General features: G+C 35.5%; 1 protein-coding gene across 1 annotated transcript; it reads left to right on the top strand.

Moving 5' to 3' along the window:
- The first annotated feature begins 38,959 nt into the window (after positions 1-38,959).
- Positions 38,960-988,598, top strand: NEGR1 (neuronal growth regulator 1). The gene is made up of 7 exons (XM_032640366.1): positions 38,960-39,254; positions 430,108-430,340; positions 589,488-589,613; positions 661,486-661,617; positions 765,143-765,263; positions 782,019-782,170; positions 988,005-988,598. The coding sequence occupies exons 1-7, from the start codon at positions 39,079-39,081 to the stop codon at positions 988,127-988,129; spliced, it is 1,065 nt and encodes a 354-aa protein (XP_032496257.1). The 5' UTR covers positions 38,960-39,078; the 3' UTR covers positions 988,130-988,598.
- Positions 988,599-1,008,524: the final 19,926 nt, after the last annotated feature.

Here is a 1,008,524-nt window from a genome sequence, read left to right as displayed (position 1 = left end):
TTCCTCATTCCACTATAATCTCTGTTGCCTTATTTACTACTTTACAATCTCTCATACTCATAACACACAATTCTTTATTCAAAATACTTACCTTCAGGTGTTTTAAATTTTCAGAAAAGTAAAATATAGACAAGGACTGCAGGTTTCTATTCACCATCTGAGCAATGGTGCATGAACAAAGTCAGCAATATTTATTCCAAGATGTTTTATGATGAAACTTTTGTGTTCTACATTTGTTTTTACTCAGTCCTTGATTTCTAATGAAAAATCTCAAAACATTCTGCAAAATGGTTTCAATATAACTCATTTAGTCATTTGTTTATCAGTATTTTATGCTTCACATCAGCATTTATAAACCTATCTCCTATGGTGTTTCCTGTGCATTAAACCATGATAGAGATTACCATATCCGATGGTTTCAGCAACAGTTTATTAAGCTCTTTAGTAAACATAACTCAGTATGTTTAAGGTTTTTGAGCTGTTATTAAAAGGGGTGCTTTAGAATCACTAGTTAATTTTTGAATTATTTATTAATATTATGTTAATAATACAATATAAAAATATAATAATTATTGTAACTGTATTTAGTATTTTGTTGAATTTGAATTTCAAAGACAAATTAAGAATCTGAATCACTTTATTTGTAAAGACAGCTTTGTCCCAATATTACTTAGGGTCGATCTGAAAACAAAAGTTAAATATGTCTCAAATTTCTTTATTTCCCCACTAACACCATCACTCCCTATATCTTACACAAACAGAAACAGCACACACATGCACACACACATACACACACTTCACAAACATCACCAAAATCCTCATGGCAATAACTAAGAAAACGATGGAAGATGGCTCAGGAAGTAGAAAGTACAAAATATTTAATTCTGTTTCATGGACAAAATGTGTAGTACCTTGCATATTATTTTATAAACCTGAGCAATCTGATAGGCCTCACAGGTAGATAGTAAACCAAGTTAGTGAATTCTTTGGGAAATTCAGAGATGACTATTGTCCCCAAACCTGCTCTACGAGGGAGTTCATTGATCAAAATCTTTAATTCTCATTTGGGTTTATTTTCATATATAATGTTAATGCCAGGAGGATATATTTTCCATCCCAGGTTTACAAACCTACAACCAGGATGAGGATCCTGTTGTCCATTCATTATATTTTGGGGGACCTCTCCACCATTCCTCTTTACCCTCTGGATCTACTGCCTTGGCAGATTTTGTTGTTGTTGTTCAGTATTGCAGACTTTTTTTTTTCTTGGAACATGTCTTCAGCCACCTAAACTTAACATTTTGAGCTAACATTTTTCTCCGCAATAATCTCATAGAGTTTACATAAGTGATAAGAAATACACACAAAGATGTTCAACATCACTAATTATTAGAGAAATGCATATCAAAATTACAATGAGGTATCACCTCACAACAGTCAGAATGGCCATCAACAAAAAATCTACAAACAATAAATGCTGGAGAGGATGTGGAGAAAAGGGAACCCTCCTACACTGTTGGTGGGAATATTAATTGGTACAACCATTCTGGAGAACAGTATAGAGGTTCCTTAAAAAACTAAAATTAGAGCTACCATATGATCCTGTAATCCCACTCCTGGGCATATATCCATAGAAAAACATAATTCAAAAAGATACATGCACCTCAATGTTCACTGCAGCACTATTTACAATAGCCAGGACATGGAAGCAACCTAAATGTTCATCAATAGACAAAGACAATAGATAAAGAAGATGCAGTACATACATACAATGGAATACTACTCAGCCATAAAAAATGAACAAAATAATGTCATCTGCAGCAACATGGATGGACCTAGAGATTGTCATACTGAGTGAAGTAAGTCAGGCAGAGAAAGACAAATATGACATACTATCGCTTATATGTGGAATCTAAAAAAGTGGTACAAATGAACTTATTTACAAAACAGAAATAGAGTTACAGATATAGAAAACAAACTTACAGTTACCAGGGGGTAAGGGGTAGGGATAAACTTGGAGATTGGGATTGACATATACACACTAGAATATATAAAATTAGGTAACTAATAGCACAGGGAACTCTTCTCAGTACTCTGTAATAACCTATATGGGAAAAGAATCTAAAATAAGAGTGGATATATGTATAACTGATTCACTTTGCTGTACAGCAGAAAGTAACACAACATTTTAAATCAACTATACTTTAAAAAAAAAGAAGAAATACACATACACACACAAAATCTACATGCATACATGAGTATGTATATGTGATGTAATTTACAATAAGAAATATATATTTGGTCTGTGTTGCTTTTCTGGCACAGAGCTCCTAAAACTCTTGGTATTTCCTAAGTGGTAACTGCTATAAAGGTGTCTTGCTATTCACAACAAGCTCCTTTCAACCACGCCTAAATATTTGTTAATAAGGTGACTTTTGAATTGTACCTTATGATGGCAACTGTTGGCTGCTAAGGGAACCAACAAATTGATTAGAGGGTTGGAATTTCAGTCCCATCCAAATGAGGAGAGGGTACTGGAAGTTTAATGAATCTCCTAACATAATGTTTAAGTCAATCATGCCTATGAAATGAAGGCTCAAAAAAAAAAAAAAAGAGAAAACTACAACCAAAGGACTGGGTTCAGACAGCCTCTGGGTTTTTGAACACATGGAGTTCTGGGGAGAGTGCTTCACCCAGAGAGCACAGAAGCTCCTTAAACCTTCCCACATAACTTGCCCTATACCTCTCTTTCATCTGGCTGTCTCTGAGTTACATCCTTTTATAATAAACAGGTACTCTAGTAAGTAAAATGTTTCTCTGAGTTCTGTAAGCCATTCTAGTAAATTAATCCAGCCCAAGGAGGGGGTCATAGGAACCTCCAATCTATAGCAGGGTGGTCAGAAGCACAGGTGATAACATGGACTTGAGATTGATATCTGAAGGGTGTGGGGGGAAGTTTTGTAGGACTGGACCCTTAACATGTGGGAACAAATGATAGAGTATTACATAGACAGTGTCATAAATGAGTTGAACTGTAGGATACCCAGCTGTCATCGGGATTACTTGGTGATATGGAAAAAACACACAAGTTGGAGTACAGTAACTAACAAATAACTGTTGCACATTATGATTTTCACATTAAACAATCTAGCCTCGCCATCAATAATTTGGTACAGTTTTTCAATGTGAGGTGAATTGATTAGAGAATGTTGTGGGTAGAAAATCTGTGGAGGTAGGGAGGCCTCCACAAGGGAAGGATTCTTCCCTTCACTTTCTTACCCTGTCTCTTCTCTCTATCAAACAGAAAAAAAATAGTTATTTATAAAACTAGGCATTTTTTTTCATTTAAATTATCCCATTTTAGTATAACCACTTTCGGAATTTTATTATGAAAATTTTGCAGATGAGGAAGTTGAGTATCAGTGAGCTATTATAACACGACCAAAGATTTTAAGGCAGCAACAGGATTCTGTATGTACCTGTCTGACTTTAAAAAGTACGATATATCAATAGTCAAACGTTGGGAGATATTATTTTTACAACATATTTTCATGCAATATTTCCCAAGGAGAGTCTTAATTTTTATTGTCTTCCTAAACTAACAAATAAAAGAAAAAGTGAAGTCATGCCCCAGAGGTTGAGAACGGGTAAGGCAGAAAAGTGTATTATTCCAAAGATTCTGGATATCTTTCATTTGATTAAAACAATATGCCAGTATTCTTGGCTTCATATTTTCATGAATGAAAAATGTTTTCATATTTCATTTCGTATTAGAATAAGTTCTGGTTCTAGACTCAGACAGTCTGAGTTTCTGCCATGATTCCTCACATACTAGCTGTGTGACCTGAGACTAGTTACTTTAAAAGCCTCTAATCTCAGTTATTCCATATAAGTAAAATGGGACTAGGAGTTGTCTTCACTGAGTTGCCAAGAGAATTAAACGAGATGATGCATGTGAATTGCTGGCATAGTGCTTCTCTCCAAGTAAATACTCAATAAAATGATATTTTTTTGCATATTAAAATCATTATTATTTTATTAATATATCATTATTTTTACTAAAGCAAGTGAGAGAACATTTTAATGACTGCTGTGAGCATTCTATGCTAGTCATACACTTTGCTTCACATAGGGTCCTGGTAAACCCCTCTATCTGATCTAGTCCTTTCTGAGTTTCTGATTTAGACATTTAGACTGAATTATCTCTTGCAGTTCTTGAATCTTGCCTTATGCTTTTAGTGTGAAGAATTTTGTATGATTCCTAGTATCTTAATCTCTCATAAATGGGTAATTGTTTCCATATATCAGCATATTTTTTACAGGTTATCCATAGAGTAATATATGTGATAGAGAAAATTTTTAGATTCTTTGTTTTGTTTTCGTTAACTTAAAGAAACTTTTATATCCCGCCTACATACTAATTATTGTAAAAATTGCAAAATTAAATATAAAGATATGAGGCAAAAGAAAGCCTGTATTCATACCATTCAGAGATAAATATTATTAGCATTTGGTTTTATTTTCTTCTAGAGTTATTATTTTATATTTTATACAATTAAGTATTGTGATAAACATAAAATATGCACATGCTGCTTTCTTTTAAAAATTTATCTAGTATTTACTGTATGCAAAGTTCTAAATGCTTAAATATATTACCCTCACTGAGTACCTAATTTATTATTTTAACAATTTTTATTATAACATAGAGAAAAGTGCATAAAACACATATGCATAGTTTAAACAAAGATTATAAATTCAACATCCATTTAACTACTACCCATGTAGTAGTTAAGCAGAATATTGTCCACATTCCAGAAACCCCACTGAGTACCTCTCTCTAATCAAATCTTCCTTGCTTTTCTCTCCCAGAGATAACTATAATCTTGAGTTTTGTGCTAGCCACTTCCTTGATTTTTCCCAATATTTTAATTTCCTTATGGATATGCAATAAGGACAGTAACAAAAATGGAAAATGAACTGAAATTTTCTCTTAATTGCAAGTCAACAAGTTAGCGTACCACAGTTTCATGGATGTTAGCAAAAGAAACGGCTTCTGTGTCAGAGACAAAGTATAGTTGTCTAACCGCAGCATTAGCAGTAGCCAGAGAATTAGCATGTGTACAAGTTTTCCAATTCCTCTTTCCCAAAAGGAAATTTGAAGAGGGCCAGATAACACCCACACATGCAGTGGGGTACATTACAGGAGAGGACTCTGAGCTTAAAGAACGTATCTGTGTTATAATGGGAAGCAAGTATTCTTCGGTTTAGCCCCAGAAGACATTACATTTAATATACGGGACAGTAAAGAAACTTGCTCTTTGTTGCGGGGTAAGGGTGTGGTGGAGATAGTATCGCTAACTTTCAAGTCTGTTTGCTATACAAAACTCCTTGAAAAGAGTCTAAACCAAAGGCAGTTGGTGCCTCTGCTCAAAAGACATACAGAAAAACATGAGAGACCTAGAGAGAATTGTCATCCAATAGTCAGCAACATTTGTTGAAAAGTCAGTCCTTTCTTTAATTACTTGCAAATGTATGTCTTTGCCATATATCAAGCATCCATATATATTTGCTTATCTTTCTGGATCACTTTTGTCTTACTGTTTTATTTATCTACTCCAAAGCATTACCACACTATCTTGACTATTATTATTGTCTTTAAAAAAAAAATACTCTTTAATTTTTAGGACAATTTTGTTTTTAAGGAGTTGTTTGTTGTATATTACAAGATAACATTTATTTTAAAATTCTTACATTTAATTTTTTAAAGATTTCATTATTTTAGAACAGTTTTAGGTTCAAAACAAAGTTGAGAGGAAGGTAAAGAGATTTCCCTTACACCCTCTGCCTACACACGGGCATAGCCTTCCCCATTATCAATATCAGTTACCAGAGTGGTACATTTGTTACCACGAATGAACCTACATTGACACATCCTAATCACTCAAAGTCCATAGTTTATCTTAAGGTTCACTCTTAGTGCTGTATATTCTATGGGTTTGCACAAATGTATAATGACATACAGTTGTCATTATAATAACATACAGATTATTTTTACTGCCCTAAAAATCCTCTGTGCTTTGCTTATTTATCTTCCCTTCCTCCATCTCTGGCAAACACTGATCTTTTTATTGTCTCCATAGCTTTGCCAGAATGTCATATAGTTGGAATCGTACACTTCTATATATTATGTAGCCTCTTCAGATTGGCTTTTATTGCTTAGTAATATGCATTTAAGGATCCTCCACGTCTTTTCATAGCTTAGTAGCTCATTTACTTTTAGCACTATTATGTCTTTCAATAAAATTTTTCTACATCAAAGCATTATCACATTATGTTAATTATCATATTTTATTAAGTCTCTATATATGTTATGGCTGATACAGCTTTTTGTTATCCTTCTAGAGTTACTGGGCTGCTATTGAGTTGGAACATCTATAATTTTCTGCATGGAAGTCTTGCATAATTATAAAAATTATTCATAGGTATATCATATTTTGATGCTATTATAAATAGTGCTTTTAATTTTTTGTTTGTATCTAGTTGATAGAAATAAGATGTATATTATATACGTAAATATATGCATATATTATTTTGTTTCCAGCAAGTTTGTGACTCTTTTATTAATTTAAATTTTTATGCTTAGATCCTTTTAGATTATATATATCATTAAAAATTAGTGTAATTCAGCTATAGCATTTTTAACTTTATTTTTTTCTTGTCTTACTATTTTGGCTAGAAGCTTGAGTAAAATGTTAAATAGAAATTGTAATAGACAATATTCTTACTTTATTCTTGAATTCAGTAGGAATTATATCAATATTTGACAATTAAGTGAGATGTTCACTGCGGAATTTTTGTAATTATTATTAGGTTATGTAAACTACCTTCTGTTTGCTTGCTTTTTAAGCCTTTTTAAAATCACTAACGGATATTGAATTTTATAAATGCCTTTGCTACCTCTATAGAGATGATTATAAATGAGTATATAGCTTTATATTTTTAATAGTTAATATGGTGAATTAATTATCTAATGTCTAAAGAATTTTGCATTCCTGATATAAATAAAATGTGGTCATGAGATATCATTTTCCTTATTTGGGAGTTTCAGTTTCTAATATATTGAATAATATATTTGTATATTCATGAGTGTGGTTGGGCTCCGTTGTCCTTGAAATAATATCCTTTTGGATTATGTATCAAAATTATACTGGGTTAACAATACAGATTGAAGAGTATTCTTTCTTCCAATTATCTAGAAAAACTTGCATAAAATTAGAAATATCTATTCCCTTAATTATTTGTAGCACCAACCAAAGAAGAAATCTAATATTAGAATTTCATTTGTGTGTTTGTTTTTTAAATATTGCTTCAATTATTTTATTGCTATTAGGATAAGTCAGATTTTCTGCTTCTTTTTGTGTCAGTTTGGTAATTTTTTGTTTGTTTAGTAGTTTGTGGAGTAATTTGGTGGTTAAGAGGACAGTCACTAGTTCTACATTTCCTCGTTTAAATCCCAGCTCTGGCATTTACTGGCTATGATGTTGGTCAAATTACTTAATTTTCTATAACTCAGTTACTTGATATTTAAAATATGTTCTTTTTTACATTTTTAGTAGCAATGTACATTGGTACAAACCTCTTTGGAAACTCTCTTATAGGTCTTTTAACATTCAAATAAAGTTTTTGTTTTGGAGATTGATCTATCTATCAGAACATGTAAAACATGTAGAAGAATGTACTCGCAGCTTTATTCATAATAGTCTAATACTGTAAGCATAACAAATGTCCCCACCCTAGATGGCAAAAAATATATTATATATGAATATTTATAAACTTCAACACAACACAGTAATAGAAAACACCATACTACTGCTATATACAGAATGCATGCATCTCAACCACAGTGAGAGAGAGAAGCTAGATACAAAAAATTACAAATTATTACTTTATCTATATTACTTCAAAACAAGCCAAAATATAATGCTAAATGTCAGGATAGTGATTACTCTTCAAAGGGGATACTAACTAAAAAGGGGAACAAGGAAACCTTCTGAAATAATGAAAGTATTCTAAATCTTGATCTGGGTAGTGTTTATATGGATTTTGACATATGTAAAAAAATTATTTAGCTGTACACTTTAGATTTGTGCATATGTTATATGTAAAATTTTCCTCAAAAAATTAGAGAATTGATAGGAGGCAGGTAATTAGAGAAAGCCTGGATAGAGGATCTTTTGAAAATCAAATGATTTAATCAATAAGTTTACAATGCCCCTAATTAATTTCTATTCTGTGCTGTCTAAAATGTAGCTACTAGCTATGTGTAGCTATTTAAATTTAGCTAAAATTATATGAAAGTAAAAGTTTAGTTTTCCAGTTGCTCTAGCCACATTTTGAGTGTACAGTGATCACTTGTGGCTAATGGACAGCCATTATAGCAACATAGATTTTAAAAATATTTTTATCATTGCAGAACATCATATATTTGTCTGCAGCCTTTGCTATCCTTGATATGCTGGAGAGAATACAATAACTATATGAATATCTATGCATTTATGTGCATATGTGACATATGTATTGAAATAAATTAATGAAAATAGATTCTTAGTTGTTTGTACTCACAAAAAACACAATTCAGTTAATATTTTTATAACTACATCATTTTATTCGGTGTTCTGGAAGAGTATTTCCAATTTGTTCTCCATGTCACTGATTCATTTAGGCTTTATCAGTTTTAATCTATAATGTTTTAAATTCAAATTTTACCACTTTCTTTTTTTTTTTTGCGGTATGCAGGCCTCTCACTGTTGTGGCCTCTCCCATTGCGGAGCACAGGCTCCGGACACGCAGGCTCAGCTGCCATGGCTCACGGCCTAGCCGCTCCACTGCATGTGGGATCTTCCCGGACCCGGGCGCAAACCCGTGTCCCCTGTATCAGCAGGCGGACTCTCAACCACTGCGCCACCAGGGAAGCCCTACTTTCTTTTTTATTCCCCTGCAATCCTTTAGGGTAATTCTCTTTCATCTCCCTTTTCATCTAGTTCAGCTTTGTTTTGTCTATTTTCATCTCATTGGATTCTTTCCGCAGAGAATTTGGATTCTACTTTATATAAGTATGGATTTCTCCCATTTTATTGAGGAAAACATAAAATATTAAACTTTTCTTCTTTTGGATCCAGTAGCAGTTTTGTTGTTGTTCGTTTGTTTGTTTAAATTCATGTTCTTTCATTAAGCTTTCAAGTTTAGAACTGCTGCTATCAAGTCTCCTTAGATTTACAGATCAAGTGTTGATATTTAAGGACAACTACCAATCCAATTCCAATTTCTTCCTGACATTCACCTAATGTCACTTTGATGTACCAAAGCATCTCAATGCTTATTTTCTGAGCTCACAACGTACAATAAAATTACATTTCCTGTAAAGCATTTCTATAATATTATTCTTTCTGTGAATATCACTTCAAAATCAAACCTCTACCTTGGGAGACTATAAGAATATATGGCTAGTAATTCATAAGTTTCTACTCAGTCTTCTCTCATCCTCCCTCCTACCCGCCCCTCCCCTTGAGCCTAGAGATTACTATCTTATAATGGTTATAGAATTTGTGATTGATTGGAGGAGGCAGGGATTCTATTGGGGAGAAAGAGAGTATTTTTCGGTCTCTCATAAAAAATAACACCATAGGATTCTAACATTCTAAAAGGACTTCATAAAATTAGGCAAGTATGTTTTAGATATGAAAGAGTAACAATGGAGTATCAGCCCCACTAACCATCAGAAAGTTTAACAAAGGCATAACTATAAAAACCATTATAAAAACCATAGTATTAAAACAATGTTAAAAAGGAAGACACAGACACCTTTGGGGTATAAAAATTAGCACTTGATAAATAGGAATTTACAGATCAGAGTATGAAGCAAAAACAAAAGGATTAATTGCTTCATTAACTCATATACCAAAAAAACCCTTCATAAATTTACATATTAACAGTTCCAAAATCAAACCATATAAATATAAACTATAACATAAATTACTAGTAATACATCACTGCATGAACCAAAGACAGACAAAGGCATTATTTTTATACTCAGTATTCATGGACTGGAGGAGGCATTATTGTTAAGATGACAGCTCTATCAAAATTAACCTATATATTCAATGAGATTGCAATCAAATCTCGGCAAGCTATTTTATACGTATTTCCAAACTTATTTTCAAGTTTATATGGGAACTAAAGACACAGAAAAGTCAACACAATACTGAAGAAATAGAACAAAGCTGGAGGACTCACACTACCTGACTTCATGACTTACTATAAAGCTGCAGTTAACAAGACAAGGTGGTACTGGTGAAAAAAAAGGACACATAGATAAATGAAACAGAATAGAGATCCCAGAAATAAACCCATAGAAATACAGTCAACCGATCTTTGACAACTGGGCAAAGACAATTCAATGAAGAAAGAAAATCTTTTCCATAAATGCTGCTGAACAATCAGACCTCATATGTATAGAAAGAAGGAAGGAAGGAAGGAAGGAAGAAAGGAAGAAAGAAAGAAAGAAAGAAAGAAAGAAACCTTATATCTGTCATAAAAATGAATTCAAAATGGATCATAGGCCTAAATGGAAAATGGAAAAATATAAAAATTCTAATAGAGAACATAGAAAATCTAGTTGGCCATGGGTTTGGTGATGAGTTTTCAGATACAAAACCAAAAGATGATCCATTTTCTGTTCTGAAAAATACACTGTAAAGAGAATGAAAATACAAGCCACAAAATGGGAGAAGATATTTGTGAAACACATGCATGATAAACGTGTTGTATCCAAATAAAACAAAAATCACTTAACACTCAACAGTAATAAAACAAACAAACCAAATCAAAATGGGCAAAATGGTCTGAACAGACAGCCCACCAAAGAGGATAAACACATAACAAATAAAGACATGAAAATATGCTCAACACGATTTGTAATTAGGGAATTGGAAATTTAAATAGCAACGAGATAGCACTTCATACCTATTAGATGGCTAAAACTCCAAAACCTTAATAATACTGTATGCTGGCAAGGATGCAGAACCAAAATAACTCTAATTTGTTGCTGATGGAAATGCAAAATGGTACACCAACTTCAGAAGACAGTTCAGCAGTTTCTCATAAATCTGCACACAGTCTTACACTAAAAACCAGCAATCATGCTCCTAGGTCTTCATCCCAATGAATTGAAACTTTATGTCCACATAAAAACCTGCACACAAATGTTTATAACAGTTTTATTCAAAATCACTTAGAAGCAACTAAGATGTCCTTTAACAGGTGAATGGATAAACAAACTATGGTGCATCCATATAAAGAAATGAGCTATTTAGCCACAATAAGACACATATGAACCCTCAAAGTACATTGCTACATGAAAGAAGCAATGTGAGTAGGCTCCATACTATATGATTCCAGTTACGTAACATTTTGGAAATTGGAAAACATAGAGACAGTAAACAGATCAGTGATTGCCAGAGGTTTGGAAGTGGATTAAATAGTTGAATTACAAAGGAATTTTGAGGACAGTAAAACTATTTTGTATGATAATGCAATGGTGGATATATGATATTACACATTGGCCAAAACCTATAGAACTTTATAGCACAAAATGTGAAAGTTAATGTATGCAAATTTAAAAAAAACCTCATTTAAGAAGTCCAGGGATCCCAGGATGGAAAAAGACAAAAAACAAAAGAATTTGCTATTTCAAAGGTATGAAACAACCTCACTGAAGAGGGTAGGAGGAAAAGGTGTTGCCCTAAGTAACTTTGGAAATGAATGGAATTATAAAACTAAAGTCAAGAGAAGTGCACATAAGCCCTGCATTCTAGTTAATAAAGCAGTTCCCATGGATGAATGGACTAACAATTCTGACATTTTTATACATATATACAGAGATTGAACAATTAAGTAACTGAATGGCAGACAGTAGGAGTTAGGTTTCTCACTATTTGGAGTGAGAATTACTAGATAATTAAGAGGAAAAGGTTAAAATGATCCATATGTTAATGAATTGGAGTTGGAGATATCAGTAGGAACTCATGTTTAGTTAAAATATATATATGTATATACATATATATACTGTCAAAAATAGAAATATTTATACATATGGTAAATAAACTATCATAGACACATACATTTATTTGCTCCATCAGCTGATTAGCCCTAGAAACAAAATCCTGGTAGAAATAAGGATACCTAGTACCCATATCCTGGTTTCTCATACCATTCTTCAACTATAAAAGAAAAAACAAAAAACAGAAAAAAACCCAACTAAACAAACCAAAAAAGAGTTTCTATGGAGAACTCCTGCCTCTTGTATTGATGCAGGAAATATACAAAATGAACCTAGAGGTCTGGAACCTCTAATACTGCCAAAATATAAAAAAAAAATTCAGAAAACACAAAAACAAAACACCTTGATTGACAGAAGTAAATCAAAGGATCCATGAAAAGAGCTCCCAATGGCCAAAGCTCAAATAATTTGAGCAATAAATAAAGTAATAATCTAAAGTATAAAACACATATCTATGTGCCCATAATAATATATATATTGATGATTGAATAAGTAAGTAAATAAATAAGTGAGATGAATCAAATCTCCCATGCAGAAGGATTAGAAATGTTTTATGTAGATATTCTATCCTCAATGAAAGGAGCATAATTTCTCATTCTTTCCATGTGAACTATACAAAGTAAAAAATAAATAAATAAAAAGAGAATCTTTATAGTGGAGAAATCTGACAAACATCACTTATGCCAGATAACCAAGGTCAACATCAACAGTGAAAAATCGTTTTGATAATATGTATCCTTGACATGGTGTGATGAAAATGGCACTTTGCCTCTGAAGTCTTTTTATTAAAAACCTATAACTGTAGTCTAACCATAAAAAAAGACATCAGACAAATTCCAATGGAAGAGCATTCTACAAGATACCCAATCACTACTCATTAAAGCTGGCCAGGTAATCAAAAACAACGAAAATCTGAGAAATTGTCACATCAAAGAGGAAGATTAGGAGATATGACAACTAAAGGTAATGTGGTATCCTAAATGGGATCCTGTAGCAGAAAAAGGATGTTAGGTAAAAACCAAGGAAACCTGGACTTTAACTAATGATAATCCATCAACAGTGGCTCATTAATTGTAACAAATGTATCCTACTAATGTAAGGTGTTAATATAAGAAAAACTATATCTTCTCAATTTTTCTGTAAGTCTAAAATTGTTCTAACAAGAAGTTTACTAAAAAACAAGATTTATACTTTTAATGATTCTAAGAATTCATTAAAAACAGTGAAACAGAAAACTTTAGAATGATCTATATATATGTATATCTATGCATATTTGCATATGAATGTATATATGCATTTCCCAAAATATGAATCACCAATGAGCTTATGAATAAATTTCAGCAGAATTAGTAATCAAAGAAATAATAATTTAAAATTAAGACTATTCATTGATTATTAAATCAGAAAAAATACAGATAACCCACAATTCTCTGGTTATAGGAAAATAAATAAAAACAAAATTTTTGAGAATAATTTTCCAATTATCCAAAACTTATTCAGGTTTGTGCCACTGTACCCAGAGACTCTAATTCTAGTAATGCATTTTGAGAATACATTTTAATTTATTTCTGTGTAAAGATTTAGCACTATTTTCTCATTGGTTGTTTTAAAATGGCAAACAATTAAACATCCTAAATGTTACAATAATAGGAGATATGTTAAATAATTATAACGGGCTTCCCTGGTGGAGCAGTGGTTGAGAGTCCGCCTACCGATGCAGGGGACACGGGTTCGTGCCCCAGTCCGGGAAGATCCCACATGCCACAGAGTGGCTAGGCCGCTGAGCCTGTGCGTCCGGAGCCTGTGCTCTGCAACGGGAGAAGCCACAACAGTGAGAGGCCTGTGTACCACAAAAAAAAAAAGAAAAAAAAATTATAACTACACAATTGCCCACAGCTACACAATGAACTAGCAAACAATTAAACATCCTAAATGTTACAATAATAGGAGATATGTTAAATAATTATAACGGGCTTCCCTGGTGGAGCAGTGGTTGAGAGTCCGCCTACCGATGCAGGGGACACGGGTTCGTGCCCCAGTCCGGGAAGATCCCACATGCCACAGAGTGGCTAGGCCGCTGAGCCTGTGCGTCCGGAGCCTGTGCTCTGCAACGGGAGAAGCCACAACAGTGAGAGGCCTGTGTACCACAAAAAAAAAAGAAAAAAAAAATTATAACTACACAATTGCCCACAGCTACACAATGAACTATTATTCTAGAATTAAACATAACATTTAAAAGTATATTAACGGGGCTTCCCTGGTGGCGCAGTGGTTGAGAGTCCGCCTGCCGATGCAGGGGACACGGGTTCGTGCCCCGGTCCGGGAAGATCCCACGTGCCGCGGAGCGGCTGGGCCCGTGAGCCATGGCTGCTGAGCCTGCACGTCCGGAGCCTGTGCTCCACAACGGGAGAGGCCACAACAGTGAGAGGCCCGCATACCGCAAAAAAAATAAATAAATAAAAATAAAAATAAAAGTATATATTAACGACTTTAAAAGTTGAATACATTAAAAGATTTTAATATATTAAAATATTTATAAAATGATCTTAATTTTATAAATTCAAATAAACATATGTAGTTACCAGCCTCCAGGATGGCTCTCAGAGTGATCTTGCCTCCTGATATTCAAGGAGTTCCCTCCCACACTGAATCACAGATAGACTGTATAGCCATTTGTGTATGACAGAATTATGGTGCTAGCTCATAAAGGCATCCCGTCTTGGTCTCTTGGATTGCTTGCTCAGGGAGAAGCTCAGAGAGAAGCACATGATATGGATAGATAGATGATGATAATGATGATGATGATAAATGATAAATGAAAATATTTATAATTTCCCTTTACTTCTAAGAAAGATGGCTCAGTACATCCAAAGTTTCCTTTGATTTCTGAATGGTAATGGTAATGGTATATATATGTGTGTTCTGAGAGAACTTTGATCCACATAAGAAAGGGTATGCCAATGCAGTAAATTCCCATAAAGAGAACTACTGGACTCCCATAGGTCAGCCTAGGTCAAAACTGTGACAGCTACCAAAGGCACACTGAACAGGAACTGGAGTGGGAACTTGGTCCATCCAGAGTCATTCTCAAGGGCAATGATTGTTTATGTCTAGTTCTTCTTTGTATGTCTGGGGCTCTTCCTCTGGAAGTGAAAATATGCCCATTTTACATGTGGAAAAATCTGTGCCTAGCAACTAACAACTAAAATTTGTTTACATGTTACTTTATGTAGGGGTGTGTGTGTGTGTGTGTGTTTGAGCTCTGTGAAAATAGGTCTTCATCTTATTTCTAGAGACACATAGAGTGCTTAGGCATATTACAGGTTGAATATTTAAGTGCACTCATTCTCTAATTCTTTCAACAGATATTTCTTGAGCCTCTTCTACATGTAAGATATTATGATAGACTCTGGGGTTACAAAAGAAGACAGAGACCTAATGGAGCATGGACTGTTAAGGACCGAATTGTGCCTTCCTCCATTCATATGCTGAAGCCCTAGCCTCTAATATGATTGTATTTGGAATGGAGACAGGGCTTTTAAGGAAATTAAGGTAAAATGAGGTCATAAGGGTGGGGCCCTAATCCAATATGACTGGTGTCATTATAAGAAACAGAAGAGATAGCAGGGATGTATGCACACAGAGGAAAGGGTCGTGAGAGGACACCATAAGAAGGCATCCATCCATCTAAAAGCCAAGAGAGAGCATGCCAAAGACAGAGGCCTCAGGAGAAATCAGCCTTACTGGTACCTTGATCTTGGATTTCCAGCCTCCATAACTGAGAAAATAAACTTCTGTTGTTTAAGCCATCCAGTCTGTGCTATTTTGTTATGACAGTCCTACCAACTAATAGACCATGATGGAGAAGTTGGTGAAGAAGAGAAGAATCATACCCTGTAGCCTGCAGACTGTGATACGGATTTGGTATTTCTCCCAATAAAAGGTGAAGCCATAGAAACGCTTAAGAAAAGAGGTAACATGATAATTTTTGTGTTCAATAAGAAATACTCTGAAATATTAGATTGTAGGTAAGCAAAAAGTAATGTTAGAGACCAGTTAGATTATTAAGGCAAGAGAGAATCATCATTTTATGTGGAACGGAGATGAAGATTTTTCAATTAATTTTTGTTGGTAAATGGCAAATAGCAGATAAAACTCTAAGTATTTATTCTTTTTTTTAATTAGGGCTTGCTATAGACTAAAATAATTTTGAAAAATATTTAGACTTAGAATATTAATTCTGAGATATTATAAAGGTCTTAATGATGAAAAATCCAATAATGACAAATTTATTATACTTAACTAAAATAAAAAGAATAATAGGTTTCAGAATGATGTTGAAACAAAGACAATTTTGTTGATTAAATTGTTTTATAACTTAATGCTTTACATTATATCTATGATTAACAAATATTTTAAAATAAATGTACGTTACTTCTGTTTTTAACATGTAGTTTGTTTTCCAAACTAAAATGTACGTAATATATAAATATATCCAATAATAATATATAAAATGAGTTAATAAAAAAAACTTACCACATTTGGCACATAAATCCTCAGTGAATGTTCCTGGTGGGTTTTAAATTATGTTTTTTCATACATTGTACCTGTTTTGCCTTAAATCCTCTTGACTTGGCCTCTGTATGTAGTCCCTTTAATCTCTTCTTAAAGTTGAGTGTGATAATAGTGTCCCAGGTCACAAGATAATTTGGAGAAATCACTAATCATCTAGAACACAAATGTTTTTGAAATAAATACATTTGTGAGGTGGAATCAAGACAAATAAATAGCAATTATTTGAGAAATAATTATAATAGATATTAATCCATCACCACCTCCTTGCTGCCACCTCCATTCTGCAATAAAAATTGTGTGGAACATTAGAACATCAGTCATAGTGAAATAAAGCTTGTTTCAGTCTCCAAAAGCCTTATGATCCTGCACCAAAAAATAACACACTCATTATATATGAATAATCCAGATAAATGAGTCATTTGAGAATGCCAAAATTGGATTCTGAATGGTAATATGGCCAACAGAAAAAGCATTTGGAAAAAGATGAGCTAATCATACTGTAAGAAATTTTGCTATTGTCTGTCCACAACCCTTCTTTCCTTTCTTAGAGGAGTCAGGACTAAATATCATTAAGAGTTCCTGATAGCATCAGGATTTGCTTTCTGGGTAATGGAAAATTTGATTATCCATAAGCGACAACAGATACATCCAGTTAAAACTGACTGATGTAAGTGTAAGAGTAGCCCCTGGATTATAATTATGGAAATAGAGCATAATTTTATTTGTTCTAAGACCTGATCATTTACATGCCTCATGTAGAGATTGTGAGGGGTGGGTAAATATCATTTAGACTGCAAACTTGTCTCAGTTATAAAAATATTTGCATGAATTCCATTAAACTGCTCTTTAAACCAACACCAGTCTCTTAAATATCTTGCATTATTAATAATGTGGGTGTGTGGGTACCCATGCATTATTGCATGTGCATGCCAGGAAAGAATAGGTACCAGGATAAAAGGAAAACATTTGCTTTCCTACCAAAATTACATGTCTGTAGAAATTCTAATTCTTTAAATCCTGTAAAACCAGCTTTGACTCTCTATTACTCATAATCTATCCATGTGTACAAATCCCCATGTCATAGTCTAAATAAATTTCTCCCTTATACTCCAAGAAAAAAAAATGACCTTACATGTCACTTAGATTGAATGATGTATTCTTTCTAACTATAACATTTAAATAATAATAATAAAACAGAAACTAATTGCCTGGACAACTCATGTCCAGTCATCATATCCAGAGGGATTGAGAGATGGAGAGTAAGCACCGAGGGCACAAGAAGAACTGAGATGACTTGTGATCAAGTAGCATTAACCTACACTATTTAATCTGTAAGCATACATAGTTCATCCGATTATTCTGCATTTTTTTTGGCCATGCCCTGTGGCTTGCGTGATCTTAGTTCCCTGACTGGGATCAAACCTGTGCCCTCTTCAGTGGAAACGCGGAGTCCTAACCACTGGACCACCAGGGAATTCCCCATCAGGTTATTCTGAAAGAAACCTTAAAGATGACACATTATTCCAGTCCCCCTACCATGCAAGAGCTGGAATGGAGTCCAAGGAAAGAGATCTGTCTTTGTTCCTTCACCATTTAGTGGCTAAAACTTGACAAGAATTGAGGTCTTCTATCCTCTCTTTCAGTTTTCATTCAAGTTATAATGATCATTTAACTTAAAAATACTGATGTAAAATTAACTACATCCAGGACAAATTTGATTTTTTCTTCATTTCTAACCATGAGGTTTTTCCATTATATGTAGCCATTTTCTATTTTACTTATATTGCCACAAAGTTTCATGGACAATCAGCAATAGTGACAAAAACACAAAAATATAGATTGATAGAAACAGAGATTACTAGAAAAAATAAATTTATAATGAAAAAAAAGTTAATAGGGTTATGCATCAGGAAAGATGGATTAGATGTACTTTTCCCTATTCTTCCCACTAAGCACACTAAAAGCACTGACATTATATATAAAACAAACAAGATAATTCTGTAAGGTGGGGAAAAGAAGGCAGAATGGTTATGAAGCTGAGGACCTGAGGAGCCACATGGCTGTTGTTCCCTGGGTTTTCCTTTTGCTTCATGTATCATGCCAGACTGGGTGCAAGAGAAGCTGGCAACTCAGAAATGCCAATAAGCAATGACAAATACAAAGGCCAAACAAAAGTCTGCTCTCTCTAGCCAAAGTACCAGAAAAGGGGCAGCCTGGCAAGAAGAAAGCTTTCAGACAATAATTGTTCTAATCTGGCCAAATACTACCAAAATACAATAATCACCACCCCATCCCACTTTTGCCAGCCCAGGCCCATGAGGAGACTAAACTTCTAATCTCACCAGGCTGCAACAAAGCTTCTGAAACCTCCTTCCTTGCCTGGGTGGGGAGGGGAAAGTGGTGATATTAAAAAAAAGTTGAGTTGAGGAGCCAGGATTCTCATCCCCACCAGGCAGTAGTGACATATCCTGTCCCTCCCTGCTATGGTGGTGTCAGAGGAGACCTAATGGATGGTAAAAAAATTCACTACTACTCCCTGCACTCTTGTGTCCATGGAAGCCATGTGGAGAGTAGTAACAAGGTACGGCTCCCCTTCCAGCCAGTGTAATCAGTGAGGCCTAGTGGAGACCTGAAATTTCATACCAGACCTCCTTTCTGTGTGGGAACAAAGACTTCTACCCTCATCTGGCACTAAAGAGGTGGTATCCCTTTCCCCAGTGGAAAGGTGACAGAAGAAGGCCACTAAAACATGGTTTAAATAATTTCCAGAGTCTCATAATACTGAAAAAATCAATTTTCAATTAAAAAAATCATTCATCATACATACCATGAACCAGAAAAACTTCAACTTGAATGAGAAAAAGAAATCAATAGATATCAGCACCAAGATGACACAGATGTCAGAATTATCTGAAAAGGATTTTACAGCAGTTATCATAAAAATGCTCCAATGAACAATGAAGAACATGCTGGAAATAAATGGAAAAAAAAAAGTCTCAACAAAGAAACAGAGTCTTAGCGAAGAAATAGAAAATACAAAGAAGAACAAAAATTTTATTTATTTTTAATTAAATTTTTTAATTTTCTCTTTTTTGGCCATGCCATGTGTTCAGCTTGCGGGATCTTAGTTCTTTGACCTGGGATTGAACCCACATCCTCATCAGGGAACATGTGGAGTCCTAACCACTGGACTGCCAGGGAATTCCCTAAAATGAAATTTTGGAACAAAAAAATGCAATAACCTAAATTGAAAACTCAAAGAATGGGCTCAACAGAAGAATGGAGAGGATGGAGTAAAGACTCAATAAACTCAAATGTAGAATATAAATTACCTAGTCTGTTCAACAGAGAGAAAATACACTGGAAAAATAAAACAAAAATATAAAACATATCCTTAAGGACTTGTGGGATTTTAACAAAAGATCTAACATTTATATCATGGAGGGTCTCAGAAACACAGGATAAAGACAGTGGTACTAAAAAAAAATATTTGAAGAAATAATGACTGATAATGTCCGAAATTTGGCATAAGACATAAATCTACAGGTTCAAGAGACTTAGCAAACTCCAAAAGGGTCAAGCCCCACAAAACTCATAGAAGACAAACCACAGTAGAACTTTCGAAAACTAAAACAAAATAAATTATTTTTTAAATAGCACATGAAAAATAACACTTTGCCTGTAGGAGAAAAACAATTTGACTGAAAGTGGATCTCTCATCAGAAACCATGGAGTCCAGAAAGAAGTGGCACATTTTTCAAGTGCTAAAATCAAGACATTCTCCGAGGAAAAAAAAAAAAAAAAGATAATTTATTGCCATCAGGAAGGAACAAAGAACAGCACAAAGAACAAATACATGGGTAAAAATAATAAACTTTCTTTCTCATCTTGTGTTGTCTAAATTATTTTGATGGTTGAAGCAAAACATAATATCATCTGATGTTGATCTCAATGTATGTAGAAAAAATACTTAAGGCAGTTATACTATAAATGGGGAAGGTGAATGGATTTAAAGAGAGGTAAGTTTTCTACACTTAGCTTATAATGGTAAGATGTTGAAATCAGTAGACTGTGACAAATTTGGTATCTAAATATAATAATTTGAATAATCACTAAAATGGTATACAAAGAAATAAACTAAAAAATATTATACTAAATCAAAATGCTATTCTAGAAAGTGAAAGATAACCCACTGGAAGGCAGGCAAAAGTAAACAGAAACAATAAAACAGAGGAATCAAACAGAAAACAAACAAAAAAATAAAGTAGAAGAATTTATCCTGACTTGTAAATAAGTAAATTAAATGTAAATGGTCTAAATGCATCAATAAACAATGTAGATCAATAGTGTGGATTAAAAAAAATGAACCAACTATATATTTTCTGTAAGAAAGTCACTTTGAATGTAATAAAATAGGTTGGTTGAATGTAAAAGAAAGAGAAAAATATGCCATACAAACATGAATCAGACAAAAGCAGAAGGGGCTCTATTCACATCAAATAAAGTAGACATCAGAGCAAAGAAAATCACCAAAGACAGAGAGGCAGAGAGAAACATTACTTAAGGAGAAAAGTACCAATCCATTAAAAAAATGCAGCAATTCCAACAACAGAGTTCTAAAATGTATTAACCAAAAACTGATAGAACTAAAAGGATAAATAGAAAAATCTAAAATTATAGTTGGAAACCATAACATCCATCTAACATTTTATAGAACAATAGAAAAATGGCTTGGTCAATATTCAAAAATCAGTCAATGTAATCCTCCATATAAATAGACTACAAAAAAAATCTCAATACAGCAATTGATACAGAAAAAGCATTCAACAAAATTGAACAGCAATTTGTGATATTTCACAAAACTAAGAATAGAGTAGAACTTCCTCAACTTGATACAGAATATTTACCAAAAAGACCCTACAGCAAATATCATACTTAATGGTGAAAGACTGAATGCTTTCACCCAAAGATTGGGAACAAGGGAAGGATGTTCACACTCACTACTGCAACTTATCATAGTACTGAAAGTCCTCATCATCAAAATAAGGCAAAATAAATAAACGAAAGATATACAGATTGGATAGAAAGAAATAAAGCTGAAAATCATCCTTATTTGTAGATAAAATAATGGTCTACATAGAAAATCCCAAGAAATGTAAAAAATAAATTTCATAGAATAAGTGAGTTCAGTCACAGCATACAAGGTTAAAATTTTTAAAAATCAATTGTATTTCCATATACTAACAATGGATATGTGGAAACTGAAATTAAATATGCAATGTCACATTAAATTGTTTAAAATGAAAGTAAAATACTTGGATATAAATCTAATTAAACAAAGAAGCTGTGTTCTGAAAACTAGCCAATGTTGTTGCAAGAACTCAAAGAAGGTCTAAGAAAATGGAGAGATATGCCACGTTCACGGACTGGAAGTCTCTGTACAGTAAAAAGATCAATTCCCCCCAAATTGATATATAGTTTTGACAAAATTTTTATCAAAATACTAAAAATTTTTTGTACATATATGCAAGATTTTTCCAAAATGTATATAAGAAGGCAAAGGAACTAGAACAGTTAAAATAATTTTGATAAAAAGGAATAAAGTGAGAGAAATCACTGTGCTTCATTTGAAGACTTAAACAGCTATAATAATGGTGGAGGGGTAGATACATAGATCAATTGAACAGAATAGAGAACCCAGAAATAGACCCCAGAACTGATTTTTTTTAAAGGTACAAAAAGAATTCAGTGCGGGAAGTATAGCCTTTTAACAAATGGTGTTGCAGTAATTTACTATCAATAAGCAGATTTTTTAAAAAAAAGAATTTTACTCAAACTTAAACCTCACACCTTGTATAAAAATGGACTCAAATCATAGATTTAGACAGAAAACCAAAAAACGTTTAAAAGGAAACATAGTAGAAAATATTTAGGACCTAGTGCTTGGTAAGAATTCTTAGATATAATACCAAAAGTAGGATCCATACATTACAAAATAATAATAAACTAAACTTCATTAAAATAAAAAAAAACCTTTTGCTTTATGAAAATCTTTATTAAGAAGATGAAAAGTACAGAGCGATGGAAGCATCATGTTGGCTTGAGATGAACCCTTTGTCTATCCCCTTCAATCTACAACCAGTAAAACATCCATAACTCAACAAAAGTACCTCTGCACCAAACAACAGGACACCAGAGAATTGCACACAGCTGAACATGTAAGGGTGGGTGGATTGGAACATATAATGGAGGGGAATACATGGGAACAGTGGAGGTGGTGTCTGTGAGACCCTCTGCCACAGAGGTTGAGCCCACACTCCCAGAGAACCTAGGAGCATCGGGGGAGACAGGGCACATGTCACTGGCCTCCTGACCATGGAGAATCAGATAGCAGTGGCAGTGGGGTCTATGACCCTGTCCCTCCAGTTGTGGAGGTGTCTGTGGCTCTTCCCCCACCACCCACAGTGGTGGCACACAAAAATTAGACAACCCTGGTCACAGAAGACATACTTGCAACCCCAGGCTTCACCCTGCCCTTTCCCCTGTGGCAGTGGAGCCTGCCATCCAGGAGACCCCAGACACGGTGGAGGCACCCACCAACCAAGTTCCCAGAAGATGTTGTCAGTTGTGCCAGCAACACCAAGGTACCAATAATTCCAAAGGCACAAGCAGTGACAACAAGGGCATCACGTGACACCTCTGACAGATGCATGGAGGGTGGAAAGTGCCTCCTTTCAAATATAACCTGAGAAAGCTCAGGTAGAAGAAACTAAAAGCTTGTGCTATAGTGGCATCTACTGGAAAAAGAAGAAAGGCTTCTAATTACTAACCTGTTAAATCTTTAGAATAAAGTTTAAAAAATTTTTGAAAAAAGAAAGAAAGAAAGAAAAGAAAAGCTTGCTTCAAGAAGAAAGGTGCTCACTATTTCCAATGCACCAGCAAAGGAACATCTCATCAAGCACCATGAAGAAGCACAGTAGCACAGCACCACAAAGAAAACTGTAAATCACCAGCAAACTGAATTTCAAGTCACTGAATATTGTGATCCACAGATAGAGAATTCAAATAGCTATCATGAAAAAACTCAATGAGCTACAAGAAAACAGAAAGATCAATAAACTTAGGAATAAACTGAATAAACAAAAGGAATACTTCATCAGAGAGATAAAAACTCTAAAAAGAACAAAGAAGAAATTCTGTAGCTGAAGAACTCAATAAACAAAATGAAGAATGAATTAGAAAGCACTGAAAATAGGGCAGACCATGTGGAAGAGAGAATTAGTGAGCTTGAATACAGAAATCTAGAAATGGTACAGCTAGGTGAGAGAGAATTAATATCTAAAAAAAGGATGACGGGCTTCCCTGGTGGTGCAGTGGTTGAGAGTCTGCCTGCTGATGCAGGGGACGCGGGTTCATGCCCCAGTCCGGGAGGATCCCATGTGCCATGGAGCAGCTGGGTCCATGAGCCGTGGCTGCTGGGCCTGCGTGTCTGGAGCCTGTGCTCCACGGAGGGAGGGGCCACAGAGGTGAGATGCCCACATACTGCAAAAAAAAAAAAAAAAAAAAAAATTAAATAAATAAAAAAAGGAAGACATACAAAATATTATGTATAAAATAAGTCACAAAGCTATATTGTACAAAACAGGGAATATATCCAATAATTTATAATAACTATAAAGAGAATATAATCTTGAAAAACTTTTAAAAAATTTAAAAAAGGATGAAATTCTATGAGAAAATCCTGACTCTATTAGGAAGGCAACAATTAGAGCATTGAGCTTCCAGAAAGGAGAAGAGAGGGAGAAAGAAGCAGAGAGTTATTTAGAGAGATAATAGCTGAGAACTTCCCAAACCTGGAGAAGGAACAGGATACACAAGTTCATGAAGCTAAGAGAACTCCTAATTAGCTCAGTGCAAAAATAATTGCTCCAAGATACATTATGTTAAAAATGTCAAACATTAATGACAAAGAAAGAATTTTAAAGGCAGCCAAAGAATGGTAACCTACAAAGGAACCCCCATTAAGCTATCAGCAGATTTCTCAGCAGAAACTCTACAGACCAGAAGAGAGTGAATTGACATACTCAATATATTGAAAGATAACAACTGTCAGGACAAAAATACTTATAGAGTGAAGATATCATTTAGATATAAAGGAGAAACACATTCTAGGCAAGTGCACATGGAACATTCTCAAGGATAGACCATATGCTGGGACACAAACAAGTCTCAATAAATTTAAGATTGAAATCATTTCACAGATCTTTTCAGATCACAGTGGTATGAAACTAGATATCAACTACAAGAAGAAAGCTGGAAAATCACAAATATGTGTATACTAAATAGCACGCTACTGAAAACTATTGGATCAATGAAAAAATCAAAGGAGAAATCAAAAGTTGAAGAGGAAGGAACACTTCCTAACTCATTTTATGAGGCCAACATTACCTTGATACCAAAACCAGACAAAGACAACTGAAAAAAAAAAAGAAAATTATAGGCCAATATTTCTGATGAATGCAGATGCAAAAATCCTCAGCAAAATATGAGCAAACTAAAAACAACAATATATTAAAAAGATCATACACTATGAACAGGTGGGATTTATTCCAGGGATGCAAGGATGGTTCAACACCTGCAAGTCAATCAACATGATACACCACACTAACAAAATGAAGGATAGAAGTCATATAATTATCTCAATAGATGCAGAAAATGCATTTGATAAGATTCAACACCCATTTAAAATAAAATCTCTGAATAAAATGGGTATAGAAGGAACATAATTCAATATAATAAAGGCCAGATATGATAAAACCACAGTTAACACCATACTCAATGGTGAAAAAGTGAAAGATATTCCTTTAATATCAGCATTGAGACAAGGATGCCCACTCTTACCAACCTTATTCAACATTGTATTGGAAGTCCTAGCCAGAAGAATTATGCAAGAAAAAGAAATAAAATGTACTCAGATTAGAAAGATGGAAGTAAAACTTTCACTGTTAGTGGATGACATGACTTTATATATAGAAAACTCTACACTCTCTACCAAAAACTATTAGAAATATAGTAAACAAACAAAGTTGCAGGGAAGAAAATCAACACATAAAAATCCACTGTGTTTCTATACACTAACAATGAACAAGCAGAAAAAGAAATTAAGAAAACAATCTCATTTACAATCATAACAAAAAGAATAAAATATCTGGGAATAAATTTCATCAAGGAGGTGAAAGATGTATACACTGAAAACTATAAAATATTGTTGAAAGAAACTGAAGAAGACACAAAGAAATGGAAAGATATTCTGTGCTTATGGATTGGAAGAATTAACATTGTTAAAATGTCCATATTACCTAAAGTAAAATACAGATTCAATACAATCGCTATCAAAATCCCAATAACAATTTTCATAGAAATAGAACCAAAAAAAATCCTATAATTTATATGGAACCACAAAAAACCCTGAATAGCCAAAGCATTCCTGAGAATAAAGCACAAAGCTGGAGGTATCACACTCACTAATTTCAAAATATATGACAAATCTATAGTAATTAAAACAACATTTTATTGGCAGAAAAACAGACACAGAAATCAATGAAACAGGGCTGAGAGCCCAGAAATAAACCCACACATATATGGACAATTAATTTATGATAAAGGAACAAAGAAAATACAAGGGACAGAGAATAGTCCTTCAATAAATGGGGCTGGGAAAACTGGATAACCACATGCAAAAAAATTGAAACTAGACCACTATCTCACACCATACATAAATATCAACTCAAAATTGGTTAAAAACTTGATTATAAAACCTGAAACCAGAAAACTTCTAGAAGAAAACATAGGCAGTATACTCTCTTACCTCAATCTTAAAAGTATCTTTCTGGATGTTTCTCCTCAAACAAGGGAAAGAAAAGCAAAAATAAACAAGTGGGACTACAACAAATTGAAAAGCTTCTATAAAACAAAGGAAACAATCAACAAAACAAAAAGACAACCTACTGAATGCGAGAAGATATTTGCAAATCATATGTTTGATAGAGGTTAATATCCAAAATATGTAAAGAACTCACACAACTAAACAACAAAAAACAACCTGATTAAAAAAATGGGAGGAGGAACTGAATACAAATTTCTACAAAGAAGACATACAGATGGCAAAGAGGCACATGCAAAGATGTTCAACACCACTAATTATTAGAGAAATGCAAATCAAAACCATGAGATATCACCTCACACAACAAATGTTGGAGAAGATGTGGAGAAAAGGGAACCCTCATATACCATTGGTGGGAATGTGAATTAGTGTAGTCACTATGGAAAACAGTATGGAGATTCCTCAAAAACTTATTACCCAGTTATTTCACTTCTTGGTATTTACCCAAAGAAAACAAAACAACAACAAAAAAACTAACTCAAAAAGATACATGCACCTCTATATCCACTGCAGTATGATTTACAATAGCCAAGATATGGAAACATTAAGTGCCCATCTACTAATGAATGGATAAAAATGATGTGACATATATATATATATATACATATAAAATGAAATTCTACTCAGTCATACAGTCATAACATAGATGAAATGTTGCCGTTTGCAACAACATGGATGGACCTAGAGGGTACTATGCTAAGTGAAATAGGTCAGACAAAGACAAACACCACATGGTTTCAGTCATATGTAGAATATAAACAAAAAATAAAATAAACAAATCCAACCAAATAAAAACAAACACATTGATACAGAGAACACAGTAGTGGTTACCAGAAGGGAAGAGATGTGGCAGGAGAGCAAAATGTTTCACTGGGGTCAACTGTATGGTGATGGATGGAAATTAAACCTTTGATGTTGGGCACACTGTAGTGTACACAGAAGTCATAATATTATATACATAAAATATATAATGTTATAAACCAATTTTTTTAAAAGCAGGAACAAAAAGAAAGGAAAGTAGATTCTGGGAGAAAATATTTGCAAACCACATATCTGGTAAAGAATTCATATCCAGAATGTATTTTAAAAAATTCAAACCTAACAGTAAGAAAAACAAACAATTCAATTAGAAAATGGGCAAAAGACATGAAGATACATTTCACTGAAGAGATTACAAGGATGGTAAATAAGTACATGAAAAGATATCCAACATTATTAGTCATTAGGAAAATGCAAATGAAAACCACAATGAATGAAACGTGAAATGAAAATCACAAGAAATGAAATATGAAATGAAAATCACAGTGAATTAAACATCACTATAATCCTGTTAGAAGAGGTAAAACAGTGACAATACAAAATGCTGTGAGGATGTGTAGAAAGTGGATCTCTCACACACTGCTGTTGGAATGTAAAACAGTAGAGCCACTCTGCAATACAGTTTGGAAGTTTTTTCAACAAACAAACAAAACTAAACAGACATTTCCCACATGACCTCACAATCACATTTCTGATTATTTATTCCATAGAAATGAAAATAAGTCCCCACAAAAGCCTGGACATGATTATTCATAGTGGCTTTATTTGTAATAGTCCCAAGTTGGCAATAACTGAAATGTCCTAAAATAGGTGAATGGTTAAACAAATTGTGATACATACATTCCATGACTACTCAACACTAAATGGAGGAAACTACTGATACAGAAATAATTTGGATCCATCTCAAGGGCCTTAAGCTGCATAAATAAAAGTCATCTTCAAAAGGACACATCCTATATGATTCCATTATATAACATCTTCAAATTGACAAAAATAATAGCAATGGAGAACAACTTAGTGGTGGTTCAAATTCTAGAGGTGACTGAGAGACTAGTGTGGATAAGATAATAAGGCCGACTGAAAGATAAAGCTGATCTTAGTAAACTTGCTGGGCAAGAGAATGCTCTGTTTGGAAATACAGTCTTTCAGAAAAATGCATGAGTATTACACTCAATTCATAGGATTTGATTGGCCCTAACAGAAGTGGGTCTATTAGTTCAAAGTAGTGGTGCTTCAGCATTCTGATTTGTTCCCTTCTAAGTTGGTTTGCCTGCTATTACAATTTTGATACAGTGTCAAACAGCAAAGTTTTTAAAGGTCTGTGATTAAAATAAATACAGATAACATTATCAACAACAACAACAAAATAAGTTTTTTTCTGATATCCTTCATTTAATACAGTTTAAGGAAAAGGAAGTTTTCTTAATCTCATATATTTGATTCTAAGCACCAAGAGAATTTATAGTTAAGACTCACTTGAAAATTTGTCAGTTTCAAAAGATTGGGGTGAGAAAAAAGAGTATGGGACAGCTAAGGGTTGGTATCTTAATAAAACCTCTTACTTTACGCTGAGATGAGGAAGCAGTTAACCCACCAACATAGCAGTTAACTGGAAGTAAACCAGTGTGATGGCTGATTTTATGTGTGTGATGGTCAAATTGAAAAGGCTATAGAACCCAGATATTTGTTAAAATACCACTCTGGATGTTATTGTGAAGTTATTCTTTCGATGAGATTAACATTTAAATCAGTGGACTTTGAGTAAAGCAGATAACCCTCCATAATGTGGGTTGGACTCATTCAGTTGAAGGCCTTAAGCCAAACAGGCCGAGGTTCCTTGAAGCAGAAGGAATTCTGTCTTTAGACTGTCTACAGATGCAAGCTGCAACATCAAACCTTCCCTGGGTCTCCAGCCTGCCTGCCTAGCCTGCAGATTTTGAACTTGCCAGTTTCACGATAAGTCAATTCCTTAAAATGTCTCTGTCTCTGTCTCTCTCTCTCTCTGGTTCCCAACAATCTTGCAGGCCAGTTTTATACAATCTGGGGGAAGTTTTCAGCACTGATGTCCAAAAATGTTCATGCCATCATTCTCTATAATAGACAAGTAATGTAAAACATAATGTCTGTTAACAATATAATGAATGAATATATAATTGTATATTTATACTATACAAAGCTACACAGATACAAAAATGAAGGGCAAACAGTTGCACAACAGCACAGAGGAATCTTAAAATATGATATTCAGCAGAAGAGTTCAGATACAGAAAAGGATATACTGTATAATTACATATTGTATGACTGATATGACTTTGTATGAGTATGTAGAAAAGCAAGTCATTGTTTCAGAAGAATGCAAAACTAAGTAGTAAAAATATAAAGAAAATGAGGAAAGGAGGACCTCATAGTGGTTACTTTTAGGGGAGAAAATTGGGGTTGTCATTGAGAAAGGGCTTCCAAGGAGGTTTCTGGGATACTGGCAATATTCTGTTTCTTAATCTGGGTGGAATCAAGTAGATGTTAACTTTAATACTTGTCTAAGCTGCACTTTCATATTTTATGCACTTTCTGAAGGTTTATTGTGAAAAGTGCGCTGTTTGTCAGAACAAAAACAAAAAATATCCTGAATACATGTGGCTTTTATAAATTTGGAAAGGTATTTCGTACAGTCCTTTAAAGTTATTCCACTTTAAACCTGTCTGGTTTTCTCTAATATTAGGAAAAAACAATGATTTACTTCACTATGAATATTATAATTTACTACAAGAGCAATAAAAATCCCAGTAGTTACTAGGAGTGGTCATGGAATGAAACAGTAATAGCTAATTTCTTTCTGCTTAGGACCAGATTTTTTTTTTTAATTTAAGTATAGTTGATTTACAATGTTGTGTTAATTTCTACTGTACAGCAAAGTGATTCATATATATATATATATATATATATATTCTTTTTGTTATGAAAAGTATATTAGTAGTACAAATTCATCAAAATAAAAAATTACGAATTCCAGTAAAGATGGTTTCATAAATTAATACAATGAGGTACCTCCCCTGTTATTTTTATATTATATGATAGATAATATTTACACATTATCAATTATAGGAAAATATGATAAAAGGGTAAAATTCACAAGTCTTAATAGAGTTTGAAAATACATCGATGACTATACAATTTACAACCATTAACTCAAAAAAAGGTCATAGACCTAAGTGTAACACTATAAAACTCCTCAAAGATAACATAGGAGAAAACCTAGATGAACTTGGGTATTGTGATGTCTTTTTAGACACAACACAAAGGACACAATCCATGAAACAAATAATTGATAAGCTGTACTTCATTAAAATTAAAAACTTCCACTCTGCGAAAGACAATGTCAAGACAATGAGAAGACAAGTCACAAACTGGGAGAAAATATTTGCAAAAGACACACCTGATAGGGATTCCCTGGTGGCGCAGTGGTTGAGAGTCCACCTGCCGATGCAGGGGTCACAGGTTCATGCCCTGGTCCGGGAAGATCCCACATGCCGCGGAGCGGCTGGGCCCGTGAGCCATGGCCGCTGAGCCTGCACGTCCGGAGCCTGTGCTCCGACACGGGAGAGGCCACAACAGTGAAAGGCCCACATACCGAAAAAAAAAAAAAAACACACCTGATAAAGCACCATTACCCAAAACATACAAAGAACTCTCAAAACTCAACAATAAAAAGAAAAACTGATTAAAAATGAGCCAAAGACCTTAACAGACACTTCATCAAAGAAGATATACAGATGGCAAATAAGTATATGAAAAGATACAGCACATCATATATCACCAGGGAAATGCAAATTAAAGCAACAATGAGACACCACCACACACCTACAAGAGTGGCCAAAATCTGGAACTCTGACAATACCAAATGCTTGTGAGGTTATGTGGCAACAAGACCTCTTGTTCATTTACTGGTGGGAATGTATACCCAATGGTACAGTCACTTTGGAGGAAATTTGGGGTTTTTCTTAAAAACCAAACATACTCTTACCATATGGTGCAGCAATCATGCTCCTTGGTATTCACCTAAAGAGCTGAAAACTTACGTCCACACAAAAACTTGCATATGGATGTTTATAGCAGTTTTATTTATAATGCCAAAACTTGGAAACAACCAAGATGTCCCCCAGTGGGAGAATAAATAGACTGTGTATATCCAGACAATGGAATATTATTTAGCACTGAAAAGAAATGAGCAACCAAGTCATGACAAGACATGAAGGAATCTTAAATGCATGTTACTAGGTAAAAGAAGCCAATCTGAAAAAAGGCTACATTCTGCATTATTCCAAGCATATGACATTCTGGGAAAGGCAAAACTACGGAGACAATTAAAAAAAAAATTAGAGGTTGCTAGGGGAGAACTAACTAGTCAGAGCACAGAGGATTTTTACCATACGATATTAAAATGATAGCTACATGTCATTATATATTTGCCTAAACTCATAAAATGTATAACACCAAGAGTGAGCCATAAGGAAAACTATGGACTTGGGGTGATTATGATGTGCCAATGTAGGTTTATCCTTGCTGAAAAAAAAAAAGTGCCATGCTGGTGAGTGATGTAGTTGCTGGGGGAGGCTATACATGTTTGAGGGCAGGGTATATATGGGAAATCTTTATACCCTCCTCTAAATTTTGTTGTAATCCTACAACTGCTCTAAAAAAAGTAAAGTCTTTAAAAATATATACAGTTTGCCCTTGAATAATGTGGTGGGTAAAGGGCACCGACCCCTGCGTTGTGGAAAATCCATTTACAGCTTTATAGTCAGTCCTCCATTTCTGAGGTTCCACATCCAGGAACTCAGCCACTACACTATAGTGTGGTACTATAGCAGTTATTGAAAACAATCTGCATACAAGTGGACCCACACAGTTCAAACCCGTGTTGTTGAAGGGTCAAATGTATACAGGTAAAAATCTCTGCAGTCAGAATCAGAAACTTTTAGGAAATAACACGAAATAGCATAAAAAATAAAAAATGAATACTAGTTTCAGAGTGTAATATTTTACATTTCTGATAGTCAAATAGAAAATATTAAATTTGACATTTACTTTTACGTACATGTACTTGAGGTTCCTAAAGTCCTTTTGGAAGTAAAACTCTTAAATAAATCTTAAATGAATAAGGATAGAGGTATTTATTAGTTTCTCCAGAACCCGTGCAAATATATAAGGGTATGTAGTTGATATGCACTCACTACCTTACAAGTGAAAAAAATAAAAAAATTCAGTACTTCAAAAATAATTTCCATCCACACTTATCCTAAGACTTCTCATTCTGGTTTAAGCACTTAGGTGAAAATTTCAGGGCCAGACTATGGGAATAGTTTGAAGAGCTTTGAAAGTATCCTTGAAACATCCCTCCAGCCCACAGTTCTTACCTCTTTACTTACCATCAAGGCTGGTATTTTAATAGATAAGATAATAAAAATGGTAAATGAGTGAATATATGATTTTTGCATAGAGTTATCTAAAAGGGAAATTACTTTGTTCTTCCTCTCCTTTATTCAATAGTCACTTCCCGAGTGCATACCCTGTAGCTGTCACTATGTAAAGAATACAAAGATTTAAGTTAGTTCTTGCCCAAAAGAAGCTCACCATTGACTCATACTGTTATTTAAACCACCACAAAATGACAATTTCTTTTAAAAATGAGAAATATCCATTCAGCTCTGACTTAAATAAAAGAGCTCCAATGGGAACATCATGAAAAGATATTTATGTTCAGCCATTCAATTAATTACACCCCCACTAACCTGGGCTACTCAATCACATAGCAGGTAAATGCAGATACTGAATAGATGAGGAGGAGAAGCTACTTTGCAGCTATAGAATTCAAATAAAATACTTTTGTTTTGACCACAATCTGCTTTATTATTTTGTTTGAAAAGCACAAGATGGTATATATTTGAAAAAAGTTAACCTATAATGGAGAGTTTCTCAACCTAGGGTAATTTTTGCCACCCCTCTACACTGGTCCACACAGCATTTAGCAATGTCTGAAGAAATTTTGGTTATCACAGCTACTGGCATCTACTGGTGCTACTGACATCTAGTAACTAGAGACCTGGGATGCTGCTAAACATTTTCCTATGCACAGGGCAGTCTCCACAACAAAGAATTACCTGGCCCAAATTATTTAAAATGCCTAGGTTAAAGACGACATACAGATAACCAAGAGGCACATGAAAAGCTGCTCAAGATCACTAATTATTAGACAAAATGCAAATCAAAACTACAATGAGGTATCACCTCACCCTGGTTAGAATGGGCATCATCAGAAAATCTACAAACAACAAATGCTGGAGAGGGTATAGAGAAAAGGGAACCCTCTTGCACTGTTAGTGGGAATGTAAATTGATACAGCCACTAAGGAGAACAGTATGGACGTTCCTTAAAAAACTAAAAGTAGGGGCTTCCCTGGTGGCGCAGTGGTTGAGAGTCCACCTGCCGATGCTAGGGGACACGGGTTCGTGCCCTGGTCTGGGAAGATCCCACATGCCGTGGAGCGGCTGGGCCTGTAAGCCATGGCCGCTGAGCCTGCGCGTCCGGAGCCTGTGCTCCACAACGGGAGAGGCCACAACAGTGAGAGGCCCGTGTACCACAAACAAACAAACAAAAACAACTAAAAACAGAACTACCATATGACCCAGCATCCCACTACTGGGCATATACCCTGAGAAAACCATAATTCAAAAAGACACACGCACCCCAATGTTCACTGCAGCACTATTTACAATAGCCAGGTCATGGAACCAACCTAAATACCCACCAACAGATGAATGGGTAAGGAAGATGTGGTACATATATACAGTGGAATATTACTCAGCCATAAAAATGAATGAAATTGGGTCATTTGTAGAGATGTGGATGGACCTAGGGACTGTCATACAGAGTGAAGTAAGTCAGAAAGAGAAAAACAAATATCATATATTAATGCATATATGTGGAATCTAGAAAAATGGTACATGTGAACCGGTTTGCAAGGCAGAAATAGAGACACAGATGTAGAGAACAAATGTATGGACACCAAGGGAGGAAAGTGTGTGTGTGGGGTGGTGGTGGTGGGATGAAATGGGAGATTAGGATTGACATGTATACACTAATATGTATAAAACAGACAACTAATAAGAACCTGCTGTATAATAAATAAATAAATAAATAAAATTTAGGAAGTAAAAAAAAAAAAGAAATTACCCAGCCCATAAAAACCAACCACCCCATACCCTGGGGCCTCCTGACTTCTGAGATGGCCCACACTCTGCCTGTGGAATGTGTCCTAGGTGGTTGAATATATATATATATATATATATATATACAGATATATATATATAATATATATCTGAATCACTTTGTTGCATACCTGATATTTAATACAATAATGTAAATCAACTATAATTCCATAAAAAGTGCCTAGGTTGAGAAACCTTTCTATAAAGAAATATTCTCCCCCCCCAACAAATATCCCAAGCTTTGTAGTTCTCATAACGACCTGCAAATCACCACTATAGGCCAGTTTAAGTTGGCAAGGTTCTCCAAGCTTAAACTAGTTTAATTCAAATAGAGACTCAATTATGGCCCAAGTTTAAGAGCTATTATTCATATGTCCTGTTTAAAAGGGCTTCCTGACGGACTCTTTCAGGGATTACAAAGTACTCTCATTAGATCTAATTAGGTCCTGGGACATGTCTTGCCTAAAATTTCTCATGCCTACACAGTAATAGAATGAAAGATGTATCTGGGTTTACTTGCTATCAGAAAATAAACCTGAATTTATATTCAATTTTTTTCCAAAATAATCTCATTTACACTGTCGATTAAAAATCAAGTTTATTAAACAAAAGAAGCATAAGAATCTTCCTTACAACATTACCCTTCCAAGCCCCCTGGGGTCAGAGGACATGAAAAACAGGGGATGTAAACCAGTCTAGTTAAAGGCATAATCAATTATTAAAGTCAGGCTCCACCTTTCTCCTTCAATATTCGTCACCACATTTCTTCAAATATTTGAAGTTGAGCTCTGAAGACAAAGTAAGAGCACATGATTCAAGAGGAAGTAGTAGTAGTAGTAATTCATTCCAATGTCAATTCCTAAAAACTCTGACCAAGGGATTATCGTACTATACCCACTCCAACCCTCATTATTTAAAATGTTCCAACAATGCTGCTACCTATTCTCAATACTTATTAAAAAACAACCAAATAAAAATTCTACTAAGGAACAATGTGCTATCTGAGCTGGGAGGTGTTCTTTCTTTCATTTCATTGTTCTTTGTTTTTGTTCTGGTTTTCTCTCAGGAGACAAGACTTATAGGATTTAAGTCTCTGCTTGAAAGAAATCTAGGACCTCAAAAGCAAATACTAGAAACCCTGTAAAATCCTCTCAGATATATGCCCATAGAAAGGTTGAGGAGAAAAGAAAGTAATAAAAGCTTTGAAAATAATTTCCCTTCCCAGTCAGAAGGACAGTGAAAGTACATGCAGTAATAAGGCTACCCCACTCAGCATTCTTGCACTCACTTTAAATAATAGTGATGCACATGTAAATAAGCTTTCCAATTGTCCATGCATCTATAAACTAGGTTCAATTATTGCTTCCTCTGGATGGGTTTTGTGAGATTTAAGTGTTTTGTGATCAGTGAATGGAAGTTGAGATAAAAACTAGAAATAAAGAAAATAAACTCTTTGCCTTTAAAGAGAAGTGGTCCCAGTTTCCTTTCACAAGCCTGAAGGGTTGTTGTACATATTAAAACTGCTGCGTAGCTCCATCCCTGGTCACAGATTCCCCCCTCCTTCCCCCCCTCCTCACTGAAGATGTCAGATCTCTGAGAAACAGCGGTTACAAAAGGATGTTTTTCACAGCTTGTACTAGAAAATGCTGCCACCCCATCCCTGCATAAAACAGCACTAAACTGAGTCACAATGCTGGAAGCTGTGCCTTCTGCTTCTCTTCAATGGAATCTAGATAATTTCTAGTGAAAATACTAAATAATACTGCTGAGTTTGGCCTATGTATACGACATGTCGATTCTTCTAATTCCCCGTTTGCCCTAGATAATTTTAAGCTTTATCCATTAGTGTACCACGCAAGAGAGAAAAACGCAGTTAACAAGACAACAGTGTTACCTAGGTATCTGGCTTCAGCGTTAGCAAGAGTCTGTCATTTGACAATTATTTCCCTAGCATACCAGACGGTAAAGAAAATGTTTCCATTCATCCGCAAATGACTAACATTTTATTGATGTTTCAAAACGCGGTTGAATACTGTTGCACTCTCAATTTCCGAGCCGGATTTGAGAGTTAAGTTTGAATACTAGTAACATCAGCAACTCCTGCTGCAAACGGCTCGGGCCTTGGAGTGTCACTTGTCACTTCAGCAGAGAGGTGATGCTGGTTAGGGGCTCTTCGATCAGTCAGTCTGGGTGGTCACAGGTGATGGGAACCTTTCCCTTTCCCCATATATCCTCATGCACTGCGATAAAAATCACTCTGAGCACCGCTACCGCCAAGCAAAACGACTCCCTGCCTGCCTCGTAAAGAGCTCAGTCTGGGGAGGCAGCCGGGGGCTGACCCCTGCAGAGATTATTGCTTCTGCGCTATGCCAAAGGACCCTGCTAGCATTATGGAAAACGAGTTAGGGATGTGCGAGGTTTTGCTGTATTTATTTCCTCCAAGGGATGAAGGACTGGGATCAGCCGAAGAAAATCTTCCAAGACTGCTTAAGGGGGATAGGGTTGGAGGAAGGGGAGGGGTGAGCATATTTTTTAATTACTTGTTTCTCTCCTTCACCTCCCCACTCTGCTTCCCAAACTCCTCACTGAGCAAGATTGATCGGCGTAACTGCTATCGACTCTAGCCTCGGTTCTCGCATTGATCTGCGAATGGACTGGAATAGCTAAAGGATCCTGAATCTGGAAAGGAGTTCAAGAAGGGAAGAAGTAAAAAAGGGTAGGCGGCGGCCCCATGCCCAGCACCTCACTCTGCCTTGGGCCAGGACAGCGGCTCGCAGCGTAGGGGCGAGCTGCTACGTGGATGCGGCGGCGTAAGAAGAGAGGGTAGCCGCTCTGCGCCGCGGAGTAGGAAGCCTATCCAAACGGGTTTGGAGGCTGTTAAAAAATATAAACCTGTGACTCGTTAAACCCGGTAACTTTGCCCTGCCTAGATTTGAACGCGCTGATCATTCCGCCTGCTAGGCTCAAACGGGTTAAACTGCCTCTTACATAACAAGACTGCCTGGCTGCACACAATTAAAACGCTTGATTGCAGTCTCTTCCCGACTCCATCCCTTCACGACCCTCCCTGCCCCTCCCTGTGCGCCTGCGTGCCGCGCGCGTACAGGCCCCGCGAGCTTGACTCGCGCGCATACACGGGCGCGCGCTTACTACACACTCACACGTCCACGCGCTCTCCACTTTGACTATACCTCTCACACACACACACACACACACAATTTAGTGTCAACATGCACGAGGTGCGGGATGTAGGGGGACCACCGTCCAATCCTTAGCGACTGACCCATTAGACGCGCCAGCTGCTCTACCGCCAGGCCTTGCAAGCACCCCCATCTTGTCCCCTCAAAAAGCAGCCCCTCCCCCCCCGTCACCGTCCCTACCTATATCCGAAAAGAGGTAAAGAGTGAACTAGTTGGCCGCTTGTCAACTGTAGCGCGGCCGCCCCGGCGAGATTGGAAAGAAAAGAAACAACACCACCTCACAGTCCCTGGCGTCATGATGGCGCCGACCACAACTTGGAGGACTTAAAAGTTACGGTGCCTCAAGAGGTAAAACGCACCGAAGAGGGAAAGCAAAGCGCCCCTCTGCTCTGTTCACCTCAGCCCCGACAAGGAGACTTTTCTAGCAAAGCATCACTCTAGTGCTTATGACAGGAAGGGAAGCGTTCTGTCCCCGATGCATCTCTTTTTTCCTCTCAGTTTGCATAATTGTGATATACCTCTTCCTGAATTTTTTTTTTTCGTTTTCTTTTTTTTCTTCCCGCCACCCCCCGCCCCCCGCCCCAATTCGTTTCCCCCCTCCCTGCTGCATCCCCAGTCTCCGGGCGGGGTTGCTAAGGAAACGGCCGCTTGGCAACGCGCGCGAGCCTGGGGCCGCCGGCCGCCGCTGCGCCCCGCGCTGCTTCTGCTGAGGGTGCAGCCGCGATTACAGCCGCCGCCGCTGCCGCCGCCGCTCGTCCAGCCTCCGCCGCCGCCGCTCCTCCTCCCTCACTCGCCGGCGCGCTCGCCTTCTCGCTAGATAGTGCGCGAGCCGCCCGAGAATTAGCCATACTCCGGACTCGGCCAAAAGCTACCGAGAGGAGGTGTAGTGTGGTGCTAGGGGGTGGGAGGGGAGGGAGGGAGGGAAAGCAAAGACGAGGAGGAGGGGAGGCAAAAAAGAGAGAAACAACACCCAACAACTAGAGGGGGGTGGGGGGGAAGAAAGAAAAGAAACCCACCCATCCACCAAATTAAAAAAAAAAAAAAATAGAAAAAAAAAATCCTGTGGCGCGCTGCCTGGTTCCCGGGAAGACTAGCCAGCACCAGGGGGTGGGGGAGTGCGAGCTGAAAGCTGCTGGAGAGTGAGCAGCCCTAGCAGGGATGGACATGATGCTGTTGGTGCAGGGTGCTTGTTGCTCGAACCAGTGGCTGGCGGCGGTGCTCCTCAGCCTGTGCTGCCTGCTACCCTCCTGCCTCCCGGCTGGACAGAGTGTGGACTTCCCCTGGGCTGCTGTGGACAACATGATGGTCAGAAAAGGGGACACGGCGGTGCTTAGGTAGGAAGAACGTCGTGCTTTTTCGTACTTGTCTCAGTCTGTCTTTCTGTCTCTCCACCTTTCTTGCCTTCTTTTTAAACCAAGTAATGATGCTGGTGGTGATCACTATCAAAAGACTACATTTCAGGAAATTCAGTTGCTGATTCTGCGTGGAGCCATGGCCCCTTAACCCCGGGGCAGGTAGCAAGCCGGACTGGTGATGCTAAAGCACTTTGCCGGAACGACAGGTAGCCCGGGGATGAGTGAAGTGTGAGGTTTAAGAGGGGCAGGTGCCACTTGGAAACTAAATTCACAAGGTCTCTGTTTTATTGTCATGGGGTACTCTTGGAGAGTCTGACAAGTTTACCAGGTTGTTTCTATTTTACTGCAGCCTAAGCGACTTTTTCAAACTGATGGCTGGCTCCCTGCTCCTATGTATTTTCCCTCTCACTTGGACACTTAGGCTCAATTTCTCCCTTTTCAGTTTTCTTTCTTTCCTCTTACCGCTTCCTCCCTTTTCTTTTTCTCCCTTCGTTTTCTTTTCTTTTTTCCATCTCCCCCCTTCTTCCTTTGCCTCTTTTCATTCCTTTTTCCTCCCTTTTTTCTCCTCATATTTTCTTTTTTTTATCTCCACCACTCTAATTTCTCACCTCTTATTTAACCCACTTTTCTCCACTCTTTACCTTTCTCCATTCCCCATTTTTCTTCTTCATTAATATCCCCGTTCTGTGATCTCTCTCTCTCTCTCTCTCTCTCTCTCTCTCTCTCTCTCTCTCTCTCTCTCTCTGTCTCCCTCTGTCTCTCTCTCTTTCTCTTTTTGACTCACATTTCCCATCTCTTTCCTCATATCGGTTCCCATCCCTGTCAGACACACGTATGTTCCCTCTAACCCCTTCCAGTACCATTTTCTCACCCTCACAAATCTCTCTTTCTTAACCACACTCCCTCACATACTCTGTTTCACATTCTCACACATGCTGGCACTTCCATACTCTCCCTAACAACCACTTTCACGTTCAGATTCTCTTCTACTGTCTAAAAGGCACACGCTACTTCACTGTTCCACACATTGTCACTCACACATGTGTACACACAGTCTCTCTCTTTCCTCTCTCTATCCCCTCATCTTTCCCTTTTCCTCTCTTTTCCCATTTTAAGTTTTGCTTTTGCTCACTCTCCCTTCTTCCCTTCTTTTCCCCAAGCTTGAGCATCAAAATGTTTTGTCATTAATGAACATCCATAGACTAATTTTATCTTTAAACAACACTGCAGATAAGCTTCTAGAAACATTTTTTCTCCTGTGAAAATATAAATTGATAATCAGCGGTGCTTAGATCTAAACAAGGCTAAATGCCCTTATTCCTTCATTTCCCATTGCCCTCCCTTCACCCCATGACACTTCCACCTGACATATATCTCAAATCTCCCTGAAAGATCTTCTTTCTCTCCACTGGGTGGTAGTTGGCTTGTAAGTGCAGGTTGCACAAAGTCAGTATATGTGGCATGTCTAAGGTGAAACCGAGTGGGCTATGTTTTATTTGAGTCATGCAATATATTTTAAATTTAATGATCTGGGATCTGGGTGTGGTAAATGATTTACACCTTCTAAAACATGCTTATGAGTCCAAATTCATCTGGAATACTATTGTAGTTTCTAATATACATTAATAACGTGCTTTTATAATATATGCTATCTCTACTGTAAATGCAAAATGCCACTGGATGTATACAAAAGTAACAAATGATTTGTTATAACTTAGTAAAATACCTTTCATTGTTGGTAAAAGAGATGAACTTTTGGTCACACACAGGATATAAATTAAATTCTTGTTTATGTTCTTTATATTAAGTTTGTTTTGGAAGTTTAAACAACAGTAAGGATGAAGTGCTATCTTTAGAGGTTGCAAACACTTATCATTGGAGCTGCGATCTATATGTTTGTAGCAGCATATTGCCTATTTGTAATGAGCATTAACACTTTCAATCTAAAGGATTTGATAGACTGCTTGTCTTTTAATGGTATATCTTAGGTGTTTTGTTTCTATTAAAATAACTGAACCCATGTTCTGCCTCTAGGAGACCTATGTTTAGTTCAGTCATTGCTTCCAATAGTGAAGCTTCTCTAACTAGTGGCACCAATATCCTTCCTGGTTTGTTGTTTTGGTGCAGTCCTCATTTACTTGTGTGCACTGTACCTCATCCATTTATATGCCATAGTCCTGAGTTTTGTCATATCTTAGTTTAGGGAACTTTTGACTTTTAAACTTTTAAAAGAGAATACAACCTCTGTCTCTTCTGAATAATGTTTCTAACCAATTACAATGTTTTTTAAAATAAACAGAATCTTTATTTTGTGTCATATGAAACAAATCCAATCTGCATTACTTTTTACTCAGAGTAATTTGCTTTCAGTAATTCTAGAATTCTCTAGGGAGTATCCTATTTTTTATCTTTTTTACATTGCCCACAGGTTTTAAACACTTTTAACGTGTATATTTATAAGAAATCCTCTTTCTCTTAAAAAAAGTGTTAAATTGTGTCAGTTATTTTTCTTGACTCATCTGCAACTGGTATTTGCTCTCTTCATAGACCAGTACAGAAGAGCTTAAGGACTAATTGAGTGTAAGTCAGGTGACATACTTTTCATCAAAAGTAATGACACAGAGTTATAGTTTATGTTTTCACTTTGGATACTTGGAATTGTGTTTGATCTAATTATCTAATTCATTAGAAAACAAAACAAACAAAACAAAATCTTCCCTAATACATACACACCCTCACGTCAAAGTACAGAAAGCTAGTACTCAAGAGAACACTTTACTGAATTACATGAATTCATTTATTAAGCTTTACACAGTATACTCTATTTTTAATGTAACACATTCCTCAAAGTATCTCTAATAAAAAGCAAATAGTGGCATAAAAGTTATCAAATAACTAAGTGCTAAAGGCCTGAAAGTGCAAACGTGTCAGTCAGTGACTCTGTTGCTTGTGGTTACGTTAATGAAACAGAAGTTTAAAGGTCAAATCATACGTTGTTATCTCCTAAATGCCAGAATGTCTGTTTTAGAGAAAAGAATCAAGAAAAGCAAAACTTCCCTTAAGTGGTGTTATCGTACAAAAGCGAATTCATTCTGTGATCCACAAACTGTATCTATCATTTTGTAAATCACCTTCTCTATTTGGCTTAAATAGAGGACTTATAATGAAGTTCCATTTAGTTATTTCAACATTCTTATCATTTTAACTTTGCCTCTTAAGGTTAGTGAAGCAATATATTAAATGTCAAAATGTCCATTATTTCTAATAATGATATTCACTGATAAATCTCTGAAGGATTCATGTGAGGTATTTGGACATTCTTGATAAAGTATTTAATGATGCATCTATTCAATACAATAACTTTGGTACTTCCCTTACCTAAACTTTAAATGAATGCATGGATGTCTAGAATACATTGTAATTTGCTACCAATACAAATTAATATTTTCATTAACTTATGAGATACTAGATATTAGATTGCTACCACATTTAATACTTATTGCTATTTTATGCTTAACAGAGCTTGTTAATTTGTGTATGGAGAAATTAACTTCTTCTCTAGTCTTCAAATTGCATTTTAAAGTACATGGAAGATCTGAGTTAATGCTTCATGAGGTGACATAGCAAAGAACAGGAGATGCTAGAACCACATTGGTCATGCTTCAGGACCCAGTGTTTCTAGACCTAGAAAATCAAGGGGAACATAATTCTGATCTGGCTCAATACATTAATTTCTGATGACTTTTTTTTTTTGTAGTTTTGAAGCTACTTTAATGTGAATCAGTCACTTTATTCTTACCTTATTAACAAATACAGTTATGTTAACATGTCCAAAAACATTTAATATTCTTTGGAGATAATGTAAGGAATAGCCTCATTTATATCATCCCAGTTTTTAAAAAGACATGTCATTTTTAAGCTAGTTCTTTCATCTGTTTCTACTTCAACTCATCTATGAATTTTGTATATTTTAAGCTGCCATCCTGATATGAATTCAAAATATCCTATTCTCTGTTTGTCATGCTTTAATCGAAGGAAGGAAGGAAGGTTCTTTTCTTAAATGTGATATCTTCTTTAGCAAAGTTGAACACAACTTTGTCATTTTAATGCAATAGATTTGAATGGAAGTTATATGAGATCCTAATAATGATATTGTAATAAGACAGAAGACTTTTGCTTCAAGCATACAGTATAGAGCACATTTATGCAGAAGATATTTCCATTGGAAGTCACAAAACTTTTACAAGTAGATTTATAAATGGATATGACAAGCATTTATTACTTCTCAGCCTATTTGTCCAATACATTTGCCTTTTGATTACGTTAATTAGTTTTGGTTTAAAATGTATGCTATTGGATACAAGAAAGTAAATGATTTATGTATGAGAATGCAGAATTACCAATAACAATAGAGTCGATTATACTGTACTTTTGGAATATCATTGAAGAGTCTCTTCAGTGAGACTCTTCAAACTCATCTGTTAAGTCATCCCTACACATTGATGCATCACATATTCCAAATGTACTGTTCAACTATATAGGCATTTTCAGTTTAGAACATTAAGGCACTATTTAAAAACCTACATCCTTATTAAATAGTGTCATTGAACAAATATTTTTAAAATTCTGAGGTTTTTTTTCCTTCTTTAAAGGAGAAGTGGTAATAGTCATGCTGAGTCATTTTGGAAAAATGCACTCCAAAATATGGAATAAAATGCTACAGTGTTACCTGTAGTGATTTGCAGAGCTGTTCTATTAGCATGACACATTACTTGATACATTAATACACAATCATTCATTATATTAAAGAACAACATAGTATTTTTAAATTTTTTAGATACATTTATTTTTGTCCAATTTTTTTTAGTTTAGAAGATCTGATAAGCCCATGTGGTTATATGTCTTTGAGCACAAGCATATGTTAATGAACTACTTATTTTAAATAGATTGGATTTACAATTAAATAGCTCCATGAGATAAGTTAATTCTGAAATACCTGACTTTCAGAATGTTTGGAGAAATGTTCACATCCTGTATGTGACAGTTCTAGGCCTGATTAACCAGATCCAACCTTCATCCTTCTCCTATGCTGTGCTATTGGAGATAGATGATGAAGCTAATCCCCAGGCTGCATTTCCCAGTTGTCCATGTCAGCTGTCTTCAGGCTGTGGTTGTCCAATGGAAGGTAGTTTTAGGAGAAGGGAGGATATGATGAGTGAGAGGCCAAGGTGTTTCTCCCATCCTTCATTGCTTTGGGCAGTGTTCAGCAGTGTCTCCATCTCCCACTGGATAAACGGCTCTTGGGCTTCTGTATACTGCCTCACCCATTTGTTCTTCCATCCTAAAAGTAGCAATGGCTTCCTGCTGTTCTAACTGTTGGACTGTCTTATCATCATGTGTTCTTCTTTTCAACTTTTCCATCCTCTTTGCAATCAATTCCCTGCATTAAATTTCCTCTGTTTTAAATATTCAGAATGGTTTACATTTTGCTGGTAGAACCCTGATTGATACATGGTGAAAAGTAATAGTTTTAGTGATTTTAAATATATTGGGTTGAATTACTGTTTTGCTCATGGTAACATAAATGTTGCTTCCTAGAACTGGATATAATAGTTGTTTAAGGAGGTAGACATAGAACTATAACAACACTGAGGCATATTATGAAGAAGAAAAATGGATATTTGGGGTATTGTCCACACCCAGATTATGGTGAGCACAATAAACCAATTGTATAAATATTTAGTTAAATATATGATTGAATAATTAATTTCAGAAGAAAAATATAAAGATGCTATGCATGGGAAAATAAAGTAGTTGAAGAATATAAATTGGCAAGAATCAATAATACCTTTTTTTTTTTCCCCCCATTGAGCAAAAGAGAACCAGGGCTAAACTCTGTTTGTGGATATGTGGTCAAAATGCTGAACTAATTCCTACAGTGTTGACTATTGAAATCAATAGGAATTAAAGGCCTTTCTTTTATGTAGCTTAATACCTGAAGAGCAAATCAAAGTTTCCAGTTTCTTATGAAGTATATGATCATAACAGTACACATAGCCACTGTAGAAATTAGTCTCTCAAGCCATTTGAAACTTTTTGTTAGAAATCAGGTCACTTTTCTACCATATCCTATTCAAAATGTCATACACTAAGACATTGTAGACATCACATCACTAACATGGAAGAGCTAAGGGAAGCTTTATTAGTCGGTATTTGTTTTTACTCTCCCGCTTAACTGAGTATTAGATGATGTGGTGACCTTCCCCTTACATTCTTCAAAATTCTTTCTAAAAGATATTTTGTAGGTGTCTGGCTCCAATATAAACAAGCAGTCACCATAAAGTCCTACTTTTGGTGACTTTCCCCACATTTTTGCAGGAAAGATGGTAATTTAAAACCATAATTAATGCAATGACCATCTCTAAAGAATGCTCAAGAGAGGATTCCTGAGTTGGGAAGGAAGTCATGCTTAACTCATTCTTCTCAAAGTTTTGCTGATCCATTATAGATTGTCATGGACATTTTCTGTGTATACGAAAAAATAAAATGTATTGCTCCGTTTTTCCTTGGAACATCATATTACCTGCCTTTTGGCTTTTTTAGAGGAAACTTTAAATTGGACCACAGGCTATTTTGTCAGGTATTTTATGTGTTTCAAGTTCACCGATGGAAACAAACTTCCCAAACTACTAGAGAGTAAAATCTAGGATTTTTCTACATGGGCATTATCATTATCAAATTGGATTTTAATTAGTCCACTGTATCTAAAAATACAACGATTTACAAGATGTTGGAGAAATTTAATAGTAGTAAGAAGTTTTTTGACATTTTGTTAAAGTACTTTCTGTTTTTTACTGTATTAATTTTGGTTGTCAAAACACAAGGGTTTGTAAGCTCTGTGACTGTTGTTCATCTATTTCTAGGGCTTTAACGTTGAACCTTGCATATATCAGGCCAACATCCACTATATTTTAAATTAATGAATTTTTTGGAAGGATAAGCGAAGGATTAAATGTATTTGTTCCTTGGTTTATTAATTGTTTCAAATTTAATCATATTGTAATATCTTTAATACTATGATAGATCTGTGTGTTCATAGTGATTAAGTATTTTTTATCGAATCCATTTATCAGTGGTCTCTACCTTAAGTAATTCCTGCAGAAGTCCTAGTGGGTTGAGACACACACATTGGAATCATTCAGTGTCTTTAAATTCAGGACACAATCTACTAGTGGGTCTTGAAGAAAATGTACTGGATACTAAAACTATTTAAAAAAAATAAAATATACTAAAATAGGGTAGAAAGCATTTTACATAATAAAGATAAGTATCATTTAATTAAACTTTTATTTTGTGTGTTTGTGTGTGTGTACTGTGTCAAGATTATATATATATATATATATTTTATATATATATATATATATTTTACTGTGGGTTTCAGCAGAAAATGTTTGGAATGCAATGATACAGTTGTAAGATTATTGAGATGTACTTATAGTTTTAAGAAGATCTAAGATTTTAAATTATATAGGTAGGTTTTTGCTCTTTGCAATTATAATCAGCAGATAACAGGAACAGTTCGAAATTGCAAAATATCTGTTGTAACCTTCTGACATTTTTTCTGTTTCTACCTCAACTCATGGCGCCTCCTCTTCCTTTCTTCTAAGGCTTCAATTAAATAAAATCAATAAAGATACAGAGGTAGAGAGAATTGGCTATTTGCTTTGAATGAATAACTCTCAATTGTGAAAAGTAGTTACACTCCCCAAGCCAGAGCATAACTTTTGTATCATTCTGTCTCTCAGAGGTAGGTCAACATTACTTTATAAACCACAGAGTATTGATACCAACTGATAGAATTTTAATGTGGTCATGTGGCTTTGATTTATAATGTTGAGGAGGTTATCTATTAGCATTGTAGTTTCTAAGCCATATCAAGTTCTGAATCCTGACAGAGGACCTTTGATGCTCTTAAGCACCCAGCTGGCATGGAACTTGTTCTTTTAATCACTTTCTTTAGGAAAAGGGGAATATAGGAAAGGAGGAATTTGGCAGTGTTGCCAGCATTAAGTGTTGCTCTTTTGAACAGAAGCCAATACATTATACTTTCCAGATAGCTGATATTTGTTCAATTTAAGGAAGATGTTTATAACCCTTTTTGGTCCAGAAATAAATTGCTCTTCACTGAATTTCACTAAGTTGTTTGGACACAGGTCCAGTGCCCATGCAGAAGCTATAAGATAGGGCTTATTTAAAACTATAACTACTGCCATAAAGTATCGAAAGATTTTGGACGATTTAAAGGGCAATGGGAAAAAATGTGTTCTGTTGTCTTCGGAAACCGCTTTACTCTCATGCAACTAAAGTAAATTTAGAGATATTAAAAGGATTTAAGAGATATTATGAACATAAGAGTTATAATCAGAAGGCAGAGAGTATTGTTTGTATATTCTCTCCAATAACATCACATACTCTTGTATCAGAATATTACATGAATAAATCGAAGGGATCATAAAGTTTCCCTAATGTTATAGATATAATATTTCTTATAGAAGATCATACTTAGATATATCTGATTTGTAAATAACCTATTTTCAAATTAATGTCTTGGTACTTGATCAGCTAAATAGAAAATGGTATCTCTACTACTTAACATATTGCTGGCACATTGTTAGTGCTCAAAATCTGTTTTTATTCCTGTCCTGCCCCTAGGGGATATATGTATATGTATAGCTGATTCATTTTGTTATAAAGCAGAAACTAACACACCATTGTAAAGCAATTATATTACAATAAAGCTGTTAAAAAAATCTGAATGTTGAATGAAGGAATTGAAGGAAAGAGGGAGAAAAGGAGAGAGGAAGAAAGGGTGGGAAGAAAGTATGTTGCGATATATGAGTGACTTCTAATCAAAATCTAAAACTTTGGATCACTGGGATACATAAAATTCAGCCCATATTGTACTACATGGAATAATTATAATAGAAAGGAATGAATCTTATTTCATGTAATTCATTAAATAATTGGAATAATCTTAAGCCTACATCCTTCCCATGAGGAAGTGATATACATCGTACACACTGAAGTTCTGAAAAAGTATTTTACACTCAAGTATGTCTTCCTTCCATGTTACTAGTACATTTGTGTTTATTTTAAAAGATAGATAGTAGCATTTTATCTTGGCCTGTAGTTGGATCGGGGGCGAATTTGGGGGAATATGTTCACAAAAAGAAATTATATATGTCTTTGTGTAACTGCTCCCCTGTCTTCTTGAGCATATGTCACTGAACATTTTTCTTGCTCACACATCACTTATATGAAATAAGAGTTACTTTTGCTTATGCACAGGGTTTATCTTCTGTTGTAATTGTTTAGTTGCACTGAAACCTGTCATGCTTTGAGGTGTCTAGGATGGGAGTGAAGAGAGTGTGAATACCTACTGCTCTACTTACTGGCTATGTGACCTTGAATGAATGCCTTACCTTCTTCACTTCGTACCTCCCTGGCAGAATGACATGGATTATGTGAGATAATGCATGTAAAATGCTAACATATTATCTGCTATTTACTAAGCACTACATTTATATTAGCTAATAATTTTATCTGCTTTTCTTCTGCTAGTCTCAGTCTGAAATTCATTACTTACTGATATGGGTATATTTCTCCCCATGTAAATCATTTTACCAATCATTTGTGAACCCACTGTATAATATTCATTGAACATATATTTTTGTTGTGATGTTGTTAAAATAACACTTAAATAAAACCTTGTAATATCAAATGGTGAGCTGAACCTTGGTTCAACAGAAGACTGCAGGGAAAATTGAAATAGAGAAGTTTATTTCTCACAGGGCTTGGAGGAAGTACACGGCATACCTCCAGGGGTTGCATGGAGAGGTCAAGGCAGGTTGCCTGCAGAGAGAGTGGCAGGACCTGGGGCACATGACTTTATTAGGGTTCCTGGATGGGGTGCTTTTGGGTTCCCTGGCTAAGGCCAGACTGGTCCATTCAAACCAAAAAGAGTAGGGATCTAAGGGATGCACAAGGGGAAGGCACACGTGAGACAGAGGAGAATGTTGCTCACAGGGGCTGCTGGGGAAGTGATGTTGGGAGCTTACATTTGCTTGTTAGTCTTCTCACCTTATCTAGGACATGCACTGGCCGGAGGGGCTAGTGTCAGTTCAAGGTCCCTTTGGCCCACTTGGTGCCCACTTGGTCACACAAAGTGGATGCCCAGGCAGGAATAGCATAGAGTAGTTTAGCTAAATTTTGACATTTTATATTTTAAAGATTCTATTTAATGGGCATACTTGTATTTGTTGTTGTTGTTGTTGAGCCCAACAAGCAAGTGAGAGGACTCCAAATCTGGAAGTAGAAACACACCAAAAAGAGGGTTTATCTAATAGGGTGCAGACCCAGAGAACTCAGTAGCAGTGAAACCTCAAATTTTATTCTCAACAAACTGATGGTAATTTGATTCACTTACCAGAAGTAAGAGATCATTGTAATTGGATGTTCACATGAAACATCAAAGAGAAGAAAAAAATGAAAAGAGACAGAAGAGAAGAAATTAGAGGGATTAGAAAGTACAATGAGATGGCAGTGGAGGAGTTAGATTAACATTTGTGACAGAGTTTAGAATGGCAGAGGTGATAACTGGTGACAACATTGGACTTGTCGATAAGAAGGTTAAAATTTTAAAAAATGGCTATATAAGGCTTCCCTGGTGGCGCAGTGGTTGAGAGTCCGCCTGCTGATGCAGGGGATATGGGTTCGTGCCCCGGTCCCGGAAGATCCCACATGCCGTGGAGCGGCTGGGCCTGTGAGCCATAGCCGTTGAGCCTGCGCGTCCGGAGCCTGTGCTCCACAACGGGAGAGGCCACAACAGTGACAGGCCCATGTACCGCAAAAAAAAAAAAAAAAAAAAAAAAAAGAAAAAGGCTATATATTCTGGATAAGGTAGCAAATAATTATTCAGGGTTAGAGATGCCCTTATGGTTTCTTAAGGCATCTATATGTTATGCTGAAGGCAGTGCAGTTCAGAAGTAGTCTGTATGGGCAAGAACTTTCTGTCTATATTGCTATTTTTATCTACAGACAATATATTCAGTAGAAGCTCAGAAAATATGAATGCTTGCTCTAATACTGAACATTTGCCAAATGCACAGCAGAATGATTTAAGTTTATAATCATGATGGAGCCATCAACATCATGATTCAGATTCAACTAACACATATTAAGTACCAACTATATATGACATACTTTCACAACAATATGCAATGAGGTATTGCTTTTCCAGTTTTATAGCCAAGTAAGTTCAAACTTGAAAAAGTAATGTAACTTGCCCCCAGTGGAATAGGTAGTGGCTGAGCTGGAATTCCAATCTAGGTACTTTTATTCCAAGCTCCGTGACTTTATTATCTTGCATCTCTCCCTAAGAAAAGATCAAAATAATTGATAAATTTATTGCTTACTACACTATTGAACATTATTAAGCACAAGCTGCATTTTAGTTACTAAGTTGATAATGATTAAAAAAGTCAAGAAGATATGTCATGGATTTGATGAAAAATATGAAATTATTTTAAATGAGAGTAAGTACTTAGAATATATTACATAGTCATAAGTATTTACTAGTTGGAAAATAGTGAATTCTTAAAACTATAAATATTCTAGAAAAAAAAGAAACTCTCTCATCTCAAAATGATTTTATCCCTAATGATTACAAGCTACTGATAATACGAGAAAAGAAAATGAACAGCTTTTGAATGCCCTTTATAGTTAGGCATTATACATTGGTTACTTCCTCAAAACCTTGAAACAACCTACAGTTTTTCTCCTTTGTAAGTGGAGAAACAAACTCATAGAAGATGAAGATGAATATCTTTCTGAGCCTTAATACAGCTTGTTAATGGCATAACCAGGGGTTGATTCTAAGCCTATGAGTCTCCAAAGCCCTTGCTCATTTTTTTTTTTTTAAGCCATAATATTTCTTGGAGCTTTTTGTATACTGTAGTCCTTAACAGAAAGGAAAGGAGCCATTACTTGCTATTATATTCCAAGTCCCCAAATTAATCTTTTGAATGCTAATTCTGATGTAACTGAACAGCTGAATCAAGTTGAATTAGAACCCCCCACTTTGAAAAGGGTTAGGCAGCCTACAGTGTTGAGCACTGTTATTTCCCAAAATAGATGGGAAGATCAAAAAAAAAAAAATTCAGGGACCTATAAAAGATGCTTTTATTCCAATTTCATTAAACATGTCAGTAATATGTTAAGAGTCTTATGTTTAATTTCAGTTAATCAATAAAATGAAACGTTAGAATTAGATAGTTTTCCTTTTTCTGATAGCTGGTAGGAGTATGTAGATTTTTAGAGCATAATTGAACGAAAACTTGTTTTTATCTGATCCTGTGTAATTTAAGAATTTTCTTAAATGTGTTACATATCCACTTTCAGTAGATTTTATGTGTGCACCCAAGAGGAGAGTATACTTCATGACGACTTGTTCTTTGGTTACCCAAAGCTTTCCCAATATAAAGTCCTGTTTTTGTCTCGTATCATTCAAGAACATTTTCAACCCTCTGTAACCCAATTCTAACTCTTCCCTCTCTGAATTCCTACACCTATCCATTTTATTTTGTTTATTTTATCAATTTCACATTACAGTATATTGTTATCTATTTTGACTTTGCAAAAGACTGTAACAGCCATTGTCTTATATAATAGTCACTCACTTCTATTGTTGCAAATTCTTCAAGAACTTCGTATTTGTATAGAATATGTTTACTAAATTCTGAGATACTTGAATTGATTTTTTATTTTCCTTTCGTATTTCAGGAATTTGTTTTATATTTTTCCCATTCATTGTGTAGTTCTTTTTCTGTAGAAACGTTCTTTCAGACATTCATTCACCAATTTTTCAACATTATTTATTTATTTTACAATTTATTTATTTATTTAATTTTATTTATTTTTGGCTGCATTGGGTCTTCGTTGCTGCACGCAGGCTTTTCTCTAGCTGTGGCTTTTCTCTAGAGTGGAGGCTACTACTCTTCGTTGTGGTGCGCGGGCTTATTGCTGTGGCTTTTGTTGCAGCACAGGGTTCAGTAGTTATGGCATGTGGGCTCAGTAGCTGTGGCTCATGGGCTCTAGAACATGGGCTCAGTAGTTGTGGTGCACGGACTTAGTTGCTCGGCAGCATGTGGGATCTCCCCAGACCAGGGCTCAAACCCGTGTCCCCTGTGTTGGCAGGCAGATTCTTAACCACTGAGCCACCAGGGAAGCCCAACATGTTTATTGAGTGCCTGTCATATGCTAGACACTTTCTATGAGTTTGAGATACAGTGATATAAGAGATAAGGTCTTGTCTATTGAATTTATGTTCTAGTTCAACCTGTGTCTTTAAACAGTGTTGTGTAGAAAACTTATATTTGACTTTTTACTTCACCAGCTATTAGTTCTGTGGTCACAGGCAAGTTATGTGGGTTTTATGAGACTCAGTTTTCTTGTCTATAAAATAGAAATACTTATAGCTACTCCTATACTTTTCTAAATCCTACTAATAATGCATGTGAATGTATTCACAGTATTCAGTATTCAGCACATAGTTGGTGCTCAATGTCAGTGTCTTTTCTTTCTCTCTTTCCCACGCTTGCTTTAATATTATAGATGTAATTTACAGCCAGGACTATCTAGTTAAAGGAATTGTTACATGTTATATTGTGCTTCCTGTGTTTCTGTTTGTTACCTAATATCTTCTGAGGCTCACCTACTTTTAGTGCAAGGCAGCTCTGTGGTACCTTGAAAAAGTAGAGTTAATCTGAACATATGATGACATTATTCATCTTATTTCTATTTCTTGGAATCATTTTTTTCTTCATCTGAGTTGCTTTGCCTTTGTACTCTCCTCTCTTTTCTACTTTTGTACATGGATTTTCCCCTAAATTTATTGTTAGTTTTTGACATATTCTGAATGTCCATGAAGAATGTATTTTCTTCCTGACAGTTGCTTCTGTTTGAATCTAAACCTTCTTGTCATCATTATATGTTTCTTCTAAAATCCCACACTTTTCTCAATGTACTTACATTATCATTTTTCTTGGTTGGAAGGGTAATTTATAAGGAACACTTTGTAATTATCACCTGTTCCTCTGTTTGATCAACAGAGCAAACAGTATTTGAAATTATTCTGCCAATAATTCTTCATTGAAATAGTACTTCCCTGCTTTAGCCACTTCATTTTATGAATTAATTTGACCTTCTACTCCCAATAGAAAGTATAACACTTCTCTCTAATTTCAATAATTGATGAGCTGATTTTCTGACTTCCTGGGCATTCTAAAAAAATCTCATCATATTTGACATGTATAATCCCTGATTTCTGGCAGACAATTTTTAAACTATTCTATATCACCTAGCTTCAAGTAGCATACAATTTGCATGATTTTATATGGGGAAATCACTAAAATGTAAATTATTGTTAATTTTCTTCATTTACATTAAAATCTCTATTCACCTCTCTTCTCCTATACAAGAATACTGTGCTTTTTCAAATTCCTTCTAAACCTTTCAATATCTTCATCATTTTTCTACTTCCAGCTACCTATACATAGGCTTTTAGGTTGGGCTCTTTTTAAAAAAGCATCATATTTCTTTGAATCATTAAAAAAACTTGGATCAGGAAACTGATTAAGATTAGTTACCTCTCTATAAAGTGGGTTAATGATAATATCCAACCTATAGGTTATGAGAATTAAATGAGATAAGGTTTGCATATGGTACAAAATAAACAATAAATTTTAGCTATAATGATTTTTATAAATATCATTAACAATAGACCTTCATTAATAATTTAGGGGATTAGCTGACAGCAGCCAAAATCAAGATCCTCTGGTAATATGTTTACTTCTATACACTGCAGGATACTTTAGGGACTTATTTCATTAATTATTCTTTATTTTAGATAGGTCTTCTTTCTATTGCCCTATCTTTTGTGGGACTTTCTTCTCCTTAACAGGTGATTTTCCAAAATGGCTTTTCAGTAATTTCCAAGTTCTATTCATTTTCTAAATGTAGCTCAATGCTAATTGTTTTCATGGAATCTTTATTAATTGCTAAGAATTTAAGAGATGAAAGAAAAATGTAAACACATGGGGGTATATATATCCCCAAATTTATATACACAAATATATACATACATGTACATATTTAAAAATTTATTTATTTCACACTTTTGTAAGCCCAGATAATTACCTTGCATTATTGCTGGACTGAACAAAATATGTTTGGTGAACATAAGCAGCTCCTTTCTTGTATTTTAGTTATTTATATACATGTTTTATAGGATACCTCTACCCGACTCTAGGCCTTGAGAAGGAAGAATTGTTCCCTTAATTGCCCTTGTATCCCCTGGGGCCTTGGACATCTTGGTGAGTAGAAAAATATTCGTGGAAATAAGTAAATGAATCTACAAAAAAACAGTTTCTCACAATAGAGTTTTGCATGTTTGGTTTATGAAGTATCTATTTATGAGATACAGATATTTTTAATTTGTTAATTTATTATAGTTTGCTGTTAATTAACATTTTATACACAAGTCCCTCTTGGAGTAGAGGTTGAGGTGAATATATATCCACATCTCCATTCCTTAGTGTTCATTTTAGTGTTATATAGATCACTTGCCAGAAATTTTATGAGACAGGGGGACATGTTTGCCTTGTAAATATTACTGCCGTACTCCAGAAAATATTAATATCAATAACATTATAATGATACAATAACATGGATGGGAAATAGTCGCACCAAAGATCATTTAAGGAATTAATCAGTGTGTTGTTATTATTTTTGTAAGTAACATTACCTAAAAATAAGAATTTTTGGTATTTGGTTAAACAATATCACTTGAATTCTAGAAATGGTGCTGTGGTGTTTTCCCCCCTAATTTTTTTGTGTAGAAGATCATAAATAGGTTATCGCAAGTTAGGAGGAAGAATTAAGTTACAACTTAAAAGTAAAGGGGCCAGTCAAATACATTTCAGAGTGGTAGCATTGTGATGAATATTGTGTTATGATAGTGAAGATAATACCTATGATTGCTGTAGCCTAATAAGAAAATAATTTTTAAATTCATAAAATTAGGCAGGCAGCTCATTGGAGGCTTTTCAAATGTCTAATAAGTTCCTAATAGGTATACATAATATTTCATGCCTTAGGGATTTAAGAAATAGAGCCCTGTTTTTTTTTTTTTTTTAATCTTTATTGGAGTATAATTGCTTCACAGTACCACATTAGTTTCTGTTGTACACCAAAGTGAATCAGCCATGTGCATACATATACCCCCATATCCCCTCCCTCTTGAGCCTCCCTCCCATCCTCCCTCTCCCACCCCTCTAGGTCATCGCAAAGCGCCAAGCTGATCTCCCTGTGCTATGCTGCTGCTTCCCACTAGCTAAATATTTTACATCTGGTGGAGTATATATGTTGGTGCTACTCTTACAGTGCCCCAGCTTCTCCCTCCCACCCCGTGTCCTCAGGTCCATTCTCTGTGTCTACATCTTTATTACTGCCCTGCAACTAGGTTCATCAGTACAATTTTTTTTTTATTCCATATATATGTGTTAGCACATGGTATTTGTCTTTCTCTTTCTGACTTACTTCACTCTGTATGACAGACTCTAGGTCCATCCACCTCAATACAAATAAGTCAATTTCATTTCCTTTTATGGCTGACTAATATTCCATTGTATATATATGCCACATCTTCTTTATCCATTCATCTGTTGATGGACATTTAGGTTGGTTCCATGTCCTGGCAGTTGTAAATAGTGCTGCAATGAACATTGTGGTACATGTCTCTTTTTGAATTATGGTTTTCTCAGGGTATATGCCCAGTACTGGAATTGCTGGGTCATATGGTATTTCTATTTTTAGTTTTTTAAGGAGCCTCCATACTGTTTTCCATAGTGATTGTATCAGTTTACATTCCCACGAACAGTGCAGGAGGGTTCCCTTTTCACCACACCCTTTCCAGCATTTACTGTTTCTAGATATTTTGATGATGGCCATTCTGACTGGTGTGAGATGATATCTCATTGTAGTTTTGATTTGCATTTCTCTAATGATTAATGAAGTTGAGAATTCTTTCATGTGTTTGTTGGCAGTCTGTGTATCTTCTTTGGAGAAATGTCTATTTAGATCTTCTGCACATTTTTGGATTGGGTTGTTTGTTTTTTTGTTATTGAGCTGCATGAGCTGCTTGTAAATTTTGGAGATTAATCCTTTGTCAGTTGCTTCATTTGCAAATATTTTCTCCCATTCTGAGGGTTATGGCCATTCTGACCTGTGTAAGGTGATACCTCATTGTAGTTTTGATTTGCATTTCTCTAATAATTAGTGATGTTGAGCATCTTTTCATGTGCTTCTTGGCCATCTGTATATCTTCCTTGGTGAAATGTCTATTTAGGTCTTCCAACCATTTTTTAACTGGATTGTTTGTTTTTTTGATATTCAGTTCCATTAGCTGTTTGTATATTTTGGAGGTTAATCATTTGTCTGTTGTTTCATTTTATCCCATTCTGAGGGTTGTCTTTTTGTCTTGTTTATGTTTTCCTTTGCTGTGCTAAAGGTTTTAAGTTTAATTAGGTCCCATTTGTTTATTTTTGTTTTTATTTTCATTATCCTAAGAAATGGGTCAACAAAGATCTTTGTGCGATTTATGTCCAAGAGTGTTATGCCTAACTTTTCCTCTAAGAGTTTTATAGTGTCTGATCTTACATTTAGGTCTTTAATCCATTTTGAGTTTATTTTTGTGTATGGTGTTAGGGAGTGTTCTAATTTTATTCTTTTACATGCAGCTGTCCAGTTTTCCCAGCACCACTTATTGAAGAGGCTGTCTTTTCTCCATTGTATGTTCTTGCCTCCTTTGTTGTAAATTAGGGGACCATAGGTACTTGGGTTTATCTCTGGGCATTCTATCCCATACCATTGGGCATTCTATCCCATACCATTGATCTATATTTCTGTTTTTGTGCCACTACCATACTGCCTTGATTACTGTAGGTTTGTGGGATAGTTTAAAGTTGGGGAGCCTGATTCCTCCAACTCCATTTTTCTTTCTCAAGATTGCTTTGGCTCTTCAGGGTCTTTTGTGTTTCCATACAAACTGTAAAATTTTTGTTCTAATTCTGTGAAGAATGCCATAGTTTGAAAGGGATTGCATTGAATCTGTAGATTGCTTTGGGTAGTATAGTCATTTTCACAATATTGATTCTTCCAATCCAAGAACATGGTATATTTCTCCATCTGTTTATGTCATCTTTGATTTCTTTCATCAGTGTTTTATAGTTTTCTGAGTACAAGTCTTTTGCTTCCTTAGGCAGGTTTATTCCTAGGTATTTTATTATTTTTGTTGCGATGGTAAATGGGATTGTTCCCTTAATTTCTCTTTCTGATTTTTGCTGTTGGTGTATAGTATTGTCAGAGATTTCTATGCATTAATTTTGTATCCTGCAACCTCACCAAATTCATTGATTACTTCTAGTGGTTTTCGGATGGCATCTTTAGGACTTTCTATGTATAGTATCATGTCATCTGCAAACAGTGACAGCTTTACTTCTTCTTTTCCAATTTGTATTCCTTTTATTTCTTTTTCTTCTCTGATTGCTGTGGCTAAGAATTTGTCCATTTCTACGTGGTTGTCCATTTTATTGGCATATAGTTGTTTGTAGTAGTCTCTTATAATCTTTTGTATTTCTGTGGTGTCAGTTGTGGTTTCTCCTTTTTCATTTCTAATTTTATTGATTTGTGTCCTCTCCCTTTTTTTTTTTGATGAGCCTAGCTAAGCATTTATCAATTTTGTTTATCTTCTCAAAGAACCAGCGTTTAGTTTTATTGATCTTTGCTATTGTTTTCTTCATTTCTATTTCATTTATTTCTGCTCTGATCTTTATGATTTCTTTCCTTCTACTGACTTTGGGTATTCTTTGTTCTTCTTTCTCTAGGTGTTTTAAATGTAGGGTTAGATTATTTATTTGAGATTTTTCTTGTTTCTTGAGGCGAGATTGAATTGCTATAAACTTCCCTCTTAGAAATGTTTTTGCTGCATCCCATAGGTTTTGGGTCATCCTGTTTTTGTTGTCATTTGCTTCTATGTATTTTTTGATTTCTTCAGTGATCTCTTGGTTATTTAATAGTGCACTGTTGGGCTTCCCTGGTGGCGCAGTGGTTGAGAGTCCACCTGCCGATGCAGGGGACACGGGTTCGTGCCCCGGTCTGGGAGGATCCCACATGCCGCGGAGCCGCCGGGCCCGTGAGCCATGGCCGCTGAGCCTGCGCATCCGGAGCCTGTGCTTCGCAATGGGAGAGGCCACAGCAGTGAGAGGCCCGCGTACCGCAAAACAAACAAACAAACAAAAAAAAAAAAAAATAGTGCACTGTTTAGCCTTCATGTATTTGTGTTTTTTACATTTTTTTTTTTCCTGTAATTGCTTTCCAGTCTCATAGCGTTGTGGTCAGAAAAGATGCTTGATACGATTTCAATTTTCTTAAATTTTCCGAGGCTTGATTTGTGACCCGAGATGTGATCTCTTCTGGAGAATGTTCCATGTACACTTGAGAAGAAAGTGTATTCTGCCACTTCTGGGTGGAATGTTCTATGAATATCAATTAAATGTATCTGATTTATTGTGTTGTTTAAAGCTTGTGTTTCCTTATTTATCGTCTGTTTGGATGATCTGTCCTTTGGTGTAAGTGGGGTGTTAAAGTCCCCTACTTTTATTGTGTTACTGTCAATTTCTTCTTTCATGGTTGTTAGCATTTGCCTTATGTATTAAGGTGCTCCTATGTTGGGTGCGTGAACAATTATAATTGTTATATCTTTTTTTGTTATATCTTTTTCTTGGATTGATCGCTTGATCATTATGTAGTGTCCTTCCTTATCTCATAACAGTCTTTATTTTAAAGTCTATTTTGTCTGATACAAGTATTGCTACTCCAGTTTTATTTTAATTTCCATTTGCATGGAATATCTTTTTCCATCCCTTCACTTTCAGTCTGTATGTGTCCCTAGGTCTGAAGTAGGTCTCTTCTAGACAGCATATATATGGGTATTGTTTTTGTATCCATTCAGCCAGTCTATGCCTTTTGGTTGGAGCATTTAATCCATTTACATCCAACGTTATTATCTATATATATGTTCCTATTACCATTTTCTTAATTGTTTTGGGTTTGTTTTTGTGGGTCTTTTTCTTCCCTTGTGTTTCCCACCTTGAGAAGTTTCTTTAGCATTTGTTGTAAAGCTGATTTGGTGGTGCTGAATTCTCCTAGCTTTTGCTTGTCTGTAAAGGTTTTAATTTTTCTGTCGAATCTGAATGAGATTCTTGCTGGCTAGAGTAATCTTGGTTGTAGGTGTTTGCCTTTCATCACTTTAGGTATATCCTGCCACTCCCTTCTGACCTGAAGAGTTTCTGCTGAAAAATCAGCTGATAACCTTATGGGGATTCCTTTGTATGTTTTTTTTTTTTTTTCTCTCTTTCTGCTTTTAATATTTTTCTTCTTTGGATTTAATTTTTGTTAGTTTGATTAATGTTTGTCTTGGTGTGTTTTTCCTAGGGTTTATCTGGTATGGGACTCTATGTTCTTCCAGGACTTGGATGACTATTTCCTTTCCCATGTTAGGGAAGTTTTTGACTATAATCTCTTTAAATATTTTCTCAGACCCTTTCTTTTTCTCTTCTTCTTCTGGGACCCCTGTAATTCAAATGTTGGTGCATTTAATGTTGTCCCAGAGGTAACTGAAATTGTCTTTAGTTCTTTTCATTCTTTTTTCTTTATTCTGCTCCTCAGCAGTTATTTCCACCATTTTGTATTCCAGCTCACTTATCCGTTCTTCTGCCTCAGTTATTCTGTTATTGATTCCTTCTAGTGTATTTTTCATTTCAGTTGTGTTGTTCATCTCTGTTTGTTCTCCAAGATCTTTGTTAAACATTTCTTATATATTCTTAATCCATCCCTCTATTCGTTTTCTGAGATTCTGGATCATCTTTACTATCATTACTCTGAATTCTTTTTCAGGTAGTTTGCCTATTTCTTCCCTGTTCATTTATTTTGTCTTGTAGGTTTTTACCTTGCTCCTTCATCTGTGACATATGTTTTGCACTCTCTCTTTTTTTTTTTTTAAAGTGGGATTGTGTTCCTGTCTTACTGGTTGTTTGGCCTGAAGCTTCCAACACTGGAGTTTGTAGGCTGTTGGGTAGAGCTGGGTCTTGGTGCTGAGATGAGGACCTATCTGAGACCTCACTCGGATGAATATTCCCTGGGGTCTGATGTTCTTTGTTATTCCAGTGGTTTGGACTTGGAGCTCCCACCACAGGAGCTTTGGCCCGACCCCAGGCTCATGAACCAAGATCCCACTAGCCATGTGGAGTGGCAAAAAATAAAAGGGGAGAACAATAACAAAGTAAAAAATAAAATTAGACTAGGAAACTAATAGATATGTTAGAAAGAATATAAAAATAAAAATATAGATGAATCAACAACCACTGGAAGGTACAACAGTACCATGATAGTAAAAAAGAGGAGGAGGGAAAAGAAAAAAAAAAGAAAAAAGTGGGTGAAGGCCTTGGCTGTGGAGGGCAGGGCTTAAGCAAGCGTGAGGTTTGAGTGGTGGGCGAGGCCTATGCTTAAGACCCAGACAGCTGGAAAAGGCCCTGGGGGCTGTGTGGGCTGGGGCTTAGGCTCAATGGAACAGGAGGGGCCCTGGCATGCCCCCCACCCCTGGTCTCAGAGGTCGGGGGACCTCACCTGGGAGCCCAGCAGGCTTCCTGGGCTCAAATGGACAGGGCAAACACCCTCCTCTCCTCTCCTGCTCCTCTGGTTCTGGAGGGCCCCTCCCATCTGTCTCTCCTAATCTTACTGTCCTCTGGGGTGTTGATCCTGTCTGGCCTCCACTTCTACTCCCACCCTCAGTCCCCCCACATCCTACTGGTTCACTTGGGGGTTCCTTCTGTCTCTTTGGGCATCAGGGTTCCCCACCAGTGGCCGGCAGCTGCCGTAGTTGGGAGACACTAACTCTCCGTCATCCCACACTGCCATCTTGACTCCACCCCCCATCCCTTAGTTTGGTTTTAAAGGTAAAGAACTTTTGGTTTTTGATGCCTTTCTCATTTAGTAATTAAATGTTACCAAACACTTAGTGAAACACTCAATAAATAGTTTATCAATTGATTGTTTTACATTTCCTTGAACTACTCTTAAACACTGACTTGTTATTCCTAGTAACTTAGGAATACTTTAATTTAAAAATTAATTCTTAATAGCTAAATTAAATTGTGGCATTTGCATCTCAGTTATTTTTCTTAGAGAAAATTCAAAAGAGGAGGTTTGATATACTCTAAGATTAAATGGAAATATTGAAATTGATTGACTTTAGAACCACAAAGCTAATAAAATTAAAGACTAACAAAAACTATCTCCTCAATAGAAGTCAATTTATTATCTATTTTAAATTATTTTCATTTAGTGTTACCAGATAGGCTGGTAGTCAGAAAGGCAGACAGTTGTCATTAGTCATGCATAATTAAAGCAAAATTTTGTCCAGGAGTTTAGAGTTAATGTAGCATAGAGAAAAAAATCTGACATATAATGTATACATAAATTAGTACTAATGGTATAGTTATACAACTTTGATTAAAAGTAGAATAGTATATTATGTAGAGCTATTGAACTATTCTATGAAGAAATGAAAATTGAATACTTAAAATTTACTTGGCATAGTAGTTTATATAATGAACTATAAATGCATTAATTTAATGTAAATACTCTTAAAACCAATATATAAAATAAATTCTTGTTACTGTTTTACATATATAGAAAAACTAGACCTTGGTACAGTTTTTCAATTTTTTTTTAATGTTCAAGAAGAGAGTTTTCTAAGAAGAAATAAAATAGTGGCATTTCGAATGATGAATTTTGCCAATAACAAAAAGCCTATATATTATTAAACATTTTATGGGTGTCAGTAGGGGCTATATTTTCTGTTATTAAAAATAATTTCTCAATTTATATATAAAATATAATTTATATTATAAAAAACTTAAAGTTTGAGGAATTTTAAATATTACTATAAAATTATTTAGTATCCGTATATTATTTTACTTTGAATAGGAAACAGTAAAAGAAAAGACATTCTAGGATAATGGATTTCTAAAAACAAAAATGTCATTATTGTTAAAATATATTTAATTATTTTTAGTATTCGTTTCTCTACATTCAAAAGCCTTCAATTTAGAGTCTCTAGTTATTTAAAAATTAAATAATTCCATTAAAGTAGAAATCAAATATGATTATAAATATATATTATAAATTGTGAATTAAAATTTAGACTTTTTATTTCATACTTGCAAAATAATAATTGTGTATTAAAATATTGCTTATATGTTTTCTTATTTAAATATCATAACATACTTATGAGGGAAGCAGGACAAGTTTTAAAATTTCAATTTTACAAATGAATAAACTCAGGCTTAGATGCTTAATGACTTCTTATTGGTTATGAATAATAATTATGTCTTGATAATATTAAAGCTTGGAAAGGAACTCAGTCTGAATTCTTGTTTAATATACTTTCTTCATATTACTGATTGCATAGACATAAACTAGTCAGTGGTATAGAGTTTAATTTAAAGGGACTCTAGAACATTTCATTTTGGTCTCCATATTGAATATACCTGTGATAACTAAGTGATACCTCTAACTTCCAGGGGCCACTTTTTCCTATTTTGATCTATTCTCCATCACATTTTACCCATTCCCACTGAAAAAATACGTGTTGAGTAAATAATGGAAACTTCTAAGAAGAAATGAAATCACATGAAGAAAAGAAAATTAGGGAAAAATAATGAAGTGAACATGACAATCTTTTCCTACTATTACAGTATTGCCATTCTCTTTTGTCATTGTCATTTTTTTTCTTTTTTGCTTTGATGCCTTCTTCCTTCACTCTGCACCCCAAAAGAAGAAAGTACCTGGAGATGATGAATAACTCTAAATGCTGATTCTTTAGCCAGTTGCACAATGGAGAAATAATCTTAACCACCTCACTTAATTTGGGGTTAGGAGGTCAGAGGGAGATAATTCTTTACAGAAAGTAGTGCCTACATAGCAGTAGTCTGAGAGAGATAGAACAGACTATTCAAGTAAAGAGAACTTTAAATTCTACAGGAACTGTTTTTCATCTTTTTATTTTGTTTTGTTTTGACTAGATATTTTACATTCATCACAAGTTAAAAAATATATATTATTTAAGGTGGTTTTTATTAAGCATATATTTAACTTTAACAACAGATTTTCCTTACCTTATTAGTTAAAAAATCAAAAACAAACTACTTAAATGTAAAAAAGAAATGAAACATTCCTTTTGGAGAAATAAAACATCCAATTTGTATAGGTAATTTCCAATAATAAAATAAAGGACTTTGATCACTCTTTATCGGAACTTCCTCCAATGGTGTTATGGGGAAAGCTAATCTATACAATATTACTACAAAATAAGCTCTTTCAGGTGACCTGAAATCAACACTCTTATTTGTTCTAAAAAATTCTAACTGGTGCCCTCAGCAGGCAGTAAATTTCTCTTTAATATGTACATGGAAGTTTCTTCCTGTGAGTTGAATTCTGAGGTTAGCAGAGTCAGTTAAAATATGAAATATCTTTTGAAAATACTTGATAAAGACTATTGTTAAAAATAATTATGTTTGAATAGATGTAGATGGAGTAATATTTGTATTTTGTAATATTTGTAATATTTGTAGTAAAATAATTAAAATCTAGATGCATTCTACATTTAGAATGCTTCACAAATGTCTTTAAGTTTTCATTCCACTTTGAAGAACAAGAAACTGAAAGTCTGATCATCTTAATTTGAGCACTATGGGGTACAAGAAAGACAGTGTGGAACTTTAATCAGAAGTGATATCTGCTGGTTTGTTGACAGAAAAATTAATTTTTAGGAGATTTTTTAAATTGCAGGACTTCTCAATATTTAACATGATGCTGTTAAATATTCATTTTACCAAATATGTAGCTTTATCAAAACCATTTTATCTTGGATTCTTTTTTTCTAAGACGTACCTTCAAATCAGTGTTCTGTGTAACTTACACATACATTAGAAGGTTTGCGTATTAGATTTTATTATAAAAAGTGATGAAACAGAATATCTTTAACACATGTTAGGTGCCAAAATCACAAAACTATCTCCACACTGGTTATCAACTTAAATGACAAAAAATCTGTAAAATGGTAGTAAAAATTTATGTTTCCATAGCTGTTTATTTACGTCCTAGTTGTGGTGTATTCAGGCAGTTCACTTAACATTTCAAAGCCATGTTATCTATAAAGTGGGGATTAATCTATACTTCACAGAATTTCTATAAGGATAAAAGAGGAAATTTACATAAAGCACTTCATGGCAGTGAAGGATAGTAAGCCATTGATAAGTTTTTGTTATTATTGCTAGTATTATTATTGTTTTAACTTTACAGTTAGCTAATTATTTCAGAAAATAGTCTTAAATGAAAAACGAAACAAATCTAAAAACACAAAAGACACAACGTAAAAATCCAAAGAATTACTACGAAAAACTGAAGAGTAAGAACAATGAAAGAGATGAGCTCTGAGAAAACGTAAACGTTACCTGCTTTGCAATTTTGCCTAAGGTCAAGAATAATTTTATTTGTATCTTATTATTGTCAATGAACATTTATTAGGCTTACCTATGTTCATGCTCTTGTAAGGGTTCATTACATAGACACAATACTTACCCTTTAGAAGAATGTAATGAGATGTATTCTTTCTATATATAACCTTCCTTTCTATACTAAGTTTGTATGTTGGAAAACTGTTCTGTGTTGCTGTGGAATATTATAAAATAGTAAAAATTTCAACTCTCATTACAGATGAGATAAAACTCTCCCTCTGGCTTTGAGAAATAGCCCTTAAGTACTAGAATCCTCTACCATGATTTAGTTGATTCCTTGATGAGCCATAAAGCATATCTTCAGTTACACAAGCAGTCACAATTTGACTGAGTGTATAAAGGGAAAAATGGATTTGCCGAGCTAATAATATATGTCAATGTATAAAAGGAAAAGAGGAGAGAAAATAGTAGTATGGAGAGAACTCTTAGGTGCTATCTAAATTCATACCTACTTTATTCTCATCTGTTAATGATCTCTTTAGGAAGCTGACTGTTTCCCTATTGTATTCTCAGCACCTAGCACAATGCCTTAATTAAGTTTACTGCATTGAATTAAATTGAATTGAACTGATTACTATTCATTGCTTTTTGTCTTTAATATAACTTTCCAATGCTGATCTTACATACTTGGTAAATGTTGACATATCCTACACTGCAAACTTTGGCTTGCTTAGGCCTAGTCATAAACCATTTACATATGTGGTGTTGTCATGGTTCGGATCACATGATTTAAAACAGGAAAAAACAATTTAAAAAAGTATAACAGTAAAGAGCTTGGAAGTCAGCAGAAAAACATTTTCATATTTTATATTGAGATACACTTTTTAAAGAACTTGCATAATTTATTCTTTCTTGTGATCTTCAGAAAGGCTCAATGTGGGGAGAATTGTAAAAGAAATAAAATAACCAAGGTCATGTAGCTATAAAGTAAACAACCTAAAATGGAGATATCCTGTCTCCTAATCTATTGTTTTTATGAAACTAAAAAAGTGAAGGTTTTATTTTAACGCACAAAAATGTTAGTACTTTTAGAATTTAATATGTTAGATTATTTTCCAGTTATAGGCTATTTTCTCCATACTCATTATTCTCTTTTTTTTTCCTTAAGATAGAGTTCCAAAATAACTAAGTACTTACATTCTATATATTTGTATCACATTCATTACAAACTTATAGTACATATATTAATTTTGTCATAATACCCTGTGGGCTTCAGGGTAATAACTAATTTTATTTCATAAATGCCTACAGCTTATTTATGTATAATGAATCTCTTTTTTCTTTTGGGGCTATACTTCTTCCTGATAATCTTCATGAAAACAAAGGTCCTGGGGGCGGGGGTCAGCAAATGTTCAAACATACCCGCATGGCCATCATATACCTCTGAAAGCCCACTTGAATTGTGCAGTCTTAGCACTGTTGGTGTTTTGGGCTGGTTAATTCTTTGTAGTGGGAGCTGTACTGCATGTTGAAGATGTTTAGCAGTATCCTAGACCTCTATCCACTCGGTACCAGTAGCACCCAACCTCCTGAGTTATAGCAACCAAAAAGGTCCCCACATACTGTCAAATGTCCCTGGTGAGCAAAATAACTCTAGAATGTAGTTAACTGCTTCATCACATAGATTTTATATGCATGTTCCAGTTTTGTTTTATTTATCCTTTAATATAGATTCAAATTTCATAGTTAAGCTGTATTATTTCTCTAATCAAATAAATAAAATTTGATTAAAACAGTAAATAAAACTAAAACTTTTGTTTACACACAGAATATATATTCTAGTTTTTACATGCATTTTGGCTCACTGAATTTCTTTTCTTTCTGTGAACTGCAATAATGAAATAGATGTTAGGAAACAAATTATGTTTGATATGTATAAAGTATTGAAGTTACATCATTAGAGTAACTGTAATTCATAATTCAGTTTTAGCTTTAAATGTGCACTTTCTATCTCCTCATGCATTTAAACTAGACACATTGCATAAACAAACAAAAGGCACATTCTTGTTCTCCACTGTTGAGGGTGGGGTAAAGGAAAAGGGTCTGGCCAGCTGGTGCAGAGTTAAAATTTACAGTAAATGGCAGTAAAAACAGACGTGTTTGGAATCTTCAGCTGGATGAGCATTGTGTCACACTTTTCTGATATTTCTTGATGATATCATGTTAGTCTGAAGAGCCCTTAGCAGATACTAATTATCATCTGGTGAACACTCTTCAGTGGGAAAGATGAAAATCTATACAGTATGTGCAATGCATGCTCAATTGTTAACCTAAACTACAAGCTACTAAGCCTTAATGTTTTGGTGATAGTTTAGGTGTAATCAAGACAGATGCTGTACATTGTTTTATAAAATTTATGTTTCCCAGTGATAGCATTCCAATTTCTATTATTTGTTTAAGAGTGGGTCAAATAGTTTAACTCTGTTTATTGCAGTTCATGTTATTGTGCGATTACCATATAAAATTCAACATACAGACTTCCAGATTGCTCTTCATATAATTTTAAGCTATTATTTAATTTTCAGAAAAAATAATATTCACTAGATTTCCATGAAAGTTTAATGTTTTAAAATTAATGTGTATTTTTGATAAATTAGAGTAGACATTCTTAAATGAGCAAATTTTAAGCACCGTATGTGAAATAGAGTACACTAATACCCAGAGTAAGTTAAGTTAGTGTCCTGATGTTTTAATTGTATTATGGACATCTGTTCATTTATTTATTCATTCAATAAATAAATATTTCTTCAACACCTAATATATGCCAGCTGTTTAACTATCATTTCATTTTGCTGCAAATGAATAAAATAACTAGTTTTCATGAATTCGATCTGAATTACACTCATACTATCTATTATCTTATTCTAATCATGTAAGTGAAATCAGTTACTCCAACAGTAAATGAAATTATGTTAATAATGGTGTGCATGTTAAACTTGTACACAAGGGGAGTATTTAACTTATCTAGTAAAAAAATGCACCTGATCATAGATTTATTTTTCATAAGACTTCAGCTTCACTTGAAGGCATACTAACTGTGATGAACTGTAAGTAGAATTGACAGACTGCCATAATGAAAGACCACCTGAGCATTTGAGAAAACCAAAAAACTAAAGTAGATAATGAGGGGAAAAAACACGAAAAACATAAAAATATATCAAAATGTAAATAGGAAGAAATATATGCATTTTAACTACACTTACAGACTTAGATATATAAGTCTTCTAAGGGATTATCTGAAAAAAATAAGAATGGCTATGAAGTTTCTGGGAAAATTCACTAGAAGTAAAATGAGAGAGGTAAGTTTTTAAAGAAGGAGAAAATATAGTTCAATATAAAGAAAAAGATAAAGTACTTTATATAATATGTATCAGCATTTTACTGGCTATTGTAACATGTTTAACCGTATGTTGCATAAAATGCTGTTTCTTGGTGTATACCTGAGTGGAGGCTGAAGTATCATTTTTTTTTTCGTAGTATTATTTTTGAAAACACAGAAGCTGTCAGGACTTTAACTTGATGGCTTGAAAGGCAGCAGTGTTCCTCCTTCATTCATTTCATCCAGGCTGCAAGCATTCTTTGAGTGCCTCCTAAATACATACAATTCTACTAGGTCTTGAGCGAAAGTTGTAAAGATGTTGTCCAGTAGAATAGTATTTGATTTGTAACAGTAAGAAACACACCCATGGAAGAGTTATCAGTGCAGTACATACCAAGTGCATAATAAAGACAATACAGATACTTAAATTGAGAGGAGAGGGAGTACATGTGATATAGAAACTTAGAAGCAAAGTAAGATTTGAGGTGGACCCTGGGGTATGTGTAGAATTTGGGTAATGACAGAATATAAATTAGTCTTGGTTCCGTTAGATAATGTTATCTAACTTTGCCTTGGGAAATTCATTTCTTTGGCTGTGGGAAAAGCATTTATAACTACTTCAGGTTTCAATTTTTCACCTGTAAAATGATGGAATTTTTTTTTTTTTTTTTTGTGGTACGCGGGTCTCTCACTATTGTGGCCTCTCCCCTTGTGGAGCACAGGCTCTGGACGCGCAGGCTCAGCGGCCATGGCTCACAGGCCCAGCCGCTCCGCGGCATGTGGGATCTTCCCAGACCAGAGCACAAACCCGTGTCCCCTGCATCTGCAGGCGGACTCTCAACCACTGCGCCACCAGGGAAGCCCTAAAATGATGGAATTAAAAAAATTCTATGTTTCAAGGTTTTCATGTTGAATTAATCTTGCATTTCAGCTTCAGCTAAGTTTCTCTTTGCTGATTACTGTTTCTTCCAACAAAATATCCAAGACAAGTCCCAATTTCGTGAAATTTTCATTTCAGTATCATGGACTTGGTACACATTCATTATGCTTTTTTTAGGGATTATTATTGACTCTGTTGACAATATCCTGATATCCAAATAATATTTCTATAGATTTCAATTAAAGACATATGTATTGGCTTAAACTTTTCCTGTACCTTTTCCTTATCTCTATTTAATTAGGAATGACTTTGAAATCTGTTATGATTCCTCATTTTCATTACTGGCAACACAGTGTTCTAGTATTTATCTCCTCCTATATGAACAGTTACTTATTCCTGTATGAGCACTTCCTATATACACCTATTCCTGGCATTTTTCTATGTCTCCATGCTCTCTTCTTAGTTGAAGAGAAAAGTAGTTGATTGGAAAAGATTCATTCTTGGCTGTGTCCCAAGATATGGCAGAAAGAATTATGTATGGAAGTGAAGATGAGTGTTGATTTATTATTTAATCCCTCTTCAGGCTTATTGTCAGTCCATAAAAGTATTCTGATTCTGTGACTTGATCTGAAATTCATTGTATTACTTCATGCTTAAACTTCTGGGCACCTAGCCTAATGAAATGGAAGCATTTCCTAGAGAGTACCCAAAGCATCCTAACATGAACTTTTCAATTCTTCAAGAATTTTCGAAAGAGAGAGAATGATATGTTACTATTAGAGATGCTTTGTCAACAATAAGAGATGATGGATGAACTATAGCCCTATATCTTAAACAGAAAACACTATCTAATGAATTCAAGCAGTTACATAATCAGATAATTTGAAAAATCTCCACATCTTTGGACCTATATGAGCCAATGCACCCAACTACGTAAAACCTCTATAGTAAATATTTATACTCGTCAATAAAACAACCTCCAAATGTGTATCCCTTTTCAGTAGGCATCACCAATTCATTGTCCCTTAGTAGTTTAATTACATTCTAATCTTAGAAAATGCCACCTTGCCTTAAATATGACCATTTATAATCAGAAGTCTGAACTGGATTGTGTGAGGTTATAGCATATACTGTTAGATCTATAAATCTGTATGCTGTAGAGTATAGATCATATACTACTTTTAGGGAGCTGTATCTGTAGACCCTCAAATGAGCACTCAGCCTGATTAATTTGGAGCACCTAAAGAAACACTGTATTAAAACTGTCCTCTTTCTCTCTCTCTGTCTCTCTGTCTCTCTCTGTCACACACACACACACACACACACGGACACACACACACAGAAACATGCCTCCTCTCTGAAAAAAATTTTAAAGATAAATTAATATATAAACTATAGAGTCCACTCTACACTCTACCACTCTACATAGGAATTGTAAAGTAACAGAACTTAGTTATGGAAGAAAAGAAATCAACAAATATGTTACAAACATAAGCATTCTAGAATTGCTAAATGAGAGAGGAGTTTATCAAATCCAAGTCATGGTGGTAGGGCTTGGTACACTAATGTTTGAAGTGGTGTTTGAGACCTGAGACGACCTTGACATAAGACCACAGTGGTAACAGAATTTTTTAATAAATTCACTGGCAACCCCCTAAGAGGTTAGATTGTATGCATTTTTATGTAAAAATTCAGAAATGGACGCTATGGGAAGATTAAAATAAAATATGGCTAATGTGAAAATGTGCTTTTATATAGTCAAATGTTTGTAGCCAAAATATCATGATATCTGCAAAAATACAAAATAATGTGTAAAATTTTTCTAAATAAAGCTCTCTTTTCTGATCAATCATCTTTTTGAGGAAGAAATTTACTAAGGTTGTCTGGACTGTATCCTTTAGCACAAAGGAAAATTGTTTTGAAGAAATATTATGAGAAAATTGTTTCATTGTATGACTATAATTAAATTATTCAAACAAAATAGTGTGTGTTTTTGTTTGTCTTTAATTTTGTGTTGTTTTTGAAAATATATTTTTGTAAAGTAAATATTTTGCAATTATTATCTATTAACAGATTGTTAATCTAATTTTTATTTTTTAAACAAATTTATTTTTTTTTTCTTCTTTGTGGTACGCGGGCCTCTCACTGTTGTGGCCTCTCCCGTTGCAGAGCACAGGCTCCAGACGCGCAGGCTCAGCGGCCATGGCCCACGGGCCCAGCCACTCCGCGGCACGCAGGGTCCTCCTGGACCGGGGCACGAACCCGCGTCCCCTGCATCGGCAGGCGGACTCTCAACCACTGCACCACCAGGGAAGCCCTAATCTAATTTTTATGACATGTAATTAATAGGAAGAATAAGATCTGAATAATGCATAAAGTCTCTTTTGTTTAAGATAATCCCTTGCTTAAAAAATCAATGTGAGGGCTTCCCTGGTGGCGCACTGGTTGAGAGTCCGCCTGCCGATGCAGGGGACGCGGGTTCGTGCCCCGGTCCAGGAGGATCCTGCGTGCCGCGGAGTGGCTGGGCCCGTGGGCCATGGCCGCTGAGCCTGCGCGTCTGGAGCCTGTGCTCTGCAACGGGAGAGGCCACAACAGTGAGAGGCCCGCGTACCACAAAAAAAAAAAAAAAAAAAAAAAAATGTGAAACTGATAAACAAAAGATATAGTGGTCAGCAATACATAATATGCCCCTTTTAAGATACAATATGACCTTGCAAGGTATAATATAGTCCTAGGCTACTCCTTCTTGTATACATTCACAAGAGAATTTCTAGTAAATAGGAGTCGATTTTAACGTCTCATTACTCTTTACACACTTTTTTCTGTTTTGCTAAAGGATCTTCACATAGGCATAAGAAATTCTCTGGTGAATTCTGCTGGGGTTCCCTACAAGAAAATAATTCATGAGTTCATCAGTCTTTCAGTCCCTTAAATTTATCTGGAGAGTTATGGATAGCATGCTGGGTAGCAGTACATGGAACAGATCATCTTGAAAAATAATGCCATCTCCATAATGGGGAGGTTGCTATTTCCCAGTGGGAGTGACCAGTTTAGTCTGTATAGATACGGCCCTATTTGGGATTGCTGCTGGCAGAGAAAAATCACATTCTTCTTGGTTTCCATATTACTTTAAATGTATTTCAGTGGCTGAGACTTTAATTATGTCAAAAAGAGTACATATAATCACTATAAAAGTTCTAATAAAAATGGACAAAAAAAGAAATTTCACAGTTAAATGTATCATTCTCTTATTAAAGCTCTCTAATGTATGAAGGTATTACAGGATTCTAAGATTATTAAATAATATTTTATGCTGTATATGCTGTGTCTTTAGGCACAATGGCAAATAAGAAAGTAGATAGTCTTCATTGGCTTGTTTTGCATATTTTTTTAGATATGATTATTTATTACCTGAAAGTAGGGATTTGTATTTCATTGTCCCAAATTAAACAAAATAACAGTTAAATTACCAAACACTTATTTATTTTAACAACTATCATTTCTCTTTTTCTGAATGTCAAAATATGCATGTATATATTAAGGCTTAAAATCATTTTCTTCTTACTAATTAGAAAAGTAATTAGTTACAATTCAAGGATAGTGTATTAGTCTGAGTTCTCTGGAGAAATGGAATCAATGGGATATATGTATAGATCCTGTATATGTGTGTATATTCTGTGTGAGTGTATCTATCTATCTATTGATCTATCTACCCACCAATGTTGCAGTCTTGAAGGAGAATTCTTTCTTTGGGAAACCTCAGTCTTTGTTCTGAATGCTTTCAACTGATTGGATGAGGTCCACCCACTTTATAGAGAGTAATCTGCTTTACTCAGTCTACTGTTTTAAATGTTAATTACACTTGAAAAGTACTTTCACAGCAAAATCTAGACTGGCTTTGGCCAAAAAACTGGGTGCCATAGCCCAGCCAAGTTGACACATAAGATTAACAGACTCAAGTAGTAAAAAGGAAGTTTTGTCATCTCTGATATCAATGTACATCTCCCAAGTATTGAATGGATTATTTGGGGCATTTGTAAGAAAAAGGAATCAGATATCAAAATGAATCTGACTTCTTTCTAGGAAACATGGTGTATTATTTCTTTTTCTTTTCTTTTCTTCTTTTTATTTAACCTATGCTTCTTTGCCTGACCTACATTTCTCCTCTCTCTTTTTCCCTATTTAAACTCAATCCAATTTAAACTTCAGTATAAATATTAAGTATTGTTTACTATTCCATGCTCACATTCATCTGTCAATAATGTTCAAAGGTAACTACTTAGTAATCTATAAAAGTAATATGTTAATGCAAAAATGCATTAAATATATACTAAATAGAAATTACATTGTGGTTCTTTTTGTCCTAATATTATTTATTTGTTAAGACAAAATTAGCATATTCTTTGTGCTTCCCTGGTGGTGCAGTGGTTGAGAATCTGCCTGCTAATGCAGGGGACACGGGTGCGAGCCCCGGTCTGGGAGGATCCCACATGCTCCGGAGCAACTAGGCCCGTGAGCCACAATTACTGAGCCTGCGCGTCTGGAGCCTGTGCTCCGCAACAAGAGAGGCCGCAATAGTGAGAGGCCTGTGCACCGCGATGAAGAATGGCCCTCACTTGCCACAGCTAGAGAAAGCCCTCACACAGAAACGAAGACCCAACACAGCCAAAATAAATAAATAAATCAAATAATTTGCAACAACTTTCAGATTGTTACCTTATTAAAAAAAAAAATTAGTATTCTTTAAAGAGAAAAATAAGAATTCCTTCCTGTGAGATTATTTGTCATGTTCATACATTTATCTCTTCAATAAATGGCCAAAAGAGTAAAATTACAACACATTAAGGGAGTTATTATATGTTTGGTAAGTATATGTGTTTAAAATATGATTCTATTCAATCAAATTCACTAATCTATGAATTTTTATTACCCTATGAGTTTAAATGCTAGACCAATCATTAATTTATGTAACAAATTTATTTTTTTCCCTAGAAGTTTTAACAGAAATTATCAGGAATATTTTTAGAAAAGCTCATTAAATGTTTTATGAGTGCATAGATACCTTAAAAATTATTTAAAGTCACTAAATTTTCATATTGCTATATAAACAAGCTCATATGCTTTCCTTGGGGAGATGAACATTTCTGAGATACTTATCAGGAACTTTTATTTATTCAGTTTGTGTGTGTGTGTGTTAGAACAGATTCAGAATGATAGAACATCTCCAAGCTCTTTGATCCTCTTTGATCATTATTTAAAATACTTCATTCCATCCATGAAGCACTAAAGTTATAGACTAGTACTCTATAACGTATTCAGTGTGTGTTACTAATATTATCATTAATTGTATTTCCTTGTTTTCTTCTCACAAGACATTCTGTGTGTTTTCAATTATATTTACTAAATTTTAAAGTATATAGTTATTTGTGTGAATATTTATCTAATGCCAGTCTCACTCATTAGACTTCTACAGAGCAAGGGCCAGAGTTTACCCATATCCACTCAACACCTATCACAGGGCCTAACACATAATAAGCTTTCAATTAAATTTATTTTAATTAAATTTAAGAATGGATTATACATGTTTAATAGTTTTAGGGAGCAAAGACAAAGGAGTACATTAATTTATTGACATCATAGAACTAGGAAGTGGAAGAGATTGGTTTTCTGCATGTGTTTGGCTGCAGAGTTTATAATTTTTTGCACCATGTCTTGCTGACTCTCTTTTTGTCAGTCCATAGCCAAATATTTTATTAATAAATAAATACATGGGATGAAAAGTTTTATCATTTATCATAGGGCAAAGTATTCTGAAGATATGCCTTATTTGGAAGAGCAGCAAAAGACTTATGCTTGTTAATTAAATAGAAGAACAAGAGAAAAGCATTTATTGCTATTTTTGTGTAGAATGTATGTGACAAAAGCTTTCAGCAGTTGTCTACATCTGCCTAAAACCTGCAATATCTGCTACCTCACTACTCTCCCTGCTAAGCTTTTCTACCGGGACCCTCCAACAATCATTTCTCAACACTGTAGCAAAATGTTGAACAATCCTTTCTTAATGCGTAAGTCAGAAAATGTCAATCCTCTGCTCAGACTCTTCTAATTACTTTCCTGCTCATCAGATGTAAGATCCAAAGACTTCAAAATGCCTAAGAAGGCTCTGTATAATCTGCCGGCAATTTATTTGATTTCATTTCCTACTGCTCTGCCTCTGATTTTTGCCATCCTAGCTAACCATGCTCTTGCCTCAAGACCTTTGCACATGTTACTCTTGAAACATTGTTTCCCTAATCATCTCCATGGCTTGCTTCCTTCCTTCTGGTTTCTAATCAAGGGTCACTTTGTCAAATTACACTTTTCTGACCAGTGCTTATCACCACTTGACATATTATATTTGTATATGTTTATTTGTTTACTTTTGGATATAGTATATAAGCTCATAAGGGGAGGGATTTTGTTTGATTTGTTTGCTGCTGTATCCCTGGCAGTTAAAAAAGCATCTGATACGAAGTGTGCAGTAAACATTTGTTGAATGAATGAATGGATATTTGAGAGAAGGTTTAATAGGTATGTTCTCTATTCATAGTTCTAGATACATTAAACTTATTCCTCACAGTAAGTTATAACATCAGAACTAAAGAATTTGGGTAATTTTAGGTTAATTACCTACAGAAATAAAAATAGTTACTGAAACTCAGTTTAATGTGTAAATTTTATACTCAATAAGTCATCATGTCTTGGAAGCATCTAAATTTCCACGCTGGCAAATTTGTTTACTGTTTGACAATGAGCAAATTACCTAAATTTGCTCTCTTTTCTCAAAAATAAAATACTGAAACTATGTTAAAACCCTCTCTTTTATTCATTTAGTCAACAAATAGTATTGATTAAAATAATACTACATGTCCGTGTAGTAAAATACTGTTTTACAGAATTGTTTTATAGAATAATATGTAAAGTATTTGGTTCAGAATAAGATCTCAATAATCAAAAATTATTTGTATTTGCAATGATTCAAAGAAATTGTAGACTGTAATTTAATGGCCAAGTCTAACTGTCCTTTTATAGCAAGGGTCTAGTGACATCTACTGCATCTTTCTTTCACCTGAACCAGAGAGAGTATCTAGTGATTAAGAGCATGAGCTCTGGAGTGGAAGTACTGAATTTGATTCTGGCTCTTGCACCCACTGGCTGTGTAATTTGGGGCAAGTGTTTTGTTTTATTTATTTTTAACTTATTTGTCTTCATTTTAATTTGTCTGTAGTGATAATAGAGAAACTAGCATCTATGTAACTTCATGTCATGAAGATTAAATGAATCAATATAACTAAAGTACTTAGAAGAGTGCCCAGCTGATAAAAGCATTCTTTGTTAGCTGTTATGTGCCCTATATTTTCTTGCATTTAATTTCTACTCTTACACAATACTTCAAGGATTTTGAAAGTAGATGGTATTTAAATCTGAGACAAAAATAAATCTAAGGTCATTTAGTGATATTTATGAACTTCCCGTCAAGTGCTTAATATTTTTAATCCTTTTAATGTGGCTTTTGCTAATATCTATAATGAAAATATTTCCCCATATTCTGTTATTACTGATGAATATTGAGTGGAGAATTATCACACTACTGTTGTGTTTTGTATTAAAACAAATTAACAGTGAATATGGAGTGGAAAAAGGGTCTTTTTAATTTCATTTTGTCATTCAGTACACATTTATTGATCACCTACATTGTGATGAGCACTGTGCTAATATTTGGGTTACAAAATAAATAACACAAAATAAAGAATATTAATAAATAATGACACTCTAAATCTTTTGGAAGCTTACTTCTATTTGATAAAGGACTGACAAATGGATATGAAAAGTTCTAAAGTGAAAAATGATCAACCTGTTTCGCAAAGCAAATAGGCAAAGCTTCATAGAGAAGGCAATGATGGAGCTGATTTTTAAATAAGTAAGAGTTCTTAACGCAGGCTAAAGGGAAAGAGATTCTAAGATAGAGATGTAAGGAATGGAGATATAAAACAATAGCATGATTTGGGGTCAAAGTTATATTATTATTAGGGTGTAATGTGTGGAGGAGTCATGGCAAGAAGTGAGGCTTGAAAACTAGACAAGGACACTATCATAAAGGGATCTTTAAGACTGGTGATTATTTGGGTTTTAATTTGCTGTCTGTGAATTGTTCCAAGCATCAGAATGATCTGGTTAGGATTATATTTTAGAAGAGTAACTGCTGGAAAGAAACAGCAAAAGACTGGAAGTTGGATTATTAGTTTAAGTTATTGTAAACAGTCAATGGGCAGACAAAATCAATTTTATTTTGTTGAATGGGATAAAATGCTTTCTATGATAAGATAACTGTAATTCATCTCATTGTAAAAATGGAATTTAAATATGTTAAGGACACAAGCACTTTATGACAAATACTGAGAAGAATTTTAGTAGGGTAGAAAATAATATTTTGATTTCTTACTTTAAAACTTATATTTCATTTGTATAACCTATTAATTTACTTTTATTTGTGATTTTGTTTTTTATAACGTATAGTTTTTTGTCAATAACTTGTTGAAACTTAGTTTAGAGAGTGTTGGGTTATAAAACTTAGTCTAGAAACAGAAGTATAGAATTTAGAGTTTCTTTTGATTAATGGAATATTTACTTAGCAATTTTATTAAAATGAAATGTTACTATCATATTTCATCACTGGATATGAAGAGAATTTTTGGCCAAGATAAAATATTTCTCTCATCTAAATGTATTTCTCCTATATTTAAAATTAATGTTTGGATCTTCTAAATGAATAGCAATTTTATTTTCTTATAGCCAATAGAATTCTTCTACATTATTTTGAAATAATATGATTTAGTAGTTGATGCATATTTGAATACTGTATTTGCACAATCCAATTTATTAAAACATAAATTGATGCCGTATTACATTAAAATGTGCTGCCATCTTTTAGGAATTATTAGTGGTGGCATGACCGTACCATTAACTCAGAAGCTTAGTAGAACTTGTGATGTGGAAGAATACTTTCTGCTGTAGCTCATACTGTTCCAGTAGAAATAGCATCATAAGCCTTTTACTCCTATACATTTCTTTAACAAATTTTAGGTCATTTACTAAATACATTATTGAAAATCTATTCTAATCACTTCTCAACCAATTAGAAAGCTTTATTGGGCTGGATGACCAGCATGGAAATTCAGACAATATACAGTTGATCCTTATTATTTTATCTGCAAATAATATCCCATATTTGAAAATTCTCTTTATTTGTATCCCCCAAATCAATACTCAGGGCACTTAACAGTCATTTGTAGACAAATGCAGAGCAGCGAAAATTTGAGTCAATCATTGTGCACGTTCCCAGGTGAGGTCAAACAAGGTGATTCTCTGTCTTTTTTCAGCTCTCATACTGTAAACAAGTGTCGTTTTTGCAGTCTGTTTACAGTCTCTTTTTTTTCATCGTTTTTGTTCATGATTTCACTGTTTAAAATGCTCCCAAGCATAGTGCTGAAGTGCTGTAAAGTGTTCCTCAGTGCAGAAGGCTGTGATGTATCTTATGCAGAAAATACGTGTCTTAGGTAAGTTTCATTCAGGAATGAATTATAGTGCTGTTCGCCGTGAGATCAATGAGTTAATGAGGCCTCAACTCATGTTAAGGCTGTGAGTTTTAATGCCTTAAAATCTTAAGGGTTCTTTAGACAAAAATCGACACACAAATATTATATGTTGATCAGGTGATGAAAATATTGGGACCAGAGGCCCCCAGGAACCTAATTTTGTATTTCCCCCTCAGGCAATGGTTCACTATTTGCTAACTCATTGGTTGCAGCAACTTAATAAAACATAAACCACCATGAATAATGAGAATTAACTGTATTTACAATTTCCAGCTAGTAACTTTGGCTATGTGAGGTAGAAGACACATAAGAGATGTTTTGCTTTCATACATAATATATTAAGCAAAGTTGAAAATGTGTATGAATTCATACTGTGGGGTAGAAAATTCCTGAATCATATATCATATATCATCCTATGTAAAGTAGAAAAAAACAGATTGACAAAACCTAACATCTAAAATTTCTTACTCTCTTACCTTAAAATAAGATAGGTGATGTCAGAGATTGAAAGTTATAAAAAGGTATACGTCTCAAAATTAATAACTGAAAAGCTAAGGCGTTTGTAGCAGCCTAGATGCAGTAATCCCCCCTTGCATCCTGGAATATATATTTTGAATGTGAACAATAAGGAACTCACATGTACATGGAAAAATTTTTTTCTACCACGTTTTTACCGAAACAAAACAAAACAAGAATACTGAATAAAATAAATTATTAATGAGACACATAGAATTAACTTGGGATCAGGGACTAAATGTGGTGTACTGCAAAATCAGATTAAGATGCTATACTTAGGTAGATCTGAAAGGATAAATCTAGCTTTCCCTATAAATCTCCTATTAACCTAAAACAAAGATAATTTAATGTCCAATTCAAATTTAAATTAAAAACCTTGATCAAGTATATACTAATAACAAAAATGTATTTATCCAGGTATCACATAATACAGAAATTAACATACTTCTTTTTAGAAATAATGTGAAGTGGCATAAAGTAGTACTTATAAGTGATGTAATATTTGAGATTTTTAATGCATATAATTAGATACTGATAATTATAGTAGGTATAGAGAGGACCTTCAAGATGGTGGAGGAGTAAGATGTGGAGATCAGCTTCCTCCCCGCAAATACATCAGAAATATATATACATGTGGAACAACTCCTACAGAACACCTATTGAACGCTGACAGAAGACTTCAGACTTCCCAAAAGGATCTTGGTGCTCTGGCCGGGTGTCAGGCCTGAGCCTCTGAGGTGGGAGAGCCGAGTTCAGGACATTGGACCAACAGAGACCTCCTGGTTCCATGTAATATCAATCAGCAAGAGCTCTCCCAGAGACCTCCATCTCAATGCTAAGACCCAGCTCCACTCAATGACCAGCAAGCTCCAGTGCTAGACACCCCATGCCAAACAACTAGCAAGACAGGAACACGACCCCACCCATTAGCAGATAGGCTACCTAAAATCACAATAACTTCACAGAAACACCAAAACATACCACTGGATATGGTCCTGCCCACCAGAAAGAAAAAATGCAGCCTCATCCACCAGAACACAGGCACCAGTCCCTTCCACCAGGAAGGCTACACAACCCACTGAACCAACCTTACCCACTGGGAGCAGACACCAAAAGCAACCGGAAATACGAACTTGCAGCCTGAGAAAAGGAGACCCCAAACACAGTAAGTTAAGCAAAATGAGAAGACAGAGAAATACACAGCAGATGAAGGAGAAAAGTAAAAACCCACCAGACCAAACAAATGAAGAGGAAATAGGCAGTCTACCAGAAAAATAATTCAGAGTAATGACAGTAAAGTTGATACAAAATCTTGGAAATAGATTGGAGAAAATACAAAACACATTTAACAAGGACCTAGAAGAACTAAAGAGCAAACAAATGATGAACAACACAATAAATGAAATTAAATTTCTCTAGAGGGAATCAATAGCAGAATAACTGAGGCAGAAGAATGGATAAGTGACCTGGAAGATAAAATAGTGGAAATAACTACCACAGAGCAGAATAAAGAAAGAGAATGAAAATAATTGAGGACAGTTTCAGAGACCTCTGGGACAACATTAAATGCACCAACATTGGAATTATAGGAGTCCCAGAAGAAGAAGAGAAAAAGAAAGGGACTGAGAAAATATTTAAAGAGATTATAGTTAAAAACTTCCCTAATATGGGAAAGGAAATAAGTGCAGGAAGTGCAGAGAGTCCCATATAGGATAAATACAAGAAGAAACACGCCAAGACACATATTAATAAAACTATCAAAAATTAAATACAAAGAAAAAATATTGAAAGCAGCAAGGGAAAAACAACAAATAACATACAAGGGAATCCCCATCAAGTTAACAGCTGATCTTTCAGCAGAACCTCTGCAAGCCAGAAGGGAGTGGCAGAACATATTTAAAGTGATGAAGGGGGAAAACCTAAAACCAAGATTACTCTACCCAGCAAGGATCTCATTCAGATTTGACAGAGAAATTGAAACCTTTACAGACAAGCAAAAGCTAAGAGAATTCAGCACCACCAAACCAGCTTTACAACAAATGCTAAAGGAACTTCTCTAGGCAGGAATCATAAGAGAAGGAAAAGACCTACAGTAACAAACCCAAAACAGTTAAGAAAATGGTAATAGGAACATACATATCGATAACTACCTTAAATGTAAATGGATTAAATGTTCCAACCAAAAGACATAGACTGGCTGAATGGATACAAAAACAAGACCCATATATATGCTGTCTACAAGAGACCCACTTCAGACCTAGGAACACATACAGACTGAAAGTGAGGGGATGGAGAAAGATATTGCATGCAAATGAAAATCAAAAGAAAGCTGGAGTAACAATTCTCATATCAGACAAAGCATACTTTAAAATAAAGACTATTACAAGAGACAAAGAAAGACACTACATAATGATCAAGGACTCAATCCAAGAAGAAGACATAACAATTGTAAATATTTATGCACCCAACATAGCAGCACCTCAGTACATAAGGAAAATGCTAACAGATATAAAAGGGGAAATCAACAGTAACACAATAATACTAGGTGACTTTAACACCCCACATCACCAATAGAAAGATCATCCAAAATGAAAATGAATAAGGAAACACAAGCTTTAAATGACACTTTCAATGAGATGGACTTAATTGATATTTATAGAACAAAAACAACAGAATACACTTTCTTCTCAAGGGCTCATATGGAATATTGTCCAGTATAGATCATATCTTGGATCACAAATCAAACCTTGGTTAATTTAAGAAAATTGAAATCGTATCAGTTATCTTTTCCAACCACAGCGCTATGAGACTAGACATCAGTTATAGAAACAAAACTGTAAAAAATACAAACACATTGGGGCTAAACAATATGCTAGTAAAATACCAAGAGAACACTGAAGAAATCAAAGAAGAAATCAAAAAATACCTAGAAACAAATGACAGTGAAAACACGAGGACGCAAAACCTATGGGATGCACCAAAAGCAGTTCTAAGAGGGAAGTTTATAGCAATACAATCCTACCTCAAGAAACAAGAAAAATCTCAAGTAAACAACCTAACCTTACACCTAAAGCAATTGGAGTAAGAAGGACAAAAAAAAAAAAAAAAAAGTTAGCAGAAGGAAAGAAATCATAAAGACCAGATCAGAAATAAATGAAAAAGAAATGAAAGAAACAATAGCAAAGATCAATGAAACAAAGCTGGTTCTTTGAGAAGATAAACAAAATTGATAAACCATTAGCCAGACTCATCAAGGAAAAAAGGGAAAAGACTCAATTAAACAGAATTAGAAATGAAAAAGGAGAAGTAACAACTGACACTGCAGAAATACAAAGGATCATGAGAAGTTACTACAAGCAACTGTATGCCAATAAAATGGACAACCTGGAAGAAATGGACAAATTCTTAGAAAAGCACAACCTTCCGATACTGAACCAGGAAGAAGTAGAAAATATAAATAGACCAATCACAAGCACTGAAATTGAAACTGTGATTAAAATCTTCCAACAAACAAAAGCCCAGGACCAGGTGGCTTCACAGGCGAATTCTATCAGACATTTACAGAAGAGCTAACACCTATCCTTCTCAAACTCTTCCAAAATATAGCAGAGGGAGGAATATTCAACTCATTCTATGAGGCCACTATCACCCTGATACCAAAACCAGACAAAGCTGTCAGAAGAAAAGAAAACTACAGGCTAGTATCAGTGATGAACATAGATGCAAAATTCCTCAACAAAATCCTAGCAGACAGAATCCGACAGCACATTAAAAGGATTATACACCATGATCAAGTGGGGTTTATCCCAAGAATGCAAGGATTCTTCAATATACGTAAATCAATCAATGTGATACACCATATTAACAAATTGAAGGGTAAAAACCATATGATTTTTCTAACATCTTTATTGGAGTACAGCTGCTTTACAATGATGTGTTAATTTCTGCTTTACAACAAAGTGAATCACTTATACATACACATATGTTCCCATATCTCTTCCCTCTTGCGTCTCCCTCCCTCCCACCCTCCCTATCCCACTGCTCTAGGTAATCACAAACCACCTAGCTGATTTCCCTGTTCCATGCAGATGCTTCCCATTAGCTATACACCGTACGTTTGGTAGTGTATATATGTCCAAAAAAACCCGTATGATTATCTCAATAGATGCAGAAAAGGCTTTCAACAAAATTCAACACCCATTTATGATAAAAAAACTCTCCAGAAAGTAGGCATAGAGGGAACTTATCTCAACATAATAAAGGCCATATATGACAAACCCACAGCCAACATCCTTCTCAATGGTGAAAAACTGAAACCATTTCCACTAAGACCAGGAACAAGACAGGGTTGTGACTCTCACCACTGTTATTCAACATGGTTTTGGAAGTTTTAGCCACAGCAATCAGAGACAAAAAAGAAATAAAAGGAATCCAAATTGGAAAAGAACAAGTAAAACTCTCACTGTTTTCAGATGACATGATACTATACACAGAGAATCCTAAAAATGCAACCAGAAAACTACTAGAGCTAATCAATGAATTTGGTAAAGTAGCAGGATACAAAATTAATGCACAGAAATCTCTTGCATTCCTATATACTAATAATGAAAAATCTGAAAGAGAAGGAAACACTTCCATTTACCATTGCAACAAAAAGAATACAATACCTAGTAATAAACCTACCTAAGAAGACAAAAGACCTGTAAGCAGAAAATTATGACACTGATGAAAGAAATTAAAGATTATACAAACAGATGGAGAGATATACTATGTTCTTGGATTGGAAGAATCAACATTGTGAACAAGACTGTACTACCCAATGCAATCTGCAGATTCAGTGCAATCCCTCTCAAACTACCACTGGCATTTTCCATAGAACTAGAACAAAAAATTTCACAATTTGTATGGAAACACAAAAGACCCTGAATAGCCAAAGCAATCTTGAGAAAGAAAAATGGAGCTGGAGGAATCAGGCTCCCTGACTTCAGACTAAACTGCAAAGCTACAGTAATCAAGACAGTATGGTACTGCCACAAAAACAGAAATATAGATCAATGGAACAGGATAGAAACCCCAGAGATATATCCACACACATATGGTCCCCTTATCTTTGATAAAGGAGGCAATAATATACAATGGAGAAAAGACAACCTCTTCTATAAATGGTGCTGGGAAAACTGGACAGCTAAATGTGATGGAATGAAATTAGAACACTCCCTAACACCATACACAAAAGTAAACTCAAAATGTATTAAAGACCTAAATGTAAGGCCAGACACTCTAAAACTCTTAGAGGAAAACATAGGCAGAAACTCTATGACATAAATCACGGCAGATCCTTTTTGACCCACCTCCTAGAGAAATGGAAATAAAAACAAAAATGAACAAATGGGACCTAATGAAACTTCAAAGCTTTTGCACAGCAAAGGAAACCATAAACAAGAACAAAAGACAACCCTCAGAGTTAGAGAAAATATTTGCAAATGATGCAACTGACAAAGGATTAATCTCCAAAATATACAAGCAGCTCATCCAGGTCAATATCAAAAAAAAACCAAACAACCCAATCCAAAAATGGGTAAATAACTAAATAGACATTTCTCCAAAGAAGATATACAGATTGCCAACAAATATATGAAAGGATGCTCAACATCACTAATCATTAGAGAAATGCAAATGAAAACTACAGTGCAATATCACCTCACACTGATCAGAATGGCGATCATCAAAAAATCTACAAATGATAACTGCTGGAGAGGGTGTGGAGAAAATGGAACCCTCTTGCACTCTTGATGGTAATATAAATTGATACAGTCACTATGGAGAATAGTATACATGTTCCTTAAAAAACTAAAAATAGAATTACTGTATGACCCAGCAGTCCCACTACTGGGCATATACCCTGAGAAAATCATAATTCAGAAAGTGTCATATACCACAATGTTCATTGCAGCACTATTTACAACAGCCAGGACATGGAAGCCACCTAAGTGTCCATCATCAGATGAATGGATAAAGAAGATGTGGCACGTATATGCACTGGAATATTAGCCCTAAAAAGAAACGAAATTGAATTATTTGTAGTGAGGTGGATGAACCTAGAGTCTGTCATACAGAGTGCAGTAAGTCAGAAAGAGAATAACAAATACCATATGCTAGCACATGTATATGGAATCTAAAAAAAAAGAAATGGTTCTGAAGAATCTAGGGGCAGGACAGGAATAAAGATGCAGACATAGAGAATGGACTTGAGGACACGGGGTGGGGAAAGGGTAAGCTGGGACGAAGTGAGAGAGTGGCGTTAACATATATACACTACCAAATGTAAAACTGATAGCTAGTGGGAAGCAGCCACATAGCACAGGAAGATCAGCTAGGTGCTTTGTGACCACCTAGAGGGCTGGGATAGGGAGATTGGGAGGGAGACGCAATAGGGAGGAGAAATGGGGATATATGTATATGTATAGCTGATTCACTTTGTTATACAGCAGAAAGTAACACAACATTGTAAAGCAATGATACTCCAATAAAGATGTTAAAAAAATTATATTAGGTATAATCCAATAAACTTATACACATAACAGATCCCATTTTTCTACACTGTTATAATTGTTGTTATGCTTTTGTTTTTGTATTATTTATTGGAAAAATAAATTAGTAGTAGCATCGGGCTTCCCTGGTGGCGCAGTGGTTGAGAGTCCCCCTGCCGATGCAGGCGACCTGGATTTGTGCCCCAGTCCAGGAGGATCCCACGTGCCGCAGAGCGGTGGGGCCCGTGAGCCATGGCCGCTGGGCCTGCACGTCCAGAGCCACTGCTCCTCAACGGGAGAGGCATCAGCGGTGAGAGGCCCGCGTATCGCAAAAAAAAAAAAAAGAAAAAAAAAATTAGTAGTAGCATCAAAAGTGCTTGGATAGTAAGACAGAAATGTGACTATGACAGACTTTTCCAAAGTCTGATAGTGAAAACAGACACAAAAACCATTCTTAAAATTCAAGATTATTTCGTATTTAACCCTCAAAATAACCATATGAGATAAATACTATTTTTTCCCCAGTAAATTAAAGTTATTCATCCACTTACCTAAGACTTATTCCTTTAAAGAATCGAAGTAACCCTTGTAAGTTTAGTGTTTGTAAGGACATGTTTCGTAAATTTAATTGAGGCAAGAATTATACCTTTATGGTGTGCAAATAATTTGATACAATTTATATGACCTATCTTCATTAAAGCAACTAAATAACTCTATGTCATTCTAAATATTATGAGTCATACTTAAAGAGATATAGAACATGTTATTGAAAATTATTTTAAGATACATAAGTAATGAAAAAATAAGAGCACATTTTATTTATTATTCATTTTTAATCTTAATTTATAGCTAATACATTTATCTGTTATAATAGCATGATGAATATGAGTATAATTAACATTACTTTCACTAAGAATATTACATAATGGTTTTCAAATACCATATTAATGTAAACCAACCTTTTGTCTTTCTATAAATATATCATCTTACTTTATAGAAGCATAACATTGTACCCTGGGGACTTAATAACAATATGCTATAGGAATATTTACAGTTAAAGATTTTAATTTGCCTCCAGGCAGAGCTCGTGCCCTCTTTCTCTGTAGCTCTAACTCTTTGCAGTTGTGTAAGGCAGACCTGGAATGGGAGTTTGAATCTTAGTTGTATAGTAACTTTGGGCAATACAATTAACCTATCTGTGCTTTGATTTTTCTCATCAGACAAATGGAAATAAAGTATTTCATAGCTTTGTGGTAGGGATTAAATTAAAGAATATGTTTGATCTAGTAAAACAGTCTAGGATATATGTTCCTGGTAAGTGTTAGCAATTATTATTACCATAAGCATATTTTATATAAAATGTCATGAGTAAATTACTAGCTCAAGGTATTAGAGATTAATGAACCCATCAGAGATCCAATAAAGAGCTACTGAATGAATGAATGAAAGCTCTTACTAATCATACGGACCTAAAATAAGTTGAGAGATATTTATTGGATAACTGTGTGCCGCTGAGCCCTGGAGATAGCATAAAGAACAAGACAGATCTGATCTTTGACATCATGGTATTTAAAATCTAATAGTGAAAATAAAATGAAATATATACATATGTGTATATATTTATATATAATATATTACATTTTTGACATATGACTATTTACCAGTGCTTTGCAGCTTAATTTTTTTCCATCACAAATTATATTTTTAGCACCTCAATTCATTTTATTGCAACTAGAAATATAGAAATTGCTTATTTTTAAATAAATGATATCAAGAGGATAATTATTCAATTTGTAATTTACTTTGAATAATAAATGTGTGACATATAAAGAATAATAAGTTATATAGCATCAAGTATATTCCACAGTGATGACAACATGATAAGTTCACCGTTATTTTATTTCTCATATACATTATATGCATTGTACACATTATAAACATTATACATTGTATACATTATAACCCACATCATTATCCCTCCCATCCACCTTTAACTTTTGGAAGGAAGTAAAAAATAAAAATAATAATAAAAAGAAGCCATAACTATAAGAGCTCACTGCAGACAAAAATGTTTTCTTCTTTAAGTAATAATTAATGTATCAACACTAATGCTTAGTATATTCTGAGTGTTGTTTTGAGGGTTTTCCAGATATATCATCTTAAATCCTCACAATAACTCTCTTAAGTAGGTATTATAATTACACACATTAACAGATAAAGAAATGGAAATAAAATGAGGCTAAGTAATGTGTCCTCATTCACAATCTGGTGATAGAGGTAGAACTCAAATCTGGCTCCAGAATTTGTATTGTTACCACCTCTATGCCACACTGTCTCTATAACGGAATTGTTTTATTTTGGATAATCTGAATATAGAGGATATTAGGATTCACTAAGTTTGGATTTAACTCTCCTTTGTTACTTTTTTCATTATTTTATTTAAAGGCCTAAAAATATGTAGAAGAGTAACACGTAATGACAACATATTTCCAACTGTAAAATATGGTAAAGACCCATTTCAAAGATTGTTTAATAATATGCATTAGATGGATTTATCTTGCAAGTTTAAGGCTTATTATACTTATTAGTCATTAGTTGTTCAATAGCTCTATACAAGTATTAAAGTAAAATCGAAAGTAAAATTAGATCTGTGCTGTCATTTTATAAATTTCATTTTATGATGAAGGCGATTTTTAGTTTGAATGATTTCTGGGTAAAGTAACAGCTCAAGAAAAAATAGTTCAAGGATTTAAACTATCTAGAACATGTAATATCACTCTAATGCATGTGATTGTGCAGGTACTGCCTACTGATTATAACCAAGGCACAGCTTCAGACTCTTAACACATCTTGGCAGCCTCTAAACATTGGTCAGAGTTAGTGTGTAAGAGGAAAAGTATTTGTGGGCTCTGTTTCATGAATTTTGTAGAAGACAAGAAGTTGTTCCACATTCTCAGAGTTCGAAAGAAAAAAAAATATATTCATTCTAAAGTTCTCACATAGAATTAATTAATTAATGCTGAATTAGCCTACTTATAACTGTGGTGGAGAAGGAAAATGGGTATCTGGAGACCTGGGTTCTGGCCCTATTTGTGACTTGAATTTAAGTAATTCACTTAATCTCTAGGACTCTGTATTTTCTTCTGTTAAAACAAACAAGGGAAGTCCTCATTTCTAGAGTTATATGATGATATGTTCATCATGATATGATGATATAGTTCATGATGATTCTACAAGTATAGCAACGAATACTATTTAATTTCCAAATCAAAATACCATGTTTTAGATTTTTTCTTGTACTAAAAAAGCAAATGTTTTTTATAAAATTACCATGGTTCTGTTTCCATTTCCATTCTTTCCATGTGGCATTATGTAGATTATGGAGGGAAGGAGTCAGACTTTTCTCATTAGATTTTTTTTTTTTTTACTGAATACAGTAAGAAAATGTCAGTCAGTTTAAAGTCAGTTCTAACTTTTTTTTATTATTATTGTTTTGATAATCCCTTCTAGCACAAAATGATGGAAGACTGTAGGAGTATTTTTAGGTAAATTCTATTCCTAATTTTAATATTTCCTCCTTTAATATATTTTTGTTATTATATTTGAGGAACTTTGCAGTTTTGTTGGATGAAATTTTATAGCTTCAGTTCAGATTGCCTTTTCAGATTTTAACTTCAGAATAGTATTTGGCTGCTCAAAACAATAGAAATTTATGTGAACAACAAAATTAAGTAGCATAAAAAGAAAATAATAAATCACTGTGTTGAAATACTTAAAAGGTTTATCTCTAAAGCTTTTTCTAAATTCAAACAAAAGTACAAACAAAATAATCATATTAAAATATTCTGTCTTATTTTCCTGAATGCAGAGAGTTGACTGCTTTCATTTGCACTTTGATATATTTTGGGATAAAACTTTTTTGATCCTGGAAAAGGAACAAAGATCAGGAGTATATTCTCCTCATGTCAGAATTAAGTTTTCATACCAAAGAATGCTTGGCTGACGTTGCCATCTTTCAATTTGTTCTTTGCCTTTTTTCTTAGTTGAGAAAATAAGATTTCTCCCAGTGGTTTGGAAGACTTTATAATGTGGAAGTGAGGCTCATGAACAATATTTGGAAGGAGAATGCAGTGCAAACCTTTTAGGAAAAGTATCTTACTGTGAAGTGTCTTTTTTTTTCTATAACTCATTGTGAAGTGCTTACTAGGCTCTGTAATATGAAGTACACTGAATAGTTCTTCTGCTCCACAGGTTTTATTCTGTCCAATTTCAGTACTTTATATTCCTCTTATTCACTCTTTACATTTTGTGTACGTTTGGGGAAGACAGGTACCTTGCTGGTTTGTACCAGCATGAGGCTCTTTATGAAGAGTGGAAGGAGGGAACACTGAAGCCTATGAATGATTATTACAGATGAAATGCAGTAGGATTGCATCATCAAAGAAGTGAGGACTGTAGGATACAAAAGTCTCTATCCTAAATCACACTGCTACATCTCCAGTGACAGATGGAAGGTGACATCAGTGTCTCAGGATCACTGTACTGACATTCCTGAGTCATGTACTTCTCGACTTTCATTATGGTCCCCGAAACTTCATGTCCTTGTAGAGACTGTTTTTTTTTTCTTTTCTTTTTTTAAAATTTTATCAGCCTAGCACATAGCAAGGTAATAAGTAAATATTTGATTTATCAATTTTATATGGATATTTTACATGGTTTATAGAGTACGCTGTAAAACTTAGGGATGGTTTAAACTTTGCATGTATTTAAATGATCGTTTATTCAATTATATTTTAATTGTTTGTTTGCATGTCTGTCTCTTTTACTAGAGGCTGAGGTTCTTAAGGGCAGGGACCATATGCTATCCTTCTTAGTGTTGTTAACATTTACCACAGTGCCGAGGAAATGACTGTTGTATGATGAAGGAGGAAAGAGGAAGTTATGAGGGATTCCTTATAGGTCCCTTACTGAATGGGTTGCATAAAAGTGATGATTTGACATCTGTGAGAGCAATTGAAGGAAATTAACCAGCTGTAGAGTTTTAGACATTTAAATCACAAATATAACTAATTTTAGGTAGGAAACAAAAAATGAAATATGGTCTTCAAGGTGGGAGAGAGAAGGAAGTAAGGAAAACAATTATTGAGCACCTACTGTGTACTGGAACTTTACTAAATTATCTCATTTAATGCTTACAGCAACCCCACATAAGGAAGTTATTAACTCCTCTGCACATATGTATTATTTGTATGTAACTTGCCTAAGGCCATGTGACTAGTATACATCAAAACCAAAAAGACAGCACACATCTCTAGGCCTTCCAAATTTCTCTACACCACGAGTCTCCCTAATAAAGTACTCTGGAAAGAAGGGGTTTAGTATAAGAAAGTTGCAGATATTTCTCTTTCACACTTTTAATAATTGGAAACTGAGTAACAATGCCTCTCATTTTATAATATTCTGAATATGTGCAAATCAAAAATTTTAGTCTGATTTATATCTAATTGGTATTGATTTTAAATTCTCTGGTTTAAGAATCCTCATCAGGTCACTGCTAACCTGTAAACAAACCTTCACATGTAATAGAGTAACTCCCTATTTAGAGGAAGCTTGAATCCCATGGTAAACTATAGAATCACGCTTGCTTTAAAGATTTGTAATTCTGGAATTTACTTTGGTTTTTCATATGCAAGTTTAATCTATGAAAAATTAAGATGTATGTTATAACTTTTTAAAAACGTTCACGTATGTCTCACATTCAAAAATACTTAACGCTACTAGTGTGGCGTAGGACTCAGAAAGATCTATATGTTGATATGACCATTCCCAATTTTAACCTTCATAATTTGTGAAAACACTTAGAAAAATTCATGTAAGATGATACATTAAATAAGAAATAAAATGTGAAGAGTAAAGGTTGTAATTTTACATTTTCTAATTAAAGCCAGAAATGTATGTTTTATTAGGAAAATCGGCATAGTATAGAAAACATTTGTTTACTGTCCTGAGCAAACAGAAACTAGAATTAGAAGAATAGAATTTAACCTTGGGTTAGAATCCTCAGCTGCATAGCACACACTATCACTTGAATCTTAATAGCTCTTTCTTCATAACAGAAATCTCTGTAGATTATTTTGTACATCTAAACAAAAATTGTACTCTGAAATATTAGAAAATTGAATCTTATCACATTAGAAAAGGCCTAGACAAACAGAAAGTGACTTGTTCAGACTTTCAAGGATGCCAGTGGAAAGAGAACCCAAAGATAAACTAGTTAATACCCTTTTTTCCTCTCATTCCTCTGTTATAGCACAGAGAGCACCTTTTCATAGAGAAATAGCCCATAATCAAAGTTAATATTGAAATGATAAAATCATAATATGATCCAATACACAAAAGAGAACCAATTATTGATTATTTCAAGTTTGGGACTAGATATTAGCATAGGTATGTTAAAACTGTGTTTGTTCAAAGCCTTCACATTTGGTTTTTCAATCTCTATGATCTCACTTTAAAAGGTTCACCTTCATAAATATGTTTTGCTTAAGATTATTCCTGGTTCTTAGTTGTCTCAACACATAATTAATCATGTAACTTTGTGCACAGGACCTAGAGTGGCTTCCTCTTACCAATGAAATTAGTAGGGGACTCCTCAGAACTCACCTTATTCAACTCTCTCATTATTGTTTATTTTCTATGCTCAAGAAGTAATTCTCTTTACTATTTAAGGTACCATATTCCTGCCTACAGGCCTTACTCATTTTCTGTTCCTTCCTCCTGAAAAATAATAATTCTATTTTACTCATGCTTTCTATTTCATAATTTAAAAACTGCTTTTACAAATATGATTGTATTTTTGTATCTTCTTGCTATCCTCCCATTCTTTCTTTCAAGATAGACCAGCCTTCACAGACACTCAGTATTCTACCACACTATACGTTGATATACTCCAAGAACGGTTATGCTTTCCCATTTCTGTGCCTTAGCTCACAGTTTTCTGCTGAAATGTACAATGATATCTTTCTCCTTTTATCCTCTCCCTATTCTCTTCATATTCAGTGCATTTTCTAGGCCAGAAAGAAATACAACTTCCTGTGTAAAAGTTTTCCTGGTAAGGGCAGCCATGACAGATTGCTACTCCTTCCTCAAGACTACCTTAGCTTTTATGCTTTGCTTTTAACAGGGACCTGTATGCGTCAACATCTCTTTGTAAATTTCTAATTCCTTGAGGATGGAAGCTATATTATATTTCTCTACAGTTCAGTATATCTACATTATTCTGTATGTAGTCAGATTATAAATGCTTGTTAAAATTTGGTGAAAACAAACATGTGACAGAAATATCTTTACCCTGTAACTATCTGTATTGAGAAATGAGAACCTGGCTGCACAGCCAGCTGGCTATTTTTCAAGACGTTACTGTGCATGCCTTTTAATTCACTTTCATTTTCCTACCTTTCAGGTGTCTCATGTCTGTCTGTTGTTTTCATTAGAGGGCAGAAAAAAGAGACGCTGAACAGGTTAGGTAACTCCATACTTGTGTGGTAACAGGATGAAATTAGTGGAAATAGAAGCATGGGTAATGCTCTATAGTGTTTTAGTCATCTATTTTCCCCTTGCTTCTGTCCTGTCCAGCTCCACAGAGTGGAGTGTATATTATTTATCCTTAGAGATATACAAAATAAATTTGATAAAAGTTAAAACACCACCATCAAAAAAGAGGAAAGAGAAGAAAAAAAGCAGAAAAACAGGGCCCTATAACACAATTGAAATTATCTTCTATTACGTTAAGGGAAAGTGTTACTCAAAAATATATCCCAGATCACGGTTTTATAGACATTGTTTTTCAAGGCCAGGCTATAACACAGTTATGACCATGGTAATGGTTGGTAACACAGCTCATTCAGTTACCTAAGGAGATTTTTCTGTCTCACCTTCTCTCAAAGGAAGCTGAATGTCCTTACCTGAATGGATTAAAATGTAGCATAGATATGGTTTATGTGCCTGACTGTGCATTAGAATTACCTTGAAAGCTTGTTAAAATATAGACTCTAAGGCCACTCTAAGAGATGCATGTCCTGTTTGTAGTTTTTAAAATACCCATCTGCCATATGATCCAGATGCAGGCAATTTATGAACCAGCATTAAGTACTAGATTCCTTCTGCATCTGTATGCATCTCCCTCTGTATGAGGGAGATTGTGTATTAGTGAATCATCTGAGGACCTTGCCAAATTTATGCTACAAAGCAAAACCAAAACCTTTCTTCCTTCACAAAGCTCTATTTATTCCTTCATTCCTTTTATTTCCCATTCTTCCTAAAAGTAAAGTTAATTAAATAAGGACCATCTATGTTCAGAAGATCATGTGATTAATGTAACATGGCTCCTGCTGTCTAGTTGTTCACAGTATACAGGAACCACACAAATTAAAAAATCAAAATTATTACAAAGTCATATGTTCTGGAATAGGTAGGTACAAAGTCATTTGGAAGAAACATGATAAAGTAATAAATTCTGTCAAGGTGAACAAGCTCTCACATAACATCAATATTATAAAAAGAATAATAATAGCAAACACTCAAGTAGTACTATAGTTGTGAGTTCTTTTATATAATAACTCATTTAATCTTCAGAACAATCCTGAGATAGGTATTACCATTATCCCCATGTTAAATGTGAGGAATGAAATGCAAAATGAGGTCAATTACTTGTTGCAGGTCTCAGTCTTGAATGAGGGAGCAAGGACTCATATCCAAGCAATCTTGATTCAGAACTTGTTCTCTTAATCAAAAAGTATTTACAAAGGAGGCACTATTTTAGCAGATAGTAAAGGGAAGGAAAAATCATTTCACTAAAAGAAAAGAAAGAAAGGGAAATGTGAAAAGAAGCTATGGAAATTGTTGGCAGGGCAGTCTTCAAGAGTTTGTCTGAAGGAATGGATATGTAATGGATATAAATACAGTGACAGTCTATCTCTTTTGTCCCTACTCTCCTTGCTTCGTTCTCTAGCCAACAAGTTGCATGCATTTGTTCGTCATGAGCTCACTTTGTTTTTCTTAGTTTGTTTGTTTTTTAAATTTATTTATTTTAAATAATTTATTATTTTTGGCTGTGTTGGGTCTTCATTGTGGTGCATGGGCTTCTCATACTGGTGGCTTCTCTTGCTGTGGAGCACAGGCTCTAGAGTGTGGGGGCTTCAGTGATGGCAGTGCATGGTCTCGGTAGTTGTGGCTCTTGGGCTCTAGAGCACAGGCTCAGTAGCTGTGGCGCACGGGCTTAGTTGCTCTGCAGCATGTGGGATCTTCTCGGACCAGGGCTTGAACCCTTCTCCCCTGCATTGGCAGGCGGATTCTTAACCACTGCGTCACCAGGGAAGCCCAAACTCACTTTGTTATTCTGAACAGGGTATGAATCACTGATGTAGACCCTCCTGGACACCTTTGGAATTCTACCATGACTGTTAGAGATTACAACAAAATCTTTTAGAAATACTAATGATTATTAGCAAAGTGAACATCTTATTAGGATAATTTAATAATGTATATTTGTGAACAACTTAATGTTGACCCAAAAGGCTATATTGAATCTTAGATAGCAGGATGTAGTTCCAGGATCAGTATTATTTCATAAAATTCACTATTTGGGAGGCTAAAGCAAGAGTCTGCTTATTACGTTTTGGATGACAGGAATTTGAATACAGTTGATGGAATCTTGGATACCACGAAATTAGAATTGAAATGATTTTGACAAGTTAAAGAATGGGACCAATTCAGTAGTTTGGATTTATAAGATAAACAAAAATATGGAGAGTGACTAGCTAACAGAAGTATTTTAGAAAGAAATCTGAGATTCAAGGACTAGCTAAAGGCCATTTTTGCTTTGTTTATATTAATTCAACAGGTTTATATTTTTGTTTGTATGAAGAGCACCATAATTTGATTATCTTTTTGATGACCTGTGAAATGCATTTGAAATGTGTCTGGGATTACCTTATATCAGCAAATCAGTTTCTAGAAATAAAGTTATACAGATAACTTCATAAGTGTCATTTGTAGCAATCAGCACTACATTTTTTTTTTAAAGTTAGGTATTAGGTATAAATAATTTTTGAAATCAATTATATCATTATGCTAAAGAGAATTTGTGAGGGATACAGGTAATTCCATTCTTAAAGAGCAGATTTTAACTTTTAATTTGAACTTTGGACTGCTTGCTTTGCTAGAATTAGTTTGCTTCATGTGCTATCAAATGATTCATGTGATATTTCCAGCAGTGAAATCTACAACGTATCCTACCCAATGTGGTTACTTAAATAGTTAAGTCCTCTGCAATCAAAGAACTCCCACTGAACTAGTGATTATCTGTACGATATATTCTAATGTAGTGAGCAAAATGTGTAAAGATCATGTGGATTGATTGTTCATTTTACTTACTTCTTAAAGGGAATGAGTAGAAAAATTACATAGTGTACAATTCATTGTATAAAATCTGCTTTTTGATAAAAACAGAATGTCTTAGAAGATTGTGGAATTTAGAAATGTAATTTGCATTACATTTTGGAACAGATTTTCTTATTTGGGAAAACATCTTTGAAATCAGAGGCTGAATCTAATTCTCTAAACAAATTTTCATTTACAGGCACTTTAGAATACATTAAAAACTGTGATCATTACATCTCTTTAAAAATCAACTAAAAAAACAAGGGAATAAAACAATATATTGATTAACATGAATGTAACACTAAAGGACTTAAAAATTAGTTTAAGTATATCTTCCAGATCGTAATTTTACTTGTCTCAGACTTGAGCACTGCTTTTGTAATAAAGATTACAAACTCTCAATAGATAAATGTTACCTTTGTGGAAATTTAGATCACTTATTTTGGAAAAATATGAAATTTATTATATAATTCTGGCCTAGTTAAAAATATTAGGTGATAGAGTTGACTCTTGATAACTAAACAGTCATTTACAATCATGATATTGATTCATATATGTTCATATCTCTCTGTATAATTATCTGACTATAAAAATATCAATGAGAGCTAATACTATAGATTCCAGGATCACCTTGCTTAAGCATTACTGTTGCATGGGTGATACTGTTCATGCCAAAACGCTATGGGCTTTTCTACTAGTGGAGTTGAGAAAACAATTTTGGTAATGGTTTTAAAAAATATAAAATTGATGATTTAATGACCTGCATATATGGAAATGTAAACCTCAACATTTATTCTTTGAGAAGAGAGAGGTGGAACAGGTTAGATTAAAGCTGACTAGTACTCAGATCCTTCTTTGAATTTTTTTTTTTTTTGAAATAGACATTTAAACAATATGGTGACAGCAGTATAGTCAGCAATGTGAATTTTGGTGATAATTCCCTTTTTCTGTTTCTGTCCCCCTAATTATAACCTCCATCTTAAGAAGCAAAATAGTGAGAAGCAAAACTTTATTGAAATGCCACAGGATTAGACTATTTGAGTTTCATTTTCCTCAAAGAAATACAGCTAAATGAAGACATGGGCACTTTACTATTCAAATGTCTCTGATCACCTTCAGTCCATAGGTGTATCAAGACTTCCTTTTTGAGACCTTTAAGATTTTTATGCCACTCACTATATTTTACATCACAATAATACCTAGTGATAGAAGATCAGCTGAATTTTTCCCAGTAATAGCAGTAAGTCTATATTTAAAGTTCTTTGTATGTGTCAGGCATTGTTTTAAAAACATTACATGTATTAACTCTTGTAACACCTACATTATTATCAATCAGGCACTGTTATAATTACAATGAAGAAAATGAGACACAGAGAGATTAAGTAACTTGCCCAAGGACATACAGTAGTAGGAGAAGCCAGTATTCTAAGTTGGAAAGTATGACTCCCTTGTCTGGAATCTTACTCACTGTGCTCTCTGGCTAAAATTATGGGTACACATCCTATGAAATCAGAGCTTTCTCCAATACTTTGTGAATTCACAGTAATTATTTTTAATGCTCACTTCTGCTCGTTTGCAAATATGCAATTGCTTATCCATACCACATCAACCAGTGTCTCTTACCTGATTTCCATAAGGGAAAAGACCCTGTTTATAACAAAAGATTTGTTATGGTAAAGGAAGGGTCTAAACTTAGCAAAGCCAAACACTACAAATGTAACATAAACATTCATATTCTCAGAATTTTTTTCTTTTTATCTCCTTCACTCCAACACAATGTCCAGTGCCTGTTTCCCTCTACAGTCTCCAGCTTTGTAATATCAATCCTGGTTTTCTTGATCCTTCCCTATTGGGAGCACAATGATCCTTCTTGTCTCATGCAAAGCACTCTCTTCCCAAGCTGTTTCCTTAATGGCCTCTGTTGTTGCCTCACCATCAGATGGCATCTTCTACCTCAATCTATCTAACTTGGTGGTATTTTCCCAGCAAGCACTTCACACCTTTAGAGAACTCTGGGAATAGCAATCAGGATGATTCAGTTTAAACAACTTTCTTTACCACTCATTAGGTGCTCATTATTTATGAGGCACTGTGTTTTATAACATTGCTTCTCACTCTATTTTTCCCATGAGGTAGGCTTTTATCATTCTCATTTTAGAGATGGAAATTAAGTTCCAAGAAGATTAATTCACTTTTCCAAGGTTTCAAAGAAATCAAGTGCAACAGTGCATGTCCCAGCTCTGATTCCAAAGTTCAGACTCTTTCCAATGGTGTCTTCTCATTTAGATCATGATTATTTTTAAATTTGTTATTCAACCATAGTATTTTGTAATCAAATGCTTTGCATGCATACAGGTCCTCTTTTCCTCTGAAGGAGATCAACTTGGTAGCTGTTCATTGAAAATGGAATGGATGGCCAATTTGCCTGCTAAATTATAATTATAATTGAGCCCTTGTAGTTCTTAGTACCATTTTTAAAGTTATAGAAGTGTAACAGAAAGGATGTTTTGTTTTGTTTTGTTAGAAATATAGAGCTCAGAAATATAAAAGTACATATAGAGCTCAGAAATATAAAAGTAAATATACATGAAAAAGATAATTTAGTTTCTGAATCACTTCCTTTTCTGAATTTCAAAAGGCATTATGAATGGGAATACCATCATTTTACCAAGAAATAAACATTGGAACAATATATTGTGAACATAAATATTTATTTTTAATAGCTATATGTAAGTGATAAATATAGTTGGTTGTGACCAAAGGTCAAATCAATCTAATGTAACTGAAGAATTTCTGAATATATGAATTTATGGTTGCAGTCAAATGTAAACTCTCCCTAGATAATTAGGAATTGAAGGTTATAACATTTGCCATTGAGAAAATCATTATTCTCTAGATATTCAATAAAGTCTGTGATACTGTGATACTGATGATTCAGAAACCAGGTATATGTCCACTGTGAAGTATTGATTTTGAACACAAAGAGGGCACATGTGTCATTTGTAATCTTTACTAAGTTACTTCTCTGTTCCTCAGTTCACTTATCTGTAAATAATAATAGATATTTCCACAAGGCAATTGTGGGAATTATATGAGGAAGTATATACATGGCACATGACAATTATAATACTGAATCTGTAATTTTAACATAATTTTTTAAGATATTTTAAGATTGTCTTAATCAAAGCCCAGATATTTTCTTTTTAAATCATTTTTATGAATACTTTCTAACATGTATTACCAATTTGTTTACTTGGTAAGCAAAATATGTTAAAATATTAAAAATTGGGCTTCCCTGGTGGCATAGTGGTTGAGAGTCCGCCTGCCGATGCAGGGGACATGGGTTGTGCCCCGGTCCGGGAAGATCCCACATGCCGCGGAGCGGCTGGGCCTGTGAGCCATGGCCGCTGAGCCTGCGTGTCCGGAGACTGTGCTCCGCAACGGGAGAGGCCACAACAGTGAGAGGCCCGCGTACCGAAAAAAATAATAATAAAATAAAATAAAAATAAAAAATTTTCTTGACAGAATCATTACCAAGAATATTGATTCTTATTTTTTGTGCTCATATGCAGTAACAGAATAGAGAATTCTTAAAAAGAATGAATAATGTCCTTTTTGTTTTAATTACAAGCAGTGCTTTTTTTTTTTTTTTTTTTTGACTATATGATGTAGATTCTAGTCTGAAAGCCTCAGCTAATACCCCCAGCATGTGTTTAAAAGCATGGACATTCACTTAGTCAATGCACATCTGTTAGATTTCTGCTGTCTGTTGGAGAAACACAGGGTGATAAGATTCAGCTTCGTAATCAGATCTTTCCTTGATGTTCAGATGTCTTCATTCACTCCCTTATTGAAAACTATTAGGAAAACTACTGGAAAACATTCCAAAATAAATTGAAATGAATAGTTTTTAAAGCCATTGGGAAAATTATAGTCTGTAATATAAATCATGGTGTTAATTATAATTAATAGTTATAATAATCATTCATGCCTTTGCATAATGTTGTTTACTTAACTCATCTTTGATATATTATGTTAAACCTAGAAATAGAATGTCTCTAGATGAAAATTAATTAACAAGTATATTTCAGATGTACTCTAGTTTTTATCTCTCTCTCTGTATTTCTCCATATCTCTGTCTCTGTCCCTTTTTCTGCCTCTATTTCAAGTATTAGAGGAAGCATCATTTTGCAGTTGATAGAATGAGCTTTGTAAAAAGAAACATCTTTTACTTAAGATTGTTATATAGTGCAAGTTACTTAGTTGTGTAAGCTTGGATTTATTCATACAGGAATAAGAATAATCTTAATAGGACCTACCTCATGGGGAAGTTATGAGAATTATATAAAATATTACATGTAAAGAGCACATAATTCAGTGTATTTGTTTTTCTGTATCTCCTGCATGGAACTCTTCTTGCAGATACTCAAGGCACTTTATCAGAGAGAATTTCCTTAACCCCGTTTTAAATAGCATCCTCCACTTTCCCGCCTACCTTCATTACCTCTCAAATAACCTGGCCATACATTAGGAAAAGAGGTCAATGAATTTGACATCTTTCCTAACCAATTTTCTTTACAGGGTTATTCCTACTGACATAGTTCTCAAGATAAATGTTATTAAAGAGGAACCTCCTTTTCAAAACTTAGACAGAAATGTTGAATGCATACATCAGTGAAACCCTCAGTTCCTGGGAACAGAAACTTCAGTAGTCAATTTGGAACTTAAGCATGCAATAGTCCTCTAATCTTTGTAAAAAAATATTTTTAATTAAAGCAATTGTCATGCCATAATGTTGTCATTTATCAGCATAATGAATTTAAACTGAAGGCCACTCTTACTGTGAGAATGAACTGATTAACTAGACAGTCTGCACTGATAATAATTAGTCAGAAAAGTGCAGAAGTGCAAATCAATATCTTGGTGCTGAGACTTTCCTTGGGGAATGTAAACCATAACAAGGCTGTCAAGCTGCTGATAGATGGGGCTGTTTGCTGATTTGTGTTGCTAATTTACTATCTGATAGTTTTAACTAATATACTGAATATATAAGAAATGAAAAAAGATATTTCACTTAATAAACTGTATTGAAGCCTTAATTGGTAAACTAATCACAACATTTTTTTGAGGAGTGGGAGAGGAGTATCAGAATTATTGTAATTTTTTTGTTAATGTTTAACAAATAAGCATCACTTGCTATTTAGTGTTATAATTTCTATGGAAGTAGTTTTATTTCAAATTTTTGCATTTTAAGGGAAGATAATATTACAAAATAGGCAGGACCTGTATTTGACTAACAGAATTATAGTCATTCATATGGACACTCATACACCATGTTTCAGGAATAAATTACGTAGAAGAAAACTATCACTTATTATAATCCTTCCAAGTTTGATAACTTATTATTGAAAGAGTTCATTGCTGGTAGAATTTTCAGAACTCTCCTTCCTGAATTGTATTCTAAGTTTTTCAGGAAACCAGTCACAGAACTTTGTGCAAAGCACAATTTTTGGACCTCAGTTTGTTTATCTATAATACTTAAGAGGTTTCAGTTATCTATTGCTCATGACAAATTACTCCAAACTTTGTGGAGAGGATAGAAATGCTTATAGAATATGTAGGTCATGAATTTGGAAAAGATAAAGCAGGATGACTTGTCTTCGCTCCATAATCTCTGGGGAGTCAGCAGAGGGTGATTGCAAATGGCGGGGGGCTAGAATTACCTGCCCACTGTCCAATAGAGTAGCCACTATTTGTATTTAAATTTACATTAACTAAATATAATTAATAATTTAGTGCTTCAGTCACACTAGCCATATTTCAAATGTTCAATAGCCGCATGTGGCTAGTGACGACCCTGTTGGCCAGTGCATACATATAAAACATTTCCATCATCACAGAATGTTCTCTTGCAAAGAACTAATGTAGAAGCATCTTCACTCATATGTCTAACATGTAGCCTGGGATGACTCAAAGGTTGGGAACAGCTGAGATTATTGACTAAAGTGTATAGATGAAAAGTTTCTATTTAGGGTTCTTAGAGCATGGAAGCTGAGATCTGAGAGGGAGCGTCTCAAGTGCATGCATTTGTACCAGACTGAAGCTGCATGGCCTTTTGGGACTTAACATCATAAGTCACATAGGTCATCATGCCTTACTTCACTGGACAAATAATAAGCCCACCAGTAACAAGCCACTAGACTCAAGGTATGGGGAGACTTCTAAATGGGAGGTGTGTTGGATACTCTGAGGTCATGGTTTAGAACCATCACAGACTAAATCTTTGTATCACAAATGGTGCTTTGGAAAACTAGATATTTATAGACATGATGGGAAAGGTCTCAGTGATCAAATAAAGAAGATTTCATTTAAACAAAATTCAGCACTTAGGATTTTTATGGTATTTAGTGTGCTAGTGTTCAAAGTTAATTTCTAAGGTGGCATTGTATGCTGTGGTTACCAACTGCATTTTATCAAGGCATATTTTATTTTTTAATATAAATTTATTTTATCTTTGGCTGCATTGGGTCTTCATTGCTTCACGCGAACTTTCTCTAGTTGTGAGTTGTGGCAAGCGGGGGCTACTTTTCATTGTGGTGCGCAGGCTTCTCATTGCGGTGGCCTCTCGTTGCGGAGCAAGGGCTCTAGGCGTGCAGGCTTCAGTAGTTGTGGCTCGTGGGCTCTAGGGTGCGGGCTCAGTAGTTGTGGCGTACGGTCTTAGTTGTTCCACAGGGATGTGGGATCTTCCCAGACCAGGGCTCAAACCTGTGTCCCCTGCATTGGCAGGTGGATTCTAAATCACTGAGACACCAGGGAAGCCCAAGGCGTATGTTAGTAAATCAGTACTTATTCACATCTGGTAACAAAGTTCTACAAAGGAAAATCTGGAAAATGCTGGGCTGAGTTTTCTTCAATTTTTTAAATCCTGTGATTTTATTATATTGCCCTTATTTCCTGAAAAAGCCTATCTTATACATAAACTTTTGTTATTTGAATCCTATGTTATTAGACTGGATAGAGTAGTGAATTTCTTCTTCTCTTAAGAAAATTATTTTTGCCAAAAGTAAAATTATTTCATTTTTTTCTGAGATCTAATAGGAATTACAAGTAACTATTGAGAGCTGTTACATGTTTTAATTTAAAAGTGTGAGTTTATTAGTAAAATCACACTGTAGACAGTTAAAATGACAATATTAACATGGGAATTGTACTAAATATAAAGCTATGTAGACAGAATGGCTTCAGTAAGAATATAGTCAAAGGAATTTTGGGCTTAAAGCAATAGGTAAGTGGTTATTGCATGAAGAACTCATAAAAGCAGTTTGTCTTTAGAGCAAGGGAATGTAGGTAACTAACATCAATGTCATTTCTATTTGTACAACCAAAAGAAATAATTTGTTACAAATTAAACACACAATAGACTGATGATGAACTCTTCACTATCTCCAAAATGATTGTTCTGCTAGTTTTTAAACTTTAAAATTGAAGATCATTTGTTAGGTTCATGCACTATTTGTCAGCATTACTGTAGTTATAACAAAGTCAAGTTTGGGGTTGATAGTATCATAGCCATATGCAAGATCCTTTTCATATAAACATGTCTATTCTTATATACCTATGGTGTCCAGAGGTAAGACTGACATGTAATAAGTCATGTATTAGATATAAACAGATAACTTTCTCTTTTTTTTCACACACACACACTGTATTTTATTTTTACAAGAGATAAACTGACACCAAGCATTGTAAATGGATGACCACAACAAAATCAAGAATGATTGCAATTACCAAACATGAAACACACTCATACTATGTCATAATATTGACATTCAGTACAGTAATCCTCCACTGTAACAGCTCCTTTACTTTGCAGTGAAAATTGATTTGTATATTTTTTACCTCTGAGTCCTCGTGGGATTTTTTTTTTATTCAAACAGAAAGTCACAAAAATTATAATCGTCCTCGTCAGTTCACTCAGTCCCATGTAAGTAATTTTATTTTCATCTTGATCTTTTGTTAGCACTTTTATAAATTCATCAGTTTTCCATTAGAGTACTGAAAATGCTTATTCATTTTGTTCAGCAGTATAGTCAGTTACCAGAAACCTGTACTTGTCAGAGTCTTTTCCATGAATTCCTTGAAGATGAAACCCTTTTATAGGAACATTTTTGCAAAAGCATCAAAGTACACCCAGAACTGTCTGTAAACAACAAGACTTTAAAATGGCCATGGTTAAAGATTTGATGAAAGTTCATAATAATGCAATTGACAAGGAAATTTAGTTATTTCTGAGATATGCATTATAAAGTAATAACTAGAATTATGACATCTAACATTATAAAAGAGCATATAAGATTTTTAGAAATTTCATGTAATGTCTGAAACATTTATATTAACATATTTCCATACAAATAACCCAAAGAAAGTTTAGTATTAGTTGTTTTTTGTTTGTTGTTTTATACTGCACGTTCTTATTAGTCATCAATTTTATACACATCAGTGTATACATGTCAATCACAATCGCCCAATTCAGCACACCATCATCCCCACCCCACTGCGGTTTCCCCCCCTTGGTGTCCATACGTTTGTTCTCTATATCTGTGTCTCAATTTCTGCCCTGCAAACCGGTTCATCTGTACCATTTTTCTAGGTTCCACATACATGCGTTAATATACGATATTTGTTTTTCTCTTTCTGACTTACTTCACTCTGTGTGACAGTCTTTAGATCCAACCACGTCTCAACAAATGACTCAATTTTGTTCCTTTTTATGGCTGAGTACTATTCCATTGTATATATGTACAAAAACTTCTTTATCCATTGTCTGCCGATGGGCATTTAGGTTGCTTCCATGACCTGGCTATTGTAAATAGTGCTGCAATGAACATTGGGGTGCATGTGTCTTTTTGAATTATGGTTTTCTCTGGGTATATGCCCAGCAGTGGGATTGCTGGATCATATGGTAATTCTATATCTAGTTTTTTTAAGGAACGTCAATACTGTTGTCCATAGTGGCTGTATCAGTTTACATTCCCACCAACAGTGCAAGAGGGTGCCCTTTTCTCCACACCCTCTCCAGCATTTGTTGTTTGTAGATTTTCTGATGATGCCCATTCTAACTGGTGTAAGGTGATACCTCTTTGTAGTTTTGATTTGCATTTCTCTAACAGTTAGTGACGTTGAGCAGCTTTTCATGTGCTTCTTGGCTATCTGTATGTCTTCTTTGGAGAAATGTCTATTCAGGTCTTCTGCCCATTTTTGGATAGGTTGTTTGTTTCTTTAATATTGAGGTGCATGAGCTGTTTATATATTTTTGAGATTAATCATTTGTCCATTGATTCATTTGCAAATATTTTCTCCCATTCTGAGAGTTGTCTTTTTGTCTTGTTTATGGTTTCCTTTGCTGTGCAAACGCTTTTAAGTTTCATTAGGTACCATTTGTTTATTTTTGTTTTTATTTCCATTACTCTAGGAGGTGGATCAAAAAAGATCTTGCTGTGATTTATGTCAGAGTGTTCTACCTATGTTTTCCTCTAAGAGTTTTAGAGTGTCCAGTCTTACATTTAGGTCTTGAATCCATTTTGAGTTTATTTTTGTGTATGGTGTTAGGGAGTGTTCTAATTTCATTCTTTTACATGTTAGCTGTCCAGTTTTCCCAGCACCACCTATTGAAGAGACTGTCTTTTCTTCACTGTATATCTTTGCCTCCTTCATCATAGATTAGTTGATGATAGGTGTATGGGTTTAACTCTGGGTTTTCTATCTTGTTCCACTGATCTATGTTTCTGTTTTTGTGCCAGTACCATATTGTCTTGATTACTGTAGCTTTGTAGTATAGTCTGAAGTCAGGGAGACTGATTGCTCCAGCTCCATTTTTTTCCTTCAAGACTGCTTTGGCTATTTGCAGTCTTTTGTGTCTCCATACAAATTTTAAGATGATTTGTTCTAGCTCTGTAAAAAATGCCATTGGTAATTTGAAAGGGATTGCATTGAATCTGTAGATTGTTTTGGGTAGTATAGTCATTTTCACAATATTGATTCTTCCAATCCAAGAACATGGTATATTTCTCCATCTGTTGGTATCATCTTTAATTCCTTTCATCAGTGTCTTATAGTTTTCTGCATACAGGTCTTTTGTCTCCCTAGGTAGGTTTATTCCTAGGTATTTTATTCTTTTTGTTGCAATGGTGAATGGGAGTGTTTCCATAATTTCTCTTTCAGATTTTTCATCATTAGTGTATAGGAATGCAAGAGATTTCTGTGTATTAATTTTGCATCCTGCAACTTTACCAAATTTATTGATTAGCTCTAGTAGTTTTCTGGTGGCATTTTTAGGATTCTCTATGTATAGTATCATGTCATCTGCAAACAGTGAGAGTTTTACTTCTTTTCCAATTTGTATTCCTTTTATTTCTTTTTCTTCTCTGATTGCCGTGGCTAGGACTTCCAAAACTATGTTGAATAATAGTGGTGAGAGTGGACATCCTTGTCTTTTTCCTGATCTTAGAGGAAATGCTTTCACGTTTTCACCATTGAGAATGAGGTTTGCTGTGGGTTTGTCATATATGGCCTTTATTATGTTGAGGTAGATTCCCTCTATGACCACTTTCTGGATAGTTTTTTATCATAAATGGGTGTTGAATTTTATCAAAATCTTTTTCTGCATCTATTGAGATGATCATATGGTTTTTATTCTTCAATTTGTCAATATGTTCTATCACATTGATTGATTTGCGTATATTGAAGAATCCTTGCACCCCTGGGATAAATCCAACTTTATCATGGTGTATGATCCTTTTAATGTGTTGTCGGATTCTTTTTTTTTTTTTAACATCTTTATTGGAGTATAATTGCTTTACAATGGTGTGTTAGTTTCTGCTTTATAACAAAGTGAATCAGTTATACATATACATATGTTCCCATATCTCTTCCTTCTTGTGTCTCCCTCCCTCCCACCCTGCCTATCTCACCCCTCTAGGTGGTCACAAACCACCGAGCTGATCTGATCTCCCTGTGCTATACAGCTGCTTCCCACTAGCTATCTGTTGTACGATTGGTAATGTATATATGTCCATGACACTCTCTCACTTTGTCACAGCCCACCCTTCCTCCTCCCCATATGCTCAAGTCCATGTTCTAGTATGTATATGTCTTTATTCCCATCTTACCCCTAGGTTCTTCATGACATTTTTTTTTTCTTAGATTCCATATATATGTGTTAGCATACGGCATTTGTTTTTCTCCTTCTGACTTACTTCACTCTGTATAACAGACTCTAGGTCTATCCACCTCACTACAAATAACTCAATTTCATTTCTTTTAATGGCTGAGTAATATTCCATTGTATATATGTGCCACATCTTTACCCATTCATCTGTTGATGGACACTTAGGTTGCTTCCATGTCCTGGCTATTGTAAATAGAGCTGCAATGAACATTTTGGTACATGACTCCCTTTGAATTATGATTTTCTCAGGGTATATGCCCAGTAGTGAGATTACTAGGTCATATGGTAGTTCTATGTGTAGTTTTTTAAGGAACTTCCATACTGTTCTCCATAGTGGCTGTATCAATTTACATTCCCATAAAGAGTGCAAGAGTGTTCCCTTTTCTACACACCCTCTCCAGCATTTATTCTTTCTAGATTTTTTGATGATGGTCATTCTGACCAGTGTGAGATGATATCTCATTGTAGTTTTGGTTTGCATTTCTCTAATGCTTAATGATGTTGAGCATTCTTTCATGTGTTTGTTGGCAATCTGCATAACTTCTTTGGAGAAATGTCTATTTAGGTCTTATGCCCATTTTTGGATTGGGTAGTTTGTTTTTTTGATATTGAGCTGTGTGAGCTGCTTGTAAATATTGGAGATTAATCCTTTGTCAGTTGCTTCATTTGCAAATATTTTCTCCCATTCTGTGGGTTGTCTTTTGGTCTTGTTTGTGGTTTCCTTTGCTGTGCAAAAGCTTTGAAGTTTCATTAGCTCCCATTTGTTTATTTTTGTTTTTATTTCCATTTCTCTAGGAGGTGGGTCAAAAAGGATCTTGCTGTGATTTATGTAATAGAGTGTTCTGCCTATGTTTCCCTCTAAGAGTTTTAGAGTGTCTGGCCTTACATTTAGGTCTTTATTCCATTTTGAGTTTATTTTTGTGTATGGTGTTAGGGAGTGTTCTAATATCATTCTTTTACATGTACCTGCCCAGTTTCCCAGCACCACTTATTGAAGAGGCTGTCTTTTCTCCACTGTATATTCTTGCCTCCTTTATCAAAGATAAGGTGACCATATGTACGTGGGTTTATCTCTGGGCTTTCTATCCTGTTCCATTGACCTATATTTCTGTTTTTGTGCCAGTACCATACTGTCTTGATGACTGTAGCTTTGTAGTGTAGTCTGAAGTCAGGTAGCCTGATTCCTCCAGCTCCATTTTTCTTTTATTTCTTTCTTTCTTTTTTTTTTTTTTTTTGTGGTATGCAGGCCTATCACTGTCACGGCCTCTCCCGTTGCGGAGCACAGGCTCCGGATGCACAGGGTCAGCAGCCATGGCTCATGGGACCAGCCACTCTGTGGCATGTGGGATCTTCCCAGATCAGGACACAAACCCGTGTCCCCTGCATCAGCATGCAGACTCTCGACCACTGCGCCACCCGGGAAGCCCCCTCCAGCTCCATTTTTCGTTCTCAAGATTCCTTTGGCTATCGGGGTCTTTTGTGTTTCCATACAAATTGTGAAATTTTTAGTTCTGGTTCTGTGAAAAATGCCATTGGTAGTTTGATAGGGATTGCATTGAATCTGTAGATTGCTTTGGGTAGTAGAGTCATTTTCACAGTGTTGATTCTTCCAGTCCAAGAGCATGTTATATCTCTCCATCTATTTGTATCATCTTTAATTTCTTTCATCACTGTCTTATAATTTTCTGCATACAGGTCTTTTGTCTCCTTAGGTAGGTTTATTCCTAGATATTTTATTTTTTTGTTTTGCAGTGGTAAATGGGAGTGTTTTCTTAATTTCACTTTCAGATTTTTCATCATTAGTGTATAAAAATGCCAGAGATTTATGTGCATTAATTTTGTATCCTGCTACTTTACCAAATTCATTGATAATCTCTAGTTGTTTTCTGGTAGCATCTTTAGGATTCTCTGTGTATAGTATCATGTCATCTTCAATGTTTTGTTGGATTCTGTTTTCTAGTATTATGTTGAGGATTTTTGCATTTATATTCATCAGTGATATTGGTCTGTAATTTTCTTTTTTTGTAGTATCTTTGTCTGGTTTTGGTGTCAGGGTGATAGTGGCCTCATAGAATGAGTTTGGGAGTGTTCCTTCCTCTTCAATTTTTTGGAAGAGTTTGAGAAGGATGGGTGTTAGCTCTTCTCTAAATGTTTGATAGAATTCACCTGGGAAGCCATCTGGTCCTGGACTTCTGTTTGTTTGAAGATTTTTAATCACAGTTGCAATTTCATTACTTGTGATTGGTCTGTTCATATTTTCTGTTTCTTCCTGGTTCAGTCTTGGAAGGTTATACCTTTCTAAGAATTTGTCCACTTCTTCCATGTTGTCCATTTTATTGGCATACAGTTGTTTGTAGTAGTCTCTTATGATGCTTTGTATTTCTGCAGTGTCTGTTGTGACTTCTCCTTTTTCATTTGTAATTTTATTGATTTGAGTCTCCTCCCTCTTTTCTTGATGAGTCTGGCTAATGGTTTATCAATTTTGTTTATCTTCACAAAGAACGAGCTTTTAGTTTTATTGATCTTTGCTATTGTTTTCTTTGTGTCTATTTCATTTATTTCTGCTCTGATCTTTATGATTTCTTTCCTTCTGCTAACTTTGGGTTTTGTTTGTTCTTCTTCCTCTAGTTCCTTTAGGTGTAAGGTTAGATTGTTTACTTGAGATTTTTCTTGTTTCTTGAGTTAGGCTTGTATAGCTATAATCTTTCCTCTTAGAACTGCTTTTGCTGCATCCCATAGGTTTTGGATTGTCGTGTTTTCATTGTAATTTGTCTCTAGGTATATTTTGATTTCCTCTTTGATTTCTTTAGTGATCTCTTGGTTATTTAGTAATGTATTGTTTAATATCTATGTGTTTGTGTGTTTTTTTCATGTTTTTTCCCTGTAATTCATTTCTAATCTCATAGCGTTGTGGTCAGAAAAAATGCTTGATATGATTTCAATTTTCTTAAATTTACTGAGGCTTGATTTGTGACCCATGATATGATCTATTCTGGAGAATTTTCCATTCACACTTGAGAAGAAAGTGTAATCTTCTGTTTTGGGATAGAATGTCCTATAAATATCAATTAAATCTATCTGGTCTGTTGTGTCATTTAAAGCTTCTGTTTCCTTATTTATTTTCATCTTGGATGATCTGTCAATTGGTGTAAATGAGGTGTTGAAGTCCCCCACTATTATTGTGTTATTGTTGAGTTCCTCTTTTATAGCTTTTAGCAGTTGCCTTATGTATTGAGGTGCTGCTATGTTGGGTGCATATATATTTATAATTGTTATATCTTCTTCTTGGATTGATCCCTTGATCATTATGTAGTCTCTATCCTTGTCTCTTGTAACATTCTTTATTTTAAAGTCTATTTTATCTCATATGAGTATAGCTACTCCAGCTTTCTTTTGATTTCCATTTGCATGGAATATCTTTTTCCATCCCCTCACTTTCAGTCTGTATGTGTCCCTACGTCTGAAGTGGGTCTCTTGTAGACAGCATATATATGGGTCTTGTTTTTGTATCCCTTCAGCAAGCCTGTGTCTTTTGGTTGGAGCATTTAGTCCATTCACGTTTAAGGTAATTATCGATATGTATGTTCCTGTGACCATTTTCTTAATTGTTTTGGGTTTGTTTTTGTAGGTCCTTTTCTTCTCTTGTGTTTTCCACTTAGAAAAGTTCCTTTAGCATTTGTTGTAGAGCTGGTTTGGTGGTGCTGAATTCTCTTAGCTTTTGCTTGTCAGTAAATCTTTTGATTTCTCCATCAAATCTGAATGAGATCCTTGCTGGGTAGAGTAGTCTTGGTACTAGGTTCTTCCCTTTTATCACTTTAAGTATATCATGCCACTCCCTTCTGGCTTGTTGAGTTTCTGCTGAGAAATCAGCTGTTAACCTTATGGGAGTTCCCTTGTATGTTATTTGTCATTTTTCCCTTGCTGGTTTCAATAATTTTTCTTTGTCTTTAATTTTTGCCAGTTTGATTTCTCTGTGTCTCGGCATGTTTCTCCTTGGGTTTATCCTGTATGGGACTTGCTGAGCTTCCTGGACTTAGGTGGCTATTTCCTTTCCCATGTTAGGGAAGTTTTCGACTATAATCTCTTCAAATATTTTCTCAAGTCCTTTCTCTCTCACTTCTCCTTCTGGGACCCTTATAATGTGAATGTTGTTGTGTTTCATGTTGTCCCAGAGGTCTCTTAGGTTGTCTTCATTTCTTTTCATTCTTTTTTCTTTATTCTGTTGAGCAGCAGTGAATTCCACCATTCTGTCTTCCAGGTCACTTATCTCTTCTTCTGCTATTGATTCCTTCTAGTGTAGTTTTCATTTCAGTTATTGTATCGTTCATCTCTGTTTGATTGTTCTTTAATTCTTCTAGGTCTTTGTTAAACATTTCTTGCATCTTCTTGAACATTGCCTCCATTGTTTTACCGAGGTCCTGGATCATCTTCACTATCATTAATCTGAATTCTTTTTCTGGAAGGGTGCCTATCTCCACTTCATTTAGTTGTTTTTCTGGGGGGTTATCTTGTTCCTTCATCTGGTATATAGCCCTCTGTCTTTTCATCTTTTCTGTCTTTCTGTGAATATGGTTTTTGTCCCACACACTGCAGGATTGTAGTTCTTGCTTCTTCTCATTGGTTTCTAAATAGTTTAGTTTACCTGAATATAAAGTATCAACTAGTATTTTCTTCCCATAGAATCCATATATAACTCAGAATAGGATTGCTTAAATTAATTTCAATTTATAAAAAAAGTATTTACAAAATGCCAAGATTGTCTTGGTACTATAAGTAAATTCACTATATAACACTATTGTTATAAATGAGAAATTAGATATAAAACATTGTATAATGTGGCAATTATAATTAGTATTAATTTTTAAGAACATAGAAAATATTAAAAGCATGCCCATAAATGTTTATTATTTATGTCAAGAAGTCCAAGCTATACAAATTCTGTTTGCTTGGAGATGATGTTTTGTAATTATTTTATGGCCCTGGCAACAGTGGTTACTCATACATTCAATAAAAAGTTGTTGAAAACCTACTGCCAAATGCAGATCTGAATGTCACCCTAATAGTGTGAGAAAATACATAGTTGGGCAACTTCAATCCAGTGTGATGAGGGCTGTATTAGAGGTAAGCAGGAGTGCTGTGTGAGTATGAGGAAGGAGGACCTCATGTGTGGAGAAGACAAGGCTTTTCTGAAGAGAGAGTGCCATCTCCAGTCCTGACATTTGTGTTTATGTGCATTTGTGAATTCAGGTGGTCATTATGACTGGATTCCTTCTCTGTAATGTCAGGCATAGTTTCTTTATGTGGTAGATTTGTGGAACTACAAGTTATTTACAATTTTGTATTATTAGGAAATAATTATCTACTGAGAAGATTTATAATATAAGATTAAAACATATTTTAAAAAATGTCACCAAAGTTTGCCATTATATGAGCAATATACTTAATTTCTGAATTAACCACATTTATTGGTTCCTGGAATATTTCATTTTCAATCTACCATTGCTCCCTGTAATATAATATACCTGGATTCTTTCTCACAGGAAGGTGATTTAATAGTTCATACTAACTAGAGATGTGATTATGAGTAGAAGTATTTTTTTGTGAATTAAGTCCATGAGCGTCTTCATAATTCCTAACATGAAACTTTTAGTTAAGGATTTTTTTACACTGCCTAATTTATCACCATGCCAGATCCATGTGTATTTTTTTGTTGTAAGAACAAAAACAACAACAAAATGATCTAATCATATGGAAAGACTGAGTCAGTTTTGCAAACGTTTTATAAAAATCAACAGGACAAAAATGTATCTGGCTCCATAAATACTGAATTTGTCTTCATTGATTCTTGTGAATCACACCTTGGTTCTACAATATGCCCACCCTGTCTTCTGCTCCCCAATTAAATTACCAGAAAAGAATCTGAACATTTGACTGCAATTAATAGCTTTAGAATTTTTATACATCATTGACTTTTTCCAGTGTGATCAGAAAGATGCAAGGTTTATTCCTCTCCATCAGAATTATTCTTATTTCCATGCCTTAGGCTATGCCTATTCACCATGAATTCCCTCCAACCCTTCCTTCTACCCACCACTCCACTGCCTTCCTGATTGACTACCTCAATTGGCTTGTCTTATATAGTCTTCTCTGTCTGTTCCATGATAGTACTGAGTCTCCATCATATACCTGACATATAGCATGGCCTATCTTTTAAAGGCTCTTTCCTTTGTACTTTTTTTTTTTTTTTTTTTTTTTTTGGTGGTACGCGGGCCTCTCACTGCTGTGGCCTCTCCCGTTGCGGAGCACAGGCTCCGGACGCGCAGGCTCAGCGGCCATGGCCCACGGGCCCAGCCGCTCCGCGGCATGTGGGATCCTCCCGGACCGGGGCACGAACCCGCGTCCCCTGCATCGGCAGGCGGACTCCCAACCACTGCGCCACCAGGGAAGCCCTGTACTTTTTTTTTCTATGGTGACTTCCTAAGTCTTACTCACATTAAAATGTTTTACATTTCAGGAAGTGGGGATATTTTATGTTTCTTTTTATCTAACTCATGGCCAGTCATCTTTCTCTATCTTATATTCATTGATATTTTATATTCATTGATATCTTATATTCATTGTTGTGTGAATGGAAAGATTTAAAAACTCTTATTTGATCTTTCCTAATTTTATATTTATCACATTCCATACAGTTTTCATGTGAACACTGACTCTTTTGATTATCACCTTCTTTTTTTTTTCTATTTGCTTAGATAGAAAAGTTTATGAACAATTAAGTGCTCATAATTTAAGTGATAATGAAAGGTGAATGTTAAGTAGTGATCTGGATTATAAGAATCTCTTCAGAAATTGAACATTTGTATCTTTAGAGCTTAATCTTCGCTTCAATTGTTGTTAGATTTTTGATAAATTTGGTGTCCAGCTGCCCACCACCAAGCTTGGCTTCCTGAGATAAGTTCCAGCCAAATGTGTTAATTTGGTCTTGTCCATTTTAGGCACCTAACCTATGAGCCATCTGCCACCCTGGGTATAAGTACTGAGAAGAAGATTATTTCAAAGCACAACATGACAAAAGGCGAATATGGCTTAGGAATTATTTGGGCAAAAAAATGTTAATTTAATAAAGTAAAAAATATTGTTTGAAAAAAAAAATACTCTGTGACCCTGCTGCAAAAGTCAAACATGAAGTTATTGTTTGTTGTATACAAGCCAAACCCGCTAAATATTAATACTATATAAAAGCATATTATTATAATGTTATATATATACATATATATTGTTTTAATGAGATGAGTGGCTCTCTCTTACACTTTTAATGCTTTTAATAACTCTTTAATATCTGCCTTAGTAGAAGACAGATGGATTCTCATTTTGATTCTGCATTTAGTCTGTAACAATATTATATTTGGTTGAATATAGAAAGAAAATCTTGCCTTATCAAATATAGAGTTGAAAAAGAATGAGTACATTAATAGTGTTTTCAGAAAATTTTGATATTCTTCTTTTATATTCCATCAAAACTCAACAAAGTGGTATTTTTGAAATGATTAATTACAATATGAAATCTCAAATCATATCAGTGAACTTTTTCTGCTCTATTACATAAAAATTCATTGTTTTATCCTGCACTTTGAATACACCTTTACCCATGCTTGAATTTGTAAGGTCATGTATTGGTCAATTAGAAAATATTGGTTCACTGAGTTATGCACTTATTCCACAATTACATTAGAAAATATCAGAAAAATAATTATATTTGTGACTATTGCCACTAATATGATCTGAACAATACTATATGAACTAGAAAGCTCTCAAGATTATGATAGCAGAATCAAGATGTCAGAAATTTTAATTTTTGCTGGTTTTCATCTTTATAACAAAAACTGTTGTAAAAGACAGTGCTTTATCTCCAACCGAATGCCTGCCAAAAGCCTTACTCTTTATAACCATGATTTGTCCATCAGTTATGCCTTTAAGTAAAAATGATGCTTCGTGAAAAATGTGACTAATTCAGCTTGATTCTCAATCACCCACGTACTTTTTTTTGAGACAATCACTGTAATTTGAAATTCAACAAAAGTATAATACTGTATGCATACCTCCCATTTCATCTTCTAGAATCTTAATAATGTTTACTTAAGGTTTTAGTATTCTTTTCAACCCAGTGGCACATACCATGGCTCTGAGTTGATTATTGCTAAAATTTCAGGGGTTTTACCCACTATTGCTTTTGCAAGATATTTGCAAATGTCAGCAGAGTGAAAAAGGCAAACAATGTCTCATTATTATTATGAAACTACTTTTTACTGATGGAGTAAGTGAGACTTGGGGACTCCCAGGGGTCTGTAGACCACAGTTTGAGAACTGCTGCACTAAAGAATAAAAATTAAACTTTGCTGTTACTGTTGGAATGTATTCCAGAGTCTAGTTCATTCCTTCATCACCTAAACTTTATTATATAAAAGTGAATCATGGACCTAAAAGACCAAATGCAATTCAGTGAGTATTATATTTCTGTGGTCTGATTAGTACAAGGAAATGTGCTAACATAATAATTGTTATTATTATATTCATGGCTACCATTTACTGAGTGTACAGTATGTGTCTGACACATAGATCTTGGTACTATAAAGTACATTGATTCCTTACAATAATCTATCAAGTCAGTACTACCATTGTCCTTCTTTTATAGATAAGGAAACTGAGACAAAAATTAAGACTTTGCCTTTAACTTCAATCTATACTTTCAATATTTACTTAGAAAAGTGATAGGAGAAAAAGGAGTCAAATAAGAAGAAAAAGATTCATAAATCTCTGTTGGTATTGAAGAGGTATATCTCTTCAAACTAGCCAGAAAATAAAAATGCCCAGTTACTGTGAAATAAGTGCATCTTTTTTTTTTTCCCATTTGATTTTACATCTTCACAAAATAAATGGAAAGGTAAAGTTTTCAAAAACTTTAGAAATGACTGTATCAATAACTGTGTTGTGGAGGAAGAGGTGACAAGCACTTAACTGGTTTGGGGGGGTTTTTTTGGTTTGTTTTTGCTAATGGATATTTTTAACTGGTGAATCACCCATTGTTTTTAAAATTCTGGCAATATACTTTATCAAAGTAAGGCGGAACTTGACTGCTTAATTTTGTGTCTTGTAATCATACATATCAAATTATTTTCTAGTGGCATTGAATATAAAATAGCTAGCACTTTGTTAGAACATATAAACATTTAAAATAGCCTAACTAAAGAAGCACTTTAAATCATTCCATAATTGACAAAAGAAAATAATGATATGTTTCTCTTTGAAACTAGATTGCCTCAGGAGACTGGTATAGACTGTAATGAAAAAATGTTTTCTCATTACTTAATTAAGCCATGTTTTTATAGGTGATGCTCTTTAACTAATTATAATCTACTTTATTGTAATATCCCTACCATTGAAAAGATACCAGTACTTATCTTTCTAAAAGAGCCTTATTAGGAATTCTGTTCTAGATATTCAAGTCTTTCTACATAAAAATTATATAGGAAGAAAAAAATATCTGCAGATTTCTGTGGAGAGCTGAAAATATGTAACTCTAGTTCATCATTTGAGTGAATAAATTTAATGTAAAATAAAACAAAATTTCATTTCTATTCAGAGAGTTAATAACAAAATCTTATCACAATGTAGCAGAAATATGTTGACATAAAACTAAAGGTAGGGGCTTCCCTAGTGGTACAGTGGTTAAGAATCTGCCTGCCAATGCAGGAGACAATGGTTTGAGCCCTGGTCTGGGAAGATCCCACATGCCTCAGAGCAGCTAAGCCCCTGCGCCACAATGACTGAGCCTGTGTTGTAGAGCCCACGAGCCACAACTACTGAGCCCGCGTGCCTAGAGCCCGTGCTCTGCAACAAGAGAAGCCACTGCAATGAGAAGTGGTGGAAGAGTAGCCCCCACAACTAAAGAAAGCCTGTGCGCAGCAACGGAGATGCAAGGCAGCCAAAAATAAACAAAACAAAACAAAACAAAAAAACCCTAAAGGTATACTTGTTCTGGTTTATTTGTATTTTTACATCTAAAATTACATGAACTAATATTTGACATTTATATCAGTATTTCATAGTTTGCCAAGTTCTCTATGTGTATAATTATCTCCATTCCATTCTATTACTGCTAAATATACTACATTCTTTAGTGTAGAATATATTCCCAGGTGACAGGATCTCTAATTTACAGATGAAAAACAGTAGAGATATAAACTTTTTCCCAGATCATGCAAAATTAGTCTTACAATCAAATGGAATTATGTCCAGTTCCTTATAGTTCTCTTTTTTGACTGTATTGAATCTCCACATTTATTCAACAGTATCAATAAAATTATTGAAAAGTATTTTTATAAGGGGGATTGTTCAATTTGCTCCCTTAAGTATATTAAATCATTAGGATAAATATTTTTCTGAAATATATGCATATGTAAATTATTGGTTAAAAAGTTATTAGCTATGTTTTCCAATAAATTGTTTTTTTTTAATCCAAGAGATTTAATTGACAGTCATTCAATAAATATTTTTTAAGAGATGCCCATAGACAGACACTGAGCAGGACAGCATATCCAATCCATTATATATCAACATTTTCTCAACAATCAACTTTCCCAAAGTATAAAATTAATATTTTGTTGAACTTGGACTCCAGATATTTGGAAAATATTGTTAAAGTGCTATACGTAGTATATCAGTTTAATATAAATGGATTCTTAATAAGCATAGTTTACCAATAATTTGGTTTTATGAAAATGTGTTTACTGTTTCTGATTGTTTTATCCACAAAAGCTCTTCTAAATCTTAAATCACCAGCTTATCTGTTCTCAATTTTTTCTGTCTCAAAAAATGACTTCAATTTTTGTTTTAATTAGAAGATCAAAGACCTCCCTGTGAGAGCACATACAATACCCTCAGCCTCTTTACTATATGTTCTATCTCTGTCCTAGCCCCCACTTTTTTTGAATTATCTCATCCCAAATAGTTCATAGGCACAGTATATGTCCATTTTTACACCTATCTAATTCATATCTCCTTAAGTACTTTGAAATGGCTGAGGGCATCATACATAATCAGGAAAAAGGGCTAATAAGATACATCTTTTTGAGATCTTGAAGCAATTAAAAGGCAAACTCAGAACCATTTTTTTAAAGTTTTTTGCACTGAGAACAAAATAAAGATAAGTCACTTTAAAACACCAGCTATAGTATTATGCCCTCGTGAATGAAAATGAAAATGAGATATAATGTCATAAAATGTAACATGAATGATTCTCCTCTTCTTTTTTAATGATGGTCTCAACTGTGAGGATTCAGTGTCTTTGGTCTCTAACTCATTGCTCATACCTGTGTACTAAAAAAAAAATCAACTTGTAGAGTGAGAACAAAATAAAATGTTAAGGTTAGTTCATTGGAAGACATGATCATTAAATAAGGTCAAGATTGTAAATGTAGAAAGATAGCAAGTCATATAAATAGCAGCATCAAATTATGAGGCACTTTAACACCCCATACAGAATTAGTATCATGGGGTACTTGTGTGCAATGAAGTTTAGGACACTGCTATTTCTTGAATAGTCAGTGTTCCTATTGGTTCAAATAGAAACCAACATTTCATAAATGTTGAAATTATTTGTGTTTTCTTCTTACATTATGCCACATTTTTCAGAAATAGGTTTGTGCCAAAACTCAAGTATAATCATCTGGTAACAATGTGTATTTGATGTTTTTAAAAATAGCATTTCCCATACACACTCACAAAATTGCCTGACCTTCCTCCTCCACAGAATTAATCATGCCATCTGTGCTCACATTGTATTTAATCATACTTCTGGTCTAACATTTCTCACATCACATTGCATTAGAGTTAGCTGTATGTCTCTTTGTTTTTCCCATTAAACCATGTGCCCATGAGAATAGAGATATCTCATTTGTCTCTGTATCTCCACCAGCTCTGGCATCATGTCTAGCACATAGTAGACATTCAGTAGGATAGTATCTGCATTTTTTTTTTGAAAAGCAATCCAGTAAATGAATGGAACTATTTCTTTTTTAGTTAACAAAAGTCACCTGTTGCATATCACTCTTGAGGATGAAACTTTGTTTAAAAAAATAATAAAGGATTGTAAGTGTAAAGAAGATTAGAAGATTAACAAAATTCAAGTTCTGATGTCAGTTTAATAGAAATATAACTAGGCTTGAACCTGCACTTCTAATATTTGTCCAGTGTTATCTTCAAGGCAACATTTAAATAGATGAAGGTCAGAAAGTCAGTCCCTCATGCTTCTGGCTCTTAGAGTCTTGCTGTGTCAACCCAATCGGGTTTTCTGATACCTGGAAATTCAAGTAGGTAGTGACTTAGAGCGAGGAGACCTTCCAATATCAATATGTGGGTTGGGGGAGAATGAAGAAGACATAGAAAATTAGAAGAACCTGGTCACTGCAAATTGAGCCTCAGTATTTTAACTAAAAATCACTTTCAAATTACATATTAGGGCTTCCCTGGTGGCACAGTGGTTGGGAGTCCGCCTGCCGATGTGGGGGACGTGGGTTCATGCCCCGGTCCAGGAGGATGCCGCAGAGCGGCTGGGCCCATGGGCCATGGCCGCTGGGCCTGAGCGTCCGGAGCCTGTGCTCCGCGGTGGGGGAGACCACAACGGTGAGAGGCCCGCATACTGCAAAAAAAAAAAAAAAAAATTACATATTACATATATGTAATTACATATAACAGTGAAAGTTTGTGACCTTTATTTCCTAAAGAAAATTATTTATGTTTGTTGTCTTTCCAATTCTGATCCTGTGTCAGAAAAGTTCTGCATTTGCAATATAATAAAGTAAATCATACTTCAAGCACTTAGCTTTGACTGTCCTCAATATAGTTTCATATTTGCTTATTGTTTTATATTGCATTCTACGAGGGCATATAATTTTATTTTTAAACATTGTTATATGTCCCAGCAGTTCTGACAACTTGATTTAAATCTTCCATGACAAGTTGTAAAAAGGAGACCGAAAATATTTTGAGTGTTTCTCATAAATCAGAATTGATGGCTATAACCTAGTAACATCTTTAATCCCATAACATTTTATTCTCATTTTGAAAGTAAATGTAAGACTCTTAATTGTTATGTATAATAGCTTTGGAGTAGAAGTGAGAATCAATGTGTATGTATATGTACATCATATAGCTCATTTACACTACTTTGATTATTTTTACACAGATTTTTTTTTTGTCTTTTTAACACAAATTGGAACAATACTGGAAAGAAGTCAGACTAACTTCTGGAAAGAAGTTAGTCTGGATATATGAAAAACAGATTGTACTGTTTCATATGCTGTGAACTGTGAGCGAGCCACAGTGCTGTAAAAGATAGCAAGAATCAACAGTTTTTTCCACTTAAAATCTCAACATTCTTGACTTTTCACACATCACTGCTTAGGGAACTGAAAAACGCAAAGGTTCTACTGATATGATGACTATTGACTGAAATGGCTGGATTGGATAGCATTTATTGGCTTATGGTTTATCTCTCTAAAGATTCTTTTATTCTTAAAATCAATTTTGATATTTGGAGCTTGCGTGCTGAAGATGAAAAGAAAAGAAAATGGTGAGGAAGGAGGAAATGATGAATTTTTTTCTCATTAAATGGAGAGGTCAGAAAATCTAAAGACCTTTACAAGGAACCTACTGAATGATCTTTGTGATTATAGTCGAGAAAAACATTTTGCAGCCATTTACATAATTCAAGTTGTCATAAAGTCATCACAGTATAACTTTTATATGCAGTTTTAGCCTTCTAGCATTTTATTCTTATCCTGACATTTTACTGTGTGACTGTTTGGTAAAATTAAGCCAGTCATATTAAGGTTGGGGGATTTGGTGATCATGACCGTTCCAATTTTAATTTCTCATACTTTTCTATTAAAATTAGATGTTTCATTAAGGTGAATTTACTCAACCTTTAAGCATAAAATAACTACTTAGAAAATACATACACTGCATTTAACTGATTTTTAGACACTCCCCCCACCCTTCCCACATTTTAACATCTTTAAAATAATGATATGTCTTAAGATCCATGAATCTTACACTTGTGGTCAGTCAGGCAGTAGTCTTTGCATGTGCATGTACAAACTTCATCCAAGCTATGCTTATTTTTGTCACTTCATTCGAGTTATGTGCATTGTTAAGAGTACAAGGGTGAAGTTTAGTTACCATTTAAAATGTTTTCAAATATTGCACTAATGATGTTAAAGTAAATTTATGAGTATTCTGTTCCCAGAAGACATGAAAAAAGAACAAAAAGGTATAAATTTGATATTAGTGGAACAAATATTCAATATTAGAGGAATTAATATACTTTTAAAGCTATAAGCAAGTACTTTATAAGATCTAACAAAGGAAGATACAATTAATTGAAGATGTGTCATTGTTACTGAAATATTTTTAATATAATTGTATGACATTTCCACACAAATTAATGAAGGCAGTAGACATTGGCAGATCCTTTGGACTAAATGAAAAAAAATTCACAGTTTATAGAGCTGATATTAACCATTCGTATATCAAGTAGAACTTGTTAAGTCATTTTATAATAGCACATAGGGAGAATTTTCATCACTGGTAGTGCGTAAAGGCAGGGTCCATGTTACAATTACAGGAAACTAAGAATTACTGGAATATGTAAATGCTAAAATAAAATACACTCTATCTAAATGAATTCTTTATTGAAAAATTAAGATGAAAGATTATAACTCAAAATAATCTATCTTACATTATTGTCAAAATCCTCAGTTGCCTTAAATTCCAAATATTTGGGGTGCTATTTAATTTTGTATATATTGCAGTCCTATTTAAGTATAAGGTAACAATGTCATTCATCACCTCTTCTACATTTGCAGGCCAGCAATTTCTCCAAATTTATCAAATTGTTTTCCAAGCTGGTATGATCTATTTGAACTTTTCTAATTGTTCTTCTAGTCAAAGACAGCATAAAGTAGAAAAAGATAAAAGAAAATGATAAACCAGAAAACAATATTTTTAAGAAAAAACATATTGAGTATTCACTTCTATATCAGGAGTAGATTTGGCTACAAGTGATAGAAAACATTAAATGACAGTTGTTAAAACAAGATAGAAACGGATTTCTGTCACATATTAATTTTCAGAGGTAGGTGGTTCAGGTCTAGTGTGGTATTCCTGACTGTCACAGAACCAGACTCCTTCCACGTTGTTGTTAGGGTTTACATCTTCTTTATCCCCAAAGTGACCTCATGGCTTAATGTCTCTCCAGTGCCAATATCACAGCATCATTCCAACTACCGGGAAAGAGGACAGGAAAGTAGAAAGCCATACATTCTCCCATTTTGCCAGACAAATTGTGCTTTCCCTTTCCTCCACCTCCAATGCTTAGGCCAGAACTTAGTCATATGTGTGCCCCTGCCTGTGCAGAAGGCTGAGAAATGTGATCTTTATTATGGGTAGCCAACTAAAAAGTAGAGGTGCTTTTTCAGCTCAAGAAGGAGAGAACTGGTTGGGAAAGCCTCTGGCTCATCTTCCCGCCAATCATAGGAGATCTTTTGGCAATCAAGAGAGCAATGAAACATTATGGTTTCCATCAAGAGAAGATTTTTTGTCTTATTTTGCTTAAAGTGTTTGAGATAAATATAATATTAATTTGCCATCAGGGCTTATGTTATTCCTTAAGTGTCTTAATCCTCATTTAATAAATATTTATTCATTAATAATTCTGTGCTTGGTACTTAAGTTACCACTTTTTTGAACAGTTTCAGGATTACCATTCAAGTTGAATATCATATGAATGGTCCTCACAGAGCTGTGCAGTACAGTGGTCCTGACACTTTAAAATAAAAATTGCAAATCTAAATACTGAACTGAATTTTAACTAGTTTCATCAAAATCTGCTTTGGATATGAATCATTTAAATTGACCCTGTAGCAATGGAAAAGTCTTATTTTGTTTTTAGATCATAAACTCTTACCAAATGTAGATGTGTATTTTTCCACTGTTAAGCAAAACATTTTAATTTACTCCTTTGCTGTGGTCTTGTATTCTTAGATCTGTAAGTTGGGAATTTAAATGCTTTTCCTTGTTAAAATATCATGTAGAAGATGGTTTTTCTTATAAATGAAAGTAGAAAAAGTTTCAGCATTTAGAAGCTTATGTTGCCAAGTGTTGGGGTGTGGGCTGACACTGTGCTAGTGAATTAAGTGGCAGATTTATAACTATATATTGTTAACCAGTATATGAATACTTGCTTTTAAAAAGCTCATTTTAAAATATATAATCTTCAGTCTATAAGAATCTACTTCTTTTGTCAAAGAGATGGCTGAGTTAAGTGATTGATTAAAATAGTTATTATTGTAAAGTTCAATATGTAAAATATACTGTTTTGAAGTCTAAAAGTAAAATGGTGAAAGTAGAACTTCTGTTGATTAAGGTTTTATTTTCAACCATGCCACTTTGCAAAATAAGACTGAATAAATTAAGGTGTTTTATGCAATCTTCTGCTCTTGTTTTTTTTTAATACTAAAAAATAAGATTTTCTAATCTTTGGCTAGTATTTTTGTACTATAATGACTAAAATTAATTTGAGCACTTATTTCCTTTTATCTTGCCACCATATTTTGAGAGAAGGAGCAATAAAACATTGACTGTTGGTAGAACATAAAAGACCCATATTATATAGCTTTTTGCACTTTCTTCAATTTCTGTGACCCAGGTAATATCATTAAAATATTCAGAAAATTTTAACTACATAGTCTAAGAAGTGTCTTGTAATATTCTACTGAGATGGAAGTTTGATGCTATATTCTCTAATTAATTATCCCAAATTACACATTAAGTTGTTTCAAATCTACTTGCCACTGTTACATGGAACACAGGGAAAGGAGAAAAAGTTATTAAATTTTTAAGTTTAATCTCAATTATTAAAATGACTTCTTGTGAGACTATGTGTTATTATCTCAATTTGCTAGAAATCATTTTATTATAGTTAAATGTATGTCATTTTCTCTCCTTCAGTGATTATTTTGCAAGTACAAAATTGTATCTTCCCTGTAATTTTCACATAGATGCATATTGTAGTTAGTATTTCAGCATGTATTAAGACAAAAATAAATAAATGTGAAAATAAAGTTCAAACTTGAAACAAATAGACCATTACCAGGAATTTCCTGTGGTACTCTTAACCCCTTCCCCAAATGCTTCCTTCACTGGCATGACACAAATTTTTTAGATTGTATATTGCTCCTAGTAATACCCAGCTTAACTCATTTGGAGAGGGGAGAAGGCAGGGAGTGGGTGAACCTGAGGGAGGAAGAAGACTAGTTTCCTGAAAGCTGATAATGGAAATACCTTTGGGTTATGTCTGCATAACTGTTCTCGGTTTTCCTCCAACTTGAATTGCCACCATCACAACAACAATAAGAAAAATTGCCCTTGGTTTTAATTTTTAGGACACAGTGCATACCACCTTATAATTGTTGCCCACATAAGATATGCATTGTTTCTCAATCTGTAGATGAAAGGCTTCAGTCATTCCTAATTCTCTTTGTATTTCTAGGAATTTCACATTGGATATGATCCCTGAATATCATGATACAGTGGGAAAAAGCCTTGCCCCACCAAAAAGACAAAAAAAAGTACACTGACTATATCTTGTAGGCCTTTTCAGAAATACACAATCAAATATTTGGATTTCTTTTCATGTTTTTATAAAAATACCTCATTTTTATCTCCAAGATTTAAATCTTGCTTTTTTTTTTTTTTTGGTCAGGTTGCTAGTTTTAAAATTAACATATTTCATTGCATAACAAAAAAAATCTAAGTTATTACATCTTAGAAGAATAATTTTAGTTAAAATTAACATAGGTGTTTAAAAGAATTTATGCTTGGCAACTATAAATGTAGAAGCAGTTTAGATCTACCACCCCCTAGGAAAATAATTATCTGAACTGTGTACTGGAAGTTAGGAACGGGTCACTAGAATTACAGTGATAAAATTTTCAATTATTAGGAAATATTGAGTAAACACCAGGAGCAGTAACTCTTCACCCTCTAAACAATGTACTCACTTTTCTAAAGTACTTTGGTGGTGTTTCTTTAATTATGTCATGATCATGAGCCTCCTTCAATTAGGCCATTAGCCTATTGCAGTGGGTAAGTGTGGGTACTGAATAAACTGCTATGTGACTATCCTTGATATATCTCTGTGTCTCATTGTCATGATGGGACTGTGATATGATTGATGGAAAGATGCCAACAGATATGTGTATGAGAGAGGAGTCCTTTTAATTTTCAAGATACAATGTACTGTGCATGCATAGTGTGCCTATGGAAATCATGCCATATAGCAGATCATGTAGCAAGCATTTTCCTTATTTGGGACCCATCTGCCTGGCCTTCCAGGACATGGGAAGGAGCTGGGACCAATGACAACATCTGTAAAACATGAAGATCAAATTAGAAACTTTGAGAACCTCTTTTTTGACATTCATATGACATGTAGTCACAAGACCAGGATCTTCAGAAAAACAGAGAAACAAGAGAAATTTAAAAATTCCCTGTGTGAAAGGAGTCCCCAAATCCTGACCAGATCTTCATGTTTATCAGAAGTTTTCATGATACCAGAACCCTCCTGTGTGCGGAAGAAAACAGTCTTTACTGTGAAGTTGTGGAGATTCATCGTTAATTTCCCTGTTTACTATCCCCTTGGAAAGCCAAATGTATAAGCCTGCTTGCAGACTAGTTCAAAGTCATATAATTGATTTTCATGTTTTCGAGAGAACCAGCTTGGGAATCTTGGCAACTTCCCAGAACATGTTTGCTCTGTATTTTGACTCTAACAGGGATTACTTCCTGATAAAAATGTCCTTACTTTTGAGTCTCAAACTTAGATGTTACATGAGATATTTATTTATAACAGCATGCTACCACAAAGAATAAAAACTTCTCATTTGTTTCATCCTGTAGTTTAGTACTTTATACAAAATAAACGTATGAAAATATTAGCTCTCTTCCCTTTATCATTCTGATTTATGTATATATAAAGGAGAGCAAGATATTGTGGCCGTGTAACATTTATCTTCTTCTAGTAAAGAAATAGGCCCCTGTTTTCATACATACAGGAAAGTTGTGAAAGAGATAAACATTTGGACAAATATCAATGCCATTTATTGTGTTCAAATACTCTCTTCTGTAATTTCAAGTGATGGATTGAATTTCCTGGTGATTTTAATGGATTTTCCAGTCTTATACTCTTTTCAGATTTTCATAGTAATATTAAAATATTTACTTTATGTATTATTTTCTTTATGTTGCTTCTCACTGAATTAAAGTAATGAAATAATACCTTTGACCAATATCATCAGTACATTTTATATCATCCCTAGATTTTGTATTCCCTAAGAAGGACTTTATATTATGATGGTAAACCCTTGGAGTTGATGTATAGAGTTTAGTCCCAAAGAGTTAAAATGGTATAGTGTAGATATGTTTTCCGGGTTATAATTTGACATGGGATACATCTATAAGTGATTAAAAATGAACTGTTTTAACAAAATATGCATATAAGTTCCTATAATAAAGAATACCATATAATCTAGTAATAAAGGAATATATTACATGAAAACATCATGTCCCTGATACTAAGTTAGGAAGATAATTAAATGACATCTCTGGCCTTAAAATATATTTTTACTTTTTAAGGATTCTGTGTGTGCAATTCTTTGGTGCCAATAATCTCAGCAATATTATTGGTGCCAATAATCTCAGCGTTTAGAAGGAGTGACAGGATAATGTAGTTCCTAGATTTTCCATTTTGAGTCACAAAGATACCAACACTAAAGTGATATTAAGGAGTGTGTACCTGTTTGACTGATATTTTCTATTACATTATGTTTGGATTGATTATCAGATTTTTTTATGTACTGAACTTTCTTGATTATTCTGTATGAAATTATTACAAAGGTAGACAAAATGCCTTCTGTTTTTAAATTATAAAGCATCCTAATACTAGTGTTACCTTGGCGACACAGACAAAACAAAAACTATATGTATTCAATTACTGAAAAATCAGACAAAAATGAAAGTTCTGTTGTCTGATGGAGGTATTCCCTCCTTTTATTTTAGGCACAGAAAGATTAAGTAAGCATATACTTAGTGAGTGGTTCCATCACATACTAGTTCTATTACTTTAGAAAAAGTATTTGTCTCCTTCTTCATCAAGTTTAAAAACCATAGCCTAGAAATTAATGTTCTTTTACTTTAAAAATGTGTTAAATATTACTGATGTACTGAAAAGAAATAATAAACAAGAGAGATAATCAAGTCATCAATAACCTTATACATGGAAAAAAACTAAAAATCAGGAATTTAAACCAAGGGGAAACTATCCTACAATCCAATGCTAGAATCCCCAGCATTTGTAAAAAATATGGATGTGATAAACCCTATAACTCATAAACTATAACCTGGTGAGTCAAAGTAATAGCTAAAAAAAAAAAAACACCATTCTAATTTGGCATTACCTAATTTGATTTAATAGTGGTAATACGTAGAATATTTGAAACTTAATTAGTATTTTAGTTGCATAAGCGAAATATTATTCTTCTTACTGAATCATTGTTAAGAATATGTCTCATAAAGACATATGCATATGCCCTCCTAGACTGTAATTTACATTTTTAACATTTATAATTTGCAATTAACACTATCATTTGCCTTTTATTTAGGAAAGTATACTGAATCAGTACTCTTAAAATTTTAAGAAAAAAATCCATATTTTCTAATGTTCTTCCTAGAGTATATTATACTGTGATGCATTTTACTATCTGCCAAAACTGTTCTCTTTTACAGCAGAAGAAAAATTGTTCTTTATCTCTGAGCAGTGCCTTTTTACCGTAGCCAGTGGGATTCAATAGCACTGATTCTTTTTACAATCTTGGTTTAGAAAATTAAAGAAACTCAAGTAGCACTGCTGCAATCCATTCATGGCTAATACATCTTGTCTTGCATGACTGAGGACAAGTGCCCTCCAGATTAAATTTTGCTGCTCAGCACACTGCATTTTCATAAAATATAGTCCTTACATAGCTCCGTGAATATCCCAAGCATGTGGTTTAATTTAAACCAACATGCTTGAGTCACCCATTAAAATAAAATGTTTGTAATGTTCCAAAACTATTTTATAAATGAATCTTCTTAAAATAAAATAAGCAAACACTATAATTTCAAATGAGGTAAAACAATAACTATTCAGTGGTAAACAGAAAGATCTCCAGGGAGGATTACCTGAGTTACTAGGTGGGACTAGGCGTTTGTTTCTGAATATTCATTTGTGAAGAGGAAAGTGGCACTGCCAGCTGGTGCTGCAAGTCATTGTAAGTGCTGGACCGGCCCACTCTGCTTCCCTATGCCCCATAGCCAAAGCAGTGGAGATATAGTTGAGATGAATGGCCTAGCAAAAAGTTATCCTTTCCTGCAGTGCTCTATTTAGGCTACGTGCTGCCACATTTTCAATCATAGTTTAAAGGTGGTCTTAGATATGTACTTTGATAAAATGTATTCATAAAATGATAATATGTGTGTGAGTTCGGTAAGGGTAAATAAGAGAAAAAGGGATTCAAGAATGTGTAAAAACTTATTGTGATGTACACATATGCCAAATGGATGGTTTTTGCTATAAGAAATGTATGTCCTGAAGGCTAAGCATGCATGTTACTTTTATGTGCTTATTCAAACAAACCAATTGAAATAAGCTTTGATGCTACAAGTTTCTCTTCTGTGTGTGTGTATATGTGTGTGTGTGCTTCTGGTTTTATGTTAACATAATCAATCAGATAATGCCTCATAATCGTAAAAATTAACTTCACTTTAGAAATTATTCATGGAACTTTTGACCACATAGAAACAATGACAGGATCAAAATGAACCTATCATTTTAAAGAGAGAGGATCAGTTCACACTCTCATCATCATATGTGTACACATTTACCAATGTTCTGTAAATCAGTTGGAGGGACAGATTATTATTATTAGGAGAAAGTTAGTAGAATATTATGGATAAAGAACCCTGTGTGCATGTTGGAAGTTTTAGGGAATTGATAAATGATCAATTCACTAAAACAGATCAAATGATCTGTTTGTATAGGGATTGATAGTTACTGAGTTATCATGTAAAATTTTACTCTAAATAAACCTTTTACTAACATGGAAATATATAAAATTAATTGAGCCACTATTTATACATAGTTGACAGTATCAAAAGTCAGCAAAAAGACAACAAAATAGGTAGCAGAATCTGCATAACAAAAACTAAATGGTAAATGCAGAATAATTTAATGGAGAAATGATTTAATCATTGTCTATCATATGTATTATCATATATCAATATTTGAAATGAATTCTTATAAAATTTTAAAAATGATTAAGTAGTTATATTCCATCCAATGGGATTTCAGGTAATTTATTTCCAAAGAACCATTTAGTGACTCTGTTATATCATGCATCATTATTAGTTATTCAGTTATATTAGCAGATGTATACTTTCTTGCTTTGATGAAAAGTTAAACCAAAATGTTAATTTTATAGAGGTAACACTTGATTTTTGTTATATTGACATAATAGAACACAATCTGAAATTAATGTTTAGGAACACCATTTTTTGTTGGTAAGAAGTCAAAATATGTGATTATATCTCTGCATTATGGATTAAAAATCTATTTTTTCCAATTTCAATGGAAAAAATAATATTTGAATAAATATTCAAAGCCATATTTCTATTTATGTCTCTCAGTTAGTGGAAATTTATTAGTAATTATCAGCAAGCATTTTTCATATCTTTAGCATTTATGAAGTCATTTCATGTAAATTATATCCTATACTTTCACAAAACCTGTATAAAGTTGTTACATTAACTATTTTCTTTAGAAATAAACACACACAAACACACACATAGCTGAGGATTAGAGGATTTAAGTTAATATCCCTAAGAAAATATACGTGATATTTGGTGTAGTTACAACATGTATCCATTTATTCTGACTCTGCTTCTCATTAATAATATTTAATATAGTTGTAATTGACCAATGGGATTCAAAATTTCCATTCATGTATAATTTATATTGGCTAGTGTACTAATATTTCTCTTTATTAATAATATATTTAAACATTTTATTATACTGAGACAAAATTCTAAGGCAATGACTTCTTAATGCTATGTATTAAAGAAATAAATAAATGAGGATTGGGAAAAGAAGAGAGGAAAAGGAGAGAAGAAGTGAACAGACATGCATTTTACATTTCACCATCTCACATGAAAGACCAAGATAAGATGGTTAGATCAGACAGTCCTACCTTTGAACCCTTTCTCTACCTCTTCAAACTTATGTTCTTCAGCAAATGACATGAGGGATACAAACTTGTATCATGAGCAGCATAATGTCAATTGTTCTTATTATATGACTCCCATTACTATATTTATCTTCTTTGTAAAAAGAAAATGTGTAAAACATGGAAATAAATATCTTTCAAGCAGTGTAACCTTTACCTTCTTAGGCAGGTTATAATTTATGGCTTCACTAATCCAATCATCGAACAAACACCATTTCGTCAGAGTTTTGGACCTCCATAATACTAGTTGCTCAGGATATAGAGTTGAATAAAATGCATCCAAGCACTTAAGAGCTCATTGCAAGAGTGAAAGATGTATATACAGTGAGGGGAAATATAAAATGACATAATTCTGAGAGCCCAGAACAGAGGTACATACCATAGCATGAAGAAGACTTTAAAAAATCATATCCTTGAGCTGAGTTTTGAAAGATAAATTGGAATTTTCTGGATGCTGGGGGAAGGAGTATGAGATTAGTATGAATAAACCTAAGGAGGTGAGAAATAGTCTGAAATTTCAAGCACATCAGTTGTATTTTGTAGAAAATGAAGTGTAAGAGAAAGGTAAGGGGATTTGCTACATTCTACTGCTTTTGGGGGAGAACTTTCTGAGAATTAGTACATAGCTCAAAAACATAATATATGTTTAAAGAGAAGATACAGTAATAGATTTTATATGTGACAAAAAGTACAATTTATCATTTGAATAAAGACACTGTTTTCCTGGAACTAAAAGAAAAATGAGAGAGTGGGCATCAAGCTGCTGTTGGCAAACTATTGAAAGTGAACTTGAAAGTGTGTTATATTTATAAAATATCGTATTTTTGTGTTAGACTTTGAGGGGAAGATTTAATGGCTAATGAACATATATTTATGGATCTAGGAACAGATATTGAAGACATAATATATGTTAAGAATTAACTCATTTATTGTTTTGTTTTTAACTGCTGTCCAGAGCTGGCACTAAACCATTCAAAAATTAAATGCCAATTCTGACTTGATGGCCTATTGTTTAAGTAAACTCAAAAAAATCATTTAATTCTTATTAGAATAGTAGAAATGTAGAGCTCAGAAAATATCCAAATTTAATGTCACTATGAAGCAGAAGGGTGATAGCTAAGTTTCATATGAAAACAATTCTTTGAGATTTTTGTGAATCATGCAAATAATGTAAATTTTTCAAACATTTCCATGATAAGTAGTAATAACATATAGGACACAGAAGGCTACGGACAGTATCTCAGATATTCAGGAGAAATAGATACCATTGACTTTAAATAAAAAGTCACTAAAGAAACTCATTTTTTAGAAGTATAGGCACTAAAAGGAAGAATATGATTCATTTTCCTCCAATTAACAAACTGTTGCCAAGAATTAAACAACGTCAATTCCATAGGAGGTGTAACCTGCAGGCAGCTAAAGTATTAAATATAGAGCATGTGAAGATTTAAAAGGAGGTGTGACAGTGGTGGTCACACTGAAACAGAAATTTATGCCCATAGTTATTGAGAAAAATCCCAACCTTCTTGATTTCTATAAGTTCATAATTTACTGATAAAACTGAACCTTTTGAAAGGTTCATCTTTCTGAAATCGCTTGGCTTTGAAACTTAATTATGCCATTTTCAAGCAAAGACACAGCTAGAGAATAGCATAGGGTAGCTAGTGTGAGCCCCTTCATATTCATCTCATGAGAGTAAAGAGATCAGTATTTAACATCAATTTAACATTTCTTTGGCTCAAGGAACCAAAGCTGTCCTAAGGCTTAGAATGATTTAAATATTCTTGATAGTATTAAACTCTCCCTTATGCATTGATTAAATTGACCAGAGTGGAGTGGTTAGAAGGAACATTGCATGAAGCATTTATGTGAATAAGGAAGTGTATCATAGTAATTAAGATATTTTTACTACAGCCATACATGCCTAAATTTGAATAGTGGATCTACCGCCACTCAATTTCTTTGTCTTAGTTACCTGTTCTTCAAAATAGGAGTTAAAAAAGTAACTAACCAAACAGGGTTTTGGTGAAGATTAAATAAGATCATGCATGTGGAAAGCTCTTACCACTCTACCTGGCCTGTGGTTCAGTAAATATTTGTTGCTATTATTACACTCCTTTAAAATATACTAACTTTGATTGGGTCTTACATAACATGTTTATAAATTTGTAATTTTTTTTCTCCTGGGCACTTAATAAGAATAAAAAGTAAAAGAAGCTCAAAATATTATAGCCCAAACCCAGGAAAACATAGCAAAACCCAGACTAGGTTGTATTATCAGTTGTAAGCTGTTGTGTGCAGCATTTAAGAAATTCCTAAGGCCAACTCTTTGATTTAACTGATCAAATCAAATAAGTTGAGAATTAAGATTCAGCAAATGATCACTGAATACTTGACAGGATTGAATACTGTTTTAGTATCTCATCTATGTTATTTCAATAAGTATTTTCTAGAAAAAATGTCTAATACAAATTAAACATATATATGTCCCTCAGGTGACCAAAAATGGTAGAGCTTGCTGATAAACTTTTGAAGATTAAGAAATGTTATTATTAAAGGCTGAGTTCTATAGAACTCTCAACTGGCAAATTGTGATGGGTAGGGATAAACCTCAAATAAAGAAATCCTACCTAGCTAAAAAGAATGACACTGGGAACCAGAATACCATCTCTCTAGTAAAAGCAGAAAATCTATTTTCAGTGCATTGAAATTGGCCACCTAAAATGACAGCATCCTAAGTTCAGAGCATTAGACCACAACAGTGGTTGCCTTTGAAGCAGCAAAAGAAGAGAAAATTGACGCAGATTTTTTTTTCCTGTTTACGAGGAAAATTGGCAAGCATTTTACTTGAGAGAAAGAAAGAAACAACAAAAACAATAACAACAATAACTGATATGGGTATCACTTCCCTCTAGTGGCAAGTGAAGATCCCATAAAGGACACCAAGGAGTAGGCTATCAGAAGACTGATGACAGTCTTTTGCAGAACATTTATTTTATAAACATTTTCAAAAGGTTTCTAAATGTTTTATCTCATTGAGTTCTCAAAGGATCCTATGAGGTTTTATCTCTAAAGATGAAGAAGCAGATTCTTAAGACAGAATAGAGTGCAATTCTAAGAGTAATATATGGAGAGTTGGGAAGCCTCAAATTAAGACCATTTTTTCACATTAATTAGCTTTTTGAGTTTCTTGAGCTTATGTAAATGAGGTGGAATAGCCTCAGTAGTACCTTAAAACCCATTATAATGATTACATTATCTCAGCTTGTGTCATTTCTGTCTAATACGTAGCTAAACTGAGACTTTAGCATTGGAAGAGTATCATCTGGCCCAGTCCCTTTTTTTTCTGTTGCTGTCTCTCTGGAATGGTTTAGGATATACGTTACCTTAGTCAGGAATTAATGTGATATCCAAGATGAACCATTCTTGTGTGTGTGTGTGTGTTTTATTAATTTTTATTTATTTATTTATTTATTGGAGTATAGTTGCTTTAAAATGTTTGTGTTAGTTTCTACCGTACAGCAAAGTGAATCAGCTATGCGTATACATATATCCCCTCTTTTTCGGATTTCCTTCCCATTTAGGTCACCACAGAGCACTGAGTAGAGTTCCCTGTGCTATACGGTAGGTTCTCATTAGTTATCTATTTTATGCATAGTATCAGTAGTGTATATATGTCAATCCCTATCTCCCAGTTCATCCCACAACTCCCTTTCCCCTTGGTATCCATGTTTGTTCTCTGTGTCAGCATCTCTATTTCTGCTTTGCAAATAAGATCATAAGATGAACCATTCTTAACAATACAAATGCCCAATAAAAGCTACTTAGCTTGAGTTAAGGAGAACAGAATGAGTGGAAAACAGATGATGGATATTCAGGAATTACATGTTTTTGTGAGAAGCACCTAACACATAAATTTCTATGAATAAGGAAAAACTTGTGACAGAACTTGATTTTAGTTAACTTTTTGAAAATCATGTAGGAAGATGGCAAAATGGCACTTTGAACTTTAGCTAGCTTGGGGCACTCAAAGGTAGCAGAATGATCTAAACTTTGTTAGATGAGGTTCTCCAAGTTAGAAGTGGAAAGAGCAGCTCCTACCAGAGAGATGTTTTTTTCACTGGGTGGAGATAGATCTGTTCTGTCTCCTAAGACAGATTTCTGGGTTGACAAGTTACAGAATGGGTAATAGTTAATCACTTCTGATGATCCTGACGGTTGCAACTAGTGTTTAGTAAATTTAGTAAGCTTTTAAATCTAAAGCCTCACTCTATATGATCTTTTGTATTTCACATTACATCAGATCTAAAGAATGAAAACATAACAGTGCCAACATAGAGCATTTATTTTTTCCCCTGTTTGGGTGAATATAGTTCATGTGTGTGTAGCCTTTAAGTTAACCAGTGATAGAAGGGTTTTATGAATCATCTCCGTTGCTTTGGGTGCAGGAGGATTTATTATAAATATGGGTCTTTAGCATGTCTGCATTTATTATACAGCTGAGTGCAATATATTAAGAAACATCCAAATAGTAATTTAAGAATAATTCCCACCAGATACTGCTTTTCATTTCAGGTTTTGACCTAATAAAATATTAGGTTAGATTGTATTTATTTATTTTTTTTCATCTAATCTCCCCTCCTGTTGGTGACCTCATGTAGGAAACACCATGATAATGTTGGAAAGCCCTCTTTAACCCATGGAAACATCTCAATGAATTTCATTTCCATTTGCATAGTCTTTCTCCTACTTATCTCTCAGCCATTCTACAGCTCTCCTGGGAAGAGGCAGCTCTTACTGTTTCTAAGTTCGCAGACCCTGCACAAGAAATTGCTAAGTTTATTAGTCAGTCACAAAAGGTATATTCATATTTGATTGATTACTTTGGAAAGTTCAGCTCTTGGCTTATACTATATTTTGTTGAACTATTATTCAGTCTTCCTTGTGCTCATAGTTCTTTAAGGCAAAGGGAAATGCAACTGCAAAACTGCATAATGTAATTGTTTTTATTCTGAACATTCAAATTATCTTTTCCTTTAATAATTGGATAGGTATCCAGGTTTATCTAATCAGTGGCAAAATAAGAACAACGATATTAGTGATAATTAAGGGAGAGAATGAAGATTAAAAGAGAAGCAAAAGGAGGCAAGAGAAGTATGAATTAAAAGCCTGCCATGTGCCAGGAACTATGGGAATTGCTTTGTACTCATTGTCTTTAATCCTTACAACATTAAAAACTGGTGTTGTTATACTAAATTTAAAAATAAGGTATTTGAGGTTCAGAAAGGTTAAGTGACTTGCCATTATGACTGAGCTAAGCCCTTTTTCACGTGTTACTTCATTTAATTCTCAGAATAGCCCTGTGAAGTAAGTATTGATTTTATCCACTTGTACAGGTGAAGAAACTACAGAGAAGTTAAATAATTGACTGAATTGACAAACTAAGTAGAATTGCTTAGCAGGGATTCAGAACATAGTAACTAGTACAAGGACCACATGGTTCATAAAGATCAATCAGATATTGAGGATCCTGCTGGAGTTTGTTTGATACAAGTTTATAAAAGTATGATATAATTAATATGAGTGGCCGCTGAGCCTTCGCGTCTGGAACCTGTGCTCCACAATGGGAGAGGCCACAACAGTGAGAAGCCTGCGTACCGCAAAAAAAAAAAAAAAAAAAAAAAAAAAGAGTGAATTTTGTACAGCTAACATGAGGATTTAGCTTAAATCACACAAAGAGAAAATCAAAACTCTTAGCCAGGAAATCCAGTCCTGCTGGTCCAAGCCTGTTATGTGGCATCTCTAATGTTCTTTCCATCTTCTCCTTCTGTCATTTTTAGTGCATTGCATGAGGATCGCTTACTCCTCAATTATTCAGGACCCAACCATTGTTCTTTCTCTCATGTGCGATTTCCTTTCCAAAGCTTTGATTTGTCATGCTCTCTCTTTCAGTTCATAAAATTTATCCTTTCTTTAAATCTTTTTTCCTGTACTCTTTCCTCAGTTCTCTTGAACCATTGTCCCTTTTGATTTTGCCAGCTTTCTCTCTCCAGCTCTCTTACTTGGTATGTCCTTTGCTAAATGTCTTTTTGCTCACTTCTTGCAGATATCTTCTGTGTCCTGCAGTCTAAACAGCCTCTCTGTTGCCAGTGGTGTGGCTGTTGCTGCTACTGACCCAACTAAGCACAGAGATAAATCTTCATACTGAATGCACTCTCTTATAGCTTCTTTCATTCTTGCTCACAGCATGTGAAATTCTGACTTTTCCCTCAAAGCTTCTTCCAGTATTGGCACAAAAACTGCCCTCTGTGTAAAGCCTGAAGTTCTTTCCTGAAGTTCTTTTCTTAACCCAGGTCGATAGAGAGACGGAACATTTGTCTGCTAAGACAACTAAGAAAAAAGTTAAAAGAAAGTAAATCAATAAAATTTGCTCTTGGAAACACCTCATACATGTTTTTTTCATTATAGCTCAACTAAAAGTTAAAGTTGTTGGATATCCCTTTTAAACATGTCATGTACCTTCATATGGCTTTATCTATATTTCATGCTTATCCTGCTACTTGGAATGCTATCTTCCAACCTCTTTCCCCATCACTATTTTCCATTTAAGAAATATTATTCATCTTGAAGGCCAGTGTCAAATGTCAGCTCATTTGTGAAATCTTTTTATATCTTCTCCTCTGGCAGAATGAAATAACATCTCCTCAAGTTTTTATGCATTTTTGTAGACATTTGGGTTACAGGATTTAGCAAATTGTACTGAAGGTGATACAAATAACTGCCACTGATACTAAACTTTAAGCCCCGTAAGTTAAGACAGTTTTCCTTACTTATTGACCTGATATTCAGCATCTGGTATTAGACAGACAGAGTTGGTAATCAGCAGGTGGTGATTTATTTATTGTACAGTGTATCACTTTAGGTCCTCTTGAGAAGCAGTCATCAACCCAGGGTTGGATGTGCAATACCTATAAGAGGGAACACTTGAGTAAGGGTAAAGGGGATGAGGTAGAAGTAGATAGAGAGAGCCTTCTGACACTGACACAGGCCTGACACCTGTGGAAGGGGAGATGGATGGAAGAAGGACTGAGGAAGTAGAGTCTTAGGAATGCAAGGCAGTTCTGAGAGTTCTTGGCCTTACTGGTGTTAAGTCCCTGAGCAAAGGTCAGAGGAGACCCCCAACAGTGAGAAATGACTTAGTTCTAGTATCCCTGTGCTTTGTCATTAACTGGAAGAAGCTCAGAAAGCTTGGCCTTGGCATAAATACCATGGTGGATGTGAAGGTGCACAGCTGGGAATTGTCAATCAAGCATACTCTTTGTAGCAGAACCTCTTAAAGGAAGTTTGAGGTGCCCATCTCTCACCACCATGGCAGTGCTTTAATAGAATATTTCTCTTTGCATTCTCGCTAGGTTAATGTATTGGTGGAGAGGAAGCAGTTACCTTTAAAATCATTATGCAGTAATACCAAATTAGGAGGAGGAGACCTAGATTTTGGTCTTGCTTTTAATACGTAGTAGTATGAATTCTGCGTGTCACTATACCATGTGTGCTTGGGTTTTCTTCTATATAATATTATATAAAATGCTTTGTTTCCATTTTAAGGGAAATATAAAGCGCCACAAGCAGGACTATTTTTCCAGGCCGCAAAACAAGCCTTCCTATTGGCCCTTTCCCTTTTTTAACTATATATGGTTAATTAACTATATATATATTTATTTATAATAATGTAAAATTTGTATTTTAAAAATCATTCCAGTTCAGACCTCACGGAACCAGATTTTAGTTTTAAGGAATGTTTGTGCATTTGCACACTTGGGTATATATTCTTCCTTGGCAAGTTTCTTCATTAGGGGTGCATTCTTCATTAGAACATTGAAAATTGAAATAGAAATTACATCCTGATCTTTGACTGGAAAATAGAATAAAGTATCTAGCCCTTTATGCTAAACTAATTTTCAGAATTTTTTATCAATTTACTTTTATAAAATTTATTGCAGTTTCCTTATAAACACTGTTCTTGGTATTCTGGAAAAACCAATGCAAATAGCTAAATAATGCTTTAATATTTATTGAGCACATAATAGCACTGTTCTGAGCATTTCACTTCTAACTATCCTGTATTGGTTAGTTATTGTCATAAAAAATACAGTGTAGAAAATAAATACAGGAACTCAGTCATATTCAAGAATAAGTATATACTGAGGCTACAAATCTACAGAACAGTTTTTAATTTGTGGCTGAGGAGTTCGTTGATCTATTCAGAACCTTTGTTCTGGGACCAGGAGAGTAGCCCAGACGTGATCTTTTTTTTGTTGTTGTTATGTCAAAAGTGCTAATGAGTAAATAAAAACACTGAAGGCATTTTAAAGTCTAGAACTAGCCCATTGTCAACCTCATTAACACAAGCCCAAGTAGTCAAGACACAAAGAAGTAAGGCATGTCCACAGTAGAAATGTCCTGCAAAGTTCATGGCAAAGTGTATGACTGTAGGGAGAGATGAGTTATTGAGACCAATAATGCAATATAACACATACACTAAAAGGCAAGTAATTTTTTCTCATTCTCATTTTATAGATGAGGAACATAAGGCATCCAAAAAAAGTTAAAAACCTTCCCCAACTTTCAGGAGGCTTACGTCTTGTTGAAAATATGACAAAGGTATAACCTTAACATAAACAGAGCATGCAAGTAGTATATGATTTAGGAAAATAATAGAATTTTCAATAATTGCTATGGAAGCATAGAAAAAGTCAGTATTGTAGGATGAGGAACTTGAAGTAGACTGTGAAACATGGCTAGAATTTAAATAATCAGATAGAAGGAAAAATAGCATTTTACATAAGAAAATAATGGAATACAATCAGATATGGCCATATGTTTGGGGGACAATGGGTAGACCAGAACCAACGTAATGTTCAAAAAAAGACATAGGGTATCTGGTTGTAGAAACCGGGATTAGTGATAAGTCTGACACTTGGAGAGAATTGATTGTTGTGGGCTGTACGTAATGTTGAGAAACCAGCTGGGTGATTATTGTTTTGTATTGATATAATATTAAAAAGCCCAAACTTAGATGGTATAAGAAATGAAAGAACTGTTGTAGGGACACATTGGGAATGAAAAATAAATAGACTTGTTGACATATCCCATACTAGAGAAAATAGCTGGGAATAAATGAATTTAACCACAAGGGTTTGAGCTTGCGCATAAGGAAACTATGTGTTGAAACAGGAATACTAGGAAAAGGGTCTGGGTTCCTGGGAGAAAGATGCTGATTTTGGTTTTGGATATGTTGAGTTTTAGATAATAATAGAGTTATATCAGAGAATTAGAAATTAGGAGCTAGAGTTCATAAAGAGAGAAGGATGGAAGTTTTAAGCATCATTTACTGTGGAGTTTGAGTTAAAGCTACGAGATAAATATTGGAGGATTGATATGTAAGAAAAGCTGAGGATCAGGAATGAAACAAATCCTGCATTTGGAGAATGGGGATGATGAAAGGGGTGATCCTAAAAGGAGCAGAAATGTCATTATCAGGACACCAGAAGCAGGATGTATAGGGAGCAGACACTAAGAGCAGGTAAAATATTAAAATGTGTAATTGCCTCCAATACTACAAACACATCTACAAAAAATTATTGGGTTTGATTTTTTTAAGGGTATTTTTGACCTAAAAGGGTGCTGTTTCCAATAAATTCTAGATGTTTGACTTGAAAGAAAAGAATGAGTAGTTGGAGAGGATAAAAATGGAAATAAAATAGATCATTGAAAAGTTTAGAAATGAATAAAGGTAGCACAGTGGTTACCAGCATGGAGAATAGGGTCAGCAAGCAGTTGATAATGATAATAATAATAATACAATGCTAGAGCATTCCAGTCTATATCTAATGCATTTTGACAACATTCTTTGGTCTATTTCATCAGGTGGCTGAGTAAATTCTATACAGAATCTCAATATGTCATGTACGTGGCAGGATGATAAAAAAAATGTAACTAACACATCTAATCAGCAGATAATTGTTAGAGCTAGGGATTCTAACACATGGGAGAAAAAGAAGTGTTACAACATTGCTAGACACAGTGTAAGGACGAAGAGCTGTATGGGACCTCAAATCTCTGTGAGTCATTGGTGTCCTGATTTAGCCTACTTGTTCATGCCAGCTGTCAAGCAGAATCAGTAGAGGGCAAGGGAAGTGCTGTGACAGGGTGCCACTGAGAAGAGAACTAATTGAGATTCTCCAAGCCAATGGATATGTGAGGTTCAGAGGAGTGGATCAGCTAATGGAATATACTGTCTTTAGGGACTGACCATAAAATCCATGAAAAAAATTGGCTATTGATCACACATTCAACATCTGTGATTTTTTTTTTTTTTTGGCGGTACACGGGCCTCTCACTGTTGTGGCCTCTCCCGTTGCGGAGCACAGACTCCACAGACTCCGGACGCGCAGGCTCAGCAGCCATGGCTCACGGGCTCAGCTGGTCCGCGGCATGTGGGATCCTCCCGGACCAGGGCACGAACCCGTGACCCCTGCATCGGCAGGCGGACTCTCAACCACTGTGCCACCAGGGAAGCCCCAACATCTGTGAGTTTTTAATAAAATTAAGGACAGAGGATAAAAGAGTAAAGAGTGGTCATTATTTTGATTAAACTTGACAAATTGTTTCCTTGCGTCTAAACCCCTCCCACTAAAAAATGAACAAAAGCAAAATAGAAAAAAGAAAATATCTGTGCAATATCCTTGACTTCCAGTTTCACTGTATTAAATAAATTCTGTGTATGTCTTTGAAAAAACTCTCCTTTTAAAGACTTCTGAGAAATTGGTTAATACTGCTCTTTTTAATTTTTAAGATCCTGAGCTTCTAGAAAAGTGTGCATTTTTCAAAGGCCATAGTTAGAATCTAAAAAGCAGCAAGCTAAGCTTCTTCTCATTGTCATCATGCACTTCTCAACAAGAGACCTTATTGGCCCTCCTTGCACTGTATGTTGTAGGTGTCCTCTAGTGATTGTAAAAATAATCTGTGAAGGTACTGACATTTTTAGGAGGCTTGGAGAAAGAAAAGAAAAAAGGCTGTTTTCCACATTTAAATAGTGTTGTTGTTGTGTTGGGAAGAGGGGTTGTTTTTTATCCAGAAGGTCAGACTATTAATGCTTTAGGAAGAAAAAAATAGCCAATATGAGTAAACTTTTTGAAGAAATTATTACTTTCATAAACAGTTGGTATAAAGATTAAAAATACATGCATTTATTTCTATAAGAAGAAAATAATTCAAAACATGGAATTATATATGTATACAGATATCCAATGCAATATTACTTATAATAAAATATTGGAAATAAATATATGTCCAATAATAGGAAAATGGTTAAACTGTGATATGCACTAAAATGAGCTTCTCTCATCATTTCTTAACCTCAGTTGGAGGCACTGCATGCTAGTCAATTTAACTAGAAACTAGGCATTATCCTTGACCTGTTTTCTTACTCATCGCATCACATCACATGTGCCTGGTTTTGAATCTTCATTCTGCCAATTGCTAACTATGCACCATAAGTAAAGATCCATACCTTCTCCATGACTCAGTTTCTTCATTTGTGAAATAAGAATAACAGTAGTACCCAACTCATTAGGTTAAACAAGATATTATAGCTACAGCACTTCAGTCAGTGTCTGACAGATGGTAGCTCCTCAATGAAATATTACTTTTCACTATTATGAAGATGATGGTGTAATCATTTCTATAGTCATTCCATTTTATATGCAGAAAGTTCATTGAATTCATCTTGAAACTGACTTTTAACTGTTTCCAGACTTTGCCTTTTTGTCCACTTCAATCTAGCTCCTATTTTGTAACCAGTATATGAACTATCCAAGTTTGGCCATTTTATTTTCCTGCTTTAAACTTCTCGGCAATCCTCCCTGACTTATATGTCAGGGCACGTAGTCTTCCCACGATTGTCCCTGCTTACAACCTCAAGCCATTTCTCACCACTCTGTATTCTATTTCATGCTCAAGCCATCCTAAATTGTTTATCCTTTCTTTCATGGAATGCCAGGCTGTTTTTCTTAAGCCAAATGCATTTATCTATGTCTCCTTTGCCTGGGAATACTCATCCACACTTAACATTGACTGATTAACTTCTACTCACCCACCAACAGTTAGCTCTATGACTTTGACATCCTCCTGGAGCTTGGCTTAGTTAGGTGTCCCTTCTCTGGATTCTCATGATCCTGTGTAGCACTATCATCACATCTACTACCTTGTATTTTAATTATCTGGTGTCCTTCTTCCCAGTAGAGTTTGAGTACAGTGATATTAAATTCTTAGGATTATGTATCCCTTGTGCCTGGCACAGTGCTTAGAGCATAGTAGCTGTTCTAGAAATATTTTGAACAATGAATGTTGATTGGATATAATTGTTATGAATATTGTAAAGATAGTTATGAAAAGTTATATAGTCGTAGGAAATGTTTGTGACATCTTATGAGGTGAAAGAAAGCAAGGAACAAAATTCTATATAGCATTCTACATTCCACTGTTAGAACTCTGTAAAAAATCAGAGGTGAAAAATTGTTGATTTATGAATATCTTTATATAATTTTCCAATTAATTTCTAAGACAAATTATTTAATATATTTCAGTACTAGTGCAATGTATGTACCTTTCTTAGAAAATCTTCAAAGATTTAGTCATCTCCTGATTTTTAACTGTCTTCTAAAGGCCTACAAAATATCTTACAGTGTTCACAAATCTTCTCTTCTCTGCTGTTATATACATAAGGGCTACGTAGATACATTCAAAGCAATGGCATACAATAGTTGTATTCACAGTGCATTGCCTCAATGCAAGGTTAGTGTAAGATGTGAAGTGTATGGAATCTCAATTTAAAAAGCATAAAAAATCCATTTTGGAGAAAAATAGCTATAATCTCAAATTTAATTCTGTAATATTTCTATAATATTTGATTCTGTAATATTTCTAAAAATTGTAATCAATAATTTTCTTATAGATAGAGTATATCAGCACTTGTATTCACATATGACTCTTAAGTTTACCCCCAGTTTAAACACTTATTTGAAACTAACTCATAGTTTTAATCTCCAATATATTTTATCTCAGCACTTTTGAGTAATGGACTATTTCCTAGAGAACTCCAATCAATCATGATGCTATCACATTAGTAGCAATTTTAGACAGTTACAAAGAGGAAAAGTGAACATTCTGCCTTTTAGGTGGCTTTTGGAAACCACATTTGAAAGCTCAATTAGACTATTAAACTTATCATTGTCATAAATAGAGGAAAGGGAAGGATGGGGCAGAACATTGATTGGAATCAGGAGACCAGTGGTATCTTCTAGATACTATTTCTCTTTTCTATTGGTTAATTTTGGACAGTGACTAGCTTCTGACATTCTTTTGTGATCATTCAATTTATGAGCATTGCCTGAATCAACTCAGACTGTACTCATTCTTTATTGATGGGCAGTTGCATAAGCACATCTAATAATTATAGTGATCCATTATACTTAAAAGAACTTTATAATTTACAAAGTGATTTCAGATGCACCACATCTAGACCTAATCTACACAGTACTTAGTGATAGAAAATATTTTCCACACATCGCAGATCAAGTCTCAGAAAGTTGGAAGAATCTGCAAAAGCTTAGTGAACTCTTGCCTTCTAATTCTGTGCTTTTCTTTTTTTCAATACCCCACACTGCCTCCCTTGCATCATGGTAGTGCAATAAAATAGAGGATTAAAGTTGTGTAAAGATTTTCTTTTTCATCTTTTTAAGTTTTACGTAAAATAACATCCTGGCCTTTTGATCCATAAATATTTGGATGCAAACCTATAACATCATTTGGAAAGACTAATGTGGTTTAAAATAAAGGCACTGGGTGTCCCTGGTAGCACAGTGGTTGAGAGTCTGCCTGCCGATGCAGGGGTCACGGGTTTGTGCCCCGGTCCAGGAAGATCCCACATGCTGCAGAGCGGCTAGGCCCGTGAGCCATGGCCACTGAGCCTGCGCGTCCGGAGCCTGTGCTCCACAACGGGAGAGGCCACAACAGTGAGAGGCCCACGTACAGCAAAAAAATAAATAAATAAAAATAAAGGCACTTAAGTTAGTAGGATCAAAATATCTTTGTATTAATTGAGATCAAGACACTTGACTAGCTAGGTGGCTTGAGGAATAGCAGTGAACCTCTCAGGTCTCAGTTAACTCACTTGTAATGTAGGATTTTTAAAAAAGCCTAGTGTAGCAAAACTATGGAGACAGTAAAAAGATCAGTGTGTGTCAGGGGTAAGCAGAGATGGAGGGATGAATAGGCAGAGCACAGAGGGTTTTTAGAGCAGTGAAACTACTGTGTATAATACTATAATGGTCGGTATATGCCATTATACATTTGTCAAAACTCATAGAATGTACAACATCAAGATTGAACCCTAATGTAAATTATATACTTTGGATGATAATGATGGGTTAATATAGGCTCATCAGTTTCATCAAAGATACCACCTAAATTCACTGACATTCTGTAATCCTGGTGACTTCTCCATTCTGCCATCCAGTACCAATGCTCATTTCACAGTATCAGAATACTTTGTTTCAGTCCACCAGTTTTTCCCTTCAGTTTCCTCTTAAGACAACTTTACTTTAAAATTAATGGCTTGACAAATTGGTCTCCAGTCATCTCTCTAGAAGGACATTTTGACATTACAAAAGTTTAACTATAAAAAATACTGGGTTTACAAGCAGATCAATTCTGAATGACTGATATTTAGTTGTTGAAAGAAAAGTTTGATATTTTAATATGCATTTCACATAATTTTTGATATTTTCCTATAAAACTTCAGAAAACGTATTAATATTCCTATAACAGTTCTTGGAAATTTATTGATTTTTCTCTTTTTTAATTTGGAGTTCTGAAGTTGATTCTAAATAAAAGTTTGCCCACAGGGCTTCCCTGGTGGCACAGTGGTTAAGAATCTGCCTGCCAATGCAGGGACGGTGGTTCGAGCCCTGGTCTGGGAAGATCCCACATGCGCCACTAGGCCCGTGCACCACAACTACTGAGCCTGTGCTCTAGAGCCCGCGAGCCACAAGTACTGAGCCCACGCGCCACAACTACTGAAGCCCGCAAATCTAGAGCCCACGTTCCGCAACAAGAGAAGCCGCCTCAATGAGAAGCCCGTGCACTGCAACAAAGAGTAACCCTGCTCACCGCAACTAGAGAAAGCCCGTGTGCAGCAGCAAAGACCCAACGCAGCCAAAAATAAAATAAATTTTTTAAAAAAAGCACAACAGTTTGCCAACATTCAAGTATCAATGTTTTCATAAATAACTTACTTTTATCCTGTATAAGTAGGATATCAGTAGTATTTGTCAAGAGTAAATTACAACAATATCTATGGCAAAAAACCCAAAAAACAAAAAACAGTCCTTGGAGAGGAATCAGAAATTATTTAAAATAACAGCAGATAAAGAATTGGCAGCAAAAATTGACTTCATTAAGCTTCAGAAACCTAAGTTTAAGAATCACAGTCTGTTTCTCGTAGGCAAACATTTAACTAACAATGCTAATTTTACTTGTCAGCAGCTTCTAAACTTGACCTTACTCAGTGTTTCTTTGATAGAATCTCCAATAGATACCAGTAAGGACAAAGGGATACTTTTGTGTGTTCTTACACCCATGAACCACATGAGGATTTTTGATCTTCAGTATATACACCCAGATTTAGAGAAATAGAGCATTCTAATATCTTTATACTGAAATTCTTGTAAACAAAGTAATATATGTAGAAACTATTAGATTCTATTTCTTGAATGGGCACTTTTTCTTTTAATTTTTTTTTCTACATTAAATTAGTTTGGAGAAATATCCCCTCCTGCTTCTCACAGGAAGAGGGGGAAAGTAGCCATTTTTGAGACTCTGTTTTCTTTAACAAGGCCTTCCCTCAATGGAAAGTATTTTACCAGAGCCTACCTAACTTGGAGAAATGGAAATACCCAACTCCGGTCCCCTGTAGTCTTCCTATTTCATGTAAGGGTGGGTTGGGGGAACAGGGGAATTAAAAGTACTTGTTTAGGTCACAGCCAAGGGGCACAGTCTCATTAAAAGACTCAGACTTAATCACAGGAATGCAAAATGCTTCCTTCCCCACCACAACTCACCACCACATCAATAAGGTTCCTGTTTAATAAATAACGGGTGAATAGAACTGAAAGAACTGTGTACCTCAGATTTTATTCAATAAGAAGTCTCGGTGGAAACTCAAAGACCACAGGGGATACATAAACAAGGACACAGAGGAAATGTTAGCTTCTGATACCTACAACTATGGCAAGCAGTAAATATGGCAAATTAGCAAACTTGGGTTCTTAGATGTAAAATTGTAAACAAATGCATTTTTTCCATTGCTCATTGAAAATAAACATAGGGCTTGTAAAGATGCATATTTAAAAAAATAAGTATTTTCCTGGCTCGGCAACCCCTAAACGTTTTTGAGTTTTAAGAGTGATAAAATTTGCATTTATCTGTTCATTCCACATTGCATTTTGAACACCTACCATGGGCTAGGCACTCGTGTTACTGTAGAGATGACAACAGCCCAGTACCTTGTCCTCATGGAGCTTATATTCTAGCTGTGGGGAGACAGACAGTAGAGAAATAAATGAATTAAAACATATAGTGTTTTAGATGGTAATAAGTTCTATGAAATAAATCAGGGTAAAAATGAGTTTGAAATTTCAAATAGCATGGTCAAGAAAAATCTTGAAAAGGTTATATTTAAGGACAGGTCTGGAATATAGATTCATGTCAATTAAAAAGAAGCAAAGACGTAGTTGAAACATTCATTCCTTAATTCAAAAAAAATATTTGAGTGCTAGGAAGTATGAGACTCTGAATGCTTTGGAGTAGCACAGAACTACCTAAGGCAGGGGAAAGATTTCTAATCCCTGGAGGGCTTATATCCTATCAGGACATAGAATATCACAAAAGAGGTTTTAAAAGAGGTACAAATGAGGGAATTTTGTATGTGTCTAAATAAAACAATTTACATTATAGAAAATATAAGGAAATGTAGATTGGAATTCTCTGATTAATTATAAACTCCTGAAACCAGTATTAATGATCCTACACTTTTTTTTTTATTTTCCAATATGGTGGTCTCAAGCGATACCTCTTATTCCTCTTCTATTGAACATTTTTGTGTTAAATATTTCATTTGTCTTTCTGTTCACCTCTAATTTGTCAGTGAACCTTTAACTGACATTTGTTAAAGCTCACTAAATTTGGAAAAGATTCTCAAGGATTAAGAAGTGTCAGAAATAATTCTGTGTTAAAAACAAAGGGTCAGAAGTAAAACCTCATCAGTATAGATCCATTTAATGGAGAGCTTGGCATAAATTTTGCATCACATTAAAAAAACCTTGCATAAAAAAAGAACTATTTGCATAAAGATAACCATTGGAGAGTTTATACTTCATTAACCTGTTGAATCTTGTAAAAGGTCAGAAGCAGAAATAATATTTAAAACCATAAAGAAGAACTCAGTAGAGATAATATACTTAATTCCTAAGTTATAAGATTACACACTCAGTCCAGGCCTGAGGCAAAATATCTTAGAATAGATTATTTAGTTACAAATAGGAATTAAACTGCTATACAGCAATATATCTATTATGAAATTAATATATAAAATAATAAATTGTTTATCAAGGACAGTTGAAGTCATTTTAAAGTCCAGTAGGACAATATTTAATAGAATGTCCTGAAAGTTGCACCTTGCTGATGTTCAGGGAAAAAGTTGTTTAAAGCTGATTCAAAAATATATTATCTTTAAAGGTCTAATTTACATTTAACACTTTCCTAATATAGGCATTATAAGAATTTTTTTCAACAACACTTAATGAATTTTCTTTGTAATAACTGCTGAATATGTATAAATATCTGACTCCTTTCAACTTCCTACTAATTACCCTGATATATTATTGTGGAAAATTTTAATGTATTTTTCTTACCCCAGATTTTTTAAAAATTCAAAAACCATTGTTATATCCTCTTCTTTCTCTTTTGCATCCATTATTCTCAGTTTCACCCTAATTATCTCAGCTACTATGCATTAGATAAAGTTTCCAAACCCACCAAATGTGTAGTCACTTTCCCTGCCTCACAGTTTCTGAAGACTGAGGTCACCCCCATGGCTACTCCCTAGTAGAGCAGGGTGCTTTCCTGAAAAGAGAATCCCACTAATTCTACCTAAATCCGTATTACCTTCTTTTTCACAGCCACACTATTCAGGGTCAAAAGAAAATATTTTCATTTTCTTCTCTTCAAAATAGTTCATGTATGTATACTTTGTGTATTTAGACAGAGAGAAAAGGAAAAGAGAAAGCGGGCAAGAAACAAGAGACTGATTTTTCTTTCACTTCATCAATTTCTCTCCAAGATTTAATGTAAATACCTTCTAAATAATGGCCATGCTTTTCTCTTTCTGGAATACGAGTTACTGCAAAACTTGTGAAAACCCTCAGTTGTAAATTTGCAACAATTAATGAGATGAATTTATATAAACCAATGAATACAGAGCGATGTATTCGTTTGAAGGAAAGCAGTTGATTCTAAAGTGAGAATACTATGTAATTCTTAAAATTTCATAGGATATTAAGTGAAAATCTTTCAAGGTTAATTTAAATTTCACTTTATAGACAGAGCTCAATTAAAATAAACTGTCTTGCGCAAACAAAAGTTTTTGTTGAAAAGATGCAAGAAACCTGAAATTAGAGGGTAGTTTTACAGTGCCAATAAGAAGCACTAGAAAGAGAAATATCATTTACATATTCCCCTTTTGCTTTAGATATATTGATTTGATCATTTTAATTTGTACAAATTCTCATATATTGTATACCACTCTATGTTGCATTTAAGAATTATTTATTTTATTTGGTTTACTAAAAATTTTTATTTACTTTGAAAATACTGTAATATTGTATGAAATTATTCAATTCTCAAGTACGTATTTACCCACAATTCAATAATTTAAAAATTATATTTCCTGATTTTTTTCTTTAACTTCTCTGTATTATAAAATAGCTGAGTGATTTTTTTAAATTTCTCTTTATTTTATGATATTTTCATATCACTTTATACTTTAAAGAGTGAAGCCTAAGGGAAACGTAGTCAAAGAAAAGACTAGGAGGCTTTGTTTGTGATACAGCTAACGTGGTAGTACATTGTAGTTTGGCCAGACAGAACTCCTTTCTCATTGTTGGGATAACATCTCCTTGTTTTGAGGAATTGCTTCCCACCTCAAGCTAGCAATATTGTCTGAGTGGTAATGGCCATGAGTTCATAAATCTCATCCCTGTATCCGCAGGGGGTTTCCAAGGCATTAGCGTCTAAGCTAAGGTTGGTCAATCATAGCACTTGATCATTTGTGACTATAAAAATTAATTCAGGAGACAGTCATTTGAACGAAACTTTTTTTTTTTTAATCTGGGATTTTATCTTTTCAACCTGATTCTTGGCAGTAAAAGTCCCTTTACTTTTTAGTGATAAAATGAAAGATGAGAGCCCAAATCTTCACTGGCTCCAAATTTGAAGAAAAATCACTATTTTGAGCTTTCTTGTTGAAGAGAACAAGGCATACAATGAAAAGGAGAGAAGGTAGAAAGAAAGCACCTGGTCTCTAATTTAGTCAACTCTGTACCATTTCCTTTCCTAATTATAACAACTCTTTCTTTCTAAAGTAGTTCAATTTGTATTCCTGATACTGGAAATTGAAAATGTTCTTAATAAGACAGTAAGCCAAGCAAAAATATCACTTATTCATTCATATCTAATCAAAAGCTGATGTGCTAGTTGATATCAGTGAGACACACATTTAGAAATTATCCATAGTCTTCCTTTCCCTCTTGCTACCTGTCTCCCAAAGTAGCAACACCTAAAGACTGAAAATAGTGGGGAGGATACTTTCCAAATCAAGGGATATATTTTATTCAACAAACATAGTACTACTGCCAATTTTATAAATATTTAGATGCTGAAGATGGACATTATGCCTTGCTACAAAATCTATTTCAAGCTTTCAAGAAGTCAGACTTGGTAAAGAGGAGGCAATTGCTTAAAAAATATGAAAGAGGTAGAAGGAAGGAGAGTTGCCTAGAGAAGAGTATGGCAATGAAAGAGGACAGAGTAGGAAGTTCTTCTTTTCCTGTCACAGGTACACCAAAGACGGCACCTAAAGGAAATTTGCAATGTTCCATCCTCTCCGGAATTCCCTGGGTGTGCTGTTGGATTAATAATCTAGGAAACCTGGTGTTGTAGCTACAGTAGAATCATTGGTTCTAAAAATGCTGATGGAAATCTGTATATACAGATATCCTCACTTTCTCACTTGTTTTCATGAATTCATATTTTATTAATTAATATATTTAATATTTTGTTTGACCCACTGTTTTCCTCTACGTAAACAATATATCTTCTGTATACCAAAATATGCTTCACCACAAAACTCTTTTCTCGGGCTTCCCTGGTGGCGCAGTGGTTGGGAGTCCGCCTGTGGATGCAGGGGACGCGGGTTCGTGCCCCGGTCCGGGAAGATCCCACATGCCGCGGAGCGGCTGGGCCCGTGAGCCGTGGCCGCTGAGCTTGTGCGTCCGGAGCCTGTACTCCGCAACGGAAGAGGCCACAACAGTGAGAGGCCCGCGTACAGACAAAAAAAAAAAAAAAAAAAAAAAAAAAAAAATCTAATGAAAACTCTTTTCTCAACAAGAGGGACCTTGCTAATTAAAATTTCTAATGCTACATTCCATGTAATAGTTGGAGACAACTGTTGTTGATGTTTTGCTATTCCTTTTTTCAGTACTTTTAGTTGTTAATGGTAATTTCCCAGCAGGTATTGTTCTGATAAATCATAATTGTTTAATATAATAGCAATAATGATAAATCTAATATCATGAACTATGTTAAAACTCATGCCGTCTGCTCCAACAATTCCACAAAAGAGCAAATGGTTATATTAATTAACGTGAGAAAAAATTAGAGTGTCAGATTTTAAAGGGTGTTTGTAAAAATAGAGAAAAAAACATTTTATTTACCTTGGACTGGGGAGTTATTTACAGTAATCTGTACTATAAGCAAATGATATTTTAATTTAAAAAGCTTCTTCGTGTCTGTCAGATTTTCAGTGTTATACCAATTAGTCTAACTATTGCATTAGTTTAAAATCCCAAATAGGTGCACTTAATTTGGTTCCTCCTACCTTAATTTTCCTTCTGTTATGGTAAAAGAAGTGAGAAAAAATGGGGGAGATAGCAAAACAAGAATAGAGAGCTGTAAATGTAAATATTTGAGACCCTGATGATCTAGACAATTATAAGCATTAGGTACTCTACAGAAAAAGTGTAAATTCTAAAAGCACGGAAAATATTTAAATTGCACAGATATTTCATGAGATTTTCAGTTGGATCTTAAAGTATTTGTGTGAGTAAAATGATAAACATTTGGAAGCTGAAAAAGGATTGGATATCATTTGAAGTGGGCTCACAAAGTACAAAGTGGAATATTGGGGAAATATCAGAGCTGGTTTCAGATGCTTGTGAGACAGCCCTTGAGAAAGTTGGTCTTTAGAGTGAAGACAGCAGGTAGAGGCAATGAGTAGGGATGATAAATGGCAGTCATACCTGGGTTTAGGCCACTCAAGAATATTCCTGCTTTTGTCACACATGCAAAAAGAAAACAGTTTTCAGGTCAACGAGTTACATTCTGAATGTAAGCTACATTCTTTTAGAAATGCATTAGGTCCTCTAAAGGGTCATTTAGGCTGTCAGGGCAGCAGTTCAACACAAGATAAGCTGTAGCTTAAAGGAAATAATAGGCTCCATGCCAGGCTCAAGGGACACTTAATTCAGTGGCCTGCACACTTGCTGAACTTGATGGAAGCCTAGCTTCACATTCACCCTATGATATTTAAAATTTTTAAATGGTATTATCTTTACTTAAAATTAAATATATATATATGCACTTGTCTGAAGATTTATGTAAGTTATAATTGTTTTATAGTCCTTGTATCCTGGGGGTATTTACTCCTGTGGTATCTCTGAATGCCATACATGAAACTGTACTTACAAGAAAATGCTCACTGCCTATGATGCTGTTCTTATTCTGTTTTTGCAATTGTTCATTTTCCATTTCATAGTCAAAAACATGACCCATGATGCAATAATCAAATAACACACTTTATTTCTACTTTCTTATGTTAAGAATTGAAAACAAAAAGGAAAACAAAAAGTATATGTACATATATGGTCCAAGGAGAATAGTGTATCATTTTTCTTGACATTGTTTCAGAGAAGGACAAAATTCATGTTTCAAAGTTTCGAATTGGCTTTTGTAGTTGAAATGACACCTTCATATAGCTTAATAAATCAGATAAGTGGGTCAACTCTACTCAAGCCTAGCTTAGCAACTAAATTGTTCTAATACAACATTCTCATAAAACTCCATTTGGTTTATATGTTGTTCAAATTTCCAGCTTGACTATTTTCAGTAGCTAATGCTTTCTAATCACATTTGTGTGTTTATGGTTTAGGGCATGGTAGAAAGAAAGCAAATAAAAGAAAAATAAGCATAAAATAATAGCAAGAATGCTTTTAAAACATATGGTTATTAACCAAAGGCTTTACTGCAAATACTTAACTTCCTGTCACAGGTTAGCAGTATAGGCTCTGGAGGCAAGGTTAGGATCTGGGCCTCATTGCTTAACAAAAAGATGACCTTAGGGAGGTCATATATGCTGTTTCCTTATATAGAAAGCAAGAACAATGTTGGTATCTGTTATAAGGATTAACTGACAATTTAATGATTGTTCAATATGTGTAATCATCTTCATATACTTACTGTAAAATAAATATAATCCAGAAAACTAGTAACATGCTTAAATTTGGGATGGCACCATTTTAGAATACTGATGAATTAGTGCATTACAACATTTTTGGTGACTCACAATATTTTTCTAATCTTTTTCCCAAGAAAAACTGGCTTTTATAAAATTCTATTGTATGGTTTTATTTCAGGAATGCAAAATAAATGAGAGATAATATAAATCTGTATTTTCTAAACACCAGCAATCTGTAACATTACTGGAAAAATTGTCTAAGACATAGCATTCCTATCTTATCAGAAAACTATATCTTTCTCAAAAATATGAAATTATCAGTAATGATATTTTAATTAATTATGATTTACTTAGGTGTACATTATTGCAATTGCTTTTTAATGTTGCCATTAAGAGAGCAGTCGTTTTTCCTTTTTACACTGTATTCCTAGGGCTCAGGCAGTGTTTATTATATTATAGATGTAGATTTTTAAGAATTTGTTTTTGAATGAAGTATCACTTAAATGGTTCTAGCTTTTGCTGCCTGTATGAGGTCACATAATGAGATCATGATGACTTAATGCCCAAATTATTAGTATTTAGGCTCCCGTTTCAACCTGTCTCCTGGTAATTTTTGGCATGTCCTGGAGATGTGCTTCTAAGAACAAATCTTATTTATACTCTGGCCTCCCATTGTCTTGAATATACTGCTATGTTTGCTGCCCATGTTACATAAGATGTCGTTGCTGGGCACAGTAGTTTTCATTGATGGTAGTCATTCTTGACTTGGGGCAGTGGGGCAATGGCTTTGTTTTTCTGTCTTTTCCTTGTGCACTCAATGAATATATACTTTAATTTAACTGAATTAAATAACCTAAAGCTGGCTGTGGTTATTACCTTTTCCATAATTCCCGACAGCACAACTAAGCCTAAACTGTAACTTTAACACTAGTTGAATGAATAATTAAGGACATACAGGAAAATTATAAAACACAGAGAAGCATCATTCTTGGCCTTCATGTAGGGCTGGGTTTCACAACAGCTGTAATATGAACATTTTTGACTAGATATTCTTTTCTTTTTTTTTTTTTTTTGTTTTTAGATATTCTTTTAATAGGTAGCTGCCCTATGCCTTGTAGGACATTTGGTAGCTTCCATCACCTAGATGCCAGTAGCATCCTTCCCAGCCATAGCAATCACAAATGTCTCCAGACATTGCTAAATGCCTCTGGGGAGCAAAACTCATGATTGAGATCCATTAATTTGGGGATAAGGAAAAGCTTACGTCTATCCCTAGAAATACTTCAAGCCATCACATACCTAAGAATTCACACCCAAACTTCCACAATGGTTGTTAGAGGCTCCTTCTCAAACCAGTCTAAGGGCCACCACCTGGTATCTTCTTTGCTGCCCCAGAAATGGCCTCTTCCCAAAGCATGGAGCCTTGTGCCCCGCAAGTCCATCTCTTTTCAAAATCTGTCCCAGATTATGGCGAAAAAACTCTCAGGGCTTCACGTCCCTTTAGTAGTAAATTCTTTTCATTCAAACTCTGGAGTTCCTGAAACAACTGCACAAAGTAGCAGCTTATGACTCAGTAAGTACATAATAAAAAGTCTCCACATAACTGAACAGTGCTAAGCACAGCAATTCTCTGCTTCTTTCACAGAATTCAATCCGCCATGAAACATGGATAGATTTTTGCTGTGGAGATACTTAAATAATAGTTTCAGTGTGGTGTTTTTATCTGTATTTCCCTAAGTACAAAAGGCCTGACAACAAATATAAAAATCCAACTCTTAGCCTTACTTCACATTTTTATATAGCATTGTTCTACCTTCATAGAGTCTTAAATTCTAGCCTCAGAAAGAATGTTTTGTTAATAAAATGGCACTTTTTAACATTCTGAGAATGCTCTATTTATATAAAAGGTTTTCTAATGACCTTTCTGGAAAAACAACACAAGAGAAACCTCTTTTGTTAGTATTTTCAGTGACATGACATTGTCATGATAGAATCTATGTATATATTATTGGAAACTGAGTTTATTTTAAAGTTCCAAATTTGGATTTTAATGTTCGGACTATTTGACTTATTTCAGCTGCTTCTCTGGTATCTCTACTATTGAAATAGACTTTTTTATTTAAAAATATCTTCATATAGAGTCATATAAACTATAAAATCCCTGAAATATAATTTCCTTTTTAAAGTTATAATTTGTATAATTGCATATTGGATTGATAAGGAGAACTAATGAAACTATTGAGATATTTTTAGACTTTTTAAAGTTTAATTTGCCTTTTCACCTGGGCGCTTAGGGGAATTTAAAAGTATTTTGATATAATATTTCAGGGAGAAAAGTCACCACCAAACGATCTGTTCTTTTTAGTGCTAATATTGTTCACGCATCAACACCTGCTTCTTCCAAGATGGTAGCAGCTGTTTGAGTTGGAAAAAGGAATGAAACCTTGATACTTTCACACTCAGTACTGCTGTATAATGAGCTCAGCCAGCTTCTGAAAATCCAACTTATCTTTCGGAAGAAAGTGAGATATTGCTTGCAGAAACTTTGGTTATTCATTCAAAAATGAATAGTTATAAAGAAGAAACACTTTCAAAAATATATATGTAATGAACAAATTGTATAAAATCTATTTAATTTACCCAAGATTACACATTATCATAGTGTCAAAGAGGCAGGAAATGCTTTTGGAAGTTACAATACATCTTAATTTTATGTTCATTTATAATATGCATAGTTTGTGAATTTATGTTTCTATTCAAAAGCTAAATTAATTTAAATATATAAAATGTAAAGCCTAAAATGTTCTTCTATCCATAAGATTTGTGCATGTGCCCATTTGTGTCTTTCTGACAGTCTAACAGTATCCATTTAAATATGAATCATAATGTCCCCTCAAAATATTCAAAAGTGCTTAGAAAATAATCATAGCATCTAATAACATATTATTATATTCAAATAAAATGTGTGGCATCAGACACAAGGAATATTGAAATACATAATGCCTAAGCAAATCTCTGCATTCCTTTGTGTTCTTTAAATTCATTGAGACTGAAGAATTTCATTTGTGGAGAATGGGTATGTGACACTGCTTGCAGTATTTAATGTTTGAAGTTAACCAGGAATTGTCCTCCTTACTGAAGTCCTGTAATACTTTAAACTTGGAGCTGTCCTTGAAGACCATTGGGAGGTTTTGTATTGTGCAGAATTCAGTGACCCATTTACTTTACGAATGTGAACCCAATATCGCACCTGTGCTCTGCAGTGCCTGTTTTACTTCTGAGTGATATTCAAGGTGTTGTGTTTAATCAACCAAGACCTATATGTTTTGGCCTATCGTTTTCTTAGAGATAAGAGTTTCTTCTCTCACTTATGAAGGATAGAGGTTACAGAAAAGTGAGATTATTGGAAAGACTCCTCCTAATCTTAAATACTCTGATTCTCTGCTGGAAATAAAAGTTTACAGCTGAGAGTATAACCTAAGTGGATTTTGAAACCAAAGTATAAAAATTGGAATGGCAATAGACATCTACAAGCACAGAGGAAAATGCTCATGTCCAAGCTTTAGTAGACCTATAGGATCTACTATACTAATTTCACATTATCTAGCCAAAGTACTCCCCACCTGCAGCCTCAGCAGATGTATTATTCAGCCACATAAGGACCTTACACCTGTGTTTGATTTCATTTCAAGTTCGGTTTAACATGTTGAATTAGATCTTAGTTATCCTCATTATCAACTGAATCCTTGGACAGTTCATGCCACAGCGTATTTATGAAAAAACACACACAAACACGCACACACACACAGAGCAATATCTTCATTTCAATTCTGGTCATTATATTTTTAAACTCAACCAAAGTAATGATTATGGGAAACTTGATCAACTAATATATACTGTAGATTACAGTTTTTATTATTCATTTTCATATGATAGCTCAGTTTACTGCAAAAATGGCCTTCCAATCTGGAATGCAGTGACCTAGAAAAAAGTCTTCATTTTTATTTCCATAGAGACAGCTCTATTTCAGTTCTATCTGATTTAAAATTGAATCCAAAATTTTAGAAGTGAATGCATCATGCAGCGGCAAAGAGAGAAAGGGGGAAGAGAAGAAGCGAGGATCATTGAGTATGCTATACAGAAGCTGGTGAGGGAGTGGAGCCACCGTGCTGTATAAAAGGTAGTAAAGTATCCTTAGGCACTAGCCCTTCCTACGCCAGTAGGAAAGTGGGCCTGCTGCCTGGCCTGCCCATAGAGCAGCTGGGCAAGTACTACACCAGCACTTGAGAGCTCCACTAAAGGGTACAATTTTCACAGAATATCCTGTTTCCTGTACTACATCATCTAAGACACTTTACATCCTGCCAATGTTACAGAATATTATATTCATAGAATATTTCCTCAGGATGTCTTTTAACCTTGAGCCAACACTTCAAAGACTTTAAGTGCCCATATTTCACAGATGACAGCATACACTCTCTCTCAGGTGGCAAAGAATGCATGGCTTTAGTGTAGAGCTTTTCATATGTGCTACCGAAGAGCCATTCCGAATTTCTAATCCCTTCCATGGCTAATCTCCACATGCTTTTTTCTGTATAGGCCTATACTCTGGTTTGGGGAGCCTTTACTCTATCTTCCAGGACTTCCATGGATCATATAGTGAAAATGCAGGAGATTTACTCAAGCAAATAATGCCAGATGTTCGTTCTGACAGCAGCTATTTTCTGTACTCTTGGACAGGGTATCGTGTGTAGCTCTGTTCTTAAGTAGGTATGCGGCACTGATCACTTTGTCTATCAGGTTGGCTTCTGCTCTTCGCCTGTATGGGGAATGGAAAAGTCTTCAAAGGGCATCAAATAGCACGTGTGTCAGTATTGATGAATGGCCGTCTTGGTACTTAGTCCCACATGAAGGGGTGGTGTGGCCTTGGATTCATAGCAAGCAGTGGCTGTGATAGGACTCCACTAAGTTCCTTTTGTCAGTGTCTTCATTATGGTAGTTCAGCTGACGTGTTCACATTACATAGAATGTTCAACTTAGCCTTCCTCAAATTTAACAAATACCATCTTCATAATAAGCACACTGCTTTTACAATTGTGCAGCAACCTGTAAGTGTAAAGAGCTCCCCAGTTAAACTTACATATGTATCTGTGTATAAGAAATATACTCAGGGTCACAATATGCAGAATCTGTACCTCACTGTTATAAAAGTAAGTGTTCCAAATGCTGAAATTAGGGATTGAATTTATATTAAATATCTTTATCATAATGTTTATCACTGATGTATCAATGAAAATGTCTTTATATTTTGGAAGTGTGAAGCATTTCTACTAATCTCCAATATAACATTAAACAAAAGAAAGAAACCATGTGAGCTCTGTATTATTTGGAGTAGAACAAGAAATCTGAAAGAGTAGGAAATTTTACATCAAATATAGTACAGGTAATTTCTTTGTTGTCAAAAAATTGAAAAAGCAGGCAATATAAAACAAAATTTTTATGTTCAGAAAAAGAAAATATTTGTCATTGTTTATTCATTTGTGTGAAACTTTATTCTCTTCCACTTGTTCTAGTCTAGTAATGCTGCTAACTGGTTTATATTGGACAGAATTTATGAAATGGAAGGAGGACCATCCCAGAAACACTGTAGTGCCTTAGTTAAAATAAATAAATAAGTAAAAGACTACAGTAATAACAGCAATGATTAAAAAACAGCAATAAAAATTTGACTTTTTCATTGATTAAAGAAATAGTCTCTGTGTGTGGAATCTGCCATAGACAAGCTACAATGCTATCAAGAAAAGTCAATTTCTCACTTTAGAAAAGGAAGAATATTTTGCTTATTAGCAAAGTACATTCAAAAGATAAAACAATTTATTTACAATAGATGGTGATTTTTTCTACTACTTTCAAAAATAGGGTTTTACTTCTTGTTCAAGACCTATGTTGAATAATTCCTTTAAAACCTTAAAAAAACGGTACTAGATACCCTTCTTGACTCTTAAACCCCAAAACAGTGTTAAGTGCTAAAGAGTGATTTTTATATAAATTGAAGATTTGCAACAGGATCTGATATTATTGTATTGTTATATAATAAATATTATTATATTATATAAATTGTATATATTATTCTGATATTATATTCTCAGAATATAATGTATAAAGCATAATAAAAGATGATTGAAACAAGTGGACTTGGAATACATCTGTGAAAGTTTCTAAAATCTTTACTCCTATATTAATACATCCATTTATTATAGAATATCCTCCTCCCAGGAGAGTCATGTTAACTTCTTAAAGGGGTAGCAGTTCTTTTCAGATGTTATAGTTCAGATAATTTTCTTATATGTGAAACTCCTTTATAAACAGGACCACCCTTATGCCTAAACCTAGAGAGCATCCTGCAAAGGCCTTTTGTTTGTTTCTTTTTCTTTACTTTGATTTGCTTAGTTTGGCTTGGCTTGATTTGGTTATCTTGGTTTATTTTTGGGAGGATGCAAAAATGACCTCGTAGGAATAAAATATAACAAAAGTTATAAGATCCATAGAGGCAAGGACTATGTATGTGTCAATGACAATTAGCACTGCAGGCTTGGCACGAAGCAGGTATTTGCAATATATTTGTAAATGAGTGTTAGTTCCTGTATCCCTATTCAGTCTTTTTTTTTTTTTTTGTACCTATGAACACTTTTTAGTTAAGGCAAGGTATGTCAGAATGACCAGGCATAGCTAGAAGACCCAAAAAGTGAAATGGAGAAGTATCTAATTTTGCTGCAGGCCTCCCTATTTCTTGGATAAATCAAATGTGGCACTTCATTCATATCTGCTTCCTCACTTTTTCTACATCTTGTCTGTCAATTTAATGTTTGATGTTTCCTGTTAATAGCTTATTCACTATTGAACATTTTCTGTGTATCAGGCACCAATGTTACATTACTTTCGTGATCTCATATAGTGTCTATGAAGTACTTGTTAATATCTTCATTTTGCATATGAGAAAACTGAAGCTTAGATTAAATAGTCTGTCCAAGTTCTGTGCTCTTACTTCAACACATCATGATGCCTGTAAAGAGCTTGAAAGCCTAAACTGGCTCTGTGAATAGTAGAATAGATTATTCCTGGCTTAGCAAATATATTCAAAAGTATTTTATATAAAAGGACAATGAAGACAAATATTTTATTTTCAATTTATAATCTTAGTAGGTGAAAATATCCAGATATTTTATGAATCACAATGGGGTTAATATGATTTTTGAAAAATTTGAATTATGATAAAACGACAAGCTATAAAGATATACTATCCTACATAAAATGTTAAATATTTCAAAATGGAAATCTAATTGTTCTTAGGATAATTGACTAGGTCACTAGGTTACATGATTTGTCCGTTCATGACATTTCTTCCCTTAAATTGTGATTTGGAAATATTATGAAGGATGGGCTTCTTTCACAGAAGTTGATAGTTAATTTTTCAGTGTCCCTTAACTGCTAACATTTGAAGTGAACATTTTTATTACTAAAGAGAGATGCTCTGGCAACCACTACTGGATAAGAGTCATAGTGGTTTTAGCAGTGATGAAAAGGTTAGAACAATTAGAAAGTACTCATGGCATAATTGAGATGTATGAATTTCTGGTACATTATGAAACAGTTTTAAATGATTGGAGAAAAAGTAGAATTAAAATAATAAAAGAACACATTAATTTTAAATCACAAACTTCATTTAAGTATTGTTTTTTCTGTCATGTATTTTTTTTCCCCCTAGGGGACACATTTGCAGAATTATTCTCTAATATTTACCATTGTATATATTATGTTTTGTTTATTATTATATCCAAACAATAGAGCTATTCATAACCATTCCTCTAATAATAGGCTCATCTTTCATCTATCCTGTTAAAATATGGCATGCTGACATCCATTCTGAAGGATAATTTATTAATGTATTAATATACTCTGACCTGTAGACATATAATAACTGCTAAAACAGTAGGGCTCAGATTTGCCCTGTGAGTCATATGTAAAAAATACTGACCTAAATTTATGTACCATCTTAGGATGTGACTCTAAGATGTCATTATGGCACACTCATATTCTCAGTGAAGTAAACGTTTTCATGACGTTTACAATCTCTAACATTTTGTTGATGTTTGAAGCAACTCAAAAAATTTTCAAATTTTGTTTGTGGTTACTTCATTTGGACCTTCCTGGGATCTTTCCCAGTAGGAGGGTATTTGTTATGCTTCTGCTCTTGAAATTTAAATAATCCCATTGTGACCTTAAGGAAACAGAGCTTTCTGAGTTACCTTGATGACAGAAATGAATTCTATAAGAAGTCTGGAAGGACTGACTTTAACAACAATGAGCCAATCGTGGACTCGAGGTCAGGAAAAATTATTTGGGTCCTGATTTGAGTGTCAGTGAATTCGGTTGAAACAAATTCCTGGATTCCCAGAGACCACACCTCATCCCTTAAAATGTTCACTCCTGTGTCTTAAACCTTTCCCTTTTTATTGCTTCATACTTGTTGGTATATATACGTGCTCACCTCTTGCCAAAATTTGAAAACAACCAAATTCACACACCAATCTTCCCTCATCCCAAATCTATCCCAGGTACTACATTACCTCTTTCCACACATCTGGGAAGCTTTTTACACTTTTCCAGATCATCCTATGGCATCATTGATCTGCTCTATTGTGTATTTGTTCCCAATTTCATTATTTTTTGCTTCACAGCTTCACTTTGCCAATTCTTCTATTTTCCTTATTTAGACAATTCTGTTTTCCCACTTATTAAGTTGGATACTAGCTTATTTATGTCTGCCTTTCTTCTTTTCTAATATATTTATTTATTTAAACCTGTGAATGTCCCTTTAAGTACATTTTTCACTGAATTCCTCAACAACTGAGATGTAGTATTTTTGTTATCATTTGATTCTAAGTCTTTGAAAAATCCCATTATGATTTATGCTTTGATGATACATTATGTGTATTTTAATTAATGTATAATTTAAATATTTTTTGTTATTTATTTTTAAAAAGTTAATTGGATTATGGTCACAGAACATAATTCTTTGCCATTTCTTTAGATCAGTTCTATACTTAAGTACTAGTATGTGGACATTTTTGTAATTGCCTTATATAAGTTGAGAAAGATGAGTATTCTTTATATACTCCATATATATCCATTAAATATATGTTATTAATTGTGTTCTTTAGATATTTTATATCTATACAATATTTTTTTCCAACACGACCTATCAATATTGAGAGAAACACATTGATATCTCGTGCTTTGGTAATTACTATACAAATTTTCTTCTGGTACTATCAATTCTTGTGTATAAAACTTTTGCTTTTTTTTATTAAGTATATGCATTGTGGGGATTATTATATCTTCTGAATGAATTGACCTTTTTATCATTATATAATGGCACTCTTGTGCAGTAGTAATATTCATAAAATTATGATTTGCCTGATTTTTGTCTTATTAAATAAATCAACTCTTTTTCTGAGGTCATAGAAATATTTTCTATATTGTCTGAGATGTTGGCAATACTGTTAATTTTTTAAATAATTATTATATCTTCCCTTTGTTTCTCTTGTCTTATGGTATTGACTGCAACTTAAGTACACTTTGCATAGTAATAATGATAGTAAGTGTCCTTACTCTTTTAAGGTGTTTAACTCTATGGAATGTTTTTAATAGTTTACCATCAAGGATTATGCATATGTGAGTATGTATGTATGTGTATGAGTACATATAATTTTATATACTATTGTATTGTCATTTCCTATTTATCTGTCCAACAACCTTTTGAGTTGTAAATTTCTTCATGGGAATATCCTTTTTTTAAAACAATTATATATTCACTGGCTAGCATAATACCTAATATATGATACATATTAATTGAGTATTCATTAAATAAATGAGTAAATGAAGAAATATATGCCATCAGAAGCAAGTGTTTATGTGATAAATAATAGATAATGGGAGAATCATTGTACAAACTTTTGATTATTTTGGGAGTTGTTTTAGTTTTCATTTCAACAAGTTATTTCTCTGAATTTGTTAAAATAGTGTTTTCTGAAAGAGGAGTTTGTTTAGTTGGCTGGTTTTCGTTGTTGTTGTTGTTGTTTTATTTTTGTCTTTTTAAAATAATACTTGCCGAAGAGTCATAAGTGTTATTGATGGACCAAGGTATAAACCAAGCAACAAAAAAGCAAGTGAGTCAGGAAGATGGTGATTATGTAAGCTTTGTGTTATTATTATGTTTTTGTTGTTCAAGTTGCAGAGTGGCATTGTGAAAGTTATGTGAAAATAATTAAAATTACCATTTTGGGTTTGCACAACTTTTAGAGTCTCATTTTATAGTGTAAGCGTTAATGTGCATATTTTAAAAACCTAAAAATCATCAAAAACTCTTAACGTGTTACAGTTTCTGGCCAGTTAGGGCTGCAGAAGTCCAGGCTTTTCCACAAACTCTAATCAACCATGTTACAAAACCATTCATTTTACAAAGTGACTGCTAGCCAAATACCACCAAAAATACCTCAGTTCCAAAATTTGAGATTTGAAATAGACATAATAAAATTTGATATATTGTCTTTGACATTTGCTAAGGTGCTAGGTAAACTCATTTAGTTTTGTTTGGCAATCATCAAATAGTTATTAGAAATATTAACCTTTTCAAATGTATTTCAGTTCATTTTTGTAATAGTTACATTTATTCATTGTAGAAGCAAAAATTCCTATCACAGTCTCCTAAACTTCACACTCTTAAGAGGAAATTCAGCCAGTTTGCCTCCTTTATTATACATTCTTTTTTAAAAGGAGCAGTGAGTGGCTTTTTTTCTCAAATCAATATGTGTCAGTTATAAATTCATAGTACCTTTGTAGCTTGAAAGACTTGTGCTTCATGACAGGTGTCAAGACTGGTGATGATTCAAATTAATAGTAAAGAATAATAAATGAGAGGTAGAAGAATTCTGCAGAATCTTCTCCAATATACTCAGCTTTGGGACTTTAATGTCCATAAAAATGAATTGCTACTAGGCAAATTATGAGAGGATCCAGAGTAGTGATACATGAAGAGAACAACACAAAGATATGTGTGACAGGCTTTTTGGATGTAAGTCTGACATTCAAGTTATAAGCTGGTCTTATAGGTATTATATAAGGATATTAGTAATTGGTAGATTTAAAATACTAACTTTTTAGGTAAGGTTAATTGGTATGTGTTTCACTTTTTCTGAACAAGGTTATATGTTAAGGCATATTATTTCTCAATGTTTATTTTAAATTTAGTATATAAATAGCATATGGTATAGAACTCCTAAAGATTTTAGGAAATTTCTGTATTTGTTTTAGAAAATTTCATAAATAATTTAGGAAATATATCAATGAAGATTCTTTTTTATGTACTTTTATATTTCTAACTATGCAATTTTAAAATAAAATAATGCATTATGCTCACAAATACAAACATATACATAAAATACACACACACACATTGTGCTGTTTCTAATAGTAAGTGAGATTAGCTAAGCCATCCATAACCAAAGTGAATTAATTAGAAGTATAGGTCAATGAAGAGTATAATGAGTCCCTGTGGATTTGAAAGAAATTACACACCATCATATAGTAGGAAATCCCTCTTTTCCCCGAATCTGCAATACATTCTACTTATAAATGCAGTCTTTGAATTCTGTGAATGCACACAAATGACATCTGCTATGTTCACTTATGCCACCTACCCACTAGTGTTAAAATGGCAAATTAAAACAGCTTTACAGTATAGCATTGCTATTGACATAGTGCAAGAATTTGCTGTGCCATGAATTAAAATGTACTTTTGTGAAGACATCTCACCCCACTTCCTACCACCACAGTAAACAGAAAAAAGAAATGATAAAATCACACAGCATCTAGAAAAAATAGAAACTCTGAGAATTCTGAATAAAGTCCTTCAATTTTCAAAGAAAGATGAAAGTAATTCCATTCCAGAATGATAATGCAAGCCATAGCAGAAAAAACTCTTCATATGTGAGTAGAAAATAAAATTAGGTATGAAAAGTGGGTGGAATTAGTAAAAAGAAGGCCCAATTGAAGTGACAATTACCAAGGAAAAAATACTTTAAAAGAAGAAACAGTGATATTTAGGAGTGTTGTTTTATGATAATATTGAATAAGGGAAAAAATGGAAAATAACGAAGGGGAGAATAAATATTGGAAGGGAATCACACAGAAAAACACAAAGTTAAAACAAAATTATTCTAGGATATTGATGTCTTGTGAGATGGGCCTTGTACCACCAAATGCCCACTTATCTATGGAGAGGGAAAAAAGCAATTTTTATCAGCCTAGCCCAGCAAAACTTAATACCAAAATACCCTACTTCACAGAGCATGCCAAAACAACATATATTTTAGAAAAGCATGATGTATGTATGCTCACCTGTCAACTTCAGGTTTGCACATAGCTGCTTCAGTGACCAGAAAAAAACTATTTTTTTTTCTCTGTTTCACACCACCTTGAAAATTCTATCTTCTACTATTATGTTTAGTGTTCACAGCTAACAAAAATGCTGTTCAACAACTCGATTCACTTTAAATGAACTCTCAATGATTTCTGTAGCTGGAATAAAAATAAAACTACATAGGCGTACCTTAACGAAGTCAGAGGAACACACACAATATAAATTTTAAGAAGTTGACTCTGAGGATACCTTTTTTTGAATATGTCTTTCTACTTACTCTTCAGAACACTTGAGAAATATTAGTATTATCTTATCCCACATAAACAGACATTTTTTACTCACTCTCTATAAAACTCCAGATTCACTATTGTGAATTACAATGTCTTCCATATAGTTTTTTGGTAAAACTGACAACTGCATGACTCTGACATGCTTTTATCAAGAGTTCATTTTAAAAGCATATAAATTACATATACAAATTATAGTAGGACAGTCAAAGCGAGGGTGTTGAACTGCATATCTAGATTTGAATGAAGGACCAGGATCAAGTCTTGCCTTGGAATTTTCTAAGGTAATAAAAATTATAAAGAATTCAGATGGTATTGGTTCTGAGGGGTATAGGGGTGAAGTCAGAGAAACAGAAGATATTTCAAAAAAAGGCAGATGCATCCCTTCTAAAGTGTAGAGATCAACAAACCCCTCTTCAATGATCTTCTCATCTCTGAAATGTGTATATTATCAGAATTGAGAAACTGTTTGTGGAAAGGTGTTCAAGTTTGTGCCGTTCGTTTATAAATAGTGGACTAATAAGTAGTACCAACTTTGTTTAGACTCTAAAATGTTTTTGCTTTGCTTCTTTCACATGTGAAATATGTGGATATCTGATTATAAAAGTGTATGCTCCATGTACATGTAAATTCTGTGTACTGAATTTCCAATTCCTATACCATAGTTTAGTTTATATGCATATATATGATTCATTACTCACCTATTTTTAAAAAGATTTCTTATAGTTTTGTGATTATATTCTCTCTACATTAGTACTAAATATGTCAAATGCAAATAATATTAAAAATATAAGATAATATTAACTAATTATGTCATTTCACTCACCATTGTATCCCTATATGGAGCCCCATAGTCTAGCACATTACTAGCTATTCAATCATATATTTTTAAGAAAAATGAATGAATGAATGAGATAGAATTTGGATTGCATGCAAGTCATATAAGGTTTGCATAATTTAGAGTGAGTAGAAAGTTCATGTATGTTTGGAACATTCAACTCAGGATTGATTATGCGCTATTTTTCTGAATCCTGTTCACTTTAAGCAGTGATTTTCCTTTAAAACACAATTCTATGCCAAAACCTGAGGGATACAACACTTCTCCATCAAAAGAGGAAAGGGCATCGAGAAAGTCCCAAGTCATTCTGACAGGTCCTTCCCCAATGAAAAGTACTAAATTAATGAATATGTACATTTAAAACCATTTTCTTTGTTGTCAGTACATTTTCTTGAAATAAAACCAGAGTGACTTCAATTCACAATATAATTGAATACTAAAACACTATCAATATTAAATAAAATGTATACCTAGAACAAGATTTTTCTATTGCTTTTCATAATTATTTTAAATATTTTCACTATTGGGTAGAAAAATGACTGCCTTAAAGGATATTCTTTTGTAAATCAGAAAAAGTAGCTATTTAATCATGAGATGGAAATCCTACAGAAAGTTAATCAGAAAAACAATAAGCTAGAGTTGCCCCTTAAACTACAGACGTTTGAACTGTGCAGATTCACCTATATGTGGATTTTTTCCATAGTAATACCACCATGCTATACATTAGCAGTTGGTTGAATCCACTGCCGATGGCCATTCTGACTGGTGTGAGGTGATACCTCATTTTTATTTCAGTTTGCATTTCTCTAACAATTAGCGATGCAGAGCATCTTTTCTTGTGCCTGTTGGCATCCGTATGGCTTCTTGGAAAAATGTCTATTTAGATCTGCCCATTTCTCGATTAGGTTGTTTGTTTTTTTGGTATTGAGTTGTATGAGCTGTTTGTATATTTTGCTAGTATTTTGTTGAGGATTTTTACATTTATGTTCATCAGAGATTTGGGCCTGTAGTTTTCTTCTTTTGTGGTGTCCTTGTTGTCTTTGACTGGCTTTGGTGTCAGGGTAATTCTGGCTTGTAAAATGAGTTATGAAGTGTTCCCTACTTTTCCATTTTGGGGGAGATTTTGAGTATTAGTGTTAATTCTTTAAGTGTTTGATATAGTTCACCAGTTATACCATCTGATTTTGGGCTTCCTTGTTGGGAAGTAGGTCTTAATATTAAACAAAACAAAGCAGAGAGAAGGAAGCTTTTATTTCAGTATTTTAATCAGAACATTTTTGCCCCCAATATTTAGAAGATTGACTTTGATGGGATTTGTACAGCTTTTCACATTTCCATCAAACTTTTCTAAAAGTTCCTTCTTTGGTTTCAAGGGGAAAAAAATGTATATATATTCCATCTAGCTGTCTGAATGCTCATCACTAGATTAATATAGTTAAATGTAGTTTACCTTTATTTACTTCTTGATTTTACACATCACCAAGCCACTACCCCTTTATCATAAAGAGTAATGGCATGACAACATATATTCTCATTGTATTATTGTCTAGCAGAGCTGATAGAAAGTCTTGCAAAGAATATTCAACAAATCCTCACAGAATACCTTCTGTATTACAGGCATATGATAAGCTTTCTATACATATCTACTGAATTAATGAATGAGTAAACTTAAACACATTTTTAAAACTATGAAGTTTTATGGACATTTACATATGAGATGAAGATAATTCATTTCATTAATAAACCTAAGAGTCAAGACAATAGAAGCTGCTGCAGCTGTTTTTGTTTTTTTTTTTTTAATTTTCACTTTTGTTTCAAAATTATTAAATACTATGTTATCTTCTATCTTGATGTTTGTGTTTTACTGAATTTGAGCATGGGAAATATCCAGGGTGTCTATTGGGAAGTGCGTGAGGGCATGTGGCCTCCAGGAAACTTGGCCATGGTTTCCACTGGGCTTAGGAGAGGAGCACCTTGGGGAAAAAACTGTACCCATGAAATAAGGAAAACAACAAGTGCACATGAGGAACCGTGAGGACCTCTGGCTAACAGCTCCTGCTGCTGGTTCAGATCAGAGAAAACCCAAAAAAAGAACAGAGCTGGAAGGGGACTGGATGGAAAGTCCAGTCCAAACATTCTCTTGGGAAAGGAATGAGCTGAATTTGAGTGTGGGGGCTGTTTAGGCTAAAATCTACATGTCACTAAAAATTTCCAAAAATCAGAAGAATGTAGTAAGATTGACAGCAATGTTGATCCATAATGAGCTTTATATTTTTTGTTAATTAATTTCAATTGTTTAAAGCTTATTGCTTGCCACTTGAAGATTAATAGCTCCACAAGTGGAACTCTGTATACTTTGAAATTTTTGGATATATGTTACCTTATCTTTTATGTAGTGTGACTAAGCATTTATTTATTTGGCTGAACATAAATCCTGCATAATAATAATTTAATCATCACTATATCCTATAAGATCAACACTATTATAATCACATTGTACACTAGAGAAAGGTAGGCACATAGAAATTAATAAATTTTCACACATTACCCAACAAGTTTTGGAGGTGGGTTATGAATCCACACAATGTGGCTCTGGAGTCTGTGATCTTAACCAATTGGAATACTGTCTCTCTGAAAAGACTTTTATAAATAAATGGTCATGATCATGGGTGAATGATGATTTCCACCATTTTATTTCTCAGTCAATATGTGGTTCCCTCTGCCATTACCTAATAGATGATGAGGAAGTATTTATTTCCAGATGAGAGGTATTTTAATATTTCATCACGCATGTTATTCAGATTGTGTTTGTTCATGTACTTTTTACTATCTCATTCACTAACTACCTCCTACGTGTTAGTTTCCTGAGTTTGATTACCTGAAGAGTGAGGAAGAGCTAAGGTACATAAAGAGAATTAGTTATTTATTATTAAAGGCTAAACAAAATCAAAACAAAACACAATGTCATATGTGAAGTCTCATTCCATATGGTGCAGGAAGAGCAAAATTTGTGAAATTTGTTTAATGTGGTGACCTTCATTATGATTCTCTATCAATCATGAAACGTATTTATGAAACACTCACTCTCCAGTCACTGTACCAGATGCAGAAATAAAACAACACAACAAATGACAAACATAATCCCTGTCTCCACTGAGTCTAACCCCACCAGCCGTCTCCATCACTTGTCACCCATTCATTCTCCACTTGCCAGTGCTCTCTGACATCCCTCAGTTACTGTTTTTGCTTGCTTGCAACACAGACAGAGTTGCACGCACATTCAAAGATTATGAATCACTCATCAGATAATGCAATTAATTGAAAAGTGCTAATGAGAAATGTTCTAAAAGCAGATCTTGGATCTTCTCCTTCTTTCTAGGTATCATGCATTTTAGCTAAAGCGATATGGTTTCACATAAAGATGATTGGACCAGGAACTAAAAAAGAAAACACATTTAAGCCAGATTTAGTATTTGAATTACTGTCACAGTTAGAATTAAATGAGACTGTGTATTTAAGGTTCCCTGGAAAATAATAGATATTCAACAACTTGATTATTTTTTTTAAATGAGACAAAACATATGAAAGTATTTTAAACATAAAGTGATATGTACTCTTTCAATTTCTCTTTCTCTCTCTCTCTAGCTCCCCAATCTATCTCTATCAATCAATTAATCAGATTATTGTGATTAGTAATTGGCCTATCTTATTGCCCGACTAAAGTGGCTCTGGTAGTGGGAAACTCTGTCTTTTATGTTGAATCATCCACATCATAGCATACTGTGGGCCAAATGTTTGGTAGCATGAACTTCATTGTGTCCTAAAATTATATTCAATAGATGAAAATTGGGTTACTTATGTTGAAGATCAGTCTTATATTTTTCATATCCATGAATCTCTATTTCCACGTGTCTCTGATAATGGTTTAGAATTACCTTTCGCTTAGTAGGAAATTGTTTATTTATTTATTTATTTATTTGCGGTACGCGGGCCTCTCACTCTTGTGGCCTCTCCAGTTGCGGAGCACAGGCTCCGCACGCGCAGGCTCAGAAGCTTGACAGAGGGGAACCTCCCTAACAAAGCATTAAATTATAAAACCTAAGTATCAATTACCACCGTGGTCAGGAGGGCATGGAGTTGGAGTTTGGTGAAATAGAATGAATGATGAACTATGGTTCCTTTGCAGTTTCTGCTGTTTGATTCTCTGATACGGACTTGCTTTGTTAAAGGGATGGTTACACTATCAATTTAATTATTTTGATTGCATGGGTACAGTGTTCATGCAGTTACTTCATTCCTTTTCTTTATAAGCTTCTGACTTTTTTATTATCATGCTTTTTCTTTTTGCTATAAATTGTTAATTGTTACCTTGATAGCACTGAGTAAAACTTCTATTAAGTGTCATTATTTGACTAGCTGTTATGGAGATTTACTTTTGCTAAACCCGTACCATGCTAGACAGCCATAAACCAACGGACAAAGTGCATTTAAGAAAAGCCCTTCTTTTGTGGCAATTCAGCCCAAGGGAATGTGTATGTTTCCAGGTTTATTTTTCAAAAACTGTTTATTGAGAGCCTGTAGATTTTGTCAAAGAGGTGTAGTTATCATCATTTAAACAGAGTTCCACTAATCAAATCCTAGAAAAATATATTGTTTTAATTAAGCTGTCACCCTTTGCCCAATATTGTCATTGATTTGTTAAAATAAAGTTTAATAAAGGCTCCCAATAAATTTAGTATCAATTTCATTGATTGAAGAGTATTTTAATAAGAATAAATTATTCAAATTTTAGTAACCAACTTCCAAATAAGTTCAAGATAATACATACAGTAAGGATGAATGGATAATCCTATTTACTAAATGTATGATATTTTTTATATTTTTTAATCTAATGCGCTGGTGTAAATTCATGTCATGTCAATACTAGAAAATCTGGATAAAATGTATCATTTATATTTTTATAATTCCTTGGAAATGACATTTACAGAAACTTGTTTATTTCATAACTAAGCCCATCTCCTTGGATTGGTCCATGTGTTTCCAGTTCTATCTTTGGTATTCACGTCATGTGTTTCTATACTACTGAGCTAGTTTCCTGAATCCACCATATGCATCACATATGAATTACACACATGAGTCTTATTCCTTGGAGTGTCTCTCTCCTTACCCTTTCTAACATACTATTTTTAAGTTAATATGCTCCCAAACACTTAGTGCATACTTCTGTTAGGACTTAGTATATTACATGGCATTCATATAATTTTGCTGTATATAATTGTTGGGTCTACATCTTTAATCTTTATATCCATATAAAACAGAAAATTATCTGGCACATGTTAGGTGTTCAAGATAACTTTATTGAAAAAAATAATAACTGTAACTTCCATTCAAATATAAATATATCTCTTATAAAATTATATAGAATGAATGACAAAGTGAACATTTTCTTCCTATTCTAACTATATTAGTTATTAATAATATGTCATGTCTAATTGATGATGCCCCAGAATTAATTGGTTATTATATTGTATCTATTGCGTTGCATACAGAGAACTGACTGCATTATTTCTTTACAAAAATTTAACAGAATTAATTTTAGTTTACGTTAAAGAACATTTATAATTTATATGGAAAACAACTGTCTAAGGAAAAGCAGTTTTTATATTGCTCCTATTACTTGGTATAAAACTAAATTCCCTGTAGTAAATATACATGTATTATAGACTGTCTCTAAAAATAAATTACTAAAAATGTAAATGTCTTTTTGGAAGCAAAGTAGAGCTTTGCCCCAAAATGTAAGTCTTTGCCCAATTCCAACTCATTTCTTGTATTATCTTACTATTGAACTCATTCCTTTTACTACAGATTAGATGTGAATTTCATGAAAACAAAATTAACAATTCCAACCATCTATCACTTAAACAAGAGGAAATTTATTATTTTTTAGTAAAAATATACTTTTAAAATAAAATGTGGGGGGACTTCCCTGGTGGTCCAGTGGCTAAGACTCTGTGCTTCCAGTGCAGGGAGCCCGGGTTCTATCCCTGGTCAGGAAACTCACATGCCACAACTCACATGCCACAACTAAGAGTTCACACGTGGCAACGAAAGATCCCACATGCCGCAACTAAGGCCCAGTGAAGCCAAATAAATAAATATTTAAAATAAAATAAAATAAAATATGGGAAATTTTTCAGTAAATGAAAAATTTTTAGTATCTCAATAAAGACAATAAACGTGTTTCTCAATGATTCTCTTTTTTTTTTTTTCTCCCGCAAATATGCAGTTGTCTTAAGTCATTTGAAGCTCAGAGTACAGCCAAAAAAAGAAACCGAGGCTGGGGAATTGATAGGATGACATGGATTCAGAAATCAAATCCTTCCTTCATAACCAGTTTCTCTATGTGGTTCAGTTTTTCACAACTAGAGGTCACTCTCAAAATTATTTGACCATTTAATCTTTGATTATTGGATACAGTTTAATAATGTGATCCTTCTAGAGACAAGCAAGCAACAATGAGGTGGTAAACCTAGCTATTGGCTGCACTCCAAGAACAAACGAAAATGTAAGATCAGCTGTAGTTACCAGCACTAAACATCCAAAAGAAGTTAGGGAAAATTTTAGTCCAAACCTAGTTATTGTCAAAAGAGGTATGGGAAACAGAAAAGAGGTAATTTAATTGAGATTACTTGCAATATATAACAGAGATATGGTCTAAGGAAATAAATATTCCTGTTTTATAACTTCTTCTATGATTAATTTTGAAACTTTTGTAACGTTTAAGCTCTACTGCCTCAGTTTAAAATATTTTTATGATTAAAAATAAATGAAGGGCTTCCCTGGTGGCGCAGTGGTTGAGAGTCCGCCTGCTGATGCAGGGGATACGTGTTCGTGCTCCGGTACAGGAAGATCCCACATGCCGTGGAGAGGCTGGGCCCGTGAGCCATGGCCATTGAGCCTGCGCGGCCGGAGCCTGTGCTCCTCAATGGGAGAGGCCACAACAGTGAGAGGCCCACATACCACAAAAAAATAAAAATAAAAATAAAAAAATAAACAAATGAAGAATAAAGAAAAGTATAAAGAATAATGTAACACTGTACCCACCAAATAGATTTAACAACTGCTGACACTTTGCAATACTTATTTTGTATCCTTTGTTTTTATAGGAATAACATATTATTACAGCAAGAAAACTATAAAGAATAAAATATTATAAATAAACTAGGAATCTTTCCCTCCATCTAATTTCCTTTTCTCCTAACCTTGAGTTATTTCATAAGCAACCTGAAGTTGGCATGCATCTGTGCCTCCTATGTTTTTATATTATATATAATAATAACTATTTAATGTACTTTTAAAAAATACATAAATTGTACCATACATTAGCTGTATTTTGACCATTTGCTTTTTTTCCACTAACATGCCGTTTTGGTGACTTATTCATGTTTAAAATAATGCTCTAGTTCTTTCATGTTATCTGCTTTATAGTATGGTATGAATATATTTTCCAGGATATTTTTCATTATTCCTTCCTTTCTCCCTCCCTTCATTTCTTCCTTCCTTTTTTAGAATTTTTGTTGTTGTTCTGCCTTCAGTCTAATGATTCCTTTTCCCATGATACCACTTTTAAATTGTGCATATTTCTGGTCTTATTTTAACAAATATTTTCAACTTGACAATATACAAAAGTTTTTAGTAGCTTTACCCTGCACCTAAACATAACAGGATTCAGAATGCTTGAATACTGATTTGCCTCACATGAAACCTTTGATGTTATTCTACTTTGTCTTAATTCTATGTAGTTTTAATCTACTATGGAAAGTATTGCTGTGCATATTGAGATTTACCAAGAACGTATTAATTTCTATGATTACTGTTGATTTTTTCACACTACTCCCTTCACCTAAATTATGTTTATTCCTTCCTTTTCCATCCTTTGCACATTCAGCAAGACTATACAAAGAACTTCTATTTTATCAGAAAACGTCTTCATTTTTCCCAGACTCTTCAGGGTTAGTTCAGATGGGTCTAAAATTCAAAGGTCATAGATATTTTCCTTAAGCAACTTGCAAATTGAATCATATTATATTGTTTATTAATGTTGTTGGTTAAAAATCACCTGCTAATCTAATTGTTGTTCCTCTGTATGTATTCTGATTTTTCTGTCTTTGGTGCTCTGCTATTTTTGGAGTAGATACTTTTTTTTTTCTTTTTTACATCTTTATTGGAGTATAATTGCTTTACAATGGTGTGTTAGTTTCTGCTTTATAACAAAGTGAATCAGTGATACATATACACATGTTCCCATATCTCTTCCCTCTTGCATCCCCCTCCCTCCCACCCTCCCTATCCCACCCCTCCAGGTGGTCACAAAGCACTGAGCTGATCTCCCTGTGTTATGCAGCTGCTTCCCACTAGCTATCTACCTTAGATTTGGTAGTGTATATATATCCATGCCTCTCTCTCGCTTTGTCACAGTTTACCCTTCTCCCTCCCCATATCCTCAAGTCCATTCTCTAATAGGTCTGTGTCTTTATTCCTGTCTTACCCCTAGGTTTTTCATGACATTTATTTTTCTTAAATTCCATGTATATGTGTGTGCATACAGTATGTGTTAGCATACGGTATTTGTCTTTCTCTTTCTGACTTACTTCACTCTGTATGACAGACTCTAGGTCCATCCACTTCATTACAAATAGCTCAATTTCGTACCTTTTTATGGCTGAGTAATATTCCATTGTATATATGTGCCACATCTTCTTTATCCATTCATCTGATGATGGACACTTAGGTTGTTTCTGTCTCCTGGCTATTGTAAATAGAGCTGCAAAGAACATTTTGGTACATGACTCTTTTTGAATTATGGTTTTCTCAGGGTATATGCCCAGTAGTGGGATTGCTGGGTCATATGGTAGTTCTATTTGTAGTTTTTTAAGGAACCTCCATACTGTTCTCCATAGTGGCTGTACCAATTCACATTCCCACCAGCAGTGCGAGTGTTCCCTTTTCTCCACACCCTCTCCAGCATTTATTGTGTCTAGATTTTTTTGATGATGGCCATTCTGACCGGTGTGAGATGATATCTCATTGTAGTTTTGATTTGCATTTCTCTAATGATTAGTGATGTTGAGCATTCTTTCATGTGTTTGTTAGCAGTCTGTATATTTTTTTAAAACTAGTTTTTATTGGAGTATACTTGCTTTACAATATTGTATTTCTACTGTAAAACAAAATGAATCACCTATACATATACATATATCCACTCTTTTTTTGGATTTCCTTCCCAATTAGGCCACCACAGTACATTAAGTAGAGGTCTCTGTGCTATACAGTATGGTCTCATTAGTTGTCTATTTTATACATAGTATCAACAGTGTATATGGTCAATCACAAGCTCCCAATTCCTCCCACCCCTCCTTTCCTCCTTGGTATCCGTACATTTGTTCTTTATTTCTGTGTCTCTATTTCTGCTTTACAAATAATATCATCTTTACCATTTTTCTAGATTCTACGTATATGTATTAGTGTAGGATATTTTTTTTTCTCTTTCTGACTTACTTTGCTCTGTATGACATTTCTAGGTCCACATATCTCTACAAATTACCCACATTCGTTCCTTTTAATGGCTGAGTAATATTCCATTGCATATCTGTACCACATCTTCTTTATCCATTCATCTGTTGATCGACAATTAGGTTGCTTCCATGTTCTTGCTATTGTAAATAGAGCTGCAATGAACATTGTGGTACATGACTCTTTTAGAATTATGGTTTTCTCAGGGTACATACCAAGTAGTGGGATTGCTGGGCCATATGGTAGTTCTATTTTTAGATTTTTAAGGAACCTCTCTACTGTTCTCCGTAGTGACTGTATCAGTTTACATTCCCACCAACAGTGCAAGAGGGTTCTCTTTTCTACACACCGTCTCCAACATTTATTGTTTGTAGATTTGTTGAAGATGGCCATTCTGACTGGTGTGATGTGATACCTCATTGTAGTCTTGATTTGCATTTCTCTAATGATTAGTGATGGTGAGCATCCCTTCATGTGTTTGTTGGCAATCTGTATATCTTCTTTGGAGAAATGTCTATTTAGGTCTTCTGCCCATTTTTGGAGAGGGTTGTTTGTTTTTTTGATAATGAGCTGCATGAGCTGCTTGTATATTTTGGAGATTAATCCTTTGTAACTTGCTTCATTTGCAAATATTTTCTCCCATTCTGGGGGTTGTCTTTTCATCTTGTTTATGGTTTCCTTTGCTGTGCAAAAACTTTTAAATTTAATTAAGTCCCATTTGTCTATTTTTGTTTTTATTTTCATTACTCTAGGAGGTGGGTCAAAAAAGATCTTGCTGTGCTTTTCATCTAAGAATTTTATAGTATCTGGCCTTACATTTATGTCTTTAATCCATTTTGAGTTATTTTTGTGTATGGTGTTAAGGAGTGTTCTAATTCCATTCTTTTACATGTAGCGGTACAGTTTTCACATCACTACTTCTTGAGGTGTCTGTCTTTCCATTGTATATTCTTGCCTCTTTAACATAGGTTAGGTGACCATAGGTATGTGGGTTTATCTCTGGGCTTTCTATCCTTTTCCATTGACCTATATTTCTATTTTTGTGCCAGTACTATACTGTCTTGATTACTGTAGCTTTGTAGTACAGTCTGAAGTCAGGGAACCTGATTCCTTGAGCTCCATTTTTCTTACTCAAGATTGCTTTGGCTATTTGGGGTCTTCTGTGTTTCCATACAAATTATAAATTATTTTGTTCTAGTTCCGTGAAAAATGCCCTTGGTAATTTGATAGGGATTGCCTTGAATCTGTGGATTGCTTTGGGTAGTGTAATCATTTTCACAGTATTGATTCTTCCAATCCAAGAACCTGGTATATCTCTCCATCTGTTTGTGTCATCTTTGATTTCTTTCATCAATATCTTATAGTTTTCTGCATACAGATCTTTTGCTTCCTTAGGCAGGTTTATTCCTAGGTATTTTATTCTTTTTGTTGCAATGGTAAATGGGATTGTTTCCTTAATTTCTCTTTCTGATCTCTTATTGTTAGTATATCAGAGTGCAAGAATTTTTGCATATTACTTTTGTATCCTGCAACTTTACTAAATTCATTGATTAACTCTTACTAAATTCATTGATTAACTCTAGTAATTTTCTAGTAGCTACTTTAGGATTTCCTATGTATAATATCATGTCATCTGCAAGCAGTGACAGTTTTACTTCTTCTTTTCCAATTTGGATTCCTTTTATTACTTTTTCTTCCCTGATTGCCATGGCTAGGACTTCCAAAACCATGTTGAATAATAGTAGCAAGATTGGACACCCTTGTTTTGTTCCTGATCTTAGAGGAACTGCTTTCAGTTTGTCACCATTGAGAATAATCTTTGCTGTGGGTTTGTCATATATGTCCTTTATTACGTTGAGGTAGCTTCCCTCTATGCACATTTTCTTGAGAGTTATTAATCACAAATATGTGTTGAATTTTGTCAAAAGCATTTTCTGTATCTATTGAGGTGATCATCTGGTTTTTCTCCTTCAATTTGTTAATATGGTGTATCACAGTGATTGATTTGCATATATTGAAGAATCCTTGCATCCCTGGGATAAATCCCACTTAATCATAGTGTATGCTCCTTTTAATATGTTGTTAGATTCAGTTTGCTAGTATTTTGTTGAGGGAACACAACAACCCAAAACCTATGGGATGCAGCAAAAGCAGTTCTAAGAGGGAAGTTTATAGCAATACAATCCTACCTCAAGAAACAAGAAAAATCTCAAATAAACAACCTAACCTTACACCTATAGCAACTAGAGAAAGAAGAACAAACAAAACCCAAAGATAGTAGAAGGAAAGAAATATCAGAGCAGAAATGAAGGAAATAGAAACAAAGAAAACTGAAAGCTTCCTCTTTGAGAAGATAAACAAAGTTGATAAACCTTTAGCCAGACTCATCAAGAAAAAAAGGGAGAGGACTGAAATCAATAAAATTAGAAATTAAAAGGGAGAATTTACAACTGACACCACAGATATACAAAGAATCAAAAGAGACTACTACAAGCAACTATATGCCAATAAAATGGACAACCTGGAAGAAATGGACAAATTCTTAGAAACGTACAACCTTCCAAGACTGAACCAGGAGGAAATAGAAAGCATGAATCGACCAATCATAAGCTATGAAATTGAAACTGTGATTAACAGTCTTCTAACAAACAAAAGTCCAGGACCAGATGGCTTCACAGGTGAATTCTATCAAGCATTTAGTGAAGAGCTAACACCTATCCTTCTCAAACTCTTCCAAAAAATTGCAGAGGGTGGAACACTTGCAAACTCATTCTACAAAGCCACAATCACCCTGACACCAAAACCAGACAAAGATATCACACACAAAAAATTTACAGGCCAATATTACTGGAGAAAATAGAGGCAAAAAACCTCAACAAAATACTGGCATGTATTTTTTTAAATATAGATTTTAATTGGCTATACTTCTTCAATCTGAAGGTTTAATTGTTAATTTTAGATGATTCACATCCATTAGCATTTCAATATTGTCTTCCCTTATTCTATCCTCACATTCTGGAATATGTAATATACATGAATTGAGACATCTCGTCCTATCCTTTATGTTTCTTAACTATCTCTTCATTTTTCAGTTTCTTTATATCTATTTGCTTTAGGTAACATGGGTGATCTCAGATAATTTCCATTTACTAATCTTCCAGATTACTAACATTGAACTACTGTTCAGTCTTTTCATTCAGTTTTTTTTTGAATTTTTGTGTTTTATTTTATTTATTTTTTATATAGCACATTCTTATTAGTTATCTATTTTATACATATTAGTGTATATATGTCAATCCCAATCTCCCAATTCATCCCCCCCCCACCCTTATCCCCACCACGTTCCCCCCTTGGTGTCCATACGTTTGTTCTCTACATCTGTGTCTCTATTTCTGCTCTGCAAATTGATTCATCTATACCATTTTTCTTGGTTCCACATATATACATTAATGTACGATATTTGTTTTTCACTTTCTGACTTAACTTCACTCTGTATGACAGTCTCTAGGTCCATCCATGTCTCTACAAATTACCCAATTCCGTTCCTTTTTATGGCTGAGTAATATTCCATTGTATATATGTACCACATGTTCTTTATCCGTTCATCTGTTGATGGGCATTTAGGTTGCTACCATGATCTGGCTATTGTAAATAGTGCTGCAGTGAACATTGGGGTACATGTGTCTTTTTGAATTATGGTTTTCTCTGGGTATATGCCCAGTAGTGGGATTGCTGGGTCATACAGTAATTCTATTCTATTCCATTCAGTTTTAATGTAGTGAATACATTTTTCCTTTCTATGTTTTTTTTTCAGTGCTTTCTGTTATTTGTTTTTTTGCTGTATGCAGGCCTCTCACTGTTGTGGCCTCTCCCATTGTGGAGCACAGGCTCTGGACGCGCAGGCTCAGTGTCCATGGCTCACGGACCTAGCCGCTCTGTGGTATGTGGGATCTTCCCGGACCAGGGCACGAACCCGTGTCCCCTGCATCGGCAGGCAGACTTTCAACCACTGCGCCACCAGGGAAGCCCACTTTCTGTTATTTTGACAGATTTTGTGGTTTTGGTTTATAACTAGGTTGATGTCTTCATTATCTACTTAATTATTTTAAATATGATTCCTATCAGATTGTTCTTTGTTTTAGACTCAAGGTGCAAATTATTATATTTGCTGTATCTGTTGTCTCTTCCTTGTGCTAATTCATTGCTGCATCTGATTTGTAATTTTACATTGTAAGTGAATATCCACCAGTGTTTTGTTTTGTTTCCATTAGCTTATTTGTTTCTTTGTGAGGACCATACATCATGGACTTTTGATGTATATTTCAGAGAAGTTTACAGTGAAATCTTCTTCACACAGAGCCTAAGTGGTAAGAAACTCATAGACCCTTCTGTGGATAGGTGGAAAGAGCTTCCCTTGTTGCTTTTCTTCAATAAAGGCATAGTATTTTAGGGTGTCTCCATTCTAGCCCCACATCCTCTGCCAACTGAAGTCCTGTCTTCCATCCCAATATAGTAGTTACAACTCCAGTGTTGTTAGAGTCTTAGAGTCTATATAGGGGTCCAATACTCCCTCAACCTCTGAAGTTAACCACTATTTAAAAAAATTGACTCTAGGGAGATACATCAAGATGGAGAGTAGGGGAATGTGAAACTCACCTCTCACCATGAACATATCAAAAATACATGTACGTGTGGAACATTTCTCACTGAAAACTAAATGGAAACTGGCAGAAAGGCTGTACAAATGCTCTAAGAAAGACCCACACAGAATCTGGTAGGAAGGGTTGAGAAGAGATCAAGTTGGGTTGTGTGCCTGGGAGGGGACCTGGAGAAAAAAGGAGATTACACAGGCAGAGATTTACCCTGAGGTGTGAGCAGTTCAAGCCACATAGTGAGTGCCCCAGTCCTGGGGTCTGACTCAGGGAAGACGAACCCCCTTTGGTTGGCTGGGGGCTGCTGGGACTAAGAGGAGGGCAGTGGTAAGCCTGGACTCTGCTTGTGAGGAGTCCATGTGCACTGGCTTCCTCCTGATGCAGGGCAGAGAGAGCAAATTAAGGACTACTTGAGTGGATACTCAGTTTCCTCTGACCACCACAGCACACATCCCAGCCTGAGCCAAGTGAACATTTCATCCCTGCTTATTTCACATCACAGGTCTGCACAGGAATGCAGGGTGCTGTGACTGGAAAGAGAACTTGGCTCTGGGATACAGAGGTGACTTGGCGCCAGGGTAGCATCTGATCCAGCTGGGAGCAGCTACTGCTGGTGCTTACCAAGGCAGCACATCACAGGTGGTCCCAATCTCTGACAGAGGCCTGATTGCCACAGCCCACACCCAATACAAGCCAAGAGCCCAAATGGGCCCCACTTGCCCTTCTGTGCTCCGCCACAACAGGGTGGGGGCAGCAGAGACTTGGGGTCGGTGGTGATCAGCTCTGAGGGACAAAGGAGACTCAGACCTAAAGCTGTGTCTAGACAGGGTGAAGGCAGCTATTGCTGGTTGCATAGGAGACACATTGGAGGCAGCCCAGACCTCTGTCTTTGGCAGACCCACTATAGCCTGTGCCTGGTCACAAACCAAGAGCCTGCACAGACTCCTCTTGCTGTGGCACTTTTCCCCTGTGGGGCAGAGGTGCTGGTGATGGGAGAGGGGAAAGGGAACAAAACTAGCTCAGAACCAACCTTCAGGGCTTCTGCTCCAGCATCCTGGGATCCACCCCTTCCCTTCCCTAATAGGGTGGTAAAGGACACTGAACAGAGGGGAAGCCCCACCTCACACCTGGCTCCTGCCCTATCTCCTCCATCTCCAACCCCACCTCCCACCATAGTGATAGCTGCCAGCACACCATGAAGAAAGACCTGACTTGTGTTCACATCAAATCCAGCTCTCCCACCAAAAGCACTGGGCACATGCAGACTGCATAGGGATACTCCCACATAAGGATATCACTTCAAGAGTGCAATAAGTAACTGTTTCACCTAAATTCATAGAGACAGAGAAAGTTAAAAAAATGAGAAGGTGGAGAAACTGGTCTCAGTTGAAAGAACAAGAGAGAATCCCTGAAAAAAAAAAAAAAGAAACATATATAAACAATTTACCAGATAAATAATTCAAAGCATTAGTAATAAGAATGATAACTGAATTTGGGAAGAGAATAAATGAATGCAGTGATAATTTTATCAAGGAACTAGAAAATACAAAAAAGAATAAGTTAGAACTGAAGAATACAATAATTGAAATTAAAAACACACTAGAAGGAATTAATAGCAGACTAAGTGATATGGAAGAATTCATAAGTGATTTGGAAGATAGAATAATGGAAATCACCCAATCAGAACAGCAAAAAGAAAAAAAAAATTTTAATGGGCACAGTTTAGGAGAGCTCAGGGATAACATCAAGCATACCAGCATTTGCATTACAAGGGGTCCCAGAAAGAGAAGAGAGAGAGAAAAGAGTCAAAACATGTATTTAATTAAATTATGGCTGAAAAGTTCCCAAACCAGAAGAAGGAAACAGATATACATGTACAGGAAGCACAGTGGGTCCCAAACAAGATGAATCCAAACAGACCCACACCAAAACATATCATAATTAAAATGTCAAAACTAAAAGACAAATAGAGAATTCTAAAAGTAGCAAGAGGAAAACAAAGAATCATATACAAGGGAATCTCCATAAGGCTATCAGCTGATTTTTCTGCAGGAACTGCAGGCTAGAAGAGAGTGACATGGATATATTCAAAGTGTTCAAAGGGAAAAACCTGAAACCTTGGATACTGTGCCCAGCAAGATTATCATTCAGAATTGAAGGAGAGATAAAGCACTTCTAAGACAAACAGTAACTAAAAGAGTTTAACATTACTAAACCTACTGTAAAAGAAATGTTAAAAGAGTCTTCTCTAAGTGAAAAAGAAAAGGCTACAAGAAGTAAGAATCTGTAGGAAAGGAAAGATCCCATTAGGAAATGCAAATATTATATATAGTAAGGGATGAGGATCAACCACTTAAATAATCTAGAACAAAGATTAAAAGACAACTATTGTAGTTTTAGTTGAAAGAGAAACTATAACTACAATAAATAGTGATAGGATAACATGAAGATGTAAAATATGACATCAAAAATACAAAATATGGGGGAGGGAAATAAAGATGTAGATCTTTTAGAATGTGTTTGAACTTAAAAGACTACCAACTTTAAGCAAGTAGATATAGTTATAGGTCAACATATATGAACCCTATGGTAACCACAAATCAAAAACCTACAGATACAAAAAAATAAGAAAGAAAGGAACAGAAGCATACCACTAAAGAAAACCATCAAACCAGAAGAAGGGAAGAAACAAAAAGAAGAAGAAATGATCAGGGAAGAACTACAAAAATAACTGGAAAACAAGTACTAAAATGGCAATAAGTACATACCTATCAATAAGGTCAATGTACTAAATGCTTCAGTCAAAAGACAGAGGGTGACTGATTGGATAAAACAAACAAACAGAAAAAGCAAGACCCATCTATATGCTGCTTACAAGGGACTTACTTCAAAACTAAAGACACATAGACTGAAAGTGAGGGGTTGGAAAAAGATATTTCATGCAAATGGAAACAACAAGATGGGGTTAGCAATACCCATATCAAACAAAATAGACTTTAAAACAAAGGCTATAACAAAAGACACAAAAAGAGAGCATCATATAATGATAAAGGGATTGATACAAGAAGAGGATATTACTCTCATTACATATATGCACCTAATAAAGGAGTACCTAAATATATAAAGCAAATATATAGCAAATTTATAAAGCAAATACATAAAGACATAAAGGGAGAAATTGACAATAATATAATAATAGTAGGGGATTCTAACACCCCATTTACATAAATGGACAGATCATCCAGACAGAAAATCAGTAAGGCAACAGTGGTCTTAAATGACACAATAGACCAGTTGGATTTAATAGATATCTACAGGACATTCCATTCAAAAACAGCAGAGTACACATTCTTTGCAGGTGCACATGAAACAGTCTCGAGGACAGATTACATGCTTGGCCCCCAAACGACTCTCAACAAATTTAAGGTGACAGAACTTATTTCAAGCATTTTTTCCTACCACAGCAGTATGAAACTAGAAATCAATTTCAGAAATAAAAATGGAAAAGACACAAACACGTGGAAACTAAAAAAAAAAAAAAAAAATTGCTAATAAAAAGCCAATGGGGCAATGAAGAAATCAAAGGGGAATCAGAAAATACCTCAAGATAAATGAAAATGGAAAACACAACAAAATCTAAGGGATGCAGGAAAAGCAGTTCCATGAAGGAAGTTTATAGTGATACAGGCCTTCCTCAAGAAAGAAAAATCTCAAAAATATCTAACCTGTCTAGAGCAGTGATTCCCAACCTTTATGGCAACAGGGACTGGTTTCATGGAAGACAATTTTTTCCATGGACTGGGGGTGGGAGGAATGGTTCAGGCTGTAATGCAAGCAATGGAGAGTGGCAGGTGAAGCTTCACTCACTTGCTTGCTGTGCTGTTCATCTCCTGTTGTGTGACCTGATTCCTAATAGGCTACAGACTGGGGGTTGGGGACCCCTCGTCCGGAGGAATCAGAGACAGAACAAACAAAGTCCAAATCAGCAGAAGAACAGAAATAATAAACATCAGAGAGGAAATTCTAAAAATAGAGACCAAATAAACAATAGAAAATATCAATAAAACCAAGAGTTGTTTTATTGAAAAGATAAACAAAATTATCCAGGCTCACCACGAAGAAAAGAGAGGACCCAAATAAACAAAATAACAAATGAACAGGGAGAAATAACAACTAATAGAACAGAAATACAAAAAATATTACTATAGTTATATGCCAACAAATTGGACAACCTAGAAGAAATGGACAAATTTCTAGAAATATACAACCTGCCAAGACTGAATCAGGAAGTAACAGACAATCTGAACAGACTGATCACTAGTAGTGAAATTGAATTTGTAATTGAAAAGAAAAAAAAAAAAGAAAAGAAAACTCCCAGCAAAGGAAAATCTAGAACCAAAGAGATTCACAGGGGAATTCTACCAAACATAAAGAAGAGCTAACACTTATCATTCTCAAACTATTCCAAAAAAATTGAAGAGGACAGAACACTCCCAAATTCATTTTATGAGGCCATCAATATCCTGTTACCAAAACCAGACAAAAACACCACAAAAAAAGAAAATTACAGGCCAATATCTTTGATGAATATAGATACAAAAATTCTACACAAAATATTAGCAAACCGAATCCAACCATACAGAAAAAGGATCACACACCATGATCAAAGATGGTTCAATATTCACAAATCAGTCAGTGTGATACACCACATTCACAAAATGAGGGATAAAAATCATATGATCAGAAAATATCCATTGACAGATGAATGGATAAAGAAGATGTGGTACATTTATACAATGGAATATTACTCAGCCATAAAAAAGAATGAAATAATGTCATTTGCAGCAACATGGATGGACCTAGAGATTATCATACTAAGTGAAGTAAGCCAAAGACAAATATATGGTATCGCTTGTATGTGGAATTGTTTTAAAAAAGATACAAATGAACTTATAAATGAACCAGAAATGGACGCAAAGACATAGAAAACAAACTTATGGGTACCAAACGGGAAAGTGGGGTAAGGATAAATTAGGAGTTTGGTATTAACATATACATACTACTACACATAAAATAGATAACCAACAAGGACCTACTATATAGCACAGGGAACTATACTCAATATTTTGTAATAACCGATAAGAAAAAAATCTGAAAAATATAGATATACATGTATGTATAACCGAATCACTTTGATGTACACCTGAAACTAACACAATATTGTAAATCAACTATACTTCAATAAAAAATCAATCAAGCAATTACATGATTATCTCAATAGATGCAGAAAAAGCATTTGACAAAATTCAACATCCAATTTGTGATTAAAAAAACTCTCATCAAAGTTGGTGTAGAGGGAACATATCTCAACATAATAAATGCCATTTATGGCAAACCCACAGCTAACATGATACTCAGTGGTGACAAACTAAAACCCTTTCCTCTAAAGTAAGGAACAAGGCAAGCATGCCCAATCTCACAAGATAGGGGTGTGGGAGTGAGAGATACAAACTACTATGTATAAAATAGATAAGCAACAGGATATATTATACAGCACAGGGAAGTATAGATATTATTTTGTAGTAACTTTAAATGAAGTATAATCTATAAAAATATTGAATCATATGATGTATCCTGAAGTTAATGTCAACTGGACTTCAGTTTAAGAAATGGGCTCTAAATTCTGTTTCTGGCATCAGATAATTTTCTCATTTGTGTCTAATTTTTGGAACTTCAAAAACATGAACATTTCTAAGTTGCTTTATAAAATATATAATTTAGTATTTTATATTTTTGTAATATGAAATGACTCCACAGCAGCTAAGGCTGCTTTGTTGTCAGATGTGCTTCACCACATACTTAAGTCTTAGAATTACGTAAACATCACTAACTAAAATTCTTGTTACTATGGCAAGGGACATGGTGTGTGTGCCATCTGAAGCCTTAAGAATTGTTTATGTCACACTTTATGTGTGCATGGATGTTTGTGTGTTTGTGTGTGTATGTGGTGTGTATGTTTAGGATGATAAGTTTTGAGTATTCTTTTTTGCCAATACATATTTAAACAAATTTTAAATTTAGGTCACTTGTTAAATAAATTATCAACATCAAAACTTTATGACCAGAAATAAGCTGTTAAAAAATTTCCCAAAATACTCAATTACAATGAAATAAGAATTTGAAAAATAAAGACAGGGGAGCATACTTCTATTTTCTTTAATGTGTTTTATTACGTATTAATAATCTGAATTGCCTTGTGTAATATTTACAGTAAAAGGTTATGTCTTATTTTCTCTTCTTTTTAAGTTTCTTAAGGGGAAGGCTGAAGTCACTGGATTGAGACCTGTTTTACTTCTAATGTAGGCCTGTAGTGCTATAAAATTCCCCTAAATACTGCTCAAAAACATGCCATAAATTTATTTTCCTTTTTTTTTGTTTTTGTTTTTACTCATGAGTTATTTAGAAGTACGTTATCTAGTTTCCAATTCGGGGAAATTTCCAGATAACTTTCTTTTTCTGAATTATAATTTAATTTCACTGTGGAAAGAGAAAATACTTTCTATGACTTGAATTTTTAAAAATCTATTGAGACATTTTTTATGACCCAGAATGTGGCCTATCTTCATAAATGTTTCATGTGCACTTGAAAAGAATGTATATTGTGCTGCTGTCTGGTAGAGTATTCTATAAATGTAAAATTACGTCAAGTTCATTGATAGTGTTAAAGTGTTTCATATCCTCGATGATATTTTTTCTACTTATTCTATTATTATTGAGAAATAGGTATTTAAATCTCTAACTATAATTGTGGATTTGTCATTCATTCTTTCAGTTTTAGCAATGTGGTTCCATGTATTTCGAGCCTGTGTTATTAGGTGAAAATAGTTTAGGGTTATGTTCTCTTGATTTATTTACCTCATAATTATAAAATCACCTTCTTTATCTGTGGTACATTCTTTGCTATGAAGTAAGTTTTTTTCCGTTATTAATATAATCATTCCAACTTTCTTTTGATTAGTGTTGTACAGAGTATGTTTGCCTATCCTTTGACTTTTAACCTATTTATGTCTTTGTATTTATGGTGTATTTCTTCCTGGCAATATAGAATAGGTCCTTGCTTTTTATCCAGTTTGACAATCTCTGCCTTTTAACTGGGATGTTGAGAATGCTTTCTATTTAGTGTGATTATTGATATAGTTACATTTAGGTCTGTGATCTTGCTTTGTTTTTCATTTGTGTTATTTGTTCCTTATTCCCCCTTTGCTCATTTTTTTTTTTTCCTTTTGGCATCTTAAATGTTCTCACCACAAAAACAGAAATGGTAGATATAAGATGTGGTAGAGATAGAGGTGTTAGCTAACTCTATGGTGGTGATCATTTTGATTTATATAACTGTATCAAATCAACACAGAGTACCCCTTAAACTTACACAGTGTTATGTGACAATTATATCTCAATAAAGCTGGAAAAAATAGTATTTTACTATGCAGTACAAAACATTTTTACATTGTTTTCTCTCATTAGCTTACCTCTGTGAAAGAAGAATTTTTATATAAAACAAACATTTCTGGGCTTCCCTGGTGGCTCAGTGGTTGAGAGTCCGCATGCCAATGCAGGGGACACGGGTTCGTGCCCCGGTCCAGGAAGATCCCACATGCTGCAGAGCGGATAGGCCCATGAGCCATGGCCGCTGGGCCTGTGTGTCTGGAGCCTGTGGTCCGCAACAGGAGAGGCCACATCAGTGAGAGGCCCACATACCGCAAAAAAAAAAAAAAAAAATTCCCATTGCATTATTATTCTCACTGTTAAATGTACAATTTAACATCAAAAAGTACATTTTTCAGATATGAAAGTAATTTTGTATTTATCAATTCATATCAAAAGATTTTGCTTTGAATCAGTAATTTAGGCTGTAGGAGCATATATTTAAAGCTAAACACATTTATGGTGGATTTTTTTCCTACATATCTACCTAAGTGGCAAACCAGATAATTTAAAGGTATGGATTGATTAGTAACTCTGGTTATGAGTCTTTATTCATAAATGAATATAGTCATGACAAACTAATTTTTGAATTTTAAAGGAATGGTATGTACGTATTTTTACAGCCATTAAAAAGTCTTGTAATTTTTCAAGAAAAGAAATCTGAGAAATTAGCTGAACAGATATCTTTTCTTCCAATAAATAAAATCTCAAAAACAGCTTGAAGAATCCTTCATGACTGTTTGGTAAGAAAAGAAAAATGATTAGCTCTGCTCCACTCTTTGCTAGTTTTTACTTCACTAATAGATCTTTGTAATCCTCTGGCCCTTGCACTATACACTTTAGATTCTATTTTAAATCTTAAAATAATCATCTTTTAATTTTACAGTATAAATTACTTATATAGAAGGTGGCAACTGTCTTTTGGAACATAATATGTATGTTATTTTTGTTCTTTACTATAAAATCAGTTGAGAGTAGGTGATTTCTCGTCTGTTCACTTACTGGAGTTAAAAGTTGCCCTATGTTAATAGTAAAGTGCATGAATAGTGGTATCATATTAATTAAAGAAGTGTCATTTCAAAAATGGACTACATATCTTCACCTCCCAATTCTCTGTCCAAAGCATTGTTATTCTCCAAGCGGTTTGTAGGCTTAGTTGGAAGAACTCCATAAAGATCCTATTCTTAACCTTTTTAGCTTACAAACTTTTCCCCCCAAGGCTCAGGCTCCTGTCATGTTATAGAATATCCTTGTCTCCTCTCTATTTTTAAGTCCTCAGGTTTGCTCTCTTCTTTACTGGGCTACTTCATGACACTCCAGGCAAAGTAATCTATGAAATCAAATTCACTTCTCTATAAAGAGAATAAATAAATATGAATTTCTACCTCCATAATAGCATAAGTAGTGAGGAGATCTCATTAGTTCACCATTCCATTTGTGTCTAATTTGTGTTCATCGACACTGGGAGTCAAATGGCTCTAAAGGTCACTTAGGCTATTATAAAGTGGGTTCAGTAATGTAGACATAAGCAGTGTAAAGCATGTGTCATATATTCCTAAGTTTATCACTTAAATGCATTAATAATATAATGGATTGGATATATATATGGGATATGATATAATACTGTAATGTTAAAGATTGTCTTAAATATCAATCTATTAGATGTGTTTTTCTCTTTGATTTAAACAATTGTATCTGGGAAAAATGGGCTACTAAAAATTCCCATGATACCTCTTTCTGACTTTATAAAAATGAAGTTGTTCTATTTCTATAATTATTCTTAGCTTTCAACTTACCCCCAAATATATAAGTACTTTATTTGAGAATAAAATATTTATGTTAATATTAAACCCTGGGCCATCTTTGCTTAAAAAACCTTATTCCCACCCAGTTGGAATTTATTTCTTCTGTATCTTAATTTTTATGCTTTATCTTGTATTCTGCCTTCATGCATGTGTGCATGTCTTGCTCCTCAATTATACTAGAAGATCCCAGGGATAGTATTTTTTGTTTCTTCTTGGTTTATTTCTATTAACATCAGGGTACCTGACACAACATAATAAATATATAATGCATATTTGTTGAATGTGTATTATCAGATATATTAAAAGATAAGTGTACACAGCAGGTGATTTCTAGATGTTAAAGTATACAAAGTTAATCTTATCAAGGATCTTGATCAAATTAAGGGAGCTATTTTAAAAAGTTAATTAAGAGGTTCAGGAGACAGACTTTACAATGTAAAAGTGTTTGCCAGTTAGATGTATACAAACATGACCTAACATGTGGTGCAGCAGAAAATTTGTTTTATAAAAAATAGATCCTTACAGACAGATGTTTCTCTATGGAGCAATTTCCCTACCTATTTCTCTGTCTTTCCTTCCTTTCTTTTATTCCCTATTCATCCATCCATCCATTCATCTAGCCTGCCAGCCAACAAATATTTATTAAGAATGTACTTGTTAGGAAGTATTATATGTGCTAGAGATGGAGCTTAGATAAGTATTCCTGCCCTAATGGAGCTTCTATTCTGTTGGGGTGTGAAGAAGGGTTTAGGGGTCATTTAGCCACCACTGAGGAGGTCAGAATGGCTGAATTAAGCAAGAAGTTAATAGGAGATGAGACCTCAGAGGCAATGGGGATGGGGGAGCACAGGTTATATGTCCCCCCATTGTAAGGATGTGGCTTTGACTCAAAATGAGGTGGGAAGCATTGGAGAGTTTGAGTAGAGAACTTCCAATAGCGGAACTACATTGTTAACAAGACCATTCTGGAAACAGGATTAAGAAGAGACTCTAGGGGTGAAACTATCAAAGCAAGGTACCAAATTTCGGACTAGTGTTGTAATCCAGGCAAGAGGTAATGGTGAATTGGTCCAGGGAACTAACAGCTCAGATGGTGAAAGGGGTTATATTCTAAATATATTTTGAAGGCAGAGTTAGCAGTATTTTCTGATAAATTTTATATGAAGTATGAGAGCAAAAGGAGCAATGAAAGATGAATCTAAGCTATTTCTTTTGAACAATTATAAGTGGAATAGACGTCATTAACTGAGAGAGTAGTCAACACTGTTTACTTCCATTCACTTCATTCATTCTCTTAAACTTTGCAGTTTGATTCTACTCCAAACACCGAAAATAAATTGGAACTCCAGATATCTTCCTGCTTGCCTACCCTCCAGCATTTTATTACTTTGATCTCTTAGTAAACTCTTTTCCCCATTAACTTCCAGATCACTTATTATTTTTGCTTGGCCCAAAGTCTTTGCTCTGCATTTCTTTCTCAGTCACTATTTGTGATTCACTTTCACTGATTTTGGTATAGGATATTATAACTTAGATATTAACTGAATGTGATTTATTCTTTTTTGCTCTAGGATGTATTGCTGTTAGCATGATTAAATATAGAAAAGCAAATGCATTTTTGTCAAGTGACTAAATTACATATCGATCAAACAATATAAATATGCCTTTAGAAATTCTTAGCCTTATTCAAGAAATTTAACAATATCATTTAAAAGGGCCGAGCATACTGAAATCATAGCAAATTAATAGAAAATATTTATCACATTTTGTAAAATAATTTTATTTAAAAATATATAGAATTTCCAAAACTATTTCAAATTTAGCGTGAATGGTCACTTTTAAGTGACTGCCATATGTATTCATATCTCTGAAAATCTTGTTTCACACAATTTATGAATATTTTTTATAATTGTTTCAACTTCAAATTATTACTATTAGTTATGTGTATTTTGTGGCACCTTTGTTTTTATACTTCACACTCAGGGCAGCAATTCATCTTTTAGATATGCAAATTTCATGATTTATTGGTGCACTTTAATATTTTCTGTCTTGATTGCCCAAATGTTCCACACCTGTTCATGTGAATATGTGTTACTCTTAAAGAGATTTAACACCATTGCAAACCCTTAATCTAATGCTTTATCATGATCCAATGTGATTATATTGTTTAATGCAATCTTAGCTTATGTTTTTACACTCTTTGAACTTTTAACAACCTATATCCTGTAGCTAATGAGAAATATTTCATGCTTTACTTAGTGTGGTCATCAAAGGAACATAAGATTTTTATCCAGATAATTTAAAGTTTAGATTTAATAGTTCTTTTTTTTTTTTTTTTTTTTGGTTGAACGCGGGCCTCTCACTGTTGTGGCCTCTCCCATTGTGGAGCACAGGCTCTGGATGCGCAGGCTCAGCAGCCATGGCTCACAGGACCAGCCGCTCTGCGGCATGTGGGATCTTCCCGGACCGGGGCAGGAACCCGTGTCCCCTGCATCAGCAGGCGGACTCTCAACCGCTGTGCCACTAGTGAAGCCCTTAATAGTTCTTTAAGATTCTCTAAGCCTGTGTAAGGTCACTATTTTTAAAGGAAATTATTGATATTCATATGACTGATAGAAATATATATTCTCATACATTTACTTTCTTCTTAAAATACTTTTCTAATTAATGTTTATCAGTGATTTTGTTTTTTGTTTTGTTTTCCTTTAACCAGTTAGAGACAATATTGTTTACTTCCATTTTCTCATTTAGACTTTGGAAAGTATGGTATAGTATAGTAAATATTTGTCTGTATTTCAAGTTATTTCCCTTTACTTTTAGAAATAGAAACACTGTGAGTCAGTTATTCCTTGATTGTGATGCACTATGTGTCTTCCAGAGGATGTTTTATCAGTGACTTAGGGACACTAAAGACAGTTGGCTGCTACATTGTTAACCTAATTTTTGCATATAAAATGCATGTGTGTAAAGTGTCAGGCTTTATTGAGAATTACTTAACAAATTAGACTATTATGCCAACTTAAGAAGCTTTTAATTTTCAGCATTTCATTATAAAAAAACTAATGTTTTTTTTAGAAAATTTCTGGTGGTGATAACTAATATCATATAACAAATTTCAATTTTTACATTTTTAAGGGCCATTATTCACATATATTGGCTCTCCAAGATGGTGTTATTACCTGTTGGGAGCCAATTCTCCATGGTGTTTCTACACATCTTGTGACAACTTTTGTCCTTGACTATCTTTTCAAGGATATTTCTGAAGCCCACTGGGAAGAAAGAGATAGTATCTCCCTCCAGGGCAAAATGCAGATTTGTTTGAGTCCACTATAATCAAGATAAGATCTCCCCTGGGGCAAATGTTGAATAGGCTTGTTGAAGCCCTCTTATAGAATTGGGGTGTTTTTAAATTCAGGAATCCTCCACTGTGACATAAGCCTACTTTGTAGCATCCACCTTGGTCATTCAGCATCCCTTCCTTGGTTCTTGGGGTGGAAGGGAATTGATGAGAATCTGAAGCTTATGGAATGAGTAATAAAGTTCTTTGTCTTTGATCCAAGAGTCTCATGTCTACTGTCAGTCTTAAGTATGGAAGGCTGACATATTAACTTTCAAGTAGGATAAAATCTCTGACCTTTGACAGTTCTTGACATTACCATCATTTTGTAGAAGAAATAACAGGCTCAGGCAAGGTAAAAAACTAGCCCAAGTCCCTGGAAGTCATTAATGACAGACAAACTAGTTCTAGGCTTATGCCATTACATGATGTTGAACCTGATCTCTAGTTCTAGGCTTATGCCATTACATGATGTTGCTTCTAGTGGGGTGGGCTTTTAGCTCACAATGTTAAATTTAGATATCATGGAAAGTGACTGAAACTAAACACAGTCAGGACTCTTTCTGGCAGTTAATTTTAGTAGTGAAGACTTAGTCATTAATAAAACAATATGTATTCATTAAGATTCAGTTATATCTTCAATAGAGCTAACATAGAAGGAACATTTAAAAAATATTGTAATTATTGTTTTGGATTTTTGTAGCTTCAGTTTTAAAATTGTAGTTTGCTTTTAAAAATTATGTTCCTAGAATTTATAAAGATCAATAAATAAATAATATGGAGAGTATAACACAAAACTCTCATTTCCATCAGTACCTTTTTTTCTCCCCAAATGCTTCTCTCTCTCTCTCTCTCTCTTTCTCTAATAAATACACACACAAATGCATTTTCTGATGACTTTCAGGAGGAAATCACATCACCTAGTAGACTATCATTAATAGTTCTACTAGTTTTTGATAAGGATTTAGTATTCTTACTATCATAAGCCAAAATTATTTCAGTGTTGAGAAAGCTGTCTGTGAGGAACACCAAAATGTAATAAAAATTCCGAATCAAGAGTGGACATCATACTCTACTCTCACCTGTGTCACTAGCTGTATAACCATTGTCATATCACTTAACTTTGTTGCTTCTTTCATCTTTGCGCTGGGGGAAAAAAATATATTGATTACTTTCAGTAATTTTAAAGAACCCATCCAGTTCTAGCAGTTGAAGTTTGTTGATTTTGGGTGAGAAATATAAAACTTTCAAAAGTAACATAGGTCTCATTATTGCATTACACTACTTCATACATACTTTGAATACAGTAAGCATTAGCTGCTATATTTGGTTTATTTAATACACTATCTGTGCTCTACTTATATCCATAATAGCAATAATATTTCTTTGCTATTTTCATAAAATAAATGAATTTTTAATCTTAAAACTGAAATTTCATAATAATCTGATTTACAAATAACTTATAGATAGTAGGTATATGTAATTCATATACCTATAATATGTAGTTTGTGGACTGAATTTAAATTTTTTAATTACATATAAAATAAAGGACATTTTATATTGTCTTCTATAGCTTAGTGTATATCTTGGCAACCTATAGTAATGACAGTGCTATGAAAATTGTGTTATTCTTACTATTATTGCTATTTTAGAAGCCATGAACAAACTTTAAAATAAAATAAAAACTAACCTTAAAAAGGTGAAGGTAATTAAAATACACATGCCCCTGCTTATGTGCTCATGTAGACTTTTATTTGGGGCATTCAGTTGTTCATTATAAGAATGAAGGCTTTTTAAATAGCTTGCACAATAATATTTCTCTGTGTTTTTGTTAGGTCAATATAATAGGAAATTTGAATGAGATACTATCACAGAAGTATATTTAGCAATAGCAATTTTATACAGATATCACTTCTTTCATCCTAACAGTTTGTTTACTAAGGTTGTTACTGAGTAACATGTTATTGAGTGAAATATAAGAACTAATAAGTAAGTTAGAGTAACTTCTGACTCTTCATTTTCCCACTTCCTATCTATTTCCTTTCTTGCATGAATAGAAGAAAAAGTGGACTTGTGATATTAAAAACAGATTAGGAACCAGGATTATTTAAAAACTAGTTGCTTACATTTACCATCTATATTTGTGTCACGTGTACTACTAGAGAGCAATGATTTATTTTAATATTATTGAAAATTATTCCAATAAAGATGTTTAAGAAACACTTGAAATGTGTAGTATATATGAGCTTAATGTAGAAGATACAATAAGTTCCTTTTGGCAAGTCTCAATTACACAGAGCTATTTTCTTTTTTATTTTTTTTTAACATCTTTATTGGAGTATAATTGCTTAAAAATGGTGTGTTAGTTTCTGCTGTATAACAAAGTGAATCAGCTACATGTATACATATATACCGATATCCCCTCCCTCTAGCATCTCCCTCCCACCCTCCCTATCCCACCCCTCTAGGTGGTCAAAAGCCACCTAGCTGATCTCCCTGTGCTATGTGGCTGCTTCCCACTAGCTATCTATTTTACATCTCGTAGTGTATTTATGTCCACACCACTCTCTCACTTCGTCCCAGCTTACCCATCCCCCTCCCCATGTCCTCAAGTCCATTCTCTACATCTGCATCTTTATTCAGGTCCTGCCCCTAAGGTTCTTCAGAAACAGGTTTTTTTTTTAGATTCCATATATATATGTGTTAGCATACGGTATTTGTTTTTCTCTTTCTGACTTACTTCACTCTGTATGACAGACTCCAGGTCCATCGACCTCACTACAAATAACTCAGTTTCATTTCTTTTTATGGCTGAGTAATATTCGATTGTATATATGTGGCACATTTTTATCCATTCATCTGTTGATGGACACTTAGTTTGCTTCCATGTCCTGTCTATTGTAAATAGAGCTGCAATGAACATTTTGGTACATGACTGTTTTTGAATTATGGTTTCCTCAGGGTATATGCCCAGTAGTGGGATTGCTGGGTCGTATGGTAGTTCTATGTGTAGTTTTTTTAGGAACCTCCATACTGTTCTCCATAGTGGCTGTATCAATTTAAATTCCCACCAACAGTGCAGGAGGGTTCCCTTTTCTCCACACCCTCTCTAGCATTTATTGTTTGCAGATTTTTTGGTGATGCTCATTCTGACTGGTGTGAGGTGATACCTCATTGTAGTTTTGATTTACATTTCTCTAATGATTAGTGATGTTGAGCATCCTTTCATGTGTTTGTTGGCAATCTGTATATCTTCTTTGGAGAAATGTCTATTTAGGTCTTCTGCCAATTTTTGTATTGGGCTGTTTGTTTTTTGATACTGAGCTGCATGAGCTGCTTGTAAATATAGGAGATTAATCCTTTGTCAGTTGCTTCATTTGCAAATATTTTCTCCCATTCTGAGGGCTGTCTTTTCATCTTGTTTATGGTTTCCTTTGCTGTACAAAAGCTTTTAAGTTTTAGTAGGTCCCATTTGTTTGTTTTTTTTTTCTTTTAATCTCAATTTCTCTAGGAGGTGGGTCAAAAAGGATCTTGCTGTGATTTATGTCATAGAATGTTCTGCCTATGTTTTCCTCTAAGAGTTTTAGAGTGTCTGGCCTTACATTTAATCTTTAATCCATTTTGAGTTTAGTTTTGTGTATTGTGTTAGGGAGTGTTCTCATTTCATTCTTTTACATGTAGCTGTCCATTTTTCACAGCACCACATATTGAAGAGGCTGTCTTTTCTCCATTGTATATTCTTGCCTCCTTTATCAGACATAAGGTGACCATATGTGCGTGGGTTTGTCTCTGGGCTTTCTATCCTGTTCCACTGATCTATATTTCTGTTTTTGTGGCAGTACCATAGGTCTTGATTACTGTAGCTTTGTAGTATAGTCTGAAGTCCAGGAACCTGATACCTCCAGCTCCATTTTTCTTTCTCAAGATTGCTTTTGCTATTCAGGGTCTTTTTTTGTTTCCATACAAATTGTGAAATTTTTTGTTCTAGTTCTGTGAAAAATGCCAGTGGTAGTTTGATAGAGATTGCATTGAATCTGTAGGTTGCTTTGGGTAGTATAGTCATTTTCACAATGTGGATTCTTCCAATCCAAGAACATGGTATATCTCGACATCTGTTCATTAACATCTTATAGGTTTTTGCATACAGGTCTTTTGTCTCCTTAGGTAGGTTTATTCCTAGGTATTTTATTCTTTTTGTTGCAGTGGTAAATGGGAGTGTTTCCTTAATTTCTCTTTCAGATTTTTCATCATTAGTGTATAGGTATGCAGGAGATTTCTGTGCATTAATTTGTATCCTGCTACTTTACCAAATTCTTTGATTAGCTCTAGTAGTTTTCTGGTGGTATCATAAAGATTCTCTATGTATAGTATCATGTCGTCTGCAAACAGTGACAGCTTTACTTCTTTTCTGATTTGGACTCATTTTATTTATTTTTCTTCTCTGATTGCTGAGGCTAAAACTTCCAAAACTATGTTGAATAAGAGTGGTGAGAGTGGGCATCCTTGTCTTCTTCCTGTTCTTAGTGGAAATGGTTTCAATTTTTCACCATTGAGAACAATGTTGGCTGTTGGTTTGTCATATATGGCCTTTTTTATGTTGAGGTAAGTTCCCTCTATGCCCACTTTCTGGAGAGTTTTTATCGTACATGGGTGTTGAACTTTGTTGAAACCTTTTTCTGCATCTATTGAGCTGAGCATATGGCTTTTCTCCTTCAATTTTTTAATATGGTGTATCACATTGATTGATTTGCGTATATTAAGGAATCCTTGCATTCCTGGGATGAGCCCCACTTGCTCATGGTATAAGACCCTTTTAATGTGCTTTTGGATTCTGTTTCTTAGTATTTTGTTGAAGATATATTGCATCTATGTTAATCAGTGATATTGGCCTGTAGTTTTCTTTTTTTGTGACAGCTTTGTCTGGTTTTGGTATCAGCATGATGGTGGCCTCGTAGATAAGTTTGGGAGTGTTCCTCCCTCTGCTCTATTTTGGAATAGTTTGAGAAGGCTAGGTGTTAGCTCCTTTCTAAATGTTTGATAGAATTTGCCTGTGAAGCCATAGGGTCCTGGGCTTTTGTTTGTTGGAAGATTTTTAATCACAGTCTCAATTTCAGTACTTGTGATTGGTCTGTTTATATTTTCTATTTCTTCCTGGTTCAGTCTCGGAAGATTGTGCTTTTCTAAGAATTTGTTCATTTCTTCCAGTTTGTTCATTTTATTGGCATTTAGCTGCTTGTAGTAATCACTCATAATCCTTTGTATTTCTGCAGTGTCAGTTGTTACTTCTTCTTTTTCATTTCTAATTCTATTGATTTGAGTCTTCTCCAGTTTATTCTTGATGAGTCTGGATAATGGTTTATCAATTTGTTTATCTTCTCAAAGAATCAGCTTTTAGTTTTATTGATGTTTGCTATTGTTTTCTTCATTTCTTTTTCATTTATTTCTGATCTGATATTTATGATTTCTTTCCTTCTTCTAACTTTGGGGTTTCTTTGTTCTTCTTCCTCTAATTGCTTTAGGTGTAAGTTTAGGCCATTTATCTGAGATGTTTCTTATTTCTTGAGTTAGGATTGTATTGTTATAAACTTCCCTCTTAGAGCTGTTTTTGCTGCATTCCTTTGGTTTTGGGTTGTCATGTTTTCATTGTCATTTGTTTCTAGGTATTTTTTGATTTCCTCTTTGATTTCTAAAGTTATCTTTTGGTTATTTATTAGTGTATTGTTTAGCCTCCATGTGGTTGTGTTTTTTAAAAATTTTTTTCCTGCAGTTGGTATCTAGTCTTATAGCATTGTGTTCAGAAAAGATACTTGATACGATTTCAATTTTCTTAAATTTACCAAGGCTTGATTTGTGACCCAAAATATGATCTATCCTGGAGAATGCTCCATGAGCATTTGACAAGTGTATTCTGTTGTTTTTGGATAGAATATCCTATAAATATCAATTAAATTCATCATTTTTAATGTTTTTTTTAAAGCTGTGTTTCCTTTTTTATTTTCATTTTGGATGATCTGTCCATTGGTGAAAGTGGGGTGTTAAAGTCCCCTACTATTGTGTTATTGTCGATTTCCCCTTTTATGGCTGTTAGCATTTGCATTATATATTGAGGTGTTCCGATGTTGGGTGCATAAATATTTACAATTGTTATATCTTCTTCTTGGATTGACCCCTTCATCATTATGTCATGTCCTTCTTTGTCTCTTGTAATAGCCTTTATTTTAAGCTCTATTTTTCCTGATAGGAGAATTACTACTCCAGCTTTCTTTTTATTTCCATTTGCATGGAATATCTTTTTCCATCCCCTCACTTTCAGTCTGTATGTGTCCCTAGGTCTGAAGTGGGTGTCTTGTAAACAGCACATATATGGATCTTTTTATTATATCCATTCAGCCAGTCTGTGTCTTCTAGTTGGAGCATTTAATCCATTTACATTTAAGGTTGTTATTGATATGTATGTTCCTATGACCATCTTTTAAACTGTTTTGGGTTTGTTTTTGTAGGTGTTTTCCTTCCCTTGTGTTTCCTGCCTAGAGAATTTCCTTTATCCTTTGTTGTAAATCTAGTTTGGTGGTGCTGAATTCTCTTAGATTCTGCTTGTCTGTAAAGGTTTTAATTTCTCTGTCAAATCTGAATGAGATCCTTGCTTGGTAGAGTAATCTTGGTTGTAGGTTTTTCCCTTTCATCCATTAAATATGTCCTACCACAGCCATCTGGCTTGCAGATTTTCTGGTGAAAGATCAGCTGTTATCCTTATGGGGTTTCCTTTGTATGTTATTTGTTGCTTTTCCCTTGCTGCTTTTAATATTTTTCTTTGTATTTAATTTTTGATAGTTTGATTAATATGTGTCTAGGCGTGTTTCTTCTTGGATTTATCCTGTATGGGACTCTCTGTGCTTCCTGGACTTGATTGACTATTTCCTTTCCCATATTAGGGAAGTTTTCAACTATAATCTCTTCAAATATTTTCTCAGTCCCTTTCTTTTTCTCTTCTTCCTCTGGGACCCCTATAAATTGAATGTTGGTGTGTTTAATGCTGTCCCAGAGGTCTCTGAAACTGTCCTCAATTCTTTTCATTCTTTTTTCTTTATTCTGCTCTGTGGTTGTTATTACCACTATTTTATCTTCCAGGTCACCTATCCGTTCTTCTGCCTCAGTTATTCTGCTATTGATTCCTTCTAGAGAATTTCTAATTTCATTTATTGTGTTGTTCATTATTGTTTGTTTGCTCCTTAGTTCTCCTGTGTCCTTGTTAAACATGTCTTGCATTTTGTCTATTCTATTTCCAAGATTTTGGATCATCTTTCCTATCATTCCTCAGAATTATTTTTCAGGTAGATTGCCTATTTCATATTCATTTGTTTGGTCTGGTGGGTTTTTAATTTCCTCCTGCATCTGCATCTGTCTTCTCATTTGCTTAACTTACTGTGTTTAGTGTCTCCTTTTCACAGGCCGCAGGTTTGTAGTTCCAGTTGTTTTTGGTGTCTGACCTCAGTTGATAAGGTTGGTTCAGTGAGTTTTGTAGGCTTCCTTTTGGAGGGGACTGGTACCTGTGTTCTGGTGAATGAAGCTGGATCTTTTCTTTCTGGTGGGCAGGACCATGTCCGGTGGTGTGTTTTGGGGTGTCTGTGAACCTATTATAATCTTGGGCAGCCTGTCTGCTAGTGGGTGGGTGGGGGGGTGGGGTTTGTTCCTGCCTTGCTAGTTGTTTGGCATGTGGTGTCCAGCATTGGAGCTTGCTGGTCGCTGAGTGGAGCTGGGTCTTAGCATTGTGCTGGAGATCTCTGGGAGAGCTCTCACAAATTGATATTACATGGGGCTTGGAAGTCCTTGGCCGACCAGTGTCCTGAACTTGGCTCTCCTACCTCAGAGGCTCAGGCCTGACATGGCTGGAGCACTAAGACCTTGTCAGCCACACAGCTCAGAAGAAAAGGGAGAAATAAAAGAAAGAAAAAATAAATAAATGAATAAAATAATGTTATTAAAACAAAAAATAAAAGAAATATTATAAAAATTAAAAAAAATAAGAAGAGAGCAACCAAAACAATAAAGAAATCTTCCAATGTTAACAAGCACTAAACACTATACTAAAAAAATGGCCAGATTGAACCCTAGGACAAATGGTAAAAGCAAACCTATACAGAAAAAGTCACACAACGAAGCATACACATAAACACTGACAAAAAGAGAAAAAGGAAAAGAAAAATAATATACATCTATTAAAAAAAAAGGAAGAGAGCCACCAAATCAATAAACAAATCTCCCAATGATAATAAGCTCTAAATACTAAGCTAAGGTAAACATAAAACTAGAAACGAATTAGATGCAGAAAGCAAACCTCAAGTCTACCTTTGCTCTCAATGTCTACTGCCTCAATTTTGGGGTGATTCATTGTCTATTCAGGTATTCCACAGATGCAGGGTACATCAAGGTGTTTGTGGAGATTTAATCTACTGCTCCTGAGGCTGCACAGAGAGATTTCCCTTTCTCTTCTTTGTTCGCACGGCTCCTGGGGTTCAGCTTTACATTTGGCCCCACCTCTGCAAGTAGGTCACCCTCTGACATCCCGCCCATACAGGAGGGGTTAAAGGAGCAGCTGATTAGGGGGTCTGGCTCACTCAGGCCAGGGGGAAGGAGGGGTATGGAATGCGGGGCAAGCCTGTGACGGCAGAGGCCGGCGTGACATTACAATGAACTGAAGTGCACCATGTGTTCTCCCAGGGAAGTTGTCCCTGGATCACAGAGCCATGGCAGTGGTGGGATGCACAGTTTCCCAGGAGGGGAGGTGTGGATAGTGACCTGTGCCCGTACCCAGGATTCTTGGTGGCAGCAGCAGCAACGTTAGTGTTTCATGTCCATCTCTGGTGTCCGCGCTGATAGCCATGGCTCACGCCTGTCTCTGGAGCTCATTTAGGCAGTGCTCTGAATCCCCTCTCCTCGCACACCCCAAAACAATGGTCTCTTGCTTCTTATGCAGGTCCAGACTTTTTCCCGGACTCCCTCCTGGCTAGCTGCGGTGCACTAGCACCCTTCAGGCTGTGTTCATGCAGCCAACCCCAGTTCTTTCCCTGGGATCTGATCTCTGAATCCTGAGCCTCTGCTCCCAGCCCCCACCCCCCCGACCGGTGAGCAGACAAGCCTCTCAGGCTGGTGAGTGCTGGTCGGCACCGGTCCTCTGTGCGGGAATCTCTCTGCATTGCCCTCTGCACCCCTGTTGCTGTGCTGTCCTCTGTGGCTCTGAAACTTCCCCCCAACCCACCCCCTGTCTCCACCAGTTAAGAGGCTTCCTTCTGTGTGGAAACTTTTCCTCCTTCACAGCTCCCTTCCAGAGTTGCAGGTCCCGTCTGTATTCTTTTGTCTCTGTTTTTCCTTTTTTTCTTTTGCCCTACCCAGGTACAGATATTTGGGGAGTTTCTTGCCTTTTGGGAAGTCTGAGGTCTCCTGCCAGTGTTCAGTAGGTGTTCTGTAGGAGTTGTTTCACCTGTGGATGTATTTTTGATGTATTTGTGGGGAGGAAGGTGATCTCTGTGTCTTACTCCTCAGCCATCTTGAAGGTCCTCTTCCCTTTTTTCATAACTTCTGACTTTATTATAAATCTTAAACATTTTATCATCATTGGTAATTATTTTTGATAAGTGAAAAATTAGTAATTATTCTAAAATGTGACTTACATGTTATATAATAAGGAAATTATAATTCCTTAATTATTCAGGTGATTTTGTATTTTCAAATCAAATTATTTGTCCCAATATTTTGATCAGTGAAAATGTTAGCTTGAAATAAATTCTGTGTCATACCTCATATATTTGTCAGTGATTCTGTTGTAAAGTCCAGTCTAATTCTACAAGTGAAAAGTATTCAGTGTGAAAAATGAGCTAACATCTATCATTACTATCACGGGCTTACATAGAGACAGTTATTAATATAACATAGTAGAGACAATAGAATTAGGTTTCTTGTAAGCTTGTATGTCCCTACAGGCAATCAAATTCATTTTAGTTAAATTAATCCCAAATCTGTGAGCCATTTGCTCTTTACTTTCTGCTTAAATGTATTACTGGGTTTCCAGTTAATTTATCTGCCATATTGCTCAAAGTTTTGTTGTTGTTTTGCTTTTTTTTTGTTTTTTTTTTTTTATTTTGCGGTACGCGGGCCTGTCACTGTTGTGGCCTCTCCCGTTGCGGAGCACAGGCTCTGGACACGCAGTCTCAGTGGCCATGGCTCACAGGCCTAGCCGCTCCATGGCATGTGGGATCTTCCCAAACTGGGGCACGAACCCGTGTCCCCTGCATCGGCAGGCGGACTCTCAACCACTGTGCCACCAGGGAAGCCCTGCTATTTTGTTTTGTTTGTCTGTTTTTTATACCCCAATTCTAAAGGATTAGATTTTCCTCTGAGCTACCTTTTTTTTTTAGCTCTCTTTAACTGGACTCCCCAGAATTCTCTGGGGAGCAAGCAGGGAAATTAGAATGGCCATAACAAAAAGAGACAACTAGAGAATTTGAACTTGCAGTTAGCATGGAAGGCACACTGTTTTTACTTAATTTTACTTAAAATAAATTTTACTTAATTTATTTATTTAGGACTGAAGAGAGTCACAGAGATTATGGGAGAGCAGAAAAACCTCCTTGATTATGGCGTGGAAATTCTCTATTTTTTTACTTTTTTACTGTTAATCATCAACAAACCTCAAGGCAAGAGATTTGCAAGCCAGCAACTTCTGCAGTTGAAGAGAGAAATATGTTTTTATTCCTTTTCCAATTCCTCAAACATTACATCTCAGATTATATAAACTATATAAATGATAAATTTCTAGTTTCAAAAAAGATGATTTATACATAACTTTAAAAGAACATCTATTTCTTACAGTGGCTGAAACAGTACTAGTACTAACCAAGTCTAAATCATCCCCCTGGGCCAATGGTTGTCTTTAACCTCTGTAATTTTACATGTGTGGATCATACCAAATAAATTCATCTTCCCCTTCTGCTCTTATTGGTGTTCAAATGCTCACAACCCTAAATCTAGTCATTATAATAAGGAATTTAAAAAATTCTATCTTTTAAGTCAATTACATGAAAGAATATGTTACCTCCTCCTTTTAGGTAATGATTTTTTCACATTTAAGACTAATTTATTAGGCTGAGAATACAAAAGGGATACAGTTGCCTACATCATGTCCCTCTGAAGGATATCTATTGCTTGAAAGCTGTGAGAAGCTCTTTGTATTTTCTAAATTTTACCTTTCTTCATAAACTTTTAGAAATTTAATGTATTGTCTACTGCTGAATTCTTCACCCATGCCCAGAGCATTTACCTTTATCTCCACATGAATGACCAACCACCTATAGTTAGAATTTATGATTGCTGTGATCCTAGAGCATTTTTAAAGCACTTTACATTATGTGATATTAAGCAAAAGATATTTCTGGACCTGCTCACATGCTTCTAGGGGAGTTTTATCTTTCTACTTGTTATATATACCTACATGAGTTATACTAACATCATCTCAGGATTATATAGTATAAACTTAAAATGCTATCAGAATGACTTTATTCATGAGTTTTTTCGTTATGTGACCAAATTTTTTGCTTATATGACCAAAATTGACTTTTAAAATAAAACATTCTTTTATTATAGCTGAAGATGCCTGGAAATTAATAGTAAAAGATAGAAGCAATTAAAAAGATCTTTGGGTCCATGATTACAATTAAAGAGATGCATATCAGTTTAAGAAACTTTGCAAGGAGGTTGAATAGTGCTCCCAAATAAACTTCTGCCATGAAACATTGCATATCATGTACAACAATTAACAAATCTTTAGAAGAGTATTCTAGGAGGTATTACATGTTCTCAAAGTTTGTCTCACATTATTTAGACATACTCAGAATATGTCTACAAACTACTAGTTGTCATTATGAAATATAGAGTTGTTTTATTTTGTATTTTGGAAATAATGTGTTTTCGTCTAATCACAGTTTAACTGCTACTGGACCTCACTGCTTTCTCTTAAGGTGGTTATAGAAGTGCAGAGAAGGACTACACTCCAACATGTTAAGGGCTAGTGACATTTGCTACTGTGAATACTGTCTGATGTTCATAAGGATTTTTAAATATAAAGTCACCTAAAAATTGCTTCAATGGTAGTAGACCAACCTATCCAGTATAGTTTCATTCCATTTCATGTCATTCTTATATTTTTTGTAGTTAAAGAGCTCATTGCACAAGACCTAAGAACTGCTGTTAAATCATATATATGATACATATGTACATAGAATACAGTATTCATGTATGTATGCATACATAATGATATATAATGATATATAGTCATATATACACAATCATATATATACATAATCTGATATGTATGTACATATATATGTCACCATACATATATATGTATATATATATGGTCTTCATAAACATGTCCAAAGTCACAAGTTTGTGTATGGTTGTGCATGTAAAAAAGCATAAAGTTACTAAATGGATTGGGAATAAAATTCACAAGTTTTCTGCCAAGTATGACACTGCACGTTTGCCCATGTTCTTACAAAGGCCATTTCTTTACAAACAGGGTCCTGGGGGATTGTTAACTCTAGATGCAGCTTCCTGTTTATACACCCGCTCTGGGATTTCCCATTTGCCAACACTGCAAATGCATTGTATTATAAATGAGAACAGCTTGTTGAGGGCTGTGTTTTAGTGTTTTCTGGAAATAGATGAAGAGAACATGTTCTGATGTATTTGTAGCGAATCCAATTAGGAGCTTATTGAGGGAGGTTTTTTGGCTTTTGGGGTTTTTCTAAACAAGCATAGGAAATATGTTTGTGGTGGTATCATTGATAATTACAAATTCTTCCTAAAGAAAATAATTATGCATGCTTTAAAGTAAACCTCCTTTTAGGAAAACAATTGATATTCAGTTTTTTGTCTAGGTAAATAATATTTACAGAAAAGTACTAGAAAGTTATTTTTCATATAGACCTTAAAAATCCTCTGCATTTCCCTATAAAAAGAGGTTAAAGTAGTAATAAATTTTTGATTATTAGTATAGTATAGTAATGGTTTTTTTAATGATCATAGATCAATTGGTATACTCTCCTATTCCTACTTATTTATTTTAGTGGACTTGGAACAGATTTTTGGATAATAATTACTTTTCTGGAAAAAAAAGAGGGAGGATAAAATAAAGTCTACTTTACTTCACCTGCCAACCTATTTTGCTTTCCGTACCCTTACATTTTTGCCTATTTCAGTGGAAGTATACTTCCACTTCTTAAGAATTCTACGCAATTAATTTTTGAAAAATTTCAGCAATTTTTAAAAATAATAGAGGAAGTTTTGTTATTTGACAAAGTTGACCTTTGCTTTTTGATGTGTGTGGGTGTAGGTGTGGGTGTGTTGTGGGTAAGTGTGTGTATGTGTGTTTACAAATGTCAATGTAAAAGATGTATCACGATGTAATAGAATTTTGGATATATCAACAAGCCTAAATTTTTGCAATTTTAAGTGGGACAAAGAGTTGAAATCATAAATGGTAGCAGCTTATAATGAAAGTTGTTTATGTTAAAAGTACATAACAGAAATGTTAGAAAATGGCTAAGTGAAGTATGAAAGAAAAATTACTTGTTTGAATACCCCCAAATTTAAAGTTTAAATATAATCATGGTATATACGGATATGCAAAAATTTGTTCTATTCTTCCCCAGTGATTTATGTTTCATCAAGTGTAGTTACATTCATCACTGATCATTTTTTTAAAACAAGATTTTATATGATAACATTGTGCATTAAAGTGAACTGCAAAAATATTTTAAATCATACAGCTTCAGAATGATACATGGTTCACTGAAAATTGCAAAGGGTAAGGAAAAAATGGAATGAATTTCTAATAGACTTTAATTTCATCTTTAAAAAATAGCTTTTGTTAAATGAGCATCTTAAGAAGTGTTAAATTATGCACATATATGTAAAACATTAATAGGATATTTGTACTAGCTAGCCAATTTCGTCCTTAATTGCTGAGTTTATTTACAGGATACATGGTATCATTCCAGCTTCCTATCTTTTCAGTTATACTCTTGAGTTACTTACACATCTTTCCTAAAAGATTCAACTTCATCAGCAAATGAAGTTTGCTGTTCATAAAATATATTTTGCAGATTGACCTTTTCCTTTTTGCAGTGCAGTCAAAATACTTTTTGGATGTAAAGAAAACATGTTTAACCCTCCTTTCAAATATTCTTTTTACAACAATATATTTATGCACAGTATTTTCTTTTATTAAGGTTTAGCATCTTTTAAATTATGTCCAAAATAGGTATAATGAGATAGGAAAGTGTACAAATCTGAAGTGTACACCTCAATGATTTTTCACATATGAGTACCTTTGAGTAACCACGATCTTGATCAAGATACAAAACATTTCCATTACCTCAGAAAGTTCTTTCTTGCTACTCCAGCCACCCACCAGGGGTAATCACTCTTCTGATTTCTATCAACACCAGTTCATTTTGCTTGGAACATAATATCTGTGGGAGTCATCCTGTTGTTTTGTTTATCAGTTCAAATTGTTGTTTTGTTTTCCATTATAGGAATACACAATAGATTAGTACTCCATTCTCCTGATGATGGTCACTTGAGTTGCTTCTGGCTTTCTACTATAATGAATAAATTTGGTATGAATATTCCTGTTTATGTGCTTCATTTGGCATATACACTCATCTCTCTTGCCCATATACCTGCAGTACAATTGCTGAATCATAGCGTAGGTATATGTTTAGCTTTAACAGCTACAGTTTTAATAGTTTTCCAAAGTCACACTTCCACCAGTAATCATAGGAGAGTTCCAGTTATTCCACATCCTTCCCAATGCTTGGTATTTTCAGTCTTTTAAATTTTAGACTTTCTGGTAAATGTGTAATAGTATATTGTGATTTTAAGATGCATTTCCCTGATGAATAATTATATTGACCATCTTATCGATGCTTATTGGCCATCAGGTCATTATCTTTGATGTGCTATTTGTTCAAGCCATTTGACTATGCTTTATTTATTTATTTTTGGTCTTATTTGATTTCTGTGAGTTCTTTATACATCCTAGACATAACCCATTAGATAGATAGATAGATAGATAGATAGATAAATAGATAATGAAAGTATTATCCTATTGCCTCTTCACTCTCCTACTGATATATTTTTTAACATCTTTATTGGAGTATAATTGCTTTACAATGGTGTGTTAGTTTCTGCTTTATAACAAAGTGAATCAGTTATACATATACATATGTTCCCATAACTCTTCCCTCTTGCATCTCCCTCCCTCCCACCCTCCCTATCTCACCCCTCTAGGTGGTCACAAAGCACCAAGCTGATCTCCCTGTGCTATGCGGCTGCTTCCCTCTAGGTATCTCTTTTACGTTTGGTAGTGTATATAGGTCCATGCCACTCTCTCACTTTGTCACAGCTTACCCTTCCCCCTCCCCATATCCTCAAGTCCATTCTCTAATAGGTCTGTGTCTTTATTCCTGTCTCACCTCTAGTTTCTTCATGACATTTTTTTTCTTAAATTCCATATATATGTGTTAGCATAAAGTATTTGTCCTTCTCTTTCTGACTTACTTCACTCTGTATGACAGACTCTAGGTCCATCCACTTCATTACAAATAGCTCAATTTTGTACCTTTTTATGGCTGAGTAATATTCCATTGTATATATGTGCCACATCTTCTTTATCCATTCATCCGATAATGGACACTTAGGTTGTTTCCATCTCCTGGCTATTGTGAATAGAGCTGCAAAGAACATTTTGGTACATGATTCTTTTTGAATTATGCTTTTCTCGGGGTATATGCCCAGTAGTGGGATTACTGGGTCATATGGTAGTTCTATTTGTAGTTTTTTAAGGAACTTCCATACTGTTCTCCATAGTGGCTGTACCAATTCACATTCCCACCAGCAACGCAAGAGTGTTCCCTTTTCTCCACACCCTCTCCAGCATTTATTGTTTCTAGATTTTTTGATGATGGCCATTCTGACTGGTGTGAGATGATATCTCATTGTAGTTTTGATTTGTGTTTCCCTAATGATTAATGATGTTGAGCATTCTTTTATGTGTTTGTTGGCAGTCTGTTTATCTTCTTTGGAGAATTGTCTATTTAGATCTGTCCATTTTTGGATTGTGTTGTTTGTTTTTTTGATATTGAGCTGCATGAGCTGCTTGTAAATTTTGGAGATTAATCCTTTGTCAGTTCCTTCATTTGCAGATAATTTCTCCCAATTTGGGGGTTGTCTTTTAGTCTTGTTTATGGATTCCTTTGCTGTGCAAAAGCTTTGAAGTTTCATTAGGTCCCATTTGTTTATTTTTGGTTTTATTTCATTTCTCTAGGAGGTGGGTCAAAAAAAATCTTGCTGTGATTTATGTCAAAGAGTGTTCTGCCTATGTTTTCCTCTAAGAGTTTGATAGTTTCTGGCCTCATATTTAGGTCTTTAATCCATTTTGAGCTTTTTTTGTGTGTATGGTGTTAGGGAGTGATCTAATCTCATACATTTACATGTACCTGTCCAGTTTTCCCAGCACCACTTATTGAAGAGGCCGTCCTTTCTTCACTGTACATTCCTGCCTCCTTTATCAAAGATAAGGTGACCAGATGTGTGTGGGTTTATCTCTGAGCTTTCTGTCTTGTTACATTGATCTATATTTCTGTTTTTGTGCCAGTACCATACTGTCTTGATTACTGTAGCTTTGTAGTATAGTCTCAAGTCAGGGAGACTGATTCCTCCAGCTCAGTTTTCCTTTCTCAAGATTGCTTTGGCTATTCGGGGTCTTTGGTGTTTCCATACAAATTGTGAATTTTTTTTTTCTAGTTGTGTGAAAAATGCCAGTGGTGGTTTGATAAGGATTGCACTGAATCTGTAGATTGCTTTGGGTAGTAGAGTCATTTTCGCAATGTTGATTCTTCCAATCTAAGAACATGGTACATCTCTCCATCTATTTGTATCATCTTTAATTTCTTTCATCAGTGTCTTATAATTTTCTGCATACAGGTCTTTTGTCTACTTAGGTAGGTTTATTCCTAGATATTTTATTCCTTTTGTTGCAATGGTAAATGGGAGTGTTTCCTTGATTTCACTTTCAGATTTTTCATCATTAGTGTATAGGAATGTCAGAGATTTCTGTGCATTAATTTTGTATCCTGCTACTTTACCAAAATCATTGATTAGCTCTAGTAATTTTCTGTTAACATCTTTAGGATCCTCTATGTATAGTATCATGTCATCTGCAAACAGTGACAGCTTTACTTCTTCTTTTGTGATTTGGATTCCCTTTATTTCCTTTTCTTCTCTGATTGCTGTGGCTAAAACTTCAGAAACTATGTTGAATAAGCATGGTGAGAGTGGGCAACCCTGTCTTGTTCCTGATCTTAGTGGAAATGCTTTCAGTTTTTCACCATTGAGGATGATGTTGGCTCTGAGTTTGTCATACATGGCCTTTATTATGTTGAGGAAAGTTCCCTCTATGCCTACTTTCTGGAGGGTTTTTATCATAAATGGGTGTTGAATTTTGTCAAAAGCTTTCTCTGCATCTATTGAGATGACCATATATTTTCTCTCCTTCAATTTGTTAATATGGTGTATCACATTGATTGATTTGCATATATTGAAGAATCCTTGCATTCCTGAAATAAAGCCCACTTGATCATGGTGTTTGATCCTTTTAATGTGCTGTTGGATTCTGTTTGCTAGTATTTTGTTGAGGATTTTTGCATCTATGTTCATCAGTGATAGTGGCCTGTAGTTTTCTTTCTTTGTGACATCCTTGTCTGGTTTTGGTATCAAGGTGATGGTGGCCTCATAAAATGAGTTTGGGAGTGTTCCTACCTCTGGTATATTTTGGAAGAGTTTGTGAAGGATAGGTGTTAGTTCTTCTCTAAATGTTTGATAGAATTCGCCAGTGAAGTCATCTGGTCCTGGGCTTTTGTTTGTTGGAAGATTTTTAATCACAGTTTCAATTTCAGTTCTTGTGATTGGTCTGTTCATATTTTCTATTTCTTCCTGATTCAGTCTTGGCAGGTTGTGAATTTCTAAGAATTTGTTCATTCCTTCCAGGTTGTCCATTTTATTGGCATAGAGTTACTTGTAATAATCTCTCCTGATCTTTTGTATTTCTGCAGTGTCGGTTGTTACTTCTCCTTTTTCATTTCTAATTCTATTGATTTGAGTCTTCTCCATTTTTTTCTTGATGAGTCTGGATAATGGTTTATCAATTTTGTTTATCTTCTCAAAGAAGTAACTTTTAGTTTTATTGATCTCTGCTATCATTCCCTTCATTTCTTTTTCATTTATTTCTGATCTGATTTTTATGATTTCTTTCCTTCTGCTAACTTTAGGGTTTTTTTTTTTTTTTTTTTTTTTTGGTTCTTCTTCCTCTAATTGCTTTAGGTGCAAGGTTAGGTTGTTTATTCGAGATGTTTCCTGTTTCTTTATTTTTTTTATTTTTTTTTTATTTTTTAAACATCTTTATTGGGGTATAATTGCTTTACAATGGTGTGTTAGTTTCTGCTTTATAACGAAGTGAATCAGTTGTACATATACATATGTTCTCATATGTCTTCCCTCTTGCGTCTCCCTCCCTCCCACTCTCCCTATCCCACTCCTCCAGGCTGTCACAAAGCACCGAGCTAATATCCCTGTGCCTTGCGGCTGCTTCCCCTGTTTCCTGTTTCTTAAGGTAGGACTGTATTGCTATAAACTTCCCTCTTAGAACTGCTTTTGTGCATCCCATAGGTTTTGGGTCGTGTGTCTCCACTGTCATTTGTGTCTAGGTATTTATTGATTTCCTCAGTGATCACTTCGTTATTAAGTAGTGTATTGTTTAGCCTCCATGTGTTTGTATTTTTTTACAGATCTTTTCCTGTAATTGATATCTAGTCTCATAGCATTGTGGTCGGAAAAAATACTTGATATAATTTCAATTTTCTTAAATTTACCGAGGCTTGATTTGTGACCCAAGATATGATCTCTCCTGGAGAATGTTCCATGAGCACTGGACAAAAATGTGTATTCTGTTGTTTTTGGATGGAATGTCCTATAAATATCAATTAAGTCCACCTTGTTTAAAGCATCATTTAAAGCTTGTGTTTCCTTGTTTGTTTTCATTTTGGATGATCTGTCCATTGGTGAAAGTTGGGTGTTAAAGTTCCTACTATGAATGTGTTACTGTCGATTTCCCCTTTTATGGCTGTTAGTATTTGCCTTATGTATTGACGTGCTCCTATGTTGGGTGCATAAATATTTACAATTGTTATAGCTTCTTCTTGGATCGTCCCCTTGTTCATTATGTAGTGTCCTTCTTTGTCTCTTCTAATAGTCTTTATTTTAAAGTCTATTTTGTCTGATATGAGAATTGTTACTCCTTCTTTCTTTTGGTTTCCATTTGCATGGGATATCTTTTTTCCATGCCCTGACTTTCAGTCTGTATGTGTCTCTAGGTCTGAAGTTCGTCTCTTGTAGACAGCATATATATGGGTCTTGTTTTTATATCCATTCAGCCAATCTGTGTCTTTTGGTGGGAGCATTTAATCCATTTATATTTAAGGTAATTATCGATATGTATGTTCCTATTCCCATTTTCTTAATTGTTTTGGGTTTGTTATTGTAGGTCTTTTCCTCCTCTTGCATTTCTTGCCTAGAGTAGATCCTGTAGCATTTGTTGTAAAGCTGGTTTGGTGGTGCTGTACTCTCTCACCTTTTTCTTGTCTGTAAAGGTTTTCATTTCTCCATCAAATCTTAGTGAGTTCCTTGCTGGATAGAGTAATCTTAGTTGTAAGTTTTTCTCCTTCATCACTTTCAATATATCCTGCCAGTCCCTTCTGGCTTGCAGATTTTCTGCTGAAAGATCAGCTCTTAACCTTATGGGGATTCCCTTGTGTGTTATTTGTTGTTTTTCGCTTGCTGCTTTTAATATTTTTCTTTGTATTTAATTTTTGACAGTTTGATTAATATGTGTCTTGGTATGTTTCTCCTTGGATTTATCCTGTATGGGACTCTCTGTGCTTCCTGGACTTGGTTAACTATGTCCTTTCCCATATTAGGCAAGTTTTCAACTAAAATCTCTTCAAATATTTTCTCAGTCCATTTCTTTTTCTCTTCTTCTTCTGAAACCCCTATAATTCGAATGTTGGTGCATTTAATGTTGTCCAAGAGGTCTCTGAGATTGTCCTCAGTTCTTTTCATTCTTTTGTCTTTATTCTGCTCTGCAGTAGTTACTTCCACTATTTTATCTTCCAGGTCACTTATCCGTTCATCTGCCTCAGTTATTCTGCTATTGACCCCTACTAGAATATTTTTAATTTCATTTATTGTGTTGTTCATCATTGCTTGTTTCATCTTTGGTTCTTCTAGGTTCTTGTTAAACGTTTCTTGCATGTTCTCTATTCTATTTCCAAGATTTTGGATCATCTTTACTATCATTATTCTGAATTCTTTTTCAGGTAGACTGCCTATTTCCTCTTCATTTGTTAGGTCTGGTGGGTTTTTGTCTTGCTCCTTCATCTGCTGTGTGTTTTTCTGTCTTCTCATTTTGCTTATCTTACTGTATTTGGGGTCTCCTTTTTGCAGGCTGCAAGTTTGTAGTTCCCGTTGTTTTTGGTGTCTGTCCCCAGTGGCTAAAGTTAGTTCAGTGGGTTTTGTAGGCTTCCTGGTGGAGGGGACTAGTGCCTGTGATCTAGTGGATGAGGCTAGATCTTGTCTTTCTGGTGGGCAGGTCCACGTCTGGTGGTGTGTTTTAGGCTGTCTGTGGCCTTATTATGATTTTAGGCAGCCTCTCTGCTAATGGGTGGTATTGTGTTCCTATCTCGCTAGTTGTTTGGCATAGGGTTGTCCAGCACTGTAGCTTGCTGATCGTTGAGTGAAGCTGGGTGTTGATGTTGAGGTGGAGATCTCTGGGAGATTTTTGCTGTTTGATATTACATGGAGCTGGGAGGTCTCTTGTGGACCAGTGTCCTGAACTTGGCTCTCCCACCTCAGAGGCACAGCACTGACTCCTGGCTGCAACACCAAGAGACTTTCATCCACACGGCTCTTACTTTTTAGTGATCATTCATTACTCATGTATTCATCCAATTAGAGGTAACTGCCATGGTCCACAAGAAAGTCTATGGTGGTCTAATCTGACCGATATGAGGGTTTTGCTAGTAGGACTCTGGAATAGGAGGGAAGGTGATTCTAAGAAAATATTCTTGCAAAGGATACATAGTTCTTAATGATGCTCCATGTACTTTATTTATTTGGTCAGAAGATGAAAAGAAAGCTGTTTCCTTAGACGACTAGCGTCAAATGGAGGTTCTGCAACTAGAAAGAGAGCCCAGACTACACTAGCAGGGCTGCATTCTGAGGGTCGAGGTATTTTAGCCTCCTACTGATATTTTTAATAAACAAAAGTTCTTAATCTCAATGAAGTCCAATTATGTTTTTATTTTGTTTTGTTTTTTGTCTTTTGTACCCTGTTTAGGAAACTTTCCTTACTTCAAGGTCATGAAGATATTCTCCTATGTTGTATTCTAGAAGCTTGATTATCTTAATTTGACACTCATGAGTCATCTTTCATTAATTTTTATATATGGTGTAAGGTAGGAGTCAAGTTTGTGGGGTTCCCCCCCATATAGATATGCAAAAGTTCTAGCCTCATTTGTTGGAAATAAACCATAGTTTCTTCCACAGCTTTGCATTGGTACCTCAGAGAGAGAGTATTCAATATTTCACTATTAAATATTTTAGCTGTAGCTTTTTGGTTTTTGTTTTTGTCAATAGCTTTATTGAGATATAGCTGATATATGGCAATGTATTAGTTTAAGATGTACAACATAATAATTTGATTTATATATATGTATTACAAAATGATTGCCACAATAAGTTTAGTTAACATCCATCAGCTCACAGTTACAATGAATTTTTTCCGGCATTGATAACTTTTAAGATTTTCTTTATTAGTAACTTTCAAATATATAATACAGTCTCAGTATTTTCAAAGTTTCATATTTTCAAAAAAGTTGCCAACTTAGACTCTGTGTGTTTGTCATTAGCACTTCTCTGGAAGTAGGTTAGCTATGAGATAAGCTAAAGGTCTATTTGATTAAAACTACATATATCCCAAAAGTTTCTAATTTTTTCAGGTTATGGCTCAAGATTTCATATTCATTTGTCATTCTTTTTATTTAATCGTTTATACATGATTATTTTAAATTCACCATGAGACCCAAATAAGTTAAGCTCTTCCCCTCCAGTGTATCCAATCATTTTAGATGATGACCAAGTGAGACTATGGTCTGCAAATTCACTATGAAAACCCTGTTTGAAGATATCCCAATGTTTCTCAAATTTGGCCCTATTGACATTTTGGGCTGGATACCAAAAATGCCAGTTTTGTTGTGGGAGACTGTCCGGGGCATTGTAGGATATTTAGCAGTATCCAAGTCCTGTACCCATTACATACCAAGACCAATTCCCTGTTGTGACAATCCAGAATATCTCCAGATATTGCCAAATGTCCTTTATGAGGGGTTGGGGTGGTAGGGAGGATAAAATAATCTCTCATTGAAAACCACTGAGATATTTTGATATTCACAATACAAATACACAATACAAATAGTACTCAAATACTACTTTTGACCTATTTATCCCAATATGATAACCCGAGCAGTTTTTGTGTCACACAAGTAACATAGTTTTCTTCTACCTTAGATTGCTTTTATATCCTCATAATCATAAACACTCCACCCTGCTTTCTTTTAAACCAAGGTATTCAAGTCTTATTGATCTTTCCATATATATTACGCTTTGGGGGTAAAGGTATGACTTCACCATTTCTTAAAAGATAATCTTAAAAGATACTCATAAATTTTAATCTAAATACTTTTACTAATAAGCCTTTGTCATTTTTCACCTATTTAACAAATTGAGACCAGTTTTATCCTTACCAAAACAAAAAAAATAATGATTATTATAGTTTTATTTAGGGTACTTAAGACTTACTGAGAGCATTAAATTTATTTGATATTTATCTGTTTCCATTTATTTTGCCTTCATTGTACAGTGAAGTTATAGTTACAATGTCATTCTCTGTAAATTGACATTTATACTCATGGCTTCTTTCTTCATGTGTTAAACTCCTATTCATCCTTCAAGACCCAAGTTTTACCCATTCTGATGAAGACTTCCACAACTCATTTAATGGGAAAAAAAATCCTCCTCACCTATGCTCCTGGAACAATTTGTTCAAACATTTATAATTGCATTTACTACATCACATTGTAATGTATTGCTTACTATTAGCTTACTGTAACATATATTCTAGAATGAAGTAAATCCTAATCAACTTATTAATTATATTTCTGTTAATATAAATGAATATTTACTTTCCCAACTGAGGATTAAATATTGTCAAACTACAAATATCTAGCTTAATACTCAACACAGCAGTCATGTAAGAAATTTCAATGTCATATTTGAAGTATGAAACCTGATGGAAAGGATCACTAGATGAAATAAAATAAACTTTAAATTTTTTTTTTTACTTTAAGATTGGTTGAAAATCAAAATAGATTAAATATAATCATTTAAAAGATCCTAGTATATAACCTCTGAACTAAACATTTTCACCAAGATCCAGAAAAATTCAAGATTTTTATATAGATTACATAGGCTTGAATTTTGTGAAAGTTGCTTAAGGAATAAAATGTTTAATAATCACAACTATGTTTACTTAAAATTTGCTTAGAAATAGCTCCCAAAATAGAAATATAGATATATAAATGTTTATGTGTGTATATATATACAACATGTACAACATGTACTATATTATATGTAATTTATGCAAATTATGATTTAAATATATGTTAATAAAGATATATACATTTCTGTCAGGGTTTAGCTAAGGTAACAGAAACCCCTGTAGTCATTTTTAAACAAAAAGAGATTTAATTTAGGAAACTGGGAGCTTAAAATTGCCAGAAAGCCTGGAGAATCAGGCTCTAGGCTATACTTCCAGTGATGACTGCTAGAGCAATTGCAGGACTGCTGTTTTACCACAATTAGGAAGTAGGGAACTCCAGGAACACACCACTCTAGCTACTATCAGAATTGTTGTCACTTGAGCCACAAAATACCTGCTGGATCCTTACTATCAAAATGAACACAGTATGACCCACCACCTCCCTTTCCACTTCCTAATTCTGAGTGACAGAACCTAAGTCCCTGTTGGAATCTCACCTGCAAGGGAGTGTGGGAAATGTTTTGAACTCTACCTTCTTTGCCATACAAAATGGTACAAAAAGATTAGAAGAAAGACTGAAGAAACCAACTGTATTCATTACAGTTTATAAGTGGTAGAGTCAGGATTTGTCCACAAATAGAGTGATTCCAAGGCCAGAGTTTTATAGCTCAACTTACAAAGTGGGTTTACAAGACTGCTATATTCTCCTTAATGAAGTCCATCTGCTCTTCAGCACAAGCCACTGAGCTTAGTGCTGTAGGGACACAAGTCTTGGAGCACAGAGACTAATAAGTCTGTGCCCTCAAAAATTGTATCTAGTTTGAGAATTAGAAGGGGGAAAGTGGTTGTTGCCTGAAGAGAATTCTCAGCCATGCTCCATGGCTTCCTTTCCTTCCATCTCCAGCAAAGTGATGCAGGTGAATGTCTAGAGTTAGTAGCTTCAGTGTTTAGATAGTCCTGTATCATCACAGGATATCTTTGCCATACTTTATGCCACTTCTCTTAGATAACACTTGGCTGCAGTTTCTAGAGCAGGTGGCACTTGAAAATCAAAAATACCTTGAGGCAAGTGAACATCCCTCTACTTACAATCTGGCCTATACAAAGAATGCTAAAGTAGCAGGTGTCCACCCCCCGAAGCAGTCTGCCCACAAACCAAAAAGAGATATTTATTTTCCACTGGGGAATATATTTCAGTCTTTGAGGGATTGAGGAACAGAGAAATGTTCCTGAAATATTAGCACTGTAAGGAACATAGCATGTGCAAGTGGACAAGCTGTCCCAAATTCCACTGTCTGCAGAGATGGGATCTGTCCAGGCACCAGGGTATTTTCTTTTTTTTTTTTTTTGCTTACAGAGGACATGGTTAGACAGGTCTTTGTAAATGTTTTCTTTGTGCCTAGAATGCTGGCAGATTAAAGCACAGAAATCAGTGTCAGTCTTGCTAAATTCTTGTTTATGTTAAAACTGCGTTCTCACACTGCTAATATGAGTGACAAAAATAAACCCTAAGCCTTTTTCTTTTGGAGATCATTGAGGACAAAAAAGTAGCCAGGCATAAATATCTCTAGATCTAATAAAAATAGCTGATCTAATTAGACATAACTTTAAAAACCGTAAATAAAATATTCCAGGAAAATACAAAGAATGGGAATTCATTGTTCCACTGTATTTTTAATATCTGTTAGAAAAACTCATCAAGTAGAGATAAAGTTAAGAAGATAGAGGGAAGAAATAAATTAAATTCAGCATGGTTTAAAATACCATCACTTGTGTTTTGAGTCAAAGTATACAGAAAACTACATAAGCATTCACTTGAGTTTTCAAGAAAGTGGTAATAATCTCAAGTAAAATGCATTCTCAGGGGTATATGGCACTAACATGTGTATATCTGTATATATATATACATACATGACTCTGAGTGAACTATTTTACTATGCCACTTATTCAAACATTTCAATTAATATTTTTATTATCAAGATCAGTGGAAAAGCTTTATTAAAATTTCCTATGGTTGTGGATATTGTAGGATATTTTAGTATTAGCTGATTGTTCCTAAAGAAATATGTGGAAATAAATAACTAAAATAAATATTTTCACAAACTAATCATTTTAAGATTAAAATGTTAATCTCTATCCATTTATATAATTTAAATGTGTTTTTAAGTGTTAAGCTGTTATTTGAAAGTCAGTATAAATACTCTACTTGAAGCAAACTAATTAAAATAGCTTCTTATGGTTAATGCACTTCATTACTAAATAAGTGTATTTGTGTGTGTGTCTGTGTGTGTCTTTGCATGTGTGGTGCAAGGGTAGAATCATGTTGGGATATTTATTTTCATGAGGTAGGGATTAAATTAACTGTAATTAAAACTACTTCTGGCTATTTTTATTCAATGAATATCTATTGATTATCTTCTATATGTACAACAATGTGCTAATGATTGTCTAGCTAAATCATTTAGGCTGCATATAACTTTAAGAAATTCCAAACTGCTAAATCTGAAATTGTAAATTGGATGTTATCATTCACAATTCAAGGGGATCTATGCTTTGCAAAGCAATTCTTTTAAAATGCCATGACTAATTCATCTGCTGCTTTACAGATCATAGTTACTTTTCAAAGAGATTTGATGGATAGATAGATACATTTTAACTCAAAGTTGATGGCTTTACTTTCCTTCTAAATAATGTTTAATGTGCACAAAGTGAAAAAAGATTTTAAAGTGCAGAATGTTATATAAAAAATAAAATTCTAACACCAGCACCCCCCCTCCATTGCACTCCCCAGAATGGGCCTTTCATTACTGTATCTGTTTTGAGATTAGAAATATCTATTATCCCTCTACTGAATCTTCAAACTGAGAACCATATTATAATACTAACCAGGATTGTTTCCTTGCTGACTTAATAGGCTCCTTCTGTATTTAAGAGGCTGATCAAATTTTGCTTAATTTTAAATTTAGGCTATATATTAAAATAAAATATTTTTAGCATAAAAATATCTAAAGTTTAAATGTAATCCAGATTTTCTTAAGTGAAGTTCTATTACTAGTTGAACCCTTGCTCTCTTGATTTCATGGCTCTACATTTGTGTTATCAGAACTTCCTTACCACCCATCTCACCATTAGGATGGCATGGCAGAAGAGGTAAGACCTGCACTCTCAACACTCATAATCCATACTTGAAGTTTCCTTCCCTTTAGTGGGTAGCCCATACTTGTTTTTGGGTTAGTCAGTGTATTGTCACCTGGACTACTTCAGGTATATGGCAAGAATGATACCACCCCTAACACACCGATTAAATGCCTCCAGCCTTCTCAGCTAAGTTAGTTAAAACTACCACCCTTCCCTACTCCCCACATGTACACTTTTCAGGTATTGCTCCCATTTGAGACCCAGGTACTTAACTTCCTTTGTCAGACTGCAATCTGATCATGTCTGCTCTGTCCAGAAGCCATTGCTAGTACTAGATTTTGTGACACAAATAATATCCCCTGTGTCCCTGGTGCTACTGTCCCACTGTCCTTAACAAGATTAGAGACCCACATTGTTGAGGCCAGGCTGAAACTTTGAACAAAACTTTCCATACAATTGGAGGAATAGAAGAGAGCTATAATATGACTAAATTTAAAATTTGCTGTTAGATATCACTATGAAACCTAATACCAGCCACATTTTCTTGGGTCCATTCAGGATATCTCCATGTCTAACTTTTGATCTGTGAGTTATGGTAGGAATTCTTATTCTTTTCAGGGAAATATTCATCTCAGCCTAGGGCTGTGTAGCATTATTCTATATGCTTAATGGAGAAATCATATAAAAATATAAAAGACCAAAATCAATGCATTGATCACAGCTTCTCAAGGACTTACATTCCTGAGGATGTCCTTTTGCTTTTCACTGATATAACTAAAAGATTCACTCCAGAAAGTTTAACAAAGCAAAAATCTGAACCAAAGGTATGTCCAGGTCTCTATCTTTCACAAAACAAAAAGAGCTTCCAGGTCTGGAAAACCAGCTTTTTCAAGATTCTACTGATCCAATTTTGGCATCAAAAATGATAGTGACATATGTGATACTACATCTTCTTACAAGGCTCAACTTGGTCAAGAACTGAAACTTTTCATGAGTACATTAACTTCTTTTTACAAATAAAATGCACATTCGGTGAACTAAAAGTGTTACTCTTCTGTGTGATCAGTGTGCTCCAAAGGAATATGTGCTTCTGTACCTGAGGATGGTGGGAAATAGAATAAAGAATGCTTTCAAAAGTTTCTTGTTTTCTATCTTTAAAATCAAAAGAACAGTGTTTTCTAGAATGTTTTCTCACAATCTCAAATGTTACAAGGAAGTGAAAAACTTCCTTCCAAAGAAAAATCTATTTTTTTATGAAATAATTTATTTTTAAAATTGAAATATAGTTAATTTACAATGTTGCATTAATTTTAAGTGTACAGAAAAGTGATTCAGTTTTGTATGTATATATAATACATATATATGTATATATATATATATATATATATATATATTCTTCAGAGTCTTTGCAATGTTCAGTGTATTAGTCAGGGTTATCAAGGGAAATAAAACTAATAGGAGGCATAGCTATAGGTATATAGATAGATATAAATATGGATATGTATATATAAATATATCTTCTGGCCTGATTGGAGGTATAGAGGGTAGAACATTGCAGTTAAGCTTGAAGGACTGTGGGGTAAGGGGAAGCATGCTGAAGTCTAGGGTTGACTTCATCCTGGGTTTCCCTGTTTAGGTGTTCTCTTTGGCTATGGGCATGGGTCTCTGAGGGAGAATGGCTTGATGTATTGGGAGGCATAGAGCTCTGCTATGGGCTACATGACTCTTTTCTACTCCTATACTGTTTGAAGTAATGGGAACTGTGCCGTGTTGCAAATTAAAAGGCCTGGCAAGTCCCAGATCCACAGGATATACCCGGGGAAGAGTTGCAGTTTGAATTCAGAGGCAGTTTGCAGGCAGCATTCTTCTTGTTCTTTGTCCTATTAAGGCCTTCAGCTGGTTAGATGAAGCCCACCCACACTAGGGAGGGTAATCTGCTTTACTCAATGTCTATTGATTTAAATGTTAATCTTATCTAAAAAAAATTATTCACAGAAAATTCTAGAATATTATTTGCCCAAATATATGGGCACTGTGGCCCAGCCAAATTGATACATAAAATTAACCATCACCTTCAATAAGTTAATTCTGAAATCTTCTGCATAAAAGTACAACATACATTGTTTTATGATTAGTAGATGATAATATGATATTACATAAATGTTTGTACATTAAAAAAATAGAGGCCATAGCTCACAGAGCTATATGGTAAATGAATAAGCACAATACAATAGCAGTAGTGCCCTGATTGATAAGTCAGATTGTGTGGTGCTATCATATATAAGAGTTAACTTCAGTTTTAAGTATTGTGTGAGGTTTTCTTGGCTCAGAAACTGACAGCCTGACAATATTTGAAGAAAATGAAAGCCACCTAACTTTGAGAGGACAAATTCTACCTACTTGTCTACTTACTTTCTATTTTCTTTTACTCTGACATTGCTTCTCATACTCTTCCTTTTCTAAACACACACACACACACACACAACATATTTTCCTTATAAAGGCCTTTGCCATTCATAACTCCACTCACCAGGGATAGCAGCTATAAATCTTACTCCACCAACTCAGATGTGCAACAAATAAACTTTGTTTACTTTCTCCACTTTATTTGAATTTCTGACTTTGACATACCACTCAATTGGGTTTGCTATAAACCCAGTTTTTCTTCTGTCTTTCCTCACTTCCAAAGCTGAGTCACAGTTTCAGAGTCTCATGTAGTACCATGACTTAGGCCATTAGTCCACACTGTTTGCTAGTGATAATAAATCCTTATCTTGGTCATTATGAAACTCTTGGGTCTAGCTGCTCTCTGTACCTCTCTGTGCCAGGTTGACTCTGCCTCCCTGGGGTACAGTTTTCCTAGATGCATCATGTGGCAAGGCTGAGTATGCAATACTGACTTCCCAGGTTCCAAAGCACTAATGAAGTAGTTCAGAGACTAGTTCTGAGTCAGATATTGCCTCAGATAGCTTCATGCCAAAATGAAGGAAGGATTAAATAAAATTTTGGTAGGTGGCCACGGAGTTGATGCTAAAAGAAGGAACTTGAAGAGAAGGAAAATTAAAAAGGCAACACTAGAAAAAGTAGGAAGAGATAAATTTTGGAGAAACTCCAAATTCCTCATCAGAAACCTGTTTAAGAGGTGAGCCAAGAAGATGACAAACTATACCTTTGCCAAAGTGGTGGTGAGTGGTGGTGGTGGGATGATAAAAGGATTTTCAGTGGGGACCACATTAAAGGCTTAAAAAGAGAAACCAAGAGTATAAATATATTACCTATATCCACTAGAAGTACTCCCAAAAGCTGAGATCCAAAACCTTTGCATCATTTCCAATAACCACCCCTAGTTGAAGGGCTTTTTCAGGTAGAGAACAGAGAAAACAGGGGAGTGGAGGATGAAAGGAAGGCTGTGTAATCAGCAGCAAATTGAGAATGAGATATATTCTTTCACGTTTGGGACATTGCACACTGCCATTTCTTGCTCCTGGGAGGAGGGAGTAGATCAATTTTCTTTAGTAACCTGCACGCTACTCTCTCTTTATCTTCTCTCCACCCACCTCCAGTCTAGGGAAATTCTTTTTGGTTTTTTTTCCTGTGTTTTTCATCACTCAACATGTCACTTTATGTATGTCACTTCATGTATGGGGGTCATTCTTACTGAATTACTAACTAAGCAGTCCTCAAAAATCACCTCTGTCTATATATAGATTAGACTTTACAAAACCAGTGTTTTCTGGATGCTATTCTCTCTTCAACACCTTTTGCTCATTTAAATGACAAGATTAGACATTGCTTATAAGAAGGACAATATTTGATTCCCACCAATATAACCAAGGTGGTAGAGCCCTTGTTATTCAATATTCATGTACAGATATGTTGTTACTGTCTTTTATATCTACACCATTGTTTTTCCATCTCCTTTGCCATCACCCCAGTTCATGTTTTAAATTACTTAATGCAATAGTGTCTTCTTTTTTTTAATAGATTAAAATAGTGTCTTTTTCTTCAGGTTTATTGAGATATTATTTACATATAACGTATGTAAGTTTTAGGTGTATAATGCAATGATTTGATGTGTGTATATATTGCTAAATGATTACCACAAAAGGGTTAGTAAACTTTCCATCCCCTCACATAATTACTTTTTTTTTTGGTGGTGATTACATTTAAGATTTCTCTTGACAACTTTCAAATATATGATACGATATTGTTAATTATAGTCACCATGCTGTACATTAGAGCCCCAGAATTTATTAATCTTACAGCTGGAAATTTGGGGTAAATTATTTTCCAGTAAGGAAAAATTATCTCTCTTAATGTTTATGACCAAGACCCATGTTCCTTTGACTCAATGGGCATAGACTTATCTATTTGCCTCAATACAGGGAGAAAGAAACCAAATAGTTACTAATGTGTCATATTAGCCAAGCCATGCAAATAATATGTCAACTCAGAATCAGTTGATGATTAGAAAACTTGGTAGGAATTTGGAAGAAAAAATAGGGTATTAGAAAATAAAACATGAAAGCAGTGAACATATTATGGAAAAATATTGGTGAATTTTGGAAAATATATTGAAGATAAAAGCTATTATGAAGATATACTGAAGATAGGACTCTGATTAGCACTTTGAATTTTAAGATAATTATATGAGAAAAATAAGCTAAAGAGGTAGATAAGAAAAAGATAATATGACTCATATCCATCAATATTCCAAACATAAATAAAACTTGTAAAAAATTTAGTTCTATTTCACAAATGTTCAAGTTGGAAAATGAAAATGGAGAAATGAAATAGACTGCCATGTGTTATGGATATACCATGGAATTTACAATAAATCAGAAATGAATTAAAAATCTCACTCTACTACTTAGCCATTCTGTGGCCTTCTTCATATTAACAGCTCTGAATCCCATTTCATTGTCTGTAAAATAATTTCTCTTTGCAGAATTACTGTGACTTGATCATCACCAAAGTGAAAACAGCCTAGCACATAGTAGGTGCTCAGGAAAAATAGATTACCTTCTTATTACTTAGCTCTTTTAGGAAACACAAGGATGTATGTATATACATATTCATGACACAAACGTTTCAGGATATTGGACAATAATCCTTATCATTCTCTGCAATTCTTCTTTGCATGACTCTCAGAAGTTCCCTTGCAAAATCATTAATTCTTTTACTCATATCAATAAGGGGTTTTTATGAAACAAAAAGTTTTCATGACTTCAAGTTGTAAAAACTTCCACAATTTGGATTACAGAAGAAAATGTTTTTTTATATTTATCATTATTCATTTGTTATGTCCTTTATCTGTTTGTTCTTCATCTGTCAGTTACTGTTAGACTCCAGTGTCTTTGCACACCCATGTTATATATATCTTATTCATCTTTTCATACCATACTATGTCTGACGCTGTGCCTAATACTTACTAAATTGACAATAATGATACTTTATGCATGTTGGTTTAATTATATAAGTGAATCATTTTTCTTATGATACTAAATTTATATTCTGTGTTTTAAGAAAACAGAAAAGAAATGAAGCCAAATAGTTTTTATAAAACCTTGTATGAGAAGCCAAAATTAACCTAATGATTATAATTATAACAGCTAATATCCTTTAGTTCCAGCTACATGCTAGACACTGTGCTATCTGGTTTTCAAGGGTTACCTGACTTAATCCTCACAGCTCAGTGATATAGACACTATTGTTACCCTCATTGCACAGATGAGAAAACTAAAGCTTAGAAAAGTAAAATAAGAGCCCAGGATCATGCAGCTCATGTTCAGTATACATTGGAGCCTGAGAAATCTGCATGTTCTATAAAATTATCAGATTTGTGTCACTACCATTGGCTCCTATTCAATAAGTAAAAATGAAATCCAGAGAACACAATTATGTATGCAATAGGATAGAATAGTTAATTCATATATTCTGTTTCTATTTATTTTCCAAAGATAATACCTGTTATTACTAACTGTATATTGATTATAAAAATAGCTTTTTTATCTATAAATAATAAATTATTGGAATTAACATATGTATTGAAAATCATGAAATAATATTTGCAATATAAAGTGAAAACAGGACTGGGAAGTTGTGAACACCAGGTATTCAGGGGATCTTTACATTTTGTAAACACATCTTATTTCTAAGTATGATTTATTTATAGGTTTAACAGTACCCTTAAGTTTTGAAATTTTCTTTGAAGTAATTAAATGTTGATTTATATACCTTTTGATTGGGAGAAAAAAGCTGTTTTGGCTACAGTATTTTAAACATTGTGCATAAACTGAATTTTAAAAATAGTTCAGCATCAAAAAGTGACTAATGCTGGAAAATCACTTCCTCCCATAGAGTTCAGTAAATAACCATGGGTACTATAATAAATAAAAGGTAAACAACTTTGAGAAAGATTTTTTTCTTACTTTTTCATCCCTTTATTATTTGTTTGTACTTTAGACCTGTCAGTTTTATCAAGTGCATTCATTTTTGTGACTCTACATCTGTAATTAAACGAATCATTCCAAGTGTCACAAGGCAGGCATGTAGAATCTTTCTCACCATAGGAAACAAGGTTCTTATGCATTGTATATAATTTTATACACATGAATCTTAAAAAGTACTGGTGGAAATTATATATGTAAAATACCTCCTTTTTATCTTCACATGAAACTGAAAATTAATCTGTTAGTGTTTTATAGTTACATGTCTCACATGTTCTCCAGCCAGGGAATGGACAAGTTTTAGAAGTATTTATTTTTAAACCTTTGCATTCTTATCAGTTGAACAATAGGAAACTCCACATTGTGGATTCTAAGCAGTAACATTAGTATTTTCATTCTGCTATCTATGAGCTTGATAGGGGAAAAAAAAAGGTTTCTAATACATTTTAAGAATTTCTGATAAACATAAGCAGGCTTTTGCATACAGGCATAAACCACTTCAAATTTTCCCCATTGTCCTAATTGTCACATTTTCTTGATTAAAAACATGAAATAAATGTGTTCTTTCTCAATACAATCTTTGGGTTCATTGTTTAAGTCAGTTAGGAGATGACCACTGAAGTCAGTAAGTTTAATTTTCTCATAGTGGTTCCTGATCTTAGGGAGGAGTTAAAGACAATTCTCAAGTTGCTTCCTTTATACTAAGAACAGTCAAATTTCTGAAACAAACTAGAGAGATAGAGAAATAATAATACACATTTATAGTTTTTGGAAGATAAAAAGAATATGCAAGAGAAACAGTGATTACAATTTTTTTTTCTCAAAAAGACTCCATGGAATCAATTGAAGGTTAATAAGTGTGTGTAGCCACTTTTCAAGAATATTTTTTCATTAATAATACTCATCTCTTGTAAGTGTTAAAAGAGAAAAAAAGATAGCGTATGAGTCCATTGCTACTTAACACATGTTGAAAATTAGATGAAATATTTTTGTTTATGATTCTTCCTTCTTTTCCTCTGAACATTACCTCAATCTTCGTTGGAATAAAAGAAAGATTGAGGTAAAACATAGTGACATAATAGCATAGATTGTGAATTATTTTCTTTATCTTCTTGAAATTGTTTTTTAATATTTAAAACAATTTCAAATATTTCATATAATTACTACTTTTCTATAAGCTTGTTATTCTAAGCTTGCTGCTGTGATATTAAGAAATTTTTCCAATCAGGTTATTAGATCATTTTGTACTTTGTTGAATATGTGCTTACGTGAAGATGAGATTAAAGAAATAGAATGCCACCTGTTTTCTAGACATGATAACCTTGTCTAATAATGTCAGTTGCTTACCTGAGAAGTTATTGGTTCTCTGCAATCAGGAGAAGAAGCCTTTGCTTTTAGAATCTGTTAAGTAGAGTTGTGTTTTTGAGTGGGAGGGGAAAAACAAGGCCTAAAAAAATGTAGAAATGGCTGCTTAACTATTGCATGCATCAGATTGAAGTAAATACTTAACATAGCAGGCCCGAAGGTGGTTTAGGAAAGAGCAATTCACTAAGAATTAGGAGACTGAGTTTATCATCTCAGTTTCAGTATTACCTTTAGGGCTTTGGACATCTCTCTAAATTCCTAAGGAGGGTGAAATATTCTAAACTGTATTCTAGCTCTAATTCATCATAATTATGATTTCCTTGGCAAATAACTCTTCATATATTCTTGAATCACATAAAACATTTTCTCTAAATTATCATGTATTTCTTTTTATAAACTAGTCTCATCATTGAAATGGTATGAAATATTCCTTTTGCAAAAATTTTATACATAGAAATGAATCATATTGAGTTGTTTTGATATATCCTCAGACTCTAACCTTATGTTCTAAAATACAAATAGTGTATTATTTATCTAGTCCCAGAATGATTAATCATATTGCATATATGTTGTATTTGTCAGTGTAATGGTATACTTCTGAAAGTACTCAAACGACTCTGTGATAAAATGTGAAAAATAACAAAAGGGAGGAAGGTCTCACTGAGGCGGCCTCTAATGAACTTAGGAGAGAATGTTAACAGTTCAAGGTAATGAAATGTTCACGTAAAGAATGAACACAGTGATTAATTGTAAAATTGAGAAAAATATTTCTGAATCTGTTTGTCACAAGTATCTGATTTTATGGTTGCATGAGTGTATGAGCAGGAAACGCAAGATCACTTTAAAGAATATTCAGTTATTTTGCTTACTCATTAAGAAGTCTTAAAAATTGTTTGGCTGTAAATTTTATATTGTTCCTCAAAACCTTGACCTTTACTGGAAATTGTCCTTTTTTCTAGAAATCTCTCCTGCACACTAAAAAATTTTTAGACTTTAACATTAGACATGTTTAGCAGACTGAACCATAGATGTCATAAAAGAGATGAAATAGGAAAAGGGCTCAGCCCAATGTAGTCTAGATTTAAAGAAAAATGGCACATGTAGAATGAAATTGACTTATTAAATGTACCAAAATGAAATATATATATATATATATGTGTGTGTGTGTGTGTGTGTGTCTGTGTGTGAGTAATTGAAGATTTTGTTGATGCAATTATGTGTTTAAACAAATAAAGCAAAATAGCTTTAGAGAATAAAGACTAATTTTAGCGATGCTAGGAATAAGAAGACATTTTTTAAGTCCAAAGCACAATGAATATGACATCTTTTTGCCTAAAAACTGTTAAATTTAACTTTTCTTTGAAATGAGACTAGAAACCCAGCCAAAGGAAGCATGAAACTTGGGTTTAAGTAGGTAAAAGTGTTTAGCATATTTTAAAATTTAATGTAAAAAGTTTCTGAAAAATTACGTTTATGCATCTATCATACTTTTCCCGGACTATTTTTTTTCACATTGTTCAATACAATTTTTTTTTCCCCAATGTACGGCCTTGTTCTTTAGCAGTTAGATATGCTGAAATATATGTAGAACTTATGAAGTTTCTGGAATAGATTATTATATTTATAAGTATGGTTTTATAAATCTTTAGTGTGGTAATTTCACATAACAAAATTAATAATATTCTTAATATAAGTTAATTTTCTTCCTATGTTATTATTGCAAAGCAGTTCTGTAATCAGGTGATTCATTGTAACCTACTTATAAGAAGTGTGATTATTTCCCACCTTAATGATATTTCATTCAAATCACTGTATATAGACTTAATAAGAAGAGAAATTTTCTTATCTGAATAAATGGTTTCTTGAAGAAGCTGTATAAATCAACCTTGTACCTTTTGTAATTTGAATTTTCTTGGATTGTTACAGAGCAGCTGAATATCTCTTACTGATGCTATGACAGGAAAGAGGAAAATTTCATATATCTAAATCTGTATTTATCTATATTTAATGACACTTTTGATTTTGATAGAGAGGGAACACTGAAAATACTGAATCCTAATGATATTTCATTCACAGTTGTGTCTAAAGATTTATCCAGAATTAGAATCTCAAAGTAGTAAATTAATCTCTAAACTACCATGCTCTGGGTCATTCAATTCTTCTTTGTCAAAAAGTTTGATGAGTTTCTTATTCTAAATGCATTGCTGTTTTCCTTAGTCATAGTTTTTATTTTAGTTTTTCCACTCAAGGCAATGGGAATAAATTTATAACCTTTTCATTTTAGAGGCTAAATCCAGTCATCCTAGAAATCAAAACCTTATTATTCAAGTCCGTTTTATTTTCCTCTCCTAGCCTCCCCGTTTCATTGTCAGGATTGAGAACAGATATCTGAAATTTAATATAAGTAACTTAAACTAACATAGTTAGCAATATCAGCTGAACTTTTCCAACGTAATGAGGCATGCTGTGAACAAAGAACTTTGGGGAAGTGGACAGTGAAATTTTTCACATTTCATGTTCCTGGGTCACTGCTTCCTCAAATTGGAATTTGAGTGTTCAAGGCATCTCAGATTTCCAGCTACAGAATAAGAATAGCAGGAAAAGTTAACTGTTAAATTTCAAATCTACCACCGAGATCAAACTCCCTTGTTCCTTTTGTTTAGTAACTTTGATATGTTTACAAACAATAACAATAACATTGACTCTATGCTATTGTTACCTTTCTTAAATGTTCTTTAACTTTCCCACTGTTGTTTCCTTATAGCTTAAAGTCAATCTATCAGGCTTAGTATTTATCCTTTACAGTTCTTTACATTTTCTTCAACTGAATGCAGGTAACTTTAGAAAAGTTATGATCTAGTATTTTCTTCCTGCTCAAAAGATTAAATTTAGATTCTACTTTTTGAGGGTAAATTCATATTTATCTTGGTTTATCTAGGTTTTCACTGTCATCTGGTATCTCATAAATCTTCAATTTTGTTTTCTATTAAACACTTCCAAAAATCTTCTGCTCTTAGTAAACTTAACACTGCCCTTTCTTCTCATTTATGAAAGTAACTTTTTCTACTAAGGTAGTTAAAGATCTTTAATACGAACTTGCTCAACTTTTTCCCTTTCTTGGCTGTGAAACATGTACCTCCATCTTCCCTCCTTCTTTTTCCTATCCATACCCTTTATCCATCCCCTAATCCTCTTCTGCTATCATTATCTGTGCAATTATATATCTATTTCTCTATGTTTAAAAATTCTTCAAGTTTTCCCCATCCTAGGGAGACTTCAGCAAACCTTGCTGATACCTAAGTGTTAATTATTAATTTTTAGCTTTCTGTTGATTTTTCCTTCACTTCAAAACATTCTTGATAAAATAATCTATATATTCTGCCAAAGTTTTCTCATCACTCGTTCCTTGTAGTCAGATTCCTGTCTTTTTAAAATTGTTCTCTTAAGTTAATCAATGGTGACTTCAGAATCACCACATATGTTCTGTCTTCTTCCCAGCCATCATCTCCAAAATATTCAACACTGACTATCACTTTCTCCTGTTAAAAACTTTCTTCATCATTTACTTCTGTGACTCTTAATACCACACACTTTAGGACAAGCTAGATACAGTAACAGATACCACAAAATCCCATTAGTTTGACAAATCAAAGGTTTATATTTTTATTCACTCTATACTCAGATTGGCAAGACTCTGCTATCCACATTCACTAAGCTATCCAGGCTGATGGAAACTTCATAATTATATAGCTATACCACCGGGAACACAAGACAGTCTCAGTTTTTGTTTCAGGTGAAGAGACACTTCACTAGACACTGAAGAGACACTTCAGGGGAAGAGACTACTAGATTCTTAATGCTACAAACCAGGAAAATTACATGTCACTTCTTCCACAGCCCATTGACCAGAACTAGTCATGTGACCCTGTCTATCTACAGGAGACTGAGAAGTCTGGGGAGACAGATGGAATATTAGGAGAGTTCCCCTGTCTCTGCCACACCAGTCATGCTCAGTATTTTGCAGTGTGGTTACTCTTCCTTTAACTACTCCTTAAATGTACGCCTTCTCCAAGGTTATCCCACTGACTCTTATTCATATCTTTATATCCCACTTTACCTCTCTCTCCAATATTGCTTTCAACTTTATCATTTACCAGCTGGATGTTTATAACTGTCCTCATCATCAGTAAACTGTGATTAATGGAACCACTATTAAAAAACAAAATGATACTTGAATTTCACTTTTTTCTTGTTTTTTTTTAAATATTTTTCTGCAATAAATGTCTAATTTACTCTTTTTTTTTCTTTTGCATTTATACTGCCCCTAACATAATTCAAGACCTTATTACTACTCTGCTGAACTACTGAAATAACCCCAAATCTGCAATCATTACTTAAAAATCTCTCCTGACACCTTTTTGTCCTACAAAATATTGCCATTGCAATTGTTTTGAATTACATATAGAGTTCTGAGTTGCCTGGTTTTGAATGGGAAAGCCCAATTTTAAGCTATCTGTATGAAGTTAAGTCTTAGCGTTTTTATATTATAAAGTGACATGAGTGAATATTCTGCTCATCCTCTACACCTAGGGTATATATTTTTAAGTTAATTGCTTGATTGACTATGAGGGAACATAAAACTTTTTTGTTGTATCAATCCATTCAATCCTTAGTAGAGTTCCTTGGTTATACATCAACCATAAATCAAACAAAGAAACCAGCAAACAAAAAGTAAAACAAAACAAAGAAAGGCATAGCTGACAATAGTAACTCGTAAGACTATAATGGGAATTCAAATTGATAAAAAATATTTCAGGGCTCCAAAGTTAAATTTGCATTGTGGAAGAACTATTTATTAGTTCACATAGTCAACGTATTTATCTCAGGAACAGGGAATGTACACATAAGAGCTCTCAAATATCAGGATAGGTCTTTTTTGTTTTAGTCTTTACTTTTTAACAATTCAGTACATTATGTCCTAAGTGCTTTGAGTTTGGCTAATTATGCCATAAGGTGAAGTAAATCACCTCTGGACAGAAAGAGTTCTCCATCAGTTTTCCTTATGATATTGGGAATGTCTTGGCCATGGTATTTGTCTCCCTTGAGTGTACAACATATTTTGAAAAGTAAATATCTTTTAGGCAAATATACTACCACACCTAATTTTTAAAACTTGTTCAATAGTCTGTATTAAGTTCTGTGTAACTACAGATATATAATAAACATGCATTTTTATGGGTAATAAAATATTTAAATACTGATTCAGGGATAAATTAATGTTGTAAGTTTAAAAAGTACATTTTCCTGGACTTCCCTGGTGGTTCAGTGGTTAAGAATCCACCTGCCAATGCAGGGAACATGGGTTCGAGCCCTGGTCTGGGAAGATCCCACATGCCGTGAAGGAACTAAGCCCGTGTACCACAACTACTGAGCCTGCACTCTAGAGCCCATAAGCCACAACTACTGAGCCCGTGTGCCACAATTACTGAAGGCAACGTGCCTAGAGCCCGTGCTCCGCAACAAGAGAAGCCACCGCAATGAGAAACTGGCACACTGCAATGAAGTGTGGCCCCACTCGCCACAACGAGAGAAAGCCTGCATGCAGCAACAAAGACTCAATGCAGCCAATAAATAAATAAATAAATTTATTTATTTATTAAAAAAAAAATTTTCCTTGTCTGGAAACAAGAGGTAAGATGATTAAAATCAAATATACTACTATAGAGAAGCTGTATAACTTTAAAATATAAGCAGCTGTAATGTTGATTTTCATCAATAAACCTGCCTACCATGTATATTTATTACTTACAGGTTAACATATTTTAATGAAATTTGTCAAATATTTAGGTTAGACCCCTCTAACATATTCACATTCATGTATTTCTTGAAGAATATTGAGTGGTAGACACTTGGATAGGCCTGAGGAAAAATGTGAACAAAATGTAATCTCCAACCTCAAGAATTCACTGTCCCCTTGAACATGGGGGGGGGGGAAGGTCAGTGATACTGTGAAGTTAATGATAGGTATAGGATGAGTATAAGTCTTATGCTTGGTAACAGTTCTGATTCAACACGCCAGACTCGGCTCAAGTGTCTGCTCCTCCAAGATCTCTTTCCCTTGTGCAAGGGGCAACTGTGGCATAACAGAATGAGCACTGAAGGTACACAGAGAACACAGGGGCTGAACACTGCCATATATATATATATATATATATATATATATATATATATATATATATACAATATATATATGTATATATATAGAAAGAGAGAGAAGGAGAGAGATACAATTTTGTCCCTTATTATTATTCATTTATACTAAAAAGTCTTATTAAAAAAACTCCATTTAAACTATTCTTTGTACAAATGGGAGTCTGTCTTCATTTCTTTTTTAAAATATACTGAGTTCAAGGCTGAACAAAACCCCAGGCTAATAGGCTACTTTCTGTAATAAGTCTAGAATTTTTTCTTTCCACTTATTGAGTTATATGCTTACAAAGAGTTGTGTTTGTTTACCAATGACAATTTGTTTTGGTAATTAGAAAATTTATTACTCTGTTAAGCAATTTAGATACAAAGGCAAAAAAGAAAAAGTGTTTTCATTTTTATAAAATTAAATGGAATGATTTAAGAAACAGAAATTCAAGGCTCCTAAAAGATTATGTCAAGTGAGTTGCATATGCGAAAATTGCACAAGAGATTGGAAGAAAGAGATTATTAATATCCTTCTGTTGCTGTACCATATTACCACAAAAGTAGTAGCTTGAAACAACACGAATTTATTATTTTACAGTTTTAGAAGTCAGAAGTCCATAATAAGTCTCAGGGAGCTAAAATGAAGTTGTCTGCAAGGCTGTGTTCCTTCAGGAGGCTCAAGGGTAGGGTCTACTAGCATTTGCCTTTTCCACCTTCTACTGGTTACCCTTACACCTTGGGTTGTGGTCCTCTTCCACCTTCAAAGCCAGGGATGGTGTCACTCTGGCCTCTGCTTCCATGGTTACATCTCTTTCTTTGACTCTGACCTTCCTGCCTCCTTCTTATAAGGACCCTTTTAATTGTATTGGGAGCAATCATATGATACAAGATAATCTCCCGATCCCAAGATTCTTAACTTAATCAAGCCTGCAAAGTCACCTTTGCCACATGAGGTAACATATTCTTGGGTTCTGGAGTTTAGGACATAGACATCTTTGAGGGAGCCATTATTCAGCCTACCATGGGAATAAAAACAAAATTTATAATGACTCTGTATTCAAAAGTGTGTGTTCTCCCTGGAAGGAACCAAATCCAGAAAACCCAAAAGAGAGGCATATGGATGTGGTTTATAGAAAGGAAGGAAAGAAGAAAGGAAGCAAGGGAGAAGGGTGGGACCCAAATACCAATTCTTGGAACATAATTAGGAGTCTCAAAGTCTTTAGCCCTCTATGAAAACACACATACATTTGTAACCTAAAATCAAATGTATCTAACTAATAAAAACCTGCTGTATAAAAACATAAAATAAAATAAAATTCAAATATTTAAAAAAGGAAAAAAAAAACAAATGTATCACTTTTTAAAGATTCCTGATCTAACTTTTAACAAAGTCAACTTACAATTTCATCTTTATAGCACCATTCCCTGTTGACTTGTAATCATCTGCTAGATCTAGAGAGGGTAAACGAACTAAAAATATTCTCCTTCGAGTGCTCCTGTTTCATTATCACTCCTTTCCACACCCTGCCTCCCTACCAGGGCTAGGTCAGACAAAGGTTCTCAAGGGGTAGCAGGGAGAGCAGAGGAAGGAGGAAGACTATAAGCCTGAAAACTAGGGAGAAACTAACCACTCTCACCTGTCTCACTGCAGAAAGTCCAGCCCGAAGTAAGTCTGAGTCAAGGGAAGTGGTGACTCAACACTAAATCAAGTTGAAAGTCTTGATTAATATTTTGGACTTGACATTCTTAGCAAATTGAGATGGTGACCCAATGACTGCCTGTTATCTATGAATGAGCAGGAAAGTCATGAAGCATGCCGATATCTCCTCCATGAGCAGGGCAAGATTTCACCCTAAAGAAAGCATAAAGGGAAACAATATAAAACTGTATATTAACTAATGATTTTTTTAAGTAAGTAAATATGCTCCATCAGCATACTGTAATAGGAAAGAAGGGTTGGGCCCGAGGAGAAATGAAGGCTACATATCTCTAATTTTCTTCATTCATTGTCTTTACTCAGATTCAATGGGGCATAGCTCAGAATGAGAAACATGCTCATGGAGTTTTAACACTTTAACGGCCAAGTGTCCATGATCAACAGTGCTATTTTAGACAACTTCATTTCACTTTGTAGCAAATAAAAAAGACATGGTGTGATGTTGTATGTTTAAAGAAAAGGACTTTTATTAGGAAAACAAAATAGTATGTATTAAAATAAAAACAGAGTTGCAGGTAGTGGGGAACATTGCACAATAAGAACAAGAGTTAAAGGGTTGTTGCTTATGTTATGCACTTTTTTTCCCCTTATCCATTCACTTTGTTTTGATTGAAAGCAATTGTCATTTAACAAACATAGAAAAAAAATTCTTTTAAAAATGATTTCATATAGTAAGTCTGCTGCTGAAGTGGCTTGCCTCTTAAATATATCTGGTATTTATTGAGATGTGAATTCACTTGACTTTCTGTGTTATTGCTTCAGCAATAAAATGAGCAATAATCAGGTAAAATTACTATGTAAGTAAACATAAATATATTAATACTATTAAAAATTTAGATGTAAAATATACGTACATATGTATATGTATGTATTTTCATAACAATATTTTATTTCTTTGTTCTATAATGAGATGTGACACTTCAGTTTGCTTCAGTAAGGATTAAGCTAGCAAAAGCCTCACTTTAAAAGCTTTTCAGTTATAACCTCATTAGCAGAGGGTTATATAGCTACCATGTTTACAGACCTAGGCTGTTTTTAGTATCTTCCAAATGTGGAGTAGTTCATTGAACTTAAATGCTCTTTTCTCCCATTTTCTGGGTGCAGTCACAGTTATAGCATAGGATATTGCCTATAGCTGAGTTGCTTGTAAAATAGCAAGGCTGCAATATTTATGCAAATTGACACTTTTTTCAATTTAGCATTTTAATTTTGAAGGTCACACTCATAAAGACCATGGAGACCTCTTACCATAAGCCTTCTGAATTTTTTAGAGCATAATTGAATTGTCTGGATAGGAGAGAGATTCAAATACCAGCTATGTCATTTAACTCATCATATTACTTAATACACATTTTTTTTCATCATACTAATAAAACTTTTTATAAGTATGCTTCTTTCCTAAATCGGCTATTTGGTTCTTTGTAAGGAGCACTTCACTGAGAGTTGTTGAGAAACCTAAGTGTGTCTTTAGTTTTCTCTAGAGTAACTCATTTCTCCTGACTGCTGTCCTCTAGTGATCAAATTCTGCCTATTAGAGACACAAAGTCAGCACAGCAATTTAGGATTAGATAAGAGATTAAGGAATGGATGGATAGATGGGTAGATGGATATTGAAACATATGTGAAGATGTAACATATTTAAAATATCAACATTATGTTAAACCTCAATAAGTCAATTAATGCAAAAACAGAATGAAAACAAACTATAGAAATTGTAGCCATTTCTAATTTGACTTTAGGCATTTATTTTAATGTGCCTAAATTAGGAATGCCTTCAAACTCCTTACTTAAAAGTGCCGTAGTCAGCAGTGCCAGTTCTTTGATGTGTTTGAGGGAACATTTTTGCTGTTTCTGGAAGAATCTGAAACAAAGCTCTCAATGTGGTTCATCATTATGAATTAAGCATCTCACTTTCTCTTTGAACTTTAAAAGAAAAATTCTATATTTTCCTTTTCTTATTAGTTCCTGAAAATGAAAAATTCTCAAAATTGTCCTGAAATCTTGGCAAATTCAATCTCCCTAAGTTTATTTTATTTAGTTCAAATCTTCATCCTAATGTAGGAGTAGAGACTTAGTAATTTAGATTTTTAAAGAGCTAAACTTAATGTGATAGTTATTATATTCAAAATTTATCACTCAGCAATTAGTTAAAAAGTGTTTGTTTTCTTCTTGTTAAGTTTTTATGGTAAATGTTGAGAGAACTTTTACAGCTGGATAAATTTTTCCTGATGAAGAATTCTTCAGTATATATTTTGTTATGCAATAAATTTTCATTTTTATGAACCTTGGGTTTTTATTTTGTTTATTGTTTTTGTTGAAGCTCAACTACACAGATGCCTTCTACTGATTGTTATTCTTTAGGGTGTTTTGTAAGAGAGAAGAGAGAAAGGCAGATTCAACTGCATAAGTTGTGCTTGAGCATTGTGATGGAATGAACTGTGTCCAGCCCAAATCCGTATGTTGAGATGAGAACTTTGAGAGGAAGTTAGGATTGGATGAGATTATGAGATCTTGTGAGATCTTCTGAGAGTGGAGCCTTGGTCTGATGATGTTGTTGTCCTTATTAAAAAGTGAGAGACGCCAGAGCTCTCTCTGCAGGTACATAAAGGAAAGGACATATGAGGGTACCGCAAGAAGGTGGCCAAGAAGAGAGTTCTCATCAGAAACTGAATTTGCTGGCACCTTGATCATGGACACTAGAACTGTGAGAAAATAAAATTCCGTTGTTGGAGCCACCTACTCTGTAGTATGCTGTTATGGCAGCCTGAGCTGACTAATAAAAGCATACAGTATGAATATAACTGCAGATATTTGTCCTTTAAGTCTTAGCTCATTTTGTCCTCAGTAGATGAAGTTTCATATCATGAAAGACTCACAAAATAATTTCTAAATAACAAATAATTTAAAACTCTTTATATGGGTATATGATGGAAAGCAGGGCATACTCCCACAACTGGAACATATCAATAAATTGCACTTAAAATGAATGTGGTTACAGTCAAGTTTAAATATATACAAAGAAAGTGCCAAAACTTTGAACTCTGCAGTATACTGAATGAATACATGGTTAACTGTATCTTGTGCTGCTCTTTTTTATGAGCAGATATATAATGAGTTAATGGTTTGGGATGATTATGATAATATGAAATAAAACAAGGACATCCATGTATGTGGTTTTCTCTGCAGGGACTAGTATGGAATATTTACGTTATATTTCTAAAACTTTCCTTGTGAATGTTTTAAAATTAAGTATTGATTTGGATTTAGTTACACTCTCGGGCTCTTGGTGACAACCACATTTCCAAGTTTTCCTCAGAAATAGAGAATCAATCAGAAAGAACATATAAGTGCATTTTAAAGAGTTATTTTAGTCCTTAGAAGACTGAAATTTAAATACTATAATGCCAAAAACAAAATAATTTGATTTTCTTCTGCGTTGGCAATGCCCAGAACACTATTGCTGCTTTATTCATATTTCAGTGGTCATTTAGTATTAAATATAAAAACATTTGCCACTTAAGATCTAATTCTATAAAGTGTTATACCTAAAGATATTTGAATTTTCACTTAAAGTTTATCAGTTGAAAATGTTTTATATTCTTTTTGTACATGACAAAAATAAATTTGTATGTATAATATTTAAAAGTAACATCTAAGTTTCATTTTATCAGATATAAAATAGTTTAGATGCTAATAGCTACATTAGCAAGAATTAAACTGGTGAGGAAATCAAAGTTACAATGTGTATGAAGGGTCAAATCACTGTGCAAAATAAGTAAAATATTAGACCTGTGAGGAGAAACGTTTTCACGGAGTTTACTTACAAGGCGCAGTGTGAATGAATAAGTCATTTACTGTGTATTGCTAAAAAAGAAAATTCATGAGTGTAAAAGAGTTTTATTTATTTTATGATGTTTTTATATCATCCAGCTAGGAAATCAGCAGGCCTAAGGATACTATCTGTTTACAAATATGTTTATTTCCTTGAAACAATTTCCCTTTTTTCCATTTTCTATTTAAGAAGAAAAAATCACAGTCACAAAAAATTTTACAATTCTTAGTGAACAGGACGTATTCTTTTCAACATCTCACCCATATTTAAATAATAAAATACACTAAATTATACAACTAATTTGTATAAGCTTAGGAAAAAAATTTTTTTTTGACACAAAATCCTCTTCACTTACCAAGGAATTTTGAAATCTGTCAGGGTGAGAAATGATAAGGAACAGAAAAATAGTATTAAATTCATTATTCAAAATAGCCCCAAATTCTTAAAAATTATCCTATAAACTTTACTGAAATGACTTACAAGAATTTGAAAGAACTGAGAATAATTATAAGATTTAAAATTCCAAATCTGGGCTTCCCTGGTGGCACAGTGAGAATCTGCCTGCCAGTGCAGGGGACCTGGGTTCCAGCCCTGGTCCGGGAAGATCCCACATGCCATGGAACAACTAAGCCCGTGCGCCACAACTACTGAGCCTGTGCTCTACAGTCTGTGAGCCACAAGTACTGAGCCCACGTGCTGCAACTACTGATGCCCATGCGCCTAGAACCTGTGCTCCACATCAAGAGAAGCCACAGCAATGAGAAGCCTGCACACCACAACAAAGAGTAGCCCCTGCTCTCCACAACTAGAGAAAGCCTGCACACAGCAATGAAGACCCAACACAGCCAAAAATAAATAAATAAATTTAAAATTCCAAATCTTACATTACTGCTAATTTCAAAGTGAAATATTAGTAAGTTTAATCAAAGTTAAAAGTTTTTATTTTACTTAGTTTTATTTATTTATTTTTTTTAAATTTTGTTTTGTTGCCTACTTTTAAGGGAAAAGGCCATTTCACCCACAGAAGCTGAATTTTAACAAAAATGTAAAGTTCTGTAAAAAATTTGTAGCCCTAAGCTTCCCTGGTGGCGCAGTGGTTGAGAATCTGCCTGCCAATGCAGGGACACGGGTTCAGGCCCTGGTCTGGGAAGATCCCACATGCCGCGGAGCAACTAAGTACGTGAGCCACAACTGCTGAGCCTGCGCGTCTGGAACTTGTTCTCTGCAACAAGAGAGGCCGCGACAGTGAGAGGCCCGTGCACCGCAATGAAGAGTGGCCCCCACTCAACGCAACTGGAGAAAGCCCTCGCACAGAAACGAAGACCCAACACAGCCAAAAGTAAAATAAATAAATAAATAAAAATGTAAAAATCTAAAAAAAATAATAATTTGTAGCCCTAAAAGAAGGTTACATGTTAGACTGACAGAGAAAAGATAACTAAATTATCCTGTGACTTGGAATATTTTTTGTCATAATGAGCCACAATCTGAATAGAACGTATGATGTAAGTCTGTTTACTTGCAATTTACCTGGTATTATTAGATATTATTTATTGTAGATTTCCCAAAAGCTACTAGAAAAACTTGCTGATCAAGCAAAGTTAAGGTCATTAGGTTTAGTTTAGTAAGTAGATTCTTAGTAGATACCCCAAATTGGAAAATCAGAAAGGGTATTTAAAGGTTTTAGGCTTGGTGATTTTAATACAGGTCTTGCAAAGTGAATGATTGATTGGAATTGGGTAGAGCTGCATCATTAGTAGCTTTGGATTGGTGGGCACAGAACTGTAAGTGTCTTGAAGTAATCCTTGGTGAACAAACTGTTTCATATCCAAGGAATAGGTATTTCTAGAGACAGCACTTTTATATATTTTTTAAAACTGATCACAGTATTTAGCAGAGGGACAGAAAAGTGGGCCTGGTTCCTGTATTGTTTAACATCAGGCCAGGAGAGGATGGCTGGTTCTAGTAGTGTTTCCTACAGGCACAGGGAGTTGTGTTGTTTCAGTTCTCTCTCCCTCACTTTGGTCATTCTTCAGCCTAAACTGGAAGATAAACCATTATGGTCTGGAGACATGATCAGTCCAGGTCTACACAGTTGTTTGATTTGTCATGGTCATAGGCTTTCTGAGGGTAGATGTTCTCCATTCCTGTTCTTATTAAAAGATCAATTATTCTACCATTTTGCAGGACGGTGGGTGTGCAGTAGCATTTGAAACTTGGGAGGTCACATTTGACCCTGCAATACAGACAGAAACCAAGAGAAGGACTATAATTAGAGTTTTTAATCCACGAGCCAAATTTTACTCCAAATGAAACTAAGAACAGATCCCATTTCTAACACAAAGAGCACACAGAAAGAGATATGGGGGTATTAAGCAAATTACTCACATTCTTAATTCCTTTGATCATTTTCAAGATCATCTTAATGATCTCAGAGATCTCTCTGCAAGCATGGGAGTATGATATTCATCCCCTAAGAATAAGTCAGCTCATTAAGCCAATATTATATGCAAAGTAGCTTGTTCAATTTCATAAACCTTTCAGGCAAGGCATTCTTGGGTCTTTGTGAAATTGTCTGATTCTCCTGGTATTCTCTGAACTGGAGCAGGTAAGATTCTTCCCACTTTCTAGGCCTTTTGTAAAGCATGACATAGGAAGGCTCAGGGTCCAAAGAAAACTTCAAAATTTCCCTTCAGTGGTAAAAATTTTGAACTCAAGTCAAGGCCCAGTTGACTTCCTTTTTCTGTTAAACCATTTAAGATCTCTTTGTCTAAAAGGGGAAACTGATGGGTGAAACTGGACTCTGGAAGCCCCAGAGACCTGTGCCATCGAATAAGATAAAGAATCAGGGTAGAAAAAGCCTGGTGATTTTTCCTTTAACAATCTACATTATCAAGTAATCTGGACAGTCTGATAATGAAAATTAACACTTATACTTTGTGTGGGCGTCAGACATATAAGCTGTTTCTTATATATTACTCAGTTAATCTTCACAATAACCCTAAAAGATAGGAACTGTTGTAATGCCCACCTTACTGAGACAGAGTGAGGTTAAATTACTTCCAAATATCTCTTAGCTAGTAGGTGGCAGTGGTGGTGATGGTTTCAAAGCCAGCCTTTGAAGTCCACTTTTAACCATTATAAAACACCACTTCTCAGGTAATGGATGCTTTAATTAACTCACTTGTAGGATTCCTTTCACAATGTATACATATTTCAAACCATCACATTGTACACTTTAAATTTATTACAATTTTATATGTCAATTATACCTCAATAAAGTTATAATAAAATAGAATAAAATAGAATAAAATAGCCACCTGTCAAAAGTCAGTAGGACTTTAAAAGGAAATAAAAATTAAAACCAAACAATCTTTGCAAGACTTTATAAAATTTTATTTTTCCTGAAAATTTAAAATAAAAAAGTCCTTAAAATATTTACTCAGTGTTATGGACTTCTTGGAGACATACTTAAAAGAAAATCTGAATTTTCTTTTTACACATGAATGTGTTATTTTTCTAAATGAATTAAACTGTGAAAATGTCAGAAAGAGTAATTAATAGGCTTTTCAGTGACTGTGTTTATGAGTTTCTGATCTATACAAAAAACTGTGTTTTAATATGGAATTTTATATCAGGCTACGTTTATTTTGACTTCATTTAATACGAAAATAAAACGCATTTGGACAAAGCTTGACAGCCAACTTTTAAATGAGTCTAACCAAATTTCACTGAATTGTCCAGTTAATCAACCAGTTATTCATATAGCTAAATTCTATGTTGAGGTTTTTTTATACAGAGCAAATAATTCTTTGCTTTATTATCTTATCTGCTCGCATGTCTGTTTTCTCAAGGTCTAGGGTCTTCATAAAACAAAAAATAAATGCACAAAATGAAGCATTTGCCTTTTTAGGAACATTTAAAATAAAATGAAGTTCAGGTTCACCTTGAAACATCAAACATCATTTCTAACTTTTTGGTGTTTTTTCAACCTTAATTGGAAAATTGATCATTTAAAACTTGTATTTGATGTGTAAAGAAATGTGATTCACAGAGAAAAGTCCTACAAACTGGGTTTGAAGACTTGTGAAAGTCTTAGTAAGATGCTTAGTCATACTTTAAGAATCATATACTTTGGATGAAAGCTTAAAGAAAAAGACATTTCTAATCTATTTTTTTGGTTATTAAAATTAAACGTGGGAGTGGAAGAGGCAGAGATAAGAGGTAGAGGGAGAATTGAAAAGACATACTTTCATGCCTAGCTTGGAAAGAAAAAAGAGCAGTCTGTTTTCCTTACAAATAAACCTTAATAGGCATTCATAGCCTGAAATTGGCTGGGGTTAAGGCTTGCTATCAAAATGGCAGCAGTTCTGGAGTTTGTGGATTCCAAAGTTTTACAAACTATTAAATACTTTTTTAAGAAAAATTGAAATATCAATGCATAAAATATCTAATAGTTTCTTTGTAAGTTCTAATAAAAAACAAAAACCTAACGTAAGACACACTGGGAAGGAGAGATGCCCTGACTTTGAGAAATGTAATCAGTATGCTAAACTGGCATTCACAAAAGAACAGAACTTGATCTAAACAGGGATTTTTATTACAAGGGGTAAGTAGGAGACAAGAGATTCATTAGTTAATATAAACACTAATCAATTAGCAAAAGTGTTCCTACATCTTGGTTCCTACAGTACAAGATATACACTCTTGCAAGTTGTATAATTTTGCTCAAAAATATACCAAGCAGGAACTCAGTGATAAAGTAAGAAAGATATGACTTTATTCTCTTAGGAGTGGATAAAAGATTTTCTTTTAGATTTTCAAAGTAATATTCGTGTTTGAGTGCAAAATAAACATGTTAATTATTATTTAAGTATTTGAAATGTAGTATTTTAATCCAAGTCCCCATTAATCTGTGTATGTATCCTAAAATGTGAATTTTAATGGAGATTTATATAGATAATACAAAAAGGCAAGCTAGAAAAATTAGATGTGTTATTTCATGTTCATGTTTGGATAACACAACTTTATTATTTTTAATTTGTACAGTTTAGTTTTCAGATGTCATCACAGGTACAATAATCTTTTTTTTTTGTATATTCTGGTGGTTTGGGGAATATTGCAACTTACTATATTAAAAAGGGAACTCACCAGATGAAGCTATATGACATTCATACATAACATTTGAGGAGTTATGATGCACTAGCTGTTTACATTTGTGAATTATGATATTTTAAGACATATAAATCCAATATTTTGCTATTTTATCAATTCACTTTTTTTTTTGGTCCACTCTATGTGATTATAAACATTTATATTTTCTGCTAACATTGATATTTTTCCTAACATTAGCTTTCTTAAAACATTGGTACCTTTCAAAGTTACTTTTGATGAGATAGGGATTTTTATGAAGACATTATTATTGAATAATTGGGCTTTACGATTTGTTTGGTTCCATTAATTTTTAATTGTTAAGGCATACTCAGAAAAGAAAAGAGAAATTCCAAAGTCTTTTTAGTAGCCCATTGTAGTTTGTAAAAATGTAAAATTCCTGAGAACCTGAGTAAAGTGAATTTGAATGACTTGAGCCATTCATGGAAACAGATTTGTGGTGAAAGTGGGGGAAAATTCTGTGAGTATTAGGAAGAATAGTTCCCGGAGTTAATTATTTAGTACAGTAGCTTAAACTGAACTAGTAGATATGTGTGTTATATGTGTGTGAAGGTGAGGGAAAACCTTTTCTGGTTTTGTTAAGACAAGAAGAAAAAGAGGGAAAGAGAGGTGCAGATAGCCATCCAAGAAACAGATGCTAAAATTAGCAAATGATTAAGTGTCTGGAGTGCATGCTAGGCACTTAACTGAAACCAGACAATCAAATGCTCATAGCATAGATAGATATTTTACAAGAAAGATGAGGATACAGCTAGGGGGAAGCATTGAGGTTGTTTTGGGAGGAGTCTTGTTTTCTATACTAGACTGCTGAGTTACCTGTGTCAGACGGAGTAGCTCCAAGATTGAGTGCCAAAGCTAAATAAATATATTTGTGTTAAAAAAAAAAAAACTTGGGTTATTAAAAATTATTCTCCACAGCAATGTTTTAATGGGGGAAATGGAATTAGAAAACAGCTAATGGCTTTCAGTTTCAATGGCAAACTATTTTTTCTGCAGGAATCTCTGAAATAAAGGTATTCCATAGCTAAAATGTATAGCTAGACAATTTAATTATCACTGAGAGAGTCTAACCTTTGATTATATTTGGCTTTTGGTCAAGTATCATGACCTTTCTTTCCTTCTCACCACCGAAGCAGCATCATATCGGCCCCTCTTTTCTTAAAATTCCTATTACCGATAAACAAACAACAAATCAACCACTTAGACAAAATAATTGTGATGCTAGCCTAATAAATTTTGTCTGGGGCTTTCAGTTGTTGTAGGTGAGGGTCACAACGTATTTTCATAATGAAAATCGAGCTCCATAATTCATCAGTCCAGTCACTGCCAATTTACATTGTGAAAGCTATATAAAGCATCTGTGCTCATTGAATATTTCACTGAGGTAGAAAGAGCAGGAACCTCAATTCTGACTTAGCTTGGGGCCTTTGCACAAGCTATTCCTTCTGCCTGGCATACTCTTCTTCACTCTTTCTCTGGTTAATGCCTGTTAGTCACTGGAATCTTAGACTTTTTCTGCACAATCTCCTACCAAACATAAATAAGTTTTCTGTCATTATTTTCTCTTATAATTGTCTGATACTTTCCTCCATAACCCTTTCCATAATTTGTAATGGATTCATTTTTGAGATTTTTTAAGTCAGTTTTTCCTTGTTTAAGTAGCAGCATATCAGATATACTATTTTAAACTATATGAGACTATGCTCTCTTATTTGAGTGATAAGTGACACAATTAATCATTAAATTGTAAGAAAAAGGGAAGAAATAAGTAAAAACTTTTATACCTTAATGCTTTATTGTTAGTGACTTGTAAGCAACAAAATTTGTTAAATTGTTCAATTCTTTATGAGATGAATTTATCACTTCTATGATTTCCTTTCTATTTTGAAGCTAGATGTTCATCTTCACAGAAAAGTTAAAATGTATGCTGGTTGAACACCAGCATGCTAATTGTCTAGCCTTTTCTATTGCAAAGAGCTCATTAGGAAATCAGAACACCAAACTGAGAATATTTACTGACAAGATTTATAAATTTGATGTAACCAAGCTGTGGTTTTAGTAAAATGCTAATTTATAAGTAATGGCCTTAATGAGCCTCAATATTTTACAAACATCTTTTTAGGTAGAAAACACATTACGGAATAGTGCAGTGTTAGAATGTTCTCATATCTCATTAGGTTTTGATATGTAAATATAGTTTGCATTTGGAAAAATAAATCCCTGACATCACAAATACATAATGGCCACAGAATAACTTGTCTTTACACATTTGTAACTGGTGAGTGTTAATATGACTTGCACATATTTTCTTCCCCAAAGCTCTAAAGCGTCAGAAGCCAGTTGCAAAAGTTTGCTAAGGGAAGAAAATATATAATGTGAAATTTTTACATTCATATTCCTAAAATGTTTTACTTTTTGATTTAACATTTGAGCCTCTCATTTTTAAGGAACTTTTGTAGTAGGTACAAGGTTTTCAAAATATACAAAGAAAAATTAAAGGTTCACCAGTAATAAGAATTTGTGGAAACTGTATATTTTATAGTACAACACAGAGAAAGAGCTCATCTCTAATGTGTTCATTATGGATTGGGAATGAGAAAAAGCATAACTGCATTTCACTTGTTGATTGTGTCCTTTGTATTAAGTAAAACTCTTCTAGGTAAATTAAAATTATATGACAACATAGATTTAGGCATGTTTCTTTCAGAAAAAAAAACCCTCAATATACAATAAATAGATATATTTCTGCTTCAACTAAAAATCTTCCCCATTTGAATCTGCACCTCACAGTGTGTTGTTAATAAGAAGTGGAGCACAAGTCAGAAATCTTTTCATTGAATGGTAGAGAGAGAATATGGACTAGCTAAAATTTTCTTGTAGCCATCCAAGGATCATAAAAGCTGTTTCATGCTTCATTTATGTGCAGGATGCCCTCTAACCTGCTGAGGAGGATATTTCAGGCTAGTCTCTACCCTTCCTGTTTTTTTTCTGACACTTCCAGACCTGTACCCTAGTTGTAGTGAACTGTGTGTATTGCCTGGGACATAGAACCCTCAACCTCCATCACTCACTTGGAATGATACAAAGTTCACCTTCTTCATTGGTGTTATGGATTGAATGTGTATGGCCTCCCAACATTCATATGTTGAGGCCATAATCTCCAATGTGACTATATTTGAATATGGGGCCTATAAGGAGGTAATTAAGGTTAAATGAGGTCATAAAGGTGGGGCCCTGATCCAATAGGATTAGTATCCTTATAATAAGAGACAGGAGAGAACCCCCACCCCCCACCTCTGCCTCCCTCTCTCTCCCCTGGCACACAAAAGGTCACAGGAGCACAGGACAAGAGCAGCTACTTAGAAGCCAAGAGAAGAGGCCTCAGCATAAAACCTACCTTGACAGCACAGTGATCTTGGATGTCCCAGCCTCTAGAACTGTGAGAAATTAAATTACTGCTGTTTAGGCTATCCAGTCTATGGTATTTTGTTATGGCAGCCCCAGCCAACTAATATAATCAGTCTGCTTTTTCTTTAGAACTAAGATAGTTAAACTGTGATAAAGCCTCTGGAGTCCTCCCTACTTTCTACCCAAGCAAAATCCATTTCTCCCTACTTTGTACTCCCATGAGACTTGCATACAACTGTAATATCCAAATGTATTGTCCATTACTATAATTATTTATTAATTTCTATTTTTTCCTGTGGAGTTGTATGTCCTTGAAGGTATCAAGTTCAGAGTCTTGCACAAAGGAAGGAAGGAAGGGAGGAAGGAAAGAAGGAAGGAAGGAAGGGAAGAGGGAGAAAAGGGAGGGAGGGAAGAAAGGACAGATGAGTAAGGAAAAAGGAAGCCAGAACCTGGTAAGTAGGAAATCTGTGGTATCATAATTATCCTCACCATCATCATGGATGTGTAATATGCATGACAATAGATGCCTTAGTATATCTGAGAGAATATAATTTTAAACATAGAAGTGTGGCATATTCTCTTACTGGGGCAGGCTGTATGTAGCTTTGTGCCTGTCCCTAAGTGAAAGTTCTCTAGATTTCTAGAAGGAAAAAAATTGTTTGAAACCATCTTTTACAATTTTCAGGGAAGAAAGATTGTCCAATAAATATTAAATATTTTCATGTATCACAGGCAGGTGATGATATATGTTTTTCCAGAAAGCTTCACAGTTGGGAATTGTATCTTTTTGGACACTGAAAGCTATTAAAATTATCTGCAAGAGAATCCCTAAAATGTTTTCAGGGATACTATAGCATTTCATGGAATATGATCTTGATGCACCTTAGAGATTAGCTCAGTCCCTTATTTTTTAGATGAGAAAACTAGGGCTGGTGTCTTAAACGACTTACCCAAAGTCCCACAGCTCTCTGGTTTACCCAGAGAGAAGGCAAGCAAGTGAGTGGGCCTATTGCCTGCTGAGAATGTGCTCATTTAATTTTCATGAATCTAAAGTTGTCATTAGGCAAGCTTAGCAAATGTGTTCAGTGATCAAACTTGCTTCCTGTTAAAAAAAAATTATCCACATTATCAGGTAGATGATTCTGGAGGTATTTTAATTAAAGGCAATGGAGAAAAAAATTAGGCACTTAGGTTTTTTGGACTCATAAAATTAGTTTCTTCTGTCAATATGTAGGTTAGAGGTAATTCCTGTAAATTTGAATGTAAATTAACTCTGTAAATTTCCATACATATTAATTACAAAATAAACCCTTACTATGTTATCCTTTATATCTATGGTAGAAGCTCTTATTTTTTAAAAGGAAAAAAAAAGAATACTTCTCTGAAGCTGGAATATTTTAGATTTCTTCCTCTTTTGTTCCTCTCTGACTCCAGACAACCAGGTATATAATTACTCTTTGATAAACTTTTGCCTTAGATTATTCCATTTATATAATGATGATTACATACCTAAGGAACTCTAAATGGCAACATCCTGAGGGAGTGAATAAATCTCTAGGGATTCCTGATTGTACATATATTTAAAGAAAGAAATACACTTCTATTCTCTTAATGTGAAAATGTGAGTTAGTTATTTGGAATAGTCAGGAATGATTTTAGAGTTTTATCCAATTTTTGATAGAGGTTAAAAATCTAATGGTAAACTGTTGGTCATCTGGCAAATCCCTAACTTCTGACTTTAATTTCCAGTTTGACCACTTACATGGTTAAAAGGCTTATAAAATATATTAGTAATCATTTTCTATTTAAGAAATTAGGAGACTCTTCAACCACAAATCCCTGAAGTTAAGTATGATTTAGGATTTCTTACCTCAACTAAATTTGAAATTAATCACTGGACTAATTAGATACATATATTTAATAGTCCATAATTCAATCTTCTGTCTTCAGGGCAAGAAATTATTTAAAGTGCCCCAAGTGGACATAGACTATAACTAATGAGATGGAATTAAAGAAAAGAAAGAAAAGACTATCGGGGAAAAAAGAAAGGCTTATGTAGAAGTTATTGAGATATCATTGATGGAGATGGACACAAGAACTAAAAATATGTAATTTGAGCTAAGGACTCAAACAGTATTTCATAAGGAATAAAACTTTATTATTCTACAAATTTAATAATTATTCATTCTTTTTTCTGTTGGATTTGCTGCTTCAAATGCAATATTTATATGTTACTTATATGAATTAATCACATGAAGTCATGCTTGAAAATGACATACATTTTGTAGTGACAGGTAATGTCTTGATCTAAATATTAAAAGCTAAAAATTATTATTAGCTTATTGTGTGTCAGACTAAGTATTTTATATATATTAAAAGATAAACATTGTTTTACTTAAAAGATAGGGGATATTCCTATCTGTATTTTACAGATGGGGCCCAAAATTTTTTTCTAACTTGCTTAAACCACACTGTTATAAATGGTAGCTGGTAGTTCCAATCTGACTCCTGAGTAGGCCATCTGCATTTCCATAAGCTTTCTACACAAGCACGGGCATCCTCTAGGAGCTTGTTAGAAATGCAGAATCTAGGCCTCACCCCAGGCCTAATGATTCAACATTTACATTTTAAAAGGTTTTCAGGTGATTCATTAAAGTTTGACAAGCATGACTGTAAATACTGTCTCTTCATAAAACACTTTTAGAGCTACATTATATATTGTTTTATATTCTTAAATGATAATTGTATGTTTCAGTTTTTTAAAAAGGAACTTTAAATTTCCTTGAGGTCAGCATATTTAAAACTGGAGTTAAACTCTAAGCTAAGATTTAGGGTGTTGAACCAACAATGTATTATTCTAATATTCTTGTTCTTATTTTTTAATGGGTGGAATGGCAGTAACACAACTGAACTCCTGTTTAAGGCAGATCTGGATTCACATGGTTCACTTCTTACCTGCTAATTAACCATAAATTACCTAAACTTTGTTTTCTAATCTATAAAATTGAGATTAATCAGGTCCAATGTACCTGAAATACACCATCTAAGTAGCTGCCTTCTTCATCATTCATAATGTTAGCTCACTGATAGCCTAAATCAGTAATTCTTAAAGTTTAGCATGTATTAGGATCACTGTAGGTCTTAGTGATTGTCACTTCACTCCCCCAGAGTTTCTGATTTCAGTAGGTCTGGGGTGAGATCTGAGAATTTGTGCTTCTAACAAGTTCACAGGTGATGTCCTTGCTGCTGGTCTACGGACCACACTAACAAGTCACTTTCCTGCTCCCTGATTTCATCTATGTTGATTACCAACAGTATTTCCCAAATTAATTTAATTAGCCGTTAAGGAAGGTTTCAGGCTACACTAATCTCATTCTACAGGAGAAAGCTGAGTCTACAAAGTCAGTGAAATGATTTTTCCAAACTGGGTGGACTTATAACCCACTTGACACAAACTTCTTAGGAACTTGAGGAACACCTAGTATTTTGAAGATAGATATTCACTATTTCTCTTCAGTCAGTCATTTTGTCTATTCTTCCATAGCAGGTATCACTTCCATATTAAGCAAAAATGCTCTTGTAGGTTTGTAATGGTTGTTTCTGCAAATGTGGTTCTGATGGATTAACATTCTAGTGTCATTTCTTAACAACATTCTAATTCTCATTAAATTTTTTGAATATAACACCTGCACTGTGCATATGACTTTTGATATACTAGGTGAAGACAAAATATTTTATCTGTAGAGTCATAGTATGTTGAGACCCTTAGGATCTATCCTAGCCATTCATTTCACAAATGAACGCTATCTAGTGAGTCTTATGAACAATCACAGAGCTAGTCATATAATTGAAATATAATGAAATAACTACAACCCATATTTCCTAAATCCTAACCATGTGTTTTTTATCACACTGTAATTTACTGTACTAAATGACATCTTGTTTGTGTTGTCACAAAATTTTTTAAACTATCTTTAAAAGGTGTTAAACATGCATCGAAGTAAAAGTTACAATGTTATTTTAGGTTGGATGGAAACAGAGCAGGACCCTGTGGGGCCCTCCTGCATACAAAAGCCTTTTTATGTCCCCAGTTTCTTGTTTGTAGGAAAAAGGGTTCAAGCCTTCTAGACCTTCCCTGAGTTCCAAAGAGCAGATTCAAACACTTTCTAATTAGGGAAGTAAGGGAATGCAGAAACAAAGAAGGAGCAGTCCAGAAACAATAGTGCAGCAATGAGGCAGGGTCCTGGTTCCTGCTAAAGGAATATACATAACAATCTGTCTTTGAGTTTTTCTACAGGAACTAAGGCCCCCACCCAGGTGGAAGATGGTAACTTCAGGCTGAACACAAGATTCCTGGAACACACTTACCTCATCACCAACCAGTCAGAAGAAAGTCACACACATGCAGCCCTCACCCCAAATTTTGCCTGTAAAAACTTCCCCCCAAACTCATTGGAGATCTTGGGATTTTTGTGCACAAGCCACCCATTTTGCTTAGTGCATGAACTTGTGTTCTGTAACAATTTTGGCAAGCCAGCCAGACAACAGGATGACTGATAAAGATTAGAAAAAAGAAGTTAAAAAAAATAAAAATGTGTTCATAATAAATATAATATCAAGCAACCTAAGTGTCCATCGACAGATGAATGGATAAAGAAGATGTGACACATATATACAATGGAATATTACTCAGCCATAAAAAGAAATGAAATTGAGTTATTTGTAGTGAGGTGGATGGACCTAGAGTCTGTTATACAGAGTGAAGTAAGTCAAAGAGAAAAACAAATACCGTATGCTAACACATATATTGAAGCTAAAACAAACAAACAAAAAAGGTTATGAAGAACCTAGGGGCAGGATGGGAATAAAGACACAGACCTACTAGAGAATGGACTTGAGGACGCGGGGAGGGGGAAGGGTAAGCTGGAACGAAGTGAGAGAGTGGTATGGGCATATATACACTACCAAATGTAAAACTGATAGCTAGTGGGAAGCAGCCACATAGCACAGGGAGATCAGCTCGGTGCTTTGTGACCACCTAGAGGGGTGGGATAGGGAGGGTGGGAGGGAGGGAGATGCAAGAGGGAAGAGATATGGGAACATATGTATATGTATAACTGATTCACTTTGTTATAAAGCAGAAACTAACACACCATTGTAAAACAATTATACTTTAATGAAGATGTTAAAAAAATTAACTCAAAATGGATCATATACCTAAAAATAAATAAATAAATAAATATAGTATCATCTTATACCAAAAATGGCTCACATAACTTGAAATAGGCCTGTCAACAAATTCAAGATTCAATAAATTATCAAATTGGCCTGAACAACACTAATTATAAAGGAAACCAAGTAGTCTGAAGTTACAGTGCTACCTGCTCAGTAAAACATTTTTGCAGCACAAGGAGTGATAGCAGCAAGTCTGACAGGTTATCTGAGTTCAGGTGGTAAACAAAATGTTTGTTCAAGTTATGAATAAAGTTGGACATTCAGTGTTCTACACAACAAGTATAATCTAGGAAAGAATTGCGGTCTCTTTTTCTCTCTCATTTTTAGTCTTGTATTTTTAGTCTTAATAGAAAGCTTCAGAAAACAAAGCAATAGCTAAACAACAAATATTGTAAAAAGCAAATGGAATGTCATCTATGCCCTTATAAATCCAGGAGAGGCTAGTCTAGTATAGGCTGTCTTGTGTTCATCCAAAGAAATCATATCATCTACCTCTTGGAGAGAGTGTGTTAATAGGTAGTGTTGGCAATAATTGTGTATGATTCAGTGACATAACTCGTAACTGGTCACTCAAATATTTCTATTTTAATATTAAAATGACCATAAATGTCATATAGATGAGAATTGCATACTGTTTTAGTACGTGCTTTATGAGACATGACTGCTGTTACTCTTGTAAGCATTCAGTGTTGGACGTGCAGGGCCCTGGTCTAAATTCTTATTTGTAGGAATCTAGTTTGTTGGGAAATATAAAATTTGAAGGAGCAATATTAGTATTTGTAGTTTCTTTTAGTTCCTGATTGTATTATTTGTAAAGCATTCAGTAGTGTTAGATAATAGGAAATATGAAAGAAAGCAAAAGGTGGTATAGCTCAGAAAATAATTGGTTAAGAGAACAGAGAAATGTGCAGCATAATACCTGGTCTGAAAACAGCAACTGAGGGTAATAAAAGAAAATTATTTAAAACTTCTTCAAAACTGAAACTACAAAGTAAGCAGTCTTTTAATAACTGGTTATGATAAGAAATATTCTACCACATACCTAGACCAAAGTTAATACTCAGGAAAATTGCTTAAAAGACTCTCAAGGTTGAAACTACAAATAATGCAGACTTTTTATATAAGATTAAATCTTCCCTGAAAATATTATAACAAATGCTAATCATTTTAATTGTCTACTGTCTATATATAAACATATGCATATATTTATAATTATGCATCAAATTCATTTTATTTAATGAAATGTATCATCTTTATTAAAGCAGTCTTGCTAATATAAAATAATCTAACATAATCTCTTGTTCTTTTTACCTCTTGGGACAAGCATCTTCCTAAATCCAACTTTATGAAAACCTGAACTCTGAAAATCTGCTCAACCCACAGGTGTCTTACTTTTTTGGGGGGAGGGGATATTGGTATTAATTTTAATGTCACTATTTATTTATTTATTTATTTAGTACTAATTTTTACTGGAGTATGGTTGCTTTACAATGTTGCATTAGCCTCCACTGCACAACAAAATGAATCAGCCATACACATACAGATATCCCCTCCCTATTGGACTTCTCTCCAATTTAGGTTACCAAAGTACATTAAGTAGAGTTCCCTATGCTATACAGTATATTCCCATCTGCTGTCTATTTTATACATAGTATCAATAATGTATATACGTCAATCCCAGTCTCCAAACTCCTCCCACCCCACCCCTTTCCCCCTTGGTATCCATACATTTGTTCTCTACATCTGTGTCTCTATTTCTGCTTTGCAAATAAGATCATCTATACCATTTTTCTAGATTCCACATATATGCATTAGTATACAATATTTGTTTTCCTCTTTCTGACTTCACTCTGTATGACGCTCTCTAGGTCCATCCTGTTTCTACAAATGACCCAATTTCATTCCTTTTTATGGCTGAGTAATATTCCGTTGTACATATGTACCACATTTTCTTTATCCATTCTTGTGTGGTGGACATTTAGATTGCTTTCATGTCCTGGCTATTGTAAATAGTGCTGCTATGAACATTGGGGTGCATGTGTTTTTTTGAATTATGGTTTTCTCTGGGTATATGCCCAGTAGTGAGATTGCTAGGTCATATGGTAGTTCTAGTTTTAGTTTTTTAAGGAAACTCCATACTGTTTTCCACAGTGGCTCTATCAATTTACATCCCACCAATAGTGCATGTGGGTTCCCTTTTCTCCACACCCTCTCCAGCATTTATTGTTCCTAGATTTTTTGATAATGGCCATTCTGATCAGTGTGAGGTGATACCTCATTGTAGTTGTGATCTGCATTTCTCTAATAATTAGTGATGTTGAGTATCTTTTCATGTGTTTGTTGGCCATCTGAATGTCTTCTTTGGAGAAATGTCTGTTTAGGTCTTCCACCCATTTTTGTATTGGGTTCTTTGTTTTTTTGATATTGAGCTGTATGAGCTGCTTGTATATTTTGGAGATTAATCCTTTGTCAGTTGCTTCGTTTGCAGATATTTTCTCTCATTCTGAGGGTTGTCTTTTCATCTTGTTTATGGTTTCCTTTGCTATGCAAAAGCTTTTAAGTTTAATTAGGTCCCATTTATTTATTTTTCTTCTAATTTTCATTACTATAGGAGGTGGGTCAAAAAAGATGTTGCTATGATTTATGTCAGAGAGTGCTCTGCCTATGTTTTTCTCTGAGTTTTATAGTGTCCAGTCTTACATTTAGGTCTTTAATCTATTTTGAGTTTATTATTTTGTATGGTGTTAGGGAGTGTTCTAATTCTATTCTTTCACATGTAGCGGTCCAGTTTTCCCAGCACCACTTCTTGAAGAGGCTGTCTTTTCTCCATTGTATATTTTTGCCTCCTTTGTCATAGATTAAGTGACCATAGGTGTGTGGGTTTATCTCTGGGATTTCTATACTGTTCCATTGATCTATATTTCTGTTTTTGTGCCAGTACCATACTATCTTGATAAATGTAGCTTTGTAGTATAGTCTGAAGTCAGGGAGCCTGATTCCTCCAGCTCCATTTTTCTTTCTCAAGTTTGCTTTGGCTATTTGGGGTCTTTTGGGTTTCCATACAAATTGCAAAATTTTTTGTTCTAGTTCTGTGAAAAATGCCATTGGTAATTTGATAGGGATTGCATTGAATCTGTAGATTGCTTTGGGTAGTATTTACTTTTTCATTTTGCCTGTAAATCTGTCTGAAAACTCCACCAAAGTTCTTGACCCTAAACCACTTGTATTGTTTTCACTAAATTTAATTCTTACTTTCATAATTGTTTCCCATCCTTTTTTTTAATACATCTTTATTGGAGTATAGTTGCTTTACAATGTTGTATTAGTTTCTGCTGTACAACAAAGTGATTCAGTTATATGTATACATATATCCTCATATCCCTTCCCTCTTGAGCCTCCCTCCCATCCTCCCTATCCCACCCCTCTAGGTCGTCACACAGCACAGAGCTGATCTCCCTGTGCTACGCAACAGTTTCCCACTAGCTACCTATTTTACATTTGGTAGTATATATATTTCAGTGATACTCTCTTACTTCATCCCAGTATAACATTTTATTTTTTTTTAATTTTTATTTTAATTTTTTTTTTTTTGCGGTACACGGGCCTCTCACTGTTGTGGACTCTCCCATTGTGGAGCACAGACTCTGGACACACAGGCTCAGTGGCCATGGCTCACGGGCCTAGCTGCTCCACGGCATGTGGGATCTTCCCGGACTGGGACACGAACCCGTGTCCCCTGTATCAGCAGGCAGACTCTCAACCACTGCGCCACCAGGGAAGCCCTATTTATTTATTTTTTAACATCTTTATTGGAGTATAACTGTTTTAAAATGGTGTGTTAGGTTCTGCTTTATAACAAAGTGCTTCACCTATACATATATCCCCATCCCATCATTTTAACATGGCTGTATTTTCACTTTATGATCCTATCAATATGTGAAGTTTTAACAGATATTTTAGCTAACACATGATCAGTTTTTTTTTTCTTTTCCTGTTCAAACAATTCAATATAAATTTCTTTCAATATATGCATAATTAATTGGTCATTAATTTAGAACGTGTTTTTAAACTGTGATGCCATCGAAAGTATTAGATTTGTTTTAAACATTTTTTTGTAAATATTTTATTCCTTTCATGAATACATCATTATTAAGCAAAAAATTCCAGGCAATAATATTGGATATAGGTATGACTAAACTAGACAAAAATCTTAGCCCTCATAGTACTCACTTTCCAGTATAGGAAAATAGACAAAAACTTAATATACATGTAAGACATATATTATCTTAATTCATGATAATTACAATGGAAAATGATTTAGAAAAGAGCTGAAGGGTTATGAAGAGTGGTTTTTACAGTTTTGGATGGAATGTCCAGAGAAAGTCTCAATAATAAGATAAGATTTAAGTGAAGCCCTGAGGAGGGAGCCATGTTGATAAATAGAAATGTGAATACCTGTGAATCTGTGGCTGGGGCATGTGATGGGCTCACTTGGCTTAAAACCTCAGGAGCCATCTTTTGCGCTGAAGGTAGAAGTCATTTCTTTCTACGCCCCAAGCTGAAAACTAGGATGGGTGAATTTCTGAATGGACAGTTAAAATAATGCTGAAAAGTCTACATAGTTTATGATTCCAGCTATATTACATTCTGGAAAAGGCAAAACTATGGAGATGGTGAAAAGATCAGTGGTTTCCAGGGACTGGGAGGAGGGAGGGATGAATAGACAGAACACAGAGCATTTTTAGGGAAACTATTCTGCATGATACTAAAATGGTAGATACATGTCATATACATGTGTCAAAACCCTTAGAATGTATAACACCAAGAGTGAACCTTAATGTAAATTATGAACTTTGGGCTATGCATGTGTAGGGACAGACTGTTAGGGAACTCCATAGTTTCCTCTCAATTTTTCTGTGAACCTAAAACTGCTCTAGAAAATAAAGTCTACTTAAAAAATATGTAAATCATTGAAAGATCCCCCTCCCCTTAAAAATAATTCTAATAAGAAGGGAGGGAACATTTGCTGGCAGACAAATCACAAATTCCCACTACTACTAAAATAAAATCAGAGAATATTTTTCTTTACCTAATCTGATTCTGATAGTTCCTTTTGGATATCTAATTTTTTTTTTGGCTGCAAAGAGTGGCACGTTGGATCTTAGTTCCCTGACCAGGGATTGAATCCATGCCCCTTGCATTGGAAGCATGGAGTCTTAACCACTGGACCACCAGGGAAGTCCCGGATATCTAATTTTTTTAATTTAGTTTTTAAAAACAAGCATAGACTCTATCACTTTATAAACTTTTCTTCCTTTATTATAAATTCATACTAAATATTTTAATTATAAGTAGATATCATTAGGAGAATTAGCATATTCAACTTTTCTCTATAATACAGAAATATTGATTTAAGATTTTAAAGTCATGGCCTATTGATAATTTAATTGATTTAAATTCACTTGTTAAAAAGAAATTCAGAGCATTTCTTTGTGTTTTGGAAAAATCAATTGCTATAATGAAGCAAATGATCATTTATACACCAATAGTTACACATACGGTCCATAATTCCATATTCTAATATTGAGGTGTACAGTTAAATCTTTAGATTATAGCTTGATTTTTGGATACTATTTCTATTGGCTTTGAATGAAGGAAATTACACTTGAAATGGATGCAAAAATTGCTTAAGAAAATATTTAATTAAGAGATATTTTTATATGACAATGTAGCAAGAAGGATCTAAAGAAGATTAAAATAGTCTTTGATATGATCCATTAGTTTTTCATTTTGTTTTTGTTTTGTAAGCATAAAATCTTGTTATGTACATTATTAGTGTTCTTTCCTTTCAATGAATAACCCAGGAAGAAGTATTGTTGAGAAAACAAAATACCTGCTTCTGTGTTGTGGTAGAAACACTAGGATAACAAACTGAAGGTTTTCTTTTTTGACATTTTTTCTTTTTGTGTGTCCTCAGATAATGCAGTGGTTTCTGTGTGCAAGACGGAATTGTGGTTGAAGAGAATAACAAGTATCTATAGATGGAATGTGGGTTCTTCTGTGGGCACAGAAATCATAAGTAACTTCTTGTTAAGTTAACATAATAAGTTAACATATTCATAAAAATGATTTTTGAGTTACAATAACATTATTATCCCTTCTTATTTTAATATCATTCTTTATTGTCATCTTCTTAAGAATTATCAAATAGTTACTGAACACTGTTCATGGTAAAAGCTGTCAGTTTCCAAGGGGAAGTATCTCTTTCCCTTCCCTTTTCCTGCTCCCCCTCTCTTCATTTCTATTCTAGTCCTTTTTGCTTAAAAACTCTTGCCCTGGAATAATGGAGAACGCATGCGGAATCTCATTCTTTAACATTTAGTTGGAAAATGAGCTCACATATTTTATTTCCATCATAACAAGGTGATAGCCTGAATGTAGTTCTAAGCAAAATTGTAAGATGGACCAAGCTGGTGTTTAATACTGTTTTTCACAATTTACACTACTATACCCTTTGCTAAAATCTCCAAATTCTAAACTTCTCTGAGTCTGTTTTAAGACAGACAAAACAGGTTGATACACTCATTCACTTTAAGGTTTCAGAGGCATGTAATATGGTCTTTTGAGGAAGTACTTGTCATTGCTAAAGACGTGTCAGGGAGAGGATATGATTAACTGGTGGCAATGTACTGAGAGTAGGAGAAAGCAGGAGAATAGTAGAGCTGCTTCTAGATCCAAATTCTGTCTGTGTTAACTAGGGCAAAGTACCAAAACAACTCCCTTGGGCTCAGTTTCCTGACTTGAAATACACTCATTGATTTGTTCAATCATTCAGTTAGTATCCACCTCCCATGTGCCTTGCACTGTATTTGTTTCTTGGGAAACAATGGTGAGAAAAAAAGAATGCAATACTTACTCTCATGATGCTCATATTCTAGTAGGGAGAGACAGATTAATCAGGTATTTATACAGATACATAAATTTAAAATGGGGTAAGTGCAATGAAGAGAAATTACAGAGAGCTGTAACAAAGTTTTATGCGGTTTGGGACTATATAGCTTCTGAGGCACCTTTCAGATTTAAAATTTTATAGAGTAATTATAGAATCTTGGATTCAATGGATGAGGTACTTGAATGGTGTGTAGAGGTGGGGAAACCTCATCAAGCTCCTCTTATTCTATTATAAAGACAACCTTATTTTCTGCCTTCAGGAAGGGCTAGGCTTGAGGAAGGCATGTTACAGTATTGTTTTGTTTTTTCCAGCATGTCCTAAATTTAAGACTCTGCCCTCTTTTTATGACTTCTAGGAGAGACCTCCAGGTCACTTCTAAACTGAGCCCAAGGCTTATATTTCTGAACAGTACTACTGGAAGTATTTGAATAGCTAGAACCTATTCATAGTGCATTGCATCTTTTCATTTATATGATATCACTGCCTCATGAAACTACTAATTTTCTTTGAACCTGCTCTTTTATATTTCTGCCCTTTTTGATCAACGCTATGAGATGGTTTCTCTTATTGGTATTCTCATTTCGCAAATGAGGAAATTGCAACCTATAGCTGGTACGTGGCCAGATCAGAAAATAACTCTTAGGGGTACAACTCTCGAATCTCAACTCTTAACCATCACATGGTCCTTCTTCATTTTCATAACACTTGATTTATTATCTCAGAGTAGTGCTTAACACTTAATTCATTGTACTTTAAAAGCATTTAAATATGTAGCCTCCATATTTAAAAATGAAATTGTTGTAAGCAGGCCACATATTAAGGTTTTTTTTTATTATCCACAGTACCTAGAAAAGTATGTTTTATAAATGCATACATTAATGAATCCTGTGTAGTATCTAAGAGTCTGAAAAAATGTTTAATCAATGCAATAACTTTTGAAGACATACTTCTAGATGAGTATCTCAATAAGAAACTATCTAGATGTTTGTACATAAATGGTTAATACATTCAAAATACTAAAATGTTATAGAAATAGATTACTTTCAGTGTATCATGATATTAAATATTTTATTTAAATTTAAAAAAAAACACCTAATGTAAACTCTAGAAGGGTATCAAAGGGATGTGTTTATAACATCGAATCTCAGTTACACAAGACCAGTAATAACAGCACCAACATATGAATGTAATAGATTGTATACATTATCAAAAAAGAAGCACTCAATAATAGACTGCTAAATAAATAGTTAGAGGGTTATTGACTCAAGTGAACTAACTTCTCTATTTGGGGAAAGAAGCCATAGTAATTGTTGGGATATATTTCTTCAAATAGGCAAATACAATCTTGTATAGTATTAAGACATCTAACAGGTGAAATGGAATTAAAAAACCTAAGTTTCTCATTGAATAATCTCCAATATTTTATTAGCTCAAAGTTTTAGATAGGTAGATGGATACAGATATATGAATAGATATAGAGAGGGATATAATTAAAATGAATAAAACAACTTCATTTTGAAACTTATCGTAGATCACTTTTTAATACATGGATATTCAAAACAGAGTTTGTGATTCTCTTTTATATAGATGGAAGATTGTAGAGGTTTATTTAGATCTTTATTTTGTTCCTTAATTGCTCTAAATCCAAAAGTAAATTAATTGGCCCAAATTTTGATTATTTAAATAATTCACACATTGCTCATCTTACCTATATTTGTATTGACTGAATACTGAATATGAAATATGTGAAAACACATAATGTATTATAATGGCTGGCATTATTTTAGTTATACAATTCTTAAGAAAAAATATAGACTTCTCTGTAGTTAATACTTTCTTTGCTCTTGTACTAAGATTTATAAGTAGGACTGATTTATCCCTAAATCTGATACTTCTTTTTATTTTAAAAATGCAAGAAAAAAATGATTACCAACTAGGGTAATATTTTCCTATGGCTTTTGATAACTGGGACAATGACTTAATTGGTATATTTCTTTTCCCACTGGTATACTAATTAGGTGAGATATACTGTAAATTTGAATTGATGTGATGTTTTAGAGTTGCTTATGAAAGTAAAAAAAGTAAAATCTGATTATCAAGCAACTACATCACTCAAAAATCACTTAGGAGATACATTCTTAAATTAACTTAATGAGTATTAATAATGCTGAAATTGTCATTTTTAACTTGAATTTATATTATTTTAGTCATAGACATGTGAATATTACATATGACACTAATTTAATTTGGGAATATATATATATACATATTATAAATATATATATGGTTAAAGATAACCTTTGACATATATCTATTAAATATGCTCATATGTTTGTGATCTAAGTAATTAGTATCATTTACTTATTCTAATTTTTTATGCATTACCATAGCCTTAGTTATGATTTGAACTAATGGTTTATTCAAAAACAAGAGTTCTGTCTTGAAAGGGAAATAAAATAAAATTAGTATTATTATATAAGTGCTTGAGTGCATGTGATAATAAATTATATAGATAACTATATACTTTTTATTTCAATTTATAGTGACAGTTGGTGAATTTTCACACTTAAAATAAGTACATATTCTTTCAACTGATATCAGTGGAACTTGTAAACACATATCCAAAGGCAAAATAGATCAGTAGAATATATAGTTTTCAAGGTTATGTTTTTATATGTGTGTGCGTGTGTATTTTTGTGTGCATGTGCTTTCTAAAGAACCATGTATAAATTTTAATGGGACTTTTAGCTCAAAGGTAAAAGGTTGAAAGAAATCAGTGATGTTCAGGTTATTTTCAGTCATTTTGTGGCCTTATGGCAAAGTGAACTCACTGAGATGTTGCAATGCTACAGATACCTTTTCTGGTTTTGATGTTTGCAAACCAATAAACTACCTTCAACATCTCTGCTACATCTGACTTTTGCTGTGACTTGGACAACTCTTTGGGTTAAATTAAGGAGTAATAAATTAGTACTCACAGTTGATCATGGATGAAAAGACAGGCTGTCTAATGGACAGGGATGTCAAAATTATACTCTTTTGAACCAAGACATTGTTAGTTCCAAGCTAATAAAGAAGGAATATGCATCTTTTCTGCAGAGTAGTCATTAGTTGTTCCACATACCCACTGTGTTGTGATTTCTAATTATTTACTACACTGTAATACAGAAAGTCGGCAGAAACAGAGAAATCAATAGATGATTTATTCTAATTTCTAGGGACTCTCCATTGTTTGTTTATAGTAATTTTACTTCCACTTTTTTGTGCTTGATTTGAAAAAGAACAGTTCTAAAAATAATTATTCAGTAAGGGAGATTTACCCTGAGGTGGCAAGGTTTGAATATATTTTTTCTAACGTTTTTAGTAGAGGCTTTTTTTTTTTTTTTTTTGCATTACGCGGGCCTCTCACTGTTGTGGCCTCTCCCATTGCGGAGCACAGACTCCGGACGTGCAGGCTCAGCGGCCATGGCTCACGGACCCAGCCGCTCTGCGACATGTGAGATCTTCCCAGACTGGGGCACGAACCCATGTCACTTGCATCAGCAAGCAGACTCTCAACCACTGAGCCACCAGGGAAGCCCTAGTAGAGGTTTTATGTGGAGAAAAGGAGTTTAAGTGTTGTGCTTCAAGTAACATTAGATTTGGCTGCAAGTGATAAAACCTGTTCCCCCGCCCATGCCACTCCCCCAAACAGTGGCTCATTCTGTGTTGGCCCACCTTCCTCAACACACTACTGATATCTCATTGACGATGTGGCTGCTCCAATTGCAGGCATCATATTCATGGTTCAGTAACAGAAAGGTGAAAAGGGTATGAAAAAAGCACACACTTCCCTTTATTCATAGTTTTTGGAAGTTTCTGAAAATTGAATACCAGTTCTGCTTACCTACCATTGGCCATGCTTTGTTATGACTACATTAAGAGGTTGCAAGGGATCCTAGGAAACGTAGATTATATTTCAAAGTTAAGAATTCAAAGTTCTTTATAGAAAAGGAGGAGACAGAACTTTGTTATAGTAATTTTACTTCCACTTCTTTGTGCTTGATTTGAAAAAGAACAGTTCTAAAACCAGTAGTTTCTTCCACAGGGTCAAATAAAAATCAAATTGAGACTTAGGCAAAGAGAGAATTTACTCAGGACTACTGCAAGAAGAGTGAAAGGCACTATTGCAATAGGGGGACAGGGACTTGTTTATACGCTCCAACCGTGAGCTCTGCAGGCATCTCAAAAGTTAATGATTCACTTTGTTGTAAAGCAGAAACTAACACACCATGGTAAAGCAATTATACCCCAATAAAGATGTTTAAAAAAAAAAAAAAAAAAAAAAGTTAATGACAAAAGGGCTTTTCTTTATTAGGAAGGAATCAACAAAGCTAGAAAGAAGCAGGTGTAGGGAAGTGGGATGAAGGAGGATGGTGTGACTGGACAGCAGATCAGTGAATGTTTTACCCTGGGGTCAGCCTGTTCTCTGGAGTTTTATGCTGACTAGGGTTGAGGGCAGGCCAAAGTCCAACTGTCTAGGGGAAAGTTTGGTTTTCAAGCATTTTATTCTGATTGATCAGTGGAGACAAAACAGTTCAGCTCATCATTTATGAGACAAAGAATGAGAGTTTGAGGTCTGTCTGGCCTTGCCATAGGCAACAAGGGAGCAGCCATGAGCCTTATCTAAGCCATGTAGGGAAGGATGTTTCTTTATGTTAAGCCCTTTTCCAAAACACAAAAGGGTGGGGGGATTTCTCTATCCTTCCCTGTTTACCAGGATTATAGGCTTGGGTAAAATACACATTGTCACTGGAATGAGAATAAAGGTAACTCTAAATTCTAAATTTATTGACTTAGAATAGGTTGGATAGTCACAATGACAATGTACAGTAACTGTGAATATGTTAGTTAAACCCATCCTACTGAAGCCACTGTTTCAGTCAGTGCTTATGAGCTACACTGGTATGGATTGTACCCTGAAGGGGGATGAATTTTTACTCATGAAGATGAGAGGATGAACCTCAGACAAACTAGATTTTCAAAGGCAGAACTCGGGAATAAGTGGAAACTGTTTTCTCTCTTTTGACCCACTCTTTTGAGTCTGGACATTCAGTTTAGACTTTAACCTTCAGTAAAATTTAAAGATAGTTTCTGACTATGAAGACAGGTGGGGATTTAGGCCAAGTGTGCTTGAATGAGCTTATTTTGAAACTAAATGATCCAGTGACATATTGCTTTCTCCATGTATATATATATATATATATATATATATATATATATATATATATATATATATTTTTTTTTTTTTTTGGTTACTTCCACACCTGGTAAAGCTTTTAAAATGTATAGATCATTTTTCACATTTAAGCTTTCACTGGTGTAATAAAGAGGCTACCATGGTGGCAATTGTAATAGTTTGGAAAGAATTTAGGTCATGATGTGAAGCTTCTCTTCTGAGCTGAAAGATACGTCTGCTTTGTCTTTATTGTTGATGTGATGGGTTACGGGTGAAGAGTCAGCTGCCTTTCTTGAGAATGATACTTTTTTTATTCATGGAGTTTTAGCAAAAACATACTGAGTATATGCCTGGGCCCAATAAATATGTTTTTAACCAATTGAAAAATGAAACAAACAAAAAAAACAAGGTAAAGGGAGTTCAAAATTACTAACATGATCTAGATTGAGAGACATAATTTAGTGTGAGTCAAATTAGGTTCGTTAATTCCTTACATGTTTGGAACATTATTCAGGGATTTGGATAGAGGAAGAGTAAGAAATGAAGCCAGCTATTCTCAGAAGCTTTAATAAATAAGATACACATAATTAAAAAAATGTGTACCAATGGCTGTTGTTCACCATCTAACTTACTCTTGTATATAATATAACTAGAAGGGTCCTGCCTTTGTATCACATGGTCCCTATACTCTGTTGTAGTTACCCTGCTTTCTCATACAAAGTGACGTGGTAGGATTATCTTGTACATTTTTTGAAATAGACCTCGGAATAAGCCATTCATCAAAGGAATCTTAGTTCTTTCTAGAAGGAAATTAAATTTAGAGACTACAACTGTATACTAGGGGTAGGCTTCATCTTATGACTTACTTTCTCCTAGTTCATATTAAGTATTTATGAATGAATGATTCTTATGGCTATTCTTATATTTTTCTTATACAGATTGCTTTTCTTTTAAATTGCATAACCATTTGAACAAACAAAATAGTTGTCCTAATATGCCAGACACGTAGTCCAAGATTTAACAAATGCTAGTATTTGTTTTACTTGCTTTATATCCTATAGATAAAGATATATACAAAAGTAACTATCTAGAAGTTGATGTGAATCATATATAAAACAGTATGTGTGGATGTGTTTGATGTTTAAAATGTAGAGAAACAGCATGATGAGGTATGCATATTTTCTCAACTTACTTTTTTAGTCAACTTGCTATTTTTGAGATTTGCCCATGTTAATATGGAAATGTATTTTGCTGTACAGTGTTACATTGAATGAATAAACAATAGGTTGTTTATTCTCTGACTGAAAGAATATTAGGGTTGTAGCATTTTACTCTTATTTACAATTCTGCAACAAGACATTCTGTCTCATGTCCCCTTGTACTCATGTGCAAGAATTTCCTCTAGGGAAGTTATCTACAAGTAAAATTGCTGCCTTGGATAATATGTACATGTTTCATGTTACTAAGTATTAATGGAATTTCCTCTCCAAATTGGTTGCACAAACTTACACTCTTACCATTATCAGTGTTTCCATCACCTCAAGTCCTTATTATTATTTGAAATTATAAGATATTAATATCTGTGGAGTAATAACTTTTTAGTTTGTATTTTCCTGATTACCAGTAAAATTCTTTTGCTTTTCAGAAGTCTGTTTGAGTTTCTTCATCATATTTATATTATTTGACCGTTATAGGGCTAGCCAAGTTTTCTTTTTTGTAAGTCAATTTTGATAACTTATTTTGTCTAGAATGTTGTCTAATTAATCTAAATTTTTATATTTATTTGCATAAGTTAGTTCTAACAGTTGTTTATTATTTTAAGTACAGTTTATTTTATGTATTTATGTTCTTCCTTTCACTGGACATTTATTTGGCCTTCTCTATTTTCTCTTTTCCCCCAGCTTTATTGAGATACAAATAACATATGATTTTATGTAAGTTTAAAGTATACAAAGTGATGATTTGATACACACACACACATATATTGTAAAATGATTACCACAATAAGGTTCATTAGCACATCCATCACTTCACATAATTACTTTTTTTTTTTTTTCTGGTGAGAATATTTAAGCTCTAATCTCTTAGTGACTTTCAGGTATATAATACAGTTGACCCTTGAACAACACAGGTTTGAACTGTGCGAGTCCATGCATATATGGATTATTTTTCAATAAATGTATACTACACAGTACTACACGGTCCTCAATTAGTTGAATCACAGATGCAGAACCTCAGACATGGAGGACCTACTATAAAGTGCTATTCAGATATTCTACTGCGTGGGAAGTCGGTGTTCCTAACCCCTGAGTTGTTCAAGGGTCAACTGTAAAGTATTGTCAACTATAGTTGCCACACTGCATTAGATCCTCAGAACATATTAATCTTCTAACTGGAAGTTTGTATATCCTTGAACAATATCTCTGAATTTCCTACACCCCCAGACCCTGGCAACTGCAATTCTACTCTGTTTCTATGAGTTTGGCTTTTTTTCCATTCCAGGTGTGAGTGAGATCATACAGATAGTCTTTCTTTAACTTATTTCACTTAGCATAATACCCTCAGTGACAATCCATGTTGCTGCAAACGGCAGGATTTCCTTCTTTTTATGGCTGAATAATATTCCCTTGTGTGTGTGTGTCTGTATGTATGTATGCTACATTTTATTCATTTATTCATCCATCAGTGGATACTTAAGTTGTTTCCATGTCTTTGCTATTGTAAGGAATGTTGCAGTGAACATGGGGGTAAATATATCTCTTTGAGAGAGTAATTTAATTTCCTTTAGATATATACCCAGAAGTAAGATTACTGGATCATGTGGTATTTCTATTTTTAACTTCTCAAGGAACCTCCATATTGTTTTCTATAGTGGCTGTACCAACAGTGCACAAGGACTCTTTTCTCCACATTCTCTCCAACACTTGTTATCTCCTGTCTTTATGATATTAGCCATTCTAACAGGTGTGAGGTGATACCTCAGTTTGGTTTGGATTTACATTTTCCAGAAGGTTAGTGATGCTCAGCATCTTTTCATGTATCTGTTGGCCATCTCTGTCTTCTTTGGAATCATGTCTATTCAGATCCTCTGCCTGTTCTGTTTTGTTTTCTTTTGTTTGCTATTGAGTTGTTTGAGTTCTTTATATATTTTGGATATTAACCCCTTATCTAATTTACAGTTTGAAAGTATTTTCTCCTGTTCTGTAGGTTGCCACTTCATTTTGCTGATCCTTTCTTTCTATTGTAGTTTTTCCTGTGATGTAATTTCACTTGTTGATTTTTGCTGTTGTTGCTTGTGCTTTTGTGTCATATCAAAAAAACAAACTTTGCCAAAACCAATGTCAAGGACATTTTCCCCTATGTTTTCTTCTAGGACTTTATGGTTTCAGGTTGGTCTTCTCCATTTCCTTGATCAGTCTTACAAATATTTTTCATTGTTATTAGTCTTTATAAACAAACAACTTTTGCTTTGTTTTCCTTATGTTCTTTGATTCAGTTTTTATAACAATTTGGTAACTATGTGTTAGTGTCTCTATTAAAGATGAACACCCTGGAGATCAAAGAGCTGGAGTTTACAGACACACACACACACACACACACACACACACACACAACAAACAAACAAAAAACAGGAAAAGTGTTAAATCCTGACTCAAATCCAAGTACTATACTCTGACTCCAATCTTAGTTTTTTTAACCTCATTACCAGTAATCAGGAACTGGCAATCTTGTTTATAAAGTTTATAGAAACATAAGTTAATACATAGAAGAGAAATTCTGTACAGAACATACTCAGGCACATTTCCACTTTCCAGTATGTTGACAAATAGACTTCCTAAGGATCAACCAAAATATATTTTTCCATAGCAGTAGACATAACTTTAGCTTCTGTTGAAAGGACCTGGGCAGTCATCTGTAGCATTCATTCATCCAGATGGTCAGCACTATAAACATTTGGGTGAAGATTAGGATATGCAGATGAGCTATAGATGCTTCACAGCTTGACACTGCTGAAATGATTTTTTTTTTAAAGTGGCTGAAAACTCAGAGTCTTTCTTATTTTGAAACAGAGAGAGGAGCCATTTTTTACATATTAATTGTTTTAATTCCAGTATACAATCTTCTGTAATCCTAATCATCACATTGTGTAATGTTTACAGGACAATTGTCTTAAGCTTTTTTTGTAAATTGGAATATAGAGTAAAAGTAGTCTCCCTCATCAAACTGGCCTGCCTATTTTCTGTAACACTATAGGTAAGCATGTTTTTCGATATAACACAGAAAAAGCAAACTTCCTTGAAAAATTCATCAAAGCTATACCACTACTTTGCTATCTAGATAATTTTTCTATTTTAATTATAATATGATGGGACTCTAATTTGCATGAAGAAAATGTTTGCTAAGCTTCTCTCTATGTATATTTGGTAGCTTGAAATATTGTGATGTTTCAAAAATATCTAAAATTGTTTAAAAGTAATTTACAGGGAAAAATGTTAACTCATTTCATTCCATGGTTCAAATGTCACATTTGTTGAGAATAAAATTAATTAAAGCTGCAATATTTTAAGTTCAATCATTGTCCATATTTATGTTCTTAAATTTGAATTTAGAAATGTCAGGTAAAGGCTTCCCTGGCGGCACAGTAGTTAAGAATCCGCCTGCCAAAGCAGGGGACACAGATTCATGCCCTGGTCCGGGAAGATCCCACATGCTGCGGAGCAACTAAGCCCGTGCACCACAGCTACTGAACCTGAAAGCCACAACTACTGAGCCCACGTGCTGCAACTACTGAAGCCCACGTGCCTAGAACCAGTGCTCCGCAACAAGAGAAGCCACCACAATGAGAAGCGCACACACTGCAACGAAGAGTAGCCCTCACTCACCAAAACTAGAGAAAACATGCACGCAGCAATGAAGACCCAACACAGCCAAAAATAAATAAATAAAATAAATTTATTAAAAAAACATGTCAGGTAAAATATGTACTATATGTGTCTGACTCTGAAAAGAATCCCCACCTATTTAAATTAGAAACATTAAGAAGAAGAAAAATAAGAATGTAAAAGAATAAAATTAGAACATTCTCTAAGACCATATCCAAAAATAAACTAAAAATGGATTAAAGACCTAAATGTAAGGTCAGATACTATAAAACTCCTAGAGGAAAACATAGGCAGAACACTCTTCAACATAAATTGCAGCAATACTTTTTTTGGATCTGTCTCCTAAAGTAAAGGAAATAAAAGCAAAAATAAACAAATGAGACCTGATTAAACTTAAAAGCTTTTGCACAGCAAAGGAAACCATTGACAAAATGAAAAGACAGCTCACTGAATGGGAGAAAGTATTTGCAAACGATATGGCCGATAAGGGATTAATATCCAACATATTTAAACAGCTCTTACAACTCAACATCAAAAAGACAAACAACCTGATTTTAAAATGGGCAGAAGAACTGCATAAACATTTTTCCAAAGAGGAAATGCAGATGGTCAACAGGCATGTGAAAAGATGCTCAACATTGCTAATCATCAGGAAAATGCAAATCAAAACCACAATGAGATATCACCTCACACCTGTCAGAATGGCTATTATCAAGAAGAACACAAATAACAAATGTTTGTGAGGATGTGGAGAAAAGGGAACCCTCTTGCACTGTTGGTGAGAATGTAAATTGGTGCAGCCATTGTGGAAAACAGTATGGAGGTTTCTCAAAAAACTAAAAGTAGAACTACCATATGACCCAGCAATTCCACTCCTGGGTATATATATCCAAAAACAACAAAAACACTAATTGGAAAAGATACATGCACCCCAGTGTTCACAGCAGCATCATTTACAATTGTCAGGATACGGAAGCAACCTAAGTGTCCATCAATAGATGAATGGATAAAGAAGCTGTGGAATACATATATGCAATGGAATACTCATCAGTCATAAAACAAGGACAAAATTTTGCATTTGCAAAAACACAGATGCACTTGGAGGGCATTATGCTAAGTGTAATAAGTCAGAGAAAGACAAATACTGTAAGATATCACTTTTATGTGGAATCTAAAAAATGCAACAAACTAGTGAATATAACAAAAAGAAGCAGACTCACAGATATAGAGAACAAACTAGTGGTTACAAGTGTGGGTGGGGAGGGGTAGTATAGGGGTGTGAGAGTGAGAATTCAGGAAAAAAAAGCAGATGAAAAGAGACTTGTTTGAAGTCATAAAGTCAATTCATAATAAAATATATTATAGAAAGTCCAGAAATGGAGAATGCATTATTTTTTGAGTTGTACAATATAAGAATGATACTGTATCTTTTGTAAATACCATGCAATAACAAAGACCTGTTTGAAAATATAGAGTGGAATAAAAATATATAACATCTATTCTTATTCACAATTTTGAATACGTATTATGGGAGTTCACCATACCATTCTCAAAAAATAAAAGCTGGTGCTCTTTCAGTACCATGGGGGTAAGAGAGTAGGAGATATTCCTTTTCACTGTCAAGACCCAGTGGGAAGAATGACAGAGAATGCCTTCTAGAACTGGAGCAGTAGTGGACGGAGACATACTTTTTTCCTTTCCTGACAATATATGTGATACATTTGCACATAAAATTGATGGTAAAGAATAATATTTATAGTAGTATAGTTAAACTATATAAATTTATCTAAGGCATCCTGAAAACCTAACAATTATTTCATAGCAATTCTTAGATGGTAAACTATACCTTGAGTTACAATCAGCTAACCAACAAATAAACTTTAGGGGTATAAAGCGTAGTCATTCATAAATTTATCAGATGTATTCAGTCTATTATTTTCACCTTTATCAATTTTGGAACTCATACCATATTTCATCAAATCTAAGATGTCCTCTATTATAAGAAATATTATTTTACATTTCCCTATGAAAGAAAAAAAATCCAATTAAGTGACCCTCTATTAATTCTAAACTCAATCCTGATTTCAGGGCTAATAAAATGTGAAAAAGAACATCTTAGGGGCTTCCCTGGTGGCGCAGTGGTTGAGAGTCTGCCTGCCGATGCAGGGGATACGGGTTCGTGCCCCGGTCTGGGAGAATCCCACATGCCGCGGAGCGGCTGGGCCCGTGAGCCATGGCCGCTGAGCCTGCGCATCCGGAGCCTGTTGCTCCGCAACGGGAGAGGCCACAACAGTGAGAGGCCCACGTACCGCAAAAAAAAAAAAAAAAAAAAAGAACATCTTAGAATTGAAGAAATGTGACATTTTCTTAATATGCTTCCTCTTGTGTCTAATCTTCCACATTTCAGCCTCATCATTTTAAAGTTCTATATTCCATTATCAAATTTGTCATTTTGTTGTGATATTAGTTTGTCTCTTTTGTGGTTCAGTATCATATAAAATCTATAGATAGCCTATGGGGTTCCATTTTGCTTTTTCATGTCACTTCTTATTTTGTAAAATGAAAAAGAAAATATTTTATTTTATTGCAGTGGCCCTTTAATGAAAATTAAGGACATCTCTTTCTGAGTTATTACATAGAAAAGCTTCAGTTTTTTTCACCCATTTTTTAAAAAACTTTGGCTATGAACCAATTTATTTTGTGGTAGTTTAAGAATGAAGGTATGTCTGTGGCACTGGACATGATATGAGTGTGCTGTTTGGTTAAAGATTTAAATATTATTTTAAATTAATGTATCACATTGTATCTCCCTTTATATAATTATAATTACAAATTCCTTGTACTATTGCTAATTTTTTAGTTTTAGACTTTTTCTTATCTCACCTTAATACATTAAGATAGATACATAGATAATAGAAAAATAGGTACAGAATGAAAACAAATAAAAATTTAGTAACTGTGGTTGATGTACCACCCAGATCATTTTCAGGAATGAAAGTTACTCCTCTAACTCTTGGAAATGCTGTGAAAATAAAAACAAAACAAAACAAAACAACAACAACAACAAAAAAAACCCTGCCTTGCTCAAGGTCATATATCTTTCTAAGGAAGTCTGCATCCAATGACTGATCATCACAGGGCATATAAAGGCCTGGTGCCCTTGACCCAAATGGGAATAACTATGAAGGCCTGTCATATCTTCAGAGTACCTCATAGAGTTGGCTGAAGTCTTTCTTTGGACTGTATCACTGCTCAGATTCTCCCTCTGCTCAGTCCTGCTTCCTACCCCTAAGTGTTTAATTCCAGGATCATCCCCTAATAAATGTCCTGCTTTCAAGTCTCCATCTAGAAGTCTGCTCCTTGGGAAACCTAGCCTGGACAGCAAGCTGACCAAAATTTACAAATGAAGTACATAAATGTTTTCTCTTCACCAAGGACTACAAAATACAAGGTGGACATATTTTGATTATTGTCTGCATGTGGAGGAAGAATTTAGGCATATTCCTCCACCAATTATTTAACGATATTTGAATAAGAGTGCACTGGCGAGTCATGCTGTTAGCAATAACAATATTGCTATTAATTAGCAATGATGAAAGGGAATTATCTTTTCCATAAACTAGGGGACAGATTCATGCATTTGAGAACAAGATGGATAAAGGAGTGTGAAGTGGAAAACACCAAGTGAAGACTCTCGGACCCAGAGGGCCCAAATCCGGGGCTTTTAGAGACTAGATTAAACCCATTACTTTTTCTTAGTTTTTATTCTGTGGGAAGGATTGGTTTTATTTCTGTAGCATTTTGTTTGTGAAATTGTTTTCCCAAGTGATTGATGCTGGTCTGTGTGCAAATAAACTTTATTTGTAAATTTCGTATTGTATCATTTTTAAACACTATTTTATTAGCATAAATATTTTAAGAGCTGTATGTTGGCATGAGAAACTGTTTCTTATTTAATCTTCCATGTTTTGGTCACTCTTCTAGGTATTGGAAATTAAGTATGATTAAGACTGCTCTGGTTCCCAAATATCCTGGTGTGGAGACAATTTATTCTACTTACAATGCAATATGTTAAAGGTATATTTGAGGGATATCCAAAAAAAAAAAAAATACAGTGTGATTCCAAAAGATATAATAAACTCAGACTGGCATGTTGGGGTGTCTTACACTATAAGGGGATTGTATTAGAGCTGGATTCTAGGAAAGAAATAGAAATTTGCTTATAAGGACAGAAGGAAGTCTATTTCAATGCTAAGTAAATGAAGTTAATGAAAGCAGAATATATTCATATAAAAAAGGGTTTTTCTCTAAATGTTCTTGGAAGGAACTGACAAGAATATAAGACAGGCTGAGGAGTTTGGACTTTATTCTAAAATACACAGGAGCCATCAAAAGTTTTGTAAACAAGAAAGCATGATATTTAAATTTATTTCAGAAAGCTTGTAGCACAGAGGAGGATTGGGAGAGTCAATTAAGGACTGAAGACATTGATGTCAAGGAGAACCTTTAAAACACTGGTTGTAGAGAGAACATTAAAGTTTCTAACTAGGGAAGTGATTGTGAAAATAGGAAAAAAAAACCTTTTGGAAAGATAATTCAGTGGTAGATTCAAAAGGAATAGGAGACTAATCAGACATAGTACAAAAGTGGTATGAGAGAGAGAGGAGAATCAAGAGGGCAGTAAGGTTTTGTCTTGAGTTGAGGAAGAAGAAGAATACTTTATCAGGAATCAGGAGGCATGTGTGTACAACATTCTCTAATGGAGATGTGGAGAAGTAGGCCAAAACAACTGCTAATGCAGTTTTTTTTTGTTTTTGCCTGGACTACATTCATTTATAGTCTTAGATTATTGACAGCTAAAATATGATTGCTGAAAGGAAAGTATATTATGTACTGAGTTAATTTGGACTAGTTGTTTCCAGTGGTATTGACATTAAAACTACTATGTTGTTGGATTGGAATATATATACAAGGACAGGTGTATCTATTTTTGATAGAAACTTTAGAAGAAAAGTTGTAGCATCATAAGGGAGTACTCTTTCTCTCTTATTCAAAGAACTTTGAAGTTCTGGGTCTCTCTAGTTGTTAACAAAAACAATGTTCTACTTACTGTTGTGAGGCTACATAAATGAAATGTCAAGCAGTAATTAGTTGGGTTTTGAGCTTCTGGTTCTTAGAAGTTCCTGGGTGTACAAGTTTATATAAAATGAAAGGAAGCATTTCACAAGTTGGAGATGTCATAAACTTTTACACTGTAGATCTTCATTGTAAGGAAATATAACTTGCTTTTTGAGAGATCTTAATTTTTAAGATTGCTTAATATCCTTAGTACATAACAAATAATAAAGTTAAGCAATTAAAAGTTTAGTTGGATGGGTCCTTGATTTTATAGTGAGGTCAGGGGTTACTAATACCAGTGTTCACATACATAGCATTAGTCTGAGCTTTTATGTTGTACTGCTGTAGAACTTAATATAAAATACTCATATTTTTATTATTTTTCTCTAAATATTTAGATGTTTTTATTACTTCATAAATGCAACTCTCTTTTTTTATTATGTCCAAAACTTCTGATAAACAAAGCAATAAAATTGAAACATAGGAAATTACAATATTAAACATGAAAACGTTCTTGAACAAGTTACCACTGATATCTAATATTGACATAACTTCAAATGAGAATCCTATGTCTCTTTTGGGAAAAAAGAGAACAAGTAAAAGAAACAGCCATTAGGAGAGAAATTTCAATTTTGCAAGTGTAAGAAAGAAGCATTAAGCTGTAATTTAAAAAGTTATTGGTGACCTCTGGAAAGCTGGAAGCAAATTTAATTAATGCAACCTATCTACTTTTCTTTGTACACTATAAAAAAAATTAGTAATTTGAGAACCAGCTTTGCAAAGTTTATGGAATTTTGCAACATATGTTTTAAAAGCTAAATAAATTTTAATATTCCATGGAATTAAAATAATCTTAAAATTATCCTGGGCTATAGATTATGATATGAATAAATCATCACATTACTAACAGGAGTCATATGTGGCCATATGAAAAATTAATACTATCTATTTTAATAGAACAAAAAAATAAAGATATATTTGATATTATCTTCTGAGTTTTGATATGCCATAATGAAGGAGAATTACATTGAGAGACTGCCAAGTAATATATCATGCAATTCTGAAAGGACTATATCATTGGCGTGCCACAGGTATTCTAGTAAGTAGTATCAGTGGAGTATTCAATGTCCTTTCTAGAGCAGTTTCAGTGTTCACACAATAGAACTCAATTATAGATACAAAACAAATTCATTTAAAAGGATACCATTCTTTTTGTACTAAAGAGTGTTATCTCGGTAGGAAGTACTTGGAAGGAGTATTGAATAAAGAGAGAAAAGAAAAGAAGACAGAAAGATAGTGTGTGTGGCGAGGTAGAGGTGGAGAGAGGAGGGTATTCATCTGGCAGGTAATAGAAGTAGACTTCTGACATGGATACACAATATGTTATAAATTATCTTAAGATACTTTCTTATAACAAACATGAATAGTTTAGACATATACATTGATTCAAAAGATATATAATAAAAGGAAATTATTTTAGCATATTTATTTAGTTGTTAATTGAAATCCAAAGATTCCTTTATTAGCCAAGATATTAATCATAAAACATGATGGTTTATCTAAGGAAAAGAATAATTTTTCTAGGTTTTAGTTGACTAATTAATATATTATTCATTTAATATCTCTTTAGATTTTCTTCCTATTAAGTTTATATAATATTGACAATAAACATGTTATGTTAAATTTAGTTAAGTATTTTGATACCAATATATGCTTGTATCTAACAGATTCCTCAAAGATAATACCAAGCTGGTATTTGGAGACAGGAATCATTTAATAAAATTATTGTGTAATTGCTAATGATAATTATCAATAGTTATTAACTCAGATAAAATATTTTCAGTCTGCTTACATAGGTACTCTTCTATTAAAATAGCTTCTGATTATATAAAGTGGTATTTACTTCAGGAAGTTGTGGTGTCTTATGCAACCTTTTTAAAGCATTAAAGTAGAAGTGCACATGCTAAACTTCATGAACTATCCATTTCTTCATTTTCTTACCCATCCATGTATCCATCGACATGATACAGTGTACTGAACAATAGTCAATGAAGGACTAATTGTATTTTGTGAGATTATTAAAAAGAGATGATCCTCTCTTGTAGTAGTTTTACTGAGCAGTATGGTGCTAAAGAAAAACTTGTCAGTAAACATTTCACAGCTTAATGCTAAAGCCTATGCATAAGATATAAAGGAACAATACTTTGTTACCTTACAGCTGGAAAGTGTCCATCAAATATTTTATAATGAATACAGTCTTCAATAACAATGGGCATTATACCCAGTTCAACCAAATTTAAAAATAGATATCAGCCATTTATTCCCATGCCTTAAGTAGGATAAATCTGTTAGACACTGTAATTCAAATACTATATTCTAAGATCAGTTGGGTTTTTTTCTTTCCCAGAATGTCATGTCTATTCAAATCCACAAACCTGATATTATTATGCATCACTGACTGTGTTTCTTGTTGGAGTGGGCAACAAAATTGACAAACTAGAGCATAGATTAGGAAAATCACTCAGTGTAAAGCTACAGTTCAAGCAGGATTTGGAGCAAGTAAATTGCCTGTAAATTATAGTACCTTATCTTCAAAATTTTATAAATTGAATAAGTTGTACTTCTTAAAATTAGAGTAGACATTTAGTCAGTTTTTTCCTGTAGTAAGAAATGGTTATGGTGTTAAAATATTCATTTTATCTTCAGTTTGGAGCTTGAGGTATGATGATGAATCTCATCTTTACATAAAATCAAAGTGCATTTCACACAGTGAACTTTTTACAAACCAGTTTGCGCAGAACAGTCATTAAGAGTAACGGAAATTGAACATGTACAGACACTGTTACAGCACAACAAAATTTAAACCTCTAATGTACAGAATATTACCAAGCATGAAAGATTCATGAGTTAAGTTGGGATCTTAAAATTAAAAGGTATATAATTTGGTTTACAAATCAAGTTGATCCTTCCCATGTTTGCAGAACTTGCTAATTTGTCACCAAATGTTGCTACAACTAGAAAGATAGTTCTTCACTGCTTTAACCAGGTGCAGTACATCTAGCATGAAATAAATGTAGGGTAAATGAATGCGTGTGTGATTATATAGGGAATTTATGGAAAATTTTCCAATGGGTGTCGAGGGCCTAAAATGTATTCTCTCCTGCTCTGGAAATGTTTCCCTAGCATTCTATCTTGTTTTAAAATTCTTTTTCAGACCTTCTCTCCCACACTGTTCTTTAGTTACCAAAATTTTTACTAGAGTTTGGTGAATGTCTTAGTCAGCTAGGGCTCCCATAAAAAAGACTGAAAAAAGACTGGGTATTTAAATGACGGAAACATATTTTCTCCCAGTTCCGGGAACTGGAAGTCCAAGATCAAGGTGCCAGCAGGAATCGTTTCTCCTGAGGCCTCTTCTCAGCTTACAGACAGACATCATCTCACTGTGTCCTCACATGCCTTTCTTTTGTGTATGCACATCCCTGATGTCTCTCTCTCTCTCTTCTTATAAGGCCACCAGTCCTATTGGATTAGGGTCCCCACCTATATAACCTCATTTAACCTTAATTACCTACTTAAAGTCCCTGTCTCCAAATACGGTCACATTGGGGATTAGGACTTCAACATACAAATTTTGAAGTGAGAAAACTTGATCCATACATTCAATCATTATTTGTTCTTTCTCTTGTTACACTAAAAGTTAAGATTTGATCTCATTTGCAAGCCTCTATGGGTATTGGACTAATTCCATATATTTAGACCTCACTTTACACAATTATTTTGCTGGTGGAAAATGTTTAAATTGAAATGAATGTTAATGAGAAGCAGTTTAGTAATTGAGTTTAGTAGTTAATCCCTTGGATCTAGGCCAGGCTGCCTGGATTTTGATCCCATCCCTACCACTCATTGTCTGAGAGGCCTTGAGAAAAGTTACCCCCTGTACCTAAGTCTTCTTATTTGTGAAGTTGGTATACGTAATGCTTTGAAAGCGATTCACAAAGTATTATAAAAATTTGTGGCAAATAGTAAATGCCTTATAAACATTAGCTATGTTTATTATTAAGGATATTTTTCTACATATTCTAACACTTAAAGGAATACTTTTAAGTGAAGGAGAATTTAAAAAAAAATGTTTCCAATTGCAAGTTAGTGAAATGTGTGGACTCTGGTGTCAGGCTGCCTTGGTTTGTATCCCGGTTCTACCACTTTTCAGCTTGGTGTCATTTGGGAAGTCGCTTAACCTCTCTAAGCCTAATTTTGCTTATGGGCAAAATGACAGAAATAGCACTTCATGGGGGTGCTGTGAATATTACGTGCAGTAATTTAGATAAAACAGAGCATTGCCAGGCACAAAATGAGAATTATTTCTCATGATTTTTCACTTATATAAATATTAAGATGAACATCCCTTGATTTAACCGTTTACTAAAAGTGTGCCTCATGCTCTGTTTTATTTATTTATTTATTATTTTATTTTATTTTTTTGCGGTATGTGGGCCTCTCAGTGTTGTGGCCTCTCCCGTGTGGAGCACAGGCTCCAGACCCGCAGGCTCAGTGGCCATGGCTCACAGCCCCAGCCGCTTCATGGCATGTGGGATCTTCCCAGACCTGGGCACGAACCCCTGTCCCCTTGCATCGGCGGGCGGACTCTCAACCACTGCGCCACCAAGGAAACCCTCTGTTTTATTTTTTAACTCAGCCAATCCTGAACCGTAATCAGAGTCTTCCTAACTTCCATTACTGCAATTCAACGTTTTTCTTCTACTTTGGGGGACAGTTCTGGGCAGGAAAATGAAGGAGACTCCCAAAGCAGTCTCTGCAGATTGATGTTGTTTGTCTGAAGTTTGGGTACATGATGAGCAGTGCCAGTGTGTCATGTCAAAATCTGTGGGAAAGAAATATTTAGGTAAGCCACCTTATTCTGATGAAACAAATCCAAGTCACCCCATTTATGGCCACTCACTAAATTATGGGTGCGGTAGAGGAATGATCTCCAAGAAAATATAAAATTTTAAGGAGGAACTGGGTGATTTAACTGGGTCGACAGGCTTAGTAGAGTCCTTACAACTTTGCCCTCTCTTTGACCCAGAAGTTACACGTCTTACAATTTATCCTGAGAAAGTAATAGAACAAGTGCACAAAATGTAAGTATGAAGTCCCATAAAAAAAGTGAAAAAATTGTTGGCAGCCTCTTATGATTATACTTATTTGTATGCTTGTTTTCACTGTGTATGATGTGAAAAAATATATAATACATATGTATATATGTACACCTATATCTTAGGATGCTTAGAATTTCTTTTCCTCGGGATGTTTGATATTTGATCTACAGTTATATACACAGTCTAATAATAATAACCATAATAATGATAACTAGGACCTGAAGTTAATGATAATGTAAAATTCAGATGCTGCAAGTAAATGTCATGACCCTAGACTGAGTAATGTGCACTTTCTGTTTCTTAGTTTGCTCATTTATTGAAAGGAAACAAGAAAAGAGACCTTCTCTATCTTATAAGATTATTGTAGGAATAATACAGGATGAAAAATATAAAAATACTTTGTAGGGTCAAAAGAACAATTAGGGTTAGTGACAATAATAAAAGTCATAATGATGATTCTCATCCCAGATGATTAAGGAATACAGTGTACATTTTGCTTTTTTTGTAAAGCATATCCTTTAGAAACACAGTTCCCAGTAAAAGCCCATTCTAGGCAGAAAGTTAAACTAAATGCATCATAAACTGACAGGAATGACTATATTTGGGCACTGCTAATGAAAGAATGGGGCCAGCATAATGGAAGCTGTGGTGCTCAGGGCCACTGTGCTCTGGTTTGATTCCAGCTGACCGAGCCACAGGAGCTTTTGCACAGACACTATCAACATATTGCTTGTTCAGTCAGAGTTTATCTTACTGCAGTTATTGGGGCACTAACAAAGCTGCATAGGTAAAGGAGCCTCAGCTCCTCTACATGGCTGGAGAGAGGATTAGAGGGTTTCTTTCCTTTAGGTAACTGTGTCTGGTTTCTGTTTTTGGAGGGCTTATTTTTAATAACTGAAGAGAAAAAGGCAAAGTGAAAATGTTCTTTCTGAGAGACTGGAAAGGCAATACAAGTTGTGCTAAAGGCCTCTTCTTTCTTCAAAATAAATGACACAGACTTAATTACCCATCATTTCTCTGTGGCTGACTTAAGCCTTGTCCTCCTGGATAGCACAATTTTGAGTAAAACAAATGCAAGAAAGAAGGAATTTTTTTCTTTTTACTTTTAGATATTTCTTTTTGCCCCAATACAGGAAAATTTATAAATGCACCTTTTGAATTGTTCTTTAAGCTGAAATTCAGGCTGTAAAGCCATCTTATCACTGAGCATTATTTTACAGGATGGTAGCTGTCAAAAACTACATTAAACCTAACACATGTCAGAATGAATCTTGGAGGGAGATTCTGTGGTCATAAGTCTTAGGAGAAGGATGTGGCCAAGTGTAATCAACACTGAAATCTTGGCTTTGTAGCTGGTTACTGCATTGAGGGCTAATAGTCACATTTCAGATGTGCACATATGTACATGGTGGGCTACCCCCTGGACGCTAATTTTAGGATGGCATGTCATATGGTTTTATGAGCTGCTGAAATATTTCATCTACATTTTTAAGTCTACATAGTTACATTTATAATAGAAACCACACCCTAGATTCATAGTCTGCTAGAAATAAAAGTAGTTTTAGAATATGTGAGACTCAGGTTTGGATTCAGCCTCTGTCATTTACCAAATATGACCTAAAACAAGTCAATATATATAGATGAAACACAGTGCCTATGAGCCAAGGAAATAATAGATTACTCAGAGAGAATATTTAGCTTCAAAACTTATAAATTTATCATATAAAATGTTTCTTTTAATGATCCAGATTCATGAATAATTTGGAACTCAATAGAGCTTATTTGTTTCAGAATAAATACTGCATCCTGATCTACTAAAGATTTCCAAAATAAATGTATCTTTAAAACTGCAACATATAGGAAGAGCTTCCTTCTATGCCTTTCTTCTCACTTTTTAGTGTCATTGATTTTGTTTCACTCAGCTTATGTACTAATGTGTGTCCTTATGAATAAAGAAAGAATAGAGTTGGAGATAAATTCTCTCTGAAAATGGCCACCCTTTTAAAATTGGTTAATAAGACTGCTGGGCAGACCCTGATTTCCTCTTCAATGCCAGCTATCTTGGTAAAACATACCCACTTGAGGTCTGACAGGCAGAGACCACCACGGTCAGCTCAGTTGACAAACTGGCTCCTGCCCCAGGTATTTAGAGGAGCACTTAGTCCGCATTTACTTTACATCAGAAAGCTATTTGCCACCATGAAAAAAATTAAATGATAGCTCAGGCTTCTGAACTTAAAAACAAAAAATACAAAATAATATCTAAGACACCAGGTGTGAGTTTAGGGAACCAACTCTACCGTAGGGATTGGCTCCAGTCAGGGGGCCAGGGCACACCCCCAAGGGCACAGCCAACAAGGCATTACTTCAGAGACACCACAGGCTTCCCCCAAACCCAGAGGCTTGGTGTAGACACCAGGCACTGTGCAAGGCTGAGAGTATAGGACCACATAGTCCCAGTGCCATGGGACTCACCTGTCGCTGGACTCGAGTCCTTTCAGGAGCTTTCTCTGTCTTTCTATGTTTTTAAGGCAACATTGCTGTCACTTTGTTTTGTCTACAAATATATTGAAAATCTGTCAAGAATACTATTTTGTTATTACTCTTTGTGAATTTTCTTGTCTATGTTGCCTGCTTGTTCTTTCAGATAAAATGATAAGTAAAATAACAATTATGGTAATAAAATGTTTTTATGAAAAAAACAGAACAAAACAAAACAAAAAGAAAGCTATTTTCCAGCACTGAGACATGTGCAGAGCTCTCCTTCTTTGACAATGACAACGAAAGACTATAAGATACTGCACATGTCTGCAGGGAGTTCATCAGTCTAGTCACTAGGCAAAGTGTGTGTGTCCCCAAAGTCCTTTGTAACCACTTTATTTCATGCTCTGTTTATATTTATTGAACTATTCTTCATCTTCACACTATTCTAGAAGCTAGGCATTTAAAGATGAATAAGGAGAGTTTTTTTCCTCTCAGAAGAGGGAGAAATATAAATGCATGTAGGACAAGTTAAAGCACCTAATAAATACTAATATTGAACGTGGTCAGTGCCGTCACAGAAATACATATTAAATAGTGTGGTATCACAGAATAGGGAGTGATTAATTCTGCCTGAAGAATTCTGGAAGTCTTCAAAGAATGGGTAATATTGGAGCTTGGTTTGACAATTGAATACAGCGAAGTGGAAACTGAGAAACATTTTGTAGGCAGAGGAAACAAAATAAACTAAGGCTGAGAGAAAGGTAAATTTGTAATTCTTAAGAATACACTTATATGCAAACAGTAAGTACATTTGGTTTGGAGTTGTGGTTCAAGAAGTTAAAGTTGGGACCCACTCAGGAAAGATCTTGAATGACATGCTGTGTAGCTTGAACTTTATTTCTGAAACAATGGTATGCTAGCTGTTTGAAAACTGTCATTAGGGAAAGGCAAGGATGACATCTTGTTGCAGAAAATTATCTCCAGTAGCAAAGTGGGAAATAGCCTGAGGTTAGGGATTTAGCTAAGTGTGGACTGCAGGCAAGGAGTCCATTGTAAGATTAGTGAAATAATCTGAGAAAGGAACACAGTGAAATAATCTGAGAAAGGAACACAATAGGATAGACATTGTCACAATTCAGTGGCAGAGTCATGTAGCTCTTCCTTATAGAATGTGATTTTATTGACTGTAAAACATTAAGAATCTCCATGAGGTAAGAAAATTTAGACCAATAATACAAATAATTTTAGATAAGTTACTTGGATGAGGCTGAAATTTCTCTGAACTTTTTATGAAAATTATGTTTGTAAGAGTTATTCTTCCATCTTGTTCTAGGCATATATTGGTGTGTGAGTAAAAGTCTGCTCATTCAATCATGTATTCAGTCTTCATTCAATAAATCTTTATGGATTGTCTTCATTTTCATGTGTTAGATACCATGCTAAGTGTAGGGTACTGAATTAGGCACAACCTCTGTCTATGGGCATCTCCCTGTGAATTAACTGAAAAAAAAATGACGCTATTTGTCAGAAGATATTATAATGATTCTATGTTTCAAAATTCTATGTGTGGTATTTCTGGAAAAATTTGCATTAAAAATACAAAATAAATCCATTTTAAATGTAATTTCAGGGCACAATTTCTCAATTACATTTTGAGGAAGTAATTGCACACTGCTGGTAACAAAACAGATGACATTGTGCTAGACCAACAATACAGTGAGAGATTAATCAGGTTAGTGTATTTGCATATTGTAGATAATTGTGGACCACAGAAAACAACTTTTACCTCTTTAGTTCAGTGTGGAAATGGAGGATGTTGATTTTCTTTTCCTTTTCTTTCTTTATTCTTTTTTATCTGACATAAATCCTTCTAACAAGATAAAACTAGAGTGCCCACAATAGTTATCAGACATTTCATTGGAGGTATGGAGTAGCTATGTCATAGATTCTAGCCCAGAGTGAGGAAATCCACAAGTGACCATTTACTTCCCATTTTAGGACAGGGTGAATTTAACCAACCAAAACCTTTGCTCAGCAGAAAATATAGTTTGGGTGTAGGTGAGCATTTGAGAATGTGCTACAGAAAATGTTAGGGTAAGTTGCAACAGTTTTGTTGCTGAAAAGGAAACAAATCACCTTTAAAGGACTATTTATCCATAAAGTAAATCAATTTTTCAAATTCAGTCTTGTCAAAATGGCCCTGCTTAATGGCCAGGAGTCTGGAGTTTACAGAATGGAACCTAATGGATGACACTAATGTATCCGTCTTATTTAATTACATGGAAACTTTTGGAACTTGTATTATGTTTATTGTTGATGTCCATCTCCTGCTGAGTGCTGTTGCAATTGAACCGTTGCAGAATTTTATTTATTCTCAATTTTAAAAGAGTGTTCTGCAATCTGGGAGCTTATTGTATTAACTCCTCCTCTAAACAAGGGCAGAGACGCAAATAAAGAGGTTATTAAAATCGGCTGTAAAAGACATAGATCTTTCATTAAAAGTTTCTAGACAAGCAGAAACACATAAGCTTAACTCAAGGAGATTAACATGGTTAGGTTAGAGGCTAATTGTGTTTTGCATCTGAAATATAATAAACATCTGTACCCTTCTGGGGGAATTACAGCTAAGGTTCATCAATTTTTACCATCTTTAATTCTGCAAACCCTAGAAAACTATTTCAGAGCAATAGTACAGCTAGTTAAAATGATAAGTCTCTAATTAAACAAGGAGCTATCTTCTTAAATGAATAATCTATATCTAGATCTCAGTGTGTCTCTGCGTATTTGTCTGTGTGGGGGAGAAAAATCAAAGTAGATTCATAATTTTCAAGGTAGAGAGCTTGAGTTATTTTGGAAATGCTATTGACATGAGTGTAAATTATTAATATTGTAATTTCCTAAAAGCAATTTTTGTCACTTCATGAATATGAACTCTATGAAAATTTTATTATAATTTTTCCAACCAATTACTTTGTCAGAGGACTGCAAGATGGATCCTTTAAAGCTTGAGTTTCTGTCTAAATCATGTTGAAGCCTGAAATGCTTCAGGCCCTGTCATGGAAGGGACACTGGTGTTATGTGTGAAACAAAGACTGCAGGTCAAGCAGGAATGTTTTCTTTTTTTTTCCAGATGTGACTTTTGCTATTTGTTTTATGTTTGTAAAATATCCATTAGTAAAAATATGATTAAGATTTAACATGCATGCATACAAATTTATTGGAAGTACTTGATTTCACAATTATTAAAACACGTTTGTTGAATGAATATTCATGGATAGTTCAATCTGCAATAGACTAAAGCTGAAAATTTAAAAGGGAGGAAATTACTCTGTTCCACTTTGTTGCTTGTATATATTATAACTCAAACTATATATTAAAAATTGTGTATGACTATCAGAAAAATTGTTGGCAAGATTGTCCATGTGCTTATAATTATATATTGGATAAAGTCAACAATACTAAAAAAGGAATAATTTTAAACTTAAAACAGTTATTATTTCTAAAGTGGAATGAGTAAATCAGATTTCATTTGAAAGAGTGTCTGGATCTAATAAGCAACAACTGGGCCAGTTGAGGCCAAAAACACTTTTACCCCCCTGCCTCCCAAAGAATGAATGGCCTGTGAGTCTACAGGAGAAGGGGTCTAAAAAAAGATGGAGGGTCTTCAGTGTTAGTGGTGATTAGACCATTTTTTGTGAACTTACATTATAGATAGAATTTAGTGACTTTAGATGCACAGAATCCTTACCCCCAGACTTAAAACTAGAAAATCAAGGACTCTAATAAAGCAGCCTCAAGTTGTATCTAGATGCTAGCCTCTCTGCAGCTGCTTTGTTGACACCTTGTCACATTAAATTCACTAGAAGTTTGAAGTAAGAGAAAAGCAACAAGAAAAAATGGGGGGAAAAAATCAACGTGTTCAGTAGGTCTGGGGACCAATCTGAAAGACAAGCTTCTAGTTGTATTTCCAATGTGCCTTTTTCATTTTGTGATGTTGTAAAAGTAAGGTCTTCATTAGATACCTCTGGTGTTTACAATCCCCACAACAGAAATAAAAAGGAAATGAGATGTTCCATTTTTAATATTCCACATACAATCATTTTAGAGCGTGGAGGTTAATTCCCCCCACAGAAGTGCATTAAAGGAATTAAAGGAAACAATTTGACATTTTAATTCTTTTCATGCATTTCAAGGAGAGGAATTAGGCACCAAAACACAAAACAGTTATATGTGTAATTTAAAATACATATAGATTTTTTCCAGGGCAATAGATAGGCAATGGCACTACAGTGTAAATCTTACCTTGCATAAATGAAATATTTGCCTACCTAACAACACAAAACTTAAAAGAACAGCTGTAGCAGATGCCTAGCTCACCAAGATAATATTGTAATAATAACATGAAGCATAGTATTTGTTATTTAAAAGCAACATATGGAACAAACTAGACATCCACAAAACTACTATTTAAATTTTCCTTCTAACTCCTTACTATATTACAAACTTTACTGCTATGCTTATTTAGAGACCACTTGAATTCTCAGAAACCTTTGACAGGATCAGCAGCCCGGAACGCTTCAACTTGCTGATAACCAGATAGCATGCCAGACATCATAGAATCTAATCGAAGCATGCTTTGAGTTCTAATGTTAGAGGTTATAAAGGAAGTCTTTCCCGTGGTACTCTTTGCCAAGTTCTTCTTTTGGCACTTTTTTTTTTTACATCTTTATTGGAGTATAATTGCTTTATAATGGTGTGTTAGTTTCTGCTTTATAACAAAGTGAATCAGTTATACATATACATATGTTCCCATATCTCTTCCCTCTTGCGTCTCCCTCCCTCCCACCCTCCCTCTCCCACCCTCCCTCTCCCACCCCTCCAGGCGGTCACAAAGCACCAAGCTGATCTCCCTGTGCTATGCGGCTGCTTCCCACTAACTATCTACCTTACGTTTGGTAGTGTATATGTGCAAAATTTGTGAGCTCCATTTGTGATGGTTCTGTCATTTCTTTGCAAATTACCAGACTGAGTCATATTACATGCAAAGATTCATCTTATATTGGGGATGGTGAAATGGCGTGTGAAGGGAATGCCCAGATCTGGAACCCCAAAGGTGAATGTATCCTGTGAAACTTAAATGTGTGTCTTGTTAGGTACAGTGTGTTCAGATGTGTCCAATTAAGTCAAGAACTATCAGGAAAAGAAATGTGGGAGAAAACCAAAGGGTGTGTGTGTGTGTGTGTGTGTGTGTGTGTGTGTGTGTGTGTGTTATAGACTGAACCGTGTCCCCCAAATTTTATGTTGAAGCCCCAAACCCCAATCCCCAACCCAAAGATCCCCAATATGACTGCATTTGGATGATAGGACCTTTAGGAGATAATTGAGGTTAAATGAGGATGTAAGAGAGAGGCCCTAATTCGATAGGGCTGGTGCCCTTATAAGAAGAGAAAGAGATACTAGAGCTCTCTGTCTCTGCCGTGTGAGGACACTGTAACAAGGCAACTATCTGTGACCCAAGGAGAGAGCCCTTACTAGATGCTGACCCAACTGGCACCTTGATCTTGGACTTCCAGTCTCCAGAACTGTGAGAAGATAAATTTCTGTTGTTTAAGCCACCTAGTCTATTTTTTGGTATTGTTATGGCACACCAAGCCGATTGATACAGTGAATGTTAGGGCAGTGTTTGGAGGGTGTCTTCTCTTGAGCTGTGCAGAGCTGAGGAAGATACCTCATGTTTCTTAGGTCCAGCAGGCTTTCAATCATACCTAGTGGCTAGGGAGTGAAGAATGGAAAAATCTTTCTTTTATCTTTGGCCAGATCCTTAGCTAAGTGAGTTGTGAAGCTGTTACTTGAAATTATGGCCTAAGGAAACTGTGAAACTATGATAGATGTGAGCATTTGAATGTTTCTGTAGAATCCAGTTACCTGGACTAGTACAGAGTGCTATCCATGCCAGTCTAAGGTGTAGAAAACATTTATTTAAAATGCTTAAAAAAATTAAAGCTGAATTTAGTTGTATTCCAATAAGGCACAATCTGAATATTATAGCCATGAATTTAACAAGGAATTCCTTTTTGCTAAAATTTAGACTATGGTAAGCAACTTTTGCAATTCATTATATTATCCATCTATTCATCCTTCATCTCCAGAATAATTTTATGTACCAGCAATAATACCGATACTTAGAATACTAATAAGGCAGTGCCGCCCCTTTCAGGAACTTTCAGCACTGGAGGTGTGTGTGGGAGGTTGGTGGCTTTAAAGAGGGTGAATACTGCTGTGGTAGAAACAGTGTATCAAGAGCTATGTGAGCAGGAAGCAGAGAGGACTGGCTCTGTCTCAAGAACAGGGAGTCTTGACAAAGTATGTAACTGAATGACCAGTATACATGGGAGGACTGTGTAATTTACCCGTGTGGAATCAGAACAACAGTTCAGAAACAGAGTAAATAGAAATTGGTGACTAATTCAACATATTGGCAAGCAAGTAGAGAAAATAGGGCTCAAAGAGACTTCAAAAGTTAACTTTTACATCCTATTAATTCTTATTTAAAGCACTGTTATGTGTAATGAAAAGGAACTAATTCAATAAAAATGAATTCATAGATACTGTTCTACATTTTAAATGTAATCAAAGGACATAGATCAGTGAAAATAGTATTTCTTAAAATAATAACAGTGAGAAGATAATGATATTCTTATCGCTTTGATAAACTTCTAAAGTTATATTTCCAGCAAGGACTCTAATTCCAGCAAGGACTTCACTTACTAGATAGATTATTCTAATTTCAATTTCCACCACAGAATCTGGAAAAACACTGACAATGCTAACACCAAGAGGTTTTTGAAGAAGAAAAACTGTTCTCATATTCTTATCCAGGCCCAGCCAAGAATCTCCCTTTGATCTTCTTTGTGGTCATTAACAAAGTAACGCTCCTTGAACTGCCAGAAAAAAATTCAATAAGTAAATAAATGAATAGTAAATAAATTTCTCATTCTGTCTCGGGCATGTGCAAAATTAAGATCTCTCTCTCTTCACTCAGCCTCTACCCTGAACCAAGCAAGACCCTCACAAAGAAAAAAAAGAAAGGTTTGATTAACTCCTTAAGAAGAGTAGATCATTAGCTAAAATCAGAACATCAAGAAGTATTACTGACCCATTATACATAATTTCTCCTTTGGGAACTCAAATCCCACATAATACATACTCATATCGCTCAAAGAGCTTACTGACTTACCAATGTGGTAAGAATAATAAATAGGAAATAAATTGAGAAGAAAAAAATACACATTCAAATCATAAAATCATGGGATTAACTCCAGAATTTTAGTAATGATGAAACTGGAAACCAGGAAAATTAATTTAATCATGATAACAGCTATTTTCAGAACTGGTATTAGAAGTCATATTTCTAGTTATAGAACTTTTTGTTTCTTATGCTTTCCATAGGGCTAAATAATTGGGTTGTACATATAGCATATATAATGTGTATTTTATTTTACAAAACTATTTTGACCAAATGATATTTTATATCTTCCTGAAACATCCTTATTGATTTTTTAAAACTGTTAACATTATTTGCTATAAGCATTTACTATACTTGAGAATAGAATAGCACCCTTTTTTCACATAAAATTGTCAACAAATAGCGTTTGATATTTCTAAATGTTGAAATCAAGGCATAATCTGTGTATCTGAATATTCAGGCATATTTCATTTTCCACCATTTTGTTAGTAAAGTTTAAAAAAGTTACATTTTTATCTCCAAAGAATCAAGGGAAAGACATTTAAACAGCAGAGAATTTAAACAGGGTCAACTGAGAATCACAGTGGAGAAGACAGAGATGCCAGTACAGGGTAAAGATTTAGCTGTGTTAATTGAAACTGTAAATGCCTTGTTCAAAAGGCCTGTACATCATTAAGGACAAAGATAACGTAAGCTTCATCTTTAACCTTCATTTACTATTCTTGTATTAGTGAACTTGAGCAGATATTTACAATGACTAGTAGAGATACAAAGTCGTGGTATTATGTATCTGCAATGAATGTGTACACTGTTTACCACAAAAAAATCATATTTTTTTTAAAAAAAGAAAAAAGTATGTGGTTCTCATGTCACCTATTCAATGTGTAATCTTGCAATTACTTAATATTCAGAAAAAGACTCTGAAGATGAGAAGTACCATATGTGTTAATATTATTACTTGAGTACTATAGCCTTCATAAATTGAATGTATTTGAAAATGAAGTACGATTTCTTTGATATCTAGGGGTAATTAGTGGTTTCTGCCCTCTTCTAACATTGAAAATCATAACTTCTCAAAGCTTACATTAGAACTCCAACCTACTAATGCAGAGAAAGAACTCTTTTTTAAAATATGGATATTAAGAAGAAAGTTTTTATTTGATGTACAAATAAGGAAAGATGATGTATTCAAAGGTGGTATTTTAATTGTATAGGTGGCATAGATGGAAAGTTAAACATTGGGTAAAACCCACAGCAAATTAACAATGGAATATTGTGTGTTTATGGTGAATACTAGCTTGACATGGCAAATACTAGAAGACTAACTTTACAAAATAAATCTATCATCAAAACAGTTAAATAGGTATTTACTGCTAAATAGGGTACCATGATATTTGTAGATATAAATTAGATGTGTTTGGGAGCAATTTTCAAAAATAAAATTCATTTTCAAAAATTAGTTGCTTTACAGCAGAAACTAACACAACACTGTAAAGCAATTATACTCCAATAAAGATGTTAAAAAAAAAAATTAGTTGCTTGAAATCATTCACCTTAGCTTGTAGAACTGAGCCAGGCTAGTTGAATAATAAACTGTTCCTAAGAATCTGTGGCCTAAGACTGAAAGTTCAGAAAAGGTTCAAAAAAGCCAAAATAAAAGAAAGAAAGAAAACACAAACAGATGCAAAATGCCATGAAATAGCTATAGATGTGAATATTCAGAGTCAAATGCATCATTCATTTGCTCAGCTGCAGAGAATTTCCTAAATAGCTTCCCTGCACACTGAAGGTTTTCTGGTTTAATATGAAAAAACTCTGATGACTTACTTTGCACTAGGTTAGAAAAGACATTTTCTTTACAATTTTATTTTTGCCACATGTCCTATTTTTTATGCAGGAGATATTTTGCTGTAATGTTCTTTAGCTAATGTTCCTATTATTTAAAAACTTATTCCCCAGAGCTAATTAACTTCAGCAGGTTTAGATTTTATCATCTTACCTTATGGCTTTATACTCTTCTAATTGCTCGAACAATGCTTTCTATCAGAAGAGATGGTTTCATTCTGAATATTTGGAGTATTAAATTAGGTTCAACAAACATTTAGTTGAGGTTCTAATATGCATACCATATAAGAAACCTTAAATAAAACTAAAATAGAAAAAAGTTCATGTTAAATTTTAGAGATAATTAAAATCTTCTGATACTGAAGTTCTATTGTAAATATAATAATGAAACTAGTATGTTATTAGATATGTAAGACAAGTCTCTAAAGGGCAAAAAGAGATTAGAAACAAGTGCAGTAATCTAAATAATTCAACATTTCTCATTTTTCTTTAAGTTGTATAATTTAGCTAATTAGAGAGAGGATTTTGCTGGTGATATGTGGCCTTTGCGTTTAATGTTAATTACCTTACTGTGGTTCCTGACAATTATGCTTAAAGAATGGATCAGGTGAATTATATCTAGAACCAAGCACAATTTATGGGATGAGAAAAATTGGAAGGTGATTTTTTTGAAATCTCCATGCTATATAGGTTTTTAATTTAATTGAAATGAGCTTACTATGTTTCCTATGTATAAGCTATTGATTCTTATTTTAATATACTGTAAAGTATATTGTTTTTTATAATTTACAGTTGACAGCTTACTTGGTATTAGGGAAAAAAATCCTAAACTATCACATCTAATTTGTTCATGTATGATTGGCCTTCACCAGTTACAGGTCAATTCCCTTTACTAACAATGAAGAAGAAGGACCTATTTTCCCACATATAACCATTCACAGTCTCGGGGCGGGGGGGGGGGGGGCGGAAATCAAATAAATAAAAGAAAAGAAAGAGTGTGTTTATTTGCATTCATTCACTCATGAAACATTTTGTCAGCACCTATCATTTGTAAGGCCATACTAATTAATGTGTGTACTGAATATATACTTCCTGTCCTGAATAATATCACAATCTAGTGAAATGAAATAAAACAAAAACTACAATAAAACTTGATCAGCACAAAGTAGGAACAGAGTGTAGTGGGAATACAGAGGGTGGCAATGTTGACTCGGTCTAGGAAAGTCAAAGCAAGCTCTGCCTATGAGGTGAAATGCATGGTTCTTAATTAGTGTGGTTACCAAATCCTTTGAGAATCTGATGAAATCTATGGAGGCCCCATACTGGAAAAATGCAGATATAACATAAATGCAAAATTGTTCATAAAGTTTATGTAGTGCATTAGCATGTATCTTATTCATATACCAAGTTAAGCTATTCACAAAAGTTAATGGGCCGGTTCTATAAATAAGAAAGAACAAGAAATAGAACTCATGCAAATTAAATAAACTTTAACTCTGTTCAAAATTAGTTTTCTTGATAAGACAACCGCTTGAATAAGAATTTGAATTTGTATATTTTGTGTGTGTGTATGAAACACAGTTATGTACATATTATCTTTGACATTAATTGAGGTTGTCCTCCTTTTGATTGGAAATGTTGCAAATCTCGCCAATGATACCAAAAAGAAACAGGGTCCCCATATTCAGCTCTGTTCATGAGGGGTTAGCTATTTTCTATAACACCAGAGTTTTCCAAAATCCTTCATTTGAATTCATGTGCACAAGTTTTTGGGGTCAGATTTGACCAGGACTGCTTCTTTTTTATTTCTTTTTTTTTTTTTTTTTTTTCGGTACGTGGCCTCTCACTGTTGTGGCCTCTCCCGTTGCAGAGCACAGGCTCTGGACGCGCAGGCTCAGCAGCCATGGCTCACGGACCCAGCCACTCTGCGGCATGTGGGATCTTCCCGGACCAGGGCACGAACCCGTGTCCCCTACACCGGCAGGCGGACTCTCAACCATTGCGCCACAAGGGAAGGCCCAGGACTGCTTCTTTAATGTTTTTTAAGTCAATATCAGAATTAATTTAGTCTGTGCTTAATTTTGAAGCCATTTCAGCAGAACCGATAAGAGTTCTGTTGTGATTCCAGAGGTCGAAAGATATTTTCCTGGAAGAATTTGGCAACGTTTTGTCACTATCAACCCTGAAGAAGTGCTTTTTATAGCATTTGGTTCATGTAGCTGTCAACCTCCAAATTTCTCTCCAAATTAGGAAGTTGAACAAAATAATTTGTAGTTTATCATTACTACCAAGAATGGCATCACAGGCCCATACACGAAAAAGTTTATTCATTCTTACAACCAGAAATACCTGCCAAGTAAGTCAAGCCACTAAGAAGCTCTATAAAATTGTTCTGAGGGCGAGCTTGCTTTCTCTTGAACTTTTTACTCAAAGTTCAAACAAGGGCTTTGGAACATGTGCTCTGAAAAGTTGGCAAATTTCTATGTAGTGGAAATGAACTTTGTATTCTCTTTTCATCTTCTTGGCAGATTTCTTAAAAAGGCAGTGATTCAAGACCCTGGCTCTGATAAAGTTGACAACTTTTAGGACAGTAGACAAAAATCCTCTCAGGCTTGCTGGCAGTGTTTTTACTGTCAGTATATGCCAACTTCGAAAGCAGTGAGTCCCACTGTGGTGTGGGGCTCCTTTCTTCACCAAGGCAGCAAAACCATGGATACTGCCAAGCCTCACAGGTGCTCCTTCTGTGCTCTGAGTTACCAAGACTTTTCTTCCAAGCTAAGTTTTCCTTGGAAAGAAACTTTTCACATTTCAAGCATGTCACTGGCCCTTGTTATTTTCAAAGGGGACCTAGAAAATAGGCAATGTTCTTCAGTGCTATAAAAAATAATACATCATGATAGAAATGTCAATAATTTTGTGGACATAGTCACTGACAATATTTTATTTTGCTCCAAACCATGAATGAGCTGGATTGTTTCCAGGGTTCATAGCATCATCATGTTCAGTCCAAAAGAAGTATTTCTTACTTTGCTTGAAATGTAATGCTTAAAACAAAGGTTTTTATATTGGAGAAATCCAGATTAAGTACAAATGTATCCCTTTCATATCAAGTTGTCCTCTCATGACAGGAATTTTGATTGTTCTGTATATTTTCATGATGGACAAATGTAAGATGCTTCATCAAAATTTGTGATATCAGACTTCCTTTCACTATTCTTGCTATACATTAAACACTAATTATGTGTTCTATAAAATTTAATGATGAATGAGTCACCATTAGCCATTCAGATAAGGGTTGGACTTAAAATGCATAAGGGGGCTTCCCTGGTGGCACAATGGTTAAGAATCTGTCTGCCAATGCAGGAGACACAGGTTCGAGCCCTGGTCTGGGAAGATCCCACATACCACGGAGCAACTAAGCCTGTGTGCCACAACTACTGAGCCTGCGCTTTAGAGCCTGTGAGCCACAACTACTGTGCCTGTGTGCTACAGCTACTGAAGCCTGTGTGCCTAGAGCCTGTGCTCTGCAACAAGAGAAGCCACCGCGATGAGAAGCCTGCGCACCGCAATGAAGAGTAGCCCCCACTCGCCACAACTAGAGAAAGCCTGTGCGCAGCAAAGAAGACCCAACACAGCCAAAAATAAAAATAAATTAATAATTTAAAAAAATGCATAGGGAATGTCACACACAAAGGCAAAAAGTGGAAAGTGCCTGTGAGATTTTAAGGATAGTGGATAGTTTAATAGGGTAGAAGCTTAGCCTATTCAGGGATTAGGGAGAGACCAACTCCAAAACATGAGATGAGAATCAGTGAGCAAGCTCCTCAGGTCTATGAGCCAGCTATCAAAAAAGAAAAGTAGATTTTTTCTATTTCCTTTTTTAACTAGGAAAAATAGTTTCATGTCAAATGAAGACAGTCTGTTTTTTCAATTTGAACAAATTTTAAATATCATAGGTTATAATTATTTAAAGTGAGATCTGAAGGCTTGATTTGACCGAAGGATCTGATTCCAAGATGGCTTACTTAGATGGCTGGTGAACTGGTAGAGACTTCTGTTCTTCACTATATGAGCCTCTTCATACTGCTCCTGGAGTGTCCTCATTACATTAGCTTAACCCAGAGTAAAGAATTCTGGAGAACACAAGATAGAAGCCAGAATGTCTTTTGTCTCCCAGCCTCCAAAGTCACATGTAGTTCTTTCTCTAATAGACAGTTGGTAACACAGCTTTATTCAGTGAGGGTAGGAGCTTTACAAGGACATGAATACCAAGATGCAGATTACTGAGAGCTCTTTTAGAGGCAGAATACCTCGTCTGATAATACACAATTGCTGTCATTGCACAAGTGGAATATCTGGAATAGTTACCCATGGATAAGAATAAAAAATCATTTTTTTTCCCAAGTCACTTAGAACTGAAGTGGACAAAACATTTTAGAGAGTAATCTAGTTCTTTAAGGAATTGGAGTAAGTCAGCTTATAGATCCAGCAACTTACTTTCAGTGAAATTTTCAGTCAGACCAAAAATAATATTCACACCTTTATTTGAAATGCTATGGGCCACACAATTTTGTGACAATTGTTGTTTCCAACCTGAGATTTAAAAACAATTTAATTTAAGCTTATTATTGATTTTTATTGTAGAAATACCTTTCAATATCAATGAGTGCATTATGTGTATCAACTAATTCACTTATAAAGCATTTAGTTTATTAAAGATTTAAATTTATTTTCCCAATATAATTTTAACATTATTATAACTAAATTTAACTTTACATAATATGTTAATTAATTTGGGAAACATTTATGATTTTCTTAGATATTTTGACCTTTCCCTTTTTAAAATAGAAAAATACTACTTTGTCCTAAAAAGAAGTGTCCTAAAAACAGAATCAAATATTATAATGTAAATGAAATTTATTTGTATCATAGATTGGCAGCCATTTTTTTTCTACAACAATGCAAAAATGCTCAACTATCTACAAATCAACAAAAAGCCTTTCTACCAAATATAGAAGCAAAACATGTAAGCACTTTCCTCCACATTAGCCAAAGGCTGATATATATATATATTGCTTTAGCCATTCAGACTTGCTCTTATGAAAGGTTCAACCATTCTGGACTTTAGCTTAATTTATGGAGTGCAATAAGGTGTAATGCAACAACATTTCAGTTTTTATTAATGCCCTGTAATATGCTAAGAATTGGAATACAAAGATGACTAAGAGATGGTTCTTACCCCAAAAAGTTCATCTTTTAGTAGGGAACTGACAAGTCCCTGTTTAGCCTGCTTCCTGGTTAAGGTGATACATGTTAGCCATGTGCACAATGATCATGGGAACAGAGAGGAATGAGCTTGAGGCTACCTGCTCTGTGCTGTGGTGCCCCACATCCACATCAAAACTGTATGCAGACAACTTTCTGTTCTACAACTTTACATGGTTGGTTCATTTCATTTTAAACCATGGAAAAATTCAGTTTCTGATCAATAATCTATGCTACCACTTGTGGTCATGTAAAAATATTTTTGCATTTACTATGGGTTGGCCAAAAAGTTTGTTCATATCTTTCCGTAACACCTTACAGAAACATCCGAACAAACTTTTTGGCCCAGCCATATTTCCTCAGCCTTGAATAAACGTCTTCACGTTCATCCTGAGGCTGGTTCACTTTCATATCCCATTCTCAGTTTAAATGTCAGATAAATCTTAACAACCACTCTATCTAAAGTGGGCCCCCAAATTATTTTCTATATCATTATCCTATATATTTCATCAATAAAATTGCACAACCTACCATTTTCTTGCTTATTTCTAATAATACACTATTAGAGTGAAAAAGAAGCCTATATGATTTTGGGCAGGTGGTATAAGGATTATACTGGGAGAATGGCTATTCTGATGTTCTTTTTTGTATATTTAAGGTTGTTTAGTTGTTTGATTTAATTTTTTATGATGGTTCAAGTGTATGGTAAAGGCAAAAGAACTAGCCTTCTGAATATATTTTTACTTTGAAGATGTAGAATTACCACTGCAGTTGGGGAAAAGCCTAAAAGCTTTTTTTTTTTTTTTTTGAGCTTTAGTGTATTACTGATCATTTATGAAATTTATTTTTACTGGTATCTGAATTGTGCAGGATATCAAGCTATCATTGTTTTATATTAAAATGTGTATATTTCTTTAATTATTTATCTATGTGTTATTTAAAAATCATGGATTAGCTACAATTTTAGCAAATAGGATCACCTAGCATAATTACTTATTAGAATTGAAGGACCTTTCCTTAGATTTTGACTCTATTTCTGCTCCTCGTTTTGATTTAGTTACAAGAGATACTTAGAGATAAATATTGAAATTGTTTTCTAGGGATTTAACTTTGGGTATCTCATTAATATTAAATCTTATTCTTCCTCTGTATGTTTGAAATGCTTGCTAAAATGATTGGTAGGTATTTGAAAGGCAAAGAACAGAATACTGGTATGGAAAAAAAATAGAAAACAACCAAACTATTTTTTTAAATGAACTTGGGCAGAGGCCAGGAGTACAAGAATGGTCAGATTAAAGTAATCTGAGCTTTTTTGTTGGTAAGTGTGGGAGAGCATTTAATCTTTTTAAACAATCTGTGTACCATTCTACCTATTTAAAAATGATAGATATCAGAAGGGGTTAGATGTTTATAGGTTATAGACCACATCCCAGCTAGTCTGTAACAGCATTCCAATATTTTTGCCTGTAATATTTTTCTTTGTTTCTCATTGTACACCTTCTGAGCATTTTATTAGGATTCATTTTTTATACCTCAAGTTTCTTTCTGGGAAATTTCCTTATTTTGAATTATGTCCTTTTTCTAATGTCTGTTATATTTAACTATGTTTATGCTGGTGAAATAAAGCATAATATACATAGAACTCCATAAAAGTTGTATAAAACTACTTTTACTTACCATTGGAAAAATGATTATATCCTATTCTCTTTTGATTTTTTTTTCTTTAATGCTCAAGTTTTAAGCAACTAAAGATTCTTTCATTTACTGATAACTAAATTGAATCATTTACCTGATTTAATCTATTCTAAAGTAGATTCCTGTTGCTTCAGGTCATTTATATGGCTATAATCTAGAACCTATAATTTATTTATTATTTTGAAGGATTGCAGTGATCTAAGCTCAATGTCTCTGAATTGAAGAATTATCTCTTTCTAAAGTCAGTTTCTTGTTCCTTATATATTTTTCCTTAAGAAAACTATCTTAAAATTATAAACTTATACACTTACTTTTCTCAGTTCTTTCTTTGTTCTCTTGGCTTTATTCCTCTTGATGCATCTTCAAAATATTTAATTTTCATTATTTTATTCTTTAAGTGTCAAATTAATTTTCCTACAGTTTCAATATTTATTCACTCTCAAACTTTACCCTTTGTTCATTATAGGACATTTATATTCCTTAGGTCTAGGTCTAGTAATTATATATGTGGGAATGAACTTTCTGGTGGATGACTTGTTTGACAATCAGAAATACAGGTTTTTTTTCATTAATCTTCCTCTTTTAAGACGCTTTTAATCTCTTTGCCCTTTTAGATTATTATATTTTCCATTGATGCTTTTCTTTCTTCTCATGCATCTTTTTTTAGATTTGAACAAGTTTCATTCATTTACCAAAGGAATTCACAACATCTGATAAAGTCATATTTCCTCTTACTCCTTCAAAATACATCTGGACTCATGTTGTCATTATAAGATACTATGTCATATAGTTATGTATATAGGTCTATGAAAATTACATATATTTCCTTCTAATCTCTCCTACACTATTATCTTCAAGATCTCCCATAGTGGATATTGAATTTGACCTGTCATTGGTAAGAGAGAAACTTATGAAATGTGGTGTATTTGGATGCCCTCCAAGTAAATATGAAGATAGACACTGACTTATCAAACTTGTTTGTTTTCTAGTTTTAAATAGATTATTTGATGTAATGTTAAAGATTTTCTCATATAATATTTTCATCTTTCTGCTACTAGGATGTACATTCAAGTGGTCATTAATATATCTTACTTTTGACCCCTTGAGACTTCGAATAATTTTCTTGCATCGATTATGAAAAGAGTAGGAGATTTTAAAGTTGCAGAAGTCTAATGCAAGTTATCTTTTGCTGAATAAGGTCAGAATAACATTGAAAAGGTAAAAATCCTCAAGTATCAGGTAATTGCAAATACCTAATAGCATGGTTCTTAGCAGTGTCAACACAACTATGCTACCTTTTTGCTATAGCATACAAATTTATTTTGGGGAATTCTGTATTCAACTTGACTTACCTTATTTTACATGAGTTAAATTGATATTTGACATTAATTCTCGTCATTTAAAATTATTTATGAATACTATATAAGAATACTTTGTACTTTTATTTCAACTTTATCCTCCAACATTTATATTTATATTAATATAGTCAAATATGATATGTAAGCGAGAGTTGTATGTCAGTCAGGGCCCAGTCAGGGAAGCTTAAAGCAATGTTAGTTATTTCAAACAGAGAAGATTTGATAAAAGAAATGATATACAAATGTATTGGAAAGGCCAGAAGAGGAAAAAGGGGAATATGAGATAATCCAGAGATTACTAATTACAGAAAAAAAAAAGTTGTAAAGAGAGTTCAGGAGTGAATTCAGGGCAGCTGTGCTCACCTGTAGACTGCAGACTAAGAACATTTGTGGCCTAAACAACATTAGGTAACGGAGTGGACTAGACAGTTGATACTGGTCGTAAGGGATATATGGTCTGATAGATTTCCCAAGAGAGAAATGAGTGCAGATTCATGTGTACATGACTGGGTATGCTTTGAAAATTGAAACTCTGCAGAGTGCAGCTTTTGGCTGCTTTGGGTCTTCGTTACTGCATCGGGCTTTCTCTAGCTGCAGCGAGCAGGGGCCACTCTTAGTTGCGGTGCGCGAGCTTCCCACTGCGGTGTCCTCTCTTGTTGCGGAGCATGGGCTCTAGGTGCCTGGACCTCAGTAATTGTGGCACATGTGCCCAGCCACTCTGTGGCATGTGGGATCCTCCCAGACCAGGGCTCGAATCCGTGTCCCCTGCATTGGCAGGCGGACTCTCAACCACTGTGCCACCAGGGAAGCCCCGAGTGCAGCTTTTAAAAGCAGTTTTATCTCCATCTGTGTTTCTCATGTTTGAATCTACTATACGGAGCAGGCATGTTGGGTAATACTTAGGCTAGATCCTTTGAATTCCCAAGATGATTTAAAGAAAAAAGTGTCCTGGTCACATTTAATCAGAAATCATATGTATGTTAGGAGTTCATATGTCTACTACTTCTAGGCAAATGTAATAGACAAAATTCCAAATCTTATTCCCTCAGCTTTGGCATGTCTTAAACTTATAGTCTGTTGTAGGAAGGAGAGTGTGAAGATTGTCAGGTGACTTTGATTTCTCTATTTCCTAATCTTGTGCTTATGTGATTTCTGAACATTCCAGAGTTGATGAGGGCAACGATGGGCTGAGAAGAGATATGAAGCAAAGAAATTGCTTTTTGACTTGTGCTATTGTGTTCTGATATCAGTGTTTTCTGTGCTTGGCAGATGTCCCCAACTAATACTTTCCTGAATATTTTCCTTGGACATATCTGCACTGAGGATATACAGGTACACTCCCTTTTATGCAGGATGTGCATTCTCTGGCTGAATAATTTTTTTTTTTTTTTTTTTTTTTTTTTTGCGGTACACAGGCCTCTCACTGTTGTGGCCTCTCCTGCTTGCGGAGCACAGGCTCCGGACGCGCAGGCTCAGCGGCCATGGCTCACGGGCCCAGCCGCTCCGCGGCACGTGGGATCCTCCCAGACCGGGGCACGAACCCGAGTCCCCTGCATCGGCAGGCGGACTCTCAACCACTGCGCCACCAGGGAAGCCCATGGCTGAATTCTTTTGACTTTACCCCTCATTCTATAGTTGCTCTTGGTTCACAATGACCCAAGAAACAGTTTCTTAAGGTAGAATGCCTCTAAGTCATCCCAGGCTGGCTTTCTCTCCATCATGGTCTAGTAATGGTCTAAGTGAAATACTCATGCCCCTTTGCTCTGACAACCTCAGGAAGTGTTAGAAATTCCTTACCTGGGTACCTCACTACCTCCTGCTATTTGAGGAACATGGTAGATGTAATACCTTTCCTCAAAGGCCCCATGCACTATGAGTGTTGAAGGTCCTTTTACCTGACATGAGTTGAAAAGATGTACCCCAGAGACCTGAGAGCATTTCTCAAAAAAAAAAAAAAAAAAAAAAAAAAATCCCCTCTCCCAGTCTTTTTAACATCAACCATTATTTGATTATTCTCTTGGAAGCAATAGCACATAGGTGATTTAGCATCTCAATTTGGAACATCAGGGTGCCTTGCTATCCATGTTTTAATCCTCAGTCTTTGAAAATTCAAATAATTAAAGAAGAAAAACATCCTGTTTTAATAGAGTGTACAACTTTGTAAGACAAAAAGAGAACTGCAGAAGAAATAGAAGACATGGGTTAGAAATCATGTAAAAGGAAGAAAGCATAAAATCCTCAATATTTGTAATTGACAACAAAATGCAACAGGTACATATTAACTGAGTATTAAATACATGAAGAAGCAATCTAAATCCCTGCAAAACATGCTGGAAGAGTATCTAAAGGGATATAAAAAGTAAATAAGGACAAATGATTGTGATTATAGGATTAGAATTCAACCTATTACAAGCAAGTGGTAGAATTTCTTGCTTGCCAGTCTACTACAAACAAGTAGAAAAAAAAGAATTGATGGCCAAAACTAAACTGATATACATATTGTTTATTTTCAATTATTTTATGCTTAATTTAACTTTTTGATTAAAAAAGTAGCTACTTTGTCTGTAAGGAAATTGGTATTCTCAGGCAAACGCCCCTTTTGAAACAAATTTCAGTTAGAACTCTGAAGTGCCATTGACTGCTTGAAACACATTGACCTGTGGAAGAACCTAAACAGAAACCAGATTATTAAACTGGTAACCAGAAAGGGGATAAGACTGCTTTGATTGGGTTTACCTTAAGGAATGTTGAAGATTCTGAAAATGATGTCCTGGAAATAGTTACAAGATGTTATTTGAGTTGGATTCAGTATTTAACCAAATTTAAGGTGCTGTTTTTCATAACTTCAATTGGAGTTTTCTTTTAAATTCATCATAATCTTCATGTACTTAGTCACATACTTCATTACAAGAATCTTGTAATAGTCATTAGTCTTCTTTCTTGCATGCGTATGCATGCACACTCTCTCTCTCTTTCTCTCTCTCTCTCACTCACACACACACACACACACACACACACACACACACATACACACACAATTTCTTCCCTTTTAAGAAGGTTCAGAGTTGACGGACTTGTTCTCTGATTTTTTTGTCAGTGCTCTTACTGCACTTACCAGTTTAACTGTGGAGGGTTAGCAGGCTAACAGATTCATAATAATCAGCATCTATTCCAGTTCCATTTTATACTCAAGGTCTATTGTTGCCAATTCATTCAAGAAGGTGTTTTTATGTAAGTGATGCTTAAGTGCTGGCTCAGTGCTCTGTGAATGCAGTCCTCCTAGGGAATGATTCTGTATAATGGTTCATTCTATGTAATTCTAGGCTACTGTAATGCTCTTGTATATTGCAGATTCACCTGAGAATTTTCTTCTCTCTAATGCAAAAAGTGTTTATCTGGCTTGCATTATTATCCTCCAGCACTTTATGAGCCACTATGCAGGATTCAGGGGAAGACTTTGACAAAGCCTTTGCCATCAAGGAGTTCCAAATATATTTTGGGATTGACAGTTATAACATGTAATAGAGAATCTACAGATAAATTGTTAAGTGTAAAAATATGTGGTTTAAGTAGTTAATTTTTCAGGAAATGAAATTATTGAAGATTTTGTATACATCTTAATATCTTATTCCTTAGCTGCTTATATGTCTAGCAATTATGTTTCACAGCTCTGTGTATTGGATACTTTTTTCTTTACCTAAGGATATATAGGAAATATGTTTCTGAGTTAAATGCTTACAACCAGCATTTTATTTCAGCAGATTCTCTTCTTAAATATTTTGCCAGAGTTACCAACAATTATTAGTATAAGTAAAAACTGAATAAGTCTTTAGATTCCTCTGATCGTAAAAGAATTCCATATTTCTGTGAATCTGAAGATCTCCTCTCCACATTCTTGACATGCTCTTGGTATTTTGTACTTAATACAGAAAGATAGTCCTTGAGTATTTATTCCTTGATATCATATTCATTCCTTTTATCAAGTTGCTGAGAGTTTCTTTAGTATGCTTTATATCCTTCAGGGATTCTGCATAGTAGAAAATCCAAAATCCATTTTGTCCTCTTGATCACAATATTGAACTGGTATCCAGGAAGACAAAGGATTCTTTTTTTTTCCCCTCAACATTCACGGGGTTCTTTCTGTTAAATGAAAAATAGATTAATGTTGGAAAATTAGATGCCTGAAGAAATGTAATACTTCATTTTATAGTTTTATAAATCTCTTAGTTTCTCTTGCTTATTTTCCCATTATTGCTAGCATGAAGTTGTGTCTGGATATCTACAATAGCCATTCCACATCCATTAATCCATCCTTTATCTTGCTTACATGTTGTTCTCTCTGAAATGAAGAAGGTACATGTCCCTTCCCTGATCAGAAGCCTGAATGACTTCTCCATATTTACAGGAAAGAAGTTATCCTCCTTAGCATAATATTCACGTTCCTTCAACATCAATCACTGTTATCATCTACATATACTAGACGTATCTTAGTTTAGTATCTTACACATACTAAACTATAATCACATTGCATAATGATGTTTTCTGAACTTTTCACAATCTATTCCACCTTCACGCCTTGACTCATTATGTTCTGTTTGCCTGGGATGGCCATTCCCTACATTGTTACCTGATAAGATCCTAATAATTTTTCAAGGTCTAGGTCAGATTCTACTGCCTTCATTCTTAGGGAAAATTTCCCTTTCATGTACTCCCGATTTATTTTGCCTATAGTCATATTAAAGAATGTGTCATGTTCTGACTCACCTGATAGTTAGATGTGAGTGTTCTCCTTATCCTCCACTCAAGGACCTGAGTGTTGCATCCCTCAAGAATCTAGCAGTGTCTGGTATTCAGTGCCTTCTCTTTGGTGTTACATTGGAATCTCTTTATTTTATTAAAATATGTTGACTCATGGAGTATCTATAATAACATCTTTCCTGTATTTTTCTAATGTTTCCTGGAACACAAAGATATTTGCAAGCTTTACTTTAATTATCATCAGTGCTCACTAATGAAGTGATTATTTTAAAAAGATTACAAGCTTTTGAAGACAGAGGTGATCTTTTTAATCTTTGTACCCCAATGTGTTTTGAACAGAAATCATTTTCAGATGGAGATATTATATGAGACATTTTAAAAAAAATTGATTGAGCTTGTATATTCACTGGCAGAAGGCAGAACACAATGCCACAGCTGAGTCTCCTAACATGCTGAATAGTTCTCTTGACCTTGAAAACTACTTTTTGTTGAAGCATCATGGTTTAGTGGAAGGAATATGAACTTCCCATGGGAATAGACCCAGCTCCAATCTCAGCTTAAGCATATTAATCTATAATTTGTTATTAAATAAATATAATCATGTTATTTATGTATATAATGTTTTGCAAACTGCTTTTTTTAAATCTTAATGCTGCATCATGGTTATTGATCTTTGTGTGTGTAGAACTAGCTTATCCTTATTTGCCACTGCAGAACGTTTGATGGTATGGATGTAACAGACTTATTTAAAGGTTTTTCTAAGAGGGAAGCCACTGTAGCATAGTGATTTACATACAGCTTCAGTTAGATTCATACTTTAAACCTTTTAAACCTTGATATACTACTTACCAGTTATGTGGCACCTTTGCTAAGGTCTGATGTGGGCAAACCTAGTATTTAGAAAATGGTAAAGAATTACTATGCTAGAAAATATGCTTAGCAAAAGAAACTTTAGCTCTTTTATAATAAGGGAATACCACCAGCAGGTGGCAACAACTTTGAGTGGTAATCAAACACCAAAACCATCACTTTGTTAATTATAGATGGTTCAGGAAGCAAATGAAAATAAATGACCTGGTAAATACTACAAACTAGAATTACACTTTGTGTTACATTGTTACATATTGCATAGTATTATATAAAAATTAAGTAATATGTGTGCCACACATGATGAAAATACGTTCAGGTAGTCTTAAACTATATTTTGAATTTCTATTAAATATCTATCCCTATGTTTCATTCAAATCTTTTGTACTCAAGTCAGTCTCATTGTTTGTTTCCTGGATTTTATGCTTATCAGAGGTGATAAAAAAAAAATCTATAGATTTGGGGCTTCCCTGGTGGCACAGTGGTTAAGAATCCATGCCTGCCAATGCAGGGGACAAGGGTTCAAGCCCTGGTCCGGGAAATTCCCACATGCCGCGGAGCAACAAAGCCCGTGAGCCACAACTACGGAAGCCCGCATGCCTAGGGCCCGTGCTCCTCAACAAGAGAAGCCAACTCAATGAGAAGCCTGCGCACCGCAACAAAGAGTAGCCTCCGCTCGCCGCAACTACACAAAGCACGCACACAGCAAGGAAGACCCAAACCAGCCCAAACAAAATAAATAAAATAAATAAGTAAATTTTTAAAAATCTATAGATTTAAAATAAATATCCAGATACAAATTCATGTTGGAGTGGCAAAACATTGTCATAGGCAAGAACACAAACTCCAAGGGTCACCGTCAGCTTTGCTCCATTAAGTGGATCAGATGTGTGTCTGAAAAAGTAGTGATTTTCCTGGTAAGTAAAAAAATACAAGGTTTACGTCGTCCATTTTAAAAAGCTCTGGTTTTACTCTACTTTGGTGCTGTAAGCTTTAAATTAATATGTACTTTATGATACTCTGCCTTTTTAATAAGCAAAAAAGAATTAATGTGTTGGTTATTTGCAATTATTTGGCCTTATTTACAATATCCTTAATTTTTATCTTCTTATAACTAGTTTTAAAGCTGAGAGAAACAGTTTAGAAATATATATATATTTTTTTGTTTGTTTGTTTTGAACATCCTAATATAATAGCATAATAGGACACAATTTTTAAATAAATGTAAATGTTTAATTTTCCATCTGTGAAATTTAATATAGCTTTTAATTGTGACTCAGTAGATGTACATAGTTTTTGCTACCATAGTCTTGGAGGACACAGAGCCATATGAATATTTGTGACATTCAGAAATGTTAAATGCTTATTGGGATGCTTCATACTTTTTTGTAGAGGTTTTGCATTTTAAGACTAAATTCATTTCTATATAAATAAATAATTTATATGGAATATCTAAGTAGTCAGACTAGGAAGACAAATTGCTGTAAACATTTCTCTTTTAACAGTATTCCATCAGGGCTCACTAAGTCAGTACAAGTACATTTTAGAATGGGGGGGGGGAACCGTTTTAGAAATTGTGAATTATTTTCATGGTATTTGAAAGAATCAAACATTTATAGTATCTGAGAGAACAACTTTTGAATCATTTACCTTAAAAATTTTCAACTATGATGCAGTTCCTTATATATAAAGTTACTCCTAAATCTGTCTACCTGTGATTTGTGAAACTATTGTAAAACAGTGAATGGGGCCGTAGGAAGAACTCTCCTGAGGGATAGGAGAAAGGTAAAGCTATCCTAATTCTACCAAGCAAGGACTACATGAGCTTTCACAAATTATTTTAACTTTCTGGTATCTGTTTCCTCATAAGTAAATAAGAGGTTGTAAAAGGACCTAAGCTTATATGGACTTTTTGTGAAGATTAATGAAATAATAATGTGTCAAGCACAGGGTCTGGTTCATAGACCTTCTCAATTATGGCAGCGATTTTCATTTTTATGGAATATGTCAACCCTTTAAATATTTTCTTTCTGAGTACGCATTCCCAATGGTGCCACTGGCTTCTTTACCCCACCCCCAGCCATGCTCACTTCTAAGTCATGGTGTTCAGAAATAACTCTAGACATAAGTTCTAAAAAATTGGCTTTTGTATCTGAATTCCATGATGTATTAGACACACAGTCAAGCTTCTTGAACCTTGTCTCTATCTATGAACAAGGGGAAATGCTGCTTAATCCAGTGAGATCATGGGGAAGATGTAATTCTCAGTCCTGGTAATATGAAAATCATTTACAGACTATCATCAATTCTCTATGATTTCTTACTGTCATTCCCACTATGGTCCAGAAAAAGCCTATTAATAGGCCTTGGACTCAGGGAGGTAGCAGCAATTGTCCACTAATATTCCAGTTCCTTATGGACAAGAAACACTTCTTACCTCCTTTATTTGATTCTGTTCAATAACATATCACAAAGTAAGGTTTTGTGGATGAGAAGGAAATGGAATATGTTTACCAGAAGAGAGAAACAGAGATATGTAAAGGTTTTGATTTTCCCAAAATGGACCACTGAGTTAATTAGTGACAAGCCAGGAAGTAAATACTCAAAAGCACTCTTCCCTTTCCTTTCCTGCTCATCTAAAAGGAGATACAATTTATACTCCACAGTAGGTGATCAAACCTACATGTACAATAGAACCCCTTCTGGTGTTTTCCAAGGGCCAAAAAAATAAAACAGTGATACAAGGAAGTAACGCACCTGAGTGCTTTTGTCTAGGAGTACCATATATTGTAACTGGCCAAATGTTTTCAAATAAGAGCATTCTGAAGCTAATTGTATATAAAAAGCAAAAAACAAAAAACAAAAAAATCCTGTTATTTCACTCTGTCTGTATTCAAGTCTGCCTCTGCTGCATGGCTGCTGTGCTATTTTCATTATATGAAAGGAAGAAAGAAAATAATATTTTTCAGTTTTTTTTTCCCACCTTCCTGAAACACATGCAGTAATTGGGATTTGCATTCTTCAACAAAAGGAGATTGCTTTGTTGCTTATCTTGTTTAAAGTAAAACTATGAAAATTAAGCAATAGATCATGGCAGGCCAGTGTTACTATGTGATTATAGCACACCTTAGGAGGTATTTTAAAGTCTGAGTCCAAGTGGTTTTATCCTCTTCAGGGACATGTGATAATCCCTCTGAAAAGCACTGCCTGGAGTATTATATTAATATTATGAAATATAATTTATTTATTTAAAAAGGAAATCGTGTAAATCTGTGCTTTTACTAGGTGATATACACATGGCAAAAGATGAGAAGAGTATAAAAAGGAAGGCAAAAACAGTCTTGTTCATAAACCCAGTTGGATGTCTTATACTGTTGATGTCTCAAAAATTTGCTGCATTTCCTAAAATCAATTAAATGATTAAAACTGGACAAATGAGCATAAGATGATTGCCTCTGTTAATGTGTTTAAAATTCAAGGTGTATGAATTTACTTGAAAGTGAAATAGTGTGAAAGTTGATGATTAATGTTTCATACGTTAAGAAATGGCATCATTTATGGTAATACATAGTATCAGAATAAAATTCTAACCTGTAAAAGTCTCCCTTTTGACAGTGCTTTAAAAAATCTTTCCATTATTGCAGGGTAATAGCTTGACTGTAATGTCTGCTGTTAAAGGAGCAAGTGCCTGTACAAATATTAATCTTACATTATTACTGCTAAATATTCAACTGATTTGAATATTAAAATAGCCCAAAGGCTCTTCAATAAAATACGTGATTACTGAAATAGTGCAGTCCCTTTTATTATGCCAGGCATATTCCATACATATATTAACAGATATCATAGTCGCTTAAGTTAAGTAAATATATTAATTGATAATAGTGGCAAAGCCTGAAGTTTAATTTTGGGCTTTTAGAAATGTTCTTCCCATTATTATTTGAACTTATCTAGGGCATTGCAAAAGAATTTTGATTCTGTGGGTAGAAATTTAACTGTTGAAACTTTATATTATATTTTTAGTTCTGGAAACTCAAATATGTCTTAAGAATATCTTTTTTAATTTTTTTTTTTTTTTTTTTAGTTTTTTGCCATACGCGGGCCTCTCACTGTTGTGGCCTCTCCCCTTGCGGAGCACAGGCTCCGGACGCGCAGGCTCAGCGGCCATGGCTCACGGGCCCAGCCGCTCTGCGGCATGTGGGATCTTCCCGGACCGGGGCACAAACCCGTGTCCCCTGCATCGGCAGGTGGACTCTCAACCACTGCGCCACCAGGGAAGCCCAAGAATATCTTTTTAAATAATAATAATAATAGCTAACATTTATATAGCAATTTCTATATCAGGCTCTGTTCTAAATACTTTAAGTTATTAAAGCTTTTAATACTTGTAACAAACCTATAAGGAAGGTTCTATTACTAGTCCCATTTTATAAATGATAAAATTGAGTCTGAGAGTGTTTAGGTGTACTATTCAAGACCACACAGTTGGGAAATGTTTAAGCCAAGACTCTAGTCCATGTGGCCAGTTTCATAGTTTCTGCTTTTGCTAAAATTTATTTAATGAAGATGAATATGAAATAATCAAGATGCTTTTTTAAAAGAAAATATACAGATGTTAAATATTACTATGTGAATAATAACATTTTGTGAAAACACTTTATGTGTGTGAAATGGCCTCTCCATTCTAAGTGTTAATGAAACTGAAGAAAACTGATGAAAGTCAACTATGAACTTGAGTCCTGGTGTCCTATTTTACAACATGTACCTTAGAGTCTAGAAATGACTCATTAATGCTAAGGGGAGTACAGAAAAGCTGAAGAATTACCTGAAGTGCTTTATTGCTAGCTTTCTCTCTGCCATTGCAAGGTCAGAGAAACTATAAGCAAGGACAGATCAAGTATAATTTCAAACTTGGCAAATGTTCCTTTCAGTTTCCCACTCTAGTCTGTGCACTAAGTTCTCTGTGGTTCCTGCTCTCTCCATTCCCAAGCTTCTAGTCTTCTTCATTTGCATCTCAATTATTTAGAATTGTTATGCTGGCTTGCCCCAGATTAGCCCATACCCACAGAATCTAGATGTTAGCCATTTTAGAGTTATCAAACCCAGCTATCTTAAAATAATTGAATCAGTTATAAAAACATATTTAAGAGATAATAGTCTTTTGCTCGTAGGACGCTTCTTGTTAATGTAGACACACAAGTGTTTTGTAGTCAGACAAACCTGAGTTTATTTTCCAGCTTTGCTACCGTTTTAGCTCTCTGAGTTTGGGTAAGTTACTTTATCAATTTGTCTGTTTTCTTATATGTAAAATTGGAGAAAATAGTATGTACCTCATTGAGCAAGGGGGTTGATTTTTTTTTCTTTTTTTTCAAGTACATGTAAAGTGCTTACCTCATGGTAGATACTTCATGAACAATGTTTCCCTTTCTCTAATTGAACATTCCAGTGGTGGAAAACATGACATTATGGGTCAGTTCATTCCATTGAATGTCCTTGTATTAGGCTCAGACCTTCTACATTCAGATCTTGTCTGCCCTTTCCTGGTTATTTCCGTACCCTGCAGGATCTCTGACTCATGTAACTTGGTATAAATCCCAGAACCTCTCTGGACCTCAGTGTTTCTCACCTAAATGAAAAGATTTCATAGGAGACATTTTTCAGCCCTTTCTATCTATAAAATTTGGCAATACTTTGTGACACTCTCATATTTAAGTCTTTCCCAGTTTGCTGCTCAGTAACTGTGAAGCTAGTGACAATATGAATATGTTTTCCTGCCCCCTAACTTGTCATTTGGGGGGGGGTCAATTTTAAGGAGGTAATTCTGATGACAATGTTTAAGGCAGAAATACATTTCATTTTTAAGCAAAATCTTAAGCTGAATTTCAATATCCAATACAATTACAAGTGGAATAGTTCCTGAATAAAGTAGGGTTAAATACAGAGGACACCTCTCTGCTTGGCCTTCTTGCTTTCTCGGCCTCAGATTTATCCTACTGCCACATCTTCCTTATAACCAATGGCTCTTAAAGTAACTCCACTGAGAGTTTGAATTTTATGAAACATAATTTAAAAACCACTGCTTTAAGTTGAGGGACGGTTCTCATGGTGGGTCTTTCAGTAACTATGGTAAACTAAAGTAAGCTACCTGTTCTGCTCAGGGGCTTAAAGCCCAGGAAAGGTCTAATTTCAAAGCAGCCTCAGGCTACTATTTTTCTCTCTCCTACTTCTCAAAGAGCTGATTATCCTAGTAATTAATAGGAAAACCTTTTAGGGTGGTGAAAGCTCCATGTAAACAACAGAGAAAACAAACATGCAATAGAAAAATTTAAGGCAATTTTGGTTGCCTTAAATTTTTAAGGCCAAAATATGGTTGTTTTAAGAGTACTATGTGAAGAGCCTCTTTCCTTCTGTTGGTTTTCTTCCTGTGTCAATGTCTTCTTTCCCAGGAAAGTGTGTAAAATTTTCAATCATTTTTGTATGATTCTTTTGAACGTTAAAATATTTGTCATCCTTTCCTAGGGTATGGGGTGTTAACCCCAATGACTTGACAATTTCAATGACTCTAACTACATTTGCTTTAGTTAGTGTTCTTATGTGGTTTCAGTTTTCTTCTTTGAACAAAAATTATCTTTAGTTTTTGTCAATACAGTATAATGATTACATTTAGGAAGAGCCCTGGTTGTTTTATCTTACTTATATAATTGATAGGATTACTCTATTACTCTATGAGTAAATATAACCACACATCATATACTATTATAATTTTTAAATTATAAAAGTATGTTTCTTCTAATGAGACTCATATACCAAGTATTAGTGTATGGTATTCTGTCTTAAAAATGCCTCCCCATAGACTTGTCTATGTTTCTTAAACCTTAAACAGATGATAGTAGTTCAGTAGTATCCCTAGTAGTGACCTTACATGTGAGAATTTTACAATCCAGATTTTCACTTGTGCCAAGTGAACAATAGAGAATGCTGATTTGACATATTTTGCAGCTATATGAGGACTGGCTTCATATTTTTTACCACCTGTTTGCAAAATCATAAGCATTTCTCTGCATTTCATCTCCTTTTTAACATTTCTTAACATTTAGAAATTTTAGAAGGGAGAAGGAAATCAGTAACCATTTTTATAGCAGGTTTACATTTTGTAATATGAATATAACTATATTTTATTCACATACTTTTTATCCATAAACCTACTTCAATTTCCAAATTACACAGGGCATAAAGACTGAATAGGGTTACTATATTTTGACTTTCTGACTTATTTCTCTTTAAGATATTATTCCCTTAATTAGATCATGCATAAGCATAAGTTTCTGCACATTATTGAGGATTTCTTGGAATATGTGTTGAGCCTTAGAATTATTCCATACTATTCAAATACTTCTTTTTCTTCCATTTTGTGGCGTATAACTTTTGAAGCACAGAGTATAAATTGTGATTTTCTTTTTAACTTGGCACATTGTTTTCTATTTAAAAACCCATATTTTCCAGTGAAATATGCTTATGTTCTATAAGAGATAGAATTACTTGTCAAAAAATACATAAAAATGACTCTGTTATAGGCACACAATACTTGATAGAGTGTTAATGATCCATTCTATGAGTGCCACAGACATAATGATCCAGAGCTTCCTGCTCACAGAGCCATTCCAGTTGCTAACTAGCCATGCCCCTTGCTTGCTTTTTCTTATATCTTGATCAGCATACAAAGCAGTACTGAAGTTGCTTCTGTTCCTTTCCCTTTTCTTCTTTCCATCTCTAAATAGATGTCTTTCCCATTTTGTTCCCTTTCTCCTTTACACTAGTCTATTCTACATTTTCAAATTGTGTTTGTGGACTTTAAGATTCAATCTTTGCATATCAAAATAATCGATATGCATATCTAAATAATTGATTGATCTTATATCTTCTTTAACCAGTCATTTAATTCAATTTTCTTTGCCCCTGAACATTTTAGAGGTGTTTATACTATTTAATATTCTTAACTTTTTATTTTTATGATTGCTCAATTCTTTTGCACCTTTCATGTTATTTAGTTCATTTATTAAACATTTTGTTGAGCATCAGGCTGTAAGTTAGGGATATAAGACATGGTTCTTGCCTGCAAAGAGTTCATGGTTTAATAAGGGAAATAAACATTGAAACTCTTGCAGTTTTCAAAGTGCTATGATAAAGAGAAGAGTAACATACAGTATAAAAAGCAGAAAGTGATAAAGTTTATCTGGAGAAGGTCAAATAATTGACAACGGCAGAAATATTTGAGCAGACTCTTGAAGATTGAGTAGGATATTTCCAATTTAAAAGGGTGGGAGAAGGCATTCTATGTAAAGGTATCAGTGTTTACAATGACTTAATGCTTCAGACTCAGGAAACGGTGATTTGTGGGTGAAGTGGTTGGAGAGATAGGTAGGTACCAGGAGACAGAGGGTTGTTTGATTTTTATCTGATGGGCAGAGAGGAATAAGTGCATAAATTGATTTAAATTCATTTATCAGATCTCCTGGTCAATAACATATATTTTCATGGGAATTTTATTTATTCCTATGTGAAAATAGATATCTTTTGTGTGAAAGCCTTTAATTAAGGGAGTGTAAATAAGATTTATGCTTTTGAAAAACAATTTCAATATAACGTGAAAGATATTAGAACAAGGATGACGGAATCAATTTGGAAGCTGTTGAGACAGCCAAGTTAAGGGATGATGAAGGTTGGAGGCTGGATTACTGCTATGCTGTGATAAAGAGAGGAAGAAAGATTTTGAGGACTATTTAAGCTGTTGATTAAATAGGATTAAATGATTGGATATGTAGGGTGAGGAAGTCACTGAGATAACTGGTTTGGATAGCTGAGGGGATTGGTGGAGCCAATTATTAGGATAGAAATTTCAGGAGAGTTAGTTGGGGGTAGGGCAGGGAGGGGATGTGAAATATATTGGAGGTAGTGTTTCATGAATGTGCAGTGTTGATGGAAAATCCAGATGGTACAATCTAGTGTAAAGTTTCTCAAAGCTTAATGTACATACAGATGAGCAGGGAGTCCTCTTCACATGCAGTTTCTGCATCCCTAAGTCTGGGTTGGGGCCTGAGATTCTACAGTCTGACAAGTCCCTGGGAGTTGGCCATGCTGTCTGTCCATGGACAATACTTTGCAGAGCAAGGATCTAAGAGATAGTTGGATTTAATACTCAACAAAGAGATATGAGCTGGACACATAAATTCACAGGTTCTCAGCATATTGGTGCAGCTGAAACCAGGCTAGTGATTGTTGATGCAGACTAACAATTTAAAAAATCTTTAATATAAAGCCAAAATTTGAGACATTAATAAAAATTGCTAATTATGCTATTCGTTTTTTACAGTTGTGATTAGCGTTATTTTATTTTATTATTTTTTAATATTCTCAATTTCCTCTCTTTATTACTCAAAAAGCATACTTTTCACATGGTTCCATATCATGTATTTTTCACTTAACAGCATTTTTAAAAATATCTTTATTGGAGTATAATTGCTTTACAATGGTGTGTTAGTTTCTGCTGTATAACAAAGTGAATCAGCTATACATATACATATATCCCCATATCTCCTCCCTCTTGTGTCTCCCTCCCACCTCCCTATCCCACCCCTCTAGGTCTTCACAGAACATCAAGCTGATCTCCCTGTGCTATGCAGCAGCTTCCCACTAGCTATCTATTTTACATTTGGTAGTGTATATATGTCAATGCCACTCTCTCACTCCATCCCAGCTTCCCCTCATCCCCCACCCCATGTCCTTAAGTCTGTTCTCTATGTCTGCGTCTTTATTCCTGCCCTGCCACTAGGTTCATCAGTACCATTTTTTTAGATTCCATATATGTGTGTTAGCATATGGTATTTGTTTTTCTCTTTCTTACTTCACTCTTTTTTAATTTTCTTTTAAACTTTTTATTTTATATTGCAATATAGCCAATTAACAATGTTGTGATAGTTTCAGGTGCACAACAGAGTGACTCAGCCATATGTATATGTGTATCCATTCTCCCCCATACTCCCCTCCCATCCAGGCTGCCACATAACATTAAGCAGAGTTCCCTGTGCTATACAGTAGATCCTTGCTGGTTATCCATTTTAAATAGGGAGTTTGGGATTGACATGTACACATTGCTATATTTAAAATGGATAACCAAAAAATAAAATAAAACAAAAATAAAACAGATAACCAAATTATGCTTTTCTTGACAGACTTAAGATTTTGTTTAAAGTGTATTTTTTTATTCAATTCTGCCTTTTGTTCATTTAGCCTATCAACCAGAGAAGCTCATATTTGCAGTTTATATAGGAAGAAACTTATATATATATATTTAACATGGACTCTGATGAACTAATGGATTGAAAATATGGCACCAGTAAAGGCCAACCCCTTCTTCAATGAGAAAGATCTCATTCTTACACCAAGCGGTGAAACTTTTCTTAAAATATGATTAAAAACAACAAGGTCCTACTGTATAGCACAGGGAACTATATTCAATATCCTGTAATAAACCATAATGGAAAAGATAGGAAAAATAACATATATGTATATACATTATATATAGCTGTACAGCAAAAATTAGCACATTGTAAATCAACTATACTTCAATAAAATAATTTTAAAAATATGATAAAAACAAATTGGCAAGTGAGGGAACTCGAGCATTCAGACCTATAGTACTTTAATCAAGGAAGGGTATAAACAATGAGAAGAAAACTAAGGCCTGCTCCCTGTGGAGCAAACCTGTTTGAAAGGTAAGTAGAGAAGGAAAAGCCAGCTAAGCAAATGGAGAATAAATAAAGGCAGGAATTCATCAAGTTATTGCAAGCAAAAGAAAAGAGGGCTTCTGGGAGGAAGTGGTCAACAATATTGTAACTCACAGTCAATGGCGGTAAGAATGGTGGCAGACAATATTCATTGTCCTTAGAAGTTTTGCACTTATGCAGTTGGTGGCTATTTCCAGACAATTTCAGCAGAGGAAGAAGTTCAGAAGAAGCCAGATATCTGTGACTTGAAGAATGAATTGGGAGGTGAGAAATTAGAAGGAATGAAGGGAAAACAGTGCTTTGATGGTTTGTTTAAGGAATTTCACCGTGAACAGTATAAAAGAGGGAGGAATAGTTCATAAAAACCTCATTTTTAAAGTTGCATTTTAATTTCAGTATGGCAGACAACTAGTTTTTACTCCTTTTTGGTGTGGGAGACTCCAATCAGTACCTTAGGATTTCAATAGATTTGAAGTAGAAACAAAGGTTTTAGCTTCAGTCTGCCGTTAATAATCCATTTACTAGAACTGGAAAATAACTGCTAAAAGCAACCAGACCAAATGCTATATTCCCATTTCTTTCCCATCTTTTAATTCTTAATAGTAAATCAGTTGAAATGGGAATGACTTCATTGGTGGAACAGGGATAATACTTTATTTGATCCAGTGAACCATCTGCATTAATTGTATCACTTCTGGAAAGTGAAGCTACCTTCTTCAGAATTTAGATTTGGGCAGAAAGTACAAAGAAAGACAAAAATTACCCTGCTTTGCATCAGTAATATTATTAAATGCTGCTAAATGAAAATCAGAATTCAGTACATGATTCCAGGTGGATCACAGACATTAAAACTTTGCTTTATTTACTGAATTTAACTCTAGGTTTGTTCCTTCCTTGGTTATTTTTTCTATCTTGGTGCTACTGACTGGTTTGAGATTGATTGTGAACTCAGAGTTTGGATAATATCTTGTTAACTTTTGATTTCCAGGGATTAGCATAATGTCTAGAAACTTGGAAGATGTTCTCTAGACATTTACTGACTCAACCAATAAATTAATGTATTCCTCAATAAGGGCTTTAAAAACCATGATACAGTAGTATTAAGCTAGTTAAAAAACATTTTGTGAATAAGTTTTGTGAGGCCAATTGGGCATTTTGGAAATACCTGGTCTCCAATATGGTAAGACTATTCTGAGATAATTTGGGTTCAGTGACAAGTTCATTAACTATATAGACCTCCCTATTTTTAAAATGTTGTAAATACATGGAATTTAAGCAGTGTCTGGGTTTTTTTTGGTGGGGTTAATGTGAAGGTTATACTATATGAGACATAAAAACTTAGCAATATGTTTTATGAGTTATGTTTTGTTGTCTAGACTGAAGTGTTCCTTAAGAGTTTAATAGGCTTTCTTGATGTTTCCATCATAAATCATTTGTAGAAAAGTTAAATTGGATTGTTTCACTATAACTCCCAAGTGCCAAATCATTTCAAGAGCTCTATGAATAAGTGCATTTGCACAATCTGATTGGCTACCATAAAGGCAAAAGCTAATGTGCATATTTTGCTCAGAAATCTGAATTTACCATTCAAATACATCAATGTATATTGTCTTTTTCAAGAGGTGAGCTTATAGATGTCAAGTGTTGTGTAAAGAAAGGTTTTAAAGATTGGCAATTGTCAAGTTTAGGGAGCTTGAAGCATACTTGTCTTTCATGATAATGATTAAATCTTTCCTTTGACAGTAAATACAGAGTGAATATAGTGATAACCTTGATTAAGTATAACATGGCTGTGGAAACATTCTGGGAAAGGCTTTTTGCATCTTTATGTAAAGTTCATAACAATCTGAGGAAAATTATTTGGAAATTTGCTCATGAAGAGCCTTGCAGAAAAGCATTTTGTTTGCATTGCCTAATAAAATGGACCAGTGGATACATAATTTTTCCTGGAGCATGTAATTTATGCTCAAAAATGTTGCAGTGCTTTTGTGACACCATTTACCAAGGATTTTTATTTAGTTTACTTTATAGCTCATCATAAGTTTTAACAGGAAGAATTTCCTTTAAAATTGAGTAAACAAAAGTAAAGCCTGCATCTCTTCCTTCAACTGGCACAGAAGCATGAGAAAATATATACTATACACTACAGACTTTTCACTTTTTGTTTTAAATGGAGAAAAAAGTGAATGATGTGATGGTTAAAATCTTTAGTACGTGGAATTTTTCTCAAATAATTTCTAATATGTTCTTCAGTAATAAGTCATGTAGCCAGATGGCTATATATGAGAAATTGCCTGTGCAAGTCAAACATTTTATTCTAAATTTTAGCAGGGGTGATTCCATGATTTAAGAGAGAATTAATAACTTTTATGTAAGAGCTGGGTTATAAAAGGTGATTTTCTTTGGAAATATGACAGTTTATATGGTGCTTTTAAAGGTTTGTTTCTTTTAATATGATGAAGTAAGTGATATGTACCCTAGTTGCAAGCAACCGGTTGAGTTCACTGCCGTTGTCTATGACTATGATTACCCTTTTGTTTAAACAATACAGTGTATCAAGACAGCAGTGTGACATAATTTGATAGAATGTAATAAAATATAATGACATTTACTAGTCCCTAATACCCCCACTATGTTATTTTGTTAGTTCATTAAAGGGTTTTCCCTTTCACTATAATTTTTATTGATCCCCAGCGAATATGAAAGCCTTTATGTAGCTCAACTCTTTAATTTGTTATTTTAGTAATTATTGTTCCTTTGTTTCTTGTTAAGATTTTTTTCATTAAAATGTTTTAAACATGGCATGTAATCTAGCAGGGAAGCATTATATTAATTTTAAAAATCCCTTGCTTTAATTTACAAGATTTTTAAAGTCTCATTATGGGGGATTTAGCAGCATAACTCTCATATTTACACAGAAACAGGCCTATTGGCCTCTCTATGTGGGGGAATTTGCATCTGCATTTTAAAGCACTAAGCCTTTTTAATATCCCCTTGATAAATTAGCTTCCAGGATTCATCCAGCAAATAGGTATGGGGAGAAACTGTAAACACTTTGCAAAGTGGTTACAGATATATAAGCAATTAAAATGAGGTAATTTTATTTGTGTAAAGAGTTTGGGTTTAATTTGAATCAGAAAAGTGTCAAGGGCTCTACTCAGTTTCCAATGCCACCACTGCCACTGCCACCACAGTACAATAAAAACCCAATAACCTCTTCATGGGCAAAGGCAGAGAAGGAGTTAGGAGTTATGTCAGTTTCTTTCCAAAAATTTCTGTCACAAAAATGACAATGAATATGACACTGAAATGCAATGAACTGAGGCAATGAAACACTCTTCAATTAAAAGGAGTTGGATATGTACATATTTTATTCTTACTTCTTCAGATATTTGTATTAATTCAGGGCATTTCATTGAAATGAAATGCAATGACTTATGGAAATAAAATAACATTTAAGAAAGGAGTAGGATATGTAAAGATTTTATTCTTAATGCTTTCTGTTTCCATTGCTTTATATCACAAGTCCTTTAAAAAAATACAATAAAATTAAAAGACCTTAAAATTGTCATTTCTTCTTAAGAACATTTCAAATTCAATGAACTTCTTATCTTTTCTTCATTCAAAATATGTGACACATTAACTTTTTTTTTAAATACCTTTATTGGAGTATAATTGCTTTACATTGGTGTGTTAGTATCTGCTTTATAACAAAGTGAATCAGCTATACATATACAAATATCCTCATATCTCCACCCTCTTGCATCTTCCTCCCACCCTCCCTATCCCACCCCTGTAGGTGGTCACAAAGCACCAAGCTGATCTCCCTGTGCTATGCAGCTGCTTCCCACTAGCTATCTATTTTACATTTGATAGTGTATATATGTCCATGCCACTCTCTCACTTCCTCCCAGCTTAACCTTCCCCCTCCCGATGTCCTCAAGTCCATTCTCTATGTCTGCGTCTTTATTCCTATCCTGCCCTAGGTTTTTCTAAACCTTTTTCTTTTTTTAGATTCCATATATATGTGTTAGCATACGGTATTTATTTTGCCCTTTCTAACTTACTTCACTATGTATGACAGTCTCTAGGTCCATCCACCTCACTACAAATAACTCAGTTTCGTTCCTTTTTATGGCTGAGTAATATTCCAATGTATATATATATATATATGCCATATCATCTTTATCCATTCATCTGTCAATGGACACTTAGGTTACTTCCATGTCCTGGCTATTGTATGTAGAGCTGCAGTGAACATTGTGGTACATGACTCTTTTTGAATTATGGTTTTCTCAGGGTGCATACCCAGTAGTGGGATTGCTGGGTCATAAGGTAGTGCTATTTTTACTCTTTTTAAGGAACCTCCATACTGTTCTTCATAGTGGCTGTATCAATTTACATTCCGACAAACAGTGCAAGAAGGTTCCCTTTTCTCCACAGGCTCTCCAGCATTTATTGTTTGTAGATTTTTTTATTATGACCATTCTGACTGGTGTGAGGTGATACCTCATTGTAGTTTTGATTTGCATTTCTCTAGTGATTAGACATGTTGAGCATCCTTTCATGTGTTTGTTGGCAATCTATATATCTTTGGAGAAATGTCTGTTTAGCTCTTCTGCCCATTTTTGGAATGGGTTGTTTGTTTTTTTCACATTGAGCTACATGAGCTGCTTGTAAATTTTGGAGATTAATCCTTTGTCAGTTGCTTCATTTGCAAATATTTTCTCCCATTCTGAGGGCTGTCTTTTCGTCTTGTTTATGGTTTCCTTTGCTGTGCAAAAGCTGTTAAGTTTCATTAGGTCCCATTTGTTTATTTTTGTTTTTATTTCCATTTCTCTAAGAGGTGGGTCAAAAAGCATCTTGCTGTGATATATGTCATAGAGTGGTCTGCCTATGTTTTCCTCTAAGAGTTTGATAGTGTCTGGCTTTACATTTAGGTCTTTAATCCATTTTGAGTTTATTTTTGTGTATGGTGCTAGAGGGTGTCTAATTTCATTCTTTTACTTGTAGCTGTCCAGTTTTCCCAGCACCACTTATTGAAGAGGCTGTCTTTTCTCCATTGTATATTCTTGCCTCCTTTATCAAAAATAAGGTGACCATATGTGTGTGAGTTTATCTCTGGGCTTTCTACCCTGTTCCATTGATTTATATTTCTGTTTTTGTGCCAGTACCATACTGTCTTCATCACTTAGCTTTGTAGTATAGTCTGAAGTCAGGGAGCCTGATTCCTCCAGCTCCATTTTTCGTTCTCAAGATTGCTTTGGCTATTCGGGGTCATTTGTCTTTCCATGCAAATTGTGAAATTTATTGTTCTAGTTCTGTGAAAAATGCCATTGGTAGTTTGATAGGGATTGCTTTGAATCTGTAGATTGCTTTGGGTAGTATAGTCATTTTCACAATGTGGATTCTTCCAATCCAAAAACATGGTATACCTCTCCATCTGTTTGTATCGTCCTTAATTTCTTTCATCAGTGTCTTATAGTTTTCTGCATACAAGTCTTTCATCTCCTTAGGTAGGTTTATTCCTAGGTATCTTACACTTTTTGTTGCAATGGTAAACGGGGGTGTTTCCTTAATTTCTCTTTCAGATTTTTCATCATTAGTGTATAGGAATGCAAGAGATTTCTGTGCATTAATTTTGTATCCTGCTACTTTACCAATTCATTGATTAGGTCTAGTAGATTTCTGGTAGCATCTATAGGATTCTCTATGTATAGTATCATGTCATCTGCAAACAGTGACAGCTTTACTTCTTTTTTCGATTTGGGTTCCTTTTATTTGTTTTTATTCTCTGATGGCTGTGGTTTAAACTTCCAAAACTATGTTGGATAATAGTCATGAGAGTGTACAACCATGTCTTTTTCCTGGTCATAGAGGAAATGATTTCAGTTTTTCACCATTGAGAATGATGTTGGCTGTAGGTTTGTCATATACGGCCTTTATTATGTTGAGGTACATTCCCTCTATGCCTACTATCTGGAGGATTTTTGTCATAAATGTGTGTTGAAGTTTGTCAAAAGCTTTATCTGCATCTATTGAGAAAATCATATGGTGTTTCTCCTTCAGTTTGTTAGTATGGTGTATCACATTGATTGATTTCCATATATTGAAGAATCCTTGCATTCCTGGGATAAACCCCACTTGATCATGGTGTATGATCCTTTTAATGTGCTGTTGGATTCTGTTTCCTAGTATTTTGTTGAGGGTTTTTTCATCTATGTTCTTCAGAGTTACTGGCCTGTAGTTTTCTTTCTTTGTGACATCCTTGTCTGGTTTTGGTATCAGGGTGATGGTGGCCTCGTAGAATGAGTTTGGGAGTGTTTCTCCCTCTGCTATATTTTGGAAGAGTTTGAGAAGGATAGGTGTTAGCTTTTCTCTAAATGTTTGATAGAATTCACCTGTGAAACCATCTGGTCCTGGGCTTTTGTTTGCTGGAAAATTTTTAATCACAGTTTCAATTTCAGTGCTTGTGATTGGTCTGTTCATATTTTCTATTTCTTCCTGGTTCAGTCTTGGAAGGTTGTGCTTTTATAAGGATTTGTCCATTTCCTCCAGGTTGACCATTTTTATTGGCATAGAGTTGCTTGTAGTAATCTCTCATGAACCTTCGTATTTCTGCACTGTCAGTTGTTACTTCTTTTTATTTCTAATTCTATTGATTTGAGTCTTTTTTTTCTTGATGGGTGTGGCTAATTGTTTATCCATTTTGTTTATCTTCTCAAAGAACCAGCTTTTAGTTTTATTGATCTTTGCTCTTGTTTCCTTCATTTCTTTTTCATTTATTTCTGGTCTGATCTTTATGATTTCTTTCCTTCTGTTAACTTTGGGGTTTTTTTGTTCTTCTTTCTCTAATTGATTTAGTTGTAAGGTTAGGTTGTTTATTTGAGATGTTTCTTGTTTCTTGAGGTAGGATTGTATTGCTATAAAATTCCCTCTTAGAACTGCTTTTGCTGCATCACATAGGTTTTGGTTTGTTGTGTTTTCATTGTCGTTTGTTTCTAGGTATTTTTTGATTTCCTTTTGATTTCTTCAGTGATCTCTTGGTTAAGAAGTGTATTGTTTAGCCTCCATGTGTTCGTATTTTTACAGATTTTTTTCCTGTTGTTGATGTCTATTCTCATAGCATTGTGGTCAGAAAAGATACTTGATATGATTTCAATTTTCTTAAATTAACCATGGCTTGATTTGTGACTCAAGATATGATCTATCCTGGAGAATGCTCCATGAGCACTTTAGAAAAAAGTGTATCTATTGTTTTTGGATGGAGTGTCCTGTAAATATCAATTAAGTCCATCTTGTTTAATGTATCATTTAAAGCTTGTGTTTCTTTATTTACTTTCATTTTGGTTGACGTGTCCATGGTGAAAGTGGGGTGTTAAAGTCCCCTACTATGATTGTGTTACTGTTGATTTCCCCTTTTGTGGCTGTTAGCATTTGCCTCATATATTGAGGTGCTCCTGTGTTAGTGCATAAATATTTACAATTGTTATATCTGCTTCTTTGATTGATCCCTTGATCATTATGTAGTGGCCTTCTTTGTCTCTTTTAATAGTCTTTAAAGTCTATTTTGTTTGTTATGAGAATTGCTACTCCAATTTCCTTTGATTTCCATTTGCATGGAATATCTTTTTCCATCCCCTCACTTTCAGTCTGTATGTGTCCCAAGGTCTGAAGTGGGTCTTTTTAGACAGCATATATATAGGTCTTGTTTTTGTATCCATTCAGCCAGTCTGTGTCTTTTGGTGCGAGCATTTAATCCATTTACATTGAAGGTAATTATTGATATGTATATTCCTATTACCATTTTCTTAATTGTTTGGGGTTTGTTATTGTAGGTCTTTTCCTTCTCTTGTTAACACATTAACTTTTAAATATTGTCTTGCCTAATTTATTCTTAGATACCCTGCAGTTTTGTTGTTGTGTATCTTTTTAAAATTAAATAATTCAAAAATTACTACTAATATGTAAAAATGCAATTTTCTTCTGTTATGTTGATTTTACAAACAGCAACCTTGCCAAATAATTTTTGAATATAATTATGAATTTTAAAATTCTTTTGGTGCCTCCATGTAGATAATCATATTATCTGAATAATGACCATTTGGATACTTCTTTAACAAGCTTTAGCTTTTATTTCTTTGTCATGTCACATTGTACTGGCTAAAATTTTTGTTAGATTTTAAAAAGAAGTGATGGTAGCAAATACTGTGTCAAGTTCTTAAGGAAATAATTTACTTTTGCATTGTTGACAGTACTATTAGTCTTCGGTATATGTCCTTTAATGCATTTAAGCTTTATGCTTTTTTCAGTTTGCTAAGCTTTTTTACAAAAATAGATATAAATTTTATTGAATGTATGGTTAGCATCCATTGGTCTAATCCTATACTTTAAAAAAAAAATCATTATTAAAGTAACCAGATCCTTAAATAAGAAAACACAATATTGTCAAGTGGCATTATTCTTTTTATAAACTGCTAGATTCAGTTTGCTTTAGAATATTTACATTTGTATTTATTAATGAAATGTGGTTATAATTTCCCAATCTCATAATTTCATTGTCTGGTTTTGGTAGCCAATGTATAATTATCTCAACAAATGAGTATACAGTCTTTCCCTCATTTCTGTTCTTTGAAAGAGTCAAACATTGGATTATCAGTTCTTCAAATAACTGAAAGAATTTTTCAGCAAAAACTGAGCTTGATGGTCTTTAGGGCATGATTCATTCCTTTAATAACTAGTTGAATATTATAAAAGTTCTTTTAATTTTTGAGTTTTTGAGTAAATTTTTCCAGTACTGTTTGCATTTTACCTATGTTCTTAAATGTATTGGCATAACTTTTTTTTTTTTTTGATTTTTTTTTTTTTTAACATCTTTATTGGGGTATAATTGCTTTACAATAGTGTGTTAGTTTCTGATTTATAACAAAGTGAATCAGCTATATATATACATGTGCTCCCATGTGTCTTCCCTCTTGCGTCTCCCTCCCTCCCACTCTCCCCCTCCCACCCCTCCAGGCTGTCCCAAAGCCCCGAGCTAATATCCCTGTGCCTTGCGGCTGCTTCCCCCTAGCTATCTACCTTACTACGTTTGTTAGTGTGTATATGTCCATGACTCTTTCTCGCCCTGTCAAAACTCACCCTTCCCCCTCCCCATATCCTCAAGTCCGTTCTCCAGTAGGTCTGCGCCTCTATTCCTGTCTTATCCCTAGGTTCTTCATGACATTTTTTCCCCTTAAATTCCATATATATGTGTTAGCATACGGTATTTGTCTTTGTCTTTCTGACTTACTTCACTCTGTATGACAGACTCTAGGTCTATCCATCTCATTACAAATAACTCAATTTCATTTCTTTTTAAGGCTGAGTAATATTCCATTGTGTATATGTGCCACATCTTCTTTATCCATTCGTCCGATGATGGGCACTTAGGTTCTTTCCGTCTCCGGGCTATTGTAAATAGAGCTGCAATGAACATTTTGGTACATGACTCTTTTTGAATTTTGGTTTTCTCAGGGTATATGCCCAGTAGTGGGATTGCTGGGTCATATGGTAATTCTATTTGTAGTTTTTTAAGGAACCTCCATACTGTTCTCCATAGTGGCTGAACCAGTTCACATTCCCACCAGCAGTGCAAGAGTGTCCCCTTTTCTCCACACCCTCTCCAGCATTTATTGTTTCTAGATTTTTTGATGATGGCCATTCTGACTGGTGTGAGATGATATCTCATTGTAGTTTTGATTTGCATTTCTCTAATGATTAATGATGTTGAGCATTCTTTCATGTGTTTGTTGGCATTCTGTATATCTTCTTTGGAGAAATGTCTATTTAGGTCTTCTGCCCATTTTTGGATGGGGTTGTTTGTTTTTTATTATTGAGCTGCATGAGCTGCTTGTAAATTTTGGAGATTAAGCCTTTGTCAGTTGCTTCATTTGCAAATGTTTTCTCCCATTCTGAGGGTTATCTTTTGGTCTTGATTATGGTTTCCTTTGCTGTGCAAAAGCTTTGAAGTTTCATTAGGTCCCATTTGTTTATTTTTGTTTTTATTTCCATTACTCTAGGAGGTGGGTCAGAAAGGATCTTGCTGTGATTTATGTCATAGAGTGTTCTTCCTATGTTTTCCTCTAAGAGTTTGATAGTTTCTGGCCTTACATTTAGGTCTTTAATCCATTTTGAGCTTATTTTTGTGTATGGTGTTAGGGAGTGATCTAATCTCATACTTTTACATGTACCTGTCCAGTTTTCCCAGCACCATTTATTGAGGAGGCTGTCCTTTCTCCACTGTACATTCCTGCCTCCTTTATCAAAGATAAGGTGTCCATATGTGCGTGGGTTTATCTCTGGGCTTTCTATCCTGTTCCACTGATCTATCTTACTGTTTTTGTGCCAGTACCATACTGTCTTGATTACTGTTGCTTTGTAGTATAGTCTGAAGTCAGGGAGCCTGATTCCTCCAGCTCCTTTTTTCGTTCTCAAGATTGCTTTGGCTATTCGGGGTCTTTTGTGTTTCCATACAAATTGCGAAATTTTTTGTTCTAGTTCTGTGAAAAATGCCAGTGGTAGTTTGATAGGGATTGCATTGAATCTGTAGATTGCTTTGGGTAGTAGAGTCATTTTCACAATGTTGATTCTTCCCATCCAAGAACATGGTATATCTCTCCATCTATTTGTATCATCTTTAATTTCTTTCATCAGTGTCTTATAATTTTCTGCATACAGGTCTTTCGTATCCTTAGGTAGGTTTATTCCTAGATATTCTATTCTTTTTGTTGCAATGGTAAATGGGAGTGTTTTCTTGATTTCACTTTCAGATTTTTCATCATTAGTATATAGGAATGCCAGAGATTTCTGTGCATTAATTTTGTATCCTGCTACTTTACCAAATTCATTGATTAGCTCTAGTAGTTTTCTGGTAGCATCTTTAGGATTCTCTATATATAGTATCATGTCATCTGCAAACAGTGACAGCTTTACTTCTTCTTTTCCGATGTGGATTCCTTTTATTTCCTTTTCTTCTCTGATTGCTGTGGCTAAAACTTCCAAAACTATGTTGAATAAGAGTGGTGAGAGTGGGCAACCTTGTCTTGTTCCTGATCTTAGTGGAAATGCTTTCAGTTTTTCACCATTGAGGATGATGTTTGCTGTGGGCTTGTCATATATGGCCTTTATTATGTTGAGGAAAGTTCCCTCTATGCCTACTTTCTGGAGGGTTTTTATCATAAATGGGTGTTGAATTTTGTCGAAAGCTTTCTCTGCATCTATTGAGATGATCATATGGTTTTTCTCCTTCAATTTGTTAATATGGTTTATCACATTGATAGATTTGCGTATATTGAAGAATCCTTGCATTCCTGGAATAAACCCCACTTGATCATGGTGTATGATCCATTTAATGTGCTGTTGGATTCTGTTTGCTAGTATTTTGTTGAGGATTTTTGCATCTATGTTCATCAGTGATATTGGCCTGTAGTTTTCTTTCTTTGTGACATCCTTGTCTGGTTTTGGTATCAAGGTGATGGTGGCCTCGTAGAAGGAATTTGGGAGTGTTCCTCCCTCTGCTATATTTTGGAAGAGTTCGAGAAGGATAGGTGTTAGCTCTTCTCTAAACGTTTGATAGAATTCACCTGTGAAGCCATCTGGGCCTGGGCTTTTGTTTGTTGGAAGATTTTTAATCACAGTTTCAATTTCAGTGCTTGTGATTGGTCTGTTCATATTTTCTATTTCTTCCTGATTCAGTCTTGGCAGGTTGTGCATTTCTAAGAATTTGTCCATTTCTTCCAGATTGTCCATTTTATTGGCATAGAGTTGCTTGTAGTAATCTCTCATGATTTTTTTTATTTCTGCAGTGTCAGTTGTTATTTCTCCTTTCTCATTTCTAATTCTATTGATTTGAGTCTTCTCCCTTTTTTTCTTGATGAGTCTGGCTAGTGGTTTATCTATTTTGTTTATCTTCTCAAAGAACCAGCTTTTAGTTTTATTGATCTTTGCTATCGTTTCCTTCATTTCTTTTTCATTTATTTCTGATCTGATTTTTATGATTTCTTTCCTTCTGCTAGCTTTGGGGCTTTTTTGTTCTTCTTTCTCTAATTGCTTGAGGTGCAAGGTTAGGTTGTTTATTCGAGATGTTTCCTGCTTCTTAAGGTGGGCTTGTAATGCTATAAACTTCCCCCTTAAAACTGCTTTTGCTGCATCCCATAGGTTTTGGGTCGTTGTGTCTCCATTGTCATTTGTTTCTAGGTATTTTTTTATTTCCTCTTTGATTTCTTCAGTGATCACTTCATTATTAAGTAGTGTATTGTTTAGCCTCCATGTGTTTGTATATTTTACAGATCTTTTCCTGTAATTGATATCTAGTCTCATGGCGTTGTGGTCAGAAAAGATACTTGATACAATTTCAGTTTTCTTAAATTTACCAAGGCTTGATTTGTGACCCAAGATATGATCTATCCTGGAGAATGTTCCATGAGCACTTGAGAAAAATGTGTATTCTGTTGTTTTTGGATGGAGTGTCCTATAAATATCAATTAAGTCCATCTTGTTTAATGTATCATTTAAAGCTTGTGTTTCCTTATTTATTTTCATTTTGGATGATCTGTCCATGGGTGAAAGTGGGGTGTTAAAGTCCCCTACTATGAATGTGTTACTGTCAATTTCCCCTTTTATGGCTGTTAGTATTTGCCATACGTACTGAGGTGTTCCTATGTTGGGTGCATAAATATTTACAATTGTTATATCTTCTTCTTGGATCGATCCCTTGATCATTATGTAGTGTCCTTCTTTATCCCTTTTAATAGTCCTTATTTTAAAGTCTATTTTGTCTGATATGAGAATTGCTACTCCAGCTTTCTTTTGGTTTCCATTTGCATGGAATATCTTTTTCCATCCCCTTACTTTCAGTCTGTATGTGTCTCTAGGTCTGAGGTGGGTCTCTTGTAGACAGCATATATAAGGGTCTTGTTTTTGTATCCATTCAGCCAATCTGTGTCTTTTGGTGGGAGCATTTAGTCCATTTACATTTAAGGTAATTATCGATATGTATGTTCCTACTCCCATTTTCTATATTGTTTTGAGTTCGTTATTATAGGTCGTTTCCTTCTTTTGCATTTCTTATCTAGAGAAGTTCCTTTAGCATTTGTTGTAAAGCTGGTTTGGTGGTGCTGAACTCTCTCAGCTTTTGCTTGTCTGTAAAGGTTTTAATTTCTCCATCAAATCTGAATGAGATCCTTGCTGGGTAGAGTAGTCTTGGTTGCAGGTTTTTCTCCTTCATCACTTTCAGTATGTCCTGCCACTCCCTTCTGGCTTGTAGGGTTTCTGCTGAGAGATCAGCTGTTAACCTTATGGGGATTCCCTTGTGTGTTATTTGTTGTTTTTCCCTTGCTGCTTTTAATATGCTTTCTTTGTATTTAATTTTTGATAGTTTGATTAATATGTGTCTTGGCGTATTTCTCCTTGTATTTATCCTGTATGGGACTCTCTGTGCTTCCTGGACTTGATTAACTATTTCCTTTCCCATATTAGGGAAGTTTTCAACTATAATCTCTTCAAATATTTTCTCAGTCCCTTTCTTTTTTTCTTCTTCTTCTGGAACCCCTATAATTCGAATGTTGGTGCGTTTAATGTTGTCCCAGAGCTCTCTGAGACTGTCCTCAGTTCTTTTCATTCTTTTTTCTTTATTCTGCTCTGCAGTAGTTATTTCCACTACTTTATCTTCCAGGTCACTTATCCGTTCTTCTGCCTCAGTTATTCTGCTATTGATCCTATCTAGAGTACTTTTAATTTCATTTATTGCGTTGTTCATCGTTGCTTGTTTCATCTTTAGTTCTTGTAGGTCCTTGTTAACTGTTTCTTGCATTTTGTCCATTCTACTTCCAAGATTTCGGATCATCCTTACTATCATTATTCTGAATTCTTTTTCAGGTAGATTGCCTATTTCCTCTTCATTTGTTAGGTCTGGTGGGTTTTTATCTTGCTCCTTCATCTGCTGTGTGTTTTTCTGTCTTCTCATTTTGCTTATCTTACTGTGTTTGGGGTCTCCTTTTTGCAGGCTGCACGTTCGTAGTTCCCGTTGTTTTTGATGTCTGTCTCCAGTGGCTAAGGTTGTTTCAGCGGGTTGTGTAGGCTTCCTGGTGGAGGGGACTAGTGCCTGTGTTGTGCTGGATGAGGCTGGATCTTGTCTCTCTAGTGGGCAGGTTCACGTCTGGTGGTGTGTTTTGGGGTGTCTGTGGCCTTGTTATGATTTTCGGCAGCCTCTCTGCTAATGGGTGGGGTTGTGTTCCTGTTTTGCTAGTTGTTTGGCATAGGTTGTCCAGCACTGTGGCTTGCTGGTCGTTGAGTGAAGCTGGGTGCTGGTGTTAAGATGGAGGTCTCTGGGAGATTTCCACCGTTTAATATTATGTGGAGCTGGGAGGTCTCTTGTTGATCAGTGTCCTGAAGTTGGCTCTCCTACCTCAGAGGCAGAGCCCTGCCTCCTGGGCTGGAGCACCAAGAGCCTTTCATCCACATGGCTCAGAATAAAAGGGAGGAAAAGTAGAGAGAATTATTAGAAGTATGAGGAAAGAAAGAAGGAAAGGAGGAAAGGAAGTAAGGAAGAAAGAAGCAAAGAAGGAAAGAAAGGAGGGAGGGAGGGAGGGAGGGAGGAAGGAAGGAAAGAAGGAGGGAAAGAAGGAGAAAATGTAGAGAGAATTAGTAGAAGTTTGAGGAAAGAGAGAAGGAAAGGAGGAAAGGAAGTAAGGAAGAAAGAAGCAAAGAAGGAAAGAAAGGAAGGAGGGAGGGAGGAAGGAAGGAAGGTAGGAGGGAAAGAAGGAGAAAATGTAGAGAGAATTAGTAGAAGTATGAGGAAAGAAAGAAGGAAAGGAGGAAAGGAAGGAAGGAAGAAAGAAGCAAAGAAGGAAAGAAAGGGAGGGAGGGGGGAAGGAAGGAAGGAAGGAGTGAAAGAAGGAGAAAATGTAGAGAGAATTAGTAGAAGTTTGAGGAAAGAAAGAAGGAAAGGAGGAAAGGAGGAAAGGAAGGAAGGAAGAAAGAAGCAAAGAAGGAAAGAAAGGAGGGAGGGAGGGAGGAAGGGAGGAAGGAAGGAGGGAAAGAAGGAAAAAAGACAGAAAGAAAGAAGATACAGTAAAAATAAAATAAAGTATAATATAGTTATTGTACTAAAAAATATTAAGAAAGAAAAAAAAATAAAATAAAAAGAACAGATAGAACCCTAGGACAAATGTTGGAAACAAAGCTATACAGAGAAAATCTTACACTGAAGCATACACATACGTGTTCACAAAGAGAGGCAAAGGGGGAAAAATCATAAATCCTGCTCCCAGAGACCACCTCCTCAACCTGGGGTGATTCGCTGTCTAAAGGAGGAAAGGAAGGAAGGAAAGAAAGAAAGAACGAAGGTAAAGTACAATAAAGTTATTACAATTAAAATTAATTATTAAGAAAAAAAAAATTTTTTTTTTTAAAAAAAACCATGGACGAATAGAGCCCTAGGACAAATGTTGGAAGCAAAGCTATACAGAGAAAATCTTACACAGAAGCATACACATACACGTTCACAAAGAGAGGCAAAAGGGGGGAAAATCATAAATCCTGCTCCCAGAGACCACCTCCTCAACCTGGGGTGATTCGCTGTCTAAAGGAGGGAAGGAAGGAAGGAAAGAAAGAAAGAAAGAACGAAGGTATAGTACAATAAAGTTATTACAATTAAAATTAATTATTAAGAAAAAAAAATTTTTTTTTTTTTTAAAAAAACCATGGACGGATAGAGCCCTAGGACAAATATTGGAAGCAAAGCTATACAGAGAAAATCTTACACAGAAGCATACACATACACGTTCACAAAGAGAGGCAAAGGGGGAAAAATCATAAATCCTGCTCCCAGAGACCACCTCCTCAATTTGGGGTGATTTGTTGTCTAAAGGAGGGAAGGAAGGAAGGAAAGAAAGAAAGAAAGAACGAAGGTAAAGTACAATAAAGTTATTACAATTAAAATTAATTATTAAGAAAAAAAAATTTTTTTTAAAAAAACCATGGACGGATAGAGCCCTAGGACAACTATTGGAAGCAAAGCTATACATAGAAAATCTTACACAGAAGCATACACATACACGTTCACAAAGAGAGGCAAAGGGGGAAAAATCATAAATCCTGCTCCCAGAGACCACCCCCTCAACCTGGGGTAATTCGCTGTCTAAAGGAGGGGAGGAGGGAAGGAAAGAAAGAAAGAAAGAACGAAGGTAAAGTTCAATAAAGTTATTACAATTAAAATTAATTATTAAAAAAAAATTTTTTTTTTTTTTTTTTAAAAAAAAAAAACCATGGACGGATAGAGCCCTAGGACAAATGGTGGAAGCAAGAGTATACAGACAAGATCTCACACAGAAGCATACACGCACACATTCACAAAAAGAGGAAAAGGGGAAAAAAATCACAGATCTCACTCCTAAATTCCCCCTCTTCAATTTGGGATCACTCCCTGTCTATTCAGGTATTCCACACTGCAGGGCACATCAAGTTGATTGTGGAGCTTCAATCCGCCGCCTCCGCGGCTGCCGGGAGAGACCTCCCCCTCTCCTCCCTGCTCTCACAGCTCACAGGAGCTCAGCTTTGTACCCGGCCCTACCCCTGCGCGCAGATCGCTGGAGGGCGTCTGTTTTTTTGCTCAGACAGGACGGGGTTAAAGGAGCCGCTGATTCGGGAGCTCCGGCTCACTCAGGCCGGGGGTTGGGGGATGGGGGAAGGCGGGGAACTGCGTGCGGGGCGGGCCTGCGGCGGCAGAGGCGGCGTGACGCTGCGTCAGAGGCCGGCGTGACGCTGCACCGGCCCGAGACCCGCCGTGCGCACTCCCGGGGAAGTTGTCCCTGGATCCCGGGAACCTGGCAGTGGCTGCCCGCACAGGCTCCGCGGAAGAGGGGCGCGGAGAGTGACCTGTGCTTGCACACAGCCCCCCTGGTGGCGGCAGCAGCAGCCCCAGCGTCTCCCGCCCGTCTCTGGGCTCCGCGGTTTCAGCCGCGGCTCGCGCCCGTCCCGCCGCGGCTCGCGCCCGTTTCGGGGGCTCACGCCCTCAGCCGCGGCTCGCGCCCGTCTCTGGGGTTCGCGCTTTTAGCCGCGGCTCGCGCCCGTCTCTGGAGTTCCTTTAAGCAGCGCTCTTAAACCCCTCTCCTCGCGCACCAGGAAACAAAGAGGGAAGAAAAAGTCTCTTGCCTCTTCGGCCGGTGCAGGCTTTTCCCCGAACTCCCTCCCGGCCAGTCGTGGCGCACCAACCCCTTCAGGCTATGCTCAAGCTGCCAACTCCAGTCCTCTCCCTGCGCTCCGTCCAAAACCGAAACCCGAGCCTCAGCTCGCAGCCCCGCCCGCCCCGGCGGGTGAGCAGACAAGCCTCTCGGGTTGGTGAGTGCCGGTCGGCACCGATCGTCTGTGCAGGAATCTCCCCGCTTTGCCCTCCGCACCCATCGCTGTGCACCACTCCGCGGTCCCGAAGCTCCCCCCTCCGCCTCCCGCAGTCTCCGCCCGCGGAGGGGCTTCCTAGTGTGTGGAAACTTTTCCTCCTTCACAGCTCCCTCCCACTGATGCAGGTGCCGTCCTTATTCTTTTGTCTCTGTTTTTTCTTTTTTCTTTTGCCCTACCCAGGTACGTGGGGAGTTTCTTGCCTTTTGGGAGCTCTGAGGTCTTCTGCCAGCCTTCAGTAGGTGTTCTGTAGGAGTTGTTCCACGTGTAGATGTATTTCTGGTGTATCCGTGAGGAGGAAGGCGATCTCCACGTCTTACTCTTCCGCCATCTTCCCGCCGACCCAGCGGCATAACTTTTTCAAAATATTATTTTATTGTCAGATAGTTTCTATCACACTTATAATTATGTTCCTTTTTTCATTTGTAACATGGTTTTTATGAGTTCTCTTTTTTCTGTACGTACTTTGTTAGATATTTTTATTTTTTTTTAATTTTCTTGAATTAACATTTAATTCTTTTGAATATTATGATCCTCTCTGTTGTATTTGATTTTCTATTATGTTATTTCTGCTCTTTTAAAAATTAATTTATTGTTTTTATTACTTTCTTTGAATTTGCTCCCCTTTTCTTTTTCTGACATAAATTTAAATGCTTAGTGCATTAATTTTCAGTCTTCTGTCAAAATATAATAATTTGAGTCTATAGTTTTTTCTCTATGTGCTGTGTATGTAGTATATATTCCTCAAGTTTTGATAACATAGTATATTTAGTTGTTGGTATTGTTCTTTTTTTTAAAACATTCATTATTATTTTTCTTTGACTTATAAGTTACTTAGAAGTATGTTATTAAATTTCCAACAAATGAGGTTTTTAAAAATGAAATTTTCTATTTTTCATTTCAAAATTTTATTGTAATCAGAGTATAGTCATTATGAAATTTGATGGGGCTTTTTAGTATGCATTTAATATTTGTAAACATTTGAAGCGTTCTTGGAAATCTGTGTTCTTGGGGACACAGTCCATTTATGACTGTCATGTCAGTCTCATTACTTAATTTGTTCACATCTTCTGTGTACTTTCCTATTTTTTTCTTTAAGGCTGCATCATCTAACAATTACCAGAAGACTTGTTAAACATCTTCCACTATAATGATATATTTGTCATTTTATTCTAGTAGATGTGTCAATTTTTTGTTTAAATATTTTGTAGCTGTCTTATCAGTCCATCTAAAATTAAGCAGTATTTATCTTTGTGCTGAATTGAACCTTAAATCAATTTGTAGTGACTCTTATTATCTCTAGTGTTTTTTTTTCTTGTTATTTGTTTTACTATTTTGTCTCATGATTTACTTTGATATTAATGTAACTATATCAGATTTTGTTTGTTTGTTTAGAATTTGCCTGACATATCTTTTTCTGTCCTTCAACTTTTAATATCCAGTGTACTTATTTATGTTTTAGGCATTTTCTTGTAAATGGCATAAAGCTGGGCTGTGTTTACATTTATCTAGTCTAATAGTTTTTGTTTGGTCTACTTATAAGGCCCAATTTAGCAAGTATGCCTACTATACTTTTTTCTGGGAGTGTTTTTCCTGTCTTACTTACCAAGAGTATTGCTTTTCAGAAGTCTGGTATTATGGGAACTAATTCTCTCAACCTACTACCTTTTCTGGGTTCCAGGTTTTGTCTGTTGCCTTCGAGAGTGGCTTGAGATATCCAAACTATGCTACTTAAAAGAAAATTTTTAAGATTTACTTCTTTTTCTTCAGGCATTCTTATAATTTTGGCCCCTGAAGATTTTCTTTCCCTGAATTTTCTGCCATCTCAACCACACATATAATATTTTTAGGTGATCTATATCAGGACAAGTTTTCTCAAAATCTGTTATGCTTTATTGCCAGAAACAAAAGGGTTACTTTTTTTAAAAAGTGCATATATATATATATATAGACTCAAAATCTTAGACTCCAAAGGAAAGTTTAGAAATGTCCTAGTCAATTTTTTAATTTATTTAGGCCCTTAGTTTCTTCATCTAAATAAAATAGGAATTTTCATACCTGTTTTGCAACATTAGTTCTTTTTATTATAATTAGAATATGTGAAACCCTTGGCTCATCAATAGCCACATACTAAATAAATGGTAATTAATATTATTAATAGTCATGAAGACTATTATGTTAAAAATAATATTTAAGTGAGGAATGCCTTTAAAGGGGAACTAGATGTGATGAATCATAAACTGCTAATGACACTATGAATGATTTTAGGTTAAAATATATAACTTCAAATTTACAGTGATACATGGAACAAAATAAGGAAATGTGATATTGTATGGCAAGTTAGACACAGTAATGGAGCTCAACCATTCAGCTTTTATCAAAAAAGAAGTGGCAACTTCAAAATTAATACACAGCCAATTTAAACATGCCTTTACTGTCTCAAAGCTTCTACTGGGTTGAAATTTATTCATTGATCTGATCAAGAATTCATGTCCGTCTTTGATACTTTCATTTTATTTGTTCTTCCTAGCTTTTATTACTGTGAAAGAATTTTCAGGTTCATACTGATGGAACCAGGATATGGTAGAGCTGCATTATAACACAATACTGTCTTCTACCTTTTTTTTTTTTTTCTGTCACTATTTTCTAGTGTGGAACAAGAAAAAGCTCTTTAAACTTAGAGTGTTTTATAGCTGTGCATGTACTTAATGCAAATATTCTTGTATGCTGTGTCCATATGATTAGGACTATATATACATGTGAAAGAGAATCTTGAATAGATTGTTTTACCATCCTGCTTTAAGACACTAAGACCCATCTTTATTTCTTCAGTTAGATGGAAGTATATGAGTGAACTCTAAGAGTTATGAACACAATACTGCCAGCCACTTCATTGCTTGAGCTAAAAAACCTGGAATCATATTTGACTACTCTCCTTTTCCCTTACATCACATCCATGGAGATATACTCTCATTTCTAACATCAAAATACATATTTAATCATATTTCATTATTTCTAGTGCCACCATCCTCCCCAAAGTCACCGTCATCTCTTGCATTTCCTGCCTTGTCTTGCTGTTTCTACTCTTGCTCTCCATAGCATATTCTCTGCAGAGCAGTCTGACAGATGTCTTTGAAATCTATGTTAGATAAGGTTATTTTCACTAAGGTTCCTCCAGTGTCCTCCCATTACACCTAAATGAAAGTACAAAATCCTTGCAGTGGTCCCTGACTATTCCTTTGGAAAAAAAAAAAAAAAGAAAAATGCGCCATGCTTCATTCAAGCCTTACTCACCTTCTTGTGTCCCTGAAATTTTCTCCTCTGATAAGCACAGGGCTCTCTAGCAGCCCTTGCCAGTTTCTTTTCCCTTAGTCTGTGTTATTTTGCTTCACAGCACTTATTAACTGACATTATATTTTCTGTTTGTTTATTGTAGATGTTCTTTACCCTAGCTGCCCATCAAAATTACCTGAGAAGTTATCAAAAATCAAGAATTATCACATACCAGAATTACCTGAGACATTTTATATATATGAATCTTTTCGTGGGGTAGGGGAAGGGAGACAGCTTAGGCATTGGTAATTTAAAAATTCTGTAGCCAGGGTTGAGAACCAATGTATATTTATTTTTGTTTTTTTCCTCCTCTCAATAGTCTAGAAGTTCAATAAAGGCTAAGCATTATCTATTTTTTCACTACTCTATTCCTAGCTCTCAGAATAGTACCTGGTACATAGCAAACTTTTCATAAATATTTGTTCATAATTTAAAAAAAATAGTTCTTTTCATCTAGAATATATAAACAAATATGCATCACTGGCTCCATATAATTCAACAAGCTCTACACGTCTCATTCCTTCATTCAGTTTTTTCACTCATTTAAGAAATATTTATTTGGTGCATTTAAGGCATCAGATAATATTGTAGGCTCTCAGGAATCAAGAGTGAAATAAATAAATATCTCTGCCCTTGCAGAGCTTACATTCTCATCTTGGTGGTACATTTTGTAGATAATTGTAGTTTTAGAAATAAGAAAAACATTCTTTTAAATAATTTTTCATTTTTCAGTGTGCTACATTGAAAAGCCATTTAACCTCTTTGGGACTAGTCCTAAAACTATTTTAAAGAATCCTTCTCCTTTAATTCAATGTAATTGGAACTGTTATTTTCATGCTGCTGTTTAAAAAAAAAGCTTTCCAAAGTAATTTCAGAAGATTCTTTCTTTCTTAAACTATGACTAATTAAAAGAAAACCAATTTTCTGAAAAAGAAAACAATTAGATCATAACAGATTTATAAGATGCACTACATCTGTGTTAAGAAAAGCTCATAGTCTGCAGAATAAAGCCAGCAGGAATGATAGCTTTGGGATATCCCAATGGCAAAAGTGTTGGAATCATTTAAAAGTTCATTTGAGTTTTGCACAAACTGATCATTCATTTATTTTTTTTTTATCCATTTATTCAACAAACATCCCCAGGTGGTAAACATTTCTAGGCTTTTTGCTAGGTCAGAAGGTTATATTATAATATGTGTTCTCTGCTCTTAAAAAGCTCATTTTATTATATTAATTTTGTAAAGAAATACTAACAAGTATCTTGTCATAGATAAAATAAATATTGCACATTTCAAAGAAGCATATAGAACTGAACTTAGCCCTTGCCCTTAACAAGTTCACAAAATCTCTCCCTCTTTTGATGTTTTATAGCATTCAGCTTGTTTTGAATCAACTGACATAGTCTACTTTTATTATAGTTGTTTATCTACTCCTATTACTATCCTTTAACTCCTCTAGCTTATGCATATGTGTATTACATTTATATTATACTTATATATAAATATATTTATTTTTCATTGTATTCCATATTCACTCAATACACATATTTTATCAAATTATATAGAATAAATTTAAATGACTATGAGTTATAATTATAAAAATCTAGAATAAAGTCCAGTAAATCCAAGTGCATATCATCCTGAAAGGCTTCCAAAGAAACTAAATAAATGCAAATAAATAACTTTGCTCAGGTGTAAGACAAAAAAAACCTGAGGTTGTAATTAACTGGGTACAAAGCCAGAATCTCTGAAAAGATTAAAATCTTTGCAGCATTATATTAAACACAGTTTGGTAAACCATGTGCCTCACCTCTAAGATAAGGACAGAGTGAATCTAAGCAACAGAGCTCTTGGAAAGTGGGCTTTTATAAATTGATGTATACCTTCTTCCAGGCTTACCAGTTAGTATTTTCCCTGTGCATGAAAGCAAAATCTCAACATTGAAGAGAAAAGTATTTTGGGCTCAGTCCTTCAACCTTCATCATGGAAGTATTTGGGGGAATTCCAGGAACATTATAAGTTTTGCAACTTACTACTGCCTGTTCTATCAAATCTTGGATGGTTTTCTCGTCCTTTTCATTTGGGGAAGCAGAGGAGTGTAGAAGATGGAGCATTGCCTCCAGAGGCACACAGGCTTGAATTTCCAATCTGGTTCTGTCATTCATGATTTTTCCACCTTGGAAGAATGAACTTCTCTAAATCTCAGTTTCTCTGTTTGTAAAATAGGAACACAATCTTTATATCACAGGTTTCTCCAAATGATTGCATTATTCATTTTTTGTAAAGGATGGTGGATAACAAATGTTAATTTCTTCTTGCACCTTTTTATTTTATTTTTTATTTTTTTTGCATATTACATCAATTACTTTGAGTTTAATCTCCTGTACTCATTTGGGTTAGTCTGGGTTATTATTCCTCAAAGATTGGATTCATACTTACCAGTGACACAACAACTTTATTTAATAAATAAAGGGCACTGAAACACAAAAATATAAGATGACATGAACTCAGAATGAAGGACAATATCTTAAATTGAGAAAATTTAGCTTTATATAAAAGTCACTGCACTATTTTTATTCTCATTTCTCTTTGGACCAAACAAAATGTCAGCCTAGTACCTTATTCATATTTAGAACTAACTAGCTAACTTTGGAGGCCTGTTTTCACTCTGATATTCTTTGAGATTGTTTCGGTCATGGACACTGGAGTTACGAGCAAATTAGCTAAAAAAAATATTAATGGTCATTTTTTCCATGGTAAAAAAATCTAAAGAAGAAGGTTGTAAATGACTTACAGGATTTATCTACATAACAGCTTTAGTAGAATAGTGTAGATATATACACAAGACCATGAGACAATAAAATGTGAATTTTCTGTGACTGTAGAATTTCATTATATCAATATATTTGTTTTAGAGAAGAAAAAATGTCACAGTAAATACTTTAGATTAAAAAAATATATACAAGACAAGACCAAGTAACGAATTTCATTTATGCTTTTAAAAGCATCACAACAGTGATGTCCTTTCATTCAGTGTGTTTCTTATAAATATGTTTATATGACAAATTCAAGGAGTTTATATTCTAAAATATTGAATTTTCCTTCTTAAATTCTATTTTATAGTTAAACTTATATTAGTGTATCTTTCTAAAATATGTTTCCTGCATGTAGACTATAATTGGAACAAATAAGGTGATAACTGTGGTAATATATAGAATATAGTCTTATTTCCTTGAGTTTCTTAAAATAGATCCTTAAAAAACAACAGTGTGGAAGATACCCTGTAATACACTTTTTTTTTTTACATCTATATTGGAGTATAGTTGATTTACAATGGTGTGTTAGTTTCTGCTTTATAAAATAGTGAATCAGTGATACATATACATATGTTACCATATCTCTTCACTCTTGCATCTCCCTCCCTCCCACCCTCCCTATCTCAACACTCTAGGTGGTCACAAAGCACCAGGCTGATCTCCCTGTGCTATGTGGCTACTTCCCACTATCTATCTATTTTACGTTTGGTAGTGTATATAGGTCCATGCCACTCTCTCACTTTGTCACAGCTTACCCTTCCCCCTCACCATATCCTCAAGTCCATTCTCTAGTAGGTCTGTGTCTTTATTGCTGTCTTACCTCTAGGTTCTTCATGATATTTTTTTTTTCTTAAATTCCATGTATACGTGTTAGCATACGGTATTTGTCTTTCTCTTTCTGACTTACTTCACTCTGTATGACAGACTCTAGGTCCATACACCTCATTACAAATAGCTCAATTTCGTTTCTTTTTATGGCTAAGTAATATTCCATTGTATATATGTGCCACATCTTCTTTATCCATTCATCTGATGATGGACACTTAGGTTGTTTCCATCTCCTGGCTATTGTAAATAGAGCTGCAATGAACATTTTGGTACATGACTCTTTTTGAATTATGGTTTTCTCAGGGTATATGCCCAGTAGTGAGATTGCTGGGTTATATAGTAGTTCTATTTGTAGTTTTTTAAGAAACCTCCATACTGTTCTCCATAGTGGCTGAACCAATTCACATTCCCACCAGCAGTGCAAGAGTGTTCCCTTTTCTCCACACCCTCTCCAGCATTTATTGTTTCTAGATTTTTTTGATGATGGCCATTCTGACTGGTGTGAGATGATGTCTCATTGTAGTTTTGAGTTGCATTTCTCTAATAATTAATGATGCTGAACATTCTTTCAGATGTTGTTGGCAGTTTATATATCTTCTTTGGAGAAATGTCTATTTAGGTCTCCTGCCCAGTTTTGTATTGGGATGTTTGTTTTATTGATATTGAGCTGCATGAGCTGCTTGTAAATTTTGGAGATTAATCCTTTGTCAGTTGCTTCATTTGCAAATATTTTCTCCCATTCTGAGGTTGTCTTTTCGTCTTGTTTGTGGTTTCCTTTGCTGTACAAAAGCTTTGCAGTTTCATTAGGTCCCATTTGTTTATTTTTGTTTTTATTTTAATTTCTCTAGGAGGGGGTGAAAAAGGATCTTGCTGTGATTTATGTCAGAGTGTTCTGCCTATGTTTCCCTCTAAGAGTTTGATAGTTTCTGGCCTTATATTTAGGTCTTTAATCAATTCTTAGCTTATTTTGGTGTATGGTGTTAGAGAGTGATCTAATCTCATACTTTTACATGTACCTGTCCAGTTTTCCCAACACCACTTTTTGAAGAGGCTGTCCTTTCTCCACTGTACATTCCTACCTCCTTTATCAAAGATAAGGTGAGCATATGTGCATGGGTTTATCTCTGGGCTTTTTATCCTGTTCCATTGATCTATATTTCTATTTTTGTGCCAGTACCATACTGTCTTGAAGACTGTAGCTTTGTAGTGTAGTCTGAAGTCAGGTAGCCTGATTCCTCCAGCTCCATTTTTCGTTTTCAAGATTGCTTTGGCTATTCGGGATCTTTTGTGTTTCCATACAAATTGTGAAATTTTTTGTTCTAGTTCTGTGAAAGATGCCAGTGGTAGTTTGATAGGATTGCATTGAATCTGTAGATTGCTTTGGGTAGTGTAGTCATTCTCACAATGTTGATTCTTCCAATCCAAGAACATGATATATCTCTCCATCTATTTGTATCATCTTTAATTTCTTTCATCAGTGTCTTATAATTTTCTGCATACAGGTCTTTTGTCTCCTTTGGTAGGTTTATTCCTAGATATTTTATTCTTTTTGTTGCAATGGTAAATGGGAGTGTTTTCTTGATTTCATTTTCAGATTTTTCATCATTAGTGTATAGGAATGCCAAAGATTTCTGTGCATTAATTTTGTATCCTGCTCTTTACCAAATTCATTGATTAGCTCTAGTAGTTTTCTGGTAGCATCTTTAGATTCTCTATGTATAGTACAATGTAATCTGCAAACAGTGGCAGCTTTACTTCTTCTTTTCCGATTTGGATTCCTTTTATTTCCTTTTCTTCTCTGATTGCTGTGGCTAAAACTTCCAAAACTATGTTGAATAAGAGTGGTGAGAGTGGGCAACCTTGTCTTGTTCCTGATCTTAGTGGAAATGCTTTCAGTTTTTCACCATTTAGGATGATGTTTGCTGTGGGTTTGTCATATATGGCCTTTATTATGTTGAGGAAAGTTCCCTCTATGCCTACTTTCTCCAGGGTTTTTATGATAAATGGGTGTTGAATTTTGTCAAAAGTTTTCTCTGCATCTATTGAGAAGACCATATGGTTTTTCTCCTTCAATTTGTTAATATGGTGTATCACATTGATTGATTTGTGTATATTGAAGAATCCTTGCATTCCTGGAATAAACCCCAATTGATCACAGTGTATGATCCTTTTAATGTGCTGTTTGATTTTGTTCACTAGTATTTTGTTGAGGATTTTTGCATCTATGTTCATCAGTGATATTGGCCTGTAGTTTTCTTTCTTTGTGACATCCTTGTCTGGTTTTGGTATCAGGGTGATGGTGGCCTCGTAGAATGAGTTTGGGAGTGTTCCTCCCTCTGCTATATTTCGGAAGAGTTTGAAGATAGTTGTTAGCTCTTCTCTAAATGTTTGATAGAATTCGCCTGTGAAGCTCTCTGGTCCTGGGCTTTTGTTTGTTGGAAAATTTTTAATCACAGTTTCAATTTCAGTGCTTGTGATTGGTCTGTTCATAATTTTTATTGCTTCCTGATTCAGTCTTGGCAGGTTGTGCTTTTCTAAGAATTTGTCCATTTCTACCAGGTTGTCCATTTTATCAGCATAGAGTTGCTTGTAGTAATCTCTCATGATCTTTTATATTTCTGCAGTGTCATTTGTTACTTCTCCTTTTTCATTTCTAATTCTATTGATTTGAGTCTTCTCCCTTTTTTTCTTGATGAATCTGGATAATGGTTTATCAACTTTGTTTATCTTCTCAAAGAACCAGCTTTTAGTTTTATTGATCTTTGCTATCGTTTCCTTCATTTCTTTTTCATTTATTTCTGATCTGATCTTTATGATTTCTTTCCTTCTGCTAACTTTGGGGTTTTTTTGTTCTTCTTCTCTAATTGCTTTAGGTGCAAGTTTAGGTTGTTTATTCAAGATGTTTTCTGTTTTTTAAGGTTGGATTGTTTTGCTATAAACTTCCCTCCTAGAACTACTTTTGCTGTATCCCATAGGTTTTTGGTTATCCTGTCTCCATTGTCATTTATTTCTAGGTATTTTTAAATTTCTTCTTTGATTTCTTCTGTGATCACTTCGTTATTAAGTAGTGTATTGTTTAGCCTCCATGTTTTTGTATTTTTTACAGATCTTTTCCTGTAATTGATATCTAGTCTCATAGCATTGTGGTCGGAAAAAATACTTGATATCATTTCAATTTTCTTAAATTTACCGAGGCTTGATTTGTGACCCAAGATATGATCTCTCCTGGAGAATGTTCCATGAGCACTTGACAAAAATGTGTATTCTGTTATTTTTGGATGGAATGTCCTATAAATATCAATTAAGTCCACCTTGTTTAAAGCATCATTTAAAGCTTTTGTTTCCTTATTTATTTTCATTTTGGATGATCTGTCCATTGGTGAAAGTTAGGTGTTAAAGTTCCTACTATGAATGTATTACTGTCTATTTCCCCTTTTATGGCTGTTAGTATTTGCCTTATGTATTGAGGTGCTCCTATGTTGGGTGCATAAATATTTACAATTCTTATATCTTCTTGGATCAATCCCTTGATCATTATGTAGTGTCCTTCTTTTCTCTTGTAATAGTCTTTATTTAAAGTGTATTTTGTCTCATATGAGAATTTCTACTCCAGCTTTCTTTTGGTTTCCATTTGCATGGAATATCTTTTTCCTTTCCCTCACTTTCAGTCTGTATGTGTCTCTAGGTCTGAAGTGGGTCACTGGTAGACAGCATATATATGGGTCTTGTTTTTGTATCCATTCAGCCAATCTGTGTCTTTTGGTGGGAGCATTTAATCCGTTTACATTTAAGGTAATTATCGATATGTATGTTCCTATTCCCATTTTCTTAATTGTTTTTGGTTTGTCATTATAGGTCTTTTCCTTCTCTTGTGTTTCTTGCCTAGAGAAGATCCTTTAGCATTTGTTGTAAAGCTGGTTTGGTGGTGCTGTACTCTCTCATCTTTTGCTTGTCTGTAAAGGTTTTAATTTCTCCATCAAATCTGAATGAGATCCCTCCTGGGTAGAATAATCTTGGTTGTAGGTTTTTCTCCTTAATCACTTTAAATATGTCCTGCCAGTACCTTCTGGCTTTCAGATTTTCTGCTGAAGGATCAGCTTTTAACCTTATGGGGATTCCCTTGTGTGTTATTTGTTGTTTTTCCCTTGCTGCTTTTAATATGTTTTCTTTGTATTTAATTTTTGACAGTTTGATTAATATGTGTCTTGGCGTGTTTCTCCTTGGATTTATCCTGTATGGGACTCTCTGTGCTTCCCGGACTTGATTAACTATTTCCTTTCCCAAATTAGGGAATTTTTCAACTATAATCTCTTTAAATATTTTCTCAGTCCCTTTCTTTTTCTCTTCTTCTTCTGGAACCCCTATAATTCGAATGTTGGTGCATTTACTGTTGTTCCAGAGGTCTCTGAAACTGTCCTCAGTTCTTTTCATTCTTTTGTCTTTATTCTGCTCTGCAGTAGTTATTTCCACTATTTTATCTTTCAGGTCACTTATCCGTTCTTCTGCTTCAGTTATTCTGCTATTGATCCCTTCTAGAGTATTTTTAATTTCATTTATTTTGTTCATTGTTGCTTGTTTCATCTTTAATTCTTCTAGGTCCTTGTTAAATGTTTCTTGCATTTTGTCTATTCTATTTCCAAGATTTTGGATCATCTTTACTATCATTTTTCTGAATTCTTTTTCAAGGAGACTGCCTATTTCCTCTTCATTTGTTAGGTCTGGTGGGTTTTTATCTTGCTCCTTCATCTGCTGTGTGTTTTTCTGTATTCTCATTTTGCTTATCTTACTGTGTTTAGGGTCTCCTTTTTGCAAGTTGCAGGTCTATAGTTCCCGTTGTTTTTGGTGTCTGTCCCCCGTGGCTAAAGTTGGTTCAGTGGGTTGTGTAGGCTTCCTGGTGGAGGGGACTAGTGCCTGTGTTCTGGTGGATGAGGCTGGATCTTGTCTTTCTGGTGGGCAGGTCCACATCTGGTGGTGTGTTTTGGGGTGTCTGTGGACTTATTATGAGTTTAGGCAGCCACTCTGCTAATGGGTCGGGTTGTGTTCCTGTCTTGCTAGTTGTTTGGCATAGAGTGTCTAGCACTGTAGCTTGTTGGTCGTTGAGTGAAGCTGGGTGCTGGTGTTGAGATGGAGATCTCTGGGAGATTTTCGCCATTTGATATTACATGGAGCTGGGAGGTCTCTTGTGGACCAGTGTTCTGAAGTTGGCTCTCCCACCTCAGAGGCTAAGCACTGACTCCTGGCTGTAGCACCAAGAGCCTTTCATCCACACAGCTCAGAATAAAAGGGAGAAAAAGTAGAAAGAAAGAAAGAGGTTAAAATAAAATAAAGTAAGGTAAAATAAAATAAAGTTATTAAAGTAAAAAAATTATTTAGAATTTTTTTTTTAAAAATTGAAACAAACAAACAAACAAACAACAACAAAAAAAACGGATAGAACCCTAGGACAAATGGTGAAAGCAGAGCTATACAGACAAAATCTCACACAGACGCATACACATACACACTCACAAAAAGAGGAAAAGGGTAAAAAGTAATAAATCTTTCTCTCAAAGTCCACCTCCTCAATTTGGGATGATTCATTGTCTATTCAAGTATTCCATAGATGCAGGGTACATCAAGTTAATTGTGGAGATTTAATCCGCTGCTCCTGAGGCTGCTGGGAGAGATTTCCCTTTCTCTTCTTTGTTAGCACAGCTCCCTGCATTCAGCTTTGGATTTGGCCCCGCCTCTGCATGTTGGTCGCCGGAGGGTGTCTGTTCTTCGCTCAGACAGGACGGGGTTAAAGGAGCCGCTGATTCGGGGGCTCTGGCTCACTCAGGCCGGGGGAAGGCTGGGGTACGGAGTGTGGGGCGAGCCTGCAGCGGCAGAGGCCAGCGTGATGTTGCAGCAGCCTGAGGCGCGCCGTGCGTTCTCCCGGGGAAGTTGTCCCTGGATTCTGGGACCCTGGCAGTGGCGGGCTGTACAGGCTCCCGGGAGGGGAGGTGGGGATAGTGACCTGTACTTTCACACAGGCTGCTTGGTGGCGGCAGCAGCAGCTTTAGCGTATCATGCCCGTCTCTGGGGTCCGCGCTGATAGCCGCGGCTCGCGCCAGTCTCTGGAGCTCCTTTAAGCAATGCTCTTAATCCCCTGTCCTCGCGCACCAGGAAACAAAGAGGGAAGAAAAAGTCTCTTGCCTCTTCAGTAGGTCCAGACTTTTCCCTGGGCTCCCTCCCGGCTAGCCGTGGTGCACTAACACCCTGCAGGCTGTGTTCACGCCGCCAACCCCAGTCCTCTCCCTGCGATCTGACCGAAGCCCGAGCCTCAGCTCCCAACCCCGCCCCCCCCGGTAGGTGAGCAGAAAAGCCTCTTGGGCTGGTGAGTGCTGGTCGGCACCGATCCTCTGTGCGAGAATATCTCCGCTTTGCCCTCCGCACCCCTGTTGCTGTGCTCTCCTCTGCAGCTCCGAATCTCCCCCCTCCACCTCCTGCAGTCTCCGCCCGCGAAGGGGCTTCTAGTGTGTAGAAACCTTTCTTCCTTCACGGCTCCCTCCCACTGACGCAGGTCCCGTCCGTATTCTTTTGTCTCTGTTTATTCTTTTTCTCTTTCCCTACCCAGTTACGTGGGGAGTTTCTTCCCTTTTGAGAGGTCTGAGGTCTTCTGCCAGCGTTCAGTAGGTGTTCTGTAGGAGTTGTTCCATGTGTAGATGTATTTCTGATGTATCTGTGGGGAGGAAGGTGATCTCTGCGTCTTACTCTTCTGCCATCTTCCCCCCTCCCTGTAAAACACTTTTAATGACAACCAAGTGCCTGAACTTTTGGTGCATTACTTTATGAAAGAATATCTTCATTTGGCATATTTCAGAGACCTCTTAACTGTTGCACTTCTGTTCACTCCAAGAGCTGTGAATAATTGTTATGAAGTCTGTTGCAAAGAATATATAAGTAAGTATTAATGGCTTGATGGATGCATCATAATTAAGTGAAGAACTACATTTAATAGCCCAATATCCACACTGGTTTAATGAGAATGTAATATGTTGATATTGCATTTATAAGCTGAAAATAATTATTTGCATATATTGTTAAACTAAACCTTGGTATATAAATATTTTTAATATATCTAACGAAAGTTCACTCTTTTAAAGTTTTCATAAATATTTAAATAACCTTTACATATTATGCTATGTACAGGAATATATGTTGACTAATATAACTTCGAAAAGCATTAAGTCATCTGAATTATAAAGTGAGGTTAGTAGTAAAATAATAATAATAATGTAACTGGGAAATGTTACATAAGCTCCCTCAGAAAGCATTTTTCAAGTGAGTTAAAGAACAAAACTTCTTTGTAAGTAAAATAGTATTACATGCCTAAGTATATAGTTCATAGAACCCAACAGTATTACATGTCTAAGTATATAGTTCATGGAACTCAACTTAATCCCTGTTCTGCCAGTTACCACTTGTGGTACTTCAAGACAGTTCCTTGTATGAGCCTTGGGTTCCTCATTTGAGCAGAGCTATAATAACCCATAAATAACAAGACTATTAACCAAGATAATGTTCGTACTGCAAAATTCTTAGCAAAAAGGGAGCAGTCAATAAGTAATAGTACTATTATGATAATGTTAATAAGTATCACTTTAAAATAAAAGAAAGTATGTGGCTAAAGAAATTTTGGAAACACTGCATGCAAAAAAGACAAACAGCTTTTTTTCCCTTTGGTGTTCCTCAGAGCTTTTAAGATGCTAATATACATTGTGAATCCCTTAAAATTCTACAGTTCCCAAGTTTAATTAACTTTGGAGCTGCTTTTTCTTTTCTTTTTTTTTTTTTTAACAGAGCTTCTCTTGGGACTAGTATTCTTCCCACACACTTTCTTAAATGACTTCTTAGGTAAAAACCTACCTATTAATCATAATTCATGTAAAATTAATGCTGCTTAGGTTTTCAACTGCTTGAATTTTTTAAAAAATTAAATACTAAATGTCATATGTCAGAATAGTGAATGTTTAAAAACTTTTTCATGAACATGACAGTCTGATAACCAGATTTTTAGAAATGAAGTTTTCAGTGGTACCAAAATTAGTCTTTCCATTCTAGAAGTGCCCATAATCACCAGAGCATAATAGTCCATCAATGCCTTCTATTATTAATAATTATTTATTAATAAAATATTTATTTATAGTTACTTTATGTTAGCAAAATTATTACATTATAGTGCTTGAGATTATTTACTATGTACAATTATATTTATATTCCAACAGTTTACATTTTTGTAGAACAATAATTATAAAAACTAAGAAGTATTAGTTTTACCTAATACTACCTTGCCCTCCAAAAAAATTTTTGCCCTCCAAAAAATTCATGGATTATTAGTATAGTCGATTTTAAAACCAGGCTGTTCAAAAGGTTTATTAGTTGTATATAAACTTGAAATTTAAGTTTTAGAATCTCAAATACTGTATTCACCTTGTATTATATTTATTGTAATTGGTCTGCCTGTCTACAGTTTGGAAAATACACTGTCCACATTGCACCAGAGGGATGCACTTTAACAAACAGCTGACTATTTTTTGCTTTCAACGTAACTCCTAGCTCTTTGACACACCATAAGATTCTCCACAGCCTTGCACCTGCCCACTCTCCATCCCTATCACCACAAGTCCTGCTATGTACTTCAGCACTTTATGCTCTCTCACCGCTTAGATTTTTATAGGTCTCTGCATACTTTATGTATTTTGTTTGTTTGTTTGCCTCTGTGCCTTTGTGCATATTGTTATTGGTAGCTAACTCATTGTTTAAAATTCCACTAAGATACCACCAGTTCTGGAAGCCTTCTCTAACCCCTGAATCAAAAATTGGATTTAACACCATTCAATTATGTTCCCATTTCACACTACTATTTCTATTATTTGCAGTGACCATGCTGTATTTTAATAAATTGTTTGAGTGCATTTTTGTTCCTAAGAATATCAGTTTTTTGAGGGCAAATATTGTGGCCTATTAATTCCTAGCATCTCATTGGTATCTTGCTCAATCTACGGTTGTTAGTTGTGATCTACCTCACTGTTTTTTAGGAAATATTTCCATTAAGCGGGTTAACTTTAAAAATGTGTGAACCCTCCAAATTTTCCATCTAGTATCTGGCAGTGTTTGATCTACTAAGTCATTATTCCTATGCACATGTTATTGTATAACATTGAAAGATTGTCCTTTCAAACCCTAAACTTCCCTTTCCCAAAGATATCAGCTCACCCACTGATTTTCTGAATTATTCTAATACCAACTGCATCTTATTCAGGCACTTGCTGGTAATGAACTTAGACGTGGTGAGCCCAGTAATATCCTTTGAATTCTTATGTTCTCCCTCAACCCTCTTTCTGGGTAGAGTCTCAGAGTGTTCATCCACCCCAATGGTGCCCAAATTGTTCTTCATCGACATGACCAAAATCATGCAGAGGGTACTATATTAGATAATTAAAAAGCAAGACTTTGAAAGGAATATTAGTTTTAAATACATACTTAATTTTTCTCATCTTCCTTTATTCTTTAGCTTAAATCAGTCATTCTCATGGTATCACTTTTCCATTTTCCATTGTCAGTTGCACTGAAGTCCTATTTCTAAGGCGTCTTTTAGAACAAGATATCACAGGATGCAGATATTGATGAAGGCCAGAGCACATATTATCATGAGTTGCCATGTGTAACTATTTTGAAATTACCTTTAAAATCTAACTTCATCATGACAAATGATGAGCTTCTATGCCCCCCAAAACCACTCCCATCCACCCAGTTCTCTCCCAGACTTCCAGCAACTAGTAAATGCTCACGTCCTCCTACACTTGTGCTGACATGACCCCTCAGAGCTGTAGCCAAAGTCAAGATTCCTTTGAGTTCCACACATTTCTGCTTACAGAGAATAAATCCTTTATTTTTACTGTGTTGGTGTGGGTGGGAGGGTGGGAAAATGAAGGGGGAAAAAAAGAAATATAAATAGCCAGGATAGAATATTGCAAATATGCTTTAGTTGAGCCTGTCAGGTATATAGAGTTGTATACTGCACATAAGCCAAGAATTTTATTTTATCCATTTTCACACATCTTCTTTAGTGAACAGAAGGAGGAAATAGAAAGAATATGACTTTGTACTAATTAGAATACAAAGATGAAAATGGACATTTTGAAATTGGACATTTTATGGGCGCCATTTGCTCTTTCTTTTTCTTCTGTTTTTATCCACCACCATTTTTCTTCTGACTTGCTTCATGTACCTGTATCCTCGCCTCATTTTATCAGGTGTCTTTAACTGCTTCTGACCTATGTCACAAGCATGGGATGTGGCAACCACAGGTGTCTTCAGCTTTTCACAGCTGGCAGAGCATGCTTTCACTTGATTTTCTCCCATTAAAAAGAGGAAAAAACAAACACCTGTTTTGACTCCTCTCCCTTCCTTTTCTTCAATTGCAAATTAAACTGACAAGCTGGCTGGACAGTGGCAGAGGGGACTTACTTTTCAGTCAAATTATTTTTGTGTCTTTTTTGCCAATGTATTCTCTACCTGTCATTTCCTCCATGTATGCTTTTGACAGCTGGAATTGTTTTTATTGTACATGCCAATCTGTGCTTATAATAGCTAAGATTTTTTTTTCACTTCCCAGATTCAAATAGCCTAAAATAACTGTCTGACCTCCATATTGAGCTATGTCCTCAAAGTTACAAATATTTACCCTGGATTTTATTCATTCTTTGACAACATAAGTGTCTATAATATGTCAGTGCTACCAGGTGTTGGGACCAAAGGTATGAATAACACATGGTTCCTGTTACTGAATAGCTCAGCCTGTAATGGCCAGTTAGATACAACATAGGTGAATATGTAGTGTGTAGCGATGTGTGGAGACAAACCTGGCAGTCCTGAATGGATAACCCCTTAGGTTATATGGAAACTATCATGAAATAGTCCCTGCCCTAAGCATTAGGATGCTACTTGTATGTTTGTAGATTGTAGTAGAGTCTTTGAGGGCTACTTTGTCCAAAAGAATATTTTTATCATGAGGTTGTGCTTTTTATCAACAAACAAAAAACGCTGTATTTAAAAAAGAGAATGATTAAAAAAATAAGAAAGAAAAAATATGTTAGGGAAAACTATGCTAATTTTGGATTTAAATGAAATTAAAATTAGAACATTACTATATAAGGATTCATATGCTAAACTTCACAAAAATTGGGAGAACTTAGAAGAGGAACTGTCCCTGAAATGTAGAGGGTAATTGGATAGTTTTGGGGATTTCCAGGCTGGATTCTGTAGTTGACAATAAAGGAGTCTCCTTATATTTGAGTTTTGATTACTTCTGTTATAGAAGATAAAGAGAAGTCTTTAGGAAAGATTAGACTTGCTTGTCATCTGTTACCTAATGATATCATCAAACAAAATATGTGATCCATATTAATTATTTAATCCATATTACAGTTCTGTGAAGTTGATATTATTTATACTACCCTCTTTGGGTTTGGATTTTTGTTTGTTTGTTTGTTTCAGATGAGAGATGGTTCAGATAGGCTTAATGGTTCTTAATGCTGGTAAATGCTAGGACTGGATTTTAATGCAGATATGTTTGACTTCAATCGTTTCACTAGAGTAATATCCAAAGAGGTTTTCTAAAACATCAATGGTATAACCCAGGATTGTGCATTTAACAGACACTATAGGTAAGTCTAATGAAGATGATATCAAGGTGAAACACTGCACTTACGTGTTTTGATTTATCTTCTGTAGTATCATCACCTGTCATTCTGTACAGGGTATATTAAAGCACTGCCTTAATCATGAGACTGTACAAAGTGTTGTACAAAGAGAATTATATAGGTCAAGGCTTGACTTTCTGGGAGTTTACTATCAGAGATGGTTATGGAAATTCAGAGTAATAATATTTAAAATATATGAGCATTTACTGTGTGTCAGACCCTATAGTAAGTAGTGCTTTATATAGACTATCTCTTAATTCTTAAAACATCCCAGTGAAGTAGGTACTATTTCTATTCTTATTTGCAGATGAGAAGTATGAGCTTGGTACAGTGAAGCAATTTGCCCTGTATTCTAGACTTATATATGGGAAACTCTAAATGTAGACTAGAAAAATGTAATGATGCATACTAGTAGATCACAAAGTGCATACATTTTATTAGAGTTAAAAAATGTCTCTTTGTAACAACTAAAACAGTCCCTATAGGAGTAGATGTCTAGATCTACTCCTGGAAGGAAATTTTTAACCCTGCTTTGATTAATTTATTAACTGTGTGACCTTGGGCACATCATTACTACTGAACTCAATTTCCTATTCTATGAAAATGTGGATAATAATGATTGGCACTGATACTATAAAAAACACCAATGAACTTCTATATCCACACCATCAATATTTCTTCATCTTTACAAAAGTGATGTTTGTGTTTTCTAAGTAATATTGCAGAGGAAAAAAAATCCCTCAGTATTTATTCAAGCAACAAGTAATACTGAGACACATAGACTTACCTTTTAAAAATTAAAAAAATAATTTTACCTCTTCTGATTCTTCTTCAAAGTCCAAAACCAGTCCCTCTGTCCTCCTGTGACTCATTATTACCCAAATATAAGATTAAGATGTCTCACTTGACATGTTTTCTTTGTGAAACAAAGAAAATGTAAGAGTCAGGTCTTCAGCAAAATATTAATATACTTAATGAAATAGCTAAAATTAGTAAATGATAGAAGATCACCTTTATCCTCACAGTGTATTTTGTACAGTGAAATTAGGTTTTCTTTAAGTTTCCAAACTTAAAACATGTAGCTTTTGAATAGAAGAAAATGATAATAAATGTTGTATTTAACTAGTTCAGTTTTATATAGGAAGCTATAGTTTTGGTTCTCTACTTTTCTTTTTGTACTGTCTGTAGTACTTGACTTCTTATATCCATTTATTCAAATCTTGGCCATAGGACAATGGATAAAAGCATAACAGTGGCAGAAAAAAGTCAGAGCTGGTGGAGAGAAATGACCTTCTTCAGGAGCACCCTGGCTTCCCCTTCTGCCAATCAACTCAGTTCCCAGTGAGCCTGACCCAGAAAATTGGTTAGGTTAGATAGGAAAGAAGAAAATTTCTTCTTCTTTTTTTTACCCTTTTGACTTAGAGGAAATGTTTTAGAAGGATTTAATGCCTGAATTCACTCTGGGATACTAATTAAAACAAAACAAAACTCCAAACTGTGAGAAATGTATGAGAAGTTATGACAGAAATAGTGAATCTTAAAAATGAGCCCAAAGACATTTATGATCGCAAGTGAATTTCCTTCTAGGATAAACCCAGGTATTTAAACAATACCCTCTCTGTCTTTTTTTTAATTGCCCCAGTGTTACTGTTTACTCTCCTTTCTCTTGAAAAGGAAGCAATTATTCTAGATGGAGATTTGGGGCCTTTAAAAGGAAAAAAAATTAGATCTCACTAACATAAAGACATATCGGATAAATATGGGCTTATTAAAACATACAAAAACAAACCAAAAAAAAAATTTCACCATTAACTTTGACCTTGGTCTCTCATTTTACACTTTCATCAAAAAGCAGTTAACATAAGGGCTATAGAGGTAACCACAAATTTTAATAAGACACCAAATAATTTTATAAAAGGATGAAGAGCTCTGATGCTGAAGTTAATTTAGTATGTCATGGTTAGTATTTAGTGCCTGATTTGTACCTGTTGAGATATCTTAACTATATGGTCATTTTGTTACTTTTCAAAAGCACTAAATTCCTTTTCAGTTGAAAACATTTCTAGAATAAACCTATTTGGTCGTTTCATGGGGAAAAAAAAAACAAAACAGTTAACAATGTACCTATCCCCACTGTGCTCTGTAAGGAAGGTAAGGATGCTGCAGAGATAATTTGACACTGGGTCAAAGAAACCTGTTAAAGGCCGTCTAAACTTGCCTTTACAAGCCACTTTATTTTTGCATAGTTTTTACCATGGTAACTCATGACAATACTTTAGAAATGGAGATTTACCTCCATGTTATTTTAGTTGCTAATGTTATTATTTTTAGTGGGTCTTTTTGGAAACACTTTTCTTCTGTATTAATTCTCCCTCAGCACATTGTACACTTAGGTACTTGGCTAATCACTGGGTGCTTAATGCCCAAACACATAATATACCTGAATGGATCCCTCTTGCCAGCATTAGGCTGTGTACTGACCAGGAGAGAATGTGAGCAAGACAGTAAGTTTAGTGCCACGGATATTTATAGGAGGAAATAATTATTCTGATAGAACATATATTACATTTTGTGTTGGAGAATTATATTTATAGGCATTTAAAATGCATGGACTGTTTCCTCTTTACCTATGTGGTCTGAAAGGCCTTTTTTTTACACAAGGCTTATTTACTCTCAGAACCCTAAATTTACCATGTCATTTTAACACATTCTTGGGGGCTGACAGAGCCGGAATACTTTCATAGGCTAATGTAAGTGGACACACACAAGTGCCAAAGTGCATTAGGAAAATGGAAATCTATTCTGCTTCACGGTTGAATTTACCCTTCTCCAGAGACTGAATTTATTTACATATTTTATTTCAAATATATGTGAGTTACACTGAAGAAGCTTTGAAATTAAATAAACACCACAATTAAATGACAGACATAGCAATGGCATACCTCGTAGCCTATCACAAATTTTTCTTTTCATAGGAATTTAAATCCTTGTTACTTTTTTGGTAAAAAAGGTATCTGTCCTGTAATAGTAAGTGAAATGTTATTGGAAAAGGTTGGCCACTGAAAGGTATATTTGAGAATTACTGTGTGTATTACTAATACTTTTGGAGAAGTAAAAGATAAATTGAACCAAAATATAGATAAAATTATACAGTTGGTTTTCCTAAGGAGTTCCTTTTTCTAAATAAACATTTTTTCCTGAATCTCTACATGATAGTCTGCTGCTGAATGTTTTCAAATATCGAAGTTACTGGAAACATTTTACAGATGATAAACTTACCACTTAACTAAAATAAATATGGAAGCAGTATTTATAAAAAACAAACATATTATTATACCATGTATTTATTATAACTCAACTAAAACTCTTTAAAGCAATTTGGATCCAAGTTTTAAGAATAATCTCTTATAAATTTCAAATACATACAAATCTAGATCTATTTAATTATAAAACATGAATGCTTACTTTTAAAAAAATCGTTAACACTTTTGATGCTTTACTGTATCCTTTAATATTTATAATTATAAGACAGATTATATAGGTGAAAGTTGCTTCTAATATCAAATAAGTATCTCATCAATTAGGATTTGTATTTGACTTAGAGGCATGTATATATCCTAGTAATTGAATTCTTGATTTTATTACATGCAAGCATAGTAAATTGGGCGAAGGGAAAAGAAAAGGGACTAATCAAATTGTGGTTTAAACTGGTTGTTGATTAAGGGAAGTTCATGTACCTCTGTTGCTGTGGACTGAATGTTTGGGTCTTCCCAAAATTCATATGTTGAAACACTAAAACACTAATCCCTAGTATGATGGTATGTGGAAATGGAACCTTTGGGAGACAATTAAGTTGTGGAAGTGGAGCCATTATGATGGGATTAGTGTCTTTATAAGAAGAGCAGGAGAGAGTGTGCTTCCTTTTTCTCTCCACCGTGTGAGAACACAGCAAAACTGCTGTCTGCAAACCAGGAAGAGAGCTCTCATCAGAACCTGACTATGCTGGCATCCTGATCTCAGGCTTTCTAACCTCCAAAATTATGAGAAATAAATTTCTATTGTTTAAGCCACCCCATCTATGGCATTTGTTGTAGCAAGAGCACTAAGTCATCTATTTTCTCTAAACTTTTTTCCTCCTCCACTAATAAGAGATGCTGATCATAGAAAATAAAAGACTTGGGAGGAAAGTGTACCTTTAGTTTTCTACCCATTAATTTCTCGATCATTTATCTATTAATTTCTCCCTTACTACATGAAAAATGGCTCCTGTAAATGAACTATATTTACTAAGTTGAGTAAACAGTACTATAACAAAGGTAAATTATAAGCTTTATAGTATTATGAAGTGGGATAAAACACTTTAGTTATGTTCATGTCAATCTTTAAGGTTTTGCCTATATTGAATTAGTTCTGGAAAAAATAATGCAGTGTATATTCCTTCAATTTGATGTTCCTATGTAAGATTTTATATCATTTTTTGTATCATGCTTGTTTACATAAACCCAACACAATAAGGAACGTCTACTAGTGTAACCAAGTTCAGTTAATATGATCTAAAAACAAAATTTAATCCTACAGTCCAATAACTTCATGCCTTCCTTCTTCGCTTTTTTAGTTTCCAAGTTTCCAATTTTTCTACCTGCTTAAAGGTACCCAAATATTAACTTTCTGTTTTTTTTTTAATGTCTTTACTTTGCACTGCCATCCTTCTCCTCTTTCTTGTGTTATCCTCCCACCAGTATTTCCTCTTTGCTTATTTAACAATCTCATTAAATTCTGCCAAGATCCCTTTAGAGTAGCATTGAATGTTTGCTGGCAGGCTGCATTTTGCTGTGCTGCTTTAGTTTGAGTTTAGGTACAAAATGTTGATATTCACAGAGCATCCTATACAAGTCAGTATTGTACCAGGCAGGGCAAAATAGCAGCAGGGTTGTAAAGACTAACTTGCAACATTTCAGGTAGGTTTAAAGACATCGAGGCTAAAAGGATACCTTAATCATTTGAATAAGTATTTTAGGTTATTCCTGAATCAGGAAGTTTCTAAAAAAGCAGCTATCTAAACACAGAATTGAATTTCTTTCGAGCATTTCTGTAAATCTCTGTTTTTCTGTTGTGATTTGCTAACCTTGAAAGTGTCCATCAGAATGTTGCTTGGTTTTCAGTGCTACTTTCAAGTAACTTTACAGGTTAATAACAGGTGTAACCTCTCAAAATGTTTTTATTCATATGCTATTTAAATTGTAGCCCATTAACAGCAATTATTTTTAGTAAGCTTAGGAGCATGGAGCATTTTACATTTGATGTGTCCTTTGCATTGATTTAAGGAAACTGTGAAAGTTCTGTGGTCAACTCTTTGGTGCAATTTGTAAAGAATAATTAATGAATTGCTGAATTGCATTTTCGAAAGTTAGTATTGATTTACATTTAAGAGTGGACAATCCACATGACATTATTGATTAGCAATATGAATGCTAACTTTTGAAATATCATTTCCTCATGTAATATGGTTTCATTATTCTAACATTCTTCCACCAAATTCTTTAAACTTTTATGGAACATTTAGTCTATAGGCCATATAAAAAAATTTCTATCAAACAACTGTATGCTTTCGTTTCTTACTCTCTAATGATCATATCTATCACTTCACTGGACCATGGGCTCCTTGAGATTCTATCACATTGCCATCCTGGCCCAGGTGTTGAGCAGCTCTTATTAATAAGTTGACATTAGAATCATCTTTTCATTTTCCCAGGTAGCACTGTCAAGTTGTGCTTTACTCATTCTCTATAGTCAGGGGACTATTAGGAATTCAATGGGGGAAACAAAAACGTATGTAATTGGAAAAAGGTCAATAGTTATCATCTTGCTGTACTTTTAAATTTTCTATTTTCTATTTTTCTGATTTTATAACAAATTTCCTACACCTTTATATGAAACATTATTAAAACAATAATAATAATAAAAAATAAAGTGACTACATTGCCAGACTCCCAACTTGCTTTCCCCTTCTACTGCATCAGAGCACAATTTAAAGGAAGGAAATAAATGAGTGTAAGTCCAGGGTGAAACTAATTTTCTTACAAAGCAGTTAAGAATTTTCACATATGATCAAAGAAGTGCTTACATTAAACTTTGAGAAGCAGTGTCAAAAAGAAAAAAAAAAAACAACAGTAAACTAGAATTTGATTCATACCCCAATTTAATATATATATAAATATATAGTAACAAATTATATATATATATATATATATTTGATTTTTAAAACTGAAAATTTATGCCACCCCCCAGGGAAAAGTCTAAAATGAATTACCAAGTAATTCTAATTCCATATTCTATTTAGCATAAGGGGATAGTTTCCTTGGAATATGACTTGTAAGTGAATCAAGAGTATATTCATTTTAAGGTAGCTTCTATGGAGATGCATTTCTGGTATTTTTTTTTTTTATTGGAGTGTAGTTGCTTTACACTTCTATGTCAGTTTCTGCTATATAACAAAGTGAATCAGCCATATGTATACATATATTCCCTCTTTCTTGGATTTTCTTCCCATTTAGGTCACCACAGAGCACTGAGTAGAATTCCCTGTGCTATATAGTACGTTCTCATTAGTTACCTATTTTATACATAGTAGTGTATATACGTCAATCCCAATCTCCTAATTCATCCCACCCCTCCTTTTGTCCTTGGTATCCATATATTTGTTCTCTACATCTGTCTCTACTTCTGCTTTGCAAATAAGATCATCTATACCATTTTTCTAGATTCCACATATATGTGTTAATATACAACACTTTTTTCTCACTTTCTGATTTACTTCACTCTTTATGACAGTCTCTAGGCCCACCCATGTCTCTGCAAATGACATAATTTCATTCCTTTTTATGGCTGAGTAACATTCCATTGTATATATGTGCCACATTTTCTTTATCCATTCAACTGTCAATGGACACTTAGATTGCTTCAATGTCCTGGCTATTGTAAATAGTGCTGCAGTTAACATTGGGGTGTATGTATCTTTTTGAATTATGGTTTCCTCTGGGTATATGCCCAGTAGTGGGATTGCTGGGTCATATTGTTGTTCTATTTTTAGGTTTTTTTTTTTTTTTTTTTTTTTTTTTTCGGTACGCGGGCCTCTCACCGTTGTAGCCTCTCCCGCTGCGGAGCACAGGCTCCGGACGCGCAGGCTCAGCGGCCATGGCTCACGGGCTCAGCCGCTTCGCGGCATGTGGGATCTTCCCGGACCGGGGCACGAACCCGTGTCCCCTGCATCGGCAGGCGGACGCTCAACCACTGCGCCACCAGGGAAGCCCCCTGTTTTTAGTTTTTTAAGGAACCTCCGTACTGTTCTCCATAGTGGCTGTATCAACTTACATTCCCACCACAGTGTAAAAGGGTTCCCTTTTCTCCACACCCTCTTCAGCATTTATTCTTTGTAGATTTTTTGATGATGGCCATTCTGACTGGTGTGTGGTGATACCTCATTGTAGTTTTGACTTGCACTTCTCTAATAATTAGTGATGTTGAGCCTCTTTTCATGTGTTTGTTGGCCATCTGTATATCTTCTTTGGAGAAATGTCTGTTTAGGTCTTCTGTTCATTTTTGGATTGGGTTGTTTGTTTTTTTGATATTGAGCTGCATGAGCTCCTTGTAAATTTTGGAGATTAATCCTTTGTCAGTTGCTTTGTTTGCAAATATTTTCTCCCATTCTGAGGGTTGTCTTTTGGTCTTGTTTATGATTTCCTTTGCTGTGCAAAAGCTTTTAAGATTCATTAGGTCCCATTTGTCTATTTTTGTTTTTATTTTTATTACTCTAGGAGGTGGATCAAAAAAGACCTTTCTGTGATTTATGTCAAAGAGTGTTTTGCCTATGTTTTCTTCTAAGAGTTTTATAGTGTCAGGCCTTACATTTAGGTCTTTAATCCATTTTGAGTTTATTTTTTTTGTATGGTGTTAGGGAATGTTCTAATTCCATTCTTTTACTTGTAGCTGTCCAGTTTTTCCAGCACCACTTATTGAAGAGGCTGTCTTTTCTCCATTATACATTCTTGCTTCCTTTATCAAAGATAAGGATACCATATGTGCGTGGGTTTATCTCTAGGCTTTCTATCCTGCTCCACTGATCTATAGTTCTGTTTTACTGCCAGTACCATACTGTCTTGATGACTGTATCTTTGTAGTATAGTCTGAAGTCAGGAAGCCTGATTCCTCCAGCTTCATTTTTATTTTTCAAGATTGCTTTGGGGCTTCCCTGGTGGCGCAGTGCTTGAGAGTCCGCCTGCCGATGCAGGGGACGCGGGTTCGTGCCCCGGTCGGGGAAGATCCCACGTGCCGCGGAGCGGCTGGGCCCGTGAGCCATGGCCGCTGAGCCTGCGCGTCCGGAGCCTGTGCTCCGCAACGGGAGAGGCCACAGCAGTGAGAGGCCCGCGTACCGCAAAAAAAAAAAAAAAAAAAAAAAAAAAAAAAAAAGATTGCTTTGGCTATTTGGGATCTTTTGTATTTCCATACAAATTGTAAAATTTTTTTGTTGTAATTCTGTGAATAATGCTATTGGTAATTTCATAGGGATTTCATTGAATCTATAGATTGCTTTGGGCAGTGTAGTCCTTTTCACAGTGTTGATTCTTCCAGTCGATCCAAGAACATGGTATATTTCTCCATCTGTGTCATCTTTGATTTCTTTCATCAGTGTCTTATAATTTTCTGCTTACAAGACTCTTGCTTCCTTAAGTAGGTTTATTCCTAGGTATTTTACTCTTTTTGTTGCAGTAGCAAATGGGATTGTTTCCTTAATTTCTCTTCCTGATCATTTGTTGTTAGTGTATTGGAATGCAAGAGAATTCTGTGTATTAATTTTGTATCCTGCAATTCTACTAAATTCATTGATTAGTAGTTTTCTGGTGGCATTTTTAGGATTTTCTATGTATAATATCATGTCATCTGCAAACAGTGACAGTTTTACTTCTTCTTTTAAATTTATATTCCTTTTATTTCTTTTTCCTCTCTGATTGTTGTGGCTAGGACTTCCAGAACTATGTTGAATAATAGTGGTAACAGTGGATACCCTTGTCTTGTTCCTGATCTTGGAGGAAATGCTTTCAATTTTTCACCATTGAGAATGATGTTTGCTGTGGTTTGTCATATATGGCCTTTATTATATTGAGGTAGGTTCCCTCTATGCCCACTTTCCCTGGTATGGTTTTTTGCCAGTTATTCTTCCATTCTCTTCAACCTTTTGAAGTTCTAACCCACCACTGGGCTAGTTTGTTGTAACTACTATGCATAGGATTACCAGCAATATTTATAGTGCCCTCTTAATTTCAAAGGAATTGACTAATCTCTAGTTGCCTACCTATCATTTGTTTTGTTTCCTTCTGCCCTTTTTGGATAGCATCTGATGTTAACGTTTATATTTTAATATTCAGCACTTTTCTTTCTCTGTGGCAAGTCCAGTACATTAACTTGCCATGATCTTATAATTATAGATCAAATTTGATGCCTAAATGAGTGCTTCTCAATATTAATATGTATACTAATCACCTGCTGAACTTGCTAAAATACAGATTCTGATTTGATGAGTCTAGTGTAAAGCCTGAGATTCTGCATTTCAGTAAGATCCCAGGTGATGCACATTTTGAGTAGTTAGGCTCTAAAAATAGAGAATAAATGGTAGAAATGATACAATAAAATAAACAACATGTGCTGCAAAGCACCCTCACCTTGGGATAGCTTGGGAAATTGCTCATTGGCTCATTGTTAGATACTATTTCAAAGAAAGAGGATCTGTGACATAAGACTGTAGAAAAAATTAATAAGCTGCTTTTAAGAACATGACACATTGTACCTGAAACTATCACAACTTTGTCAATTGGCTATACTTCAATATAAAATAAAAAGTTAAAAAAAAAAACAAAAAACATGACACATGATGAAAAGAATATAAGATGATAAATATTGACTAAAACAAATAACAATTAATGTATTATTATTAAATTTATGAAACTAAGTATTTAAAAGAAATTTAAATAAACTTTCAAATTATGTGTTTAGGGTGTATTTATAATCCCAAAGTTATTAAAGCTTAGACTGCACCAGGTTTTTTTGGACATTTCCCTCCAACTCTATTTTCTCATCTGTAAAATGGAGACAGTATTATTGTGAGTATAAAATGTGATTATATGAGTAATATGCTTAGCACATAGTGAGTATTCAATAAATAGTATTCATTTTAATTATAAGCATAGTTATTACCTTTCCCCAATGTTCAAAATTAAAAAGAAATAAGAAAACTTATGAAATATGGTCATAAATGATGACTTTTCTAGAAGAGTTATCACCATGATATTCCAGTTTTCACAATAAGGTAGGGATTTTAAAATGTAGGCTTTGAAGTCAGATTTGAGTGTACACCTAGAACCTTGATTATGTTGCTTAGCTTTCATGAGCCTTGGTTTTAGCATCAATCTTAGTATTATTTTAAGAACTAAACAAGATGATGGGTGTTTAGCTCACAATATGGTGACCAAAACAATTTAGAAGCTTGATTATGGATACTACCTTTGTATCCCAAGTCTCTTGAGAGAAAAAAAGGACAACTTGAACACAGGGAAAATTAAAGCAGATTAATTGGTGACAAAATAATCAAAATACTACACCTATCTAGGGGTAAGTCTTAAGAGTGATGCCTTCAAAGGTCAATAAGCATTATTAATATTCTGTAAATGAAGTGAAAGTTATATGTATATTCAGTGATTAAAAGTGAGTGAGGGAAAGCCAAGGCCGAGAGATTGAAGGGAAAAGAAAGTTGCGTTGGCCAAAATGCAAATACACTGGAAACTTGGGAATGAGAAAGAGTGTATCTTTGAATTTTTCAAAAGAAAAAAAATCAATAAACCTGAATGAAAATAGTTGCTTGTAAATAGATGAGGAGCTTCAGTTCTGAAGCCAAGACCCATCTGTCATAGTCCTTGCAAATTCTGATACATTTAACTTTCTTAAAATCTTCTGGGGTTATGTCATCTTCCCAGACAGGGAAAAAAACGCAATAATTCTTCCATTACCTTGAAAAATAATCTCAAGACTGTGTGCAGGAACTAATAGTTGACATTATTATACATGAAAGCATTGAGTGAAAGGGGTAAGTTATAAAATCCTATTCAAAGTTGAGCTCTTTTAAAATAGAAGATGTTTTCCTAAGTAATGATGGCCTCACTGAATCCTGGGGTGGGCATTTTTGTTTTCCTTTTCAGTCCTATAATTTTGTGATGTGGAAATAATGAGACTCAGAAAGTACATCTTAAAAATTGATATATATCAGTGAGACAATACTGAGAATCACTAAAGCCTGGCATTTGTGTGTGTCGTAGATGATAAAATAGAAGGTAACTAATTCAATCACATGTTCACAAATTTAAGAAAACTGTATTGATCATTTAATATGTGCCAGGATATATATCTCACATAGCTTATGACCTAATGGAATAGAAAGTTATGTACCTGAATTATTATAATGCTAGTGTGTATGCTATATAAAAATTTATTTATATATAATATATATACACACTTGAGATTATAATATATATAAACTTATTTGTAAATATATACATTATTGTATATTTAAAACATATTATAAAGACATAATATATAATATGTATGAGCAAGAATCTATATAGGGAAAGGAGTAGGAGCCAGGGAGGGCATTGTAGGGAAAAGAAAAAAAACATGAGTCTTATCTTAAAAGTGCAGAAGAAAAAAAAACCTTTTATTTGGCTTTAGTGTTCTGTGTGTGAGATAAACAATAGCATTATAAGGCTGGAATGGTAGATTAAAATTCTATTATGGAAGGTATTAATTCTATTCCAGTGACTTTGGATTTTATTTTGTGAGCAGTAGGTGGCTATGCGAATTTTCTGAGCAGTAGATAGTCATGGTCAAGAATTTGTGTTAGAAAGATAAATATGACAATAATGGGAAGAGGTAGGAGTGAAGTATTTAGAAAGTTTTCTCAACAGTCCAGGCTGGAGATGTTAGAAGCCTGTACTAGGGGAGTGGCAATAGGAATTGGAAACTGAGAACTCAGTCACTGAAGATCTCATAAATTTTCATAGAGATCTCTTCCCTTTTAAAAACGGACCTTTGTTAATTACAAGAATTCACAAAGTTACAGGAGACCTCACAGTTACTCTGATAGCTTTAGCTTATTTTACTTCTTATATACTACTAATATAATGTTGCACTATATAAATGGGGGCTTTACTTAAATGACAAAGCCAGAAAAACTGCTAAGAAAAAATTTCAGGGTATTCTTTGAATTTTAATTTTTATGACCTGGCCTATTATACAGGTATCTGATAAAACTATTTTCATTGAAACAGCCTCCTGTCTAGAAGATGGGGAGTAAGATAAAATTAATGAATAAAAATACACATCAATTATTGAATTGCATGTCAAGAATCATGGAAACACTTTATATGCATTATTTTGTTTAACCTTCAAAAAAACCTTTGAGATAGTAATAATATTAGCCCCATCTAACAGATGAGTACAGAGAAATTTAGTGAATTTAAGTAAATTGCAAACACAGGTTGTTGATTTAAAAGTCCTAGTATTTATCCCTTATGTCAAGCCTCTTAGCCTAACCATTCACAATTACAACTCCTGGAAAGTTTCTTCTTGGTTAGGGAAAATTAACTCATTTCAAAATTATGAATTTTTACAAACAAACGATAAATCTATTAATGTTAAGAAATGTTAATGCAAAATCTTAAAAAAGTTAATTCTACCTGGTATGACTACAGGTAGGGGGTGGTATAGTGTCAAACCTTATGTAAATTTTGAAACTTATTACTGGCAAAATGTTAGAGATTATTGAGACAAAATACCTAATTTAATAGATAGGAAGCAATTATTGAATGCTACCAAATAGATAACTTATGCATGTAAAAAGAAAATGTAAGAGACATAAATATAGATTATTAATATGTGAATTCTGGTGCCATGCTATTTTTAAGAAATACATTAAATGAACATTTGTTGGATCTTAATGTATGCAAGGTACTAACTATAATGGATTCTCAGGGAGAAACAAAAATCATGTGGTTTCTGTCCTCAGGAAGTTCACAGGAGAGAAGAACATGGACCTATTCCAAAGATCTATACTATAGGGTATAAAATTATAAGCACTACTGAAGAATTTAAAGCAGTATTATTATAGATATATTATACTTCATGGGGAAACGACATGAGTTTAAATGATGGATAAGATTTGTTCTTGGACAGTTGGCGGAAGGACATTGCACTGTGATTGGAGGCATGACTTTGATCAAAATGTTTACAGTTTGGAAAGCAGAAAGTGGTCGACTGTGGTCTACAGTTTAGGAAGAATAATGAGGAGGTATTGTGGGATTTAGACTTGGAAAGGCATATTGAAGTTTGATCACGCAGAGCCTGAAATAACCTCCTAAGGAGTTTAGATTTTATTCCATTAAATATTTTGCCTCCATGGATCTGTAGAATGTCTTTGAACTTGGAGTCACCTGATAGATGGCTTATGGCTATTAATCTGTCAGTAGGTAGAGGATTCATAATATGAGAGAAGATATTAGAGGTAAAAAAAAAAAAAGGAAGAATTTTCCATTAAGCTAGGCATGAAGTGATGAGATCTTGAAGTACAAGAGATAAATGGGAGAATAAAACAATGAAATTTGTTATCTAACTGGTTTGTGGGAAGGAATCAGGATGACTTCAAAGTTTGGAGGCTGGGTGAGTAGGATAATTTTTTTTTTTTTTTTCATTTAGAGACATAGAACTGTAGAGGAGGAAAAATAATTTCCCTTCTACCCTTCCAGGTTCTTGGCTGAGACCACCCTGTTATTAGGTTAAAAGACAGGTTAATGGGAGAAAGACAAACAGGAATTTAACAGCATGTGTGTCTCCTGTATACATGGGAAGTACCCAGGAATACTCAGTAATTCTCTAAAATGGCCCCAGACACCACCCTAAATACCATATTTAGATAAAGGCAAAAGATATTGAGGAAAGGGAGCCAGTTTGGGGCAACTATGGGGAAAAACACAGTGAACAAGTGTAAGGTTGTTATGCAGATTTAGGTAGGAACCTTCTCTATTGATAAGGTTCTAGAAATTTAGTCATTCTTTCTGTTACAGAGGGGTAAACACCATTACAAATGGAGATTTGTAAAAGGGAAATAAACCTTTGGTGTTTTTCCACAGATGTTCAAGCTTCTCTGTAAACGTGAAATAAACAGACAGCAAAATGGTGCAAAAACAAAACAAAACAGACAAAAAACTAAAAACACATGGAAAGCACTGATTGTAAATGTTGCTTACAAAAGGTTAACCTCTACTAGGTTTATGGAGCTTCTCCTTTGTCTGGTGTTTCTTAAAAATAATCAGCCTAAAATAATCCTCGTGTATTTTGGGTTGACAAATTCTGCTCCCCTTCAGAAACAAATAATTTTACGGGTAAAATGAAGACATCAATTTTAGCCATGTCAAATTATAGATAATGGCAGGTTATTCAACAGGTAGTTTGTGTTATAAAACTGAAGCTGAGGATAGAGATGAGGGCTGGATATTTAGTGTTAAGAGATATCAAATACAAGTGACATTAATACGATACAGTTGTATTGTCTAGAAACAGATTGGAAAAAAAAAAAGAGAAATGGAGCACACTTCCCTTTGGTGGACTGTAGTAAGCAGATGGAGGTTAGAAAGAAAAGGAATTTTTGAAAATACAGTTTTATAGAAATAAAAGAAGGAACATGCTTAAAAGATCAAGGACAAACAAGCAAAACCTGGGAAGAAGTCATTTCAGAGATCTTTAGTATGTTTAGAAAACACTTTACTCAGAGTATAAGGGCCAAAATAGGTGCTTATGACAATGCAAGCGAGCTCTTTGAAAGCAAAGATCATCTTATTTATTGTTATGTCTTTTGATCCTTTCATAGTTCCTGGAACTTGGTAAGAATGAAAGATTAAAGATTTATCAGAGGTGTGGATTGATGAAAGAAGGGGAGAAGGAATGAAATCAAGATCATATGTTGAGAAAGTAGCCTTTAAGGATAGTTTCCCTGAAAGAAAAATTGAGTAAAAAATCAGAAATTTTTTTTTTTTTTTTTTTTTTATGCGTTACGCGGGCCTCTCACTGTTGTGGCCTCTCCCGTTGCGGAGGACAGGCTCCGGACGCGCAGGCTCAGCGGCCATGGCTCACGGGCCCAGCCGCTCCGCGGCACGTGGGATCCTCCCAGACCGGGGCACGAACCCGCGTCCCCTGCATCGGCAGGCGGACTCAACCACTGCGCCACCAGGGAAGCCCCAGAAATATTTTGAGGTGGTTAGAAAGACAAGTTGTAAAAGTGTCCACCTCAGTGACTTTGATTTATTTTCCATGGTGTAGAAAGAGAAGTCATCTATTGAAAATGATGGAGTTGATTAGATTTGGGGGTTTAGAAAAGAGTTGAAAATGACTGAGGAAATAATAGATAGGCACAGATGAATAAGCAGGAAAAATAGTGACAGTCTATTGTAGTAGTATAGCATGATCCTAACCTGTTTCAATGAAGATAATTTTGTGACTTCTTACAGTTATATTTGGCAGCAAGTGGGCTGTATATGTATATATATATATAACATAAATTATATTTTGTTTTATAAAATGTGAGCATGTTGGCTTGATTTTTAAATACACCCATAGTTTTATAATGTTGTCATTGTCACTCCATTTTTATTATACACCCAAAGGTAAAAAATATCTACAAGGGACTATATAGAAAATAGCTTTCTCCAGGAAATTTCCAATGTATTATTATTTTTTTCCATCAAGTTAATTGCTATCCCTAACTCTTCTTGCAATTACAGAGTTAACAGGTATACATACAAAGATATCCCCAATTCTGAGGAAATTTATTCTCTAAAATAATGTCAAATCATTTAACATCTTTAACAAAGCAAGCTACTAGAAAAAGCAAAGGAGATTGTTTTAGAATTTCATGAATGCTATTGAAAACAAAAGTTCAGTTAATTTTATATGGAAAGTTGTTCTAGAATATCATGTCTGAGTTATAATCAGTGACTGATGAAGTGATCAAAGAAAGAAAATGTCAATTGCCTGTAGCATTAAAAATGAGTTTAGGTTTTTTACCATAATTATGCATACATAGAAAGCATAGGTAGTATCTTTTCAGCATTTCCTTGAAAATGTTTCAGGCCTGAATGATAAAGTAGGACAAAGGAAAGGAATCAAAATGCATTTAAGGTCTATAATGATACACTCTAAATAAACTAATTCCAGTTGGTCCTTAAGTACAATGAAAATGTAATGGGAAAAGATTAAACATGTAAGAATTTCCACTATTCTTCAGATCCATGTTTATTTAGCCTGTTACTATTTCCCTAATGTATTTGCCTATATCCTGATTTTTTCCAAAAGGTTTTTCTCTGGCCGTGGCTCCTTAGGCATGTGTAAAATAGCAGTGTTATTCATTGTTTAATCAAAAGGCGTGGGATTGTGTTTCCAGGTATCCTTCATAGACTCTTCCTTAAGGGCACTGTACAGAGGATTTAAGACATCAGTTTCTCCACTAATCTCCACTAAATAGGGTTGAACTGTGCCACCAGTTGAAGCTTCTGGCATCTATGCTTACCCTTTCCATCCACAGATGAATGCCAGCTTTTAAATCTGATGTGACTCAGTTACTACCTTTGAAGGTTTTCTCTGCAGGTAAAGGCATTCCTGGGATCTATTTCTTATACATTAAGCTCATGAATTAGATTTGACTTCAGGTAGTCTTCTTCTAGAAAATGATAGCTATTTTTGGAGGATTCCTTAAGTAGGAAAGCTGTTTCTTCTTATAATTTGGGGGATTTAGGAACTCCCTAAATCCTATATTCTTCTGCTGTAACTCCTGACATAGTGATGCCTGTCAGGAAGGGTTAAGTGTTAGCTGCTGATGCTGCTATAGAATTCAAGGTAAGTGTGAAAGAAATGAATCATGATACCTTCTGCTTCTGAGGGACCTTGACACTGCCATAACAGGAAATTCACAGAGCAATACCATGATTCTAGATACTAAACATTGAAATAAGCACTCAGTCTAAGTTTATGTCATGTGGGGAATTTATTGTCTTCTTTCTTCCCTCCAAGTGTTCTAGGTGGAAGCCAATAAACAGTGACCCCCAAAGTTTTATAATAATATTAATAATCTTTTGCTGCTCAACTTCTTGGCTCTGAACAAGTGAAAAAATGGTAAATGTTAACAAATAAGACATGTAGACATTTGAGTTTTTAATGAGTTTTATACATCATATTTAATGTCTTATGGCATTTAGGCTCATGACTCTAAAAGAAATGGGTACTGTCTCATTTATTTGATATTTCTACAATAGCAAACTGAAGGTTGCCATTTTTGGAGGTAATTGATGATACTCTCAATGGAGGCCTCATTCATTCATTTGTTCATACATTCCTTTAATTACAGAATCATGCTGAACGTTCTGTTAGCTATTGATGATATAAAGGCAAGCTCCCTACTACTTACAAATTTTTTTCATATTTTAGGTGGTAGAAATTTTAGAATGGAGAAATTATAATAGCTAGTCTTAGTGACTAAATTGGACATGCCCAGATAGAAAAGAAGAACCACTAAGAAAAGTAGATTTGGAAAATGCTCTAAGTCTCTATGGGTGGTTTTCTCAGATAGTATCTATGATTAAGATCATGGCATTGGAGTTAGTTAAATACTGGATCTGCCACTTGATAACTGCATGACATGGAGGAAATGCTCTCTTACCTTAGTTTTTTCATCTGTATAATGAAAATAATAATAATTCTTGCTTTATAGTGTAGCTCTGAAGATTAAGTCAGATAATGCATTTAACACATTTTGTGAAAGAAAGCACGACACGTGGCTGTTATCATTATCACTATTATTGTTATTATTTCTTAAATGTTATCCAACTTCCATTTTCTTATAAGCAGAGCTAATATCCATACTTATCTTGGTAAAATAGTTTTATTTTTCATCTATAAAATCTAATTTTATATAACATTTGACTTTTCAGAGATTTGAGTCTTGCAGATTATATTATTTTTACAAGTAAATTTTTGTCAAGTAAATAAATGAAGCATTCTCTTCCCAAGTTTAGTTATGTTTAGAGTGAGGTGCAGAGAAGGTAAATTGCTGACCTACATTGCCAGTCAATGGTCTACTCCAGCCAGAAATTGGCCCTGTTAACTCCCCTCTCTGCTCTGTGCCCGTTATATCATGCACACTAGCTTAGAAGAATTACTTTGCTAACTGCAAAGTCCTTTTGGACATTCTAAGAAAGTTGTTAAGGAAATATGTAATATACTAATAATTTAGAAGTTATTTAGGTCCATGACTAAGGAGCACGTGGAGACTGAGTTCCTGATTGAGAAGAGTATGAACTACCAAAGTAAGCCACACCAAGTTGGGCCTTGAAGTAACCTGCTGAGCAGTTTTCTTCGTAGAATAAACCACGTACTATATTAAAAACTGCCTCAGGAAATCTCTAGCAGAGAAAGCTGGTATGTCTTAATTTGCCTTCAAATCTGCAATCAGTATGTTTTGTTTCTTCGGTGTAACTTATGATAATATGACAGGGAAACCCCATCTACCACGTTGTGAGGCATCCTTATTTTCTATGGAAGGTATCCCTCCAGGTTAATTCTTTTAAAATAATTTTAACTTTACTTTGGTCACAGTTATTACTCAAAAAACAAACAAACAAAAATGAAATTCCCTGTAATTCAGATTTCACTAAGAGCTATAGTTTAACTGATTTGTCATGGAGTGGATTTTAACCTAGCAGTCTTTGTGAATATCCCAATATAGTAGCCACTAGCTACATGTGGTCACTAAACATTAAAGTGTGGCTCTTCTGAATTTAAGTGTGCTGTGACTGTAAAAGTCACACCAGAATTTGAAGAGTTAGTATAAAAAATGTTTTGTATAATATCTTGCTCATGATTTTACGTTGATTACATGCTGAAATGATAATATTTTTCATATATTGAACTAAATAAAACATATTAAAATTAATTTCACTTTTTTAACTTTTTAAAAAGTGGCTACTAGATAATTTTAGATTACATATGTGGCTCACACTATATTTCTATTGGGCAGTGCTCTTTTACATGCAATTATGGATACCTTAAGGAATAGCATGCATTAGTGATTCTTTCAAATATTTAAGAAATGTTTATTGGTGCAAGATTTGGAGTCTTATAGTGATTTGTATTTCAAGTCTAATAAATTATTTTTATATTTATTTTTATATATTCCTAAAATATTTCCAGTAATTCAATTTCTATAGCAAAAGTAATATATATAAACAATAAATAATATTGATCATGATATTATCATTCTTCAAAAAATGACACTTATGCCATCTATATAGGTAATAGATAGATCATAATGTTATATATTTAATAGTGCCATATACTCATTTGTTCATTCACTGACATTCTAAGAAGGCTTATAATATGTTACATTTGGGATATAAAGTTAGGTAATACTTGGTTCTTCTCAAATACCTCATAATATAGTAGATGAAATAGACAGGTAAATATTAATGAGACTGTAAAGAAACGCATTTTGATAGAAGTAAACATAAGTTGTTATGAGAGTGCAGAGATGAATTCCCAGATGAACTGAAGCTAAGTTGTAGAAGCTCTGTGGACCAATTAAAGTTCATCAGGTGAGAAAAGGTAAGAGTCCAGGTACAGCATTAGCCAAGGCACTGAGGCTTGAAATGTGACCTGTTTAGGAAATAAATGTATTCTCTATGGCTTAGACAAAGGGAGAATTTGTTACTGGTGAGAGGGAATAGGGGCTGAAAGGGAAGGAAATAGTGGCAAGAGCTGAGATTGTGACAGATGATGCTAAAATATGTGATTCTAAAAGTAGAAGATCTATTATATAATATAAGGAGTATTACGGAAGGGAAATTTGCTCCTTGTGAGCTAACTGTGATGGAAGACTTGAAGGTAGATTTCAAGGAGAGAAGAGGGAGTCAGTTAGGAGGTTATTGCAGTAGTCTAGACAAGAGTCTATGACCACCTCAGCTAATGAATTTGCATTCCATAAGAGCCAGGGCAGGGAATAAATAAAATATAGACATCTAGGATAGCACTTAGATTTCTGTCTTGGATTACAGGATATCATTTTCAAAGATAGAGAATATAAAGAAACAAGGAGAATTGGTACAGGGAAAGTTATTCATTTTGAACACATAGAATTTGAGGTTTCTGTGACCATCTAGTCATTAATTATATATATGGGCCTGGAGATACAGACTGGGAGAGTCATTATTTAAAAAATAGTTCCATTAATGCGTTTGTGGGTTGAGCTCTCTCAGAAACAAAATGCAGAGTAACAAGAACAGAGGCCCAGGGACTAGTTAAGTCTTTTCATGAAAATTAGGAGATATTAGAGATGTATCCAGAGAGAATTCATATTATGCATTTTTCAAAATTACTAATCTATGGCTTTGGTAGCCCAGGACTGTTCTAAAAGACAGATGTTTTGTAATTTCACTAAATTATCATCATTATACCAACGATAAATGATGGGAGCCCATACCATTATTCAAACTTATGTAGATCAAATATAAAAATATATTTATGGGCATGTATTTTATGGCTATGACCCACAATTTCCCCAGCAAATCATAACTGGTATTAACATCAGGTATTAAGATGTCCCTTAAAGCTGACTGAGAAGACAGGATGGAATCATGGAAAGGGTATCAACATATATAACCCTCAATTCTAACTATCATTTACAAAAATCTGAATAAAAATGGTATATATACCATAGGGATCATTGTTTTTGTTTACCAATATAAAATAACGATGTTATTGAAGAATCCCAAACTACTGAGATGATTCAACACAGTTGAAGCATTCTGGGGAATCAGCTGTGATAGATGGAATTCAACTTCTCTATGTAAGATCAACAACTTTTATAAATCCAACCTGTTCTTTATAGATAAAACTATTGAAACTTTTCTATTTCAACCATTTGGATTCTGTGAGGAAAGCAGCAGTGTAAATACTGAAGATGATTTCCTGCTGCACTTCAATAGTGAATAACAAAAGTGCTTTGTGAACAAAGAAAATGAAAATCTTTAATAGTAAAATGACATAATGACTCCATATCGAATGATGCACCCTTATTGTACATGGTCCAAATTAGACTATTTCATTTTAAGTTATATATCAGAGATCAAAAAGGTTCAGAGAAAAGAGCCAAGATAGAACTACATTAGGATTTACATATGATGAGCTACTGGAAAACAACATTTGCAAAGGTATATAAATGAGAAAATCTTAGACAAGGAGGTTTGGTTGAGCGAGTCACAAATGTGAAAGCTATTATAGGAAATGAATCCAAAGTCTCCGTTATTCCTATAAAAGTTATATATTATAAAAGAAAAGTAGAGCCTTTTGGTTGTTAACTTTGTTAGAAATATACTGACCAACGCGATTTGATAGAAATAATTAGTAGTGATTTCAATAATGTACTTAGTGGTGCAATTTACGGTCAGCTATGGGCTTTAGCTTCCCAAAATGTACAGAACAAGCATGGTGGTAGGGTTTTTGTTTTGTTTTGTTTTCTTAATAGACTTGGGTCATTTTTAAAGATGGATTAAAATCATTAACAACATTTACAGTTATGTAAGCACATGCCATAAAATGTCATTATTCATTTGTTCTACTTAGGCAACACAAAATGCAGTTGCTGGATTGATCAGATCTGTAGCTGGATCACTTACTGGCTCATTAATTTTTATCTTATATTGAGTATTCTGACCTGGTACGTCAGCTTTTGAAATAGCCACTTGTCTTCTTTCCCTGGGCAAATAGCTACTGGATGCATTTCTTAAATGTTGATCTAATTAATTTTGTTCTCATTGAACATCTGTGGGAGAGGAAAGCTAGTAAACATGTGTTTACGTTTACGTGTACTTTGGGACTCATAGCACCTCTGTGTACATTCCTGCAGAATCGTCTTAGGCAAATTTGTTTAGATGGCAAAACAGCTCTTCAGCATTTTACATGTTTTCATTCCACTTCTCCCTTCTCTTTCAACACCTACCCCCAAGCGTTTAGTTTTTTCTGTTCCTGCCACTTGGTATTTCCAGAGAAACAAAGTAATTTGAATGCTTGAGGTGAAAAAACTTTGTAATAATACTCTTTCCCCTTCTTAGTCTTGTTTTTCTCCCCAGTCTTTTCGTCAGTGCACAAAAAAGCCTTTTCCCACCCAGCATGATAAAGCTCAATACCTTGACATCATGAATTTGCATTCCATGTGTTCAGTCCCTCCCCCATCAGAGTCACAGGGCACAGGATGACAGTTCTGTGCATTTTAGGGACTTCACTTCCCTTACACAGTGTTTCCCTCTGCTATGCCAGTCAACTCTATCCCATTTCCCTTCCCAGCCCCAATATTCTGTTTCAATCTTCCAAATTAATTTACCCCAGGCTTAGTTCCTTGATATATGTTACAAGACTCTGAGACAATCAAACCAAGACCTCTGAAGAGGGCAGGCAGGGCTTAACACAAAGAAATGACTGATGTCATTTCAGAGATCATTGATAATAAGGGATTAAGACATGGATATGTGGATTTTCTTGCATTCCAAATCATGTATGTTAAGCTACATTATCAGAGCCATTTTATTATCTATGATTTCTCTGACCATGTGATTCTTTATAATAGACTTTCTTTTTATGTGGACAGTTGTAAAATCCATACACATATTCAACTCAGTACTTTGCTCCCCCTTTCATTTTAGCCTCCTCACTTTTTATACTTCCTTCCATCTTATATGTTCCTCAACTGATATATTTATAATTCTATTTCCCCTGTTATTTTCTCCCCTCTTCCTGTTCAGATCAACCCCAGGACACTTTATTTTTTTCTTCCTCCTTTATTCTATGTCTCTGGCCTCTATCCTTTTTGTTTGTGTTTGTGTATTTGAAGGGGAGGACTCATCTCCCTTAGGGAATTCAAAAAGAATTCAAAGTAGCCAAAAGACAACTGGCACGTACATGACAACTGATACGTGCCACGGTGTGTCAGCAGCATGGAGAACTCCTCTTGGTGTGAATAGGGCAGTGGCCACAAGAGTCTTAGTCTTTCCTGCATGTTCGTCTGTAGCCTTGGAGTGGTCTTGGACACAAGACACAGTATCTTTCTTCATGAGACATTGAGAGCTGGAGAAGAATCTCCAAATGATGTTTAAAACAGCCCCCAAAGCCTCCTTTATGAAGGGATACGCTTTTAATTTCCGTGTGGCAAAACTGATTATTTCACACACATCCGCATCCTTTCAATGAGTTAATTGCATAGAAAAGGAACTAAGAAGAAACGCAGAAAATAAATGGCTTTGAAAGAGCAGATTTTATAAAAATCCCCTGGTTTCTTCAATTCATCATATTCTTCCAGAGATTTTCCCCTGGCCATGAACAGGTGTAATTTTCCCTTTTGTAACACAAATGGGGTTTTTATTTTCCTACTGCTAATGGTAGCTGAAGTGCTGTGGTGGATGTGCTTTCATGGTGTCTTCTCCAATGTGCTCTATCCCTGTGCAGTCAAATAAATTGGACCATTGAACACCACTAGGTGCATTCATGTTCCAGTAGTAGCGGGTGAGAGGGTCAATGCCCTGCATTCTGTTTCTGCCCCTTTCTTTCTTTGCTCAGCAGTATACTATTTGGTTGACATTATTTAGTATTATTTCTGTACTGTCTCCCCCTTTGCCTACCCTTTCCATAGATCACTACCATGTGAGTGGTTTGTATTTCTCCCTGGTAACTGTTGCCTTCCACTCTCTCTCCTGCCTGTCTCTTTATCTCTTTTTTGTTTGCCAGACATGAAGCTGACACCAGGCCTTGATTGAAACCCTTGAGTAGTTCTTTTACCACTTGCTATTCCTACATCTTGTTTCTTTTATCTAGATTCAGTAAGTGAAGGTTATAGAACATACAGGATTAAGTAGGTCTGGGAGAGAACTGGACATTAACTCTTTAGGAATTCTAGTGTGGCTGACGAGCCCATATTGTTGAAAAAGCAAGGTAGTTACTTTTCAAGCAGCTTGATTCTAGAGACAGCAAGGAAATGCTGCTTCCTGGAAATCTCTTGCTCACAAAACACTCAAAATTCTGTCTTTAAAGCACTGAAGACTTGAATTAAATGTTTCTGCCTCAGAATATCAGTATCAAGGTAGACATTGCAAATTTTTACTTTTATAGGTCATTATAATGATCTCTAGTTTCTGCAATTCCCTGATGCAAATTTATCATTCCCTTTTTGCTCTCAGGAACTTTGCACTAAGGCAAAGTCAAAAGACAGAAGGACTCTGAGAAATCTCTGGCAGAGGAATTACTAGAAAGCAGCACTTCAGAGACACGGTGCGAGTGGACTCTGAAAATCGACAGGTCTGATACAGTCCAGTGAAGCAATGTATGGTAGATCAGGATGTCATGGGAGGGTCTGTCATATTACAAATGTCACAGGGAGACCAGGCACTTAGAAATTAGTTTGAAACATCAGTCTTCTACCTATACTACCTTTATACCATGGATCAACTCATGAGCTTCTCTGGCATGTATCTGGACTTTGCAATCCCTTCATGGCATGTATTCTTGGAGGAGAACATCGAAGGTGTGTGGAGGGGTACGAGCAAGACCAGGTAGGTCAGCAGGAAAGTGCAAAAGGGTATAAGGAAGAAGGCTGGTCCATAGGGCCAGGCCAGATATGGCAGGACATCTTAGTGTTACCGAGTTGTAGGGTAACTCCAAAATACTGGAGAAAACTTTTAAACATTTGCTCAGCCAAGACAAACGTTTCTTTTAAAGTCTCATAATGCACTATTGTGTGGAACATATCTGGTAGATTAATGATCAGCTGTGGTGAAGGCCTGGAGCCCAATTTTAAGCTAGTGATAAATATCTTGGATTTAGAGGTTTAAATGTTTTTAGTAGCTAAGATATATTTTATGAAATGATAAAAACAATTACTCTACCACACATAGAATTCTCACACACTGAAACCAAATTTAATTAGCTATGTCTTTCTAGATGAGATTGAAGAACAAATAAATATAAATATGTTTTTCAGTTTCATGTGTACTAAAGATTTTGCTTTTCCCTTTTACAGTATTTCCTTATATATTTTCTCTGCTAACGTATTTCGAATGTTCTCTTTTCTAATCTCCTTCTCACGAGCAAAGTTATCCTCATTTCAGACATGAGAAACCCTGGTGGTTGGAGAAAATTATTTCATCAAGTATAATGCACTTCCAAGTATGGTGGAGCAATGTAAGTTGTCTACCAATTAGAGAGTGAATAAACAAGTCTATCAAATACCCTAATATCCTAGATAGTCTGGGGAGCCACTGATGTAAAATAAATGGAATTCTTAATGGATTCAAAGAGATAAAGTATTTTTGCTTCTTTTCTAACCATGCATTACTGTATGGTTACCATTTCTAGAAACCATAAAACTGTATATTTGTGTAATTTAGCATATTTATCCATACATTTTCAAAGCTATTACATGAAAAATCTAGGACATGAATATACTCTCCCCATTTCCTATAGAAACTGTGTAAAACACAACATACAGCTATGTGAACTGCAGTGTTTGCCTGCCCACCTCCAAATCTCAATTCTGAGATTTACCTATGGTTGTATCTTGGGCAAGTAATTTAACCTCTCTCTACACTCCAGTTTCCTCATATACAACAACCCTATGCAGATTAAATGAACTTTAACACACAAAGTGTTTACCACAGTGCTTTGAATATTTTTATTATATAGAATTGCAGGGTAATATTTTCACAACTTGAAAGGTATGATAAAGGGAGAAGGTTCAAGGGAAATGCAGCCGATCTTCATATGTTTTCAGTATTCCAAACACTTTAATGTATGTGATAATTCACAAATTATCATGACTTATGCTGCTTTTTATTTATGATTATGATTTCACCTGTGAGGGAGAGATTATTATTCTTATCATATAAGGAAGAATCTGAAGCTCACAGACATTAATGTAATGTGATGCTGAGGTTCAGAACCCAGATCCTGGAGACAGACGGCCTGGTTCAACTTCTGGCATTTCATTGCCACTTACAAGCTAGCTGATATTGGGTGATTAACCTCTCTGTGCCTCAGGTTCCTCATCTGTAAAATGGGGATAATAATAGTACTTATCACCTATGGTTGTTATAAGAATTAATTTAGTTATAATATATGTAAAGGGCTTACAAAAATGCGTGGCTCATAGTAAATACTCTCTATGTGTTAACTGTTATTTTTGTGTCTTTAATGCTATTAAAAGCATGCTTAAGTTCACACAGTTGGAAAGCAGTAAACAGACCTAGAATTCTGGCCTCGTGATTAAAAATATTTAAGTTGCTATTAGAATATCAGTGTTTCTCTGAAAAAATATTAATAGGACATTTACTGGGCTCTTACTATATGCCAGGAATTCTTATATGCACTTTACATGGATTCTTTCAATTATTTCTTACCACAGCTGTATGAGATAAGCCTTATGGCAATTTTATAGATGATCCAACTGAGACTGAGAGGTTATATTATTGACCAAGGCCACCAGAATTCCTACAAAAGTAGACTAATTCCAGAGCCTGCATAACATTATGCAAATTTAAATATTATAATTTTTTCTGTAGTTTCCAAATTTCTCATAATGGACATATGTTAGTTTTAAAAGTGGAAAAATTGACGTTAAAAGTTATTTCAACAGAATAGCTATTTTGTCATATAGTAGAACCTGAGAGAATTGTTTGTGATGACTAAGATGCAGAACGAGCAAAAGTTAGGATCAGGTGGCTATGGGTGGGCAGGAGGCATTAAAGAGGAAGAAAGGGGAGAGGAGGAAGAGAACCAAAAGGCACAAGGAGATAACTGAAACGGCAAACTAACTTCTCAGAGTTTTTATGTTCTAGCTTTTAGGGCTAGATTTATGTCCATATCATAGAATGTAATGCACAAAATGTTTCAAAGAGACGCATTTTATCATCTTTGGATTAATGAAAGCATTGCCATTCCTTTGATGTTGTGATTCTATGGCTCATAGAAGAATTTCACAGATGTTTTAAATCACAATCATTTGAAAAAGGAGAGCTGATAAAAAATGTGTTGAGTATATTTTTAAGTTATGGATAGAAAAATTAAACTGATCAGTTATAATGAAAGTGGAGTTTACTCCAGTGTGCCTCATCTGTAGTCATACTTACTATTCGGCTCAATTGATCCCATGTTTGTGAACACATGTGCACCACTTGCACGCATACGTATCCCTTTGTCCAGCCTCCATTTGTGAGATTCACAGTCAGTTGTTCTTTGTACATCTTTTCTTTCTGAGGCTTTACTTGACCTCGAAGCTGTCTGAACTTTTGAAGGCTTGGCAAGAGCAGTTGGAGAAAGTAAAGTGTATCCAATTTGATTCTATTTGCTGAAAGTAAAACTAACTCAGGTCCAGCTCCTGTGCAGGGTGCAGAAATTTTTGGAAGGTGGTGAATTACGCTCTACTCTACAAATGCAAAACCTCCAATACCTGGTCCAAAGGAGTAAAGTGTGTCAGTTAAAAATCCCGTTTTATTTGTCTCTGCCACTAGATTAAAAAAATAACTTCTTAATCTGATTTTTCTCTTGGGGAAATAAATGTGTTTTCCATTATTTCATTTTCCCGATATCACTGTGTACAAGTATTTATATCTTTATCAGTGTATGTAAGTGAAATTGCTATGTTTAACTTATTTATTAAGTTTTATAATGATTAATAGTTTTAATTATTTGAAGTTTAACTTTGAATCAGTATTTTTTCTAAGGTGTTACACATATTGCCTACAAGAGGTGAAATGATTTCAATTACAAAGTCATCTTAAAGATTAACAAATGATTATGATTCATGTTGTTTTCTCTGTGGCTAAACTATTAAACATAATTTTTAAAATGTAGTTATTATTTTAAAATTATCAAATCCATCTAGCATGTTGAGGGGTTTTGTGTTATGTATAGGATTAATAAGAAGTACAATGATGCAAAGTCACATAAACACCAAAGAGAGTTACTGGAGGAGAAATATTCCCAGTGAATTGTGCATATGTGAAGTCGAATGCACTTATCTTTCCATCTGTGCTGTTATAAGGAAGCTCAGCATTTTCTTAATCTTGGATGTTTAGCCCTTCAATGATTTCTCTCCTTAGGAATAGACTTCTGTGAATTATACTTCATTTTTATTTGTTCATATCTGACTTAATTAATCTCGGCGGCAGGCACTCTCTAATTGAACCCAATTCAGTTAAATAATTTTGCTTTGTTTGTCCCTCTGTCTGGGTGTCTGAATCCACCTGGAGTTTTAAATGTATCTGAACACTGTGCAGCCTGCTCCAAGTTAATCAGTTAACATTTATTGAACCCCTGCTGTATGCAGTGGAATGAAATAAATATTGTGGAATTGTTTGAAGGAAATAATTGATATAGTTGCTAAATTTATGCAACTGGGAATGCAACTAGAAAACAGGAAACAGAAATTTCAAAATCAATAAATTTGTCATTTCTTTTGTGAAGAGAGGAATGAACTAAAATTAAAGAAGTTAGGAGTCTAGGCTGGCAGTACTGACCCATCAGGGTGCTGTGTTTTCTGTGCTATGGCAGATAACAGTTAGGGAAAAGGAATCTGACCCTTTTGAGCCAGGAATTGGTGAGGATTAATGAGAGATTCTTTGTGATGTGCTGAAAGTTGCTTTGAAGACAAAGAATCATGTAAATGCACAGGGGGTTAAAATTGAACTCGATGTTTACAGGTTCAAAACAAGCCCATATTTATAGCTGGGACTTAGTTTGAATTTTGTAAGGCCTAAAGAAAGATTTAATTTTTTTTTTTATTGTGTTGGGTGTGATAATGGTATTGTGGTACGTAGGAGAATGACTTTCTTTTTTTAAAATTAATTAATTAATTAATTTTGGCTGTGTTGGGTCTTCGTTTCTGTGCAAGGGCTTTCTCTAGCTGTGGCAAGCGGGGGCCACTCTTCATCATGATGCACGGGCCTCTCACTATCGTGGCCTCTCTTGTTGTGGAGCACAGGCTCCAGACTCGCAGGCTCAGTAGTTGTGGCTCACGGGCCTAGTTGCTCCACGGCATGTGGGATCTTCCCAGACCAGGGCTCGAACCCGTGTCCCCTGCATTGGCAGGCAGATTCTCAACCACTGTGCCACCAGGGAAGCCTGAAAGATTTAAATTTTAACAATCAGATTTTAATTTACCATCATATTTTTTAAATCATATATCTTGAAACTCTTATTTCTTCTATAAATCGAAAGAACCAGACAGTTGCAGTGTTACAAATTACTTGTTTATGGGACATTGCTCATTAAATGCATAAAACCAAAGTTCATTAAATATTATTGGTACCTCCACAATGTATGCAGTGCTTATGTATATGATTCATTATTCACAATGAGAGTGGAGTGGTTCTAATCTAGGTATGTAGCTAAAATCCTTAAATATTTCACATCATAAATATAAACTGCAGAGAAAGTTTCATTTTTTTTTCCTGTGATCCATGAAGCCTCTATCTAACCTCTCTAAGCCTCCCCACATCTCAGTGGATGATCTCACTTTCTACTGACTGGAAATGTTGGGGAAACCAGATGTAAGCCCTATACTCTTTATAGTCCTGTATTCTCCAGAAACTGAGATTCAAAATCCTGGATCCATAGTGACATCTCCATCTTACTCACATTATAGTTCCCACTAAACCTTGTAGAGCCTATCACCTAATAGGTATTCCATAGTCCTTCTTTGTTCCTCTTCGCTTGTATGTCATGATACTTTCACAAATACTTTTTTCAACAGTTTCATTTCCACCACTAACTCCATTTCCATCAACTACACACATGTCAAACACTTCAAATACCAAGTCCTGTTCCTCTAAACTCTGGAACTAAACCTTCCACCCTGCACATGTATAAAAGTAAACTGTTCTTCCTTGGAAGGAGACTGATGTTTTCTGCTGGCATTGCTTAAGATCTTCTTGTATCCTTCACTGGACATTTTATCCTCTGTTTTGATTATGTTATCAGCCTAACCAAGCTTTCCTCACGCAACAAACCCTCTGAGATATCTTCTTTATCCAAACTCTCAAAAATGTTACCCATTTCTCATAGTAACTCTCAAAGTCTGTCCAGAATTATAGCTTTCCATGTAATTTTTCTGTCTCTACTGCTAGATTCTAAGTTGTTTATGGTAGAGAGCATTGTCATTTTTTCCCAGTAGCTCTCAAGGTACAATGATGAATATGACAAAGTCTCTCACAAGCTATTAGGTATCTGATGTGTAAGAGGTGAGACAGATGAGGATACTGTTGTTACAGAAGTACAGAAGAGGGACAGGTAACTCAGCCTTAAAGTTTGGGAAAACTTCTAGGAGGGGATCACACATAGATAGACTGGATTATATATAAAGAATGAAAAATGAGAAGCCAAATAAAGTAGGGTGGAGAACATTTTAGGCAAAGGGATAGTGAGAGAACACAGGAGCCTTGAGTCATGATGTTCTAGTAAAGACTGATTAACAGAGCTGAGTACATAGGGAAGGAAGTGACAAACAACTTAGAGAGTTTAAGCCTTGAGTTGATTTATGATCACAATACTATGTGTTTGTGATATTGGAATTGAGCTTTGGATATTAATATATATATGCTAAAGAGCTTGGACTTGAACATTTTGTAAATGAAAATAAGCCACTGAAAGGTTTAAGGTGTAGATTGGTTATATTGGGGCTTTGAAAGCAGACATGTGCTGTCTATAATTGCAGCTTTGACACAGGCTGAGTGCTAGTATGTATGTGTATGTGTGGAGGGAGGGATCTTCATCTTTAAAATGTGCGGATTATTATTTGGCTTATTGTTGAAAGAGTTAAATGAGATAATGTAGGTATAACGTCCTGTGGAATAGTACTTAGATATTGTTATTTTCCCCTATTGGCTGGAATAAATCCTAACACATGAAAAATTTACAATAATCTTTGTTGAATGAACAGCAGCGCTGTGCATGAGAGAAAGAGTCCTTTGTTGATACTGTGTCATCATCTAGTAAAGGTTTACATTTGAATTTTTCTTGTGTTTTTATTTTTTATTTTTTTTGCGGTACGCGGGCCTCTAACTGCTGTGGCCTCTCCCGTTGCGGAGCACAGGCTCCGGACGCGCAGGCTCAGCGACCATGGCTCACGGGCCCAGCTGCTCCACAGCATGTGGGATCTTCCCAGACTGGGGCACGAACCCACATCTCCTGCATCGACAGGCGAACTCTCAACCACTGCGCCACCAGGGAAGCCCTTTCCTGTGTTTTTTAATTGAATTTTTATTTTTACCAAAGTACTATGTATTCATAGTTTAAAAGTCAAAGACTAGTACAGGGCTTCCCACTCCTACATCTGGCTCCTCAGAAGCAACCTCTTATAACTCTTGCAGCTGTTGCTTCCAGCATGTATTTCCATTTTTCTGAATAATATGTATATTCTGTTATTTGAGGATTTTTCAATTTGAGGCATTTCTAATGCATTATAAATTTGGAAGGTGAAAACTTAGCTGATTTGCCCCCTCCCCACTTGTATGTGTTTTCCCACTCCTTTCCCTATCTCCCTCTTATAACTGTTTTACATTTTGAAGTTAAATGAATAATCATTAACCAGAATATAATTACTATACTGATTATTTACACCTGAACTACATACTATACCATAATTACATTTTCTTTCATTTACAGCTTTTTAAAAACACTATGTTTAGTAAATGTCCTTATTTTTTACATGCATAATATTTTATAACTATATTTAAGTTATCTGAAGTTTTTCTAACAACATTTTAGATGTTCTGCTTATTTTTCTTGTGTACTTATATTGTTTTTATACAGTAGCTCTTTCTTATCTTTTGTTTTCCATGGCTGCAGTATCTTCTTTCACTTCTCTGAGGCCATTAGTGATATATGCTTGCTTTTTTTTTTTTCCTTTTTTCTGTTTCCTAAATGATGTTCTGCCTCTTTGCATCTACTTCCTTTCTGGGTGTTTCTTTATTTTGTTAGGTTCATTTGCTTTCTCAAAGGCTTGAGGATCCTTTCTGTTTAATTATATTAAGAAAAAGACTCTCGGTAACTGACTAGTAGAGCAGTGTGTAGGACTAGTTGGCTTCACTGTTGAAGGATTCAGTGTATGTAATCCAATTGTTTCTCTGGGAACCCCCAAATATCAGTATCTCCTGGTCATGTCTTTGGGCTATGACCCAAAGTTTTCTTCAAAGAAAAAGTGTCCTATTTTCTCCCTGGGTAGCGGGGGCGGGTTGAGAGCCTGTCTGTCAGCTTTCTGGTAGATGCAAAGTTGAAGGAGCTGTGCATTTCATTGTTTAAAAAGCAAACTTCCAGATTTTATCTCTGTGTTCACTATGAAGTCTTATCCACTGTTGGACTTGGTGTCACTGAATTTAGAGTCTCTGGTATAATTTCCCGACAGCATAAGGTGGAAAAGTGTCTAAGTTATGTCAAATTTAAACCAAGTATTCAGCTCCACCTCTCACTCACACTTTGTAAATGAGCTGTTGCCTCTGATTTTCTAGCCCTTCTAAGGTTCTGTGGCTCAAGATTGGCTTGCTTCTTTTTGGTCATAACCTCAGAAGGAACTTAGGTTTCAACCTTCTCTACTAAGTCCATGAGCTTTCCATTAACTAAAAAGTTTCTTCTCATCTATTGTCATATATATTCTTATTCTCATTGTCCTTGTGGGTTATTCTTTATTGACGTTTTAGTGTGATCGTGGGAGTAATTGTAGATATAAACACCTTCAATCTAGAATCTTAACCCCTCATTTGAAAATTTCAAGATGCTTTTAGTTTGATCATCTGATTTGACATCCGGAATGCTTTACAGTTGGAGTAGGTATTATCTCTGTTTTATAATTTGTGGAAACAGCTTCTTGAGTTGGGTTTGGTAATGTTATGTGGCAATTTTAGGTCCATAGTCTGGTTTTATCTTTAGTGTTCCTTATAGGAAATCAACAGAAAACATGGGCACATTATTAGATCCTCAGAAATAAATATAGGAAATGGAGAAATAAACTTTAGCATTGTGACACAAATAAATGGTCTTTTACATATCACGAGAACAGTCCACATTACTGAATTTTTACATATAACTCTTGCTTACTCAAAGAGGACAGAACACTCTCCATATTTAAACTAAGTGATGGTTGTTGCTGAATCTCACATGTGTTCAGGCAGCACTTGGGTGACAGGGTTTAGTATGACCTGCATCTCTCTCACCATTATGAAGAAACCTTTGATTATGAAGCAAAGGCTCCTATTTTCTTAAACGGTAGAGCTCATATAAAAGGCTCTAAGAAGATCTCATCCTGTGTTAAACACACCTTTGAAAATGTCAGATTAGCAATTTCAGAGATGCTCACCACCAATAAGATTAGCATAGGCAGCTTGCCTGCACTGTGCTATTGGTAACTCATCCCTCATACCTGTCCCATCTTACCTAAAAACAACAGCAGCAGCAACCGAGGAGACACTACTTGCAAAGAAATTTATTCTGGTAGATAGTGAAATTAGATATTGAATTTTACCTTTTAAAGATGCTATTGTCTTCTTTCTTCTGTTTTTTGTTTTGTTTTTCTCTTTGCTCTGTTCCTTGAGATTCCTCTTTTGAGTTCTGTCTGGTCACTATTTTCCCTAGTATTTTGTCCGTTATAATTTTTAGAAAGGAAAATATTCTTGTGAAATTTTCAGTAGTGACAATACAGTAAAAGCATGAAATTTAATATGTGCCCTGCATTATATATGTTACATTAAATAGAGGTAGCTTTAAAAATGAAGGTTGTCTAGATTCAGGTCTTATGGAGTCTTCAAAATGGTCAGCTACAAAAATGACTTTTGAGGTATACTCTGACCATTTTGAAGGTTCCTAGATTTCCTTCAGGCAGTGAATGCATCTCAGCAATAGCAAATAACATCTTTTATGTTTTACAATCTTTGAAATCCAGGAACAAACAAGGATTTTCTAGTTTTATACTTTATACTGCATAGCATTCTATAACCATTATATAAAATTTCCAGATTTAATTTGCCTTTAAAAAATATCTCCAGTGGGTGAAATAAATAGACAATGAGGCACAAAACTTTCTAAACTTAAAGTTGTCTCTGTTTTTAAATGGTTGATGTGAGCAAGGTCTGCAATTAAATCCACTGAAGAATATACTGAAAATACATTTTTTTTCCTGCTGACATTTCATTCAAAACATATTTGTTTCTTTAAAAGGCAGCAAGATAAAGTATTTGGAAAGAAAGATTTCTAATCAAGAAGTCCTACTGCAAAGACAAAAACAAGTTGTAAAAGTAAATTTGCACAGTAAAATGTCTGTTTGTTTTACTTACAAACTCTGAAAGCATTTTAAATGTAACTTTTTAAAAAACTATACCAGGCGGACCCACCCCTGCGCCCAGAATGGAGTCCGCGTTTCCACAGAGCAGGAACTCCTGGCTTGGGGTCTCTTCCTTCCACCGTCACTGAACTGACCCAGAGCCCGAGGGGAGGGCGGCCTCACTGAGGCTGCTGGCTCTGGAGGGGCCCCAGCAGCTGAAGCCGCGACAGTCCTGGGGACCGGGGCCAGATCACTCATCCTGGGGTAAGCCAGCTGCCATGTCATGAGGACACTCAAGTAGCCCTAAGGAGGGAACCACGTGGCAAAGAACTGAGGCCTCCTACCTACAGCCACATACTTCTAAATATTTTCAAAACATTTGTATGAATTTACATCCTCAGCAGCAGTGAATGAGATTCAAGGATTATACACATTCTTGTCCAACTTGATAATACCTGTCATTTTTGTTTGAACTTTCTGGTTGTGTTGGTGATGATGGGGTGCCGTGAGAAATATGACTTCAATAAGCAGAATAGAGTGGGTCCCAACAAGTGTCCCCCTGCCCAGTATCATTGGAGCCAACAGAACGAGACTGAGTTTGGTTCAGAAGCAAAGGAAAACTTTATATTTTGATCAGAGAATGGAGAAGGCATGGAAAAATGCTCAACATCAGGAATTAATAAAGACATGCAAATCCAATCTACAAAAACGTTCACCTGGCAACAGTGAGAATGATCATCAGCAAAAAATCTACAAACAATAAATGCTGAAGGGGTTTTAGAGAACTGTGTACCCTCTAGCTGCTGCTGGGGTATAAACTGGAAACAGCCACTAGTGAGAACAGAATGGAGGTGTGTTTAAAGGTAAAAATTGACCTACCATATGATCTGGTAAGCCCACTGCTGAGCCTACCACCTGAGAAGACCAGAATAAAAAAGACCCAGGCTATGGGGCTTCCCTGGTGGTGCAGTGGTTGAGAGTCTGCCTGCCGATTCAGGGGACACGGGTTCGTGCCCCGGTCCGGGAAGATCCCACATGCCGGGGAGCAGCTGTGCCCGTGAGCCATGGCCACTGAGCCTGAGCGTCCAGAGCCTGTGCTCTGCAGCGGAAGAGGCCACAACAGTGAGAGGTCTGCATATCACACACACACACAAAAAAGACCCAGGCTGGCAATCCTGCACTGCAGCAATATTTACCATATCCAAGACTTGGAAGCAACCATCATGTCCATCAACAGATGGACTTGAAGTAAGAAAGAAACCAAAAGACAGATATCCTATGATATCACATATAGATGTTACCTAAAAATTGATACCCATGAACTTATTTCCAAGAGAAGGACACTCATGAATTAAGAACACAAAATTATATTTAACCAAATGGAAAGGTGTGAGGAATGGATAAATAAGGACATGGGGGTTGACAGACATAGACGAATATATGTGAAATATATTATCACCAAAGACCTATGGAATACCAAGAGAGGTCTACCCACCTCCTAGAGAAATGGAAATAAAAACTAAAATGAACAAATGGGACCTAATGAAACTTAAAAGCTTTTGCACAGCAAAGGAAACCATAAACAAGATGAAAAGACAACCCTCAGAATGGGAGAAAATATTTGCAAATGAAGCAACTGACAAAGGATTAATCTCCAGAATTTACAAGCAGCTCATGCAGCTCAATAACAAAAAAACAAACAGCCTAATCCAAAAATGGACAGAAGACCTAAATAGACATTTCTCCAAAGAAGATATACAGACTGCCAACAAACACATGAAAGAATGCTCAACATCATTAATCAGAAAAATGCAAATCAAAACTGCAATGAGGTATCATCTCACACCAGTCAGAATGGCCATAATTAAAAAAACTAGAAACAGTAAATGCTGGAGAGGGTGTGGAGAAAAGGGAACACTCTTGCACTGCTGGTGGGAATGTGAATTGGTTCAGCCACTATGGAGAACAGTATGGAGGTTCCTTAAAAAACTACAAATAGAACTACCATATTACCCAGCAATCCCACTACTGGACATATACCCTGAGAAAACCAAAATCCAAAAAGAGTCATGTACCAAAATGTTCACTGCAGCTCTATTTAGAATAGCCCAGAGATGGAAACAACCTAAGTGCCCATTGGATGAATGGATAAAGAAGATGTGGCACATATATACAATGGAATATTACTCAGCCATAAAAAGAAACGAAATTGAGCTATTTGTAATGAGGTGGATAGACCTTAGAGTCTGTCATACAGAGTGAAGTAAGTCGGAAAGAAAAAGACAAATACCGTATGCTAACACATATATATGGAATTTAAGAAGAAAAAAAAATGTCATGAAGAACCCAGGGGTAAGACAGGAATAAAGACACAGACCTACTGGAGAACGGACTTGAAGATATGGGGAGGGGGAAGGTTGAGCTGTGACTGGGCGAGAGAGAGGCATAGACATATATACACTACCAAATGTAAGGTAGATAGCTAGTGGGAAGCAGCTGCATAGCACAGGGAGATCAGCTTGGTGCTTTGTGACCGCCTGGAGGTGTGAGATAGGGAGTGTGGGAGGGAGGGAGATGCAAGAGGGAAGAGTTATGGGAATGTATGTGTATGTATAACTGATTCATTTTGTTATAAAGCAGAAACTAACACACCATTGTAAAGCAATTATACTCCAATAAAGATGTTAAAAAAATGTGGCTGATTTCCAAATTTTGCATGAGAAATGGGACAAAAGAGCAGTTGATAGAAGTGACAGAGATTCAGGTTGATTCCATAATACTGCTTCTATTCCACCGTATCACATCCTTCTCATTCTATTTATCTGTACCTCTTTAAGTTGCGGTATTTTTAAGGTCTTAAAATAGCCTCCGTATATTAGACACACTTTCAGAGGACTGTGAATAATGCAAAAATAAATATAAGAAGACAAAAGAAATGAGAAGAAAAGGCCAGAAAGAGCATAGACACTATCAAGTCCCCCGTACCTCCAGAAAAATACTTACATTGCTTTTCTGCCTCTGAAATGATGTTGACTGTATTCTGCCTTGCCATAGGAATACGTTTGGAATCCTTCTTAGGAACAGTCTGAATTCCTCTTTGACATTTGTAATGCTTGTTCAGTCAGTGATTTGGCATGTATATAATAGAGATAACTCTTTCTGGAAGTGAGAACAGTGACTGAAGAAGATAGTTGATATGTCTTCTCCCAAGGTTAAGTTTTTCACTACACTCCTATTAACATGACGTCTTTTCTGTGAACGCCAAACTGAATATTTAAGTATATTAGTGAAGGAAACCTTGACATAAAGAGGAAAACATTCATTCTTAGTCTTGTGTTATTCTTGAGCTACTTAAAGCTTCCATTAATTTCAGTGGGAATTTGAATAAAAAAAAGGTGAGACATCATGATGAAGATATACATCTTTTAATAGATCACCTGTATTATTTTGTCATATTTATGGAAAAAGCAAGAGATGCTAATCTCTGATGTTGATTAAATGAATTTATATGTAGGCATTTGCAAAAATAATTAATACATCATTGGATATAAAACACTCTAATTTTAAAATGAAAATAATTGTTAATTATATAAAGTTCAGAAATATCTTGCCTTTAAATAATTTTTAAATATTGCTAGTAGATTGGACATATGACTATTACTTTCATTAAATTTTAATGGTTATTTCATTAATGCTCTATGCAAAACTAATAAGTGATGTGTTTAATTAAAATTTTATACATGATCAATTTGTGGAATAATTTTATCTTGAGCAAGTCTATTAAAATAGTTTAATTTAATGTTCTATAAAAAGCTCAAAGGAAGAAAACCTAAGTTTAACAATACAGCTTAAAAAATGTATAGAAATTCATTTAATATCCTCAAAGTATAGAAGTATGATTTTTATTTTATTCATTTTATTTACTCAGACAAGAAAAAATGTTATTAGTCAGGGCCTAATTTGGCTGAACCATTATTAATATAGGAAAACCTCAGACCTCCTTTATGTCAAAACAGATAGTGAGCTGTTTTATAGAGAAAAATCGGTATGTCAGAATCAATAGTTGTGAATATCCTGAGGTAATGTGGTTAATGTTCATGGGCCATATTCTTTAGACTGGATTACTGAGGCAGTGGTGTGAGTACCTGCAGTGAGAAGATAAAGACCTCTAGGTGAGCAGAGATGATGGCTTTGCTAAGTATTCTACTTCCTTGACTGAATTTTGTAAAAGACTAAATTCCTGTGGTAAAATTTCTTTTGCGCGATGAATGAGTCAATTGGAAATACAACATGAAAGTGAGAATGGGCTCCCAGGCTGCTCCAAAAAAGTTAAGCAAGAAATAAAGAAGGAAAGAAGGAAGAGAGAGAGGGAGGGAAGAAAGAAAAAGAAAGGAAGAAAGGAGAGAAAAGAAAATCATCCTGTTAACAGTGCAGGCACAGAATCCATGCAGTCTCTTCGTGGCATCCTTTTAGTTTCTAATGCCCTATTCTTATGTTCTGTGCATATTCTTCCAAATAAAATTTTAAATTGTTTTTTTATATTTTGGCACAAATTTATTTTGTGTGGCATTTGTTTTTATCATCTCCTGTGATATTAATTTTGCTAAGTAATGGGGGAAAATATAATGATCACTCACTTTATTTTCACAAATAATTTTCAAACATTGATTAAAAATGTTTTAAAATAAATCTTTGTCCTGTCTGTTTTGCATGGTAGATTAAAAATCCCAGTGTTTTTTGAATTAAAATTAAAATCTGTATTAGTTTCCAAACTTGGTGTCTTAAAACAACACAAATTTATTCTCTTGCAGTCTGGAAGCCAAAAGTCCAAAATCAATGTAAGTAGGGCTGTGCTTCCCTCCCAAGGCTCAAAGAGAGATTCTGTCCCTTGCCTCTTCCATCTCTTGGGTGTTCCAGGAATTCTCTGGTTTATGGAAGCATCGCTCTAATCTCTACCTCCACTGTCGTCTTGCCTCCTCCTCTTCTGTATGTCAAATACCTCGTGTGTGTCTCTCATCCTAACACTCATCATTGTATTTAGGGCCCACCTGGATAACCCAGAATGATCTCTATACCTCAAAGTCTCTAACCTAACTATATCTGCAAAGAACTTTTTTTTTTCCCCCAAATAAGGTAACATTACCAGATTCCAGGAATTAGGATACACATACATCTTTTGGGGATCAGATTTTGTTTTGGTCATTTAAAAATCTTTTCTTCTGTATGCAGTCCAATGAGAAGTATTCACTATAACTGTAGCAAGCAGTGGAACAAAAGTGCTAAAAAGATCAGTTTCAGAGTCATATGGGCCTGGATTTGAATTACAGAATCCATCACTCAATTGCTATGTGGCATTAGGTAAATAATTTCAATAATAGAAAAAGATATAAAATATAGTAGTCCAGGCACCATGACAATAATCCAAAGGCTTCAAATATGGTACAAATACCATTAGGGTCCATCATAATGTTCTAAGGACTATGTAGACACTTAGCAATTTCTTGGTCTTAAATTTTCATATATATTATTTCCTAGAAGTCATCTACCTGAGAATAGGCCTGTGGTTGGCCTGGTTCCAGTTCCTATCTCATATAATTATGGTGAAAGTTAAATAAGATAATATAAATTTCTTGGATCTTTTGAGAAATTGGTCCATTTTCTCTACATTATCAAATTTGTGAGCATAGAATTGCTCAATTCTATACAATACAATTCCTTTATTATCCTATTATGTTGGTGAGACCTTTAGGGATAGACCTCTTTTATTTCTCATATTAGTAATTTGGTTTCTCTCTCTCTCTTTTTATTAGTTAGCTTAGATAAAGGCTTATGAAATTTATAGGTCTTTTCAAAGAACCAGCTTTTGGTTTTATTGATTTTTCCCTATCAATTTCCTATTTTTGACTTTCATTCATTTTTGCTCTAATTTGTATTATTTAATTTCTTCTGCTTGCTTTGGTTTTAATTTGCTCTTCTTTTTCTAGTTTCCTAAGATGCAAATGTAATTACTGATTTTAGATCTTTCTTTTTTTCTAATACTGCACTCAATTATATAAATTTCCCTGTAAGCATACTGCTTTTACTGCATCCCACAGATTTTCATAAGTTGTGTTTTCATTTTCATCTAGTTCAAAATATTTTTAGAATTCTCTTGAGATTTCTTCTTTGATTCATATGTTATTTAAATGTGTTTTTTTTAATCTCCACATATTTGGGAATTCTCCAGTTATCTTTCTTTTATTAATGTCTAGTTTAATGCCATTGGGCTCTGTATGATTTCCATTATTTTAAATGTGTTAAGGTGTATTTTATGGTCCAGAATGTGGTGTATCTTGGTAAATGTTCCATGTGAGCTTGCGAAGAATGTGCATTCTGCTTTTGTTGGAGAAGTAGTCTATAGATGTAAATTATATCCAGTTGATTTATGATTTCAACTATGTCCTTAATGATTTTCTGCCTTCTAGATCTTTCCACTTCTGAGAGAGGGTGTTGAAGTCTCCAGCTACAATAGTGGATCCATCTATTTCTCCTTGAAGTTCTATCAGTTTTCGCTTTGTGTAGTTTGTCACTCTATTATTAGGCCCATACACATCAAGAATTATGTATTCTTGGACAGTTGACCCCTTTATCATTATGTGGTGCCCCTCTTTAGCCCTGATAATCTTCTTCACTTTAAAGTTTGCTTTCCCCACCCCCACAGGCTTCTTTCAGGATTTTTCCTTAATCTTTGATTTTCCATAGTTTTAAAATGATATGCCAAGGTGTTGTTTTTGACATTATCCTGCCTGGTGTTCTCTGAACTTCCTAGATCTATGGTTTAGTGTCTTACATTAATTTGGAGAAATTCTCAGTCATTATTGTTTCAGAAAGTTTCTTTCTCTCTTTTTCTCCTTTTGGTATTCTCATTATAAATATGTTAAACCTTTGTAGTTGTCCCACAGTAACTTATTCTGTTCTGATTTTATCAGTCTTTATTATTTTTGCTTTTCAGTTTGGGGGATTTCTATTGATATATCTTGAAGCCCAGACATTCTTTCCTCCACCATTCCAGTCTACTAATCTACTAATGAGCCCATCAAGCATTCTTTATTTCTGTCACTGTTGTGGTTTTTTTTGTTGTTTTGGGGTTGTTTTTCTGGCATGTCTTTTTGGTTCTTTCTTAGCATTTCCATCTCTTCACTAATGTTGCACGTCTGTTATTGCATGTTGTCTACTTTATCCATTAAAGCCCTGAGCATATTAATCATTATTGTTTTAAATTCCCTGTCTGATAATTTCAGCATCCCTGCCAATATATGAGTCTGAAGCTTGCTTTGTCTTTTCAAATTGTGTATGTGTGGGTTTTATGGGGTTTTTTTTTTTTTTTTTGCCTTTTATCATTTCTTATCATTTTTTCTTGGTAACCAGACATGATGTAAAGGAAATGCTCTAAATTGGCTTTTAGTACTGTAGTGATGAGGTATATGTGTACGTGTGTGTGTTTGTGTGTGTGGCAGGGAAGTGTTCTTTAGTCCAACAATTAATGTCAGTCTTTTATAGAGCCTATGACTCTGGACTTTGAACTTCACCAGTGCTTCTCAGTGTCCCCCTTCCCCACCTCCACCTCTCCAATTATGTAGGACAGAGTATCTAGAGTAGCAAGAGTTGAATATTTACCCTCTCCAACATAGAAGGCTAAAGTGGGCTGGAATTGGGTATTTCCTTTCTCTTTTGAGGAAGCTTAGGGCTGGTAGAATTTGGTGTTTTGTTTTGTTGAAACGGTTTTGTTTCTTTTCTCCAATATTATGAGAATCTGGCCAGGCTTCTGGAGATAAAGCTCACAAAAGCATGGGGGCCTTTCTCTGACTGGGTACTCATGAAATTTTTAACCTCAGTCTTTTCTGCACTAAGCCTATAGCAAATCATCAATTATAGTTCAGGTTTCCAAACCATGGCAGTGGTTTCCACTTGTGGGTATCAGCTCTGGTAAGCTGTGACTCCCAATATTTGCTCATCTGTCTCTCTAATCTTGGGGGTAGCAGTTTGCTCTGTATCCTTAACCTTTATTCCAATCCAGGAAAAATTGTTGATTTTTCAGTCTTTTCAGCTTGTTCCTCATTGTTTTGATGGAGTGGTGACTTCCAAGCTCCTTACGTGTACGACTGGAGACCTGAAGTTCTACTATAATGTTTTTTATATTTTTTGAGCAGGCAAATATTGACACCAAAAGAGAATACACTTGAATTTTATTTTGATTAATAGTAAGGATTGCATGGGCTTCCTTCGTGGCGCAGTGGTTGAGTCCACCTGCTGATGCAGGGGACACGGGTTCATGCCCCGGTCCGGGAAGATCCCACATGCCATGGAGCATCTAGGCCCATGAGCCATGGCCGCTGAGCCTGCATGTCCAGAGCCTGTGCTCCACAATGGGAGAGGCCACAGCAGTGAGAGGCCCGCATAACGCAAAAAAAAAAAAAAAAAAAAAAAAAAAAAAAAAAAAGGTAAGGATTGCAAACACACATTTGGGAAAAAAATCTTTAAAATATGATAGCTTTTGTGTGAACAATTGATTTCTTGAAAAGAAGTTTTAAAGTTAAGTTTCAGAAATAAAAGCTTTCCCAGCAAAAGCCAAATTTTCACTTTGCCACATGCCTTTTATTTTTGTCCAAATAATAACCAAACCCACTCAGAGAAATCTAATAGTAAAGCAGTTTATGAGAAACAATGTAAGGACTATAGCACAAAATCAGGCAAGAATAATTGTAAGAATAATTAAAATCTTAACTTTGTGTGTGTTCTCATGTTATTATAATTTGAGGGAAAATTACATAATTTATATTTTAAAACCTTACCCTTTCTTATATTGTTAGATATGTATTTATCTCTTCACTCACTTCTGCAAATGAATCTTATAACTCTTAAGATGAAACTTAGAGGGAAACATTACTATTTAGTCTTACAATTTAAAAATGTGTTTATTGTATTTCCATTTTCCAACCAAAAGGCAACAATAAACTAAAGTGTATAGTGTATCTTAAAGTGAAGAATCAACTTGGGAAGGAATATTACTACTGAAATCATCTGTATTCAGTCCTACCTCATAAATTAACTTTGATTTCTCCTATATCAAAATAAATAGAAAATAAATAAATAAATAAATAAATAGAAATTTCATAGCATCCCATGTATAATATAAATAGGCACTGGTTGAATATATGCTATCTATGGGGCAGGGAATAAAATTGTAGCTGTTTTTTAAGATTTTGAAATCTTCTCTAGAGAGACAAATACTAATACTACCAGCCAATGGAGAGTGACCTTTTACACACATCAGAAAAGCAACACATATAACATATAAATTGTAAAAGGAGAGAAAAATATAGCTGAAATTAGTTATGCCCAAGTTCTTCCTAAAGTAATAGAGAATGACTTTAATGTGATAGAAAGGGTGTATAAGTAGAGGATTTTTTTTCTTAGTTTCTTCTGCTTTTCACTCATCTCTTTCATTCCTTTTATGTCTATATCTTACTTTATAGATATAAAATTCCAGCATGGTGTCTAGGTGTCTATTTATATACCTGCCATTTATAATCTGGAAAGCTTTGTAATACACTCATAATAAATGCATTCATAACCACATCTTCTCTAATCACTACAGTGCCTGCACTGCTATTTGGCACTCATTAGCTGAAACTGCCATTCACCTATAATTTATGACTAGCATACAATTATGTGTTATCACTATTCCAAGTGATTACTACACTGAATGTTTTCCAGATAGTGGTATGCAACACTCCATGACAAATTGTACTGCAGTGGATAGTTCATTTCTGTCATTTACTCTATTATTTTCCTTAAAACAATCTCTAGATTTATGTTGAAATGGGAGCACCTTCTTAAAGTAAGATTATTGGGTCAATGTTGTTCCTACATGAAGAGGGGAAAACTGCATTCAGAGAAGGAAGCAGATGTAGTATTAACAAATATATTTGAAAATATTCTGATAAAAATGAAAGAGCAACTTTAAGGACAGAGTTTGAATATTTCTTTAGCATGAGCACATTTTGATTAAAGGCTGACAAATTTATTCAATAATTTGACAATAAAAGTAAATATTTTAATATTAGAGATCATGGAGTATGATATGGATACTGAGAAAAAATTTAAAAAGTAATTAACAGTTTGAATATGGTCTTTCACAAATCAAAATGTTTTGAATCTTTTTAACAATATCTACCTAGTAATATTTTCACAGTAGTTATAAGAACTAACATTAATTATTTCCTCTGTGTCTAACAAAGTTCTGCTCTAAATATTTCACAGGCATAATTTCATATAATTCACATAGCAACCCTGTGAGTTAGGTATTATTATCTCAATTGTACAAAGAAGGAAATGAGACACAGAAAAGTTATGTAGCTTACCCAAGAGCACACCAAGATTGCATGGTTGTATTCATTTCCTAGGGCTGCCATAACAAAATACCACAAACTGAGTTTCTTGAAAAAAGCAGAAATTTATTATTCTATCAGAGTTTTGGAGGTTAGAAGTCCAAGATCTAAGTGCTGACAGTGCCAATCTACCTCAGAAGGCTCTAGGAAAGAATCCTTTCTTGCCTCTTCCAGGTTTGGTGGCCCCAGGCATTCCTTGGCTTGTGGCAGCACAGCTCCAATCTCTGCCCCTTCCTCCATAGGTCCTTCCCTGTGTGTCTTTCTGTGTTCTCTCCTCTCCTTGTAAGAACACCAGTTATTGGATTTAGGTGCCCACCACTCCTCCACCAAGTCGTGGGGGATTCATCTCAAGATCCTTAACTAGTTACATCTGCAAAGACTCTATTTCCAAATAAGATCACATTCTGAGGTTCTGAATGAAATTGAATTTTGGGGTAATGCTCTTCACCCAACTACAATGATGGAGCTGGAGGCTCTATTCAAATGCAAACATACTCTAGAGTCTGTTCCCTTAAATATGTATGTTTGTGCCACAGACTGTGCTCAGAACATATTTCATTTAATACCCATTCTAATCCTCTGGGTACATGTTTTCTCTCTTTTACGTGTTAGAATGCCCAGGGTCATGTGTCACAGATCAGCATCATTTCAATTTGGAGAAATTTCTCTAAAATATAAAGTATGTCATTATCCTGCTTAAAAGTTTTTTTTTTTTTTTTTTTTTTTTTACATTCCTACTCTCTTTAGAATAAAAATCAAATTCCTTGAGGTAACTTTTAGGGCCCACCAGCATCTGGTCTCTGCCTTCTTCTTCAACTCATGTCTTCCTCTCCCCTCCCAATACTCTCTATGTCCTACCCACCCTGGCCTCTAAGTTTTCTCTCACATTATTCCTTCTGCCTACAGCACTTCCTGCCAACATTTTTCTTCTGCCTACTCTGCCCATCTCACTTTGCCACTTCTGCTGTGTTGTCTCTTTTGAAAACCTAAAGTAGGCTCCATGAATCTGCTGTGGGCTCCCATAGCAATCTAAGGCTGCACCTACCTTAACCCATTGTGCCTTGCTATGATTGCTTATTTGATGGTCTGTCAGTTTGTGAGAGCAAGCAACACACGGTATATTCTCTGCTGCATTTTCAATACCTAAGTAGAGTGACTGACACTCAAACATATGTGGAAAGAGTAAATGAATGCAGAGAATTAAAAATGGAAGGCATGATATCTTTATGCATGGGATAAAGCAGAGGTAGAAAACTGCCTACCAATTCACAACACAGTATCTTCATCTTGTTTCAAAGAAGCTTATTCTGACTTTTTGGTGCCTTGCTCCTCAAGAAGGAAACACATCTGGGCTTCCAGGAGGCAGGTGACAATCAATGTATCCTTAGTGTCATTTACTCCTGCTCTTTTTTCATGTGTCTAGAACTTCTTAATCATCCTTTAAGAATTCACATGGAATAGTCACACTTCTTACTCCATTTGTCTCCACTTCAATAGTAAGTGTTGAAATGCAGTGAGAAAAGTATGGCAACAAGGAATAATTTGCATGATAGGACAGTCATGACTGAGAAGGTGATTGAGTTTGTTGCTTGGTCATGGTGCTGCCTGCAAACTCGACCATATGCTTCCTTCAGAGCTCATCAAATCTCGTAATGAAGAGTGAGGGAAGCACTATATGATGACGAGGCAGGGAAGTACTATTTGACAGTTTCAACTGAAGAATCTCAATTGTTAGAACATGATGATGTACATATACTACCTGCAGTATTCTATGTGTGACATGTGACCTCCACTCACCCAGCATGTTAGCACTCATTTAGAATTCATGCAAAACCTTTTTACCAGGAAGCGACCTTCCCCTATGGTAGAGTACACCATTTTGAAACAACATGATATATGTAGTTCAGAAAGCAGTTTTCCCTGAGAAAAACATTACCACCTACAAACAGGGCCTCTGATCAATTTATTTCTTGCCCCCTACCCTGCCAAAAACAGTTTGTCATTGTGTAGAGTGTCTTTAGATCTAATGTACATAATGCAACCTAATTGTTTCCAATTAGAAAAAAACAGATCACATTTATAGAGAGGTAACCTACTTTGCTGGAAAAAAGAATACCTTTAGAACATTCAGTCTTTATTTAGCAGTATACTTTGTAAAAGTTTTTCTATGCAAAGTTTGGTAAACCTCTCTTCCTAATAGCATTGTTAAGCTCATTAAGGATTATTCCCCCTCTAATGAAAATTGGGAATTTGTGAATTGATTGTTCCAGAAGATTTGTAGGTGTTCTATTCACTGATGTACCCCCCCATGTTTAAAACCAGTCATAGTAGATACTCAATAAATATTTTAAAAATACACATATATAAAAGAAATGTGCTTTGGCTTTAACTCATCCACTGACCACAGCAAGGAAGTTTTTTTTAAATTCTTCATTTTTCATATCACCTTCAAAATCTATTGTTTACCATTTAAACCATCATTAGGTATATTATTGGGGTATTGTGTCTCACATCGAGGAGGAAGTGAGTCCCTTCAGAAGTTTTCGCTACAGTGAAGGATTGGAATGGAAATCTAAGTGACAAATTCCTTTTTCCTCTTCCCAGTGCAACTTGTACATTGTCTTATAATTATACAAATATAATTTCTAAAGGGAAAGTTGTTAAAGTTTCCGAGTTGTTACAGAGAGCAGATAGTTGAAGTGATATAATAGCAGGCTGAAGAGGGAAAGTGATATCTTTTAAGGCATATTTGTTTAAAACATGACAATCTGAGAAAATTGCTTGGCTTCCTCAATGCCGTTCTCCATAGTTACAGCGATGTGGTCTGGCTATTTTCCAAGTGTTCTATGTGACTAATCACCAGATGTTATTACAAAATGGTTTCCCATTTCAGAACATGGAAACAAAGTTACGTACTACAAAATGGTTTCCCATTTCAGAACATGAAAACAAAGTTACGATGTAATTTAGAGAACATTGACTATAAGCATTTGCCATAAGCCTTTGCAACCACTTCTGCTCCAGTCATATGGTTTTTAAGAAAATGATATAATGTACGACCAGGTACTTGCTTTATCCACTTTATGAAGAAATGTAGTACTGATAGATTATTTGCATTTGAAGTAAAACATGTAAATGAAGGAGAAATAATGGCTAGTACTATCCCCTAGATACATTGTTTTATTTTATTTTATTTTATTTATTTCATTTTATTTTATCTCTTTTGGAATTTACCAAGCCAGAGTTATTGATAGTATGGAAATGCTTTTTATTTATTATATGTATAATTATAATCGCAGATGAATTTTCTTTGTTTTATAATGTATAATTGATTTATAAATTTAAAAATTATAATAATGTGTAATTTCCAGTTATTCGACTTGTCCATATATTGTTAAAAGATTTCCAAGTAAGATAGGAGATCGTATTTCTTTAAAAATTCAAGGTTACAGTTTCTCCTTCCCCACAAACGCCTGTGGTCACATAAAATTTATATGCACCATTGTCTAGGAGCACCATAGAGGAAAACTATTGGTGCCTTTGGATAATGGTTGGGTTGGATTTCTCCATTTTCTTTCCCTGCCTGCTTACTCTGAGTAGGAACACCCAGCATGGACTTTTCCCACCATCATAATCCATTTATTTCAGAGTTGTGGCATTTATTTGGATTTTCCAAGTATAATATCAGTTCTCCATTCATTATTTTTTTCATAAGTGCATGTTAGTGTAATAATCCTCTCTTCTCTGTTCTCATGTTTTTGTCAGGGCCTATTACATCAGTGAGGAAATCTTTGTTTCTTTCTAGGCCTTGGACATACTCAGAGCTCATTTAGGTTTTCTAAAACTGAAACAACTGGAACTAATTATTCCTTAACCTGTATTAACAACCCAGCTGGTGGAGCCCAGATTTAGTCTACTGAATATAAAATTATAAAAAAATAGACTTGCACCCTTCTTCCAAGTTGTGAGTATGTTAAATATTATGAAGAATTTTAAAAGCTGCTTATTTTCTTGTCCTTTAGGCATGATCAACCACTTTTCTATGGTCTCAAACCGTATGTTGCTTTTTAACTCCTTTAATATCTGTTCCTATGCCACAGAGCAGAAAATCAGAGGGGAGAAGTTACCATCTGCATTGGCTGTCATCACCTGCAGGAATTTTTGACTTGCCTGCTGATGTGATTGAGGCATGGTTGATTTTCAGCATACTACAAATAATGGTTTTGTTTCTCTGAGAACTCAGTATGTGAGATCTTGTGTGCACTTTAACTCTTTAAAAGGCCATTTTATTCTTTGTTATGAGTTAGTAATAAATTAGAAGTTTATCACTTGCAAAAACACTTGGAAGTATAAGACATATTTTAAAACTTGTATAAGTTTTATACAAGTATAAGTATAAGACATATTTTAAAACTTGCTTTTGAGGAATTTAGCAGACAGCAACTATCAGTAGATATATGAAAGGGAGAATATAGCTCAAATATATATGGGAGGCATAAACAGCTGTTTACTCAGTTCAGTTGAAGGAACACTTGGTCATATTCTATTTTTGTCATAGTATGTGAAATTTCAACACGTAATACATTGTTTTGATCCTTGCACATATTAAAAGAAAATTGCTGAGTTGGACAAAGGACATGTGTTAATTAGTTAATAGTTAAAACCTTAAACTGAATAAAGTTTGTCAGATTAACTAGCTGTCATTTGAAGAGGTAGCTGTGCTATAATGTAATAAGAGGTATCTAAATTTGATGAAGTGCTAAGAATCATGAAGTGTAGTTATTTTTAAACTTAAGAAAAAATAACCCGAGATATATTTTTAAATTTTAAGCCTATAAATTATTTCAGGATTCTATGAATAGCAAATATTAGTTGAATTAATGAGGGGAATTATTGAATGTTTGATGGCATAAATATTAGCATTCTACATCAATATTTTGCACATGGTTACTGAATTAATGAATGAATCAAGAGATGTAATTATTCCTAGATTGGCCATTTTTATCACATGGCATACTACACAAGCCCAGAAAAACATTGATACATTTATAACCTCTTACTCTCTAAATGTGCTAGATGAATATTTGCTTTAATTATTATTATTATTGTTATTATTATTATTACCAGGGTCAAATGAAGCTATTGTTTAAGGAAGGGAGAAAGAGTAACCTCTCAAACATTTTCTAGGTGATTGAGATCTGAGTTCAATATTCAGTTCCCAAATGTAACTTTCTAAATGCTAATTTATTATATTGGGTTCTATTGGGAAGGTTAACATTTTCTTAATAGAAAATGAACCATTACATTCTAACATAGGAAATGATATGTAAAATGCCAAATTATAAGAAAAAATGGCTAGACAGACAACCTAGGTTTTCCTTAGCACTTTTCAGCGAATAAATAAAGCACATCACCCTGATCCTCAGAAACTTCCATTCAAAGCAGAGATCCTAGGTCCAGGATGTATAATCAGTCAGGAAAAGCTTAAGGAAAATCACAGGCTTTAGAAGTTAAGAGACTCCAAAGCACTTTCTCAAAAGATATCTTTCGGAGAAAAATGTCTCTCCAAAAGAAAAATGTTGGGGGTTGGGGCAGTTCTACAATTAAATTATTTTTTGACACCCACATGGAAGATTTAGAATGCATATTGACAAAGACACTGCTTCACACAAATCCAGTATATCGTTCATGTCACAGATTATGAAGAATTGCCTAAGTAGCCATCTGTGGAGGGTAACTTTGTCTAAACCCAGTATTGCATTTATAATACATTCAGCTGCAGGCAACAAAACCTCACTAAATCTAATTGAATCATACAGGCATACATTATCTTGCTTAAGATGGGCGATACAGTAGTCCCTTGGTATCTGCAGGGGATTCGTTCCCAGACTTCCCCAGGATAACAAAGCCTGCCGGCAGTCAAGTTCCTTTAAAATGGCATAGTAAAGTTGGTCCTCTGTCAGTGAGATGGAGATAGGGAGGGCTGACTGTACATGATTTTATGTTTTGTTTAATGGATCAATACTGTCATACATTTGATTTGGTTCAGAATTTCTATAATTCCCTTGGCCCTGGCTTTATAGTCACAAGATGGCCACCCCTGCTTCCAGCATTAAATCTCAAGTCTTCCTATGGCAAAATTTAAAAGCACAAAGGCAGTGATGGCCAGAACATTGGCAAATAATTCTGTGTGAGACATTTGATAATTTTCTCAGGGAAGGAAATCATTTCCCAGAATAATTTCTCCACTGGGTCTGAATCTGGTTTTATTGGCCAGAACTTGGATTCAAGTTAGAGGGTACAAGCCCACTGCTAAACCAACAACTAGCAAAAGGAATAGAATCACCATGTTTGATTAAGACCAATTATTGATCATCATCTAGGGCTAATGGATAGACAACTAATAGTGTCCACTGCATCCAGTATTTCCTCAGGGTGAACATGGGACCCTCTTTTACAAACTCTCAATCACCAAACACACTTTGGAGAATATTTTCTTTTGTTTTTATGCGATTATATGTAAAAGAAATAAGTAAGTATTCTTTTTTTTTTACTTTCTTCATATATGAAACAGTCTTTCAGTGATGTAGCTATCCATTATTGTATAACAAACCACCCCAAACATAGTGACATAAAATAATAACCATTTTATTTTGCCCTTAGTTTCTGTGGATCATGAATTCATGCAGGGCACAATGGGGTTAGCTTGTGTCTTCTCAGAAATGGCTGAGACCTCAGATGGGAAGAATTGAATATCTGGGTGTGACTTGAATGACTGGAGACTGGAATTGTCTGGAGGCCTCTTCATTCATATGTCTAGCACCTCTGTTGGTAGGGATCAAAGGCTGGGCTCAGCTAGGACTCTTGACCAGGTCATATATACGTGGCCTTTTCCTGGTAACTGAATTCTGAGAAAAAAAAAAAATTTTAAGAAGAATAATCTGGAGAGTGAGCATTACAAAAGAAAAAGCTGAGTCCATATGGCTTTCTCTGACCTAGGCTTAGGTTTCTTGTTTCATCATTTCTACCACATTCTATTGGAAAGAATTTAATCACTAAGGCTAACCAAGATTTAAGAGAAGGGAACTTTTAACTGCACAGTTTGATCAGGGAATGGCAAGGTCTTAATGCAGAAGAGCATAGGGGGTACAAGATATTGTTTCTGCCATCTTTAGAAAATACCATCAGCCACAAGTATAAGATGAAGGTGATGAGAATTGAGATGGAACTGGTAATGACACTACGAATGATCTTAAAATTTTTCAGGTATGATCTTTGTATAACTTGAACTTTCAACTCAAGATATATTTTGAGGAGAGAAGGGAGTACTGCCCCTCATAATATTGATTTTCAATATTCTTCACGTAGAATAGAGTCAGATGTAATGTAGAACCATAATTCCTGAACAACATGGCTGTATAAATCACCAGAGAGATTCACAATATATTGTTTTTGGATCTCAATTCATATTTACTGCATCACAAATTCTGGTTATAAATTTCCACAAGTAATGTTTGTAACAAATCTAGTATGGTTCAAAAGAGGAAGCAATTCTAAATATGTTTAATCAATAGGATTATCTTTGGTAACTTTTAAAAAATGAATATATATTCAATATAAACAGTCATAAAAAATATATAAAATATTCCCACCAACATAGGGATTGTGGAATTATTAACTAACACAACATTTGAGAAGGTGATGTGGCAAAATGAAGGTGCACATAACCTTTGACCCAGCAATTCCACTTCTATGAATTTATGCTTTAGCTATATTTACATTCTTAGCACAAACATTATTCATTGCAGCACTGGATTAGCAAAACATCTATTTACTGGGAGATAAGTAACCAACCTCCACCTAAAAGACATGAAGGTTAACAGTGCTCTGCATTCCCTCTGTAAAACAGAATGAGTGCTTATGACGACTTCTCAGAGCAAGTAGGCTGCTTTCTCTTTAATACACCCCTCATTCTGATTGATGAATAATCTAGGGCTTTTCCTGTAAATAGTTCCTGGATGACTCTTCAAGCACTTAAAGAAGGAGGATATATCTACATGCATGCATTATGGAAAGATATCTTAGGTATATTGTAAAGGTAAGCAAGCTATTTATAGTATATTATGTATAGGATGATCTTATTTATGTTAACAAAAAATCTTAAATAAAAATAAGTATAAAATATTCTTATTTATATACTTTCTGAAAAGAAATGCAAAAAATAGTTAACAAGTTCTTGGAGGAGTGAAACTGGAGCTTTTAGAGCAGGAGTGACTATTTCTGTATGATTTTTTTTTAAATCATGGGCATTCATTTAAAAATATATTTTATTTTTTTAAATTACTAGTATATTTTTTTTTTTTTTTTTTTTTTACTAGTATATTTTTTGTTGGTGGTGTTTAAAATGCTACGAAAGTGATTCTGATGCCCATCCAGGCTTGAGAACAACTGTCATTAATGTAATTCATTTTTTTAAGTGAGAGTAAGAAAAATGAAAAATGTACTTAAAGAAAAATACTTGAAAAATTTAGAAGGAGCAGAATAGAAGTCCAAGATTTTTTAACAGTGTATTCTTTGAGGAAAATCAATGGGAGACATTTTTTTATTCTTCTAAATTAGCATTTGTAAATGCAATAATGAGATATGCTTTAACATATCATTAACTAAGAGATAGGTGCATCTTAATTTCTAAAGGATTTTTAAGTATATTGAATAGAGCCAACTAGGGCAGATTTTCATTACAAAGTGATATCATTATACCAATGATTGCAGGCTAATTCCCCACTTATACAGTCTGACCACTGACCACACTAGATCAAGAGAGTTTAATTTCCTTTGTAAATGTTCATTCCTGCTCATCTTACATGACAGCAAGCAAAATGGTAGTTTAATAAGGGAAGAAATCATTTTTAAAGGGAGAATATGTAAAAGCCAATGCTGTGGATTTTTGTCACAATAATTATACACTTCCCTTTACTGTCATCCCCTGACATATCTGTGTAAAACCAAAAAGAAATCATGTTTTCTGATTTGTTTCCTATAACCTCTTAAATGATGCCCACAATTGTATTGACCTTTAGTGTTGACAAGTGCACACTGGACTTGTCTTCAGGAAATAGGTTGTAATAATAGATCCTTTTCCTTCTGCCTTCTCTGAGATTTTGGCATTCATCGCGTTTTAAGATTATATTGGATTTTTTTTTTCATGAAAGCCTTACTTTATACTTGCCAACAATTGAGTTTTTCTGTCATTTTCCCCCATTCCCAAGAAATTCTTAAGATAAGTAAGAATATTAATTAAACAAATAGCATGTTTAGATATTGCCCCCCAATTTAAGATTATTTTATTAATTCTTATAAAAACTGCTATCAGATTTATTATCCCAGTTTTACAAGTGAAAAAAATTGGAGCTTAGAGACATTACGTGATTTTTTTCCCAACTCACAGAACTAGTAAGTGGCAAAATGGGATTCCAGCCTAGGTCTTTTTGACTCCAGATCTCCGCTCTTATACACCTTTTACTCATAAGGATATTATATTTGCAAAGTTCTTTACAGTTTACCAAACATTTTTATAAACATCTCATTCAGTCATACAACATGTCCAATAGGTTAAGTGACTAGAAATAATAAGTGGCAGTGCCAGGGGCTGGATCTCATATCTACTGGCTCCAAAATCACTTCTCACAAGAATGCCTCATATTTAAATCCTCTTGACATTTTACACAGTGGACAAAATTAATGTTGTCTATAAATGTACAATTTCACTTTGGAGCTCTGCTTTCAAGCCAGGCACAAATAGTGTTCAATAAAACATGTATCAGAGTTGATTCAAGCCTTCTACCTCAAGAGATAAGAAGAGGAAATTCTTGATTTAGAATCAGGCACAAACTTTGGGGATGAAAGGGCTAAATAATGAGCAATTACTGGATTTGAGCATAATCTTCTGCTCACTCATAACTAAAGTTCAGTTCAAATTGATGGACTTCATGAGGATCTTAGTCTGTTTGGACTGCTATAACAAAAATACCATAGATTGGGTTGCCTACAAAAATCAAAAATTCGTTACTCACAGTGGTGGAGATTGGGAAATCCAAGATCAAGGTGCTGCCAGATATGTTGTCAGATGAGGTTCTGCTTGCTGGTTCATAGACAGCCATCTTTTTGTTGTGTCCTCCCAAGGCAAAAGGGGTGAGTCAGCTCTCTGGGGTCTCTTTTATCAGGACTCTAATCCCACCTCCCAAAGCCCCTACCTTCTAATACCTTCACATCGGAATTAGATTTCAACATATGAATTTGGGGAAAACATAAACTTTCAGTGTATAGCAATAAGTGAATGGTGCTTCTCAGTGAGCCTAAAATATTGCCAAAAATTTGCTTAGGCACTGTGAGAATATGATAAAATCCTCCTCTGTGCGTGTTTGATAAAAGTATGATATATGAGCATTATCGTAATTTGTTTATGAAAAATTGAGTCATCAAACTATACAAGCCATGGAGTTAATATTATGCTAAATGATACCTGAAGAAAATGAGCATGATTTTATTTTGTATTCTGGCATTCAAGGAATCTTGTCTTAATGGGGTTATTTTTTTTTTTGCATTTCTACAAAATGTATAGTACATTTTAATAAAAGGTAATTTTCTAAGAACTGTTTCCAGACTGAGTTGAGTTTACTACTATGACCTCTGCAATAAAATTAACCAAAGTTAGATTCCTGCATATTTCTAAGTCTGGAAAAAGTAGGCATTAATGATAGAACAAATGTTTAGCCCAGCAAATTAACTCAGCCTCCTAATGAGCCAGTAATGTTCATGGGAATGCTGGACAGAATTTAGGTTGGAGACAAGAAATAAAAACCTTATTAGGTAAAATAATTAATTTAAGAATCTGTTCTGGCCATTAAAAATTCAACTTTAATAAGAAATAAAGGAAACTTACATTTCCATTTTATGCTATGATAATTTTCTAGACAGTGTGAAACACTTGTAAAATTATACGTAGCTGCTTTTTATCCGATACGAATTTGTGTGGCAATAAACATTTAAAGATCAACTTTATTAACAAATGTCTTCTTGTAACTTTGACCATAGAATATAAAAGCACAAAGAAACTCATAACATTTTTTATAGTAGGACAATTAGAAGAACACTTTTATTCAACAACCAACTACAAAAGAAGTTTCATAGGCAAGCCCCAATGTCTTTTACAAAGGAGGTAGGCAGTAAATGTCAATGAGTTAATTTGATTGAAAGAGATGTGTGAGATTTCAACATTTATATAAACATGAAAAATACTCTATAGATTATTTTTTAATATTTTAAATCAATCTTGTTAACCTCAAAGGACACCAAACACTAATGCTAATGCCATCTGTTGGTGCCTTTCAGAATGAGTACATATTTACCTTAGAGCCTACCTATGAAAGCTCTTAATTTGAGATTTGGGACATCAAGGAATGTTTATGTGAATTTACCTTGATGTCATTTCTATGATGTGTGATTTTTGGCATAGCTGGTAAAGAAAATATATAGTGTAATCTGAACTGAATTTTCATCTCTTGATAATACCTTGTTTGAGGGTTCTTATTTATTTACAAAATTGTCAGTGGAACCTACTGGAAAAAAAAAATTTCCTATGTGTAAAGGTTTTCATTTCACAAAGTATCTGTCAAAAATAATGTCTTAGATAACTTAATGAGTGTTTGCCATGAAAATAATTAAAATAAGAATTAGAAAGAAAACATGAGATATGAAGAAATAGGTATGAACTTTAGAAAGTTTGTGTCAACCTGAAAAATAAATCATTGGCAATCAAACCATTAGGAAGTATGTATGTTAAGAAGAGGATGACAAAATTAAATATTCAATTAAGTTTGTTTAGACCAAAAATAGATTAGTTTCCAGAGACACAGAAAACTGTATCTAGCATGCCCATATGTAATATTGTATTTAAAATACTTTGCCATATATGTTTATAAAATAACTTACCTAACACATATCTTTAACCATTAAGGAACATTGTGGAAAAACATATGTTGGGAAGGGGAGATATTTTAAAAGTTTAGATTGATTGAAGTTTAAAATTTATTTTGGTGTGGACCAGGAAAAAAAAAGAAAGTGTTTTTCGACCTGGTGGATAGTGGTACCAGTTTGCAAAATAGTGAAAATAGGAAGAGATATAGGATTTGGAATAATGATTAGTTCAGTTTTTTTAAAAACTCTGTTGGAGATGTGGATGCTTGGTTCCAAAGGTCTGGAATTCAAGGGAGAGATGTTGGCTACATGTATAGATTTGGGAATCATTATGTTATAAAACTGATAACAGAAGAATGCAAGTGCATTAGACCACTCAGAGGAGGAAAATCAGTGGTCGTTTGTCCTTTGCATTAACATAATGAATGAGATTTTAAAGTTATAAACAAAAAAGATACTGAGATAGTATCAATAAAGGAGTAATTTAATCTGTCTGGGAGGAGTTAAAGAAAATTTCGTATAGATGACAACATTATGACCAAAAGGCTTGGTCCTAAAAGATTAATTACATCTTGTAGTGCTAGCATAGGACTAAAGGGAGATAAATATTATGTGTGTTGATGTCCCTGAAATTTCTGAGACTAAGTACTCTACTCATCAAAATTTTGAAAATGATGATTCAGTATTATATTCAGAGTCAGTCTTGGGAGCAATGTAATTCCCTGGTCTATGAGAAAGTCTCCTTTTAGTTGTTCCTTTATCTCCATTATTTCATAGCTTTTTTCTGGATTTGTTTATAGAGAGACAAAAGCTTCTTCATTTTCCAGTTAAAAGTTAGGCTTATATGTGAAAATGTCTGATTAAGTTAATATACAGATGTGAATAAATATACATTTTGAAATCCATTCTCTCCCACTTTGGGGAAAGAGGTTAGAAAATTAGAATGTAGGTGCTAAGGGAAATGATGGATGTCCCTAAGTAGGAAAATATAGTAGAAAGGGAAGGCCAGAGGCATTAAATTTCATCTCACTTTTTTGTCATGAAAATTCTACAGTTATACTCAGAAGATATGGGCAAATAGAAAATGTTAAAAAAGTCCTTCATGACCTATACTAATTGCATGCAGTTTAGTGAAAACCCTATTCATTTGGGATGATAAGAAAGGAGAACTTGAAAGAGAGAATTTATAATGGACATTCAAGGACAGATGAAGTTTTAAAATGTGGTAATAAAATAAGGATATTTTAGACAAATTTATCATTAATGGCTCAGTTTAATTATTAAACTTAAAATTATTAAAATTAAAATTATTTGTAAAAAGGAAAAAAAAACAAGTTGCCTGTTACAGAGCAGTCATATTGGAAGGTTATAGATGAAATGTCTGGAAAGTAGATAGAGGTCACGTTATAAAATATCTTTAATTCTGTAATAATGCTTTTGGATTTGATTCTAAGGACAATGAAGAGTTATTTGATGATATTAAACAGAAAATTACATAATCAAAGTAGAATTCAAGCATAATTAATCAAATAAAAGTTCCTAGAATGGTGGCAAGGTGGTAAGGTTATTCAGTGAGTTCTCTGATGGCAAGAGGCCTTATTGATTTGCCAGCAATAGGTTTTATTCATATGGACATTTGGTCTATGTTAAACAATTTTACAGTACCAATGAGATGGGTAGATGTGTTGAATTGGTTCCAAAACCCAACTGACAATTAAATGTAATTATTGTTTGAATGATTATTGAGAAATATTTTGGTCACATAAAAGACACTGTTTTATAAAGAGCTTAATTAGGATATGCTTTATTCCTCCAACTGAAAAAAACATAAGCATTCTCCTGCTATACATCTTCAACAGTTTTATTTTCACTGATCGTGAATCACTGTATTGATTGGTATTTATCGACAAAAATACCAATTTTATAACTATTTGTTTCAGTTCATTTTTATATAGTGTGAAATTCTCCACCCAGAATTGGTTTGATGTAACTTTAGTGCTTATAAAACTGGATTTTAGAGACTTGGAGTACCTAAGTAGAGCAAATACCTGATGGTATCATGCTTACCCTTGAATTTAGTACTAGTGCTATGGCTACTGGCATTTAGTTTTCTGCACTATAGACTAAGCCTCTAAATGAGCCAGAGTGGACAAAGCAAAGCTCACTGAAGTATGCAGTAGGATATAGGCATGGCTTTCAGTTTGGCATCCTTTGTGCCCTCTGTGGAGCATTAATTCTGCAAGATTAATTTTGAATACCATATTCAGAGATGAATCATTTTGGGAATACCTATGTATTACCTCTATGGCAGAGTTCTCATATACTAAATGCTCTGAAAGTTTCTGCAGTAAGGAAACCTGATTATTTTAATTAATTTTTATGCACACAGAACTACATTTTGAAGAGTTTTTTTTTAACATCTCAAGGAAATAGCTCCATGCAACCCATTCTGGAAAATGCTGATTTTACTTCATAGATAAGGCAAACTAGATCTTCAGAGACTAAGTCCTGATTAACAGTTAGTTGGTAGCAAAATGAAAACTACAGTCCAGTTCTTCAGATTTTATTTTCAAGCCCTTTTTACTAGGCTGTGTTACTACGAATCTCTGCAGTTAGAATTTAGACCAAGTAACTTACATGACCATTAAGATGAACAGAAGGTAAAATAGGAATATTTCCTGCCGATGTGACTGACATGTATTGACAGAGAATTTCACAAACATTTCGTAGCTTTTAAAGTATCAGCATTAAAAACATTGTTATTTGTTTCTCACATTGACTTTAGTAATAATTTTTTACTAATCAAGTTACTTATTTCTTATTATTGTTATGATATAGAGAAAGAGTTCTTCACCTACCCCAGAGTACCTGAAGCTTTAGCAATAAATATACTTAAAAGAGGAAATTGAAAGGTGAGAATTTAATTTTGTAAGAGGATGCTACTTCACCCTTATTTCTTTAGGTTGATGATGTGTTTTTAATACACTTTAATAAACTTTGATGTGATATATAGGTAATATATGTCATTAATAATCATGCTGAAAGAAGACTTATTCAATTAGTAATCTGTCCAATAATTGTTGAGCACTTGGTAGATGTCAGACACTGTGCTAGGCTCTATTAATATATTGACAGCAAGAAAACCCTTGTCCTCAAGGAGTTGGCAATCAAGTTTACACGTAGAAGCTGTATTTAGTATTGAAATAAATCAGAAAAAAAACCTCAACTTGTTGACATATCATTTGGTAACCCAAACTACTCCATATTAGCTCTGCCTTCTTAAAATATTTACCTATATTCTTAAGATATACTTGGTTTACTGGTAAACTCAAATGAAAAGAAATTGAGTTTATCCACTTTAATGCTGTCTTCAGCACATCTTCATTTTTAAAACAGAGCAAGTATCCTGTATAGACAGATGTGAACATAAGCCTCCACACAGAAGTATGATTTGTTTATAAGCCCTTTCTTTCCTTGGCAACAGCATAGTTAACTGAACTGAAGCTGAAATTTCTGCAGAAGTTTCATGCTCTCAACCACAAAAAAACAAAAGGGATTCACGTGAAAGATGTGTATCATGATCTGTGCCATTGCTGTCCTACAGCTCAGGTTTGGATAGTTTAACAAACATTACTCTCATAACTTCCAGTGCTAAACTGTTTTAGGAAAAGTCAATGCAGATGTATAAATCAAGAAACTAATAAACTTTCTTCATTTAATGCTAAAGCAGAAGACTGGTCTGGAGCAACTCACAAATGGCTGATACTACTTCTTTTGGGAGAGTAAAGACTTGGTCTCTATTCACGGTCCCTGGAGTAACAACAAGTGAGCAAACAAACAATTTGGAAGGTTATGTAAGATTCAGGTGTATAAGTGAATAGAGTCTTTCGCTGTTTCTTCTTTTGTTCTGTAGGGAGGCCTGCTTAACCTTTGGTGGTCAAGGCTGCCTTCAGGGAATTTGCAATCTGTTGTGTCAGATGATTTCAGAGCCCTGAGTTCACTGCCATTTATATCTGTAGGCTAGGAAAGGAACAATATTAATATTCAAGAATTTATCCACTACTATATAAGGGAATTACTTTCATTACAATATTTTTTTTCCTCCTGTTCTGTTACTGTGCTCTTTGGCCCAGGCAAGATCTGACCATAGCCTAACAAAAAAAAAATTTTTTTTTTAATTTCCTGGTCTCATTTAGACAATTTTCTGTAATATACTAGGACAAGAAAGACTGCTCAGTGACATATGGGTAAATTGAAAGATACTTTAGAAAATTAGAGTTTTGTAATAGTCTGGAGAGTATGGTAGAAAGGGCAAGGAATTTGGATTAAATTGGACCATCAATTCAAATCCCTGCTCTTACTATTTCTAGTTTGTAACTTAAAACTATTAATTTCCTTAAGACTCATCTTATTCTTCTGTAAAATATAGCAACAGCAGCAATTTTATAAAGTACTTTTGAATGTTAGATTAGTGTTTAGAATATCACAAATGATGAAAAGATTGTAATCTTTATTTGATCATTTACTATCTATGATTGACAACTACAAGATTGCAATACTTTTTTATTAGGATCGTATTATTGCACTGTGTATTTTCAGCAATGTTCTTATATGAATTTTTGTTTTTAATATCTTTATTCCTCCAATTTCCTTTTTGGAAGTAAGAAAAGTATAGGTCGTTGAAAATGATGATTATTCCAGCACTTCCCTCATCTTCAATTTAGTGTTCATTAATTTTGAGGTTATTATCTACGTGAATTATCCCAGTAATTGCTTAGGTCAGCGAGATTTTTTAAGTCTTCCATTTTATTTAGGCTTATATCCAACCAACTTTAAAATAACCTCATTCAATTTTTCAAAGCCTGAATTTATGAACTGTAGTGCATGGTGTCTCAGGAAGATAGAGAATTTGGATTCATGATAATCAGTATACAGTAAATCAATTTATGTGAAAGCCCTTTTTCTTAAAGAAAGTAATTTCTTCCTTCCTTGGTTTGTCTTTGTTCTCCAAATATACCCAGTACAGCTGGCTATAAAATAACCATTTTTGATTTCAACAAGCAAGAAGCAGGGAGGAACATAAAAGTTTAAGGGTTAAAAATACCCCTCCACACATACTAATTGAAAATGTAATTATGAGGAGGAAATGAACAATCTAAGTATTATTATTTTTTAAGGTGCTAAATGAGTAAGAAACAGTGTCATAATTTGGTCCTACATCCATACATTTAAAATTATCTAAATAAGTTAAATAAGATGGAAATAAAGGATCCAGTAATTATATTACTTTAAGGAGAGAAATATTGATTAGATGCTAAAGAAACTTGAATATAAAAATGTTAGTTGACTGAAGGCAGACTTTGAATAAAATTTTTAAAATAAAATTGTTGGCAATTAAATGATGCTTGCTAGCTCAACAATTACCAAATAGGGAGTTTGTGTTTTATAGTTTCAAAGGCTTGAGGATGCACAAGATCATCTATTTGGTCAGTTTTATCTCTAATTAAAGCCTACTGTATATAAGTAGTAAACTAAAGGATGAATATTTAGAGACATTAAAATGCAATGAGATCGAAAAGGAGGAAGATTGGGAAAGCTATTAAGAGTTCCCATTTTACATAAATCTAGTTCTTATAAAAAAAATATGATTGAGCACTGATGAAACTATAGTTTTCTGTTTATCCTCCTCTCCAATAAAACCTCTTAAAAGGCTTACATCCTTACATCATCACTACTCTAATGAAACTGCTCTCAATGATGTCACTGAGAAATGATATTCAAGGTAATGATGTATTTATCAATTCCTCTTTGACTTCATAGTTTTAGACAATAAAGAACATTCATGTTCAAATATGTTTTTTCCTCCTATTCTCAATACCAAAATATGCAAGATCTCTTAAGTTTCTGTCCTTTAAACTCCTCTTTATTCATATAGGTCCCATAGCATGATCAAACCCACATAAATTATAAAAAAATTCCAAATATGTCTCTTTCCTAATGACTGCATTTATAGTCATTTATTGACCATCTCCTCTTGGCGATGTCATCAGTGCCTCAAATGCAATATGTTAAAAGAAAGTAATTATTATTTCTGCCCTTAAGCCAAGTCCTTTTTCTAATTTCCCTAGACTTAAATAGTACTTGTATTTTTTGATATATCTAAGTGCAAACAATTAGAAACAATGTCATCTGTTTGGTCTTGCTTTTTTACTAGATCCCTTATCTCTTTCAAGACTAAAAATTCCACCTTGACTATGACTCTCCCAACTATTTTTTCCTTTAATTTTTCTTTGTTGACAAGCCAATCAAGTCTGTCGTAACCTCAGGCTAAGATCATAGCTTCTAACTAAATATTCTGCCTGTTTTAAGAATCCTCATTTCAATTCAGACTACAAAAGGAGGATTTATGCTTTCCTTCTTTTATCCTCTCTTTGGACTTTTTACCTATGTGCATTATACTACCTATCACAGTATATCATTTTGTTCTATTTACCCCTGTGTCTCCTTACGATTCTGAGAATTTCTGGAATTTCTGGGACCATATATTTCCAACTCAGTATCCCTAGCCAATAGGGCAGTGCTGAAAACAAGTAGGGAGCTTAATAGCTTCTTGTGGAAAATAATGCCTGGATGAATGAAGGGAACATTTAAAGTACTGCTGTTTTCTGATTCTCCTACCTTGGGGAAATTATTAATACCTCTGGAGCCTCTTTTTTCAGTATATAAAAGGGGTAATAACATATTTCAGACGGTTATTATGAAAATTATATTACACAGTATATATGAAATCACTTAGCTTACTATCCAGTTCATAGGGTATGCTAAAAAAAAAAAAAAAAAAAGCCCTCCTCCCTAACTCCTTCAAAAATATCCCTTATCTACTCTAAAACATCTTTATTGCCTCCTGAAATTGTTCCAAAATTCACAGGTCAGCATCTGAAATTATCTTTCACCTCCAGATGAATTTTGGAACCGTATTCCCCACTTCTCTCCTACACTCCTACTTAATCATATCAGATTGCATGCTATACTGCAACCTCATTCCCTATTCTGTACCTCTTTACCTGTGCTTCTCTTCTTCTCTCCTTCTGTGAACTGTTCTGTTGACAGCTCTTATTCATCCCCCTATCTAACTCTCTAAATGATTCTTGTCTATAAAGAGCCGTCTCACATCCCTGTTTCTCTAGGTGCTTTCCTAATTCTTCTACTGTGGTGAGTTATGATTGCTACTTTCTTGAAGTTCTGTAAACAATTAAGTAGCTTATAGCACTTCTATCACATCTGTCATGGTGTAAATATTTTGCATATCCTCCATTGTTGATTGTAAGCTTATCTAAAACAAGGAAATAGTTTTTGCCTTTTAATTTATTGAGGGAATTGAAATGGGAATTGACTCAGACTCTATCTCAAAATAAAAATCTTGAATTTATTTTGAAGTTTGGTTATTTCTCAGTAAGATTAGACAGGTGTGTCTCAGTTTCACCTTGTTTTCTGTTTAAATACAAAGTGGAGTTTAATTAGTTGTAATATTAGTGATTTGCCTGCTATAGCTGTCTGCCCATTAATAGCTGATTTGAATGACCAACTTATTTCACAAGGGTCACTGAGCATCTGTTAGATAATGACTTTCAGCCATTGTTAAAGATGAAAGACAAATGTTCCTCATTATTTATAAGACAATTTGGAGTTTAGCAAAAATAAAACGTATACTTTGCCAGAAATTGTTTCCTTTAATTATTGCACTGGTGTGTGTTTCAAAGGAAATTTAATCCATTCACTTGCTTGTAACTCAGTAAAATGTCACTTTAAAATCTATTAGCTCTCCATAAAGTCCTATATTTATTTTATAACGTGTCTTTTTTTCTTTTGTGCTAAGTACATAAAAAGTAAAGTGAGCCATTAAAGAATTGTGCAGTGTTGATTTGAAATCCCGGAAACATACATATCATAAACTAGTACTTTAGAGAAAACAAAAAGAAAGATATGATAGCTTCTTTCAAAGGCTCATAATTAGAGAGTCCGATTAGAGAGAGAGAGAAAAGATGTATGTGTGTATATAGTATGACATCCATGAAGTCTTTTTGAATAAGAACTGAGTCATGAATTAAGGAGCTCAGTAGACAAGCAAGCCAGGAAACAGTCCTGTGTGTTCAGTATTGATTGCAAAGACAACTGTGAAATGTTGGTAACAGAAGAAAAGCTGAAGAAAGTGTGGCTATATTTCTAACATGATTTTTACAAGGCAGTTTGCGCTTAACTAACTTGATGGTATGCTTGAAACTAATAATGTATTGTGAAAGATAAGAAAAGTGGATATTGTACACTTCGATTTTCATAAAAGATTTTGACAGCCTTACGTGGGAGATTAATGGCTAAGGTAGAGAATTGTAGAGTAAATGCTACGGAGTTTCTTACATAGGAAACCATTTCAAGAATAAAACAGGGTCTTCGAGGGTGAAAATATTTCACGTAAAAAAAGAATTTCAAATGTAGCAACCCTGGGACTTCCCTGGTGGTCCAGTGGTTAAGAATCCACCTTCCAATGCAGGGGACGTGGGATTGACCCCTGGTCAGAGAACTAAGATCCCACATGCCAGGGCAACTAACCCTATGCACTCTAGAGCCCATGTGCCACAACTAGAGAGCCCGGGCACTGCAACTACTGAGCCCGCCTGCCACAACGAAAGATCCCACATACCACAACTAGGACCCGACACAGCCAAATAAATATTTTTTAAAATGTAGCAATCCTTAAAATTACTGGGAACCCTGCACTTTAAATTTCTAATTTAAAAAGCACTCAAGTTCCATTCTTCTTCTTTTCCATCTCTAATTCATTATGACCATATTTTTATCATGTTTAATTACATTCCACAAATATGTAATATGCTAACTACAAGCTATACTAAAAGCAATTGCTAGTGTGTTCAGCAAGAAAATGCAGATCCGTTTAAGGACAGTGGGTGAAAAATTTATCTTTTGCTGAGAAATGAAACAATTACCATAGGAGGAACCTAAAGTTGGAAGTCCAAGGTAAATGACATAAACAATGATAATATTTAGCCAAGAACATGTTTGTAGATCATCAAATAAAAATTTAAAAACCTATCTTTGTATGTGTAAGGATAACAATTATAAATATTATATTGCTCCAATCAAATTCAGACCAAATGAGTAAGTTTCTCATGTTTAACAAAATATTTGTTCATTTACTGAGTTTTCTTTATGCCTCCTCCTTACTCACTATTTATCTACTTAACCCAGCCCTTGAGTTTTTTTCACATGTCCAGAAATTTAGGAAAGAAAATACCATTATGTGAGTGGTTTCCATTTGTATTTTCTGAGACAAATAAGAGTTTGTTCTACTTTCAGTGCATCAAACCTAGAATTTGGCCTATGTAATTTTTATAGTTAAATGAACAGCCGGTAAAAACAACTTTGTAGACAGTGGGCATTCCTGTTTGTTCCAAATGATATATTCCATTTTGGAACCATAGAGGAAATCCAGAGATTCATGTGTGTGTTTTAATTTAGAATAATCAGGAATAAAAGCTCTAAAATACAGTGGGAGTAGGGTGAATGGCAGTGCTACCTCTTCTACTAAACCTGCTCTGACCTAGTCCCACCCTTTTCTGTGTCCAGAAGAATTTGATTTCTTCTCTTTTATAAAACATTTGCACAATATCTTATTTCAATTCCTCATATTATTCAAACTACATTTTTTTAAAGCACCAACTATGTAACAGACATTGTGCTCATTACTGGTCATCATAGTGAATAAGTCAACCAGGGTCCTTTACAGTTTAGCAGGGGTGATACAATTAAGCAAGGGATTTTGCAGTGCAGGGTAATAAAGCAAGGTAGTTAACATGCTGGGGGAAATGCAAGCTTTAGGAAAGGTCCATTAAAGCTGTCTAGGGGCTTGGAGCAGAGATTTCACAGAGGGCTTTCCAAAGAAATGACATCTAAGGTGAGGTATTTAGGTCTTGTCACCTGGAACATTTCAGTTAATCTTCCCAAAATAGCTTCTTTAAGTACATGTTACTATCCTCATTTTAAAGAATCAAATGTGAAGGCTTAGAAAAATTAAGTAGTGCCCAAATTCCTAGGGCTAGTTAGTGTCAATAAGAATTGTGATTCAACTCCATGTTGTTCTGAATTCAAGGTAAAACTATCTTGGAGAAACCATATCAGTATTTTTCCCAGATTTCAATTCATTTGTTTTTAGAGAACATTATAATGATGGTTTTCTTTTTTACTCTTCATGTTTGCTTTTTATAGTGACTCAAGGAAGTAGTGACAAATATCACAGAATTCTGACCTTGGGAGATGATTCAGTCACGGAGATAGGAAAATATGCAGCAGTCTAGTAAGGAGAGATCTAGTCAGAAAGTCATGGCTGAAATTTCAGCTTTTCCTAAATCACAGTGGAATTTTACATCCCTTGGAGGCATATGCTTTCCTGAGCCAGCCAGGCACTGAGATATGACAGGTCCAGCTGTCCACTAGATACTACTACTGGATGGATCCTCTAGCAAGAGAAGCATTAATATTTAGAGAGATTCTGGTACTTTCTGTAAGAAAGAGCTCAGATGAAATTAATATAAATTATATGTTGGTTACATATTCAGATTTTGCCATTGTTTACTATTCTTGTAATTATAAGTATTCATTTTTACTTCTTGTGCATTTTTACACTGAATGTGTCTCTCCTCCCTTCTCTCACAACACACACACACAACTCTTGAAGCACACACATACCTCTTGAAGCAACAAAGGTTTAACAATAATGAAAGAATTGATCACAGAGAAAAGTATATTTTAGATTTCTGGAAAAGAAAAGAAACCCAAAAGACTACCAACACGTATATTTAAAATACACAGGTATTAGCTAAAAATTTTCAAGTGTATTTTAATATTGAGTAAACAAAAAAGAATAATTAAGCTCTGGACATTTAGCAAAATTAAGATATTATTACCAGCAGTTTTAAAAGACTAGCTAAATATTTTTAATTTACTGATGAATAGATGATTATCATGCAGCCTGGCTCAGATTTCCAGCAACATTAACATACACTTTAAACATACACTTGAAATAGAAGGAATTCAGACTTTTAAAGCAATTATTCAACAAGCCCATGTTGTTCATGATGAATGTCTTTGGGACAGTACAGGCAATATGAAAACTAATATTCTAATAATTCTCACATAGATTCAGTTGTCTATATTCCCTACCCCTAGGTAATAGAAGCTGAATGTTGAAAAGGAGAAAAAATAGAGGCAAATAATGCTGATAGCTTTAAATAAAGAGTTAAATAGCTTAACAGTAGAAAAAGATACAAAACACTGCATTTCAGATATCAAAAATTTTCCAACTGTGGTATAAATGCCCTAAAGATATATGATGACTTTCAAAGGCCTGTGCAGGAACAGATAATTTTTAAAAATTTCTTGACATACATTTTCATGTTTTCTTTCCTAAAATTGACCTGCCTGAGAGTGTAGGTCTGTGGTTGAATTGCTTCCAGGCCCTGCCAGATAACAAAAATCTTGAAGCCCTTACAGATCCAAATATCTCACATTTAAGTCCATGTGGGAGAAAGCAAGTGGTTTAGTTGAATTTAAAAAGTAGAAATGACAAAGAAATTTCCAGTTTGATTCCTGAGTAAGGCCATTTGAACAGAGCTAGTCTTAAACTAACTTTTCAAATATGTAACTCCTCTTCCTTTTTACATTCTCTGCCTCATTTATCCATCCTGAATTCATGCATGCACCATTTTTAATGTAGAGATAATAAGACCTACCTACCTCTCAAAATGCTTTTGTGAGTGTTAAATGAGATCATATATGAAAGTATTTTCCATACCACTTAACCCATAGTCAGCATTCAGCAAATGGAATTTCTTATTATTATCAAGACAAGACAATCATAATTAGACTTTAGTAATAGGCCAAAAATGTCAGTACGTTGCACAAAGACTTTCCTACTTTCTTTAGTCAATATATAGGCTTTCTTTCACTCTATCCATGCCTATTTTACTTAATAAATGTTAATTCATATGTTGAGTGATTTGCAAATAATGTATTAAAACACCCTAAAAGTAAAAATTCCTTGGCATTGCCTCTTCTAAACATGGTCAGACAGGCTAAAATGGAAGCTTGACTTAAATGAGACAATGAAAAGAAAAAGATAAAGCAATTTGTAGTATTATAGAAAAGCATGGTTTGATTATCAGTTAAAATGAGTGATTTCAATGTCTGGAATTTAGAGATTAATCCCAAACCAAATTTTGATTATTTCTTAGGCATTTAATATGTTGGGTTTTATATATGTATATATACACATACATGTATATATGTATATATATACATATTATATATATATGTTTTAAAAAATACAGACACTATAAATTTTGCATTAAAATAAGACTTAAAGGTATGAATTAATACCATTGCCTGATCACATTAAAGTTCACTTCTTTCATTAATTAGGTATAGAATGTATGAAAAAGCAATAAAAAAAGTTTTTTAAAGCTTTATTATTTTCAGTGTTCTTTTCTGTTTTACAATATCAAAAATACGTATGTTTGAGAATTTGCTGTTATAATTACATGGTAGCTCATAACTTTCAATATCTTATCCAAGACATTTTTAATATAGCTTTATTATTACAAAGATGTACTAGAGTAAAATGTATAGAAAATCAATTTCTTTCTCTTGCAAAATAAGAAATCAACGTTATTTGGGTTTTTTTGTTTGTTTTTTCTGTTTTTTTTTTTGTGTGTGTGCTACCATGTAAAAAGTAAAATGTACTGGGCTTCCCTGGTGGTGCAGTAGTTGAGAATCTGCCTGCCAATGCAGGGGACATGGGTTGGAGCCCTGGTCTGGGAAGATCCCACATACCGCAGAGCAACTGGGCCTGTGAGCCACAATTACTGAGCCTGCACGTCTGGAGCCTTTGCTCCGCAACAAGAGAGGCTGTAATAGAGAGAGGCCCACGTACCGCGGTGGCCCCGTTTGCCACAACTAGAGAAAGCTCTTGCACAGAAACGAAGACCCAACACAGCCATAAATTAATAAATTAAAAAAAAAAAAGTAAAATGTGCCCAACATGGCATATTTCCCATTCTAAAAATAAATGTACATGTGTCATTAATATTACTTACATACTTATGCCTGGAGGTTTAATGAAGTTATGTTATAATAAGGTTATTATGATGCATTACAAATTTCAATAAGCAAGTCATAAGTTACATAACCTCTCTGTACCTCACTTCCTTCGCTGTAAAATCAGCAAAATGATAACTTGACAGTACCTATCACAAAGGGTTATTGTGAAGATTGAATGAGAAATAGATATCATGTGCTTAGAACAGTATCTGGCAGATAGTAATGTTAGTATATATATATTATCTACAAAATAGTATTGAACTGTTACCTGCAGAAGTGCATTTCTCACTTAGAAATCTCTTTAAATATATTTTGAAATATAATTTTCACCATCTATAAGTGTGAGTGCTTCATTAAATAAGTTCATTAGACAAATTGATGATTCTTTGAAAATCCACAATTTGAAATCCAAATTATGGATTTCCCTTGACAAAGTCATGCACGCCCTACACTTGCCAAAATAGAAAGATAATAGGAAGCATTTCACCCATAATATTATATATAAAGATATTATTGTCTAGTAAATACTACATGTTATGTAATATACATGTATACATGTATGTTTATAATTATCTGTATCCATATTCATATCTATACCCATATCAATATCTATTATATTATCCAAGGAATAACTGGCATGAAAGACATTAAGAAGAGAACAACCTTAAAAACAAAGGCAAGTGGGTGAGGAAATAGAATTTGTTCTGTTCTATTTAATCTCTACTTTACTTTTCTTACCTCATATTGGCCTTGAAACCAGGATATCAAAGCTCTCTTTGTATGCAGAATTAGCATGGAGGTTGTATGATGTTCTGAATTTTTTAATTTTTTCTGTGTGCTTTTGAAAGTTCTTCTGTCAAATTTAGAACTTTGTGATATGATGAAAAGACAGCTGTGAAGGTAGCTGGCCAATCCCTTCATAGGTAGATCATTTTTACATGGTTTAGCTTTGATTCCAAGGGAAATTGTACTTTTCTTCTCTTATTAGTTAGTACCTTTAATAGGGGCTTTCATTAATCAACACGTCTTGAGAAAAGCTGGTCTTTCTCCATCGAGTGGAATAAATCCTGCTGTGTGGGGTAATGGTAATGGCGCTAAGGCTTATGTTTTTGAAATGTGTTACAGGGAATTTAGAGATATGAAAGGAAAAAATCATTCTTCAGCAGCCACAGACTTAATTTCTTAATCGAGTTTAAAAAATAATAAATAACCAAATATGCTAATTTCCACTAAGCTCTCTGATGTCCATCTTTCAGAGTTAATCACCACAGGAGATAGTGTCACAGAGAGAGTCTGTTAGAATTACTCCAACATCATTTTGTTCAACTAGCACCTCACCAAGTGGGACTTTATACCCTCAAAATAAGGACCTGCCTGATACGTACAAATGTCATTTATAAAGGAGCTCCTTAAAAGATTTCAGAAGCAGCAGTGCCAGTCTTATTAGAAAAGCATTAACTATCTTAAGCCTGGGTTTAAATAAATAACAATCTTGAACAAAATAAAGTATTAAAGCTATTTTCTATACATTTTCCAACAACCAGATGTTTGGAACTATGTTACACAACATCCAGATGATTGAAAATTTAAGTGTTTGTCATGATATTTGTCTTGGTGTTAGTACAGCTTATGCTGAGGAGTGTATTTTTGGAACTGCTTCAGTCATCTCCCTATAAAGTAGGTTATCTAGAAGATTTTTTTAAGTGGGGGGAAAAAACTTTCAAAAAAAGCTGTGCCATACTCAATTAAAGGATATATTCATTATTAAACATTTTATTCAGATTATTTCATTATCTAGACTTCAAAGGGATCCTAACATCACTAGCTGTTAAAACGTTCTATTTGGAAGTCCAGAGATGAAAAATGATCCAAGTTTTTGACCCGAGAACTATTGCTTCATCCTACTCTCATCAGTGATCTGATCATCTTTGCTTTACCAACCTCTCTTTCACACATTAATTTCTCCATCCTAAACAGGAGAACCCCTCACCTTTGCTACTGTGTAACTTTGCTACTGTGTAATATATTATGCAGACCTCTTGGGGAGGAGAGTTCCAGGCAGAAGAAGCAGTAAGAAATGCCAACTTCCTAGGGCAAGAGCAAGTGTGATTTGTTGGAAGCACAGCTGGAGGCCCAGAGTCTAGAGCAGAGTAAATGGGAAAGAGTGGGAACTGACAAGGTCAGAGAAGCATCAAGGGGCCAGATTACATAGGACGATTGGTCACTATAGGGATTAAGAATTTTTCTTATGAGTGAAATAGGAAGGCTTAGAGTTGTCGATGATCTGATTTAAACTCTAAAGTTCATTCTGTTTATTGTGGGGAGAACAAGGTCAAGGGCAGAAGCCAGAGACCCTCAGACAATTATAATAATCCATTATAACAGCAATTTAATTACTGTATTTTTACTTCCTGTTCTTTATGATGGTTAGTCATGAATATAATTTATCATCCTTGCTAAATTATAAATTCTGTGTGCGCAAGGATTCCAACAGATTATATCTTTACACATTAGTGTTCTTCAACTAAAAAAAGAAGTTTGATACCCAAAGAGTACAAGATGAAATTCTCACCACTTCTGTCCTTTTCCCACCCTCCTGCTCCCCTCTATCATACCCTAAATACTTTCCTTCTTTCCAGAATTTCTTCTTAATACAGCATACACATATCTAGCAGTACCTCTTTGTGTACATGAAAAAAACAAAACCAAAAACAAACTAGGGGGGAAGTGGAGAACAAAGAGGAGGTAGATAGATAGGAGACAAAGTCCTTTTTCTCAAGGAATCGTATGTGTATATGCCTATTTCATATATTTCACATAATCATCTTATAGTTGAGCTTAAAACTACATATAGTATGTATAAGTATCTTATGTTTTTATAAAAATAGAAAGTCATTCCTAGGCCTTGCTATTCACAATTTGTAAAATTCCATATATGGTAATTTGAGTTATTTAGGTTCTACTTCAGTAGTGTAATCTGAGAATTGCTCTACAGAAGTCCAAGGAAATAATACCCCAATTTTCTTCTTTTCCCTGAGTCTCTTTCAAGGGTCTTCCTAATGTATGTCTTGAAAAGCTTTGGGTTGGGACCAATAATAATTATGGAAGATAGTTATCCAAGCTGAGGAGACACAAAGAGCCCCCCCCCTTTTTTTTTTCATTTTTCTTAGTGAAGAAGTTAGAATCTCTTCTGTGAAGGTCCCTGGCATGCCAGAACAGAGGAATAGTGCTTATGCTAAGATTACGAGTTAGAACCGATATCAGGTCTATGAAAGCTCTAGTATCTAAATACTAGTTACTCGCTGTGGTCTTCCTGATTACCCGCCCCCCCCCAATAAAGGTAAAGCTGCTGCTGTCTCTAGGGAAAGGGAAATGCCAGGCAGAGTGTTCTAAATCAGACTTTCATGGTAAAATATCCATTAATGATTAATTTTCTGCTTCCTTTAGAATAGGACAGGTTAAGCAGTTGGTCACATTCAGTAAATAAGAAATTACTTGCAGTAATGTCTGCAACATTCTAATCATCTTCCCATTTCTGAAACTATTTTAAAAGTCTTTGATCTTCATTACGGTGAAAATGACATTGAATGTGGAAATAGAAGGCTTGATAATGAATTCAACTTTGCCACCCACTAACAGTGTGGCTTGGGCAAGTCTTTTAACCACAAAATTCCATTTATATTCTAAGGATGAATTGAGCATAGCAATCTATACCTCACAGGGTTGTTATGAGCACCAGATAGGAAAAAGTGTGAAGGCCACAAATGCAGAGGTCACACAATAAACATTTGATGAACCCAGATATTAAATACAGACAGCAGAATTATCATAATCCTAGTAGTGGTATTTCAGTGTTCTATGCTATACCAGTACACATGTGATCTTGTGAAATGGGAACTATGTCCCCTGTATCTTCTTTCTGCATGTTATTAAGAATGACAATATACTATAATTGTTTAATTATGTAATTAAAGTGGGTTTTATTTTCTTCATTAAATACATCAGGAAAAGCTTTTCAATTAACAATGACCTTTATGACTTCTACTAGTTTGTATTCTGTAGATGCTGAAGCTGACTGCAAATTAGATTCTGCAATGTAGCTTGTTCCTTATTTTTTCACCCACTGATTAGTTTGATACAGTTGGCAGCAGCCTACCCTGTTGCTTTCAGCTTGCAATTTTGTAGCAATCTCAAAACACTGTGTTCAATCCCCCAAGGTGTTCTGTAGAAATGCTGTCAAACTATTTCGATGTATGTGTATTTTCATTCTGTAGCTGTGCTTTGTACTCATTTAAGAGAACCAGTTTTTAATTTGTATCAGAACGTTTTCAGGTTGAAACTTAGAATGCCAGTCCTCAGGAAAATCACTGATATATGACCACAGCCTTCTGTTCTAAATCTTGATATGACTGACTCCTATTAGATACAAAGCTATATTTTTAAATTTTGTTATAGAATACAACTCTGAATAAATGGCTTCAAATTTGGCCTTAAAATCTAATAGTAGTCATCATGCTTGCTATTATCATCTAGCTCTAGTTTACCTTTCCAATTTTGTCTCTCATCCCTCCTACCTTATATCCCATGCTTCTCTGTACTTCCTTAAAATGCCTGGCTGTCTCTCTCACCTTTCCTGGGAGTTATCTGCATATGGCACCTCTGTCTAGAACACCACATCTTCCACTCTTCATCTCTTTATCTCAGGCATTTTTCTATTCTAGAAAGCCTTTTTCTGTACTCACAACAACCTTTCTAAGTCAAGTAACCCTCGTTTGTCTCTCATGTACCTTGTGCCTGATTTCATAAAAATATTCTTCTTTCTGTATAGTATTAATTGGTTGGCTTAATTAGATTGTCCTCCTTAGTAGACTAAAAGTTTTGGAGAGCAAAGGCAATACCCTTTGAATCCATGAATAGTAGATGCTCCATACGTGTTTTTGTTGGATAAATGAATGCTTTCTGGAAAAACTATTGGTCAGTTTATTGAAAAGACAGCAAGAATTTGCTACTAAAAGTATTATATTAGCCTCGCTACATTTAATTACAACAGCAATATTATCAGTGAAATGCAGTTCATAGTTTCAGTGTACGGGTCTACTGCTCTGCAAATGCAGGTAATTTTAAGAATAAACATGTATATGGTGCCATTCTGTGCTTTATGTATCTGGCACATTATATTCAGAATTAGATTGCGTTAAACCAGGCTAGCTCATGAACCTATTCTACTTATAATTTCAAAGAAAGAAGTGTGTTTTAATGTTGAAATTGTTATTTGAACTAATTTAACCTTATTTAAATTTACTTGTCATCCAGACAGAATAAAAAAGGATTTTTACTAGCTTTGAATTAAAATACACACACACACACACACACACACACACACACACACACACACTTGAAAAACAAAACTAAACCAAACTGTAGGAAGGTATTGTTTCATATTTGCTTTGGGAATGAAAAAATGTACCAGTGTGTTCATGTCTCCTCTGTTTATAGGTGATGTTTGCATTTGATGCAGTGCCATAATTCAGCATATGGAAATACACTTAGAACAAAGATAATATTGTCTCTCATTTTCATTTTGATTAATAATGTTCTGTCTCTGGTAATTTGTAGGTGTTATTTGGAAGATGGAGCTTCAAAGGGTGCCTGGCTGAACCGATCAAGTATTATTTTTGCGGGAGGTGATAAGTGGTCAGTGGATCCTCGAGTTTCAATTTCAACATTGAACAAAAGGGACTACAGCCTCCAGATACAGAATGTAGATGTGACAGACGATGGCCCATACACATGTTCTGTTCAGACTCAACATACACCGAGAACAATGCAGGTGCATCTAACTGTGCAAGGTATGCATTTCCATGCCTGCTACGCTTAGAAATGTTCAATATTTAGATATGAAAATGACTGAGAGGTAGCTGACAATGTTGAAAGATATGTTGTCATTGTCTTCAGGGATTTATGTTCCTAGATTCCATTAAGTATAATGGCTTTTATAGGCATACAAATCCCCACTTACTGAGATCAAAAATTATCCATTAACATCACATTATGATTATTTTGTATATGATTCATTTTGTATCTTCCTATGAGTCACCCCTTCAATAAATCTTTGAGAACCCATGGTTGGTACATTAAAATAAATTTTTGATAGCCTATGATGGCTACATTAAAATATTAGAACTTCTTGAAATATGAATAATAACTCTTTAAAAGTAATCCTCAAGCTTTCCAACACTCTGTCTCAATTCAGCTTCTATTTACTTTGATTCAAGTCACAATGAAAAGAAGCAGCCTTCTAGAATTACTTTATTTAAATATAGAATAATTGAAAAAATATAGTTCACAATGCTTTATACTTTGATTTACTTTCAGTAGATCATAAATCATGCTAGCTAACTTACAATCTCCAAATATAAACAGAATCATCCAATTATTTTACTTTTCTTGCATACTAAAATATAAGAGCATATTTATCCTCAACACAAATACGTTTCAAGGAAAATATAATTATAATGCTAGTAGAATAGAAAATGTGTATTTTTGCCCTTTTGCATTATATCCTCATGCTTTATAGATAAACCATGTGTTGGTTGCATAGAAATAGTATATTGTGGAACTCAAAATGACATTGCAGCATTTCTAAGTAAAATTAATAACAAATTATATGATAACGTAGTGCCAGCGAATGCATGTTTATTCCTATCAGGAAAGCTGAATTTGCAAGTTAGTTGTATTATTTCTGAGTTTACCCTTCAAAAATCAACAGTAAATATTAATTTAGGTACATGGTTTACATTCAGAAAAGATTGTTATTCTACAACTTTATAAATTGAGCTTTATTTCCTCACATAAAGGTAAAACTGAATTCAAACAAAGCTTCAATTATTAGTAAATATTTTAACTTTGTGATAATGATTAAACTTATTAAACAATTAACTTTAAGAAGGAAAGTATAAATTGAAGAGTAAGGCAGTGAATTTCCTCAGTGGTTTTCCTTATTACAAATCATTGAAGACTTTGGTGATTTTCCTTATTTAAAAGCATATAAGTAAATAATAAAGTTTTCATAAAAGTCCATCTTCATTCAAAGATTATCCAGAGATTCCAGAGGGCAGTTTATCCAGCTTCAAAAAATGACATGAGATTACAAGACACAAACATATTTCTTCAGTTATCCAAGCCTAATTCTGTTCTCTTGTTTAGTTCAGTGCCTTTTGACTTGAGTTTCTAGTTCAAACACTACAAAAAAATTTTATTACATGAGGAAAAGTACACTTTGATGGTAATATATTTGAGTCACTTGAGATAAAGACATTTTGCTTCTTATATGTTTAAACAATATACTTCTGAACACTAAAAATATCCCTCTTTCCTTTTTTCTATTCTCTTTTATTCCCTGTTAGGCCCATATTTTTTAACCAGACCCCAAATACACACACACACACACACATATATGTATATATATATATATATATATATATATATATATATATGCCCTGTTAATGAAAATGTTAATTTCCATAGAATTTCTTCATAACTTTATATTACATAGGTTGTTTAATACTGTACACAGTTTTAAAACTGTTACATGCCTTACTTTGGCACTCAATTTTGCTGACCAGTATAAACTTTTGGGCACCATTTTAGGAAGAACATTTTACAAATGCACTTATTGAATTTTTTATCAGTATAATATTTTGTTCCTCTAGAAAAATATAATTTGTGTTACTGTTTTGATGTGTGTGGTTGGGTCAAATTAAAAGCTAATAATTTTACAGTACTTATGAACATAATTACTTATTAGAAGTTGATTGACATGTGGGCATTTTTCCATTTACATTAATAAAGTTCAGGGAACAAATTAATAGGCTTATCAGTCAATTCAAGAACTAAATAAATATCTTAAAAAGTCAAACCCTACTTAAGCTACATTTCCTCTCAATGAACAAAAATAAACTGATGTGCACATTTCTTCAGTCTCTAAATTTGTTAGGTTGTCTGATACTCAGGAGTATTTGGATAATTTTGAAATATATGTTCGTTGCCTAATAATTTGTCAAGCCTTGATTCAACAAGATAAAGAAATTTAGCAAGTGAGAGAAAGCTATTTATTAATCAATGACATTATCAATCAATAATGTCAAACACACATTGGCTGGTAAAAACAAAGCTCGTCTTTAATTGTTGAAACTATGTACTCAAGGGAGCTATTTTTAAAAATTCATTTTAGAAAGGGGATAATCAAAAGGATATCTTGCCCACACAGACTTTGCGCATGGGAAATTTGTTTATGTTATTGATTTCTCAGAGCTATTAATATCAATAAATGGAATAATGGGGGAGAAAAGACACTGGAGTTGGAGTTGGAAAACCTGGATTCCAATCCTGAATTTTCCCTTACGAAATGGGTAATTCTCAACCTCTCTAAACTTTAGTTTTCTCATTTGAAGGAAGAGGATTCAGATCAGAAAATCTTAAGGTCTGTTCTAGTCAAAAGCAAAAAGATAAATGACAGGGGGAAAAAAAATCCACTGTGACTGTTTGATTTTGATTTGAAAGGGAAAAAGTTTTTTAGGTTAAAAAATGAAAAAAAAAATTTCATAACACACTTGTACTGAGAACCATGCAAACTAATTTTTACACAGTAGCGCCTTCTAGTATTTATTCTGCAAGTGCGCTTTCTTTATCTCCATATTTTTCTTTCACCAACTGAGCTGAACAATGTACGTACTCACAAATTTGAAGAATGTGGTAAATTGGAGTTTTGCTTCAAGGGGGTGGAAACTGGCTGATAGATTTAGTAAGAAAATGAATTCTTCATCACCTGTATATAGCGCTGTTAAATCAAGTTACCTAATTGTCCGGTGTTTCAAATCATGTGGTGTAGCATTTACTAAGAGTCTTTCTTGTTCATGAGTATAAAAATGTATGCAGCTTGAATACTTGTTATGAAGGGAGATCCCTATTACAATATTGTTTTGAAATGAAACATAAAATGTAAATGTTTTCGATTCAAAAATATAACACAATGGTTTCTACTTTAAGTCCATGTCTAGAGTCTAAGTTGTATACAGCACAAAATAGACACCCCAAAATATTTTATAATAACTGAATATACATACAACAGCCTCAGCCAACACCTCAACTGCAGCCTTGTGAGACTGAATAGTTAAGATGTGCCAGGACAGAAACTGAAATAATAAGTGTATATTGTTTTAAGATACACACACACGCACACACACACACACACACACATACACAAACACATTCACACACACACAATATATGGAACGTTTATCATTCAACTCGTGCCCTTCCAGGGAGATATACTCTAGGTTTTCTCTAGGCAGGATAGAAGGAGGGATGACTCGCACATAAGCCTATGAGCAAAATAATTTCTCAAGTGTGTTTAACTTGCTGAGTGTGTCCTAATTTCCTCAGGGTATTTTACTTACCTAAAATATTTGTGATAGATGGGGTGCTATGCTTCCCTTTTCAAGGATGGGCTTGTGTTCCTAGCTGCTGTGAGTGCCATCAGCAGACAGCATATAGTGGTCAGCCCTTTCAAAGTTAGCCTCAGCTGTAGAGAGGCAAAGCTTAGTTCTGCCTAGAGCAACAACGTCTGATGACTGATTAAAGCCAGGAGTATAAAAGCCTCTCCCTTCCAGCCTGAGGAGGATAACTCTGACGGGCTATTTTGGCTTGAGAGCAGCTGAAGCTATTGAACAGCATCCACTACAGCTCTTCTTGCTCTGTTCAATCCTACCTTCTTCTTTTTCCTTCTCCAGCTATTTATCACAAGGCTATTCCCTAATAAATATCCTAACTTTACATTCCATCTCCTTTCAACTCAAAGATCCCTAACTATGAGCATGTTAGATCCTTGCCTCTGGCTTAGTCATCGTTTAGAGAAAATCTTCGTAAAGTGGAAAGACAACACATTCAAATACCATTCATTATTAACATTGTTTTACATTTGTTGGGAATTTAAAGTGGCTATACCAAAGTATTTAGTACACCAAGGCAATTAGGAGAAATCAGAAGCAAAAGATAAGGTAAGAAGAATAGGATGCAGTCAGATGTAATAGATTATTACATTTTTAAATGTAATATATAATGTATTAAATGTATAAAATTTTTGCCATGATTTCTATATATTTTTAGAGCTTGGTAAAAATTTTAGTTCTAAGATTTCTAGCACCCAACACAGAAAGAGAAACAAGAGCAGTTATTCATTCTATGGCCCTGAAGGTTAAAACTTCTATTTCTTAGTGCTCTGGTCCTGTTACTCAGGGAAATAATTTGACCATGAGTCATCTCAGAATATCACTGTGAACTGTAAGGAATATTTCAACAGTAACTGTATGGCATGCACAGAACTCATTCATAGGATTGTTCTTTATAACACCTCTCAATGTAACCCGAAGTGCAGGAAAGTATAAAATTTTTTTTAATCTAAAAATAAATTTAACAAGATGCTAATTCAATAACAGTGAGATTGCTTTTTGATTATTCCTTAATCTATGAGTAAATTTTAGAGCCTATCCTTCCTGAGTCAAACTTTCACAAATATTATTTTTCTCAGTGGGTCTTTGAATAGGAATTCAGGTACAGATAGTTCAAAATTATACTTACCAATGAGTATCTGGAGAGCAATTATTCTATGTGGCTACAAGTTTAGAGCCATATTCTTTAAAGACCAGCATATCTTAATCAAATGCTAACATCCTTTTTATGAATATTAAAGCCCACACAAGGAACACACTGGCAGAGAAAGACACCACACTTCTGCTCCAAGTTGAGCTGGCTGGCAATAACGCAGCATCACAGGACATGGGCCCACCTTCCTCAAAAGACCCAAAGGGGAGAACAGCTATAATGGTCAAAAAAATATGGCAAAATACCACATCCATTAGAAAACTCAAGTCATTGTTCTTCAACAGTAAATACTTCAAACTTTTCAAAAAGCTACAAAAGGAAACCAAAGAAAAATATTAGCACTAAGAAAAGTTTAACAGAGCTTATAGATGTCAAAATAGGTAATGTCTGAATGCAATAATGGTTTAGGACAAAGCCCTCAGACTGGCTCCCACTCTGTTTTATTCAATCTCTATTTATACCTGTGGGGGAGATTAAGATTTTATACAGGAACCCCAATTTTGGACCTACTTTAAAACACAAAGAAGTGATAAAGACCCACAGCATATATTCTTAATATTTTTAGTTGGGAAACAAATAATAAACCACCCAAAATAAAAATGGTTCCTTAACATAATTATGTTTCATTATCCTAGCCAAAGAACTTTTAGCTTTAAGGGATGTAACTTCATAGTATACTTATCAATAGTTGTAAAACATATTACATTAAAAATTATTATTTTAATTTACATAAAATTGACATATAACATTATGTTAGTTTTAGGAATGCAACATAATGATTCCATATTTGTATATATTGTAAATGATCGCCGCAGTAAGCCTAGTCAGCATCGGTTGCCATACGTAGTTACAAATTTTCTTTTTCCTTGTGAGAAAAATTTTAAGATCTACTCTCTTAGCAACTTTCAAATAGGCAATCCAGTATTATTAACTGTAATCACTGTTGATTTGCAACCTTGGGAGTTCCTCTGGTGAAATTCCAAACTGTGTCACTGTACACAGAGGGCGAGGAGAGACCTAAGAAAGAGGCAGACCATTTCAGATTAGTAGGTGGCAGGTTTAAGAAACAAGGAAGCTTATATATGAGGCTTGTCGAGTAGACCTTCAAACCGACCCGCTAGAATCTTAAAAGTTTATAAATAGAGGCCTTAACAGGGTTCAGTCATGTATTCAGTTCAGATGGTCCTAACAACACATTGCTCTCTCAAGGCTGCATCATTTCAGGCTCCTAGAGTGGAAACGGTGGGCGGAACATACAGGATGGGGGGGTGGGGGGGGGAGCAGTGGGAGAGGAGCCTCAGATTGCCTGAGTCCAGCCCAAGGGTCAACCTGTTGTCATGTCCTTTCCATGACCTCATCCAGCAGTCACCATGCGGTACATTATATCCCCATGACTTATTTACTTTAAGCTGGAAGTTTATACTTTTTTTTTTTTTTTTTTTTTTTTTGCGGTATGCGGGCCTCCCACTGCTGTGGCCTCTCCCGTTGCGGAGCACAGGCTCCGGAAGTGCAGGTTCAGCAGCCATGGCTCACGGGCCCAGCCACTCCGCGGCATGTGGGATCCTCCCGGACCGGGCCACGAACCCATGTCCCCTGCATCGGCAGGCGGACCCTCAACCACTGCGCCACCAGGGAAGCCCGAAAGTTTACACTTTTTGATCCCTTCACCTATTTTACCTTTCTTCTCTCCCAGCCACCAATCTGTTCTCTGAATTTATGAGCTCATTTTTGTTGTTGTTGTTTTTAGGGGAAAAAAATCACCAAAAATGAACTTAGTTTTTGTACAGGATCCATCTCTCTATTTCATTAACTTGATAACAGAGATAAATTTCTAAGATCACCTTATATATGATGATTAAATATATATTATCTGCTTATAAGAAAATATTAATCCTTTACTCTCTAAAATTAGGTAACGAGTGATATCAAATCATTGACATCAAAGTTACATGGGTAGGGGTGTACATACTCTTTGTCATTCCCTCTTCAGGGAATTCCTACCTATTCTACCATAAATCATTTTTTGCTTACCCCAATTCACATTATGGAAAAGATCCTGTGGGTGGCAACATTCACTGAGTCTGTGCAGACTAATCGGTACCTGAATATAACAATCACTGGTTCAAAGACCAGTTAAGTAGGAGAAATGGTATAAATAAGGTTGTATTAGTTCTTGCAGATTCTTCCCACAGTGATGTACTAGTAACAGTGGAACCTTACCTAACCTCCCCCCCCCATTTTTCTATTTATGTTGGTCTGAAATATACAGACTTGTACATTTGTAATTTTGGAAGAAAATAATTTTTAAGCTTTTTGGAGCATATCCCCCATTAGTTAATAGGACTTTCATTGTATTCCCCAGATAGTTTATCCAATGGAAACATTTAATCTGTTAATATATATGAGATAATAGTATTGACGTCCAGAAAGATAATGGTTTGGTATCTAAACAGTTTAGAAAAATTATGCCTAATTTGTGAAATTTGGAAAAAATAAATCCTTCAGGTGTCATTTGTGATCTAGACTTCAGCAAAATTATTCACTCAAACATACCTTCACAGAAAAATTCAGGTCCACTCATCTGAACTTAATATGAGCTAGGCCTTTTTAGGCAGTAAAATAATGCCTAAACCTTTAAAATTAATGTATTTTTCATGTGGACTATTTCATTTTTCATTTCAGATGTTCCAGTCTGACTAGAAATGCTATAGGTACATGGCATTGCATATCAGGCCAGCTTCTTGGAAAGCATTATCTCACTTTTATTTGTGCGTGTATTGATATTGATTAGGTTATTGGTGTAGCTATTTGGGTTCATAAGAAATAAAGTTAATTGAACTAATTTTTAGTGAACTTCTCTTTTGAATATTGGTACTTCTTACAGAATGAACATTTTCTTCTCTTCTAAATATTCTTTTTCTTTTTTTTTTCTTTTATAGTCTTTAGAAAAGATTACTGGCCATTACTTTTCTGCAATTGAGATAAAAGCATTAGCAGAAAGAGAAGGTAGATTTCATTAAATAGTATTTTTCTTTGAAAAAGATTTTCTCTGTTAAGTGTAGTGATCATATATTCCTGACCAAAACTTAGTATATGAAGTTATATATATATATATATATATATATATATATATATAGTTTAATACAAGAGATGTATTAGAACAGTATTGTAGATCAAAACTGCAAAATCCAAAATACTGCCTACTGTACACAGAGGGGATTAATAAGTTGGTGATATTTTCTTATAAACTTTCAATATGCTGCCCTTTGTGAATGAGAGAGAGATGGGAAAGTGCAAGAAAAAATAATATTTATAGAAATTGCATACTGTTGAATTCCATCTGAACCACCCATTTTTCCTATAGAAGGAATTTCATGAAAACTACTGCTGAACTTTGTGAATTGGTAACAACAAGAGGAACAGTGTTAAAATTTGAATAAGCATCTTTTTTACTAGTGAATTGTGCCAGCAAGGAAGGTTGTACTGTAGTACATCTGTTCTACACATGACTTGGATCATTTTTTGAGGGGTAGCAGAAGAGGGACAAGGAAATCTCAAAAAGTTGTATAGTTTGTGGTCAGTGTTGCTGAGGAGCAACTCTGCTTTCCTTTGTCCTTCTCATAAAGGTTTAAGTTTTGAATCATATTGGCAAGTATTAAGTAAAAGGATACCTGAGAATGGGATGTATAAGAAGAGGAACAATATTTATTGCTCATTTTGAGACTGAGTAAATCAGTATTTCTGGTTTGGGTAACATAGTGTTAAAAATGCAATTTGAAAGTATTTTAAAATAGTTAACCCTTTAAGCAAGATATGCTGCCCTTTAAAAGTCCCTTCAATGATTGATGTGTATTCATTCTGGTTCTTGAAGCACATAGTTTGATAAGTATCTCAAGGCTCAGACTGATCATATTTTTATTTTCTTGGTAATTCTGTTTTGGGTTTGTGTGTTGTATTTCAGAACAGTTATATTTGTTGCCTATCTTAGAGTATCTTTATTTTTTCCTAAAAAAAACAAAGAAAACAACTGTGTAAGTAAGTAATACCTGTCAAATCCCAGTGCAATGTACACCATCAGTATGAAAATCTCTCTATAAATAAAAGATTACCAAGCTTTAGCTGGTCCACTTATTTTGAGAAACCTTGCAAATAAAATCAAGTCTGGTGAAATAATTTGTCTTCTCCTAGGAAATCATTACAATAGGATTTGATCTATGAAATAATTTTACTGTTTTCTTCTCCAAATTATGTGTACAATTACCACCAAGACAATTAGGATTTTGCCATTTTCATTAACTAAATTCTGAATGACATACCCCTTGTAACCTTTATGTAGGATAAAGATAAAATTTAGCAGAGGAGAAAATTTGAATCTGCTAATGAGATTGTTTATCTTATGATTTGTAGCAGAACAATAAGAATTAATTATGTTTAGTGCCAAGAGGAAAATGGGCACAATTAAGACTGGTGACAAAGTTCAGTCTTCAGAATCAGAGTCACTCTATGTACAGACACCTCTGTGCCCCATACCACCTCCCTCCCATTCCTTCAGCATTCCTTTAGTGATCTAGTAAGAGCAGTAGAGAGACACAGAAAAGGTGGATCGTGCACCTGCACTAAGCTGTCAGAGCTTGCTAACCCACATTAGTAGGTTTGAATCTAGACCAATGGTTCTTAAACATTTTGTGTTCATTAACCTATTTGAAAATCTGATGAAACCTGCAGACCTGGTCTATAGAAAGTATACATACCCTCTACATTTTACAAACTTCTTTATGTGAGCAGAATGCTCATGGACCCCCTAAATTTATCCATGGACTATAATTAGAACCTCAGTTTACTCCTTGAGGGTGCGGACTGGGTCTCAATCCCTTCTGACTCCCAAACATCTAAGACAGTGCCTGACAAATATTAGGGACTCAATAGAGACTTATTGGTTGTACATGTGTATGTACTTCTTTCTACCTGGCTTCATGCCAATCACTTTGCTTAAGCTGTGACTTAATGTATTGCTGCTATCTTTAGGGCATAACACCAAGAATGCTGACATAACAGGAAAAATTTTAAATTAAAAGGATTAGTTAGGCATTCATGACTTAGGTTGCTTATTTTTATTCCAGGTCATAGCACCCTTATCCTCTGCTAATCCCCATGTTTTCACAAATGCAGAATAGTGATTGCATATTGTAGTGAAAAAATAATAAATGGGATACCAGCATTTTGCAAAAAAAATATATATTTTCTCCTAGCAATGTTATTTTGAGAATAAAAATATAATTTATATGGGACAGAGTTACTACAAAGATTATAGGCAAGTGTTCCTAATGCCAAACCCAGGTAAGGGGCTAACATTTTAAAAGGGCCAAGAATAGCACAATTAGAATTTCCTCTCAGGTATTCCACTTATTCTTTCAGATATTGATTTGAGTAAGTGGGTGTGAGGATGTGTTTTAAAACGGTATGTTGAAGACTTGAGGGAGGAGAGATTTCAGAGCTATTTGTCAGTGCAAAGTTAACACATGTATATTGTTTTCATCTACTTAGGACCCTACCTTGTAAAAGGTAGTCTGTTTTAAAAAGACATCTAGGGGGCTTGCCTGGTGGCGCAGTGGTTGAGAGTCCACCTGCCGATGCAGGGGACACGGGTTCGTGCCCCGGTCCGCGAAGATCCCACATGCCGCGGAGCGGTTGGGCCCGTGAGCCATGGCCGCTGAGCCTGCGCGTCCGGAGCCTGTGCTCCACAACAGGAGAGGCCACAACAGTGAGAGGACCGCATACTGAAAGACATCTAGGATTAACTCAGTTTAATTTTTTAAAAATGCTTGTGCAGTTCCACTTTAATTCAATACCCCACTTTAATTTAATACCTACTATGTACAAATAACTTTGCTAAAAATTGCACATGTATTCTTCTTTGTGGTAAGCAAAATAGTGGTCCCCAAAGATGACCATGTCTCAAAGGGGAATTAAGATTGCAAATCAGCTGACCTTAAAATAAGGATATTATTTTAGATTATCCAGATGGGTCCAATGAAATCACGAAAGTGCTTAAAAGTGAAAGAGTGAGGCAGAAGAAGAGAATCAAAGGGAGACATGACTGTGGAAGTGGATCACAGTGATGGAATGTGAGAAGTACTCAAGCCACCACTGCTGGCTTTAAAGATAGAGGAAGGGGATAATGAGCAAGGGAATATGGGGACCCTCTAGAAGCTGGAAAAGTTAAGGAAGTGGATTATCCACTAGAGACTCCAGAAGAAAACACAGCTCTGCCAACACCTCAATTTTCACTAAGAGACACTTATTTTGGACATCTAACCTATAGAATTATAAGATAAATTTGTGTTGTTTTAAGCCACTCTTTGTGGTAATTTGTTATGGCAGCAAATAGGAAACTAATACACACACGCACACACACTCTCTCTCTCTCTCTCTCTCTCAAAAATGTAAAATACTTTCATACCTATCTAGAACAGGGTAGAACAGGGTTTCCCAACCTTGGCACTATTGACATTTTGGATCATATGAGTGTGTGTGTGTGTGTGTGTGTGTGTGTGTGTGTGTGTATGAAGTGGAGGGAAAGAAAATTTCTGTATATTGTGAAATATTTAAGAGCATCCCCGGCTACTATATATCGAATATTTGTGACCCCCCCCAAATTCATATATTGAAACCTAATGCCCAAAGTTATGATATTAGGACATGGGGCCTTGGGGAAGTGCTTAGGTCACAAGGATGGAGCCCTCAAGAATGGAATTAGTGTTCGTATGAGGGAGATCCCAAAGAGATCCCTCCCCCTTTCTACCATGTGAGGTGACAGTGAAGAGACAGCCATCTAAGAAATGAGCTCTCACCAGACACCAAATCTGCCGGTGTCATGAATTTGGACTTCCCAGCCTACAGAACTGTAAGAAATGAATATTTGCTGTTTGTAAGCCACCCAGTTTATGATACTTTCTGATGGCAGCCCAAATAGACTTACTACACTGGCCTCAGCACCTAAGACACTAGTAGCATTCTCTGGTTGTGACACACCAAAGTATCTCTAGATGTTAACAAACATCTGCTGGGGTAAAAATCACCCCAGGTTGAAAACCACTGGACTAGTAGAAAAGATAGACACAAGCTTTAATTCTCCACTGTGTGGCAGGTTGTAACAAGTTCCATGAAAGTACAGATCTTATCTCTGAAAGCCCTACGCTTAGTGAACACAATAGGGGCTGTCATGTAATTGAGGCTAAAATAAATATTTAATAAGTGATAGAATGAATGAGTGAAGCCCTTTAAGAGTACAAGTCAGCCAATAACCAGACAAAATTCTTCTGAATTTTTTTCTTATTCAGTAATTATTTGGGTTATATCTCCCTTCGAAACTAGTTAAAACCAATGTTCTCCTAATTAGTCTAGCGTGGCATAGGCGTTGGATTGACCTCAGGTGATATCCAGCTCTTATATTTATAAAATATATGAAGTTGGTTCTAAGTGACACCATCTCTTTAAGACTCAATTTCTTTCGCTGAGAAGTGAAAAATAATACCCAACATTCTTGATGACTGTGAAAATTAAAAAAAAATAGATATAAAAGAAATTTCTCAAAGTGTCTGATTCAGAGTAGGTATTCAAAAGATTTTACCTTCTTTTTTTCAGTGAGCTAATAATGTACAGATAGATTCTTTCCTCTTTTTTCCTTTGAATTGGGATGTAATTGAGATTGTTCTCATTGATTTCAAGTGATTTTTATTTAAGAATTAGACAATGAAGTTGATCTGTAAAATATTGGTAAAATTAATTACTCTTCCTTCCTGTGGAGAAAATCCATGTGAAAAGATATAATGAATTTATACCAATGTCAGGGTTTTGAGCTACAGTATTTGGAAAAATATTCTACATTAAGGAAAAAAGAACAACTACTACCTAATATGAAAGAAAAGATATGGCGGCAGTCATTTTGCCTATTTGATCTCAGAGCCATTCTTTGCAATGCTTTTGCTATGTTTTGTATCATGGGGTTGGCTGAATCCCATGGTTCAGCCTTCTGTGTTTTCTAGCAGCATTCACCCAGTGACAGACACTGGCAAGAGTTGGGACCAAACGGAGAAGTCAGGCTATTTTGCTGTCTCATTGCCCCAGGCCTTTCTCCTCCTTGGCTCCAGCTTCCCTTGGACAGCTCATCCTGCCACTGGCACAGCTCACACCAGGCAGTCCCCTGCTGTAGATCTAGCTCGTGATGAGCAGTCCCCACCTCTGGTATCTGGTAATGATACCTGCCTGTAGGAGTATTAGTGGCTTCTTGTTACAGATCTCTGAATTGCCTCATCTTCATATACTTTGTTGTCTTAGCCCTTTATTACCTGTGTAAATAGTTCCCTGTATTAAGCCCCCTTTGTTTGAAATACTTAGATAGGTTCCTGTTTTCCTGACTGGATCCTGACTGATACAGATTTTTTCTTGTAATGTTAAGTGTTTCCTACTTGTAAGTACTCTTAAGAAGTATGTTTTAAGCTCTACCATCTATATAGGTAACCATTTTATTTAATGATAATTACCTCTTTACATTCTGGAAAAATATATATCTATATATAATTCCTGAGTGTAAAAAGCAAATTTAAAATCAAATCGTAAAATTAATTACACATATATTGGGATCTCAGATTTACTAAACTAATTATCAAAAAGTAAGATAAATTAGAGAAAAAAGACAAAAGTATGCATAATTATTAAATGCTGGCATTTATGTGAGCCTTGGGCTTCTCTTTATTAGCTTTTTGGGTGCAATTATCATTAACATTTCAGTTGCATCTTTAATGAATATTAGAACTACACATACACAGTGGCATGAGTGGTAATGGAAGTCTTTTATTATCCACACAGACTGCAACTTTAAGAAAAATACCTTAAGGAGAGGCTGTAGAACTCTGGTTGTGTATTTACCCTGGGAGCTATGAGCTGTCCAGCAATATTCCAGGCCTTGATCTTTACAGCTGCATCTGTGCCTTGTGGGAAAACTAATGAAAAGCAATTTGGGACTCTTTCCCAGTAAACCAGTTACCTGACTTTGGACACTAAGTCTAATGCAACCAATGCACATTCTTTAAGTTTTTGCCTTTGGCCAAGCATTGTTCCAGGAGTTAGGAAAACAAAACAAAGTTCTACAAATAAGAACTAGCTTTTCCCTTCAAGGAACTTACAAACCAGTGGGGCGATACTGACATGAAGTAAATGAGTGCCCTAAAGTTAGATAGGGGCTGGGACAGATGTATACATAGGGTATATATGAAAGAAGTAGTCCTCTTTTTGTGGAGGGGCACAGCTAACTTTTGAAGTGAAACGGTTGGTGGGGAGAGGGGCTTGAGGTTTGATTACAAGGCAGGAAATAATGGTTAGCTATGGGAAACTACTTGGAAGTTACTCTTAGTATGCATAATAAATCATTCGGAGCTAAATGAGATGTTACTTCAAGACCCAAGAAGTGCTGAAGAAGCAGTTAGAAGTAGGATGCCACGGTGTCTTGTTCCATAAAGTGAAGTGAGGGTTGGGGGAATGGGTGGTTTGAAAACCAGACCAGCTCTTCAGATTAGGAGAATGGCTCCATTAGACCATTGCCATAAGACATTCTTTAGAAGTGCTGCTGACAAAGAAATGCTCAAATGTGCAGCTCCTGAGAGATCAAGATGCTGCTGGAGGTTGTTTGAGCATGTGAGAAGCAGTGGGACTCTTGGGGAGCAGCTGTAGGAGGCTGTAATTGCTGGGCTTAACTGCTGACTGGAGCTATTCATTGCTGAGAGGAGCAGCTGTCACGAGTTTCAGCAGGGAGCCCTGGGGAGCCACGGCTGGGAACATCCTCAGATTAAGAAGCTGCCACAGGAAGCAGCAGTTATGAGTGTCATCATAGGGAATTTTAGAGTTATCCATCCAGCTCCACCATCTTGGCAGTTGCCAATGGTGGAAACACAGTCTTACATATATAAAGAAATGTTGAAAGATTGACAAGATTGACAAAATATGTTTGAGATTTTTAAATAACAAGTTTCTTCAAACTCTGCCACAGGCTTCCTTGGCTGACATGGTATGACTTTTTGTTGTCGTTTGTTTGTTTATTGAGGAACATTTTTACCCTAGAGAGTAGGTATTATACTGGCCAAAACAAGGTGATACAATTGTAAATTGAGGGATTCTTTAACCTTAGGACCCCTAATACTATGTGTGAAATTTGGTATGTTTTGATATTTTTCCCCTGGGAAGAGTGCCTATCATTTTTATCCTGTTCTCAAAGTTCCTGACACTAAAATAGGCTAAGATTTTTTTTTTTGCGTTAAGACAGAAAATGTCAGCCAGTGGAGAACTTGGTAACATCTGTCAACAACTTAACCACAAAAGGCACTATTGTTTAGCTGATGAATTTATGCAATCATCATGTTGAACAGTATCTAGCATTACTATGAGGATTCCCTCTTGAAATGTGTGGGGTAATATACCACATTAGGTGCATTAGTGATTGAATTTCATCTTTCTGGCTTAGTATATAGGCTGAGCCATAAAGGCTCAGTAAAATGGGGGAAATAGAAGCGGAATAACAGATTTTAAATTTTTTATTTGGATGGAACAAAATTCTGGTGTAAGGACCTGAGAAAGAAAATCCAGTTGGAAAACTATTATGATGGTGCACACCTGAATGAGCCTCTGAGAACTAGTGTGGATACCATGGAAATGGAAGAAGGGTATGGAGGTAGGATGTTTACCTTGTAAGTGTGACCGCTTTGATTTCTAAATTTTAATATATCTAATAATATTTTTGTTTTGCTACAATCTTATAGTGTTGTTGATTTCTGTCAAAATCAGTCCATTTAGAAAAATTCCATGTGGATTGAGCCACGTGGTAGTCAGTTACCCTGGCTTTAATAGATACTTCATTGCTGTGGTTTTTAATCGATAAACTTGACCTTCAATCTTTGCCTGTTATACAATCTGTTCTGAGCAAATGGTGAAATGAAGTGAAGTGAGTCAGGCTTTGAGTATATTAGTGAATTGGGGTTTGAGTGACCAAGAATGAAATGTCAGAATAACAACACAAAGGAGAAAATGCAATTTTTTAGGTTCGGCATACCATACTCTCTTTTATAAAAAGAGCATTTTAACAGAACAGCTATGTGTAGTTTTCAAAGTAACATAAATCTACCCTTGAAGTGCCTGACCTCCTAAAGAGTCCTGGAAATAGTTACTCTAAGTCTGCTCTGAACGAATAAAAATTGCTCTCAAAGGTATTTATTTAGCTGATGAAGACACCTTGCAGAGCATTTGAACAATTATTTGAAGGCAGAAAACATTCCACGGCTCATCCATCTCTCGTGGAGAGTTGTCAGCTTTGCATACCTTCGAGTGTTTTTCCCATCTCCAAAGGAGACACTGCCCCACTTTCTGAGACTTGGCATGTGGTTGGCATTACTGCGAGGCTTTTGAGCTTGCAGTTCACACAGCCCACTTGTCTTTGACAGTGTGATATGTTCCTCTTTTAACTCCGCAGTACACAGCAGTGAGGTCTCTCTTAAAGGCAACCTAACTGAATCTGTGCTTTCTGAAGTGTGGTTTGTTATCCATGTTGGCTGCTTCCAAAATATGATATGACTTACTTTTTGCATTTGCATGTAGTTGAAAACTTGGTGTGGCCTTATCAAGATTAAAAGGAGAGAATGTATGAATCCCTGGACCTTTGAATTCACAGAAAGTTTTTGGAACGTACTTAAGGCTTAAAATATGGAGTTAATCAAATGGGAAGACCTATATATTTCAGAAGCAAAATTATCTCTTATTTTGTCCCTTCAAGATAAGTGAAGGGATTAGATTTCCGGTCCATCACCTTCTGAAAGAACAAGAGTTATTTGTTATACTTATTATTAAAATGTTATATTACCATTCAAAGAAAACTATACCAGTTTGACTTAATGTGCTTCATAATTTTTCAGTTCTGTCCTTGTCTGACTGCAGTACTTAATATTCCATACCATCACCATAAAGTGATATTTACGAGTAGCCATAGGGCCCAGGTGCTGTGCACTTTGCCAAGAGTGGCCACGGTCCTCTCTGACTACTACATAAAACCAAGAACATTGGCACAGCAAGAGCTATAGCGGGCATATGCATATACATGAAACACTGAGAAGAAAATGTTACACAGACCTCCAACTTTCTCAGTTTCCTGGACTTCTATTGTCAATCAAATAATCAAAAATCGCCCATCACATACATCCCCTTTGCCTGAGCCCAGTGAAAACATTGCATGTGACTGAATAAAACCCTAGGCCTATCATTTAGAATAGTCTGTCTAATGAAAAGAACTGTGTATTTGGGATTGAAGCATTTCAGGGTTTTGGTATTTTGACCTGATGATTCTACATGTATTCTTCACATTTTCAGTGTTTCATGATGAATGAGTACTTTTTAAGGATCTCCATACCACCTTGAAATTTGCCACCAAATTGATTGTTGCTTATTATCCTGATGGTTAGTAAGAAGAATATAAGACACTTTGTTTCTAAAAAGACTCATGCTTTTCACCTTATACTTTATTCGATTTTACAAATTACAAAATTAACAAGGACTTATGAGGACATCAAATAGTATAAAAAAGCTTTTAAATAAATGATTAGACTTTGAAGCCGTCTCTCTAAGAAGCAGTATGGCCAGAATGGCAAGCAAACCCCTCACTGCCTGCTTCCCCCAGTGCAACAGTCCCTTCTGTCCCTTCTCTTCTTTGTCTGCTCTTACCCTATGGAAGTACTGAGTATCTTGCTGTGCCCTTAAAGAACCTTGGTGTTTCACACCTCTGCATTTTTGTTCTCTCTTGGGCGCTCTAAGCAGAATTAATCACCCCTTCTCTGAGTCCTCTTTGACCCTTTCCACCCTTCTGTCATAGCCCATTATTGGTTAATATATCTGTGTTTCTGGCTAAAATGTAAACCACATGAGGATAGGCAATGTGTTTTATTTATAGTTCTCAATGAATATGTTCATAATGAATTAATTTATGCTGTCAGGATATTCCTGGTGAACTTAAGGTTCTTGCATCTTTGCAGAAAGAATTCAGAGACAAGACAGGGAGGTTAAGAAAGTAAAGTGAGAATTTATTTAAGCAAGAATATGCTCTCAGAGGCAGAGCGGGCAGACAGGCGAGTAGCTGCTGCTCTGGGTTTCTTTGGCAAGCCTGTCATGAAGGGCACACAAATGAAGGGGCAGAGTATTCACTGGGGAAGGAGAAGTTTGGGGATCGTTTTTCCTGATTTTCCCAACTCTATCCTCCAGAGGGGAGGAGGGATTTTTGTTCTTATTGAGCTCAGATCACAAGTGTCATGGTGTCAGTGCATAATGGGTACTTCTTATCTGCAAGGCTAATTTTATTATAATGAGAGCATAATGAGCAATAGGTTACATTCTGATGCAGGAGATTCTCATCTTTCCCCATCTTTCTTTGTCTGCCTCTCACTTATCACCCAAAATGTGTGGTTTCCTGTCAGTCTGGAGGTTCCTGCTTTTCCTTACCCATGGACGCTGCTGTTTATAGGATGCATGATTTCCTGCCACCTGACCCCTGTCCCCATTGCTCTGCTCATACCTAGCTACATGCCTGCCTTAACAATAACTGATATGAATCAGCTAATAGAACCATGCTTTGTAGAGAAAATGGCTTCTCCAGCAGTTTGGTGCCACTCCATGCACGTACACAGTGGAACGGGGTAAAATGTTAGACAGGTGGACCTGAACCTGGGTCTTGGCTCTGCCTCTTAGTATCTGTGTGAACTCAGGACTGAGATACTTAATCCCTAGATTTACTTTAAGAATTAAAAGATGAAATGTGCTGTGTACTGGACACAGAGGCGGCACTCAATAAACTGTTATAAATCACTGTTATTACTATTTGTAATGAAATTATTTTTTGTTGTTTTGTTTTCTGTTTTTGTTTTTGTTTTTTGCGGTACACAGGCCTCTTACTGTTGTGGCCTCTCCCGTTGCCGAGCACAGGCTCCAGACGCGCAGGCTCAGCGGCCATGGCTCACGGGCCCAGCCGCTCCGCGGTATGTGGGATCTTCCCGGACCGGGGCACGAACCCATGTCCCTTGCATCGGCAGGCGGACTCTCAACCACTGTGCCACCAGGGAAGCCCATGAAATTCTTTTGAAAGATTTATATGTGCATTTATAGTCAGTTGAAAAGATCAGTGATTCGTTTCAACTCCTCAGTTTCTCCTCATTTTTGTCCCTCTAACTTCTTATTTAATAGATGTATTGAATTTCATTATAATAGTCATTAGCTTCCTGTTCCTATAATTTATTGTTTTTCTATTTTTTTTTATTTTGGAGGGGGATGACAGCACAACTCAGAAAATTGCATACACCAAGCCAGCCATTTTTCAAATTTGTAATGACAAAAAGGCTTCTTGTCAGACCTAAATGTGTTAAAATGACACCCAGCCATGTTACTTATTAGAACTAATGAGATACTTGCCAACCTTTTTTATTTTAGACCAATCATCTCCCAGCCTGACAAACAAAGCAATTAGAAAAATATATTTCATTGTTTGGCCTCTAACTTTCGTAACGACAGACTAATTGTAGACCATGTTGTTGGAAAAACTTTGGTTGTCAACTAAAGGAAACAAAAAAAGGCGTGACAGCATCCAAAAAGTCTTTTATATACAAAATGGTAAACATTACCAATAGCCAAAATAAGAACACAAGAGCAAATAAATCCATCAATTAAAATAGGTGGTAATAGGCACTGATTTCCTAGTAAAATTATGTCAGCGTGGGTTTCTATGTGGAACTACTCAAAAGGGAGGCACGATTATTTCACAGTTATTTCTTCCTCATAACATAAGTAAGAAACAAGGAGAAAGAGAGACAGTGATGGTGAAAGGGAAAGAGATAGAGACTACATTGACTGTGGTAGTTCCCAACTCCTACCCTCCATCATGAGGCCATGCAAAGGAAGCACTGTATCTTTCTATAGGACCAAATACTGTAGTGCTGTAGTGCTTGGATGCTTGTATAAAATCATGGGAAGAATAAATTAACACCCATAAGTTTCCATAGGAAAGACAGAGAGGCTTACATTAACGGTAAATGAGAGTAAAAGCACAAGTGACAGCACCAAACTTAAAATCATATGAAAAGTGGGATGATCAGATGAATGGCAGCTATTTAGAGCATCTGGTTTTCATTGCCCATACCTACACCATCTCATCAGCAGATGTCCCACAGTCTTGAGAAGTTATAGGTGAAAAGGGGATAAAAAACATAGTATAGTGTATTACAAGCACATGTTTACTTAATATATAAAGATCCTGAACCTCTGTAGATTCATTTTTTTCATGAATTTCCAAAAGTTCTGATTAATGGGGAGAAACTATGTACCTGTTTCTATTTGCTTGGTTTAGTTTCCTTTTTTGTTAAGTCGTCAAATTTCCGTATGAATATTATTTTTATATACTCATGTCTCCTGAGAGGCAGCCTACAGAGATGTTATGACTTTGTTGGCATACTTTGGCAATTCAGGAGCAAGTGGTATTTACAGTTAATTTATCCATTCACAGCAACAAGGTTGTGCCTCACTTACCTCTTCTGTGAAATACAGGTGGAAGAAAAAATGAGGGGAAGAAAAACAAAAAGGATTAAGTTGATCGTGCATTAATGTAACAATCACCTAAATTTTGATTGTTTAAGTAAAGGATGGATGAAGTATATCTATGGTGAGACTGGCCCCAGGGTCCTGTCTTTTTTTTTTTTTTTTTTGAAGTGTAGTTGATTTACAATGTTGTGTTAGTTTCAGGGTCCTCTCTTCATGGGTGTTCTGCCAGTATGTTCTGTAGGATACAGATAGTAATGTGAGTTGGATCTGAAAGAGTAAATTCTCACTCAGGTTTGGTATCTCAGAATCATATCTTAGGTTGGCCATGAACTCTGGTCTCAAAAGCCAGAAATATCTCACAATCTTCTCATATTGTTGAAATTAGAATGTCTTTGTTTTAAATTTAGCATTTGTTATGTTAATGGAGAGGATGTTGGTATTGTGATCAACTCTTCAAAGAGAAATTTATACCACTGAGGGATTAGAGACATGCTGGGAAAAATATCCTTTGTCTTGCATACACCAAGGGGTATACTTATTTCTCAGTGTTTTTTTTTTTTTTTTTCCTTTTCTTCAGAAGAAACACTTTGTGTTACTAGGGTTTGCAACCATGTGTTAATGACTGTAAAATAATGAAATTCAGGAATGGCAGCTCTATTTTTTTTCTTTTGTGTGTATGTGCCATCCATTTCTTTGTTATAAAAGATTAGAAAGTGCTGAACAACTAGAAAGAAAATAATTGGAAATGAAATCAGGATAAAATGAATAGAAAAAATTCTCATCAGTTGATGAAGCCATGTCATTTGGCATTGGAACTTCTTTTAGTTTTAACATATTGTCTCATTCCTTCAGAATCTAACCTCTAAGACTGAGAAATCCAAAAATAAGAACAAAACGGGCATATCACGCAAAAAAATATGGGTTTAGAAGTGACATCATGCAGACCTCTCTTCTTGTCCATTGTAAACAAGAGTAGAAAATGTAATGCAGAAAAGGGTTGCTTCTATATTTTACTAAATATAAGAGAGGCTAGAAATATTTGAATTTAGATTATACAGTATACCTTTAATATTATTCAAACTTATATGAGGATTCCCTCCAGAGACTTGTACTGAATCACATGTATCAAACAATTATAATTAGTGCTCAAGATACATCAGAGAAAGAGAAAATTATTTTAAAGAATAAAAGTGGAAATTATTACAATATATATGAAAATATTCAATCTAATAGTGACTACATGTCTCTAAATATACCTGCATATATGTATGTATAAAGAATATATTGGAGGGAATATGGTAGACCAGATCATTTCCTGAAATGTATTATTTGGAGCAATGGTTCTAAACCTTTTTCCGTAGTAAAAGGGACTTGAGTAAGTTTAAATACTGTACTCCCCTCTAAAACATACTCATAGTAAAAATACATAGAATTCTCTAAGAGCAATTTTTTTTTACATTTTATTTATTTATTAATTTTTGGCTGTGTTGGGTCTTCGTTTCTGTGTAAGGGCTTTCTCTAGTTGTGGCAAGTGGGGGCCACTCTTCATCGCGGTGCGCGGGCCTCTCACTGTTGTGGCCTCTCTTGTTATGGAGCACAAGCTCCAGACGTGCAGGCTCAGTAGTTGTGGCTCATGGGCCTAGTTGCTCCGTGGCATGTGGTATCTTCCCAGACCAGGGCTCGAACCCATGTCCCTTGCATTGGCAGGCAGATTCTCAGCCACTGTGCCACCAGGGAAGCCCAGAGCAATTTTTTTATTATAGCATCTGTGGTAGTTAAAATAATGGCCTCCAAAGTTGTCTATGTCTTAATCCCTGGAACCTGTGAATATGTTACCTTTCATGGGAAAGGAGAGTTAAGGTTGTAGACAGAATTAAAGTTATTATCACCTGAATTTAAAATATAGAGATTACTCTAGGGATTATCTGGGTAAGTTCAGTGTAATCACAAGGACCCATAAAACTGGAAGAGAAAGATAGAAAATGAGGTCAGAAAAACTTCATGTGAGAAAGACTGACCTGGCTTTGAATTTAAAGGAAGAAACCATGAGCCAATGAATAGAAGGAGATTCTAGAATTTGCCAAAAACAAGAAAATGCTAATGTTAATGGAGAGGTATTTACAGTTAATTTATCCATTCACAGCAACAAGGTTGTGCCTTGAGTTTCTACTCACTCAGTATCTACCCACTCAAACTGATGTCCCGAAAGAATTCAAAATCCAGATGACAGTGGCATCTGGCAATTTTACTATTGATAAAAACATTTATACAGAAGAACAAGGTTGTGTGACCCCACAGTCAGCAGTGTGGATTCTATTATATATCATACCCAAGTTGGCCACTTGCATGGGGATCCTTGCTACATACAAAGTTCCTGATACAGATATCATAATTCAATCTCTCTAATACAGCTAGTGCTAGAATGCAACCATGCCTACACTTTGATTTTAGCCCCTAAGCCCACTGTTAGACTTCTGACCTACAGAAATGTAAGATAATAAATTTGTGTTGTTTCAAGCCATAACGTTTCTGGTAACTTGTTTCAGTAGCCACAGGCAACTAAAATACTAGCTATGGATGTTTGAGTGATTACTATATGCCAGACACCATGCTAAATGCTTAATATCCATTATATTATATTTAATCAATCCAAAAGGCAATAAAATGTTACAATTATCCCTATTTTATGAGCAAGGAAATTGAGGAGGAAGTAATGTAGGTTGGGCAAACTATGCAAAATAACACAAATAGGAATTATAAGAGCTGAGGCTCAAATTAAAGACTGACTACAGAATTTATGCTTTAAATTTATTATTATTCAATTCAGTTTTTACCAAACTTGCTTGACCCTAAACCTTTTCATTTCTCCCCCAGTGTAGCTGTTTATTTTGGGAAACCCTAGTACAGTAGAAAGAGAGTACACTTAAGACTAAAAGATCCTAATTCCAGCTTTGCTACTAAATACCCTTATAACCTTGGCTAAGTAATCTTGGATTTCTTGGCCTCAATTCCTTCAGGTATTGATGTCCCCAGAACAGTGCCTGCTGTCCTGGGGTTTTGAATCCATTATTTAGCTTTATTCATGCCTACAGTTAAAAGTGTTTTGCGTCCATCATCTTACTGCATTACTTACAACAATTCTCTGAGGATCAATAAATAGGTATCATTATTACCGTTTTACACATATAAAAACATTGCAATACAAAATTCTTACAAAATGTTTTATTTTCTATGCCAATCTAAGCACTGATAAAAGTAATATATTGGTAGTCATCAATGTATACTTTAATCAAGAACATTAAAGAAATGTAATTGACTAACGTACTTTCTTAGTTTTCTTTTGTAACATGTTTGATGTGCTTACATCTGGAGAAGGAGTTCAATAAAAGATTACCAATAGAATGATATTTCTTTTACTAGGGTGTTGCTAAACTTGGATTTTTTTTTTTTAAAGCACTACAGGAAATTCTGGCTAAAAGTCAAAGCTCTAGAATAGCCTTAGATATGGTCACTTAACCTCCTCTAGAAGCATATGATTTTGCCAGATAAATTGAACGTAGCTTTGAATGTAATTGTATTTATTGACTAGAATAGTAGGCAGAGCTGTAAAACAGAAATAGAATGGATTTCCAAGTCAAATTACCTGGACTTCAATTTCCACTCTACCGTGATTAGCATTGTAACCTTTAGTAGACAATTTCAAGTTATATAATCAATCAGGGTCAGTTTAATCACCTGTAAAATGAGTATAATCAGTGTTCTTTGAGCGTTCTCGGCATCTAATAGGTATCTAAGCATTTCATCTCATTACCCATATACCTCTAAAACCGGTTTGGACTAAGAGCCTTTCCAAAGTTTTCTAGTATTTAAATGTTCATACTTCAATTTTAGCTGTTTGCCTATTTATCCACTGGATTCTAGGTGTCTTAAAAGTTGAGATGATGTCTTATTTAAAGTTTATCATCAGCATCTAGCATGCGGGCTGGCCTCCAATAGGTGCTTGTTAAACATTTGTTGAATACATGAGAATCTTCACTGCATATTACTTTGCTGACTTATAATGTCTGCTTTTGTGTAGTTACTTTTAAAAATCAATGATGAGGAGAGAAACTTTTTTGAAAGATACAAGAAAAAAAGGTACAAGATGCACTGTCTTATTCCATCTGTTGATTTTTGTTTTAATTTTTTCCTTCTTTTTCTGTAAGCAACTAATCATGAATTGAATCTAACATTTAAGTAAATATCTAGATTTTTATAGTCTATGCAGAACCACAATGATGATTTTGATTAAACATGCTTAATATTTCTGATGTAATATTTACTGTCTTTTTGTGGTAAATAAATATTTCAAACACCTCCTCAATATTAATATATTGATTCAGTATTCATAGTGTTTGTGAAGCCTAATTTATTTTCCCAATCTTGCCTAGAGAGACTTAACATTTGGAACTAACAAGATAAATCTTATACAGATTTGTGTAAAGTGGGACAAAATAAATATTCAAAAGACTTCTAAAATCACATAAAAACCCCTTTTCACTTAAAACTGACAATTCATTACTCTTACATTGTGGATACTTGAGTAGGATGTCAGTTTCAGTTATAAAATTAACTCACTAGTGCCAGCCACTGCTATCATCTTGTCCTAGCTCAGAACAAAGAAAGCAAGATGGAAGAAATTTCTCTTGAATTTAGAAGTGGTTTGGTAAGATTAACCAAAAAATAACAAAGCAATAAGAGTCAACAAGCACAAGAAACATTAAAAAGCTATGTTTTATTCCAGGGTATACCTTTGAAGAAATGTATAATTGAATTTTCAGAAGCTTGCCCATTTACTCCACACTCTTTTATTTCCAGTCCTATTTTGTCTGATTTGTGCAATACTTTACGAAAGAAAAACCACCAGCCATTTCAAATAGACTCCTGCAGATATGCCCTGCTATATGGCAGCATGAAGCAATGCCTTCTCTAAAGTGTACTCTCTGTAAATTGATCAGTGCATCTTTCATCTTTAGGATTGTACCCAAAGAGCACTGTTGCAAAGACTTAATTGTTTTGAAAGCTTCACAAGCAATCCAAAGGGAATTCTCCAAGTACCTAAGCAGCAAGAGTCCTTAAACTTCAATTAATACTATTGGGAATTCCATGTTTAAAAACCTGAGTGCTTTCAAATGATTTGCCCTTTGTCAACATTGTTAAACTTTACACTATTTTAAGAACATATGTGTATTTAAGAAATAAGGGAAGATAAGTCAGCTTATTTCCTTAGAGTTAAGAAAAGAAAAGAAATAGAAATAGTCCCAAAATTCTTTAGGGTCTACTTTGGTAACAATGAATAACACATGCATTAGTTTGGAATCAAGAGAAGTAATTATTTAGACGCTGCTCTGAGGGATTAATAACTGTGACAATTGATTACACAGATTTAAAAGAATAGATTTTGTACATGGAAGAGGTTTTAGAAATCAACTGTCTCAATTTACAGGTAAGGGCACTGAGACCCACTGGAGTTGAATGGTTTCAGAAGCTCATAGAGATAGTAACGGAGGGAGTCATGTAGACATGTGTTTAAAATCTGTTTCTTTCCTAGTTGGAGGACTTTTCAGAGCCTCCTTTCTTCAGCCTTTTGAGGTGAGTTGTCTACCTTCTGATGTTCAGCCCTTAAGACATTTAAGCATCAGGCTGGGTTCCTGTCAAAGGTGAAGTGTTCATCTCATTACTTCCTTTCCCTTTCTGCTTTACTTTTTGTCTGGAGTTCTTTCAACTATAACATATTTGATAGAATTGGTTCAGTGTTTCAATTAAATATTGTCATAATTCAGGCTTATACTTGTGGTTAAAGTTTTGGAAATGTTTGCATTTAAATTAGGATGAAAGCTATGCTGGCAGAGATTCTAAGTCATGTTGTATAGAAGAGACCCAGTGACTGTTTCATAAGAGCTTAAACTGGTGTGTTTTTCAGATTCTCTCTCTGATAATTTTCCATCTGTTACAAATCAATTATTTGATGTTTCTAACAATGGTTAATTCAATGTTTTGGCCAATTATATTAACACATTAAGTTGGTGTCAATAAGTGCCATGTAGTTTCTAGACAACTACTATGGAGATGTAATAATGCAAACAGAGACCAGACCTAGAAATTACTTTTAAATCTTTATGAAAGTGCTCTCTTTTGGCCATTTGCTTAATCTGCACTATATTAGAAATAGTAAATTATGTTGTAAATATCAATCATCCCTTTCAGTTTAAACTTTTTAAAAATAAAGTTAAGTACAGATAGTTAAAGGACTGACTGTGCCAGAGAAAAGACAAAATAATTGATCTGTATTGTTTTTTCCTAGAACCAAATGGAGTTGACTAGTGGGCTGATGGCAGTAGCAATTAAAGCAAGAAATTCTTAGAGGTGAAAATAAAGCGAGAGTCTTCCCGATTTCTAACTGACTTCTTGAAGACTCTTTACTAATTTCTTCTCAAGACTAGATAAAGAGTTAGGTATAGCTAAGAGATAGGGGCTACGTTTAGCACTAGAAACACCTGAAATCCAAGTTAACAGAATCCAAAGTATATGCTTCACCTTATACTGTATTTTGTTGTTTAGTTTGTTTTTCCTTTTTATTTTGGCAGAGTGAAAAAGTTAATAGGTCATATATTTCTAGTGAGCCTCCAAAATGTTATTTTATTAAATTGTAAGTGTATTTTGCTATACACTTGAAACTAACACAAAATTGTAAATCAATTATACTTTAATTTTTAAAAGTGTATTTTAATGTTGCTGTCCTATGAAGATCATGTGTTAAACCTCTTATCATATGTGGCTTCATTTCTGTGGAAAGCAATTATCAGTGGATCCTGTTTTAAACATATTCTCTTTTTGTTAGCTTTCTTACCCTTTCTTGGTCAGAGTGACTATCCCAAACTATTATTAAATTCAGGAGCTGAATTTTACTTTATTTGCCCCATCCCAAGACTGAAGGACTAATTAGTGACCAATGGGTTTCATACTGTTTAACTATTTATTAACTTTTAATAAATAATCTTCATGATTTTGAGTTTTATTGATTACATTTACATTGAGCCAAGAATTAGATTATGGATAAGAGGAAAATTCCAAATACAGAGTGAATTTCCTTGGTATGGATAATATATAAATGTAAATAAAAGCATTTATCTTAAAATGTATGAAGAGAATTTATATTTAATTCATTCAAAAGTTGTTAATCAAAATATTATGATTTTAAAATAAATGAACAATATCTAAACATAACTTTTTTTTAATAAATTTATTTTAGTTTATTTATTTATCTTTTGGCTGCATTGGGTCTTCGTTGCTATGTGTGGGCTTTCTCTAGTTGCAGCGAGCAGGGGCTACTCTTCGTTGCGGTATGCGTGCTTCTCATTGCAGGAGCTTCTCTTGTGGAGCACAGGCTCTAGGTGCGCGGGCTTCAGTAGTTGTAGCTTGTGGGCTCTAGAGCGCAGGCTCAGTAGTTGCAGCGCACGGGCTTAATTGCTCCGTGGTACGTGGGATCTTCCCGGACCAGGGATCGAACCTGTGTGCCCTGAATTGGCAGGCAGATTCTTAACCACTGTGCCACCGGGGAAGTCCCCAAACATAACTTTTAAAGAAAGAAAGTGTTAACTTTTTTGTGTTTGTATATAAGTAAGCATTAAAAACTGAATTGAAAAACAGAATCAAAGAATAATATAATTGATACTTTGAGTCTTTTCCAAATATCTCAACCAAAATATTTGATCAAATATCCTACTTCTTAAGACAGAGTTACAAAATGAGAAAAAAACAATTTGATTATACAAAAATGCCCTGATTAAAGAAGAAAAAACTCTTCACAATCCTTTAAGGGCATTCTAATTATGCAAAGAATTAAGATGGCTGTTTTAGCATTAACTCAAAGGCTGTATTAGAGAGATTGAATTATGATATCTGTATCAGGAACTTTGTATGTAGCAAGGATCCCCATGCAAGTGGCCAACTTGGGTATGATATATAATAGAATCCACACTGCTGACTGTGGGGTCACACAACCTTGTTCTTCTGTATAAATGTTTTTATCAATAGTAAAATTGCCAGATGCCACTGTCATCTGGATTTTGAATTCTTTCGGGACATCAGTTTGAGTGGGTAGATACTGAGTGAGTAGAAACTCTAATAATTGTGACCATTCCTTAGTGAGTTTGCTTGAAGAAGCAGGCACTTGTATAAGGATTGGCTTATAAAAACTCTAAATTTGTTCCCAGCCACCTTTATGGAGACAGACATTACTTATTTTCTTAAGAGACTGCTAGTCTTGCCAAGTTCTATATTGGAAGAGACATAGAGATAAATCCTGAAAGACAGTGTTCAAAAGTTTAAGGAACATTGCTACTGCATTAAGCTTATATTACTCTATCATACTTTGTGTCTCTACCATGGCAATTGTATTATCTTTCATTTAAGAATGATAGTGTTGTGTAGTGCCATAAAGCAAATTTGATTATTTTTTTTTGGAGATCATACCACAAATATCAAATAATTCCATCCAGTTATGTAGAATTAGAACGTAAAAGTTACTAATCATGCTATTTGATAATGTACAATACATTTCTTGTCAGTAATATAAATTAATTTTATTTAGTGGTGTCTATTTGAAATCACGTTATTAATAAACATGCCTAAGCCGCCTCTTTTTCCCTTAGTGTAATGCTGATAAATACAGTTGCTCTCCTTAGCAATGGCATCACAATTGCTTTTGTTCCCTGAGGCACTGCTTCATACTGGATTTCATTTTGGCTAGATAAAAGATAGACTAAAGGATTTTAATATAATACATAACAGAGTGATGACATGGAGTCATCACTATAAGTTCTTGTACCATATAAATAGGGAAACAAAGTAATAAATCAATTGTTATTAAATGAAAGAATAAGACTGATACAAATTATAAGTCCAGAAATCCATTTCTGTACACTAACATAAAGTAAATAAATATTAACATGCATATATCTGCCTAGTTAATGAAAAGGAAAATAATTATAATAAACATATATATGTTTATATATAAAATATTTATTATAAACATATTATAGTATCCTTTAAAGAAAGAGAAAAAGCATATAATGTAAATGTATTTAGATATATACCAAAATCCATAGATGATTATTCTTGTCACATGGTTAAATACATCACCTTAGTCATGGAACTTCCAGGACATCTTTAAATGAAAGATTGAGGTCACAATGGTGCTCTTGACTGATTTAAAACTAATAATATTTGGCATATTAAATATCTTAGCTGAAATGCTACCATCATATAAAAATCTTTTGTCAAGTTTCATTAATATTTTATAGAGTGAAGTGCATAGAAAATAGTTTTGAAAATAAAATTTCTGCTTTCATTTTTCTGGAGAACAGAACAACTTTAAGCTAAATAACATGTATTTCTTATTTTAGTAAACATACTAAAGATATAAGCATACATTTAGAAAATGGTCATATACCGTCACAGTGGCATCAAAAGTCAAAGATGCTTGTGCTGGTGTTCAAAGGCAAATGTGGTCTTGAATAGTAGTAATGTGAAGACTTAACTTAGTTTTTTGATCTTTTAACTGGGTTACTGGAGGCTTACATATTTTGGATCAAGTTTCTTCATTTTTATTTGATTAAAAAAAATCCCTATGCTTAATGGAACTAAATTTCATAGATAGATAAGTCTAAAAATGAAAAATTAATAAAAGAGGATTAATCATAGCATTTCAATAATTCATTGGTATATCTTAGCCTTGAATAGTTTTTCCTGTTCCAATACATTGCTAATAAGTTATTATCACAAGCGCACATAAAAATATAATCTACGAATAATGCTCACCTAGAAAAAGTAATAACATTTTTTTACAATTTAATATATATTTGAAAGTGTATTTTAGAATTAGCAATAACATCTTATGCCCATATTGTACTTATGTACCAAAGAAGTTTGTTAAAATAATTTGTAAATTGTATGTTTTCTAGTAGAATAGTTAGCAATGAATATTTTAAAAATTATTACAATTGTGGTAATGACTTTACAAATACTGGGTTAAAGTGTGAAAAGGAAAAATGTGTTAAGTTCTGACATGATGGATTTCTCTTTGAGGTAAAATAACAGTTTATAATAAGGTGTTTAGTTTAAATGTGAATTCAAAAAGTGGGTGGATCCTAAATGACACTGCATTTCCAAGTAGAAAAGATTGACAGTATCTGACCAAGCAAATCATCACATAGAGTACAGATGTTAAAATTACAGTAGCTATAATAGATTTTGGTTTCTTGTAAGAATGAATGATTCTGAATATTTTGTGAATTAAAATGTACTTCAACTATATTTAAGAAGTAATTCTTATGGGAAAAGATGAATAAATGCATGTCTTGGATTCTTCAGAATATGTTAAATTTAAAATCACACTGATCACATACTGTGCTCATATTTTATCATCTAGAAATAAGTACTGAGACAGTGGGCTCTGGAATGATGATGTCCAGCCTTGCCATTACCATTGGATCCTTAAACTTGTGTGTGCCTCTATGCTTGCCTCTTTCAAATCTAAGTCTGTGAAATAGGAGTAAGAAGACCTTTTTGTCCTTAATTTCCCTGGGCATGCAATTAGCAATATTTATAATTTTTTAAAGAAAAATAAACACTATAATTATTCTATTTTCCCATTTTTGTTATGTTATAGTTAAAAATCAAATATAAGAAGTTTATATCTCATTTTTAGGAAAAAGGTCTTTGAAAAGACACTCATCAAGTACTACAATGTCTATTGTAGCTAGGAGGCACGTTTAACCCCAGGATCCCATCATGATGGTCGTTTCATCTTCTATAACCGATTGCCTATACTAGAAATCAATGAAATTCATTGTTCATTCAATAATAGTGTTTTCAGCACTTAGTTTGTCCCATATATAGTATAGGAGCTAGGGATTCAGCATTATAAAGATAGCCTCAGGAAGCTGCTCTCATGGAGCTTACATTCTAGTGAAATGAGATGCATAATAAATTAAAAAAAAATAAGAAGAATAGTGTCAATCTGTCTTAAGTAATTAATAAATAGTACCTGCTATTATCAGCAGGAAGAGGAGAAGGCGGAGGAGGAGGAATGGCGATAGGCTCTTAGGGAAATAAATATCAAGGCTATTCCTTATTTTTGGATCATTTTGTTTCCATTTATTGCGTGAAATTCAAACTTCATTTTCAAACTTTAATTGTGCATTGATAATATGCTTTGGATAATTCCATATGGCTGCTTCATTGATACCTCAACAGATACACAGATATGATCATCAGATGATTTTACTGTAGAAAACATGAGCTTTAAGGTCAGATGGAGCTGTGTTAAAATCATTTACTTATATATTATATGAAGATTAAATAGGAAACATTTTAAAACACTTTAACACTACTTAGCTATAATAATGATGATGGTGATGGTGATGGTGATTATATATTTTCTTTCACTATTCTCTGTTTTATGCCTTAATATACAACTACAGCCTACTAATAGATTTGTTTCTCAGTTTGAATCTTTTCACTTTAAAGTATCTTTTCCAGAACAAATTCATATTAATTAAATAAAACACCTACATTTTGTGTATAATAATTCTGTTTATATTGAGAGATGAGTTAAGCACATTTATTTGCTTCTATAATTGTGGTTACAGCTTAAATCTTATGTTTCCCCTTAAAAGTTATTAAAACATGCAAACATTCTTTTCCCACATTAATTGGAGCTCTGCCCTCATTTACCAGTACATACTTGGCTACCCTGCAAGTTAAATAACTCTAGTTATTAAGATTCAAAACACTACATGTATCAGTGAAGGCAATTAAGATAATTTAAATATTATTAAATGAAAATGAACTATTTCTGTTTCAAAAAGCTAAATAGATATGCTTAAGGATTTTTACATTGTTAAATTGCCTCAAAAATAATTGGACAATTCAATATAATAAAGTGAATGCAATAAATAATTTTACTTCATAACAATAAGTAATGTGCTTATTTGCGTGATTGGGATAAAGGATGCATTGTACAAATACTAAACAGAGACTAATAGGGGAAAACATAGATTATTATACTTCTAAACTTCTAGTTCATAAGTTATGATACTTGACTGTGATTAAGCTCTACTGTAGCATCCCGTATAAGAGTTCTTAATCCCCTCCTATTTACTGTGTGAGGAAATTCCCATATATCACAACAAAGAAAGCATAGGATTTCCACAGGATTTCACTCAGTGGCATACTGTATAGTTCGTTTGGAAGTAGAGAAATGGAAAACTAATTAAGCAGTCAGTGCATCAGCGACGTTTTTTATTGGTTGTATATAGCTCAGATGTTTTCCTTCACTAGCCATGTTTTCTCTGTAGCCCTTTGGAAAGACCTCAAGTACTCCAATGGCTATCCTATTGGAAGGACATAGGGAGAGCTGCAGGGACAGAGAAGAATTAGCACCAATGACAGTGGGCCATTGAACAATGACACTGACCTTCTGGACACTTGATGAAGAAAATGATAGTTCATGTTTGATGAGGTCTGGATGAGACTAAAAGGCAAATATGGAAAATTTCCTAGAAACTCGCTATTAGAAGAAATAAAATGGTGGCTGATCAGAATAAAGTAGTTCCTACTATGAATAACATGGCCTTGCATTAAAGACATTCCAACACTAATCAAAAATATTTCTACAAATGAAATTATATTATATTTAATTAGAATAATACATGTTAATCCCAATCTCCCAGTTCATCACACCACCACTCCCAGCCCCCACTGCTTTCCCCCCTTAGAAATAGTTTTAATTTCAGTAAATGGGGCTATATTCAGATACTATAAAAACTGAAATACAGATGTGTAATTTTTAATCATCTCAAGAAGTTGGAACTTTTAGTATATTTGTTCTCTCAATAGTTTCTTCCTCAGTATTTCTTCCTTTACATTGTTACAATACCCCAGCTCAAGGAATCTCGCAGGTTCAAATCCCTATCTTCTTTTCCCCACCGCCTTGCCCTGGTCTGGTATACAAGAACATCTGTCTACTATTTGTTGATCCCACCTTTTGGCCAGCCCATATAGTCTGCCTTGCTTGCCCCGTATTCCTTTTCACTCTTTCTTGGATCATCCTCCTTACTCTGAAATTCAAAAATCAGTAATGTCCCAACTCTGAACCCACCCCTTTCCAAGTTTTCAGTCTAAGGTCTACATTCTGAAATTTTGTATATATATGTAGGTAATTCATAAACCAATGACAAATACCTTTGTTCAACTGTGTAGCAGACATCAGTGTAGGAGAAAAAGATTTGATTTCTCAGTTTTCTGAAATTGATAGCAAAATGGACTTCTTCCCTGTGGAATTTTACCTTTGCAGACATCTTTTCCATGGTAGGCCTAGACATATATGTAAAAGCTTGCTCTACTTTTTGCCCGAGCAGAATCTAAATTTTAGATCTCAATTATTGCAAGATATGTTTTAAACTTCCAAAAGTTTATTTATTTTACATCTTTAGTGGAGTATAATTGTTTTACAATGGTGTGTTAGTTTCTGCTTTATAACAAAGTGAATCAGTTATACATATACATATGTTCCCATATCGCTTCCCGCTTGCATCTCCCTCCCTCCCACCCTCCCTATCTCAACACTCTAGGTGGTCACAAAGCACCAGGCTGATCTCCCTGTGCTATGCGGCTGCTTCCCACTAGCTATCTATTTTACGTTTGGTAGTATATATATGTCCATGCCTTTCTCTCTCGCTTTGTCACAGCTTACCCTTCCACCTCCCCATATTCTCAAGTCCATTCTCTAGTAGGTCTGTGTCTTTATTCCTGTCTTACCCGTAGGTTCTTCATGACATTTTTTTTTCTTAAATTCCATATATATGTGTTAGCATACGGTATTTGTCTTTCTCTTTCTGACTTACTTCACTCTGTATGACAGACTCTAGGTCATTCCACCTCATTACAAATAGCTTAATTTTGTTTCTTTTTATGGCTGAGTAATATTACATTGTATATATGTGCCACACCTTCTTTATCCATTCATCCGAAGATGGACACTTAGGTTGTTTCCATCTCCGGGCTATTGTAATTAGAGCTGCAATGAACATTTTGGTACATGACTCTTTTTGAATTATGGTTTTCTCAGGGTATATGCCCAGTAGTGGGATTGCTGGGTTATATGGTAGTTCTATTTGTAGTTTTTTAAGGAACCTCCATACTGTTCTCCATAGTGGCTGTACAAATTCACATTCCCACCAGCAATGCAAGAGTGTTCCTTTTTCTCCACACCCTCTCCAGCATTTATTGTTTCTAGATTCTTTGATGATGGCCATTCTGACTGGTGTGAGATGATATCTCATTGTAGTTTTGATTTGCATTTCTCTAATGATTAATGTTGTTGAGCGTTCTTTCATGTGTTTGTTGGCAGTCTATATCTTCTTTGAAGAAATGTCTATTTAGGTCTTCTGCCCATTTTTGGATTGGGTTGTTTGTTTTTTTTGTTATTGATCTGCATGAGCTGCTTGTATACTTTGGAGATTAATCCTTTGTCAGTTGGTTCATTTGCAAATATTTTCTTCCATTCTGAGGGTTGTCTTTCGGTCTTATTTATGGTTTCCTTTGTTATGCAAAATCTTTGAAGTTTCATCAGGTCCCATTTATTTATTTTTGTTTTATTTCCATTTCTCTAGGAGGGGGGTCAAAAAGGATCTTGCTGTGATTTATGTCATAGAGTGTTCTGCCTATTTTTTCCTCTAAGAGTTTGATAGTTTCTGGCCTTACATTTAGGTCTTTAATCCATTTTGAGCGTATTTTTGTGTATGGTGTTAGGGAGTGATCTAATCTCATACTTTTACAAGTACCTGTCAAGTTTACCCAGCACCACTTATTGAAGAGGCTGTCCTTTCTCCACTGTACATTCCTGCCTCTTTTATCAAAGATAAGGTGACAGTATGTGCGTGGGTTTATCTCTCGGCTTTCTATCCTGTTCCATTGATTTATGTTTCTGTTTTTGTGCCAGTACCGTACTGTCTAGATTACTGTAGCTTTGTAGTATAGTCTGAAATCAGGGAGCCTGATTCCTCCAGCTCCGTTTTGTGTTCTCAAGTTTGCTTTTGCTATTCGGGGTCTTTTGTGTTTCCATACAAATTGTGAAATTTTTTGTTCTAGTTCTGTGAAAAGTGCCAGTGGTAGTTTGATAGGAATTGCATTGAATCTGTAGATTGCTTTGGGTAATAGAGTCATTTTCACAATGTTGATTCTTCCAATCCAAGAACATGGTATATCTCTCCATCTATTTGTATCATCTTTAATTTCTTTCATCAGTGTCTTATAATTTTCTTCATACAGGTCTTTTGTCTCCTTAGGTAGGTTTATTCCTAGATATTTTATTCTTTTTGTTGCAATGGTAAATGGGAGTGTTTTCTTGATTTCACTTTCAGATTTTTCATCATTAGTGTATAGGAATGCCAGAGATTTCTGTGCATTAATTTTGTATCCTGCTACTTTACCATATTCATTGATTAGCTCTAGTAGTTTTCTAGTAGCAACTTTAAGATTCTCTATGTATAGTGTCATGTCATCTGCAAACAGTGACAGTTTACTTCCTCTTTTCTGATTTGTATTTCTTTTATTTCCTTTTCTTCTCTGATTGCTGTGGCTAAAACTTCCAAAACTATGTTGAATAAGAATGGTGAGAGTGGGTAACCTTGTCTTCTTCCTGATCTTAGTGGAAATGCTTTCAGTTTTTCACCATTGAGGATGATGTTAGCTGTGGGTTTGTCATATATGGCCTTTATTATGTTGAGGAAAGTTCCCTCTATGCCTACTTTCTGGAGTGTTTTTATCATAAATGGGTGTTGAATTTTGTCAAAAGCTTTCTCTGCATCTATTGAGATGACCATATGGTTTTTCTCCTTCAATTTGTTAATATGGGGTATCATATTAATCGATTTGCATATATTGAAGAATTCTTGCATTCCTGGCATAAACCCCACTTGATCATGGTGTATGATCCTTTTAATGTGCTGATGGATTCTGTTTCCTAGTATTCTGTTGAGGATTTTTGCATCTATATTCTTAAGAGTTATTGGCCTGTAGTTTTCTTTCTTTGTGACATCCTTGTCTGGTTTTGGTATCACGGTGATGGTGGTCTTGTAGAATGAGTTTGGGAGTATTCCTTCCTATGTTATATTATGGAAGAGTTTGAGAAGGATATTTGTTAGCTCTTCTCTAAATGTTTGATAGAAATCGCCTGTGAAGCCCTCTGGTCTTAGGATTGTGTTTGTTGGAAGATTTTTAATCACAGTTTCAATTTCAGTTCTTGTGATTGGTCTGTTCCTATTTTCTATTTCTTCCTGGTTAAGTCTCAAAAGGTTGTGCATTTCTAAGAATTTGTCCATTTCTTCCAGGCTGTCCATTTTATTGGCATAGAGTTGCTTGTAGTAATCTGTTATGATCTTTTGTATTTCTGCAGTGTCAGTTGTTACTTCTCCTTTTTCATTTCTAATTCTATTGATTTGAGCCTTCTCTGTTTTTTTTTTTTTTGATTAGTCTGGCTAATGGTTTATCAATTTTATCTTCTCAAAAAACCAGCTTTTACATTTATTGATCTTTGCTATCATTTCCTTCATTTCTTTTTCATTTATCTTTGATCTGATCTTTATGATTTCTTTCCTTCTGCTAACTTTGGTTTTTTTTGTTCTTCCTTCTCTAATTGCTTTAGGTGCAAGGTTAGGTTGTTTATTCGAGATGTTTCCTGTTTCTTAAGGTAGGATTGTATTGCTATAAAATTCCCTCTTAGAACTGCTTTTGCTGCATCACATAGGTTTTGGGTTGTCATGTCTCTATTGTCATTTGTTTCTTGGTATTTTTTAATTTCCTCTTTGATTTATTCAGTGATCACTTCGTTATTAAGTAGTGTACTGTTCAGCCTCCATGTGTTTGTATTTTTTACAGATCTTTTCCTGTAATTGATATCTAGTCTCATAGCATTGTTGTCGGAAAAGATACTTGATACAATTTCAATTTTCTTTAATTTACCAAGGCTTTATTTGTGACCCAAGATTTGATCTATTCCAGAGAATGTTCCATGAGCACTTGAGAAAAATGTGTATTCTGTTGTTTATGGATGGAGTGTCCTATAAATATCAATTAAGTCCATCTTGTTTAATGTATCATTTAAAGCTTGTGTTCCCTTATTTATTTTCATTTTGGATGATCTGTCCATTGGTGAAAGTGGGGTGTTAAAGTCCCCTACTATGAGTGTGTTACTGTCAATTTCCCCTTTTATGGCTATTAGTATTTGCCTTATGTACTGAGGTGCTCCTATGTTGGGTGAATAAATATTTACAATTGTTATAACTTCTTCTTGGATCGATCCCTTGATCATTATGTAGTGTCCTTCTTTGTCTCCTCTAATAGCCTTATTTTAAAGTCTGTTTTGTCTGATATGAGAATTGCTACTCCAGCTTTCTTTTGGTTTCCATTTGCATGGAATATCTTTTTCCATCCTCTCACTTTCAGTCTGTATGTGTCTCTAGGTCTGAAGTGGGTCTCTTGCAGACAGCAAATATATGGGTCTTGTTTTTGTATCCAGCCAGCCAGTCCATGGCTTTTGATGGGAGCATTTAATCCATTTACATTTAAGGTAATTATCGATATGTATGTTCCTATTCCCATTTTCTTAATTGTTTTTGGTTTGTCATTATAGGTCTTTTCCTTCTCTTGTGTTTCTTGCCTAGAGAAGATCCTTTAGCATTTGTTGTAAAGCTGGTTTGGTGGTGCTGAACTCTCTCAGCTTTTGCTTGTCTGTAAAGGTTTTAATTTCTCCATCAAATCTGAATGAGTTCCTTGCTGTGTAGAGTAAACTTAGTCGTAGGTTTTTCTCCTTCATCACTTTAAATATGTCCTGCCAGTCCCTTCTGGCTTGCAGAGTTTCTGCTGAAAGATCAGCTGTTAACCTTATGGGGATTCCCTTGTGTGTTATTTGCTATTTTTCCCTTGCTGCTTTTAATATGTTTTCTTTGTAGTTAATTTTTGACAGTTTGATTAATATATGTCTTGGCATGTTTCTTCTTGGATTTATCCTGTATGGGACTCTCTGTGCTCCCTGGGCTTGATTAACTATTTCCTTTCCCATATTAGGAAGTTTTCAACTATAATCTCTTCAAATATTTTCTCAGTCCCTTTCTTTTTCCCTTCTTCTTCTGGAACCCCTATAATTCGAATGTTGGTGTGTTTAATGTTGTTCCAGAGGTCTCTGAGACTGTCCTCAGTTCTTTTCATTCTTTTGTCTTTATTCTGCTCTGCAGTAGTTATTTCCACTATTTTATCTTCCAGGTCACTTATCCATTCTGCCTCAGTTACTCTGCTATTGATTCCATCTAGAGTATTTTTAATTTCATGTATTGTGTTCTTCATCGTTGCTTATTTCGTCTTTAGTTCTTCTAGGTCCTGTTAAATGTTTCTTGCATTTTGTTTATTCCATTTCCAAGATTTTGGATCATCTTTACTATCATTATTCTGAATTCTTTTTCAGGTAGACTGCCTATTTCCTCTTCATTTGTTAAGTCTGGTGGGTTTTTATCTTGCTCCTTCATCTGCTGTGTGGTTTTCTGTATTCTCATTTTGCTTATCTTACTGTGTTTAGGGTCTCCTTTTTTCAGGCTGCAGGTTCGTAGTTCCCGTTGTTTTTGGTGTCTGTCCCCAGTGGCTAAAGTTGGTTCAGTGGGTTGTGTAGGCTTCCTGGTGGAGGGGACTAGTGCCTGTGTTCTGGTGGATGAGGCTGGATCTTGTCTTTCTGGTGGGCAGGTCCTCGTCTGGTGGTGTGTTTTGTGGTTTCTTTGGGCTTATTATGATTTTAGGCAGCCACTCTGCTAATAGGTGGGGTTGTGTTCCTGTCTTGCTAGTTGTTTGGCATAGGGTGTCCAGCACTGTAGCTTGCTGGTCGTTGAGTGAAGCTGGGTGTTGGTGTTGAGATGTAGATCTCTGGGAGATTTTCGCTGTTTGATATTATGTGGAGCTGGGAGGTCCCTTGTGGACCAGTGTCCTGAAGTTGGTTCCCACCTCAGAGGCACAGCACTGACTCCTGGCTGTAGCACCAAGAGCCTTTCATCCACACAGCTCAGAATAAAAGTGAGAAAAAATAGAAAGAAAGAAAGAAAGGAAGAAAGAAAGAAAGAAAGAAAGAGGATAAAATAAAATAAAATAAAGTAAGGTAAAATAAAATAAAGTTATTAAAATAAAAAATTAATTATTTAGAAAAAAATTTAAAGTAAATAACAAAACAAAACAAAAAAAGTGCAGCTAGAACCCTAGGACAAATGGTGGAAGCAAAGCTATACAGACAAAATCTCACACAGAAGCATACACATACACACTCACAAAAAGAGGAAAAGGGGAAAAAATCATAAATCTTGCTCTCAAAGTCCACCTCCTCAATTTAAGATGATTCATTGTCTATTCAGGTATTCCACAGATTCAGGGTACATCAAGTTGATCATGGAGCTTTAATCCACTGCTACTGAGGCTGCTGGGAGAGATTTCCCTTTCTCTTCTTTGTTCACACAGCTCCTGGGGCTCAGCTTTGGATTTGGCCCCGCCTCTTCGTATAGGTCCCCGGAGGGCGTCTGTTCTTCGCTCAGACAGGACGGGGTTAAAGGAGCTGCTGATTCGGGGGCTCTGGCTCACTCAGGCTGGGGAGAAGGAAGGGCACAGAGTGCGGGGCGGGCTTGTGGCGGCAGAGGCCGGCGTGATGTTGCACCAGCCTGGGGCATGCTGTACGTTCTCCCGGGGAAGTTGTCCCTGGATCCCGGGATCCTGGCAGTGGCGGGCGCACAGACTCCCCGGAAGGGAGGTGTGGAGAGTGACCTGTGCTCCCACACAGGCTTCTTGGTGACAGCAGCAGCAGTCTCAGCGTCTCATGCCCATCTCTGTGGTCCGCGCTGATAGCCGTGGCTCGCACCCGTCTCTGGAGCTCCTTTAAGAAGCGCTCTTAATCCCCTCTCCTCGTGCACCAAGAAACAAACAGGGAAGAAAAAGTCTCTTGCCTCTTCGGCAGGTCCAGACTCCCGGCTAGCAGTGGTGCACTAACCCCTTCAGGCTGTGTTCACGCTGCCAGTCCTCTCCCTGTGCTCCAACCGAAGCCGGAGCCTCAGCTCTCAGCCCCACCCGTCCCGGTGGGTGAGCAGACAAGCCTCTCGAGCTTTTGAGTGCTGGTCGGCACCGACCCTCTGTGCGGGAATCTCTCCGCTTTTCCCTCCGCACCCCAGTTGCTGCGCTCTCCTCCGCGGTTCCAAAGCTCCCCCACCACCACCACCCGCAGTCTCCGCCTGCGAAGGGGCTTCTAGTGTGTGGAAACCTTTCCTCCTTCATGGCTCCCTCCCACTGGTGAAGGTTCCATCCCTATTCTTTTGTCTCTGTTTATTCTTTTTTCTTTTGCCCTACCCAGGCATGTGGGGAGTTTCTTGCCTTTTGGGAGGTCTGAGGTCTTCTGCCAGCGTTAAGTAGGTGTTCTGTAGGAGTTGTTCCATGTGTAGATGTATTTCTGATGTATCTATTGGGAGGAAGGTGATCTCCACGTCCTATTCTTCCGCCATCTTCCCAATCCCCTCCAAAAGTTTATTTAAATTTTAAATGGAAAAAAAAAATACACATAAACTGCATGGGAGTTTTCTCATTTTAAAATAAACGTATTATTTTGATGTCTGTAAACATTTTATAGGATAAATCCTTTGCAGATAGAGGGCATAGAAATATATTAAGGAGAGAAAATAAAAAGTCATAGCTGTACCACTGAGAAAGGCCATATTAGCCTCCCTGACTGATATTATAAAGAACAATCAGACAGACTTCAAAATGTCATTGATTGCCTTTAGCCAAATTTGAGAAGAAAAATAAATTAGGTACTATTTACAGACTCATATTCATTACTAGTTAATGAGTCGTTATTATTAGCAGTGACACCCTAGTAACTGTGACATATGAGAACTTAAAATGTATCAGTTCCTTCAAAAAAATACTATGCCTAAGCCAAAACCCTCTGTTGACTCTATAGGGTAAAAATGATTATCTTAAAATTTCTAAATTAGAAATATTTTTCTTCCTCTGAGTTCATGACTTATGCTATGTCTCATCTTTCTTTAAAATTCAGTTTTAATCAAAACTACTATATGAACAAATAGTTAAACCTGTTAGTGTAGATTAAAATTCTTCAAAATTTTTTAGGGATTTAGTACCAAAGAGTTTGATCAAATTTGGGGTAAAAAGCATTTTAGACCCTAAAGTTTTTATATACTTTTTATATTTGTATTGTAGGATTACTTTGTTTTTTTTTACCATTAGCAAGTTTTCACACTAGGCAATAAATCTACTCTCTCTATATTTTTTCACTCTGTATTTTAAAGGCAGCAGTCCCCCGCCTTTTTAGCACCAGGGACCGGTTTCATGGAAGACAGTTTCTCCACGCATGGGGTCGCGGTTGGGGGAAGGTTCAGGCGGTAATGCGAGCAAATGCGGAGCGACAGAAAGTGGCAGATGAAGCTTCCCTCACTTCACCGGCGCCACCTCCTGCTGTGCGGCCCAGTTCCTAACAGGCCGTGGACTGGTTGCAGTCCGTGGCCCCGGGGTTGGGGAACTCCGTTTTAAAGTATGAGTTAATACCTTTAAGATTGTAGAATTCATATGTGTTTCTCTTCCTTTTGTATAAATATCAAATATAAAGTTACAGGCCTCATTTGTTACCAGCTCTAAAAAACACCTCTCAAACTAGGGTTATAAATATAGAAGAGCTGAGATACTTTAGACTAGTATTTTAGACTTCACCTTTTGCAGGTGAAAAAGGTTATGACAAAGCAGTTGAGGGATTTATCAAGGGATGAGTAACTAACTACCTGCACAGCTGGGATCTGAGAGCTATTCTTGTGATTTTAAATCCAGTGTAGAACATTGCCTTCTTGTCGTGGCTTATTTGACCTTTGTGTTATATTGAGTTTAATCCTTACTAGGTATTCATGTTAAGGAGCCAGGTGGGTGGGGGGAAATCTGATGTTCTTCTATTTACAAATGTTTGCAAAGTGGAAAACAAGGGCAGTAATACTTTGAGTTATAAAATATAGAAAGAGATTTCTATACTTGAAATCTAAACAGATTTACTCAGTAATTATTTTATCAACTATGAGGTTAAAAAAGAGAATCAGTCCACTAGGGGATCAGTGCAGATGATACCTGTAAAATAGCATCAGAATCAGTGCTTAAGGACACAGCTTTTGGAGTCATAGCATTAAAAGTCAACTAAGTTTGAATTCCAGCTTACTAAATTCTTAACTTTGACTAGTTACTCAATCTTTATATGCCTCAATTTTTTCATTTCTTAAATGGAGATAATAATCTAAGTTGAGAGTACAGAAATAAACCCTTATACTTATGGTCAATTGATTTTTGATAAGGATGACAATACAATTCAATAGGGAAACAGTAGCCTTTTCAACAAATGGTACTGGAGAAACTGGATTTCCACATATAAAAGAATGAAGTGGGATGCCTACCACAGATTATATATCAAAAAATTTACTCAAAATAGATTAAAAACATGAAGGTAAGAGATAAACGATAAAACTCCAACAAGGAAACATAGTAGTAAATCTTCAGGATGGTAGGTTAGGTAATGGTTTCTAAGGTGTGGCACCAAGGGCACAAGCATCAAAGGAAAAAAATAGATAAATTAGACTAAATCAAAATTAAAAAAATGTTTACACTTCAAAGGATCCCATCAATAAAGTGCAACAGGGCTTCCCTGGTGGCGCAGTGGTTGAGAGTCCGCCTGCCGATTCAGGGGACACGGGTTTGTGCCCCGGTATGGGAAGATCCCACATGCCGCAGAGTGGCTGGGCCAGTGAGCCATGGCCGCTGAGCCTGCGTGTCCGGAGACTGTGCTCTGCAATGGGAGAGGCCACAATAGTGAGAGGCCAGCGTACCACAAAAAAAAAAAAAAAAAAAGAAAAAAAAGAAACAACCACAGAAAGGGAGAAAATATTTGCAAATCATGTATCAGATAAGTATCCAAAATATATAAAGAAATCTTATAACTCAACAATGAAATGTAAACCTGATTAGAAAATGGTCAGAGATTTGACTAGATAGTTCTCCAGAGAAAATATACAAATGGCCAATAAGCACATACAAATATTTTAATATCATTAATCAATAAGTAAATGCAAATCGAAACCACAAGATATCACGTAACACAAACTAAGATGGCTGTAACAAAAATGATGAACAATAACAAATATTGGCAAGAAAGGATGTAGAGCAACTGGAACTCTCGTACATTGCTAGTGGGAATGTAAAATGGTGTGTCTGTTGTGAAATATAGGGTGGTGACCATTCCTCAAATACTGAAACAAAGTTACCACATGACCTAGAAATTCTACTGCTAGTTCTTATATCCAATAGAACTAAAAACATAGGTTTACATAAAAATGTGTACATGAATGTTCTTAGCAGCATCATTGATAATAGGCAAAATGTGAAAACAACCCAAAGGTCCATTAATTGATAAAGAGATAAACAAATGTGATACATGCACAGAATGGAACATTGTTTGGCCAAAGCAAGGAAAAATAGACTGATATGCTACAATATGGTTGAATCTTGAAACATTGTACTAAGTGAAAGAAGCCAGACACCAAAACAACATAATTGAGGATTTCAGTTATATAAAATGTTTAGAATATGCAAATCCCTAAAGTTGGAAAATAGATTATTAGTTGCCAGAGTGAGGGGAAATAGGGAGTTAATGGTAAGCAGTAATGTGTTTCTTTTTGTAATTATGAAACTATGGTGATGGTTGCAAAATTCTGTGAATACTCTAAAAAACCATTCAGTTGTACACACAGAAGGTTGACTTTTATGGTATTTAAATTATATCTCAATAAAAATGAAAAATAATCTACTTAAAAGGGTTGTTGTGAGAATAAAATGAGATGATATATGAAAAGGGAAGTATGAAGCACTGTACCTACTATGTAGTAAGCACTCATTAATGTTGATGACAATAATGGCAAAAACTTGGACCAACTGAGGCACATAAATAGGAAACACATTAGGATCTAAACTAAAACTTAAATATACCTATTACCTTAGTCACTTCTATCCAAGGGCTTCCAAAATGTCTATTGAGGACCCAATGATAGTTAATACCAGAATCAGTCCATCTGTATGCCTGGAGAAGACTCTTTATAGGTATTGCTTATATGTTTCGGTAAACCATGTATGGTCTCTTTCCTGGTGTAGGCCCTTCCTTCCTTCTTTCCTTCCTCCTTCCTTCCTTAATTCCTTCTTTCTTTCTTTCTTTCTTTTCTTCTTTCTTTCTTTCTTTCTTTTCTTCTTTCTTTCTTTCTTTCTTTCTTTCTTTCTTTCTTTCCTTTCTTTCTCTCTCTCTTTCTTTCTTTCTTTCATTAAAATTCACTAAAGGACTTCATGTTTTATCAAGGAAACATATTTGTCCTTAAAAAGTTAGCTAACTTTGGTAATCAGGATCCTTGACCTCTGGCAGTGTCAAACAGTGTCCCAATATTTGCTTAACTTCTTTGGTCTTATGTTCCATTTCTGTAAACTGAGGATATAATTCATACGACTCACTGTTGTTTTAAGGGGAAGTGATATCACGCATTCAAAGCATTAGTGTAGTGTTTGTTGCATGGTAACTGCTCAATAAATGGAAATATTGTCATTATTAATTGCTATTAATTCTAGAAGAAGTTTTTTTTTCAAAGGGACCCTATTCCTGTTTGGATGTATGTTCTCTTACTCTTGAACTATTAAGGATGTTTTGTTTTGGAACTAATTGTAGAACTTCTTAATACCGAAAGATCTTGTGTTCTGGACTTTCTATATTCCAGTTTAGTTCCTTTTCTATTCAGAGATAATTCAGAATGAAAAATGATAGAGTAAGTTGGCTAACTTGAGAGAGTGGCAAAATGAAGACTAGATTATGGAACTACCTGGCTATTCAGACGTGTGCTTGTCATTCTGAAAACATGTAAACATGCAACCTTTCAAAAGTTTGAGCTCCCCTGGCTTGCTTTGGTACTGTCCATTGCACCAAGATTGCAGCAACATGTGCAATCTTGGTGCAATGGACCATTGGACATGTGAATGGGACACCTAGCAGGGTGGGATCAGTTAGACTGTAGAAATTCCATATTAGGTTTATTTCCACCTGACTTTCCAAGAGAATATATATTTCTTTTTTTTTTTTTTTTTTTTTTTTTTTTTTTTTTGGCGGTACGCGGGCCTCTCACTGCTGTGGCCTCTCCCGCTGTGGAGCACAGGCTCCGGACGCGCAGGCTCAGCGGCCATGGCTCACGCGCCCAGCCGCTCCGCGGCACGTGGGATCCTCCCGGACCGGGGCACGAACCCTGTCCCCTGCATCGGCAGGCGGACTCTCAACCACTGCGCCACCAGGGAAGCCCGAGAATATATATTTCTTATTCTTAGGTAACAAAGAGAAGATGTAGAACACAGTATTGGGAAGCAAGAACCAAAGCAGTTAAAAAAAAAGTCATTTAAAAAAATCCTAGTACAAGAGATAGGACTAGATATATGCTTCTATCTCAACTTGGATTTTTTAAAAAGATATTAAGTTTTTAGATAACTAAGTCAATATTTTGGACCTCAAATGGAATCTTGCTCTTAGCACTAGCCCATACAAAATAACCAAGTGACAAGAGGAGTAGACACAGCCTCTACTCTCTGCTCCCAACCTCATTTGTTTGCACCTCTCTCTTCCCTATTTCAGAATCCTATTAAGTATAGTGAGTGTACAAATATAAATGTAATAAATACCTCTCAAATAGTTTATTTGATTTATCATCACTGAAGCTGTTTCTCTCTGTTAAGGCAAGTTTGGGAGTGAGTGTGTGGTGTTGAAGGTGTAGTGTGCCTCGTACCACCTCTGGTGTCATTTCAGAAGCTGACTGATGTTAAAGAGTGAGGGTGAGTCTATAAATTACTCACTTGATTAGATGTGAAGAACTTAGAACTAATTTATCTGTCCTACACTCAATTCCTGCTTCCATCCCTCCCTTCCTTCTGTCATTTTTTCCATAAGCCTTGACTAAGTACATACTCTACACAGGCCATTGCAGTATAATCTAAGGCCATTAAGACAAGCAATATATACATAGTAACATTCTCACAGAATACCCCAGTTAATACCATGGAAGAAAAATGCAATATAAACTCTAAGTCTTGTGTTCTTAGATTATTACTGCTAAAGTAAACACTAACATTTTCATTTACTTCTTATTAGGTATAAATAATAATCATAATTCTCAAAGGAGAACATGTTTGCCTGGTTTTAGCTTCAGAAAACTTCCCTGGACTAGTCTAAGCCTTTTTGTTAAAGTTTTCAACCCCTTTTGTTCCTTTGTGTATAATTAGCAATGCCTTTGAAAGCTTGCAAACATTAGAGTTCAGGCTTGTCATTAATGGTTGATAGTCATTTCTCAGAAGTGCATAAGTGAAAAAGCTGTCGTCTTTTGATATAGAAACTTCATTGCAAGATTTAATTAGCATTTTAAGTATAAATCTTTTCAAATAAGTCTTCTACGTGCTTATTAAAAAGCATTCCTATATCTTATAGTATAAAGATATTTCTGTGAAAAACATATTTTACAGGTTTTCACGCAGAATGTAAATATCCATATATTTTGTTATAAAAAGTATCTAGGTAAAATAAACCTAGATCAAAGTTTAAAGATAAGCATATAATATTTTACCAGATATTTGGATAAATCATAATAATGCTAATGTGTATAATCAAGGAAAAATAATTCCCTACAATATTGAGTTCTTCCCTATTCTCTAGTGTTTCTGTGCATATTAAAAAATCACGTTCAGTGTGATTAATTAATGGCTTGTGAACAATTTTCTAGAAAGTTTGGAGATTTTATTGCATATTTCACCTTTTATGTATAAACTTCATGTGTCTTTTTATTCATTCAGATCCTCTTACTTATAGTTGCATCGCTAATTCTGTGTTTTACTACAGAAGTTTAAAGTGCTAATGTGAACATTTTTCCTTATAATAAAAAAATCTTGGGCTTCCCTGGTGGCGCAGTGGTTGAGAGTCCGCCTTCCGATGCAGGGGACACGGGTTTGTGCCCCGGTCCAGGGCAGAGCAGCTAGGCCCATGAGCCATGGCCACTGAGCCTGCGCCGTCCGGAGCCTGTGCTCCACAACGGGAGAGGCCGCAACAGTAAGAGGCCCGCGTACCGCAAAAAAAAAAAAAAAAAAAAAAAAAAAATCTTTAAAAAATCGAAGCAAGTAGAAATCTGCAAAAACATTGCTGTGAGTCAGGTGTTCTAGGAGGATTGAAAGCTGGCATTCTTCCCACTTATGCAGGGTTTCTTAATTTCTTCTACTATAAAAATAATATGAGTATTCTCCCTAGCCATAACTACCTCACTGTTTTCAAATGCAGGAAGTGTAATTAGACTTGAAACTGAAAAGGAAGGTACCTTGGAGAGTCCTGGCTCTTAATAGCTTTAGAGCTAGGGACAAACAGATGCCACAGACTATTTGAGGGCCGTTTCTTGGATGCTGCTAATTGTTTACCGTGCTCATTATTCTGTGACATCTTAGAATCACACCGCTGGGGAGATGTGAGACTAAAATTGCCAGTATCTGTGCTAAGACTAAAATTGCCAGTATCTGTGCTAAGACAAACTCACCCTTCTACAGTTTAACTACATTTTGGCCTAGGCAGAGGGATTCAAAAGCCATTCTGAATTTTGTGAACAACATTAAGGAAGCACTTGACACTGGTCTTAGCTTAAAAACGGCACCTTCAGTAAATTATTTCAGATTCTTTCGCATTCCTAGCTCAAATACATAGAAAAATGTTTGTAAGAAGAAATAAGATCAAGGACAAGCCCAGCCCTTCCCCATGTGAATTTAAATCAATAACCAGAAAACTGCTTTGATTCATTGGATGTGATTGCTTATTGACAGGTCTTCCAGTCTCATTATGAAAAATAATTACTTTTTTTCAAGTTTGGATATCTTTTTTTAAATACTTTTCTAAATGTAACTTTTCCTTGGTGTACTTGTTTCAGGAAAGTGGTAAGTGTGTCATCTAGTTCTCAATTCCTCACTTGCCAAGTACTGGGTTTTGCATACTGTAGATATAGAATAAGAAATTCAGTCCTCTTATTGGGGAAGGAGGCATGAAATTTGAGTTTGAGCTAGGTGAAATTTTATACATCTTTCAGTTTTCAATTCTGTGATTTTAATCATTTGATTTGGTTTTGTTGATTCATTTATTAATAATCCAGTTATATAAGTGTTTTATAAACTAATTGATCAATTGCACAAATATTTGATCTATTCACATGTGCAGTGATCAATTAGGGTATGGATTTAGACTATGGGTGAGTCCATATGTGTGGGTGTAGGGGTAGTCCAATTATGATGAGTAAAAGATAACTTGCAGAGCAATAGGAATCCTTTGAACAATTTTCATACTCCTGTCGCCCAAGCAATGAAGCAAAATATAACTCTTGAAACAAAAGAACCAACAGAGTGAAAAGGAAGGTATTAGCTGCTCATAAGCCAAGGTGGAGGAAACAATAGCCAATTAAAGACAGTGTTAGGATAGATATACAGTAAGGAGGTAATGAATGGAATTACTTTCAGTAGCCTTTAAGGGGCCCCATGGATAAATTGAGCCATTTGATTTCACTGATTTGACTAAAGCATAAAGACAGAATGGTTTTATGGTTAAGGACACTAAAGAGTAACAATATCCAGGAGAGTAAAGAAAATCACTTTAATTAAGCTTTTGTTAACCCTTCTGTTTATTTGTTTCAAAACTTTATCTTATTTAAATATTTGTTGTTGTTTCTAACAATAATAGCAAACAGTCTGTGTTCTGTGTGGTTATCAAGTTGAGTCAATTTTTACTTCAGGGAAAATATCTCCTTTGTTTCACTGAAAATTATATTTTAATGAAATAACCTGTAATTATCACTATGCTAGACAAATGATATCTTCTGGGGAGTTTATCAAATGGTGATTTCTGTTTTGAATTATCTATCTGTGATACAGCTGCTAGTTGAACAAAAATATCAGCCCTTTTATTTTTCTATTCATTTAACAAAAATTCCAAAATTAGCCAATGTGACAGCTTATCAAACAGGAGTAGAAGTTTAATGTTTGTAACAATTAAATAGTAAATCAGGTATTTCAATCTAGACAAAGTTATGGAAATCATTTTATTATTGCATCTAATATATAACATAAAATCAAGGTGGCAGTTTTATGTTCTGAATGGAATGTAATTGAGGAAAAACATTTTTGTAATGAATAAATCCTACCGTAGTGGTATTGATGATATGAATTAATGTGTGTGATTTACATTTGTTGAAGTAATGCTTTATACATAGAAGAAACTGAGGCCCAGAAAGATGGACGTTCCAAGGTCAAACAGCAACAAAGCTGAAATTATAATTTTTAAGTTCACATATGTTGAATTGAGTTAAACAGGAGTAAATATTGTGGCATTTAACAAATGGTTACAAAGCATCTCTTTAAGTACCTACCATGTGCTAGGTATTTTACATAAATTTTCTCCAATCTTTATAACCTGGCGAAGTAGGTAATATGGCTTTCAGATGAAATAACAGAGCTTCTGAAGGCAAAGGAAATATCCATAATCACATAGTAAATGTTAGCAAAAATTATTCCTGTGTCTTCTTTTAGATATAGATTGAGAAGCACTCAAACTGACTCCTTGGGAAGAGCTCAACATGTTTTGTTTTGTTTTGTTTTTCTGAAGAAGTTATTTTTGGTATGTAGAGCAGATAACCTGTTATCTTGGGGAGGGTGGTGAGAAAACAGGGGTACTAAAAATAGTCCCTTCTAAGTCTTATGAAATTTCACAGTGTCTGTTTAATTTTTAAGGAGCTAAAATTTTTACACATTGAGTTTGCAAGAAAGTCAGCCATGAAAGATTCAGTGTTCTTATGGGAAACATTCTCTTCCCTAAATGAAAAAATAAATTCTCTGTTAACTCTCTTGAAAGGTCTTCTAAATGAGGAAGTCCATTCTTCCCTCAAAGCATGTGGGCAGTTCCCATTAATAATAAAGCCCTTAGGGGAAAAATAATTCCCTAAAATGCTATAAAATGCCCAAATAGGATGAAATCTTCTGCCAAGATTTGTACTGACTCTGAGTTTTGATATAAGCAACTCACTGTGCCTTCCACAGGACTTAGAAAAATTTTATCAGCAGTTACTCAAATAACTGAATTAAATGGAAAAAAAAGCAAATGTGAAAGTCAACAGATTTAAATTGCACCCTCTAACTACAAAGCAAGGTTTACATCTGTTTATTTAGATGACAGTCCATCTTGGTGCCATGCTTTAGGATCCAAGAGCTTAGGAAAGTGAGATAACAGCGCTCTTGAATTCCACAGGAAGGCAAAATGTTTGGAAGAGAATATTCCCAAGCTGTGCTAATATGAAAACATCTGTAGGTTACAAATTAATTTTCTTCACTGATTTTCTACCTTTGGAAACATCTGCAGCTGAAATGTATTTCGCTAAAATGTAGATTACAGAGGTCAACTAGTTTATCAGCCATTCTAAGAGGCTGCTTTCTACAGTACACAGATATAGCTGAAATAGCAAGATTAAGTGCAAACCCTCAAAACCACAAGCAAAAAGCAGTTGGTTGAAGGGGAAAGACTTTCAAAAAGAATATATTAGTACTAAAATAACTCAGTAGGGAACTTACTTGTGATCTGCCACATTATTTCAATAGAGGAAAGTCACATGATACTCATTATATTCAAGAAATGTTTACAGCAATTTTCTTTCCCACATACATTTTTATAGCAAAAACGTACCCCTTCAAATTTAAGTCAATAATCAAATGAAAATAAATTGAGCAAGCAAATGCGCCTGGCAAAATCTTTGTTTAAAATGGTTTATTTGTAGGTTTATACTTAAATATTACATATGTTTTCAAATACACAGGTATAATAACAAATTAGGGAAATGTAAATGTAGAAATCTGTGCAAAGGCCTAATTAAGGTGAACCTTACAAAACAATTAGCAATTAAAATTTATTTTAGCATGAGATTTAAGATTCTGTAGGGAACTTGCATGCAAAAGTCTGAATTTTTGGTGATATCATCAGCATATAATTATAGAAGAAACTATCTATAGTTCTTATTATTCTAGTATTCTTATTAAAAGCTAAATTTGCTGTGAAGCAGATAGCTTCCTCTTCTAATTATTCTCCTTCTTATCCATCCTTCTAATCATTCTCCATTTTTTTTTTCTGATTCCTTTCTGCATCCAACCCTTATCATCACAAACTAAAGCCTCTCATAAAATATCTACAAATTTGGGGATCCTGTTATCTATATACTTTTTAGAAGAAACATTTTCTTAAAGCTTGAAACATGTTACACTGTAAGAAGGATTCTAATTGAAGAGAACTCTTTTGAGAATCCTTTATAGGTAAAAAGTGTAAGTGTGATACAAAGGCAAGATGAGTCTATAAAATAAATTTCTTATAAAATTACCACCCATCTTTTGCCATTATGAGTATTTTCTGTTGTTATTATATTTACTGGATGTTGCCTATCATTCTCATGAAACTCCAGAAGTTTAATTTCAGGCTGGAAATCTAATCTAATAATTGTCCCCCAGCAACTATTTATTCTTTATTGTGGCAAGAAGATGTGAGGTCTTAAGGAAAATGCTAGCAGCCATAAGCATAGAGCCTTTGTCCAAAACTCTTACCCTTTTTTGAGATGATGCATTTATGAGTAGGAAAAAGAAAAATATTTATGCATGCAGCCAGAATTGAAGGCAGTAGGTTATCTTGGTAGAAAGCTGCAAAATAATATTTTACTAGAGGGTAAAGAGTACTTTGAAAATCTTCATTGAAGCTATGAGGTTTTTTATCTGTATCAAAGTGCTTGAAGCTCATTTCAAAGGAGTTTAAAAACAAACAAACAAACAAACAAATATTTGCAAAAAAATTCACCTAGAACCAAAGGTTGTCAAATTTGAACAGAGAACAACAAAAGAAAAAAAATCAGCAAAGAATATTTGTTCTGCCAATACTAGCTTGTGTATATTGTTAAAGATTCATTTGGGTAATTGGGAACATTATCGTTTTTATCTCTAGACATATACTTTTAAATGGATTAAAGTGATAATTTTGTTAACCCTACGAGAATGGTATAAAATGTACTTCAAAATGAAGTCATTCTTTTTTGAAATATGAACAAAAGTACATTTTATTAAGAAAGCTATCAATTAAAAGATGAAAGATTATAAGATCTCTGTATATAAAAGTTGTTATTTTTTATTATGAAAACATATCCTCAAAGCTTTCCACCTTGATATCTGGGGGGCGTTTTGAAATATGACCTTAAATATGCCTCTATTATGAAATCCTAAAGTTTAAAGGTATTACATACTTCTAAACTGTAATAACTGGAAAGGAAATTGATTTTATATTATTAGCTACCTTGGTAATCTTGAAATATTTCAAGACAAGACATACTAAAATGAACATATTTGGCTGTTATGAAAAGGTTTATCTTCGTATAGAACTCATATGAAAGCTTCAATTTCTGAAGCAAGTTTTAGAAATAACTTCATATTGAGATTTACATTAGTCTGTTTAATGTTTCTAAATTGGGTCATCTGAAAATAAAAGAGAATTTTAGTCTTCTTACACTTTGTCTTTAAAAAGAGGATTTTCAGTGGAAAAAAATCTGAAGTTTAATTCAGTATTCCATCTGAAGATAGAGGAAAAAATATATATATAGCCCAAAGAAATGTTGTGAATGCCATGTTAAAAACTTGACATGTCTAAGATTTTTGTGGAATGCTTTGGAAAAGAACAAGAAAATTATGTTAAGATATTGTGTTGGCCAAAAAATTTGTTCATGTTTTTCCATAAGATGTTATGGAAAAACCCAAGCCAACTTTTTGGCCAACCCAATATTTGCCATAGAGAAAAAAGAAATTCTTTATAACTTTTGATAAACTAGAACCTTTTTCATGTTTAGGGATCTTAAACTCTTGAGCAAGGGGGTTTGTTGTATAATTATCATGGTGCATTTAATTATCTCTCCACCTATAGTGTCAGTGTAAGTGTCATCAGGAAAGTCCCCATTTCTGTAAATATTTCCTCTGGTTGCTTGGCCTCACTAAAAATAGCTGGGCTTGAGCTGACCTGCCAGTAGGTTTTGTCTTATTGAAGGCACCCTAAGTCTTTAAAAACAATTCTCTTTTCTTAGATACCAAACTCCTTAAAGGCTGTCAACCTATTTCCTTTCAGTCTCCTTTTTATCTTAACGAATGGGGGTGGGGAGGGACATCTTTTATCCTCACTTTGGTCCTTAGTCTTTATCCCAGGGCAACTAGAAAAAGAGATAACTCTCACCACTCATCATTCTTTACACGTTTTTATAATTTATTTGATGGCTAATAGGATGTGCATATGTTATAATTGTTGCTGTTTTCAAACTTTCAGGATTGTGTTGTAAATCTCATACATTGCTATCTGGTGATAGAGCTATTTATTTCATTGACTCAGGCATATCTCTTTTTAGAGAAACTCACTGATAGATATGATATTGATCCTATACTCCTTTTTATTGTCCTCACACTATTGTGGCTAAGACCAAGGTGACATATGGTCAAGCAATAAATATTTTAAATATACACTGACTTCTTAGAGTTATTAATCCTGTGAATTGGTTCTTGGTGCTAACTTCAATTAATTTTATATCTTCTAAGATGTCATGCATTTCATGATTATTTCCAGCAATTTCTCATCATTCACAATGATAACTTTGATGAGTTTATTTAATTAAAATGACATGTTTTCATAATGGAAAATACATTTTTTAAACTAAAATGAGATAATTTGATTTTACTGTTACAAACATTACCATAGAACAAAGGTTTTCACAGAGTAGTCCCTGGACCAGCAGTATCAATATAACTGAGAACTTGTTAAAAATGAAAATTTTCAGGCTTGACCCCAGACTATGAATAAGAAACTCAGGGTACAGTCCAGAAGTCTGTGATATAAAAAAGCTCTCCATGTGATTTCTAATTTATACCAAAGTGTAAGAACCACTGCTGGGAAGGATGATTGAAAGCAGTTTATCCGGAGATGGATAATCTTTGCTAAACAACTTTATGAGGGAAACATATTTAAACTTATATGTCCTAATAGATTTTTTTAAGTTAAAGAATACATTAACTACTGATATTCTTAGAAGTGATTTGAAATCATTTATTGATTTAAAAATTACTCAACGATTTCTTTACCTTCCACCCACCAAATGAAAATATAATAGTGAGGCCAGACTTTTTCGAATGTTTGAAATTATCTGGAGAGTATGATTTTGAAGTCATTTCTAATTTGAGTTAAGAAGACCAAAAGCAGTAAATTATTGCCCTGAGATCACTACATAAAGTTTAAATGAAATTCAGGCCATGACAGACCATGGTATATTTTCCTAAAAATATAAGACTTATAAAGCCACCTCTGTCAAGGCTCAACAGAACATCTACATTGGATATGGACTGTCTGCTGTGGCAAAATAATCCCCAAATAATTTTTTATTGTTCTTGTCTTGTAAAAGTAATGTGTATTATTGTAAAAAGTATAAATATTAAACTAAAACCACAGATAATTCTACTCTATTGTCTCTTCTACTTTCTTGGTCATTAACAGTGAATTCCCTGCCCCCAAATAATTTATATGTTGAAGTCCCAATCACAGTACTTTGGAATGTGACTGTGTTTGGAGATAGGTCTTTAAAGAGGTGATTAAGCTTAAGTGAAATTTTGAAGGCAGAATCTAATCCCATATTACTGATATCTTTATAAGATAAGATGATTAGGACAGGCACAAGCACAGGGGAAAGACCATGTGAAGACAGAGATAGAAGACAGGCATCTGCAGACCAAGGAGGGAGCCCTCAGGAAAAAAACAAACCTGCTGACAACTTGATCTCTGAATTCTACCCTCCAGAACTGTGAGAAAGTTACTTTCTGTTGTTTTAGCCACCCAGTTTGTGGTTCTTGGTTATGACAACCCTATCAAACTAATACAGTGACTAGTGATTATTGTAGTTACTCCTTCTTCTAAGGCCATGAATGGCTACTTCTGGTTCCCTGCCAGAGTTTTCTCCAGATGGAGCTGCTGCTATTGCTGTTGCTTACTCTCATGAACTTTCTTTTTTTTTCCTTTGGCTCTTTCTGTTATGCTGCCATGGCTTTGAAAGTGTTTTGATTCTTTTATCATTCACCACCCTTACACTGTACCCCTTAACCACATAGTCATTGTTTCTAGAGTTTCATATGTTACTTTCATCTTTCATCCTCACTGGGTTGGTGTTTTTGTTGTTTGTTTTTTGTTTTGTTTTTGTTTTATTTTGGGGGGTTTTACTGGTGGGGAGGGAGCGGGGGCTGCACCACACGGCTTGCAGATTCATAGTTCCCTGACCGGGGTTTGAACCCAGGCCATGACAGTGAAAGCCCAGAATCCTAACCACTATGCCCTCAGGGAACTCCCTTCATTCTCATTGTTACTGCCATAGTTCATCATCCCCTCTCTGAACTACTGTAAGAATCTTTCTATAGGGTACACATTCTCTAGGTCTCTTCTTACTCCAGCCTGGCCCCAGATATGTGGGTAGCATGAGTGTTCTAAAGCAGAGGTCTAATTTATCTCATTAAATCACTCATCCTCCTATTTTAAAGTGTGTTCAGTTTAAAAGCCATGCTTTATTCCCCATTGATTACATGATGAACCCCAAATGCCCTAATATTGGAACCATGACCTGTAGAAAACAATTTCATTTTCTTTCATTCCCCCACATACTACTAATGCTCAGGCAATCCAAAGAGTTTTCCCTTCCTACCGGAATACACTTCTGACTCCTATTGTCTTCCCAAGTAATTATCAAACACATCTAGGATTCTCAGGTTCCTAGCTATGAGTGAATGAATTGTTATCTCTACAGAGAATAGAAAATAAAACTACACAGAAATCCCCTTCGAGGTCTAATTCAAACCCCACTTTCCCCTAAGATCTTCCTTAACAATTGTTGCACATGCTCCATCTTCTGAAATAATGTTAACTTTATCATTCATATAACAGTGTATAATGAACTGATTTGTTTCTCATATTGTTAGCTTAGAGTCACAGAATTATCATAGTATAGAACTGTATTAGACTAGAAAGAAAAACTCTATTATATTCAAGAACTGCATATATTTTAGGGCCAGTATGTTTTTTAAAATGCTTATGGTTGCCCCCACCACCAAAGAAGGCAGAATTTCTTATAATCTTCATTAGCTTAAAAAATTAAGAACATAGTACCAACTTCAAGGGAGAAGCAGAGTATAGAAGCCAAGTAGAGGAAAGATTAAGACTAAATAAGGAAATAGCCTATCTGACAGTATAACTTTCTTTACTTGGTAGGCACTACTTCTGGGTCAAGACAAGTTCATGAGGTTGATACAGAATGGTCTAATTTCACTGAATCTTTCCATCTTTGTGTTGTGGCTTGGAATAAGAGATCTAGGGACAATATATAGAGAAAGTTATTTTCTGGATGAGGGTACTAGTTAGTGCAGGTATTTGGGTAGGTTCTTCATTATATCTTGGTACTTAGTCTGTCTAGTAGTTAAACTGTGTGCTCTGATATACAGATGTTTCCAAGTCTCTAAGATCTAAACCAGGACTGCAACATGGAACTGTTCAGATTGTTCAACTGTTCAATATGCAACTGCTTATAGATGCCTGGCCAAAAGAGGTAGTTAGGGGCTTCATTCAGCCCACATCTCACCAAACCATAATCTCTAGCATTGGGCTTCACCTTTTCAGTTTTATATGGAACTCCTTACTGATTTGCAGCAGCTCTGTTGAAATCAGTTGGCATAATCAACTGCTACTGCTGCTATTGATAGCATGAACTGGTTAAATTCCAAAGACACAGAATAACCAAGAATCTGCTTTTCAAGAGAGAAGCAGGATTATTCTGCAACTAAGTTATGAGTTTTAGTTTAAGAAGTTTTTTTCTTTTTTTTTTATTAATCATAGACCTGCTTTAGCACAATTAAAGCAAATAAACACAATAGAGAGGATGACAATTGGGACTAGGATTTATTTTTCTCAAAACTCATTATAAAATGGTATCTACTAGATTGTCCTTGTAAAAGCATATCAATTTATTCATATTTGTTTTTATGATTTAGTAAAAACATTTTATATGGAAAAGAAAAATTTGCTGTGGACACCAAATATTTCCCTGGCAATCAGTATCTTCAAGACATTTCCTTGGCGTATTGCTATGATACTGCTTTGCTGCTGAATGAAAACCCACATTTTCTAGTGTTGACCATTTTTTTAATTGAAGACACTTGGACTGCTAGGAAGCTAACACACATAAGAAGCAGATATTGCAGCTTCAACCCAATTTATTGAAAGCAAATTCGCATCCTTTCAATACTTTTCAGAACAGGCTAATTATAATATTAGGTTGGCATATTAAAAGGCAGGAATTAATAATGGAGAAGACCTACCATAAGGTAGAAGAATCAGACAATGTTGGCTTGCAAGTATGAGGCTGGCCACCAGGAATGCCGTTAAAGAGATGGAGACCCACAAACCTAGCTAGACAGGGAGAGAAAATGAGAAATTGGTGATTGTAGAGCATAAAGTTAATGAGCACCATAACTATTTTACACTCAAACATAAGGATTTTTTAAAAATTTTATATTCTACTTTGTACATCATTCCTGAATACAGTATTGAATTTTTCCATTTTCCTCCATTAAATAATGTACTTTCATAGAGTGCTTTGAGATCCTTAGATGAACGGTACTAAGTGCAAATTAACATCATCTAAAAGCTGTCTTAATGACTTCCTAAGCAATATTGGAATGGTTTCCAATTTAGTTCTAAATAGGTGTAAATCATTCACGTGAAGAACCAAGTGAATTAACTGCAGAAGAATAGTTCAGCATGCACCAAATCTATTAGGATACTTGAACACAGCTGCAACTCAGAGGATAAACTAGATTAGAATACTGTTTGCAGAAAATAGCAAATCGAAGCACTCTTTAAGGCAATTAACAAAATCAGAGCATCCTTTGAAGCAAATAAGCATGAAAAATGCTTTTCTTACTCTGATTTTTCCAATTGCCTAATTTTGCTACTGTCTTGAGTGTCTTGGATTATGTTCAAAGCCCAACACAACAGAGTTTCTGTCATACAGATGAGATTTTGTTTTGATGTGAACTATTCAACCACAACTAAATGCACATTTTCAACCAAAGCAATGATGAATATGAACTATTACAGTAACACCCACTGTAGTTTGACTCACTAGTGGCATTACCTATCCTATTGTATTTTTCCATTGGTTGGGCTCAGGGGTATGAGAGAATTGAGGGGGAAACTATAAAAAGTTATTAACAAAACAACAATAAAGTATGGTAATATTTTCACGTGTATAGGTAGATTATTTGGAATATACACAATGTCTTTATGTAAATTATCTTAATTGTATATAACTACTCTGAATTAGTAAAGGTAGATGTCATTTTTTCTGAAGGAAAATAAAAGAAAATAATAAACCATATATACTAATTAACTGGTGCAGGATCATATAGTGAGACAGCTGTACATCAGGGACTTAACCTATTTTTTTTTTTTAATACCAAAACCTTTCTACTAACCCTTGATACAATAAAATTTCTCCTTTTAAAAATTCTGCAGTTATTTTTTTTCTTCTCAACAGATATTTTACCTCTACACTGCAAAACAAACGTTAAAGGTGATATTTTGCCATGGGCTTTATATATTTATTTCTATTTTTTTTTCAAATCTGATCTTTAAAAGTAGGTAAATTGACTCTTGCACTAAAACCAACCAAAAAAATCCTCAAAACACCTTACTTGAGCGCTATGTGTTCACCCCAGAAGTTTACAATTTTAAAAGATTAAACATAAGTAATTAAAATAATTCATGCATAATTATATTAGGGAACTATGTAATTAATAGTTAAAGGACATTCAATAGTTTCTTCTTTAAACTGTGGTGAAGGAGCAGATATTTATTAGTCTAAAAAAATTGCTAATGATCAGAGAAAAACATCTTAAAATTCAGAAATAGGTTAAAGATTTTTTTAAAAAATGGCCTAAATTAAATTCATACTCTATTTACACTATGATTAAAGCTTTATCAGGGGAGGGAATAATTAAGTATAGCTGTCTCATATTTTTAATTCCAGAATTTGATACTGTACCATCTTAAGGATGAGGTAATAATTTTACTATTCATTCTGTTCCACTGTGTGCAATTATGCTGGCCTAGAGCTAGGTTGAAAAGTCACAAACCTATGAATGTGACAATTATCTGGGTCTGTAAGTGCCTTTTTATTCATTCAAATCTGTGTGCTCAAATTTGAGTTCATATCACACTCATGAGATTTTTTTTAACGATTGTGCTAACCTGAAGGGGTGAATGTTCAAAACAATGCAGAAGCAACTTGCATCCAAAATGCAATACACTAACAGATTTTGTAAGTGCCTCACCTAAGTAGGATTTTGAAAATTCACCCTGAAGTCTAGAATATTTTGATTGTAAGAATCTCAGCTTTCATAAAAACACCTGGGGATAAGAGAGCTGTGAGAAGCAAGTCTAACAGAAGTTAAACTCTATTGCAAGATTGCATTAAGTAGAAGAGCTGTACAAAAGTTCTCCTCCATCTTAGAGCTTCTCCAAACTGTGTCAAGAATAACAAGTACTGAATGAGAGAAAAAGGCAGAGTAGAAGGACGTGCTCTTACTCTCTTGCGAAAGCACCGGAATCACAACTAACTGCTGAACAATCATTGACAGGAAGACACTGGAACTCACCAAAAAAAGATACCCCACATCCAAAGACAAAGGAGAAGCCACAGTGAGATGGTAGGAGGGGCACAATCACAATAAAATCAAATCCCATAACTGCTGGGTCGGTGACTCACAAACTGGAGAATGCTAATTCCACAAAAGTCCACCCACTGGAGTGTAGGTTCTAAGCCCCATGTCAGGCTTCCCAGCCTGGGGGTCTGGCAATGGGAGGAGGAATTAATAGAGAATCAGACTTTGAAGGCCAGAGGGATTTGATTGCAGGAATTCATCAGGACTGAGGGAAACAGAGATTCCACTCTTGGAGGGCACACACAAAGTAGTGTGTGCACTGGGACCCAGGGGAAGGAGCAGTGACCCCGTAGGAGACTGAACCAGACCTATCTGCTAGTGTTGGAGGATCTCCTGCAGAGGTGGGGGGTGGCTGTGTCTCACTGTGAGGACAAGGACACTGGCAGCAGATGTTCTGGGAAGTACTCCTTAGTGTGAGCCTTTGCAAAGTCCAGCATTAACCACACCAAAGAGCCCAGGTAGGCTCCAGTGTTGGGTCACCTCAGGCCAAACAACCAACAGAGAGGGAACCCAGACCCACCCATAAGCAGTCAAGCAGATTAAAGTTTTACTGAGCTCTGCCCACCAGAGCAACAGCCAGCTTTACCCACTGCCAGTCCCTCCCATGAGGAAACTTGCACAAGCCTCTTACATAGCTTGATCCACCAGAGGGCAGACAGCAGAAGCAAGAAGAATTACAATCTTGTAGCCTGTGGAACAAAAACCACATTCACAGAAAGATAGACAAGATGAAAAGGCAGAGGGCTATGTACCAGATGAAGGAACAAGATAAAACCCCAGAAAAACAACTAAATGAAGTAGAGATAGGCAACCTTTCAGAAAAAGAATTCAAAATAACGAGAGTGAAGATGATCCAGGACCTCGGAAAAAGAATGGAGGCAAAGATTGAGAAGATCCAAGAAATGTTTAACAAAGACCTAGAAGAATTAAAGAACAAACAAACAGAGATGAACAATACAATAACTGAAATGAAAAATACACTAGAAGGAATCAATAGCAGAATAACTGAGGCAGAAGAACGGATAAGTGACCTGGAAGACAGAATGGTGGAATTCACTGCTGTGCAACAGAATGAAGAAAAAAAATGAAAACAAATGAAGACAGCCTGAGGGACCTCAGGGACAACATTAAATGCAGCAACATTCACATTATATGGGTTCCAGAAGGAGAAGAGTGAGAGAAAGGACCTGAGAAAATATTTGAAGAGATTATAGTCTAACACTTCCCTAACATGGGAAAGGAAATAGCCACACAAGTCCAGGAAGCACAGAGAGTCCCATACAGGATAAACCCAAAGAGAAACACACCAAGACACATAGTAATCAAACTGGCAAAAATGAAAGACAAAGAAAAATGATTGAAAGCAGCAAGGGAAAAAAGACAAATAACATACAAGGGAACTCCCATAAGGTTAACAGCTGATTTCTCGGCAGAAACTCTACAAGCCAGAAGGGAGTGGTATGACATATTTAAAGCATTGAAAGGGAAGAACCTACAACCAAGATTATGCTACCTGCAAGGATCTCATTCAGTTCGACAGAGAAATCAAAACCTTTACAGACAAGCAAAAGCCAAGAGAAATCAGCACCACCAAACCAGCTCTACAACAAATGCTAAAGGAACTTCTCTAAGTGGGAAACACAAGAGAAGTAAAGCACCTACAAAAACAAACCCAAAACAACTAAGGAAATGGTAATAGGAACATACATATCAATAATTACCTTAAACGTGAATGGATTAAATGCTCCAACCAAAAGACACAGGCTCACTGAATGGATACAAAAACAAGACCCATATGTATGCTGTCTACAAGAGACCCATTTCAGACCTAGGGACACATACGGACTGAAAGTGAGTGGATGGAAAAAGATATTCCATGCAAAAGGAAATCAAAAGAAAACTGCAGTAACAATACTCATATCAGATAATTTAGACTTTAAAGAATGTAAAAAGAGACAAGGAATTACACTACATAATGATCAAGGGATCAATCCAAGAAGATATAACAATTATAAATATATATGCACCCAACATAGGAGCACTTCAATACATAAGGCAACTGCTAACAACTATAAAAGATGAAATCGACAGTAACAAAATAATAGTGGGGGACTTTAACACCTCACTTAAAACAAAGGACAGATCATCCAAACAAAAAATTAATAAGGAAATACAAGCTTTAAAGGACACAACAGACCAGATGGATTTAATTGATCTTTAAAGGACATTCCATCCAAAAACAGCAGATTACACTTTCTTCTCAAGTGTGCATGGAATATTCTCCAGGATAGATCACATCTTGGGTCACAAATCAAGCCTCAGTAAATTTCAGAAAATTGAAATCATATCAAGCATCTTTTCTGACCACAACACTATGAGATTAGAAATCAATTACAGGGGGAAAAAATGTAAAAAACACAAACACATGGAGGCTAAACAATACACTGCTAAATAACCAAGAGATCACTAAAAGAATCAAAGAGGAAATCAAAAAATACGTAGAGATAGATGACAATGAAAACACGATGATCCAAAACCTATATGGGATGCAGCAAAAGCAGTTCTAAGAGGGAATTTTATAACAATACAATCCTACCTCAAAAAACAACAAACATCTCAAATAAACAACCTAACCTTACACCTAAAGGAACTAGAGAAAGAAGAGCAAACAAAACCCAAAGTTAGTAGAAGGAAAGAAATCATAAAGATCAGAGCAGAAATAAATGAAATAGAAACAAAGAAGACAATAGCAAAGATCAATAAAACTAAAAACTGGTTCTTTGAGAAGATAAACAGAATTGATATACCATTAGCCAGACTCATCAAGAAAAAGAGGGAGAGGACTTAAATCAATAAAATTAGCAATGAAAAAGGAGAAGTTACAACATACACCGTGGAAATACAAAGCATCCTAAGAGACTATTGCAAGCAACTCTATGCCAATAAAATGGAAAACTTGGAAGAAATGGACAAGTTCTTAGAAAAGTATAACCTTCCAAGACTGAACCAGGAAGAAATAGAAAATGTGAACAGACCAGTCACAAGTAATGAAATTGAAACTGTGACTAAAAATCTTCCAACAAACAAAAGTCCAGGACCAGATGGCTTCACAGGTGGATTCTATCAAACATTTAGAGAAGAGCTAACATCCATCCTTCTCAAACTCTTCCAAAAATATACAGGGGAAGGAATACTCCCAAACTCATTCTATGAGACCACCATCAACCTGATACCAAAACCAAACAAAGATACTACAAAAAAAGAAAAATACAGACCAATTTCACCGATGAATATAGATGCAAAACTCCTGAACAAATACTAGAAAACAGAATCCAACAACACATTAAAAGGATCATACACCATTATCAAGTGGGATTTTTCCTAGGGATGAAAGGAATTTTCAATATATGCAAATCAATCTATGTGATATACCATATTGACAAATTGAAGAAGAAAAACCATATGATCATCTCAATAGATGCAGAAAAAGCTTTTGAAAAAATTCAACACCAATTTATGATAAAAAAACTCTCCAGAAAGTGGGCATAGAGGGAACCTACCTCAACATAATATAGGCCATATATGACAAATCCAGCAAACATCATTCTCAATGGTGAAAAACTCAAAGCATTTCCTCTAAGATCAGGAATGAGAAAAGGGTGTCCACTCTCACCACTATTATTTAACATAGTTTTGGAAGTCCTAACCATGGCAATCAGAGAAGAAAAAGAAAGAAAAGGAATACAGATTGGAAAAGAAGAAGTAAAACTGTCCCTGTTTGCAGATGATGTGATACTATACACAGAGAATCCTAAAGATGCCACCAGAAAAATACTAGAGATAATCAATGAATTTAGTAAAGTTGCAGGATACAAAATTAATAAACAGAAATCTCTTGCATTCTTATACACTAATGATGAAAAATCTGAAAGAGAAATTAAGAAAACTCTCCCATTTACCATTGCAACAAAAATAATAAAATACCTAGGAATAAACTTACCTAAGGAGATAAAAGACCTGTATACCATAAAACTATAAGACACTGCTGAAAGAAATTAAAGATGATACCAGGGCTTCCCTGGTGGCGCAGTGGTTGAGAGTCCGCCTGCCGATGCAGGGGACACGAGTACGTGCCCCGGTCTGGGAAGATCCCACGTGCCGCGGAGCGGCTGGGCCCGTGAGCCATGGCCGCTGAGCCTGCGCGTCCAGAGCCTGTGCTCTGCAACGGGAGAGGCCACAACAGTGAGAGGCCCAAGTACCGCCAAAAAAAAAAAAAAAAAAAAAAAAAAAAAAAAGATGATACCAACAGGTGGAGAGATATGCCATGTTCTTGGATTGGAAGAATCAATATTGTGAAAATGACTATACCACCCAAAGCAATCTACAGATTCAATGCAATCCCTATCTGATTACCAATGGCATTTTTTACTGAACTGGAATAAAAATCTTAAAATGTGTATGGAGACACAAAAGACCCTGAATAGCCAAAGTGGTCTTGGGAGAATAAAATGGAGCTGGAGGAATCAGACTCCCTGACTTCAGACTATACTACAAAGCTACAGTAATCAAGACAATATGGTATTGGCACAAAAACAGAAGTAGATATCAATGGAACAGGATAGAAAGCTCAGAGATAAACCCACACACCTATGGTCAACTAATCTCTTACAAAGGAGGCACGGATATACAATGGAGAAAAGACAGTCTTTTCAATAAGTGGTGCTGGGAAAACTGGACAGCTACATGTAAAAGAATGAAATTAGAACACTCCCTAATACCATACACAAAAACAAACTCAAAATGGATTAGAGGCCTAAATGTAAGACCGGACACTATAAAACTCTTAGAGGAAAATATAGGAAGAACACTTTTTGACATAAATCACAGCAAGATCTTTTTTGATCCACCTCCTAGAGTAATGGAAATAAAAAACAAAAATAAACAAATGGGACCTAATGAAACTTAAAAGCTTTTGAAAAGCAAACTACAAACAATACGAAAAGACAACCCTCTGAATGGGAGAAAATATTTGCAAACGAATCAATGGACAAAGAATTAATCTCCAAAATATATAAACAGCTCATGCAGCTCAATATTAAAACAAACAAACAACCCAATCAATAAATGGGCAGAAGACCTAAATAGACATTTCTCCAAAGAAGACATACAGATGGCCAAGGAGCACATGAAAAGCTGCTCAATATCACTAATTATTAGAGAAATGCAAATCAAAACTAAAATGAGGTATCACCTCACACCAGTTAGAATGGGCATCATCAGAAAATCTACAAACAACAAATGCTGGAGAGGGTATGGAGAAAAGGGAACCCTCTTGCACTGTTGGTGGGAATGTAAATTGATACAGCCACTATGGAGAATAGTATGGAGGTTCCTTAAAAAACTAAAAATATAATTACCATATGACCCAGCAATCTTGCTCCTGAGCATATACCCAGAGAAAACCATAATTCAAAAAGACACATGCACCCCAATGTTCATTGCAGCACTATTTACAATAGCCAGAACATGAAAGCAAACTAAATGCCCATCAACAGACGAATGGATAAAGAAGTTGTGGTACCTATATACAATGGAATATTACTTAGCCATTAAAAGGAATGAAATTGAGTCATTTGTAGAGCCATGGATGGATCTTGAGACTGTCATACAGAGTGAAGTAAGTCAGAAAGAGAAAAACAAATATTGTATATTAATGCATATATGTAGAACCTAGAAAAATGGTATAGATGAACCAGTTTGCAGGGCAGAAATTGAGGCACAGATGTATAGAACAAATGTATGGACACCAAGGGGTAAATTGATGGGGGTGGTGGGGGTGGTGGGATGATCTGGGAGATTGGGATTGACATACATACACTAATATGTATAAAATGGATAACTAATAAGAACCTGGTGTATAAAAAGATAAATAAAATTAAATTAAAAAAACATTATAAAAAATAAGAAAAGAATAACAAGTACTCTACTATTTATCTTCAATATTTCAGTGACTGGGAGTGCAGAGTATATCTTATAAAGTGCCACTTAAGTAGGTTTACAAATGTAGGTGACCTGCTAAGCTGAGACATGAAAAGATGTAGCCCTAGGAATGGTCTCAGAAGTGTGATGTAGTCATTTTGGAAGGGCTTATCTAAATCTTAGATCTCTAAAATTCCAGTAGTTTTTTACACTGTAAATTGATAAAACGGTATTTCAGGTAGAGTTTGTGTGTGGACTACAATGCTTTGGGATAATTTTGCCTTGTCAGGGCACTCATGATGGCACCATTTTAAGTGCCATAAGAAAAGTCAAAATGTGAGTGGATTGATTTAGGACCACACGCTTTTTCACGTGGTGTGTTGGTTATTGTGGTTGATTAATGTTCATTCCAAGCCCAAAATACATATTAAGCAACCCTGTCAGTTGTACATTTGTCACCAGTCATGAAACAGCATGCTTTATATTGGCATGCCAAGGCATGATGAGTTAAAATCTAGATAAATAAGAACCTAACAGACTTTGAAACCTTGAGAGTAGTAAAGGCTTTAAATCTCATTACCTTATTTACTGCCAGCAAAATAGTTTTTATTCATATTCAGATGTATGTTTCTTTTATTTGTTTTATAATAAACTTATTTTCTCTGCTATAGAGGGTTCTTGTTTCTATTAGTTTTCATTCATGAATTGTTTTCTATTAAGTTCAGTTCAAATGATCTATTTCTATTTGAGAATAAAAGAAATATCAATTTATTCTTTCTGAGAAGAATTGTGTGAAGTGTTAGTCACAGCAAACTCTCTTAACATTGCTTGCATAGGATCATACACTTTCCACAGCACAAACCTTGGACTTTTAGTCTATGTGGTCTATAAATTTCAGCACTCTGGCCTACCAAATAATTTACTGGAAATAAAAATATACAGTGGCAATCATAGGAGATGTCATAAAACAAGTGATAAACTATAATATATTCAACTGTTAAAGAATTTCTGAATTAATCTTTTGCTAATTATATTATTAAATATTGCCTAAAACTTGCTTTGAAGAGGTGTGATATGCAGAAGGACAATGATGTTTTGCTCTAGGTGCATTTAAGTGGTAGATTTTCTGAGATGGTTTTGATACAGTACATTCTGTTGAATTAACTACTTGTCTTTTTAAACCTATTGAATGTCCTTTAACTATTAATTACATAATCCCCTATTATAATTATGCATGAGCTATTTAATAACTATGTTTAATCTTTTAAATTTGTAAACTTTTGGGGTGAACACATGGAGATATGGGGAGAATGGAGTGCCTGAAAAGTGCATGGAAGCTCTGAGCCCTTTCCACATACCTTGCCCTCTGCATCTCTTCCATTTGGCTGTTCCTGAGTTGAGCATACCAAAATCACAACTATCTGCAGAACAACCATCCATGGAAAAGACTGGAACCTACCAGAAAACATCTTCTACAGCTAAAGATATAAAGAAAGAACCACTATGAGGCAGGTAGGAGGGCAGACTCTCAATATAATCAAATCCCATACCCCCTGGAAGAATAATTACATTGCAGAGGTTCTTACACAGGAGTGAGAGTTTTCAGCCCCACAACAGACTCCCCAGCTCAGAGGTCTGGCACTGGGAAGATGAGCCCCCAGAGTATTTGGCTTTGAAGGCCAGCAGGTCTTAATTGCAGGAGACCTATTGAGGGAAATAGGGACTTCAATCTTTAATAGCACACACAAAATCTCATGCACACTGGTACACAGGGTAAAAGAAGTAATTTGGTAGGAGCCTGGGCCAGACCTACCTGCTAGTCTTCGAGAATCTCCTAGAGATGCCAGGGGTTGGCTGCAGCTCACCCTGGGGAGATAGACACTGATGGAAGACATACTAGGGAACATTCACCCACATGAACACCATTGATATTGGTGGTTGACATATTGGTTCACTGGCACCAAGACCTGCCCCACACAACAGCCTGTAGGCAATAGCCTGCAGGCTGGGATGCCTCTGGATGACAACTAACTGGGTAGGGACACAGCCTCACCCATCAGCAGACAGGCTGACTAAAGAGCACATAGTCACCTCTGGGCTTGCCCCTACACATGGCCCAGCCCACGAGCGGGCTGAGACCATGCACCAGTGGTGAGGCACAGGCCACTCTCACCAAGAAGCCTGACCAAGCCTCTAGACCAGCCACATCCACCAGGGGGCAGACACCAGAAGCAAGAAAACTACAATCCCACAACACAGGTCAGATCCTACCATGGGATCAGCTGGGCCCTGGCCTGGCCCACTAGCAGGCAAACACAACCTTCAGGACACCCCAAACCCCATACTCAACTGTGTCAGAAACCAACTGTCCTTCCACGCCAATGATCTGACATGAGCTCTTGGATCCCTAGGCCTTGCAGACAGACTTCAGGTACCACCTCTGCTTGCCAGTAAACCTGCACTAACTCCAGGATCTGGCTTCACCTGCCACTGGATGGGCAACAGTCCCAGAGACTTTGGGACCCTGACTCTGCCCACCAGTGAGCCAGTGCTACACCTGGAACCCCCTCGGATTCTACAGCCAGGCACCCCTTGACCAGGCCCCGCTAAACAACAGCTAGCAGCATCCACACAAAGCCTGGGAGACCACCCACAAAATTAGCCTGCCACAACAGAAGGACCAACTCAGCCCTCTTAGGGTGAACCCCTAGAGCATATTGCTTGGGTGACAAGAGGGGAGTGTACTGCTGCTATGCATAGGACACCTCCTACAGAGAGCCACTTATCCAAAGTCGAAAAACTTAACTAACCTACCACATACATAAAAATACAGATAGCAACTTAGACAGAATAAGGCAGCAGAGGAATATGTTCCAGGCAAAGGAGCAAGATAAAATCCCAGGAAAAGAATTAAATGAAGTGACGATAAGCAATCTACCCAAGAAATAGTTCAGAGTAATGATCATAAAGATGATCAAAGTACTCAGGAGGAGAATGGATGCACAGAGTGAGAAGTTAGAAGTTTTTAATAAAGAGATAGAAAATATAAAGAACAACCAAATAGAGATGAAGAATATAATAACCAAAATGAAAAATACACTAGAAGGAATCAATAGGAGACTAATTAAGAATGGATCAGTGAGCTGGAAGACAAGGTAATGAAAATCACTGCCACTGAACAGAATTTAAAAAAAGGAAAAGAAAAGAAAATAAATGAGGACAGTTTAAGAGACCTCTGGGACAACATCCACCGCACTAATTGCACTATAGGGATCCCAGAAGAAGAGATAGAGAAAGGGCACAATAAAATATTTGATAATAGCTATTGTTTGAAAACCTCCTTAACTTGGGAAAGGAAATAGTCACCCAAGTCCAGGAAGCATAGAGAGTCCCATACAAGATTAACCCAAAGAGGAATACACCCAGACACATTATAATCAAAATGACAAAAATGTAGAGAATATTAAAAGCAGCAAGGGAAAAGCAACAAATAACATACAAGGGAACTCCCATAAGCTTACCAGCTGATTTCTCAGCAGAAATTCTGCAGGCCAGAAGGGAGTGACAACGTATATTTAAAGTGATGAATGGGAAAAAAACCTTTGACCAAGAATACTCTACCCAGCAAGGCTCTCATTCAGATTTGTTGGAGAAATCAGAGGCTTTACAGACAATCAAAAACTAAAAGATGGCAGCACCACCAAACCAGCTTTACAACAAATGTTAAAGGAAATTTTCTAGGTGAAAAAGAAAAGGCCACAACTAGAAACAAGAAAATTATGGAACGAAAAATCTAACCAGTAAAGGCAAACATACAGTAAAGGTAGGAAATCATCCACACACAAAGCTAGTAGGGAAGTTAAAAGGCAAAAGCAGTTAAGGGATACACAAAACAATTACATGTAAAATATATCAGTAACAGTAATCATTAGGTGAGGAGACTACAAATGCAGGGTATTTAAAATATGTTTGAAATTAAGAGATCAGCAACTTAAAATAATCATGTATATATGTATATTTAGACTGCTATACAAAAAACTCAAGGTAACTGCAAACCAAAAATTTATAATAGATACACACACAAAAAAGGAAAAAGGAACCCAAACATAACATTAAAGATAGTCATCAAATCACAAGAGAAGAGAACAAAAGGAGAAAGGAGGAAAAAAGACCTACAGAAACAAATCCCAAACAATTAACAAAATGTCAGAAAGAACATGCATATTGATAGTTACCTTAAATGTAAATGGACTAAACACTCCAACCAAAAGACACAGACCGGCTGGATGGATACAAAAACAAGACCCATCTCTAAAAGAGACTCACTTCAGATCTAGAGACATATATAGACTGAAAGCGAGGAGATGGAAAAAGGTATTCCACACAAATGGAAATCAAAAGAAAGCGAAAGTAGCAATATTTACATCAGATAAAATAGACTTTAAAAAAAAGGACCACTACAAGAGACAAAGTGGCCACTACATAATGATCAAGGGATCAAGCCAAGAAGATATAACAACTGTAAATATATATGCACCCAGGAAAGAAGCACTTCAATATATAAAGCAAATATTAACAGACATAAAAGGAGAAATTGACAGAAACATAATAGTAGGGAACTTCAACACCCACTTACATCAATGGGCAGATTATCCAGACAGAAATCAATAAGGAAACACAGACCTTAAATAACACATTAGACCAAATGGACTTAATTGATATTTATACAGCATTCCACCCAAAAGAAGCAGAATACACATTCTTTTCAAGTGCACACTGAGCATTCTCCAGGATAGATCACATACTAGACCACAAAACAAGCTTCAGTAAATTTAAGAAAATTGAAATCATTTCAAGCATCTTTTCTGACCACAACACTATGAGACTAGAAATCAACTATGAGAAAAAACTGCAACAAACACAAACATTTGGAGGCTAAACCATATGCTACTAAACAACCAATGGATCACTGAAGAAGTCAAAGAGGAAATAAAAAAATATATACTTTACAGACAAATGAAAATGAAAAACTACAATCCAAGACATATGGAATGCAGCAAGAGCAGTTCTAAAGAGGGAAGTTTATACATACATATATATATATATCACTTGTCTGTATACCTGAAATATTGTAAATCAACTATACTTCAATAAAAATTTTAAATTAATAAAAAAGAAGTGGTTAGAATAGACATCTTTCTTTTGTTCCCAATCTTTGAGATAAATTATAATATTTAACAATTTAATATAATTTTATCCATGGATGTTCTTTATCTGATTGAGAAGTTCTCTTTCCTGGCTACTTTCTTAATCAATTACTTTTATGTGTATATTGTTCTTGGGGGCCATTTCTGGAGACCTGGATTAAGAAAGGTGGACAAGTAAGTGTTAGAAAATCGTTTTAAGTCTGATGTGTCCAACACTGTTATGTAAAAATAATAAAGAACACTTTTTTAGAGTTAAAAAATGAAAGAAAATTTAAAACTTTTGTACCAGGTCTTTGTCACTATTGCATTCCTGTGTCTGAAAATGTTTAAAGCAGGTGGTATGTTTTGCAGTGCCAATACATTCAGAATGTTCAATTTCTAACAAATACTTCACAAAAACTATCCAAACAAGTTTGGGAAATCTATAAATATATTAAGACTACTGTTACATATCACAGATTGTCAGGAAAATGATAATATTTCCTTCATTATTAAGTGAAAGGAGGGAAAAAGAAATCAAAATAATTATTCTTTACAGCAATTATTTTCTTATATATATTGAATATATATATATTCATATATTCCATATGTTTTTCTATCATATTTTAATCTTTATCTACACAAATATATCATCTGGGCAAATTTCCAACTACTACCTGAAAAATATTGGATTGGCCAAAAAGTTCATTGAAGTTTTTCCATGATATGTTAAAAACTTTATATAACACTGTCAGTGTTATCTAGCAATCAGTATCCATCACATTAAATAAATGTGAGACTAACTGCCTTTCCCTTATGGACTATCTGTCTTCCAGAATTTTAGTAAGGTAATCACTTTTGTCTGTTATATTTTCCACTAAGATTTATTTTAATCTAGGTCTTTTCCCTTCTATTTTACAATTATTCACTTATTTTACCCATATTAGTATAGATTTAATTTATGGGCTCACTCTACATACCTATATTTATCAGTTTCTCTCTATATATAATTACGGTTTTGAGGACCTGTATCAATTGACTTAAATAACTAGTTTACCTAATTTCTCCTAGAATACTTCCTCTTATATATTTACTCATTCAGAGGGTATTTACATAACAAGTATTTTAATCCAGGAACTCTACTTGATACTGAATAGTATTAATCTATTAACAGGGCATGGAAGGATCCTGCCTTCATAGAAACTGGTGAAGGATGCAGAGCACTCAGGAGGCTCCTAACTAGGATTTTGAAGATGAGGGATATTCCTAAGAGAAATTGATGTCTATGCTAAAACATTAAGGCTAAGGAGGAGTGAACTAGATTAAAAGGCTGCCATCCTGTGTGTGTGTGAACGAGAGAAACAGAGAGACACTATTTATGTGTATGTTAGGGTAGGGAAGAGGGTAGGAGGAGTGCAAAGTAAAGGCAGGGATGGGAAGAAGGAATAAAAGTGCATTTCAGAAATAGGATGTTGCTCTCAGTGAACTAGGAGCAGTTTGATACTGCTAAGATCATAATAGAAGGTACTTAAAACATTGTTTGGCAACAAAAGTGGATTTTCTGTGAAGCTAATGAAAGTTAAGGTTTAGAGGCCCTCTTTTTTACCAGTGGTTTCCACGGCCCTGGGAGGGACTATAGCAATGTATTTATATATCTACAATTTAACTTATGAAGATAAGGTATTTTACCTCAATTGATTAAGACCACTGTGTCTTTCTACACTTTCCTTTGTGTCAGAAGACATTGGAGTGGCCACCTAAATGGAAAGTGAGTTGGGGATTCACTTGATTGAAGTATTTGGGGATATTTTTATATGGGTCACAATTACTTCTGTGTTTAGTAGTTATTTCCATGAAGACAACTTCCAAAAATACTACTACTAAGTAATGAGGAGGACTGGACTTTAAAAGTTCATTGGAAATAGATTTAAATTTCTTGCTGATTAGACATGAAATAATGACATTGACAAAGATAATGTAAAACTCACATGTACAACTAGAAAGAAGACATAGATCACAAATTGTTTAATGATGTCCTCAATTCAAAGAGTAAAGAGTTGATATCAAGCAGACTGTATCTGATAGAAAATTGATATAGTTCTTTCCAAATTTGATAATAATCCTAAACTATTTTCAGTAAAAATACCCAATACTGAGTTTGTTTGCTGACATATATTATATTAAACCAATAATAATAAAATAAAATCTGAAGAATGTTGCTTAGGGAAAATTGGGAATAGTCTTCTCTTCTCTCTCTAGAAAATGATATTACAAAGTAACTGTCATGTAAGAGGCAAAACATATCTAGTTAACTGTGTAGAAGAAAAGTATTATGGAGGTGAATCAGTTAAATTATAAAAATATTATAATTCTTCTGGATTTGGGATGTTTCTGATTTTGTTTAAGTTTTATAAATGTTTAATTTGTTTCTGAATTTTGTTCTTCTAATTTTATGTTCTTTTTCTTACATAAGTGCCCCAAAATTGCATAAAGCCCCTCAAAAGATTGGATCTTCCGCTGCCTGGCACGCAGTTGTGCTCAGAAGTTGGTAGCTCTTATTATTTAAAGACCAGGTTAATTCACCAAACCCATTAATTCTTCCCTTGGTATCTCAGCCTCATTGTTCTCTCCTTACTGAATGTCTATGGTATTAGTCCTTAGTGCTATTAATTTGAGCACTTACCTCTACAGTTTCTTATTATAGGATTATGGTGGCATGCATGTACTTTGATAAATTATTTATTGACAATGATAAACTCATGAACACAAATTTGGATTCTCCAAATCAAGAAAAAATATTACTATAGCTCAAAAATTTGCTTTCCTTACCACTGCTTCTTAAACTTACTTTATCTTTGCTTAAAATTCTATTCCAGATTGAACTTCATCATCATTTCTTTTCAAAGGAAGTTAAGCACTTTAATTATTTTTACATTATCTTCTCATCCCTTCCCCATACTTCTAAATTATTTTTTATTAATATTCCTCAGTATTGTTATAGTTGTATCTTTGTCCTTGACTCAGTATCAAATAGAAATCATCTTTCTATAAGAAATCTTATCATCACTTCATTTCATTATCCAATGGACCATCCTTAATTGATTTTGAATTTTACTAATCATTTACTAATGATTTGGATTTTTAAAACCATATAGTCTAAGAAAGGGGTAGAGGGTTTGGTTTATTTGTTTGTTTGTTTTAATGTTTAAAGAAAATGGAGCCTCCCTAAATAAGCTTTCTTCAAATCAATCTATGTGCTTTCCTTTACTTGCTTGAATGTAAAATGACTAATTGACATTGAAATGTAGAGACCTATTGTGAAAAAATGAACAAATGTTGATATTTTGATATTGTTTGTCCGTATTTGAAGAGATCATACACTTTTAAAGTTGGAAGGGGACTTATATGTCCATATCCAATAAGACAGTCCTTTCTGATTTTAGCATGCATGGGAGTTTTCAATTTACTGCTAGATTGTTTTCATGGATAGAAAGTTATTCTGTTTTATATTATGGCCATTCTGATCATGAGAGTCCTTTAACACATCAGTCCTCTCAACCCCAAGGAGAAGGCTACCCCTATTCCTATTTGACCAACTTTCAAATATTTTAAAATAGCATAAAGTACCTCTATATTGTTTCTCTAATTTAAACAACCCCAATTCCTTCCCCATTTTTTACACAACATAATAGTTTACAATTTTTGGTTAATTTTATCCATTCCAGTAGATTTAAATCTCCTTTAGGGTAAGGATAATGTACCTCTCTTTCAGTATTTCCCCTTTCTAAAGCACAATAATACTGACATTTGTATGACCTTTATGCCTCACAAATAACTTTCATTTACTCTGTCTCATTTAACCATAGCAATAAAAAGGGAGTATATTCCCATTTTTCAGAGGTGGAAACTACAGTTCAGAAAGGTTAAATGATTTACCAAATTCATAATTGTAGGTATAGAACCTTGACTTATCTTCTGACACTGAATCCAGAGAACATCCCATTATCCTATTTCTCTTCAACACATTTATTTATAAAATATATAACAGTTATTAAAATATACTAGATTTTCTCTCATAAGTATTATTTACTGACCATAAAATCAGCCACAAACTAAACATAAAAGTAATCTTGTCCTCTCAGGATGAATCTATAAACTTTCAGCAACATTGATGAGTTACTACATAGTATGGAATATTTAAAGGAGGAATATTGGAGGAAATATTGGAGGAAATTTTTTAAGAAACAATTTAATATCTCCATCATTTTAATTAAAATATATGAAACTTGGTAGGGTCAGTTATTTGTATCATTATTTAAAATACAGCTTACATTATTCACAATAGATATGGCCTTTTATCACTTTTTGACTACTGAAATATTAAAAGAATTAAATGGTTGGGAAAGCGTCTGCTCTTCATTATTATTTGATTAGCCTATTCTTCCTGACATTATAATGGATGTATATGATATGCTGTGGAAGATCATGTCAAAAACAATTCCAACTCTGCCTCTGAAGCCAAAATTCTTTTTTCTAATAACTGCTAATGGAGTTAGGGGATATTTTACTATTCTCATATTTCTTTAAATTTTTTTTAAAGTATACAATTAGAGATTTTTAAATTATTCAAATATATATTTTTTTGACCCAAAAGAGACTACTATTGGCGTTTAACTTGCCTCTTTTGCCTCCCCCTCATCCTTTCCTTTAAAGGGAAAGGATTCTTTTTTGCAGCCTTTTTTGTGAATGCTCATATGCAAGAAAATGGAGTTATGTCAAACCTGGGTTAGAAAAATTGTGATATATTTTAAATGTTGACATTTTAAAAATAACACTTTCAACACAGAAGAACAATAGAGTATAATAGTATTATTCATAAGACATGTTTTAAGATGTATATGTCTTTGTTCAGAAACAGAAACCACTAAAGATATTTTAAACTCAAAGGGATACAGGGGATTAGGTGCTTACAGACTTGTTGGAGAAGCTCTATTAAGCCTACAGGCATGGCTAGAAAAACATTTCAGAACTGATCTACTGGGGAACTGATGCTGAAAATAAGGAAGATGGGGAATCAAGAAACGACCACTGGAAAGTTCTGATTATTTTATCCCTTCTGCTGTTTTTCATCTTTTATTCACCTTGTTATTAGTTGTCAAAGTAATGCAAACATCCAAATCAGATCTGACTTTGAACTTCTCTTCATTGAAAAACCTATTAGAAACTGTCCTCTCTAAAAAGTGGTTCACTGAACTGTTTTCAGTACATTGCTTTTCTTCGTATGAAATAGTCTATACAGTCCTCCTGTTCTCAATGTGTCCCTAAATCAGAAGCCCTACAGGACACTGTTTTTTGTTGCTTGTATGATATTCAACCTGGTATATAAACCGTGTGCACCTAGAGCACTATATAAATAATAAATAATAGTATTTATGTCCTTCAGGGGAAGACTGAAAACTTTTCTACTTTAATTGAGTTCTTCTGTTTGTGCTTTTGATGTTTTATTTATTGTGTGCTTTGTTGGAAGGATTTTTCTGTTTATTGTTGTGGTTCCTGTTCTATTTCAGCACTGGAAATAACTCCTGTCTTGTGTTGCCCTTTTCTTTGAAATTTTGTTTAATTTCTGTCAGATGAAGGTGCTTTGGAGGCTGGAGGGCACTTGTGTCAATAAATTAAGGATATAAAAAAAAGGCACCTGCCACTTTTTTACCTACTATACAACATTCATCAATGTATCAGGAAAAATTACTTTAGTCACAATTCCCTCACAGAGAAATTTATTTTCTTGTTTTCCCCTGATGACCTTCTAATTTTTAGATGTAATCAAATTGTAGTGAAAGCCAATAAATTATACACATTATTCTTAAGTTTAAACTCTAGCCAATGCTAGAGCCTTTAGGCCCTGAGGATAAAGTGGGAAACAGAACAAAATCTCCTTTCAGAGTACATCTGTGACCAAGAACTGCATGCCTGTGGCCTACAAGGGGGATAAGCTGCACGGTCTTAATAATTGCAAATCACTTGGTCTGAGTAATATCAATAGGAGATACCATGGAACTGTGGACCAAGGTAGCCTTTTGCTACTATAGCATTCTGGCAACCATGTGGTCATTCTGTCAGTGCGTGCTGCCCGCCATAACTGAGGGAGAAACCAGGGAGGGAATATAATTTAGTGTCATATGAACACTGTCAGAGAGATATGAGGTAGTATCTGAGCTATGCTGTGTGACTTTGGGCAATTTATTTACATGACTGACTCAGTTTTCTCATCTATAGAAACATGAAAAAAAATAACACCTTAAAATGTTGTGGGGAGGATTGAATAAAGTAACATATGTAAAGTAATTAACACATGATAAATGTTAAGAATTGGTATTTTAATGCCCTATTAAGAATGGACAATATTCCTGTTCATTACATATAATCATCACTTTGGGTGGCTGCCAGACTAGTCGAAGTTATCCTCCCTTAGGGAGTATTCCTGATAAAGGAGGACCCACCTGCTCTGGGAACTTAATAACCACGTGTAGGAACTCTAATTGAAAAGAAAGAGGTATACTCTTTCACTCACCTATGTATTCAAATACATTTTTTGAGGGTATATTATGTGTTCAGCATCGTGCTAGGTGTTGATGTTTCTCTGAAGATGAATAAAGGTATGCCCCTCCTTTGAGAAGCACACAGATATGTCAACTGATTGATTTCAGTGCAATATAATCTAAAATGTAAGGCAAATTACACAGAATAGAGGAATAGAGTGGAAAACCACCAACCCTTTAATAGAAGTACAGAGTAGAGGAACTACAAGGAGTGTCAAGATCTAACACAGGAAGCAGGCTGAGATGTGTTTGTAAAATCACTAGGCCAGAACAGTTTTGGATAAGAGACATCTAGGAAAAGAGAGTGAGGGAAAGTGAGAGGTTATCTCATGTTAATTTTTTAAAGTGGGTGAATAATAGCATATTAGAAACAAGAATGGAAGGGGAATTTAAGCATAGCTTTGTAATATAAAGAATTAGGAGTGTGAGGTATAAAGTCAACACATCTAGGTTTGAGTCCCTCTTTTGCCCTTTCCTAGATGTATCCTTAGCCTCTTTTTGTTCAAGTTTCCTTACCTAGTAAATTTGGAGGGGACAATGTAAAGATTTAAGAAAGTGATTTTTGAAATAATTACAGGAGCACCTGCATATAATAAACATTCAAAAAGTCTGATGGTTATTGATATTGAAAAAAATAAGCCAATATTATGAATTACACAGAATTCGGGAACACATACACAAATTAAAATATTAAGATATATTCTGTCTTTTGTCTTAAATAACTAAATTATTTCTTCAGATTGTCACCTCTGTGTGTGTAAAATTGACATAATGTCCTAGAATTGCTGGTATGATTTTTATAAATGATCTCCTGGCAGAGTTTACTTTATCTAAATACATCGTTTCTCCTTTCATGGCATGAAATCTGGTTCATTCAGTTCAACTCTATTGAGTCAGACCTCTTAAACGGTTAAAAAGAAAAATGGAAGCAGTGATAGATACTCACTAACTTGAATTAATGTGAGTGCATTTTGCCCTAATAACTGCAGTTTATTCATGTCTCCCCTGTAATAATCCAAAATTAATTTCATTTTATGCTTGCAAATAATGTTTATTTATAAAGGTTAGCCATCTTTCTTAGCAAAGTTATTCCTTTCTCATTACTTACTGGATTGTGTTAATGTTTAAAGATGAAGACAGATCTATTTCTTCTGCTCTCATTGGTGTTGAAGGAGAGCATGGGAAGAGAGTAAGTCTTTGGACAACTGGATTTGGAGCCTGGAAATCTGATTCCAGTCCCAGTCGTTTGCAATGCACATAGGCACTGCAGTGTCTTCTAGCACCTCCAATGGAGGGGGCCAAAAAATCCCCCCTCCATGGAAAAAGTTTGTAAGCAATCCAAACCCTGCCAATGAGCTGTTCAGGCCACCCCCTTAGATTGTAATAATAGTGTATAGAGCTTACTGTATGCCAGGCACTCGTCTAAGCGTTTTACATTTAATTCTCACAATGACTCTAGGAAGTAGGTGCTACTATTATCCTCATTTTATAGGTGGGGAAACTGAGTCACAAAAAGACTAGGGAACTTGCTCTAGACCATACAGCTATTCTGTGTTGAAGCCAGGCTGCTGGCTCCAGAATCTGTGATCTACAACATTAAGCTATGTTGTTTCTCAATATGCAGATTCCGCAAAACATTTTACAATTCACATGTAATCATCCATTTTCCTGGTGTAAGATGAAAATAAACCATAGTTGAAAGAATGTAACTTCTTAGCTTTTACTAGTTAACAAACTAGTAGTGGTCCTCTCTATGGCCTCTTTCCACTTTTGGTTTCATTGGGTGCCCAATTATACTATTTTAATTTGATTATATAGATATGCTATTCTATAAAAATAATCTCCAATTTTTTTCATGCCTGTATGTTCCCCACTCCCAAAAGAGATGTTCTGTGACTTGGGAGATTGTTTATCCTTTGGGGGACATAGTTTCTTAATCTATATATAAACAACAGCGGTATAATTTAAATCTGTAAAGACTTTCAACTCTAATATGTTACCCCTCTGTAGTTTCATGAGTGGGATTGAAACTTCATATAGCTTTGCTTTTTGTACCTACTCATCCCAGAAATCTAGTTCTTTGCTTTGCACATAGTAAATTCCAAGTCTTACTGTCTCTCATTGTATTCTGTAATAATCTAAATTGTAACATAGTGATTTAAAAAGTATTTTAATTAGACGCTGGGGTTAAAGAGTTACTGTAATATAGCCACACAGTAAACTTGAATCATGCATTCCTGAAACATAAAGTGCTCTAAAAATGACCTGCCACCATGCTTGGACAGTATCAGCTGGTCCACAAGATCTACTGAGCAAACATTGTGAATAGGCCCCTGAAGAAAGCACTATAAAGAGACAGTATGTAAAGAATGGTTGTGTTGTGCAATGATCCCTCCTAACTCTTAAGAGATTTGTGAAGTCACATTCTCAGAAGTGAGTGCAAGAGGGAAAGAAAGCAAGAGTATGTTGCCTTTCACAAACTCCCCATTCCTGGATAGTTCACGAGTATTTCTATCACTCTCCCACAGACACACAAGAGTACGTGTACCATAGGGCTATGAGCTTCTTGGTGTACCCAGAAGGATAACAGGGTCATGTATGCCCTGGATGGGCAGAATTGGGAAGGGAATGCTCAGGCATATTTCAAGAATTTGCAGAGCAGTAGGAATCTGGAAACAGACTGTTGGCGTATCTGTCTCCCTTATTAATCATTTTGAGTATGGCAGATGGTCCTCGGGTTGTTTTCCGAGATAAATGGGAACAAGGGCGTGGAGAGAGGTCTTCCTCTTCTACTGTCCTCATTCAAGAAAATGAGCCATTACCTTGATATTTAGATGGATAAATAAAAAGGTTTTATTGAACAATTAACTTACTGTCACCTAGTTTCTACATACTATTGTAGGCTCTGGTGATAGAGCAGTGAGGCAAACCTTTGGCCTCATGGAGTTTACATCCAAAATGTGGCAAGAAACAGATGATAGATAAAACAAGTAAAATACAAATTATGTTAGATTGAGGGTCAACATATTGGGGTTTGAGAGCCAAAAGGGCTCTACGTTCTGTTTTTGTAAGTTAAGTTTTATCAGAACACAGTCATGCTCTCCGTTCCCCTATTGTCTATGGCTGCCAGTGCAGAGTGTTTGCAACAAAGACTCTATGGCCTGCATCTGTACTTTTACAGAAATGTCTGTTGACCTCTGGATTAGATGCTAGGAAGTAGTATGAATAAAAATAAATCCATGGGGATATATGTATACATATAGCTGATTCACTTTGTTACACAGCAGAAACTAACACACCATTGTAAAGCAATTATATTCCAATAAAGATGTTTAAAAAAAAGAAATGCACAGTCATGCTGGTGCATTCATGTCCCAGAACCACCCAGATAAGCCACATGTGTAGAAATCAGAGATCCACATTCTGTGATAGCAGGACAAAAACAGATGCATCTATGTAAATGCATAACTAGGGAGGGTTTCAGTAAAGTCTTTCTATTCATAAAAAAGAAAAGAAAGAAAGAAAGAAAGAAAGGAAAGGAAGGAAGGAAGGAAGGAAGGAAAGGAAGGAAAAATTAAATACAGGAAGGGGGAGTAGAACAGGGTATTTTTAGATAGAGTGATCAGAAGACAAGTCATTAAGAAGGTAATATTTGTGTAAAGCACTAAGAGATGAGAGAGCAAGTCATGCAGCTTTTAAGGAAAGAGTGTACTAGGCAGAGAGGACAGAACGTTCATAGGCTTTGAGATAGGAAGATGCTTGGAATGTTCTAACAGCAGCAGAGAGGCCAATGTCCTAGAGCAGAATGAGTAAGGGAGAAAGAGGTAGGAGATCAACTAATGGGCAGAAGGTATCAAGTAATCATGTACGGCCTTTTAGGCCCTCATAAGTCCTTTGGCTTGTATTCTGAGTGAGTTGGGAAGCTTTTGGAGGGTTTTGACCAAGTGACTTACATTTTAAAAGGATTTTCTCTGGCTGCTTAGTTGAGAGCACACTGGTGGGGAACAAGGCCAGAGGTGGGAGAGCTCCTAGTAAATGTTTTCAGGAACCAAGCATGAGAAGAGGCGGCTAGAAAGATGAGTGCAGGTGGTAAAAAAATAACAATGATAACAATACAGACCTGATTTCCAATTAAATACCACTTGCATTTAATCCAGGGCAATAAAATTATGTCACTTAAAAATAGAATGAAATATTATTTCTTAAGTTTCTGCAAGTATATTTGTGTTATATAACTTTAGCTTCATAAACATCTGCCAGGCTAGTCATAAGGTATTTATTAATTAGGATTTAAAAGTGTTTTTGTTAGTTCATTGTTTTCCATAAGGTGCTGTGATTTGAATGTCCCATGGTGAACATGCAGGCAGTCTGAAAAAGGGGGAAATAATGGCTAAATTCCTTTACATTCTCTTTCCTTTATTTTTCTTCAATTATCAATGAGAAGTTCAGCAATTTAAAATAGGAATCTCCATCACTAGCATAAATTAGCAAGGTTCCACTGTAATAATTTCCCATTAAAATCCATGAAGTGCAGGTTTTACATGATGAGTTCAGATATGGCTACACAAATGCATTGCTCTGCAGGCAGTCTGTTTAATCTAATGTAAAAGCCATCATGCCTTTTAAAACTTAACTGCAAGAATAGCTGGAAACTGTAGTCTGAGCAATAGAGTTCTGAGCTTTAGAAAGGAAATATTAAAAGGAAGAATAAAAATAAGAAAAGCATATTCCATTGTGAGCTTTGGATAAGTGTGTGAGAAGGACATCTCAATAGTACTTCTCTAGGCTATTGATCTGAAGGATCAACTAGTCAAATATGTGTTTGTGCTGCTGCAGAGGGTGCCCATTGATGACCACCACTTCAGCCGAACACTAGGGAAAATATGTTTAGAAAAATGGAAATTAGGATAGAAGAAAGTGAAAGCCAAATTATAACACATGGTGTTAAAGAGTTGAAGGGAAAAACGAAGGCTGCCAAATCCAACGCCCTAGAGAATATTCTGAGGGAAAAGAAGTCCTGCAAGATTCTTTAGCTTTTCAAGGAAGGAAATTAGAAAGACTTTCTACAGCAAGCCTTTCTAAAAAATCATCTCATCAATTAGATTCTCTAGAAATTATAGGGCAGCATAGAATTTATAGAATATTTAATATAGAGGGAAAATGTAAATTTTGTTGAAACCAAGCTGGATAGAGTTAATTTATCATAGCCAAGAGATAAATACAGTACCGTATATTTCTACAGAATTTATAATTTATAAAGCATTTTTATATATGCTGTCTCACAAAACCAAGGAGGTTTTGACCAAGGGTCAGAATAGTTTTCAGGTAAGAAAACTGGTTCAGGAAAATTAAGTGAAGTTTTGGAACCAGGATTACAACCCAATTCCTTTGAACTCGAACATAGGACATTTTTCAATATCTGTGTTCGTTTTTACATCACTGGATTCTATATTGTATTCAAATGCAATACTGGACTTTTGCACTCAAAAGTTAGAGGGAAAGAATCACTAACCACCTCCATTTTTACCATACTTCCCTGCTTACAAGTCATCACTGTACTGTCTCCTTTGTTCTTTCCATTTTCCAGATGAGGAAACTGTCTGAGATAGTTGCCTAAGCTCAGTACAGAGGTGTGTGTGGAAATCCATCTCTTCTGACTCCAAAACTCCTGCTCCTTCCATTACACCATAAAAAACTCTGCACTAATTATTCTACCTTAAAAAACTTGTGATGACGTGAACCATGTGCCAGCAGATCCCAGTGTCACCAATGCTGATAAAAATAAAGTAATTTACATTGCACTAAGGGTTTACCCTAGATTCTGAATTTCTCATAGAGGAGCTAACATTTGAGCTAGGACTTAGGGATGTGTAGAGTATTTTTAAAAAAACAATTAAATGGACAAAATAAATGGATGGATAGATGGATGATATTTGTAACAAGTCTGGAATTCTGTTTATCTCATTACTGCTTCACTTCCACTTTGAAACTTTTCTTTATATTCCCCTGCCTAAGCCCAGAACTGTTAACAGCACATCCTCTCTGCTTCCATAATGTGAAGCATATTAGACTGTGAGTTCCTTTGGACAAGGATCAAAATCTTACTAATCACCATATCTGGCACATTTTAGAGGATACATGTTTGTTAAATAAATGAATAAATAGATGAAATGGATGAAATAAAAGGATAAAGAAATAAATGGTACAACAGTTCTATCTGGGATCACATGCTTCCTCATAGGAGAACTCCTCTTTCATGAAGTTTTCCCTGGTGTCACCTCCCCAAGCAGAGTTTTTCCCTTGTGATCCCTCAATACTGTATGGATGACTCTTTATGAATTTGTGTCTCTTTAGATATATATACTTCCTGGTACAGCACTCAATTGGGTAGATAACTTTTCACTAGACCAAGCACTCCTTGAAAATAGCACTATTTTTTACTCGTTATTTTGACTTCAGTATTTTGAACATAGACACTGTGTAAATATCTGTCTTTTTCTACCCTGTCCCTACTGTTAGATAGAAGGACTTATAAAGGTGGGAGTAAGAAGTAAACATGTGTAGCAAATGCAGCTTGCCAAGACACAGACTTGTAAAAAAGTATCTTTGGGGTTAGGTGGAGGGGTCATGTGGTATAACTGGAGACTAGAACACAATGATATCTGCTTATTGGAATCATGGTCCATAATTATATCTTTAAGCATAAAATTTCCAACATGAGTGGAATGTATTTCTGTAAATTCATTTACATTCATTTCTGTACATACTTGGAATGTATTTCTGTAAATTCAACTATTTTCTAATGGAATTAGTTTCACTTTGTAACCATCCCTAATCGTCTACTAAAACAGTGATTTTTTCATGATAGCTTACATATTACATTTGTCCTCTAGAATGCTTTGAGTACCTTAAAGAAAAATGTAATGCAAATTTAAGAGAACATTATTAATTTTAAGACTATTAAAAATACATAATTCAAAGCTATGGTTTCTGTGCCATAAGATGATTAAACATAATCAAAACAATAAGCTTATTGTTCTTAATACATTCTAGGTCTCAATATTAAACATTTTTTTCAATTAATTTTTCAACATCATCCAAATATCAATGCCCATATCTTATAAAGAACTTTAAATTTTTTTCTTCTAGGGGTTAAAATGGCCATGGCAACTTCCTCCAGACTTGGGTTGGCTATTTCCACTTCATAAATCAACTGTTTTTCTCTTAGGACTGAGGGAGCCTCAGATTCATTTGTTCCATTTTGAAAGAAAAAAAATATTATTAAGGGTCTTCCAGATAACCCCACCAGTGGAAAAAAAAAGTCTCTTCAAGGTCCATCAGGAAAGCCTAGGGATTATACAAACGTGATTTGTCAGCAAATACATATAGATTGAATAAAAGTTGTTTTGCCTTCTAATTGCCGTGTTTCCTTACAAGGAAGTTGGCAGGTCAGGGATTTGAGTTTATCAAAAGAAAATGAAACTGGTTGCAGTTTGACCTAACAGACTGCATATGGGGAAATACGCAACTGAGTTACATTTTTCTAAAGGGACTTTGGACAATGAAAGTGATTTATAGAACCTCCACATGTGTAAACTTGATACTCACTGGGGAGTATTTAACAATAAGAAGCGTGGAAGAGCTTAAATGTTAGCATTAAAACTCATAGGTCAAGGAAAGGGTAAACACAAAGACTTATAGCTGACCTTGTGCTTATATCCCACAAGTGCTTGGGTCTTGGTTCCAAGATACCTTGGCTGTTACAACTCGTTTTGATACTTTAGATTATAGTTCTCATTATTTCCTGAATGACCAATTGATTTATGCTATTGGGGTGAATCTATTTTTATTAAATCTCTTCTATCAGGCACTATATTAGATGTTGGAGGTATAGAAAATACACTTTTATTCATTCACTCATTTATTTAACATACATTTATTGAGAACCTACTGTATTCTAGACCCTGTACTAGACTCTGGGAATACAGAGATTAATATAGTTTGGGCCTGAACTATGAGAGCTCATGGTTAGAGGAAGTAATTCTAGAGCTCACAGGGGAAGTAATATCTGGTCAGAATGCTAAATGTGGAAATAGAAGTATATGAAAGGTACCAAATTAATTTTGAAGGAAGGAATTAAGGACAGTTTCAAAGAGGATGTAGGGTCTGAGATGGGTTTTAATGAGTGAATAGGAGTTTTTCCAGGTTGACAAAATATAGGGCAAAGCAGAATGAACAGAATATATAAAGGTGAAGAGATATAATATTAGATTAAGTTTTCAGAGAAAGCATTCTCAGTAAAAATCAAATTCCTAACAGACCCAAATACAGAATCAACAGCATCAGCTGGAGATCATTCTGCCCTTTGCACTGAGGGCTAAAAACCACCAGTCTTATCACAAGTCTAGTAATTCATTTTTGCACATCTCATGATTATTCCATTTTGCTGTGAACTAAACATATTCATATTGAAACAGACACCCAGCAACGCTAACAACCAAAGTGGGTACAATGTCATAAATGTAATCCTCTCCCAATGACAGAACAGACAATTTTTCATACTTATTATAGAGAAATTTTGGTTTGTGATAACAGGAAGCTCCTTTCTTCCTTTGTCTCCTTTCTTCCTGTTTCTTGACCCTTTTCTGGATCTGGCTGTTGTGAACAGAAAGCCTGTAAATTCAGAGGCACAGAGGAATGAACCAAAGAGAATCAAGACTTGTCCAGTTATCCCTCAATTTTCTCTAGTGAGAGTTCCTAATTTCTGCCTCTTTTCAGCTACTCTGAATGAATTAAATCCCTAGTGTACTACATAGTTCATGAAATTCTCAAGACAAAGACACAGTTTGCTGGAATTCTCCATTTTAAACAACAAAATTGTCTCTGTGAAAATTTTAACACCAAGGTGCATCTTTCTTTTTTTTTTTTGCGGTACGCAGGCCTCTTACTGTTGTGGCCTCTCCCATTGTGGATCACAGGCTCCGGACGCGCAGGCTCAGCGGCCATGGCTCATGGGCCCAGCCGCTCTGCGGCACGTGGGATCTTCCTGGACCGGGGCACGAACCCGTGTCCCCTGCATCGGCAGGCAGACTCTCAACCACTGCACCACGAGGGAAGCCCCAATGTGCATCTTTCAATGGACTTTTAAACATAGAAGTCCATTAAAATACATAAGAATTCCAATTCTTATAATTATCACTCAGCAAAGTCACATTAAATTCCTATTTGTCATCACTTCACATGAAATAATTAAGAAGTATACATGTGTATCTGAAAAGTCACTATGCTATAGATTTGAAAATGGCAAATTATTATCTTTTAACTGTAGAAAAATTGTGAGCAGGATCTGTAAAAATATGCCACCGTTCTAAAGATTGATAAAAACTTATTCATATTCCCTATAATTTAATTCAATAAACATTTACTGAGGGCATACTCTTTGCCAAGCTCTGGGATTTTGTGAATAGGTACAGTTCCACCCTTGGCCTTAAGGTTCACGGTTTATGTTCATTGATTAAGGATCTGCAAACATTTCTGAGGGTCCCCATAGATTTTTACTATGACTCATGATAATTAAATTTTCCTTAAATTTAAATATCTAAATTCAGCAGTGTGCCTGAAAATGAAATCTCTGTCATCTCTAGTCATAGTCTGGCTCATTCCATTTCTATTAAATACACCATCTATCATATAGAAACACTAGTCTTTTCTTGTCCTTCGATAATCAATTATCAAAGTCCTCTTGATTTGGCCTCATTTCTGGCCATTTCTGCATTAACTTGACACCTATTTGCTTCTCATCTATACCACTGAAACCCTTCTGTTTATTTACCTCCAGTCTTCTCTTTCCCCAAATCAAATGTGCAAATTGCAGAGATATAATAATACTGAAAATATCTGTACAAACCACCCTCAGTTAAAATACAATTAGTAGTGACCCATTGTCCAGAAAAGTCACAAACTGAAATGCCTAAAAGGGCAGGCAGGTAGGTAACAAAATGAGTGAAGTGGGGAGAATTAAGACAATAGGGAGTGGTAGAGACCCTGGCATGCCTAGGCCCCAGCTAAGACACAGACAGAACTTAGTTCAGGCTGATTGTTTTTCTGTTGGAATTCAGGGTTATTTTTGAAAAATTTTCCAGAAAAATAATGTATTAAATTTTCTAATTTAAAAAAAATTGAGGTATAGTTGTTTTACAATGTTGTGTTAGCTTCTACTGTACAGTGAAGTGGAGTTCCCTGTGCTATACCGCAGGTTCTCATTGGTTATCTATTTTATACATATTAGTGTATATATGTCAATCCCAGTCTCCCAATTCATCCCACCACCCCCTTTTCCCCTCTTGGTGTCCATATGTTTGGTCTTTACATCTGTGTCTCTATTTCTGCCTTGCAAACCAGTTCATCCGTACCATTTTTCTAGATTCCACATATATGCGTTAATATACGATATTTGTTTTTCTCCTTCTGACTTACTTCACTCTGTACAACAGTCTCTGTGTCCATCCATGTCTCTACAAATGACCCACTTTCGTTCTTTTTTATGGCTAATATTCCACTGTATATATTTACCACATCTTCTTTATCCATTCATCTGTCGATGGACATTTAGGTTGCTTCCATGGCCTGGCTATTGTAAATAGTGCTGCAATTAACATTGGGGTGCATGCATCTTTTTGAATTATGGTTTTCTCTGAGCATATGCCCAGTAGTGGGATTGCTGGTTCATATGTTAATTCTATTTTTAGATTTTTGAGGAATCTCCATACTGTTCTCCATAGTGGCTATATCAATTTATGTTCCCACCAACAGTGCAAGAGGGTCCTCTTTTCTCCACACCCTCTCCAGCAGCTATTGTTTGTAGATTTTCTGATGATGCCCATTTTAACTGGTGTGACGTGATACCTCATTGGAGTTTTGATTTGCATTTCTCTAATAATTAGTGATGTTGAATAGCTTTTCATGTGCTTCTTGGCCATCTATATGTCTTATTTGGAGAAATGTCTATTTAGGTCTTCCGCCCATTTTTCTACTGGGTTGCTTGTTTTTTTGATAAAATGTTCTTATTTTTAAGACACTGTGTGTACAAAACAAAATGCATATATATCTGTGCCTGTAGCTCTAATACACAACTCTTGCTAGGTATGGAAGACAGACTGATGGTTGTGAATTCTGGTCTATAGCGTTAGACCAGGTAATGTTGCCTGGATTCTGAGGCCCTGCAAAATCTAGCTCCACTGTCTCTTTTCAATGTCATCTCTTGTTATTACTATCTAACATTGATACTGTGCCTATGTTTTATGGAAACTATACCTGGTACTTGCTCTCTACAACAATTAATGAGGTAGGATTATTATATTCATTTAAAAGATGAAAAATTTATGTTACAGAGAGGTTGAAAATTTAGTTATAGTGGTTGGTAGTTGATTCAAATACAGCATTGTCTAATTCCAAAGCCTATGCACCTTACACTTTGCTGTTTTCCAGATACATGCCTACTAATAATATGTATTCTTCCAGAAACTTGTTGGAAAGGAACTAATTTTATCCTCATTTTACAAGTAAGGGAAGTCTATTATATGAATTGACTAAAGTCACAAAACTATTAAGCGGTAGGGCCAGAAAATGAATCCACACAGCTTAAATCTAAAGTCTCCTTTCTTGTTAAACTTTATACCATACTAACTAAATAGAAAAATGAATAAACAAATAAGTAAAGAAAGCTTCTTTTTAAAGGCAGCTCAAATGCCACTTTTCCTATAATGGTTTCCTTGTTCCTCTTCACTGGAAGTAATCTCTTTTTCCACTGAGCTACCACATTACTTTACTTATATTTCTCTCATCTACCTTGTGTTTAAATGTGCCTACATTTATCCTCTTTTACTAAACAAGATCAACATGCTGTGATGATGCACAGCCCCTTGCTCATAGTTGGAGCCTGACAAAATTGTGCTAAATTAACTTAGAAATATACAAATTAAGGGGTTTTATCTATTTTCTGATACAAGAAGCATGTCTGTCTAAATGTAATAAAATAATAATTAAAAATAAAGTGCTCTTTTAAAAACATCTGCATTTCTCAGCATACTTCTTGCTGGCAATGCTTAAAAACCTTGGTTCAGTATAAGCTATCAACACTGTTTATTAGATTGTTTAGAAAATAGACATACTATGTATTTGTAAGACATAAAGAGGAAAAAACTCATTTGGTCAAGAAATAAGTTGGGGCTTATATGTGGGCAGTAGTGTCAACATGCAAACCAATTCCCCTGTAACACATTGCATAAAAACATTCTGTTCAAACCAGGGTATCCCTTGTCTTATGTAGCTTCCTGCCAAAATGTTCCTTTTCTCTCATGGAAATAGCCAAAGCTATCTGTTAGGAAAAATCCCCTCTCTGCTCAAACAGCCCAACTCAACACTTTCAAATGCCCACAAGAAACAGACATTCATCTTGAAACCATCAGGGATGGTCAGGTGAAGTATAAGTAGCCTGATGTCATACAGTCCAAGAGACTACCCTCTCCTAAACTCTGAATCAGAAGTGACTTCATATCCTTAGCACTCAGAGAAATCTCAGGCTTGAATGCTCTAGGATTGGGGTTATTTTTTAGTGTACTCTACTGAGGAAATTATATAAGAATAAAGTTGGGATCTTTATAGACAACTATAGGACTCCAAGATAGTAAACTAGATTACATTCCATATACGCTCAACAGTTTAATTAGAGCATTCAAATGATGCCCAATTTTTCCCACTTCAGTGCTCTCTTTGCTATGTTAACATGAAAAAAAGCATTATAAAATCAAAAGCATAAGCAGTAGAAATAATTCCCCATCGTTCTACCCCAAAATAAATAAGATAAATAAATGACATATAGACGCTAATATATACAGATTCACTTAGCAGGAGGTCTGATTTGTATGGCAGAGGATGTTCCTAATAGGGCTGTGTAGGACTTTATTTTGCACTACAATTAGCAAATTCTCAGTAACAGTCCAAACAGTCAATCTCAACACCAAAGGAGACATAATGAGGTCTTTTTTCCCACTGTAGTAAAATGTTCTTAACCTTGGTGTTACTTATTTGGAAGTCCATACTGAGGCATGAGGGGTTTTTCTTGGCAAAACTGGTGAACAGGAATAGTAATATGCAAAGAAGCAAGAGGAGTTCATTTTTGAAAGGAAGGTACAGTCTAAAAAGAAAACACTGGATAAGAACTTTGAATGTAGGTAAAGAAAGAGTGGACTGCTAGAAAGCAATATGTTTATAATTGTTCCATAGTGTTATGGGGTGCAATGATACCCAAAGATAAGAGAGACATAAAAGAAAGTATAGAGTGGGTAATGACTAAGTTTAATCTTTCTTACTTTTCTTGTCCAGAAAAACATGTCAGCAATCTTTTAACTTCCATAACTGTGTGTGTGTGTGTCTGTGTGTGTGTGTGTGTGTTTGAAGCTCTGAGGACCAGCAAAGATAATCATGTACAGGTAGTTAAGAGCTCTTATTCTTTTAGGTAGATGTGACTAACAGTACTCCATGGTACTTGTTAGAAAAGCAATCTGATTTAAACACTTCACTATGAGAAGAATTTTGATTAGCTGAGAGTGGACACTTGCCTTTCATTCACCCAACTTCTAAGGACATCCCTAGAGCAGAGAAGAGGGAAACAACATTTCTGGCTCCCAGATCCACGGCAGAGAGAATAAGATCATGGGCCCAGGGTCAGTCTACGTGGTTTGAATCTGGCTCTACTGTTTTTTTTTAACTGTGTGAATTGGGTTAACTTAATCTCTTTCTGCCTCAGTTTTCTCCTTTGTTTAAAAATGGGGATAAGAATATTATTTATTTATAGGATTGTTGTGAAAATTGCATTGAGTAAGTTTTTAGAATGGGGTATAACACGGAGTAGGTGCTCAATAGATAGTATTTTTCATTAATAGTTTAGTATTATTACTTAGTTTTAGTGTACCTGTGAAGAAAGTGAGGTCCTTGTTTTCCCTAGGTTAGAGAACAGTCTTCATGGAGTCCATTAAGTGGGACTTTATCTTTTCTCTCACTTTCCCCTACACTTCATTCTGCTTTTCTAAGTATAATGAGAAGTCTTCATTTTAACTATTTACTAAACTGATTTTTATCTCTGCCTATTTATTTTGTGCAATGTGATTTTCTATACCATGCAATCTGATTTTTCCAGACATAAAAATCTATAATTAATCATCAAAAAATTGACACATATTAAGCTACTTTCTCTGACCATATAGTTATGTAGAAATGAACACAGGAAATGTGTTATAACTGCATACTCTGCAATTAAAATGATGTAAATCATTATTTATAAAGATTAATTTCTACAAAAATTGAGTGATTTCACTGATTAGTTTGAAAAAAAGAACCATCGTATATTATTCCTAACTTTAATAGAAACCTCTATTTAGCTTGTCCTCAGATTGACATGAGATAACTTTAGTTTAAGTAAAGGTTTAAGTTTAAATAAACATTTTTAATAGGCATTTCCAAAACCTCAAAAACTGAAAAATCATTTCTGTCTGCAAATGTGAACTTTTTCAGAAATGCCATTTCTTGGGTATATCATGGGTCTTCTCATCTGCATGTTCAAGGATTCATCAGGACATCCAGTTGGTCAAAGGAGTCTCAGTCCATGGCTTGGTCAAGGCCAATTACTGTCTGTTAATGTCCTGACTTTCATTCTTTCTGTTGTCTCCCAACTCTGCTATTTTCTTCCATTAGACTCGCCATAAACTGTTGGAAAGGTCTGATGAGGAAGTTCTTATTTCTTTTGAGTACTGAAAGCATAACATCCTGATTTGCATGCCATTTCTTCTGGTCTAGACTTAGAATTAGGGAAGAATTATTCAGAGTGGTTTAGAGATGTGCAAAAAGATCAAAAACAGCCCCCGTGTTAACACTAATTACAAGATCATATTTCCCTAAAAAAACTTCCTCTGTCCTTAGCAGCTTCTTCAAAACTTGAATGATCACTAGTAAGGTTTAGATCATTAAGACTGGTTTTATGTAATACCTTATTGTTGCAAAGCAAGTGTGATTCTTTTTTTCTTCACCATAAATAAAACATTTTGATTCAGTAATATGGTATTCTTCTTTAGCTGTTATAAGAATCAGGAGGCCCTGATTTGCACACGTGGTGTGACTCAAACCCAAGTGTTCATGAGGAAAGGCCTACTTCATAAAAGTCTGCCATTCTACTCCTTTCCCACTGAGGCATTATGTCTTTGTTAAGGGATGGTTACATCCATTGTTCTCATTAGTTTGATTAATGGTCTACCTCTAATAGAGGCCACCACCTGACATTTGGGGAAAAAATACATGGCAGGTAATTTTTTAAAATACAGAACCTGTCCCCTTAACCTAGTTTCATTCCTTTTGATAAGGGTGGCAATTGGATGTGACACTCATCAGTGGGAGTGGGCTGACATCCGTTCTTTCCCTCCCTGTCTAGTTCAGTTAAAAGAATGATAGCTGGGCTTTCTGGGGAAACCGAAGCGAAGGTAGGGAGAGAGCTGTTAAATATCCCAACACAGTAAATGCAGGCTATCGCGCCCACAATTTCCTGTCAATTAGAAGTGTTAAGGTTTCACTAGAATATTGAATTAATGGAGTGATTCTGTTCTGAATAGATAATGCATCTCATGTGCCTTGCTTCTCTTTTCAATTAGAAAAACAATGAGGTGTAAAAATAGGCCAATTTCAAAATTTTCAAATGTTGAAATGAACTAAAACTGATGTTCAAAAGTCTTTGTTTCAGAGTTGGCTTTGGGTCTCACTAAGGAGACTACTTTCTTCTCTTTTGGTCTTTAGGATTATTACAATTGTTTTTCTAGCCCTGATGGTTATCGACTGTCTGTTACAATAACAGGATGTGACTTTAGTTTCAGAATCTATTTGTTCTGAGATAAAGCCCTCTAACACTAGGAACAGAAAAGGATATAAAAGTGGCCTTTGACAAACCCTTGCCTAGTAGGCTTGTCTGAGGCAGTATGTAACTACTAAAATCACCGTGTTTGCTTCCATTTCCGTGCACAGGAGTCAGCACTCCCAATTTCTGTCCTCTCATGGCCTAATGGGAAATGGACTTATTTTAAATTTCCCCAAACAAATTGCACGTTCTTTTGTTGTTTTTATTGGTTTGCTTTTCCATTTAATGCTCTATTTCCATATTTAAGTCTATTTCCCTCCAAAGATTAGAGAACCCATGTTTCTAAGCAATAGGACAAGCCCTTCCCTGCCCCTTGCCACAAACAGAGTGTTGCTTCAGCAGCTGTCCTTGGGCATGGATGTCCTCTTTAATCAAAGTGAGTTCCCTAATAGACACCATAATGACATTCATTTGCCATTTGGATGTACCTGACGTGACACTTCAGGCAATGCCATGATTACTTTCCCTTAAAAATGTAGAATAATTTTACAAAATCAAAAAGGCAGAATATTGCCTAAAGAAGTTCAGTTTTAAAAATAGCAGTATTATCATGGTTTTGGGAAAGTGCTGTAATCTTCTATCTCACAAATTATAATAGTGTGATTTTATATTTAACTTGGTAATAAAATCCTGTATTTGAAAATAACAGATCTATTGGTTACAAAAAAACTAGTCTATAGGCTATAACAGAGTCTCCTGAGTTAAGATACAGGATGATAATTACTTAATGATAACATTGTTGGGCACATCTTAACAATCAAATGCTTTACTCTCTTGAATTTGAAATATTTTTAATAATGGAGGAAATCGCTCTACACTAAAACTAGTATTTAGAACTGGATTAATATTTTCAAGGTTTCTTTTTACATAAAATCTTCAATACTACTATAACTTAAAATGCATTCAGGAAAGTGTTCCGTGAAAAGTTGAAAAAAATGTTTAACAGTATAGATGGGAATATCTCTCCAGAATATAACAATATAATATTTATTAGCTATAATGGAAAGCATTTTCAAAAATTTTAGAGAAATTTCTTAATAGTTTCTTATTTTGTTAAGATCACAGACCTGGGGGTCTGGAAGAATTCTTAGAACATACACTGTTTATCTTCAGCGTCCTGGAAAGATAGATGCTGTCTATGATGAGTTTGTATCTTGTCCAAGCATGATAGATCTAAAAATTAAGCTCAGTAGATAGTGTATTTTCCCTTCAAAAGAATCACCAGGGAACACACTTTTATAACCTTCCCTTTTACTCTGTTGTACTGTCTAACAAGCCATAACAGCCAGACTTCCAGCTTCCAAAGTGTGACAGAGCCAGATCATCAAGCAGCATAAAAAGGAAAAAAAGGAAAGAATATTATGATCAATGGCAACTTCCCATGTGATTTTTAAACTAGCAAATGCCTGTTACCAATCATCTAATATGTAGTGGCAATAAGTTGCAATACAGAGTGAGCACAACTTTGAGTTAGACCTGAATTAAATGCCGACTCTACTGTTAAGTAGCTCTGTATGATCTTCAAAGCTACTGCTCTCAGAGTCTCAACTTCCCCATCCAAAAATGGGGATAATAGCACGTGCTTTGAAGGAATTTTGTGAGACTTCTAAAAAAATCATTCTGATATATCATAAGCACACAATAATTGGTAGCAATTATCTTTAGTTGTTGACTAATTGACCAGATGAAAAGCACTGAATCGGGTGATCTGTGCAGTGGTTAGGAATGTATGTAAGACACCATTCTTGCCCTATAAGGAGGCTAAAAGCAAAAAATGTTCTATGTTAAGAGTATTATTTACATTATCCTCATACTGGCCCCGTGGAGTAGGTACTGTTATTCCTATCCTACAGATAAGGAATCTGAAGGTTTGAGTTTACCTAACCTTACAACATTGTGACCTTACAACAGAATGGGTACTCCTAACCACCACATTATACTGAGTGGCATGATAATTTATTGTCACCAAGGGCAAAGATATGTACAAACGTGTCTATAAAAGTACCTTAGGGAATCATTGTTGCTAGACACAGATAAGTGCTTCTCTGTCTCAGTCTTTCAAATTTGGGATTTGACACCATGGTGTGCAATGAACTAGCAAACTCAATCTAATTTTTGGTTATACTCTTTAACGAGTCAGTTTTTGGACACTGAAATTATAGGAAATAGTCAACTCCTTTTCCCATAGGAAATCCCATTTCTTTTGAAAATAAATTTATAAAATAAATTTATATTTGAAGTTTATATTTTTCTACAGAAATGGAGGAGACATTTATATTTTAGGTAATCCCCTTTGCCAAAGATTTCTCTTGTATCCCTTTGTTCCTTCTACTGAGTGGGTACCTGATGGTCATACATGTTGTCTTACTCAGGGTTCTCCAGAGAAACAGAATTAATAGGATGTATATATACAAAGAGATTTCTTTTAAGGAACTAGCTCATATGATTATGGAGCTTGGCAAACCCCAAATGTGCAGGGTAAGCCAGCAAACTGGAGATCCAAGGAAAAGTTTCTGTTGAAGTTCAAATTTATAAGCCATCTGCTTGTAGAATTCCCTCTTGCTGAGGGAGGTCAGTCTTTTGTTGTATTCAGACCTTCAACTGACTGAATGAGGCCCACCCACATTATGGAGAGCAATCTGTTTTAGTCAAAGTCTACCAATTTAAGTGCTAAATTTTGTTGTGGCACAAACCTATCAATAGTATTCCAAATGTCCCAATGTGGTCATTCTGCCACTGGAATTTTATAGGTTATGATTACTGTGACTATCATAACCTTTATTTAATAGAGTGATGTCTATATTTTTAAAGTAAAAATTAAACTAGGCATGCAAGATAATTTATTTTTCAATATAAAAATGGAGAAAGAAAATAAAGCTTTTGTTTTCATATCTGAAATGCCACAGACATATATTAATGTCATTAAAAAGGGACTGTCTCTTGAATGGATCCTAATAGCAGAGTGAATCTAGTTATTAGAAATCTTTTTACTATTTTTTTTTTTTTTTAGAATTCTGGAGATCAGATAAAGAATTATTTTGGAATATATGTAAAATACTGGTTTTTAACACAATCTAATGACATGGTGATTATGAACATTTTAGAGTATGTATGGTAGTAAAACTCTAAACATGTTTGCAGCAGTTGAACTATATTTTACTCACTGTGCATAATCTTACAGATGTTGATGTATGATGTTTCCTGATTCACTTAAATCAGGCATGAAAGAGAAACTCAGGCTGAGCCCACTTCTATGGTCCTTCCATAAAGCAAGCTCTTCCAAGAATTATATTTACAGAAAAAGAGAAATCTGCTCTGGAGATAATGCATATAATCATATTTGCTAAAAATGGAAAAGCCTTATTATATTCTTGTTTGGTATCTGTTTTACATCATCACCTGCAGCTATGTTCTGTCACCATTATTCTAATACTAGTAAGAAAAAAATCACCACTAAGAACCTCAAAATAGAGGACATATTTTGTTAAGCTGTAATTATGTAACTCGAGTTTCAGTATCTTTTTCAAGGAATAACAGTATGAAGGCTCTGAGACTATTGCAAAAGAAGCACTTTGAAGAATCCTTTGTGAATATGTTTTTTCCAAAAACATATTTGAATCTTTGCAGAAACAAGGGTGAAAGTTCTATCACAGAGAAGAGTGTAAATGCCCTGGTTAAAATCAAATCCTCTGGAGTATTTACAAATGATATGACCAGATTTGCTAATGAGGAAGCAGCCTATTTGTCAGAATCAAGACTATTATCTCACTAAAAGCCATATTTTTTTGTCTATTTTGATTTTGTTTCCCATGATTTGAATTTTTATCACTTGTTTAGAAAAGTTTGGTTCTTTTGTAGAGTTTGTAGAAAATTATCACAACAAATCCGATGTCTTTTCATCCATCTATATACTTCTCTCTCAATCTTCTTCGCCATGGATTCTTCGTGGGACCTCTTATTCTTTCTGTTGGATAGGTGTCAGGTGGTCATAAAGGTTCTGTTACAGCACAAATTGTCCACAACATTTCAGTTTTCTCAATGTGATCAGAGAGCCACTGGAATTTTTTAGGTGATGATTACTATGAAAATTTCATATTCATTTCTATTTTTAAAACAGCTTGCATTTTCTAAAAGCCCATTACAGAATATCAAATCAACTTTATATTAACTATTGGAAATATCTCTTTATTGAAACTGATTTTTAATTTTACTTCAACTTTTATTGGATCTATTTTTTAATCAAATACTGGCCTTTGCAATTCAAGATTAAATCTCATTTGATTAATTTCAGGCCGTTTTTTTCTAGCTTTTTGTACTATTGTATGATGTCTCATCGCTTGATATCCTCTCTCATCTGAGAATTTAATTAATGTCATTAACAACCAACTGCAGATCATTTATGAAGATGTTTAACAGAGTAGAGTTCAAGACTACTCTGAATGAAACAAAATACTTCACACTCACTGCCAAAGATTCACAATATGCCTTTATATTTGCCGTTTAGCTCATCAGTAAGCTAGATATAACCTTCTACTATGACCTAAATACTTCCCAATGGGATTCTCAGGATCCTAACATATCAATGATTTTACCTTCATCAAAAGTAGGAGTTCTTTATTTGGCATGAATAATGATTTTCCCCTAATGGTTTTGTATATATGCATAAATGCATTTTTTATAGAAAGGGTTCATTCATAGTGTTACAACTTATTCCCAAAAGCGTACATAACTCCCAAAATATATAAAATCATGTGCTTTCTTATAAGGTTATATTTAGAAAATAATTTACATTGCATTTTACTTGCATGGTAGAACATTACTATTTTCCCCTTAGTGTCTAACCTCTGGGTTATTTATATTACCCAAATTAATTTTCTTTTAAAGAAAGTATTTTTCTCAAAAGCATATACTTATGATTTTTGTAAAGGTAACTTTTTCAAAATACATATATTAAATATATACTATTTTGGATGAAAAAAGAAAGACTAAGCCATAGAAACTGGAAAAATAAGATCATATTTTCTCATAAATACATGTCAAATAATGTGAATGAAGGGGATACTCTCCAGGGATTATAAAACTTTTAGAAAAATAAATTCTGTCAGTCTTATTTAATGGCCTTTTCTGACATTAATATGTTTAGAACATCAAGGAAATCCAAACTCATCTTACTTTTAAAATGTTCTTCCTATTGATTTATCCAGAAAAGAAATGAGAGAACTAGATTATATATTTCAGTATTTTTCTAATTAGATGAGCATCCAATTGTGAGTGATTAACAATAACTCAATATCTATTCCATGGACCTTGCTTTACTGTTTTTTTTTTGTGGTATGCGGGCCTCTCACTGTTGTGGCCTCTCCCGTTGCAGAGCACAGACTCCGGATGCGCAGGCTCAGCGGCCATGGCTCATGGGCCCAGCCGCTCTGCAGCATGTGGGATCTGCCCAGACCGGGGCACGAACCCATGTCCCCTGCATAGGCAGGCGGACTCTCAACCACCGTGCCACCAGCAAAGCCCTGCTTTACTGTTTTAAATGTTAATTAGGATTGTGCCAGTGGCAGGAGCGGGGAGGGCATTGCAATTGTATATTCAGGAATCTTAAAAGAACATTTCATGAAGGAAACATAAGGCTATCTACTCTTTACTTAATATAGGATTAATAGAGTGTTGTGTTTAATCAGGGGCCTATTATTGAACAGAGATACAGAAACTGTGGAGAGTGTTAAGAAGAGGACAGCAAACATGAGTGAATGTTCTGAAAAAAGATAAAAATGAATGTATTTCAAGCGAAAAGGAGGCTGAAGAGAAATATAAAGTCAGTTTGCAAGAATTTTTATAATAAGAGCATAAGGTCTGGACTGAGAGAAACCTGTATCTGAATCTAGGTCCTACTCTTATCAGCTGGCCAACCGTGACTCTTTCCTATATGTAATATTGGAATAATATATACTTTACTAGACTATTGTTAAGAACAAGCATAATATAAGTAACATAACTGGAGTAGTGGTGTCAGACATATATAGAAGTCCTTTTATAAATGAAGTTAGTATTATTTCTACTATTTTTTTATCAGATACTCATCATAGCAATTCCAAAGCAGGCTTATAGAGGCTGCTTGGAATTGCTAATCATAGAGTTGCCTGTGGGTAGGTTAGTATTGGTGGAGGATGGAAATCTAGAGGATGGGGCTGCTTAACCACAGAAGACACTAGATCAGGCAGCTCTTTATTCAGTATACTCACACATGGATTAGTTTGGTAGAATTCAAATTTTGCTGAATACAGCGAGGTACAACATTTATTTCTATTTTTCTCCCTCCTTCTTTTCCTCCCGTTCTTCCTTTCCTTCTTAGAAATGTTGCTAAATACAGCTGTGTTCCTCTGCAGGGGATTTAATCATCATGTCTGATTTTGTGATAATCTTTTTCTCAGATTACCCTCTCAGTGGAGGGTAATGATGCATGACACAGAGGGAGTCAGGCATTGGTTAGATTCTATTTCTTGCTCTTGGTTTGACAACAGCAAAGAGTACTATATACTAAAATGTTGCATATTAATGTATATTAAACTGTTGGCAAAAATATGTGTAATATTGTTTAGATTAGAGTAATAAGCTTTTTCAAGTAGGAATTTTCTTCCTCTCTTTAAAAATTGGATCTCTGTAGTCCTAATATTTTCTTAGGTAGTCTTGATATACACTAGAAGAAATAATGTTTCATCAGCTTGCACTGTTTTCCCAAACTGTGCCTATGCTGAGTATTGACTTAAAATAATTTTCGTTAATGTTGTATTTCACTACTCTTGAGGAAGAATAATTTCTCAAAGTTCCTTGTGTTATCAGGGCAGATACATACACACACACACATACACACATATGTATAAAACAGCTATCTAATTGTACAGTTAATCCTTTTCTATGGCCTCACCAGAGTAAAGTGTTTTATAAGACAGTGAAAATAGAAAATAGGACTTTGTGAACGATAAAACCTAATAAAATAGCATAGTACAAGATGAAGAAAAATAAAACTCTCATTACCAGCTTAGAAGTCTCTCAAGATAGCATATGTAGATTTAACATTCACAGATTTTGTCTAATTGAGTTTAACTCAAAATTCAATAACATGGTATATAGTCAGAGACCAGAAGGTGGAGACAGTGTGAGAAAATAAGTGAACCTAGGGCTTCTCTGGTGGTGCAGGGGTTAAGAATCAACCTGCCAATGCAGGGGACATGGGTTTGTGCCCTGGTCCGGGAAGATCCCACATGCCGTGGAGCAACTAAGCCCATGTGCCACAACTACTGACCCTGCACTCTAGAGCCCGCAGGCCACAACTCCTGAGCCCACATGCCATAACTACTGAAGCCCGCATGCCTAGAACCCATGCTCTGTAACAAGAGAAGCCACCACAGTGAGAAGCCCACGACCGCAACAAAGAGTAGCCCCGGCTCGCCACAACTAGAGAGAGCCCACACACAGCAATGAAGACCCAACACAGCCATAAATAACTAAATAAATGTAAAGAAAAAAATAAAATAAAATAAGTGAGCCTAGTCAGCCACCCAACACAAACTTTGCCTTGTTGTCTGCTAATTATCTAAGAGGCCTAACTCATAATTTTACTCCTCACTGAAATAAATAATTAAATGTAACACACACACACACACACACACACACACACACACACACACACACACGGCTGACTATATATCAGGCACAGATATATGTATAAAATCTCATTTAAACTTCTCAGTAACTCAGTAACTCCATTTCAGAGTTAAGAAAACACATACAACGAGATAAACTAACTAGCTCAAGGTCACATCATTGTAAATTGGCAGTCATGATTCAAACCAAAGTCGTCTGAATCTAGAGGCTATTGTTTAACCATTATACCATTATGCCTCCCTTGGCTTCAACAGTGAATTGGAAGATTCAGAGACTGAAGGATTAAAGAACAAGAGTCATCCCTTGTGAGTATAGGTTGTCTTGTAATTGCTTTTTGAAATGGTGAGGTTGGGGGTACAACAGAGGGCATAACAAGAGTGGGTTTCTTTTTTTTAAATTTTTGTGTGCTTTGGATCTTTGTTGCTGCGCATGGGCTTTCTCTAGTTGAGGTGAGCAGGGGCTACTCTTCGTTGCGGTGCACAGGCTTCTCATTGCAGTGGCTTCTCTTGTTGTGGAGCATGGACTCTAGGCACGCAGCCTCAGTAGTTGTGGCGCACTGGCTTAGTTGCTCTGTGGCGTGTGGGATCTTTCTGGACCAGGGCTCAAACTTGTGCCCCCTGCATTGGCAGACAGATACTTAACCACTGCACAATCAGGGAAGTCCCCAGAGTGGTTTTCTTAATCAACTGACCTCTTTTGTTACAATCATGAAATTGAATGTATAAAAGGATGAGGTGAGAGTGAAAGAAAAAGGCTAACAAGGAAGCATAGGTTGTAGGCTAATAATAACAATAAATGCCATTTATTAAACACACATATACAGGTCCTATGGTAACAATTATTTATGTTGTGGTAGATTGCAAAACTGGCCACAGGTCTCTACTGTCCTTGCCCCTTTGCAATGTGATTTTGTAGTTTTTCGCATGAAGAGATAGAATCTATTTTCCCAATCCTTGCATCTTCGCTGCCCTTGTTACTTGCTTTGACCAATAGAATGTGGTAGAAGCAACATTATGCCATTTCTGAGTTTTGATTTCAAGAGGACCCAGGGCATTTATTTATTCTCTGTCTCGAAACCTGTACCGCACCATGAGAAAAGTTTGATGGAAATGCATAGCCCCATTATCCTCATTACCCTCCCTGGCAGCTAGCCAACTGCCAAGCAAAGACCCTGAGAAAGCCTTGTTGAAACCAGCCAAGCCTGGCCTTAATCAGCAGAACTGCCCAGATGTTTCATAAACTTGTGAGCAAAAATAAATGAGCCGCTAAGTTTTGAGTGTATTTTATGCAGCAATAGATAAGTGTTCCCTATGTGTTATCTCCTAAAATCTTAATGCTGTTTGGTAGGTATGATTAACATTTCAGAGATAACAAAGTTCTTTTTTAGCAACCCAGTGATGGTGAGAGCCAGTATTTACTCTGCAGTTTTAACTTTATGCCCAGGTCTTGCTCCTCTAAGAAGGGAACAAGTTAAGCAATTGTCAGTTAATGAAGATCTAGATAAAAATGTCTCCTTATTTTCAATTCAAATCTTTAAATCATGAATCAGGGCAAGTTTTATGAACTTGCCTTGATTCAACAGTCATGGAGGTGGCTTCACATTTCAACACAAGCCAGTTTATTTGGTCAACATTATAAAAAGATAGGCCAAAATCCAAGACTGAAGCAAAACTAATTTATTTATTCAACAAACATTTATTAAGTGTCTGCCATATGCTAGGCCCTGTGCTTGGCACTGTTATGCAATTACTTTAAAAAGAATCTAAGATTTCAGAAACAACTCTAAGCTGAACAATTTAGGCAGAATAAGGCAAGTTATTCATAAGGATGCAGACTAATTACAAACGTCCTAGTTTAAATGCTATACTTACACTGCAGTGAGAATGCAATGGATCTGAAGGGAAATGCACATAAAGTTCTAAAACAATTTGTCAAAATAATTAAGCATACTAAGAGTGGTACTAGGAACCAAAGTTTTTCAACTCACTCTGTAGAGAAGGCAGTAGAAATTTGTTGCAACTGTTTTATAACACCAGGTATAGTACAGCGGTAAGCCCAAGTCAAACACTGAAAGATTGACCCAGCTTTATATATCACCATAGGCAGAACCGGGAATCACACCAAGTACCAGCAGGCTAGAGCCACCAGCTCAAAATGGCATTTGCCGTTTGTTTGGTAGGCAGCTCTGCTTTCTTGCTTATGAAAACACTAGCTTCTTCTAGAAAGATTCTCTCTGTAGAGAATTCTAGGCTTGACCAAACATGGAGAAATAAATTTTCTTTTCTCTCACAGTGTATAATTTTCTCTTTCTAACTCCTGAGAAGGAACCATTGATAGGAGTTAATGGTATTTGTCCTCAGAAAACAAAAGTGTCTGACTCAGAATTTTACAAGATCTAATTTATTTTCCTATTACAAAGAAAAGTCCCAACACCTTGTCACTGCCAGGCACAAGGAGTACTTTCCTCAGGTTAAAAAAAAAATGTTTCTACAGTATCTAACATATTACTGTGAATAAATAAGAACAATAAGAATTCTATCTTCTGATGATCTCAAAAATAGTAGCCTATGTTAAGGAAAACAAAAAAATTCTCTTTACCGGTTGAAGAGAAAATGCAGTCCCTCTGTATCATGTCTCCAGATCTGTTTTACATGATGCTTTTATCCCCATGTATCAGCGTGACCTCAGAGCCCAAGGAATAACTGGTTCTTTCCACTTTGAGTTCACAAATACATAGATGCCCAGTTATATAATAACACTACATGTTCTTAACGTGTTGTTTGTAGTCAAGACCACTTACTCAAATCCAGCCATGTAAATAGAGTAAAAACAGGAAACGAATTCCAGATGTGATGGGCTTTCCTGATTGAAATTCTCCATGGAGTCATTACAATGCACTTAACACCCGAGTTTCAGAAGATGCCATCCCATTTTGCCTAAGTGGGCATTGGGCTTGTGATTTATTAAAGCTGTTCTTTCTCCACTCTGCTCTCACGGTGTGCAGTGTTAAAGAGTTAGACCTCATCCCCACTGACTTGTTGTTAACCCCCTTATCCTCAGTCCAGTTCAACAAATCTTTATTGAAGGCCTACCAAGCATTGTTATTTGATGTTTTATTATGGTTTATAGGTGACCTGTATGAAACTTCACAAGGAGAATGTGATGTCTATTTGCAGTTCTAAATTGTATAGACATCAGAGCTGACCCTCACTCTGTGGGTCTTTAATTTGGCTTGACACACAAGGTCACATCAGCTAGTGCCTTAGAGGACTTCTTTTTGTAAAGTTCGTCATTTACCCATAGACTCCTGAGCAAGAAAAATCTAGAGACAACTTTCCTTTCAGCTTTGTGTCTCTGATGAAGAGCTTTCAGACATATGGCAAAAGTGGTATTGTCACTTTGATCGTCTGGTTTTCAGTTCGCAGTGCTATGTTGATTCTATCACTGGTATCACCATTTTTCCAGACTATCTTTTACTCTTCCCTCTCATTTGAACCTAGTGTTCAATCTGTCATTGCATCCTGTCATTTCTTCCTTTGAATTGTGTTTCAGCTTCTGCCTTCTTCTCCTTTCCCATTACTACCACACCAATCCAGGCTAGTGATAATTACAAGGGTGCTCAGTTGATTCTTCTCACTCTAATCTCTACCATCTCTAATCCATCTTGCATATTTATTCCAGTCCAGTTTCCTAAAGCCTTATATTCCTTCTGTTATTTCTTGTTCAATAACATAGAGCTGTTCCCTCTTAACCATCTTATAACTGGCATGTCTTACTCCCTTCAAACCAGGACCCCCATTCTTCCCAGAGCACTCCACGGACACCACACTTATAAATAGCATGTTCATTCCTGTCTAATTGCCTTTTTTTATGTTTTTCTTCCAACTCCAAATTTCCTTGGTAATTCCTCTCTTGTAGAACTCCTAGTAAGGTAGGGACCAACACAAGTTCCATTTCTCCGGTCTTTAACTGGAGTGGTTAGAAAAGTGGCTTCAGCCCCCACTCACATCCTCTGTGCTCCTGTAGCACCCATTAGTACTCTGTCACAGCATCTATCACAGTGTGCTATAACTGTCTACTCACATGATTGTGTCTCACACTCAATCATGAGCCTTCTGATGACAGAAAACAATCTTTCTTGTGCAAACTTGTAGCCCCACGTGCCCAAAAGAATTTGACTCTTAGTAAGTTCTCAGTGAAAATTTGTTAATATATTTAATAAATCTCTCCCTTCTCTAAATGCTTAACTTTAAGCCAGAAGAGAAATTTAGCAATAGGCCAGGTATCTGAAGATGCGGAATGCAACGACTAGAACGCAAGGCCCCAGCATAAAAGAATATTCATGAACAATGTTTTATTTGTAACTGTTCCCCCCTACCCACCCACCAAAGTTCCTTAGAGGCAGAAATCATACCTTACTAGCCCTTTGATCCTTTGATAGTGTCTTTGATCCCATGACAGGGCTGGTAACTGAGAATCTGGTGATTTGAATGTTTAGGCTTCTAGAGCACATGATTCCAGTGTCTTATCACAGCAACTATTGGCTGAGCTAAAACACTGTCCTAAAAGATAGAATACTGTTTCTCTCTTTATTTCTTTATATATGGGCCTAGAAAATCAAAGAAGACTACTGTATGTTTTATTTTCATTGGTGCATGTAATGCTCTCATGGTTAAGGCTGCTTTGAAAAGTGTGGAGTCAGTCTTCAGAAATGTTTCCTAATTTAACAAGTTAAAATATCTCCAGAATACTTAGATTCAAATGATGCTAATGGTACACAGTTTTTCCCTGCAACTATGGTGTGATCCCTTTAAAGCCAGAAATTTGACTTATACAATTGTTTTTCCATAACACATGGTAATTCTACACATAGTGCAGAGTCAATAACCAAATTATAACAACTAAGAGTTAACTTAGTAGTGGTGTAGAGGGCAATATCAGTGTGGAATAAAGTAAAGAAGTATCCTAATGGAATGACATTTCAAACCTGCCCATATAAACATTCCCTAAACTCCTTTATGTTCTTTTGAACATAGCTACTCCCATTAGTTTATGTATTATCTATGGCTGTTCTTGTGCTACAATAAGCAAAATGGAATAGTTGCAACAGAATTTATGGCCCACAAAGCCAAAAATATTTACTATCAGGCCCTTTACAGAAAAAAATTTTTTTCAACTCTTAGTCTAGAGCAATACCTGACACCCAATAGATATGCAGTAAATGTCTGTTGTATGAATGAATGAAATAATAAATAAATGAGTCAGAGGTAAAACTTAGTTAGATAATACTCCACCATGCCTTCAAAGGTCCTTTGTGTGTCTTGAAATGTTTGGAGACACTGGCATAGATATCCAGTCATATTCTTTGATCTATAGGGGGTCCATGTTACTGTAGAAGGGAATTTGAATTTAGCCCACAGTTGAGGTTGCTTTGCATAAACATTTTTTTGTTGGGCTGATGTCTTTAAAGAAGATTAGACTAGAGGAAAATATAATTAAGTTTCCTGAAAGAAAAGTCCCCTAATGCTGGGCAGGCTATAAGTAGAACTATTAGGGAAAGTAGAGATCTGGGTAATAAAAGGCTGTGCCTGACATTTCTTTGACCCCACTGCCTTGGGAAGGATTTTGCTGCAATATCAAGAATGGAACTGTGCATTTCACTGTGGACCCAAAAACTAGACTGTGAAATCCCACTTCTTGGAAAGAGCATGTTAAAGGAAGCAGAGATTTTTCCCTGCTGGCTATGTTTCTTAGCTTAGGCTGCTATAATAAAACACCATAGACTAGGTGGTTTATAAACTACAGAAATTTATTTCTAATAGTTCTGGAGGCTGGAAGTCCAAGATCAGTGTGCCAACACAGTCAGATTCTAGTGAGAGCTCTCTTCCTGGTTTGTAGATGGCCGTCTTTCTTGCTGTATCCTACCATAAACAAAGCAGAGAGAGAGAGAAGAAGCAAACTCTCTCCTTTCTCTTGCTGTAAGAGCACTAATTCCACTCATGAGTGATCCATTTTTATTACCTAATTATCTCCCAGAGGCAGCACCTCCTAATACCATCACACTGGAAGTTAGTATTCCAATATATGAATTTTGGGGGAACACAAACATTTGAGCCATAACACTTTGGTTGTTAGTATTTTGATGGAAATGCACACCCAATTATGGGGCAAGCCAGAGGTCAAGAGACCAAAATGTTGTTTTGAAGTTCAGAATCTAGAGCTGTAAGCAGTCACTCTGATTATATATCAGAACCCCTTGCCAGAAATAATTGGAGTATGGTATCTCAAAAAGAGTAGCGGTCTGCCTCATCAAATTGATAGGAGCTTATTGCATTGAGATTTGGAGTATTGCTGAAAATGTAACAGAGTCTTACTTACTCCTTGGTGATGCCAGAGGTATGCTGGATCCAGTATTTGTTCAACCTCAGAAGAAATGAAGATTTCAGTTTAATTTTTCATTGAAAAGAAACTAAAAGGAACTATGGTATGACAAAACACCTTTGGGGATTTAATTCTAGTTGATTTCAGTTTAATTTTACATAACAGCCAGATCTAGACAAACTTCTGTATCCTCCAAACTCAGGAATCATTTTTTTTCAATCACAAAGTACATTGAAGGCTTGTTTCCAAGTTAATTTGGATTCAGACTACAGAAAATAGCAATAGACTGTGAGATGAGAAAGGAGGGCTAAACTATACTATGTTATACAATTTCCAAATGTGATCATGTTTCCCTCCTCCCTCTCTGTGAGTGGAACCTGCCCTGAAACACACAGGCCCTTGCCTTTCGGACCTCAGCCACATCTCATCACTCAGCCATCGGTAGTATTCATCGTGCATTGACTGGGAGGAAAACATAAGCCAAACCTTTTTTCCTTGAAGGAACACAGCTCACACTGAAGGCAATAAATAATGACACAGAAACAGAACAAACAGCAGCTCCCGTGGAGTGCAGGACAGCAGGTGTACTTTGCTAGAAAGTTAGAATCTCAAGAATTTGGTCTCTGATGGTAATAGACACAGGTTACTGGGAAATATGACGCAATCTGGACTTGTATCCCACAGACATGATCAACATACTCATTAGAAGAGTGAAAAGACAGAGTGGAATTGTGGGGAGCTGTGTGGACTGTATAGGTGAATATTTGAAAAAAAAAAAAGAAATAAAGGAGAGGAAAGGAAAGAAAAACTATCTTTTGTAGTAAGAGAAAAAGAAAGGTCAAGAGCCTATGTAACAACAACAGGGTGTGTTTCTCCATTGTTCTCTTGGAGCCCCAAAATACAACTGTTCTTTTCTCTTTATTATGTCCTTTTTTTTTGTCTTCTATTCCTACCCTTTCCTTCCATATAAAGGAGTGAAAAATATAACTAATTTAGTACTAAAATTTTTTTTAAACATTTATTGAGTACTAACAATAAGCGGAAAAGTGAATTAAACACATTGACATACACACATACACACACACAGTCTTGCTCTGAAATTTACAGAGTTGGAGAGTAAGAGAGGTAAATAATTATAATACAGAGTAATAATGACCAATTATTTATTCCATTCCAATTATCCCAAAATATTTAGTTCATATCTTTATGGTAGTACTTATTACATGGTGTTATAATTGTATAACTTCATAATTTGAATATCCCTCTAGCTTTAAAAGTAATTTTGTCCTTTATTTGATTCTGAGATTTCATATGTGTTAGAAAGGAATTGTTAAATTCTTCCAGAAACTGTCAGAAATGGAGTATTTATTTGCTGAAGTTTTGACTTGATTTTACGTTTGGTTTCACACTTTTTCTTTTTTACATATTTATAGTTGACATGGAATTTGTAGTTTTATCTGGGTCAGTTCAGATAAAGAGAAAATCTTGAAGATCTGATGTTGTTTTAGTTTGTTTGTTTGTTTAATGCATGCTGATCTCTTGGCACACTTACTTAACAATTCTGATCCAAGGAAGATCTGCTTTGAAGATCCTTCCAAGACATAGCTTTGAAAAAACAAAAAAGTGAAAATTCTGTGTTGCCCGTTTTTGTCTTCGGATAGTTTAACTCTGGAGACAGGTTTTTTAGAGAAGAGTTCTGTGTTATCATTTGTTTGTTCTTAATTTCTGTGTTTTCTGGGTGATAAATTGAGAAAAAGAACAAAAAATATATGAGACTGATGAAAATGATTTGGCAAGTATTGGTGCTAGTCACCTTTCTCTCTGTTGGCATTTACCAGGAAAACATTGAGTCACAAACTGTAGGGAAAAATCTGTGGCATCAGAAATTGAAGAACGATTATCCACAGAGTCTTTCAGCCTCTTCATTGATTGAACAGAGTTGCATGGCAAAATAACTGTTGGTAAGAGATGTAGACCCTTTAATTTACTTGGAAAATGGAAAGCTAGTCATTTTTGTGAGGATTTTCAGCAGCCTGTGAAAGTTTACCCATCAAAGGCAGAGTTGGGATTGTTTCTATCTTTTAGTACTAAAAAGCTTTATGTATTTCTCAAAGAAAATCATTTCATTTTCTTTGCTCCATTTCTTGAATACATAAAATAGAAAACAAAAATAAAAGCTTCCTTACTCTTCTAATAATTTTTGGATATTTACTGAGCAGTAATGCCCAGATGGATTTCACCACGAGTGTCCTGTATGTCAAAGGAGGAAAGGAGAAAAGGAGAAAAACTAATAGTGGAAACTGATCTGAGCAAAAGTATAAGCTTAAAAGCAGTAGCTTGCTAGAGGCTCTATTAATAAAAGTTAGTTATTTTCACCTTTCTTCACTAAATGGATGTTGACTGATATTATTAATAAAATGTTATTAATAGACAAATCTACATTTACTTTAATGTAGACTTCTTTTTACCTTTGTCAATATTCTTAGGTCTGCATTCAAAAGCATTCCATTAAGACAGCCATTCTATCTTGATATTTTAGAACTACAGTTATGTAGGTAAGTAACTAACCCTGCCCTCCTCATAAGCAAAAATTTTAATAATTCAAAAATATTTTTTTGTGGGGCTGTGTACTTTTAATATGAATAAATAACAGACCACTCTATTGTGAGGTTGAAACCAAGACATTGTTAACACACTCCTCTTCACAGGGAAAAGGGGAAAATCTTTCTTCTTTAATTTTACATTGGCTCACATATAATCTTAAGGAAATGAAAATCTTCTTATACTTCATTTTAGAGAGTGTATGTCATGTTGATTACTAATTGCTCAGATAAAGGAAGAAAGGCCCATTTAAGTAGGAAACTACCACTGATTTGCAAACCCAAAGAAAACAAAGCAAAACAAACAAAAAACCGGAAGCAGAATCTGAATTGTGTAAAACAGATGTTTTCATTAAAAAGGAGAGAATAGATTTAGTGAATGCAGTGATTAGTAGTTGTTGTTGTTGGTAAGAAAGGTAAACTTTATGCTGATAATTAAAAATATCATTATGGGAGTGCTAATGGAGTGAAGACATATAGATACCTAGATGGAAAAAATAGAGAAAGAAAGAAAGAGAGGGCATGCTTGATTGTATATTTTCATTTAACGTATGAAGGGAAGGGAAAACAGAGATGAGAATCCAGAAACAAGGACCAGCCAATTTTAGACTGGAGTGTTAGACAGGAACAGGGAACTGAGGAGGAAACCAGCGGTCATGAACTTGCACTGGGGTAAGTTGAACAGCTTGGCAGAAACACACCTACTACATCATCACACACCAGGTTCATGAGAATGGAGAATGCCAACACCTGGTGCAACGTTTTGATCCACAAAAATTCCATAGGTGAAAGGCAGGTGAAACAAAGTAAGAAAACTTTTTGGAAGATTATCTGAAGTAAATGATTAGGTTAAAGAGTAGTAGTAAAGGAGATAATATCCAGATACCAACATTAGGTGTTCTGATTTCTTTAACTTCTTCTTCACAATGTTCTCACATTTTTCTCCTTCCTTCTAATGAGGATTGAGTGTTTTTATGAGTTTGGCACAATGGTAACCATTTTGCATTCGTTATCATATTTGATCCTCTTCACATTTGATCCTCTTCGTTATCACACTGGAACCTCTTAACCTATGGGTTAAGCATTGTAATTACCCTAAATTTATAGATGAAGAACCTGAGATTTAGAGAGATTATGTAACTTGACCAAAATCCATAGACAGTAAGTGGGAACTAGGATCCAATATCTAGTCTTCTTTATTCTAACATCTATGCTCTTAACTATAATTCTATATTGCCTTTTTTTATGATCTAATAAATAGATTAATAGTATTAAAAAAACCTGTCATACACCTGGAGCATAATCCAGTGGTTCACTTGTGAATCAAAATCATATTCCTAGGCCTTATGCCAGATCTTCTGAATTAAAATGTTTGCAAGTAGGACTAAAGCTTGTGCAGTTTTTAAAAGTTACATGGGCGAATTATAAAATACCATGGGAAACAAGGAAGAGACTATAAATTCGACTGTTTTCTGAAGGAGATTTAAGCCATGTCTAAGTTCTATGTGGTTTACAGTGAAAAGAAGCTCAGCCTCATCAGTCATCTAGAAAATGCAAATCAAAGCAATAATGAGATACAATTTCATATCCCCTAGAATGAGCAAAAAAACCTCATAATACCAAGTGTAGGTGTAGATGTAGAGTCAGTAGAACTGCTGCTGAGAGTATAAAATGGTAGCACCGTTTTGGAGAACTGTTTTGGTAGTTTCTTATCAAGTTAAACACACATATATCTCATTTCACAGAAATTCCACACCTAGACATGTACTCAGGAGAAATGAAAATGTATGTTCACAAAAGACTTATACAGGAATGTTCATAACAACCTATCTTGTAAAAGTCAAAAATTGAAAATAACTCAAATATCCATAAACAGGAGAATGGATAAACAAGCTGTTGTATATTCATGATTGGAATACTACTCAGCAATAGTAAAGAAAAAATGAATGATGCATGCAGCATGGACAAATTTTACAGACACTATACTGAGCAAAAGAAACTAAATGATTCTATTTATATGAAGTAAAAGAATATGCAAAACCGATCTATGGTAACAGAAATCAGAAAGTGATTGCTTCTTATGTCTGTGGACAGGGCCAGGGGTATATTGGAAAGGGGCATGATTAAATTTTCTGGGGTGATGGAAATGTTCTATATCTTTTTTTGTATAATGATTGCACAGAATTGTACACATGCCAAAATTCACTGTGTTTAACCCTTGAGATGTGTGCATGTAAATTATGTTTAAATTTTTAAAAAATATGTACTTTCTATTATCACCGCCTTCCTCCATTTACAAAAGAGAAAACTGAGGCTCAGGGCAGTTAAGTGAGATTATAATACTCTCAGGTTATAGAACTTACATTAGAAGTAAGTTCTAATGGTCTCCTTATTTTGAGTCATTTTTTTCATTCTCCAATAGCTCTTATATAATCATGTCTCTCCTTTACAATGTGTCTATGAAATTAACAAACAAACAAAAAACCCACAAAAAACAAAACACCAGATTGCAACATTTTTTCCAATGATAGAAGTGTTTAAAGAAAAAAGTGCAAAGGCTAAAGCATCAAAATTAACAGATACCTACTAGAAACTCTGAAATTCTCTTTGTACAGGTGACACTAGCCTCAATGTCCAAGAGTAGCCAATTGTTTTTTTTTTCTAAATACCAAAATCCATACCTCTGGAAACAACCAGGGAAGATGACTTGGCACCTTTCTCAGATTACATTTTATGTTAAAGGAATCCCTCCCCTGCTGGTAAATGTAATAAATAAAACACAATCTATTTCATTGAATCGCTTCTGTAGACACACAAAAGATCAGCTTCTGTGCACTTCAGTCAGATGTGCAGTTATGAAAGTGCCGTAAAACCTGTGTGATCACCACCTGCATGTAAAAACTGCCAGCAATAAATTACCAAAATATTTCCAGTGAAAATATGACTTTGACCCAGATGGCAAAATAGGCTCCACTGGCCATAAATCTGCAGGCAGTAAATAGGCAAGTGGTAAATCTGCTATCATTGCTACTGTTTTCTCAACACTTTATGTGTACAGGTTTTTCCTAAGAAAATAAAAATTCCGGAAATATGGAAGAAGAAACCAAACACTGACTAGAAACTCTGACTTAAGGCTGTTAAGTTTCTTGAGATTTAGGAAACCTGTCCTTACTATAGCTTATAAGTTCAGGCCTGAGATACTGGGAAGTAAAAAAAATAAAAATGTACAGAAAATGATGAATAAAATATATAAAAGGCCTTGAGTTCATTTCCTGTAAGTTTTGGCAGCAAGGATCACCCTGAAAATGCAAAGTTTGTTTTCTTCTTTATGTAGAAAAGTAAACATTCCCCAAACATTTAAAGTTTCTCTACCTCTCAATTTCTATTTCCTATCACAATTATTTCTAACCAGAATGAGAGAAAGAATATAGCAAGGCTACTATGGATATGGAGGAAAAAACCATCTTCAATTAAGGAAAAGTTTTGTAATTATCTTGTTTAGATTTGGGGCACAACTGTACCCTATTTAGTGGGGATTTTGTTTACTTCAGAAGAGAATGGGTGTACTCACTATCCATCATCCTGTAAAGAAGTGTTTAATCCTAGAGAAAGCAGTGACTCAGAAGTACAGACTCTGCTGGCAAGCATCTCCATTACTTGTTAAACCTGGGATATTTGAGCCTGAATCTGAGGCATGTGTTTCAGTGCTCAAGGGGAGCTGTCATGCCTACACAGAGTTAGAGTAGGATCAAGTGATTCCACTCCTTGATTTCTGGACCTGTGTGTTCTTTCATTCAGTGACAGAGCACAATTATAAAGGGCTTTGATTCAATGCATGTTCTGGCTCCTAGAGGATGGTACCCCCTCCTCTCAGAATAGTGCCTGTGACTTGGTCCTTTAGCTGTGCCTTCAGAAGGCTATTCTAACATATCATAAGGTCAGCAGTCTGAGTGAATTATGGGATTCAACCAGTGGATACAGTGCATCAGTCTAGTCACGTACCTCCTTTGCTGTAAAAGGGTACCCCTGCTCAGTGGGATTCCATGTCAGTGGCTCAAAAATACTATAAGCCTTTGAATAGTGGGGCTGGCTGAGGCCCTAAGAGCAGAAAAGGCAAACCTATATGGAGAATGGATGCCTATTTCCATGGTAACAAACCACTAGTCTTCCAGGATGTAAGGGAAAAAACACAGTCAACTTGCCATTAAGTGGCAAGTCTCCTCAAGAAATGGTGCCAGTCCAGGGCTTAACATTTGTCTCCGTTGTGGGCAGTTGGACACATCAGCAATAGTAGCTAGAGCAGCTTTGATAAATGGGAGCTGATGCTCTTGGACCCAGGTGTAATATTCATATTTGCCATCAGGGCCCCTTTATGTGCCCATTGTGCCAGCTCATGTGTGGCCAATGACACATGGCTCATTTAATCTGCTTAGCCAGATCATTTTATCTAGTTGGTTGTTTAGTGTCTCTTCCATTGTAAATGTTCTCTAGTGGATATTAACATGTGATACAAAGGTCTCACTTTGTGCCCATTCCCAGAGGTCCGTCTATGTGCCTCTGCCTCATACTTCCTTGTCTATAATATTCCAGTCCTTTATTTCCAGGCCATTTTCATAGGCCACCTCTTAACCCTTTTTTGGGTCATTTCTTTTTCCGCACAAAGTAGATGACCCATAGCACTGCGTGAAATCTCCACTAATTGAGAGAATTTTCCCTCAGACTGTCTTTTAAGGGTACCCTGAGTATCCTAAGTCTATAGTATAGTCACTTTGTTTTTGACTCATATACAAAGACAACCTTTCTATATTCCAAACTGGGACTACTTCCCCCTCTGTCAAGTGGTCACACCCCATCTCCTTGTGGCCAAGATGTGGTCTGAGGAAGAGGTGCTCTTATAACAGTGCTGGGTACCATGGGGTTCTGAACTATCTGCTCCTGCATCTTGTTCGTGTCTTCTTGTCCTGCTCAAGCTCCATCCCAAGTGTAACCACTTCCATCTTGTGATGGTTGAAGGGAGAGGTCCAGCAACAATCCTTAGAACTTGGTGGATCTGAAAGAACCAAGCTCATGATCATGTAATTTCTGATAGTGACCACATGGCATCCCATGATCAGGTACTCTGTTTCTCTTAGGACCCAGTAACACACCAGAAGATGTTTTCAAAAGGTATGTAATTTTGCCACTACAAATGGCATGGCATTCCTTCAGCACCCTAGGAGCCTATATTGTGATTCTCCCACTGGGCAAAATCAAAACACAGGGCCCTAGGGTGTGGGGCCTTTGTGGTATCAAAGGATACCAAATTCCATGTGCTATCCTGTCTCGCCACTGATAGTTCCAACATTATAAGGTCTACCAGATTCTATAGCCCAAATGGTAGAGCTGTTGTACCTTATCCTGGACCTGCCGCTGAGCCCTTTTCTGTTCTGGGCTTCACTCAGATTTGTGTCAACCTTTTTGTGTCAACCAATATATTTCTAGATATGGAATGAATATTTTATGAATATGTTCCAATTTTAGAACTTTAAAAGACCCACTAGGACATTGAACTTCCTTCTTTGTGTTATAAGGTGCAAGATGCAATAATGTATCCTTTACTTAGGATCCTTCAGATTGTTTTGGACATGGCAGACCCCTTTATCTTCACAGGTTCTATCTTCCGCTCTCTGGAATGCATGTGTCCTACCAAGGCCTCCAGAATGCCAATTACCTCTTGCTCATCTAGCATATAAATATAATATCACCAATGAAATGGATTAATATGAAGTACTATGGGTTATCTAGATGGTCAAGGTCTCTTCAGACTATATTATGACAGAAAGTGGAAGAGTGAATATAGGTCTGGGTCAAAACCGTAAATTAATACTGTTGGTCAATTCATGTGAATGTGAACTGTTTCTGATGGTCTTTCTGATTGATATAGAAAAGAACGTGTGTTCCAGAATAATGGCTTCATACAGAGTTCCAGAGGCCATATTAATCTGCTCTAGCAAATATACCACATACGGTATGGCAGCTGCAAAAGGCCTATCACTGGGTTAGGTTTGCAGTTATCTTCCAGGATTCATCTTGATTCTCTAGGGTTCAGACAGGTGAATTAAATAGTGATGTTATGAGAACAAATAACCCTGTATCCTTTAAATCCATAAAGGTGGCACAAATCTCCCACCCCTTATCCCCCTCTCAGGATTTAATCATATTTTTGACTTCCTATTGATTGGGGGTGGAGAGAAGAGGGCCAGGGTCTTTCATTTGGCCTTACCCAGTATTATAGCTGTTACCCAGTGACCAAAGATCCAATAGAAGTGTTTCACCAATTTCTAAGTGTCATTACTGATTATATATTCAAGGATAAGAGAAATGACCATTAGTGGATATACCATAGGGTAGACATTGACTAAGACTCCACTTATTCATTTATCATCTGACCCTTATTTGTCCTCACTCTAACAGAGACCATGATGATGGTCTCTGGATATCAATGTTAACTTAAGCCCTATGTCCAACAACCATCAAAATATCTCGGTATTTGCTTTCCTCAAGTAAATGGCCATCGTCCCTTTGGGAAAGAACTGGAGGCATCATTACCATGTACACTTACCATACAATTTTGAAGTCCTTCCACTTGGAGACCTTACCACATCCTTAGTGAATGGGTCCTCTGTCTGAAAACTATCTCAGGTCTGCAAATTGGGCAAGGGATCATGAATTTTTATTGGTGTGGCTGCCCTAATCCTCCTAGCCATCTAACCTTGAGTTTTCTTGCTGGTACAAGCTGAGTAGTACTCTTGTTGGCAGCCTGTCTATCATGCCCCTAAAGATACTGTGTTCTATTAACAACAGCTCTGTAACCACTGTGGGTCAGGCTTCCTTGGCTTCCACTCTGCTATTGCATATATTACCCCAAAAATGTAACCCCCCTTGGATTCTGGCGGTTAAACACTGCCACTTAGTCTCTATTGTTTTGGGGTCCTATCATCCATACTAATATCAGTGGGCAAAGATCTGTAATAGCCCCTCCTCCTTCCAGTCCTGTCCAGAGAGCCACCACTGAACCTTTCCTGATACTGGTACCATGCCTTTAGCACATTCCTCATGGTCTTAGTAAATGGTATGTGCCCCCAGCCTTCGTGTGAAGCATGATCTTCTACTGGGTCTTCCAGTTGTACACTGAACATCCATTCCAGCATTTCCCTAAGCCTTCTCCCCCCTTCCTTCAGAGCTTTCTGTGACAATTCTGGCATTTCAACTTTGCTCAGTATGTGCCACTACTTTTTCCATGTTTCTAGGAGTCATCCTTAAAGGGAGCTCACAAGATTTTGAGGAGGATTTTTGCTAGTTAAATCCTGTATCTTTAGAGGACACACCCAAGTCAATAAACCTTTTTCTATTGAATTTTATAAACTAGCCCCCTTGAATAACCACCCTCAAAATCCAGTCCCACATGCACTCACCCCAACCCAGTTAATACAGGTTAGCTGCATCTGGCAGCTCCTTTGGGGCACAGACAACCTCATTTCACTGGAGTTATGCTATGGTTTTATCACAGGTTCAGGCCCAGTACCAGGAGGGGAGAGGAGGGCGGGTCCTGAGGTGGGTACATATTGTCTTGGGTGGAAGAAGACTTAGCGCTGTCTTCCAGCAGGGCTGGCAGCAGGTACAAGCTCTCAGTAGGGTGGGTAGGCCATAGCACAGGCTCCAAAAACTCAGAGAGCCTAGGGAGTCACAATTTTTAAGGGCATGTACCCAGGTGTCTCCGTCCTGGCATTGGCGTTAGTTGGTGTTTAAACATTTTTCATGTTCATAAAGTCTATTAAATCCAGAACTGGGCCCTCAGCTTTCTCCAGCCTTTCACTAGAGCAGATACTATCTTCTTTGTATAAAACCAAAGAGGCCCACTGGCTTCACATCTAGCTTTCAACTCAATCTAACTGTTTTATTTTTTTCTATAGAGCAGTATTTTGCAATAGAAATATAATGTGAGCCACATAAAAAATTTCAAATATTTTTAGTAGTCACATTTGAAAAAGTAAAACAAAAAGATGAAATTAATTTACAATAAATTCAAAATATTACCATTTCAACATGTAATCAGCATAAGAAATTAATGAGATATTTTACATTTTCTTTGTAGTGAGTTTTTATAATCTGGTATGGTTGTTATACATATATATAGCACATCTCAGTTTGGTTCAGCCAAATTTCAAGTTCACAATAACTTTACATGCTGGTGGCTTATTGTATTGGGCAGCATGGCTATAGAGCAACTGTGGCACTTAGCAATAGCCATCAAACTCTGTTATTTTTGCATCTATTATTTTTCCCATACATTTCAACAACAGTGGCAACATCAGCTTGCTAGTGTATGCCCTTCTATCCATATATCCTCATGCTTGTCATCCAGTTCCAAACACCAAACCCCACCTTCCAACCTGCCATCTCCAATTTTGCTCATGGTAGTGACTGTCACAAGTTCAATTCTCTGGAAGCAGATGCTGGCTTTGGAATGTAAGATGTTTATTAGGGAAAAACACCTGTGAAAGGAAAGATCAAGGAAGCAGGACTTGACAGAGGAATATGTCAAACTGTGGTGACTGCTAAAAGCTTTGGCTAACCTGGTGGGGAAATTTGAGAGCTAAAATAGCCACCATAATTCTCCCATGTCAGTGAAATGGCTGGGACTTTATATTCCTACCTTGCTCAGGCATTGAATCTCAGCTGTTTGGAACAGGCATGTCTCTGCAGCTGATGCCAGCTATGAAGAAGCTGACAGCTGGATGCCGTCTGCTCACCATACCCCCCAGCAGCTGCACAGCGAATCCTTTCTTGAAGAGGAATGGTGGCAGCACACTAAACAGAGGCCATTGGTCATCTTCAGATGTAGAGTCTCTGCTAGCTTGATGGAAGCAAAAACCTAATTGGAGTGGGTTAAGGAGTGAATGCAACTATAAAAATTTGGCAAGATGGTTTACTCTGAGGTCAAACAAGGGAATGGGGGAGAGATGGAGGGGTCAAGATGGATTTTATCTTTTAAAAAAAAATAAGAGAAACCAAATGATGATCCTCTAGAAATTAGGAAATGATACTATTAATAAAAAATAAGATAATTTGAAGAAGAAAGTTCTGTGAAGCCATAAAGGATGCAATAGAGGCACAATTTGCAGGGCTGAGCTTTGACAGAATCAGGAATATTTTTTCAAGAAGGCATATTGTGTGAGTGTAGATGCAGATTAATTGATGGAGTTGGAAGTGAGAAAAGGAGAGATTTCCTACTTAAGTATATGAAACAAGTTTTCCACTAAAATGGTAAAACTTGGGTGGTCGGAGGAGAGGTGGAAAGGAAAGAGAATAATACAGGAATTTTGTGGAAATAGAAGGTGAGAAATTGTTGAGCATAGGAAAGCCATCATGTTAAGGAAGTGAAGTAGAATGACACATATTTTTAAATTCTCATTTGAGTTTTGTGGTCATGAATCTGAATTCAGACCAGACAGCAAGTAGCCAGCAAATATTTGGATCTTACTGGGTGTTATGAGTTTCCTAGATGAATGTGATAAAAGATAATTGGGGTGAGAGCATTAAGAATGTTTGAAAGGAATTGATCTCACTGATGCACTTTGAAATCCAATTTGAGTAAAAAGCAAATTAAAGACATAAGGGGGATGTTGATTGATAGTGAAAAAGTTGCAAAATTCAAGAAAGAGTATGGTAAACCTTTTTCAACCTCTAAGCATGATCCAGTTTATCAGCGATCACTGGCTGACTTAAATGCAAAGAGAAATTGATAGGTAGAAAAAGAGGGGAGGGGAGAGTATCAATGACTGATTTTACCAATACCACATTAGGCTGGAGAATTGTTTCCAATGTACAATACAAGGAACAGAGACACTGATTGGAATCTTCAAATTAAGTATCTGTAGGCAGTGTGATATAGTGACAGGAATGTTGGATATTGAATCAAAAGACCTGGATTTGCATCCTGACTCTATTATTTTCATTCACTAATTCATACATGCACACATTTATTCAACAGATATTAGTGACTACTAAGTACTAGACGCTTTTTAAAAGGCTGCAAAAACAACAATAAATACATCGAGTTCTCTTTTCACAGGATTACATTCTAGTGATGGGGTGGAGAAGGGAGAAAGATTGTACAGTGAGGGAAGGAAGGAAGGAAGAGAGGGAGGGAGGGAGGGAGGGAAGAAAAAAGAAAGGTAAATAATAAATGATGGGGGCTTCCCTGGTGGCGCACTGGTTGAGAATCTGCCTGCTAAGTCAGGGGACACGGGTTTGAGCCCTGGTCTGGGAGAATCCCACATGCCGCGTAGCAACTAGGCCCATGAGCCATGGCCACTGAGCCTGCGCGTCCGGAGCCTGTGCTCCACAACAAGAGAGGCCGAGAGCAGATTGTTAGGTTGAATAAATGAAAATGTATTATTTCCTCTAACATAAAGCAGCTCGTGGCTCATAATCAACTTCATTTGGATAAACCATCACAGTTCACTGGCAATAAAACCCTTTGGAAATTCTTTTTATAGACAATTACAATTTGTCTGAGATAGTTTTCCTCCGTACAAAGCAATACTTTTCTTCTTTATTTTATATTTTCCCTTGACTTGCTTAAAGCAATTTTTCCCAAACTACTGTCTACTCTCTTGTTTTAGGATCACAAGAGAGTAAACAACTTTGAGAAGGCATATGTTATGCTTTTGTATCTGTAGCCCAAGCCACACTGAAGTCCTTTAAAGTGTTGAGCATCTACACACACACACACACACACACACACACACACACACACACACACTTCTCAGTACCTAAATGGACATGCCAGTTTCCTTTTAGCAGAAAGTTATATGTCATATATAACAATGATGTCACTAGAAACTTAAGGAATAGTTAATAGAGAAATTTTTATTTATCTGTATTCATACCTTGGATAAAGAGAATAATTTTTAGATTTTAAGCGTTTAATTAGTATTTTTTAATCATCTAGATTCATTACATGGCAAGGACTTGGGGGGAAAATTCATTTATCTTCATAGCATTAATGCCTTGGACAGAGCCTGAGAAATAATTGATGCACAAGAACTATTTGTGAATGAACGAATGAATGATTATGACAACTTAGTTTACTGTTGTTGCACCATGTGGGTGGCACTTAAATCACTCTTTGAAAAAGTAAGATAAATGAGATCGCTAGTTGAATTTCCATGACAGTAAATTTCTAACGACGAGAGGAAGGCCTGTTATATCTGTTTACTTAACTGCCTTGTGTAATGATGATGAGAGAAGTATGATGATATAGGTTAATCAAAACCTCAGAAAAGCACGACTTTCCACGAGGGCCCACAGGCTTCTGCAACACCAATAAATTGGAAACAAGCAAAGAATGGAGGCATAGCCATTTTTCTTTACTGTGCAGCCATTACTTATCTTGTCAGTCCCCCTGCTGCTGCTGCTTTCACACACATGGAGATGTATGTTTAATAAACAATAGGTGGAGATCTTTAAAGGGATGCTCTTCAATCACAATGCTGTTAAGGATCTAATCATGTAAATGGCAAAAAAACATATCTACGCTCTTTTGTTAGGTTTTGCTAGCCAGTGACGAATTGCCATATATAGAAAATAAGCTACAGAGAGACACGTATTGTTATTGTCATTGTTATTTGCTTTGAGCCAATTTAATATGCATTGATTTAAAAGCTTTAAATAATTTATCCTTGGGGGAAAAAAACAATCACACATCTTTTTTAGGTGTCTACCGCTCTGTGAAAAAACTCTCATTTTCCCCTATTGTTCTCTTTTTCTGAAACAACAATATGTAACAAGGAGTTGGGGGAAGTAATTATGCTAAAGATCCTATTCATTTTCACTTTAATGCTTTTAGAAGTGAAGAACTGGTGTTACCTTGGATTCAGAGCAGACGAAGTACATTCTCTTGTTCGTACGAAAATCATGCAGCTATAATAGAAAGCGTGATAAAGAGTCTTGATGCCTATGTGTAGAATATGCCTGCAGGCCTGAGCCAGTTGTGACCATCAGGCTTCCTAACTGTTCTTCTCGGGCTTAGTTTCTTCCCCTATAGAATAGGGAAAGTATTTACCTGGCACAATGTTTATGGGAAGTAAAATGATATATTTAAATCACCTAATTGGTGCTCTTATAAAAAATATTGTTTTCATCTCCATACCTAACTGATGATAGGAGGGCTCGAACAGTCTTCAAAATGAAACCTGAAAAATCTATAGTAGATAACAAAGAATTTAAAGTAACAAAGTTTATAGTTTGAAAAATCTTGGCACATGTATTTCTTCTCCTTTGATTGGCTTTTAGTCCTCATTTTAGATTATTTCAGAGTGTTTTTCCCTTTTCCGAGTTTTAACTTTTTGTTGTTTGGTAATGGTGTTTATGAGGAAGAGGTTGATGTGTTTTACTCTTCCTGGTAAAAAGTTATATGATGTCATTTGCAATTTTGTACATTAAAGACCAAAATCTTTTCTTATAGTCAGCTACCTGAGATATTTTCTGTTTAGTACAGATAAATGATGTTTTAAAATATTTTAAAGAATAATGTATAGGTGTGAAACTGAGTATATTTTGGAGTAGAGCATAACAAATTATTATATATGACCAATCTCATCTCCAGAAAGAAAGACCTCCTCAGAAATCTCAGGGGTCCCTGATAGTACCCCTGATAGCAGATGAGGTTCTATAGTGTGAAAGTTGCTCGGGTGGGAAGTAGGAATAGGCCTTATTAAGAGAAACTGCTTACCTGATTACCCCCTCTAATTTCAAATTGTATATACAGCGCTCAGTTGGGTGTCCTCAGTTGAAATGTTGATTTTAAAAGTTTTGATATAGTTTGTTATCTCAGACTTTGTAAATGTAAGAAAGAAAAAAAAAAACTTGGATTAAATCTGTACCATAGATTAAGAATCACATAAAGCATTGTATGCAGTTAAACATGAAAGATTTCTATTAACTTTGGTTCCTCTTCATAAGGAATTAATTAAATCATTAGCTATGTAATGTAATATCATCTTATTATTTCTATTTTTGGGCATTGTTACTTGTACTTATATCCACTACCAGGCAGTCTTTTTTCTAGACATTTTGTTGTTATTGTCATTTGTTCAATTGAGTTATATTTTCTTACTTAATACAGAAAATGTTTAGTCTCTCTGCCCATAAATGTTCAAAGTTTTCATTTTACATCAAAGGCCTTTATTAGCCATATTTTGGTGCAAAATTATACAAAATTTAATGTTATATGCTTTCTAGTAATTCTTCAAAACATTTCATAGAGTATTGATTTCAAAAACAGATAGATATATCTGTGTGGTACTTAAATTTGTGTGGTACACTAGCATTAAAAAAAGGTGATTATGGGGCTTCCCTGGTGGCGCAGTGGTTGAGAGTCCGCCTGCCGATGCAGGGGACACGGGTTCGTGCCCCGGTCCGGGAAGATCCCATATGCCACGGAGCGGCTGGGCCCGTGAGCCATGGCGCCGCTGAGCCTGTGCGTCCGGAGCCTGTGCTCCACAACAGGAGAGGCCCATGTACTGCAAAAAAAAAAAAAAAAAAAAAAAAAAAAAAAAAAAAAAGGTGATTATGAACAAGGATTTTAGTGCCAAAAGACATCTAAGTCTGAGCCCAACTCTGACATTTACTTGTCTTATAACTTTGGCAGATTACTCAACTACTCATTTTTTTTTTAAATCTACTAAGTAGGGATAATAAGAATATCAACTTATGGGGCCATGGTGAAGACTGAATGAGATAAGGTATACAAATCCCTTATCACAGTTCTGGGAAAAAAATAAATTATTCATCAATATGAATTATTGTTTATATTACAGCAGTTTATATTACAGCCGGTTTCTGGTTCTGACACGAGGAAGCTGTGGCTGCTGTGAGAAAAATATCTGCTGGATTTTGTGTGTGGGGGGGGGAATCGGGAGAAGGGTATTCCCAAAAGGATTTTGAGGTGTAATTATTTCTTACATTGCATGGATCAGCACATTCATTTGATACTTCTTATATTACAGTATTAAAAATCTTTATTTCCATAGAGCTCTACTCTTTGACCATTTTAAACTCTGAATCATGGGGATTCCAACTTTAGTATGAAACAGAACTTTAAGATTTTTTTTAATTCAAATGGTACTTGGCTTCAGAGTAAGATTTGTGAATATTTTATAATGTATTTTCTTAAAAATCTCAGTATCATCTTTGCTGTGTCTCCTTGGCCAGATTGAAAGAGCAGCTGATTAAAAAGCTTAGGCCAGGAACTAACACTCTCTGAATGGGGATAGCAAAGACCTTGTTTAAGTAATGTGAATTTTCATGACATATCCTTAATTATTTATTGTCCATCCCCAAATTTAGTTTATTAAATTGGATATTCCTTAATTTTAGAAATAATAATGGGAATTTCTGAGTAAATGGGTGGTAGATATTTTACATACAAAGTTACTGCAAAAAAAAAAAAAAGGTAATAGACTGAAACCCTTATATTGTTTTGAGATTATTTTCAATAATTTTTCTGTTGATAATGAGAGGTTTGCAAAATCAAATTTTCTATAGTCATTATATTTTCATTAACCACTTAATTTCTGTTTGCCTTTCAATGCCTATTACTGAAAACATGAATAAAAATGTGTCATTTAAATAAACCAGGTGCACATGGATTTCAATTCTCTTCCTATTATGTATTATAGCAGACAAGTAGTTAAGCATTTTACAAAAGGAAACATGAGAAATTGTGAATATTGTTTGCAAACTATGATGAGCTTGCAATGAAATCTCTAGCAAGCACAACATTCCAATTATCTCTAAAACTGTGCTAGTGTGTTATTATCATTGAAAGTGATTATCATTTAAAGTGATAATGCCATCTCTATGATTCCACATATGAACCTAAATTTGTTGGTATCTAAAGATGAATATGTACTTTTTCACACTGTGCTATGAGTCCATAGCACTGGACCATACCAGCAGGTCTCTTAGAAATACATTACACAAGTTCTTATTGATTAATTCACCTTGCAACGTTCACAGTGGTTGGGAAGATTGGCAACAAGGCATGTAATTGATGCTTAGTATCATGTTTATAACACATGAATAAATAAACAGTCTAAAGTAAGTGTCATATTCTTAGTAATCATTTTCAAATATTATATAGAAATGTTTATATAAATATCAGAATTGATGGAAATGGCAGGAATATGATTTTAGATTCCTGTTTCCTCTGCTTAAACTCATCAAGTATTTACTATTTTATTTAAGACTGATGCTTGGTATATTACTTTATTTTAACTTTATTTTATATTTAATAAAATATAAAATTTAATATTTTATATTCACCCTATAGGCATTAGGAATAAAAATGAAGGCAATTATTCTCTATAAGAGTAGGAAATCTAAATACATTTCAATTAATTTAAGAAATGTTTATTGATCATCTACTATGTGACAGAATCTGAGGATTGAACAGAGACAAAGATTGATAAAAATCTCTGTTAACGTGGAACTTTTGTTTTAGTGGCAGAAGACAACAAAAAAAATGCGTAAGTAATTCATATAGTATGTTAGAAGGTATAAGTTCAATGGAGGAACTTTTATCAGGAAAGGTAAAAAGCTTAAACTTGTGAATAGAATGATCAGGGAAAAAAATATTACACAGTGACATTTGACCAAAGATTTAAGAGGCACAAGAGAAAATTATGCATATATCTGAAGGAAGACTCTAGATATATGGAATGGCAAGTTATAGTCCCTGAGGCAGGTGAATGCCTTAAAGCAAGGAGCTAGTGGGGCTGAAGCAGGCTGGAAAAAGAGTAATATATGATATTAGAAAAGTAATAGGCTGAGGAGGGAAAGCCATTGTTGGCCATTGAAAGGACTTTAACTTTTTCTCTGAGTGTGATGGTTTGCTAGGGCTACCATAGTGAGATACCACAGATTGAATGATTTAAAAAAACATACATTGGTTTTATCACACTTCTGGAGGGTGGAAGTCCAAGATCAGGGTGTCATTAGGGTCAGTTTCTGGTGAGAGCCCTCTTCCTGACTTGCAGACACCTGCCTTCTTGCTGCATCCTCACACGGCCTTTCCTCTGTGCACATGTACTTCTGTACCTCTTTCTAGAGGGAGCTCCAGTGCCTTTTCCTCTTCTTATAAGGTCACAAATTCTGTCAGATTATAGCCCCACCCTTATGACCTCATGTAACTTTATCTCCTTATCTCCAAATATAGTTACATTGGGGGTTAGGGCTTCAATATATGAATTTTATGGGGACAGAATTCAGTGCATAACATCCTGCCCTCCATTCCTCCCCCAAATTCATATCCATCTTACATGTGAAATACATTCATCCTATCCCAACTGCCCAAATGTCTTAACCTATTTTAGCATCAATTCTAAGTCCAAAGTCTCATCTAAATATTATCCAAATCAGGTATAGATGAGACTCTAGATATGGTTCATCCTGAATCAAAATTCCTCTCTGTCTGTGAACTTGTGAAATCAGATAAGTAGTGTGTGTTCAAAGTACTGTGGTGAGACAGGCCTAGGCATTCCCCTTCCAAAAGGAAGAAATCAGACAGAAGAAAGGGGTGACAGGTCCCAAGCATATGTAAAATTTAGCTAGGGCAATTTCTATTATATTTTAAGGCTTGAGAATAATCCTCTGTATCCTCTGCCCTCTGGTCCCACTGGGGTGACAGTATCACCCCCAAGCCCTAGGCTTCTGCCTTATCCCCTTGGTTCTTTGAGATGACCCAGTGACCTGGCTGACCCTGTGAAGATGTGGCCTCATGCTCTGAAAAAAATGAAGAGCCTTGCCCTCTGGGCCTGTATGCTCTGGGCCAAATTCTTGGTGTTCCTTCCAGAACAGATATTCTCAGTTTTTGCAAGATAGATAGGCTGAAAGTTTTCCAAATCTTTAATTTCTGGTTTCTTTTTGTTGAGGAGCTCCTTATTAGTTCCTTTCTCACTTCTCACATTTTACTGTAAGTAGTACAGAGAACCTAACTGCACCCTCAACACTTTGCTTAGAAACCTCCTCTGCTAAATATCCAATTAATAGCTTACATGTCCTACCTTCCACAAAGCAATAGATGACAATTCAGCCATGTTCTTTGCCACTGTATGGCAAGGATAGCCTCTCCTCCAGTTTCCAATAACACGTTCTTCATTTCCATCTGAACCCTTACCAGAAGCATCCTTAATGTTCACATTTCTACTAGCATCCTGTTCATGATGATCAATGTATTCTCTGAGATGGTAGAAGCTTTATGTATAGCTCCCCTCTTTTCTTTCTGAGCTCTCATCAGAATCACCTTTAGCATCCATACTTCGACCACTAACACAATTCAGTCCACAACACATAGAAAACCCCTGGAATGTTTTGAGCAGAAAGCAATGCAATCTGATTTATTTTATTAGGATTACTGTGGCATCTATGTTGAGAATTGATTGCAGGAGACAAGAATGGCAACAGGAAGGGCAGTCAGAAAGCTCCTAAGGCAAAATCAGAGATTTACTGATACTGGATGTGGAGTGTGAGAGAAAGAGAACCTAAGGTGACTTCAAGGATTTTGGTTTGAGCAAATTGGAAGCACCAGTTATCATTAATTGAAATAAGGAAGGCTGATAGCATGGAATGCGTGAGTGAGGATAACAAGAGTTCTCATTAGACACGTTAAGGATGAGTGTACATTACCCACCCCGTGGAGATGATGAGCAGGCAGTTATGTCTGTGCCTACAACTCAGCTCTGGGAGAGATCTGTGTCCATAATTTAGGGAAGGGTGTCTGCTTTTGAAGGGGTAACTAAAACCATGAAATTTCATGGGATCACTAAAGAAATAATGTAGGTAAAGGAGAGATTCCAGGATCCATCCCTGAGATGCTCTAACATGAGGAGGCCAGTGAGGTAGGAAGGACCAGCAGAGCTGAATGGGAAAGAGACCAGTGAGGGAGAAAACCAAGAGAACATGATATGCTGGAAGCAAAGTGAAGAAAGTGTTTCAAGAGGAGGAAAATGAGCAACTATGTCAAAGGTTGGGTAATAGATCAAGTAAAATGAAGAATGAGAACTGACCACAGGGTTAAGCAACATATGGGTAGTTGTGGAGCAATGAGAGAGAAGGTAATGCAGAGGAGTGGTGGTGCTGGAAGTCTAATTAGAGTGAAATCAAAAGAGAAGGATATTAGGACAACTGGGATGATGAGTATAGACACAATTTTGAGGAGGTTTACTGTAGAAATGTTGCCTATTTGGAGGGGAAAGAGGGCTCAAGAGGTTTTTTGTTGTTCTTCTAGTTTTTTTTTTTTTTTAAGATTACATAAATCTCAACACGTGTTATGGAAATGATCCAATAAAGGTGAAATACAGGGTGATGTAGGAGAGGACAGGAGAATTAATGTAATGAATCCCTTGAGTAGGTGACAAGAATGGGCTTAGTGCTCAGTGGAAGGCTGGACCTCACAGGAACAGAGGGATACCTCTGATAACAAGGAAGAAGGCAGAGCATAAGGGCACAGAGAATTACATGTGGGAAGAAAGCAAATAATTTTGACTGTAAGTGTAATATGAGAGTATAAATGGTGTGTTATGGGGATAAAGAAACGGGGTGGGGAGAGGAGCAAACTAGGATTTTTGAGCACCTACAAAATATCACACATTCTTCCTATGATTAAGAACACAGATCAATGCAAGACCTTTCTCTCTACCCTCAAAAGGCACACAGTCTATACGTGAGGCTATAGATTTAATAATGCATAGTGGTAAATGTAAATGTCTGCATATAGTAGCTGCAGCTGTGCCTATATCCCTGTCATGAATGCATTCATGGCTACACTCATGAAATAGGTTGGAAAGGATTATAAGGGCAGGGTACCTAGACTTTTCCATTGCTCTGTGAGCTGCTGAGGTTTCTCTATGCAATATGCTTCTCTTCTCTTCAGGGTTTGTTTTATAAATCTCTTTTGTTTCCTTTTTCTGCCTGTATAGCCTTGGAAACAACAATTAGGTTTGAGTCAGATCAGCTCAGTTTGAATCCTAGATTCCCAGTTAACTGCTAAGTGATCTGAGCAAGTTAATGAACTTGCCTCGTCTCCCCATCAGCAAAATGAAAATAATAATGTCTCATAAATATTGAGAGAGTGGAATGCTTTAATATGTAGAAATGTTTAGAAGAGTGTCTGGCACATAGTGAATATGCAATCAATATTAGTTACCACTATATCCTATTCTTTTATTACATGTTATTTTATTTTGTATTTTCCACCCAGTGTCTTAGCTTTCTTTATGATTTCTTTTTTATAATCTTTCTTTTGTTACTCTTTAGTAAGAGTTCATTTTTTAAAAATTTTAATTATTTTGCATCTTTTATTTCTTATTTAAGATGCTTCCTCACCATGAATTTTCTCTTTAACAATAACTATCTTTGTATTTTTCTTTTTTCAATTTCTGTTTATCTTTGGGCTGTGGGCACTCTCTGCTTCTCCAAGTCTGATTCTACCCTCTAAATGGGCTGGAGTCAGTGGCAATATCCAAAAGCCTGTCATAGCTTCAGGGGGTTGGCTTCTCTACAGCTCTCACTCCCACCCAGCTGTGCTTTATATGGAGAGAGAGCTCCTGGGTCTGGAAGGTGAGAATGCTTGGCTCTTTGTGTCCTTTAATATCATTGGCCATCAACTGACCAATATTAAAGACACATTTCCTTTTTATGACAATGATATGTAATGAAAGAAAGCATAAAGATTTTATATATGAACACATTCTATAACAAGATACTACAGAAATTCAGGTCAAACAAAATAAGCCCTGTTATTTTTTCTAAAGAAACTCCATAAAGATGATCAACACAAATAGAAAATGTGTGACAAAGTTTATGGTGCAGGCTATCTAATCATAGATGAGGAGTCAGTGGCCAGAGAGTGTTATTAGAAGGAAATAAAAACAAATACATTGAAAGAAATGTAAACATTATTCAGAATCATTTTGAAATTAAAAAAAATTAACCAGAACATGACTCCCAAAGCTATCCAATGCAAGAATTTAAGTTCTACAGAGCTAACATTTATCAAATATACAATTTATGCCAGGGAATGTTCTGATTCTGTACATATATTATCTCATGTATTCTTACAAAAAAAAAAACCCACACTATTATGTAGTTTCTATAATTATTCTGATTTTACAAGAAGAAACCAAGGGTCTTAGAATTTATATTGCTGGTGCAATGTCAAAAAGATAGTGAGCAACAGAGTTTCAAGGCAGCCTAACTCTAGAGTCCATGACCTTTAACTGTATATGGGACATTTAAAATTTGAATCTTATTAGCATGACTCACTGGCTTCAATCCTTAATGTAGCAGGCAGCATGTTTTGGTATATCAAACAGTAAAGGAGATGCAGTCTTGTCACTTATTATATGTGTGTTCTGAGATTTATAATTAATAATTATTCTCAGATTTTAATAATTAATAATTAGGTTAATAATTCCTAATCCATAACGTGACTGTAAGAAATAAATGAGGTACTGGATAAGAAGTACGTAGCACAATGTTTCACTCATATTAAATAGTCAAGAAATATTTCCTTCTCTCCTTTAGTATTCCCATCAGTCTTTCTGCAAACAATGCTGGCTTGTCTGAAGTCCCTTCTCCTCGTTAGTGATACAAAGCCTTTCTTCCACCATGTGACAAATATTTAATGAAATCCAATGATATAAGTGTCTATTGTAAAAATTGCTAGCCCATGGTCCCTACCCTTTGGCCAATAATAATCTATATCAGGCCCCTATATAAAACCTATGACCTTTAAAAAGTCTTTCCTAGCAATCTAAGCAAAGTGTTCCTCAACTCTTCCAGACCTTAGTTGGTATCTTATCATTTGGTATGGAGCATTTTACTTCCTCCCTTTGTGATGTCTCTTTGTACTTGAATGGCCCCTGGCTCACTGGGAGATGATAGGGGAGTGTGACATGTGCCTTGTTTAAAAGAGCACAGTACCTTGTACATGATCGATATTTACCAACTTTCCAATGGATAAAATCAACCAAGTATTTTTTACCCTGGAATTCATTTTGTAAAATTCTTCCAACTAATCTTCACTGTGTTAAAACAAACAAGTTGATTACCCGAGGTTACGCTGCATCAGGTTTGGTCAAACCTCTCTTCTGGCTTTTAATCTCACTCCACTTTCTAGATTACTTAAACATGATGATAAATACAAAATCAAAATTGTTTTTGGATGGGTTGAAAAAGAGCAGTAACTTTATCATTACCTCAAAAGTTAAGGAGTAAAATAAAGATGGTTGATGAGAATGCTGTACATCGGCAAAGCATCTTCTCCAAAGTACCCTCTGCACCTCCCAAGGAGAGGTGTAAATAGTAGGACTCATTCAGCACCAGCTGAAACACAGCCCGGGCTCTGTAATGCCTCCTGAGACAGGGGTGGGTAGCTCACAGAACACATCTATTTACGTGGCTAGAAAATTGTATGAGTGTGTGTGGTGGCGGGAGCTCAAGAGAATGGATGGGAATTCAGGCTGGCTGAATGCAGCTAGAATTTAGAACTGTATTAATATGCAGTCAGGAGAGCAAGGTTGACATCAGCATTGCTGCAAAGGCTAGATTTTCATGATCGAAAGTTGGCTTATCCAAGGCCTATGTGTACCTGTAGAAATGTACCAGTTCTCTGGGACTGAGACTTTTGAAATGATTCCTGAAGGTGGTCTGGTCTAAATTATAGCTGTTCTTTCACAGTACACCATTAAATGGAACTCTGCTTCCTTCCTGAAGTTTGTGGACTTCCAATTTCCCAATAGTTTGGGGAAATTATATCTTTTTAATGCTCCCTTTGCCTCAATCCATTGGCCTGATGTTTGGTCACACACACCATAGAATTTACTGGAAATGCAACCAACAAAAAATTAATTAATGTTTTTTCATTGATGTTATTTGTGTTTATATATAAATATATATTATGTGTATAATATACATATTTGTTGATATTAATTGTTTGGTTTTAAAATTTTCAATTTTATCATAACATTAGTGATTCCATTGGGTCAAATACATTTAATGTTCGATATCTAGAAATTACTTATTAAAACTATATGATAGGACTTCCCTGGTGATGCAGTGGTTGAGAATCCACCTGCCAATGCAGGAGACGTGGGTTCGAACCCTGGTCCAGGAAGATCCCACATGCTGCGGAGCAGCTGGGCCTGTGTGCCACAGCTGCTGAGCCTGCGCTCTGGAGCCTGCGAGCCACAACTACTGAGCCCGCATGCTACAACTACTGAAGCCCATGCACCTAGAGCCCATGCTCCACAACAAGAGAAGCCACAGCAATGAGAAGCCTGTGCACCACAGCCAAGAGTAGCCCCTGCTCGCCACCACTAGAGAAAGCCCGTACGTAGCAACAAAGACTCGATGCAGCCAAAAATAAATAAATAAAATTTATAAAAAGAAAACTATATGATAATTTACTTGTGTAATTACTGCATGTCACAGTCATAATTGGTTGAGAAAAAAGGAAAAATGTAAAAAGAAAAATAGGAAATGAATAAGTCATATGGAAAAGTAATAAGCAAGAAATTATAAAAGAAAGAAAACAAAAAGAAGAAAGGAAGGGTAAAGTAAGGAAAGGAAGGAAGGTTAGGTTGAACACATACAGAAAGATGGAAAAGCATAAAGGAAAAAGGAACCATTTGAGAGAAGACTGTGTTTGAGGCTGGAAAATGATTAATGCTTTTGGTTCATTTTATGTGGATTTCATTTTTATTACTAACAGCAGTTAATAATTGTGATTTTTGTTTCATTTACCATTAGAACATTTATTACTAATGACAACTAATATATATGTAGCATTCACTTTCCAAAGCAATTACTTCATTCAAGCACCAGATCTCATTTAAAGGTTCACAACAACCTCAGGAAATAAGAATCCTTTTAATCTATAATGGCTTTAAATGTTTATTTTTTTATTTTTTTGTGATTTGAAAAATACAGATAGCTTAAAATATATCAGCATCAATATACCAATACACTAACTATTTGATAATATTGATTCACTTCACTTATAAAATGGAAATAATATATAAAACTAAATATTTACTCCTATTTCCTTTCCAGGATTCCTATTTGTATCTACTCTTAGTGTGTATCCTTCCTACACGTGTTTTTCACATTTTTATTGTATATACTTAACCATAATAATTTAAAGAATATGTGTGAGATCAATACATATAATTTTTATATTAAGGCTTTGTTTTTTAGAGCAGTTTTAGAGTCACAGCGAAATTGAAAGGAAGGTAGAGAGATTTCCCATATATCTGTCTCTGCATATGTGCAGCCTCCTGCATTATCAACATCCCCCAGCAGAGTGGTACATTTGTTACAATTGACGACCTTCATTCACACATCATAATCACTCAAAGTCCGTGTTCATTATGGTTCACTCTTAGTGCTGTTTGGTCTGTGAGTTTGGAAAAATGTATAATGATCTATACCCATCATTATAATATTATACAAAGAATTTTCACTGGCCCCAAATCCTATATTCTCTGTCTAGTCAGCCCTCCTCTCACCCTCTTAACCCCCGGCAACCTTTTATCTCTTTACTGTTCCCTTATTTCTGCTTTTTCTAGAGTATCATTTTGGTGAACTCACACAGTATGTAGCCTTTTCAGATTTGCTCCTTTCACTTAGTAATATGCATTTAAGTTTCCTCCAAGTCTTTTCATGACTTGATAGCTCATTTATTTTAAGCACTAAATAATATTCCATTATCTGGAAGTACCATAGTTTGTTCTTCCATTCACCTACTAAAGAGCATTTTGATCAGGTTTTGGTGATTATGAATAAAGCTACTATAAACATTCAGGTGCAGGTTTTTTTGTGGACATATTCTTCCACTCCTTTGGGTAAATCAAGGAGCATGATTGCCGAATCATATGGTAAGAGTATGTTTAGTTTTGTAAAAAAACTACCAACTGCCTTCCAAAGTGGCTGTACCATTTTACATTCCCACCAGCACTGTATGAGAGTTCCTATTGCTCCGTATCCCCTCCAGTATTTGATGTCGTCAGTGTTCCCGATTTTGACCATTCTAATAGGTGTGTAATATTTAGTATTTTATTGTTTTAATTTGCATGTCCCTGATGACATATAATGTGGTGCATCTTTTCATATGCTTATTTGCCATTGATAAATATTCTTCGGTGAGGTGTCTGTTAAAGTCTTTAGCCCATTTTTTAAAATTGAGTTGTTTACTTTATTGTTGTTTTAAGAATTCTTTGTACATCTTGGATAACAGGCTTTTATCAGATGTGTCTTTTGCAAATATTTTCTTCCACTCCGTGGCATGTGTTCTGATTCTCTTGACATTGTCTTTTGCAGAGCTGAAGCTTGTAATTTTAATGAAATCCAGCTTACCAATTGTTTCTTTCTTGGATTGTGCCTTTGGTGTTGTATCTAAAGGGTCATTACCATACCCAAGGTCATCTCAGTTTTCTCATATGTTATCTTTTAGGAGTTTTATAGTTTTGCATTTAGGTTTATAAACACTTTGAGTTAATTTTTGTCAAAGGCATAAACTCTTTTTTAGATTCATTTTTTTGCATGTTGTTGTCCAGTTATTCCAGCATGATTTTTTGAAAAGACTGTCTTTGCTCCATTACCAAAAAGAAGCCTTGGCTTCTTTGTCAAAGATCAGTTGACTATATTTATGTGGGTCTATTTCTGGGCTTTTTATTCTGTTCAGTTAATCTATTTGCCTGTTCTTTCTCCACCAATTGTCTTTTTGCCCTCAACATATTATTTTTTAGAGTAGTCAATATTGATACATATAAGATCCCATTAAAACATTTTTTCTACAATTGAGGATACTGTTGTATAACCTAACAGTTGATAAATCCATGGAATTACCCAGGTTTTTGCCTTTTCAAACTATATAATCTTTGATAAACTTCCCTGGGCATATGTGAGATTTTCTTTAACACAGGTTCTCAACCATGGATACACAATGAAATCATCTGGGAAGCTTTTGAATATATTTAGTTTTCTGCAGTAGGGTCCATGCATTGGAATATTTTAAGAACATCCCAGGTGATCCTAATATGCATCCAATTTTGAGAACCAGTACTCTTGTCTGGGGCAGTGCTTCTCAAATTTTAATAGACATATAAATTACTTGGAGATCTCATTAAATTGCAGCTTTTGATTAGTTGATGTGGATGCACCTGAGATTTTGCATTTGTAACAAGCTTCCAGGTGATGGAGGACCACACTTTACAGAAACTAGGCTCTAGGTATATAAATACTTAGAAATGAAATTGTAGAGATATATGTGCATCTTTAGTTTTATTAGCTGTTTTCAAATTATTTGCAGATTTATAGTGATTTCATCATTGTATGATATTTAATTTTCTGGCATCCTCATCACCTTGGTATTTTCTAACTTTTAAAGCTTTACCAATATTATGGATTTGAATATGTGTTGTTTTAATTTAAATTTTCCTAACTATTAATGAATTTCTACTTCTTCTCAAATAATTGAACATTCAAGTTTACTTTTTTATGAATTTCCTATTTATATCCTGTATCCATTTTTATTAACCTGTTCTTTGTTTTTGTTTCTTTTTACTTATTGAACTGTTGAACATTTTTATATATTCAGGATACCAGTATTTTTTGCTTGTATACATTCATTATAAATACTTCCTACAGATGTGTGGCTTCTTTTAAAATTTTTATGGTGTCTCACATATGCATAAATATATATGTTTTATGTCTTACTCATTTCCAACTTCAATATCTATATTTTTAAACATTTAGATTTTAATATTTAGCCTTCTAATATATGTCCATCTTACTTCTGTGCATAATGTGAGGTCAAAATCTACTTTATATATATATATATATATATATATATTACATCTTTATTGGAGTATAATTGCTTTACAATGGTGTGTTAGTTTCTGCTTTATAACAAAGTGAATCAGTTATACATATACATATGTTCCCATATCTCTTCCCTCTTGCACCTCCCTCCCTCCCACCCTCCCTATCCCACCCATCCAGGCGGTCACAAAGCACTGAGCTGATTTGCCTGTGCTATGCAGCTGCTTCCCACTATCTATCTACCTTACGTTTGGTAGTGTATATATATGTCCATGCCTCTCCCTAGCTTTGTCACAGCTTACCCTTCCCCTTTCCCATATCCTCAAGTCCATTCTCTAGTAAGTCTGTGTCTTTATTCCTGTCTTACTCCTATGTTCTTCATGACATTAGTATTTCTTAAATTCCATATATATGTGTTAGCCTACGGTATTTGTCTTTCTCTTTCTGACTTACTTCACTCTGTATGACAGACTCTAGGTCTATCTACCTCATTACAAATAGCTCAATTTCGTTTCTTTTTGTGGCTGAGTAATATTCATTCCATTGTATATATGTGCCACAGCTTCTTTATCCATTCATCCGATGATGGACACATAGGTTGTTTCTATCTCCGGGCTATTGTAAATAGAGCTGCAATGAACATTTTGGTTCATGACTCTTTTTGAATTATGGTTTTCTCAGGGTATATGCCCAGTAGTGGGATTGCTGGGTCATATGGTAGTTCTATTTGTAGTTTTTTATGGAACCTCCATACTGTTCTCCACAGTGGCTGTATCAATTTACATTCCCACCAACAATGCAAGAGTGTTCCCTTTTCTCCACACCCTCTCCAGCATTTATTGTTTCTAGATTTTTTGATGATGGCCATTCTGACCAGTGTGAGATGATATCTCATTGTAGTTTTGATTTGCATTTCTCTAATGATTAATGATGTTGAGCATTCTTTCATGTGTTTGTTGGCAGTCTGTATATCTTCTTTGGAGAAATGTCTATTTAGGTTTTCTGCCCATTTTTGGATTAGGTTGTTTTTTTGTTACTGAGCTACATGAGCTGCTCATAAATTTTATAGCTTAACCCTTTGTCAGTTGCTTCATTTGTAAATATTTTCTCCCATTCTGAGGGTTCTCTTTTGGTCTTATTTATGGTTTCCTTTGCTGTGCAAAAGCTTTGAAGTTTCATTAAGTCCCATTTGTTTATTTTTGTTTTTATTTCCATTTCTCTAGGAGGTGGGTCAAAAAGGATCTTGTGGTGATTTAGGTCATAGAGTGTCCTGCCTAAGTTTTCCTCTAAGAGTTTGATAGTTTCTGGCTTTACATTTAGGTCTTTAATCCATTTTGAGCTTATTTTTGTGTATGGTTTTAGGGAGTGATCTAATCTCATACTTTTACATGTACCTGTCAAGTTTTCCCAGCACCACTTATTGAAGAGGCTGTCCTTTCTCCACTGTACATTCCTGCCTCCTTTATCAAAGATAAGGTGACCATATGTGTGTGGGTTCATCTCTGGGCTTTCTATCCTGTTCCATTGATCTATCTTTCTGGTTTTGTGCCAGTACCATACTGTCTTGATTACTGTAGATTTGTAGTATAGTCTGAAGTCAGGGAGCCTGATTCCTCCAGCTCCGTTTTGTGTTCTCAAGATTGCTTTGGCTATTCGGGGTCTTTTGTTTTTCCATACAAATTGTGAAATTATTTGTTCTAGTTCTGTGAAAAATGCCAGTGGTAGTTTGCTAGGGATTGCATTGAATCTGTAGATGGTTTTGTACAGTAGAGTCATTTTCACAATGTTGATTCTTCCAATCTAAGAACATGGTATATCTCTCCATCTATTTGTATCATCTTTAATTTCTTTCATCAGTGTCTTATAATTTTCTGCATACAGGTCTTTTGTCTCCTTAGGTAGGTTTATTCCTAGATATTTTATTCTTTTTGTTGCAGTGGTAAATGGGAGTGTTTTATTGATTTCACTTTCAGATTTTTCATCATTAGTGTATAGAAATGCCAGAGGTTTCTGTGCATTAATTTTGTATCTTGCCATTTTACCAAATTCATTGATTAGCTCTAGTAGTTTTCTGGTAGCATCTTTAGGATTCTCTATGTATAGTATCATGTCATCTGCAAACAGTGACAGCTTTACTTCTTCTTTTCCAATTTGGATTCCTTTTATTTCTTTTTCTTCTCTGATTACTGTGGCAAATACTTCCTAAAACTATATTGAATAATAGTGGTGAGAGTGGGCAACCTTGTCTTCTTCCTGATCTTAGTGGAAATGTTTTCAGTTTTTCACCATTGAGGATGATGTTGTCTGTGGGTTTGCCATATATGGCCTTTATTATCTTGAGGAAAGTTCCCTCTATGCCTACTTTCTGCAGGGCTTTCATCATAAATGGGTGTTGAATTTTGTTGAAAGCTTTCTCTGCATCTATTGAGATGATCATATGTTTCTTCTCCTTCAATTTGTTAATATGGTGTGTCATGTTGATTGATTTGTGTATATTGAAAAATCCTTGCATTCCTGGAATAAACACCACTTGATCATGGTGTATGATCCTTTTAATGTGCTGTTGGATTCTGTTTGCTAGTATTTTGTTGAGGATTTTTGCATCTATGCTCATCAGTGATATTGGCCTGTAGTTTTCTTTCTTTGTGACATCCTTGTCTGGTTTTGGTATCAGGGTGATGGTGGCCTCGTAGAATGAGTTTGGGAGTGTTCCTCCCTCTGCTATATTTTGGAAGAGTGTGAGAAGGATAGGTGTTAGCTCTTCTCTAAAAGTTTGATAGAATTCACCTGTGAAGCCGTCTGGTCCTGGGCTTTTGTTTGTTGGAAGATTTTTCATCACAGTTTCAATTTCAGTGCTTGTGATTGGTCTGTTCATATTTTCTATTTCTTCCTGATTCAGTCTTGAAACGTTGTGCATTTCTAAGAATTTGTCCATGTCTTCCAGGTTGTCCATTTTATTGGCATAGAGTTGCTTCTAGTAATCTCTCATGATCTTTTGTATTTCTGCAGTGTCAGTTGTTACTTCTCCTTTTTCATTTCTAATTCTATTGATTTGAGTCTTCTCCTTTTTTTTCTTGATGAGTCTGGATAATGGTTTATCATTTTTGTTTATCTTCTCAGAGAACCAGCTTTTAGTTTTGTTGATCTTTGCTATCATTTCCTTCATTTATTTTTCCTTTATTTCTGATCTGATTTTTATGATTTGTATACTTCTGCTAACTTTGGGGTTTTTTTGTTCTTCTTTCTCTAATTGCTTTAGGAGCAAGGTTAGGTTGCTTATTCGAGATGTTTCCTGTTTCTTAAGGTAGGATTGTATTGCTATAAACTTCCGTCTTAGAACTGCTTTTGCTTCATCCCATAGGTTTTGGGTCGTCGTGTCTCCATTGTCATTTGTTTCTACATATTTTTTGATTTCTTCAGTGATCACTTCATTATTAAGTAGTGTATTGTTTAGCCTCCATGTGTTTGTATTTTTTACAGATATTTTCCTGTAATTGATATCTAGTCTCATAGCCTTGTGGTCACAAAAGATACTTGATACAATTTCAATTTTTTAAAATTTACCAAGGCTTGATTTGTGATCAAAGATATGATCTGTCCTGGAGAGTGTTCCATGGGCACTTGATAAAAATGTGCATTCTGTTGTTTTTGGATGGAATGTACTATAAATATCAATTAAGTCCATCTTGTTTAATGTATCATTTAAAGCTTATGTTTCCTTATTTATTTTCATTTTGGATGATGAGCATTTTGGTGAAAGTGCGGTGTTAAAGTCCCCTACTCTGAATGTGTTACTGTTGATTTCCCCTTTTATGGCTGTTAGTATTTGCCTTATGTATTGTGGTGCTCCTTTGTTGGGTGCATAAATATTTACAATAGTTATATCTTCTTCTTGGATTGATCCCTTGATCATTATATAGTGTCCTTCTTTGTCTCTTCTAATAGTCTATTTTAAAGTCTATTTTGTTTCATATGAGAATTGCTACTCCAGCTTTCTTTTGGTTTCCATTTGCATGAAATATCTTTTTCCATCCTCTTGCTTTCAGTCTGTATGTGTCTTTAGGTCTGAAGTGGATCTCTTGTAGACAGCAAATATGTGGGTCTTGTTTTTGTATCCATTCAGCCAATTTGTGTCTTTTGGTGGGAGCAGTTAGTCCATTTACATTTAAGGTAATTATTGATATGTATGTTCCTATTGCCATTTTCTTAATTGTTTTTTGTTCATTATTGTAGGTCTTTTTCTTCTCTTGTGTTTCTTGCCTGGAGAAGTCCCTTTAGCAGTTGTTGTAAAGCTGGTTTGGTGGTGCTGAGCTCTCTCAGCTTTTGCTTGTCTGTAAAGGTTTTAATTTCTCTATCAAATCTGAATGAAATCCTTGCTGGATAGAGTAATCTTGGTTGCAGGTTTTTCTCCTTCATCACTTTAAATATGTCCTGCCAGTCCCTTCTGGCTTGCAGAGTTTCTGCTGAAAGATCAGCTTTTAACCTTATGGGGATTCCCTTGTGTGTTATTTGTTGTTTTCCCCTTGCTGCTTTTAATATGTTTTCTTTGTAGTTAATTTTTGCCAGTTTGATTAATATGTGTCTTGGCGTATTTCTCCTTGGATTTATCCTGTATGGGACTCTGTGCTTCCTGGACTTGATTTACTATTTCCTTTCCCATATTAGGGAAGTTTTCAACTATAATCTCTTCAAATATTTTCTCAGTCTCTTTCTTTTTCTCTTCTTCTTCTGGAACCCCTATAATTCAAATGTTAGTGCATTTAATGTTGTCCCAGAGGTCTCTGAGACCATCCTCAGTTCTTTTCATTCTTTTCTCTTTGTTCTACTCTGCAGTAGTTATTTCCACTATTTTATCTTCCAGGTCACTTATCCGTTCTTCTGCCTCAGTTATTCTGCTATTGATCCCATCTAGTGTATTTTTAATTTCATTTATTGTGTTGTTCATCATTGTTTGTTTCCTCTTTAGTTCTTCTAGGTCCTTGTTACACGTTTCTTGCATTTTGTCTATTCTATTTCCAAGATTTTGGATCATTTTTACTATCATTATTCTGAATTCTTTTTCAGGTAGACTGCCTATTTCTTCATTTGTTAGGTCTGCTGGGTTTTTATCTTGCTCCTTCATCTGCTGTGTGTTTTTCTTTCTTCTCATTTTGCTTATCTTACTGTGTTTGGGGTCTCCTTTTTGCAGGCTGCAGGTTCATATTTCCCGTTGTTTTTGGTGTCTGTCCCCAGTGGCTAAAGTTCGTTCAGTGGGTTGTGTAGGCTTCCTGGTGGAGGGGACTAGTGCCTGTGTTCTGGTGGATGAGGCTGGATCTTGTCTTTCTGGTGGGCAGGTCCATGTCTGGTGGTGTGTTTTGGGGTGTCTGTGGACCTATTATGATTTTAGGCAGCCTCTCTGCTAATGGGTGGAATTGTGTTCCTGTCTTGCTAGTTGTTTGGCATAGGATGTCCAGCACTGTAGCTTGCTGGTCGTTGAGTGAAGCTGGGTGCTGGCATTGAGATAGAGATCTCTGGGAGATTTTTGCCATTTGAAATTATTTGGAGCTGGGAGGTCTCTTGTGGACCAGTGTCCTGAAGTTGTGTCTCCCACGTCAAAGGCACAGCACTGACTCCTGGCTGCAGCACCAAGAGCCTTTCGTCCATATGGCTCAGAATAAAAGGGAGAAAAAGTAGAACGAAAGTATTAGTAGAAGTAGAAAGAAAGCAAAGAAGAAAGAAAGAAAGAAAGAAAGAAAGAAAGAAAGAAAGAAAGAAAGAAAGGAGGGAGGGAGGGAGGGAGGATGGAAGAAGGGAAGAAAGAAAAAAAGAAGGAAATAAGATAAAGTAAAATAAAGTAAGATAAAATATAATAAAGTTATTAAAATAAAAACTATTCTTAAGAGAAAAGGTAAAAAATAAAAAAAATAATAAAAAATAATAAAATGGATGAATATAACCCTAGGACAAATGGTGGAAGCAAAGCTATACAGACAAAATCTCACACAGAAGCATATACATACACACTCACAAAAAGGGGAAAAGGGGAAAAAATCATAAGTCTCGCTCTCAAAGTCTACCTCCTTAATTTGGGATGATTAGTTGTCTATTCATGTATTCCACAGATGCAGGGTACATCAAGTTGATTGTGGAGCTTTAACCCGCTGCTTCTGAGGCTGCTGGGAGAGATTTCCCTTTCTCTTCTTTGTTCTCACAGCTCCCAGGGGCTCAGCTTTGGATTTGGCCTCACCTCTGTGTGTAGATCGCTGGAGGGCGTCTGTTCTTCGCTCAGACAGGATGGGGTTAAAGGAGCCGCTGATTCGGGGGCTCTGGGTCACTCAGGCCAGGGGGAGGGAGGGGCACAGAGTGTGGGGAGAGCCTGCGGAGGTAGAGGCCGGCGGGACTTTGCACCAGCCTGAGGCGTACTGTGCGTTCTCCCAGGGGAGTTGTCCCTGGATCCTGGGACCCTGGCAGTGGCAGGCTGCACAGGCTCCCTGGAACGGGGATGTGCATAGTGACTTGTGCTCGCACACAGGCTTCTTGGTGGTGGCAGCAGCAGCCTTATTGTCTCATGCCCGTCTCTGGCATCCACACTTTTAGCCATGGCTTGCGCCCGTCTCTGGAGCTCCTCTAAGCAGCGCCCTTAATCCCCTCTCCTCGCACACCAGGAAACAAAGGGAAGAAAAAGTCTCTTGCCTCTTCGGCAGGTCCAGACATTTCCCCAGACTCCGTTCTGGCTAGCCGTGGCGCACTAACCCCCTGCAGGCTGTGTTCACGCCGCCAACCCCAGTCCTCTCCCAGCGCTCTGACCAAAGCCCAATTCTCAGCTCCCAGCCCCACCCACCCTGGCGGATGAGCAGATAAGCCTCTCGGGCTGGTGAGTGCCAGTCGGCCCTGATCCTCTGTGCGGGAATCTCTCCACTTTGCCCTCCGCACCCCTGTTGCTTTGCTCTCCTCTGCAGCTCCGAAGCTTCCTCCCTCCGCCACCCACAGTCTCCACCCATGAAGGGGCTTCCTAGTGTGTGGAAACCTTTCCTCCACCGCTCCCTCCCACTGGTGCAGGTCCCATCCCTATCCTTTTGTCTCTATTTATTATTTTTTCTTTTGCCCTACTGAGGTACATGGGGGGTTTCTTGCCCTTTGGGAGGTCTGAGGTCTTCTGCCAGCATTCAGTAGGTGTTCTGTAGGAGTTGTTCCACGTGTAGATGTATTTCTGGTGTATCTGCGGCCCTGGACCCCCTATCTTTTTTTGAATGTAGCCATTGTCCTAGCACCATTGATTGTATGGTATGTTATTTTTCCCTGATTTGTTATATTTCATCATCATATTCAAAACTTCTGTGTGTGTTCTGTGCATGTTGTATATTTTGTTTCTATTAGTTTCTTTCTGGTTGGTATATTTCTGCCAGCGTTTCATAATTTGTCTTGAGAGTATGATAGAATAAGTTTCTTTCTTTTTTTTCTTAATCAGGGTTGTCTTGGTTATTTTTTATCTGTTACCCTTCAATATTAATACTAGATTAATCTTATTGGATTCTGTGATTAAAAGTAGAAGTTTTCATATAATTGTATCAAATTTGTAGATTTATTGTAGGAAGAATTAACACCTTTTTTTGTAGTCTAGCTGAATTCTTATCAATTTCATCAATTTAAATAGTATGTAACTTCTTTTGAATATTCTACAAAGAGAATTACATTATGTATGGTCAATGACTCTTTTGGACCTTTGTTTCCAATACCTACACTTTTAATTTATTTCCTAATCTTACTGAACTGGGTAGGAACTCCAGTATAATGTAAATTAGAAGCAGTACAAGTGGGTTTCTTTGCCATACTTCACTTTTAATGAAACATGTCTATAACACTTCACAATTAAAGATAATGATCATTGTGAATTTTTGGTAGATCCTTTTAGTCACATTGTACAAGAAAATTTCTATTCCTAGTTTGTAACTTTTTTGTTATAAATTATAGTTTTTTTCTTATATAATTTGTTGTCTATCCCAATTGACATAATCTTATATAATTCTCTTTCAGTCTGTCTGAAATTGTTGAACAGTATCCTCAGTCTTGGAATAAGGCATACATTTTTTACATATACATTTCTGGATTCAATATTATAATTTAAAATGTTCTGGGTTCATAAGTGAAATTACATTTCTTGTATAGTTTGTGTCCATATTTAATATCACATTATATCAACTTCATAAAATAAATTGGTGGTGTTTTCTTCCTTTTATTTTCAGGAAGAGGCTTATAAGAAAACAATTATTTTCATACATTTTGTTTCTTTAATCTTCTTTTGAGTGTGTTATAAAACATAGAGATTAGAGTTCCTTAGATATTGGTCGATCTCTTTTACAAAACTGTCTGGGCATATTTTTTATCTGTTACTAATATGACCACCAAATAAATTTTTCCTTATAGGCAGACTACATTCTCTAAAAACTCGTTCTCCTCTATACTGTATTTCTGTCAACTTCAATATGTGATTTCCAATTTCCAAGGCTACGTGCATCAAGCTGTGTAGGTGGAAATTGCATGGAGGATCACCCATGGGAATTTTGGGGGGGCCAAGCCAAATAGCACACATCATGTCTGCTCACATTCCACTGCTTAAAATTCAGTTATAAACAATTACAAAGGATTCTGGGAAACAGAATGTAGTCGTGTGCCAAGAAGAGGACATGTTTGTTGATCAAGTAGCAGCCTTGCTACCCCCAGAAAGGAACAAATTATATATCTTAACTGCAAAAGTTAGCTTTTTCTCTTATAAATTTTGTTTAATCCTCCTTTTTAAAAAAGTAGTGTTCAGTAGTAAGCACACAGCTCGGTTCCTTAAGGTACCATTTGAATGTTACAGCTCTCAGCCTGATAGAAACAGTTTGGTAGTACAGTCATAACACAATTCTGCTGACTCCTACCAAAAGCACAATGTTATATACATAATAAATCTTCTCATCAGCTGGTGACTCTGCTGGCATTTGGTACATGTTTTCTTCTATAAAATAACTGACTAGCAAAAATCAACCATAATCACTGCTGGTTTTGTAGTATGTTTGAAAGGCAGGTGGTCATCCCATTTCTTGAAATTAAAAACAATTCAGAGATAAATATGGAAAAAAAAAAAAAAAGAGAGAAACCAGGGCAGAAAGTGTGTGGGTTTAGGTGTTTGGTGAAACAGGATGAGAAGGGCTCTTAACGTTACTCATCAGCTGAGAAGCATATTTCCATCTGTTTATACTAACACACTGATCTGGATGCATACACTGTGACTGCTATAATGCACACAAACTCACAAAAATTTTGCTTAGGTAAAAACCACATGATGTTGTATTCATATTATGGTGGAAAGGCAAATATAAAATTGGTCAACAGAGTTTTCAGATATCAGAGAATAGTCTCTTTTTTTTTTCCTACAAAGATATTATTCAACTATTTTTTGCATTCCTAGAATTCAGCAAGAACTTATTTTGTCTTATTATGTTTTAAGCACTCAGAGGAGCCATAAATACCATTTGCCCAGGCCCTTTAGCATGTTCATGGTATTTTACTTGGATTTGTGACAGTCAAAGAACATAAAAGTTGAAAATCCCTATCAGCGTATTTGACCCAAGCACTCACCCAAATATATTGATAGTAATCCCTTGTCTAATCCTACTTGTCTTCCATATTTCCCTGAGAATCTTTTGATGACAGGGAGTTTATATTCTCATAAATAATCTATTTCATTGTGAGGACATTCTTGTTTAGGATATTTCACTATAATGACCTGAAATCTACCATTATTCTGTCCACAAGAACAAACTATAATAAATCCACAAGTCTATTCAAAAATCTTCCTTCTTTCCATTCCTTACCCTTATGTAAACATTCCTAGCTCCTTCAGCTGTGTCTTTACATGTTATTGTGTCTGGACACTTTACTATTCTGACTGACCTCTCATTGTAAAATAACATACCAGTGTGTCACTCGTAAATTGTAGTGACTATAACTGAAAACATGACCCCTGATATGGTTTTATCAATAAGCATGTCTCCAAGAGCTTCATCCAAGACGTTTAAAATTGAGGAAAGGAGAGAACCAGACCCAGCTCCTCATGGTTTTCCTCTAACATTCTCCCTTCATACTTACATGAATCTACCCACAAACACTGGTTGTAGGGGCAAACAGTATTTTTCCTGGCTGTGTGGGTTCCTTGTCCACATTTCTCCATTCTATTGTGTAAACTATCATTAACAACTGTCAAATGACTCTTGAGATCTATATACACTCAATATGTTCATAGAATTCCCTTTATCAATTAAGCTAGTTAACATACCAAAAAGGTTAATTTCATCATTTTGATATGGCTAACACTTGCCCTTCATTTATCTCAATCTTCAACCAAAAATTTAGATAAGCTTTCTGCCCTTCCATTATAGTAGTAGCTGTGAAAAAAGAATAAATAGTTATGAAAGGTATAGGAAAAAATATAGAATAATAGAGCTAATGCTTAGTGGGTAGATTGAGTTTTCCAACCGGCAGAAAAACGAGAGGATTTGGCTTATTTTTTGCCAAGTGATGAGACTGCAGTGTTCAAAACAAGAAAGACTAGCAGGTAGGAGAGATAGTTACAGAACACACATGCCCAAGAGAATACACTTTTCAGTCTTAACCACATTTTCAAGTTCTTAACAATATAATATGTTATCTAGAAAATCCAAATAAAAATCCACAATACTTTCAACTGGGATGTGCAGATATGTAACACACCTAATACCTCGGAGAAACTAAAATAAATCAACGTTTCTTACTTAATACTCCAGGGAGTAGTTTACCCACAATGTTTTTTAATTCAAAAGGGAAAAGTAGTTAAATATCTTTGTTCCTCAGAATGTTGTAATTAATATGAGGGAGAATGACTTTTTAATGAGGGTGTTAAAAACTAACTCTTCAAATAAGGAACATTTAGAACTGATAAAAAACATCCTTATTCAAGACCTTCTGAGCACTTACTATGTACTAAGTATGATCTTGTAAAATACTCAGAGATCTATATAAAATAGTTCCTTGATTCATATGAGTTCTCCAGAAATGTTCAGGAAAAATATACATAGATTGGATATGTGTGCATATGTTTGTGTATGTGTATTTTGTTAACATAATTACATGTCTTATAATTAGATTTGCCCCGTTACTACCATATTCTATTATTAACAATGACACATAATTATGTTACAAAATACACACAATCCAATATAATATATATCAACTATATGACAAATATACATACATGTATATACTCATGTATGTACACATACATATAATTTATATATGTGCATATGTATATATAACACATATAACTCACTGGTTATACAGTTTCTATGTTCTATTCAAAAATACTGAATGTAAATCAGCAAATTTCAGTACTTTTATATGAATTTTTGATATTATTTTATCATGACTTACAAAGAATTACCTATGAAGACTTTGCCTACTACTGAAAATGCTCGTTAGAATAGCACCTAGATACAAGAAAATTTATAATATTTAATCCACTTGATGGAAATGAACAAGTTAAATGAACAAATTATTCAGAGCCAAGAGAATTATGAGTATCTGAAATTTCCAGAGTTCTTGTGATTCATATTTAAATGTAAGTCCCAAAAGCTAGCCCCAGTATAAAACAATTTCTGGCAAGAGACTGACATTTTTCCAATGAATAATTTAAAATGGAACTTTTTCCATGTGAACTGTCTTATATCTTGGCAGTAGGCATAGCATTTCAATAATTTATACAATTTTGAATATAATATAGTTAATGCCATAAAAGCAATTTCTTTGATATTGAATTATAAGAGAATGCACTTTGGCCACTATAACTAATGATATAGGGGCCAGCAAATGGCAAATTACCTTTTAACCCAATTTTAGAGAGAATCTGTGCATGTAACCATAGGACTGCACTGAGATATCTGGGTATATAATTGCACAATAACATTTGGTTGTTACATTTTAAGCATAAATAAAGCATTCTCTTTGAGAAAAGCAGATAAAGAAACACAACGATTTAAAAATGTAGAATTTGTGGGGGAACAAAATATTAATGTGAATCATAATATTATTATTTAAATTTCTGAATAAAACCTGTTCTCAGAATATTTCCTAAGGCAGAACTCTGATCACTCTGGAGATGTCATCATGCTTATTCCATGACAGGTGAGCAACCACACATTAGTGTGATAATGCACAGCTTTTATGAGAAACCAAACAATGTAATGTAAAAATGGGTCTTTCAAGGCAAATGAACAGGCTGAGGGCTTGCCAGAGTGCAGGGCATAGATAGCAAGTTGTGACTCCATGACTGCATTCAGACTACAAAGGGCTTGCAGTGGATGGTGAGGATTTTGCACACACATAAACCTACAGGCACTGTTTATTTTCATAGACCATGTAGATTTTCTACATTATGACAAATTTTCCAGCTGTGATGATCACATGTCTTCAGTAAGCTGCAAATTTTTCTAAATCCCAGAATGGTGCCATTTGAGTTGGTGCTAAGGTAATCCACAGATATTTTGATGAATTTGTATGTACAACATAATAGAATAGTTCATATCTAAAAATCTGGCAAACCTGGATTTTCATTTCTAATGGAAATTGTCAGTCTTTAGACTGGTGCTCTCCAGTGTACACATGCACATTTGTTTTGACCTACCAAAAGGCGACTTTAGGTATTTCAACCTAATAGGTGGTTTGGAGTTTGTCTTCCTCATTCTTTATATATTTTCCACATTCTTTTCAATAAGTGTGTACTACCTTTATAATTAGGAAAATACATATTATGAACAAATAACAAAGAAACCAGAGTACTTCAGAGAAACCATTATTTTTTCTGATTGCACTGACATGACACATCTTCTCTGCAAATGCAGAAAGCAGCATAGCAGGCTTTAGATATAAAAACGTACTAAAACACATTTATGGAAACCTGAGCCTCACAAAAAGAACTCCTATTGAACCGGAAGAGGCTTACCTCAAGAAATCTGGGGCTTTCCTGGTGGTGCAGTGGTTGAGAATCCGCCTGCCAATGCAGGGGACACAGGCTCGAGCCCTGGTCTGGGAGGATCCCACGTGCTGCAGAGCAACTGGGCCCGGGTGCCACAACTACTGAGCCTGCACTCTAGAGCCTGTGAGCCACAACTACTGAAGCCTGTGCACCTAGAGCCCGTGGCAAAAAAAAAAAAAGAAAGAAATCTGGAGCCAGGTGTTTCAATATAACTCTATGAGTCCAAAGGTAGACATTGGACTCTCTTGTGTTTCAAAAAATGCTAAAGCAAGCTCTTAGCTCTGGGAAATATTTGCAAAGAAGGCAGCTGGGTTCTAGCATGACACAGCTGGGCTGTTTCCTCTGATTTATGTAGAGAATAGTTCACTGCCAAAGATGAGGCAAGAAAAGTTCACCCGAGCCATTCCAGAGGGCATTTGCTGGCACATTTTCAAACAGAACAGTGGAGTTGGCCACCAGGTTTGTGGGAATAGTGACTATACTGGAAGGAGGTACCTGCTTTCCTTAAGATAAATTCCTGGAAGGGAAATCATTGGCTCACTGGGTTGGATTTTTTTAAAGTTCTTAAAGTATACTGCTGAATTGTTTCCAGGAAAAAGCTCATTATTAATTCCTAATAAAATGTGATCATCACTGAAGGTTTTAAAGATAATAGAGTTGGTTTCTTAAGAAATCTGCCTCACTAGGTATGGATACCTAAATTTGTGTGCTCTAAGGCATTTCAGTTGTGGTGTTCTTCCTATGTATTTTGCAACTATTTTCTACTGGGGATGAATTACAAAGGCATTGTAGAGTCCCTGTGATATACAACACTGCTGTAAGTGTGTCCTAGCCTTCCTGCTGCTGCTGCTGCTGCTGCCTGAGGGGGTAGCTGTTATTATGGTCCTGATTTTAAGCAGTATTTTATATCTTTGAACCATCCAAGTAAATGAAGCTGAAGCTAGCCTGAGGTACAGCAGGGTTTTGAACTCTGGTGTGTAAACATTCATGTGTAGAGGCCAGCTCTTGATCCTCCAGCAAAAATGAAGCAAAAATAAAAATCTTTACAGTCTAAAATATTGAAACTCTTGTATAACAATGCTGTATTTCTGTTTTAAAACTGTTTATTCTGCAGGTGAGGAACTTGCCTTCAACCAAAAATTTTTAAATCATTAAATAAATATTAAGCCTCCAAAACTTGTCCTTTCTAAACCAGTGACCTTTCTTTATTCTTTTTTCGCATTAAATTATCATGTATGGTAAACCTTCTTAATATAACATATGTACATACATGTGTATTTACATATGTGTGTGTATTTATATATATTTGACACTGAAAATCTACCTAGCGAACACCTAGGCCTTTCCTCAGTAAGAAATCTGTCTTAAAATTTAGGGATTACTTGCTTTCTTTCATCCTATTTGATGTATAATCCATGTATTAGGTAGTCAAGCAAAGATGGAGAGAAAGGAAAGAGAAAAGAAAGTCATTTCCAACTTTGATTTTTTCCATAACTCTATATCCTGTGGGGTTTATCACTCTCAGATACTCACTTTCTTCTCTCCATCACTGATTGACTTGACCCCTGCTACATGAACCAATTCTAGATTTTCCCAAGGGAAAATAACACAGTGGGGAAAAGTTGCTTATAGCACCTTTCTACTGAGTGCAAGCTATTAAGGTCTTATCTCTTATAGGGATAGTTACACTTTAATATTAAGCCCTTGCGGGCAAATAACTGCTCTGAGGCTTTGAAGGAGGGCTCTCTTAACTAGAGTGGAGTTTTTAAATAAATAGGAGAGGGAAGTTTATGCAGAAGACTTTCTGGTGTCCTGTAAATGTTACCAAAATCTGTAGATTTTGGAACTCATTCCAAACCTACTGGTCTAGGATCCCCTGAGTTGTACCCTCTCTACCCCAGGATTCTAAAAAAAACTTACCAGATCATCCTGATGATTATCTGGGTATAGGAAACTACTGTTTTTAACCATCAAATTCCACTCAAATGTCATCTGTTTCATAAAGCCTTATCTAAGATCAGTATCCCCTCCAATTCTGACTCCATAGGCAGAGTTAGATTTACTACTCTGTGTTCCCAAAACACCTTGCTGTACAGAATCTACTTTGTAGGATTTATGATTCCATATCATAATTAATAGTGTTAGGTTTTTCTAACTCTTTTCTAACTCTAGACATGGACTCCTTAAGATTGGTCTCCCTAAATCAAGTTGGTTTCTCAGTAAATATTTGTTGAATGAATGGATGGATGGATGGATTAAAATAGGTCACTGCTTGTTCTTCCAGTGTATATAGCTGACCCCCTGAAGGACATAGTAGACTGAGAACAATTTATACATAGATCTTATGAAAAAGGAAAAACACTAAGTTAAGCAACATGATTCAAAGTTTGAACTGAAGTCTGAAAGATACATTTTTTTTTTCAAATACTTTCTTTGCCCCCCAAAGCAGTTCTGACATTTTCCATCAGTAGGTAATTTACAAATCTGGCAAGTTTACATTTACAAGTCACACTTAGCTATTTTTTCCTCCTATCAGTGATGGGATGAGGGGAGAAACCATAGAAATCTCTGAAATGTCATAAACTATAAAAAGTCAGTTTATAGTCTCTGAGTTGGAGAAAACAATGTTGCTAGTTAGATGCAGGCCAGGAAGCCATCAAGCACCCATCAGCAAGCCAGTTTAGGAAAAAAAATCATGAAACAATTTCTTCTCTCAGTTTGAGAACAGCACCTTTTCCAGGAGATTTGTTATGTAACGAAGATTTGCTTTCACTTTCTGGGGGCTGGCCAAGACTGAAAAGGGAAGTGCCAGCCTAAGGAAAGACTGTTCTTTTGATATTGCCAGCCATTACAAGATATGGGAGTTCAAAAAAAGCCAATTCTCTGAAGATTTATAGTTGTGTTTAGCTTGTTGACTCAAGCAGTTTGGAAAATCTTCAAAGATATAGGCTATTCGAACTAACCCAGACTCCAAGTCTATGGAGAGGGAAAAAAAAAGCAGAAATAATATATACACATTATTCAAGTCAAATACTTTTGACCCTTAATTTACATAGCTTCTCAAGTAAAAAAAAAAACAAACAAACAAACAAACAAAAAACTCTAACCAAAATACACAGTCCTGCCTAGGATGTGACAGCTCATTCTGTTGAAAATAAATTTATGATTATTGTTCAATTATTTCTCTAGGTTTGCATGGCAAAAACTATAGTAGGCAATGCAGTACAGAAATGTCATGCTTTTAAATAAGTTAAGAGAAATAGTGAATCCCCAATCTGGGAGAATCCTTGAAAAACATCACATAGGACACTTGGCACTTTAATTACATTTTCAATATATTCTCAGAATTTATATTATATCATCCTTGCAGTGGTATGAAATTCTATGGGAAATCATCATTATGAAGCCAAAGAAATATTAGCTCAGCACATAAAAAAATAAAACAAATATTGTTGAATATTACATATGTGTCAGGCTCTTTTTCTAGGTACTTATAATAGGCTGTTGAATAAGGTAAACAAGGTTCCGACCCAAGACCTTTACTTAAATTGCATGAAGAGAAGACAGGCAATAAGCAAGTAAAGAAATAAATACAAATGACAGATTGCAAAGAATACTATAAAAAAGAAACTATCGATACCAGAGGAGGGGGAGTGAGAAGGAACAACGTGTTGTGGGGTGTAAATGGTTATTTCAACAAGACACACACCCAGAAAAATCTATCTTGCTTGAAGATGTTCAAAGTCATCAGTGACACAATGCTTTCAGATGAAATTTAACCCTTTAACATTCCCTCAGAAATTCACATTTCAATGTTCCTTCTTTTGGTAAGCTTTAGAGGTGGAGAAAGTCACTATGGGAGAGGTGAGTCAAACAGGACACAAAGAGATGGAATCACTTTTATTTTTATTTTTTGTTTGACCCAGTGAATTATGCATATGACCCAGTGTATGCATAATTCAATTAGATTCATTAAAACCTTTAAAGGTTTTTAGTAATGAGCCTATGGCTTCAGAGACTGAGTGGGAAGACACGTAGTACACCTGCTTATAAATCACTGCTGTGATTTTTATACCCTGGCTATGGAAGCAGGTGATTTTTGTGCCCAGAATATTGTGGTTATAATAAGTACTCAACTGATGTTTTTTAACAATCTGTGAGTATTTGTGGACCAACTTAAATACATAATCCATCTACCTTTTAGCTCTTGCAGCCTAAAGAAGCCCTCCAAATGGACATGTATGTACTGTGGTCTTTCACAGACTCTTACAACTTAAGAACTTGATGGGGCATTTAATTGATTCTAGTAAACCAATGAAACTGCCCAGATCGAAATAGTCCATGTCTTGCATTTATTTACAGTTAAGATAGCCATCAAATACATCCTCTAAAGATTTTCATTGTTACGTGTGGCACCACCTCACATCTCATGCAACTTCATATAGGTGTGAACTCTATTTTATTTATTATCATCTACACAGACTTTTTAAAAAAATATTTTCCACCAGCTGCCACTCCGCTACAAATCAGGGCTGGAGTCCAAGGACACCAGGCTCCTTGTCTCTGACTTCCTCACACCAGCATCCTGGCCGCAGTCCCTGAACAGACTTTTCATATAAAATAAAAGAGTGTGCTCATATGATTCCTGTGTTGTACATATTTGTCACCCTTATGTTGACTGCTCACATTTTTAATAGTCATGTTCCACACTACAGGATGAGTTGTTGGAAGAAATTTAAGTTAAATATGTGAAGGCTGCTCATTAAACAAACAAAATCTTATTTTATTTATACAGTTCAGAAATTATGTACAAGTAAAAAAAGAAAGTAACCATGAGGACACTCACAGACTCAATTGCCCATCACAGTGCAAACGGTAGGGAATAATCCCAAATGGCTGGTTGTGTGGAAATCGTTAGTATTTTGTTTGGATATGTATTCTAAGATTTTTCTTACTAAGAATGCTCCATCCTGCCTGAAGACACCGTGATAGATGGTTCCAAAAGGAGAAGGCAGTTGGGGCAAGTCAGATTGCATACTTTTTGATGAAAGTGAAACCATCAAGAGATTTGAATTACCTTAAATGAATCTAAATCTATAAATGCATCTAAATATGCATCATTTACCGCCTCCCACCATGGCATCAATAGGAGTTGAGAACAGGATGGTAAACAGTAGTTGAAATTGAGTCCAGTGAATAATTGATTAAAGGCAAAAAAGGTTATGAATTTGAAGGTACAAGAGTGACTCCTTTAAATGTATGTGGGAATTAAAAAAAAAATTTCCCTCCGACACAGACTTTAAATCCACTCCCAACCCTATTGCTTAGAAAGTTTCCAATGTTCTTCAATGTCTCTAACTGGTGATAAGCAACAGTTCATTATTAACACAGATGTAAAGTTGTGTGTATCCCCAGTTAGGGTCCTATTAGAAAAAAGTTATTCTGTGATTTAGTGAGAAATCTAGAACTTCTACCTTTCAGTGTTTTTATTTATGGTTTCATGATGATGATGACAATTTTAATGTTATAATAATTATTTCCTGCAAATTAAACAAGTGTATATTTAGATGAATAACTTATTACTCTGCTCTAGGTCATAAATACTTAAATAATATGCACAGCAACCTAAATACTTATTAAAATATAGAGTTATTTAGTGACTTAAAAATTATTGAATTGACTGAACATACTTCTTTTTAAACAATTGATTTTTAAGTTAAATTTATAAATAAAATGGTTGAAGGAGTTTGATATAAGGTATATAGAAAGAAACAGATGTCTAGAATAGTAAGTTATTTTAACTCTCCTCATTTTTCTTTTTTCTATGCAAGCACGTAGAATATTGGACATGCCATAAGAAATGCTTTGTCATTTAGAAAGTTCAGTGGCGTTCTTCCCACCTGTGCACATGCACCATTTATACACAAACTGTAATCCAGAACGGAGGGTCTTAAGACACTCGAGACATTACCATTCTCCAAGCTCCTGCAACCCATGGTAGAAATATCACTTTTCTTTTCCTTTATATCTTAGCCTAATGTTCCCCAGATTCATCCCAAACCCTTCCTCAAAACCACACCTTATTCTGGAGGCAGAGCTAACAATATCTCCATTTCTGTTTTCTTACACCGAGGTCACTGATAGTTCTTCTGTATTATAAATAGCACCACAATGAATAATTTTGTGGATAAACTATCCTTCATGGTTTGCTCTAAAAGAAACAAACACAAAATTAATCTCTGATGATTTGAACCCAGAAGGCATACCTAGTAGACCTGTGTTACTCATGTAAATTGAGAAAGGAAATTATGGAAAATATTTGTCTTCTCTTAGTTACTTACCAATCTGCCTCCCTCTTTTAATTTTAAGTTCCTCGAGGTCAAGGATTATGCTTTGAAACTTTTGCATTTCCTGTGAGTCCAGAATTATTCCCTCCATAATAATCAGTAAAACTTTGAAGTCTTGAACTGGATATGCAATTCAGCAAAGCAACACCTGTTTTTGCCTCCCCAAGCTACATACATTGCATGTGAAGGACTTCATTGGCCCTCTCTACAGACAACATCTGTTGCCAACAGGTGATGCATTCTGGGCAGAAGTGCCTTGCCAGAGGGATTTCCCTTGCTAACATCCTCTTTCCAGATGTTTCTTTCCTGTAGCAGATCCTGAATTATGAGGCCCCGGCAGGTGGTTGCAATCACTGAACTGACATGTCACACCTGGAATTCAACAATCTTCCCCCACCACAGAATTTCCCATAGTTAAATGTTAAATCTTAAGTTTATTGCTAAGGGACTTGGCTATTTCTCTGTGAAATCAAATATTGTGCTTAATATTAGTTTACCACTTTAAATATAAGTAGATGTGTAAAGATGAAACTAAACTATTTTAAAGCCAGATAAAATTGACAAAATAATTTAATTTAGAGGCTAGAATGCATGGTCTTATGGCACTCCATCATTTCTCTTAAATATATACACCTCTGCTCAAAGTTGAATCAGTTATATGTTTAAAATAAAACTAACCAGACTAGACTGATGTCTGTATACTATCTTCTACATAAAGAAGGAAAGTATCATATAACTTTTGTTTTTTTAATAGTAGACATTGATATATATGTATCTGTATATTTATATATATATACACACACTCATAAATATACACACATGTGTTTGTATATACACATGTATTTCATGGTTTACTATATCACACCAATACCTACATTCATATATCCAAATGATATATATATTTTTAATGTTATAAGTTTATTTTTATTAAATCTTCAATTCACCAGTAAGTCTTGCACATTTTTCTCTACTTTCTTCCTAGGGTATTTTAAAGTTTTTATTTCTGTTCTGTTTCAGTTAAGCTAAAATGATTCTTCTATTTGGAATGGTTTTAATTTTTTATTATTTGCCTGAGAAGAGCTCAATGAAGAGTTTAATGATAACATGTCTTAAATGTCAATTAAAGTATGTCATTTAGGAACAGATACAACAGTATATCACTTAGGAATAAGCCGTTTCCTCAATCATATCACCAGTTGTTTATAATTGGATACTTTATATTTGTAATCAAATCATCCCAGATTTTCATGTAGCAGAGTTTTGGTTCCATTAAAAAATAAAAGATGATATTCAAAGTATGAGTAATTTAATTTATCCTTATGACAGATTTTAGTTACTGGTTTTTAAAATAACTCTGAAAACATATCTCTTGCCGAAAGAAACCCTAAGACTGGAAAAATGAGAAAAATTCCACTTAAAAAGCATGTTTTTGGGCTTCCCTGGTGGCTCAGTGGTTGAGAGTCCGCCTGCTGATGCAGGGGACACAGGTTCGTGCCCCGGTCCGGGAGGATCCCACATGCCATGGAGCGTCTGGGCCCGTGAGCCATGGCCGCTGAGCCTGCGCGACTGGAGCCTGTGCTCCGCACCGGGAGAGGCCACAACAGTGAGAGGCCTGCGTACCACAAAAAAAAAAAAAAAAAAAAGCATGTTTTTATAATAGTTATCAATGTATCTAATTGCCATTTATTTAACTTTGACCTGAAACTTCAACATACTATATTTTTATATAGGAAACCAAAACTTATGGCACAGGCCCACTGTGTATACTATCAAAGTGGTGAACTCCTGAGAGCAATTTTAAGGCATGGGAAAAGAGCAGTAGTGAAATTAAAGTTAAACACCAAATATGTGTTTTAAGGCATCTAATAATAATATTGATAGCTAACAATGATGCCAGGAACTTTTCTAAACCCTTTAACATATGCTGACTTATTAATCTTCACAGTAGCTATATGGGGTTTGTACTATTATTATCTCCAGCTTGCAGATGAAGACCTGAGGCTAAGATAACACAGCTAGCCTGTAGAGGACACAGGACTTATATCCATGCTGCATAAGGATTAAATGAGATCATTTGGTATTTGAGAGAATACAGACATTTTTATCCTGGAAGTTAATTTAGGTATTTTCCTATTCAACATTCCCAAAGTTTTTTCCAGGCTCATTACTTTCATCAAATACTCTGTTATAAAATCTTCCATAGCCTAATACATCAGGAAAAAACAAAACAAAACACATCACAATATTTCCCCTTTCACTCTTGTAGATTTACAGAGCAAAGGTCATAACAAAGGTTCTAAGAAAGCTCAAAATAAAGAGACCTGTTTCAACAAATTTCCATCCATTACTGACAAGAAAACTCATGTTGAACACATCTTTCACAGCCCTTAGAATTTGTGTTCCTTAGAACATAAATGCTCAGAAATTCCAGCCCTACTATTTGGCAGATTAGAAAACTGAGACCTAAATTGCCTTTGCGACCCTGAAATCTTATATCCCAATTCTGTACATGTTTTACCTCACTTAGCTCTTAAATCACCATGTAGGCATAAGTGTTCTGCTAGTTTAAGTTTCTTCCAGATTTCCATTTTTCTTTAATCATTTCAACAGGAAAACCATCATTATAGTGAAGATACATGGATGGAACAGACAGATGGCTATATTCTAGTTTATGTAATACAAAGTATTCACAACAATATTTATTGATCATTTAAGCACTATTTAAGCTTTTTGTTATTAAATATTTAATTTGTCCTAAAATATTTCATAGCCAAATATTAGAGAAAATTAGAACCAAACAAAAAAACTAGGGTAATCCTGAGGATCTAGAGCATCTATCTTTTAGGTGATGACCATGGGCCATAAGTACATTTCACCACCATAGTTTGATTGCATATATCATGGAGTTAATCATATATAGTTCAACAGACTTTTATACATTTTTTTCTGACCACTGCATGTTTTGCCATTTCAGTTCCTCCGAAGATATATGACATCTCAAGTGATATGACCATCAATGAAGGAACCAATATCACCCTGACTTGTTTGGCCACTGGGAAACCAGAGCCTTCCATTTCCTGGAGGCACATCTCCCCATCAGGTAAAGCAGAAAAGTATCTGTGTTGCTCGTGCTGTTCAATATCTTCCTGTAACCTCACTTGTTCAGAATGTAAGAGTCAACTAATTTTTTATATCCTTTTCATGAGGTAGTCAGGATGCATATTTTTATACTTATTCTTTATACCTAAAGGCATGTAGTTCACAAAACTTAAATGAACATTTTCTGTCAGAGACCAGAGTAGAACTTAGGTCTCTTGATTCCTAGGCAAGGTTATTTCACCTGAAGTATACTGGATAATCACAAATCAATAGACAAAAGGTTCAAATGGTAATATCACAAGAGAAATATCTTCATTTAAATGTGTAAGGCTTTTATTCAATCGGCATTCACATGTTAATAGGCCAGCATGAACTACTGAGGTAATCAGGGGAGAATAAAATTATACAAATTATGAGTTTGTTGCATCTAATTTCAAACTGCAGTTCAGAATCAAGGATTTGGCAGTTAGAATTAAATTTTAACTGATGAGGGATCTAAAAACCCAAGAGTTTAGTAACTTGTACAAGATCACATAGCTAGGTGAAATTAAGGTATATAACACGTTTATCAGTGTCTGATGCTTCTGATACAGGGCACATCCTCCTAAAGAGATTGTCAACTTTAGGAAGCTGGGGATAATCATCATCAAGACAGGTCTATTTTCACAGCCACAACTCTAACTGAGTCATCAATTTGTGTAAAATCTAAATATTTGAACTATATAACTTTAAGTGTACCATGAAGTAAGAGTGGTACTTTTAATGAATAAGATCCCACCACATTTCAGATAAACAATATTTGATTTATATTTTGGGTAGAAATAACTTGAACAAGGCTAGGATGAGGAAATCTCTTTTAAAGGAATCAAAAAGGCATATTTTATATAGGCATAGAAAGATTACAATTAGAACATCTATTTTATCTGCTAATGCTTTCTTTAATATCACTTATCCTTAAGTGCCTTTTGGTTTCCTCATTTATGCAGTAGGACTAATGAGACTTACTCACATCATACTCTTAGTATTACTATTAATGTGAGAAAAAAATCAATAGAACAGCAATATACCCTTACATAATATGCATTATGGTCCCTGTAATATTTCTGAACCATGAGTGTGCTTTTGACTGCCAACATTTCACTCTCTAGAGTGGCTACAGAAACATAAAACTAGTATGTGAGCACTGAATTAGTGGCAAGACTCTCCATGGGGTGTAAGTGAGGCAAACCCAGGACTAGCAGTTACAGTACATGTGCTCCAATCTCAACTTCCTTATTCAACAGTTCAGCAAATCCTAGTGCAAATCTCTTAGCCTCAGTTACCCTCAGCTAGTTTCCTACTTTCCAAAAGTCGAATGATAAAAATCCCTGGCTATTGTGAGACTCAAAAAAGATAATAAGCATAAATGTGCATTAAAAAGTATAAGGTGATATGCAAATGTAAGGTTGATTCTTAATCATCTTTCCAGGGATTTAAATCTGATATGAAAATATAATTTTTGTAAGAATGAAGCACATAATCTCCATCTTCATACAATTTAAGATTAATAATTTGGATTTAACTCTCCTTCTTTGCAGTGATTGTTATTATGCATATTCTTTCTGTAAGTGCTTGGATACATTTTAGTTTAATTAAATACCATGAATGTTGGTTAGTGAAGTTATTAGAATGACGATAATGGATAGCATCATAAAGCTGAAAGAAGAAGGATTGGGTTTATAAGTTAAACTGTGCATAGATTTGTTTTTCTGATCCTACCATACAGAGCAAATGAGTAAAATTAGAATAAATATTAACTATTATCTAATGAATAGCTAGACATAGCTGATATTTTTATAAATGGATGGTCACAGGAAGGTAGCTCCACAGAGCTTCTCCCTTATCTACAGAAAAGTTAGGTTGTGAGTTCAACCACATCACAGACATTGCCTGAACCAACTGAAGTTGCCATTCCACTTGTTAGTTCAAACAACTTAGCGTACTTTCCCCAAAATATCTTTCTTGAGAAGTTTCTGAATATATGAGCTTCCTTAGAGTTACTTATAGTGACGATTTCTTCCTTTCTATATTTTCTATTCTATATGTAGAAATTAATTTCAAATTTATATTTAAAAAGTTTGGGATTAGCAGATGTAAGCTATTATAATAGGATGGATGAGCAACAAGGTCCTACTGTATAGCACAGAGAACTATATTCAATATCCTGTGATAAACCATAATGAAAAAGAACATGTAAAAGAATATATATATATGCATATGTGTATAACTGACACTTTGCTGTACAGCAGGTATTAAACACAACATTGTAAATCAACTATACATCAATAAAATTAAAAAAATAATAAAAATACTCCAAGTAAGAAAAAAAGTGCTACAGAAATAATGCAAAGTACACCCTATGTCCTTTACTCAGTTTCATCCATCATTTTTCCCATTTGCTTCAACATTTGCTGTGTGTAGAGTATGCAGAAATATTTTTTTTTCATTGAATTATTTGAGAACAGCTTGCATACAGCAAGCCCCTTTCTCCCTAGTGATATTCAGTGTGTATTTCTGAAGAAGGATATTCTCTTCTGTAATCACAGTGCAGTTTTTTAATTTTGTACATTTAACATTGGCATTATACTTTTATCCCATTACTATCCATGTTCCAATTTTGTCAACTGATTGAATAGTGTCCTTTAGAGAATCCTTTTCCCTTTAGTATTGTATTTAGTTGTCATATCACTTTAGTCCTCTTTAGTCTGGGGACTATTCCTTAGTCTTTCTTAGTCTTCCTTGACATAGTCTTCCTTCCTTCCTTCTACTTTTTAAAAAAATAGAATATTTCTCATTCTGTATTTGACTCATGTTTCCTCATGATTAGAGTCTAGTTATGCCCATTTGGGATTAAATAAGTGAAGCTGTAACTTCTCAGGGAGTGATATCCAGAGGCACAGGATATCCAACCCTGTTTCTGAAATTGAGAGACCTATTTACATCTCTTGAATGCAATTCACATAGCTGCTCTCAAATGCTGTGATATCATGAAGCTAAAACTCATTTAAAACTTCTGGAGAACACTGACAAATTTACACCAGACATTTGATTTTGAATAGAAATACAAAATAAAATTCTTAATCACACATCATTTATTAATAAATCTAGATCCAGTCAGAAAAAATAGGAAAACTTAAAAAGATAAATTTTAAAATCATAGATTGTATATGACAATATGGAAGCATTTTGAAAGCCTCTGTCAAATTTCTACTTATTATTCATTGCTGTCTATCTTAATCTCTGTTTCCTAGTTCATTCCTATTCTTTGATATCTGGAATCTCCAGAGACGTTCTTACTTTACCCTGCTGGTGTTTATAAGCTAGCAAAGACATTCTTTTGACTCTGAAGCCAAACTTTGAGCATGAACACTGGGCTGTGTATCTCAAACTCTTTTTCCTCTAATCTCTATATGCTTAGTGCCTTTTGAAAGGATAGTCTCATTCTAATTATCCACAGGAGTTAAGATTATTGCCTAACTCAAGATAAAGAATGTTCTGTTAAGTTCCCTTTATCCTGTTATATTCCATCCATTCTTTCCTGTTTGTCAGGTCCTTATTTCATTAAACATCCTCTTTCTCCCTACATCTTTAAGCTCTTCTCCTTTATTAACTTTATCCTGTCCACATTTAAACAGGCTCAAGTCGCCCTTTTCTGAAATCAATCTCTTGACACATTACTTTTGTTTAGTCAACAATTAGTGAGCACTTATAAAGGAAACCACAAACAAGTGGTCAGAGATGTAGGAATAGAATCAGAAAGCCATGATTACAAGAAGCCAAAAGAGGAAAAAATTCCTGGAGCAGTGAGTGGTTAAAAATGTCAATCAGGTTAAATAAGATCAGACCAGTTACCTTTGGGTTAGATAGTTTGGTGATCATTGCAACAATTCAGTGACATAATGGACCAAAAACTCAGCTGTGGAGGAATAAAGAGCAAATAAGAAGTGAAGAACTTAGATGTGGAGGCAAACTATGAATCCAGTTAGTCAAAGTGAAAATTTTGTTTTTCTACTTTTACATATATTATTTTTTGTGTGAGGAATATCTTTTGTCCCCCTCTACAATTGTCAAACTTACTCCTTTTCCAACTATTAATGAAGCTATTCCTGAGCATCCCAAGAAAAATCAGGTGCTTCTTTTTCCATAGTTACATAGTACCTTGTGCCACCATTCATGTGGGACTTAATTCTCTGAATTGTAGTCTTTGCTTTTGTTTGTCTATGGTCTTATGGGACAGGGGACTCCTTCTGTCCAGAAACAGTATTTGTTGACCTTTGTACCCCACGGCTTAGCACAAGGCCTGGCACAAGATAGGGGCTCCATAAGTACTGCAGAGTTAATGGATGCTGCTCTCTGTCCTTGCTTCCCACATGACTTCTTAGAACTAGAAATAAAAATTTGAAGAGATAATATGGTAGTGTCACAAGCAAGTATTTCCTGTCTGATATCTCCTCACTACCTTTATCCCCCTAATATAAATACACAAACATACCCCTAAATATGAATCACCCCTTAATTTCCCTTATGCCTTCAATATGGTTGCACCTCTGTGGTACTGTGATTTATAAGAAATATATATATATATATATATATTTGACCTTCATGCCATTTCTGGCACCGAGCTCTTAAAAACCCTAGAATTTCACATCAGGGGAGTGAGCTATAAAGGTGTTTTTATTATGTTAATGAGGTGACTTTGGGACCACACTTAAGGTTGGTTGCCAGGAGAACCAACTATGTGATTAGAGGATTGGAATTTTCAGTCCCACTTCACTGACTTCTGGGGAGGGGAGAGGGGTTGGAAGTTGAATCAGTTCTCAGTGGCCGATGATTTAATCAATCATGCCAATGTAATGAAGCTTCCATAAAAAATGCTAAAGGACAGAGTTTAGAGAACTCCTAGATCAGTATACATGTGGAAATTCAGGAGGAGTGGTATGCCCAGAGAGCCTGGAAGCTTCTCCCCTCATCCTTTCTCCATACTTTTCCCTATGTATCCCTTTCATCTGGGGGTTTCCAAGTTATATCCTTTTATAATAAACCAGTGATCTAGTAAATCAAATATTTCTCTGAGATCTGTGAGCTGCTCTAGCAAATTAGTCAAACCTGAACACAGGGTCTTTGAAACCTCTAATCTATAGCTCGTTGGTTGGAAGCATGAACTGAACTTTGAATCCACTCACCTGCCATGTAGCAAAGCCAGTTTACTGACACCAGATGTGGTGAAGGAAAGTATAGTGTTTATTGAAGATGCTAAGCAAGGAGAATGGGCAGCTTATGCTCAAAAGACCCCAGACTCCTCAATGGCTCCCAGGGAAGGGATTTTAAAGACAACATTGGGTGAAGGCTGCAGGATGTATGACTTTCTTCTGATTGGTTGATGGTGAGGTAACAAGGTGGTGTTTCAGGAAACGTAATCATCAATCTTCTAGTTCCAACCAGTCTGGGGTCTCTGTGCTTATGGTCACCATGTAGTCATCCTCCTGCTCCTGGGCATGGTGGGTCTTAGTTTCTGCATAACAACTCAAAGATATACTTAGATTGTTATGTATATTCATTGAGGAGAAACTAAGATTTTGTTTTATCACCCAACTATTGTTTCTTGACTGCTTTTCCTTGGTCTCTGCACTCCCTCACTAAACTAATTAGTAACTGTATGAATCTGCTCTTTGGAACTCAGAGAAGGCCTAGGAGACCAAAGCCTTTTTCTAAAAATAAGAAGTGCGGCACACAGAGGGGCTTTTGTACCAGTGAGGGCCCCACAGTGTCCTTTTAGCTTCAAGCGCAGGTGATAACCTGGAATTGCTACTGACGTTTATTAGGGGTGGGGGAGCAGGGCAGTCTTGTAGTACTGAACCCTTATTCCATGGAATCTCATGCTCTCTCTGGGTAGTGTGAGAATTGAGTTGAATTGTAGAACACCCAGCTGGTATTGGATAATTGCTTGGTGGTGTGGGAAACCCCCCATCAACATGTTGGAATTAGGTTCAGCACTTTAACTCCATTAATGTAAAGAGCAGCTTGCACCAAAGAAATTTTAGTTAATATGGTTCAACTAACATGTATTCATTACTTTATGTAGTCTAGGAAAAATGGGAGATACTTGTGTGTACTTGTTTCATATAAGCCTCAAAACTGAGCTGTCAGAGGGTATTGTCATCCTCATTGTGCAGATGAACATGGCACTCAGATTGTTTAAATAAATTGCTCCAAATGAATATGAGGTCCACTTTTTACTTTGAAATAATTATAGGCTCACAGGAAGTTGTGAAGTTAGTGCAGAGAGCTTCCACATACCCTTCACCCAGTTTCTCCCATGTTACATTAGATGTAACTGTAGTATGACACCAAAACTTGGAATGGATATTAGTGCAATGTGTGCATGTAGTTCTACATCATTCTATCATATGAGTTGATTTGTGGAGCCATCATCACAATCAAGATACAGAGCTATTCCCTCAGCACAAAGATTTACTGTATGCTCTCCTTTTAGCATCACATCTACTCCTTCACCATCCATCATCTTTAGCCCCAACAAACACTAATCTGTTTCCCATCTCTTTAATTTTAACATTTATAGAATGTTATGTAAATGAAATAATTCAGTGTGTGACCTTTTGAAATTGGCCCTTTCACTCTTGAGATTTATTTTCTAAGTTGTATCATACACCTCAATAGTTTGTTCCTTTTTATTGCTAAGTAATATTTTGTGATATGAATGTACCACAATTTGTTTAGCCATAAATGTGTTACAGAATATTTTGGCTGTTTCCAGCTTTTGGCTATAACAAATAAAGCTGCTTTGAAAAACCTTGATTTTTTTTTTTCCAACCCACATATGTTGTTATATTTTAAATAAGTCTTTTGTAGATAGCATATTGATGAATTATGTTTTTGTTTTTGTTTTTGCGGTATGTGGGCCTCTCACTGCTGTGGCCTCTCCCATTGCGGAGCACAGGCTCCTGATGCGCAGGCTCAGCGGCCATGGCCCACAGGCCCAGCCGCTCCACGGCATGTGGGATCTTCCTGGACCGGGGCACAAACCCGTGTCCCCTGCATATTTTATCAGTGTTATATTTTATCAGTGTTTATTTTATTTTTACTTGTTGACAGTTTGCTTTATTTATTTATTTATGGCTGTGTTGGGTCTTCGTTTCTGTGTGAGGGCTTTCTCTAGTTCATCTGAGAATGCCTTGATTTTGTCTTCATTCTGGAAGGATATTTTTGCTTGGAATAGAATATTGTGTTTAATAAAACAGGTCAGTCATTATTTAACATTCGAGTAGCTTTAAAATGGCCATAAGGCAATATTTGGAAATCACATGTATCAAAGTATAGAAACTTTTAAATAAAAAGTAAATAGTATTTTCCATGCTTTCCATAAATATTGCTATGAGTTTAACCTCAGCTATAAGTTAAATAATATAAACTGTTAATCAAGATAAAACACACTTTTCCAAACTAAGAGATTTTAAGTTTTTTTTTTATAGTGTTTATTTTATTTTTACTTGTTGACAGTTTGCTTTATTTATTTATTTATGGCTGTGTTGGGTCTTCGTTTCTGTGCGAGAGCTTTCTCTAGTTGTGGCAAGCAGGGGCCACTCTTCATTGCGGTTTGCGGGCCTCTCACTATCCCCGCCTCTCTTGTTGCGGAGCACAGGCTCCAGATGCGCAGGTTCAGCAATTGTGGCTCACAGACCCAGTTGCTCCGCGGCATGTGGGATCTTCCCAGACCGGGGCTTGAACCCGTGTCCCCTGCACCGGCAGGCAGACTCTCAACCACTGCGCCACCAGGGAAGCCCGGAGTTTTAAGATTTTTAAATGACAGCAGTTTCAGGATAAACAGAGTAAATAGTCAAGGATTCATTAGACCATTTTTCAGCAACCTAAGACCTGTGAACCAAACTGGCCTACTGTCTATTTTTGTAAATGAAGTGTTTGTTGTCATTGTTGGAACACAGCCACACTCAACCTTACATATTCTCCATGGCTACTTTCTTACTGCTATTGTAGAGCTGAGTAGTTGCAATAGAAATCACATGGCCCACGAAACCTAAACCATTTACTCTGGTCCTTTAAGAAAATAATTGCTAACCCTTGCATTAGATGTTTTAAAACAGGTTCCCAGCTGCATAACATACAGGTTTAGCATATTTAACCTCTCATAATCTTTAAAGGTAATTAAATATAACTGTAAGATAGAAAATCCTAATTACTAATTATCAGAAAAAATAGACTGAAAAGAAATGAAAATTATTATCTAAAAGCCATGAACACTACTGAAATCTATTGTTTAAAATAATTCTGAAAATAGTTTTAGTCATCACAGGTACTAACTAGAAAATATTACTTTCTATTAGTGCTCTTTATTCCATTGTCATTCCCCTTTCACGAAAGAAAGTCTTCTTTGAAATGCTTGAGTGCTGGGCCAATACCAAGGGTGATATGATGAAGAGGCTGTGTGTGTGCTCCTTGCAAGCTGGCAACATGTCCCCCAAACACTATAGTTCTTTAAGAGTCTTTTTTCAGGTTTGCAAGCCTGACACTGCACTTTGCTCTTTAATGTTAGGAAGAAGAAACTGGAGTAAAACCAGCAATTTATGCTGATGACATTTCAACAATACCAGACCTTCAGATTACAAGTTATGGTTCTACCTCCCTTGTATAGTTGAGTTGCACTCTTTGTGGAGCTTTTGTGAATTTTCATAATGGCTTTGCGTAATGGATAATTATATAATGAATGAATCTACATAATGATGGCAAGTTAAACTTTTACCATAAGATTATACACCAATAATTTATATATACAGTTAAAATTGCCTCTTTGCTCTGAGAGTTTTCTTTATAATTTTAACTTTCATTTGTCTGTATCCAAAGCCCTTCTATTTCTATCCAGTCATTAGTGGGCTATTCGGAATTGTTTGTATTCAGAACTGTTAATGCCTGCTCTTTGAATATAGAAAGCAAGAAAAATTTCAGTATTTTAAGACAAATATAAGGCTAAACAATGAGCCCGATGATATGATGAATCAATATAAAAAAATAATCCATTATTCTCAGAGGAAAGTGCTTACCTATATAAAACAGAAAACAGGAACCTACCAAGCATTTCGAAGCATTTCATAAAAGATCTTTTTCTTTTTAAATGAAACTTGATTTTCTGAGAGAGCAGGAGCATTAGGAAAAAAATAAATAATAATACCACACTAGATTATGTCTCCCCTTAGTGGACTGAATTTAGGGATAATTGTTGGCATTAGACTGTTTATATTTTGGGAATTAGATTTTCTAGTCTTTTCCCCAAGTGATTTCAATGTCATGTTACATGTGTTACAGGAAGGTATTACAAGAATGGTTATGTCTAAGCAAGTTAGGGCTCCTTTGAAGGTTATCATCTCAGAAAATGAAGCTTTTACTTTGCGTGTGAGTTTCATGCTATTTCATTCAGAAGTGAGACTCCACGGGCAAAAAATTGCATTAATAATACTGAAGTAGATCCTATAAAGATTCAGAAAGAGCAGAGTAGGTACTGTGAAATTATAAAATGAGCCTAATACTTGTTTATTGAGCACTTAGTATGTCCCAGGCACTGTTCTAACATAGGTTAATATATGTTAAATGGTTTAATGTGAAATAGTATTATAGGGCTTCCCTGGTGGTGCAGTGGTTAAGAATCCGCCTGCCAATGCAGGGGACACAGGTTCATGCCCAGGTCCGGGAAGATCCCACATACCGTGGAGCAACTAACCCCCTGAGCCACAGCCACTGAAGCCCGCGCACCTAGAGCCTGAGCTCTGCAACAAGAGAAGCCACAGCAATAAGAAGCGTGTGCACCAAACGAAGAGGAACCCCCACTTGCTGCAACTAGAGAACGCCCTTGCACAGCAATGAAGACCCAACGCAGCTAAAAATAAATAATTAAAAATAAATAAATAAATAAAATAATAAATTTAAAAAAAAGAAAGTATTATAACTTCATGTTCCACATTCATGAGGAAAGGAGCATAATTTTCATTTGAACCCAGGTTTTCTTTTTTTTTTTTTTCCTTTTTTTCTTTTTCTTTCTGAACCCAGGTTTTAATGATCATTTGAACCCTGGCAGTCAGTGAAGATACAACTTGGTTTTACTTCCTCATAAATGTAAGATCATATTCTCAAGACTACATTTTTATACAAACAAGGCCTACTAGAATTTTAGTGCTCTTCCTGGATTATTATTAAAATTATGTAAGGAAAAGTATGTTAATAATGATTTTTTTTAATCAAGGCCTAACATGTCCTTGACAATTATAGATGAACATATTGTTCGCTTGAAATAAATTATTATAAAGGAGTAATGACTTCTAATGTAAAATAGCATTATATCCATTTTTCTTAACTCAAAATTAATATATCACTATTGAATTTTAATTAAACTCCAGCTTGTTTTAAAATTATATTATTTTATTAGTTTGACCATAATTGGGAATAATCATCATTAGTGGAAAATTAGAATCATCTTAGTAATCTTGGATAATAGATCAATAAAACTATGGTAAACACTTTTTATTCCTTTCACTTTTTGTGCGCTCTCTCTTTAAGATCTGTGATTCAGGCAAATATGGCTACATAGGAGGTGCTCAATAAATATCTGTTAAATGACATAATATTTTAGAATACTATAAAGTCTTTTAATGATTAATAAACATATTAACTGATTAATGTTTTAAAATTAATTTGACTAATAATTATTTTCATTTATAACCTTTGTGAATAGATCATTCCTCAAAGAGGTTATAGAAAAAGCTAATAGCTTTTTTATAATTATCAAACTCCTATTAAACAAGGCAATATAGCAGAGTGCTTAAAAGGACATGGTTAGTACTTGGACTACTTGGTTTTAAGTCCCTACTTACTCTGCCACTCACTGTGTGTGTTAACCTGGGCAAACTTTTTAAGCTCTCTGTGCCTCAGTTTCTTCATCTGCAAAACAGAGATGATGGTGATGATGATGATGTTGATAATAATACCACAGGAGTGTTACATAAAAGAGATATTACAGATAAAGAGTTTAAGAGAATACTCAAGCAAAATTAAGAGCTCCAAATTCTTAGCTATTACTATTAAAATTTATTTTACCATTCATCTTTACATAAAAGTTGCTTGAGGACAGATAATAAAAGATGGAAATGAAAATACTGTGATAAAAATCAGATAAATGCATTGTAATGATTGCATACCTAAACTAGTGAGACGTTATTTTGTATTTAGTTTTTTCTACATATAAAGTAGAAGAGGGATTGTTTACTGAGAAACTACCAGAATGACTTTGAGAAACAAAAGTTTGAATTATTCAGATTCTAATAAATAGTGCGTGACAAGAAAGGAAGACAAGAAACGCAGTGTATTGGAGGAGGGGTATATTTGTTTTCTTGAGTCACATTCTGTGCTGTAGAAAAAAAAATCTATAAAAATAAAGAACAAAAGAGTCATTCACATGGCTGTAGATTCCTAAGGGGTTGCCTTCACAGTAAAAGAGCAAGTCTCTCTGAGACTTCTGTGTGATTACTGACCTACCAAAGCCAAGGTAAAGGAGGAAAAGGGTACTGTGACCAGGAGACCGTGAATAATGGTGCCCTGTATTTCTGTTTTTATTATTATTATCATCATCATCTATAAATTCTCTAATCCTAGTTTACTCTGCAACCCAATTTCAGCCTATTAATGTTTCCAAAACTTTATGGAATATTTTCTATCAGAAGCAGTACGTTCACCCTATTTGAAAATGTTTTAAAGGGAATTTTGTCCTAAGGGAAGAGGTTCAGCATTTATGAAATGTCTCCTAGTGTAACGCATAATGTAAATGTCTCATGAAATGTTGAGGAACTAATTTTCCAGACTTACAAAAAAGGCAAAATGCAACACTTACTGCATATAAACTTTGTAAACTTTGCCTGAGAGTCTGAGACTTAAAAAACTAGATTTATTGTATATTTTTTATCTGAGGCTATGTTTCATTATAATACTAAGACATTTATAGAGCATACTCTTGCATAAATTTACAAATTAATAATAGGCTGTACTAAAATCTTGAAAACTTTCCGTCAAAATATACAGGAGTATGGAATTCATTAAAATAATTATTTAGGGTTTTTCTTTTTCCACCTTCCTTGTTAGCCAGTTTTTCTTTTTTCTTAATGTTTCCTTTTACATTAGGTTTGAATTTAATCCAGCTGTATTGTTTCTGGACAGTGCTGAAGCTCTGAAGATGTATTATACCCATGCATCACCATAGCATTGTCATTCTGACGATATATTAGTGTAATACATCTTCAAAGCCCTCAAATGAGAAGCTGTCTAGAAGGAATGGGGCGAGGAGAAAATTCAATTCAATTACAGGACAAAGAAGCAGCTAAAAAGAAGGAGAGAACTCTCAAAGCAAGACTCTCAGTAGAGTTGATTATAACCAAGTATTTCATGGAAGTATATTCTATTTCCTTTTGTGAGATGACAAGGAATAATTACAGATTTTGAACACACATCTGTAAAGAGAAAATGGCTTCTCAACCCTGTGTTTGATCCAGTAGAAGCTGGATGGTTTTTTGGAAACATTTAATTGATTTTGTGGAAAGTCATATAAGTATTGTTATTCATTTAATATATAAACCTAAGGTATACAGTAAATCTACAGATTGATTTCTTAAAATGTAATAAGTATAAAGGAATGTTTACCTTCCAAATAAAGTCTTAGTTGGCACTTTAAAATTTTTCAAACATATATAAACACAGACAGTAGCTGACCGAAAAGTGATTAACAGGTAACAAATGAGAAAACTAACAGCTCTTCTTAGCCAGCTCCTGACTATTTCCACTAGATTGGGCTGTCTGTAGTGATCAATAAGTCTTATTACTAGGATAAATTTTTCTTGGATATCTCTCATGTGTTAAAAAACAGAGAGACTCTTAGTTTCATCATAGTACAAATACATTGACAGAAGCATGCGGTCTGTCTTACATGTTTTGCAAAACTAGACTTCTAAAGTAAAAAATTCCTAACTCCTTATTTAAAGGTTATGTTATAAATTATTTTACATCTATATTCTTAAAAATTCACCTATTGAGCACTTATGTGTCAGACAGTTTGCTGAACATTGAGTATAAAGACGAAAGAAAAAATACAGCTACTACCTTCAAGGAGTTTACAGTCTTGGAATAGATACAGGTGAAGAGGGAAACAATTACACATTAACTAAAATACTATGAATACAATAATAAGGCATCTTTGAGAAGTTATCTTTTAACCAAGCCTTGAAGTTAAAGGAAGGGAGGCTGCTGTGTGAAGCAGTGTTGTGCATTCTAAGTGGAGACAACAGCATTTGTAAAGGCTTGAAGGCAGGAAAGAATTGGGTGTGTTGTGAAACTGAAATTTGTGGGCCTGGAACAAGCTGAGAAAAGGGGAAGAGAAAGAGGGCTTAATGTGAGGTTGGAGAAGATTAGCTGAGTCAGGTGATCAGATCAACTAGGGATTGTAGGCCATGGTGAGATTAGACTGTTTTTTCCCTGAATGAAAAAGAAACCCATGGGAAATTTTTGATCACAAGAGTGAAACGATTTGATTTTAATGTTTAGAAGATGCTTTTGGTGCTGTTTAGAGAATGAGTTGCTGGGAGCCTGAAGTATAGCATAGCAGGGAGACAATTTAGGAAACCACCGTTGTATATGAGATGAGAGACCATGCTGACCTTAACAAGGGTGTTGGCCATGGAGATGAAGAGAAGTAGGTGAATCCCAGATTATACAGGTAAAACCTAAAGACTGAGAGATGGGAAATGGGGAATGCCTTTAGTCTTCTGGCTTCAGCTTCAAGAATGGGCTTGTTGTTGACTGAAATGAGACAAACTGTTACAGGAGAAGGAAAAGTCACATCCTGGGACCTGCATAAGTCCCTGGGAGGGCCACCAAGTGAGGGTATTTGTCTTCATGCAGGAAAGAATTCAAGAGCAAGCCAAAGAAAGGAGAAAGTGAGTTTATTCAGAGAGATACAGACTCCATAGGCAGAATGTGGACCTTCTCAGAAAGTGAGAGAGGTCCCAGGGCATGGGGTTGTTGGTTTTTATAGGCTGAGTAGTTTCATATGTTAACGAGTGGGAGGAATATTTTTGCTATTTTGGGGAAGTTTGGGGATTTCCAGGGAATAGGCCACTGCCCTCTTTTTGGCCTTTTATGATCCTCTTTGGAACTGACATGGTGTAAGGGGTAGTGATTTTTAGTACGTAATGAAGGTATAATGAGCTAAAGGTCAGTGACCAGACCATTCAAGAAACCACCTTGGTTTCAGCTGGTTCTAGCCAGTTTTTATCACATCCTAACAGCTGCACCCCTTCTTTGTTTATCTAGCAGTTGCTTCATGCTCCTTTCCTTCCTGTCTCAAAACCAGGAGACAAATATATCAATATTTGGAGAAAAATCAAGATTTCTATTTTGGCCATGTTAAATTATAAGACATATTAGACATTCAAATGGAAATGTCAGTGAATTATTAAATATATGAGGCCTGATCTCAAGGACGAGGCCAGGACAAGAATGAGATTTGAAGTCATGAGTATAAGTTTATCCTAATGAGGCAAAGTAGACAGAAGAAGGTCCATGACCAATGTCTGAGGATTTGGACAACAAGAGAGCAAAGAAACTTAGAAAGAGTTGCTAGTGTGAGAGATGAAGACCTAGGAGAATAAAACTCAGAGAGGAAATTGTTTTAGTAATTAGAAAGAGATTTAATGAATTGAAATGTAGCGAGAGGTAGAAAAGTAGCTATTGTGTTGGTAATATGGAGATCATGTTTGACTGTGATAAAAGCCATTTCAGTGACATTATGGGAACAGGAGCCAGACTGGGTGGGTTAAACAGGGAACGCAGGGGGGTGTTGGTGAACAAGTGGAGAAAGCTTGTCTCTTTCAAGGAATTTTGTGGTGATGGGGAGAAGAGAAATGGGATGTTTGCTGGACTGTTGTGTAAGGTTCAGGGGAGGGATGCTTTTTTTTCTAAAAGAGGATAGGATAACAAACCCAAAGAACCTATCCTGTATATCATATGGCTTCAGCAATTATCAGTGCATGGCTGATTTTGTTCATTCGTGCTGTCTCTTCCAACTTACAGGAGGATTTTTCTTTTTTTTACAAAAAAGTTAATTTTAAAAGTACCATAAGCAGTAGTAACTGCAGAACATTTAAGCCCCAATGAATCATAAAACAAATAGTACCAGCTATAAAAGTGATATCCTCTTCTCTTTTATGTTTTGTTCTTAAACCCATGATATAGAGGCTTCTGATGGACCAGTGCAGAGTGCATAAAGAGCTGAAAACTCTCAGGTGTGCATTGTATGCTGCTCCCAAGCTCTGTCTCCTCGGCTCTCTCACTGGAACATTCCTGTCACTTACAAGAACACAAAGCTCCTCAGTTCCAGCTCTTTCAGGAAAGCTTCTATTCTCCTCTTTTTATAGCATGCTATGTCTCTTAGTTCTGTTCTGTTGCTTTGCCCTGAAATTGTGTGTGCTTTATGCTCAATTCATCACCCCAGGCGTCTGCTGCCCTGATTGGCATCAGCCTGGAAATATCACCTGGAAGTTTATTGCTCAAAGGAATCACCATCCTTTTCTTTTCCCCTGTGGCCTGTAACAGGAGGTGCAGTCTTCGAAAAAGTCAGCCTTTCTCTTCCCAGGTGTTCTCTTGCTCTGCAGCCATCACATATTGCCAACCGCTCCTATCAAAATTCTGAAATGTTGCAGAGCATATGTTGGATCCACAGAGTTTGATCAAGAAGTAGGAAGAAAGTGATTTGATGTAGTTTCCAGATAGAAAAAAAGTGTTTTTGTCTACATACTTGTTGAATCTGATTTGTATAGTAATAGGTAGACTAGCTCACTCTGAATAAGACAAATACTCAAATAATGTGAGCCTAAAATACAAAAGTGAAACTTTTATATGATACATTTGGTGCAATTGTTAAATTGTTAAATTTGTGTTGAATCTCTCAAATGCTGCTTCTGTGGTACATAAAGTCCATGCATATTCTAAGACTGTAATCTAAAACGGTTGAGGTGGAGTGAAAATTCCAACTCAGGTAGTTTGGTAATGGAATTGGATGTCAACCTTGCCTTTAATACGCAAATGAATCCTCTCTGGGATTTCTGCCTAAAGATGGTGAGATGATGGGGTAATCAAATGTAAGGGGTTTGAATAGAATGTGATTTTTCCAAACCCCACTAAAGAGAAGAAGGACACATGTTAAGCTCGTTAAGGCCCTGACATAATCATCTTTAATCATGATGTCTAGACTAAACATCAAACATGCCTAGATTAAGATATGTGATTCAGATTATCTTTCAACATCAGTATTCTTATACACTACCTTTCAATTTCATTATTTTAAAATTATTCATTCATTTACATCTCTCAAACATTCACAAATTTGAAATCTGCTCAGGAAAGGTGATATTGACCTACTAAAGATATAGGAGCAGCCCATCCTCAGAATACAAATAAGTGTATCTATACAATCACTAGAGAATCAGAGGAGGAATCTTGTGAACAATCCACAGGCTGAAGACAGTATTGGAATCAGTGATTTCCAATCGTGAATGTTGAAAGGACTATATGTAGCTCTGTGATTGCTGATAAGGATGTGTATTATCATTTTGGAAGGATTCAGACATGGGCAAAAGACATGTTCATTCAGACATGCTCCTCCTGAGATGAGCAAACCCACTGACTTGGCTCACTTTTGAAGATTCATGTTGATACAAACAACACCATCTTTTATCTCTGCTAGGGTATAATAAAATCCATAAGAGCTGAATCCACTTCTATCTGATTCTTCAATGTGCTTGACATATGGTAGGTGCCTAAAAATATTTTTGAATGAATGATAAAACCTGAAATATACTTCTGATGACTTCAGATAATGATTTGATTTCTTCTTCTTTTATCACTGGCAAAAATAATGATACCAAAAATGTCCTTTGTGAGCACTTATTATCTACCAGGCAACTTATATTCATTTACTTAATTAAACCTCAAAAAGAGTCCCTATATTGTAGGTGGTGTGATTTGTATTTTTTGTGCTAGAGAAACTGGAACTCAGCATTCAGTAATTTTCCCAAGAACACAGGTAGTATGTTTCAGAGTTAGAATTCACACTAAATTTTGATAGATTTTAAAGTCCAAGCTATTAACCATCACTAAAAGGAGGGTATAGGATGTGAAGTAGTGGTTACAAGGAGGTGCTAATAGTAGAATTAGGATTTCTGGCTATTGGGCTTATTATTTTAGAAAGATGTTCATCTCAAAATGGCCAAGGTTTTCTGGAACAATTTCCACCAATGAGAACTATCGTAAAATTGAATTGAAACACTATTAGGTAATAAACTCCCTATTACTGGAATAGTAATAAAGACTGCATAATTTCCTATCAGGAATGCTGCCTAAGTGAACTCTGGCATTTATGAAAGTGAAAGGATTCACTAACAATTGTTATCATAGTATTTTATTTAAAGGGCAGTGTATTAGTCAGGGTTCTCCAGAGAAACAGAACTAATAGAATATATATATATTCACATATATATATATATATATATATACACACACATTTTTTTAACTATTTACTTTTACATAGCACTTTTTCTTTTATTCTAAATGTATGTCCTGCTCATTTTTATGTAATAAAAGTGAGACCAAATGGCATAATTTTGTTTTAATATGTGTGTATATCTATACACACATATATAAACTATATATTTTATATACATTAAAATAAAATTTTGCTTAATATATATATAAACACACATTTTTAATGAAGTAATGGTGATTCTAAGTGATAAAATTATTTAATGTTTATATATGATATATATTTGATATATATAATGTATACATATATGATATATACACACATTTGATGTCACCATTATTTCATTAAAAATGAGATGTTAATATTGATAAAGAAGACAAGACAAACTTTTAGTATAAAAGACTGTCTTGTGTAAAAATGGATAGTTGATAATCTTACATTAGATACTCTTATCTGTTTGTCTATCTATCTTGTCAGCAAACCTAAAATATATTTTCTGTAGATTAAGAGTCAACACACTACAGCCTGTGGGGCAAATTTTTTCTGCTGCCTGTTTCTGCAAATGAATTTTTATTGAAACATAGCCATATCATCTATGGCTTCTTTCATGCTGCAACAGCAGAGTTGAGTTGTTGCAGCAGAGACCCTTAGGTCTGCATCTAAGGGTCTGCATCTGAAAATATTTACTATCTGGCCATTTACAGGAAAAGTTTACTGACCACTGCTGTAGATTATAAAATGATTCCATCTCCTATTTTTAGTACAGATTTTCTTCTCAATATTACACTGAATATAGACGGCTGATGCTGCATCTTTAGAAGGCCAATATTTCATTTCATGGTTAGTATTTAGGCCAATATTTCATTTCATTTCAATATTTCATTGCATGGTTAGCTTCCTAGGTATTATATAATTCCAATAGAGGTCTATTTCTCCATTTCTTCTTCAACTAATTCTTCAAATGTATGCATTTTTTCTTTTATTTTGCCAAGTTTCAGTCAACCAGTGAACCAGTTGACCACTAAATTCCCTTCAAATTCTTTGAGTTTAAAATTTCACATTATCATGTCTTATATGTTACTTTCAGACAATTTTCTCCACATCTATGCCAAGATGATTTTTATTACGGAATTTGAAAGGACTACATCTCTGACTGCATTGTTCTATTAATAGGAAAAAAATTGTGTCTCTGCACTTTTATCCAGGAAGAATGCAGTTCTGAGCCAATGTATGTGGCCACTTTTGAGTGAGTCTAGATTTTTTTCTTGGAAAGAGAGTTGGGAGCTGCCACATTTTCCCAGGAGGCCTGTGGGACTTCACTGAATAACAGCCATAGAAGCATCTCTAGGCTGAATAGCTCCCACATAGTAAGATAAAAGTTGCTGTTTGATCAACATCCAATGGGTAGAGAAAGCACAAGAAGTAAACAGTAGGGGGAAAGTGTTGTCAAGTAAAATCAGTAAGGCCTCTGTCTGGGATTTGGGAATCCAAACAATGGGAAAATGTGTGATTTAATAGTATTGATCTTCAGAGACATCCTCAGCAGAGCCTCTTCTGCCCTAAATGGGGATTCATTGTGTTAAATGTTGATCACTCACTGTTCCAGGAGTCAAATACATTTCTTGATGTGTTCAAAGTATACTGCAATTTAAGCTATAATAAGTACTATTTCTATCCTTTAGAGGTGAAATAAATAAACTGGGTAAATAAATTTGAAATGGCAGATTAAAATAACAGATCTTGGGATGCTCATTACTGACCTTTGCTAAGAGTTCATATCTTACTGAAGTGGAGATAAAACTCACTGAATTTCTCAATCACATTGGATATTACTCTGTGTTGGAGGATGTGGTTGAATGAGAAAATGAAAACAACAAAGAATGGCAGATTTACACTAAACATTGTACTATATTCTGATTTGATATCTTTTTTAGAGCAAGATAGTATGGTTAATGAAAAAAGAAAAAGTCATAAATTTAAGCCCTGTCACCTTACTATGGGATCTTGGGCAAGCCCCTTAACTTCTTAAGAACACAACTTTCTCATCCCTAAAATGGAGGTATAAGAAACTCTCTAAGGTATTTCCTGCTCCAAACTCCTTTAATTCTGTGAATCTAGTTACAAGCTAAGTTCCATAGATAGGGCATACAAATTCTGTCTCATTACATTGTCCTAAAATGCAGATACGTGAAATTCACATACATGTTACAAGTACACAGAATCATGATCTGACTAAAGAAAACTTTGAGGTACAGTCAAACCAAAGCATCTTAACGAAATATGAAAGACAGAAATCAAGTAATAGATATGCTTTCTGAGAAGACAAATATCAGCTTGGTAAAAAACTAAAATCTGAGCTTATTAGCACACGGGGCAAAGAGAGTAACACAATGGCTCATACAAAGCTTGTTGTCCAAAAGATGGGAGCAAAACATTTTGTCAGGTGAGACTGATTTTTTTGTGAGGTTTGAGAGTAACGTTTACATATGTCAGTAGTGTCTGTCAATATAGGACACTAAACAATCAACAGGGCTCTAATGACTGTTTCTATATTAATCTTTGGTGACTGTTAAAGGTAAGCAACTATTTGGAAGGAGAGTCATATAGTGTGTTACTTTACAGTGGTCTAACTTAATAAAGAGACACAGCATTTAAATGCTGGAGGAGAAAATTTGCCAACACAACCAGTTGTCTTTTCTAAATTTTTAACAGGATTTGCTCTTCAGAAAGTGAACAAAAGTGAGGTTGGAATTATCTGATCAGATTCTATGAAATGGAGCTAGATCTGAGGCAGAAAGTTTCTTCCCAAGAAAAAACAGAGTAACCGCATCAAGAGGTTGATGCCAGCCTCATCTAGGGACAGGAAATATGGAAGAAAGTTTAAGGCCCCAGGTAGCAAAGATAAGGTGTCAGAGACAAGAGCTTGAAAGTATAAATAGCTACTCTTTCCTTCTTTCATCTATTTATTCCTTGTATATACATCATGCCAGATACTTTGCTAAATGCTTTAGGCATGCTATATTATATGTTCTGGTAACAGCGCCAAAAAAGATGTTATCATGTCTATTTTACTCATAGACAAACTGAGGTTTAGAAAAGTTAAATGAAATACTAAGTTGAGATATCATTGCTATATAATTTGCCATATAAATTATGAGTATTTTTTCCTTGAGATAATATCATATTCAGTATTTTGTTCAAGGTGAAATTAGCCAAATGGGATTCAGTGAATAATTTTGATATTGCCGTAACAGTGATTAGCAAGAGAACTATTTTCTTAATTAAATATGCCCATCCAAATTGCATCAGAGTACTTCATTCCAGATGTTGTTATTATAAACAAGGTTTTTGGTTACTTATTGGTCATATAAGTGTATTTTGATAGCACATAGTAAAAGCATCCTTTTAAGTTAAAATGTTATTGGTTTTCAGAAAAACAATAGTAGTATGAGCTTGTTATAATATTTCTGGTGAGCCTTCTTTCTAGTTTGGCTCTGTTCTCCTTGTGCAATATTTGGTTCTATTTTTCTTCAAATAATTTTCTTTGATCAGTCTCTGCATTTTTTTTCCTCCTCTTTTGTGAATCATAAGAAGCATATTATAGTCCTTTATAGAACTCAGTCCCTCCATGTGTTAGAGCTTCAGAGACACTGTCCATTTTTCATACCAAAGTGAAATTGTATTCATTTGTTTTAAATTATACCATCATGTAAGAACCAAATAGTCCCTGGGTATTATTTTCTGAAAATGATAATAAAATTTTATAAAAGCAGGAAAGTCATTTCATTGGGATAAACCAACTAAAAACTAGTAAACCCACTCAAATAAATAAACACACAAAATCAAAGGGCATAGCCTTTGAACTTTCTATCTCTTTTTTCCAGGATATAAATATCATACATCATTGATAAGGTCTCAATATATCACATTTCTCCCTTTATATGGAGACTGACAGTTTTTTAAAAATATACCAAAAGGTAGCAGTCTAACTTTTAATTAGAAGAGTAAGAGTAGGGCTTCCCTGGTGGTGCAGTGGTTGAGAGTCTGCCTGCCGATACAGGGGACACGGGTTTGTGCCCCGGTCTGGGAAGATCCCACATGCCGCGGAGCGGCTGGGCTCGTGAGCCATGGCCACTGAGCCTGCGCGTCCAGAGCCTGTGCTCCACAATGGGAGAGGCCACAACAGTGAGAGCCCCGCGTACCAAAAAAAAAAAAAAAAAAAAAAAAAAAAGGGGAATGGAACTGCAGAAAATATTCATGTATCTCATTTTGGAAATTTAGGAAATACACAAATACATAAGTATATGTAAATATATAGAGAGATAGATATTTACATTTCAGGTAAAGTGATATGTGTGCATGTTGTGACAGAATTGGTAGAACAGAGAAAATTGATTTATCTGTGAATTTGGAAGTTAACTTCCCAGGAGAATTAACAGGAAATTTTTTTTTCCCATATGGTCATCATTTCAGGATTTAGATAATGAGCAGTTAAAGATAATCGGCACTTCTTTGCATAAAAAATATAAATTATAAGATATTTAATATATCTTAATAGCTTTCAGGTATAACCAGATAATCTTGGACAAAAGAGTATTTCAGATTTACTGAAGCAGTCTGCTCAGGTTTGCTATCTTCTGTTAGAAATTCCACTACTTCCTCCAGGTAAGCTTTAACTCTTTACTCCTGTAGTCCTAAACAATGAATTTAATTACTTTCTGTATTCATTAACTAAATATTTTTGTAAAGCCTGCCACAAAGGTACTATGCTAAATTTCAGGCAAATACATGACCAACAGCAATCATGGTACAGCAGTTTCCTTGTTGTGTTCCTGTTTTCCTCGGTTTGAACTTCAACTCTGTAAGCCAAGGTAAAACTATTTTTAGTGCACTGTTTCTTGCCTCATAGACATCATTTTTTCTTAATTATTATAAATCTTGAATCCTAGAAGCCAACCTTCTTGTTCATTTGCCCCTTTTAGTCAACTCAAATATTTTCATATCTCCCCATGCCCAGCTTCTTCATTAATTCTCTGTTCCATCCCCTCCCTGGTCTCTAAAATCATTCACTGCTTGAAATTAAGGATTCATCTGAGTTTGGATGTACCACAATATCTCTTGCAAGTACTCTATTAGCAATATTTACTTTCAAATGACTAAGGTTGGGCTCACAGGTGACTGAGTCAATTCAGAAACTAAAATATATTTAAAGTAGTGTTCTTTTTATCTCAAACTACTCTTGATATTAGGTTTTAATGGAATACATTTGTCCTATAAAATGTTTTTCTAGAATTCAAAATAAATCTGTTTCTTACTGGTTAAGAATAGTTCAGACTTATTTTCCTGCAAATTGTTGGCACATGCTTTATTTTTAAAAACTTAATTTCCCATTTTATAATTGAGTATTCTTGGAATATTTAAAGTTTAATTTAAATGTACTTCAATTCCATTCTGCTATTTATTTAATTTTTAAAACCCCAGTACACAACACTGAGATAATATTGTTCTTCAGTCCACAGCATACTATCATTGGTCCACACGAAGCCTCCTTTATTTTACTTTTATTTTATACCCTTTATTCTCATCCCCTTTCCCTCTCCTGCCTTATCCTACTCATTCTAATGTATTTACTAAAGATTCATGAATGTGAATATATCCTTATAAAGTTTATAGAATTATTTGGGCGTTTTAAATTTATGTAAATGTCAATACTTAAAAATATCCATTCCCAAACATCCTTGCCAAAACTTCACATTAAACAACTTTGTAATTTTTGCCAGTTTCACAGATATAAGATGGTATCTCATTTATTTTATTTGAATTTATCTGATTATGGGTGAATTTTAGCATCTATTTATACATAACATTAATTATTCAGGTTTCCTATTTTGAGGATTTTCTTTTGATACATTTGACTATTTCTCTCTTAAATTTTAGTGCTTTTAATTGATGATTTAATGATATTCTTTGTATATTATTGATATTGATTCCAATTTTTCCCAGTCTCCATTAATTTTGCTTTGCTCCATTTCTTTTGTTGAAAATTCCTTGTTTATCATAGACATTTTAGATAATCCTCCCAGTCTGTCATGTGTATTTTAATTTTGCTTAAATTTTCTTTTGTTGAACAGAAGTCCTTAATTTTGATATGGCTAAACTATTAATTTCTTACCTTATAGTTTTTGTTGTTGCTGTTGTTCTTAGGTCGTAAATATACTTATCTATACCTTTTAAGCGTCACATTTTTATATGTCATATTAAGGCATTTAATCCATCACGACCTTTGTACATAGCATAAGGTGAGGTACCCAACAATAATTTTTTCTATATGTTGAGACAGCTTCCCTGGCATCATGTAACAATTTATTATTTCTCTGTTGATCTCTGGGGTGATACTTTATTCTGAGCAGATGATGCTCTTTCATAAAAGTATAATTGTCTGTCCTTGTACTTTAGCCATACTTTTTATCAAAATGGCTTTATAGCACTCCTGACTATAGTATGACAATTACCCGCTGTATTTTTTTCAAGATGACTTAGTTCCTTTTTGACTTTTATTTGGTCATGTAAGTATATGTGAAAGTTTTGAAAAGTTCTTCAAACAAAAACAACAGCAACGAAACCACAGGAATTTGTGGATTAAATAGGGAGAATTGGCATGTTTTCAAGATTAACTCATCTATCCATGAACATTATATATTTCTTCTTTAATAGTAATCTTAATTTATCATCTTTAATGAGATGTTAAAATTTTCAGTTTAATGATTATAGAGATACAAATGCTGATAAGTATGTATATGTTATGATCAGAGCCTATGATATTTCTTTTATGATTCCTTGTATTTTATCAATAAAATTACACAGGAAAATCATCAGCTAAGAGTGAGGATAAGAAATAGGTGTTGGGGCTTCCCTGGTGGCGCAGTGGTTGGGAGTCCGCCTGCCGATGCAGGGGACATGGGTTCGTGTCCCGGTCCGGGAAGATCCCACATGCCGCGGCAGCGGCTGGGCCCGTGAGCCATGGCCGCTGAGCCTGCGCGTCCGGAGCCTGTGCTCCACAACGGGAGAGGCCACAGCAGTGAGAGGCCCGCATATCGCAAAAAAAAAAAAAAAAAAAAAAAAAAAAAAAAAAAAAAAGAAATAGGTGTTGGAGATTGAAAGAAAAAAAGGAACTGGGAAAAAATTTATCTTAGTAAGTGGAAGGCAGGGGGTTTTTTGTTTTGTTTTTTTCTATTTTATTTTGTGGATAAGAACAGTTTTCAAATATCAAAAGGATATTATATGGACAAGACTTTCATTGTTTATGTGTGATCCTGGAGGGTGGACAAAAGGCCATCTATATTCTAGAAGTTATTTTTATGTAAAAGAGAGTGTTCTCTATTAATAGCTGGAAAAATAAACCAAGCTTTCATTGAGGTAGTGAGATTAGAAGTGTTCAAAGAGGACATCTCACTTATTTGGAATATATGAGGTATGCTAGAGTGGCAATCCATACATAGGTTAAGGGTTGTACTGAAAATCCTTAAAATTCCTAGAAAATTTAGTAATGTAATTCTGCAATCTAATAATGAAGTGTTTTTTTCTTTTAGAAATTAAAATAATTGTGCACTACTTCTGTTGTCCATGCAACTTCTGTTGTTTGGCCAACAGTGGTGGTGTTGGTAGATAGAGTCATCTTTTTATGTGATTAAACAAATTTATTTAAATGTTTTAACTCAAAAAAGGACAGTCAGAATAAATTAAATCTCTTTAACTTAATCTTATCTTTTGAAAAAATATATTACATGTTCTCATTTCTCTAATAAAACTTTATCGTAGATAGGCATTTGTCATTTTACTAGTTGGATCTAGGAACATTATTTTGGAGATATGTGTATTGGAGACTTTTGTGAAAATCTTCCAATGATTTAGAAGAGGGTCAGTGTCTTAGTCCACCCCGGTTGCTATAATAAAAATACCATAGACTGGGTTCCTTAAACAATAAACATTTATTTCTTATAGTTTGGGAGGGTAGGGAGTCCCAGATCAAGGCACAGGCAGATTCTGTATCTAGTTGAGAGCCAGTGGTTCATGACTGTTGTCTTTTTGCTATGTCCCTACATGGCAGGAAAGAGAGTGAAAGAGCTCTCTGGGGTCTCTTTTTTTAAGAATTATTTTTTTTAGAGCACTATTAGTTTCACAGAAAAACTGAGAGGAAGATACAGAGATATTTACCCATATACCTCATCATCTGCCAGAGTGGTACATTTGTTACCAAGCGTAAACCTACATTGACATCATAACCACGCAAACTCCATAGTTTACCTTAGGGTTCAGTCTTGGTGTTGTACATTCTATGGAACTAGACAAATACATAATGATATATAGTTATCAATGTAATACCAATGTATTCCACTGCTCTGAAAATTCTCTGTGTTCTCTGAATTCATTCATCTACCCTCCCTCCAACCTTGGCAATCACTATCTCCATAGTTTTGCCTTTTCCAGCATTTCTTGTAGTTGAAATCATACTATGTAGCCTTTCCAGATTGGCTTCTTCACATAGTAATATGTATTTAAGATTCCTCCATGTTTTTTCATGACTTGATAGCGCATTTCTTTTTAGCACTGAATAATATTTCATTGTTTGATATATTACAGTTTATTTATTTATTCTCCTAGAGAGGAACATCTTGGTTGCTTCTAAGTTTTGGCAATTATGAATAAAGATGCTATAAACATCCATATGCAGGTTTTTCTGTAGACATAAGTTTTCATCTCCTTTGGTAAATACCAAACAATTAGCTGGATCATATGGTTAAGAGTAGTTTTAGTTTTGTAAGAAAGTGCCAAACTGTTTTCCAAAGTGGTTGTGCCGTTTTGCATTCCCATCAACAATGTATGAGAGTTCCTGTTGCTCTACATCCAGCATTTGGTGGTGTCAATATTCCAGATATTGGACATTCTAATAGGTGTATAGTGATATTTCATTGCTGTTTTAACTTGTATTTTCTTTATAGTATATGTGGGACATCTTTTCCTACGCTTATTTGCCATCTGTATATCTTCTTTGGTGAAATGTCTGTGCAGGTGTTTGGCCTATTTTTTAGTTGGGTTGTTTGTTTTCTTTCTTTATTGAATTTTAAGAGTTCTTTATATATTTCCAATAACAGTCCTTTATTAGGATTTTCTTTTGCAAATATTTTCTCCCAACTTGTGACTTGTGTTTTGATTCTCGTGACATTGTCTTTTATAAAGCAGACATTTTAAATTTATTTTTTAAATTAATTAATTTATTTTTGGCTGTGTTGGGTCTTCGTTTCTGTGCGAGGGCTTTCTCTAGTTGCGGCGAGTGGGGTCCACTCTTCATTGCGATGAGCGGGCCTCTCACTGTTGTGGCCTCTCTTGTTGCGGAGCACAAGCTCCAGACGCGCAGGCTCAGTAGTTGTGGCTCACGGGCCTAGTTGCTCCGCGGCATGTGGGATCTTCCCAGACCAGGGCTGGAACTCGTGTCCCTTGCATTGGCAGGCAGATTCTCAACCACTGAGCCACCAGGGAAGCGATATTTTTAATTTTTTTTTTTTTTTTTTTTGGTACGCGGGCCTCTCACTGTTGTGGCCTCTCCTGTTGTGGAGCACAGGCTCCAGACGCGCAGGCTCAGTGGTCATGCCTCACGGGCCTAGCCGCTCTGTGGCACCGACATTTTTAATTTTAATGAAGTCTAGCTTATCAGTTATTTGTATCATGGGCTGTGTTTTTGGTTTTGTATGGTATCTCTTTTGTGAAGGCAGTAATCCAATTTATGAGAGCTCCACTTTCATCACCCAAAGGCCGTACTTGCAAATACCATCACATTGGGGATTAAGCTTTAACATTTGAATTTCTGGGGGACACAAACATTCAGTCATAGCGACCCACAAATTACATACAGCTTAGCTTGCTGGCTAAATCCAACATACTGACTCTTTTTGTAAATAAAGTTTCATTGGAACATATTGTTTATAACAACACAATTGATTGACTATAACAACACAACTGAGTGACTGCAACAGAGACAGTATGTCCCACAAAATGTAAAATAATTACTCTATGGTTCTTTATAGAAAAAGTTTTCTGATTCCTGTTTTAAAACATGGAGGTGAAAGATGAGCAGATATTGCACTAACTAAAACTGTATGTCATGGATAGGAATATACGGTGTTGATGTTGACTTATATGTTTTAAACCTACATGGCCCATTATTGCTAATATTTATGGAGCACTTACTATATAGTACACTTGCCAAACACTTATCTCATTTAACTATTATAAACATTCTATCATCATCCCTAATTTATAAAGGGTAAATCAAGTCTGAAGAACAGAGTTAGGACTTGGAACCTAAGGTTTATAACTATACAATCCATGCTCTTATTCCTTATGTTAATATCTGAGGCTTAAACTAATAATAATAACATCCAAATGTCATCTGCCCAGGCTTGATTGACAACTTTGGCTCCCCAGATATAGAACTACATCAGCATCACTTTTTTGATAATTAACTCTAAAGTCATCTAAGCCACCAGTGGAAAAGGATAGCAGAATTAACCAGAGGAGAGGGCTAAATAATTGCAAGGCAGATCATATTTCCAATTCTTGACAGAAAAGATAGAGTTATTTTATAAGCAATTTTCAGTGTAGAGATGATGATTGAGTGAAGAAGAGCTGAGTACAGTCTACTGCTTCAATTATCTGACTGAGGGAGGACAATTCAATTCATAAGACCTAAATGCCAATTAGCTAAATGAGAAACTCAAGCATTATACCCAGCATTAGGGAAGAAAGATGCTCAGAAAGGCAACAGAGCTCTGCAGCTGCAGGCTGATCTGCAAGGACACCAACACCTGGGGAAGATCTGACCCATTGAAGATGATGTTGCAGGTCGTTAGGGCCTGAGTAGAGTGCCTGAGAGAACAGTAGAGTACCGTTTAAAGGGAGTCTATAAATAAGGTTCCATTTTGAAAACAGGTGACACTATTTTTTTTTTTTTGCGGTACGCGGGCCTCTCACTGTTGTGGCCCCTCCCGTTGCGGAGCACAGGCTCCGGACGCGCAGGCTCAGCGGCCATGGCTCACGGGCCCAGCCGCTCTGCGGCATGTGGGATCTTCCCGGACCGGGGCACGAACCCGTGTCCCCTGCATCGTCAGGCGGACTCTCAACCACTGCGCCACCAGGGAAGCCCAGGTGACACTATTTTTAATAATACTATACTGAAAGACATTTTCATATTCCGCATATTAAGCATTAGGTAAAATTGAGATTCTTTGTTAACAAAAGGGCTGATCTGGTTATGAAAATTTTGGTTGAAATTGTTCTCAAGCCTAAGAAATCAATGAAAACTGAATTATAAACTATCCAAATCAAAATCTTAGTGATTAAACCAGGTAATTGCAATTGCCCAGTTTACATGTATTATCTGAATCTCTGTAAAAGTTATTTTGTAAGTACATTCAACTACATCTTACTCTCCTGAAGAAATATAATTCTGCATTACATATTTTTGATCCTCCATAGCTCCTAACTTAAGAAGCAATGTATATGGTGTGTATACAGCAAATACTTATAGGAAGAATGAATCAATATTTGGAGAGATGAAGGAGTTTTCCCAGGAAGATAAACTGGGAAGAACTAAAGCCCAGATTATTTACTTTTGAAATAGGAAGGAATGGGAGAGTTGGGGTGATATGAGGAAGTAACTGTCACATGACTTAAAAACAGACTGATGAGTAGTAGCAAAAGATGATGAACACAAATGTGACGATATTGACTGTCATTGCTATTATTTTTGCAATGCTTATAGATGCACAGAGCACCATATTGTTAGAAAGGTTTTAAATTTTTTTTTGAGCCCTCATGTCAGTGTAATTTTGTACCATGTTCTGCAACTATAATTGCTGAACCTCCAGCCCAAAAGGGACCCACATGGAGAACTAACAGATCAACCTAAGATTTCTGGCGTCTTCTCCTTAGAGAAGTAGTGAATATACTGAAATTTAGTAAAAAATGAAATCATGTGGTTCAATGCCTAACTGGGACATAGTAAATCAGTACACTGAGTCATGCTGAAGTAAAACAGTGGTCTTACAAAATAATTCCTGAAAATAAAATTTCACTTTTCAGTTCTGAAATGTCCGGTGGCTTAACTTGACTGCAGACTTATTATTTAAAATATACCCATCACTTTTTACGAAGGTAATGAAGGATAATAATAAAATGTACCTGTCTCCTGGTTCCAAAAGAAACCTAAGTTGTGGTCCCCTGAGATTTGCTGGGGATAATGTTGAATGATATATCTTATAAATTAAATCTTTACTAAATCTTAAGTGTCAGTCTCTCAAGCATTTATTTTATTTTCCTCTGTACAGCAGACAAGCTCTTCCATTATGGTCCCAGGAAACATCTTTGTTGCATGAATAAGTTCATTTTGTTTCCTCAGGTCCCAACCTTGTTCCTGGGATGTGGGTTATTCACGAAGGAAATTAGATTTCACCTTTTTTATGTGGACTAGCTTTGTAATTCCTTTACTTCTATATATTACTCTCTTAAATCATACTTACATTAATCTCTATATCTAAAATCTATATATATAGTGTAAAGAAGCAAATCTAAAGAATAATACACATATTACATAGCAAAGATGGAGTAAGTCATTCACAATTTATTAAGAACTATCTATATTTCATGCTCTATTAGAGACCCAAATGCAAAGAATGGTTGAATAAACTGAACAAACTATATTGACTGTCTGAAAGTTTGTGTATTAGGAAGATAAGGATATAAATAGCTATATTATAGAAATGAATGATGTAAATTCCCTAAGAGAAATAATGAATCCAATTCAAGGGAAATCATAGATGAAATAAACCATATCTAGAAGGGACAAATTTAATCTGTCATCATGAAATATCTGAAGTTGGTAATAGTCTCCTCATACTAGAAATCATGGGAGAGGAGGAAATGTCTGGAGTGGAATGTCATGAAGTGGTAATACAAAAGGATTGTTTGGGGAACAGCATGAGGATACTTGTGGCAAATGGTAGGGATCTTAGATTTCATTTTTTATTTGGTAAAAATTGAAAGCCATTAAATATTTTTGAACAATGAAACAACATAAGTTGAATTGTGCTTTATGATGATTTAGTCTATAGGGATATGGAAGCAGAAAGACCTGTATGAAGGGAATGGTCTTTATCCTTTTGGTTCACTATTATACTTCTGTCACCTAGGTCTTAATATGTGCCCAGTAAATTTCTTATGGAATGAATGAATCAATTTCCTGATTTTGTGGAGGTTATGAAAGAAAAGTAAACTTTTATTTGAGATACTCCTACAATTCATTGGAACAAAAGTGCAATTGCACAAAGGTAGAATATGAGGGAAATAGCCAGCTTTTTGAAAAGAGTGAGAATGATTTAAGAGGGTTTTGTTTTTGTGCTATTATTTTGTTAAGTTGTCCCCGGGCTCTCTTTAGTCCCTAATAATAAATAGAGAGGTAATAATTTAAATTAAATAAGGAAAGCAGGGAGCTCATGTCATGTAATTCTGTGTAATCTCAGTAACTGAAAAAAAAACCCCAAAACCCTGAGATTCTTAAAAGGCTTTGCATAGAGGGCAAGGGAAGTCAGCAGGTGTTTTAGAGGTCCACATTAGGGGCAAAGAGATGAGATAATAGTAACCCAGAAAGGAATGGGAAGGTGGATGATAAAACTTTATTATTCCAGCATGGCCTTCTCCCTCCATAGCTATGCAGATGGATGGGAAGTCACCTGATATAAGTAGCAAGCGCTGACTCTGTGCAGGGGATGGTTGCCTAAAGGGATTATAAACCTTGCCAGCCATATAGCCTGTAAACCTGAGTCAGAGAGATCCCATAAAGAAAGAAGGAGAGGGTATTGTCTATGGAGGAAGAGTCAGCTACTGAATCTAACTTTTACCTTCTTAATAAATAGCTCTTAAAAAATTAGCTCCCTTTTTTGCCTTTCTTTGCCTGAAGGAAGAAAGAGTGAAAAAGTTTATGTTTTACTCTCCATTTTGTTTGTCATGTTTATACTGAAAAATTCTTAAAACCAATGGCAAGATAAATGACCAACTTGCATAGTGTGAGGGTTCTACTATCTACTTCATTACTTTCTTCCTTTCTTTATTTGTTGCTGTAACAATAATATTTCTACACCTTTATCAACATCTTAAGGGATGGAACAAACTAAGGTCTACGCCTTTAGCCAGCATTAGCATTCCTCTCCAAAAACAAAGGTTATTTTCTTATCTCCATCCCAGAAGTGTTTGAATATGAAATATATAGAAAAATCAAGACCAGAATTTGTAATTCTAGAAGTATTGAAAAACTAGTTGAGTAAAAGGTTACATTTTAACAGACATTTTGGGGTATAATATGGTTGAGCCTGTTTCATTTCCTTTTTCATAAGTTGAAAAATCAAAAGTGTTTATTTTAAATTCAGGTTACATCTCTACTTTTGCTTGGAGTTTATTATAGCTGAAAGACTGGGTTTTTCACTTTTTTTTTTTTGCTTGAAACATGCATGAATAGTTTCTGATTTCTTCTCATCCAGATATTAGAGAACAATTTTAGGAAGCATCCAACTTTGCTGCATTGTATTCTCAAGTTTTCCTCTCCGACTTCTCTTACAGAGCCCATCCAAAATGTGCATTCATAATGTTAAATACTGCTTGGCAGTTTTAGTTTGGTTGGGATAGAATTGCAGAATTGTGCATTTCTTAATTGTGAAAGAGGCATGTAGATTTCCATACTTTTCTCCTTCTGCATGTCTAAAAATGCATTAGATTCTTCAGCAAATATTTAGTTCTCCTCTTATTCCAGATACTAGAAGGCATTAACTCAAAGGACTGATTACAGTGGAGATTGCTTGTTGTAAATTAATCTCCTGTGGAAACTATAGTCTAGGAGGACTTTCCTGATTCCGTTCAAACTATGTCCTAGAGGCAACCATAGATGACTTCACAACTTGAACAGTTCTGAGAGGCTCAGGCAGGAAATGTACCTTTTCTAGAAACTGTACTCTGTTCCAATTACAAAGCCGTTTGCCAATTACTGATTATTGAAGACATTAAGATTTTCTCCAATGTTGCTGCTGAATCTGAGCAAGAAAAAGTGCATTTTGAATGGTAATTTAATGTGAATCAATATTTAAAGCCAAATGTATTGCTTACATCTTCATAATCTCTGAATTAAAGTATACAAAAGAAGAAAAATGATTTTTCTAAATATATATATAATATATATACATAATTTGACAAGGTCTTGAAATCTCAAAACCCAGATCCTGTTTTGGACTTAAAATTCATCAAAATGTTTTCAACAAATATATAAAAAGTAGAAAAAATCTAATAGTATAATACGTAATATTATATGTAATAATAGAAATTAGCTAATAAGAATTTTTAATGTAATTTCAAAGAGAAGGTAGTATTTTCTTTTTTTTTTAATGAGATATTAATCTAATTGGCTTTGGTCAATGTACCTGATAATTCTGATCTTTTACATTGAGAATGATGAAAATATTGAAACAATAATAATGTAGGGAGATCATGAAGCACGTGGTCAGGAATTCTATGGATATTCTCTTCCTCTGAATATTAATTGATCATTTCAATAGAATGTAAAAGCTTTAAACCCTGAGGCAGGGGTATAAAGTAGATGTCTTTCTGAGTCCTTCCTAGCCCTTTGATTCATATGCAACAATTTAAAGGTAATTTTTCTCAAATGCCCTTGAGCGCATAATATTATTCTAGGGTGAATCATCTTCAGTTGTTGCCCTCTAATACTATCATCACAAAAATAGCATAGGTAATGGCATATCTGAAATACCAAGCAAAATATATATTTTATATATTATATAATTTAAATTATGTATTTACATAATTAATCTTGTAGGTTAACATTTTATATATTTAATTATATGTATATACATTAAATATTAAAATGTATATATAAATATTCATTTTTTCTGTTATCATAGTCATTAGAATCTTGTTTTTTACTCCAATGTCTGTAATTGTACAATGTTCCTATATGTTTTTGTACCAATCGTGTAATCACTCCTTCTCATTTCCCATTTAAGAGGTAATGATTCCCTTTACATTAACCATCCAATTTAGCAACCGTTCATTAAATATCAGACGTTTTGTTCACCCTGTCATTTTTTAAGTACTTTGAAAATTATAGTGATATTTTTGAGCCCTCAACAGCTTACAGTTAGTAGTGGGTTAAAAATTGGTATAAAGGTAAAAATAACCACAAATAAGAATGCGATACAAATGAAGAATGGAGTACTGATAAAATTTAACTGGAGCACTTAGAAGGCTTTGTAAATGAGGTTCAATTTGAAGGCTGTATTGGAAGATGAATACTAAATCTGGCAGCATTGTAATGGATGAATCAGAGAATCAAGAAATGGGGAAATTCATGCTCAGTTAGAGGTGCTGATGTGGCATCTACCTGAAACTGTCAAGGTAACTGGTAACTGAAAATGAAGAAATAGGCCACATCTAGTGAAGAAAATTTGGGAGTTAGCAAGATATAACTAAAGGAGTAAAAAAGATTCTCAGCTAGAAAGAATGTAGATTGAACTTAAAGATGCTGAGGGTAGAGGCTTGGGAAAATGACTATAATTCCCAAGTGGAGGGAAGAACCACTGTAGGTGACCAAAGAGGTTTCCATGAAGAGGAGGTATTTAAACTTATGAAAGATAATCATGGCAAGACAGCAGGAGAAAAGTTGCTTATAAAAGCAAAATAATGATAATTATTTATTGAGCTATTGCTGTATGCTAGGCAGCATTTCTAACATTTTATGTAAAATAAGTTAGAATATTCTAATTCTGTGAGGTAGATGCTATTATTTATATCCTTTTTACAGTTAAGGACACTGAAGTTTGGTTAAGTGGTTAAATATAACTTGCCGAAAGTCACCCTGCTAGGAAAAGATAGAGAAATAACTGGAATGGAGGTCATCTGGAATCAGAGCTCCAATTCTATAAATAAACCATTTTGTGTCTCTTACTTTTTTAGCTACTAATTGCCAGTTGTGTTCTGTTTTGTGTTGTTTTTAACAAAATTTTGAACTTGAGGGGAAAATCAAATGCTTCCCCCTGTTTATTCTGTACTCTGTCCCATCCTTAGTGTCCTAAATAATGTTTGGAATTCAACACTCTCCTCTTCCCAGACTGCAGTAGTGAATTGATTGTCTCAATAATGTGAGAAAGCCTAGGATCATTTATGAGAATCTCATAAAAATATGAAAAGCATTAAAATTAACCAGATTGTCTGGATATTAGTAATGTTGAGAGATTCAATATTTTCCAATTTGAAGAGTTTCAACACAGTGGATGGAAATGAATAAATAAGTTGTCCATGATGGGGGCTGTGGAGGGTAGGGAGCAGATGACACCTCAAGTTTCTTGTTTGTAAGAGGCTGCACTGACATGTCCTCTTCTTTTGAAATAGATACTATACATACAATTAGAAAAGACATCTAGGGCTTCCCTGGTGGCGCAGTGGTTGAGAGTCCGCCTGCCGATGCAGGGGACACGGGTTTGTGCCCCGCTCCGGGTAGATCCCACATGCCGTGGAGCGGTTGGGCCCGTGAGCCATGGCCGCTGAGCCTGTGCGTCCGGAGCCTATGCTCCTCAACAGGGGAAAGGCCACAACAGTGAGAGGCCCGCATACCGCAAAAAAAAAAAAAAAGACATCTAATTCTATGCCACTTTATTTTGGTATGTTATTACATTACTATTGTTTTCATACTCTACCATTTTAATAAATAAGCTCTGAATAATTTGTCAGTATTTAACTTTTCCTAGGTCCCTTATTTGTACTCTCTTTATCTTAGATTCTCCACTCTCATGCTAACTTCTTTTATTTTTGCTTTATTGAAAATTTCTTAGAGCCTTGAGCTCTTCAGCCAAAAGGGTGATGTGAAGCTGGAATATAAATAATACATCACATCTACTTTATTAACTTCCACTCAATCTGGGCAAGTGACATTTACAATTTTAACAAACTGGAGGCATTGTGGTGAATGAGAGAATATTTGGAACAGGGTAAACTGCAGTTAGAAAATAGACCCAAATTCCTAAGGAAGTGTTCCTATTCATTTGGTTAATATATACAATTCAAGTTCACTAGAGGAACATTGCCTCTCAGATGCTAAAACACACATCTTCAAACTGTTCCCGCAAATACAATCTGAGCAACGCCACCCTCAGAACCCTCACTGATTCTTATCATTTTCTACAAAGACAGTGTTTTTCCTTCCAAACAGCAGCCGATATATCAGATGTTTCAGTATTAAAATGAAGATACACTTGCCTTTTAAATCTCAGTCTAATCGCTGAAGATAATCAGCACACTGTGCAGCTTTCCCAAAGTGTTTTCTTTGGAAGAATAATTCCAGTAGATGATCTGTAGAGGAAAAAAAAGCGCTGTCCTGTGACCAAATTGGCTTGAGAAAAGCTGAGCCCACCTGTCTTCACAATGCATGTTAGCATATAAAAGGCTCTAGGAAATCCAGGAATATAGAAATATGTTCCTTCTGTTTAATCCAGTATTTCCCAAGCTTATCAAAAAATGAAAAAATATTTTTTATATAGTCCTATTAAGAAAGCTTCTTATAAAATGAATTTTCATTGATGGCAGTTGTTTTGTGATCTCCTACCCACCCCACAAAACACATTTTGTGCAATGCTGCAGTCTCTGATTTGCTCTGTGCTTTCTGGTACAATAGGGATAAAGAGAAAATTCATCATTCTTGAGTGTTTATGTATTCATCATATAAATTCATATTTTAGTAATAGAAAATTGACAAATCTTTCCAAAGCGTCAGAAAAGTAAACGATTTCTTCCAAAGATACTGTGTCCTCATAGAGCTTTGAAGCAAACTAGCAGCAGACACTATGTTTTACCAGTGCCAATGCCAGTACCTTTAATATGAACTATGAAATGCAGTCTTATGCAATTGATACTTACATTTTAACTTTTTTTTTTTTTTTTTTTTTTTTGCGGTACGCGGTCCTCTCACTGTTGTGGCCTCTCCCGTTGTGGAGCACAGGCTCCAGACACGCAGGCTCAGCAGCAGCCATGGCTCACGGGTCCAGCCGCTCTGCTGCATGTGGGATCTTCCCGGACCGGGACACGAACCCGTGTCCCCTGCATCGGCAGGCGGACTCTCAGCCATTGCACCACCAGGGAAGCCCCATTTTTACTTTTTGATGGAAGAATGTTGCATTAAATGTCACCTTCTCATGCCTCTCCAAAATTACCAAATATTAGGCTAAAAACAAAACAATATATGCATTTATAGAAAAACAACAGCATATTAATTAGGTAAGCAGTTTTATTATGCTTTATATTTCCAGTGTATAACATGGAAGGTGCTAAAAAAAAAAAAAAAAAAGGCACTCAATAATTTGGCACTAATTAATTAAAGGCAGTAATTGATGAGTATAAAATTAAGCACATTGGTGGAGCCTAGGTCCCTGATATAAAATTCAGATATCTTTAATTCATACATTCTTGGTGAAATGTGAATACTTTATCATTGGTGATAAAGTCGCATGAAAACTGGAGGCTTCAATTTAAATCAATTAATATCTTCCCAATAAAAGTGTAAATAAAATTCTAATGAGTGATCAAGCTTATTGATTCACCCCTTTTCCCTTTGTTCATCTGTGAATGGGAACAGATATCAAGTTGTCACAGAAGTACTGCTCCAAAACTTTAAACCACCTTAAAGTTAAATCCCAACAGTTTTACACCAGTTTTGTGTAATGGTTATGTGCTAGTAAATCACTGGTCTTCAGGAGATGCCATATATGAAAATGTCAGTCTTGTATCTTTTCCTGCAGCAGAATATAACAGTAGCCATTATTTTAGGCAAGTCTAATTTTGCCTGCTCCACTGGTAGGGAGCCAAGAGAGAAACAATATGCTTTTTCAATGAAATTTGTAGGAAGAAAAAGGGAACTCTTGTTTCTATAGTCCATACTGAAGAAATTGTCTCTTTCCGCTTGCATTGCTTTTACCAAAAGAATTACCTCTAGTTAGCGATACTTCTGTTAACTTTGTTTTAAAATACGTTTCAGTACATTCTCTCTGCTTTTTTTTTTTTTTTTTTTTTAAAGTGATCCCAGGGCTTCCCTGGTGGCACAGTGGTTGAGAGTCCACCTGCCGATGCAGGGGATGCGGGTTCGTGCCCCGGTCCGGGAAGATCCCACATGCCGCAGAACGGCTGGGCCCGTGAGCCATGGCCGCTGAGCCTGCGCGTCCGGAGCCTGTGCTCCGCAACGGGAGGGGCCACAGCAGTGAGAGGCCCGCGTACCGTAAAAAAAAAAGTGATCCCACATGGGTTGGGAAAGTGTGATTTGAGATATCAGAGTGAGTGCTCCTCGCCCTAAGTGCTAATTAGGAGAGCCGGATTCCACCATCGCATAATCATGCAGCGATAACCATTTTCCACTCTTGAGTAGAGGGAGCTCCTTGAAGGGCAGTACTCAGAGTTGAGTTCTCTCTATTTTATTCTACAAAATATGTCATAATGTTGCTTTAAAAAATGAGGAGAGAGGCTGTAGGATACATACCACAGAAAATTCATCATGTAAAATTGACCTTCCTGACTTATATTGTCTTGTTAATATGAATGTTTTCCTGGGGCTTATCTTCATTAAATTGCTGCAGTCACTAATCCATGTGAGAACAAAATCCCACGACTTTCTTTTCTTGCTTTCTGAGCCTCAATACTTATTAGAAGAAAAAAAAGTAAAAAGACTAATAATGACAAAATTAAACCACTTCTTACTTGCTCTTGATCTTTCACTTTATTTTCCATGCTCATTTCTTTATAAAAGCAAACACACACACACACACACACACACACACACACACATCCCTATATTGGGAGGAATGGATTAAGACTCATATTTAAGTACCAAACAACTTGGCTACTAAAGCTAAATCAAAACAGATGTTTGTGAATATTGGAAAGAATTCTTATTTACATTTTGTGGCTTTTCATAATAATTATAGTTGTTAATGGTCTATTTGATAATGTTTTGAAAAATGTGGCAGTGAATTTAAAATGCTTTTCAAAAATGTGTTTGCAGAGTTTGGAAAGTCAGATTAACTTTCTAGATAAGATTTATATATATACAAGGAAATTGTATATATATAATTTATACATATGACTTGAAAACTTGTCTTTCACAAAACTTAGTTCAAACAAGAAGGCCTATAAGTTTTACCATAACTGCTTTTTTTTTGGGGGGGGGGCGGGTGTGTGTTTTATCACCGTCATCACTACTCTCATCTGAGCATGAATTGCAGGTTAGACATGTAGACCTATTTGTAGATTTTCTGAATTTTATCTCTTTTTTCCAAATCGTATCCTGATTCTGCACTATTGTTGTTATCAACTCTTTCTTTGATCAGAGTCAAAAATAAGCACTTCAGCCCCTCCCTCTGATGTTCTGATTGTCACCATCCCCTTACTGGATGAAATAATATTTATTCCTAGTATCCTATACACCTGCTAGTTATTTTTATAATCAATTACTTTGGATTGTGTCTCCTTATTGTAAAAACCATTTTTTAGAGGCCTCCAGTGCCCCTTTGCATTAAGATTTTGTATCTGTCACCAAATTCATCTTCCTATTCCCCATTTTAATGAAAAGATTTAGCAGAGATTTTCTCATTTGAAATTACTTTAATTGACTTTTATCTGATTTCATTTCAAAGTTAGTTTTGGACTCTCTCATAAGTATTGTCTTCCAATCAAAAAGCTTGAGGACAAGGGGAGGAGGAAGGGTAAGCTGGGATGAAGTGAGAGAGTGGCATTGACATATATACACTACCAAAAGTAAAACAGATAGCTAGTGGGAAGCAGCTGCATGGCACAGGGAGATCAGCTCTGTGCTTTATGACCACCTAGAGGGGTGGGATAGGGAGGGTGGGAGGGAGACGCAAGAGGGAGGGGATATGGGGATATACGTATGCATATAGCTGATTCACTTTGTTATACAGCAGAAACTAACACAACACTGTAAAGCAGTTACACTCCAATAAAGATGTTAAAAAAAAACTGTAATTATTTTCTCATTAAAACTATTCAGCCAGATCTCTTAATAAGTTCTAAGTTACTAATGTAAATCTCGCATATTTATCTTAAAAAATACCTTTATTAATTCAACAAGAGAGCTTAACGTGTGCCACAACTTAGAATAGCGTATTGAACAAAACAGACAAAAGCTTCTGTCTTTGTAGAGCTTTCATTTCAGTAAGGAAGATGGACCATAAATAATAAATAATGAATCACATAGTATGTTAGAAGATGATTAGATTAGATGGGGAAAAAATAAAACCCAGATTGGGAATGCTGAAGCAGGAAGGATGATTTTGCAAATTAAATATGGGTGTCAGGGTAGCCTCACTGAGAAGGTGACATTTGAACAAAGGTGTAAATATGGACAGGACCTTATCCTCAAAGCCATAAGTAGAAGAGCATGCCCAGCAGGGGCAGCAGCCAGTGCAATGTCCCTGGTGCAGAAGAGTCTCCTGTTTAGGGAGAGGTGAGGAGGCCACTGTGACTGGAGGAGAGGGAACAAAGGAGGGAGGTGAAAAAATCAAATCTGAGAGAACACAGAGCAGGCCAGATCACTAGAAGATTTTAGGCCATTGTGAAGATTTTTCATTTCTTCTTTTACCCTGTTCTCCTGGCAGAGTTGGGCAGTGGTTCTCCACTGACTATTACATCAGTGTCACAGAAAATCCCTGGCTCCTAGCTCAATGATTCTTCTTCTCCTTGCAGATTTTTCTCAGGATAGGATATCACTTTGAAAAGAATAACTTGATTTTTCAGCTCATTGCTTTCCTTAGCAACTACATCTTTCAGTTCATGGAGTGAAAAAAAGAAAAAAGAAAAAGAAAGGAAGTAGTGAAGAACTGAAGAAAACTTGCATGAAGGAGCAAGTGCTTTGTGTAACTTTGTGTTGTTTACTACGATATATTTTATACCATTTACTCTTCAAAACACTAAAAAGCAAACATTATTGTTTCTGTTTTAATGGAAGAGTAGAATGAAATACTCTGAACCTCTGAAGAGGTTAAGTTGCCTAAAATCACACAGCCAGTAAAGCCTACTTTAAAATCAAGAGGATAAAGAAGTAGTGTTAATTCTGGTGAAAGATTTTTTTTACAAGAGTATTAATAAAAGATATGTTAAGAGTATGTAAGAAAAGATAGAAAATCAGAATATAAAACTGTCTAATGTGTTAGGTCTGTGGTCTCCATCTTATTCACATCCAAGATTCAGTTCTAGTCTTAAGAGGGGAATAAATATGAAACATCAGCTCAGCAGTAGTTTTCTCAGCAACAAAGCCAGTCCTGCTTTTTGTTTCCTCATCTTCTGACTCATTCTACCAGGACCCCAACCTGTTGTTTTATCCCTCTATGTCTCCAGATCTTTGCACAAGTCTCTTACTTCCAGAATCTGGTTGTATATTTGCTGAATTGAATTGAAATGAACCAACATTCCACCCTCCACTTGCTCCTTGGATCTTTGCTTACATAAGCAGCCCACTTCAGTCAGTGCCCTCCTTTCTCACTAGACACTTCAAGTCATGGTCTTCCTGCTAAGACAAGAACATTTCCTATGCTCTTTGAGATTCAAACATGAGCCTAAGTGCTGACTTGATGCATGGTTTTCAAACACAACTCATACTGAATTGTTCAGGGTCATGGCTTTCTGCTTAGCAGTATTGTGCCCAACTTTTGTGCCTCTTTTTAAAAATTTTTATTTCATATTGGAGTATAGTCGATTAACAATGTTGTGTTACTTTCAGGTGTGCAGCAAAGTGATTCAGTTATACATATACATATATCTATTCTTTTTCAAATTCTTTTCCCATTTAGGTTATTACAGAGCATTGAGCAGAGTTCCCTGTGCTATGCAGTAGGTCCTTATCGGTTACCTATTTTAAACACAGCAGTGTGCCTCTTTCTAACTTTAATCCTGGCTTGTACAGTTTCTTCTTAACTTTTCATACTGATAAATCTTCATACTCCACCAGCAGCTCTCAGAGTTTGCATCTGCTAATCCCAAACTCCCACTCTTTCCTTCCCCCACCCCCCTCCCCCTTGGCAACCACAAGTCTGTTCTCTATGTCTGTGAGTCTGTTTCTGTTTTGTAGATAGATTTATTTGTGCCATATTTTAGATTCCACATATAAGTGATATCATATAGTATTTGTCTTTCTCTGTCTGACTTACTTCACTTAGTATGATAATCTCTAGCTCCATCCATGTTGCTGCAAATGGCATTATGTCATTTTTTTTTTTTTTATGTCTGAGTAGTGTTCCATTGCATATATGTACCACGTCTTTTTTATCCATTCATCTGTCGATGGACATTCAGGTTGTTTCCATGTTTTGGCTATTGTGAATAGGGCTACTATGAACATAGGGGTGCATGTATCTTTTTGAATGATAGTTTTGTCTGAGTATATTCACAGGAGTGGGATTGCTGGATCATATAGTAACCCTATTTTCAGTTTTCTGAGGAACGTCTACACTGTTTTCCATAGTGGCTGCACCAATTTACATTCCCACCAGCAGTGTAGAAAGGTTCCCTTTTCCCCACACCCGCTCCAGCAATTGTTATTTGTAGACTTTGTAATGATGGCCATTCTGACCAGTGTGTGGTGGTACCTCATTGTAGTTTTGATTTGAATTTCTCTAATAATATTTGATGTTGAGCATCTTTTCATGTGCCTCTTGGCCATCTGTATGTCTTTTTTTGGAGAAACGTCTATTAAGGTCTTCTGCCCATTTTTTTGATTGGGTTGTTTGTTTTTTCTTGTTGTTGAGTTGTATGAGCTGTTTGTATATTTTGGAGATTAAGCCCTGGTCTGTCACATTATTCACAAATATCTTCTCCTATTACATAGGTTGTCTTTTCTTTTTCTTATGGTTTCCTTTGTTGTACAAAAGCTTGTAAGTTTGATTAGGTCCCATTTGTTTATTTTTATTTCTATTGCCTTGGGAGACTGACCTAAGAAAACATTGGTATGATTTATGTCAGAGAATGTTTTGCCTATTCTCTCTTCTAGGAGTTTTATAGTGTCATATCTTATGTAGATATTTGCTACAATTTTATGCCCAGCATTTCTGCTTTCTCTTTTGGTAATAGAAGTCAACTCTTGGGAGGAACTCTCTTAGGTGGCCATAATATGCTGACTTCACTATGTTTTGTCCAGAATGAACATGGGATGGAAGCTTCAATGATCCTATTACCTTATCCCCTTTGCTTCACTGATTGCTCTAGAGATTGGTATATGATGCCATCAGAGCTTATCAAAGCTTTTGGGGGCAAATTGATTGGATACTGGAAAGAAAGGGTCTCAAACTTCTGAGATTCAGGGCATTAAAGACAATATAAACTTGGAGATATGGGGACTATCTTTACTACCACATAGAGAAACCTGCCTGAAAGTAAAAGCAACATAAAAGAAAGCATTACCAAGAAATGTAGACCTTGTGACTTCTGATGTCAAATGTCTGAGTTCTTGCTACTAGCCTTTAACTTTGGACTTTTCAATTACCTAAAACAGTGAAATTTCCTTTTTTTTTTTTTTTTTTTTTGTTTAACTAGTTTAAACTGAATATATGAATCTTTGAAAGAAAAAATCATGGCTAATACAATTTTACACATGGTACCCTACAGAACAAAAATTCATTGTATTAGTGGGGTGAGCAGAGCAAGATGAGAAAAATCTCCAGTTCCTTTCTCCCACTCATGCCAGAACTGTATAGGGAAAAAAATCCATACTTTATGATTACTTACAAAAGGTATAAAAAAAGCACTCAGCATCTGGATTTCACAGACAAAAAAGATTATAGCTAATACTTGACAGTAACAGCTATACTTCAATAAGAATCATGTAAGTACTCTCAAAGTTTTCTAAATACTAACTCCAGTAACTCAACAGCTGTAATTTGTCATTCAATGTCCTTTCCAAACGTCAGTACTGAGAAACTATGTTTGATCAATTCTTCTGCACATGTCCACTTGCTGAAGATAGCATTTTTGTTAATTTCTTTTTCAACCAGACTGCTGACAGACACAAGAACAAATTACATGTGTGCGTGTATATATATATGGGGAGAGAGAGAGAGAGAGGAGGAAGACAGAGACAGAGAGAAGAGACCAAGACAGAGAGACAGAGAGACAGGGAGACAGAGAGATGCTGAGCAGATAAAGTCAATTCATTTGTCACTGAAGAGCAGCAGCGATACTGAACTCATTTGGCATAGCATATTATCCTATTCAAGCTTCAAAATAAATACTAGAAATGGTGCCATAATCAAGATGGATTAAGAAGTATATCAAGAAAAGGAAGAAAAGGATGGCAAGTTTAGATCCCTTAGAGTATTCTCAAAAATAATAATAATGATAACAACAAAAGCCCAGACTACAGAGATTTCCTAATAGTGGACTCTGATAATGAATTCTCCAGAGATCCTGAGAAAACTAACATTGTGTTTTGAACAGTTTCTTTGTTTGTTTGTTTTTAATTTGCATGTATAGTTACTTAAAAGAGAAAATGATTAATATTAAAATTCAGTGTATTTCCTTCACTCATGATGCAACTACATGCTCATAAACAAAGATTAAGTAGAAAACTAAAAGGGCCTTAGAATTAACTAATGATTAATATTGCAGTTAACCTATTCCTTTAACGTTCATCAGTTTGGATGGAATTTAAATCCCCAAGCTATACTCAAAGAGATATCAAAGTGAGGAGTCTGTAACCATAAAACTTCCCATAAAATAGAAATGGATGGAATGAGTAGTGGGGAGAGGGTTATCCCAAGAAAATACCATGTACATAAAGGACCTAGTATAGGTACTTGTATACCTAGAAGACCAAGTATAAAAGTCTCATAGATATTAACAAATAATAATAATTTAGCTATTATTATTTGTTAGTATCTTCTGTGGGCCATTTGAGGATGTTTTGAAAACATTGTGACTTCCCTTTCTAGCCAAGGGTAATAGAGAACAGATTTCCTTTCCTGATGACACACCAAAAAATTGACAAAATATATGAAACAAAGGTTTGGAAGACATTGGACATTAGGCAATGAAGAACGATGACTTCTCAGAGAGAAAATACAGAACACATTTCCTGAGGAAGGAGGCAGGTGGGCTCTAGGCTAGTTATTTACAACCAGCCTCCTGTTTGCACTTTGAGATGGAAATAAAAAGAACAGGGTAAATAGCTGGACTGTGCCTCTGTGGACACTTTAAGATAACAGTTATGGCAGGGGCAGAGAGGGGCTAAACCCTGTTTTAGTAAAAGGTCAAGAGGTCACATAGTTCCCATCCTTGGGGCAAGGGAGATACTTCACATGCACAGAAAGGCTCTTCGGGGGTCAAAAAGGAGGGGGCACCACCCCATAATATGTGATGCAGAGGCCCCCCCATAGGCCTCTGGGCTGGAATCCATCTTAGAAAAAAGTTGTGCATGCATGTTGGGGAGGGTCCTAGGGCAGGTCAGGTGTGGAAAAAGAAAGCAGATAATTGGCCAAAGGTAGACAAAGACCTGGAAGACTTACCCTATGTAAATGACTTAACCACCTCTTTATTGCACTCCTCCTCATTAGGGAGGATGCCCACACCCTTTCTCTTTGGGTATTTCTGTCTTTCTTCTATCTTAACTGAGCAAACGTTTCTCTGTGTGCTCTCCAACTTGTTGTGCTGTGTCTCTAATAATAAACTTTGGACTCGTTTTTACAGTTTTTATCTCCTTGAGAAATGCATTTTTCAATGGGGGAAGAGCCAGGGAGATTTTGCTTCTAGCTTCTAGCCCCTGCTAGACTACTGGGTAGGATTCCTGGCTTTCCTCCAGGCTACCCAGGTCCAATTCCTGGGCAGGGAACTAAGATCTCGCTTCAAACCACCACTCACTGCTGCTGACTCTCCAAGATCAGTGCAGGGAGGTGAAACCCAAGCAGAGCCTGGATGACTCACTGAGGGGCAAAATTGAAGCTGAGAGTCCAGGGAGAGTAAGGTGATTGACTTCACAGGACAGATCACCACAGAGAGCTGGAAAGGGAGGGGGAGGGAGAAAGAGAGGGAAAGAAAGAAGAACACGTTGGAGACCTTCAGAGGATCTTTCTTAAGTATTAGCACATTTAGCACATATATAGGAGGAAAACTACCTGAGACTGGAAAGAATCACCAAAAAGGATGAAAGGCAACTATACCTTGGTGTAGTGGGGAGTAATTAGCCCCAGACTGAGCACTGTGCTGGCCCCATCTACAAGATCATAAAAGCAAGACTCAAAAAAAATCAAAATGTTTTCAAGTAGCTTAAATACATCCAAGTTCAAGGCTCAAAAATATTTATAGGAATGCAAAAGTATCCACCCATCAGTCAAGTACAATTAACAATGAATGCTATCCAATAATAAAATTGCCAGGAATGCAAAAAAGCAGAAAAATATGACCCATAATAAGGAGATAAATCAATTAATTAAAACTGATCCAGAATTGACATAGACGTACCAGATAAAGCATTCAACAGTTTTTACACCTGTATTCCGTATGTATGAAAAGATAAGTAGAGACATGGAATATATTGCTATCCCTATGTATGTATGTATCTATTTTTTTTAAAGATGATTAATGAACTTTTAAAGGTGAAAACTACAATGTATGGTGTGAAAAATGTACTGGATGCAATTAAAGGTAGATTAGATTCTACAAGAAAATATTAATAGACTTTATTATATAGCCATACATACTATATGAAATGAAACAAAGGATTTTTTTTTGAAACACCTTTATTGGAGTGTAATTGCTTTACAATGGTGTGTTAGTTTCTGCTTTATAACAAAGTGAATCAGCTATACATATACATATATCCCCATATATCCTCCCTCTTGCATCTCCCTCCCACCTTCCCTAACTCACCCCTCTAGGTGCTCACAAAGCACCCAGCTGATCTCCCTGTGCTATGTGGCTGCTTCCCACTAGCTATCTATTTTATATTTGGTAGTGTACATAAGTCCATGCCATTCTCTCATTTGTCCCAGCTTACCCTTCCCCTTCCCCGAGTCCTCAAGCCCATTCTCTACATCTTTGTCTTTATTCCTGTCCTGCCCCTAGGTTCTTCTGAACCGTTTTTTTTCTTAGATTCCATATATATGTGTTAGCATATGGTATTTGTTTTTCTCTTTCTGACTTACTTCACTTTGTATGACAGACTCTGGGTCCCTCCACCTCACTACAAATAATTCAATTTTGTTTCTTTTTATGGCTGAGTAATATTCCATTGTATATATGTGCCACATCTTCTTTATCCATTCATCTGTTGATGGATACTTGAGTTGCTTCCATGTCCTGGATATTGTAAATAGAGCTGCAATGAACATTGTGGTACATAACTCTTTTTGAATTGTGGTTTTCTCAGGGTATATGTCCAGTAGTGAGATTACTGGGTCGTATGGTAGCTCTATTTTTAGGTTTTTAAGGAACCTCCATATTGTTCTCCAAAGTGGCTCTATCAATTTACATTCCTACCAACAGTGCAAGAGGGTCCTCTTTTCTTCACACCCTCTCCAGCATTTATTGTTTCTAGATTTTTTGATGGTGGCCATTCTGACTGGTGTGAGGTGATACCTAATGGTAGTTTTGATTTACATTTCTCTAATGATTAGTGATATTGAGCATTCTTTCATGTGTTTGTTGGCAATCTGTATATCTTCTTTGGAGAAATGTCTATTTAGGTCTTCTGCTCATTTTTGGATTGCGTTGTTTGTTTTTTTTTTTTGATATTGAGCTGCATGAGCTGCCTGTAAATTTTGGAGATTACAATTTACAGCTTTTTGTCAGTTGGTTCATTTGAAAATATTTTCTCCCATTCTGAGGGTTGTCTTTTCATCTTGTTTATGGTTTCCTTCTTTTAAGTTTCATTAGGTCCCATTTGTTTATTTTTGTTTTTATTTCCATTACTCTAGGAGGTGGGTCTAAAAGGATCTTGCTGTGATTTATGTCATAGAGTGTTCTGCCTATGATTTCCTCTAAGACTTTTATAGTGTCTGGCCTTACATTTAGGTCTTTAATCCATTTTGAGTTTATTTTTGTGTATAGTGTTAGGGAGTGTTCTAATTTCATTCCTTTACATGTAACTGTCCAGTTTTCCCAGCACCACTTATTAAAGAGGCTGTCTTTTATCCATTGTATATTCTTGCCTCCTTTATCAAAAATAAGGTGATCATATGTGCGTGGGTTTATCTCTGGGCTTTCTATCCTGTTCTATTGATCTATATTTCTGTTTTTGTACCAGTACCATACTGTCTTGATTACTGTAGATTTGTAGTATAGTTTGAAGTCACAGAGTCTGATTCCTCCAGCTCCATTTTTCTTTATCAAGATTGCTTTGCTATTCGGGGTCTTTTGTGTTTCCATACAAATTGTGAAATTTTTTGTTCTACTTCTGTGAAAAATGCCATTGGTAGTTTGATAGGGATTGCATTGAATCTGTAGATTGCTTTGGGTAATATAGTCATTTCACAATATTGATTCTCCCAGTCCAAAAACATGGTATATCTCTCCATCTGTTTGTATCCTCTTTAATTTCTTTCATCAGTGTCTTATAGTTTTTTGCATACAGGTCTTTTGTCTCCTTAGGTAGGTTTATTCCTAGGTATTTCATTCTTTTTGTTGCAATGGGAGTGGGAGTGTTTCCTTAATTTCATTTTCAGATTTTTCATCATCAGTGTATAGGAATGCAAGAGATTTCTGTGCATTAATTTTGTATCCTGCTACTTTACCAAATTCATTGATTAGCTCTAGTAGTTTTCTCTTAGTGACTTTAGGATTGTCTATGTATAGTATCATGTCATCTGCAAACAGTGACAGCTTTAGTTCTTCTTTTCCAATTTGGATTCCTTTTATTTCTTTTTCTTCTCTGATTTCTGTGGCTAAAACTTCTAAAACTATGTTGAACAGTAGTGGTGAGATTGAGCAACCTTGCCTTTTTCCTGTTCTTAGTGAAAATGGTTTCAGGTTTTCACCATTGAGAACATGGTTTTTATCATAACTCAGTGTTGAATTTTGTCGAAAGCTTTTTCTGCTCTATTGAGATGATCATATGATTCTTCTCCTTCAGTTTGTTAATATGGTGTATCACATTGATTGATTTGCATATATTGAAGAATCCTTGTATTCTTGGGATAAACTCCACTTGATCATGGTGTATGATCCTTTTAATGTGCTGTTGGATTCTGTTTGCTAGCATTTTGTTAAGGATTTTTGCATCTGTGTTCATCAGTGATACTGGCCTGTAGTTTTCTTTCTTTGTGACATCTTTGTCTGGTTTTGGTATCAGGGTGATGGTGGTCTTGAAGAATGAGTTTGGGAGTGTTCTTCCCTCTGCTCTATGTTGGAAGAGTGTGAGAAGGATAGGGGTTAACTCTGCTCTAAGTGTTAGATGAAATTCACGTGTGAAGCCATCTGGTCCTGGGCTTTTGTTTTTTGTAAGATTTTTAATACAGTCTCAATTTCAGTGCTTGTGATTGGTCTGTTTATATTTTCTATTTCTCCCTGGTTCAGTCTTGGAAGATTTTTCTTTTCTAAGAATTTGTCTATTTCTTCCATGTTATTCATTTTATTGGCATATAGTTGTTTGTAGTAATCTCTCATGATCCTTTGTATTTCTGCAATGTCAGTTGTTACTTCTCCTTTTTCATTTCTAATTCTATTGATTTGAGTCTTCTCCCTTTTTTTCTTGATGAGTCTGGCTAATATTTTATCAATTTTGTTTATCTTCTTAAAAACCAGTTTTTAGTTTTACTGATTTTTGCTGTTGTTTCCTTCATATCTTTTTCATTTATTTCTGATCTTTATGATTTCTTTCCTTCTGATAACTTTGGGGTTTTGTGTTCTTCTTTCTCTAATTGCTTTAGGTTTAAGGTTCGGTTGTTTATTTGAGATGTTTCTTGTTTCTTCAGGTAGCATTGTACTGCTGTAAACTTCCCTCTTAAAACTGCTTTTGCTGCATCCCATAGGTTTTGGGTCATTTTGTTTTCATTGTCATTTGTTTCTAGGTATTTTTTGACTTCCTTTTGTTTTCTTCAGTGATCTCTTGGTTATTCAATAGTGTATTGTTTAGCCTCCAGGTGCTTGTATTTTTTACAGATTTTTTTCCTGTAATTGATATCTAGTCTTATAGTGTTGTGGTCGGAAAAGATACTTGATATGATTTCAATTTTCTTAAATTCCCCAAGGCTTGATTTGTGACCCAAGATATGATCTATACTGCAGAATATTCCATGAACACTTGAGAAGAAAGTATATTCTGTTGTTTTTGGATGCAATGTCCTCTAAATATCAGTTAAGTCCATCTTGTTTAATGTATCATTTAAAGCTTATGCTTCCTTATTTATTTTCATTTTGGATGATCTGTCCACTGGTGAAAGTGGGGTGTTAAAGTCCCCCACAATTATTGTGTTACTGTCGATTTTCCCTTTTATGGCTGTTAACATTTGCCTTATGTATTGAGGTGCTTCTATGTTGGGTACATAAATATTTACAATTGTTATATCTTCTTCTTGGATTGATCCCTTGATCATTATGTAGTGTCCTTCTTTGTCTCTTGTAATAGTCTTTATTTTAAAGTCTAGTTTTTCTGATACGAGAATTGCTACTCCAGCTTTCTTTTGATTTCCACTTGCGTGGAATATCTTTTCCATCCCCTCACTTTCAGTGAACAATAGTGGTGAGAGTGTATGTGTCCCTAGGTCTGAAGTGGGTCTCTTGTAGACAGCATATATATTGGGTCTTGTTTTTATATCCATTCATCCAGTCTTTGTCTGTTGGTTGGAACACTTAATCCATTCACGTTTAAGGTAATTATCGATATGTATGGTCATATTACCATTTTCTTAATTGTTTGTGGTTTGTTACAGACAGGACAGGGTTAAAGGAGCAGCTGATTAGGGGGGCTCTGGGTCACTCAGGCCAGGGCCAGGGAGGGGTACAGAAGACGGAGCAAGCCTGCAGCAGCAGAGGCTGGCATGACATTGCAACAGCCTGAGGCATGCAGTGTGTTCTCCCGGGGAAGTTTTCCCTGGATCACGGGACCCTGACAGTGGCGGGCTGCACAGGCTTCCCGGAGGGGAGGTATGGATAGTGACCTGTGCTTGCACACGGGCTTCTTGGTGGCTGCAGCAGCAGCCTTAGCATCTCATGCCCGTCTCTGGGCTCTCCCTGATAGCCACGGCTTGCGCCCATCTCTGGAACTCTTTTAAATAGTACTCTGAATCCCCTCTCCTCACGCACCCGGAAACAATCATCTCTTGCCTCTTAGTCAGGTCCAGACATTTTCCCGGACTCCCTCCCGGCTAGCTGTGCCACACTGGCCCCCTACAGGCTGTGTTTACACAGCCAACCCCAGTCCTCTCCCTGGGTTCTGACCTCCGAAGCTTGAGCCTCAGCTCTCAGCCCCCACCCGTGCTGGTGGGTGAGCAGACAAGCCTCTTAGGCTGGTGAGTGCTGGTTGGCACCAATTCTCTGTGCAAAAATCTCTCCTCTTGCCCTCCGCACCCCTATTGCTGCACTCTCCACCATGGCTCCAAAGTTGCCCTGACCGTCTCTGCCAGTGAAGGGGCTTCCTAGTGTGTGGAAACTTTTCCTCCTTCACAGCTCCCTCCCCGGGGGGCAGGTCCTATCTCTATTCTTTTGTCTCTGTTTTTTCTTTTTTCTTTTGCCCTACCCAGGTACGTGGGGAGCTTCTTGCCTTTTGGGAAGTCTGAAGTTTTTTGCTAGCATTCAGTAGGTGTTCTGTAGGAGTTGTTCCACATATAGTTGTATTTCTGATGTATTTGTGGGGAGGAAGGTGGAAGGTGATCTTCACGTCTTACTCCTCCACCATCTTGAAGGTTCCCTCAAACAAAGGATTTTATAAATGTACATGGGATCAATAAGCTGTGGAACAACTGCAAGCAGCCTAATCTTTATGTAACTGGAGTCCCCAAAGGAAAGGAGAGAGGGATGAGTGTTAAGAAAGAGGGATAAGTGTTAAGAAACTGAGGACTTTATGATGGAAAATTTTCCAAACTTGATGAAAACTATAAACCCAGTGGAAAGTATTTTTTTTCCTTTTTCCTCCTGACATCAAATAAGTGTGGTCTTTTCCAACACCACATATTCTCTGACAGTGACCGTTAGCAATCAATCCTGAAGATATCTACCTGAAGTTAGCATCAGATTCCACAAGTTAAGGGCTCAGTCCCACAAGACTTCCCTCCACTTCAGACAACAATCACAAGTCCCAGGTAACCAGTGCTTCTGAATGACTGGCTATAAATTGGGACTTCCTACAACTCCCCCTCCTCAGATCCAATAATTTGCTAGAACAGCTTACAAAACTCAGAAGAGAACTTTACTTATGTTTACAGTTTATTATAGAAGATACAAATGAACAGCCATTGAAGAGGTACCCAGAAGGGTGCTGAGCATCGGAGCATTAGACCCCATGGAGTTGAGGTACACCATCCTTCTGGCATATGGATGTGTTCACCAATATGGAAGCTGTCTGAACCCCATCATTTAGGGTATTTCATGGAAATTTCCTTAAGTAGATGTGACTGATTAAATCATCGGCAATTGGTGATTAGTTCAATCTCCAGCCCCTATTCCCTTTCTGGGGGTTGATGGATGAGGCTGAAAGTTCCAATCTTCTAACTATTGTTTGGTCTTTCTGGTGATGAGGTCCCATCCTGAAGAAACCTAAGGGGTCTACCAAGAGTCACTTCATTAAAACCAAGATCTTCTTATCACCTCTATCACTCAGGAAATTCCAAGGGTTTGGGGAGCTCTGTTTCAGGAACTGGGGATGAAGACCAGATATCTTTCTATTATACGACACTCAGAGACCAAAAGTGTTCAATGAAATTCAAGCCCAAGGAAGGTGGAAAAAAAAAAAAACCCTACAACAATGTACATAATAAACAAATTGCTAAAAACCGTGAAAGACAGAAAAATCTTAATAGCATTCAGGGAAATGGACAGTAAAATAAAGAAACAAAGATAAGAAAGACAGTATATTTTTTTGTAAAAGCTATGCAGGAAAGAGTGTGATTCTATTTATATAAAATACTAGGAAGTATAAGCTAGTGTACAGGAGAAGCAGTGTTGCTGGGAAGTGGGCATACATGGGGGAGCAGGAGGGAATTATTACAAAGGTATATGAGGCAACTTTCGAAGGTGATGGATATACTCATTATCTTGATTGTGGTGATGGTTTAATGGGTGTATTCATATCTTAAAGCTCATAAAATTATATCTCAGTGGGTGCAGTTTATTGTATGACTGTTATATCTGAATAAATCTGTTAAAAATAAAAACAAAATATGCATTACATGGCCATTTTTTTCTTCTAATTCATACAACATGAGGCAAAATATAAATTTCCAGTATTTTATAGATAATTTAACAAGTCAAGCAATGTTAAAAAGACTTGCCCATGGCTAGCTAAAAAATCCCCACATCTATCTACTTTAATGACCATTTATTCCATTATTTGTTTCTGTCATGCAGACAGTATGAGCAGATTCTAAAAGATCTTTCTGATTGTAGGAAACAAAAATTATGGACATAATGTGTTGTCATGTGAAACATTATACTCTGTGAAAAATTAACTAATGACAGGGATAATACTGTATTTCTTAAATCCCTTAATGCAGCTCAATTTTGTTCAATAAATAAGTGAATTAACTTTAAAAAGTTGTATAAATAAATGAATAGAAGAAACAAATTAATGGTTTATTATATTTTTGACAGTAGGAAAAATTATTTTATTTCTGAGGATAGGAAAGAGAAGAGTGGCCTATGCACAAGAGAAGGATATGGGAAGAAAACAAATACATCAAATGTGTAAATGCTGATCATGCTTGCTGAGGGAGAATTTATATTTGCAGATAATTAAGACCATCATCATCTCACTCTTTCTACAGTTATTGCCTCCTAATTACTCTTCCATCTTCTACTCATGCCTCTTCAATTCATTCTCTAGACAGAAGCTAGAGTGATTGTTTTAAAACATAAGACAGGTAATATCACTTCTTTGGTGAAAAATTCCTCCAATGACATCTCATTATACTTAGACTAAAATGAAAAACTCCCTATCTGGCAAAAAACCATATGTGAACTGACTTCTATTCTCTGTTCTCATCTCATGCTTCTGTTCCTTTTACTGGCCTTCTTTCTATCCCTCAAACCTGCCATTCTTGTTCCTGCCTAGGAGCCATTGCACTAATTGTTCCCTTTGCCTCAGTCATTCTCCCTCACATCTTTACATGGATGACTCCTCCATGACAGCCCTTAAATGACCTTTTGCGACCATCAAATGCTGCTCATTCAGTGACGAAGCAATCACTCTCCATCATATTACTTTACTTCACTGATTCTCAACTGAGGAAAAAATATATCTCCTCAAGGGACATTAGAAAATGGGTGGGGAATTTTTTAAGATAGGTATGTAACTGTACTGGAATCTAGTAAGTAGAGGTCAAGGATGTTCTAAACATCCCACAGTGTAAAGGACAGCAGCCTCCCACACAAAGAATTACATAGACAAAAATATCAGTACTGTCAAATTTCAGAAAACTTGCTCTATTTTAGTTCCCTGCCCATCATGTATAATTATCTGATATTTTCTTCTGCATTTACTTTTTTCTTTCATTTTTCCTACCTTGGTAGACTAAATATCCAGTGGGAACAGGAACATTAGCTCTGTTGTTTCCTCTTGTATTCCCAGCTCTTAAAGTAATGACTGGCACAGAATGTTTTGTTGATAAGTGTTAACTGAATAACTGAATGCCACCCACATTTTCCTTTAAAAACATTATATAGGACTAGTCGAGTATTTCTGCAAGTGACCTCCATCATCAGCTGAAGACATATTTTCCCCAGAGCACTATTTTAGACTAAAGGAGAGGGGAGTCAACTTTTTATAAGTTTTAAAAAATAAAAATGGTGTGAATACTAGAAATCTTCAGGGAAGGAAAGTTGCCAAGCACACATGATTTTTGAGTAAAATGTTTTTCATAGCTTGTGAAATAAATCTGCTTTCCCAGATCTCTGGCAGGGTCAATGATTTGTGCTTAAATGTGCAAACTTGTTGCATCTCTGATTTTTCCCTCTGTCATGCTATAAATAAACTAAAATTTTATCTAATCTGACTTGTTTCCACCTGTTATATATGAAAGGATACTGCAATGCTAGCTGATGGTTTTCCTGGAGGAATGACTACTGACCTTATTATTTCAAGTAAAAGTAATAGCTTTAGCAGTTGATTATCTGCAGGGAAAAAAATCCAGAGGAAACAAGGATTGTGAATAATGGTGCTCATATTAGGCAGATTATGACAAAAGTGGAAATTTGGAAGTTAACAAAGCATCTGTCAACAGGCACCCATGAAAAAAACTGGTTCTACTTTATTTTGTCTATTATTTTCTTCTCTCCTGAATAGTTACTTTGGTATATTTATCAAAGACAAAAATCATGGTTGTTGAAATGAGGTCAATTAATTTGCTTAGGCTCACAGAGTGGTGGAGCCAAGACTTGACTTTAGGTCTGTTAAAGAAACAGGCACCAATAGGTTTATATATGTTACTTCTTAGTTAATGCGTTTACATTTTAAACAAGTGTTTCTAGGGAAAAAATGCCTTCAATTAAAAGAATAATTAATAATGTCAGAAATTTGGGGCACAAGGAAAGCCAGCAGTGGCTATATTTGATAGTTGGCAAAGCTTTTGATGCCCGTTATATCATAATACCCATGCATATGTATGAATTATTTGTACACTGCTCTCTGATTTAGCTTAGCTAGATACAGGCACTTAAGGCTTCAAAGGAGTTTCTTTTTCTTCCTGTTGCATAAAGGTGTCATTCATAGTGTCAATAGATTGTATCACTTTTATTGAACCAGTATATTTCTTTACCTATTTTATTATTTATTTATTTATTTTTTGTGGTACGCGGGCCTCTCACTGTTGTGGCCTCTCCCATTGCAGAGCACAGGCTCCGGAAGCGCAGGCTCAGCGGCCATGGCTCACGGGTCCAGCCGCTTCGCGGCATGTGGGATCTTCCCGGACCGGGGCACGAACCCGTGTCCCCTGCATCTGCAGGCGGACTCTCAACCACTGCGCCACCAGGGAAGCCCCCTATTTAAATTCACAGTATATTTCTCCGTACACTGTCACAGTATTGTACAATGGAAACAGTTGAATTATTTGTTTAAAAACTTTTTTATTGAATATCTATCATTTCTGCATTATATTTTCTTATTCAATATAGTTGTCATTTTCTTCTTATTTCCTTTTCTAATCATATAGTAATATCAAATAATCAAAATTAAAATGATTATATTCCACTATATACCTACATTGCAACTGCCTTTTCAGTTGAGCTTTCTTTTTTCTTAGTGGATGGAAACTGTGTGAGATTTAGCCATCATGTTGAGCACATGTTCCTTTATGGGTTTATGAAATTATATTTTATAGAACTAGAATATTTTTTAATTATAAGTACTCTCAGTTATCTTCCTTTATCACTTTGGTCTTGACTTTTCAGAAATAGTGGGGGCTTATCTAATCTGTCCAGAAACATTTGAAAGATATGGGAACGCAATGGTGATGGAAGGTTTCTCCATCACTGCTAGCATGAGGTCACCAGAAGATGATGGTAACAATTGTTTTGCCTTCATTTTTAGATGTTAATTTCAGATCCACCAAGGAGAGGGTATAATATATTGGATATATGGTAGTGGGGAAATTGCATTGGTGGTCAAACTCTGGAAAGGCCAGGCAGTTCATTACTTCATACATTTATTCTTGCTTCATTCTATTTCTTTTTCAATCAGTTACCTTTCATTCTTTAATGTAACAAATGTAATGAACATTTTATATGTATTCATAAGCCAGAACTTTTGAGTTCCCGAAGTTTCTAAGTTACTGGCTGTAGAGAGAGTAGGGAGTTAAGAATAGAACTTTTTCATTAAGCCTCATATATCATCATGTTGGTTCATGTTCAAAAAGGGCTAACCCAAAGGCTTTTGCAGAAACCAAAGGCTTAATGTGTTTGGGGCAAAAACATGAAGGATTTTTAAAAAAATTATTTCCCCAGAGAGTGGCACAATTTTGTTTCCTCAAACTCTTTTCTATAACAACTTATAACTTAAACTTTTAGTTTATCCCTTTTCATAGCACTAGCTTCAACTCTGAGGGACCAGTACTTTTTACAGAAAACCTTGTGGATTTTTTTCTTTCAATTTGGCTGCAGTTCTGTAAGAGGGATCAAGGGATTGGTACACATAGGCAGACTCTTAAGCATACAGAAAGGGATAACTCATTTACTGGGAAGAAAATTGAGTATAAGAATAGAGACAGAGGAAAATATAAAGGAGACAGAAATGTAATAATGAAAAGATCACTGCTTTGATTTCTTTTACATGTTGCGAGTGTTTTGTAAACAGAAAAACTGAATGCATTACAAAAAATGACTGGCTTTTATATGCATCTTGTGATACCTTACATGCTGTTTGGGGATAAATACCAGAAAAAAATATTTGGAATTTGATAAAAAAATTGAAATAGAATAAAAGGCAATATGTCAAATTTCTAGCATTTTAAATATGAGTAATGTATTCTAAGAGACAAGATACAACGTTTACTACTTCATATATGGCATCTTTATTAGTTTACTAAAGCTGCCATAACAAAATACCAGACTGGGTGGCTTAACAGAAATTTATATGCTCACAGTTCTGGAAGGTAAAAATTCAATATCAAGGTGTCGGCGAGGTTGGTTCCTTCTGAGGGCCATGAGGAAGGTCTGTTTCAAGCCTCTCTCCTTGGCTTACAGGTAGTCATCTTTTCTATATGTCTTCTAGTTATCCCTCTGCACATGTCTGTGTCCAAATGTCCTCTCCTGTTTTTATAAAGACACCAGTCATATTGGTTTAAGGTCCACCCTAATGACCTCATTTTAACTTAATTGAAGACTTTCTTTTAAAACCCAGTCTAAAAATATGGTCACATTCTGAAGCACTGGGCGGAGGAAGGGGTTAGTCCTTCAATATACGAATTTTGGGGGTTACACAGTTCTGCCCATAGCATTCAGCAATGTTAGTCAAAAAGCATCTATTGAAGTATTAGATTTCTTTCTGGAACCAAAACACTTTAGATATTAAGTGTAGCTTTAAAAATTACTGGTAGATTAAGTCTTTGACCTTGATGAAAATTATGAAAAAATATACAGACACAGAGGAGAGATATGGCACAAAATTAGGATTAGCTCTGCAGATCCACATAGGCACTGGGCTGTTTTACATGACCGAGAAGATAAGACTGGGGTTTACTCAGCAAAAGTAATACTAGGAACAAAGCAATTCCTATCTTGCAGATGCAGAAATAAGGAACAAATATGCTAAGAGACACATAAAGCCACTGAGTGAGTTATAGGCATAGTGGAAGTGTAAACAATATTTTCCGATACCCAGTTGAACTTTCTATGACTACGACTATTGTTACTTGGAGAAGATAGTTTTATTAGGCTACAGCATATGTAGACTAGTGCATTCAGGTAAGCTATAATACTTTCAAATGGAACATAATAGAGACTTCACATGGTGCAGACCAATAACATATGGCTCCATTCAGAAAGACGGTAAATAATGCATTGCTAGTAATAGATTCAACCTGGTCAGAACAGAACCTAGCTGCAAACCACCACATAAACAGTAACAGCCTGTTCCTTTGCGGGTACTTTCTTTCCATAAATTATCCCTCTTGAAGAAGGTATGTGTGTTAGAGGCAGGGAGGGCATGGGAGGAGGAGGGGCAATTCTTCTCCAGAATGATGCACAATATGTTATTTCACTTCTCTTTTTGCAATTTAAAATTTGAAAGGAAAAACAATGACTAAACTTGCCATTTCAATCGAATCTCTTACTTTCTGGGGAAAATGAGTCTCAGGCCACCACATGTAGAGAGGCCAGAAAAATAGTCACAAAATCCAAATGTGAGGTGGCAGTTAGAAAGGCTATGGCTCTGCTAAGGCTCTATTGAATGAATTTGATCCCTACATGACAGGAATAGGCATAGGTGTTGTTTCTTCCACTTTAAACTACTTTTTTTGGCTCTGTAGACTTTGGGTAAAATCAAAATTAAGTAATGAGATCACACAACACAATTGCTACCTCTTAAATACAAACACTATAAGCACTAAACAACACGTCATAATTTCAATTTCATTTTTATTAATACTTTTACCAATAAAAATTTTAATTTTATTGGAATTTTGCACAGGACTTTATACATATTCTCACATCTAATGCTTATAATGGTTCTATGAGGTAGGTATTGTTTTCTTTGTTCATATGAGGAAAGTGACCCCAAGAGAGGTTAAAAATATTACCCCATATCACACGAAACCCAGTGCATCTACTCTGAAGTCCACATTCTCAATTACTTTTTTACCTATTATTGTTACAAAATCTTTTTTTCCTGACAAAGGCATCCAAATGAACATATTTATTTCTTTTTTCCTATTATTATTATCTAAGTGTAGTTGACTTACAGTGTTGTGTTAGTTTCTGGTGTACAACAAAATGATTCAGTTATACGTATATTTTACATATTCTTTTTCATATTTTTTCCATTGTGGTTTGTTACAGGATATTGAATATGGTTCCTTTTGCTGTACATTGGGACCTTGTTGTTTATCTATTTTATACATAGTAGTGTGTATCTGCTAATCCCAAACTCCTATTTTGTCCCTTCCACACCCCCTTTCCACTTTGGTAACCATAAGTTTGTTTTCCGTCTGTGAGTCTGTTTCTCTTTCATAAATAAGTTAATTTGTGTCATATTTTAGATTCCACATAGGAGTGATATCATATGATATTTGTCTTTGCCTGACCTACTTCACTTAGTATGATCATCTCTAGCTCCATCTATCTTGCTGCACATGGCATTATTTCATTCTATTTTATGGCTGAGTAGTATTCCATTATGCATATGTACCACACCTTCTTTATCCATTCATCAATGGACATTTAGATTGTTTCCATGTCTTGGCTATTGTAAGTAGTGCTGCTATGAACATTGGGGTGCATATGTCTTTCCAAATTAAAGTTTTCTCTGGATATATGCCCAGGAGTGGAATTGCTGGATCATATGGCAACTCTATTTTTAGTTTTTTGAGGAACCTCCATACTGTTTTCCACAGTGGCTGCACCAACTTACATTCCCACCAACAGAGTAGGAGGATTCCCTTTTCTCCACATCCTATCCAGCATTTGTTACTTGTAGACATTTTAATGATGGCCATTCTGGACCTGTGCGAGGTAGTACCTCATTGTAGTTTTGATTAGCATTTCTCTAATAATTAACAATGTTGAGTATCTTTTCACGTGCCTATTGACCATCAGTGTTTCTTCTTTGGAGAAATGTCTATTTATGTCTTCTGCCCATTTTTCAATCAGGTTGTTTGTTTTTTGTTGTTGTTGAGTTGTATGAGTTGTTTGTATAGTTTGGAAATCAAGCCCTTGTTGCTTGCTTCATTTGCAAATATTTTCTCCCATTCTGTAAGTTGTCTTTTTATTTTTTTTATGGTTTCCTTTGCTGTACAATAGCTTATAAGTTTGATTAGGTCCCTTTTGTTTATTTTTGCTTTAATTTCTATTGCCTTGGGAGACTGACCGAAGAAAACATTGGTACAATTTACATCAGAGAATGTTTTGCCTGTGTTCTCTTCTAGGAGTTTTATGGTGTCATGTCTTATATTTAAGTCTTTAAGCCATTTGGAGTTAATTTATATTTGTATATGGTGTGGGGGGGTGTTCTAACTTGATTGATTTACATGTGGATGTCCAGCTTTCCTAACACCACTTGCTAAAGAGACTGTCTTTTCTTCATTGTATATTCATGCCTCCTTTGTCAAAGATTAATTGATCATAGATATGTGGGTTTATTTCTGGCTCTCTATTCTGTTCCATTGATTCATATGTCTGTTTTTGTCCCAATACCACATAGTTTTGATTACGGTAGCTTTGTAGTATTGATGTGAACACATTTAGAGTTAACTGTTGGTATGTGTCTATTTCCTCAAGATGCTAAATGACTTTTAGAACCCTCAACATGATTAGTTGAATGTTATTTGATGATCTCAAGGTGGTGTCATAATTATTGTAACATTCCTATTAGGCATCATGCTGCTTTGCTTTCTGTATGCTCAGCAAATATTTCTGCTTGTAAACAAAGTAGATCCAGGGGACTTCCTTGGTGGTGCAGTGGATAAGACTCTGTGCTCCCAATGCAGGGGGCCTGCATTCGATCCCTGGTCAGGGAACTAGACCCCACATGCATGCCACAATTAAGAGTTTGTGTGCCACATCTAAGGAGCCCACGTGCTGCAACTAAGGAGCCTGTGAACCACAACTAAGGAACCCACGTGCCACACTAAGGAGCTGGTTGGGCCCAACTAAGAAGCCCTAGAGGTACAACTAAGGAGTGCTGCAACTAAGGAGCCCACGTGCTGCAACTAAGGAGCCCACCTGCCACAACTAAGACTCCATGCAACCAAATAAATAAATAATAAATAAATAAATATTTAAAAAAACAAAGTAGATTCAAAAGCTCTATGGTAATAGCCAATAGAAAATTACCTAATCTACTTATTTTAACACAGTTCTGCTCCATTATATGTAATATAACCATTTTGCAAATATCTTTTGCTTTATATTCTTTCTTATGATGTCCACATATTACTTAATGATACTCAAAACATACTAGATATAGAGAATCAAAAATATATTTTCCTGTATCTTGGCCTAGAAAAAAGAATGAAGGGGGTAACAAACAGTTTATAAGATCATGTATCATAATATCAAAGCAAATTAGGATGTCAGAAGTAGAGCTTTTCCTGGTACTAAGATGCACAATGAATTTCTCCCGTGGGTCTGCAGTAAGTGGACACATTTATTATAGCAGTAGGGCTTCAGTAACTTTTCCAATAAAAATGTAATGGGAAATTTCATATGGCCATTCTTATAATGTCCTGCAATGAAGACTGGTATGATAACACTAAAGCAAAGTGTGGTAAAGGAAATTTTAATAGGAACCATAATAAAGTAATGAAAGGGGACAGTCTTCTAATATACTGGCTTATTCTGAAAAGAAAAAAACTTAAATAGCTGAAGAAACGAATGAATTTCCTTCATGTAATCCCTTATGAATGCTATTTTCTCTATGTGAACTTGTGATAATAGAAATCAAAGTTCTATTCTCTGGATGGACCCTGGAGTACAGAGTGTATTATTCACAGAGGGCCTTGGGTCACAAAGCTAATATAATAGGATGCTAAAATGGAACCTTCAGCTGAGATCCTAAGGCAACAGATAGCAGAGTGAGTTGTAATTCACATTACCCCTGCCAAACTTCTAAAATATGATTCACCATCAGCCAACTAGAATACTCCTAAAACTATCTCCTTCCCTGTAGGACTGAAAGGATTGGGAAAGAAGGATTTATATGTTAGTTCTTAGGAGAGAGCTGTGTTATATGCTCCACTTCCTCATCAACATTTGGTATTGCCTTTTTAATTTTGGTCATTTTATTGAGTATGTAGTGGTATACTACATATCAATATGCTTTGTCTTTAAATTTACATAAAGTAAATAACCACTCTTTGTAGCATAAAATTCTATGGGTTTTAACAAACACATCCACGTGTATTCACCACCACAATCAAGATACAAAACAGTTTAAGTATTTGAAGAAATTCCTTCATGATGTCCTTCTGTAGTCAACCAGCCTTCCCTTCCCCAACCCTCGCAAAAACTGATCTACACTTCACATCTATAGTTTCACTATTCCTAGACTGTTATATAAATTAACTCATACATGTAGTCTTTTGGGTCTAGTTTCTTTCATTTAGTAAAATGTATTTGAGATTCATCCATGTTATATAATATGAATAATTTTATTGGCAAATGGTATTGCATTGTATGGATGTACCACAATTTGTTTATTCATTCACTATTTAAAGGACATTTGGGTTGTTTCATTTTTAGTCATTGCCAATAAAGCCAATATAAACGTTGTATGCAGGTTTTCATGCAAATGCAGATTTCTATTTCTCTAGGAGTAAAATTGTTTGGAAACATGGTAAATGCATGTTTAATTTTATGCAAAACTGACAAACTGTTTTTCAAAGGGACAGTGCCATTTCACATTCTACCAGCAATATAGGAGAACTCCAGGTGTTCTGCTTTCTACCAGCACTAATCAGTGGTTTTTTCATGTGTGTGTTTTGTGTGTGAGTTTTCTGTTTGTTTGTTTGCCATTCTAATACATGTACAGTGGAATCTCATTTTGGTTTTGCTTTTCCTAACTTTCTTAATGACTAGTTATGTCTAACACCTTTTGACATATCTGTTTACTACTTGAGTATTTTCTTTCAAAAAGCATCTATTTAAATCTTTTGTTCATTTATTTATTAGATTGTATGTTTTTATTGAGTTTTGAGAGTTCATTATATATGCTTGATACAAGACCTTTGTCCAATATGATTTAGAAAGTTTTCTCCCATTATATGGCTTGCCTTTCTATTTTATTAATAGTGTCTTTTGTAAGGCAAAGTTTTGTTTAATTTTGATGAAATCCAATTTATCCATATCTTCTTGTATGTCTTATGCTTTTAGTGTCATATCTAAGAACGCTTAGCCCAAAACCAAGATTTTTTTTCCCCTTGTTTTCTTCTAGAATATTTATAGTTTTATGATTCACATTTAGGTCAATGATGATTATTGAGTTAATTTATGTATAAGATGTGAGATATGGGTCAGAGTAGACAACCTTGACCCTCATCTTAGGGGGAAAGGATTTACTCTTAAATCATTAAGTATGAGGTTAGGTGTGTAGGGTTTTTGCAGAAGTTTTTGTCAAGTTGAGAATGTTCCCTTCAGTTCTCAGTTTTCTGAAACATATTATCTTGAATGAATATTGAATGTTTTCAATGATTTACCTGCATCTACAGATACTTGTAGATTATTGTTGTTGTTCTTAATATAGTGAATTATATTGTTTGATTTTTCAGTTGTATCACCAGTCTTTCAATTCTGGGATAAACCACACTTGGCCATGGTGTATTATCATTTTTATGTATTACTGGATTTGTTTACTAAAATTTTGTTAAAAGATTTTTGTGTCTATGTTCATGATTTTCTTTTTCTTTCATTGTTGTTAGTTTTGATACTGAGGTAATGTTAGCCTCATAAAATGCTTTGGGGAATTTTCCTTCTCCATTTTCAGAAAGACTTTGTATAAGTCTGGCATTATTTCTTCCTTAAAATCTTAATAAACATGATCCTGGAGTTTTCCATGTGGGAAATTTTAAGTTATCAATTTAATTTCTTATAATTGAAAATATATTGAATATTTAAATTTTCTATTTCCTCTAGGTCGGTTTTGAGATTTGTGTGTTTCAATGAATTTGCCCATTTATTCTAAATTCTTGAGTTAAATGTTAGAGAGATTTTCTTAGTATTTGTTTAGTAGCTATTCAACTTTTCTTATGACTATAGTTATTATATCCTCTCTTTCACCCCTGATATTGGTAATTTGTGTTATCTTTCTACTTTTTATCAGCCTGGCTAAGCTTTATCCATTTCAGTGATCTTTTAAAAGACTAGCTTTGGTTTCATTGATTTTCTCTATTGATTGTCCATTTTTAATTTTACTGATTTCTGCTTTTTATTACTTTCATAATTCTGTTTTCTTTAGGTTTCATTTGTTCTTCATTTCCTAGCTTCTTAAGGTTGAAGCTCACAGGATTGATTTTAGACCTTTATTTTTTTTTTTGGTGGTGTTCTACTGTCTTCTGGCTTATGTAGTTTCAGACAAAAAGTCTGGAAAATAATTGTTTCTGTTTCTTGGCATGTAATGTTTGTTTTGTCTTTGGATGCTATTTAAATTTTCTCTTTCTTTCTGGTTTTCAGCAACTTGATTATAATGTGCTTTTGAGTGATTTTTATTTGTGTTTATCCTGATTGGAGATTATCAACTTATTACATTTGACATTTTATTGTATGCATCAAATTTGGAAAAAAATCCTCCTTTATTTCTTCAAATATTTTTTCTATCCCCTTTAGGGAACTCCAATATCCATATATGAGAGAAATTTATATTTTCCATATATCACTGAGGCTCTGTTTGTTTAATTATTTGTTTGGTTATTTGTATTCTTTTCTCCTTCTGCTTCAGTTTAGATAAATACTAAAATTCTTGAATAAATACTTTCAAGTTTAATAAAGTTTGTCTTCAGTATCTAGTCTGCCAATTAATTTCAGCCAATTAATATTTCGTTTGAGACATTTTGTGTTCCTATGTCAAGAATTTTGGTAATTTTTTTCTATTTTCCATTCCTCTCATAATTATATTCACTATTTTTTACTTAAATACTTAAATATAGTTATAATAGCTGGCTATTTAAAAATATTTGCCTGATGGTTCTATCATCTCTTTCATTTGTAGATCTATTTCTGTTGACTCATTTTTATCTTAGTCACTGTTCACAGCTTTCTGCTTCTTTGAATATATAGTGATTTTTTTCCATGGGAAACTGGAAATTTTGTTTGTTACATTGTTGAATGTCTAGATTTCATTTTGTTCCCTTAAAAAGTGTTGGGCTTTTTTCTTACAGGAAGCTATATTACTTATAGATAATTTTGGTCCATGGAATCCTACTTTTAAGCTTTAAAGGAACAGATCTAGAAGAATCTCTATTCCAGCTTTTCTTTAACCTTTCTACTAAGACATAAGTCTCTTAAGTCTGCAGTGAATTCTCTGATAATTACAGAGGTCTTTTCATTCTTGATGGTCAGAGATCAAATGACTCCTCACATTGTTTGAGCTCTAGGAATTGTTCAGCTTACAAACTCCCGAGTTGTTCTTTCTTCAGTTTTTTGAGATTTCTTGCTATGTATGTACAGCCTAGTCCTCGGTAAGGACAAGGAAACACATGTAAGATTTCTGTGTGAGATAGTACCTCACACCTGCCAGAAAGGCTTTTATCAAAAAGACAAGAAACAAGTGTTGGTGAAGATGAGGAGAAAAGGGAACCCTCGTGCACTGTGGTGGGAATGTAAATTGGTACAGCCACTATGAAAAACAGCATAGAGATTCCTCAAAAAATTAAAACTAGAACTACATATCATCCAGCAGTTCCACTTCTGGATATTAATATGAGGAAAACAAAAAATTTAATTCAAAAAGATACTTGCATTCTAATGTCCATTGCAGCATTATTTACCAACAATAAAGGTTTGGAAGCAACCTAAGTGTCCATTAATAGAGGAATGTTTGACAGATGAATGGATAAAGAAGATGTGGTATATATACAATGAAATATTACTATCTATAAAAAAAGAGTGAAATCTTTCCATTTGTGACAATACGGATAAATCTAGAGGGTATTATGCTAAGTGAAATAAGTCAGGCAGAGAAAGACAAGTATATTATTTTACTTATTTGTGGAATCTAAAAATAAAAAATGAACAAACAAAACAAGTCAGAAATGGCTTATAGATACAGAAAAAAACTGGTGGTCAACAGAGGAGAGGAGGGTGGGAGACTGAATAAAATAGGTGAAGTGGATTAAGAGGTATAAACTTCTAGTTATAAAATAAATAAGTCATGGGGATGTAATATACAGTTTAAGGAATATAGTCAATAATATTGAAATAATTTTGTATGGTGACGGATGGATACTAGACTTATCCTGGTGACCAATGTATAATGTATATAAATACTGAATCACTATGTTATATACATTAAACTAATATAATATTATATGTCAAATATACTTCAATAAACAATAAAAAGGAAAAATTATTAATAGCAAGCATGTGTATGCCATATAAGATTAGTGCAGGATTTTTTGTTTTGTTTTGTTAAGAAAGGAAAGAAGTGAATTAAGGTTGAATTGTCCTTGGGAATTCAGGCAGAGAGAAAGTGACTCCAACATGAGATCAACCTTCAAATCCATCTACAGATCTACAAGAGTGATATATTTACTGATCTCCTACAGTGATATGAGAACTTAACTGGTCATTGCTATTGACACCTCTCAGCGACTTCTTTATTTTCACTTCTAGTTCCATTGAATATCATGTTAAGACAGAAGCATCAATCCTTGAATACAGTAACCTCTCACCACAGAAATAATATTTATCTAAACTAACCTTCCTGGCATGCCTAATCCTGTACATTGTAATAACAACATACATATATTTCCTATGATGTGTCACACAGTGTTCTAAGCACTTTGCTTGCATTAACCCACTTAATCCTCACAACAACCATAAGTATGAGGCAGGTTCTGTTATTATCCTCACACATCACAGATGAGTAAACTATTGGTCAAATACCTTGTATCAGGTCACAGAGCTTGTAAATGGCAGAGCTGCCATTTGAAGCCATATAGGCTAGTTCTAGAACCCACATCCCTAACCACTCAATATGGGAAAATGCATAGAGGAGATACTTGCCTGATACTAAATATGCTGGTGGATAACAAGCTGACAGGAAATAATTACAGTTATAAATGTAAGTGAATCATTCAACGGGTATTTTAAAATTCATTTGCAGAGTACTATTTAGTAATAAATGGCTATGAGAACCTAATAAAATATATTCTTGCAGGGCAGCCATGAAAAATGGGATGACTGTTTCTGAGCAAGGGTTTTGGGAAATGATTGAAATGACTCTGCAAAGCAGTGTGTAGTCATTGGCACATCATCCGAGTATGTGCATTCAGAGATCAGTAACTGAGACACAGAGGCTCCTAGAAGGGGTTTGAGAATTACTTAGGAGGTAAAATTGACAAGGCACAGTGACTGATGGTTTATGGACTAAAACAAAATGTGCTGTCAAAGTTAAGCTAAGATTTGTGGCTTGAGCAACTAGGTGATAATCAGAGCACTCACTGAGATTGGAATTCGGCAGGAGTTTCAGGTATAGCAGGAAAAGTAAGTTTGGTTTTGGTGTTTTAATTCTGAGATGCCTGTGAGACATCCAAGTGGAGATGTCCAGCTAAATAAATGTCTGCAAGATTCAGGATATAGATACAGGATAGATAGATCAATCAGATGCTTATCAATATATAGATAATAGTGAAATGAAAATGAATGAACAAATCCCTAGAATCATTAAAAGTGTACTGAATGAGGAAAAGAGAGGTCGTAGGACAGAAGCAGTATCTAGGAGATGTGAAGATGTGAAGGGTTTTGAAAAAGTGAAAAGAAATAGCCAGGGAAGTGAGAGGAAAATTAGTGAAGGATAATGTACTAGAAGTTAAGGGAAGGGAGATTTATTTTGTCAAACGTTTTTCTCAAACATATTAGCACTTTGTAGAAATATAATGTTGTTACTAACAATTTTCACATGATTTACCAAACCATAAAGCCAACTCTAGATATTATTTAATGGCCAATACAGAACTCTTTCCTGCCAGATTCTTATCAGAAATCAGTATAAGAGAGATATTATAAAGCATAGCTGTATCCTGTTTTATAGCCTTTCTTTTGAAGATGTTGATAATAGTGGCATCATTGAAAGCCTGTGGAATTTCTCTAGTTCTTTTTTTTTTTGCGGTACGCGGGCCTCTCACTGTTGTGGCCTCTCCCGTTGTGGAGCCCAGGCTCTGGACGCACAGGCTCAGCGGCCATGGCTCACGGGCCCAGCCGCTCCGCGGCATGTGGGATCTTCCCGGACCGGGGCACGAACCCTTGTCCCCTGCATTGGCAGGTGAACTCTCAACCACTGCGCCACCAGGGAAGCCCCTCCATTTTTTTTTTGAGACGAGTCTATCCATGTCTGGAAGAGACTAAGCACAAAAGAAAACTATTGTTTAGATTACAGGAAGTACTTATCGCTTTTTCTTCAAAATTGTATTTGAAGTTTTTGTTAGTCTTTATAATCATAAAAAGGATCTGTGATAGCTGTACCAAGGTCTGTTCTCACCACTGCCATCACTTATCACTACAAGACGTCAGCAAGGATGGCAATTCTTTAAAGTTCTTTCCCTTCTTCTTGACTCTGAAAGAGAAGTGGCAACTTCTACAAATATGTGTTTAGATTCTTTGTGCACTATCTTAATGGCACTTTACTAATTCCTTAATCAATGTATTTTTTATTTATTCAGTAATATTTACCAAGTATATACTGTTTCAAGTACTATGGTAGAGCTAGGGATGCAGATAAACAAAACAGAAATTGTTGTTGCACACATGGAGAATGGTAAAACCTGTGACCAGAAGAAGGCTGCCAAGTCACAATGGCTTATGTTTCACCAACATTTATAATTGGTACCCTACAAAATATTACACAATTTTTATACACCTTCTAGATTTAGAAAGAGTACCCTAGGATAGTACATAACCCTCATAAACACTGTAAAGTCTTGGCAGTGGTGATGATGCCAAGTCACTAGCTCCCTATATCCCTTTAGCCTTGGTCTTTCTCCTCTGGTTTCTGGGGATAAGTTGAGTTAGATTCCATGAACTGAAATGTTACTCTTTGCATTTCAATGTACTATGCGCAAATCATCTTCCCTTACTAGGGGAGTGATGGAAATAGAGAGAGACACTGACAAGTGTCCAAGGACAAGATTGGTTTCCTTGGGTCTAAAACTAAGGTAAAGAATTACTACTCAGGAAAACTGAGTATAACAAAAGCCAAAGAGGCAACCAAGCAAATCACAGACAGCCAGGACACTCCAGGGTATAAATTCTAGGCAAAGCAACTCCAAGTTTCAAATCTGAAATTCAAGCGTGGTAAGATTAGACTGAGAAAAGAGCAAGATGCGTTCAGGATGGAAACAGAACTACAGTTGTGTGAAAACAAGAGAATACTTAGAGCACACCTTTGGGAAGAGCTGATGCATGGTGAATGGAATTAAGGGAATGGCTTAAAGTATCAAGAATCCAGTGGGGAAAATTAAGGTGTTGACCATGCATTTATGCTTCTTTATATTAGTGTCTTATTATCAATAGCTAGTGTTGGCAATATCACCCATTTATTCACTGGCTCTATAGGTATTGATTTGTGCAATGCATAGACATCTATTGATAATTCTGCTATGTAAATAAGGACATTGTTCTCTGGTGGGGTTGGAGAAGGATCCCTGAATCTGGGTGCATAGATTGTGCGGTGAACTCTAGGAACAAACATTCAATAGATGTAACTGGTGCTCTCGAGTTGAATGAGGTGGTGGTTTTGATATTGGTGATGTTTTGTCACACAGCTTCTTGTAGTTGTTGTCAGTCTTACAAAGTCTGCCATTTAATCATTTAAGAGACAAAACATGCTTGCTTCTTTTTATATTTCTGAAATCTATTATTTCAAACCTAATGTGTTTCTTTCTTTAAACAATGACATACTCTAATACACACCATATTTAATGATTTATTTATCAAAAACATGTGTTTGGGGGGTAACACTTCTTAAAATTATGTCATTTCACAAAAATGGGAATTTACATGTAATATTTTAATATTGAAAATAAGTTAGACCCTTATAAATTTTGGTTTTACAAATTTTTACAATATTATACCTTTTCACTTGTGATTGGCTTCATTTTATACTGCCCAATGAGATTATTTAATTCTGATATAGTAGATTAATTTTCCCCATACTTTAATTTCTGTTTAATATCCCACTTTATAATTCAAGTTATATTTTAAAAATTCTTAGATATGAATAAAGATTTTGTCCTCCCTATATTTCAATAGTTTTTTATGGATACATTTAGGCCTAGATTATCTTCATTGTAAGAATTAAAAATAAGAGAAATAGAAGGGAACATTAAAATTTAATATTATGTTAGTGTTTGGAGTCAGATAAAAGATACCAAGTTGAGCAAAGAAAATGATTATAAAATCACATTTTAGGAACATGAATTTGAAGACAACTGCTGCTTTTGTGAGCTTACCTCTGTATACCTACAATAGCATATCAGCCAACTATCATCTCAGAAATATAACTCTCCTCTGTCTACAAATTGTGATCAGCCAGAGAAATGACTTAATCATCTATATTCTAAACACTGCAGATTTCAGTTAGCAAAGTCATAGTTACCTGGAGGGCAACAATGCAGCAACTGATATACCCAGACAAGGGAACCCAAAGGATAAAAAAAAATTTAACATAGATATTATATATGAAATCCCTCCTCCGAAAATTCATATAGGCCCATTCTTCCTCTGCAGTATCTCTAATAATCAGGAACCTCCTGCCCGATGATTCTCTACTTTCAAATAAATAAAAATTCCATTATTTCAGAAAGGAGTCTTCTTTTCAAATCCCATTCACTTGGGAATATTCTTTTATCCATGATTATGTCTCTGTATTTTTAATCTGTCACTTTTAGTCAAATAGAATGTTTTCTCTGGAATATTAAAAAATAAAAGTAATTTAGTTTGTTTTTACAGCCACTTAACTCTTAGTTTGAGAATCATAAAGTTTTTTCCTGAGGTTTATTAGGTGGGTTATGTATAGTGTACATAGTATACCTCCCTTAGAAACCTTAATAAATATGGAAACTGAAATATAGCAACGGTTTAATATATCTCCATACTTTTATCAATCCATCTAGCTTGAAACTTTGAGAATGAGTGTGAGATTTCCCCAAAAGAAAAGTAGCATTTAGTTAGGTTAAGTGTCAAGTTGCTAGCTTACACTGTATAAAAGTCAATATGTAGCAAGTCATATTAGTGAATTTCATCTACACTGCTAGGAGGTTGTTGAACTCAATTACAGAAATGTGCAGAGCTTGATTTGATGTGTGAGGAGGTTAAGAGACCACAATCAATTAAAAAGAACACATGTATATCCTGTTGTGGGAAAACAGTTGTTATAGTATCCCTTGTTCAGTTTCTGCTTTTTTCTCTGACTTTACCTCTGAATATAAGAGAACAAGAGGTTTAATAATTCCCCAGTTACATTTGGAATTATTTTGTCAGCAGTATCTAATAGGAAGACACACCATCGTTGTTTTACTTGAATGAAGCCTCAAGCAGCTACAATTAAACACGCTGTACTTTTTTCTTCACATAGCAAAACCATTTGAAAATGGACAATATTTGGACATTTATGGAATTACACGGGACCAGGCTGGAGAATATGAATGCAGTGCAGAAAATGATGTGTCATTTCCAGATGTGAAAAAAGTGAAAATTGTCGTAAACTGTAAGTCCCATAACGTTTTATCAATATAATTTCAAAGAAAAGATAAAACACCTGAAAAATACTGTCTGAAACATATGTTGCAATTTTTTAAGAGGTGGTCTATTGATAAACACTGCCTATTGGCAGTGAAAATGTTTACATGTTAGAATATTGATCAAATTGTTCATGTAACATCAATTGCCCCAAGTAATTCCACAATAATTCAGTTTAATGTTTAGATGGCAGTGTTTCCATTATCACCCTAGTCCCTGGCATTCTAAACTGTGGTATCCTTATCTCTAAAGCATCCTATACTCATGGTGTTATCTTCATTCTCATGGGTTTCACCTGGAGTGTATTCTGACTAAATTTAAGTGTGGAATTCCCAATCAAATTTGATGGACATGAAGTGTGTTATTCTACTTAAAGAGAAAAGCTGTTACTGTGATACTCCTATTATGTGGGTATTTAATTCTATTTAGTTTGGACAACATTGAGAAAATGAAGAAGTAATTTTCCCATGAACGTCATTAGTAGGAAATTAGAATATTAAGAGATACCTGCAGAACCATCAGTGTCATTATGTTATACCTTTTCTCTAAATATATTTCAAAACAGTGATGAAAGTCGTTTTTCATTTATCTTATTTCATATCTTATGATCTCAACAGCAATGACTGCGATAGTCTTTACTTTTCAAAAACAATCCCTTTTAGTCTTTCTCTCAAAAATTTTCACATTGTTTAACTTATTCAAATAGAATATTTTGGGGATAATAGTATTTTACCAAAAGTGGTTTCAAACTATAGCTTCCAATGTGTTTTTCTCCCATTTATACATCTTTCTCTATATGGCCATTGCTAATAATGAGTACATTGTATTGTACCATAGATCAGAAGGAAAATTTTCCAAATATATCCCCAAATGCTAAAACTAAGCAGTTTTTTCATATTAATATGAATCTTAGTTTCATGGGTCAAAAAATGACTATCAAAACACTCTAGGCAGGCTTCCCTGGTGGCGCAGTGGGTGAGAGTCCACCTGCCGATGCAGGGGACACGGGTTCGTGCCCCGGTCCGGGAAAATCCCACATGCCGCGGAGTGGCTGGGCCCGTGAGCCATGGCCGCTGAGCCTGCGCGTCCGGAGCCTGTGCTCCGCAACGGGAGAGGCCACAACAGTGAGAGGCCTGCGTACTGCAAAAAACAAAAAAAAAAAACAAAAACACTCTAGGCAGTTGAGTGTCTGCCAGGGCAAATCATTGCAACCAACTAACATTTGTCAGTGACTAAGCTATACATTTGGAGTTGACTCTGAGCAAATGTGCATAATGCCAGAAGGAGGCAGTTTCTGGAGCAGAGTTTCTCATATAATATTCTGAGACAAACTTCCACAGAGCACCCAAGAAGCTTACTAGAAATGGAAATTTTCTGTGCCCCACCAGCCCTACTGAATCAAAATCCTTGAGGTATACGGCCTGGACTTATGCATTTATGATAAGTTCTCATTGAATCTCAGGACTCCTTTTGCAGAGGGTTACTGCTCATCCCTCTGGAACTCTCTGAGATTAGAGTTAATAAGCAAATAAAAATCCCTGATTATTTTATAACTAACCATGCTTATCTGAATATGAGTCTACAGATTATATTGTTGGAGGGTTGGGAAAAGAGGTGAGAAATAGGAGTACAAGGGAAGTAATATTTTTAGCAGTGAGCACTAAGAAAAAAAAAGGTAGAGTCAATCTGTCAAACAAGCAAGGCACCCAGCCTGGCAATGCAGCCTACTTTCAAGCCCCCAGAAACAACATATCTCTAAATTCATGTCTCCAATGAGGATACAATTGAACACAAGCTGCCATATGGATTTTCATGGGCCTATTCTCCATGTATAATCCTCACTATTTTTTGCATTCACACTTTCTTTTCTATCCTTTTTATCTCTCTGACTTTAGTTCATTGTCACTTATTATGTAATCCGATTCTCTTTTTTTTCCTGGACAAGTGGGTACTTTAGACTGATAAAGGTCAAGTAAGGATGCAGAAATTTGGAGAGAAATTGAATTGAAAGAAAGACACACCAACCAATGAGTCATCATCTAAAGGATTTGTGTGGAGAAAAGAATCCATATATAAAGCAGAAGGACAAAAATTAAGGAAACAGGTGTCGAGAACTATGAAGGATCTGCCACAATTTCATGGTTGCTGGCAGAAGACAGAGACAAGGGGCAGTTTATTACTCATAGTGATAGCAGTAGCCAGAGTATTGTCTTACATCCGTTCCCCAAGCCCTAATTACTACAGGGTGATATGATGAGGACTAGCTGATGCCTATACACACAGTGGGTTTGTGTCATAGCTGAGGCTCCCTGAGCTTAGAAACTCGATTTTTTTTGTATAATGGCAGCAAGCAAACCTGCCCTTTGCCACAGAGGGAGAAATTATCTTTATTATACTGGACTGTAAACAAACCTGCCCTTTGCTCCACGGAGAGAACTACCTCTTCTATCTTCCAGGACTGTTCGCTATACAAACTTCCTTGAAAAGATTGTCAGGAACAAAAGCTGTCAGTGCCTCTGCTCACAAGATGTGCAGAAACACAAGAGACCCGTGGAGAATTGTCTTCCAACACAAAATGGAAGCAGGAAAGTTTGAAGCAGAGCCTAGAAACATTCCATCAGTTGAAAAGGGTGCTTCAGTGGCTTTTGCAGAGTTTTAGACACCTAAAAATCGGTAGAAAAGAAAACATTGTTAACCAATTTTAACTTAAGAAGGAAAACCAGAAGGAAAAAGGAAAAAGGAAAAAAAAAAAAAAAAGGTTAAGGATGTGTTTATTATAGTCATAATACAGACTATGTTTATTAAGAACTAATTTCAGTTAAAGTACAATCATAAGTGGAAATGTTGGTGCCAACACAGTATTAAAAATACTAAGAAAATGGACTCAACAGGATTTTTTAAATGGTTTTAAACACTCAATGTTGTTTTCTGCTGCTTCTCAAATTATACCTTTGATAGCTCACATTTTCTTAAATGTGCCATGAAGAATTGTATTGAATACTGATTGATCAATTAAATTTACATCTCTTGAATCAATATTTTATGTAAGTTTGTTCAGACTTCTGGTCAAGATCTAAAATTTGCCTTAGTTTGGAATAATTTTATCACACGTATACCAGTGATAGTTAAGTAGCGTAGGTGTGTGAGTGTAAGTGTGTATGTTCCTGGTTATGAGGAAATTTGGAAAGTATTAATTTTGTGATTTTACCCCTTTAGAAGCACTATCCATGGATTTTACTGAACTGATTTCCCAAAGGAAATTAGCCAAAACCTACTGAACAAACTTTAGTTTGTCAAAACCCAAAGTTGAGCACAGTGCTCTATAACAAACATGGAACTTCACGTCCCATGATAACCTGAAGGTTCCCTGAAGATAGAATTATGTCAGGTTCAAGACAGCCCTTCTTTTCATGGTTCTTAATCAATATTGATGGTGCATGTAAAATTGCAGTAGCTTGTGAGCTATAATTTGAAGAGAAACTTTGTCCCTGTTCCCAAATGGGGTTCAAGATGAAATGTAATGAATTTTCATAAGCTCTGGTTGACTCAGTTATTCCGTAAGTCAATTTGAGGAAGAGATTTAGGTTCTCTGTAAGTTAGAAATGTTTAATGTTTTAGTATTCATCTAATACCTTTGCCACATTCACTATATGTATATATCTCATACATATAATAAATATCATATTTTGCCACACACTTTGTACTTATAGCACTTTCATGTAGATTTCTATTTAATTTAATTAAACAGCACTTTAGTGAAATGATTGGCATATTTGACTTATTTTGTATAGATTGGACTAGATTGATTGAATAAATAAGTTCATTTTGAGTTATTTACAGAAAGCCTTACTATAGATAGTAAGATTTTATACAAAAGCTTGTTTCTGAGTAGGGAGATTTTGTAGGTGATTATTCTCCTTGTTTTTCTCTGTATTTTCTCTTATTCATTTGTATATGAATAGAATATATTCATGAATTTATGATATAATATAGTTATAATAAACATATGAATATGTAAATTTCTTTATATATTTGCATATATATGTATAGACACACACCTACACACAATTGGACAAGAAAGATATTACATACTTACATATATATTACACATTTTTACATATGTATGTATATATACTTACATATATATTACATATGTATGTATATATATTTCTTATCAAATTGAAAAACAAACTAAAAAATGAAAAGGAATCATGACAGTTATCATAAGCAGACCTTGAGAAATTAATATACATACACACATATAACACGAGAGAAAAAAATTTGAACCAGTTGGTTAGCTAAGCCAGAGGGAGCTAGTGGATTGGAGTTGGATAGATTCTCTGTCTTATTTGCGTTTGTATTCCATCCCTGGAAGCAGCCTAGAGGATATTAGTCCCATAATTTTTATTGTTAATTAAAAAGTGGAAGAATGAATGTCCAGAAAGTCCATGGGTTCAATTAAACTGGGAAAAACAGGAAAAGAGAGACCAGGGTCTAAAAAATCAGTAAAGTTGATTCATGGAAGCCAAATCTAGAATCTGGAAAATGTAGATGGTATCATAGACTAATCAAATAACAAAGATCTCTATAGGGAAGCAGAATCCCAGATTTAGAAATCAGGAAAGCCTGCAAGACCTCACGCTTCAAAATGAATATTGCTGGTAAAAGTGGCAGGATTCTCTGATCTTGTGACAGGTTGTATTTTCTCCATTCTATTTATATGTACTTTTTCAGTTAAGAGTAACTCTTTTAGAAATACGGACCTTATAGTCAGGTGTAACTTATTTGAACTCTTGTTCTATAATTTACTGGACTTTGAGACCTTGGGAAACCACTTTACCTCTCTGAGTCTCAATTTCCAATTCTGTAAATTTGGGGCAATAACAAATAATTTTCAGGGTTTGGGTAAGGATTAAATGAGATAATATACATATAGCACCTATCACAGTGACTGGCCCACCGTTGGCAATTGAAAAAATATACATCTCTCTCTGCACGTATTTACTCTAGAATGTAAGCTCTATGTCTTAAGGGGTTTTCCTTTCCTTTGTACAATGATGTGTTCCCGTCACACAGAGCGGCACCAGGTTTATAGGAGGCACTCAAAAAATAGTTATCAGATGAATTATTTAAAAGATTAGCATTCACCAAATGCATTATTCTACTAGGCAAAACAGGAAAGAGATAATTAGGTTTGTTCCACAATTATATATTTTTTTCTCCCAGAACAATAAGTAAATGGTATGTTGACTAATTTATTTCTGATACCATTTTTTTAAACAAAATTTTCAGGTGGATTCAATAAAAATAACCTGCCATTTATATAGTGCTTTCACCCAGAAGGAGAAAGCATTAATTCCATTTTTTTTACAGATAAGAAAACTGAAGTTTGATGAGATTAAAATACTTCATAACACCCCTGATTTTCAAGGGCGAAAAGACATGAACAAAGGAAAGTATTAATTAACCAGAAAAAATATAGAGTCAATTAGATTAAGGTAAAAAGAGGTCTAGATATTATTTCAGTTTTCACTCATGTCAGTAAGATCATTCATTGTATTTGGTATCAGAAATTATTTTGCATGCACAATTTCCAGTAAAATAGAATTGAGTACTTCTTCCTATGGTCAAACAGTAAAGATATTTCTGAGTGCACTGTGAACTAAGATTTTATCCAGTAAATCACAAGCACATATTTGTACATTACTTTGCATCTGATACATATTCATTTATGCAAATTTGCACTTTATCTTCCAATATAACTAGCTCCAAACATGTGGAATAGAATGTACCAATTAGTATAACTTATTACAATTGTATCAAAGCCTGAAATGAGGGGCCATCAGGGAGAGGTAAGAGGAGGAAGAAGATTCTAGCGAAGGGACCAGTTTTCTTAGGCTATTCATAAAGTTTTCTCCAAAACGTTGGGTAAGTTAGGCAGACACATCAGACTTAAGACTAGAAGAAATTGCAGATGACAAATAGATATCACCCTAAAAAAAGAGAAAAGCTCAGCATTCGGGGTTGGAATTGGACAAAGATACTACCATAGGACCAGAAGAAAAATGAGAATTATTTGAATTCACAATTATCGCCTAAGTTTTCACTTCTGGTTCCATTTTGTGCCCCTACATTTATTTTCCATTTTCCTCATCATTTTATACTGCTTATAATATAAGCTACTCTCCTGTTTTTAAATTTCTTAATAAGCCAATTAACACTTACATGGAACAACTCAGGACATTAACAACCACATATTGTTTTTCTTCTAAATGAAGTACTAGTTCATATGTGATAATAAAGATTTACTTCAGTATATCTACATTTATATATGTATTTATTTGCCTATTTACTTATTGCTTACTATGATACTATTGAGGTCTTAGGGCAAGGGATATCAGTCTTCAAGGAGTTCAACATCTAAGAGAAGAGAAAGACAAAAGAGGAAAACATAGGCAGAACACTCTATGACATAAATCACAGCAAGATCCTTTTAGACCCACCTCCTAGAGTAATGGAAATAAAAACAAAAATAAATAAATGGGACTTAATGAAACTTAAAAGCTTTTGCACAGCTAAGGAAACCATAAACAAGACAAATATACAACCCTCAGAATGGGAGAAAATCTTTGCAAACGAATCAATGGACAAAAGATTAATCTCCAAAATATATAAACAGTTCATGCTGCTCAATATTAAAGAAACAAACAACCCAATCCAAAAATGGGCAGAAGATCTAAATAGACATTTCTCCAAAGAAGACATACAGATGGGCAAGAAGAACATGAAAACTGCTCAACATCACTAATTATTAGAGAAATGCAAATCAAAACTATAATGAGGTATCACCTCACACCAGTTAGAATGGGCATCATCAGAAAATCTACAAACAACAAAGGCTGGACAGGGTGTGGAGAACCCTCTTGCACTGTTGGTGGGAATGTAAATTGATACAGCCACTATGGAGAACAGTATGGAAGTTCCTTATAAAACTGAAAATAGAATTACCATATGACCCAGCAATCCCACTACTGGGCATATACCCAGAGGAAACCATAATTCAAAAAGACACATGCACCCCAATGTTCATTACAGTGCTATTTACAATAGCCAGGTCATGGAAGCAACCTAAATGCCCATCGAGAGACAAATGGATAAAGAAGATGTGGTACATATATATATATATAATGGAATACTACTCAGCCATAAAAAGGAACAAAATTGAGTCATTTGTTGAGATGTGGATGGATCTAGAGACTGTCATACAGAGTGAAGTAAGTCAGAAAGAGAAAAACAAGTATCGTATATTAACACATGTATGTGGAACCTAGAAAAATGGTACAGATGAACCGGTTTACAGGGCAGAAGTTGAGACACAGATGTAGAGAACAAACGTATGAACACCAAGGCGGGAAAGCCTCAGGGGGCTGGGGATGGTGGTGTGATGTATTGGACAATTGGGATTGACATGTATACACTGATGTGTATAAAATTGATGACTAATAAGAACCTGCTGCATAAAAAATAAATAAAAATAAAATTCAAAAATTCAAAAAAAAAAAAAAAAAGAACCATGAAGTTGTAGCAAAGTGTGGCAAGTACTTTGATAAACCAATCATAAGGTGCTATGCAAGGCTATCATAAAGACACCTTGGGGTATCAGTGAAAGCTTCCAAGAGGCCTTAGCCCTGATGGTGTCTGAAGGATAAAATTGAATTTGATAGACACTAAAAAAATAAAAAACCAGGAAATAAAGGAGTGAGGGCTCCGTGGCAATAGCAGCAGCATTTGCTTAACCCCATAGGAATTAGGGGACAAGGCACTGCTGGATCTGTCAGGCTGCGGTGACCTGAAGGAGACCAAAAAGGGAAACAGAAAGGAGGATGGGTAGTGTAGAGGAAGGCAGGGCCAGATTCAATGGGAGTTCATGAGTTTTCATAGGCAGACATAGATCCAGTGCTTCACAATCAAAGAAGAATAACTTTGAGATGATAAAACTATTCAGAGACACATCTGAATATTAAAGAAATGTATTTAAATATTTTTCTTCCCTACATCCATGGATTGTACTTGGAAGGTTTCTGTTTTGTCATTGCAAGGGTAAAGGAAAAAATTAAAATGACACTATTGAAAACAACTACAGCTAAGAGAAACATGAGGAACTAAGAAATTTGAAGGAAAATCCTTATGGATATTGAGCACTGAATATTAGAAACGTATGGATAATCACCCAGAAAACATTTTTAAATAAAACATTTCTACTCAATAGAACGACATAAATATCTACAGATTAAACCTTTTCTTTTCACCTTAGGACTTTCATGGTATAAAAAGTTCAGATTTAATTCTATGGTTTATATAATTCCTTAGTTGAAGGTAAACTATGTTATTAAACATGCAGTTACGGAATACATGATTTCTTCTATTGAGGGAAACATAATTGGTCCTTTGTTTTAAATCTAAGACTTACACTTCAGTTAATGACTAAGGTGCCAAGGCTATTTTTACTTAATGAATCTATTACCCAATTTAACTTAAATGTATTCTCTCATACTTTTATCAGAGGTTTTGAGAGGAGTTTTAGTGTTAAGGGTCTGTGAGTGATCTCTGACCCTTTTGTTTATAGAAAGTCAAAATGTATCTGCAGTAACCAAATGTGCATATTTTTATTATTCCTATTTTTTTCTAAAAGTGAAAGATGAAACAATTTTCTTGCTTTAGTACATGAGCAAGACTTTTTGCTAGAGGACAGTCTGTGTTTGTTTTGTTTGTCTTGTTCTGCCTAGGTTGGCACTTATTGCTTCAAAAAAAAAAAGATATTTGTCAAGCAATAGATATAATAGAGATTGACCATCAATTAGCAGTAAGAAAGCAATTTCTAAGAGTGAAAATGCTTTAGGTTGAAAATAATTCCATGCCAAACTGAAGAAAAGTGGTAAAGTCAGGAAAGAAATAACAAATATATTTGTCACACACTTTTGTGTGTGCTTTTGCTTCTGTGATGGTGTTCTCATCTAGATCCATGCTCTAGTAAGCTGCCCAAGGGTCAAACTCTGAAAACTTCGAGATGCCTCCTTCTGAATATATTCTTCAAACTGATCTTGAAATTTGAAACAAACATATAGCTTATAAACCCATATTTATTTAAGTCCAACTTTATTAGCAAATTTCCTCAGTGAGCATGTATATCAAGCCAGATAATTTATGGAATTGAATTATTTTTTAATGGAACACTTGAGAGCAACACAGAATTAATCTTCTTGGGTCTTTTCCACATCATCATGATTGAACTTCACAAGAATTGTCAAGTATTCTCATGTCTGCTCTTGCACATATGTGTGTGTTTTGTGTAAGTGTATGTGTGTGTTTGAAGGGAGTGAAGATTAGGGGAAATATATGGTAGAAATAGTATAAACAAAGGCAATATGTAGAAGAGTTAGGGTGGGTAAATTTGGAAAAAGGGGTCAAACTGTTGGGAAACTTCCTTTGTACTTTAGAGCTTGCTTCCCCCATCTTCCCTCTTTCCTTCCTTCATTTTTGTATGCATTTTCTCTTTCTTTCTCACCATCAGTAGCCCATTGCTACATTTTTCTCATTATCTTTTTCTCTGTTTGTTTCTTCCCTTTCCTTTCCTCTTATTTCTACCCAAATGTATAAAAATACTAAACCAAAATTTAAAAAAAAAACATTTATATAATGGGAATTAGCAATGAATTTCCTTGCTACCTTGGAAATATTTAAAATATACAGATTTCTGAATAACCACTCCCCAAATATACTGAATTATTCAGTCTTTAGTATATTTACTTATAAATAAATGAATAAATAATATTTGAAAATTTACTAGGTGATTATAGTAAACATGTATGTTTAGAGATTACAGCATAATGAGTGTAAGACAGAAAGGCTGAAGATCTGAATTCTATTTTTTAATTAATTTATTTATTAATTAATTTATTTTTTTTTTGCGGTACGCGGACCTCTCACTTTTGTGGCCTCTCCCGTTGCGGAGCAACAGGCTCCGGACGCGCAGGCTCAGCGGCCATGGCTCACGGGCGCAGACGCTCCGCGGCATGTGGAATCCTCCCGGACCGGGGCATGTAGCCATGTCCCCTGCATCGGCAGGCGGACTCTCAACCACTGTGCCACCAGGGAAGCCCTTTAATTTATTTTATTTATTTTTGGCTGCGCTGGGTTTTCATTGCTGCGCGTGGGCTTTCTCTAGTTGCGTCAAGCGAGGGCTACTCTTCGTTGCAGTGCGCAGGCTTCTCATTGCGGTGGCTTCTCTTGTTGTGGAGCACAGGGTCTAGGCACGTGAGCTTCGGTAGTTGTGGATCACGGGCTCTAGAGCGCAGGCTCAGTAGTTGTGATGCACGGGCTTAGTTGCTCCGCGGCATGTGGAATCTTCCCGGACCAGGGCTTGAACCTGTGTCCCTCGCCTTTGTGGGTGGATTCTTAACCACTGCGCCACCAGGGAAGCCCCTGAATTCTATTTTTAATTCAGTTACTTAACCTATTATACAACATTGGACAAAGTAGTTAAACTTCTTAGTATTAATTGCCTCATTTGTAAAATGAGGTAATGATGTCTATGGTATTCCCTCATTCTGAGATTCTGATGTGTTTCTCTGATACAACTATCTAAGTATTTTAGGGACAGTGTGGATTCAACTGCAGGCAGACAGGAAGCAAAGGTTTAAAGCAACTGTTCGGCTTTAGTGTCAAATGATTCTAAATAATATTATTTTGGTTTGTAAATTCTTTGAGAAGTTATTAAGGATGATAATTTTGTTCTCTCATGCACTGTTGGCAAATTTGGGCAAACTATATTTTTAACTTTAAAATTGTAATTTCATGGAAAGAGTAAGTACAACAATGGAGAAATAAATTTCAGAGAATTTCGAAGTAAGGTTGCTGTTTATGCAGTGGAATGTGACAGAGGGTAACAAAAACAGGATTTGAAATCAGACAAACATGATATCTAATCCCAGCTCAGTCACTTGTTAACTATGGAGTACTGGGAAAATTAGTTAACCTCTCACAGGCTCAGTTTTCTTACATTAAAAAACAAAACAAAACAAAAAACTGGAAATAATTATACCTACCTTGAAGATTTCTTCTGAGAATTGTGTCATAATATATGTAAAACAACAGTGCAACTAGCACAAAGCAAACAACCTACATTGTAAGTAATAGTATTGATATATAGCACGCATCACACTGCCCTTTTTGTTTACATGTCAACCTTCCTTTTTGGCCTGTGAGCTCTTTGAAGAAGGGGACAACTCGTATTCACTTTTGTGCTTGAGGCAGTATGCACATAGTTTTGAGGACAGGCTCTGCAGCTGGTCACCTTGGCTTTGAATTCTAGCTCTGCCACTTACTACTATGCCAGCTTGCTCAAATTATTAAGCTTTGTGTGTGTCAGTTTCTTCAACTATTAAGTGGGGACTGAGCATTTAACTAAGTTAAGGCATAAAGAAGGTTTAGTGCATATTAGTATTATTTTTTTTCTTTTTTTGGCTGTGTTGGGTCTTCATTGCTACGTGCAGGCTTTTCCCTGGTTGTGGCAAGCGGGGGCTACTCTTCGTTGCGGTGTGCAGGTTTCTCATTGCGGTGGCTGTTTTAGAGCACAGGCTCTAGGCGTGTGGGCTTCAGTAATTGTGGCACGTGGGCTCAGTAGCTGTAGCTTGCAGGCTCTAGAGAGCAGGTTCAGTAGTTGTGGCGCACGGGCTCAGCTGCTCCGTGGCATGTGGGATCTTCCCGGACCAGGGCTCGAACCCATGTCCCCTGCATTGGCAGGCTGTTTCTTAACCACTACGCCACCAGGGAAGCCCAGAACATATTATTTTAATTTCAGTACCTAACATATTGCCTGGTGATTCATGTCTATAGGTTGAATAAATAAATAAATATAATATAAGCACACATGGAATTTGAAAGTTGATAGTATTGTAAGATCACCCAAGTTCCTTCGTGTTATGGATGTATGCTTAGATAGCTTTTGAAATCAGATCACAGAGTTCACAGAAACACTCAAAATGGAATCCTGAAATCCTGATTCTAGGTCTGAGGCTATTTCATTATACCAGCCTGCCTCCATGTAAATCAAAATAAGATTTAATTATTTTCAGTAAACTCTGTAAACTTCAGAGTCTTTGAGAAAGATAGCCTAGTCTGAAGGGTAAGGAGACAGGATCACTGTGGGTAATGAGGAAAAGGTTTGAATAATGAGAATATACACAGGTGCTACCTGTCAGAATGGCTGTCACTGAAATAAAGTGAAGAACCGAGAGAATTAGGATTCCAGTGAATAGATAAAACAATCACAGTAAATAAACCTTGGGAATGATGCTGCACTCAAAATAGGTTTGTTCATACATTGTCTGAAATAAGAGATTTTGTTCAGTAGTGAATGTAATGAAGTCTCAGCAACCTACCTGCTTGCTCTACACAGTAAAGGTAACAGCAATGTAAAAACCCCCCAAAATAAAAACAACTCCTCCCAAAAAATGCCCACTGTTCTGGGGGCATTAAACAGTTACAGTTTTCATAGGTAAAATGAAAGATGATAAAGTCCTATTTAGAACACTCTCTGTATACTCCAGGCTTAATGAGGTCATACTTCATTCAGTTTATCAAAAACTTAAAAGTAGTTTGGTGGTAATTTATATCTTATGCTCACTCCCCAGTTGTTTCAGAGTTAGAGTTAGGGATTCGGATAATATTTCTAGGTTTTTAAATAATATAGTGAGACATATTAGCTTAATTCATACTAATATTTTTCTTCAATAAATCATACTTTGACCTAGTCCAAACATATCAGCATTCTGTAGCCTAGAACAGATGTTGAGAGTGTTTCCACATTTGTTTCAACCAACTAGTGTGCCTTGACATGTCAGGATGGAGGAGGTGTATCAGCAATTAGCTGAAGTTCACAAATACTACATTTGTTAATGCTGTTTCACATTTGTGAGCATATTGGTTTTACAAACTGTTCTATTTTTCTCTGTGAGTGTCGAAAGGACTTTGAAGCTCAGTGCAATCCTCATGCAGATGCAGTCTTTGCTAAAGCGTGGCATGAGCTGTTCTGCACAACCCAACAGGAAAGAGATGAATCTGATAATCTATGGATTTTTAGGAGTCAAGTTGTATAACTCTAAGAATCTAGTGTCCTGATAGAATTTTCTAGATAATCCAATGTGGTAGAAATTCCAAGTTGTTTATCAAAACCTATTTTTATCTCCTTCTAGAACACCCTACCCCACTCTCAGCCCCCACCTCTCCCCACTTGGACTACAGTGACTAACCTGTTTAAGGGTTACTTTTGGCCCTGTGACTGAGTTCCAGTGAATGAAATGTGAACAGAAATGACATGGGCCATTTCCAGGCTTGGCCTATAAAGCTTCCCATGCTCAGTTCCATGCTTGTTACTCTTCCTGGCTAGTTGGAATAGTAACCCCCCACGGTGATCTGGGAAGCTACAGGTTGAAGAAAACAAAGCTATCATTATCTTGAGCCACTGGGTGATTTTATGCCAAAGAATACCACTACCTCATTACCTCTCTTCACTCCTAACCTTTCATTGATCTGAAACATTATGAACTATTAGGTGAATGAGAAATAACCTTCCTTTTCATCGACTCATTGCACATTTGGGTCTATTTGTTACCACAGCTGAGCCTCTTCTGACTAGTATAATCAAAGATATGGGCTCAAATCTTCTGTATAGATTAGACATTCTTGCCTCATATCTTTCTTAAAAAATCTAGCCAAAAGCAATGATTAAAAGATTCCTGAGAAGAGTAAGGAGATAATGGATCTCTTCTTCCTCCAAGATGAAGCATAGCCTACTGAATTTATATTTGCAAATTTTGTTAGTCATGGTAAAAAAAAAAAAAAAAAAATCTATGAATATCATGCCTTTGAGGCTTCATATGATTTTGCTAAAAAAATACAACTGGAGGGCTTCCCTGGTGGCGCAGTGGTTGGGAGTCCGCCTGCCGATGCGGGGGACGCGGGTTCGTGCCCCGGTCTGGGAGGATCCCGCGTGCCGCGGAGCGGCTGGGCCCGTGAGCCATGGCCGCTGAGCCTGCGCGTCCGGAGCCTGTCCTCCGCAACGGGAGAGGCCACAGCAGTGAGAGGCCCGCGTAACGCATAAAAAAAAAAAAAAAAAAAAAAAAAAAAAAAAAAATACAACTGGATTCAAAATAGCATCTGGTCATCAACCTCTGATATGAACTTTCCTGACAAAATGTGACTTGGAGACATAGAAAATGGAACAACATTGGAAAATCTCCAAAACTTAATACTAACCCAAAGCCGGTATTCAGAAGGCATTTCTACAAAGTAAAAAGCTTATGGAGTTAGAACACAAAAAACAAACAAAAAACCAATGCTATACCTCGCTTAGCCTCATGGAAGATACAGCCCAGCCTTCCTGAAAGAAAACAGAGAACTTAATTTTTCTCCCTGATCTTCTACTTCCTGGCTTAGAAACTTCCAGACTTGTACCAAAACTTGTACCAAAGACAAAACTGGACAGCCTCCTCTCTGTATATGGTTGCAGTTATGAAGGCAGTCAGAATATTACTCCCTTCCTCTCACCCTACCTTCCTTTATCCACTGGTCCATTGCATTTTATGGGGTATGTTTTCAGAATTTAAAACTTTGTATGTAGGAAGAGAAAGAAGAGTACTAAAACCAGACCATGTTGGGGATTGTAGCTTTCCATTGGTTCCAAGTATTATAATATCAGGAACAAGAGGTAGGAGAGGAACTCAAGTTGATCCTGTAAATTGTATTTGATTCATCCTGCTAGACACAGGACAGGGGAGAACAGCTGTGACCATGGTCATGCTCTACACTTTGACTTAAAAAATGCATCCAACCAGGGAGACAGTGAATAGGGTACTTACAAACTACATACCTATGTGCTGGGAAGCATCAGTTCAAGTCAGAACTCTACACAGTAAGAAATGCAGTGTGGCGGGGAACTTAAGTAAATACACAAATATGCACTGGAATAAGAAAGAAAAGAGTACACATTAAAAAACTTGAAGATGAATATGTTATTTAAATGATTGGCTATAGCAAAAGGGAGAAAATGTTCAAAAACTTATTAAACATACTTTATATGAAACAAAAAGGCATTTCCTCCACAAAAATGATATCACAAAGCATAGGAAATAGGCTGAGATGAAAGGAGAAGGAAAAAACCAATAAGGTGCATTATAAAAATGACCAATTTTGATGCAGAGAAAACTGGTGACCTGTTACTTCCTACCATCAACTATACTAGATGTGGAGAAAAACCCCTCCCAGTCTTGAACATCTGAAATTGCTAGAAACTAAATAGAACATGAAAATATGTCTTTTTCAGCATGGCAAAGCTTGTGTCAATATAAGAAAAACAAATTGGAAGCCTGAAAGTTGTCACAAAATGCTATTCCATCAGGCAAGGAGCCCTGACCAGCTGCTCCCTGGAGGTGTGGAATCTGGTTTTAACTTGCCAATCTTAAGAGACTTGACACAAAAGCTGGGTTTTTTGGGTACAGCAACTCACATTAATGATGCCCCCCCTTCCATAAATGTGAAGCAATGAAAGGGTAACACACTCAGGGGTGAAACAGAACACAAACAAACAGAAAAGCTCACTGTGCTATGCCTGTGCCCATCCTGATACAGGGTATGGGGCATGGGACAGGAGTTATAGGAAAGAAAATTATTCTCCGAGAATTCCCAATCACAAGGTTCATCTATTGATAGATTTGAGACTGGATTCACATTCCCTGTAAAGTCTAAGACATGCTAAGTAGAAATTTTAGTTTAAAGTGGTTCTAGGGTGACTGGCCTCTTAGGTGTCTGAGAGAAGAGAAACTAATGCCCTCTGTAGAACACATTTTAAACACAGACCTCAAAAATTTTCCATAAGGAGGGGCTTCCCTGGTGGCACAGTGGTTGAGAGTCGGCCTGCTGATGCAGGGGACACGGGTTCGTGCCCCGGTCTGGGAAGATCCCACATGCTGTGGAGCGGCTAGGCCCGTGAGCCATGGTCACTGAGCCTGTGCGTCCGGAGCCTGTGCTCTGCAATGGGAGAGGCCACAACAGTGAGAGGCCCGCATACCACCAAAAAAAAAAAAAAAAAAAAAATTTCCATAAGGAGTGTTTAAGTAAAATGAGTTCTCAATCAAAAATACAGTGCACAAATGAGAAAGCAAGCCACCAGCAGAAAAACAAACTATAAGACGTATGTAATACAAATATTAGAGATACTCCAAATAGAATATGAACAAAATATTAATATGCTTCAAAGAAATAAAAAGAGAATTAAAGTATGATAAAAGAATGTGATGCTACCCAAATTGAACAATTTAAAAAAATAATCTCTTAGCAAGCTAGAAATATATTTAGCTAACAAAAGACATCAATAAAAAGCTACAGCAACTATCATACACATGGAAGAAATGTAAATACATTCCCTTTAAAATCAGCTAAGACAAGGATGATTCCTTTCATTACTTTCCCTAGCCAAGGCAGGACAACAAGATCAAGAAAAAATTAGAGGTAAAATTATTTGAAAAAAAGAACTAAAACTGCCATTATTCCAAGATGATGTGATTGTCTATGTACAAAACCCAGAAGAATTTACAGATAAGTAGAATAAATAAGAGTTTGTCATGATTAATAGATATAAAATCAATATACCAAATTAAGTTGTATTACTATAAATCAGCAAGAAAAGCAAGTCTAATTAAGAAAAACAATGTTTAGAATATCCACAAAATATAAATGTATTGAGGATATAAATATATATACACAAACACATATATGTATATATATATATACAATGTATTATTTAAATACATTAAAGAAGACCTAATTAAATGGAGACGTATAGCATACCCAGGGATATTTAGAGATGTTGTTACTCTCAAAACAAAATACAGACTCATTAGAATTCAAATAAAAAGTTAAACTTGTTGTTTTCATGAAATTTGACAAGCTATTTCTAAAATTTATATTGATAGTATAAGAAACATCTAAGGAAAAATAAATCAGGTGGGAAATATACCCTACCAGATGTCAAAATGTATTATAACTATATGATAAGTTTAAAGTGAGATATTAGACAAATATATAACTATGGCAGAACAGGATTCTGATATATCAAAGAGAAGATACTGTAGATCAGTAGGGAAAAAATAAACCATTAATAAATGGTTGGGAACAATTAGTTTTCATAAGTAAAAAACAAAAGGAAATGAAACTCTACCTCACAACATAAAATCAATTCCAGATAAACTGAGGATGTAATTGTGAAAGGTAAATTATTAAAAACCTCTAAAAGACAACATAAGAGACTATTTTTCTGACCCTTGGTAGGGATAGTGTCCTTAAACTAAATAAGAAAAGGAAAACTATAAAGACAATGATATATATTATATCACATTAAAATTAACACTTTTTTAATGAAAGACAGCAAGAAGAAAGGCCACAAACTGAGGAAGGTTTTGAAATACATAAAGCCAAAAAAGATTAAATATACAGAAAATATAAAGAACATCTATTAAAAATGAACCAAGAAATCTCATAATATGAAAAGACACATGATAGGCATTTCATAGCAGAAGAAAGTCTAGTGGATCATAAAGATATAGAAAGATGTCCAGGGCTTCCCTGGTGGCGCAGTGGTTGAGGGTCCGCCTGCTGATGCAGGGGACACGGGTTCGTGCCCCGGTCCAGGAAGATCCCACTTGCCATGGAGCAGCTGGGCCCATGAGCCATGGCCACTGAGCCTGCACGTCCAGAGCCTGTGCTCCGCAACGGGAGAGGCCACAACAGTAAGAGGCCCTCATACTGCAAAAAAAAAAAAAAAAAAAAAGATGTCCAAGCTCATTTTTGTTAAAATGGAAATAATACAAATTAAAATCATAATCAATTTATCATTTCACATAAACATATTAGCAACAATGTAAATCTTAAAATATCATGTTTTGTGACAGTGTAGTGCTAAAAGAATTCTCAAGTATTCTTGAGGAAAATGTAAATTGAAATAATAACTTTGGGAAGCAATTTTATATCACCTGGTAATGTTGAGCATGTGCATACCCTGCAGCCTGGCAGTTTCTCTCTGAGGTATGTTCCCTGCATATGTGTACATATGAACTAGAAAATATGTACAAGAATTTTTGTAGAGGATTCTTTATAGTAGCAACAAACCTGAAAACAACCTAAATGTTCATCAACACTAAATAGGGTATATAATAAACATCTATACAGAAGTAAAAATAAATATATTGTATCTATAGGAATCAGTCTAAATGTATCTCAAAAATATAATATTAAGTTTAAAAATAGGCAGAAAATACATGTAACATGAGATTGTTGATATAAAGTTCAAAAATAATCTATACAAGATATTGTTTAGGAATGGCTGCATCAGTGGTAAACTAAATAAGAATGTTTTCTGGAATACAGATGAAAATGACAAAGAAATGAAAACTATGAAAGGGAAGATGAATGATTTGGAGGACTCTGAATTTCTATTTAAGTTAACAATTATATGTGTTTCTAAGAAGAAACAAGAACATCTAAAAAAGCAATATTCAAAGAAATAATTGAAGAAAAGTTTTAAGAATTGAAAGAAGCACTGAGAATACATATCTATATAGCCCACAAACCTAGATATATCATGTTAAAAGTCTTTTTCAATCATATGAAATATAAAATAATTTGGTCTTAAAAAATTCATTCCCGGCTTCGCTGGTGGCACAGTGGTTGAGAGTCTGCCTGCCAATGCAAGGGAAACGGGTTCGTGCCCCGGTCCAGGAAGATCCCACATGCCACAGAGTGGCTGGGCCGGTGAGCCATGGCCGCTGAGCCTGCGCATCCAGAGCCTGTGCTCCACAACGGGAGAGGCCACAACAGTGAGAGGCCCGCGTACCGCAAAAAAAAAAAAAAAAAAAAAAATTCATTCCTACAGAGAAGTTAAAAAAAATTTTAAACTCTCCTAAGATTTCTCCTCTACAGTACTAAACAACAACTGGTAATAGAACAATGCTTATAGAACTTGGGGGGATGTATGTTGTGATGTAAGAACCAATCATTAATGTCTGATAACAACAGGAAGGGATTATTGCTATGCAAGATCTCAGCAAATATGCCCTTCACAGGCCTGTCTAGCTTACAATTACCAGATTAACATTAATAGTTTAAATAATAGAAAAACAATAGAATCAAAGTACTGACAATAGTCTTTGAAACTAGCTAAATTCAGATGTAATTCCAAACAATTGGTATAAACAAGATTTCATAAATTCCGTAAAAAACGTTTTGCATTTAAATCTATATAATGTAAATATATTGAATACAACAGATCAGTGTATGAAACCTCAGATTATACTCTTCAAATGAAGCATTGACAGAGACATTGAGGTGAATGGAAGAATGGAGAGCAGAAAAATTGGGGAGGCAGGAGGACACACAGAGAGAGCATGCTACATGTTATCTTTCATATATCAAAGAAAATAAAATAATTTAATTATTGAATTTTGATAATCCAAGAAACATAAGTAATATTGTTAAAGGTGAAAAGTAAACCCCAATAAAAATATATGCAGGAAGCATGAATGCAAATCTCTTCCACATATAGTAAAATGAGAAGGGAAAGCCATGAAGCATGAACACTTGAACTCACACACAAAAAAGAGAAAACCAATTGAGAACATCAGTTAAAATAACTAATATGATTAATGGTGCTCTTAAAAGGAAAATAATAGTGAGTTTGTGTTTTAAAACCCTACTGTTTATTATGTGCTAATATATTGGGTTGGCCAAAAGGTTCATTCATTTTTTTCCATAAGATGGCTTCAGTAGCACTTAGTTGTCTTTAACTTCATTTGAAACAATTTTGTTAGATTGTATGTGACAGCCATCATATCAGCACGCATATAAAAAAAGACATCAAAATTGGTGAATTTTTGTGTAGCCATTTTAATATTGAAGATGGAAGAAAAAAAGCAACATTTTTGGCATATTATGCTTTATTATTTCAAGAAAGGTAAAAACACAATAGAAATGCAAAAAAAGATTTGTGCAGTGTATGGAGAAGGTGCTGTGACTGATCAAACATGTCAAAAGTGGTTTGTGAACTTTCGTGATAGAGATTTCTTGCTGGACAATGCTCCATGGCCGGGTAGACCAGTTGAAGTTGATAGTGATCAAATTGAGACATTAATTGAGAACAATCAATGTTATACCACACAGGAGATAGCTGACATACTCAAAATGTCCAAATCAAGTGTTGAAAATCATTTGCACCAGCTTGGTTATGTTAATCACTTTGACGTTTGGGTTCCACGTAAGTTAAGCAAAAAAAAACTTCTTGACCGCATTTCTGCATGCAATTCTCTACTTAAAACGTAACATTTTTAAAACAAATTGTGATGGGCAATGAAAAGTGGACACTGTATAATAATGTGGAATGGAAGAGATCATGGGGCAAGCGAAATGAAACACCACCAACCACACCAAAGGCCAGTCTTCATCCAAAGAAGGTGATGTGTATTTGGTGGGATTGGAAAGGAGTCTTCTATTATGAACTCCTTCCAGAAAACCAAAGGATTAATTCCGACAAGTACTGCTCCCAGTTAGACCAACTGAAAGCAGCACTCGACGAAAAGCGTCCAGAATTAGTCAACAGAAAACACATAATCTTCTATCAGGATAACGCAGACCGCATATTTCTTTGATGACCAGGCAAAAACTGTTACAGCTTGGTTGGGAAGTTCTGATTCATCCTCTGTATTCACCAGACATTGCACCTTCGGATTTCCATTTATTTCCAGCTTTACAAAATTCTCTTAATGGAAAAAATTTCAATTCCCTGGAAGACTGTAAAAGGCACCTGGAACAGTTCTTTGCTGAAAAAGATAAAAATTTTGGGAAAATGGGATTATGAAGTTGCCTGAAAAATGGCAGAAGGTAGTGGAACAAAAGGGTGAATACCTTGTTCAATAAAGTTCTTTGTGAAAATATAAAATGTGTTTTATTTTTACTTAAAACCCAAAGGCACTTTTTGGCCAATCCAATAATAATCAATGGTATATTGCTATATAAGACAAATCTAAAGCAAAGTAACATAAAAAATTTAACTTAAAGAATGGATAGGGGGACCTTGAAGATGGCGGAAGAGTAAGACGCGGAGATCGCCTTCCTCCCCACGGATACACCAGAAATACATCCACACGTGGAACAACTCCTACAGAACTCCTACTGAAGGCTGGGAGAAGACCTCAGACCTCCCAAAAGGCAAGAAACTCCCCACGTAACTGGGTAGGGCAAAAGAAAAAACAGAGACAAAAGAATAAGGACGGCACCTGCACCAGTGGGAGGGAGCTGTGAAGGAGGAAAAGTTTCCACACACTAGGAAGCCCCTCCGCGGGCGGAGACTGCGGGAGGCAGAGGGGGGAGTATCGGGACCGCGGAGTAGTGCACAGCGACGGGTGCGGAGGGCAAAGCGGGGAGATTCCTGCACAGACGATCGGTGCTGACCGGCACTCACCAGCCCGAGTGGCTTGTCTGCTCACCCGCCGGGGCGGGCGGGGCTGCGAGCTGAGGCTCGGGTTTTGGTTTTGGACGGAGCTCAGGGAGAGGACTGGGGTTGGCGGCTTGAACATAGCCTGAAGGGGTTAGTGCACCACGACTAGCCGGGAGGGAGTTCGGGGAAAAGCCTGCACCGGCCGAAGAGGCAAGAGACTTTTTCTTCCCTCTTTGTTTCCTGGTGCGCGAGGAGAGGGGTTTAAGAGCGCTGCTTAAAGGAACTCCAGAGACGGGCGCGAGCCGCGGCTAAAAGCGCGAACCCCAGAGACGGGCGCGAGCCGCGGCTGAGGGCGCGAGCCCCCCGAAACGGGCGCGAGCCGCGGCTGAAAGCGCAAACCCCAGAGACGGGCGCGAGCCGCGGCTAAAACCGCGGACCCCAGAGACGGGCGGGAGACGCTAAGGCTGCTGCTGCCGCCACCAAGGGGCCTGTGTGCGAGCACAGGTCACTCTCCACACCCCTCTTCCGCGGAGCCTGTGCAGCCCGCCACTGCCAGGTTCCCGGGATCCAGGGACAACTTCCCCGGGAGTACGCACGGCGGGTCTCAGGCTGGTGCAACATCACGCCGGCCTCTGCCGCAACGTCACGCTGCCTCTGCAGCCACAGGCCCGCCCCGCATGTAGTGCCCCTCCTACCCCCATCCCCCAACCCCCGGCCTGAGTGAGCCGGAGGCCCCGAATTAGCGGCTCCTTTAACCCCGTCCTGTCTGAGCGAAAAAACAGACGCCCTCCAGCGACCTACACGCAGAGGCAGGGCCAAATCCAAAGCTGAGCTCCTGTGAGCTGTGAGAACAAAGAAGAGAAAGGGAAATCTCTCCCAGCAGCCACAGAAGCAGCGGATTAAAGCTCCACAATCAACTTGATATACCCTGCATCTGTGGAATACCTGAATAGACAAGGAATGATCCCAAATTGAAGAGGTGTAATTTAGGAGCGAGATCTATGATTTTTTTCCCTTTTCCTCTTTTTGTGAATGTGTACGTGTATGCTTCTGTGTGAGATTCTGTCTGTATACTCTTGCTTCCACCATTTGTCCTAGGGCTCTATCCGTCCATGACTTTTTTTTAAAAATTCTTTTTCTTAATAATTAAGTTTAATTGTAATAACTTTATTATACTTTACCTTCGTTCTTTCTTTCCTTCCTTCCTTCCCTCCGTTAGACAACGAATCACCCCAAATTGAGGAGGTGGTCTCAGGGAGCAGGATTTATGATTTTTCCCCCTTTACCTCTTTTTGTGAAGGTGTATGTGTATGCTTCTGTGTAAGATTTTTTCTGTATAGCTTTGCTTCCAACATTTGTCCTAAGGTTCTATCCGTCCCTTTTTTTTTTTTTTTTTTCTAAATATTTTTTAATTGAATAACTATATTATACTTTATTTTATTTTTACTGTATCATCTTTCTTTCTGTCTTTTTTCCTTCTTTCCCTCCTTCCTTCCTTCCTCCCTCCCTCCCTCCCTCCCTCCTTTCTTTCCTTCTTTCTTCCTTCCTTCCTTTCCTCCTTTTCTTCTTTCTTTACTCATACTTCTACTAATTCTCCCTACTTTTTCTCCCTTTTATTCTAAGCTGTGTGGATGAAAGGCTCTTGGTGCTCCAGCCAGGAGTCAGGGCTCTGCCTCTGAGGTAGGAGAGCCAACTTCAGGACACTGGTCAACAAGAGACCTCCCAGCTCCACATAATATTAAACGGTGGAAATATCCCAGAGACTTCCATCTTAACACCAGCACCCAGCTTCACTCAACGACCAGCAAGCCACAGTGCTGGACAACCTATGCCAAACAACTAGCAAAACAGGAACACAACCCCACCCATTAGCAGAGAGGCTGCCTAAAATCATAATAAGGCCACAGACACCCCAAAACACACCACCAGACGTGAACCTGCCCACTAGAGAGACAAGATCCAGCCTCATCCAGCACAACACAGGCACTAGTCCCCTCCACCAGGAAGCCTACACAACCCACTGAAACAACCTTAGCCACTGGAGACAGACATCAAAAACAATGGGAACTACGAAAGTGCAGCCTGCAAAAAGGAGACCCCAAACACAGTAAGATAAGCAAAATGAGAAGACAGAAAAACACACAGCAGATGAAGGAGCAAGATAAAAACCCACCAGACCTAACAAATGAAGAGGAAATAGGCAATCTACCTGAAAAAGAATTCAGAATAATGATAGTAAGGATGATCCGAAATCTTGGAAGTAGAATGGACAAAATGCAAGAAACAGTTAACAAGGACCTACAAGAACTAAAGATGAAACAAGCAACGATGAACAATGCAATAAATGAAATTAAAATCACTCTAGATAGGAACAATAGCAGAATAACTGAGGCAGAAGAACGGATAAGTGACCTGGAAGATAAAGTAGTGGAAATAACTACTGCAGAGCAGAATAAAGACAAAAGAATGAAAAGAACTGAGGACAGTCTCAGAGACCTCTGGGACAACATGCAACGCACCAACATTCGAATTATAGGGGTTCCAGAAGAAGAAGAAAGAAAGAAAGGGACTGAGAAAATATTTGAAGAGATTATAGTTGAAAACTTCCCTAATATGGGAAAGGAAATAGTTAATCAAGTCCAGGAAGCACAGAGGGTCCCATACAGGATAAATACAAGGAGAAACACGCCAAGACACATATTAATCAAACTGTCAAAAATTAAATACAAAGAAAGCATATTAAAAGCAGCAAGGGACAAACAACAAATAACACACAAGGGAATCCCCATAAGGTTAACAGCTGATCTCTCAGCAGAAACCCTACAAGCCAGAAGGGAGTGGCAGGACATACTGAAAGTGCTGAAGGAGAATAGCCTGAAACCAAGACTACTCTACCCAGCAAGGATCTCATTCACATTTGATGGAGAAATTAAAACCTTTACAGACAAGCAAAAGCTGAGAGAGTTCAGCACCACCAAACCAGCTTTACAACAAATGCTAAAGGAACTTCTCTAGACACGAAACACAAGAGAAGGAAATGACCTATAGTAGCGAACCCAAAACAATATATAAAATGGAAATAGGAACATACATATCAATAATTACCTTAAATGTAAATGGACTAAATGCTCCCACCAAAAGACACAGATTGGCTGAATGGATACAAAAACAAGACCCTTATATATGCTGTCTACAAGAGACCCACTTCAGAACTAGAGACACATACAGACTGAAAGTAAGGGGATGGAAAAAGATATTCCATGCAAATGGAAACCAAAAGAAAGCTGGAGTAGCAATTCTCATATCAGACAAAATAGACTTTAAAATAAGGACTATTAAAAGGGACAAAGAAGGACACTACATAATGATCAAGGGATCGATCCAAGAAGAAGATATAACAATTGTAAATATTTATGCACCCAACATAGGAGCACCTCAATACATAAGGCAAATACTAACAACCATAAAAGGGGAGATCAACAGTAACACATTCATAGTAGGGGACTTTAACACCCCACTTTCACCCATGGACAGATCATCCAAAATGAAAATAAATAAGGAAACACAAGCTTTAAATGATACATTAAACAAGATGTACTTAATTGATATTTATAGGACACTCCATCCAAAAACAACAGAATACACATTTTTCTCAAGTGCTCATGGAACATTCTCCAGGATAGATCATATCTTGGGTCACAAATCAAGCCTTGGTAAATTTAAGAAAACTGAAATTGTATCAAGTATCTTTTCCGACCACAACGCCATGAGACTAGATATCAATTACAGGAAAAGATCTGTAAAAAATACAAACACATGGAGGCTAAACAATACACTACTTAATAATGAAGTGATCACTGAAGAAATCAAAGAGGAAATAAAAAAATACCTAGAAACAAATGACAATGGAGACACAACGACCCAAAACCTATGGGATGCAGCAAAAGCAGTTCTAAGGGGGAAGTTTATAGCAATACAAGCCCACCTTAAGAAGCAGGAAACATCTCGAATAAACAACCTAACCTTGCACCTCAAGCAATTAGAGAAAGAAGAACAAAAAAACCCCAAAGCTAGCAGAAGGAAAGAAATCATAAAAATCAGATCAGAAATAAATGAAAAAGAAATGAAGGGAACAATAGCAAAGATCAATAAAACTAAAAGCTGGTTCTTTGAGAAGATAAACAAAATAGATAAACCACTAGCCAGACTCATCAAGAAAAAAAGGGAGAAGACTCAAATCAATAGAATTAGAAATGAAAAAGGAGAAGTAACAACTGACACTGCAGAAATTAAAAAAATCATGAGAGATTACTACAAGCAACTCTATGCCAATAAAATGGACAATCTGGAAGAAATGGACAAATTCTTAGAAATGCACAACCTGCCAAGACTGAATCAGGAAGAAATAGAAAATATGAACAGACCAATCACAAGCACTGAAATTGAAACTGTGATTAAAAACCTTCCAACAAACAAAAGCCCAGGACCAGATGGCTTCACAGGTGAATTCTATCAAACGTTTAGAGAAGAGCTAACACCTATCCTTCTCGAAGTCTTCCAAAATATAGCAGAGGGAGGACCACTCCCAAATTCCTTCTACGAAGCCACCATCACCTTGATACCAAAACCAGACAAGGATGTCACAAAGAAAGAAAACTACAGGCCAATATCACTGATGAACATAGATGCAAAAATCCTCAACAAAATACTAGCAAACAGAATCCAACAGCACATTAAAAGGATCATACACCATGATCAAGTGGGGTTTATTCCAGGAATGCAAGGATTCTTCATTATACGCAAATCTATCAATGTGATAAACCATATTAACAAATTGAAGGAGAAAAACCATATGATCATCTCAATAGATGCAGAGAAAGCTTTCGACAAAATTCAACACCCATTTATGATAAAAACCCTCCAGAAAGTAGGCATAGAGGGAACTTTCCTAAACATAATAAAAGCCATATATGACAAGCCCACAGCAAACATCATCCTCAATGGTGAAAAACTGAAAGCATTTCCACTAAGATCAGGAACAAGACAAGGTTGCCCACTCTCACCACTCTTATTCAACATAGTTTTGGAAGTTTTAGCCACAGCAATCAGAGAAGAAAAGGAAATAAAAGGAATCCAAATCGGAAAAGAAGAAGTAAAGCTGTCACTGTTTGCAGATGACATGATACTATACATAGAGAATCCTAAAGATGCTACCAGAAAACTACTAGAGCTAATCAATGAATTTGGTAAAGTAGCAGGATACAAAATTAATGCACAGAAATCTCTGGCATTCCTATATACTAATGATGAAAAATCTGAAAGTGAAATCAAGAAAACACTCCCATTTACCATTGCAACAAAAAGAATAAAATATCTAGGAATAAACCTACCTAAGGATACGAAAGACCTGTATGCAGAAAATTATAAGACACTGATGAAAGAAATTAAAGATGATACAAATAGATGGAGAGATATACCATGTTCTTGGATGGGAAGAATCAACATTGTGAAAATGACTCTACTACCCAAAGCAATCTACAGATTCAATGCAATCCCTATCAAACTACCACTGGCATTTTTCACAGAACTAGAACAAAAAATTTCGCAATTTGTATGGAAACACAAAAGACCCCGAATAGCCAAAGCAATCTTGAGAACGAAAAAAGGAGCTGGAGGAATCAGGCTCCCTGACTTCAGACTATATTACAAAGCAACAGTAATCAAGACAGTATGGTACTGGCACAAAAACAGAAAGATAGATCAGTGGAACCGGATAGAAAGCCCAGAGATAAACCCACGCACATATGGACACCTTATCTTTGATAAAGGAGGCAGGAATGTACAGTGGAGAAAGGACAGCCTCTTCAATAAATGGTGCTGGGAAAACTGGACAGGTACATGTAAAAGTATGAGATTAGATCACTCCCTAACACCATACACAAAAATAAGCTCAAAATGGATTAAAGACCTAAATGTAAGGCCAGAAACTATCAAACTCTTAGAAGAAAACATAGGAAGAACACTCTATGACATAAATCACAGCAAGATCCTTTCTGACCCACCTCCTAGAGTAATGGAAATAAAAACAAAAATAAACAAATGGGACCTAATGAAACTTCAAAGCTTTTGCACAGCAAAGGAAACCATAAGCAAGACCAAAAGACAACCCTCAGAATGGGAGAAAACATTTGCAAATGAAGCAACTGACAAAGGATTAATCTCCAAAATTTACAAGCAGCTCATGCAGCTCAATAACAAAAAAACAAACAACCCCATCCAAAAATGGGCAGAAGACCTAAATAGACATTTCTCCAAAGAAGATATACAGAATGCCAACAAACACATGAAAGAATGCTCAACATCATTAATGATTAGAGAAATGCAAATCAAAACTACAATGAGATATCATCTCACACCAGTCAGAATGGCCATCATCAAAAAATCTAGAAACAATAAATGCTGGAGAGGGTGTGGAGAAAAGGGGACACTCTTGCACTGCTGGTGGGAATGTGAATTGGTTCAGCCACTGTGGAGAACAGTATGGAGGTTCCTTAAAAAACTACAAATAGAATTACCATATGACCCAGCAATCCCACTACTTGGCATATACCCTGAGAAAACCAAAATTCAAAAAGAGTCATGTACCAAAATGTTCATTGCAGCTCTATTTACAATAGCCAGGACATGGAAACAACCTAAGCGCCCATCATCGGATGAATGGATAAAGAAGATGTGGCACATATACACAATGGAATATTACTCAGCCTTAAAAAGAAATGAAATTGAGCTATTTGTAATGAGATGGATAGACCTAGAGTCTGTCATACAGAGTGAAGTAAGTCAGAAAGAAAAAGACAAATACCGTATGCTAACACATATATATGGAATTTAAGGGAAAAAAATGTCATGAAGAACCTAGGGGTAAGATAGGAATAAAGACGCAGACCTACTGGAGAACGGACTTGAGGGTATGGGGAGGGGGAGGGGTGAGTTTTGACAGGGCGAGAGAGAGTCATGGACATATACACACTAACAAATGTAGTAAGGTAGATAGCTGGGGGGAAGCAGCCGCAAGGCACAGGGATATTAGCTCAGTGCTTTGTGACAGCCTGGAAGGGTGGGATGGGGAGAGTGGGAGGGAGGGAGACGCAAGAGGGAAGACATATGGGAACATGTGTGTATGTATAGCTGATTCACTTTGTTGTAAAGCAGAAACTAATACACCATTGTAGAGCAATTGTGCCCCAATAAAGATGTTTAAAAAAAAAAAAAAAAAAAAAAAAGAATGGATAAAGATTTGTTAAAGCAATTCAAGGAAAATTAAAAGAGGAGTAAAAATAATTTTAAAATATTCATTTCAAGGGAGCACACTAATAATCTAATTAATGTTTCCCTCATGAGTTTGGAACCAATTGAGAGAGAGATTCAGGAGCTTGACAAAATGGAAAGCCTGCCTCTGTCACTAGAACATGTGCAGGAATCAAAGCATGAGTTCTTTAGGAAGGATGGTTCTAAACATGGAAGGTGCCAAACAGAACATGAATAATTCCTTCTTCCAATTCAACATTCAGTTAACTTCCTCCCATGGGAATGGTGAGACAGGCCAGAAGTATTACTCTGGGGAAAAACACTCAACATAGAATTATAAAATCAGGAAAATGGAAGTGCCTTCCCTAATAATCCATACCAATAAAGAACCTTATTAGTCAAGTAATATAAAATACATATATTAATATATGTGTGGATGTATGTATATAAATACATATGTGTGCATATGTGTATATATATGTATACATATATATATATGTCAAGTCTTTTTAGAAAGAAAGATAGGAAATATTTACCAATTCACAAGTGGTTGGAGAAAGTTTTACTTCAAAGTCCTCATCTTTTGCTGGATCAAGTAGAAATAAATAAGAAGATAAAGAATTTTAATAATAATATTAGTGATGTTAAATTAATATGCACATTGGATTTTGCACCCTCAAAGAATAAGCTATGTTTAATGGCAACCACAGAATTTTTATAAATAGTGTTTATCTACCAGGACACAAAATAAAAAATCTCAATAGATCTCACAAAGCAGAAATTGGATGAGTCACATTTTCTGATCCAACTTTAATAATAAATGTTTAAATCCCCAAACTACAATAACAAGATCCCAAACTTCTGAAAATAAAAAATTAAACTCTTAAACATCTTTTTTTGGTGCCCATTTAAGAAACAGCAGGAGCAAGTATACCATATAGCAAAAAAGACCAGATTCAAGGAAAACTATATTCAGGAGTAACTTTATAATTTTAATAGATTTCTATTAGGATTAGGAGATTAAGTTCAATACTCATTAAAACTATAGGAGACCCCTCCTGCATAAAGTTAAGACCCCCGAAAGGCTAGATCTGTAGTATTATAAGGATGAATGAGAAATGTACTCCATGTCTCAAAAGGAGATTTAAGGAATTTTTCCTATCACAAACCTTGTCCTAATATCATGGAAGAAAATTATCCTCTGAGAATCTATAACCTCAACTTATTTGCAGCCACATAGGCAGTTTTATTTTAAAAATGTAAAGGTGTTAATTGAATTTGCTCTTGTCCAAAATAGGTGAAGTCCACAGGAAAATCAAAAAACAAAAATTGGAAAAGTAAAACTAAAACGAAACACAAAAATCTTCTCAGGAGAAGTGTGACTTCATTCTACTCCTTAAAAATTTCTCTAGGCAAAGTGCCAAGTAAAATGAAAATCTCAGAGCCAAAAATCACATAACTTACAATGAAATAATAAGACATGAATGAAAATCAGCAAGAGCAACAGACAAGAAAAGTAAATTTAAAAACTTCAGATTCTGAATTTCAGAAATATAAATTTATATAAGAATGAAGTTTGAATATCAGTAAAGAATAAGCAATTATGAATGAAAATCTTACAGAACTTACAGATATGAAAATTAGAATAAATGAAATGAAGAACATCACAACCAGAAAAATGGGTTAGCTATAGCTAAAGAGAGAATTAGTGAATTCAAACAATGATCTGGAGAAATTATATGGAATACTATTCAGAGATAACAAAAGATAGAATTTAAGAAAGTGATATGAAGAATATTGTATAAATGTCTAAAAGGCATAGAATACAATTCCATAAGGACATGTTACACAGAATTGGGGAAGTGGGCAAAAGTCAATACAGAAAAAAATGGCTCAGAATATTTTCAGTATTATTGAAATATATGGAAAAATCATAAGGTAATTTTAGTATATTCAAGAAAAAAATTATAAAATTCAACATATATTTACTATACAAACTCTTAGTAAACTATGAAGAGAAAGGAACTTCACCTGATGAGAGGCATGTACAAAATTTCTACATCAAGCACCTTACTTAATATTGAAAAATTATATGCTTCCATTTCAGATCAGGAAAAAGACTTGACAATTAGCAGCCATATTCAACATTTTAGTGCAGGTTCTTACACTTGCAGTACAAAAAGACAAAGAAATAAAAGATGTAAAAACTTAGAAGGAAAAAAAAACCCCTTATCAAATTATTTTTATTTGTGGCTGATAGCATACTTTATATTGTAAGTCAAAATAATCTATATTAAAATTAATAAGAGATTTTAGCAGTGATGCTGTATAATCCATCAACAATCAGAAACTGTAGTTATTTTTTAAAAATTCATTTACAATTGTAAATATATATAAATATATATTAGAGAAAATATGTAAACCCTTTATGGAAAAAGTTACACACTTTATTAAAATGAACTTAAGAGAGACTTGAAATGAATAGAGAAGTATGTTGTATTTTTGGATCTGAAAACTCAATATTGTAAATGTAGTGAACATGTTAATTGTTTCCAGATTGATCTATAAATTAAATACAATTCCAATCATGATCACAATAGATACTTCTGTCAAACTTGAAAAACTGATTCTAGAATTGACATGGAGGAGCAAGAAATCAAGAAGACTTAAGACAGTCCTAAAGAAGAAAAAAATTGGGGGTATAACATCATTATAATTTAGATACTGTGGTATGGATGGAAGCAAAGATAAATAGAGAGACCAGAAACAAAGTAATAGGCAAACATTACAGTTGAAATTCAAATCTATGTCTATTTGATTTTCAAGCTCCTCCATGTAACTTCCAGAGTAATCTTTACAAAATACAAATCAGATACTGTCACTGTCCTATTTAAAATCTTCTGTGGCTTCCCTTTCTGTGTCAATCTCTTGATGTGCCATGCTATTCTCTTCTTGATCTGTTCTCTGCCTGTTTACTCAGTGTCCTTTCAGACTCCCTGTTCCTTATTCTTCTTTGTATAATGTCCCACCCATTCAGAGGTACTTAAAGTTTCCTGAATTCACAATGGTTTCCTGGCTCTGAGTGTTTGAACATACCATCTTGAAGACTTCCTTTTCTGCCCTCCTACTAAAAAGCCCGTTTACAATTCAAGGAAATTTCCACACATGGGTCTTATATGCATATGCAATTGAATTCTTTACTGTGGCCATTATACTAAACTTGCTCTGGGCGGACCAGACAAGCAGTTTGTAAGGAGATATTACTAAATTTGTCAATGAGCAGTCACTCAGAATGTGTTCAGAGTTAAGCATTTTAGATAAATTTTGAATAAACACTTCATTAGTTCCTGCATTATACCAATTTTGTTATGAATTAAAGCATATTCTTACCACACCATGTAATTGACTGATGAAATAGATGCTAAGCTTCAATGTAATATAGTAAAGAGAAAAGCTTTTAATATGAATATTCATTTTACCATATATCATAGCTGCTCACTGTTCCAAATACACATAAGAAAAGTGTGTGGTTTAAGTTATCTTTATCTCCTTTTGATTACCTCTAAATAGACATAAACGACCAGTTCCTTATCTTTCCTCATAGTATAAATTTAATAATGCATACATTTTGTATTACTTGTTTGCATAAATTGTTTGAGAGGTGTGTGCATTCTTTTCCTTTTATTACTGTATTTTATAAATCTATTACTGTGTTTCTGCATGTGCTTTGTGAAAAACTAATGTAATAGAATCTGAGACTCAGTCTATATCAGGACACAAATTTTGAGGCCAACTTTCAAATTGACTTAAAATAGATGTTATAATCCAATTTCTTGTTACCTATAAATCTTATTAGCATTTTTCAATTACATTTTATATGGAAAATGCTGGTTTATGCTTGATAATTTTGATTCTTCCTTCACAGATTAACAAGATTTTAATGTCATAGGAAGCTATGCTGCAAGTTATATATGCATTACTCCAGCCCCACTAACTTCCTCATTTGTAAATTATGTTTAAGGACATTACTAAACATGAGAATCAGTGTGGTCATGCTGAGATAGTGAAGAATGAGATACATGCTCCTTGAAACAGGCTTTTATTTTAACTTATGTTAAATTGTCAAATCCTAAATTAATGAATAGCAAATGTGTACCTCCAAATGGGCTTATGTGGAAATATTTCTATTTGTGTTTATTGTTTAAAAGAATTTGCTCTTTTGTGGCTGTAAAATAAATACGATAACTTCACACCAGAACCCAATGTTCACTCAATGAGAGTACAGCAGACATCAAATAAAAGCAGCCATGCAACTAAAATTAAAGTTCAATATCATTAATTTAATTATAGTGCATAATCATTTGACAGTGCTATAGACTGGATTTAAAGGATGATATTGTAATTGATTGTTAATCATTAAAAAGTGTGCAGTAAAGACAATGCTGCCTGGATGGTGGTAAGTTGCAATTTTATCCTATCCAGGGACCAGATTGTGGGAACAAATGGCTCCTGTCACCATCAATGCATCATGGAGGATGGAAATTGAAACAGAGGGTTGCCCTGCGAGCATGTGGGGCAGAATAGTGACTGCCATTATAGAGGACTAACAATGTACCAGCCCCGAGCTAAACACTTACTTACATTATCTCACTTAATCTTTACAACAATCCAAGGGAGTCTATTATTATCTCCATTTTACAGATGAAGGAAATGATGTTCTGAGAGTTTAAGACCCACACATGGTCATACACTGCATAATGGGGAGTGTGGTATTTCTGAGTGGAAAGCCCAAGCTTTGTATTGCTATTTACACTCTCTCCAGTGAAAATCTGCAAAGTTAGCTATGCAGTCTTAATGTGCTTGGTGCTTGCCAGCCATGACATTTATAATTTACTTTCTAACAGATGTTTTTTAGGAATATCCTTTTTCCCTCAGAATTCTTTTAAGTCTCTCTTCTCACTTTCTTCCTTTCATGATTTACAAGGGAGACTTAATGAGTAGAATTATTTTACTTTTTCATCTATTTCATCAGATAGCTGTATCTTACAAGAAAAGAACAATAATAAAGGTCCTGCGATGTACCCTTTGGGTTACATTAAAACAAAATTGTGGTTAGCAGGGCAGGGGAGACCACTGGCTGGGAGATTTGTACCAAGCAAGGCACCCAATGAGGGTGCTGATAGAAAGTGCTGATAGAAAAGAAATATCCTACTTCATGAGGGTCACTCTCCCTTCCTTGTTTTTGTTTTCCCTTGTCTTACAGCAATCATTTCATTGTGCTGCCACTGTATTTGCATTGATTGTAGCTCATTGGAGCTTGGGGCTTAGAGAAAATGTCATAGGGGGGGCTCGTGATATTTTTTTTCTTACCAGCTGCTAATAATATTTAGTTGAGAGATAAAATTTAGAAGACAGTGACTCCCTTATTTTCATTATTAAACCACAAAACCTTGGAGTCACAGCAGAAGAAAATCATTCTTGACAGTAACTTTTAGAATAATGATAGCCCCAATTTACAGTATGCTCACCCAGAAATGTCTTTAGTGCCTTGGAACACTTTTCTCAAACAAGAAAATGCGATTTTTTAAAATTTAGACTTTACAAAACACTTTCATATACATTATCTCATTTTAACTCTCACAACTATTCTATGTTGTTTCCTATTTTGCAGATTGAATAACTGATTTCTATAAAAATTCAGTAACATGCTGAAAGTCAAACCACTGTTTAGTATCAGTATTGAGACTGAAATGTATTTTTGTACAAGATCTAGTTAGCTCCTTCTGCTATACACCATATATATGTTTGGTTCCCAGCTGGACCACAGAACCTAATTAATTGCATCTAAACTCTATTCCTAGTATTAAATAGTAATTTCTCAGTATTTGTTTTGAAACTCCAACCTAAGTTCAAGCTCGTAACCCCAGATGCCAAGAACAGTTCTTTTTGCACCCACTAAAATAAAATACCTTCCTCTCTCTCCTTGCTGGCCTAGTGGTGAATGGGAAATTCTTTTCTCTTTACTGTTCCCACAGAATAGTTCAAGATGTCATGGATTTTTCTGTGCAATGACTCCTGGGTACCTGCAGAATCCAGAAGACTCATATGCAGAGTAGGTGTTAGGTCTGGTGTCACTCCAGACCTGAGTTAAAAGATACCTAACTCTGTACCTAAAGAGTTACTTAACTGAGTTCAACTTTCCTATTTGTTAACTGGCCATACTTTGAATATTGCTTCTCAGAATTCTGTGTAATATATATAAAATATCTGGCACATATTCAGTTTTACAACTGGTACTTAGTGTTAGAATGTTACAAGTACTGCTGGTATCATTAAGGATACAAAACAGGAAAGTTTTAAGGTCCTTACATTCTGTTAGAATGAAAACATGCAATGAACAAATATATAATATGGCAGACCATGATTAGTGCTATGAAGAAACAAAAGGTAAAAATTAGATAGAAAGTGACAGAGAAATTCTAAGTAGCATGATCAGAGAAGGCCTTCTGGTAAGTTTACATTTGTATTTCATCGAGGCATGTAATGGAAAGAACCACGTGTATATCCAGTTCATTTAAGGCAATCATATATACAGTGTTAGTTTTCAGTGCATGGTTATCATTATAATTCCTACTCTTGAACTCATTGAGAAGGCTAGCCTGACATTACACATTTTAAATTACAGCATCGAGTGTGAGTGTGTGTGTGGACATGCGCCCTCCCTATAAAAGCTTCCAGAATCTGTGGATCAACTGGGCCAATGGGATTATGGAAAGATTCACTGCATAGAAGCTTTAGACGTGCAACGCAATGTAAAATATACACAGTATAGGCAGAAAAGTACTTAACCATCTTTTATAAATAAAGAAGGGTTGAGTGGAGTAGCTGGAAAAATACCTTCAACTGAATTCAATAATAAATCCATAAGAAGTGCCGACATATCCTACTTTGGGATTATGCCATGCATCTGATTTAGTGATCTACTGTTCATGTTGTAGTTTTCAAGATCTTTCTGAAAGTGAAAAATTAGAGAGTGTGGTAACTTCATTATTTTGACCTATTTAAAATAATAGTGTAGATTTTATATTGATGCTTCCAAAAGGTGAAAAGAAGTTAGACTTCTAGATAATTCCTGGAAACATTCTTTGTTAATAACATGAGAAGGTTGAGTATGTCTAGATCTCTATTTGCCCTTAAAATAGAAGAAACAAATGGTGCTATTCCTTATAGGCAAATGCTTTTTGAGAAATAAATACATTTTCCAAAGCTTCTTTTTTTGGTGTTAAGAAAGAAAATATTGAGAGATCATTTTTCCACATTAAGTACCAACAAAGGCATTCTTGGATTAATATAACATTAATACTAATATTTAATTGTATGAATTTTAAAAAGTAATGTACAGGGCTTCCCTGGTGGCGCAGTGGTTGAGAGTCTGCCTGCCGATGCAGGGGACACGGGTTCGTGTCCCGGTCTGGGAGGATCCCACATGCCGCGGAGCAGCTGGGCCCGTGAGCCATGGCCGCTGAGCCTGCGCCTCTGGAGCCTGTGCTCTGCAATGGGAGAGGCCACAGCAGTGAGAGGCCCGCGTACCACCAAAAAAAAAAAAAAAAGTAATGTACAAAAAGTGTGTTCCTAACACTTAATAGGCTCCCTAAATTTCTCTGTTAATTGTTTGCATGCCTGTGTTCTCCATAAAGACTAAACTTCATAGAACTGTATCTAGAGAATAGTAGTTTCTTGACAAATATTTATTGAATGGGAAAAAAAGAATATTGTTATGGAAATATATATATGTGGATATCGGCTTTGTAGGATTATGATCGGCACTGATTTGGCTGTTTCACATATTATCAGAAGTCAAGTGAAACCTCTTTTATACTTTATAAAACAGACTATTTGGGTCTAAAATGCACTGAGGCTTTCCACTTTTTTCATATACCTCACCTTCAATGTTTACAGGAAATAATATTCTCTTTTAAGGGAAAATAATGTTTCTAATTTTTAGAGGACTGATATGCATGAACAAACCATCCTAGACCCTATAATGCTTTATTAGAGTATTTGTTTTTATAGCTGTCTTCTATAATAGATCATAAGCTCCATAGAGGCAGGAACGGAGTTGTATTTGTGTCCTCAGTACCTGACACGATGAAGGCACTAAGCATATTGAATGTTCAAAGGTGAACAGAGGATTATATATTTGGGCTGTCTTGTCTACATCTCAATGCCTGGTTGACTTTTTACAAAGGTACTCATTAGTGTGCTAATAAGTTGATGTCCTAGACATAGCATATGGATAGAGTTACTAAGTGGCATTTGTTGGGTTCAACCCCCACAGTGTCCTGCCATACAGTTAATTGTGGTGTGATGAGCAATAAAAATTCCAATTTAACATCCCCTATTCTAGCTCATTAATGATCTATAGTTTTATTATTTCATATTTATTGATTGATACCAATATTTTTTTCTGGTGTCAATTGAGCTTTGTCTCGAAGAATAAGCCTGTGTTAAAAATAAAAATGATAATAATAAGCCTCTGTCAAAGTACTTACCACAGCGTGCTACTTTGAAAGCTACGTTTGGGAAACATTGAATATTCTATCCCTGTATTGGGTAATCACAGAGAACTTCCCAATGAAAGGCTCTGAAAGATTGTGAAGAATAGAACACTGATTGGCATTATTGACATCAGTATTTCTCTTGCATTTATTTATGGATATAACAAATATTTAAAAGCACCTACACTATACCACTATGGAAAGATCTGGATACATAGTGGTGAACAATACTGACATGCTCTCTGCCTTAATAGAATTTACAATACAGCAAGGAAAAAATATCCTTTGAAATACATTTTTAAAAAGTGTTACTCCAGGGTATCTTTTATCTTTATCTAAAAGTTACAAAGATGTGACTTGGTTAATTTTTTAATGAATATAATAATTTTCATTAATTTTATTTTGTCTCCACCTGAAGCATTCTTAATTTAAACAAATGATAATATTATGGCTATGGTTTATTAACCCAGATTTTCCCAGCAGCAAGGTTACTAACTTTAGAAACCAGTATTAAAGAATTAAGCCTGACACACAGCCAGTTACCCTCAAAATACATGCCAGTTCTTAAGATGAACAGGACAGAAATTTAAGAAACTAAACAGGAAGACTCAAAAAATTTTTAAAAATAATAAATAAATTAATAATTTTTTAAAAAGACAGTGGAATTTTCACAATTCTTTCTCTACTAAGGAGAAAAGATTTGGTATTCCAGAACTACCAAGAAGAAGGACCCTGGTAAGCACCCCAGCTTTTATTTTGTACTCACAGAAGGCTATGCCCGTGAATGGGGGCCAGCCAGAGATATATGGAGGCTCTAAAAAAACTTCAACCCAGACCTAATTGAGATCAGAACATTTGATTAAAACAACCATTTCCCCACCCTATTTTTTCTAGAAGAAAGGTGATTTTTTTTTTTTTGGAGGAAGATAACATGATCTAAAGTTTTAATATGCAAATATTCAAGTAAAAAATAGCATACCAAAGACAGGTACAAATGGCAAAACCCAAGAGATTAAAAACAGGTAATAGATATAGACCCACACATAACCCAGAAGCTGAAGTAACAGACAATGACTATAAGGTAATTATGATGGATAGTTTCAAAGCAATAGATGTGAGAAATGGAATATTTCCTGCCATACAAATAAACAGAAGATGTCACAGTCATCAACGGTTGCAGCCTTCCAACGTGAGCCTGTGAGCCAGGAAATTCAGGGCTGAAAAGAATACCTGCCATCTAGCAGCCATCAGACTGCAGCCACTCCCTTTGGTGAGCCCTGAGGAAACCCAGGATGTGTCAGGATACTGGCCTCAGATAGCTGAGGTGCGTATCAAAGGAATTATTTCAATGACCCCAGACTTTTGCATCTGCCCATACATAGAAAAGTGCTAAATTCCTTAACTTGAGATATCTGGTTTCTTTAATTAACAATAACCTTTGATGTTCCTGACTACCTGTCCTTTGTTGCAAAACTCCTATATACCCTGGCTTCTCCCCTCACCTCCTCAGAGCAGTTTCTCAGAGTTATTTGAAACACTGTCTCCCGGGCTGCAGTCCTCATCTTGCCCCAAACAAAACTTAACTCACAACTCTCTCGTTGTGGATATATTTTTTAAGTCAACAGATGAAATGGTGGAGAATCTTATCAGCTTATTGACATCAGTGGAACAGAATCAAGTGGAAATTCTAAAAAATAAAAATAAGACAACTAAAATTAAGAAATCAACAGATGGGTTAAATAACATGCCAAACATAGCAGAAGAGAATATTAATGAATTGGAAGATAAGTCAATAGCAAATATCCAAAGTAAGCCCAGAGAGAAAAACAAGACAGAAAGTATGGAAAAGAATATGAGTCATAGTAGACACAGCACTAATTATATATGGATAATTGGAGTTTCAAGAGAAGAGAGAAATAACTGACCAGAAGAAATATTTGAAAAAATAGTGGCTACGATTTTTCCAAAACTGATGAAAAACATGGAATCACAATTCAAAAAAGGTATAAACTACATGGAGGAAAATACAAAGAGGTCTATACTAAGTACATCATAGGCAAACTTCTGAAAACTGAAACCAGTGAGGAAAATCTTAAAAGCAGCTAGAAAAAAAATAGTTAATAATTTCAAAAGGGCATCAATAAGACTAACATAATTTTTCAATTAAAAAAAAACAATGAGAACTAAAAGATCATGGGCAAATAACTGTAAATGCTGAACAAAAATAACACCAAACTAGAAATGTATACCAAAAAAATACTATTCAGAAATAAAGGTAAATCAAAATGCTTTCAGATAAACCAAAACTAAGAGAATTCATCACTGGCAAATGAGCGTTAAAAAAAAAAAAAATCTAAAAAAAAAAGTTCTTCAGACAGAAGAAAAGTGATTACAGAGGGTAATACGAAAATATAGGAAGAGATGAAAAGCAATAGAAAGTAAATATACAGTACATAGAGATGAATATTGATGATACAAAACATTAATAATGTCTTAGAATATTAAAATCATATCTAAAATTAAAACATATGATGGCAACAACACTAAAGGTGAGAGAAGATTAGTAAAACTAAAGTGTTTAAGGTCCTAGTTTTATACGTAAAATGGTAAAAATAATTATTTAAATTAGACTTCAGTAAATCTAGACTGTATGCTTTAACATCTAGAAAAACTACCAAAGGATAGTAAAATATCCTAAACTAAAAAAGTGATAGAAGAAAAATAAAACAATAAGAATACTTAAGTATTCTAAAGGAAGTAAGAAAGAAGATTAGATGGAACTTAAAATAAGTAGGTTAAAGAAAACAAATAATAAGATGGTAGATATATACTCAAATATTTCCTTAAATATATTAAATGTAAATGGAATGTATGCTCTGATTAAAAGACTAAGGTTGTTTAGACTTACCTTAAATATAAGGATTTTAGCACTGAATACAAAAGATAGAAAGGTAAACCAAGAACCATGAACTAAAACAAGAGTTTGTGTAACTTTACTGCTATAAAACAAATTAGATTTTAAAATAAGAAGCTTTATTAGGGAAAAAGAACATTTCATAATGGTAAAGAGGTTTACTACTAGAACTACATCAACATTTTATAACTGCATGTACTCAATAACACAGCATCGAAATATATAAAGAAAAAAATCAGTGCAATTCAAAAGAGATATAGGCAAATCCATAATTATATGGAGGACTTAAACTTCTCTCAATAAATAACTGGTAGAACAAGCAAACCCAAAATCAGTAACCCTGTATTAGGTGAGAACAACACAGACAACATATGTGACACAAAGCAGGCTGCTCTCAGAAACATTCCCTTCATTCCTGGCTTGGCTCTCCATCTGCATATTCACACCTATAATCACAGGAATCCCTCTCTGGAGCTCCCCCACCTCCACCTTCCTTGAGAAAACACCAACTATTTTAAACAAGGCATTCTCATTTTTGGTCCTTTCCTAAGTCTCCAGGAAATTCCAGGTGTCTTCCAGATGACTGATTTTTCCAGGATCTAGGTAAAGGATGGATTCTAGGCCCCAAGAAGAAAATGAATATAAGACCTCTCAGTCAAGTTCTATTCTTCATTAGTGAGAATGTGGAACTGCTATTTCCAGTGCTAGTGAACTCTTTAATGACATTTAACTCTCAAAGGCAAACATTCTATCAATTGAAGAAAGATAGTTATCCAAGAATGAGCCCTAACTCTAGCTTTGAGTAATCCTATACCCTCTTCATTGTGCTAAAAATCACTGGGCTCTTTCCTTCTCTGTTAGCTAAGAGTCACAAAAAATGACATGCTAGTTCTCAATGGCTGCTTCCACTGCTAGTCTGGGAATGGCACAGGCTTTAATTACCCAGGTCTTTCTCTAATAAAAGGAGAGTAAAAGAGTTTCAGTTTTTTCTGATCAAATGAGGATGCATTCTTCTCCCATGAAAAAGAGGAGCAAGAGTAATGGGCAATTCACCAGCTGAATGAAATTCTCTGATACTCTGATAGCTGTTCTAACATGTCCAGATGAAACACAAAAAAAAGATTTTCTTGAGGGAAGGAGGGGAGGGGCAATACAGGTGTAGGGGTTTAAGAGGTCCAAACTGTTATGTATAAAGTAAGTTACAAGGATATATTGTATAACACAGTGAATATAGCCAATGTTTCATTATAACTATAGAGTATAACCTTCAAAAATTATAAATCAGTACTTTGTACACTTGTAACATATAATATTATACATCAACTATACTTCAATTTAAAAGAAAAAAGATTTTCTTATCAGGAAGAAATATTTGGCTAAAACCAACTAAAATAATGATTTTAAACTAATTCCCAGCATGTATTAAAAATAAATAAATAAAAGCAAAAATGTTGGGTACTTCAGCAAAAAAGGAAAACAGGGATTAAACTGATGGATTAGATAAAATCTATCGATACTTTCCTATAGATTAATGATATCTGTAATGACAATAAAATAATAGCTAAAACTTATATAGTGCCTAAACCAGGTCAAACATTGTTCTAAGCACTGAACAATTATTAATTCTTCGCAACCTACTATGATGCTTATTTTATAGGTGTGAAAATTAATTATAGGAGAGATTAAGTAGGTTGCCCAGAGTCACAAAGTTAGTGACTATAAAGAGGCTATTTGAACCCAGACAGTCTGGTTTGGGAGGCTGTCCCTTTAATCATTTTGCTATAACAGATTCAAAAGTAAAGGACGAGTTTTAGTAAAACTTCCATCTACTGTTGAGACACCTTATTCTGGCTTCCTCTCAAAATTATGAAATAACAGATTTTCTGTAGGATCATTCCAGTAATTCTTCTGTACTACGTTTCTCCCATTTTGACAGCTCTCTCCACCAAACACCAAGGTATAGAATTGGAGCTAGAACCCAGATCTCCTGACCCCATCAGGCCTCTGTCCACCATGTCACCAGATTGCAACACTGATTTCTCTATCTGGCACCGTATTTCTGCAATTATTATTCACATTCTCACTTATGTGTATTTCACAGACTTCGGTTTTATTGCATAGTTACACATAAGAGCTTAATTCATTATCACGTTTTGGAAACCAGCTTTTACTGTCATTGTGGCAGTTTGCATTGGATCACTCAAAACATTCTGAATTTACTTTTCAACTGACTTAACAACAGTCACATTGAAAACTAAACCTTTGTAATTCTAGCCTTAAACCTACCAAGGAATAAATTATTTAATTTTGGCATTTGGTAAGATTCTGTTTCCTCAGTATATGTTTTTCATCTTTTCTGTTAGGGAACACTTAATATTGGTGAAGCACACTGCCTCTCTGTACAGCATGCTCTGGTTTCTTTTGACTTATAGACTTCAATTTATGACCAGACTTAATAATTAATATTTCTCTATAGAAAGGTATGCTATAATAATATTCAAAATGTTGATACCTTACCAAATATTTGTCAAAGCCTATCAACAGATGCCTTTGGAATACTAGAAATTGGTTTGTTAAATATGAGGTCATGAGACATTTTTCTTTAGGCTCTTATAGTTGGGAAATAATAGAATGGCTTCAGTAGCAAAATAAATCTTGGATTGGAGTGTGGCTTACAATGCAACTTAAAAATTATTCAGAATTACACTTTAAAGGATGATGGAATGCAGAGTTATTCAGCCCTGTCTGCAGAGCTTCTTCTGATATGTTCAACCTCTGAAGTAAAACAAGAACTATACTTTGGCATAAATTTACAGAACAAAAGGAGAGTAAGCTTTTACTGCTGAGTAGGTATATTGCTAGATGGGGGATTTGTAGTTAATCCCAACATATTTGCAGTTTGGGCTTGAAATATTTCACAATGGGAGCAGTCCTTATGCCTGTGAAAGGCTTGAATGGCATTTCCAAAGATAAACACTGCCTATGCTGTGCCCCAATCAAAATTAAAGGTCTGCAGTAACAGATCCAGAGTGGATGTTTGTAAGTTTCATTTTTTTTAACGCTGTTAGCCTGCCTATGCTTTGGCTTCTAAAAGAACTAACTCTTCTATTTCCATGGTGGGTTTTCTTTTCCACACTTTGCAATTAAAAGTAGACAAAACCCGCTTCGAGGGCTTTCATAGTGTGTGGCTACCATAAGGAAGCCATGGGTTTGAGACCCATGCTCCGAAGCCTTTAGATTTATCTGTGCATTGACATTGAGGAGCAGTGTTAGTGTTTAATGTGAACGAAGAGTAGATGAAATGAAACTGATGACTGAACTGGTAATTTCCTGAAGGCAGGGGCTATCTGTAGTTTACCACTGTATTCCAAATGTACAGCACAGAATCTGACAAATAACATTTAATATTTTAAGGCGTGAATGAGCCCTGTATTAGAATATGGACTCTATCTTGTAGGCATCAGATAACCCATAGAGCTTCAAAAGAAAATAAAATGCATACCTTAGAGGAAGATAACTAGGGTATTATGAGGTCTCGAACACATGATCTGTAAGCTACAATTGAAATAACTGGGAATATTCTGTTCAGAAAAACAAAGATTTAGGAAGTTATAATTAGTCTCTAAATGTATGAAATTCTACACAGTGAAAAGAGGAATAAACATCTGTGTAGTTCCAAGAAAAAGAATCAAAACCAGTGGATAAGAATTTAATGAAAACAATGGAGCTCAATTTAAAGGAAAACTTTTTTTTTTAATTTAGAGCTGTGCAGCATTGGAACAAACTGAGTACTGTGAGTGAATGCTACATCACTGCAAGTGTTTAAGCAAAGTTTGTTATGAGTCCCTGAAAGCCAAAAATTTTGTTGTGTCCCTTGTATCTCTAAGCATGTTTATCACATGGAAATATTCAACACATGTTTATGGAATGAATATAGCACAGACTCAGTAGAAATCTTTCAGGCATGTAGCCTTGCTCACTTCTCCCTGTTTAACCTATACATCTGTTTTGTTTGCAGAAGCCCCACTAGTTTCCTATAACTTAAAGTCAGTAAGAAGTACACTGAACTTAAGAATTGAACTAAAGTCATATGTATTTTTGTCCCCAGACAGCCAAGATGAATGAAAATTGTTTATAAAAGAAACTATAGTTTTAGAAAAATTAGTTTTATTATTACAGAAGATGGTACTCTTTCTTCTTAAGTATCCCTCATTTGTCACATGAAAGCTAGCCTATTTTAAAGTGTTTAATATATTTTCATGAATGATTTAACTTTGCAAATAGCTTTGGTAAATATTTGATATGTTGTTATTAAATTTTCTTTTGCTGACCTAACCTTTTGACAGTTATTTTACTTTGGCCTGATCTTATTGGATTTAAGTCATTTCCACATTTGGATAGTCATTCCAAAGAAAGATTTATAGAATATGTGTGTTTATACCTTCTTATTAAAGGTTATCTATCCTAGAAACTTACATTTTTCTACATAGAGTAAGTCCAAATGGCAGGCTACTGCTCTGTTGCTATTCTGCTGCAATAATAGGATCAACTTAAACATGTCAAGGTAAAAAGAATGTCAGAAACACAAAGAGATACTTTGTACAATATACCCTAACCTTGCCAGGGAGATATGATCTTTTTTTTTCCCCCTAAGAGGCCAAATAACACAAGGCAAGGTTTGGATTGATAGTGAGAAAAAGAAAGTTGATGAATTATCATACAATTTCATTGTAAATTATGTTCAATAAATAGCAACTTTAATTGATTTAATATTATTTATTTTAGCAAAAAATAATAAACTTGACACGCAACTATCTCCTCCTCTAAACTTCCCATATATATATATATATATATATATATAATATATGTAATATATATGAAGAACTTGAGAAAATCATAGTAGTCTTGGTGAGAAAAGGGAAGCAGTAGCAAACTGGAAGTTATGAGGAAAACTTAGAAGATAAAATATTAAACAAAATAAGATTGAAATAGAAAACAATGAAGTAGAAAATACAAGGATAGGATCTGTCTTTTTCAAGTTCAGAAACATTATATGCCAATTTCAGAAGTGAGTTTTCTGGCAGTTAGGGAGATAATTAATGAAAGAACTACTTCTAGAGCAGCTAGGATAGCAGAACTCCATTTTTTCATCCCACTTGCTTTCACTCAACGTACAGATAAAATCTAAGTACTGTATTCTAGGAAGATAATTTTCTGCATAGAATAAACTTATGACGTGGATGGGGGATCTAAGAAAGAGAAGGATGCTAAATGTTAACAGGAGACATGGAGAACACAAGTTAAAAAAATTAAAAAATGGTCAACTGTACTTAAGAGGGAAACGCACTGGAGTTCTCCATTGCTGAATTAAAATGGACTTTTATTTTGACATGTGTGACAGCTTTACTTTCGGGCATTATGAAACGGAAGTGGCCAGTCAGTATACAGTCAATATATCCACTTTTATAGACCCCATAATTATCTCTCAAAAGAGGTGGTTAATTTTTCAACAGAGAGGTCTAATAGAGAAATAGACAACTTACACACCTTCAGAGAAAACCCATGACTGCTAACCAGGCATGTAAATGTAGCCCTTTAATAATGTGTATATACAATAGAGAAGCAATACTTTGGGTCCTAGAATTCCATACAAGCCAAATTATCAATCGTGTGTAAAGGCAAAATAGAGACATTTTCAAATAGGCAAAGACACAGAGTTTAGCTCAATTTCTCAATAAGGTGCTCCAGTAAAATTTTAAAAGACTGTAAGAAAGAAGATGACATGAGCTAAATTAAAAAGTGACAACTGAGTGAACTGGCAGAAGCAAAGAATATGCAAAAATAATTAAATAGAATTCCAGTAGACTTTAGCATTTGGCACTGTGTTAATTACATTTGATTATTTGATTCTTTCTCAATCACAATGAGATAGGTACTGATGTTAGTCCCATTTACTGATGAGAAAAACTGAGGCTTAGAATTTTAAGCCTTAAATAACTTGTTCAGGTTCTGGCACCTAGTCAATGGCAAGATTTATATTTAAACTACAAATTCTTTCAGACTCCAAAATTTGATCACTTAAGCACTATACTACACTGCTTCCCATAAAAAAATTATTGACCACTCATGATGTGCCAAGAATGGTGCTAATAACTCTACATATATTATTTCATTTAATTTTTACAACAACTCTAAGAGGTAGGTACTACCATTATCCTTGTTCTACAAAGAAAGGTTAAAATTTTTTCCAGTATCACACAGTTCTGTGCCATTTAGTTGCCAGTTGGATTTTAAATCCAGGTCTTTGATTCCTGAGCCTAAAATCTTAATCTCCATGCTACATTTCTTCTAAGCCATTAGCCTAAAGCCATGCAGCTAGTAATAAACAGAATAGAAAACTATTTTAACTCTATTCATATAGGTACGATGTTAGGATGGAAAGAAAGGACATAGAATTTAACATCAGATAGATGTGTTCTAATTCTGTTTGTCACATACTGGCTGTCTGACTTTGAACATTTCTTTCTTTCTTCTGAGTTCAGTTCTCTTCTGAAATGGTCATAATAATAATTATATATCAGAACTGTCATGAGGATTAGAGACTATATACATAATATATGTGATGTGGTAGATGGCCAATAAATGGTAACAATTTCTATTATATTTTCACTTATCCGTCCTTTGGATAAATATCTCTACTAGAAATCATTCAGTGATTTACAGAATGAAAAAAAAGTTTGCACTAGCCATAAAATACTAAACTTTATTTACATTATATGATATAAATTTAAAGCATAATTACTTGTTCTATGATTTTGTGATCTGGTTGCCATAACATGCATTATAAAAGACCACATAAAAAGCCAAATAATGTTTAAAATTAATAATATTTTCTATATGTGTAGAATTCAATAGCTATGGTTTTTGTTTTTTTTATAACCTGGGCTTCAGCTAGCCTATATGGCAACTTTGAGTGAGCTATAAAAAAGCACCTTCTCTGGGCAGATGAAGCCCTGAGGGTATAAGGTTGGGTATGTAGAAGGAAACTTTGGAAAGAAAAATACCCTCTCTGCTCCTGACAGATGAAGCCCACTCCAGGACTTATGATTTGGTTGTTGAAAAACAGACTGGATCTTGAGCCCATTCGTTCACTTGTATGGGTGCCTTTGCACCACCTGTTTATGGTTGCCCCACTCAAGTAACACCGAGGATTAAAACTTTTCTTTGGCTGTTTTAAACGGCACCAGAGAAGTCAAGAACTTGAATAGGGTCAAATGGCTAATAATTGTAACGGAGCAGGACCCTCTGGGGCCTTCCTGGGACAGGCCCTTCCCCCATATTCTCTACTTTAGCTCCTCTCTGAAGTACCTAGATAAAAGTATCTGATGCACATTTCCTGAGTTGTTTTACAGATGTGAAAACCCCCCACTAAATGGAAGACATTAACTACTTGACCATGAGCACGTAGCGCCTGGCCTACTGGGACCTAAGGACTGATAATGTTAACCCCTGTGACGCCACCCTGTTACCTCACCATCAGCCAATCAGAGATTTTTGCACAAGCTAATCATACCCCACGAGTCCCCTCCCTTACCTGGCTTTTAAAAATGCTTTGCTGAAGCCCTTTGGGGAGCTCAGGGGTTTTTTAGAGCATGAGCCACCCGTCTCCTTACATTGCCCTGCAATAAACCTTTCTCTGTGCCAAACTCTGACGTTATGGTTGGTTTGGCCTCACTGTGTGTCAGGCACATGAACTTATGCTAACATAAGTAAGAAAGTTGAACATCAGTAAAGGCCCTCCAACGCCAAGTCCAATGATCTTTCCATGAAGTCACTACATTCTGTTCATCATATTGGGTCAAGCCTGCTACAGAAAATGGAAGATTTATAACCTGCGCAGTTATGATACAAAAAATAATCATCTAACCTTTTAGATGGAGACCTCTTACCTAACATTATGGTTTTGCTGAACAATTCGTTTGAATAACAATTTTGTGGCCTACAATACTTTCACAATAACTGACAAGTATAAAACTTACCAAAGTAGAATATATCCAGAAGCCTGTAGTTCTCTAAAGATTTTAGCTTTCCAGAGTTCTTTTAAAATGGGTAAAATAAATGTATATTCTTGTAGAAACGCTTGTTAATTTTCTATTTTCGAATTGTTTATTAGTATTTTACTTAATTATTAAATATAGACCTACATATAATTAGAGTCCTCACCTTAAAACTGTTCTTCCCAGAAGAAAAAGCAATTACATGTATGAGATAGAGGTGCAGTAGCCACCACTTGCCATAGTAAACAATTCAGCAGCTCTTTCACCTGGCCTGCATTAAGTGACCGAGAAGTCTGGCACATTTACAAAGGCATTTGACAGAGACTTGAAAATTCAGGTTTCTGAATTCTTTGGTGCAGAAAAAAAAAAAGAAATGTGGCTTATTCCTGCCCACGTAGGATAATTAATGAATAAATCATAAAGCAAGTAGGCATCAAAAAGTAGCTCATTTAATTAAGAATTTAATCACATACTCATGTTTCCCTTAAAAAAAGGATACCCTTAATGTAGAGTAATCTCTATGCATCAAGCACTATGCTGAATATTGTGGATCTGATGATAAATGAACACTTCCTGCCCCCAAGGAGCTGGCCCTCTAATATAAAGTAAAACATGGAAAGAGAACTTGCAGTACAAAAGGACTGTGCATCTGATGTTATGGATGCAGAAAGCAAGAAGCAATTATGCTTTGGACAGGGCCGTGCAGGGGCCATGGAAGGAAATGACATTTGAATTGTGACTGAAAAGATTAGACTTTTAATAGAGAAAGAATGCCTAGCTTTGGGATGCTGGACAAGTGACTGAACCTGTTTCTGGATTAATGTTACTACACAAGCGAGTATAAGGTTTTCAGCTGTGCTGTTGTAGTTATTAATTCAGTTCTAAATCTAGCTACGGATTTTGAAAACAATAATCCTTTTCTCTATTGTGGAAGCACTTGTTAAGCATTCCAAATAGTTTGTTGTAACAAACTTCCTCCTTATTATCTGTTGCCAAAGGAGGCAAGCCACAGGGAACATCACACCATCAAAGCTGGCATGTATAAAGTTCACACCCAGTGTCCCCAGCCTGCTCTTTGTAAGCTTGTGTTCGTACACGTTGGCATCTGCTCGCTTCTCTTGCCAGACCCTAATGCTACCTTCCCTTTTTATCTTTGCCATTATTAAATAAAAATCCTCTTTCCTGAAAGATCTTTTTGTTTCTAAATTTGTTTCTTCATGTTGGGCATTTCTCACGAGACCAAAACTGAGTGTTTCTTTCTAAATATAGTAACAAAACTTCAGGCATCTTTTGTGACTCGTGTTTTGGCTTTATAGTAATTTCAAACAATAAATAAATCAGTGTACATGTTAATGTTACTTATTAGTGTAATGTTTTGAACTAATGTGCGTACTTGATTCGCCAAAGGACAGATGTTTGGCAGAGAATTGTATTTTATTCTTGATCGTTAGACTTTTTTCCAACACTTATTACAGTTTTTGTGAAGGCCGAGATAATATCCCTTTGAACCATTGTTAGAGCCCATTCCCAGAGATGGTTCCTGTGAAGAAACATGAGGTTTTGTTTGCCTTTTAAAGAATTCACTACTTCTTTATACTATTGTGCTTCACTGTCTGAGTGTAAAGCTATTTCAAGATATTCTTTGTGGACTGCTGTTTCAGATCTCCTTTATCAAACTGCAGTGACCCATGGGGTTCCTTGCTCAATACTCTTGCATCTTTCTGTATTCTGTGTGACAAATCCTAGCTATTATTTTTGAAGTGAACAATATTATTAGATGTCCATGTTGCAATATCATGACCTTGGGGCCAATTTGGGGACACCCATTTCATGTGTTAATAAATGAGTTAGAGAGACATGTTGCAGTTATTTGGAAAATCCGGGTCAAAACCTTCCCCAAGAACATAACCAGGTACATCCAGATAATTGAGTTTCAAAAGGTTTTACTTAAATTATCAATAGAAACAAATCACCAAATTCTCTCCTTTATGAGGAGCATTCCCCTTATGTTAGGTCTGTAGAAGCTAATTAATAAAAGCTTTCATAATTCAATGATAGAAAAAGCCTAAGAAATATCTGGCCTAATCTCTCATTTTGTAGATAAACCAAGGCTCAGAAAGGTTAAGAGATTCTTTCCTACAGAAGATGGGACAGAGGGGCCAGCAAAACTGCTCTGCCTTCTACTGGGAAATTCTGCCTTTTCACTACACCATTAGGGTGTAATAATAATGAATCCATTTGAATCCATTTTTATGCCAATGCAGTAGATGTTTAAAACAGTCAATGCACCAGATTGGGGGTGTGAAGTACCGGAATTGACTTTGGGACCAATCAGACCTAAGTGAGAACTCAGTTCTGGTTCTTAAATACTCTGAATCTGGGCAAGCTTTATTCACTTTCTTCACTTCTAAACAGGAGGAAATTCCATGGTGTTGTGTGCAAGGTTAAGTGATATATACAGTGCTTTTAGCTTAAAATTTGGCAGGGTATATAATACCTCAAAAGAGTAATAATGTTAATGTGTGCAGTAATAATTGTACTTAATGTTACTAAGCTGAAGTTGTTAGGGTCACTGCCCAGGATACCTTGGGGTAAAAATTAAGTCATAGTGCTTTGTAATAGACCATTATGACAGTTGTTACTATTTCTTTGTGGTATATTTCAAAATTTTAATTAAAGAGTCATTTATGCCATAATTTTCTCAGTTCCTTCTATACCTGTAGAAGGACAAGGATAGGTCTGTCTTGCTTGCCATTCTACTCCTCAAGTAACTAGCACAGTGTATGGAAAACACAATACATATTACTATTGTTTATTTTTAAAATTTATTTCTTATTGAAGTATACTTGATTTATAATGTTGTGTTAGTTTCTGGTATACAGTTATACATTACATGTATATTCTTTTTCATATTCTTTTCCCTTATGGTTTATTACAGGATATTGAATATAATGCCCTGTGCTATCCTGTAGGACCTTGTTTATCCATCCTATATATAATAGTTTGCATCTGTTAATCCCAAACTTCTAAACTATCCTGTTTTTCAAACTCTGAAATAGTAGAGGAAGAGTGGAGTGGAGGAGAATGGAGGAGAGTAGTGGGTCTTCAGAAGACTGTGCCATGGGTCATAACTGCAAAGCTATGTCCTCCCAAGGCAAAAAGAAGAGAGAAATTTGAATCAGTTTAGTGTAGGACCTTCCCAAGCACCCGGAAAAGCAAAAATCCACACTTTACCAGATACTCCTGTCCTTTAGGATGGCAAGGCTGCTTTGTGATACAGCTATTCTGCTTGTTACCTGTGCAAAATTTATGTTTGTATACATAAATGCTAGGAGATTACCAATGCTAAAGAATCATTCACCGTAGGAAAAAGGGAATCCTGAATTCTCTAAATTTGGATGCAAACATATTAGTGTAAATGTTTCTATGCAATTTTCATTCAAATGATCTATTCTTTTAAGTCTATCTTAAGGCTTTAGGCTATAGATGGTGTTTTTTTCATAGGAATCCCTGCCTCTTTCGTACATTTGGTCTGATCATTTCTCTACATCAGATATGTTAGTACACAGGGCCATAACACTATCATTTCCTTTGCTTGAGATGGCTCTTCAACTTTTTGTAAGCCTCTTAATGGTTTAGAACATCACTATAATTTCTTTCTAACCTCCCACTTCAGCAATTAGTTCTGGACTCTGCTGAAATGAAGATACTTAATAAATGCTTCTTGTGTAAATGAATACAAGCACAATAAATCCTCCTCTGAATGGAATTAAAAGTATGTAGTTTTGACGCCATAGGAGGAGTTTCAATTGAACATAGCCAAAAACAGAACTAAAAATTCAATTTGACAAACATGCAAATTCAAATGTATACAGACCGGCTGTGATGGGCAGTTTTCCTGCAACTTCAACACTGAATCTTACAGTATAAAATGTGCTGTATTTCTCCATCACCATTTATCTACTGATTTTTTTTTTTGTCAGTGGGAAAAATACTTAGTATTCCATCATCGAACTCATGGGTTAGAAAGTCCCCTCCCAAATTTATGTATTCATTGAAAACCAGCACCCCATGATGTCAAAACTTTATTTATGCTTAGAAGGTATCTACTTGTGTTAAAAGTATCACTAGTCATTTCTGTCAGAATAAGTTCAGAAATTATCTATCATGGACTTATTTGATATTAACCTACAGTAAATCTTGCATCCTATCTCATAGCTGGCACTGACTTTCCACACCCCACTGAATATGTTCAGGGTACAGAATATGCACTTTCAAAATCAGATAATGAGCAGAGGAATGGAGTTAATTGTGAGTGAAGTCATAACCATATTTATGATTTATTTTATTCTTAGTAGATTATTTTTCCAAGGACTTTATATTATAGAGAAGTTTTAGGTTTACAACAAAATTGAGAAGAAGGTACAGAGATATCTCATTATACTCCTGCCCCAAATACATGCATATCTTCCCCATTATCGACATCACTCACCAGAAGAGTACATTTTTTACCAAGGATGAACCTTAACATTGACACATCATAATCACCCATGCTCCATAATTTACCTTAGGGTTCACTCTTGGTGTTGTACATTCTATGGGTTTGGACAAAAGTTTAATGACACATCCATCATTATAATATCATACAAAGTATTTTCACTGTCCTAAAAATCCTCTGTGTTTTGCATATTCATTTCTGTTTACACTGCTGGAAATCACTGATCTTTTTTATTGTCTCCACAGTTTTTCCTCTTCTAGAATGATATATCATTGGACTCATACAGTATGAAGCCTTTTCGGATTGGCTTCTTTAACTTAGCAATATGCATTTAAAGTTCCTCTATATCTTTTCATGGTTTGTTAACTCATTTCTTTTTAGCACTAAATTATATTCCATTGTCTGAATGTACCACAGCTTATTTATTCATTCACCTACTGAAGGACATCTTCATTGCCTTCAAATTTTGGCAATTATGAATAAAGATGTTATAAACATCAGCCTGCAGGATTTTGTGTGGACATAAGTTTTCAGTTCCTTTGGGAAGTACCAAGGTGAATGATTGCTGGATCTTAGAGTAAAAGTAAGTTTAGTTTTGTAAGAAACCTTCCAAAGTGGCTGTACAATTATGCATTCACACTAGCAATGTATAAGAGTTCCTGTTGCTCCACGTCTTCACCAGCATTTGGTGTTGTCAGTGTTCTGGATTTTAGCCATTCTAATAGAAATATAATGATATCTCATCATTGTTTTAATTTACATTCCCATGATGTCATATAATGTGGAACATCTTTTCTTATGCCTGTTTGCCATCTGTGTATCTTCTCTGGTGTGGTGTCTGTTAAGATCTTTGGCCCATTTTTTAAGGGGATTGTTTGTTTTCTTAGTGTTGAATTTTAAAGGTTTTTGTTTTTTGTTTGTTGGGCTTTTTTGGCATTTGGATAACAGTCCTTTCCAGACATGACTTTTGCAGAATATTTTCTCCCAGTCTATGGCTGGTCTTTTTTCTGTTGACATTGTCTTTCACAGAGGCATTTTTTAAAAAACTTTAATCAAGTTCAGCTTATCAATTTTTTCTTGCATTGATTGTGTCTTTGTTGTTATATCTAAAAAGACATCACCATATACAAGTTCTTTAAGATTTTCTACTATATTATTTTCTAAGAGTTTTATAGTTTTGTGTTTTACATTTAGGTCATGGATTCATTTTGAGTTAATTTTTGATGGGTGTAAGGTCTATGTCATTTTTCTACATGTTGATGTCCAGTTCTAGCACTATTTTGTTGAAAACACAATCTTTGTTTCATTGTTTTGCCTTTGCTCCTTTGTCAAAGATCAGTTGACTATATTTATGGGGTCTAATGATTGGCTCTCTATCTGTTCCATTGATCTATTTGTTTATTCTTTTGCTAATACCATACTATCCTGACTACTGTCGTCTTATGTCTTGAAGTCAGTAGTATCAGTCCTCCAACTTTGTTCTTGTCCTTCAATATTGCACTGGCTTTTCTGAGTCTTTTGCCTATACATATAAATTTTAGAATTCTGTTGTTGATATCCATAAAATAACATGTTAGGCTTTTGATTGTATTGCATTGAACCCATAGATAAAGTTGGGAAAACCTGACATCTTTATACTATTGAGTCCTCCTACCCATGAATATGTAATATCTCTCCATTTAGTTCTTTGAGTTTATTCATCAGATTTTGTAGGTTTCCTCATATAGATCTGTATATATTTTATTAGATTTGTACCTAAGTATTACATTTTGGGAGGTGCTAATGTAAATGATATTGTGTTTGTAATTTCAAATTCTATTTGTTCATTTTTGGTATATAGGCAAATAATTGACTTTTCTATATTTACCTTGTATCCAGCAACCTTGCTGTAATCAATTATTAGTTTCAGGAGTTTTTTTAATTGATTCTTTTGATTTTATACATAGATAATCATCATCTGGAATAAAGACAAGTTTATATCTTTCTTCCCAATCTGTGTACATTTTATTTCCTTTACTTGCGTTATTGCATTGGGAAGGACTTCTAGTATGATGTTGAAAGGAGTGTTGTGAGAGAACATTCTTGCCTTGTACCTGATCTTAGAGTAAAAGCTGCAAGTTCCTCACCATTAAGTATGATGTTGGCTGTAGGATTTTTTTTTTTTTTTTTGCGGTACGCGGGCCTCTCACTGTTGTGGCCTCTCCCGTTGAGGAGCACAGGCTCTGGGCACGCAGGCTCAGCGGCCATGGCTCACGGGCCCAGCTGCTCCATGACATGTGGGATCTTCCCGGAGCGGGGCATGAACCCATGTTCCCTGCATCGGCAGGTGGAATCTCAACCACTGTGCAACCAGGGATGCCTGGCTCTAGGATTTTTATTGATAGTATTTATCAAGTTGGGGAAGTTTCCTTCTATTCCTAGTTTACTGAGAGTTTTTATCATGAATGAGTTTCACATTTTGTCAAATGATTTTTTTTTTGTATCATGATACCATAGTATGATTTTTCTTTTTTAATCTGTTGATGTCATGGACTACATTAACTGATTTTTGAATGTTGAACCAGCCTTGCCTACCTAGGATAAAACCAACTTGATTGTGGTGTATAATTCTTTGTGTACATTTTTGAACTGAAATTGCTAATTTTTTTGAGGATTTTTCCACCAACGTTCATGAGAGTTATTAGTCTGTAAAGTTTTTCTTGAAATGTTTTCATCTGGTTTGGGTATTAGGGCCACAAAAAATAAATTAGGAGGTATTCTTTTCACTTCTATACTTTGAAAGATATTGTAGAGAATTGGTATAATTTATTCCTTAAATATTTGATAGAATTCACCAGTAAACCCATTTGGGCCTGCTGCTTTCTGTTTTGGAATGTAATTAATTATGGATTCAACTGATTTAATAAATATAGGCCTATTCAGATTGTCTACTTCTTTTTATGTGAGTTTTCTCAGATTTTGCCTGTCAAGGAATTGGTCTATTTCTTCTAGGTTATCAAATTTATAGGCATAGAGTTGTTTATCATATTCCTTTATTATTCTTTTAAGTTCTATGGGGAAAGAGTGATATCCCCTCTTTCATTTCTGATATTAGTAATTTATGTGTTTTCTCTTTTTTCTTAGACTGGCTAGAAACTTATCAGTTTTTTGATCTCTTCTTATTAGTTTTATTGATCTCTTCTCTTTATTCTCTCTGTTTTAATTTACATTTCCCTGGTAACATATGATGTGGAGGGTATGGAACATCTTTTAATATGCTTATTTGCCATCTCTGTATCCTCTTTGGTGAGGTGTGTGTTAAGGTCTGTGGCCCACTTTTTTAAACAGGTTGTTTGTTTTCTTATTCAGTTTTGAGAGTTCTTCATATAATTTGGATGACAGTCTTTTATTAGCTGTGTCTTTTGCAAATCTTTTCTCCCAGTCCGTGGCTCGTTTTCTCACTCTCTTGACATTATCTTTCACAGGGCAGAAGATTTTTATTTTAATGAAAGTTCCGTTTATCAGTTATTTACTTCATGGATTGTGTGCCTTTGGTGTTGTATCTAAAAAAGTCATCGCCAAGCTTCCAGGTTGGTGAACACATAGAGATTCTAGGACAGTGTTGCACCTGGAGAGGGTATAGAAGCTCTTCATCACTTCCCACATAGTTTGCCCTATGCATCTCTTCTACCTGGCTGTTCCTGACTTATGTCCTTGCATAATAAAGTGGTAACCTAGAGTCCCCCGGGCATGGTGGGAAGATATGAGCTCTGAGACCAGACAGTCTTGGGCTTCAATCCTATCTCCCCTCCTCACAGCACTGAGGCTTTGGACATTCACTTACTCTAAGTCTCACTTTCCTACATTATAACATCCTTGGATGATCTGTCTGGTATATAGAAAATAATCAATAGATCAAACACTCTAGATTGGCTGACCCAACCTCAAAAAACAACAACAAAAAAAAGGTCATTGCCATACCCAAGGTCATGTAGGTATTCTCCTATGTTACCTTCTAGGAGTTTTATAGCTTTGCATTTTATGTTTAAGCCTGTGATCCATTTTGAGTGAATTTTTGTGAAGGATATAATGTCTGAGTTAGGTTCATTTATTTGCATGTGGACATCAGTTGTCCCAGTACCATTGTTGAAAAGACTGTCTTTGCTCCATTGTTTTTCTTTGCTCCTTTGTCAAAGATCAGTTGACTATATTTATGTGGGTGTATTTCTGGGCTCTCTGTTCTGTTCAGTTGATCTATTTGTCTCTTCTTCTGCCAATACTATGCTGTCTTTGTTACAGAGCCTTTTTTTTTTTTTTTTTTTTTGTATGGACATATGTTTTTATTTCTTTTTTTAAAAAAATTTTATTTTATTTTATTTTATTTTTTATACAGCAGGTTCTTATTAGTCATTAATTTTATACATATCAGTGTATAAATTTCAATCCCAATCGTCCAATTCATCACACCCCCACCCCCACCCCACACCCTGCTGCTTTCCCCCCTTGGTATCCATACATTAGTTCTCCAAATCTGTGTCTCAATTTCTGCCCTGCAAACTGGTTCATCTGTACCTTTTTCTAGGTTCCACATATATGCATTAATATACGATATTTGTTTTTCTCTTTTTGACTTACTTCACTATGTATGACAGTCTCTAGATCCATCCATGTGTCAACAAATGACCCAGATTTGTTCCTTTTTATGGCTAATATTCCACTGTATATATGTACCACATATTCTTTATCCATTCATCTGTCAATGGTAATTTAGGTTGCTTCCATGACCTACCTATTGTAAATAGTTGCTGCAATGAACATTGAGGTGCATGTGTCTTTCTGAATTATGATTTTCTCTGCATATATGCTCAGTAGTGGGATTGCTGGATCATGTCATAATTGTATTTTTAGTTTTTTAAGGAACCTTGATACTATTCTCCATAGTGGCTGTATCAATTTACGTTCCCACCAACAGTGCAAGAGGGTTCCCTTTTCTCCACACCCTCTCCAGCATTTGTTGTTTGTAGATTATCTGATGAAGCCCATTCTAACTGGTGTGAGGTGATACCTCATTGTAGTTTTCATTTGCATTTCTCTAATAATTAGTGATATTCAGCAGCTTTTCATGTGCTTCTTGGCCACCTCTATGTCTTCTTTGGAGAAATGTCTATTTAGGTCTTCTGCCCATTTTGGGATTGGGTTTTTTTTTTTTTTTTTTTTTTTATTGAGCTGCATGAGCTGTTTATATATTTTGGAGATTAATCCTTTGTCCGTTGATTCATTTGCAAATATTTTCTCCCATTTTGAGGGTTGTCTTTTCATTTTGTTTATGGTTTCCTTGGCTGTGCAAAAGCTTTGAAGTTTCATTAGGTCTCATTTGTTTATTTTTGTTTTAATTTCCATTACTCTAAGAGGTGGATCAAAAAAGATCTTGCTGTGATTTATGTCAAATAGTGTTCTTACTATGTTTTCCTCTAAGAGTTTTATAGTGTCCAGTCTTACATTTAGGTCTCTAATCCATTTTGAGTTTATTTTTGTGTATGGTGCCAGGGAATGTTCTAATTTCATTCTTTTACATGTAGCTGTCCAGTTTTCCCAGCACTACTTATTGAAGAGACTGTCTTTTCTCCATTGTATATCCTTGCCTCCTTTGTAAGAGATTAGTTGACCATAGGTGCGTGGGTTTATCTCTGGGCTTTCTATCTTTTTCCATTGATCTATGTATCTGTTTTTGTGCCAGTACCATATTGTCTTGATTCCTGCAGCTTTGTAGTATAGTCTGAAGTCAGGGAGTCTGATTCCTCCAGCTCTGTATTTTTCCCTCAAGACTGCTTTGGCTATTCGAGGTCTTAAGTGTCTCCACACAAATTTTAAAATTTTTTGTTCTAGTTCCTTAAAAAATGCCATTGGTAATTTGATAAGGATTGCATTGAATCTGTAGATTGATTTTGGTAGTATAGTCATTTTCACAATATTGATTCTTTCAATCCAAGAACATGGTATATCTCTCCATATGTTGGTATCATATTTAATTTATTTCATCAGTGTCTTATAGTTTTATGCATACAGGTCTTTTGTCTCCCTAGGTAGGTTTATTCCTAGTTATTTTATTCTTTTTGTTGCACTGGTAAATGGGAGTGTTTCCTTAATTTCGCTTTCAGATTTTTCATCATTAGTGTATAGGAATGCCAGAGATTTCTGTGCATTAATTTTGTATCCTGCAACTTTACCAAATTTATTGATTAGCTCTAGTATTTTTCTGGTGGCATCTTTAGGATTCTCTGTGTATAGTATCATGTCATCTGCAAACAATGACAGTTTTACTTCTTCTTTTCCAATTTGTATTCCTTTTATTTCTTTTGCTTCTCTGATTGCTGTGGCTAGGACTTCAAAACTATATTGAATAATAGTGGTGAGAGTGCACACCCTTGTCTCCTTCCTGATCTTAGAGGAAATACTTTCAGTTTTTCACCATTGAGAATGATGTTTGCTGTGGGTTTGTCATATATGGCCTTTATTATGTTGAGGGAGGTTCCCTTTATGCCCACTTTCTGGAGAGTTTTTATCATAAATGGGTGTTGAATTTTGTCAAAAGCCTTGTCTGCATGTATTGAGATGATCATATGTTTTTTCTTCTTCAATTTGTTAATATGGTGTATCACACTGATTGATTTGCGTATATTGAAGAATCCTTGCATCCCTGGGATAAATCCCAATTGATCATGGTGTATGATGTTTTTAATGTGTTGTTGAATTCTGTTTGCTAGTATTTTGTTGAGGATTTTTGCATCTATAATCATCAGTGATATTGGTCTGTAATTTTCTCTTTTTTTTTTTTTTGTAGTATCTTTGTCTGGTTTTGGTACCAGGGTGTAGTATCTTTGTCTGGTTTTGGTACCAGGGTGATGGTGGCCTCATAGAATGAGTTTGGGAGTGTTCCTTCCTCCACAATTTTTTGGAAGAGTTTGAGAAGGATGGATGTTAGCTCTTCTCTAAATTTTGGATATAATTCACCTGTGAAGCCATCTAGTCCTGGACGTTTGTTTGTTGGAAGATTTTTAATCACAGTTTCAATTTCATTACTTATGATTGGTCTGTTCATGTTTTCTATTTCTTCCTGGTTCAGTCTTGGAAGGTTATACCGTTCTACGAATTTGTCCATTTCGTCCAGATTGTCCATTTTATTGGCATAGAGTTGCTTGTAGTAGTCTGTTAGGATGCTTTGTATTTCTGTGGTGTCTGTTGTAACTATTCCTTTTTCATTTCTAATTTTATTGATTTGAGTCTTCTCCCTCTTTTTCTTGATGAGTCTGGCTAATGGTTTATCAATTTGGTTTGTCTTCTCAAATAACCAGTTTTTAGTTTTATTGATCTTTGCTATTTTTGTCTTTGTTTCTGTTTCATTTATTTCTGCTGTGATCTTTATGATTTCTCTCCTTCTGCTAACTCTGGGTTTTGTTTGTTCTTCTTTCTCTAGTTTCTCCAGGTGTAAGATGAGATTTTTATTCTTTCTTGAGGTAAGCTTGTATAGCTATAAACTTCCCTCTTAGAACTGCTTTTTCTGCATTCTATAGGTTTTGGATTGTCGTGTTTTCATTGTCATTTGTCTCTAGGTATTTTTTGATTTCCCCTTTGATTTCTTCAGTGATCTCTTGGTTATTTAGTAACATATTGTTTAGCCTCCATGTGTTTGTGTTTTTTATGTTTTTTTCCCTGTAATTGATTTCTAACCTCATAGCATTGTGGTCAGAAAAGATGCGTGATATAATTTCAATTTTCTTAAATTTACTGAGGCTTGATTTGTGACGCAGGATGTGATCTATCCTGGAGAATGTTCTATGCGCACTTGAGAAGAAGGTGTAATCTGCCGTTTTTGGGTGGAATGTCCTATAAATATCAATTAAATCTATCTGGTGTATTGTGTCATTTAAAGCTTTTGTTTCCTTATTTATTTTCATTTTGGATGATCTGTCCATTGGTGAAAGTGGGGTGTTAAAGTCCCCCACTATTATTGTATTACTGTCAATTTCCTCTTTTATAGCTGTTAACAGTTGCCTTATATAGGAGCACAAGTTGCTCCTATGTTGGGTGCGTATATATTTATAATTGTTGTATCTTCTCCTTGGATTGATCCCTTGATCATTATGTAGTGTCCTTCCTTGTCTCTTGTAACATTCTTTATTTTAAAGTCTATTTTATCTGATATGAGTATTGCTACTCCAGCTTTCTTTTGATTTCCATTTGCATGGAATATCTTTTGCCATCCCCTCACTTTCAGTCTGTATGTGTCCCTAGATCTGAAGTGGGTCTCTTGTAGACAGCATATATATATATATGCATATATATATGGGTCTTTTGTAGACAGCATATATATATATATATATATATATATATATATATATATATATATATATTCATATATATATGGGTCTTGTTTTTGTATCCATTCAGCAAGACTGTGTCTTTTGGCTGGAGCATTTAATCCATTCACGTTTAAGGTAATTATCGATATGTATGTTACTATGACCATTTTCTTAATTGTTTTGGGTTCGTTTTTATAGGTCCTTTTCTTCTCTTGTGTTTCCCACTTAGAGAAGTTCCTTTAGCATTTGTTGTAGAGATAATTTGGTGGTGCTGAATTCTTGTAGCTTTCGCTTGTCTGTAAAGCTTTTGATTTCTCCATCGAATCTGAATGAGATCCTTGCCCAGTAGAGTAATCTTGGTTGTAGGTTCTTCCCTTTCATCACTTTAAGTATATCATGCCACTCCCTTCTGGCTTGCAGAGTTTCTGCCGAGAAATCAGCTGTTAAACTTATGTGAGTTCCTTTGTATGTTATTTGTCATTTTTCCCTTGTTGCTTTCAATAATTCTTCTATGTCTTTAATTTTTGCCAGTTTTATTACTATGTGTCTCGGTGTGTTTCTCTTTGGGTTTATCCTGTATGAGACTCACTGCGCTTCCTGGACGTGGGTGACTATTTCCTTTCCCATGTTAGGGAAGTTTTCGACTATAATCTCTTCAAATATTTTCTCTGGTCCTTTCTCTCTCTCTTCTCCTTCTGGGACCCCTATAATGTGAATGTTGTCATGTTTAATGTTGTCTCAGAGGTCTCTTAAGCTGTCTTCATTTCTTTTCATTCTTTTTTCTTTATTCTGTTGCACAGCAGTGCATTCCACCATTCTGTCTTCCAGGTCACTTCTCTGTTTTTCTGCCTCAGTTATTCTGCTATTGATTCCTTCTAGTATATTTTTCATTTCAGTTATTATATTGTTCATCTCTGTTTGTTTGTTCTTTAATTCTTCCAGGTCTTTGTTAAACATTTCTTGCATATTCTCCATCTTTGCCTCCATTCTTTTTCCGAGGTTCTGAATCATCTTCACTATCATTATTCTGAATTATTTTTCTGGAAGGTTGCCTATCTCCATTTCATTTAGTTGTTTTTCTGGGGTTTTATCTTGTTCCTTCATCTGGTACATAGCCCTCTGCCTTTTCATCTTGTCTATCTTTCTGTGAAAGTGTTTTTTTTTTTTTTTCCACAGTCTGCAGAATTATAGTTCTTCTTGCTTCTGCTGTCTGCCCTTTGGTGGATGTGGCTATCTAAGAAGCTTGTGTACATTTCCTGATGGGAGGGACTGGTGGTGGGTAGAGCTGACTGTTGCTCTGGTGGGCAGAGCTCAGTAAAACTTTAATCTGCTTGACTGCTCATGGGTGGGTTCGGGTTCCCTCCCTGTTGGTTGTTTTGCCAGAGGCAACCCAACACTGGAGCCTATCCATGCTCTTTGGTGGAGCTAATGGCGGACTCTGGGAGGGCTCACGCCAAGGAGTACTTCCCAGAACTTCTGCTGCCAGTGTCCTTGTCCTCACAGTGAGACACAGCCACCCCCCACCTCTGCAGGAGACCCTCCAACACTGGCAGGTAGGTCTAGTTCAGTGTCCCCTGGGGTCACTGCTCCTTTCCTGGGTCCCGATGCACACACTACTTTGTGTGTGTCCTCCAAGAGTGGAGTTTCTGTTTCCCTCTGTCCTGTCAAAGTCCTGCAATCAAATCCCACTAGCCTTCAAGATCTGATTCTCTAGGAATTCCTCCTCCCATTGTTGGACGCCCAGGTTGGGGAGCCTGACGTGGGGCTCAGAACCTTCACTCCAGTGGGTGGACTTCTGTGGTATAAGTGTTCTCCAGTCTGTGAGTCACTCACCCAGCAGTTATGGGATTTGATTTTACTGTGATTGCACCCCTCCTACCGTCTCATTGTGGCTTCTCCTTTTTCTTTGGATGTGGGGTATCTTTGTTGGTGAGTTCCAGTGTCCTCCTGCCCATGATTGTCCAGCAGCTAGTTGTGATTCTGGTATTATCGCAAGAGGGTGTGAGAGCACGTTCTTCTACTCTGCCATCTTGGTTCCCAGACTGTTGTTCCTATTTTTGTCTTCTACTCTTCTGCTTTTTATGGTTTTAATTGAGCATTTCATGTGATTCAATTTTTCTTTTCTTTCTTAGCATTTCAGTTATACTTTTCTTTTAAATGGTTGTCCTATAGTTTACAATGTACATTTTCAGCTAATTCAAGTCCATTTCCAAAGAACATCATATCACCTCACAGGTAGTATAAGTGCCTTATAATAACAAAATAATTATAATTCCTTTTTCCCATCCATTGTATTATTGCTGTCATTCACTTTGCTTATATATAAAGCACACACACACATATACACATATATATGCATATATATATATATATATAAAATACATAAGCTTAAATAATTAAGTACATTGTTGCTATTATTTTGAACAAACTGTTATCTGTTAGCTCACTTATGAATAAGAAAAATAAAAGTTTTTATTTTACTTTCAATTTTTCTTTCTTTGGTGCTCTTCCTTTTTTTATGTAGATCTGAGTTTCTGACCTGTGTTAATTTCCTTTTCTCTGAAGAACTTCTTTTAACAGTTCTTGCAAGGTAGGTCTACTGGCAACAATTTCCCTCAATTTTTATTTGTCTGAGAAAGTCTTTACTTCTCCTTTACTTTTTTTTTTTTTTTTTGCGGTATGCGGGCCTCTCACCGACATGGCCTCTCCTGTTGCGGAGCACAGGCTCTGGAGGTGCAGGCTCAATGGCCATGGCTCATGGGCCCAGCCGCTCCATGGCATGTGGGATCCTCCCAGACCGGGGCACGAACCCATGTCCCCTGCATTGGCAGGCGGACTCTCAACCACTGCACCACCAGGGAAGCCCTCCTTTACTTTTGAAGGATAATTTCACAGAATACAGAATTTTAGGGTTTTTTTTCCCCTCTTAACACTTTAAATATTTCACTCTGCTCTCTTCTTGTTTATGTGGTTTCTTAGGAGAAGTCAGATATAATTCTTGTTTTTGTTCCTCTGTAGGTAAGGTGTTTTTTTCCCTCTGGATTCTTTCAGGATTTTTTACTTATGCTTGATTTTCTGTAATTTGAAAATGATATGCTTATATGGGTTTTTGTTCTGTTTTGTTTTGTTTTTGTATTTATCATACTTGGTGTTCTCTGAGCTCCCTGGATCTGTGGTTTGTTGCCTGACATTAATCTGAGAAAATTTGGTTATTATTGTTTCAAACATTTCCTCTGTTCCTTTCTTTCTTTCTTCTCCTTCTGATATTCCCTTTATGCATATGTTACTCCTTTATAGTTGTCCCACAGTCCTTGAATGCTCTGTTCTGTTTTATTCAGTCTTTTTTCTCTTTGCTTTTCAGATTTCAAAGATTCTATTGGTATATTATGTAGTTCAAAATGGTTCCTTTCCCCCTTCCCCTGCTGGAAGCCTGAGGGGATTTTTCTCAGATATTTACTGTGGGAATCTGGTTAACCTCCTAGAAGTAAATCTTATAATACTATGGAGGCCCCTTTAAGTCCTCCCAGAATTTTTAACCCTCAGAGCTTTCCCCACTAAGTTTCCAGAAATTCACCAGTAACAACACTGTATCTCTGGTCAGTTTCTGCTCATGTAAGCCATGATTCCCTGTATTCACCTGTCTCTCCAATCTTGGGTGCAGTGGTTTGCACTGTGTCCTCCCCTTTCTTAAGATACAAGAATAGTTTTTGATTTTTCATTTTGTTCAGCTTTTTACTCATTTTTAGGACTGACTAGAGACTTCCAAGCTCCTTATATGCAGAGCTGGAAACTGGGAGTCCTAGAATTTATTTTTTAGAGCCTGTGTTAGATTTGAGAAAAATTGTGCAGGAAGTATAGAGAGTTCCATATATCACCTCTACCTCTCCCACCACCAGTTTGCTCTATTATTAGCATCTTGCATTAGTGTGGTACGTTTGTTACAATTGATGAACCAATATTGATATGTTAATATTAACTAAGTCTATAGTTTACATTAGGTTCTATAGTTTGATATTGTACATACTGTGGTTTTGACAAATATATAATGTCAGTATCTACTGTTACAGCATAACACAGAGTAGTTTCATTGTCTTAAAAATGCCCTATGTTCTATTTATTCATCCCTTTTCCCCTTCCCTTGAACCCTTGGAAACTACTGATCTTTTTTGCTGTCTCCATAATTTTGCTTTTTCCAGAATGCCTTATAGTCAAAATCATACCATATATAGTCTTTGCAGACTGACTTCTTTCACTTAACAATATGTGTTTAAGTTTGCTCCATGTCTTTTCAAGTCTTGATAGCTCATCTCATTTAATGCTAAATAATATTTAGCCATATTTATATATTGGCTGTTTTCCAGGAACAAATGGGGTTATTTGAGGTGTCATGTAGGGGAAAAAGTAAGACTTTGGAGCCTTTAGCCATGGGTTTTAAAAGTAGCTTTGCCATGTTTTAACTGTGAGCTTGGACAGTTTACAAAGATCTCAGAGCTGCAGCTTGCCATCTTTCAAATTAAAATATTGATATCTACCTTGAAATTGTCATGATAATAAATAACATGTAAAGTCATAGCATAGCACTTGGTCATGCCAGCAGCAACAGATGCAGCAGCTGTGATCATCACTTATTTTATAAACAGATAGATTAGCACAATAATGAATAGCAATCAGATAAGGCTATACAGTCAAATGAAAAAATATATAATAAATGAAAAATAAAAGGCTTCAATCTAATACAAAATAATAGGCATACAAAATAAAGGGTGTGAGGTGGGAAAAGAGTTCCTATTTAATACATCTAATTGGATAGGAATTTCTGAAATGGCAGGCTTTTAAAGTTTCAATGTAGTTGTTTAGTTTCAGGAAAGAAAATTTATTGTATATGAATATTAGTCTATTCTAAAATATTTTAAAGTTACTTCATATTTATTAAGTATATATATATAAATACATATAAATACTCCAAAGAAATGCTATAGTTGAATCAAAGACTATAGATTAAAAGGAGAATCAAGAGTTGCAGATTCATAGACTATCTATGTTTATGGGCAGACACTTTTATCACTCATTATTCTTCAGCCTTTTATTAAGATTATAATAAATTATGAGCCTAAAAATTTTTGATATTTTAAAACAGAAAAATTGAAAAAATAAAATTATGTTTAGCATTGTTATTGGTTATACACTGTATTTGAAGTACCTGAGACAGAACTTTGAATTCCAAGACCTCTCCTCAAGACCTGGAACCTATTTTGAAGTGGTGGGGAGTGGGTTATGAGTCAATGAATTTTTACTTCTGCCAAGGTGGTTTAAAATACTGAGTTCAAAGAGAAGGAGTTAATTTACTAAAGATAAGACCACAAGATAGAACCCATGATTATTTAAGACAGGGACTGGCAAACTTTTTCTGCAAAGGGCCAAATAGTAAATATTTTAGGCTTTGTGGGTCCTATGGTCTCTATTGCAGCTACTCAACTCTGATATTATAATGTGCAAGTAGCCACAGATAATATGTAAACAGATGGGTATGCTATATTTCAATAAAACTTTATTTATGAATATAATTAGATGGCTGGATTTGACCACAGTTTGCTGACTTCTGGGTTAGAACATGAGAAAAATGTGGAATTAACCTGAAAACATTTTATTCAGATTACAAGCTAAAATAAATAACCAAACTGTTTTTAACCAAATATTCCCACTTTAGATAAAGAAAGGTACAGTTTCATAATACAACGTAGTGCAAATAATGAAAGATCACTTGTGTGAGAAAAAAATACAGTTTTTTCAAAGAAGTATTTATTGAGCATTTGGTAGAAAGAAGACACTGCTATATGTTAGGCAAAAGAAAAATAGCGGTTTTAGAATTGAAATTGGGCATAATTTTTAATCTTAACTGTTAGTTTATGGGTCATATGATCTTGGGAATATTACTTAACTTATTTGAGCCTTAATTGCCCTATTTGTAAAATATGGATAAATCCTACATCATAAAATAGCTATATTCTTTAAGCAAAAGATCTTGTGTAAAGCACTTGATATAATTCCTGGAATGCAGTAGGTGCACTCAGGGAATTTACAGGTAATTCTTTACTTGTTGGGTAACTTAAACTTCAACACAGAAAGTTGAAAAAAAAGTAATAATAGTACTTTATGTAAGATTGTTAAGATTAAATAGGAGTAATGTATTAAAAAAACACTTAAACACTCAGCACAGTGCTTGGCACGTAGTAAATGTTCAATTGATATTAGCTGCTGCTGTTATTGTTGTTGTTATTATTATTAAACAGAGTAATGCACAAGTTATATACATTCATCCGTGAGTTTAAAATGTGTAGGAGAGAATGTGACAAATAATATGACAAAGATACAGAAGTCACATCTGATTGGGGGAATCAGAAAAGGATTCATAGAGACATGACATTTGAGCTGTCTAGGTAGAATGAATTGTATTTCAGTTAGAGTAGCTGAAAGATGTTAAAGATAAAACAAAGGATAAGAGCAAAGAAAGGAAGCAGGGATTTGATAGGTATGTACAGTGAGTAGTAACTAATATGATACTGTTTATTGAATCTACTAATTTCTCATTCAGACCTCAAAGTAACCTGTGTGCTGGATATTATTATACATACTTTGTAGAAAAGCAATCTGGATTCAAAAGATTTGATGACTTTCCCAAGGTCATACAAGTAAAGTGCTCATCCTGGAATTGAACTCAGATCATTTTCCAAAGTGAGTGTTTATTACCGCTCCATTATACAAACTCTCTGAAAGCAGGTGGAGCTTAGTAGAAGCTTAATAACCACATGTAGGTCAGCTTTTACTCTTTGATGCGGTAAATATTTTTATATCTCACATTTCATTCATTAATCAAAAATAATTATATATTTGAATTTAATTTCCTTATTCATGCACAGAATATTTTTGAATTTCTACCATGTGCAATGACTATTCTAGGGGGTGGCATACATCAGTAAATAAAACAGATAAATATTTTTGCCACACAGTTATGAGCTTTGGTTTGTTTGTATTTTTACTCTTTAAAAAAAATTTTTTTTAAAGATTGAGGTAAGAATGTATTATTAAAACACTGTTACTGTTTCTCTTAGAGAAAAGTACAAAGTCATTTGTTATCTAATTATCAATCTATTCTCCAAAATAAAGATATTAAAATACTGATGTCTCACAGTTATAAGAAAACAAGATGAGATCTCCATATGGTTGGTATTAGCTGGTATTTACTTTAAAATTTTTCTCTTTTTACACTAAAAATCACAGCTCCTGGGACTTCCCTGGTGGCACAGTGGTTTAGAGTCCGCCTGCCTATTCAGGGGACACGTGTTCATGTCCCGGTCCGGAAGGATCCCACATTCCGCGGAGCAGCTGGGCCCGGGAGCCATGGCCGCTGAGCCTGCGCGTCCGGAGCCTGTGCTCACAGCAGGAGAGGCCACAACAGTGAGAAGCCTGTGTGCCACACACACACACACAAATCACAGCTCTGTTTTAGTGAATGTGGTAATTACATTATATTTATTTTAATCAAAACTTAGAAAAATACATCTAAAAGAATAAACCTTCATTGGTAGAAAGTTTTCTTAAAATATTCAAGGCCGAAAAGTAGCACATACTCTCATAAGCAAACAGTAAGCAGGAAGCTAATGACCTTTTCTCAGTAACAGCAGTAAAAACACAGAACCTGTTTACAAGGCAGACATAGTCAAGATTTCAAAATTTGTTATTTCTGCATTTATATCTTCACAGGTTCAAACTGCTCTTTAAAATGTGAAACTTGTGCTTACTAGTTTTAAGATCTAGAGATAAAGATTCAGTTTCCATGGAACAGCTGGATCTAATTAGAACCCAAAGTTCTAATTCCACTTGATCTGATTTCCCCATCTGTATGGCATCATTACACCATAAATAGTGTGAGCTGTAACTTCCAGTTCAAACCAGAAAGAAACTGGCAATCAGGGCTCCTGTTCTGCAAGGGTCACTGGAAGTTCTGTTTAACATCACAACATTCCCATATGGGCTGATTTAATTGTTTAGAACTTTTCCACCAATAAATGAATCAGGAAAATATAAGGTATTTTTCAGCCATCCATCCATTCATTTATTTTTATTTGGAATATTTAAAAATCTGAAGTGTCAGATTTAAGAATAAAATATTCTCTATTATCACCAACCCCTCATTGTATTTTTTTCATGTGTACTCATTTTTGTTTCATGTTTTGTTTACAAGAGTATAACACTCCTTTTCTCTTTCATAAATTGAGTATTTAATGGACTTATAGAATAAATAGATATTGGGAATATAAAAAAGATTGCCCTTTCCCAATCACATCATTTCAGAAATGTGGAGACTGAAGGTCAGGAAGTTTGTCTGACCTGCCTTCAGCCCACTCATAGGAGACATAAGAGAGAAGCCATAGACCTCTGAGTTCCCAACTAGTGTTCACCTCTGTGTTCAAACTGACTAGGCTTGGAAACCCTGCCAGAGAAAACATAGCATATCTGACTTCTCATTATTATGTAATACAGGTTCATCAAAGATTTTACAAATCAGAGAATAAAGAGAAGAAGAATATTCATCCAAAAGCAATCACTGTTAAAATTTTGGATTTTATGTTTTCATACATTTTGTACATACAGTTTTGTGTCCTTCCCATTTTATCCTTTTCCTAATCTGTCTTTATGAACATGCTTTTTAGTGGTAGAATGGTATCCTATATAGGTGTACCACAACTTAAAACAGTGTTTTATTGTTTGATAGGTTGTTTCTAATTTGCTTATTTAATAATACTATGATGTACACTGCTCTTTTGTACATTTTTGTTTATGTCTTTAAGATAAATTATTTTAATTGGATTTATTGGGTCATGAGATACTCATTTTAACCTTCTGATATGTGTTGCCAAATATCCTTCTGAAAAGGCCATACCAGTTTACAATTATACTCTCAGAATATGAAAATTTTGTTTTCCTGCACATACAGCTAACATTGAATATTATCATTTCCTAATAATTTCATGTTTGATAGGTAAAATGTAGCATCCAATTTTAATTTTCATTGATTAAAAGTAAAATTGAAGACTTTTCACATGCTTCTTGGACATTTCTACATATCTCTAAATAACTAAATAGAAAGTGGTAAAATTAAGAAACTGTGGACAAGGTAAAGAATAATCAATTTCAGCTGAGATGATCAGAAAACACATATAGTGTTTAGAAAAGACAAGTAAAAGTTTCTGCTCCCAGTCCTGTGAATAATTGACAGGAAGAGTAGTGGTCAGGATACCCTTAAAGGCTCATGGAAAAACAAACTAAAAGAAAGAGAAACAATCTAGCAATTTCTGTGATTGAATCATGGCTCTTCAGAGTTGGAAGAGACTTCTGGAGATGTTCTAGTTCAACTGTGCAGTTTCCACATGAGGGAACTGAGCAGTTAAGTGCTTTGCCTAGGGTGTCATCTTGTTTAAAGAGCCAGAAATAGAATTCAGGCCTCCTCATTCTCAATGAATTTAACTTCTCTGAAACTCAGTTTCCTCATCTTTAAAATGAGAAGACAGGACCAAATGAACATGAACGCTCTTAGCTTTTGTCAAAATGATTGAATTTTACCTGCTTATATCTGACATTCAAGTTCTTTGTTTTCTGGGCCATGCTAATCTTAAAAAAAAAAAAAAAAAGTGTTTCCCTGTATATACACTTTTAGATAGTTGAAATGCTTTCTTCTTCCCTGTGGTCAGGTAATTCAGAAACTGCTCTGGTTTTTTGTTTTAAATTGAATTTTCTGAACAAAATTGTTTCTTGGCCAAGATGACTTATGAGATATTTTAGCCCCAAAGCATTATTTTAAGAAAGTTATAAACAACTGTGAATGGGAACAGTGCTAGTTGACTACATATTTTTCTGGCTCATGAAAAACTAGTAGGATATATTAAATATTATTTTTCGTTATAATTGAAGGTGTCCTGCTTTGCTTTCCCCATATATATTTTTACCTATTTTCCTTGCTTCTTATGCTTTTATGGATGATATTTGAAGTAGCCATGACATAATTTGATTTTCATGGAAATATATCAGTGACATGCTCACGTGCATAGTGTGTTAATTGCAGACACTGTCAGAAGCTACCTGTTTGACCTTTGTTGGTTGGAAGTGACAGCCATAGATCAGAGTATGGTGCTAACAAGGCTAAGATCATACATTCATTTCATATTCTTTGGTTCTCCTTCTCCCATAGCTGATTGTAGTAACTTAGTTGTAAATGTGAATAAAGAAGAAGGTGTAGAAGATGTAGTATAAATCTATCACTACTGGAGGGAAACTAACAAATGAACAAAAGCTCACACATGAATCACTGAATGGTCATTGGAGCTTGTTAGGAGGGAGGAGGAAGTAAAAAGAAACATGGCTTAAAGGTAGTTCATCTACTAGCACAGAACCAAAGTACTTATATGTCGTCTCAAATGTTTATTGTGAGCAAATGACTATCTCTTCACCAATAGTGATGTAGTTAAGAATATTGGGGAAATGTATGGCTCTCCTTCCATACCAGGGATGAGGTCAATGGAAAATCTGTAGATGCAGTGAAATTTTTACTGATCAAATTTCTGAAAGTTTCTTGTAAGGCTAGGTTAATGGATCCCTGGGATAGAAAGGAATGATTACTGCAGGCAAGCATTTAGAAACCCCACCAAATGAATCAGGGGACCCAGTTGGTTCCCAAAGACAGAAAATGGTGAGAAAAGAAACTTTCCTGTGACTTAGACTTGGGACTGGATATAGCATATGCAGAATGACTGAGCTTGAATCAAAAGAGTCCTGAACACATTTGGTACAATATAGAGAATTGTTGGTTTTGCTTCTACTGGAGAAAGAAGCTTATTCCTTTGGCATATCTTTTTAAATAAAGTAATGTGACATAACTAGAGTCAACACATTCTAAACATGAAGACTATTTTTCCTTAAAGTGAAATACTATATCCATAGCTAACAGTTTCTTAACATATGCACTCATGGTTTGTATCCATAATAATAATTAGTAGAAAAATTAATATATGGAGGGACAATATTTTAAATTAGAAACATTAATTCAGTAGTATAGAAGTTGTTCTCTTTTGGTTTCATTCACACCCTTTCAATATTTCTGTTGGAAAGTCCCAGAAGATCCCTCTCAGAAATGCTGCAAGACACAGATTGGTTTTCTCTCTGAGACTTAGATGTTACCTCTGGTCAAAAAGAAACAGACTCATTTATGCCTTACTTTGAAATAATGTATGTATTTCTAAACATTCAGAAAGAAGCCATTTTTCAAATGCGTAGTGCTCATTAACTATACTCTCATATACAAACAGATTGCTTTGCTCTCTGGTACACGTTCTAACGTGGGAAAGCCAGGATGAACCCAGTGTTTTAGGTCTGACATAAGCTTAATCTTCTCGTAATTGTCATGTTCTATAGTTCTCAGGTAAAAAAATCAGTTAATTTCTGGGTATTTCTGGCAGATTTTCCTAAGTAATGAGAGTTCAGGTGAGTTATATTAGAGTTAACTTCCTAGGATATGCTCCTTTTCCAGAAGAGATATTATGCTAGTCCAGGGTGATCTACCAATTTGGATCCACTAAACCCTTAGGAGACCACAGAAAAGAAAATGAAATGCCACTTAAAAATTAGTTTATATCATTCGTGTGTGTGTGTGTGTGTGTGTGTGTGTGTGTGTGTGTGTGTATACACACATATACATATACATATGTATACTTTTGAACACTATATATATAGTATTCAAAGACCCAGATACTATATTCATAAATTTTACATTTTGAGGCAAAGTGCCAATACTATTTACACTTCTCTAAGGTAAGGGGAGCAGTAATAGGATAACCTTCTGAGAAGCATTTTTTTTCCAAAGAATGTTATAATCCAAAAATACCTGCCAAGAGTGCATGACTTATGCAGGGCAAAGCAGCCAGCCAATCATTAAATATGGAACTTCCCAATCATTACTCAACTTCTCACCAGCCCAAGGTGTGTCTGCTGATTAACACTGACTGAAATTTAATATCCATTTTTCCTGTTCTATCTAATCTGACAAAGAACTACAGACAATGTGGAAATGAATGTTAGCCTCTTACTTCCGGTCTATTCTTCAAACATCCAGACACTTCAGGCTTAGTCATTTCCCCTAAAAGAAATTAAATCTTAACATGGGCTTCAAAAATGGTTGTACTGAGTATTTAAAAAGCGTAAAAAGTCCTAAGGTAAAGATTTATTTCACTCATTTGTCACTTAACTATAAAAATAATTATTAAGGGACTACTATTATTTGCTGCTTTGGGAATGAGAAAAAACACCTACTTCAGGAATATGTTATATTCCTAAAACTAAGTTATATCAATAAAACTCAGTATGTGATAAGTAACACTATTATTAAGTGCTTATTTTTTTTCTGCATTCAAGGATTAAAGTTTTTGAGGAAATACCACTGTCTTGGATATTTAGTATATTGAGCTGTTATGCTCAAAATATACAACAGAGTTTGATTTACCTAATGTTCAACAAATGTGTATTCCATGTATACTGTGTGCAAAGCACTCTAAAAGTGTTTGCATTTTTCAAAAGTCAGAAAATGTGTGGTTTCTCTAAAAATAATCCAAACTGGAACATAATCTAAGATTTGTGCTAGAATTGAAAAAAGCAAAGCTGAAAGGGCATGATGCAAACCTGACTTATTACATGGGTTGGTTGGAACCCTAATTTGGGTTCGAGTGGTGGGGTGCATAGGAAAATGTCTTAATATAACTTGTCAAGGTAGCAAAATTGCATGATACAGAGTTGTACAAATGTATAAATGGTATGAGAGCAGCTGGTAGGAAAAGCCAGTAAGAAAATGACTAAAGAAGGAAGTTGCATACAGGGGAAAAATTAGTTCTTTCTAGCAGACTGCAGAATCCTTCTTTTACAATATCTGAACAGACACCAGAATGGGAAAGTTGTCAGAATAAGCTCCTGGAATAAGATCACTCAGTACTGGAAATAACACAAGAGGATGTTGAAGCTACTTTTAATGTTAATAATAAGGATGTTACATTTTACACATGTTCTACCAAGCTTGATGATTAGCACTTTGATACCTCTCGCATGTAATCCTCACCACAATAGACAGTATTTCCATTTAAAAGATGTAGAAATTGAGGCATATATTTCAAGTACCTTTCTCAAGAACTCACACCTATTATATTCATTCAACAACTATTTATCGAGTACTTATTACATGTCAGACACTGTCTTAGAGTCTTGGGATACAAGAATAGATAAAATAGAACCTGGCTTCATGAAACTTCCACTTCAGCAAAAGACAGACAACAAGCAATTGACATTAAAAACAGGACAACAAAAGTAAATTATATATTAGAAAATAATAGCACTATGGAAAATAATTCTAAAGTAGAAAAGGTAAAGAGATATTGGAGGTTGGGAATTATGTTTTTGATGGAGCTTTCCACGTAGGTCTCCTTGAGAAGGTGACATTTGAGCAGGGACTTGAAGGAAGTGGGCCAGGTGGCTACGGAGAGAAGAGCATTCCAGCCCCAGGGAAAATCTAAAGGCCTGGAGGTGAGGCCACTGCAGCTGCAGAGGAATGAAATCAGTCAAAGAATAGAAGATGCAGTCGGAATCACAAGGGTGAATGTATGTGATGGTGAGGGCCATTGTAGTGGTTTTGGCTTTTGATCCCAGTGGTAAAATGGAGCTCCCTCAGGCTGCTAGGATCTCTGCCATTGTCAGCCTAAACCCGGCAATAGAAGAATGCGTCATTATTTTGTGTTCGCTTCCCTGAGGCAGATGAATAGCTTTTCCACAGGAAACGTATCATATTTTCTGTAAGTAATAAAAACTGCCATCAATTGTTTATTGTTCATTTAAATTTGATTCAGTTTTTGCAAAATCCATGAAGAAAGCTAATTAATGATTTCTATTGACTGTTTATGATTCCAAATCATATCAAATACCAGTCCTGAAGGCATTCTATTTACCACTAAATGAGTCTGGATTGGATTTAGGAAAATTACAATATTTCTGAGCCAGAATTTGAAGAAGCTTGGAGTTTACACATTGTAGCAACCACCCACATGCATGTACATTTGTGCTTGGATCATGATTGGAATAGTGACAATTTCAGAATAACAGTATTCTCTCTTCTCTTTTTGAAATGCTGGTTTTCTTCTCTACCTCTCCTCCTGCCTAAGAGCAGGGTCTTAAGAACTTAGAGACAACATAACAGGATGAGGTATTTTTTCAGGAAGATTTAGCCCCGTACAATTGAAAAATCAATGAAATATGTATCTGGCGTAAACTTTGCTGCTTGTCGTTGCAATAAAGTTCCAAATTTAACCACCAGTTTTCCAATGGTCCATTTTTTTCTGGCCTAAGATGCTCTTCCAATCACTATATCACCACCACCACCACCCTCACTCAAAAGACATGTTACATGAAACTTCTGCCCCCAAAGTTTCATTAATGTACTTTAGTGATTGTATTCTATAGACTTGTTGAAAATTCTAACATGGAGAAAAATAGGGAAACTTCAGTTCAGGTTGGGGGAAGGCAAGGGAAAATATTTGGAAGTATTTGTGGTTTCATATCACCTTATCTTACACTAAAGAAGAGGCTCCATTCTTTATTAGGCTGACCTGGTTGCCCAAATCAGAATAGCAACTATTTCCATTTGAAGGGATTTGAAATACCAAGTTTGCTTTTTTACTTTCCCTCTTTATTTTTAACTTTCCTTATTCACTTCTGAATATATTTAGCCCTGTCTTAAAATCCCAGTGATACTCACAAGCCCAATCCCACATAAAACAGTGACTATCTATCTGCCTAGGACTCTTGCTGCCACAGGCTCTTGGAAAAAGAAATATCAAGAGATGAGGGAGAAACAGTCATCTTTTATAGAACAGATATTTATAAATTGCTTACTTCAGGCTATAATAAACATTTATAGATTTCCTACCACATACTAAATACTGAAGCAAGAACAGTGTACTTTATTAGCTCTAATGAATCTGGGGAATGAACAAATGAATGAACAAATTAAACAAAACAACAAAAAAATCCTGATTCTCTAATTGATTTCTGACTCATTACCATTTAAAAAGTATTTTATTTATACACAGATGATCTCTTTTGTTCTGATTTTGTCTTTTTCTCTCTGCTTTTTCTCCCACTTTCTCTTTCTCCCTCTCTTCCTTCTCGTTTTCTTTCTCACATTCACCAAATTACACCTCACTATACTTTTTTTAACACGATCAGTTTTATAATTTATCTTTATTCCACAGTTTAAACATTTCACCACTGGTTCAAGCACTTGTTTTTCAGCCATGTTTGCACTCATTATTAGCAACACCTGCACCAAGAATAGTTGGCTTTGCCAGTAGTGCGAGGCACAGCCCTGCCAGCCTACCCCAATCAATGTCTGAGTGCAGCTACTCTGCCTCCCTGACCTGCAGGCATGTTGGTTATCCTGATCCTGCCTCTCATTTGTAGAGAGGCCAGAAACTGCCAAATTATGTGATGAAGACAAATGGGAGCTTGGACAAAGCTCTAAGGTAAATGCATTAACTCACCATACTTCCTAAGGCCCCAAGTATATGGATCATTCTCAGGAAGACCTTGGGGAACGTAAATTAGTGAACCTTGCAGAAAAGTCCAAATGAGTGAATCTGTTGCTTCCTGTTGCAGGAAGATGTCATTCTTGTCACTTTTCAGGTAACCCCAGAATATCTGAACTATTCCTAGCCCCACATCTCTACTCATGCAGAGGCTCCACACTGCTGAAACAGAAATTTCTCAGCATTGAAGTACATTGTCAAGTCTGTGCTAGGTAGCATACACCACACTTGCCTGCATTATACATGACTGGTTCTGCTTACGGAAGTCATCCTCACTCTGCTTATGGTTCTTCTACCCCAGGTTCAAACCTGAGAAGGGACCTCCCCCAACCCCGACATTCGTTCTATGACAATCATGAGACTTAAGAAGTGGAATGAGTGTATGTCTCCCAAAGGTTCTGTTTTCACATTGGCCTCATTTGGTTGCAAATAAATTTTCTATGACAGGAAGACTAATTTAAACAATGCACTGGAAACCTTCTGCTGGGTCACCTGTCATGCTTTCACATGCACTTTTGTTGGTGTGTGCTTTTCTGTAAGCAAAATGTTTTTATACACTAATAGACCTGCTTTATAAGAAATTCATTACTTTTTAATGTAGTTCATAAAGCTGTAGCTTCTCAACCTTTCATGGGTATTCAGCAACTGTCTCATTTTTCATGAGATACATATGTATATCAGCTATAACACACTGTCAGTGAACAGTGGTTTTCAATCAAACAGGCTGTCAGTAAAGCTGATTCACTAACAAGAAAGCTGTCAAGCTGTGACAGCTGCTGTCTTTGCTACCCAAACAATCTGTTCTGTGCTAATGGTGACTTGTGCACTCCCATTTATTATACAGTCGTAATGAGCGGTGTCCTCAGAAACACAATCTGAGCTAGTGGATTTACATACTTTGTTGTATGGGTTCTGCAAAATCAACACCAGCAGAATTAGCAGCTGGTTTTCTACAAAGATTTTGGAGGAGTTTCTTTGTTTCAGAAGTTTTGATTAATTGTCCAGCGGTGAGGAGTCACCCACCATTCATCCCATAAGTATCCATTCAGTTTTTAACTATGTGTTCAGCACTCTTAAGTATTGGGAATATGAAAAAAAATAAGAATAATGTCTGTTTTCACCCATTTGTTCCAATCTATTAATAAAGCAGATATCTGGTCACTCCAAGCTAGAGTGTCTAGACATTGTGCTGTAGTCAGAGCTCTCTCAATTTTTTGTAAATAATAAATGACTTCTTAATTTTCCAATGTGAGGTTGAATATTTCAGCTCTTATGTAGTCAGTTCTTGAAATAATTTCCTCTAGTTGATACTGAATTCTTAATCAAGTTTATTTTTCAAGTGACTGTCTCCTTGGGAGAAATTTAGATTGGTGGGAATATTCAATTCCAAAGCCTGAAAATTTAGTAACTACTTATCATGCTCCATCACTTTTGTTAAGAAAAGAACTTCCTGCCAATAACAGGAGCCAGGATACTCCATTTCTGTTGTTTCCCTAGCTCGAATCACTAGAGGAGACTGGGGAAGGGTGGAAAGGGGAGTAATTCACTTTGACAATCTAGAGACATCTTCTCCTCTGCAATGTGTCTTTTGAAACCAAGAGCATTATTTTAGTTTCAAGGGAGCTCCATGTTCCATGAAGCTTAGTCGCTACAGAGCCAATTTTGCATACCACACAACTGTCTCTGTAGCCATGGTTTTCACTCTCATTGTGACAGCAGTGTGGCCACAAGTCAGCCAAGAGAGATTCTCACACTGAACTGCATCTGACACATGATCTGTTCCTGCACTGGAAATTTTTGACTGAACAGAATTTCATTCCTGTTACAAACATTACTTGCTCTTAGGGAATAATATTAGAGACCACACAGTAGGCCCATAATTGTGGTAACTGAAAGTATGACTTGTGAGGGAAGGTAATATATAAGTCTGGAATTGACTATTCTAGAAAAGAAGCAGAGAAGTTCTGCCTCCATCCATGGATGTTTGTTTGCAAAAAGAGTAGTGAATTTAGGACTGAGATGAGGAAATATGTATTAAGATGAGTGACCTGATTTTTCTCCCTGGAAAGTCCTGATTGGTTTTGTGTTCTTCCATCCCATTCCTTCACTGGTCTACTAATATATCACGAAGACACTGTAGGTGAAATGTATATCTGCATCCATGCTGCCTCTGGTACTCAGGTGTGTTAATGATGCATACTTGTTGGGCCCACATGACATTACTTGGCAGGTCACAAATGCCTGCAACAAGTGAGTAAAAGTTGGTGACTCTGATTTCCCCCTTCACCAGCAGTGCAGTGTTTGCTCTGAGAAAAGCTTTTAATACAGTAATGTACAAGGACCATGTCCCACCATCCAACTTCCTACATACACACACACACACACACACACACACACACACACACACACATATTCTTCTACCACACTGCCAGACCATCATACACACTAACCCACATACCACCAGAAACATAGAAACTGAGCAAATATTGACAAAATGTCTTCAGCAAGAGCAACAACAAAAGAAATAGCATGAATCTTTGCTATGAAAAGGAGCTTTGTTGAGCCAGTTCTTTGTAGCTGCACCTTGAAGAATTATGAAAATGCTCAGTAATTGCAGCTTTATTTTGCTGATGAAAAGCATAAACTCACCTAGTTGACAAAGCCTGTGATTGGGCATAGGGAATGTGCTTTGTACCCTCTTTTCCTCTGCACATATATTCATCAAATACACAGAAGCATTCCCTGCAAAGATAGTCTATTTGTCTGTTTACTCCCACAGTACTCTGAGCACTGGCACATGTGGCAGAGAAAATGAATGTGCATTTTCTTTGACACAGTGGTGTCTGCCCACAAGAGGCTTCAGCACTTGTGTGAGGGTATGAATTTGGGGTATAGGTTTATTCTCACTCATTGTGTCTTTATTTCATTCCTTCCCCTTGTACCAGGTGAAATGAATATGAGTATAGCTGTTAAAAGCTAAGTCAATTTTCCGTCAGTATTTAGACACTTTGGTATAATTCAGTGAAAAATTCTGAATGTGGGGAACAAAGGGATTCTTAAAGGATCCAGAAAATGTTAATGGCTAGTATTACGTCCACATGTGAAACATGGGAAATGCCACAGTATACTAATAATGGCTCTCTCTGAGAATATGAAGGGTTATCAAATGCAAAGGTTTATGATCCATAAGACAATAGTGCTTAAGTGTTTGATCCCAGATACATTTTACATTCTTTGCCTCAGTTGTGAAATGTAAATCATAACAATACTTACAGAATCTTTGTGAAAGTTAAATAAGTTGGCACATGAAAAGTGCTTAGAATAGGTCCTGGCATAGAATAAATGTTCAGTCCATGATAGCTTTTGTCACGTACCTTGTCTTCATTGGGATGGGATATAATTGGCCAAATTTTAATTTTCTGTACTTATATATACTGGGTTCTCTGGTTAATTTTGAGGATAGAATGACTGTGTTCTTATCACTGTGTAGCTCATGTCCTACTTGGAGAATCAAGCATCAAAAGAAAATTCTTGTTTTTGAGTTCCTCTTTTGAACCAGACACTTGCTAAATGCTTTATCTTCATGATCCGATTTTTACAACATTCTACAAGGAGAGTGTCATTCCCATTTAACTAATGAGTAAACAGTATTATGGAAGTTAGAGAACATGCTGAAAGACTCATACAAAATTTAAATCCATTTCAGAGCTGTACTGTGCTGCCATGCTAACAGGTCCCAAGTGATCCATTAGAGGAGAACACACTGGAGGGAGGGAAGATGTCTTTCTGGAAAGATTTAGTTGGGCTTCAAAGAAGAGGTGGTATGTTAATTGAGAATGAAAAGAATATTCATTCTCTCGTGATGAAATTAATTGAACAGACCAAACTGCTTGTGGAATAATCTATGTTTATCTCTATAATGAGAATTTCTAAGTGAGACAGATCCGGACTTGAATCTAATTTGTCAGCTAAGTGAACTTGGGAAGGTAACTTCCTCTCTAACTTCAGCCTTTTCATCTTTAAGATAAAAATAAAATAGCAACAGACACATGTGGTTCTTAAATAAGAGAGTGCCTTTAAGGAATTTTGCTGTTTCTGACATATAGTATATGCTTAGTTTACATTAATTATCATGATTACTATTTGGCTAGGGACGCTGTGAATGAGGAGAGATTGGGTTTATGATGCCTTGAGACAGTAACACGGGTTAAGTGACCACTGTAAATCTCTACCAACATTATTACGCAGATGATTTTCTTTTTCTTCCTCTTTCCCATCATCCTTTTTGCCTTCTTTCCTTTCTTCTCCTTTTATTCTCCTAGTCCTCCTAGAGAAAGATATACTTAGTAAATTTTGATTAACTATAGTAACAGCAGTGAGACTGCTTTCCTATTCTACCTTCACTGTGATTATAATTACATAGCATCTAAAATGTTTTATATAGATTTTTATATAATTTCTATAAGCAGTGAACATTTAGACTTCTACTGTCACTACCTTGCTATCTATAGAAGTCGGATTTCTTAATACCAAGTTATATACCTAAAGATAATAATCACTGTAAAGCCCCTCTCAGTTAAACTAAGCACTCCTTTAATTTTATATTAGGGTATTTTACTTTTGTGTGATCATATATAATTGAGTAAATAATCAAACAATAATATGGGGAATGTGTAAATTTTTGAAATGAGAGGTATTTATTTTATTCATCTGTAAATGCCCTGAAGTTCTAGGACATATGTTACTTAATTAATATTTGTTTCTAAAAAAAACTCAGAACTTGACAGTATATAATAACACCCTGGCATATTTGGTTTGTTTAGACGTATGCATATTAAGGGAGGCTCATCAAAGCCGTTCACATCAACAGGACGTGGAGACAATCATACACTATATTACTAGAACCTCATGACTGTGGGAAATGTTAAACCTGATTTTTTCACCTCTGATTGAAAAAGGAGACATAGAACAAATCTGTCGGTACTCTTCACACTCTACATTTTATACATTTTTTCTTATTCACCCTACTCCTATTTCCCACATAAGTACTTGCAAGGATCTGCATTTACTCCAGTCCTTTCCCTGACTTCAAAGAACTGGGCTACTCTTAAAGAAATAGGACCTTGGGCTGATGGGGAAAGATTCCTCTAAAGAGCTCCAAGCACATTTATAAATATCATCTGCTTTTGCTAAATGGAACGCACATATTTTATGGTTGTTACTAAAATCTCCACTGGATAACATTCAGTTATGTAAAGCGTTTCACAATTTTTTTTAAATGCCAAACAATATAGTAGTCAAATCAAAATAGTAAGCCATTCTATAAAATTAAATACAAATATACCATGTATATCTGGAAAATATTGTTTGAAAATGTCTCTTAGAAAGCATTAGAATCTGATAGAATCTTATGAAGTCTTCTCTCAATATGAAGAAGCTTGCCTTTCGATGGTAATGATTCAGTGCTAATTCTTCTTAGTCTACCATTCCATGATATATCTTGCCCTGATAGTAATTCTAATCCTTCACAGTTTGTTTTACTCACCAAATGGATGTCTATTTACCTTTGCCTTTCAAAAAATATTTTTACGATTTTGATAAAAAAAAAAAAACTAAACTAAAAGACATAAAAATGAAATGATTTAATGAAGACTAGGAAGGTATGAAATATATGTAGAAAATTTTCAGATGATTAATTTCCCCAAAACCAATTAGAAAGAGAAATTGTTCTTTTCATGTCTCTTGAAATTTTTATTCCTTCTATTATTTACTTTATCTTTTGACAAGGCCAACACTATTCTTTCTCAGAACTTACTGTGATATATTTGTAAACAAAATATTTAGTTATTTCTAGGTCTCCCCTCACACTACCACTCTAAGGATTTCTATTCAGAAAATATTTAAAGGGTATGAAAAACTTATCTATATTTGTGTAATGCAGATCATTGCATGTACCTGAGAAAGATTAAGAGCACTTCTGAGATACCAGTTACTTCTATCTTTGTATTAGTTTGTCTTTGAGTGTTTGCTTGCTTTTTTTTTTTTTTTTAAGATTCTCTGTTTTTGTACAATGTTATTTCTTCCAGGGCAAGAACTTAATATATTTATTGGTAATCAAGATACCATATGAGTAGCATGACTTAGACAATGTGAAGGATTCTTACAGTGCATAGTAACAAAAGAGGAGACACCAGATTTTAAAATCTCTCTCTCAATCCTGCAGTCTCATGCCTACTTATGACATCAATTAATACCTTTGCACAGGTGACCTATTCATAACGTGGGCCAGCTTCTCCTCTGGACTCGAGACATTTCTACCCATCTCTTCACTTGATATTGACTCTTGGATGTCTTAAGAGTATCTCAAACTCAGTATATTCCCAGATTGAATTTAGGATTCACGGGCACCTTCTATCATCAACTACTTACATTATTTTCCACTGTCATGATCATCCATCCAGTTGTGCTAGCCAAAAACCGGGAGTAATTTTTAACATCCCCATCATCCTCTCTCCTCATATCCAATCTATAACTAGTCCTATCAATTTTGCCTCTTACATAATTCTCCCAAATCCTTCCTTATCTTCTGTCTTTACCACTGTAACTCAACTTCTGTACCTCAACCTTACTGATTGCTACAATGTGTTCCTGACTCTTCTCTCTCATCCCCTCTGTCTCTCCTCCAACATTAGATTCACCCTGCAGCCAGTGATAGCTTGTTTTATTCTCGTTTTGTTTTTTTGATGGGGAATGGGGTTGCTTGTTTTGTTTTGAGCTAGTAAATAACTAGCATATGTCCCTTTCCTGATACCCTGATTGAAACTGAGTATTCCTTTTTCTTATATATCACCATCTTCAGGTTTTTAATATGCCATGTTCTCCTTCATATCTATCTGGACTGGCTTCTAAGATTTCAACTGTTTGCTGATATCTTCTTCCTCTTCTACCATTTAATTAGTCTGGATTCCTTTTTTCGGTTTTGAATTATCCATTGCTCCTCAGTTATGACTAAAACAAATGTTTTGTATCTTTCCATTTCTTCCTTAACTTTCTGAACAAACCTGATTACTTATTTCTGCCCAGGCGGCTTTAAAACTACCTCTTTTATTGCTCGAATCTGCAGCAATAGTATTGAATTGTTTCTCCACCTCCATCCAAGAAGATGGAACATTCTCCTTATAATAAGAGTCCTTAATCCTTTTTACTTATTAATAAAATCTAAGGCTCTTCTGTGAATAAAGCTACAATTTGTATCTCAGCAATTAAAAGCTGTTCCTGAGTCTGTGTCATTAATAAGTCCAGACTCAACTTGGCCTCACAGTAGTGGGAAATGACTCTTCAGAGCTGTGAACAAGCCTCATGTTTCCAAGGTTAGTCCCTTCAGAATCTTCTCTTTGAGTCCTGATACAAATTCAAATCATAAAAGAGAAACCAAACTGCAGCTGAACTAGCAGTTTCTTCCTATTTGGGAACTCAGGATCATTGCTATGAAAAGGTTCTGGGCTTTCATCCTACAGACCTGGCTAAAAAACACAATAGAAATGTGGAAGATTCCCACCGCATCTACATTACCAGGCTACATGTGCCGGAAGAGTTCCAAGTTAAGCTTCAGCAGCCTACACATTAAAGCCAGCTTGGCTGGTGCCTGTCAAGGCCTTCTCGTGCTGCTTGTCTTTGCCATACTTGGTCTGGCTTATTGTTCTAGTGTTTTGCTAGGGCCACCCACTGGGCCCACCTGTTCTTTGCTTAAGGTCAGGCGTGGCTTTCCTGCTTGCTTCAGGCCACTCCAGTTAAAAATGGCTCTGTTTCTATATAGTTTTTCTGCTCACCTATATTATAAAGGTCATTCTCCCAGGGCAAAGACCCACAAGCTAGTGTGAAAATCCCATATAGCTCACACCTAAGACTTAAAGCTGCATTCTGGTCAGAGCAGTTCAAAGAAAGCCACAGGACTATGAAAATTACAGGCCACAGAGTGCCTGTAATTCCAAGTCCAAAACAACCTGGGCCCTCTAAAAACCTCTACCTCTGAATGCTTATTTTGCTCCTTAAACCCCTCTCCTTGCCTATTCCTTGAGGATTCTGGTCCAGTGTACCAGGTGATAATACTCATGAGAAGTGAACTTATCTTCCAATTACAGACAAAATAGCAAACCACAAGCCGCCCAACGTGGGCTGCCTGCTTTTGTAAAACTCCTCCATGGAGTCACCGAGCAAAATGTTTATGTCCTGCTGAGAGCTGGTGACCACGACCAAAGAGAGAGAGGTGGTCAATCTATACACAGCCATTCCTCACCTACACTTGGCTGGGAGTGAACAAGGGGATAGAGAGAAGCAAAATATATTAAATTAACATCCCTCCTATATCCTTGACTCTCCGTGAAGATAAACACTTCTGCCCAGCTCCCACCTTCAGTTAATTTCTTCCCCCAGGACTGTCCATTCTTGTTGAAACTTCCATAGTTCAACCCTTGACTGCTGAAGTGAGCTGAGCCAATTTCACATTTTTAGATTCAAACCTCTCCAGTCCACCCTACCCACAATATAATCACACAAGATTCAATTTTGCACCACAGAAAAATGACCAACAGTACAAGTCACGGGCCTTTGAAATAACTCAGTGAAAGTTAAGAAGTGTAAACATTAGATCTGTGACTGCCAAGAGACAGTAACAGCTAATTACTGAAGAGATGACAAAGAATTCCTGGGCATCTGCTGGTAGCAGGGAGCTCCAAGTATGGAAAAAGTACAGACTGTTCAGTTATGAGAGTAGTAAGATTGGGCATGTTGGATCAAATGCATGGATGACAAAGAAATGGGTAAACAAACAAAAGATATTTTAATTTACTATTGTATTGCTGTGCATAGATTACCAAAAACAATATACAATTTGGCACAATGGTAATTTTAAAGTAAATTTTTAGAATTTAATCTTGTTAGAAATACTTCAAAAGACTTATGCAGTTATGATACATAATATAGCATTATTAGATAATAGCATTACTATTGATAGTGATGCTATAAAAATAATATGCTGTATTACTATACAACTATATGCATTTTCTATACATAATTGTATAATATAATTTGCACATAGTAATATAATAATTATATATAATGGCTTTACTATTAAAGTTATGATACTGATATAGAAATTCAACACTATCATTTAATAGCATACATAAATATGTATCATAAAGTCTATAGATGATGGTTTTCATAAGAGTAATGCAAAAGTTGAACTAGGAATTCAAGTACATGGTAAACAATGGAACGGTATATAAGATTTTATATCTATATCCTAAGTGGTCAAGTAATGGCAAGTTAGTGGTTTTTAATAAAACATTTATGCAAATATATACATATATTTATGTGCCTATAACCTACAAATGAATATGTAATACATATATGCATACGTAATTAGATGTGTACATATACACATACCACATTCATCAATGGATAGATCACACTGGAGGATTTGAGGAAGATGAATGTTAGCTGCCTACATTGCTCTGAAAAATAATCACTTTGAATCATGGTGGCAATAGTGTTTGTGTGAAAGCACCTCACATTTTCAAATGTGCATTATATGCCAGGCCTTCCCTATACTCGTTCTTTTTTTTTTTTTACATCTTTATTGGAGTATAATTGCGTTACAATGTTGTGTTAGCTTCCACTGTGCAACAAAGTGGATCAGCTATATGTATACATATAACCCCATATCCCCTTCTTCTTGAGCCTCCCTCCAACCTTCCCTATCCCACCCCTCTAGGTTGTCATAAAGCACTGAGCTGGTCTCCCTGTGCTGTGTAGCAGCTTCCCACTACCTATCTATTTTACATTTGATAGTGTATATATGTCAATGCTACTCTCTCACTTTGTCCCAGCCTTCCCTTCCCCCTGTGTCCTCTACGTCTGCATCTCTATTCCTGCCCTGCCACTAGATTCATCAGTACCACTTTTCTAGATTCCATATATGTGTTAGCATATGGTATTTGCTTTTCTTTTTCTGACTTACTTCACTCTGTATGACAGTCTCTAGGTCCATCCACCTCACTACAAATAACTCAATTTCATTCCTTTTTACGGCTGAATAATATGTCATTGTATATATGTGTCACATCTTCTTTATCAATTCATCTGTCGATGGACATTTAGGTTGCTTCCATGTCCTGGCTATTGTAGATAATGCTGCAATGAACATTGTGGTACATGACTCTTTTTAAATTATGGTTTTCTCAGGGTATATGCCCAGTAGTGGGATTGCTGGATCATATGGTAGTTCTATTTTTAGTTTTTAAGGAACCTCCATACTGTTCTCCATAGTGGCTGTATCAATTTACATTCCCACCAACAATGCAAGAGTGTTCCCTTTTCTCCATACCCTCTCCAGCATTTATTGTTTGTAGATTTTTTGATGATGGCCATTCTGACTTGTGTAAGGTGATACCTAATGTCGGTTTTGATTTGCATTTTTCTAATGATTGCTGATGCTGAACATCTTTTCATGTGTTTGTTGGCAATATTGTGAAAATGACCATACTACCCAAAGCAATCTACAAATTCAATGCAATCCCTATCAAATTACCAATGGCATTCTTCACAGAATTAGAACAAAAAATTTTACAATTTGTATGGATACACAAAAGACCCTGAATAGGCAAAGCAATCTTGAGAAAGGTAAACGGAGCTGGAGGAAGCAGGCTCCCTGACTTCAGACTATACTACAAAGCTACAGTAATCAAGACAGTATGGTGCTGGCACAAAAACAGAAATATATATCAATAGTACAGGATAGAAAGCCCAGAGACAAACCCACGCACATATGGTCACCTAATTTATGACAAAGAAGTCAAGAGCCTACAATGGAGAAAAGAGAGCCTCTTCAATAAGTGGTGCTCATAAAACTGGACAGCTACATGTAAAAGAATGAAATTAGAACACTTCCTAACACCATACACAAAAATAAATTCAAAATGGATTAAAGACCTAAGTGTAAAGCCAGGCACTATAAAACTCTTAGAGGAAAACATAGGCAGAACACTCTATGACATAAATCACAGCAAGATCCTTTTTGACCCACCTCCCAGAATAATGGAAATAAAAACAAAAATAAACAAATGGGACCTAATGAAACTTCAAAGCTTTTGCACAGCAAAGGAAACCATAAACAAGACAAAAAGACAACCCTCAGAATGGGAGAAAACATTTGCAAATGAAGCAGCTGACAAAGGATTAATCTCCAAAATACACAAGCAGCTCATACAGCTCAATATCAAAGAAACAAATAACCCAATCCAAAAATGGGCTGAAGACCTAAATAGACATTTCTCCAAAGAAGACATACTCATTCTTTATATACAACATCTCATTGAATTGCCACAAAAAAGATTTGTTGAGGTAGATTGTATCATCCCTGTATTACATAGGCAGGAATTAAAATTTTAAATGTTACCATATTTGCCTACCATCCCATAACTAGTAACTATCCATAGCTAAGGTCCGAATTGAATCCTTAATGCTATACTATATAGATGTTTATATTTAGGAAATTCTCAGATTAAAAACCTCCTTGCTAAATCTTATATAATCTTTATCTTTTATACCCTCCTTTTTTTCACTGAAGATAAATATTACCTGGGTCAGTAGTTGGATTGCTGGATCATATGGTAGTTGAAAAATTATCTGGAGTGAAAAAATGTAGACCTCATCTGACAAAGTTATTGTCTAATTCACATTCAGGTTCTGGTTACTGTTTTTCCTCCAAAAATGAATGTGAATTTTACAAGAAAAAATTTTATCATTCTAATTATCAATTATTTGGCAAAAACAACATTTAAGACTTGTGGAAATGCACTGTGCCAAATGGGAAGAGAAATTCTTGTTGATAGAAGCCAAATTCTTAATGTTAATAAGATATGAGAATTTTTTTAAATCACATACTTTTGTGTTTAGGATATAAATTAGCTGATATCTTGGAAAACCATTTAGCTTTACCTACCCTAGCAGAAAACTTCTAATCATCTGACATTGGGCTCCCTGTTGAAATGTGTTAACAAGTTTATAGTCTTTTAAATAATTAAGAAAAGTAATAACACTTTAATATTTTGAAATGAGCTTGTCTAGTAATTAAATAAGGAAACTAAAAATAAAATTTGATGACAATTGGCAAAAAGCAAAAAAGTTTGACATTTACAATTAATTCCACACAAATATTTGTTTAATCAGACAATGTGGTTAATCACCAAGGTGAAACTGAAAGTTACTAACACAGAATCCTGGTATAAAAGTTAATAAATTCAGTTCATAATCGTTATGCACATGCTAGTTATAATAATTTACTGTCCATACCAAATCTTTATAAGCATTGCAATTAAATATAAAACGCACATTAGAATTATAATGAGTAATTAGGGCAACATAACTAATATGCATGAAAATCCCAAAGTTCATTAAAATGTAAAACACAAAACCTGTTCTACCTAGTGTTTTGCATATTTTCTATAGCTAAATGAATGCCAGTAGAGTCTGTACATTGTTTTACCATTTTTGTTTTTTATGAATTATGCATTTAAAATGCCCTGGAAACATTTGGTTTAGTTACCAAATACAGGCTTATTTCAATTTGGAAGGAACAGTGCTAATACACACATGCACACACATGCACAAAACCACATTGAAATAGTTATTTGATGCTATTAGACCACCTCATAGGATTACTTCAGTAAGAAGAACATAAAACCATAATGGACCATTATTTCATGGGGCACACAGTGGAACACACTGGAAAGAGCCTGAAGATAATAGACCCAACAGGGAGCATTGTCTTGACAAGTCTTTACACTTTTTACATTATAGTCATACTCACCTCCTACTATGAATTTCCACTTTTTAAAAAAAAATGGTGAAATCAGATTCAGACAGAAATCCTAAACTGAGCGTTTAACCAAAATGATAATAGAAGCAGGACACATTGCTTCTAACATTGTTCTGGAACCATTCATCCTGCTTCTTTTATACACAAACATATAAACAGCTTCTAATATGCCCAGTATATACAGGTCACCTTTCTAGTTTATAATCATAGCCTGCAATTTATACACAAAGTAAATAAATTGTTTGGACTCATAAATATATTTCAGATCAACTAACAACAAGGATTTCTAGTCAAAATGAATACTCATTTCCTTAGCAAGCATATCCATTTATTTGGCCAACATACAGCCCTTTATTTCTAGAACGTAGAACTTTTTCAAAGAAATTTTTAGCTTTAGGTTACATTTTAGGTGAAATATGCCCCAAATTTTGTTATTTCCATATGCTGCTCAAAAAAATGTCTTTATTAGAAAATTCTTTAAGAAATATACATTATTTACAAATGGCAATGATGTCAATATTTACCAATATAATACATATGTACTTAAGTATCAATTATATATTACCTGAACATAATAAACACAACATTGAATCTAACTCATTGGAATTAACTGTATTGAGCTGAAAAACCTGGAGGATTAATTATAGCAAGTTATAGAATTATAATATTTTATAGAAATTATCATTCATCACGTTCATTTATTCAATGAACATTTTTTAAGTGTTCACTATGTCCCTCATACTGGGCTAGGCGTTAAAGAAACACAGAAGATTATGACACGTCGTTGGCCAGTTTTTAATTCCACTAGAGCCCTGAGCTTCTCTAAGGCAAGAGTTGTTTTAATCTATTCTTGACCAATAGCACTGAGTAAATAAATGATTAAGAGAACAGACAATAACTCAAGAAAAATTATTGTCAGTAGATGATACAGGAACATGGAAAAACCTCCCAATTTTCAAATGCATTTCATTTGTAATGGCTGAAGAAGCGGGGAGTCTTCCTAAAGTGAGTCCTCATCAGCCTTTCTGGGGTGCTCTAACAACAGCTTTCTGACATGCTAGCTTTCCACAGTACTTGGTTTGCATAGCACTTGCTATTCTTTTGGTTTCCATGGCAGCTCTGTTCTCTATGCTATATCTTCAGTCAGATATTCCTCACATTAGCTTACTCTGAAATCCATAATTCATTCCAGATACTTCATTTCCTTAGCAGAAGATAAAAAACTTTCCTTTTCAAGGCAGACATATATAACTCTCTTTGGCTTAAGTATGGAAGAGACTTTTAGCCTGAATGGCTTTGGAAAATTCTTGGGAATTCCCTGGCAGTCCAGTGGTTAAGACTCCATGCTTTCACTGCTTAGGGCCCAGGTTTGATCCCTGGTTGGGGAACTAAGATGCCACAAGCCGTGTGGCGTGGCCAAAAAAAAAAAGAAAAGAAAATTCTACTTACAAGTAAGAGTCTAGATTGTTCCTTGGCAATGTTGACTCCCAACCTCCTCTAAATGTAGATGGAATACTGTTTTGCAGCCCCACTGATGATGGGCTTGACCATGTGACTGCTTTGACTAATGGGTGTTATGACAGAGTAGACACATAAGTGAGAAATAGATGTTGGTTGTTATATGTCACCAAAATGAGGTGGTGATTTGTTACATAGTATTATTGTGGCAATAGCTGACTGAAACATGGCATAAGCCTAAAGGTTATCTGTGATTGCTTTCTTAGGCACCATATATTGGTGGAAGCCATAGACAAATACTGCTTGCATTTTTTCTAGAACTCTGCTTCCCAGGTACATAGTATTTTAATGCTGAGTTATATAGTACTACATGTGATAGTATATAATACATACAAATGAAATGCTAAAGTTAGCTATTTAATTTCAGATGCTTTGTTCCAAACCATATCTAAATAAGGAATATATTAAATTTAATTACATATATAAATAAATATATTTATATATAACAAATATATTCAACATGTATTTATTATTAATATATATTATGCATTATCTATACATATATATTCATCTAACTAAGTATAAAGGGATGAAAAAACTTAAGCTATATTGAGAATGGCCTGTGGAGAGAGCAAGGGGGCCAGTTAGGAGATTTGCAATATTCTAAGCAAGAAGTAGTGTTAGCTTGCACCAGCATGAGAGTTATGGGGTGGTGAGGAGTGATAAGATGCATTTTAAAGGTAGAACTTACAATATCACTGACTCCCTCAAGGCTTTGAAATATTTTGTAATGACACTGTTAAACTGGTAATACCAACTGTTCATCAAATGCAGAGATAAGCTTTGCAGGATGAGAGCAGTAAATAGAGAAGAATCTAGTGATTTCGATTTAAAGGGCACTAAATAAGATTGAGATTATAAGGAGGGTATCAGCTGCATATATATATATATATATTTTTATTTCTGACCAGAAGAGGAAAGAGCCTAAACATTTTTGCTAATAATTTATTCATGTGCTGCTGTTGCTGACATGGAATTTCTTATTTGTTAGTCAGACTTCTCCTTTCTTGACAAACCCATCAGTTGTCAAATTGCTTTTGCTGTTAGGCAGAGTTTTCTCAAACCACGTTTTATTTAATCATTTCAAGAAGGATGACATTTTTTTTCCCTTGTAAAACATTCTTAGTCCCAAATAAACCCATACTACTGTTTCTGAAAATTACATTTTTTCTACCACCCCTCCGTCCCACATCTTTAAATTTCTTTAAGATACACTATTTGTAGGCACAATGTCTCTCCCACTTTTTCTTCTTATTCTTTTGGTCTTAGTTACTACTTACTGTGTTTGCTCTGATTTAGCTTTCATTCTCCATAAATAGAAGTGTCCAAGACTGTGTTTTTCAAATAGGAAGAAAAACTACCTCTCAATTCTACAACTAGTATCACTTCCTGCTAGGTTGTTTTTCTCCTTGTTCATAAGTCCATGGCAAGTCTATGGATAAAGCACATCTGTTTCACAGTCATGACCTCTGTGGCTTTACTCTTTGAACCATGTAGAAGTAATATAACAGGAAAACCTCCAGGTTGCAGGTCGGAGCACACAGATGATTGACAACTCGAAATAAATGAAGAGGTAAAAGTGGTTCAGTTTAATGTTCATCTTCTTACTAGAGAATCTGTGCCTATAGTCTTGGAAAATTTCATTCACTTAACATATTTCCTATAGTCTTGCTAGACTTCCAACATTCTCCTTCATACATTTGAGGGCAGTGGGCAGGGAGAAATGGGTAGTTTACAATTAGATTTCTGTAATATAAATCTTATTTTTTCTTTAATTTCCGCCCTTTTTTTTTTCTAGCTACTCAAAGGCTTTCTTTTCTTTCCCTCCAAGACAGTGTGTTTGGAAAGTAATTCTTTAGAATATATTAGTAATATGAATTATTCATTTCTCAGAATTAAACAATTTTAATAACTGAATTTTAATCAACTTTTAAAATGTGCTATTTTAAGATTATTGAAGGCCACAGAAACAAGAAGAAATAATAAACCATTCAGTCAACTAAGAAATCTGATCCAGAGATTATTCTGCAGAGGTCAGAAGTTATACCATCCCAAGAGTCCTTGGTGCCTTCAGATTTACCAGTAGGTCCTTGGAGGAAGCTGGCCCTGAGACCAGAGGGAAACATGAACAGCTTAAAAATTAGCCTAAGGAAAGATTCTACCAATGCTATCCCCATCTATTACAGATTAAATCTTTATTGCTATCATTTATTTTACACTGATTAACTGCAAAAATCTTAAATTTATATAGGTCTAGTTTATTCACATTCTGAGAGATTAATATTAAGCTTTAAAAATGTACCATGACTTAAAGCATGACAATAAACATAATAGAGGCTTAAACAGCATATCTTAACTGATTAATACAACTAGAAAAATTTCCCCATGAGAAAAATAGTCCCAAGGATATTTTCACATTTTACAGGTAATCTATAGAAAGCATCTGAATTCTTCTAATCTGTGTTTTTTTTTTTTTTTTTTTGGTGGGGGGAGGATTCACTAAAAAATAATTTTTATATCAGGAAATTTATAACAGCTTCAATATGAGAAGAATGCATTCAAATATTTAAGAATTTGAAGGTTTGTACGATGGACAACTTTTGTTACAGGATCATATGTGCTGGGAAAAAAGATGCCTTTAGAGAATCCCAACTTCACAGTTCTTGCAAACTTGTTCAGTATATCCAAATCAATCACATACAGCTATAATTCAGCATGACTGACAACAGAGAAGAGAGCAAATCATGAATGAAGTCTAAAGAAAGAAAGTCTGGTGAACAGCTAGGAAAACAGTGAACCATTTAATTCCTATTGATACAGCTAGTGGCCCAATAAATCTCAGACATATTTTACAGTGGATGCATCACTGGAGTGAGCATTGCTGACTACAAGGGGACAGCTACTTCAGGCTGTAATTTCAGTAGTGCCGACCCTTGCCAAAAGCATGATATGAATGAATTCTGCCTAATCACGAACAAACTTCTCATTATATAACCCTTTCTCTCCTGTTCTTTTATCTACTTCTTCATGAGTCACAAATAACATAACCATCCATCCTTAAACGGCTTCTCACAGATGTACACTCATAACACAATATAAGATCATTCACACCACAATATTTTTGACTAATAAAAGCTTAGATATATTCAACTCCCTTGAAAGGATTAAATATTACAATAGCGTTAAACCATGAGTTTAGGAAAAGAATCCCTTATGTTGTAATGTTAAACAATGCACAGATTTTTCTTTGAGGGTTTAGGGGACCAGTGCTAGGACCTTCACCAATGCCCCTAAAAATCAGACTTACTACACAGTTATAGATCTTAGCTCTGGATTTTTTTTACAAAATATTTTACTTTTTACACACCTGTGTAAACATAAGGGAATTAGAGATCACAGCTTAGTACACTGTCATAATGAATATTGAATATTGAAGTTTAGTTTACATGCAAAATTCTTATCATTGTCATTCTTTTGAAAGAGAAAATGACCTCATCATATGCTTAACTGAATTAGTACGTTGATTTTGTATATGCCCTAACACATGACATACCTCCACAGTTACACATCTTTCTAGAAGGGACGCCTATGTGTTCCATACACTTTTGATGTTCTATCACATTATTGAACCCAAACCTCTTACTTCTTAGTCACTGAAACATAAGACAAGGTCTGCCACAAATGCATTACAAGGTAAATTTTTCTTGGTTAACTACAGTAAAAAAGCAGGATAATGATGGAATTCTGGGAGAGTAAAAAGTGATATACTAGTCTAGCTTTGAATTAAATTAATCACATGCTTGCAGCACAAAGACAATGATTCAAAAAAAAAAAAAAACAAAAAACAACAAAAAAGAACTTTAGTTTCCTTTTCTATCTGTATCTTATCATGATTCTATGCTCTTAAAGGGAACATAGCTGTGATACCCTATTCACTTGTAATAATTCTGTTTAATAATAGCCAAAGATTTTATTGACTGCTCAGTGCAAAACACTAGGGTAAGCACTTTAAAAGAAGTGTTTTACATTGTCTGTATAGCAATCTTATGAAGTAGGCACTATTTACAGACGCAAAAACTGGAGTTTAAAAGCGTTAAGTAACTCAGATGATAAATGTTAGAACCACTTTTTCTTGACTGCAAAGCGGGGCCTTTTTACTACACTGTTTTGCCACTGTGTAAATGTTTAAGGTCTTGGGGAAGAAGGAAGTACCTTACAAGCTGGATTATTTTCACTCCCTGTGAAAGCTGACCAGAGGTGTAATCAATGTGAAAGTCCTTTATGTCATGAAGACTATGATTTAACTATACTACAGTAGTTTGATTAAAAAAAAAAAAAAACAAAAACTAACTAGATATATTTTTTTAAATTTTCTCTTAGCAAGAGTATGGAGTTCTTAGTTTTCTTTAAAATCAAATTAGTCCATAAGATAAGGACATATGTGCTTCATAGAAATGTTTTATTGATCATGTGATCCATTTCTGTGAGAGCTATGACAACCTTGGAAAGATTTTCATATATTTCCCACCCTGAGTTACAACCTATCTTCAAGGAAGAAATTTTTCAACTATCATCATCCTCACCTGTAACAGTAGTGTGTTGAACAGGCACGTCTTACATGATGTGTTCTCTGGTAGGTACTGGAAACCTTAATTTTTTTTTTTTCAAAAACTGCATTTGACCAAGGCTGCCTTAATGTAGCTCACAAGTGTCAGAATCTAGACCAAGGTCAACATGCTTATTTACCACAGTGTTCTCCTATGTAGCTTCTCTAGGATGGATTTCTTCATGATTCACTTCTCATTATTATTTCTCACTCTTCTTTATTGTTGTAATTATTTAACATGGCACCTTTATCATTGTCCATTATTATTTTGAGGTGGCAGGGTGGTGATCAAATTCTTTTGCCTTTGAAATTCTAAAGTTTCACTGAAGCTACTTCACTTCACTAAAGCTATTAAAGCAATTCTCCAATTCACTCTTTTTTTTTGATAATAAGACTTTGTACAAAACCAAAGCTCCCATTGAGGATGGCAAGAGAGGAAGGTCTTTGTGGCTATTGTCATGTAACTAAGAAAACTTGAATCTGGATTAGGCTTGTTGGGTGCCAAGCACAGAGGTTCTGTTGCTTGCACCTGCAGAGCCTGGAGTTTTGAATGAAGAACCTTTAATTATCTTCATCCTGAAATGACTGGCTAAACAATAAAAGGAAATAATCCCACTGAGTAGATGAAAAGGGAAGACTCATTTTTTTTATGAGCATCTAATCACACAGATGTTAAATATCCCTTCTTGACCCTTTCACTGTTGACCTTACCCAACATCTGTCCTTTGCCATTCCCCACATCTGTCCAATAACATTCATCTGAAATTGATTTTTTTTCACTGTGCAATTGTTTCAGCTCACAACCATATACAATTTGATACAAGGGCGGGATGCCTAAATTTCAGCATTGCACATAAATCAGTCTATTCTAAAGGATGCCTTTGTACTTATGAATTTGAGGGGCCCAAGTAATCACCTTCTTTGCTGCTGTGGTGTAATTAAAAGAAGTTACATCTGAGTAGAACAAAAAAACTATCTCTGTGGAAGGAAAAACAGTTCCAGAAATAAAAATGCCTATAGTGAAGGTGAAAGAAATAAGCCCTGCAAGCAACCACTCAGGTTTTACCATTTGATTGTCTTTTCTAGGAAGAGCCCAATATGATTTCCTAAAACATGGAACATTCCGTGGAAAATGAGTGTTTGGTACAACTTAACCAAGCATACATAATATTCACTGTTACACCTCCAGCTGGAGATTTAATTAGTCATAATTGTTATGAGGTATATATTTCTAGCAAACAAGTGAGCCTATCCTTCTGATGCAAATAATTTCATCACATAAAACTCATTAGTCCATTATAGCTCATAAGCACACAGAAGTCTGTTGAACCAGTGATGACTGTTGACTTGAAAACTCATGTATCACATAATATAGGATGTGGAATAGACATTAGACATCTACTTTTCCAACTGTCCAGCATATCCAGAATATGTCCCAAGAATTATTAGGCCCACAGGAACTCCAATATAAAATTTTCTATAATTCTGTGGTCTCATAAATTTGGAAAAGCTCCATACTATAAGAGATTCATAAGGCATATATGGACATCACAGTCTCTAGGATGTGCTCTAGAAAAGAAACCTATTGGGTTTAATTAGACATTTCAGTGGCCATATAACTCTTTTATTTATACAAAGTAATGTGGTTCAGAATGGTGTATACTTGGAATTTCACTAAAAATGCCTTCTCACTGCCAGTTAACTAAAATGAGTTGACTCAGGTCCAATGTGACCAATGATCTATTTAATTAAATTTTCTCTCAATTCCTGCCTTTTATGTGGATTGGCCAATGATTTTCTCATCATCCTAAAGATTACTACATCAGCTTCCTAGCTGTTCTGCCTGTTTCCTCTTCTGCCTCTATGCAGAACATGTTCCATACATTGGCCAAAAAATCTGCATAAAATGTTAATCAAACCATGTCCCACCTCTGCTCAAAATCTCCAAAACCTCATCTTCTTACAATAAAATTCAAAGGCTTTACCATGGGCTACCGGACCCTCCGAATCTGAGTTCCAGGTACCCACCCAACCTTCTCTTCTGGATTCTTCCTCTCACCTGCTCAAGTCATGTTGACCATTTTGCTGTTCCTCAAACTTGTTGAGCATGTTTCTACCTCAATGGTCTCAACTCAGGGTCTTTGACTTTTCTGTTTCCTCTTATTTTAATAGTTTCCTACAAATAACCACATGATTCCTTTCCTCATATCATTTAATTCTCTGCTCAAATATTGCCTTATCAATAAGGAGCTCTGTAACTGCACCATATAAAATAACCCACTTTGCATTCATTTTTCTTTTACCCTGCTCAGTTTCCATCTTAGTTCATATGGTTCTCGTACTGTGTATTTATGTATTTACTGTTTGCATATTCATGTACACGCACACACACATACAAAGTCAAGAATATTAGCCCTGTGAGACCAGGAATGTTACTTTTTCATTAATGTAGTCCCCAGTAAAAATACTTGTTGAATTGATGAAGGAATGAAGAATAAATAAGTGGATGAATCCTCTTCCTCTTGAATAGTCATTTTCAGAAGAGGCAAAATAATAGCATAAGGGTTCATTCATGTCCCAAAGAAAAATCAGTACAGCTTTCAAGTTCAAGTTTATAATTTTAGCCTCAAAATGAAATCTACTTAAGACTCCTCTCTCCATATTTATTACTTACACCCCATAGCCCTTTAATTCTCTAACACATAAAATGCTCTTAGGCCTTTTTCTTATTCACAAGTGTTAATTCCTGTTTTGTTCTTTATCTAGGCTTCCATATGTCATTTTAGTATCTCTCCATTTTCAGTGTCCTTCACAGCAGCCTGTGAACCCCCTAGACAACATGATCATGCCTCTTTAATTTGTATGGTACCTAGTGCTGAGCCATATGCACACTGTACTGCATAATAGCCTTTTAATGACAAATTCGATTTTTATTTTGGTTCATTATGCCTGGGTTTTCAGGCAGTGTTCCGGATTTCATGGTTTTGTTTGTAATGAGTCATGGCCCCATTGACAAACAAGGAGTAATTAAACTAACCAGGTTATCAATAGAAGCTTGTGATGGATCTCCTGTTGCATATGTTATTTCATCTTCAATAATAGTTGGATATCATAAAAGATTATGGCCTCTTAGTGTGACAGACAGAGAGAAAGAGATGAAAGCCTGGGAGAACAAGAGTAAAAATATAATCTTACTCATACTTCTCACAAGCAAAAGAGTATCATAGTAATTGACAATAAGAGGGTTTTCATTTATAAATATCTTTTGTAATTTTATTACCTTATAAGGGGGGGATGTGAATCTTTGCTTAACAAAAAAAGTTAAAATTTATCAAATGGTTCCTTATATTGAGTTAGAGATATGCATGTGTTTGTATTTGTGTATTTATAAATGTGTGTATGTGTATTATCTCATAACATTTTCTTATTCAAACTTCTCTGGTAATCATTTTTTATTATTTTTCACCAAGTTATTAGCAAGCACTTTTATAAAAATATTTATTTGCAAGTTTTTTTCCAATTGAACCTTTACTATTAAGAATAAGAATCTCACAGAGAAATAGAGGTGCTATAATTTCAAAGTGAAGTATCACCCTTAACAGAAAATGATTACTCTGCTCAGGTATTTTTAAAATGAAAGGCAATATTCTGTTGTAAGAGTGTTTACAGTTTTCACTTTCACTGCATATTGAAAATTCATTAAACTCTGTACTTTTTTTATTGCTTTCTAAAAAAACTTAAAATAAATCCAAAGTGCACACTTACTCAGATCTTTTGTCTGAATGAATTAGTATTTGCACCTTCTAGGTTCCTGTTGTATTGAACTGTTTCCCATAGTGTTATTTGAAATATGTACTATGTTAAATGTAAATTGGTAGGAAAGAAAATATTTATGGAAAATGACATGCATATAAAACTAGAAGATAGCATAGGAGAAAATCTAGATGACATTGGGCTTGGTGATGACTTTTTAGATACAATACCAAAAGCACAATTCATGAAAGAGATAGTTGATAAGTTGGACCTCGTTAAAATGAGAAGTTTTGACTCTGTGAAACACAATATCAAGAAAATAAAAAGACAAGCCACAGACTGAGAGAAAATATTTGCAAAATACACATCTGATAAAGGACTGTTATCTAAAATATACAAAGAACCCTTAAAACACAATAAAAATAATACAAACAACCCAATTAAAAATGAACCAAAGACCTCACCAAAGATATACAGATGGTAAATAAGCATATGAAAAGACACTTCACATCATATCATCAGTGAAATGTAAATTAAAACAATGAGATACCACTACATACCTATTAGAATGACCAAAATCTGGAGCACTGACAACTCCAAATGCTAGTGAGGACATGGAGCAACAGGAATTCCCATACGTTGCTGGCGGGAAGATAGTTTGTCAGTTTCTTACAAAACTAAACATATAGTTACCATACAATCCAGCAATTGCACTTCTTGGTATTTACCCAAAATAGTTGAAAACTTAGTTCCACACAAAAAATAGATGTTTAGAGTGGCTTTACATATGATTGCCAATGCTTGGAAGCAACCAAGAAGTTCTTCAACAGGTGGATGGATAAACTGTGATACATACAGACAATGGAATATTACTCAGGGCTAAAAAGAAATGAGTTATCAAGCCATGGAAAGACATAGAGGAACCTTAAATGCATATTACTAAGTGGAGAAGCCAAGCTGAAAAGGCTACATGCTATATGACTCCAACTATTTAACATTCTGGAAAAAGAAAAACTATGGAGAAAATTTAAAAATCAGTGGTTGATGAGGGTGGTGAGGTAGTAAAAAATGAATAGGCAGATATAGGAAAATTTAGGAATAAGAGGGTTTTAAGGGCAGTGAAAATACTTCGTACGGTATCGTGATGATGGATGTGTGTCATTATGCTTTTGTCCAAACCCATAGAATGTACAGCAGCAACAGTGAACCCTAATGTAAACTATGACTTTAAGTCATAATAATGTGTCAGTGCAGGTTCACCACTTGCAACAAATGTACCACTCTGGTAGAAGATATTGACAATGGAGAGGCTATCCATGTGTTAGGGAAAGGAGTATATGGGAAATCTTTGCATCTTCCACTCAATTTTGTGTGAACTTAAAACTGTTCTAAAAATAGTCTATTAAAAAAAATGACACATGCATACAACTCCTAATGTTTCCCTCCAAAACTCATCTACCTCCAGTCTAACCCATCTCAATCAACTGGTATTTCTAACTTTCTATTTAAGTCAAGTGAAATCACCCTTGTTTTTTATAAAAAGTCTGTCCAGAAATCATGTTGGCTCCAACTTCACAATAGACCCCAAAGCTGGTCACTTTCCACTGCCTCAGGTGCTACCACCCAGGTATGAGCTCCCAACATCACTTGTCTTCTTACTGCAACAGCTTTCATCCTGGTCTCGCAGTGGTCTCTTCTCAACACGGCAGCCTGAGTGATGTGATACTTTTAAAACAAAAGTCAGATTATATCCCTCCTCTGCAGTGGTTCACCATTTCACTCAGAGTAGAAGCCAAGTCCTTAAAATGGACCTCAAGGTCCTATCTGATCTTTCCTCCTTTGGCTCCATATATTATTCAGGGTTCTGCAGACAAACAAAACACATAATATATGTGTGTATCTATATACACACACATACCTATACACACATATACATACATACATATGTGATATATATATGATGTAGATATATAGAGAGAGACAGAGACAGAGAGAGATTATATTATGAGGAAATGGTTCACTTCTTAGCTGGCTGAGAAGTCCCACAAACTACTGTCTGCAAGCTAGAGACCCAGGAAAGTCAGTGGTGTAGTTCGGTCCAAGTCCAAAAGCCTGAGAACCAGGGGAGCCAGTTGTGTAAATCTCAGTTTTAGAGCAGAAGACTGATACCTTAGCTCAAGCAGTCAGGTAGAGAAGGGACAGTCTCCTTTCCTCTGCCTTTTCTATTCAGGCCTTCAATTGACTGTATGATGTGCACCCAACATGGGAAGGGCAGTATGCTGCTGAATTCACTGATTCAAATTCTAATCACATTAGAAATACCCTCACAGTCACACCCAGAAATAAGGTTTAGCAAATATCTGGATGCTCTATGACCCAATCAAGTTGACACAAAATGAACCATCACACTCTGTCTCCTGCTACTGCCCCTTCTTTCTTTTTGCTTCAGTCACACTGATCTCCTTGCTATTTCTCAACTGAACCAGGCTTGCTTCAGCCTCAGAGCCTTACTGCAAGCTGTTCCCTCTACCAGTAAGGCTCTTTCTCCAGATACTCACATAGCAAACTCGCTCATCTACATCATCTTTGCTTAAATCTTTCCTTGTCAATGAGTCCTACTCAGATTAGCTTTTATAAAATTGCAACCCATTCCTTGCTCTAATTCCTCTTACCTTGCTCTAGTGCTTTTTTTTTTGATATTTCTTCTAACATTTTATTTAAATTATTTATTTTATTTACTGCTGATACTCTGTCTCCCCATCCACCCCCACACCCACCCCCGCCCCCCACTCCACCCCCGTCTAGAATGTAAGCTTTATCATGTCAGGGAGTTTAACTGCTTGTGCCTTGAGAAAGGCCTGGTATGTATCAATGGCTCAATAACTATTTGATGAATAAAAGAAATGGCTATGTTATGTATAATATGCATATTATATATATATTATATATAATGAAGCTTTTTAAGCATCATTTTGTGCCAGGCACTGTGCTTTGACCTCTGAATATGAAGAGATGAATCAGATATTTACCCTGCCTTTAGGCAGTGACAAAGACGCCTGGCATACCCATAAATAATTACAATACAAGATAGAAAGTGTGTTGTATGAGAGATTTAGATAAACTACTCAAAGGGGAAAGGTATTTCCAGCCAGAGCAACAGGGAAGAGTATAGAAATGGTGACCCCTAAATTTGGGTCTTGGATCTGTAGAAATGGTGAAGAATAGCATTCTAGGTAGAAGGAACCACATTTAAAAAAATCACTAATGTGCTAAAGCATAGGGAGTAGGGAAAACCACAGAATATGGAAAGAACTCAGACTTTGAGTCAACATGTCTGACGTCAAATCTAAACTCTGAAGCTAAGTAGCTGTGTGACCTTAGACAAAGTATTTAACCTCTCTGAGTTTCAGTTCTCACATCTGTAAAATTGGGATAATGCCATCTCGCCTAGAGTATTCTGTGAGGAAATCATGAACATAAAGCACCAAACCCCCTGACTTGCTCCCAGCCATCACTCAGTGAATAAGAGCTATTATTGGAGTGTAGTTTGACTGGAGTACAGATGAAATGTTCCCCTCAACAATGCCATTTTCCAATAGGAAGCAAGGCCAAAATGTATTGCATTTACTCTGCACTCCCTGGTAACATTCATCTATTGTCCAACTTGAAAACTGAAGCTGAAAATTACTAGTTTTGTAAGAGAAGCATAAAACACTGAAAATGTGATGCATTGGCCTATCAGACATAAGATTACTTTGAATATAGAAGGAATAAAAATATGTGTGCTCTATACTTTGGTTGAAGATTATTTTAACTTACCCACAGTTTCTTTCTTTCTTTGTTTCTTTTTCAGTTGCTCCTACGATTCAGGAAATTAAATCTGGCACTGTGGCCCCGGGACGCAGTGGATTGATAAGATGCGAAGGTGCGGGTGTACCGCCTCCGGCCTTTGAATGGTACAAAGGAGAGAAGAAGTAAGGACCTTGTGATTATTACTCTGTTTCAAGCACTTTGAGCTAATGTGTTTGTGTTTCAGATATTTACTTTAAGCAGTTTCTTTAACTGGCTTGAATGATTCTCAGCAGCCTTTTCTCGGGCAGGCAAACTGAAGAGGCCCACGTGGTGGGGATGAGTAGCTAACAGCATCCAGAAGAAATGTCCACTTTGGTTTATATGATCTCAGAAATGCCTTCAAATCCCCCATCACTGGTGCATTTCATTGCTTTCCCTCCCTTCTGAGCCAGCACACCATTGCTCTTGCCGGCAACCATGTTTACTTGGGAAATAAACCAGCTCTTAAAGGACTTGGGCACAGTTTCCATGAGAGCACTCCAAAAGCAGTCAGAGCTGCGGACTCTGCCTGGCTTCCTTGAAAATCCTCAACCCTTTCACCTGCTTCCCTCTCTCACAAGTCATTTTAACATTTTGTTTCATAGAACGTGGCATTTAAGTATTCTATCACTAAAGGGACAGTAGAGGGATAAAATACATGGTTGAATGACTAACCAAGGGGATTTGAGGACTACTCTAACTTCAGAGGAGCTTGGGGAGTTTCAGAAAGCCTTAGCAAGAGCTGTTGAACAAGAGAAGACAGAACTTGATGACTTCCTCTTTACTTTCAACCATTGGGCTCAGTCAGATCTCTTTACCTGCTCTTATCAAGCCATCAAAGAAGAATAGGCCCCCCTGGGTAAAATGGCAGATGTAATGCAGAGGGGAGGGTATTATCTATAATATATATTTTTTTGCTTCAAAACCAGGGAAGGGATGTATTCAAGAAAATGTTAGTTTGGACCATATGAACTTTCCATTTTTCAGTCAAAAAGGCTAAATGTTGGCAATCTCATACTATTCAACATATACATATGGGGTTTATTTATTAGTGTCATGGCTCATAACTAATTACAGCTAAATGTCTGAACAGAAAACAGGTGAAATCACATAAGAACTTAGATGTTGCCACAATGGATGAGTATGAATGTGACATAAGCAGGTATTTTGTTTCTTAAACTGTAATCAAAAGAGGATTTATGGAAGATATTCTCTTTCAACATCAGGCTTAACAATAAAAGATATCCCCATAGCTATCTCATTTGTTTTGGATAACTGACAGTGGTTTTACCTAAAAATTTTCATAGTTGTTTTTTATGCAACCTCTTCTACAATTTGGGCTGCTCAATTACTACTTCTTTTTACTAATTAATTAATGCTTTTAACTAATTCTAAATCTTTGTATCTTCCTGGAAGCCCCTATATTTTCATATACCTAGAATTAGATAAACTGGTCTGTGGTCACCCTTGTCCCATGTTACAGTATTACATATATGGCAATATTACCTTCCTCAGATTCTGATAATCCAGGCTGGGAAGTCTTCAGTTTGTGAAGATCTTTAGAGATAAACATCTGGGAGAGTGGTTCTCAGTCCTTTGAAAATTATGAAACCCTTTGTTCAAATGCAATCTTTTTTGGAAGCCCAATATGTAACATCTGTGAAAGTAAGGGTGAATGGAGCCTCAGTTCCATCTGCTCTGAGCCTGCCCTTCCATTAGGATGTCCTTGCAGCCCCTCCTCCCCATCTCAGGTTCTCCGCAAAGCACAGTCTTAAAAATTGACTTGAATTATTTTACATATCTTTCAAAGTCACTTGTGAAACTGTGTCATACCTTTCTTAAAGGCTAACAAGCAGAATTATTGTTAGCAGCACAAGTGAGAACTCCTTTGCTAAAGTCCATTTTGTTTCTAATAATTTTTTTTTGCTATACCTCTCTCTTCCCCTTTCCTAAATTCAGTGACTATTGTCAAAACAGGCTACAACAATCCTCAGCCCACTTTCTTGACCTATAGCAAAGGTAGCAAAGAGCCAATTGGTGTCCACAGTCATAGCTTCAGTGATTTTTGTTTTTCCAAGTGGGGCGATGGACTATAGTTTTTATTAGATTTTCAAAGGAGTTTAGAATCACTGCTAAAAAAGGTAGATAGATTGCCCCCAGTCAGTGCCCCTCCCTAATACACTCACACGTGAGAAAATCTAGCTGCTATGAAAATCAAATGCACTTATCAAAGGCAAACACATTTTCACTTCAGAATGAAGTATACATTTATCATTTGTTAGAGTTATATTTGAGGAAATATTCAAATTCTCAAATACAACTAGAATTTATAAATTCCTCTTAAAATTATAGAAAAGCAAGTTTGAGTATATGCAGGGAGTAAGAGAGAGAAAAATTCTGCTTGCTGAATGATTGTTGTTACACTCACTAAGAGCATCTACCATGCTATCTAAAGGGCCCAGGCCATTTAAAATATTTATTTCATCAAAATGAAAAACTATGTGTGGTTGGGAGTCCGCCTGCCGATGCAGGGGACAAAGGTTCGTGCCCCGGTCCGGGAAGATCCCACATGCCATGGAGCGGCTGGGCCCGTGAGCCATGGTCACTGAGCCTGCACTTCCAGAGCCTGTGCTCCTTAACGGGAGAGGCCACAACAGTGAGAGGCCCACGTACCACAAAAAAAAAAAAAAAAAAAAAAAACAAAGAAAAACTATGTAATGAGCACCTGATATTTAATATTAACCCATTTTATTTTCACAACAAACCTATAAGATAGATACTACTCACCTTTTGCTGAAGAGAAACAAAAGCAGTGTTTTTAAGTAATTTGCACAAGTCTATAGTTAGTGACAGAGCTGGGATTTGAGCCTAGGAAGTCTTGCAAATATTCATGCAGAGTCTGTGGATTTAACCCTTATACTATGGCACCCAGTATTGTTCATGGGACCTCAGAGTCTATCAAAAATAATTTGAAATATCAATGTTAAATGCCAGGGTAAAGGCATTGCAGGTAATTTACAAGTTAGCAAAATAAAAGACTGCACATACGAACACTCACTTATACTTTCCCAATTGGTTTCATCAAAGACACAGAAATAATGGAGTCAAAGTAACCAGACAGAAAAGAAACAGATACACCATGTTTTCAAATTGTTTTCTTGACCTCAAGGTCATTACCAGGAGCATGAGGCTGACAGAGACTGTCGGAGCAGAGCATAGTTTTTACAAGATCTTGAGTTTTATTTCCTGGAGATCTTTTATACTTGAGGTTTACAAAAAACATTCAGAAATAACTTACTCTCTTCACTTATACTTAAGGGGATGTTTATAAAAACTCATCTCGCTTAAATCAAGATCTTCAAAGCCAGATCTTCATTCAAATAAATATAAACAAATAAACACAAACAAATAAACAAGAGGAAGTACCTGATCATCTCTAATCTTATCTCTGCGTATAGTTCTTCCACATCCTGTAAAATCTGTTTCTGTGTGCTGGGAATAATATGCTTGAAAGCCTTTAAAAAAAAAAAACTGCAAAATGAAGCACAATTTAAAGAAAAGAAAGAAACGTTACTGAGGATAAATTACTTTCCAGGACCTTTAAATTCTCTTTCATTTATTCTTCAGACCTCTGTGAGGTATGATTTATTATCCTCAATTTACTGATGGCAAAACGGAAACATAAGAGACTTAACCTGTCTAAGAGCACTCACTTAAAAGATGTTGTCGGGACACATTTTAGATTTGTCAACCTCTCAGCCCATGTTCTTTCCCTCGTATACATTGTCATTATTAGTTATCTATTGCGAAGTACAAATCAACCCAAAATTTAGCAGCTTAAAACAGTAAGCTTTTGTTATCTCAGTGTCCGTGGGTCAGGAATCCAGGAGCAGTTAGCGGGATATGGCTCACGGTCTTTGACTTAGTTCCTGTCAAATGTCACCTGGCGCTGATCCTCCAAAGGCTTGACTAGGGCAGGAGGATCAGCTTCTGAGGTAGCTTGCTCACATGTCCTACAAGTTGGTGCCTGTTATTGACTGAAGGCCTCTGTTAATCACCACACAGACCTATAAATAAGACTGCTAGACGTCTTCATGGCAACACAGTTGACTTTCCTCAGAACTAGTGATTCAAGAGAAACCATAGAAGCTGTTCATGATCTAGTCTCAGAAATCTCTATCTTTTCTGCAATATATTATTGGTTATAAAAGGTGACTCTATTCAAAAAGGGAGAGGTAATAGGGGAACATAAATATCAAGAGGTGAGAATCATCAGATGCCATCTTCAAAGATGGCTGTTACATTATCTCCCTCATGGATGATGTAATTGTTTATATATTAGAAATATTAGCTATTTGACCTTTAGTCTATTGCACTGTTTGGGTAAGCATTATGAGAAAGACTAAAGTTATATACTTGTTATTAAGATATCCCTTTGTATAAAATGGTCACTTTTTAACACTATAGTCTCTTTCAGCATGCCTGGCAGGGACAATTCTAATAGGTTAAATTTTACTTTCTATATAAAAACATTTTAAGTATTGGAAAAACTAAAGTTCAGAGTTCAATTACACAGCGAACCAAAATTTTAAACTTTTTTTCTTAATAACAGAGAAGAATGATAAAAAGAAATACACTCCTTATATGCAGTGAAAGGACACTTCAGAATACGCTAAGTAAATAATGTTTTTGATAACATGAAATAAGTTCATCTATAGCTTGAGAGCAGTACATTCACTTAGGATTAAGACCAAAAACATAAACTAAATTTTAATGGACTAACATTTAAATTGCTATTGCAAAAACATAGGTTTTGTATCACTTTGTGGAGATGGTATTACCATCTTGTCTTAGATCAGAATTTTATTATTTGCTTACTTAGTTGAATTCCCTCCTATTTTTTTTAGCTTTCCTCAAATCCAAGCCTGCAACCTAGAAAGACATGCCTTCTTATTTTTTATGATGAGTTTAACTGCTCCAGTCTTATAAAATACTACATACTTTATTCACTTTGCCTATTTTTAGGCAAATGGACAATTGTAGCAATGTCTTTTTAGAATTCTTTAATCACAACAGGGTTTCTTTCTTAATTCTCTGTTATAATTTAAGATAGGGATACAAATGTTACAAATAGGTAAATACAAATTTCATCCATAAGTGAAAAACAAATATGTTATAAAACATTAAAATGATCAATATATCAGTTATAAAACAAACATGTATCTAAAAATTGAATATTTTATATTTTATGATGAGAATTTATACTATTTTGAATTTTTAAGCAATAATTTCAAATTTAATCTATGAATTTTTGTCATTCTTTACAACAAATAACATGTCAGCCCACCTCTCACTTCAGAATCCTGTTAATGGTTCAGTCTACACCACTGCTTCAGAGGAAATATGATGAGCATCACCTTATTGCCTATTGTAAAGGATTTATTATCTATGTGCATAAAACATGCATGCACATGTCACAAAATGTATACAGGTACCACTGAATGGACAGAAAAATGCCAAAATCAACCAGGTAGAGAATGCCAGGTTCACGTTACACAGAAGTATGATGACCTTTTTCAATCAGGTTAGGTTTTCATTTTAGGGAATGGTGATATGTACTATTGGCTTTACAGAGGTAAGGTGAACTTGAGAAATCATAGTGAAGTGGAGTGACCTTTCCTCTCCTTTTTCCTATTCTAGATTATTTACTACTGAATCATCTAGATGGGCCATAAGTTTCATCTGAGTTATTCACTTTGATGAATGAATGTAAGAGGGAGGGTCTTCTTTCCTTCTTTTATTTTCAAGTGGACCAGAAAAATGAGTTAAAATATTTTTCTGTATCTTCAAAGATCCTTTTTCTTTGCTGTTTTTTCATTTAATTTATGTGTGTCAAAGTTATGAATACATCACATTTGTATAACCCGTTATAATTTTCAAAGCATTTTTATATATGGTAGTTTAACAAAATGTGTGCGTTTTTACATTTCACTTACAGTAGAGTCAACTCTTCAAGCTTTGGGTGCTACATAAGAGAGAAAAAGAGAAAGAGATAAATATATAATAGTAACAATTTAAATGACATGGACTTGCTACTCTAAAGATGTACAATAGGAGACATATTCCTTGCTACAACTTCAATCATGCTTCATTCCCACTTGTCTCTGATAGTGTATCTCTCCATTCTAAGTGAGATTCTCAGGTGGAAAATGGGTATCTAATATAACATGGTTCTAAAGCAAAAAGCAACTATTTCACCCAGTGCCCAACCATGGAGAATGATGTAAAGCAGTGGTCCACAACATTTTTGGAACATATATCCCTATGAGTAAAATTTGAAACTTAGCAAAACTAGCAATATATGCATACTTATTTGTAAATTATGTATATGCATTTCTGAACTGGTATATTGCTTACATTAAATGACCGACAACAGATAAAATTTAAAAGATGAGATACAAATGCAACATAAATGGACATTTTATTATTATTTTCTCATACTCCAACAGATCACTTTGTACCCACCTTGAAGTACTTGCCCTCCATTTTGGAGACTCTTGTAAAGTATGTTAGTTTAAAGTAAGGACGTTTAGGGAATTGTCAAGGGCAGTTTTAATGACATGCAACTTTTACCCTACATGCTGATTTTGCAGTCTTACAACACATATTATGTAACTTAATGTACTAACTTACCCATTCCTTGCAAAATTCTAACTAGATTATGCCTGAGAAAAATGCTATCTCATAAAGGTAAAATAACTTGTTGAAGGGAAGTACAGAATGGGAAGTAAAATCTAATTTCAAGGAAAACTTGGGAGGTGATGGATATGTTTATGGTCTTGATATTGATGGTTTCACAGGTGTCTAGTAATTCCCAAACTCACTGAGTTGTATATATAAAATATGTACAACTTCATATACATCAATTATTCCTCAATAAAGTGATTTAAAAAACAATAAAAACCCTAACATATGTATGAAAGGGATAACTGTATAAAAAAATAAATAAAATAAAATACAAAAACTCAAAAAATAAATAAATAAATCTTTAAAAATCCTTAATTTTCTGACACTTGTGTCAAGATATCTCTCTTCTAGATTTTATACCACATTTTTGATTATTAGGAAGAGACTAGAATTATAATTCTCTACACACACACACACACACACACACACAAGCACATGCACACACATACATGCACACACCCCCTGCCCATCACCCCTTTCATCCTCTCATTTGCAAGGCCGTTATTATAAGAGTAGCAGTTACATATTTTGATTTAGAATGGTACTAGAAATAGCCTCTTTGCCACCCCATGTTAAAAATGATCTTCCCTGATGACCTGAGATTTTACTTCTTCTCATTGGGCCCTTATCTGTGAGATAATTTGCAAAATTTGAAAAGGAAATAAATTCCTGTGTTGAAAGAACTTGCATTTCTAATGTTATCTCATTATTATGTATTTGCTTGTTTGTTAGTTTATTAATTTAATCCTGATGATATTTCACTCTTTTTTACAACCAAAGTCTTATCAACACAACTCCATCACCCCTGTGATGACTTGGTCATCCAAGGCCAAGATGATAAAGGGTAAATATCTGAAACAAATGGGAGCATCACAATTACTGGGAACTGGAGAGCACATGTACATGTAAGACATAAATACATATTATTACATTGAAAACTTTGGGCCAGTCAGACAAAGTTGAAAGTGGACCAATTCCAGTTTGCATCTCCTGACTTAGAATTTACAACTTACAAAAATCACCAAAATGAAATAAGTACTAAGAAAACCCTAAGGGAATCCTAAGTCCTTGAAAGTACACAGCCAGGGTCCATTCAACTCAAATCAGAGCATTAACAAGTGCTTCAGGGAAAAGGTAGCTTTTGTGCTGGGCACCAAAGAATGAATAGTATTTCCAAATATCGCAAGGGGTGAAGAATAATCATTAGCAAGAAAAGAATGCAGTCAATTCATCTGAGCATTGTGTGGAGAGTTTTTTATACTCTGGGGTACAGGATGTGAAATATGGTGTAATAGAAGGTAGGTTTAGAAAGGTCTCTTAGGGCAAGACTTGAGGGATCTTAAATGTCATGATAAGACATTTGGGCTGGATTCCATAGGCATTAGGAAGCCATCGGAGGGCTTTGCAAGAATAGTAAAATGATCTACTCCCCATCTTCACAAAATGTTTCTGGAAGCAGTTGGGAGGAATGGGTGGGAAAGATATAAAATATGGCTTAAACTAGGGTATTGGTTGTGCAGTTTAAAAGCAAGAGAGAAAAAAGGTAGTATTTGTATGTTTCAGTGTCTGATTAAATACAAGGAAAGGATAATTTGAAGGTAATTCCAAGTTTTCTATCTCAATAACAAGGTTGAATAGTGAAGTTATTAGCTGAGTCTGGGAGCACAGGAAAAGAGATTTGGAAGAGATCTGAGTGCTGAGTTTGGTTTGGGACATTCTGAAATCGGGTGTTAATACTGGATACACAGTCCACCAGCAAACAGGATTTTGCTTGTGTTCTTAAAATTCATAGCAATATTTCCAAAGTAAATATTTGATCTTATCACTTGGTCCTTGAATCCTTCAGTGGTTTCTTTTTTTTTTTTTTGCGGTACACGGGCCTCTCACTGTTGTGGCCTCTCCTGTTGCGGAGCACAGGCTCCGGATGCGCAGGCTCAGCGGCCATGGCTCACGGGCCTAGCCGCTCTGCGGCATATGGGATCTTCCCGGACCGGGGCACGAACCTGTGTCCCCTGCATTGGCAGGCAGACTCTCAACCGCTGCGCCACCAGGGAAGCCCCAGTGGTTTCTGATTGTCCCTAGAATCAAGTCCTAACAGCACAGCATGGCATAGGAGGCCTTTGTGTTCTAGCACCTGTTGACCTCTCTGGCTATGAATCTTGCCATTCTGCTGTCTCACAATAGGGGTTTAGCCATCCTGAAATATTTAATTCCCAAACTGTGACATGATCTCTGTCTTTCAAGCCTCTTTATATGTTGGCCGCTTTGCTTATAAGCCCCTTCCACATACCCCAACCCTGACTACCTTTGACTGGCTGCCTTCCACTAGGCCTTTAGTCTCAATTCAGATGTCACCTTATCTCAGAAAATACCCTGAACCTTTTCTCCTAGAAGAAGAAGCTCTCCAGATGTACTCCTATTTGCTCACCTCTGTCAAAGCACAAAGATGCTGTGTTAACCCTCATGTTCACAGCATCTAACGTGGTGTTTGGAACACACTCTGTTGCAAGAAAGCATTGTGGCCTTTTCATATTGATAAAGTAGAGCCATTCTTATTTTAATACACTTTCAAATTGATAAGAGAATATTAGAATTGCATCATCCCCTTAGACTGAGGAACACTGTAAACCCAATGTGTGATTACAGAAGAGAAGCTGGTATATGTTGCTCAATTCTGACTCCCCAGGATTTCTTCTTTGTGAACGTGGTCTCTGCAAAGTGGTTGTGTTGGTATATTGTGGGATGAAATTTGACATTAAAATCATGAGCACATTGATATTAGAAAAGCAGTTCAAGCAGAGAGGAGAAATCTAGTCAAGGCCAGGTTGTCAGGGATACAGGACTCACTGCAGTCAGGGAGATTGACACCTGCACTGTAGCCTTTGTTTATTTGATGTAGGGTTAAAAGGCAATATCCTCCCTGTGCAAATCAATCTGTCACAAGTAAGGCAGCCCAAAGGTCTCTAATCTAAAATTATTAATTTCATTAAAATTCATTAAATAAATAAGACATACATTTTAAATAGGCTAATAAAGTCTAAAATCATTAAAATGTCCTAACATATTATAATAACATTAATTTATTCAAATGTACAACTAAAGATAGATACCCCTTGGGGCTAAGACAGCGATGCATGATATTCTTCAGTCTGTTCCTGGGAATAAATGATACATTGTTTTTGAGCCTTAAGTGCCAAGCAATACAGTAAACCAATAGGTTGCTATAGCAGCATGTTCACATAAATTTTCATTTCTCGCTGGTTTCTAGCAGTTCCTACTCCTCCCTCTTTTTACTTTCTTTTTTTAAATTTACCTTACACATCTGTGAAAAGCCTAGATGAGGTTGATAATGTGCATGTAATTGATACTGAGTTTGGCACATCTTGAAATCATGATGCCATGATCCTTTCAGTCACTCTCCTAGATCTTTTCTTTAAAAATAATTTCCTGTATGCTCAATATTTTAATATTTTCCTGCCCTCTGAGAGGAAATGTATCCGTTCTAAGAAACAGACCCTATCATTGAACAATAATAACACCTATCATATATCTAGTGCCTACTGCATTTGATATATATATGTGTATATATATATATATATATATGCATAGATATTACAATTTATATGTTTAAAAAACATTCTTACATCAACACTTTGAGATTGGCTTCATTTTTCCCATTTCACAGATGAAAAAAACTAAGCATTAAAAAAAAGTAAAGACATAATTCATTCAGTAGAACACGCAATAATTACTTACTGTGCAACTATTAAGTGCCTAGCGCTCTACTACATATTTAGAGTACAATGAATAACAAAACCAACCAGGATCCTTGACTGAATGGAGTTACACTCTAATGCAGAATATAGAACATAATCAAAAGTCACACAAATATATGAAAACTTGCAACTGAAATGGTGTTACAAAGAGACGTATTTGATGTTATAATGATGATTTGACCAAGTCAGAGAGAACACAGTAAATCCATAGCATCACTAGAATTTGGACTTTAGAGACAATTCTGGACTTAAAAATATTGCATTCTTGACACTCTTCTACGTTTTATTTTTTTCTGTCATTCTTGATATAGCATGCATATACACTGTGGGGAGAGATTTACTACCACCCAAATATTTAGTGAACCTAGGGGAAGAACAACAAAAGAGAATTGATGCTGAAGGTGTGTGTGTGTGTGTGTGTGTGTGTGTGTGTGTGTGTGTGTGTGTGTGTGTTTGTCAGGGAAGGTAGCCTGAGGAGGGAGGTGAAAGCCCACTTCATGCTTCTCATCTTGGGACTGTGAGTAGTCTGAAAGGCTGACTCCATCGGAGGCTAAAGACACCTGCTGTAAGATGCTGCACTGATGGACAGAGTTAAGCCCATAATAGATGGTTAAAAGGCCTCGAGTCCAGGGAAATCTCCAGACAGCAGGCTGAACTGGACCCTACATTTTTGTTTGACTTTCTACCCCATTAGTTTCACCTTATGGATTGAACCTGGCTTTCCTGGCATGAATGCCACATAGCACTTGGTTATTTAGCTCCACTGGTTTTATTCCCTGGTTTAACTTGATTTCCTTCAACCAAGCATGATTTCTGACTTGTCTCTCCAAACTCAAATACAATATCCTGGTTTCTACTTGGTGATCTGAATATATCAATTGCTACTTTGGGGGGATACCAATAGTCAGAAGACCTGGATTTGAATTTTGGTTCTACCACTTATCAGATGGTAGAAAATAAATTTACTTAATTTTTCTAAATTTCTTTTTTTCTCATCTGTAAAATGGGACTAATAATGCTTACCTCCTAGAATTGCTATGAAGATTAGTTGATATACATTTGAAAATGCTTAAATGTCAGTTTTCCACACTCTTAACCCTAAACTTTTTTTGTACAATGTTGAAATTTTTATGTTAGATTACTTCAGTCATAAATGTGTTGAGAATAGCTAACATTTTCTACATACATAAAACATTCCGGCTCACACTGAAAAGACAAGAAATACAGTCATGAATTCAAAGCCAAATATATACCTAAGCTGGAAATTTATCATTGAGAGAGGCATTATAAGGTGTGTTGTGCAAGGACCTATATGCCACCTCAGTGTCATCTTCAGATTTTCAGGTATAGCTAAGGCCCTTTAGATAGTAACTGTGTCATATTTGTCTTTTTTCCTTTGGTTCCTAAATCAAGTATAAGAGGCATTTAATCATCATTTGATAACTAAATTGAAATTCATTTCCATTAAGACCATACCAGAATTCTTACTATCACCCATGACTTTTTCTAAAGCTCTTTTTTTGAGTTATATCTTTAGTTCATACTACTTCTTGGAACTCCCACAAGCTTGAAATCTAATGCTGGAAGTAATGTTCCTTTTCTTTGTAAATATAACTCTTATGACTCCAGAACTACTTACCTTCCCCTACTGTCTTCCATCTTTCCTATGCTACCACCCAAAGATCAATTAATAAGACTGTATTCATCTTATCCAGTTGTACAACATGATATATTATTATTCTATTCTTTTGCAATTCTAGTCTGATAAAAGATCTATTATCATTCAAGAACACCTCTCCCACTCCGGTTTCAAGTTGTTTTAATACAGTGTTGTTGTCTGACACACACATGTTTCCTATACCAACAATGAAGGTGACTATTTGCACCTGAAAGTTTGTTTATCTAGAAATATCTATTGTTACTCCTGATCTGGGAAAGCAGATAATAAACAATAGTCCCAAAATGTGTAGTGAGGCTGGATTTATATAGAAAATGAATGAGGTCAGGTTTAGCTGCTTCATTTATTTTTGCACCCTCAACAATCAGTGCCAATGGCTATGTGGTCAGTTTTGCTGTTGTTATGTTGTGGCCAACCTAGATAGTTACTGCCTAAGAGAGGTTATGATTGTGAAGCTTGTTAACATTTCATGTGTCAGAAATAGAAGTACCGTCATTATTAGTATGTTTTCCACGTGGTGCTTCTGACTGACACTAAAAAATGTAAAGAACTATTCTAATTCAGAGCTAGTTCGTTGGCCAGGTTATGTCAGTTATGAGTTGGCTGCATCTGCTGGCAAAGCAAATAGCTTGCAGTGCACGGATTTATGAGACATTAGCAAAAGACAGAAGAAAGGAGAGGGAGGGCAATGGTATTCAGTATGTGTCCTAGTCCATTTGAGCTACTATAACAAAATACCACAGACTGAGTAGCTTATAAACAAAAGAAATTTATCTCACAGTTCTGGAGGCTGAAAGTCCAAGATCAGGGTGCCAGCATGGTCCAGTGAGGGTCCTCTTTTGGGTCCCAGAATTTTCATTGTATCCTCATATGACAGAAGAAGCTAGGGATCTCTCTGGAGCCTCTTCTATAAAGTACTCATCTCAACCATGAAGCCTCCTCCTTCATGACTTTTAAGCACCTCACAAAGACCCCACCTACTAACCCCATTGTCTTTGGGACTTAGGATTTTAATGTATGAATTTTGGGAGGACACAGTCAGATCAGAGTGGTTTGAAACAAACTCCTATTGGAGGCAGAGGGTAGAGGACAGCAGAGTCCACAGTAATAGAAGAATCTTATATACATGGGGTCCACTGAATGGTAAAAATGCAAAAAATAAAAATGACCAGGCATTTCTAAGCAACCACTATATGCTTCTGATCTCCTGCTGAGGAAAGGAATGCCATATTTGATTCCTAGCTTATTAGAATTTGTTTCTCTCTTTTTGAGGGTAGGGGCTATAAGAAAACATCTCTCATTCTATAATCTAAGTCTGTATAAGAACCATTCTTTTATAACTTTAAAGAGTTAAGTATTTAGGAAAAGAGAGAATGAACTCCTAAAAAGACAACATTCTGGATTTAGTTCCCTGGTTTCATTGCAAGCTGTGTTGTTAACTATTGCTTGAGTTGTCACTTTCAGATTTCACATCACTGATACAAGGAAGTCTGGTTTCAAGCAAGTCTGGGATAAATAGGAAAAATCCAGTGGGACAAGGGTCATCCTGTGAATAGGCTCATGTGCACATGCCTGAAGCCTGTCAAGGATTTTCTTTAACACAGAATAACAATTCAGTTTGTCAAATACATGTTTGATAAAAAAAGAATGATTTTCTTTTCAGAAAATATAATTATATCCAAACATATTAGGATAACTCTGTTTCATAAAAAAAGCATTATCAGTTAAAGAGCTCTTTTCTTATTTGTTTTTAGTCAAGGAGTGAAATTACATTAGGGTCATACATGATGGGATTTCTAGGCATGGTTCAATTTTTTTTGTATCTAACACCTAAGGGTAGACGTATTCATCTTAAAAGGGTCCCCACAGTGACTAAACCACTCGCTGTTGCAAACACCTGTTTATATATCTGATTCTTCTTGAAAGATCTTCAAAGATTATGTGCTGTCCAGCTTAGTCCCTAATCACCTAGTATAGAACTCATCTTTGTAGTAAGTAATGACTATTTTCAGAATTGGTTTAAATAGCTGAGAAACCTTCCATCTACCACTACCCCCAGGATGCCTGTAGGAAAATCACAGAAATACACCTTCCGGAGATATATATCATCTCAGAAGTCTCTCTCCCTCTATGTCAGCTTTGGAAATGCTGTCCCAGTCATCTACCAGGTGAAGACAGGTTCTTAAATGGTGCTTGATGAGTCAGTACTTCTAAAACTCCCAACTATGGAAGAAAGGAAGCTTTGGACTCTTCCAGTCATCTCAGAGAGATAATGTCCTCTAGAGGAAGAACATTCCCCCAGAGAAGATGCTTTCCTTTTTTTTTGACCATAATCACCTGCCAGGCTGATCGCAGCAGCAGGAGTTACTGCTGCTAGAGTGTGACTGATGTGCCACTTTGGTAAGAATTCACATAACACTGCTGGACATGGGCCAGGAATGGGTCTGCATGCACAGAGCATGGAGGCACTGCATGATTTAGCACCATCTGGGGCTTGCCTTCAGACACATTAAAGGGCAGAGAATTGGAACCCAACTCAGAATGACAGTCATAAGGAACATAAGCAAACAGTGCTGTGAAGTAACTGATTATACTCCCTTGATATTTCCTCCCCAGAGCCTAGGCAAATGAAGACCCTAACTAATCTTTTCTCAATTCTTTAGTAGCAAAATGAATCTTGGTTTTGGGAGATGGGGCACAAAAGGGATTTAATAGTCTTGGGAGTTGCTGAGTCCTCTGGAGAATGTAGCCATAGCAGAGACATGGGCAAATTGATTTAAGCCATAATGCTGAAGCTTGCAGGACAGTGAAACTGTGAGTTTTTATACATAACATATACTAATTGGTTAAAAATAAATGTATTGATGTGATGCAGAAAAATAGGCAATAACCATTGTGGTATTTTAGCATAAATATTGATAGATTTGCAATATGAGACAGATGACTAAATGCTGTCATATCCTTGATATTTGATAACCTGTTTTCTTGTGTCAGAGTTGGAGGTCATTAGGTTTATCGCTCAAGTTAAAGTTTTTTAATATTTATTCAACTCAATGTTTTATTAATCTGATTAAAGCTTGAGTTTTGGATAAGCCAAATTCAGCTATTACATGAAATACAAATAATTCCCAGATGATCAAACATGGTTGCTTATTTTAATCTGCATTTAACTACAGTATATTTTATCTAAATTCAGATGCAAGTCACATAACATAATGCAAAGGAGTTCAACCTAAACTCTCAGGGGAATGCCATTTATTAGCATCTTCATGATTAAAGAAATACTTAGTACTAAGACTTGAACACATTAAAGAAGAAAAGCTAACTGCCATTTGAGCTATGAGCTTACATATCTCATATTGTGATCAGTACATTTCTTTCACAATAAACTTTGGGGTTAGTTAGGGAGAAGTTATTATTTGGTTGGCATCTCATTGTAGCAGAATTCATATTTAGAGAGAGAATTTTTTGACAGGGCCACTGAAGGGGACTTAACAATCCCTGTGTTGTGGGGATGTCACCTGAACTCCATTGACCTATGAACTATGTATTATATATCCGAGATACCACTATTAAAGTGCTATGTAGAACTCAAATATAAAATGAAGTATGTCCATATGGCCTTGCCTTTTAAGAAATTTAAAACAATTCAGTTTATTTGAGTAGACTTGTATGTATGGAAACTGCTAGAGAGAACAACACAAGAATATGGTTTTGGTTTTATAAATTCTACAACAATTTGGAGAGCAACATGTAGAGCAAGAGGCAGAGACAGAGAGAGAGGAGAGTCATTTAAGGAGAGTAGAGTAGAAGAGATAGGACACAGGTCAGACTTAAATGAGGAGGGAAGGATCTGGTTCTCAGAGATAAAAGGGAATGGTGGCCATTGGGGGAAGGTTCAGGAAAAGTGTGAAGCAAAAGCGAGACTGTCAAGCATTGAAAACAGTAGAGCTATGCCAGCGTATCTGAGAGTAGGGGCCTCTGCTGGTAAATCTGGAGCGAGAATGTTGAATAGTCGGGGTGGAATCAGGTAAAACTGAATCCTATATGGAGGCCCAGAAAGGTTAAAGGAGTTTCCAAAACACATTAGTAAAGTGTGGCAAAGATAAGACTCAACTTTAAATACGATCCTCAGTATTATACTGCAGGCTTTTTCTAGGTTTAACAGCAAGTCATCTGTCTGGGTTATATCTACAAAGTAGCAGTAAATGTTGACCCTGGACTCAGAACCATCCCACCACAGTTGTAGGATTAACTTTCATGAAAGTTACCTAATAATATCATCTGAAATGGCCTAGACATATTCTAGCCAACTTTTTAGAAATCATGAGTTTGTGTTTTTAAAGGAATCGTTATATTTAATTCCCTTTACTTTTTCTTGACTTTAGCAGTTGAGATACCATTGCTGTAGTGTGTTTAATTTTCTAAAATACAAGTCAATGGATGAATAGGACATGTGGCTATCTAAGCTTGGTTTGTTATATAGCACAAATAATCCCATGGGAACAGTCTACCGCTGTCATCAACCTCTCTTCCCTAATATCTACTACTGTAAGGAAATATAATTGCACTATTATCATGTTATATGCTAACAGCAGCATGGTCAAAACTGTCTATGTGTTGCCATGACAACCCCATCTAAGATAAAAGTGGTATTCACAACACGTATTTACCTAGAGTTTATTTTTGTCCTTTAGGCTCTTCAGTGGCCAACAAGGAATTATTATTCAGAATTTTAGCACAAGATCCATTCTCACTGTTACCAATGTGACACAGGAACACTTCGGCAACTATACTTGTGTGGCTGTCAACAAGCTAGGCACAACCAATGCGAGCCTGCCTCTCAACCGTAAGTAACACAGTGTTGCCAAAATGCTCCCAGGGCCTTTTGGCTCCTATCTATAGAGCTCAGCCTGATGTGACATGTTCCTTACACAATATCCTTACACAGGAAATTTGGCCCCCAAATAATCAGGGTGTTGGAGAATTTTATAATCCCTATAGAATTCCATATGTGCTTAGAAAAATATCTTAGATCTGAGAAAAGGGAAAAATCACACAAATAATAGGATCCACTAAAAATGTCTTCTGACTGAAGACAGTTGGTTTGGTAGAATTTAGTTTTTGTTTTGTTTTTAAAAATGTGTTATATTTCAGCATAGATTAATTTAGATTGAATTTACTCTTGGTTGGCTTTCTCTAGATGTTTATCTTGAGATAGTGAGAATTTCACATGCCATAAACAAAATAAAATAGTAAGTAAATGATCATGGACAAAATATTTTATCCATATAGATAATGTTTTTACTCAAAAGTGTATTTTGAAATACAACTTAAGGTTTTACTAAAATAGGTACTTTATTTCTAATGCGTCTTAGTTCTGAAGGACTAGAAATGAAAAAAGAAGAGCAAACACAAGAATTAGTGGAAGGGAAAGAAATGTATGTTAATGTTTTCTCCTACAATTAGTTTTAGTGCTTTCCAGAAGCTGAGTAATCAACAAATTGTTATAACCATAAAATATTCCTGATATTGAAGTGGAGTGTTTCTCAAAATGTTCACAGAAAACTATAGAGAATACACTATTTTTTCAGTTCCACAAAGTTATCTGAACCATACTGATCTTTGATAATTTATATTTTTATAGTAACCTGACATATGTATATTTATGTTATCATCCTGTGTTAGTAAACTGTCTCTGAAAAATGCAAATACTGTGAGTTCATCACAGACATGATCATTTCTATTTTGCAGAAATGGGGAACGGGATATGTAATATCCTTACTGTTTAAAAACATACTATAATAAGAAGTTTCATGATTTATGAACTTTGAATTGCCATGATTTAAGAAACTCTGTTGTTAAATAAAATATATCAGTTGGTTGTTAATAGAAAATAATCATTTGAAAATGATTTGTGCTATATGTACTTTTAAAACATCACATCATTTATTATTCCAGCTTAATATTACGAAGTATTTCTTAGTATCCCGCACTCTGAAAGAAAAGCATTGCTTGCTGTGCAATAACCAAAGTATAATATACTTGCTTCAGTTTCTTCCATGAGAATTATTTATTTTGTGTAATTATGAATAATATCATTGAAAATATTATAGAGCAGTATGAATTCCAATTTAATGTAAATATTGATACTTCTTTTGGTATGTTATTAATATTTTAAATGTTTTAAATATTCAAGAACCTGAAGGAGTAAATGAATTAAACAAAATAAAGACAAATTTAAGGCTTAATAACACATTAACTTTTTCTATTTAAATTTCTAAATCACACTCTGATTTTCAAAACCGAAGCATTAATGACTGTGACGAATTAGGAACAATTATCACTGATCTGTTTGCTTTACCCTGGCAACCTTAGTGCAGTCCTCTGGATATAATGCACTGCTGAAAAGGCTCCTAAATGTGGTATCTTCAGAACGGACTCTAATTGTCTTCATTTGCCACTGGCTTTCTGTAGGTAGAAGTGCTAAGAATTACTAGTGCAATTTGATTATTTCGTTAAGAAAGACATGCAAATCTTGTCTGTAATTTTGAACACAGCCCTGAAGTTTGAAGAAATATCTGTATATTCAAAACTCTTGTATGACCTCACCGGAAACTCTTATTGCACTAAGCATTTCTATTTTTATTACTTTTGTATAGTTTTTATCTCTCCACCAAATTATATTTGTTGAGAAGACAGTATCAATATCTGATTAATCATTTTATCTCCCATATCGCTATGCACAGTGTCTGCTATTTAATAGACAATTAGCAAATCTTTAGTGAATAAGTGAATTAGTTAAACATTGAATAAGTGATGGAATGTATCATAAATAAATGAATGAATGAACTGAGTTTTAGCTGTAGAATGTGTATTATAATCTCTAGCTATACAAGGCAATATCACAGTGATGACAATACTTATTGTGAGCTTACTATAGAATAGATCCTATTCTAATCTCTTCATATGGATTTGTCCCTTTAATACTCATACAATCCAAAAAGGTAAATTCTGTAATTCCCTTCTTACAGATGAGGAAAACAAGATGAAGAGAGTTAAAAGCTTGACCAAAGTCAAATTGTTCATAAGTGGCAAAGCAAAAATCTGAATCCTGACAGTCTGGGTTCAGGGCCTCAGCTTTTAACTTCTATGTTTCACTGTCTCCCACTATGATAAACATAAAACCATCGATGGAGATAAATTTTATCATTTGCAACATATTTTGGAAAGATATACCTCTACATGTAACATGCTTGCCCTTCTTAAGGTTTTTATGAACTTAAATAATTTAAGGTGCTATTCTTCAATAGATAAAAACTCTATTTAAATAAATGTTTAGAAATAAACATCATCCACCAGATATAAAATTTAAGTAATATGAAAGATGAATGGGGTTAATGTTTGACTGAAAAATTATTAAAAATGAGACTCAGAGACATTTAAACACACATTTTTATGGGATTTTAAAACTCCTTGGAATGGTATAGTTATCCAACACAGGCATTGTAAGTCTTCATTGAAATCTTCAGCTTTCTTAAAGTTCTTATGAAACTAGCTGGAGAGAGCAATGTGTCCCTTAATAAGAATTCCTGTCGTATATTCACAAGGTCTGTGGATGGGAAGGTCTTCAACCTCTAAACTGATCCAAAACTAGTGGCCAGTCCTAAGCTGATCTAATATTAGCCTATGACCTGCTAAAGAATTTTTAAAAATCTTTTTTTGACTATCAGCCCTTTCTATAGTCAAGGGAGTGTGTAAAACTAACTCACCCATCTTCTAATCTAGGAGAAAAGAGTTAAGCTCCAAAGAGTCTGCCACATGTGTCCATGATGATATGTGGAACATACCATGAGTAAAAAAAAAAAATCATATTTTCATGATTTGTATCCATGAATAGTTAATATGCTCAAAGAGAAAGTAATCATAAATGTGAATCTCCTAGTATAGTGCTTATACATAGCAAACACTCTATTGAGTATTATCCACTGAGAATCAGATCCCCATCTATAACTATTTAGGATAAATCCTAACTCTGTTACAATCTACTCCTGATTTGTAATAACCTACATTTTCCAGATCAACAAGAAAGCAAAAGGCAAGAAGTTGTAGTTAGAGTCCTGCCATAACTAAGATCATCCAAAAAGGAAAGTAGCACTTTTTGGTGTATAAATGTGTGTGTGTGTGTGTGTGTGTGTGTGTGTTTCACATAAAGGGAGACAAGCAGGTCATAATGTGAACCACAGTTCTACTGCATATAGTTGTGAGATTTTGAGTAAGTTACCTAAATGCCAAAGCTTCAGTTACTTCACTTATAAAATGAGAGCAATAATAGCTCCCACCTACGGGATAAAAATTAAATGGGAGGATGCATGTAAAGCACTTAACACTTAGCCTGGATCAAAGTAAGCATTGAATAAATGCTAGTCATTGTTATTATATCACATCCCCAAAGAACACTCAGTTCAATTGTTTTCAAAAACTATATATAGATGGCTGAACTTATTTGATGACTGACTGTCCAGTACTTTACTGAGGGTTTAGAAAATAAGTTGTCATTGGCAAGCCAGGGAGAAGGCATGCAAATTTGATATAATGTCCCAACTCTAGCTCATAACTTAACCTCATCCCTTGCTCAGTGCATGAACCAGACTTTATGGCACTAATTCCAGGTTAAATATGATGTTCACAGCATAGAGTTTCAGACATCTAGGAGATTTAAAGAGTAAAAGCAGAAGTAAAACGATTGTTCTATGAGACTCTGATCATTTATTCAATAGCAATATTCATTCATCAAATATATATATTGACTGCCTACAATGTACAAAGCACTCTGCTAGATGTTAGAACGAAAAGTATTCATAGAAAGGGAACTTGCTCAAAGAGTTCTCAAGTGAATGAGCAGAGAGGTACAAGAAACAGATAACTGTAATGCAGTATAGTCAACAGTAGCATACAAGGGCAGAGAAGAGCCACTTAATCCAGTTTGAGGGCCATGAAATGACTGTCATCTAGAGTAGGTATATCACCATATGAATTATAACTAAGCTAAAACTCAAAATATTATTTTAGCCATCATTGTCTTATTTTCAAAGGCAGAACTTTGCAGAGTACATTCAACAACAATCATAAGCACAATGTAGTGACACAGATGAAAGAATGATATACTCAGTCTTAATGACTCAGGGCAAGCTATAGAGGAGACCCTTGAAATAAGGATGTGATTGGGTTGAGCCTGGGTGTGGGAATGGGAGAGAGAAAAATACTCCTGTATGGAACAGCTCATGTAAAGACATGGCAGTATGAAGCAATCTAATACATTTGAAGACACGGTAGTATTTTAATATGGTTAGAGTAAAAGGTGGGAGAAGAGAATGTTAACAGATGAGACTGGACAAGTTGGGGGACTTAGGACAGAAAGGACTGCAGATGAGTTTGGACTTTATCCTTCTGGTTTTGGAGAGCCACTGAAGCATTTTAATAAAGGAAGGACATAAACTGATTGAGTTTCTGAAACACTTTCTTAGGCAATGTGGAGGGCCAACTGCACAAAAAAGAGTAACAGAGATGAGAGAGATAATTAGGACAGTTAATGACCAAATCTAAAGAGAATGGGAAGGAAATTGTGGGAACTTAGATAACTTCCAAAGTTTAGTTTGGGTGACATTAACCAAGCTAGAACATAACAGGAGGATTAGCCATTTTATATTTGGGGAGAAGGTGGAGATTGAAAAAGAGAAATGTTTTTAACTTTAGACATACTCAGTTGGAGGCAGTGTCCAATAGGTAGCTGCACTTTATAAAGTCCAGGATGGAGATATGATCTGGAAGCTCTCAGCATGGACGTGGTAGTTTCCACTCTGAGAGTAAATAAGATTTCTCTTGAAGGACACGTGGAGTGAAAAGATGAGCAAAGACTGAAATCCAAGTAAAATCAGCATTGAGGAGTGAGGAGAGAAAGAGAAGCCTCCTGTAGAAGCATGTGGATTCAGGGTGGATGGAGATGCCAGAGGAGGACAGTGCCACGGAAGCCTTGGGAGTAGACCTGTCCGCAAGAGAGAGGGTCAGCAGTGTCTGATGCTACATCGGGCCAGAGAAAGTCTGAAAATCAGCCACTGTCTCTGACAATTGGCAGCTACTGGTGATCTTTGCCAAAGCAGTTTCTATAGAAAACTGGGAGTAGAAGCCAGATTAAATTTAAATAAGTAGATTCAATTTAACAAGCTGATGAAGAAATAGAGACATGTGTACTAAATACTCTTTCTGTAGGCTAGGCTCTGAAAGGAAGAACACAGACTGATGATCTGCCTTGATGTCCCATCAGCTGGCCTGACGTGGGCTTCTTTTCTGATGAATAGGCCTAATGGTCAGGTGTATATCAACAACTCCCTGACCTGCAAAGATGCAGCACTGTAGCCTTTGGTGAACAATACTTCGCACGCTTTTGCTTTTTTGCAAGCCTCCCTCATTCTAGTTTCTTAGCCTCTTTTCTCACATCTTTCTCGGGCCCCAGAGAAGCAAGAAATGGTTTTGATTTAATATGAAGTCACCTTAAATTCTTTTGCCTTCCGTGACCTATAGACTTTAGACTGTAATTGTAAGAGGAGCTGTCATTCTAAGCAGAGATGTCAGTAATTTCATCAATAGAATTACTTCAGGTAGAGAGTATATACTTTTTCAAGTAAGGGGAAAGCAAAAGTTATGGGAAAAAACTATAGAAGAGCTAGTATACAATGAATTCCTCATCCTTTAGATTACGTGTCCAGAAATTTCTGAAGTATGTCTGCGTTATAAAAAGTCTCTTTGTGAGAGAGAGGTAGAGAAAGAGACAGAGACAGAGAGAGAGAGGGAGAGAGAAAGAGAAAATATTCTGCAGATCACTGTAGATCAGCCTCAGGGATCAATGCTTTAACAAACTTAATAATGGATGACAGCGTGTCAACTATTCATAGCAAAATTCCTTATTAAGTAAAAAATTTGGGATTCAGAATTATTGGGGATTTTATTATTATTTTTCAATCGTGTTTTTTGCTTCCTGAACGTGAGCAACTGAAAGAGATGATTCCTCTAAATCTTCTCCTTAAAGAATATGAACTGAATAGTCCCATCCTGCCATCTATGGGTCCAGTTCATCAAATGTGCATCATCATTTGATCAGTAATTTAGTAACCAGTAAAAGTCATTTTCATAAGTAAAACATGTATATGCTTTGTTTCCTACTTTCTCATTATAGAACACATATTATAAGGCTCAATCTAAAGGGAAATAAGGAAAGATAATTACTTAAGAAGGAAGAAATCTTAGAACTCTATATAAACAATATACTTAACATTTATATAGCTTTGGTTTAATACAGTCTTCTCATGAGACCTAATATGTGAAAGTATTTAGAACAACTCAAGGTTTAATATTAACAAAATCTTTTCTTACAGTCTCAAATAGGTAACAATAATATTGCTACAATGCATGGTTGCCAAACCACTCTTTAATATGTGTCCTAAAGGTGGTGTCAAATATTTTGCTAGAACATAGGTCCTAATGATGCTACAGGGACTTATCTCCTTTTCTTGTGAGTGTGGGGTGTGTGTGTGCACACATATGCATGAATCTGCATTTATTCAAATAACAAAGTATTTATTTACCTCAGAAATATTACACATAAAATATTCAAAGGACTCACCAAAATTTCGTCTTTTCCCTCTCTTAGTAACGCTGTGGAGACAATAATGAAGTTCCAATTTTAAATGCTTTATACAATCAAGGGCTATTTAACTTTCTGGAAAATCTCTTCTCATTTTAGAGAATATTTCTTCCCAGTCTATTTAATTTGATGGACACCTCCTCTTTGAGATTAAAAAAAAAAAAAAGTCAGTAGCTCTTATCCAAAGGGAAAATGAGAAGGACTATTGGAGAAAGAATGTGTGTATCATAACAGTTTTTCCCTGTTTAGATCTGACTGATGCAGGCAAACTTTATTTTTTGACTGATTTGTTGAATATGGAACCAGCTGTGCCCTTGCAAGTAATATTTCAGCTCTCTGCTTGCTTCAAATGTCCCCACATGCCACTAAGCAACTGTATGAGCTCTCTGTTACTTTTGCCTATTATAATGAACCCTGATTTCATGTGAAAGGTGATACCGTGAATTTGAATGATTCATATTTTAGATTGAAACTGATCTCCCCTCCTGCAACTTAAAAGAGATAGGGTTTTCATTTTGGTTGAAAGAGGCAGCAATAAATTTAGACTCGTTGATTATTAAAGACAGCATGCTATGTGAGCCAACTTGCTTTATCCTCACAGCTTTATGATGTTAATGGAAACCCTCTCTGGGATGCTCTAGCAATAAATATTTGACAAAAATTAGGTTTGCAGATACAGGTAGATTTTGATATAGCTAAATCGGCCTATCAGATGGCACTGTACTAAACTGAAATATACATGCACAGTCATCATCATCACACAAATAGTGGATGTATACAAATTTGCTGAAATGGAGTTATGAGTACAGCCAGAGGAGGTTTTTTGCTCCCTGACCTCATACCTAGATTCTATGTGTATTCTCAAGAAGCTAGACACAAAATGGTCATTCATTGCCATACTTAAGAGATGATATCCAACAGTTTGAAGCCTTAAAGGATATTTGGCCCTGTACAAAACATCCACAAAAAAATTGGTCTACACTAAAAGGTCCTTAAAATTTGGTCCTATTCAAAACGTCCATAAGTGTATTTGGTCCTTTCCAAATGGTATTGGACAGGACTAAATATCAAAGACCTTTTGGCATGTACCAATGTCTCATGGACATTTTGGACAAGACCAAAATCTGCTAAACAGTTGAAGCAGTTAGAATAACCATTAAAACCTGTGGTGTTCCAGTTCATCAAATTGCTGCTAGTGAGAACCAAAAACAGATGCTGACAGAGCTTTTGTTATCTGTGTCAAATGGCAGAACTCTGGAGCTAGAGTAGGTCTCAGATATTACCTACTCAAATTTTTTCAAACTTTTTAAAGCAACGCGTTCTTTTCTTTCCACAAATAAAACCTTATGCAAACCCTTAATATACAACAAAGATAAAATTGGAGTTCATTTGGTTGATTTGGAGGTAAATCTGGAAAATCCCATCTTTTACCTTTATATCACAATGCATAGTGACCCGGAGGCCTGTCCAGAAAATTAGGTTTGAAAACTTCCAGGCTAGATCTATCCTTTTACTTTGTAGGTGAGGGGGACTGAGGCCCAAAGAAGGTGATTGAGAACCCAAAGTTGTACGTTGCACAGCAGATCTAGAGCTAGAACTTAGTTTTCCTGCTCTCATTCCAGTGTTCTTTCCACTCTCTAGGCCAACCACCAAAAGCTTTGGAATCAAACAGATCTGAATTGAAACCACAATCCTGCATGCAAGATGTTAGACAGTTCTCTCAAACCCGATCTTTAAACCTCAGTTGTCTCACCTACAAAATAGGGAAAATAACTTATTCTTATAGGGTTGTTGTGATGATTAATTGGGATAGGATATGTAAAATGTTGTATAAAGCACCTAATCCAGAGAAAGTGCTCATTAAATGTTAGTTTGCTTTTCTGTCCTCTCTGTTACATATAATCCAAATGTTGAAGAGTAAACCAATAGAGGCTTAGAGTTATATAACCTCAATAACTCTGTAACTTGATCTCACTAGATATCAGAGAACAGACTAGTTCTTGATTCCTTTATTAATGCACTTATATATATTGCTGTGATATTGTCTTTTTTATTAGAATTATTAATTAAATCAGCCATGCACATAAGCATTCACTTGTAATGATGAAAAAAAGTGGTCAGGTTGATAGAGAGGGTTGTACAAAATTAATTACTCTACTGATGTGTTTCTCTCAGGTTAAGAGGCAATTTGACAGCTGCATCCTCAAGCTGCTAAGATGGCATATACATTCATACAGCTGACAAGGGTCAGTAAATGCCAAAGGGAGAAGGGAGATTTGGTATTTGCTGTTGTCAGTGATCAGACTTGAAATGTATCAGGCTTGTGGAAGTTTGGTACCAAAAAGATCAAAAGATGTTTCAAATTTAACCACAAAATTTTATTAGGAGCTCTAGCCTGAGAGTCAGACAATTTAGTTTCTGGCTCTTACTTGGAGGGATTCTTAAGCAAAGCACTTAACTCACTGGACTCAGTTTCCTCATTTATAAAATGAGGAGAATAGAATAGCTAATCTCCAAGTTTTCTTTCATCTGTAATCTTTAAGATTCTAAAAAATCTATATATGTTTTTTAAAAGTAGTATTTATGTATGGATTGTTATTAAAAACAGTTACACTTACTTCTTAACAAAGTAGAAATACTGACAATATTTTTCCCTTCTGTACATTTTTTGTCATTGAACTCCTAATTATATTTTTATTGACAGAAAAAAAATTGTATTTTAATGTGTTTTTGTCTTTGGTGAGTTTCCACTGCTGGCCTAATCATTTTGTCATCTCTACAAATAATTTTACTCTCCAGGGAAATTTCCTTTATGTTCACAGTTTCAATTCTGTTGGCCAATAACCTGTGAAAAGGCACTAGAATAGACCTCCTTGCTTGCTATTTTATTTCACAAAGCTCTAACACTGTAACAACTTAGGACAAAATGTGACGCTATATATATGGGAGTTGTTGCTATTAAGACTTTGTAAAAATGAGAACATTCCAACATTTCCAGCCTAAAGAAAACATATTAGCAGCCTCTACCTTCTGCAGCTGCTTCCCTAGTCTTTTCTCTGACAGAGCGTACTGGAGGTCCTGTGAGAGATTCCCCTCCTATTACTTCTAAGAAGTATCTTAGAGAATATTTACCCAGCATGCACTGTTTTCCCTGAAGCTGTGCCTAGATTTAAAGCCTGATCTAATGATTTGAGCACATTACATGGTAGCTGTCTGAGCTGCTCTCCCACCTCCACTTCTGCACTGTGATTTCTTTTTCTGAAAAATTTAAATGTAACCCCTAATATAAGATACATGGTCATGTGTGAAGAAAATGATAATTATGAAGTGCCTAGTGCTATTATTATTAAACTTACCATTTCTCCTCAGGCAATGTGAAGCATAATTAAAATCACCAAAAAGAAAAGTGAAATTAGCTTTTTTTTTTTTTTTTGTCTGTTTTGGTGCTCCAGATAACAGAAAAAAGGGGAAGCATTAATTGTGAAAGCAATGATATTTCAGTGGACCACCCTTTCTCTAAAGCACTGTAAATTCTGTCTTAATAGCCATAAAACTGCTTTGAAAGGGACTGAAAATCACATGTCCTCATTGAATGTGTCTATCCAGCATAGGCTAGATTTCCTTCCTTATAAATATAATTCAATTGGGATTTCTCTCCTGAGACAAAAATTAGGTGTCTGCCCAGTATATATTTAAGTAAGATTTGAATAAAGCAAGCAAGACTTTCTGGTATGTAAATGTTATATCATCTATGGCATGGGCAGACATTTTCAATAGGTAGGATTTTTCCAACTTTATCCTTTTTTAAAAAAATCTTTCTCTTTCAATAGTTTTAAGGCAAAGATGTAACTTGAGTTACCCAGTTCTAAAGTGTGGTATTAGATAATCGCATGCTCTTCAGTTTCCTTTCTTTGATTTTTTAAATCAATCTAGTTAGTGCATATGTGGAGCAGCCTCATTAGTAAGGCAGATCATAATTCTTGTCAAAGAACTATTAGGGGGCTTCCCTGGTGGCGCAGTGGTCGAGAGTCCGCCTGCCGATGCAGGGGACACGGGTTCGTGCCCTGGTCCGGGAAGATCCCACATGCCACGGAGCAGCTGGGCCTGTGAGCCATGGCCGCTGAGCCTGCGCGTCCGGAGGCTGTGCTCCGCAACGGGAGAGGCCACAACAGTGAGAGGCCCACATACCGCAAAAAAAAAAAAAAAAAAAAAAAAAAGAACTATTAGGGTCACCACTCAGTCCACTTAGAAGGAATCACAAGTTTTCTAAAATACTTCGTAAGTACCATGTAGCAACATATTTTCCTAAAGCTGGCAGGATAATAGCCTATGTTTTAAGAATGAGCGGTCATACCTGCATACCTGTGGGGAAATTTATACCTTCTGAAAGAAGATATCATAACTTCTTGGGAGCACTGTAGTTTATGGTATAATAGCATGCTTACCCAAACGTAGATAAGATCTATAATCAAACTATTTAACTGAGGAAACACATTTTTAGGAAGACTTGCATAAGCTATGGATGCACAACAACTGCAGGCGTGACTGTACTGGAAAAAGATAAATTGAAAGGGTTCATTTCTCTCACGCTAGCACATTGCCTGTTGGAGTCCATATTTGCCATCCTTTCTTACACCCATTTTGCTTCATACTTCAAACCACTGTATTTCCCCCACATCCCTCCTACCAGCAGCACCTGAAAGAATGAATCTCATAAGCCAGAGTATTCTTAGACTGCCACCTATCATTATCATGATAATCGTCCGTATATTATTTTTTTCTTGTTAGCATGCTCCCTGATTCTTTCTCCCTCCTAGTCTTATATAAATTTTTAAAAAGATAAAATAAAATAAAATAATGACTCACATATTATTAGTGATAGGCTCTCATCTGCTGTTTATTTTTTGCTTTCTGGATCATTCCCTCTTTTTTTTGTTGTTTTTTTTTCTCTTCCTTTCTCTCATTGTTCCTCAACTCCGGGACTTAATCATCTCCAAAACAGATAGGTAGATAGATGCTTCTCTAACCAGGAATATAGGTTCGAGATAAAACCAAACAGCCTCTGAATAGACAAGCTCAAAATTGCTTTTGAAAGCTTCATCACTGAAAATGCAATCAAACTTAGCTTATCCCCAATTGATTTAAGTTGCAGCCTAAGGGCCAACCTTTGACCAGGGCAGCACTCACACTTGCATCGATTCTGCCTGCAATCGAATTAGGCAATTCTCTACACTTTCAGCTCTAGCCCTGGAGTGCAAATGGCCAATTTGGGAGGCAACTTGGTTGTGCTTGAAATTTGCAGGAAGATTTTCTCATATGTTCCTGGGAAAAGGCAGGTGTACTTTAAAAAATATATTCTTAGTCACAGAATGGGCTGCCCAAAGGATATTTTATTTGTTTTTATGATGGTTTTGATTTGAGAAAACTTTGCTTCTCCCAGAGAATCTCTACTGACTTTAAAAAGATGAGTTTGTGTACTAAACTCATCAGCATGTGTACTAAAATTTAAGGGAAATGGAAATTAATGAGGAAAAGTAAGGCAATATAATATTCTACTATTATGTTTTACAATTTTAGAAGTAAAAATTAAAAAACAAACATGTTTACTGTGATGGAAGCAAATGAACCTTCTTCATAAGATTGTATGCTGTGACAACACCTCCCTCTTTCCTTTCTGAAATATTTTATAAGATTGTAATTAAGAAACATTACAGATACTCTTCTAGGCATAACGGACTTTTGTTATGCATTTTTATTTCTCATGTTTACCTCCCTGTACTGTATACTAATCATATATCATCTCCCCTACTCAAAAAACTCCTTTTAGTTTCACATAAACCTTACTGTCTTTATGTATTTATTTTACATATTTATAATAATACAATAGATTCAATTTTTCACCTTGCAAAAACTTCCCCATATTTCTATTTAGGCTTATTAAATAATACTTTGGTGGCTTCACTATTTATATATTTAGTGGTGTGTTGGTAACTGAAAAGAATATGTATCACAAAATTTACAAATAATAATAAAATATAGAATACACTTTATCATAAATTCCATATAACCAATTTCTTCTCATAGAATGTTGTCATTGATTTTTGCCAAAATCTTGTAACTGTAGCCGACCTATGGTTGCAATTTAACCATGATTTGACAAATGGAGTTGTATCCCCACTCTAAGTATTATTCTGACATGAAGATGGCTTGGTATTTATATTTATGATAAAGAGTAAGATGAAAGTAAATTTTTGCTGAAACAGATAATAGTTTTGGACTCTTGAAAGAAAATTCTCAATTTTTTGCACTATCCACAATGTAATGGCTAGACACAATATATTTTTATGTTTAATCTCCATTAACATTTCTCCATCATTTTCTTAAGTCTAGACAATCAACAACAACAAAAATAAATAAATCAACCCCTAATTTGGAGCACTTGCCAATTTCCATGGTGTCAATATTCTCATTATGGAAGATTTTAAGCTACCAAGTGATGTTACTGAACAGAGAGTTGGGAAAATATGCACAGTATGACACCGTTATATAATAATTTTACAATAGAGACATAATGGAAAAAAAACTGAAGATCATAGATAATAATAAAAATGTAGTTGAGTAGTTATTACATCTGTTTTTAATATAATTTAAACAATGGCCATGTTTAAAAAACTGCTTGCAAAATTCCTTCAAATTTAACAATTGGCTTTCATGACCTGGTACAAGCCAGTTTCAGCATGCCACTATACCTGAGTAAATATAAAGGAAAATTTGGCTTCTCCATGTGCAAATGGCATGAGTCTAGGCAAATTACATAAGCTCCCTTATCTTCAATTTATCCTTGTGAAATGAAGTCAGTAATACCTTGCTCACATGAAGGTGGAAGTACTATCAGCCATCCATATCTATGGGTTCTATATCCACGGATTCAACCAACCATGAATCAAAAATTCATGTTATTTTTTAAATTCCAGAAAATTCCAAAAAAGCAAACCTTGAATTTGTCATGTGACCAATAATACTTTACATAGCATTTACATTGTATTTGGTATTATAAGTAATCTAGAGATGGTTTAAAGTATACATGAGGATGTGTGTAGGTTATATGCAAGTACTGCACTACTTTATATAAGGGACTGGAGCATCTGTGGATTTTGGTATCGTGGGGAGTCCTGGATCCAATCCCCCACAGATACCAAGGGACAACTGTATCTTATGTTAAACAAGATATATGTAAAGCACTTGGTCTGTGGTAAGGATTCATATATTAGTTGTCTTTTCTTTCCCTCTTATATAACTTCAATCATCCTCATTATATCTATAATTTCCTTAACTTTACTGTTTCATGGGGATGACTTGATTCAGTATCTCCAAATCCATATAATGACCCTGATACAATGGGATTTTATTCTGTTTCTATGATAAGCTCATATGTATCTGTATCCACACATGTAGCATTTCTCATTTACATTTGCTGCAACATAATGCATTTCCCCTTAAAACTGACTCTGTCACTATGCCTCATTCTCACCCCACACTAGTTTTTAAGCAACGTTTTAATCTAAAGTTGTGAGTTCTCAGGAAATACTTATCTTGTAAAGTTTTAATTGTCTGAAGCCAGAGAGAAAAATATATTACCTAGTCATAAAAAGTTTTCAGTGTCTTGTATTAACATCACAGTAGGTTCCAGATCCAAAGTTATCTCTCCGTATCTCTCCTCCAATGTGGCCAGAGTCAGGGGAGGAGGAATACATATTTTAAATTGCTTTGAAGTGGGTGGAATCAGTTCCCTTCCATATCAGCACACCCCGCCCCAAAAAAGTCTTAAAATTGTTTTGTTTTCTCATTGTTACCTGTTTAAAGCAAGAAGACTGTAGTTTGTAGGCTGCATACTTTGGGACATAAGATTAACCAGTAATGCCATAATTTTAAAACTTTAGTATTTATTCACTTATCAATCTATTGACCATCTAAATGCCTAGTCCCATGCTGTGTTGGGAATACAGAGGTGAGCTAATAAGACTCCTATTGATTCCTAACCTTTTGAAGACTGCTATTCTTGAAGGGGAAGCTGAGGACACAAGCAGCTATCACAGAATGCAGTCAATTTCTAGAGGTAAGTGAGAGAATGACAAAAATGAATGAATAAAAGAAATCCCATATGACTGGATCACAGAGGACAATTAAAGGAAACGTAGACAGACGTGAGGATGGAAAGAAAGGCAGACGCTAGCTTGTGTATGGCCTTGTAAGCAAATGCTACCCTCTTTAGCCTGTTACAGAAGTGTCATTGACCAAAACCTTTTTTTTCATATACTACTGATAACTTTTAAAATGTGAGTGACAAAAAAGACAAATACTTATTACTGGATTATAGTGATACTTTGGTTCTTAAGATGTCTCACAATGTATGTGAAACAACCTCAGTTGCTAAGATAAAGACAACTTTTGGTCTGAGCATTAATCCCTCTGCCACTATTGGCACTCTTCAGATACATACACTACTTATTTAGCACCTCCTCACATGTTTCTAGAAAATCATACATATTTGTACCAATTTTACTTAAAGGAAGAGCAATTACTTCACTCCGTTGATCTATTATGCTGATCAAATAGTAAAATAATTAGTACTTAACCATTTAATGAGGTGTTTAACCTTTTTCTAATATATCCTTCCCTAACTTTTTTTTCTAGCACAGTTAATCTGTTCAATAATGCATACCATAATTGTTCAGTCTAATCTCTTTTTCCTTCCAATTATACAGGATGTTGCAAAAAAGCTCTCCAAAGGTACTTTGGAGCAAAATCTTTATCACTGAATAATGCATTAAAGTTAAATACTCTCAGCCCTGAAGTAACCCACAGAGAACTTGCCTATATATGTTTATAACACCTTACCTTCTGATTATAGAATCACTTGACTAGTAATATCATGGTAACAGCTGATAAGTAAACACCAAAAGTTATTTCCATGTCCTGAAAAACAGCCCATAAAGATAGTTTTACCAATTAAGTGACAGTCTGTTCTATCCAATGAAATATCTGGCATAGTCTGTACTTCCCCCAGTCCCACACCAAAGAAGAGTTATGCTCTCTAGGAGAATCTGCCTTTGTTTTTTTATGTGTTTTGTTTGTTTTGCTTTAGTTTTTAATAACCTATATCTCTGGTCCCAGTTTACCATCTTGCAATTGGTTATGGTAGGAACCAGGTGAGAGTTGAGATAGTTTAGCATAAATCCAGCCTCACTATTAATCAGCAAGTAAATATAAATGCCTATGTATACCACAGTCTCTTAATGGCTGGAGGGTAAAGGTATGGAGAAAGAGAAGTGTTAGGACAGAAGTATAGCATTCTTCTGTTCAGTGTGGCTGGTGTGAGATCAGACTTAGTATCTAGGCTCTCTTAGAGAATGAGGAAAGGCAAAATGTAATGCAGAGCTATATCTAGATAAGATAATCATGGCTTTGAGAGGGTGAGTATCAAAGCACTGGGGAAAAAAAAAAAAAGCTCCAAGCAAATATTCTGCTGATGGTGATTCAGAATCATTACCTTCAAATACAAAGGACAACTTTATTATCTTTTGAGATTTACAATAGCTGAATTCAATGTGAGATGGGCCTAACTTTTAACAATTTTGAAAAATGCTACATTATATTGTTGTTGTTACTGTTGTTATTGATAGACGAAAGTGCAGCAAAGTGAAAAGCTTAGACAGAGAACAATTTCAGGCTGGAAATTGGGCTTATTACTGCCTAGATGGAAAGCAAAAAAAATTGGAACTTATTAAAATGTATGGAAATGATTCTTTTAACAATGCTTGTGTGTTTGTGTGTGTGTATAAAGCTATACTAAAAATCACCTATTATTGATTTCATTTCTTCATGACCAGCAGTATGTGTATTGTTTATAACCTACCCATTCTAAAAGACCAACAGGCACACAGTCATTTAAGTACTTGTTTATGTTTGACACTTCAAAGGAGCTTGGTTTTTCCTCCAGTATTGTTGATAGCTTAGCGATGGTTGCAGCCATGCCATAGGCTTCTTCATAGGTGTTCCTTTAAAGCAATAAAATTCTGACATTTGTTATTTCATTTGAAAATGAAGTGTTTAAAACAAAGGACTAGAAACAAAAGCAAATTATTTTATCTACATTCTACTTTACCCTAAAATTCTGTTGAACCAAAGTACTTAGAGACCTTCCATCAGAAGGGCAGTATTTCAAAAACTAACATCATTTTTTGTTCATTACTATTAAAATCCTGTGAGACTTGTAAAGAGCAAACACAAAATTTTTAAATCTGTAAGTAACTTGCTAGATAATTTTTCTAAAGCATCTGTGCTAGCTAAGATTAAGAACAGTTGTAAGTGACAAAATCCAAAATAATGACTTAAAAAAAATGGTTTTCTTTCTCTTTCACATGGAAGCCTGCAATAGACAATCCAGGACTAGAATGGCATCATAATATCCAGGACATAGCCTCCTTGTGTGATTTTGTTCCTCTTCATAGCACCCATGCCCAAGTTACTCGGTGGTCAGAGGTGTCCCCTGCAGTTCACAGCATCATGTCTGTACTTCAGGCTGTAGGAAAAATAAAGGAAAGGAGAAGGGCTCCCTCTTTTCTTTTACAAATACTTCCACAAATCTGTACACACTACTTACACTTTTTTTGCACATAAAAGTGTTATTTTTACACTTTTAATAAAAAATATATATTTAAGGTATACAACATGGTGATTTTGTATATATAGTGAAATGATTCCTACAATCAATCTAATGATTATATCTTTTTCTCACATAGTTACCATGTTTTGGGTGTGGGAGGAGAGACCCTGAAATCTACTGTCATAGCAAATTTCCAGTATTCAACATGAGATTAACTACAGTAAGCATGCTGTACAGTAGATCTCTAGACATTCACCTTACATAGCTGCAACTTTGTACCCTTTGACCAGCATCTCCCTATTTCCCCCACCTCCCCACTCCTGTTAACCACCATTCTGATCTCTGCCTCTGTGTATTTGACTTTTTAGAATTCCACATATAGGTGAGATCATATCATTTTGTTTTCTTTCTACCTGCTTATTTCACTTAGCATACTATTCTTGTTAGCGACAGGTGAATGCTCTGCCAAAAATTGTGGTTATTTTCTTATAGTTAAAGGATACCGTGGATATTGAGGGACAACTAGCTGTCTTTACCACAGTTGATCTCTTTGTGAACCAAATATCCAGGCATGCCCTTCTTCCTACATATAGAACATATCTACTCCTGTCAAAGGTAGAAGACCATAGTCTTCCATCATATGTTGACTCTAGCTGAGGTCCAGGATGTCTGGGTGATGCACAGTCTCCTCTGTCAGCCTGAATGTGGTGTGGCCTGGTCAGCTCACCTTGAGATTAAAACAAATGTTTTCTGCTACACACAAGCCCAATATACTATGGTGGCATATAAACCAGAACTCTGTAATAGCACTCCCATTCTGAGACGGGGAGAAAGGGAAACCCACAGTAGCCACTTATCGATGGCAATGATCAGATCCTGCCAGTTTGAAGAATCCAGATTCCTTTTTCTGGCAGTATTGTATGTTCCTCAGATAGATCACTAGGCAGCTACTCATTCTTGTTCTGGGAAGAACTCCCAAGTCCCTTGTTCTCTGTGGCCCTTGTCTCTTTCCTTTTGGAAATTCTTTCTTGGACACTAGGCTCCATGACTACACCTGAAGAAAGCATTGGGGGCTGAATAGCCTGTGTGGCCTATTTTGTGCTGATGTAGATTAGGAATAGAGAAGTCTCTTTAATGGTTAACAACTACAATAGTAGACCAGGTTTGTGGTTTCTTTGACAAAACAATAAGCTCAAAAAATGAGTAGGCTTCTGGGGCTTCCCTGGTGGCGCAGTGGTTGGGGGTCCGCCTACCGATGCAGGGGACGTGGGTTCGTGCCCCGGTCTGGGAGGATCCTGCATGCCGCGGAGCGGCTGGGCCAATGAGCTATGGCCGCTGGGCCTGTGCGTCCAGAGCCTGTGCTCCGCAACGGTCTCCGCAGCAGTGAAAGGCCTGCGTACCGCAAAAAAAAAAAAAAAAAAAAAAAAAAAAAAAAAAATGAATAGGCTTCCACCCTAGTTAATTTTATCAGCTAGCAACCTTAGAATAATGTTTCTCATAGAAAGAGTTTAGAATGCTGATGGCTTCAATCTTTTACTTACTATGATCTTTGTTCTCTCTCAGTCAAACAGCAGCTACATTAAGGAGATCTGAAATAGTGGGTTTGGTTGGAAAGGCAATACCCTTTGTCTTGTCTGTCCCCTCAAAGCTCGCGGACTTCCCATGACAGAGCACTAGTCTTCTTTCATGTTAAGGGCTGATGCTTTGCGGCTACTTCTTTACAGTTTTAATTGGAGATAGAAGCAATTGGCTTTTGCAGTGTTGCAAGATATAAGTTACCAGACTCTCCATCAATTTAGATTGTAGGGTACAGCTAGCTTCCCCCCTTAGCAGAGGTGCATTCCTTTCCATCTCTGTAGACCAGCTAGCACTACGCTGAATACAGGATTCTGAAAGTGGCATAATGCAGGCAACACACATTAGCCTTCTAATGTCTCCTATTGCTGTCTATTCCTTGAAGATCACCATATCTGTGGGTTTAGTCTCAGAAGAATTTCATATTATATGTTGAACAAATAGTTGTTTTTCAAAAGAGGTCCTCATTCCAGAATACCCCCAAACGAACAGGGACCAGAAAATTATCAACGTTCAGTTGAATCTGAAATGATCAAAACAATTCATGTATTTTGAGTTCAACGAAAAATAATTATCTTCACCAAATAAGGCACCATGCATGCATAGAACATAGGCACATACCTTAATGTAGAATTAGAGTGGGTAAGGAAAATAACTTAATAGGGTTTTCTAAGAAAAAACCCTTTCTCAAGTCTTTGTGTCCAAAACAGAGCGTGTATTTATTGATATCACCACATTCAAAGAAATGGGCTGATTCTTACTAGGAAGGTTGATCATGAAGAATTCTTATGACATGGACCCTGTCCTGAGGAACTAATGATCTATAAACTCTCATTAACTACTTTATCCCTCTCCCCCCTCCCCTTATTTTATTCATGAAGAAATCATTCCAGAGAGGAGAGGTAATAGCTATTCTGTGGCATAACTAGTAACCATAACTAGTTAATGGTAGACCTTGGATAAGAACTCAGTTCTCTTAGCACTTTGCTTTTTGCAACTGTGCTAAAAAAAGGCTGAAGAAGTCTGTGTCAACAACTTTGAAGTGTCTGAGATTTTACTCTGCTTACAGGCTAATGTTAGCTTGCCCCAGTACCATGGATGCTGGTGGAAAACACAAGACTCCTGGGTCAGACAGTATTCCTTGCAGCAAAAACAGTAGCCAGAGAGTCAGCATGTTTGCATTTGTTCCCTGAGCCCCAGATTCCCACAGGAGCAACATGGATGACCTACATGGATGCTGGCACATGCCGTAGCTCCTATTAAAAGACAAAAACACTGAGCTCAGGAACCCAGTGTTTTATGGCAGCCAGTAAGCAAGCTTGCTAAGAATGAGGCATTACCTCATCCCACAAGAAGTGGCCTGAATAAAGAGCATTTACACTTTATTCTTTACTGTGACTTCACAGTCTTTCCATTCTCACTAAAACAAGTGGAGTGGGAAATACCCCTGAAGGAATGTCTCCCAATAACCTGTAGAGATAGAGAGATAAAAAGGTGGACTTATCCTCAAAGCAGCACTTCTTAAATTGTATTATGCACACTGATATACTGAGGACCCTGGTAAAATGCAGACTGACTCAGTGATTTTGGGGAAGAGATTGAGGTTCTGAGTTTCTTCAAGTTCCCAGGGATGCTAATGCTGTGAGTCTGGGAACAACACATCATTAAATAGCAAACTCCAGGGGACGTCTGGTTGGATCTGAGAATGGCTTATACAGGCAACCATAATCTAGATTCTGGACTTCTATTTTGAAGCTATAGAAAGTCTTTCTAGTCCACTGCCTAGGACTTAACAGACTGTGAGGGACTCGCTAAAAAATAAAGGAGACCACAACATATATTCTGAGTAGACCCCTGGATACTGATTTATCGATTTACAAAAAGAGATTGACTTGGATTATAATGTTCACATTGGCATGAGCAGCTCATTTTGTTCCTAAAATGAAGTTACATTAGAAGCCACATCATAATCAGAAGTAATTTTATTAATTTTTCAAGAGAAATCACTGTCTGAGGACACAAAATACTTAAAGTCTGTAAGATCAGCAGACCTGCATAGGACACCAAATCATCAGCAGCAGATTGTTTGGTGAACATAGAATCAGAACAAGGGGAGATAAATAAATCAAACAGTAAATGGCATTAATCTAAAATCAGCATTTCTTCATTCATCTCACAAAAAATGGCTATTTTACCAGTGGGACAAAATATGCATTAAGTTCAATAATTCTGGCTTCCTTTTCTCTGAGTGGTACATACATCCCATCCATCTCCAAATCCTTCCCCCAACCCCCATCTCAATTTACCTCTGTGACTTTCCTTTGTCTATGTATGCAGCTGACCAAATCCTAGGTCTCCACTTCCTTCCCTTTAGAGTAATACATTCTTTGTTTTGATGTGTTAATATATTCAATCAGGTTTCTTTCAAGTTCTGTTTACTGCAGAATCCTTTTTGTCTTTAAAAGGTAATTTTGCATATAACTATTTTGATCTGTTACTTTCATAATGTAACTCTCAGAGGGCCAGGTGATTTCCCTCATTTTCAATTCTGCAGGTGAGGTGGAGGTATAACCCATCCAAAAGGTAATTCAGTATATAGCCCATCCAAAAGGTAATCCAGCCAATTGTTTTTTTGCCTCAATAGATTATTTCCTCAACAGATTATTTGGGGACCCTGTAAGAATAAACAAATACTCGCAAATAAAAAATTGTAAATGAGCTTTTTGGAAAGTTGCCATTGAAGGCCACACACATGAGTTATCCTACCTCAGTTCAACCATATCAAATATTATTCAATATTCCTATAAAATTTCTATGACTAATCCATCCAGAACCTGTATGTACTTAGCAAATTTATCTAAAACCTAATACTATGAAAAGGCTTCAATCTTATACATATGTATATCATAAAAACTACAGCCAAACTATCTCTACAAACAAATAAACCATGTTTCATTGGCAATTATTTTATTAGCCCACTATTTGAAAATTAGAAGATCCTTTCTCTACAGAAACAATGTTCCCTCATGTATTTATTCATCTTTTCATTACTAAATATGAACTCTGTGCCAGATGTGCATTAATTGCTGTAATACAATGGCAATAAGGCAGACACAGCCCCAATCTTCAAGAAACGTATCATCTGTGGCTGATATAAACATGTTATCAGACAAGTATGATACTTAAGGGTCAGCATGACTTTCTGAAGAAATTGATATGTAGTCTGAAGAATGAGGCAAAATGGAGAGGCTAGAAGACTTCAGGTAAAACAGTATGTATAAATTCCCGAGGTAAGAAAGACTATTTCCCAGGCAGGTTCACGAAAGTCTGTTTAACCCATAATTTAAGTCTTTGTTTAGACTCACTTAAAGTGGAATCACAGATTGATTAAGACAAGGCAAAGGGAAAAGATTTAGTTGTTGAATCCTAGGTGTAAAGGCCGTAAGAGTCCTAAAAAGGTCATCTTAACTAACTCCTAATATTTTGGTTGGGGAAATTGACACCCAGTCCAACATTTCCCTGAGAGTTAGTGGTAGAGCCCAGACCAGAAGCCACATCACCTGATTCTCCCTACAAGCATTGCTTCAAGGATAAAAGTAATTATACAATGGAATATACCTACTCTGTTAGGCATAATCTGTACAATAGTATTCAGAGTTCTAATTTAAGATAACATGCATTTGTAGTATTATGCATTAGACTCAGAGACTTTAATTAGCGTGTTTTTATGTGAGCACATGTATGTTTATATACCTTTATAGATATCAATTAGGGATTAAATTCCATAGCAAGTAAAAGATGCCTGATAAATAGTGTCTTGGTTTTGTTTTCTTTGTGTTTTTTTCCTTTTGTGACTGAAAGTCTAGAGATAAGTAAACCAGTCCATGATGTTAGCACCACAGTGTAAACAGGGACCAAACAATAATCCCTTCTACCTACCTAGCATATTCTTGTTGTCTCATGTGCACAAGAGGGCAGATGGCACTCCAAAATCACAACCATGTTCCAAGTAAGAAGGGAAGGGAATAGGATCACTGAATCTGCTATCTTTTGAGGAACTTTCCCAGAAGCTCTACCCACTGACAAGTGTACATGTCTGGTGCCTATATTGGAAATCACTGCTTAAGCAAGAGTTTGCTGTTGTATAAAATGCCCTGCAATTAGCAGCACCAGATGCTTTGCTTTTCTCGATAGTGAGAAAGGAGTTAATATGCAGGGTACTGGTACTGAGCATATTATCTCCTGTTCAGAATCTTGAAAAGAAGTATGTGTTAAGAGCTTATGCTCACCTCAGACAAAGAAGCCCTTTGAAATAGAAATGATGATGAAGTGGTCTTGGTCTGCACAGAGCCTTGCATTGCCATTGTTTACTTGTCTAAGACTTTCCCAGAACCTCAACAGCCTGCTTTCTGCCGTTGTTTAGGCTTGCTGTATGTCACACACCTGATGGGCACTTTCAGTAGTTGTGATTAAGAGTACGGAATGGAGATCAGAGAGGTCACAAATGCTTAGATGGCTTGTTAGAGTTGTAAACTCTAAAGATCAACTTGCAAGAGCTAAACAAAGCTTATATAAACCCAGAAACCATCAGTGTTCTAATATAGAGACAAAAGCTGATGCCCAGAGTTAATCTGAAAACTTAAAGCTCCAAAATATGGCCTAAACATGGTACGAATTTATAGTACAAAGAATTGTCTGTCATCCCTGCCCCACTCCAGACTTATACTGACGATCAAATGAGAATTAGCTACAATGTAGGCAAGGTATATTAGTCTGCAACAGTTTCACACCCTTGACTTCTGAAAAAATGTATGTTCTGAAAAGTATACTTTGAAGACATCAGCTTTGTGTATAAGCATCTCATATTTCAGATTTGAACATGTTTTTATTGTTTTTGTTGCTGTGAGTCTTGCATGTTTCTGCCAATTACTGTGTTTGACCTGGATCATGACAAAATCAATTTGGTCAGTCATATGGAAAACAACTATTTATTTTTAAAAATGGTAAATTCATGATGCTGACTCAGACTATGATTAACAATAGATGTATTTGCGCTTCAGGGAAAATTATGAGAATAGTCCTGTATTGATTAAATAATGTGATGGCAACTTTCCTAAATATGCTTTGTGAGGTAACTAAACACATGGCAGCTCCTCCATCATGACTTTCAGAAAACTTTAGATAAAAGTCTGTCCCAAAATGTATTCATGACTAAGAAGGAAGTAATAGTAATATGCTATTTTTGGCTAAAATGTGTCCCACTTTCTAATATGACTGTCACATGATATATAAGCTCTTCATCCAGTAGTGTATTCGTTTGTTTAATTCAAGGTTCAAAATGAAAACTTCTTTTATTTCTTGACACATCATCAGTTTAACTTGGCAATTAGATAACATCCCACAAAAATTACAAAAGCTTTGGACTAAGCCATCTGCTACAAAGGAAATGCTTTATTAACTCTAGCCTTTCAATGTGGTTAAAGCTTATGAACGTGTTAGCTAGTTTTCCTCTGGGGACTACAATGATTTGTTCTTTAAAATTTAATCGTTATGCCTTTATGCATTAAACAGAAAGAGGTGTATGAAATACAGTCCTATTTCAGAACATTTTTCTTTAAAAAGTAATAATAAGTACCCAGCATAAACAAAGTTTATAAGTCCTATTAAGGAAAAGTTTTACTGTGCAGCATAAAATAATTTGACCACTGGAAGTATGCATGTACAAGTAGGAAAAGTATTTACAATACAAAGATTTCATATGGTATCTTTTACCTGAAAGGTACATGTAACTACAGGGCAGCAGTTATATGTCACTTTCCAATTTATAAATGTAGGTAATTTTATTACTTGTAAAGCCATGTACACCCAGTATATTACTCAGGCTAATGTATCAGAACTAGTGGAAAAAACGTATATTCAGACCCCCAATGAGCCATGTATATTCTTAAGTAGGGAGGACAAATATAAAGTTCTGAGAGATTGTCAGTGGCATTGAGGTACAAATGTAGCTATGTGCCACTTGTCAAAGAAAAGACTGTACATTAAAAAATCCAAGCCTATAATAATAACAAATTAGAAACATCTTCTTGTTTTAAAAGACATAAAAACTTGTAAGCTATTCTCTCCTAGAATCTCTTTAAAACATGGCTGCCGGGCTTCCCTGGTGGCGCAGTGGTTGAGAGTCCGCCTGCCGATGCAGGGGACATGGGTTCGTGCCCCGGTCCGGGAAGATGCCACATGCCGCGGAGCGGCTGGGCCTGTGAGCCATGGCCGCTGAGCCTGCGCGTCCGGAGCCTGTGCTCTGCAACGGGAGAGGCCACAGCAGTGAGAGGCCCGCGTACCACAAAAAAAAAAAAAAAAAAAAAACATGGCTGCCGTTAGAAAACTCCTATGTGTGTCAACAGATTATGAAAAACAACAATAGATAGCATTGTCCAAATTATAGTAAGTACCTAAATACACTCTAAAAACACTTTATCTGGTTCTCAAAATTATCTTGCATAGGAACTTCTTTTATCCAGTTTTTCAGAAAACTGAGGCACGAAGGGATTAAGTAAGTAGTCCAAAGTCACAGCAATAATTAGTGGCATTTATGAAGCCAGAACTTTGTTTTGTAAAAATAAGTACCTGTTACACTACAACCACCACCACTGGAAAAGAAATAGACAGTGCTTAAGCAGGAACGGGGAAGATGGAGTGACCCCATTGGCAAACAACATGTGTGTCTGAACTGTTTTGAGGGTCACCTGAAATATGGTTGAAGTCACCAGTTTATAGCTCAACTGGGAAGAAAATCCCTCAGTGACTTCACATGGAAGGATGCGTTCTGTCTCCTTTCACCAAGGAGACACACTGCTGCTCTCTCTCGAAGTAACCCAAATAAAGTCCAAGCACCAGTTATTTATTATCTCAAGTCTACACTCAGTGAAGGCAAGAACCACGTGTAACCCCAATAAAACTGTGTTATGTTGTTTTAAAATTAAGTAAATAAGCAAATGTGACTTTAGAAAACTTGAAACGGTCATCTAGATCTTTACTGAAAATCTTCTTAAGAATGTGGGAAAGTCACCAAATTATTCATTCCAACAGCAATAATAATAAACCTTTACATTTCTCTCTGAAACTCAACCTCACGTTAACTGCTCAAATATTGTTTTCTTCTGTCTCTCTTCCAAGCTGTGCTGGCTCACATTCTTTCTCCTTCCTTCCCTTTTTGTCACTCCCTCCATTCATCACCAGATTATTAATTTTTCTTTCTTAGTTCCTTTCGTACGTGAAGTGATTCATATATTTATCTAAAATTCTAAAATTTATACAGTACTTTTAACAAGAGATAACAAAGGAAACTTGCCCCTGAGAAACAGTATGTGTGTGTGTGTATATATATAAAATGCACATATATGTGCACAAACACATACATACACATATGAATTATATATCATTCTTAAATATACCACGTGTACACAAATATAGATGCATGCACATATATAGACATGTAACGCACTATATATATATATATATATATATATATATATACACTATATATATATAAAAAAACAGATTTTTTTTTTTTTTTTTTTTTTGCTGTACGCAAGCCTCTCACTGCTGTGGCCTCTCCCGTTGCGGAGCACAGGCTCTGGACGTGCAGGCTCAGCGGCCATGGCTCACGGGCCCAGCCGCTCCGCGGCATGTGGGATCTTCCTGGACCGGGGCACGAACCCATGTCCCCTGCATCGGCAGGCGGACTCTCAACCACTGCACCACCAGGGAAGCCCCAAAAAACAGATTTTTATACTTTTATTTTGGGGTGTTCATTCACATCCCCACTTGCATGTTATTTTTTGTTGTTTTTTTGTGTTTGTTTTTGCGGTACGTGGGCCTCTCACTGCTGTGGCCTCTCCTGTTGCGGAGCACAGGCTCCGGACGCGCAGGCTCAGCGGCCATGGCTCAGGGGCCCAGTCGAGCTGTGGCATGTGGGATCTTCCCAGACCGGGGCACGAACCCGTGTCCCCTGCATTGGCAGGTGGACTCTCAACCACTGCGCCACCAGGGAAAACCCCCACTATGTGTTTTTAATTTACCATTGGAAAACTAATTCCCAGCACAGGACTCATCACACAGTAACTTCAATAAGTATTTGACTGACTAACAATAAACAAATTACTTATTTTCTGAGTTTGCTCATCTGGAATGTATGAATGACCACTAAGCTCCTCGGGGACTCCTGAAAACCTAGCCTTGTTTCTGTTCTCCCAGGTTTTCTCCTTGGGTCTCTAGACAATCACTCACGGGTAAAAGAATAGAATCAGTGGTGCAAAGGCTAAACGTTTAGCAGAAATGATTCTTCACTAGAGCTCATCATGCTGTGGAGGTCTCAGCTGTAGAATGCATATTCGCTGTCAAAGAAGCTTGAAGAGGCCTCTAATCTGCTCATTTCATAAACAGGTTAATAAAATGACTTCCCTAAAGCAATCAAGGAAATAGTACTCTAACTGACAATAAGCAAAAAGTGCCTTTTTGCTTGATACACAGCGTGATTGAATGGGTGGGATGGAAATGTTATCACTTTATGAATCTTTGAACTTACATACATTGCATATGCTGATATACTTTATTGTGAGCGAACAATGACAAAAATCAATTACAATATGAAATCTAGAATGGATAGCACAGAAAACTGTGAATTCCTATATTTCTCCATTATGTGAAAATCAAATGATAGTGGAGCAATTGCACAGTTTACCTAAATTTTATTCTGAGTATCAAGAAAGCAGAAAAGTAGCTGTATATAAGCAATCATTACTAGAAAACAAAACTGTTCAAACAAAATTACAGATGATTAGATTAAAGTATAGGTAATAGCAAATGCTTATCAATTCCTGTATCATTTCTTTTTTTTTTTTTTTTTTTTTTTTTTTTTTTTTTGAGAATTATTTTTTTAACATCTTTATTAGAGTATAATTGCTTTACAATGGTGTATGAGTTTCTGCTTTATAACAAAGTGAATCAGTTATACATATACATATGTCCCCATATCTCTTCCCTCTTGCGTCTCCCTCCCTCCCACCCTCCCTATCCCACCCCACTAGGTGGTCACAAAGCAGCGAGCTGATCTCCCGGTGCTATGCAGCTGCTTCCCACTAGCTAGCTATTTTATGTTTGGTAGTGTATATATGTCCATGCCACTCTCTCACTTTGTCCCAGCTTACCCTTCCCCCTGCCCGTATCCTCAAGTCTATTCTCTAGTAGGTCTGCATCTTTTCTTTCTTTTTTTTATCACATAAATAGCCTACTTAATTAAGTCATATTAATAAGTTAATGAAATCTTTTAGGTCTGCATCGTTTTTCCCATCTTGCCCCTAGGTTCTTCAGACCATTTTCTTTTTTTTCTTTAGATTCCATATATATGTGTTAGCATAAAGTATTTGTTTTTCTTTCTGACTTACTTCACTCTGTATGACAGTCTCTAGGTCCATCCACCCCACTACAAATAACTCAGTTTCATTCCTTTTTATGGCTGAGTAATATTCCATTGTATATATGTGCCACATCTTCTTTATCCATTCATCTGTTGACGGACACTTAGGTTGCTTCCATGTCCTGGCTATTGTAAATAGAGCTGCAAAGAACATTCTGGTACATGACTCATTTTGAATTATCATTTTGTCAGGGTATATGCCCAGTAGTGGGATTGCTGGGTCGATGGTAGTTCTATTTTTAGTTTTTTAAGGAACCTCCATACTGTTCTCCACAGTGGCTGTATCAATTTACATTCCCACCAACAGTACAAGAGGGTTCCATTTTCTCCACACCCTCTCCAGCATTTATTGTTTGTAGATTTTTTGAGGATGGCCATTCTGACAGTGTGAGATGATATCTCATTGTAGTTTTGATTTGCATTTCTCTAATGATTAATCATCTTGAGCATTCTTTCATGTGTTTGTTGGCAATCTGTATATCTTCTTTGGAGAAATGTCTATTTAGGTCTTCTGCCCATTTTTGGATTGGGTTGTTTGTTTTTTTGATATATTTTTTTTTTTTTGCGGTACGCGGGCCTCTCACTGTTGTGGCCTCTCCCGTTGCGGAGCAACAGGCTCCGGACGCGCAGGCTCAGTGGCCATGGCTCACGGGCCCAGCCGCTCCGCGGCATGTGGGATCCTCCCACACCGGGGCACGAACCCGTGTCCCCTGCATCGGCAGGCGGACTCTCAACCACTGCGCCACCAGGGAAGCCCTGTTTTTTTGATATTGAGCTGCATGAGTTGCTTGTATGTTTTGGAGATTAATCATCTGTCAGTTGCTTCATTAGCAAATATTTTCCCGCATTCTGAGGGTTGTCTTTTCATCTTGTTTATGGTTTCCTTTGCTGTGCAAAAGCTTTTAAGTTTCATTAGGTCCCATTTATTTATTTTTGTTTTTATTTCCATTTCTCTAGGAGGTGGGTCAAAAAGGATCTTGCTGTGATTTATGTCATAGTGTTCTGCCTATATTTTCCTCTAAGAGTTTGATGGTGTCTGGCCATACAATTAGGTCTTTAATCCATTTTGAGTTTGGGTATGGTGTTAGGGAGTGTTCTAATTTCATTCTTTTACATGTAGCGCTCCAGTTTTCACAGCACCACTTATTGAAGAGGCTGTCTTTTCTCCACTGTATATTCTTGCCTCCTTTATCAGAGATAAGGTGACCATATGTGCATAGGTTTATCACTGGGCTTTATATCCAGTTCCATTACAGATGGATACAGACAGTATTATTGTTTTTGTGCCAGTACCATACTGTCTTGATTACTGTAGCTTTGTGGTATAGTCTGAAGTCAGGGAGCCTGACTCCTCCAACTCCGTTTTCCTTTCTCAAGATTGCTTTGGCTATTCAGGGTCTTTTGTGTTTCCATACAAATTGTGAATTTTTTTGTTCTAGTTCTGTGAAAAATGCCAGTGGTAGTTTGATAGCGATTGCATTGAATCTGTAGATTGCTTTGGGTACTACAGTCATTTTCACAATGTTGATTCTTCCAATCCAAGAACATGGTATATCTCTCCATCTATTTGTATCAACTTTAATTTCTTTCATCAGTGTCTTATAATTTTCTGCATACAGGTCTTTTGTCTCCTTAGGTAGGTTTATTCCTAGATATTTTATTCTTTTTGTTGCAATGATAAACGGGAGTGTTTCCTTAATTTTTCATCATTAGTGTATAAGAATGCAAGAGATTTCTCTGCATTAATTTTGTATCCTGCTACTCTAACAAATTCATTGATTAGCTCTAGTAGTTTTCTGGTAGCCTCTTTAGGATTCTCTATGTATAGTATCATGTCATCTGCAAATAGTGACAGCTTTACTTCTTCTTTTCCAATTTGGATTCCTTTTATTTCTTTTTCTTCTCTGATTGCTGTGGCTAAAACTTCCTAAACTATGTTGGATAACAGTGGTGAGAGTGGGCAACCTTGTCTTGTTCCTGATCTTAGTGGAAATGGTTCCAACTTTTCACCACTGAGGACGATGTTGGCTGTGGGTTTGTCATATATGGCCTTTATTATGCTGAGGAAAGTTCCCTCTATGCCTACTTTCTGCAGGGTTTTTATCATAAATGGGTGTTGAATATTGTCAAAAGCTTTCTCTGCATCTATGGAGATGATCATATGGTTTTTCTCCTTCAATTTGTTAATATGGTGTATCACGTTGATTGATTTGCATATATTGACGAATCCTTGCATTCCTGGGATAAACCCCACTTGACCATAGTGTATGATCCTTTTAATGTGCTGTTGGATTCTGTTTGCTAGTATTTTGTTGAGGATTTTTGCATCTATGTTCATCAGTGATATTGGCCTGTAGTTTTCTTTCTATGTGACATCTTTATCTGGTTTTGGTATCAGAGCAATGGTGGCCTCGTAGAATGAGTTTGGGAGTGTTGCTACCTGTGCTACATTTTGGAAGAGTTTGAGAAGGATAGGTGTTAGCTCTTCTCTAAATGTTTGACAGAGTTTGCCTGTGAAGCCATCTGGTCCTGGGCTTTTGTTTGTTGGAAGATGTTTAATCACAGTTTCAATTTCAGTGCTTGTGATTGGTCTGTTCATATTTTGTATTTCCTCCTGGTTCAGTCTTGGCAGGTTGCGCATTCCTAAGAATTTGTCCATTTCTTCCAGGTTGTCCATTTTATTGGCATAGAGTTGCTTGTAGTAGTCTCTCATGATCCTTTGTATTTCTGCAGTGTCAGTTGTTACTTCTCCTTTTTTATTTCTAATTCTATTGATTTGAGTCTTCTCCCTTTTTTTCTTGATGAGTCTGGCTAATGGTTTATCCATTTTGTTTATCTTCTCAAAGAACCAGCTTTTCGTTTTATTGATCTTTGCTATCGTTTCCTTCATTTCTTTTTCATTTATTTCCAATCTGATCTTTATGATTTCTTTCCTTCTGCTAACTTTGGGGTTTTTTTGTTCTTCTTTCTCTAATTGCTGTAGGTGTAAGTTTATGTTGCTTATTTGAGATGTTTCTTGTTTCTTAAGCTAGGCTTCTATAGCTATAAACTTCCCTCTTAGAACTGCTTTTGCTTCATCCCATAGGTTTTCGGTCGTTGTGTTTTCATTGTCATTTGTGTCTAGGTATTTTTTGATTTCCTCTTTGATTTCTTCAGTGATCTCTTGGTTATTAAGTAGTGTGTTGTTTAGCCTCCATATGTTTATATTTCCTACAGGTTTTTTCCTGTAATTAATATCTAGTCTCATAGCGTTGTGGTCGGAAAAGATACTTGATACGCTTTCAATTTTCTTAAATTTACCAAGGCTTGATTTGTGACCCAAGATATGATCTATCCTGGAGAATGTTCCATGAGCACTTGAATGTGTATTCTGCTCTTTTTGGGTGGAATATCCTATAAATATCAATTAAGTCCATCTTGTTTAATGTATCATTTAAAGCCTGTGTTTCCTTATTTATTTTCATTTTGCATGATCTGTCCATTGGTGAAAGTGGGGTGTTAAAGTCCCCTACTATGATTGTGTTACTGTTGATTTCCCCTTTTATGGCTGTTAGCATTTGCCTTATGTATTGAGGTGCTGCTATGTTGGGTGCATAAATATTTACAATTGTTATGCCTTCTTCTTGGATCGATCCCTTGATCATTATGTAGTGTCCTTCTTTGTCTCTTGTAATAGTCTTTATTTTAAAGTCTATTTTGTCTGATAAGAGAATTGCTACTCCAGCTTTCTTTCGATTTCCATTTGCATGGAATATCTTTTTCCATCCCCTCACTTTCAGTCTGTATGTGTCCCTAGGTCTGAAGTGGGTCTCTTGTAGACAGCAGCATATACGGGTCTTGTTTTTGTATCCATTCAGCCAGTCTATGTCTTTTGGTTGGAGCATTTAATCCATTTACATTTAAGGTAATTATCAATATGTATGTTCCTATTACCATTTTCTTAATTGTTTTGGGTTTCTTATCGTAGGTCTTTTCCTTCTCTTCTGTTTCCTGCCTAGAGAAGTTCCTTTAGCATTTGTTGTAAAGCTGGTTTGGTGGTGCTGAATTGTCTTAGCTTTTGCTTGTCTGTAAAGCTTTTAATTTCTCTGTCAAATCTGAATGAGATCCTTGCTGGGTAGAGTAATCTTGGTTGTAGGTTTTTCTCTTTCATCACTTTAAATATGTCCTGCTACTACCTTCTGGCTTGCAGAGTTTCTGCTGAAAGATCAGCTCCTAACCTTATGGGGGTTCCCTTATGTGTTACTTGTTGTTTTTCCCTTGTGCTTTTAATATGTGTTCTTTGTATTTAATTTTTGATAATTTGATTAATATGTGTCTTGGCGTGTTTCTCCTTGGATTTATCCTGTATGGGACTCTCTGTGCTTCCTGGACTTGATTAACTATTTCCTTTCCCATATTAGGGAATTTTCAACTATAACCTCTTCAAATATTTTCTCAGTCCCTTTCTTTTTCTCTTCTTCTTCTGAGACCCCTATAATTTGCATGTTGGTGCGTTTAATGCTGTCACAGAGGTCTCTGAGACTGTCCTCAATTCTTTTCATTCTTTGTTCTTTATTCCGCTCTGCAGTAGTTATTTCCACTATTTTATCTTCCAGGTCATTTATCCGTTCTTCTGCCTCAGTTATTCTGCTTTTGATCCCTTCTAGAGAATTTTAAATTTCATTTATTGTGTTGTTCATCACAGTTTGTTTGCTCTTTAGATTTTCTAGATCCTTGTTAAACGATTTTTGTATTTTCTCCATTCTATATCCAAGATTTTGGATAATCTTTACTGTCATTATTCTGAATTCTTTCTCTGGTAGACTGCCTATTTCCTCTTCATTTGTTAGGTCTGGTGGGTTTTTATCTTGCTCCTTCATCTGCCATGTGTTTCTCTGTCTTCTCATTTTGCTTAACGTACTGTGTTTGGGGTCTCCTTTTCACAGGCTGCACATTCGTAGTTTCCATTGTTTTTGGTGTCTGTCCCCAGTGGCTAAGGTTGGTTCAGTGGGTTGGGTAGGCTTCCTGGTGGAGGGGACTAGTGCCTGTGTTCTGGTGGATGAGGCTGGATCTTGTCTTTCTGGTGGGCAGGTCCACGTCTGTTGGTGTGTTTTGGGGTGTCTGTGGCCTTATTATGATTTTAGGCAACCTCTGTGGTAATGGATGGGGTTGTGTTCCTGTTTTGCTAGTTGTTTGGCATAGGGTTTCCTGCACTGTAGCTTGCTGGTCTTTGAGTGGAGCTGGGTCTTGATGTTTAGATGGAGATCTCTGAGAGATTTTCGCTGTTTGATATTACGTGGAGCTGGGAGGTCTCCTGTGGACCAGTGTCCTGAACTTGGCTCTCCCACCTCAGTGGCATAGCCCTGTTGCCTGGCTGGAGCACCAAGAGCCTGTCCTCTCACGGCTTTTGGGAGGTCTGAGGTCTTCTGCCAGCATTCAGTAGGTGTTCTGTAGGAGTTGTTCCACATGTAGATGTATTTCTGATGTATTTGTGGGGAGGAAGGTGATCTCCACATTCTACTCCTCCACCATCTTGAAGCTCCTCCGAGAATTATCTCAGGTTTGGTTCTTTAAAAAAAAGCTCCAAAATGGTGGGGTTCTTGTCTTGGCAAGTCTGTCATGATCTCAGACATTTCTTAGAAATACCACCATTGAGAAGACAGCAGAGGTTCCTCATCTCTTTGTTTCCTGGTACGCGAGGAGAGGGGATCAAGAGCGCTGCTCAAAGGAACTCCAGAGACGGGCGCGAGCCGCGGCCAAAAGCGCGGACCCCAGAAACGGGCATGAGACGCCACGGCTGCTGCTGCTGCCGCCACCAAGAAGCCCGCGCGCAAGCACAGATCACTATCCACACCCCCCCTCCAGGGAGCCTGCGCAGCTCGCCGCCGCCAGCCTCCCGGGATCCACGGTCAACTCCCTGTATCATTTCTATCTTTTCTGGGAAATAATATTTTTAGAACAATCTTCCCTCAAGTCATTTTTCTAATACTCAACTACTACATTCGTAGAATAATCTAAATAAGAAATATACTTTTGAAACTGCACCGAACTCTGCAATACCTAATACATTTTATCTCAAGCGGTTAGTTGGAAATATAATGGAAATAGGGACAAAAGGGGGTAAAAAACACAACAAAATCAAAGAAAATAACGTTGGCTGGTCTGCATTTCTCTAAACAAAAGTGAGACATTTTCCTTTCTTTCTTTTAGTCTCAAATTGTCCTCAAGGATTTAGAAAATTTTTCTAGACCCCTAGTGCTTAAGCCATTGATTGCGTACTTTACTGTATTCTCTACTTCTGCATCAGTGTCCATTAAAAAGTTTTACATGATAGTAGATTGATTATTTTACATTTAAAATTGTAAATCTGATTTAAAAGAGAGAGATGAAAGCTAAGCCACAGCTTTAAGACATTAACAAGGGGACATCAATAAACATTTCCTCAGCTCAGGGATATCATGAGGAATTCTACCCCCATAACATTCTACTCCCATAACATCAAATATAGGAGGCTGAGTCCATGGCCTCCTATGATCTTACCAGATGGCCTGTCAATATGGTGATGTAGTATCTACATGGGGTAAAAAGTGTCAAGAAGGAACATAGATATATCTCTTGCTCCATCTGGGATCAGTCGTGTTGTACAGTCAACTGACGAGTTAGGAAAGACAATGTGGAGTTCCCTCCTGCAGACAGAACTGGAGATCACCTGGCTTATGCTGGGTTGCAGGTATTTTGAAGGCAGGGCTCTTCACTGGCAAGAAGACAGCTCCCGATTAGCTCCTGGTACCTCTAATCTTGTCCTTACTGCTGTCTCTTGAGGGTCCACTCTCCTGACATTTCCTAAACCACTTTCTCTCTACCCCCATAACCATTCTTTGACAACACCCAAAGTGTTTGCAAGAACCCATCTTCTCCAGCTAATCTCCTCCCTCGCTAAACCCAATAGTATTCTCTCTTTTTCAATATCTTCAACTTCCACTTCATCCATCATATTCATTTTCCATCATAAGCTTTCCTCAAGCTTACGTGCTGTTTCTTTTTTCTGTCTCTCTATGTACCTGGTGCAGAAACTGAACAGTCAGCTGGCGCTCTCGGCATGTTCCTATCTGCATGCCAATACTTGTTGCTCTGTCCTATTTAGAGGGCCTGAGTTCTTGATGAGGAAATATGCTCTGCACAGAGACCAATACAATGTTGGCAATCATAGGGAGAAACACTTATTTTCCCTGCTAAGCAAATAGCTTATTACCAAAAACCGCTAAGAGCTGAGATGCAGTCTGTATATAGGAAATGACATGAATCATAAAAGTCTTAGTCAGGCTTAACCTATTGTGTATGTATACACAGAAGCATGCATAAGCACACAAACTCCAGCTGTTTAATTTTTTTCCTTTTCTTTTGAATGTGCCTTCTCTAGTAACCCCAAGCCAAGGATTAAGTCAAATAATATCTCAGTGGGAATCTGATCCAGCCCTATTTCTAGATAGAATTCATACAAAGGCTGAAAGCAGTGGAAGTATGGCTTCCTCCCAGGAACCATCAGGGAGTGTTTTCTTTACTACCATTTTATTCTACCTGATTACCTCTCAATAAATGGGCTATTGACTGGTATGAGGAGAGGATCTCAGTACTGGTTCTTCACCTGAAAATGCCATGCAAAATTTATATGATTCCCTAGTGATTTCTAATTGACAGGTGCTCTTAGCTTTTATCCTTAGAGGCAGTGTGAAATATAGTAGAAATGGATAAACCCCACAGTGAGAATCAGAAGACCTGGATTCTAACCACAGCTTTGCATTAGGAGAGCTTGGAAAGTCACCTTAAAGTCTCAAGGTGTGGGATAAGATTATCTCTAAATCCCATTCTAGCTCTGAGTCAATGACTATATGATCTGCAAGTTCCAGTTTTACCCTTGTGGGACATAATTTTAAATAGTCTATCATATGCATACATTATTTGTTGCCTTGACAGTTTTATGAAAATTATTGGTATTGATAAAACATAGTTATTCATAAAATTTTCCTTATTTCTTTAAACCACAAAAGAGAAATTTGATCAAATTTTGAGGTTTTTTTTTTTTTTATTCCTGTCTAGAGTACATCTGTGTACCTGTGAGCACTAAGGGAGGAGAGGAAGGTAGAATACGAGTAGAGGCACTGGGTTTTGAATTGTAGAAAACTGAGGTGCTAAAGAAGCAGAGCTTTTATTTTTGTCTGTTTCCAGAGCAAAAAAAATAAAAGCAAAAGAAGATGACAGAGTGGGGGAAGTAAAAACTAGGGGATTCATCAGTTATCATGTATATAATTTTGTAGAATTTTTGAGAGCTGATATCAAGTTCACTAATTCTTAAATTTTGGAAACAAATGTTATGACTGTGTGGTGATGATTGTGTTAGGTGATGTACAGACGTTCCCTAGCAAGGAGCCGTCATCCTAGAGCAGTGCTTCTTAAACTTTCAAGTTCATGCAGCTCACCTGGGAATCTTGATAAAATGTAGATTCTGATTCAGTAGGTTTAAGCTGGGGCCTAAGTATCTGCATTTTGAAAAGCTCCCAGATAATACTAAAGCTTTGAGTAGCAGGGGTACAGATTTTTAATAAACACAGAGTGCCTTTGTCCTTCATCTTTTCCCCTTCAAAAATAAGTACTTATTTACTTTGAAATGATAGATTGGAAGGTTGGTTTTGGTTTTTGGGGGTTTTGGTTTTTTTCTGATCAGTATGCCTGCTTTGTATCAAAGTCATCTATCACCTGTAGTCAGGCAAAGGACACCAACAGTGTATCATTTTCAAGTCATCGCATGTCAACCTGCTGGGACAAGTTCCCCAAACTTTCACTCAGCTCTGTGATTCTTTCCTTCTTTCAGCCACTGCTGCCAGCTCTCAAATGCTAAAAATTATTGATGAAAGTCATCACTCTCCTTTACACTAGAAAAACAAGTATTCTCAGTAAAATTCTTTGTCTTTGCTTGTCTTTGCTTTTCAAACTTCCTTCGTTAAGAAAATGTAACAATAAAAAAAAAATCTCACGTTCTTCCAGGCTCACGGTTTTACCATTTTTATGCTTTTCTATTTCTCCAAGTGATAGCAAAAGGCCTAGCAACAATTTACTTGTCTTTCTAGTTCTTACAGTAAATAATAGAAGATAATTTACTCTCCCTCTGTATGATTGGAGTGTATTTTAAATTATCCACTTAAGCTGGGTCTGTAATTAAAATTACGTGGGCATTTAGGATATTATTCTGCAAAAATGCTCTGTGGGCTTTCTCTGATCTAGCTCATAGAGTCCAGATGCAAAGCAGCATAAAAACACTGAGGGAAAAATCAACCATATCTTGGGTTCATGCACTAGCCAATTTATGTACCAGCTCCTAGGCAAAAGCCATAGATATGTCCTTCCAGGAGACAGTGTCTCCCAGGTCAGCAGGAAACTTGGAATCTTCTCTTCCTGCACTTAAATTGCAGTTAGTCCTATCTCTTCCTATCCCAATATGTTGATGGAGCAATAACTCTCTAAAAAACAAACAGCAAACAAAGAAATACATGCCTGTGGGAGATTCTATGATTTTTCACAAATATTCTCTTCCCTCCCTGCAAAAGGATTATACATCACTGCCAATTTCTAAATGATGTGCAAGGCCTCCCTTCCATTGATATCAGTGATTATGTGACTTGCTTTGGCCAATGAAATAGCAGAATCCGTGTGCCCCACATATGAACAGAAGCCCCAATACTATTAATTGTTCTGCCTCAGGCCCCCTCTGTCATGAGAAGGTCATGAGCCAGGTAAGAGATATTCCTTGAACCTGGCCCTAAAATGGAGAAGACACATGGGGAAGGAACAGAGTTGCCACTGACTTACAGTCAACAAGTCGTGTGGGCAAGAAATAAATTTTGTTGTCAGAGTCACTGAGATTCTTTTTTTTTTCTTTCTTGCGATACGCGGGCCTCTCACTGTTGTGGCCTCTCCAGTTGCGGAGCACAGGCCCCGGACGCACAGGCTCAGCGGCCATGACTCACGGGTCCAGCCGCTCCGTGGCATGTGGGATCTCACGGACCGGGACACGAACCCGTGTCCCCTGCATCGGCAGGCGGACTCTCAACCACTGCGCCACCAGGGAAGCCTTTTTTTTTTTTTTTTAAAGGGCTTCAAATGCTTGGCTTTTAATTAATTTATTTATTTTTGGCCGTGTTGGGTCTTAATTTCTGTGCGAGGATTTTCTCTAGTTGTGGCAACCGGGGGCCACTCTTCATCGCGGTGCGCAGGCCTCTCACTGTCGCAGCCTCTCTTACTGTGGAGCACAGGCTCCAGACGCACAGGCTCAGCGGCCATGGCTCACGGACCTAGTTGCTCCGCGGCATGTGGGATCTTCCCAGACCAGGGCTCAAACCCGTGTCCCCTGCATTAGCAGGAAGATTCTCAACCACTGCGCCACCAGGGAAGCCCATCACTGAGATTTTAAGACCACAGCATAATCTAGAAAAAGATGGTTGGATTAGTGCCATTACACCTGTACAAGTGATTTAAAGGAAAGGAGAATGAAACTCCTCAACTATAGAATAAAAAATGAGCTAAGTAGTCACATAATTGTCTACAGCAATTTTTAAAGGTTAGTGAGAACTCAAAGGTCACATTCTGCCTTGTGCCTCAGGAAATCTGTTCCAGAGAAGGTACACAGATTTCATCTGGGCTCTAGTGCTTACTTAGAAGTACCTGTCTTGAATGCTTGGGAAGAAAATGACGGTGAGGTGCGTATGGGAAAAAAAATAGTTTAATATTGTCATGCATGTGATGGGAGTAATTGTAAGCACTGCAATACATTTGCTATCCTTGTTCTAGAACCAGGAAAAATAACAAAGTAAACCTGAAGATTTATATGCAGCATTTTAAAAGGAAATACAACTTCTCTGGATTCTAGGGAAAATTTATTCTTTCCAATGGATGTCAAGATAACAACAGAAAAGGTAACAAAGCAGAGTAAGATCTGATAAGAAAGTTTGTTATGATTATTACTTATTATAATTATTTAAAAATTATTATATTTTATTAATATTATTTTGCCAGATTATGTGATTTATTCATGATAATCTGAATCAAACCTTTGGCACCTACATTGTAACTAGAAAGCTTTTTAGCTACAAAGGAATTAAAAAGAGCTTTAATAATTCATCATTAGTGTATCTTTATGCCTTCATTTCACTTCAGCCCACAAGCCAGTAGTGGAACAGATTCAGAAAATGACCTCTAAATAAGGAACTGTAATTACTCACAGTGAAAAGTATGGTTAATCATATGTTTTTTTAAACTCTAGCAAAAATGCAATTTAACAGTCTCCTACGTCTTAGTGATTCATGAATTCTATATTTATGCATATTCATGAAAGAAAGACATAACATAAAAAGAATACTTTGTCACTTTTTTCTTTTTTTGATGTAGGCAGAACAGATACTAAAATGACACCTAAGCCATATGTTCTTCTGAAAACTCTAGAACTCAGCGTCATTGGCCACACAGGATTTTGACGGTCTGTGCTTTCAGGATTCATGGTTGCCTTTAGCTATTTGGACACCAAAGTGTATGGAGAAATAACGATATCAAAATTTGGGACCCTAAACATTTCTTTATCAAATGTCTATTTTTAATAGATGCTTTATTTTCAGTATACAAAATGTTTAGCGTTATCACTCAAATTTGGCTTTATCAATTCAAGCGAGCACATAATATTTTCCAGTTAAGGAAGTCCCTTCTGTTTATCCTTAGGGAGTAAAAGACATTGGAACTAGTGAGTACAGAATTAGAAACAAAAACAAACAAACAAACAGAAAACCTTTTAAGTAGTGTAACCATATAGTTTATCATCCAAATTGGGAAACTTTTGAGAGTAAAAGAAGGCTCTATTAAAAATTATATAATGATTGTCCCAGGTAAACAAGGACATATAGTCACACTGGCTATGGGAACAACTGGAATATAAATGCTGACTCAAAATTAATAGGACCATCGATCTGTGTTAAGAGTCTTGCTTTAATTATGCTCATGGGAAACTTCTTAAACTCACTCAGTCACTTTACTGGCTAAGAGGAAGTTGGGGCTGTCAAAATGGCTTAGTGAGATTAAGAGTTGCCTGCCCTGAGACCTGATGGCATTGATGACAGACAGGATGTGCTAAGGACTTTGTGGGTGGTGTGTTATTTATTCCTTACTACAGCATTATGGCATAGTTTCTCTATTTTAAAAAACATAAAATAGAGTTTCAGAGAAAGTAAATAACTTGTCCAACTCCATATAGCTAGTTCAAAGTGGAGCCTGATTCCAGCTCAGTTCTTTCTAGCTAGCAAAAGCTACACTCTTTTTTAAAGCTATTGAGAATTTTTCCCTTAGGTCCAGGCTTCATCAGGCTAGGAAGCAAAAGTCAGGAGACTTTTTTCCTACTTCAGAGAAGAAAATGGATATCTAGCTCATCCTTTTATATAGTATCAAATCTGTCCTCAGGTAGCAGCTATTAGAATCTTGGCTGGTCCTTCATGAGACAAAAAATGTTGGGTTTGAGAGCTAAAGGTAATTCTAATCACCTCAACAAAAATCCAATGTGATCTAGTGGAAGAAAGATGGAATTTGTGCACAAACAACTTGGGATTGAAATCTGGTGGGTGATTTTGGGAAATTTCTTCTGCTTCTCAAAGTCTTAGTGTCCTCATCTGGTAGTATTTGCCTTACAGAATCGAAAGAATGACAGTAAACTGGATTAGATATATGATGGAAAATTATACAATGCCTGGAACATATTAAAATCATATGTAGGGAATGTTGATTTTATTACTTCTCCTCCCTGATAGCACTGAAGGGTTTCAACATAGATAATGGGAAGGGAAAGAAATTTGAAAAAGAATATCTGGGTTTAAGTCCCAGCTCTGCTGTTTATCAGCTTTTTAGCCTAGAGATAATCTCTGAGACTCAATTTCCTCCCCTTTAAGTGGATATTGTAACAAGAGGTGCTTCTAATATTTCTCAGGATCACTGTAAGTTGCATATGAAAGTTCTTTATAAATAATGATTCCAAATATAGTTACTATCATTATCATCTCCATCATCACCACAGCTTCTTTGTGACTAGAACATTATCCATGTAGTTGTTAACCATAGACAGTGGACTTCAAGTGAAAGTGATGCAGTTTATCTTCAGACAACACTTTGAGAACCACTGAGTAGAATATAATAGGCAAAGGGGGAATGGTAGAATCTAAGGTTGAAAAAGCAGGTCCAAACAGAACTTGGGAGTGTTTTGAAGACCAAAAAATATGCCTAGCATTTGAAATCCCTGATGATTTTTTGCCAGAATGGTAATCTGAACTATATTGGCATAAGAGATATTAGCATGTAAAAGAATATACATTTGACAGTGTTTTTCTGAGTAGTAGATTCCCTGAAAATAGTAGGATCCACCCAGAGCCAATAACAGTTAACCCTGGCAGGCACTTCAAATACATGTCTTAGGGATTTGATAAAAAGCTTGAAGTATTACTGTTTTGTTTGTTGGTTGGTTTCTAAATACTTTGCTGGGAACTTTTGTGATGATGAAACTATTCTGCATGGTACTGGGGTAGTAGATACCTTATGTCTTTGTTGAAGCCCATAAAAATATACACCATAAAAAGTGAACTTATTGTATGCAAGTCTGAAAAATTAAATAGGATGTTGAGAAAACCCAAGATAGAATGCAGACCGTGACACATGAATCTAACTGTGTAACAAATGAATCACATACCCACAATGGAACAGGTGAGGAGGAAAGGAGCTGATCTGAGGAACTTTGTAAAATTGTCTTTTGATTTGATACTGTAAGGCTAAAGATAAAAATGAATTGTACTCAGGCTTCCCTGGTGGCGCAGTTGTTGAGAGTCCGCCTGCCGATGCAGGGGACATGGGTTCATGCCCCGGTCCGGGAAGATCCCACATGCCGCAGAGCGGCTGGGCCCGTGAGTCATAGCTGCTGAGCTTGCGCGTCTGGAGCCTGTTCTCCGCAACGAGAGAGGCCACAACAGTGGGAGGCCCGCGTACGGCAAAAAAAAAAAAAAAAAAAAAAAAAAAAATGAACTGTACTCAAACTGGTAAATTTATTTCTCATGAGATTATGGTTAGCAATTCTGAAACTAATATTACATATATACTAGGGTTGAACAAGTAAGTAAATGTATTAGATAATGAGAGTCAGCTTTCCCATTGTCTAAGAAAGGAATTACAAATAAGCAAAGACAAAATTCCAGAATTAATCACGTGGTGCTTTATTGGAGTTTGAGATATCAATATGGAATTTTATGTTGATTTTAATATATATGCAAATAGATACAGAAATAAATATAGATGTGTGTATACATGCGTTAATACAAATCCACATGTTCCCTGACACTGCCTGCTGAGAAGCCTACAAGCATGATACCCCATTAGTGATGAGCACATATAGCACCCAGATCTTGGTTCCTAATACCACTCTCCAATAAACAAAACCAGGCATCCTTGGATTAAAGTCTGATTCTAGGACTGGGCTGGTAAAATGCAAGGTGAGCCTAGAATATTTTGAGGTACCAAGATGTAAGGAAGTGATTTAAGAAAAAAGGATGAGGGACATGTCAAAAAAACACAGGAACTTCCCAAAAGAGCTTCAAATGACAAAAACTGGAACAATTTGACCTACAAAATAAATATTGATAGTACTGGATCATAACTCAAAGAATAAAATTAATATCCATGAGTCCATATTGCTATAATAAATGATTTAATACATAGACAAAAGGGGGAGGAGCAATCCTTCCTTACAGAAGAATACCAATTAACAAATTTAAGAATGAGAAATTTAAAACCACTGTCAGAATACCATAGTACCAATAGTAATTGTTGCAGGTATGGTCTATGATATATATTAAAATAAGTGGAAAATTTTAAAATAGAAACAATTTATTTGCATATCCTTAAAATATCTCCCCCAAATATGTATATATTACTGTACTGATTCTAAAATTTGTCCACAAATTCTTTGATACTCCATCCTCCAGAGGTGGAGTTTAATTCCTCTCCCCTTTGCTATGGACTGGACTTAGTGACTCACAGCTAATGAATATTATAAATATATAAAGAGGAAATATTATAAATATATAAAGAGGAAAAATAGTAACTTTACAGTGGAAAAACATCACAGAAACTATCACACTAAACAATTATAGTTCATATCACCAGTAATAAGACATATTGATATAATATACCCCTGATATGATAAGAAGAGAAGGGCATATCAGCTCTGTGGTATTCTTCCCGCAAATATATAAATCCAAATTGAAGAATATTCTGCAAAATACCAATCAGTAAGTTTCAGTGTCAAGGTTATGAAAGACACCAAATACCTATCACAGACTGGAGGAGACTAAAGAGACATGAGAACTAAATGCAACCTCCAGCCAGCACTTATCTGGAACAGAGCCAACTTCTCCAGGCTTTACCATACTCAAATATCAGCAATTCCAAGCTCTCACATACCAGCTCAGGATTTAAGACTCTGCTACTTTCCTATCTCTCTCACATACCAACTCAGGATTTAAGACTCTGCTACTTTCCTACCTCGCCAGGATCTCTCCCAGTTATTTTGTGCAATTCTCAAGGAGGTTGTTTCTCAGATGTGCCCTTTGGAAAGGCATTTGCATTTTCCAAAAAGAAATGTGGGAGAGGAACTATACCTACCTTATGGAACTAATTCTTTAACTACAAGCTATCAGGCTTTACAGTATGTGGCTCTCTGCAGTGGGGAAGGTCTTTCCTGAATTCTTCAAATCAATCCGTAGAATATTTCTAAAACCATTCCAACTCATAGCCTTCTTAATTTAAGAGCTTTTCATGCTTTGCCAAATGTGCTTTCCACATTCCTATTCATTTCATGCAAAATAAAAATTATACATCTGTTGAGGTGTTTTCAGTTTGCTATTTTACACATCTGTTGTTCTGTGACCCTTCTTATTAGGAAGATTTGTCATCATATGTAGTCATAAAAAAAGACATGAGAAATAGGTTAATTGAACATTTATATGTACCTTCAGAACAGAATATATATTCCTCCCCTCCATGTTTGCACTTTGGGAATATAACTCTCCCTCTCTCTTATGTTTCATTTTCCCTGAGTGTGGTTGTGTGAGTGTGAGTATGTGTGTCCATTGACTTGTGTGTGTAATTAGGAAATAGATCAAAATTCATTTCAAAACGTTGTCAATGAGAGGACAGAACAGTGAATTGTGACACATTGATGATTTTTCGTAGAGTTTTATGTATATCCAAGATAATGTGTGCACCAGGGTTCATACATTATCTTAGTAAATGTTTCTGGAATTGCTAAGTAAACCAAGACATTTAATTTGACATAATGGCCACATTGTATTAATTCTTCAGACAGTAAGGAAATTATTTTCCATTCACTAATAGAGCTATGTGCACCTCTCTATTCAGCAAATACTTCCCACCTTCTGTCTGGCCCATCTCTTGACTAGATAATGAGCAGATTGTCTTAGACATATAAGGCAAAAGATTTTCAGATATATTACATGGAAATGTGAGTTCTGTGCTTCAAATGCTAAACTCCATCAGGAAAACTCCAGGTTTCAGTGCAATGTAGAGACTGCTATTGTCCATTAAAGTTTGATGAATCTGGGCTCTTAGAATTCATCTAAGAACTATGTTATTTTCATCTAAAGAGAAGAGGTTTAGTAAATGATATCTTATAGTACATTAAATAATATTCTCTAACTAGCTCTGTCAAGTTCAGTACTTTGTACCATCTTTTATGATCTAGTTATGTCAAGTATGAGATGACTTATATTCATATTTTCTTAGATTACATAACATCATAGAAAATACCCTTTACTAAATGTACAGGCTGATATTTAAGAACATTATCAGATAGAAACCTAAAAAAAACCTGAAAGAATTTCTCAAGGATCTTTTCCTCAAACTTATGTATTACTAACACCCCAATGAGGGTGAAGGACACTTGAAGATACTCTCAATCTCTAGGGCTACGGAGAGCAACAAAGGAGCACCAGAAGTGATTCTCATCCATTCAAAGATAGAGTACAGCCTTATTTATTTTCTTTTAATGGATCTTTGCTGACTTCATTTTCTTAAATTACCTGTGAAAGGAATATTAAACTTTGAACATTGACTGGCCATTCCTATGTTCTGTGTATACTTAGCTGGACTCATGAAATTTTCATTCCTGGTAACTATTTAGAGTAGAAGGTTCATTTTCTCCTTCCTTATGGGCAGAGGACACATATCTGTCATCTTTACTTATATATATTTTGCAAGTAGTAAATATTCTAAAAATGTCTATCCTTATATAGGAGGTAATATTATGAACCAAGATTCAGAAAGGAAATTTTCTCTCTCTCTAAGGTGGGGAGGGTAACATGACACACAGACATCTTTCCTCTTCTCTCCCCTGGAAGACATTGCTAATCAGCCTTGGTCCTTTTTGCTACTTAGCAATTTGCAGCCTCCAGATATCCACTACCAATCAGTCATAGTTGGCATGTAAGAAATATCTATTTGCTTAGAGATATTTGAAAATGATCAGCTGTTTAAACTGGGATATGATATAAAATATATGTGAACTGTAATGGGACTGAGGGGTGTACAGAGCAGCAATATCCAACTAGGGCTTCTCAATTCATTACTTACAAGGCTAGTAATGCTTTCCTCCATTTGGAGGAAAAATGGATTCCTTTGAAAGAATTGCACTTTCAGGAGGGATGGAGAAAAGCAAAACTGTTGAGTACTTTGGGGGTACTTCTTGGTGTTTTTCACTGGAAACACTGAAAGGATCTTGAGTTTAAGGCTCTCGATTTCCTGGGACTTTAGAATCTCTGAAGCTTCCACTTTAAATGCTTGAATTGCTCTCATTTCAACCTTCTAGCAGGCTCTACATGCAGGGCATCTTTGGTTCTGGTAACCTAATTGATGAAATCCAGAGGAGAAACCATCCAGGAGCTTGATGTTCCAAATGATTCTCTAATTAAGAGAAATAATGAATTAGGCCTCAAGTTTTTCTTCTAAGTTGTCCAAATCTTTTTACCAGGAAAAGGAAGAGAGCAAGGGCTCTGTGAAGAAGTCCTATCGCAGAATGGAGATTTAATACCCTATGTTGTACTTCTTGGAGCTTGAGGGCAATAATAGGATGCAGAGGGTTAGAAACCCCAATATAATGAATGATTTTCTGGCTGCGAACGCTTAACCTTTTGAACAATTAAGTGACTCATTCTTCCTAAATACAGAAATTCTCTATCTTGGAAACTAAAGAACACCCTATGATAATTAAGTAGCCTCTGCTAGCTGAAGTAGTAAGAGAATAATAAGATTGTTTGATTTTTATATTAGTATTCCATCCTTTAAAAATATGGTCTATAATTAGCAACTTAATGTTGTCTAATCAGCAAAATAATACAACATGCAGTTAGCACTTTACTGACACCTGTCTCACTTATACTTCATTAATGCCCAGTTTTTCAGTAATAGAAAAACCAATATTCTAAAAAAGAAATGTTTTTAGGGCTAAAAAATTAAGTTATTTATGTAATGATAAACCATTTTTATTTGCCTACTCTAGCATCTAATATGTCTGAAAGGCATAAAGATGAAAGCCAAACCACAAAATTATTTTTATTAATTCTCAAAAGTATTAATTAAAGCAATGAATCTTCATTTAGGATGCTGATTTAGTTATTGCAATAAAAGTTCTTTCATGCAAGCAAAATTTACTATTAAATCCTACTTTTAAAATGTTCTATGATGAAGATATTTGATACTAACAAAAGGAAATAAATAAGGACAGGAATTTTGTATGTAATTAAATGTAATTATTAGGAGTATGCTAATAATATAAAGACACTGGGCTGTATTTACACATTCAAATTTGAGTTCAATCACGTAACAAGATTTTTTGAAAGCCATCAACTATTAAACTTTATTATTATTATTTTTTTTTGCGTATTGGCTTGTGTGTACAACCACAGTCTCAGGTAAAAACTTTAAAAACTATGCACAAACAGATGTTAATCCTTGTCTGTATTCCTAGAAAAGGATAGAACCCATTATAGAAATATATTTCAGATGACTTATGACTCAGCTATGACTTAAAAATATCTCCATTGTACCATTCCTTTTAAACCTTTTCATCTGAAAGACTTATCTATAAGTGAGATTTCTCTTATGACATATTCTGATAGTGTCTGGCCTACTTCAACGGCTTAAAGTAGGTTCATTAAAATGAAGTACATTAACATATAAGCCACAGATGGGGAAGATGAAATCGCCTTAAATAACTACCAAGGAAGTAGGTGTAAATGAAAACAGTTATAAGTTGAAAATTAATTCAGGCATTAATACTTTGATATCAGACAATTCCAGGCTAGGCAATTAATTACTCATTTTGAAATGCTGGAAATAGCCTCATTATTTATAGACATAGGAAAATTTACAGATGAGACTGGTCACTTAAAAAGAGGATAAGTATAAAATATAAGATACAATGGTATATGCTGTTAAGAAAGGTATCCTATGGGAAGGAATGTAGTTCAAAATGTAATCTCATTTCTAGAAAGTATATACTCAGTAGAATTTTTAATAATGGGGAAAAAAGCAGGAAATTACATCATCAGTACATGTAATTTTTACAAAGTTACTTTATTCTTTTGTGGAAGGATATGGACTGTAAATAAATAAAATCTGTGTTATAAAAAGTTAAGAATAGGGGGCTTCCCTGGTGGCACAGTGGTTGACAGTCCGCTTGCCGATGCAGGGGACACGGGTTCGTGCCCCGGTCCGGGAAGATCTCACATGCCGCGGAGCGGCTGGGCCCGTGAGCCATGGCCGCTGAGCCTGAGCGTCCGGAGCCTGTGCTCTGCAACGGGAGAGGCCACAGCAGTGAGAGGCCCTCGTACCGCAAAAAAAAAAAAAAAAAAAAGTTAAGAATAGACATATAGTGTATGTCACTATGTTTAGGTCAAATGCAAAGAAACATCTTTTCCTGACAATGCCAGTTTTCTACGTTGTGGAGGAATTGGGGAGTTTCAATTGTAAAATTCTCTGGAGAATATGGTGTAAAATAAAACCTATTTTGCCTATTTATAAACAATGTATTCTAAGAAGGAGGAGGAGAAAAGGAAGGGAATGGAGAAGAGGAAGAAAGGAGAAAAAGGATGAGGAGGAAGAGATGGAAGGAAGAAAGTATATCTGTGATTAAAGGTATAGAAGTTTTCACATTTCTTTTGCTAATAGCACTTGTTTTGCTAATATTATGCACATGAGTGTAAATGAGTTATTTTCAGGCTCCAAATCTTTTCAAAATTAGCTACAAAAGGAATATGCTTCTAAAAGTATATTCTTCTAAAAATTAGCTTCTAAAAATTAGCTACAAAAGGAATATACTTCTAAAAGTATATTCTTCTAAGAATTAGCTTCTAAAAATTAGCTACAAAAGGAATATACTTCTAAAAATTAGCTACAAATATACTTCTAAATATACTTCTAAAAATTAGCTACAAAAGGAAGCTTTGGGTCATCTGCCCCGGATCTGCACCGGCTGACCAATGAACTTTGTATCAGGTGTAAAATCAAGTCAGCTGGAGGAGTTGCCTGGAGCCTAGTACTGGAAAGGGTTTTGAGACTGCCATCCTGGCCAGCGGAAATGAGTGCCCTGATGGCTAAGCAGTGACTACCATGTGTGGGAGAGAGGAAACTATCATACGTGTTCTTTGCCCTGATTTAAATTTTTCATTCTACAGCTCACTAAACAAAGTAATTTGCCCAGGATCTTAAACATGAGTAAGTGCAGGAAAAGACAAGACCTCAGGACTCTTGATTTCTAGTCCTTTTTCTAAATATTACACTGAATAATGTATCTGAATTTATTCTTTGTGTACGTATTCATATGCTATAAACATCTATGTGTGTACATGTGTGTATAGTTGTCTGAATATGCCTTTGAAACACTCAGCTATACAAGTGACCTATCAGGCAATGCATCTCTCAATTTCTCTTTCTCATTTATTTGAAAATAGGAGAACAGATAATTAAAATTCCCTCAATTAAATAAAATTACGATTGATTTTTCCTTCATGCTTGTCTGTAACAGAATCTGATTTATTTTTGGATACTTTCAATGTTTACACTTGTTGAAGAAGTAAAGATCATTGTGAAAGTATAATGCTTGCATATTGTTAAAGAGTAATGCTTACATTTTTGTGTTAAGGCAGGAGAAATTCCATTGGCAATCCTAATAGAGTTTGCAATATTATTTAATTAAGTACTTATAAATAATATCTATAAAAATTCTTCTTAAGGGCATAAAATGTAGAGTTCCACACTATGGTATAGTAAATTTCTTTTATAATGCTGGTCTCCGCAACAACATAATGCCCATGATGTAGGTGTTCTAAGTTATATTCAGAGAGATGTATTATACACGTAAAGTGGTGATTATGTAAGTAGGACTGACTTCATATTTTGCCTAGGTGGTATATTTCAGGACCCCAGAAAGGGAACAGAATTCGTTAAATCCTATCCCACAAGCTGATTGTTGCTCTAAATAATTCAAGTAGATTTTCCTGTACCACGGAAAAGTATGGACCAATCTCTCCTACCCATTGATTTGGATAAGGAGCTGAAAGTGGATGGTAGGGGATATCCCTCGCACACTAGTCTAGGCTGTGGTCTTAGGAGGTAGAGCAGCGGCTGACTATGGATACAGAGCATTTTACAGAAGGAAGTAAGAATTTCAGAACCATGCATCTCAGGTTTGGATGAGAGCGTGAATGTTTCATATCTGTGGTCACATGGTTCCTGCATGAAAGGATTCAAGAAAAGTCATGTCCACAGCAGTAGATAGAGACAAATTGGGTTAGAGGCAAAAAATCAGCTTCAGGATCCTGTGGAGCAGGTCTGAGTTAGAACCTGGAAAGGTCTCTTGAAACAATGGTGTTTCTAGGAAATGGCAACTCCAGAACCTAGTAGAGGAAGAAGCTCTTAAGGACGTAGCACAGCAAGGTCCAGACGGTTTCAACTTTAAAATGTTATGCCACTTATAGATTAGCTTGAGTGAGGAAAAAAAAATCTGTGAAGGGCTTGAAAGGTAATATGGCAATGAGAAGGAGAATGAAAATGATCATAAATGGAGAAGTTAATATGTGTTGAACTTGGGAGCTCCACACAACACATGGTTGGTGGTGAAGGATGGAGAAGCCAAAAAAACTCAAAGACTAAATGACCATTAGACCACTTGGCCTTTGACAGTAGAAGTGATTGTCCTACAATACTGCTACATATTTGGAGGAGTGGGCAATTCATAATATACTTTAATTTTACTATATTACTATATAAATGAGGACAGAAGTATAGATCATTGGGAACTTCCTTATTATTCCTAAAGCAGCACCAAGTGTACTTTCTTGACTCTGGTATATATAACACTATGTAATTCATGTCACAAATTTAGAATCCATTTGATAGATTTCAACCAAAAGTTACTGAAAACTTGCTATGTGCCTAGCAGTACACTAGGAACTTGAGTTTTCAATGGTGGTCAAATGCTGACACGGTCCCTGCCCTCATTCATTCAGGGCATACAGAATAAATATTTGAAAAAATCCATGAAATAATATTATGTAGGCAGAATAGGTACCTTATGGCCGTTCACCTTCCTTCAATTAGTGTTGCTATAGGCCAGGAATTCTCTCCTCCATAGGTAAAGCTCAAGAGCATGAGCTTTGGGTTTTAACAGACCCAGGTTTAAATTTATTCAGTTCCACCACTTATGAGGTAAATGGCCTTGAAAAATCACTTTACGTCTCTGTGTCCTTGTTTCTGCACATATAAAATGTCTGCTAAAAGAACGTATTGTAGAGACTTCTAGCAGAAGATACTAGATCTGATTCTCTTTTCCTTCCAGGAATATGGCAACATGTTAGGCAAGATCATGTAACTTGTTTCAAACAATGAGATTTTGAGCAATCATATGTGGGGCTTCCATATCAAAGTGTAGAAGAACCAATGCATAACATTCTCTTTCCCTCTCAAGTTGACCAAGGAGAACATTTGTTCTTTCCAAATGGTACAATAGCATGACAATTAACCTGATCTCTGAGGGATATATAAATATGCATGTAGCAAGGCAATAAATATTTGTTATTCTAATTCCTTGAGATTTTAAGATCGCTTATTGCCTAATTTGCAGCATTGCCTAATTTATTCTGGATTAAATAAAGCATTTAAAGTATTTAGCACAATGTCTGGGATATAGCAAACACTCAATAAATGCTAGCCTTCACTCTATACACAGATGGTTTCTCTGAAAATGCTTAGTTTATTTTCCTGGTGTCCAGGAAGTTGAAGTTTTAGACGTTTCTCTTAGTATAAGAACTCTCTTATTCTCGGTACAAGGAAGCTATCAACTTCTCTCCACACAGACTCATATGAAATGACTAGCTCCTTCTTTTATTTAAATCACTGTACGTTGACAATATTTGCTGTACCAAAGGGGCTCATGTTATTCAGCTCCACAAAGTCGCAAATAATATATATTTGAAAACAAGTGGTAGCTGATGTAAGCACCAGATGGCTCAAACATAAAATCAAGGGAGCTGCTTTTAGCTCTACCCCAGGGCTCTTAAAGCCGCCTTCTCAGTGCTCCTTTATATGTTGTAGTTTATTTCTGAAGTGACAATAAAATTGGGAACAGCAGAATGGAAAGGAGCACCACAGCCTCGGCATGTTTTAACAATCTGCTATGCATATGAGATGAAACTTTGCCATCACTAGAATCAACAACATCTTGACACATGATTCAAACGTCAAGAATATCCAAGAATGTAAGATGTCTTTGCAACAGCTACAAGAAGCTGAAGTCAAATCCAAATTGGAGCCCAATGCCTGAAAGAATGTTGTGTTCTTTTTTCTGAAAGCTGAGAAATGTTTAGGGCACAGTTTTGACCTTGGGGGCTGAACCCCTATGAAATCCATCTTGACAATCCCTTGCATTGGACGGCAACATGGAGTGACCTCATTTAGTGTAAAGCTATCTCAGAGAAGTGTTATACCCTAAGCAGCAGGAATGTTGCTGCTCAGAAAAGCACCAGCTATGGAAAATCTCATCATGATGGCAGAACCAGCCCCATGTCAAGACGAGAGGTGGTGGGACTGTTCTGGTGATATTTTGCTGCATAATAAACTACCCCAAGCTTATTGGCTTAAAACAGCAAACATTTATTATCTCATGTCTCTGGGTCAGGATTCCAGGAGTGGTTTAACTAGGTGGTTCTAGCTTAGGGTCTCTCATGAGGCAGCAATTGAGGTGACAGCTGAGGCTGTAGTCATCTGAGGTTTGATGAGTCTAGATGATTTGCTTACAAGGGCACTCAGAGTGTTGTTGGCAGGAGACGTCAGTTACTTCCACGTGGGTTTTTTTTATAGAGCTGCTCATAGCATGCCTTTTCCCAAGCTACTGATCAGAGGGGTGGGCAGTGGGTGAAGCCCTCAAGACAGAAGCTGTGTTGGCTTTTTTAATCTAGAGCAAAGTGACATACTATCACTTCTGCCACAGCCTATGGTCCAAACACAGCAGCTCTGGTACAATGGCGTGAATACCAAGGTCAGGATCGTTAGAAGCCAGCTTGAAGGCTGGCCACCATCGAGGCTATGGCTGTAGCAGAACTGGCAAAGCAGTGCTCTTTGCTGCTCTTTTTTCCTTCTGCTGGGCCAGTTGTCTAAGATGTGCATACTGTCCACACTTCTGTTTGGATCACACTGATATGGAAGAATATCCTATTTATTAATCTCCCATTTTTACTTTTAAAAATTTTGTACATCTCTAAGTATCTTTCACTTTATCTTCTCTTTCTGTGGTGGACCATTCTTGTTTTGATTCTTCTGCAAGACATATTAAAGATGCAGAGCTAGGAGTCCAGTTTTTAGAAAGCCTCTTCCCAAATAGGAAAGACACAAGAATAGACTATGAGTGGCAAAAACAGTCTATCCCCTTTCCACTCCAGTGATTTTGCTAAATTGCAAAATACATGTGCTCTCATTTCCAATTAATTATCCGCAAACGAATACTTCTCAGTCTCTTGTCTCTGTCTCTTGACAAATGAACAAATTAGATGGACAGTATCAGACAACAAGGAAATGGACTATTGCTTTGAATTGGCAGTGAAGTGAAGATTCAAAGAAACTTAGAATAGGAGAGCTATTCATAAAGGATTTTCCACCTCTTACTTTAGCTATACGAAAACATCTGAAACATCAAAACATTCTGGAAGAAAAGTCGTAAGACACAGTTATTTACCATAATAGAAAATTTGTTTTAAAAATAAAATAGAAACAACTTTAACAGAGATTTGTGTGTCAAACCAATTTGCCAGCCTCCCTCTGGTTTTTCACTTCATTTTGATCCATCTAAATGTGTGGCCTTATTAGCTAGTAGCTGGAAATGGCTTACATAAGAGGCACCAACCAATAGGGCACTTCTTTATATAGAAAACTGATAGTTGGTGATGCAGATCTTCACTCATATTACACGTGTTCCTTAAGTCCAGAGGAATACCCCTTAAGTTCCTTAAGTCCAGAGGAATACCCCTTACCCAATAGCATCTATGAACTGTAATACCTACTAAGGCTTAATTGCTAAGTGCACAGGCTCTAGTGAGCTCTGGATTTGAATTCTGGCTAGGCCACTTACTTTCTGTGTCACCTTAGACAGGTGACTCAGTTTATTGATGCATAGTTCTTTCTTCTCTTTAGTAATGGGGATTATAATGGTAACCACTTCCCTGGATTGTTGTGATGAGTAGAAGAGTTAATGTGTTTAGCATTTAGAACGTTGCCTGGCAGGTACTGAATACATATATGCCACTAAAATCAACATCTTTAAAAACACATTTGTCCTCTTTATTTGGTAACAATTTATATTTTATGCTTATGTTATATCAATTTTTACTTTAATTATTTTGCCCCAATTGAAAGTGAGTGCTGTCTTATTTATGTTTGTACCCTCAGTGCTTAGTATAATACTTGGCACATAGTAGGTACTTAGTTGACTTTTGAATAAATAGATGAATTAATTAACAAATAAATCATGTGAGTTTATTCTTCATTGTCAAATTATTTTACCCTCTATGCAATGAATGAGCATTTCTGAAAACTGTGTGTGCCATGGGCTTTCCTTATTTATTTGGATTAAAGAAAAGTCTGGTCAATTCATCTTTACACTAACTACAACCAAACCCCGGTTAAATAACTTGGTAGAGACACTAATGACCGAAGAAATAAAGGATTACTTTTGCTTTTGGTAGTATATCTCCTATGCTTATAAGACCAAGATTCCTCTTCACAGATAAAACAATTTGATCCATAAAATCATAATATCTTTGAATTGGATTCTATCATGGATACCATACATTCAGATTGCTAATTTTACAGGGAGGAATGAAGCAAATGATGGCAGAATCACATAGTTAATTAGGATCCAAAATATAGAAACATGTACATGAGAGAAGTTGTAGAGAGAGATTCCATCCTTGTCAACCCTCAAGTTATGCCTCACTTCTCTACATGTAGCCTGAGTTTCTCCCAACAAGTCTGATTCTTCCTATAGAGGCAGCTGCCAGGGCCGCCTGCTTCATGTTGCTCATCAAATCTATAGGAAATGGAAATTTTGGGAGATTTGTCACAAGATGAATCATGTCTATGAAAGTGCCACAGCCCACACACAGTTAAAAGACAAAAGCAAAAAAGTTAAGGCAAGAGTATGGAGAGAGAGACAGACAGAGACAGAGAAACAGAAACCAACTTGGAATGTAGAAGGGATATATGAAACCCTGAAATCAGCAAAGGGCATTGGCTTTCAAAGCAGTCTAATCACCTCCAAGCTGGGATAGTTCAGGAGAGATTTTCTTTTCCACAAAATCTTTTTAGCAGTCGCCATGGAAGTCAGCAAAGCTCAAAGTGAAACTCCTGAAAGGTGAGGGAACACATGTAGTATGCTCTTCCTGCTAAGTACAACACCTTGTTCCTTCTGTGGACAGGTCAAAGGCAGACAAGTAGATCCTGATCTGTGGTTTTGAGCTCAGCCCAAGTTCTCTAAATCCATCATGGGACCCCAACCCCCAAACCTACTAGCCTGGGCTTTACCAGGGTGACGTACTGTCTCTTGCTGCACACTGTTATATTTCTGGCGTCTAACATTGCACTTGGCATATAATAATTAATAATCTTTGAACATGAACTAACAAGTGGAGCCAGCAGCCAATCAGCTGCTAAAGCAGGAGAGCTGAACTGGCAGTCAGAAAATCTGAATTCTGATCTCATTCTGATCCTAACCAGCGTTGTGACAACTGACATTTTCTCCCTCTCCCTCTCTTTCTCTCCCTCTCTCTCTCTTGGCTGTCTGCTCCAATTTTTGATTGAGGAAACAGTCCTAGAGAAGTTAGATAAGTTGCCCAGGGCTGAAGAGTTCATCACAGAGCCAGGATAGATTCCCAAGTCCACATTCTTTCCACTGTACTTTGCTGTGTTGCTATAAGGTAACTTGAATTTCAATGGAATTATAAACTTACTTACTGATACCAGCCACAGATATTCAGACTGCTTCCTACCCACCTCTCCAACAATCTTCCATCCTGGTCTGTCATTAGATAGATAGAATATAATAATAATTATGAAACTTATTTACATTATGTTAATAATAATTACTAACTTTTTTCAGTGTCTATTATGCAGGCACTATGCTAAAATCTTTACAGAAATTACTTAATTTTCACAATCATCTTATAAGGCAAGTGATTATTTTCCCCATTCTATAGCTGGGTAAAGTGAGGCCCAAAGAAGTTAATTAATTTATTCAGTGTTACCACTATGAGATACTTACCCCAATTTTCTAGGTGACAACGTGAAGCTCAAAGAATTTGACTTTTCCAAAATTACTGAACTAGTATAGGACACTACCTGAACTCAAGTTTCCTGACTGCCAGCATAGATTATCTTTTCTTCTTATCCATTCCTCTGGGCATTTTTGATGCAAAACCAGTGTTTATTTGCAAAAATACAGTACTATTCGAATAACTTAGATAAATGAACATGAGACAAGCAGTCACTTAAAAAATATACATCTTACTATACATGTACTATTTCAGCAAATAGTAGGAACATTTAGTGAGCAGGAAGGGAAAGAAGAGCCTATAAGTTTGAGGAAGGTTGAGAGGTTACTGAATTTGGCCAGGCAACGTATAGACAAGGTTGTTTTCTGAAAGTTGCTTCTATGACTGCATCTTCCTCAAGTACAGCTGTGGTGAGCAAAGGAAGTCAAGCAAACAAAACATGCTCAAACAACTGCTTTGACTTTATATAAGGCTGAAAACCTAATAAAACTTTAATAGCTAAATGTTCTATCCAACTTAACCAACTGGTGCTCTACCCTGGATTCATTTCCCAAGGGCTTAATTTTGTGTGCCTGAGAATAACTTGCTTCATTGAAATATGTAATTTGGGGTAAAAATCAGTCATAACTAATATTCTGCTCAAATTTTTAAACTTAAATTGTTTCTGAGTTTATTAAAGGTATCAGTGTTAATAACATTTACGAGAAGATACAGACCAGGAAAAACCTACATGCTCTGAACCTGAAGCCAGTTTGCTCTCTAAAACCAAACTTAACTGAAATTGTATGTCTTTTTTATGTACATACAGTAGATTGTGCAATTAGGACACACTGATGTCCAACTAATTATGCCCTCCTGCATTATCTATCTTTTCTTTCTTTGTGATACTGAAACATCTTGTAATTAAATGACAGGAGAATAAAATATAGAAAAATTATCATATGGTCAGGGCAGCAAGAGCCTTGGTCAGACTTTACTCTTTCAAGTTGCATAATAGTAACTGCTTCAATTCTGTCTAATTAAAAAGAAAATCCATTTTTTGAAAAAGCTTTTATGTGCAAACAAAGCTGAAACTTCCATTTGGACTCAGTAATAGAAGTCCTCTCATCTTGGGAACCCATTTAAAATTGTAACCTTAAGACGTTTGGTTGGCATCTGAGTCACTACTGTCCACGAATCCTCCTGTTCCAGCAGATTTTGTAGGATTATCACATGTGCATGACATGTATGTGTGTACAAATGTCCACATCAGAACATTCACACATGAGCAGATGCACCCCATACATATATGCAATTATACACATATTCTTTCAATCACTTAGTAAATATTCTATTGTGTATCTACTATGTGCCAGGCAGTGTTCTAGGCATTGAGAATACAATAATAGGACAGGTAAAGTTCCTGCCTTTGTGATTCTTATTTTCCAGTGAGAAAGGCAAGAAGTAAATATCTTAAAATGTTTATCAGGTCATATATGTTCATATCATACAACATGCATTCATTTATGTGTACTTATATAATACATATGTGCACGTGTATATACATGTGCTTGTGTGCATGTGCATGTATGCACACATGCACATATTCATGCACACATATGCCTGTGGGTGTACATGCATATATGTGCGTGTGTGTGAACATCATATATGTATTTATGTGTAAGTGTGTACAAACATATATGTGTACTATATATATACACACACATATATCACCATATACTCTATTATATATACACATACCGACAGTCCCCAACTTACAATGGTTTGGCCTAATGTTTTGACTTTACCAAGGTGCAAAAGTGAAACATATTTGGTAGAAACTGCACTTTGAATTTTAAATTTTGATCTTTTCCACTATATAGCAACATGTGGTATATAGTATCTTATGATGTTGGGCAGCGGCAACTAGCCGAAGCTCCCAGTCAGTCATATGATCACATGGGTAAACAACTGATACCCTTACACCAATTCTATACCCATACAACCATCCGCTTTTCACTTTCAGTACAGTATTTGATAAATTACATATATATATTTTATGATAAAATAGGCTTTGTGTTAGATGATTTTGTCCAACTATAAGCTAATGTAAGTGTTCTGAGCACATTTAAGGTAGGAGAGGCTAAGCTTTGATTTTTTTCAGTAGGTCAAGTGTAATTTTAAAAATGCATTTTTTATTTATGATATCTTAAACATACAAAGGATTTATTGGGACAAAACCCCATTATGAGTTGGAGAAGATCTGTACAAAATTGCACTTTTTCAAGTCAGTTTAAGACAGAAAGGAAAAGTTTTCCAAAGTTAAATGTGCTCCAGAATTGGTTAGGTCAGACTTTGACACCAAGTAAAATTGTTGCGGGGCCCTTGATCTTTAGTTGCCTACTCTCCTTGCCTTATGGAATTATCAGGACCAAATTTTATGACATGAATGAAATTATGATACACCTACCCTGGCACATTACTAAAACGACTTGGCTCCTTTTGATTCTTCATTTTTAGACTAATTTTGCTGAGTAGAGCACTGCAAGGTTTCTCTCTTCCTCATTATCACTGGATTGGGAGTAAAAAGACTGGGCCTCTAATTCCATCTCTGTGGTATACTGGCTGTATGATTTGGGCACATCACTGTATCTGTCTGCGGCTCATTTTCCTCATCTATTAGATGAACAGGTGGAATCAGAATAGCCTCTAAAATGTCTTCAGGCCGTAGCATCCTTTACTTCTAACTGAGATCATTTACTCAGTACCTTGCTACTCAGAGAGCACAGCATGTCATGCCCGCTCAACATCTCATATTCTCAAGAGCATTGCCCAGTGCAGACTATGCTGTAGCTAAAATTGTTGTTAGCAGGCTCGCACCAGCAATCAACCCATGTGACATCCCCTTCTGTTGTCTGTCACCAGCCTGAACAAAGTATATAATTCAAATATGGACACTAAAGTTAAGTGTTTCGGACCTCAGAGAGGTTTTCCCTAAGCAGGTATCATAGTTCCATGATAGATTCCCCTGCTACATGCTCCTAAAGTACCCCATATTTATTTTCCATAGTTTTACCACAGTGTAAATAATGTAACTATTTTGTTGTTTTTATTTATTGCCAGTGTTGCTTACAATATATTTTCCAAAGAAGGGAATTTGTCTTATTCACCACTGTATCAACACACCTAGCATGTCAGGAAAATATTCAATAGAATATTCTAAAAATTTGTGTTGAAAAAGGAATTAATGACTTCATAATAACCTGACCTGTCAGTGTGGCAATATCAGGCAGCTCTTCTCTAGGAAAGCCTCTGTGGTTACTTCTCAAAGCTCTGTCTTTTGTGTTTTTTCCTTAGCTGAGCCAATAGCATAGCTGCTCCTTGGCAGGCCTGGTTTTCTGCTAGCATTAGTATCTGAGAAAGCTGTACCATTGCCACATGGCTTCAAACAGAGTGTCGGGAGGACCATAGTAACTTGTATTCTGCTAGCCTATTCTGTTCCTGCTGTTCCAGGTTAACCTGTCCTTCAACTCACCTGGATCACAGAAGCTGGATGTGAGTGCAACCCACTTTACTGCCTGAAAGAGATATCCCATAGTATCCTTCTTTGTCAGTTTGTCATTGTAGGCCATTTCACACTGGCCAACAGGTGGACTCATTTAACATATTTTCAGTGGAGCCAATACTTGAAGGACATTTGTCACCATCCTCAAGCTGCCTTTTTATTACTACTTTTCAGTTTTTTTTCTTTATTACTCACTTGTTCATAAATATATTGCCCAAATAGGGTCTAAGAATAGCTAGAGATTAAGATCTTACTTCTATGATATCAGAATTTTTTTATGTCGATCAGAGAGGAAGGATACAAAACTCGGTATCATTCTACTATATGTCAGTCACTATGGTAGGTGTCTTATCTTGGTGATTCATCATGAAAAACTGATCTTGCCTATGATTGCTAACTTGTAAAAGATCTCATAGCGAGTATGTGGCAGTGATTTGAATCCATTTCTCTATGACTCCAACCATATGAAAGGCATACTTCACTTGGCTAAGTCTTAGTAATAGTGTTGATTTCAATTCATCAAACCACCTTTTAGAGCCAAGATGTCAAACTGAGGAGTAGTGTGCTAATACAGTGAAATGGGTATCACAAAGCATCTGGTCATTTGCCAACTCCTTGGGGAGCCCTATGCCAACAAAAATCCAAAGGTGGCCACTAAAAGCCATTCCTCTGCCCAGTCATACATGGGGAAGAACTGGAAAGAGCACACAGGTTGCAATTCAGCCCTTGAAGGTATTGATAATTAGGATTTTATAGGTTTAAGACAACAAACAGTCCAAGTTTTAATTACCAGGTGTCTAGGGCCTGCATCTCCTTGCACGACATCAATACAATGGACTTTTATAATATCAGTGGTTACTACTCCTTTTTTGCATCCTCGTTGTATCCTTAACTACATTCCCTTTACTTTAATTTTTATTCTGATTTGTGTTAGAGAGAAAACCAAGTGTGTTTGCTGAAAGTTGAGACTTTTATTCTCCTGTGATATTGAGAGGCATGTTTCAGAAATAACACCACACTCTCATCAGATTCTTTTTAAAGATTATCTGTATAATGATGAAAATTACACAGTCTTTGGCATCACAGTGCCATATGAAATATTCACTAAAACCCAAAGTTCTTCAATGGCCTTTTGAGTCAATGTTACAATTACCAAAAGCTGGTAGTTTATTAAAAGAAGTCTGGAACAAACATTTCACCATAGGAATTAAAAGCATGGGCCAAATTTTTTCCAAAATTGTCCTCTCAAAATCTCATCTGGTAGAGAAATATGTTGGAGCAACTGTGAACATGTCTAGAAAGTTATTGTATTAATATTTTTAAGCATATGAATGTACCATTTGTTACCCTTTGTTACTACAGAAAACATTTTCCTCACTCAGAACTGGCTTTAGGTTGACTGAGAGGATATTTTTATATTCAGAGAAGCAGTTTTGACCAAAATTAAGTATAGCAACATTTCTACTGCCTCAGGATATTTACCAGGATGATTAACAGACATGCTTTTCTTAGTTTTCACATAGGGCTTTGTTTTCAAATGGATCCTGGAGGTATACACACATACAGAGATACTTAATGCAACCCTTTAATTCTTACACCTCTGTGAATCCTCTATTACCATGTCACATACACATATACACCCCAGCATTGGCAAACAATAGCTGCATGTAGCATATTCCTTTCACTAGGCACAAAACTTATTCTCAAAAAAAAAAAACCTGAATAATCTTGTGCATTTGTAAAGTTACAGTGAATTTTTGGTGGTTGAGTACAGATAATGTTAACATATAGACTTTCCCTTGTAAACATTTGGAAATATTTTTATAGTTTTTTTCATTAATAGAAATGATTTTCTTGAGGGAAAAAATATTTACTTTTAAGATTAAATTATGTGATAGTTACTTATAATAACAAAGTGTTGATAGTGTACTAATGGCTTTAAAGGTCATTTCCCATAACTTCATTTAAAAAATAAGTTAACTTTTATAGATCCATGATTAGTCGTTTTCCAGGCAGTCACTGTGTGAAGTGATTTGTATGCATTATCTCATTTACCCTCACTACAATACTGAATGGTAGGCGTTATTGTTATCTCCATTTTATTAAATGTGCAAACTTACAGTGGGGGCGTAACCTCTAAATATTGGACCCAAGATTTGGTCCTAAGTAGTTTTCCTCCAGAACCTCTACTATCAACCACTGTGCTAAACCACCTTTTAAACAACAACCATGTGATGGGAACCAAAATAACCCAGGGAAGTATATGAACCAACTAATATAACTTCTTAATTATATATCAGAAAAGTAAAAACCAAACCTTGGGTTAGAATCATACACCTAAGGTTGGCAGATGGAATGGAACCTAAGTCTTCTGACAACCAGGACAGTGCTGTCTATATTAGACGGTAATACCATGTGGTCTCTGATGTCAACTACAACTCATATATGCTCACAGATCATGCGTTTCTTTCCTGGAGGCAAAAGTGTAATGCCTAAATTGACCTCTCTGCACAAAGTCTCTGATATTCCAGTGCCCTCAGAGGACTGACATACCCTTTATGGGCCTCTCCGTAAAGGTAAAAACGAAGGGTCACCTTTTCTGCCTTTGGTGTCCAACTAGCTCACAGTCTGTCTTCTGTGTCTTCCATCAGCACTAACTTTGGTCCAGGGCAACATCCTCTTCATTCTACTGTGAAAATGACATTACCTCCACACCTCAATGATTGGGAGTCAGAGCTTTCTGATGAAAACATGGCGACCAAAAGGATTAATTTCTGCCTTGCCTTAACACACAATCATGTTATCTCTCAACAGTCTGAAAGATAACTCACACACATCAGAGCTGTGTAATAGTAACTAGATAAAATAACAACCCAAAAACCAAATATGACCTTCCAAAATACAGAGAAATGAAGGGGTTTGATACTGGATAATTCTAATATGTTGTGCATGCAGAGTTATAAAACAATAATTAATGAGGTCTATAGAAAGCGTCATTACAAATGGCTCCTTCATATAACACCACTCTATGTCCTCAATACCTTGTTTTAATATAATAGCATTTCCTCTTGTCACGGCCAAAATCACATTTACTAACAAAGTAAAATCTTGTTTTACATGACACCTCATTTTTCCACATAAGTGTTGAAAATGCCTGTCTTGGTGAACTTCTCTTCACCTCTGTTTTATGTACAATTAAAACCATCTCTTTGCTGAGACCATTCCCTACAGTAAATGCAATTGCCCACGATGATATATTCTGCCATTAACCCTGGAGCACTCACTCTGATTCTCCACATAATGAGACACATAAGAAAGTCACACTGAGAACCTTTACTGTTGTTCATCAGGAGAGCCCACTTGGTGCCTCCTGAAGAATATTTCACTGCTTACATTGATTATTAAGACGATGGAACAACAGCTCAAATCTGATCCTTGTAAAAACAACCAAAGTTCCTGAAAGCTAAGCAATCTCTGGTCAAACTACTGTGCTGACTGAGTAGGAGTTTACAAGTTCAAGATTCTTATTTGATTGTGTAATTCAGTTATGATAACGTCCTCTGAGCTATTTGGAGAATTGTCCTTCTATGGCATCAAGGCTTATACAGAAGCAAACAACTATATTTGGTGTGGGCTTGGAATATGAGAACAAGATTGGAAAATCATGTGTTATAAACCCTTTTCTCTATGCAGAGTCCTCTATTATAGAAGCTTCCAGAAATTGACATTAAATTTGACTCTCTTCTATTTTGGTGACAGAAGCCACTCATTTATTAGGTACCTAAAATAGAAAGACTATATTGTTGAGAAAGCTAGTATTAGTGAAAAGTTGTAAGATCCCTTGCATAGAATATCCCATTTAAGTAATTATAGATATAATAAGACTGAGGACGGTATTTATTCTGGAAGGTGAGAAAATGAAATGCTAAGATATCCTAGCACTGACTCTCCCCCATCACTACTCCTTATTGGCTGTGACTATGAGCAAGATAGTTAACCTCTCTGTGCTCCATTATCTCATCTGCAAAAAAGGGAATTAATAATAATATGTACCTCACAGAGTTGTTGGGAGAAGGAAATGAGTTCATATAGGTGACTGTGCCTGGCATATAATAAGAGTTCAATATACGTCATCAATTGTAACTAATATAATAATAATTTCTATCGTTATAAGAACTGTTAAAAAGTTTATAAAAAATTGAATTGATATTTAAAGAGTATAAGAAAATCTATAGCAGATTTTGATCTAATCAGCTCCAAATATTACCCAGACTATATTTTCTAAGTAATAAAATATTATCATTCTAATTTGTTTGGAGTTCCAAGGGGGGAAATTTTTAAATTTAAGTATGTCTGTTTATGTTAATAATATATGTCTACAATTTGGCACAAAAAATCCCATTTAAAAATTAAAGCACATTTGTCTTTCACAAAAATTATAAGATCTTGATCTGTAAATTTCTACTCTTGCCTAAATCAGAACTGTTAAAAATGCTTTGGATTCTATAGTTACCTTCCAAGAGTCAATGTGACTCCTAAATAACTACCTCAAAGCATAGTATATTAACCTTTTAATTGGAAAAATTAGTGCCCACATTCTTGGTGGAATTTTGTTATTTATATAGTTTCAGTTATTCATGATGCTCTCCCATCTTTGCTTCTTCTTGGTAAAGTTAAACTCTTCCCAAATCTCAACACTGTACTTAATTTTCTCTTAGTTTATTTAGATACTAATTTTTCCATTCACTTCTATAAGTAGTAAAGACTACTACTGCTACTCACTCTCACTTGGTTGTTTATATAAAGTGTCTTTAATCCTACCAGTATCCCTACAAAGTAGGAGCTAAGTTCAATAAATGAGGACACTGGGGGATTGGAGAGGTTCATTAACTTGCTCACCATCATGCAGCTGAAAAATAGCAGGTTTGAGATCTGATCCCAGTTTTACCTGGTCCTTTTTAACTAACCAAACTGTATCAAGGTCAAGAATTCTAGTTGACTCTCATTCATCGTCCACAACCCTCAGCAACAGCTTTTCCCAGTCTGGGTGCTTTGACCTCACTCTGGTTTCTCTGCTTCATGCCCTATGTGTGACCTCTAGTTTTTTATAATCTGAATCTCCAACTCAACCAACTTCTCTAGTCCCAATTCTTGTTTTACATAAAATTACCTCACTAGGGATTCTACTATATCCTGGCCTGTGTAGGGAAAATATAGCTTGCTTTGACTGTGAAACCAAAATTATGAAGTGGATCCTGCGTGCAACGTAATTTTGCATGCACTAAATCCCTGTATTCTTTTAAAAGCCCCTTCTGTTGGACCACGTGGCTTTACATAAGCAATTTTGCTCTACATAAGCAACCACAATGAAGAGCTTGGTTCAATGGGATAGCTATTTGTTTCTACCATCCTTGTATTGAGAGGAAGTTGTAGTTTTATGCTATGCCGTCTTTTTCAATGAACTCTCAAATCAGCATTCGAAATTCAAAACAATGGAAGCCAAACAGTTGAAGGAATTGAAGTTCAAATGTCCAAATTACCGAACATAGAAAACTCTGTTCACTGTCCTACTGAATTTAGTTTTCCCGTGAATAAACATTCTGATTCAGCTTTTACCTTTCAAGCCATTTTGTGCTTTCATTTCTCTTTTGATTATAAAATTCTTTCACTTACATACACAGCCTTAGTGTATATTAATGAGATTACTATACAGCATTAAACTAAGTTTACCATAAATTTTCATTATCTTTGAAAGAGCTTTTTTTAAAACTTAGAAATACAACAGCATAAAAATATTTGAGGGTTTATGTCAGCCTAACAAAAGAATAGTTTCTAAAAGACAGCAACATTTCTCTATGATTTTGTATATCAAATTTTAATTTTCTATAATTAATGGAATTTTGACATAAAGAATGAATACTTTAATATTTCAAAGCTCTGCATTATTACAACCCATAGGCTCTATGAGACCAGGCAGTTTTAACTGTTTAATTAGCCACTGTAATCCCAGCACCTAGAATATTGCTTAACACATAGAAGGAATTGGAATATTAATCGCTTTCCTTGAAAAAGGAAAATAGAAAAACTTTTACATTTTTAAGTAAGCTAATGCAGAGCTGCCTTAGTAAGTTTCCACTTCTCAGCAATGCCAAATCACACAGCCAGATGGATGGCTAGACTTTTGAATTTTTAATTGCAGCTTATTATCTGACTAATTATTTAGCCACTTGAGAATGTCTCTTTCAGAGAATCAACCCTGTAGACTAGGACACAGACTTTAGTTCCCCCAAATTATTGACACCCAAAACTGTTTTTTGGAAGCTCCATTTCATAATGCGTGCTAGAGTTTTATTATTCAAACCAGTAGCTGAACTAGACTAATAGGTAAGAGTGTGAGTTCACACTCTCCCATTACCAATGGAATTGGTAATTGCCATAGCATTATCTGTGGACGAAGCAATGAAAGACAGCAAAAGCAAGCCCCAAAGACGTTGACAGATAAAACAACAAAACACTTTTTTTTTTTTTTTTTGGCTCTGCAGCCTCTCATACTCAGAGACAAGATTTTGCATGAGGGTGTCTGCCTTTACCTCTTATAGCCATACTCACTGTGTTTGTTTCTAAGAATCCAGATTAGTTTTTCACTATCACAGAGCTTGCTAATTAACTAGGTGAAAGAGGAGTACGTTACTTATATGAAATTAATACTGAAATTATTCTCTCAGGCTGCTACATTATTAGAGTTCCTCAAAAATGCCATGTTTTCCTAATATTTTCATTCTCCCTCATTAAAAATTGTTCATGTCCTTTAGGATTGCCAGTTATGATGTGTAATTTTTATACTACTGTATTTTTAATGATCACCATCATTTAACACTTGAAAAAGAATCCTATTAAAAGATAAGTTAAAATGGAAATCTTAAATAAAAATACATACCTGATTTAGGGAATTCCCTGGTGGTCCAGTGGTTAGGACTACGCACTCTCATTGCTGAGGGCCTGGGTTCAATCCCTGGTCAGAGAACTAAGATTCCACAAGCAGCGTGGCATAGCCAAAAAAAAAAAAAATACATGATTTAAAAATATGCCATAAATATATATGCCCTGGTGTTTATTATTTGTTAGATACCTGCTGGAAAATTATATTTATACACCAGTGACAAAGTTTCCCTTTAATTATGCCTAAATTATAGCCAGCAATGTCTTATAGACATGCAATTATATTTTAGGTCATTCAAAACATGTACATATTTGTGTATATGTATGTGGTATGTGTGTATGTGTTTCCTTTTTTATGCAGAGACATAAAGGCAGACATAACTGGTCTTCCCAGTGGCCAAATTCTATAGATATGCTTATAAAATATGAGATTTACTTCAAAAAGACATTTTGAGAACATCTGAATTTTACCCATAATTTAATTTTTAGTACATATTAAGAGGTAACACATGACTGACTGATTTATAGGAGCTGGCATCAGCTCTCTCAGAAGAAGGCATTCTCCTTGTATTTTTCTAGAAGGAAGGCTTGAAAACTGTTGCTTGAGAACTCTGAGGCCCTTAACCTTAGCACAGCATAACTTGATGCTATAGACTAGAATGTGAAAATGACTCCTAAATGTTGGCTCAGAATGAAAGATGACTTAATGTCAAAGACAGTGATTATGTGCTGTGTACCCCTCAGAGACTGGATTTTGTTCAGTGGTTTCCATGGTCAGGGAAGCCTTCAAATAAAAGACCACCTGTGTATATGTTGCATGACTGTTGATTGTGTCATGAGTGTTTGTCTTCTTTGTAAATAACACACAAAATGTTTTTCTTTTCTTTCCTTTTCCCTTTTTGTAGACATTATTGAGCCTACTACCTCTAGTCCTGTCACAAGTCCAGGTCAGTATCCACATACATTCACAAAGTATGTCTGGGTACTTTCTCCATTAAACAAGACCTCCGCATTGTCATAGAAATAAACCGAGTTGAATGTGGGCCGCATGTTTGCGGCACTGCTCTAATGTCTGTTACTTGTCCTCGTCTATTTGTGATTTGCCCTCCCTTTGGATTTTGTGATCTGACCCTGATTTGAGGCTAACATCTTTTACTTTATTCTTTAAGGCTTGTGCAGTAAATCTGTGTCACATTGTGGAATAGTTGCAAGGTGATTAGCTTCTGCAATATCTTTGCAAACAGAGCTGTAGAGAGTTTACAAGGTTTTCTGAGTATCTATTAAAAAACTAATGGTTTGGTATTTCATTATTATAAAATCATTATGAAACAACAGTGTTTAGCGCTTCTGAAAGGAACAATAGCTGGGGGAAAACCTACACTTTCACTCTTGGAATATAGTGGAAGATTTGGTCTCTTGAAACTGTCAAGTCCATGGACTTATTTCAGTTATTGTCTTTTATTTTCAGATAGTTCCTAATTCAACCATAAATACTCAGTCTGAAAAGATAAGCCATTGCTATAAGCGTGTTTTTAAGTGTTGTTTTCAACTATGAACATTTCTGGGTGACATGAAATTGAGATAAAATCTATTGGTATTAGAAACAAATCTAATCTTGTTATATAGGAATTTAGCAGTTCATTTTGAATGTGGGCTGCTGGCTATTTAAAGAAGAAAGTGGAGTTGCTAAAGTTATTTAGCTTTGAAAAGTTCATAGGGATTTCTTATAACTGCTGAGTTAAAGGATTTGTTGATGCTGTCGATCCATAAGGAGGTATAAGTTGATTAAATAGTTGTTTCTCCTCTCATTCCAGAAATGGCTCAAATTTTAGTCTAAAACAGGATTTGCTGATCTGAGAAACTGAGTGTTTTAGAAATTAAAAAAAAAATTCTATCTCAAATTGTAATCAATCAAAAAATGCTTAAAATTACTTTAGATGATTATGAATTACCCCCACCCCCCAAATGAAACAATTTTGAGCAAGTCGATGATTATGTATTTAAAGAATCTCATAACACTTTATGGTCAAATTATAAAATATGTCTTTATAACCTCTCAAACTGAAGCATATTTGAGTAGTCTACTTTAAATTATTTTATAGTTGATACATACAAGGTTTAAGTAATAGGATTAATAGGAGTTTTCCATTTTACAGATAGGGTTAATAGCCTCCCAAGTTTGAGGGTCATGATAATATAATTAGAACGCTCAGTCATTTGAATATGATTTTTCTCTTAACTGATAAAAAAACTCATTAAGTCTGATTGCAATGAATACTTATGGTCTCCACAGAGTTATATATTCTCAGGTTTATATGAGAACTTAGAGTTATTAATCTTGTTCATAAACTTTTTGATCTCTTTTTCTCCATCAGCTTTAAAGAGGATATTAAATTATTTCCATATTGCTATGTCACCTAGATGACTGAAGTGAAGATTAGATAAGTACTTACTTTCCTTCCTAGGTATTGCCCGAATTATTGAATAAAGCCCTCATAAATTAAAAGGATAGATTACCTTTCTTATCTATTCAAATAAACAAGAGTGGAATGCAAAATAGTTTAAGAAGTGGTGTCTGGTGGCAAACTTTGTGGTTTTGGAGAAAGTTTTATTGAAGTTTAAAAATACTCTTTTTCAGTAGGCCATCTGTATCAAAAGTTCACTGCAAGTTCCTTTCAATGGTAGGAACTCTTACAAAAACTTCACATGTCATAAAGCAAACAAAGAAGTTATTCTTACCTCTACAAAGATTCATATTTCTTCAAACAATGTGCAGCATATGGGTTAAGAACAAGACTTTGGAATAAACTGCCTAGGTTTGAATCCTAGCTCTGCTACCTTTTAGCTGCGTAAATGAGAACCAAGTTACTTAACCTCTCTCTGCCTCAGATTCTTCATTTGTAAAATGGAGTGGGGGTAGGGTAATAATAGTACCCACTACATAGAGTAATTTCATATTATGAAAATTGAGTAATTTTGAGGAAAATATTCATATATATAGCATATATGTATATAAAATATACATATGTATAACATATAATCATATTGATATATTAGACTATATAGTCTCTCAGATACTCTGAGACCTTATACTTATTGCCACTGCCTATAGAATGCCTAAAGCAACAGCCATTCAAATGATCAAAGAGCCATTGACCCCAAATTGGTCGATTCATTGCTAGGATTCAATGTTTCAAAACTACAAACACATGAAAAATAGTTTAAAATTGAATTTCTTAGCACTGCGACCTTTGAAGGAGATAATGTAAGCTTTTTTTAAAAAGGATTATTGTGGGGCTTCCCTGGTGGTGCAGTGGTTGAGAGTCCACCTGCCAATGCAGGGGACACGGGTTCGAGCCCCGGTCCGGGAGGATCCCACATGCCGCGGAGAGGCTGGGCTCATGAGCCATGGCTGCTGGGTCTGCGTGTCCAGAGCCTGTGCTCCGCGGCGGGAGAGGCCACAGCAGTGAGAGGCCCACGTAATGCAAAAAAAAAAAAAAAAAAAAAAAAATTATTGTGGAAAGATTAATAAAAATATATGTTGAATTGAAGGGTAGAAGAACAAGCACAGCTTTCAATGAAACTCATCATTAATTGTGAATTTGTTAAAGGCCTCAGAGAACAGTTTGGTTAGTCAAGGATTTGGACGTGTGGTTATAGCAGGATTTAAAGAGTGGTATAAATGATAAACAAAAGCTTTTAAAAGTATGTGCAGTCTGCCGTTCAAGATACAAAAAAAGAAAAATTTGGCAATATATAACTCTAAGCAAAAGATCATTAAAGATAGATGGGAAAATAATTTACCCTATGAATAGTGCCAAACTGTTAAAAGTCCCAGGCATTTAAAACAAAGCTTTAAAAACACATTATCCAAATAAAAATGGTAAGTGAAAATTCTCAGAAAAGTATTCAGGGGATAAGAAATATCAGATTTTCTAACTAGTCCATTTATTGCTTCTACATAAGTGGAAAAACAGAATATAATATAACACCAGGGCTTCCCTGGTGGCGCAGTGGTTGGGAGTCCGCCTGCCGATGCATGGGACACGGGTTCATGCCCTGGTCCGGGAAGATCCCACATGCCGCGGAGCGGCTGGGCCCGTGAGCCATGGCCGCTGAGCCTGCGCGTCCGGAGCCTGTGCTCCGCAACGGGAGAGGCCACAACAGTGAGAGGCCCACGTACCGCAAAAAAAAATTTTAAAAATAACTCCAGACAGATTTCATATTTTGTAATATTACTGACAGAGAGTTAAAGCAAAGATAAAGTGGATATATTTATGAAAATATTAGACACATTGAAAATATATTGAAAGTGGATTTATATCATTTATATACGTAAGTTCTAAAGAAATAAAGGTCTTGAAGTCATAACTTATATTTTTATATATTCTTGACAAGTCAGAATCTGTTTCAGTTGAAGGGAATGAAAATTTAATTATTAACATTCAAGAAAAGGCCATGAAATATAGTAAGTAATAAAAACCAAAGAAAACCCTTCTTTGATAGGTCTCAGGGTCTCAAAGTTTGAAAGGTAAGGGACATTTTTCGTGATGAATGAGATATGCAGTGAATTTGAAAAGTTAGACTACTTTTATTGTGATTGCATGCTAGACCCTATGCTATTCTAGGTAATGGTCTTCAAGTTTAAAAATGCCTACCATTAGGCCAATAACAACTGAGTCCTATTAAAGCAACTTAACCATTTCCATGCAATTTTTTAAAATTACATTTTGTGATCACTTTTGAAGTATATTTTAGTACTGATATTTGACTTTTATTTCTTAAAGGATGGAAAGGAGATTAAGGTTGAAGTCTGTCTACCTTGAATAAGATAAAATAATGTACTTAACACTTTCTATTGGTTTGCTAGTGCAGCCTGAGAGCATTACACAAGTATGCTCTACTGTAACCTTGAGTCCAACAAATCAAGGCTGAAATTCCTGGTCTAGAATCAAATTCACAGTTATGCTCTACTTCTGGTTTTATATTCTTAGGTTTTAACTATCTACAGAGCATCAAAGTGATTATTCAGAAAGTGAAAAGTCCAACCAAACCAGCATTCACTTGGCTTCATGTAGACACACACACACACACACACACACACACACACACACACACACAAATTAATTCTGCCAACATTTTTTAGTCTATCTGGGGTTTGTTAATGTATTACAAGATGTCCCACCTAACATTTACCCTTACTTTGTCCTAGACATAATCTTTAGAAGCCATCGATTAAAATTATTTGTTAAATTAATTTTTAAATTTATTCCATTGATATTCATAGCAAAACTTGCTTTATTTATAGATCTTTAGACAAATGGAAGTGCTTTAAAAATACGATTTTTCCATATCTAGAAACAAGCAAAAAAGTCAAGGCAGACCCTTCAGTTGCACTTGGAAAACTTCACTATTTAATAATGGCTATTGTGAAGCCCATTGTGTTTATCAGTGTTTTAAGATCATTTTTAAGTCCATGCAACAAGACTAGTTCCATTTTAGAGACAAAATGATTGTTTTACCCAAGGTCACTCAGCAAGTACATGCCAAAACCAAAATTAAAATGCCCAATACTTGATTATCAAGTATGTGTATCTCACTTTAAAAAACAGAAATTATTTTTTAAAAAACAGAATGTAAAGTTTGTAAACAGAATCAGTTAAATTCACCAGAAGATACCACATTATGTAAAGAAATTCCACTTTAAATTGAATAATTCCTGATTCCTCTACTTTGCAAATAATTTTTCACTTTATTGGATTCCTAGTTTTTTTAAAAAAGAAGAATGCTTTTTATTCAACTTACCCAAGGAAGCCCATTTCCTGTCTTCCTCTGAAGGATACTGTTCATCAGTTAGCAAATATATATTGAGTAACAACTGTATCATTTGTTGAGTGCTGGGAGCATAAGGTTATTATCTTAAAAGTACTTGTAATCTATTAAAGAGACAGGCATATGTGTAACTAATCATTATCTAAAATAACATATTCCATAATTTCTCTCTAGAGAAGCAAGCAGACAATTTTGCCTGGAGGAAGTCATCATATATATGAACAAGGTCTTCATAGATTAGGCATAGTTGGCAAAGAATGGGGGTACCATCACCAGCAAAGGAAACGCTAGAATAGTCAAAGAAGTAGAAAGTGTAGAAAACTGAGGGTAAAATCTCATTTGATTACTGTATCTTTATTATCTACTACTGTGCCTGGTACTTAGCAGGTTTTCCATGTATGCCAGACGGTTTCAACGAAAATACTGAACCAACCCACTTAACAAAACATTTGAACCAAAAATTAAATACAAAAGTTAGGAGATTTTCTGACAACTCACTACATAACATCTTTTGGTTTACATTAGGTCATAAGTAACTTTTACCATTTTTTAACTCATCTAAAAATTAGATAATAAAATAAAAACAAAAAATTTAATGTCAGCTGATATTTACTACCCAAACTCACTCTCTTGTGTCAGTCTATAGATATTAAATGTTCCTAAAAAAAATAGTTTTTATGGTAGCATTTCCTATGGCAATTGAGAAAGGATATTAAACCAGTTTTTTAATTGTATCATCAAGTTCTACGCTAGAAAATAAAAATGTCCACTTGTCAACGGCTTATCCTTCCTCAAGAAATGAATGAAGGAATGAATGTTAGAAATCTGTATGTAGCCCACATGGTTACAGAATATCAGAAGTAATAGTAATGTGCTTCAGTAAAATTCATTCAGGAATAGAGAGGGGTGAAAATAATCAAAAATCAAGTAATTGTATGAGAGCAAGAAAAGGCTGGGTAATTTATCCATTGGTTTACTAAATAGGAAATTCAAAAATCTCAATGCCTAGATCAAAGGCATATACCTGACTACCCATGGATAGATGGATGGATAACAAACTTACATGTGGTCCATAGGGCTAGAGCATAAGAAAAGTGAGGATACTAGCAGAAGTTGAAAAAATAAGTCAGCTTGCAAAGCTTCTGTCAATTTCCAAGAACTGCAGGATGCTTATAGAGCACCTGAATGTGTCAGATACTTTACTATGTATTAGAGATGCAAAAAGGATTGTCCCACTGCTTGTCTGTCAAGAATCTCACCTTCCAAATAATGAGAGAGACATGGAAGCAGAAGAAATTAACATAATGCAATATTTACTGTAATAGAGATACGTGTAAAGGACTCTGGGAACTCTGGTCCCTCCTGAGGAACATCAAAAAAGGCTTTCTGGCAGTTTAAACATAGAGGTAAAGTCAAAAGCCATTCTAGACAGAGAGCTCAGCATGGGCAAAGGAACAGAGGCATAAAACAGCACAGTGTGTTTGAGAGAAATTCCAGGTAATTTCTGGAGTGCAAAATGAGCAGCAGAGAGTATAATGGGACTAGGGAGGTGGACAGGGCAAGACCTGAAGGGCATTATACACATCGCTTGGAAGCTTGGTCTATTTGACCTGAGACATGGGGCTGATTATTAGACTTCCTATGTGACTCTGAGGGTCAGGGTGAAGGATTTATTGATATGAGCAAGACTGGCATCAGGAAAGGTATAATATCAGGGGAGAGATGATGAGAGCCTGATATAAGACCGTTGTTATAGCAGGGAGAGAATGCAATCTAGTCAAAAGTTACTTAGAAGGAAAATTTATCAAGGTTTGGTTATTGCTTAGATTTGGAGGGCAAAGAGATGATCAAGCAAGGATGGCTTCTACCTGTCTCTGTAGACAGTGGGGACACCAGCCAAGGTAGCAAAAATAATCCAAATATCATACCAAATGGTTTGGACTTTATCTTGTTGTTTGGAAAAGGATTCAATGTTTTAAACAGGGAAATACTATTACTGGATGTTTTGCAAATATAATTCTGTGAAAGTAGGAAAGGAAGAATGGAGGAGAGGAGGCATCAAGCAAAGACTGTGAAAGCACAGTCCCTAGTTACAAGTTTGGTGCCATCTCTTAGGAAAACGGCCAAGTACAAACAGCTCTCTACAAGCTGGTGATGAGTTCCTACAAAATAACTCTCAAACTTGTGCTATTATTTGAAAATTTATTTTAAGGTTTGTGGGGTTTTTTTTCTCTAATTTGAAACAATCAAGCTTCCATTATTCTCTGATTGTTAGAGTGTAAGGAATTTAAGACAGCTCAGAATAAATTTCAAATTCTAATTAATATGCCTGAATATAATGAATTCAGATATTAATTATAATTATCCATAATTAGTTGATTAATTTCCAGATAAAACTGTAGCAGAAAATCTATGATGCAATTTTAGAATACGATGCTCTTCTTTTTAAAGATGAAAAAAGTGGGGTGTTTCTCCACTCTCTGCTCTCACTATTTATTCAACCCTTTCTTCCTTGATATATCTTCAGCTCTGTCTCCAAATATCATTTTAGGCTACTGGTCCTTTGACTTACTCTGGGCTCAGATTAAAGCACCACCAAACATACCAATCAATGCCTCAGAGTCAAACACCTCACGTACTAATAACAAGCTTTCAAATAAAAAAATGGATATATAGCAGAAGTATTCAGATTACTAATAATGACCACTTATCCTACTTTATACACATAAAATAACATAGACTTATGAATATGAGTTCCTAATAAGTATTTACCAAATACATATTAGTACATTGTACTATATAAGAAATTATAGGGTTATATCACAATCATAAAAGCACTTAATGACTTGCATTATATTTGTAGATATGTGTCCTATCACACCTCTGGCTTGCAAGAAGATCCTTTACAGAAGAAGACCAGTTTGTTTGTCTTTTAATCTTTATATCACAGTGTCTGAGTGACTGGAACATTAAAACTTATTGAATGAATGCATACATGAATCAGTGAGTTACTGTAAGGAAGATTTTAGCAGGATGTAAAGTTAGAAGAATTGAAAGTCATATCTTTATATTTTATATTGCAAAAGGAATAAGCATGCATTTTACCAAGTCCAATGTAGAGCCCAGATTTATATTAGGAGAGAGTTCCCATAATATATACTCAAAAATGGAGAGAACAAAACACTGATGGAAAATAGAATTTCCTCCCAAAATCCCTATGAAAAAGGGAAGATCTAGTCCTCATTTAATCCTTCCTGGCTTACCAGTGGAAAGAAAGAAAACAGAAGTCAACAAAAAGCAGCACTACTGGCTGAACCCTAGTTACATGAATGTGTCAGTGTCTTACAATTAGGAGACAATTAGGATTACAATTACAATTAGGATTGTTGAATGGACAAATGGATGGATGAATGAATGATTTCCAAGGCATATTAGTTTCCTATTTCTGCTTTAACAAATTTTCACAAACATAATGGCTTAAAACAACACAAATATATTATAGTTCTGGAGGTCAGAAATTTGAAATGAAGCTCATTAACTAAAATCAAGGTATCAGCAGGAATGTAGTCTTTTCTGGACACTTTCTGGGAGAATTGTTCTCTTGCCTTTTTCCAGCTTCTAGAGACCAAGTTCCATTATTTACGTTCTTCTATCTTCAAAGCCAGCAATGGCCATTTCAAGTATTTCTCATATTACATGACTGTGACACTGACTCTTCTGTCTCACTCTTTGACAGTTAAGGACCCCTGTGATTACATCGAACCCACCCAGATAATCCAGAATAATCTCCCTATTTTAAGGTCAGTTGATTAGCAACCATAATTCCATCTGCCATCTTAATTCTCCTTTGCCATGTAATGTAATAACTTTGTAGGTTCCAGGAATTAAGATGTAGTCATCATTGGGAGGTCATTATTCTGCCTAACACATCAGGTGATCAAATAACTCCCTTTCTCTGCATCTAATATTTTCCCTTAGAAACTGCCAAGCCTCCTTGGATTTTTCCAATATTCAGGTAACAAGTTTTTGAGAATTTTTTGGAATATTGAATTTTTTTAACAATTATTTGAACATTGATTTTATATTAAATGTTTGTAATAACCTATTCCTTTGTAGAGGAGGTAAAAATATCTATTAAGAAGATTATATTTGTCAGACTACATTATTGCCAACATCATTACAATATTTTATAAAACAAATGAGCTGACATTGCACACATGCACGCACCACATAAAAAGAAGACTGAAATCTCTTAATGTGAGATAAATCCCAACTGGCTCTCTGGTCAATTAGAGAAAGAATCTATACAGGAAAGAATCAGAAATACTAGGAAATCTTAAAACAATTGGATTTAATGACTTTTGGTGCAGTAAGTGATTTGTCTCTCAGTAATACACGTAGGAAACAGTTCCTTTGTTCTTGGATGCAAAATTCTGTAAAAGCCAACCAGCGAATGTTTGTCTGTAGTTCTTCTAAGTAGGAATGCATATATTTTAAGTTGACTTTAATTCTAAAATACTAAAAACAAACTGAAAAGGAGAAAGCATGTTTTAATGGAGATTTTTGCATTTATGAGAATAGGGTAAAATTGCTTAGAAAGTAAGCTCTCTAATTTATGCTTCTCTCGACCACCTTTGGAGAAACAGTGTTCCCTTTACTGCCCCTTGCCTCCTGTAGAATGCCCATATCCTCAGTCGGGCCTTCCAGCCCAGAGTGTCTCACTGTACTGAGAATCCAGGACAATGCCTGTAGCCTGAAGTGAACAAATTTCAGCCAGTTTTTATTAGTATATCTGTTATTAAACCAGTGCATGCTGGTGTGTCAGTCTTAATGAAAACCTCAATATGCACCATCCTAGGGGTATCTGTGTTTTAAGAGGAGCTACCTATTTAACCCTAAATAAGTTATTTCTAATGGTGCAAATGTCAAAGTTAACTGTGCACATTGAAGGAATATTATTAGGCAGAAGAGCCTTTCTATTGGAACATAAATCAATAATCGAAGGATCCAGATCCCCGGCCTCTCTGCCTGATCACCTGATCAGCTGTAGTATCTGATTTTGCATGTTTCCCATTATTTACCTTAAGTAGCCTAAATAAAGACTTTGCAAATAGACAAGGCTCTTTTGTGCTTGTTTGAAGATGGTGATAAGCATTACTCATATTTCAAAGTGAATTACAGCTTTAAAACATATTTTCAACAAACATCTACTTCTCAAAATAATCTTGTGGTATATGAATTGTTTGTATCAACATTTTAAAGGTAAGGAGTTTGAAATTTAGGGAGGTTAAATAATTTACCCAAAGACCTACAAACTCAGCAAATATTTTTTTGTAAGGAGTTTTCCTGCGTAATGTTTAGGGTTTTACATACCTTCTCATCTCATTGTCACAACAATCTAGCAACCCAGATTCATCAGTTGATTGGCTCCTTGATAATGATCACAAATCTGAGTTGTTATAGATTGAGAAGCCCGTTTGGGCATTTTTTTCTAATAATACACCAACTAGTTTTCTTCCTGAAGTATGCCAACTATCTTTTACTCATCTAAAGAAACAAACAGACAAACAAAATAAATGCCGTTCTTTAATATCACATCTTGTGTCTTACAGGTTTGGAAGAGAGAAGATGTTAGTGGTTTTCAAAAAACCATTAATTGGTTCGTGGGTCTGTCTGGACTGTCTATAGGACTGTCTGCCCCTGATCATGCAGCTAGGCAATCAAAATCTTTCCAATTCAAAAACTGCCCATCACATTTACTTAGTGCTTTTTAATTGTATCAGAGTAGCACCAATCAATTCAGCAGGGCATTACGGTTGTTAAGCAACCACACATGTGAGCATAAGAGCCTGTGCCTTTACTAATGGCTTGACTTTAAAAACGTTTGTGTGTGTGTGTGTGTGTGTGTGTGTGTGAGTGTGTGTAGAAGAGAGGGAGAGAAGAGACAGAGAGAGAGAGAGAGAGAGAGACAGGGGCATCTTGTATACCTGTTTTACAATGGTAACTTGACTAGGTCACACCATGAATAAGCATATTTTATTAGATGTTATTTCTGCTATCAAGGAGAAAGAAATGGTGGTACTTCTCACCAATCCTCATATTTCATTTATAGCCCTTTTTATGGCCTGTTTCTGGTTTTACCTCTTCTGCCACTCTCCTCAACTTGAATCACCAAAGTTCTTTGATTTCCAGATTTCTCTCAGATTTCAAAATGAGATTATACCCAGATACCTAGATGGCTGTCTTACTGCTGGTCATGTAGATAGTGAGGACAAATCTTGCCTGTACACTTTTCAAGGTAATGTCAATATATCATTATATTATATGTTAGAAATTCTGTGTATGGGATTTATTTAGAAGTGAGGATATGTACACCCATAAACATCTTACACTGTATTTTTTTTTGCTTTTGTGGCTTTTAAAGGCTTGCAGAGCATTACTCTCTTTATCTTCTGAATTTAACAGAGCAGAGAAAATTATGAATAGATATTTTGTGCTATAATGCATTTAAAGATGACCTGAAATATATACAAATCTCATTCTCCATACTAACAAATGTGTGCATTTTAGAGCCAGAAGAATGCAGTCACTAGGTGGCACCTCTGTGCTATTGTCTCTACTGAAGACTCGCGGGTGTCCTTTCCATGTACTAATGATTTGTGTTGACATTTTGTGTTATTTTCTTCCCTCCTACAGTAATATTCATCAGAGTGTGATATGCACTAACCCCTTGAACAAAGGTTGCTTCTATAGACTTAATAGCAACATATTGAAATTGTTGTCCCTACCCACTGCCAATTGAAAAATGAAAAATACAGCCTTATTGCCTGGTTACTGAAGCACTGAAGCACACCAACCACACCATCTATTTGCATTTAATATTTCATTTGTTTGGCACTGAGTGAAATAGGATGATCTACTTAGGCAATATGGTACAGTGATTAGGACATTGTTAGTTATCCAAAAACACCTGAAATCAAGCTCTTTGCTAGTTTAGAGTTTTAGGCATGTCTCAACTCATTCAAACTATTGATGAATAAGCTGTGGTTTCTGTCCTCAAGGAACTCCCATTCTCCTGGGAGTATAGACTGTAAAATGGAGTGATTGGGCCAGATGATCTTAAAGTTTGCTTCCAACTCTTAAATTCTATGACTTTCCAGTAAAAAGGGTATAAAAGGTTTATAGGTCTAAATCAGCTGTGAAATTGCCTTAGCGTTCCTTATGAGCTTTTAGTTAAATTCACTATTTCCCAGTCAGATGGGTACATAGCACTTTTCTGAATATAGTTTATTCTGAAATATCTGCACTGAATCCAGGAATTTAGAATGAGGAAGATTCAACTCAGACATAAATCTCTGGCCCAGGTCAGAGGCCCTGAAACTAAGCTCAAGTGAGAGAAAACAATTCTATAAACTCTCATACCATTAGGCTACTAATTAAAATTCCCAAGACTGGCAAGTCCATCTAACTTGTCCATCACTCTGGCAAATTACAAAGACCATGGGTCTTATGCAAATGTAAAAATTTCCAGTGGGCTCACCTAACCACAGATCAATGACCCTTTCAGAGTCTGCTAGATTGGGATGGAGTGACAGAAAGTTCCTCTGGGCAAATAAAAGAAGGTACATTTTACCTTCTTAAGGTGGACTTGACATCACTTTCTCATTTTCTCCATCTGCTCTCTCCTCTTGCCTTTCCCTGTCTCAGTCATGCCTGTAACACCAGAGAGGGGCTATGGATTAGGTGATTTAACATATTTTTCACCCAGATATTTTTCATAGTAAGTAGTGCACATGAGACAAAATTAAGTGCTACTTGAAGAACTTGGAAATATGTCCGGCTTCCAAGAGTAAAGAGCTAAGGCTTAAATATTACCTTGATCAAACAAACAAAGAAGGGTTGTAGGCCTGTGACTGTCTTGTAAACAGTTTGTAGATTTTAAAGTATCCAATTAAAGAATGTAGGGTGTGAATTGGTAGCCTGCCAAGGGAATCATTGAGACAAAACCATTTATTGCCCTTCTAAGTCCTGTCCAGGAGAGTTTTTTCAGCAGACGAATGTACCTGGGATTGCATCGCAGAGAACAATGGACTCTTGGGGCTGAATCTGATTCCAGGCTTAACGAGCAGCATTATGATAACCGGCATGCCTTAGTGGACAGCACTGAGGTGAAAATCCAGATCACAGTCATTACCATTTATTAAGCAATTACATTGTGGCAGACACTGTATTAAATAATTTTAAACATATTATCTCAGTTAACTTTCATGACAACCCTAACAGTGGATATTTTCCTCTCAATTTACAGAAGAAACTGAAGCTGCAAGAGCTAATGAGTGAGCAAGCCACTGCGGTCAGGCTTTATCCGACTCAAAATCCTGTGATCTTAAAAATAAACCAGTTTCTCGGCTGAGATTCTCACCCATACTGTTAAGGGCTCACAGATTCTATGAGAAGTTTGAAATTTGTCTTTTCCTTTTTTTATGATAATCGTTAAAGTATAATTTTACCAGATACAAAAGAAAAAAAAAATACATTCTCTTTACAGTCAATAATGAGCAAGTTTTAAAAATTCCAGGTCCATGCATGTCTTCTCAGGTCTACAGGATCATATTATTGCTTTAAAAAGAATTCATACATATCTCAGGAAACACTGTATAAAAATAAGCTAAGACCTCAGTTTGAATTTGACTCTGTGATCTTAAACAGGCTACTTAACTTCCCTGAGCCTCCGTTTCTTCTATAAAATTAAGGTAAAAATGTATACCTATTAGGGCTTTGAGATATCTTAATAAAATATATATAAACTCTAATGTACTTAATAAAGGTAAATATCAGTGTTAATGTTCATTTGCTCTCAGGAGAAAGATGCTGATCAACCACAATGTTTTTAATATACATTTAGAAAATGGCGTATCTTCTTTAGTGTCTTCTAAATTTATGTAGCAAAGTTCCCTCACCCAATTCTGACAATTAAACAATATAGAAAAAAATAGGTTTCTGGTCTCAAAAAACTAAGACCCAGACCGTAAGTAATGGCTGATTTGTCAAGATAAAAACCACTCAGGGTGCTTTTCTTATAAGCTCACTATTTTGGGAAGTAGAGATGCGGACAGATTTCTGTATCAGTCAGGCAGAAAATAGGTAGGAAGATATATTTAACAAACTAGTGAACTAAATATGCCCAGCTTACACACAAAAAAATCCCAGACTTTAACTTTTTGAGTTATTATATAAAATCTACTTATAAGGTATTACGATTGACTGCTACAAGATTCTTCTGAATTAAGCCTTTCAAAATCATATGTATAGTTGTATCTACAACTCTTCTATTAGGAGAAATTAATCTGTCATGTTTATTAGTTTACTATGTATATGTGGTATTTCTTGTCCATGTTATATATACAACAAAGCTGTTAGTTTTTTAAATAACCTTAGTTCCTTTTGTGTTTTATTCCTATAACATATTTTACTTACACAATTTAAAAATTTTTGTTAGTATTTGTTTCCAAGGATTACTTAGCTTAAAAATTTTGTATATAGTTTTTCTCTGAACAGATAATACACAAATTTTGTGTCACTGATGTTCAGTCCTTGCATATACTGTACTCAAACTAAACACCACACCATTTAAAACAGTGGGAAACTAGACATTAAAAAGTAGAGAGGGCTTCCCTGGTGGCGCAGTGGTTTAGAGTTCGCCTGCCGACGCAGGGGACACGGGTTCGTGCCCCGGTCCGGGAAGATCCCACATGCCGCGGAGCGGCTGGGCCCGTGAGCCATGGCCGCTGAGCCTGCGCGTCCGGAGCCTGTGCTCTGCAACGGGAGAGGCCACAACAGTGAGAGGCCCGCGTACTGCAAAAAAAAAAAAAAAAAAAAAAAAAAAAAAAAAGTAGAGATTATTTTTCCTTAAATATAGTTCAGTTATCACAAATAATATGTTTTACTTTTGGTTAATAAAGCATTATGTTAAATACTTTGCTATTGGTTTGCTCACTGTTGTGGCCTCTCCCGTTGCGGAGCACAGGCTCCGGATGCGCGGGCTCAGCGGCCATGGCTCACAGGCCCAGTCGCTCCGCGGCATGTGGGATCTTCCTGGACCGGGGCACGAACCCGTGTCCCCTGCATCGGCAGGCAGACTCCCAACCACTGCGCCACCAGGGAAGCCCTGGTTTTCTTTACAAATATATTATACGGGAATGGTAAAAACTATTTTTACATTTAATATTCCCAACAGAAAAATTTCATATCAGGAAGATTTATTTTCATATAATTGACAGTTATTTTTAATATATAATATTTGATTCTACAAAAGGAAGAAATATTTCTATTTTGAGAGAAAATATTGGTTTTGGTTTGAGAATAAAGAACAATTATGGTACTTTAAGAAAACTATTATGGAGTTTCTCACGCATCACATTTTATAATTTACTTACATCCCAAATTCCAGTGATTTGCACTTTAACGCATTCCCAATGAGTCCACCTGGGTCTGCAGAATATAATTGTACTGTAGATATTAAAATATGAAACCCTAAAAAGGATGCATTCTTTGAGGTTTCTTTTTTCTAAAATCCTGACATAGAATTTGTCCAATTTAAGTTTGCATGAAAAGGAAGAAAGATGTGCCTTATTATGTGTTTATTTACATAACAAGGCTATTCACATCAGTTATAGTTGCTCTGGGTGTCTTTGACTAATCATCTCGGTGTAAATACAGAGGCTGATATTTTGTGACCATGAGAATATTAACAAAAGGACATATCTCTCTTTGATTCAGCTTATCTCAACACAACCAGGGAAGCATTCCCTATCAGATGATTTATTTTACAACATCCTGGCAGGGATCTACATAGATTCAATAAGTAAAAATAATGTTTCAACTCTGTGGAACTTCTGTGAAAGTCTCAGGGCTCTTGAAAACTAAACGCTTTCCACTTTGTTTAGTTGTGCCTCTGATGAACAATTAAATGTAATACATGTGATGTGTAATAGTGAAACGAAGCCTTTTGAAGATAGAGCGAAATTTATATACTTGACCACAAATACTAGTCTTGCAGCGTATTTTAAGAAAAAATATTTCTATTGGCCAAATAGATTTGGAGACTCTGAGTACTAGATCATTGTCTCGAAGATTCACGTTATACATTAAACACACTAGAAAGTCTGAAAAAAAACCCGCAATAAACTAACCTGGTACATTGTTTAATTCAGCATTTCCTAACCTAACTTAAGCATGGAATGCTACTCTTCCTTTTGTATTAACCAACACCTAGCTTCGCATAGCATATTAGGCTGAATGTGCTGTGGATTGCAGTTAAGGTGCCTCAAAAGCAGTCAAAATGCTTTGTCTTCATATTACTCCCTCTTCTCAAGTCATGCTCCAAAACTTCTTTGTAGCCTGGATTTGCAAAGTCATCAAACCAATCTCAGGAGTCAGCCCTAGACTTGGGGGGCAGTTTAACATTGTTTCAGACCGCAAGAGTTTTACTGACTAAATTGTGCCTTAGGAGACATGTCAAGGCCTGAGAGAATTATGTGTACATCAAGTGTACACTTGATGTTACAACCTTCAGTTCGGGGCGTAGCTTTCTTTTCCAAAAGATTTGGTTTCTGACCAAATAACCGTAGGTCATATCTAACTATATATTCAAATTTACAAAAAAACTGAAGTTTAAATAGAATCCCTTTTACTTCATTGTTGATTATTTCAATGTATTTTCCCTTATGGAACAAAGAAGTAAAGAGAACTTTGTACACGTGGCAAGATGCTGATCAATATTTAACTTTAACGTATAAATAATTAATATGTTTTATTTTAACAAAGAGTTTTTGTGTGATTTACAGTAGCCGTTATTAATTCTATTGAGAGCAGATATGTAAATGGTCCCTGTATTTTTTCCTCCTTTTCATTTGTACTTATGCATCATGAAATTTCTTTCTATTTATATTTCTACGAATGTTGTTTTTTCACTCTCATGTTATATATTTTGGCATTCTTTGACATATTACCAAGGAGTAGACATATTTGTATTAACACAGAAGCATTGTTTTTTATTTGTAAAGGGCCCAGAGAGACCACCTAGTTTCCATTTTATAGGTAGCTAAACTAAGTTTTTTCAAGACTGAATAACTTGTCTGGAGTCATACAGATATTAGAAGCAGAGTCAGGTGATAAAGCCTTGGTTTAATGTTTCTCTATTCAGGGCAAATCTATTTGACAATCCAGAAAACTTATGGTTGAGACCTTCAACAATATTCCAGACAGTGGGGTCATTTAGACCTCAAATTACATTATCTTGTTGAAAATATTTACTTCATAGTTAAGTTAAAGTTTATTTTATTCATTGAGTTATCAAGGATAAATTAGGAGTTTGGGATTAACATATGCATACTACTATATATAAAATAGATAATCGCTAAGGACCTACTATATAGCACAGGGAACCCTACTCAATATTCTGTAATAACTTATATGGGAAAAGAATCTGAAAAAGAATGAATATATGTATATGTGTAACTGAACCACTTTGCTGTACATCTGAAACTAACACAACATTGTAAACCAACTATACCCCAATATTAAATAAATATTAAATTAAAAAAAAACTAAGGGCTTCCCTTGTGGCGCAGTGGTTGAGAGTCCGCCTGCCGATTCAGGGGACCCGGGTTCGTGCCCCGGTCCGGGAAGATCCCACATGTCGCGGAGCGGCTGGACCCGTGAGCCATGGCCGCTGAGCCTGCGTGTCTGGAGCCTGTGCTCCGCAATGGGAGAGGCCACAACAGTGAGAGGCCCACGTACCGAAAAAAAAAGAAAAAAAAAAAAAAAACTAAGATATCATTGACAATAATGTATATAATACAACTGTAGCCATATTAATCTATGACATGTTGAGTTAAAATTTAATCACAGATCATTTTCCTGAAATATATTTGTATGTACAGAAGAAAATATATAACTGATTTTTTTGGTATTATGTTTGAGTTTTTGGTTCATGAACATTTCTCTGTTATTTGTTAACAAATAAACATTTTCAGTTATATTTGTAAAATTGAAGTTTAAGTCAATAAACAGAATCACATTATTTGGCGGTTCAATAATACTAAGTGTTGAGAAGAGGTTTTGGTTGAACAGTCAGTGGTCCATACATTGATCTGACATTTATTATGGCTTAAATACTTTGATTCGGGTGTTTCAGTATAATGCAATATGAACTTTGTTTTGTGGCTGAGCTTCTTCTTTATCACTGATAGACTGCACTAGATCAGAGGTGACTGACAGATATCATTCTGCATGCACACTGCATACGCTCTTTGATTGGTAGTGACTATCTGAAGCCGAGGTTGGGAAGGCTCTGTCAGGGCTCAAGAAGAAATGATGCTGTGATAAGGGTACCAGTGCTTCTATCCCCACTAGAATGTAAGTACTATGAGGGCAGGAACATTGTCTTGTTTGTTTTCTGTTGCATCCTTAGTGCCTATCATAGTGCCATATATATATATATATATATATATATATATATATATATATAAAACATCAATAAAACATAATGTTTTATTATATAATAAAATAGATATATATAATAAAATATTACTCTTTGAGTAATATATTTTTAATATATTTTTAATATGAGTAAAATATTACTCATATAATAAAACAGTACTCTTTTATTTTACCTGAGATATTTTGTTTGATCTATTGTTCCTCTTTCCCTATGATGAATGTATTTACATCTGTATATTTTACAATTATGTATTTTTTCTTCATATATATATATCTATATGTATAGATAGATAGATAGATATGATGTGTGAAGAGAGAAAGGAGAATAGCAACACACATCGTACATCTTTGCCTTCTCTGCACTAAGTGGTTGTCTACTTCCAAGGTCTATAAGTCACAATCCCTGTTTATATGTTGAAATATGATGATCCAGTTCATTTTTTAAAAAGAATTTTATGAATACAAAATAAAATCAAACAGTGATTTATACATATGGAGAGGTATCACAAACCCAATAAATTCCAACAAAAGGTCTGATTTTTAGAAGATCATTCTTATAGACACCTAAGGAAAGTTTATTTTGCTACACAGAAGAGAATAAACTCTTGCTGAAAACTAATATTAATATATTTTTTTAAAAAAGAGATAAAGCAAAAGAGGCCTGAATCCTGAAGCATCCTCAAGGTCTTTGTATTTATCCTGCTGCCTCAGAAGTCAGTAGTCAGCAGAGGGCTTCTCAGTGACAGCGAATGGGTTTGCCTTTGAAGCGGCTTTGGATAGAACAGGCTGCATCCAAAAGATGAAAATAATGGAAGCCAAGAGACCCAGCAGGCAGCTGGGTAGTGGGCACCCCCCACAACTATCTCCACTGAATATACTCCCTGCGGTGGTGTAATCACCTGGAGGTCTCCTGTGATTAAGGCAAATAATCTTATGAGTGGTCATGAGTACGCACATTGATTGGGTTTGGCAGATTGCATAATCAACTGCAAATTACCTTTTGGAAATGACTGGCTATACCCAGGGAGCAGAAGAAATGGAAGCAAGGGGATCTGGCAGACAGCAGGTACCCACAGCAGCTGTATGAGTTACATTCCCATAATATACTGATGAAGAGAGCCAAACCTGGACCTTTCATAGCTGTGCTTTTCATTTCTGATATTTGGAGGGACTGCAGGAGGTTGCTGCACACTCGAGCAATTTACCTTCAGGAGAGTAGCAAGGCAGAGTGTGAATGTCCTACTTATATTGGTACACCTCTTGAAGCATGATATACACATCCCTTTTCTTTATACGCAGCAGAAAAGCACAACATCTGCTCTACTGATAATTGGATACCAGCCTCGTCTGATGAAAGGATATTAATTTTCACTTCATAGATTAATAGACCTTGGGAAGTCAACTAGTTCATCACACTGTCTTACTGCAGGATACTTCCTAACCCAGAAGGAAGGGTTTGAGAGAGATAAAGTCATGTTTTCAGTGTTGTGATTTTGAATGCAACAGACTTCATCGTAACACATGCTGAGAATTGCCAAACCATTCCAAGAAAATGGGATATTAAATGACCACTACCTCTCAGCTGTGAGCGCAGTCCCTGTTTTTCTGTTTGTACATTTTATTAGACAGGCTAAAGCTCAGACTTACAGAAACAATATTTGTTTCAATAATTATTAATAAACTCATGTGAGTTTTTAGTACTGTGTTAGGGACCATGGGGGTTATTAGCTCATAAGTTTTAATTCAGCATACATTTGTTTCTGTAATGTAAAAAGATATGAATTCTGGGCTTCCCTGGTGGCGCTGTGGTTGAGAGTCCGCCTCAACCCGTTGCAGGGGACAAGGGTTCGTGCCCCGGTCCAGGAAGATCCCACATGCCGCGGAGCGGCTGGACCCGTGAGCCATGGCCGCTGAGCCTGCGCGTCTGGAGCCTGTGCTCCGCAACGGGAGAGGCCACAGCAGTGAGAGGCCCGCGTACCGCTAAAAAAATATATATATATATATGAATTCTCATCTCATTTAGCATCCTATTCTGAATGAAACGTAAAAATTATATAATTTAACATTCTATTCTGAATGAAACAGATATTAACAAATGGAAAAGAAGATTTTATTCATAGAAAACATTACTCTTTTATTTTACCTGAGATATTTTGTTTGATTTATGTTCCTCTTTCCCTATGATGAAGGTATTTACATCTGTATATTTTACAATTATGTATTTTTTCTTCATCTTTTCTATTTAGCTTCTTAAGTAAGTAGTGATTATATATTTAAAACAAAACAAAATATGAGTTCTTAAAACCACAAAAATTTAGAGAAACAACACATCAGTTCTACTCTGAGGAATCAGCTACCTTGATTACTTGAAAGTAATTTAGTCATCTGATCTCATAAAAGGGATTAAAAACCCTCAGCTTCAAAAAGTTTCTCAAATTGTCTTAAGAAAAGCACATTTGGAAAGAATTTTTAAACTATGAAATAAACAAAATTTTCTGCTGAAAATAGAAATAGGTATTTCAAACAATTTTCAGGATTAGTCCTGATATTTCCACATATATTTATACTAACATATGGTATTATTTCAGAAAACTTTTGAATATAGAATCTCATAAAGATATATTTTGTTTGCTGAATAAATGCATCTCTTTTAACCAGAAAGAACAGTTTCTCTTTACCCAAGAACAGCACCATCTGCCAGTTGATTGGTACTTATCAACCCAGTATGTAAAGTACTAGCTATGACTTCAACTAAACATGCATTTCTTATATGAAATTTCAACATTAATAAGCTTTTCTCCCAATTCTTTCTAGTATGTTGGAGTCAGATAACGTTATGAAACTGGACACACTATGTTTTGCTCATCTAATTCATAAAAACGAATGCTTCAAACAGAAACCAGATTAAGCACATCAAAGTCAAATGCTTTATTTTGATTGATCCATTTTCCAGTATTGAGGGTGGATGTGAGCAAAGTTGCAGGTGGTTTAACTATCTATGAAGGGGTCTAGTGGAACGTGATGACTGCTTATAAAGCAGGGAGTCACACATTTATTCCGTTGATAGGTTATCATAGGACTCTAGCAGGTAAATAATGAATTCTTGCCTTGTTACTGATCTACTGCACATCTCCCTTGCTCAGCCAGGATCTGGAGTGTTATTTGAGAGAACAAGCAGATAATCTAACATTCTGTTTTTACAGAATTGTCCCAATTTAGGGTCCTTCAGGACCCTCCAGGATGCCTATTTGAGATGTTTTTCTTTCTGAAATGCATTATCTTGGGATAAAAAAAAAAGAATGTAGTTTGTCATAATCCCAGCCCAAGGAAATGTAAATCCTGATCCCCTTACAGTTCTCAGAGAAGTAAAAATAAAACCAGGAAAGCAAGATGTATTATACAAGGAAAGGATATCAAACTTCTAGCCAATAAGGACCTCATTCTTTCCATCCCCTCTTTCACCACCTGCTGCTGTGCTCAAACCAGGAATCAGTTCATCACCATTTCTGATCTCAGGACTTTTCTAAGTGTCCATGGCTGTATTCCCCAAATTAGTTGCAGTTGCCAATGGAGCCCACTTCTGGCCATTTAATTCCTCTATTCCTTCTGGTTTCTTGTGCCCTATTTCCATTTTGCTCTATTTATGTGTTGCTCACTACTACTCTTTCTGTATATTTTAGAATATAATACGTCACATAGAATTATCCCTTTCTGTTAAACTGGGCAGGAGCCCCACATTGATCATTGGCATCTTACATGGGAAAAGGAAATAAGAAAAATTCGAATAAAGAAGTAAGCGACCAGTCAGAGAAAGGAATAATTTTCTGTCAAAAAACAAAATGTTGGAACAATTATCAGTTACCTTCATTAGGTATTCATCACTGGAGAGTTAGTGGCACATTTTCGATGTCTACCATGTGCTCAATAAATGTTGGTAGAACTGTTGAACTATCTCTTTAATGCAGTGGTTCCTTAGGAAGATGCTAATATCATCTGGCCAGTATCACTGTCCTCTTCTTTTTCTGACATTTTTATATGGCATTATACAGATAGTCATTTCTTCCCTTCTTTTACTTCCCCCTCATTTCAGAAGTTACCAGATAACTAAATTTCTTTGGTTACCAAAATCCAAACCTTTGCTTAGAATGTTTGTTTATTACCTACCTGCAATGATATATGTTAGTGACAGATTTTGTGATACTAATATAAATACTATAGTTAGTTAGAGGAAGAGGATATCAGTGAGGGAGATAGTACTTGAAGCATGCTTCGCAAAGGAAGTGGGTCTGTGCAATGTGTTTAACCAACTGTACAGTTTGAGGAAACAGTCCCTATAATACTGCCCTTACTTCAGACGTAAGCCACAAGTTTGTGGGTCCCCAAGACCACCATCACTTCAGACCAGCTGGCTATGAATTCAAGGATCCGTCCTTGGGTTTGATAATCCACTGGAGGGACTCAAGCACTCATTGAAAGCTATTATGCTCATGGTTAATAAAAGATATAGAAAATCAGCCAAAGGAAGAAATGCACAGGGCAGAGTCTGGGAGGGTCCAAATGCACAGCTTCTGGCCATCTTCTCCCTGTGGAATCACGGATGGTGTTACCTCCTCTGGCCACAATGTGTGAGGATACAACACAGAGTACTGCCAACCAGAGAAACTCATTTGAGCACTTGGTGTCCAGAGTTTTTATTAAGGCTTAATTACGTCCTACCCATGTGACTACCTTTCAGTCTCCAGCCACTCACAAAGGTCAGGCTACCTTTCTTCATCAGTTCTTCCAGAGGTCAGAACCGATACAGTGTGGTCCCCGTCCTACATCACATTATAAACTGTCTGGTGGTGGCCAAAGACCCCAGGCAAACAAAGACACTTCTATCAGGTAGGACATTCTGAGGTCCTAGAGATCTCCACTCAGGAGCCAAGGGCAGAGTCCAAACCTTTCTTTGGTTGAGTCCAGATTCTATACTACACAGTCTGGAACTGAGTTTTAAAGGACAGAGAAGATTAAGATAGGTAGAGAGGAGGTAAGTCATTCCAAGCAAAAGGATAAGTGTAAGGACAGGTTTGGAAACATAAGTGAAACAATGAAAGGGAATGCCAACATGAGAATCCCAGTTTAGCTAAAGAAGGAGATGCTTTATAGAAAACTGAAGATGAACGATTTGGGCTAGAACAAAGGACACAGATTCTGAATGGCCTTAAAAGTCAAGTAGAGCTAAGGAGTTGTGCTTTGAAGCAACAACAATTGGAAATATTTAAAATTCTTGAATTTGTGGGATAAGTAGAATGATGAAAAGTCTACATAAAGCAATTTCAGAGTATTTTTTTTATTTCTAGACCCCGCATTTTAAATAATGCTCGCAATTATAAAGTACAAACAGGAGAGCAGTCAAAATGGCGAGGCCTAAAATTTATATCAGGCCCAATTATGGGAACAGTGTATATTTATAAATTTTTCAAAAACAGAACTTAAAGAGACAAAATAGCTTTCTTCAAAGGCCTATTTCAGATAAGCAAAATTAGGATTGAAGGGAGAAAAAATAAAGCAAAAAAGGTACAGACCTGGCAATATAAAGAACATTTTTCTGTCAATTAAAATAATGTATAAATTAAATGATAAAGGTTTTGAGAAATTATTTTTCCATCAATAAGTATTCAGGTAGTGGATGGCTACTTACCTACATTTCCAAATTAATTTGTAGAGATTTTTGCATTGGAGGGCAATGTCTCTTACTATTTTAGAATTCTGTGGTTCTTTGAAATAGACAGGATAATTTAGGAGAGGGAAGGCCTGGGTCCGTAGACATCTGCTAGGAAATTGCAGGAATATAGGTATAAAGTGATCCAATTTTGGACTAGGGAGGTGGCAGTGACCATACAACAGAAGGATAAAGGAGACATTTCAAAAGAGAAATGAACAGAGTGTGGTGAATGTCTAGATGGGGAGCATGAATCTGAGAAAAATGCAAACTGAGAAAAATGCAAATACCCATCTTTCAAGCGTGAGTGACAAGGCTAACTGTGGAACTGCTAGTGGAAACAGTCATCACAATGGAGAACAATTTTTGGAGGAAAGATGGTGAATTCTTCTTAAACATGGTGAGACATTTAACATTTAGACTCCAGTGGGAGGCCAGTGACTTCTATTTCCATTGCTTAAAGACATTTTTTTTTTTTTTTTTTTGTGGTACGCGGGCCTCTCACTGTGGTGGCCTCTCCCGTTGCGGAGCACAGACTCCGGAGGTGCAGGCTCAGTGGCCATGGCTCACGGGCCCAGCCGCTCCGCGGCATGTGGGATCTTCCCAGACCGGGGCACGAACATGTGTCCCCTGCATCGGCAGGCGGACTCTCAACCACTGCGCCACCAGGGAAGCCTGCTTAAAGACTTATGTTATGGCATTTATCACAATATGTCTTATATTAGAACTACTTAAGTATCTGTCTCCTAAACTTGATTTTGAGATTCTTAAGAATGGGGTCAAAGTTTCATATATTCTTTTATTTTACCAAACCAGTTTTGTGTGTAGCACATTTCCAGTAAATATTCTGGTATTAAATTACTTAAATATAAAAAATGTAAGTGCATATGGAGAAAAAAATAGCAAGAGAGGGCTGACGGCTTGGAGAAGAGAGGGGAAATTTTCTGAATTAGGAGTCTAGGAGTTGGAGAAACAGGAGAAAGATCAGGGTAGTGCATTGTTATGGATGCTTGAAAGTGAGAGTTTCAAGATCAAAGGTCTCGCTGACTATGAGGTCTTGATAATGAGGATGGAGAAAAGGCTTTTGTTTGTTTTCAGTAAAGGCTTAATGGATAATTTTCAAGAGATACTGACATTATTGTAAATGGTTTAGAACTTTTCATTAGAAGGAAAATGTATCATGTGCCTCAGGTACACTTACAGAGGCAGATAGTTTCTCTCTTCAGTGCTGTCTGTACCTTCCTCCCTCATCTGAAACTCTTCCTTGCATTTCAGTTTGTATTTTCTCCATGCCCAACTAAATGAGCCTGCAAGAGACAAGTGTCTCTCTCCTAGAATGCTGATAGAAGGAAAATCCAATAAGCACATTCTTCTGTTTTGTTTTTGTTTTGTTTATATTTTATGCATTTGGTGGCTGTCCTATTTTTCTATTTTGAAACTGTAGCCCTTTGGGAATGAGAGAAAGTTTGCTAGTATGGTGCTAGAAATGTGGAGGGGCTGACTTTTGCTATGAAAGGATTGAATGCCATCCACACTAGGATGGAGGGTGAGAAAAACACTCTGCTGTGAATTCATGTTTTCACTTCAAAAAAAAAGGGTCAAGCCCTGAGGTGGTCACTAGAGGTTCTAAAATGTACCTTTTGCTGTCTTTTCCCCCAATCATACCATTTACTTTATATCCATTATTTCCTTGTAGTCACTCTCTATTATTATCATCATTATCCCAAATAAATATGGATTTCTTAATGTTTCCTCAATCTGTAAGTCCCAAATAATGTTAACTTCCTTGCATTCATTGTTTATTTAATAAATACTACTTGAACACTTGCTTTGAGCCAGTCAATGTACTGAGATCTTCTGTGAAATACTTGCTCCATGTATAAGTTAGGGTGCTTTGGGCTGCATGTAAAAGAAAATGCCAAGTCAAAGTTCCTTAAACAATAAGGAAACATTATTATTTCACATAACAAGAAAGCAGCTCCAGAGTTAGTTAATTCAGTGACTCAAAGATTACGCTATCTCCATTAATTCTGCTCTGTGTTGGGCTAACGGCCCTTATCATGACAGGTTGACTGCTGCAGTTCCAGGCTTTCCATGTAGACACATCCATGTCCAAAGGAAAAAAGGAGCCATTTCTTCTCTGTGTTTCTTTTCATCTTGAGGAAACATTTCCCCAAATCCCATGGCTGCCTTCCCTTCACATGTCATTGCTAAGATGTGACTCAGTCATTGCTAAGATGTAACTAATTCATTGCCAAAACTGTCACAGGTTCCTTCTTAAACCTATCACACACAAGTGGAACTACATTACCTAGACTGGTTGAGGCTAATGGGGGTTACATTATATATCTACAAATGTTATTCTAGAAGATAAAACAGATCAATGAAAAGTTGGAGAAACAATGCTCATTTAGGTTACACTGTGCATCTCACGTTTTTCTTGAAAAATGTCATTGGCCATGCACGTTGTATCCTATTGTCATGAACACTATTTGAATAAGAATAATGCAATTTCAGTTTCAGTTAGGTTGGTAACAAATGTTCTAAATTTGTATTTAAAAATCGAAACAAATATATAATGGTCATTGTCACCTTTGGCTGGATATCATACAATCTTGGTATTAAAAAAAGAACACAGTCTTACAAAAGAATCATTTAGAAAATAATATATCATTATTTAAGAACAAGAAATTTATCAGTATCTGCAATAGACATCACATTGACATGTCCAAGATTACTTTATAATATAAAGAACAATATATAGCATTCATCTATTCAAACTCTGAGTCATACATTTAAATTTTAAGTGGGTTATATAGATTAGTACTTAACTAATAATGTGATTCAGTTTAAATCATGGATTAACATAAGGTTATTGCTTTATTTGAAGGTGAAGAGCTATTTTTTCTCTCCAGAAAGTGCAATCATTTCATCTTTATCCCATTTTGGTGCCAAGATATGATGAATTGAAATCAATACAGGAAATCCTTCTCCTTTACAACTGTATGGGCTTGTTTTTTCTGCCCTTCCTATTTTAAAGTAACTCAAATTGGCTTTAATGGGAGCATCCTGGGTATACTCCAGGGAAATAAAGCCAGTTAGACAAATTTGGGCTTAGTGAGACAGCTCTGTTTAAGCAGAAAAAACAGCTTTTACTAGGGTTTTGCATTCTGAAAGACCCAGTTTTAATCATGGCTTCACTGCTTACTAGCTTTGTGACTTTGGAATAGTAACACAATCTTTCTGTGGCTTAGTTTCATCTTTTATGGAATAGAAAAGTAGTAGTCTATCAATCAGTATTCTTTATAGGAAACAACAGAAGCAAACTATGAAGAACTTAAATAAGAAGTAATTTATTGAAAATATATTTTTGGAGCTAATGACATCAGTAAGAGACTGGGGAACCAGGCCTGAGAATAGACCAGGAGCAGGAAATGTTTGAGAGCCAAAAATTAGGAAACTGGAAACTCAGCATAAGACTGTCTGGGCAGTACTGCCCTTATACTACTTTGGTCTCTTTAATGAATAACCTCCAATCTCCCTGGGGGATTTCAAATCTCATGAAAGAGCTTCTGATTTACTGAACTTAGTCACTGGATATGTTCCTTATGTAGCCTGAGACAGACAAAGGAAATACTTACCTCTTTTGGCTTATATTGTAGAACATGTTTGTCTTTAATACTTCTGTAAACAAAGCTACATGCAAAGGAGAAGTAGTCATTCTCCAATAGGAAAAACATGTGCTATGTTCATGTGCATGCATTTCTCATTTAATCATCAACATTTGAATTTCAGGAAATAGACTAAAAAATGTTAAATAGGAGATTGGTTCAAGATGGAGGAGTAGAAGGGCGTGCTCTCACTCCCTCTTGCAAGAGCACTGGAATCACAACTAACTGTTGAACAATCATGGAAAGGAAGACAATGGAACTCACCAAAAAAGATAACCCAAAGACAAAGGAGAAGCCACAATGATAACAGTAGGAGGGGCACAATCACAATAAAATCAAATCCTATAACTGCTTGGTGGGTTACTCACAGACTGGAGAACAGTTATACCACAGAAGTCCACCCACTGGAGTGAAGGTTCTGAGCCCACATCAGGCTTCCTGACCTGGGGGTCCGGCAACGTGAGGAAGAATTCCTAGAGAATCAGACTTTGAAGGCTAGTGGGATTTGATTGCAGGACTTCAACAGGACTGGGGGAAACAGAGAATCCACTCTTGGAGGGCACACACAAAGTAGTGTACACATAGGGACCCAGGGGAAGGAGCAGTGACCTGACAGGAGACTGAACCAAACCTACCTGCTAGTGTTGGAGGGTCTCCTGAAGAGGTGTGGGTGGCTGTGTCTCACCATAAGGACAAGGACATTGGCAGCAGAAGTTCTGGAAAGTACTCCTTGGTGTGAGCCCTTCCAGAGTCTGCCATTAGCCCCAACAAAGAGCCTGGGTAGGCTCCAGTGTTGCATCACCTCAGGCCAAACAAACAACAGGGAGGGAACCCAGCCCCACCCACCATCAGAAAAACAGATTAAAGTTTTACTGAGCTCTGCCCACCAGAGCAACAGCCAGCTCTACCCACCACTAGTCTCTCCCATCAGGAAACTTGCACAAGCCTCTTAGATAGAATCATCCACCAGAGGGCAGACAGCAGAAGCAAGAAGAACTACAATCTTGCAGCCAGTGGAAAAAAAAGCCACATTCACAGAAAGATAGACAAGGTGAAAAGGCAGAGAGCTATGTACCAGATGAAGGAACAAGATAAAACCCCAGCAAAACAACTAAATGAAGTGGAGATAGGCAACCTTCCAGAAAAAGAATTCAGAATAATGATAAGGAAGATGATCCAGGACCTTGGAAAAAGAATGGAGACAAAGATCGAGAAGATGCAAGAAATGTTTAACAAAGACCTAGAAAAATTAAAGAACAAACAGAGATGAACAATACAATACCTGAAATGAAAAATACACTAGAAGGAATCAATAGCAGAATAACTGAGGCAGAAGAACGGATAAGTGACCTGGAAGACAGAATGGTGGAATATGCTGCTGTGCAACAGAATAAACAAAAAAGAATGAAAAGAAATGAAGACAGCTTAAGAGACCTCTGAGACAACATTAAATACAGCAACATTTGCATTATAGGGGTTCCAGAAGGAGAAGAGAGAGAGAAAGGACCAGAGAAAATATTTGAAGAGATTATAGTCGAAAACTTCCCTAACATGGGAAAGGAAATAGTCACCCAAGTCCAGGAAGCACAGTGAGTCCCATACAGGATAAACCCAAGGAGAAGCACACCGAGACACATAGTAATCAAATAGGCAAAAATTAAAGACAAAGAAGAATTATTGAAAGCAGCAAGGGAAAAATGACAAATAACATGCAAGGGAACTCCCATAAGGTTAACAGCTGATTTCTCAGCAGAAACTCTACAAACCAGAAGGGAGTGGCATGACATATTTCACATGATGAAAGGGAAGAACCTAGAACCAAGATTACTCTACCTGGCAAGGATCTCATTCAGATTCGATGGAGAAATCAAAAGCTTTACAGACAAGCGTAAGATAAAAGAATCCAGCACCACCAAATCAGCTCTACAACAAATGCTAAAGGAACTTCCCTAGGTGGGAAACACAAGAGAAGAAAAGGACCTACAAAAACAAACCAAAAACAATTAAGAAAATGGTCATAGGAACATACATATCAATAATTACCTAAAACGTGAATGGATTAAATGCTCCAACCAAAAGACACAGGCTTGCTGAATGGATATAAAAACAAAACCCATATGTATGCTGTCTACAAGAGACCCACTTTGGACCTAGGGACACATACAGACTGAAAGTTAGGGGATGGAAAAAGATATTCCATGCAAATGGAAATCATAAGAAAGCTGGAGTAGCAATACTCATATCAGATAAAGTAGACTTTAAAATAAAGAATGTTACAAGAGACAAGGATGGACACTACATAATGATCAAGGGATCACCCAAGAAGAAGATACAACAATTATAAATATATATGCACCCAACATTGGAGCACCTCAATACATAAGGAAACAGCTAACAGGTATAAAAGAGGAAATTGACAGTAACACAATAATAGTGGGGGACTTTAACACCTCACTTACACCAATGGACAGATCATCCAAACAGAAAATTAATAAGGAAAAACAAGCTTTAAATGACATAATAGACCAGATAGATTTAATTAATATTTATAGAACATTCTACCCAAAAACAGCAGATTACACTTTCTTCTCAAGTGTGCATGGAACATTCTGCAGAATAGATCACATCTTGGGTCAAAAATCAAGCCTCAGTAAATTTAAGAAAATTGAAATCACATCAAGCATCTTTTCTGACCACAATGCTATGAGATTAGAAATCAATTACAGGCAAAAAAACAGAAACACATGGAGGCTAAACACTATGTTACTAAATAACCAAGAGATCACTGAAGAAATCAAAGAGGAAATAAAAAAATACCTAGAGACAAATGACAATGAAAACACAATGATCAAAAACCTATGGGATGCAGCAAAAGCAGTTCTAAGAGGGAAGTTTATAGCAATACAATCCTACCTCAAGAAACAACAAACATCTCAAATAAACAATCTAACCTTACACCTAAAGGAACTAGAGAAAGAAGAACAAATAAAACCCAAAGTTAGTAGAAGGAAAGAAATCATAAAGATCAGAGCAGAAATAAATGAAATAGAAACAAAGAAAACAATAACAAAGATCAATAAAACTAACAGCTGGTTCTTTGAGAAGATAAACAAAATTGATAAACCTTTAGCCAGACTCATCAAGAAAAAGAGGGAGAGGACTTAAATCAATAAAATTAGAAATGAAAAAGGAAAAGTTACAACAGACAGTGCAGAAATACAAAACATCCTAAGAGACTACTACAAGCAACTGTATGCCAATAAAATGGACAACATGGAAGAAATGGACAAATTCTTAGAAAGGTATAACCTTCCAAGACTGAACAAGGAGGAAACAGAAAATATGAACAGACCAATCACGAGTAATGAAATTGAAACTGTGATTAAACATCTTCCAACAAACAAAAGTCCAGGACCAGATGGCTTCACAGGTCAATTCTATAAAACATTTAGAGAAGACCTAACATCCATCCTTCTCAAACTCTTCCAAAAAATTGCAGAGGAAGGAATACTCCCAAACTCAATCTATGAGGCCACCATCACCCTGATACCAAAACCAGACAAAGATACAACAAAAAAAGAAAATTACAGACCAATTCCACTGATGAATATAGATGAAAACATACTCAACAAAATACTAGCAAACAGAATCCAACAACACATTAAAAGGATCATACACCATGATCAAGTGGGATTTATCCAGGGATGGAAGGATTCTTCAATATACACAAATCAATCAATGTGATACGCCATATTGACAAATTGAAGAATAAAAACCATATGATCATCTCAATAGATGCAGAAAAAGCTTTTGACAAAATTCAACACATATTTACAATAAAAACTCTCAAGAAAGTGGGCATAGAGGGAACCTACCTCAACATAATGAAGGTCATATACAACAAACCTGCAGCAAACATCATTCTCAATGGTGAAAATCTGAAAGCATTTCCTCTAAGATCAGGAAAAGAAGGATATCCACTCTCACCACTATTATTCAGTTTTGGAAGTCCTAGCCACGGCAAACAGAGAAGAAAAAGAAATAAAAGGAATACAAATTGGAAAAGAAGTAAAATTGTCATTGTTTGCAGATGACATGATACTATACACAGAGAAGCCTACTAGAGCTAATCAATGAATTCAGTAAAGTTGCATGATACAAAATTAATGCACAGGAATCTCTTGCATTCGTATACACTAATGATTAAAAAGTCTGAAAGAGAAATTAAGGAAACCCTCCCATTTACCATTGCAACAAAAAGAATAAAATACCTAGGAATAAACCTACCTAGGGAGACCCAAGACTCATATGCAGAAAACTATAAGACACTGATGAAAGAAATTAAAGATGATACAAACACATGGAGAGATATTCCATGTTCTTGGATTGGAAGAATCAATATTGTGAAAATGCCTACACTACCCAACGCAATCTACAGATTCAATGCAATCCCTATCAAATTACCAATGGCATTTTTTACAGAACTAGAACAAAACATCTTAAAATTTGTATGGAGACACAAAACAACCTGAATAGACAAAACAGTCTTGAGGGGAAAAAAACGGACTGGGAGGAATCTGACTCCCTGACTTCAGACTATACTACAAAGCTACGGTAATCAAGACTATATGGTTCTGGCACAAAAACAGAAATATAGATAAATGGAACAGGATAGAAAGCCCAGGGATAAACCCACGCACCTATGGTCAACTAATCTATGACAAAGGAGGCAAGGATATACAATGGAGAAAAGATATTCTCTTCAGTTAGTAGTGCTGGGAAAACTGGACAGCTACATGTAAAAGAATGATATTGGAACTTTCCCTAACACCATACACAAAAATTAACTCAAAATGGATTAGAGACCTAAATGTAAGACCAGACACTATAAATCTCTTTGAGGAAAACATAGGAAAAACAGTTTGACATAAATCACAGCAAGATCTTTTTTGATCCACCTCCTAGAGTAATGGAAATAAAAACAGAAATAAACAAATGGGACCTAAGGAAACTTAAAATCTTTTGCACAGCAAAGGAAACTACAAACAAGACGAAAAGACAACCCTCAGAACAGGAGAAAATATTTCCAAATGTCCAAAATATATAAACAGCTCATGCAGCTCAATATTAAAAAAAAAACCCAATCCAAAAATGTGCAGAAGACTTAAATAGACATTTCTCCAAAGAAGACATATAGATGGCCAAGAAGCACATGAAAAGCTGCTCAACATCACTAATTATTAGAGAAATGCAAATCAAACCTACAATGAGGTATCACCTCACACCAGTTAGAATGGGCATCATCAGAAAATCTACAAACAACAAATGCTGGAGATGGTGAGGAGAAAAGGGAATGCTCTTGCACTGTTGGTGGGAATGTAAATTGATGCAGCCACTATGGAGAACAGTATGAATGTTCCTTAGAAAATGAAAAATAGAATTACCATATGACCCAGCAATCCCACTATTGGGCATATACCCAGAGAAAACCATAATTCAAAAAGACACATGCACCCCAATGTTCATTGCAGCACTATTTACAATAGCCAGGACATGGAAGCAACCTAAATGCTCATTGACATAAGAATGGATAAAGAAGATGTGGTACATATACACAATGGAATATTACTCAGCCATAAATAGGAACAAAATTGGGTCACTTGTAGAGACATGGATGGATCTAGAGACTGTCATACAGAGTGAAGTAAGTCAGAGAAAAACAAATATCGTATTTTAACGCATATATGTGGAACCTAGAAAAATGGTACAGATGAACTGGTTTGCAGGGCAGAAATAGAGACATAGATGTAGAGAACAAATGTATGGACACCAAGGGGGGAAAGTAGCAGGGATGCGGTGGTGGTGGTGGGATGAATTGGGAGATTGGGATTGACATGTATACACTAATATGTATAAAATGGATAACTAATAAGAACCTGCTGTATAAAAAAATAAATAAAATTCAAAAATTCAACAAAAAAAAACATCTCTAGAGATACAAGTGATGCCACACTGGCTGTGATGGATAACATATTTATAGCTACCCTGAAGGAAACTCTAACTCTTACAATTTTCCTTCCAGAATAGGTTTTCTCCTTCCGTACAGAATGCTTAAGCATTATTATTAGTACTACTAACGGCAGAAGGCAATATTCTAAGCACACTGAATATGCTAAATCATTTAATTGTCATAAACACCCTAAGGGGTAGGCACTATTCTTTAACTCCATCATATAAAGGAGGAAACTAAATTACAGAGAGATTGGCAACATAACTTGCTCTAGACCAACTATACAGATGTCAGATGTGAACCCAGGTATCTGGCCTCAGTGCCTGTGCTCTTAACCACTAATTAATTGTTTCTTGATGATTTAGGATGACTTAATTCATGACATTATCTGGAAGTGCAATTGAGCAAATTCCATGGCTCTTTTAATCTTAATAGTCTTGTGAGCTGTCCAGTATGGTAGCTACAAGCCACATGTGGCTACTTAAAGTTAAATTAATTAAAATCAAATACTGTTAAAAATTGACATCTTCAGTCACACAGTTAGTGGTTACTGTATGGGACAGCACAACACTTCCATCACAAAGAGTTCCACTGGCTGGTACTGGTCTAAAGCAACACTAACATTCTAAATAATTGACCACCTACTTTGCTTTTATGCACCTTTTCTTTTTGTAATGCACTCTGCAAATAAAAGTGGTAGGTAGAAGTGGCAAGTGTTTTTTAAAATATTTTTTTAAATTTATTTATTTAAAAAAAGGTTAAATAATTATTCCAAAGTCGCACCAATAATAAGTAAAATGGTGGAGCCAGTTTTCACGTCTAGATCCATTTGTTTCCAAGTTTTACAGTCTTTTTATTATACCATATGATCTTTGTGGGGGAAAAAACTCTAATTTTATTGAATTATGAATGATATAATCTTTCTGGTTGCAGGCAACACTCAAAGATAGGAATCTGGGATACATTATCTGAATGGTTTATGTTTAAAGTCAGAGGAAATCTGTTCATAATAGAAGGGATGCAAGTAGGTCATGGTACATGGTGGCAAAAAAATATTTGGTTAATTTAGCCAATAATTGATGAAGAATCTGTTTCTGTGAGTTACTGAATGACAACGTAGGTAAAAAGTTATGGCAGTGTTTGGGGAAAGAGTGGACTCTGGAGGAATGAAATGGTAAATTTGGAGATGATTCAAGAACATTCAGTACTTCAAATCCCAATTTCAAGGCCTCAGACTTGAATCAGTGAGAGTTCTATTGAAAAAACTGCTCTAGACTCATAAGCAGAAAGTGACTATTTACAGGGAATTAGGCTGAAAGATTGTTTGAAAAGGCTACAGTAACAGGATCTAGGCTGGCCTCCAGGATTGGCTGCCAGAACATTGTATACCTTTCCACCAAGTAAACTGCTATACTAGCAAAGGTCAGGAAGTTGCAGAATTCAGGAAGTCCATCACAAAACTATTGCTTCTGGAAAAATCCTGCCTTAATTGGAATCTTGAGATCAGCTGGGAGTAGCCGACACTGTGAACTCCAGAGCCACATCATTCCTACTGAGTTTCTTAGGAGCAAAAGAGATTCAAATCCCACTTCCTTCCTATCTGTTAAATTAAGTTCTGAATTTCAGTCTTGAGCATATACATTTGATTTTTGGAATATAAATCATGTCTTGAAACCTAATTCCAAAGGAGTCAGAGAATGTCACTTTTAGCTTTCCAGCCTCTGCAGTACAAGAAAACACATCAGACAGTTGGAAAAAAATGCCAAGTAAGCTAATCTGTTCTATTTACCACATCATTTGCATGTTTTAGAAAATGTGGATTTCAAATAGAATTTGGTTGCTGCAAATTTATTACATTGTAAAGAAAATTAATACACAAATATGACTTCTTAAATTTCAAGGAAAAGTGCATTTGCTTACAAAAGGAAACTTTTGCCCATTTTAACCAAAATATTGTATTTTTATTTGTTTATTTTACTGGATGCTAGAGTATGTAGGCATCAGAACAAGCTATTTACACCAGAAGCAAAGTTTTTGAGCAAAATTTTGTCATTTGTAAATCAGTATTATTTACTCCTCACCTAGCTCATTATTTTCATTTTGAACCATCCTGAGCAGCTTTTATATTCAATTTGGCTAATGTTACAAAAGTGGGGGCAAATAGTGTGCAAAAGAGTGTGCAAACTCAAAAGGGTTTGAAAGACCTGGATTATGAGCAAATAAGTGACTTGTGGAATTTAGAATAACAATGTGTAAAAGGCATGAAACTCTGGGACCAAAAATAATCAGAAGGGCTACAACCTCAAAGCGTTCAGAGAATAAAATATACACGAGGAGAGAGCTCTTGAGTAGTTACAGAAATTATACTAAAATCATCTGCCTGGGAGACAGCAGTGAGGAAAAGAGAAAAGAAAGTAGTCCCTTAGTAGGTGAAGAGGAGTGTGAATTTTCAGATGTTATTGTGTCATTAGACAAAGCAATACTATGTAGGACTATTTCATTGAGAACATTCCTGATATTGCTCTGCTGAGCTCTCAAAATGATTACTAGGGATCACTCCCTGGAAATGTGATGTGGTCTTATAAAGGAAAGACTGGATGGGGTTTTGGGTTTTTGTTTTTTTTTTTTTTCGGTACGTGGGCCTCTCACTGTTGTGGCCTTTCCCGTTGCGGAGCACAGGCTCCGGACGCGCAGGCTCAGCGGCCATGGCTCATGGGCCCAGCCGCTCCGCGGCATGTGGGATCTTCCTGGACCGGGGCACGAACCCGTGTCCCCTGCATCGGCAGGCAGACTCCCAACCACTGCGCCACCAGGGAAGCCCACGACTGGATGTTTTTAAGATAGATCTTCTTTCATTTTTCAACCACTTAAGAAGTGCAAAAATTTTCTCTGTATTCTGTTTCTTCTTCATTTTTCTGCTTCTATATGGAGTCGAAGTGGTCAACACCTTTCTAACTCCTAAATCACCTTGCTGTTTTGGAAAATCAAGTCAAATCAGTCTTTTGTCTGACCAATATCTCGACTGTTGTATAGAGCATCATGGAGAAAAAACATCTAAAGATGTTAGAGATGGTATGATTTTACATAATGAAAAGAGGAATAATAGCATTGTTAATTATAGTTTAAAGTATTGTTAATATTATTATTATTAATGTCATTTATTGACTTGTTACTGTTACCAGGAACTGTGCTAAATACTTTACAAATATCAGCATACATGTTTTTATCTCTAGCTCTTGCTTGGTTTGAATTTAGGAAAAACAAAAAGACCCCGAACCCTGAAATGTCTGTGTGGGACTCACATAACATACCCTCAGAAATATTCCATTAAAACCCAACTTTCTAACAGTAGAAGCTGAATTAGCAATAGAACGGTTCCAGAGACTAAAAGGGCAAGGCCTGTTTTGTGCCTAGTAGGCTATGTTTGAGTCTGAATGTCACCTTGTTTGGGGATATGCTAAAGATAATTGAAGCATCAGCTGGGTCATTAGGCCATTAGGAAAGGTCCCTCCCAATCCTTTCATATTCATCTTAGGCCTAAAGAGATAGGTAGAATTTTGCCTTCTTCTCTTTCACCATGAAAATCACAGGGTAACAGACATGGCCAGAAGGGAGGAGGATAAGAGATGCAGTGAACTTGCCTTTCCTCCTTTCTCTGTCTCCTCCCACACACACCTCCGGCTCTGCCTTTTCTCCTCTCTTCCCTCCATCTATTCCCACCATTATCTACTAACTAAACAAAGACTAAAATTACCAAGGTCAGAATCCTGTCCCACATCTCACTGGAATAACCTTAATCTTGGAGAGTTATTTAATTAGTACTTTTCATGTCTGCTGTTAGAAAACACTGTAGAATCTTTCCATTAGTCGAAAAAGTAGTATAGTTCAGTTATCACTTCCAAATATTAAAAGTTTATTGTGTTATATTTGATTTCTCATGAAAGCTGGAGAGAGTTTTATATAAGAAAAGTTTGGATCAGATCAGTGTAGTATCATGAAAAGAATTCTTCCTGAGTTAGGAATAGTTTCCTGTCGTTGTTGTTCACTAACTGTGCCATTTTGGAGTATCAGTCATCTTCTCTGGGCCTCAGTTTCCCCATCCTTATAAAGAGAATGGAGACTTCAATTTGTACAATGCTGTCCCCATTTTCCAGGCTATGAAAAAATGAGAGATTATTAATACTATTGGATAGAGGCTGATAATATATATATATTTTTTTAAACATCTTTATTGGGGTATAATTGCTTTACAATGGTGTGTTAGTTTCTGCTTTATAACAAAGTGAATCAGCTATACATATACATATGTTCCCATATGTCTTCCCTCTTGCGTCTCCCTCCCTCCCACTCTCCCCATCCCACCCTTCCAGGCTGTCACAAAGCACCGAGCTAATATCCCTGTGCCTTGCGGCTGCTTCCCTCCAGCTATCTACCTTACTACGTTTGTTAGTGTGTATATGTCCATGACTCTCTCTCGCCCTGTCAAAACTCACCCTTCCCCCTCCCCATATCCTCAAGTCCGTTCTCCAGTAGGTCTGCGTCTTTATTCCTGTCTTACCCCTAGGTTCTTCATGACATTTTTTTCCCTTAAATTCCATATATATGTGTTAACATACGGTATTTGTCCTTTTCTTTCTGACTTACTTCACTCTGTATGACAGACTCTAGGTCTATCCATCTCATTACAAATAGCTCAATTTCATTTCTTTTTAAGGCTGAGTAATATTCCATTGTGTATATGTGCCACATCTTCTTTATCCATTCATCCGATGATGGGCGCTTAGGTTGTTTCCATGTCCTGGCTATTGTAAATAGAGCTGCAATGAACATTTTGGTACATGACTCTTTTTGAATTTTGGTTTTCTCAGGGTATATGCCAAGTAGTGGGATTGCTGGGTCATATGGTAATTCTATTTGTAGTTTTTTAAGGAACCTCCATACTGTTCTCCATAGTGGCTGAACCATTTCACATTCCCACCAGCAGTGCAAGAGTGTCCCCTTTTCTCCACACCCTCTCCAGCATTTATTGTTTATAGATTTTTTGATGATGGCCATTCTGACTGGTGTGAGATGATATCTCATTGTAGTTTTGATTTGCATTTCTCTAATGATTAATGATGTTGAGCATTCTTTCATGTGTTTGTTGGCATTCTGTATATCTTCTTTGGAGAAATGTCTATTTAGGTCTTCTGCCCATTTTTGGATGGGGTTGTTTGTTTTTTTGTTATTGAGCTGCATGAGCTGCTTGTAAATTTTGGAGATTAATCCTTTGTCAGTTGCTTCATTTGCAAATGTTTTCTCCCATTCTGAGGGTTGTCTTTTGCTCTTGGTTATGGTTTCCTTTGCTGTGCAAAAGCTTTGAAGTTTCATTAGGTCCCATTTGTTTATTTTTGTTTTTATTTCCATTACTCTAGGAGGTGGGTCAGAAAGGATCTTGCTGTGATATATGTCATAGAGTGTTCTTCCTATGTTTTCTTCTAAGAGTTTGATAGTTTCTGGCCTTACATTTAGGTCTTTAATCCATTTTGAGCTTATTTTTGTGTATGGTGTTAGGGAGTGATCTAATCTCATACTTTTACATGTACCTGTCCAGTTTTCCCAGCACCATTTATTGAAGAGGCTGTCCTTTCTCCACTGTACATTCCTGCCTCCTTTATCAAAGATAAGGTGTCCATATGTGCGTGGGTTTATCTCTGGGCTTTCTATCCTGTTCCACTGATCTATCTTTCTGTTTTTGTGCCAGTACTATACTGTCTTGATTACTGTTGCTTTGTAATATAGTCTGAAGTCAGGGAGCCTGATTCCTCCAGCTCCTTTTTTCGTTCTCAAGATTGCTTTGGCTATTCGGGGTCTTTTGTGTTTCCATACAAATTGCGAAATTTTTTGTTCTAGTTCTGTGAAAAATGCCAGTGGTAGTTTGATAGGGATTGCATTGAATCTGTAGATTGCTTTGGGTAGTAGAGTCATTTTCACAATGTTGATTCTTCCCATCCAAGAACATGGTATATCTCTCCATCTATTTGTATCATCTTTAATTTCTTTCATCAGTGTCTTATAATTTTCTGCATACAGGTCTTTCGTATCCTTAGGTAGGTTTATTCCTAGATATTTTATTCTTTTTGTTGCAATGGTAAATGGGAGTGTTTTCTTGATTTCACTTTCAGATTTTTCATCATTAGTATATAGGAATGCCAGAGATTTCTGTGCATTAATTTTGTATCCTGCTACTTTACCAAATTCATTGATTAGCTCTAGTAGTTTTCTGGTAGCATCTTTAGGATTCTGTATGTGTAGTATCATGTTATCTGCAAACAGTGACAGTTTTACTTCTTCTTTTCCGATTTGGATTCCTTTTATTTCCTTTTCTTCTCTGATTGCTGTGGCTAAAACTTCCAAAACTATGTTGAATAAGAGTGGTGAGAGTGGGCAACCTTGTCTTGTTCCTGATCTTAGTGGAAATGCTTTCAGTTTTTCACCATTGAGGATGATGTTTGCTGTGGGCTTGTCATATATGGCCTTTATTATGTTGAGGAAAGTTCCCTCTATGCCTACTTTCTGGAGGGTTTTTATCATAAATGGGTGTTGAATTTTGTCGAAAGCTTTCTCTGCATCTATTGAGATGATCATATGGTTTTTCTCCTTCAATTTGTTAATATGGTTTATCACATTGATAGATTTGCGTATATTGAAGAATCCTTGCATTCCTGGGATAAACCCCACTTGATCATGGTGTATGATCCTTTTAATGTGCTGTTGGATTCTGTTTGCTAGTATTTTGTTGAGGATTTTTGCATCTATGTTCATCAGTGATATTGGCCTGTAGTTTTCTTTCTTTGTGACATCCTTGTCTGGTTTTGGTATCAAGGTGATGGTGGCCTCGTAGAAGGAATTTGGGAGTGTTCCTCCCTCTGCTATATTTTGGAAGACTTCGAGAAGGATAGGTGTTAGCTCTTCTCTAAACGTTTGAGAGAATTCACCTGTGAAGCCATCTGGTCCTGGGCTTTTGTTTGTTGGAAGGTTTTTAATCACAGTTTCAATTTCAGTGCTTGTGATTGGTCTGTTCATATTTTCTATTTCTTCCTGATTCAGTCTTGGCAGGTTGTGCATTTCTAAGAATTTGTCCATTTCTTCCAGATTTTCCATTTTATTGGCATAGAGTTGCTTGTAGTAATCTCTCATGATTTTTTTTATTTCTGCAGTGTCAGTTGTTACTTCTCCTTTTTCATTTCTAATTCTATTGATTTGAGTCTTCTCCCTTTTTTTCTTGATGAGTCTGGCTAGCGGTTTATCTATTTTGTTTATCTTCTCAAAGAACCAGCTTTTCGTTTTATTGATCTTTGCTATCGTCTCCTTCATTTCTTTTTCATTTATTTCTGATCTGATTTTTATGATTTCTTTCCTTCTGCTAGCTTTGGGGTTTTTTTGTTCTTCTTTCTCTAATTGCTTGAGGTGCAAGGTTAGGTTGTTTATTCGAGATGTTTCCTGCTTCTTAAGGTGGGCTTGTATTGCTATAAACTTCCCCCTTAGAACTGCTTTTGCTGCATCCCATAGGTTTTGGGTCGTTGTGTTTCCATTGTCATTTGTTTCTAGGTATTTTTTTATTTCCTCTTTGATTTCTTCAGTGATCACTTCATTATTAAGTAGTGTATTGTTTAGCCTCCATGTGTTTGTATTTTTTACAGATCTTTTCCTGTAATTGATATCTAGTCTCATGGCGTTGTGGTCAGAAAAGATACTTGATACGATTTCAGTTTCCTTAAATTTACCAAGGCTTGATTTGTGACCCAAGATATGATCTATCCTGGAGAATGTTCCATGAGCACTTGAGAAAAATGTGTATTCTGTTGTTTTTGGATGGAGTGTCCTATAAATATCAATTAAGTCCATCTTGTTTAATGTATCATTTAAAGCTTGTGTTTCCTTATTTATTTTCATTTTGGATGATCTGTCCATGGGTGAAAGTGGGGTGTTAAAGTCCCCTACTATGAATGTATTACTGTCGATCTCCCCTTTTATGGTTGTTAGTATTTGCTTTATGTATTGAGGTGCTCCTATGTTGGGTGCATAAATATTTACAATTGTTATATCTTCTTCTTGGATCGATCCCTTGATAATTATGTAGTGTCCTTCTTTGTCCCTTTTAATAGTCCTTATTTTAAAGTCTATTTTGTCTGATATGAGAATTGCTACTCCAGCTTTCTTTTGGTTTCCATTTGCATGGAATATCTTTTTCCATCCCCTTACTTTCAGTCTGTATGTGTCTCTAGGTCTGAAGTGGGTCTCTTGTAGACAGCATATATAAGGGTCTTGTTTTTGTATCCATTCAGCCAATCTGTGTCTTTTGGTGGGAGCATTTAGTCCATTTACATTTAAGGTAATTATCGATATGTATGTTCCTATTTCCATTTTCTATATTGTTTTGGGTTCGCTACTATAGGTCGTTTCCTTCTCTTGTGTTTCGTGTCTAGAGAAGTTCCTTTAGCATTTGTTGTAAAGCTGGTTTGGTGGTGCTGAACTCTCTCAGCTTTTGCTTGTCTGTAAAGGTTTTAATTTCTCCATCAAATGTGAATGAGATCCTTGCTGGGTTCAGTAGTCTTGGTTGCAGGCTTTTCTCCTTCATCACTTTCAGTATGTCCTGCCACTCCCTTCTGGCTTGTAGGGTTTCTGCTAAGAGATCAGCTGTTAACCTTATGGGGATTCCCTTGTGTGTTATTTGTTGTTTGTCCCTTGCTGCTTTTAATATGCTTTCTTTGTATTTAATTTTTGACAGTTTGATTAATATGTGTCTTGGCGTGTTTCTCCTTGTATTTATCCTGTATGGGACTCTCTGTGCTTCCTGGACTTGATTAACTATTTCCTTTCCCATATTAGGGAAGTTTTCAACTATAATCTCTTCAAATATTTTCTCAGTCCCTTTCTTTCTTTCTTCTTCTTCTGGAACCCCTATAATTCGAATGTTGGTGCGTTGCATGTTGTCCCAGAGGTCTCTGAGACTGTCCTCAGTTCTTTTCATTCTTTTTTCTTTATTCTGCTCTGCAGTAGTTATTTCCACTACTTTATCTTCCAGGTCACTTATCCGTTCTTCTGCCTCAGTTATTCTGCTATTGATCCTATCTAGAGTGGTTTTAATTTCATTTATTGCATTGTTCATCGTTGCTTGTTTCATCTTTAGTTCTTGTAGGTCCTTGTTAACTGTTTCTTGCATTTTGTCCATTCTACTTCCAAGATTTCGGATCATCCTTACTATCATTATTCTGAATTCTTTTTCAGGTAGATTGCCTATTTCCTCTTCATTTGTTAGGTCTGGTGGGTTTTTATCTTGCTCCTTCATCTGCTGTGTGTTTTTCTGTCTTCTCATTTTGCTTATCTTACTGTGTTTGGGGTCTCCTTTTTGCAGGCTGCACTTTCGTAGTTCCCATTGTTTTTGATGTCTGTCTCCAGTGGCTAAGGTTGTTTCAGTGGGTTGTGTAGGCTTCCTGGTGGAGGGGACTAGTGCCTGTGTTGTGCTGGATGAGGCTGGATCTTGTCTCTCTAGTGGGCAGGTTCACGTCTGGTGGTGTGTTTTGGGGTGTCTGTGGTCTTATTATGATTTTAGGCAGCCTCTCTGCTAATGGGTGGGGTTGTGTTCCTGTTTTGCTAGTTGTTTGGCATAGGTTGTCCAGCACTGTGGCTTGCTGGTCGTTGAGTGAAGCTGGGTGCTGGTGTTAAGATGGAGGTCTCTGGGAGATTTCCACCGTTTAATATTATGTGGAGCTGGGAGGTCTCTTGTTGACCAGTGTCCTGAAGTTGGCTCTCCTACCTCAGAGGCAGAGCCCTGACTCCTGGCTGGAGCACCAAGAGCCTTTCATCCACACGGCTCAGAATAAAAGGGAGAAAAAGTAGAGAGAATTAGTAGAAGTATGAGTAAAGAAAGAAGGAAAGGAGGAAAGGAAGGAAGGAAGAAAGAAGCAAAGAAGGAAAGAAAGGAGGGAGGGAGGGAGGAAGGAAGGAAGGAGGGAAAGAAGGAAAAAAGACAGAAAGATGATACAGTAAAAATAAAATAAAGTATAATATAGTTATTGAATTAAAAAATATTTAGAAAAAAAAAAGGGACGGATAGAACCTTAGGACAAATGTTGGAAGCAAAGCTATACAGAGAAAATCTTACACAGAAGCATACACATACACCTTCACAAAAAGAGGTAAAGGGGGAAAAATCATAAATCCTGCTCCCAGAGACCACCTCCTCAATTTGGGGTGATTCGTTGTCTAAAGGAGGGAAGGAAGGAAGGAAAGAAAGAAAGAACGAAGGTAAAGTATAATAAAGTTATTACAATTAAACTTAATTATTAAGAAAAAGAATTTTTAAAAAAAATTATGGACGGATAGAGCCCTAGGACAAATGGTGGAAGCAAGAGTATACAGACAAGATCTCACACAGAAGCATACACGTACACATTCACAAAAAGAGGAAAAGGGAAAAAAATCATAGATCTCGCTCCTAAATTCCACCTCTTCAATTTGGGATCATTCCTTGTCTATTCAGGTATTCCACAGATGCAGGGTATATCAAGTTGATTGTGGAGCTTTAATCCGCTGCTTCTGTGGCTGCTGGGAGAGATTTCCCTTTCTCTTCTTTGTTCTCACAACTCACAGGAGCTCAGCTTTGGATTTGGCCCTGCCTCTGCGTGTAGGTCGCTGGAGGGCGTCTGTTTTTTCGCTCAGACAGGACGGGGTTAAAGGAGCCGCTGATTCGGGGCCTCCGGCTCACTCAGGCCGGGGGTTGGGGGATGGGGGAAGGAGGGGCACTGTGTGCGGGGCGGGCCTGCGGCTGCAGAGGCAGCGTGACGTTGCGGCAGAGGCCGGAGTGATGTTGCACCAGCCTGAGACCCGCCGTGCGTACTCCCGGGGAAGTTGTCCCTGGATCCCGGGAACCTGGCAGTGGCGGGCTGCACAGGCTCCGCGGAAGAGGGGTGTGGAGAGTGACCTGTGCTCGCACACAGGCCCCTTGGTGGCGGCAGCAGTAGCCTTAGCGTCTCCCGCCCGGCTCTGGGGTCCGCGGTTTTAGCCGCGGCTCGTGCCCGTCTCTGGGGTTTGCGCTTTCAGCCACGGCTCGCGCCCGTCTCTGGGGTTCGCGCTTTTAGCCGTGTCTCGCGCCCGTCTCTGGGGTTCGCGCTTTTAGCCGCGGCTCGCGCCCGTCTCTGGAGATTCTTTAAGCAGCGCTCTTAAACCCCTCTCCTCGCGCACCAGGAAACAAAGAGGGAAGAAAAAGTCTCTTGCCTCTTCGGCAGGTGCAGGCTTTTCCCCGAACTCCCTCCCGGCTAGTCGTGGTGCACTAACCCCTTCAGGCTATGTTCAAGCCGCCAACCCCAGTCCTCTCCCTGAGCTCCGTCCAAAACCAAAACCCGAGCCTCAGCTCGCAGCCCCGCCCGCCCCGGCGGGTGAGCAGACAAGCCTCTCGGTTTGGTGAGTGCTGGTCGGCACCGATCGTCTGTGCAGGAATCTCCCCGCTTTGCCCTCCGCACCCGTCGCTGTGCACTACTCCGCGGTCCCGAAACTCCCCCCTCCGCCTCCCGCAGTCTCTGCCCGCGGAGGGGCTTCCTAGTGTGTGGAAACTTTCCCTCCTTCACAGCTCCCTCCCACTGGTGCAGGTGCCGTCCTTATTCTTTTGTCTCTGTTTTTTCTTTTGCCCTACCCAGGTACGTGGGGAGTTTCTTGCCTTATGGGAGGTCTGAGGTCTTCTGCCAGCCTTCAGTAGGAGTTCTGTAGGAGTTGTTCCACGTGTGGATGTATTTCTGGTGTATCCGTGGGGAGGAAGGCGATCTCCGCGTCTTACTCTTCCGCCATCTTCAAGGTCCCCCCTGATAATATATTTTTAAAAGAAAAACGTACATTGAGAATTCAGCAATAAATTGTTGTCTTAGAACATTTGAGTTGCACACACTTTCTGGTAATATCCAATATATTAAAGGCCATTTCTAAGGTTTCCATATCTTGATTTATTTTAGTCTGGGATTGCTTTCTGAAGGGATAATCTCATTTATGATATTGTCTTTTTAAGATGTAGCAGCATTATACAGAAAGATAAATTTGCACTGTCTGCTAAATGCAAATGATTGCTATTTTGAAGAAATAATTTTGAAGCTTTATTTTATACAGATGTATATGGAGATTCTTATATATTTAAGGGTTATAGGCAGTAGCAATAAATAAAGTTAGCTGACCCTGAGGATGAAAAATATAACATTATGTGAAAGGGAAAAGTATCCTAATACTAGAGGGCAACATCTAGCTGGTATTTTATCCATGTCCCCAAATGGAGTACTTTAAAATTACTCAAAATGCCATGATAATCAGTGAACATAAAGCCTACTTAAAAAGCTGAGACAGAATGGAGGGCTGATGTCAGCAAAGCTAGTTCTCAGTCAAGCCTCAAAATTCAAGTCCTATTAAGAAGAATATGAAAATAGTTGATCAGTTTATCTAAAAAAACCATATGGTTTTCAAGTTTACCCCAAGAGCATACCAGTTATTTTCCAGAGCATAGAAAATGACCTATACATTTTTGCTCTTTAGCCCTAAGGAATAGAAATCTAGGTGAAGGAAATTCTTAGTGAAAGTGCCATTTTAAAAACCCTTTTGGATACTGCTATTGTGGAAATTACTGTTAAATGCTGAGCACTTTCATTTATTTTACATGTTTTAAGCCAAAAGAAAGAAAGTCTTGGCTATTTAAAATCCACTGATGACAGTTGCCTTTCAACAGAGGTGGAACATACCTGACATCATGCTGCCCTGCCTCCTCTCACAATGGGACACTTTCCCTTTTAGCCTGAATATGGCCTTAGACTCTTTCTCATCACAGCACACCTGGCAGCCACTACTAGTAGATGAGAGCTGGTGCTGAAGATAAAGCCTATGAGCCATACCTGCCTTAAAGGTTGGATACATTCATATGCATAGATCTACGTATGTATATATACAAACAAATGGCTCATTAGAGTCCAATAATCTCTAGAGAATAACATATAATGCTGATATCATGGATTACTTCAAAATCCAGTTATCATGGATTACTTCAAAGCCTCCTAAATGGGTCCCATGCTACTGCTGTCCCCGCCTCCCCCAACCCAGTCTATTTGCAACTTTTAAAACATAAGTCATATCATCTCATTCCTTTATTCAAAATTCTCCATAGGTGTCCCTTGCACTTGGAGTAAAAGCTCAAAACCTTATAACCCTACATGATCTGGCACTCTGCCATTACTCTGACTTCATTTCCTAACTCGTTCACCTTTGGTCAATGTGTTTCAACCAGACTGGCTTCTGTGCTAGTTCTAGAACATGCCATGCCAGACAGACTATCTCATGAGCTTTACACTGGCTATTCCTCTACCTGGAATATACTTCTTCCAGATAGCCACATGGCCTCTCATTGACTTCAAGTCTTTGCTCACCATCTTGGTGTGCCCTACTCTGACCACCCTCTTTCTAATTGCATCCCACCCTACCACTCTTAATTTCCCTTCCCTGATTAATTTATTTCTTTATCTCACTTATACTAAATAATTTTTGCCTTATGTAATTGCCTTCTCCCTCCTCAACTAGAATGTAAATTATAACACGGCAGTGCTTGTTTCACAAGTTTATCCCCAGCATCTAGTGCAGATGACATATAGTTAGCTGTCAATTATCTGTTGAATTAATGACTACATGACTTAATGATTTAATGTTATGCCCACAATGACTCAGGGAAATACAGATGTGAAATAGGTAGTGAGAAAATCTTGATAAACACAGCTTCTACTTGTGTCCAGTTTGGAGACTTGTAATTTGTGGCTTAAAAATAATATCTATAAAGACATTTTTATTTCATGATGAGTATCTCAAAATCCTCTAACAGCGCAAATTCCTATGAAAAACTAAAGAAATGAACATTTTAAATGGAAAGGCAGAACATAGAAATTTCTGTCATAACATTTGATAGTGCAGTTTGTTTAAAATAGTAATTACTTTCTTGACAAGTATAAAGATTTTTTAATCATAAGAGACTTTGTGAATTAGGTAAATATTTTTCTTCACTGTTTCCCACCACCTAACACTTTGTTTCATTTTGTTTAGAAAAAATGAGTTCTCTCACGTTAAAAAAAATTCTATGTATGTAAGATGTTTCTCAGCAAGTCAGCCCAAAATACCTTTTTCCTACTGCTTCCTAAACTAGTTGTTTAATATTTATGTGTTTCCACTTTGGTAACAACAAAGCTGACAACTATTTTTGGTATGGGTTTTGTTTCTGTCTTTTGGCTACTTAGTGTATAGAGGTATCAGTATGAAGAGTTAATGGCGTTTCAGAAAATAAGCAGGGGTTTAATCTTCATTGCTCTTGATCCAGTGTTTCATCAATATCAAAAGACCTAGTGCTGGAAATGAGATGGTACATTAGTTCTGATGCTCAGTGGTTTATAATTTGCTACAGAAATTAGGCTTCTGGTCTTCAGGATTAGGCAAGTATCTAGAAAATAAGGGTACAGGAAGAGTGAGAAAAATAAAGCCCAGAAATATAAAGGAGAGGAGCAAAAGGCAAATCAATAAATTTTAAACCAATGGCATGAATATAACTTTTACCTACAAAATGACTAAAAACAATTCATCACCAGGCAAGCAAATGAAATAAAAGAGGCAAACAGTTTAAATAAAAAGTTATATTTATAAAAGCAGTCTCTCAAATAAATACTTAAAAGGAAAAAAATGGGTAGGGGAGGATCAAGCAAATCAGTGTCTAAGATTCTATATCATCTCTTACCAATAAAGTTTACAAAGTGGTTTTATTTTAAAAGAACATACAATGAATATGTTCATTTGTATCATATTTTTAGATTCCACATATAAGTGATATCAGATGATATTTGTCTTTCTCTGTCTGACTTACTTCACTTAGTCCAATCTCTAGGTCTATGCATGTTGCTGCAAATGGCATTATTTCATTCTTTTTTATGGCTGAGTAATATTCTTTTGTATATATTTACCACACCTTCTTTATCCATTCATCTGTCACTGGACATTTAGGTTGCTTCCATGCCTTGGCTATTGTAAATAGTGCTGCTATGAACATTGAGGTGCATGTATCTTTTCAAATTATGGTTTTCTCCAGATATATGCCCAGGAGTGGGATTGCAGGATCATGTGGTAGCTTTATTTTTAGTTTTTTAAGGAATCTCCATACTGTTCTCCATAGTGGTTGTACCAATTTACATTCCCACCAACAGTGTAGGAGGGTTCCCTTTTCTCCACACCCTCTCCAGCATTCATTATTTGTAGACATTTTTGATGATGGTCATTCTGACTGGTGTGAGGTGATACCTCACTGTAGTTTTGATTTTCATTTCTCTAATAATTAGTGATGTTGAGTATCGTTTCATGTACCTTTTGGCTATCTGTATGTCTTCTTTGGAGAAATGTTTATTTAGATCTTCTGCCCATTTGTTGATTGGGTTGTTTTTTTTTTGTTGTTTGTTTATATTGAGCTGTATGAGCTGTTTGTGTATTTTGGAGATTAATCCCTAGTCGGTTTCATCATTTCCAGATATTTTCTCCCATTCTGTAGGTTGTCTTTTCATTTTGTTTATGGTTTCCTTTGCTGTGCAAAAGCTTCTAAGTTTAATTAAGTCCCATTTGTCTATTTTTGTTTTTATTTCCATTACTCTAAGAGACAGATCCAAAAAGAACTTGTTTTGATACATGTCAAAGAGTGTCCTGCCTATGTTTTCTTCTAAGAGTTTTATAGTATCCAGTCTTACATTTAGGTCTTTAGTCTATTTTGAGTTTATTTTTTGCTCACTGTTAGAGAATGTTCTAATTTAGCTGTCCCATTTTCCCAGCACCACTTATTGAAGAGACTGTCTTTCCTTCATTGTATAGTCTTACCTCTTTTGTCATGGATTAATTGACCACGGGTGCGTGGGTTTATTTCTGGGTTTTCTATTCTTTTCCATTGATCTATGTTTCTGTTTTGTTTTTTGCCATTACCATACTGTTTTGATTACTGTAGCTTTGTAGTACAGTCTGAAGTCAAACACAGACTCACAGACATAGAAAACAAACTTATAGTTACCAAAGGGGAAAGGTGGTAGTTACTAAAGTGTTCACTCGTAGAAATATCTAAATATCTAAAGACTATTCATATGAGACCATGCTCCAAAGAACACCAATCAACTCAAAAGGTTTGTTTTATTTTGATACTTGATAGATACAGTTCATTTTTACATTTTTTTTGCCATTTTGGAAAGGGAAACCCGAGGAAGCAAAGTGACATCTACATATACTGAATATACGTGGACAAAACCAAGAAAAAGAATTACAATTATCCAAAGGATTTAGGTCTCAAAAAGACATTGCATGAAGGTTGGTTATAGTAAAGAGAAAGGATTACCGTTTTTAAAAGTAGTTGTCTATAGATGCTAAATTCATCACATATTTTGTCCCATGTTTTTCAAGTGGCTGAGCACTGACTGTGTACCCACTGTGCCAGGTTATGGGGGCAACTTCTAGTGGAAAGATAGGGTGGCCTGGGTTTGGGCTTTCTGAAATGCTTTTCTGACTCACCAGCTTGTGAACTCATGCAAGTGCTACATCCATTTCCTTACCTGGTGAAGGTTTAATAATAAAGTCTACCTCATGGAGTTATGAAATTAAATTTATTACATGAAATAAGCATGCAAAACAGTTGTAATAATGCTTATCTCTTAATAAGCATTAGTTATTGTTATTATATAAAATATAGGAATTAGAGTTTAATAGAAGGAACCTAAGATTTAGAACTGAAAAAAAGCAAATTAGACTCAGGCTCCAATCTTTATTAGTCATATTACTTTTAGGTAAGTTATTTGACTGCTCTGAGACCCTGCTTCATTAATTCTAAACTAAGAATAAGTATTCTTACTTTTAAGGGTTCTTTGAGAGAATTAGAGATTAGAGTTGTAAGATGCTAAGCGTAGTTCCTCATATAGACTGGGGCACAGCAGTAAACAAAGATTCCATGCCCTTATGGAGCTCCCCTTCTAGTAAAGGAAGATGAAAAATAAACATAATAAATAAGTAAATTATATAGTATATTAGAAGGTGATAAATGCTATTTAAGAAAGAGAGATAGAAAGAGAAGGAAAAAGGAAAAGAGAGAGGGAAAAAAAGAAAGGAAGGAAGGAAGAGTAGTGAACAGTACAAAGTAAAAGGGATGAGGATTTGCAATTTTACTTAATAGTTACTTATTATCCTAAAACCTTATGCAAGTTACTTAACCTCTGTGGCCTCAGTTTCTTCATCTACAAAATAGGACAGTAATATTGCCAAAATAGTATTGCCAATAATAAAATTGCTTTGATGCTTAAATGAATTATTCCCTGTATAGAACTTGGAACAATGCCTAGCACATAGTAAACTCACAGTAAATTTAGTAGGTATTGGTTATTAATATTACTACTACTATTATTATTATTAATAGGAGTTAGGGAAATATGACCACTGTAATTATATCAGTTGACTAAAATGTAGTCTACCAACTTCACTGATTTCAAGCTATTCTAATTATCTAATTTTCACTGTTTCAAAAGCCTGAAAACGTAAAGTGAGCTGTCCTTGAAAATTTCATAGCCAAGTATAATTTAGATAAACCATGTAAAGGAAGCACAGATATTCAAAGCATCCTAAACAATTGTGTAGTTGTAGCTTATTTACATGGAAGCAATCACAGAGCTACTAGGAAACTTTAATAAGCAACAACACCACTGTAGATAACAAAATCAATGACAATATTAGTTGCACATTGGCAGGGAAGAAAGATCCCCTACCAGTCAGAGTTTCTGAGTATCTCATGACGAGAGCATTCAAATAGTTTAAAATATATCTACTACCTATAACTAAAGATTTTAAACAATGGCTATTTAAGCCATATATCATTTGGACTGGGATTGGTGTGAAAATAGTTTCCCAGAGGCAAAGTTTTCTCCCTCAAGCATATATTTACCTTAATTGCCCATCACAAGGTACGACTGGATGTCAGAAGGACCTAATAACAGTGAATAAATAACACCTGGATTTCTATTAAATATTTGGCTTGTCTGGAAGAGAAAACAAGTGAGACATCCTTTCATAACGACTTTTTTCTACTGATTGATTCTACTGTATAGTGAATTTATCTGGATTACATCCAACCAGCTAAAATGGGATGCTGGTTTTCTGATTTCCTATCCCATGTCAGGGTATTACTGTAGTGCATAGGTAAGAGAGATGGAGCAGGTGAAAAGAAAAGCAGACAAAAATAAGATAGTAGGAAGCTAATCCAGGACAACTAATGAAGCACAGTGAAAATCATTAGAGCAGATACAACCACCAGCACAGCTAATCAGCCCCTAGGATAAGTAGTGTTAAGATTTGGAAACTCAAGAAGCTCAGTCAGGTTCCTTGATCTATATTATTTTATAATAGTTAAGTGAAATGATCATTTCTACCTAGTTTATATGGAAAAATATTTTATTAATAAATAAATTTTTATAATTAGATTACACATTTTACATGTTTTAAGCATTGGTTTGTAGGACTGTATTGCTGTATTTTAAAATGTCAGACAAAAACCTAAAATGGCTTAATAAAAGGAATATATTGATTCATGTAACTGAAATGATAAATGAGACTGGCTTCAGATAAGGTTTGATCTATGGTGGTAATCATTTTACAACATATAAGTGTATCAAATCAATGTGCTGTACACCTTAAACTCACAAAACCTTATATGTCAATTGTATCACAATAAAGCTGGAAAAAATATAAGAGTATAGGCTTCAGGTAAGATTTGATATAGCTGCTCATTAAGTGTCACTGAGAAATTATTTTTCCCCTTTGTCTCTCTATCATGCATGATATCAGCTTCATCCTCAGGCATCTCCACTAACATCCAACAACTTAATTCTCTCTCTGCAGTAACAAAATGATATACAAGTTACAGACTTCTCATTCTCACATAATACCATCCAGGGGTGCAAAAAAGTGATTTCTTCTGGTTGTTCCTACATCATATATTCTGGGACCTGCTTTCACTCTGTGGCCCAAAGTGGTTCATTAACCATTTACTATGTCCAGAAAAATAGAATATGCTGATGTATTAAGTCTAGAGAAATTAATCCTACCCAAAATGAGATGAAGAAGAGTACCATTTGCAGATAAACATCTACTTACTGTGCACAAAGGAGAGACAGACACTGGGAAGGCAATTAAGAAATCCTTTTTAAGGGCTCAACCTATTTACCACTAAAAATGTTTTCTATGAGAGTGAGCAGTGTCAGTGTATTCACAAATAATCTTTGTAACTGTGAACTATTTTTCATGAGGGCAGTTCACGAAATACTTTAAATGCCATGCCAAGGGATTTGAGATTTTCTCCCTTGCTAATGGGGATTTTGAAGGACTTAAATCAGGAAAATAACATGCTCAGCCTTTACCTTCATTAGAAGGGTCAGAGTATTTTTATACCACATATATTTGTGTGCGTGCCCACACACACACACACACACACACACACACACACACATCTTGAGTTTGCTACAGTGAGTGTTTTTTAATAGCAACAGAAATCAATAGTATGAGAAGGTCAATTCCTAGAGAATAAAGTAGAGTGGGACAAAGAATAAAGGTATATGTTTGTCTTGTGAGGAACCTATGAAAAAACACCCCAAACACCCCAATTCAACAGAGACGGTCCTTGGCTTATTTGAAAACACTGATAAAATGATACAAGAAAAGTACAACATCATTGTGATTTTTAAAAAAAATTTCTCATGGCTTCAAGGTTTTGATCTTTAACCTTGTACGTAAAAATTAAAACCACTTCCCAGCATGAAATACTGTTGTCTGACTTGGGGGATATCTCCTCAGTCTCTCTGTGAGACAAATGAGATCAAAACCCAAAATGTATACTGAAAATAAGTATAACAAAGCACCATAATCTCCTAAAGGAAACAAAATGCTTCAAGCAGTAGGGTCATGGAGTTTCAAGCAAGGGCTTCACCTTCTACTAACCCTGCTTCTCCCTAAAACCACTCCCCTGCTGGTAGAGCATTGACTGCAGCTAACTAGACTAAAGGAACTGCACACTTTCTCCCATAAATTCAGTAGAGAGGCATAAGTAAAAGGTGAAAGTGGAAACCCCAGCAAACTAGGGAGGGTGGCAGACAGCCACGCTGCAGGCATAAACAGTACTGTTAGAAGGCAAGAAGCGTGGACACAGAGGAGACAAGAGTCAGGAAACGCTAACTTGCCTTCAGCATTCTGGCAGCCTCAAGGGAGACAATTAACATAATGTCACCAAAGCAAACCTCAGCCTTTGACCAATCCCTGTGAAAGGCAAAAAATAGCTTTCCATGTACGGTTGTCAAGAAACCTGCTGAACAAAAGCATCTGTCAATTTTTCTGCCCTAAAGATGGTTTCCAGTGAAAGTCAACAAAATTTGCTGCTAAAATACACACAACAGCAGTCTTTGAAATATCTGCCAGTTACCTCATATTATCAATACTAAGCAAGGCAGGCTTAAAAAAAAAAAACACGCTTTAAAACTGCACAGATTAAGCAATTTATTAATATAAGGGATGCTCACCAATAGCCTTTGTTAGTGTTAAAATTGATTCATAGAGGACAGTCTTCTCAGTGTACATATCAAGCTGACACTCAACAACACTTGCTCATTATTGACATACCATGGTGAAAGAAATAAACTTATAATTGCATGCAAGAACATGCATTAATATTTTACCTATTACTAGTTCAGTGGATTCAACCCTTAGTTTTAATAATTCACCAGAAGGACTCACAAAACTCACTGAAAGCTGTTGTACTCATGATTACTGTTCATTACAGCTAAAAGATACACATTAAAATCAGCCAAGGGAAGAACATGGGGCAGCGTCCAAGAAAAGTTCCAAACATGGAGCTTCTATTGTCCTCCCCCCATAGAGTCAAGACCAAGTTACTTTCCTGGTATTGATGTGTGACAACACGCACTGCGTATTGTCAACCAGGGAAACTCACCCAGACCTTGGTGTCCAAAGCCTTTTATAGGACTCCATCATGTAGACACAAGTGACTGCCCACATGATGGATCTCGGTTTCCAGCCCTTCAGAAGATAGAGCTGATACCTTGTGAAGCAAAGCTTCTGCCCTAAGTCACATTGTTGATGTGGTTCAAAGCCTTCATGCCACTTTGTTACTATCTGGCTGACACAAGACCCCCAGACAAACAAAGACCTTCCTATCAAGCATGGCATTCCAAGAGCTTAGAGGTTCTTCTCAGAAGCCAGGAGCAAAGGTCAGATCTGTCGTTGGTTTAAATTCCTTAACCACACACCTAATAAAATATGAGTGATTATATATAATTTTTTAAATTTTGATTTGTCTTGTCATAAATGACAGTTCAATGCTAGAAAAGAGAGATATGAATCAAGGGTGGACTCCACAATCTATTAAAGCTATTAAAGAACAGTATGGTCTTTCTTTTTTTTTTTCCTGCCATTCAATTATAAACACAAATCAAGTAATTTATATTTTCTCTAGGTAGACCAGGTTGCTATAAGAAAAATTTTATAAGAGATTATGTAAAACATGACACATATCAAAGATGTTTAAATATTCTTTAAAGAAAAATATATTTTAAAGAGGCCTGGAAAAAATAGAAAATCCATCTTACTACAAACTCCAGGCAAAACTCTCAAAGGAGAAATCAGGTTTTATAAACACCAGATGCATATTACTATGAGACTTTAAATGAAATCTCATAAATTAAAGCCTAAGTACTTGAACAAGTGAACATGAATGAAATAAAGAATAATTGAAGATATTATAGTCTCTAGAGAAAAACAGTATGGGAATAAAATGTAGCACTAAATTATTAGAATATAAATTGAATAAATTAGATAATATCAAATTTTTATCAGAAAGGAAGGGAGAATATAAATGGTTAATTGAGCTTCGTGATAACATCTTGTGTTTTAAAATTTAGGCCAGGATTTATTTTTCAAACCCAATTAAGAATAATAATATTTTAAAAATAAGATGTTGTTAGGAATCTTTTACTCCTGCTTAAGCAAATAAATATGAAATCTCTTATGCTACTTCTAAATTTTAAAATTATACTCAGACATGCTAGAATAATGCTAGCTTTTGTTGTCATTGTTTTAACTTCTATAATTTTGAGCAATAGTGTACATGGGGAAATATAATTCAGAACACTTATTACATCCCCCCAAAAATTACACAAAATTACACATTGTTAGCATACAAATATGTCAAGTATATTCTATTTTTGTCACAAAAATCTCAGATGATATAACTAATTCTCTGTATTTCCTTTCTATTTGGAAAAGCTTTGTTTGATAACATAAACTCAGAATATTTTTCAAACTTCCTTGCAACTTCTTTGAAGAAGAGCCTATCTACTCCATGGGTTTCAAATCACATTTATGAAATACTTAATAGCCATTGTTGGAAAGTAATACTTGCATTCTTTAAAATCATAAATCATTCAATTATTCAGAAAAGTAGGGATTAATATAAAATCCATGTGCACACCAATCAGGCTTAACAAAAGCTAACATTTACTATTATTTGCTTCAGACCTCTTTTTGTGGTAGAGTTGAAGTTCCCTTTGTCCTATTCTCCTGTACTCCCCCGATCCTGAGTTTGGGATGTATTTTTACCAACCGTATTTTTATGCACCCATAAAAAATATATTTCAGGAAATTGTGTTTCTAAATTTTACATGCTTTTTCTTTCTCCTTACCCTACTCTGTTTCTTTTTTTACATTTTTTCTCTGTTGAGTTGAAAGTTATACATTTGTATTTCCATTTCCATTCTTTTAGTGGTTTCTCTTATATTTTAATATGCTGAGTTAACTACAGATTTTTCTAATTTTCTCAAATTTATTCAATAATCTTTTCCCAAGCAAGAAACAGTATGGTTTACTTTCTCACTGAACAGCCTCCTCTCTCATCCCAACATACACACACAGTCTTCTTAGTGCTGTTTTCAATTTTTATTTTGCTATTTAATCACACAAACATACACACACACACACACATGCTGGACACATACTAGTTTTATTATGTTTTCTTTTTCAACAGTTAATTAACTCTGCTAAAATATACCACTTTCTGTGTTCACCATTGTTTCTTTCACATCATCTGTCCCTCTCAGTTAACTTGTCTTTTCATTAAAGTACATTTTTTTGTTCTTTCGGTGTGAGTCTGTGGGTGGCAAGTTTCTTACCTTAGGTATGCTTGAAAATTTGTTCAGGATTTTTGAATGATAGCTGTTTTAACCCAAAGGGTTGAATTGTCAAAGAACATTCGTGCACATTATAGATCTTACCCAGCACCATACTTTATTAATGATTCAAAGGAAATGGGCAAGCAGTAGGCTCAGGCAAAACATTCATTTCCTGCAGGAGCTCAAAACCAACTTATTTGGCTTCCAAAAATGTCCCTTTCCCTACTTTAGGATGTGTTTTCATTTCAGATAAATAGAATAGTGATGAGCAATATATGCTAAATTGTTCTCAAAAGAAGCCATTAGGGATTTGGAGCCCTTTGTTTTATACTCTGATAATTACAGAGAGAGAGAGAATGCTTAGATGACTACTCCCATTCTCCAGCAAGCTATGCCCCATAAATCCATAAAGCCCAGGTTCATTTACAATAAGCAAGCTAGTTATACCAAGTACATCCTAGGAAAAGCATTCTCTAAATAAAGACTCCCTATCTGTAGTAAACATCATTATCATCCTGCAAAGAGGTCTATTCAAGGTCATTAGCATGTTCATAAGGAAGGAAGGAAGTTGAAGGTCATTCACTCCCAGCCTTCTACTCTCAACCAGGTTTCCAGTAGAGCATGAGAGAGTTGCAGACTGGTGTTAACCCTTTTCCTCCCAGTTGTTTTATGGGATGTCTAATTCTGGGTTGACAGGCTATTTTGTGTTTAATTTTGTTTTTACCCTCAGTTCTTTGAAGCTGTCATTCATAATCTCCTGACGTCCACTAGTTGCTAATGAGAAATTTGCTGTCAGTCTAATTGTTGCTCCTTTGTAGGTAATCTATCTTCTATTTCTGTTAGCTTTTAAGATAGTCTCCTTATTATTGTCCTTTGCAGGTTCATTATAATGTTATACTGTGTCTGAGCATGTACTTAATTTCATTTATCTTAACTGTTGCTCAATGAGTCCTTTCAGCCTTAGCACTCATATGTTTATTTAATTCTGGAAAAATCTCATCTGTTTTTTTATCAGGTATTGCTTTCCTATTGTTCCCTGTTCTGTAGAAATTCATTTCAGACAATTGTTGGAGCCCTTCAATCTACCTTCCGTTTTTCTTAACTACACAAATATTCACGAACACAGGCGTTTTCAAATCAGTTTATCACTCTGGCTATGAATTTCTCTTCTGGCTCACGTTTTCCCTGTTCCCACTGTCCCAAAGTAAAGTTCACCACATCTTTAATCTGCTTTAATTCTTCACTTTCAGAACATTAATATATTTTCCATATTTATACTTTTATTTTCATTTCTACCTTTTTTTTTTTGTTTTATAATTTCTTCTTTTTTTGAATGTATATTTAAGTGATCCCTGGGTCTGAATTCTCACTTAGAAAATATAAATGTACACTTTTTTCAAGAATCAGAGTGAGGGCTTCCCTGGTGGCGCAGTAGTTGGGAGTCCACCTGCTGATGCAGGGAACGCGGGTTCGTGCCCTGGTCCAGGAGGATCCCACATGCCATGGAGCGGCTGGGCCCATGAGCCATGGCTGCTGAGCCTGCACGTCCGGAGCCTGTGCTCCGCAACGGGAGAGGCCACAACAGTGAGAGGCCCGCATACCACAAAAAAAAAAAGAATCAGAGTGAAACAAAAATCGCCGTTTTCTACTACCAACTTCCATACAGTATAAGGAAAGGTTTCCGATGCCCTACACTTTCTAAATAAATAGAGACCAAGATCTGACATCTACAGATCTGTCAGCTAGGTTCTACAGCCTAGGGAGGTAATGGAGCTGCAGATAAATCCAGTTGCTTTCAATTTTCAAGTTCTGAAAAAATCCTAAAATACTAATAAAGAATCAATACATCTTTATGAGGCACACGTCTCACTTGGCCAGTTGGATTTCATCTTTCATACCACAATCAGGATCCTTGAGGATGAAGAATCAAAAAGTTTGTATATTGATATTTCATTAAGGCTATATTTAGGCAGACTTGCCAGCAAACAGTGGGAGAAGGTAAAGTGAAAGCTCAAGTTTGTAAATATCTTAAAATTAGGAAAAAAAATAGTAAGTTGTTAGGTGATTTTTGTCATAGACATACTTATTATCATTAACCAAAGTCATTCCATTCTTATAGCCAATGCCCCTTCTATCTTTCACTCCATATGTCACTGCTGGTACAGACTCAAGGATAGATCTTAAAGTAAAAGAAGTCAAAGCAAACATAGAGATCTAATCCTAATTGTTTAACTGTATTATAAGTTTCCCACAAAAGTTCTAGTGAAAACTAAACTGAGGGAGGATTTTGGTATCAGAGAACAGCATTAGCTGAGAAATTCTTTTGCAATAGCAATTAGTAAATGTGCCTGAATATTTGAAACAAAATGAGGAGGGAGAAAAAAGGATATCAAAGAAGAAGAATAAACAGTTGGGTAGATTGGTAGTAGTGGGATGAGGGAAGATTAAAGGATGTTAGGAAGAGAGAGAAATTCAAGATAGTGTTAAATTTTATTTTATTTTATTTTATTTTAAACATCTTTATTGGGGTATAATTGCTTTACAATGGTGTGTTAGTTTCTGCTTTATAACAAAGTGAATCAGCTATACATATACATATGTTCCCATATGTCTTCCCTCTTGCGTCTCCCTCCCTCCCACTCTCCCCATCCCACCCTTCCAGGCTGTCACAAAGCACCGAGCTAATATCCCTGTGCCTTGCGGCTGCTTCCCCCCAGCTATCTACCTTACTACGTTTGTTAGTGTGTATATGTCCATGACTCTCTCTCGCCCTGTCAAAACTCACCCTTCCCCCTCCCCATACCCTCAAGTCCATTCTCCAGTAGGTCTGCGTCTTTATTCCTATCTTACCCCTAGGTTCTTCATGACATTTTTTTCCCTTAAATTCCATATATATGTGTTAGCATACGGTATTTGTCTTTTTCTTTCTGACTTACTTCACTCTGTATGACAGACTCTAGGTCTATCCATCTCATTACAAATAGCTCAATTTCATTTCTTTTTAAGGCTAATATTCCATTGTGTATATGTGCCACATCTTCTTTATCCATTCATCCGATGATGGGCGCTTAGGTTGTTTCCATGTCCTGGCTATTGTAAATAGAGCTGCAATGAACATTTTGGTACATGACTCTTTTTGAATTTTGGTTTTCTCAGGGTATATGCCAAGTAGTGGGATTGCTGGGTCATATGGTAGTTCTATTTGTAGTTTTTTAAGGAACCTCCATACTGTTCTCCACAGTGGCTGAACCAATTCACATTCCCACCAGCAGTGCAAGAGTGTCCCCTTTTCTCCACACCCTCTCCAGCATTTATTGTTTATAGATTTTTTGATGATGGCCATTCTGACTGGTGTGAGATGATATCTCATTGTAGTTTTGATTTGCATTTCTCTAATCATTAATGATGTTGAGCATTCTTTCATGTGTTTGTTGGCATTCTGTATATCTTCTTTGGAGAAATGTCTATTTAGGTCTTCTGCCCATTTTTGGATGGGGTTGTTTGTTTTTTTGTTATTGAGCTGCATGAGCTGCTTGTAAATTTTGGAGATTAATCCTTTGTCAGTTGCTTCATTTGCAAATGTTTTCTCCCATTCTGAGGGTTGTCTTTAGGTCTTGGTTATGGTTTCCTTTGCTGTGCAAAAGCTTTGAAGTTTCATTAGGTCCCATTTGTTTATTTTTGTTTTTATTTCCATTACTCTAGGAGGTGGGTCAGAAAGGATCTGCTGTGATTTATGTCATAGAGTGTTCTTCCTATGTTTTCTTCTAAGAGTTTGATAGTTTCTGGCCTTACATTTAGGTCTTTAATCCATTTTGAGCTTATTTTTGTGTATGGTGTTAGGGAGTGATCTAATCTCATACTTTTACATGTACCTGTCCAGTTTTCCCAGCACCATTTATTGAAGAGGCTGTCCTTTCTCCACTGTACATTCCTGCCTCCTTTATCAAAGATAAGGTGTCCATATGTGCGTGGGTTTATCTCTGGGCTTTCTATCCTGTTCCACTGATCTATCTTTCTGTTTTTGTGCCAGTACCATACTGTCTTGATTACTGTTGCTTTGTAATATAGTCTGAAGTCAGGGAGCCTGATTCCTCCAGCTCCTTTTTTCGTTCTCAAGATTGCTTTGGCTATTCGGGGTCTTTTGTGTTTCCATACAAATTGCGAAATTTTTGTTCTAGTTCTGTGAAAAATGCCAGTGGTAGTTTGATAGGGATTGCATTGAATCTGTAGATTGCTTTGGGTAGTAGAGTCATTTTCACAATGTTGATTCTTCCCATCCAAGAACATGGTATATCTCTCCATCTAAATTGTATCATCTTAATTTCTTTCATCAGTGTCTTATAATTTTCTGCATACAGGTCTTTCGTATCCTTAGGTAGGTTTATTCCTAGATATTTTATTCTTTTTATGCAATGTAAAGGGAGTGTTTTTCTGATTTCACTTTCAGATTTTTCATCATTAGTATATAGGAATGCCAGAGATTTCTGTGCATTAATTTTGTATCCTGCTACTTTACCAAATTCATTGATTAGCTCTAGTAGTTTTCTGGTAGCATCTTTATGGATTCTCTATGTATAGTACTCATGTCATCTGCAAAAGTGACAGCTTTACTTCTTCTTTTCCGATTTGGATTCCTTTTATTTCCTTTTTCTTCTCTGATTGCTGTGGCTAAAACTTCCAAAACTATGTGAATACAGAGTGGTGAGAGTGGGCAACCTGTCTTGTTCCTGATCTTAGTGGAAATGCTTTCAGTTTTTCACCATTGAGGATGATGTTTGCTGTGGGCTTGTCATATATGGCCCTTTATTATGTTGAGGAAAGTTCCCTCTATGCCTACTTTCTGGAAGGTTTTTATCATAAATGGGTGTTGAATTTTGTCGAAAGCTTTCTCTGCATCTATTGAGATGATCATATGGTTTTTTCTCCTTCAATTTGTTCATATGGTTTATCACATTGATAGATTTGCGTATATTGAAGAATCCTTGCATTCCTGGAATAAACCCCCACTTGATCATGGTGTATGATCCTTTTAATGTGCTGTTGGATTCTCTGTTTGCTAGTATTTTGTTGAGGATTTTTGCATCTATGTTCATCAGTGATATTGGCCTGTAGTTTTTCTTTCTTTGTGACATCCCTTGTCTGGTTTTGGTATCAAGGTGATGGTGGCCTCGTAGAAGGAATTTGGGAGTGTTCCTCCCTCTGCTATATTTTGGAAGAGTTTGAGAAGGATAGGTGTTAGCTCTTCTCTAAACGTTTGATAGAATTCACCTGTGAAGCCATCTGGTCCTGGGCTTTTGTTTGTTGGAAGGTTTTTAATCACAGTTTCAATTTCAGTGCTTGTGATTGGTCTGTTCATATTTTCTATTTCTTCCTGATTCAGTCTTGGCAGGTTGTGCATTTCTAAGAATTTGTCCATTTCTTCCAGATTGTCCATTTTATTGGCATAGAGTTGCTTGTAGTAATCTCTCATGATTTTTTTTATTTCTGCAGTGTCAGTTGTTACTTCTCCTTTTTTCATTTCTAATTCTATTGATTTGAGTCTTCTCCCTTTTTTTCTTGATGAGTCTGGCTAGCGGTTTATCTATTTGTTTATCTTCTCAAAGAACCAGCTTTTAGTTTTATTGATCTTTGCTATTGTTTCCTTCATTTCTTTTTCATTTATTTCTGATCTGATTTTTATGATTTCTTTCCTTCTGCTAGCTTTGGGGTGTTTTTGTTCTTCTTTCTCTAATTGCTTGAGGTGCAAGGTTAGGTTGTTTATTCGAGATGTTTCCTGCTTCTTAAGGTGGGCTTGTATTGCTATAAACTTCCCCCTTAGAACTGCTTTTGCTGCATCCCATAGGTTTTGGGTCGTTGTGTCTCCATTGTCATTTGTTTCTAGGTATATTTTATTTCCTCTTTGATTTCTTCAGTGATCACTTCATTATTAAGTAGTGTATTGTTTAGCCTCCATGTGTTTGTATTTTTTAAAGATCTTTTCCTGTAATTGATATCTAGTCTCATGGCGTTGTTGGTCGGAAAAGATACTTGATACAATTTCATTTTCTTAAATTTACCAAGGCTTGATTTGTGACCCCAAGATATGATCTATCCTGGAGAATGTTCCATGAGCACTTGAGAAAAATGTGTATTCTGTTGTTTTGGATGGAGTGTCCTATAAATATCAATTAAGTCCATCTTGTTTAATGTATCATTTAAAGCTTGTGTTTCCTTATTTATTTTCATTTTGGATGATCTGTCCATGGGTGAAAGTGGGGTGTTAAAGTCCCCTACTATGAATGTGTTACTGTTGATCTTCCCTTTTATGGTTGTTAGTATTTGCCTTATGTATTGAGGTGCTCCTATGTTGGGTGCATAAATATTTACAATTGTTATATCTTCTTCTTGGATCGATCCCTTGATCATTATGTAGTGTCCTTCTTTGTCCCTTTTAATAGTCCTTATTTTAAAGTCTATTTTGTCTGATATGAGAATTGCTACTCCAGCTTTCTTTTGGTTTCCATTTGCATGGAATATCTTTTTCCATCCCCTTACTTTCAGTCTGTATGTGTCTCTAGTTCTGAAGTGGGTCTCTTGTAGACAGCATATATAAGGGTCTTGTTTTTGTATCCATTCAGCCAATCTGTGTCTTTTGGTGGGAGCATTTAGTCCATTTACATTTAAGGTAATTATCGATATGTATGTTCCTATTTCCATTTTATATATTGTTTTGGGTTCGCTACTATAGGTCATTTCCTTCTCTTGTGTTTCGTGTCTAGAGAAGTTCCTTTAGCATTTGTTGTTAAAGCTGGTTTGGTGGTGCTGAACTCTCTCAGCTTTTGCTTGTCTGTAAAGGTTTTAATTTCTCCATCAAATGTGAATGAGATCCTTGCTGGGTAGAGTAGTCTTGGTTGCAGGCTATTCTCCTTCATCACTTTCAGTATGTCCTGCCACTCCCTTCTGGCTTGTAGGGTTTCTGCTGAGAGATCAGCTGTTAACCTTATGGGGATTCCCTTGTGTGTTATTTGTTGTTTTTCCCTTGCTGCTTTTAATATGCTTTCTTTGTATTTAATTTTGACAGTTTGATTAATATGTGTCTTGGCGTGTTTCTCCTTGTATTTATCCTGTATGGGACCCTCTGTGCTTCCTGGACTTGATTAACTATTTCCTTTCCCATATTAGGGAAGTTTTCAACTATAATCTCTTCAAATATTTTCTCAGTCCCTTTCTTTCTTTCTTCTTCTTCTGGAACCCCTATAATTCGAATGTTGGTACGTTGCATGTTGTCCCAGAGGTCTCTGAGACTGTCCTCAGTTCTTTTCATTCTTTTTTCTTTATTCTGCTCTGCAGTAGTTATTTCCACTACTTTATCTTCCAGGTCACTTATCCGTTCTTCTGCCTCAGTTATTCTGCTATTGATCCTATCTAGAGTGATTTTAATTTCATTTATTGCATTGTTCATCGTTGCTTGTTTCATCTTTAGTTCTTGTAGGTCCTTGTTAACTGTTTCTTGCATTTTGTCCATTCTACTTCCAAGATTTCGGATCATCCTTACTATCATTATTCTGAATTCTTTTTCAGGTAGATTGCCTATTTCCTCTTCATTTGTTAGGTCTGGTGGGTTTTTATCTTGCTCCTTCATCTGCTGTGTGTTTTTTCTGTCTTCTCATTTTGCTTATCTTACTGTGTTTGGGGTCTCCTTTTTGCAGGCTGCACTTTCGTAGTTCCCGTTGTTTTTGATGTCTGTCTCCAGTGGCTAAGGTTGTTTCAGTGGGTTGTGTAGGCTTCCTGGTGGAGGGGACTAGTGCCTGTGTTGTGCTGGATGAGGCTGGATCTTGTCTCTCTAGTGGGCAGGTTCACATCTGGTGGTGTGTTTTGGGGTGTCTGTGGCCTTATTATGATTTTAGGCAGCCTCTCTGCTAATGGGTGGGGTTGTGTTCCTGTTTTGCTAGTTGTTTGGCATAGGTTGTCCAGCACTGTGGCTTGCTGGTCGTTGAGTGAAGCTGGGTGCTGGTGTTAAGATGGAGGTCTCTGGGATATTTCCACCGTTTAATATTATGTGGAGCTGGGAGGTCTCTTGTTGACCAGTGTCCTGAATTTGGCTCTCCTACCTCAGAGCAGAGCCCTGACTCCTGGCTGGAGCACCAAGAGCCTTTCATCCACACAGCTCAGAATAAAAGGGAGAAAAAGTAGGGAGAATTAGTAGAAGTATGAGTAAAGAAAGAAGGAAAGGAGGAAAGGAAGGAAGGAAGAAAGAAGCAAAGAAGGAAAGAAAGGAGGGAGGGAGGGAGGGAGGGAGGAAGGAAGGAAGGAGGGAAAGAAGGAAAAAAGACAGAAAGAAAGATGATACAGTAAAAATAAAATAAAGTAAAATATAGTTATTGAATTAAAAAATATTTAGAAAAAAAAAAGGGACGGATAGAACCTTAGGACAAATGTTGGAAGCAAAGCTATACAGAGAAAATCTTACACAGAAGCATACACATACACCTTCACAAAAAGAGGTAAAGGGGGAAAAATCATAAATCCTGCTCCCTGAGACCACCTCCTCAATTTGGGGTGATTCGTTGTCTAAAGGAGGGAAGGAAGGAAGGAAAGAAAGAAAGAACGAAGGTAAAGTATAATAAAGTTATTACAATTAAACTTAATTATTAAGAAAAAAGAATTTTTTAAAAAAAGTCATGGACGGATAGAGCCCTAGGACAAATGGTGGAAGCAAGAGTATACAGACAAGATCTCACACAGAAGCTACACGTACACATTCACAAAAAGAGGAAAAGGGAAAAAAATCATAGATCTCGCTCCTAAATTCCACCTCTTCAATTTGGGATCATTCCTTGTCTATTCAGGTATTCCACAGATGCAGGGTATATCAAGTTGATTGTGGAGCTTTAATCCGCTGCTTCTGTGGCTGCTGGGAGAGATTTCCCTTTCTCTTCTTTGTTCTCACAGCTCACAGGAGCTCAGCTTTGGATTTGGCCCTGCCTCTGCGTGTAGGTCGCTGGAGGGCGTCTGTTTTTTCGCTCAGACAGGACGGGGTTAAAGGAGCCGCTGATTCGGGGCCTCCGGCTCACTCAGGCCGGGGGTTGGGGGATGGGGGTAGGAGGGGCACTACGTGCGGGGCGGGCCTGCGGCTGCAGAGGCAGCGTGACGTTGCGGCAGAGGCCGGCGTGATGTTGCACCAGCCTGAGACCAGCCGTGCGTACTCCCGGGGAAGTTGTCCCTGGATCCCGGGAACCTGGCAGTGGCGGGCTTGCACAGGCTCCGCGGAAGAGGGGTGTGGAGAGTGACCTGTGCTCGCACACAGGCCCCTTGGTGGCGGACAGCAGCAGCCTTAGCGGTCTCCCGCCCGTCTCTGGGGTCCGCGGTTTTAGCCGCGGCTCGCGCCCGGCTCTGGAGTTCCTTTAAGCAGCGCTCTTAAACCCCTCTCCTCGCGCACCAGGAAACAAAGAGGGAAGAAAAAGTCTCTTGCCTCTTCGGCCGGTGCAGGCTTTTCCCTGAACTCCCTCCCGGCTAGTCGTGGTGCACTAACCCCTTCAGGCTATGTTCAAGCCGCCAACCCCAGTCCTCTCCCTGAGCTCCGTCCAAAACCAAAACCCGAGCCTCAGCTCGCAGCCCCGCCCGCCCCGGCGGGTGAGCAGACAAGCCACTCGGGCTGGTGAGTGCCGGTCAGCACCGATCGTCTGTGCAGGAATCTCCCCGCCTTTGCCCTCCGCACCCGTCGCTGTGCACTACTCCGCGGTCCCGAAACTCCCCCCTCTGCCTCCCGCAGTCTCCGCCCGCGGAGGGGCTTCCTAGTGTGTGGAAACTTTTCCTCCTTCACAGCTCCCTCCCACTGGTGCAGGTGCCGTCCTTATTCTTTTGTCTCTGTTTTTTCTTTTGCCCTACCCAGTTACGTGGGGAGTTTCTTGCCTTTTGGGAGGTCTGAGGTCTTCTGCCAGCCTTCAGTAGGAGTTCTGTAGGAGTTGTTCCACGTGTGGATGTATTTCTGGTGTATCCGTGGGGAGGAAGGCGATCTCCGTGTCTTACTCTTCCGCCATCTTCAAGGTCCCCCCAGTGTTAAATTTTAAATCTACATGACTATGAGATCACTAATACTACAAACAGAAAGAGACCTTTTTTTTTTTTTTTTTTTTTTTTTTGCGGTACGTGGGCCTCTCACTGCTGCGGCCCCTCCCGTTGTGGAGCACAGGCTCCGGACGCGCAGGCTCAGCGGCCATGGCTCACGGGCCCAGCCGCTCCGTGGCATGTAGGATCTTCGCGGACCTCGGGGACCGGGGCACGAACCCGCATCCCCTGCATCGGCAGGCGGACTCTCAACCACTGCGCCACCGGGGAAGCCCATTTCTCTCATCTTTTATGAGGATAGTCCCATCCATTACATATTACTTCAGTACTGCCTATATCAGCCCAGTGCTTCTTAACCCTGGCTACAAATTAGAATATAAAAATACCAATGCTTTGGCCCATACTCCAGAACAAATGAAACTGCATTTACGGAAAATGCATTCATAGGATCTAGGCATCAGAATTTTTTAAAAGCTCCCAAATGATTTTGATGCACTGTGAGCATATAGATCCTGACAGGGAATATTGACATCTAATGCTTGCCTGGTCTTTGACTTCAAGGAATTTAGACTTTAGTTGGAAAAAGTTATTCCAGGTAAGGTCCCTTTCCTTTTACTTCATACAAGCCTGTGATATTGTCATGCCCTTTAGGACTTTCTGAGAATCTAAAAAGGTCTAAAAGGACTGGACTTTTCAGTTTCAAAATACATTTATGTATGAACATACTTTGTAATTTTGACTGACATATCTGTTCCTCATTGGGTAATATTAACAACATATAGTCATCACTGTATCAGTGCATAAAAGGACAAAGGGCACTGTAACATGCAGTGATTAGTGACTCTAGCCTGCTCAACTTGAGCACTCAAATATACACTAACTTTTTAATAACTTTTTGGACACTAAATTAATATATTTTTAATACCTTCCTTTTTACCAGATATAGCCCTCTTTAGCAAAAGGTTTCATGACCTCTGCTATTTCCTCAATAATTCCTCAGTTGTCCCTTTCACTCTGTCCCAGGCTGTCTCTGATCGTATTATCCAAGACCTTAGACAAGGTCTCAGCTGGGTCTACAGCGATGTAAATGCTTCTGATGAAAGTGCTTTTTCCCCCAGATAATTCTAATTCAGCTTATTGCTTCTCATGTGCAGCCCATATTTTCCTGTAGATACTAGATTCAACTGGAGGATTTTCTCTTCTCAGAAAGTTAAACATCGGCTAATGAAAAATGACCAGAAATAAAGTACTTATTAGAATTTAATTACAGAGGAAACTATGTTTTTTTAATAGCTTACAATGTGATCCTGCTTACTAAAAATGATGCACTCTATTTTACAAATCTTCAACTTTATCCCTGTGCAACAACCAAATTATCTGAATGGGTGTCCAAGTGACAAATTAGATGAATGTCTTCCCCCTGAGTCATTTTCTGATAAAGACACATCGTTTAGTTGCAACATGACAAACTATGTGTTCAAAGTGACAAATCATTTAATTAAAATTTACAAGTGGTTAAATACCGTTTGACCCAAATGGAGGCTGTTATCATGAATCAATTTCAGAGGAGGAACAGGCTTTTCAGAAAAATCAATCCCAAATAACTATAACACTTTGAACATATTATACAATCTCTTTATGGTGTTTTTGAACAGCTCTTCAGGTTAGTGGCAGTTTTTACCTGGCTCAAAAAGAATTTCAATCTAGTTGAAAAGAATTTGAGCTTTACTTAGTAGTTAAACTCTATTCATTTCATGAATATTTAATATCATGTTCAATGTTCAAGCAAAATGCTCTTCTATCTTAAGAGAAAATAGCTAAAATTTTGATGAGTTATGGTTTTTTTATTTCATATACAGGCCAATGGAAATTGGAATCATCTTTCATGAAAAGGCTGGGTAGTTTTTATTGTTTGAGAATAGGGTGGCTATTGCATTTACTTACTAATACAGTAAATGTAACATTGCTTAAGTAACATGCTTTATTATTTTTGCTGCCAACCACATAGTATGAGGGTAGTTTCATAAAAAATATAAATTAGAGAAATTTCACATGCCAGCAGGCTGTAGATCTGTTTTATAGCTCTGACTTAGCAGGTGCCCTTCTATTTCAGTTATGCCCTGTAATGAAGTACATATTTAAGCAGTATTGAAATGCAGATAAAAATATGATGCATATAAGTCAAGTCAGTTCCTTTCTCCAGAGATGCTGTACTTTACAAGCTCCATCATTAGTAGTTAATGACTTGGTATACCTTTTATCAGTTCAACTCAGCTTTTTGCTCATCTGTTCCATGCCAAGGTTGATAAGGTCTTAGGGAATGTGTTTGCTTAATTTTGGTAGTAAGACTTTTAACATTAATGGATTCATCAGATGTGTAAGACTCATCTATGGATAAGGAAATGCATTAATAGTAAGAGTTAGACATAGTCCATAGTCTAAGCTAACATAATAAATAGAAATAATCAATGAAACATCAAAATAATCATCTAATATATATATATATATATATATATATATATATACACATACCATTGTCTTCCCCCAAATCATTTAATTTTGATTATAAAGAAAAAGGCAAATGATACTGCTGGATAATCTTAAGTTATTAATGTTATATATGTATATATGGAATCTATTTTGTTTTCTCATCTGTGGAACAAGAAACTTGAGTTTTTCACCCTTAGATATGTTAAGAGGAGTGATAATTAAATATGTTGAAAAACACAGGATTTTCACTAAAACGTAATGACAATTTATTATTTACAATATGCTATATGACTCCATTTCAAATATACAAAGCCAGTGAAGTTTGATTTATGAGGACAATTATCAATGGTTACCAAATACTTAGATTTAATACTTAGATTTAAATACTTAGATTTAAATATGCTATATGTAAGTCGAGAGCTTGTTTACAATGGCAGATATCAATTGGACAGATAACTATAATTTTGACAAGCAATTTTTTTCAAGCAGAATATTTTATAAAAGGTAAAAAGTAGAAAGTGTTTCATACTCTGTTGAAATTAATGGTTCAGCTAATGTCTATAATGCTGTTTACAGTATTCTGAAAAATACACAACCCCTAATTATCTATAGTAGTCATAAATAATTGTCAAAAATGCAAATGAGAAAAATTCTATCAAATTAAAATAATTAGTTCACTAGTTAAAATGTCCTTTCATATTAAAAACCTCTTACTTTCTAAAATATGACAGTGAAAAATGAAACAGTCCTTTAGCATACTGTTACCAAAGCATTATTGAAATTTGACTCTAAAATATAAGCACAAATGACAAATAACAAGTGCAATGCAGTTTTTGCTCTGGGCATTCATTTATTACCTTGTTTTCCATTTTTACACCATGATGCCTACTTTAGCAAACTAACAGACCACAGGTATACTTCTCTTAAATGCCAACACAGCTTCAGGATTCATTCATATAATTTTAGTTCTAAATTTAACTGACTGACTAACCTAAAGAAACAATCCAGTCTCAAGCTTTGTGCCAAAATGTATGATCTGAGAAGATATAGGTCAATTTTATCTTATTTTCCTTTTATTTATTAATTTTATAAGTAATATTGTATGAATACATGTTTTGTAGCATTACCACATAAATGTTGACAATGGACAAGGACTAAATCTGGCTATGACCTATAAAATAAAAATCTGTCAAAGTTATAAGAAAGAGGTTTCCGGGTTTGTGCAAGAGCTGGCTCAAGGGCAACCCACAGTTTACTCTGCAGGCTGGACAATCTGGACAGGGTGAAAGGTTGTCTGAATCTTTACTCCACAGACTGGATTTAGACTCTCGTCTCCTCCAGCCTCAGTAAGCATTGGTGGAAACGTGGTCCCTGGGCTGCTGTGTGTTCCCCCCACATGGTTATCTCCATAGCTGCTCTCTCATCCCATTCCCTTTGCTTGCTCTGCTCCATGTACATTGGCTTCCTTGCCAACCTGTTACACACCAGACAGGCTTATATTCCCTCTGCTTGCAACATTCTTCCCCCAGACGTCACATGACTCTCCCGCTTTCCTTTCAAATCTTTCTTTAATTATCACCCTCTCACTGAGGTCACCTCTGACCAAGCATGTAGACGGGCTACACTTTCCAGAACTCGCCATGTCACTTATCATGCTCTATTTTTCATAGTACACATATCATTTTCTATGTATAATTTAATTAATTGTAATACTTATGTTTTATAATCTATCTGCTCCCACTGGAACGTAAGCTCCGACGAGGACAGGAATGTGGAGGTGTTTTGTTAACTAAATGCATCCCCAGGGCCCAGAGCGGGGTGGGCCTGGCAGAAAGTCAGTGGTCAAGAGATATCTGTTGAATCAATGAACTGAAAACAGTAAACATATGCTTTAAGTCCTGAACATTGATTACATGCAGGATTAAGCATTTTAGTAGTACTATTCCTACAACTACTACTTCTTTTCACTAAAGCCTTTATAAGGTATATTGCCAGGCACCATTAACTGTTTCACACAAATCATCATGTTTCTGTTCAATGCCCCTGTTACTTACATATTATTATCACCATTTTAGACATGAAGAGGTTGGGATTCAAAGAATTTAAGTGGTCACACAGCTAGGAAATGGAGGAGGTGGGAGTAGAACACAAATCTGTCCATCTCCAGAGATTTTACTATTAACCATTAGACAACACATAAAATGCTCATCTCTAATATCAATTTGGTAAAAGTGGGTCATAATAATGATTATTTTCTTAATATCCTTTATATATACACTTTTACTCAAGGACCTATTATTTGTCACTTGAACTAAGAATAATTTCCTTATATTCCTCTTTCTACTCCAATCCGTTCTGTTCTCTGTGCTCATTTAATTGGCCTAAAGTACAGCTGTAATCATGCCATTAATCTGATCAGAGGCCTCCAATGTGTCTCCATTAAGCACATAATTCTCTTTATTGTATGACCCCAGTTTACTTATCCACTGATACAGCTTTCCCTCCCCAATTCCCACAGAGTAAGAAAGCTGGACTTGAAGAAACTAGCAATGAAATGAGTATGAGCAGTCTACACAGTTGAGTCCTGTATATAACTTAATGGCTTTATGAATCTCAAGTTTTAAAAAGGTTGTAACCCTTGGGCTTCCCTGGTGGCGCAGTGGTTGAGAGTACGCCTGCCAATGCAGGAGACACGGGTTCGTGCCCCGGTCTGGGAAGATCCCACATGCCGCGGAGCGGCTGGGCCCGTGAGCCATGGCCGCTGAGCCTGCGCATCCGGAGCCTGTGCTCCGCAATGGGAGAAGCCACAACAGTGAGAGGCCCGTGTACCGCAAAAAAAAAAAAAAAAAAGGTTGTAACCCTAGTACCATCATTGTTGTCAAAAAGATTATCTCTCCTTTTCTGTAAATCAGCACGTGTACTTGTTGTTAGAATGAGTTGTAGAAGACTGGGGGTAGATACAGTACCCAGATCCTAACTGCTTCAATGTTGAGCAGAAAGACTGGGGACCAGTTTTCTGCTCCATTCTGCTCCAGAAATAATTAAGTAGATAACTTTCAGATGGTGTCAGTAGCCAACCAGGAAGTCCCATGAAGTCAGAGACTATCCTATTCATGCTATTTCTTCAGTATCTATTGTAGTGACTAGCACAGAGTAAAAATCAATAAATACTTTACTGTTTTTATTGCTACTCTTCTCATCCAAACTTTAATTTTTAGCCTTTTTTCCCCATTATATGTACAACATTTACAGTAACATTGCAAGAGATGCAGGAATTTAAGATCTTTAATGAAATAAATGGTAAAAATTCTAAAGTCTGAAATGGCATCCAAACATTCTCAGAATGGTCCTTTCCACATGAAAGAAGGATCTGAAGTGCTTTGTCTTGAATCCCTAATTGTCATCTGATGGTAACTGACATGGATTTTCTTAAGAGTGAATAAATGGCCAAGCTCCGTTCTCCCCTGCAGAACTGTATACCTCTGCCTTTCTTGTTGTTTCAACCATTAGGGGCCAGGTTTCGGTTGGTTATTAGACTCCATCGTGTAGACTTTCCTCAACACCAAGACCTTGCAGTTGGCAGTGTGAATTGCTCTGTCTAGTTAACAGTATACACAAGATTGAGGCAGCATGTTTTTATTTAATTGTGGTAAGCGTATTTTCCCAGGATGAATCGGTTCACAGGTGCTCTTCATTTTCTGCACTCTACTGTGTAGAAAGCTCTTTTTTTTTTTAAAGTTATTTATTTATTTTTGGCTGCGTTGGGTCTTCATTGCTGCACGCAGGCTTTCTCCAGTTGTGGTGAGCAGGGGCTACTCTTCGTTGTGGTGCGTGGGCTTCTCATTGCGGTGACTTCTCTTGTTGCAGCGTGCAGGCTCTAGAGCACAGGCTCAGTAGTTGAGGCACATGGGCTTAGTTGCTCCACGGCATGTGGGATCTTTCCAGACCAGGGATCAAACCCATGCTCCCTGCATTGGCAGGTGGATTCTTAACCACTGTAACACCAGGAAAGCCCGAGAAAGTTCTTTTATTTATATACATCTACGTATGGACTTGAGGCTGCAACACGACTGCATCCTTAGGAGGCTATTGTACTCTGTAATAAAACCTCTATTTTTCATTTTCCATTTCTGGCAGATTTTTAAAAATATTTTGGTTTAGTTAACTTGGCAAAGTTAAATCAAAATGGGGATGGCACTAATGAGGATAAAGCTATAATTTGATTAGGTATCATTCATTGCTCCTTATCTTTTTCTTAATCTTTTCCTTTGGTGCATGCTCTTTAGTTATCTTTATTTTTAGTTCATTTTGCTTCCCCTTTTAAACTTACCATGTTGCCAGTGACAACAAAAAGCCATTGCAATCTTTCCTAATCCAACAGATTTGCCACACTCCTGAATCATTGTGAGGCATACTTAAACACAGTCAGAATAATATGTGGTACTAGTCATATGTAGCCTAGTAATAGTAATATATGGTAGTTTTGCAACCTGAGTTGATGATACAATACTGGGTCAAATTTGACCTGAGATTCTGTTTTATTTTGTTTTATTTCTTTAATGCAGAGACTAGATAAGCAAGCTGTTTACAGGGGATGAAAACTTGACTCTAATCTACTTTTATTAACTACATAGAGCCTTTGCAGATGTCTCAAAATCCAACCAGGATTTAAAAACAACAGCAGCCCAGGAAAGAGATGAGTCTAACTCTGACCTTCTCCATAAAGACATGCCCCACTTCTGAGCGATCAATTCTCCCTTGGATTCCTGGCTTTACCATTCATCTAGTGTACCTCCATCTATTTATCTTCAGTATTCTTTTGGGTCTTTTCTCCCTAATTAGATTATAAATTCCTTCAGGGTTAAGGCAAGAGTCTAGCACAGAACCTTGTACAAACTATGTAGTTGCATCGCTTCATCCCAATGTAGAATTGCTTTTAATGAACTATGAGTTTACTTTACCACAATAAGAGATGCAGATAAGAAACTCTCCTAGTGAACTTGTTAACTGTGTTTCCCAAATTCTTCCATAAGAGAATCTTTAGAAAAAGTTTCATACATTAGAGGTCTCATGCCCAGGAACAATTAGTCTACATTTTCTGAGCAATAATATGAGCCATGTGACTGCTCTAAAACAGGGTGTGGCAAAGACTTTCTGTAAAGGGCCCAGTAATGTTTTAGGATTTTCAATCTCAACTCAACTACTCAACCCTATCACAACTACTCAACTCTGCTGTTGTATCAGGAAAGCAGCCATAAACAAAACATTAAAAGGGTGTGGCTATATTCCAATAAAATTTTATTTATCTGCACTAAAATTCAAATTCTATACAATTTTTATGGTTCACACAATAGGATGTATCTTTTGATTTTTTTTAAACTACTTAAAATGTCAAAATTACTCTTAACTCCAAGGTCCTACAAAACAGGAGGCAGATCAGATTTGGTCTGTAGTTTATGAACCCCTGCTAAACCCCATCTTTTTTTTTTTTTAACATCTTTATTGGAGTATAATTGCTTTACAGTGGTGTGTTAGTTTCTGCTGTATAACAAAGTGAATCAGCTATTTGTATACATATATCCCCACATCCTCTCTCTCTTGTGTCTCCCTCCCACCCTCCCTTAACATTGCCTGCTGGTAGCCTGAGAAACAACTTGGCAGCCTGTTTCTAGCAACTATTTAAAATGGACTCTGACCACATATGCTTCTCACATGGGTAGTAATAGTGCCATAACAAATAACCATCAAATCTGTCTGTTTGTTTCTTGCTCACATTGCATGACCATCAGCGTTAACAAAGGGCACTGCTTCCTGTCTTCTTACGCCTGGACTCAGGAACCTATACCAACTAGTCAGTGATTGACAGAGTAGGAGGAAGAAAACTTGATGAATCATGAACTTTTCAAAAAGATTTCTGTTCAAATATGATGCACAATTTCTGTTCACATTTTATTGTGGGTGACGTGATCAGTCAAAATTCAACAGGGTGGGGGAGTGCAGTCCTATCATGTTCCTGGAAGGAGATGAACAAGGATATAGTATATCTCCCTAAACACTAAAATAGCACTCTGTTTAAAATGGTACGCCCCTCTCCCAGCATTTCCCAGTCTCCTTTTCACTGCTTAATTTTGTTCCATGGCTTTTGTCACCTTTTTATGTACAATGTGTATAATTTACAGAGGTATCATGTTTATCCGTCCTTCCAACTCTCATCCAACCTGCACTGTAATTTACATGAGGGCAGAAATTTTTATCTTCTTTGTTCACTGCAAATTTCCCAGTGACTAGAAGAGTGTCAGGTACATAAGAGGCCCTCAATAACTATGTATTAAGTAAAAGGAGAATGAACTACACAAATCCTCACAGCATGCACACACCCAGCTTCACCTTATTTTCTTACCATGGCTTTCCCCTCTGATTTCCTCATATACTACTTACATTTTATCTAATGTTACTGTAAACACACACACGTATGTGTGCATACACACAACAGATACGTGTACACATATCTTTGTAAATCTTCTCAATTTTGTCATCATGAATGAACTAGTCCTTTTGAGACTCACAATGATAAATGAAATTGGGTACCAAAACTTTTGTTGATCAATTAATTGATTGTTTTTAAATAAGCTGCACCCAAGAGATGAAAAGTGCTCCTCAAATTCTCTGATGACAGAATTGTTGGGTTATTGTTTTCATCATGGCTGAATGTCTCCTCTAACTGTAATTCGAGTGTAATCTCTGGCTTTTAATACAAAAGCCTCTCTCACTACACTCCCACAGAAAATCATTTGAAGTTTCTTCTATGATGGGCCTGATGTTCCCAGTCACCAGACAGGTAGGGAGTCATCCTGCCGGGCAAGGCCCTGCTTTCTAAGGCCTGCTTTGCACTACAAAAGGGAACTATCTTAAGAGCACCTATTAGTGCTTGATTTTCCTCTTTGCATCTCCATTGCTCTCTAACTGGCACACTTCATGAAAGCCTCTTCTTCTGAAGGGTCTGTTGAATTTCCCAAATACCAGCTATTAAATCTTTACTTGATCTTAAAAGAGTTGTCCTATCCTGAAAGAAGGATAAAAGGAATTCCTAACAACAAATTTAGGCCATTCCTACCTAAGAAACAGTTAATGTGTTTCAGTCTAATACTGCTAAGTATCTCCCCTACCCCTGTACATTAGATTACATCATTGATTTTACTTATAAGTGGATTTTATTTAAAGGTTTTATATGCAGTTATCTACTACTCTAATAAGGCTAACTGTTTTACAACACAAAGGTTAAAAAGATGCAGGTTAATAGTTTCTGTATGACTTGGTGCTTAAAATCATAAAGTCAGGAATGAGACAAATAAGGGTTCAAATCCCATTCTGCCATTTGTTCTGCCACTGTGGCAACTGAGGCTGTTATTTGACCTCTTTAAGATCCCATTTCTCACAGGCTAAGGGGCCTATGAAGATTAAATGAGAAAAGTTACATATAGCCTTTATAACAATGCCTATCACAGGGCATTAGAGAGAAAATGGCATGGGCTCTACTTTCTCAACAATATCTTTATGTATTTCTGAATCGATACCCTCCTTCAAAGCTCCCTTCACACTTTTATGCTCTCCCACCCTCTGCACCCCAATAATCTGTTTCTTTCAAGCTAAAAATCCATCTTCTCTAATCAGTCCTAAATGTAGATTGCCTCTTTCCTGATCCACGTTATGGATATTTGACATTGGCTATGTGTCTGAGATTCATTTGTGACATTTATATAAGTCAGATGGGAAGATTAGACATAAGCAAACAGTGTGTCCCTCTGTCAACATTTGTTCAGCCTTCTGTGGGAAATGCCAAGAGAACTTATTAGAGTAATTTGCAAAATTTTGTGGGCCAGTTTGCTTATTCAAATTAGAAACTGATTATGCATTCAAGTTTTATAAGGGAATAATTAATTCAAACTTCTTCAACAAAAATGGAAGAAGACCTTCAAATTTGGCAATCACGACCAAGTTTAGGATGTTAATTTAGTTTAGCTAATTATGCAAATCTTAAGGACAGTCATTTAGAAGTGATCTCTCTTACTTTTAAAAAGTATGCATTAGGCTAACATATGATTTGGGGGAAAAAAAGAAAACTTTGTGACATGATAGGTTGGCAAAAAAATTGTGTGATATTTTTGTTAATTTAGCCGAAGACTTGGAACAGCTTTTTTGAGAACAGCAATGAACAATTTTTATATTAAGATGTTTTATCCTTTATATTGTAAATAGATAACATTGGGTGAACACCAATTGATTGAAAATAATGCAGCAGTTTTTCTATCATAAAGACAAATAAGGCCTGAGTGGAAAGTTCATCTTCCATGAGAAAGGCAGAATTGGTTTACTCCAGGTTCAGATACAAGTCAGCCTCAAAAAAAAAATAAAAAATTATATGGCAATGATGTGGGATAAGTTTTGAAAAATTATACAACTGGAATTAAGCCAAAACCCAAAACACCAACACTTGTTTTTACTGTTAGTATAAATTGTTCAGGCCCAGGCAAATTGCGCAGCAAGCAAATGAATCTTTCTGGCATTTTTCTACGCCTCTTTCTCGTATGCCTGGTGTCTATATATTTCTTCCAACTATCTAAAGTGCTTTCTGACTTCTTCCTCCAGATAACTTCAACATTTTCCCTACTTTGTCATGCCATCCAAACCTACCCTAAGCCCTTTGCCTCAAGTCTACTATAGGCTTGGCGTCAATGGGTAATAAAGCTAGTATCTATTGAGAAGCCCTAGACACCAGGTACACTATCTTACCATCTCATATAATATTCAAAACAACCTTATAGGATAGATGCATTTTTTTTAATCTTCATTTTATAATTGAAAAAACCAGGGCTGACAGAGGCTAAGGAAATTGCCCCTCAGGGCTAGGAGACTGGGCTAAAGGAAATAAGGCGCCTAGGAAGCAAAATTTAGGGTGGTATTTACTCTCTGAGCTGTGAGTAAGAACCTACATAAATTCTGTGCCCTAACCCTGGGCTTACCTTAGCCTGGGCCTTGCAGCCCATGGTCACACAAATAGTATTTAAAAGAACTGAAGCAGTCTAGCTCCAGAGCTTGTGCTTGGTCCATTCAATGACACTTCCCAACTCAGAAATATTGTTGGTATTGCTCAATTGACAAATCACTTTAATATATTATTCTTTCTAGGAAACATCATCCTCAGCCTGAAATAAAAGATGTATCACTCATTCATTTATTCACCTAATGTTAATTAAATAACTGCTACAATCAAAATACTGTGCCTAGTTCGAAATATATACATTGACGGGGGAAAAGAGACCTGGTGACTTGCTTTTATGGTCTAGAGGGAGAAACACACGTTAATGAAATAATCATACAAATGAAAGTAAACTGTAACTGTGACAAGTGCCATGAACAAGTACACAGTGCTATGAATGACAGTAATACTGATATTTGTCCTGTTCAGATTCTTCTTAGGATTCTGAGCAAGTGATGATTAAAATATCCAAAGGATGAGGAACTTACTACATGAAGAGAACAGTATGGAAATACTAGGCGTGGGAGCATGTAGGGAAAGACACGTGCATAAGTAATTCATATATAATGCAAAATGTGATAAACTGTGCAAAGGAATCAGTCTGAGTGCTCAGGTAGGGGTTCTAGCTGGAGGTAGTTAGGACAAGCCCCATTGAAGTGTTGGCATTTAGCTTGTATGTTGTTGGATTGGCAGGATTCGGACATGCAGACATGGGGCAAGGGGAGAATTCCTGGGAGAAGGATTTATTAAGAGCAAAGAAACAGAGGTAAGAAAGCTTTGCCAGGATAGTGGCATGGCAGGTACGATATAGAGTAAATTAGGACTAGCCCATCAGGGACTTTAAATGCCAGCCCAATCTGATGGGCAGCAGAAAGGTTTTGAAGGATATGGAGTGGGAAAGTGACATAATTAGAGCTATAAAATTTCATCGTGCATCTTTATATTAGAGTAAAAAAGAAAACTGAGGCATGTGATCATTCTAATCTCAGTGAACAATTTGAGAAATTAACTTGTTATCTAAAGAGGGACTTTTTTTTCTTTTTTCTTAGAGGAGGGTCAGAAAAGACTTTATGGAAGAGAAAATCTCAGAGCTGATCTTTTAAAGTTAAGAATGGCTGTAATTCGAAGAAAAGGTATCCCCAAGTTGGAATAGTATCAAAATATCAACTAAAAGATGGAAGGGGGCGAATTTAATTTTTACTTAAAGAAAGAAGATGCTTAAAGCAATGAAAAGAGATAAACAAGACAAGAAAAAAAAAATAACCAGGATGGATAAAGAACTTGAAACTTGCAGTATGTAACTTGGTTTGGTTTTGTGTGTCAGGTGAGAGCTTTGAGAAATGGGATGACATGATCAAAGAGGCATAGGGGAGATAATTTTGTCAGAGACATATGAGACTGATGGAAACTGGGAGATACTGAGGCATGAGAGCCTTTAAAGAAAAAGTTAAAGTCATTTAGGTAAAATTGATGAAGTCCTGGATCCAATATAAGTCCATGTCAAAGTCATATTTGATTAACATTTGGAGAAGGACCTAGAAGATGTATCCCGTGTTACCATGAGGAAGTCAAAGCCCCTAATTCAGTCATTCATCCATTTAAGGAATGTGTATTCTGTGTCAGGTGTGCCAGACCCTGTGATAGGAGCTGGGCTCACAAAAGTTAATATAGTCCCAACTTCCAAGATACTTACGGCTTACTGGTATGGTTAAAACCATATCAAAATTGGACAGCAAGGTGACAATCTCAGTGAAATTATGTGGAACAGAGCAAAGCAATTTGACAATCAAAAATATATATTTAATAAGAACCTGCTATGACATATGAGCACTACTATGGTGGACATATAGAGGTCACTGTAAAATAAACAACTCAATCCCAGTCTTCAAGAGCCCATAACCTGTCTGGGTTTGGGAGACACAAATACACAAGAGGTTAAAGCAAGACAATGTTTAATCTAATGACAAAGGACTGGTACAGAGACTTTATGGGAGTTTAGAGACCATTTGACTTTAAGGGAAGACATTATAGAGCAGCCACATCTTAAGCTGCACCTTAATGGACCAATTGGATTTGCCAAGAGTCTCATGTCATTTAGGATTGAATAAATGAGCTCCTCAGAGTAGTGATTTGGTACACGGAAAAAGACATGAGTGTGCAGGCAAAGAGATCTAAGATAAAACACATATGTATGTGTGTGATGTGTGATTTTTCAGTAGTGATGTAGCTTCTTTAAGCCTTAGTTACCTTTCTTGTTAAATAGGAAAAATAATAAGAGGTCCTATTTCACATAGTTGTTATGAGAACTAAAGGAAACAATATATATAAAGTCAGGTCCAAGTATGCATGTATAAAATGCGAATTCCCTCACTAAGTCTGCAATAAGAAAAACCTGCTAGACAACAATCTATGTAAGGACAGAGTTCCTGTCTCTCTTGTTTCCTCTTTTCCCTAGTTCCTGGAGCTTATACGACTATAAACATGTGATGAATAACTGAAAATATTAAAAGTGGATTTGAGTGTCATGAGTGGACCTATTTCTGTGGCAAAGTTCACGTCACAAAAAAACTGAGACCAAATATTGGAAATCGAAGTCTGAGGCTGCTCCTGTTCTTTGGTTCTTAGCTTTATCTTTTGGGCAGTGAAGCATCACTGAAAGCCCTTAAGCAAAGGAGTGATGTGATGGAGTGGTACATTACAAATATTGTTTTGGCATCCAGGTAGTGAGGAGAAGGGAGGAGGAATTGGATCAAGAGAGTGGAAGGAGGGGAAAAGGTAGATGTGAGGCCTTGTGAACGAAGAATCCCAGGACCTAGTGACTAAATGAAGAGAGAGAGAAGGAAGTAAAAGGTGCAAGAACTCTTAGAAACCAGAGGAAGGTATTAGTGCTTCCAATAGAAACCAATCGAGGAAGCAAGATAGAGTGACCAACCATCTGGGTTTACCTAGATAAGAGGAGCTTCCCAGAACAGAAGAGTTTCAGAGGCAAAGGAAACTCTCAAAATCCCACAGATTTCTTATATGACACACAACTATAAGCAGCACCAGTGATCATGTCACCACCATTTTTACCTCTGTATAGATAAGTCTCATTCCTTTCAACTTTCCACAGTTTTGTGCAGTAGTGGCCTAGGAACTATCCTACAAATATGTGAGGAAGACTTGCCATGAGCCAGCCATTGTGGGGAAGAATAAATGATTAAGACACATTTACCACCTTCCAAAATAGTCAAGGCCCTCATCATCTGAGCAGATCTGTGTGTGCCTCATTACGCTGGACAACACGCTCTCTACTTGCACTCTGAACAAAGAGGGACCCGGCAGTCAGAGCCTCCACTCTACTAAAATTACCCTTACTGAAACCTAGCCATGATTCCCTTTTGGGCTCAGATTTTTCAGTGCTTTTCTTAGAATCGCTCAAGATATATCTTTCTATGTGTACTTGAGCAAGTATTTAACTATATTTCTAAATCTTAAAGAGATCTTAGAAGTCTTCTAATTTGACTCTAGTTTTGAATTTTCATGAGATTGCTTTACATGATTTTTTTTTTTTGCGGTACGCGGGCCTCTCACTGCTGTGGCCTCTCCCGTTGCAGAGCACAGGCTTTGGACGCACAGGCTCAGCGGCCATGGCTCACGGGCCCAGCCGCTCCACAGCATGTGGGATCTTCCCCTACCGGGGCACGAACCCGTGTCCCCTGCATCGGCAGGCGGACTCTCAACCACTGTGCCACCAGGGAAGCCCTACATGATTATTTTTTAATCTCATCTTCTGAGAATTACAAAGGTACATGTCTTTGTTGAAAAAGTCGTTGTTATAACTAAGGGAACTTTTTTCATACATTCAATTCTCGATTTATACAATGGTTGGACTTAATTATTTTTTTTTTTTTACTTTACAATGATGCAAAAGGGATACACACTCAGTAGAAACCATACTTCAAATTTTGAATTAGGAGTTTTTCCTGGGTACACACACTCTCATGATGTTGGGCAGCAGCACCAAAAGCCACAGCTCCCAGTCAGCCACACAATCACAAAGGTAAACCACCAATACACTTACAACCATTCCGTAGCCATACAACCATTCTGTTTTTCACTTTTGGTACTGTATTCAACAAACTACATGAGATATTCAACATTTCATTACAAAATAGGCTTTGTGTTAGATGATTCTGCCCAACTGTAGACTAATGTAAGTGTTCTGAGCATGTTTAAAATAGGTTAGGCTAAGCTATGATGTTCTCTGTAGGTTAGGTGTATTGGATGCATTTTCAATTTACAATGTTTTCAGATTATGATGGGTTTACCAGGACATAATCCCATTGTAAGCCAAGGAAGATCTGTATTTTGAAATTCTGAACCAACTGGAATTTCCATGGAGCAACACAAAATACTTCATTATCTATCAGAGAAGCATACATATACTGTAACCTGGAATTTGATGTCTTTGGGCTTATGAGTCACAGAAAATGGAAAGAAGATAAAAAAATAAATTTATGATTTGACAGTGATGAATTATAAGTTAAGAACTGTAATTTAGAGATGTGAAAAGGTAACCACAAAAGTGTAAATAAAAGCACCAGCCTGATAGAAGATCTTAACTCACGTACCATCTTTGCTAAAAGTTAACTGCATGAACTTGAAAAAGCTGTCAATGACATTATATTTCTATTTGATCACCTACATTCATTGATTCAGTCATTCAGTTGTTCAATTAATACTGAGAGAGGAGTGAAAGAATGAATGTAGTATGTATCAAGCACTATATACTAGGCTCTAGGGCAAGGTTTCTCAACCTCAGCACTGTTGATTCTTTGGGTTGAATACTGGGTTCCTCTTAGACTTGTAGGAAATATTGAAAAACTTGTCTTTGCAATAGGATGGAAATCAGTTCTTGGAATCTACATCATAGAAAATAATGGATAGCTTCTTCAGAATGCCATCATTGGGTTCACTCAAAAAATGACTCCCAACTATTATTTGATATTTAAGTTTCTGGCAGACAGTCTTACTGTCTCACTTGCAGCTGTGCCTATCCCTAAAGCAATTGACATGGATCTGATTGGCCAAACCTGGAAGCATGCCTCCCCCCCAGGGTAGGGCTGAAGGAGGCTAGAGCCATCCCCACCCAAACCACAAGTTTCAAAAGGGAAGGGACGGTGTCCTAAGAAAGGATACTGAGCAAGATGACACATCCAGTGTCCACTGCAGTAATTTACAAAGCCTCTTTGTATTTGTTACCACATTTGATCCTCCACTTCACTCTGTGGTATAGGAAGGGCAGATGGTATGAATACCTTCATTTTCTAGACAAGACAATAGAGAGGAGTGATTTATCCAAGCTTACACTGTAAGTGGCAGAGCCAAAACCTGAAGCTAGGTCTTCTGGTCACAAATGTTAATGCTCTTTTCTTCCTATGCTCCTCTTGAGTAATTTCTACCCAACTCAGAGTTTTAGGACCCACATTGTAGGAGTGGAAGGTAAATAAAAGAAACTTCACAGGGAAAGCTGGATATTTGGGTAAATGGTAAAGGACCCATGTCAAAAGAAAAAAAAAAAAAATTAAAAAGTGTTTCAGAGCTTCCCTGGTGGCGCAGTGGTTGAGAGTCCGCCGATGCAGGGGACACGGATTTGTGCCCCGGTCCGGGAAGATACCACATGCTGCAGAGCGGCTAGGCCCGTGAGCCATGGCCGCTGAGCCTGTGCGTCCAAAGCCTGTGCTCTGCAACGGGAGAGGCCACAACAGTGAGAGGCCCGCGTACCGCAAAAAAAAAAAAAAAAAAAGTGTTTCAAAGAAGGGATGTGATTGAATGTCAGAAGATGAGAAAATGTCAGAGTAGAAATAATGCCTTGAAATTATCAATGTGGAAGATATTATAGATGTCAAAGACTTCCCATAAAATAATGGGACAAGAAGTTGAATCAAACAGAAAAAAAAAAAAAAAGTTCGATCCAGAATTACTGACAATAGCCGTAGCATCATAAGCTCTAAAGAAAAGGAAAGCAGGAAATCCTCTTTAGTAAGAATTTCTTAAACACAAAAATGCACAGGAATGCTTAAAGTTAGTGAAAATTATGTGTAATTTAAACTGTCATTTGATACTGATAGAGAAAGAGTTGTTTAAGAGTGGTCAAGAATAAATTAAGACTATAAATGTCCTTGAGAAATGGAGAAATCAAGTCTATGGAATAAGATTTAAGTTCAAAAATAAGAAAGCAAACTCATGAATTAAGGCTGAAGAGAAGGGAAAAAAAGTAAAATAGTGGGGCAGTCAGCCACCAGTTTTTGTGGGTAAATGTGAAACTAACATTTGCAGCATAATTGGGGCTTATTTTAGAGTAAAGGGAAAGGGCAGAGGTTATTTCTTTTGTGTACAATTCTGATTTCTAACCTTTGCACTGCTGAGTGTAGGGCTTTTTCCATTTAGTAATGCCCCCCATCAGTGAACAATCTGCTCAGAACAATTCCAGATTTCATGCTGATACTTATTAGCTCTTCACTACCCTGGGAATTTCTCTCTGACGTGAACAATACTTTCCAGTTACAAACAGTTCTGCCGCATAAAATATCAGGAGGGGCAATAGCACTTGTTTATATTACTTTTCCCCATGTAATATTGAAAAAGGTGCTGGTGTTATTTCAGATCTTTCTCCAGCCTGGTATAAGTTGTAATTCCACCACATGAAAAGCCAATTTGTCTCCGATTTTTCCGTTTCTTGACCATCCTGACGTAAAAACTTGGTCTAGTCACTACCGTCTTCCCATGAAATTAAATGTAAGTTTATTTATATCCTGGATATTGAATGGCATTTTACACTGAATATTCTATGCCAACTATCATGACTTAATCGTTACAGGGCCAGAGATTTGAGGAATTCAAATCTTATAACCAAAGCTATCTAATATTGCATGCAACACTGTCCCCACAACCCAGGGACAGTTTACTGTATGATTAAGGGAGCTATTGCACTAAAGCCCCACTGCATGTCCTTGATTGCAGCTCAGGTAAAACATAAAGATGACACAGAACTTGTAAACGATGAGTAGGAGAATATCCTGTTCTCTGAATCCATAAAGCACCTCTCTGAATCCAAGCCTGTATCATCTGCCCTTAAATGTATACCAGCTTCTTCAGCTTCCAAGTGTCACTGCATTTCTGTACTTTCAAAAAGCTATTGAGATACTTGGGGTATGATAGATGCCATATAAAACCAAATTTAATTCTGTACTATTCCAGTAATTTGTCTCATAAATACTTCTTGAAGTGGTAAAATACTTTTGGTTATAGAAATAAAACTTATGTATTCATGACCTACGTATTATTTCATCTTCTTGGAAGTCAAAAGACTTTATGCTAGTGAAATAAATCTACTATAGGTATTTTTATAAAGGTTGTTATTACAAGTGACACTGTTGGAACTAGCACTATTATCTGTTGTATATTCCCTGCAATTACCTTTTATGCACTTTTCTTAGTTGTTTTAAATGATTGGATGCCAATTTTTCTCATCGATAACTACCTTCATTTCTCTGAAACTTCATAATTTGATAAATGGCAGGCAGTGTTATTGTGATCTGATGGCCAGGAAAAAAGCATGGGGGCGTGTCAGTCAAAATGGGCTTCAGAATCACTACTGAAAGGACAGTATGAACCCTATTTAACTTTGAGACAGAGGCATGGATTTAGTGCCTACTCAAGTCCATGTTTTCCCCAATGAATCATGTCTTCACGAAGTATTTTCTCCTACTCTGAGTATGTCTAGGGACAATTTTTTGATCTTGCCCCCGTGGAAACCCCTGCTGTATCTGGACCATTAAATGAGAAACTTCAACAGTTTAGTTATAAAAGACAAATTATTTTCAAACCTTGTAGCAATGTAGATGGCTACTTTAACCAAAAAGCTTGTTAAAGTAAAAAAAAAAAAAGAAAGATATTTTGTAGAGTTTCATGTGTAGTGACATCATTAAGGTTTATCTTTGCATCTCTGCACTAGGAAAATCTAACGGTGTATTAGCCATCCAAACAGATACTTAAAAGGACAAAATAAAAAAAAAAAAAGGTTCATGCTAATCGTGAGTCTATGTGTGTGAATGTGTGTGTGTGTATTGGGTTGGTCTATAAATTGGCACAATTTGTCAGGTATCAGAACTAGTATTTTTTCCCATAGTAAAATTACAACTATTTTCAGGGTATCATGGAAGACTCCCTTATGATGTTTGAATGCAATTTATTCATCCAATTCAGCTGATAATTTTGAGCCCCTACTGATGCTGGGGGATAGGATGTGGGTGTAAAGGTATGTAAGATATGGACCCTGCCCTGAAAGAATTCACAGTCTAGTGAAGATTACATGTTCAAAAATAAAACCACACTTGGGACTCATTTTTTTTTTCAAGATTACGTGCTAGAATATAGAATACGATTGTTGAATATTTTTAATGGGCATAATCAGATTTAAAATATCCCCTTTCAAAGGAACTTTAAATACTTGCTTTTATAAACCTATTAGCATAGTTTTCACACAGTCTTCTCAAGGACAACAACAGAACTCTGGCTATTCTATATGCATAGTATTGGCCTCAAGATCAGTAAGTAGTCAGGCTATAGAATGAGTAGTGGTACCACCTACTGTGAAATCTGTGGTACATACTGGACACCTCTTGGTTCCACTGGTTCTCTCCAGGGATCATTTTTTCCCCTGTAGACTTGGCTAAAGAAAAGAAACTCAGACTTTTGTTAAAACAGTCCTAGAACAATTTAAGAACTTCTGCTATGAAAGGTCCTATCTTGAAGAAGCAGATCTAACCTACCTGAGGGAGCTCTGAAGTACTTGGGGTTGAAGGGGCATCTTCTAAGTGCCCAAGTGATGTAATTGACTAAGAAATGAAAGGTGAATTCCTGGTCTGGTGAAAAGAAGATAAGAAGTGAACTTTTCTCTGAAGTCCAATACACTGGAGGTTAGACCAGGTTAAAGATTTAAAACACATCAAAGACTGTGAAGAAGCCACACACTTTCTTTCAAAACATGTATTTTTTAGAAATACCATATGACCAAGCAATCCCACTACTGGGCATATACCCTGAGAAAACCATAATTCAAAAAGAGTCATGTACCACAATGTTCATTGCAGCACTATTTACAATAACCAGAACATGGAAGCAACCTAAGTGTCCATCAACAGATGAATGGATAAAGAAGATGTGGCACATATATACAATGGAATATTACTCAGCCATAAAAGGAAACAAAACTCAGTTATTTGTAGTGAGGTGGATGGAACCAGAGTCTGTCATACAGAGTGAAGTAAGTCAGAGAAAAACAAATGCCATATGCTAACACATATATATGGAATCTAAAAAAACTCAAAAATTGTTCTGAAGAACCTAGGGGCAGGACAGGAATAAAGACGCAGATGTAGAGAATGGACTTGAGGACATGGGGAGGGGGAAGGGTAAGCTGGGACGAAGTGAGAGAGTAGCATTGACATTATATACACTACCAAACATAAAATAAATAGCTAGTGGGAAGCAGCCGCATAGCACAGGGAGATCAGCTCCGTGCTTTGTGACCCCCTAGAGGGGTGGGAGGGAGACACAAGAGGGAGGGGATATGGGGATATATGTATACGTATAGCTGATTCACTTTGTTATACAGCAGAAACTAACACAACATTGTAAAGCAATTATACTCCAATAAAGACGTTATTAAAAACAAAAAAAAACATGTATTTTTCCAAGTTAAAGAGATTCAGATGTGGTTTCGACACTCAGATTTGAACATCAGTAAGGTGACCTTTCTATCCAAATAAGCCTTGAATGCAGTTTTGTTTTATTTTTCCATAATAATTCTTGTTTAAAACTTTAAATGTAGTACCACTGAATATAGTTTTAGTCAATGTAAATAGTGTCAAACTAATTGACGTTAGCAATTCCTAATCAGGTTAGCTTATATTGTGAAACAATAAAATGTCCACATGGACAACTGAATTTTTGCATTAACTCTTTCTCATACCTCTCTCAGCCTTGATACTGCAATAGTGAATATGAATTCCGCTGTGTCAGGTTAGAGTTTGTAGAGTTGAGAAGGGCCGCTGACTGTATGAAGTATCTAACAGCTATATCGCCTGGGTGTATGGATTATAACATGACACCTGCATGTGGGTTGTACACAGACTAAGTAGGAGAGCATCATACTTTCAGACTATCTCTGTGACAATCTTACATTAATCTTTCACAACTCAAATAAATTTGACAAAGACATACCATCAAACCATATTATAAGCCTCTTGAACGGAGAAATAAATGAGAAGAGATTTTTATCCTACGCCCTTGTATTGTGCAGTTGTCACTCTAATCAAAGATTCCAAGGGGGGAAAGCAGGGGTGGTGGTGGTGGGATGAACTGGGAGATTGAGATTGACATATATACACTAATTTGTATAAAATAGATAACTAATAAGAACCTGCTGTGTAAAAAAATTAAATTAAATTAAAAATAAATAAATTCTCAAAAAAAAAGATTCCAGAAAGCTCTTCATGATGTAACAGAATGTTTACTACGGTACAGTTGGAGCCAATTGTATAAATAACATCTAAGTTGGGGAGCACCATAACCTTCTTTGTGTTTTTGTCAGACTGTATTTGTTGTAAGCCTGCCCTGCATCCATTGGGAGACTTTGCCCTACCACCTGCTTTCAGAGTTTTCTGCTTCTGGAATATTACATCATCTTCTCTAATCTCTCTCAGCCACTTCTTACCAAGAACTTCCCTTATCTGACAGGGCGCAAGGAATAATGGCTTTTTATTTTTTTTTCTCAGCAGGCACTGCAAGCCATCTCTTTCTTCTAAGCTCTGTTAAGCCTCACTTTTATCCTTCCAGCACTTGTCTTTCAACACTGACCAAAGGCACCAGATACTAAAATTTCTAAATAACCTTTTGACAACCCATAAACAAGGTTTCTCTTGGCTAAGTGGACAAAAGGAAAAAGTTGTTTATACTGTTCTCCTCTTGGGTCATTTTGTTCTTTACCATAGGGTTATCGTTCAGCCTTGTGAAAGTATCAAGAAATGCAAGTTTATTCAGGAGTTTCTTCTTCCAGTCCCCATAGCAAATATATACCTTTATTCTTTATCTTTTAATTATTCCTTATTGTAGAAGATGCAATTTCTGTGATAAAATTTTATTGGTATTCTTGAAGTATTTTGGAAAGGAAAAAAAAACTTACAGGAAACAATGGTAAATTCATTTACTTGCTCAATAAACGTATACAGGACACTTTGTTAGGCCCATTCTAGGCATTGTGAACACAAAAATGAATAAGACATTTGTCTCTGCCTGAAGTGTCATAGTTTCTTAGAGAGAAAAATGTATAAACAGGGAGATAAATATGGGTTATGTGAGAACATTTGAGGAGCACAGATAGTGGAATTCACTGTGCTTAGGAAGGTCAGGGAAGGCTTTTCAGATGTATAGGAACTGAGATTTAAAGGAATCAGAGTCTGGCAGGCAGAAAAAATGGGGATAAAGTTATTCTAAATGCAGAAGGGTGCTACCTCCTGACTCTTCAAGGAACTGCAAATAAAGTCAGGTGACTGGAGAAGAGGCAACCATATTATTTACAATCTCATGTGCTGGACCAAGGGGCTTGAATTTTATCCTAATGTTTTGACCCGAGAAGTGTTTTATGTCAATGTACATTTATAAAGATATTTCTGGTAACAGGGAAGAGGGTAGATTACATAGATGTGGAGTAGGCACTACAGGGATATTAGTCAGGAGGAAAATGCAAAATATAACAGGCTCCAAGGAGTCACATCACATATAGTAGATGAAGAAGTTTTGGCATAGAAATACTGAGTATGAGACATCCGTAGTCAGAAAGCCAATAAAATGTCATAATTTTTATTTTCAATGATCTACAAGTCTTTTGAGCATTTCTTTATATTAAAATAGAAAAAGATCCTATTTTAAATATGAAACTTTAGTATGAATTAATTTCAAAGTAAAACACTAGGACAAAATGAATTTGATGATTAAAAAGGTAAACACATATTATATAGCCTGATTTTCTAAACCATACCTTTGGGACAAAAATTCCTAAATGGAATTTTGGAATATGGACCAAGTTTGAGGATGTTGATTAAATAGATCTTCCTATTTGGGGCTTCATAAAACTCAGACACACAGTGTGTTTTACTGTAGTGAGGGAGTAAAAGAAAATAATAACTGAAGATAATGTTAAAAAGTGACATGTCTCTATTCAATAATATGACACAAGACAATAAGAAAAAGTAAAAAGGCAAACTACAGGTTTCGTAGAATGTATTTGTAATACACATATCCAAGAAAGGACTTGTATCTTGAATATATCAAAATTCCTATAAACAATAAGATTAAGGCAGACCATGCAAATGGGTAAAAAAATGTGAATAGGCACAAAAGAGCATATCCAAATAGTCAATAAATGTATGAAAAGACACTCCATGGCATTAGTCATCAGGCAAATGCATATTAAAATCACAATTTGAAACCTCTCTAGACCCAACAAAATGGCAAAAATGAAAAAGACAAAAAAGTACAATGGTTGGATAGGATCAAACTGCATTTTCAGACACTTGGATGAGAATTTAAATTGGCACAGCCATTTGGGAAAACTGTTAGACAATATCAACCAAGCTGAACATATTCCTACCCTATGACCTAGCAATTCCACTTCTAGGGATACGTACAGAAATGAAGACATATGTTCACCAAAAGTTATATACAAGAATGTGCAGAGTTGTGTTATTCATAATAGCCCAAATCTAGAAACAACACAAATGTCCATCAGCAGAACAGATAAACAAGTTGTGATATATTTATACGATGGAATCTTATACAATAAGAATGAATGAACTACAACTACACACAACATCATGAATGAATGTTACAAACATAATATTGAATGAAAATGTCAGACACAAAAGAGTATATATTGTTTAATTCATTTATTTAAAGTTAAAACATTGCCACAATTAGAAGTCAACATAGTGATTACTCTTAGGAATTTGCTTAGTTACTAGAAGGGGAAAAGGGTGGCTTCGGGAGTGCTTCTCGATCTGGATGCTGTTGTATGGCTATATTTCCTTTGTGAAAACTTATCATGCTATACAGTTACAACTTATGCACAATTCTGATCTATTTCAATTATAAGTTTACATTAAGAGCATAAAGGAATACGAGTAACTAGATTCTATTATGAACATACAACAGCCTAATATTGTCATCTTAATTAAAATCTAAGTATGCCAACTAAATTTGTAGTCACTTAAGTTGGTCATAGCGACATAATCCATGTAAAACATGTCAATTTTGAATTACTTCCCCTTCTCAATAATATTGTGTGCAATTCTTAAAAGTCAATTTTGTCAAAAATAATTCATTTACCTTTCGCAAAATAATGAGCACCTTGTAGAGGCTTGCCTCCTGATTTTGTGAAACAGTTCACTATTTGATGACATTTAAGAAAATGTAGCTTTTTCCTTCTAAAACAACACAAAACCTCCCCAGCTCCGTTTTCAGAGACGGCTGTCTCAGAACAAACTAAATAGAAATCTATTTGATACACAACTGACTTGAAACGCCTCCTACTTCCTCTTCCTCACAGTTTTCTGTAAAATGATTTCCAATGAGTTCATCTCAAATGATTCAGCATGGCTTCTAGTAAAGAGAAAAAATATCTTCTAATGTGGTCATAGATGAGCTAAAGGACACATGAAGTCTTCTATACTTATAACTCTTTATAGTAACATGATTCAAACTTTATATTCTGAGTTGTCTTAAACTATTTTAAAACAATAGTAGTGTTTATTTTAGTGCGATTTTGATAATTCCTTACAAAGGGTAATCTAATAATGTAAAATATGATGGACAATTTGAAAATAAAGATACGATATAGTCTCTTCCTTTTTTTTTTTTATTCCTTTTCAATTCTTATAACAGAAAAGCTAGGAAATTCAGTGTCAGATTTTGCACCACAGAATCACATCAGATAGACCTTTTGCTAAACATCCTTGGGAATGTCCAGTAGGTCACATAACCATGACTGCAACGTTGGACTTGCCCACTGGACTTCTCTCACACGGGTTCCCATCAAGAAGTCAACTACTTGCTTGAAACATAAGAATAAGCATATGGGGTTTTCTATTTTATTTAAAGCCATATAAATTTCCTAGGTCTTCTTTTCCCAGGATCATAAATTGAATTCCTCTCAGATCTCCTCAGTTTAGATTGAAGTTTCCTGCTTTGAGAACTTTTCTAGAGTCAGAACACTCAGGAGTCAATGTGTTAAACTCCAAGCAGATCACTTACCTTATGTCCAGTCATCATTTCTAATTCAGTTTTTTATAGTACATCAACCTCCTCCTCTAAGGACATAAATCCTCAACTACTTCAGGGCAACAATATTTAGAGATTTTTGTTTCTAGGTTTCCATAGAGAATTCCAAATTTCTCTAATTATATCATCCCATAATCTACAATCTTCGCTTTAAGACAGTTTTGATAGCTTAAGCCAGTTTAAAAAAAGTTGCCTGAAGGCTGTGTCTTAAACTTAAGTTTGTATTTTCTCCTTGATTTATTGTAGTTTCTGAGAAGACAAGGTTTAAGCTTGTCTTCATGATAAGTCATTAACCCCAATTAGAGTTTAAATGGGCAGACTGGTAGCATCAAGCCTGGATAACCCTAAAAGGGGATTGCTGGTACTGCTTCTATCATTTCCAATTTTTCTCAGAAGCCAGAAGTGTTTGTGGAAATCACTTTTGACTATACATTACATTTATGCATTGTATGTGTACATGTTTATGTGTTATGTGGTTCTCATCCAAAAATGTAAACTCCATGAAGGCAGAGATTCCGCCCATTTACCTACCTGGGTTGTAGTATCTCTGATGCTTAGAATAGTGTTCAGCACGTAGTAGTTGCTCAAAACATATTATTTGAGTGCATAAATATTATTGTGTTAGGATGTTTGCTGCCTTTTGGGCAAAAACTGTGTTTTATGTTGTACTTTATTTGTTGTATATGTACAGCATATCATTTGAATGCTCACTGCTTTTTGATGGAAATATATGACTGTCTAAATGAGGAATTGGCAAACTTTCTTTGGAGGGCCAGATCGTGAATAGTTTTCGCTTGTGGTTCTTATGGTCTCTCTTACAAGTACTCAATTCTGCTGCAGTAACAGCACAAAAGTAGCCACAGACAACCTGTAAAGGAATAAACAGGCAGCCAGGCTACCCATGCCCAGTTTTTATATGGCCCTTGAGCCAAAAGTGGTTTTTAGATTTTTAAATGTTTTTTAAAAATCAAAAGTCCCATGACACTTGAAAATTACATAACTTAAAGTTTCAGTGCTAGGAAATAACGTTTAAGTAGAACATAAGCATGCCCATTGATTTTCATATTGTCTATGAATGCATTTGTGTTCTAGTGGCAAAGTTGAGTAGTTGCAACTATTAAATAAATTGTATAGCAGAACCTTTGAAAAATAAGGCTGGAAACGATAGGAAATTTGTCCTCACATTCTCTGATTACAGCAATCTCCATATCCTGAAAACATATAAAAAGTTCAAAACTTTAGATTTTTGGAGCTGGGGTTCCTATAATTAAACTTAGTAATGATATGAGAGAAAGAGTAAGATGGTATTCCACACCTGCTGGAGAGATTCTGTAAATATAGTACACAATTCTCAAGTTACTGATAATTATTGATTCAAGAATCAAATACATAAATGAAGTTCATAGGTGATGTTCAAGAGTCCCATAAATCAATAGGGCTAGGCTTCTCATCTATCAACTTTACAACAACAATTCACTTTTTTTAAACATCTTTATTGGAGTATAATAGCTTTACAATGGTGTGTTAGTTTCTGCTTTATAACAAAGTGAAACAGTTATACACATACATATGTTCCCATATCTCTTCCCTCTTGCAACTCCCTCCCTCCCACCATCCCTATCCCACCCCTCTAGGTGGTCACAAACCATCTAGCTGATCTCCCTGTGCTATGCAGCTGCTTCCCACTAGCTATCTATTTTACGTTTGGTAGTGTATATACGTCCATGCCACTCTCTCACTTTGGCACAGATTACCCTTCCCCCTCCCCATATCCTCAAGTCCATGCTCTAGTAGGTCTGTGTCTTTATTCCCGTCTTACCCGAAGGTACTTCATGACCATTTTTTTTTCTTAGATTCCATATATATGTGTTAGCATATGGTATTTGTTTCTCTCTTTCTGACTTACTTCACTCTGTATGACAGACTGTATGTCCATCCACCTCACTACAAATAACTCAATTTCATTTCTTTTTATGACTGAGTAATATTCCATTGTATATATGTGCCACATCTTCTTTATCCATTCATCTGTTGATGGACACTTAGGTTGCTTCCATGTCCTGGCTATTGTAAATAGAGCCGCAATGAACATATTGGTACATGACTCTTTTTGAATTATGGTTTGCTCAGGGTATATGCCCAGTAGTGGGATTGCTGGGTCGTATGGAAGTTCTATTTCTAGTTTTTAAGGAACGTCCATACTGTTCTCCATAGCAGTTGTATCAATTTACATTCCCACCAACAGTGCAAGAGTGTTCCCTTTTCTGCACACCCTCTCCAGCATTTATTGTTTCTCGATTTTTTGATGATGGCCATTCTGACCGGTGTGAGATGATATCTCATTGTAGTTTTGATTTCCATTTCTCTAATGATTAATGATGTTGAACATTCCTTCACGTGTTTCTTGGCAATCTGTATATCTTCTTTGGAGAATTGTCTATTTAGGTCTTCTGCCCATTTTTGGATTGGGTTTTTTGTTATTGAGCTGCATGTGCTGCTTGTAAATTTTGGAGATTAATCCTTCGTCAGTTGGTTCATTTGCAAATATTTTCTCCCATTCTGAGGTTTGTATTTTTGGTCTTGTTTATGGTTTCCTTTGTTGTGCAAAAGCTTTTAAGTTTCATTATGTCCCATTTGTTTATTTTTGTTTTTATTTCCATTTCTCTAGGAGGTGGGTCAAAAAAGTTCTTGCTGTGATTTATGTCATAGAGTGTTCTGTGTTTGTTTTCCTCTAAGAGTTTGATAGTGTCTGGCCTTACATTTAGGTCTTTAATCCATTTGAGTTTATTTTTGTGTATGGTGTTAGGGAGTGTTCTGATTTCATACTTTTACATGTACTTGTCCAGTTTTCCCAGCACCACTTATTCAAGAGGCTGTCTTTTCTCCACTGTATAGTCTTGCCTCCTTTATCAAAGATAAGGTGACCATATGTGCGTGGGTTTATCTCTGGGCTTTCTATCCTGTTCCATTGATCTATATTTCTGTTTTTGTGCCAGTACCATACTTTCTTGATTACTGTAGCTTTTTAGTATAGTCTGAAGTCATGGAGTCTGATTCCTCCAACTCCATTTTTCGTTCTCAAGATTGCTTTGGCTATTCAGGGTCTTTTGTGTATCCATACAAATTGTGAAAATTTTTTATTCTAGTTCTTTGAAAAATGCCAGTGGTATTTTGCTAGGGATTGCATTGAATCTGTAGATTGCTTTGGGTACTAGAGTCATTTTCACAATATTGATTCTTCCAATCCAAGAACATGGTATATCTCTCCATCTATTTGTATCATCTTTAATTTATTTCATCAGTGTCTAATAATTTTCTGCATACAGGTATTTTCTCTCCTTAGGTAGGTTTATCCCCAGATATTTTATTCTTTTTGTTGCAATGGTAAATGGGAGTGTTTTCTTAATTTCACTTTCAGATTTTTCATCATTAGTATATAGGAATGCACCAGATTTCTGTGCATTAATTTTGTATCCTGCTACTTTACCAGATTCATTGATTAGTTCTAGTAGTTTTCTGGTAGCATCTTGAGGATTCTCTATGAATAGTATCATGTCGTCTGCAAACAGTGACAGCTTTACTTCTTCTTTTCCAGTTTGGATTCCTTTTATTTCTTTTTCTTCTCTGATTGCTGTGGCTAAAACTTCCAAAACTATGTTGAATAATAGTGGTGAGAGTGGGCAACCTTGTCTTGTTCCTGATCTTAGTGGAAATGGTTTCAGTTTTTCACCATTGAGGGCGATGTTGGCTGTGGGTTTGTCATATATGGCCTTTATTATGTTGAGGAAAGTTCCCTCTATGCCTACTTTCTGCAGGGTTTTTATCATAAATGGGTGTTGAATTTTGTCAAAAGCTTTCTCTGCATCTATTGAGATGATCATATGGTTTTTCTCCTTCAATTTGTTAATATGGTGTATCACGTTGATTGATTTGCTTATATTGAAGAATCCTTGCATTCCTGGAATAGACTCCACTTGATCACAGTGTATGATCCTTTTAATGTGCTGCTGGATTCGTTTGCTAGTATTTTGTTGAGGATTTTTGCATCTATGTTCATCAGTGATATTTGCCTGTAGTTTTTTTCTTTGTGACATCTTTGTCTGGTTTTGGTATCAGGGTGATGGTGGCTTCGTAGTATGAGTTTGGGAGTGTTCCTTCCTCTGCTATATTGTGGAAGAGTTTGAGAAGGATAAGTGTTATCTCTTCTCTAAATGTTTGATAGAATTCGCCTGTGAAGCCATCTGGTCCTGGGCTTTTGTTTGTTGAAGGATTTTTAATCACAGTTTCAATTTCAGTTCTTGTGTTTGGTCTGTTCATATTTTCTATTTCTTCCTGGTTCAGTCTCGGCAGGTTGTGCATTTCTAAGAATTTGTTCATTTCTTCCACGTTGTCCATTTTATTGGCATAGAGTTGCTTTTAGTAATTTCTCATGATCCTTTGTATTTCTGCAGTGTCAGTAGTTACTTCTGCTTTTTCATTTCTAATTCTATTGATTTGAGTCTTCTCCCTTTTTTTCTTGATGAGTCTGGCTAATGGTTTATCAATTTTGTTTATCTTCTCAAAGAACGAGCTTTTAGTTTTATTGATCTTTGTTATCGTTTCCTTCATTTCTTTTTCATTTATTTCTGATCTGATCTTTATGATTTCTTTCCTTCTGCTAACTTTGTTTTTTTTTTTTTTGTTCTTCTTTCTCTAATTGCTTTAGGTGCAAAGTTAGGTTGTTTATTTGAGAAGTTTCCTGTTTTTTAAGGTAGGATTGTATTGCTATATACTTCCCTCTTAGAACTGCTTTTGCTGCATCCCATACGTTTTGGGTCATTGTGTCTCCCCTGTCATTTGTTTCTAGGTATTTTTTTATTTCCTCTTTGATTTCTTCAGTGATCACTTCCTTATTAAGTAGTGTATTGTACAACAACAATTCTTTACAACAGAAATTGAAATTAACTACTCATTTTTATCCTCCCACACAGTTGAAGGTGCAAATGAAAAATCTAGAAACTCTATACATCAGTTAATCAAGTGTTGGCTGTAGATTACCATCTTCTATAAACTGTAAACATCAAATGAATATTACTAACTCCATTAGAAAAAAAGTAAGCTAATGTATGTTTCTCACAAATTATTTAAAAAACTGTTAGAATTAGATGAAATATTTCCAAGTGATAGAAATACAAGGATGTGTACTTTTCCCAATTATAATATGAGCTTCACAAGAACAAGTATTATATAATTTAATGAAATAATTAATGAATGATCCTCACAAAGCCACTCATTCATTCATTTATGCAGTTGATCAACAAAAATGCTTTGATGGCTATTTTGTACTAAGTGCTGTGGGCACACAAAGACAGATGAGAAACTGTCTCTGTCCCTCAGCAACATTTTAATTGGGGAGATAATATATAGTTAATAAAAGTAGATCTAATGCAAGGTTTTAATATTAACTTAAAACAGAAGGCATTTGAAGGCAATGTCTCTTTAAGTGTCAAAAAAGTAATATAGGAAATAAAGGCTGGAACAGCTGTGGGAAGGAATGGATCATTGAGATGTAGAGTGGTCATTGAAGCCTCCCTGGTAGAGAAGAGGCTCACAGAGGAATTTCAAGGGTAAATAAACATCCAGTAAATATTGGATGCGTAAATAAATAACTAAGAATTTATATAGCTGAAAAGAAAGGACACAGTAGGTAAAATTGCCAGCCTAGATCCACCTGCCCCTAGATCCACCAGGAAGTTCAAGGAAAACAAATGTCCACTCATGGTGGGAGTCATCAGTTCTGCCCACTTTCCACCTATCTCCCACTGAGGGCTGAACCTTAGAGTGTAGAGATCATGGATTAACCTGAACGCAGTAGGGTCCTGAACAGAGGGAGAAAAGGAACATAGGATTTTTCCTGAAACCTCAGACTCTTTAACATGTAGGAAGATGACTGTTCAAAGTAACCCTCAACTGCTTCTGACAAAAGGTGGGAGTCAGCCATAACCTTCTACCAAAACAATGACCAGTAGAGGGATTCCTGGTGTTGTCTCTGAAGTGTCTCACCTTTTTGGCTTAAGCTTTTCTAACCATGACTAATTTCCATTACCCTGGCTTACTGCCACTGCAATTTTAAAAGATTGCTAGGATGGTGCCATGTGAGGTTATAATGTCTAATTACTTAATAACAGCAAATATTTCCTGTGTTACTTATAGAAGATAAAAAAAGAAGCATATAATATCCAGGTTTTTTTTAAGTTATCTTAAACATTTAAAGTATTTTCAAATGCTTCATATTGGAATGTTCATGTAACAAGTGGAATTACTATTTGTTAATGCATCTATGTAGAAGTGTGTTTTTTTCAAGGTAAGTCATGGAAATGTGTTTTCTAACATGGTAAATGAGCACCTATACTTTTAATGATTCAGTTTCTTTTATAGGATGTAACAATCAGCAATTTTAAAAAACATTGACTTATAAATTACATGTATCCATTTTGGTTACTATCTGACATATTTACCAAATATCAACCTTGCGCTAAGTATGGAGGATATTCATTGTTGGATAATTTAGATTCCCATCTTCAAGGATCAGAAAGTACAAAAGATATGGGCAGGATAAAACAGTCTTTTGTAATTTTGTAGGGTTTTCCCCCTATGATTGGATTTTCTTTTTTTGTAAATGCTTGACCATATTTGTGTTCTTGGTAGCATATTAACACATATAACCATTTCAGTTACCTCTTGGCATATTTACCAACTACCCACCATGGGCTTCCATGGAAGTATTCAACGATAGATAATATAGATTCCCATCTTCAAGGAGCTAAAAATCTAATATAGACAATAACATGCATTCAGACAGCTATGCTACTAGCAGAATGGGAATCCTTAAAAACCCATGATCATTAAAGTAAAATCCAATTCTATTACTATTGCTCTGACCTCTGCTCATCTCCCCAGCCTCAGTTCATGCACTTGTGCTCATCATAATTCACTAAGTTCTTCTGATGCCGAGGGTCAGAACTGGCACATTGTCATTTCTATCTCATGTCACTGACTAGGGCAAGTCTCATAGCTGAACCAAAGTCAGGAGGCAGGGAAGTACATGCTACCCACAGTGGGAGGCCCTGAAAATTACATGGCAAAGGGCACAGATACAGAGAGGACTAAAGCACTGGGGCCAATAATACAATCTACCACACCAGGATATGTGCAAATTTATATGATTTTGTGTTCTTCGGATTCCTGACTCTTTTCTGTACTCTGCCACACTAATTCCAAAATAGTTGATATCCTCACTTTACTTCTGAGTAATTGTTAATCACACAGCACATTGGTCATGTGGTTGACCGCAGTCCCAGACGGGACCATGCATTTTGCCTGGGAAAAGTATATTCTGGCCTCGCTTGTATGATAATGATTTTGGACCTATGTGTCCTATATTCAGTTGTAGGTACTTGGAAGCATGTCTTCCAAGAAACATATTCATTTGTGATGACCTGGAGACCCTCACCAAAATTTCTGCACACAGCAAGCACCCTATAAATGCTACCTTTTAACTGACTGCTTTATCCCATTTCAAAATATAGGTGACCAATATGTTTCCATGATTCTGATCATATGGAAGCATTAATATTCAAAACCTTACTAAGCCGCTCACCTGCATCAGCTAAGCTGATTGAGGTTATAGGGCCAATCAAATTCAGACACAACAAGATTTGATTCTTGCAGTTCTATAAATATGACATTTCTAATTCCAATGACAAAAATAAAGACCTAAGGTAGCGCCTCTCAAACTTTAATGTGCTTTTGAATCACCCAGGAATCTTGTTAAAATGCACATTCTGATCTGGTAGTCTGGGGTGAGGTCTGATCTACCTTTTTAGCAAATTCCAGGTCATGTTGATTGCTGTTGGTGCCCAAACCACACTGAAATGGCAAGAATCTAAAGGATTTATTAGTATCCTTTTCTGAATAAAATCTTTATCCATGAGTCTTCTAAAAACCTCATTTTAAAAAAGTAATGAGAAGTGACCTCAACATGTAAATTATTGTATATATTTTTTCATATATCAGAGACCAGCTATACTTTTATGTGATGAAAATAAATAGAAATTATATTTTGGAGATAGATCTTTAACCAAAATAAATCATATTCATCAAATAGCAACTACTGCTTTATCACACGTTCTGATTGTTAGCAATTAATGCAGAATTACACCTGGACAGTAACGCTCCTGAGAATTTACTGATAATTCAGTATTTCTCACTTCATAATAAATCATCAGTTGTGTTTATTAACTAACAAAATGTATTAATTTACTTGTAGAATAATGTGCAATATATTTTGGCACTTATTTTAGTCACTCAAAAATATTTAGTACCTACTGGTACATGACATGGTGATAGGTATTGTAAGTGAAACAGTGGTAGATGACACATGTCACCTATTCTCAATAAGCTTACAAACCAGGGAACAGAAATGGATACTAATAATAAAACAATGCAGGAAGCACTAATTTTCCTAAGAAATGAAGAGAAGTGCTAAGGAAGCCTATACAAGAAAAAATAAGAATCTCTCAGCCAGCATCCTGTTTAGGACCTTTAATAAAGCATGGTAAGGGAAACATATGGCATCAATGTTAGGTGGAAGTATTTCAGTATATTTTAAAATTTATTGAGAGAAAAGGTAACATGGTGAAATTCCATTCAAGGCCTAGAAACCCAACAAATAAATTGTAGTCATACTTTATACTTTTGCTCCTTCCTCCAGAGTTACTTTTCCCACTCACCTTTCTCAATTTTTGCTTCCGTAAAATGAGTTCATCTTCTAAAACACAGAGCCCTTCTCAGAATCGATTACAGCCCTATATAGTGCTTGAAAGACATCATTAACTGAAGTAGTTTGTGTATGTGTATAGCTGATTCACTTTGTTATAAAGCATAAACTAACACACAATTGTAAAGCAATTATACTCCAATAAAGATGTTAAAAAATAAAAATAAATAAAAAATTTTTTTAAATTGAAGTAGTTTGGAGAAGAATAAAAACAGAGACAGAAAATGAAATCAGGAGTAAAGATTCCAGAAAATGGAATTTGGGGATTTGTTCACTCGGAAAAGTCTGTAGGGGAACTTTAATTTTAGTGTGAATTTGAGGCTAAGTATAGTGAACAGTTAGCTATTTCCTGGTCAGGGCAGGACAAAAAGAAACATACTTTAGCCAGACATGTAAGTAAGCACCTGTCCACATGTGTTCCTGCCTCTACAGCCTGCTCTTCTTGTGCACGTACAAAGAACAGTCCAGGTTTCCACTGCATCATCACTGGCCAGGGACACTTGCCCATCTTCCACATCAGCACATTCAGGTTCTAGCCATAATAGCATCCAGTGGGACTAGGTGCTCTCTCAAGAGTGCCTGGCCCCATTTCACTTGTGACAGTCTGTATGAGGTGTCTAGGCTTCACTGACAACCTCATTGAATTATGAGCTTGGATTGAGACCAGTTCATCACAGCGCCCTAATCCAGGGCCGTTTCTTTTGTCTGGTGCTCCAAACCAGTACAAAATACTATTGTGCCCAGGTACTCTTTCAACCTAAAACAAAACAAAACAACAACAACAAACCCTTTAATTTATTTCCCTGAAAGTAGTTCTTATCCTTCTTTTCAGTGGGATGAGAAAGCAATTATGTTTGTTTAGAGAGTTTATTATGCAGGGTAATTTTTCAGCACCACAAAGAAAATGGTGCTAGGATTCATCACATTTGAAGTATCATTTTAATCTGATAGAAATGCTTCATGATAGGGAAATATTATAGGAGTTTGGATGTAAGTACAGATGTACTTTTCACAAGAAGCAGTTCTAAGTACCTCTGCATAAGATCCATTAATTCTTGGTGCAAAATGTAAGCATAACCCCAGATATCAGAACACCTGTTATTTTGTCATTTGTACACCACCACGCTCAGCAGTCTTTGACTAAGGGCTCATAAATAATATTTCTGCATCCTCAAATCTATCCAGACAACCTGCATGGATGGATCTTATTACTATTAAAACTCTCAACAAATACTGTAATTTGGTAGGTAGCTGTTTTGAACCATGGATTGACAGCTATTGGTAATAGAAGTAGGTATAAGAACCATGTCCATCAGAGCATGCAGCCCCTGTGAGAAAGTATCTCCAGATAAAAGTTTATTACTAATAATGAGAATTCTTAAGAAGCCTCTGGAAGGCAGTGTTGCTTCAGAAAGTATGTGTTCATTATAGATCGTCTTTCTTAACTTAAAGAAAGTCATTCTTTCTCAATGCCTGTCTTGGAGAGCACTCCTTGCCAGAAATTTACCATGAGCCCTAAGGATACTTCAAATAACTCTTCGAGACATATCTAAGACAAACACAAACTCAGACACTTAATTTTCTTGGGGCAGTTAATTAACAATAGATGATAGTCAACTAATGATTAGTGATACTTTTTCCTTTCCAAAGAATTCATGTTCAATCTGACCTCCCCTTCTCCCCAATTTTCCCAGAGATAATATAAAATACATAGATGAACATACCCATTCACAAATACAAAGTGCACAGAAAGTTTGTAAACATTCTCAAGAAATTTAGCACAGAATCACTTTAATTTCTTGGCTCACTGATATGTTAGCTTTTCACAATTAACACAAATTATGTAAAATAAAACATGAATTATGTGACCATTGCTTTATATAGATGAGACTGCATCCATCAGTTTTATCACTATCTTTTGGGTAACAGCTTTATTAAGATATAATTCACACCATACAATTAACCTATTGAAAGTGTACCATTTTATTGTTTTTAATACGGTTGGCCCTTGAACAATGCAGGAATTAGGGTGGCCAACCCCCTGCCCAACTGAGAATTCGTATATAAGTTTATAGTTGGCCCTTTGAATCCCTGGTTCCGCATCCACAGATTCAACCAACCGCATATCATGTAGTGCTACAGTACTGACTGAAAAAAATCTGTGTAGAGTGGACTCATGCAATTCAAACCCGTGTTGGGCAAGGATCAACTGTATATGCATTCACAGAGTTATGCACCCATCACCACAATCAATTTTAGAACACTTTTAGCACTCATGAAAGAGAAATCCTGTAGCCTCTAGCTATCATCCCCACACATACCTCTCATCCCTCTCAGCCCTAAGCAATCACCTCATCTTTCTGTCTCTATATATTTGCCTACTCTAAGCATTTCATGGAAATGAAATGTTAGGATTTTTTCATTATTTTTACTGATTAACTTTATACAAGTAAATATATTTCATATTCTTAAAAAATAATTTTGTTTCTCCGAGCCATATATTTACAACGTCATATACCTACAATGTTTGTAGGACTGCTATTACAGTTTGTGTTTAAAGCTTTATGAATGAACATATAGTTAAGAATATACATAAATACACTTTGACCAGCCATTGAAACAGCACTTATTTCTAATTTATTGTCTCATTACTGATTCAACCTCAATATGACTTCATTATTTTTAAAATGTATTTCACTACAAAATATTTTTTTACTAAAATATATTTTCAATTATTTCCATCTGCTTATGAAGCTGTTTTGGAATATAGATACCTGCCATGCTTATTACCAGTAATAACAAACCTTTAAGCTTGCAGAGAAAGACAATCTCTCTGTCTCAGACGCACATACTTCTTTATTACACAGGGAAGTTTTAAGGCAATGTGAAGCACAGTGATTGGTGTCCACTTTGAAGATTTTTTAAAGGCAACTGCTAAAACATGTTTCACTTGGACTATTGCTATGGACTCCTAATTCATCTGCCTACTTCCCACAATTCCTCATCTTAATCTACTCTCTACCACAAAGAGCCTGAGTGATATATTTAAAACTTGTCCTCCTCTGCTCAAAACCATCCAATAGCTTCCTGTCTCACTAAAAATAAAATTCAAAGTTCCCACTGTGGCCTGTATAATATTGTCCCCACTTCTATACCCTTAACTCTCATAAACACTCTCTCACCGGCCTCTCCTATTGTACTCCAGCCATTCTGATTTATTGCTGTTTTTTAAACACACCAAGCATGCTCCTGCCTTGGGGCATTAGTGCTAATTGGTCCTTCTGTTTAATACAGTTTTCTCAAATCTTTTTATGGCTCATGTTGTTACTTTATTCAAATTTCTAGTCAAAAATCTCCAAATTCCTGATCATACAAAAAATAGCACCCATCCCTCCCATTCACTTTCTATTCCCTTACCCTATTCTCTTTTTTTTTTTTTTGCGGTACGCGGGCCTCACCGCTGTGGCCTCTCCCGTTGCGGAGCACAGGCTCCGGACGCGCAGGCTCAAGCGGCTATGGCTCACGGGCCCAGCCGCTCCCGGCCCGGGGCACGAACCTGCATCCCCTGCATCGGCAGGCAGACTCCCAACCACTGCACCACCAGGGAAGCCCACCTTTACCCTATTCTTAATACCCATCACCACCACCTGACATTTGACTGATTGTTCTCCCTTTTCCGGCCCACATGTACGTTCCCTTCTAGCAAGAAACTTGTTTGTTTACTGCTGTATCCCTAGTGCTTAAGTAGTACTGGAGTAATAGTAGGTATTTAATAAATGTTGAATGAATGGATGAATGAATGAATGAATGAATGAGTGATTAATTGGACAAATGGGTGAATGAATGAAACAGAAGAAATATTGATCCTCTTCCCTTCAGATAAAATACCTCCAAAATAGAAGTATGGAATTTCTATAGGCTGTTTTATTATTATTTTTTTTTTGAGTATAATTCAAAATGATTAACTCTGTTTTTGGGGCTACAAATTAGCCTTTAGCTCTAAAATTATTTCTGATATGGTATAATATGAGTCCATTTAGATAAAAAGAATGCTTGATTTGATTTCAACTTGAAGAAAACTTTGAAAGATTTAAAAGAGAGTTTTCTAATCAGACAAGCTAACTACAAGCCTGGTTTTAGAGCTGGCATTCTATAGTCAGTGGATAAAATATTGGAAGCAATGAGGAGGCTTGATCACCAACGTTCTGTAGTAGGATCTTGGATAGTCATTTTTCATCTCCTCTTCTTCCATTAGTTCATGTTTCACTAGAAAAATTGGAAGCTTACAACCATTTTTTACTTTATTCAAACGGTATTTTTGTGTATTTTAACATTATATAAACTGGATTCATGATTTATAGCTGCATCATATTTTCAGAGACAATTTTATTTGCTTTAAAATCAGTTTTGGGGGGTTTGAGTACATCTAAACAATGCCAGGGAATATGTACCTATTGCCTGATTACAAAAAAATAATTGATCCTATTTTTATTCTTATATGAAGGCTCACAGCTGTAAAAAGCTATGACACACCACTTATGAAAATTTAGTTGAAATGTGTGAATTATACACTTTCTGCATTACCAAGCTAAAATTTGGATGGTTTATAAGCAACTCTGTGCTGTAAACTTTGGCACATCTGGATAATCTAAGAGTTTTAGAGTGAAAATATGGTATGACTACTTTAAGTATAAGAAATTTCAATTCCATTGGAAAGAATCTAAAACATGAAATTTCATTTTAAATAAAAACAAGAAAAAAGGCACAATACATCTCCCAGTCACCCAGTTGAGTCCCAAAATAAAAAAGCAGAGAGCTGCAGAAGAAGGATACATTAGGGCAAAACCCAGGAGAAGGAGCCAAGTCAGGAAAGGAGCTGAGATCCAAATGAGACCAAAGAGTCAAAGCAGAGATGAAAAGTGTCTTCAAACCAGGAATCAGAAGCCACAGAGGCCAAAGGCTGATGGAACAATTTCATTGTTCAGAAATGAGTTGCCCAAGTGGAACAGAAGGACATTGTCTCCTTTTGATACTGCAGTACTGGTCATGAACGGTGACCCTGCAGTCTTAGGAGAGGTGGGACTTGGCACTTCTGTAACATTTACTTGTGCCTTTGCTTTACCTGTCCTTCCAGGAAATTAGTATTCCGAGAAGAAAGACCAAGACTGAGGCTGGCAAAGGGCCTTGAACCTTATAGGCCACAACACACTTTGTTGAATAATAAGTGTAAATTACCCTCCCAGTGAATCCTTCATAAATAAGTAAGGGTAACCCACAAGGATCTTTTCACTTTAAAACAAAACAGGTCTCTTAAATATTTCTCTTACAGATTCACTTTGAGCTGAAAGAAAACACAAAGTTTCCATGTGAAGAATATCTTTGGAAAGTTTTAAGCACTACAAAACAGTGTTTTTTTAAATGGAAGGGCCTTCTCAACCATGCCATAGTATGTCATCCCTACCAAGATGTTATAATTGCTGTCGTTTGTCTGACTGCAGGATAATGGGGTATGGATGGGTCTAGGAATGGCTAGAGAGCTCCCAGGGCAAGAGCAAAATGGTATGCGCTGTACAGTGGACCTAACAGATGGAGAAAGTCTCAGATGGATGGCTTTCTACACAGATTGCCTCAGAGGCCATGGGCTCTAGGTGATTTGGCTCAAGTTACTAACAAGAAGAAGTTTTACTCAGCCCATCTTTCACTGATAAGGATTTCATTGTGCAATCCACCGAGCATTTGAATTAAAAATGAAATGCAAGTTAGAATTTACATGTCTTTTAGCCCTTTTTTTGGTCTTAATTTTACCTTAAAAATAATAAAAACTGCTATAGTACATAGTGACGTATATTCCTGACTTGTAAAATAATTTATTTAAATATTGGGTGGTAGTTTGTTCCTTCTTTAGAAATAGATTGTTCACTGAATCTAAGTTCATTGACAATAACATGGCTATGTTTGCCAGTATCAGCAGTTCTAGTCAATGTGGTTTATGAAAAAAATTCTAAAATTACCCAGATGTTACCTCTGAATAATAGAACCAAAAAGTTATATGTTGATCATGCCAAGGTTTCTCCTTACTTCATACTGGTTTGTAAAAGAGAAGTCTTAAAAAGGCTTTATTACCTGTAGGTGGTAACGATTTTTAAAGTATCCTTTTCTTTCTTAGAGAAACTCCAAAGGCTGCTTTGTTTGTTTGTTTTTAATGGCAGATCTTATTCTAAATTGTTTTAACCTTTATATTTTGTGCTTATATCTTTGAGGGGCAGCATAGTAAAATGGTGAAGAGCAAAGATCTTAAAGTCACACAGACTGGGTTAAAACAGATTTCCAATGCTTATGTGTATCAGTCTTCCCTATATATAAAATGCAGAAAATAATATAGACTGTTGTGAGGATTAAATACTTTTACATATGTAAAGTTTTTAGAACAATATTTAAACACAGTGGGCCTACTTATTATTTTGTTCTGTCCCAGATCCCAGAGATACCCAAATATGCAAATTATTCCTTCTCTTTAGCTGTGTATTTCACGGATACACTGACGATATGTCCTCAGCATTTGAAATTATTAGAGCTTATACTCGGTGCCTTACCATTACAGCAGTTTTATGGATAAAGGCAAGTCTTATTTTTGTGAAGCTTTGGTTTGAACACTGTTCTGCATGTGTGCTATTTACGATGTGACTGAACACAGACTGCCTTTACAGCAGGTGTGAAAACCTTCAGCCCACAGGCTAAGCATTCACCCAGCTTAATGTCATCTAGCCAGAAGGGCAAGCACCAAATGCTGATGTTGCCATTCATATCTTCAGCTGTGAAGATACAAGAGGGAACTTGCAATATTTTTGGAGCATTATCCTATAAACACACATGCTGGGGCTGTCTCCCTCTCCACCCATAATAATATTTCTCAGTATCCCTTTGCCCTTTCAATAAGTGTCTATGTGTGTCTCTGAATCGTTGGTACGTATGAGGGGTTTGGGGGTGGGGCGGGGAGGTGTTGTCAGTTTCTCTACGTGTTATGTTTGGCTGCATAATTTCCTTTAAGCACATCTCTCATTATTATTTCTCCTACTGTCTTTGTTGGCCATTCTCTTTGTATGGCTCATACCATATCTAAGTGCAGAACATTCTTTCTTTACTCTCTTTATGTCATTGAATCAATCTATCACTTAAAATTCTAGGGTATTAGAGTTAGGATGGAGTATTAACTTATTACAATTGACATGATTCATTAACATAGAACCAAAATGTATGTTTGTTTGTTTACTGAATTTATTGCTTACTCATTTGGTTAACAAACATTTAACTACCTCCTGTATGCCAGGAACTGGAAACAGAGTATGTTTTTATTATTCTCATTTTTAAAAGGTGCATGGAATACAATACATTTCTATTAACTGAAACATAGCTAGTAGTAAGTTAAATATCTTTTAATCTATTGATTTATTGTCCTTGGTCAACTCCTCATAGAAAAATTAAAGGATTTCCTCTCTTGCTCTAAATACAAAATAAATTATTGGTGAAAGAATGCATAGCATTAGATGTATATATATGAAAAGATTAAGCTACGTTAATGCAAACAAATGGAAATCCATAATAGAAATGAACTTAACCAATTAACCTTAATATCAAAGAATTTTCTTCTTCATATCAAGGGAAGAATGAGGATAATCCACCCTTTCGGCATGGTTATTGACTCGAGATGTTTGTGTAATCTGGCTCACAGGCTTTGTCTTCTCTCACACAGGAGAGCAGATTGACCATATGCAGGGGGCTTCTGTGTCTGTAAGGAAGACAATCTCTGAGTTTGGGCTCAGATAAATACCCACCTACTTGCATGTGCCTCTATGTCTTAGAAGTCTCGGACTTAGAAGTCCTGTCTCATACAGGTGCAGACATTTTTAAGTGAGCTAACAGAATAAACACCAGTTATTCAGGCAATGAGTCTAAATAGGCTTAAAAGAGGTGGGTAAGAAGTGGAGCAAACTAAGGAGTAGATGAAGAACTTCAACATGGCTGCTGTGTGGGTTTCCTGCTCCTCCCTGGCATCTCTTTGATAAGTGATTTTCAAGGCAGGTGCTATTCTTATTGCAATCACATTGTCACAGTCCATTATGAGGAAGCAATTAAGCCCATAACAAGTTAAGAGGTGATGTTTTGTATTTTTTTTTAATCTCACACAACCGTTGATTTGTTAGCTTTTGAAAACAGATAGGAATTTTTCAATTACACCTTGCAAAATACCTTTTTTCATTCTGAGTGTTTGAAAAGCAAATGTATCTTGGATCCAGTGCTTTTGTGTTTACAAATCTGGATATGATTTAGTAAGCTTTAAAGAGATAGCAAATGCATAGTAAGGAAATCAGATTTACATAATTTTCTGCTTGCTTACAGAACACAGCAGTTGAAATTATCTTTTACATTTGGGAAGACTGTTTTAATATGATAAGATGAAATACCACCTCCAGTACACTTGATCTTGCTAGTTTGACTTCTTAAAATAAATTATGGGCTGATTTGTCATAGTCACTTTTAACATAAATTGCTATTATAATCTAAAGAAGCAATTCTAAAGGAGGCCACTTTTTCACTTCATCTACATAAAAAGGTTTAGGTTATTTCTACATTTATTCTTTCCTCTGTGCAATTTATTTGCTGTAACTTTACATGACAGGAACAACAAAAATCCATGCTTTGTTCATTCCATCCATTCTTCTATTCATGCATGATAAGTAGCAAATAGCAGTCTAAATGGAGAGATGGTACAAGAAAAAAAGTACGTTGGCTTTACTTTTTGTATGTAAAAAAATGTTTTTTATGAGACTGTATGTGTGCCTATTTCCCCACTGGAAACACAATTAGATTGCAACCTTGGGGAAGTAAGATGAACCCAGGGCTTTACTCTTTATCTTCTACATATTTATTTACTGATTTATTGATTTATGTATGTATGTATGTATTCTAGCAGCATCAATAGCTACTGTAAATAGTGAGTGTTATAGTCCAAACATCTTTTAGCTGTCGGAGTGTGATTGCTAGAAAAGGAGGAGGTCGCACTAAGCCAAAGGACTCTAGAGGCAGACTCTTATGAAATCATGAGCCTCTGAGCCTCTGGGGAATGTTTGATGGTTTTTGTCCTGATTTTTATTTTTTGTTTTGTGCCCATTATGCTTGACTAAGCTTTCTCTCACTGCCTCTAAATTCTATTTGTCCAAATTTGCCATGGTGCCTATTTTCTGTATCATCTGTATTCATTATTTGACCACAAAGGAGTTAGAAAATGAGCATGGTGATGTGCTTACTAGGATTAGTTATTCATTGATAAGTGTTCAGATTAAGGCATTTATATTTAAAAAGTGTACACTCAGGGCTTCTGGTCAAGCTTTCTTGTACTCTGGATAGAGATTACATATATGCACATATTATCTCATTCAGGGCTCTGCATGGAATTGGAGTAATCTTGGATTTATAAGTGGCTTATGATTATTTCCTTTCAACTCAATGGAACAATGGTACTGACCCCTGGAGTCTCTGATTGGAGGCTTTGTTTTTATTGTTTGCAAAGGTGAGGAAAGCTGTCTAAGAAACATGGAGAACAGACATAGCACAGGATTATAGAATGTCAACTAGACAAAAACTTGAATTAAAGATAGACAAATAGGATCAAAGAGAGATTTATTTGAAACTATAAGAGAAGTTCTGCCCTGCCAAACCTTCCCATGCTTTTTGTGCCCCCCTACTCCAGGAAGAACTCAAAACAGTCCAGCCCACTGTGAAACACCTTTCTTGGAACTAAGAGCACTTATTATATGTGCTGCTTATTTAACGCTCAGTCATTTCACCTTGACATGTCTTTTGGTTTTCCATTTCTAACTTTTGCCTCTTTAACCCTTGCATCGTTTTCAGTAGTTTATGTGATGTGTCACAGTATGAAAGGAGATCAATGATTGCTTTCTTTTTCTGTTGCTATGAAACAATTTCCATGAACGTAGTGGTTTTAAAAAAGCAACACAAATTTATTAGCTCACAGTTCTGTTCTGTACTCCTGAAGTGCAACATGGCTCAAATGGGTTCTCTATGTATGATCTCACCAGGCTGAAATCAAGGTGTCTATAAGGCTCCAGGGAAAAAGTCACTTTCAGGTTTATTCAGGTTGTCGTCAGGATCCAGTTCCTTGTGATTATGGGACTGAGGTCTCATTTCCTTGTTGACAGTTGGACAAAGGCTACTCTCTCCTTCTAAAGATCACTTGTATTTCTAAACGCGTGGACCCCTCCATCCTCAAGCCAGCAACATCAAGTCAAATCTCCCTCAAGGTTTTAGTCTCTGACCTCCTCTTCTGCCACCAGTGCAGAAAGTTCCTATTTTTAATGAGACTCATGAGACTAGGTTAGGCCCACCCAGACCATCTCCATATTTTAAGGCCAACTAACTTGGGACTTTAATTACATCTGCAAAATCCTTTCACAGTAGTACCAAGATTAGTGTTGCTTGATCAACCAGGGAATAGAAATCTTGGGAGATGGGGAAGGGTGGTACCTGTGACACCCAGCCAGTTCTGTTCCGTGGGGATACCAAAAAAATTATTTCTTATATGGATCCATAAATGCCTGCATGAATGAATGATAAAAGAAACTTTTAGAAGTCAGATATCTTACCAAGCCAATTTCTAATAGATAAAACTGAGCCTCCAAGTGAGTAGAATTTTATTTTACCCGAATAAGTTAGTTTGGGACCATTACAATTCACCTTACAGCCATGATTGAGGTGATTGGTCACCTGAAAACATACCATTCTTTGTTTAACAAATGACAACCAATTTAAGAGGGATTTTTTTTTTTTTCTTTAAAGATCCGATTATCAGCATCTGAGAATTATGCCCTGGAACAAAATTGCCTTTATAAACTGATTTATACACGACAAGTAGTTATCTCCTCTAACACTCATAATGACCCATGGGTATTAATAACCCCATCCTACAGACAGAAAATTGAGGTTCACAGTACTTCACAGTATTTTGTTGAAGGTCTTAATTATTTATACTAAAAACTTTCTGAAAGCAATTTACTTTGCAAAAGAAAAGGAGGGGTAATAGTTATGTAATCAGAGAACAAAATGAAGTGAAAAAATGTTTAAAAAAAAAGAAAGAGTACTCTGGGCAGTCCTTTACTTGCCTTGCTCAAAGGTTTGATAATTATAATGCAATTGTTATTCTGGTCTGTATTTAACACTGGAAATACATCACCTTAGGAATTAAAATAATAAGGTATCTGTGTCAAGTAGAAGAGTCTAGTTTTCCCAGCATCATGTGTAACCAGCTGGAAAAGGACCAATGACCTCTACATACCAGTGAAGTGATGAAGAGGTAATAGCTTCAAACGAACAACATGCAATTAAGCATGTCTCTAATTAGCACCTAAGGAATAGTGACGTTCAACTTTTTCTTCCAGGGTTTTATCATTTTCCCTTATTTTAAAATAGCTTTTTGAATCTATTTCTTTCATGATTCAGTGACCTGGAGATCAAACCATATTTACTGACTCAAGATTTCTTTTCTGTAACTTAAAAACAAAACCAAATGCAATTCAATGGTGTAAAATGCATTTTAGGATGGATATTCAAAGGATAATTGGAATTACTAGATTCATACAATTTAGTAAACATACCTAGGAATAGAAAACGACTCAAAATGTCCAATGTGAAGACATGTATTTGCAGGGCTCCAAACAGTATGTTTGTGCTTCTGCTGATGTTTTCAATCATGGGGTCTCCCTGGATGAATGACTCCTTCCCCCCAACATTGTTTAAGTTTCAGTATCTTTTCCAACACTCACCTTGCATCTTCTCAATCACTCTCTTTCATTTACAAAATCCTTTTTATAATATGTCCTTATTATATTTCATTTCATTGTCAGCAAACAATAAAATAAGGCTTTCCGTGGGTTATTTTTCTATAGCTGCTAAGCCCAGATCTAGTCTGAGGTGGTTCTCATGGTCCTAAAAGTGACTTTGAGCTTGACCTAGGGCCCTGCCTTTCGCACTAGACCGTGAGACTTCACGGGACTTGTCGCCTTGTTCCCTATGAAATAAAAATGGCATTATGGTTGCCATAAATAAGGAAAGCATTCACATAAAAATCACTATGACAAATTGAGAAATATTGAACTAGTCAATTTGTGTATTTCATTGAACATTCTGAACCATACAAATTTGAATGAAGCTTTCAATGCACAAATAAGCCAGTTCTGTAACAATAGACACTGCCATTGTGTACCAGACATTATGCACAGTGCAGCCAGCTGCATCAAAGAGATGGGGGAATTGGGATTTGTTTTCAATGTTAAATTGAAATCCAAAAAATTTATTATTGTTGCTCCGTAATAAACAGGCATGCTGCTTAATGAAAAATTCTATTTGTATTATTGGTGAGTTTCTTGCTTCTGATTCACACATGTGGAAAAAGCTGCTCTATTACTCTTCCTAAGCTGGTAGCTGCCATAATGCTTAAACTTAGCAAAGGATCATCTTGGTCATATGTGAAGAATATCAGAAGAATAGTTTAAATAGTTTAAATAGGATAGACAAGAATAGTTTAATATAGGAGGAGATTCTGGTAAGATTACTAGGAACATGCACAGTGCTTATTGCATTCTTTTTATTTCCCTTTATCTTCAGGGAAAAAAGTGTAACAACGAGATATTAACATTTAATATATTTTCCCTTTTGGTGAAAGGAGAAAATAATCATCTGTCTTTTCTAATTTTAAGATTAATAAAAGTACACCCAAGTGCAATTATGTAGCCCAAACCTTATTAAAATAAGACATGTTTCTAAGTATACACAGGAAAGGAAATGACATTATGGTTGCTTTCCTTAAATTCTACACATAAACTTACATGGAAATTGAGAAATCATTTTGACCACCAGGATGATGTTAAATTTTCTTATTAATTGTGATCATAACTAAATTTAGTGTGAAATGGAAAATGTATATTAGAACACGTATTTTTAAAGTGGCTTTCTGATTTCTTTAGCAATTACTCTTAGCTATCGGTATACTAGGAAGGTGGAGAAATGTTATTGCAATAAAACCACATGAACACATTAATTGTCTTTAAATTAAGCTTTGCTCTCTAATAATCTATGGTTCCTTTAACCCCTCTTCCATTTTTCAAGTTTTCATGTCCTGACCCCAAGCACGAATAAGAAACTGAAGTTTGTCCTTCACTTGAAGAAAAAAAACAAAACCTTGCATTTTATGCAGAGATGTTCTAAATAATTTTCTGATTTTATGTGTACCTTTGAGAATCTGATGAATCAAGACATAATCTAGCCATAGCCCCACTCACTGTGTCTTTGGCTGTGTCTGACCAGAAGGGTTGATGAAAACACCTGAAAGTTGTGTGGACCAGCAGTGTTCAAGCCAAGAGAATGGCAGGCAGAGCCTATAGTTTGCAAAGCAAAGCCAGTGGCCCTGTCCAGCTGGGGGACTTGGGGTGTGGGTCAGCTTGAACTAAGACAACAGAGCTTACAGGTTTTTAGAATTGCTTTTCCTGCTGAGCCTGGGCAGGAAATCTAATTTATTACCCTGCTCATCACTGAAGACAGCTTTTAACCTGCCTGACCAGGGAACCTAACCAGAGCACACAAGAAGCTGCAGAGCCCATCCAATAGTCCTATGCACAGTGGCACTTGAACAGAGAGCACAGCCCATGGCTTTCCCTATGTGTAGAGCAAAACAGGTGGTCTTATCTGCCCAGGGAATTCAGTGCATACTCAGGCCTGATTCAGGCCCCTAAACAACAAGTTGTATAGGCCAGGACAGGAAAGCTAATTCATAGTCCCATCTATTACTAAATAGAGTACCCAGTCATGACCATCTAGTAAGCTTGACCAGAGAATTCAGGCAACTTCAGAGGCCATCCTATAGCCTCTCTTGGGTAGGAGATCAAACCAGCAGTCCTATCCATCTGTTCTCAGCCAGTGGCATGCTCCCCAATCCCAATCCTCAAAGCTCAAAGGGTGTCTCACCCAAAATAGACCTGAATAGCAGAACCCACCTGCTCAAAGACATTTACCAGCAAACACACCCATAAACCAAAACTGAGCTGACTGGTGAAAAACTGTCTCTGTCAAAGCAAACCTGTAAAGTATGAAGAGTAACCCCATTACTTAAATGCACAGATACTAATGTAAGGAATCAAGGATCATGGAAAATCTGGTAAATATGACAACACCAAAGGAAGCTAATAAAGCTCCAATAACTTACCCTAGATAAATGGAAATCTATGAACTGTCAAAGAATTCAGAATAATCCTCTTAACTATAAGAAAACACAGACAGACAACAAAACAAAATTAGGAAAACAATACAGGAACAAAATTAGAAGTTTGACAAGGAAATAGCAGCCATCAAAACAAACAAACAAAAACAGGTATCTTAGAGTTGAAAAATACAATAGCTGAACTAAAGAATTCAATAGAGAGTTTCAAAAGTAGACACAACCATGCACAGGAAAGAATCAGAAACGGAGGACAGGACATTGGAAATTAACCAAAGGAGCAGAAAGAAAAAAGAATGAAAAAAAAATAGTGAAGGAAGCCTATGGGAATTATGAGACACAATGAAAAGAAACAATATTCACATTATGGGAAATCGAAAAAGGGACAGAAAGTATAAAGCAATAATGGCTGAAAACTTCCAAAATCTGGAAAGAGAAATGGACCCAGATCCATCAGGCTCTCCAGATCAGTGAGGCCCAAAAGATCCCAAATAGATTGAAGCCAACTAGAGCTACACTGAGATGTATTGTAATTAAATTTTCATAAGTCAAAGACAATGAAAGACTTTTAAGAGCAGTAAGAGAAAAGAGAGAAATTATATACAAGGGAATCTCCATAAGATTATTGGCAGATATCTCAACAGAAAGCTTTCAGACCAGGAGAGAATGGGATGACATATTCAAAATATTGAAAGAAAATAATTGTCAACCAAGAATTCTATACCTGGTGAAGCTGTCCTTCAGAAATGAAGGAGGGATAGAGACTTTTCCAAGCAAACAAAAGCTGAGGGAGTTTATTACCCCTGGGCCTGCTTTACAAGAAATGCTAAAGGGAGTTCTCTGAGTGGAAGTAAAAGAATGTTAATTAACACCATAAAAACACGAAAAGGTAGCATAAATCTCACTGGTAATGGTAAATATATAGTCATAGTTAGATTCTGCAATATGGTAAGAGTGGCACATACTTCACAACTCTAGTTTAAAAGTTATAAATAAACAAGTAACCCACTTTAAAAATGGGCAAAGGACCTGAATAGACACTTCTCCAAAGAAGATATTTGAAAGGCCAAAAGATACATGAAAAGATGCTCAACATCTCCAGTCATTAGGGAAATGCAATTTTAAACCACAATGATAATCACCTTACACCTGTTAGACCATCATCAAAAAGATAAGAGATAACAAATGCTGGCATGGATGTGGTGAAAAGGGAACCCTTGTACACTGTTAGTGGGATTGTAAATTGGTACAGTCACTATGGAAAATACTTTGGAGGATCCTCAAAATATTTTTAAAAAATGACCTTATGACCCACCAATTCCACTTCTGGGAATATATTTAAAGATAATGAGAGCACTAACTCAGAAAGATATCTACATCCTCATGTTCACAGCAGCATCATTTACAATAGCCAAGACATGGAGACAACCTAAGTGTCCATCAATGGATGAACAAATAAAGAAGTTGTGGTATATATACATACAATGGAATTTATTCAAACTTTAAAACTGAGTAAATCTTGTTATTTGTGACAACATAGATGGACCTGGAAGGTGTTATGCTAAGTGAAATAAGTCAGAGGAAGACAAATACTATATGATCTCCCTTATATATGGAATCTACCAAAAAAAAAAAAAAGAAGAAGAAGAAAAGAAAAGGAAAAAAAGAAAGAAAAAACTAAACTCATAGAAAAAGAGATCAGACTCTCATGGCTATCAGAGGCAGAGGGTGGGTAGAAGAGGAACTGGAGAAAGGTGGTTAGTTATAAGATAAATAAGTACTAGGGATGTAATGTACAACATGATGACTATAGCTAACACTGCTGTATGACATATGTGAAAGTTGTTGAGAGAGGCAATCCTAAGAATTCTCCTTACAAGGAGAAGGGTTTTTATTCTTTTCTTCCTGCTTTTCTTTTAATTGTATCTATATGAGAAGATGGATGTTAGCTGAATCTATTGTGATAATCATTTTACGATATATGTAAATCAAACCATCATGCTGTACACCTTAAACATATACAGTGATGTACATCAATTATTTCTCAATAAAACTGGGGGTGGGGGAAGAAGATGCATGGAGCAACTATCTCTTTTGACTAATAACTGCTCACAGGAAGAGCAAGAATGTTTTGCATGTGACAAGAAGAGTGAACCAAATATTTGTTGACCATAAGGGTGCACAGTTGTAATCATTAGGGCTATCAAACAAATATTTTGATTATCCTTCTTCTGAGAGCTTGGGAGGATGGCACTTCTCCACCCACTTTGAAGTTATGTGTGGTCAAGTGATTCGTTTTTGCCAATAAAATGTGTTAATTCAAGGCAAAAGAAAAGAACTATTATGAGGTTCATATGCTGGATGGATGAAAAAAGTCCAAGTTGAGCACCTAATGAGAGATGCAAATAAAACATACATTGACTACAGATCTCAGAAATTATTTCAAACATTTGATATTTCAAAATAATTGTATCATGGTTAGCGTGTATATAGAAAAACTCATTCTGTATCTTATTGATGACTAAAGTGGTGTGTCACTGTTGTATAGTTTACTAGACTATAAAATTATTTTTATCACTTTCTATTTAGAAACATTTTAAGGTTGTATTTGATACATTCAATATTAATAAGCAAGTGAGAGCTATAAAAACCTGAAACAAGATACTAAATAAATTAATGTGGGCAGTGCAGTGTTCTGGAAAGGACACCAAACTCAAAGTCTAGAGACTTGCATTAATTCTCTATGTAGGTCTTTCCTCTCTAGGCCTCAGATTCTTCTGGCTTTAAAATGGCATAACCCTAAAATGTCTTTCTGTAACTAGATTTCTGATTTGATTATAGTTTGAGAAAGGCTAATAGAGTCTCAAAGTTCCTTTAACCCTTGAATTCTAATAATATTTGATTTGGTGAAAATCATCCCTTTTCTTCTAGAGTAGAATGTTTTGTTTCTACTTGAATGTAAGTTCCTCAAAGCCCAGATTAGGTCCTGTTTATCCTTGTGTATTCAACCCTGAGCACAATGACTGTTACAAAGAAGGTGTTCAGTAGGCTTGTTGAATAAATAATGTGATTACTGTTACAAAAGTCAGTTATTCCTAAGTTATTCATTTTCTGACTTATCTAAGATTAATTTTCCAGTTTGAGGTTCAAGTGCATATATTTAGGTTAAGGATAATTGAAAATACTGCTAAAGTAGAGGAATCTCAATAAAGTCTTGCCTTAAGAAATGACAAGGCTTCTCCTAGCGTTTTGTGATCAGAGGAACTGTGGTTATAAACTTATCAGCTGATAGACTGAATAACTTATCAATGTAGTCCCAGGAAGCCTTATTTAAGTTTCAGTCAAAAACTCTTTCAAACAGTAATGTAAGTGGCCAAATTTGCAATATCTATAAAAGTGAGGCAGAGGTGAGGTGTTCTGATGTAATAGTTGAAAAAATCCCCACCTTTCTTTTTTAAATATTTGATTAGTGTCCAGAAAAGTTATGAGCAGCATATTGTCTTTATTTTCCAGAAAGAAAATTACTAATCATACTTTAAAATAAACATGAATCCAGATTGCAGAATATGTTCATTGCTAGAATCACTATGCAAATGCAGTCACCTTTTTTCTTTTCATCCTTTGCTGGACTGTCCTTTGGACTAAAATTCCCTAGCATGTGATTTTTGTGTGCATGTCCTCAGGCTCCTTTCATAGCAGTTGTATATACCATGTTCCCATATTAGAAGTTGGATCACTTTAGGTAGAAAATATAAGGCAAGCTGGAGGCTCAAGAAAAGAGCATTTTGATATTTTAGGGAGAAGAGTATTTTATAGCTGAAATCATAATAAAAATATAAGGACCATGAGTGCTTTAAAATATTTAAGAAATATAATAGGAGACAGAACTTTCATTAGGCAACGTTGCTGTTGTAGCAGAAACCAAAATGATGGTAGCATAAAACAGTGGATAATATTCCTGGGATAAAATCTATGAGGAAAAAAATATCAGATTTAATTAAGATTTTAAGGCCCCTTTTTCATTATTAAGGGTATGTGCCTAATAAGATAATTAATGCCAACCTCAAAAAAGTGATGCAACTGAATTACCGTGAGCCAAGAAAACTGGAAGCAAAGAGATAGAATAATTTTGACTTTCAATTGACTTATTTATCCAAAATTAATTTATTGCACACCTATTATGTGCAAAGCACCATGCTCTGTGGGGGAATGTGAAATTGCACAGTATTAATAACCTGCTACTCTTCTCTTCTTCATAGAAGAGTGTTATCTTTGTCTGGGTCCTGCCAAAATGAGCAGCTCACTTATAAGTGATTACTGTGGAAAGGAATTTCAAGAAAGAGTGGTGGGAGATTGGAACAAGTTAAACAGGGAAGGAGGGAAAGCCAGTCCAAGAATGTGTTATTGAGCTGGTCCCTGCTGTGGGTCACTGGGCTCCATCCCACTGGCAGGGGTGGGGGTGGGGAATCCTCTGAGGAGCCAGGTGGAACGCATCTCAGAATCATTTGCCCTGCACACAGCTGGTGGTCATAGCACCAGCTAAAACAAACAGGTAATGAGACTATGTAAGGCAAGACACAAAAGGTGAGTGAAACATACTTGACGAATTTATCTCATGAAGATAAAAAGAACAGCTATTTATGAAGCTCTTATTAGGAGCAGTCACTGTGTTAGCCTCTGGGGAAGAGAAAAAGAGAAGCAAAGAAAGATGAACAAAACATGATCCCGACAGCCCGCCGCCGCCGCCGCCACCGCCGCCGCCGCCGCCATCTTGAATTGCAGTGTTGCGCGTGGCGCTTCAGCTCACGCCCCGGAGCTGAGGTGCTGGGCACCGCCGTTTTGCACTAGGAGCTCTGGTGTGAAGGGCCGGGTGAGAGGCCTCTGCACGCGGCCCCCTCTAAGCAAGAGCAACCAGACTAAGCACCAAGAAAAAGAAAAAAGGGTCCTTCGTCAGGAGGGAAGTGTCATCCTCGAAGATAGGAGTCCTTGAATCTGGCATCAGAGTCATTTTGGAGAATTGGTTAAAAACACTGCCCCATTTCCTCTGGACTCAGCTGTGTGGATGAAAGGCTCTTGGTGCTCCAGCCAGGAGTCAGGGCTCTGCCTCTGAGGTAGGAGAGCCAACTTCAGGACACTGGTCAACAAGAGACCTCCCAGCTCCACATAATATTAAACGGTGGAAATATCCCAGAGACCTCCATCTTAACACCAGCACCCAGCTTCACTCAACGACCAGCAAGCCACAGTGCTGGACAACCTATGCCAAACAACTAGCAAAACAGGAACACAACCCCACCCATTAGCAGAGAGGCTGCCTAAAATCATAATAAGGCCACAGACACCCCAAAACACACCACCAGACGTGAACCTGCCCACTAGAGAGACAAGATCCAGCCTCATCCAGCACAACACAGGCACTAGTCCCCTCCACCAGGAAGCCTACACAACCCACTGAAACAACCTTGGCCACTGGAGACAGACATCAAAAACAACGGGAACTACGAAAGTGCAGCCTGCAAAAAGGAGACCCCAAACACAGTAAGATAAGCAAAATGAGAAGACAGAAAAACACACAGCAGATGAAGGAGCAAGATAAAAACCCACCAGACCTAACAAATGAAGAGGAAATAGGCAATCTACCTGAAAAAGAATTCAGAATAATGATAGTAAGGATGATCCGAAATCTTGGAAGTAGAATGGACAAAATGCAAGAAACAGTTAACAAGGACCTACAAGAACTAAAGATGAAACAAGCAACGATGAACAATGCAATAAATGAAATTAAAATCACTCTAGATAGGATCAATAGCAGAATAACTGAGGCAGAAGAACGGATAAGTGACCTGGAAGATAAAGTAGTGGAAATAACTACTGCAGAGCAGAATAAAGAAAAAAGAATGAAAAGAACTGAGGACAGTCTCAGAGACCTCTGGGACAACATGAAACGCACCAACATTCGAATTATAGGGGTTCCAGAAGAAGAAGAAAGAAAGAAAGGGACTGAGAAAATATTTGAAGAGATTATAGTTGAAAACTTCCCTAATATGGGAAAGGAAATAGTTAATCAAGTCCAGGAAGCACAGAGGGTCCCATACAGGATAAATACAAGGAGAAACACGCCAAGACACATATTAATCAAACTGTCAAAAATTAAATACAAAGAAAGCATATTAAAAGCAGCAAGGGAAAAACAACAAATAACACACAAGGGAATCCCCATAAGGTTAACAGCTGATCTCTCAGCAGAAACCCTACAAGCCAGAAGGGAGTGGCAGGACATACTGAAAGTGCTGAAGGAGAATAGCCTGCAACCAAGACTACTCTACCCAGCAAGGATCTCATTCACATTTGATGGAGAAATTAAAACCTTTACAGACAAGCAAAAGCTGAGAGAGTTCAGCACCACCAAACCAGCTTTACAACAAAATGCTAAAGGAACTTCTCTAGACACGAAACACAAGAGAAGGAAATGACCTATAGTAGCGAACCCAAAACAATATATAAAATGGAAATAGGAACATACATATCGATAATTACCTTAAATGTAAATGGACTAAATGCTCCCACCAAAAGACACAGATTGGCTGAATGGATACAAAAACAAGACCCTTATATATGCTGTCTACAAGAGACCCACTTCAGAACTAGAGACACATACAGACTGAAAGTAAGGGGATGGAAAAAGATATTCCATGCAAATGGAAACCAAAAGAAAGCTGGAGTAGCAATTCTCATATCAGACAAAATAGACTTTAAAATAAGGACTATTAAAAGGGACAAAGAAGGACACTACATAATGATCAAGGGATCGATCCAAGAAGAAGATATAACAATTGTAAATATTTATGCACCCAACATAGGAGCACCTCAATACATAAGGCAAATACTAACAACCATAAAAGGGGAGATCAACAGTAACACATTCATAGTAGGGGACTTTAACACCCCACTTTCACCCATGGACAGATCATCCAAAATGAAAATAAATAAGGAAACACAAGCTTTAAATGATACATTAAACAAGATGGACTTAATTGATATTTATAGGACACTCCATCCAAAAACAACAGAATACACATTTTTCTCAAGTGCTCATGGAACATTCTCCAGGATAGATCATATCTTGGGTCACAAATCAAGCCTTGGTAAATTTAAGAAAACTGAAATTGTATCAAGTATCTTTTCCGACCACAACGCCATGAGACTAGATATCAATTACAGGAAAAGATCCTTAAAAAATACAAACACATGGAGGCTAAACAATACACTACTTAATAATGAAGTGATCACTGAAGAAATCAAAGAGGAAATAAAAAAATACCTAGAAACAAATGACAATGGAGACACAACGACCCAAAACCTATGGGATGCAGCAAAAGCAGTTCTAAGGGGGAAGTTTATAGCAATACAAGCCCACCTTAAGAAGCAGGAAACATCTCGAATAAACAACCTAACCTTGCACCTCAAGCAATTAGAGAAAGAAGAACAAAAACACCCCAAAGCTAGCAGAAGGAAAGAAATCATAAAAATCAGATCAGAAATAAATGAAAAAGAAATGAAGGAGACGATAGCAAAGATCAATAAAACTAAAAGCTGGTTCTTTGAGAAGATAAACAAAATAGATAAACCGCTAGCCAGACTCATCAAGAAAAAAAGGGAGAAGACTCAAATCAATAGAATTAGAAATGAAAAAGGAGAAGTAACAACTGACACTGCAGAAATAAAAAAAATCATGAGAGATTACTACAAGCAACTCTATGCCAATAAAATGGACAATCTGGAAGAAATGGACAAATTCTTAGAAATGCACAACCTGCCAAGACTGAATCAGGAAGAAATAGAAAATATGAACAGACCAATCACAAGCACTGAAATTGAAACTGTGATTAAAAACCTTCCAACAAACAAAAGCCCAGGACCAGATGGCTTCACAGGTGAATTCTATCAAACGTTTAGAGAAGAGCTAACACCTATCCTTCTCAAACTCTTCCAAAATATAGCAGAGGGAGGAACACTCCCAAATTCCTTCTACGAAGCCACCATCACCTTGATACCAAAACCAGACAAGGATGTCACAAAGAAAGAAAACTACAGGCCAATATCACTGATGAACATAGATGCAAAAATCCTCAACAAAATACTAGCAAACAGAATCCAACAGCACATTAAAAGGATCATACACCATGATCAAGTGGGGTTTATTCCAGGAATGCAAGGATTCTTCAATATACGCAAATCTATCAATGTGATAAACCATATGAACAAATTGAAGGAGAAAAACCATATGATCATCTCAATAGATGCAGAGAAAGCTTTCGACAAAATTCAACACCCATTTATGATAAAAACCCTCCAGAAAGTAGGCATAGAGGGAACTTTCCTCAACATAATAAAGGCCATATATGACAAGCCCACAGCAAACATCATCCTCAATGGTGAAAAACTGAAAGCATTTCCACTAAGATCAGGAACAAGACAAGGTTGCCCACTCTCACCACTCTTATTCAACATAGTTTTGGAAGTTTTAGCCACAGCAATCAGAGAAGAAAAGGAAATAAAAGGAATCCAAATCGGACAAGAAGAAGTAAAGCTGTCACTGTTTGCAGATGACATGATACTATACATAGAGAATCCTAAAGATGCTACCAGAAAACTACTAGAGCTAATCAATGAATTTGGTAAAGTAGCAGGATACAAAATTAATGCACAGAAATCTCTGGCATTCCTATATACTAATGATGAAAAATCTGAAAGTGAAATCAAGAAAACACTCCCATTTACCATTGCAACAAAAAGAATAAAATATCTAGGAATAAACCTACCTAAGGATACGAAAGACCTGTATGCAGAAAATTATAAGACACTGATGAAAGAAATTAAAGATGATACAAATAGATGGAGAGATATACCATGTTCTTGGATGGGAAGAATCAACATTGTGAAAATGACTCTACTACCCAAAGCAATCTACAGATTCAATGCAATCCCTATCAAACTACCACTGGCATTTTTCACAGAACTAGAACAAAAAATTTCGCAATTTGTATGGAAACACAAAAGACCCCGAATAGCCAAAGCAATCTTGAGAACGAAAAAAGGAGCTGGAGGAATCAGGCTCCCTGACTTCAGACTATATTACAAAGCAACAGTAATCAAGACAGTATGGTACTGGCACAAAAACAGAAAGATAGATCAGTGGAACAGGATAGAAAGCCCAGAGATAAACCCACGCACATATGGACACCTTATCTTTGATAAAGGAGGCAGGAATGTACAGTGGAGAAAGGACAGCCTCTTCAATAAATGGTGCTGGGAAAACTGGACAGGTACATGTAAAAGTATGAGATTAGATCACTCCCTAACACCATACACAAAAATAAGCTCAAAATGGATTAAAGACCTAAATGTAAGGCCAGAAACTATCAAACTCTTAGAAGAAAACATAGGAAGAACACTCTATGACATAAATCACAGCAAGATCCTTTCTGACCCACCTCCTAGAGTAATGGAAATAAAAACAAAAATAAACAAATGGGACCTAATGAAACTTCAAAGCTTTTGCACAGCAAAGGAAACCATAACCAAGACCAAAAGACAACCCTCAGAATGGGAGAAAACATTTGCAAATGAAGCAACTGACAAAGGATTAATCTCCAAAATTTACAAGCAGCTCATGCAGCTCAATAACAAAAAACCAAACAACCCCATCCAAAAATGGGCAGAAGACCTAAATAGACATTTCTCCAAAGAAGATATACAGAATGCCAACAAACACATGAAAGAATGCTCAACATCATTAATGATTAGAGAAATGCAAATCAAAACTACAATGAGATATCATCTCACACCAGTCAGAATGGCCATCATCAAAAAATCTAGAAACAATAAATGCTGGAGAGGGTGTGGAGAAAAGGGGACACTCTTGCACTGCTGGTGGGAATGTGAATTGGTTCAGACACTGTGGAGAACAGTATGGAGGTTCCTTAAAAAACTACAAATAGAATTACCATATGACCCAGCAATCCCACTACTTGGCATATACCCTGAGAAAACCAAAATTCAAAAAGAGTCGTGTACCAAAATGTTCATTGCAGCTCTATTTACAATAGCCAGGACATGGAAACAACCTAAGCGCCCATCATCGGATGAATGGATAAAGAAGATGTGGCACATATACACAATGGAATATTACTCAGCCTTAAAAAGAAATGAAATTGAGCTATTTGTAATGAGATGGATAGACCTAGAGTCTGTCATACAGAGTGAAGTAAGTCAGAAAGAAAAAGACAAATACCGTATGCTAACACATATATATGGAATTTAAGGGAAAAAAAATGTCATGAAGAACCTAGGGGTAAGATAGGAATAAAGACGCAGACCTACTGGAGAACGGACTTGAGGGTATGGGGAGGGGGAGGGGTGAGTTTTGACAGGGCGAGAGAGAGTCATGGACATATACACACTAACAAACGTAGTAAGGTAGATAGCTGGGGGGAAGCAGCCGCAAGGCACAGGGATATTAGCTCGGTGCTTTGTGACAGCCTGGAAGGGTGGGATGGGGAGAGTGGGAGGGAGGGAGACGCAAGAGGGAAGACATATGGGAACATATGTATATGTATAGCTGATTCACTTTGTTATAAAGCAGAAACTAACACACCATTGTAAAGCAATTATACCCCAATAAAGATGTTTAAAAAAAAAAAAAAAAGCAAAAAAAAAAAAAAAAAAAAAAAAACATGATCCCTGTCCTTTAGGATCTCAGTCTAGGTGAGGTGGCAAGTCTGTGAGCAAGGTCAGGAGAGAGGAGTTTGAAATGCAAAGGAGTCTCAAGGGAGGAAGAATTAATGGTTAAAGGGTCAAGTAAGTTATCACAGAGGTAACCCTGTAACTAAGTTCTTAAGGAGAAGGAAAATTATTTCATACAGAGGCTGGAAAATTGGGAGGAAGTGGAAAAGGGTGATGCCAAGTAGAAGAAACAAGAATTGCAGCCCAGCGGGGTAAAGGGTAGAGTTTGTTCAGAGTATTGTGATATACTTAGAGGACTGTGAGGAATTATACCAATATACGAAGACTGTACCCCAGCACACAGAACAGTACAATGGGCATAGAAGTGCTCAATAAGTATTAATAGGTAATCAAGTATTATTTGTTTAATGAGTGAATTTTCTGATCTGTACCTTTAGAGCTGTGCTTTAAATGGAGCATATTCTTGGTATGGTTGTTACTGTTTCAAATGTATAGGACTTTGAGGCACACAAGACTTTATTCCAACAACTTGGATATTTCTTCTTGGACCAAGGTAGGAGCTTCCGTTGGTATGTCTTGTATAAATACCAATGTATTTTAAAAGCTACCATTTAATGCTTAAATTAGCACTGTATTCAGCACTTTGCCTAGTTGGCTCATTTACCTTTCACAACAACACTATGAGGAAGATACTTTTATCCCCTTTGTTCAGCTGTAGAAAACTGAGGCACAGAGGGGCTAAGCTAGTACATGGTGTGCTTGATTGTTATAAATATAGTCTCCATCCATAACTAACAAATTCAAGTAGACATCACAGACAAGAGGGATTCTTTAACAGTTCTCTTGGAGGGTGTGTGTGTGTGTGTGTGTGTGTGTGTGTGTGTGTTTAACTCTGTATGTTTATGATATGATGTCTTCAGAGACATCAAAGAATACAAGTTTCTTCTTTTCTGTAAACTAGAACCGACCTTCCTTTGCAATGGTAGTCAATGTTTCCAAATCCTGAATTATTGATTGATGATATTACCTTTTTCTTGAGCTTTATAGTAAAACCTCATTAAACTGCAGAAGTTAAAATAATTCATTTATAGTTCTCTATAATAAATATTTTGATAGTGCCAATCACTTGATTAAATCCTGTGAGTGATACAAAAGTAAATTAAATATTATCATTGTTTTCAAGAAACTTAGACTCTATTGAAGGAGATGAACACCAGAGTGATAAAGTATAAGTAAAAGTAAATGGCTATGGGACAAAAGAGGAACTGGCAGATGAATTCCAACTAGAGTTAGGTGGTAATTCAGTAATTTAATAATACCACATAGGAGTAGAAGCATAGAGATTCAGCATACTTGAGTTCTAGTCTTATTTTTGCCTCTGACTTAAGCACATCATTCAATCTCTACCAGCCTCATCTCCTCATCTACAAAGTGAAGGTTTGCATTAAATGATCCCCAGTATCCCTTAGAGTTCTGACAGGTTCCAACTTTGTGAGCAGGTTGCATTTGAGATGAGCATTGTAAGATGGGTACTATTCCGACATGTAGCGATGCAGAAGCCCATCCCAGATGAAGGCAGAGTGTGAGCAAATCTGCAAATACAGCAAAGGCCTGGGTGTGCCCTGAGACTGGAGAGCCTTCCTGCCTAGTGTGCCTGCTGTGTCAGAGAGCAGCCAGAAATAGGACTGGAAAGGTAACTTTGGGAAAGTTTAAAGAGGGTTTTGAATTCCATACAAAGGCATCTGGATTTTATTAAGGTGTTTTAAATAGCCAGAATATAATGGCAATGATTAGAGAATCATTGAGAATAACTGAGAATGAATCTGGAGCATAACAAGTGGAACAATTTAAGTAAATCAGAACTACAGAGCCAGGTAATCACTGGTCTTTATTGCATTTGAAAAGCTAAGAAAAAAATTGGAAGGTAAATGGAATATTCCAAAAAATGGAAAAAAATAATCTAACCCTATGAAATTCTTTATCCTTAATGCTGAGAGAACAATGTTACAGAATAACAGAAAAGAAGCTGGTTTGGGGTAACCTTCCTAACGCAAAAGATAAAAAGAATAAAATTTAGTAAACAAGAAAATTTGATCATTAAAGCTTCAAGTTTAAACACTTACATAAAAACTTAAATAATTTCACATCCACATAGCCACACATATATAATCTTACAAACTCCTTCAACTTGCAAAAATGTTTACCAGTTTGCAATTTCACCCATTTTTACCACACTAGCAATGTCACAGTGATGATACAGCTAATGGCAGTGACTATCAGTGACCTTAAGAACACAGCTGGGTTTATATTTTTATTTCTGTAAAACCTTCTTTCTTCAGCTAGATGATGCCTTAAAGGGCCAAACTAAAATCTATATAGTCAAGGCAATTTGTATTGTATGTTTGTGTATATATTTCACACAACAAAGGCAGCTTTTAAAACACATATACACACACATACACACAAAATATGTAATGACACTTATAAAGAACCCATTTGCAAACCAACCTGGAATGAAAAACTGGACTTTGCCTGAGTTCAAAGAACCATTTCGGGTTCTACAAAATTACCTCTGTTGCCAACATACTTCAAAACAGAGCTACTATAGATTCACGTACATCACTTCTGACTTGCAAAAAATAAAAATATCTAACACGTTTAGAAGATACTGATGAATAATACAGAGTGAAATTTTTTTTCAATGATTGTGAAGGACAGAAAAAAAGGCAGCAGAATTTCTTTCCATTTGGGTGATTGCTTACCTATTCTCTTTCACTCAAATTAGAGGTAATAGCCTTGGAGAGTTTCATCTGGTTATTTGCAGAAAAAAAGTATTTATCTACAAATAGGCAGATTTCTGAATATAGGTAATAACAGAGACAAACATATGTTTAAAATTTCTAATGTAGTTTATGCTGAGTAAATAGGATTATATACTGTGAACTTTGGCAAAATGGCTATTTAGCAAGTAGAAAAGGATTCAAGGATGGTGGTTTGCCAGAGAAATACCTTAGTAGTTACTAAGAACAAGCTGGCAGGGAAATTCCATGAGTCAGAAAGAGAAAGGAATGGTGTGATTTCTCTAGCCATTCTGCTCATTGTTTATAACACAAAATGGAGGTACTTTTTGTGAAAATTATTGTACATTGTTATGCTTGTGAAGGATCAGTTTGTAAAAAATGTCAGAACTTTCTGAAGATCGGCATTCAGTTTTTGACCAAATGAAAAAGTAAAAATCTAAAATGTTAGGATAAGTATCTAAATACAGATTTTCTATAAACTTAGGCCTCTAATTTTCGAAAAGTGCACAAATGTGCACTTGTTAGCCTGATTCCTTCTAAAGAAGATAAAAAAGAAGACTGACTGGCAGGAATTTGAAGCCAGCTACCCATGTCTTTCCCTAAATACGAGTGGAGCTAGCTGTTGTAGAGGCTCACAAATTAAGCCTTACTCTGAAGGACTGAGAGCTGCTTGAAAAGTGGACTATATTATGTTTATTTCTCTGTATTTCAGGAAACAATGTATGGCACAATAAAGGTGTGTTGAGTAAAAACAACTGAAAATCTATACATTGGTTGCCCTACCACATGACAGCTATGCTACTCAGGCATTCCTCAATTCCAAGCCCAGGGGAGGAAGAAGATCTTAGAGGGTCTATAGTATAGGAACATGCAGTAATGACACAAACAAAACCCTCGCCCCCGGAAATCACTGTTCCATAGGTGTGGGATGGTTCCTGAGAAGACATGGTTTGTGCTGTGTCTTTAATGCAGTACATCCCATCTTAGGGCGTGGACCATTTTATTGCACAAGAAACAGTGCAGAAAGGAACAATAAGATGATGTCACCTGTGCTAAGGTTTGCATGATTCATCCAGACACCATAATCAAACGTTGTACATGCAGTTGTAAAGCATATCCCATTCTGGTGCTCCTCTCTTCCCCTAATCTCCACCCAGTATTTAGGCAGAATTAAATGATGCAAAAAAATCTGGGTGTGATCTGAGCCTCTGATGTGTTATCCCTGACACCAGCTGATGGTGTTAAGGGGTGGTGGACATTGCTAAAGAGAGGATTAAACTATCTTTCAAGCAAACTCCTCCCACAGTATGTAATGAAACAGAGTTGCACTGTGTTTTGGGTTGAATCCATGGTGCATAATTTCTCAGTAGACTAATATACACTCTATTTTGAATCCACGTTAATCACTTTCTTTTATTTGAAATCTAATTTAGGTGTAAATAGTTCACTTCCCATTAAGGTATAAGCTTCCTTAGTAAAATGTAAGTTGAGGACAGGTTTTTCTTATGGAAGCAAAGTTAATGTGGCTAAATAACTCTACCTAAGATTGCAACAAGAATCTTAAAAATATGACTCAAAGCTAGTTTAGTTAAAGCTTCAGTAATTTAAGGAAATTGCCTAGGCAAGTAATTGGTATTATACCAAACTAAATATTTCACAGTTACATTTGCTTTTGCCTAAAAATAAAAACTGGAGCAATACAAGGGAAAACTGCCAAGACTGAAAATAATATGCAGCAGCTGTAAGTAATTGGAAGTGATAATCATAATTAGACAAGATGTAAGATATGTATTAAAGTGCAGATTGGATCTTCCTGTTGGCAACGGGGAGAAATCCCAAAGGCCTGGACCCCACACACTTCTGCTTCATGCCTGAGAGCCCCTCTGAAACCAAACTTGGCATTAGATCAGCCCTGAAACCACACCCAAGGTCATGCACCATACTGTTCCTCTTGGGAAGAGACAGAGGAAAAGAAGAAATGGAAGAGGTCATACTCCCTGCTTTCAAGGAGCCTGCAAACCAGAAGAAACTGGCCAGTTATCTAGCAGTAATTGGCATTAAATTAAAGTCCTCTGAAAGAAGCCAAGGTAATGAAGAGAATAAATATTTTTGTAAGATAAAATGGAGGACAGCTTTGTAAGACCAAAAATACATTGATTTATCCAAGTATAGATCAAGAATGACGTAAAATAGGCTTGTTACATGGAAAACATCTCAAGCTAAAGAGAAAGCTCTATGGGGACAGGAGGCATTTCTATTTGGCTCAGTGACTCAGAGAATGCCTCCCACATAGCACACACTAAATTTGCTAAATGAATGAGCAAATGAATAGCGTTTAGATAATACTTGAGGGAGAGTGTTTATCTTGTGTTAAATATTGTACTGGGTACTTTAAATGTATCAGCACATTTAATCTTCATGATCACTTTTGAGATACTACCAATCCTCATTTGCAGATGAGGATGCTGAACTAAGCACAGCTAAGAAATGTGCCTAGGTTAGTCTATTTAGAAAGAGGCGGAGCTGGACTTTGAACCAAATCTGGATCTACCGTCCATGTATTATGCACATCATATTTTACAACTAGAGTGCCTTTAGCTTTACTAGGAAAGTGGGAAGAATAACAACCAGCCTTTTCTGTTCTTTGTTTTAAATTCTGATCTGTAAACCACACCAAAGTAGCCTCCCTGACATACCCCATTTCATTCATTCTTTCTCTTTCTTTTTCTTAAATAAAATGGCAAACTTGAAAGCATCTAACACATTGCTCAAGGGCTGGGTATTCTCATTCTCTCTCTCTTAGTTTTAAATCTTCACCCTTTTGTTTTATTCCTCCTTTCCCTTCCCTTTTCTTTCTCCTTTCTTTCTCAATTTAAACATCTTCTCCTTTCTTCATTCTTCTCCTCGGAAACCAAAGACAATTAAATAGATAGTAAGAAAGAAACAGAAGTTTCCTCCTTCCACACTTTGCCTTAAGAGTAAGAAATCATAGGAACAACTATTGAAATAGGGTATTTTATCAAAGTGGTCATGGATTACACAAATCATATTTAGGAATATTTTCCCACATTCAATTCAAAATACATCTGTTAAACACATTTGATATAAGATACAAATGCACATATGACAAGGAGGAATGTTCCATAATTTCAACATGCTTATAATCCAGTGGAAGAGAAAGATATAGATATCTTTCTACATATATATTATACATATATATAATTTATTATAAGTAAAAAAGGATATATTTATGAAATTGGGTATAAGCAGGAGACTAACAATTCTTATTAGAGAGATTGGGGGGGCCTTATGGAGGAGGTGGTATTTTAGATCTTTAAGGAGGAATAGGACTTTGATAGGTGGAGAAGGAGAATAGGAAGTAACGCCTTTTAGGCTTAAGGATATAGTATGTGCAAATGACAGGGAATAATGAAAACACTCTATGTGTTTAGAAAATGGCTCATGTGACTGGAGCTAACAGTGTGTATGAGTCTGGATAAGTTGACCAAAACCAGATAATAGATGTCCCTGAATGCTGAGCTACACAACTTTGGCTTCCCTCCACAGGCAATGGAAACCCCTGAAGGTTGGGGCTAACGTAGGCTTCTACTCTTGCCTACACTAGTACAATCTACTTTCCACAGAGTAGTCAAGAGTATATTTTAAAATTTCAGCTAGCCTCCTCTGCATGAAAAAAAGTCTTGTGGCTTCTCATATCACTCAGAAGGAAACCAAACCCTCACTATAGCCCAACTACACCTGTGATCACATGCCCTTTCCCTTCTAATACTACTTAGAATGAGTAGCAGTATGATATTCACAGGCAACTAAAAACATGGCAGGGAACATACAACAGATCTAACCATCCCAGAGACATAGCTGGATGTCTCCAAATTCAGGACCATATATGGGGGCCCAGGTTACTCTACACTCCCTGTCTTTTGCTGCAAGAGGATGATGCTACAAAGTTTGATACATGCTCTTCCCCTATAATCTGCCTCATGATCTTTCTTCCTGGTCCTGCTGAAATGCTGAAGGAAGGTATTCTGAATCTGTACAGGTCTTAGAAGGTAAGAATGAGTCTAAAAGTAGAAAGAGAAGAAAGAATAAAATATGGTCATGAAAGTATTCTTCTGAAAAAAGAAGTCAATATATTGTGTCCCCTTATGTGTTTATGGTGATAATATTGGAAATGGATGTGAACTTTATCATCATTCAACAAATACTTAATTGAACACTTACTAAGTACTAGACTCCGTGTTCTGTACCAGTGATAAAATATACATATAATAAATCTTGTCTTGAAGACATTCTTGGTCTAATGCGGAAAGATAGATATGTAAATATGATATTAAATATAATGCCAAGTTAATTTCTCATATGGTTTTATAAAGACATTTCACTTTTTAAAGATGATATTTGAATTGATTCTTAAAGCTAATTTCTAATAGCTAACAGTTATTTTCTTTAATTTCTTAACATTTTCTATAATTTCTTAAATAGCTGATTGGGATTTAACATGCCAGCAAATCTAAGTGGCCCAAATCGCACTAAGACCCCTAACTTTAGTACCATTAGCCTTGTACTCTAAATCACTCAGTTTACAAGTCCCCCCAAAACACATAATAAATATCAGTCAATGAGATAAACATTACATAATAATAAGATACCTAAGTCAATGGGCTACTTTACTATGCTGTAGTTTTTTAAAGTGAGATATATATATATATATATATGTACTAATATGTGTATATCACTACATTTTGTAAAAAATAATTGTTACTGTGTCTGCTGTCTGGATTACTTACCTGCCATGAGTCTTTGGGGAGCCCTCTCGTGTTCATTCATTATCCTTATAGTAATTATATAAATCCTAATGTTCAATATTTGCCTTTTTATTTATATCTCCAACCAGAATGAAACTTTCCTGAGAGGAGATTGAGTTTTATTTATCTTTGCTTGTGTTCAATTCCCAGGACCAAAAAAAGATGCTCGATGTATACTTAAAGATGATACATGATATATGACTTGGCATTAGATATCTGACCTCACATTCCCTTAACTAACTTTGCTCTTTATTTTGGGGCCTACTAATTGTCAATAGCTACTTTACAGTACATTTTCGATAATATTCAATAATTGCAAGTAACAGTGCTGCAAAAGGCTCCTACTTTATTTTATGACTAATGGAAGTATTACATTCACAAACAACTAAAAAATACATCCATTTGAGACATCCATGGAAAACTTATATACTGTTAATTACAAAGTAATATTTAATTTTTAAATATGATATAGATTTGTCATGTCTAAAACAATAGGAGGCTGAGTAGAAGACAAAGGCACATTGGAGAAAAAGATGGCATTTAAGGTATATGAAAAAAAGGAATATATATGGAGATATATGAAATTGAGTAACAAAAGGATCATACCCACCTTATTATATATTGTATTTCCAGTACTTAGTACAGTCCCTGGTACCTAGTTTAATAAATATTTGCTGAATGAATGAAAGAAAGCGTATGGTAGATTCTCTAGCTTATAGACAATGGCTTGCTTCAGAAGAGATTCTGTTTTGTAGGAGAGACATACTCCTTTTAACTCTGACCTATTTATTTATTTAATTGAATTGTTCATTCAACAGATATTTCTTGAGTATCCACTCTGTACCAGAACTTGCCAGACATTGTGTCTGGAAACACTAAGATAAATAAAACATGACCTAGGAGATTTTACAGTCTGGTGAGAGAAATAGATATGTACACAAATATTTGCAATGCAGTATGATAGTTGTATAAAAAGGAATATATATTGTGACCTAATGACACAATAGGGTAATCTGCTCAGCTTGTTGGAGAAATAGAAGGAATTCAGGAAAGATTGCCCCAAAAATGCATTTTAAAGGATGAGTAAGGAGTTTTGAGAGTCTTTTATACTCTATCCTCTTAATGTACTATTTAAATTGTCATGATATAAAAATGTTATCTTTGCTTTGTGTGCTTGGCTTTTAAGATCTATTTCTTATTTATGAAATCATTTTATGTGCTTTGTTTATTATTAGTCCTGTATTATTATACCAGGTTTATTGCACTCAAGATTCTTAAAAATACAGCAAAAACAACTCTGAAATAGCTGTCACTGAGAAGGTAACAGACCAATTAAATATTTGTTTATATTAAAAAAATAAAACATCGTTCTAAGTCTTGAACAAGAGAAAATAATTTAAGGAGTTTTGTGGTTTTAAATTAGACTTCTTACATATCAAAACTTGAAAAGCTATCTGTTCAACAATAGACTTATTTTCTTCATCATCTTCTCCTTGTTTAAAACTCATTTGTGATGCAAATAAAAACATCAAATAGTTGATTTTGCTCCATGTTTACTAAAGAGTAGTAGTCTCAGCCCTTGAATCTCACTCACACAGAATCAACAATTGTACTGTCAAGAAAACTCCCCACTGGCAGAGGCCAATGCATCTTTCATCTCCTTTAATTTCTTAGAGTTATAAACAACACAATTTATTCTTCTTGTAACATGAAAATATAGTCATTGGTGAAAGTTCCATTAAAAACTAGCTGTTGGTAATTGAAACTTAGTGTGACTAAAACAGCATCTGGATTTATGAATTTGGGGGTGAAATAGTATTTTTTTAATTGCATTATTCATTTTCTACTAGGAAATAGCACATGAAATCCAGGTTTCATTAAGAAGAGGTAGTTAAAAGTATGTTGGTGGAGTTTTTTATTATTACTATTCTTATTCTTATGGTAAATGAGAATCAGTCTCAAGCAAAGCTGAGCATGCCTGTGACAGTTTCTGTAACACAATATAATTCACATTCAAAGAGGCAACTGTCCTCTGTGAAACAAAGTGGAATCCATTCAGTAGACTCTCATGGTATCCCAAGCTTGGTGAATCTCTAGGTGAAACCTCTCAGTGAAAATTCAACGTAACTGTTAGCCAAGTACACACAGGAGCTTCTCTATGTATAAAACTGTGATCTTTCCAATGTATGAATGTAATCATACAATTCAACAGCTCCAAATTCTTCAAAATCTCCTTCAGTCTAAAAAGCTAAACTTTTTTTCATTACAGGCAAGGTCATTCTATCTGTCTACAGTTCCATTTAAATTCTCTCCACTCCAGGCCTCAAACTTCACAGTCCAGCAAGACTAACCTACTTTTAGATCCTAGAGTACATGCCGTGTTCTCTCCTTTCCTCATGCCTTTGAATATATTGTTTTCCCTACCCAAATGATGGTCCCCTTTGGTAAAACTCTCTGTTAAATCATCCTTCCCTTGGCCAGGCAGTTTTCTGTGTCACTGCAGTTTGCACATGCAATTCTAATGTTCCTAGGATTGGAAAAGGTATTAGAAGAGAAAATCTCTTTGTTTTTCCAGCATTTTGTATAGTATTTGGCCAATAAAAAAGATCCAAAAATATATGCATGTATATATGTATGATATCACTTAAACGTGGAATCTAAAAAAAGTAGAACTTGTAAAAACAGAGAGTAGAATAGTGGTTACGAGAGGCTGGGAGCTGGGGAAACTGGGGAGATTGTTGTTTAAGTGTACAAACTAACAATCAGTAGATAAATAAGTTCTGGAAAGCTAATGCACAGAATAGTGTTTATAGACAACAATACCTTCAAAGTTGCTAAGAGGCTACATCTTAATTGTCCCCACCACAGAAAAGAAATGATAATTATGTGACATGATAGAGGTATTAGCTACCGTTATGATAGTAATCACATTGCAATATATAAATGTATCAAATCAACACTGTTGTACACCTTAGACTAAAACAATGTTATAAGTCAATTATATCTCAATAAAAATTTAAAATATATACTAAATGAATATTGTCCACTAATGCAAATATTTACAATGAATATAATAGGAATAATAATGTTAGCTGATATTTGTTGAATGCTTAGTGTGTGTCCAGCCCAGTGCAATGTGCTACATGTGCTTCATCTCCAATTCTCACTGCAGCCCTGCCAGGTGGATTATATTATTTCTATTTTGCCCTTGAGAAAAGTGAAGCTCAGAGAGGTTAGTCAAATAGGCCACACATTGTCATACAGCAGAACCAGATGTGAACCTAAGTCTGTCTGACTCCAATGCCACTGTTCTCCCCAGTACACCCGGCTGCCTTTTGATTATTGTTAAGATCTTGAAAGACACAAATTAGATTTTGATTTATTCTTTTCCATTTCTTTCCAGCTCCAAGTACAGCCCAGTATGGAATTACCGGGAGCGCTGACGTTCTTTTCTCCTGCTGGTACCTTGTGTTGACACTGTCCTCTTTCACCAGCATATTCTACCTGAAGAATGCCATTCTACAATAAATTTAAAGACCCATAAAAGGCTTTTAAGGATTCTCTGAAAGTGCTGATGGCTGGATCCAATCTGGTACAGTTTGTTAAAAGCAGCGTGGGATATAATCAGCAGTGCTTACATGGGGATGATCGCCTTCTGTAGAATTGCTCATTATGTAAATACTTTAATTCTACTCTTTTTTTGATTAGCTACATTACCTTGTGAAGCAGTACACATTGTCCTTTTTTTAAGATGTGAAAGCTCTGAAATTACTTTTAGAGGATATTAATTGTGATTTCATGTTTGTAATCTACAACTTTTCAAAAGCATTCAGTCATGGTCTGCTAGGTTGCAGGCTGTAGTTTACAAAAAACGAATATTGCAGTGAATATGTGATTCTTTAAGGCTGCAATACAAGCATTCATTTCCCTGTTTCAATAAGAGTCAATCCACATTTACAAAGATGCATTTTTTTCTTTTTTGATAAAAAAGCAAATAGTACTGCCTTCAGATCATTTCTTCAAAATATAACATATCTAGATTTTTCTGCTCGCATGATATTCAGGTTTCAGGAATGAGCCTTGTAATATAACTGGCTGTGCAGCTCTGCTTCTCTTTCCTGTAAGTTCAGCATGGGTGTGCCTTCATGAAATAATAATTTTCTCTTCATCTCCAACTAATAAAAGTGTTTTTGCCAAATTCTACAATTTGAAAGCAAAAGTAAACCACAATGATAAAGTTAAACTATATCCTGTCTCTAAAGAATAAAGGAGTTATCAAGCTGTAAAAATCTCTTCCCGCATTTTGAGAATTTTGCCCCACGATGACTCAGTTTTGTGATGAAAAACAATTTAACTAACATAGTACAGGTAAATCTACCATATGATTTCTTTAGTTGTAGCTAAATATTAGATCCACTCTGGGAAATAATTCCCTTTAAAATGATAGTACAGTCTATCCGAAGGATTGCCTAGCAATACAGCAACTTTTCCTTTCACTGTTCCAGGCCAAAATTTTTAAGATGGTTTGTCAGAAAGGACACAAAGTCCAATTACCTAATATTACATGAGTTGGTAAGCACTCAAAATTTTTGGTTCTGTGGCAGGTAAGTTGGTATGCTAGATATAGTGTTCCTGTGGATAGGTGTATTTTGCCTATTTTCCATCTGAAAACATCACTCAGTTGATAGTTTGGTATGCATATTGTATTTAGAAAGCTCCAAAATATATTATAACAAATATTCCATGCTGGTATGCAGCAGATCAACCTCTGAAATAACAAATTCTGCAGTTAAATCTTTCTCTATAGCCAGTCAGCTCAAACAAACAAGGCCAAAATGAAAAAAAAAAAAAAAATTACCATGCTTTATTTCTTCTTATATGATATATGTAAGATGTGTTCAAATGGAGACCAGCCACCGGTGATGAAGAATATCTTAAAATCTACTAATTATTAATTTATCATGGATATTAAATTATTTCTATCATAAAGAATGAAAACTACATTTTTGAAAGAAAATGCTGTTACTCTAAGAAGTATTATATTACAAGAATAGTTTGTTGGTGTTACTCTTTACTAAAGAAAGATCATAGCCTTGGAAGCCATTTTACAGGTTTAATAAAGTTACCAATTTCACTATACCTAGAGAGATTTCTGCAAATAGTTCCCTTTTGCAAGTCATAATAACTACAAAACACCTACTAATATAGTTAGAAACAAGATATTTCACAGAAATTGTATACATTTAAGATATCTAATATTTTGCCCTGAAAGAAATGTATGTAAGTAAAATGTAAGTAAAATTTAGTCCCAAAGTACACCATAAATCTGTTTTAATTAGAAATGTGAATCCTAAATGAGGAGGCATAAATGTACAATATTTCCATAAAATGGCAATAATACGGCATAATGCTATTAAATTTACCCACTGTAATAATTTATTACATTATTTTGACTGATATAGGGTTTTTCTTAAACACATATGGCATTTTAACTTTGATTATTATTGATTTGCTTTTTAAAAATATTCTTTGTGGAATTGGTGAGTAAACTACAAAACATTTTTTGTGTGTATTGCAGCTTTAAAGTGGCACACTCCATAATAATCTACTTACTAGAAATAGTGGTGCTACCACAAAAGTGTTAACCATCAGTACCATTGTTTGGGAGAAAGAAACAGATCAAGAATGCATATTATACAGTGATCGCTTTCCTAGAGTTAAAAATATCTCCTCTTTGTAAGGTTTGTAGGGTAAATGTGAGGTAAATTGAGGTATAAACTATGGATGAACCAAATAATTAGTTCAAAGTGTTGTCATGATTCCGAATTTGTGGAGTCTGGTGTTTTTCCCATAGGATGTGACAGAAGTACAGTCATAGCTCAGTAGCTATATGTATTTGCCTTTATGTTAGAAGAGAATTTCTTGAGTGACTTTTTAAATAGAGGAGGTATTCACTATGTTTTTCTGTATCAAGCAGCATTCCTAGTTGTTAGGCCCCTGGACAGAGTGAAATCATGAGTATTTATGAGTTCAATATTGTTCAAATAAGGCTACAGTATTTGCTTTTTTGTGTGAATGTATTGCATATAATGTTCAAGTAGATGATTTTACATTTATGGACATATGAAACGTCTGATTACTCCATTTTATCAGTCCTGATTGTACAAGATTGTTGCAATTTCAAAATAGCAGTTTTATGAAACTGATTTATCTTTTGATCTATAACAATTTTTCTAGCTATTCATTTCAGCATTATATTTCCATGGGTTTCATTTGTGGGACTCTTTTTGTTGCCCCTGAATTTTTTTCAAAGAAAGAAAAAAGAAAAATAAAGAGCCGTTGAGAAAGGAGAGTAGAAAGAAAAGAAAAAGACTGAAAAGGGAAAGAGCTAAAGGGAGAAGCAAAAAAAAAGAAAGAAAGAAGAAAGGAAGGGAGGGAGGGAGGAACCAGAATATTAGGGTAGCTGACTTAATACATTTACATTCTTTTAACTGCAACTGGTGTAATTATGTTTTACAACGATCCCATTTGAAACATAAGTCCTGTTACACCATTAAGTTCCTATTATGCAGCAATTATATAACAAAAAGTACTGCCCAAATTACAGTATTGTGTTATGGGGTGACACTAAAAGATTTGAGAGAGAGAATATCAAACTTAAAGCCACTTTTGGGGAGTTTAGACTTAACTGAAAGATTAATGCTTCATCATAACTTTTAAGCTATATCTAGAAAGTAGACTGGAGAACTGAGAAAATTACCAGATAATTCAGGACCATATATATATATATATATATATATATATATATATATATATATATATACCCCAGTGTGTGAACTCAGAAAACTGAGAAACTTATCAAAGCCAATTATCTACATTGATCAAATTTACTGAATAATTGTTAATTTATCCATTGTGCTTAGCTTTGTGACACAGCCAAAAGTTATCTATTTAATCTTTTCAATAAAAATTGTTTTTTGAAACTCAGAAATGATTTAAAAAGAGGTCAGGTTTTTAACTATTTATTGAAGTATGTGGATGTACAGTATTTCAATAGATATGAATATGAATAAATGGTATGCCTTAAGATCCTTTGAATATGTATTTACTTTAAAGACTGGAACAAGCTCTTCCTGTCTTTTAGTAAAACATCCGTATTTCATAATCTGATGTAAAAATATGTTGTACTGTTTCCAATAGGTGAATATAAAGTCAGTTTATCAATTAAAATATGTATTTGACTCATTTGAAAACTCTATTAGTTTAAGGGAAAAAGGAAGAAATAGTAAACATATTTCTGCTAGTCCCTTCTTCATTTTCTGCTGCATCCACTGTACCACATTCACATCTTTCAGATACTCCAATGCAATACGAGGTGAAAATGTTAGATGCTACAGTTTTAAAAGGATCCATTTTGTAGCCTTTCTCTCTATTGCTGATTCCCAAAGTTCAGTCTAACAAGCTGAACTACATCTAGCCTAAAGAAGAAATTTTCTGGAAAGATTTTATTATCAATTATTTAGAACTTTTACCTGCTGAAATGCATCAAAGTTAGTAACAGAGACTGATGATGAAATCCTGTTGGTTTTTCAGGCTAAACATCCAGGCAGATAGTACAATTTCATAAGACAGCTGGGTATAAGACAGGGAGTATATACTCCACTTCAAGGCATTCAGATACAATTTCAGTAAAAAAAAAACACCTTGCTTTCCAAACAAAATGTGATTTGGCTGAAAGCCCATTTTTTGTGATGGTTATAATATGCAAGTGAGAGCCACCCCAAATGAATGATTTAAGCCATCTTTTCCAAATCTGTCCATTTATGCTCATCAACCAAATAAAAAGGAACAATATGGTAGATAAACAAAATAGACTATCTGTACTTGGTGTAACAGGCTATTTTGAAATATGGGTGTCATTGATATTCTGGGAAAACCATATCTACCGAATCCCTTCCCCCTCAAAAAATGAAAACACACACTAACAAACGTCTGATTTTCCCACTGGCTCATTATTTCTCCCTTTGTAAATTCTATTCTGCAAATAATCACATGGAAACAGAAGCATCAAGTCTCAGACCCTGAAAGCTAGCATATGAAGCAGAGCTATTTTCTCACTGAACATAATAGGTCAAAATAGAGATACTTCAAAATGACATCTAGGTATTTGGAAAATAATTACTTGCTTTTGCCTGGCAGGCAGAAATTTAAGAATTTTAAGAGAAAATTTTCCAAGAATATTTCATTCAAGATAATGTAATTTGATGCAAACACCAGAGTGTCAACGTACTCCCCCGAACTTTTGAAGAAGCATATACCTTCACATTCATATAAGCTTTTGTCTAATAATCCCAAACTTACTGAAAATATTTAGGAATTGACATGTTTAGTAGAAAAAGAAAAAAATTGGCAAACGAATCAAATAAATACTTTCCAATCTTCCTGGAGAGGAAGAAAGAAGGAATACTTTTCAGTCGTCTCCCTAAAATCTCCTTCCACAGTCCTCTTAAGAATACCATGACTCCCCCAAGGTCTTCAATCTAAGAAACATGCTCCACCTCAGAGATAGATGTGGGAGTTAGAATTACTCCTGAAGGGTCACAGCTATCTCTACCTTGAATTTTACAATGGCAAAGTACTTCAGCAGACATTACTACTATGACTTTAAATGTACTTTAAAACGTTATTATTGTCTCATTGATGATGAACATGATATTCAGAAATTTTAAGTCACTCGCTAAAGATTATACTTCCACTAAGTGGCAGATTTGAGCCAAATGTGCAATGCAAAAATACTCCCAATTTGTTTCAGTTTCCATGATCCTTCTTAGAAATAGAAAAAGGATGTGATCACATTACTAGCTTCACAAACAACTATATGTACATTTATATTTATATATAAGTAACTGTTGATATGTAGATAAATTTTTTTCCTTTAATGCCCTCCTTTTATTTTCCAATGCCTCCAGAGGGTATGTGGTTTAAAGACAAATCACATTATACATCTCATCTAAAACTTTTGGGGTGCAACTGCCTTTGGACACACAGCCCGTGATAATATTAGGCCCATCACACTAAATGGAGGATCTTGTCATAATCATATGTATTTTTTAATATAGCATTTTGCAAAAACCTGCCAAGTTTTGAATAATCCACTAAGACTATTTCCTAGGCATCTGCAATCAACAGAATTCTTAGGGAAATGGAGAGCAGAATATATACACATTTTTTTAAGTTCACAATAGAATACTGATTTTAATCTTGAGCAATGTTGTTTGAGCCAATTTATATCAAAATACTAATTATATGCACATCTGTTTGTGCTGGGGCAGTAGAACAAGAGAAAGATTCTAATTTTAGAAATTAAACTATATACAACCTAAGGAATACATTTGTATTTTGTTGTCAAAATAGAAATATAATGCAAATCCTGTGAATATCACTCTAGTTTGAAAAAAATGAAAAGCATAACTTTCACACACATGTAAAATGAACACATTAATTCATTAATGAAGGACTAAGATATTACAACCAGATAAAAGGATAATCCAAAGAACAGGCTCATTTATAGATCAAGAATATTGAAATTAATATGCTAATAGAGGTAAAACTGGCTTCTTCCAGAATAAAGAATTCAATTGAAACTTTGACCAACAGAATTTATTTATGTGTTGGCTGACAAGAAATACTTTGCCTTGCTATCATTTATCTACAGCTTTCAAAATAGTTCAAATGCAATGAAAGGTGGAGTCCCCATAGAATCTGAACCAGGTAACCTGGATGGGTGTGTGCTAAATAATGCATGGGTTTTTCATTGCAATCCAAATTTTCCCCTAAAATGATGAGATGCAAAAATCTTAAAAGCAGTTGAATTTAATGAATTGCCAATATTTTAAAGTTCGATAATATCTCTTGCAATGACTCAGAAAAAAAAATGTTATCTATATATCTAATATTCTACATTCTCTATATTCTAATTACTCATTTTCTTCCTTAATCCACAAACCATTACCCAATAGTTTGGAACATACAGAAGGAGAAATAAACAAAACATAACAAGGATGGCCTTGCTTCAAGAATCTACCTTGTTGAAAAATGAATATATTTTGGACACTTGTTAAAAGAAAAAGTTTTTTTGTCATTTGGAGGGAGGGGCATTTAATTCAGGGGATAACAGGAATTTTATATGAACAGCAATAAGGAAAATGAAGTAGCAGTTGAGATGGCAATATCTCTTCAACCAAAATCAATGGTAATGGTGAAAACATCGTAAGACTACTGCTGAGCTGAATGGTCTGCTTCCACTTAATGCTAATGAGCCCAGTCTTTGCAAATTTTGGTTTGGTAAAACTACAGGAGGTAGCATGGTCCATTAGGCTTTCAAAGCTTCAAAATGTTAAAGGGGGTGGTTTTCCTCCTTCATTTCAAGTGAATTGCTAAAATCATTGGGATGTTCCTCAGTGGAACTTTGAATTTGCTAGTTTCTTCATTAATTTTGACCTTTTTGCATTCAAAAAAGTTAACTTCACACTAAATGCAGCAGACTTCTACCTCCTGCAGGTTTGAATTGTGCTTAAACAAATACTCCAAGCACATGCAATTTCCTGAGAAAATTTGGGGACCTTATTTTAGAAAAAGAACTTATACAATATTCTTTGGAGACTATAATATGCTAATAAAAAAGAACAAAGTTTTCTTGGTTGTTCTAAAGCACCTAATAGAATCCACAGAACTCTTACACAGTTTTCTAAGTAGTTTCATAAATGTGGGTTGTGGTTGCCCTGAAACTTGATATCTCCCTACAGCACATTTGACAAATGACCTGGCAAAAATGTGGTCAACAGCTCATTTATGACATACACCTTAAGAAATTGTTGCCAGAGATTTGAAACTGCTTCAAGCTGATGTCTTTCAAAACAAAGCACATTCTCACACGTACAAACACAAAATCACATTGCTATCAGTGATCTGGAAAATAAGCTTCCAAGCCAGCCATGTGGTGTTCTGGATAATTCAAAAAAACAAGAAGAAATGACAACAGTGCAGCCAGCAGTTTCTGTTTGTTTCATTTGCTAAGATTTTCACATAAGTAACATCTTGTGATTTAATTATTCAGAAGATGGCACCTGCTTTAAATGCTGACATGGAGAAAAACAGATTTTTTTGGAATAAAATTTATTTCTGGAAATACATTTTTCCTGTTGATAGATATGTATCTAGTTTATGCTTTTGAAAGTCTTACTGTCTAATAATTTTAAATGTTGACAAGGAGAAAGATTGTTTTTTTTTTTTAATTTGGAATTTTTTTTTTCTGGAAATGTATATTTCCAATTTATAGATAGACAACTAGCATGTGTGTCCAGAAATATCTATTCTCTCATAATTCAGTTGTAACAATATATCAACAAAATTTTCATAGTTTAATATATGAGGAATGAATGTCTTTTACAAAGTAACACAAGAAATTATACAATGAGCTTCATTTTTATATTTGGGTACATCCTCAGGCTAGTATCATTTCAAGAAGAATCTGTCATCTGTTGATTTTGGATATGTTAAAAATAAACTTAGTTTAGAATAAAAAGACATTTACCTTAATTTTTGTCAGATAACTCAAAATGTTCACATGACATCCATCCTTTCATGCACTTATCCTACAGGAAAGTGTGATTGGTAACCTTCGAAGAGAATTTTAAAAGGAATTATCTGATAGAGTTAATCTGGATGTTTAGAAGACAGTCACCAAACTGGAGCAAAAGTTCTCTGTTTCTCTAATCCCTTCTCTAGGAAGCCAACCTCACCTTAAATCTGAAAAGAGAAAGAAGGAGAAGGGAAAAAGGAGGGAAAAGGGGAGGAGGAGAGGGAGGGAGGGAGGAGAAAAGGAGGAGGGAGGAGGAGAGAGACAGAGAAATTAACAGTGTATTTTCTGTTCGGAAAAATAAGAGGAAAATATTGCCAAAGAAAGACTTCCTGTGTGTGTGTGTTGGTGTGTGTACTTACTGCTGCCCAGATCTATTATATAATGAACAACAATGTCTTTTCTTCGCAATATGACTTCAGTTTCCACATTTATAATCAGTAAATACAGTGAGGTGAATAAAGGTTGTTATTCTATATTTTCCAAGTTGTCATTCCTCTTGTTTCTTTAAAAGTTTAATTACTCTTCATCTTAAATTATATTTGGGTTAGCATATTATACTGTTTTCTCAAGAAAATATGACAATATTTCATCACATATTATAATGAAAGTGATAAAACATCCATTGCTCTGTGACTTGGATAGTTAATAGTGAATTCTCCTAAGAAATTGCTTAGTAAGAAAATAAAAGCTGAATTTGAATAGTTTACCACTTTATAAAGGCACAGTAAAATAAAGAGTCAGATCTTCTGTAATTGTCAGGAATAAGTTTTAGTGATGTTTGAAAAAAAATCCCTTAAGTCCTGAGAATTTAACTCTTAATTTCAGGCTTTCAGAAAAACTGAAAAATATTTTTCAAAAGTAAATAAAGTAAAACTTTAAGGGGTCTCAATGTTTTATAAATCTATGATACCAGTATATTCACATGTCATACTCTATCAGTCTTGGTTGCAAACAACAGAAACAAACTGGCTAATTTGAGCAGAAAAGGAATTCATTGGAAGAATCTTGGCTAGCTCTCAGAATGATGGAAAATCTGGAGAACAGGATGACATCAAGAGAGGAAATGCAACCAAAAGTGCAGCCAATAGACAGCCAAGCACACAGCTAAGGTCATGCCACAGGTAAGGATACCACCTTCATGGACATCTGTCATCTCCATTGGAATCTCAGCTCTACTATTGCTACCCTGAGTAATATCTAACTGTTCCCATATCTGCTTCACTGCCCTAAGATCCAAAGACCTGAGCAGTTGACCAAACCTACGTTTCTACACTCAAGAACTAAGCTGTCAGATGCAGGAAAAATCTACCTCACTTGAGTTTTAGAAGCAGGAGGTGGGGCTCTTTCTTTCACTAAGATCCATAGGAGCTATTTCCAAAGTGATAGGGTGTTCAGATTCTATCTAGTCAAAATATGAAAATTGCCCATTACACGTGCCTCTAAGCAGGTGAGTTTGTAAAATGTTGTACATGGAAAGCCATTATACATTTGCTGTCAACCTAATTTAGTGGATATTCTCCATTTTAACTATTATCTGAGAAAATGGTTTAATTATGCCTGCATAGTTAGGGTTTTCTACACAACATTCTTTGGCTGCTCATTGAAATGAATATATTGAACAATTTATCAGAATTTTATATTTTATTTGATGTAGTCTTGAAAAGTATAGTGGAGTTGATACAAATTCTAAAGTTAATATTTCATAAGTACTAAAAATTTAATTTGGGGTGATATATTTAGATAGATTGATAGATACATAGATAGATACAACTTCTCTCAACATGAACGTTTCCTAGTAGGGGAAAAACTTGAAAGCCATTTCTTTGCTTAAAGTTTCCTTTTTAAAAGCAACAATCAAACCAGACAAAAAGTCTCCCTCACTCAAAATATCTGTCTAATATTTAGAGTTGAATTAGCATATTATCCTGAATCTATGTACTTCTTTCAGTGCATAGTTCAACTAAGGGTTTTCTTAGGTGTAGTCTGGCTTCCACGTCAATTATTTGTTTTAAATGTAGAGAAGCATAAAATATTTTATATCACATTTAATATTTTAGTTTTTAAAAATTTTTTAATTGGAGTAGAGTTGATTAACAATGTTGTGTTAGTTTCAGATATATAGCAAAGTGATTCAGTTAAACATATATATGCACCTATTCTTCTTCAAATTCTTTTCCCATTTAGGTTATTACAGAGTATTGAACAAGAGTTCCCTGTGCTGTACAGTAGGTCCTTGTTGGTTGCCTATTTTAAATATAGCAGTGTGTACATGTCAATTCCAAACTCCCAATCTGTCCATCCTCCCCACCCTTAATATTTTAGTTTAATAGGCATTTTTCTTGTATTCTTAATTCAATGCATCAAACAGGATCATGTGTGTAAGAAGGCTGTAAAAGGGTCATATTAAAAATTAATATTGAAACTAATCACCCTTGAGAAAGTAGCTTCACAGAACAGCCCAGTATTCCAAATCAGATCAACTGTCTCTCTTTTAAATTGAAATTATAGTAATGTTAGTTTAAGCACTGATAAGCTCTGATGATATGGAGATTTTCAAAAACTCTGTGAACTGAATTCCAGATTTCTGTCCCAGAGAAAAAACTTTACCTAAATTCTAAATTAATAGTTCCTAAATTAATAATTTGAATGATGTTATAATGAGAAAAACAGTCAAGAAATTATTAATCTGAAAAAGCAAAAAAATAAAAGCATAATAATTCATTGAATGGCACATTCATGGCTAATTATTTTATAGGTCCTTTATTTCATAATAAAGGGACAATGAGCGGCTACATTCAGAGAAATAGGTGCCATCATTTTCCTAAAGTAATGGGCTTTAAATCTTTGGAAAAGTGAATAAGGACCCTGTATCCACCTGTAATCCTTAATACTCAATATATTTCCTTTTTGCATTGCCCTACGTCATTTAGCCTGACTTAAAATGTGATATTCATTTATTCACCACACATTTATTGAGTGCATACTTTTACCAAAACACTGAGTTGTAATACAAGGATGAGGCATCACAATGTAATGGGAGAGACGAATACATAAATGATTAGAACACAAATTTTGCAACACAGTATTAAACACAAACACTGCAAATGTATTTATGAAGTGTTTGGGGAGCACAGAAGACAGAGCAATTAACTGTATGAGGGAGGCAGAAAAGACTTCACAGAAAAGGAGACACTGAAGTTTGATCTTGCAATATGACAGTTTTGTGCTGACTGTAAACTGCAGTACAATTTTGATAAATATGAGCTTGGGTCCACATGTCAAAACAGTAAAATTCTTTTTAATTTATGGCCAAAACATTATCACTTACATACATCAAATGCAAATTTGATACTCACTGCCTCTAACTATCTTTTCCTTCCCATCCTTGTTGAATTCACTGTAGTCAGGTTTCTGTTCCCACAGTTAGGTAAAACTCTGTCATAAATGACCTCCACGTTGCTAAATCCAAATGTAATTTCTCAGTCCTTGTCTTACTTGACTTGGTTAATGGATTGCTTTCTCCTTCTTAAAAATAATTTTAAAGGTATTTTCAATATTTGGCTTCCATAAAACCACATTTGTGTATTTTTCTCCTTTCTGCCTTTTCCTTTTCAGATTCTTTTTTTTTTTTTTTTTTTTTTTTGGGGTACATGGGCCTCTCACTGTTGTGGCCTCTCCTGTTGCAGAGCACAGGCTCCGGACACGCAGGCTTAGCAGCCATGGCTCACGGACCCAGCCTCTCTGTGGCCTGTGGGATCTTCTCGGACCAGGGCACGAACCCATGTCCCCTGCATCGGCAGGCGGATACTCAACCACTGTGCCACCAGGGACACCCTCAGATTCTTTTGATGATTCCTCCTTTTCTTCCAAATACATAAATGTGAGAGTGCATTCCCTTGCTTCTCTTTCCCTGCTATACTCAATCCCTAAGAAATGTTATTCAATCTCTCAGCCTTAAGTGGCCTCTATATGCTGCTCCATATCTGTATCTCTAGCTGAAAAGTCAGCACCAAACTCAAGGCTGATGTACCCACCCACACTCTCAGTAACTCCACTTGTAATGGCAAGAAAACATCCCACACTGAAAGATGTTAAATCTGATCTCCACATATTTCCCTCTAAACTAGCTCCTCCTGCTGTCATCCCCATCTCAGGAAATGGAATTCCATCCTTTCAGTTGTTCAAGCCCTAAAATTTCGAGTCATCTTTGACTCATTTTTCTCTCAGACTCCACATTGGGTCCATTATTAAGTCCTGTAAACTCTAGTTTCAAAATACATCTAGAACATGATGATTTCTCATTACCTTCACTGCCCTGGTCTGAGTCACATCATCTCTTGCCTGGATTTTCATAATAACCTTCTAACTGGTCACCGATCTAGTCTAGGCTTCTTCACTCTATTTCAACATTGGAGTCATAGCAATCCTGTCTGATCTGCTAAAACCCTCTCATATTTCTCCATGTCACTGAGTGGAACAAAAATTTTTGCTATGAATCACAAAGTCCTACGTGATCCAATATCTCATTTTCTCTATGTCATAATTCCTTATAACTCTTCCCCATATTCATTTGACTCCAGTCTCACTTGCCTCCATACTGTTTCTCACACATGCCAAGCATGCTCCCATTTCAGGTATTCACACTTGCTCTTCCTTCCACCTGGAATGAACTTCCTTGCAGATCAACATGGATAGATCCATACCTTCCTTTAGGTCTTTCCTCAGCTTCACCTTTTCAGTGAAATCTTACTCTTTCTAAGATTGTAATTTCCATCCCAATTATTTGTATCCCTCTTCTTTATTTTTCTCTTTAGCACTTTAACTAACACTATGTAATTTACCCATTTATCTTTTTTATTCTCTGTCTTTCCCATCAGAGTATGCTTTATTATGGCAGAGACTTTTGTATGTTCTGTTCACTACTATATCCCTAATATTTAGAAGCAGTGCCTGACACGTAATAGATGCCCAAATAAATGTTTATTAAATAAATATGTGCTATACAATGTAGGGATTCAGGATTATAGAAATCAGTATTAGTACTGAGGATTTATTCCTCTTGTGCTCTGAGGAAGTTACTAAAAAAGAAATGTGAATATTTATATTTCTTGCCAAATCAGAGACCCTTTCAACTGGGAGAAGGAAGGGAGCAATACATCAAGGCATGAATCCCTGTCTCAAAGTCTACACTGATTTCTTCCCAGGCCAGAATTCCAGCTGAAAGTTGAGGTGGTGACAGGTTCTGAAGCTGAACTTTAACAAATGCTGTCATTCTTTCCATGAAAGAATGTGTTTCCCAGTTTTTCTTCTACTTTCCCTAAAAGCTTACCCAGTTTTAACCCTGGCCAAAGACTCATTTTATTTGTTTTGATGTTTCTAATTGGGATTACTCACTCCACTGAAGGATTTGCTAAATATATATGGTCAACCTTGTGTGTAATATTGTGATTTTTGCCACCTCATGTTCTATTTCCTTCCAGAAATTCATACAAAATATTTCCATTGGAATATAAAAAATTAACTCTATTGACTTTCCATGCCAATTACAGCAACGTTATTGTAAACAAAATAGTTGTTTTGTTGTTGAGATGATCATCCAAAATTTTACAATTTTAAACAATCTCAATTAAAATCAGCAATAAGCTATGCTAGATTTCTTAATCTTCAAAATTACTATTTTCAGTGGGATTTTTAAAAGCTATCTATTTTGAGTGGTATTTTTTTTAGATGCCCTAACTTATATAACAGATAAAAGTTAAGATCTCAGTGGCTTATCTCAATTTAAGATTATTTTTCATTTATGCCAAAGCCAAATACAGAGCTGAACGGTTGAGGTGAGGGGTACTTTCCTTCATGGAGGTATTCAAAGACCAGGCTGAGGAAGCCTCTGCCAACTTCAAAACATGGCTTCCACAGTCAACTCAAGCATTCAATATCCAACTGCCAGGCAAAGGAAGAGAAAGAGTAGAGGAGCATGCAGGAAGTTTTTATGGGCTAGGCTTAGGCGTGGCATAAATCATATCTACATTCTGTCAGCCAGCACTCAGACTTCCAGCTCCAACCTATGACAAGAAAGTCTGGAAAATGTGTACCAAAGACAAAGAAGAAATAGTTTTTTTTTTAATTTAGCCAGTCTCTGCTGCAGTCTTCTCTTTTAGTCACTAAGTATCCATTTTTCCTTTTTCTGCCACATACAGAACTAATTCTTCCACTCTCCTAAAGTCCTATCCAGTCACTGCATTCAGCATTAAGTTTAGTATCTTCTAGTGATACAAAAACTCTCCATTAAGTTCAAATGTGGCTCTTATGAACATAGAACAACATATTTCCATCTTCTACTCCCCAACTATACACATACGCACTTTACGAAGGTAGTTAAAAAAATAAAGTAACCACAATAAAAGCTTCAATTCAGAAAGGGAAAAAGAGGCCATGGCAAGGATTTATGAAGCCCTGCAGAGCTGACCATTTACAGGGCCCCTACACACGAGGAGGCGCAAATTTCTTGATTAGGCTCTGAGTTTAATTTCTGGGAACATCTCCTTTACCCATTTTTCTCCCTGGTCCCTTCTCCATCCTTTGAAAACTTCTTCCTTGATTCTCATCACCACACATGAAGTTGGCATGAGAGATCAGGCCCTCCTTTGGGGCTGTAGAGAATTTGGAAGTCTGATTCCTACTTTAGTTAGAAGGCCACATCCTTAATCTGATGCTTGACGTAGGCCACTGGACCCTCCAAAGCTATTTCAATTTTATTTCCTATCTTTAGAAGTGTAATGGCAGCCATTTTTCCATCCCCTTCTACTCCCAAATTTCTATACTTTCTTCATTTTCTTTGATTTCTTGATCCAGGCCTGGAAGTAGGATATATCATTCCCATTCACAATCCGTGGGCCAGTGAGCCAGACGTCAGTCATGAGGCCCTACTCAACTTCAGGAAAGGCTTAGAAATGAAGTCCAGCTGAGGACTTAACAGAAAGGAAAACCAGTCTGGTAAGCAGCCAGCCAATTTCTGCAATAACTGTTAAGTTTAAAGGATTGTTACAATTTGGAGGGCAGATTTTTGTTTTGTTTTGTCTTAAGATTTCATGATATAAAAGACAATGATGACAAGAAAGTCTTAGAATTGTGTGAAATATATAATGTTCACGAGGATTTCATTTTCTGGGAACTCTTCCTCTAATAATAATAGCTTGATTTCAAAAACTGAAAAAAGGGACACAAATAGCATAGTTTTGAAGAAATAAAAGACTCCATTCTGCCTTATCTTTCTTGGCTTGGTTTTAGAATCATGTGCTTTGAACACGCTTCTTGTCTGTCTTCCCCACTAAACTCTTAGCTCGTGAAAGGCAGTTTTCATTGTTATATACCCATACCAATCTTGGGAAATATTCAAGACTCAGGGGAGTGGAAGAGGATATGAATGCATTCTTATGAATTTTTAAGAAATCAACTAGTAAATCTTAATATCACTATGATCAACTATGTGTCCTTAATGAAATGTTTAAGCATTAGAAGAAACATGTTTCCTATGACAATATGAATTATCCTTTGGTGAAAGTACCAAAGCATCAAATCAAATTATCTTTTTAATTTATGTATGAATGACTAGTGTGTGGAATTTTTTTCATGCAGAAATCCCAGGAGCATTCTTAGAGTGAGAACAGAGTTTTTCAGGGTGTTGTTATCCACTGCATTAATTTCCAAGATAGGTTTTCCACTAAAGCACTACAGATTCCAGCTTCTAGTAGTAGTTCAGCTGAAGGGATGATTCATGACAGGAATAAAAATGTGAGCTTACTGGGAGACTCCACATACAAGTAGCTCATTCCTTATGGCTAAAGGTAGAACCAGGAGCAGGAAGTAAAGTATGACCAGCCTAAATATCTCTAAAATTCCTTGATGGAGTTTTTCAGAACAAATCAACAAATGATAAATTTTGTCAATGTCTCTTTAAAAGAAAAACAATTACCTCTAGTTTTCACCTCTATCATTTTAACTCCTTCATTATTAGTTTTAATCTCTGATGGATAACCTGTGCAAAGCTAAGGTATTAGCCTCATTGTGATTCACCTTCAAGGTTATTAATGCCCTGTTATGGACTGAAAGTGTGTGTCCCCCCCAAAATTCATATGTTGAAATCCTAATCCTCAATATGATGGTATTATGTGAGGCCTTTGAGAGGTGATTAGATCACAGGAGTGGAACCCTCATAAATGAGATAAGTGCCCTACAAAAGAGACCACAGAGAACTCTTTTGCTCCTTCTGACAAGTGAGGAAATAGCAAGAAAACTACTGTCTATGAACCAAGAAGCAGCTCTCACCAGATACCAAATATGTCAGCACCTTGATATTAAAATTTTCAGTCCTCCAGAACTGTGAGAAATTAAATGATTTTTGTATAAGACACCAATATATTACTATAGACATCCATATAAGTGAGGCTTTTGTCTGTGGATGTCTTCTCAAAGTTTTCTTCTAGAATGCAAGGAAAACCACTTTGGTATTGATGTGAAGACATAGTACTTCTCATGTTTCTGCCCTCATGGAAAGCATATATTTTCTTTCTCAGTTACTCAGCAAATCATATTTTCCCTTTATTTTTCTCTGAATAGCAAAAGACTCAGTATTCTTTAACATGTATATTTATAATGTCTACTAGAACCACTTCTTCAACAAATTTCCATCACCACATTACAAATTGGATAAAATTTTAAAGCATCTTAATTCAGTAATTTTTCTTGCCAAATGTAAAAAATAAGTGAAGAGTTTTATTTCCTTTGACTAGCATGGACTTAGGAACTGGAGACAGGATTTTTTTTTCTTTGACTCATTAAAGCTTGAATTCTATCATCCATTTAATTTTATCCTCATTATACATTTTATTTCACTAGTTACCACATGACTTAATGATTCTAAATATACAGTCTGTCAGCTCAGGACATCTGCATAAGCATTTTTTTTTTCAACATGATTATGGCATATAAAACCTTTAGAGAATTACACAAAGCCTATACTATTCATTCCATTTTTAATTCATCCCTTCAAATTAATGGTTTCTATTAATTAGACAACAAAACTGAAAAGGGAAAAAAATTGAAGGTGCAGTGTTTTTCATCTAAAGGTACACTGCTGTAAGAGATATTAAACAGTTGAGCCAGATTTTAATGAATTCTGAGATAAGTTTTAATTAGGGTTGACATATGAACTGAATATTTCTACAGTACCCTATACATGAGGGTTCTTTTTTTAAAACTAAAACCTAGAATTATTGTATGCAATTAGTGTTACAAATGAAAAGGTATGAATGGCACATTTTTGGTGGCCAGGAGAATATTAAATTCAGACCCTCATGCCTAACAGGCTTCAGGCTCACACTGGCCACCATTTGCTATTGTTCCATATCTCATAAAAGTCAACATTTGGATATTTAATCCATAAATAAAAGTACAAGGACAATATATCTGTTGTTAATGTGCTGGTAATTTAACTTCTAATTAATTTAATTTCTAGAGCTACATGATTTTTAAATTGTTCTTTAAAATATTCTACATTTACCTACTGGCAGATCCAATCTAATCTGAAACATGGTGAAGAGTCAATAGCCACACAGTCCAGGTAAACTTAATAGACAATAATGTTGCAAATGGGCCAATTGTGCCAACTTCTACTAGAGTATATGGCTTGTTAGTTAGCCAATAAATAAATGACTCACTTTAAGGGAAAAATTTATCTGGCCCACTGGACAATGAGGTAGAATTCCTGTAACTCATTTGCTTCAATACTAAAGAGACAGAATGAGGTTACTTTAAAACACTGCTCTACCCCCACACTTTTAAAAGCATTCAGACAAAAACCCAAAACTGCTTTGAAGGTCACCTAATAATTTTATGTCACGGAAAATGGCAGCAATCTGGTTCTTGAAGAAAAAACTATATTTTCTTCCTATCAAAAGTAACAACTTGAATAACTACATGCAAAAGTATATTGTTGAAGGACTAAAAGATCTCCTGGAAGACTTTATGATGGAGCCAAAAATGTGACCTAGAAGAGCCTCTAGTCAATAGGAAACTACAGAGTAGATAAAAATGTCACCAGAAATCCCATCATCAACATCAGTATTATAATACAGATAATAATACATGTAAGTATTATTTGTAGATATACCATTTCATGGGCACTATAAGAAAATAAGGATTCTGCCCTATTGAAACAAATGGTCTAAATTGGGCTATGGTTAGTATTACTCTACATCAAGGGTCAGTACACTTTTCCTCTGAAGAATCAAACAATAAATATTCTAGGCAATATGGTGTGTTGCAACTATTTGACTCTGCCATTGTAGCATGAAAGCAGCCATAGACCATGGATAAATTACTTGATGTGACCCTGTTTCAATAAAACTTTATTTATGTACACAAATTACTCTGTATAATTTAACTTCATAAGATATTCTTCTCTTTATTTTTTCTAACCATTAAAAAATGTAAAAATCATTCTTAATCTGTGGGCTATTCAAAAACAGGTGGTTGCCTGGATTTGATCCATGGAACAAGATTTGGTCCATGGAACATAGTTTTCCAAGGACAGGCTCACTTTTCATCTATTGGCCTGACCTAATTATTAACTGGTTCCCCTTTTAATCTCAAAGTATTCTGTTATGGACAATAAATTATATGGTCACCCTAGCTATGGTGAAAATGTATCCAAACAAAAAACCAACAAAGCATGCAAGATACCCAGCTTTACAGCAGAAATACATTTTTTAAAATTTATCTATAAATATCAGTAAATTAGCATTATTGAAAATAAGTGCTATTTGTTATCTGACTTATATAGTGTACACTTGAAAGCATAACTGAGCAAATAAATGAAAGTATTCAGCAACTAAAGAAAGGACCCACAGTTTGAGAATACTGCATACCACAGATAATAATTAGGTTTGTCTGAGATGAGCTGAAGGGATATTCAGAAGAACAAGGAGAAATGAAACATAAACTGAGCCAGCCTTTATTTTTATGTTGATAGAATATTATTCATGAAATACCATGTTCTGACACAGGTCAAGCAGTCCTGTTTAATATCTGAAAACATCATTAGAGATAAGGTAAATTTTGACGTGGTAAGTTAAAAGGAAACCAAAATTTTGCCTAAATTTTTTTTCATGAGTTAAAAACTGGAGTACTAAATACATAACAGATAAGTAACAGAAAGCAAGCCTTTTTGGAAGTCTCACACATCAAGAGTATTTTCATCTCAAGACTGCATAATTAATCCAACTCAGATTTTTACAATAATCAACATAATGTACAAGATATTTCTTCCAATCTCAGTATTCTGTAATCACATTTGCTGGTTAGACTCAAAGCACTACTGAATTTTCCATAGAAAGGTTTTCATTTGTCACTCAAAATGACCAAAAGTTACAACATAAACTTTAGGTTGACAGCCACAATTTCATCAGGAGAATGCACAATTCAAAGAACATATTTTCTCCTTCCAGCTCAAAGGTTAAAATGTACCGTAGCAGATAAAAGCAACACTTGTACCTCATGAAGACAAGAAATAATAGTCATGCTTTAAGGAAAAGCATGTTATGTGGTCTTGGAACCTATAGTAAAAACTCATGGGCAACCCCATGAAGTATCATGATAACTCCATATTTTACCCTTCCTCTCTGGTGTTCAGACAAGTACAACTCTCTGTAAAGTAGATTACTGTTAAAAAAAAAAAATTCTGTCATAGCTTCACTTCAACATTGTTTTATTTTTTTCCTTCATTGAAACAACAGGCTTCATTGAAACAACATTGCTACATATCATGTCTGAGGAACCCAGTATAATTCAAGGTCATCATATACCAAGAGGACTAAAAACCAGAGCTCCTGTACAAACTACATATCATTAGTTCTATGACTTTATCCTCTTCTGACTGCTAATTTACTCTATGTTTTAAGAAGATCATTATTAACAACAATGGAATTAATCACATTTGCCTTCATAGAATTATCATATTATGAAGAAAAAACTGATAAAAACATAAACTGACAAAACAATAAAAGAAAATCAATATTCACAGTAAATGAGAGAGTGAGATTCATAGCCTAATCAAAAAGACATGGAAAGGATGTGTAGGGCACAAAAATAATATCCAGATAATTTATTCCTGAGTTACCTGGATAATAGCTAAGAATAATTCCCACTAAAATTACCATTTCCCCCACATCAAATCTTTCAGTACATTCTGCTGAAGTGCCCAGATATTGGTTTCTAATCCCTACC

This window comes from Phocoena sinus, chromosome 1 (genome assembly GCF_008692025.1).
Source record: "Phocoena sinus isolate mPhoSin1 chromosome 1, mPhoSin1.pri, whole genome shotgun sequence".
Classification (NCBI taxonomy): Eukaryota; Metazoa; Chordata; class Mammalia; order Artiodactyla; family Phocoenidae; genus Phocoena; species Phocoena sinus.
This window is presented reverse-complemented; position numbering and strand designations above follow the sequence as displayed.

Bases quoted from the DNA above. Each gene is read 5' to 3' on its own strand.
- NEGR1 (XM_032640366.1), top strand. From the start codon at position 39,079: ATGGACATGATGCTGTTGGTGCAGGGTGCTTGTTGCTCGAACCAGTGG. The intron at 765,264-782,018 runs GTAAGGACCTTG...TTTGTCCTTTAG, and splicing joins TGGTACAAAGGAGAGAAGAA to GCTCTTCAGTGGCCAACAAG. The intron at 782,171-988,004 runs GTAAGTAACACA...ATTTCTTTCCAG, and splicing joins TGCGAGCCTGCCTCTCAACC to CTCCAAGTACAGCCCAGTAT.